Source organism: Schistocerca americana, chromosome 5 (assembly GCF_021461395.2).
Source record: "Schistocerca americana isolate TAMUIC-IGC-003095 chromosome 5, iqSchAmer2.1, whole genome shotgun sequence".
In the NCBI taxonomy this organism is placed as follows: domain Eukaryota; kingdom Metazoa; phylum Arthropoda; class Insecta; order Orthoptera; family Acrididae; genus Schistocerca; species Schistocerca americana.
Window position 1 is genome coordinate 449156712 of NC_060123.1, and position 1072643 is coordinate 450229354.

At 41.7% G+C, this 1072643-nt stretch overlaps 5 protein-coding genes across 16 annotated transcripts in view; 2 read left to right on the top strand and 3 right to left on the bottom strand.

Moving 5' to 3' along the window:
* LOC124615705 overlaps positions 1-19552 on the top strand; it is a 128453-nt gene extending 108901 nt beyond the window's left edge. The window contains exon 11 of the mRNA XM_047143748.1: positions 19247-19552. Coding sequence (XP_046999704.1) covers positions 19247-19327 — 81 coding nt within the window. The 3' untranslated portion in view covers positions 19328-19552. The remainder of the gene's footprint in view (positions 1-19246) is intronic.
* Positions 19553-25029: 5477 nt separating this feature from the next.
* On the bottom strand, positions 25030-713549 carry LOC124616174 (SLIT-ROBO Rho GTPase-activating protein 1-like). 2 transcript variants are annotated; one of them, XM_047144456.1, is made up of 16 exons: positions 713333-713549; positions 569102-569164; positions 131457-131640; positions 126713-126878; positions 126156-126377; positions 124519-124647; positions 113591-113809; positions 105246-105530; positions 103929-104241; positions 96778-96990; positions 96129-96234; positions 90901-91125; positions 79816-79886; positions 63560-63740; positions 60818-61010; positions 25030-29306 (listed from the first exon to the last, which is right to left on the bottom strand). In XM_047144456.1, the coding sequence occupies exons 1-16, from the start codon at positions 713418-713420 to the stop codon at positions 28536-28538; spliced, it is 3429 nt and encodes a 1142-aa protein (XP_047000412.1). In that variant the 5' UTR covers positions 713421-713549; the 3' UTR covers positions 25030-28535. The 2 variants fall into 2 exon arrangements, with proteins under 2 accessions (XP_047000412.1, XP_047000413.1); XM_047144457.1 differs by lacking the exons at positions 569102-569164; positions 713333-713549 and adding an exon at positions 271211-271299.
* Positions 713550-761755: 48206 nt separating this feature from the next.
* Positions 761756-905789, bottom strand: LOC124615274 (transportin-1). The gene is made up of 20 exons (XM_047143028.1): positions 905648-905789; positions 905272-905400; positions 892241-892316; positions 890311-890567; positions 874095-874228; positions 842822-842903; positions 842373-842495; positions 836083-836437; positions 819734-819886; positions 801928-802100; positions 801678-801827; positions 800971-801132; positions 800722-800829; positions 794672-794918; positions 790719-790817; positions 790523-790618; positions 782311-782386; positions 775901-776075; positions 772714-772834; positions 761756-761887 (listed from the first exon to the last, which is right to left on the bottom strand). Exons 2-19 carry the CDS (start codon positions 905374-905376, stop codon positions 772727-772729), a joined length of 2679 nt encoding a protein of 892 aa, XP_046998984.1. The 5' UTR covers positions 905377-905400; positions 905648-905789; the 3' UTR covers positions 761756-761887; positions 772714-772726.
* A 22220-nt stretch (positions 905790-928009) lies between these two features.
* LOC124615695 (F-box/WD repeat-containing protein 9-like) lies at positions 928010-1049821 on the bottom strand. 8 transcript variants are annotated; one of them, XM_047143727.1, is made up of 9 exons: positions 1049698-1049821; positions 1029421-1029515; positions 1016688-1016841; positions 1010810-1010955; positions 1006731-1006957; positions 980646-980937; positions 952922-953029; positions 939012-939167; positions 928010-930073 (listed from the first exon to the last, which is right to left on the bottom strand). In XM_047143727.1, the coding sequence occupies exons 1-9, from the start codon at positions 1049711-1049713 to the stop codon at positions 929996-929998; spliced, it is 1272 nt and encodes a 423-aa protein (XP_046999683.1). In that variant the 5' UTR covers positions 1049714-1049821; the 3' UTR covers positions 928010-929995. The 8 variants fall into 8 exon arrangements, with proteins under 8 accessions (XP_046999683.1, XP_046999687.1, XP_046999685.1 ...); XM_047143731.1 differs by lacking the exon at positions 1049698-1049821 and adding an exon at positions 1049626-1049644; XM_047143729.1 differs by lacking the exon at positions 1049698-1049821 and adding an exon at positions 1049265-1049586.
* A 143-nt stretch (positions 1049822-1049964) lies between these two features.
* LOC124616036 (piggyBac transposable element-derived protein 3-like) lies at positions 1049965-1062385 on the top strand. Of its 4 annotated transcripts, none has more exons than XM_047144254.1 (2): positions 1059703-1059996; positions 1060089-1062385. In XM_047144254.1, exon 2 carries the CDS (start codon positions 1060828-1060830, stop codon positions 1061509-1061511), a length of 684 nt encoding a protein of 227 aa, XP_047000210.1. In that variant the 5' UTR covers positions 1059703-1059996; positions 1060089-1060827; the 3' UTR covers positions 1061512-1062385. The 4 variants fall into 3 exon arrangements, with proteins under 4 accessions (XP_047000213.1, XP_047000210.1, XP_047000214.1 ...); XM_047144257.1 differs by lacking the exon at positions 1059703-1059996 and adding an exon at positions 1049965-1050086 and having other exon boundaries at positions 1060318-1062385; XM_047144256.1 differs by having other exon boundaries at positions 1060318-1062385.
* The last annotated feature ends 10258 nt before the right edge of the window (positions 1062386-1072643 follow it).

Sequence of the window (1072643 nt, forward strand, 5' to 3'; positions counted from 1 at the left end):
AAGTCTGATAGGAAGGACTGTGGAGCAGCCATCTTTGATCAGCAGACCACTTGAGGTCCCTACTACAACTGCTGCCATCTTCCACCCTGACAGTCTCTGGTTCCCATCCAGAGACATGCAGGCACTCTTCTGTCATTGTGGGGGTGTACAGTTTAGAATGCCCCCTTCCAGCTCTATGGGTACCCTTCCTGTGTGCAGTCTACAGCCTGGTCATCTGTGCCCTGGTTGCCTACTTCCAAAGCTGTTAATGGCCCTGGACAGCACAGGCGATGCCATGAGCTAGCTTCGTTAAGCTGGTGGTCTTGTGACATCAATGGAGCTGACGCCGCCGTCTCAACCAATGCTTCAGGCTGTCAGCCAAGAGATGGTCACCACATACCTTAGCTGGTGCCTGCTGCTGCTGTGCCTCCAGCACTGGCTGCCTCGAACATTATCACATCATTTGTGTAGTGTGTCTAGTGTCAGACAAGTACACACTCACCTAGCCACTAAGCACCCAAATTCTGTGGTATTGCTTCAAGGCAGCCTGGCCTTAACCTCCTTCCAACTGACACCCAACGTAATGGCCAACTAAACCATCTGTATTGCATCTGGCATCAGAAGTGTTGCTTTCTGGCACTATTGCATCTGGTGTGAGAAGTTTTATCTACAATGCCATCAGCCGCCATACCTGAAGAAGACAGCTCGATTTCTACAGGGTTGCCGTTTCATCACCATGCTGTATGATAAGTGCAGAGTGTTTTTGACTGGAAAGGTCTTGGAGAACCAGTGAGTCTTAAGACAGATGTTTATTTGTAATCATAATTGCATGTATAGGATGAAGAAAGAGAGTGCATATGATGTTCTACAATTATGTGCGTTGTTTGTGCTCTTGGAACAGGCTCTATACTTTATTGTAAGCAAGGCATGCAGCTCAGTGAGGTAAATATATGTTATGTTGCAATAAGTGCATGCTAGTAGTTTATTTAAAAGTCAACCTGTGTACACATAAGCAAATTTGGAGCAATTGGAGGCTATTACATCTATAATTCTTTTGTGAAGAACACTAAGGTCACTTATGGACAAGGCATACTAACTATGCTTTATGTAACCCCACAGGAAGAAATATGGAGAGGTTACGCCCAGATATCACAATGATCACTTCGTTAGTCCATCAGATCCTATCCACCATTATGGAAATGTTTGCAGGGGAAGCCATGAACATGTCTACTCCAGCGCAGTGATGCACTGTCCTGGGGGAAGATCACATTTGGCTGAAGGAGAAGCAGCTAAGTGACATAAAATTTCTCAGGCATGTCCAATTTAACATTCCTGTTACTGTTTGCTTGATGAAGAAAAATGGTCCAAAACTATGCTGTCTTTCATTTACGCACACAATACATTCATCTTTTTGCTTTCTCTGACATATTCCCTAATGCTGTGGAGGTTTCCCAAACCTGAGGTACAAATGTTGTGCCAATTAACCTACCCACATGTGTGGAGGATTGCTTTGTCAGAGAAAATTACAGTTCCATTTGCCTGATCCAGTGCAACATCTCAATAACAAATTTGTGGCAAAACTACAAGCTGTTCCATTTCAGTGCTTGCACAGTCTGGACTTATGCAAGGAAAGTCATTTATGCAGCACCTTGGGAACTGTTGTGTGAGGAATTTTTAACTTTTGTGATGCTCAGTGAACTGACTTTGACAAGTGACTGTCTGTCTGTGCTCCCAGTGGCTAGGAACTTTTCATGACAAGCATTAATTGCCTTAATGTCTGGTGACTACCTTCAAAATTCATGTTAGAAATTTTGTGGACAGCAGTGCATTATTTCATTTCTATATAGCACACCATGCAGTGGGCTCTCTTTTGAGGTGTAGTCATTTCTGTTAATTATTTAGTCCATGAAACAAAAGAAAAGTAAATGTATAGAAAAGAAATCTACACACAACTTTCTGAGTTACTTTACAGGATGCTACAAACTAGAAGAACATATGTCTTATAGCATGTTTTTAACTGCATTTGGAAATTAGAGGGGTTCTTGTGGACATCCTATACATTGTACTACAGTACCTAACACATTTGTTTAATGAGTGATGGATTGTTTCATGGGATCCTACTTCATTGCCTCTTTGTTCAACCAACCTTAGATATCTTTCTATGGGGACACTGGAGTATTTCATACCATCAACAATGAGCACACATTACAGGAGTGTGTGTTACATGCATGTGACTAAATCCAAGGGCAGCCAGGTATGTTCACACAAGTTTGTGATTCTTTGAAAAGGAAAGCTTAATGATGTGTGAGTAATAAATATACTGAGTAGCTCCTGCAATGCCAGCGTTTAGATGGGTATCATTAGACAGAACATCTCAACAAATATTCTTTTCCAGGCCTATGTTTGTAGAGTTTTTTTCTAGTTTGGATCAGTTCTATCTCCAGCAAAAATATGGGACACTTAATTTAAACATCCTGTATAAATGACTTTCCATCATTTACTTATTAAGAAAAAATTATTCCTTAGTTAAATATGTAATTATCTTAATCAAACTCAGTAGGGATGCACCAACATAAGGAATGATAAATAAGATTTTCATTATAAGTTGTAATTGCTGTTCTGTAAATAGTGATCATTCATCTTAGTTAAATCATGTTTCTATACCAGTATCAATAATGACAGGATGGTAAAATGGAAATGTGTAATATTGAATCTTTAGAATTTTTGGGTGTGCATACTTATAAGGACTTGTATGAAGCACTTATTTTGTTGGTGAAAGTCTCAGAAAGCGTGTTTACTAATTAACTCATCATAACCGCACCACTTGTGGGTCTAGACCTCAGATACCGTGGTTAAATCCATATTATGTGTACTTTCATCCAAAAGAGCCTTGTTTTCTGTCAGAGGTTATGGTGGATATACTGGAGTACAGACAAGCTTTAAGATATTGTGATATTGTCTATACTTTTGCTGTTTCACATGATGGAGTTTGTTAAATTTACAAAGAGAAAAACAATATAAAAGAATATGCAACTCCCGGGACAGCCACTGGAAATGGTTATAAAGAAAACAGTTCTATTGGCTTTTGGGAAAACACACACACACACACCTCCCTCCCTCCCTCCCTCCCTCTCTCTCTCTCTCTCTCTCTCTCTCTCTCTCTCTCTCTCTCTCTCTCTCTCTCTCTCTCTCTCTCTCTCCTCTTGCATTAATATGATGCAGCTGAAGATTTTACCTAATACTTCATACTATTTGTCTATGAAACTTGTGGAACTGGGGGAGACCACAGTTAGGACCTAGGTTCAGAATGGCTCATGATGCATAATCACACTGGTTAATATTACATCACAGTATATATAACACTGCCCAGCGTGAGGGTATAATATCAACTACATATGTTACAATTTCAGTATCACTTACTCATACCTACCAGTAAAAACCTGACACCTACTACACTGTGTTCAGTGGCTAGAAGACACTGCAGCTAATAGCATCCATTCTGCTAACCTGATAGGCATCAAGACAATGTTGCTGATACCAAGCCACATAGAAAAAGAGGCAGTGGCACAATGTACAAATTAAAGTATAAATTCTCCTAAACTAATCATAACTGTAAATTATAACTTCAAACTTCATTAAATAAGAAAGAGAGCAGGGATGATATGAAGAACTACATATTCATTAGTCTTCTACCAATGGTAGACAACACTCTAAAACTCTTGCTAACTGTATAATAAAAACTATAGACCTGAACTAGGGAAAATAACAAGCTTGCACCTGAGGGGTGCCCAATGAGCATATGTAGATGCACACTGAGCATAACATGAATGGACAGAAAAACAAACAAATGGATAAAAGAAAAGACATGAGTTGAGGATATGATTATGACTGTACAAAACTGAAATGAATATGGGCTGGGCAGAGAGTGGGATGGAATGATGAGACTTAGGACTGAGAAGATTCTGATATGGATTCCTCATGATAAGAAAAGACCCAGATGACTGGACAAATATGTATTGGTGACATAAAGCGACAAGCCTGGCAAACTTATAAGTAAAAAGATGATGAATGAAGTCTATGGAGAAGTCAGAAGCTACCTATACCAAGCAATAGATGATAAATGTCTTATGATGATGATATGACTTCATGACTATGTAGTAAAGATAAAATTTTTGGAACTTTATTTTTATGGAAACTGAGGTGACCAAGTCAAAGAACACAGAAAAAATTCCATATAATGCTACCACATATATTTCAAGCTTCCTTTCTATAGTCTGAATAAAATTAATTATTAGTTCAAACTTGATGCCTTGGAAGTGATTTACTCCAATCATTATTCTCGGAGCTGTATACAAATAGTCCATGGTTGATAAACTCAGTTCATTTGCTGTGTATGAATAGCGCACAGCAGCCAACACTGCTGGTCTCTTTGACTGCAACCAAAAACAGTGGGCAACCATGTGGTTTTCATGAGCAGGCAGCCATTCCCTTTATGACAAAGCTGTAACTAACAGATGGGCAACAACAGCTATTGTGGCACTGCTGTAGTGGCAACTGGAAGACATCACTTAACAAGTGATTTTAATTAGACTATAGTCTCTGCTGTGCTGTAATACATGGGAAGCAACTGCCCATAGCACAATAGCTGGTGGACATTTAATTACAGAAAGGAAATTTGTTTGAAATTTGTGGTAAGGACTATGGGATCAATTACAGTAAGGGATTGTCAGTATAAATACCAATAGTTACAAAACAGTTTCACTGTTCTAAGTTGCTTAAACTGGTCAGTATATTGTCTGTTCCTTGAGAGCATATTTTCAAAAATCAAAATCTTAGATATTGACTAATTTGTGATTACATAAGAACATGGAACTAGATACATCTGTTGTCTGAAGCTGATTATAAAAAAGAAAGTCAGAACATACAACAAGAATAACATTAGCTGGCAAACTACTGTTGTTGTTGTTGTTGTTGTTGTTGTCTTCAGTCCTGAGACTAGTTTGATGCAGCTCCCCATGCTACTCTATCCTGTGCAAGCTTCTTCATCTCCCAGTACTTACTGCAACGTACATCCTTCTGAATCTGCTTCGTTTATTCATCTCTTGGTCTTCCTCTACAATTTTTACCTTCCACGCTGCCCTCCAATGACAAATATGTGATCCCTTGATGCCTCAGAACATGTTCTACCAACCGGTCCCTTCTTCTCGTCAAGTTGTGCCACAAACTCCTCTTCTCCCCAATTCTATTCAATACCTCCTCATTAGTTATGTGATCTACCCATCTAATCTTCAGCATTATTCTGTAGCACCACATTTCGAAAGCTTCTATTCTCTTCTTGTCCAGACTATTTATTGTCCATGTTTCACTTCCATACATGGCTACACTCCATACAAATACTTTCAGAAACGAGTTCCTAACACTTAAATTTAAACTCGATGTTAACAAATTTCTCTTCTTCAGAAACGCTTTCCTTGCCATTGCCAGTCTACATTTTATATCCTCTCTACTTCGACCATCATCAGTTATTTTGCTCCCCAAATAGCAAAACTCCTTTACTACTTTAAGTGTCTCATTTCCTAATCTAATTCCCTCAGCATCACCTGACTTAATTCGACTACATTCCATTATCCTCGTTTTGCTTTTGTTGATGTTCATCTTATATTTTCCTTTCAAGACACTGTCCATTCCATTCAACTGCTCTTCCAAGTCCTTTGCTGTCTCTGACAGAATTACAATGTCATCGGCGAACCTCAAAGTTTTTATTTCTTCTCCATGGATTTTAATTCCTACTCCAAAATTTTCTTTTGTTTCCTTCACTGCTTGCTCAATATACAGATTGAATAACATCGGGGAGAGGCTACAATCCTATCTCACTCCCTTCCCAACCACTGCTTCCCCTTCATGCCCCTCGACTCTTATAACTGCCATCTGGTTTCTGTACAAATTGTAAATAGTCTTTCGCTCCCTGTATTTTACCCCTGCCTCCTTTAGAATTTGAAAGAGAGTATCCCAGTCAACATTGTCAAAAGCTTTCTCTAAGTCTACAAATGCCTTTCCTTAATCTTTTTTCTAAGATAAGTCATAAGGTTAGTATTGCCTCACGTGTTCCAACATTTCTACGGAATCCAAACTGATCTTCCCCGAGGTAAACTTCTACCAGTTTTTCCATTCGTCTGTAAGGAATTCGCGTTAGTATTTTGCAGCTGTGACTTATTAAACTGATAGTTCGGTAATTTTCACATCTGTCAACACCTGCTTTCTTTGGGACTGGAATTATTATATTCTTCTTGAAGTCTGAGGGTATTTCGCCCATCTCATACATCTTGCTCACCAGATGGTAGAGTTTTGTCAGGACTGGCTCACCCAAGGCCATCAGTAGTTCCAATGGAATGTTGTCTACTCCGAGGGCCTTATTTCGACTCAGGTCTTTCAGTGCTCTGTCAAACTCTTCACGCAGTATCGTATCTCCCATTTCATCTTCATCTACATCCACTTCCATTTCCATAATATTGTCCTCAAGTACATCGCCCTTGTATAGACCCTTTATATACTCCTTCCACCTTTCTGCTTTCCCTTCTTTGCTTAAAACTGGGTTTCCATCTGAGCTCTCGATATTCATGCAAGTGGTTCTCTTTTCTCCAAAAGTCACTTTAATTTTCCTGTAGGCAGTATCTATCTTACCCCTCGTGAGATAAGCCTCTACATCCTTACATTTGTCCTCTAGCCATCCCTGCTTAGCCATTTTGCACTTCCTGTTGATCTCATTTTTGAGACGTTTGTATTCCTTTTTGCCTGCTTCACTTACTGCATTTTTATATTTTCTCCTTTCATCAATTAAATTCAATATTTCTTCTGTTACCCAAGGATTTCTACTAGCCCTCGTCTTTTTACCTACTTGATCCTCTTCTGCCTTCACTATTTCATTCCTCAAAGCTGCCCATTCTTCTTCTACTGTAATTGTTTCCCCCATTCCTGCCAATTGTTCCCTTATGCTCTCCCTAAAACTCTGTACAGCCTCTGGCTTAGTCAGTTTATCCAGGTCCCATCTCCTTAAATTCCCACCTTTTTGTAGTTTCTTCAGTTTTAATCTACAGTTCATAACCAACAGATTGTGGTCAGAGTCTACATCTGCCCCTGGAAATATCTTACTATTTAAAACCTGGTTCCTAAATCTCTGTCTTACCATTGTATAATCTATCTGATACCTTTTAGTATCTCCAGGATTCTTCCATGTATACAACCTTCTTTTATGATTCTTGAACCAAGTGTTAACTATGATTAAGTTATGCTCTGTGCAAAATTCTACCAGGCGGCTTCCTCTTTCATTCCTTACCCCCATTCCATATTCACCTACTATCTTCTCTTCCTTTTCCTACTATCGAATTCCAGTCACCCATGATTATTAAATTTTCGTCTCCCTTCACTACCTGAATAATTTCTTTTATCTCATCATACATTTCATCAATTTCTTCATCATCTGCAGAGCTAGATGGCATATAAACTTGTACTACTGTAGTAGGCATGGGCTTCGTGTCTATGTTGGCCACAATAATGTGTTCACTATGCTGTTTGTAGTAGCTTACCCGCACTCCAATTTTTTTATTCATTATTAAACCTACTCCTGCATTACCCCTATTTGATTTTGTATTTATAACCCTGTATTCACCTGACCAAAAGTCTTGTTCCTCCTGCCACCGAACTTCACTAATTCCCACTATATCTAACTTTAACCTACCCATTTCCCTTTTTAAATTTTCTAAGCTACCTGCCCGATTAAGGGATCTGACATTCCACGCTCCGATCCGTAGAACGCCAGTTTTCTTTCTCCTGATAATGACGTCCTCTTGAGTAGTCCCCGCCCGGAGATCAGACTGGGGGACTATTTTATCTCCGGAATATTTTACCCAAGGGGACGCCATCATCATTTAACCATACAGTAAAGCTGCATGCCCTTGGGAAAAATTACGGCTGTAGTTTCCCCTTGCTTTCAGCCATTCACAGTACCAGCACAGCAAGGCCGTTATGGTTAGTGTTACAAGGCCAGATCAGTCAATCATCCAGACTGTTGCCCCTGCAACTACTGAAAAGGCTACTGCCCCTCTTCAGGAACCACACGTTTGTTTGGCCTCTCAACAGGCACCCCTCCATTGTGGTTGCACCTACGGTATGGCCATCTGTATCACTGAGGCACGCAAGCCTCCCCACCAACGGCAAGGTCCATGGTTCATTGGGAGGGGGGGGGGGGGGCGGGGGAGGGGGGCAAACTACTGTAAGGTATTGAAAACATTAAGAAAACACCTTACTCTAAAAAATAAAAGAAGTATTTATTTCTATAATAACCGATATTTAGTTTCAGTAAAATGATGTTGCTGAAAAAGATTAAAGCAGTTATTGTTAAAAGGTACAGAATGGTGCCAATTCAAAAACAAACAGCAAGTGACTAGCAAGCTATTCTACATCTACACATGAGGCCTGTTCTCTCCTCCACAACTGATCAATGTTCCCAATGCCGTTTTCAATTCCGGAAGCAGTCTCGATACGCCTATTGCTGGATCGCACGAAGCACCATCTGCAAATTTTCTTTAACCTTGTCTACTGTTGCATATCTTTGTCCTTTGGAAATAAAAAAAATGGTCCACAGGGGCCAGGTCTGGAGAGTATAGAGGATAAGCCAGCGCAGTGATTTTGTTTTTTGAGTAACAGTCTCACACAAACATTGGTGAATGTGCAAGTGGATTGACGTGATGCAAGAGCCATAAAGTGTCTCGCCACATTTCAGGCTCTTTCCTTCTCACATTTTCTCGCAGGCATCGCAACATGTCCCAATAGCATCAGCAGTTAACAGATTATCCCTGTGGCATAAATTCATGGTGAACCAATCCTTCAAAGTCAAAGAAAACTATCAACATGGCTTTGACATTTGATCTGACCTGACTACCTTTTTTTAGTCTTGGAGAACCTCTCCAACCCATTGTGAAGCTTGAACCTTGGTCTAATCATAACTGTAAACCCACGTCTCATCACCACTTATGATTCTCTGAAGGAACAACTCGTTTTCATTTGTGCGATCCAATAGCTCTTCACTGATTGTGAGGCGAAGGTCTTTCTGGTCTTGACTCCTGAGCTGTGGGATGAACTTGGTGGCAACATGATACAGTCCAAGACGCTGTGTCAGGATTTCATGACATGATCCAACTGATATGTTACATTCTTCTGCAATCTCTTGGCAGTCAGTCTTCATTTGGCATGTACAATGTTTGACATTCCTGACATGAGCATCATTGGTAGACGTCAAAGGGCGTCCTGAATGGGGTCATCTTTAACTTCTGTCCGGTCATTTCTAAGCCATGTGAACCATTTGTAACACTGAATATGGCTTAAGCACTCACCATAGGCTCCCTGCACCATTTGGTTTGTCCATGTAAAGGTTTTCTTGGGTTTCATGCAAAATTTAATACGGACGCTTTGCTCCTCTAACTCTGCCATCTCAAAATTCGCAAACTGTGTCATACAATGTTCTGTTCAGTACAGCACTGAACAATAACTAACAGAAATACGACGAAGAAGGTTCTGGCAGTTACACATCAAACACAGGCATGAGGAGGGGTGCCAACTGTGTTTCACTCCAATACACCCTTTGCGCAAAATTACTAATGTTCAAGAATTTTTTGACTAGACCTTGTACATACTGTGCAAACCACTGTGAACTGCATGGCAGAGTGTATTTAGCATGGTATGAGAAGTTAAGATTTCTCTAAATTTGCCGGTTATGTATGGGGGTGATTCTGATGGTCAATAGAAAGAGCCCTTGACAATGAATCTTGCTCAATCTCGAATGCAGCTTTATTTCAGTCTTAGTGGATTTCTGTTTCTTGTCAACCTGTGATGAATACACTACCTCCAGTTCCCATTAGTGTATCCTTTCAGTATAATCTTAGATTTACAGAAGAAATCTCACCGCTGTCAATTCTGTGGTTAGCCATCTTCCTGTACATATTGTTACATGAACTCCACTGCATTTTAGGACTGTTACACACTTGGGAACTTTGTTGCAAATGCTTTATCAATTGATCACTAGTATTTTAATCTTTAATATAATATAGCTCCATAAAAAGTTATCATCATCTTGGTCACTTCATTTGGCCATGCTCAGTGGTGGCTTGTGGTTAAAATCGGTGAGGGTGCTGCACCAGAAAATTTTTAGCCTTTGTTTCAAAACTGTGTAAAAAGGAAGAAAAAGAACAGATATAAAAAAGTATTCAGAAACTTGACGCAACCCTAAAACAATGAAGTAAAATATTTTTTACTTACTTTAACCTAAGTTGTTAACAGTTGGAGCTACATCTGTTCATTTAAAAAGGATATATTTGCACAAAAAGATCAATAATTTTCTCCTTGATCTCTACAATACCATTAGAAAGGATAAATCGCTACTCACCATATAGTCTTGCTGAGTCATAGACAGTTATGACAAAAAGACTGTTATACATGTGAGCTTTCGGCTAAAAGCTCTTCTTATAAATTAGAAAACATACACACATTCATGCAAGCACAAAGCTTGCACACACACACACACACACACACACACACACACACACACACACACACACACAAAATCACTGTCTCTGGCCACCAAGGCTGGACTGCAAGCAACTGCAAGTAATGGAAAAAGCAATCTGTGTGGTGGGGGTAAGAAGGAGGCTGTGCCGGTGAGGGTGGATAGCAGGGTAGGGTTGGGGGAGGGTGTAGTGCTGTTTGTGGTAGCATGCAGGGATGTGGCTGGGACAGGGATGGGCTGCTAGGTGCATTCAGGAGGTTGGGGAGGTGGGAGTGGGAGGAGAAAAGGAGAGAAGTCAAGGAGGGGAAAAAAGAAACTGGTCAGTGCATTGTTGGAATAGAAGGCCATAAAGTGCTGGAATGAGAGCAGGAAGGGGTGAAGGACAGGGACTAGCAGGACAGGCAGTTTACAGGAACACAGAATATACTGCAGGGAATGTCCCACCTGTGCAATTCAGAAAAGCTTGTGTTGGGAGGAAGAATCGGTAGCAGAGGCTGTGAAGCAGTCATTGGAGTGAAGCATGTTGTACTGGGCAGCATTTTCAGCAACTGGATCGTCCAACTTTCTCTTGGGTACAGTTTTTAGGTGGCCATTCATGTTGCCAGTTGTCATGCCCATGTATATAGCAGCACTGTGGTTGCAACTTAATCTGTAGATCACATGACTGCTTTCACGGGTAGCCCTGCGTTTCATGGAATAGGTGATTCCTGTGACTGGGATAGAGTAGGTGGTGGTGGTGGGAGGATGTATGGGACCCGTCTTGCACCTAGGTCTACTGTTGAGATATGAGCCACGAAACAAGGGGTTGGGAGCAGTGTTGGAGTAGGGCTGGACAAGGATACTGTGTAGGTTGGGTGGATGTCTGCATACCACTGTAGGAATGGTGAAAAGCATAGTGGGTAGGATATTCCTCATTTCAGGGCACAACAAGAGCTACTTGAAATGCTGGTGGAGATTGTCATTTGGTCACTCAAGTCCTGGGTGGTACTGAGTCACAAGGGGAGGGCTCCTTTGTGGCCAGACGGTGGGAGTGTGGGAGATAAGGCATGGGAGAAATCTTTCTGTACAATGTTGGGAAGGTAATTTAGGTCTGTGAAAGCCTCAGTGAGAAGCTTAGTATTTTGGGAGGGGGACTGCTCATCACTACAGGTGCCGGGGCTGGGTGTTTGTGTTGTCCTCATCATTCCATCATCATTCGTTAAAGTGGCTAGGTTGGACTGTGTACAGATTTAGAATTTGTACAGGGGCTGATGACTGCGCAGTTGAGCACCCCACAAACCAATCATCATCATCATCATCATCAAGACAGATGCAAACGCCATGGGTAGCTAGGCTGTATGGAAGAGAGTAGTTGGTATGGAACGGATGGTAGCTGTCAAAGTGGCAGTATTGCTGATGGCTGTTAAGTCTGTTATGGGTGGATCTCCCATGCTTTGTCTCTGCAGCCACCTACCACCTTCCCCATAACCACTGTCTGGCCACAAAGGATCACTCCCATCATGACTCAGTGTCACTGAGGACTGGACCAGCTGCATCACATTCTCTACCATGGTTTCAACTCCCTCTTGTTATGCCCTGAAATGAAGAATATTCTATCCACTATCCTTCCTACCACTCCCACAGAGTTATTCAGCCACCCACTGAATCTACGGAATATCCCTGAGCATTCCTAATCCACCCATACTCCCAACCCCTTGCCTCATGGCTCATATGCCTGTAATAGACCTAAATGCAAGACCAGTCCCATACATCCTCCCACCATCATATGCTCCAGTTTGGTTAAAGTGTCACCTATCCCATGAAAGGCAGGGGTTCCTGTGAAAGCAATCACGTGATCTACTACCTAAGCCACATAGTGGTGCATTCTGTAAGGACATGATGACCAACAAGCTATATATCCACATGAATGGCCACTTGAAAACCGTGGCCAAGACACAGCTCGACCACCCAGTTACTGAAAATGCCATCTGGATACTTCCTATCAACACAAGCTTTCCCAAATTGTGTACGTGGGAACACATTCCCATGTCCTGAACCTTCACTAGTTCCAATCCCTGTCCTTCACCCACTTATACCCTTTCCCACCTTCACTCCAGCACTATACAGCTTTCTATTTGAACACTGCACCCACACTACTCTCTCTCTAGTGTCCTCCTCTACTTCTCTCCTATTCCACTCCCCCCCCCAACATCACAACTGCATCTACCCTGCCCCCCCCCTCCCTCCCCCCCCCCCATGCAAATCACCGTATGCTACCACAAACAGCACTTTAATGTCACCCACCCTATAATGCTATCCCTCCCCCTCCCTGCCCCAGCCCCTGCCCCCTCTGTAGTCCCGCCACCCAGACTGCTTCTCCTCTTATGCACAGTTGCTTGCAGTCTGGCCTCAGTGGTTAGAAACAGTGATCATGTGTGTGTTTTCTTGTCTACTTTAGAAGATCACATTAACGGTCTTATTGTTGCACCTGTCTGTGACTCATCTCCTCTGTATGGTGAGTAGCAATGCATCCTTTTCACTATATTGTTGTTATTCCATCTTTGATCTCTGGATGACATCTTAGGAAATTTCTCTCCATAGGAAGAACTTCAAGTGCATTTAGCCTTTCCAAAACTAAAGCTTTTATTATTATTATTATTATACTTTTCAGTGTTGACAAGCAGCATTCTACTTCTGATGTAGTTATGGGAATTGTCAAGAGGATCTTTATCAGTCTCATAATTTCACTAAAATTGCTGTCCAGATTTTTTTCAAAGATAAAGTTCAGCAGCTCAGTGAACATGTAATGTTCATGCACATCAGACCTACAATATAATCACTAGTTCCATTTCTGGTTTTTCTTTGTTAAGTATGGGACATGCTTCAGTGGACAGAACTGTCTCTTGTGTAAGATGTTCATTCTTAGAACTAGCAAAGCACTTCTTGTAAAACAATTTAGCAGCTGCTAAGTGTTTTTTGCAAGAATACCTGTCCAGTGTACTAACAGATGTATACTCACACAATTCCGTAGCTTGTACCATGACTGTCTCTGAAGGATTCTCACAGTACTTTGAGTTTCTTAATTGTAATGTAGTAGTTTTGAATACTGTTACATATTCATTAACGATAAACTTAGTAATATCTCAAGACAGCATTTAGTTGTAAATTATTTCAAAATGAGACATAATTTTACGAAAAAGTTAAATAAAAACTTGAAAGTATCACCATTCACATATTTTAAAATTCCTGTTGCTTCTGCAGTGGTTTGCATTCACCAAATTTCACATTTTTTTTTTTAGTTGGAATTTTTAATGAACTTTGAGGTCCATATGTTGAAGTACCACCTTGTAGTAGACGAAAGTGAACTGTCAATGTCCATTTGCTTTTCAAGAATGAACACACGTTCGGGTTTTACTTGAGAAGAATATTGGAATAGTCCAAATGTCAGAGAAAAAAGTTTTGCATCACTTCAGTTATGAGAGCTCCGAAACCAGTACAGAAAACTGGAATATAGATCAACATAAACACCACTTCCACCATTTTTATTGCTCATGAAAACCACACATTGCATGTTGTACCACCATACAGCAAGACCTTCATAGTTGGTGGTCCACATTGCTGTACACACCGGTATCTCTATTACCCAGTAACACATCCTCTTTCATTGATACATGCCTGTATTTGTAGTGTCATACTGTCCACAAGTTCATTAGGGCACTCTTGGTTCAGATTGTCCCACTCCTCAATAGTGATGATCCCTCAGAGTGACTGGTGGGTCACGTTGTCCATAAACAGCCCTTTTCAATCCATCCCAGGCATGTTCAATAAGGTTCATGTCTGGAGAACAAGCTGGCCACTCTAGTTGAGTAATGTCATTATCCTGAAGAAAGTCATGTCACAAGACATGCATGATGGGGGAGCGAATTGTCGTCCATGAAGACAAATGCCTCACCAATATGCTGCCAATATGGTTGCACTATCGGTCAGAGGATGGCATTCATGTGTTGTACAGCCGTTACGGCACCTTCCATGACCACCAGCGGCGTATGTCAGCCCCACATAATGCCACCCCAAAACGGCAGGGAACTTCCACCTTGCTGCACGTGCTGAACAGTGTGTGTAAGGCATTCAGCCTGACCGGGTTGCCTCCAAACATGTCTCAGACAACTGTCTGGTTGAAAGCATATACGACACTCAACGGTGAAGAGAACGTGATGGCAATCCTGAGCGGCCCATTCGGTATGTTGTTGGGCCCATCTGCACCATACTGCATGGTGTCGTGGTTGCAAAGATGGACCTCGCCATGGACATCAGGAGTGAAGTTGCGCATCATGCAGCCTATTGCGCACAGTCTGAGTCATAACACGACCTCCTGTAGCTGCACGAAAAGCATTATTCAACATGGTGGCGTTGCTGTCAGGGTTCCTCCGAGCCCTAATCATAGGTAGTGGTCACCCACTGCAGTAGTAGCCCCTGGGCGGCCTGAGCGAGGCTTGTCATCGACAGTTCCTGTCTCTCTGTATCTCCACCATGTGCGAACAACATCGCTTTGGTTCACTCCGAGATGCCTGGACACTTCCCTTGTTAGAACCCTTCCTGGCACAAAGTAACAATGCGGACGCGATCGAACCGCAGTGTTGACCATCTAGGCATGGTTGAACTACAGATAACACGAGCCATGTACCTTCTTTCTGGTGGAATGACTGGAACTGATTGGCTGTCAGAGCCTCTAGGCGCTGCTCATGCATGGTTGTTTACATATTTGGGTGGGTTTAGTGACATCTCTGAACAGTCAAAGGGAGTGTGTCTGTGATATGATATCCACAGTCAACATCTATATTCAAGAGTTCTGGGAATCGGGGTATGCAAAACTTTTTTGATGTGTGTAATTGCTTCATTTCTCATTGTTAAACTAAGTCGATGTCCATAGCAGTGACTGAAATGTGCATTACTACAAAGTGCATTGTTTCTTGCTTGAACTACAGCTTTCCCGACATTTGCATCATCAGTAAATATCTGAGCTATCGGTTTTTGTCCATTTTCTTGAAGGATTATGTCCTATTATTCTGAAATAAGTTTTGATTTGCCATCTGCAGTTTGATTTTCTAGAATAAAGAATCCCCAAAAACACTTAAATATTTCTCCATTCAATACATACCAAACACCAGGAACCATTTAATTAGGTTCTGAAACATCTGTTGTGTCATCAGCCATGAGATCTACAAAGGAAGCCTTTCTAATTTCATTCTTACCTTCTTTGCAGAGGACGGCCACATATCTCATTCTGAATTGTCTTAAAAACACTTGAAGACTATGCTGGATTCTAAATCATTCTTCAAATCTAAATCTAATTCAGACATAAACATTACTAATCCTTCAAATATCCCTAGATTTACTGAATCATCATTTTTATCATGTCCACTTACGGGAGTTACAAAGTTTCCATAAAATAATGCAGTCTATTATTTTGGCAAAATTTCACAGTTCTTTTTAACCTTTATATTACTCTCACTGATTGAGAGTCTGTAGGCTTCACTAATTTTCTCCTTAGTACTAATGGTTCCTAAAAGTGACAGTGAAATTACATAATCAACAAGATTCTTTGACTTCTTATCCTTTTCAGTTTTATCTTTCATTTTGTTTATATTTAGCTGTAACTTTCTCATACAGACAGTTGAGTAAACATAAGCTGTTGAAGTTCACTTAGTCACAGAAAGTATTTCTTGGGTATGAATGACCATAGTTAAGGTTTTCTGTAAAGTAAAAGAACAAAAGTAAGATTAAACTAGAATAGCTGGAAGCAAGATAGTAGTCTAATTCCACATTTTATATCTATCATTCACGAGCATGGGACACGGTTGAGCCAACATATGCAGAGTAAAAAAAAAGACAACACCACGAAGAATTGTGGAAGTGACAGTACTCCCTCTCCCTTCCAGCCTCCAGTGCAGTTCTCTGTGTGTGCATGCACACAACAGCCAAACACCATGTTCTGGGACTAAAGAATTAAAGTAAAAGGCTCATTATATTAAATGTTAACAATAATATAATGTGGAAATAGTGGGTGCTGCAGTTCCACAGTGCCTATACGTGAGCCGCCACTGGTCAAGCTGTAATTGGACTTTCTAGGGTATAAATGTCAACTGACAACTGTTGATTCTACTGCTTTAGTCATCCAATTAAGAAATCCAGTATGTGTGCTATGGTTACTGTAAATTCTTTGAAGTTCACAGTAATCAGACAATTACTTTCAATGATTTGGGGTTTCTATTCTTTTTCAAGAGTTACTGCTCTCCATGCTGGTTTGTGCAGGAAACTTTACACCTATCTGCATACTACCCTCCTAAGAACATTTCTACATTTTCTTTGGCCCAGACATTACCCTAATAGATAATACACTTACTGATGGAATAAAAGTTGTTTTTCCCTGCCCTCCAATCCTATATGATGACATTGCCTGAAAATCTTCTACCAAATTTCCTCAATCATGAGAGCTATATGCCATCAGGAGACTCCTTACAATAAGGGTGCAGGTCTTGGTAGGTCTGAGGGAAATTTGAGAAGATTTCTCTTTAGTTTCAACTCTCTGTGACTGGAGAAGAACAAACTACCTCCACACTGTTCAATGTCCAAGGTGAAACTCAACTTATATGTAAATTGAATTCATGGTAGCAAGTGAAAATACTATAGATGAACACTATTTGAAGTTTTTAATCATATGTGGTTTACTATTTCTCTTTAGATTGTTTTATTTTTAAATTTTTTATTCTAGTACTGCTTACGATTTGTTTACGACCTGTCCTGGTATTTTGCCTTTTGCAGTCATTTGCCAAAACTTTCTTTTTTAATTTAGTCTTATACCCTGAACTATAATTACTTACAAGAGAAGTTCAATAGGTAATACAACACTTTTTTTTAAGTGGGTTGGTTTTAATCAAGATTCCAATACACTATATTAATCCCCGCTCTTTTGGCTACAAAACCTATGTTTCAACATAATTTCCATTCAATGCAACTGCCTGTATGATACCACTCTACTTGTCCATGTCAGAGCCAATGTCTTACTGCATCAATAAGCTCCCCATCATCCACACACTGCTTCACATGGAGTTGGGTCAAACAGATGCAAGTTGGAAGGTGTGAGGTCCAGGCTGTAGGGTGGATGAGGAAGAACAGTCCAATGAAGTTTTGCAAGTTCCTCTTAGGTGCCCAGACTTGTGCGAGTCCTTGCCTCGACATGGAGAAGGAAAGTTCATTTGCATTTATGTGGCTTCAATAAACTGAAATTGTTTCTTCAGTTTCCTGAGGGTAGCACAATATACCTCAGAGTTGATTTTTGCACCTTAAGGGAGGACGTCATACAGAATAATCTCTTCAGTCACAGAAGACCATCGCCATGATTCTACTCGGTGAGGACGTGGTTTTGAACTTTTTCTTTGGATGTGAAATGCTGTGGCACCACTCCAAGAACTGTCATTTTGTTTCCAGTTTCATTGCTCTTTATTGTCTTCTGTTAGGCAGAAAGGAATCCAATGGGCACACCTTTGAGTACTCCAACTGGCAGACAAGTGTGTCTGCACTAACAACACAGATGTCCAGTTGCACGGCGATGTGTTTGTGATCCATCAATCACCGCAAATGTGTGTGTCCACATGTACCAACACTACGTGAGTCACAGCTGCATGTGAACAGCTGGCATGCGGGAGATCGAACAGGTTTCCATGACCCTGCTGCGATGATGACAGATACCTTGCCATAACTCACCATGATTTTGTTCATTGCCAGGTCTCAATAGACTAGTGCAAGTGCATATGAATATCTGTGAGGCTGTGGGTTTCTGCCAAACTACTCAATGACTACTCTCTGCTTGGAACACTGCACCATTACAGACACAATTTTGAAGGCTACATATAGTGGAACTTCATAAAACTATAGGGGCTTAAGTGGGAATATTCCACTATGTCCCACAACAAATTCCACATTTTTTCAACTGAAACTGGCCAAGAAAAAAAGTACTGTATTAGTTTCTTGAATTTTTTAGTATGATAACTGTTAAAACCAATATATTAAATTTCATCTGCACTTCTGACATCGATGCAGTTTAACCCTGGGGACTAAGTTGGAGCGAAATAGTGAGTTCTTGTAATTATAGGTTCACAATGTGAACAGTGTTCAAAACAATTAGATTGTGTGGTTGGATTAAATGTCCTGAAGCAATAGCCTGGATTAAAGAGATAAACTTCTGTTTCAAGCATTATTTCACTCCACAGCCAATTGTTTTAACAGCAAGTATATCCAAATTATCTTTTTAGATGTGACGTATCATCTGAGGATCCATATGTACTGAGAACTTCCATGTTGCATTGAGCATCCAGCAGCTTGATTTCCGCTGTCGTGGTGACAAGATCTTGCAAAGTGCCAACACAGGCTACTACACAATCTGCACAATGCCATTAACCTACCCTGTATATAGCACAGATATTTTTGTTAGCGAGTGATTTTGATCATTATTCAAATTGTTTCCAATTTTCACGTCACTCCCAATCTGCACTGAAATTTTGCTTTAGTTCACCAGATTACCGTTTCTTTAAAACCCCTCATATTTGACTGTTAACACCAGTAGTCTCAGGTTGTATGGCTGTTGCATACACTAGTTCTCTCACACTGCTCTATTTCTAAAAAGACTTCCCAGCAATAACTGTGTGTACAAAAAGACATTTCCTTTTACAGGCCAGTTACAAGAAAGAAGCAGAGGATACAATAAACAAGAAGTTGAAAGAATTAATTGGCAGCGATGGAAACATAATGTAAAAAGCCACAGTTAAATTGAAGGGTGCTGAAAGCAACTGAGTTCACTATAAAATTTACGCAGCTAGAAATATAGAAATCTGTTTTGTTTTTAGTGTTACCATGGAGATAATATATTCTAAATCTATTTCATAAACTTCACTGCACAATGTGGGGGTGGGGAAGGCAAACACACAATTAAAAAGACTATATATGCCATATAGATGTAAACAATGGACCTCATATTGTAACATGTAAGCCCACAATAAAAGAACATATCCATTACTGATTTTTTTTTTAGTATTCAAAACTGAGATAGTTCCTTTAAAAGCATGTGCCCAATTGCCTTCCACATCTTTCCAGTCTGAGCTTGTGTTCCATCCCTAGCGACAGTATTTCTTTTGAAAATGAGAACAAATTAGCAATGAATTGGAAATAAAATATATATGGATATTAATTTATTAAAAAAGATAGGTCTGCAAACAATTATATAAATATTATCATCATTATTAAAATTGTTTTAATTTAGCATTTCAAATCTGAATGTGAAATCAGATAATAAATTATTATGTATATAAAAAACACTAGTTCTTACCAAAAGGCAATAGTTCAGGCTTTGTTAGTTTGTTTAATTATGTTATGTTCATCAGCATCTAACAACATGAGGTAGGTGGAAGAATGAAATGTATTGTTCCTTTCCAAATGTTTGTTATACGCACAGGAGCAAGACGCTACTCTTTTCAGTTTTAGCATAAATTTTTGTTTGGAGCGTATGATTTTGGCAATGGTGATCTTCCAATGAAACTTCCTTATGACAGAAGATTTTATAGTTTTGGAACCTAGCAGGTTGAATTCTTACAAGCGACTAGTAAGCTTCACAGAAGACTTCACAGCCGGTCTGCTGCATCACCTGAGGGAATCAAGCAGATTTGTTCCCATTCCAGCAATACACAGTCCTTTATTTTTTTTGCTTCTCTCCTTTTCCATTGCCGCCCCCCCCCCCCCCTCTCCCGTATGTTCCCACAAGCAGCACTTAACCTTAACCTTACCTCGCCATCCCTCGCGTTCTCCGCCCCAGCCTTTTCCTTACCCCCACCACCCAGTTTGCTTCTCCAACCATGCTCGCAGTCTGGCCTTGGCTGATAGAGACCCTCTCTCTCTCTCTCTCTCTCTCTCTCTCTCTCTCTCTCTCTCTCTCTCTCTCTCTCTCTGTGTGTGTGTGTGTGTGTGTGTGTGTGTGTGTGTGTGTGTGTGTGTGTGTGTGTGTTTGCCCAATACTGACGATGGGGGCCTACCTGTGACTCTCAGCATCTCTGCTATATGTTGAGTATACATACTGTTTCTAGGTTGCTCTACATTTTTAACTTATGTAGTTTTGTTCTGCAGCTGCCTTACTAATTTTGGTCTAGGTGCTCATCAATTCTCCCTAAACATGTTCAGTACAAAACAACTACAGCAATATGGCACAAACTTACTTCCAGATGCTTTAAAAATGTTACAGAAGGATAAAAATAAATAAATAACATAGTTCTATTACAAAATCCACAAATGAAAGACATAATAATATGAGACAGAGAGAAACAAAAGAAACATAGTGCTGAAAACTAACATAAAATAATGTAACGTGAGAAGATCAATGACAGAAATAAATATTCGCTGTTATGTGTGTGAAATATCTTATTTCAAATATTGGAACTGAATAACTAGATAAAAGGCAAATACAGGCATTTCTGTTATTTCACAGGTCCCCTATTCACCTGATCTGAGACCTTGTGACCTTTTTCTCTTCCTGGAATTGAAAAAAAAAGTCATAACAAAGACATCATTTTGCAGTTCTGGAGAACACTCAAAATAATGTGACTGACAAGTTAAAGGACCTAACAGTTAAAGTAAAAAATTGCCAGCAATTCTGCCTCAATTTTTTTTTTAAATGATCTCAAGTGAATTTTCCTTTTGGTACATGTAGTTCCCACTATCTTTTGTCAATATCCACATCATCCAAGTACAGTTACACAACTTTTCTTGAGCTTACAGGTACAATATAGGACGAAAAAACAAGCTGGCATTCAACTTCAGATTAGTTTATTACATACTTACAGCTTGAACTCTGAAGTAGTATACATATCCAAATGCTACAGTTAGTTGTATAAACAAAGGACAGCTGCCAGAATAATGGCAACATTAAAAATACATAATACAAAACACATTCCATCATTCCTCTACAATGAATAATACTGAACTTGGAAGCTGATTCCATCAGTTACACAATTACAATTGTCCAAAATATTCATTGATTATAATTTATATTAACTTTGGTGTTATGTTCCCTTATTAACATTGGTACAATGATATACACACATTACAAAAGTCTAAAAAGGCAAATATTTAAAAAATACAAGTTTCGTTGAATGTTGGAGGGTATACGTAAATGAAGCATCTACAGCATATGTTGGATTAGTTCTAACTTAAATACATACTATATTACAGGCTTTCCATTCATGTAGGGAAAAAAGTCAGCATACAAAACAATTTTGTATATAATTTTACATATATTTGTTTCCTTCTGATCATGACCATGAAACATTCTGCAATTCTCCACCTGGTTGGTAAAGCAAATCTGTATACAGATATAATATCCTGTAGGTATTTCAGATCTTTGATTTTGAGTCTTTACTAGTAGTATCAATACAGTACTAACAAAATCTATTAAAGGTAGAATGAACTAAACTCTGAAAGCATTTATCTGTCATTGTTCGGCTCCTGACATCCTAAATTCATTATTTCTTGAAACATACCTATATGAAGTAGTGTGAAATTTCCTCTTACTTGCTCCACACTCCAGCCATAATTTTACATAAACTTAAAAAAAGATTAAAATGGTGTTTACTTTAAATTGACAACATGTAAGTGGTTTCGGGGGTGGATATAAAAAACTTGCTTTTAGTTACTATCCAATACTTCTGTCAATTTAGCAGTTGAACCAATTGCAAAAACTGTGAATAGCGTGTATTTCCCATAGTACTGAACAGATCTTCTGAAAAACAGATCAGTGATATGGAACTCTGTAATTACAATAAAATAGTTTAAAGAATTAAGTTTGGCCTTATGTTAAAGAGGTGAAGAGTTGGGTCATTAGTTCTGTAAAGTATTACTTTCACTAGTTACGAAATGTGCTAGTTATGGAGGCCAACTGTGCAATACCTGTCATCATCACCAATGGTGTCTTTGATTTGGTTGAAGTCAATGCAGCCAAATTACTGTCTTTAACAAGATAACAGTAACTGCCTAATATGTTGCACAGCCAAGTATTATAAAATGTTCTAGGTGTCTGAACATTATTGTTCTCCTTGTCTTCTACTGGTGTTTAAGCCCACTGCTAATCTTCTGCCGGAGCCTAATCTGACAGTAAGGAAACTTCAACAGCAGAGCCAAATTGTCAGGAAAAAGCAACAAGAGCAATGACTTAATACAAAAACGTAGAAAATTTTACAGTGATTAACAACAATTGTTAAAGCATTTTTACAAGATTTACTAAAAATCTATTACAAAAAGAATCAAATGTCCTTTACATCATTGCATTCCTTTACTTACGAAGAGCTGGAAAGTAAGGAGGGCACATTCTGAGTACGGTAAATACTAGGGGCAAGTACTAGCTTGAAACTTCAACATTCATTCCTTCAAGAGGAAGGAGGCATTGGTTGTGGGGTGATGGAAAGGAGACACAGGATACTCAGACCCCAGACTGAGAGAGCCCAACAGTCATAACAATAAGGGAGACGAAGAAGAAGGGAAGACATGAGAAAAAGTGTGGGGGAGGAGTGAAAGAGAAACACAGTGCCACTTTCAGTTTAGAAATGATAGAAGGAACACAGTGAAAAGTAAAGCTGGCTTAAAGAAGAAGAGAAATAAAAAGTGGAATGCATAATGCAATTAGGAACTTAGTGGAAAGGAAACAGAAAGAGAGAGAAAAAGGGAGGGAAAAGCAGGATGGTTGAGAAAATGGTGATAAAATTGAACTGAGTAAATTATTAAATTCTGAGGTAAGTCCTTTCCTTAGCCTGTTCCAAATGCACTGGTAATTAAATGAATTCAATTTAAATAACTCCCGCCCCCCCCCCCCCTCCCCCATTTTTCATAATGTACAGACACTGACCATGTCAGTGGGTTAATTGCCCTCCATACATATTGCTTCTTGCCAAAAATTTTATTTCTGTGTTGCTGACTATTACATCATCACATTATTCAGAGCACCCTATAAATCAGCAGAATAGAAGTGTATCTAATATGTTGCAGGCCACAAGTTTCCTTCATATCACACACACAGCAACTACAGTGAACATTATACAGCATTTATTCAGTTGTTACCCTGTAATGGTTTAAGCATGAATCTCTATTTTACTGAATATTTTACGCCAAGCAATCATCTCACCATTAAATATTATTTAACTGAAGATACAATAACACCAAAATTTATCAGCTTATTACCACTGTGTATATCAAGTTACAATCCTCTGTTGTAGGAATAAACATGCATCACCTGAAAATTCTGCAACAATGAAAGATTTAAGTTACGCATAATTAAGTATAGGACCTTCGCATTCTGAGCAAAAACACTAGCAGAAATTCCAAGAGTGTTTCAACAATCTTTAAAGATATTTTCTGTTATGACATAAGTGTGATTATTACATTCAGTCAATGTGGTTACTGATATAAGCTCTAAACTTTTTGACTAGTTCTGGTAATTGTCCACATTATAGCCATACGACAGTGGCCTCTATTTATGTACCTGCCAACTGCAACCAAAATGCGTGTTTTTTCTTCTTAGTGAACATGAAATAATAAACCAAATATTTTGGAAAGGTATAAAGGCTGCACTCAGTGATACATGAGAAGTGACACAGGTTACAAAACACACTTATAAAAAAAATGAAATTTACTTCCCGAGATTGGGGAGTGACACACATACAACTGCAGAAGAATAATCTTTTCATCTCCAAGTAGTCAGTGATTCACCATGTAAAATACCCTTCCCAACAGAGCTTGATTATTTTTTCTCTCTGTCAGAAGCAATTCATATGCTGACAAGTGAATTATCAACACTGCCTTCCTTGGTCAGGCAAGTCAGAATGTGTATGTTTTAATGGCTTTGGCATAAGATGTAACAATTTAAAGAGATATTAAGTGTTAATGAACCATGACTGTTTCAAAAATATGGAAAAGTTTTTTGGAGGCTGCTACCAGTCACAAATTTTTGTCAGCTGCCACAATTATGTAATAAAGCAACTTTTTTCAAGGTACAAACCTCATCTTTATGCTACAGTGACAATACGAAAAACAGTTAACACAAGTAAACATAGGTATTAAAGTTGTAGAGTTTATTGTATTGATGTGTTTTAAGTTCCTCTGCAAGTTGATAAACTGTACTTAACAAGTTCTATGGAGGCATGGAAGTAACTGAACATGCCACTAGGAGACGGCCATTTCATATGAACATAGATGGCCACAGCGAATGCCAAGACTAAAGACCAACTTTAATATCTAGTCAACAAAAAAATTTGTGACTGGTAATGGTCTCTCAAAAATCTTTTCAGATGTAACAATATATCAAATCTCTAGTCACCTTTTACAGTATCCTTTGTATTAGTTGGGTTACTGCAAAACAATGTTTCAGTAAACAGAATTTATATAGGCTGGCAATAATTTGACAGACAATAATGTGTAGACGGAATGAGTCACTTAGATTTCAATAACACATTTTCAAGGAAAATCTCTGAAATGATATGAAGTAATCCATTTTCAAAAACCTGATAGGTGCCAGCAAATTATCAGTTGACAAAAATCTTTATCTTTCAGAAGTAAGTAGAAAAGGCTAAACAGAGAACCTTATTTCAACATAATATTTTGATGATGATCTGTAAAAAGACTAGACAGGGAAGAAAACCTGGAGAGAGATACTGTTACCAAACAATAATAAGGCTGGTCTGTGAACAGAAAGCTATTTTGGAAACTCTTTTAATTTTTTCTTATCATGGTAATTTAAAAACAGTAACATAAAATATTCATATCTTCTTTAAGGTCCTAAATACACTCGTAACGTGTTTTTCCTTCTGTTTTCTGTCTTTTCACACTATGAGAACTTTTGTTAACGACTACAACAAAACAAACTATGTTTCATGTCTCTCAGGAACATATGCTGGAAACTAATAAATGAAATGGCAAGCAGTTTCCATTGAATGTGAACTCTGTCTGTCACTAAGTGACAAAGGCTACTTTACCCATAATATGATGGGTCTGTGTTCTTTTTATTATTTATCTCTCTCTTCCTCTATTAGAAAAATTGATTCGGATTCAGAGTGGCAGATATTTATGTTTCCATCATAGTGGCACATCTCACCTGTAGATGTTTAATGGCCTTACTGCTGGCCCCATTACAGTTCTATTTATATACCAAACACTTCACTCTCTCTTCTATGACCCCAAGCTAACAATATTAATAACTGACACTGCAGCTCCTAACAGAAGTGCCTTTGTACTATCACCTGATAGTATACTAACTCTTCCTAGATCCTTTCCTAGTACACAGTCCTATGAAGTAAGCTACCTCTTGGACTCATGGGTATTATTAAGTGGTAACATGCAAATACATTTTATGGTAGAAGAGAAAATGGTAATATGCTACATATTTTTGACCATGTTCTGTTCCTAACAGCAGTTGGATAACACAGAAATAAGAAACTGTTCATATAAATTTAGATGTATACATATTCCTCCAGCAATTGTAATACAAGTTTCATACTGTATGAATTCCCTGCATATAAAATCTTTCAGTGGAAATCATGTATCGCACCATACACACACAAAAATAGCAGCTTAAAGTAATGTGAAATCCCTTCAGAATCTAGTTCATTTCACATTTAATCTCATATTGCTGTTGAGTCCATAGAGAAAGATTTGCATACTTAGAAACAGATTATTGTACAGTTATATTTGAGTATAAATTAGGTGACAAAGTAATTCATATAACAAAATTGTTAACAATTCACTCATTCACAATTAAACTTAACCAATGAAAGATTTTGGGGATAAACATGTTTTTTAATCTCTGGTAACTACTTCTTAAATAATAAAAAGAAAAAAGAAAGAAAAAATACATGGTGTCTCTCTGCACTAACCAAATAAAGTTTTAAGGAATTTTCAAATGTTTTCTGGAACAAAAATTCATAATTTGGCAATAAGACAAATCATGGAAATATTTTATATCAGCACTAAACTTCTTCCACAGTGGTTGCAGTAACATCTTTTTACAAGTAACAGAAAAAAACTTATTCTACACAGAAATATTAAGTATCACATGAAAGAATGTGTATAAGCAGAATTTACATAAATGACTCAATTTTTTTACATCATATTCAAGTATTACTGAGTACATGAACAATCTCTCCAAGTAAAGAATAAGAGCAATTATCACATTTACAATAGGAGAATAGTGTTACCAGAACCAAATGTCTGTATTTTAACAAAATCACGGAAATTTTCATATCACTGACTGAAATTTACAGCAAATTGTGATACACTTGAGCAGTTATCTGTAAGGTAAGTGGGGCTCAACTTAGGCCTCATGATCTTAGGCGATTTTTGTACATAATACTGATATAAACTGAACTAGAGGTTGGATCATTTCATTTAACAAAAGCCAGTTCAATGGAACTACAAAGTTGTGACTATCTTCATAAACATGCAAAAATACATCACATATCATCAACTCTACACTTATTGTAAAATCAGACAATTTTAATAGTACCATTTTGTCAGTTCATAGTAGATAGTAGATAGCTTATGTCATTCTATCTAATGTGACACACACACACACACACACACACACACACACACACACACACACAGATAACAGTGTCAATAGAAAACCTACATTTATGCTACAATCAGCACATACATTATTGTACACAGTTATGTGAATATATTTATTACAAAGTTCAGTCTTTTAAAATAACTCTAATATAACAAAATGATAGTTATCAAACAACATCAAGCATGAGACACATTTTGTTCAATACAGAACACAAATATCGAATTTCGCCCACCAACAAGGACAGAAATGTTGGAAAAAATTCATTAATTAGTAAGAAAGAAAGACCAAGAAAGCTACATTCTGTTGTAAAATCTAGAGTAGCAAGAAGCTCTGCATGAGATGAAAAATATGTTGATACAAGAATTAAAACAAATGAGTGATCAAATTTTCTCAGAGAGGTTTTCACCAATGACAGTTCACAATATGCCCATACTGAAGAACTACTGATGATATCCATTACATACTTTTCATTCATAATATAATGTTAACAACTGCTTTGAAGTACTGTACGTACTATTACAAATAGTGGATACGAACAGCTTACAATTTTGTTACAACAGCCAAGCACAATGTGACACATTTATATTTGTGACAGAGAAATTTATGGCACCTTAAAGGTAAAAGTTCTCTTATTATCATGAAGAGGATCAGAAACAATGTGAAAAGCAAGAGTACCAAAAAATATGAATTAGATTAATGCTACACAGAATAGTAAGAATAAGAAATAGTAACACTAAAGTTAAAAGTTCCTTTGCTTTCCTTTGTACATGTGACAGGGATGCAAATGATGAAAAGTACTAACGGTAGAGAATACAAATAAACTCATAGTTAGACAGCAATAAGGAAGTTATAAAAGCTTATGAAAGGGATTGCTTTATGAAGAGCCATACATCAAAAATTCAGCACAATACTAGCACAGCCACATCACTAACATTACACACATTAAGGATAAAAAATATCTTGATGTAACAAACATCTTCACTGCCACAAAATGTTAAATAACCTCTGCAATCCTTTCATTTTTATTCAGACTAACAGAGGATGATATATATGTGTGTGTGTGTATATATATATACTATCATAAATGTCACTACTATATTACTTTAGCAAGGAGGGAGTACCAGGCACCACCAATTGGCAAGGCCACCATGACACACTGCAAAGTACATATATGTTGAGTATTGTCTGTACATGGCCATAACTGCAGCTGTGGATCCAAGTTCACAAAGCAAGAGTTTTATTTTTTTTTTTTTTAAAGAAATCTGAAGGTACATCTTTACTGTATCTTGAGGATGACTATAGTATAATTCCTGTATTAGTGCAAACAATTTAGCACCAATTCAACTGACTGTAACTACAGCCTCTTCAGTCAGCTGCATGTTGTTCCTGAGAGGTGGGCCTATCCTTACGAATGGGTTCTGGTGAGGGTTGAACTGGTGCTGCTGGCAGAACTGGCTTTCTCAAGACTTGTGGCTTGACTTTTACCTGAGGTTTTGATGGTGGTGGTGCAGGCTTGGTTGCAGGAGACACAGCCTGACGTGCACGTTGTGTCTGTGTCTGTGCGTCCGTTTGTTGCTGGGTACCAGCTGCAGGACATGCAGATGCCACACTACTGACCTTTGTGTTCTTTTTAAGAGTGCACTGGTTCTGTTTCGCAAAACGCTCAGCAGCAGTGGTCATATCTGGACTTTCCGGTCCAGTACTTCGATTGCTTTCGTCGGGTGGTGACGGTGACTTGTCAGGCAAGTCCATCACGAGATCAGGGGTCTGTTTCTGTCGAAGTGTCGGTACGGGTGACGGTGATGGGACAGGTGAGGGAGCTTGGGTAGGCTTAGGTGTAAGTGAACAGGCAGAAGCCGCTTCAGCCCTGCGGCGCCAAATCTCGCGGCTCTGCGAAAAATTAACAACAGCTGGTGGGCTGAGGCTGGGAGCAACAGGAACTGATGGGCTGCTTGCTGCTAATGGGGCCTCCTGTGTTGCTCCACTGTCACTGGCACCAGCTTCCTCCGTTTCTGGAGTCTGTATCACATTGGGAAGAGGTGACTGGCATCGCACATCAGCAGGGACCATCATTTCTGTACTTTCTTCTTCAGGGGCCTGAGGTTGTTCTGCTGCTGGAGTCACCTGGTTGACTATCTGCATCATAAATAGAAATCATAACTAAATGACAACAATATTTAATCTGGTATTACACAGCTTGATAGGATATTTTCAAGAACAACACGCACAAAAATGACAAAGCAGCAAATCCAATGTCACCTTAAGATATGTTTCTCTGTCCTGTGACCTGACTTTCAGCATAACAAGACATATGCAAGTCACTGCATGAAGGGCTTAACATTTTGTTTCCTTATTTCAACAAGGTTCAGTAACTTAATTTCATTAAGGAAGGTAACCAATTTGAAACTTTGAAAAGAGGTTGTGTACAAACTTACAAACAACCCCCCCCCCCCCCCCAGCAAGACTTACATCACATCACAGGTATATCTGGGAACAATATTATTCTACACAGTTCATATTACTCTACAGACCCAGTGCAGACTTTTTAACACACAGACACAAAATATTTGTTAACACCACTACCGATGAGTTCAACAACAGCATGCAAATGTCACATTTTGGTGGTGATTTAAATATTTGACATGGATATGCCCATTAATTTAAATTTGGATAATGAAAACACCAAACCTCATTTTTAAGTACTATTTCTGTTATCTCAATTTACAAAATCCAAGTATCCTATGATTACAATTATTTTCAAAAAGGTTATTCATTCAAGAAGAAAGCAAAACAAAGGAGAATATTAAAAAGCCAACTACTGGCTTTCGTTGACAAAACTACATAATTAATCAACTGCATTATTTGCTGTAAGTGTTAAGTGTTACTGCAGGTTCCATGGGCTACACCAATGTGATGACAATTGAAAGCATAGTTAACTCAGTTAGTATCACCCAGCATATACTAGAAGGTTAAGCGGAGCATTTGGACAGAAATGCTACTTTCTGCTAACTCACCTTCTCATTGAGGATCAGCAGACATTTGTCAACTCCTCCTGGTGCTGTGATATAGGCCTTCATGTCTAGCAAATAAACTCAAAGATACTATATGCCTTATAACTTATTTATTAATTTAAATCATACAATACATATACTTAAAATGAATAACTTTCTGTAATTTGTGGACATTCATCAGTAGAAGTAAATCAGTTTTCTCCTATGCTGATTAAATCCCAATTAATGGAAATAATTTTTAGAATTATCCTTTCTTTCTTCTTATAAAAAGACCGATACATATGACTTGTTCTAACTAACCAATCAATGGCACAATGAACACCTAACAAGCACAGAAGGCAAACAATGAACTGATTAACACTAACAACCAAAACATCATGATCATGATATTTTGTGGTACAAGATTCTAATTTCGAAAAGCACATAAAATATAAACCTGAGTGCAGAGAGAGAGTTCTATCAGACCAGATAGGTGAAATTTGCCTGCAATACGCCAGTCCAGTTTACCTTGGTAATCACATTTTTGCTGCATAACAAATCAAGGAATTTGCTCACTCATTATTGTACAATGGAAAGTGTATCTGAAATCATTTGGTGCAAACAAACTTGTCATAAGAGAGAAAATCTAATTTCAGAATTATACAGCTGCTAGGACTTTGAGCACGTACGACGGCTTTGACAGCTTTTACCTAGGAAGCAAGAACTTTTAACAGGGATGAATAGTGATATTTGACAAGCCTAATACACGTATGTTTATATTTCCCCACTGCAAATAAGAAGTGTCTGTCACCCAACAGCAATACACTAGCACACAGGCCAGTGAAGTGTACGACAGTAAATCCTGAATTTCATGAATAAAAAGAAATGGGCTAAAGAAAACAGATGTGGTAGTTGCCTAGAGGAAAAGATAAGCTGACCTTCAAGGAACAACATTCAGGTGACAGGATTGGAAGCTCTGAAGATTGCACAAATAATGGAATAAATTGCCCAACAGAAGAACCAATGAAAATAGAATATACAGAGCCGAGAAGAGGGCACAGTTGTGAATATTAGTAAAGACCGTTCAGAAAATTTTAACAATTGTGCATTTGTACTTCTATATATTTCATGAATGACAATTCTCCTGGACGCAGTGTCACTGTCTACAGCTACAGCATTCGCAGACTGCAACCTCCTCACGACGGAGCAGTTACTTAACTTTATGGACAAGGCATTAAATTTATCCATAATTAAAATTAAACTGGTAAAATTCATAATTTTTATTAATGATTTAAGAACATAAACACTCCATGTTTTACATTGGTATTGAAGAACACAAAGTGTGGAGGGGGAAAAAAAAGTTCACATGCAATGAAATTAAGAAAATGGTTATAAATTATGGGGAAAATCAACCATTTTGAGTTGACCTTTAAAATTACACAGAATAGACCTGAGAGAAATATTTATTTATTAGGTAAAACATGTGACAAAAACATGCAGAAACTAGAAAGGTTGCATAACTATTACTATGTGTCAGACTGGGAGGGAGAGCTGAGAAGTGCTCGAGGAAAAATTCTGAATTCTATGTGGCGGTTGTTGTGGTCTTCTCTTCACCTCTGCAAAACTACTTCACCCTCCACCCATTTAAACCTGTGTATTGTACACAAGCTTTGGTCTCCATCTACAACCCCCCCCCCCCCCCCCCCCTCTGTCCAGTTAGCAACACAAGCCAATAATTTTAATCATCACAGCACTATGAAGAAAAGCTTCTCTTTTTTCAAATCCCAGTTCGTTCTGGTCTAATTCCATAGCAATGCCAATTTTACTTTACTTGGTTTCAAGAGAGACCTAGCAGATTATGCAAATCAAGAAAAGGTGCGAATATATGGCCCAGCTATTAACTGTAACCTATCAAAAGTGTTTGTCACTCAAAAATCAGCATTTATATTATATTTGCTATGCAAAATTTAGCACTTGAGTCATTTGTGTAAGACTATAAGCCTTGCACTAAGTTCCTCTTGTAGTGTTATATGCCAACAGTAAGTGTGTGTCATCACAGTCTTTTTGCTGCTTATTTTGACACACAGAAACTGTTGGTAGTCCTGGCTGCACCAGACAAGAGGTGCACTTGTATGTACTCATACAGGTAAATACCTTGTAATAAAAATTATATTACACTATGGAGCACTGGAAATGGCAGTTGGAGGGGCAAATGTAGAACATACCCCTCCACCTTTTCTGCATGCGTCTACCACCAGTCACCTCACTGCACACCTTAGTTGTCCGAAGTTTTCACTCTATATATGTCGAGCCAAGCCTAGCAAAATATGTCATCACGCAATGTTGCCTGGGACACACTGCATAACAAGACGGCCTCTTTAAAAAGAAATGATACCCAAAATTGACATATAGTTCATTGCAACAAAGATTTTACAGCCAGACGCGGACTGTGACTTAAATAATTTATTATGACTGCGAAACAATACATCAAGAAAACTTTTCAAAAATACTGTAGTGAAACAACAGTCTCTCCAAACTAATTTATTATTATGTAATTAAAAAATTTATTATGAAGCTATGTCAGCTTTGATTATGTGAATATTTATCATTTCTTAGCTTTGTATGTTATTTTGAAACTAAAGTACAAAGCAGAAAACATGGGTCTTGTGCTCCCTAAGGTAATGTCAACAATCATACCAGCAAAGATAGTGCACGACCTGTAACTGTTGCACTTCATGACACATTTTTGGGAGAAAGAGGAAAGGGAAGATGGCAGGAAAGGGTGCAGAGAAAGGAAACAGCATTTACAGCTTTGAGAGATGCAAGGAACAAGAAACATAACATTTAATGCATTTACTGCTGTTTAAGTGTCAGGTTCTGAAGATTCACTATCCAAGGAATCATCTGAAGCAATAAAAATGCTTTCAACAAATTTTTCTCAGATCCCTTGCTTAAGAAAGTAACCTTGCAGATTTCCAGTGTGGCGTACACACTGAATCCAGTCTTCCATTGCTCCCTCAAGCAAATTCTGCAAGCCTTTCATTCTCTACCTGCAATTTCTTGTGTTTTCTGTCTTCCTAGTTTTATGCACTGTAGAGCCAAAGAAACTGGTACACCTGCCTAATATCGTGTAGGGCCCCAGCGAGCACACAAAAGTGCCGCAACACGATGTGGCATGGACTCGACTAATGTCTGAAGTAGTGCTGGAGGGAATTGATACTATCAATCCTCCAGGCTTTTCCATAAATACATAGAAGTACGGGTGGGTGGAGGTCTCTTCTGAACAGCACATTGCAAGGAGGCATCCCAGATATGCTCAATAATGTTCATGTCTGGGAAGTTTGGTGACCAGCGGAACTATTTAAACTCAGAAGAGTGTTCCTGGAGCCACTCTGTAGCAATTCTGGATGCGTCGCATTGTCCTGCTGGAATTGCCGAAATGGGCATGAATGCATGCAGATGATCAATCAGGAGGCTTATGTACATGTCACCTGTTGGAATTGTATCTAGACGTATCAAGAGTCCCACATCATCCCAACTGCACATGCACCACACCATTACAGAGCCTTCACCAGCTTTAACAGTCCCCTGCTAACATGCAGGGTTCATGGATTCATGAGGTGTCTCCACACCTGTACACGTCCTTCCGCTTGATACAATTTGAAACGAGACTCGTTCACCAGGCAACATGTTTCCAGTCATAAACAGTCCAATGTCGGTGTTGGCGGACCCAGGCTGCTTCATGTCGTACGGTCATCATGGGTACACGAGTGAGCCTTCAACTCCAAAAGCACTATCGATGATATTTTGTTGAATGGTTCACATGCTGACACTTGTTGATGGCTCAGTATTGAAGTCTGCAGCAATTTGCAGAAGGATTGCACTTCTGTCAGGTTGAACAATTCTCTTCAGTCATTGTTGGTTCCATTCTTGCAGAGTCTTTTTCCAGCCGCAGTGATGTCGGAAATTTGCTGTTTTACCGCATTCCTGATATTTACGGCACACTTGTGAAATTCTTGTACAGGAAAATCCCCACTTCATCACCACACTGGAGATGCTGGGTCCCATCGCTCGTGTACCAACTATAACACCACATTCAAACTCACTCAAATCTTGATAACTTGCCATTTTAGCAGCTGTAACCAATCTACAACTGCGCCATACACGTTGTCATATACGCGTTGCCAACTGCAGCACCACATTCTGCCCGTTTACAATCTCTGTATTTGAATACACATGACTATAGAAGTTTCTTTTGTGTTTCAGTGTATTATCATTTGCTTTGTTTTCAAGATGCACTGCAAAGGTTGCTTGAGGGTTTAATGATTAGGTTTAACAGTACCTCATTAAAGAAAAAGTTTATGTCGGCCATAAGTAAGAATATAAATGTTTATTGGAAACTGTTTCAATGGTGAAAAAATTCATGTCTATTGAATGAGAAACGTAATTTTCAAATGTTATTTGGCGCTTAGAAAGAAAACAAGATAAAAAAGATACAGTTAGAAGACATTATTCAACGCAGATTGAAAAGTAAGAATGTAGGGAAATCAGAAAAGAGAAAGAAAGTGTTGTTGTTAGGTAGTTCCCATGGAAGAGGTGTTGGCCAACTCTTGCAGGATGAACTAGGATCAGAATACCAGGTCACCAATTTTTTTAAACCTAGTGCTGGTCTGGAGCAGGTGACAGAGGATTTAGGATCACTTTGCAAAGATTTCACTAAGGAAGACACCGTGGTTATAGTGGGTGGGGCAGGTAACAGTATTGACAGAAATCCTGGGTACAGTATAGAGTGTGACCTGGCGAAGATTGCATCAGCATCGAGGCATACTAGTGTTGAGTTTGTATCTGTTCTTGGGCGCCATGACCGACCTCATTTGAACTCTTCTGTCAAGAGAGTTAATTTGGAGCTGGAACGGCTGCTCATGTCGGGTGCGGGGTCGCACATTGGTGTGGTTCATGTTGATTCTCTCAGTAGGTGGGATTATACTAGGCATGGCCTTCACCTCAACAGGAAGGGGAAGGGTAAATTGGCTGGGGAAATAGCAGGAAAGTTAAAGGGGGGAGGCACTGTCATGAGTGGTAAAATACCAGTGGTTATAGGATTCAGAAAAGACCCTTTTTTAGGGTAGGGAGGACAGAAAGAAAGCAAATTTTAAGAGAGGTTAGAACTGAGACAAACCTTCAGTTTGAAAAAGAAATCAAAAAACATAATTCCAGCTTATTACATCAGCATAAACAGCCATTGGTTAAGAATTTTCAACTGTCAGCAGATATTTTAACTCCACCCAATTTTAACTTAGACAATGTGAAATGTCAGCTATCTTTATTGCATCAAAATATTCGAGGACTGAGAAATAAAATTAATGAATTAACTATATGCATAGATGAATTAGAGTCTTCAAACCCAGCTGACATAATCTGCCTCTCTGAACATCATGTGACCACTGGTATAGAACTTTTAAGTGTTACAGGGTTTAGGTTAGCATCTCACTTTTGTAGATCAGAAATGGAGAAAGGAGGAGTTGCCACATTCATCAGGAACTGTCATAAATTTAAGAACATAGACATTCATAAATTTTGCCTAGAACAGCATATGGAAGCATGTGCAACAGAATTAGATTTTCACAAAAAATCTTTCATAATATTAAGTGTATATCGAGCACCTGCAGGTAACTTTAATCTGTTTGTAAACCACCTTGAAGCTGTACTGGCCCATTTAATAACCAAAAACAAAGAAATAGTGGTTGCTGGTGATTTCAATGTAGATTTCCTTAAAGACTCTCCGAATAAGAACTTATTTGAGTTAGTAACACTATCATTCAACTTAATTCCCACAGTAAAGTTCCCCACTAGGATAGCCACTTGCTCACAAACAGCCATTGATAATATCTTTATAGAAAAGTCCAATGAACAAAATTATATTACAAAACCAATAGCCAATGGCCTCTCAGACCATGACATGCAGTTCCTTCTGTTAAATGTTAATACTGAACAGGATATAAAATCTGTTAAATCTGAGCTCAAGAGGGTAATCAGTAAGCCAAAAATTGATTATTTTAGGACACTCCTCAGAGACAGTCACTGGACTGATGTTTACAGTGCTCATGGCATGAATGAAAAATATAACATTTTTGCTAATAAAGTGCTTACCTTATTTGAACACTGCTTTCCCCCAAAACTTACCAAGGTTAGAGGAAAATCTACAAAGAAGCCATGGATTACTCGAGGAATAAGGGTATCTTGTAAAACAAAAAGAAAACTGTATCTGTCAATCCGAAACATTTCCAATGTTGATGCTATAGCACATTATAAGAAATACTGCAAAATATTAAAGACTGTAATACGGATGTCAAAGCAAATATATTACAAGGAAAAGATAGTCATATCAGATAACAAAATAAAGACAATATGGGATATAGTGAAGGAGGAGACCGGTAGAACCAGACATGAAGAGGAACAAATAGCATTAAGAGTAAATGATGCATTGGTGACAGATGTGTATAGTGTTGCAGAACTTTTTAACAAACATTTTATAACTGTTACTGAAAAGATGGGGTTGTCAGGTTCGGTAGATGCTGCTATGGATTACCTTAGACCAGACATTTCAAGTAACTTCCATAATATGAATTTGACCCTCACTACCCCAACAGAAATAATGTCCATCATAAAATCTTTAAAATCAAAAACATCTAGTGGGTATGATGAAATATCAACAAAGTTAATTAAAGAATGTGATTCTGAGCTAAGTAACATATTAAGCTATCTGTGTAACCAGTCGTTTATCAGTGGAATATTTCCCGAATGGCTGAAATATGCTGAAGTTAAGCCACTGTTTAAGAAGGGAGATAAAGAAATAGCATCAAATTTCCGTCCAATTTCACTGTTGCCAGCATTCTCAAAAATTTTCGAAAAAGTAATGTACAGTCGTCTTTATAACCATCTTATCTCAAATAACATACTGTCAAAGTCACAGTTTGGATTTCTAAAAGGTTCTGATATTGAGAAGGCTATCTACACTTACAGTGAAAATGTACTTAATTCATTAGACAAAAAATTGCAGGCAACTGGTATATTTTGTGATCTGTCAAAGGCATTTGACTGTGTAAATCACAATATCCTTTTAAGTAAACTAGAATATTATAGTGTAACAGGAAATGCTGCAAAATGGTTCAAATCTTATATCTCTGGCAGGAAACAAAGGGTGTTATTAGGAAAGAGACATGTATCAAGCTATCAGGCATCATCCAACTGGGAACTAATTACATGTGGGGTCCCACAAGGTTCCATTTTGGGGCCCTTACTTTTTCTTGTGTATATCAATGACCTTTCATCAGTAACATTACCAGATGCCAAGTTTGTTTTGTTTGCTGATGATACAAACATTGCAATAAATAGCAAATCAAGTGTAGTCTTAGAAAGATCAGCCAATAAAATATTTGTAGACATTAATCACTGGTTCCTAGCCAATTCTTTGTCACTAAACTTTGAAAAAACACACTACATGCAGTTCAGAACTTGTAAGGGGTGTCCCAAGAGTATATGTCTAACATATGATGACAAGAAGATAGAAGAAGTGGACGGTGTTAAATTCTTGGGATTACAGCTTGATAATAAATTCAACTGGGAGGAGCACACCACAGAACTGCTGAAGCGTCTTAACAAATCTCTGTTTGCAATGCGAATTTTGTCAGACATAGGGGATATAAAAATGAAAAAGCTGGCATACTATGCTTACTTTCATTCCATAATGTCATATGGGATTATTTTCTGGGGTAATTCATCAAGCCAAGCTAAAGTTTTCCGGGCACAAAAACGTGCAGTAAGAATTATATGTGGTGTGAACTCAAGAACATCCTGCAGAAGCCTGTTTAGGGAACTAGGGATACTAACTACAGCTTCCCAATATATTTATTCCTTAATGAAATTTGTCATTAAAAATATATCACTTTTTCAAACCAACAGCTCAATTCATGGAATCAATACTAGAAATAAGAATAATCTTCACAAGGATTTAAAGTCACTTAGTCTTGTACAAAAAGGTGTGCATTATTCAGGAACACACATTTTCAATAACTTGCCAGCAGCCATAAAAAGCTTAACAACCAATGAAATTCAGTTTAAGAGAAGCCTAAAGGATTTATTGGTGGCCAACTCCTTCTACTCCATTGATGAATTTCTGAGGAAAACCAACTGATTTGTATATAAGTACAACATAACTTCTGCACAATTTCAGTGCAGTAATGTGTTCAATGAAAATTTGTGTGTGTGTGTGTGTGTGTGTGTGTGTGTAAGTATAATCTAACTTCTGCACCATTTCAGTGCAGTAATGTGTTCATTGTAAATAAGTATTACAGTAGTTGTATTACATGTTTCTTACCTTATAAATAAATATAAAACTTTTTTATTTTAAATTCAGTGCAATAGTATTTGTAAAATGACTCTTAGTGTTCATTAAAAAATGACGATCATTCCACTTGGGACCTGTGGAATGGTACATTAGCTTATTTGTTTTAGTTTAAATATTTGTCATGTATTGTTGTTTTTCTGACATGTTCCACATCCTGGAGGACCTCCTCACTACGGATCAATTGGAATGAAAGTAAATCTAATCTAATCTAATCTTTGATGAGTCTGTAAGCACACATTTCCTACAGCAGGGATCTGCAAGTAATTTTAGATATGGTCTGTATACTTTCAAAAACTTTTATCGAGGTCCAGAAGAAAAATCTCATATTCCTTGCTAATAGTTAATTTTAGTTTTCACTCACAAAGTAATATTAAATACAATAGATAGGCATATTTGTATTGAAAAAAAAATGTATATTCAGTATTTTTTTTTTATTTTCACTCACAAAATACTAAATACATTAGATATGCATATTTGTATCAAAAAGTCAATGGGAAAAATTACATTTGCTGTCTTGAGGAAGTTTCTTTAAGTTATGTTAACATGGAAAGCAGCTTGTGCAAATAGTGTCTTCAAGGTGGGTGGCTGTTAATCATGAGCGATACTTGTTCTTCAAAAAATTCATTTTTGAAAGTGAAATTTCACAAATATATGTGGAACCCAACAAAGAAGCCAGGTAAAAAGCAATAATTTTTTTTTTTTTTTTTTTTTTTTGTAATTTTTATATTTTTCTGGTATGTATTACTCCAGAATTCTTCAGTGGATGCAGTTTTGTACATCTGCAAGAAAATGTCTTCCTGCAAGTCTATTATCTCTGTTTGGAGTAAAGACTTTGAAAGAGAGAACAACTTCACAGCCACATTCATCCGCTCTACCACTGGAGCGGAGTCTTGGAATCTTGCTGCAAATTCCTTCTTAAAACCCATAATAAAATTTGAGAATGCTGAAATGTCTATTTCAGAATTATTTTTATATCCAAAAATTGTTGGAAATGAAAACATTCTTGACTTGCAACACTTTTTTCAAAGATACTCGGTATGCAATGAAAAGAAGACCCACTCGATATCAGATCACATACTAATTTCTCATTTTCTTGTAGTTCAGTACTGAGTGCATTTAAATGTTTCAGAATATTTGAGACAGCTAGTGTACTGTCTTTCCAAACGGTTTCACGATTCTTGTAAATCCAACATTTTGAAGAATGATGTTACTACTTCTTTTATTTGGGGGGGAGGGGGGGGGGGGGGGACATTCAATCACTTGACCTTTATTTAGTCAACGAACATTGCTGCACTACAATAAGTCAGCAAGTGCTGAATCATGCTCAGTAACTATTTGTGCTAAAGACCAGGACAAGACCTCATATATCAACCTGTCCATTAAGTCTTTCAGAGTCACACTAAGTATTCCACAAAGGGCTGCCTGGTGAATTGTGCACTGATAAGATAGTAGTAGCCCAGGATTCATATCTTTGACTCTCTTTACTGGTCCTTTTTCTTTCCCCATCACTGCTGGTGCCCTGTCAGCTGAAAGAGGAACCATTTTATCATAATTTATGTTTGATTTTGTCATTAAGTCATCGAAAGTTTTGAATAAATCTTCCCTGCAAGTCCTGCCTACCAACGGCAATGCTTTTATCAATTCTTCCCTAAATTCTTTACTTTAAATATCCAAAAATTACATGAAATAGACAGACATTGTTCTTCATCAACAACATAGTACGATTCATCTAGTGTTATGGTGTAGCAAGGCACCTTTAGCAGAAGTTTGAGCAAATTAGTTTTATCATCAGCAGCCAAAACTTCGGTTCTTTTCATATTATTTCTCACCGACAATGAAATACGTTGAATTACAGCAACAATATCCTTCCTCTCTTCAAAAAGTGCCATGGGCACTTCCAACACTCACTTTTTTACCATCTCTGAGTCTGAAAATGGCTTCTTATGTTTATTAATTGTCCAACACACACACACACACACACACACACACACACACACACACACACACACACCGCTGCTTCTGCAGATTTTTCTTGTTCACTTATAGAGCGAACTAGGATTACTGGGCTTCTTTTGTAAGAAGCTAGATGTGCCCAGAGTTTTTCTTGATGAGTATCATTATGCAGAGAAAAATTTTGATGAAACTGCTGATGAGTTGTCTCATAGTGATGCTTTAAATTGGCACTTTTAACATGAGTGCCAGTTCTGTTGCATATGAGGCAAACTGGAACAGCTCCAGCCATCAGGCAGCGTGAAACAATATTGCTCAGTCCATTCAGTCAAAAACGTCATAGTTTTTTGGACCCATATCGATGCAAAAGAAACACAAGAAGCCTCGATGATAATGAAACGCTCCATATCAGAGCGCAACAACTACTAATGAAGTGATGATAAAAATTTGTGTATTTATGTATTCATTCTTTATAAAAATACCAACACCGAGCACACAGTGCATGCCAACATACTGCACAGCAGCTCCTTCCCTGTCAAAATGTATGCTCCCACATACCAAAGGAACCACAACGCAAAGGAGCTGCACTTGCAGAGGTGTGTTTTGTTGTGCCGCCACCTAGTGAATTCGCCTGAAGTTCCACAAAGTAGCTTTAAGCTATCGTTCAAGTTATGAGCACAAAAAATGGTTTTAAGTAAATATGCCTTCTCTGATTTAATAGAGGTTTCAGAGGTTGCCAGAGTCTGAAATTGATTTATCAAATTTCCTTGTTCATCAAATAAAATTCTTGTGCTGCATTCGTGTGTACAGTGTTCGTATGCGGATTGGCATAACATGCTGCGCCACCTGGCCGCTTGCTCGCTTCGACCCCCACCCTCCAGTGCTGCACAGCATAGCAACCATCTATTTAATCCACCTATAACTAACCATTAAGAATTCTAATTGTCCAGCAATTAATTGTAAACTACTAGAAAAAATGATAAGGCTTGTGCTCAAGCGAACTGTTATCAACAGAAAAATATTCTTTTAGAATAATTGAAATGTGTAATTCATACTTCCAAAATATTTTTGGGAGGCCAGTTTTTGACTTTCCGCAGTCTGCACCTGGACTGCTGTCTGCCACCCACTGTCCTACAGCAAATAAATTGGGGTGATACATACCATTCCAGGGGAGTGACGTGTACCCCTAATTCATCTTATCAACGAATGGTACTTGTGAATGAAAGGTACAAAATAAGGTATTGTAGGTAAGAGCACAGATACTGCAAGACTTATTTTATTTACAAGTGGCAAGTCGTGCTGAGAGACTAAGCATGTCTCAAGATGAGATGGTGATCGCAGCAGCTTTATTCTGTTTGGGCACAAGTACGTAAGTTCCAGAGATCGTCAACATACTTTGAAGACACGTAAACAATTTTGGTCATTAAATGGTGTAAAGAGACAAATGAAATGTTCTTTTAACAATCATTCTGAGTAGAGAAACTTATTGTGACATTATGACTTACAGAAGCCACTGATGTTTGATGTCAATATATAGTCTATTAATATGAAAAGACTTCTGATGTTCTTTAAAAGATGTCAGAATTGTGGAACAGTTTGTTTAAAAGCAATAACAATGCAGCTGGTGAAGATGCTCAGCACAGTATTGTCATTGTCATGGATATAAAGAGGTGACAAGGAACTGAATCAAATTGCATAACGTCTAATGGAACACATCAAAATGATGTATTCTAACATTTGGATGACAGTTTCTGTATTTTTCCAGTTACCAGTGGTGTGAAGAATTTATCACATTACCCTTGTTAAGAAAGCACAGTACAGGTTTTGATTTGGTCATTAATAAGTTCTACCATTATTGTTAATCTCTTAATTATGTTACTATATCTTCACTTTTGTAAGAAGAATGGTTCCTTGCAATCTCATTCTGTTGTTTCAACACACACAGTTTTGATGCTCACATGTAAACAAAAAACCACTGGTGACAAGTGAGCCTCAATGAGGAAATAATATGCCAGGAGCACGGCAGCAGTCTAATTTGCCACAAATTATTGATTGAGACAAGACAGTCGCTCACACAAACGGGGCTTTACACTGTGAACACCTTGATTGAACGCTACCAAACCTATACTCCATTAGTTCTGCCTTGCTGCACACATTGATTAAAATTTTATCTAATGTGAGCTTATTTTCAGTACAGAAGGACGCTGTTCCCATGGATGAAGAATGGTGTGACTACAAGGTGCCTGTTGAGTGAGTCTAACATTAGAGAAGCTTATCTGGCAGAGTTTGCAACATGGCAGGGCCAGAGAATGTGCACTTTGAAGATTATCGCCATATTTTGGAGATTGAGAAAGGTTGAATTATTGCTTTGAGGGACATGAGAGCATCATACTGACAGATCACACATAGTGTAATGACTGCAGAATGAGTGTTAATGAAAGGGACTCTGAACAACAATGTGGCAAGATGCATAGAGACAGGTTCTTCCAGAAGGATTACCTCAAGAAGACTGCACGGTTGATTGTCTTCAATGAGTAGACAAATGACAAGAGCTGAAATTCAGGTGTAGGCTACAAGCAGTACCACTACAAATTGTCAGGAACAAATTACTGGAAGCTGGCTGAAATCTCTAGTTTCCAAGTGTTGTTTACCACTGACACTGACCAGAGTCTAAAGAGACTTGCAAGGCATAGGGCCAAGTCAACTTGTAACAGTGAAATTCTGTGGCAGTTACCAATGAGTTTCACTTCTATATGTAGCAGTCAGATCAATGACATCATGTCCTTACACAACTTGCTAAAAGGACAAACACAGCAACGATTCCATTAGACCGATACCTCTGGAGCACCTGGAATTGTGGTGGTAAAAACAGTTGGATATTACAAAAGGTAACTGTTGACTTGGTAAATATTGATAGGATGTTGAATGCTGCTTCACCAGAATGTGCCAAGAATGATAACCTTCATGACCAGGGTAAAAATGTGTGTTCCAGCAGGATAGTGCAATACTCTACATTGCAGTTCACGCAATGCACATCTTGAGAATTGTATTGTGATCACTGATTGGTCCGGCCAGTCCCCTCATTTGTTGCCCATAGAACACATCCGAGATGTGAAGGAAGGGACATGTACTTTCATACGATCCTCTAGCCAGCAATCTCCATAACTAACTTAGCATGTGCTTATAATACATCCCTCAAGATGACATTCGGGAACCTTTTCCTACCATGCAACAACAAATACAAGGATGCATTCATGGTTGTGGGAGATTAAAGCTTATATTGATGTTGATGACAATGGAATGACTGTTTTATCATTTAATACACGTGAGATGAACATATTCACAAAGTTTGATAAATACTGCACTTCATGGTGTAACACTTTCAGTGTAATAGTAACTGTACATCAGGCTTTAGGAGGGAATAACCTTTCCACAAATCGTCTTCAAACTCTATTGCTATATTTGACAGTAAAACTGAAAAAATTGGTTACTGGTAATTTTAATACAATTTTTTTTTTAAATTGTTTTACTAAAATTATTGCAATCAGTAATATCAGTATTTATCTTTCAGTGTAACTCCTCAAATAAACTTTTCCTAACTAGTCAGTGACATCCACTGCACTGCTAACAGCTTTATGGACAGGTCTAATAACCAATAGTTAACAGCATTTTGAAAGTAACATGCAATTCCTTAAGATGTGTTGCTATTGATCAGGATTTTTAAAAATCTACTAACAAGGGAACCTCCCCATCGCACCCCCCTCGGATTTAGTTATAAGTTGGCACAGTGGATAGGCCTTGAAAAACTGAACACAGATCAATCGAGAAAACAGGAAGAATAAGTGTGGAACTATGAAAAAAATAAGCAAAATATACAAACTGAGTAGCCCATGCACAAGATAGGCAACATCAAGGATAATGTGAGCTCAGGAGTGCCGTGGTCCCGTGGTTAGCGTGAGCAGCTGCAGAGCAAGAGGTCCTTGGTTCAAGTCTTCCCTCGAGTGACTAGTTTAATTTTTTATTTTCAGACAATTATCATCTGTCCGTCTGATGCGAGGTAACTGATGGTCTATACACAGAAAAATCTGAAAACGTTAAAAACATATGTTTTGACAGAGCACAGGGAAAACTGTGCGACTGTGAAACTGTTGCATTCATTTGTTGCAGTTTATGTGACAAACTCTTATGTTTTCATCACTTTTTTGGGAGTGATTATCACATCCACAAGAAAAACCTAAATCGGGCAAGGTAGAAGAATCTTTTTACCCATTCGCCAATCGTACAAGTTAGGTGGGTTGACAACACATTCCTGTCATGTGACGCACATGCCGTCACCAGTGTCGTATAGAATATATCAGATGTGTTTTCCTGTGGAGGAATCGGTTGACCTATGACCTTGCGATCAAATGTTTTCGGTTCCCATTGGAGAGGCACGTTCTTTCGTCTACTAATCGCACGGTTTTGCGGTGCGGTCGCAAAACACAGACACTAAACTTATTACAGTGAACAGAGACGTCAATGAACGAACGGACAGATCATAACTTTGCGAAAATAAAAAAACTAAAATTTTCACTCGAGGGAAGACTTGAACCAGGCTCCGCACCTGCTCACGCTAACCACAGAACCACAGCTCTCCGCAGCTCACATTATCCTTGATGTTGCCTATCTTGCACATGGACTACTCAGTTTGTATATTTTGCTTATTTTTTTCATAGTTCCACACAACTTCTTCCTGTTTTCTCGATTGATCTGTGTTCAGTTTTTCTAGGCCTATCCACTGTGCCAACTTATAACTAAATCTGAGGGGGGTGCGATGGGGAGGTTCCCTTGTAAGTATGAATTCAAAGAGAAGTCATTAAGTAAAAAACTTAGTATTTCAATCAATTGCTGAAAGCACTGAACTGGATTTATGTTGACTGTTCTCATGATGTCAACGAAAAACCAACAGATTAAGAATGTCCTTAAAATAAAGATGAGAACTGTTTAGCAACAAAAGTAACTCAGTTCACACAAAAGCCTACAAAGATCAATTTCTCAAGGAATAAATGTATTTTGTATATCAAACAGTTAAATTTATCTGTCAATCATGAACAGCTCTTACGCTGATGGTGTAGCTAATTACAAAGGATACACAAAATACTGAAGAAAGTAATCCAGACATCAAAGTTAGTGCAATATTAGGAAAGGTTAGTACTGGGAACGAGGAGGGCAGACCACAAAACCTTAAACTCTAGCCACATTTATTTAAACATCACTTAATATCAAGAGAAGGTCTGCTGGCAAATCTGCCACTGCCCTCTAGTCTGAAAATGCAGTCCACAGCAACCTGTACAACACAAGCACAACACATTGAAGGGTCCTCTCATTGGAGCAACAAGCCGCGCATCAGAGGGCTGTGGCCTGTATGAAGATGAGTAAGGAGAGCCTCATCCCATCCACGTGGCAAGGAAGAAGATAAGTCATGGCTGCATTGTGGATTTCATTAGATGCAGCTTATTATCTGTCACTTCTAACCACTCGTCTTCCCAACAACATGACTCTCCACTTCGACAGCAAGGCGACAGCTAGTAGGGGAATGGCACACTGAACTAAATGAGGATCGTGACACACCTCTTTGGCAATACCCATGTGGCCTGGTACCCAGCATAAAGGTATATCCTTCCCCAGCCTTTGTACTTGGAGGAGATTGTCCTGGATATTCTGGACTACTTTATCTTCTGGTTACAAGCACTGTAGAGAGTGAAGGTCATTCAGAGAATCAGAACTCATGAGGAATTAAGCACTCTAAGCATGTCTCATCTACTCCAGTGAGTGCAAGATCGTGTACAATTCAACATCACAGACAGTCAAGTCTTGAGGCAGTCAGATCTTGAATTCACAGTCAGGGAAAAGAACATAGCAACCAACAGAGTCCCTCTGTTCAGATCCATCTATAATGGTAGCAGAAGAGTTGTGGTGCTCAGGTAAAATGTTACAAAATAATGTATTAAAATCATATTGTAATTCACTAAATTTGAAATTACTCTCTGCTGTAACCAGGGTGAGTAGTTAAAATCCTTGATTTTGGGTTGTACTTGCTCCACATCCAGTGCCTGCAGCACATGGTGGATCCCAAACGGCCTTGTTGCTCAGGGCCAATTGGAGAAAATGTATTCAAAGACGAATGAGCAACAACATGGCTTGCAGGTGAATTTGGAGCTGCCAGGAACTTACATGCGTGGCACTCCACAGGAAGTTGCTGTTGGATGGTGAGCGGTGGTTACCCAGCCTCAGTACAGAGACTGCGTATGGGGATGGTTCCATTAAGAACCCATAGCCAGCCTAAGCCACCTCATTGTGGATAGTGTCAATGATCTTCAGATTATAAGACCTCACTGATCCATACACTGTGCACCCGTAGTCTAGCTGCAAATGCATGAAAGCTCTATAAAACGGCAGCAAATGCACCCTGTCCACTCCTCAAGGCCTGGCGCTAAAGCACTTTATGATATTTAGTGTCTTCTGGGTTCTGGGTGTCAGGTTTCTCAGCCGTGTAACGACTTACATGCTTACACGCACTTAAGGGAAACTAAGAATACGGCAAGAATGATTTTTAACTACCCCCGTACACACTCACTCACTCTCTCACTCTCTCTCTCTCTCTCTCTCTCTCTCTCTCTCTCTCTCTCTCTCTCTCTCTCTTAACTTGTCTTTGCAGCCCACTCCTTACCTCTGCACTCTAAGTTGCAACTGACAAGTCACTGTTGCAACACTGGAAGAGGAACAGAAAACTGAAAAATAAGGAGGGTTGTACAGGACTTCTTACCATAGATGTGATACTGTTTATGGCTATAGCAAAGAAGGTTGCACTTAAAAACACTGCCCTGAGTGACACCATTCTCCTGCTCAAAATGATTTGACAGTGTGTCACCAACTCAGGACCTAGAAGACTGCTTAGACAGGAAACACCATATGAGAGTGGGGAGGTGGGCACTGAAGCCCCACTGATGGAGTTTCTCTAGAATATTGTGTCTCCAAATAGAGTCATACACCTTGCTGACATCAAAGAATATACAGAGACAGTGATGTTTACCTAGGAAAGCCTTCCGAACAGCCATCTCTAGCAGGGTCACCCTGCCAACAGTGGACCAAAATCTCCTGAACCCACAGTGAGAGCGGATAAGGAGTTGCCTGGTCTCTAACAACCAGACCAGACCAGACGTCGGTTTACCATTCGCTCCATGGTCTTTCTCCCTTTGTTCATCAATTTGCCTCTCTCCATGAGCTGTGAACGAGGCATGTCTGCTACGTCAAATTAAAACATTCGAGGCAGATTCTATTTGATGCTGCTGGCAAATATCCAAGCACGCAGTACCAGATTTGGTTGTGACCAGGTGAAGTAGCACGAGTCTCCGACTGCTGATTCCGACTCCTACATGGAGAAAGAGCAGTTGTAAGACTCAAAACTGTCTGATCAGAAGTCCTACTTGCCTCTCTCCACAATTGCATGGTCAGAGAAATGCCAGATCCTGGCTGGCACTGGCAGTAGCTGTTGAAAATGCTCTGCCATCATCTGTGCAATGTCTCTGGGCACCGCTGCTATTGCTGTTTACCAAAAATCCTTCTGATACCTTTCTGTACTTTTCTAGAACAAGTGGAACTGTTGATAGGAGTTCAGAAAGGCTCGCCATGATCTTTCCTTCTCTCCTCAATTACGAGTCAAGCCTCGGCTCTCACTATTGTAAAGGCTGTGAGGATGTCTGCTGTTGGGCACTACTTAAAACACTGAAGAGTCACACATCTGTCCTGCATTGCAGAGCGGCACTCATTGCTCCACCACGGTACAGGTTGCCTCCTAAGATTACCCGAGGACTTCAGGACGGATAAGTCAGCGAGGACTTCAGGACGGATAAGTCAGCGAGGACTTCAGGACGGATAAGTCAGCGAGGACTTCAGGACGGATAAGTCAGCGAGGACTTCAGGACGGATAAGTCAGCGAGGACTTCAGGACGGATAAGTCAGCGAGGACTTCAGGACGGATAAGTCAGCGAGGACTTCAGGACGGATAAGTCAGCGAGGACTTCAGGACGGATAAGTCAGCGAGGACTTCAGGACGGATAAGTCAGCGAGGACTTCAGGACGGATAAGTCAGCGAGGACTTCAGGACGGATAAGTCAGCGAGGACTTCAGGACGGATAAGTCAGCGAGGACTTCAGGACGGATAAGTCAGCGAGGACTTCAGGACGGATAAGTCAGCGAGGACTTCAGGACGGATAAGTCAGCGAGGACTTCAGGACGGATAAGTCAGCGAGGACTTCAGGACGGATAAGTCAGCGAGGACTTCAGGACGGATAAGTCAGCGAGGACTTCAGGACGGATAAGTCAGCGAGGACTTCAGGACGGATAAGTCAGCGAGGACTTCAGGACGGATAAGTCAGCGAGGACTTCAGGACGGATAAGTCAGCGAGGACTTCAGGACGGATAAGTCAGCGAGGACTTCAGGACGGATAAGTCAGCGAGGACTTCAGGACGGATAAGTCAGCGAGGACTTCAGGACGGATAAGTCAGCGAGGACTTCAGGACGGATAAGTCAGCGAGGACTTCAGGACGGATAAGTCAGCGAGGACTTCAGGACGGATAAGTCAGCGAGGACTTCAGGACGGATAAGTCAGCGAGGACTTCAGGACGGATAAGTCAGCGAGGACTTCAGGACGGATAAGTCAGCGAGGACTTCAGGACGGATAAGTCAGCGAGGACTTCAGGACGGATAAGTCAGCGAGGACTTCAGGACGGATAAGTCAGCGAGGACTTCAGGACGGATAAGTCAGCGAGGACTTCAGGACGGATAAGTCAGCGAGGACTTCAGGACGGATAAGTCAGCGAGGACTTCAGGACGGATAAGTCAGCGAGGACTTCAGGACGGATAAGTCAGCGAGGACTTCAGGACGGATAAGTCAGCGAGGACTTCAGGACGGATAAGTCAGCGAGGACTTCAGGACGGATAAGTCAGCGAGGACTTCAGGACGGATAAGTCAGCGAGGACTTCAGGACGGATAAGTCAGCGAGGACTTCAGGACGGATAAGTCAGCGAGGACTTCAGGACGGATAAGTCAGCGAGGACTTCAGGACGGATAAGTCAGCGAGGACTTCAGGACGGATAAGTCAGCGAGGACTTCAGGACGGATAAGTCAGCGAGGACTTCAGGACGGATAAGTCAGCGAGGACTTCAGGACGGATAAGTCAGCGAGGACTTCAGGACGGATAAGTCAGCGAGGACTTCAGGACGGATAAGTCAGCGAGGACTTCAGGACGGATAAGTCAGCGAGGACTTCAGGACGGATAAGTCAGCGAGGACTTCAGGACGGATAAGTCAGCGATGGAAAAGTCAGTGGCATGACAGATCACTCATGTGGTGTGTTCCACCCATTCCTGGATGGTGTCACGGTGTTCAAGTGTAGCCAGCTGACTGAAAAACATCCAGTTAGCCCTGTTGACCATCCATTTCTGTGGCTTCTGTTCAATTAATTCTCCATCGAATAGATGGATCCACAGTGGAAATCGATCACTGGAATGGAGGTCATCAGTTTCTTCCCACTGAGCAGAGCCTGCATGGGCTGGAAGCAGAAAGGAGAGGTTGACAGCTCAGGACAACCCAGTAGCCGTCAAGAAATGAGAGGGACAGCCTGTGTTGAAGATGCGCAGATCCTGAGATATAATGAGGCTCTGTAAGACTTGACCCCTAAGGCATAATGCTACACGGTATTAGGTTTTGGATTTCATGTGATATCGTACTTTGGGGTAAAGCAACAAGCTGAGCTCAAGTTTTCGACATTTATAAAGTTCTTAGAGCTTGAATTGAAGATTATCCTACAAAAGCATGTTCAAAGAACTGGAAATAGTTACTACTATTACTACTACTTATTCTCTGTGTCAGAAATTTTATGTCTGTCTTTTAAATCAACAGCTTCCTTCAGGTAAAGACAATTCACACAAGGACTGAGAGGCCTTTACTTTAATCTAAAAATGAACAACCACAACCAGTAACTTGCCAGCAGCCTTAAGAAAGTTTAGCTACTAATAAAGTACATTTTTAAGAGGAGGCTGAAGAACTAACACCTTTTACTTTACTACAATATTATGAAAAGGATAGATTGCTACTCATCATATAGAGGAGAAGTTGCAGACAGGTGCAACAAAAAAACTGCTATACATTTAAACTTTCAGACAAAAATTCTTCTGCTAAACCTGAAAAAACAACCCACACACATTCAAACAACAAGAACTCTCATACATTTGCATTGTCTCTGGCCTCTGAGGCCAGTCTGTGTACAGCAACTGTGCTTGATGTGGGTGGTGGGGGTGAAAAGGAGGCTGGGACAGGGAGGGGAAGGGACAGCAGGGTAGGGGTGAGGGAAGGTGTAGTGCCTTTTGTGGGAGCAAGCAGGAATGTGATAATAGGGGCAGGATAAGAAAGCTGAGACTAGTGTGTGTGCTAGGGGCATACAAGGCTGTTTACTGCTGGAGTGGTAGTAGGGAATGGGGTAGGTAGGTGAAGGACAGCGAGTAGTAAAGGTTCAAGTAATGTAGGATATGTGAGGGTAATCGGAAAAGTAAGCTCTCCTATTTTTTTTGTAAGTACAGAGCTCTCTTTGTATGGCAGTTGGTCATGCTGTTATGAAGAGTGCTTCAAGCGCTGTGTGTAAACATGCGCACGCCACGCTGAGGTGCTCAGTCTTGGCTTCGCAACCGTTGGATGTTACTGCCAAATGCAAATTGCGCGCAGTTATTTGCAAAGGGCATTGTGCTGATTGAAATCCATCGGCAATTGACGAAAGTGTATGGTGAGTCGTGCATGGATGTCAAAAATGTTCATAAGTGATGTAGAGAGTTTGCAGCTGGTCGGACCAAAGTTCACGACAAACAAAGGAGCGAGAGTGCATCAATTTCTGAGGAGACAGTGTTGAAGGTTGAGCAAAGCATGCATGAAAATCGGCAGATGACCCTGGACGATGTCTGCAAGTTGGTTCCTGAGGTTTCCCGAAGGACCACTCACAGAAATTTTAATGGTAATGTTGTACAACCTGAAGGTGTGCGCAAGATGGATGCCATGCAAGCTAACTGAGGACCACATGCAGCAATGATTTGATGCTTTCTCCACATTTCTTCACCACCTTGCAGCCGAAGAGGACACCTTTCTGGACTCAATTGTCACGGGTGATGAAACCTGGGCATACCACTTTACACCTGAGACCAAGGAACAATCACACCAGTGGAAGCATTCTTCTTCGCCAAAGCCGTGGAAATTCAAACAAACACAGTCTGCCGGTAAAGTCATGACAACCAATTTTTGGGATTGGAAACGGGTATTGTTGGTCGACTTTATGCCCACTGGCACCATAATTAATGCCGACAGATACTGCGAGACTCTGAAAAAACTCAAACAGGCAATTCAGAACCGGAGAAGAGGAATGTTGAGCAAGAGCGTACACATTCTCCATGACAACGCTCGCCCACACATCGCTCGGCAAACCGTTGCTCTCCTGCAACAGTTTCAGAGGAACATAATCACCCACTTACCCACCCTATAGTCCTGACTTGGCACCCAGTGACTATCACCTACTTCCTAAGTTAAAAGGACATTTGGCCGGAAAGCGATTCAGCTCCGACGACGAGATGAAAGAAGAGGTTCATAACTTTCTGAACAACATGGTGGTGAGCTGGTATGACATGGGCATACAAAAACTGCCACAGCGTCTACACCAATGGTGATTGTGTCGAAAAATAGCTAAATGTTCAAGTTGTAACTGATATAAACCATTGTAGAAATAAACAGGTCTATGTACTTATAAAATATAGGAGACCTTACTTTTGGTATTACCCTCATATTACAGGTAGAGTTCCCATCTGCATAGATCAGAAATTCTACTTCTGACCAAAGCCTCAAACATATTGCAGTCTTTTTGTTGTGCCTGTCTGTGTCTCACCATCTCCTTAATGTGACGAGTAGTAATCCACCCTTTTTCATTGTTTCCTTTTACTTTACTGATGAATTTCTAAACAGAAACAACTGAAAAAAAAATTAACAATATCATATGACATAAGACCTATACAATGTATAATTTTAGTAACCACTTGTTCAGCTTTAATTCTATTCTAGATCTACAGCCATTCTCTCCAAATAACTGAAATGCATAATAAGGGTACCTCCTATTGCATCAGTTATTCACATATGGAGTGCAGGAAGAATGATGTTTAAATGCCTCTGTTCACACTGTATCAATCTAATCTTCTCCTCACAGTCCTGGTACATAGGGAGTTTTAGTACTCTCTTACAGTTATCACTGAAACTTGTTCTGGAAAGAAGGCTTCCTTGGGATAGTGTCTATTTTCAACAGTCTGCAACTTCAGTTTCCACTGGATCTCTGTGATACTCTCCCATGGGCGAAACATATCTGTAACCACTCGTGTTACCCTTCTCTTTATACAATCAATATCCCTTGTTAGTCCTATTTGGGATGGGTTCGAAACACTTGAGCAATATTCTAGAACGTATCATACAAATGTTTTCTAAGCGAACCCCTTTGTAGACTACCTTTACACCACTTTTGAAATCTTATCAAGATCTGACTGAGCATTCATGCAGCTTCTTTCTGAAAGTACTATGTTCTAGATTAATTCTTTGTTTACAAAATGTATGATGTTTCTGTTAACATTGCCTGCATATTAATATAAAACAGTGTCAATAAGCATTGTAAATTGTTTTCTTTTGATGATGCCCAGCTATAACAGTCACAGAACTATCAAATGTGCTTCAGCCTGTGTACATTTGTATGTTTTTATTCATTTTTATTTTTCAGTAAGTTTAGAAATGAACTTAATAGTTGACATATTCCTCATCCTTGAGAACCACTTCACTTACATTAATGGGCTTCCACAGATCCTATCTTTCTTCCATATGTATGTAGAGTCAATCAGCTTTCAGTACACAAAGATCCGAGGCAACGCTCGAGGTTGTACTACCCCGATTCCTCGCTAGGAGTTGGTCGGGCTGGAATAACCATTACACCACAAAGGATCACTGTGTGCAGGACTGATGGAGGAGTCCGTGTGTTCCATCTGCCAGTGTTTTTTCTACAAGGGATATAGCTGGCAGTGCCTTCTGTGGCTAATCAGTTGTTGTTGTCTCCATTCAAAGGAAGTATTAGAGCAGGCTGTGCGGCGGCACTCTAGCTGATGGACACGTAGTTGTCATTTGATGGCCAACATAGTGCAACTTGGGAGAGGACTAACTGCGGCAGCTGTAGTGTACAGTTGGCGAATACAGTCTGTTAATAAAGGTGTTATTTGTGTGAAATCTGGTGGAACCGACTGGGTTGCCAGGCACTGCTTATACTAGTTGTGGACTGTGGATGCTTCCCAAAACATGACTGACAGATTTTTATAATGGAGAACAAGATAAACTTCAGTGCATGAAACAGTATTCATTGTGTTTGCATGTGAACAGGTCTGGCTTGTGTTGGAATAAGTGCTTAGGAATTCTGTCTATGTTTTAAGAATAGCAGAAAAATCGCTGCATGTTTCACACGGTTTGTTTATACCCAAATCAGCATAACAAAGTAACTGATGTCTAGTTGTTTACAGGTGAATATAAACTGGTCACCTTTTGATTTGGGAAATTGGCAAACACTTATTTTCTATCTTCATTTCAATGAAGTTATTATTTGGTTGTCACTTTTTTAATAGAGAAAATACAAAAATTAATCGTCATTTCCCCCACATCTCTTCTGGTCAGGTCATGCAACCAGGTCATTTTTGTTTGGAACTGTATATATTAGTCTTTGTGAGATTAAGATTCAAATTGTTAGCTGTTAACCAACTGAACCTTTTTCAGTTATTATCTGAGCTGCATCTGGTAAGGTTGAGTTTGAGAACTGTGTTAATATGTTTCCAAGCAGTCTCATGAATGACTACATTTATAATTTTTTTTATCTACTTGTGAGCTCTAAAAAATAAGAATGTGAATGACGACGACGACGACGACGACGACGACAACAACAACAACAACCACCAATAGACCATGGATTTGACAAACAACAATGTCAAGACAATCGTTCTAGTTAAACAGTAACTATCGGTATCAAATGTATCAATTTATCTTTGAATCACACCTGCTTCAAGTTAAACCACTGATCAAGATGATTGGGAGCTGAGTTATCAGCTGTTACTATAGTCCGGGACACCATTCTTTGGTACTGATAGCTATGTAGTGTCTTTCCATTGCCTGGCGACAGCAGGCAGGCAGCCAAGACTGACTTTGAGCAGGTAGCAAGGACCACTTTGTCACTCTGAAACCCAGTCACGCGTGCTTATGAACCTTACCAGTGCCTCGCGTGCAACCGGTGCGGTCGTATGTCTGAATGAATTCTCAGTTTCTTTCATTTTTGTTGTTTTTAGTGTTTATTTGTTTCTGTTTCATTGTAAACAATGTCTGGTGTGACGTGTAATGCCAGCCCAACAAAAGGACTGAAATGGAGGGAAAAAAGTGTGCTACACACCCAGGCCCACGAATTTGTGTGCTCTGTGAGGGATTACTTTGAGAAAGAAAAGGACAAAGGTGAGCCCTTGATTCCTTTTGTTCAGGTTGTGAAAAAAACTGCAGCAGCATTGAAAATGAGCAAGAACACTGTTGTAAAGATGGGGAAAGAATAGTATAGTATAGTATAGTATAGTATAGTATAGTATAGAATAGATTGTGATGAGAGTGGCACAACAAAGTTGCACACACCAGGAAAGAAGTGACTGAGAAATAAGCAAGTGACAGCTTTGGAAGATTTTCAGAAAGACACTATTCATCGTCATATATTCAGCTATCATGAGAGAAGGAAACACCCCACTATCTAAATTACTGGTGTCACTTCAGGAAGACGATCTTTTTAAAGGGAGCAAATTTTCATTGCGTACAGTGCTGAAAGACATAGGCTTCAGCTATTCACTTTTTAACGGACGCAAAATATTAATGGAAAGGACAGATGTAGTTGCACGGCAGTGCAGATTTCTGTGCAGGACCATCGGTGCGAAATTCGATAGGTGAAACTTGGGTCATTACATAGAGGCTGGAATGATGAAACATCCGATGGGCCTGTTGGCAAAGGAGGAGGAATTACTGTCTTACACGCAGGTACATCGAAATGTTTTGTGCCAAACTGCTTGAAAATATTTCAGTCAAAAAAGACAGGAGATTACCATGAAGAAATGAACAGTGTAGTATTTCAAGAGTGGTTCGAGACATCGCTTATGACGAATCTGACAAGTTCATCAGTGACCATTATGGACAATGCACCTTATCATTCTGTCGTTCACGATAAGGCACCAACCTTGGCAACAAAAAAGGCGATAGCATTAAGTGGTTGAAACGGTGGAAAGTAGATTTCAGAGATGATTTAAACAAGGCAGAATTGCTAGAAATTGTGGCACAAAAGAAACCCCCAATTTACCACATACGAGACTGCTAAAAGGCACGGGCATGAAATCGTTCAGCTTCCTCCATACCATTGTCACTCCAATGCAATTGAAGGGGTGTGGGTGCAGATAAAAAATTACGTTGCTGCAATCAATAAAAAATTCACCATCTCTGAAGTTGAAACTCTCCTTCCAGCAACTATCAATAAAGTGACAAGCAAGATGTGGACTAAAATTGTAAACAGCACTGCAAGTGTCATCACAGAGGCGGTCAAAACTGAAGGTGTTGTGGAAGAATGCATCGAAAATTTTATTATACATCTGGGAGAGGGCAGTGATAGTTCGAGTAGTGCTGAGGAAGACAACGTCAAATCAGATTGTGTTTTTCCATTACAGTAACTACAATGTATTCAGTAATGTAAGGAGGGAGATTGCAGATCATCATATTGTGAGTACTTTCTTCAGATTATAACTCTTAATACGCAAGACCAACTATTCTCTAGCTCATAGTAGAACAAATTAATAATGCTAACACTTAACAATGGAAACTAAAACTGCTAATGTTCAACAACTTGTGAAAATAGTTTTCATTTCAGTTGTGAAGTTTAACAAATAAGTTTATGATATTTCAGCTTCTTGAGATACTTGTACTAAATAGCTCTTATCAGTTTTTGAGTTAATATATTTCAAGTAGCAACTTTAAATAAATTCACACGTACAAATACGACTTTCATTTTGTCGCACTTTTCTTTCTGCTGCTACAGATTTCGAGTAGTAGACAGGGCGCCACGTGCCGTGAGCCACGTTTGGCAACAGCGCCGTCTGCCTGCCAGAACTGTCAATACAAATCACTCGCCTCACGGATTATAGTCTACATAATAGATCTTCCTTCATATGACCTAGTGTACTGTAACACTGACATCAATAATCTATGCATGTTATATTCATGTCTGTCTTATGAGAATACGGAAGTCTCCTTGCAAGCAGAAGGCAATGTGTAGTTGTGACTGATTCTGACAGTTGATTCAGTTGTAAAAACAGTGATGTATTATCAATAGATGCCAAGGAAATGATCAAAGAAATGAAACTCCCTTACCTCGCTATTTGTAGCCATAACTTAATAGCAAACAGCCAAGTAACTCCAAATTATCTCACAAAATAGACTGAAAATCACCCATAGACACTATCACACTGTACTGAACACCAAAGCTCCTCATAAAGCTTAAATGTATCCACAACAAGAAGTCACAGAAACTCCTATCACAGCTAAGCTTCACTCAATATGTGTGTCTTGATAAGTAGAATTTTTTTAAATTACATAAATTGTGCATTCTGGACAAATGAAGTGACTGATTTTTGTAGTGTATAATATGGAAAAACTGGTGTGAAGCATTATAGCAAAATTACAACCATTTTCTAATGTCCATTCTGGAACACTGAATTTTAATAAAAATTGCTATGATTAAGGATACAAGAAACAATTTCTTAGATCTACTGGACACAATGTGAGGTAAAATGTTTAGTTGGAATCCTTCACAATTAAACAAAATATCTAAAAAATACAAAATATTTATTTTTAATTTTGGATGTCCTCTTACATTTTCACTATACTGTATTTTGAATGGTTAAGTCAACAACAAATTATGTTAACAATGTCATGTTCATGAGATCAAAAAATTTGAGATAAATCCATAAAGGCCAAGAAAAATGCATACATACTGAACAAATATGATAAGAAGTGAACGAAAATGGCACTAAATGGATACGTAAAGTTCATATATACAAATAAATGATGAGATACAAGATTACGCTGGAAGTTATTTGTACAGGAAAAGAATACCTTCTGTGTACACCACTAATTTGTATATTCCTCCAATTTATTTCATTGCGTTTTAAAGGTCATCATTTTATCCTATTAGGCACTAACTCTTTTGAGAGTACTTATACTGCCTGGTCTGCATCTACCAGACACTTTGTTTTATTGTCTCTCCCTTTTAAACAAACAACAGAAGTACTGGCACAGCTATACATAATACGAACTTTGCCATATGCACTGACTCTTCTATGTTCAATAAGAAATTTTACTTCTATACCACATTATGTTAATTTTCTGTTCTCGGTAGTCCCAACTGCATGAGGCAATAGCAGCCACACAGACATACATCTATCCCAACTGCCTTCCTTCTGTTACACCAATCAAGAGATAATATTTACACTGATATAAGTATTTCTGAAAAAATTGTGAACATATATCTGTTACTACAGTCAGAGCTCATTTACAATTTACTAGATAGCCTCCTCCCTAAATGTAAAGCTATCAAGGTACAGCATAAACTTCTCTAGTTCTTTATTTGAGCTCTTCTGACAAGCAGAAAAAATTCCATTTCAGTTTTGCATAATCAGTTATAATCATATTACAAAAACATCAGTAATGCAAATCTCAAAGGTCCTTCACTTTTTCAGGAGTAAAAAATCAGATAATACCATAAAAAACACACACACACACACACACACACACACACACACACACACACACACAAGTACTGCAAAATACACACCTCTACAACAAACCTTGGTCCCTCAGAAGGAACTTTTAAGACTGGTGCAAAAAATAAATTTTGGAGACATTACAGCACTTTTTAAACACATACGAACACAACAAAATAAACTGCTACTCGTGCCGCTCCGTGGCAGCGTTACAATGCATACCATTACTTCATGTCAGTCACAATCTAAAGACCCACCATATAACTGAAGCACTAAAAATAACAACACTGCTTGCCATTATAGCTCCCTAAACACATTTAACAGAATTCTACACTACTGTTCTCCTAGGAAACAATGAACTTTTAAAATTTGTATCTACATTATCAGCAACAGTCTAAAGCATGCAGTACAAAAAAACATACAAGAAATGAATACTGAAGAAATAGTTTAATAAATAACAACAAATTAAGTGATACTCACACAAGCTGTTCACATCAACAGAAATGAGCAGGGAATGTGTTTCAAATGCGTAACCCAAAATAGAAATTTATGAGTCCATATGAGCATGCTTTTAATCCTACAATTACAAAGAGAGATTCCTCGGAAAGATTTTTGACCTCTCACTTATTTGAAGTCCTCTTAGAACTTCTGTCTCAACGGTAACTGCAAAATATATCAATATTAGCTATCTCTGAGCTACGAATGCAATAAATCATCATCTCCCCCTCTTCCCTTTCAACATATGCATACATTAGTAACCACGCGAAATTTTCACTGTATAAGAGCCTTTTCTGAAGCCATTTTTTCTTGGTCCACAATTGATTTGATTCAAAAGTGAATCAGTTAAAAAGCTACTGATATATTACAAAGGCAATAACCAATACTACCCCCCCCCTTCGCTCTCTCTCTCTCTCTCTCTCTCTCTCTCTCTCTCTCTCTCTCTGTGTGTGTGTGTGTGTGTGTGTGTGTGTGTGTGTGTGTGGGGGGGGGGGGGGGGGGGGTGTTACCTAGTTATGTACGGATTTCAAACATATCATTTTTACACCTGAACAAATATATTTCTGGATATTGGCTAATGTACGTTTACTTAATGTGTCTAGTCAATCTACGGAGCTGAGTCCATATTGGGAGAAGCAAATGAAAGTAAATTATTGATACCGTAAACAGAACACACTAAACGCAAGAATTGTTACGTTGAAAAAGGAAAATTTTGGGGAAATTACCTCTCAAGATTTTATAAAACAAGTTCACTTATCACTGATGACAGTTAGTAAATTATACAAAAAAGGGTACGGCAACTGTATGCTAGTATTTTAAGAACAAAGCACTAATAATATAACCAGAACAACAACATCACTTTCAAGTTCATCAATGCTTTCATTTTCATATAAGATGTGTATGCACATTCAGACATATAAATTAACTGCCTCTCACATTTCTGAAGCCTTTCACTTCATGCAAGTGATGACACAACAACTGGATAAGGTCTTAAAATGTCATTTGATATGACACAGCAGTAGGAGACTTAAAAGTATGCTCACATTAGACATTTTTCAGACTACAAGGAATGATTTTCAATGAAACTGCATGCAGCTTGTGGACATTCACATTACAGTCTTCATTTCAGTGCCTGTCCATTATGCAAGTTAAAGCTCTGTTTTCATGGTCAGTGCCTCCATTTTACACTTTTACACAGTGGTGAGTAAAACGGCAACCAAATTAATTTAAAATTGTGCCAGCCTCCTTTTTTTACCCTTTTCTGTTAAGAATCCATTGCAGATCAGTCCTGAATATAATTACAATATACTATAAAGAAATGGAACCCAATTAATCATTGTAGTGCAGATGAGGGAATACATTCTGCGTTTGAGAATCATCTTTCACTCCAGGGGCTATCCTTTGTTTCTGATGATTCACCAACTGTATCACAATTTGTAACTGATGTATACCTTCACCACCTTTGGACCCTACAAGTTTTCGTACTTGCTCCTAAAGAATGCAACCTTACTTTGCAAAGTGGATTAAATGTCTCCAGTTTCCTGTACATGCTTTGATTTGTGATTGGAAAGTATATGAAAAGTGAAAGAACCATATGCTACTGAAAATTACAACTACCGGTACCACTTTTTTCTAGAATGTATATCTACAACAGATTCAGGGCCCATCTTGTCAAATGCGCACAAAGTACCTAATTTCCGACAATAAAATTATTTTATGTCTGTAACTGAGTAGTTCTACTCAGAGCTTTCAAAAGAAAGCTATGTGCAAGACTGGCTGGCTCTGACCACGAAAGAGAAGAAGAGCAAAGCAGGTGCTATGACATATCACATTACATCACATCACATCACGACACATCACACAGTGGTCTCCAGTACCTCTTGATGAGGAGTATCCGCAAGGGGAAGTGGCCATGCTGACGGTGCGACAGCAGCCAGTGGCGACGGTGACGACCCTGAGCCTGACGGCACAGAGCCCTCAGACCCAGAGGCGGACGCTCGCCGCCGTACGGATTCCTCTGATGAGCTGGAACGCAGCCCAGTGCCTTCCAGTTTCTCTCTGTCCTCATCCCTTAAACATAAGTACATAATCATTACTGCTCAGTGCCACATTACTATAAATTTCAAAAATAAAAATGATCTACCATGTCCACCTTAGGTCTAATTTTAATCAAAACTGTTAAGTGTACACGACTGTATTCAAAAAAGAATTCAGACTGGAGATATTTGTAACGTACAGGATCTATTCTATTCACATACCAAATAATTAGGAATCTGATACGGAAAACCATGTAAAAATACTGTAGTCCAGCAGAAAGTGTGAGTTTGATAAAGATGGGGATAGTGCAACAGTGAAGAAAGAAGTACTCCATCCACAGAGCAGCAGGCAGAACAGTGAACCTCTATGTTGTGTTAAGTTGACATTGAAACTAAAGTTCCTGGAGGATCCACTCACACAGGAAACAATATTTGGCTTTGTGGGCAACAGAAACAGATTTAGGAAGAAGCAGCCAATGTGGAACTGTGCTCCCCTTACAAACAATACAAGTACAAATGAAGCTGTTAAAGATTGATTCTATGGCCTCAGGTTCCTGAAAGTAGTCATTATGTCCAACTTCCTGTATTATTTGGAATGTGAAATACAAGGTAGAACTCAAAAGTAATGAGATTTCCTTTCACGTAGATGGAGGTGTAGTTGTTAAAGGTTTTTCCATTGTGTGCTTATATTACACATTTCTCTAAATTGGTTGATCAACTATCGTCGATGAGTAAGCACGAGTTAGGTTGCAATGCTTTCTTTCTCATAGCCATAATTTCATACAAGCAGCTATTTTCCAGTTATATATATGGTAGAATAATATCCTAAGGTCAGGTTTTGATCCCTGTAACGGAAGTCAGGAGTTTCAGCAAGTATGCAAGGAAGAAGCACTGAGCCTTCTGCTGCATCACCACTGTGACCTAAGAAAGCAAAACATGTGAGACACAATGTGAAAACAATGTAGGATTGTTTTTCCATGATTAAGGAAATAGTTCATAATGACTTTGTTCTTCAGTGTACTAAAGCTAACAAAAATTACTACTGTCAAGTGTTGAAAGGCAATCTCCCCCCCCCCCTTCCCCACAATCTTTTCTTATTCTCTAGAATGAAAAGGGGCAACAAGGAAGAGTTTCCAGGGTGTAGAAGAGGTGAAAACAAAAATTGTTGGAAGCATTACAGAATATAAATATGAGTAAGTTTAAAATTTATCAATCTTTGGAACATCGGGATAAGTACAATAAGTTAAATAGACACACATTTTGAAAGTGCTGCAGTCCCCTAAATGCCCAGAGGAATACAAAATTATGCACAGATTTCTGAAGATAGTCACTGCCATCTTTGTAGTACCAGTTTACTGGTATTATAAGAGGAAACAATTAGTGAAATGGTGCAATACCACAATTAATCACAAAAGCATAAGTAATACAGAACTGCAAAAAACACTTTCTTCAATGTGGGTAGGTCAGCTAATGGCAGTTATTTCTATTTTAGTTCTGTGACATGGCAGATTTCCAACAATCTCAAATGTGAGTTACTCTAAAGAGCAAAAAGGAAGAGTATAAGGAAGGAAGGAAGGAAGGAAGATGATCTCATCAGAGATGAAGCACAAGCACAAACTAGAGAAAGATAAGGTAGGAAATCATCCATGTCCATTCAAAGGAATGATTCTAGCGTCACCTCATATGATTTATGAAAACCACAGGAAACCTAAACCTGGATCACCCAATGAGAAATTGAACCACTGTTCTCCCAAATGTGCATCCAGTGTGTCACCACTACACTTGCTTGGAAAAAGTTAAGTGTATCACATGCTTGTGAATCATACAATTAGGTAATTCCATGTCCTGTATGCCATTTGCATGATTGTAATGCTTGTGCATTACAATTCTCAAGTAGAAAAAAGTGTAGGAGTAGCTTAAGTATGGAGAACCCCCTACAAGTCAATGTCCAGCTGGCCAGGACTGACTGTCATTAACCTACTAGAAGTACTGATGAAGGTTTCTGGTCACTTGCTGTCTTCTAAGACAACACACTGCACATTAAGTCATGTAAGAAGTACAGACCCACACAATCAACAAACAAAAATAATCAAGTAAAAAGTCACAAATCACTTCTAAATCTAAAAGAAGACCAAAAGGCTGAACATAAAGAGTAAGCTTACATTACACCAATCTCTAAATCAATCTCTAAGCAATGAAACACATCAAAAACAAGAACAACCATAACTAATCTATTTTGAAAATGAATATGAAGCAAAGGGATTTTTTCCAGGTGTTCTACATCCCATTTTAACACCCTGGAAAAAAGAACAAAGATTAAAGATTAAAGTCAAGCAAGCAGGCCTTAATGTCTCTCACTCCTCCTCTTCCTGCTCCCACATGACATACATCTTCCTCTCTCTTCACAAGTGTATGGAGTACCACTTGCATTTCCAGTGATCCTGTATATAAGGTGGTGATTATTAAACATTTTACATCTTTCTAAAGTCAGCAGCCCGACATTGCTCATCCTAGAAACCATTCTTTTTCTCCATGCCATGTTCAAAAGCAAATCAAGTAATTACTAACTGCAGTATGAAATACCTGATTTTGAGAAGAATATATTTGTCAGGCACAAGTCCTTCACGACCATCTATGCTGCCACGCCACCAGTCATTGGAAACTTGCGAAAACAGCACCAAGTGGTCTCCTTTCTTGAAGCTCAGTTCACGATCTGAGCGTGCCATGAAGTCAAACTGTGCAGTCGCCTCCATGCATTCTGATTCTGTAAAATAAACCTATCATCAGTTAAATGTGTTAATGCCTGGTAGAACAACTTCACAACTATCAATGAAAAATGTAACTGTGTATGTTCTATCACATTAATTTATTTTGTGACACTGTTTTTGGCTTACTAGACTATCTTCAGACTAACAGTGTTTTATTCCTTTCCCCGATAAACCAGTTAAATACAAGGTCTCTTCAAACAATTCCAGAACTTCGTCCACGAAATTTTTTTACACTTAACTTTTACTTACTGTGCATGGTCTCCTTCAAAATACTCTCCTCCAAAATTGATAAAAGGCTCCCAATGTTATTTCTGCTTCTGAAAGCAGTTTTGGTGCACCTCTTGCTGCGTCATGCGAAGCGCTGACTGTGAATTTTCTTTTACTTTGTCTATTGTTGCAAATCTTTGTACTTTCGATGGGGCTTTCCACTTTGGAAATAAAAAAAGGTCGCAGGGGCCACGTTTGGAGAATACGGAGGATGAAGCAACACAGTAATTTAATTTTTTGTGCAACAGTAGTGCACCAACAGAGATGAATCTGCGGGTGCTTTATTGTGATGTAAGGGCCATAAATTGTCTCACCAGGCTTCAGGTCGTTTTCGTCTCACATTTTCTCACAGGCATTACAACGCATCCGAAGAATACACCATTGATTAATAGTTTGTCCCTGTGGCACACATTCATGATGAACAAATTCTTCAAAGTCAAAGGAAGCCATCAGTGTGGCTTTGACATTCCACCTGACCTGATGAGATTTGTTTTGTCTTGGAGAACCTTTCCCGATCCACTGTGACGTTGAAACTTGGTTTCAATATCATAACTGTAGACCCACATCTCATCAGCACTTATGACTCTCTTACGGACCATCTCGTTCTCATTTACGCAATCCAAAAACTCTTCACATATTGCAAGGCGAAGGTATATCTGGGCTTGAGTCATGAAATGTGAGACAAATTTAGTGCCAACAAGAAGCATGGCAACATGCTTTGTCAGGATTTCATCAAATAATCCAAATGATATGTTACATTCTTTTACAATCTCTTGGACAGTTAGTCTTTCACTGGCATGCACAGTTTCATTAATGTTCCTGACATGGGCATCGTCAGTAGGCGTCGAAGGGCATTCCAAAGGAGGGTCACCTTTAACTTCCATACGGCCATTTCTAAGTTGTGTGAACCTTTTTTAACATTGAGTACAGCTTAAGCAATCATCACTGTAGGCTTCCTGCATCATTTGGTGTCTCCCTGTAAAGGCTTTCTTAAGTTGCATGCAAAATTTAATGCAGACATGTTGCTCCCCCAACTCTGCCATCTCGAAATTCGCAAACTGTGTGACACAACATTCTACTCAACATGGCACTGAACTATAATTAACAGAATACAACAGTGAAACTTCCAGCAGTTACACATTAAAAACAGGTATGTGCACGGATGCCAACCACATTTCACTCCGACACACCATTTGGTTTGAACCGATTGCTTATTTTGCTTTGATCTGATAAGTGCCATTTTCTTTGTTATAGGTGTTCACGTCACTCTAAGCTGAAAATGCATTATTGTATTGTGTCATGCATTGTTTGTCACATTCTGATAATGAGTGTTTACGGCCTGTCGCCGCTCGCGGCATGGCTTGCTTTTGTGCGCGCTACCGTCACTTACACTTAAAGAGAGAGAGAGAGAGAGAGAGAGAGAGAGAGAGAGAGAAATCATCTCATTAGCGAAACAATGGCAAGAGACTGCTATTTGTTGTTACTTACACTGCTGTTTTCCTTGATAATGATCAACAAGAACCAAATAATAGACTGCGTATGATAGAACATGTTCTGAACGAGAGTTAGGCGAAAATTTTTCTCCGTTTGAAAATCTTTGCGGCCGCTTCTTTAGTACATCAAATTCTGCACAGAAATTAGTCATCTTAGATTTAAAAATCTAGGCGGTTCCCATGCTTCATTTCTAACTGTATCACTATTAGGCATAAGAATAATACGAATATAAACATGACACGATATGTATATTCTTCCGCGTTTGCTGTTGTCTCACTCTAGCTTCTTACTTTATTAGGCAGACAGGATTTAAGGGGAGCCGGAGGTGCCTATGCTGCCCATGTTAAAATCACTAAGTTTGAGGAACATTTATGAATAAACTACCAAATAGAAAAATTTGAATTTTTTTTTACATATAGAGTGGTTTAGTATTGCAGTTATGACAGAGGGATTTTGGAGTATCTTTTCTAGTTTCCTTCCAATTATTTTTTTTATTAATGACCCAAATTTTTTTTACAAATAATTGCTTTATAATTAAACTGAAATGTAACTACTGAACATATTGCCAAATGGCTGTGTTACAATGTAAGTTTGGCCACTAGGAGTGCTGTATAAAAATTTCATCTCTCTAGCTTGAGTCGATTTTGAGAAAATGTTCCTTATATTCGAAAAATTCTGATTTACGGGAAATGGCTATCAAAGTTTCTCAATACATTCCTGCACTATAGGATGGATTATCAGGGTCTTCTTCTTCATCCTCCAAAAGCTTCCTCTTCTGTCTTCTTTTCTGGCCTGTTGTTCCATCATACTTCATATGCCTTTCTCTTCTTTCTGCTCCTCTTATCCTTTCTCTGTAAATATTTCTTAGTGCTCGTACAGTGTTCACCCCAGCTGTAAATCCTAATGCCTTCAGAACTTCACACTTCACACTGTTCCCTTGGTTGTAGGTTGCTATTGCATCATAAATGCCAAAGTGCAGTGTTTTTATGCTTACAAACACCCTTTTAGGAATCACTTTCCAAATCAAATTGTTTACGCTCTCATTAGGATTCTGCGTCTTTCCGTGTAGACATTTGTGTAACAATTCTGGCTGTGCTAAGTCATGAAAAATTGGTTTTATTGCATTTATCACAGCTGCTGGCAAACCATGTTTGTGATCATAGTCCTTTTTTGCATTATATTTGCACCAGGAATCTTTTGGACACAGGCTGTGTTGAGGGTACACAGGCTGTGTTGAGGGTATTCATTGGAAGAGGCAGTATGAAGGAACAATGCCCACACTGCTTTTCGCATGTTACTAACATTACTAATATTTTGCCTTATAGCATACCTATAGTATCTCTGTAGACGTTCAATCATCTCATCAGTAAGCCTGCCTCTCCCTCCTATTGTCTTTCCATCACTGAGCTTACTTGAACCCAAAGTTTGTTTGAGCCTTCGAAGCCGTGCACCCATACGCTTTTGTACATGCCCAATGCATTCCAACTTTTCAACTACAAATTCATTTCCATATGGTTTCAGTTCCTCTATAGTCTTGAAACCTTTGGAGTCACCATCCCCAAGGCAGTATTTGTACCTAACGTTGTATCTGGGAACTGAACATTCAAAAATTAGTTTCACTCCATCCACTTCCATTGCTCCACTTGATCCACTAAAATTTGCCTCACAGGTTCCACTGTGCTCTCCTTTGATTTTATTTTTACACCTACAATGTTTTGATAATATTGCAACATCTATCACTTTTGCACTATCACCACAAGCAGCAGTTACAACCCCATTCAGGGATTTATGACCCCTCTTTTGCCAGGAACCATCTAATGCCACTACCAAATCCCTAGAACCACCGTTCATTTCTACAGATTCCTCCACTGCTTCCTTCATGGTTTTCAAAGCCACATCTTCAACAGATGATCCTACCAGTTCACAGTAGTACCCAAATTTGCTTGGAGGCGATGGCAAGTTCATAACACCACAAAACAGTTTACCAGCAGCAGACCCTTTTCCAATGGATCGAAGACCATACACAAGTCGAACATTCACATCAAACACTCTAGATCGTCCATTTTCACCAAAGAGACTGGCATGTGAATTGTAGAAAGTCACTTGATACTTGCAACATGCACAGATTATCTTCATCTCACAAGCTAAACCAAAGTGCTTTGTTATCTCTAGTCCCACTCCTACACTTGAACACATTTTGCACAGAACACTTTCTTTCAGCACAGAAGATAATAATCCAATATTCAGTACTTCGTTAATATCATCACTGTCACTAACATATTCACGAAATCTGTCACTTCCACCAGTCAGCTTCTTGCTAGAAGATGTCACAGGGCTATGGCTGGCCATGTGTTGCTTAGCAGAAGAACGCATTGTTTCAGTAATTGTAGTATCGCAACTTGGTATCAGTGCGAATTTTCGTTTCCCTACGTTCTTCCTCCTCTTATATACACGGTTACTAAAACATGGCATCGTAACCAGAACAACGCTTTACACAAGAAGTATAATACTTCCAACAACAGGCGCAACACTGAACTAATTCGAAACGGTAAACAGCAAAGAGACGATGTTCCGTGCTCTCAGCGCTTCATTTGTCACAGAAAACAATGTAGCCAACCCTTGCACACTCGCTGTATGCGTAACATAAGGCGCTGTGTGCGTAACAGGCCGAGAAAATCCCAAACAGTTCGCCAGGAAGTCATGAGAGGGTGTTAGATGCATTCAGCGGCCGTCCATTTCCTCTGCAGGCGTGGGGGAAAATGGTAATAACTCCACTCCTAGGGCGAGCAGAATAATAATTCAAAGTTTACATTAAAGAGGAATGTTCCAATTAATTTTGGGTAGAAAAAAAAAAAAAAATAAATAAATAAAAAAAAATAAAAAAAATAAATTCGTAATTTTTTGGATTTGACCACCTCTGGCTCCCCTTAAATGAGATAGCAGCAAACACGAAAGAATACATGGCAAAATGTTTATATTCGTATTATTCTTATGGCGCAGAGAATACTGCATGTGATTAACATTTCATCAGGTTCCTATTAGCAACCATCTCTTCTCACAGGTAGGAAAAAATTCAGAACGTGGAGTTGGCCATATTACCAAACATCCCGAACAGTCTCGCCAGTCGGATTTTCGTAGTACATTGAAATTCTGCTACATTCTAAGATGAACAATATGGAATTTGTATTTACTTCGTTGGATAATGTATGAAAATGCAGTGGTCGAAACTCGAGGCGGAGAAAAAAAAAAGCTCGTCTTCCACCTCTTTTTTTTATAAAAAAAAAAAAAAAAAAAAAAAAAAATTGCTGACGCAGATGTTTTGGCACCAGTATTTATCTTTGTGCCTACAAAGCATGCCTATGTAGCGCTACATATATTCGACGGCAGAAGTTAGTCGTGGCGGCACCTACCAACATTTTTCAGAACTTCGCTTGCTTTGCACTCGATTCTAAGCCGCAGGTGGTTTTTTGAATTACAAAAACCAGAAAAAAGTGCGGCTTAGATTCCAGTAAATACGGTAGTTATTTAACATAAACAGCAGACACTGCACCCAATAAAGGTTAATTGTGGTGTGGTAGCTATATATAATTGACTGATATAAATGAACATGTCTTACAGGTATGTTTTGACAGACTCGCTTATGTAGCCTCCAGGTTAGGCAAAAGCATCTGATAAATAGACAAGGTTTAATCCTACACATGGGTTCTAGAGTTTTAAAAAGTTGTGTGTATGGAAATTAGTTGTACTAAGGACTTTGTTATAGATAACTGGAGAACTAGTTATATTTGACATCTGGAATAGATGCCTTCAATATTCTCTCCTGCGAAATAATGAAAGTATGAAAAATTCAAATGTTGCACATTTTCTTTAACCTGCTTGTACACCCATTAACACTCAGTTGCTTAAGATGGTTTGCTGATGATGAAACTGTAATGTCTCAGGAAATAAATGATTTTGATTCAAGATTAAATCATCATCCTGTGATCAAATTGCCCACAAAATTTTTCAGAATTTCTATGGAGACCATTATATTGGGGTCCTGTTTAGTAATGTGTAATGTACTGTAGCAAAACAAAAGATGGGTTATTTAATAACTGTTGAGGCAAGGTGAAGGAACTGCCCGTGCAGCACAGTAATAGATTAAATTCTCCAATGTATCAATATTATTTCTGGCAGTTGGTGAGCAATACTGAATGTTAATTGTGATTTCCACACAATGTAAATTATTCATCACTGTTAGTATGATCAATAGTCAAACTTTTGAGTTGAGGCATATAATAACCACCAACTGCTTTCAATAGTAAGAAGTGGGGAAAAAAATATATAAATTGGGCAGGTTTGGATTCATTTCCTTGACGTCAAGTCCACATAAGGAATGGTCCCAATCAAGGTCTCTAGAAACGGACCTTGTGATCAGCAAGAAAAATCATTACTTTTTTTTATTTTAGATGGGGACAGAGTAATTCGCGCTGAAGTTTTGGGTGATCTTAGCACAAACTCCAAGCAAAGCATAAAAAAGTATGTTTGGGTGTCTGTGTGGTTGGGTGTGAGAGTGTACCTTCACTAGAGAAACAGCAGGAGCTCAAAAGCTACTGCAAATAATCTTTTCTGTTGCATGTTTCTATGCAAAAGTCAGTCAGTTAAAAATGAGTGGTTGCCTTTCCTCTACTTTAAAGCGCCTAAATACATTTGCTGTCTTTCATCTCAAGAAGTCTGTCCATTTCATAGATTTTCTCTCACTTTGTTCACTTTCATATGTTAGACTGTATCTACACTGGAACTGATACATTATCCTTCTTGCAAGTGCCTTTTTTGCCCCACATGTGGCATACTGTGCACTTGAGGGGTACCCACAGGGTGCCAGGTGAAGGGAATGATATTTACAGCAGGGCCACAGCACTGCTGCAGATGCAGCCCGACAACACTACGGTGGTTGTTTATGAGATCATCAGGCCACAGAGGTGGTGTGTGCACCAGATGTGACATGATGTGACAGTCCAAAATTGCTTTTTGGTACATCACTGTGTTCACATTACACAGTCTTGCATACATAATACCACATTTCACAATGCCATCATTTTGTGATTTAACAGTTGTTGCTAATTGTATTGTTTTATTATGTCGAATGTGGAAAGTCGGAGACAACCTTTGGGGTCAGGCACATGACCTGTCAAGTGCTGAGGAAAGTACATGCAGCACTGGGATCCCCAGAGAAGTGGCACTGGACTAGGAATAAACAAGATGGAGCCTGGCCACCAGGAATCATGGTTTTTTTTATGAAGAAGTTACATGACGTTACAGGACAATGAGATTGCAGACCACTTTTTGTTACAGACCAGAATTTGTTTGTTGATGAATGTAAAGAAATCGGGTAGAGCCTTCTGAAGCAGAATTAGGTTAAATAACTTTCACGGTAGTGAAGATTGTGTTAAGTATGTGACAGCCATCATGAAAATATGTTGTGCAGTTTCAGTGAACTTTGTTACTGTTGAAAAAGGACTGAATCTGTCACATTTCAAAATGCTGCTCCCATCTCCTTGGCTCTTGGCTCATGGCTCATATCCCCGTAATAGCCCTAGATGCAAGACCTGTCCCACACATCCTCCCACCACCACCTACACCAATCCTGTCACAATCACCTATCCCATCAAAGGCAGGGCTGGTTGTGAAACCAGTCATGTGATCTACAAGCTTAGCTGCAAACACTGTGTTGCATTCTACATGTGCATGACAATCAAGAAGTTGTCTGTCAGCACGAATGGCCACCGACAAACTATGGCCAAGAGACAAGTGGTATATATACACACACACACACACACACACACACACACACACACACACACACACACACACACCTCTATTGCACCAACACACCCAGTCTCTTTACTCTCCTCCTTTTCTGCTAAAACACCTCCTCCCCCGCACTCTGTCTAACTTCCCGACTGCACCTAGCTGCCTCGCGCTCTACCTCGTCGCTGCACGCTCCCAGCAGCACTTTACTACCCCTGACCCCTACCCTGCTATCCCTCCCCCTCCCTGCCCCCACCCGGTTGCCACTCCCATAATGCCCTGCTACTCACAGTCAGGCTCCAGCTGCCAAAGACTGTGTTCATGTGTGTGTTAGTTGCTTTTGCGTGAGTGTGTGTATGTTGTCTACTTGCGACAAAGGCCTTGTTGGCTGAAAGCTGCTAACTTTCCAACAGTCTTTTAGTTGTTCTGTGACTCAGCATCCCTGCTATAAGGCGAGTAGCAACTATCCTATTCATATATTGTCACATTTCAAAATGTGTGATGTTAATCAGTAGTAGGCAATCCTTTTTCCTCTGCACTAAAAGGGAAGTGAATAATGTCTCACGGAAAATAGTTTGTAAGGAGCAAACTCAGCACTTACTGAAGTTGAACAACAGTTTTGTAATCTTTGATCACTGGCACACGGAATCTTTAACAGATTTTTAAGTACAGGCTGAAAATTTAGTGAGTGAGGAAGCAAACACCTGAATAGATTTAATTTTATCATCATCATCATTCCCCCCAAAAAAATAAAATTTAATAATAGTATTGGCCCAGTGTACAGGAAGGGGAATCTAACAAATGGTTTACATGTCCAGTCGTAATATAAAGAAATAGGAAAAAAGTTATTTTAGCTGCAGCCCAAACTTAAATGAAGGCTAATTATTTTATTTTGTCCCCTTTTGGAATGTAGTTCGAATACAAAGAATTTAATAGTAGAAAAATAAATTACCAGATAGTGCTCAAAAGCACTTTCTTATCAATAATAATTTTAAGAAAGAGACATTCCTATCATAAAAAAGGGGAAAATATATCCCCCTGCTGTAGAGAAGCAAGAAGTTACTGTTATAGTAAAGTCAATTTAGAAGCAGTCTGATATGATTAGTATGATGCTTATTCATATGTAATTAATAACATTATAAAAGCAAAAATTTATGAGATATACCATAGAAGTAAGTGATTATAACACCAAGCTCATTTCACGAGTATCTCAGAGAAACAATAGTCTCTGGATATTTTAGGTAACTGGAGTTGTTATTATATTAAAGTAGAATATTCCAATTTCTTTCAGAGAGAAATAAGGATGACAAGTATAATCTTACAGTATATATGCAGACTGAAGCGATGAATGAAAATTTGTACCAAGGCCAGGATTTGAATCCAGGTCTCCTGCTCATGAAGCAGATGTGCTAACCACTACACCACCTTGTCACAGAGGCTTTCCACAACTGCATGGACACTCTAGCATGACTCTCTCCTATAGCAAAATTCCCATTCACACCTCAGCCCACTTGGTATGCCTCCTAAACTCTTAATCTTACTGCAGACGTGATAAACATGTACACACCCATGCGTGCTCTATCTGCTGTACCAAACTTAAAAGGAAAACATCAAAGTGTGGCTTTGTAGCTGTCACTCTACTAACAGGGACTAGGTGCACAGGGATCTACAAGGTAGTGACCAGGACCAGAGTGTTCTTCCATCATCAACAAACTCTGGGCAGCATAGGTTTCAGGTATTCCTGTAACTTCCATTACCAACAGATCCAATTTCCTCAATATGTGGTTTCTCACTTATAAATCAGGCATAAGTCACATTATAACATCTCTGATTAAAGGGTCTGCTTAATTCTTCCCTCATGAACATTTAAAATTGCAGTGCAGTGCCTACTTATTCCCTGCTGGTCGACCATCCATTCTGTGTAGGATTGATTGAGGACTTTTTTTCACTGCCAAAATTCTAACCTGGCTGCAATAATGCACACTATCATAAAGTACGCTACACTCATGCAAAAGGCAATCTACACAGTGTCATAATGCAGTTTATTAACAAGAGTCTAAAGGAGATATTATTAGAAACAGTGCATGCTATCTTAAGTCCTTATTCCAAAGAATCTCCAGTCCATTCCATACAGTTCCATCTATTACAATCAAGAGTCCATGAGAATAGCACCACAGCCCAAGCAATTACACTCGCCACTAGTACTTCACTGCACGCACCAACACACACAGTGAAGAGTGTCAGACTAGCCTTGTGTCGGCTTAAATGGTGGAGTTTGGTGTGATGCTGTCAAATGGATCAGCACCATATGATTAGCAGTGTCAGAGCAGCCAATAATGTTCTCCAAGCTACTCTGTTTCCTTGGTAATGCAGAGGCACCTCTACAAACTGAATGACACAAATTCAATCTGTGTTACTCAGCAATGGTCACAAACAGCAAAATTTCATGAACAGGTTTGTAACTTATTTCCAGGCCTGTAGAGATGAATGAATGGAGGTGTAACTACCAGATATGGTCTCCAATTGGAGCAGGGAGTTTACGTTTTTTTGGATACTGAAGTGATAGATAGCCTTGTCTCAGGGCAGGATATTGGCTGTTAGTTAAGCAAGAGGAAGCAGCTGACGAAGATTCCATGTCTCAGCTGATGAAGATTCCATGTCTCATAGACTACAGGTGCTAACTTTCAAGTCTAGGACTGATAAGTTGATTTTCCCAAATCTGCCAAAATTGAATTGTATGGGAAATTCATGACATTTGCTAAATGTTGGGTACAGAGTGTGGTAGAGTGGAGTAATGGTTGAAAACTTTCAAATGACTTTTTGGTATTCTCCCAGTATCATTCAGTGTGAAGTTCTGCCTGAAGTCAGCACTATCCACAGAAGTATCTTCAGCAGGAGAAGGAGATGACCAACAAGAAAGTTGAAATGAAACTTCCTGGCAGATTAAAACTGTGTGACAGACCAAGACTCAAACTTGGCATTTCGCGGGCAAGCGCTCTACCATCTGAGCTACCCAAGTACGACTCTCACCCCATCCTCACAGCTTCAATTCTGCCAGTACCTCGTCTCCTACCTTCCAAACCTTCCTTCCCGAGTTCGAATCTTGGTCTGGCACACAGTTTTAATCTACCAGGAAATTTCATATCAGAGCACACTCCACTGCAGAGTGAAATTCCCATTCAAGAAAGCTGAAACTTGAGTAAATTCTAGCATTCTTTCATGCTAAGCCTGACTGGTTGAATGGCCCCAATGTTTAACCCATATCAGCGGCTACTTGGAGCTCAAGATATTGAAGGATCAGTCAGCAGCTCTCCTACCTAGAACAGATGTGCCGTTTCATATTTCCGAGTTTATAATTACCGTATTTACTCAAATCTTAGCCGCACTCGAATCTAAGCCGCACCTGAAAAATGAGACTCTATATCAAGGGAAAAAAAATTTCCCGAATCTAAGCCACACCTGAAATTTGAGACTCGAAATTCAAGGGGGGAGAAAAGTTTTAGGCCGCACCTCCAAATCGAAAAAAAGTTGGTCCATTGTAATATGAGACACAATTTAGGTCGAATGAATGACGATACATCTACAGTAGTTTGGTTTGAATCGTAAGCTTAGCAGTTAAGCTTTATCGGGTAGCCATTGCTATGCGTCAGGGACTGCGTCCGTATTTATACGGGTACCCTTCCTTTTTCACGTGCTTCATCTGGTTTGAATTGATTGCTTATTTTTCTTTGATCTGATAAAAGCCGTTCTCTTTGTTATAGGTGTTTACGTCACTCTAAGTTGAAAATGCATTACTGTACTGTGTCACGCATTGTTTGTTGCATTCTGATATTGAGTGTTTATGGCCTGTTGCCGCTCGTGGCATGGCTTGCTTTTGTGCACGCTACCGCCGGAGAGGAATCGTTTCATTAGTGAAACAATGGCAAGAGACTGCTATTTGTTGTTACTTACACTGCTGCTTTCTTTGATAATGATCAACAAGAACCAAATAACAGATGGCGTATGATAGAATATGTTCTGAACGAGAGTTTAGCGAAACTTTTTCTCCGTTTGAAAATCTTTGCAGCACCTCTTTAGTACATTACATTCTGCACAGAAATTAGAGTCATCTTAGATTTAAAAACCTAGTCAACTACCGTGCTTCATTTCTGACTGTATCACTACTAGGCATAAGAATAATACGAATATAAACATGACATGATATGTATATTCTTCCGCATTTGCTGTTGTCTCATTCTAGTTTCGTAGTTTATTAGGCAGACAGGATTTAAATGAGATAGCAGCAAACACGAAACAATACATGGCAAAATGTTTATATTCGTATTATTCTTATGGTGAAGAGAATACTGCATGTGATTCACAATTCACAGAAGTTCCTGTTTATTTATTTTATTTCAGAACGTACACTTGGCCATACTGACAAACATCCCAAACAGTCTTGCCAGTCGGATTTTCGTAGTACATTGAAATGCTGCTACATTCGAAGATGAACAATACGGAATTTGTATTTACTTCTTTGGATAACGTATGAAAATGCATTGGTCGAAACTTGGGGCGGAGAAAAAAGCTCGTCTTCCACCTTTCTTTTAAATTTATTTACTGACGCAGAGGTTTTGGCGCCAGTATTTATCTTTGTGCCTGCAAAGCATGCTTGTGTAGCGCTACATATATTCGACGGCAGAAGTTAGTTGTGGCGGCACCTACCAACATTTTTCAGAACTTCCGCTTACTTTGCACTCGATTCTAAGCCGCAGGCGGTTTTTTGGATCACAAAAACCGGAAAAAAAGTGCGGCTTAGATTCGAGTAAATACGGTAGTGACCCACACTGATCGATAAACTGTTCCTGCCAGTACGAAAGGTTTACAAGAGTTCGGAATTGTGTTTCCTGTGCACATTCTGATCAGCCTTTTCCCAGTTTTACTGACAAGTGTTGCAGCTTAGTACATGCACATATGACTAGTTGATAATTGGTTTGTTTTAGGCTTTGGAGCTATTAGCCGGCTGGAGGTGTTGGTGATTGAAGAGAGAGACTTGGCAAGGCTTAAGAAACACAAATAAACTGAATTTGTTTCCATATCTCCTTGAAGCATTTTTGTGACACTTGAGACTATTGATCTAGACAGCTTTGAACTGTTATCCTGTTTTGTTCCTTCCTAAGATCCACAAACTCCATCATCCTGGCCATCCCATAGTTGCTGGCTTCAAAGCACCCATCGAACGTATATCTGCCTTATTTGCATATGCAATAAGGGTCATTGCAAATTTTGGTGATAAACATCTTAGTAAATTAGCTTACTACGCTTATTTTCACTCATTGCTTTCATATGGCATCATATTTTGGGGTAACTCATCACTGAGGAATAAAGTATTTATTGCACAAAAGCGTGTAATCAGAATAATAGCTGGAGTCCACCCAAGATCATCCTGCAGACATTTATTTAAGGATCTAGGGATATTCACAGTAGCTTCTCAGTATATATACTCTCTTATGAAATTTGTTATTAACAACCAAACCCAATTCAAAAGTAATAGCAGTGTGCATAACTACAATACTAGGAGAAAGGACGATCTTCACTATTCAAGATTAAATCTAACTTTGGCACAGAAAGGGGTGAATTATACTGGCACTAAAGTCTTTGGTCACTTACCAAATAGTATCAAAAGTCTGACAGATAACCAACAAGTATTTAAGAAGAAATTAAAAGAAATTCTGAATGACAACTCCTTCTACTCCATAGAGGAATTTTTAGATATAAATTAAGAAAAAAATAAAATAAAATAAAAAGAAATAAATAAAAAAAATAAAATAAAATAAAAAATAAAGAAAAACAAAAAAACACAAAAAATAAAGTTGTTATATTAACTTAAGTATGTTGTTAAATTAACCTAATTATGTCATGTATTGGAAAATTCGACTCGTTCCACATCATTACGAAATATCGTATTCATGATCCATGGAACTAGTATTAATCTAATCTAATCTAATCTAATCTAATATCTGCAAGGCATAGTAAAACGACTTCTCTCCTATATTAAAGGCATCAACCATTTCCTAGATCTTGCCCGCGAAAGTCAAGTGTCTCAATTTCAAGTCTCGGTCCAGCACACAGTTTTAATCTGCCAGAAAGTTTCATACCAGCGCACACTCCGCTGCAGAGTGAAAATCTCATTCTGGAAACATTTCTTAGATTGTCCGAAATCCATGCCCATACCACTCCCCACCACACATGCCTTGCTTGTCACCATCAATGCCAACTCCCTCTATAATGGCATCCCCCACATACATGGTCAGTCAGCTGTTGAAACTTTCCTCAATCAATGTCCACCTGATTCCAAACCTATGACATCCCTCCAGCTCACCTTAATCAACTTTATATTTACCAACAACTACTTCAACTTTGAGGGGCAGACATACAAACAGATCAGCAGTACGGCCATAGGAACAAGAATAGGTCCTTCCTACGGTAACCTTTCCGGGCGTTGCTTGGAGGGGCTTTCCTGGAATCCATAAGCCTTCAGCCCCACGTTTGGTTTGGATACACTGATGGCATCTGTTATGAGGACTCATGGTAAGGTTGACAAAATTACTATAATCTCTCAATATATTCTCCCAATTAAATTTAACATGATCCTATTCAACATCCCATGCCACTTCCTTTTATGTCGATCTCATCCTCGCCAAAGGCCACCTACTTCTGTCCATATTAATCTTTTTAATACACAACAGTAGTTACATCTTGACAGTTGCCATCCTTTCCATGTCAAACGTTCCCTTCCAAACAGCATCAGTATTCGAGGCAAACTTTGTTCAGGTACAGGCTCTTTACAGTAATACACCAACATTCTCACTTCAGCCTTCACTGGATGTAATTACTCCATCAGCTTAGCTCAAAAGTGGATTTCCCAGGCCATCACATTCATTCCTGGTACAGCTGATCCTTCCGAAAAACAACTTAGGACTACACCACTTGTCACTCAGTATCCCGGTCTTGAATGTATTAATCAGTTTCTTCAACATGGTCGTGACTTCCTACACTTATGCCCTGAATGAGGCCCATTCTGTCTGAGATTTTATCCACAACACCTACAATAGCTTTTCATCACCTTCCCAATCTCCGCACTATCCTTGTTAGACCCTATGTTCCTTCTGCACACATCTCCCTAATCTACGACTCCTACCCCTGTGACCATCCCTACTGAAAGACTTGCCATATACACCCTCCTACCACCACCTGTAAGAACCCAGTAACTGGCAAAAAATATACTATCAAAGGGAGAGCCACCTGTGAAATGACACATCGTGTACCACCAGTTACATAAACACTGTCCGGCCTTTTACATTGGCACGACTACCATCAAATTATCAATTAGGAAGAATGGGCATGTGGAGAGGGTGTATACTGGCAACACACGCTGTCCTGCTGCAGAACACGCACTACAACGTGACAGTCGTGACCCCTGTGCCTGTTTCACCACATGTGCAATCTGAATTCTTCTGCAGATGGGAACTGGCGGTACAACATGTCTTTTGTTCTTGCCACCCACCTGGCCTTAATTTACATTAATTTCTTTGGTCTCAGTATTTCTGCATGGTAACGATTCCTCTCTTCAATCCATTTTAGTTTTTGAATCTTTCATTTTTCTGACCTGTCCATTTTTCGCCTTCTCCCTCCCACTTCTATCACGTACAATGCACTCAGCTCTTTGCTCTGATTAACTCATATGGTAATCTCTGTCTTGCATATTACCCTATCTTCCACCTTTAAGTTCTCAGGTTTTCAAACCTCGCTCAGTACAGTCCCCAACAATCAGTGTCTCCTCCTCATTCTGTCTGGCAAGTCTCACTTAACCTGGGGTTCTGCATAACTTTTCTGAAATCTAACCCCTTTTCCTAGACTTCATCAGTCCCTTTTCTTCACCCCTATCCCTCCCTTTTGACCCTTCTGCCACAAGAAGGAACCACTGTCTCCAAAAGCTTGCATATGTAATATCTTTGACATGTGTGTTCTCCTGCCGCCGTTTGGTGAGTAAATATTCTATCTAATTATATTAGTAACTAATACGACACAGATTTTTATTGCATTTTGGAATGATTATTTTGCTGGTAGTAATACAAACCACACAATTCTCTGGTGCATTGCTAAGAACTAGAAAGTGATAATATGACTAATTCTTGGTCATGGAAAGATGAAGTTTACAAACTGTTTTTAACTAATTTTTAAGACAGCTCAATGAAGCTATTTTTCTATGATAGCTTCAACTCTTCCGGGATTCTCTTCTATTCTACATCATCTACATTACAACACAAAATGTAGTGTCAATTTTGCTGCCCACTAAACTACTTCTGACTTTATCGTAAGAATTATTCACCTCTGCAAGTGTGGAATTGAATAATACCACAGTTTCTTATTCAAATAAAACAGTATATTGTTTCATGTACCCTAGCAACAGCATCTTGTACTATCTTTACAATGAGCTGTCTTTTCCTCTCCTAACCTAAATTTATTTGTTTCACATACCGTCCTCTGAAGGATACACTTCAGAATCCATGTCCTCCGGGATATGGTCAGATGGAGAGTCACCAACATCACTGAAACACATTAGATAGTTTGAATTGTGAACACAATACAGTAGAATCAGGAACTCGTCAATGGGCATAACGTATTTAGTTCATAACGAGTAACAAAACAATGTCAAATCCTTTAAATATTTTTAAAAAAATAGAATCATTCTTAACAGCTTATTTTTGTGAAGCATGAGTACTTCAACCTTCAGAAACTATTTTAAAAATTACTTTTATTTTTGTTGCAGGTTTCCCCAAGTTTAATTTAATTTGTTTATGATGATTACTACAAATTTTGTTATGTTGCTAAGTCCCAATTCTTATCTTAGCTAAGATTTGGCATATGAATAAGGGACTTACAAAATAAGTTCTTTAATGGAACTGCTTGGAGATTATCAGATACATATAGAAGAGAAAAAGTTCTGAAAGTAAATGTCCACTGAAGGTGCCCAAGAGTACTTAAGTTATATATGATAAAATAAAATGCTTGGTTCTTTATTTCACTTCTACAAACAAGTGTCACCTGATATCTACATCCCTGCACCAAAAGTCATAAATTTTAAAATATTCTGAACAAGTAGACTCTAAATATCTTCAATACACCGCTAGAACAACAGATGTGTTCAAGTAAATGTATCAATATTCTAAGAGCAAAGTTCACATGTCAAGAAAAAAATGCCTTAACTGCTTTTTCCTAACACAGAAGCATATTGAAAACGTTGCTTCAGATTGACAAAAAATGAAGAGCCTTGTAAATTCAATTACAAATTATCTGAAAGGTTTAAAATATTAATAATAATAATAACAATAATATAATAATAATAAATTTTAGATCTGCTTAACACATCTGTGTTAGCTTTTGTTTCATAATTAAGCTTATTTTATTGTAAAAGGAGAGTCATGTTTCAGATTTTGTAGAAAAGAAAAATATGAACACAGTCATGGGGAAAGAAACTGCAACAAAACCCTATACCTGTAATCCTCGTGGCTGAAGTTTGCAACGAATGAATGATACATACTGCAACAAATTTTGCATAACTTACAGTAAATTCAGTGAAAAAATACAAATATACATGGTGCCCCAGGAGGAATGCTCAATATTCAGAGATATGACAGGAATGAACATTTAAAGAAAAAGGTCTACTAAACATGCACACCTGACGTACTATGAGCACTTTTCCAATAGAAGAAAGATTAATTTCGTTCATCGTAATCTATTTTTTGGAAATCATGCAATGGGGTTATATTTTATCTAATGAAAAACTGCTCTAGATACATAATTTTTCTTGCTTAGAACAATGCCTTTCAAGAAACTATTGTAATTTTCAAGAGCATTTGTTTACATAAATAATTTTTGCAATATCCGTGTTAAAAAAAGCTAGACAATGAATCAGTTAATCTTTTCAAATGTTCCTCCTGTATAAAATAAAGCAACTATAGTCATTTCCTTAAATATGTTAAGTTCCTCTTAGACATTACTCAACATCTACAACAAAACTGAATATAAACGTAATCAATAATGTAACAATCAAACAACAGTAAAATAAATTTTATAACTGACAACTTTACGTAGATAACATAATTTACAGATAAAATAAAACCTCTGACAGTAAACAAACTCTTTGCAAAACTATACTGCCGTAATCTCTGTAACATGTTCAGATTTTTAAAAAAAAAAAAAAAAAAAAAAAAAAAAAAAAAAAAAAAAAAAAAAAAAAAGAGGTGTGATATTCTGTGTAAACAAGGAGGTTCAATACTCATCTGCAGACAGACAAAAACGTTATTTCTAACATTAGCACATAAAAATTCCCAAGATTTATTTTTTCTAACTTTCTGACTGAAGTATACTCTCAAAAAGACAACTATATGAAAGAGAAGCAGAAAATCACACATTCAAAGACGACAAAATATATATACTAGGTCTACAACTTTGCTTCCGCCGTTTTTTCTCGAATGGCTTTATTGGGAAAAACTTACAAAAAAAATTATGATTCATAGCACTGACCATTGCTGGCCACTAAATTCTTCCAACTTTTGGATAGAATACGAATCCCATGGCGGAAGAACTGGGCATCTTTTGTGGGGATCCATGAATCGATCCAATTTTGCACTTGTCCATATGATTGGAAGTGCTGATCGAAAAAGGTGGTAGTCAGAGAGAGCAACATATGGAGAATAATGTGGGAGGGTTAGGATGTCTCATTTCAACATTTCTATGTATATTTTGACGGGTTTTGCAACATGGGGTTGAACACCAACAAGCTGCAAAATTACCTTTACACGTCTATCGCTGTATTGTGGCCGTTTGTGTTTCAGTGCTGGGCTCGAACGCATAAATTGCTTTCGATAATGATGTCCTGTGACTGTCTTCATCTGTTTCAGTAGCTACGAAAACGTTCTGTCTTCCATCGTCATGCCGGTCTTCGACATCAAAATCACCATTCTTAGGCCACTGAAAACATTCTCTGCACGTTCTTCCACTAATAGTTCCCTCACTATTTCTTATCCAGCATTTTAAGAGCCACAGCCGCAGATTTCTTCACGTTGAAGCAGAAAATTAAGACTTCCCGCAAATGGCGAGAAATTCGACTAATATTTTTATGGCATTAAGTTTACAGATGCCTAAGCTTATTGTATTACACCTATGACCAACCACATGAATTCCACTTGCCGCTACTGTGATCTATTGCAAAATGGTGGAAGCAAAGTTGTAGACCTAATATATGAAACAAATGCATTTGAAAAAGAGAATAAATTCTCGAAATACATTGTGTTAAGCATAAAAAAGTTACATAATTGGTGAGGTTTTCCACTATTGAAATTAAGAAGAGATGTATTTGACATTAGTGCAGATGAACAAATGCTAACAGCCTTTAAGGTATCCATCTTAGATCGATCCCACACTCACTATGCCCCTGGGGCGCTAGCACCAGCAATCTCCCGAGGCCATTGCCCCGGGCGAATTCGTATGCTATTGCAATGACCGAGCCATATCGCTTAGCTGACCATGCGGTCCGCCCACCACACCTCGCCATGCCCCTGTACGCGCGCTTCATATAGAAGACAGACCGGAGCGTCAGCAGCAGTCAAAAGCGGTCAAAAGCATTGATCCAACAGAAAGCCATTAGTCAACAGACATAAGGCTGCAGCGGATCAAGATGGATGGTCAACAGCAGCAGACAAAAAAAAAAAAAAAGGAGAGCGACACGTCCACACTATTTAAACTCGAGTGAGAAATTTAATTTCTTTTGTATTGCTGTTGAAATTCATACCAAATGTTTAGTATGTCATCGGACTCAATTGAACGGCACTTTAATACCTGTCACAAAGATCAGTTCAAAAATTTGTCGCAGGAGGAATGCCAGTCAAAGCTTCAAGAACTGAAAGAAAACTTCAAGCAGCATTACAGTGAAGTAAGTGTTTCCTATCGTATGACTTCATTATTTATAAACATGATAAATAAAACTATATTTTATAATCAGATATGTCACTTAGCAATGTACCAGTTGTCAAATATCAGATCGTCAGCAACAAGGAACATTTATTTTCGGTTAATTTTTATATTTGGTTTGCATTAAATCGCATTGCACGGACATAAGGAAAAGTTCCAGGTATGTTATTTTTTGCCACTGCAGCTAAAGATTATTGCAAGCTACTCATTGAAAATCGTTTCAATAAAGACATGTCGCTGCTCAATAACATATTGCCTGATGTGACAGTCTTCACCACTCCACTTTCGCAACAACTTCGTTAGAAAGAAGCCTGCTGCCACATCTTTGCACTGGCGTTTGTCCTCACCATGAAAACCACTAGTTCGCCTATCGACTTTACGACGACTTCAGTGGAAAGAAGCCTGCTGCCTCATCTTTGGGACGGTGTCCAAGTTCACCATGGCAACCAGTGGTTCCAAATGGTTCACTAACAGGCCTTGAGAGGGCAACCCATGTACTGCCAAACCGAAGTTCATTTATCCTACATATTTAAATACTTTTAATGCTTCTTAATTGACAATAACTGTTTAATACGCTAAGTTTAGTGTGTGTATTTTTATCTCATGACAATGTTCTTTTAACTGAGAAATTTTACATTGTTATTCGACTTATAACTCAGTGGTTAGTAATGACATCATGCCATCAGAAATGGGCGGAGCCTCCATTATATATAATAAGACGCACACTGGTTTCTCCAGTAGTGATCCTCCAGCAGAAAGAGGTTCCTACTCAATGGTAATTCATTGTTTTATAAGTTTATTACTTTATGTATTATCTTTAATGTATGTAGCCCTCTAAACAGAGCTTTGTATACGAGTTGTAGGTCTGAAGATGATCACAGTAGTGGTCGAAACCGGTCACCTTAATAAATAAATTGTGATCAAGACTGTTTTTAATAGTAAACAGTGAATCACAGATTAGGGGAGAATTCGAAAAGAGAAAAGATGTATCATACAGGGAAGAGAAAGAGAAGACAAGATACCTGCTTTCTATCTGTACCGCCTTCTGATCACCACCAAAGACAAAATATTACCTTGGCTCTGTGAAAGCCCCCTAAAACCTGAACTGTAATACCACCACCCCATGGGATCCTGTATCCTATTCCAGTCTCATCTCCACTCTCCCAAAGAGGATATATTATTATTATTATTATTATTATTATTATTATTAGTATTATTGTTGTTTTGTCCTTAAAGAGCGCACTTGGACTAAACTACATGGCCAGTTCCGTTTGCTGCCTTCCTTGCTGCCCAAACTTCCCTCATTCACTTGCTGTGTTTCTGTTTCCGGTGCTCTGTCCATGCTTCTTGTCGGCTTTGTGTCTACGGCTTCATCTTGATTGCCTTTTTGGTTGCCCATATTTCTTTCATCTTCCGGCTGTGATCTTGCTTGCGTTCTTCGGTCCATTTTACGCCTGTTTGTTTGTCACATTGTATCTCATGTAATTTACTTTTCTTAATGATGTTTCTGAATTTTATTCTGTCGATTATTGTGTCTGCTGTTATGTTGAGTTGGTTCAGGTCATTTTTTACCTCTGCCACCCATTCGTTGTTTCTAGTGGTTACCCAGTCAAAGATCTGTTTGGTCAATCTGTGTGATGGCATTCTGTATAGGCTTCCATAGAATTGTAGTCTGCGTTTTCTAATCTTTTCTGTGATTGTCTCCGTATGTTTGTATAGTTCCTCTGTAGGTTTCTTGATCCATATTCCATTGTTGTTAGTTGCGCCAAATATTTTCCTAAGTATTTTCTGTTCTACTTTCTCTAGTTGTCTGATACGTGTATGCCCTACGATTAGTGTGGTCTCTGCTGCATATAGTGCCTCGGGGAGCACCACTGTGTTGTAGTGTCGTAATTTGGCTTTTTGTGTGATAGACTTCTTGTTGTAATGATTCCACACTACTTTGTATGCCTTGTCCAGTTTACTCTTGCTTTCTTCGTTTGAGTCTCTGTTATGTCCACTTATTTGTAGTGTTTCACCGAGGTATTTGAAGTTTGCCGTTTTGTAAATCGTGCCATACTCTATGTTCAGAGAAGAGAGTTTCTTTGTGTTCATAAACTGTGCCTTTTCGTAACAGATCTGTAGTCCAGTTTTGAAAGCGATTTCGTCCAGTTTTTCAGTAGCATCTTTCGTTTCTTTTATACCTTTCGTGACAATCGCCAAATTGTCTGCAAAACCCAGGCATTTAATCTGTAGGTTTCCTAAGGTTATCCCCTGTTGAGATGTTTCGCATTCTTTTATTACCTTATCTAACATCAGATTGAAAAGGAGAGGTGAGAGGCCAACGCCTTGTCGGACACCTGTGCGAATTTAAAAGGGCTCTGATAGTTCCCCACAGAAATTTACTTTGGAGGTCGTGTTGGTTAAAGTTTGCTCTATGATAGCCCGTGTTTTGTTGTCTACTTTGTATTCTGCTAGAATTTTGAAGAGAGTTTTCCGGTCGATAGTGTCATACGCTTTTTTGAAGTCGACAAAGGTAATGATCAGGTTCTGTTTGTGTTGTAAAATCATTTTCAGGTTCCAAATTTGTTCCGCACAAGACCGCCCTTTACGGAAGCCTGCTTGGTATTCCCCAATCAAGTGGTCGGTCTGGCATTCTAGTCTGTTTAGTAAAGCTTTAGAGAGGATCTTGTATGTGACCGTTAGTAGGGATATTCCTCTGTAGTTGTTCGGGTCAGTCTTGTCACCTTTTTTGTGTAGTGGGTGTATCAGGGCAGTTTTCCAGTCGTCAGGAATTTTCATGGTCTTCCAGATATCTTCCAAGATCCTGTGGATGTCTTTGGCGAGTTCTGGGTCTTGTAACTTCCAGATTTCCGCGATGATGCAGTCTTCTCCTGGTGCTCTACAATTCTTGAGTGACTTGATTATTTCTTTAACTTCTTTTAGAGTTGGAGGTTCACTGTCTGGATTGTACGTGCTCATTCCTGTCATCATTTCTTCCATAGGGGGGACCGTGTTGAGCAGTTTTTCAAAGTACTTTGCCAGAATGTCACAATCGTTTTTGGCATTGGTTTCTAGGGTTCCATCCGGTCTTCTGAAGCACAAGTTGGGTGGTTGATATCTAGTCATATTTTCTCTGAACGTTCTGTAGAAGTTTCTTGTATTGTTCTTCATGAAGTCCGATTCAATCTCCGTCAGTCGCCGTTTATCATACCGCCGTTTTTTACTGCGAATGATTTTGCTTGATTGCTTCTGTGTTTTCAAGAAGTTCATCCAATTCTCTTGGGATTTACGGCTACTAAATTTTTTCCATGCACTTATTCGTTGGTCAATAGCTTGGTCACATGTGTGGTTCCACCAACAGTGTTTCCTTGTGCGTGGTGCTTGTGCTAGTTTCATGGCCTCTCAGATTCTTCCTGAAATTTGTGTCCAGTCTGTCGTTTTCTCCATTTTAATTTTGTCTAATATTTGTGTCTGGTTTAAAGTAAGGTATTCTGGATCTGGTCTAACAATTTTGTTCTTCTGGAGCTTTTTCTTGGGCAAAAGACGAATCCTGATCTGTAGTAGGTGGTGGTCTGAGTCGAAGTAGCCTTTACATGTGTCTATGTTCAAAATTTCTTTTTGTGAGTATTTCTGGACTATTACGTGGTCGATTTGTAGTTCTTGCTTTTCGCTGCGGAATTTCCATGTGGTAAGTTTCCGTGTAGGTTTCTTGAATTTTGTTGACATAATGGCAAGGTCATGGCTTTTGCAAAAGTCTATCAGGTGTTTTCCGTTTTTGTTGGTGTCCTTGTATGGAGTATGTTTTCCTGTGGTATGTCTGTATATCTTTTCCTTTCCGAGTTTAGCATTGAAGTCTCCCAATATTATTTTGGCTATGTGCAGGAATTTTTCTGACAGTTTCTTCAATTGTCGTGCAGAAGTCATCAATTTCGTCCGGATTTTTTATGTTGTAGTCATTAGTCGGTGCGTGTGCATTGATTATTGTGTAGGATTTGTTGGCTGATTTCACTGTGATGGTGCTGATTCTTTCGTTTGGTGACGAAAAGTCGATTATGCTGTCCGCGATGGACCTGTGTACTGCAAATCCTGTGCCAAAAAGCCTTAAGTTTTTCAGTTGTCTCGATGGTTTTCCTTTGTATATTCTGAAATTCTCCATGTTGAAATGATCTTCGTCTGTGAATCGTGTTTCTTGCAGTGCACATATTTTGATTTGAAATTTTTCGAGAGTGTCTGTCAGTTGTTTCATCTTTCCTGTCTTCATCAGTGTGTTCACGTTGAGTGTGCCGATGTAGTGTTTGTGTTTGGTCTTGAGGGAGTTTGAGAAGCTCCGATTCTTCTCATGATGTCCGTGAGCCCCCGGAATCTGATGCTCACGACGATCCCAGTCTATTGACTGGTGCCCGGGGTAATGAGATTTTTCTCGTTGTACCATCATGATGTTTAGTAGTTGGATATATGGCATGCTGCTGAGTACAACCTGACTTTCCAGATCAGGAGGTTGGTTGAGGCCGCCACTGACATGTGGAGCAGACGCCTTTTGTAGCCGCCCTCTGTGGGAACAGACGCTACTAGTAGTTTTGGTCTGCCCCGAGTATTTCCTTTCCTTGGTACTACCTATATCTAGGAGGCATTCCCCTATATATATATATATATGTATATAAGAACTAATATACCATCAAAATTTACACACAGTACTACTAACAACCACAGGGCAGGAATAATTCATGAGTAAAGTTCCAATATTTCCAAGTCATAGAGAGACAGATACTTTTATGTTTTAAAAAACCAGAAATTGTTTGGATCCCTAATAAATATATGACATGAGGATTTTTTAGTCAGAATCAAGTATACTCATGTTTTTAATTGGTGTTAGTTAACAGAATTGTAATTACGACCATATAGAAATGTAAAATTTCACTCATGCGAATGTCTATGGAACACAAGAATAATGTTTGAGGTTTTTGTGGTTAAATCAAATAATCTCTTTTCGATGTTAAAAATTTCGCCCCAGCAAAATTTCACTTCCTCCCCACGTAACGTAACAAAGAAATTTCGTTACAAAGCTAAGTTTGAAACATCACATGTACTGACAGCTGCCCTCTATACTGTGCATGGTCTCTTCCTACTCACAGGAGGACACACATTTTGGGGAATTGCTAGTAAACTGAGTCCCACAATACAATTATATATTGTATTAATTACACTCTCCCTCTCTTTTAGTTGTCCTAAACAATTGTGCACGCAGACAAGAGCTATACGCTGTTCTGATATTAAGCACAGTGTACCATCAGAAAAGTTTGTCAAGTTTTCTGTTTTCACAGCAACTGCAAACTGTCACAGCACGTACATGGCAAGGATAAGAACTCTGTATTGAGTTATATTATTTTTTCGTTCCTTTCTTTTCTTATATATAAGCTATATCTAAACTGAATGAGTACAGACAGCACCAAAGGTAAATTAAAGAGTTGTTTTGTGGCAAGGAAATGTTTTGACACTTCATTACATATATGTATGAAACAAAGTAAGAAATATGCTCTTCAATTTATTAATTCATGTATCTTCACAGTTTTGTTTCAAGAAGTGGTAGCGTATGGAAGTATGTTTGGAACCGTCGTACCAGCACTGTTAAAAATGTGTATTTCAACCATATATTAAAAGTGTTATAAAAAGTTATTAGAAAAACAAAATTTATTCGCACGGTTAAGAGGTCAACTTCTATCTGTTCATCATTTCACTCACTGCCGAGATCCCGCATCAAGAGGTTTGGTGCAGACAAGAAGAATTTACGTGGTAACTGGAGGGGTGTTCCTGCATTGACATTGTCACAATCAAGGAATTAATATGAAGCAGTACATAATGCAAATTATGTTTATTGACATTGTATGTATTGATACTAAAGGTCTGTTGATACTGGTATCAGTTAAAAGTTCATCCAGGACTGTGCACAGATTCATAAATTACCTTCAAATTTCTTTCAACTATTCTTTCCAATCAATTTTTTTCAATTATTCAAGCAATTATTCATCAATTTCCATTCACACATCTCTATTCAACTCCCCCAATAGGCAGACACAACAGCTCGATCCACAGCATTTAAACCAAGAAACTCCTGAAGATGGAGGCTTGCACAACACACAAGCAATAGTACCATTGCACAACAGGTACTACCCTAGTCTCCTACCAGTACACATTCAATACATGGGAGATCACTGAGCAGACACCTATGCAACAGTGATTTTGTACCTTCAATATGTCACTCCAACTGAATGATGCCATGCTGGAGCTATGGACATCCACCTATAATGATTGTAAGACCCTGATGAAGGTCATGAAGGACTACGTAACTGAGGAGCCAATCAGGACAGAACTACATAAGGATACACTAAAAGTGATGATACTCTTACAGGGGTTGCTATGGATGTCCAGTGTTAAAACAGTTTGTAACACAATGCTTAACCTTCGATGTGATGCAGACCGAAGCTCCAAAATTGAACTAATAACAACTGATCGGCAATGTTTATTCTGGAAATTGATAAGTTTGTGAACCCAGAAGATAACATCAAAAACATCTTCAAGCTGGATGTAGTAGGGTTTGATGGCAAGGTAAAACCTCTCCCAGATGGACCCAACGCTAAGTTGCAGTGCTGTAAGTGTCCATGACAGCACTAAGTACTGCCACAATTAAGCAATATGCGTCAAATGCGTTGGCAAACATGACAGCTGCAACTGTGCACGAAAGAAAGAACAACAAAAAATGTGCACCCACTGCGGTGGACCACACATTGTGAACTGACATGTATGCAAGGCATTTCCAGGCCACAGCAATGCTAGAAACAAGACATATGGAAAGGAAGAACATCAAGCAAACTCAGAAGAAATCACTGAGGAGGAGGAGGAGGAGGAGGAGGAGGAGAAGAAGAAGAAGAAGAAAACAGAGGAGATAGCATGGTAAGCACGTCACACCCCTTCCAGCAAAGCACACTGGCGAGCCAGCAGTTAACTCACATCCCTGTGCTCATCTGAAACACTCCACCAATGGTTGGAGAGAGGAGGGGGGAGCAGCCCCACTGTGCGAGGTGAAGGCAGTCAGTGCTGGAATGCCAACAGCCAAGAGTTGTCACAATTGTTGAAGGCAAAGCAACAACAGAAGACTGTAAGAGGTGCAGCCCAGAGCTGTAAGTTAAGATCAAAGAACTCATTGATACAGTTAAGAACCTACCATCAGCTCTGAGATAGGATAAATGTGTCAAACCATGCTACAATACAAAAAGCACAAAAGCATTTTGTCCTAGCCAGGGTTTTATTGAAGGTTACCCCTGACCATATGTTGGGACATCCATCCCCTCTCACCACTATGCAAGAGCCATAGCTTTCTGCCCTTACAAACCTATCAATAAATTGAATCAAACTAGAACAATGTTTGTTAATACAAGGAACCAGAGTTCTCGATGTGCTCACTTTCCCCATTCTGGAAAAGGAGTGCAAAATGTAAAATAAGCATGGGCGTGCGCACGTACCCACACGCAGAGAAAGTCTTAACACACAAAACATAAGTCACTTCTCTTAACAAGTGAAGTGTCAGATAGATTAATAAGCAGAAGTACTCACTTTTCATCTGGTTCTTTGCTAATAAATTTCTCATACACAGGCCCTCCATCAAGTGGAAATATATCCTCATGGTAAAGTATTATGTTTTTGATGAGTTCGTTAACTTGATTCTGGTACTGTACTTGGTACTGCTCCTTTTCTTCTGGCACAGGTACCAATGTGGGACCAAAGCAAATTGCCAAGTTGTATGGATCCATCATGTTCTCATCGCTGAACTCTGAAAGACTATTAGAAAAATAAGGTTAAACACTTATTAAGGCAAAAAATGTACGCTAATTTCAACATTTACCGGCAAAGTAATAATTCACTGCACAGCAGAGGCACTGGATGTTTGACAGGAACATAAAAATGCCTGAAAATACTGGTAAGTTATTGGATGATAGCCTTTATAGTTAATAGATACACTCACTCGGCCACAACCACAGAGACATGAAATATGTACAAAGTTACTGAAAATTTGATGTGAATCAAGGCACTGGAACAGGAGTGAAGCCCCTCTCTCTCTCTCTCTCTCTCTCTCTCTCTCTCTCTCTCTCTCTCTCTCTCTCTCTCTGTGTGTGTGTGTGTGTGTGTGTGTGTGTGTGTGTGTGTGTGTGTGTGTGTGTGTGGGGGGGGGGGGGGGGGTATTTGTGCTGGGAGACCCTCACTTCCTAGAAACACTGCTTTTACAGGGCAATCAGCATACAAACAAACACAGGGGTGGCATGTAGAGGTAACAAGTCATTTAAACAATACCAAATAATTGTAACAGATATTGTGTTGTTACAAATGACAAAATACCACTTACAATACTACTGTAAAGACTACTGCTTGCTGACTAAGGTTGGCACTTAGCTGAAACAAGACAAATAATAGCAGACTTCTTGTAACACCTCCACACCCAGAAGACAGGAGGAATGATTCGTGTCCAATACCAACTCAACAAGGCTGTCAAGAGACCCAGCATAGGCTTGGATTTTTTTAAGGGTGGGGAAGGAAATCTGCTGTGTCCTTTAAAAGAAACCATCCCAGCATTTGCCTGGAGAAATTTAGTGAAATTGCAAAAAATCTACATATGGGTGGTCTGATGCAGATTTCAACCAACATCATCCTGAAGGCAAGTCCAGTGTGCAAACAATTCCACCACTTCACTCTGTCCGACACCTGTAATCCTCCAGACAAAGTGCTACAGTATACTGTGCATACACGAGGGTAATCCCAAAAGTAAGGTCTCCTCTTTTTTTAATCAAAGGGCACTGCGCCAACTGAAATCCATCGCCAATTGATGGAAGTGTATGGTGAATCGTGCATGTATGTCAAAAATGTTTGTAAGTGGTGTAGAGAGTTTGCAACTGGTCGGACCAAAATTCACAACGAACAAAGGAGCGAGAGACTGTCCATTTCTGAGGAGGCAGAGTTGAAGGTTGAGCAAAGCATGTGTGAAGATCGGCAGATCACGCTGGATGATATCCGCACGTTGGTTCCTGGGTTTCCCCGAAGCACCGCTCACAGAATTTTAATGGTAATGTGTATGCAAGATGGGTGCTACGCATGCTGACTGAGGACCACATGCGGCAACGAGTTGATGCTTCCCGCGCATTTCTTCACTGCCTTGCAGCCGAACAGGACATTTTTCTGGACACAATTGCCATGGGTGACGAAACCCGGGCATACCACTTTACACCTGAGACCAAGCAACAATCACGCCAGTTCATAACTTTCTGAACAGCATGGCGGCGAGCTGGTACGACACGGGCATAGAAAAACTGCCACAGCATCTACAAAAATGCATCGACAGAAATTGTGATTATGTCGAAAAATAGCTATATGTTCCAGCTGTAAACTGATGTAAACCATTGTAGAAATAAACAGGTCTATATACTTATAAAAAAAAATAGGAGACCTTACTTTTGGGATTACCCTCGTAGTATCCAATGTTAACCGCATTTGCGTAACTTTCAACCTACTCCAGCAACTGTTCTGGCAGCTCATTAGTACAAATATTTTTATGCCTCATTTACTGCCACAGCAAGGGTGATGTATAGAATGTTACATGCAATTATGAATTTCACCAGAGGTTAATGACTGAACTTTGTTGGTTTAACAGTTAATTTTCTCGTGTGTGTTTTGAATATGCAATGTTTATTACAACACGGTTTATGTGAGGTTATTGTCAGCGAGATTGTCCTCTAAAAATTCAAATTAATTTACTATCAGAATTGTGAGCCACTGTTACGACAGACATATCTAATACTACACTATTAAACTGAAAGCCAGTTTGTACACTGAAGGTTCTCATTCTGAAAGAAAGACAATTTAATAGAACTGTTCCATTAATTATCTTGTCTAAATACTGCCAAAATTCCACAAGACAATGTGATCTCCCTAGCAGAAACCCTTGCCCTCCAACTACATCATCATCACTCTAAAGTCCTGTAACACTGTCAACCTAATGTAAACCTGTAAATCTACTACATGCAATGACATTCTAGCACTGAGCAGCCCAGTAGTTTCTTAACATACCTCTGGCGAACTGACACACAGATGGTAATTATTTAACCTTATTTCCAAGAACCTGTAGAAGTTTTAGTTTTCAGTTTTAGCACTACACCCAAATTCAAACACATAATCACACTGGACTTGTCACAGAATTACTTTCCTTCATCCAGTCCCCACAATGGAAACACTTCTTTGCCACCTACTTCACTGTCTGGTACGAACAACAAGAGAGTGCAGGATGGAACTCGTCAATTTGGCTCAAACTGTGCCAGTAGAAGCAGTAGATGACCCTTTCAGGTTCCTAGAATATCTCACCTGAGTGGGCCATACGGAAATATAAAATGGTTTCAAAGGATTTTTGAACAGAGTATGACAAAATTTCAACCAACAGTAGTGTGGCACAGTGGTCAAGCGTTTTGCCTGGCTGTAATATGGTTTGGTTTCAATTGTTATTGCTAACTAACACTCCATTTTATTTTATTCCTTGTAAGTTAATCTATTAATTATAAAACTTGAATGTATTTAAACAGTTCCATTCCTACATGTAAAATTAATGTATTCAATTTCATTACAATGAATTTTAAATTAGTTGATTAATTAATATATTTCAACCGAAATTGTTTTAAATAATGCTTTTGTGGTTTCAACCATTTTCTGACTTTTGTAACGGTCAGTACAGTTGTGAACAGTGCCTTGCCACATGTCTGTAGTGATTTTGCATAAGAACCCAACATTTTATTGAAAAAATGCAAATTCAACAAGAATTTTCTATCAGTGAAGTGATTAGTGAAAACATTATAAATACAGCTATTCATAAGTATTTAAAACAAATATTCACCTGTGCTCTAAATTACACTTGTTCAGTTTATAAACAAAAAGGACATGATAACAGACAATTATCCTGCATCTGTGGGTCTTGCAGCAACAGCTATGGGTCAAGCAGAAGTTCATCAATTTTGCTGACACTTATCCAAAATGGAAGTTCCAACATTAAAATCATGATTCCTTATCAAGGGAGTGGGAGGGGGGGAGGTCCCACTTCAAATTTGGAGGAAAGTAATAGAAGGTGTTGGCAGCACTAAAAAAAAAAAAAAAAAAATCAAATCACAACATTTCATTCATCAACTCTGAAACATGGGAAAGATTTCAGGCTACATGAGGCTCTTATGACCAACTGGCAACAATGAACATTACAACACTAGGCAAAATAGCAATGGCATTCTCATGTGTGTCAGAAAAATTTCAGTTTACTGCTAGGGACACTTGGGTAAAAAACTTCGAACATTAACGTGATATAAGGCAGCAAAAAATCACCAAATTTGTCAGCAAAACTGATGTTGCAACTTTTGAAGAAACAGTGGAAGCAGCAGAGAAGTTTTGTATACAGATGAGCCATATAGTGCCAAACTTCCACCTTGATTATGTAATTAAAGTTAAGCAGACTGGTTGACCATATGAATCTATGTATAACAGGATACTGGATTACAAAGTTTCTAAGTCACTCTCTCTAAAACCACCCACACTTACAAAGCATAGTACAGTTTAACCATTTCAGGGAAACTGTAGCCAATAATTTTTTTTGTGTGGAAGAGTCTACCAATAAATTTGATATTCGAGCTGTTGGTATCATCAACAAATTAGAAGAAGAATATAAGAATGTTGTTGCTAGATGGTCCAAGTCAGGAAAACTAACAAATGATCTTTATGCCAAATTTTTGGAAACAACATTAAAACCATATGTTGCTAACAACAAATTCTTTCTATTGGTGGATACATGCAGAGCCCAAGCAGATCTGACACTGTGTGATGAGACATTCAGCAATGAAGAAGATGACGTAATGTGTACAACGCAGATTATTCCACTCAAATGCAGTCCTCTTGCTCAATCCTATAATATTTCTATCACCAAGTCAAATACCTAATTAAGAGACTACAAAGCTCTGCCCAAGTCAAACACCTAATTAAGAGACTACAATGTGATGCTGAATTGCTAAGACAGTGAGAATTATCAACAGGAGAAGATGCAATAAAACACGAGGTGAGCTCAAAATGTATTGGGATTTCAAGGGTTGTATTAGTCCATGTCACCTGATTTTTGATTGTTTTCCATTGTTGTGTTGGTAAACACATCTGAAATGTACCTGTACACTGGTAGCGATATAGGATGTTACGTTTGTTGTCAGTTGTCAAGAAAGGTACATAGGTTTGCTTGTGAATAATGATTACTGATTTGTTTTAATAATGGTTCAGCAAATTTTGGTATAAAAATGGAATAAAATGTAACAAAGTTTTATAAATAATGCTTCTGGTGAGTCTGCAATGAATAAAACCACAGTTTACTAGTGGTATAAGCATTTCCAAGGGTTCTAAAAACTTTAAAGAGCCATCAAACACAATCACCCAAATTGGAGAGACCCATCCCACACACTTTCCTCGTAAGTCAAAGTTGGGATCCAACTTTAACTTGCCCTATTTGTGCCTCCTTCCACGATCCTTTCTCAGTCCCACTTAAAAAGCCTTCTAATATTCTTCTGAGGCTAGTTATTAAATCAGTAATGTTGAGATCCTGCATTTGCCAAACACTTATTTTTTGTTACCACTTTCTTTGGTTTAACTACAAAAGCCATAGCAACAACAACTTTGGAATCAAATGATGCTATATACTGTGTTGCAAAAAAGCTTCATAATTTTCATTCGTGCAGTATTACAAGTTTTTCATATAAGGAAAATTCAGAGAAAGGTCTACTCACTGATTCAGAAATGCAAATAAATATCTCATTACAATAACCACAGATCTCGGAAGGCTCTGGACTAGTTCTCGCATTTTCACAACGAACTCATGTTTAGACTCCAGCTCTGCAACAAATAAGGACAACATTAGCAACTATTATTATCGGCAGCAGTGGCACTGACATGACAGAACATTTGAATGTCCAGCTGCTAGCCTCAAAGTTGTGACTAACCAGAAACAATAATTAAATATATTTGTAAATCTGATGTAGCCTGACAGAGCACACTAAAAGATAGGAAAACTACCCATCCACTAATGTCATGCACTCTCTCTCTCTCTCTCTCTCTCTCTCTCTCTCTCTCTCTCTCTCTAAAAAAATACATACAGACTTCCCTATTCTTGAGTGTGGAGTGGAGTCTGGCAAAACTTTCTTATGTGTTTCACCTCCCCCTCCCCCCTACTGAAACAAACAACTGCATGTAAGCACTAAAAAAGAAGTAACTTTAATACACGGACATCTGAGAATGAGAGTGCACACACTGAATTATTGACACTTTGAAGAAAATCGATGGCAGAAGTTAGTAACACGATTCACCCCCTATTTTGAATGACCCTTCATATTTGACATTAACTTTCGTTTAAATGAGAGATACCATGTAGTAACTCACGTGCCAATTCCATGAAATGCTCAAAATATATTATTGGAAAGAGAGGTTCACGAAGCTCTCTCAAGTATAGTTTGAGCACTCCTGCCACTGAATTTATATCCGAGGCATCAGTAACATCAGCCAGTGGGTCTTCTCCACGTTCAAATGCATCCCTGAAATTGTTTATCTCCACTTGGGAACCAGACACTCTAAATATTCCCTGATGATGAAGACCTGTAACAGTAATAAATGGTAAAAATTCTAGAAACTAAAGCGAAAAAGTAGACAAATTAAATAATAACATCACATGTAAGTTAGGAGCATTAAGCTCACATTTACTAAGATCTGGGTACACAGGTACGGGAGGCTGATAACATACGACATTTATGACAGAAGGAGAATGACATTACTTATTAGGTTTATAGCATGGTACTAGTTAAATGATTGGATTTTTGTGCACACTTTGCTCTGACCTGCTAACTGGAATACCTACCCAGTTATAAGGAGACTAATGGTCTAATGTAGAATCTGAACCACAAAAAATTTCCTTTTGAAGTCCTACAGCATGCATGCTTTGTAAGACACAAAATCATAGCTGATAGTGAGCTCTCACTAACAGTAACAGATCAACATCAACCATCTTTCTACTGTTATCTTCAATTACTGTGTGGTGAGCATTTAATACAAGAGAAAATTTAGGTCCTGGTGCAGACTTTTTTGATGTGAAAAAGTCAAACTTTCTTGTGCGACAAGAGTCACTAACACCTACAAGACTCGTGAAGTTTAAAGATTGGTTGGGCCTACAGGAGAACATCTTTTCTCTTATGTGTATGTCATACAGTATTTGTTTTTGCTCTTGATATACCAGTGTATGTGAAAATGTGTGACTGACTCAAATTAGCTTCAAGCTCTCTGTAAATTCATCAATAATGTAGTGTCGAACTATATTTAGCCAACACATTAATTTAGGTGTTGTTGTGAAGAGCCTACACAGCACTATCAGCAACAAAAGTGAGTCAATAAGTACTCATGTGAATATAAGTGAAAATCACTATTAAATTGAAAATAAAAAATGGATGATATCATCTCATATGACTCGCAAATATGCTTGGAATTATAAAAATCCCAAGTCAGAGTAAAGTTCACATCGATGTGTGTGTGTGTGTGTGTGTGTGTGTGTGTGTGTGTGTGTGTGTGTGTGTGTGTGTGTGTGTCAACAATCAACAAAAGCAAAACGAGGATAATGGAATGTAGTCGAATTAATTCGGGTGATGCTGAGGGAATTAGATTAGGAAATAAGACACTTAAAGTAGTAAAGGAGTTTTGCTATTTGGGGAGGAAAACAACTGGTGATGGTCGAAGTAGAGAGGACATAAAATGTAGACTGGCAATGGCAAGGAAAGAGTTTCTGAAGAAAATCACAGCAAAGAGACACAAGGCGGAGCCCAACCGGTAAACCCGCCAGAGGGCGGGAATCAGGTGGGCGACGTCCATGGTCTTAGAACAGGATAGAATAAGAAGGATGAGTGGAAGAGGAACGGACAGCGAGTACATAAGACACCAGAAGCTCGGACTGTCGAACAGAAAGTGGGCGGATCCCAGCTTCAACCAGAAGACTATCAACAGGGCTAGTAGGGAAGGCACCAGTGGCCAAACGGATACCACGATGGTGGACTGGATCCAGCACGTGCAGTGTGGAAGGAGCAGCCGAACCATAAACTTGACAAACATAGTCCAAGCGAGACAGAACTAAAACACGATAAAGACATAGAAGGAGGGAGCTGTCCGCACCCCAAGAGGAGTGGGCAAGGTAGCGAAGGCCATTGAGTTTACGGAAACATCCTACCTTCCGAAGTCTGATACGGGGCAGCCAAGTGAGCTTGTTGTTGAAAAGAAGACCAAGGAAATGAAACTGTGGGACCACAGGCAATCGTTGTGCATCGAGATAGAGATCTGGATCAGGGTGGATCGTAGTACGGCGACAGAAGTGGACCACCCGCAATTTTAAAGGAGAGAACTGAAACCCGTGTGAGGGGGTCCATGCAGAGGCACGCCGTATAGCTCCCTGGAGCTGCCACTCTGCAGAGGCCATCGAAGAGGAACTAACCCAAATGCAGAAATCATCCACATACAGGGCAGGGGCAACCAAAGGACCAACAGAGACCCCAAGTCCATCGATAGCAATGAGGAAAAGAAGTACACTCAAGATGGAACCCTGTTGGATGCCCGTCTCCTGGGTCCATGGAGAACTAAAAACAGTACCAACCCGAACCCTGAATGACCAATGGAACAGGAACTGGCAGATAAAAATCTGGAGGGTGCCCCGATGACCCCACTGATGAAGTGTAAGTAAGATGTGATGGCGCCAGGTTGTGTCGTTGGTCTTGCGAGGGTCACAAAATATTGCAACCAAATGGTGGCGCTGGGAAAAAGCCTGCCGAACTGCAGATTCCAAGCGAAGTAAATGATCGATCAGAGACCGTCCCTCTCGGAAGCCACACTGGTAAGCGGACAAAAGATCCTGAGATTCGAGGACCCAATTGAGCCGACGGGCTACCATCCGTTCAAGTAACTTGCAAACAACATTGGTCAGAATAACTGGCCGATAGCTGTCAACAAACAGGGGGTTCTTACGAGGCTTAAGGACAGGAACCACGATGCTATCCCTCCACTGAGAAGGGAAGTCACCCTGGAGCCAGATACGGTTACACACACGGAGACGATGTTGCCGTTGTGGAGCACTGAGATGTTGAAGTAGTTGTATATGAATGAAGTCTGGGCCAGGGGCCGTATCATGAGAAGAAGAGTCAGGAAGTCGTTTCTCAAAGTATTTGTATGGAGCGTAGCCATGTGTGGAAGTGAAACATGGATGATAAACAGTTTGGACAAGAAGAGAATAGAAGCTTTTGAAATGTGGTGCTACAGAAGAATGCTGAAGATTAGATGGGTAGATCACATAACTAATGAGGAGGTACTGAATACAATTGGGGAGGAGTTTGTGGCACAACTTGACAAGAAGAAGGGACCAGTTGATAGGACATGTTCTGAGGCATCAAAGGATCACAAATTTAGCAATGGAGGGCAGCGTGGAGGGTAAAAATCGTAGAGGGAGACCAAGAGATGAATACACTAAACAGATTCAGAAGAATGTAGGTTGCAGTCAGTACTGGGAGATGAAGAAGCTTGCACAGGATAGAGTAGCATGTAGAGCTGCATCAAACCAGTCTCAGGACTGAAGACCATCACAACAATAACAACAAGCAATTTTCACCCATTTTGAAGGAAAAAAAAAAAAAAAAAAAAAAACATATTGGCATGAAGTGATTTTAATGAACTGCAGAAAAATAAAATATGATTGCTGGAGACCGATATGAACCAAATTCTTTCCAAATTCTTTACAAATTCAACAGCACTGCATCAAATCACTTGATCCTAATACAGGATCTATAGCAACCTTTTTATCTTCCTCCTAGCACTTACTTTCAGGTCCATGCCGTCATTTATCTCCATAAATTAACTTTTAAAAAATTTCTGAAAGTTATGTTTTAGTACCAGAAACTAAGAAGAAGGCCCTTCTCCATTTGAAATATTGTTATAAGTGTTAATTAAATTACAAAGTTAGGAATTGAAGCATGGCACCAGGCCAGACTGAATAGTTTCATTTGTTAGGATTAACATACCTGATAAATGAGAATAAAATTAAGTTCTTCTGCAGATATAGGCAAAAAGAGACAAGAAAAAAAAAAGAGACAAAATCAATAAATCCTTATAGAAAGTCACAAATTATTAACTTTGCATGCTACATTTCACAGTTTAGCTCTAGCTAAACTTACTGATTAATTACACCAATAGAGCCAAAAGTTATCTCATAAAATGAACTTTTCACGATTACAAGTTGCAGAGATGACATAATGTGGGTCTGTGCAACCTGCGATCACAAAAAAATTGCGTTATTATGTTTCGTATACAGCCATGAACTGCAACAACAAATTTTCCCACAGATTTCAATAATTGATAACCTGTTAATGAAATATTTAACTCCAAAAATCACCATACTGATTTCAGTAACTAATTTGAGTTTCTTACTGTATAGTAGGGCAGGTAGGTTAGAAAATTTAAAAAGGGAAATGGATAGGTTAAAGTTAGATATAGTGGGAATTAGTGAAGTACGGTGGCAGGAGGAACAAGACTTTTGGTCAGGTGAATACAGGGTTATAAATACAAAATCAAATAGGGGTAATGCAGGAGTAGGTTTAATAATGAATAAAAAAATAGGAGCGCAGGTAAGCTACTACAAACAGCATAGTGAACGCATTATTGTGGCCAAGCTAGACACAAAGCCCATGCCTACTACAGTAGTACAAGTTTATATGCCATCTAGCTCTGCAGATGATGAAGAAATTGATGAAATGTATGATGAGATAAAAGAAATTATTCAGGTAGTGAAGGGAGACGAAAACTTAATAAGCATGGGTGACTGGAATTCGTCAGTAGGAAAAGGGAGAGAAGGAAACATAGTAGGAGAATATGGATTTGGGGGAAGAAATAAAAGAGGAAGCCGCCTTGTAGAATTTTGTACAGAGCATGACTTAATCATAGCTAACACTTGGTTCAAGAATCATAAAAGAAGGTTGTATACATGGAAGAATCCTGGAGATACTAAAAGGTATCAGATAGATTATATAATGGTAAGACAGAGATTTAGGAACCAGGTTTTACATTGTAAGACATTTCCAGGGGCAGATGTGGATTCTGACCACAATCTATTGGTTATGAACTGCAGATTGAAACTGAAGAAACTGCAAAAAGGTGGGAATTTAAGCAGATGGGACCTGGATAAACTGACTAAGCCAGAGGCTGTACAGAGTTTTAGGGAGAGCATAAGGGAACAATTGGCAGGAATGGGGGAAAGAAATACAGTAGAAGAAGAATGGGTAGCTCTGAGGGATGAAGTAGTGAAGGCAGCAGACAATCAGGTAGGTAAAAAGACGAGGGCTAATAGAAATCCTTGGGTAACATAAGAAATATTGAATTTAATTGATGTAAGGAGAAAATAAAAAAATGCAGTAAATGAAGCAGGCAAAAAGGAATACAAACGTCTCAAAAATGAGATCGACAGGAAGTGCAAAATGGCTAAGCAGGGATGGCTAGAGGACAAATGTAAGGATGTAGAGGCTTGTCTCACTAGGGGTAAGATAGATACTGCCTACAGGAAAATTAAAGAGACCTTTGGGGAGAAGAGAACCACTTGTATGAATATCAAGAACTCAGATGGAAACCCAGTTCTAAGCAAAGAAGGGAAGGCAGAAAGGTGGAAGGAGTATATAGAGGGTTTATACAAGGGCGATGTGCTTGAGGACAATATTATGGAAATGGAAGAGGATGTAGATGAAGACGAAATGGGAGATAAGATACTGCGTGAAGAGTTTGACAGAGCACTGAAAGACCTGAGTCGAAACAAGGCCCCGGGAGTAGACAACATTCCATTAGAACTACTGACAGCATTGGGAGAGCCAGTCCTGACAAAACTCTTCCATCTGGTGAGCAAGATGTATGAGACAGGCGAAATACCCTCAGACTTCAAGAAGAACATAATAATTCCAATCCCAAAGAAAGCAGGTGTTGACAGATGTGAAAATTACTGAACTATCAGTTTAATAAGTCACAGCTGCAAAATACTGACGCGAATTCTTTACAGACGAATGGAAAAACTGGTAGAAGCGGACCTCGGGGAAGATCAGTTTGGATTCTGCAGAAATGTTGGAACACGTGAGGCAATACTAACCTTACAACTTATCTTAGAAGAAAGGTTAAGGAAAGGCAAACCTACGTTTCTAGTATTTGTAGACTTAGAGAAAGCTTTTGACAACGTTAACTGAAATACTCTCTTTCAAATTCTGAAGGTGGTAGGGGTAAAATACAGGGAGCAAAAGGCTATTTACAATTTGTACAGAAACCAGATGGCAGTTATAAGAGTCGAGGGGCATGAAAGGGAAGCAGTGGTTGGGAAAGGAGTGAGACAGGGTTGTAGCCTCTCCCCGATGTTATTCAATCTGTATATTGAGCAAGCAGTAAAGGAAGCAAAACAAAAATTCGGAGTAGGTATTAAAATTCATGAAGAAGCAGTAAAAACTTTGAGGTTTGCCGATGACATTGTAATTCTGTCAGAGACATCAAAGGACTTGGAAGAGCAGTTGAACGGAATGGACAGTGTCTTGAAAGGAGGATATAAGATGAACATCAACAAAAGCAAAACGAGGATAATGGAATGTAGTCAAATTAAATCGGGTGATGCTGAGGGAATTAGATTAGGAAATGAGACACTTAAAGTAGTAAAGGAGTTTTGCTATTTAGGGAGTAAAATAACTGATGATGGTCGAAGTAGAGAGGATATAAAATGTAGACTGGCAATGGCAAGGAAATCGTTTCTGAAGAAGAGAAATTTGTTAACGTCGAGTATAGACTTAAGTGTCAGGAAGTCGTTTCTGAAAGTATTTGTATGGAGTGTGGCCATGTATGGAAGTGAAACATGGATGATAACTAGTTTGGACAAGAAGAGAATAGAAGCTTTCGAAATGTGGTGCTACAGAAGAATGCTGTGGATTAGATGGGTAGATCACATAACTAATGATGAGGTGTTGAATAGGATTGGGGAGAAGAGAAGTTTGTGGCACAACTTGACTAGAAGAAGGGATCGGTTGGTAGGACATGTTTTGAGGCATCAAGGGATCACAAATTTAGCATTGGAGGGCAGCGTGGAGGGTAAAAATCGTAGAGGGAGACCAAGAGATCAATACACTAACCAGATTCAGAAGGATGTAGGTTGCAGTAGGTACTGGGAGATGAAGAAGCTTGCACAGGATAGAGTAGCATGGAGAGCTGCATCAAACCAGTCTCAGGACTGAAGACCACAACAACAACAACAACAACTACAACTACAACAACTGTATAGTTACTCTTAGGTCTGCTATACGAAGGTTCACTCTCAAAAGGCCTCAAGTTAATGGCAATTTGTTTATAACTGTTACCTATAACGTCCCCCCTGCCCCCCCCCCTCATCCCACCCCACTCACTTCCACATAAAATTTTAACTGTATTTAATCTGTGCCAGAGAATCCCTGTTGTTTGAAATAATAAAGTTACTTATCATATTAAATACTACAGGTACTCACCATACAAGTTGATAACCCTTATGCAGCTCTTCAACACCAAAGGAATGTCATGACCCGTGGCTTCCAAAAACTCTTCCAGGCTCCCTCCAAATAACTTTGGTTGCCCATGACCACCCAACTGAGGCCGACCTATCCGTTTTCGACGTGGCGGCTTTCCGTTCCCTGAACCAGGGGGGCCAGCCCCTGTGCCTGATCGTAAGGATGTCGGAGAGCCATCTCCCGAACGTTCCTTCTCCAAAAGGCCTCTCAGGTACTCCTGCTTTGCGTCCAATCGGGCAATACGAGATGTGCTCATCAGGTACTCTCTGAATTTCTGGAACATGATCAGTAATTTAATCAATAAACTGTGGGACTCTTACATAAAGATTCTCTGAAACTGAGTGAAAAAATATTCAGAGAAACATCATCCTTCAGAAGTTCCTTCTCTGGAGAAACTAAGAATTTGGCTGACTGAGGCAACATATGAAACAGCAAAGGGATATAATTTGTTTAAATACTAATCTCTGTCACACTGGTTTGATTACTTCTGCTATATTGCTCCAAGCTGAACATTTTATAACACTACAAGCTCAAATTTTCATTTGCTATTAAGTCAAAGGATTCATCCCCAAAATTAATGCTACTTGCTGATCATAAACTTTTGTTGTACTAAAAGCATAACAAATCTGCCAAAACTGTACAATACAAGGCAATAACATGTACAAGCAGTGAGGGAGTGTAAGGTTAGGGTGTCACGTGCCTCAAAATAACAAAATCAAAGTGCAAAGGTAGACGCACTGTTACTGATATGAAGTGACTAAAAGGGACAAAGAAATTAAGAGTTTATGAATATTACACCTATCAGAAATGTAGATCTTATCATCGAGTTGCATGGAATGCGTCAGTATTTGAAATTCAAGCTACCACCAACATTAAAATGGATAGAATATGCTGACTACAGGCAGGCTTATGTGCAGCACACCTTTATCCATCATTTAGATCTTCCAGTCTTAAGTGTGTTTAACCGGCTCATTTTGAACATAACACCGAATGTGCCAAAGTACCAGATAAATTTGTGGGCCAGGTAGTTAAAGGATGATGAAATGTTGTATGAAATGTTTTCTACCACTGGTGCATTTCCTGACAACTTGGCATAGCCCAAGTCGAAAATCTGGCATCACATATCAGTTCTGTGAAAGAAGCGTTATTCATTTACAAGTATAGAAAACTATCATTTAAATAAATATTGTACCTTTAATGCTTTACAAAGAGGGAAGGAGGTGCTGTATAACTTGCCACTTCGGAAATTACAATATGGAGACAGCACATCGTACATACCGTCATGTAAAACTCTTCAGTCTCGTGGCGATCTGCACGTAATTTAAGGGACAGCGCTTCAGGCTGCCTTGTTGTGACTGCAGCACTGGTAGTGGATTCGTTGAAGTATGAGGTACAGTCATAGTCACGAGCATCCAGCATCTCCAGCAGAGTAGATTCTGCAGTTTCTAATGTCTTCCACACTTCTTCAGATTCAGTCCTTAAGGATGTGACACGATTCTGCAACTGTCGCAGTCGTGCATCAAGTTCATCGCGGAGGGACTTCTGTAGCTCACTGTCAGCACCCTGTCAGGTTGAAGATTAGGGAAGTGAAAAGGACAGACAAATTTCTGCTCACCATCATTAAATTAAAAACATTCATAGTAGAACTTCTCTTTTCATAAATTAGTAATAATTGTTAAATGAATTTCATGTTATGGTGGCTTTTACTGTTAGGTAAACACAGATACTGATTGAGTTGTTGTATGTGGGTTGTTCTACGCCACATGTTACTGAATGAGACTTTGCAACCTAACAACTCTCTCTCTCTCTCTCTCTCTCTCTCTCTCTCTCTCTCTCTCTCTCTCTCTCTCTCTCCCCCCCCCCTCCCCCATGTGTGTGTGTGTGTGTGGGGGGGGGGGGGGGGTGTCATATGCCATCCTATAAAAATTGTACTCTTTTCACTCCGCTTTTAATTTACTGGAAAATTTCTGTATTTTGTCACAACTTTTTAACACACTGGCATTATACTAAGAAGTAATGCAAAACTTAATGAATGCATGAAATCAGTCACAAAGTACGTGAATGGAAGATATAGTATTCAGTGGGAAGATTCTCAGAAAGTGTGGTGCTATTGTTACGGAAACAACATACTAGATGCTAGCATTACTTATTCTACAGCACTGCCTCAGTATTTGTGGCCATTGCAATATTTGAATCACAGAAGACAGCACAGGACTCATGAGCATCAATTATGCTGCCTCTACCAAATAACGCAATGGAATCAAGAGAATATGGCATGAAATTAAGGCATACACCAAGGTGTACAGTCACTCATTCTTTAATGACCACATGTGCAAATACGATGGTAATCCAACAAGTAAGGTCTTTTTTTTTATATATATATAAGTACAGATCTCCGATTGTGTGGCATTTGGTCACATTGTTATGAAGAGTGCTTCACGCACTGTGTGTAAACGTGCAAGCCGCACTGAGGCGCTCAGTCTTGGCTTGACAGCCGTTGATAATGGAGCTCCAGTTGGATGTTTCTGACAAGTGTAAATTGCGCACAGTTATTCGGTTTTTGAACGCAAAGGGCACTGCGCCGATTGAAATCCATCACCAATTGACGGAAATGTACGGTGAGTTGTGCATGGATGTCAAAAATGTTTGTAACTGGTGTAGAGAGTTTTCAGCTGGTCGGACCGAAATTCACGACGAACAACAGAGCGAGAGACCGTCAATTTCTGAGGAGACAGTGTTGAAGATGCTGCCTTGCCCCCTTTATTTCTGTTGCAGAAACCAGTATTATTTCGAAAAGAACTGTGCACTTTCTGTTTCCAGCAATTATATGTATGATACATTGTATATGTTGGTAACAGTGCAGGTTTCTAGTGTCTGTAAAGGATTATCTTTGCTAGTATTCACTTTTGTTTTGCTGAAGCAGTTTGTTCACATGTTACTGAATGTTTGTTGCCCAAGTGATACACATATTTGTGGAAGTACATATCCCTTAGTGTGCAATAAATACAAACTATGCCACACATCAAGAAGTTTAATATCAGGAATTTCCGTGGTAACCAGTTCACAAACAAAGCAAGACACACTGTTGAAAGTAACCTATGTATCAGTTCTTCAGGGAAGAAACCACCACATGGCATGCCTCCTGGTTATTCATATATTTGTGTTAACAATGACACTGTCTGTAGTGGATTTTTTGTTGTTGATGTGGGCAGCTTATCTTCTTTGATAAGGGAAGTAGTGAAATGTAAACAATGTGATGGTGTAGGCTCTCTGGAAATAACTGAATAACAAAGTAGCAGGAGGGGTTTAGCATCAAAATTAGTTGTTCTGTGTAGATCCTGCAATAAATCTACCTCGAAAATGACTTCGCACATTGTACATAATTCATATGATGTGAATTTGAAGTTAGTGTATGCAATGCATGCAATAGGAAAACGAAAAAAGGTTGCTCAAATTTTTTGTGGTTTGATGGACCTCCATCCTCTTCCCGGTAGGTACAGCAAAATACTTTTAGGTACCTTGATGGTTGTGTCTAAAGCATCTGCAAAATGTACAATAGAAGAAACTGTAAATATTAGTGGAACCAGGGTCTTTGCTGTTGCACTTGATGGGACATGGCAATGTCAAGGACATTTATGATGGTTATAGTTGAGGTATGGAGTGTGATGGAGCTCTAAAAACCTTTCAGAGGGTTACCTTTCATTCACACTCAGCGACTGTATGTGACTTACAAATTATAGAGTGCAGCAATCCAAAATCTGGATTTGGAAAATAAAATCTAAAAAGGACAACTGATTGCTGCACTCTATAATTTATAAATATTTCAGAGGTCGGTGCCCGTTTATAACATTAGATATACGAAGTACCTAAGCGATGGGAACTCTAAAGCTTTCAATAAAATTAATGATTCAATGTTCACGGTGATACCTTGGTAACAAAACTGAAGTGTTGTGGACATGTGCAAAAGAGGATGTGTGCTAGATTGGTGAAGCTACGAAGAGAAATGAAAGGAAAGTTGCTATCTGATGTAAAATCTCTGTCTGGCCGAGGTAGATTTACAGAAACTGAAATAGACCTCCTTCAGAGTTATTATGGACTGGCCATTAGACGAACTGCACCTCTGGATGATGATACAGCAATGAGAAAAGCTGTATGGGCCACCCATTTCCATAAGTACTCCACAAATGACCATCCTGTACATGGACTTTGCCCTAAAGGAGCAGATTCTTGGTGTGTTTACCATAAAGCAAAAGAAAGCGGTCAAATATACCATCATAATTATTCCCTTCCTGAGCCTGTTATGAATGAAATAAAACCAAGAGACCTGTGTGACCTTGTTTTTCTTAGTAAATGTCTTCATGGGGGCACTCAGAATACAAATTAAAGTTTCAACCATTGCATATGGGAAAGATTACCCAAGACTGTTTTTGTAGGTCCAAATACATTAAAAGTTGGTGTACTAGATGCAGTGATATGTTTCAATGATGGAGTGATAGGAAGGTCCTGAGAAATTTAGGCATACAATGTGGTTCCAAAATGGAAGATCAATTGCTTGCGTGTGACAGGCAATGGGTGCACGAAGCTGAAAGATTCGCTCTTCAAGTTATCAAAGAAGCAACAAGTGCTAAAAGGAATGCCAAGAGGAAGCTTGAAGATGAAGAAATGCTGCAGGATGAAGACTATGCTTCAGGAATGTTCTGAGGCACAGTTTAATTGGATTCATATCTTCATTCATAATTTCCCTCAAGATGCATTATTCAGAATTCAGGTACAAATATTTCCTAAAGTTTATAAAGCATTGCTCTAATTTTTTTCTGTAACTTGCAATAGTCCATACTTATGTAGTATGGCCTAAGCTTTATTGCAGAATCAACTAAATTATAGGAAAAAAATAATATTTTTATTACAAAAAAATTATAAAAATTAAGATGTAAGATGTGATATTTTTTATCCTTGTAATATACATAGCAGGTGGAATTAAATAGGTCCAGTATGTCAATGCCATGCTTATCTGGTACAAATTTGGTCTCCTTCAAATGTATAACAATGGATTAAATGGTACCTCAATTTGAGGAAGCATTTTGGGAAAAAGATTGCATCAATTTCTTTGTAACTTTTTTAATACCGACAAGCAGGTTCAAAAATATTCACAATACCTTTAATTTGCTTAGAAAGTGTGCTGCATTACCTGATATCAACAAAAAATCTGTACGACATATACATTATAAACAGTGCCTGAAAGGAATAGGTGTTGATTTTTACGTAATTTTGAGCCAGTACAGTACCCTGACTACTTAAGAAATAAACTGCAGAATTCACAGCCATAGTCTCGTTTTGAGTTACTGGAACATATAGCCAATTAATAATCTCGTTTTGAGCTACTGGAACATATAACCAGTTTCCAATTTTCAGACATCAACAGATCCTAGGAAGGAGCAATGTGTAACCATCACCAATATTCTCTGAACTTCATTTCATCATACAGGAAAGATTAGTATTTTTTGTTAGTCTTGGTTATCTGACCACAATATCACAAGCAACGGTGTTCCTTCCATCCATATGATATTCAAATGAAGATATTAAACTGTTAAAAGAATTTTTTGTGCTGAAGCTATTGTCTTCTAAAACTGAAACAAAACCTGAAAATTACATTTATCTTTCTCTAAACTTTGCTTCTATAGTCACTCATCCCATATACTTTCACAATGTTACTACAGTTAATGGTGGGTATGATTAATATCTACTGCAGTTAATCACTGACAAAAAAAGACTATCATCCAAGTAAACTATTTTCTGTACAATACTACTTACACATTGCATATGCAACTGGTAAAGTTTAATGATTAGCAACTCACCTTACAAAAACAAAAATTCTATTTATAATTGTGTTCTTTCAAACTGTTCTGTGAATGAGCTTTAACGATGATTATATTGTGCTGTGACTACAAGCAATAATGTTTCACTGTTAAAATGAAGAGTTTGCTGTTGTTGGTTTTTTTTTCCAATTCATTTTCTGTGTGTAACAAATCTGTAGAAGTTATGTTCAGATGTATGGTATCCTGTCAGGAACATCAGAAGAGTGCAGCCGTCCAAATGGCTTAAATAATACAAGTTGACAGTGAATTCTTTTTTCTTGAAAGTAAATGGTATCTGTGGTGTATCATGGGTGCCAATTCCAGGTAGAGTACTTAAAATGTCCAACCATATGCAGGCTTGATACAAAAGGCGAATTTCTGTGAAGTATTCAAACTGCAGCTTTTTAATCATTATAATAGTGCCGGTATTGTTTTGTGATGTTTTGCAATACAGTCTGTTCCAAAAAATTGTTTTATTTTATGGTATGTAACAACAGTAAATGTAAACTAGGGCTACTAAGAGGCCTGGGGATTATCTTGAGAGTAGGGGGGGGGGGATTCAATTCTTTGGTGGGATGACTCCACTCCACTTAAAATTAGGGCATTATGAAACAATTTATTGAAATCCTAAGAAAATTGGTAACACTTTCAAGTACTTAGGCCCTCACGTTCAGAAACTAACGAAAGACAAAACATTTAAAGACAAAATGAAAGAAACAGACTATCATCAACTTGGATGTCCTTTAAAGAAGTTGTCTAAAAATTTCTCATCACAATTACAAGAACACTGTAAGAAACAAGCTGGATAATTTCAAAGTTTTGGATGCCACAATAAGCTTGAAACACGCGTTCTGGACTTGTAAATCAACTATTTTCTGGAAAATGTAGGTACTATGAGTGATAAACAGAGAGGTAGCAAATCCACCAAGACATAAAAGAAGTGGAATGCATGTACCAGTGCTGATGTGATGGTAGCATGGTAGCTGACCAATGCTGAATGCTGTACAGGGAGCATCCATATTTTATCATGTAACTGATTGAGAAAAAAAAACCTGAAAAATAAATTTAAATGTTTATTTTGCATAATTGAAAAACAAATTTTAATGTTTATTTTGCATCCACTACTCTCACAGTTAGATTTAAATTAATAGTTCAGAAAAGTGCATTCCAAGACATAAAATAATATTATCATCATTATTATTAGATGGTGTCGATGATATGGGTTTAAATGGAAGGAAAACAATTTGAACAGAAAAGACTCAGCTTGTAAGGCTGCTGCAGGGGAGACTGTGCTGAGAAATAATTATTTTAAAAATTTGATACGTTTCACCACTTCAGTGTTATTTAGCATTGAAGTTGGTCAATCATGGTACTGCATGTGCAAATTCAACCAGTCTGTCAGAGGCTGCGTCACCAAACATGTTGTTCTATCACTTTACTCAAACTAAACAAAGATAGCTTTTGCTCACCTAGCTTCAATTTAGCATTTCTGAAAAAGGCACATTTTAACTAGTAATGAGCATTTCAACAAATGGTAACTCACAGGCCCATACACATCTGTGCATTACCGCATTTTAGTGCAAGAGCGTTAATTTGCACACACATAACTGCCCAACTGGCTAACTTCAATGCTAAATAGCTCTGAAATAGTGCACAGTATCATTCTGTTCTTAACAATTATTTCCCAGCACAAACTCCCCTGCATCACCTTACAAGCTTTTCAAACTATTTCCCACTACCCTGTATGCAATGAAAATAAAATTATAGGTAGATAATAATGTCTTCAAAAATTCCAAAACATGTAAATGAGAATAATATTTTGCCCTTACAGACAAGAAAATCTGTGGGCAATCGTGATCCATAAACAGAGCTGAAGAATTAAAAATTTAACTGCACAATACGTAAATGCATGGAATTATCTGCACAAATAATAACTTTTGTTGGTTGTTTTCCATTGGGTTTCAAGCATCAGAAAGAACTTAAGCAATTTTTCATATAAGTCAATACATTTAAGCACGTGAAAAAGAGATGTACCATGTTTAACACCCTCCCAGACTTTGATGAATCCAGCTCGTGGGAACAAATGCGGATCAAACATAAACCTCACTCTAGTCACACTCACGTGAATAAAAGCCATGCCAAACTTTTTTTTTTTTTTACTTTGCATATAGTTCTACTCAATATGTACATTATCTAAAAAAAGAATACACCAGCAGAGAAGGGAAACACTTGTTGCTAATAAAATAAATATTGCAGCAGTAATGCTCAAAAATACTCAATTGTCGGACTATGAAACACACATTAAAAGTGGGGCCCACTTCCAAAACATACTGATCTAATGCCTAAGAAAACAACCGACAAGGATGTTCAATATGCATGAAACACAAAGTACAAAGTGAAACAATGTGGGAACGTACAAAGGGTAAAGCAGCATTACATCTACCATAATGCTTCTGAAACTACCATGCCTTGCAGGACTATTAATTTTTAGACGTGTAGATATTTTCCTACTAGGAATTCGTTCAAGTAGAGCGTTTCTTCTTGTAATTACATTCTTTGTCAATATCTACTTTTAGGCAGTGTGCTAATACATTCCTCCTGAAAAGTCACACCTGAAGATGCACTCAAAGATTGTAATTTATCTTAAAGTATTATTTATGTGTATAAATTTATATTTATATTTTGAAGTATTCTTTGAAACACTGTATTACCAAAACAGATATATAAACGGAACAAGAATCAAATTAGTGTTGAAGTCTACAAGAACAATATCACGTGAAACAAATAAACATGCAGCTACATAACAAGCATTTCAGTTTGTACTGCAATAGTTTCACGCCTGCCCATTTTGGACACACCATCTCCACCCACTTGCACACAGGTTTCACTGAACTAAATGATGCGGCAAGGGGTTGACACTTCTGCTAAATCTTGCAGGTTTAACTGAAGCCAAGAGAAATGAAAGAAAGATAATATTTGTTACTCTCTATTAACAATTATTTAGCTTATTTTGCTGAACTCACTCAATTCAGTGTATGATCTGAAACAGGCTAATTACCAACTGAGACATCATGCTGTTAAAATTGGGATGTTTATTTTTCAAAGGCAGAAAGGAACATTTTGGAAATGTATGTAATATTTTTTGTAAGATACATTAATTTCTAACACCAGTAAACTATCTGCACGATTCAGAGATCTTCATGTTTAGTCCAGGGACCCCACACTGCTTACTATCAATCTGAGACTCGACAAAAACAATTTCTGTCTTTCTTGATTACTTTTAAATGCTTAAACTACCACTGCTATGGCAAATGACTTGTTATTGACACTTAGGAAGTAGATCTGAGACATAACAATGCCGGTGTTCTGGAAGATAATTCCCAGCATCACTAATTCTTCAAAACAGTACTTATAATTTGTTGTTGGTTAAATTAATTCACTACACAACTCCCAAGCTCCTTAAGGCAGTTCATTAAGATTTTTGCACAGAAGACGGGAAACTTTCTTTGAAGAGAAATTAACCTTTTCTTTGTTAGCATCGTAATTTCCTGTAAGCTACCGAGATTTAAATTTATTTAACTTTCAAGTTATCTTTAAAGTTCTCAGATTCAAGTATATTTCAATTTGTCTTTCATATCTTAAGACTATGTTGTATATAAGAGAAAATTTTATAATTTTCGAATGAAAACAGGCAGCACTTGGAAAACAGTGTATTTCTAAACAGATTGCAAAGTGATAGTACTACTAGTAATGCAGCATCATACTGACCTCATCTCGCTGACCCTGGAACTCAAACTTCTTTGGGATGAGGAAGGCTGAGTGATGAGCCTCAAGAAACCTCTGCTTATCAAGTCGCGAGTCGAGAGCACCAACAGAGCTTGTCATCTGGTCTAGACCCACTTGCAGAGAACGTGCACATGTTTCCTCTGCACTCACGTGCATTAAGAGTGCTCGAGAAATGCAGTTGTGGAAACCAAAGTCCATGCACTGCATGCAACAAAAATCACATGAAGACCACACTCTCATAAATAAATTAATACATATATAATATAATATTACAAAAGACCAAATAACATACAACACAAGTTCAGTGGACAAAATGTTGGTCATCGCCCCTTAAAAGCGAACACTAGTCGCTTAGTAGGACTGTAGGTAGTGTAGAACACGTACCAGACGTCATGTGACTCTGTATGAGGGATCACTCTTGTCTATGGATCTCAGTGAGTATTTAGTTGCACATCTCCACTCATCAGAATGTTGAGTCATTGATTAAATATAATATTCCTTAAGATTTGCATAAAGGGCAAAGTTTTTATCTTCTAATTGCTTTCATTGTAACTTAAATTATGTTGCATTTATATTACATTAGATGTGGCAACAGCAGGGCCATCTATTAACAAGAACAGGAACTACAGTTGCTGTCCAATGTCAACATCAGCTGGCCACTAAATTTGAAGACTATTATTATTACAACTAAAGTAATGAATCAAAGAATTGCTTCTTTGTATGTCTAAGGATCAATCTCAGATTTCTGGAGAGAGTTAAGCCTGAACCAACATATTAAGTACAGCAATTTATTTTATTCTGGATTTTTATGTTAATATGCAGTGATATAGGAGATGGAGCAAGCTTTGACTCTTTATGTTAATGTGGATATTTGAGTATAATTGTGTAAAATAATAATGGGGTAGATTAGCTCTGATTTTTGTGTTATTCTTATTATGTAGGAAGTAAAGGTGGGAAATGTTAGGGAATTTGTGGGATTATTATAATTTTGTTCTGTAACTCAAGACCATGCCCACCCATGTACTAACTTTGATAAGCAAAAAACCCTATGTTCAATGTTTGTAGGTAGAAAAAAAAGTTCTACTTCTTACTGCCAATGCAACAAAACTGATGAAATATTTATTCAAATGTGGCAAAGATTTAAAAGACGAAAAGGTCAAGCAACATCTTTGAGTCAACATAGTCGGATGCAAAAAAATTATTAAATACAAATCAAAGCGTTTCATACGTTCTTTCGGCGAAATAACAAAAGTATCCCTTTTTGAAAAACTGGTTACGTTGTGACAGCTCTAAAGCAGTGATAGTGATCAGACAGTGAACTGCACATTAATTATTGCCATTCAGGCTCTGATTAGATAGTTTTGAAGTTAATTTTAAGCAATTCACCTATACTGATTGAATTCAGAGTTGGCAATAGTTTAACGATTTTAATTATTCGAAAACACAATGCACTCATATCTCGGCAACAGAAATAATTGAGAAAACGTGTGATTTATCATAATATCATTCAACATTCATATAATGGGTCTTAGGATGACACCATGTTTTCACCTGTTACAATAAGTCTCACAGGACATATCAGATACCAGATTTTTCCAACAAAATAGGCCAAAGAATATTACAGAGGTTAGTCATCATTGCACATTACATAGCCGGCACTATAAAGACAAAGAAATAATATTTGATCCTCCACTGCTGGTTTAAGTCATGGCAGTCAAATGGCATGTGTATGTCAGTCAGCTGTACGAACTGGCACATAAGACGGGTCAATGACGAGACCTGAGAGTGGTAGTATGAAATTAATGTGTTTGAATGTGCCTATGACCACACTGTGAATGAAGGTGCCCTATTTCTTCGTTATGGGCACAGACTGTGCAGTCTGCAAGGAACGGCATACCACTTGAAACAGGTAACATGAAGTAAGAGCAGTGGTAGGAAAAAGCTGACAGTGAACAGAGATGAATGTCACACCACGCCATTGGCAATCAGTTCGGAAGTCTACAAGAATAGCTGCTGCTAATGAATGCAGGTCCATGACACGCAGTTTCTGAGCAAACATAGTGCTGGTATTCTCTGCTACTAGCAGCACCAGTCAAAGAGGTCTTACCATCATGGACAGATAGTCACTGTCCAATTCGTATGCTGTTTGGCCCAGATGATTTGCACCTTTATATGCCACTATGAGCAGTGGCCTTTTGTGAGGAACCCGATTCCAAATGTCTAACATCGTGCAATTGACACTTGTAAATAGGTTCCTCACAAAAGGCCACTGCTCAGAGTAGCATATTACGGTGCAAGCCTTCTGAGCCAAACCACACACAAACTGGACTGTGACTGACTATCTGTCCATGATTTTTTTACTGGTGCTGCCGGTAGCACAGAAAATCAGCACTAGTTGGAAGATATTCATTTTGTCTCCAAACGTTGCCAGTATTTCTGTGTGTTCGCTTCTGCTTTTGTGTATGTACAAAAATGGGTAATGGTGGTAGCAATGCTGAAACAAGTCAGTGGTGCCTTCCCCTCACCACTTCTCTCCCTTCAGCAGTTTTAATGTGGGGCAAGACACACCACCTGCAATTCCCAACAGCAACCTTGTGAATGGTCAACATATCATGGCCATACAGCAGTGTGGTCTAATGAGTTCTGATTTTTGCTTCTTTTCTAATGATGTATTGTGACGAATCCACTGATGTCCTAATGTGGTGTTCAACCCCAAAGCGTATGATTTGTTCGGGGTGTTTCGTACCGTGACTTGGGCCCACCAATTCAGGCGATTGTGGATATGAACGAGGATGTTTGTTTCAACAGCTTCCGCAACCCTGACCTTTCTTCAAAACATTAACTGCGAGTATGGTGTGGACAATCCTGCCTTCCACGATAAAAAAAGCTGTGTTCTTAGAGCTGTATGCATATGTTCCTGTTCAGGAGTGCTATCAAACCCTGGCTGGCCTGCTAAATCAACCTATCTCAATTCCACAGAAAAAGTCTGGAACTATTTGGAATACCTGACGAATTTTATAGGTCTATTCATTAATGAGTGAATTCAGTTGTATATGGCATCCATGAAGAAACTTGTGGACACATTTTGTCGCCGAACTGAGGCAGTGTTACACGGTATTAGTGTGATGTTTACCAGGTGAGACTAAATTTTTTGGCCCCTGTGCTTCATATTACATACTGGAAACTACACTTTAAAGTTGCAACCATTGTCCTACCATTACAAACTGGATTATTTATTCAACTTATTCTCCAAATTTTTTTTCTTTATAACAGCATTTCTTTTTATGATTTTTGATTGTTTCATCATTTAGTGACAGCTATTAAAAGAAAGAATTAGTATGTCTGAAACAATACTGAAAATGAAAAGTAATAAACTTTTTAGATGCCTCGAAAGACAACATTTCTAATATTATAAATTATTTCCGTGACAACAACAAGGAACATTAGGTCTAGAATTACGATTAAGCAGCAAACTAGTATGTGTAATACTATTTAGTGTAGATATGTTTTGTTTAGTAATCATACTTTCCTAATGATTGCAGTAATTAGATCCATCATTTAAGTCATTCAAGTGTAGTTTAAGTTCAATAACATAGAAATACTACTCTAGTACAACAGTAGTAAGTGATGCTTTTTAATTTGTGTAGACCTTTGTTAACTCAAAAAAACTACATAGATGCTGATGGCAGAAAAAAAACAATATAGTGAAATAATATTGAAGGCATTGTTATATTCACAAAAAGGCAGCTACACTGGCCAGTACATAATCATCTTCAGGAAGCACAATTCACTGCAGCTTTGGAAGAAACATGCACTCCTGGCATTCAGAAACGTAGGTTCCTTTTTTATGGAAGAGAGAGAGAGAGAGAGAGAGAGATTGAGATGTGGGAGCATATCACAGATAACCATAACTAGCACTGAAGGTAGGGAGAGAGCTAAAGATGAAGGGAAGGGAGGGTAGTCTGGGCAACATATTACCCAGACTCCTGAAACTTGTGTACAAGGTTACATGGCCCCTTCAATCCACCTGAAAGTATTCCAAAACGTCTGTACACCGTGACATTCGAGAACTTCATTCTTATCTGCTTCACATTTACCCTCAACATAAACAGTCTGAAAAGCCTGTAAGGGTATTGCAGAGTAGGTTGGCTGACAAATAATAGTTAAGGAAAAAAATCTTCCTAGTTAATTAGCATTGAAGTTAGCAATCAGGCCATTGGGCATGCAAAATAAAGCACCCCATCCACTTTCAGCAAGCTACCACAAGAATTGTTCACCTCCTAAGCTGAGTAGTCAGGCACCCAAATTGCCTATTGGTTCTAGTCCACTGTTTTAAAATTTTAACTGAAAGCAACTTTCAAAGAGCATGAGAAATTTGTTGATGAAGCATATTTATCATACATGTTATCACCACCGTTAACATCCTCATGTTCTTTAATGAGATTTTAAAAAGTCTCTGTTGTCACCAGATTAACATTTCTGAATAGTCTGCAATCTGCATCACTAAACGACTAACCCAGGACACAGTCAACCGGACCCAGTTTCAGACTGCCTATGTAACAGCTTCCAAGGATAACTAAAATATGATTTTCAGTATTTCATATAACTATTGACCAAATTTAAAAAAATGAAATGCTGCCATAATCTGCTTATTAAGCTGTACAATCACACAGTAAGACAAGTATTAAAATTAGACACTACATGTGTCTTGAGGCAGCATAAATCATGACTTGCAGATTACCTACATTACATTCACCCAATATTTGAGAATGTGAGCAGCTAATGACTTCCAACAAACTTTAAGCACAATTTCAAATCTTTTCTACACTTTTCCTAACTTAGATGCTTAATGTCAACTGTTTTAACCTATTAACTCATTAGTAAAGTAATTCGAAGTTTAACATGTGAGTTTGATTCTTTAAAGTCTCAGAAGTGGGAGCTTTACTACTACCACAATCTAGAAACACACACACACTGTGTGTGTGTGTGTGTGTGTGTGTGTGTGTGTGTGTGTGTGTGTGTTTGTGTTTTTGGGAGGGGGGAGAGGGGCCACACACACGTGTGAAAATCCCTTTTCGTGTGAAAATTTTTGCATCATGGTATCAAAGGCCATTTACCTTTTTACTAACTGAATGCTCCTTTGGTAATGACAAATGAACAAAACTGCTGTTTACAGTTTATTACTGTTACTGTGGATTCTGGTTGGAAAGAATCAGATGTCCAATTGCATGAATTTAGGAGGTTGTGAAGATATTCCTAACTGCAAACGTTTAACTTTTTCTGCTTTCTTTCCCTTTGCTTCCTCTCACTCTGTACATATATCTTTGAAGGTCTAGAACATTTATTGTTTTGCTTTATACGATGAAATGTGACTGTTTTGCTTTATTTACATCGTTAGAAGAATCTCTTCTCAACTGAGTATGCAAAGTATCAACTTACATTTGATCTTTTTTGTAACGCTTTGGGTAAATGCACTGTGTAAATCTAAATTTACTATGTGCACCTGTCATATATACTGTGAAGCGAAAGTGATATCAAGAGATGCAGTCGAACAGTGACAGCTGGTGTGCAGTGGTATGTAGGAACATGTGTTGTGAATTGTGAGACAATACCACATAGGATGAAAACACACGAAACTTTACGGCTGACCTTTTATGTACTGCCACAGGATGAACTAAATTTTGATTTGGACGTTATGAAAGAAAACATTATACTGAATACTGTTAATTTTGCAGGGTGTTATGAAGAACAATGACAATGGCCTGCAAACTGACAGTAATTGTTATAATGAGAACCACATCATTTGTACATAACTGGAAAGAGAATCCACCACAGGGAACACACTGGTATGTTTCAAACTTGTCATGGTGACAGAACGGTGAAAATAAAGTGACACTTATATTGACAGCTACACTCAATAGTTCTTGAGAAAATGATGGTAAACTTTCAACACAGCTTCATCAGTCCAATCGCATACCATAAAAGAAATTGAGTTGGTAGCACAGTGGCTAAAGAGCACCATTTCAAAATTTCAGGCTCTATGTTAAAATCCAATCTTATGTTTCGTTTTCTCTTTTGATGTCGCAGATATAAGTCACATCAATGTTTAGTGTGAAATCTTAGCATAGAATTGAATTATTGATAAAATAAAAAGTTGTTTCAAATCTTATTACAGATTCTGTCATCATATACGTTATATCATTAACAGTAATTTATTTTTGCTCTGATTTTTACTTTTACATATTAACAGAACCTGTGTGTTCATAAAAATTAGGAGCACCACAAGCAGATTTTGTGGCTGTTGCACGCACATTCTGATGTTGTCCCATTAATTGGTGTAAGTATTAATGGTCTCAAGGACCAAATTTGTCACTAGCATCTAGGAGACAAACAAAAACTATTGACAGTTTTCTGGAAGGCGATAATCTGTGTAAATTGTGATGAAAACAATCTATTCTTAGTTAGATCTGAAATCTTCACTTTTCCATTCATTCCACTGCATTTCATAACATCATAAAAAGAGATGATTTCAATACTTCAGCAACAACAACAGAAGAAATGAACACAAGATTGGATTTGAACGTGGTGCGAAAAATCTTGAAACTGTGTTCTCAGCCACTGTGTTATTACCACAATTGGGTTTTACACCATGCAAGTAGCCTGATGAAGTCACATCAAAACTTTACCTTAATTTTCTCATAATCTAGTACAGATTCAAATCCATGCTGAAACAGGTGTCCCTTTATTTTCATCTTTTGGAGTTTGTTACTAAAGGCTGACACTTTTTTGTTAATTTCAAAAGTAAAACTTTTTTTAGTCTAAATAATCAAAATTCACAATCAAAATTGCATAGAGTAGATTTTTTAGAACATCTACATGCCTAATTTTTGTGACAGAACATTTACATTCTTCACAAGATCTTCCAAGAGTCTCTCTCATGTGTAATCAATTACAAATTTTTGTCTTGAACAATGACTTACAAAATCTTTCTCTTTTTTTCGGGCTATGCCTAGTGAAACCCAATCAATTGATTAACTCAACAAGCACCACCGCACCGCAAACCATACCCACCATCATCAGAGCCATGTCACGCCCTAACTAATACGCCAAACACTCATTTTGAGATGAGGCCAATCATGACACTGAAATTGAACGGTATCATCTTCATCTTTGCCTAGGTGTGGTGTGTCATCTTCTGGAGCCTGGCTTTGCTCTGCCGCGATTGGTCCGTTTGCTTTTAAATTTCGGAGGGCGCTGCATTCTGGGGAGAGACCTGCTGACGAAGAGAGTATCGAGTGCTGCTGCCTGAGTGAGACGGGGAGTTTGGTTTCCGGTTGTGTGGCAGAGCAATGTTGCGAAAAAGGTGGTATAACTTCCTGTGAACGCACATGATTGCTACGAGCGTTTGTACTCAGGACGGCAGCAGCTGTTCTGGACGGGCTGTGTGATAAGGAAGCTCGGCGTGGCAACTGTTGACGCGGCATGTCCATGTTGCTACGGCAGAACTGGGGCAATTGACATTACTCGAGTTGGTGCAGGTTGCAACCTGTCGCCAAATGCTTGTCTGCCTTCTGGACTAACTGTGAGAATTTCTTGACTTGATGTGTCTCACTCTATTTCTGCCCGTGTCGTCGAGTGTGTTTTGCTGCAAGGTCGTGTGCCATGGTGTTTCGCAATTTTAGTAGGCTCAGGCATGCCCAAAATCCCGATTCAATGATCTGCTGTTATATTGTCAAGTGTAACTAACACTAGAAAAGAGTGTTAACTCTCTGTGCTTAATAACTGAACCTAAAATATTATCTGTGGCTGAAGTTTTATTCTGACCCAAGTGCAATAACGATCTTGTATTTTACAATTTGTTGAGTGGTATTATTATTTAGTACTGGCCGTCACATTTACTAAGTCGAAGATTTACGAAGGCTAGTGGGCATCATTAACAGTTCCTGCCTAGATAGGCGTTATATTTTGAACCTTGTGTTTCAATGTTTAGTAATTTTTATTTTATGTGTTATAGAGTGTTGCTGTCATGCCCTATGTGGACGATTCGCCACATTGGTGAAGTTTCTAGTCGTTCTGCTGGTCTGTGCCATATTGCTAAGGCAGGCAGTCCTAGCACAGCTGATTGTAAATTTTTCCTAGTGGTGAGAAGCACGGGCTGGTTTTAAGTGCTAACTCATCAACTTTAACCATTCTCAAATATTTATTACTACTGATATTCAGGCCCTTCAGGCCAAGTGACAACGTCACTACCCCTTTTTGGTTATTAATTTTATCTTGTTAGCTTGTTTCATATAAAAAAAAAATAATAAAAAAAAAAATAATAATAATAATAATAAAAAAATAAAAAAACCTTTGGTATCAGAATTTGTCTTTTGGTCTTTACTGCTCCTTTGGACGAAGTAAATTAACTGCTGGTTTTGCATTCTTGTAGCATTATCAAAACAGCATTTGTGGTTATATTTGATTGGCCCTTCTGGCCGAATGATTAAAGTCATTCCTTTCAGTAACTTATTGTATTGGTCAATAATTAATCAAAGGTGTTGGGTCCTTCAGACCGTGATTATCTCCTTATGTTGAATCTTAAGGTTGTGATTCTGACATTACAGTTGTGAATGTTCAGCGGCCCTTCAGGCCTGGAGTTTAAAAAATTTTATCGTGTTTTGTGATATATATTTGTACCAGTGAACAAGTATTTTTTTTTAATGTTTCATAAAATTAAATTGTGTGTGAAACTGTAACCTCATTTGGGTCTACGCTTTCACTCCCTGCAGCCTCTGAGCTCTGCTTACCTTATGTTTTGTTTAAGTTTTCCCGTACCACGGCATATCAGAAATAGTTGCACAGGGTGGACATTTGTGCCACCACTTTGAGTAGCTATTTTTTCTAGGTCACCACCTACATTATACTTCCCACCCCAGCAAGACTATCCCAACTTCACTCTCTTGTTTGTATTTCGAGCTATTGCCAAGCCTGGTAGACTACATATGGATTATGAACAGTATCAAATGTCAAGTGATCAGTGTGAAAGACATGGAGATCCCACACAACCATATGAGGAAGTGTTATCAGCAGATGGTACACTTCGAAATAGGTCTTATTGTGTGTCTCCCATTGACCAGCACTTCACATTTTATTTTGTCAGGCAGTGTATATTAGCCTCTGTTCCACCTAGAGTTCCTTTAAATGCTGAAAATAACGCTGAATTTACTCATGATAAATAACAGTCATCTACTTATGGTTTTGTTGGAACTCCACATGCTACAAGTTAATCTACTCTGGTTTGCAGAAGCTACCACAACATACCACAATCTGATCCCAAATCACAATTGTTATTACAGCATTAGTGTTCCACACCTTTAGATGGGTCTACTTACCACATATTTATGAAATTAATGTCTGTTACTTGGGGCCAAGCACCAAAGGATTCATATCTTTAAACCACTATATAGATTAAAATGTGAATTACTAATGCAACAACAAAAGAGTGAGCAGGAGTAATATGAACCAACCAAGAACTCAACTTAAGAACAAAATTGTAGCCTGTATTTTATAAATAAAAGTTGTGTCAACAATTTTATGACTGATTTTTACTTACCTACAATTTTTTTACCTATCTTTCTACATGCCATTTCACATATGGCCACAGATACAGGTGGTGGACAAAAATAAGGAAACACCAAAAACACATTACCACACCTTGTACACTGTAGGAAAACCACTGACATTAGGAAAGAGATCGATTTATCTACGGAATGGATAAACACAGGTCCTGTATGGTTTTCAAGAGAAACATATACCACTCTTCCTGCAAAATAGTGCCTAGTTAAAGTAATGATGACAAAGGTGGATAGCAATCGTCCACCATTCTCATCAAAGTAAAGCACAAAGGCTCAATAATACTGAGATCTGGTAACTTTGTTGGCCAAAAGGGATAGGACACTTCACCCTTGTGCTCACAGAACTTGGTCCTAGACATTGCAAGCTGTGTGAACACGGGTCCTGAATCCATTTTTTGTCTTTAAGCACAGCATCACCAATGAGGGACAAACATTGTACCAAGGGATAGACAAGGTAAGCCAAAATGGTCACATAACCACTGGCAGTCGTGGGACCTTGCAGAATAACCATTGGGCCAGTGGAACACCATCATATGGCTACCCAAATCATTACCGAACCCCAGCCACGCTTCACTCTTACACTCGGCCATAAGTTTGGAACAGTGTGAAACAAGAATAATCTGAACAAATGACTTGTCCATTGCTCCCTAGTCCAGGTGTTATGGCTTCAGCACTGCATTTTTCTGTGATGGGCTTTTGCATCACTGATGGGTGGTTTTGGAATTCCAGCTTACCCTGGAATTCTCATCCTGTGGAGTTCCTTTAGTGTTTGGCAGTGACAGAGTTCACGAGTGAAACATCCAGTTCTGCAGTGACTTTGGCAGCTGTGGCCCCATTATTTTTCATCAAAATCCTTTTCAATGATCATGTATCACAATCACTCAATGGACAACCATGTCCATATTATGACTTAGCAGATGATGTTTTTTCACTTTGCCTGTGTGTGGCATAAGCCTCTGACACAGTGCCTCACGAAACACCAAACACTTCACCTACCTCAGTTACAGAAGCACCACCAATTTACCCACAGCTGAATTCACTTAGCTCTAACATAATGCACTCACAACTACACTGAACATGTACTGAGGGCATTACACAGGTACCATTCATGGTCAAACAGCGCAACCTGCCAGGCTTGGCTAGCATTTGCATTTATGTTCAAAAAGGCATTTCTTGCGGCAGTGTTTCCATATTTTTGTCCAACCCCTGTAAATAATTATTTCAGATTTATGACGCATTACTGTCAAAAAGAGTTATGTATCTAATAAAGATGCCAGACAGGCACCTACTCACGTCTATTAGGTCAGAGAGATCATCAACAAAATACTTGTGAATAGTAGTGTTAGAGGCTTCAAGGCATAGCACGTACTCATTACGGGCCTTAAGTGCCTTCAGCTTGGCGTCATTGTACTTGTTCTTGCGCTGTAAAAAGAAATATTCCATTGAGCACTATGAATTAGATTGAAGAAGGTGACAGAAATTTTAAACCACCTTCGCTTTTTTAATTAACTCTGCCATGGCTACTATGCTAATCTATACAGAAAACAAGCACACTAATTGCATAAGAAGTTTTCGGTTAACTTGCCACGACAAATTCAGATAAAATCTCCATCAGATGCCATACTCTGGCCTTAAAAGCTGTTTCAGCGCAGTCAGGCTTAGCCCCTGATAGCAAGGGAAGGGGTCACTGAAAAGCTTGGGATTTTGTATGAATTTTAAGCAGCAGTTAACCAAGAACTCTTTACCCAAAGACTCCATCAGAAAATATCTTTTAGCCAAATATCACAACTGCCTGAACATTTTATTTCCCAAGGATCATTATTTTCTCTTACTACTATTCACATGCCCACAAACAAATCAGTTTTTTTTACAGATTTAGAAATGACCAATTTTAATATTAAATCTGAAAGCAAGTAAGAATATCTAAGGTACATAGTATATTCACTCAATGATGATTGTGCTTTGCACATAAAGATTTTACAGCAAATTGATGCTTTGACGACATTAAACTGTACTAGCATCAAAGCAATGGTGGTGAAATTTCACTTAACAGTCGCTGCGCTCAACAAGCACAATATCACCATCCATTACAATTGCATCAATTTTTATACATAGTAGTAACCTATATCATTCAATCAAAAGCTGAAAAATCCAGATCAACTGAAATCAGATTAGTCTCCTTTTCTGTGCAGTATAAGCTGTGTTGGTTTACTTGTGAAAGGCTGAAACCATATTCCACACTGGTATCTGGAAACTTTGAAGAGCAGCCCACTGGCAGGTCAAAACTACTTATATCAACATATATACTGATGCAAAAAAGAAAAGGAGTGAGTGTTGGCAGAAATGATGACTGAGCAGCTTGTGAACTGATTACATTGGTAGTGTGCATATTACAGACAGACACACAGACAGACAGACAGACACTATGCCACAAGGAATATGATTTGAGCTTATGGGCCAAAAAAAAAAAAAAAAAAAAAAAAAAAAATCAGCAGTAAATGTGTGTAATTCTACAGAAATTTCTGTGATCCTACAAATTATGATAAGATTAACGGATTTCGTTACATAGAACCAAGCCTTCATGATTAGCAAAATACTCTCATACAAAATTATTCTACCACAAGGCAAATCGGTATTAGAACTTTTCTAATTTAATGCACAATCATGTGCAAATGTGCGGAAGACAGAAGACAACACTGTATGAAAAAATATATGTTTTGACCATTGGTTTATTTATACAGAGAATGAACACGAACATTTAATGGTTCAGTGTGTTACAGCAATCCACCAGTCAAATTACTACATTGCAGCTCTCCCTCTCCCTCATATAATACAATGGTGCCACCATTCTGACCATAACCTCAGTTACTGGTGTCGAGCAATAGTTGTCGCTGCATGGCAGACTACATTACACTGTATAGATAACATACCTTTTGTACTTCTTTTTCAATCAGGCGATACTTCTTGGAACGGTCAAGCTTGTCCTTTGGCAGACTTTGTTCAAGCTTCAATCGCTGTGCTTCTGCAACTCTGAGTTTTGTTTCAGCTTGCCGGCACTCTGCCTGATAGCTGTGGTAAGTTTTCATTGTTGTGTGAAGTTCGTGAAGTACACGCAAGATCTCTTCATGCGTTTCATAGCCAATCTCCCGGCACTAAAGCAATATTAATTAAAAATACAGTATAAATATCATCGAGCATGCTGATAAAGTATTTGAGCTTTTGAGTAATAGAAAATACCTCCTAACCAAAATGTTATCCTTACAGGGTACAAAACAAAACAATGTACATACAAAAATCAGAATTTTAAAGAGTACCACATTGTCCCTAAAACATTTGTGCAGAAAATGTCGTATCTTCAAGAAATGATTATTATAGTTTCTAATTATTACTGTAGTATTCCTCCCACATAATTCAATGTTATGATAAATTTTATCTTTCAGCTCTGCAACTTGTGGGAATATTGACATGCAGAAAATATACTACTCACCCTCCGATAAATGCGTTGTACATCCTCTGCAACTTGCGTGAAACGGCCCACAACGTGAGTGGAGTATATGTCAGACAGAACTGCATGGTCTTTGCTCAGATTCTTAGTCTGTGTGATAAGCTGCTGCCAACAGGAATAGCTAGAGAAGAGTGGCCATTGTTCTCGTCTGAAATGGTCAGTGCTTTTTGTTAAATCACAACTTAAAAATTGTACACAAACATATATGACTGAGTAATTTAGAGATAAAAATATTTTACTCTGCATGCCCTGACAAACAATGGTGATTACATTTTCTAGCCATTTGAAGCAGTGAGTTGAAAGTTTATACTAATGGGATCCGAAGTGAAACTTGAGGCACTTTTTCACTGTTGCCACCACAAAAAAATCTCATTTCAAAATTATTGTGAAGGGAACAGTAATTTTATTTCCTTTTATAAACCACAAAAACATAGTGGTAAATACATTCCTCAAAAGAGAGAGTCAGTGATGAAGTTGGAAACAACATTTTCTTCTTGGATGTGATACGTTCCACCTATACTCTAAATCATCTGTTGCCTCTGGTTATTACCTGATGTCACTTTACTGATTTCTCTCTCTCCAAAATTTGCAATAATTCGAAGTGAAGATGTAGCTGCAGTAAATTGCTTTACGAGTTATAAAATGTGTTTTTTTTTCAGGTTTTTCTGTCAAAAATAATATAAAGAATGATATAATGCTTGTATCATTCCCTAGTTGACACCTGTTCCAAAAATCAATCATCGAATGTGTTACAGAGCATTTCACTACCACTTTCTGGTTATACACTGTATGTTTAAATTCGGCAACAGCATGTTGGTACCTAAGTGGTGTCATGATTATATTCACTCATATTAGCACTCAAAGACCAGCAATGAGGCCCAAGTTAGTTCATCAATAGCCATCAATGAAAATCCAGAGGTCACACTTAAACTCATGAACACCACCCCCAGGATGCAATGGAGAACGAGTTAACTCATCAACAACAATCAAAGAGTTGAATCGCAATTACTGACCAATCAGTTGGTAAACATTGTTATAACTGATTCAGGACTGTGTTTATATTTGTATAAAATGATTCTACTGAAATATGTGATGTGATTCCTCAACTTCTCCCAGTGTAATTAGTGATTAAATAGTTCACAGGTGAATGGTGGATGTCATTGTCCAATGGACACAATATTTTGGCTAGCAATCACGTTATCATCAAGTGTCAAGTGTGATTTCCTCACCCATTCCCTCTAACCTGCAGCTCTGTATGCAGTTTGCACCAAGGATTGGGTGCACGACTAGGCTAATAAACACCCCCCCCCCCCCCCCCCACAACTTCTCACTCCATCTGTGGCACGCGTGCAGATGGCAACTCCACTGTTGCTCTGCCTGGTTCAGAAGTCAGTTCATTGTGGAATTGTTCCTTCCTCTTCTTTATGAGATCAAATTTGGATTTCTCAAGCCTTTCGGAGGGGATGTTGCAACTATCATGATTGCTCAGCTTTACTCAAAACTCAATAGATTCTTCAATGCCACAGTCACAGAAGTGAGATGCCCGAGTTGCAACCTTAGTATGCTCATAATCCATTCCAAGTAATTCCAACAGGCAGCACTCTTTGACCACCAACTTGTTAGCCTGATGCAGTCTGGAGTGCCGTTAGTATTCACAGTAGTGATCATTGACATGACGGATCATCTGACCTATATATGTAATGCCGCATTGGCAGGAGATCTGACAGATCCTACCAAGCAGCGCTCAGGTTTTAGATGGTTGGCAGAGCAGACAACTCTGCACTTGGTGTATCTGGCGAATTCGTCCTGTCTTTCCACACAGGTTGCCACAAGACAAGATAAACAAAGTGGTACTATCCTCCTGAGGTTTCTCTTGTTTCCATCAGCTGCACAGTCAATATAATAGTACCTAAAGCTTTTCAAATTTGCCAGCAAAAAAAGTGGTCCACCTAAAACATTCATATTTCTTTACGTACTACACGAATATGTAATAAAAAATGGGGGTTCCTATTTTAAAAAATGCAGTTGATATTCGTTTGACCTATGGCAGCGCCATCTAGCGGCCCAACCATAGTGCCATCTGGTTTCCCCCTTCAAGCTAGACTAGTTTCGTTCTTTGTAGTTTATTCGTTTGTTGCTTATTTCATGATATATTTGGCCGGTCACTATCAATGGACCATCCTGTATATGTTTTTTAATTACAGATGTTCTCATTCTCATCAAACACTGGAATGTGCAATTGCTAAATTGAGATCCAGGTTTCATGTGTTCAAAAGACCATTTGGGTGTAAGTTGGAGGACTGAATACAGAATGCATATAGCATAATGATTTGAGGACTCGAAATAGTACATCTAGTGATCTCACTGAGGAGAAGATGGGACCACTGGGTAATAAATGCACAGCAGCTCTTATGCAGTCAGTCAGTTCATCAGCAAACTGATGATGGCAACATGATCAGTTGTCAAAAAACTGTGTCTATTTGACACTAACATCTGACCATCCCCCGTGAACTGTTTTGTCTTTAATTATGCCAGGAGAAATTGAAGAAACACATCGCACATGCAGGGGTTGGACACAAATATAGAAACACCCCAAGAAATCAGTACTTGAACATAAATGCTGATGCTAGCTACGCCTGCAGGTGCTGCTTTTGTATTTAACCATCAATGGCACTTGTGTGACACCCTCAACAGATTGCACATATCGGCTATGGTTAGAACAGTGTTCTGTGTTGTTAATGCAGTATGCCACAGAAAAGTGAAATCAAATTAGGGCAAACTGTTGGTGCTCGTATCGTGGGTGCTTCTGTAACCAAGGTAGCCAAAGTGTTTGGTGTCTCAAGAGAGAGAATATCGAAGATTCATACTGCATCTACTAAGTCACAATGAGGACGAAATTGTGTGAGCAATAGTGACAGACGGTCAGTGAAAAGGACTGTGACAAAAAATAAGAGAACAGCTGCAAAAGTCACTACAGAACCGAAAGTAGCACTCCTTAATACTATTGGCACCAAAGGACCCTAAAGGGAACTCCATAAGTCAGATTAGTTTTGTTTCACACTGTTTCCAACTAAACTTCAAGCTGGGCTTATGTTTGATATACATAGCTCCAAGTGGAAACTGCTTGCTGCCAAGAGTGAAACATAGTACAGGTTTGATGATTTGGGCAGCTGTGTCATGGTATTCTATGGTTACTCTGCAATGTTGCATTACTGCCATGGGTTATATGACGTTTGGCCGATCAGGTATATGCCGCAGTACGATATTTGTTCCCCAAGAGTGATGCTGTGTTTTAAGACAGCAGGGCACCTGTTCACACAGCTCACATTGTCCAGGACTTGTTTTGTGAGCACGAGGATGAATTGTCACATCTCTCTTGGCCACCAGTCACCAGATCTCAGTATTAATTAGCCTTTTATTGGACTAGTTTGAGAGAAGGATGCACGATGATTACCCACGTCTATCACTGTTAGCTGAATTTGTCACTATTTTACAGTAAGAATAGTATAAGATTTCCATGGAAACCATATGGGACCTGTATTTATCCATTCTGAGATGACTGGAAGTAGTTTTGAATGCCAGCAGTTTTCCTACACTGTATTAAGCATGGTAATTTTCATGCTTTTAATGTTTCTACGAATGTGTCCACCCCCTGTATGTCCACGGGAGAAGGTGTATCACAGCAGGAAGAAACTTGACAAGCACTGCCACCAGAAGGGCCATCTGCATTCCTTAAGGGATGGCGTGAAGAATGTATGATGTCCAAAGTCACCAAATTAACAAATCGGACGTGTCCGACAGACCAGACACCACTCATGTCTGCAATTCTAGGGGTGCGATGTCTGTTACACCTGAAGTGATCAGCTGTCATCAGCATCATAACTAATTTTACAGCTGTCATCAAACAAATAATAAAAACAGGAGATCCTGCACCTGAAGATATTAGGACATTGCACCATGAGACTGAACAGGTTTCATTCTAGATGAAACACAGAAGAATGGCAGCCATAACCATAACAACAAGAGAGAATTTACATGACACATGAAACTTTATATACGAATTCATTCACAAGCAAGAAAGAAAAATTTAAACAGTTTGCAGGATTTGAAACCATTTGTACACGAGGTCTAGCATTTGTTTTACAACAGTCGAGTGCAAGCAAAACGGGGTAGGTGAATACACTGGATAGTTTTCATTAATTTTCCAGTGTAGCATTTTGTGGAGATGACATGTGCTAGGTAAACTATTAAAACAATAATGAATTTGTTACTGTGTTGATTTTCACAGTGATAATGAGTTCAATATATCACTGTTTTCTCCTTGTTGTGAAAAATCAGCTTACAGTCACTTGACTAATTTTGCCAGTGCTGCAACACTTAACCACTGAAACATGATGGCTGTCAATAATTCTCTTCCAGAAAGAGAGAGAGTGCATATGTCACGACAACAGCTAGGAAACAAAAGCACTAAAAAATGAAAGATAACACCATTTGTTATAACAGTACAAATCAGTGTCAGTGTAAAATGAAAACTTTCACAGCCGGAATTGTTACAATTAATAAAATATTCCGGGCTATTATGCCCTTTGACCATGCCATAATAACACAAAATATTTTATTAATTGTGAAATTAGTCTCCAACTAATTGTGAAATCAGTCTCCAAAAGAGATAAAATATTATTTACAATTTATTAGTGGGGAGTAAGGTAGTAACTAAGCATCTTACTTTTGGCGCTGTTCCTTGTGTCTCATCTGCAGGGTACGAGCAAGTTTCTCTAGGTTCTTGCTGTAATCTAGTTCCACTTCAGCGCGACGCCGGAAGTAGTCCTTTAGCTCTTCAACCAGGGACACCTGAGACTCCAACCGGCAGTCCAGACAGCGCAGCTGTTCTGACAGCTGGGCTCGAATATCTGAAAGCAGGAGTAGAGTCTTTCTTCAGTGATATGAAAGAGAGAGAGACAAAAGCAAATAAAGACTTTATAAATATTGGTATGCTATTGTATCCTGATTGCATATTTTATGTGCTTGCTGACTGACACATCTATATCACATCAAGTTGCAATGGAAAGAAATGTGATCAGGAAAAGAGGGATTAAAAATTTGCACATAAGAACTAGTCCGTTGTTGAGAAAAATTCATTTCCACAGGCAGTCCATAACAGAGTTCATAAATGAGCACATAGTGCCTTTATTAATAGTGATAATAATGGTAAACAAAATGCAGCTACCCGACACAATTTTTACTTTTAGTTTTGCAGTTTTCAATGCTGGTTTCACATCTGGAAAACATTTTGTACTATCAAGTCATGTTTTGGTGACACATACAAATTATTTTTTATTGAACACCATTCATCAGAAATGTTCTAAACGTTTTTGGTTATTTTACATGAAAAGTAGTAAATTATCTTGGCAACCTGGCTTGAACTCCAATGAAACGGTCTTTTGCATACTTGCATGTATCAAAGTATTTCAAAGTTTAATTACCATCAACTGGGGTCTTGTATGTCAAGTGCCAGTATAAACATTGCCTGTGCACACACAAATGGTTGATGTCACACATCTAAAGAACAGTAGGTAATTGAGATCAACTGTTTGCATATAATGAATCAGTACATTTCAACAGTGCTGGAAACCAATATTTTCAACAACAAAAATAAAAAAAATTTAACCAATGTAATAACCTCACAGAAGAGTGGTGAAGTGTTCCAGGGGTATAAAGCAGCTACTGGGATGAAGGGCTTACATGTACATTGGTAACAAAACAGGGCCTAAAAACTATTTGACCACTGTAAGTAATAATTACAATGATGTACTAGTCAGTGATCTCAACCAAGTGAAATGTACTGAGGCTGTGTAACATATTCCCACATAATGTCTCCACAAACCCTAACATTTTGAAATGCTCTAGAAATCCACAAATATTTATCTTCAACAATTGATGTTCAGAAAGAGATCAATGACCGCATAAAACTCCAATACAGAAAAAACTTTTTGAATGAGAGAATGGCTTCTAGCAGTCATAGTGGTCAGAAAAGTTTTTGGGAAAGGAAACCAAAGGAGACTGTGAAAGAAAGTAGTGAATATCTATTAGAAGCACTAATGTGCCAAAATTATGAAGAAATGGAAGGGATGGCAAAAGAAATCTATAATAGAAAGCCATACATGCAGTCAGGTAGGTGTGTACACAACTGAATGAAAATATTGTGACTGTGTATATATTGGCCAAACAGGACACACATTCACTGTCCGATTTAAAGAACACTAGGATTTAGACACTAGGATCAGCCTTAACTAAACATGTTAAGGCTCAATAGCATTTGATACCAACATACATGAAAATGTTAGCATTCTCCACCCACAGCCTAAAGGTTGCATATTTGACTTGTTACAAGAGACCGAAATGCTGTATAATTTGAACTATAACCAATAGCCCACATTAAATGAACTATCTGCACTTAAACACTTGTTTATGTCACATAATTATGAGTCCCTCAAATGCTAATGTTACATCTCCAGGTCTAATTTTTCAAGCTTCCATGGTTGTGTTATTTCTGCCTGTGTGTAGTATTTTATGTTTATCATTTAGTACTTTTACACACACACACACACACACACACACACACACACACACACACACACACACACACACACACACACACACACACACGTTATTCTGGTATTCCACGATCGTAAGCACACCCTTACATAAATCTTTATGGCTCTGTCGCTGGGTGTGGTTTTCTTTAGTTATTCGCATCACATCATGATGGCCATGCTATAAACAATAATCCACGAGGTTTATATATTTGCGTACTATATACAACTACGCTTCTCACACTGTTTCCCTTTTGCTATTTTTGTAGAAGGTATCGCTTCTTTATTTATGATTTAAATAATGCATACTACGCACTTCCCCTTTCTTCATTGTTATTTTTATCTTGTCTCTCTCACATTTACATTCAGGCACAGTATGATTTTTACATCTTATCTTCTTCTTCTTCTTCTTCTGCTTTTACAGCCTCATTGGACCACTTCAGTCAATCATTTCTGGTCCTCTTCTTTGGTATTTTCCCCTTCCGAGTGGCCCAGTATCTCTTCATTCGTTCCGATGCTTTTCGTCGTTCCTCATCTGTAAATACCCTTTTCATTGTATGTCGTTTGTCAATTTTTGGTTTAAATCTTATTTCTGTGTCCCTCAACTTCTTTAAATTTGGCGTTTTGTTCTGCAAATCATCCAGAGTTATTTCCAGTTCTTCCATATCCTCTCTTATTTCCTTAAGCCATCCTCCTTGTTGTTTCAAATTCCAGAGTTTCTCAATAATTTTCCTTGATAATCTGGTTTCTGGTGTCCTCAGAATGTGACCACAAAAAGAGATCCTTTTCTTTCGTATAGTATCAGTGATGGGCTCCAGTTCTCTGTATACCACTTCATTTGGAACTATCCACCATTGCCCAGCTTTTTGATATTTCTTATTTATGCATGTTCTAGCAATTCTTCTCTCTACTTTTAAAATTTTGTCAATTCTGTTTTTCTGGGTGACTTTAAAAAGAGTTTCACTTCCGTATGTAACCTCTGGTTGAACCACCGTCTTGTAATGTTTTAATTGATAGACATTTTTTATTGTACGTAGACCATGTTAGTTTTTGAGCTTTTATCATTTTATTAGTTCTTGCTCGCCATGCAGGTTTCTCGTCCAATTTGTGTGTTATAATTTCACCCAGGTATTTAAATTGTTTCACTATTTTAATTTCCCTATTGTTCACTGTGATGTGATCTATTACAAGTGGATCCGTTACCATTATTTCAGTCTTTTCAAATGATATCTGGAGTCCTAATTTTTGTGCTATATTTTGTAAGCTTGTTATTTGTTATCTTATCTATAAAGATTATATATACATATTATGTATCTTTTGTAAGTATACGACGCTTCTACCTGCAATTTTTAATGCGTTTATTTTCCTGCCCATGTCTTTTAAATGGACCGATCGATCAGTCCTTTTTTCACGTCACTTCTTGGTATCGGCCACGATTCATATCGGTTCATACATTTTGTGTACACACCGTCACGCCCTCCTTGCCCGTGACAGGTTGAACTACACAGTTCCTTGCAGTCCTCAGTAAGGTGCTCTGTCGGCTGCTTTTAGCGTAAGTGGTGTTTATGTTTGCTCTTTATATGACACTTAGCCTTCTCGGTCCCTCGCTACTAAACACACTGTGATTTTAAGTCTCTTACACATGACAGGGCGTTAGTTTGACTTTACATACTGACTACCCCACCTGCTATGCTTTTACAGTTGTTTTTAACTGAGTATGACATTTTATATGGATTATGTTATTTTTTGTAATTCTTTTCATGGACTTTATTTATAACTAGCACTCCCCTCTTGTCTTGACAGTTGTTAGCATCCAAGTTTGTAGCAATAATGCTCTGAAGGCCAGTTGCGCACTTAAATCCTCATTTTGAAGCAGGGGCTATGAGTAAAATTCAATTACAGCTAACATCGTTTTCAATTTTTGTCAAAACTGAGAGCAGGAGCATTACAAGGTACAAAAATAAACTGAACAATTGCATTTCCAGAACTAAACTGATGCAACTTGAAGAACGAAAAGATTGTCTGCAACAGATCTACTTATGGGGCAGAAAATTATATGGCGACAATGGTCACGCTACCGCACCAAATATATTATCAACTATCAGTGGTCTTGCAACGTGTACAGTGGACTAGGAAGCCGAATTAACCTTCTGTTTCAAACAGTAAAGTATGAGCCACTTGGTAAGATGCATATGGAGGCGGTGGAAGCATAGGAGTCCATCAATTGCCAGCACAAAATGGAGTCTGGAAATAACACAGGGACTAACAAAGACCTCCCCCTTCACAACATTGCTGGACCCATGTTCCATGAAGACAACTTGCAACTTGTCTGTCTCCATGCACAATTTAACCCTACACACATGTAAATCTTCGTTGGAAGATAGTAAGGAATGCAGGAGGATTTAGTGAACATTTCCACATGGCGTAATGAAAGGTGTATAAATGCAATGTAATGCTTATAATAAACAGAAAGAACCATACGGCACCAAATTATGTAATTGACCAGGAGAAGTAGATAGAATAGTTGAGGAATGGACAGGGAACTCAGAAACCAAAATGATCATATATACAGAAGGTCAATCTTTTTATTTTCTTAAGACGCCTTTTTTATTACATGTTTGCTTCATTTCTGTCTTTTTGTTTTCATATTTCAAGATTAAATCTACAAGTATTTTTTCTTTTCATATATTGTCTTCTGAAGGATAAATGAAATGTTCAAAATATCTAGCATTAGTTCTAACACAAGCTTCTAAATGTAGCATCATGGATTGTCTTACTTGTTTCCACATTCTAAATGTCTGCTGTAACTGCCGAAATCTTCCTTGAACACACTGTAAAGACTGTCAATATTCTTAATAGCTCTTGAATGCACCATATCCTTTAAATTTTCCAGAAACTATACATTTAATGGACTGAGATCAGGACACCGGACAGGCCAAGATGTTGCTGGCACACGACCTATCCTTTTACTCATATTGAGTAATTGACCTTTCCTCGACAGAGTTTGTCTCCACAAGGCATTCATTCATGAATTCTTTGAAAGGTCCTACTAATGGCTAAATGTCTACCAGGAAATCAATCAGCACAGGAGCATTGCAATTTACAGATCAATATATCAGGTCAATGTCCGCCTTGTGCCGATTTGAATAAATTTTAGCCAGAAATTTACAGTACACAGTAGTCCAATAAGAAAGCTAGTCGAGTAGGCATCATGCCCGTGACTCAAAGTCACAAAACACACCGCTCTCCAGCTGAGGTCACAAACACATGTTTATTTAGTTGCGCCCCTCTCAGAAATAACCGATTCGATTCCTCTTGGGAAAAGAATGTCCAGTACACACTGAAAACTAGTCCAATAAGAACTGTAGAGCAGAGTCGAATCCAGGGGCTGAGCTCATAGAAATTTTGCATCACCGTACTTCACCGTACTGTCTCCAAGCTCTCTAAGCGAAGCTGTTTGCTTAATATAGTATACTACAAATTACACTGGCGAGAAAATTTTCGAGTGGTTAAGACTGAAAGCTACATTGAAAAGTCACCACATTAACTAAGATAAACATAAGAAGGCTTCAACACAACATTTCACAAAACAAGCAACATACGAAAAAAAGAGACTGTAGAATCACGCTGGAAATTTGAAAACAAAACGGAAGAAACAAAGCAAATGTGAACAACAAAAAGTTTAACTAAGAAACTAAAAAAATTGACCATTAGTATACAGAAACTTTGTTGCTTCTTTTTAAGCCCTTTACCCATTCTCAAGAGTTTTCCCAAATATTAACTGATACCCAGCAAATAGCATGAACATGAAAACTCAGTATTTTAAGATCAGGGAATGAAAGACAGAATTATTGGAAGTGTTCCCAGAAAGCAAAATGCGCCTGTAAAGGTAATCTCCTGCAAGACGATAGCGTGGCCAGCTCTCGAGTTGTTATAGTACACACGACTTCATCAGGCATCTAACAAAATCAGAGACATGCTGCTAATATACAGCTCATATGAAAGTTGACAGAAATCCTCTGGGACTTCAATAAGGATCTTTGGAATAAACGTCACGTTAATTCTTATGAAACCCTGTTGGGCGAATTCAGAGGACCAGTGTTCAAGGAAGACTGTGCGACCATTCTGCCACTATCAACAGTGATCACGAGAACAAAGTGAGAGAGATTAATGAACATAATAACATGAGAGAGATTGTACTGCATCGCACACACACACACACACACACACACACACACAGACAGAGAGAGAGAGAGAGTGAGAGAGAGAGAGAGAGAGAGAGAGAGAGAGGGGGGGGGCATTTTGCGTTCTGCACTTCAACGTGTACAATGAGTTATGGCGATTCGGCGTCATTTTTGTCGAGAGTACAGCACACCACCATCTACAGCATGCATCACCTACGGCCCAAAACATTCTACATTGACACCACATTGACTGTTCGTGTAACTGGAAATTCAAGAGTTGCTGCTGTGTGCTCGTTCGAGATGTAAAGTCCATTCAAAAGAGCCCAAAAGTGTGTCAGCTGAGAGTCACCCATTGCTCACGTGCCTCATGTGTTTTGCGTCAACATGTGTGTTTCAAACCACACAGTATTCAATTACTATCAGCCCCTCACATGTCGATGATGACACGTGTAGAGTGTTGTGGACTTATTCTAGGCATTGAGATGGAAACTAACAATACTCTATCAGATTTTGAGTTCAGCGATATGACCCACGTCAAGACTTAAGAGATCTTCGTCAAATATCTTTTGTAAAGATGTTTTATGAAATCTTTGAAAGCCTAATGCTAGGTTCCACTTAAGTGGAAAAATGAACCACAACACTGCAGCCGTATACCACAGTCATGTGCGAGAGAGACTTTTCAGAAGATTCACGAGTTTTGCGAGGTTTCCAAGAGTAAATTTACGGAACGTCGAAAATTTTATTCTTCAATGTGATGAAGCACCACCGCAATGGCACCTGCATGTTAAGCTGTCTTAACCGTGGACGGGGCATACGCATCTCGCATTGCACTACTGGCCTCCAACATAGCCCGATCTCGTGGAAAACTATTTGCTTTCGAGGAGGTTTCTGGAACACTGTCAGTGTGCTTCCCCTTCCAACAATTTCCCGTTATCTGTGACGTTGCACAGCAACTTCTGTGAAGGCAGTAACTCTAAGCACGACTGCCATTACGGATCAGGTTTCTATATGTTTGTTGTTCGTTCAGTGAAAGCAAAATGAAAATATTGATCATAAACGTAATTATTACAAAAATCATCCCAACGTTGCATGTGCATGCAGGTAGAAAGTGTACCAGTGTAAAATTTAAAGATTCTTTTGAAAATAAAAACTTTGTAATCCTGTGCATAATTTAATATTTGGCCTCAGTTTCCACCTCATGCAGAAGACAGTGTGTTGTGAAATCATACGAGTCTTTCAGAAACATCCTGTCTTGTGAACTGATGGGGTAGCTAGTTTTAAGATGACTAACGCAATCATACCAGAATTTAAAACCTTCAATTTTTTCTAAATAATCTAGTAGAAGTCATACAGGTGGGCAAAATGCTGCATTCAGAGCCTTCTCGTACAAACTGAGAGCTTTAGCAGAGTCTTAAGCAAATATTTAAAATTCAACGAACTATTCAGTCAATTTATGCCTATTTTTTGGTCGTGTGCAGGGTCATACGAACAGTCGTTTTTCCTCATTCAATACGACACTTGAATACGGCAGGAAATCGATCATATTGGTACAAAGTCCCCCCCCCCCCCCAATCATGCTCTGTGAAGGTACTTCGCGCAAATATCAGACAGCTCTCCAACTCAATTCGGGTGTGGTGCGACGGAAATGACTGACTCTGAAAGAGGCATTATCTTTTATTATCATGGCACCTACGTGAGATTGGAACAAAGGCAGAGTAATTGCTCTTTATTCCCTCAGCAGAGATTGGCTAAAACATCTCGACTTCTAATCCTTTCGAGTTCCCTTAGCATTTCTGTTAACCGCACTAGCTACATAGATGGTGTTTCTAAGAATTTGCATCACAACGTCTAGGGCGAGAGTCCATACCATGGGGAATTGCTTTTGTTGAATGCAAAAAGTTTTCCGCCAGACATGTTTTGTAATCGCTTATGACCATGTTAGGCGGCAGTGCGTAAGCGCACTGAGCCGTAATGTGTGTAGCCTCTAATGTCTAATCCAACCGTCTGCTCTGCGTGAACGGGATTAGGTCGAGCTTCTAAAAAATCTTTCCCCGTTAGAGACGTTCATTCTTGAAGTTTTATTTTTAAAATTACAATCAATTTACAGGGCTCGGTAGTAATCAGATGCAGAACACACGGTTTCTAGATCCTGCTAGTTAGCGGAATCTCGTCATCCCACGTCCAGCGAATTCAATAAAAATGACACCTAACGTCACCGAAAAGTGTCGGCGTTCATTTTGTCTAACAAAAGTTGTTCCCCAGACGTCTGATGCAGACTGTGAAACACGCTATGTTTTAACTCTAGACAACTAAATATCTCGAAAGCGACGCGTTCTAAAAAACCAAAGTTCTAGGTGAAAGTTATTAGTAAAGGGGTTATCTGTCTGTGATACAGTTGGTCATCTAACCACCCCTTCAGCGTGGGCAGGGTCAACTTCGCTATTTCACACGGGAACCCCCCGTTTTTATTGCCTATTCGGATTCTAAGGCAAAAAATACGTACGGTTTGGTTAACTCAAACCATTGTTTCCCATTCATGGGGGGGGGGGGGGGGGGAGGGGGAGGGGGAGAGAGAGAGAGAGAGAGAGAGAGAGAGAGAGAGAGAGAGAGTGTGTGTGTGTGTGTGTGTGTGTGTGTGTGTGTGTGTGTGTTTGCAAGTAAGAACAGACGCCTTTGATTCTACATTTCATTTACGATGTAAATGAAAACCTTTGTGTTCTAACGGTTGATACTGACCTTAAAACGTTAGTTGGGTGTTGCTAATGTGATTGTAAATTACAACTACACTCCTGGAAATGGAAAAAAGAACACATTGACACCGGTGTGTCAGACCCACCATACGTGCTCCGGACACTGCGAGAGGGCTGTACAAGCAATGATCACACGCACGCCACAGCGGACACACCAGGAACCGCGGTGTTGGCCGTCGAATGGCGCTAGCTGCGCAGCATTTGTGCACCGCCGCCGTCAGTGTCAGCCAGTTTGCCGTGGCATACGGAGCTCCATCGCAGTCTTTAACACTGGTAGCATGCCGCGACAGCGTGGACGTGAACCGTATGTGCAGTTGACGGACTTTGAGCGAGGGCGTATAGTGGGCATGCGGGAGGCCGGGTGGACGTACCGCCGAATTGCTCAACACGTGGGGCGTGAGGTCTCCACAGTACATCGATGTTGTCGCCAGTGGTCGGCGGAAGGTGCACGTGCCCGTCGACCTGGGACCGGACCGCAGCGACGCACGGATGCACGCCAAGACCGTAGGATCCTACGCAGTGCCGTAGGGGACCGCACCGCCACTTCCCAGCAAATTAGGGACACTGTTGCTCCTGGGGTATCGGCGAGGACCGTTCGCAACCGTCTCCATGAAGCTGGGCTACGGTCCCGTACACCGTTAGGCCGTCTTCCGCTCACGCCCCAACATCGTGCAGCCCGCCTCCAGTGGTGTCGCGACAGGCGTGAATGGAGGGACGAATGGAGACGTGTCGTCTTCAGCGATGAGAGTCGCTTCTGCCTTGGTGCCAATGATGGTCGTATGCGTGTTTGGCGCCGTGCAGGTGAGCGCCACAATCAGGACTGCATACGACCGAGGCACACAGGGCCAACACCCGGCATCATGGTGTGGGGAGCGATCTCCTACACTGGCCGTACACCACTGGTGATCGTCGAGGGGACACTGAATAGTGCACGGTACATCCAAACCGTCATCGAACCCATCGTTCTACCATTCCTAGACCGGCAAGGGAACTTGCTGTTCCAACAGGACAATGCACGTCCGCATGTATCCCGTGCCACCCAACGTGCTCTAGAAGGTGTAAGTCAACTACCCTGGCCAGCAAGATCTCCGGATCTGTCCCCCATTGAGCATGTTTGGGACTGGATGAAGCGTCGTCTCACGCGGTCTGCACGTCCAGCACGAACGCTGGTCCAACTGAGGCGCCAGTGGAAATGGCATGGCAAGCCGTTCCACAGGACTACATCCAGCATCTCTACGATCGTCTCCATGGGAGAATAGCAGCCTGCATTGCTGCGAAAGGTGGATATACACTGTACTAGTGCCGACATTGTGCATGCTCTGTTGCCTGTGTCTATGTGCCTGTGGTTCTGTCAGTGTGATCATGTGATGTATCTGACCCCAGGAATGTGTCAATAATGTTTCCCCTTCCTGGGACAATGAATTCACGGTGTTCTTATTTCAATTTCCAGGAGTGTAATATGGCTTGGCAATGACATTTCTGGCAGATAAGCTACTTGTATGGTAACGTAGCTTTTCGTTCCCTACGGCGTTTACTGTGGTGAGTCGCCAAACCATCGGAATGCTTCATTTAGGCGGCCGCCCTCTAACTCCGCCATCAAGGTGACTGATTTCGGTGTGTATCCATCCAACCGTCGTAACACTCTTCCCGGCCGCTACGCGGCTACCGGCTCCCCGACCGCTACGCGGCTACCGGCGCAATACAGACCACAACCTTTGTAACAGGACAAAATGTCCATCACATGATAGTGACAGGCGCACCTGCCATCGATACTCATCGAAATCAAGCACCCCAATGGTAAGAGGCAAGGGGATTCACCAAAATAAAGCTTCCTGTGGTCGTTGTGCCTGGCTCACGCTAAACGTAGTTTCTAACCAAACATTGAAGCGGTTAACCATATTGTACTGTGTAATCAAATTTGCAACACAAAAGTATATTTCGAACATAAATATTAATCGTTAGACACAAATGTTTACATTTCGTAAACGAAATCTAGAATCAAATGCGTTCGGTCATAATTGTGAAAACAGCCACATTTGATATTTGTCAAATACAGCGCCATCTACTGCGAACGGGAAACACTGGTTTGAACAATTTTTTTTAAAGTGCCGTTTTCGAGATATTAGGTTGCCTCAAGTTAAAACATACATCCTATACCGATCTTTATTTCAAGAGCTCATTTTATTTCGAATCTCTTGGTAGTAATTTACCTACACATAAACAATATGACAGACACCAAGTGCGTACTTCTAACATTGTAATGTGACACTACCACATTCATTACTGACAATATTTCCGCAACTACGGAGGACTATCATTTAGTATACCAAGTAGAAGTAAGTCTAATCTGGTCTGCTTTTATTTATAACCAACAAGCGACAACACTGCAAGACAGCAACATCCTAGCTTAAATAATCACAGTGCTGTGGATCACATTTGATAAATAGTTTATGCATATTGGTAACACTATCGTACAAACGAACATATGACGTCATTGGACTGCATCACCCTAAATTTCTTTGACGTTATCATACACAGTTATTTGAGATTACACCAACGTCGGATACCGAAACAAGGGTATTTTGAAGTAAGAATCCAATTGTGGGAAGCTAATATCAAAACTGGTGAAGAAGTAACGTCTGTAGCACAAGCCCGTACCGGGCTGCAGGTAGAATAGTCTTTGTACAAAGTATGAGCAGCAGCACTAGGAATGGGGACGCGGGTCCATCGCCCCGACTGCCTTTTACCCCGAAAAGATCCTCGGTACTTATCTTGGACGCAAGCTGAGTGGACCTGAGGCCACTCCCTAGGAAATGAAACGAAGAAAAATCTCCGACCCTGCCAGGGATCAAGCCCGGCACTCTCATGGCCTGAGTTTAGTGCTCTACTAGCTATACCAACACGGCTACATAAGACAAGTGATACGAGGTCTAATGTGACCAACGCATGGGAGGCAAGTTTTTGTTGCGAATTTTATTGATGTGGTCTCGAGACTAAAGACTGGTTTGATGCACTTCTCCACGCTCTGCGTGTCACTGGTCCTATATTGGGAACCACTGGCCTAACGAGACGAAAAAAGGAGGCAGCATGCGGAACCAAACTCACACTTTTCTGACACGATGTACTGAAAGCCATGAATCAACGCGCTCAGGGTGATGCAGTATTTCCAGATTTCCAAAAAACATTCGACTCAGTTCCACACCTAAGCTTATAGTCAAGTACGATCATCTGGGTTATTAAGTGAAATTTGTGACTGGACTCAAGACTTTTTGGTAGGGAGGACGCAGCATATTATCTTGGATGGAGAATCATCTCAAATGTAGAAGTAACTTCGCATGTGACTCACGGAAGGGTGCTGACACCCTCACTGTCCATGTTTTATATTAATGACGTTGCGGATAATTTTAATAGCAACATCAGGCTTTTTGCAGATGGTGCAGTTATCTAAACTGAAGTACTGTCTGAAAGAAGCTGCATAAATATTTACTCAGATCTTGATATGGTTTCAAAGATGTGCAAATACTGGCAGCTTGCTTTGAATGTTCAGAAATGTAAAATAGTGCACTTCACAAAACGCAAAAACGTAGGACACTACGTATATAATATTAGTGATACACAGCTGATATCTGCGAACTCATACAAATACTTTGGTGTAACGTTTAGTAGGAACATAAAGTGGAACAACAGTGTAGACTCAGTTGTTGGTACAGCAGGTGGCAGCCTTCGGTTCATTGGTGGAACATTAGAGAAATTCAATTACCCTACAAAGGACATCGCTTACAAATCATTCATGCGACCCACCCTCGAATATTGCTCAACTATTATTTTATTTATTTATTCAATTAACAGTATAGAGTAACCCACCACCTTGAAACGTAAGGTGGGTCGGAAGCTTCTAAATCTAATAGCAAAGACTTATTACTCCAATCTTATTGGTACACAGTTGATAATGATTTTTTTCCAAAAATAATATAAAGAACATAATATATAAAAATTTCTGTAAGGTTACAGAGAATCTTAACGCTTAACAATTGTTAGGGTGGTTCTATATAATTTGTTTCTGCCTAGTTGATTAGTATATAATTTATGTAATGCGAATGTCAAAGAAAAATAAAAACACGTCATACAATACGTGTGGTGAAAATAAGTTGCAATATGTAGAGGGAAGTGATATACTATATTTGGCTATGTAATACACAGTCTAAGTGGCTTGTTGGTTGATAATAGCCTATTTCTCCCTATAATCAGGTGAGAAAGTCTCGGTAGAACCTCGAGCTATTCTCATCTGAAATGGTTTGAGTTTATATATGTTTATTGTGTTTGTGTATATTGGTAGATTATTTGGAGTGTCGCATGTCAGGACACTACACGATATTTAGAAGTTGTTTGTTTGTCTTCTTGTACGTAGTAGTCTCAAATTTTATGTGATACCTTAGATACCTATACACGGTATTATACAGATTAAATAATGACTGAACATTTGATACATGGATCACATGAATTTTAGCTTTACATAAAGAGTAAAATAATGGTTATAAATTTGTTAGAAGAAATAGACTGTAGTTCATTGCTACTTGAATGCAGTATTTCTTAAATAACTTAATATATTACATTTTTAGTTTTATATGTACTTTGTAAGGAAAATGCATTTGCTCTATAAAATTCATTGATCGTAGCTTTACATAAAGAACGGAATGTACTTCCGTCTATGCATAATAAGAAGAATAATACATTACTGCTTGTGTGCAGTATACTTTAAACAATAAGCAATATGTCGTTGGTGAGGAGCAGCCTCGGAATAAATGTTCTTCGAGCTTTCTCCTCGCAAGCGACGTTACCTTATTAAGGGAGACTTAGTATGTGGTGTCGGTGTTTTATGATTGTTACTGCCTGATGTGTTGATCCCTTCCGTGTCATGTTCATGTTCACTTAGTGTGTTGGGTCCTTCCTCGGTTTCGGAATTTGTGGTCGTGCTTGTGTCCTCCCCTGTGGTTTGTTGTGTAGTTTGTGCTTGTCTACGCCTCCTTGCATAAGGGTTTTGGCGCTTGTATTCTTCATGCAGTGTGTTCGATATAATATCAGCTACACTATTTATTGGGTACCAATAATCGGGATTATAGAATGAAGTTTCATATCGGGATTACGTATTATTCTGGTGATATCACTGTCGTTCTGTATAGATCTCACATGTGCTAGCGTGTTGCATAGTAATGTTACGTGTCCTGATGACCCAGTTTCTCTACAAATGCATATTTCATCGTTAGTTAATCCCATGCGTGTACCGGGTACTGTCCATGGCCTGTCAGGAAATGGACCATCCCCCCTGGCTTGTGTCGACATGTTTCAGTTGTAATTTTTCGTGTACATCAGGAGAGAGTACTCGGCGATCCTCGTTGGATGCATCCCACTCTCTCTGCCATGTTCGAATCCGCCAATGTTTGATATTTGTTAATAATGTTTGTTCCTGTAATTTCGGCGACTTTATCGAGCCTGTCCCTCTAAAGCCAATCAAGGGCAGCTCTATAACGTATTGTTATGCCTATAGGGCAGTCCCCATCACAACTCAAAGTGCTTCTAGTGATGTGGTGTTGAAGGAGCTGCTACGCTCACCTCGTCTTGCAATAGTCTTGTTGGTCTGTATACTCAGTGGGTGAGGCCAAGCACTTGTGGCGAAGCATGCGATGGATTCAAGTATCACAATCTGGTCGGCCCTTATCGTCTTAATAGGTAATTTGTACTGAGCTGTGTTGAGTCGTGTTAGTTTGTGCATAATCTTGGAGGCTTTGTCAATTATCAATTTGATATGATAGTTGAAAGTGTCTTCCGTCAAAATGCAGTTCTATATAACGCGTGGCTTGCTTCCTCTGTATGCTAGTATTGTCTAATTTTAGAATTGGGTTCCCCTGTAGCGTCCCTCTGAGCAGTAAATATAAAGTTTTGTTGAGTGCTATTTTCTTTGCACCAACAGTTAATTTTCTAAAGCAGTTGCTTGCCTTTTTTCTCTAGTGCTGCTCTTGTGTTGGCTGAAACCACTACGAGTAGATCAACCGCGTATGCCACCACACCTCTTAGCCTGTCGTTACCGTCCAGAGTGTTCAGCTAGGGCTCGAGTGCTGTATCCCAAAATGTTGGTACGCAGATCGAGCCCCGTGGGCATCCCTTTGTTATTCTCTTGACAACCTTGCATGTACTGCGTGTACCAGTCCTCCATTCCGCCACTCTGCCTCTGCAGTAGTCGAGGTGGCTACTGTAGAGGGAAGCTGATAGCCTCATATCCCTTAACCTGGCGAAGAGGGACGGCCGCCAGGATTACCAAAAGCCCCGGCTATGTCGATTAGCGCGGCGGTCACGTAGCTGTCGCCGATGCTATTTTTTACTGTCAGTGCCCGGTTGACGGCGTCTTCTATTGTTTTACCTCACCTGAAGCCGAACTGATGGGGCGTTAGACCGAGGTAGTGTCTGTGCGATTGCAAGCAACCTCACAGGAGCCTTTTCTGTACCTTGGCGAGAGTGTTTAAGTGGGACCCATACTAAATACGACTAGTAGGGGATGTTGAATGTATACAGAGAAGGGCAGGAAGCATGGTTACAGGCTTGTCTGACGCGCGGGAAAGTGTCACTGAGATATTGAAAGAACTGAACTGGGAGATTCTTGACGATAGGTGTAAACTATCCCGAGAAAGTCTACTGACCAAGTTTCAAGAATCTGCTTTAAATGATGATTCTAGGAATATGCTACAACCCCCTATGTATCGCTCACAAGGGGATCGTGAGCGTAAGATTCGAATAATTACAGAATGCACAAAGGATTTCAAACAATCATTCTTCCCGCGCTCCACACTTGGGGAAGAAACCCTGTAACGATGGGACGTACCCTCTGCCACGCACTTCATGTTGGTTTGCAGAGTACAGATGTAGATCTAGACGAAAAGAGGGAGGAGGGGGGGGGGGGGGGGGGGGGAAGGGGAGCGCGACGCACCCTCTGTACACAGGCTGCACTTTGATGCGATGCGCAGCGCGTGCTATCTACTGCCGGCAGCGGACTTCCGCCGCTGATAGCGTGCGGCTGCTAACATCGGCGACAGCTAATCCTTTCTCTCGCTCAGTTCTCCTAAGCTTCTTCCTTTCTGGCAGCAACTTGTGAATTTCGAGCGGCACACGCACTGATCAGTTACCCGCAACAGCAGAATGACAGTCCAAACTGCAGAGTACTTTCAGGGTGGTGACTTCGCTCCAATAAAAGATGTCCCCGAGATTTCCTGGGAAAATAGATGTAACGCCCAAAAATGTCACGCAGTCCTTTGAAATGGATCTGTAGCCCCGGAGGCACTGGATTTAAACAAAAAAATAAACTATTATGAATGAGGATGGCGTAAAAATATCCCTAGAAGTCTTTATGTTACACTCACGGGCAGTCCACAAGTGAGTATCTTTCTTTCCTGATTCGTTGCGGCTAGTTCTCGGCCAACGTCGGGAGACACGGCTAAAAAATCTGTTAGAGAAAGACAGTAGTAGTCGCATCTAAAGGATCACAGCGCGATCAACTTAATTTCTTCCGACGAAGCACGAGTCCCCACTTTCACGGCCATTTACGCATAGAATACTGCTCCAGAGTGACCACAGTTCGCACATGGAGAACCAGAACCGAATTAGCGTGCGGGACCGTTATCAAGAGCCGGTGTCATGGGTGATGCTGCGATTGACTGCCTCCCGTCACTTTCAATCGTTTACTTTTCGTCTTTTAAACAAACTCGAAGCACGTTTTTTGCAGAAACAGGTGCGACCCCACTTTTCCATTAGCCACCTTCTAAATCCCTGGAGCAGGACTTCAACAAATGCGTTCACATGGCGTGGGACAAATTTACAGTGAACAGCTTTTTCTTTCGGAGTCTGATGAAGCATTCACAAGTGTCTCTGTCACTGTACTGAGAGTTTGCTACTTTAAACACACATTTCAGGAATTAAAATCCGACAAATACTATTTCAGACAACAATCTGAATGTTCCCATTATTTATCTTCGGACTAAGAGGAGACCTAGCGAACAAAGATTCAGACACGAAAATAAGTTTCTGAAATACGAGATTTGTCTCGTCACAGGTCGAGAGAAAGTACATATTTTAAATGCTCGAAATAAAATACAAGCTTTGAAATTAGCAGTAGAGCTAGACAATCCATAGTACATTCAACCCCCTCCGTAACCATTTCAGGGAACAATATGGTCGACACAAAGGTTTAACAGATGTCCCATTCTCATCTACAAACGTTACACCCTTATGTCAGTAATAAAAGCAAATCTACATCACATTCCGCAAGCCACCTAATGGTGTGTGGGGGAGGGTATTTTTTGTTTCAGTAACTGAGCCCTCCAACCCTATTCCACTCGCGAATGGCGCGTAGGAAGACATTGACGGTAAGCCCCTACACTGACTCTGATGTCTCGAATTTTTTCCTCATGGTCGTTACGCGAGAGGGAAGTAATATGTTGTCGGACTCTTCCCGGAAAGTGCTCTCTCGAAATTTCAACAGTAAATCTCTCCGTGAAGCGTATCATCAGATTCGGGTCGTTTACACTTGCCGTAAGTTCGAAAAAAGAAACGAGTCACTGTGCAAGTTAATATACAGGAAAGAAGGAAGGAAGATCGTGAGTTACGTCCCGTCAACGTTGATGACATTAGAGCTGGAGCAATAGCTTAGTAGATAGTGCAAGGCCGGGAAACGAAATCGATCACGCCCTTCTTTGAGAAACCACAGAAATTTGTTTCAAATTTTTACGAAATCTACGGAAAATCTAAATCAGGATGCCGCAACAAGGCGTCAAGCCACAGTCGTGCCACAAACGATTCCACTGCCTCCACCACTGCGCCACCCCCTCCTGCTTTTCTTCCCTTACCCCTACGTTAAACCAAATGCATATCCACGTCCCGAAGCTATCTTGAGACAGTCTCGCCCACCACGTATTGCGCGGGTCGAGTTTTAGAGACACGGAGTATTTCCGACGTCGCCGAAGTGCACGCTGTGCATGACGCTGCCAGGGGAACTCATAGTTTCTCGAAGGGGGGAGGGAGTTGGACGCGTGGGTCGCTGCTATTCTCGGAGCGAATTGACTCCAGCGCCGTTCAAAATTGCCGTTCCCGCTCCATGCCGGTGAGCAAGCATAAACCGCACGCTTCAAGTGCCGAGACCAGTGCGAAACGTGCGTTCCGTTAATTTTCACCGCCCCCCTCCTCCTCTCTTCCGATGATTACCAAATTAACAATTCCTCGATGCCTCAGATGTGTATCAGCAACCTATCCTGTCTTTCCGTTAATACAGTGGCGATATATATATATATATATATATATATATATATATATATATATATTTTTTTTTTCCTGGACGTCCAAGATGTTTTATTACTTGCTATAGGAACTGGCAGACGTGCATTTAATGTATTGTGCAGCAGGACGGTGTGACTGGAAGGCCGAACGAATATACAGAATAAAACGTCGCAACAGGCGTCCGAATTCGACATTTGTTGTCTTTGATAGAAACTTACCAAAAGCTCTTACAAGAGACTGGGCCACTCAAATACGCAGAAGTCTGTATAAATTTTATGTTAAGGAACATACCGGTAGACGGTATTTGTGTGTGAATATTTTTCTGTACAGAAATGCAACAGCACCACGAAGCGACCGAATACACTAACTTTCTCGGCTTTTAACGCTATACAAGGACTCGCTAGTCTCCACGATGTCAGAATCTGACTGTGGGCAAAACGTCAGAGACCAAATGGGAGATGCAGACGCCGTGGAAAGGAGTTTTATATTGATGCAGTACTGATATATTCCTGGACGTTTCGCCATTTTTACAATACTTAACGAATAAGCTGCACACGTGTAACTTGTGAATTTCTGCACTTTTTCGTTTTGTTTCATGGTAAGTTAATATTTATAACACCAAAATCTCGTCACCGTGATTTTTTTCCAGAAAGGAACTCTCCGTTTGGCATTAAGTTGCGGGAGGTGACAATTCGTCGTTCTTTTGTTCGAGAAAAGGTGTATGGGGGCAACCTTTGCACATAATTTCCTCTTCTTCAAAAAATTCTCCAGAATGTTTTGAACACTTAATTTCGAGATGTTGCTCACTGCGATTTGTGACAACGTTGTTGACAAACCACAGCCGCGCGTCGATTTCTTAACACTACCTGCCCCACAACTGACTGTTCGAATGCGCACCTGTTGTTTACAGTTGTCACTTCAAAACATGGTTCAAATGGCTCTGAGCACTATGCGACTTAACTTCTGAGGTCATCAGTCGCCTAGAACTTAGAACTACTTAAACCTAACTAACCTAAGGACATCACACACATCCATGCCCGAGGCAGGATTCGAACCTGCGACCGTTGCGATCGCTCGGTTCCAGACTGTAGCGCCTAGAACCGCACGGCCACTCTGGCCGGCAGTAGTCAGTTCAAGCTGCCACCTTAGTTACTGTGCTGGCGTCATTTATACGTCAGAAGGAAAATCAGTCGCGGAACGTTGTGAATGGTTGTCGATGTTCCGAAGATGCCCTAGCCGCTGCAAGTTCCCTGCAGAAATACATGCTGCCTCTAAAGCCGTCCTTAATGGCGAAGGTGTTGCCGGTGCTCAATTTTGTGCACAAACTCACCTCTCGATTACGTCCCATAAATGTTTGATGTGATTCATGTTGGACATTGTGGGTGGACGAGTCATACCAACTGTCCAGAATGTTCTTCAAATCAATTACTGACAATTGTGGACCAGTGACATGGTTGCATTGTCATCCATGAAAGCAGAGTCCATGAATGGCTGCGAATTGTCTCCAGGCAGCCGAGCATAACCATTTCCAGTAATGATTGGTTCAGTTGGACCAGAGGACCCAGTACATTCCATGTAACCGCAGTCCACACCATTATGGAGGCACCACCAGCTTGCACAGTGTCTTGACAACTTGGGCCCATGTCTTCATGGGGTCTGCGCCACACTCGAACCCTATCACTAGTTCTTACGAGCTGGCCAGGCCACGGTTTTCCAGTTGTCTAGAATTCAACCGAGATAGTCATGAGCCCATGACAGGCGCTGCAGGCGACGTTTTGCTATTAGCAAAGGCACTCGCATCAGTCGTCTGCTGCCGAAGCCCATCAATGGCAAACCTCGCGACACTGTCGTAACTGATACGTTCGTGGTACGTCCCACTTCGATATCAGAGGTTATTTCAAGCAGTGTTGCTTGTCTGTTAGAACTGAAGGCTATATGCAAAAGCCGCTGTTCTCGGTCGTTGTGTGAAGGCCGTCGGTCACTGGGTTGCCCATGGTGAGAAGTAATGCCTGAAATTTGGTATTCTCGGCACACTCACTGTGGTTCTTTGAATATTGAATTCCCTAACGATTTCCAAATGGAAATGTCCCTTGCGTCTAGCTCCAACTACCATCCCGAGTTCAAAGCATGTTAACTCCCATCGTGCGCCCATAATCACGCCGGATACCTTTTCACACGAATAACCCGAGTACAAATCACAGCTCCGCCAATGCACTGACCTTTTATACCTTGCGTACGCGATACTACCACCATCTGTATATGTGAATATCACTATCCTATTACTTCGGTCATTTATGTGTATTAACGGAAAAACAGTGCGATTGAGACAGTTATACAAAAAACTGTTTCAGAAATAACACGAAAAAGAACAGTTCCAGTTAGGAAAAGAAGGTCAAAATTTTTTTTGGACACTTATACAGGATGAATAACGAAAGGCTGACGAAAAAGATCGTCCATTTCCTCTCGGAAAAGAAATTAACAAGCTGGATCCGATAGATAAGTTTTAGAGATACACACTATAAAACCAGAAGGAGCAGCAGTAAGAGATTTTTTTCCCCCCAGAAGGAATGTGTTAAGTTTACAAGCTTCAAAACATAACCACAAGAAAGACAATTGTGTAGTGGTCCACAATAAAAATGAAATTTGCGTTCTCACAATATAATCCCGGAATTTAGATTCTCACGGTACGTAGCTGGCCAAACGAGAAGCGGAAAAAAGTTGTCTCAGAGCCAAGCTGAAAGCTAATACGTAGTAGCAGATTTGTTACTTCTGTACATCCTTGTTACTCCCAAGAGCTTATCATTGGGTACATTGTGCTGCTACCCACTGCCAGGTACTCCATATCAGTGACCTTAGTAGTCATTAGACATCGTGAGAGGGCGCTCTGTTGAATCCACGGACTTCGAGCGCGGTCAGGTAATTGGGTGTCACTTGCGTCACACGTCTGTACGCGAATTTCCGCACTCCTAAACATTACTAGGTCAACTGTTTCCGATGTGATAATGAGGTGGAAACGCGAAGGAACACGTACAGCACAAAAGCGTACAGGCATACCTCGTCTGTTGACTGACGGAAACTGTCGACAGTTGAAGAGGGTCACAATGCGTAATAGGCCAGACCATCACAAAGGAATTCCAGACTGCATCATGATCCACTGCAAGTACTATGACAGTTAGGCGGGAGGTGAGAAAATTTGAATTTCATGATCGAGCGGCTGGACATAAGCCACACATCACGCCGGTAAATGCCAAACGACGCCTCGCATGGTGCAAGGAGTGCAAACATTGGACGACTGAACAGTGGAAAAATGTTGAGTGGAGTGACAAATCACGGTAAACAATGTGGCAATCAGATGGCAGGGTGTGGATATGGCAAATGCCCGTGAACGTCATGTGCCAGCGGGTGTAGTGCCAACAGAAAAATTCGGAGGCGGTGGTGTTATTGTGTGGCGGTGTTTTTCATGGAGGGGCTTGGACCCCTTGTTTTGCGTGACACCATCACAGCACAGGCCTACATTGATCTTTTAAGTACCTTTTTGCTTCCCGCTGCTGAAGAGCAATTCGGGGATAGCGATTGCATCTTACAACACGATCGAGCACCTGTTCATAATGCACGGCCTGTGGCGGAGTGGTTATACGACGATAACATCCCAGTAATGGACTGGCCTGCACAGAGTCCTGACCTGAATCCTATAGAACACCTTTGGTATGTTTTGGAACGCCGTCTTCGTGCTAGACCTCACCGACAAACATCGATACCTCTCCTCAGTGCAGCACTCCGGGAAGAATGGGCTGCCAGTCCCCAAGAAACCTTCCAGCACCTGATTGAACGTATGCCTGCTAGAGTGGAAACATCATCAAGGCTAATGGCGGGCCAACACCATATTTAATTCCAGCAGTACCGATGGAGGGCGCCACGAACTTGTAAATCATTTTCATCAAGTTGTCCGGATACTTTTGATCACATAGTGTATTCTCTCAATCATTGTGTTTTTAACTACTAAACAACAATGTCTGGCGCGATAAAAACCCCTTACGCCACGCTCTCTCCGGTCACCAGTATCGCGTGGGCTGTAATAGCAGTAGATCGACATATCTGCCGTTACCCTGTTTGAGAGATGCTGTCACAGTTACTTAAGTCCGTATCTTCTGATCACAACACGATGATGATCCACACGACGGTACACCACCCCACCTTGCTATTGTTGTCTATCTGAACACCACACACCACCACCGTTAAATATAAATGGAAAACGTTTAGGCGAAGCAATTATGGAAAATAAGCATATGTGAGAGAGTCAATTGAAAACTGAACACCCGCCACAATGGGACCATGAGATGGTTCCATTTAAAAGCAATCACTACAAGTGTCAAGGCACTTACCCACTGGTAAACGAGACGTTCAATTCCCGTTTCGTAGAACGCGATCGGTTGCTGACGGATCCGCAACTGCAGCCACTCTTTCACTTCCTCGTCTGACAAAGTGTCGTCCACGCGTGTCGTTCTGCACATCGCCAAAGATGTAAAAATCACAATGTGAGGATTGTACGGAGGATGTTGCAGTGTTTCCCAACCAAACCGCTGAAACATGGCGTTCGAGTGGTGGCACCATGCATCATGATGACCTCTTCGTTCGACTGCACGGACCCTCTGGTCCTCAGTTCCTCGAGCACGGAACCACAATCAATGAACACCGCTACGAAAACACTTTGCAGAAACTGTGACGCGTCATAACGTCAAAACGCCCAGGAATGCTGTTGGGACGGAACCATACCGTTGCACAAAAACGTCCGATCTCACACGGCCAATCGGACGAAGGCTACACTTCAGCAAGTTGGTTGGGAAACACTGCAACAACCTAAGTGCAGCCCGGACCATTCACCGTGTGAATTTCTGATTTGGCGACCTGAAGAATGGCATGCATGGACGTCGGTTTCAGGTTGAAGAGGAGGTTCAAGAGTGGGTGCGGCCAACCGCGTTTTACCAAACAGGAACTGATCGTACCGTCTCCCAGTGGGATAAATGTCTTAACACGTGTGGTGATTACTTTGGAAGGGAACCATTCCATGGTACCGTTGTGGTGGGTATTCGGTTTTCATTTGAATATATATACAGATGGGTCCAAAAAAATGTATCCACTGTTTAAAAGTCCATAACTTGTCAACTAATTGACGGAGTTGTCTCATTTTTGGTGAAAGTGTAGCTTAAAGTCCAACTTACAGATATCACTGTAGGTGTTCGAAATGGTCACCAAATGTAACATCCACACACAAACGATGCCGCCGATCTGCTGCACAAACTACTGACTGCAACGTGTTCAGTTGGATATTTGTACATGAAAACTGTACGATGGATTCTCGAAGTTCATCCAATGCGTGTGGCTTTTGTCGATAAACGACGTCCTTTAGTGTTCCCCACAGGTAAAAGTCCAGAGGCGTTAGGTCTGTAGATACTCCACAGCACCACTACGGCTTATCCATCTTCGTGGTAGATATTCGTCGAGATACGCCCGAACACGATTTTGGTAGTGGGCTGGGGCACCATCTTGTTGAAAGTAAACCCTACCATCTCCACACAAGTGTCAGACGGCAGGTAAAATGGATGTCTGAAGCTTCTGAAGGTACACCTCACTGGTAACTGTGCCGTCAAAGAAGAATGGCAATCGTGGGATGTAGCACTTCCACTTTGCTGTCTTCAAAATTCGCCGAACACTTGTGCGACTCACTCCAGTTTCACGGGCACACTGTCTCACAGACTTCTGTGGTGAGCGAGTGAATTGTAACACACGACGGCAGTTAGCTAGACTGGTTACTGTTACAGGTCGTCCAGATCGTTGTTTGTGGACATCTTTAACACAGCCTTCGGCTTCAAATTTGTCTCGAATGCGACGAATCGTTAACCGTGTCGGTGGCTCTGTTTGATACTCATTTCGCCATTTTCGTTGAACCTCATTAATGTTTTCGCACTTAAAATACAACTTCAAAACTGACTTCCTTTCATCGAATGTAAGCCTTGCGCCAGCCATGTCTACTCGAATAACTAGATGCAACTAAGAACAAAATACTGACTATCTGGCGACTGTCATCTGACAAAACAAAACGATGCAATACAACGCTTGTGTGGCGATTAGAGTAGAAATATCTCTGGAGTGAGCATTCAGAAGCGCAGAATTGATTTTGTATTGTCAACATACGTTGCCACAATGGTCACGTGATCTCGTGACGCCGTAGATTTGTCCATTTATCCTATAAATTTTGAATGTTGTCATATCGCTAGTAAAGACAGATTCCCTTCGTAAGTGCTGCGGATTTAGTACAGACGTTTTGCAGGCACCATAGCAGTTTACGTCTGATACTTGAAATAAATTGGGCTCTTAGCTTTGAAGAGCAAAATGAACGAGCATGACGCCACAGAAGCTTCACGTCCAGCATGTATTTACAATGTCTTTCATGTCACATCTCGTCAAGTCGCTTAACACAGTACTGAACGGCGAAATTGGGGTTTTGGGTCACCATCCCTAATATGCATAAAATGTTAGAGTGTAGTATCAGAACTGAGGAGCTAACAACGACAAAATTTATCAATGGGCGAAGCAAATTTCATAACCTATGTTATTGATCAATTATGTTTGGTAAATTACTGAGAAGTGAGAGAACGTTTCAAAACATCGACAATTATTTGTTAGGGAAAATATGTACATTCTTACACATCAAAGAAAGCTTCAAACGAATTAATGAAGCCTGTTAAACCCGTGCATTATGTTTTTTCTTACGTAATTAATAACGCCATAAACAACTGTATTTGACTCTTTCATTAAAGCTGACTTTTTTGCTTAAAATGTCATATGGTGGGATTTGCTTCGTCTACTTATGTTCTTATACATAGTGGGCGTCAGCGCCGTTGCGTTATCGTAAAACCTAAATAACTTTTCGCCTTCAGATATACGACCTCGGTTGTGTAAGAAAGTGGAAAAAATATCCCAGTCGTCATGGAACATCTCCAATTTGTCACTAAAACAAAGCGCTATTACAAAATAAAGATTATGAAGATACAACAGTACAAAATCCACTATTATAAGGAGAATGAGCGCGGCGGAAATCGGTTAACTTAAGATGTTAACAGACTGGTACCGTCAAAATTTTCTTCCCGAGAAACCTTTATGTACCGTGAAATGACGTTTCGTTCCGTTGACGATCTGTGCGAATGCCTCCATTCGAAAGGTATTTTAGAACGTTTTGGCGTTGTGTGACTAGACGTGACGTCACCTGATGGCGGACGCGAATTGACGTTAAACAATCGACGTCGTCCCTAGATCACGTGACAATTCCAGTTTAATGCTGACAACGTGCGCAGGACGCAATACTCACTCCAGAGATATTTCTATTCTATGCAGGAACTACAAACTATTACACCACCAAAGAGGAGGCAACAGCGTCAATTAGTTTGCCAGTTATGGACTTTTAAACAGTGGATACATTTTTTGTTGCCTATATATATATATATATATATATATATATATATATATACTAGTAACAACTGACAAGAACAGAATACGGGAAGTAAAGTCATACAGCTTTGTTGGCTGCTGGGAACAGAAGTTGTAGATTTAGCCGCCTAGTCTGGGAGATGTTTTGTATGCATCTATAGAAAGTGGCCAAAGGCAAACCCACGGGTACGCCACAAGACGTTGGACGTTCACGCTTCACTACGGAATATGAAAGTCTAGGACTTTCCCACTGTGTAATCAGGATGGGTGGCGATCTGTGGCTGATTTAACATGCCCAAGTGTTTCAGGTCACATAGTACAATGCGCGTACGCTGTCATCCAGGTGAACAGCTGCTCGAAACACGCAGCGCGCCACGGGCAGAGGCCTGTGAGAGCAGTATTACGTAACAGGGGACATTTATCTGGGCTTCTATGGGACCGGTGGTAATCGAACTGAAGCGCGTGACCGGGATAACTATCGATGTCACAAGACCACAATCGCGCTACAGAGATTTGAGGAGCATGACAGTGAACTCACGTGAAGAATTTAGCCACCAAATTCGCCTGATCTGAAAAAGACTGAACACATCTAGGACGCAATCCTGCGCCAGATGAACGCCCATAGACCAGAAGTCTATAACTTACAGGTATTGCGTAACTGACGAGTAGACACTTGATGCTATACAGCAACGGAAACCTACCGAGGATCTGACCAATCCATGCCACGTATTATCGCCGTTGTACATTGTTCCCAACGTGGACCAACACGTTAGTACGACAGTGCTCATAATGCTTTGGCTGATCGCTGTATGTCTCCAGATCTCGATTTAACGGAGCTGGCGTTAGTCAGCTAGCGGGATCGGTTGCTCCTGTCTCCAATACACAAATGAGAACGTGGCACTATCAGCTCCCACTCTGTTGCCATCTCCGCTGCGGAAAGCATTTTGCCTGTCAAATTTTGAGCACAGCAGTTTTCTCGATGCGAAAATTTTACCTATTTCAAGAAAATAGGTCGGGTTGACAGAGGAGATAGAGAAGATCCAAGGAAGAGCGGCGCGTTTCGTCACAGAGTTATTTGGTAAGCGTGATAGCGTTATGGAGGTGTTTAGCAAACTCAAGTGGCAGTCTCAGCACGAGAGGCGCTCTGCATCGCGGTGTAGCTTGCTGTCCAGGTTTCGAGAGGGTACGTTTCTGGATGAGGTATCGAATATATTGCTTCCCCCTATTTATACCTCCCGGGGAGATCACGAATGTAATATTAGAGAGATTCGAGCGCGCACGGAGGCTTTCCGGCAGTCGTCCTTCCCGCGAAACATACGCGACTGGAACAGGAAAGGGAGGTAGTGCAAGTGCACGTTCAGTGCCCTCCGCCACACACCGTTGGGTGGCTTGCGGAGTATAAATGTAGATGTAGAAAAAGACGTAACTGTGATTCTAATATAAATTAACAATGAAGTTTCTAAATGTACAGAGATACATACCACATGCGAATTTATGAATTTTTACGCGATGTTTGTAGGATACTGAGTTGAAACTTCATACTTAATTCAAGTTAAATACTGTAAAATCAATTAGTTCAATAGTTTTCCAGATATGACGTGATGCATTTGAAGCTGTTTCAACAAAAATTAGTGTAACGCTGGTACAAGTTAAAATTAATAACAGATTTTTGCCCTTCTTACAGACTAAAGAGATCCATACGTCAGTTTAGGATTCTTTACGTGATCTGCAGGGGAGTCATAGACGTTAAAGCAATTTTGTATCGCAGAGGAGACCGAAGCGTTGTGGCGACGGCTGCAAACTGTACACCACGCCACAGCTATGGAACTTAAATGTCAGACGCCAACTAATTTCAACTCAGACCACAGTGTCGGCACACGACAGTAACAAGACTGTTACTGAGTACTAACAAGCAGGTTATGACAACACTGTCCTCTCAGCCATCAGTTTTCCATCGGCGACAGATGCGAAAGCCCGTTTGCATGCAAATTAGGTAGCCCGAGACAAACAGAGGAGCACAGCTGATACGGACCGACGACAAAGGCCGAACAAAGCAGGGCGCGACACAAAGCAGCAGATGCGGGTGGGCCGTACGTGACCGCGCATCTAACGCTCCGAGGGCCACCGGCTCAATCAGGTGACAAAGGACCGGGCCAAACACCACTTACCTATTTGCTACGCACCACGCGAGCCACTGCTGCAACCGCCCGGGCACACCACGCTGGCTCGCCAAAGAACAGGGGGAACACGTACAGGACGAATCCTCGCTTTGCAGCAGAGTGGCTTTCAGTCCCTCGTAGATTAAAATTATGTGCCGAACCGAGACTCGAACCTGGGACCTTTGCCTTTCCCGAGCAAGTGCTCTACCGACTGAGCTGTCCAAGCACGAATCACGACCCACCCTCAAATGTTAATGACTGGTTATATTAGGCTTTTGTTGGTTGAAAAACAAAACTTAACGGAAGACACTTTTTGGGTCCTTAATGTAATAAGGATTACTCTATCACCTGTATTTACTGGTTTTGTTCATACGGAACCAGTTTTGGTGGTACAGTATGCCACCTTCAGGCTCCTGAATTTGTATTTGTAATACTGTACAAAAATAACATAAGGATATCTACAGTTCATATTAAAAAGAATGGTCTCAGATCAAGTACAATAGCTGACCACATTACATACGGGCACGTAACCTGTACGGTATTAAGACAATGTTTGCTGTATCCAGGGGCCTGAAGACAGTGTATTGTATTCTCAAAATCAGTTGCGTATAAATAGAACCAATAAATACAGTAATTGTTTTCTCTTTACTAGATGTAAGACACAATAACTGCTGTTGTCCCAATATTCTCTTAAAGACTGACTTATGGAGGCTTTTTACGTTGTCTGTCATGCCGTAAATCTATTATTATGGCCACGTAGTAACAATATGACAGCCGCACCTATAGTACCCTACTACCGAAGAAATCAGTTTTCAGTGCGGGAACTATGAAGACTGTAGGAATCGTACGATGTTATCCGGAGACAAACCCGAGAAGTGTACATGTTACACAGTTTCAATGTCGTCGTTCTTAGGTGTTCAACCATCCGGTTGTTTAGCAGCAGTTCGCCATACATTTCTGTCTTCAGCCTTCCTCTTGAGAGCGGTGTAGGGGGTGCTAGTATCCTGCACGATCTAGTTTATGTATTCTAGGCAAGGTCTGCCCTTCAATGCTGCTGAACGTGAAAATGTTTCTTCTCTTGTTAAAAACCAGATTTTGCCTGGTGGATTCGGCTTGGAATATCCTTCCTTGACCTTCCTTCAGATCTAATTTTACTAACTAGGTAGGCAAAGAATTCGACAGTCTCCAGACGCTCATTGTTAAGTGAACGTTGGGCAATGGCGTTTTGTCGGCTCGCCACTAAGATTTTTTTTATTTTTCCCTTATGAATTTTCATATTATAGGAAGAACTGAAGACGATTTCCATCTGGGCCAGCATCGTTTCTAATTGGTTTGCACCTCTAGTTAACACTGCGATATCAGCAGCAGATCTCAGCATATTTATTTTTTTATCGTGAATTTTAATTCCTGCAACAGCTCCACACTTTATCACAGCCGCATCTTCTTGATACAGCCTCTGCATTACTCTTCTGCCCTAATATTTTAGGTCAGTCCCTCTCAGAATCTTCCAGAGCTGTCTATCCTGTCAAATGCTTTTTCTAAGTCCGTAAAGGCAATGTATATGTCTTGTCCATTCTTTAGTCTTTTCTCAAGAACTAATCGTAAGTCAAATATTCTTCTCGTATGCCTACTCCTCTTCTACAGTCACACTAGTCGTCCGTGGCCACTGCATCTATCCTGCCTTCTATCCGCCTTGGGATGATAGGTCAAGATCTTCGAGACGTGTGTTACCAAATCCGAAGGTCCTCTCTTGTTCACATCTGTTTGCAGATGCTTTCTTTGGTATTGTCATAGTTATACATTAATTAGAATCTATTCTTATACAGAATGTTTGTGTTTCTTTAGTAACAAATCATCATCACAGGTAATCCACAGCAACATTTACATTATAGTTATTTTTTCGAAAACTGACACAGTGAAAGAGAGGTAGTGTTAAAGTCCAAGTTAATCCAGTGTAAATATAACAGAGAGAGAGAGAGAGAGAGAGAGAGAGAGAGAGAGAGAGAGAGAGAGAGAGAGTGTGTTTCCAAAACTAACCCGCTGAACCGATTTCGATGAAATTTTGTATGCAGATCGCTTAAGCTCTGAGGAAGAATATATACCACTTTACACACACACACACACACACACACACACACACACACACAAAACCGCCCTAAGATGCTGAAGTAGGGAATGGAACAACTTTTCATACTTCAGTGAACATTAAAAAAAGTCATTAAATATGTTTGTACACGTTATATGATGAATAGCTATTCCAGTTGCACGATGCATAGACGAACGCTCCTGCCCACGCCCCACCGACCGGCTACGACGCTGCACCTGCCTCCGCATGATGTGCTATGCCAGTAAGGCAGGGGGGGGGGGGGCGTTTGCACATCACCAGCTAAGCTTACCCGAACAGGCCGACACGTGAGGGCAGCTGACGTTACTAATGTAAAATTACAACCAGTCACTGTTGCTGTAGCTATTCATTAAGAAACAATAACGATTCGTCGCGATGAAAATCAGCCAACATCCCATGTATAATGTACACTGTACACTGTACACTGAAGCGCCAACGAAAGTGGTATAGGCATGCATATTTAAATATAGAGATATGGAAACAGGCAGAATACGGCGCTGCGGTCGGCAACGCCTATATAAGACAAGTGTCTGGCGCACTTGTTAGATTGGTTACTGCTGCTCCAATGGCAGGTTATCAAGGTAAGTAAGTTTGGTGTTCTAGTCAGCGCAGGGGCGATGGGACGCAACATCTCCGAGGTAGCGATGTAGTGCGGATTTTCCCGTACGAATGTATCATGAATACCAGGAATCCGGTAAAACATCAAATATCCGACATCGCTGGGTCCGGAAAAAGATCTTGCAAAAACGGGACCAACGACTACTGAAGAGAATCGCTCGACGTGACAGAAGGGCAATCCTTCCGCAAATTGCTGAAGATTTGAACGCTGGGCCATCAACAACTGTCAGTGTGCGAAGCATTCAACGAAACATCATCGATATGGGCTTTCAGAGCCGAAGACTCACTATTGTACCCTGGATGACTGCACGACACAAAGCTTTACGCCTCGCCTGAGCCCGAATCGTTTCAAACTGCATCGAGCGGATGGACGTGTGCGGGTACGGAGACAATCTCATGACTCTATGGACCCTGCATGTCAGCAGGCGACTGCCTCTGGTCGAGACTGTAATGGTAAGGGGCTGTGCAGTTGGAGTGATATGGGACCCCTGATACGTCCAGATATGACTGACGGGTACACGTAAGTAGGCATCCTGTCTGATAACGTGCATCCATTCATGTCATTGCGCATTCCGACGGACTTAGACAATTCCAGCACGACAATGCGACACCCCACACGTGTAGAACTGCTACTAAGTGGCTCCAGGAACACTCTTCTGAGTCTGAACACTTAAACTCTCCAGACATGAACTTCATTGAGCATGTGAATCTTCAGGTTTTGGTGGCGCAAAGACTGTTCCATTAAGTTTCGGGTGGGCAGCCGCAAGAAATCTCCTTCTAATATTTCGGCTGTATATCGTCCAGCCATCTTCAGAGTGAGTCGTAAGTCTTGCGACTCACTCTAAAGATGGCCGGACGATATACAGCCGAAATATTAGAAGAAGGAGATTTCTTGCGGCTGCACACCCGAAACTTAATGGAACAGTTCATTGAGCATATCTGGAAAGCCTTGCAACGTTCTGTTCAAAAGAGATCTCCACCCCTCGTACTCTTACGGATTTATGGACAGCCCTGCAGGATTCATGGTGTCAGTTCCCTCCAGCACTACTTCAGTCATTAGTCGAGTCGATGCCACGTCGTGTTGCGACACTTCTGCGTCCCCTACACGATTATAGGCAGGTGTACCAGTTTCTTCGGCGCTTCAGTATAAGTTGCATATAATTTTAAACTTTATTATGAACCTGTCAGTTCGAAACCAGTAATTGCGGTATTTATTCTTACTAAATTGCATTATTAACAATGACTGGTTGCTGTTTTTACTTTATTGTAAGAATTAACCTGTATTTACACTATCTATTAATTTCCTATTTAGAATTTATCCCAAAGTACGACATTTATTTTAATTTAACATTCTGGTCGATAGCCCTTCCTGGCGCCACGATCTCCACTTAAAACTGGCGCCATCCGTCTCTAAACTGTGAGAGCTTTGTTTTGTCCAGTATCGTACTGTAGTTGTTTCCGTATGGTGGTTTCTAAGGCAATTGCCGAAATTAATCTGGGAAACAGCTGGAAACCACAGGCTGACGGTGTCCTAGGCCGAAGGACGTTAATCAGCCGGGCAAATGTAGCACAATCTTGATGGTTCTGCGCTACGGGAGTTTGTTTGTTCCTTTTTTTTTTGTTTCCACATTGACGGTTACAGCTCCGCTGTGTGTGTTTTTCTTCTCTAGTAATCATTTTTGTGGGGTGCGACGTTTACTGCGCGTTTTTGTGTGTAAACACTTATTTGGATTGTTGCCAAATTACAAACTTTCGAGGCTCCTTTGTTTCCAGCGATTCCACTGTGCTTGTGAGCTGCTCGTGCTTTGATCACAAATAGACATGATACTATGTCTGAGCCTTACCAGCATATTCCCGGGAATTTCTATTACTAGAAATTCGAAGTGTGTAGCGACAGTTGCGTATGGCGTTGCGGGGGAGGGGAGATAAAATCCTTAGAGTTTCAAGTAACGTGCACGCGCTAGTGTTTAAATAGTACCATTTCCAAGACAAGGAATAAATGAAGTAATTTCGGAAAAAAATTTCCGTAATAATGGAGATGTACGCTGTGCTGAATACAGCGCTTAATTCACGTAATCCAAGGAGAAAAAACATCAAAATATCTCATGAGGTCGCTGATCGTAAAAAAGCAAACCGCGTTGAAGAGGTTGGCGCCAGACAGCAGGATGGACGCGACTGGCAGAGAATCCGCTTCCTAAACGAAATTGGCCGTGATCGATTTGTGGAAAACTCATAGCCGCGAGAGAACTGAGATGTGGTAGCCGGCGGTGGGAACGTCAAGACAATCCATAAATAGCAAGAAGAAATTATCTACGATGACCATTACCTTTCTTTAGTTGCCCACGCTCATGAATTAAGAGGAGATAGTAAAAAAATTGAGCCAAAGAATCTCTCTGTGTATTTTGGCTGTTGTTTCATGTCGATGTCACGTACAATTAGGTGTAATAAATTTTCAGGGTCAGCAGGTAGGTAAATGTCATGCTCCCTTTTTAAGTTCTTGTGTGCTCGAGAAATTCAAATTTCTATACTCGATTGCATTTATTCCCCTATGTAAAGATTCTTATCATTGTCAAGTTTTTCAGTACTGCTTGCATCTGTCGATGGTAAGAAAACGTCAGACAGTCGCTGTTCGATTGTTAACTTGCTTTAAATTAGTTTGTGCTCCTGATGTGTTGTAGAATTATTATGGTTTAGCCATAAGAGGAAAAACAATGCAGAAGCCATGAGGTAAGCTGTGCAGGCAATTCTTCCACAAACTATCAGCACATTAAAAACCCTTCTCAGCAGTACGTATGACCAACTGCTGGAAGTGGTATCAGAAACGTATGAATGTGGGACAAATTTATGAACACAAAAAATTCATTGCTAGCGTCTGTTACGGACACTATTACGCAAATAGTCACAGATCTCTCAAATCCAAAATTTTAGTGGAAATCATAGAAAAACTCAAAACATTAAACAGCCTATATTCAGTTATCTTGGCTCGAATTCCTACAAGTGTGGTTTTCACGTCTGTCGTTTTGATGTCTATGGCGCAGTTTATATAATAAGGAGTGCCAACAAAGGTTAAAATTTTAACAGCGCTGACTGTCGATTCTGAAACGAGAATACTGTGTACGGCACGCTCATTGACTGAAATATAGAAAGCCAGAAATCTCGATAGTGAACGTCAACAATTAAAACGGCGACATATGACAGCCGGAATGCTAAATATGGAACTGGGATGTGGAAGCGGTTATTTTACGCATTTCTGCAGTTTATACCCATTTATCTTAAGACCCTTTTGTACCATGTTCTTCCGAGCAACAAGATGTAGGAAGATGGGTTTCCTATATTATACGAGGTGCATTCAAGTTCTAAGGCCTCCGATTTTTTTTCTAATTAACTACTTACCCGAAATCGATGAAACTGGCGTTACTTCTCGACGTAATCGCCCTGCAGACGTACACATTTTTCACAACGCTGACGCCATGATTCCATGGCAGCGGCGAAGGCTTCTTTAGGAGTCTATTGTGACCACTGGAAAATCGCTGAGGCAATAGCAGCACGGCTGGTAAATGTGCGGCCACGGAGAGTGTCTTTCGTTGCTGGAAAAAGCCAAACGTCACTAGGAGCCAGGTCAGGTGAGTAGGGAGCATGAGGAATCACTTCAAAGTTGTTATCACGAAGAAACTGTTGCGTAACGTTAGCTCGATGTGCGGGTGCGTTGTCTTGGTGAAACAGCACACGCGCAGCCCTTCCTGGACGTTGTTGTTGCAGTGCAGGAAGGAATTTGTTCTACAAAACATTTTCGTAGGATGCACCTGTTACCGTTGTGCCCTTTGGAACGCAATGGGTAAGGATTACGCCCTCGCTGTCCCAGAACATGGACACCATCATTTTTTCAGCACTGGCGGTTACCCGAAATTTTTTTTGGTGGCGGTGAATCTGTGTGCTTCCATTGAGCTGACTGGCGCTTTGTTTCTGGATTGAAAAATGGCATCCACGTCTCATCCATTGTCACAACCGACGAAAAGAAAGTCCCATTCATGCTGCCGTTGCGCATCAACATTGCTTGGCAACATGCCACACGGGCAGCCGTGTAGTCGTCCGTCAGCATTCGTGGCACCCAACTGGATGACACTTTTCGCATTTTCAGGTCGTCATGCAGGATTGTGTGCACAGGACCCACAGAAATGCCAACTCTGGAGGCAATCTGTTCAACAGTCATACAGCGATCCCCCAAAACAATTCTCTCCACTTTCTCGATCATGTCGTCAGACCGGCTTGTGCGAGCCCGAGGTTGTTTCGGTTTGTTGTCACACGATGTTCTGCCTTCATTAAACTGTCGCACCCACGAACGCACTTTCGACACATCCATATCTCCATCACCACATGTCTCCTTCAACTGTCAATGAATTTCAATTGGTTTCACACCACGCAAATTCAGAAAACGAATGATTGCACGCTGTTCAAGTAAGGAAAACGTCACCGTTTTAAGTATTTAAAACAGTTCTCATTCTCGCCGCTGGCGGTAAAATTCCATCTGCCGTACGATGCTGCCATCTCTGGGACGTATTGACAATGAACGCGGCCTCATTTTAAAACAATGCCCATGTTTCTATGTCTTTCCAGTCCGGAGAAAAAAAAATCGGAGGCCTTAGAACTTGAATGCACCTCGTATTGTAACACCAATGCTTAGTATTTACATACAGATATATAATCGTACATCCAAACAGAGCACATATTATAGTATGTATGATGGAGATTAATGAAACGTGTATGGTGCCGAAACGTGGACACTGCGAGGGAGAGGGAGATACATTAGAGGCTACTGAGATGTGGATGTGAGGAACTGACGGCGTGAAAAGTTGCGATAAAAGAAGGGATGAGGTTGTGTTATAATGAGTGAACGAAGAAAACGTATACCGAAACCAATTACAGGGAGGAAAATATACTGGCTAGGAAACTGGATGGGAACAGATTATACGGGTTGGTCCATTGAAAGTGACCGGGCCAGATCTCTCGAAATGAGCATCAAACGAAAGAACTACCAACAACGAAACTCGTCTAGCTTGAGGGGGTACCAGATGGCGCTATATAGTTGCCCCGCTAGATGGCGCTGCCATAGGTCAAACGGATATCAACTGCGCTTTTTAAAAAGGGACTCCCATTTTTATTACATACTCGTGTAGTACGTAAAGAAATATGAATGTTTTAGTTTGACCACTTTTTTCGCTTTGTAATAGTAGGCGCTGTAATAGTCACAAACGTATAAGTACGTGGTATCACGTAACATTCCGCCAGTGCGGACGGTATTTGCTTCGTGATACATTACCTGTGTTAAAATGGACCGTTTACCAATTGCGGAAAAGGTCGATATCGTGTTGATGTACGGCTATTGTGATCAAAATGCCCAACGGGCGTGTGCTATGTATGCTGCTCGGTATCCTGGACGACATCATCCAAGTGTCCGAACCGTTCGCCGGATAGTTACGTTATTTAAGGAAACAGGAAGTGTTCAGCCACAAGTGAAAGTTAACCACGACCTGGATGCCCAAGTAGGTGTTTTAGCTGCTATCGCGGCTAATCCGCACATCATTAGCAGACGAATTGCGCGAGAATTGGGAATCTCAAAAACGTCGGTGCTGAGAACGCTACATCAACGTCGATTGCACCCGTACCATAGTTCTATGCACCAGGAATTGCATGGCGACGACTTTGAACGTCGTGTACAGTTCTGCCACTAGGCACAAGAGAAATTACGGGACTATGACAGATTTTTTGCATGCGTTCTATTTAGCGACGAAGCGTCATTCACCAACAGCGGTAACGTAAACCGGTATAATATGCACTATTGGGCAATGGAAAATCCACGATGGCTGCGACAAGTGGAACATCTGCGACCTTGGCAGGTTAATGTATGGTGCGGCATTATGGGAGGAAGGATAATTGTCCCCCATGTTACCGATGGCAATCTAAATGTTGCAATGTATGCGGATTTCCTACGTAATGTTCTATCGAGGCATGACAGAATGGCAATGTACTTCCAAGATGAAGGATGTCCGACACATAGCTCGCTTGCGGTTGAAGCAATATTGAATAGCATATTTCATGACAGGCGGATTGGCCCGCACGTTCACCGGATTGGCGTCACCGGATTTCTTTCTGTGGGAAAAGTTGAAGGATATTTGCTATCGTGATCCACCGACAACGCCTGACAACTTGCGTCAGCGCATTGTCAATGTATGTGCGAACATTACGGAAGGCGAACTACTCGATGTTGAGAGGAATGTCGTTACACGTATTGCCAAATGCGTTGAGGTTGGCGGACATCATTTTGAGCTGAGCATTTATTGCATTAATGTGGTATTTACAGGTAATCACGCTGTAACAGCATGCGTTCTCAGAGATAAGTTCACAATGGTACATGTATCACATTCGAACAACCGAAATAAAATGTCCAAACGTACCCACGTTCTGCATTTTAATTTAAAAAATACCTGTTACCAACTGGTCTTCTAAAATTGAGAGCCATATGTTTGTGGCTATTACAGCGCCATCTATCACAAAGCGAAAAAAGTGGTCCAACTAAAACATTCATATTTCTTTACGTACTACATGATTATGTAATAAAAAATGGGGGTTCCTATTTAAAAAAAAACGCAGTTGATATCCGTTTGAACTGGGCAGCGCCATCTAGCGGGCCAGCCATAGCGCCATCTGGTTTCCCCCTTCAAGCTAGGCAAGTTTCGTACTTTGTATTTTTTTCCTTTGACGGTTATTTAGTGAGAGATTTGGCCCGGTCACGATCAATGGACCACCCTGTATAATAAAGTGTGCACAAGACGCGATGGTGACAGACGAGGACCAGACGAAAAAGGTAATACCAGTCAATTGATGACATAAAGATGAAAACATCACACGCAACTACGAAAGGGACGATGAAGAACTGGGAGGGCGGGAGAATGCTGAACTTGCAAGGACGGCGCTGCCTAATGGGCAGAAAATGTCGTCGTCATGTAAATGTTGCTATGGAACTATAGAATAAGTAGTGGGTCTACTTTCTACTGGTAGCTTTGGAGAGTACCTACATACGAACATTTTGAACAATGCAAGCAAAGGGCAACCGTCTCCCCGTAAATTGTTTGGTAGCTGTGTCGGAGTGTCATACAAAGAGAAGTGGCCATGTGGTGAAGTCATATATGAACATCTCACAGCAGATAATAAGGAGAACAGAGCATGCGTCCGGTTAATCATAGCACCACCGTCACAGTTAAAGAGTGGAGAGATCGCCGTCTCACCGGGGCTGCAGACTGTTACAAATGATGCCCCCGCTGCGTAATTGCGTTTCAGAGCTTATGGTGTACTATACAACGAGCGGAAGCCGGGAGAGAGCTGGCGCGCGCGTGAGGCAATAGACTGCCGTCGGTCGTTTTCAGAAAGGTGGCGGTAAACTTCCTAACTATAGCGCTGCAACACTCCGCGTGGCACCCGGGCTGATAACACCTCCGCTTTTTCTTCTTACGTAGCCCAAACAGTAACTTCGAAAAGTTCCATCTCTATAATAAAATTGCCAACCCCTCGCAAGTATATTTTCATACATATTGTGTCAACTGAAACTGTCAACGTTAACCTATTGCAAAGTACACTGCTGGTCACTCAAATTACAACATGGGCGCGGCATACGACAAACGTCAGGTTGCCACAAAATGTACTGCGTGCTTGGATATGCAAATGATTCGCTTTTCAGTGAACCCGCACGAAGTAGTAATGAGTAACGCCATCTACATTTTGTATGTATGGAAAGATAACGCAGTCTGTGTATGATTCTCAAATCACATTTGGATATTGATTGGTCGAGAGAAATCGTGTAAGACGGAGGAACGTCTACCAAAACGTGGCGGAATTCGACAGCAGCGGGATTGCCGTCTATCGATACTGAGGTTTTTTGTTGCGTGACAGTCATGCGAATATGGAATAGAGGGGTTTAGAAGGGCCTTACTAACGCCATGCAGCATATCAACGCCCCCAAGTGAATGGCGGCCGAGAGAACTGCCACCGTTCGTTCGACCGGACAGTTCGAATACCACGACTTTCCCCGACGCAGCAGCACAGAGAAGCACGCCAACAGTTGTACTACCGATGACAATATTGGACATAGAAATACCACCTATGGGTCTTTCCTAAAGATTCCCAGTTGTGTATACAGCAATACGAAGAAAGCACCTGTGTATGGAGGCTTCGAGGAGTACGAATGTTGCCAGATAACATTCACAATACGTCATGAAGCACCTCGCGTGATAGTCCGAGGTGCCATTCGGTACATAACATGACCACCTCTGGTTTACATAGTCGGTCATTTGGACAGCGCCCGTTACATTTATGACGTATCAGACCCATGGCTGTGCCCGACCACGGAGATTTCCGTGACTGTCTTCCAACAAGATAACTCAAGACTGACTGACCCAACCCAGCTTCCCACAGTTGGCAGTAAAGTACCTACGGCAGACGACTTGTCTGGCGTCACACTAATTTTCTTTACGGGTCACTGCATAGAGTTGTTATTAAAATTTAGACAATACATTTCATATAATGTAAATAATTTAAGCTGTATAGACCAAGGAAGTTCTCAAGACGCACTAATGTTATTTGTCCCACATTTAATCGGCATCTGGAGCGACACGTCATGGCGATGATGGAAGCCGCGTACTGTTGCACCCTCTTGTCAATCGACAGCAATGTCAGTTCAGTTCGAGCTACTTTTCTGAGTGATCTATCCCCGCGTTTCCTTTCACACCGCTTCAACATTAGCTACTGTGATGACCTCAACCCACAGGAAAAATAATTACCAAAATCTGAACTGTGAAGTCATCCAAAATTCTAGTTGGAAAACCACACTCTTTGTTAAACTTCTCAATTGGTCACGATCCCACTTTGTTTATGAACTGAAAACTCTAATATTCACGAGAAACTGCTCTGAAATTAACCTGAACCGACAAAATTGTGTATATATTCTCTGAAACTTCAAAGGAATTAGAAAAAGTGACAAAATTTCGTGAATCACACACAATACTGTTAACAATCGCATGAACACTGGGGGGGTTTCACCATACATCTACCCACTTTTGAGTATAACCAATGTCTCTTAATACTACGACTCGTAGCAATACAATATCAAAAAAAATTTTATTACTGGGTAAAGAGTCACTACGTGATTTGACAGCTGACATTTATAATTCCCGCTCACGTCAGGAAAAGCACCAATACGGGAATAGCAGCTTTTACATTATTGGCCAGAACGCAAGCAATTATGGCAGTCGCCGTAATTTTCGCGCGTAGCCATATTTCGCGACAAAATACTCTTATTAGTTACTATCATATATCTAGTCTCATAACAATACATAAAACTACATAAAATAACTACAATAATTTTGACATGCAAGGAGAATTAGTCTTAATGAGAGGAAGAAGTTTATATTTACTGGTGTTTCAACAATGACTATCAGGCAACTTTTAATTCACTGATTGTAATTTTATTTTCGTTAGCAGAAAGCAAACAAACTAAACAAAGAATTTAATTAAACAGAGTCTGTAATTCTTATACTTTTAATAGAGAAAGAAAGTTTCTAGGTCAGGGGATAGCGTTCAGCGAAATCCCTTAACTTTTTGTTGCATCGAAGCGTTGCGTTAGGCAGCACGATGTCGGCGGGTAACGATGATGAGAGCAGGATACAGACAGTTCCGCTGGTTAATCTTCTCCGGCGAAACGCAAATAAAGTTCCGGCACAGCTGTATTATTAACCCCGTGGTGATTAACAAACCACAAGACGCCAGTATACGAACGTTGTTGACATGTCCTCTCTTTCAAAGTACATGACGTAGACATCGCTCGTTTTTACACTTTATGCACTGTCCGTAACGCTATCGTCCATAATTACACGGTTCGTCACATTCATATAGTCTTAGCCACAAATACACAGTTCATAGAATTGTTCATGTATGTGAAGCACACCGTAAACAATGTCCACTCTGTTCACGCATTTCAAACTTCGACAACGTTGCACAGTTAATTAGTCTTCACTTTCATGGCTTGATAGAATGTGATATACAACAGTTCCACCACCCAAAACCAATACCAGCAAAGTTCATTCGAATAAAGGCATAGTTCGTGTCGGCCACAACAAAGTAATGTTAGCGGCACTTTCACAGTCCGGTTTCTTTGCTGTTAAAGTTCGCTGGCGATGGCATTACATACCGCAGTGGTAAAGAGAATTAACAATCTGATAGTTCGGTATCACTGTCCATACAATTACGTATGCTTTTCATGGAACACAATACTATTTTTCCCGCGCACGCTTCACAGACACGCCATCCACCATCCCCTCTAACACGCAACAACCTTTCAACTCTCGATATCACTATCGCTGTCCCCTGTCTATAGATGTTATATCGTTATTGTAAATTACATAAACCTTTATAAATGTTATGGACTGCATTTTTCACAATTAATAATATTCCAAAAGAGAACTTTAGAAACTTTACCACAGGTACAAAGCAAGAAACATATTTATCCATTGGCAAACGAAATAATCACAATTACATCTTTACATTTAAAAACCACAGTAGAATGTTACATAATCACAATCAGAAATGCCCATATGAACAAAAGAAAAAGAATAGAAATCCAAAGAAAATCACGAAAAAAAATTTTATATGCGTAATATTAGCAATGCCTTCACACTACACACCAAAAAATCTGGTCTTATCGGCGTAATATCTGATATGTGCTACAGCGCAGGTCGTTAGAAGACGGCGGTATCTCGCGCCAGCCTCCCGGTAGCGATAAGTCACGCCGATCTGCGGTGCAGTTGACCGGCCTAACGCATACCACCACTAGACGGCAATGGAATCGTTTTCAGAGCGGCGAGGGACTTCATAGTTCACCAATCATGCCAGAAATATTTAAAAATTATATACACGAACCTTAGTGAACCTATTAGTGAAAACAGTGTCTAAAACTGCTCCAGTAATTCTTGAGATTACACTGAACATACAGGCAGAAACTGTGGCAGGAGACTTTATTTCTATACAGAATAGATACACAAGTAAGTAGGTATGTAGATAGGACACTTAACTAGAATTTGATGTGGCGCTTTTAATGGAGAGCAGTGAATTATCCGAAACTGTGCAACATTGTCATATCAGGAAGCACCTGACAGTACCGTAAAGCTGTATTTTCAGCAACACTTAGAAAGATACACATACTCAGTCTCTGAAGTCAACCACGTACTTCGAATATCTAACACATTCAGTCCAGAGTGACTTAAGGTGGAACAGCAGCATAAACACAGCTGTAGGGAACGAGAATGGCATATTCCTGTCTATGGAAAGAATCACGTTACACAAGTAAATAACGTTGTACTCCTAGAAAAACTTAAGCTTTATGGAACTGATACCTTTACACACAACTGTTTTGAATCGAACTCAAAAATAATGGAAAAAGTTGTCCGGAGTAATTCAGGCAATGTTGGACAGGTGGCAGTTTTAGGGAGAAATCACAAAGTGAGTCCTAAAGGGTTCAATTTTTGGTCCATTCCTGTTCCTTTTATGCGTGAATGACCTGCCACGTAACATTCAACAAGCACAACTGGTAATTTCTGCAGACGATACTAGTATTCTTATACATCCCGTTAGAGAGAAAGCAACGGGAAAGAGTGTTAATTATGTTTCGCAAAGAATTGTTAGGCGGTTTTCTGAAAACAAACTTCCCTTAATTTTGAGAAAATACGCTTTATTCAGTTCTGTTCAACAAATGGAGTCATACCAACAATTGATGTAGCACACGAACACGAGTCAGTAAATAGATTAGAATGGGTGTACATACGGATGAAAACTTTTAACTGGACAAAGCATATGACTGAGCTTCTCAAACAAATTCAGCTACATTTACTCTTCGTATAACTGCAAGACTTGGAAACAAACGAATCAATCTCTTAACATATTTTGCATATTTCCACTTAGTAAAACGTTATGGAACAACTTTCGGGCGTAACTCAGAACTTACAAAGAAGATCCTGACTGCACGGAAACTAGCTGTGACTTGCCACGAAACAACTGTTCACAACTCTATGAACAAACATTATCTGGTTACTGAATGTGTATCACAAGAGTTATTCCACCTTGCGACACTAAATTCCTAGGAAGCGATACCGAGAAGCATCAAGTATTAATGGCATCACCACCCTGTTTGAAATTTAATAGCAGAAAGCTATTAGTGTCCGCCACAACGTAATCAAACCTCATCTTCAAAGCAGATAGAGTAAAGCATTAAGCAGTTTAATACATGCTGTTTAAACTATAAAGGCGAAGCAGCGTACTCGAGACACAATTCAGAATTAGTAGAAGTTTGCAGCGGGTTAAGATATGGGCATGTACAAGGTGTAATTACGCCTGATTATCAGAACAGTACTCTGAAAGTGTGGCGCAAGAATGTGAAACGTGAGATTTCTTTTTTATTATGGCGTCAGTAGGGAAAAGGAATGTGGCTGTGGTCGACAGAAAGGACCAGAAGAATGAGCTGAAATGAAATTATGGTATCGTATCGTATGGAATTATTGGCCGGGTTGGACTTGTTACGCCGCCAGGTGCAAGTGTTTCTATTTTGCGCCAACTTCGCAGTTTTGTCCGTTGGTGAAGATGAGATGAAATGAAATGATTAGGGTTAACACACACAACCCGTCACCTAGAGAACGCAATTTCCAACCAGGTCTGAAGTCTAACTGGGCAGCGACGATAACCACTGGACCACGAGCTGCAGGAAACTACGACGACTAAGACTATTTAAGTTGAAGCTCCTTTTTTTTTTTTTGTCCTTACCTGTCATTCACTGTGGCGGTGGCGATTGTCATCAGCGTCATCAACAACGACACTGTTTGTGGCAGAGGGCATTAACTGGGCCACGCGTCAAAGCTTGGGGTCATGGAGTTCGAGTAGTTCCCCGGCTTATTTTCTTCTGTTACGCCAGTTTTTAATCTTAGCATCATCCTCACGGTCGGTGCATCAGCAGTTCGTGAAGGTATGAAAAATATTCCTAGCTTTCGTCCTGAAAACCGACTATGGGAATTTTACAATTCACACAACCCGTCACCTAGAGCACACAATTTCCAACCAGGTCTGAAGTCTAACTGGGCAGCGACGATAACCACTGGACCACGAGCTGCAGGAAACTACGACGACTAAGACCACTTAAGGTGAAGCAATTGTATCACATTCTCCGTTAAATAAAACAAGCATTTCGCAATGTCTTTGTGTGTATACACTCTGGTCCTGTTAGTTCAATCTGATATGTTTTTCTCACACTTTTGCAATATTCCAGAACCGACATCCCTTACAAATAACCTCTTTCTTAAAACTTACAGATTCCCAATATATTACCGATAAATCGAAGACATCCTTTTGCTTTATTAATATCAAGCCAGTGTGACAGTTCTGATTCTTTCCCCCTACACACCTGACTTCACAGGGGACAAAGACAGCGAAATCTAAAAGACCAAAAAACCAAGTGACACAGCCCTATTTGGGCGTGGACAAACTGTCTACAGACAGTCAAGTACATCATCAATCTTACAGTTAAGTAAAACTGGTATGGTTGTGCCATTTATTCCCCAATCATTATGGGTGGGCGCGGTACGTCCGTTCTCTAGCTTTGCAACGATCCTTGTCTGTACATCTTCGTGGTGGTAACGGGTGTCACAAATTAATAAGGAAATAAATTCCGTAATGAATGCTCGATGATTACGGAAGTTACGAATAATGTGGGCTACATCGCTCAAAAAAAAAAAAAAAAAAAAAAAAAAAAAAAAAAAAAAAAAAAAAAAAAAAAAAAAAAAAAGAAGCGCAAAAAACGTATACAATGTGACGGACAGAATACTATAGGAGACACCATCATCGCTAAAAACATTATAGTACAAACAGAGAGTCTATATGCAAGCAGATGTCTAGCAGTAACTGTCTTTTGATAAATCATAAATACTAGAAAGCCGAATCATTAGTCAAATGTTAGACCCACGAAAAATTATGAAAACTGCGAAGCTACACTGAAATTTACGGGAACAGAAAATGTATCAGAAGTAATGAGAGAATGAAGTGTGTTTTTTTCCATCTAATGCAAGACAGTATATTAACCAAAAAGCTCTTCAAATATTTCTGGGGTAACAAGCCAACAAGTTGGGTCCATGAAGTAAAAAAGGGTTTAGAAAAATAATGCAAAAACTGAAGGAACAACTGACAGAAGTGTTTGGGGAAAAGTATTGAATATGGAAGGATTCGAAGGTGTGGAAGTGAGAAAACTGATCTAAAGTTGTCAGAAGACAGGAAGAAAAAACTTAGTGAACAGGTGAATGAGTACTGTAAGAAACGAAAAAAACTAATAAGAAATTTAAATTGACACGTACTCCTTAGTTGTACCATCCGCGAAGGAAAACCGCAGTGCAGTAAAAGCGTCATGTTGTGTTAGCCGGTTTTTTTAGTCAGTTTCTCATCTGCCCTCAAGAGACTGAATATCACAGTCTAAAAAACTTAAGATGTGGTCACTGCGAAACGAATGCGGGACCTCCCCGAGTCAGTAGCAGCTCGTGACCTTAACCACTCGACCACGAAAGTTGTCCATAAATCAGTGAACATGATTAAAAACATTGATGTTCCTTCAATCAAAATAGGGAATACATCTCCTGCCCTTGCGGATTGCTCTCTTTCGAAATGTTATATTTAATCACACGTACACCACAAGCAACGCCGCATACTGGTAGCTCCATTCGCCAATGGAAAAACACACACACACAAACACACACACACACACACACACACACACTCTCTCTCTCTCTCTCTCTCTCTCTCTCTCTAATAGTCATCACCTTCCCCCACAAATTTTTTGGTTAAGGGTAATATGAAATGCTTCCTCCGCTTGGTATATAATACAATGGCTGGCTCTGAACTCATTCAAGGAATCTTAACATATGAGGAATTTCGTAGTGTGACTCAATCTCACCTGCTCCAGTACGGTGAAGATCGCATTTACCTCTTTTTCGTAGACGGAGAATTCCTTCAGAAAGCGAATCTTGAAGACACGATTCGGTCGAACGACAGGCGCAAGACCTACTGGCGTATACCTGCGGCATTAAATCATTATGTAACGTTCCGGTACATGTGCAAGGTTTATCTGCACAGGTGAAGCGAGGCGTGTGCTGCAACAAAACTATGTAAGCAAACACGACTGTCGAAATCCAGCGGTTCGCATCCCGGCTGTGGAAGAAATTTTCATCCCGCCCCTCCTGCCCCGTCCCCCTGTAAGTATGGCAAGGAGACGGAGGTGGTGGCGTGAATGTCCTCATCACACTACTTTGCGCCACAACGTCCTGGGGGTTAAATACCAAACCTATCAGCAGTCTCGTGGAGAGAGGAACGTGATGCCGCTGATACTGATGCGACCTTCAGATGGGTGTACGCTATCTCGGGGTCCCTTGGCGCTACTACTATATGCTGGCACCACGTTCTTCCCCAGCCCCCTCCCTGCTCTGACCATCAGATCGGGTAAGCTACGGGAAACCGACGTTTTTAGACTGGCTAGTACACAGCTGGCTGTGGTGGGAGGGCGACGGCGGATATGTAGTTCGTTCACTTCGGGACTGGCCGTCATTTCAGTACTAATGGAACAGTAGACGATGGAGCACCCTGTATTCCCCACAGCTCTAATTCGCAATACGATCCTACGATTAATCGTTACAGCTTTAAGAGCAAACATTCTTAAGACATCTTGGCACCTGGAAACACCGGTATTGTGAGAAAGGCGATCGTCTTGAGTCAGAATCTATTAGAAATTCAACATGCACTCTGTATACGAATCACCAGTCTGTGATTTGTTACGTTTGTATTTAAAATGCCATTCGCGTAAAACTCAGGTGGTTCAAAAGCTCGAAGATCTCTATCAACGAGAAGACAAAGCCCCGCATATACATCTTTGATCAAGATCCAAATGCGATAGTGTTTTATAAATGAAAAGGAGTACTGTCACATAAATGGGTCGGTGAACAAACTGAACTATCGTTTTTGGGCTCCCGGACAGCCTTTCTTAGTTCACGAAAGACCTCTTTACTCACCATGTGTGGTGTGCGTTGGTACAATAGGGGCCTTTTTAAAAACAGAGACGGGATAACAACGACAGCTCACTCCCAAACTTTACATGCAAAAGCTGCCAGGGTTCTTTCTGCCAGAACTGTGGAGACGCAGCACAAACACGAAATTGGTTTATTTTCAGCAGGAAGGCGCAGCATCGCACACTGCAAAGGCATTAGTGACAATTGTGAGAAATGTTTTCCCTGAACGCCTCAGTCTTTGCTGTGGTGGCGTAACGTGGCCATGATCACCACATGTTGTCTGTTTGTGGCTTTTTCTTGTAGGGTCAATTTTAATAGCGTGTCTTTATAAATAGCACACAAAGAGGAGGAGCTTTGATTGACTAACAGCTATTGGCCTGCGTTATGAGTAACTTCTGGCATCAGTGTGTTAGCGAGAATGGTCACCAGCTGGATGGCATAATTTTTTATAGGGGGCCGTATAAATCAAATAGAAGACGCTAACCTCTCAAATGATATTAATAAGAGACTTATTTTCTTTAAAATCAACATACTAACGTTCATTTGAAAACCCTCCGTTTCCTGGAGGTTACTGTGTACAACACAAATGATACCACACGACGTACAAACCCGTTCGTCACCTGAACTCGACATATACACAACTCTCACACACCGTGTAAGACGAAAACCTTTTCCCATCTGGCTGCTACCTCTTGGAGCCTCCCAAGCATCAGTCCCATACGAGTCTGTGAAATCCACTGAACAATTCAAATACTAATCTTATTTATAATAATTAAAAAGCAAAGAGTATCACTACTGAGGAAAGCGAGAAGCTACATACGTAAAACAGATGGAAAAACTGTCCTACCCAGGTCTCGAACACGAAACGAGACGTTTATGAGCTCTCGTTGTGGCACTACCGACTTCTTTTTCAGAAAGAAATAAGAAGCCTCCTCCTCCTACCACCACCACCACCACCACCTATGTGTTTCCTTGAGTCGAAGCCATTGTACAACCTAAGCTGCAAACTTTCAGGTTTACCGTGGCAGAAGTTTGTGCACCACATTTGTACAATTAAACAACATGTAAACAGCAACGTGTGTGGGACGCTCAAACAAAATACTCACCACAGAACAACATCGTTCCGTGCACACAGAAAGAGCTCGCATCCTTGAATGCTGACAAGGTGTTACACACTAGGCCAACGGACTCCTGACAACCGCTTCGTTGGCGGAGATTTGTTTAGTGTGCACGGGCGGCAAATAAGAGACAGCGAAGCGATTGGCCTTGGTTGCGGGTCGGTCGGTTGGAGATAATATCAAAGCCTTGGCAGTTAGTTGCCTTTAAGACCCCTCTCCTAAATAGTGTGGACGCCGGGTCGAATGTTCGATGGGTTACCTGCGATTTATTTTATCTCTAGAATGTGTGTGTATTTAAGTCTACCAGGACAGCTGTAAGTCGCAATTAGTATGTTCACTGGCCGGTTTCGCCCTGAAAAATATTATTTCAACAGTCGCTGTTTCCCTGCAGGCAATACCTACTCTCCCTAAGGGTCTGTATTTATTGTGTTTGAAAATACAGGGAAAGGGGGGGGGGGGGTGGAGTGCAATATGGACACAACATTAAAGAAGCTAACAGTTTTTTTTTTTGTGAACGGGAATGGTCACGGATCCCTACGAATTGCGATTATAAAAAGAAACTAGAACGACTAGACGCTTTGAGAGAAATAACTCGGCTAGAGATAGGTACACAATGTGAAAAAGAAAATGGTGTCAATCTTCTTCTTCTTCTTCCTCTTCTTCTTCTTCTTTTTGTGATGATCAGTTGTTGTTGTAAAATAAATGTCTCATAATACCGTTCGATGTGTAAGGTGTCAGGCAAATCCAACACCTTCAATGAAAACCCTGACATGATAAGCAAATCCAGTAGTATGTCACATAGCTCCGAATAAATCGTGACATTAAATTAACCAAAGTAATAGGAGTAACGAGTGAGCAAAAGGAATACCACAGACTAACACAAGAATGCCTAAATGCATGTCATACCTTCCCACCGTGAGACAGACGCAGCTCCGAGGGGAGAAACGAGAACAGAAGCCGAGAGCACAACCGTGTTAAGCTGGAAGGCCCTACGATAAGGGACGGACGGACACCCACGTCGCCAGCTAACTGCTAGGACCACACCACCCGCAAGTTTTAGCGTGAGACTTTTTCGCGTCTCTGTTACGTTAGGACCACCCCCCAGCCCATGTTAAAAGCAAGAGCCCTCCAGAAGAACAGTATAGATCTTACGATAACGCTAAAAGGACCACACCAGCTGCAAGTTTTAGCGTGGGACTTTTTCGCGTCTCTGTTACGTTGCAAACTTTAAAAACATTGCCCCACCACGAAAAGTATAACGTTTCTCATTGGATAGACAGAATTTTTGTAGGCGGAGCTAAAGGTTAACATTGAGACCCTGACTGGTCAGATGAAAACACAGCCAGATAGTTTTTGTTTTAAACCAACTTCGGTAAATTGTAGTAAGGAGAAGTTAGGAGAGAGTTGCTTCGGAGACGGCGAGGTGAGCGGAGCTGCGCCGGTCGCCGCCCCCTGACGAACACCGACAAGGTAATGAACGCACGCGATGCCGCATTTTTGAGCGCATAAGGCTTCATTCAGAACTGCAGAAGTCTCATCTGTTACATCCCATTTTTACATAATACTAGTGTCGATCGTCAATTAAAGCTCATGGTGTTCACATTTGCCACTTGAAGTAAAAATCTGAAACGCGATGATTTTTCTGTTGTATAGTTACTGAGAAGCCACATCAGCCACTGTAATTTACGACAAGTTAGATAAGTAATTAAAGATAATTGAGGGTCACTGTAGACCATTTTGATAGTTTTCTCTTTTGTGAAACTTAATTTAAACCTAGATTATAGATGTGATATGGCATAGGTCATCCTTCGATCCATTGTAGAACTTGGAAACCCATTCAGGGAATATTCGTTCACATTTTTGTTGAACGCAGTCGGTTTTTACCATCCTGTGTTAAAACATTTCCTTTTATCAATAGTGCAATTTATAAACAATGTTTTGTGAGTAGAATAAAATTTCCAATGGTAAACTTAACTGCTTTTTCGTCGTTATTTTACCAGCTAACTAAAAATAGGAAAGCCTTGAACCCCTTCCACTAAATTTAGTTAGTATTAAGATTCTTTTACAGGGAGTGCAGTGGAGCTGACGCTGAAATCATTAAGTATTTGGTTATATCATCGCTAGTCTCACTGAACTCTTCTGAATTCTACATGTCATGTGTGGTCTGGCGTTTCCTTACTAGCAACAGGTCCCAGGTTCAAACTAGTCAATTCCCTAAAAAACACGCTCAGAGCGTCGTTGCGCGAAACTGGTAGGGAGACACGATATAGAACAGACAGACACCACGCAGAATGTTTAGAGATGAAATTTTAATTAATACGCTACTTCAAAACGTGCAAAAATGAGAGCAACGTCGGCAATTTAGCTGAGCCATATCGCGCTACCACGTGGCCAAATCACTTGGCCCAAAGCCCTTCGTTTGGTGTGAATGAGAAGGCGAACGCCAATGCTGCCGACCAACGTTCGGCAGAATCCAGTCGCTGTCGTTCGTCCGCCTAGTGTGTACGAGCCGGAAGACGATCGGAGATAAGTCTTGGTAGGCACGTTGTGGCATGCACTTACCATTTATCAGAGGGAATCGCTCAAGGGTGTGCGGCGTGTTCGCGCGCAAAGAGAGAGAGAGAGAGAGAGAGAGAGAGAGAGAGGGGGGGGGGGGGGGAAATCGCATCGGAGGTTTTTCAGTCAGGAGGGACGAGGGAGGGGGTCAGCGGCGACCGTGCAAGGTCGGTCGCGTTTACGCTGCCGGCCAGCCATGACGGCTCCCACACCTCGGCCCAGCCCCAGGTTGCCCGCCAATGAGTTCCACCTGCGGGGAACGCGGCTACCTGTAACGCTGCTGGCTAGAAGCAACTTGTGCTTAGTGTAATGGCCTAACCAGTAACGACGGCCCATCTGTTGAGCCGTGTCCTCCCAGAGCTGGTTTATGAGCTGCCACTGACAGGTATGTTGAGTCTGCTCAATGTAAATACGCAGTCGAACTACTTACGGGCTTACCTGTTTGGCGACAAGTGGAGGTCACCTCGTGGCTACTGCACGCCTTATCACCCAACAGGAATGCTGTGCAAATAGCGAGGCTTTTCGATACACGGAAGTCGCAGTATTGTTACCACTTTACGAAGACATGAAGGGAAATTTACCCTGGACGTAACACAAATGAGCTTCAAAACATCCTACAATCCATTTTAATGGTAGCACTTACAAAGGTCATCAACGGAACGTAACGTCAACGTTCAGGATTCTCACTGGACGTAACCTATTAACGCCGTGCGCAGTTATAATGCTACAATTTGTGCTTTTTGTCTTTTTTATTTCAATGTTGGCTTTTGTCTTAGTGGGATTTTGCAAAGGTTCCATGAGGACTTTAACGCTTTTTTATGGGTATTCTTCCATAAAAAAAGGCCGAATAACTGAAAGCGAAAAATTACTTAAGTTATGTAATATCTGAAAACGCCTACATTGTGCACAAATAAGAACAAAAACTGATTAAACAGTTTTCAGTAAAATTCATTTAACAGTGAAAACGATCGGCTCTACCAAAGCAGAAAAATACACGTTTTACTCACGTTAATTAGTAGCAAGAGAGAACACAAAACATCATGGATGAGACAATGAGGATATGATGCGTTTTAAATATTGTTTGATACGTCTTTCACTTTACAGCAACGAGGGAATTTAGCACGTAACTTTCATCAAGAACTTCCGGTATAATTCTTGCTTTGGCCACTAACAAATTGTAATACTATATTCCGACGTATTTTTTTATCACGGATGAATGTCAATGTTCGTTACTGGGGTAAGTGAAGAGGAACTGAATCGATGAACCGCCTAGTGCGAACACACCTTAATTTCTGACGTCTAGTACATCAAATGAAATTAAGTTCGATCTGATTTTTGTCATGATCCAAATCGCGCTCGTATGTGATGTACCCTCATGGGTACGAAACAAAACGTCACTTCCTGTCGGTATATATGTGAATTATGATTGTATTGCGTATACCCGTAAGAAAAATTATTCTTTTCGATTATCCTGTTCTGTTGAAGTTTTTCATTTCGATGACTGGTTTGACGGCAACTGTCAACAACAATCTGCTCTCCGCACTTATCTTTATCTCTGCGTAATTACTGCAATTTCCATTTGAACTTGCTTAAGGATTGTCTCTACCTGTGTCCACAGTCCTGCAATATTTTAAAATGTAGAACATTTTCCGTCTGGGCTCATACTAAGTGCTCTTTTAGAGAAGTGCCGACGACTCCTGTCTTATAAACACGGAATAGGTAAACATGGTTAACATGGGACAATGGCCTCTTGAAAGGAACGATAGCATTGACAAACTTCACAGTGATAGCTCACTCGAGAATGACGCAATAGGTCGAAATCGCGATCGGACTCCCTCTACAACTTTTACTACCCGCACTACAATTACTTATTAAATTATTCCTCGATGTTTCTAGATGTCCTGCCTCTTTTAGTATAGGTGTGACCAAGCTCTCCTCCTCCATTCGATTCAGTACTACTTCATCAGTGACACGACGTATCCACCCAATCACTACTGTAACTGCCTTTTTTTGTGTGTACTGTTCATCGCTGGTATTTCATTTCCATACAACGTCAGACTCGATAGTCCTATACACAAATCAAAAGTTGATATGTTTCCCCCATAGTCGCTAAAAACCCCTCCGGCGATAGGAGACACTGGAAAGAAGCGTGAACAGCGTGGAAGGAATTACTACAATCCAGACACAGCGAGCACTGGACTTCGTCCAGCTTACGGCGCGCGAAACTAATGAGCGCAGTCTTCTGAGAAACCGGCACCGCCTAGGTTCCGTGCCGAATGGGCCATTGGGGAGAATCAACCGCGGGCCTGTTGCACTGGCCAGAAACGCAACCCGACGTGCGCAGCTCTTGCTACGCTTGCTGAAAGTTAATGTCCGTCCGTGAAGGCTTTTAGCGCAATTGCTGAGAATACTCCCTTTCGTGCTGCGTCTGCGAGGACCGAGACGTGAGGACCAATGACGCGACAAAACTCTAGCCTGTTGTTTCTCGTTTACTACACGATAACAGTAGTTTCTATATCTGGTCGATGCGGAAGTAGGCACGGCAACGTGAGGGTTTTGCGCACTGCAAAGTACAAAGAAAACTTCGAGTAAATGATTTTTTACTGTGCGTTGCCCAGTGCAATTAAGTTAAACGATGGTGCATAACATCTCCATTGTCATATTTCGAAGAAACCGAGGTTTGTCTACTACGTGGGCCACAGATTTTACGTTTAGCTTGACGCTAACCTCTTTTCTGCTAATCAATACTTGAGCCTTTCATTTATTATTTAGTATTTTAAAAATATGTGCAGATCCTTAGGACAGGGTTACGACCAAACGCGAGTAACTCGCGCAAAAACTGGAAGCCATTACGAGAAATTAATATACCATGTAACTGTAGGACTGCAGCCGGGACATCAAGTGATAGCCCGCATCTCGTGGTCGTGCGGTAGCGTTCTCGCTTCCCACGCCCGGGTTTCCGGGTTCGATTCCCGGCGGGGTCAGGGATTTTCTCTGCCTCGTGATGGCTGGGTGTTGTGTGATGTCCTTAGGTTAGTTAGGTTTAAGTAGTTCTAAGTTCTAGGGGACTGATGATCATAGATGTTAAGTCCCATAGTGCTCAGAGCCATTTGAACCATTTTTGAATCATCAAGTGATATGATGAAACTTTGTACGCCTCAGAGGTCGACACACATGGTCATGGTGCTGCTGGAAGAAACTCCACTTGTGTCATCCCCTAAGGAAACGGGGACAAGCTACAGGCAGTGCTTTCTCGATGATGGGCATATAGGATACTGCTGCTTCAGATGCTGCTGTGGTTGCCATCAGTCCAGAGATTGGTTTGAAGCAGCTCTCCATGCAAGTTTATCCCGTGCAGGCATTTTTATCTCTGCATAAATGCTGAAACCTATATCCATCTGAATGTGCTTACTAAAGTCGAAACGTCGCCCCCTCCGCTCCCCCACTCCTCTTCACTGTCAAATGAACTACTCCTTGATGTCTCAGAATGTGACCTAACAATCTTCAGTCATGTTCTGCGAATTATTTTCTCTCTGCAACTAACCAGCTCTATGAATTCTTTAATTTAAAAGCAGTGAAAACCTTGAAGTGTTTTACCGTGCTTTTTAATGCACAAAGGATACAGCGATGTTTTCCATTCGATATAAGTTTATCATCGATATCATTAAGGCGATTTGTCGGAAAGGCAATATCAGCACCACAGAAAATATTGACAGGTGGACTAAATTGACAGCACAAGTTGCATATTAAATACCACAACCACTTCCGCTCCCCCCCCCCCCCCCTCCCCCCAAAAAAAATCGTTATTTCTCAGACATTGTTCTGTATTTTCTCTGGACGTCTGACAAATACCCATTGGCTAATGACCTTGGGGGCCGAAACCGGTCTTGGTGTTTACAAGTGCAACTGGCACTGTCAATTTGTTCCAAATCAATGTTACAGCTACGGAACCTGCTCACTACGCTCCGTATGCTGACAAGAAAATTTTGCCAGCACTACATACTTAGCAGAAAACGATTTCTGTACCAAGCAACACGACCACAGTACGCAATAACTAACGTCTTGTCTGAATGGCCGAGACAGGCTTTCAGCGAATAAAGAGCGTAACGCTGTATCTGCCAAACTCTCTGATAGTTCAGGTGACACACACACATTAAAGCGTAAGAGGTTACAGAATGACATTGGAGTAGAAAGTAGCGAGTCGTCGGTGGTCAGTTACAGTGAGAGAGAATTGGTGCGGATTATCGGCTGAACAGATGACGATGACAGAAAAGGTAGTTTCCATACGTAGTTTTGTTAAAATTGTTAATTTGCGACAAGATGGACGAGAGGAAGTCGCCGAAGGCTTAGGGAAGAGTTTCATCTCCTTAACCTTGTTCCCACAGGGAGACGACGGTCAGTGCTCGTGACAGAGCGATAGAATTCTGAGAACGTCCGAGAGAAGTGCTAGAAGGCCTGGGTAGAATTTCAATAATATTGTCTGATACAACTAGAAATACGTAATAAAAAACAGTCTAAAGTCGCATGGTATTTATTTTTCGATGGTTACTGCCGATAAATGCAAAGCTGTAACAACAAACGCAAAAATATACTCCTTACTCTCGTTGCTTTGGTTCATTTACGATTTCCCTCGAAACATCCCGGCCCTTTCCATTTTCGTGCTCTTCAATCCTCCTCCCTTTTATTTTGTTCTTCCTCATCTTTCTCGCCCGTCACATAACTGCGTCCCCATGGCTCTAGGATGGTGGTTATCGCAGAAACAACCGATTTTTCGGTTATATCGGTTTGTTTCCATGCCAGTTTAACTGGTTAACCACCCAAAATAACCGGTTATGAAAAAAACCGATTTTCGGTTTTTTATCCCTGGTACTTCCTCCAATAAACTTAGAAATCTAACAAAGGTTAAAAAATTCTGACACTCAGTTTCAAGATAGAAATATCAAAATATTAAATTAAATAGGCACATAAAATAAAACCTAGTTCGCCCACTGTTCGATGCTTTTCTTGAGAAGCTGAGCAACTGATTCCAATTTATTGAAACTCTGCTCAAAAACCATGGTGTAATCGGGAATCACACCATCCCATATTACCGTTTTTTTTTTTAAAAGTTTATCTTGGAAAGAAAAGTTTATTTTGAAAAGAAAAGTTTTAATACTGCTGCTATGGCTAATTGATACCTTTTTTTCTACTCGGTTATTAGTAATAAAAAAAACCACCTGATATAACTGAGACAAAACAAATACTGCAAAATACTGGTTCACTGCACCAACGAAATCCGAGCAAGAATCGCTATGGCCAAAGCTGCTTTCAACAAGAACAGGACTCTGCTGACAAACAAGTTGAATTTGGCATTGAGGAAAAAACTGGTAAAGTTTTACAATTGGAGCATTGCACTCTATGGAGCAGAGACATGGACCACGAGAAAGAAGGAGAAAAAAAAACACTTAGAGAGCACTGAAATGTGGTGCTGGAGGAGAATGGAAAACATCAATGGACAGGTCGCATAAAAAATGACGATGTACTGCGAAGAGGGACTCATACATGATGTCATCGAAGGGAAACTCTGAGGAAACACAGGAGACGAGGAAGAAGAAGAATTCAACATCTGGACGACATGAAAGATGGAAGGAGATACAACAGACTGAAGGAAGAAACTGAAGACAAGGAACAGTGGAATCAGAAATTCTCCGTACGAGGACATGGACCTGCCACTAGGCCGAATACTACATAATAATAATGTATAACTAAAACATCCGGTACCGGTTGTAACCGGACGATTTTTGCCCACCCCTTCACGGCACGCCATCCCTACTCAACGCCACTGCACGCGTCCTCCTCGGCGCTGTTAACGCCAGCGTGTCTCCCGCAGGCTACCCTCGCGTGTGGCGGCGGTCGTTGGCCGCTGCTTATCGCCTCCTAATAGCAGCTCATCCGGCCCGCTCGCCAAACACCACACCACTTCGTGCGAACATCGCGCCGGACGTTAAACACTCGTTACTGCTATCCCGGAGGGTGCCATGAGCTGAAACGAAGCTCAATTTCTGCAATGCTCTGTTTGCAATCCCAGACTTCTCGGAACTCACCCGATTAAAATTTGTAAATATATGTCGTATCTTGTCAAAACATTTTCCACGTGTATAGTTTGAGAATGTAGAACATTTGTTCACATAATGAAACTTTAAAAAAAAGTAGCGTTTGATTACATAATTAAAATCGTGCCCGAGCAGGACTCGCACCCTTAACCTTGGCTTCCGCGGCAGACCCTTCGAAAAACGAATGAACTATCCAGACACGTTTCACAACCCGTCCTGTCACAAGGTCCGGCACACAATTTAAATCTGCCACAAAGTTTCAAACAGCGGACACTCCTCTACATAATGAAAGAGTCCTCCTGAGTACGCAGATGATGCCTCGTAATCTGAACTATAAAATCGAAAACCTTCTGGCCGCTAGATCGTGCACCTACAACTCGCCCATGTTCTTCACAGTGTCTGTGTGTGTGTCACTGTTGATGGTGATACTTCCGTCGGCTAGGGGAAGATAAAAACGGAAGCGCATGTGGCGTAGCGATAACGATTAACGATTACGAAACTGCAACGTTATTAGTCTTTTTGCTGCTCACTCGGGCCCTGTAGTCTCGTGGTAAAACGCGTGCCTGCCAACAAAGAGCGCTGGATCGAATCCCGGTCGTTCCACGTTCTTTTTCCCGCCTGCCTTTAAGCTTCGCCTCTCAAGAATGTGAAGATTCGCAAGGAAAGACACGTGGTTCGGATTCCATGTTAACCTGTAGGTCCCCTTTCCACTTCTGGATTACTGGGGGCATACATTTCGACGACGTGGCGTCCAACTGGAAGACTTGCACCAGAGCGTTGAGCCACACGAAATTATTATTACAGTGCCGCGGTGGCACTCAGAACGCGTTGCCGGTCTCGGAAGTTTCCTACCTGTCGCCTCTGTGCTACTTTTCTGGCTGCAGGCACAGTCAAGCGCAGACGACCTCTGCAGATTTCTGTGCACACACCAACTGTGATTTAACCAAGTCACTTCCCGAACACGAACAGAGATGAAATTTTATATAGCCTTTCAGAATAACAACGGTTACCTGCAGAACGAGTTTCAGTTTCATACACGAAATTTTTAGAATTTATTGGAAATCATCTAAAACCTAAAATTTATACGCCCTCATTAAAAATGTAACAAACTGAAACGTTAACAGGCTTTTGTAAATACATCTGAGGATGAAATTACAATGAAATCCAGACCATTAGCTGCTTACAGGCGTTGATAAATATCAACGGGAAGCGATAGAATAACTGACGCGAGTAATGAGTATAGTGGGCAGGGGCACTACAAATGTAGTGTGTGGATAGTAAAGTTGTAGATGTGGATCTCACAGGGAGCGTTTCAGAGATAAGTCCCTGCAGTCGCACTATCCCGTGTGTCAACGGTGGCTCAAACGGATAGAGCATCTGACATGTAAACAGGAGATCCCGGGTTCGAGTCCCAGTCGGGGCACACATTTTCAACTGTCCCTGTTGATATTTAGCCTGTAAGCATAAAAAGGTCTTGATTTCATTTTAATTTCATTCTCAGAGAGCTGCAAGATTCGTTGCTAAATAGTCAAACAGTATTTTATTTTTAACAGAAAAAATTACGTAATGTTTTAGTTTTATAAAAGTAATTACTATTTTCGGTTGCGGAGATTATTGTTTTAACTTTTTATGCTGTCGGAGTGCGTGAGGGTCTGACTGCAGCATATGTGCGAAGAATGGGCCTTGAAATTTGTTAATAATTTGTTGCATGAGCGTGTGAATCATTTTGTAACCGAACAGTGAGTCACATAATTATATGGTACGATTTGCTTAAAGTAAAGTACCTGATTTAAAAACACTGTGAGTAAAATCTTTACTTCTGTCCTTAAGACTAGTAAAACTGAGGTGATTTTCAGTTTATCTGCTTTTCGGAAAATTCTAAGTATTGAAAACTGCTGTATTAAAATAAATTCGTAATTGGGGACTAGTCAAGAAGGGATATTACCTGGTTGTCTGCGAAAAGCTGTGGAGCTGATTGGCTACAATATGTTCCAGCCAAACAGAACTGAGAACAAGGACGCTTTCTGGAGGGGAGAGAGTTGCACGCGCTAGTCTCGAGGATTTGTAATTCAGCTGTAATTCAGAGGACATATGTGTCTATCTTCAACTAATTTTGCAAAAATTTTGGGAGTTGCTTATGCTGAGAAGCAGATGACGATATCCAGTTTAAACAAGTTTCTGAACTTCTGAGAACTTGGGAGAATTTTGTGACTTTCATTTGATTGGCAACTGAATGTTGGTTAACAGTGCGAACATACTAAAACCAATAACCATTTTGTGAAGTTCCAAACTGTTTACTGACATGTACTATTTGTGGTTCTTAGGACAGCATGTCACCAATTTGATACTTTTCTGGCTGCGGTACCACTGGAAGAATGTCCTGCGTTAGCGAATGTCATGGTACAAAATATGAGCTAGTATGTTTTTGCGTCAAGAACTGTATATTGAATTAGGTTGGTACCGTAAAACTGTGAATATAGCACAGCCATTTTATACAAGAACCTGAGTTATTTATTTTCCTGAGACAGGACCGTTATAACGAACCCTCGTTGCAGCAGGAAAGAACGTTTTATGCACCCTAGAAACACGCTTTGTGCGACAGGTTTTAAAACAGATTTTTCTCGCTGTACCACATTATTCGTCGCTTCAGTGGAGGCTATGGCTCTTAGACATTCACGAAGCTGAGTAAAGTTCCAATAGACAAACGACACAGCGTTGCCGCAAGCCCTTGATAAATTTACAGAGCTCACAACTTCACGTGTGCTCCCGCAGAAGCTCTCGTTTATACGAGGGTTATTCGGAAAGTAAGGAACGATAGGTCGCGAAATGGAAACCAAAGTGAAAATAAAAATTGTTTTATTTGCAAAAGTTAGCTAGAACTTCCAGCTACTTATCTCCATAGTCGCCGATCCGACTTAGAAGTTTGTCGTAGCGTTGTACTAACTTTCCAATACCCTCGTTATAGAAGGCAGCCGCCATTGCTTTCCGCCAATTCTCTACGCTGGCTACAGCTCGTTGTCTGTGCCAAAATGTTGTCTTCATAGCCAGCGGTTCATGTGAGCAGAGATAAAACTTAGAGGGAGACAATTACGGGCTGTATCGTGGGTAAGCAAACGTTTCCAATTGAAAGCGATGCAGAAGCATCTTCATTGCCCCTGCACAATGCGGCTGAGAATTGTCTTGAAGAAGGAAGCCCACGACAGCTACGTAATATTGGCTATCATAGCTTCAGGCGAAATTTCTTTAAGTGCTCCCTGCGAGGTCAGAACTAAAAAGAACGACGGAACGCGATCGACGGGCATACTACAGACACTGCCCAACACACCTGCGCAAAACTTCATCGGATTTTGACTGTGTTTTCCATTTCGCGACCGATCGTTCCTTACTTTCCGAATTACCCTCGTACTTAGCATCGACAAGCTCTCCTGGAAAAACGGAGATCCAGCACACAGTTTTTATCCAATAGAAAGCCTCAAAACAGGCACGTTCCTATACAGAGAAAAAGATACATACTGGAAACAAAATTAATGTATCACAACTGGAATTATTACATGGTAATCTTGTCCTCATATCGTGAACACAGCGTTTCAGACCGAGTGCAAGTATCACTGGTGATGGTGATACGTTTGTCGGATGGGGACGTAAAAACCAGCAGTTCCCTTGATAAATCTGACACGAGTAGCTTAGGGGAGTTCGGTTCCAACGTACATCACTGCCGCCAGCCACCCTTAGGAAAATAGTGCACTAAACTAGGCCCGAAGTTAAACACTTAATACGGAAGTCGCCAAAACGTCGTGGAACAGGGCTCTTGCACAAGACAGTGAGTCATATGAAACGTAATACACACTAGTAGGACATCGATGAATGATATGGAACGATCTCAAACATTCATATGTCGGTACCGCAAATTTCAGGTTTCATTTGCATGGTAGAAAACTGCAGTTTGTGAACGAGAGCTTACAAAATACTTTTTTGAAGGTTTGTGGTAGAATACTACTCACCTGTACGATGAGTGGTATGCTGGACTAACATGCCCATCGAAGTTGTTCGGAAATTGCCGCTACAAACTTATAGGAGGTGTAGAGGGGAATGAATACATAATATTTTGAATAGGAACGCACCGTTTCTGTTTCACGATAGTATCAGTTCAGATGTGTAACTCATCCACTTCTGCTTAAGGAATTTAATTAAACGTGATGAAGTATAATTACTAGGTAACAATTCGAAAGGAAACATAACGAAACATCAGTTTATCAACTGAGCACTTTTGTTTGTACTAACACTTGAACATTATGTTTTACATTACTCGAAAACGAAGAACAACGCTTGCGCGTACAGAACAGTACTCATGCACAACAACAGCGGCTCGATGTGGCGACCACCAATGTTGTTACAGATAGTATACCTACGAAGCACGTTCTGATACACACTCTCCGTCCCACCTAGTCTCTCCTCAACTTCTAGTGCAGCGTGTCAGCATATCTTTGTGTCCCTACAGGAGTCTCGTAAATTAAACTTTGCATACGTCCCCATAAGATTTAGTCACTGCTAGTTCACGCCACCCTGTCATCTCTATTGCATAACAGGACAAGTAACTTTGAGGCTTCTCTCTTTTCCACGGCAGACGTGGACGCGTTGCAAATATGAACCGAAACGTCGTACAAAGGAAACGGTACGTTTGCGGGCATGTTTCCCTATTCAAAATATTATGTACTCACTCCATTCTACAAGTCCTAGAAGTTTGTAACGGCAATTTCCGAACATTCTACATACCGTGAATCCTAACCCTTTCACATTATTTCGGAAGACATTAAGTGATACGTTCGAAGTATTTTGGTATAAGTTAACCGTGGTCTCTGATGCCTCGTTACAGATTAATAAAGCAATTACGGTTTACCCGGTTGGTTTAACTCAATTGTTTCTGTGGGAATACCCTCATAACAGCGAAAAAACTATAACAAGCAATCATTCTAATACGAGAGCATGAGGTTTCTCCCAGCCTACATACAGATGCGAAAGTGCTGCGGTGCGGTCGCCGTGGTTGTGAGATAAACTTATGCATCGTCGTCGTGCCGCTCATCCGCTTCATTTAGTGAACCCACACAAGAGGTGCATTTCGGCCATGTCTTCGGAAGCAAACCTATCCGTACAGCTGTGTACCACTTATCTTAAAACTAGCATTGCCGGGAAACCAACGTAGAGACAGGACACAGCACTACTGAATGCAAGCTTAAGGGGGAGGAGTAAATGGGCATTTCTGTTATGGACGGAAAATACCGTGTGCGAATGGAACAAATTTATTTCCAAAAGAGACGTAAAGCGCATATTCGACATGATAAAAACGAGACCGATGCTGCACATCTGTGCACGAACCTAATATGGTCCATTAGTGACTTTAGTCTTCTTCATTGGGCCCATTGAAGCTCACACAAGTCTCCGTTAGTTCCTTAGACTGTTCACATCAATTCCAGAACTCTGCTGTTCTCCCCTTCTTGCGGAGCGCAGGAACGTCTCTGTAGCAAACTGCTCGTCCCTCGGCACTGAGTTAATCGATTTTGACAGAAATCCTGACAGAGTAAAGAACATAATACGCGAGGGAAAATAACAGCGTACGAACTCGATGACGAATACGATGGAGTGCTGAAACGTAATGACTCCGAATTTTTCATGTGCAAAGTCTTAAAGCTCTTTTAAATAAAATAAACGTCATTATCAGTTTACATCTTTATTCTTCATGTCTACGTATTTGCAGCCCTCTGCCGTTAGAGTGCTCTGAACTGTAGTGTGTAATATGCTGGTATGTAACTTAACTATGTCGACGCGCGAGAAACAGCGCGCTGTAATCGACTTTCGAATTAAGGAAGTCCGTCCACACATGGAGCACACTCTGGTTCAGCATGACAACGCCCGAGCACACAAACGCTGCAGAATCTGCAACAACACGACAACTTGGGTTCACTGTCATGGATGATCCTCCGACTTGGCCACCATCCGATTTTCACATTTTTTCCAGAACTTAAAGGACACCTTTGAGAACTTCACTTTAATAGTGACGAAGCGGTACAAGCAGAGGTGAGAGTGTGGCTCTGACAACTAAGTCAAACACTCGACAGTGACTGTAACAACAAACCGGTCTATCGTTGGGAGAAATGTGTTCACCATAAGGATGAATGTTGAAAAATCTATATATAGACATGAAGAATAAAGATGTAGAACGTTGTTAACGATTGTTTTGTTTAAGACCCTTAGCGATTTAGCACATTAAAAATTCTGAGGCATTACTTTTCAACACGCGCTCGTAATCAATTTCAAACAAGAGTGGCCACATTTGTTTGTTGTTACGGTTCAGTGTTCCGAAAGCATATATAAATGTGCCCTTGTTATTTTTGTTAGCCCGAAGACTGGTTTTGTACAGCTCTCCATGCATCTCTGTCCTGTACAAGCATTTTCATCTCCGAATAACTACATCCATTGGAATCTGCTTGCCTTATAAATGTCTTCAGTCTACCTTTACAGTTCTTACTACCGCTTTTTCCACCAATACTTAACTAATGATTCATACAATTATAAGAATATGCCATGTCATCCGGTCCCTTGTTTTAGACAAGTTGTGCCACAAATTTCTTTCATCCCCAAGTAACTCCCCAATTATGCGATTCACCCATTTAATCTTCAGCAATCTTCTGTAACATCACATCTCAAAACCTTCTATTCTCTTTTTGTCTCAAATAACGTCCAGATTTCACATCCATACAAGGCTACACTTCAGACACCTTCAGAAAACACTTCCTAATATTTAAATTTATACACGATATTAACAAATTCCTAATTTTCAGAAATGCTTTCCTTGCTATAACCAGTCTGCTTTTTTATAATGTACATTGACATCGGCAGTTATGTTGCGGCCCCGAAAGCAAGACATAATACCACTTTTAGTGTCTCATTTCCTAATCTAATCCTCTCAGCATCGCCTGATTTAATTGGACTGTATTCCCTTAATCAGGTATAACTATTGTTGGTGTACTTCTTATGACATCTTCTCAAGGCACTATTCATCCCGATCAACTGTTCATCCGAGTTCTGTGCTGTCCCTGGCAGAATTAGAAAGTACTCAGCAATCCTCGCAGTTTTTGTTTCTTATCCCTGAATTTTAATTCCCTTTCCAAATTTCTACTTGCTTTTTTTTACTGCTTGTTTAATGTACAGACTGAGTAATATCGGGACAAACTACAATCCTTTCATGTCGAACGACTCTCATAACTGGATTCTGGTTTCTATATAAGTTGTAAATAGCCTGAGGCTCCCCCGTACTTTCCTCCTGCTAACTTCAGAATTTGAGGGAATGTATTACAGTCAACATAAAACTTTCTGTGAATAGACAACTGCTATAAATGTGGGTTTGCCCTTCTATAACCAATCTTCTTAGATAAGTCGTACAGCCAATATTTCCTCGTTTGCTTCTGCATTTCTTCAGAATCTAAACTGATCTTTCCCAAAGTCAGCGTTTAGCAGTTTTCCACTGTCAATGTTTTTCAACCATGACTTCTTAAACCGACAGTTCAGCGGTATTCACACGTCAACATTTGATCTCTTTCGAACTGGAATTACTACATTTTTCTTCACGCCTGAGAAATTTGTCTCATAGATTTTTTTCTGACGGAATGTCGTCTACTCCAAGTGCCTTGTTTCGACTTCAGTCTTTCAGTGACATGTCGAATTCTGTCAACCAACCACTCTCCAGGACGAAAACGCGACAGCAGCGGCCCCTATGCGACGAGGACATCAGCGCCGCGACCGACTGGTCGCGGCCAATGAAAGAGAAGCTTCGTGACTAGCGACCTGAATAGAAGCGTAGACTGTATTAGTTCGCTTGTATTAGGATTGTTTGTACTCAAGAACCTTGCCTATTTCGTCTGTCGCCTTTTGCTTGCAACACAACTACGTAATTCTCAAAGCTAAGTATTGTCATTTGCTTTTCGTAATGAAACTCATTAACACGATTTGTTTTAATGTTGTCTAGCTATCCGAGAAAGCACGTTTCCTGGGCACCCCATATTCGACGACTAGGCAGGATTTAACAGCAACGCATCACAATCATCTCGTGCTGCCAAGTCGAAAGTAAGGTCATACAACAGATGTCATTCGGCCTATCAACCGAAACACATTTCGTTTGCAGGGCCAATTATGCGAACAAACATGTCAGTGATCAAAATATAGTCACTCCCTGCTGTGTTTTACAAAATGAACAGTTATACTTCGCAAACTTATTCGAAGAATCAATTATTTCTTATTATTTCAGTTTATTGTAATATCAGTAACCCTTTGTCCCCTCGTCGGATACCCATTTTCGGCACGTAATTCCTTCCAAATACTTAAATTCATGTTCTTCACAGCCCCATTTATCGTCTTATCTGTTATAGAAAGGAAATGCATTTCCTGCTTCACTTTTCAGCAGCTGTGCACGAGAGACGTCGCCTTCGGTCTTCATATGACATCCTTCATTCGCAAGCAAGTTGCGAAAATTTCTTTGTAACTGTATCTTAAGTGCAACTACAGTCTTTCTTTAGTTGTTCGCATCTAATTATTTCTAAATATCGGATGGTATAGAAATGTTGCAGGCTCGATATTTTCCTTTCCATTTATGAGGCACCAAGTTAGCCACACCTTATCTGTCAAAGAGTCACTTAAATTCACACAATGGTAATAAAAAAATTGCAACGATAAAAACTTTAGTTACACCTTGGTCTCCTCCTACAATTTTAAATCCCCCTTCCTTAATTTCCTCGATTACCAAATTTAATTTCCTTGTCGTCTCTGGATGTGTCCTACGAGCTGGTTCCGTCTTTTAGTCACGTTGTACCATCAATTTCTTTTCTCCCCGATTCGATGCAGTTCCTCTTCCTCAATTATCTGATCTTCAAAATAGTTATGTAGTACCACCCTTCAAAAGCTTCTGATTTCCTCTTTTCTGCTAAACCCCAGACAGATACATTCAGAATCTACTTCGTACCAAACAATAACAAAGAATTACGACAACACATGCAATTAACTAACAGGCTTCAATCTACTGCGACGCAGTGATGTACACAAGAAAATGAGTGTACCAGAAGTAAATCTAAGATCTGAAAATATGGGGAACCTTGGGATGGACAAGGTTGTGGAAAATAGTCGACCGCTTCCTAATGAAAGGAATCGTCCTTGCATTTACTGTAAGGGTCAAGGAAACGACGTAAAATCTAAATCTTGCATGAGTGGACAAAGAATTGAACTCCAGTCCTCCCGAATGCGAATTCAATACCTTAACCAGTGAGTTAGTACGCACAATGGATTGTTATCCAAGTGCAATCATCTTTTCTGTCTAGCGTTTACTGAGTGACTGTTGCAGTTCCTTTCAGATGAGTTAATATAATTAACCACAATGCCCAGTGTGTGTGTGTGAGAGAGAGAGAGAGAGAGAGAGAGAGAGAGAGAGAGAGAGCGCGGACGTACTGACATTGTAGAGTTAAAGTTTCGAGGCGCGCGAACAAAAGAAATTCCCTTTCTGACCTATTAGGCAATTCCTCCCATCCAATCCCATTTAATCTCTGATACTGTCTTCAAGTCAGTCACTATATGCGTCACGCTTCCGGCAATGGCACACAGGGCTATTATACAGTAATTTTTTTCTCGTTCTCTGAAACTGACAAATGCAATCTACGTCCACTGCTGGATAAGTACTCATACCGTGAGTTACTTTTCTTAAAAGTTCATTACTAAATTTTTAGGTGAGGGGAAAAGCAGTTAACATATTAATCCTTTCCGACCTGAATTTTTTCTGGAAGAAAGAAAATATTTATGTGGTAATGCTCTCAGGTGATTTTTTAATGATCTTACATGCAAGATTTATACAAAAATAAGTACCTTTTTTCAAAATATACTTTGCACACTGCTTCATATTACAGACTAAAATAACTAATAGGCCGGCCGGAGTGGCCGAGCTGTTCTAGGGCTACAGTCTGGAGCCGCGTGACCGCTACGGTCGCAGGTTCGAATCCTGCCTCGGGCATGAATGTGTGCGATGTCCCTAGATTAGTTAGGTTTAAGTAGTTCTAAGTTCTAGGGGACTGACGACCTCATAAGTTAAGTCCCATAGTGCTCAGGGCCATTGGAACCATTTTTAATAACTAACTGCGAACTATAATAGTAATAAATATTAAAATGATCATTCAATAATTACCATGCAAAATAACAATATTCAATTATACAGTGGAATACTGCGAACCAACGACATCCGTGTGTTCTGGCGGCCACGAGCTACTGCACACTGCTGCGTTGACATAGTGATGCCCGACAGGTGGTAGTATTTACGCATGATGAAAATATTAAACATTCACAAATGTGTACCTCAGGTTTCCATAGGGGGAAAAAATACTTCTGTTTCAGCTAAGGCACAATGAAAGTTAATGTACACAATTGTAGCCAGAGGGTTTGAAAGGGTTATGAGTAAATCAGTTCTGGAGTGTTGTTTTCATAGCAATGCACATCCATGGGATTCTATTTAGCGATGGAATCTATGTTACCAAAAGGTTAATCCCGCCACACGAACACACAATCGCATTTCCAGGTTGCCTGTTAATCGTTTCCAGAGGGGAAAAAAAAAAAAAAAGATTTTCAATATTTCATACAGTTACTTACCGAATTTAAAACTTAAAAATGCTGTAGTAATCTACTCATTGAGAGCTATGATCTAATGTTAAAGGTTCGGCTCAATAACGATAACAGAAACTTTATGTATCTTGAGGCATCATAACTCATAAAGCGCAAATTGCTCAGACTATATTCATCCACTATTTGGGAATGAGGACACCTGATGACTTCCAACATATTTTACATGTAGTGTCAAACCTTTTCGAAACTACTACTCTGACACCCAAACAAAAAGTTTTTCGTTGTTCACGCAGCACAACTGCACTATTGGGCATGGCGTTTCGATTTATTACTTCCTTACTATTAATTCTATTCATAACATACTTTTTTGGAAGGAGGAGGGAAGGAAGATTAAGGTTCAACGTACCGTCATTAGAGACGGAGCACAAGTTCGAATCGTTTCAAGAAAGGGAAAGGAAATCTGCAGTGACTTTTCCTTGGAGCGATTTACGGAAATGACGGAAAACCTAAATCAGAATGATCGGACGTGGGTTTGAACCATCGTCCTCCCGACATCATTGTACGCCACGTAGTTCGAGAGACTGACGTTTTATACGTGGGAGTTCGATTCTATAAAGAATTATGGTGGGGTTTCAACAGTATTAACTACCACACTAGTTATATTTATGATGAGTAAGTAAGTAGCCTTTCATTTGAGACAGTGGCTTGCACAATGACGCAGTATATGTTAGTATATTGTTCTTATAACTGAAAAGTAAGCTTTATGTTGCGCACATCCCGCATTATTTTACTAGTGTACTAGAAATTAAGTCTGAAAATTTAACGGCGTCGAGGCGATCTGTGGCTGTAATAGAACCATCCAACGGTTTAGGCCATCAATCGCTTTCAAACTTTTACAAGCGGGAGATATGATTCTTCACATCACAATACGCCTATCAAAAATTGATCGAGGAATTCAGTAGCGGAGATAAAGCATGGGCGCTTAGCCGCTGGTATCCGTTAAAGATCAATTGTGTTAGCTGGTCAAATAGAACATGTACTTTATATAAATCGCAATAAAATAGTGTGAACGCTTTTTTTTTAAATTATAACTTTTGATAAACGTAGCACTGTGGATTGAAGGCTACACATACTGAGTGAGTAAGACGCAGCTTTATGGTTCACTGTATTGTTCCTATCGGTACTGCTCTACTCTAAATCTCTGACATTCACAACCTTGCCAATGAAAGTTTCCCCTTTAGCAATACAAATCTGCAAGAAATTATTTTACCAACCGCTAGTAACAATAGCATTTAATGAGACACTATAAATTAAACTGGACTGTTGTTTTTTATGTAGGATGGCGCGATTATCTTCACAAATTATTTCACTTGGCGGTTGTGCGTAATTTGTGCGTGGGACAATGTGTGTTTGGCGTTACTGATCTGTATAATGCGGAAAGCACGACTTAGGCCAGCTAACGACTCTGAGTTGCTGTTCAGTTTATTTTACTGAAATCCTACGCTTGAGGAATATGAGCTGGTGTCGGCTAATTCACTGCCGGTATCCCAAAAAGTATTGCTTGAGTGAAAATCAGTCATGAATTAAGTCAGGCACCTAGTTAATCGTAGATCAACAAGGCGTGAATGACTCTTGAGGTAATAGCATAATAGAAACACCGGTGTTTTACAGCAACAGCATTCAACAGGTTATTTTTTGCGCTAGCTCACCAGTAACAAAGCACTCATTCAGAGCTATTATTTGATAACTGCTATTATGAACCAGCTTTAAGCACCTTATCTGTAAGCCACTTCATCGGTTTGTTCACGAAGTATTCTTGGGCTCAATGTCGTCTATTAACGATAGCTATCGTCAATCCGAAGGTTGGTTTAACACTATACTGCTTTATTACACGCGTCTACCGTTTGGTGGTGGTTACGTCTTCGCCTTCTCCCAACCCTTGAACAGATCTACTCGGTTTTAAGGGGAACTACAGCAAAAGATTGACTCTAAGCCAAGGTGCAACTTAGCATTTTTCGCGCGCGCGCGCACACACACACACACACACACACACACACACACACACACACACACACACACAACCCGAGCAGAAACAAATGACTATTCTTGCTACGTACGCGCCACGATAAGTCCGCAGTCAGAGGAGTGACTGGCACAAGAGGCGGATGTGCAATAAGAATAGCGAAGCCGTTGTGGCAAAAATCATACGTTCATAGTTAGTGTGATGCGTATATTGGTAGTTCCGTCTGCATCTTCGTCACCAACGACATGATCACAAGCTGTCGCGGCTTCTGGGCCGGGGATAGTAGGAATGCCTGAATTCCAAACCCCAAACATCAGCCCAACAAATCTCAGAAACACAAAAGCCACTGCCACAAGCAACCATAATTCGCACATCACATCTCCAGACAAGCTTCCACAAAAGTGGGACTCCAGGAGGAGGAGGAGGAGGGGGGGGGGGGGAGGGAGAGAGAGAGAGAGAGAGAGAGAGAGAGAGAGAGAGAGAGAGAGAGAGAGAGAGATATCAACGATGGTTGTCAGCGTTACTAGAACTGTACCTGATTTCGTCAACTTCTGAAGGTGGCAGGGAGCGAAAGGCTATTTACAATTTGTACAGAAAGCAGATGGCAGTTATAAGAGTCGAGGGACATGAAAGGGAAGCACTGGTTGGGAAGGGAGTGCGACAGGGTTGTAGCTTCTCCCCGAGGCTATTCAATCTGTATATTGAGCAAGCAGTACAGGAAACAAAAGAAAAATTCGGAATAGGTATTAAAGTCCATGGAGAAGAAATAAAAACTTTGAGGTTCGTCGATGATATTGTAATTATGTCAGACAGCAAAGGACTTGGTAGAGCAGTTGAACGGAATGGATAGTGTCTTGAAAGGAGGATATAAGATGAACATCAACAAAAGCAAAACGAGGATAATGGAATGTAGTCGAATTAAGTCGGGTGATGCCTAGGGAATTGGATTAGGAAATGAGACACTTCAAGTAGTAAAGGAGTTTTGCTATTTGGGGAGCAAAATAACTGATGATGGTCGAAGTAGAGAGGATATAAAATGTAGACTGGCAATAGCGAGGAAAGTGTTTCTGAAGAAGAGAAATTTGTTAACATCGAGTATTTATTTTAGTGTCAGGAAGTCGTTTCTGAAAGTATTTGTATGGAGTGTAGCCATGTATGGAAGTGAAACATGGATGATAAATAGTTTAGACAAGAAGAGAATAGAAGCTTTCGAAATGTGGTGCTACAGAAGAATGCTGAAGATTAGATGGGTAGATCACATCACTAATGAGGAGGTATTGAATAGGATTGGGGAGAAGAGGAGTTTGTGGAACAACTTGACTAGAAGAAGGGATCGGTTGGTGGGACATGTTCTGAGGCATCGAGGGATCACCAATTTAGTACTGGAGGGCAGCGTGGTGGGTAAAAATCGTAGAGGGAGACCAAAAGATAAATACACTAAGCCGATTGGGAAGGATGTGGGCCGCAGTAGGTACTGGGAGATGATGAAGCTTGCACAGGATAGAATAGCATGGAGAGCTGCATCAAACTAGTCTCAGGACTGAAGACAACAACAACAACAACAACCTGATTTCGTATTTTTACATGCATTGTTATCATGAACATACGCCAACCTACGGAAGGAAAGCACTGCAAGGTAGGTACCTCGCCGCAACGCAGAGAAGGAAGCCGTAATCGCAGTGTCACACGTTAAGACCCACAATTTGGCGGGTGGAGGGGGAGGGCGGAGAGGGAAGTGGGGGGGGGGGGGGCGGGAGAGATATTGCATCACCCAAGGTCGCTCTTTGGATATATTACTTCCGCTCTCTGTCTTGATTCAACACACAGTGCACGTGGGAGGAAACACTACCACACCAACAGGGAGCAAGGAACAAACGAGGACGGATGTGTGATGTGGCAGGTAGCAAGGCGGTCTCCATGTACAGGATGGAAGACGTGGTGCAGTCAAGGTGACGAATATTTTAGCAATGCCGTTTCTACTGTCACTACGTTTTTAAAGCAGTCCAATGTTAAAGTTACTTGTTATAGCAAATGACTGGCTATTTGTTACTAATTTAAACAATGACGAAAAACGTCCATGATAAAAATCTGTAATAGTACACTCCGGGGCTCAGTTTTGTATCTACTCTTATTAATTATGTAAATGACATTTGCTATCATGTTAACACATTTCGTTGGTGATAAGTTACGTTACATACTACGAAAAAACGTTATCAATAATGTTTTTCAAGTAAAGATCGCTTAGCTTTGAAGAAATATTTTCATTCATTAACATCTAACAGCAAAATTAGCTGTGGTAAGTCATTAGTTAGGAAACAAGACAATGCTATGCTCGCTAGAAGAAAACACTTAAGTTTCAGTGGGTCAGCATCTTATTAAACAGGGTCATAAAACTCATTTGATCGTTTACTTTATAACAGTGAATGTGATCGGCAGAAAAGAAAATTTTAAACCTGAACTGAATTAATTTCTTCTGGGCAACTAATCAAAAGCACTTTTTAAAATCAAAAACTAATATGTCAGTTTACGTCAAACATCAGTATTTGTCATACTTAAGCCATTCTGCTATTTAATAATTGTGTGAATGACAATATGTCGCTCATTTACAAGTCAGGCGGGTATAACCTGTGAACCTACTGTCCCACAACATTTCGACAGAAATCGTTCCAATTATCTGTGGCATATGTATATAATTCAATTGCTTAATGGGTTCCTTAAGCTACCATCTACAATTATTAGTCCCCTCCCCTATTAGAACGACAGCAGTCAATTGGACAATATTAGATCTTTAAATAACCAACTGAGCATCTCGTGGTTGCTGAATGAATTTTTTGCCACCCACACTACGACAGGCGCGGCACTGCTGAAGTCCTTGGTAATAAATTGGCAACTGACTGATTCACTCACAGTACGTCTAATCTCGCAGTGAAAAAATGTATACCGTCAGTCGGCGACTGTTAGTCTGTCGATTCCGAAGGCTAGCTCCATGAACCGCCTCTGAAAGTAATCCAAGAAAATCATGCTGTTGAAGCATCGGACACTGCGGAGATACGCGCCTTTAGTCGCCGTCTAACAGTGACAATCGCCGGAAAATGTCCACAGGGTATCATACAACTAACTGTACGGTGACTGGTCTACGGGTTAACCTGGCCCCCTCCAGAGCATGAATTATCTGATGTTCTCAGCCCGTTCCCCTGGAACTCTTTGTCCTCTACGTAGAGCACCCATTTTTCCGATATCTCTTTTCCCGTGTCTGGTAAGTCATTGCAGAGTACGCTTACCTTTATAATGCCTACGTTCTGGACATGTGGCCTTTATCCTCGTACGAGTGACTGGGTAGTCCACACGCAAGTTCAAAGGTTACATCGGTACGTCATGCCCCTAAAACAGTGGTCGCTGAATTGCGGCCGACGGGCCGCATGCGACTTAAAGAGTGTAGTTTTCATGTTCAGTAAGAGACAATATTTTAAGATGTGCTTAATTTTAACTGATGTTAGTGAATTCGGCCGAGAGCTGAGTGAAGATTGCCACTTACCCAGGGGCAGACTGGAAAGTAGCGCGGCCACAGCAGGGCTGAAGGATGTGAGAGGATGAATGTTTTATTGTTTTTCTCCTGACAAATCATGGGCGTGCCGACTCGTACCGATCAGTTTTTGCGATATATACTACAACCGGAAATAACGGATTCGTTAATGATATGACAGACACGGCCATCTTCAAATGCGGTAAATATTTTTTGCAAAGAATATGAAATTAAATTAAGGCTGTTGTAATACAATGAGAGAAAGAAATGTCGCATTCAAAACATTTATCAAATCTGTGAGGTCCTATCCCATATTGCATAACACATATATGTAAGTACAAATACTGTTATTCATCAATCATCCGCTCACACAGACAATAACATCATTTCGTCAGGATCAAAGAGTCACTATTTTGGAGCCGTTCAGCGTAGCAGCAAGGTGAAAAACAGAATAGTCGACACGAGGTGTTCCGAATGGTGCGGACTTTTAATTATCAGTACTTGAGGACCGGTTGCCAACTTATCGCATCCTTACTATAGACGTCTCCGTATAATAATTATGTAGGTTACAAATCAATAATACGATCGGAACATATGCGGCTCGCGATGTAGTCACACAATGTCAACATTGGCTCCTGACCAAAAAAAGCTTGCCGACCACTGCTCTAAAGGCACTCTGATACCGAATGAAAACAGCACAGCATTTACCCACAGTCCCGTTATGCTCGAGTTGCGAGTTTCCGCTCACCGCGTTGACGAGTCGCCACCAAGGACAGTTGCACGTTATTCTCGAGCAGGTCTATGCTATTCAGTACATCCCTGTTACCTACATACATGGGACTGGGTGGCCTAAATACAGCTTTCGGTGCGAACGCCGAAGCGGCCTAACTAAGGATTGGCAACTGCTAAGAAGGGTCCTAGGTTATTAGTGAAACCGCCCGACATGTCGAAAGGCTTACTAGTGTGCACATCTAAGGAGATGCTTGGTGTGAAACAAACCGCACTAGTTCTTGTTAGCAGCTGGTGAGCATGCACTTCTGCTTTGTTTCATACCTTCTTCAATGCGATCTAGGTGAATTACATGAATTAGTCGTGCAACGTAATTACATCACGATCAGCAAAAAGAACAGTTCGCTAGCAAACCCGTATCAACAGTCTACTCTCTCGCATTAGTGAAGTTATCTTGGTAGAAGTCACTAGGCTTGCGTTTACTGCAACATTATGTCAGTTACTGCTCTACTGACTAAAAGCTATACTCCAAAACATTACAGGTCCGAGTACAATGACGAAAATTACAAACCGCTACCACTCTATTAATTTCCCAACTGACTTCTTGTAACGTACTCAGAATTTCACAAGCAAATAATCTCTGGATAACAACTCAAAAATGCTGCGATCAATCACGCTATGCGTTAGGTCGATAACCAAACACAGGGCGGTCGTCGACAAATATCCCACGTAATTCGACTAAACCACTATTAAGTGTCTCCCGTGTCCCATTCCACAGGAGCCACCAATTCACAAAAGGGATATTCGACCACTTTTCGTACTCTGAACTTAGCTCTGCAGATTCCTATTGAACCACTACATCAAAGCTGTTAATTATAAACAGCCGAACATTAACACCTCTCCTTTACAAGCCACAAGATACAAATTAAGCTTTGGCTGGTCTCAAATAACAACCAAGTACCATGTCTGGAATTCTCCAGTTCTTCGCGCCACATTTCCTGTACATAAAATCACACTTCATTAACATCTGAACCACATAAACTTCTAGCCAAGCTCGTGAACGATGTTATAGCCGCTCCGAAGTCGTTCAGTATACAAATCTTTTATTGGACACTAAAAATTATGAAAATATATATCCTGTTATATTACGTAAATCAAACGAGGCCTCCGACAGTGATGGCCGTAATCAGTCCCGGAAGAATCACAACAGTGACACGAGGGATTTCTTCATGGTAACAACAGACCAATGAGCGAAGTACCACTCATTAAGCTGCGTTCGTCTTTCTTCCCAGGCGTTCCACATTAGATTCCAAGCAAACAGAGCTGAGGATATGTGCCTTATGGAATTTCTATCTAGAAACATGTTGTATTAATGAAACAATTTACTGCAATAGGCCACTATTAAAAGAAACTCACCGGGAAAGTGATAGTCACTCCTTAAAACAGAAAACTTGTAGCTTTGGAACAATGTAGTGGTACAGATCTGCTAACAAGATGGTCATGCGATCCTCCAACGCTAACTTGTCATGGCAGTGAAATAGGGTGCATGGGCCATATGCACCATCAACGCATGGGACGACGTGGACAACTCAAACACGATAGGTCTTTTCTACTATTGTATAAGACATGCCGATCACCATGCAGAGAATTAAGCTGGCCGATTTCTTGGTGTGTAAACATGAACTGCCGTACGCGTCTCCAAAGGATGGTGAACCACCGACAGCCAAGCAAAAAGACCCTACCCAACAAGGACCGGAAACGAGTGTCCCCCCTCCTAGTCACAATTTCCAGTCTGGCATAAATTGCTGCCGTCAGAGAAAGCGGCTCCGTATCAACTCGAGTCCAACCGAACACTGCGAAGGGAACTGTACGCAGTGGACTTCTGGAGTCGGATAAGGGTCGGAACCTCGAGAAAGGTTATCACTCTAAGCAGTACGTGTAACCGCACAGCTTCAGTGGGCCAAACACAGTAAATGGGCAATAGCTGACTAAGTACATAGCGTGGTCCGGTGTTCGCAATTCTACTTCTTTTCAAAGATGCAAGGAGCCGAGTTCACCGCCGGCCCAATGAGGTGTTACCCCTGTAGTGTGAGGAGGGCGTAGTTCGGGTTGGAGGTGGTCCTGTCACGTTTTGGGGGTTATTTTTTGTACCATAACTTGGGTCTACTCATTCAGGTTGCCACGAATAAACCAGGATGTTCACTTCGCCGTTCTCTGAGACCGAAGGTTGCCCATTCTTCGACTTCAACAGAGTATGCTGTGGACACTAGTGTCTTCCACGGTAACAATAGCCCTGTTCACACGACTGCACTCACAAGTTCCTGGTTTGACCAACTCTCGAGCACCTTATCGCGCCTCTACAGACCCGCTAGAATAACTTGTTTTAATCCCATAGAAAATGTCTACGACTATTTGAAACTGCACGTGAAACGTAGGTAACAACATCCTGCATTCTACTCATTAATGAGTGGCTTCAGCTGGATATGTAACACCCGAAGAACATGGAAACACTTTCTAACCAAATCGAGGCCTTTATTAAGGCTAAGGGCGGTGTTACACGGTATTAGCGCGATGTCTCCAGGGGAGTCACTAATTTTTGGACCAGTGACTTGCTTTATTAATTTTAACAGCCCATTTCTGTGAAACAAAAATGTGCCTACCGATTGCGTGTCTCCTTTAAGGGTCCTCTCGAAAGCAAGATTAGCGAAAAGGAAGATTCCGGGCACGCAGAGCGGCAGATGCAAAGCGGACAGGTGCAGAACTGGCGGCGAGTTTGGAGAGTCCGCGAACGCCTAATGAGAGGAGGAGAGGGGCGCCTCTAGCGGCAGGTGCTGGCGGCACGCGGCGGCTTTTGGACGGCGGCCAGCGCGCGCTGCAGCTGCAGCCTCAAGGACCCGGCCGGCCAGCTGCGGCAGAGGCAGCGCGCAACAACGCGCAGGTGCGACCAGCCCAGCAGCCGCTCGCCGAGATTGCTGCGGCTGTCACCCTGCTCGTCTCCAAAGAATCAAAGTTTTAGCCGCTCCGTACTGCGAACGGCAACCTTTCGCTAGCGGCAGAGCTAAACCCCTACTGGCCGGCAGATTGCGCTACCAGGTCAGCAATATCAAACTCTGTAAAACTGGGAATTCCCCTACCCGCAAGTGCCAAAAACCTTGCCCCACAGCCAAACGTCTAGGTGCAAGTCGCATGTTACTTTCGAGAGAGGAACACTCATCTTTTAAATTCAAAGATGTAGGGACACCGAGTTGAAGCCCATAGCTCTACTAGTCATTTATTTCCAGTGAACCACTATAAGATTTACTACGAGTGAAATACGGTTTTTAACTATCAACAGCCGGCCGCTCTGACGAACGGTTCTAGGCGCTTCAGTCCGGAACCGCGCTGCTGCTACGGTCGCATGTTTGAATCCTGCCTCGGGCATGGATGTGTGTGTGTGATGTCCTTAGGTTAGTTAGGTCTAAGTAGTTCTAAGTTCTAGGGGACTGATGACCTCAGATGTTAAGTCCCATAGTGCTTAGAGCCATTTGAGACATTTTTGGACTATCGATATGTTCAGCACACGACTTTTATCACATGCTAAGGAAAATAATAAGGAAGCTCTGTAAGTAGGCTGTTTAGGTTTTTATGTAGGTAAGGCCACGTAGCGCTTTGTATGAAAATCACTGACTGTGCTGTGTGGAGTCTTTGGCTGCTTTGCATTGTTGGAAATTTTGCTATTGTAGTGTTGGGCAGTTGGCTGTCAACACCGCGTGGCGTTGCGCAGTTGGAGGTGAGCCGCCAGCAGTGGGGAGTGAGAGATATATAATGACTTTTGAACACTATTAAGGTAAATACATTGTTCTCTATCAAAATCTTTCATTTGCTAAGTATGCGTATCAGTAGTTAGTGCCTTCAGTAGTTAGAATCTTTTATTTAGCTGGCAGTATTGGCGCTCGCTGTATTGCAGTAGTTCGAGCAGAGCAACGAAGGCTTTTGTGAGATAAGTGATTTGTGAAAGGTATAGGTTAATGTTAGTCAGGGCCATTCTTTTGTAGGGATTTTTGAAAGTCAGATTGCGTTGCGCTAAAAATATTGTGTGTCAGTTTAGTGTTGATCAGAATAAGTAAAGAGAGTAATGTCCGAGTACGTTCAGTTTTGCTCAGCTATTTGAAAATCAAATAATGTAAGAGGTTTATCAGCACTGTCATTCATAAATTTTTCTAAGCTGACGTTTCAGTTAATATGTTTGTGTTATTTAGAGTGGCAATACGTAATTACGAAACCCCCTGTATATCTGCACGCGTTACTACGCTACTTCTGGGATTCGGGAAGGCGTATCGGCACCAGTTCGAGTCAGCCTGCTGGCTTAAGGACGTGGATCGCCTTGCTACCCAGCCTGGATATGGTTTTTAGTATTACCGACAGGATTCGCAAAACTTGGAAAAACGTTCGCACATTTAGGACGGGAGGGGGAAGGGGAGGGGGGCAGAAAGAGGAGAACGGGGGACAGAAGATCAGCCGGCCACTATCTACCACTAACACTGCTAAATCTATAATATTACTCCAGGTAGATAAGGAATAAAAGCCAGGGAGAAAAAGAAGTAATTAAGAAAGAGAAATGTATTGAAATGTCACTGGAAACACACACTGAATCTGAAAACGTATTAAACGACACCGTAATTAGCTGAACAGCTACAGATCAGACACCGGAGCGCCAAGGAAACTGGTATAGGAATGCGTAACCAAAAAGAGATATGTAAGCAGACAGAATACGGCGCTGCGGTCGGCAATGCCTATGTAAAACGACAAGTGTCTGGCGCAGTTATTAATCGGTTACTGCTGCTACAATGGCAGGTTATCAAGATTAAAGTGAGTTTGAACTTTGTGTTATAGTCGGCGCATGAGCGATGAATTGCCGATTTTCCCGTACGACCATTTCACGAATGCACCGTGAATATCAGGAATCCGGTAGAACATCAAATCTCCGACATCACTGCGATCGGAAAAAGATCCGGCAAAAACAGGGCTAACGACGACTGAAGAGAATCGTTCAACGTGACAAAAGTGCAATCCTTCCTCAAATTGCTGGGCCATCAACAGGAGTCAACGTGCGAACCGTTCAACGAAACATCATCGATATGGGCTTTCGGAGCCGAAGGCCCACTCGTGTACCCTTGATGACTGCACGACACAAAGCTTTACGCCTCGCCTCTGCCCGTCAACACCGACATTGAACCGGAAACTAGTTATCTGGTCGGACAAGTTGCGTTTCAAATTGTATCGAGCGGATGGACGTGAACGGGTATGGAGACAACCTCATGAATCCATGGACCCTGCTTGTCAGCAGGGGACTGTTAAAACTGGTGTAGGCTCTGTAATGGTGTGGCGCGTGTGCAGTTGGAGTGATATGGGCTCCCTGATACGTCTAGATACTACGACTCTGACAGGTGACAAGTACGTAAGCGTCCTGTCTGGTCACCTGCATCCATTCATGTCCATTGTGCATTTCGACGGACTAGGGCAATTCTAGCAAGAGATGCGACACCCCACATGTCCAGGATTGCTACAGAGTGGCTCCAGGAACACTTTTCTGAGTTTAAACACTTCCGCTGGCCACCAGATTCCCTAGACCTGAGTATTATTGAGCATATCTGGGATTCCTTGCAACTTGCTGTTCAGAAGAGATCTCCACCCCGTCGTACTCTTATTGATTTATGGATAGCCGTCTAACACTGCTTCAGACATTAGTCGAGTCCATGCCACGTCGTGTTGCGGCACTTGTGCGTGCTCGTGGGGACCCTACACGATATAGTTTCTTTGGCTCTTCAGTGTAAACACAAATAAAAAATGCCACCGTCGACCCAGTCTGACATCGCTCATACACAGGTGTCATCAAAAGGCGTGGCGTGAGACATTTTCCACGTGTACACCGTTCCAGTAGCCTTCTTTAAAAGCTATCCAAAACGGTTACTCTTCGTTAGCTTTCTTTTTAAAAAATAACGGAAGTCTCTTGTTCGACATTCTTGACTACAAGATACCGCTATGTACAGCCACTTGTATAATGCAGGCAGAAGTGAAGCTATATTCTCGGTGTAGTTCCGTACAGCGCTTGCTCCATCAGCGAACGTGACATGGCGACTTGGTTACACTGTTTTCGATCTGTCAACATGTGTCTGCCACTTCAAGTGCACGCATTGTCACTTTCTGGGAAGAGCGATTCTACGCTGAATTGACGCGCATCACAGCGACTTTATCCGAACATCCAACAGTATCGTTTGATACAGAATAAACAGCTGGTTCTCAACGGACGCCCGTGGTCAACACCACCAGCTGATGACCGCTACAGAAATGTGCGCTGCCTTCTTGGGGGCAAGTGCGTGTAGGCCCAGACAGTACGCAAGCGTTTCCACATATCAGTTTCGCATTTAGCGGTCCAGTATGAACAACAATGATCACTCCCCGAGTACATGATTTGTCTGCCGAGATGACTATCGAAGAACGTGGAGGCGGCAAAGGTGGCAATGCATATTTCAGGTATGCAAATAGAGGGTTGAGCGGGGAGGAGAGTGAGTCATTTTCTGTCCAGGATCGCATAAGGGTGCCAGTCGCCTCTTATCGTCATCGAGGGTAATTTTCCGGCTGTACTCTATCGGGGCAGCGTATTTCTTAAGAATAAACCGCGAGCACATCCACGCCCACTTTCCTCCAAGAGGACAGGCGTTACCGAAAAGGATGGCGCGCGTTATGTGGCTGCAAGAACATAATTGAGCATTTTTTGGATGTGAGGGCCACGAGATATGCAAAACACCGTGTTTCTCAGTACCCAAACAAGTTTCGGCACCAATGTGCCATCATCAGTGGGTTTTAGTTTTTATTTATTCTGCAATGTGAACGTTTTTGTTGAATGATTATAAAATTAAGTGCATTTTTAGTTCAAAGAACACATCGTTTCTTTCTGTAAATACCTTTACATTTGGTGAGCACGAATTAATTATTACAGGTAGCTTGATATCTGCAACCAAACTATGATACGAAAATAGGCGCGAAAACATAGCGAAAAACTAAATTACATTGTAGAAGATAGGGTAACTCCCTGCAAAATGAGCCGTTTAAACGGCGAAAAAATTAATGACAGTGATGACTAATATCATACTTTTTTTTGGGTCAACATCTAACGTCAACATCGACATTTCGAAAATATCTGTGATCATCGAACTAATCCAAACAACTGAGAACGGTTTCACGCACGATTAGGTGCACTCCCCCCTTCTAGCTACCAGTCCTAGACATAAACCTCCACCACAACTATGAAGACGACAAGCACTTCTTAGAGAATTTAGAAAAATTCGAACGAATCAACAATTTTCTTATCGTTCGTTCTCTGATTACTCTGCTCGAGAAAACCACTATTTGCGGAAGCTTAAAAAATATTAAGTTTGATGTCGTGCTATAATGGAAGAACCTGTAATAATGGAAGAAAGCCTAGAAAAGCTACTCTAACGATCCCACGAAATTTCGATGTATATCTGAAAAACCGATTGGCTTTGACCTACCAAGAAAATCCTGGGTAACTATCAATCGAATTAGAACTACCAACAGCAAATGTGTGGCTCATTGTAAAAATGGGAATGAATATCCCCGAAGTATGACTGTGGAGCAGAATGACTAACAATATAGCATATAGAGCGGACAAGTTAACCAAGTGCCTGCACAGGTCAACTTCAAGACTTCCTGAATGCGACATTTTCGACTAACTATGTAATACAGCTGTTTCTTTATAACTGTAATTCTCACATTAAGTTCATTAGTGTAATGTAATAATGCCACACGATAAATAAATAACCGAACTTCTTTATAGCCAATATAAACTTGTGTCCAAACTGGCGTTAGTCCGTAGTAGTGAGTCAGCCTTTAGGTGTGTCGGCCTCAGGTTTTCGCGGCGTGCCGCGGTAGCAGGCGCAGTGGCTGTGTAAACCAGGGAAGCGAATCAGCTGAGTGCCTTGCTGTGTCGTGCATGTCGCTTCCCTACGGAGGATACTGAGACAGCCAGCTGTAAAGCAGCAGATCTCATGTGCTAAGAAAGGCCGTGGAGGCAACTGGAGCCGGCTGGCGGGCCAAAACATAAACCAAGTAAACTGGACGTGCCGCTTGTGTTTCACAATACGGAAAGACAGTCTGCACAGAGTTCGTGCAGCAGCAGACACTTTTTCTTGCGGTAGCAGTACCGCCTACGCTACACGCTTGCGGAAACAATAGAGCGGATCGGACGGGCGTAAAGTTCTGCTTTTTCGAGTTACTGCCTATTACAAATTTCTAGTAATGTGTAAGTAATAAATGGCATACACCTTGAATCTGTGGGGATCTACATGACGGGAGAAAGAATGACCTTAGTTGATGAGTATATGACATGTTTATGAGTAGGTGTCATCTACATCGCGTGAAAAAGTGTCACCACAGTTGATGACATGGTGACATACAGGGTATCATAAAGCCCCGCTATATTTCATAAAATCATAATTTGGAAATTAGTACAAAACGAGCACCATTGTTTGTTGCAAACCACTTGCCACACTCTAAGTCTTTTCCTTTGTCCTTTGTTGTAGGTTTGACGTAGTGCATCAAAATGCGGACTGTCCAGACGAAGGTGCTGTGTATAGTCTCGTATGCACAATCCAAATTCGTGACAACGGTACTGCGGAATTATCAACGCCAATAAGAGTGCAAAACACCGACAAAAGTAAACACATTGACCGTATTGAGGTTGTTAAAAAATTTAGAGACAGGCAGTGTAAGAGACTTCCCCGAAGTGTGGACCACCTCTCGCGTCTTAAGCATGTGCTGACAGAGTGCAAACTGCATATCAGCGCAGCCCCCTGAAGTCAGTTCGTGGTGCATCAGCTGTACAGCGGGAAGCGAGATCGACTGTTCACAAAATTTTACACAAGCGGTAACGCTTTTTTGCGTGCGAAGTGCAAACGGTCCAAGCATTGCAGCCAAATGATTATCCTCTACGGTGTGGATTCGCGTGTTCCATGTTGACGCCCATAATGCCGACAATGACTACTAGAAAAACTGCCTGCTTTGAGACGAAGCAAGGTTCTACATTTCTGGACATATGAATCGACACAACATTATGATTTGGGGCCCTGTAAACGCACAAAACACAGGTTAACATATCCGTGATAGCCTGATGTTTAATGTTCAGTGTGGCCTAATGAATGAGGAATGTTTACCCGGACATATCGAACAGTTCCTGCCACCACAGATCGAAGAGCTGCAGCCGTCCATCTTCCGGCATGATGGTGCACCCCACACAGAAGTTTGAACGTACGAGCTTGAACACAGGCATTCGAGCACAAGCGTTTGAATGTGCGGGTGTGCTAAGTGACATTTCCTGTGACGTTGATCGGTCGTAATGTTCCCACGGCATGGCTCTCGCGCTTTCCCGATGTCACGCAATTAGTTTTATTTTTGTGGGGATACGGCAAGGCTGTCGTTACACAACACCAATCAATGATACTGCTACTATTCAATGAAGCAATCATAACTGTCGATGCCGCAATGCTGACACGTAGAGGGCCGGAATTCAAATACTGCCTTGTTCCAGAAGCGACAACTGCAACACACATTGAAATCCCGGAGTAAAAGAAAAAAACTTTGGGGCTGCTAAATTTTTTAGAACAAACCACGATGACCTATCTCTTACCGTTTCAAAGTTATGCTTTTTTTGAAATTCTACCGCAACTTTAAGGACACCCTGTACTTCGCATACATCATCATCATCATTTAAGACTGATTGTGCCTTTCAGCGTTCAGTCTGGAGCATAGTCCCCCTTATAAAATTCCTCCATGATCCCCTATTCAGTGCTAACATTGGTGCCGCTTCTGATAAGCCTATTACTTCAAAATCATTCTTAACCGAATCCAGGTACCTTTTCCTTGGTCTGCCCCGACTCCTACCCTCAACTGCTGAACCCATGAGTCTCTTGGGTAAACTTGCTTCTCCCATGCGCGTAACATGACCCCACCATCTAAGCCTGTTCGCCCTGACTGCTACATCTATAGAGTTCATTCCCAGTTTTTCTTTGATTTCCTCATTGTGGACACCCTCCTGCCATTGTTCGCATCTACTAGTACCTGCAATCATCCTAGCTACTTTCATATCCGTAACGTCAACCTTGTTGATAAGGTAACCTGAATCCACCCAGCTTTCGCTCCCATACAACAAAGTTGGTCGAAAGACTGAACGGTGCACAGATAACTTAGTCTTGGTACTGACTTCCTTCTTGCAGAAGAGAGTAGATCGTAGCTGAGCGCTCACTGCATTAGCTTTGCTACACCTAGCTTCCAGTTCTTTCACTATGTTGCCATCCTGTGAGAATATGCATCCTAAGTACTTGAAACCGTCCACCTGTTCTAACTTTGTTCCTCCTATTTGGCACTCAATCCGTTTATATCTCTTTCCCACTGACATTACTTTCGTTTTGGAGATGCTAATCTTCATACCATAGTCCTTACATTTCTGATCTAGTTCTGAAATATTCAAATGGCTCTGAGCACTATGGGACTTAACAGCTGTGGTCATCAGTCCCCTAGAACTTAGAACTACTTAAACCTAACTAACCTAAGGACATCACACACATCCATGTCCGAGGCAGGATTCGAACCTGCGACCATAGCAGTCGCGCGGTTCCGGACTGCAGCGCCTAGAACCGCGTGGCCACCGCGGTCGGCTTCTGAAATATTACTTTGCAAACTTTCAATCGAATCTGCCATCACAACTAAGTCATCCGGATATGCAAAACTGCTTATTTTGTGTTCACATATCTTAATCTCACCCAGCCAGTCTATTGTTTTCAACATATGATCCATAAATAATATGAACAACAGTGGAGACAGGTTGCAGCCTTGTCTTACCCCTGAAACTACTCTGAACCATGAACTAAATTTACCGTAAACTCTAACTGCTGCCTGACTATCTATGTAAGGACCTTTAATTGCTTGCAGAAGTTTGCCTCCTATTCCCTAATCTCGTAGAACAGACAATAACTTCCTCCTAGGAACCCGGTCATATGCCTTTTCTAGATCTATAAAGCATAGATACAATTCCCTGTTCCACTCATAACACTTCTCCATTATTTGCCGTAGGCTAAAGATCTGGTCCTGACAACCTCTAAGAGGCCTAAACCCACACTGATTTTCAGCCAATTGGTCCTCAACTAATACTTGCACTTTCCTTTCAACAATACCTGAGAAGATTTTAACCACAACGCTGATTAAAGAGATACCTCTGTAGTTGTTACAATCTTTTCTGTTTCCATGTTTAAAGATTGGTGTGATTACTGCTTTCGTCCAGTCTGATGGAACCTGTCCAGACTCCCAGGCCATTTCAATTATCCTGTGTAGCCATTTAAGACCTGACATTCCACTGTATTTGATGAGTTCCGACTTAATTTCATCCACCCCAGCTGCTTTATTGCACTGCAATCTATTGACCACTTTCTCCACTTCCTCGAATGTGATCCTATTTCCATCATCATTCCTATCCCATTGTACCTCGAAGTCTGAAACATTACTGATCGTATTTTCACCTATATTGAGCAACTCTTCAAAATATTCCCGCCATCTGCCCAAGACATCAACAGGATTCACCAGCAGTTTTCCTGACCTGTCGAAAATACTTGTCATTTCCTTCTTACCTCCCTTTCGAAGACTGCTAATTACACTCCAGAATGGTTTTTCGGCACCTTGACCCAAAGTCTCCAACCTGTTTCCAAAGTCTTCCCAAGATTTCTTCTTGGATGCTGCAATTATCTGTTTGGCTTTGTTTCTTTCTTCAACATAACTTTCTCTGTCTACCTGAGTTCTATTATGTAGCCATTTTTGATATGCCTTCTTTTTTCTTTTACAGGCTGCCTTGACTGTGTCATTCCACCAAGCTGTTTGCTTCATCCTACCTTTATACACTACTGTTCCAAGACATTCTTTAGCCACTTCTAGTACTGTGTCTCTGTACCTTGTCCATTCCTTTTCCAATGACTGTAATTGACTACATTCAACTAACTGGTACCTTTCTGAGATCATTGTTATGTACTGTGCCTGATTTCCTTATCATGAAGTTTCTCCACTCTTATCCTCCTACATATGGACCTGACCTCCTGCACTTTCGGCCTCACAATCCCAATTTCACTGCAGATTAAATAATGATCAGTGTCATCAAAGAATCCCCTGAATACACGTGTGTCCCTCACAGCCTTCCTGAATTCCTGATCTGTTATTATATAGTCAATGACAGATCTGGTTCCCCTGCCTTCCCAAGTATACCAGTGAATGTTCTTATGTTTAAAAAAGGAGTTTGTGATTACTAAGCCCACACTGGCACAGAAATCCAAGAGTTGTTTCCCGTTCCTGTTGGCCTCCATATCCTCTCAAAATTTACCCATAACCTTTTCACACCCTTCTGTTCGATTTCCAATCCTGGCATTAAAATCACCCATGAGCAGAACACTGTCCTTGTCCTTTACTCTAACAACTACATCACTGAGTGACTCATAAAAACTATCCATCTTATCTTGATCTGTCCCTTCACAATGCGAATATACTGACGCAATTCTAATTTTCTTGCTAGACACTGTCAAATCTATCCACATCAGTCGTTCGTTTACATACCTTATTGCAACTACGCTGGGTTCCATTTCTTTCCTGATGTAAAGCCCTACACCCCATTGTGCTATTTCTGCTTTGACTCCTGACAGGTAGACCTTGTATTCTCCCACTTCTTCTTCTTTCTCACCCCTTACCCGAATGTCACTAACAGCTAAAACGTCCAGCCCCATCTTACTTGCAGCCTCTGCCAGCTCTATTTCTTCCCAGAGTAGCCCCAATTGATATTAATAGCTCCCCATCTCATTACCATTTGTTTGCCAAGTCGTATCTTAGGAGTCCCTGGTTTGTCAGTTAGAGGTGGGACTCCGTCACCTCCAAAGGTCCGAGGCACTTTGCTCTGCTTGTTGCCAGCATCATATTTAAAGTACCAGGGAAGCAGGTTGCTAGCCCTACTTGCCCCGAGTCCCATTGAGTTTTACCCCTAACGGTTGCGGGACTAACCGGTGGATTTGGTAGTCTTTGCCCAATGAGCACAAAGGTGACCACGACTCCGAATATGTCCGAGATGCCCAGCCTTATTCCAAAGTAACTGGTATCCCGACTGTCGGGACCACTTACTTGGCCACTCATACGTTGCCCGTGGTTCATGAACTAGGACATGGCTACAGGAACCCACACCATGAACCATACAAAGAAGGAAATAATTTGTGGCAGCTATCTACACTGGTGTCTAAAATTAAAGCAACAAACTGAAATTTTTCAAGGTTGCGTTTATTTTGCCACAAAACAATACATACAGTAAAGTAGAAAAAACGTAAAGAATACAAAACGTAAAGAATACAGAACGTAAACAACCGCAACAAGCATAACGATAGACAACAATTTTTTTTCAACTTTTTACTACTGGTTAATGTCCTCAGCATGGGGGTGTGACCATCTCTGGCAACAATACAGGCATGACAACGATGGGGCATGCTGTGAATGACGTCATCAATCTCATATTGAGGCAATAACGCGCGTTCCTCCTGCAGAGCTGCTCGCAAGTCTTGGAGAGTGGTTGATGAAAGCTGACGTGATGCAACCCGTCTCTCCGTGCACCTATGCTCTATGGGATTCATTCAAATCGGGAGAGCGAGCAGGCCCAGGCCCCGCCATGAGTGCAATAACTTCCGTTCTCAAGAAAACGTCAACCACCCGTGCTCTATGAAGTCCAGCATTACAGTCCATCAATATGAAGTCTGGGTCCACAGCACCTGGCAAAAACCGCACATTAAGTCCCAAGATCTCGTCGCGATACATGACAGTAGTTAAACCTTGCCTGTTCAGCCGTATAATTTCGTGAAGAGAGGTGTTCGTGTGGTTAATACAATCCCTGCCCTCACCAGGGATCCTCCTCGATATCGGTCTCTTTCCAATGTGTTTGGGTCCGGAAATCGAGTTCCACGTTCCCACCAGATGCGAATCCGTCGACAGCCACTCTCCAGAACATATCGGGGCTCATGTGTGATAAGAAATTTGGACCACGGTTAGACCGTCCAGGTGACATGCTGACGACTTCACTCTAGACAAACCCTTCTGTGGAGACGCGTCAGAGGTACACATAGAGCAGGTCTCCAACAGTAAAGGCAACCCTGTCTAAGCCTTCTGTACACCGTTTGCCTCGATACAACACATCCAGTACACTCTGTGGGGCCAGATGCCAGTTGCCGTATAGTAATAAGGCGGAACCGTCGTGCCCTTACAGCCAAATAACGGTCCTGTCTTTCTGATGTTACAGATGGTCGGCTCTGCCGTGGTCCTGATACAGTTTCGGTCTCTATAAACTGTCGCCACATTCGAGAAACAACAGAACGATTTACATTAAGCCATCGGGCCTCATCAGTTTGCGACTGCCCTGCTTCCATTCTTCCTACGGCCCTCCACCGCGGAGTGCCTGGTAGGCGTCTTCTCTGTGCCATACTGCACCGGCTGTGACTGCGCACATAGCGATTGTGGATGAGTGACTACCCGGCAAACATATTTGATAGGTGCCCTGACTCATCGTTGGCGTGGTTGTCCGTTCCATGCAGAACACGATCGTACGAACAATGTCGATAGTTTTATGATTATATCGTGAATTATGCACAGAACGGGGAAATAGCGGTTTGTTGCTTCAAGTATGGGCACCAGTGTATACTACTAAACGGCTAACTTGGTGCTCGGTGCAGTTGCAGAATGCCTATTAACGGGTCCCAAGAGCAACAAAAATTTGTTTTTCAACAATTTCGTGTAATTATTGCCCGAATTGAAAAATTTTCAATGTTATCATAATACACTAACTGAGAGGTATATGTTAACAACTGAACACAAATATTACAGTTAGAAACACTGTATATGTCTTGAGGCAGCGTAACTCACAGCGCGCAAATTACCCGAAATATATTCATTCAGTGCTTGAGAATGAGATCAGTTAGCGACTTCCAACAAATTTACATCCAGTTTCAAACTTTTTTCTAATCTTACTCTCGTTTACACGCTTAACGTTAAATATTTAATACGTTTAACTCATTTGTACAGTAATCAGACTTTGTAGTTGTCACATGTGAGTTCGAGTATTTCACCAATCGAGTGTGGGGAGTTTACTGTCACTCGCCAGACATAGCAGACTACCACGAATACGGCGTCTCCTCTCCCTCCTGTTTATCCACCGTTCAGGTTCCGCTGTTTTCCATTATCTGGAATATCTGTCTTTTAATAATTTAAACTTTGTTCTGCATGTTTTAACTGTTTGGGTATGGTAGTTCCTCAGGCGGAGGTCGGAGAAAGTGCGGAAAACTGCCTAAACACCAAAGTCAGACTGGCCACTGAAGGTGATTTTCGTTGCGTCGGGATCTTCTCATGAAATTTCAACCAACTGTTTCCTCTGCCGATTGCGAAAACATTCTGTTGGTACCCACCTGCATAGGGAGAAATGATCATCACGATAAAATAACAGGAATCAGGGCCCGCACAGAAAAATTTAAGTGCTCTGTTATTCCCGCGCGCAATTCGACAATGGAACGGTAGAGAGAGAGACAGTTTGAAGGTGGTTCACTGAACCCTCTGCCAGGCACTTTACTGTGAGTAGCAGAGTAATCACGTAGATGTAGATGTACACATACTAAATATGGATGGTCAGACAAGGAACTCAACCGCGGCCCCTCCGAATGCGACTCCCAAAATGTTAACCACTGCGCCATCTCTCTCAGTCTGTTTTGCTATGGACTTTCTTTCTTTCTTTGTATATGTGCTAAGCACAATCATACAGTAATCAAAAGATTGCTTAAGTAACACATTCTGTCCAGATATCCGTAGTGAAGAGATCCTCAAAGACCAGAAAATGCCATAAAACAAGAATATGCAATATATACTCACCAAAGAAAGAGATGCTAATGTCCCTTCCACGGATAGTACGCAAACTGGTCCTCGTCAATATGGAATACGTCAAAAAAAAAATCTTGAACTGATTTTCATTTAAAAGGTAATAAACTTGTCACAAAACATGTAAATACAATACTTGGAGGAGCATACGATAGTTCTTGGGGTATTGTAACCACGCATTATCAAACAGAAAGCTGTTTACAAATCTTATTTACACTGACCACAATGCTGCACTGAAGATATACGAGGTGCGGCTAGAAAAAAACCGGACTGATGCTGGAAAAAACATTTATTTACAATTATTTACAATTTCATGTTATCTCCTTCAATGTACTCTCCTCCTCGATCTCTACACCGCTCCATACGAATTTTCCACTGTTCATAGCAATGCTGCAGATCATTTTCGGTAAGTCCATACATTACTTCCGTCGCTTTTTCTTTTACTGCTTCAACAGTCTCAAATCTAGTTCCTTTCAAAGCTGACTTGACTTTAGGGAAAAGAAAAAAGTCACAGGGGGCCAAATCAGGTGAGTAGGGTGGATGATCTAAGATGGGAATGTTGTGTTTTGCCAAAAACGTCTTCACTGACAACGCACTGTGAGCTGGGGCATTGTCTTGGTGAAGGATCCATGACTTTTTTCTCCACAAATCGTTCCGTTTTCTCCGTACTCGCTCACGTAGGGTAGCCAGGACGCTAATGTAGTAATGCTGATTCACTGTTTGTCCCTCTGGTACCCAATCAATGTGCACAATCCCTTTGATGTCAAAAAAAAACAATCATCATTGCCTTGAATTTCGATTTTGACATTCGTGCTTTTTTTTGTCGTGGAGAACCAGGAGTTTTCCAATGCATCGATTGGCGTTTAGTTTCGGGATCGTAAGTAAAAAACCACGATTCATCGCAAGTAATAACATTTTGTAAGAAGGTGGGATCACTTTCAATGTTTTCCAGGATGTCAGAACAAATCATTCTTCGGCGTTCCTTCTGTTCAATTGTGAGACACTTTGGAACCATTCTTGAACACACTTTGTTCATGTTGAAACTTTCATGAAGAATCTGCCTAACACTTTCCTTGTCAACTCCTGTTAACTCAGACACTGCTCTGATTGTTAAACGGCGATCTTGTCGAACAAGTTTACCGATTTTTTCAATATTTGCATCAGTTTTTGCTGACAATGGTCTGCCAGTGCGAGTGTCATCACTGGTGTCTTCGCGGCCATCTTTAAATCGTTTAAACCACTCAAACACTTGTGTTCGCGATAAACAATCATCGCCGTACACTTGTTGTAACATTACAAACGTTTCACTTGCAGATTTTCCTAGTTTGAAACAAAATTTGATGTTAACACGCTGTTCTTTCTGTACACTCAACATTTTCCGACGCACAGACAAAACGTCAACTACTTAAAACAGACGCCACGGGCAGACTGAGTGCAGGAGGCAGATGAAACTCGAGCAGTAGGCGGAGCGAGAGTCACGTGACAGGCCACGCGACTTTCAGCCTTATTGCATTCGTTTTATTGTTTCACCAGTGCTACTCCGGTTTTTATCTAGCCACACCTCGTACTCGTACATCAATTCATTTTACTAAGAAATTAGTGGATAAGTATAAAGAGTTGGCCAGGAATGAAGCCTTAAGGTTCCCCTTACAGTGAACTTCATTAATAGTAAAACTTTTCATGCCTGCGGACAGTTTTTTTTAAAAATTTGTCGCCCTGAATAATGAACAACTTTCGGGACAAAACTGACTCACTTTAAATCCGCAGACGCTCTGGAGTTAACAGCACAGATAATTTTTAATAATGCTTTTGGACTCTGCAAACATTGGCTCGGCTCCTCGATGTAGTTACTGAAGATCGCTTCAAGAGGCTGGAATTTTTGGCAACCAAGCAGAGAGCGGGGAGTGGCTGATGCAGAAAGCAATGAGTGAGCCAGTGGAATGTTTGCGCGCTCCTCCAAAGCAGGCGGAGACGCCGGAGGCAGCCTGGCTGCCGGCGGATGAGTCAGAGAGAGTATGTGTGCGTGTGGAGGGTCCAGCACAAGTCCACAGCTGCGGATCAAGCCAAGTGCTCCGCTTCCGAATAGCAAGACTACACAATGCAAAGCGAAAAAGAGCAGCGCCAAAATGAAGAGTCCGCCTACATAGCTGAAAGGCCCCGCAGGGCCCAGTTCGAATCCCGATACTGCCAGGGAATTTTCCTTGATGGGATGAGAACTGAGAAGCTACTTGCCCGAGTAGCAGTAGCTCCAGGTCACAAAAACTGACAACAGCCGGGAGAGCAGTGTGCTGATCACACGCCCTCCGTACCACATCCAACGATGCCACTGGCAGAGGAAGACAGGGTGATCGGTTAGTACTGATGGGCTCGTCTTAGCCTACGACGGAGTTTACGTTCGTTAGGCCAAAAGGAGACTACCAGAAAAAAAGTTACGCAACTCTTTATTAAAGTAGTTATGCTTAAAAAGTACTATGACTGATGTACTAAAATTTTTCACTGAGTCAGAAAATCACTAAGACATAAAAAGACTGCATGTAAAAGTCAGGTCCAATGTAAGCAATGGCCTAGGGCCCATAATCTGATCAGGTTACTTAAACAAACACACAAATACATTATCTACTCAGTCAACCTGAACTAAATTTATGCAGCGAGTACAAAGAGAGTGATGCTGTTGTATATACGGATGGCACAACAGTGGAAAACTGTAGCGAAGTGCAGGGAGACGCTTGGTTCTGGGATTGGCAGCTGACCCTCAACACAAAACAAATGTAGCATATTGCGAGCAAATAAGCAGAAAGATCCACTGACACAATTTAAGAACAACCACAAAGGAGTCACATCCATTACATATCTAGAAGTATGTGCGAGGACCGATTTAAAGTGTAACGAGCACATAAATTACGTAACGCAGATGCCAGGCCGACGTTCTCGAGAACAATCCTCAGGAAGTGTAGCTCACCCACAATGGAGGTAGCTTACAAAAACCTCATTCGACCAATACTTGAATTTTTATTGTCAGTCTGGGATCCGTGCCAGATAGGACTGATTAACGCTCAGCCAACTGCAGTGATAGAGGCAACAAGAGAGGCGTTCTGCATTAAGATCTGGTTTACTGTTAAAATCTCGAGAGTGCACGTTATTAGCTTCCTTCGATCTATATTTCGGGAAAAGGCCTTGTAGACATTGTTAGATGAATCTTTGATTGTCACCCATGGAGAGGGAAGTGAGACATCAAGATGGCAGTAGATTTAACTTTTTTATTGCGGCCCTCGGCCGTAGCACACCAGGAGCAGGTTGGTGATGGTGTCGAGCACCGCAGCGGCTCTCTCGTGACTCAGGGCAGGCTCCCTGTCCCGTGGTCGAAGAGCGGACTCCGTACGGGATTCTAGGATGTCACAGGCTTGTGTTGCAGGCTGGGATACTGAGACGGGAATATTTTAGTACACAAATGGTTGAGTATTTATACGCTCCACACTATGCTCGTTTAGGGCTTCCGTGGTGACAAGTGAGGAAATGCTTCCGATATTCCTCTAGCGCACTGCAGCGTCAGCGGTCTCTGCTTCGCAACGATTATCAGCCGTGTTTTGCTTCGCAACACGTAACACTCTTGCTTGCCTGCAGCTGGCTCTGTTGCAATTCACTTCCGCTCTGGCGTTCTTTTTGGCCGAACACGCTCAATAGGCTACAACATGATTCAAGACATTTAGCTTATACAGAGACATGCCAACAATTTTACTTCTCACGCATCATTCACCAGGAAGGAGGTAGGTAGTAGGGCCACACAAAGTATCCTCCTGTTTTGTTGTTGTTGTTTTTGTTGCTGCTGCTGCTGCAGCATCTTGAGAGCACTCAACGTCGCGGTCATGAGCACGTACATTCGCTGTAGACCGTACGTTGGCTGTATGAGACGGATGGGACTAGAGTACACAAAAATGAGGGTAGACTAAAATACAACATAAGGTCACATACACCCCCTTGTACTCTTTCTTACATCAACATGCACGATTCCTCTGAACGGTACAACGGAGTAAGCGAGTGAAGGCAGCCCATTAAAAAAATTGATACCAAATCCGAACAGTCACTAAGAGACGAGTCCAGAAAAGAAGACTGGCTGATCATGAAGATGATAACTGGATGAGGCAACCGTCCCTTAACACACTAAAAGCTTCGACCTAAAAGCTTACGTAGAGGGAAAGACAAAACACAAAATCGTAAAACGTGCGCCACGCTCAGCTCATTGTCATCTAAAATTGAGGGCAGGTCTGCCGGCAAGCCAGCTTGTCCCCTCTCGTCATTATATAAAATACCATCAGTTAAATTGTGGCCAACTGTTATCAACCCACCACATGCATCACAAATATGCAGGTCTTCATGTCTGAGAAGGAAGCCGTGGGTTAGGAGGCCTGTATCCTATTGAAACAGAATTCACCAACAATTAAAAGAAAAAAAGCCCTCGGTCACTATTTTTAACGAATTAACCGGGTTTCAACACTGCCAGAGTGTCTTCCTCAGAATTTAAATCAATGAATGGTTTATATTCTATAACATGGTCACAGAATTATGACTAAAAACGTATGATAGAGTATAAGTACGGAATCATCGTGAAAGACTGGCAGTACTTATATGTCATTTATAAAATTATAAAAATGCCAAAAAGGTATTAGTCACAAAGATATTAAGATAAAGATCCAACGCAGTCTTCGAAAGAACTAAGATTGCAACGTTGCTTTTTCTACTAATAACAATTTGAAAAAAAAAAAAAAATTCATTCATAATTTACATTCTATGCTGCGATACTTGCTCCTCTTACTACACAGGTCAAACAGGACGTGCCTTCACTACCAGAAAAAAATGGCACTAGCACCCAAAATTCGTCTTTTGCCGACAATCTACTTATGGGTCACTCACCTAAAGCCATCTGCGATAGCAACATTTTGCACACTGTAAAGAAAGGGCGTAGACCAGAAGAATTAGAGATTTTCAACCATTTTGCTCTAAAGGATAGCCTCATCCTTAACGAACAGCTACAGCTACGTAACAAAAAAATTTTCAACGGTATAAAGCCGTTAGTCGATATCTGACTTCGGGTCTCCTTGTGCAGGTTGCTGAAATGTTCTTTTCCTTCTAAGGTAGTCCTATGTTTTTCAATTATCAAATGTTTCTTGACTGCATTTCACGTCAATATTGCTTTCTGCTAGTTGTCATTCAGTCCTATCTACATTTTCATAATGATGTTTCCATGTTTTATCTTACTGTTATAAGTTTCGATGGAGACAAAATGTTATGTCGTATGCTACTATCAAACAAACATTGCTTTCCATTATGTACCAAACACTGTTTATTTATAATCACTTCTGCCTTTATTTCAATGTGAAGTAGCCTAATTGTATCTACGGCTACTAGATGGCGCGCTGGTTGCAGTGCCATGGTCACCTGGCCGCATTTGTTAATGCGGACACCTCAGTCCGATTTGCAACCTGCACCACGCAAGTAACGAGCAGCCCTTAGTGGCTCGCCATCACAGTTTTTCTTTATCTTAAATATCTTTGTGGCTAATGCCTTTTTGGCATATTTATTATTTTATAAATGACATACACTCCTGGAAATGGAAAAAAGAACACATTGACACCGGTGTGTCAGACCCACCATACTTGCTCCGGACACTGCGAGAGGGCTGTACAAGCAATGATCACACGCACGGCACAGCGGACACACCAGGAACCGCGGTGTTGGCCGTCGAATGGCGCTAGCTGCGCAGCATTTGTGCACCGCCGCCGTCAGTGTCAGCCAGTTTGCCGTGGCATACGGAGCTCCATCGCAGTCTTTAACACTGGTAGCATGCCGCGACAGCGTGGACGTGAACCGTATGTGCAGTTGACGGACTTTGAGCGAGGGCGTATAGTGGGCATGCGGGAGGCCGGGTGGACGTACCGCCGAATTGCTCAACACGTGGGGCGTGAGGTCTCCACAGTACATCGATGTTGTCGCCAGTGGTCGGCGGAAGGTGCACGTGCCCGTCGACCTGGGACCGGACCGCAGCGACGCACGGATGCACGCCAAGACCGTAGGATCCTACGCAGTGCCGTAGGGGACCACACCGCCACTTCCCAGCAAATTAGGGACACTGTTGCTCCTGGGGTATCGGCGAGGACCATTCGCAACCGTCTCCATGAAGCTGGGCTACGGTCCCGCACACCGTTAGGCCGTCTTCCGCTCACGCCCCAACATCGTGCAGCCCGCCTCCAGTGGTGTCGCGACAGGCGTGAATGGAGGGACGAATGGAGACGTGTCGTCTTCAGCGATGAGAGTCGCTTCTGCCTTGGTGCCAATGATGGTCGTATGCGTGTTTGGCGCCGTGCAGGTGAGCGCCACAATCAGGACTGCATACGACCGAGGCACACAGGGCCAACACCCGGCATCATGGTGTGGGGAGCGATCTCCTACACTGGCCGTACACCACTGGTGATCGTCGAGGGGACACTGAATAGTGCACGGTACATCCAAACCGTCATCGAACCCATCGTTCTACCATTCCTACACCGGCAAGGGAACTTGCTGTTCCAACAGGACAATTCACGTCCGCATGTATCCCGTGCCACCCAACGTGCTCTAGAAGGTGTAAGTCAACTACCCTGGCCAGCAAGATCTCCGGATCTGTCCCCCATTGAGCATGTTTGGGACTGGATGAAGCGTCGTCTCACGCGGTCTGCACGTCCAGCACGAACGCTGGTCCAACTGAGGCGCCAGTGGAAATGGCATGGCAAGCCGTTCCACAGGACTACATCCAGCATCTCTACGATCGTCTCCATGGGAGAATAGCAGCCTGCATTGCTGCGAAAGGTGGATATACACTGTACTAGTGCCGACATTGTGCATGCTCTGTTGCCTGTGTCTATGTGCCTGTGGTTCTGTCAGTGTGATCATGTGATGTATCTGACTCCAGGAATGTGTCAATAAAGTTTCCCCTTCCTGGGACAATGAATTCACGGTGTTCTTATTTCAATTTCCAGGAGTGTATAAATACTGCTAGTCTTTCACGATGATTCTGTACTTATACTCTATCATACGTTTTTAGTCATAATTCTGAGACCATGTTATAGAATATAGACCATTCATTGATTGAAATTCTGAGGAAGACTGCTAGCAAGTGTTGAAACCCGGTTAATTCGTTAAAAATAGTGACCGAGGGCTGGTTTTCTTTCAATTGTAACTATTCACGGTCTCTGAACGTGCAGCCATGTACAAAATTTTAGAATTCACCAATTCTAACTGGCAGGAAGGAAGTGCGCCATGGTCTCATACTATCTTTGCAACTTCTGTCACACACTCAGACGGTGGCTTGCGGGTGTGGATGTAGATATATGGCAGTGGCAAAGAGCAGCGGGATAAATTATTGTGGTTTCACGAGTTTCAATGGTTGTTTCTGCAACAAAGTAGTCAAGTGGAGACCACTTTGAGTCACTTTTGACTCGCTTTGACACTTGGTGAAGACTCGTGTTGACAGTTGCAGCACCATCTGAATGAGAAGCAGCAAGTCTGGGTAGAAAAGCAGACATTAATGGTATGTCTGCGCGCGCATCGGCGATTTATGCTTCGTTAGTCTTTTAATTAGTTAGTTAACCTTCAGACATCGAGCGTACACAAAAGCAGAGTTTCATGGAGAAATTGCCTCTTTGTGCGTTACAACAGCCAAATCTCCGTACTTCAATATCGTTCTCTCTCTCTGTTTTAGCCGTTCGAACTGCGGTAATTACCATCGCTAATATTGATATTTCCATAACTTCCCAACGCATTCTGCACGCACGCGCTCGTCCATAAAAGATGCACGCCTGCAACGCCGCGGACATCCTAGTTTTCGATCCGGCTCTCCCGGATGTGGCGACTGCGGCTGCAGGATGTGGAAGAGGCGCGACATCCGTTATTTTTGGTGGCCGTCTAGGGACGGCGCGGCGGCAGGAGCGAGCGCACGCCTACGGCTGACGACCGATGCTGACAGGTGGCCGTCACCCACACACCGCAGCCAACCTTTCCTGCGCAACCATTCCTATTTAGGGAAGGCTGCAATCAGGCCGCCTGGGAAGTTGCGGCTCCTCCCCTTAAAAATGAGGGCCCTAATAAGAGTCTCAAGGCTAGTCTGCAGTGTCTGCTTTCTCCAGCGGAGAAGCGCTTCGCGATGTCGCCTCCGTAGTTGCGCGGAGCTCAGCTCTTTCCTTTTCTACAGCAACGTGGCTAACTATGCTACTGAATGTGCTAAAACTACTTTGTCTTCAATGCTTGGTGGCACTTAGCAGCGAGGGTTTTTTTCTCTAAATAACACTGAAATGCAACTAAATTTCAAGCTGATGACATACAACAAGCGGCATCATAATTCACACTTGGGTGAAAATAAATAGATAGGGAAAATTATTGAATTTTCTCAGACGGCCTGACTAGCTATGTATTATTTCGTCCACTTTTAAGTTCGAGTAAGAGAGTAACAATATTTCTCGGGAACCACTTTAATTTCGTACTCCTTTTCCGTTCACTAAATGACTCAACTACTGCGTCTTCCGCGCATGATTATTCCTCGTCATGCGTATTTTATGAGAACTCTAGTGAATTCCTTGGCTTTCGTTGCGTCATTAGTTTAAGATGTTTGAACATGATAAACACCACTTATGACATAACAAAAAATATTGCAATTGTAACGGTTCCTCAACATGAAGCGTAAGTATCCAATGACATGGCACACAATAGCAATTTTACAAGAGAACAAAGTTCGTCAGATAGCTTTTTATGGCGACATAGAACAACTTTTACCGACAAAAGAATAAAAGCCATGGAGTGTTGCTTCGTTTGACGCTTGGATTACAAAAAGTGCTAGGTTTCAGATGTCAAGTTTCTTCTGTCGTCGCTAATAGTCGCATCTGCTGATGAAACGAGATCCGGCAGATTTTTCCCCTTGTAATAAAACTGTCTACCACAACACTAATATGTAAGCTTCAAACTGAGAAACTCTCCAAACTGCAATCGCAGCTAGTAAAATACATGGACAGCCACAAGCGGTAAAGAAGACATGCACTGGCATTGTTGATTGGTAGATCCTGATAGGCAGATTTAGACGCTTTATCTAAAAGCCTCCACGCAAAATGACACCCTTCTGGCAGTATTGTGTCTTTTCAGTCATCTGCAGGATATACACAGTAAAGATATAAAGCACAAGGAATATTTATGTAGCACTAAATTTTATGTTATAATTTGCACGAACGAAACAAGTGAGCGTAAAATGTGAAACTTGCGTGTACACAATGAAATTATCCTGGTATTGGTGTCCTCTACTTACGTATCCCAGGCTTGTTCTGATTTAATAGTTCCCAGTTTCAGATACTGTTAGGTTTTTACAAGAAATAAGTAAATAATCTCTATGTATAAAAGCCAATGTCCTGACTGGCTTATTATCGCCCATCCCCAACCGCTACGGATAGAAACTTGAAGTTTGGACAAGGTGTGGATTCTATACTGCAGGCGTCGTTTAAGAAGGGATTTTTTTAAATTACAACCCTAAGGGGGTGAATAGGGGAAGAAGTTCTTTTTATTTTTATTTTATTCATTTTTTTTAAATGTCGCTATTAAGGCAATTTCGAATCTAAGCCCACAAAAATTAGTATCGGGTTTCTCGATTAGTAATAAAGAAATATGTTTCAGCATTTTTGGAACTTAAGGCACAGTAGGGGAGAAACTGTTGGTGTACGCTTTTTTTGAAAATATATCATTATTAAAGAACTACTAAACTATTTTTAAAGCTACATCTATTAATACCTGGAAGAATCCTGGAGATACTAAAAGGTATCAGATAGATTATATAATGGTAAGACAGAGATTTAGGAACCAGGTTTTAAATTGTAAGACATTTCCTGGAGCAGATGTGGATTATGACCACAATCTATTGGTTATGAACTGCAGATTGAAACTGAAGAAACTGCAAAAAGGTGGGAATTTAAGCAGATGGGACCTGGATAAACTGAAAGAACCAGAGGTTGTAGAGAGTTCGAGGGAGAGCATAAGGGAACAATTGACAGGAATGGGGGAAAGAAATACAGTAGAAGAATGGGTAGCTTTGAGGGATGAAGTAGTGAAGGCAGCAGAGGATCAAGTAGGTAAAAAGACGGGGGCTAATAGAAATCCTTGGGTAACAGAAGAAATATTGAATTTAATTGATGAAAGGAGAAAATATAAAAATGCAGTAAATGAAGCAGGCAAAAAGGAATACAAACGTCTCAAAAATGAGATCGACAGGAAGTGCAAAATGGCTAAGCAGGGATGTCTAGAGGACAAATGTAAGGATGTAGAAGCTTGTCTCACTAGGGTTAAGATAGATACTGCCTACAGGAAAATTAAAGAGACCTTTGGAGATAAGAGAACCACTTGTATGAATATCAAGAGCTCAGATGGAAACCCAGTTCTAAGCAAAGAAGGAAAGGCAGAAAGGTGGAAGGAGTATATAGAGGGTTTATACAAGGGCGATGTACTTGAGGACAATATTATGGAAATGGAAGAGGATGTAGATGAAGACGAAATGGGAGATAAGATACTGCGTGAAGAGTTTGACAGAGCACTGAAAGACCTGAGTCGAAACAAGGCCCCGGGAGTAGACAACATTCCATTGGAACTATTGATGGCCTCGGGAGAGCCAGTCCTGACAAAACTCTACCATCTGGTGAGCACGATGTATGAGACTGGCGAAATACCGTCAGACTTCAAGAAGAATATAATAATTCCAATCCCAAAGAAAGCAGGTGTTGACAGATGTGAAAATTACCGAACTATCAGTTTAATAAGTCACAGCTGCAAAATACTAATGCGAATTCTTTACAGACGAATGGAAAAACTGGTAGAAGCCGACCTCGGGGAAGATCAGTTTGGATTCCGTAGAAATGTTGGAACACGTGAGGCAATACTGACCTTACGACTTATCTTAGAAGATTAAGAAAAGGCAAACCTACGTTTCTAGCATTTGTAGACTTAGAGAAAGCTTTTGACAATGTTAACTGGAATACTCTCTTTCAAATTCTGAAGGTGGCAGGGGTAAAATACAGGGAGCGAAAGGCTATTTACAATTTGTACAGAAACCAGATGGCAGTTATAAGAGTTGAGGGACATGAAAGGGAAGCAGTGGTTGGGAAAGGAGTGAGACAGGGTTGTAGCCTCTCCCCGATGTTATTCAATCTGTATATTGAGCAAGCAGTAAAGGAAGCAAAAGAAAAATTCGGAGTAGGTATTAAAATCCATGGAGAAGAAATAAAAACTTTGAGGTTTACCGATGACGTTGTAATTCTGTCAGAAACAGCAAAGGACTTGGAAGAGCAGTTGAACGGAATGGACAGTGTCTTGAAAGGAGGATATAAGATGAACATCAACAAAAGCAAAACGAGGATAATGGAATGTAGTCAAATTAAGTCGGGTGATGCTGAGGGAATTAGATTAGGAAATGAGACACTTAAAGTAGTAAAGGAGTTTTGCTATGTAGGGAGTAAAATAACCGATGATGGTCGAAGTAGAGAGGATATAAAATGTAGACTGGCAATGGCAAGGAAATCGTTTCTGAAGAGAAATTTGTTAACATCGAGTATAGATTTAAGTGTCAGGAAGTCGTTTCTGAAAGTGTTTGTATGGAGTGTAGCCATGTATGGAAGTGAAACATGGACGATAACTAGTTTGGACAAGAAGAGAATAGAAGGTTTTGAAATGTGGTGCTACAGAAGAATGCTGAAGATAAGGTGGGTAGATCACGTAACTAATGAGGAGGTATTGAATAGGATTGGGGAGAAGAGAAGTTTGTGGCACAACTTGACTAGAAGAAGGGATCGGTTGGTAGAACATGTTTTGAGGCATCAAGGGATCACAAATTTAGCATTGGAGGGCAGCGTGGAGGGTAAAAATCGTAGAGGGAGACCAAGAGATGAATACACTAAGCAGATTCAGAAGGATGTAGGTTGCAGTAGGTACTGGGAGATGAAGAAGCTTGCACAGGATAGAGTAGCATGGAGAGCTGCATCAAACCAGTCTCAGGACTGCAGACCACAACAACAACATCTATTAATATTGGTAACTGGCTTGACGCTTACAAATTAAAAAAAACGGGGGTGAAATAGAGAATGAGACGTTTTAGAAAATATTTTACTATGAAAGCACTTTTAAAGCTAACACTATGAAAATTTTAATTTGGCTTCTCAGAAACAAAAAATTAAGGGTTTCACTGTTTTTCGAAATTCAACCCCTAAAATTGGGGTGAAACATTTTATGAAAATATTTCAATGCGGAAGAATTATTAAGGCTAAATCTTTGACAATTGGTGTTTGGCATCTCTTTAGAGATGAAAAAATGGGTGTTTCACTGTTTTAAGAAATTCAGTCCTTTTTGGGCTGAAATAGCCTCTGACATTCACTGACTCATTATAGCCCAGCCCAAACCGTTAAGGATAGAAACTTGAAGTTTGGGAAGGGTGCGAATCTTATACTTGGGCATCGTTTAAGAAGGAACTGGCCAAGATTCCAGTCCTAAGGGAATGAAAGGCTGTTCGACAATATGTCGCTATTAAGGGAATTTTGAAGCTAGAACTACGAAAACTGGTATTTGGTTCCTCAGCCAGAAAAAAATTTTGATTCGGCATTTTTGGAAATTCGACCACGAAGTGGGTAAAGCAGTGGGTGAAAGTTTTTTGAAAGTGAATAATTACTAAAGAACTTCTAACGGATTTTTAGGACGTCATCTATGAGAATTGGTGTTTCACTTCTGGGTTAGAAATAAAAAAATACATGTTTCAGTATTTCTGGAAATTCAGCCCCTAAAGGAGTGTAATAAGGGATGAAAATTTTTAAGAAAATATTTCGTTACATTGGAAATTTTAACGCTAAATTTATGAACATTGGTATTTCACTTCTCGGTTAGATGTAAAGAAGTATTTGTTAGGGGATGAAAGTTGCTACGGAAATACGCAAAAGGCATACTAACAAAAGCTTTGGACTCCAGCTATCATAATCGCCTTTTGACCAAAAGTACATTCGGAAAATACCATGCTTACATGGCGTTAATCTGCGTGAAAAGCCTAGAAGCTGTTACAATTTGTGAACATAAGAATTCGATTAAATTAAAACAAACAAAAAAAAATATCTACATGCCACACAGTCTACGCAAGCGAAGCAACGGGTGCTAATTCAGTCCTTAATAACGTACAGATCGATTTCAACATTTTCCCCAGCCACAACGGTGAATACGATGCAAACGACAGGAATCTGAGACACGTGCGAGTTCCGTGCTTTAACAACAGAGTTCTCCACACAGTAAGTACAGAGAAAATACGTTTTTTATCATGGTAAGCGTTGCGCAGTAAGGTCTGTTAAATGTCAGTTTGACCTGCTGCATAGTTCTCTTTTTGCCGACCGCTTTCTGAAGCAGTCCTGTTGTACGTGTTTCGTTCTGAAACGAAAACAAAACACTACTCACGTATTAGGCTTTAGGCCTGTTCCAACTGGTCAACTGCTTTCTGCATGGCAGTACGAGGAGTGATCTATGGTCATGACACGTGCTCAGCATGTCGCCATCTCTCCTGCCGTTACTACCAGTAGATGAATTCTGGTGATGCCGCTGTTTTATTAGAGTAGCTCTTTATTTGACCTCTCGAGGCTGAGCAGATCCAATTCCAGACCTACGTACCCCAGAATACTCCGAAGATGTGCCGGGAATTGACGCCGTGTCTCTCCGCATAGAAGGCAGTGACGCTAAGCTAAGGAGGCGGTCTTGGTTCAAACACGTAAACTTTAAAGTCATACCGTCATAACATCCTATGGTTTGGGCAGTTTATCGCTGAGGTAAAGTAAACTGAAGTTGGTGTAGGTTTGAGAAGAGCTTGCTCCTTTTTATGTAAATATGTGACTTTCGAGGCATCTCACTTTAGAGGTGCATCACATTTCGTCTCGTTTCATAACAAAATCGGTCAAATACTGTTCATGTTTTCTAGTTATACAGGAACCAGATGATGATTTGAGAGTCTGAAACTGGTGGTCAGTAAAAAACCATTTTCCACTAGTAGCTTACCCTCATGATGACATGCTTTAAGTCAGTGGTTCCAAATCTAGGGACAAATAATACCACCTGAGGGGTAAAAACCAAAGGTTTGATTTTATTACCGTTACGAAACTAATTTCTTTTTAAAGGATGATTACTATTGTCACAATTTTGTGACTCTAATACTGATTACCTCTTTTCCTTCAGACACTAGCATTAACGCATGACACAATGCGGCGGAGGTTACAGCTTGTGAAAAGAATCTACGAGCAACATCTGAGCCGTGTAGGCTCTGCCTTCTGTCTATTTCGCCTCTCATTGACGATTTTTGTGTGGGTAACCTTGGAGGTACGCTGGTGGCGCCATCCGTGGGGGCAAACGCTGCGTGGCACGATGCGCCCGCGCGCTTTCGAAGCGAGTCGGCCGGAGGGCGCGAGAGATTTGGAGTTCCGGATGGTACACGAGAGTACGATTAATCTGCTCCTGTGAAGGCGCCGAGCCTGATACCGTCTGTCCTGGGAAGCATGATTTTTGGAAAACACACCAACGTCTTGGAGGTTGTTTGGCTGGTTCCACGCTAGTGAAGGCGATCCGATCTCTTGCAGGCTTAAGGAGTGGAAGGAAGACGGCCATCCTGTCCAAGTTAAGCAACTTCCGTGTGTGTCCTTACCTCTAGCTCCCCTCCCCCCCCCCCCCCCCCCTTCCCAAGTGGAGTCTATGCAACCACTACTCATAATTAATAGCAGCTGTTATTAATTGGTTTAAAAATGATTAGTAAATTTTGGCCAACTGTAGCTGTCCGTTAATTATTTTAAAATTCTATACCTTGTATGTGTCCTGACATACAGATGGGTTCATAGTTAATAGCAACTGTTTCAATGTCATTTAGTTAAAAAATACTGCTCAATTAATTGAGTCTCTACTTCTGGTGAATAGTTAATGTTTGGCGGCTCATAATTAGTTGCAACTGTTTAAAAGTCATTTTTTTTTAAATCTGCTCAGTCAATTTTACTGTTGATTGTTTTTAAAACTCAGTTGACTTTAATAAAGGCAAGTCGCGCATTAAAGATGATTAAAGCTGAAGCAGTTCTATGGGGACCCCAGTCCTTCCATTAGGGTGACCCGATCCCAAATCATTCTTCCCGAACTCCTGATTAACATCTTTCTCATGTAGTCCACCCACTAACATGTTCTTTGCACCGTTCATTTGTGACACTAAAACTGAGGCATATACATGAAAATGTATTCCGAGTTGATGGTTAGTAACCGAAATGGACCACAAATTGGTTTATTACAAACTTTGTAACAGATAAACGCATCAGGTGACAGCACACTACGGTCGCAGGTTCGAATCCTGTCTCGGGCATGGATGTGTGTGATGTCTTTAGGTTAGTTAGGTTTAAGTAGTTCTAAGTTCTAGGCGACTGATGACCTCAGATATTAAGTCCCGTAGTGGTCACAGCCATTTGACAGCACAATACAATAGCAACAACACAATGGCTTAAGTTGTATGGCAAAAGCCTGAAGTTCTCCAATTCCTGACAGTTACGTAACGAGCTCAGTAATCAAGTGATTTACAGACATTAAGTGCATACATTTCAGGTTGATTTTAAATGGAGGTAAAGGGTGTGGATAGTTAGCTTTCTTTTCTGACGGGTCGTAGATAGCACTGGCAATGCATCGCAAATTGCTTTACTATTCGGTCTAGCACACACTCATACTATTCGCACACAGGACGTCGAATAGAACTGTGGCATTCAAGATTTATAGACGTGGAAATAGATCTTTTAATATGACAGCAATGAAAACAGAAACAAGGAACTGAATGTACTTGGAGCATGACTTATGACGTGTACTGACTGAAAAAACACCATATATAAAATTAAATAATTTTTACTTCCATCTATAGCAGCATTTGTGATTCAAATGGCTCTGAGCACTATGGGACTCAACTGCTGAGGTCATTAGTCCCCTAGAACTTAGAACTAGTTAAACCTAACTAACCTAAGGACATCACAAACATCCATGCCCGAGGCAGGATTCGAACCTGCGACGTAGCGGTCTTGCGGTTCCAGACGGCAGCGCCTTTAACCGCACGGCCACTTCGGCCGGCCAGCATTTGTGATCACAATGACTACACACATCAGCGACTTATGGCGGCTGAGCACAGCATATATAACTGATGGGTTGCTCTGCTCTTAAATGAACGAAAGCGGTAATTGTTACAAACACAAATGAGATTATAGATTGAAATAAAAAATGGTGACGTAACAGTTGTCGCTGATGAACACTATCTCCACTTGACATGTCTCTTTCATAAAACAGGTAGTTACGAACACGCAGTACCAATCATCATTGACTCAGTTAGTGGTTTAAAAAATACCTACAAAAACTAAAATTTCTTTATCTTCCACCATTTGAAAAATAAAAGTACTCAAAGAATTTTTTTCATTCTGAAGTTTGGCTATGTGCTAATGTTCATGCGGTGAGGGGAAGGGGGTACTACCTAACATTTGATTGCACGTCTGGGTAGTCGTCTCAGAATGGTTGGGAACCTCCGCTTTAAATATTTACAAGCAATGGAGCACCATCTATATAAATATAGGTATAAAGTTTCCAGCAGCGTGGACGATTTCGTCTTTATGCACAATTTAATAACTTTGACGTATTGCACTGGATTGAAGGGGAGGGCGGTGGGGAGGGGGGTGGCAGTGTTCCTGGTGGGCAGCCAGACACGCTTGACGAAGCTCTGTCTGAACCTCAATACAAGCAACACAGAGGACACGTACCAGAAACTACTGCAACTGGGTGGCGGCTTGCTCTACCACTCTACCAGCTCAAACGTCAAAACCTTTATTTCAGACCTAGTATAATAAGTGTGTCAGATAAACTCAAACATTTTAATTTGTCAGCCTGATCGCGTAGTCTCAGTTACTATGTAGCTTTGTATCTGTGACTTCGATTGTGTATTTCAATTACTTCATGAAGTTTCTAGGTGGATTGAACTATTTCCTTCTTACAGTACACCGGAATTCACCGTCTGGTCGTGACGGTATCGCACATACAGAAAAGTACTGCCGCTCAGTAGGAATCGGTGCAGGCCACCCACCAACTGATTTACAACAGTGGAGTGGCGCGACGTGAAACATTTTCAAGTCTCAGCTCGGCAAGACGGCACCGTAAGTATAAGCTGCGCGTTTCGGGAGGGGAGTTGGCGGCAGTAGCAGAGAACGCCGTGTTAATGTCACCCTCACATCTGAACAACGGCCCGTTACGAGACAAGGCGGGGTGGGAGGCAACAACAGCTATTCGCGACATCATTCCCGGCCTACCTTCCCAGTCGACACCCCACAGTTTCCCAGAGTGAGAAAGCAACACGACTGGATAAGGTTGAACCACCTGTGAGTCATTTACACCACTGCTAATGTCCCAACGTTTAACTGACTAAGAAAGATGTTAACTGTGTAAATATATCAAGTAAATAAATTATACGAGACTAAGTACCGTTTTTATACCAATTTTATTATTAAAATTATTTTATTATTAAAATTATTTTATTACTACATGAGTTCCAATAACGTATCCTACTGTTCGAAGCAATTTTTACCCGCACTGATGCACTCATCACAATAAGCAACCAACTCGAGAATTCTATTCTGCTAAAAATCTGCCACCAGCTTTACCACCAACATGTGCCGTAACGCAGTTGACTTGCTGCTCACCGCCGTACGTCAGTAACAAGCCATACGTCATTCAAGTAGTTCAACCGGATTTAGCGTGCGGTAGGTGAAGAGGATTACACAATAGACAGCAGCGTGGAGATATGCATTAAACCATTTTTCGGACCACCAACACCTACTACTACTACTACTACTACTACTACTACTACTACTTCTTACGGTTGCCTTCCAACAGGGTTGCAAAGGCATGTGTAAGTAGCTCAGAGAGCAAAACAACATGCTTAGGCAACACTGCCGCCCCGTGTTGAAACAGCGCTGAGAACAGGCCACAGCAGCCCCGTGGCAACCGAAAAAAATGCCGGAACCCAGCAGCAATGAGGCTGGGCAGGAAATCGAAAGCTAGGCTTCCCGAATACGAATCCACTGCCTGGCTCGGGGCCAAAGCGACCGAACACTGTCGTTCGCTGCGATCCTACGGCAGCCGTGGCGTTGGTATGCATAAGACCTCTCCGTTTTCTTTTGTCGTAATTTCACTGTTTCGTTAGTTTATTCAGAATATCACATTATCAAGTGATCATTTTTCGCAACATGTAAGTAATGAAGTTCGAGAGGAAACAACTGCGGCGGAACTAGTGTGTATTTTAGTATAAAGGTCTCCCCTCATTATCCTCTAAACTCATATTTGTTCTGGCGATTCTCAGAGCCATCTAACAGGAAAAACAAATCCCTAGAAGACTGTCAAACTGTGATAGCGCGCAAATAATATTTACTGATGGATCAAAGAGCGACGGGGTATTGCTGCGCATTTTGGGACGCTGGAACTCCGCACGGGCACAAATTTAAGCTACGATACAATTGTAACAGCTAAGCGCATTGGCGGTCTAAGGCTATTCAATATGCTTTCTACCAAGGAAAGAACAAGTTATCTTTTTCCTTCACTTAATATCAGCTCTTACCCTATTGCAGCATTAAAGACGAGCACGTAACAATCATACAGCCTCTAACGACATAATGGAACCACTTACCCATTTCCACTATGCACAAAAAAAAGTGCGAATGGATAATGATGCACTGTGGCACACCAGCCAATGAAAATGCACGTAAGTAAGCGAAATATGCTGTTTGTGACTGAACGATCTATGGATTACTTTTAAATACTGCGATTTAAAGGGACATGCATGGATCAACGAGCAACAAGTACGAGGGGCCGTCAAAATTTTCATTTTCACCTCGAAAAAATAAAGTTACATAATTTGTCTGTTTTATCGAGGTGATGACTAAAACTGTTTGATTCCTTGTTTCTTTCCGGAAGGGTGGACGAGTGTATGCAACAATATACTCATCGATAACGTCTCGTAATAGGTATGACAAGTCATCTTGGAGACTTTTTAGGGCGACGATTGCAACGATCAGCTTCAACCATTGGTACTTCACCTCATGAAGCACGTTCATCGTATGGGTCTGGCTACTTCTTTACTGTGTATGGGTAGAGAAGTCGACGGTAACACCCATCCCCTTTTTCGGTTGCCCAAATCGTTTCTTCGTGTCTTTATCAGCGTGTCGCGAAGAGATTCGGTGAAACTGCACTGTTTATCGCCGTAGTGTACATAAACATTGCTAGTGGACCAGAATTCCGGTGTTAATGGAGTTCTATACTAACGATTCAAGAAGATGTGCGTTTGTATGACATGCCACAAATTAAGATGAATCTTACACAAGAGAGTGCATACTCCGTAAGCAGTAACACGCACGTACACTATTCTGACTACAGCGATGGAACGAACAACATATTTCGTCGTATTCTGAGATTTATTTGTTAATAGCTGTATCTTGTCAGAAGAAAGAATAGCAGCAGTGTTATTTTGAAATGTAAGTCATTTTTGATATGTACTGCCTATCTTCAGTGGCAGTATACAAATGTTTGTGGCGCAAAGATGTATCCCACATATGTGTTTTAACATATTCCGTACAAAATATACTGAAAGTGCGCATAAAATAAAGCGTATGAATGTCCAGTGAGAAAAATACCAACTTAATAAAATACTGAACACGTCACTGCACATATTTTACATTTTACAAAGCACAAAGTGTATGCAATGCGACAAACCAAAGGTTCCAGTTACCTTACTACACCACGGCTATTTTTGTGTCTGAGCACTCTAGATATCCAACGACAACATTTCGTAGCCTGTCTACCGATGTTTTTGTCTCTGGTGGTTCGTTACGGACTACTTGCATTTCGTTTGATCTCTAACCCCACTACATGAAATAAAAACTTCCTAACTTCTGAACGGTTTGCTTTAGGACGTTCAAACTGAACAGTTGGCGGCAGGGCATGATGAGAATTAGTATGCGCATTGTTGTTTGGTTTAGCGACGGACCCCCTTTCATTTGGATGGGTTCGTCAATAGGCAAAACTGGCGTATTCGGGAGACTGTGAACCCGCATTTCACGATCGAGAATTCTGTTCACCCTCAACGGGTGATTGTGTGGTGTGCACGGAATATTCGGTGCGATATTCCTAGATGGCACGGTGACTTCCGGTACATAAAGGTTTTGAAATATGATTTTATCCCCATTATCCAAACTGACCCTGATTTCGACAAGATGTGATTCATGCAAGACGGAGCACGACCCCATCGAAGCAGAAGGGTGATGTCCTGGAGGAGCACTCTGGGGACCGCATTCTGCTCTGGGGTACACAGAGGCCACTGGCATGAGCCCGAATTGGCCGCCATACTCTCCGGGTCTGAACACATGCGACTCCTTTTTGTGGGGCTATTTTAAAGACAAGATGTCCAGCAATAACCCCCAAACCTTTGCTGAGCTGAAAACAGCCATTCAGGAGGTCATCGACAGCATCGATGTTCCGACGCTTCAGCGGGTCATGCAGAATTTCGCTATTCGTCTGCGCCACATCAAGGTCAACGATGACAGGCATTCGAACATGTCATAACTTAAGTAGGAATATTTGTAGTGACGTTTACATGTTGACTAAAGTGTGTGCACGCCCTAGTTTGTAACTTTTTCATATAGTTCAATAATTGTCACCCTTTATCTGCACTACACTGAAATATCTGGTCAATAATTAAAATGTGGATGGTACGTACAAATTTTTTCCACTAATTTAACTTGCTGTTGACAATAAATGTCCACTTTATTCTTCACCTTAGAGCTTGCATTCAGTAAAACTTCTTGTACCTCTGGTTTGTGTTTCCTTCCGTGTTTGCACGTCAGCGTCGATACACAGCAATATGGATAGATTTAGTTATGCCTGCGCCGATATGTACCTCGCGTATAGGTAGGCTGAATGCAATGCAAAAGGGGCACAATGACGATGTGCTGAAGTGTTTCCGCAGTGATGGAGACCAAACCGCAATAGTTATGCGTCTGTGTTGCATTACTGTGTCCCATGTCGTACGTTTGGGTGCTTGCTTTCCCACTGTTGTGTTGGTATTCCCACAGAACAAAGCTGATTCGGCTAACAAACCGACTAAATCAGAATCACCCTAATGAGTTACCGAAGAACACAAGTCTCTTAAGCCGAAATAATCAGAATATGTCTTTCAACAACCTCCGAAATTTTGTGGGTGGCGTTCGGGTTCGCTTCGTATTCTTGACTCTGTGTAATTCATCTTATGCTGCGTTAGTTTTTTTTAACGTGCCACTGAAAAGTTCGTGATGCCCTATAGGCGTATACAGTTCGGTACGACTAAATAAATATTCAGATTACCGAGTTCTATTTGAAATCCGTGTACCAAAACGCACCATCATTCAACATATTCAAACCGCTGAGCGCCAACGTTTTTAAGTTCTTTAACACGAATTTCACAATTCTATTGGTGTCGGTGGTGAAGGCTCTCCAAAATCTCTGAAAATTATGGCAAATATTTGCCTGGGCAAGCTGGATCAGAATAAGCTAGGATTTCCAAATGGCTGTTGACGCTGGAAGCAAAGGAATGTAATCAGTGGCGAGGTATGTTTGTAAACTATGGTGCTGAAGGAAATGTGTTGATGTTGGGATTGTTAGAGCGAGGGATCGCTAAGAAAAACACTGTGTGGTCCTGATGTTGCGTCACTCGCCAGAATTGTTCATTTGGAATTCAACGCCTGACAAATAGTAGGCGTATCTGCTACATGATAATCACGATACGGCGGGAAAAAAATGCAACTGAGGCTTCCTGAGATATCAAAACTGTATGATGAACAGGGGCACTGTAACGCCAACACTCACCTAATAGTTCAGATCCCTCCTTAGGCAAGATCGTTAACAGTGACGCCAAATTATAAAAGAACTGTTACACTCTTCTCCTGGGTATAATGTACGTACCTGCATTGAAACTGGCCGCAACACTACCCTTATGCGATGAAAAAACTGGTGTCATGCTATTACATCTAGCAAAGCGGCTGTTTGTAATAGTCGTTCAATCTTTCCACCAGTGATTTAACGTTCCATTTGCATTCCCTGTACCTGTAATTTCCACCAGTTGAAACCGTTCGAGCGACTGTCATGCACCCACGTTTTCTCAGTCCCGAGTGTGAGTACCTGTGAAGCGAGGTAATTCGTAATGGTCACACCGATTCCAAGTTATTGCTGTACTTAACCCATAGTGTAGAAACATTTCTCCTCACTAAGTACAAGTCACTCGTATACTGTGTGACGAGGGAACCTGTAAGCAATTGATTGGGAAAACTTGGTTACATTTTTTACCATTCAGGTCATTTACGTAAAATGTGTGAGGAGAAAAAGCACATTCCATAATGTTTCTTGACATACGATATTACAGGGCTATTACAAATGATTGAAGCAATTTCATAAATTCACTGTAGCTCCATTCATTGACATATAGTCACGACACACTACAGATACGTAGAAAAACTCAAAGTTTTGTTCGGCTGAAGCCGCACTTCAGGTTTCTGCCGCCAGAGCGCTCGAAAGCGCAGTGAGACAAAATGGCGACAGGAGCCGAGAAAGCGTATGTCGTGCTTGACATGCACTCACATCAGTCAGTCATAACAGTGCAACGACACTTCAGGACGAAGTTCAACAAAGATCCACCAACTGCTAACTCCATTCGGCGATGGTATGCGCAGTTTAAAGCTTCTGGATGCCTCTGTAAGGGGCGTGCAGTGAGCGAAGAAACGGTTGAACGCGTGCGGGCAAGCTTCACGCATAGTGATGTGAAAGATTCAGTGTTTAAACCTCCTCTACCAAGAAACGTGCCAGAACATCGAGCTCGCATCAACAATGCTTTCGAACTCATTGATAGGGACATGCTGCGCTAAGTGTGGGAGGAACTTGGTTATCGGCTTGATGTCTGCCGAATTACTAAAGGGGCACATATAGAACATTTGTGAATGCCTAAAAAATCTTTTTGAGTTTTTGTATGTGCGTGCAAACCATTGTGAAAATATCTCAAATAATAAAGTTATTGTAGAGCTGTGAAATCGCTTCAATCATTTGTAATAACCCTGTATATCTGCGCAAACTATATCCAAACGGAACTGTTTATATAAACTACTATTCACCAATATGGACTAACCCTTTTCAAACACCAGTAGTGAATCACCAATACGGACTATCTAACCATTTTCAAACGCGAGTATCGAAGTCCATGAATATATGGTACACAATATTCACACAAAACCAGTGCATGTGATCGCAAGAACAATATCTCAAAGATCTCTTTGAAATATTGTTTTCCCGCTCTCTAGCAACGAGTTTACTCTTCAGAAAGAGGAGCAGTAGCAGTAGTAGTAGTAGTAGTAGTAGTAGTAGTAATAGTAATAGCAGTCAAACTAGTCCCTACCGCCCACTAGTTGGTGTTCCCATCTGCATTAACTTGCCGTAACTCTGTGTTATACCTTTATTTTATAAAAGTTACTTTCCCACTTTCTGAATCACTATTGTTATGGAACCGGTAAATGCTTACAAAACTTAACTACCAACAGTGATAAGAAACTAGAGGGTAGATAAAAAACAAAAAGGTCGACTACCCTTGAGTTAGAGCATCATGTATTGTGCTCATGCTCAGACATTTACAGATCGTGGTGTAAACCATTTGATTAGGTGCTCCAACTGTGTGGATGTCATGTAAATTCACCAATTTGTCCTTTGAAAATGGCTATATTGTCTAATGTTGCCAACTGTGATTTACAAAAATGTTTTTAGCAGTCTTGGCGCAAATAATGTCTTTCAAAAAAAATATTCCAAATGATTGTGTGATCACAACGGAAAAAGATGGCTCTCTTGAAATCTTAAGGATGATCGCTTTTGGCACCTACATAATCTGAATGTAAAAAACTGAGAGGATGTAAAAGAGATAAATCACATAGGCTCGTCTGTAGGTAAAACGCGTTGCTGACGCCCGTCCGTTGGTAGGATACGGTCAAAATGCAGTTTTTACAAAATACTGCTGATAAAATAATTACATCACCCATAATAAAATATTCCTGACACGTTATGGCCCATGTCAAACAGAGCTAACAGGGCATACTGTATGTATGCAAAGCGCAGCTACAGGGAGCGAAAGTTTATTCAATCTGTACATTGAGCAAGCAGTAAAGGAAAAAAAAAAAAAAAAAAAAAAAAAAAAAAAAAAAAAAAAAAAAAAAAATGGCGAAGGAATTAAAATCCATGGAGAAGAAATAAAAACGCCGAGGTTTGTCGACGACATTGCAATTCTGTGAGAAACAGCAAAGGACCTGGAAGAGCAGGTGAACTGAATGGACAGTGTCTTGAAAGGAGGATGCACGATGAACATCAAAAGCAAAACGAGGGTAATGGCATGTAGTCGAATCAAATCAGGTTATGCTGAGGGAATTAGATTAGGAAATGAGACACGTTAAGTAGTAGATGAGTTTTGTTATTTGAGGAGCAAAATTACTGATTATGACTGTGGACTGGTATGGCAAGGAAAGTGTTTTCTGAAGAAGAGAAATTTGTTAGTATCGAGTATAGATTTAAGTGGTAGGAAGTCTTGTCTGAAAGTGTTTGTATGTAGCCATGATGGAAGTGAAACATGGACGATTAACAGTGTAGACAAGAGGATAGAAGCTTTCGAAACGTTGTGCTACAGAAGAATGCTGTAGATTAGATCGGTAGATCACGAAACTAATGAGGAGGTACTGAATAGAATTGGGGAGAAGAGGAATATGTGGCACAACTTGACTAGAAGAAGTGATCGGTTGGTACAACACCTTTTGAGGCATCAAGGGATCACCAGTTTAGTATTGGAGGGAAGCGTGGAGGGTAAAATTCGCATATGGAGACCAAGAGATGAATACACTAAGCAGATTCATAAGGACGTAGGTTGCAGTAGTTATTCAGAGATGATTAGGCTTCCACAGGATAGCAGCATAGCGAGCTGCTAGAAAAACGCTAAAAACCCTTAAATGGTAGACGCTTGGAGATGGACACCAGCTACTTAAAAAACTTTCAGTCACTAATGTTTAGTGAAGAACCTAGTTATATATCAAAGCCGCCTACAGTATAGATTACGGAAACGAAGTTAAGGCTAATACAGTGCGGACTGAGACATCTGAGCAGTCATCTTTCCCGCGCTCCATCTGCCGATGGAACGGGAAGAAACCTATTGTATGCGGCTCAATGGAAGCAACTTCTGTCATTGCAGTTTGCAGTACTATTGGACTAATCAAGCCCGTAACTATTCGCGCTGCTATTACTATCACTGCACTTCTGTTAACCCGCTTCGGTAAGCACCCAAAAAGAGGATGGTGGTGGTGGTTAGTGTTTAACGTCCCGTCGACAACGAGGTCATTAGAGACGGAGCGCAAGCTCGGGTTAGGGGAGGATGGGGAAGGAAATCGGCCGCGCCCTTTCAAAGGAACCATCCCGGCATTTGCCTGAAGCGATTTCGGGAAATCACGGAAAACCTAAATCAGGATGGCTGGAGACGGGATTGAACCGTCGTCCTCCCCAAAAAGAGAACAGCCCTCTAGAATGGATCGGATACGAATTTCATTAAGCAGCACCTAACTTCGGCATGTTAAATTATGTCGGATATTATAAACTAGCGTTTAAATTCTGATCACGATTTACGTTGTCTTCGTTCCGGACGTTAATCCCCAAATATTTAAGTGTTGTGACTGGCGGCTTATCGCACCATGGTTTCGTCAAACAATTCGACAGCCTATATCTATTTGCGCGAACTTACTCTGGGATCGACGACGTGAGAACTGCGCCTTGTCCGTCTGCACTATCAGCGGCGCCCCTAAGGAACTATGTTATCTGAGCTCGTGTTTAATCTCCTGCATGTGGCTGGGAATAGGGCGGCGCGATAAATCCGAGAAGTGGCCGTCCACTGCAGAATGACGTCCGTTCCCTCTATATTCCCAGTACCACTTTGGAGTGACTGCACAAAAATTAAAGTGAAGAAAAGGAGCCAGAGGGCCAGAACGAAGCTTGTGATCTGAGTTTCTCCAAAAAAAAATTTGGTGGCATGGTTTTCGTACCGTGACTCATAAGTTATGCGACTTGTTCTACTACCAGTCACGATTTTTCCTCATTTAACGAACATTATTTGCTAATCATAAGGCGATTCATTCATTTCATTCATATCATGTTTGCCCTTATGAACAGTGTTAGAACTCAAATATCTCATGAAGACACAGTTTTCACTTCTTTCCTTTCTTCCTTTTCTCTTCCCAAAATCTCTTCATCCTTTGACTATGCTCTTGTTTCCTTTGTTCCGTCTATAACGCGTTCGTTTTTCTCTTCTCATTTACCACAAGTTCTGCGTTCTTAATTTTGTTCCTGAGTTCCTTTCTGTCTTTTATCATTTGTTTGTTGATCCCAGTTGCCTTTTGTCTTCCTCTATTTCATGATACCAATTCAAGATACCAATCATAAGGCGATATTATTGCACTCACAAAAAGTTAATGAAATATCATATTTAATATCTTATGTCTACAAAACAACTTTATATTTATTAAGTCATTGGATTGATTTCAGCCAAACTTGATATACATACCACAACCTAGAAAGAAACACAACGAGGTTCCTAATCACAAGATGACTGCAGTTCCCACAAACGCAACGCAAAGCCAGAGGTGAAAATGAAACAAGGTTTACATCCGATGGGGGACTAATACCGAAACAGTAAGTTTAACTTTCTTCTAGAAGCGCATATTTCCTTCTGTACACTGGATGCTTATTTCGAGCAGTCTTTTACGAAATTAGAGTCATATTTGTCGACATGTTCCATGGAGGCATCGTACCTCACAGAACGTCGTTTCGTGTTCCCCTGCCCTGTCGTGGTCAGCGAGTACACGGACCGTGCAGTCGCGGTTTTCGTGCACACCTGCCGCCACCATTTCTGCTGTTTTTGTTTTCGCTAGCACACCGCACAGTGGTTACCACGCCGCGCCGCTGTTCGTACCGGCCAAAACATTAGATCCGGCTATCGCATGCCCTCGTACAAAATGTCAAAGAAATAAACGAAACTTTACAAGAAACATCCATAATAGCATCAGAAAAGAACCTAATTTTCGTAGCCGTCTTGGGCTGACAGAGAAAACCATTCATCTCGCTTTTTTTCCAGTATACTTAACGGTATCTCCTCCTTCGTGACACTGAAATGTGCTAGATTTTCGTATCATGTGCCTATTTTTCTTCCTTTTTCCTTGCATTACTTTCCTTGCTTTTTCCCTATAGTACTTTCCAAATCATTAGGCGAGTGGAACCTATTTAAAACATCAATAGCAAACAGTGCTGTGCAGATATGCGGCAAAACAAAATGGTTTAAGACAAAAATATGTGTTCAGCAAGGCAGTTCGTCTCCCCTTTACTTTTCATTACAGTTACGGACACAATCAATATCACGCGATGGAAGTTCCAAACTAGAAGTCTTAAACAGAATAACAAAAGGATCTAGCTTCTTCCACCAAGTACGAAATCTAATCTGGGACAAGGAAGTCCTTCTAACAGCCGAACAGACCATATATGAAACTTACCTCCTGCCAAACATGATGTACAGTCTAGAGGCCTGTGTCATAAAGAAGAGAGAAGAGAGTCAAATACAAGCATGTGAAATGAAGTTCCTTAGGTCAGCTCTACAAAAAACTTGGAGAGAAAGAGTCAGGAATGATTATGTAAGGAGTGACCTGCAAGTGACATTGACTATAGGGGAGACGATGAGTGCTTTGAGATTGTAGTGGTTCGGTCATGTTGCGGCGGCGCGGTTCTTTCCGTCCCTTTACGACGGACCTGCACCTACCTGTGAACATTGTCTCAGCAGATCAGTAGGCACGTTAAGTGCCCTCCGCCACACACCGTTGGGTGGCTTGCGGAGTATAAATGTAGATGCAGAAAGCCGAGTGAAACCTACTCTACTTCGACGTGAACCAGGCTGCAATTTAAGTCACTAATCTACGTTTCGGGAGAAAGTTTTCACACAAATGAAAGTTTGGAAATTTTGTTCTCAGTTAATATATTATGAAACTTAGGTGAACAAGTATCACTGCCAAGCCCGTGCTAGTCTTAACACAGTCACTCATAATCCCTTTCACTCACGTTAGCAAGTTTATGGTGTTGCATTTCCCGAAAACGTAATAGCTACAAAAACACTTATTGTTTTTTATTGATAATGCTCGCCAAATACCAAATATTAAGTCTGTCGGTACCAAATGCAGTCACAGTTTTTAGCCACCGACCTGCTCAATACGCCACGTGGAATATATGTCTTTTCTCGTCACAAAATTCACTTAAAAATTCCGAAATTTCTACACACACATCGGAATAATTATGCCATCACTTTCCAACACTGCTGATGTAAGAAAAAACTGCTAGATCCGGCAACTTATCGTTTCCATCGGAACAACTACTACACATGTCCGATCTGTTTCATGGCCAGGCTTCCACTCCTCTAGAATACTATAAGTCTTCTCTACCAGCAGAGAAAGGCGCGCGAAGAATACTGCTTTACCATTGGCCAGTTTACTAAACAGCCAATAGCACAACAACATTCTCCCGCGTCAATCCGCGCTTTTCATCAATAACTGATCGCAAAATAGTAAATCTAATGACTGCACTTTTTAACTACGTAATTATTTAATACGCTTAAGTTTTGCTTATGCATAAAATTATTTACTATTGTTATTTATACCTGAATTAACTTTCCCTTTACCATAAACTTACTTTACAAATCTATTCTACAAAAATCCCCCTTGTCCATAGCCATACTTCTTCGAAATGTTCCCACACTAAATCTTACTACATAGCTCGTTAAACAATTATCTTCATATTAACCTTAAACCACATTCACGCATCATTCATACTGCTAAAACACATTTATAACATTTTACATACACAAAAAGACATAACAACACTTTATGAAAATACTAGAACAGTTTATGAAAAACATTCTATTACTTTAGTGCACTCTAGTGAGCACAATCGAAACTAAAATGTCCGTCCCCCTATCCAATATTGTCCTCTATCGGCTGATACATAAACTACGTACGCGTCCAGTCTCGCGTCACCATCTGTCACTATCCAGCTCTGAGACACATCTCCCACTTAACCGCCTCCAAGGCAGGATCGTTATACGGCGCTACGCCTCAATGTGAAGCGAAGACACCCGCCTAACTCCACGCCGTTATTTGGAGATGGAGGTACCAGGAAGAAGACCGACAGGGCGGCCTAGAAAGAGATGGACAGACCAGGTTTAGGAAGATCTAGAGAGGAGTAACATGGAATGTAGTGGAGAGGGAAAAACTATAGCTGGACAGAAACCAACGGAGGCGTATCGTTCACCAAGTTCCTACCTGGCTCGCTGAAAGGAAATCCTAACGGTGGACGAGTCTTTCTTAAATCGCTTCACAATTGTGTTAATGTCGGAAGTGTTGGCACGACATTTCGTTCACTACAAAAACTCAGCTTAAGTATACAAAATCCTAAATTTTTGTGCGTCTGCCTCTTCAAATGGTTCAAATGGCTATGAGCACTATGGGACATAACTTCTGTGGTCATCAGTCCCCTAGAACTTAGAACTACTTAAACCTAGCTAACCTAAGGACATCTCACATATCCATGCCCGAGGCAGGATTCGAACCTGCGACCGCAGCTGTCGCGCGGTTCCAGACTGGAGCGCCTAGAACCGTTCGGCCACCCTGGTCGGCTCTGCCCCTTCAAACTCTATTGCAGAGTAGGAGGAACTGTATTGTGAATACTGTTGTGTGAAGAATTGTGAAAAGAGCTGTACTGGACTAAGCAGTCATATCTACGTCACTGAAGCAAAGGCGGGTAATTTTTCATCTTTACTTCAATGAGCGATTGTATCCATAGATTAATTTTCAAGACAATCTCATGTTTTAATGTATGTGTTGAGAAATATCCAAAGTTTCTTGATAACAGTGATGTTACCCAAGAATGACTCATGACCCGCTTTTACATCTTCACTTACGCCAGTACCACCTCTACCTATCTTCCAAAATTCACAAAAGTCCTCCAGCAAACCGTACTGTATAAGCACAACCGGAAGGTGGATAGTGCAGGGAAACGGCTTCGTCACAGTCTACGGGATAGGTCCACAATAAATGTTCACTCTGCAGTGGAGTGGACGCCAATCTGAAACCTTCTGATAGGTTAAAACTATATGCTGACCGGCCTAGGCTGCGACTAAGCCGTTTCTCAGCAAACATCCTTTCTTCAGGGGGTGCAGAACCTCCGTGAAGTTTGGAAAACAGAAGAGGTAGCGTCGGAAGTGAGCAGGTCGTGAGTCGTGCTTTGATAGCTCAGCTGGTACAGTCCTTGGCCGGCTAAGGTCCTAGGTTCGAGTCCTTATCCGGTACACAGTTTTGATCTGCCAAGAAGTTCAATCAGCGCATACTCCGAGGAAGAGTGGAAATTTATTCTGGACGAAAACATACCCCTAGTAACCCTAAGGGTATGTGCACTGGTGAGAATGGGCGACATCTACAAATGTTCGAAAACGACCTGTTGGTAATTCTTTCCTGTATTTACTTGACTTTGTATACTTAAAAGTATGAAGCGCTGCCTGTGTTATTTAAGACTGGTGTCATTGGCGGTATATTTGATGCGTACTCGAGCGATACCTCAGGCAAAAAGCTAGTCACCGATAAAGTAATTTACGCCTTTGTCAGCTGCCTGTCGGTAACACACAGGTAATATACAGGAGACGCAGGCTTTCACACCGAAGATCTCCGAATGAAAAGTCTCTCCTCGATCCCATCCTCATAGCCCCACCTGATGAAAACAAAGTGAAAAGCACACCAGCAGCAAGTGTGTATCTGAAAATATCATGATCCCCGCAGCATCGCACCAGCAACGCTGCTGTCACAGACGTCATCGCCAGAGATGGCTTGATAACATCGGCCGACAGCTGTCACAATGCGACCGATTTTCTTTGATAGTTTTTGGCTATTAAAACGCCGCCGAATGTATCTGAATGAACAATGTCTGACTCGAAAAGAACGTGCGAGTACCATGCGCTAGTTGTTGAAACAACTAGATAAGTCTTACAAATGCAGTGTGTGCACGAAGTCCGGGAACACTTTCAATTATTTATTGCATAAGAACCAAACACTGTACAGATATCATACATTTGTCACTTTGAAGAGAAACCCTGAAATGTTTTTTCATGTATACCGCCACAGCGTAGTGTGGTAATCCGCCGAAAGTCAGCGCTAGTCGCAAACATGGCGAGTTCAGGTGCGCAGCGCGCTTGCTTTGTGTTGGAGTTCGACAAAAACAAGTGTGCTACAGCTGTTCAACTGACGTTTAGAACCAAGTACGGCAAGAAGCCATCAACAAGGAAGGCCATTTACCACTGGCACAACAAATTCGTTACGACGGGTTGCTTGTGCCCGGCAAAGAGAAGCGGACGTCCCATTGTGAGTGAAGTGAGCGCATACGAGAGACTCATAAGGAGTCCAAAGAAATCGGTGCGCCGTGAACTCGAAATGGCTCCAATGACAGTGTGGAACGTCCTGCGACAGAAGCTGTCTATGGGGCTCCACCCCATTTTCATCGTGAAGTTCGTGGGTACCTGAACAAGGAGCTGCCGCATAGGTGGATCGGCCGTGCTACAGAAAGGAACAGCTGTTACATGAACTGGCCTCCCCGATCGCCAGATCTCACTCCGTGTGACTCTTTGCTGTGGGGAAACATTAAAAAGATCTGTTGCATGTACCGCCTCTACCACGTGATGTAGTAGAGCTCCGGGAGAGAATACGGGAAGAGACTGCCATAGTCGACGATGCCATGCTGGGATGGGTATGGCAAGAATTCGATTACCGTTTTGACGTCTGCCGGATCCTCTTTTCGAATGTTTGTAAAAAAATTTTCAGAGTTTCTCTTCAAAAGGCAATATGTATGACATCTATATAATGTTCAGTTCTTGTGCAATAAATAATTGAGTGTTCCTGGGCTTTGTGTACATATGAGAATGACGAGAGAAACGTTCTATTGCATACGCGAGGTGATTCGATGGGGATATCAGAAAATGCATTTCAGCGGAAGAGAAGGCAGCCGTAACCATAACGAATTTAAAATCTAATTAAAAACTTGAGATAGCTCTCTCTTTCATTGCCTAATTCTGCTACATTACTACTTGCTAGCGCTTCTCACAATACCGACTGGCGAAATATACAATGAGCGCCATACAATGTTCCAAATTCTATTTGATCGCAAATCCTATGCATCCTTTATTTTATGCAAGTAGTAAATGGTAGGGAAATAATTTAATTTTACCTATGTGTAACTAATGTTTCATGATTAATAAAGAAATAATGTAGGAGATTTGAAATGAGAATGTACTGAAAATTTTATAACAAATATTAAAAAAATGGCTCTGAACACTATGAGACTTAACTTCTTTGGTCATCAGTCCCCTAGAACATAGAACTACTTAAACCTAACTAACCTACGGACATCACACACATCCCTGCCCAAAGCAGGATTCGAACCTGCGACCGCAGCGGTCACGCAGTTGCAGACTGTAGCGCCTAGAACCGCTCGGCCACTCCGGCCGACCCAAAAATATTAAACAACATTTTACAACTGATTTCGCAAAGTAGAAAATAATTTCCTTTTTCGGCCAAATGAATAGAAATGTGTGTCGCTGTGTGTGAAGTTTCTCATACTCCATCTTTTGATTCTGGACAGGTCGTCCGGTACTACAGAATAGGTTAGGTTAGGTTAGGTTAGGTTAGGAAAACAAACTTATTCAGGAATGCTAGTTCTGTAAGGTTCGCGGGAGAGCTTCTGTAAAGTTTGGAAGGTAGGAGACGAGGTACTGGCAGAAGTAAAGCTGCGAGAACGGGTCGTGAGTCGTGCTTGGGTAGCTCAGTTGGTAGAGCACTTGGCCGCGAAAGGCAAAGGTCCCGAGTTCGAGTCTCGGTCCGGCACACAGTTCTGATTTGCCAGGAAGTTCCAGATCGGCGCACACTCCGCTGTAGAGCGAAAATCTCATTCTGGAAACTGATTTTAATTTCGCCGATCTTCGTCCGAAGTCAGTACGTTTGCGCACTGGAAATGGTAGCAGTGAGACCACGCACATACTGGCGCACGATTTGAGGGGCCTTCGGTCGTCGACGAAATCACCCGATGTCTTAGTATTCGTGAACACTGGGCATGTTGAACAGGGAGCGTGGCAGTGGAGCCACAGCCGCCGGAGGTGTTGCAGCAGCGGCGGTGGCAGCTGGTGAGCGACTCTCCGCTTCCGGGACAGCCTGCTGTTGTCGGCCCACGGAGCGGCAGGGAACCTGTTGCATGCGCCAAGGCTGCAAAGCACAGCGCGCCGCGCCGCGGCGTACCGGTTCTGCCGGCCGCGGGCTTTTCATTTAAATATCCCGGCAGGTAACCAGCTGGCCGCCGCACGCCCCCACTGCTGCAACCGTCGCCGCATCTTCACTCCCACACTCCTCTCTGTAAAGCCGTCAGCACACGGACCGTGCTGTCGAACGTCAACGCTGAGCGTGCTAACTTCAAAATGCTGCTGAACGCTCAGATACGATGCGACTTGTGCATATGGCACGTGGGCCCCAACGTGGTACACACGATCGCAACGCAGTCCGGCGGCTGTTGCGGGAAGTTTCTAGTTCGTAAATCCACTGTTTTTTAAACGGTCGCGCGTAAAATACCCACGTTAGCTCTATTAAAACGCACATTTCCTCCATCGTCCACGAAAAGGAACGTAACATGTCCAATCAATAAGGATACAGGCTTATGAAAGTTCAATTACAAACAGTGCGATACAAATTCGCAATACTTCTTCACATACGATAAACATTATTTCATCATTCCCACACTTTAGTAAAACCCCAAGGTCAGTCTTACTTGATCACTGTTCCTACCCAGTAGCAGAATCTTTGCAACACGTGAATTACGGAGCGTAAAAGAAAAAGGAACAAAACAGCTTTACACAAGTAGCGCAAGGTGTCCTGTAGATCAAGCCAATCCAACACCCAAAGAAAGGTGAACTTATATTTACATAACATCAAAAATTATAGTATATACTTAAATTAATAATAGAGTAACAGAACCTAATAAAAACGCAAATGTTAGGAACAAAAATTATGTACCGGCGAGTTACGAACCACAGCCCAAACATAAATATTTCAATTATCAGGGACGCTACCCACCACGCCAAACCATTATTGTAAAATCTGTTGCTATTTCTAGTATCTTACCAATCTTAGCACTTGCTGACAGCTTTAATCGTAGCTATGTCACTAACTGAAATTTAATTATAACAAATTGTACCAAGAACAATGGGTTTTGGATGCATCCTCAGTGTATTGCTGCCTTCAAATAGCATACTCTCATAATACGGAAGTAACAATAATTCTTCTGCCACGAATATGACGTTTCTCGTCATTTTATTGCAACGGATCACACAGTTAACAACGGGTTTTCCAGTGATTCTCAATTTGCTGGTGCTCAGAAACGGCATATATACGTATAGGCTTGAAATGAATGCCAATATGGCGCCTCACAACTTTGTGCTGAAGGGAGATGGCGTGCATGTGACGTAGGTGGCGTTTGTGACATCTCATTGGTCAACGCTCAGACGCACGCTCAGAATATCTGACATGCTAGATATCGCTCTTCGAAAAGACTCCCGAACGCGCTATTCCACGCTATGACGTCAGAAACTCTGCACGCTCAACGTTCGGATGCACGGTCCGTGTGCCGACGGCTTTAGGCACACGACATAGCCGACGCTCTGCACACGCGTTGGTGGCCGTTGCACACTGATTTCAGAAGGTAGATCACGATTTCACACGACAAAAGCCGTGCAGAAACTTATCGATCCTACGTTTCATATCAGTTTACTTATTTAATTTGTTATGCCTTATGAAACTGCATCTGTATCATATCAATACACTCCGCAAGCCACTGAACGGTGTGTGGACGGAGATAAATCGATTCTCTTTCTTATTACTTTCGCGTACTGAGAGAGGCGAGGAAAGTGTGTACACCGATCAGCCAGAGCATCAGCCCCGCCGACCTACTAGACTGCTATACTCCGTTCATCATAAGAATAAACCTGACGTAAACAAACACAAATGCAGTGATTAGCGAGAAGCCGTAGCACACGTACACTAGTGGTGCCGTCACAGTCTCTGCACTGTTGTGCTCCGATTGTCGCGCTGTTAATACGCAGTACGAAAATGGCTGAGGCTGCTTCCTGTTGGGTAGTGAAGCAGACGTGTGGAACACGGTTAAAAAGTGCCGAGAAATACAGAGTGATCAAAGAGTCAGTATAAATTTGAAAACTTGATAAACCACGGAAAAATGTAGGTAGAGAGGTAAAAATTGACACACGTGCTTGGAATGACATGGGGTTTTATTAGGAAAAACAGTTCACAAAATGTCCGACAGATGGCGCTGGACAGCAAAACTTTTTGTAACTGCTACCGTGACGGGTGAGAGGTACGCCGATATGTTACAGAATCGCATCATCCCCAGCCTGGCTGATAAGCACCTGCTGGAACGTACGATGTTTATGCAGGATGGCGCTCCACCCCATATTGCTAGACGCGTGAAAGATCTCTTGCGCGCGTCGTTTGGTGATGATCGTATGCTCAAGCCGCCAGTTTCGTCATGCTTGGCCTCCCCGGTCCCCAGACCTCAGTCCGTGCGATTATTGGCTTTGGGGGTTACCTGAAGTCGCAAGGGTATCGTGATCGACCGACATTTATAGGGATGCTGAAAGACAACATCCGACGCCAATGCCTCACCATAACTCAGGACATGCTTTACAGTGCTGTTCACAACATTATTCCTCCACTACAGCTGTTGTTGAGGAATGATGGTGGACATATTGAGCATTTCCTGTAAAGAACATCATCATTGCTTTGTCTTACTTTGCCGGCCGAAGTGGCCGTGCGGTTAAAGGCGCTGCAGCCTGCAACCGCAAGACCGCTACGGTCGCAGGTTCGAATCCTGCCTCGGGCATGGATGTTTGTGATGTCCTTAGGGTAGTTAAGTTTAACTAGTTCTAAGTTCTAGGGGACTAATGACCTCAGCAGTTGAGTCCCATAGTGCTCAGAGCCATTTGAACCATTTTTTGTCTTACTTTGTTATGCTAATTACTGCTATTCTGATCAGATGAAGCGCCATCTGTCGGACATTTTTGAAATTTTGTATTTTTTTTGGTTCTAATAATACCCCATGTCATTCCAAGCATGTGTGTCAATTTGTACCTCCATATCTACATTATTCCGTGATTTATTCAGTTTTCAAATTTATACTGATTTTTTGATTACACAGTACATTGTTGTTCATGTTTTTCATAAATTTACAGAAGTAATCGGCTTTGAAGTTTTCCGAGGGACTGTATTAGATACAGTTGAGACACACATATGCACATTGTATCTGTAGTGGAATCAGAAGCGTACGAAACTGATAACTTACTGCAAGATCATGTTTCGCTAGTTCAAGTCTTCCCTAAATCTTTTTATTTCGTTCAATCTGAAATACCTTCATCTCGTAATTGTGAAATTCGTCATCACTTTCCTACACTAATGAACGACTTCTAGTTTCTAATTACATATTGCATGCAAAATTCCTGTTTTCATTTCAAATATAGATTCTTAATTATCGATACTTTATGAGATACTGTTAATAAAAGATGCTTGAATTAAGCAAATATAAAAATTTAATTTTTAAGGCAAATACGAGAAACCAAATACTCTTTATTTGGACTATATCCGTTGTTTTATACCACAGATGTAGGTAAGCGTCGTAGAAACATGAAAAAACAACCATTTTCACAGCATCGAACACACCATAAAAAGCTACATTTTTACACTTGCCACTATACAATTACAATACGAACCCAAGAGAACTGATCTACAGCCACGTTAAAGGGTTTGGCTCGAGAACTAACAATACTGTTAAGCTGCTAGACATACTGGAAGTAATGCAAGCAACTTTTTCACATATCACTGCCGAACGCTTGGCGGGATATAGAACGGCACGTCACAAAAGAGAAAATAGGTTTCATGGATTCTATTGTTGATCAATTCATTATCAACGTAGCAGATGACTTCCAGAACTGAAATGTATTTCTCGTGTTCGTATAAGGAGCTAAGAAATTACCAGACGACTGCCTGCAGTTAGTACCTTCAGTATTCAACAGTACGGTCAAATCCCTGCAGTATACTTTTGCATCACCCATAGCTATCTTAAATTACCCTGTGTTTATGTTAGGAATTTTCATCACATCTGTTTGTAATTAGAACACTGTCAAGTGAGAACCGAGAGCGCTTCTTGCTTTCCGTCTGGTCATCTACGAAGCGAGCAGAGTTTTCCCAAATATTATTTCATCGTCTACTAAAATTAAATGACATTCGAAGCTATGTTGTTTCTCTGCTCGTCTCTTTACGTCTAAACTACAACTGCTCACATCATTGTACGTTAGTTGGACAGCAGGCTGGCCAGTGCTGCCCAAGTTTAATGCGCCGGTAAAACTTGTCTCGCATTATCGCTCAGTCTATGTGCGTATAACACAACATAAAACGTATCCTTATGATAGTACCTGAATGTACTGGTCACAGCTTGGCTTCCGCTCCACGTGAAACGAAATCCAATGAGATTCAAGCAACCGTGGTAGTATGCATGGCGTAATGTTTACATCAGGTTTATTCTTGATGCACGGAGTATCGCCAGACACACGGACGGCAGGTATGCAGCGAATAACTTTAATATTCGGACACCATGCTATGTTAACATTGTAGCATCATAGCTTTATATTCGCAAACAAAACAAGCAAAACATGTACTCAAGTATTATATTCCGTGACGTGTCTTGTAAATAATAGCATAAACTTTATTAAGATAACGTACGTTAGTTCTTTTATAATACTATTTAAATAGAACTCTGTCCCATATTCACGTTACATCTACATTTACATTTATACTCCGCAAGCCACCCAACGGTGTGTGGCGGAGGCCACTTCACGTGCCACTGTCATTACCTCCCTTTCCCGTTCCAGTCGCGTATGGTTCGCGGGAAGAATTTACTAGTTACTGAGATACTATTTAAAGAATCGCACGAAAGTATGCCATAAGAAGTAAAATACTTCAGGCTTCATTTAGAGCAATAAAATCAACAAGAACTATTTAAACAACACTTGAACTGTAAAAATATATTTTATATAACTTAAACGTTTCAAATGATTCGAACCTTAAACCTTGGTTTAAACGTATGGGTCCCTGGGACCTCATCTCATAGTGTATGTTACAGAAAGTAGCCAACTGAACTAAGCATTAATATGAAATTTGTAAGCTTCCATTTCTGTATGATTCACGGCATGAAATTGTTATTGCGATTTTATAACCTTTAAGACTGCTGTGTATAAACTTGTTTTTTGACCGTTTATCATATTTTGGCTCTTCATCGATGCTCTGACACGGGATGAACACGCTGTTCGCAGGAAAAGGTGATTTTACGTATTAATTTTTTTGTTCTTGCTTGAAAGTTCATATAGTCCTAGGGGAAGAATTGAAAATCTGAATTAGGATAGCATCACACGGATTTGAAGCCGGTCGTTCAAATGGCCCTGAGCACTATGGGACTTGACTTCTGAGGTCATCAGTCCCCTATAACTTAGAACTACTTAAACCTAACTAACCTAATGACGTCACACACATCCATGCCCGAGGCAGGATTCGAACCTGCGACAGTAGCGTTCGCGCGGCTCCAGACTGAAGCGCCTAGAATCGCTAGGCCACACAGGCCGGCTGAAGCCGCTCGTACTCGTTGCCTTCAGGGAAGGTGGAAACTACTGCACAGCATTTTGAGCAGTAACAAGCCGACTGGAATATCACCATACAAAAGCAAGGTTTGGTATTAATAGCTAACACATTCGAGTTATTCTCTCTCTCTCTCTCTCTCTCTCTCTCTCTCTCTCTCTCTCTCTCTCTCTCTCTCTCTCTCTCACACACACACACACACGCGCGCGCGCGCGCGCGCGCGCGGGAGGAGGAGATTAACGGCGTCGACAACGATATCATCAGAGACTGAGCACAAGCTCGGATTATTTTGCTTCTATATAAATTTTTAGAGTGAAGGTTGCGATGAGACTGATCTGTAACTTAGCACGATATCTGTTTGGTTGGAAAGTGACAGTTTAGTAGAGTGCCTGTGAAGACAACGAATGTGAATATCTCTTAGTTCTGCAGACACTGATCTGTAGCGAATCCCGGGATCTGGGTTAGATTGGAAAATGAAATATTGGTTATGACTTCGCGAAGTCAACGAATGTGATGTGATGTTTAAGAATTATTCTTACTTTGGCTCGTACTTTAGGTTAATTTTGATTTCGACGAGTGGTTTCGACCAGCATTTCCGATGGCGTCATGGATCACAGAGGATGAGTGGTATAGCTAGGCTCAATATTTCCACAGGAATCGCCAAGCTTGTCCGCTACGACGTTCAGCCTGGAGACCGTGCAGTGACAGGCTCCGGGGCTATTGTTGCCGGATGAGTCAGCCCAGCGCTAACGGCTGCGGCGGGCGCTACGCTCTTAATTAAACGGCTCGCAGCAGTGCTTCAGAAATGTTCTCTCACATTCGGCCGTCCAACGGAATCCCCATCTCTCCCACTCTGGCTCCTTCCCCGGCACAATCACTCTTTTCCACGCCGCTACGCTACGCGACCTTCACGCGGCTGTCCAACGGCCGTCCATCCAGTGGCGTTCAGTACGTCGTGTGCACTATAGTGTCTTCCTACTGCTGAGGACGGATCTGGAGCGAAATCGATTTATAGGTTAGGTTGAAATGTGATATTTGGGTGAGAGTTGGCGAAAAGAAGGAATACCAATAAGAAATAAAGCAGTACACAATGGTCTGTAGCATAAGCCGACGTCAATACTTAACGCACTTTCTTTATTAATACAAACAAACCACAGAGTAGATTCGACAACACGGCATTACCGCGCTTAGATAAATCTGCTGATTATTTTATTTGCGATATCGTGGATCAACTACGAAAACCACGAGGGAGGTGGAGGACAACGTAAATTCACTGTAAACACATGCAATGGCTTACTTTATTTCAAAGCTGAACAATAAGAATTACGGAAGGATTGTCCATTCATTATTCTTGCATTAAAAATAGTACGTAATTTGCATTTACACGTATTTAATAAAATAACAAATCTTTCTCACCGAACGCGACACTAGGAATGGATGAGTTAACTCATCTAGCTTCGTTCTATTCATTTCGATTAATTATAGTTTTAGGGCTTGAGTTGCCACAATTTCCGTATAAATATTATATGCACATTTATTTAATTTTGTAATATTTATTTTATTTTATGGGTGTCTGGAAGACACTATGATGGCATGGCTTAGTGTGATATTTTTCTCTCTTTTCAGAAAACGATTTGCCACAATGAATGATCCTGAAAGCGACAATAATTACGATAACCACGGTGGAGAAATTGCGAAAATATCTCAGTATACTCTATTCCTGGGTAGCCAAAAGCAGTTCAATTATTTACGCACGATGCAAAATTTGCGATAAGGATTTTTCCATACCACACGGCAGATTGAGCGACGTTAAACATACGGAAATGAACGTAAATAGAAACAGCTTTCGAGAAGCACATCGAATTTAATGATAACTTTTTTTCCAAAATGTAATTAAGCAGAAATTAACTAAAGGAAACCTTTCATTGTCTTAAACATAATATTTCATACCCATCCACGGTCTGTGCCATGAAATTGCGTCTTCATATATTACCCGATTCGGTTCTTGCAAACAATTCCTGTGGCAGAACCAAGTCTGAAAGTATAGTCAATGACGTATTTGGCATCAAAGCTGAAGAAATTGCAGTGACAGCTCTTAAATTTTGTGCTCGTGAAAGAATCCTTAAATTTACTTCACTATCACTACAGATGCATCTAATAAAGGAAACAGAATAATGTATCCCATTTGTATTCAATATTTTTCCCATGAAGACGGATGTCAAAATTATTGGATATTTTTTAGTGTCCATTCGAAACGGCTGATGCTATGTGCGATGGTATTGTAGTCAAGTTTTCAAAGTTTGATTTGCAAATCGCATGTGTCTCGACATTCAGTGCAGATAATACGAATGCCAATTTTTGAAAAAAATAGATTTGCGTTTACCCTGCTGAAGGATAAAAATCCAAATATATTTAAAGCTGGATGCCTGGCTCATATTTTGAATAATACGTTCAAACAAGCTATGAAAGGTTGGAACTGGATGTGTAATCTGTGGTTTGCCAAATTTAGTCATTTCTCATTTTTCGCCTTCCCGGACCATTTGAAGGAGTTTGTAACCTTTGCGCAATTGGAATTAGCGGAGCTAAATAAACATGTGATTACAAGGCAGCTTTCTTTAGATACAGCTACATAAAGGATTTTGAAAGTTTACCCAGCAATAATTTCCTATTTCATATAGACTGATAATGAATGTCCCAAAGTCATTAAGACATTTTTATCCATTGCAAAAGACGATGAATGCGACGTGGAATCGCATATGTTTAATAAGACGTCTTTATACTTACATTTTTGTGCCAATTTTTGGACAAGCTACCTTGGCGTTGCAGGGCACGACAACCGCTTCGACTCAGTTATATAGAATATTAGAAAATGTTGCAGGTCTGCAAACAAGTATTGAAGAAAATTTTTTTGGGTCGCATTTACATACTGCACAAAACCACGCCGATGAGAAAGCTGATGAAGCATCTGTTTTAGATTTTAAATTATTTTATCTAAATGCATTTGCTTAACTCCAAGGCCACTTTGATTTTAATGTATCAAATCCATAAAAAAAAACTGGAACCATTATCATTCACTGGAGAGTTGACGTTTACAGAACTCTGTGATGCTGCTTCTGTTCAGAAGAAGGATTTCAACCGATGAACTAATTGAAGACTACAGTATTTTAAAGAAAAAATGGACTCACATCGATCAAAATCAAATTGTAGACAAAAAACGGGTATACACATTTAAAACCGCAATACATCATAAGCTAAATATATTAATTGGTATTGTATCTCGCGCTTTGAGCGTAACGCCCTCAAATGCCCATGTGGAATAGGTTTTTCTTCTTGAATGACCATCAAATGGACAAATAGATGCAAACGTTTCACTGTGGATTTACTAAAAGCAGAATTGCAAATTTCGCTTAATGTGGACATAAGTTCGGAATTTGTTAGTATCTACAAAAATGACGCCACATTGTTGAAAACGACTTGAAGTAACAAGGATAAATAAGTAGTGGACACCTAATATCAATGACTGCAGTAAAATCAGTCCGCCAAAGGCAACTGGAAGCGCTGGATTTACGCCAGCCGATGTTTTTCATATGCCGCTTCACTGATGTTCATCTGTTTGACCACTACTGGCTGCCGTTCTCACCCACCAGGAAACGTACTGGCATATTCAAATATTCAGAATCTAATGTAACTTACCAGTCACCCTGGCTTTCACTGACTTTGAAGAAGCACTAGTTAGGGTGAGACCGTGGAAAATTATGGCAAAACATAGATACCCAAATCAAACTGCAGCAAGAGTCTGCATATAGGAAATTATATTTTGTATTCCAATTGTATGAAGTAACAGATGCCACCCTAAAATTGAATGAAATCGCCAGAAAGGACACACATCAATAAGGATATATTAACATACTATCGTATGTTGATGACACAGTATTAATGTAAAACAAACTCCAAAAATAAATCTTTTTAACTTAACTGGAAAGTATTATAATTTTGACAGCAGTAAATAAAACTAAGGCAATGGCAGTCCATAGGAAGTACCGAGTACGAAACAAAATTTTAAGATTAAATTTTGTAACAAGTTCATCACTTCAATTACATACGGAGCTATATATTACCTTTAACGACGTTGAAAATATGTTGATTCTAAATTCATAGTGTAAGTAGAATATTAAAAAATATGGAGAGAGAATAAATGAAATTCTATATGGTGATAGCTGTTCCTGTTCTCTAAATCACGGAATCCTGTTTTATGAAGAGGAAAGGTTCTAACCATGTTGAGGAGGCTGAAATGAAATGAAATTTTTACGCGTTGTAGGCTGCACTAATTTGGAAAGTATTCCTAATGAAAACATTGAACTAGAACTGAATAGTTTTGCAGTAAATCGCAAAATTTAAGAACACAAACAAACCGAAGGTTCAATCTGGAACGAATGGAACAAACAAGGATTCTAAAGATGGACTTCAATACAAAGCCAAAGGAAAGAGGGACGTAGGATGGGCACTTAAGAGTAGGAATTGAGGCCAGAACAAGTCGTTAGGCCTACCTTGAAAGACAGAAGAACAAGAAGGTTCCACATGAAGCACATCCTTGGATTTTCGTGTGAAGAGTTCGATAAAGAACTCATTTGGCTGTCAGATTCCTTGCTCAATCTAGCTGAAGGGGCAATGAACACAATATTACTTTGTTTTAACGCAGCTATGAGCAAATTTCGCTACCATGCGTGCAATGTCAACACTGTTTAAAATTTTGAAATTTCAATTTACTATATGGGATGAAAACAGTAAAAATCATATGTTGTTGTTGTTGTCTTCAGTCCTGAGACTGGTTTGATGCAGCTCTCCATGCTACTCTATCCTGTGCAAGCTTCTTCATCTCCCAGTACCTACTGCAACCTACATTCTTCTGAATCTGTTTAGTGTATTCATCTCTTGGTCTCCCTCTACGATTTTTACCCTCCACGCTGCCCTCCAATACTAAATTGGTGATCCCTCGATGTCTCAGAACATGTCCTACCAACCGATCCTTTCTTCTAGTCAAGTTGTGCCACAAACTCTTCTTCTCCCCAATTCTATTAAATACCTCCTCATTAGTTATGTGATCTACCCATCTAATCTACAGCATCCTTCTGTAGCACCACATTTCGAAAGTTTCTATTCTCTTCTTGTCTAAACTATTTATCGTCCACGTTTCACTTCCATACGTGGCTACACTCCATACAAATACTTTCAGAAACGACTTCCTGACACTTAAATCTATACTCGATGTTAACAAATTTCTCTTCTTTAGAAACGCTTTTCTTGCCATTGCCAGTCTATATTTTATATCCTCTCTACTTCATCATCAGTTATTTTGCTCCCCAAATAGCAAAACTCCTTTATTACTTTAAGTGTCTCATTTCCTAATCCAATTCTCTCAGCATCAGCCGACTTAGTTCGACTACATTCCATTATAATCAAAAGCAATGAGTATCTTCAACTAATATACTGAAGCAAACAAATTGAACAGTAGCTACAATTAAAAAAATAGGAATAATCAGTTTTAAAAAAGCTGCCACCATTGTCAAGGAGGAGATTAGTGTTTAACATCCCTTCGGCAACAAGCTCATTAGAGACGGAGCACAAGTTTGGATTAGGGAAGGAAATCGGCCATGCCCTTTCAGCCGAACTCCGGCAATTGCCTGAAGCGATTTAGGGAAATCACGGGAAACCTAAATCAGAACGCCCGGAATGGGTTTGAACCGCCCCATCCTCCCGAATGCGAGTTGAGCGTGGTAATCAATGTCAAACATATTGTCACCAACATTCCTGGATTCTTTAGTATCAAGTATTTTTAATCAAAGCAATTTTCTCAAAAAGTGTTAAATACAGAAATTATTTCACTTATGAAAATTCTATACAGAAACATTCGTAGTCTTAAATAAGTTGCGAAATGGTCAGTGATAAAACTTCAACTGAAGAAAGAAAGTTACGCATAATTGTTAGATTTACTTCTACGGCCAATTATCGCTATAGTTCTTCCCTTACCATACAGAAGACAGAACCATTGTTATGACTACTGTGTCAATGAAGAGGAAAGCACTATGATCAATATTATATGCACAATGTCGAAAGAACGTTTAAAGATAGTGTATACTTGTCTGCCACTCGAACTTGCAGCTAATAACATTTCTGCTGATTTTCTACTAATTGCCTTAACAAATGCACACTTTTTCTCTTGTAAGGGGCATCTTGCCTGGTGGTATGGATTTAGAAAAGACAGCTACAGTATAATCGTAAAGAGTATTTCAATATTTTGTGAGCGGTCTAACTGAAATGCGGTAGGTTCCCAAGGCCACATCCATTTCCCCGTATGAATACAGAGTTTAGCATTCACCAACGAATGCTCGTCGTTAATGGAGTCAGCAAACAACCGGCAAGAGCTTCATTTTAAAATCTGAAATCCGGTCCAGGCAAAAAGGTCATCTTGTGGTCTAAGAAATGAAACCAACGCCGAAGCAAAGGAACGCTCTATTTCTTCAGGAAATAGATTTAGTGGCATGTGTGTTATATCACAGAACTGCAATCTTGTTTAATAGTAAACAGTTTCTGTAGATAAAATACCTCAATCGATTTTCTTCGCAACTTTAAACACTTTTCATAACCTTTAAATGTGAAGCTGTTGTTAGGGAACCGTCTTTTAAAGAGAAAAACTACTGCAAAATATCTGCTGCTTTGAGTCTACAAGATATCTCCGTGGGAAAATAGGAAGCCTCAACACGAGAGATATGGTTCTTTGGATCTGGTGTCAAGCTGACAATGTTATCTCTGAGAAAGATAATCAGTCAGAGAGCACATTCATATACGCAAGTCACGAAATCAACAATAATAAAAGCATCAGGCTAATACAGAGAAGAGCACGGGAACATCTTTTCACTCACACACACACACACACACACACACACACACACACACCTGTATGTGTACCGTTAACCCTGACAGTGATTTCGAATTCTATCGCGTTAGTTTAACGTTGACTGCATTTACATAAATTTCCTCCAAAACTGAACACACATGTGAAATATCCGTAATTTCGTTATGTGCACTTCATTCACAGGCAAACTTTTCTACGAAGAACTATTGCTACTGTTGCAGTCCGAAGAGCGGTTTGGTTCAAATGGCTCTGAGCACTATGGGACTTAACATCTGTGGTCATCAGTCCCCTAGAACTTAGAACTACTTAAACCTAACTAACCTAAGGACATCACACACATCCATGCCCGAGGCATGATTCGAACCTGCGACCGTAGGGGTCGCGCGGTTCCAGACTGAGCACCTAGAACCGCTAGACCACCGCGGCCGGCGAGCGGTTTGGTGAGGCCGGTATTACACTATCAAATTTCTTTGTCCAAAATCTTTGTCAAAGATATTTGATAGTGTAATAGGGACTTTGTCAAATGTCGTCCAATATTTGATCAAATCTAGGGCCTCGCTGTATATTTGATCAAAGAAACCGCTTGTCTTCTGTTCACTGCAATGTGACATGTTATGTAAATACAATTGGTGTGTGCCGACAACTACAAATTTAATAGAGATGTCTGAAGCTGATGAGGCGCTTTACAACGTGAGGCACCCTGAATACAAAGATAGATTGAGACCTAACCTAACATAACCCTCCCCTGTAGCAAGGAATCGGAGTGTTATAGTGAGCCTGTCTTCTGAAGATGTAGCAGTTCTTAAGTGAATATTGTGCTTTGTGATATGAGGATACACTTCATTGAGCACATACAGAAATGTATGCTCATCCATTCTTAAGTAATTGATGTACGACTTGACGTCTTCCACTGTAAGCTCACGTAACAAGTTTTGTTGAATGCTTTTATCCTGTCGTCGTAAAACCCACGGCTTCACCCAGAGTAGATTAGTTTTTCGTTCCATAGATCCGTGCTGAGGAGATCCTCGTGGATGTGGAACGTGTCGATTTTTTTAAGCTGAAATAAAAATACTAATAGTATGAATAAATACATCATTTGTTTCTATTAAAAATTTCGCCAATGGAGTAGGAGGAGTTGGCCAGTAGTAAGTCTTTCAGGCTCCTTTTAAACTGATCTTTATTTCTAACTAAATTTTTTATGTTTCCTGGCAAATTATTGAAGATGAGTGTTCCTGAGTAGTGGACCCCTTTTTGAACTAAAGTGCTTTTAAGTCCTTGTGCAGATCATTTTTGTTCCTGGTATTGTATGTATGAACTGAGTTGTTTGTTGGAAAAAGAGATATATTATTTACGACAAATTTCATTAAGAAGTAAATATACTGAGAGGCAGTAGTTAGTATACCCAGTTCTTTGAAGAGGTTTGTGCAGGAGGTCCGTGAATTTACTCCACAAATAATACGTATTACACGCTTTTGGACCTTGAAAACTTTTGTTTGACTTCAAGATTTACCCCAAAATATTATCCCATATGACATTATGGAATGAAAGTATGCAAGCTTTTTCATTTTTATGTTGCCTATGTCTGCTAACACTCGAATTGCAAATACAGATTTGTTAAGGCCTTTCTGCAGTTCTGTGGTGTGCTCCTCCCAACTGAATTTATTATCAAGTTGTAATCCCAGGACTTTTAAGACTGTCAACCTCGTATGTACGGTTCCATTTTTTCCCCCCACTTCTTTTCCGCATGTGCACACAATGCAATTGGAGTACGTAGAACTGCTGCGGTTAATAACAAGTTGTCAGCCATCTTGAACTTTGACGAAAAATTTGATGACAGTGTAATACCCCTCGTAGCGCTACGTCAAAGATCTTTGTCAAATATATTGGACGGAATATTGGATCACATCTTTGATCAAATCTTTGACAAAGAAATTTGATAGTGTAATACCGGCCTGATCCACTCTACTCAGTCCTGTGCAAGCCTCTGTATGTCTACGTATATCTTCCAAACTACACCCATTCCAAACTACTGTCTCCCTCTAAAATTTTTAAACCCACGCATCCCTTAATTAACAAACTATTTCTTGGTGCCTCAAAATGTATTTCCTCCACTGATCCCTTCTTTTAGTCTAGTTGTAACTCGTCAGTTATTGGTCTGTCTACCCAACTTTCGATATTCTCCTGCAGCACCACATTTCAAAAGCTTCTATTCTATTGGTCGAACTGCGTATAGTTCACTTTTCACTTCAGTGTAAGGCTACAGGCTACACTTCAATTCCTTTCACAAAAGACCTATTGACACTTAAACTGATGCTAACAATTCTCTCTTCATGAATGCTTTTCCTGCAATTGCAATTCTGGATTTTATATTCTTTACTTTCGGCATCAGTTACTTTTGCTGCGCAAATAGTAAAGCTCCTCTAATACTTTCACTATCTCATTTTCTAATACCTCATCTCTTGACTTAATTCTGGCTACATTCCATTAGCACTGTTTCACTGTTGTTGTTCATCTTGTAGCGTCTTTTCAAGCCACAACCCACTCTGTCCAGCAGCTCTTTCAAATACTTTGTCGCCTTATAGAACGACAATGTCAACGGCAAACCTCGAAGCTTTTATTTCTTATTCCTGAGATTCATATATGTTCCCAAAATTCTCTCTGATGCAACAATAATCCAATGGCTTCAGCCTTAAACTGAGCTAACGTTCTGTTAAAAACAAGGGATGTAGAATGAAAGTAACGCGCTGTTCTTTGGCCTATAGATGCTTCCATTCCCGCTAACTTTACAAAATAAGGTTGCACGTTATGGGGACATCTTAAGCCTTATCACGCGTCAGCGGTCTCTCTCCACTTCCGTGCAGAACGATACCAGGCTTGACGGCGTGCTGTTCCGCTCAGTGGCTATTTGGCGCAGCGTTGTGCGACTCTCGATCTGGACTTCGCCTATGTACGCCCACAATTCAAATACAGCGGATGTGTATCGCACGCGGTTTAATAGCCGTGGGACAATTGTCAGAACCTCAGTTCACTGGCAGAGGTAGTCAGACGATGTTTCACCTAACAACTCCATTCACTAGCTAAAAAAACAACGGCCTATGAAAAAGAAAAATATTAGTGCTGAAAGACAGGGTTACATTCGCCCACGAAATCTGTGCTGTGGTTGCAAAAACTGATCTGTAGTATATCCCTAGATTTGAGTTAGGTTGGAGCGTGACAATTTGCGTAAGAGTTGGAGTAAGTAACAAAACTGTATCGGAAAGATTTTGATAACAGACTGATCTCTGGAGTAGTCTATGTCTCTTTTCGTTCCATACTTTCCGAATTTTTCGTTATAATATCAAACTGCAACGGAAGACCAATAAAGCTGTATCAAATAATAGGCAGCTCTCCGAAGATTGTTTTGTTGTATATTATTACAAACATATCTTGCAACCAACACAAAAAATTCTGGAGGAGGCACTAATTAACTCTTACCGAAAGAAAATGTTAGATTACAAACTTACCTGAAGACATAACCTATTAACTTTGACTAAAAGCACCATCCACGTAAGTGATGATTGAATGGTCGGTTAATACTTAAATTGTCTTACGCGCCAAATGGCATAGTCACAGCACGCTGAGAAATTCCGTCGATAATGACAAGGTTTACACAGTTACAAACATTCTGTATCCAATCAGTTTACGACGGAGGATGTCATTAGATAATGAGTTGAACAAAGCAACGGAAAGAACAGTGTTTATGAAATCACTCGGTACAACGATGTTAACGCCGGATATATAGTAAACGTATAAAAAAAAGAAAAAATCGACCCTGAGCTACGATATAATAATGCAGTCGTATAGGAATAGACAAGAATTATGAAAATACAGTGCTTCAATAAAGACAATAACGTCAAACTGTTTCAGAGACCATTTGCGGTTTTGCTTCACGTAAAGGTTTCCCAATGCGCCTTATCTTATTAGTAGCAGTTATTTTTTCTAAGAACTTCCTGTTTTTGATCTTATATTTTATCTTTCTCATGTCCTTCATGGATGTATATTTCATTGAGAATTCATATAACTAAGCCACAGTTTCTTTATTTGCACACGGACACTTCAGAATATATCTATTCTTCTGATTAAGGCCACCTCGTTTCTGTAAACACTTACTCAAACCAAACAAAAAGATTGTAGCCAGAAACCACGGTACCACATCTGCCTTACTGCACGCAAACACACCATCTTGCGTCACAACAGCTTCCTGTCTTGCGATGATGCACAGAGATCGCGAAACTTTAGAACGAATTTAAATTTAATCTCTTCATCCTGTGAAGGGGGACTCCCCCACTCTGCTCAAAAAACAATTTCCCGTCATTGTGTGCGAAGAGTTAATTAGCGGATGACACAGTCATTAGGCGGCCAATTTAGGAAGCCGCCTGGGCCCCACCGCACGGCGTAAGGGTGCTTCAGCGATCGCTGCGTGGACAAAGCCTTCCCACAACACCGACAAAATCTACAATGTCCCGCCGGTGGTGCCCCGCTGCAGAACACAAGTGTATGCAGGTGCAAGGCTCGCGCTCACCTTTAGACCGGTCGTCGCCACTGCCCCCTCCGAACATGTCAACCAGCGTGAAGAAAGAACGCGGGCGCAAACACGTCCAACAACGGCCTTCGCTCCGCACGGTATGAGCTGCTACCGCCTCTCAGCCACAGAGCTTAGTTCGCCCAACAGCCGCTGACGGCAGCACCGATAGCGGAGAGAATGAATTTGAACACAGGCGCTCGAACGGCGGTTCGACTAGTTTTCACGCTGGAAATGCTTCTTAATTACACGTTCGCAATGCACGTGTCAATTTACTTATGTATATGGGGAAATGCCTCCCTGTCAAAATTAGTTTTTTTTGTTTTACTACTTAAAAAGAATGTTTAAACTTGGAGGTGGGCTTTGACAGGTCTTGCCTCTCGCCCTAGCAAAATCTCTTAATGAACTCACTGAGTTTTTCTTTCCATTCTCCTTGCCATTCCCTGTCAGTTACCGTTCTAAGCTTCTTCGTGAACATGTATTTCGTCTCCAGTGTTCCATAGACTAGGCTATGTCTTCTGTGACTTCCATGCGTTGTTATCTTCCTCGATCGTCTAAGCAAAATTTTCCGATCTTAGCCTTCACTTTTTGTGACATTAAACAGCTACTGTCACTCATGCGCATAACGCTTCCGATAAATATCTGCATTGTAACGTCGAGATTCCGTATTGCGCTATACTACTTTTTTTTGTTGTTGTGGTTCCGCGCCTATTTCTGATGACTTTTTTTTCCATGTATGCGTCTCTGTTCAGCAAATGTTCTATTTTTCATATACCGCCGTTCTCCTCCACTTTCAAGCTCACTATCGTGACATTTTTCAAATCAGAAGTATTCAATACGCATTCAACCACGAAATCTATACTTACCCTTTGTAGTTCTCCGTCCACAGGATACAAAATATACAACAAACATCTTTCCCTTCCTCCTTAAAGATACCACCCTGTACTTTGCAGCATGTTCGTAACTCCTGAAGCCAAACGAATTAGCATAGAAGAGCCGTGCTGTAATGTTTTATTCTTGTTCTACATTCGATATTAATTCGGTTAAGATGAAATACTAAATGAACGATTAACACTGCGCTGTATTCCATGAGCGGTTCTTCTTTAATCAAGAAATGAACTTCTCGAACTACTGTAAGCAGTCATTATCGATATTACTAACCGACTACCCCGTGACCGACTCCAGTTGCAGGTTGCCTGTTTACCGGCTTCCAGGGGCGAGGTAAATTTGATTTTCAATATTTCGCGCTGTTATTGTCTAAATTTAAAACGTTGTCGTTATCTATTCATGTCCCTCTTACGTTAAGTCCGCAGCTCGTGGTCTTGCGGTAGCGTTCTCGCTTCCCGCGCACGGGGTTCTGGGTTCGATTCCCGGCGGGGTCAGGTATTTTTCCCTGCCTCGATATGACTGGGTGGTGTTGTGTCGTGTTCATCATCATCATCATCATTCATCCCTATTACGGTCGATGGAAGGCAATGGCAAACCACCTCCGCTACGACCTAGGACCTTGCCTAGTACGGCGGTGCGGGTCTCCCGCATCGTAGCCTACGCCCCTCGGAGTATGGGACATCATCATCATCTCCTCATTTTAAACACAGTAAGACAAGTATTACTGTAAGAACTTTCTGTTTGTCATGAGGAAGTGTAACTGACGCCACGCAAATACAGGGGCTTGGTTCTTCCAGTATTTGATAGTGAGATCACAAAATTACTTTCTCCAAAACATATACATTATTTCAAACCTTTTCTCAATTGTTTCTCGCTTACATCCTTAACGCGATTTGAAATTCGGTAACTCTTTTGTAAAGTACGATATTGCAGTGCAGTGTCCTTCGGACATGCATTGCATCGTTTTCCTGAATACCACAGGAACTGCAATATCGTATTTATTCGTCGACTTTCAATTTAAAAAAGCAAAAAAGGTCTCCCCTGTACGGCAATGAGAATATACTCTGATCAGCCAGAACATCATGACCACCGACCTACTAGCGATATAAACCCGTCCAGGCATAGCAGCGTCTCCTGCTGAGGAATGACTGCCAGTCAGCCACACGCACCGTGCATGTAGCATCAATGAGCGTGCTGTCCGTGTGTCGAATGGGGAAGGCGCGCGATGTATCTGAATTTGATCGACGGCAGATTGTGATGGCCCAGAGGCTCGGTACGGGCATTTCAGAAACTGCACGACTTGCCGGTTGTTCGAGGAGTGCTGTGGTGAGTGTGGCGAAAGCAAGGTGAAACCACGTCCAGACTTCGTGGGGTTGGGCGGCAGCCGCTTATTACAGATGCCTGATGTCGTACGCTGGTAAAACAGGACAGTCGACGAACTCTGCAGAACTAATATCAGACATTAATGCCGGGTAAGTCAGCAGCTCATGGTCTTGCGATGGCGTTCTCGCTTCCCGCGCACGGGGTCCCGGGTTCGATTCCCGGCGGGGTCAGAGATTTTCCTTGCCTCGAGATGACTGGGAGTTGTGTCGTTTTCATCATCATTATTCGTCCCCATTACGGGTGGAGGAAGGCAATGGCAAACCACCTCTGCTACGACCTTGCCTAGTCGGCGGTGCGGGTCTCCCGAATCGTTCCCTACGCTCCTCAGAGTATGGGACCTCATCGTCTCATCAATGACGGGTAGAGTACAGGTGTGTCTGCACCGAGCACTCCTAACGATGGACATCCGCACCATACGACCCAAGCAGGTGACAATGTTAAAACCACGAAATCGGAAACTACGATTGAAATGGGCACGTGACCATCAGCGCTGAGAATTGGGGCTGTGGCAGAGCATTGCATGATCTGATTAATCCCGACACCTCCATCATCATGCCGGTGGGAGAGCCCGAATCCGTCCTGTTCCGGGGGAACAGCTCGTTGACACTTGTACTGCGGGAAGTAGGTAAGCCGGCGGTGGCTCCATTATGGTCTGGGGAACATTCAGTTGCGATCCATGGGTCCAGTGGAGGTAGTGGAAGGCACCACGACAACCAAAGAGTATCGTACAGTGGTTGCCGACCACGCACACTCCTTCATGACAATCATGTTTGCTGACGACCGTGGCATTTTTTAACAAGATAACGCGCGATGTCACAAGGACAGGAGAGTGATGGAGTGGTTCAAGGAACACAGTAGCGAGTCCCAGTTGATGTGCTGGCTCCCCAACTCGCCAGATCTGAACTCGATCGAACACATCTGGGATGCGTTTGAATGTGGCGTCAGAGGAATACGGGAATTATGTGACTTGTGAGTACAGATGTTGGCAACTCCCTCCAGCGACTTACCAGGTCACCACTGCTTCCATGCCACGACGCGTGGCTGCTGTTATACGTGCCACTGTTCTGTCTGACCAGTGTATATGTGGGACATCTACATCTACATTTATACTCCGCAAGCAACCCAACGGTGTGTGGCGGAGGGCACTTTACGTGCCACTGTCATTACCTCCCTTTCCTGTTCCAGTTGCGTATGGTTCGCGGGAAGAAAGACTGCCGGAAAGCCTCCGTGCGCGCTCGAATCTCTCTAATTTTACATTCCTGATCTCGGGAGGTATAAGCAGGGGGAAGCAATACATTCGATACATCATCCAGAAACGCACCCTCTCGAAACCTGGACAGCAATCTAAACCGCGATGCAGAGCGCCTCTCTTGCAGAGTCTGCCACTTGAGTTTGCTAAACATCTCCGTAACGCTATCACGCTTACCATATAACCCTGTGACGAAACGGGCCGCTCTTCTTTTGGATCTTCCCTACCTCCTCTGTAAACCCGACCTGGTACGGCTCCCACACTGGTGAGCAATACTCAAGTATAGGTCGAACGAGTGTTTTGTAAGCCACCTCCTTTGTTGATGGACTATATTTTCTAAGGACTCTCCCAATGAATCTCAACCTGGTACCCGCCTTACCAACTATTAATTTTATATAATCATTCCACTTCAAATCGTTCCGTACGCATACTCCCAGATATTTTACAGAAGTAACTGCTGCCAGTGTTTGTTCCGCTATCATATAATCATACAATAAAGGATCCTTCTTTTTATGTATTCGAAATACATTACATTTGTCTATGTTAAGGGTCAGTTGCCACTCCCTGCACCAAGTGCCTATCCGCTGCAGATCTTCCTGCATTTCGCTGCAATTTTCTAATGCTGCAACTTCTCTGTATACTACAGCATCATCCGCGAAAAGCCTACACTATCTACTAGGTCATTTATATACATTGTGAAAAGCAATGGTCCCATAACACTCCCCTGTGGCAAGCCAGAGGTTACTTTAACGTCTGTAGACGTCTCTCCATTGTTATGTTTGCTAAAAACTCTTCAATCCAGCCACACAGCTGGTCTGATATTCCATAGCCTCTTACTTCGTTTATCAGGCGAGAGTGCGGAACTGTATCGAACGCCTTCCGGAAGTCAAGGAAAATGGCATCTACGTGGGAGCCCGTATCTAATATTTTCTGGGTCTGATGAACAGATAAAGAGAGTTGGGTCTCACACGATCGCTGTTTCCGGAATCCATGTTGATTCCTGCAGAGTAGATTCTGGGTTTCCAGAAATGACATGATACGCGAGCATAAAACATGTCCTAAAATTCTACAACAGATCGATGTCAGAGATATAGGTCTATAGTTTTGCGCATCTGCTCAACGACCCTTCTTGAAAACTGGAACTGCCTGTGCTCTTTTCCAATCATTTGGAGCCTTCCGTTCCTCTAAAGACTTGCGGTACACGGCTGTTAGAAGGGGGGCAAGTTCTTTCGCGTGAATTTACGAATGCAGATTGTAGACACAGGGTTGACGACATATGGAAGTTTGGGTCTGGTCGTGAGTAGTGCTAGGGTAAGGCAACAGCTCGCGATAGGCGGGAAATCTAGGTCCGAATCCCGGTCCGCACAAATTTTCATCGTCATCAATCCATTATACAGCTGATGATTGTCCATACTGACAACTGCGAACACATTTAATGCATATATAAAGTAATCAGCTGTTTTAAATATGGGATTTCGATTCTTTAAAAATCGTTATCGAAGGGACGTAAATACCAATCTTCCCTCGTTTCCAAATGTCCCCTAGATGCAGACAGAAGCACAGCATTTCACGCTGGCGTCGCTTACAGTGGTGAAAGGGTGATACGTGTCCGTGGCATCCGTCTCCAACGAGTCAACCCGTCACCGAGAATCTTCTACCCACAACTCCGTCCCCATAAAGGAAAGACACGCGGCATTAACGGCTAACCCAGAATACGGCTGGAACACTTCCACGTTCGTAACACTTGGTGGCGAAGTTGACCATTAGCTCAAGCTCATATTTGAACTCTTTTCTCACCGCATGTCAGCGATTAGCTTCCAAACTAAACAGCCGGAAGAGCACTATACCGCTTAGTTAGCCGAAGTAATCAGTCTGCGTAAATATGTCTGTCGATGTGGAAATACGTTACTTGTCTGGTTGTATCTAGCAGTACTTCATAAATGTGTTGAGATGCAGCCAGTATCATGCTGATAACCAGATAAGTTGTTTCTGAAAAATTAAGACTTTCACAAAAACAGTAACTCATTACAACTAGATAATAACAGAAGATATTCGTTACTACAACTACTACTACCACCATCTGAAACTATTGCTGTAGAAACGCCGCCTCTATAATTGTCAATATATTACTACCTTCTACTTCACGCATCCTTACGGCTCCGGCATTTTTAATGCCCTCAATCTACCTCCCATTCAGTCGTAGTATCGGTACTTCCCCATCTCTTGAAATCCACGTAACATGTTCCTCGGTGTATCTAGCAACGATTTGTGTAACTGTATGTCCCACCCACCTAAATTTCATTTATATTACAATCATAAAGTGCACTGCATTACAGCCTGTTCCTGGATGCATTTATTTCTTGATTGGTAGTAAAGCGTAGTATGGAAGTGGATGACGGAATGGGGGGAAACCGGAAAAGAAGAAAATCTTAAGTATTTGAGATGTGGTGCTGTCGAAAGATGAGTCAGTACTGAAAGACTTTCTTGAATTCAATTTTGTTATTACCTTGTTAGAAATTTTAAAGAATTTGTTGTTGTGGTCTTCAGTCCTGAGACTGGTTTGATGCACCTCTCCATGCTACTCTATCCTGTGCAAGCTTCTTCATCTCCCAGTACTTACTGCAACCTACATTCTTCTGAATCTGCTCAGTGTATTCATCTCTTGGTCTCCCTCTACGATTTTTACCCTACACGCTGCCCTACAATACTAAATTGGCGCCTCAGGTCATGTCCTACCAGCCGATCCCTTCTTCTAGTCAAGGTCTACCACGAATTTCTCTTCTCCCCAAATCCATTCAATACCTCCTCATTAGTTATGTGGTCTACCCATCTAATCTTCAGCATTCTTCTGTAGCACCACATTTCGAAAGCTTCTATTCTCTTCTTGTCCAAACTATTTATCGTCCATGTTACACTTCCATACATGGCTACACTCCACACAAATACTTTCGGAAACAACTTCCTGACATTTCAATCTATACTCGATGTTAACAAATTTCTCTTCTTCAGAAATGCTTTCCTTGCCTTTGCAAGTCTACATTTTATATCCTCTCTACTTCGATCGTCATCAGTTATTTTGCTCCCAAAATAGCAAAATTCATTTACTACTTTAAGATACGACAAATACGATAAGATACTACTTATAGATACGATAAACGATTTTCGTCGACTGCAGCTTTGTTAATTTAAAACATTACTGCTGTCTAATATCACAAATAAAAGTCAGTGCCTCAGGATTAATGGAAATTTAAATAAAAACTTTTTTACTGGCGCTTAGACCCAGTCAGTACTGCACCTAGAAAGTTCTTAATAAATTATTTATTTTCTAATTTGTCCCATTGTTTCTTGCAGTGATGAGACGGGCATCATAATTTTGTGGTACCAGAATGCGTGGTCAGTTTTTTTGGTTACAGCTAAGCCGTGTAGAAAAAGAGATATATTATTTTTTGATTCTCCTGAGAGATGACATTTCCATTCCCCATGTAGTTACAAAAAGTGTTTCACGTTTTCCGATATCACGTTCTTTTCGACGTTTTGATAATACATTATTCTACTCTTATTATAGCTGAGTTTGAGGATTACTTTCATACTTTTTCTAGCAATGTAATCTGTTCCTATTGAGTCTATCTCCACTAAATACAACCAGTACTAATTTATTCGCAACGTGAGAGTTCCTCAATGATGTACCACGATTGCCGCAGTAGAGCTACATTAACGAATATTCAGTATGGTGGGAACATCTCGTTATTCACAGAGAACGAAGGTTGTCCAGATATCTCGTATTAACAAGTGTTTTTTTTCTTTCATTTTATCAGTTTAAAGATCAGAAAACTTCCTTTCGGGTAGCTGAAAAAAGTTTTGGTGATACGGCATCTCTTTGCCTAACTTCTAGATGTCTCACTAAATTAATTACATTAAAAACTATGAAATACTAGGAAAGTTAGTTATTGATATTCATTTCTCCATTCTGTAACTTCATTAACGTGTTAATGTTCCACTTGTAAAGTCAACTTCTTCCTTTGTTTGATCAGAATCAAGCAGCAACATGTAACTCATATGCCACGGTCAGAAGTCAAGTCAAGTGTTACCCGCCAAGTTAGACAAATGTGTACCTGACGGTGTGAAAAACAAGAAACTGAAGCAATAGATTTCATTAATTATGCCAGTGAAGAGTATAACTGAAAACAAAAGGAATTAGTACAAGTAGAGAAGTAACTATTATTGAGTGAAACTCTGACGTTGAAACACTGAAGGTAATCGTGATTAGCGATTTTGTTGATATTCAAATGAATAAATAATACACAAATATTGTGAGTGTATGGAATGGTTTTACCGTTGGACAGAGGGCGCAAAGCTTCCCCCCACACAAGGAGAAAACACGTGGCAATCTTACAAAGTGCCGACCGCGACACGGATGTGAAATAACGTCAAGAGTCCGAACAAATCACTGGACGACTTCAAGCATTGAGGAGCTTTTGACGATTTTGGGCTCAACAAACTTCGTGAACAACAGCTTTAGCAAATCCATTAGAAGCTCTAATAAAAAGTGAACTGGTGGGGAAGAAGTTTGACAAATATATGAATAGTCACATAAAGGAAAGTGCAAAAGGACTTTTTCCTAGTTTGAGGATATGAGCATAAACAACTTTCCTCACAAGTCTCACTTTTTAGGATGGGTTTGTCACGTTTGGATGAATATGCTATTCTTTTAGAGGCACGTGTAGTTGCAGAATCAAGAATTCTCTTCTTCTGATACTCTTTTTCAGCTGATAGATTAATCAGGTGCCAAATGCAACCTATGATGGCAATGCCTGGTTGAACTTCCTTCAGAACTGCTGAAACCCCATTTTTGTGTCCTATCATAATAGGAGCACTGTTGGAGCAGAAAGCCACACAGCATTCAATTGTTGTTGTTGTTGTGGTCTTCAGTCCTGAGACTGGTTTGATGCAGCTCTCCATGCTACTCTATCCTGTGCAAGCTTCTTCATCTCCCAGTACCTACTGCAATCTACATCCTTCTGAATTACACTCCATACAAATACTTTCAGAAATGATTTCCTGACACTTAAATCTATACTCGATGTTAACAAATTTCTCTTCTTCAGAAAAGCTTTCCTTGCCATTGCCAGTCTACATTTTATATCCTCTCTACTTCGACCATCATCAGTTATTTTGCTCCCCAAATAGCAAAACTCCTTTACTACTGTAAGTGTCTCATTTCCTAATCTAATACCCTCAGCATCTCCAGACTTAATTCGAGTACATTCCATTATCCTCGTTTTGCTTTTGTTGATGTTCATCTTATATCCTCCTTTCAAGACACTGTCCATTCCATTCAACTGCTTTTCCAAGTCCTTTGCTGTCTCTGACAAAATTACAATGTCATCGGCGAACCTCAAAGTTTTTATTTCTTCTCCATGGATTTTAATACCCACTCCGAATTTTTCCTTTGTTTCCTTTACTGCTTGCTCAATATACAGATTGAACAACATCAGGGAGAGGCTACAATCCTGTCTTACTCCCTTCCCAACCACTGCTTCCCTTTCATGTCCCTCAACTCCCTGTATTTTACCCCTGCCACCTTTAGAATTTGAAAGAGAGTATTCCAGTCAACATTGTCAAAAGCTTTCTCTAAGTCTACAAATGCTAGAAATGTAGGTTTGCCTTTCCTTAATCTTTCTTCTAAGATAAGTCGTAAGGTCAGTATTGCCTCACGTGTTCCAGTGTTTCTACGGAATCCAAACTGATCTTCCCCGAGGTTGGCTTCTACTAGTTTTTCCATTCGTCTGTAAAGAATTCGTGTTAGTATTTTGCATCTGTGACTTATTAAACTGATAGTTCGGTAATTTTCACATCTGTCAACACCTGCTTCCTTTGGGATTGGAATTATTATATTCTTCTTGAAGTCTGAGGGTATTTCGCCTGTTTTATACATCTTGCTCACCAGATGGTAGAGTTTTGTCAGGACTGGCTCTCCCAAGGCCGTCAGTAGTTCCAATGGAATGTTGTCTACTCCGGGGGCCTTGTTTCGACTCAGGTCTTTCAGTGCTCTGTCAAACTCTTCACGCAGTATCGTATCACCCATTTCATCTTCATCTACATCCTCTTCCATTTCCATAGTATTGTCCTCAAGCACATCGCCCTTGTATAGACCCTCTATATACTCCTTCCACCTTTCTGCTTTCCCATCTTTGCTTAGAACTGGGTTTCCATCTGAGCTCTTGATATTCATACAAGTCGTTCTCTTATCTCCAAAGGTCTCTTTAATTTTCCTGTAGGCAGTATCTATCTTACCCCTAGTGAGATAAGCCTCTACAGCCTTACATTTGTCCTCTAGCCATCCCTACTTAGCCATTTTGCACTTCCTGTCGATCTCATTTTTGAGACGTTTGTATTCCTTTTTGCCTGCTTCATTTACTGCATTTTTATATTTTCTCCTTTCATCAATTAAATTCAATATTTCTTCTGTTACCCAAGGATTTCTACCAGCCCTCGTCTTTTTACCTACTTGATCCTCTGCTGCCTTCACTACTTCATCCCTCAAAGCTACCCATTCTTCTTCCACCGTATTTCTTTCCCCCATTCCTGTCAATTGCTCCCTTATGCTCTCCCTGAAACTCTGTACAACCTCTGGTTCTTTCAGTTTATCCAGGTCCCATCTCCTTAAATTCCCACCTTCTTGCAGTTTCTTCAGTTTTAATCTACAGGTCATAACCAATAGATTGTGGTCAGAGTCCACATCTGCCCCTGGAAATGTCTTACAATTTAAAACCTGGTTCCTAAATCTCTGTCTTACCATTATATAATCTATCTGATACCTTTTAGTATCTCCAGGGTTCTTCCATGTATACAACCTTCTTTCATGATTCTTAAACCAAGTGTTAGCTATGATTATGTTGTGCTCTGTGCAAAATTCTACCAGGCGGCTTCCTCTTTCATTTCTTAGCCCCAATCCATATTCACCGACTATGTTTCCTTCTCTCCCTTTTCCTACACTCGAATTCCAGTCACCCATGACTATTAAATTTTCGTCTCCCTTCACTATCTGAATAATTTCTTTTATTTCATCATACATTTCTTCAATTTCTTCGTCATCTGCAGAGCTAGTTGGCATATAAACTTGTACTACTGTAGTAGGTGTGGGCTTCGTATCTATCTTGGTCACAATAATGCGTTCACTATGCTGTTTGTAGTAGCTTACCCGCATTCCGATTTTCCTATACATTATTAAACCTACTCCTGCATTACCCCTATTTGATTTTGTGTTTATAACCCTGTAGTCACCTGACCAGAAGTCTTGTTCCTCCTGCCACCGCACTCAAGGGCATATTGCCTTCCACCAAAAAGGAAGTAAACAGACTATCAACGTTTCCAGACTTGGCAAAAAAGGTGTTTATTTTCTTGTTATCTTCCTTCGATTTACCATAACTTACGTGTTTATAGCACTTCAATGATTACTTAAATCGTTTCTTCCACCACGTGCAATATTAATATCACACCCACATACGGTACAAATTTTTCTCCATTTCTTGACTTAAGTATCCACGGAAAATCAACAAATATGATTCTTTAAACGTCTGGAAGTATTGTTTCTTGTTGGATTTATTCACGAATCCTACAACAGGAATATAGCAAACGAAAATGTCCAAGAACAAATGTTTCGATATGTAAAAAAACATCGAAATGAACCTGGATCACTGAACGTCAGAGAAAATTATAACATAAACACTTAAGGCAGTCAAACTCTTCATTGAAACATGTCCAACCACACAAAGTCTTAAACCATTAAATGAACACGACACCGACCTCGTAAACAACGAATACGCACATGGTAAAAACCACTCACACTCGGGGAACGAATGCAAGTAGTCAAAGAATATAGGTTAAATCACAACAAGCGAACGGAGCGGAACAAAGAATTTGCGGAGCCGAGGCTGTCGACACGTAAGATTCACATGGAAGACTTGTTATGCCGGCTTTAAATTCACTTCCAATGATGACACCAACATCAAACGGTTATAAGTACCAATCATATCACAGAATGAGTTATCGACTACCGCAGATTTGCCTTCGACCGACACTAACAATCGATTGTACGGAAGTGGGGTGATTATTGAACGTTAACGTTAACGTCTCAAATTTTAGTCCGTGTAGTAGTGAAATGACACAGTCCATCCGTAAAATGCTGCTATTTCCGTAAATTTTGCGGATAAACCATTAAAGTTAGCAGGTTTGAACGTCCAACAGACATAGGTTAGAGTGGTTCACGTTTCATATGTTGCTTTACTGGAAATGGTTCTAAAGGGGATTGTATGCCCTTACCTTCCTTTAAGCTGACCTATCTGGGCAGATGTATAGGGACTTACAGTTTAATACGGACTCTAAAGCATAGTGCGACTTGGCAATTTTTGCACTAGCAGATCATTGCTACAGGGGAAAGAAGCCATAAGAAAATACATCTAGGACAGATTGGAGACCTCACTTCTGAACTGTGGATGTCTAGTCTGGTATTTGAGCCACCGAGCCGCGCTACCAAGTTTATGATAATTATGTATCCGGATGGTCCACTACCGGAACCAATTAGAGCGTCAAAGCATACTGCAACAACAACGAACACTACTCTTTTCGACACGGTTCTTATCTCTTGAGCACTAGTAACTACCCAGTGACATAAGGCATCGTTGAGTCCTTCCATTCTCGTGCCAACAGGCACTTGATCTTTTAAGCAATTCTCTGTTTCAGTGATCTACATCTTCCTCCAGTACCCACATATGCTCCAACACTGAGGTCTTAACAACATCTTTCACAGCCCATCGTCGTACCGCAACACCTGCTAATCTATGGAGATGGTTTCACTTTGAGGAAGACATCAACTCATTGCCACCACTAGCGACCTCTGTGGAGGAGGAGATTAGTGTTTAACGTCCCGTCGACAACGAGGTCATTAGAGACGGAGCGCAAGCTCGGGTGAGGGAAGGATGGGGAAGGAAATCGGCCGTGCCCTTTCAAAGGAACCATTCCGGCAATTGCCTGAAGCGATTTAGGGAAATCACGGAAAACCTAAATCAGGATGGCCGGAGACGGGATTGAACCGTCGTCCTCCCGAATGCGAGTCCAGTGTGCTAACCACTGCGCCACCTCGCTCGGTAGCGACCTTTGTCACCACCGCATTATGGTACTGCTCAGCGTGCAGATCAGCAATCGACGTCTTGCAGTGCAGCCTGAGTGTCGACCGTCAGCAGTACTTACCTGAAAAAGAATAAAACACGGTGTTACAAGCAGGTTTTATGTTAATCATTATTATCTACTGCTACAGCGTGTGTATTGGTTTTGTTCGGGAGTGTAGACTTACATGGAATAAAACGTAAACGGTAAACAACACAGACAAGAAGAGAACAACAGCTTTCGAATTGTGAGGCTACAGTAGTAGTCTGAAAGGTACTGGCTAAACGAAGAAACTAACGAAAAGGTACTGAATCGAATTCTGGAGAAAAGAGATTTATGGCACAAATCGACCGGACACATCCTGATGCATCTGAGAATCGTCAGTTTCGTACTGGACGGAAAGTGGAAGGGAAGCGGGGAAATTAACGTTTGAGTACAGTAAGTAGGTTGAACTGAATGTAGGTTGCAGTAGTTGTGTAAAGATGAAGACGCTTGCACAGGATAGACTTGTGTGGAGAGCTGCTTACGACCAGTCTTTGTCTGTCTGTGAAACTGTATTGCTGCTGCTGCTGCTATTCCAGCTAAGCTGTACGGCTTTATCAACCTACTCACTCCGCGACCAATTAGTCTGTCCATAAAAAAAGAAAAAATTCAACAACTTTACCATTTCTGCCACAGAACCACTGTTACAGTTTAAAATAAGTTACTTTTTTAGTACAGAAAAAAATTATAAAAAAGACGATCGCACGAAAAAACGAACAACTAACGACGATGCTGAGGTGACGGCGCATTGTGTACATTACAACGCCCGTAATAATCTGGAAGGAACATAGAAGGCGACAGCCGTGACCTATTTATAGGTACCACACTCCCACTAGCCAGTACGAACACACACACACAATATATATATATAAAATAGAGGGAAACATTCCACGTGGGAAAAATATATCTAAAAGCAAAGATGATGTGACTTACCAAACGAAAGTGCAGGTCGACCTGCCAGCACTTTCGTTTGGTAAGTCACATCATCTTTGTTTATATATATATATATATATATATATATATAATACGAGCACGAAGAGTCTCTACATTTGGTACCGGGGTTGCGTAGACAAGAGCTTTCAAATGCCCCCATAAATGAAAGTCGAGAGGGTTGAGGTCGGGCGAGCGTGGAGGTCATGGAATTGGTCCGCCTCTACCAATCCATCGGTCACCGAATCTGTTGTTGAGAAGCGTACGAACACTTCGACTGAAGTGTGCAGGAGCTCCATCGCGCATGAACCACACGTTGTGTCGTACTTGTAAAGGCACATGTTCTAGCAGCACAGGTAGAGTATCCCGTATGAAATCATGATAACGTGCTCCATTGAACGTAGGTGGACGAAACTAAAATGAGCTCTAACATAGAAATTAAGCGTTTCCGGACACATGTCCACATAACATCTTTTCTGTATTTGTGTGTGAGGAATGTTTCCTGAAAGTTTGGCCGTACCTTTTTGCAACAAAAAGTTTTGCATCACCCCGGTTCCCATAACTCCTGAAGATAGACGTTGACTGTGGATATTGTATCACAGACACAGTCCCTTTGACTGTTCAGAGATGTCAATAATCGCGCCCAAAGATGTAAACAACAATGTCTGAGTAGCGCCTATTAGACGGAGGGGGTCCGACAACTGATCAGTTCCACAGTGATTCCACCAAGAATAACGCACACGGTTCGTGTTGTCTGTAGTTCAACCATGCCTAGATGGTCCATACCGTAGTTAGATCGCGTCATTATTACTTTGTGCAAGGACGGGCTCTCAACAAGGGAAGTGTCCAGGCTTCCTGGATATAACCAAAGCGATGTTGTCCGGACACGGAGCAGAACGGCTGTAGGATACGTGAATGCTATCCTCCGACCGATAGTGCAACCGTATCGGCAGCATATTAGCGAGGCATTCGTCTTCATGGACGACAATTCGCGCCCCCATCGAGTTCATCCTGTGAATGAGTCGAGTGGCCAGCATGTTGTCCAGACATGAACCCTATCGATTATGCCTGGGATAGATTGAAAAGGGCTGTTTATGGACGACGTGACCCACCAACCACTCTGAAGGATCTACGCAGAATCGCCGTTGAGGAGTGGGATAATCTGGACCAACAGTGCCTTGATAAACTTGTGGATAGTATGCCACGACGAATACAGGCATGCATCAAAGCAAGAGGACGCGCTACTCGGCATTAGAGGTACCGGTGTGTACAGCAATCTGGACCACCACCCCTGAAGGTCTCGCTGTATGGTGGTACAACATGCAATGTGTGGTTCTCCCGAGCACTAAAAAGGGCGGAAATGATGTTTATGTTGATCTCTATTCCAATTTTCCGTACAGGTTCCGGAACTCTCGGAACCGAGGTGATGCAAAGCTTTTTCTGATGTGTGTAGTAAACCATTATTTAACGAACTGCGATTTCTTAAACCACTTTACCAACCGGTCATAACCCTCAGTTCTAGTTGCAAAAAGAGTATTTCACCATATAGTCTGCTCATCTTACAATATTCTCAGTTAAACAGATCTGCAGCAAGAAACCTGCGACTAGAGAAAAGACAACGCTGACCTAACTAAGCAGACAGGCCGAAGCAGCACTCACCTTCGAAGTCAGCACGCCAATAGTGTAGCTGCATGAGCAGCAATAAAATGATAACGTGTTCATTAATGTTAACACTAGTCACGTATACATATCCTGCAAACTAAATCGTTCCACATTATTTCGATAGAAGAATCTTTCAAATGATCCAGAGAACATGTAAGTAACTAACTAGAGCTGATATTTACCTCAATTCGGCAAGGAAGAGGGTCCACAAGTTTTCACGAATCTGCGACCTCCGGCTGAAGAAGCTTACTGATAATGAGATCCCGTAGAGCCATCGAACTGCTGGGATGTTTACGGATACGTTTCACCCGCTGTTACGGCTTCAGACATTTTCTATGGGATTAAGATCTGTTGATGTACCGGGGCAGTCGAGGTTCGATTACATGCCTGAGGGTTCGTTGATCCAGGAACGTGTGCGTGCCGCCAAGTGAATAAGGCTAGTATCATCTGGAAGACGGGAGTGTCCACGGCTTATGATGTCGAAAAAAGGGGCAACACGTGGTCTCGAGAATCCTGAACTAAACATCTTGGTTCATGATAGCGATAACAGCAATGAATAGGCTCAAACCATTTTACGAAATATAAAAAAAAACCACCACCAGCATGGACTATATTCTCCACTCACTTCGCTGCCCTGCACTATATATCTTCAATCATTTGAAAAGAGGCCACAAAGCTGCCACTAGTTGTAACACACTAAGCGATTCCCGTCAGCTACTGTCCAGTTCCTCTGTTGTTTGGTTTAATAAAAATGTACAGCTTCATGCATCGCTATGTGCAATGGCCGTTTGCGAGGTGCCTGCCTCCAAATATCCATTTCATGTAGTTCCTTTTGCAACGCTCGCTCGGAATCTGGTCCAGATGGTCCTGCATTCACTTCCCCTCGTCTTTGGCCCCTGTCTGTTATGATCTTCACGATCACTGTTCTTACGTCGTGTTACATGGCTGCGAGTGGTACACCATTCGTTGTATACATGTTGGACATTTCGCGTTGATAACCAACAAATTATGGGCCCGTCCAAACATTTTCTGTCATTCTGTCACTTCTCCACACCTTACTGCGCTGATTCCCTACAATCGACTGGCACATATTTACTAGCACAATGGCAACACTGATATCAGTGGCATGAGACCTGCCACCAATCTACGCCATCTACAGCGATCCGAAGTGCTCATTTAAGACATGGACTAATATTCTGTCCGGTGATACTTCGAGGGACGTTACTGACGTAATGCAACACATTCTGCTTCCGAAAGCAGGTTGGTTTTATTCGAGATTCCAATACGCCATATTATTCCCCAAACTTTTGGCAACGAACCCCTATTTTTCAACATAATCTCCGTACTACTGTACTGGTCGATCAACGTCTTGTTTTATCAATAATAGCCCCATCATACACGTACTGCTTTTTGCCGCAGAGTGCATCCTTCATTGGACCAAACAGATGGGAGTCGGAAAGCGCGACATCTTGGATGTGTGATGGATGAGGAGGAACAGTCTAATGAGGTTTTGTGAGCTCCTCTAAGGTGCGCACACTTGTGTGAGACCTTGCGTTGTCACGGAGCAGGAGATGTTCGCTTGCATTCTACTAACGACAAACACGCTTCGATCTCCTGAGGGTAGCACAATACACTTCCGAGATGACGGAGGACATCAAATAGTATAATGTCTTCAGAGACCCAGAACACCGTCGCAATGACTTTACCGGCCGACGGTGGGCTCCAAATGGTTTCTTCGGAAAATATGTGGTTTGGCGCCACTCCATGCAATACCGTTTTGTTTCCGGTTCGAAGAGATGAACCTATGTTTCATGGCCTGTGAATATGTGCGACAGAAGATTGTCACGATCAGTCTCGTATAGCGAAAGCAGTTCCGCACAGATGATCATCCTTCATTGCCAATTATGGTCTTCCGTTGGGCGGCAAGGAATCCAGTGGTCACACATTTCTGAGTACCCCAAATGATGGACGAGTGCGTCAGGACTAACAACAGAGGGTGGACGAGTGTGTCAGTGCTTCTAACAGAGACGTCCACCTCTGCACGCAGGAGTCACAGCTGTACGCAGCCGGCCGTAACTCGGGGGATCGGACAGATAAGCGCGAACTTGCTGGGATGATGATACACGCCTCGCGCAATGATTCACCGTGCTTTTGTTCACTGTCAGGTCTCCGTAGATCTTCTGCAAGCGCCTATAATATTTGTGATGCTCTGGTTTTCGCCAAAAGAAACTCAATTACAGCTCACTGCTTGGAACGCACCTTCCTATCGGAGCTTCGTGAAACTGTAGTGGCTGAAGAGTGAATATTCCACGATGACCCACAACCAATTCCGCACTTTTTCCAACCGAAACTGGCCAAGAAAAAAAAGTGTTGCATTACTTATTGAATGTTCCTCTTACTTAATTTCTCATTAAATACATCAAATAACTTGCGGAAAGCCGTCGGAAACTTATTCTGCAGAGGAATGCTAACTTTTCGGGGGGAAAAACGACGAGGAAAAGCTCCCACATACAAGGTCGTTTTCATGTCGTGCTTTAACTAATTGGGTGAAGGTGTTTCTATTGCAAAGAAGTTATATCCCGAACAGATTTAACGAAACAGTAGATCTACTGGAACGTGACATTTTTCTGTATTTAGTTATTTTTTTGCAATTGCCTATGTACTCCACAGCTGTACTCTGTGCTTATAGTAGTCAACTCTGTTACTGTGTTTCTGCATCACTTTCCATACGTAACAACTCTTCAAGTTATGCTTGAGTGCCCTTTACAAATTGTAATTTCATTTTATCGAGATTGTTAACTTACATAAAGTGTTATACAGGCACTGTTTCTGGGATTTACTGTTAATGTTCCTCTTGATTACCTCCTTTCAACCTTTTATCCTTTTAATTGCATTACTACTGCACTGGCAAAGAAGTCTTTACTGGGTGTTAGTGCCTCAGTCTAGACATATAAGATATTTTGGAATGTTGTTAGCAAATATTGTAACGTCTTGGACGACGATAGCCGGTAAATGTTTGAGGATGGTGTTTTAACCAAAAATCGCTTGATCAAATACATTAACCCTATATAACATACACATTATTGTGCTCTTCATTTATAATGACATTTTTCTAGGAGGAAGCGACTGAAAAACCAGTTAACATGTTAAATAATGGTCTATATGAGCTTCGTCATGTACCTATTTAAGTCAAAAATATGTTATGTAGGATAACTGAGTAGACCTAAAATATTGTACCATATGACACCAAGGTATGAAGCTGTTGAATATAAACAATCTTACGGACATTTCTGTAGATCGGGAGTGGGCAATATTTTAAATGTAAATGCAGTTAGTTTTATCTTCTGTAGGTCGGCGTATGTGCCTTCCATCCATTTCAAGTTCCAGTAACCTGATGGTTTACACTTCTCTCTTCATGGCTGCCTTGTGACACAGTGGGAAGCCACTCCCCAGCCCCAACCCCGCCGAAATTACGTATTTTGTATTACACAGTTGTGTAACAGGAATTCATCTCTCCCAAACATTATTATTTGTTTCTTTATTCTGTTTCTCGCCTGAATATGTAATAATCACTCTCGTATCATCGGAAAAAAGTGTTTTATATGTGTGGTACACTAAATAGCATGTCACTGATTTATCTCAGGGGAAGTTCTCCAAGTATGGAATCCAAACGAACACCTCGTGTTACAATTGCCACCATCACGCGCCGATCCATTTTTTAAAGGATCCTTCCACTTCTAACGAAAATGCTTACAACATCGGAATAACATAACAACCAAAAATGCCGATGAGGGAGGGACACTTACGAGACAAAGTTACCTCAAAACATGTCTTCCTTTCTTCGTGCGAAGCAGAAACTGGCTTATGAAAGGTCATTCGTCATTGGGAATGTCTTCGCGACCTTACAATACGCGCGCTTGTGCATGGATACTATCAAACAGACTGATGTCAGTTGGGGGGCTTTAGCCAAAGATACAGAAAATATTTCTTCGCCTGGTAAATGTAAAAAAAATGTAAAGGACCATAACATTATTAAGTCACTACTACTGGGACATTTTCAGCAATTACACTATTGGCATTCGTCTCGGGACATTGGGGTGACGGTCGTTTAGTGGTTTTTCTGAAGGGTGTCAAGATTCGCCAAAACTCCATAAAAAAAAACCACCAATCGACTATCTCCCGAAGATCCCGAGACGAGTCTTAAAGAGACAGCAAGTCAGATAAAATTTTTGTTACAAAGAGCAAGTAAAAATTTAATTAACTCTCTTCTTCGTCACCGTGAATTGTTGATCCGTTATACTATCCACATTGCCAATTTTTCTTGGTCCACAGTCGTTTAGATAAACACTATTGGGATGAAGCAGAAAACGAATTTCTTAAGATTCTGTGTAATGAAGCTTTTCTTGAGCAATGATAAAGATTATGTTCTATCTCTACCACCGTGAATTAATTTATTCACCATAGAGCAAAAAGGGAAACAACCAAGTAACTATGTGGCGCTAAAGCATTGAGATATCTATGTTTAAAGGACATATTTACTGTGAGGGCTTAAAAAAATAGTCACTGATGATCTGCTTTGGCTATGCACTTATGGGAATACAGGTAGTTTAATATTTCAAAAATGTTAAGTGACTTTTTATATTCTCACAGACATTTCCTTTAATTCTAAATAGTTAATTGTTTCCTTTCTACGAAGAGGCATCTGATGATGGAAAACAGCCTTTCAAAATATGAAGAGTGAAAAATAGAGTAACTGAATGAATTAATTTCACACTCTCAGAGATAGGACATTTCTTTTACCGCTGTCTATTCTCAAGTTGCCACAGTCGTCAGCTTTTCACCTTTTCAAGGTGTATAAATTTATATTTCCTTCTTCACGTCCACAACGGTAGACTCAATCGTTATTTGCACGAACGCCAGGAAGGTTTTCTTGGTCAGTTCACGAGGATGAGTTCTACTAATCGTGTATCTATTCACACAGTACATTTTAAGTGATACGCCGCTACAAAACAATTTGACAGTCCATCCATGATAATAAAATGTCTGACCAACCTGAGTGGAGATAATTAGTCATTAATAAACTGTTAATGGCCAGCACGCCGCCATATATACATATAATTTGACTGTATATAACTGTTCTACGTTTTTTTCTTTTTTTTTTGTTGACACGTCCCACGTAATAAAGTCTATCATACATATGGTTTACGGAACAACCAACTGTTTTCCCAAGTGTTTGGTTTGCGTGTATGGTTCGTTTATTTGTGTTTCTGATTTGTCTCAACACAAGGAAATTGTGTGGTGATTAGTATGTGATTTTCTATGTTACAGGGTACACGAAATTTCTGAAGTTTCCCGAAAGTTGCAACAGCTCATAGGCCTATACAGCAAGCATCACATTTACGATGTCAATTGTTACAAAGATAAACGCACTTTACAATGCTTAGTATTTTATGAAACCCTCCGTTGATAGATAACACAAACAAAACTTGTGGCTGGCGGTCGCAAAGGTTTTGATAAAAAAAAAAAAAAAAATTGTTTTGCTTGCATGTTTTCGCAGCGGTTTCAGAATAGAAAAACTAAGTAGTAAATAAAGCTGTTTCAACCTGAATGTTGGTTTGAACAGCACAGTGCTTCACTAGGCATGGTAGCTACTGGATGTGCTATAGCTATGTCGTCGCTTTCCCAGTTCGTTGTGGTGGTACTTGCAGTTTAACGCACTCCCCCACTAAATGAAGAAAATAAAAATTTAAAAAAACATCTATTGTTGAAGCGACACTAACAATTAACAAGAAGTACTTTATAGTCGCAACAGCAAAGATCAAAACAGTACCCCTGGCAGTCTTAATAGCTTCCGATTGCCACCACTACGTTATCCAAGACTACTGAGGTTCTTCGGAATCATGCTGGTTAACACAGCGCCGCCCTAATCTACGAAAACGGGAGCTGTACGAGTACAGGTGATCCAATTGCTCCAAAATATGTCAATGTAATTCGATTTACACACAGATCAACAAAAGCCGGAGGGGGGGGGGGGGGGGGGGGTTGCATTTGGAACGTAGAAAGTTACTTTCCAATGTTCCGTAAACAACGGGGTAACCAGAGGCAGAGTCAAAGCGAGAATTAAAAAGGTAGGAGGAAGTGTTCAAGGCCTTAAGTATCTGTTCCAGCCAGCATTCAGCCGAAGCACCTCAAACCAAGGTCAGGAAGACGAACATCACTCGTCGCGAATAGAAGCGCTATTTTGTGTGTGTGTGTGTGTGTGTGTGTGTGTGTGTGTGTGTGTGTGAGAGAGAGAGAGAGAGAGAGAGAGAGAGAGAGAGAGAGAGAGAGAGAGAGAGAGCATGGGGAAGGGCTATATGGGTGTATCGTCCTACCTGCGGCGATATCTGCCGGCCGCATCAGCAGATACCCTGCTTTCATCTCGCCGCGCGACGTAGGCGGCAGACTGACTACGTCAATAAAGAGCCGCTGCGGACGACTAAACGCCTTCTGGAAATCAGACAATTATCTTAGCATGGACGCGGTCTCTAGAGCCAGAGGTCATAGGTTCGGATACCCATTGAAGAAACTGGTGCAGTGATTATGACAATGGACTGGCTTTTGGGCGGAGGTACGTTCAAATCTCTTTCTAGCTGTACCGACTGACATTTCCTGTCGTTTTAATTCACTAAAAACTAATACCAAATGGTTCGTATATAAGCGATTGGAAATGGAAATGAGCGTTTGGTGTCATTAGCCGGGAGGCCCCTTACGGGGCATGTCCGGCCGCCTTGGTGCAGGTCTTATTACATTCGACACCACATTGGGCGACCTGCGCGCCGGATGGGGATGAAGTGATGATGAAGACAACACAGCACCCAGTCCCTGAGCGGAGAAAATCCCCGACCCAGCCGGAAATCGAACCCGGGCCCTTAGGACGGCAATCTGTCACGCTGACCACTCAGCTATCGGGGTGGACATATAAACGATTGACCACATAGAATCAGCAGGACTATTAGATAGTCAGGTGATGCTGTTAAAGGAAAGGATCGTCTTTGGACGATGTTCAGGAAAGTCAGAAACACTTGGACAATATTTGCTCTCCTTAAATACGGATAAATGTAAAACACCACCTGCAACGGGAAGAATCCTATAGCATCAGATTACAAAACTTGTGGTGGACATACGTCAGATCATGTAAGTATTTAGGCGCAACACTACCAAGCGACATGAAACGATACGGACACGTGAAATCGATATCAGGGAAGCCTCATGGAAGACACAGATTTGTTGGAGGCGTTCTGGAGACATGCGATGCATCTGTAAAGGAAATAGCTTAGAAAACGTTAATGTGATCAATTATACTGTTCCAGAGTTCGGAATCCTTATCGGATAGTCATGACTACAGACGCCAAATCAGTTCAGAGACGCTGTGAACTCAGTAGGTCACTATAGCTCAAATGAAATAGTAACAGAGATGTCAAGAGATATTCAAACGGCAATCCTTGTAAGAAAGACGACGTAGTTTTCGCAAACCCTGTTGCGTAAATTCAGAGTATCGGCATTTGAGAAACTGTTGCCATCATCCTATATCCCGCGAACACATCACGAGAATGCGATGCGAGAGATTAGGGTGTGTACAGAAGCAAACTGATTGTCAGTGTGTGTGTGTGTGTGTGTGTGTGTGTGTGTGTGTCAGTACGCATGTGGAACAGGTCATAAATCGCTACTACTCGAACGACGTAACTGTATACTGTGTCCAGGAGGGACAGTAAATAGATTACGACATAGTAGTATAGGCGAATTCTAACAAAATCATAAAGGGCGTAATAGGTTTAGGTGCAGATAAAAATATGCGGTACTTTAATATGAGGGAAACCTTACAAACTGATGTTTTCTGCACGGTCGTAATGCACCATTAAGTGGACTACGCCTGTCAATATAGACTCCCCATTTTACGTCCACGCTTCAACACTTGACCTGATGCCCAGGGGAAAATAAGCATTAATGGCTTGCTCTCGCCAATGTACTTGGAGGTGCTAGTTAACCTAAAATCGTACGACTTGTAAAGGCTGTAGCTCTTAGTCTGCAAGTTACGTAAACGCTGATTTATGTTGTTCAATACATCGTCCTCAGTGACCAATAGAAACATCTGCACTTATACCCGTCACACCGTGTTTACCATGTGCCCAGTTTTTGTTGTCTGCGGAGATGCAGTTGGTTAGAGAGAAATGTTTTTGTTTCGTGCGTCGGTACTGCAGTTTCTACGGATTTTTTTATAAATTGTTATTTTTGTTTTGAAGTTCTTGGTTGTTTTGCTTAAGATTATAAATCTCAATTTTTCGATTGCGATCGTAGCCAATTCCACTGTATTATTACAGAATGCCCCACTTTCGAGTACTTACAAATGCTGAATATGTCAATATGGGATTTGCGTATGGGTTTTGCAACGGAAACTGTTGCCGCCGCTACTGCTTCTGTCTGAAGAGAATAAGGTCGCTGATTTCCTAACCATAGGTTACCAGATTCAATAGCGTTTGTTTACTTGTGTTTTCAGCGAGCCGTGTGAGAATGGTGCAGTAACCAGCGGTCGTATTTCATCTGAATGTGCAAATTAACAGTGTGGATTACGTAGCAGATGTTATTCAGTTGGTAGAATGAAGTCCTTCAACAACCGCGCGCAGAATTTCTACACGTATCAGTGTTTCACATACAAGAACCTGGCGTACATTATGTATGCACGGCCTCTACCCTCATCATTTACAGCGGATTCTACACATTCGAGGAGGAGGCGAAAGTAGACGATTCGTATTTTGCCATTGGCTAGTTGCAAATCGTAGAGTAATCTACACATCTACAGCCACATCTACAAGGATACTCTGTAAATCACACTTACGTGCCTGGCAGAGGGCTCAACGAACCACCTTCATAATAAATTTCTGTTATTCCACTCTCCAACACCGCGCGGAAAAAATGAACACCTATATGTTTCCGTGCGAGCTCTGATTTCCCTTATTTTATTATGATGATCGTTTCTCCCCATGTAGGTCATGAACAAAATATTTTTGCATTCGGAGGAGAAAGCTGGTGATTGAAATTTCGTGAAAAGATCGCGCCGCAACGAGAAACGCCTTTGTTTTCATGGTTCCACCCCAAACCCAGTATCATGTCCGTGACACTCTCTCCCCTGTTTCTCGATAATACGGAACAAGCTGCTATTCTTTGAACTTTCTCGATGTTCTCCGTTAATCCTCTCTGGAATATTTGTGGTAAGTTCCTGTGGGACCAAACTGCTGAGGTCATTGGTCTCTAGGCTTACACACTAATTAATCTAACTTAAACTAACTTACGCTACCTATCCCCGAGGGAGGACTCGAACCCCCGACGGGGGGAGCCGCACGGACCCTGGCAAGGCGCCTCAGACTGCGCGGCTACCCGCATAGCAGCAGTCCAATAGAGGACTGACAAGCGTAGTGTAGGCAGTCTCTTTAGTACAGCTCATTAATGTCACTTTCATTTATGGTGGTAAAAGTAACACTCTAAACTCAAATCGGTGGTCCGGCGAAAACCCGCGTGTCTTTAACACACACGTTCGACAACGCTTCTTTGTAAATGTGTAGTGTAGTACGATAAACAATCAGATGATTGGGCCTGTCTGCCTCAGGGCCCCGTTATCCAGACTTTCATGAAGACTGGCTTCCACCATTATTGGAAGAACTTCCTGTAGTCACAAGAACCGGTATGTTTGTCCAGCTTGGCAGGGCTCCTGCACATTCTAGTTGCCAGGTGACACATCATCTAAACCTAAAATTTCCCGGGAGATGGATCGCTAGAAATGATCACGTTTCCTGACCACCAAGGTCTCCGACTCACCCATTCAGAATTTTGCTTATGGGGATGGTTGAAAGGCGAAGTCCACAAAGAAACAACAGTGCACGAGACGAACTGAACTTTCGGATTATGAATACTATTACAGCCCTAAAAGAGCACCAAAACGACATTGGACGAGTTACATTTGGAGTTTCGGAGAGAATTCGAAAGTGCACTGAAGTCAAAAGTGGAATTACGAAAATCAATTTTGATTTTAGCATCAGCTACGAGGATTTGTTTGGATAACATTCAAACAATTGCACCTCTGTAATTAATAAATATGAACATACGTTAGACGGAATGTTTCATTCGAATTAGGATACATATACTGCCACTTCCTAAAATATTTACGATTCCTTCTAAAACACACCTTGTATATAAATGTAGAAGGACATGGTTCGTTCCATTGATTCTTCTGGTCCACTTAAGCCTCCGGTATGTTTCTAATGCCCCCTATATCAATAAGCCTTTGCAATCTAACCTTCTTCCTTCCTTTTTTTCTTTGACCAAGCGTAGTGGCGAAGTGGTGAGAGACTTAACTTTTATTTGGAAGGAAAAGGGTTCGTCCACGATCTCCTTCACCCTTCCAGATTTAAGTTTTCCGCGATTTTCCTAATTCGCTTGAAGCTAATGCCGGAATAGTTCCTTTGAACAGGATGCGGTCGATTTCCTTCCATAAGTTTCCCCAATCTGCGGTAGTTCCCCGTCTCTAAAGACTTTGTAGACGGGAGATCAGCGTTTAATCTAACTTTGTTCTTTTTTCCGTTGTTTGTCGACTCGAATCCCGTCTCTGAAAATTAGCTGTGATACTTGGAAATTGAAGTGTGCAAACATATGAGCGGTTGTACTAATATGTTCTTTGGATTGGCGTGAGGGGTTATGACTCACTCTCCCCTCCCCGCCCCACATCGCCCATGGGTTCGATTTCTCGTGTAGCAAAGGCGTGCGGTTTTGCTACAGAAATCTCATGTTATCTGGTGACAGATAATCTTCGCAGATTAGCAGGTGTTGTGTGAGGATGATGGGCTGCGAAAAGTGATGAGAAGACCCGAATGTTAGTATAAGTGGGGGACCACAATAATGAAGACTGAAATGAGTGAAATAGAATTTTGATAAAAGGATAAGGTACCCATTTGTGAGAATGATGGGGATCAGTTGTGACTAAAGTTAGTGTGTACTTGCCAGTGTTCCAAAGATGAAAGCAGTTGGCGATACTAAAAGATTATTGTATGCTTTGTTGCACCTTGTTTTGATCCTCCTTTTGGTTTCCGATAGACGGCCGTTTAGATACAGCATCAAGTTAATAGTCTGACTCGGTGGCTCTATAGATGAAGACCAGACTACACATCCAAAGGTCCGAAGTTCAAGCTTCTGTTGTTCCTAGGATATATTTTGTGTCACTTATCGCTCCTTTCACCACAGGCAACGATTCGTAACTGTTAAAAATGCGAACTTGCACTGTGGTTCGCAAATCACTATAACAGGCTGAGGCAGTTCAAAACGTCAAAAGAACGCAAACGCATACTGTCGCCAATACGCCCGTGCCTAGTAAAGCACCGTGTTGTTCAAACCAATCTGCAAGTTGTTGCTTTACTTACTCTAGTGTTCTATACAGATTGTCACTAGGAGTGCGGAGGTGTCGAAGAAGCCAATGTCTTTAATTGATTTTGCGATGGCCTCGTGTGAAACGACACAATGGCAACATCCATTATTCGCTGTTGTGTATAAACAGCGTTCAAAATGAACATGTAGTGTTCATGTCCCACACAGCAGCCTTACCGGGTTGCTTCTGGAAACACTGATTATTTTTTGTGTTTTACTGGTAACCATCAACACCTTACCGAACACCTGAAATGATATTCGGATTACTCACAGAACCTACAGGATCTGCGCATTCAACTAAAAAAGATATTATGTAAATTGTTTCATTTTAATATGTAATGACTTTTGAAAATATAACATGTTTGGATTAAATAATGGAGAGAAGAAATCTGATTCTTCGATGAAGTTTTTTCACAAACTTCGTTCGTCTGATCTTGGAAATCTTTGCGATCGTACTCTACGCTCATACAAATAACGTCTAACAAAAGAACGGACAAAAAATTTGAAAAGGCCGTCTAGAAACGAGTAACAAAGAGCACCAAATCACATGGTACGTAGAACACATCAAGAAACTTGGCATGAGAGAAGTCATTTGGATTTTTTACGTATTATTGTGAAAACTGGATCCAGCCACTTTTATTGGTTTTTATTTAAATACAAATGCTATTAGTGACATAAATAGCACCAAAAAAGAAACTAACGGGTTGCGATTATTTAAATAATAGCTAATACTGTACCATGTAGTAACGCAATTCGGCGTAAATCAATTACGAATCAAAAGTATTTGGCAGTTGTGTATTCCCGCTAAAATTATACAAGATTGTTTCATAGAATCATAAACAGCCATCAGTTTCAGTAGTTTGTTTATGCAGTATTTTATCAATGCTCCTATTAAAAGACCTTAATCTTTTGTACCCGACGAATATCATTGCGGAGTTTAAACAAACTACCGCATGAGAAAGGGTAATTTTTATTCTGCAACAATATTTCATTGTCCGTTATAAAACTACCGCTATTACTACATTACTTTTCATCCATTAAATACCAAACAGAGTACTAACATAGGAACAAAAGAAAAAGGAGGAATGATAACCAAAGCGATTCGTTCTGTAAAAAAGAATAATAGAATGAGAGTGTACATGAACCATGAGACAGTAGTGAGAAACATACAACGAAATTTAAAACCACAATTAAGATACAAAATGTATGACCCGTAGCGTATCGTACGCATGTAAAAAACCAGATCGTCTCTTTCTGTTTATTGGATCCGGCACAGTTACGGGATATTCCACAATTCCAGGAAACCAAGCAGCCGAGTCACATTAAGGCCAGTCGGGGCATGGCGCCAAGGCGAGATCGGGAATCACGCTGAGTCGTACCTACTAACGAAAGAAATAAGTCAATTTCGTGAGACAGCCACACGACTAGCGAAAACTAAGGACTCGGGAAGGATTACTGCACAACAAGGGAGAGAAAGTGCGCCTGCACAACGTAGCGTAGGCAGGCTGCCAAGCACATCTCTTCAACGGGTTGCCACCACATTCAGGGGTTGTCTGTGCTAAAATCAGTGTATTTCAGCCTCGGGAGGCGCAGGAGGATTTATCAGTTTCGACTTATTATCAAGTGAAATGCTTCAGTTGACGACTTACTATGTAACGTACTCGTATCGTAAATTATTATGATGACTTTGTAGCAGTCGAAACAGGTAATGAAAACATATATGTGACTTAAGGTTAAAATACGAGCCCATTCAAGAACATTTTGATCTGAAGACCTGTGCAATTCTCCCCTCGTCGCTGCCGCCGCGTCATAGGCCTTCCTAATCGTTGACGCCCGTGTGACGTTAACAGCGAGCTGGGGAAGGCCGGTAAGTGTTTCTTTGTGCGATTTTTAAGTGTGTGATAAAATTAACGATCCTACAGGGGAGAGTTTCGTAGTGTTTCAGGATCGGTCGCTGTGGGGTCATTTCTTGGTCTTACTCCATTAGCTAACGTTCTGTGGGATTGACTTAACAGCGAAGTCTACAAGAGAAGAGTGGTCACAAAGAAGGAACTTCTCGCTCGTATTTCATATGCATGTGCTAAAGTAAAGGACTGCACGAATGAGCTCAGATCAACAGTTGTTTACAAGAGCTGTAAAATGCAGTCTGCAACTGTGGGAAAATGAAATTCTCACGCATGTCGAGATATGCGCTTCCTGTAACAGTCTTCTCGGCAAAGAAAAGTGGACATACACCTTTTCCCGTGAAACCGCACAAAACGCATTAAATTTTGGAGAGTCCCTCTCATGTTGCAGACGTAAGACTAGAGAGTTTGATATTTTCAACAATACGTTATTCACGCACATATCTCAAGCAACATAACAGTTATGGTTTTTTTTAAATCGAATGATTCGTTTTGATACACCATGTACATTCACATTAGACGTACAGCAGTAATCAGCTGACTGAGAGGATCATGATTTTTTACAACTGCGCCAGAACCAGGAAGTGGACCGTACAAACTTTTTCACTTCAAACATCTGGGACCTATGGGCCAAAGAAGAGCATCCAGCAGTATCTTAATTTCGAACTACGAACTGCAGAGCATTTTATAACTGGCATGAGGAACAGTATTCTGAAGAAGAAGAAGAAGATGATGATGATGACTCCTAAAAGAGCGAAGACTATCACCCTTACAATCACAATCACCTACATCAGCCCATTTGCCAGCGGTGAAGGGCTGAAAAAGCATGAGGTGTAGGAAACTGTCTGCACGAAGAAAACTAAAATTATGTGCCGAGGCTGTTCAGATTTCCTTTGTATGACATTACAGAACAACTGTTTCTCTGAATACCATCAGAAATAAAATTGTCACAGCTTATGCTTTTTGTAAAATTTATAAACTGTATGTGGTACAATTGAGATATGCCTAATAAGACGGCAAATGAACTACCAATAAAGTACTGTATTTACATTTTTCACTTTCTTTATAATGATTACTTACAAGTCACCAGGACACAGCGTCCACTGTAATGTACACTCCCGAAAATTCTAAAATTTTCTTGAATTACCTTTCACTATCTTCTTTTTATCAGTTACATAAAATTTCAAATAAGTTCATCACCACTGCATTCAGATCTAAGGAGGATATACATTGTTGGGAAACACTGAAAAAAGAACGGCAGATTGTGTCTATGCTTAGCTAATTCATGTCTTAAGTCCTCATAATCCATAGTAGTTGCACAAATGTTACCACCACTAGCGTAATATACTGAATCCAATTTGTGACATGTATCATCAAAATTCTCGTCACAGACCTGAGAGAAATCCAGTGGACTAGGACGACAAGCAACGTAGAAAGCTTGTAATTTTTTTCCGTAATTTTATTTCTGAGGTAGGAAACGACTGCGCAAGCAGAGGAGTGGGGGATGCGAGCGCGGTGGGTATTCGTTTAGGCTGCTCGTCGGAAGGGCAAACATTAGACAGGAAGCGAGCGCCCGCGGGGAACTACTCCGGATAATGAGACGACCCACCCCCTCCCTCTCCTACAGACCCTTAATGAAGAAAGCAGACCGGGATCGCAGTAATCCGGTCGCAGTGCGTAGAGCGGAACCAACTTCCGCACTGCCCGGCATTGCGAGGTTTCAGAAACGTCCGTAACTGCGTGTCTCACGATGGCACTGCTTTAAGGCGTAATGCCTGTCAAACGTGAGGCCTGTCGCAGGTGTAATACCTGCTGGGCAAAATAAAGATAACATGTGCAACTGAACGCCCCGGGACTGACGTGGAGATGGCTGACTGGGAATAAAAGCAACTGTAGCAGCCGGAACAGTATCAAAAGTTGGCCACGTGCGAGTTAGGACTCGCTCTCTGAGGGTTGCGTAGACAGTCCATCCATCCCGGTGATCGAGAAAGACAAAGACTTTCGAGGATGTTTTAATTTTAAATTTGAAGTCGGATAACAAACGACAGAAGAATATTTTCGTGTAACGTAATTATTTTCTGATTTTTTTCCCCCTTTACTTGTGCTGTGAAACCTTACTTCTTCCAAAATTCACGACTCTAGGTCAACGGAAAGTGGCCTATAGCCTTTAATCAGTGACTTTGCGAGTATCAAAATGATGATGATGAAGTCCCATACTCCTTGAGAGAGCATAGGGGAGCGATGCGGAAGTCCCGCACCGCCGTACTACACAAGGTCCTAGTGGAGATGGTTTGCCACTGCCTTCCTCCGACCGTAAAGGGGATGAATGATGATGATGATGATGATGATGATGATGATGATGAAGAAGACGACACAACAACACCCAGTCATCTCGAGACAGGTGAACATCCGTGACCCCGCCGGGAATAGAACCCGGGACCCCGTGCTCGGGAAGCGAGAAGGCTACCGCGAGACCACGAGCTGCGGACAGTATCAAAATATGTGACATAAATCTTTTGATTCAACTGACCCGGAAGCTTAAATTTTTTTTACACCGCCAAGGGACAGTAGACCTCAGTATGTGACACATTCCAGCTCGATATATCTACTCGCTCCCGCAGAAAGGGATTTTTAACAGTGGGACAGACAGACAGACAACAAAGTGAGGAATAAGCTTTCCTTTTTTACCAATTGAAGCACGAAACCATCAAAAAGCTGCACCTGTTGAGGGAGACAAGGGACTTTTCTTTCTCGCCTTAGGTCATGAAAAAGAGAGATAGCTACTGGGTCAGCATGGTCCAGTAACAGTAAAATATAAAAGGCAAAGATGTCCTCAACACGAAAATTGCTCTGAACACTACACAGCGTTACTACTAGCCACGGTCCTATTGGAGGTAGATTGCCCTCGTCTTCCTCCAACTTCTGAACTAATTATCCAACCACTTAAAGGGGAACTACAACCTTACGCAGACTCTAAGATACCATTTTGCATTTTTCACACACAGTAATTTTTGCCAGAGGTGAAAGATGCGATAACTACGAGAAAAGATGCTAAGCCAGTCTGGAGATTTAACATCGGATTTTGTACTTACAGTCTTACACCCAATATACCACCATGCCAAATAAAACTGAAATAAGACATGTAATATTTACAAAGTGACAGCTTCACTAGTAAATGTTCACTATCCGTCAAGTCGGTTATGCGAATACTTTACGTGTTTTCTTGTTGTCACGGGTTTTTAATCGATCTGAGCGACAGAACTGACAGCAGGAGAAAAATGAGGGTGATTAGAGTTCAACTGACGTCGAGGCCATCAGAGTAGGGCGTAAGGGCGGATCGCCGAAGGATGGGAGGTTTTATCGGCACCATCCTTTTCAAAGGAACCATCCCAATACTCAATTTAAGTGATTAGGGAAACTAAACGACCGTAATTTGGATGGCAGAACGGGGATCTGAACCGGCGTCCAGTGCTTGACCACTGGGATTCGTGGTGATACGTTGCAGGAGATAGTATGTTTCTTGATTCATTTTGGAATGTGTGGACTCTCTGAATACCGTTAATAAGGCTCCTTCGAGGCACAACGTTTTCTTGTAACATCTCCCGCTGGAGGTCGTTGAACATCTGTGCCTTTCTCACACTGACAAACCCACTACAAATCTTGCAACTCTTCCTTCGATCTTTTCTTGTTTAGGTTTCCGGATATACAACTCGGTAACAACCCCAATTGACGATCAACACTAAAGAATTGGTGGAACGTGGGTTCACAAACGATTTCTGCGTTTGTGGACACTTCTTAAGGATTCTTCCAATAAATATGTCTAGTATCTGCCCTTCCCACGGCTAGGCTTATATGGTCGTTCCACCTTAAATCCACACTGCACAGCAAATCCTAGATACTTGGAGGTTAATACTGATTCCAGAGATTGATCAGCGATCGCGCTGTCAAACGATATCGGATACTTTCGCCTATAAAAATAAATTTCTTCCTCCGCGCACACTGGCCCCTTTTCTTGCGTATGTGTGTTTGCAGGGAGCACAGGAGTGTAATGTATGTGTGTGTAATGAAGTGTTATATTTGCGTTGTTTGATGCTAATGAGAAAATCCAGTGCCGGCACACCTCTCGAACCAAAGTGGGCCGCCGAGCTTAACGCCCACTTACGACGCGCGGATCACCAACAGCGTCACGTGCCCTCACTTCATGACACACTGCAGAGTAGTTTGAAATTTAATCCAGGACACTGGCACAAAGTTAGATGAACACGGTTTTTTTTTAGGAGGAACAGTAATTTTTAGGAGGTGATAGTATACACTAGTTCGAATAAATAATTCCATATAACATGTATCCAATTTTTATTGTCATCATTTCGCGTTTTGGTGCTTCAGTTACTATGGGTTTATTCATCTATTGTCATTTTTTAAGTTCAAGTTGAATAGTTACGTCTGAGTTTATACAACTGAATTTTTTGGATAAAAAAATGACTGTGAGCACTATGGGACTTAAGTTCTAGGGTCATCAGTCCCCTATAACTTAGAACTACTTAAACCCAACTAACCTAAGGACATCACACACATCCATGCCCGAGGCAGGATTCGAACCTGCGACCGTAGCGGTCGCGCGGTTCTAGACTGTAGCGCCTAGAACCCCTCGGCCACCCGGCCGGCTCAATTTTTTGTCAGTGATCGTGATGTACTGGTTAATTCTACGATATCGTTCAAGCACGTCGATGCATTTACGAGTATTAATGCTGAGTATGTCAATTTGTTTACAGATTTTGTAATGACTCTTTTGGCTACAGAGACGGTTGTGTTTTTAGAATATGACGTGGCTCACACTGACTCCACTCGTCAGTTGACAGCGTCTAAACCTAACATTCGCCAGAAGATGTATCGCCAGAAATGGACAAATTTTTGGACGCCAAGTCTGCGGATCTTATCGCTTTTGATTTGTGCCTATGGGATGGTTGAAATCTAAGTCTACAAAGAAAAAGCAAATACAAAACACGAATTGAAAGTTCGGATTTTGAATAATTTAGCGGCCGGCCGGGGTGGCCGAGCGGTTCTAGGCGCTGCAGTCTGGAACTGCGCGACCGCTACGGTCCCAGGTTCGAATCCTGCCTCGGGCATGGATGTGTTGATGTCCTTAGGTTAGTTAGGTTTCAGTAGTTCTACGTTCTAGGGGACTGATGACCACAGCAGTTAAGTCCCATAGTGCTCAGAACCATTTGAATAATTTTGCTCAAAAGAGCAACACATTATTTTATCATGAGAATTGATAACGCGCATTGAAGAGGGGGTTGAATGAATGAAAATCAGCTTTGAAGGTAATCCTTTTTTTATTATTATTATTAACACACCCCGACTTTTTTGTCACATTCAAACAACTGTATCTCTGTAATCAAAAAGAATTGTACACATGTTAAACGGAACGTTTCATTCGTATTAGTCCATACTACCACTTGCTAAAGTATTTATTACTAGCTGTTCCCGCCGTGCGGGATTAGCCGAGCGGCCTAAGGAGCTGCAGTCATGAACTGTGCGGCTGGTCCCGGCGGAGGTTCGAGTCCTCCCTCGGGCATGGGTTTGTGTGTGTTTGTCTTTAGGATAATTTAGGTTAAGTAGTGTGTAAGCTTAGGGGCTGATGAGCTTAGCAGTTAGGTCCCATAAGATTTCACGCACATTTCAACTAGCTGTTACCAGCCTCGCATTGTTGTGTCTCGGACTCGTTAAATGGCAAAGGCAGAACAGAGAAAGCACACGTTTCTAACATAAATGGGAGATGGATATACGTCCTATATGTCCCTACTCTTCTTGCCTCTGCCCAAACCCCTCCCCCCTTTTTTTCTATCTTCTCCTCTCTATGTCCATCACCTCCTTTCCACTTCCTATGTGCATTTCTCCCCCTCCCTACCATCACTCTGTCCATCTCATATTCCACCCTCTCTGTCCGTGAGCCTTGATTTTTGTTTTTACAAATTCAGATTCTGCAGTAGTTCTAATCATAAGCCGATAAGCATAAATACACATTCCTGTTTGCTACGAACGTTTCACTATATAAACACACTGATCAGCTAGGACTTTATGACCACCTACCCAATAACCGGTATGCCCACTTTGGCACCGACGACAGCGGAGACGCGTCGTGGGGTGGAGGGAATTGGCACCATATCTGCACACACAAGTCACCTAATTCCCGTAAATTGCAGGGAGGTGGGGGGGGGGGCGATGAACTCTTACGGCACTTTCAATCACACCTCAAATGTGTTCGATCGGGTTCAGATCTAGTGAGTTCGGGGGACAGCACATCAACTGGAACTCGCCACTGTGTTCCTTAAACCACTCCATCAAACTCCTGGCTTTGTGACATGGCGCATTATCCCGCTGAAAAATCTCATTGCCGTCGGGAAACATGATCGACATGAAGGGATGTACGTGGTCTGCGACCAGTGTACGATACTCCTTGGCCGTCATGATGTCTCACACGAGCTTCATTGGACCCATGGACGCCCACGTGAATGTTTCCCAGAGCATAACGGAGTCGCCACCAGCTTCTTTCCGTCCCGCCGTACTGGCGCGCGGAGCTCCCTTGCTCGAAGACGACGGATACGCAGCCCCCCGTCGACATAATGAAGAAGGTATTGGGGTTCATCAGACGATGCAACGCTCTGCCACTGCGCAAACGTCCAGTGCCGATGGCCACGTGCCCATTTCAGTCATAGTTGCCGATGTCGTGGTGTCAACATTGGCACATGCAAGGGGCGTCGGCTGTGGCGGCCCGTTGTTAGGAGCGTTCGGTGCACTGTGTTTGTACCCTGGCCAGCATTAAATTCTGATGGTAGTTCCACCACAGTTCGCTGCCTGCCCAGTTTTATCAAACTGCCCAGCCTACGACGGGCGACATCTGCAATGAGGGGTGGCCGCCCCACCGTACGACGCCTGAACGTGGTTTCCACTCGCCGCAGCACTCCTCGACACTCTTCGAACGTTTGACAAGTCGTTCAGTTTCCGAAATGCTCGTGCCGAGCCTCTGGTGCTTCACAATCTGCCCTCGGTCATACTCAGATAGACCGCGCGCCTTACACTGACAGCACGCTCACTGATACTACATGCATCGTGCGTGCGTCTGACTGGCAGTCATTCCTCGCCAGGAGACGTTGCTATCTCTTGGACAGGTTTATATCGCTAGTAGGTCGGTTGGGCATGATGTTCTGGCTGACCGGTGTACGCACTTTCCTCCCCTCTCTCAATACGCAAAAGTAACAAAACAGAAAATCGATAATACTGGTATATTAAAAATATAAATATATGAAAACGCTCATATTCGAATGCAACGTTGTTTCAAAATTTGAAAGCAATTTCAGCGATTTAGTTTTGAACAAACGAACACTTACATTTTTTGTTTGTTTAGATCACTCCTACAAAATCCTATATATGCTTCATGAGCACATTACCTATCACTTTATCTTTAGGCCTACGTTAGCCCTACAGTGACTTCGGTTCCTATGGTCTCTCTCCCTCCAGAGTGACATAATTACGTATTTTGTTTACTAGGCGACGGTGTGGAACTGGAAGTAAAGTTTTCAGGGTAATCGAGAAACACGTTGTGCCTTTTCTTCACAATTCGCACTTTTATCCCTTGCTACTTTGTTTATTTTGCATTGGATTAATTTGGGAAATTCTGAAAAGTTATCTCAAGCACATAGGAATTTATGAAATAATTATTTCCGCACTCCATACGCTGATGGAACGGGTAGATACCTCAATCCGTGGTACAATGGAAGCACCTTCAGCTGTGCACTTTATAGTGGTTCGCAAAGTGTGGACGTAGGTGTACTGCTATTGTGCTCACGCTCGCAGAACACAGGAACACTACGAATGAGTTTGGCCAAACATAATGGCGTGAGGAATTGGCGGAGTGCGTCTTGGGAGAGCCCCGACCGGCGTTCTCTAGTGGCGAGCGCAAAGCATGACGGTTCCGCTGAGTCGCCCCGGGCCCTGCGGCCTTCCCCTACCCCGTCCCCTACATTTACCCCCACCACTTCCACACCGGGCGGCGGCTACTGATGAGCTCGTCGGGAGCCCCATGCAAAGAACGCCGGTGGCAGTTCCACACAGTTTTTTTTCTCTTTTTATCACACAAAATGGAGAAGCTGCGACTGACGGTGGCGTGTTTGTTGCTAATGCGAAACTCCATCTCCGATGCGTCACTGTCAACGAATAGAGACAGGCAAAGTCGTTCATTCTTGGGAACTAGTTCACTGGTGATCGCTCTGTTTTGGCAACCGTTCATTTTTACTCGTTCACCGTTCATTGTGCTTGGTATATGGTTCTTATACAAATCTGAAAATTAGTAGCATAGGTGACTGAAGATGAAAGGCGTTAAGAGGGGAAACTTGCCACCCCCCTGGACTACAGAGTTTTTATTAATAACAGAATTCTCACACACATGTAATTTTCGTGATTCTGCAAAACATCTCGTTTAGCCAACTGTAGCGTCGTGTGGCTCATCGCAATGAAACAATATAAGGTGGTGCACGAAAAACCGGCCCCTAGTACAGACTGCTCGCCAATTACGCACGATTTGTTGACCACTAGGAGCGGAACAGATAAACATGTAATAATTAGGCAGTGAAGAAATAACAAATAAGCTAATGCAAACAACTTCGAAACAATAGATGACGACTGGTAAGTGACAATGTGGAGTGTAGCACTCGAGGCCGATTTTTCGTGCGTCACTCTGTACCACTGAAATAATATTGTAGGACTTATCATACTCTCTTTACAAAATATGGCACCATACACTAGATTAGGAAGCGCGGTCTTCATTCTGGAACCGCGCGACCGCTACTGTCGCAAATTCGAATCCTGCCGCGGGCGTGGATGTGTGTGATGTCCTTAGGTTGGTTAGGTTTAAGTAGTTCTAAGTTCTAGGGGACTGATGACCTCAGATGTTAAGTCCCATAGTGCTTGGAGCCAGTTGAACCAGTATGTCTCTCCAAAGCACTGGCAGATAGTTCCCTCCCCCCTTCCACGCCACCCTACTCGCGGCCGATGGCCATCAGAGTACCGCAGAACCGAGATCGTCGCTTAAAATGCTGCGACGCCACTGGTTAGTAGTCCTTGCTTTCCACTTGTGACCGGATGGCAGGCGCAAATGCGAAGGGGTCACTATGTGCTTGGAACACAAGAGACCAGTCGTCCCAAGATGTAGTCACACTTTGTCACCCACATTCCCATTCATTCTGACATTGGGCCCTTATCACAATCGAATGTCCCACATTCCCACTGATGCTATGTAAGTGTACGAAATTCCGCCTACATCGCACCATTAGGGTTGCTTAACTGCCTACAGGAAAATTAAAGAGACCTTTGGAGAGAAGAGAACCACTTGTATCAATATCAAGAGCTCAGATGGAAACCCAGTTCTAAGCAAAGAAGGGAAAGCAGAAAGGTGGAAGGAGTATATAGTCTATACACGGGCAATGTACTTGAGGACAATATTATGGAAATGGAAGAGGATGCTGATGAAGATGAAATGGGAGATACGACACTGCGTGAAGAGTTTGACAGAGCACTAACAGACCTGAGTCGAAACAAGGCCGCGAGAGTAGACAACATTCCATTAGAACTACTGACTGACTTAGGAGAGCCAGTCCTGACAAAACATCGAGTATAGATTTAAGTGTCAGGAAGTCATTTCTGAAAGTATTTGTATGGAGTGTAGCCATGTATGGAAGTGAAACATGGACGACAAATAGTTTGGAGAAGAAGAGAATAGAAGCTTTCGAAATGTGGTGCTACAGAAGAATGCTGAAGATTAGATTGGTAGATCACATAACTAATGAGGAGGTATTGAATAGAATTGGGGAGGAGTTTGTGGCACAACTTGACAAGAAGAAGGGACCGGTTGGTAGGACATGTTCTGAGGGATCAAGGGATCATAAATTTAGCATTGGAGGGCAGCGTGAAGGGTAAAAATCGTAGAGGGAGACCAAGAGATGAATACACTATGCAGATTCAGAAGGGTGTAGGATGCAGTAAGTACTGGGAGATGAAGAAGCTTGCACAGGATAGGGTAGCATGGAGAGCTGCATCAAACCAGTCTCAGGACTGAAGACAACAACAACAACAACAACAACAACAACGTCCTTATAGGAACAGCAAATACCAGTCTTGAGATTCCCTGGAAGAATGGAAGGAACGCGTTTCGCCTAGGGTTCGTTTAGCAAGCGAGAAAGCCCAGTAGAGATGTTCATAAAAGTACAGTGGCAGACGCTACAAGAGATGCATGTGCTTCTTGTTGTGGTTTCCTGTTAAAATTACAAGTGTGTACATTGTTAGAAGACTCAATCAATTGCCGGCCGGAGTGGACGAGCGCTTCTAGGCGCTACAGTCTGGAACCGCGTGACCGCTACAGTCGCAGGTTCGAATCCTGCCTCGGGCATGGATGTGTGTGATGTCCTTAGGTTAGTTAGGTTTAAGTAGTTCTAAGTTATAGGGGATGATGACCTCAGATGTTAAGTCCGATGGTGCTCATAGCCATTTGAACCACTCAATCAATTCAGTGCTTCCTCCTATGATTACTCAGGAAGAGACAACGAAGGGGGTTTACCACAATCGTACTTTCCGTGCACCAATCGCTAGTGGAATAGTAAAGAGTGGAAGTGACGTGGTACACGAAGCACCCTCCGTCACACATCATAAGGTAGACTGCCCAATTTAGCTGCAAATTGTCCCGGAAAATGTGTGTGTGTCTACTTTTTTGAGGTTACACGTTAAGGAAGACTGGTGCTTCCGAAACGTTCCTTCGTCTCTTCCACTGCGATACCGTGAACTCAACCACGCCCGCAGCCATAATCCACGCGCTTCTACCGACATGCTGCACAACAGTACACGATACAAGCACTCAAAGTAATTCACACGGTCCGATACACACTCGAGACCTCATAACAAGTACAAGGAAGGCAATGGAAACCCTACCACTTACACTAGGACCTTGCCCACGACGGCATCTGTTCCCCCAACACTCATTCCTTTTGTATGGGACTATGTGGGAAAGTACTATCATGTATCTCACTTTCAAGTGTAGTGGAGTATTCAATAAAAACTACTTGTGTAACTTAACTTTTTGAAGCCCCCCTCGTATGAAACTGAGCGCACGGACTTCTCGGCTTTGTTGTCTGGAAGACGGGTGCGAACTGGGATCGTATCGGCAATAGCCAGGGAACGCCTTCTCCAGCTTCTCGCCGGCGCAGCAGAAGTGCGTAACTTTGGTAAGAGACCCTTAAACGGCGCTTCGAGGCCGGCAGGCGGCGGAGGAATAAACCGGAGCTTTTACGCGCCACGCCGCCTCACGGCGGCTGCACGGTTGGGGAGCCGAGGTGGTCTTCGTGAGTCACGGCGATCGATGGCGAGCCCTCGAGGGCTCTCGCCCTTTCCCTTTCCCCGTGCCTGTCCCTTTCCCTCGCTTCGCTCCACGCACGCCACTCCTGAGCAGCTGCCGTCCTAACCTCGCTGCCCTCGACGCCTCCGAGGGCCCTGCAACACGACGACTCTACAAAGTTTTTACTCTGTACAGCGCTGCGGTTACACGGCACTGGCTAATCTAACTCATCGGTATCAGTCTGGTTCCGAACTACAGTGACTCACAAAAGTACTCGGCCACCAGTGTTATACTTAATTTTTACTTCATTACATACAGGCATCACATATTACAGTAGTAGTCCCCGCATAAAATGGTATAGGATTATGTAATAAGTAACAGAACGGCATTTTCTTATTTGCAAGCTTAACTCAAACAACATAAACAATAATACATAAAAAACATGCCCACTATCACAGCCACAAAAGTTTTCGGGTGGCAAATATAACAATCACAACCTTGTACATTTTAACACCTTGCATGCAGTCCTTTTTGCTTAATCACTTGTTCCAAGCGTTTAGCCATGCTATGAACGAGCTTTCGCGTATAATCAGTAGTTATTTGTGGCCATTCTTCCAGTATTGGTTCCTATAAAGCTTGTTTTGATGTCACTGGCGTTTGTCGTACGTTTCGCTTCAATTGACTCCAAAGATTTTCTATTGAGTTCATGTCTGGACTCTGAGGAGGGGTATTAAAAACCTTTGGGCAATTATACAGCGTCCATAATATCACAATATTGGCTTTGTGCTTCGGATGATTGCCTTGATACAATTTGAACGCCCTCGTAAGCCTGACACTTTTAGTACTTTGCGTTAAGTTCTCTTTTAGGATGTTCAGATATTTATGCTTGTCCACTGTACCTTCAATGAATGCTAATTCGCCTACCCCAGTTGACGACATGGAACCCCAAATCGTGACACCTCCACCACCGTGTTTAACTTTGGGTTGCACATGCTTCGACTGAAATTCTTCACGTGATTTTCTTCTGTTTGAGGAGAACATCTGCACCTGACATTCATCTACAAAAATTCCTTCGTCCCACCATCTGACATTTTTATTTACGTGGTGCTTCGCGAAGTCCAGTCGTTTCTTTCTATTCCTCTCATTTATCATAGGCTTCTTCCTGCTTGCTCGACCATTATACCCCTCTCGTCTGATAATTCGTCGGACTGTTTCAGGGTGCACGTCCTTCCTATATTCCTGTTGCACTGCGGCAGCGATTTTCGTTGCCAACGACCTTGCGTTTGTTTTAATTTTTCTTATTACTTCGGATTCCTCTCTTCTACTCAGCTTCTCTGGTCGCCCTGTTTTTGGTTTATCTTCAGTTCTATATCCTCTGTTGCATCTTCGTATAAGGTCACCTACAGTACTCTTACCCATTTGTAACAATGTGGCAATCTGTCTTTCAGAACGTCCTTTAGCGTGATGGAAAATAAGTTGCCTCTTTTCAAATGACGTATTGTTTCCTTTCCGCCCCATCGTACTGTGCACGTGTTAACAACTCGGAACCGCAGTACAGAATGAGCCCGTTCGGTCTACAGCAAGCACCACCGCCGCCTATACGACATGTGCCCGAATAATAAAGTGACTGCATGTTGTGGTGTCTTATAACGCAAATATGCATTGAACGTAGTTTTAATTATATTATACAGTGACCTGCTTATGATACATTGTCAGACAATATTCACACTACAGAAAGGACCGGCAACTGCTTCTCGTGGGCCTCAAAAGTTCGAAGAGAACTTCACATTTCAAGAACAATGAGGGTGGTCGAATACTTCTGTGATGCACCGTACCTACAAGTAAATGACAGGAACTCCAGGCATTGCGCTTAGCAACCTCATGAAGAATTAAGAAAAATCAGGATGCCTCCGCACCATTTCTAGCCCTGACTTCTGACCGTCGAATGTGGAACGACTCGTCCAAACTCCTGAAACTAATGGTGATAAACAGACAAGTGTGCGATCCATCTGTGAAGAACAGATGCCTCCATTCAAGCATAGCGCATTCTCCAAGTTGCTGATGTCGGACCTGGTGGCCTAGCGTTAAATGGGTGCCTGGAAATAGATAGGTCCCGAAATTGAATCGCGGTAGGACCACGGAAATTTTCGTTCTGCCTTTAATCTAACGTTCACCTCACATCGGCGTGATGAGTCGCAGGGAGCAACACGTTGTTCTGATTCCACGTTAAACTTAGGTCCCCTTCCTCCAGTTGGATAACGAGTGTAAATTTGGGACACGCAAGCCGTAGAAGTGGCGTCCAAATGAAACACTTGCACACGGCCACTGATCCACACGAGATGAGTATTAGTAACGCTGCTGATTCCACAATAAACGGGTCCACCTCTACGCTGCCTTTAGCGAAACGCACACATTGTAGACTATGATAGACATAAACGACCAAGAAGAAGCGAATACAGGATGTGCCAGGAGAGACGTACAGTATTCAGGGATATGACAGGAACGCTCATTTGAAGTAAAAACTTCTGATGGACATATGCCCATTTCCGAGATAGTGAAGTAGCGCGGGAGATTGAGAGTGAATCAGAGAGAAGAATCGGTTAACTGTTTTTGCACACGAGGTGCTCAAAATACCAAATATCTACTCTAATGAAGAATACACAGATACAGTGTATCTTTAGAATGCATGGTGCTCCTGACACTGTACTGAATTGTACAGAAATTAAATAACAATGTACATTCACCACGAAAACCTCAACACAAACAATAATCATGACGGAATAATGGGAAATAATCCTCTACCCTGGGCTCCAGGCAGTAAGTCTGGGAAATAGACCAGATTTTCGGATTCCGGGGGATTAGGTAGACCATGAAGAGAGTAAGGAGCTTCTCAAATACCCTCACGACTAAGAGAATATTGTACATGGGAACAGTCAACGCGAACATACTATTGAAACCAGGTAAATTGAAACTACTGACTAACACCATGGATAAATTCAACATCAAAATCCTGGCAAAACAGGAAACACGATTCTCAGATGAGAACCAGTTTGACTCGAAAACTACAGAATGTACAAGTGGAAATCAGCCATAACCATTGTAAGAAGAAATCTCAGATTCTTCGGAACAGGATTTGTGGTATACAAAACGATACTGAACTCTGTAATTGATTTCATTTCAGAATCATAAAAATATCAACAGTCGTGATATGATTTGAAAAAAAGTCAATATACTAATCAATGCACATGACCCAACAAATAACTAAAACAAGAAAAGCCAACAAATGAGGTAAGAATTCTGGGAAGACCTGGAAGAAACCACCAACAAAACCCTCAAGAAGCACGGAAATCTGTTAATAGGAGATTTTACTACCCGATTAGGCAGGAAAATAAAATTCAGAGAGAACAATAAAACAGACAACTCACAAGGGGATAAATACGAGTGGAGATAACATGATAGACTTCTGCAGAAATTTCAACTTCAATGCAAATCCAGAAACCACACAAGAAATTATGGACCTGGGAATCTCCCAACAACGCCCTAGAAGAACTTCAGATTGACCACATATCGATATCTCTGAAAAAAGTCAGAGAGATGAATGTAGGGACAAAAAGAATTTTACGAATCCGATACTTACCTACTCCAAATCAAACAAAAATTTACACCGAACAGACAAATCAAGGGAACCAACAGAACTTTTTCAACCAACTCAATGTACCTACAACTACACAAAACAGAAATAACAGAAAAAATTAAGATAATGACTGGACAGAAAGCTTTTGTTTCAACAGACAAAGATGGAACACTGCAGACAAACCCGAAAAAGAACTGAAATATTAGAGCAATACTTTGACACACTACTAAAATGTAATAAATCGACACAGAGTAAGTCGAGAAGCCAGAAATTAGCCTGGATTCTTAACTCCTAACACACGAGAGAATCGTGAAAATTAAAAAATAATTGAGAAATAAGAGAGTACCTGGAAAAGGTGGATGATTAGGAAATTAGACCACGAAAACACTACACCCAAAACACAGAATCATCAAAAACATCCAGGAAAAAGAAGGGGTATCAGAAGAACAGAAGTCAGTCCTTATACACCCCTCCACAAGAAAGGAGGTAAAGCCGTCCCTAATAACTACGGAGGAATTTCACTACTGCCTGTGACACAAAATTATATATAAAGCCCTGTTAAATCGGCTAGAGACGCAGGCAGATCCACTGATAGGAAAACGCAAAGGAGGGTTCAGAAAGGGAATTTGGTGCCCGAGAGCCATATTAACAGCGAATAAATCCAGGAACACCGTAACAACATTCGTCGCCTTCAAATGAGGCATACGACTCCATAGCTAGAGAAACTCTCTTCAACACACTGAAAGAAAGAATGGTGGACAACAAGACCAGGTTGCTAATCCAAGAAACATTACCAAATACAATATCCTAAGCGAAGTTCATGGGAAGAGATCTCGATGGCATGTCACCCATTCTATTTAAGTCAATTTTGGAAATAATAATCAGGACACGGCACAAAGGAGTCAATGGGGTAAAGATGGGGAGGCAAGGGTAGAACCGTCAACATAAATGTCTGGCCTCTGCTGATGATATAGCCATCATAACAAATAACAGAAAAGAACCCTCAGAAGCTCTAGAGACACTACACACGGTATCTCAGCCACAGCAGAACAACAAATCTCGTATGAAAAAACGCATAACGTGGACATAAAATGCACAGACAGACACTCATTAGTAACGAAGTATGGAAAGATAACACTAGTTGAAAGTACCAAACACCTGGGTGAGATCATACAGAAAACAGAACTGAACTCTACATCCAATGAAGGAAGTATCACATAACTGAAAAAAGTATAAATACTTTAATGGGATCATTACAACAGATCGAAAATCAAGGAGATAAGAAAACACGAGACGACAATACTGAAAAGACCTAAGTGCCAGTTCAGAAGAGGGGATCTCAATAGAGAGACAGAAGCTCTACGGACCCACAAATCGGATGAACGAAAACCGACCAACCGGCAAGATTTTTAATGTAGCGATGAAGAATACAATGAAAATCAAGTAGGTAAAGGAAATTATGGTAGACCTCATGAAACTAAAAATCTCCACTGAAGACATTAAATACAAAGAAAAAAATTAGAAAACAAATTTCAGCAAACGCCCAAAGAGAAGAAAGCAGGAAAAAAGTGGTCAGAAGAAAGGAAGAAGAAACAAAGTGAACACATGAGGTTTTTGGGAAGGAAGAGACGGCAAAAAATTCCATGAAAATTTACAGTGTTTTAGCGCTCTCCTAAGGACGAATTAGCGATAGTAATAACAACAACAAATGATAGGGCATACGCCCGTATGAAGGTTTTTCTTCAAATGAGCGTTCCTGTCATCGATGACCACTGCCCATTTGTCCTGTGACACCCTGTATACATCCAGAGAATCGAAACACTCCGAGTACTGTTTACTACAAGGGGCCCCACACGCTTCAGTCAAATAACAATCGGATCCATGCCTGAATCAAGTGGGATTTCACGTCATTTACTACGCCTCTTATATACCTTTACGCAAATGAAGCAAGGATATATCCGTTTCTGAATTTAGCTTTTCAGATAACACCACACATTTTGAAACTTCCTGTATTAGGAGGTAAAAGTCCTGGATTCGACTTCCAGTCCAGCACAAAATGTTTAATCTACCACCATCATTTGCTTTGGGCTTTTGTCCCACATTAGCACAGGGTCGGCTTTGTTACTATGGATTTGGCGATGTTTGTGTCTGAGGGTGGCCAGATGCCCTCCCCCCCCCGTACCCTCCCCCCCCCCCCCTCCCCCCGGAACGGAATGAGTGTACCCCAGCTGTCTGCATCTAGTGTAAGCCATGAAATAGTGCGAACGTTTTCAAATGTCTGCGAGGCGTGTAACCGAGGCGGGATGTGGGAACAAGCCTGGTATTCACCTAGTGGGATGTGGAAAACCGCCTAAAAGCCACATCCAGGCTGGCCGGCACACCAGCCCTCGTCGTTAATCCGCCAGGCGGATTCGATCCTGCCCGAGTCCAGGAAGCAGCAATCTATCATGAGGTTCCAAATAGTCGCACACTTCGCTGCAGAGTGAAAATTCGTTCTGGTGACTTCAATTCTTCCATAAAAATAAAAAAAACACCGTTCCTTGGATTTTCTTTGGTATCTAGAATTTCAGGAGTGATTTTAAAGAAACTATTCGCTAAAAATGTTTATATTGTTTATTATATTCTGAAGACGCAGCTTCCAATAAACTGGTTATATCTTCGTTAAAATTTACATTACACCTAGATCTTAAACTAAATTTATTGCTGTTCATTCGCAATATCTTTCTCACAGTTTCTTATTTAGTCTTCATTTGATTCTAGGCTCTATATGCCTGAGTTCAAACGTTTGTATCAGAAAACGGTACGAGCTCAAAGATGTAATGAATGAACAGTAATAAGTTTTTTTTTGCGTTTTTAATATATCTACTTTTACTTGGTGTTTCAGAATGACGTTTCAAAAATTTGGGGACAGGTTTCCTACACAAAAATGAGAAAAAATGTCCAGTAAACGTGGGCTCTGCAGTACCTACCTAAAGAGTCGAGCGATTGGTCATCTTCGCTACAGTGAAAAAGTTCTCATAGCTCTTAATGTATTTTTTTAGATCCCATGCTTACTGCACCCAAAATTTAATTCAGTTCGCAAGACACACGGCTATAGTGCATGGCGCAGCGTACGTCGTACCAACGATATCAATTTCCTGTCCACTCGAAGTGCTAATTGAACGAATTAGAAATGACTGACGGCCTCTGCAGGCGCCCTAATCTCTTCATCTTATTCCCATGATACGTGCCAAGATATACTGAGGTGGCAGCCGAGCGGTCACATGAAATTTCTTAAATACAGGTTCTCTAAATTACCAGGAGGGTTACGGGAGAATTACGTCATCTTTTATTCAAGGAGACTCCCATTCAATTTCCCAGAGCATTCCTGTTACACTTTCGTAAGGGTTCCACCGTCCTCACAGATCCTTGAAATGCGTCTCTGAATGCGTTCGCAGTCTTTTCTTATGTTCACTTGATAAGGACTCCAAACACACACAATGCTCAAGAATTAGCTACACAGAGTGTTGTATGTGATTTCCTTTACACATGCACTGCACTGTTCCAACAAATCTAAGTCTTCCATTCGCCTTCATTAAAACGTTTTGTAAAACAAATGAAGAGTGAAAGCAGTATCCTGATTTCCTGCCGTAAGAGGCAGGTGGACACAAACGTAAACGAACGTACATCTGCGAACCGAGAACTTTTCAACAACTTACTCCTGTTCTTGTCCTAGTCTCGAACGCTGCCAACAGGAATCGATCCGCAACTTGAAGCAGGGGTCAATTTTGTATTCAAATGCGCTACGTTACTTCACGGGAACAAGTTTGAATATATGCCCAGTCTTACTTCTGACATACAGACAAATTGCTCTAAGCCTAAGATACACAGTTTATTGTGAAATTACAACTCCTGAAGTTGATCTGCTCTATACAAAGGCTTCCCTGTTACACAATGCTGTAAACTACTTCACTAGTACAGATGCTTTGCTCATAATGAAAGTGGAGATACCACCGAAACATAATGGGGCGATACACGGTATTCTCACATTTGAAATGATTTCTCACCTTTTCTCTTTTCATATTCCTCCCCTCCAACGATGCTTATCTTTTGGACACAGGTGTAGACCCAGATGCCTAGAAAGTTTGTAGGGAGCCCCTTCTCGCTTCTTTGTACCTACCAGCACCTGATTTAGACTGAGATGACATGGGATAGCGATATACACATATACAGATGACGGTAGTACGCGTACACAGGGTATAAATGGACAGTCTACTGGCGAAGCTGTCGTTCGCACTGTTACCGAAGTGATTATCGCCGCACGGCGGGAGCTAGACGAATGGGACATTCCACTTTGGAAAACGTTAGGAAATTCAATATTCCGAGATCCACCAGCGTCAAGAGGGTGCTGAGAATACCAGATTTCAGGCATTACCTCTCACCACGAGCAACGCAGTGGCAGATGGCCTTACTTAACGACCGAGAGCAGTGGCATTTGCACAGAGTTGTCAGTAGTAACAGACGAGCAACACTGCGTGAAATAACCGCAGAAATCGATGTGGGACGTACGACGAACGTATCCATTACGACAGTGCGGCGAATTCTGACGTTTATGGGTTATGGTAGCAGAAGGCCTATGCGAGTGCCAGGTTCGAGCAGTCCCGATTTCGGTTTGTAAGAGCTGATGGCAGGGTTCGAGGTTGGCGCAGACCCCACGAAGCCACGGACCCATTTTGTCAATAAGGCACTGTGCGAGCTGATGCTGGCTCCGTAATGGTGCGGCCTGAGTTTGCATGGAATGTACTGGGTCCTGTTGTCCATCTAAACAGACCATTCACGGGAAATGGCTAAGTTCGGTTATCCCAGCGAACATTTATGGGTCATAATCGAGAGGTCAGTTTGTGCACAAAAATCGGCACCGATAACATTTTCGCAATTATGGACAGGAGTAGAGGCACCATGGGTCAATATTTCTGCTTAGGCCTTCCAAAGACTTACGGAGTCCATGCCACGTCGCGGTGCTGCAGTACCTATCTACGAGGGCAGTTCAATAAGTAATGCAACACATTTTTTTTCTGAAACAGGGATTGTTTTATTCAGCATTGAAATATACCAGGTTATTCCCCAATATTTTAGCTACACAACACTATTTTTCAACGTAATCTCCATTCAATGCTACGGCCTTACGCCACCTTGAAATGAGGGCCTGTATGCCTCCACGGTACCATTCCACTGGTCGATGTCGGAGCCAACGTCGTACTGCATCAATAACTTCATCATCCACGTAGTGCCTCCCACGGATTACGTCCTTCATTGGGCCAAACATATGGAAATCCGACGGTGCGAGATCGGGGCTGTAGGGTGCATGAGGAAGAACAGTCCACTGAAGTTTTGTGAGCTCCTCTCGGGTGCGAAGACTTGTGTGAGGTCTTGCGTTGTCATGAAGAAGGAGAAGTTCGTTCAGATTTTTGTGCCTACGAACACGCTGAAGTCGTTTCTTCAATTTCTGAAGAGTAGCACAATACACTTCAGAGTTGATCGTTTGACCATGGGGAAGGACATCGAACAGAATAACCCCTTCAGCGCCCCAGAAGACTGTAACCATGACTTTACCGGCGATGATGACACACGCTTTGCCCAACGACTCACCGTGCTTTTGTCCACTGCCAGATCACCGTAGACATTCTGCAAGCGCCTATGAATATCTGAGATGGCCTGGTTTTCCGCCAAAAGAAACTCGATCACTGCCCGTTGTTTGCAACGCACATCCGTTACAGACGCCATTTTAACAGCTCCGTACAGCGCTGCCACCTGTCGGAAGTCAATGAAACTATACGAGACGAAGCGGGAATGTTTGAAAATATTCCACAAGAAATTTCCGGTTTTTTCAACCAAAATTGGTCGAGAAAAAAAATGTGTTGCATTACTTATTGAACTGCCCTCGTATATCCGGGTCCCACTCCAGCTACTGCCGGGTCTGGGTACTGACGAGTCCTCTCCATTTGGCTCGGTCCTCCCACTACTTTCCTTCCTCCACTTGCTGCCAGGTCACACCTCCCCTTTCCATAGATTTTCCCACACCCATTTTCCACCGTGTTCTTCGGCGCCCTCTAGGTCTTTTTCCATCCATCTTTAGTTCTTCCATAATTTGAGGAATCTCTGGCCATGCCTCCTCTTAACATGCCCATACCATCTTAATCTCTTTTTTTCAATTTATTCTCAATTTATTTCTAGTTTAAGGTCCTTTCTAATCTCTACATTCCTTACTCTGTCCATTCTTGTTTTTCCCGTAACTGCTCTGAATAGATGTCTCCCTATTACACACTACGACACTCTTCAACTGTCGGCGGTCTCTATCAGTAAACAGACGAGGTCAGCCTGTACGCTTTTGTACTGTACGTGTTCCTTCACGTTTCCACTTCACTATCACATAGGAAACAGTGGACCTAGGGATGTTTAGGAGTGTGGAAATCGTGTGAACAGACGTATGACACAAGTTGACACCCAATCACCTGACCGCGTTCGAAGTCCGTGAGTTCCGCGGAGCGCCCCACACTGCTCTCTAACGATGTCTAATGACTACTGAGGTCGCTGATAAGGAATACCTGGCAGTAGGTAGCAGCAGAATGCACCTAATAAGAAAAACCTATGTTTTAGGGGGAGTCCGGATTCTTTTAATCACACAGTGTATGACATTATGTATCTTACTTAGTCACACTACTATGTATAAAAAAAATTAAAAACATAGGCAGTATCTTATTAAGAGTGGAAGCATTGCGGAATGGTGCATACGTAGCGGCATGACAGACCAGCAGAAAAGTATCCGCGAATTAAATCACCATTGCGTTTATAGTGAGACAGAAAAGTATCCGCGAATTAAATCACCATTGCGTTTATAGTGAGACACACGCACGTATCGCAGAAACATCGTGACGATAAGATAATAGCAACTTCGGCACGTACTGGATCGTAGATGACATCCTGCCCGCTAAGGGCGTCAGCTACTGGATCCAATGACAGACACGAATCGCATCCGATACTGAGAGAACTAACTCCCATTCAAGCTATAACATTCATCTGCAATACACGAACAAGACCGCGAAATTTTAACTTATCAAATTAACTGCTAAGGAGATACGCACTTCGCCCGGTAGACGTCTATGAGGCCAAACGAAACCCCTCCTAACGATAAAGACATCTATTTATAGGTCAAAAGGTGGTAAAAGGGGAAAATTGAACACATTGTTTTCTGTTATCTGGGCGTTTATACACTGAAGCGGCAAAGAAACTGGTATAGGCATGCATATTCAAATACAGAGATATGCAAACGGCAGAATACGGCGCTGCGGTCGGAAAAGCCTATATAAGACACCAAATGTCTGGCGCAGTTAGATTGGTTACTGCTGTTACAATGGCAGGTTATCAAGATGTGAGTGAGTTTCAACGTGGTGTTGCAGTCGGCGCCCAAGCAATGGGACGCAGCATCTCCGAGGTAGCGATGAAGTGGGGATTTTCCCGTTCGACCATTTCACGAGTGTACCGTGAATATCAGGAATCCGGCAAAACTAAATCTTCGATATCGCTGCGACCAGAAAAAGATCCTGCAAGAACGGGACCAACAACGACTGAAGAAAATTGTTCAATGTGACAGAAGTTCAACCCTTCTGCAAATTGCTGCAGATTTCAATGCTCGGCCATCAACACGTGTCAGCGTGTGTACCATTCAACGAAACCTCATCGCCTCATCGGTATGGGCTTCCGGAGCCAAAGTCCCACTCGTGTACCATTGATGACTGCACGACACAAAGCCTTACGCATTGCCAGGGCCCGTCAACACCAACATTGGGCTGTTGATGACAGGAAACATGTTTCCTGGTTGGACGAGTCTCGTTTCAAATTCTATCGAGCAGACGGGCGTGTACGGGTATGGAGACAGCCTCATGAATGCACGGACCCTGAATGTCAAGCTGGTGGAGGCTCTATAATGGTGTGGCGCGTGTGCAGCTGGAGCGATAGGGGACCCCTGATACGTCAAGATACGACTCTGACAGGTGACACGTACGTAAGCATCCTGTCTGATCACCTGCACCCACTCATATCCATTGTGCATTCCTACGGACTTGGGTAATTTCAGCAGGAGAGTGCGACACACCACACGTCCAGAATTGCTACACAGTGGCTCCAGGAACACTTTTCTGAGTTTAAACATTTCCGTTGGCCACCAAACTCGCCACGCGTGAACGTTATTGAGCCTACCTTGGATGCCTTGCAACGTGCTATTCAGAAGAGATCTCCACCCCTCGTACTCTTACGGATTTATGTACAACCCAGTATGATTCAGTGTCAGTTCCCTTCACACATTAGTCGATTCCATGCTGCGGCACTTCTGCGTGCACGATATCGCCTGCATACCAGTTTCCTTGGCTCTTCAGTGTAGATGACTTCGTCACACACATCCATGCCCGAGGGAGGACTCTAACCTCCGTCGGGGGAGCCGCGCGAACCGTAGCAAGGCGCTTCTGACCGCTCGGCTACCCCGCGCGGCTCGTTTCCCAATCTAATTCCCTCAGCACCAGCTGATTTAATTCGGCTACATCTAATTAGCCCTCTCTTTCTTTTGTTTATGTTCAATTATATCATCCGTTCAACACACTGTCAAACATACGTTTATAGTACTTGTACACTTGAAGAGAAAATTTATGACAATGTTGACTGGTATACTCTTTGAAATTCTGAAGGTAGCAGGGGTAAAATACCGTCAGCGACCGTAGCAGCAGCGCGGTTCCAAACTGAAGCGCCTAGAACCGCTCGGCCACGGCGGCCGGCTGGTGGAATGACTGGAACTGATCGGCAGTTGGACACCCTCCGCTTAAAAGGCGCTGCTCATGCATAGTTGTTTAGATCTTTGGATGGGTTTAGTGACATCTCTGAACAGTCGAAGAGACTGTGTCCGTGATACAATATCCACAGTCAACGTCTATCTTCAGGAGTTCTGGGAACGGGGTGATGGAAAACTTTTCTGGATGTGTGTGGGGTGTCCACCACTGGTATACAACTAATATTCATTTCCAGATCTTACTAAAAAATAACCAGCTAAGAAATTAACTGCTAGGTAGCGCCGAACGTCGAAATTTGTGTGACTCAGTCGTCCGACTTCTATGTCGACAAATGGAGCGCACTTCCGCCGCATTTCAGGTATAGGTGTCGGTGGCAGAACTATTTCCTTTCCATGGATGTGCAGCTGTCCAGAAAGTAATGACCTGACGAACGAAATTAAGATGTACCTTAGAGTGACAAGAGTGTCACAATCATTGTCCTGCTGAGCATGGGGAAAGTTAGTAAGATGTAAGATTTCACGGTATATGCGGCACAAAGTACAGAACAGTTAGTGGACCTGATAAATGTCTAGTCTAAAGAACAATATTTCCTCAGTTCGTCGTTGCGAAATTTAATTCGACGAGGATGATAAGATAGTCTGGGTCTGTTTTTCGTGGTTTACGCTCTAACCATTTCTTTTGGCGAATCCCGTGTTTATCAAAATACTTTAGACAAAACCTGCTAAATCTCGTATAGCAACAGTTTCGAGTCGGACATTTTCTGCATCAGCAAGACAATGGTCCTGTCCACAACAAAATCATACATTAAATTGTGGTTCGATGAAACGCACGTGCATGTGTTGGAGTGGTCTGCTCGAATCCCCAGCCTGAACATCTTGGTGACCACTTACGTACCAGACAGTTGCAACTTGCAACTTTGTAACAAACGAAACCAACTGAGTGCAAAACCTTACTGTACGTTAATGCTCCAGCAGCAACAGAAGTATTGAGAAACAAAAAAGTACAACCTAAAAATAAAATTATTGATGCAGTTGGTGACTTTTTGTACTGGGTGTCTCAAAAAATGTACTAACACTGACTGCCGTTAACGTGCTGATTTTATTTGTTTTTTCCTGCTTGGAAGAGACTGGCAAGAGAACACTTAGTTTTTAAGTGGAATTTTGCCCTTAAATGGTACTGGAAAACAGAAAACACCACAGAAGTGCAAAGTCGGTTCACAAGGGAGTTCAATAAACCGCCACCAACACACCGGAACACTACTTACATCTGAGATAAATTTGAAGCAGATGGAACCTTTCACAAAGTTAACAAGAAACGTTCTGGACAGTGCACCAGCCCTAGAAAAGAGGAGCAAGTGCGGGAAACCCTCATTCGATTCAGCGTTCATCACATCTTGAAGCGTCTGCACAGGAAATGCTACATGTCAACACTAATCATTTCTGTCACTAACGAGGACCCAGACCAGAGAGTTCAATTCTGTAATTGATAGCTGACAAAATGAGCAGATTATGCGCGGTTTCCACACAAAACTGCCTGGAGTGTTGAGGTCACCTTTAAATTAAATGACAATTAACCGCCGTAACTGTACCTACTGTGGTCCTGTAAATCCCCGTGTTACAGTTGAACAAAAAAACCAAACTGTCACTGGTGACAGGAACCTAACCTTGTTGCAGGAGTAGGTCGATCGACACACTGAGGAGGTGTTTCATGATGACGAGATTTACTTTCAGGAAAATGGAGCACTTCCGCACTACCACTAAGAGCTCACCTAGATGCAGATTTTTCAAACACATGGAATGGACGAAAGGGGTATCATTGAATACTCTACGCGTTGCCCATATCTCAAGCTACGGTCGCAGGTTCGAATCCTGCCTCGGGCATGGATGTGTGTGATGTCCTTAGGTTAGTTAGGTTTAAGTAGTTCGAAGTTCTAGGGGACTGATGGCCATAGAAGTTAAGTCCCATAGCGCTTAGTGCCATTTGAACCATTTTGAACAAATATAAGGACGTCGAGACATATGTCACTAGGGGGAAAGATGGATACAGGAAATTAAAGAGACCTTTCGAGAAAATAGAGCCACTGGTATGAATATCAAGAGCTCAGATGGAAAACCAGTTCTAAGCAAAGAAGGGAAAGCAGAAAGGTGGAAGGAGTACATAAAGGGTCTATACAAGGGCGATGTACTGAAGGGCAATATTATGGAAATGGAAGAGGACGTAGATAAAGACGAAATGGGAGATATGAGACTGCGTGACGAGTTTGAAGAGCACTGAAAGATCTGAGTCGAAACAAGGCCCCGGGAGTAGACAACATTCCATTAGAATTACTGACAGCCAAACTCTACCATCTGGTGAGCAAGATGTATCAGACAGGCGAAATTCCCTCAGGCTTCAAGAAGAATATAATAATTCCATGACGTGTAGCCATGTATGGAAGTGAAACGATAAATAGTTTAGACAAGAAGACAATAGAGGTTTCCGAAATGTGGAGCTACAGAAGAATGCTGAAAATTAGATGGGTAGATCATGTAAATAATGATGAGGTACTGCATAGAATTGGGGAGAAGAGAAATTTGTGGCACAACTTGACTAGAAGAAGGGATCGGTTGGTAGGACATGTTCTAAGGCATCAAGAGATCACCAATTTTGTATTGGAGGACAGCGTGGAGGGTAAAAATCGTAGAGTAGACCAAGAGATGAATACAATAAGCAGATTCAAATGGATGTAGGTTGCAGTAGGTACTTCGAGCTGAAGAAGCTTGCACAGGATAGAGTAGCATAGAGAGCTGCACCAAACCAGTCTCAGGACTGAAGACCACAACAACAACAACAACAGCAATCGTGAGCGTACTGAAAGGAAATGGAGATGAGTAAGTGGCTGAATGGTAAATGGACTATATACTCTATTCACGAAATGTATTCGCAGTTGCGAATATGGACTACCATCAGCCGTGTTGTGGAATGACGACAATGAAAGGTTGTGTCGAACCGGGACTCGAACCCGGATTTCCGGCTTATCGCGAATGTGATACATTCACTAATTAGTAACTTGACAGCTGCTGCCGCGAAATTATATCCACCAAATAATAAACGATGAAACGATCCAATTAGTATCTAATCAATCTGAAAACTTTCTCCCGGCTTCAAACTTGGCACGACATGACTCGCACATGTTAATGAACCACTAATAAAAACGTAATCGGATTACTTCGGGATTAAAAATAATTTAACTTTTAGCTATTAATTGTAATTATAACTTCACTAAGTTAAAATTACTGGGTGAAGGAGTGGGTCGCAACTGGGCAATAAAAACATTTTCGAACTCCCTGCGGCTGTTTATAACGCAAGACCTAGTTTATATCAGAACCCTTCCTTTCACAAATCAGACTTTATGATGAGCAAGAACGGAATGACGGTGTAGCACTTCTGAAATGAATTAGGAGGCTAACTTCGCTCCCGACCTCATCCATGTCCATCAGCAACTACTTCAGCAACCGATGTTCATAAGAAAATAGCTCACATATACCGAAACCAGGCATGATACTTTCTGCCACAGAATCAGAAGATCCGTGCCAACAAAAGATGCACTTAACTTCTACAAATATTGTTTTCGCTTACAATTTAGAGCAGGTCTCTCTCTCTCTCTCTCTCTCTCTCTCTCTCTCTCTCTCTCCCCCTCCCCCTCCCCATCCGTGTGTGTGTGTGTGTGTGTGTGTGTGTGAGTGTGAATATCGTTGATATCCGCACCCGTTTCAATCGTTACTGCGATCTGTCGCACCGCAATTTCGGCATGTAAAATTACTTTCTTAATTTAGATGGAATCTAATAATTACTCCTCAGACTACTTGTCCCTATCGGCTTGAAAAAAAACTTAGGTTACAAAGTGAATGGTCAGTTAAAACGTTGGGCTTTTAACACAAGCGTTGGCTCCGTGTCACATACCACAGATGTCAGAGAAGCTAAAATTATTCTCCGTTATCTTCACTATCCTGTTCGTTGCTTCAGCCAATCCACTCACTTAGCTGACGCGACACGAGATGCAAACAAAACAACTGTTAACTTTTGCATCAGCCATGTTGTCCTCAAAAGTGACATGCCTTACCTTCAACATTGTTCTTGCGCGTTAGCTATGTAGATTCATTGAAAAGTTGTATTCATCATTACAGAAGACTTTATTACGAGTGCCCCGCTGCACCAAGGCAAGAACGAACTCGGATAGGCCATCCGCCTCTAACGCTTGTGAGTCGAACATCGGCCACTGCCCATAATTTACAATCCTCCACGTATCTCTAAACTATCGTAAAGTCTGTGATCGTTGGTTACCACGTCAACGTACAAAATCATCAAATTCACGGCCTTTCGTTGAGGAATGAAAGGACTCGCAATCGCATAGTATCCGTGACGAGGCGTGGGTCCATCACTATGACTCGCAAAGTAAGCGCCAAAGCATATTGCGAAAACATTTACCTTCTTCCACACTAAAAATTTCAAAAGTCAAACTTCTGCTGGACAGAAAACTTCCTGGCAGATTAAAACTGTGTGCCGGACCGAGACTCGAACTCGGGACTTTTGCCTTTCGCGGGCAAGTGCTCTACCATCTGAGCTATCCAAGCAAGACCCACGCCCCGTCCTCACAACTTTGCTTCTGCCAGTACCTCGTCTCCTACCTTCCTCTCTCCTCCTATCTCATTCTGCTGGACAGTTTGATGATAGTGTTTTGGGATATGAAAGATCCACTTATAATACATTACACTTCTAAGAGGCCAAACGGCTTGTGTGTGAAACTTCCTGGCAGATTATCACTGTGTGCCGGACCGAGATTCGAACTTCCGTGGCAAGTGCTCGACAGACTGAGGTACCCAAGCACGACTCGTCCTCACAGCTTCAATTCTGCCAGTACGTCGTCTCCTACCTTCCAAACTGCACAGAAGCACTCCGCTCTGGAAGCTACTGTGTGGTCAGAAATTAATAATCAAATATAAGGGGAAACTTTCAATAGAGGTGATTTTGCTCCAGGGTTATGCGCGGCATACAGCTGGGAAAACAATCTAGTCGAATGGTGTTGTTCCCCTGGAGCACCCATCGTACAGTCGTGACCTAACTCCAAGTGATTTTCACTTTCTTGGCCCTATCAAGGAGCGCCTGCTTGAACAATGTTGGCGTCGAGTGGCGAGGTCGTGCAGGTGGTACATGGCGGGAGTGTAACTCCCACAGAGCTTCTTTCAGGAATTAGAAAGCTTTCCAAGAGCTGTGCCTAGTGCATTGAGTTGGGGGACATTACGTAGAGAAATAATGTTACACCAACTTATCAATCCATTGTTCGCCTGTATAACGGCTTGAACTCTACTGACGACACTTTCAATCAGGTGTCTGCACGTTAGGAGGAATGGCAGCCCATTCTTCTTCAGGAGCCGAAACCCGAGAAGACAGCTATGTTGAATATAGTGGTCTAGTGCGATGTCGACGCTCTAACTCATCCATACTGTGTTCCATTCCTTTCAGGTCGGAGTCTGAACATAACGGAATGTTAACTGTCCACAAAACATTGTGTCACACACGCTGGTTTATGACAAGGTGCTCTGTCATGCTGATACAATCAGTCTCCGAAATGTTCCTCTCCTGTACGCAGTACGGAATAACACGAAATACGTTCATGTCGTTCAGCATTTAGCGTTTTCTTAATACGCAATAAGGGGACCACGACCTAATCACTAAGAACACACCCATACTGTAAAAACAGCTCTTCCGTACTTCACTGTTGGCAGGTCATATTTTCCAAGCTTTCGCTAAACCCAACCCTGCCACTGGATTGCCACGGAGCATGGCGTGAATCATCACTCCAAAACACTCACCCCAATAATCCACTGTCCAGTGTCATCGCTCTTTACAGCGCTTCGCACTGACTACAGAAATGTTCACTATGTGATCAGAAGTACCCGGACACCTGCAAAAACATACGTTTCTCATATTAGGTGCATTGTGCTGCCCCTATTGCCACGTACTCCATAGCAGCGACCTCAGCAATCATTAGACATCGTGAGAGAGCCGAATGGGGAGCTCCGCGGTTCTCACGCACTTCAAATGTGGTCAGGTGATCGGGTCTCATTTGTGTCATACTTCTGTACACGAGATTTCCACGTTCCTGGGCATTCCTAGGTTCACTGTTTCCGATGTGATAGTAAAGTGGAAACGTGAAGGGACACTACAGCACAAAAGCGTACAGGCCGACCTTGTCTGTTGACTGACAGAGACCACAGACAGTTGAAGAAGGTCGTAATGTGTAATGGGCAGACCTCTATCCAGTCCAATCACACAAGAGTTCCGGACTCCATCGGATCCAGTGCAAGTACTATGACAGTTAGGTGGGAGGTGAGAAAACTTGGATTTCATGGTCGAGCGGCTGCTCATAAGCCACACATCACGCCGGTGACTGCCAAACGACGCCTTACTTGGTGTAAGAAGCGTAAACATTAGACGATTGAACAGTGCAAAAACGTTGTGTGGAGTGACGAATCACGTTACACAATGTGGCGTCCCGATGGCAGGGTGTGGGTATGGCGAATGCTGGTGAACGTCAACTGCCAGCGTTTGTAGTGCCAACAGTAAAATTCGGAGGCGGTGGTGTTATAGTGTGGTCGTGTTTTTCATGGAGGGGGCTTGTACCCCTTGTTTTGCGTGGCACTATCACAGCACAGGCCTACATTGATGTTTAAAGCACGTTCTTGCTTCCCTCTCTTGAAGAGCAATTCGGGGATGACGATTGCATCTTTCAACACGATCGAGCACCTATTCATAATGTACAAAATGTGGCGGAGTGGTTACACTACAATAACATCCCTGTAATTACTGGCTTGCGCAGAGTCCTGACCTGAATCCTATAGAACACCTTTGGGATGTTTTGGAACGCCAACTTCGTGCCAGGCGTCACCGACCGACATCGATACCTCTCCTCAGTGCAGCACTCGGTAGCCATTCACCCAGACGCCTTCCAGCACCTGACTGAACCTATGCCTGCAAGAGTGGAAGCTGTCATCAAGGGTAAGGATGGGCCAACTCCATACTGAATTCCAGCATTACCGATGGAGGGCGCCACGAACTTTTAAGTAATTTTCAGTCATGTGTCCGGATACTTTTGATCACATAGTGTATGTTTCATGACGAGCTGCACGACCATTATACCCTATTCTTTCTAATTCTCTGTACCCAGTCATTCTGCTAGCTGAACTGCTGATAAGACTTCGGAACTCAGGAATGATTCCTTCTGTTGATATCATGCGATTTTTTTTACAACCATCCTCCGCAATGCTCGATGCTCCCTGTCTGTTAGTAAATAAGGTCTGCTGTTCTATCTTTATCGGCGATTGTCCCTTTACGTTTCCAGTTCACAGTCGCATCACCAACAGTTGACTTTGGCAGCTTCGGAATGTTTGAAACGTCGCTGAAAGATCTGTTACTCAGGTATTCCATGTACTACGTCACTGAACTGTCCTGACGGACCCATTCTGCTGTAACGGCTTCTCAACCGACAACACAAAGCTCCCCGTCTCTTTTTTTACACTGAAGGATCGGCCTTTCGTGACCTGTAGTCGTCAGTTCCGCATTACGTGTTCAGGCACTTCTGATAGAATATTCTATTTGCAATGTTTTCCCAATAAAAAGTCTATTTTTAAAAATGTCTTTACTCTTTGAGTTGCCTTCGTATATAAAGAACGTTTTCTTCAAGTATGTAGAATCTTTAATTCTGTATCTGGTGTAAAAAACATTTGTAAACCACAGAATCATTAAGTCTTCTATTACAACAAAAAAAATGTACAAATCTGTGTGACAAACCTTCACTAGCGCCTGATCACGGGTCTAGTTCCGAAATTGGTAAAAAATTGTAAAATAGTAGGGATGGTTACAATTTTTTTCCTTCGCCGAATTAACAAAGCCGGCGACGTTTGCGGTAGTATGAACCAGGAGAGGCATCGCCGCTCACCAAGTGGTGAGCTTAGGAATCCCAGAGAAACGGGCGCCAGCTCCCCCAACAGCGATAGCGGAAGGTCGCAGCCAGCCGCGGAGGTCACCCCGCGACGCCGCAGCCCTTATCGGGTGACCACTTTGCCCTTTACTCTCAAGATTAATGATTTCCGTGGGCCCCTCTTCCGTTTCTCAGTGCACAGATACATCTTTTATACATGAAGCACAGTGTTCGGCTCCAGTGTGCACAGAACGCCCTATAGATCTTCCTCGCCTTCAACAGATATCCCCCACCCCCTCTGCCTAGCGGTCTAAGCGCCTTGCCACGGTTCGCGCGCCTCACCCCGTCGGAGATTCGAGTCCTCCCTCGGGCATGTGTGTGTGTGTGTGTGTGTGTGTGTGTGTGTGTGTGTGTGTGTGTGTTTTGTCCTTAGCGTAAATTAGCTTAAGCTAGATTAAGTAGTGTGTAAGCCTAGGGACCGATGACTCCAGCAGTTTGGTCCCATAGGAACTTACCAATTTCCTCCTCCCCACCCACCCCCCCAAAAAAAAAGCAACAAAGAAAGAAAAAGAAAAACGACAGCTCCACTAAAGCAGCTTCACCCCTTCGAACTAAAAAAATCAAACACTGCAACTACAAATCATAGCTCGCACTTTCCATCAATTACGTATTGCCCGTTTCTAGTGCACAATGAAAATAAGGTTTCGTAGACATTCTCTCAACCGTGAACGAACTTCACTCCCACACTTACTGACTATGCAACAGAAAACTGACAATACGGAGACAAAGTCGAAAGTGCCTCGTCTGGTACAGAGATGATGTTCATACCAAGTGCATTTTGATTTTGATACATTGGTGTTGGAAAGTGGCACGAATAGGGAAGAAACGTTAAGACTTGATTATGGAACGAGAAGACAAAAAGGCTGAAGATAAGATGGGGAATACAACAATACACGAAGAATTTCCTAAAGCACTGAAAGATGCAAGTCTGACCAAGGGCCGGCCGGTGTGGCCGAACTGTTCTAGGCGCTTCAGTCTGGAACCGCGCGACCGCTACGGTCGCAGGTTCGAATCCTGCCTCGGGCATGGATGTGTGTGATGTCCTTAGGTTAGTTAGGTTTAAGTAGTTCTAAGTTTTAGGGGACTAACGACCTCAGATGTTAAGTCCCGTAGTGCTCAGAGCCATTTTTGAACCGGACCAAGGTATTTGGAGTAGCCACCATGTTTAGTATTATTCAGATCTTTAGGAGATCCAATCACAACAAATATGTCCCACATGCTTTGCAAGGAATGTGAGATACGCGAAATATCCTCTCACTTCAACAAGCATGTAATAATTCCAGAAAAAATAAGGCAGGTGGTGACAGTGTATTACTGAACCGCCACGGTTTAATATGTCTTGACTGTAAATTGCAAATTATCTATAGAAGTATGGAACAACTGAAAGACAGGATGAGGTAAGATCAGCTTGTGTTCCGGAGATATAGGACATCAGAATGGGATGCAGTTATTGGTAACAGAGTAAACAGCGTTGCAGCCTACATCCCCATGGTATTCAAACTAAATGTACGGCACGCAGCAACGGAAAGAGAGGAGAAAACTGAGTGGCAGTAGACGAGTTGTGCTATTTGGGAAGCAAAATAAATGATGGCAGAAATAAACAGGATTTGAAGAATAGATTGGCAACAGCAAGAAAAGCTTTTCTGAAAGACGGAAAATTTGTTAACACGATAAGACTTCCTCACACTTACGTTTATATACTACACTTATTTGTTTGAGTGTAGCCTTCTGTGGAAGCCAAATGTGCACGATAAATAAGTAGAGAACAGAAGCTTCTGAAATGTGGTGTATCAGAAGATTAGATGGGTAGTTCGAGCAACTATTTAAGATGATAGTTGTTCTTGTTGTCTTCAGTCCAAAGACTGGTTTCATGCAGTTCTCCATGCTAGTCTATCCTGTGCAAGTGTCTTCATCTCTACAGAACAACCGCAACCTACTTCTATCAGAAACTACTTACTTCATCTACACGTTGTTTTCGCTCTACAATTTTTACCTCCCCACATCCTTTCTTTACGAAATTGGCGATTCCTTGATGCCTAATTGTCTGTAACATTTTTGAAATCTACAAATGCATTAAGTCAGTTTGCCTTTTTTCTCTTCTAAGATAACTCGTGAGGTTAGTGTTGCTTCGTGTATCCCTACATATCTCTGTAGCACAAGCTGATCTTCTTCACCCTGTCTTTCAGTTGTTCCACACCTCTATAGATAATTTATATTTTACAGTCCTAACACATTAAACTGGTGGTTCGGTAATACACTGTAGGTACCTGCCTTATTTGTTATTGGCAATCATTTAATCTTCAGCATTATTCTACGATACCACATTTCAAAATCCTCTATTCTCTTCTTGCCAGAACTGCTTATCGTCCGTGTGTCACTTCCGTATATTATTAGATTCTAGAAAAATAACTTTTGAAAAGACTTCGTAACACAAACTGATATCAGATGTTAACAAATCCCCCTTTTTAGAAACTATTTCTTGCTACTGGCAGTCACCATTTTATATCCTCTCTAGTTCATCATTTATTTTACCGATCAAATAGCGGCACTCATTTACTTCACTTGGTTTCGCATTGCCTCGTCTAATTCCCTCAGCATCGCCTGATTTAATTCTGCTACATTCCATTACCGTTGTTTTACTTTTGTTGACGTTCCATCTTATAACCTCCCCTAAAGACACTAACCATTCCGTTCAGCTGAGAAGTCCTATGCTGTCCATGACAGAGTTAGAAAGTGACCGGCAACTCAAAACGTTTTTTCTTCTCCCTGAACTTTAATCCCTTTCTCCTTTGTTTCCTGCATTACCTGCTCATTATACAGAATGTACAACAGCGAGGATATACTACATCCATGGCTCACTCGCTTCGGAATAACTACTTCCCTTTCACATCCTTCAGCTCTCATAAATGGAGCCTGGTTTCTGTAGAAGTTGTAAATTACCTTTCGCTCCCAGCTATTTTCAAAATTTCAAATAATGTACTCCAGTCAACACCCTCAAAAGCTTTCTCTAAATCTACATATTCTATAAGCGTTGATTTGCCTCTCTTTAAGCTATCTTCTAAGGTAAGTCGTAGTGTCAGTATTGCCTCATGTGCTCCAACATTTCTCTTGAACCCTAACTGATCTCCCCCGAGTTCGGCGTCTGAAAGTTTGTGTATTTTCCACTAAATAATATGTTAATTAACAAATGCTGAATCTTAATTTTAATAAAAATTGCATCCCTTTTTAATCATTAAACACATGAGAATTTGAGTATTCACAATAAATAAAATTTGCCGCAAAACTGCGAAACAGCAAATAGAACGTCTCTGAACAAAAAAGTATTTTATTTTCCATTTAATGTTTCGCTATTTGTATCAAATTTGAATTCATTATAAATACATTTTCTTGCCGCTTTATTCTAATTTGAATTGCGTTTTTATTGCCAAGTGGAAATACTAAATCATTTTCAGGGTTCTGAACCTCAACCGGTAATACCGGAACCCTTATAGGGTCACTTTGTTGTCCGTCCGTCCGTCCGATTGCTTTCTCAGGAACGGGCAGACGTATCAAGACGAAATTTATGTTACATACTGCGGTCTATCGCCCCTTGGCAGAGTCAAATATTGACGGTTTAACACTAGCAAATTCACTCATCAAAACCTAAAAGGTACTTCCCACTGACCTAGAATAATGAAATTTGGCAAGAACCAAGGTTTCACGGTACAAGTAAAAACAAAAAATTGTTAATATGTTATTTTCATCTGAGGTCAAACTTGAAATTAAAACCGTCAGTAGTTCTAAATTCAGGCTGACAGGGTCGCGAAGGTATAAGTCAGACATCACGCAAGGAATGCCTTTATTGCTCGTATGACGCGTTCCGGAATTTATAATCATCACATATTCAGGCGTGAGTACAGTAAGTATATGTAGCGTTTCAAGTTGTATGTGACACAAACATTCGCAGACTAGTTGTATGTGAAACACATTCTGGAAAAATCTTTGAACCCCTGGCACCGATTTCTTGCCATTATCAAAGTCAATAACAGGCAAAACTATTCGAAATTCTCAGGAATCGATGAACTGTCGATGCGGAATCCTTAGTGTGCGAGTTTTATGTCCATTTATTAAAATAACATCTTATTTATTTTTTATTACTAATACCTATTTATTTTTTATTACTAATACCATGAAAACAAACTAAAATTTAATACAGAAATGAGAACTACTTCATTATTAAATTAATAAAATAAAAAGTAATAATGTATTTCGCATTCCTGTATCAAATTTTCATTTATTTGTGTACTATTAATAAGTGAAAAAATATGCTATTTTTATTTTCCGAAGATTCTATATTTGCTGATTAACATTTCCACGAAGAATTGCCTCGTCCATTGCATGTGTCCTCGTCGTTCTAGGTCTTCCCCAGTCGCGAGTCATAGGCTGGAATGTTCCGTGCTCCCTAAGACGACGATCAATTGCTTCGAACGTCTTCCTGTCGGGACACCTTCGTTCTGGAAATCCGTCTCGATACAAACGTACCGCGCCACGGCTATTGCCCCGTGCTAATGCATACATCAAATGGGCATCTGCCAACTCCGCATTTGTAAACATTGTACTGACTGCAAAACCATGTTCGTGATGAACAAATGTTCAAAATGTTCAAATGTATGTGAGATCTTATGGGACTTAACTGCTAAGGTCATCAGTCCCTAAGCTTACACACTACTTAACCTAAATTATCCTAAGGACAAACACACACACCCATGCCCGAGGGAGGACTCGAACCTCCGCCGGGATCAGTCTTAAAGTCCATGACTGCAGCGCCCTAGACCGCTCGGCTAATCCCGCGCGGCGCGTTATGAACACTAACCTGTTGATGCTACGTACTGATGTGCTCGATGCTAGTACTGTAGAGCAATGAGTCGCATGTCAACACAAGCACCGAAGTCAACATTACCTACCTTCAATTGGGCCAACTGACGGTGAATCGAGGAAGTACAGTACATACTGACGAAACTAAAATGAGCTCTAACATGGAAATGAAGCGTTTCCGAACACATGTCCACATAACATTTTTTCTTTATTTGCGTGTGAGAAATGTTTCCGGAAAGTTTGGCCTTACCTTTTTGTAACACCCTGTATATGCAGACGTTTCTCTTCAAAGGCGTAAATTTTTTTAAGTGCATTACTTTGATTTTCCCCAACGATCGGTCATCAGATCTTATAAGCAGGGACAAAATTGAAGGCGAGGCATCATTTTAACGCATTGTAACATTCTGATGTCCCCTAAAAGGGAAGTTTACAATCAGCGTGTATTAGCGGCGAGGGACTGGTCATCCTGTCGCAACAGCCCTCAGGTGGCACAAGGCTTTGAGTGGATTACTGGGTGGCCCCCGGGTCTCCGGCGGGCACTCTCCGACGAGCGTCGCGTGACGACAGCTTCCGGAAAGGCGGAAGACGGGCAGCGGCGGCGGCGCGCACGCACGGCTGTCGGAGGGGCGTGGCGTGCGCCACAATCGATAGCGGCCCGGAAATTCCCCACGTGCGGAAACCGAAACAAAGCCGCGGGCCACGCTCATCAGCGCCGGCCGGTCCACGCCCTCCTCTGCTGCTGGCGCCCCCTCGGCCGCGTACTCTTCCGCCCGCTGCACCACTCTGCGCTTACATTCGTACCAGCCAGCCACCGTACAGTGTGTGCCGGGGGGAATGCAACAGGATCTCTCACAGTGCCCAAGGTAGGGAAGTCGTCCTGCAGCGTTCCGTAGGTTACGGTGTTTGACGTATGGTAGTCGATGGACCTTTTTTCATACAAAATAATTAAACATTTAAACACAGTAGGTATGGACAGCCTGCAAATAAACACAATATCTGAATCTAATTGGTTACAATACTATAAAATACTCTGGGCGCATGGTCAAGATACACAGACTGTTCTCTCTGAATCAGATAGGAATGTAGACTTAATAGTGCTGGAGGAACTACAGGATGCAATAACGTCTAGTATGAACAAGAGGGTTCCAGGGTGTGACAAAATCAATATAGAACTGGTAAAACATGCAACAAATATTGCAAACATAAGAATGTTCCATATTTATGGTTATGTGCTGGTAAAGCGGTTATAGATGAAGAGTGGAATGTAGCTCAGATAGGCACAATTTATAACAAAAGAAAGAGACATGAATGTCAGAATCACAGAGGTATTAGCCTTCTGAATTCGTGTTATGAACTGTATGCCAGAATTTAAAAAAAAATGACTATCGCCAGTTGCTGAAACTGTATTACCTGATGCCCAACATGGTTTTCGAAAAGGAAGAACACGCTCGGACTTTACCTTTACAACGATACAACTAACAGAGAAACACCGTTAATTCAATTTACAAATCATCTTGCCTTCATCGCCTACGAAAAGACGTTTGATTAAAGTAGAAAATTTTACGAAACATAGGGAATCCAACTCATCTTATAAAAGCTGTTACAGGTTTACATATGAATAATAAAATATATATAAAAATAAAAATGGCAGAATGCAGACACGATATGGCTGAAATAAACCCAGGAATTAGACAAAGGTGCCCTCTCTCACCCACTCTATTTAATATGTATATCGACTCTGCAACCATAAAGAAGCTGTCTTTAATTCACGTAAAACTATCAGAGAACACAAAATCTGTGGCACTTTTAGCACACCAGCCCGTGCGAGTTAAGATTGAAATTGACAAACAGATCATAGAGAAAGTTAATTCATTTAAACATTTAGGGCGCAGTATTACATACAGGGCAAGCAATGAAATACGAAGTAAGTTAGACCTATTGAACTACTTCCGTGGAGCTTTACGCAGATCACTGAAAGCCGCGCGGAGTGGCCCAGCGGTTTAAGGCGCCATGTTACGGATTGCGCGGCCCCTCCCACCGGAGGTTCGAGTCCTCCCTCGGGCATGGGTGTGTGTGTTGATGTGTAGTTTAAGTACTGTGTAAGTCTAGGGACCGATGACATCAGCAGTTTGGTCCCTTAGGAATTTACACACATTAAAAGATCACTGCGAAACAAGTCCGCAGACATACTTTACTAAAGTTCTATATGGTTATGGCTATACCAGTCAGCACTACTGTATCGATGAGGAAACTGTTAAGAAGAAAGATGACGGGAATAGAAGCAAGTGGATTCAATTTCGGTAGATACATGACTGGACACACTATGATAGATAAAAAGAGAAACGATGACATGAGAGCTAAACTGAATATGCAAACATAACTGACGTAATACAACAATGTTAATTAAGATGGAAGGAACATATGGACTGTATGCCAGATGTCAGACTCGCTAAAACAATACAAACCAAGAGGCAAAAGATTTTTTAGGAAGATCGATGAAGACATGGCTTAACCAATTTGAAGAAGACGGAACGGGCCAAAATGCCCAATTATTAATATAGATTAAGATAATGACAATGAATCGGTTCTAAGCGTTCGTTGATTCCCTTAGTGGGCTATGACATCCACTTTGTGTATCATTCGTGCTAAAGCAGAAGTTTATTACATTGCAATAAATCCAAAATTATTCCCCAAACACAAATTTCCCCTGAAATTTCTATATAGAAAATGCATTATTGTTACTAATATTTATAGCTAAAGTTATGACTTTTTCTTGAAGTTTTCTCGGCGGATAAAATATTCAATGGTACAATTATTTCTTCTTCCGATATTTCCCTGATAAACCGTACAGCCCTCTTCAAGGTCGGTAGGTGGCTGAATTAAAACCAAATAACGCTATACACTCTTGCGTCATGTGATTTTTGTTTAGTCGCCGACTCACCTTGAAGATAGCTGTAAGGTTATCAGCAGATATACCGGAAGTAGAAACAATTATATCGTGGATGCATGCCCTACATAAGATGGAAGAAAGTTTGGACTGTTTGATGCCGATTCTTCAGGACATCCCCGATCTAAATGTCAGCTTACAAGATACCTTCTTACGCACCGAGCTGCTCGTCCCTTTGACCAGTTATAAACTCCATACTGGAAGGCATGCGCGGTGCTCAAGCACTCTCCTGTCATGGGAACAGCCACTAGGTCAGTAACCGACAAAATATTTGGTTAGTGCGTAAGTTCGTACCGTTTTGTTTTGCGTATTGGTATTCCGGTTGCACTGGGGATAGGTTAAAAATCGGTTGTATGGATACCGCATGCTCTAAACCAAAATCACGAAAATCAGCAGGTGACCATACGTGCATATCTTCTTGCTCGTCATCAGTTGGCTCGTGAACATCACCGTCCATTCCTATACTGTCTAGTTACTGGTGACGACAAATTGTACCTTCGTGGTAACGAAAGGAAAAGAAAGGAATGGTTGAGCCCAAACAAAGCAGCAACTCACCGTACAAAGGCATGCGCGCATCCATAAAAGATAATGGTGCGCATCTGGTGGAACAGTGACGGTGTGGTGTACTACGAATTGCTTCCCCGAAGTGAAACCACCACTGCTGACATTTATTGTCAAAAACTGAGACGTCTTGCAGACGCAATTTAAGAACAACGACCAGGAAGACTGCGTGAAGTGATCGCTACTCCACGATAACGCCCGCCCGCATTCTTCTAGACTGACGAAGAAGACTAAACTAAACAGGAGCTGAGTTGGAAAGTCACCCCACACTCCCTTATTCAACTGATCTTGAGCCCTCAGATTTTCATCTTTTCTGCTCTTATCGAACCAACTTCAAGAAACTTCCTTTTCGGACGAAAATGCACCCCGAAATGGCTTCGTGAACAACACCGACCATTCCTATACTGTATAGTTACTGGTGCCGACAAATTGTTTCTTTATGGTAACAAAAGGAAAAGAAAGGGATGGTTGAGCCCAAATAAAGCAGCAACTCACCGTACAAAGTCCTGCGTGCATCCATAAAAGATAATGTAGGGCATCTGGTGGAACAGTGACGGTGTGATGTACTACGAATTGCTTCCCCGAGGTGTAACCATCACTGCTGACATTTATTGTCAACAACTGAGATGTCCTGCAGTCGCAATTTAAGAACAACGGCCAGGATAGCGCCCGTCTGCATTCTGCTAGACTGACGAAAAAGACTAAACAGGAGTTGAGTTGGAAACTCACCCCACACTCCCTTATTCAACTGATCTTGTGCCCTCAGATTTTCATCTTTTCTGCTCTTATCGAACCAACTTCAAGAGATTTCCTTTACGGACGAAAATGCACTCACTCCGAAATGGCTCCGCGAGCTCTTCGCCTCATAAAAAAGTGATGTCTACAGTCGCAGGATCGGAAAGTTGCCCCAGCGTTGGCGCTGTTGAAAATAGCGAAAGAGAATGTATTATTGATGACTGAAGCCTCTTATGTGTATCTGTTATGTTTATTAAACCTATGGAAAAACGCTATGAACTTACACAAGTTATGCTCGGATCTCCGTAATACCTAAAAAATTTAATTTCGTTAAACACGCCAAGGGGCCGAATTACGTCAACGTACATAACTGCGTGAAGAGGAAAAAATTCTTTTACCTTCACTGATATAATTACTTTCTTCAGTAACAACCTGAAGATATATTTAATTGATAATAGATTATATTAAACTGCATTTGCTCCATTTAATTTTTCAGTCTAATTTTCTCCAGTGAACTATCGTCTATTCAGGTCACAGTGACAAAATACGAGCTTATCGAGTACCGTACCAGATTTGTGACTGGACTCAGGACTCCTTGCAGACAGAACGCAAGACCAAAGTCTTCACGGAACAAAACTGACAAGATGTAAATGTTACATAAGGGTACCACGAGGAAGTGTGATAGGACCGATATTGCTATTACTGTTTACTATATATACGATTTAGCAGATAATACGGGAAACTCCATGAGGCTGTTGGCAGATAACACAGTTGTCTATACGAAGGCATCAACGTCAGGAAACTAGGGTATGCAGAAAGACCTGCAGAAGATCGATGAATGGGGCAGGCACTGGCAGTTGACCCTGGACACCTAAAATAGTAGCCTGTTGAGCATAAATAGACGAAGAAATCCACTACTGTGCGTCTACACGATTGTTGACAAATCACTGGCATCAGCAACAAATGTAAAACACGTCAGAGTAGCCATCAGCAGCGACCTAAAGTGAAGTGTGTACAGAAAACACTTTGCAAGAAAAGCACACACCAGGCTGAGACTCGCGAGAAGAATCTTACAGAAATGTAAGAAATGTTAGACTTTTTTTGGCATTCCTTCAATGCATCAACCTGCTTATCGACCTCCCCACAAATTTATGCGGACAGTACACCATAAATGGTCCCGGATGAACACTAAAAGATATCTGAATCTTATGACTGCTTCTAGCAGACGGTGTGGGCAAACATTTCTGTTGCATTTAAAACTGAGTGAATAATTATTCGTTGTAGAGTTGTATGTGTCATAATAAATATTCCACAAAATGTGGCAGGCCGCTGGTGGCCGAGCGGCTCTAGGCGCTTCAGTCGGGAACCGCGCGACCGCTACGGTCGCAGGTTCGAATCCTGCCTCGGGCATGGATGTGTGTGATGTCCTTAGGTTAGTTAGGTTTAAGTTGTTCTGAGTTCTAGGGGACTGATGACCTCAGATGTTAAGTCCCATAGTGCTCAGAGCCATTTTTGAACCACAAAATGTGTTTTGAGTAAACCGTAAAACAAAATTAATATCGCAATAATTATCCCCGCATTGTGTCCAAATCCTCACTTATTTGCATTAGCTAGGGCAGGGATGCCGTCTTCTGCCATCTATAGTTCAATCTACATGAGAGAAATGACGAAGGAAGCAAATGAAAGGTTCAAGAGCACGATGGAAAGATAGCAATTACAAGACTGGCTGATGAACTTGCTACCCTCAGTGAGAAACAAGAAGAATGAACTGTCGAATGGGATAAACCCTCTTATGAATGCAGAATATGGATTGTGAGTATACTGGAGAAAGACGAAAGTAATTGGGAGTAACAGAAATGTGATTGGCGAAAAATTTAAATTCGAGTTGGTGAACCCGAGGTAGCCACAGTTAAGGAATTCTGCTATCCTGGAAGCACAATTGCACACGACAGAGGAAGCAAAGAGCACATAAAAATACGAGTCGCACAGGCAAAACAGGCCAAAATAGTCTGCCAGTATCAAACATCGGTCTCAATTTGCACAAGGATTTCTGAGAATATATGTTTGTAGCACAGCATTTCACGGCAGTGAATCACTGGCTGGGGAAAACCGGGAATAAAGGAATAGGAAGCGCTTGCGCTGTCATGCTATTGAAGGACGTTAAAAAAAACTGGACTGTAAGATAATGAATGAAAGAGTTGTCCGCAAAATCGATGATGAAAGGTACACGTGGAAAAGACTGACGAGAAAAAGGGACAGGTCGATAGGACATGAGGCAAGACATCACAGAATAGCTTCCATGGTACTAGAGGGAGGACAAGATAGAAATTGGAATACATACAACAAAAACTTGTGGAAATTCGGTGCGACTGCTCAAGTGCTACTCTGAGATGAAGAGAGGAATTCATAGTGGGTGGCTAAAACCATCCGAAGACCGATGACCAAAAAAAGTCATTCTAACTTCGACGTCAGCTAGGGATGCCAAGGTCGTGCTCGCACCCCACCGACGGCTAGGGTTTATTTCCGACAAAGAACAGTTCGACTTCTTCTAGAGTGCCTCAGAATTCCCCGTGCCTTTCAAAATTTTCCTGAAATTGCCAGGTAATTCATTATCTCTGAGAATTCTCGATTTTACGAGTCTTCCAGACAAGTCGCCACCTTGTCTGGACACGATTTATTGACACTAATCTCTGACAGTTTACTACCCGTTCCGTAAATAGCTCGCTGCGTGTGGAGGGGTGAAAAGGTAGGGTTTAATTATAGCCCGAGCGTTCCCAGGTGCAGCGGTTGCGAGCACGGGACGCAATCTGTGCTCCCCTACTGGTGAGAGGCGGCGGGCATTCCTGGCTGATGGGCGCCGTGATGTCAGCGGCGCAGCTGCGGCTGGGGCTGGGAAACTCGACGCCCCGAGCTGACACCCTACACTCGGCGACACGTGTTTGCGTCCCAGGCCGCCGCCACGGGATTCGGTTCGCGCAAACACGCGCCCGCATGCTGCCCAACTCCTCGCGCTCTCTTCTCGCCAAACCAAGTTCTGCCTCTAATAGGCAGTACGTCGGCAAACAAGGTAGCGACGTCACCGAATTTTGCAACGTACTCCCTCTGCCGATTCAACACTTACCCCATCGACAGACACGGCCTTAAAAGCCCGCAGTAAACAAATCTTGTGGCAGCTGTTGCACTCAAAGGCTGAACTATTGTACTACGGCCTCGTCATCTTCGAAGTCCTGACCACCTTGTAACGGTCCAGTTACACACTCTCTCTCATCAAAAGTATCCTGACACCACCATGCAATGCGGGATAAATGACAACTAGATACCACGAGAAGCGCATCCGCCACTATAAAAGGTGGCGGCGAGTATTGCGTTGTCAATAGAGAAGCACTAAAGGAAGAATGAGTACGTCAGGAGAGCTGACAGACTTCGAAGGTGGGCTACTCTTTGGATGCCGTCTGGGTAATAAACACGTTAGGGACATTTCAGCCCTCCTAAAGTAGTCGGCACAGGGACCGTGCTGTCGAACGTTAACGTGGAGCGTGCCAAGTTCAAAGTGCTGCTGAACGCTCAGGAACGATGCGACTTGTGCATACGGTACGTGGGCCCCAACGTGCTATACGCGATCGCAATGCACTCCAGCGGCAGTTGAGGTATGTTTCTAGTTCGTAAATCACATTGTTTACTCAACGGGCGCGCGTACAATTCCCGCGTTAGCTCTATTAAAACGCACTTTTCCTTCATCGTCCATGAAAAGTTAAGTACCATGTCCAATCAATAAGGACACAGGCTCATAAAAGTTCCATTATAAACAGTGCGATACAAATTTGGAATACTTCTCCACATAAGATAAACATTATTCCATCATTCCCACATTTTAGTAAAACCCCAAGGTCAGTCTTACTTGATCACTGTTCCTATCCAGTAGCAGAGTCTTTGCAACATGTGAATTCCAAAGCGTAAAAGAAAAAGGAGCAAAATATCTTTATACAAGTAGCGCAAGCTGTCCTGTAGATTAAGCCAATCAAACGAAGTCACCTCTCAAAAAAAGGTAAACTTATATTAAACTAATAACAAAGTATCAGAACTTAATAAAAACGCGAATGTTAGGAAAAAAATTTGAAAGTGTCAAGATGCGAACCACCGTCCCAACAAACAACTCATTACTGATTAGTGACGCCACTCATTACGCTAAATCAGCGATACACGCCTTACGTCTGAGCATATTATGTTACGCCTTGCTGAAAACAATCGTAGATATGTTACTAATTGAAATTTAATCATAACAAACTGTACCAAGAACAATGAGTTTTGGGTGGATCTTCAGTGTGTCGCTGCCTTCAAATAGCCTACTCTCATAATACGCAAGTTACAATAATTATTTTGCCACGAATATGATGTTTCTCATTATTTTATTGGAACGAATCACACAGTTAACAACGAGTTTTCCAGTGATTCTCAATTTGCTGGTGCTCAGAAACGACGTATATACATATAGACTTGAAATGAATGCCAATATGGCGCCTCACAACTCTGTACTGAAGGGAGACGGCGTGCGTGTGACGTAGGTGGCGGTGTGTCATCTCATTGGTCAACGCTCAGACGCACGATCAGAATATCTGACATGCCAGATATAGCTCTGCATGTTCGGAAAGACTCCCGAACGTGCTATTCCACGCTGTGACGTCAGAAACTCGGAAAGCTCAACTCTCGGATGCACGGTCCGTGTGCCGACGGCTTAAGGCAGCCCACGTCGACTGCTGGTGTTATGACTGAAGTGGAAACGCGAAGAACAGCCACAGCTAAATCAAGGCCAAACCGAACCAGGACCCTCGAGTGCTTCGACGGGTGGTTGTAAAAAATCACATGAAATCAGCGAAAAGAATCGCTCGTGAGTTCCTAAGTGCTACCTGTTGTGGACTGGCAAGACAGCCAATCCACAGTGACGGGTAGCCGAAAGGCACGCGTTTAAACTCACGCAGGCTGGCGTGAGGTCTGGAACATGTCAGGGATATGAGACTAGCAAAAATAGTACATATCTGTTGGAATACTTAACTTTAATCCATAATTGGTGAACATCGGTCTGACGGTACATGCATCACAAGATAAATAGCAAATGATAATGGCGCCTTGCTAGGTCGTAGCAAATGACGTAGCTGAAGGCTATGCCAACTATCGTCTCGGCAAATGAGAGCGCAATTCGTCAGCGAACCATCGCCAGCAAAGTCGGCTGTACAACTGGGGCGAGTGCTAGGACGTCTCTCTAGACCTGCCGTGTGGCGGCGCTCGTTCTGCAATCACTGATAGTGGCGACACGCGGGTCCGACGTATACTAGCGGACCGCGGCCGATTTAAAGGCTACCACCCAGCAAGTGTGGTGTCTGGCGGTGACACCACACTACCAACAGTCCAAAAGACAATAACAGTGCGCAGCGACTTAAAAAGAATGAGGTACGGAGGTCGACCAGCTCCTCATAAGCCACACATGTCTCTAGTCAATGCTGAGCTTTAATGAATGGCTGCGGATATCTGCCATAACTGTAGCACCAGCAGTTACGCAGTGTTTTGTAGGGTCTGGTCCCCTTACCGCGCTTAAGGGCATGCTAGACTCGGAAGCGTATGAACACATTTTACAGCATGAGTATTGCGTACAGTAAACGAATAGTTGGGGGAAATGACAGTATCAGCATGACAAAGCACCCTGTCATAGAGCAGAATCTGCGGGACAATGGACGATAACATTCTTGAAATGGACTGGACTGCCCGGAATGAGTTAGAACGTAGGCTTCGCTCGAGATCTCAGCGTCCAACACCATTACCTCCTCTGCTTTCGGCTCGTTGAGAAAGAATGGGCCGGCATTCCTCCACAGACATTCGGACAGCTTATTGAAAGTATTCCCAGTTTCATCCGCCTTAAAGGCGAAGGGTGGACACACCAGTCAATGTCTACTTATAGGTGTCCGGATACTTTTGAGCAGATAATGTATGTTTCCATCTAAAGTATGAACCTCAAGCGGTTGCTAACTGGTATGAAAAGGGCGACAAATGGGGAAAACCCATGAAAATGGGTTGCATGTCTACTGTAAAAAACGATCGAGCCGGCAAAGAGCTTCGCCTTCCGGGGAATGGATTACTCGGGAGAATGGTTCAAATGGCTCTGAGCACTATGAGACTTAACTTCTGAGGTCATCAGTCCCCAAGAACTTAGAACTGCTTAAACCTAAATAACCTAAGGACATCACACGCATCCATGCCCGAGGCAGAATTCGAACCTGCGACCGTAGCGGTCGCGCAGTTCCAACCTGATGTGCCCAGAACCGCTCGGCCACCCCGGCCGGCTTCGGGAGAGCGGTGTGAATGCGGTGGAGGCGCAGAAGAACGGTGTAAGTACAACAGGCGCCACATCCACAACAAGCCGTTGTTTTCTCCAGAATCAACACAAATATGACATCTTAATACATGAGACTGCAGGCTTTCTCGGGCGTATTCCGCGTCTTCCCGGGTGATCAGCGGAGAAGATTTTATTATGGTAATACAGTCAGTCATTGCATTATATTAAATCTGGAGTGACGTATTTAGAGTTGTACCACGGCAGGGACTTGCAGCCTTCACTGTCATTTTTAAAAGCTGTTAGGAAGTTTTAACTACTAGGCGCAATGCCTGTAACTGACGCGAAAGTTTAGTCTTTTCATTTTCCAACAATTTTGCAACTTCCAAAACGTGCGCTCAGCTACAATTCTACAATTATTTATTCTTTTGATTAACGTTTTGCGTTCAGTTGCTTAGATGGCGGCGCCCTATGCGGTACGACAATTTTTTTGCAGTCAGATGCTAAATCTAGGGCCCCAGTTATTTTCATACCGCTAACTCAATTTTCTCCAGCGGATTTTTATTTAGGTACCTTACTTCGGTTGTTTACTCGAGCTAATTTATAATACCAACATACGTTTAGGTTGAACTGTAGCCATCGAGATTGGATGCTAAAAATAATTTCTAAATAAAATTGTCCTCCTTTGAAGAAAAGGAACCGCCATCAGGAGCAGCTCAGGCCGTTTGTGCCGTATGGCCTGCCGCAGTTCCCAACAGTCTCACCATGAGGCTCCTTTCAATCGATTCGAACCAACGTGTTGACAGCGATCCAAACACAGGTCTTATACAGCTTGACCACCATAAAGAGCTTTAGAATATCCGCAACGGATTTAAATCACTAACTTTTCTATTTTCGAAAATGGCTTAGCAAAAGTTCCTTTTTTTCGAGTGTCCTAACGATTCCACCTGATCGAAAACGAGTCCTGCATCACGATCTTTGGCCTTTATTTTTTCGAAAATGACCTAAGCACTTTCACCAGAGATACGACACACTGGCCCCCTAAGTTCGTCACTATCGGTGGATCGCAGGGTCTCGTCTCTCCTTGTTAGTAACATTTCGTAGCGGCTTGGCGCACAGCTCTGTGCGACGCGGAACGCGCATATTAATATTGGTACACTAAGCTCCCTGAGGGAACAATTGCTTTCGGAAGTTCCTGGGAACAATATCCATAGACGTGGGGATTGGGAGCAGCTTTGTTGTAGATTTCACTCAGTTTGTCTACCGTCAAATAGAGAAGTTGCCAGACAAACAGTACAAAGAGAGAAAATATATTTTTCTGTTAAAGCATAAAGCCTCAACAATTGCACAGGAAAATTACACACCATGCTTCGATTGTAAGCCAGACCTGCAATTTCCTGTGTTAAGCGAGATCAGCTTAATTTTTAGACACCTCAAATAATGACCGCTTGGCTGCTCTTGTAAATAATTTATTCAACGACCGGATTCGTAGGTTAGGAGGCACATCGTCAGATTAGCTACGTTAAATCATGACATCATTTGCGACACGGACTACTTCTTACACGTCTATGTTCACAACAAATAATAAAACAGTTAACGTATTTATCTGTGTCATTTAAGATCACCTCCGAGTGCCGCAGAGTAGACTAATGTGGTTTCTTTCACTGTGTTGTAGGTCCCATTCGAGAATAGGTTGTTATCGGCTGTGATGAATCATGGCTGCAAGAAGGAAGCGAAGCGGGCAAACTGCGATAACAGGGTGATGACACTGCCGTCACATGGTACAGCCGCTCCAAGGGACAGTATGAATGGCATTAGCAGACGATTACTAGTCGTCACCCAATGTTTCGCTTGTTTTTCGTAGCGATCATCTCGCCTAACCCACGCTCACAATGCGACCTCGCTGTAATTTACCTGTACATCCTCCTACACGATCACAGCACAACCACGTCGAAATTCAATCAATTTCACCAACTGTGGTCTTCGACTTTTTACTGGTTCGTGCAATGTTGTTGAGCCAGTATGAAGCTGGAAATCCTGATCATGCTTTAAGGACGAAGAATTCGGTAGACTTGTTGGAGCGTTAAAATTGTATACTGGATCGGGACTCTACACTGGGAACATTACCGTCTGTGAGCACTTCTGTTACAGACTAAGCCATCGAGACACGTTTCACGATCCGCCCTCAGATCTTCAATTCCATCAACATTTCTTTCCAAACGTCGAGAGTCACCACTTGGTAGTTGAATCGGTAAGAGCACTGCCCACGAAAGACAAGGTTCTAGGTGGCATATAGTTTTGAACTTCCACGAAGTTTCAACGCTTCAGTCCGGAACCACGCGGCTGCTACAGTAGCAGGTTCGAATCCTGCTCCGGGCATGGATGTGTGTTGATGTCCTTAGGTTAGTTAGGTTTAAGTAGTTCTCAGTCTAGGGGACTGATGACCTCAGATGTTAAGTTTCACAGTGCTTACAGCCATTTGAACAATTATTGAAGATTCAACCCAGCACATTCTTCGCGGTAGAATGAAAGTTTCATTACTGAACAGTTATTTTACGGTGGGCGTTTTCATGTTCACTGGACTCGGTAAACAGTGCAATCGTGTGAAAAACTGCTTTGACTGACAGTGGGCAGTGGTGTTGGTCACGGGAAGGATAGGAAATCGACCCACACGGAGTGATAAGTTCAAATGGTTCAAATGGCTCTGAGCACTATGGGACTTAACATCTGTGGTCATCAGTCCCCTAGAACTTAGAACTACTTAAACCTAACTAACCTAAGGACATCACACACATCCATGCCCGAGGCAGGATTCGAACCTGCGACCGTAGCAGTCGCGCGGTTCCGGACTGCGCGCCTAGAACCGCTAGACCACCGCGGCCGGCGGAGTGATAAGTCAGCGGGGGCAAAGAGTTATACCGAAGACACCGATACGGGAAAGTATTGTCGTTGAGTGACTGTAGGAGGATACAAGACGACGTAGCCAGAATTTTTATTTGGTGTGATGAATGACAACTGCTCTGAATGTAGACAAATGTAAGCTAATGAAGCTGAGCAGGAAAAACAATCCTGTAAGTTCGAATACAGTATTAGTGGTATGCTGCTTAACGTAGCCATGTCTTATCTAAGTTTAACGTTGCAAAGGATATGAAATGAAACGAGTACGTAAGATTGGTAGGAGGAATGCAAAATGGTTGAGTTCGGTTACCTGGGAGAATTTTAGGAGTGTTAGCTCATCTATAACGGAGACCGCGTGTAGGACACCAGTGCGATCCAGTCTTGAGTACTGCTTGAGCGTTTGGGATCCCCACAACGCCATATCAAACGAAGATATCTAAGCAGTTCACTACTGCTACATTTGTTACTTTCGAGGAGCACGCGAGCGTTACGGAGATGCTTCGTAACTCAAATCGAAATCCCCGTCGGAAAGACGACGTTCTTTTCGCAAAACTTTTGGGATAATTTAGAGAAGCGACATTTGCAAAAGACCGCAGAACGACTGTACTGCCACCAACGAATATTTTGCCTAAGGACAGAGAAGATACTGTAAGAGAAATCAGAGCTCGTAAGCAGGCATTACTTGCCCCATTTTCCAGTGGAACAGGAAAGGGAATGACAAGCAGTGGTACAAGGTACCCTGCAGCACACACCGTATTATGGCTTGCGAAGTATGCATGTAGAAGTAAACACATTGAGCTAGAAGTATATCGACGCCGAAATAACACACACAATCCCTGTGTCCAGACAAAATGGTTATCGGCCCGATTTTTAAAGTCAGATCTTTCCGTAAAGCACAAAGCTAAATCCAATCAGGCAACACAATATTAGTGCACGACGTTCCTTCTGTTCTGTCGAGCAACATCCAGTAGAACTGAACGAATCTTAAACAGACATGGGATTAAAATGTGTCTTTCGTCCACATAAAAGAATCAATGAGATCCATCATAGGCTTGTTTTCTATCTGTCAATAGATATTTTTAATTATTTCATGGCCTGTTTCGGATAATTTCCTCAATCTGCATGTCATAGCTCGTAGTTACAGAGTAATCAGTTCTAACGGAATAATAAGTTTCACTGTAACTTGATAGTAAAGCTGATAGTCTCGTGGTACCATGTAACTACAAGAAATGATCTGAAGATGGGCGACATTATCCGAAACGGGTCATGAAATAATAATAAACAACGATTGTCAGGCAGAAAATAAGCTATTTTGTATAAAATTATCCGGAGAACACCTATTAATGGACGTTAATATCGGTGGGGGGGGGGGGGGGGGGACCACCCTTCGCCTTTATAATGATCTGTACTCTTCTGGGGACACTTCGTGAAGTGTCTGAAGGAGGAATGTATGGAGGAACGACAGCCGAAACCATAGAAGGTAGTGATGTTTGACGATGGGGTCTAGAGCGAAGTAGACGTTCTAGCTCATCCCAAATGTGTGCCATTGAATTCAAGTAGGAACTCTGGGTAGGCCAACCCATTTCAGGAATATCATTGTCCACGAACCATTGTCTCACATAACTACGTGCATCGTTACGTTGATACAATTGTCGTCTCCGAAATGTTCTTTTACCGTAAACAATACAATGTTGTACAACGTGTTCATGTAATTACTAAGATACACATTTTTTGAACCTAACAATGAAAAAAAAAAACATACTGAAACGTTCTACAAACCCAGACCAAAATCTAAACCCTTCTATTTGATTTCCGCAGTGTACAGCGTGCTTCATCACTCCAAATCATTCATTTTCAATCCTCTCGTTCTTCACATCACTTCAAGCGTCGCTTAGCACTGACTACATAAATGTGTTGCTTACGAAAAGCTGCTCGACTATTAAGCCAATAAGCTTAAAATTTAAATCGGAAATAATTGCTACAAAGGGTTTCATTGTTTTAATGGTTTCATTCGTAGTTCAATATGACTATCGTAGGTTTTCCTTCCCTGTGGAGTTGTGCTTCAGTGGTGAGGGGCGGGAGGATGGGGGGGGGGGGGGGGGAATGTAACCCAAAAAGGGGTATTTTTCCGCTTTTTACGTTTGTATCTCGTAAAATACTTACAATATCGAAAACATGTCACTATTAAAAGTTGTAGGGTATTAAATTCCGCATTGAATGAGACTAGACAGGTATTTTTTGGACCAGCTCTTCCCATACTAGTGCTCATCAAATAAGGACACTTTTTACATATTTACGAAAAAATTTTGTTTTAACTTCTGCTTTTTGATAATATCATCTAAACTAAGCCATCTATCAATAAAGTGGTCCATACAAAAGTTACAGGAAAATAAATTCTGCATTCGATGAAATCAAAAGTGAATTATTTGGTCCACACGTTTCCGTACAGCTCCACCTGAAAGTTCAGTCAGCTCAGACTGATTGTGTAGGTTGAGGGAAAGAGTAAGGAATTTTTTTTTATTGCAGCCTGTTTCGTATTGTAGTTAGATAAAGGATAAAACATAACACTATAGTACACCACAGTAAAAGTCTTGTCCTAGTAAATACAGTAATATGTTATGCGCACAGCACTTCACCATTGTTAAGAAACTGCTACCTTATTTTCATGCTAGTGGGCATTTTCTGTGTGCTAAATCTGCGCAGCTCTATTTACAAGACATTACTGGCCTTGAAAATAAAATATTCCAACAAAACTATACATGGTTTGAGCTCAATGGGTGGTTTATTATCAAAAAGTCTGGAGAGGGTTATGGTGTAACGTCACTTTTGAGAAGAACCTAATGCGCTCGTTGGAAAGTACCGGAGGGCTCAATCATGGCTGCAGCATTTCAGAAAGTACGCTGAATAGATGGATTTGGACCATGCCAACTGTTACTACGGTGACCCAGCAGGTTGAAGAGTTTTGTGGGGTATGTCTCTCGCTATCTAGGAGCAACACGTTGCTGCGAGAGATGCTAGAGTGCAACCTGACAACGCAGACCTTCAGAAATTTATTAGGTGGTTTCCCATCTCATCATCCTTTCCCTGTTACCTATTTTGTTATGTCCATCAGCACAGGGATGACTCAGTCAAGTGCGACAGAGCCTTTGAAACTGGTAATTCTTCAATGCTCACCTCGGTTGGTCAAACATCTGACAAGATCAAGTTTGTCTGAAAAGAAAAGTAATGAGTAAACAAGGACTAGAATCTAAGGTAAGCATTAATGGGGAGGATGTACCAGAGAACCCTGAAACCATAGTGCACCGGATAGCACTCCTCACGAAAAATCCTGAACAACTTAAAGAATTATTGCTTTACGAACGGGCACACAACCCCCTCTCTGTTCGACGCGGTTGGAATACGACAGACTCCCAAGTCAGTGTTATATGACTTGTTCACACTACCGAATGAGGTAAATCTTGAGGGGGCAGCTTTCGTCATCGTTCGTGGATTTCTTCTCCAACGGTTTGTGGGGAAGAATGGTGGAACATTGCAATTAATCCTAAACCAATACGCTGACTGCCTAAAAAGTTGATAGCTACCCGGAAATCTGCCTACCAAGACCATCAAATATGCTGAGCGCCTCCGCCGAAGCGAAAGACACACTACTATGTGGTCATCTTTACACAGTTAATGGTGATGACAATGACAGGGGCAATTCCTTTGCAAAGACATAAATAAAGCGCGTCTCATTAGTTTGCTTACTGTGAGGCTTGAAGGTGAAGGCTCCTTAGTAAAGCAATCTAATGAAAAGTCTATAGGCGGCCTGTATCCAGCTGTCTATGTGAAATGGCTGTTGTCGTTCTCCTCCTCCTCTTCCTCGTCGTCGTCACTTTGACCAAAAAGAGGAATCTATCGATGGACCCATCATAAGCTATTAAGGAATCGTCAGTTTGGTAATGGACGTCGTTGACAAACCTGTTCTCCTGACGTAGTTTATCTAATAAGAACAAAATACTTTTACACCGGCGGATCGGCCACTTTTGACATCTAGTGGCCAATTTCGCATTACACGGGGGTGTCCAGATACTTTTGATCACACAGTGTATGTCCAGTTTTGACTTATCGAAGAGATGTTGCATCCTATGAAGGATACAGATGGGACCAGAGTCCCAGTGTTTACAATATCCAACTGGAATAGGCAGTAGTCACAGGAGATTCATATTTCAGACCACCAGAACACAGTCATCTAAGGTGATGTGGAAATAAGAATGTGTAACGAAGATATGGACATTGTGCCCAAGCTAAATGTGAATATTGTCCAAAGTTCCGATTTTCAGCGAGCATTAAGGTGACAAGTCACTACTTCTTTTTCTTCTTCCTCTTCCAAGCATGGTTCCGTGTGTCTAGAGGGTCGGTATGTTATGCCGGATTTATCATTATTAGTCTATTGGGTGCCCTTCATGTCGCCACCACTGCTCTGCGGGAGATGTACCCGTCTGTCTGCGTCTTGTGTAATCGCATGTGCAAGCGTGAGAACATTATCTAAATGTTTGCGAATCATATGACTGAGGCGGACTGTGGGTGCCAGCCTGGTATTCATACAGTCGGATGTGAAAAACTGCCAAAAACCACATCCAAGATGGCCGGCACACCGGCTCTGGCGTTAATCCGGCAGGCACGTTAATGCGCTCGGTTATCCGGGCAGGTGACCAGTGCACTGACAACATTTAACGCAACAAAGGCGACGTGACATGACTTCGTATTTACAGCTTTACTACCCTTTATTTGCGCCCCAAGCAATTATGCAGCTCCTGCGCCACGCTTTTAGATGCGATCGTTTTTTGTATTCCGTTCTGTACACAGCAGGACAACGACCGGGTGCTGCGCAGTGTTTTGCTCAGCACAGCGGGTGGAGAGACACACTATCCTCTCCGTGCTCTGTCACCTGCCGCTGCCGTGCAGAGAACAACGCCTGCGCAGCGATTATCCGCCGATGAATCAGAGAGGCTACCACGAGCTGCAGAGGCAGACACAGACGCGGCTGCTAATGAACGCAAAAGTCCTGACCTCAGCGCCGCCTAATGGTCGCCTTGCTTCTCACTCCTTCCTCCCCAGGGGCCCTATTACTAGTCCTCCCACTGACGTTCGCTTTATTACTGGCAGATCGAAAGTTTGAGTCTGCAGGAATTCACAGCAGAGAAAATACGCAGCCAGGGATGCGAGTTTGGTATCAGACGTCTCTATTCGAGTCTTCGGAAGGCATCGAAGAGAATATTACGCTGACATCCGATAATTTTCTGGGCGATAAAATCTACACCTATTCAAAACGAATAAGGAATCATTAACAAAATTAGGAATCGAAATAAAGAAGAGAACTTTTCTTTTCGTTTGTCAGTTTCATATAATATCAGGCAAAACCTATGGAATAGAGCTTACAATGACGAGTCACTACGAAAGTGTAAGTAATCCGTCAATATATGTCTCCTAGTAATTTATCTGCTCTTTTCGTTTGGACAGAGATTGTGAACGTTTTAGAACCTTTACTTGTGCTCTCCTTTACTCTCTTCCGAGGCGTCACATGTATATCTGTTTTGCGTAGATGACGAATGAGCACAGACATTTGAACTGTAATGGATAGTGTGAGGCAGCGTCGTATTCGTTTTATTTTGAATGAAAACAGGGGAGAGGATGAGACCCTTTGCCAGCACATAGCCAACTCCTCTCTAATAGCACCAATGAGGGCCGTCGAGCTTTATCATTCCATCCAGCGGAAGAAATATGAATAACAGAGTCACATGCTGTCGCTACACAAGACACTCCTGGGAGGTTCGGTATTTAAACCAGAAATTGGCGCGAACATTTGGGATGGGTAACTTTATTCCACCATGTTGTCTTTTCTTCCTGGTCAAACACCGGCTATGAAAATTTCTTCCACCACCAATATTCGAACCGGTTACACCACAGTGACGCGCCAATGCATAAGCGTGTTTTGGAGAGCTCAATTAGGAAGGTGCGTTTATTTAGAATAAAAAGTGTAAGTAATACTAGGACTTTTAATGAGAAATTCATTTTAGAAACTTAGGAAACGGATTTGGGAATTACTAGAAGACAGACAAAATATAGTGTATAAACTGAAGTGGAAGACGTAAAAATGGTTGTAATGAAAATGAAACTGAGGTGGGCGGTATATAAAGGCTGTTCCACAATTCGTGTTACAGGCTTCTAGGGGCTATAGTAGAGATTTCGTATACAAAGTTTTGCTGAGAAACCCATGTCCGACGATTTATCATTTGGATGTAAAATAAGTTTGAAGATAGGATCACTTTCAAATCACTCGCTTCCCCGTACGCACACAGCGGAGACAATGAGGTCTGACCTGCGCGATCTACTGGTGCAACGTTTCGAGCGCTCGTTCTGTTGTACGTGGCGAAGACGAGAGCGTGGTGCATCCGTGTTCCTATGGTCAACCCTCCCAGTTGCAACGTACCAGTTAACTCGCAGCCGTAGCTGTAGTCATACGAAAATGATACGCGGTGTTATAATGACATCAAGGACTGACGACTGTACCTTCTTCTCAGTTTGCGCGCTTGCCGTGAAACGGGAAATTTTGAAAGTGATCCGATCTTCAAACGTAATTTATGGTCAAACGGTACATTTCCAGGCATGGATTCATTGCCGAAACTTTATGTTCTAATTCCCCTCTACAACCCCTAGAGACATGCAATAGGAATTGTGAATCACCCCGTACAGCCACAAGGTGGAATGCAAGACGAACCAAAGATATTCTTTTGTGGACTGGTAGAGTAGATACAAAATAACTGCACAAACCACTTCAATACATTTCGCTGCATCTAGAAGTTACGGAAACGTCTTTAGGTGGCCTTTATCCCGATGTCGATGTGAAATGGCTGTCGTCGTCGTCGTCTACTGCCCTCCATTACCAACGATTTCTTGATGCCTTATGATGTGTCCCATCAATCAATTCCTTTTTTGGTCAAGGTGCACCATAAATTTCTTTTCTCTCCAATTCGATTCAATAACTCCTTACCAGTTATCCGATCGGCCCATCTATCTTCAGCTTTCTTCTGTAGCACATCTCAAAAACTTCACTCTTTTCTTGTTTCTGTACAATGTTACAAAAGGCTCCCAGTTGCAAAACTAGTTCTTTCAGCATCACTTAATTGAATTCAACTGCGTTTCATTACCCTTATTTTACTTTCACAACGACTCTTCAAGACACGAATCATTGTTTTCAACTGCTCTTCCAAGTCTCTAGTCGAACACAGTGACCTAATGATACTGGGATAGGTTAGGACACGCGTGTCACGGAGGTAGCGTCCGCTAAAAAGACTTACACTAGGTCGTTGAGCCACACGAAGTTGTCGATTTCCATACATACATGCTCTAATGTATAATGGAACCCAACTGTTATATTCATGTGTAATAACTATAACATCTTCAGCGGTGGGTATTAGTTTGATTTAAATGCGACCGGTTCCGGTGATACAGTCCACCGTATTTCGCCCCCTCTGCGATGCAGGGCGATCACATTTTCACTTGGTATGTAGACGATTCCTGTTGAAAACATGATCATCCGGTGTCTTAGAGGGCCTGGACAAACCGGTCGTAATTAAGTAAAACTAACGCACATCGTTGAAGGTGTCATAGTTGCTGCACTTGAAGTTATTCTTGTTGCCGTCCCTGAGGTTTACCGATGACATTGTTTTGTCAATGTTTTTATGAGTATTTCTTCTGCCTGAACTTTTCCCCTTTCCTCATTTCTCTTTGTTTTCCTGCGAAGATGATATTTTGAAGCCCCCATCAAGTTACAAATCTCCTTCCCCCATGCAAAACAAATAGAGAGGAAAACTAGAAGAGGAAAAAGAGTGGACGAGAATAAACAGAAGGAAAAAGAGGCTGAAAGAGATGAAGTGGTAGGACGGGAGTATAAAGGCTTGTAGTAAGATATGTGTTGTCATTGTTTGCAGCAAAGGCGGGGAGACTGGGTCGGAGCAGGAGGGGAGTGGAGCACGGATGCTGATTATAATCACCACTGCTCCCCCACACTGGCGCACAGCCCTGCTGTAGGGTGACCACCCACACGATCCTTACTCACGTTCTCTCCCTCATCCTCAAACAGATCCGTCTCGTTTCACTAGAATATATTTCTACGAGGGTTGGAACTTTAATAGTGGCAACTATTTATTTACAGCTCGTACAAAATAGATACGTGTTTCAAAGTTTTACTGACCTTCAAAGTAGTCACCAGCACTGTGTATAACTCGCTGCCAGCGACGTGCAAGTCGTAGGATACTCTTAGCAGTGCCAGTTGTGTTGACAGTTCGAGCGGCGCGGTCTGTTGCCCGACGAATTTGTAGTAGTTCTGAAGCGAATGCCATAAAGTGTTTCCTTCAGTTTAGAAATCGAGTTGAACTTACGAGGGCTTAAGTCAGGGGAGTGCAGTAGGTAGTATAGCACTTAGCAGCCCCATCAGTCAAACAAATCAGTAACAGCTTGCACTGTACGTGCTTGAGCATTGTCCTGAAACTGATGGCCAAGTCCTGCAAAAAGTGTCGTCACTTCCGCCTCTAAGCTGGTCGTAGGTTGTGTTCCAAAAATGAACAGCATAGAGACAGAAGTGATGACACTTTCTGCAGGACCTGACCATAATTATGCAGGACAATGCTCACGCACGTACAGTGCAAGCTGTTACTGATTTGTTTGACTGATGGGGCTGCTAAGTGCTATACTACCTACTGCACTCCCCTGACTTAAGCCCTCGTAAGTTCAACTCGATTTTTAAACTGAAGGAAACACTTTATGGCATTCGCTTCAGAACTACTACAAATTCGTCGGGCAATACACCGCGCCGCTCGAACTGTCAACACAACTGGCACTGCTAAGAGTATCCTACGACTTCCACATCGCTGGCAACGGGTTATACACAATGTTGGTGACTGCTTTGAAGGCAAGTAAAACTTTGAAACACGTATCTATTTTGTGAGCTGTAAATAAATAGTTGCCGCTATTAAAGTTCCAACCCTCGTATATGAATGGAGATAGAAACTTGCGGTGTATTTTAACTTAGGCATCGAAACTAAAACTTTATCTTGATGCGAGTTGTAAGGTGCCCGAAGCTAGGCCAGTCGCTCGTTCATTTACCTGTCTTCATCCACAATCGCGAAAATGTACCGAAAACTTCATTTTTCAACAGAATAAGTCACCACCGCACTAGGAAATGCATAAAAGAGCATTTCTTAACACTGAGCTGCCCACATTATGGATCAACAGCAAGGGGAGAACGAAACTAACTGCACAAATGGCCCCCAATATGGATCTTATTGGGGGGGGGGGGGGGTTCGTGGAGATTCCGTTTCTGTTCCTCCCCTTCCTACAGCTCTCGGCGAACTGCGATTCAGCATAGCAAGAGCAGTGAATGCAGTTACTCCAAATCTTCTCGTAACAGTGTGAGACGAGTTTCACTCTCCTCTGGATGTTTCTAGTGCGCCCTGTGGAGGAAACATTGAACATTTTCAAAAGGTAAATGAAAACTTCGATCCTAAGCATTTGTAAAATGTACCCCAAAGCTGTACAGGGATGGACAAAAATATGGAGTCACCGAGAGAAACATATCCTTGGAAACAAATGCAGATGCTAGGCAAGCTTGTAGGTTGCGCTGTTGTATTTGACCACGACCGGCGATTGTACATTGTCCTCAACCATTGCAAGCGATCTGTGTAGCTGTGTCAGAGTTACGTAATTCGAACGATGGCGAATTGTTGGCGCTCGTATGGTGGGTGCTTAACCTAGGTATCCGAGTTGTTTGTGTTTCAAGAGGCACCTATCGAAGATTTATATCGTTTACAGGGAAAGCGGAAGAAGTCTTCCGCAGAAACACAATGCGTACGAAATTGTGTGTCGAGTAATCGTAACAGGCCGTCACAGAACAGTATTGTGACGAAAAATAAGAGGACGACAGCTGCAGAGGTCACTGTAGAGCTGAATGTCACACTCGCTAACCCGTCAGCACCAAAAACAACACGTGGGGAACTCGATAAGCATGGAACCACAGGGTGGGCTGGAATTCCAAAAGCACTCACCGGCGACGCAAAGCCTCGTAATAGGAAAACGTGGTGCCTAAGCCATAAAGCGTGGACCATAAAGCAGCGGAAGAATGTCATTGGTCGGCTGAGTCTTGTTTCATACTGTTTCCAGCTTCTGGCCGAGTTTACGTCCCAGGAGTGAAACACGGCTGGGGGTTCGTTGATGATTTGGGCACCCATATTGTGGTATTCCACGTGCCCCATGGGTAATCTGCACAGTTGCATTACCCCCAATGATTATGTGGCAATTTTGGCTGATCAGGTCCATCCTACTGTACAATGCTTGTTCCCCAGTTGGGATGCTGAGTTCCAGAACGACAAGGCGACAGGGCCCTATTCACGAAGCCTGCTTCGTGCAGGACTGTTTTTGGAAGCACGAAGGCGAAATGTCTCACCTCCATTGGCCACCATAGTCAGCAGACCTTAATATTATTGAGCCTTTGTCATCTGCTTTGGAGGAAGAATGGTATACGATTCCCTTTAAAACCATACAGGACCTGAGAGGACTGGAAACTGTTTTGAGTGCCATGAGTGCCATCGGTTTTCCTACACCATATTACGCAGGATAATGTGTTGTTTTATGTTTCCGTATTTTTGTCCATCCCCGTATATAAATGCATGTAAAAGATACACACCTGAAAATTCGGGTGGTTCTTTTGACTAGAGAAACTTCGTGGTCCGATGCATGTTTAAATTTATCTGAAGTAAATACCATTACTCATGCTGAAAATATAGTCTTTTTCCTAACAGCTAACATTCATCGCCATAGTAGCATCACAGGTTTCAGCCTACAGAACCAGACTGGCGGGCTCTCACGTGGAATATAGTATGCAAAGCCGTCTCAATCAATGACATTATTATTATTATTCAGAACTGACGTGAATTACGGAAGGAAAGCAGCTCAGAGTTTAGCAACCCGTTGACGAGGAGCACACAAAGCACAAGCTCGAACTGGTGCTTGCGGTATTATTCATTTCTATTTCATGCCAAACTATGTCCAATACGACTGGTGGTACAATGCCAAAACGTGAAGTGTTGAAGCATTCATATTTTTAGAGTGTATGGATTGAGTTCCTCGTCACAATGTTCTTTCTCCTGTAAGATCGACGAACTTTGTATTATCACTGTTACTCCACTCCCTAGTTGCCACCGTTTCGGAACTGATTTCCCGACTTTTGGTAGGTGACTAAGCCGGTTGCACTGCGCGACGTAACTGGTCAGCGACCGGCTCGCGCGCATTCAAGCGAAGCAAGTAGCATATGTGCGTTGCGCGCGCATTCACTGATGTCACTCAAGTGGAACCGCGTAATGGGCCTTCACTGTGGGGGCAGCTGTGTTAATCACCACTTCGTGTTGTTGCGGTGTAGAGAGCATCTGGACCACCCTGCCTGAAGCACGGCCATTGAGCCAATACAGCCTCCAAAACTCGGTCTCTTCTGGAACACCACCTACGACATTTGCTTCCTGCCTTCTATGGTGAAAGGTATTTGGTAAATATAATATTGTGGCGTCGATAGTTACGATGCCACAACGTAGGTGCACGCTCTCGTAAGTTGGCACTACGACAGAAGACTAACTACGCCGACCACAGCGCCCCCTGGCCGACGCTTGGAGCTCAGGGAGTGCCGTCTAAATGGTTCAAATGGCTCTGAGCACTATGGGACTTAACAACATCTGTGGTCATCAGTCCCCTAGAACTTAGAACTACGTAAACCTAACTAGCCTAAGGACATCACACACATCCATGCCCGAGGCAGGATTCGAACCTGCGACCGTAGCAGTCGCGCGGCACCGGACTGAGCGCCTAGAACCGCGAGACCACCGCGGCCGGCGAGTGCTGTCTGAATTTAGGATTTTCATCAAGAACAGATGGCCCGGTAGAAGTACCACCGAGTGGGCTAGCTTGCTACGAAGACTTTGTATTAGTTACGCTCAGTTAAAGTTTGGACATCAACAAGTATTTGTTAGTTTCACAGAATTAGACAGGGACTACGGCTTCACACCTAGCCAAAGTTGTGTATGCATTCGATATTTACTTGTGTTTTTGACTATTAAAAGTGTTAAAGTTACATGCAGTATCGAAGTGCTTCACCACTCCTGCTCCTACTCGCTTCCTTCACTCTCGGCCTTTATTACAGAAGCAGTTCACAGGAGCAAACCTACGCACCTCCTATCCAGGCGGGATGCAAAAAATATAACGGAGGATTTTTACGTACACTTCTGTTTCACTAATGTGTCGTCTGCGTATGAAATCAACAACAAAACCTACAAAATTTTGTACACTGTGTTCGTTGTTCGCACAAATTTCTGTTATGACTCTATGTAAGCTATGATGCAAAAAGATGTGCTCTTCTGTAATGTGATGAACCAGTTAGTTTCATAAACTACACCCTTGTTGACACGGGAGACTACTTTGTTGGAACAAGAGACATGGGTAGCCGTGTTGGTATGTGAACTCTTTAACTGAAACGGTATGCGCTAATTTTAGAAACTTTAGTGAAGTAGTGTACGAATTTGAAGTCACGATTTAATATGAGCCGGAAACTATGTTGACATAAAGGAAGGAGAAGAGTTGATTTGGAGACCGTAAAACGTGATTCAGTACGATGCGTCGTTACGGAAGTAGCGGACTGTTGTGTTATTACAGGAGACCTATACTGTATTGGTAATGAGACTGTGGATATGAGCTCTGGAGGAAAAAAAAAGGTGTAAACGGTGATATAGCTGCATTGAACAACGTTCGGCTGTAAACTGTGACATTCAGTACTGTGGTGTTAGGAGAATGGAAGACGCAAACGATTAATGATTGCGAGCACTGTAGCAGCAAACTAACATTACTAACGTAAGTGTAAGGACCATTCGCAAGTTTTCTTTCTGAAGAAAGACTGAATAAACATGCACGTTCTGGAAAAATAAATTGGAAGCGGCTGTGTACCTCTTGTGAGCATGTATATAGTGTGTCCCATCTCTATTCTTCCTGTTACTACATAAATATGAGGTGTGACCTGAAGAACGTAATTAATGTAGGAAAGTCAAAACCTGGGTTTTATACGTAATTAATCACAAAACAGCAAGAAGTAATTCACCAATGTGGACGACCGCCAGCTTTCATGGGAATTGACACCGCATGCAGACGGAACACGAAGATACGCCTCTACAGCACCACTTCATCTGAGAAGAAGGCAATGACAAATCGACTGCATCGTAGGAAATAACGAACTGTAAGAAGTTTTCTCAATTTTAGAAGGGAGACTGCTTTTGCTAGAATCTTAAAACGGTCTTCGATGTAAGTAGGAACACAGATATTTATGCACAAGCAAAAGCAGGAAATTGCAATAGATTTTTAAACCTGCCAAATTCTTTCAACTTCACAACGTCATAACACGTAACAGCAGTATATACACAATACTATAGTTTAAACATTTGATGAATTGTTCTTATGAGACATTTATTAATTAAATAAATAACTGATTACACTCAGGCCTTCATTCTCTTCAGACACCATATAATTAACGGAGCGGGCGACAGAGGGCAGAATTTTGTACGACAGTGTAATTCTCTTACAAACTCGATTGCTACTTCAGTGACACGTAGAATGGATAAGTGTTCTTCCTGGTAGCAAAGCATATAGACAGTATGTAATAAACTTTGTTTTACGATTTATTATTATTATTATTATTATTGTTGTTGTTGTTGCTGCTGTCTTCCTTAATGATTAAGGTATGTGTGTAACGTTTTCTTCCTACGCACTGTCAGTATCTGAAGGGTAACTGGAACAAAGACTAAGAACCCAGGGAAGTTAAGGTGTTTCATTTGTGGAATAGATTTATACATGTGCATTAATGTAGGAACTGTTATGTTTTAATGATCTTGCTGAGGTAGGTCTAAGGCCCGTTGCACAGTTACGCGGATGGTTCGCGCTCCGCGTTCCGCCCGCGGTTGGTAGTCACATATTCGAATAGGGCAGCACACAGTGACGCGGACGGTCCGCAAGCGGCGGAGCCGTCCGCGCAGCCCTGGCGCGCCGCGGACCGTCCGCGTCAGTTGAATACACAGAAACACCGCGCGCGCAGTAGAAGCAGAGTACCTCATTTCAGCCGTAGCATTCGACTAGTATGGTAAATGTGGGTGTGAAGAAGTTTCCAGAATATCTTGTGAAATCGATACAGACATGTTAATTGCCGAAGTTGAAGGAAGGCCTCACATATGGGATCTATCGCATGGGGACTACAAGAACCGTGAAATGCGATTGACGGCGTGGCTAGACGTCTGTGCAAATTTCAGAAAAAGTGTGGTAAGAAGACGATATTTTTCTTGTGTTTTTATTGTAGTTCTATACAAAATACAATGTGACGAACGGTCCTTTCTACATCTTTGCTCCACCATAAGATGCACCCAAAACCGTCTCTCGCGCGTGGAATTTCTCTTTTTGTATATCATATAGGCTGAAATGACTTTTACTTGCAGCGAGCTCATCTCTATACATCCCATCAAACAGAACGACGTGTTACACCGCAGATGAGATCCAGCACAGTGCAGGGAAGACCGCGCTCATTCAACTGCACACAACCGCGCACATCCGCCCGACTGTGTGAACCATGACGCGGGTCCGCCAACCGCGTGCGGAACGCGGAGCGCGGACCATACGCGTAAGTGTGCAACGGGCCTTAGTGAAGGATTCAGAACTTGGACAAAAAACAGCAAGCATTTCTCCAATTGTAGAGTGAAGCGCATTACCTCTCGGCAACAGGAAATTCGTTTAATTGTGAACAACATTTTAACTAGGTAACATTATTAAAATAAGATGGAGACTGCATTTTAGTATATCTCTGGAGTCACAAGTTGGCGCAAATCCGGCATGGAAATTGATCATTTTCCCAGATACTTTTTGCTGCCACTGATGTAAAGCTTACGTACACACGAGACTCATTTTTGCATTGATACTACACAGTGAACCTATCGTCTCAAATTCTCGTATTCCCTTTATGCACCAATAGACAAAAAAATCGCAGTACCAAAAATAATTAATGCAGAGTAATGAAATTCCGGGAATATAGTCGTCTAGGTAACATATTTACGTGATTAACATTTCAATGTCACAGGTTAATGTAAGCGCGAGATAAGCCAGTGCACATGTGAAATTCTGGTACATAAATAACCAGTGTAACCATCAGAATGTTGAAGCCAAGAATGCAAATGTGCATGCATTGTGTTATACAGCGTCGGACGTCAGTTTGTAGGATGGAGTTCCATGCCTGTTGCACTTTGTCGGTCAATACAGAGACGGCTATTGCTGTATGTGGATGACATTCGAGTTGTCCCATTTGTGCTCGATTGGAGACAGATATGGCAATAGAGTTGGCCAAGACAGATTGTCGACACTTAATTGGGCATATTGGGTTACAATGGTGGTAAGTGACCGAACGTTAGCCTGTTGTAAACATCCCCTGGAATGCTGTTCATGAATAACAGCACAACAGGTCGAATCACCTGTCTGACGTAAAAATTTTCAGTCATGGTACACGAGATAACCACAATAGTGCTCCTGCTGTCATACGAAATCGCATCCCGAGACCTAACTCCTGTTATAGGTCCAGCATGTCTAGCACGCAGACAGGTTGGACGCAGACCCTCAGCTGGTCTTCTCCTAGCCAAGACACAATCATCGTTGGCACCGAAGTAGAGCTACACAACAGACCTCCACCCTGCCTTCCAATGAGCTCTTACTTGACAGTGCTGAAGTCGCAGTGGCGGTGTTTTAAGGTCAGTGGAATGCACACTACAGGGCGTCTGGCTCAGGTATGTCTTTGAAGTGGCCAATTTGGTTGGTTGGGAAGCGGAGGGCACGGAATTAAACAGTGAGGTCTTCAATCCCATAGTCTAAGATGCCAGAATTCAAAACAAAAACAACAACAACAACAACAACACACACAGCATAGTCCAGTCAAGGGGAAGGGAAGGGCAAACAGAAAAGCAAAAGGGATTTCAGGGCAGCAGAAAGAGGAAAGAACAGGAGAGGACAGGGGTGTGGAAAAAGGAGAGCAAGGTTGTCCCAGAAACACTACACATGGTGGGGCACCAGCACCACGACTGACCCATCCCGACAACCACACCACACCGTTATTACGATACAACGGAGACACAATCAGGGGAAGAAGGCACAAGAAAAGAGGAACAAAACAGCACAATCTATCAGACAAAATGTAGGGAAAAGACGGGCAGAGAAGCTGGCCAGTGCGGAGCCAAGGTCAAGGCCGCCATAACCAATGCTTACGCCAACTGAGGGAATGAAATTCCCGAGGAAAATTCAAGAACTTAAACCTGAGAGGACAGACCTAATCATGTGGGGGGCGTCTGTTAATCCTGAGACAAAGAAGGTGGTAGGGCATATTTAGTGCGAAGGGCCAAAAGGCGGGGGGCTTCCAGCAAAATATGGACCACCGTGAGGGGAGCCCCAAAACTACAAAAGGGAAGGGGGCGGATCATTGCGGAGTAAAGAAGACGGAGAGGATGGTAGTTTCCCGACGGGAGGGGCAGAAGGAAGAAGGCCACGTGGTGGGAGTCTCCTTGATTGTGTGAATTAAATAGGGGGTAGCCTCCAAAGAGTCAATTAAGCAAAAAAGGATTGATGTACAGCCACAAATCTGCCCCCCCCCCCCCTCCACAAAGGCAGTAAGTGGCCGCCGCCAGCCAGACTATCAGCAAGTTCATTACCCGAGATACCTAAATAGTCAGGAACCCGAAGGAAATCAACCGAACCATCAGCAACACTAAGATCAGCGAGAAGGTCGTGGATGGCGGTGAGCAAGGGGGTGGTGGGAAAAACTCTGAGCGATAGCCTGAAAGCCACTCATTCAGACCATATATTACAAAACTCATGCGTTATAGGACCATTTAATGACGCAGAGGGCCCGATAAATGGTCAGCAAGCAGAGGGCCCAATACATGGACATCAATTCCTCAATACACCCCTAACATGTGGCAGACAAGAGATGGTGTTCTGAGCCTAAAGATAAAGTGAAGGAATATCCCATACGATTGGCGGATTTAGAGCCATCAGTGTACAAAACAATGGCATCCTGGAACACCTGTACAAGCGATCAAAAGAGACAACGGAACACCATTCGAGCGATGGAGTGTTCTGGACCATGGAAGAGATCCATCCAAATGTGGGGGCAAGGAACTGACCAAGGGGGCGAGGGTGGTCAACAGAACTTGGGTAAGAGGAGAAGGGGGGGGGGGAGGGAGATGGCAGTCATTTTTGAGAAAAGCAAGGCGGAACCTAACCATTAAATCCACCTGAGGGTGAGCAGTGGGTGGGCAATGGCCCAAACCTGCAAAAAGAATAGAATGGGAGGGGTGACCAGGGCTAGAGTGGATAGTGAAAACTTAGGAAACCAAGAGTTGGGACCGCCGAATCGAAGGGAGATAAACCCCTCCACCAACCAGAAGAATATCAACAGGGCTTATGGGAAAGGCACTGGTGGCTAAACGGATATCTCGATGCTGAACCGGATCCAAGAGGAGCCATGTGGAAGGGCCAGGTGATCCGTGAACTTGACAATCATAGCCCAGACAAGACAGAATTAATGACCAGTAAAGGCAGGTTGAATGATCTGCGGCCCAAGAAGTGTTGGCAAGGAAGTGAAGAACATCCAAGTCCATGAAAAAAGCAAACCTTCCACACGATGGATATCGGGCAATGAAGTGAGCTTGTTGTCAAAGAGAAGACCCAACAAACGAAACTGGGTGCCATGATCAGGTGCTAGGAGTCGAGGTAGAGCTACAGATTAGGATGGACTGTAGTAGTGCAACAGAAATTCAGTACCCTCAACTTCAGAGAGAGAACTGAAAAGCATCCGAGTGTGTCCATGTAGGAGTGTACCTGATGCCTCCCTGGAGATGTGGTTCTGGGCAGTCCACTGCGTAGGAGTACAGAAATCATCCACATACAGAGCAGAGGTGACCAATTGTCTGGCAGAGGCCACAAGTCCATTAATATCAATGAGAAAATGGACGCTTTACACAGAGCCCTGTGGAACGCCATTCTTCTGGGTCTGCAGAGAGCTGGTAACAGTGCCAACCCATACTCTGAACGACCAGTGGGACAGGAAATGGAAAATAAAAATAGGAAGGCGGCCCCGAAGAACCCAATCATGGAGCGTAAGGAGGATTTGATCGCACCAAGCTGTGCTGTAGGCCTTACGAAGATTGAAGAAAACTATGGCAAGTGGTGGTGCTGAGAAAGGGCCTGCCAAACTGCAGTCTCCAATCGAAGCAGATGATGAATCAGGAAACCAACCGTCCCTCCTGAAAGCCGCACTGGTAAGGAGATAAATGTTCCTGAAATTCAAAGACCCAACATTCTAATAACTTGCAGAGGACATTGGTCAGGCTGACTGGCCAGTAACTATCAAGGGACGATGGATACTTGCCAGGCTTAAGGACGGGAACCACAACATTGTCTCTCCATTGAGAGAGGAAAATGCCTTTGAGCCAAATACCGTTAAATACCTGGAGGAGATATTATCATTGTGGAGGATTGAGGTGCTGAAGTAATTGGTTATGGAAGGAATCAGGGCTAAGAGTTAGATCATGGGATGAAGTGAGGGTCAGAAGAGACTCCCATTCAGTAAAAGGTTCATTGTAGGATTCCTCCTGACAAGGAGTATGGTAAAACATAAACAGGATGCTTCAGCCCACTGTTTCTGGAGGAAGGAGACAATTGGATAGGAGGCTGACATGCCATCGCAAAATGGGTCGTGAGGTGTTCTGTGAGAACTCATAGATCTGTACAAAGGCCACCTGGATGGGCATGGCCCAAAATGGAAGACTGCCACTCATAACCTTCGAGGGTACAGGGTGTAGCCCACACCCATAACGTCGGTACAGAAGATCCTAGAGAGGAGACAAAGCGTTCCCAACACACCCACTTGCTTTGTTTGTTTAAGTAATGGGTTTTGGTGCGAAGACATTTAAAGGTAATAAAATGGACGGAGGTTGGGTGCGACTGCAGATGCTGCAAGGCACAATGACGATCAGGGATATTAGTGACAATGGCCATGCTCTGCCACAGAACCTGCAGACGATGAATAGGGCATGCCAAGTGGAGAAAGGCAATGCTGGCAACACAGATTATCTTATCAGATAGATTACAGTCGGTCTCATCAATACAACCTGACAAACAAGGCATAAACACGACCTGGGAGGTATATAAGAGGCCAATCAGCATAATGGAAGAACCAGTAGGGTAATCTGGTCATCAAGAGGTGGGAAGGGAACGAGAGAATCAGCAGGATGTGGTCACTATCACAGATCTCATTGTGTGGCGACAACTGTAAGGAAGGAAGGAAGGAAGGAAGGAAGGAAGGAAGGAAGAAGAGGAGGGGAAGAGAGCAAAAGATCAATGGCAGAGAAAGTGCCATATGAGGCACTAAAATGTGTAGGGGAACAATCACTAAGAAGTCAAAGGTCTGGTCCACAAGAAACTGGTCAATGAGGAGCCCACGACCAGACAAAAAAAGCACTGCCCCACAAAGGGTGAGGGTCAGTACAATCACCAGGAGGAGGGAGGAAAGGGGAGATGCTGAAAGTGAGCAGTCAAGGCATCAGATGTAGGTGACCTGTCAGGAAGGAGATAGAGACTGCAAAACCGTGTCCGCACAGTCCATGTGGAACAGGACAGCAACTGCTGCCAATGTGGTACGGATTGTAATCCACATACTAACAATATTCGTACAGACCAATATGCAAATACCACAGGGAGCCCACAATGGGCCAACCTGGTTCCTACAGGAAGCACGGAACCCATGAGGGGTCAGTGAGTGAGCATCAGTAAAATTATATTCCCGGAGAACAACACAGGCTGCCGAGTAAACAGTGATAAGGGTCTGAAACTCTGGGAGGTAATGATAGCGTTCATTACAGTTTCAATGAATAAGCGCGGAGTGGGTATTAAAATAGAAGGCCAACAGGATAGAGCCAATCACGCCACCAGATCACCAATGAGAATGGGGTGATATCCATAAGTAACAGGTCAGACTCAGATTGCAAGAGAACAGAGCATAGGGACTCCATTCATGGACTGGGTGTTCACATTCACAACATAGAGGGACTGCCATACATCAAGAAGAAGCAAGCACTGAAACCACCTCATGGATGGTGGGACATATGGCTTAGCATCACATTGATAACACATAACACTGACCTTCTCCAGGAGGGTATCTCCCTCAAAAGCAAGAATAAAGGCGCCGGTATCTGTGCGACTCTACTTACGACCTGACTGCACATACCGACCAAAGTGAATGCCTTGTTGTTCCAGGTGGGCCTGGAGTTCCTCATCTGTTTGAAGGATGATGTACCCGTGAAAAATGACTCCCTCAACCATATTCAAAGACTGGTGATGTGTAATGGACACTGGGACGTCTCCGAGATGGGCACAAGCACAAAGGGCGATTGAAGAAGTTTTGATGAGCACAGAACCAAACCACATCTTATTTCTCCAAACTTGTCTTCGACTTTTTCCTTAAAAAATATTGGCACTGTGAATGTGTCCCCGTCCACCTGTCCACCGTAGTACAGACCAGGTAGTGGCGAGCCTGGTCCTCCTCCCATGATGTAGCCAAGGAAAAGGAGGCTGTGGGGTCACACAAAGCAGCATTCAACGATCCGTTTCCAACCAAAAGGATGGCCTTAGCAAGACGGCCAGATTTTTGGAGCTTGGAATGTTTCACTCGCAAATACTCACCCTGATACCATGCACTCTGAGCAAGGGCACAGCCACAGCAAGGGCTGTCTGGCATGGCTGTCACTGCTGTGAGTTCCAATACTATAGAATGACAAGCAATCACACCCACGCACACATTGGGGGCTGGGGGGGGGAGGGGGGGGGCAACAGCTCGGGTATCGGAAGTGTGATCGCTATGCTCTCAGGGGGCTCAGCCAGATGTGTTCATAACAGCCCCACCACGCGGACTGGCTACACATGCTGTGCTGGTGACCTAGCGGGACAGAGGGGGCCCACAGCAGGGAACTAAGAGGGGAAGGGAATCCGTACCGTAGACGCTAGGGAGGTGGTTCTTACCCAAGTGGATCACACTTCAGAGAGAAAATATAGGTTTGAAGTCATACCCCAAATGGGGACCAAAAATGCCAAAAAGGAAGGATGAAAAGGAAAAGCAAGGGGAACAAAACAGCAAGGAATATAAAAGACCATGTGAGTAGCCATGTCGACATAAACAAGAACACAGAGAGAGGGAGAAGATGGGACAGCGAGGAGTGAGCGAGGGCGGGGAGGGAGGGGCAAGAGGAAGTTTAGTCTGGGAAGGAAGAATGGGCCGCAAAAGTACAGGGCCCCGTGACGCGAAGTCACGAATGAGCTGTAAGCTCCCTGGAGGAAGTAACCGAATTGTAACAGTTCGTTGTGTCACTGTGATTCCACCTGCTGCTCAAATTGCTGCTGCAGTACGATGTACCAGAGCCATATGCGAAACGCGGTCTTCTTGCCACCGCACATTCTCGTGAGCACCACTGCCAGCAGTCATGTACAGTGGCTACATTCCTGCCAAGTAGTTCTACAGTATCGCAGAAGGAACATTCAGCTTCTCTTACCCCTATCCCACGACCTCATTCATACTCAGTGGCATGTTGATAATGACGTCTTTGTCGCCTTAAAGGCATTCTTGACCAACATCAATTCACCATGTCCAATCTCAAAAGTAACTAACGCTCACAGCCTTAAGAGCAAACCTGATTTGCATCCTCATAATGCGCTACTAGCGCCACTCTTATGCAACTGGCGAGAAATTTAAATATCCTTCACATGTAGAAACACGCCTACCAACTTTCGTTATGTCTCACTGCTCCTTCTCGGTGCTGCGATTTTTTTTCCGTCAGAGTGTAAACCCTTACCTCTGCCTCCTTTTCCTTCAGATCACCAACACTATCAGTCCCTCCTCCTCTCATTCCGCCGGCCTACCACATTTCGCTCCATATCACTTTGGCGCACAAAATACAAAGTCAGTGAACGAGATGAATCACTGCTGTCGCGTGTGTAGGAGTGTTGTCCCGTGTCTCTTCCTCGTTCAAGCATCTTTACCTTAAGAAAAATAATCAATAAAAATAGAGAGAGGGAGAGAGAGAGAGAGAGAGAGAGAGAGAGAGAGAGAGAGAGAGAGAGAAGACGAAATGTGCAGATGATCAAGAAACGTATTACTTTGTTCTACATACATCTAGCGCAATGACGAAGTCAGAAAATTAGATAAATTTGGGCACATTCAAAGGGCTGCCGACAATCTTTCTGATATGAGATGCTCGAAATAATAACTATCATGATCATGATAAGACTATTCAAGTCAAGACTCCCATAATAACTTATCACTGCAAACGCGCAGGCAAAGTTGTGAGAAAGGGGACTGAGCGGTACATGTTTGAAGTCTCTGAACGAAGAGGCAAGAGGGGTCTCCAGTGAGTCAACAGGCAGTACAGTGACTCAATGGAACGTTTTCTTTTATACAACGCACACACTCCACATTACTCGCATTGCGTAGGTATTGTACGTGTAATGTAGACACAAAGGTAAACATCGTAGCATGCTTAACGAATTACTCTGTTATGTGTTAATGGAAACGAAAACCCTCATTAAACACCCCTGACCAGCGTCAAAGTTAGTTCCCCAAGTTGACGGTCAGTATGATAGCCGTAAGGAGTTATTTTAGCTGTTTAAGTTATTCCAGTAATAATGTCAGTTTCCAGACATAGCTATATTAAACCATTTTTACGTTCAATTCGTGTGGAATCAGTTTCAGGACTATACAGTCTCATCGTCAGGTATCTAACGTGCTCAAAAACTCAACTGTCTTATCAGTTGAGCAGTCCTAGCAGCCAGTCGTCAACTCACCTCGGAAGATGTTCTCTGTAGTTGAGAACGAAACGTCAGGGAGTAAAAGTTCTACTGATCGACCACGGCAACTTAGCCCGGAAGTGTTTACTGATGAAGACACCGGCCGTGAAAGCCTACATGGGATGATTCAACTGTCTTATGTACGGCGAGTTTTCTGCAGAACCGGGCATCATAGGGAAGTCAGCCCAACCGTGTCATTGCGCGTGTCACACAACTACATTCACCCACACCAGCACGAAGCCAGTGATTCATTTGGCTTCCTGTTGCTGTGAGTAGAAGCGTCGAATGTCTGGACCGTCGAATTTTCTTATGCACTTCCTGCGCAGGATCAATATTCGTGTAACATACGACACTATTTCTATGGCACGTTTGGCACTTTGTGAGAGCGAATATGCATGAATTTCATATCAAAATAAATTGTGTGACAAAGCCATCTCTATTCGTAAATGCCAACCGACGACGAGGAACAATTACTAGCCAAAAAAGAGAGAATACTGTAAGAGTTGAAGGAAGCGTCACACCCGCGAGTCTTGGCTATGAATTAAGTAAAGAGCAAGTACATGACGTTCACCAAGAAGGAAAATAACAACCTGAGTAAATTACAAGTAGCAGGTTTCAATTTTTTTAAGGTATCTCCCCGTCAACAGAAATAAAAGTACATATTTTAAGCGGTAATAGATCGCTGAACACGTTTACAGAATTACTGCCCTCCACGATATTAAACAGACCGATACAACTGCTGATGTACAAGGTCACGATTAGGTGCAACCTGGACATTAAGGAGCACTGATGGGCAGCACCTCAAAATATGCGACTACAGAGTGCTGCGTAAGGCTTATGGAACAGTCCAGTATAATAATATGTGGAAACCTAGAACAAATGCTGATTTAGACAGCATTACACAAGGAGCTGACGTAGTGAGATCAATAAAAAGAATAGAGTGGACATTTTCTAATGATGTATGCTAGATTCCCCGACTTAGATGATACAGTCGCTGAACAGTTCAAAGAAAATTTAAGTCTCATCGCAAATGGGTATGCCACTCATACAATTGTAGTTGGTGGTGACTTCAATCCATTCTCCATATGTTGCCGAAAATACATGTTTAAAGTCATCCGAAATCGTAATGAATGCCTTGTTAGAAAATTGTTTTGAACAACTGGTTGAGGAGGACACTCGAAATGTAATGATTGCGATAATATACTTGCCCTCTTAGGAACAAGTATTCCTGAGCTAATACGGAGCATGATAACGGATACAAGGATTAGTGACCACAAGTTTGCCGTAGCGAGCCTGAATACTGTAACATCCAAACCCATCAAAAATAAAGGCAAAATACATCAACTTAAAAAAAAGCATAAAAATTCTCTGCTTGACGCCTTCCTAGGAGACAGTCTCCACTCCTTGCAGTCTATGTAAGCGTAGACCAGATATGGTTAAAATTCAAAGAAATAGTATCGACGGCAGCCAAAAGATAAATTGTGAATAAATTAATGAGGGATGGTATTGATCCTCCATGGTACTCTAAACACGGAGGATAACTGTTGCAGAAGCAACGAAAAACGCATACTAAATTTAAAAGCACGCAAAACCTCCAAAATGGCGAACTTTTACAGAAGCTCGAAATTAAGTGCGGGTTTAAATGCGAGATGCTTTCAATACTTTGCACAACGGAACACTGTCTCGAAATCTGGCAGAAAACCCAAAGAGATATTCCTCGTATATAAAATACAGCAGCGGCCAGATGCAATCAGTACCTTCACTGCGCAGTAACCAGTAGTGATGCTGCTAATGACAGTGCCACTACAGCATAATATGACGTATGGCTAGGGCCTCCCGTCTGTTAGACCGTTCGCCTCGTGCAAGTCTTTCGAGTTGACGACACTTTGACGAGGTGCGTGTCGATGGGGATGAAATGATGATGATCAGGACAACACAACACCCAGTCTCTGAGCGGAGAAAATGTCCGACCCAGCCGGACATCGAACCCGGGCCGTTAGGTACGGCATTTGTCGCACTGACCACTCAGCTACCAGGGGCGGACGCTACAGCATAATAAAATAAGAGCAATGAGAAGATTTAAGTGTTCGTTTTTCTCGTGCGCTGTTCGAGAATGGAACGGTGGAGAAATAGCAAGAAGGTGTTTCGATTAACCCTCTGCCAGGCACTAAACTGTGAATTACGGAATAAGCATTAGATGTAGATGTAGATGGGAAAAAACAGATTTATGAATGGAAGCCAACTGGAAGCATGCGGACAGGAAGAGCACGAAAGTGGTGAGTGGTGAGTAGTAGTAGTAGTAGTTATTGTTGTCTTCATTCCGAAGACTGGTTTGATGCAGCTCTCCATTCTACTCTATCCTGTGCAAGTCTCTTCATCACCGAATAACTACTGCAACTTACATCGTTCTGAATTTTATTACTGTATTAATATCTCTGTCTTCCTCTGCGCCGGCCGGAGTGGCCGTGCAGTTCTAGGCGCTACAGTCTGGACCGCTCCGGTCGCAGGTTCGAATCCTGCCTCGGGCATGGATGTGTGTGATGTCCTTAGGTTAGTTAGGTTTAATTAGTTCGAAGTTCTAGGCGACTGATGACCTCAGAAGTTAAGTCGCATAGTGCTCAGAGCCATTTGAACCATTTCTGAGTCATCTTCCTCTGCGACTTTCACGACCCCCCCCCCCCCCCCCCACACACACACTTCCTTTCAGTACTAAATTGGTGACCCCTTCATGTCTCAGAATGTGTTCTATCAACCGATCGCTTCTTCTAGTCAGGTTGTGTCCACAAATTTCGTTTCTCCCCAATGCTAATCAGTACCTCCTCATTAGCTGTATGATCTACCCATCTATTCTTCAGCAGCACCACATTTCAAATGCTTCTATTCTGTTTTTGTCTAAACTGTTCATAGTCGATGTTTCAGTTCCATACACACACTGTTCACCGTCCATGGTTCACTTCTATATTTTCTTTTCCATAACGCCTAACCACAAAAAAGCAGTAGACAGACGATATGGAAACGACACACTTAGTACAGTTAGTTGATGATCAAGATCCGCAGGGTTGTAATGCCACGAGAGGAAGGAGGGTTGGAAAATTTGACAATGTCACTCTCCCGTCTTCCTTCTGAGAGTACGTAGTAGGGAGTTGGATAAAATATAGCTGGCGTCCCGGCAGCAACAAGTTTTAAGGTAGGTCGGCCGCGCCGTGAGAACGGCTGTGGCCGCAGCTGCGCCCTCTGTATGTGGCTGGGGTCCGCCCCCTCGCGCCGGGATAAGCCGGCGCGGCTCGCGATCGCCTTACAACCCCGCGACAGGGGTGCCAGGGACTGCAGGGAGCCGCTGCCACGCCCGTCGCCTATGTTGCACCTACCTCACCTCAAATCTCGCTTTAAAAGCACACGGCTCTAACATGCCTTGCTAATATCGCTCTAAGCAACTACACTGACTGAGGAAAATGTCAGGCACTCAGAAAGGGAGGAGGAAATGTAATCAAACTTCACGGGTCGAGAGAGTACGTGACGATATTGCAGTGGTTACCAAGTTGAGTCTCATTTACAAAGAACTTGACAGTAAGAGTAGTGTGTCGTTGCAGCCTCTCACGTATGGATGCAAGAGCTCATTCGGTTGCAAGTGTGTCAAAGTTGACGTATCCTCTCCTAAGCCAGGTTGGCCAGCAACTGTTGTGACTGGTCCCTGATATCCTGGATGTGGGAGTTGACGTCAGGGTTGGTATCATCCATGTTCTATCGGGGACGTATCTAGACATTTTGCTGGCCGCGGGAGTACCTCGGCATTACGCAGGCACCTCATTGACACATGTGCCATATGCGGACGAGCATTGCCACGTTGAGAAATAGAACAACGGTACTGCCTCGTGACAGGGAACACGAGAGGAGGCGGAATGTCAGTGACGCCTCATCGCATTATTATTCTCAACCATTACCAGCCAGTGTCTGAACTCATACCAGATGGCTTCCCACGCAATGACGCCAGCATTAACATCGCTGTGCCTCTCCACACAATGAAAGAATGAGACCTCTCCCGTCGTCGCTACCAAACTTGCCAACGACGGTAACATCGGGTAGTGCACAACTACGATTTATCGCTGAAGACTATGCGACGCCGTTAATCACCTGTCAGCACCACTCCATGCGCAGTCGTTTATGTTATGATGTTAACGTGAGCCTCCTCATAGAACGAGAATCCCCTATCTGGCTGGTGCTAGTCTCCGATCAGTCGTGCGGAATGACTGAGAATACTGGTGCCCATTACTTGTTCTCAAATGGCAGGCGCAGATCTCAAGGAGTTACGATATGGTTGGTGCTCAATGCGGCGATCCTCTCTTGTGGTGGTCAGACGTGGCCGAACAGAAGCTTGACGAGCATTCCTGCCCATAAGTTACCATACAGTCCGGCATCTTCAGAATCCTCCAAGAGCCTGGAGATTGCAAGATTCGACCAGCCGGCCAAATGTAGATCCAAAATGGGGCCCCTTACAAGGTCTGTCACTTGCTGATACCGCTGTCACACACGAATACCTGGCATTTTCGTGTCCTGCAGATTGGTCAGTCAACATAAGATGCTGTTCACGTCCGTTATATACACCACCAGGGCTGGTAACAACACTAAACGCGAACAACACTACGCGCTTTGGTGGCTGTTTTACCGGTGACCCGAGCGGTTTAAGGCGCTGCAGTCATGGACTGTGCGGCTGCTCCCGGTGGAGGTTCGAGTCCTCCCTCGGGCATGGGTGTGTGTGTGTCTGTCATTAGGATAATTTAGGTTAAGTAGTGCGTAAGCTTAGGGACTGATGACCTTACTAGTTAAGTCCCATAAGATTTCTCACACATTTGAACATTTTTACCTTTGACACAGGATTGCTACTTTAATGAATTACCCACCCACCGATGAAGTTACATTCTCGTTAGAGCATGTATTCTGGGTTTTTTACTTCTGCCAGGAAAAAAGTTATTTCCATTTAGCTGCAAATTGTACTTCTTTTTATTCATACGCTAGATGTAGTTCGGAGCAATTCCGCTATCATCATTATCATGTTCAAAACAAAAATCCAAATGAACGATGGTTTACAGTCAGTCTCGTATTAACAAACAAACATTCTTTGAATGCATAATTACATAAACAAAATGCATTGTATTTTCAAATAGTCGGCGATACACCTGAGAACGGTACATTTTAGAACGTGTGTGCTGTGAATGTATTGGAACATAACCTCCAACATTAAATCTATGGACATTTCACACACAGTTACTTTGCTACTTACATGTACTGTCATGTATTCTTTAATAATTGTTTCACTCTTTTTCGAAACTCAACCCCCAACAGTGTAAAAAATTTTATAATTAAACCCAATACTTGACTCCAGCGCAGATATGTTCGCTCCACCGAAACTTCCCATGAACCCCTTCACTGAGACAGAGGCTGTCATTTGCCGCAAAATATGTGAAACAGGGATGACAAGGAACAGTTTCACTCATCACTGTTGCTTTGTTCAAAGTTCAAATGTGTGTGAAATCTTATGGGACTTAACTGCTACGGTCATCAGTCCCTATGCTTACACACTACTTAACCTAAATTATCCCAAGGACAAACACACACACCCATGCCCGAGGGAGGACTCGAACCTCCGCCGGAACCCGCCGCACAGTCCGTGACTGCAGCGCCTTAGACCGCTCGGCACTGTTGCTTTGGTTCAACACATTACGCTAAAGCTTAAATAACGATTGCGTAGCAAAACACAGTTCCATCTTTATCAAATATTCGATAACTTTTATGTTCCAAATCAGTTGCAAATCTTCTCCCGCCGACAACTCCCCACCCCCTCCTTCCCATTTCACCGTTCCACTTTCGCCAACACACTGGAAGCAACAGTTTTGTCTGTTGGCTTTTATTGTTTATTGTTGACGCACGTTTCGAATACAGTCATATGACACCAGAAGTCACTCATTGTGCTTCGACAAGAGTATGAAATTCTCTTCCTCGAGTAGTTTCGGTTTGCAGCCAGAAAAGAAGGCACAAGCTTGCTCATAATATAGCATCATCTTGGTTATCATATATCCATCCAGATGTATTAACTACAATCTGAAACATCTCCTGAATTTCAATTCGACAGTTTTCTAATACGCCCTGGATTTTACTGGCATTCCGTCAAACGAAATTTCAAGCGAACGATCGGAATGTGAAAAACGCAATGTACTAATAAGTCTGCGCTTACATTCTTACAACCAATAGAAAATAGCCTCGACCGGTTGTTTCTGTTTCCGGAATTACTCTGAATTCGGTATGTAACTGGGACGTAGTTCAATATTTGAAACAAAAATGCTTTATCATTACATGATACTTGTTTTCACGTACACCTAGAAAACACTCACCAGAGCTGATATTAAACAACTTATTTTAAAAAAACTGTTTACTAATGATGGGCCTACGCTTTAAGGGCCCCGTAACAGGCCAGAAGCATCAACTACAAAGAAGCTATAACAACTGTGTACTAATTGTATTTCTAATTACAATATGAAAAATAACGAAACAAAAAAAAAAATGTTCGTGTTTACACGACCTTTACAGTCTGAACAATACCATCACGATAATTATGGAAAACAATCACAATGACACAAAAAAATTTTCTACAATTCGTAGAAATTTCTCACAAATGTCAATACACTCTTCGTATCCAAAGTCTCCAGTCTCCACTTTGTGTTCTAAGGACACCTGCTATGCACGAAACAGCGTGAATGGCCTTTGTTATTACAGCGTTTAATTTTTTTGGGAAGTCTTCCCATTACTTTCTCACACACAGAAGGTGGAATATGTTCCCTTCTTTCTAAGGCCCAACGAATAAACAGGAAGAACTGTCAACAGTTTCACATCCGTTTGGGTTATTAGGCACATCGATTGTTTAGTTGGGCAAGGATTGTGAAGGAAATCGTACATGTCTTAAAGGAAGCATTCTCGCATTCTCATCAAAAGGAAAATGAGGAAACTTAGACATGGAGGACCAGACAAGGATTTGTTCCCTTTCTCCTCCCTCCAACCTATTGTCTTACGACAGCTGCTCTATTATGATCTGTTACCTGGTTACATTGGTTATGCGGTTCAGGTAGGTGGTTTTAGCAGCTTTGTATAGCAAATCAATCCGATTTCGGATCACCACGCAAGACTCCTTGCTTTGCAGATAGGAGCGCTGTCTTACAGATACACAGATACAGACTATCTCACAGTTTGGAAATAAAGCTACTGTATGTACTGTTTGATAAGGACCTGTGATAATTTTACCATCGTAAAAAGAAACAATCCGAGCCGAAACTTGAGAAAAACAGACCCACAGAATAACACCATCTTCACCTAATTCCAAAGCGCCACTAGGTAACACGCTTCCCAAGCGTTCGCCAGGTCCGCATCCACCCATCCTTTTACATGCCAAATCTTTCTGCTTGAAACAGCACTTCACAAGACACTTGTCAATTGATAAATGAAGGTGGTGTTTGCACAGCTCTAAGCAAATTTGGCCTTGCAATCAGTAACTTCTGAGCATCGGCATGACCACCATAATCAGAGTCCAGACGTCTGTTGGTGGATCGCTATAATCGTGACTACTGTATTAAGTGTAACGAAAATTATCTCTGGAAGTAGAGAAGATCACACTGTTCGTTCTAGTGTTCGGCGTTCCCTATCAAAAGACTTTCGTAATTCTACAAGAGCACCAACTATGACTCTTGTTTCCGCTGGTGTTCTCATCGTAAGATAACAATGTCAACAGTGGCCCTGGCTGAATGCAAACGCCTTTGAAATGTGTCTAACACAATTCCCGGATTTCTGAGCCCCTACAATCATGCCACGATCTAAAAACCCCTTCGTTGAGTAAAACAGACAGAAGAGAGCTCTATGATGTTGGCGCATTGTACATGCTAGTCAATAACTGCGCTATCCTCGACATCTTTCTTCAGTCCAAGAGGTCACTTTGGGACCTAAGGGAGGAGGGGGGGTAGGGGGAACTGGCAAAACTATGATAAAACGGAAACAGTTCTACTGTGATAACTATGGCACTTGGAAGATGAAGTTCCCGTACTTGTTACCGCCCTTGCATGACTCCAACGTGTGAAAAACTTACTTGATCAATTACGGGAGGCTTCTACAAATATCCCCAACATGGGGTAATTATGGATTTTCTTACACACATACATCTTTGGAAGAGACGAAAATCACATGGTTACAGTAAATCTATGGACCAACACTATGAACCACACGACTTTGCTCTCTACCCTTCCTCTTAAGCTTGGATTCTCATCCTCTTCAACCTTGCTCTCAAAACAGCGACAAATAAACTTTACTGACTATATAGATTCTCTCGACATTCGAGACGAAATTTTTAGAAGCGTGGAAAGAACAATGGCTGCCCTCCCCACAGCAGACACTGTCCTCCATCACCTTCATTGAAGTCCAGCGTCAAGTTTACACACTCCACAACACCCCTTAACGAAGACTTTTACAACTCTTGTGCCGAACTAACCCACCACCAATTAACCCAACCAGCTGGAATGTGCAGTCATGAAGAATCCTAGCCTTCAAGGAAAATCGTTAAACAGATTGCAAACGTATATCTGTAGGTATCTACCGTACATGTGGGGAACCTCAAACGACAGTACACTTTACGCATTGTCCTCTATGTCCAGACAGTCGAACATAGCTTGATTTAGCGCTTGCTAGGATCAGTGATACTGAGAAATAAAATTTTGGGCTGGCTTAATGAGAGTCCTTCATGCATGCTTAAGTACTAGGCTTTCACTTAAGTCGCGTTGTTTTGAATGGCATGTATGTTAATGCACAAAAATATTTCAACTTCCTGCTCTTTTTTTCTGACAAAATTTCACTTGTTATAGATCACACCTCTGTCTTATACATGAATCATTACGAACATGTAGATTCATTTCTATCTGTACAAAATGTAATTATTACGAATTAGAACAATCTGCGCTACTGATCATACCAGAGGGGAAAAAAAAGACGCGCTGCTTCAGCAGCGCATTTGGTCTAGTTGCTTTAGTGTTTTAGACTTCGCATTAAGTTGGCAAGAATTACAACACTCTAATACAAATAGCTGATACTGAGTACTGACACCTTGGTTCTTCCAAGAATGTATGTTGACAATTGGAACAATTTGCTCTGACCAACAAAAGTTTAGACTTGTTCGTCTTGCAGTATGGCCGACCTTAGCTACCGTCGTTCTGTTTACTATCACCCACTTAAGCCCAGCTTCTTAATCGACTTCTACCTGTACTCACATTCTTCACTAGGAGAGTTCCCAAACTCCATCGAATTTTCTACATCTCGGTGCCCTTTATGTTACATGCATACATTCGACAACCTAACACGATAACAAAAATCCCTAAGTGTACCAGCCAGCACATTTCTGGCTGCGTTGTAACCACCACTACTAAAACTACAGCAAATTTTGAGGAAAAGGAAATCTAGTTTGATTAATATATTTCTTTATTTATGATGGCGTTTCGGCCATTGCTGTCATCAGATCAAAATTTAGAACTTGCAAAACATTGCTCGCTCGGCTTAGGTATATATTTTATTGACACTGAAACTGAACATTGTTTTACAAGTTCTAAATTTTGGTATGTTGATGGTAGTATACGAAACGAATTTATAAATACCGAAATACATTAAGCAATCTACACGGCTATAGTCACAAAATTTCCACAATGATAGCAAACTTGTCCAGAAAACCTATTTCCGTTATTAATTACCATTACTGCAATTTATACAGCGAGGACAATGGCAATGTCACTGAGTGTAGCACCGCGTGGGGATCAGCAACAGAAGTAGCAGCAGCAGCATCACCATCACTGGCAACCAACGTGAGTGTAGCCACCAACACGGGTACTTACCTGCAACAAAATAAGCGAATATTAGAACCATTTTATATATTAATCATTATACATTACTGTTTACAGAAACCCTTGCTTCTTATGTGTGTGTGTGTGTGTGTGTGTGTGTGTGTGTGTGTGTGTGAGAGAGAGAGAGAGAGAGAGAGAGAGAGAGAGAGAGAGAGAGACGCCTACATGTCAAACTATTCGTTAGGATAAGTGTACGTACTGTATGGGTTGACACAGCCCTCGCAGACGCCTCCCAAATGCATTTTCTGGTTACTTTGTGTGACAGGAAACAATATGAAAACAACACGAGAAATGCTTGCTCGAACATAAATGCAGATTCCAACCAAGTCTGTAGGTTGCGCTGTTGTATTTGACCACGAACGATACCCAATGCAATGTCCTCAGCACACTCCAAGTGTGGGTCGTGGTGAGAATACTGTTCTGTGTAGTTGCGAGTGCACTGTGTCACAGCTACGTGAATTCGAACGTGGGAAAACTGTAAGTACTTGTATGGCGAGTGTCTCCATATCCAAGGTAGCCAAAGTGTTTAGTGCACATATCGAAACATTATAGCGCATACAGGGCAAGCAGAAAAACATAATCTTCTAAGTCACAACGCGGACGAAAGTGTGTCTTGAGGGTTCGTGACGGACGGTCACTGAAGAGCATTGTGTCGAAAATTAAGAGGACGAAGCCTCTACAGAGCTGAATGTCACCTGCGGGACCCTTGTCTGCAACAAAACACGAAGGGAGCTCAATAAGCAGGGAATCGCTTAGCGAGCTGCAGTTTCAAATCAGTCATCAGTGAAGCAAATGCCCGTAACAGAAAAACCATAAAACATGGACTATGGAGCAATGGAATAATGTTATTTGGCCCTATGTATCTTGCTTTACACTGTTTCCATCTTCTGGCCGAGTTTACGTCCCAAGAGCACAATATGGCGAGGGTTCGGTGATGATTCGGGCAGCCATATTGCGGTATCTAAGGGCCCCATGGTTACTCTGCAATCTCGCATTCCTGCCAAGGATTATGTGACCATTTTGGCTGAGGAGGTCCATCACACAGCACAATGTCTGTTCCCCAGTCGTGAAGCTGTGTCCCAAGACGACAAGGCCCCTGTCACACGGGAGTGGTTTTGTGAGCACTAGGATGAACTGTCGCGTCTTGCCTGGCCGCCAGAGTCACCAAATCTCTATATTATTGAGCCTTTGTGGCGTACTTTAGAGAGAAGAGTACATGATAGCTATATACCTCCTCCATCGTTATCTGAAGTTGCCACTATTTTCAGGAAGAATGACATAAGACTTCCTTGGAAACCATACAGGACCTGTGTGTACCGATTCCGAGACGACTAGAAGCCGTTCTGAGTGCCAACGGTTTTCCTACACCATATGAAGTTTAACAACAACAAAACATATACACATGTATACCCGCACGTATTAACAAACTGAAATGAGACAGGTACTCGCTCATGGATCGTGCGGCTGGTCCCGGCGGAGGTTCGAGTCCTCCCTCGGGCATGGGTGTGTGTGTGTGTTTGCTCCTAGGATAATTTAGGTTGAGTAGTGTGTATGCTTAGGGACTGATGACCTTAGTAGTTAAGTCCCATAAGATTTCACACACATTTGAACAGGTACTCGCTCGTGGTCTTGTAGTAGGAATCATTCTTGCATTTTCCTTGTAGTAACTGAATGACAATCCTCCTCGCAATAGTGTTTAGGATAGCTCCAAACGTCTCATTATTTACATATGAGTTCATAAGTTATATATTTGGCGTTAAGCATGCAAAACTTTTACAGAGAAAAAAAGTTTGGAAAAGTTTTGAAATTATGAGTGAAGTTTGCTCAAATACTAGATGAATATAGTCTGGGTAATTTGCGCGCTGTGAATTACCCTGCCTGTCTACGTACACACGTTCTAACTTTAATACTTGTCTTATTCTGTTAGATCTTTAACGTAAGATTATACCTCTTAATGAGCAGATAATGACAACATTTTGAATTTCTAAATTCGGTCAATAATTAGATGATTTTTTGTTGCCTTGGAGTCGTTAGTTAGGCAACATGCTACTAGGACCGGATGACCGTTTAGTTGTTTCGTAATACAAACATGAGGGCCTTTTAAGCATGAAACTAAGCCTTCGAGACATGTTAATGGACAGCGTAGTATACACAAGTCCGTTGAAAAAAATGTGTGTGAAATCTTATGGGACTTAACTGCTTTGGTCATCAGTCCCTAAGCTTACACACTACTTAACCTAAATTATCCTAAGGACAAAAACACACACACACACACACACACACACACACACACACACACACACACACCCATGCCCGAGGGAGGACTCGAACTTCCGCCGGGACGAGCCGCACAGTCCATTACTGCAGCGCCTTAGACCGCTCGGCTAATCCCGCGCGGCAAGTCCGTTGACGATTGTAGAGAAACTCCATTTAAGTTCACTGAGAACGCAAGTAATCATTTGCCACCATTACAGAGGTGGCTGTACGTAGCTCTTTCGTGTGATCAAATGTTGAGAGAGAAGTTTCCAATAAAAATAGCACCTTATTTTGTTCAGTTTCTTTGTCCAACTAACTTGTGTATGATAATACCACTTCTGAATGAGCGAAGGAACATCTATGAAAAATAAAAATATCCTCATTAGTCCAGACCTTCAAGTGCTTCCACAGAAGGGATTGAAACACATTAACAAGCCACCCAATTCAACATGACGAGTCTGAACAGTAGGCGGCCAGGAGTAGATAACGACAAAAGCTGAAGTCACATAATCATCAACTTGTACAAAATCCTACAGGTGTTATCTGTGGTGATGAGTTAGTTAAAAAAATCGTGGCTCCATTTGAACCAGTACTGGATTGGGCAGAAAAAGTGTCTTTACAACAGGCAAAATGGAGCCTTGCTGAGAACAATCGTGCAAGCGTTCCATGGAGCTCATGATCAAGATATTCGCTGGACTGAGTTCTGCAATAACAACGGGGAGTGTTTATTGAAAATGTGAATTTTTTATAGGTTACTATTACTAACCACGCTACTAATTATAATTATCATCATCTCCTTCCTGTCAAGTCATTACTCGACTTTTCAATCAAAAATTTGGTAATATACGTATCGTTACAGCTGAGAGGAAGTAAACAAAGGTCCTCTGATCGTTCCACACTAGTTTTACGCGCTATCCTACTGTATGCTTTGCACCCATGCAATGCTTTGGGCTGATATTTTGTTACAGTTACTATGACGTCGCACGTCTCCACGAATAGGAAGAATGTGGGCCGGGTCGGAGAAGTACCACTGTCTTGGGTTACGAGTGCTGGAACTTATGCGAACTCAAGAATACAAGACGTGCGCACTGTGCAGCGCAGCTGTGATGCTAAGCCAGGCCCAGCTTGTCAGCTGACTTCCTGCTGGCGGCACGCGTCGCAACCTTTTGTTTCCTTACATCCGCAGCTTGTCCGCTAGCAAATCGGCAGATGACTAATCATACTGGTGACGAATACCAAATATCAGCTTCCTCGCCGGGGGAAGCTACAAGTCATCTGGCGGTGTTGATGAATACTTACAGTGGTTCTCTCTCACTCTCACTCTCTCTCTCTCTCTCTCTCTCTCTCTCTCTCTCTCTCTCTCTCCACAGCCGATGATACAAGTATAGCTATCACACCCAACAGACAAGAATTAACTGGTGAAATTGTAAACGATGTTTTTCAGAAAATCATTAAGTGGTTCTCTGCAAATGGGCTCTCATTAAACTTTGACAAAACGCAGAGTATACACTTCCACACAGTAAATGGAATGACCCCATTAATAAATACAGACTTCGATCAGAAATCGGTAGCTATGGTAGGATATTCAAAATTTCTGGGTGTATGCATTGATGAGGGGTTGAACTGGAAAAAACACACTGAAGATCTGCTGAAACGTTTGAGTTCAGCTACTTATGCTATTAGGATCATTGCAAATTTTGGCGAAATACATCTGAGTAAATTAGCTTACCACGCCTATTTTCATTCTCTGCTTTCGTATGGCATCAAACTCTGGGGTTACTCATCATTGAGTAAAAGAGTGTTCATTGCACAAAAGCGTGTAATCAGAATAATTGCTGGACCGCCGGCCGGTGTGGCCGTGCGGTTCTAGGCGCTTCAGTCTGGAACCGCGTGACCGCTACGGTCGCAGGTTCGAATCCTGCCTCGGGCATGGATGTGTGTGATGTCCTTAGGTTAGTTAGGTTTAAGTAGTTCTACGTTCTAGGGGACTGATGACCTCAGATGTTAAGTCCCATAGTGCTCAGAGCCATTTGAACCATTTTTTTGAATTGCTGGAGCTCATCCAAGATCATCCTGCAGACACTTATTTAAAGAGCTAGAGATCTTCACTGTAGCCTCACAATATATATATTCACTTATGAAATTTGTTATTAACAATCCGAACGAATTCAAAAGTAATAGCAGTGTACATGGCTACGACACACTGAAGACCACAACAACATTTAACAAATTGTGTGAGCGGTCGTTAATAATAAAAATCAACATTATGCTTTTCTCTCTTCTTTGACCTTTTCTGCGATAGCTCCATTCCTAATCCATTACCAATGGAAACATTTATATACGTCTTTCTTGCATTCACAGCGCCAGTTTTGCAACTCGTGCCCAAAACTGCAACTAGCTTTTTTTTTCCACCGTAAATCGGTTCCGCGTTAAAGCATCTATCGAGTTTCGCTGCCATACAATAATCAAAGCCCACGCTAGACCTCTGAGCAGTTGCACATTAATCATACGTACAGAAGGAGATACTGTTGAGAATCAGCCAGTAAACTTCTAACATCCAGAACGAGTCTTTCTTTAACATCTTTGACCTAATTCATTCCAGCTGCTGTTGCTGGTAATCGAGTCTAAATTTAAAAAGAAGATATCGAGTGGTGACAGATTTTCAAAATTTATCTTACTAAAAGCCTATCGCCAGCCTGTTTCAAGTACAGGAAATAAAAACCAGTATAAAAAAAAGGAAGGTGGTATTATTTTTGTTTTTACGTGTCTTACATTAAACGCAGTTTCAATTGATACATCATTTTTCTATCAGAAGCAATTTCTATATTCTTACACACAAACAGTGAAAATAAATGTATGTGCTGAATTCCTGAAATCCATGTAACTAGCGGTATCTCTTTTCTGCTTCATAAAGCAATTTCTCGGAAACAGACTGACTTTAAACTAGCCCATTTCTCAATGACGTGTAATTCGTAATAGCGTGACTCTCTATTGACTCTGTGGCTGTGATTTGTTATAGACCGTCACCGTTGCGGTATATTTTTACACGCACGTCTGCGTCAACTGTAGGACTGTATCTGAAGAGCAGGTTCGAAGTGTTTTGCTAAACAGAGCCATCACACGCGTTGACAACGAACGAGCTAGATTTACAAGAAAGAGGAGATTTTATGTCATCTCATACACCCACAGAAAAAATGGTCTGGATCGTCCTCTTCTCTACAAGAACAGAAAGGAGTATCCGGGAAAATTTGAGTCTAGCTATTACAGAAGCCAGTCACATAGAGATAGAAAGTTTCGGCGTTTGTGGACTTAAGAACCGTTTATTGTAATATGACAAAATTATTCCTTAGGAACTTTTTATTTGGTCCCATTCTCATTAACAGTATTTTAACATGCCTCATGATAACCGCCTATTTAGAAACTGCTTTTTTCTGTGTAGTAAATGAGCAAAGGACAGCGGCTGATTATACTCGTATGTCATGTTATACAGTTGCTGGATCTTCCACTGTGAGGCGTACAAATGTTTAAATGTGTGTGAAATCTTATGGGACTTAACTGCTTTGGTCATCAGTACCTAAGCTTACACACTACTTAACCTAAATTATCCTAAGGACAAACACACACACACACACACACACACACACACACACACACACACACACCCATGCCCGAGGAAGGACTCGAACCTCCGCCGGGACCAGCCGCACAGTCTATGACTGCAGCGCCTGAGACCGCTCGGCTAATCCCGCGCGGCACTGTGAGGCGTAACAATCAAAATTACGCTGAAGGATAATATTGCAAAGACCCAACGTCCACTCTGTGATAAATATCTCAGACCAGAGCTGATTAGTATCTATGGTACTGCGAGTCCCATTTGACTGCCGTACACCGCCACAGCACCTCAGACCCATTATGTCCGTTTTATATTTGTAGGCCTCATCATTACCTCCAGATTTTCTTGACAGAACATTTCCATCGAGAGTGATGTTCTGCAGTCTTTACTGCGAGTTTGAAGTATAACCGTCCTGGAGTTAAAGGTTGGTTTGGACGCCAATTTGCTTTACTAAGCATAGTTCTACTGGGGATGGTATGCCTTGTTCTTCCTACTACGGTGTAATCTGGGTTCCGAACCACGGTGCAACTTGTACATCAAGCCACAAAGCGTGGCGACCGGATGATGCAGTTTTACTTTCTGCGTGGCTTGTCCCTGCATCTTTGATACTTCTAATTTTTATCTTCTCTCATAAACCCCGTATCCACGAGCGACAACCATAGCTTGAAGTAACCTAATAACAGACTGATAAATTAAATTAATACTTGTATGTAATGGTCGTCTCGTTAATAAATTAGTAGTGCGAATGATGGTTCGAATGTGTGTGTAAATTTCTGTGCAATGAAAGATGCACAACACATGTAGCAGAAACAAAATATACTACTTTCCAACAGTAGCGTCCAAAACTTTTTTCTAGTTTTATGTTTCCTAATTTTCCGACTGCAGTAAGACCATTAAAAGACGACTACAGGGCAAGAGAAGCAGAACACCACACACGCAGGTCTCACATACAGTAGGAATGCACCGTGCTACTTAAGAAAATACGTAACTAGAACAGTGCTTTATTATTTAAATCACAATTACTTTTGTTTACGAAGGCTTTTTTAGCTACTGTTACACTCGTCTTAATATTAGTTACGCTTCGGTAGCGCAGTATTATAGCAGAAGCAGAAGACCATGTTTACATAATTTTGAGATGTAGGCTGCTTCCTACCTCAATGCTTCTTTAGAAACGACAACAACTTTTTCCGCCTGGACTATTAAATGTAGTTATTCATCATGATCACGATTTTAGTCTTTTTATACTATTTTCAAACGATAGATCACTATGAAGTGCGTCAATGTACCATTCCTTTTCACAGGACACGTCCTCTTGTGAATCACTGACCCACTTCATAGTGAGTTATCACTTGAAAATGACATAATAGGAAGAAATCGCGATTGTGGTGAACAATTGGATGATTTGGTGGAGGAGACCAAACAGCGAGGTCATCGGTCTCATCGGATTAGGGAAGGATGGGGACGGAAGTCGGCCGTGCCCTTTCAAAGGAATCATCCCGGCATTTGCCTGAACCGATTTAGGGAAATCACGGAAAACCTAAATCAGAATGGCCGGACGCGGGATTCAACAGTGTGGTGAACAAATACATTTAATAGTCCAGACAGAAAACGTTGTCCTTTTTAAAATATTGCAGGTCTGTGGATGCAAATAACTTAATGCTTGTATTCACGTGCTGATTAAAAAATACGTTTAACTTAAACAGCGGTAGAGTGTCCTCCGATATACGATATCAGCGCTTCAGCGACTTTTTCTTGAATGAGGAAGGCCAGCTGCTCCCTGGACGCATCTCGTAGTCTGCTGGCCGGCGTCCGGCGAGAGGTAGCCGCTAATGCGGAAAGCAGCAATCAGGTCAACACGCACGCACATCCCCTCACTGACCAACAGCATCTGTCCCGCGCTGCAAATCACCTCCGCCTCACCGGGCGCGCAACGAGAATCTGGGATGAAGTGTACACATTAAAAGTAGTCACACGCAACTGGCGTAGTCCTTACCATCAGGGAACTTACAGCTTTAGCCGAACAGAGTTAATCGCATACTGAGATGTTAGCTGGGAGATGGAACTTTGAAACTGAATCTGACAACTTGTTGGACCGGTAACGGCGGTTGACGTATGCCAATGCACTGAGTGACAATTCAGTAAGCAATTTTGTAGCGTATAATGATGATGGCATCCACTCTTAAAGCGTCCTGCTCGAAATGGAATTATTCTGTTTATTGCACATAGCAGAGAACACTTTCTTGACAACTGCAACAGAACAATGAGATGTGTACATACGTCGTCGTGTTTCAGCCATGTATTCGCATGAAATTACTGATAAGTCGCACTGAAAAAAGGAAGTCGCCGTTCACTTACGAGTGAAAGCATGGTATAATAAGTCCAGGACACACTTACTAACCGAGATTGATAACACACGCTTCCATAGTGGCGGTCGACTACAACGTAGCCAGTTTGAACCATACCGATGGAAGAAATTCTCATCCTTACTAATTGGCCGGACTGGGAGAAAACGGCGTTTAGTAATGTTCCTGGTAACTTTGCGTCAATACAGACATGTGAGAGAGCCTGAAGATTCTACGCGCTGTTTATGACACTTGGGATTACTTTGTAGTACATTGTGGAACGTTCACATACAGTGTGTTTCAGAAGTGATCGTCAATATTCAGGGATATGACAGGAATGACCATTCGAAACAAAAACGTCAAGTAAACATGGGCTCTAAAACGCATGCTTTAAGAGCTATCAGCAATTCTTGATTTTCGATACTGTGAAACAAATATCTTCTACTGCAAGCTCTATGCTTTCCATACTTTGAAAAGTGGAAGTATGGACCAAAACAACAAAAAATGTCCAGTAAACATTTCTCTAAAATGTATACCTTTCAAGTCATGAACACTTGTTCATTAGAAGAGTTGTGTTTCAAAGTAGCGAAGATGATTAAGTGCTCAGAGGTCTTAAGGTATTCATTTCATAGCACATGTTTACTCGACTTTTTTTCTTGTTTTGAACCATACTACCACTTTCCAAAATATGGAGAGCAAAGTGCTTGCAATAGAAGAGATCTGTTTCACAGCATCGAAGATCAAGAATTGCTCACAGCTCTTAAGGTATGTGTTTTAGAACCCATGTTTACTTGATTTTTTAGTTTCGAATGATCATTCCTGTCATATCCCTGAACATTGACCACCTAGGAGCATGTCTCTCAACTCCCAAGTCATTAGATATATTTAATCTTTCTTTGTGGTTCCCAACGCGATCGGCAGGAAAAATAAAAGTTAATTATTCACATGTTCCATAGCAGCGACCCCTTATGACGTGGAACGAATCCATTTACAACTAACACATCTCAGTGACAAACATAGCGACAAAGATGTGCACGGATGTCTTTTAGATTATGTTTAAGCCATTTTCACACACACACACACACACACACACACACACACACACACACACACACACGAAATATTCCCACATATTGAACAATTCCAATACGGGGTACGAATTGTCAAGAATATACGATTTCACTTTGTGTCTGAAGTTAATTTTATTGTCATATAACTTCTTTACATCACTGTGTACTAGGTCAGAGATTTTTATGTCCTAATACTTCACTCCCTTCTGTGCCACAATTTTATAAATAATTCGAGTTGTGAGCGACTTTTTTCCAACAATCGTTCTGTCAGGCTGTTGTCGGTACAAGCACGTCCAACTGTTTAAAGAGCTGCCTCCAAGAGGTTCTAGAGGAGACACCACATATTATCCTTTCATTACATGCTTCTGTGAAACAAACATTTTCTTCCTCAATGATGAGTTAGACAACAGCAGAGTAACGCATGACTTTAGCGAATGAAAATAATGTAAGTTAAGTCAATGTTTTGATATACTGCTCTCCGCAGACTGCTATTAACCGAAACGCAAAATTTCTAATAAATATTAACACTTAAGAATTCAGATCATTCCGTTTACTTCTAGATTTACCCTCATGCGTCATGCCTAACGATGTGGTCAGTCCTACTGCAGTACTAACAACAACAATAGCAATAGTAATAATAATAACAATAATAATAATAATTCCGTGTGGCTCCACGGCCTGGTGCATCTCATTCAACTGGACACAACTTCGGCGACTTGAGTGTCTCCAACCAGTCCCAGTAATCCTACCGGAGAAAGGGAACTTAAAAAATTTAACGCGAAAACCTGACAACGTGTCAAAATGTTCAAATGTGTGTGAGTTCTTAATGTACCAAACTGCTGAGGTCATCGGTCCCTAGGCTTACACACTACTTAAACTCACCTATGCTAAGAACAACACACACACACACACACACACACACACACACACACACACACACACACATGTCCGAGGGAGGACTCGAACCTCCGGCGGGAGGGACCGCGCATGACAACGTGTCGTTCCTGGAGATGCACAAATCATTGTAAGACGAAGGTAGACTGGATATTCCTTGATCCGACCAGGAATCGAGCCCACGACCTCTCGATTCCCATGCACGCGCTTTACCACAAGACCATCACGCCCGAAGCCTAATCTAGTAAAATACATGTATTATGTCAATCCATTTGCAGAGAACCAATAACTAATTTTCAACGATGTTTTATTTACGTATTCAATTGTTTAAGTCTCTTCTACACCATGTTTGTAATTATGCTTGCATCGCCAGCAGACAGAATTGCCACAACAGGACGTTACAATCTGCCGGTCCACTTCTCTTCACCACTTTCACGCCTCGCCCGGATTGTCGCCCTCGGCTGGCTGCATATTTCTGCGGTGCTTCAGAACGTGGTTTTTCCGCGCCATGTGTTCCTTATTTATGAGCGGCATGACAAACAGTTTAAGCTGCCGGCTCAGCGCATCAGTGTGCCTCTGGACGAGGTTTCGCGGAAGGCAGCCCCCAGACAAAATTACTCTTCAATGTCTGGTTGCATCTGGGTCTCACACGCTGCATAACCGAGGTTGCGACCACTGTATGGTCTGTGTGTTGCACGAGAGTACATAACTCTCCTAAAGATAATCCAGGCTTTTTGCTGGCCTCCGCTTTAATAACATTTGCTTAACACTGTTATGAGCATCGTATGGGGCTGATGCGTCATGTATGAGCCACGAAAGAGTTTTTTCCCTCTCCTCTAAACAGTGACTTGCATTTAACTGAGTGTTATTAAAGCAACATTTATGCAGGCATTATGCAGTTCTTATAAGCGCAGCATCAGTTAAAATGGCTAGTCAGGCTTTGTGCTCCACTCCTGGAATGGCTGCTGGAAATCAATTTCTCTCCAGTCCGTTATTTACTTATTGTTATGAAAGTTTAGTAAGTAAATTTGAGCGTTAACAGAATTACTGCGCCGCTGACTGAAATCGCCAAGCCAGAATAAGAACAATATATGTAAAAGGGATTAGTGCAATGCGGAAAATGTTAACGTAAGCGAAACGTACTTTTCAAAAGTGTGATACATAGTTACGGAGCAAAATGTAATGAAAACGTAGATGAGAATTCGTCGAAAATCTGAAACATTCCTTCACTCCGCTTCGCCAAGTAAGATTCACTGTTGTGGCCCAAACTCTGAGAGACGCTTTCAGTTTTGCTGCGCGATGCAATCTTTATGATTAACATGGCAAAACTTTTGTCGGTACACATGGTTCAATCTTCTTCACTAGTAAAAACATGTCCAAGATACTTCCTTTTTGAGCCATCAGTCCTCTGACTGGCTTGATGCGATACGTTACGACTGTCTGTCCAGTGAGAAATCTCTTCATCTCAGAGTAGCACTTACACCCTGTGTCTCCAATTATTTGCTGGATGTATTACAATTTCTGTTTTACCCTCTACAGCTCCCTCTGGTACTACCTGTTGTCTCAACAAACGCCCCATCACCCTGTCTTTCCTCCTCGCCGAATGTGTTCCTCATATTTCTTTCCTCGCCGACTCTGCGGAGAACCTATTCATTTCTTATCTTATACAGTCTCGTAATGACTCGCCTAAGTGGTCTCTAGTCCTGCCCCATTGAATTACGCCCTACAGTCCTTGAGCTACTCTACCATAGTGAACTCTTGATCCAGTCAACGAGCAGGATATTACATATCCACTTTCTGACTCCAGTTCACCGATCACTGGAGAGAGAGAGAGAGAGAGAGAGAGAGAGAGAGAGAGAGAGAGAGAGGCGTCGACACAGCAGTGCACAGACACGAGAGAAAGTCACACAAAAACAAATATTTTAGTTATAGTTTTTTTGGCAACACAACCGCAAGAGCAGTTAACAATGCCGTAACCGATGTCGATCAGCCGCCAATCATCTTCACAATAGAGGCCATGCTGCAGGCGGAGACGTTCCATTGTATCGAACGAGGTGGCGTAGCGGTTAGCCCACTGGACCCGTATTCGGGAGGACGACGGTTCCAATCCGTGTCCGGCCATCCTGTTTAGATTTTCCTTTGGAAGGACACGGCCCATTTCCTTCCCCATCCTTCTTTCATCCGATGGGACCGATGACCTCCCATTTGGTCCCCTCCCCCAATCAACTGTTACATTGTCATGCATTCTGTGATTGTCCTTCTTATGGATGTCCATTCCTCTTCAACTGAACTGCCCCCTGTGGTATTCATATAACTTTATCTACAGACTCAGTGAACTTAAGAAGCACATCATATTTCGTCAATACTCGAGTATCCCAATTCATTACATTTTGGTTCTTCCTGATGATTCATTTAAAACGTCAGCCTATTCCTCATCACTGTCAAAAACGTGTTTCTAAAAATTTTCCGAGTGAAATGGTCGTCTATAGAGTCCGATAAGGTTGTGTTCCCTACAGATAAATCTCAACTCAGAACTTACAGAATCCATCTCTGCTTCCCGTGAGAGGAATTTCCGTCTATTGCAACTCCTCTTCCCGTCCCCATCCGTCCCCCAACTCCGTCTTTGCACAGAAAGCACCAATACCTCTGAATTAAACTCCATCTTTCGACAGACCAAGCCGGAGTAGTCGTAGTTAAGGCACCTCGATTAAGGTTTTTCGTCTTTCTCCTACATCCAAGGCCGACTTTTCCTTGGAAAAGTACATGGCCTATTTCTTTTCCCCATCCTTCCGTACCCCAGCTTGCATTCGCCCTCTAATGAACTGTTCTTCCTTTTCCTTCTCTTGTTTCCGAAATCAAAAGACCTGATTAGTTACAAACCTGTTCTCAATGATTCTGAAGCAGAAGGAATGGAGGTCACTGGTGTCAGGGTAAAAGAAGACGTGCGTGAATCACAAGATGGTTTACTGAATTATTCTAATCATAACGTTGTTATCATTGAGATTCTTGGGGCGATCTGATACTTATCGAAGCCTGTGTACATAGTGAACAAAAAAATAAATATTAGCTAAGTGTTTCTCCTAACAATACTAATCAGCCCGAAGAGGTTGAGAACCACAGTGCGTTTTGCGAAATATAGTCCTATTGAGGCTTATGCCCTGGCGTTTTGAGTATTTTAAGTGATTTACCTAGACAGAAGGGTACCTTTCTAGAGAGGAAAGACACGATTAGTGATTAAAAATAAAGTTTTACCTCCGGATTGGTAGTCTGACAACCACTCATTCGTTAATCCTCAGTGAATCCTAGGAATTTTATCTGTCACTTATCTAATATCTCACCTCTAGCAGCCGCGCGGGGTTCGCCGAGCGGTCTCAGACGCTGCAGTCATGGACTGCGCGGCTGGTCCCGGCGGAGGTTCGAGTCCTCCTTCGGGCATGGTGTGTGTGTGTGTGTGTGTGTGTGTGTGTGTGTGTGTGTGTTTGTTTGTCCTTAGGATAATTTAGGTTAAGTAGTGTGTAAGCTTAGGGACTGATGACCTTAGCAGTTAAGTCCCATAGGAATTCACACACATTTGAACATTTTTACCTCTAGCAATGATTTGTATTTCAGTTCATGTTATATCATAGGAGCCCTTATGAATGTTTAGGTAAGTCAATTAAAACATTTGGGGGAGGCCCAGCATGTACGACTTCCAATCAAACCACGTACAGGGTGTCCAGAAAAGGGCTCCCTGATTTCAAAATTAAGTATCTCGAAAACAAAGATCGATAGAGGAATGCAGTAAACGGTATGTTTATTGTGAAAGCTGTAAGAAGTTTATACAGCAGTTTGAAATAATAGTTACAAAAGCTGCTAACAGATGGCGCTGTACGCTGTACAGCTCATATCAGCATACATAAGTGAAATAATCGTATGAAAACAATCTTTGCAAACAATCACATCACAATGTTTTCAAAATGTTCACCATTGGCACTACAGAGGTGGCGCAAACGAAGAATGAAATTCGCCATCACATTTCGTAGTGTCTCAACCGAAATGGATTCACATGCCACAGAGATCGCCGATTCAAGCTCGTCCAGCGTGGCGGGATGCTTCGGGTAGACCATGCCTTTCACTGTGCCCCACAAAAAAAGTCACAGGGAGTCAAATCCGGCGAATATGGAGGCCAATCCATGCCTGCACCAGTAAATTTGGGATATTCCAAAGCAATGACTCGATTCCCGAAGTATTCCTCAAAAAAGCGAAACACTTGTTCGGTCCGATGTGGTCGGGCTCCATCTTGCATAAACCATTCAGTACCTGGTCGATCCTCTAACGCTTGCTGTGTGGCGACAAATTGTTCCAAAATTGCAACGTAACGTGCACCAGTGACCGTTTCTCGAATGAAAAAAGGGCCAATAATGCCTCTGCTGCATACTGCAGCCCACACAGTAACTTTAGGAGAATACAGGTGTTTCGCTTCACACCAATATGGCTTTTCGGAACCCCAAAATCGCCAGTTCTGCTTATTCACGTATCCATTCAGGTGGAAGTGTGCTTCATCTGTAAACCAGATGCAGCCAACATCAAATCCTTCACTATCAATCATTGTGAGCATCTGATTAGCAAAGGCAACCCTTTGTTGCACAGCTCGTACGGGTATGGCCTGATGCGTTTGAATTTTGAATTGAAACATGTGTAGGCTCTTTCTCAGTATTTTCTGCGTGTTGGAACGTTTCAAACCAGTCTCAGATGCAATTCTACGGACGGATGACATTGGATTTCGCTGAATAATTCCAGAAACTGTGGCGATATTTTCAGGGGTAACTGCGGTTTGCTTGCGAACAACATGCCCCACTAGATCATCAGTTACGCTGCCTGTTCGTTGAAATTTTGCGAAGAGCGTACGAATGGTTTTCGCATCGGGTCCTTTTGGAACACTAAATCGTGCTTGAAAACTTCGCCTTGTTGCCGTAGGATTCTCTTCTAACCTGTGGTACTCTAGCACAAGAAAAACACGTTGTTCAATGGAGTACATGGTTTTAATCTCTTCCTTCGGTACGCTAACCTCCTTTCACGTTTGAATAGTGGAACTGATCGCTCTGGGCTTCGGATCACTATTTATACTAGGCGTTACGTATGGCGATTACAGCGCCATCTGTTAGCAGCTTTTTTAACTACTGCTGTATAAACTTCTTACAGCTTTCACAATAAACATGCCGTTTACTGCATTCCTCTATGGATCTTTGTTTTCGAGATATTTAATTTTGAAATCAGGGAGTCCTTTTCTGGACACCCTGTATGTACCATAAGCAGAAAGGTCATTGTGCAGTGGAATACCTCGAAGCGAGTGAGAGAAAGGTTCGGAGGGAGGGGAAGGTGAAGACATTCACGCATCGAATAAATTCCAGGGAGTGTGCGCCGATTTGAAACTTCCTGGCAGATTAAAACTGTGTGCGGGACGAGAACTCTTGACTCCAGAACCTCTGCGTATGCCTGCCTTGATACCGTCGGAAGTAAACCTGAGAGGACTGGGTCGCACGTCACCACTGGATAGCTCACTCGGAGGAGCATTTGCTCGCGAATGGCAACAGCTCCATGTTCGAATCCCTTAAACTACCAGGAAGTTTCAAATTGGATGTATTATCTGCCGTGTACTATTATTAGCCTCGATGTTAGAGCTCCCCAGGCGGTCCGATTCTGCTGAAGAACTATATGTAGCAGATATAAGAACGTTGGCTTCCGCGGCCGGTGTCATAGTGATTAAAATTCTTCTGGGTATTATGCCCGTCATTTCTAAAAAATAACAAAAATAATAAACTAAAACCGACGATTCGTCCGAATTGCAACGTCCTTCCTCAGGGCACGACTGGTTTTGCATGGGGATAGGTGCTTCTATTTATTACAGACTATCGATATCTGATGTCCCTGTTTAAAACTTTTAATTGGCCCTCTAATATGATTGGCTAGTCATCTAGCAGGTTGTAAATGAGAGGCTTTTCCAGCATACACGCACCCAAGTGAAATGTAACAACCGTTTCCTTCTGACAAAGAAAGAGACATGAAATATATGAGTAATACTAAATCTGAATACAGATTCTATCACAGAGGGGACGAATCGGACGACGGTAATCACAAGAGGACAGCATGCACAACTAGTAAGTTTATGAGTTTGATAAGCGACTTTCTTCCTAACAAATAACTTTCTCGACAATTCTGAAACTACCAGTAGCTTCCCAAGATAGAGAACTAATGGGGAATGGGTCCATATAATTTTCATCTTTCTAGAAGCCGAATTGATAACATAATCCAAAGGTGGCGACTCTGTTGAAGAGAGAGATTCAAACGCACTTCACGTTAACGTTTCGGCGGATGAGACACTGTTTTTCGCGGAAGACCTATTTGGCGCCTTTTCAGAACGACCAACGTGAAAGTTCCAGGGGTCCTCCACGCTATTCGTCTCAACCGCCGCAGGAGAGGAGCCCCGCCTCTCTAGCCAGGTTGGAAAAATAGCATTGTTTTCCCTCCAGTGTAGGAGCACTAGTGTGTCGTCCGCGAGGTGATAAAACCGGGAAACGAATACTGCGGAGACCCATTCTGAAGCTGCGATCGGTTGGCTACAGCTTATCGGAAGACTGGCATGCAAGTAGCAGCCATCTTATGTTAGTCGCAACACTTCTGGACATCATTATGTGACATATTCAGTAGAAAACGACAGCATTTATCGATCATGCACGGAAAGATAGCGATAACGGCGACAGCACATGGTCGTTCTCGAGCTTGCGACGAGGCTGCTATGAACTGACGATAAGCATCGCGATGACGCACCCATGTTCTTATTCTCTCTCATGGCTCATTGATTCTGGGTGCATTTCTTACCTTGATTGGTTCCCTCTAAACACTAAGTATATTCTCCTCGAAAGGCTAGGCGAACTCACCCTATTATTTATTTCTGCAATTTATGTGCCAATTATTCGTGGACAGGTTGCTGATGCCTACTGTAGTCCGGAAATGTAAATTTTTGGCAATTCCCATGTTGTGAAGGCTGCCTTTTTTATTTCATTTCAATTTACAGTACCTCAATTACTTCTGTAGCCCTTCCCCCGTCCCTAAATAATCTTCACTGCGCTGCAAATGAAATACCTGTTTTGTTTGGGATGTCTATGATGCCCACGATGATGATGACATGCAGTTTTCAAGGAAAGATCTGATTTATTTTTGAAATTACAGGAAGGAGCGACAGAGCCTTAAGTACATTTTGGATCGAACTTACTCGTCTTTTCTCTCAATTATTCTCACCATGGAAAGCGAAAATTCGCTCCAAGGCTTCACAATCCTGTAGCTTTTCAAACGTTTCCCACGACAACAGAAAGGCTACAAGACGTCAAAAGGAGAAAGAAGCATATTAAATATGTATTTCACTTAATCGGTTTGCAGGCTATAGCCTCAACACAGAGAGAGACTCGGCGTTGACAAAGCACTACACAGAAGCGACCCTATTTCTGGACTGAAAGGAAATAAATAGAAGGGGTAGCAGACCTCGCTGTTAGCAATGAATACTGGAGCCACCAGGCTTGACATCGCAGGCACTGAGTTATGCAGAGGACTTGAGGAAGCAGGAGGTGGTAATGCCGTCTTACCCCAGGCATTCCGGAGCTGCGGGCACGATAACGGCCACATCCCGCATGCATATCTTATTGCGCCCGCGACATAGCGGCCTTATCAAACTGCTTTACAAAGAGGGCGCCACAGTACGAAGGAATCAAAGGAACGAAACGGTGGACGGACTACTCGAGGGAGAGGCGGGCTCTGGCTAACTGAATGGCATAAATTAAGCAGCAGCAAGTTGTAGACAACGGCTGTGGCCAGAAAGTGCAACGCGCTGCTATTCAAAAAGTAACTTGGCTGAGAGAAACTTGTCCTACTTGGTTCTAACGTGGTTGATAGGAACTTCTACTTTGTTCTAACAGTGTCTGCTTTATAAATGGCTGTTTACGATGTTAGCAGCATGGCATACATACAGCGTCATCAAAGGAGGTCGGCACAAATATTGACAAATTTGTTTGACCCACCGAAGAATGCTATGGAAATGCTGTAAAATTTGCACTGGAATGTGCTTTAAGATAGGCGCCAACTATACGACGAAGGCGTACTTACTAAGTTTCAGCTACCAGAATTAGACGATGAATCTAAAAATATACTACTGCCTACGTTTTATTCGAAGTGTCCTAGGAAACTTTAGCGAGTCTATTAACGAAATCGTGTACACGACACTAACGCGACCAATTCTCGACTACCAGTTCCTGTAATTATTTATTCAATCGTATGGTGATTTTATACAATATACATATGACATAAGACAAGATTAAACCTTGAAGTCCGTGTTTTTCAACCAGTTAATTAAGCTGGGTGTGAGAGTGAACAAGTCATCGGGAATTCCAGGGTGTGAATGAAGTGTACAGCGTTGGACTAAATGTTCAATTGTCTGCTCTTCTTGATTACATTCACACATTGGTGAACTGATCCAGTTCCTTAAGTAAGAATGATAGCAGAAAGTGAACGAATTCAATGACGCGCTTCAAGCACAGTAACTTGTCGATATGGCACCTAAGGAAGATACTCGGGAAACCTGAACTGAATCTCTGGAAGAAACCCGGCGTTGTTGTCGGGAAATCTTGTTGGGCATATTTAAAGAACCCGTACACGACGAAGGTTCGCCTCTGCAGCTGCGTGGGTGCCGGCACGGTAGCTCAGCGTGTTCGGTTATCGGACTGCCCCTCCTCTGTAACCAAAAACTGAGGGGCTTTCCCATCGAGAGACCTGGAAAGATGCCATGCGACACCTGCAGAGAAGCACTGACGACATAATAACTAAGAAACACATGGAAAGAAAGAAGGAATAAAAGTGAGCCCGGGTTCTATTCCCAGTACTGCTTAGAAGTCCGCAGCTCGTGGTCGTGCGGTATAGCGTTCTCGCTTCCCGCGCCCGGGTTCGATTACCGGCGGGGTCAGGGATTTTCTCTGCCTCGTGATGACTGGGTGTTGTGTGATGTCCTAAGGTTAGTTAGGTTTAAGTAGTTCTAAGTTCTAGGGGACTGATGACCATAGATGTTAAGTTCCATAGTGCTCAGAGCCATTTTGAGCTGCTAAGAATTGTTTCTTAAGTTGGAGGTTTGGTGGGGATTCATCAATCTTCGTGATACAAACTGACTAGCTTCTTGAGTGGCAAGTCAGCGACTGGGATAACGGTGTGCCGACCCCATGACCATCCGTACCGCATCCGAATGACGCCGTATGGCAGAGAATAACCGGGCCGGATCGCAGATTTTTCTTTGCGTTTTTTAATATCCAGGGAAGGATTACGCGTCAATTCTGGAGCCCCACTACTACTACTACTACTACTACTACTACTACTACCACAGGGTGACAATTATTGAACTATATAAAATAAAATCGTCTTAACTCCTGGACGGTTTGCTTTAGGATGTTTAAACTGCACGGTTGGCCGCGGGCATGACGGGAATTAGTATGGTTTGGTTCAGCGACGAAGCCCACTTTAATTTGGACGGGTTCGCCAATAAGCAAAATTGGCGCATTTGGGGGACTGAAATCCATATTTCGCGATCAATAAGTCTCTTCACCCTCAACGGGTGACTGTGTGGCGTGCCATGTCCAGTCACGGAATAATCGGTGCGATATTCCTTGATGGCACGATGACTTCCGAACGGTACATGAAAGTTTTGGAAGATGATTTCATCCCGATTATTCAGAGTGACCCTGATTTCGACAAGATGTGGTTCATGCAATATCGAGCTCGACTCCATCGAAGCAATAGAGTGTTTGATTTACTGGAGGAGCACTCTAGAGACCGCATTCTAGCTTTCGGGTGCCCAGAGGCCACTGGCATGAGCCTCGATTGGCCGCCATATTCTCCGGATCTGAACACATGCAACTCCATTTTGTGGGGCTATATTAAAGACAAGGTGTACAGCAATAACCCCAAAACCTTTGCTGAGCTGAAAACAGCCATTCAGGAGATCATCGGCAGCATCGATGTTCCGACATTTCACTGGGTCATCCAGAATTTCGCTATTCGTCTGCGCCACATCATCGCCAATGGCGGCTGGCATATCGAAAATGTCATAACCGAAATCCGAATATCTCTAGTGACGTCCACAAGTTGAATAAAGTGTTTCCACGCCGTAGTTTGTAACTAATTTACGTTTTTTTTTCATATAGTTCAATAATTGTCACCTACCACCACCACCACCACCACCACCACCACATGATTACCGTCTACATTAGATTATTCCCCTTCGAGAAACCTAAATCGGGTGTGTAGATCTAAAAGATTGCTGGAAGACTTGCTGCCAGCATAATAGTGCAAGAAGTAGACGATAGCTGTCTTCGAGGTTATGTACGCTCCACGCGTGACTCAGACTGACACGACAGCTGTTTTGTTTACGCTGCAGTTGGACGCGGTGGACGGGAGGATGCTGCGGTAGGTTGCGCACCCATCCTGCCACTGCGCATGCGCGGAGAGCGCGGGCGTACCTCGGTGTGCCCTTGACCAGGCGACCCCGCGCCTTGCGCCCTTCAGCTGCCTAAGGGCAGGGGTGGCCCGCATGACCGCGGATGTTGGTTGCCTGCACCTCAGTGTTCTCCAAACGTCACAGCATTCGCAGCTATGAGAGCTTATCACTTCGTTCTAGCGCGGTACTCCATCCGCCAGACTTCAAGGCTAATTCCAACAGCACGGGATGTTGCCGTTCCGAAAAAGCTCAGGCAACACCAGTCTAAAAGGGAGGCTAGTGAATTAATCAAGAACTATATCATCCATTATCCCTGACGTCCCTCTATTCTAGAATCTTTGACTTAATCTTTCAAACAAAGAGGTATTTCAACAGAACGACGTCGCCCATGTCAACAAGCTCTCATTCAGAGGTTTATCGAGTTCAGAATAGCTTCAGACCAGTACCATACCAACGCTTAGTAACGGATGAGTAGTCGAATCGTGTACCAAACGAAATTTGTGTCTATATTGAGGATTTCTTGGTATGCTGCACGAAATATTAAACACCTTTCTGAGTTACTGATAGCTTTAACAACAGGTAAAAAGGTCATTTTTTTCATTTAATGTTATAGATACGCATATCATTATTCTTCTCAAACTGTGACGGGTTATTTACGACGAATTTCATAAGCTAATAAACTGCGGGTAAACACACATTCTTATTGCTCGCTTTTATACAATCTCTACTTTCCTTCTACGTGATGAGTTACCCCAGGAAATTATTCAAGAAGACTTTATTGAGTACAAATATGCAAAATAAGTCAGGCTCTTGATTCGTCTGTTTTCATGACTAGTAATTATACGTAGTGGAAATTGGTCCCATAGGATCTTACATAAATTTCCAAACTGCTATGGTCATCGGTCCCTAGGCTTACTACGTAATGTAACTTAAACTAACTTACGCTAGGGACAACACACAACCGCGCGACCGCTACGGTCGCAGGATCGAATCCTGCCTCGGGCATGGATGTGTGTGATGTCCTTAGGTTAGTTAGGTTTAAGTAGTTCTAAGTTCTCGGGGACTGATGACCACAGAAGTTAAGTCCCATAGTGCTCAGAGCCATTTGAACCTTTTTTTTTTTCCACCGACCCAAACTTCCTACATCGCTTAAGGAAACATTAATATTGCTTCTTTCGTGCCTTCAGAGGTGGAACTGTATTTTACGTATCACTAAGGCATGGCTATGGCGATGTATTATTATAATTATTATTATTATTATTATTATTATTATGTCAAGCGCGCAACTTCCGTGAAACAAACATCGTCGTAGCATCCGAGTTATATTTCCTTGTATTCGCTGGATATCGCCTGTTATTCTTACCCTGTGCTTTTGATGACAAGTATCTGCGTTCCTCCAGTGGTCGATATAGACGTAAGGCAATACCAAGCCGAACGTAGCGTATGCCACAGGAGTTCTTCTTAAGCTTGTTTTCGCTCTACGTAACGATTAATATCTGTGCTCTTTGTGTGTTTAGATTCTAATGATACTCCGTTACAGGTGTCTGTAAGCACCATCGATTGGTTTTAAAGCTCTAACAGCGCCGTATTTGCAGGCAAAATTATGAGAATACAACTCCGCCTACTACGCAACCTTTTAAATGCCAAAACATGTTTCTATATGACGTTAAGTTTTGTAATACCATATATTCTAGAGAATAAACTTGAATAAAAGTACAGACTAATGATGACACTGTGCCGTCAATTACGGAATGTTCAAATCGCCATCCATTTGCTAGGAGTTTCGAATGATATGCACGGCGGGCTGAGGGGCCGCGCGGTTAGAGGCGCCATGTCACGGATTGCGCGGCCACTTCCGCCGGAGGTTCGAGTCCTCCCACGGGCATGTGTCTGTGTTTTGTTCTTAGCATAAGTTAGTTTAAGTAGTGTGTAAATCTAGGGGCAGATGACCACAGCAGTTTGGTCCCTTAGGAATTCACACACATTTGAACATTTTGATATGTGGCACCGCGGCTCGAGCGGGTGCAGCCGTGCTGTCGCAAGCCGAGATGGGTGCCGCCCGGGCTGGCTAGAGAGCCTGTATAGGGAGAGAGTGGCCATAGGTGAAGTTGCCCGTGATTGGTTGATTAGCTTTGGCAGAAAAATGGCGTCAAACGTCTCTCGCGCTTCCTATGTTCGCCGTGCTTTTGAGTTGAATTGAAGTTCAGAGGACTTGTATATCGTTTTTAGTACGTAATTAGCGTTTGCGATCTTAAATACGAGTTGAAATAATGAAGCGTTTTGTTATGAAGTTGGTAGGCCTACAAGTTTTAAGTAAACACGTTAGTAATTGTACAGTATTGTTTTTGACATCTGTAATTCGTTCTGCAGACGTTCGTAAACGATGCCAGGTTGTGCTGCATTTGGTTGTTCCAATAGAGGCGAAGGTGGATTTCGCATATCAGCATTTCCACGCAATGAAGAAAGACGAAAGCAGTGGGCAGTCGCAGTTAACAGGGCTGACATAAATCAAACAGGAGCCTTGTGGAAACCAACCAAGTACTCTTATCTATGCTAAGTAAGTCGTTTTTGCTTTTTACTACATACAAAACAACTTGCAATATACATAGTTCAATTTGAAAACAGACCTGTAAATTGGCTATATGAAAATTATTATAACACATTATTCTTATAAACAAAGGCATTTAACGAATGATTTCGCCATATTGTCTTGTGCTTTTGATTCGGTGAGTGTGTACTCCACTACTGGCCATTCAAAAGTCCCGCCCGCTGTTTGGCAGAAAAATGGCCGCCATATCGTCCGGTTGGCCACTCTCTCCCTATACAGGCGTCTCTAGGGCTGGCAAGCTAAGTCCTAGGCTGACCAGCACACGACTGGGACGGGTCTTCGAGTAACCAGCGGGCGACCTGATGGTGCGCAATGGATTTCATTCCGGATTGGGAAGGGACGGCCGCCCGGAGTTGTCCTGAGGACAGTAGTAACTGTCCTGGTGCCGAGCGTCCCGGAAAGCCAATCAGTCAGTCAGGTGTTCGCCCGCACAGCAATTGGAGAGAGGCAGTATGCCGATGGAGAGCCAGGAGGGAAGAAAGAAGGCGACCAGGGAAAGCAGTTGCGGCGGGTGGGCAGCAAGGACGGAGTTCTAAGTTGTGTGGCCAGCAGTGGGGCAGCCTGTTGTACAGGCCGGGTCCAAGCTAGCGACGAACCTATCAACACGCCATTAGTTCCGAGCCGAGCCGAGCGGGCGCGTGATGCCTGGCGTCGTGGTTCCTGCGGGGGGGGAGAGAGAGAGAGAGAGAGAGAGAGAGAGAGAGAGGGAGAGAGAGGGAGAGAGAGAGAGAGGGGGGGGGGGGAAATTTGGAAATTGGTGGTAAGATCTTATGGGACCAAATTGCTGAGAGAGGACTCGAACATCCAATGGGGGGAGCAGCGCAGAACTTAGAACTACTTAAACCTAACTAGCCTAAGGACATCAAACACATCCATGCCCGAGGCAAAATTCTAACCTGCGACCGCAGCGGTCGCGCGGTTCCAGACTGAAGCGCCTAGAACCGCTCGTCCACCCCGGCCGGCAGAGAGGGAGAGAGAGAGAGAGAGAGAGAGAGAGAGAGAGAGAGAGAGAGAGATCGGATGTTTGCTTGGGTTGTAGTTCTCTTTGATGTTCCCAGAATGAAATTTTCAGTCTGCAGCGGAGTGTGCGCTGATATTAAACTTCCTGGCAGGTTAAAACTGTGTGCCTGACAGAGACTCGAACTCCGGATATTTGCTTTTCGCGTGCAAGTGCTCTACTGACTGAGCTACCCAAGCCCAACTCACAACCCGTCCTCACAGTCTCGAGTAGCAAAGCCATGTCTCCGCAATATTTCTTCCAGGAGTGCTAGTTCTGCAAGTTTCGCAGGAGAGCTTCTGTGAAGTTCGGCAGGTAGGAGACGAGGTACTGGCGGACGTAATGCTGTGAGGACGAGTCGTGCGTAGTGCTTGGGTAGTTTCAGTCAGTAGAGCACTTGCCCGCGAAAGGCAAAGTTCCCAAGTTCGAGTCTTGGTCCCTTTAATGTTGTCCTAACAAACTTATCATCAATGTTCTTCTATGTTTATATGGTTTAGAAGCAGCGTCGCTGCAAGTTGAAGTTGTGGAGTAGTCTATGACAAACTGTCGCCCTTTCGAGTTGTCTTACATCATTGCCCAGCTCATATTATGTGGTTCACTTCTTATATTTGGTCAGTGATCTAATGTTTCTGCAGATACTGAAACCTTGTTATTGTCCGGATATTCCAGCAACTTGTGGGCCTTGCCCGCACTAATTAAATATTACTATTGTTTAGTGGGAGATTTCCGAGTACTTGTTGCTTTAGTTTGGAAACAGTTTTCCTGAAATAGGCATAGCAGCCCTTTTTTATTATTGTTTCTTATAGTTGTATATTAATTAGTTATATGTTTCCTGACTTATTCTGTGTGTTCATTTTCTGTGAGATAACATGCATTGCGTTTATCACGTTCTAGTACAAAGGACATTTTATGTAAGATATACCACCTCTTTTTGTAAACTATATTTGGTTAATGATTTTTGTCAAATGAGGTTTCCTGTGTTATTGATACTGATCCGCTCTAAGTTACCGTTTGTGTCATTGATAAATCGTAATAAGGTCAATAAGTATTTATGCTACCATGATCCCGAGTCACTTAGCACTCCCAACCTTTTCTGTGCCGCAGCACAAAAGTGCAGGAACATGTTTAGGTAATAAGCGGACTTGAATTTCCAAAATTTAATGTCTGAAATGCTTGCAACTTAATGCCACCGCTGAGTGTTGTTCTCCAAGGAAACGATGCGATAAGAGTGGAGCGAGATGCTCACGAGGTACAAGATAGGGCGGTTGCGGCTGTTTCCCCAGCAGGCTTGTCAAATCTGGGCACGTACTGCTGTAACGACCTCTCTGCAGACGATGCGTTAAACTAATCCTCGGCTTCCCTCACATCCACACGGAGACAACTGCGGAAATGAACACTCCTGCCCTTGAGTCACACAGAATATCCGGCTCTCGAGTGGGGTGTCGGGCGCAGCGCCTGGAGTCGCTTCAGTTGCACGACTTTTCTGCTTCACTATCTGGGACCCACAACACAGAAAGGGGCGATCTTAAATCATACAAGCAGTTACTGAATCGCTCAAATCGGGCAGTGGGCACATTAAATGTTTAGGCTCACCATGAGAGTACAGAACGGCTACAAAAATAAGGAAAAAGTATGGGCCTGAATTAAGTGCTGCTTTCTTTGAGCAGGCAGTCATGATCTGGCTGAGACAGTCCACATACGTACGCAACACCTCGTAGTGAGAATGTGATGTGAAGTTCACTCACACCTATCCTGCAGATGCCACTTCATCATCAAGCTAAATTTTCTAACCGCATTCGCATATTTTAGACAGACAGGCACTGAAGAATTTTCTTGCAGGCTTTCTTCGCCGCATATTGATTTTATTGTCTAAGGATGGAGTCTTCTCCTATCCTCGGGCCAAGGTTTTCTTGGGTTCTGCTGTTTACCAATGTCCACTTGTTAATTTCATATCGTATATTTACATCTACCATCGCGGTGACCGAGCGGTTCTAGGTGCTTCAGTCCGGAACCGCGCAACTGCTACGGTCGCAGGTTCGAATCCTGCCTCGGGCATCGATGTGTGTGATATCCTTGGGTTATTTAGGTTTAAGTAGTTCTAAGTTCTAGGGGACTGATGACCTCAGAAGTTAAGTCCCATAGTGCTCAGAGCCATTTGAAAAGTTTTGAACATTTACATCTATACTCCGCAAGCTACAATCTGGTGTGTAGCGGAGGATCAATTGTGTAGCGCCGTCACTCTCCATCCCCCCCACCCCCACACCCACCCTCCTAATCCTGTCACGAATGGTTTGCGAGAGGTATGCCTCCGCGTGAGCTCAAATCTAATTTTACCTTCATAATCATTTCTCGAGATATACGTTCGAAGAATATACTGGTTAAGTTTTCTACTAACGTAAAATTCAAGAACAGATCGACGTCAGAGATACAGGTCTATACGGACGTCTCTTTGACGACCCTTGTTGAAAACGGGAACACTGAATTATCCCTCTTTCTTCCCGACATTCTTTTTCCGCTGCGGTACATTTTTCTGAGTCAATTCATACCTGCTTATTTCATGCCTTTTTTTACCGACGTGATCCACTTTACTCTCTCAGTTTTAACTATACAGAATTCTGTAACATATTTAGTTGACTCTGTCAGTTCCATTTCTTTTCTTCGCCCATATAATTTTAGCTTGTGTTTTTCAATACCTTGGCACACTTTTCAGGTCCCTTATTTGCACATAGACTGTACGTTCCATTTTAGCAAATTTTGTACGGGAAGTTGTCGTGATTATTCCTCTTCCCTTTCTTTTAGGTTGTGCACATGTGTGGCCACAGGAGGATTTTTTGAAATACAATTAATTTCTTTTTCGGAAACTTCCTGGCAGATTAAAACTGTTTGCCCGACCGAGACTCGAACTCGGGACCTTTGCCTTTCGCGGGCAAGTGCTCTACCATCTGAGCTACCGAAGCACGACTCACGCCCGGTACTCACAGCTTTACTTCCGCCAGTACCTCGTCTCCTACCTTCCAAACTTTACAGAAGCTCTCCTGCGAACCTTGCAGAACTAGCACTCCTGAAAGAAAGGATATTGCGGAGACATGGCTTAGCCACAGCCTGGGGGATGTTTCCAGAATGAGATTTTCACTCTGCAGCGGAGTGTGCGCTGATATGAAACTTCCTGGCAGATTAAAACTGTGTGCCCGACCGAGACTCGAACTCGGGACCTTTGCCTTTCGCGGGCAAGTGCTCTACCATCTGAGCTACCGAAGCACGACTCACACCCGGTACTCACAGCTTTACTTCTGCCAGTATCTCGTCTCCTACCTTCTAAACTTTACAGAAGCTCTCCTGCGCACCTTGCAGAACTAGCACTCCTGAAAGAAAGGATATTGCGGAGACATGGCTTAGCCACAGCCTGGGGGATGTTTCCAGAATGAGATTTTCACTCTGCAGCGGAGTGTGCGCTGATATGAAACTTCCTGGCAGATTAAAACTGTGTGCCCGACCGAGACTCGCTGTTTTATGGGACGAAAGGCGCAGAGGTTGGAGCGTAATGCTCGGCAAAACGCTCTGCTGTTGCTTCTGGGTCGAAATACACAGCTCCGTGTGCGGAAATCGCAGGCGTATCTGCAGCGGTCTGATATCCATAAAGGCATCTGAGCTTAGTCAGGCCTGGAGAGGAGAGGTTCGTCTTCTGATTCTGGAGACCTACCGTTCCCAGCACTCCTGCTTCCGTCTTTTGATTAGTTGGCGGACCCGGGCACGGAGCCGTTTAAAGGCAGTGAGGTGCTCCATTGATGGGTGCCGCTTATGACATTGTAGGGCGCTCCCCAATAGCCACAGCGATTTCCGGCGACCACCAGAACACTGTCTTCCGCTGGGGGTTACCTGAGGAACAAGGGATTGCCGATTCAGTTGCAGACACAATGTGGTAACATCCTGGGTCACCAAATCGATGTTACCAAGCAATGGAGGTTCAACGGTGGTAGCAGAGGTGAAAGCGTCCCAGCCAACCTTGATGGGGGCCCATCTGGGCAAGCGTTCAGAGGAGTGACGCCTGGGGAAGGACAGGAGGAGTGGAAAGTGATCACTATTACACAAGTCGTCGTGATCTCTCCAGTGCATAGATGGTAGAAGGCCAGGGCTACAAAAACTGAGACATAAATGTGCCACACTGAAATGGGTGTGGGGCACCTGTATTTAGGAGACAAGGATCGAGTTGAGTCAGTAGATTCTCGACATCTTTACCACGGCCAGTAATCTTGGTTCCACCCCAGAAAGGGTTATAAACGTTACAGTGACCCAGAAGCAGAAATGATGGCGGCAGTTGGGAAATAAGTGCTTCCAATATGTGGTGTGGGACCTCATCATCTGGAGGAATGTAGATGTTGCAGGTGGTATTTTCCTGCGTTGTCCTCACCCTGACAGCCATAGCTTCAAAAGGTGTTTGTAGGGGGACAGGTTCGCTATATACAGAGGTAGGAACATGTATACGTAAGCTACATGACGTCCTGTTACTGTCAGTACTATTTTTGTAACACCCCCATAGCCACAACAGGCGGAGGTCCGCACTGCTGGAATCCAGGTTTCCTCAAGGGCAAGGCAAAACTCAGGTGTAAAGCTTAAGAATTGTTGTAACTCAGCGTAATAGGGCTATTTTAGAAAGACTTGGAAGAAATGTAGTCACTGTACATGATTAATGGCAGCGGCGGGCAAGGGAATGTACGATCGCAAGAAGATCGGGCTCGGGATGGCCAAGTGCCACTACCGAGAGGGAAGACCATCATTCGGTGTATGGCTCTGGCGCATTGTACTGCATGTCCAGCAGCAATCTGAGCAGCAGTTGGCACCACCGCGACACAATGAACGGTTACAAATCGCTTACTTCAAGGACAGCTCCGAGCCACAGGCCCTGCAGTATGAATTCCACTGGCCCCAAACTACCATTTTCAACTTCAGAGACGTCAAGCGAGAGCTAATTGGAGAGCAGGATGGAGGTTTGTTGTATGGTTCTTTTTAGGTGCCAGTGATGGCCATGCCTTGGTTGCGAGGAGGCCAGTTGAGGGCCTGCAACAAACCTGTCTGCGTGCTACTCACACTGGACGCCTGGAGTTATGGTCTAGGTTGGGATTTCGCATCACAGCAGGAGCACTCTCGTGGTTATCCCATCCACAACGATTACAAAATTGTACGTCAGTCTGTTGATTCTACGTGTTGTGCTGCCATTCCAGTGGATGTTTCCCATCTGGATAACGCTCGCCTACATACCACTATTGTAAGCCAACATGCTCTATAGAGTGTCGACACGTTGCGTTGGTGTCTCTATCACCAGATCTGTCTCCAGTCTAGCCCACATGGGACATCGGCGGATGACAACTCCAGCGTCATCTACAACCAGTATTAACCACCACACGTCATCCACAACCAGTACTAACCGCCCCTGTATCGACCGACAAACTGCAGCAAGCATGAAACTCCGTCCCACAAACTGACATTCGACGCCTATACAACACAATGCATGCACATTTGTACGCTTCTATTCAACAATCTGGCGGTTACATGGGTTATTAATGTACCTGTTTTTCATATTTACAGTAGCTTAACTCGCGTTTACGTTAATCTGTGATCTTGAAATGTTAATCTTTTCAATATTTTACGTAGGCACATGGATTCTTGAAATTTCATAGCTGTATAGTAATTATTTTTTAGTATTGGGATTTTCTTTGCCGTCAGTGTATACAAGAGGATTTCAGAGCGAATCTGTCATTCAAAAGCCGCATTTGAAGGAGAAACATCTACCAGCAGGAGTCTGCATTCTTGAGCAGCAGGAGCGTTAGCTTACCGAGAATGCGATGTATCATACCATGATATTGGTGCTTGCGTTGGATGGAATCCCATGACTAATGCAAATAGGGTCGGCTGATGTACCAAAAGTTGCAATAGATATCAACATAAACATCATTTCAGCCCTTTTTATTGCTCATGAAAACCACACACTGCATGTTGGACCACCATACAGCGAGACCTTCAGAGGTGGTGGTCCAGATTTCTGTACACACCCACCGGTACCTCTAATACCTAGTAGCACGTCCTCTTGCACTGATGCATGTCTGTATTCGTCGTGGCATATTATCCACAAGTTCATCAAGGCACTGTTGGTCCAGATTGTCCCACTCCTCAACGGCGATTCAGCGTAGATCCCTCAGAGTGGTTGGTGGGTCACGTCGTCCATAAACAGCTCTTTTCAATCTATCCCAGGCATGTTCGCTAGGGTTCATGTCTGGAGAACATGCTGGTCACTGTAGTCGAGCGATGTCGTGATCCTGAAGGAAGTCATTCACAAGATGTGCACGATAGGGGCGTGAATTGTCGTCCATGAAGACGAATGCCTCGCCAAAATACTGCCGATATGGTTCCACTATTGATCGGAGGATGGCATTCAAATATCGTACAGCCGTTACGGCGCCTTCCATGACCACCAGCAGCGTACGTCACCCCACATGCCACCACAAAACAGCAGGAAACCTTCACCTTGCTGCACTCGCAGGGCAGCGTGTCTACGGCGTGCCTGACCGCGTTGCCTCCAAACACGTCTCCGACGATTGTCTAGTTGAAGACATGTGCGACACTCACCGGTGTGAAGAGAACGTGATGCCAATCCTGAACGGTCCATTCGGCATGTTGTTGGGCCCATCTGTGCCGCGCTGCATGGAGTCGTGGCTGCAAAGATGGATTTCGCCATGGACGTCGCGACTGAAGTTGCACATCATGCAGCCTATTGCGCACAGTTTGAGTCGTAACACGACGTCCTGTGGCTGCACGAAAAGCATTATTCAACATGGTGGCATTGATGTCAGTGTTCCTCCGAGCCATAATCCATAGGTAGCGGTCATCCACCGCATAGTACCCCTTGGGCGATCTGAGCGAGGCATGTCATCGACAGTTCCTGTCTCTCTGTATCTCCTGCATGTCCGAACAACATCGCTTTGGTTCACTCCGGGACGCCTGGACACTTCCTTTGTTGAGAGCCCTTCCTGGCACAAAGTAACAATGCGGACGTGATCGAACAGCGGTGTTGACCGTCTAGGCATGGTTGAACTACGGACAACACGGGCCGTGTGCCTCCTTACTGGTGGAATGACGAACTCATCGGCTGTCGGACCCCCTCCGTCTAATAGGCGCTGCTCATGCATGGCTTTTTACATCTTTGGGTAGGTTAAGTGACATCTCTGAACAGTAAAAGAAACTGTGTCTGTGATATAATATCCACAGTCAACGTCTATCTTCAGGAGTTATGGGAACCAGGGTGGTGTAAAACTTTTTTTGATGTGTGTAAATTCTCCACTGCGGCTCTTCTCGTCTGTGGATGATATTGCTCACAGGACGTCGAACATAGGCAGTGGTCACATTAATCTGACAGAATCGCAGCACTTGTACCACCAAATCACCTTCAAATTTAATCAAATATCCTTCGTAGTATACTGTATACGCACAATAAGTAAATATTCCTTATTTGCTGTCCTTTCTGGTGTTGCAATTTAAATGGCCGACAATGTACGATACGAAACTTTCAGTCAGACACTCACAACATATGTTCACCATGTCCTCCGCTTGCTTTTATAAGCGCATATACTCGTCGGATCAACGTCAGAATGAGTGGATAGTATTTTATGTTTTCGTGACACACTGATGTAGCATCTCTGCTTTAGTGTTTTAGGTGGCGTCACAAATAATATCTCAGTGGACCACGGTCGATGTAAATCCTTGGAACTGATCTTCCAGTATGTAGCCATTTGTCATGGCAGAAGACATCGAGCAGTGCCTCTCAAAAAAGTGTGCAGAAGGTAAAGACTGCATAAAGCGGAGAGAAAAGTCGCTTAATAAGGCTGCAACAATGTTCTGAGTGACGTCCTTGGTCAGCATCTGTAAAATGAGGTAGGCAATCATGAGGATCTATCAGCCACCAACAATCCCAGCACATATTAATCAATCCTTCAATACTAATTGTACCATGAAGTTTTTCAACCGCTCGGAAATGCTGCCTGACCTGTAAATAAGACTGAAAATACAAACACGCCATTGACATTTTATGTAATAAGCTACTGGTCAACGTTTTCTAGTAGAAAAGCCTCGTATACATTGAAGATTTTAGTGCTACTTGAAGTGCCCGTGAAATACCTAGTTAGTGTGTGGAACTCTACCGAAGAGTAATACGTTATCTTATTACATTAGGTGACGTGGAATAACTTATTATAGTAACAGTCACAAGTGGATCACTCTTACAAGGATATGTGACTTTAAAGATTAAGCACAAATATAGTACAGACAGACACCGATTTATAACCCGAGAAAAAGAACACTTAATAAGACGTAACTATTTTAACGACTGTATATAACATCTTTGTTGTTTTACTCTGTGGAAAAGTCGATGTGATGGACTGCAGAATGAACGGAGTATATATGCTGATCTAGGTAATGACTAGTACAGACGTTTTCGGAATTTGAGAAGAGATAGTCGAATTGACGGCCATGAAGGATAGTTTTTCGTGTAAAGCATTTTAATTACATATACGGAGATTGTATTGGAAGAAGTCTTTCAAGAAAACAGCTGTACGATTCGCTGAATACATTTCAAATGATTTAAAAGTACAAATCGACCCTACTTCCTTCTCCATAAATAGGCTTATGTGGATATGAGATATCGTCGGAGGCTGTGTGATTTTGTTGCTGAAGTGACTCACTCCTACACGAAATCAGCTTACGCGGTCGAACGCTTAATTTCATCGATTGTATGCAATGGACCTACATAAACAAGTAGGTCATTTCAGAAATATTTTGCGGACCTGTCATAGCACTACCGACAGGATGCGCTGTTTCTCTCCGGCGGAATAAGTTTTCTTACAGGCGGCCGCGAGCTTCGATAGCCACGGCGAACAGTGTCGAGATCAATGGAGACCGCCGTCGCATCTGCAACCAAATTCTTCACATTTGTGAGCTTAAAGTACAACTAGCACAGACTTTGTTCTATCAAATTCAGAATAATAATGAAGTCAAATGTTCAGTTAGTTGAAGGATTCTGAAATAATTTTGCCTGTCATAAAAATTAATGCCAGAAAACTTTCTTTCTGCAGGAGGACATCGTAATTATAAAAAATGGCTCTAAGCACTATGGGACTTAACATCTGATGTCATCAGTCTCCCAGAACTTAGAACTACTTAAACCTAACTAACCTAAGGACATCACACACATCCATGCCCGAGGCAGGAATCGAAGCTGCGACCGTAGCGGTCGCGCGGTTCCTGACTGTAGCGCCTAGAACCGCTCGGCCACTCCGGCCGGCCTCGTAATCATAATATAAATTAATTAACTCTTATATTTTACTGTTACGTACAGTATAAATTAAATAAATGAATAAATAAATAACTGAATAAATAAAAATAATCATAGTAATCATATGCAAGTTAACTGGCTGGACCTTTAAATGCGTTTACAAATATTTATGCACAGATATATTCAAGAAAAACCACGATACAAAGATATATTAAAGAATAAAATAGGAGAACGATGGAAAAAAAATCTGGATGCCTAGATGTGCAATGACGCCCCCATCCTCCCGAATTCAAGGGCATTTACTTCGATATAGAGCAACCCTATTCAGTTTACAACGTACGGAATTTTGATACATATATTCTTGAGAAGAATTTTATTTTATGTGAAAAATGTCCATTTCTCATCATCAGTCACTGCACACACTACCAACACTGTCATCTTGACATCATTAGGACCATGACAACGATGTTTAGTTTCAATTCTGTGTACCGATTCTCCCGATTGTTTGCCTGAAAAATGAAGTCAGTATACCTTCACTGTGAGTAAGACGACGAATTCACAGTACAGAGGATGAGATGTTAGTATTACCCTTTGCCGAGCTTTGGTGTAGTGTTTTCTACATTAAAAAAATTAGTGTGAAAGCGTTGTTAAATGACACATGAATTTCGTTATTAATCACTCGTGTCAAATTTTTTGCCGAGCCTCCGTCCGTGTTATCAAAGTAACCCTTCACTATATAATATATCGCTTATCAGAAATGTTAGAAACAGCGCAGCTGTGAGAAAATGATTTCGTGGCCGATACAGACTGTGTGTTGACGGCACTAATGCAGGTCCCGGTGTAATTCGTTTCCGCGTCGGAGCAACAGGTGAGCGGGGATGCCAATCGCGTGACCCGAGTGCTCGCGCCGCCGAGGTCACGGCCACGGCCACGCTTGGGCCGGCGGTCCACCTCTCCGAGCATTACTGGCCGCAAACACAGAAAATTCGGGGTCGCGAAGGCTAACAACTTTGCTTTCTCCTGTCAAAATACGGTATTCTCTTTGCATTCTAACCACATATGCTTCCACGCAGTTACGTCATAAACGAGTAGACTTTTTATAAGAACTTCCGTTGCAAAATTTAATCAATTATAAGAACACACAAAAATAAAATATGTACTCTAACGTAATTGGGCAAATAAAGTATAAAATAATACGCTGCGACAAAAAAAGTGCGAAGCACTCAGACGCAGAGGAACAAACGAAATGAAACTTCGCTGGTTGAGAGGGTACCTGATGTTATTTCGGTGATTACAATATAGAGTCAAAACTAGAAATAACTTGAGATTATGAGCCGACTTAGCAGTATGTCACTGCACCCCTTTGGCCTGGATGCGTTCACTGATTCGGTTGCGTTCTCTCCTGAGGCATGCTGCCCCACAGCTGTTTAACTCGTCTTTGATATCCTGGATACTGGCAATGGATCGTTTACGTCGCAACAGGTCCCGTACATGTTCAATAAAGTCCCATTTGGATACTTGTCTCAGGCGGACAGTTCATAGAGACATGTGCCTTGCCGGCCGGAGAGGCTGAGCGGTTCTAGGCACTTCAGTCTGGAACCGCGCGACCGCTACGGTCGCAGGTTCGAATTCTGCCTCGGGCATGGATGTGTGTGATGTACTTAGGTTAATTAGTTTTAAGTAGTTCTAAGTTCTAGGGAACTGATGACCTCAGAAGTTAAGTCGCATAGTCCTCAGAGCCATTTGAACCATTTTGAACATGTGCCTTGTATGGACGAACAGTGTCCTCTTGAAAAAATGTCATCTTGATACTATTGTAAGACAAGTAACACGCGAGAAAGCAAAACGTCCGTCACGTTCCACTGCGCTGTCAAGAGTTTCCTCACTCACTCATCAGTACTAGCCGCTACCTACAGTCATGACCGATGGCTCCCCATACCACGACGCCAGAATTAACACTTATGTGTCTCTCCAGAATATTAGGTAATGGGACCTCTCCCAAAATCGCCGCACCCAACCAACGCTACGCCACTCAAGCTGGTCACTGCACCACTCCCAACGCAGTCGTTTGTGTTGTGCTGTTAAAGGCAATCTACGCATGGGACAGTAATTTCCTGGTGCGACTGCCTCTAGTCTCCGTCCAATGGCGCTGCGCGATACACAATGTTGAAGGCAGTCTACTACTTGCTCAAAAATGGTTCAAATGGCTCTGAGCACTATGGGACTCAACTGCTGTGGTCATAAGTCCCCTAGAACTTAGAACTACTTAAACCTAACTAACCTAAGGACATCACACACATCCATGCCCGAGGCAGGATTCGAACCTGCGATCGTAGCGGTCGTGCGGTTCCAGACTGTAGCGCCTTTAACCGCTGGGCCACTCCGGCCGGCCTACTACTTGCTCTCGGACGCCAGGCAAAGATGTGCATGGTGCACAATACGGAAATCCTCCCTTGTGGTTGTCAGACGAGGTCAACCAGAACACTGACAACTTGTATCACTGCCCTCACGGTTCCCACGCGATTTAACATCGAACTAATGTCCCAGAAATCTGCATACGAGAGCGATTAGACCAGCCGGCCAAATAGAGACCCACAATGAGGCCCTTCCACCAACTGTCAGTGATGACTGTCTCACAGGAGAATGCGGCTTCCCCGTGTTCTTCACAGTGATCACTCATAATGCGACGCTGTTCTCGCTTCTCATACACGCTAACAGGCCTGGTAACAATACTGGACACCAACACCGCTAATGAACTCTGATGGCCGTCCTACCTGTTACAGAGAGTTGCAAGACTGATCATTTACATACCCGTCGATGGTTTGTATATGTACGAAGTTACATTGACATCTCATCACTTCTTCTGGGTGTGTCACTTTTTTGTCAGGCAACGTACAAAACATATAGCTAGGAAGTACACGGTACGTTATAAAATCCCGACGTTGTGACTGGGTCTGTGTCGTTCTTTGTAGAGCTACACACACACACTCTGACGTCGTGCGCCATGTTTGCGCAATAGGCCTATACGGTAGATTATGTCCGTCACTAGGGGGTCATATAGAAGAAAGGTTGTACCCAATGTTTCTTCCTCGGTTCCTTAATCGGGTGTTTTTCTTGACGTGACAACTGCTGGAGTAACCACTTCTTCAAAACGCGTTCCAGATGTACATTGCCACGCGCAATGTCCGAAGGAAACCGTGTACCATTTAAATGTGGAAAAGTATGTTGGAATGACCGGAGGATGGATCAGTATCAGGTTCCTGGAACGTCAGCGGTACTGCAGGTTGGGGCAGGTGGAGAAACCAGCTGTACTGGAAGCACGCTCTGTGCTAGACTGTCAACGAAATTAAATTCGCCGACACACATGTAATCGCTACGGAAAAGAGCTATCACGCCCACCCGTTCGGAGAAGCTATTGAAATTCATACCCATGAGAAGAATAAACCCACAAGGAGTATAAGGATCTAGGATTCCCGAGCTGGAGCGAACGACGATTGCAGGTAACGAGGAGACTACAGGGGTAATGACTGGGAAACGCACTATATTTGTAGGAGTTGATTTTATTACACACATCAAAAAAGTTTTGCATCACCTCCATTCCCAGAACTCCTGAAGATAGACGTTGACTGTGGATACTGTATCAGAGACAGAGTGCCTCTGACTGTTCAGAGATGTCACTAACCCCGCCCAAAGATGTAAACAACTATGCATGAGCAGCGCCTATTAGATGGAGCGGGTCCGACAGCCAATCAGTTCCACTCATTCCACCAGCAAGGAGGCACACGGATCATATTGTCCGTAGATCCATTACGCCTAGACGGTCATAACCTCTGTTCGATCGCATCCGCATTGTTACTTTGTGCCAGGAAGGGCTCTCAACAAGGGAAGTGTCCAGGCGTCTCGGAGTGAACCAAAGCAATGTCGTTCGGACACGGAGGACATACAGAGAGACAGGAACTCTCGATGACATGCCTCTCAGGCCTGCCAAGCGCTGCTACTGCAATGAATGACCGATACCTACGGATTCTGGCTCGGAGAAACCCTGGCAGCAACGTCACCATGTTGAATAATGCTTTCCGTGCAGCCGCAGGACGACGTGTTACGACTCAACTGTGGGCATTAGGCTGCATGATGCGCAACTTCACTCCCGACGTCCATGGCGAGGTCCATGTTTGCAGCCACAACACCATGCAGCGCGGTACAGATGGGCCCAACAATATGCCGAATGGACCGCTCAGGATTGGCATCACGTTTTCTTCACCGATGAGTGTCGCATATGTCTTCAACCAGACAATCGTTGGAGACGTGTTTGGAGGCAACCCGGGCAGGCAGAACGTCTTAGACACACTGACCAGGGAGTGCAGCAAGGTGGAGGTTACCTGACGTTTTGGGGTGGCATTATGTGAGGCCGACGTACGCCGCTGGTGGTCATGGAACGCGCCGTAACGGCTGTATGACTCGTAAATGCCATCCTCCGACCGATAGTGCAACCAAAATGGTTCAAATGGCTCTGAGCACTATGGGACTTAACTTCTGAGGTCATCAGTCCCCTAGAACTTAGAACTACTTAAACCTAACTAACCTAAGGACATCACACACATCCATGCCCGAGGCAGGATTCGAACCTGCGACCGTAGCGGTCACGCGGTTCCAGACTGAAGCGCTTAGTGCAACCATATCGGCAGCATACTGGCGAGGCCTTCGTCTTCTTGGAAGAAATTGGCGCCACCACCGAGCACATCTTGTGAATGAGTAGAGTGGCCAGCATGTTCTCCAGACATGAACCCTATCGAAAATGCATGGGACAGATTGAAAAGGGCTGTTTATGGACGACGTGACCCAACCAACCACTCTGAGGGATCTACGCCGAATCGCCGTTGAGGAGTGGGACAATCATGACCAACAGTGCCTTGATTTATTTGTTGATAGTATGCCACGACAGATGCAGGATGCATCAATGCAAGAGGACGTGCAACTGGGTATTAGAGGTACCAGTGTGTACAGCAATCTGGACCACCAATTTTGAAAGTCTCGCAGTATGGTGGTACAACATGCAATGTGTGGCTTTCATGAGTATTAAAAAAGGCAGAAATGATGTTTATATTGATCTCTGTTCCAATTTTCTATACAGGTTCCAGAACTTTCGAAATTGAGGTAATGCAAAACTTTTTTTGATGTGTATTTAAATGCGTTCATACTTGTATGTTTTAAATAATGGCACTACCTGAGTAGCCAACATTGCTCGAATATGTATTTATCCCAATCTTTCGCTCTAATTTCAATCTTCCAATAGTCCATCCTCTCCTTCCTGTTCCTCTGCGCATCTTTTACTTCCCTTCCCTCTGTCCATCCTTTCCTCCTTTCTTTCTGTCCCTTTCCCTGTTCCCATAGTTGTGTCCATTGTGAAGGATGTGAGCAAGAAAATCTCGTAAATATTTGAAATTATGCTTAAAGTTCGTTAGAAGTCGCTAAGTGTTCTCATTCTCAAATACTAGAAGAATACAGTCTGAACATAAGGGCTTATTTTTCACCCCCACCCCAACCCCTTTGAGAAGCAGGTGGTTCATCCCATATATCAAGAGATATGTATACCAACTTTGGCTAACATCGATTCAGTGGTGTAGGAGGATACGTAGTACATACATACATCCGCTTTTATAATATATATGGATTAGAACAATTTGAAAAGGAAAATTACTAACGTTAAACAAAGCATTAAGTAATGTAAAATCTACCTCCGGGTATGGTTAACCTAATTTTCGACCAGTATGATGTCCTGGACATGTTATTGGTCTGAATATATCGACAGTCAAATTGTTCAGAATATCTAGAGCCTAAAACTTGTCTTTGGGCAGTTGCATCAGTAGATAAGGCAATAGGATTTTTCCAATCGTGTTGTTGGTTTACATTGGAAGAAACAAGTACATGATTTTGTTGTATTACAAGATACACCAAAATTTGGCACTTCGAGGTGTAGTTGTGTAATACACAGTGAAATATGCCTTTTTAAGTATATTCGTTGTGTACTTAAGTGATACTGTCCGCACAGTGCATGTATACTTGAATAAAGTTTTATGAGTCACTGCGTACGATTATTTTATACGCCTGATATACATGTTATAAACGGTAACTGGTTACAACGTACTACAGTGGTCTAGGAGAGGTCGAGGCTAAAAATTTGTAACATAACAGGTTGGGAAACAACGACAAGTTGGCTTTTATATGCCACTTACGCTAAAGCACAGGCACGCAGCGCGTGATTTTTAATATTCTCTGGCCTTCTTATGCCACTGGCTTTCCTTAACTTTTGCTGTGTTGGCAATGAATGGAATAGATTTTGAAAGAAGTTGTGCAAAAACTACTAATTTTGTTTGATTAATTCTTGATGTAATTTTTATTGCCAGCAGTATAAATAACACGAAGAAGGATAAGAATAATAAATTTCTGGAGGCTGCAGACGCCATCGTACCAGCAGCGGTATAAAACGAAATTAAACGGCTGAGGGATAACCAATGCCCTGTACCGTTTTGGGGCTGATGCCATCTCACATGACGTACAGGGCCCTACTGGCAAGGCCTTAGACACGGCCAAACGATTTGGCTCATGTTTGGTAAGCCACTTGTGTTACAACCTAAAATGACTCAATCCCCCCGTCCCTTTTTGGGGGGGGGGGGGAGCTACCCTGAAAGTCCATGCGCAATCGATTCAAAACTGACTGACTCGATAGATAACTGAAAAATTAGCATTTTTCGTAATCATATTTGGGACTCTCAAACGCATATTATTCTAGAAATCGTGGAAAGAAACTTTTCCGACTTTGGACTATGTACCCATAAGGAATGCGCTTTTAAACGAAAGCGGCGCTGGTGTAGAGATCATGTCATCTGGCTCGGAAGCAGAGTACTGTGTTCAATTCCGAATTGGATTCTACAGCTTTTTCTTCTATTTGCATTTTTTCCGTGTCGTTTGCGTTTTTTTTTCATATCGACAGTGATAGGAATGGAAAAGTTAATAAGGTGAGTAAAGAAATAAGGAATTCTAAAGTATGCAAATAATTTTTCAGGGGCTTGCAGTAATAAAGAATTAAAATTTCAAGCCTCATTGTATGAAAACCATTGCGAGTAAGATTGCTGCGAAAACGAGCATTCGATGCACGTTATCGCATAAGGGAGAAAAACTAAGCCTTGTCATAGCTGGTAGAGTACATAAAATAACGTTTACGCACACGGTGCAATTTTCGATCACAGCGCTTGGAAATTTGTTGCTTAAGATTTTCTCGTGCATATAAGAAAATAATGATTAATTTGCTCCTCGGGATACAGACCCGCCAAAAATGTTTACTTCACTTGCTCAAAATCCAGGAAACAGAAGAATTCAGTTTACAAAACATATCTTTAGAGCATGTTAAAACCATATATTGCTTACAAGCTTAGTATGATACTAAATTCCTGAGGTGGGTAAACTAACACTCATGTTTATGGACGACGAGAGTCAACCGATTTGCACGGTGTAATGCAGCCGAGATGCGCACCTGTGTGCCAGCGACGTGATTTTTATTTTTATCGCTAAATTAAAAGTTGATTTCGAGGCTCTAAAATTACAGTCTGCTTCTGGAAACCCAAAGGGAGTTCCACAGCGAAGTGGATGCAGTAACATTTAACAGCATAATTCGTGATTAACTGTCAGCGCCGATTTGTCACACAATGTTATCGTATGCATGGTATGCATCAAAATTAACTCCCGAAAAACACACATTTTTGAATGTAAACCAAGTCAGCATTCCTCCGTACTTGCGCGAGGATTGCGTTCGTTAGATGCTCTTGGTACCGCGAGTATACATATTGGCTTCGCATGCTTATATGACAAATGTCCATCTAGCTGTTCGAAGGAAACCAAGGACATGTAATGGAGAGAGTGGAAGACATAGTAAATCGAAAAGGATTACATTTTTTAATTCTTTAATAACCTACCTTATTTAACCCCTCCCCCCATGTCTACCAATTCCGAAAGGAGAAAAAAAAATAATAATAAAACTGCAGAATGACTCTGGAAAACGAAAGCAAGTTCTCTGCTTCCGAGCCAGAAGCCACGGTCGCTACAACAGCGCGTGCCTTCTGGGTACATAAGCGGAAGTCTGAAAAGTTTCTTTCCTCGATTTTTAGAAAAATATGCGCTCGTAGGTCCCATATATGATGATGAAAAATGCTCACTTTTCAATTAATTATCGATTCTGTCAATTCTGAGTCGATTGCTCATTGTGGACTTTTGAGGTAGTTTCTTAAAAAAGGGACGGCAGAGGGGAGGTGTTGAGCCAAAATATCTTAGTTTTTCATTTTAGGATGTACACAAGCGACTTGCCAAATACGAGCCGAATCGGTCGGCCGTGTCTGAGCCATTTGCCTCGCGAGCATGAAGAACGCGTGACGACTTAACGGAGGGCCCTCGGACCAAAAGGCGAAGCTGCGGGCCCGGCGCGCCGCTGGCCTCTTAACCGCCCACTCGGGAGTCGGCGCAGCGCGTAGGGGGATCCGGGCTCCTCGCATCCCAATGCCGCCTCCGCTCGTTACGCATTCGCCTCCTTTTCTTCCTCCTTCCTCTGGGGGAGGGGGACCGCCCCCGCGTACAAAAACGCGCCGCTTCCTTCGTTATCCGCGCCGCGCGCGCCCTATCTCATTACTGGCACAGTTGTCTGCCTCCCCCGCACTCACAAGAACACGCGGATGAAGTGCTAACGGCGCTGCCACACGGCACCGTCTCATCCTTATCCTCGTTATTGTCACCAACCACTTTCTTTCTCGCTTTGACGGTAGACAGACTCTGTGGGCCCCGCTTCAGAGGCGTTCCCAATGCGACGAAAGGGCTTATATGCTTCCAATTAAAAAATGCCGACGAAGAATACGAGATAGCATCGAACTGAGTTCTATAGTACGATCGTTGCAGTCCCCATGCTCGTAAGTCACGTTTTGCATTTGAGGCACGAAACAAAAGCTTATGAAATGAAACTCGTGCGCCTCCATAAGCTGAGCGGTCCAGGTGCGGATTCGATTTAGCAGTAAGTAAAGGATAATACTAATACATTAATCTGTTATAAACTGAAATTTACATTTAATCTTTCAGTTACAGTATGACTTGCCGGCCAGGGTGGCCGAGCGGTTCTAGGCGGAGACGATGGTTGTATCAACATAATAATGCACGTAGTTATGTGAGACAGTGGTTCGTGGACAATAAAATTCCTGAAATGGATTGGCCTACCCAGAGTTCCAACTTGAATTCAATGGCACACATTTGGGCTGAGTTAGAACGTCTCCTCCGCTCCAGATCCTATCGTCAAACATCACTACCTTTTATGGTTTCGGCTGTCCTTCCTCCATACATTCCTCCTCCAGACACCTGACGAAGTGTCCCCAGAAGAGTTCAAATCATTATAAAGGCGAAGTGTCGTCGCTCCCCATATTAGCGTCCATTAATAGGTGTTCTCCGGATACTTTTACACAAAATAGGCTTATTTTCTGTCGGACGATCGCTGTTTATTATTATTTCATGACGCATTTCGGATAATGTCGCCCATCTTCAGATCATTTCTCGTAGTTACAGGGTACCACGGAACTATCAGATTCACTATGAAGTTACAGTGGAACTTATAATTCAGTTTTTGGCCGGCCAGTGTAGCCGAGCGGTTCTAGGCGCTACAGTCTGGAACTGCGCGACCGCTACGGTCGCAGGTTCGAATCCTGCCTCGGGCATGGATGTGTGTGATGTCCTTAGGTTAGTTAGGTTTAAGTAGTTCAAGGGGACTGATGACCTCAGAAGTCAAGTCCCATAGTGCTCAGAGCCATTTGAACAGTATGACTTCCGTAAGATGGCCATTAAACAATACGTAGATGTGAGAGTGAAGTAACATACTCGCATAGCTCAACACGCAGATACGGATCGATTCCGCGAAGAGGATTAACGGCCGTCGGTCTGGTTCATGGGAAAAGTTGCGTTTAATCTTAGGCGGATTTCAACTGCCATTTAGGCAAATGTTGTGTTGTGTTATGTTTGTCTCCAATTTCCGCCTCAGAAACTACGATACACAGATAGTTAATACGCGACAACATAAAGAACAATGTTTACACTATTCATCGACAGATGGCGCACTCTACTTCCTCCCTGTCATTAGCTGATGACTGTAACGACAGGAAGAGCATCTGGATACAAAGTCAAAATAAGGGAAAGTTACCTAGTACTGAAAAACAGAGGGCCCAGTACGACGGGATAAACGCCAGAAAAGGGGAGGGGAGGAGAGAGAGAGAGAGAGAGATTATGGGAGTGGACAGTCGTTAGGTATATGCGTCGTGCGACAAAACCCAAAGATACTGGCTTCAACTGTGTGAAGCGAGGGGTTACCACAGCAGGGAACTTGAGTTCCGACAAAAGGAAATTGAATGTGACAACAGCCACTTAGCCAGTTAGTAGCGAAAGGAGAGACCTACATCGGAGGAGTGTGCAGCAGAACAGGCGTTAGTGATGTATCAAAGAACGATTACACGACACATACGGTTTCAAAAGAGTGAGGACAGATGCTAGAGAACAGCCAACAGAAACAATACCTAAATTTCCCTGCGCTAGATACCATCAAGAAAATTTCACATCAAAGGAAGCAGTTTAAGACTAATAGATAAGTCGAAAAGCTTTTTGAAAACTGTCTGCAAGAACAGAGGAGACATTTGCGGTGAATGTGAAGCGTACGTCATCATTGTTAGTAATAATTATACTTTTGTGTGTCTGAATAATGTTCCATGAAAACTATACATCCGTTTTCACCAAACAAATTTCGTTACTACTCTTGAAACAATCGGATGCGATTTATTTTCATGTTTCATTCTGTGAGCAGATAATCTAAAACATAATCACTGCCGGAAGAGCTTCGACCTGGAGAAAGTAGCTGCAATAAACAAATACATCTGAAGGACAAGTACCTCTTGCATACGACGTACTACTACTACTACTATATACATTTTCTGCTAGCGTTTTTAACAAGTGCTGATCAACAACTACAAGTGAATTGGTGTGACGCATAACAACACTTCCATCAACTCCTACAAAATTTTCCGGATAACCATAGGTCGGACATGCACCCTTGTGGATCTACGGCCATAACACGAATGCCAATCAGCAGCGAGTGTGCGGATAAACTTCAAACTGTCATCAATGGGTGATGTTTCTGGATAATGCTTGACTATTAAATTACAACACTGTCCATACCGTAATTCCAGGTGCTATGGTATTGATAATGAATTCAAATGGCCACATGGTCTAATTTTTGCTAACATACATAAGAGTATGAATGAACTTTTATTCCGTCACGTACAGTACATAGATAACTGTGGACTAATAAAACCAACAACGTCCGAACAGGCCCTGAAGGCCCAATGGTACCGATCGGCCGCCGTGTCATCCTCAAACCTTAGGCGTCACATGCTGATTGGGACGGGCATTAGCACATCGCTTTCCCAGCCGTTGCCTCAGTTGGCCTCACAAGAGCTGAGTGCGCCCCGCTTCCCAGCGGCACTCGGCAAATCTGGGCGATGACCCATCCAACTGCTAGCCAAGTCCGACAGCGCTTAACTTTGGTGATCTGGCCGGAACCGGTGTTACCACTGCGGAAAGCCCGTTGGTAGTGCGAACTAATACGAAGTTGAAAAGAGAAAACAGAAATTTTAAACACTATTGTTCTGAAATCACATTTATTTTCTTACGGCAAAAGCTGAAATTTCTGCCTCCGCAAATTGATGCCGACGAAGAAACGATTTGCAAACCCCCTCGAAAATAGTCGTACACAACCTCAGCACTTGAATACCCAAAGACGTTCGCTTCCGGATAAACACTCCACCCCCTCTTCTCGTCAATTGGTTGTCGTTTTATAGCCGTAGCTCCACAATGTGCAACTTCTGGCCTGCACTGGGGAGTTGGACAAACAACATGAAAAAACGAAAACCACAAAATGTTATCATGCCTAATACGTTGTAGGAAACCCGTTCGGAATCGAAGCAGCTTCCAGTCGTCTCAGAATGGGTAATATCATCCTGTATGATTTTAAAAGGAACAACATAGAGGCAAGTTGACGAAAGATGGTGAAGGTGGGATAACTGTCACGCAACCTGCTCTCCAAACTAGACCACAGAGGCTCAGTAATATTGAGATCTGGTGGTGGAGTGATGCGACAACTGACCACCGTACTTAGCAAACCATTCCTGTGGGGACAGGGGCCATGTTGTCTTGGAACACAGCCTCACCATTTACATAGTCATTGGGAGTAATGTGATCTCGATCGGAAGTCGGAAACAGTGTGCAGCAAGACCAAATGACTTTGTTCCGTTGTCCATAGTCCAGGTTTTATGGCTCCGGCAGCACGTTTTCCTGCCATGGACATTTCCATCATTGTTGAATGGTTTTGGAATTCTAGCTTGTCCTTTAATTGCCTGTTCAAAGAGCACGCTTCGTGTTGTTTTGGTTCTGGCAGGGTTCACGAGTGCAACGTTCAGTTCTGCAGTGACTTTTGCAGATGTCGACCCCTTAATTTTCGTCACAATCATCTTCAACGAGCGTCCGTCACGATCACTCACACATTTTCGTTTTGACTTAGCGGCTGATATATTTCCGCCTGCCCCGAATGTGGTATAGATCTTCGAGATGGTGCGTCGTGAAACACCTAACACTTCGGCTACCTTTGTTGCTGAAGCACCCATCATGCGAGCACCGAAAATTTGCAAACGTTCGAATTCACGTAGCTCCAATATAATGCACTCACAACCATGCAGGACACTCTTCTGACTACCACTGAAACTTGCACCGTATTGAGGGCATTGCACAGATGCTGTTCGTGGTTAAATACTACAGTGGAACGGGCAGGCTTGGCTAGCATCAACATTTACGTTAGAGCATGCTGTTATGGTGGTGTTTCTATATTATTCTCCAGCCCCTAGGCGATTATCTGAGAAAGCGGCTCGATTGGACGCCCCTACCACGTCTGTTATATCCTCATTATCAAGTTGCTTTCTCCAACCTGTAAAGCTATAGACGTCATAGCCTCTAGACACACGATGGATCAGATCGGTCTAGCTACAAAAACAGAAAATGTGTACGAGCCATTGTGATAACACCGCGGGGCGAAGCGCTTTCTCTGTCGCGAGGGTCTTTTTGTCACCACGAATAATTGGAACAGGTCTTTCACGGCCATAGAAAGTCCACTGCGCTGTACATCAACGCGTCTGCCAGTAGGCAGTGCCGCAGCGCTCCGATATGAATGCAAAGGCGCAGGTCCCGTGCGGGATTACGCGGCTGCGGCCGTCCGCTCGTTACACAGAGGGCGTGTTCTTTCCGGCAGCCCAGCCCAAAGCCCTGTAATGATCGGCCGCACCCGCTTCATTAGCGGTGCACATGTCCGGTCCGCGGCCATCAGGGGACTCGCTCCCTCAGCCCATACACGTGCACGACACGTGTACCACGTCCCACGGGCCTCGTTTCAGCCCGGTCAGCGCGCCAGTGGAACTGCTGGGCCACACGTGAATTTTAAAAAAGTATCTGCTCCGCGCGTTTTAAGCTCTATGTGGTAGGAGCCTCAACCGATACCGCATAACGTGCCAGAAGTGAAGCATTTTGAAACGCGGTATCGTCACGATGAAAGGCTCTATGATCCAGTACGTGAATTTGTAGCATTCTTCGATCGCTAGGACTACGATCAATTAGCATAATCTTCAGATCGTTGTATGATAGTAACAAATTGTCAAAAAATTATACCATTTTATTAAGACAGACCGATCTGAAGATAATTAATTGACTGAACTTAGGTATCAATTAAAAATCCCTGTGATGAAAGTATTATACAAAATCTTAATTTAATCTGGCTAGCCACCCGTGGTCTAGGGGTAGCGTCTTTTATTCATAATCAAAATGTTTTCGGTCCCGAGTTCGATCCCCGCCACTGCCTAAATTTTGATAAATAATCAGCATTGGCGGCTGAAGACTTCTGGCATAAGAAGTCAGCCTCATTCTGCCAACGGCCTTGTCAAAGAGGGCGGAGGAGCGGATAGAGGTTCAGGGCACTCTCTTGTCCTAGGGGTGGGAAATTGCCCCTAAAGGCGTAAGAATCAGCAATGATCAACGACATGAGGATGCAGAAGGCAATGGAAACCACTGCATTAACGACACGTAACGTGTATCCACAGGACATGTGGCCTGTAATTGAAGAAGTGTCATGATGATCTCTCCATTGGCAAAAGATTCCGGAATAGTCCCCCATTCGGATCTCCGGGAGGGGACTGCCAAGGGGGAGGTTACCATGAGAAAAAGATTGAATAATCAACGAAAGGATAACGTTCTACGAGTCGGGGCGTGGAATGTCAGAAGCTTGAACGTGGTAGGGAAACTAGAAAATCTGAAAAGGGAAATGCAAAGGCTCAATCTAGATATAGTAGGGGTCAGTGAAGTGAAGTGGAAGGAAGACAAGGATTTCTGATCAGACGAGTATCGGGTAATATCAACAGCAGCAGAAAATGGTATAACAGGTGTAGGATTCGTTATGAATAGGAAGGTAGGGCAGAGGGTGTGTTACTGTGAACAGTTCAGTGACCGGGTTGTTCTAATCAGAATCGACAGCAGACCAACACCGACAACGATAGTTCAGGTATACATGCCGACGTCGCAAGCTGAAGACGAACAGATAGAGAATGTGTATGAGGATATTGAAAGCGTAATGCAGTATGTAAAGGGGGACGAAAATCTAATAGTCATGGGCGACTGGAATGCAGTTGTAGGGGAAGGAGTAGAAGAAAAGGTTACAGGAGAATATGGTCTTGGGACAAGGAATGAAAGAGGAGAAAGACTAATTGAGTTCTGTAACAAGTTTCAGCTAGTAATAGCGAATACCCTGTTCAAGAATCACAAAAGGAGGAGGTATACTTGGAAAAGGCCGGGACATACGGGAAGATTTCAATTAGATTACATCATGGTCAGACAGAGATTCCGAAATCAGATACTGGATTGTAAGGCGTACCCAGGAGCAGATATAGACTCAGATCACAATATAGCAGTGATGAAGAGTAGGCTGAAGTTCAAGACATTAGTCAGGAAGAATCAATACGCAAAGAAGTGGGATACGGAAGTACTAAGGAATGACGAGATACGTTTGAAGTTATCTAACGCTATAGATACAGCAATAAGGAATTGCGCAGTAGGCAGTACAGTTGAAGAGGAATGGACATCTCTAAAAAGGGCCATCACAGAAGTTGGAAAACATAGGTACAAAGAAGGTAGCTGCGAAGAAACCATGGGTAACAGAAGAAATACTTTAGTTGATTGATGAAAGGAGGAAATACAAACATGTTCAGGGAAAATCAGGAATACAGAAATACAAGTCACTGAGGAATGAAATAAATAGGAAGTGCAGGGAAGCTAAGACGAAATGGCTGCAGGAAAAATGTGAAGACATCGAAAAAGATATGATTGTCGGAAGGACAGACTCAGCATACAGAAAAGTCAAAACAACCTTTGGTGACATTAAAAGCAACGGTGGTAACATGAGTGCAACGGGAATTCCACTGTTAAATGCAGAGGAGAGAGCAGATACAGGGTGTTTCAAAAATGACCGGTATATTTGAAACGCCAATAAAAACTAAACGAGCAGCGATAGAAATACACCGTTTGTTTCAATATGCTTGGGACAACAGTACATTTTCAGGCAGACAAACTTTCGAAATTACAGTAGTTACAATTTTCAACAACAGATGGCGCTGCGGTCTGGGAAACTCTGTAGTACGATATTTTCCACATATCCACCATGCGTAGCAATAATATGGCGTAGTCTCTGAATGAAATTACCCGAAACCTTTGACAACGTGTCTGGCGGAATGGCTTCACATGCAGATGAGATGTACTGCTTCAGCTGTTCAATTGTTTCTGGATTCTGGCGGTACACCTGGTCTTTCAAGTGTCCCCACAGAAAGAAGTCACAGGGATTCATGTCTGGCGAATCGGGAGGCCAATCCACGCCGCCTTCTTTATGTTCCGGATAGCCCAAAGCAATCACACGATCATCGAAATATTCATTCAGGAAATTAAAGACGTCGGCCGTGCGATGTGGCCGGGCACCATCTTGCATAAACCACGAGGTGTTCGCAGTGTCGTCTAAGGCAGTTTGTACCGCCACAAATTCACGAAGAATGTCCAGATAGCGTGATGCAGTAATTGTTTCGGATCTGAAAAATGGGCCAATGATTCCTTTGGAAGAAATGGCGGCCCAGACTAGTACTTTTTGAGGATGCAGGGACGATGGGACTGCAACATGGGGCTTTTCGGTTCCCCATATGCGCCAGTTCTGTTTATTGACGAAGCCGTCCAGGTAAAAATAAGTTTCGTCAGTAAACCAAATGCTGCCCACATGCATATCGCCGTCATCAATCCTATGCACTATATCGTTAGCGATTGTCTCTCGTGCAGCAATGGTAGCGGCGCTGAGGGGTTGCCGCGTTTGCATTTTGTATGGATAGAGGTGTAAACTCTGGCGCATGAGACGATACGTGGACGTTGGCGTCATTTGGACCGCAGCTGCAACACGGTGAACGGAAACCCGAGGCCGCTGTTGGATCACCTGCTGCACTAGCTGCGCGTTGCCCTCTGTGGTTGCCGTACGCGGTCGCCCTACCTTTCCAGCACGTTCATCCATCACGTTCCCAGTCCGTTGAAATTTTTCAAACAGATCCTTTATTGTATCGCTTTTCGGTCCTTTGGTTACATTAAACCTCCGTTGAAAACTTCGTCTTGTTGCAACAACACTGTGTTCTAGGCGGTGGAATTCCAACACCAGAAAAATCCTGTGTTCTAAGGAATAAACCATGTTGTCTACAGCACACTTGCACGTTGTGAACAGCACACGCTTACAGCAGAAAGACGACGTACAGAATGGCGCACCCACAGACTGCGTTGTCTTCTATATCTTTCACATCACTTGCAGCGCCATCTGTTGTTGAAAATTGTAACTACTGTAATTTCGAAAGTTTGTCCGCCTGAAAATGTACTGTTGTCCCAAGCATATTGCAACAAACGGTGTATTTCTATCGCTGCTCGTTTAGTTTTTATTGCCGTTTCAAATATACCGGTCATTTTTGAAACACCCTGTAGGTGGAAAGAATACATTGAAAGCCTATATGAGGGTGAAGATTTGTCTGATGTGATAGAAGAAGAAACAGGAGTCGATTTAGAAGAGATACGGGATCCAGTATTAGAATCGGAATTTAAAAGAGCTTTGGAGGACTTACGGTCAAATAAGGCAGAAGGGATAGATAGCATTCCATGAGAATTTCTAAAATCATTGGGGGAAGTGGCAACAAAACGACTATTCACGTTGGTGTGTAGAATATATGAGTCTGGCGATATACCATCTGACTTTCGGAAAAGCATCATCCACACAATTTCGAAGACGGCAAGAGCTGACAAGTGCGAGAATTATCGCACAATCAGCTTAACAGCTCATGCATCGAAGCTGCTTACAAGAATAATATACAGAAGAATGGAAAAGAAAATTGAGAATGCACTAGGTGACGATCAGTTTGGCTTTAGGAAAAGTAAAGGGAGGCAATTCTGACGTTACGGCTAATAATGCAAGTAAGGCTAAAGAAAAATCAAGACACTTTCATAGGATTTGTCGACCTGGAAAAGCGTTCGACAATATAAAATGTTGCAAGCTGTTCCGAGATTCTGAAAAAAGTAGGGGTAAGCTATAGGGAGAGACGGGTCATATACAATATGTACAACAACCAAGAGGGAATAATAAGAGTGGACGATCAAGAACGAAGTGCTCGTATTAAGAAGGGTGTAAGACAAGGCTGTAGCCTTTCGCCCCTACTCTTCAATCTGTACATCGAGGAAGCAATGATGGAAATAAAAGAAAGGTTCAGGAGTGGAATTAAAATACAAGGTGAAAGGATATCAATGATACGATTCGCTGATGACATTGCTATCCTGAGTGAAAGTGAAGAAGAATTAAATGATCTGCTGAACGGAATGAACAGTCTAATGAGTACACAGTATGGTTTGAGAGTAAATCGGAGAAAGACGAAGGTAATGAGAAGTAGTAGAAATGAGAACAGCGAGAAACTTAACATCAGGATTAATGGTCACGAAGTCAATGAAGTTAAGGAATTCTGCTACCTAGGCAGTAAAATAACCAATGACGGACGGAGCAAGGAGGACATCAAAAGCAGACTCGCTATGGCAAAAAAGGCATTTCTGGCCAAGAGAAGTCTACTAATATCAAATACCGGCCTTAATTTGAGGAAGAAATTTCTGAGGATGTACGTCTGGAGTACAGCATTGTATGGTAGTGAAACATGGACTGTGGGAAAACCGGAACAGAAGAGAATCGAAGCATTTGAGATGTGGTGCTACAGAGGAATGTTGAAAATTAGGTGGACTGATAAGGTAAGGAATGAGGAGGTTCTACGCAGAATCGGAGAGGAAAGGAATATGTGGAAAACACTGATAAGGTGAAGGGGCAGGATGATAGGACATCTGCTAAGACATGAGGGAATGACTTCCATAGTACTAGAGGGAGCTGTAGAGGGCAAAAACTGTAGAGGGAGACAGAAATTGGAATACGTCAAGCAAATAATTGAGGACGTAGGTTGCAAGTGCTACTCTGAGATGAAGAGGTTAGCACAGGAAAGGAATTCGTGGCGGGCCGCATCAAACCAGTCCGTAGACTGATGACCAAAAAAAAATTTTAATCTGAGCGAATATATTTCATTGGAGAAAGGAGATGGTCCTGGCGGAGGTTCGAGTCCTCCCTCGGGCATGGGTGTGTGTGTGTTTGTCCTTAGGATAATTTAGATTAAGTAGTGTGTAAGCTTCGGGACTAATGACCCACGCAGTTTAGTCCCATAAGATTTCACACACATGTGGACATTTGAGAAAGGAGAGTTAACCAAGGACGTCTAGTCCACTGAAGAATTTCTTAGTGTATACATATTCTTAATGTATACATTACTTGTTGATAATACCAAGTGACTTGTTACATAAGATATGCCTTCTATACAGCTTCAGCTCAGTAATGTGATTAATGTATGTAAGTGTTATGAACCGATTTTCTGGTTGACAAAGTGTATTGTTTACTTATATACAATGACGGAAAAATCTCAACACCTGGAAGAAGTTGTGCGACGCAAGCGAAAGTTGGTAGGTGTCTTTCTACAACTGAAAGATGATGTCTATTCAAATTTCAAAGCGCCACTATGAAAATACAAAGCAGGTTTGTTTTAAATTCACGTCGTAAAACTCGTGAGCGTTAATTAGCTTTGAGACTGGACGTGGTGAGTTAATGTTAGTCAAGAATCCCTTTAAGGTGACAAAAAGACACCGTTTTCAACACCCCACTGAATTTAAACGAGGTCGTGTAATACAGCTACGAGAAGCTGGATGTTCTTTATGCGATGTTGCAGAAAGACTTCGTAACAATGTGGCCACTGTCGTGAATGCTGGCAGCGGTGGTCACGAGAATATAAGCTCGCAAGACGACCAGACTCCGGACGCCCATGTGGCACTGCCAAGAGGAAACGACGTGTTCGGCGTATGGCTCTGGCGCTTCGTACTGTGTCTGCAGCAGCAGTTGGCACCACAGCGACACAAGTCTATTACTTCAAGGACAGAACTGGAACAGGCGACCTGTAGCGTCCATTCCACTGACCCCAAAGCACTGCCATTTGAGATGTTAGTGGTCGAAGAAAGACGAAAGTAATGAGAAGCAGCAGAAATGACAACAGCGAGAAACTTAACATCAGAATTGGGGATCTCGAAGTAGATGACGTTAAGGAATTCTGTTACTTAGGCAGCAAAAAATAAATCATTACGGACAGAGCTGGGAGAACATAAAAAGCAGACTAGCACTGGCAAAAAGGGCATTCGTGGCCAAGAGAAGTCACTGGTATGAAACCTAGGCGTTAATATGAGGAAAAAATTTCAGAGAATGTACGAGGGTCACTCCAAACGAAATGCACACTATTTTTTTTCAATCCATCTTTTATTCTACATGTTTGAAAGTTTTACAGAGTGTAGATACATCCTTTACGAATAATATTTTCATTTCTCCACGTAATTTCCAATCCTCTCAACTGCCTCACGCCATCTCGGAACCAGCGCCTGTATAGCCGCACGGTAAAATTCTGGACCAGCCTGTTCGAGCCACTGTTTGGCAGCGTCCACAAGGGAGTCATCATCTTCAAACCTTGTTCCACGAAGAGAGTCTTTCAGTTTCCCAAAGAGGTGATAGTCACATGGAGCCAGGTCAGGACTGTAAGGCGGGTGTTTCAGTGTTGTCCATCCGAGTTTTGTGATCGCTTCCATGGTTTTTTGACTGACATGTGGCCGTGCATTTCGTGCAACAGCAAAACATCCTTCTTTTGTCGATGTGATCGAACACGACTCGAGCGGTCAACGTAACCACTTCAGGTATTTGTGACAGTTCCCCAGGTCGCCCCAAACTCTCATAAGTCACACTGCCTACATCCCCATATCGTAGCCCACTGAATTCATCACCTGATGCTCAGTCGAGCATGAAGTTTCTTCAGTGTCGTCACATATGCATCAGAATTTATGGTGGTCCCACTTGGCATGATGTCCACAAGCAAAAGTCCTTCGAAATCGAAAAACACCGTAGCCATAACTTTTCCAGCAGAAGGTGTGGTTTTGAATTATTTTTCCTTGGGTGAATTTGCATGATGCCACTCCACTGATTGCCTCTTCGTCTCTGGTGAAAAATGATGGAGCCATGTTTAATTTCCTGTCACAATTCTTCCAAGAAAATCATCTCCTCCATTCTCGTACTGTTCCAAAAGTTCGCTGCATACCGTTTTTCTTGTTTCTTTATGAGCCACTGTCAACATCCTGGGAAACCACCTGGCACAAACCTTTTTTAACGCCAACACTTTCAGTATTCTGCAAACATTTCCTTCCCCTATCCCAACGCAGCGTGACATTTCGTTCACTGTGATGCGTCTGTCAGCAGTCACCAATTCGTTAACTCTCTGCACAGCCGGCCGAAGTGGCCGTGCGGTTAAAGGCGCTGCAACCTGGAACCGCAAGACCGCTACGGTCGCAGGTTCGAATCCCGCCTCGGGCATGGATGTTTGTGATGTCCTTAGGTTGGTTAGGTTTAACTAGTTCTAAGTTCTAGGGGACCAATGACCTCAGCAGTTGAGTCCCATAGTGCTCAGAGCCATTTGAGCCTCTCTGCACATTGGCTGGATTGTGTGCGGTACGAGGCCTGCCGCTGCGAGGACAATCCTCAATATTGCCATGCCTGCTTTCATCACGTAACCTGCTTGCCCACCGAATAACTGTACTGCGATCGACAGCAGCATCTCCATACACCTTTTTCAACCTCTTGTGGATGTTTCCCACTGTCTCGTTTTCACAGCACAGGAATTCTATGATGGCATGTTGCTTCTGACGAACGTCAGGTGTAGCAGTCATCTTGAAGACATGCTGTGACGGCGCCACTCACGGGAACAGGTTGAACTAAGTTTGAAAACAAGCGGGAAGGATGTATTTACGCACTGTACAAGTTTCACACGTGCAGAATGAAAACTGTATTTTTACGAAAATAGTGGGCATTTTTTTTGGAGTGACCCTCGTACGTTTGGAGCGCAGCATTGTATGGTAGTGAAACATGGACTGTGGGAAAACCGGAACAAAAGAGAATCGAAACATATGACATGTGATGATACTGAAGAATATTGAAAATTAAGGGGACTGATCAGGTAAGGATTGAGGAGGTTCTACGCAGAATCGGCGAGGAATGGAATATATGGAAAATGTTGAGAAGAAGGTACAGGATGGTAGGACATGAGTGAAATCACGGAATAACTTCCGTAGTACTTGAGGGAGCCGCAGAGGGTAAAACCTGTAGAGGAAGGCAGAGACAGGCATACATCCAGCAAATCGAGGACTTACGTTGCAAGTGTTACTCTGAGATAAAGAAGTTGGCGCAGGAGAGGAATTCCTGGAGGGCCGCGTCAAACAAGCTAGGAAACTGATGAAACAAAAAGAAAAAGAAGGTACACTACTGGCCATTAAAATTGCTACACTACGAAGATGACTTGCTACAGACGCGAAATTTAACCGACAGGAAGAAGTAGCTGTTATACACAAATTATTAGCTTTTCAGAGCGATACCTACAACGTGCTGACATGAGGAAAGTTTCCAACCGATTTCTCATACACAAACAGCAGTTGACCGGCGTTGCCTGGGGAAACGTTGTTGTGATGCCTCGTGTATGAAGGAGAAATGCGTACCACCACGATTTCGACTTTGATAAAGGTCGGTTTGTAGCCTATCGCGATTGCGGTTTATCGTATCGCCATTGCTGCTCACCTTGGTCGAGATCCAATGACTGTTAGCAGAATATGGAATCTGTGGGTTCAGGAGGGTAATACGGAACGCCGTGCTGGATCCCAACGGCCTCGTATCACTAGCAGTCGAGATGACAGGCATCTTATCCGCATGGCTGTAACGGATCGTGCAGCCACGTCTCGATCTCTGAGTCAACAGATGGGGACGTTTGCAAGACAACAGCCATCTGCGCGAACAGTTCGACGACGTTTGCAGCAGTATGGACTGTCAGCTCGGAGACCATGGCTGCGGTTACCCTTGACGCTGCATCACAGACAGGAGCGCCTGCGATGGTGTTCTCAACGACTAACCTGGGTGTAGGAATCGCAAAACGTTATTTTTTCGGATGAATCCAGGTTCTGTTTACAGCATCATGATGGTCGCATCCGTGTTTGGCGACATCGCGGTCAACGCACATTGGAAGCGTATATTCGTCATAGCCATACTGACATATCACCCGGCGTGATGGTATGGGGTGCCCCTGCCATTGGTTACACGTCTCGGTCACCTCTTGTTCGCATTGACGGCATTTTGAACAGTGGACGTTACATTTCGGATGTGTTACGACCCGTGGCTCTATCCTTCATTCGATCCCTGCGTAACCCTACATTTCAGCAGGACAATGTTGACCGCATGTTGCAGGTCCTGTACGGGCCTTTCTGGATGCAGAAAATGTTCGACTGCTGCCCTGGCCAGCATATTCTCCAGATCTCTCACCAATTGAAAACGTCTGGTCAATGGTGGCCGAGCAAGTGGCTCGTCACAATACGCCAGTCACTACTCTTGATGAACTGTGGATGACACTCGGCCACATAACAAGCTTTACAGAATGCCTACACGTTGCCTTAGCCTGCTCAGTCACCGGATCTGCCTCCAATAGAGCACATATGTGACATCGTCGGACGACAACTTCAGCGCCATCGCCAACCAGCGTTAACTGTCCCTATATTGACCGACCAAGGGAAACAGGCATAAACTGACATCCGGCACCCATACAACACAATGCATGCACGTTTGCATGCTTTCATTCAACATTCTGGCGGTTACATCGGTAATTAATGTACCAGTATTTCCCATTCCATTTGCAAGGCCTTTCTCGCACTGCAAAGTTAATCGTTTAATTATGTTACCTAGATAAATTTATTTCCAAAATTTCATTACTCTACAGTAATTATTTTATGATGTTGCGATTTTTGTCCTCGTCGGCGTAGCTGTCGTGCAATAACTGTCTTTATTCGGGCTGTTGACAAGAATGTATTTCATTGGTCCTGGCAGACAGACTTAAGTGAAACGTATGTGGACTCATTCATTTCGCAGAGACAGCTCGAGAACGCGATACGGACGACACTGTGACGTCAGCAGGCAAGATGTGGGAGGCGCAGCTGTCGGCTGTCCCTACTACGGAACCGCGCGCTCTCATACACAACGGCCTTCCCCGTGGCTCGTGTCACGGCATATTGTCCCACAGGCCAACCTCTGTCCACCCGTTATCTACTGCGCGCCGTGACTTCACTGCACACTGGAATATTACTCACTGCCCGTGTCAGGCGACCTAGACAGCACCCCGCACTCACAAATGTGGACGTTTTTCTGTAGTTACCAGCTGCAGATACGAGATCTTACACGGACACCTTACAAACTGGCCCTCTTCGATTTATTTCACACTTACAGGATTTGAAAACCAGTTCCTGGACATGGGTTTCGTAAGGCTGTGGGACGCAAGAATTCTGAAACGAGCTCTAAAATACCGCCTCTGTTTATCTAAAGATTAGCCGACTGCGTAACTCGCAGCTAGTCCCTAGTTCATTCCCTGCTAGGGGCAACCTATGTTTTTATACTTTTATTTGTTTTTTGTACTTATTATAAGATGGGAACATTAATCAACAAATACCGAATCACAAATTAAAGGCGGCCAGTGTGGCCGAGCGGTTCTAGGCGCTTCAGTCTGGAACCGCGCGACCGCTTCGGTCGCAGGTTCGAATCCTGCCTCGGGCATGGATGTGTGTGATGTCCTTAGGTTAGTTAGGTTTAAGTAGTTCTAAGTTCTAGGGGACTGATGACCTCAGAAGTTAAGTCCCATAGTGCTCAGAGCCATTTGAACCACTTTTTTTTTTATGAAATTACACTAGTGCACTCACTCTCACCTCGCTGGCGTTGACCACAGAATCACTCTACCTCACACGCCTTAGGGACAGATCCTCGGAACGCTCGAGTGGCAACAAGAGGGCACAGCGTGTCCGTGACGTGCTGTTGTGCCGTCGGAGTTCCCTCAACCACTACCACCAATGATCTGAAGCAGTACCCGATGGCTTCCCGCACCATGACGCTATGAGTAATAACGCCGTGCCTCTCCAAAACATTGGAACAACGGGACATCTCCTCAGGACGCCGTCATACTCGCCGATGGTGGGCATAAGGGGTAGTGGAGATCCGCGACTTATCGCTGAACACAATAAAAGGCAATCCCTCAGTAGCCCACGACTCCAGGCCACTAAACCTTACAACGCTTAGCCGTTTGTTTAGTGTTGCTAGTGTCAGCCTACTTGGGGGACAGTAACTCCATAGTCCGGTTGGTGCTAACCTCCGACCATTTGTGCAGAATGATACAGAATGTTGCGTGGAGTCCACTGTTTGTTCTCGGATGGGAGGCACAGATGTGATGCGTTTACGCCGCGTTTGGTATTCAAAAACGTTCAAATGCGTGTGAAATCTTATGGGACTTAACTGCTAAGGTCATCAGTCCCTAAGCTTACACACTACTTAACCTAAATTATCCTAAGGAGAAACACACACACCCACGCCCGAGGGAGGATTCGAACCTCCGCCGGGATCCTCTTGGTATTCATTAACGCAATCCTCGCTTGTGGTGCTCAGAAATGATCGACTATAATCTTGACGTCGAGTATGCCAGCTCCATGTTCCCTTCAGTCCACATCTGAATGCCCCACAAACCTGGATATTCCACGATTAGACCAGCCGGCCAAAAGGAGACTCACAATGAGATCCCTTTCAAACTGTCATGTGCTCATAACGTTGTCACACAGGAGTACATGGCATCTCTGTGTCCTTTACAGCGATCACTCAGCACCTGACGTTGCTCAGGACCCTTATATGCCCTACCAGGCCTGGCAATAACACTAAAAACCAAAAACATTAATGCAATGTTGTGGCCGTCCTACCTGTCAATCATTTACATGTCTACCGATGGTGTGGACTTATACGAACATGACACCTGGGTGCCTCTTTCTTTGTCAGGCAATGTATTTATATAAAACTTACGGTATTACTAATACGCATAATCTTTGTTTAGTAATAAGACATTTAGATTTCTCAATCAAATGTTAATTTTCATTTATTATAGTTAAAAATATTCCATTTTCTTAAAACATTGTGTTTCAAAATTTCCATTTGAAAATTAATACAGAATTCAAATAAAAGTAAAAAGCATCTCGCTCCTAGTGCGAATTTAACCAGCGACTTAAGCACACAGCTAATGCTCGCTCTTTTAAATTATCCAAAATTTTGTGTACGCCTATTTCTGCAAAATCCCGGGCAATGACCTCCAGATTCTATAAATATGAAGAAAATCGCAAACGGCCAGTTCGTAAGGTCATCTTATTGAGAAAGTATTGTAAAAAAAATCTCCACGAAGGACTGGTCGAAGTTTTTCCACCGTATAAAGCAAGAGCAAGCGTCATATCTTGAAAGCGAAGGGATTATTTCCGCAGTTCAATGCACGTCTACGTACCGTTCCTTACTAACGTAGGAACTACACGTTCTGTCGACATGAAAAATATAAACTCAGCACCAGCTCTAACTAACCTACTTTTAAGGAATAAAATAGATAGCCTGTCTATTTGAAAGCGAAATCTCTTCACCAGACTTAGCTATTTACAGAAACAACAGAAAACCAACATTAGGACGAGCATTTTAATCCCGGTGTGCTAGCACGGAAACCAGCTAAATTCAGATGCTTCACTAACACACTTCGGTGCCTTTCATCTACGGAACAGCGAAACTGTAATTGAATTACTTACAGGGCCTCCAAAACCTCTAGGAAAAAATTATACGAACTATAGAGAATCCTAAGCAAAAGTATTTTTGACACATGGAACTAATGATCTAAATTAACATTTCTGGCAGTACGATGTCTTTAATGACGCAAAATAGCTGTCTGCCGCATCGACGTTGGTGGCACTACCTTGAAAGTCAAAGAACAAGCATCTGATGTATCCACTGTTTTTACGACTGTTTACAAATGTTGACTGGTTGTCCAAGATTCGGACTTGATGCAGAAACATCCAAGCACACCTTTTATGTACGATGCAAACCAGGCAAGAAGTCGGGTTGTTCAAGCCACAAAGATGTAGTCCACGTTCTCGACAAAAACTGTTTGCACAGTACAATTTGAGAAGATGAATCGTGTAGGAGAGGGTTCACAACAAGCACCAATCAATTTTCCAGTGGAATGATCACACTGAAGAGAACTGCTGGAGCTGCAGTCACCTCTCTGACAAATAACGTCCATGAGCGACAGGGCCAAATGATTCTGAACCGAGGTCAGTCCTGTCAAAGGATCACAGTGTTTAAGTTCCGAATTTCCTAAAACTTTTATTGTTCATGGATGAGACCTCTTTCATCCGTAATTAAGTTTTCGGTGCCACAATAGCCACTGGCTCTATGGCTCTGAGCACTATGGGACTCAACTGCTGAGGTCATTAGTCCCCTAGAACTTAGAACTAGTTAAACCTAACTAACCTAAGGACATCACAAACATCCATGCCCGAGGCAGGATTCGAACCTGCGACCGTAGCGGTCTTGCGGTTCCAGACTGCAGCGCCTTTAACCGCACGGCCACTTCGGCCGGCACAATAGCCACTCTGGGAGTGGTTAAAATGCATACGCCACAAATCACCAACAATAGTTCTCCAGCAAACTGTTGGCTGAATGTAAAAGATCAACTAATTGCATCTTATTTGCTGCCACCCCGTTTGAACTGTGCATGTTACATGGTGTGCAGGGAGGAGAACCCCCAAGAGGGATCATTGCCGATAACACTTTATTAAATAATCTTTTCCATTCATAATGTATGGCCGTAGGCATACTGTGGTGGAAGGTGTTGGCCGGAAGACCGTGGTCGGCACATTCCCGCCACGTACTCCTCGGTCAGACTCTGGTCCCACGGTTTGGTTGCGCTGACGAGGGTACGCTACTAGCAAGGTGCGTTGGCGGAATCAACCCTCCAATCAAAGACTAGTCGTGTGATCACGTGGGGACGCGGCCGGGAGCGGCGAGGGCGGCTTGGAAACAGCTCCGCGCCCTCTTAGCTTCAGACCTCGACCCCGAGTGGTCGCTCCTCTAGCCTCTGCCTCTCTCCTCAAACCTCCTGACGAACAGATGGGAACCCCCCTTGCGGCTGCTCAGCACTACGTAGGCACCCATGTACCATCTTGACGTGAATAAATAGGGTCCATTCAACCTTAATTACTTTTAATTATTGCAACGCCCACAATTTTCCGCTCCTGACATCTATCCTGACGAACAATGGAGTTCGTTTTATATGTGCTGTCACAGTTTTTTATATGTACTTACTGTTGCCCGCGAGGGGGCGCAGTTTCAACACAAGGTGCGTCATCTCATTTCGATATTGATGTTCTAGAGCACCTGAACAACAGATACCCTCATACGTACACAGGCTAGTACAGGGGTAAGCAGTGACTATCTTATAACGGAATTCTTTTACTGTGCTTTACAACCTCTGATCACCCCAACAGTTTCATCACTGGTTTCGATTTGCGTGCAAATCATTACATGATCTGTTTACAAAGAAAGAATGAAAAACGAGGCTATAAAATACAATCTAAGACAATAAAAACGAAGCACCAAGAAAGAATTATCCGTGTGGGCCGGAAATCGATAGATGTGATGTACATGTACAGACGAACAAATGACCACAATTTCAGAAAAAATTGGATTATTTATTCCAGAGGAAAAGCTTCACCAATTGAACAAGCCAACAGCGCGTTGGTCCACCTCTGACTCTTTGGCAAGCAGTTATTCGGCTTGGCATTGATTGATAAATTGCTGGATGTCGTCCTAAGGGATATTGTGCCCAATTCGGTCCAATTGGTGCATTAGGTGGTTGGAGGGCCTTGCCAATGTTCGAAACGTTTTCAGCTGGATAGAGAAGAGGCGACCTTGCTGACCAAGGTAGAGAACTGCAAGCACAAAGACAAGTAGAAGAAACTGTCGCCGTTTCCGGGCAGGCATTATCTTGCTGAAATGTAAGTCACGATGGCTTGTCAAGAAGGACAACGAAACGAGACATGGAATATCACTGACGTACCACTATGCTGTAAGGGTGTCGCAGATGACAACCAAGGGAGTCTGGCTATGAAAATAAATGGAACTCCAGACCATCACTGTTGGTCATCGGGCCGTATGGCGGGCTAGTCAGATCGGTATCCCACCGCTGTCTGCGTCGTCTCCAGACGCGTCTTCGCCGGTCACAGGGGCGCAGTTCGAAGAGGAATCACCCCTGACAATAATTATACTCTAGAGAACGAGAGCGCAGATTGAACACGTGTCTGCAGACTCCCCGGACAGCCGTGGGATACCAACGTCACTGTCGCCGTCCATACGGCCCGACAACCAGGGGTTACTGTCTGTGGCGCCATTTATTTTCATGGCGGCACCCTTGCAGCACAGCGGTACATTGACGACAGTCAACGTCGTGTTTTGTTGCCCTTCACGGCAAGCCATCCTGGGCTCACATTTCAGCAAGACACTGGCCACTCGCACACAGCCAGAGTTTCTACTACTTGTCTCCGTGCTTTCCAAACCCTACCGTGGCGAGCAAGATCACCGAATCTTTACCATCTAATGCGGCAATTATACAGAATTTGGTAAGGTATCCCTCATGAAGACCTTCAACAAATCTATCAATCAATGTCAAGCCGAATAACTGCTTATGTATGAGTCAGAGGTAGGCTAATGCGTTACCGACTTTCTCAATTTGTGTAGCTCTTTCTCTTGGATAAATCATTCCGTTTTTCTGAAATTGTGGTGATTTTTTTTGTCTATACATTACATCGTATCATATCTACCAATTTCAGTCCCATTCGGATGATTTGTTCGTGGTGTGTCTTTTCTTGCCTTACTGTGTAAAAAGAAACAAATTACAAATCATAATGACCTCTATCCACAACAATACGTTTTTTAATACGTAAATGGTAACTCGTTAACTGAACAGCCTATGAGAGGCGACCATAATGTGAATATACACGGATGCGCCAAAAGATTAGGACACCTAATTGTCAAGCATGCTGGTCTATCTCTGGAAAGCAATACAACAGCGATTCTGAATGGCACAGATTCGACAAGTTCTTGGCAGCTTTCTAGAGATATGTGGCTCCACATGTCTGCGCACAGGTCACGCAGTTCCCGTAAATTGATGGTTTCTGGCAGTGTAGATGTGGTCCATGGGATTCAGATCAGGCGACTTTTTGGTGGCCAAAACAACAACGTCAATATCTTATCATGCTCCTCAAACCACCACAACACAAGTCTGCCCTTGTGACACGAATAATTATCCTAGTGGAAGATGCAACAGGCTTCATGGAAGCAGGTAGTCCGCAATAACGGTCAAGTAGTCCACAGTTGTCATAGTGCCCTCGGTTGCCATCACACGTCCGCGGAAGCCCAGCCGAATGTCCTCCACAGCATCATGATGCCGCCAACGGCCTGCGAGCGTGACGCGGTACTTGTTTTGAGCAGCCGTTCGCCTCGACGACGGCGTATACTTACATGACCATCGACCTGGTGTGACAGGAACCATGATTCACCCAAACAGGCGATACGTTTCCACTGATCGAAGGTCCTCTGTAATACCCCGTTCCCCATGCAATCGTAGCCCTTGTTCAACAATGTGCCCTGGACGGTGTTCTCAGAAATACCTGTGCTTGCATCAGCATTGCACCCTATAGTAGGATCTGGCGCAGACTGCTGCAAACTCTGCTTTACAAAACGGCAAGCCTCAGACGCACCACGTTGTCTGAGGATGATGATGATGATGATGTTGCTATGTGGGGCGCTCAACATAGTGGTCATTCGGGCCCGTACACGTTCCAAATCTTTCCATTTCCAGTCCCAGCATTTCCCGAATGATGATGACAACACAAACACCCGTCCCCGTACAGAGAAAATCCCCGAGCCAGCCGGCAATCGAACCCGGGACCTCGAGATCCAGAGGCAGCAACGCTAGCCGCTAGAACACGAGCTGCGGACGTGGGTGATGAGGCATGGACGTCCAACAGCTCGTCGCTTACTCGTCGTTTCACCGTCCTTCACCCACTTCCCACAGATGCTCTCAACGGAACGCGAACAGCAGACGAGATGCTCGTTTCCAGGCGCCGGGGCATAACAATCTGGTCGTACTCAAAGTCGCTTATGTCAGTGATTTCCACGTTTGCGGCCCGTATTGTCGCTACTATGATTCCCCCATTCGTGTCCGCTGCGCTTATACACTTTCCTTGCTGAGTCACGCGCTCCCAACACCAGGCGGCAGTCCGTCTCCCGGTGGGAAATGACCATCCGTGTATCTGCGCTCTGATTCTCGAAACTGAAGGCTACAGGCAACTATGTACGGTAATAGTACAAGGTTCGTAACATCTAGTATTTGGTCCCAAAGGTTGCCGAATGTATGCTAATACCACACCTACAGCCTTCAGTTGCAAGAATCATAGCACAGATATATTTATAAAGTAAGTACCTCGTCCGGCCTGTTGAATTGACGAGTTACTACGTAACGAATTGAAGTGCGTTTGGTTCTGTATCGAAGAATCTGTTAGTTTTCAGAATGAATTTTTCTCTCTGAAGAGAAGTGTATGCTGATGTGAAACTTCCTGGCAGATTAAAACTGCATGCCGGACCGGGGCCGATATACCCAAGCACGCCTCACGACACTTCTCACACCTTTACTTCCCTCAGTATCTCATCTCCTACCTTCCAAATTTGAGGGAACTTCTGCGAAACTTATGGGACTACCACTCCAGGAAGAAAAGATATTGCAGAGACATGGCTTAGCCACAGCCTAGGAGATCTTTCCGAAAATAACTTTTCACTCTGCAGCAGCGTGCGCGCTTTGCGATGCGGTAGACTGGCTCTGAGCACTATGCGACTTAACTTCTGAGGTCATCAGTCGCCTAGAACTTAGAACTAATTAAACCTAAGGACATCACACACATCCATGCCCGAGGCAGGATTCGAACCTGCGACCGTAGCGGTCGCTCGGTTCCAGACTGTAGCGCCCAGAACCGCACGGCCACTCCGGCCGGCTGATGCGGTAGAGCACGGGGCAAAGATCACAGATTCGAATCCCGGTCCGGCACACAGTTTTAATCCGCCAGTCAATTTCAATTTCTAAATTGTTTCCTGGTATTTTAATACCAATTTTTTCTTTCTATTTAAACAGATCATCTGATGATTATTGTCTAATACGTCGAAATGGGCACTGAAACTATCAGTGCGACCCGAGGCAGGAAAATACAATAAAGTTATTTAGATACCTTCATTGCTTGATTGGAAGGGGAAGGGAGAACTGCCCTCTGGCCAATGCGATTGCTGGGTCGCGTTCCTAAGGATTTATTCCTAAGGGTCTCCATTTAGTTGGTATGCGAAATTCTAGCATAGCAACTACTTGGCAGATTCTTATTGGCGGTCTTATTGAATTAGGTTGGTCCATTGGAAGTTCGCAGCGTTTTTGTTTTGAATGTTGATATTCCGGTTGCTACTCTGGTAGATCACTACTGCTGTTTGAGTATACATATTGTCATTCTGTCATTTCTAGATAGTGAGTGGAGTTGTGGGCGCTAGTAAATGGAGGGCCAGGGGAGAAATCGGAACGTGTCCGACGTTATTTTTCTCTTTGAGTTCAACGGACGGGTGACAGCAGCGACTGGTGACGAGAAATGGTGTATGTATGCTAGCATAAGGAAAAGAAAGGAATGGTTGCGCCCAAACAAAGCAGCAACTTCCCGCACAAAGACCTGCTCGTATCCACACACGATAATGTTTTGCATTTTGTGAACAGCGACGGTGGGTGTATTACGAATTGCTTCCCCGAGGTGTAACCATCACTGCAGACATTTCTTGTCAACGACGAGACGTCTTGTACGCGTAATCCAAGATAAACGACCAGGAAGACTGCGTGAAGTGATAGTACTCCACGCTAACGCCCGCCCGCATCTGTTTGACTGACAAAAGAGGCAAGTTGGTTGGGAAGTCGTTACGCACCCACATTATTCCCCTGGTCGTGTGACCTCCGATTTTCACCTTTCCCGCTTTCTATCTAATAACCTTCAAGGAACTTTCTTTCCAGATGAAAATACGCTCCGAACATGGGTCGACAAGTTCTTCGCCTCAAAACCTCGTAGTTTCTACAGTCGGGGAATCGACAAATTACCCCAGCGTTGGCAGATTGTTGTAAATAGTGAAGGAGAATATATTATTAATGACTAAAATCTATGTGATGTGTACCTTTTGTGCTAATGAAACTTCTGGAAAACGGTACGTACTTGTGCACCAACCTAGTACAACAGTCAACAGGCGTATTTGAGCGAGTAAGGCAAATTTTTACGTTGAGTTGCAATGCAATGCATTTATATAGGCGGCCGTCTGAACAACTGCAGTGAGCCGAATTTGTTGCTATAAGGTGTAAGTAGTTTAAGACAATAAAAACTAAATATTCATTTCTGTCTCAAAGTACTTAGATTAGGATCCTCTATAGTAAATCCGTCATCAACCGAGGGTTGGTTTGAACGGCAAGCTGCTTTTCCAGACATGGACCTACTATAGTTAGTAAGCTCTTGCCTTTGAACCGACTTGCCCTGCCAGTTCTAGGAAAACCAGATTTTAACATGGATTTGTAACCACGGTGAAAATTAGACAAGTTTCAGCTACACAAATCATTGATAAAGGTGAAAGCAGCGGTAAGTACAGAAAAATTCTTAGAAGGGCCATTTGGATTTATAATCTGACATTTCCTCACTGAATCACCGAGCCACACAAGGATCTGCTTCCATTTGTACTATTTTGACGATACGGGACTGAGGTATCAAAGCATCTGCATTGCTCCGTCCGGCAACCACAGCAAAGGTTTCCCAGGGGCAGAGGAGAATGCCGTGCTCCACGGCGGCTCCAAATAAGCGCGGCTGGGGAAAGCTGTGGCGGCGGCGGCAGCGGCGCGTCGCCATGGCGACCAGAGATCAATAGCCGCCGCCTCTGGCAGCCAGCGCGGCGCGCCGCGGCCGTCTCCTCTCTCACAGCACGCCGCCCTGCCCAACACGCCCACAACAGCGTCGCGTCATTCCCTTTCGGATAGAATGGATTTTTTTAAGGCAATGTGGTATTAATTGCATAATCCTTATGTGAGACAGATTGTGGTCGTCAGCAAAAGTGGAATGATACAGGAGACCAAATCAACAAACCTGGTGCGAGTGTTCATTGTCACCTCCGATACCGTGCACGCACCGACGTAATTACGCTACACACCGCCATGATACACGCTTACAATTTGGCACAGGGCTGCACATACACTAATATACCAAAAGCCGTGGAATATCGATACGCCCATAAACAGATGGCGGTACTATCGCGTACAGAAGGCGTGAAAGGGCACTGAATCGACGGAACTATAGTGATTCATGTCGAAAGGTGCCCGACGTGATTTTACGGCACGATGGGAATTAAGAGACTTTGAACGCGGAATGGTAGTTGGAGCTAGAGGCCTAGGACATTCGGTTTAGGAAATCTTTAGCGAATTCAATATGTCGCGATCCACAGAGTCAAGAGTGTGCCAAGGATACCAAATTTCAGGCATTACCTCTCACCACGAACAACGCAGTGGCCGACGGCCTTCACTTAACGACCGAGAACAGAGGCGTTTGTGTAGAGTCGTTAGAGCCAACATACGAGCGACAGGGTACGAAATAAGCGCAGAAATCAATGTCGGACGTACGACGAACATGTCAGTTAGGACAGTGCGGCGATATCTGGCTTCAATGGGATGCGGCAGCAGACGACCGACGCAAATGCCGTCGGCCGGGGTGGCCGTGCGGTTCTAGGCGTTACAGTCTGGAACCGCGTGACCGCTACGGTCGCACGTTCGTATCCTGCTTCGGGCATGGATGTGTGTAGTGTCCTTAGGTTGGTTAGGTTTAAGTAGTTCTAAGTTCTAGGGGACTGATGATCTCTGAAGTTAAGTCCCATACTGCTCAGAGCCATTTGAACCATTTTTTGAACGCAAATGCCTTTGCTAACAGCACGACATCGCCTGCAGCGCCTCTCGTGGGCTCGTGATCGTATCAACTGGACCCTAGACGACTGGAAAAAGCTGCCCTGATCTTATGAGTCCCCATTTCAGTTGGAAAGAGCTGATGGTAGTATTCGAGTGTGAACCCATGGACCCAGCTTGTCAAAAAGGTACTTTGCAAGCTGGTGGTGGCTCTGTAATAATATGGGCAGTGTTTACATGGAATGCAATGGGTCCTCTGGTCCAACTAAACCGATCATTGACTGGAAATGGTTACGTTCGGCTACTTTGAGACCATTAGCAGTCGTTCATCGATTTCATGTTCCCAAACAACGATGGAATTTTTGTGGATGACAATGTACCATGTCACTAGGACACAGTTCTTTACGACTGTGTTTGAAGAACATTCTGGACAGTTCGAGCGAATGATTTGGCCACCCTAATCGCCCGGTATAAATCCCATCGAACACATATGGAACATAATCGAGAGGTCAGTTCGTTCACAAAATCCTGCACTGGCAACATTTAGCAATTATCGACGGCTATAGAGGCACCATGGCTCTATATCTCTGAAGGGGACGACTTGTTGAAGCCAAACCAAGTCTAGTTTCTGCACTACGCCAGGCAAAAGGATGTCCGACTAGATACTAGGAGGTATATCATGACTTTTGTCAGCGTATACTGAAAGAGCTACGAGCGAAGAAAAGGGTTCTCGATCTGGGAGTGGTTTATCAAGGGCAGGAAAATACTATGATACGGTTCACAGACGGTTTAGCAGCGATAGTGAAATCTTATGAGTAGGTAGGCGGCGTCATATCTTCTTCAAACTTCTTCAATACTAACGTTTCGATTCCTCTGCTGGAATCTTCTTCAAGAGTCGACTGGTGTTTCTCGATTGCTGAACACTCTGTCATAGAAAGAGACCACTGGAATCGTGAAGAAAATCCCGGCAAGAGGATCGAAACGTCGAGTACTGAAGAAATTTGAAGAGGACTATAACACGCCTTACGACTCAGATATTTTACTTTCAATGACGACGGCCACGAAAACCTGCAGACTGATGTAGCTGCAATCGCCCGAAGGGAACAGCAACCGAGTCGGGTGATTAATGAAACAAAGACAAACTGAATTTATATAAAAAGGAACGGTTGCAAACATCAAAAACTGTGTCACGAGACCTGAAAAAGATTTCATGAAAAGTTGTTTGGATCACAGTTATCAGTGGCTGCGGTACGTGGACAGTGAGGAAATAAAATGGTTAGGGACTTCTGTAATGTGATGTTGAAGGAGACTGTTGATCATCAGAAGGATTGATCGAGTAAAAAATGGAGCTGACGTTTTAAAAATTCTAATAAATAACGTAACTAAACGAAGAGAGAAAAGGGCTGGCCACATACTACATGATTCCTTGATGAAAATAATAGTTGAAATGATGATCCACGGAGAGAATCATAGGGGCAGGCCTGGATGTAAGTGTGAAAGGAAGATTGTTGAATATGTAGGATGCAGTAATTATGTTGCAATAAAGGTGACAGTTAGCAAACCAGAGAAATGCCTGTAATAGCCTCCCCTAACTTTTACTAAAATGACAACTTGCGTTTCAGATTCCTGTCTGACAGTGACCCAGGCATCAGCTTCCTCTTATACTTTCAGGTGTCGTTAACTTTTATCTCTTTGGTGTGACAGTACAGTTGTTTCATAACATGGTCAAGTTGGAGGTACTACGGTCTTTGATTGTTTATAGTTACTGGATTCATAAAGAATCTTTTATTAGTCAGGATTGTAATTTATTATTTTTATCGATTGTAAGTTTCGGCTCAAGTTGTTAGCCATCTTTGTATCTGTAACTACACAGAAAACTGTCTATGAGGAAAAATGGAACAACACATTTCCACGTCCTCCGTACATAATGCAGAAGGTTTGAAAAGCATAAACACCCTCTGTTGCTCCGGATGACGTTCAAATTTCGTCAAATTGTTTTGAAAGGTCCCTAGTGGTTCCGACCGGTATACCAGAAAAAAACTACAGTCGGGTTCTACTCCAAATAGGTTAGATCACGTTCAACAGGAGTTGCAGCTCCACGACGTCCTTGGAGAAGGGTTGAATTGTCTAGAGGGGGCACGGAGGCGGGGTTGGTGGAGTGTCAACAGTGTCAAGAAGTTGTCAAGAACGTCATTCTGTTTTACATCGGACTGAAAAGTGTAGCTCTCGACCGTGATATATGTGTAAATGGACGCCACATGGGAAGAGGTGGTTCCTTTCCGTATCAATTCTGAGCGGCGGCGTCTTTGAAATGTCTTCCTCGGCCACCCATACGAAAATTAAGTGATTTCAATGCTGGACGTCGAGGTTCAGACCTCTATCACACAGGCGTCATAGGAAAGGTTAGATGTGGAAAGAGGGAGGAGTGACGACCTTCCAATCGTGTGATCCGTCCACGGTGGCGTGACGCAGTATAGTGGGCAACGTGACATCATTACCCTACCTTACATCTCGCAACCATGAACTTATGAGCTTTGCCCTTTTTTTCGCATATGTTGACACCATACTGTTCGATGCTTCGCCGAGGCCGAAGGGACGCCGCAGGGCGCAGTATTACCGAGGAAGGCTGTACACACCTTTAAGCCAAATTACAAACTTCTGAGTCGCAGTGGCGGAAAATGACGGAAAAGTGGACCTCTAATACTTTTGTGCAGTGTATATTCATGAAAATGGCGTTCGTTTTACGATCAATCCAAGTGTGTCTTCTGTAGCTGTTCAGGAAAGACCATTCTAAGACATTGTCGGGCACTGGAATCTCCCAACGGCCAACTTCAGCTAGCAAATGTATCGCTGCTGTGTTTCAAATTCCTGCAAAGACTTTATTTTAACGGAAAATACCATTTCAATAATAATTAGTAACTTTTTAATGTAACTAGGTAAGGATTCAAAACAAAACTTCCCTATACCTGTTTATCGTCATTTATTACGTCTCGGTATTATTTAACACGTCTCGGTTGTCCTGCCTAAACTGATAGGCAAATTTGCACAGTTATTAGCTACTAATGCTTCTGAATTAATTTTTAACCAGAAGAGTCCGCCCCTGGTAGCTGAGTGGTCAGCGCGACGGAATGCCATACCTAACGGCTGGGTCGGAGATTTTCTCCGCTCAGGGACTGGGTGTTGTGTTGTTCTTATCATCCTCATTTCATCCACATCGACACGCAAGTCGCCAAAGTGGCGTCAACTCGAAACACTTGAACCAGGCGAACGGTCTACCCGACGGGAGGCCCTAGCCCCACGACATTTCCGTTTCCATTTCCATTACCAGAACAGTTTCATATTCTTTAACGAAAGTTATTATAAGGTTTTAACCCTCACTTGAAGGTATGCCACCACAAAGTGAACTCCAGGAAAAGTGGAAGACAGGGTTGCTCATTGTCAGTTTGTATAACGAAGTGCCAGTGATGGAAGTATGGAATTTGTTTGTCACGGAGAGAATATCTGCGCGGTAAAGTTAGGTAATGAAACAGTAGTGACGACTGTAGCAAAACGGGAACCTAGTACAATTCTTAGTGAAATCGAAAATACTCTAACTGATACATATGGTATGCATATAAAGAAAAAGAGCACTAAGCCAATGGGGTACACAGCAGGTGGACATGCTAGATAGCTAAATTTTCAACTAGGGCAATACTCTCTAACAGCTAGACGTATTTATTACCTAGCAAGTGAAATGGAAAAAGAAATAAGTGAGATGCACGAAAGACCTACCATAGGTAACAGGGCAAAGAGCTTTGTATAAAAAAAAACTGTGGCTGATGAACAAATGTATAAATCTTAAGATAAAAAAAGTTACGTGAAAAGCTGTTCGGATCATAGGTGCCTACAGATGTGAAACGTCGACAATGGGGAAAAACAGAAATGAAACTATTAGAAGCCTTTGAAATATAGTGCTCAAGAGTGTCAGAAGCGATGATAAAGACTGCCTCCAACTAGTCAACGAGGGAAAACGTCTAATAAAGAAAATAATTAAATGAAGAGAGAGAATGGTTGGCCACACTACACGCGAGCCGTTGCTGAAAATGGTAGATAAGGGGAAGGTGCATAGAAAGAACCGTAGGTGCAGGCCTAGAGGTGATCATATAAGGCAGGTTATTAATGGAGTAGGATGCAACAAACTAGAGAAATGGTGAACCGCATCAAACAACTGCAGAGTGGTGACCGAAGGAACAACTACTACAATCTACGCCCCTGTCCCTTGCTTAGGGACTAAAATCACACTCCTCTCTGCGATCGTACCGCTTCTCTTTGGTTCCTCCAGTGCAGCCGAGCACACTAGCACTAGAGCTCGGGAGGAATGCCAGATGTGCTGGATCGCAGCAGGCCGTGACGGGAACGCTGTCATAATTAGCGGCCACGCTCTGTACTCCGCGGAACGTAGAAATTTCCGCCGACTGTCTCCGTTGATTGTCCTCCTCAGTCTGTGACTAATAACGTCCCAACGTCCCTCGTCGCCAGTGAACGGTTGCTACCCGGAGAGAGCAGACAATGTCGGGGCCGTGCACCAAAACCGTCTCTGTACCCGACACCCAGTTTCCACCTCCAGAATTAGCCAGTGGCATTATACCTCGTGTCCTGATGCACCGAACCAAGACTTCCGGTGCAGTGTACCATATTTTCAACTACCCTCAAATAAGAGGACAGTTAAAAATATTTTCTTTTTTTAAACCGCTAAAGAGAGAGAGGGAGAGAGAGAAAGAATGACGCAGGTGAGAGAAGACGAGACAGAAGAAATGTATTTACCAACTCGTTTAGCCTCTGCTACCCTTTCCGTTCTGAAAGCATAGTTTCAGGGGTCTAAAGGCTTCGTTCACCTTTCCCGTTTACACGTCCATTTACAAGGGTTGAACGCACTGGTGCATGTTGTTAACTCCGTCATCGTTAGCGCCTATTTGGGACTCTCCGTATGTCATAGCCTTATAAACGACAGAGGCTCGCCATTGAAGCCGTGTGCAACTTGTTACCCACGCAAGAAAATTAACGTACAACTGTACAGGAAACGCTGCGTCCTCTCTTAACTCAATCCACTGATAGATTGGGCACCTTTCTTAACAAACCATAAGCAAAGAAGATACTCTGCACGCACAGCATCACTCACTCTACCTCTTACCTGTCTCTACCTGCGTTCGGTGCTGTATAGAAAATTGAGACATGTGCTCCTTACCATGGCAGCTCAAGATGAACGGGAAATACGGTCCTACGCTCTGAGGGTTCGGTATAAACTTAATCACGCGCATAGCCAATACTAATTATTACTATTATTTCATGTGGCTCAGTGCCTGGTGCAAGTCTTCCTATTGGATGCGATCTATCCCTAACGGACCCCAGTTATCCTACCGGGGAAAGAGGGCCTTCACGTTAACGAGGAATCCGAAGCACGTGTTTGGCGACTCCTCAAAAAGTTGAGAGGTGAAGGCTAGGTCAAAACGAGGACTGAACAGTCCGTGGTCGCACCGAGATTCGATCTCGCGACCTTTCTGTTTCCAGGCACGCGCTTAACCTAGACAACCACGCCGACATGTACGTAGATAGTTAATCTATCGGTCTTCACGAGGGAGATAGAATATCCAGATATCTCACATAAATGGTCGTATCTTATTACTGCATTAACTTAAAAGCTTAAAATTTTTAACTTCGCTAAGGCACCACAGACTATAGTATCTGACAAATTTCAATTTGATACCCATACCAGTTTCTGAGAAAAAGGTTCTTAACAGATGGACGGACACACACACACACACACACACACACACACACACACACACACACACAGAGAGAGAGAGAGAGAGAGAGAGAGAGAGAGAGAGAGAGAGAGGCGGAAAACAAACTAATCCTATACGGGTTCTGTTTTTACCGAGTGATGTACGGAACGCTAAATTTAACCTTTTTCTGCCAGTTACTTCTAAAAGAAATTAATTTACTCCGTCCTGGAGATAAAATATTCATGCTTACGTTACTATCATTACGTTCATCACTCTTAGCTAGAATGTCTACAACGAAGAGGAAGAACCTGGCAGCATGCGATGGTGAACATCTGCAGCGCGTCACACCGTTTAAACATTTCATCGTAATACTAAGGCGCTACACGAAATGGAACGGCTATATAAAATCTCTAGCTGCGAAGACGAATTGGAGACCAAGATTTGTTGGAAGGATTCTGGGGAGCCACAGTGTATCTCTAAAAGGAAGTAGCGTACAAGTACCGCTGGTTCAAGTGAAATGTTCCAGCGTTTTATCAAATACACATAACAACAAACAAACAATTTAGAGACGCGCTGGTAGGAACAAAACAGGTCTATGTAACAGAAATCCTCGAACTTCAATGAGAACCTTTGGAAGGAAGGGGCCGAGGTTCACTCGAAACCCTTTGGTAAATTTAGGAACCGATATTCGACGAAGACTGAGCGGCCATTCTGATGTATGCCTCAAGCAGTGATAGGTAGGGTACCTACAGTGGTAGACAGCCATTTGCCCTCGCTGAGTATGCGGATAGAATGCGTTAGAGAATCCGGGTCTGAGCACTATGGGACTTAACATCTGAGGTCATCAGTCCCTAGACTTAGAACTAGTTAAACCTAACTAACCTAAGGACATCACACACATCCATGCCCGAGGCAGGATTCGAACCTGCGACCTTAGCAGCCGCGTGGTTCCGCACTGAAGCGCCTAGAACCACTCGGCCACAGCGGCCGGTGTTAGAGAATCTATTATGATGGTACAAAAGTACTCCTCACCATGCACTATACAGGTTTGGGAAATACACTGCCTGGCAAAAAAAAAGTGGAGCACTCAGCAGCGGAGGAGGCAACGAAGCAAAACTTCACGGGCTGAGAGGGTATGTGAAGTTATTTTGGGGATTACAAAATTGAGTCAAGTTTACAAAGGACTTGGCTGAATGAGCACACTTAAAAGTATGACGCTGCGCATCTTCTGGCCTGGATGCGTGCACTGATTCGGTTGGGAAGGGTGTCAAAGCCATTGTATCCTCTCCTGTGAGAAGACGGCACGCAACTGTTGTAACTGGGCCTTGATATCTTCGACACTACTGCGGGGCCGACTTTACGTCCGAGCAGCTCCCACAAGTGTTCTGTCGGGGAATATGTGGGGATCTCCCTAGCCATGGTAGTACCTCCACATCAAAGGACAGTTCATAGGGACACGAGTCGTGAGACGACAAGCATCGTCCTTGGGAAAAGTGACACCACGATCATATCGCACGAAATGTAACATGAGAACGCAGATATCTGTGACGTACCGTTGCGCCGTCAGAGTTCTCTCAATTTCTATCAGCTTTGACCAGAAGTCTTATCCGATGACGCACCACACCATGGCGCCAGGAATAACATCGCTGTGCCTCTCCAAAACATTGGAAGACTCGGACCTCTCAAAAATGGTTCAAATGGCTCTGAGCACTATGGGACTTAACATCTATGGTCATCAGTCCCCTAGAACTTAGAACTACTTAAACCTAACTAACCTAAGGACATCACACAACACCCAGCCATCATGAGGCAGAGAAAATCCCTGACCCCGCCGGGAATCGAACCCGGGAACCCGGGCGTGGGAAGCTGGAACGCTACCGCACGACCACGAGATGCGGGCTCGGACCTCTCCCCAGGTCGCCGCCACACAAGCCAACGATTGTCACTCGGGATAATGCTGAACTGCGATTCATCGCTGAACACAATACGACGCCATTCAGAAGCAGTCCATGCTTCCCAGACACGGTACCACTCCAAATGCAGCCGTTTCTGTTGTGGCCCGTCTGCTGTTAAGTCTCCGACCACTGGTGAAGTCCGACACAGAACGATGCAGGGACTCCCTAACTTGTCCTCGGATGGCAGGCGCAGATGTCAAGGGCCGAAGTCCGCTTGATGCACAAGCCGAGATCCTCCCTTGTGATGGTCACACGTGGTCGACCGAACCCTGGACGAGAATGCCTGCCTTCACCTTCCCGCGCAGTTCAACATCGATCCACTGTCACATCCGAATGCCCACAAATCTGAATGTTGCACGATTCGACCAGCCAGCCAAATGGAGACGCTCAATGAGGCCCTTTCAAACACTTGTCACATCTGATAACGCTGTCTCACACGTGTAAGCGCTGTCTCCGCGTCCCGCAGATAACAACATCTGACGCTGTCCACACCCCTTCTGTACCTTACCAAGCCTGGTACCAACAATAATGCGCTCTGGTTGCAGTTCTACCTGTCACATAGAATTACAATTCTTATCATTTATATAACCGGGGTGTACGTGTGTGAAGTTATAGTGGCATCTGACCACGTCTTCCGGGTGCTTCACTTTCTTTGTCAGGCAGAGTATGGATATTCACGCAGGCTGCCGCGCGGTTTGCGGCGCCATGTCACGGATTGCGCGGCCCCTCTCGCCAGAGGTTCCGGTCCTCCCTCGGGCATGGGTGTGTATGTCTGTGTGTGTGTTGTTCTTTGCATAAGTTAGTGTAAATAGTGTGTAAGCCTACGGACCGATGACCTCAGCAGCTTGGTACCTTCGGAATTCACACACATTTGAAAATTTGCTGCACTCGCACCAATCCGCAATTGTCGATTTGGTCGTTGGTAGTAACAGGCACGCAGAATTTCTGTTATCACCTCATCGTGTGTTTATGTCCTAAGTAAAATTGCAAATGGCTCTGAGCACTATGGGACTTAACATCTATGGTCATCAGTCCCCTAGAACTTAGAACTACTTAAACCTAACTATCCTAAGGATATCACACAACACCCAGCCATCACGAGGCAGAGAAAATCCCTGACCCCGCCGGGAATTGAACCCGGGAACCCGGGCGTGGGAAGCGAGAACGCTACAGCACGACCACGAGATGCGGGCGTAAAACTGCAAAACTAGGCTCAGTATATAACACGACAGCACAAATGGTCACGCGGTTGTTTGACCCATGGGAGAGGGTTAAGGTAACACTGAAAAACCCTTAACGGGCAGACGCTAGAAAATAAGACGCCGACTAGTCCGTAAAAGCATTCCAAAAGGAGATTTTCACTCTGCACCGGAGTGTGCGCTGATATGAAACTTTCTGGCATATTAAAACTGTGTGCCGGACCGAGACTCGAACTCGAGACCTTTGCCTTTCGCGGGCAGGCGCTCTACCAACTGAACTACCCAAGCACGACTCACGACCTGTCCTCACAGCTTCAGTTCTGCCAGTACCTTGTCTCCTACCTTCCAAACTTCACAGAAGCTGTTCTGCGAACCTTGCAGAACTAGCACTCCTGGAAGGAAGGATATTGCTGAGACATGGCTTAGCCACAGCCTGGGGATGTTTCCAGAATGAGCACTTGCCCGCGAAAGGCAAAGGTCCCGAGTCCGAGTCTCGGTCCGGCACAGTTTTAATCTGCCAGGAAGTTTCATATCAGCGCACACTCCGCTGCAGAGTGAAAATCTCATACTGGAGGCATCCCCCAGGCTGTGGCTAACCCATGTCTCCGCAATATCCTTTCTTCCAGGAGTGCTAGTTCTGCAAGGTTCGCAGAAGAGCTTCTGTGAAGTCTGGAAGGTAGGAGACAGGGTACTGGCACAATTGAAGCTGTGAGGACGGGTCGAGAGTCGTGTTTGGGTGGCTCAGTTGGTAGAGCACATGCCCGCGAAAGGCGAAGTTCGAGTCTCGGTCCGGCAAACGGTTTTAATCTGCCAGAAAGTTTCCGTAGAAGCACTGTTATTCGTGTAAAGTTCCAAGAAACAATCAAATGAGAATTTACGAATGCGCATCGCTGCTGCAGGGACTGCAAAGACAGGATTAGACTAATTACACGGAGTACACAGGTATCCACATTCAGTTGTCCCACGCTCAATGCCCGAATGGAATAGGAAGAAACTTTAGCACGAGGAACAATGGGAAGTACTCTCTTACGCAGTGCACATCATTGTGGCTCGCAGGTAGGTCCCTGTTTATGATTTATTCATGTAAAAGGCGGCAAGCTGCTCGGTTGTTCGGTATCCTCGTTAAACAATAGATACCACTCTAACTGACAAATCAGTCGAAGGCCGCTGGAAGGCAAGGTCACACCACATCCGTAGTAACATGCCTAGTATAGCAATGCAGGAAGGAAGAAAGATTCGGGTTTACGTCCCATTACCTTTCTGAGAAGCCGTCCGAGCATTTGTCTCGAGCAATTTACGTAAATCACGGAAAACCTAAATCCAGATGGCCGCACGCGGATCTGAACCGTCGTCCTCCCGAATCTGAGTCAATTTTGCTAGCTTTGCTGGGTTCAAAATGTTTTCTACCTATGTATCAAAGCTGTAAGTCTCCTCTGTTTTTGTAGACAGTTTGCAAATTGTTATTCAGCTTATCTACGTTGGCTTTTCTTTTTTTACAGTAACAGGCCCCAGCAGCGAAACTACTTCAGCTTTTGTGACTTCGGCCTTACGTAGCGTTATCAGACATCCGTCTTCAACACGCGTTTCTGTTTGGACACCGATCAATTCACGAAATGTTTTAATAGCGCGTAGTGCGTCGGAGCCAGAGGAGTTTTTGCAGGCGCTGTACCTGCAGCTGTAACTTCCGCTACCGGCTGTGGAGCGTTCATCTGCAGGCCGGACATGAAAGGCGGGCGACGCGGCTGGGGTTCCTAAAAACGGTCAGGCAGAGCGCCGACAGCACGCCCATTTCCGGCGGACTATCAGCCGTGTATATGGGAAGGGACTATTTAAAGCTGTCCGCCTGCCAGAACACGTGCGCGCTACTGACACACCACAACTCGCTGGTCGCGCTCCAACCGGCCACCCAATACACGCACGCTGCAAGTACTTCTGTAACCTATCGCTGCCCAGCGTCTCGCATCACACTCTCTGCATTAATTTATTGCCCGATAAGGATTTCAGCTCGAGAAGGAATGATATAGTCATTAAGACGGCACAATTCACAGCCGAAACAGAGACATTCTCTGATATGGAAATTAAACACTGAAATATTTTTCCCATAGTTTGTAAGATCTTCCGTAAAGTCGCTAGAAATTTTTCTTAGTAACAAATACATGTAACTTAGTGCGCGTGACAAAATAGAACTGAGCAAGTTGAGAGCAATTTGAAGCAGAAAAATGTCTAGAAGAACAGAAGGGGTCGCGCGGTTTCATTTATTTCACGAACTAGTTTTCGGCTGTTACGCCATCATCAGGTACAAAAATAAATATGTGATGTAGTGCAATTTTGTTGGATCAGATATTTTGAACTGGAATGAACTAGAACATCTACACAGCCATTTCCACGGACGAAAATGTTACTGCAATGAAACCCAATTAAAACCTGCCAAGTGGCAGCTTTCAATCATTTGGGAAGACTAATACCGAAACATCTAAGGTGACATCACCAGGTCAAAGCACGAATTGCTGTAGCTAAGGAGCTTTCAATAGAAATAGGAAGTTAATATGTGGAAACCTAATAAAGAAATCAGGAAAAAACAAATCAAACTTTTTATCCCGTGTGTAGCGGTCTATGGAGTTTAAGCTTGGAGACTGGAATGTAAGCATCAGACGTGGGTGCGGAGGATGAAAAAGATTAGTTGGGTAGAAACAGTGACTGATTAAGAGGTGATGAAAAGAAAAAGAAAAAAACGGAGAGGGAAGAAGACTACTAGCAGTTATAAGAAAAAGAAAGAAGAATTGGCTTTGTTAGAAGTCGCGACGGCATTGTTTACTGGTGAATCCATTCGAAAGATTACTGTGTGAGAGAAGAATGAATGGAAGAAGAGACATACAGTGGAGGACGGGGAAGCTACGTGGGAGCGAAGAGAGCAGCACAAGACAGAAGGACATTGAGAGCGACCGTGTGAAGACGGGCCTTGGGACAGAACACAACAATAAATGCGAGTTAATGAGTAAGGAGACATCAGTGTCTGGGATCAGTGTCAAACCACAAATATTTGAGTGTTTCTGTTCAGACCTATTTAAAGTGGAAAAATCACGTCTCCCTTTACAGTTCGTTGACATTTTGAGTAAAAGAAGCCATGACGAGAGTAGTCGAACGAAATCCATAAATCTGGATCCGAGAAGCATTCGGCAGACTCACATTCATTAGGAAAATCCGTAATCATGCATGAAAGAGGCCGCTTACATGCTCTTTGTTCGACTATTCTCGTCATGGCTTCGTTTAGTTAGTGTGAGAGTGTCATATAAATGTCAACCAACTGCAGTGGGGATGTTACATGAAAGATGCTGAGCACTACTAACAAGGGAACCTCCCCATCGCACCCCCCTCAGATTTTGTTATAAGCTGACACAGTGGATAGGCCTTGAAAAACTGAACATAGATCAATCGAGAAAACAGGAAGAAGTTGTGTGGAACTATGAAAAAAAATAAAGCAAAATATACAAACTGAGTAGTCCATGCGCAACATAGGCAACATCAAGGACAATGTGAGCTTAGGAGCGCTGTGGTCCCGTGGTTACCGTGAGCAGCTGCGGAACGAGAGGTCCTTCGTTCAACTCTTCTCTCAATTGAAAAGTTTACTTTTTTTTATTTTCGCAAAGTTATGATCTGTCCGTTCGTTCAGTGACGTCTCTGTTCACTGTAATAAGTTTAGTGTCTATGTTTTGCGACCGCACCGCAAAACCGTGCTATTAGTAGACAAAATGACGTGTCTCTCCAATGGGAACCGAAAGCATTTGATCACAAGGTCATAGGTCAACCGATTCCTCCACAGGAAACCACGTCTGATGTATTCAATACGACACTGGTGACGGCATGTGAGTCACATGACAGGAATATATTGTTGATCCACCTAACTTGTGCACTTGGCGAATGGGTAAAAAGATTATTCTACCTTGCCCGATTTAGGTTTTCTTGTGGATGTGATAATCACTCCCAAAAAAGTGATGAAAACATAAAAGTTTGTGACATAAACTGCAACAAATGAGTGCAACAATTTCACAGTCTCACAGTTCTCTCCGTGCTCTGTCAAAACATGTTTTTAACGTTTTCAAATTTTTCCGTGTGTAGAGCGTCAAATCCTGCGTATGTCCAAGCAAATCTGAACATGCCCTGGAATTTTGGAGAGCGAAGTTGATTATGTGTGAGTGCCTTAACTTTGATGATTGTCTGAAAAAAAATTAAAATATTCGCTCGAGGGAAGTCTTGAACCAAGGACCTCTCGTTCCGGAACTGCTCACGCTAACCACGGGACCACGGCGTTCCTGAGCTCATCTCCTCCTTCTTGTTGCATATCTTGCACATGGACTACTCAGTTTGTATATTTTGCTTATTTTTTTCTTAGTTCCACAACACTTCTTCCTGTTTTCTCGATTGATCTGTGATCAGTTTTTCAAGGCCTATCCACTATGCCAACTTATAACTAAATCTGAGGGGGGTGTGATGGGGAGGTTCCCTTGTAAGGAGGGCCTTACATACTTCGAGGCGCATACGCTCCAAAATAAGTGAGTACACACATTGCTTACTGGAACACACATCTCTCGTAATGACTGAAATAAGAGAAATTCGGGCCCATACAGAAGGGTACTAACGATCGTTCTTCCTGTGTACTATCTGCGAATGGAGTGGGAAGTGAAGATGGTGGGGTTGTGGGGAAGTGTTGTACGGTGCGAAATTATAGCTACCTTACAAGCACTCATCTACTTACTTTGCCGTGATTTACAACCGCAATTAGGTATCATTTGATAGTTTGTGTATCGTGTATACGAATATTTAAAGAAGACTGACATTGTCACGTACAACTTGTAAATAGTTGTTAACGCTTATTGCATGAAAGGTGACGGAGTGTCTTTATTATCACAATGGCGTAATGAATGATTGCCTATACTAATAGAGGTTGGAACGCCAGCGGAAATGAAACGGCAGGCGTAACTCGAGCATGGGTGGAAAGGCCCGCACAGGTGTGTTGGTCCTATTTCACACAGGAAGTGCTAAGACGGACGGGCTGGGCGCCTGAGCGCGGAAGTACAATGCAGCGGCGGCCGGCCGATATTGTAGTGGGGCCGGAAGGAATACCGGATAATACTTCGGAAACTGAAAATCTTAGACGCAGCGGAGAGGAACGAGGAAGCGTTACCTCGGAAATCGCAGGCTGGGTTATTTCCGATGATTTTTACTCTGAGAAGCGCACCATTGTATGAATACAGGTATTTCCTCGCAAACTTTCCGCGCTGGACGACAAAAACTAAAATATGGTTGGTCGGCTTTCGGAAGAATCTGTAGAGAGGGAGAATATTCCGTGGTTTCGAGAATATGATTCGCCTTCTGAGTTACGAGGGCAAGAAGCAGAGTTTTGCTGGGAAGCCAGTGGTGGAAAGAAGAGGTCTTCCGCTTTGAGCGCCCATGTTGGACGGTCGCTCAGTATCAGCTTTTGTTGGTACAGACGGACTTGCTTTCTTTGCTCTCAGGGGATTTTATAGTTACAACAGTTATACACTGTACTGTTGCGAACTTGTACGATTCTGAACTTCGCCTCCGAGTTGGGAGTCGTCGTTGAGTACGCAGCGTTTAGTGATTGAGAACACTTCTACTGCTTACACTCACCTTGAGACGTTATCTGAACTCCGTCTTTGTGGCTGGGAGTTCGCATTTCTCGTCTGGAGAACACAGAGGAGAACACAGTATTAGATTATACTAGTCAGAGGACCGTCTTGTGCCGTCCTGCCGCGCGGGATTAGCCGAGCGGTTTGAGGCGCTGCAGTCATGAACTGTGCGGCTGGTCCCGGCGGAGGTTGGAGTCCTCCCTCGGGCTCGGGCATGGGTGTGTGTGTTTGTCCTTAGGATAATTTAGGTTAAGTAGCGTGAGAGCTTAGCAGTTAAGTCTCATAAGATTTCACACACATTTCAGCATTTTTTTATGCCGTCCTAGTGTTTTAATGTTTTTTTTAAATATATTTTGTGGCTGGAGTTATTTCGTCGTCGCATCACTTCGACGCACCGGACGCAGTACATACGGTGATATTGCTAATTGCTTCGGCTTATTAGGCCTATAAAGCTAAACAGCTGCGATGACGTAAATTTTATTTCCATGTAAATTTTAAAAAATGGTTCAAATGGCTATGAGCACTATGGGACTAAACTTCTGAGGTCATTAGTCCCCTAGAACTTAGAACTAGTTAAACCTAACTAACCTAAGGACGTCACACACATCCATGCCCGAGGCAGGATTCGAACCTGCGACCCCAGCGATCTCGCGGCTCCAGACTGCAGCGCCTAGAACCGCACGGCCACTTCGGCCGGCACGTAAATTTTATTTCCATTGAAGTTTCACACCACTGTAGATCATCTTTGAAAGTAGTGTCTTCTAGATTTTGGTACGTAGATGATGTCAGTCGTCTCGCGTTATTTATACTAGATCGCGCGCCCACAAAAGGGGCAGATTTGGGCAATTGATCAATCGTATTAGTTAGGAAATTCATTTGTATCCCTTTATGTCCACTGGACAGTGATATATAAACACTTGTAATATAAAGGGGTTTTAATCTACAGTAAATGGATAAGCGGAAACAGCATTTATCATTTGGTAGTTCAAGAATGGCTCTGAGCACTATGGGACTTAACTTCTCCGGTCATTAGTCCCCTAGAACTTAGAACTACTTAAACCTAACTAACCTCAGGACATCACACACATCCATGCCCGAGGCAGGATTCGAACCTGCGACCGTAGCGGTCGCGCGATTCCAGACTGTAGCGCCTAGAACCGCTCGGCCACTCCGTCCGGCATTTGGTAGTTACTAGTTCCCTTAATCATTCGTTTATGTTGTAATTTATATATTAAAGTTCAAGAAGAAGGAGATGGTCACCATTAAGAGATCCTAAGACCTGCTTCAGGGGGTAGTCAAACAGGGCCAAATCTTCATTTTCGCGTTCAGTACTTCCGTTGCGCACATTCATTTTATACCCGCCTGCTTACGATATTGCAGTGCCTGTGTTGCTAAGACGTACCTTCGGACAAGTATGCATGTCCGAAGTAACATCCCTTACGAAATACGTGAAATGTATTCGCATCAGCTGTACGCGCGAATGACGACAAAATTTGTGCCGGATGAGGACTCTAACCCTGATTGCCCGCTTTAAGCAAGTGGTCGCCTTAACGGGTTTGGCTATCCGTGCACGTCTCATGCCCAGACCCAAAGTTCCATATGTCATAGTTCCTGCGTCATAACCTGTTCTCGTACATACATTATGTAATTCCCGTAAAGGGGAGGACTTATTTTTTAATTAAAAGTCGCTGCCTGGTATTGGCGGATAAATACGATACTGCAGTGTCATTGTTGTTAAGAAGAAAGATGAAATTCTCCTCCGGATATGCAACACCGGCACCACAATATCGTATTTATCCGCCGATACCAGGAAGCTACTTTCAGTTAAAATGTCCTCCTTCGTACGGGAATTACATGTGCATAACAAGACAGATTATGACGCAGGAACGACGACGTATGGAAATTTAGGGCGTGGCTGTGGGTCATGCACTGGTAGCCAAAGAGTTTAAGGTGGCAGGAAACCCGGGTTCGTGTCCCGATCCGGCACAAATTTTCACTGTCATCATTCCCTTATGTAGCTGATGGTTGTTCGTATTCGCAACTGAGAAGAGTTTCATTGCTAGCAATAAAACAAAAACCAATCATTGTTAAATGAAGGTGTAACACAGGGGTAGTCAATCTTTTTTTACCTATCGCCCACTTTTGTGTCTATGTTGGCAATAAAATTACCTATCCGCCCACAGGTTCCACAGCAATGATGATATATAACGTACAGAAGAAACTTAACTTTATAAAGCACAGTTACAGCAACATAAAGCGTATAACAATAATTACTTTACTGTACGTCAATTTTTTATGAAAATCAAATGAAAATGTTTAACACCCCAACAGTCTACCGTCCACCATGAAAGCAGGAATGCCCATTAGTGGGTGGTAGGGACCAGGTAGACTACCGCTGGTGTAACATACCACTTCCTTCTCGTCCTTGGGTTCTGTCTCGGTATGGTAATCGCCTTAGCCAGTTTCCGGCGGCAGGGGTAAAGAGTTTTTTGTTCGGACTAAAGAAGGTGCGCTGAATTTTCCCTACTCGTCCTAAATGAGTGCACCTTTGTAGCGGACTAGGCTGGATTACAGGGAGAGAAATTTCCCCGTGATGGCCGTCGTAGAAAAGGTTCTAAAAATCCTGCATTCTGGCAGTGCCTTGGAGAAGCTCTGTAAGCGGGAGCAGGAATTGGCCACTGAGAACGCCAACGTTCTGCTGATTATTGGCTGCGGCTGAAAAGTGTCTGCGAGTTACATAGTTTCATGGAGAGGTTTTGGAGCTTCTCAAATCGTGGAGTCGGCTGGCAGCCTTCCTTGTGTTTAAGGGCAAGTCGTGGGTCGTTTGGGGCGGAGTTTGTGTTTTAAAACGGTGGTCATTTCGGAGTTCTGGAATCAGTGACGCTAAGTGATCAACGAGCTTACTTTTCCGCCACGGAAAGCTTAAAAACCATTCGAAAGTGCGTTCCCGTGCGCAGTCGTCGAATTCTGTTTGGGTCCTTCCTGTTTTTCTCTCAGCGAGTCTTGCAGACTAGTTAGTGCGGACTTGTCCGGTCAAAAGAGATCTCAGAGCAGAGCGTGGACCGTTTAGCTTGCTGGAGGTAGCGTTAAATAAAAATGACGGACCTGGCTACGTTTCCTTCGTGCCGATAAGTTTCTTTTATTGTAGTGCAAACTTGAGTGTGGTGTTTTAATGGATTTTTCCTTTATTGACACAGATTTTGATTGCTGTGCTCTTGTTTGCAGATCATCAACGAAAGTTGTAATGCCCAGTTAACGGCGGAGCATGACCTGTTAGCGGAGAACATATTTCACTCCAGTAGTCGTATCTCTGAGTCTTTCGTGATAAGTACAGCACTTTTAAATATTGATTTTTGAGTTGTGAAGTTTTAACCTGTCTCGCAGGTCAAAACGATGCTGGCCACACCTATTTAGACTGATGTGACTCGTGTAACAGTGTAGCATTTTAATTCGGGTCTGCACGTTCCGTGTTAAATCTGTGGAGCAGTAAGTCGCGTGATCTGTCTCGCGCACCGCACACCGCCGAGGGAGCGTGGATTCTGGCAGCGACCCCACGGAAGCTTCGAGTACTGATCAAAAGAACGTCTTAACAATCTCGATAATTTTAAAAGTAGGACTCATGAAATTGTTGACTTAGGTGCAGTGCTTCGCGGAGCGTGTTCGGCATTTCATTTTCTTCGTAGGCCTACAGTAAAGGTCTGTGCTTACTGGCAGAGTAGCATTTCAAAACCAGGGTAATAAGTCACAGTTACGTTTCTGTTACGCAAAAGGAGCCACTACAGAGAACTTCTTGTATTTTTGCCTTCGGGTGAGTTGATTAGTGTGGTATGTACGTTGTTGAGTTTACGGCAAGCTGCCAAAGTCTGTAGACGGCTGAATAAACTTTTGGGTTGGTTTCATGAGAATGACAACTGTAGAACCAGTGCATACTAACATGCGGCAAGTGTCTAAAGCCCATTTTGCACGAGCGACCTTTCGGTCAAAGTCGACTGTTCATGCGGGCGTGTGTGTCTATATGTCAGCAAGCATGACGCCAGTCAAATGAAAACGAGACAGTTGGAAAAAACTTGGATGCGTGTGAGTAGGTCTCGCGCACTCAGGGTTCCTACAAACTTAATTATATATACAGACAGTTCATTCAGTTCGGGAATCTAATATCTCTACGATTTCTGCTGTTATCGGCATTGACACTGGCAAGATACCGGACCCAGGGATTCCAAGACTTTCGAGAATATTTCAATTTCGAGTTTGAAGCCGGAAACAAATGACAAAAGAAATATTTGTTCTTGGTATAATAACGAATAAACAATTCTCTGGTTCTTTACCTTTACCTGTACTGTGAAACCTTTCTTCTAGCAATAATTTCATGACTAGATTAACTGGAAGCACCCTACAAGTTTTGATGAGTGACTTTACGAGTATCAAAATATGTGACATAAATGGCCATATCTTTTGATTACACAGCCTTAAAAGCTTCACTTTCTTTGTATCACCCAGGGACCGTAGAGTTTAATATGAGACACAAATTTCAACATGATGCATCTACCAGTTCCTCAGTAAAAGGGTTTTGAGCCGACTACCGAACCGTTTCGTGTCTCACGATACGGATATTATTTCTGCGTGCCGGTGTCTCCACATTCCCGTCGTTCACACTCCCTCCGCACAGCACCTAACGGTTGCGCTTTGTGTACTCAAAGGGTTTTGAACAGTCAGGTAGACAGACAACAAAGTCATCCTATAAGGGTTCCTTTTTTACAGACAGGTACGGAACCCTAAAAGATAAGTAAACTTTACTATTTCAAAAGTAATCGGTATAATTATTAACATATTTATCCCACTGTGAGAGAAGGCGGTCAATGCCTTCATGGAAAAAGTTTGCGGTTATCTAGGAAACAATGCTTGTTGCCATGCGTGCACCTATTCGTGTGAAGTACATCGACGGCCACGAATGTCGTTATTCAGGACTTCAAAAATATGGAGAAAGCTTGGGGAGATATCAGGACTGTATGAAGGAAGTGTGAGAGCTTCCCAGAGAAACTTCTGCAGACTAGTCGAAACAACCTCGGCAACTCGTGGGATGTCTCCCTACGCGATTTACATATTTTTGAAGCCCTAAGGACATACATTATGGCCGCCGATTTGCTTCGCACGAAAAGGTGCACGCCTGAGTGCAACTGTGTTTCCGTAGACAACCGCAAACACTGTACCCGGAAGGCGTGTAACAGCGGGATAAGCGTTGTAACTGTTATGGCGATTACTTTAGAAATAATAAACAGCTTAAGTACTTAATCACCTGCGCCACCATTTCTAACGAAAATTATAAGGTAATAAATTCAAAATTTGATGCTTATCTGCAGAGTTACAAAAGCCGCACACTGTTAAAGCATATCAAGGCCGGGTTAGAGAGAACATCTTCACTGCGTAGTGAGTGGCAGAGAGTACAGGTTTTTTTTTATGTGGCAGCTTAATGGTCGCACGGTCTTCATACGAATACAGGTTCTCTAAATTTGCCCAGCAGGGTTTCGCGAGATCTATGCCTAATTTCTCCCCGAGAATTTCTCTTATATTTTTATCCGGGATATACCGACCTCTTCCCATTTTAACAGAGTGTCTCTGAAATCATCCTGCGTTTCTTGTCGTGCCCACTTGATAAGGACTCCAAACACTACATGAATTCTCTAGAATCGGTCGCATTGGAGAAAACGCGCTAACACTTACTCAGTTTGAGTCGCTTAAAATTCTACTCCTGTTCCTATTGAGGAATTAGCAACACGTTCATTTATCGAAATGAACCAGCATGAAGTCAATAACTTACCGGCCCGATATAGCGTCTCGCTCTTTTCCGTCCAGTTCAGAGATTAAGCTCGCGATCCTTTCGGAAACCTCGGTCGACACAGGAGGCAGTGGAATCAAATGGTTCAAATGGCTCTACGAACTAGAGGACTTAACATCTGAGGTCATCAATCCCCTAGAACTTAGAACTACTTAAACTACTAGAAACTAGAACTACTTAAACCTAACTAACCTAAGGACATCACACACATCCATGCTCGACGCAGGATTCGAACCTGCGACCGTAGCAGCAGCGCGGTTCGGACTGAAGCGTCTAGAACCGCTCGGGGCGGTGGAATTTTTTAATTTATTTATACGACTATGTTGTTCACTGTCCCGAAAAAAAAGTGTGTGTGTGTGAGGGGATGTCTCCCTACTTGCGTTAATAGCCCCGGAACAAATTTGTTTCTGGTCACCAAAAAGACAGCGGGCTCTTGTGCGTTATCTGAAAGCCCGAGGGCAAAGCAAACTTATTTTTGTCTCGAAGGTCAAGGGATCTGGACGGCAGTGGCGCTACTGCGGCCGTCCTCTTTCTGAAGGCAGAATGCACAATGAGCGTGAGGTGGGCCGCCTGAAAGGGCCGAGAGCACGCCGTAATGACGTATTCAGAGCGGCGAGGCAGGGTAGGCGCCTGCTAACTGCCCCGGCTCTCAGCATCCGAAGCGCCACTGGCTGCTAATGAGCCCGGCGCTCCTTGTAGGCGCTCTTCCCGCTTTCTATAACGTCACGTCAGGGCAGGCTATCGCATTCCTTCCTCGCTATTCGGTGCACATTCCACTAAGGCTGTCTTCCGGTGTAACGCTGCCAAGGGAACGGTGGTATGCGAGGCAATTAGATCGCTTCTTCTTGCTTGCATCCCAGTGCGTTGTAACTTACACTACGAGGGCAAGAGTGGCTGACAGCGCCTCGAACATGCTCATTATAAGTTAAGAAGAAATGGAGAATGGTGTTTAACGTCCCGCGACGAAGACGTCAACACAGATGTAAACAAGCTCGGACAGGAGAAAGTTGAGTAAGGGAATCCGCCGCGTCCTTTTCACAGGTTTCATATCACCACTGGACAAATGGGCTTCGGAAAACCTACATTTGAACACCCGGATGCGGATTTGAACCAATGTCCTCCCGACTGCGAGTCCGATGTCGCAACACTGGGCCACCTCGCTCGGGAAAGAGAGAGAAAGTGTATTTCATTGCTGACTAGGAGATCTCGAGCCATGGTGCCTTTCTCGCGACGTGCGCCAGTTGTGTGTTATGTGTATCAATTGATCAAAAGCATCCGGACATTTGGACTCGCATTCGGGAGGACGACGGTTCAATACCGTCTCCAGCCATCCTGATTTAGGTTTTCCGTGATTTCCCTAAATCGTTTCAGGCAAATGCCGGGATGGTTCCTTTGAAAGGGCACGGTCGATTTCCTTCCCAATCCTTCCCCAACCCGAGCTTGCGCTCCGTCTCTAATGACCTCGTTGTCGACGGGACGTTAAACTCTAACCACCACCACCAGCCGCACATTAGTGGAAATTTATATGGGGTATTGTCCATCCTTCGCCTTTATGACGGCCTGAACTCTGTAGTGGATAATTTCAATGAAGTGTGACTGTCTGGAGGCATCGAAGTCTTCCTCAAGAACCGAAGCCAGAGCTGGTAGTGATTTTGGAAGCTGGGGGTCTCGAGCGAAGTCTACGTTCTAATTCGCCCCAAACGAGTTCCACTGAGTTCGGGTCAGGACTCTGGGCAGGCTAGTCCATTTAAGAAATCTTGCTGTCCTTAAAGCATTGCCTCGTAGATGCTTCATTACAGGGTGCATTGTCAAGCTGATACAAGCGATCACAGTATTCGAAATGTTCCTCTACTGTAAGCAGTACACAATGCTGTGAAATGTATTCATATCCTTCAGCATTTATCATTTTCTTAAGCGCAATAAGAAGGCCACACCCTTGTCACGGAAAGCACCCCCATACCGTAACACTACCTCCTCCGTACTTCACTTTTCGCACTACACAGATGTAAATGTAAATGCCGTGTGGCTAGGGCCTCCCGTCGGGTAGACCGTTCGCCTGGTGCAAATCTTTGGAGTTGACGCCACTTCGGCGACTTGTGTGTCGATGGGGATGAAATGACGAGGATAAGGACAACACAGCACCCAGTCCCTGAGCACAGAAAATCTCCGACTCAGCCAGGGACCGAAATCGTGCCGTTAGGTATGACATTCCGTCGCGCTGATCACTCAGCTACCAGGGGCGGACGACTACACAGATAACACGTAACGTTCTTTAGATATTCGCCAACCCCAAAACCTTCCATCTCATTATCACAGGGTATAACTTAATTCACCAATCCACATCACTCGTTTCCTCACTTAGCACTATCTACAGAAATGTGTGCTTTATGATGAGCTGGTCGATCATTGCGCCCCATTTTCTTAACTCCCTACGCACAGTCATTGCGCTTGGTGGAAAGCTCGTGACACTTTCGAAATCACGAGTGATTCGTTGAAGAGATTTCATGCGCTTCTCTAAAACATTTTTCCACGATGCTCGACGGTCCCTGTCAGTCTCCCAGATCTTTCTTTGGCTGTGGGTTTCCACTTCAGAGTCACGTCATTAACAGTTGGCTCGGACAGCTTTAGAAGGTGTGATATCTGTGATGGGTTTGTTACTCCGGTGATAGCCAATCAGTTGCCCACGTTCGAAATCACTGAGCTCTCCTGATCGACCTCTCTGCTGTTACTGCTTCTCTACTGACAACACAATACAGCGCTGAGTTTTGAAATTAATACAGGACATTGATGTAAAGTCTGGCGATAAGGATCTTTATGCCTCTGCCTCTCCAACCTTTGCCAGCAAAATACTGGCGTTAAAAAATTTCTTCTATCAAAACGATTCGAACTGGCTACCTGCAAGTCGACCGCACCGCACAGGCATGCGACAGCTACCTCGGCTACGCGGGTGGGTACCTCGCTCAAGCCGGCCGCGGTGGTCTAGCGGTTCTAGGCGCGCAGTCCGGAACCGCGCGACCGCTACGGTCGCAGGTTCGAATCCTGCCTCGAGCATGGATGTGTGTGATGTCCTTAGGTTAGTTAGGTTTAAGTAGTTCTAAGTTCTAGGGGACTGATGACCACAGATGTTAAGTCCCATTGTGCTCAGAGTCATTTGAACCATTTTGAACCTCGCTCAATGAGGTATTTAGAGACGGAGAAGCACAAGCTCGGTTAAGGGAATGATTGAGAAAGGAAACCGATAAACCTTTTTTCGAAGGAATCAACTAGGCATTTGCCTAAAGCGATTTTGGGAAACCGCATGTTACGGATAATTGTACACACCGCCATCTGTAGACTTGAACCAGCAATGATGCCTTGTAAAATTCACGTACTGTACACCGTCGAGCCGCGGCTCGTATATGCGTTTCGAAGAGACCATTACTGTATATTAATATATTGTACGTAATTTCAAAGTGTACCAATTAAAACGGTGCCAACCCTGACATCTATTTACCGGTTCTTTCAGTTCATCAGTGCTGCATCTTCTCTCGTTATATCTGTGACTTTATGATATAAAACAATACAAAACCGTCATTCAGTCTGTTACGTTTTTTTTTATAAACGTAAACGACGCATTTCTTAGGTTTTCATCCACATTTCAAAGGGATAGGGTTGATTTTTATGTCGGTTTTTCAGACTTGATACAGTAAATAATGTGTCTTAAGATTCTTCCTGCCGCTGTTCAGTAAAAGCACTTAAATCCAATAATAAAATAGTAATGACATTATTTACAAAGAATTTCACTGAAGAGTCTCGTCAGTCAACGTCCCAAACGCTGCACTATCGGACGCATGCCGCACAATGTAAATTTTACATTTCTAGTGATTGTACGATGGAACTGATGATAGAAAGAAATTATGATGTGCGACAGCCGGTTTATTTGCAGGAGCAATAAATTCAGTGTCACGGTGGGGGTATCATGTTTAACCCCGCTGGCAGAGGTTAATGTAAACAAGGCCGTTCCTTCACACACGCTTCTTTTTTAACCTCCATTTTTTTTACATGAAATGATCCCACTGACTTTTGTGAGTCTCGTATCTTGCAAGCAACAATCCAAGCAATTTCCCCGTGCTCGCTAAAGTGACGGGTCGATAACCGAAGGGTCAAGCTCTGATGCGCCGGAAGCACGGGTGAGAGTTTGGCCTCTAGGTCCGTCCCTATCACATCACGGGCAGCGGCTATGGAGGATTCTGACCACGTAAACAACCAGAATATCCGTGATACTACAATTTAAATTGAATCTTCTAAGTCAGCTATTAACAGGTTCATTACATTTCGTACAATAGATCTACTTCGGCGGTATAAAACTATTAGCACCTAATTTGGAAGATTCATAATTAAGCCTCATGCGTGCGTAGTTTCTCTTTGTTTGTTGACAAGTTATATAGCTAAGAGTACACGACGAAATATTCACGACTCCCTATATGGAGGAAAACCTGAACCATCTTATGAAGTCGTCCGTCTTTACTAAAACGAAACACCGATGCTACGAGTTTTGATTTACCACCTGGAAATAGTTAGTATACACACACACATTATATATATATATATATATATATATATATATATATATATATATACAAGGTGGTCCATTGATGCCGGCCGGGGTGACCGAGCGGTTCTAGGCGCTACAGTCTGGAACCGCGCGACCGCTACGGTCGCAGGTTCAAATCCTGCCTCGGACATGGATGTGTGTGATGTCCTTAGGTTAGTTAGGTTTAAGTAGTTGTAAGTTCAAGGGGAGTGATGACCTCAGAAGTTAAGTCCCATAGTGCTCAGAGCCATTTGGTCCATTGATCGTGACCGGGCCAAATATCTCACGAAATAAGCGTCAAACGAAAAAACTACAAAGAACGAAACTTGTCTAGCTTGAAGGGGGAAACCAGATGGCGCTATGGTTGGCCCGCTAGATGGCGCTGCCATAGGTCAAACGGAGATCAACTGCATTTTTTAAAATAGGAACCCCCATTTTTTATTACATATTCGTGTAGTACGTAAATAAATATGAATGGTTTAGTTGGACCACTTTTTTCGCTTTGTGGTAGATGGCGCTGTAATAGTCACAAACATATGGCCCACAATTTTTAGACGAACAGTCGGTAACAGGTAGATTTTTTAAATTAAAATACAGAACGTAGGTACGTTTGAACATTTTATTTCGGTTGTTCCAATGTGATACATGTACCTTCGTGAACTTATCATTTCCGAGAACGCATGCTGTTACAGCGTGCTTACCTGTAAATACCACATTAATGCAATAAATGCTCAAAATGATGTCCGTCAACCTCAATGCATTTGGCAACAGGTGTAACGACATTCCTCTCAACAGCGAGTAGTTCGCCTTCCGTAATGTTGCACATGGATTCACAATGCGCTGACGCATGTTGTCAGGCGTTGTCAGTGGATCACGATAGCAAATATCCTTCAACTTTCCACCACAGAAAGAAATCCGCGGACGTCATATCCGGTGAACGTATGGTGCTTCGACGACCAATCCACCTGTCATGAAATATACTAGTCAATACCGCTTCAACCGCACGCGAGCTATGTGCCGGTCATCCATCATGTTGGAAGTACATCGCCATTCTGTCATGCAGTGAAACATCTTGTAGTAACATCGGTAGAACATTACGTAGGAAATCAGCTTACATTGCACCATTTAGATTGCAATCGATAAAATGGAGGCCAATTATCCTTCCTCCCAGAATGCCGCACCATAAATTAACCCGCCAAGGTCACTGATGTTCGACTTGCAGCCATCGTGGATTTTCCGTTGCCCAATAGTGCCCGGTTTACGTTACCGCTGTTGGTGAATGACGCTTCGTCGCTAAATAGAACGCATGCAAAAAATCTGTCATACTCCCGTAATTTCTCTTGTGCCTAGTGGCAGAACTGTACACGACGTTCAAAGTCGTCGCCATGCAATTCCTGGTGTATAGAAATATGGTACGGGTGCAATCGATGTTGATCTAACATTCTCAACACCGACGTTTATGAGATTCCCGATTCTCGCGCAATTCGTCTGCTAATGATGTGCGGATTAGCCACGACAGCAGCTAAAACACCTACTTGGGCATCATCATTTGTTGCAGGTCGTGGTTTACTTTTCACATGTGGCTGAACACTTCCTGTTTCCTTAAATAACGTAACTATCCGGCGAACGGTCCGGACACTTGGATGATGTCGTCCAGGACACCGAGCAGCATACACACTACACGCCCATTGGGCATTTTGATCACACTACACGAATATGTAATAAAAAATGGGGGTTCCTATTTTTAAAAAACGCAGTTGATATCCATTTGACCTTTGGAAGCGCCATCTAGCGGGCGAACCATAGCGCCATCTGGTTTCCCCCTTCAAGCTAGACGAGTTTCGTTCTTTGTAGTTTTTTCGTTTGATGCTTATTTCGTGAGATATTTGGCCCGGTCACTATCAATGGACCACCTTCATATATATATATATATATATATATATATATATATATATATATATATATATAATGGGGTGATGGTGGTGGTGGGCCATTGGCCTGCTGAAATCGTGATTTCTCACCGGATTCTCCATGACAACGTAATCCGTGCAGCTATCTTGCGCTTAAAATAGGAACTGCGTGCTTTAAGCGGATGCAGCGCTGCTTAAAACAAATGGAAGTCAAAGAAAAGTTTATGTTGTTCCAATTTATCGGTTTTTGCAATAACCGTGTCTTCTTGTTCTTAAGGTAAGGCTTTTTCTGTTTAATATAATCCGCAATATTGAGTTCAAAAAATGGTTCAAATGGGTCTGAGCACTATGGGACTTAACATCTGAGGTCATCAGTCCCCTAGACTTAGAACTACTTAAACCTGACTAACCTAAGGACATCACACACATCCATGCCCGAGGCAGGATTCGAACCTGCGATCGTAGCAGCAGCGCGGCTCCCAGACGGGTGGCCTCCCGATCAGTAATGACATACGATCATATCATTTGTTTCTTTTTTTTCCTTCAATGTTCCCCTAAAGTGGTACGGTAAGAATTGGCGCCACGTTTCTTCCTCTCCTTGCTCTCTCCAACAGCAACGAAGAAAAGACATTACTTCCATTGTACACGACTAATTTTATTAATCCACTTGATAAAAAGGAAGAAAGGATAAAAGGAAGAAGAATTTTGCGTCCCGTAGACAGCGAGGTCATTTAGAGACGATGCACAAACACAGATTACGAAAAGTTGAGGAAGGAAATTGACCCTATCCTTTTCAAACGGACCATCCCGGCTTCACCAAAGAGGAAAAAAAATCAATGAAGAAATCAAGATCCAAGCAATGATAATCTTTTTTTCTCGATATTCATGGAATTGTGAATCTTCACACGGTTGCTGAAGGTCAAACTATTAATCAACATTGCTACCTTGAGGTTCTTTCTCAACTCCGCGAGAAAGTAAGAAAAAAAAAGACCCGAATTGCGAAGAGCAACATGGGTTTTGAATCACGACAACGCATCGCCTCATATCGCGTTGTCTGTGAACAGGTTTCTAGTGAGGTACACCATTCCAGTGTAAGACGACCCACCTTATTCGTCTGACTTAGCACCAGGTATCACATCTATTCACCAAAATCAAATCTGCATTAAAAGGAACGAGATTCCAGTCCAATGAAGCAAGGAAAGGAAAAGCGGTAAGCGTCATCAGGGAGCTACTAGAGGAAGAATCGCAGCACTGTTTCCATCAATGGAAAATTCGCATGGAGCATTGTAGGGCTAGAAGAGGGGGTTATGCGAGTGAGGGTGAGAAGTACGATTATGGTTTACCGCACTGCCAGCGATGAGGGCATTAAATGTTGAGCAGAATCTCGGATTGGAGAAAGACAGTGGTGGAAATCGGCAGTGATGACTTGTGGCGAACTATCACAACCTTTCGCGTGAGTCGACATGGCATTTTATGGCGTCCTGCAAAACGCGGCTGTTTTTCATGCTCTGAAAAAGAAAGCTAGGATACAATGGGGTTGGTACAGTAAAGTGTTGAGCGTGCAGAGTTGACGAGAAACTTCCCTTCAACGGCAGCTACAGTTGAAGAGGCCATTGAAAATATTAATGTTGTAGCCCATGCGTGCACGAGTTTTCAGCTCCTACCTTAAGTTGAACTACAAAGATAACTGGCTAGATGATGTGTTGGTCAATATAAAGGAGTTAAGGGTGCATTTTAATGTGGAACTAAACTGAATATTTCTGTGGAGACTAATAAAGTTAATTTTCTTGTGCTTTTGAAGTGCTGTCCCAGATCCGAGGATCCTACACGGAACTAGTTATATAGTCTGTTATCGGTGTATGTTTTTTGTTAGATTATATAAAATTTTGGGTCCATAGACCCATAGTGAGATCCTCGAGGTGGTCTGAAAACAAATATGCATTTATAGAACAACTAATGCTTTAATGTTCCTTCCACATACCAGAAGCAAAACAGTTTTGGAGAATGCGAAATAAATTAAAAATCTGAAACGTATTTTCTTTTCGAATGAATGCGAAACAGTCAGAAATCAGTACACGCGTTTTACTTTATTGAAAAGGTTCATACGACACATTGCATAATAAAGTAATTATGCGTTGATTTGTCGTTAAGCTGACTAGGGCGCATGAAAAGTCATACAGCCGGTGAAGAATTACTTCATTGATCACAAAATATGCATGACACGGTTCGGAATTACTTCCATCTTCAGAAACCCAAGTGCAAAGGTAGCACAAGGACAAGAGCTTTATCAGTTGTGTTCGTAATATGAGAGGGATAGTTGTCATCTCATGTTACGTACATAAACGGTAACGTTGTTCTCTTTGTGCTACTTTTGCACTTAAATTTCCGAAACGCGCTATACATACTTCCTGATCAATATAGTCATTCACCCGCTGTATGACTTTTTATGAAAATTAGCGAACTTGAGGTCCGTTGTCCAAGGCGCGACAGACCCCCCCCCCCTCTCCCCCCTGCTCACACAGGTGTACGGCGACGAGACGGAATTTCGTCCACAATCGCCGCTTCCCAAAGGCGCGGCCCAGGCGAGCAGCTGCGACACCAGCAGAAACGGGTGTAGAGAGGTGCGGCCAAATTGAATCTGACTGTGAACTACTTAGATATGTCACTGCAAGAAGAAAATAACACGCTAATATCGTGGCTCCTAAACTTCATGAAGATTAATAGCATTTTTGCGGCACATGATAGTGGTGGTTGTTATACATTGCGCATATTTTGCACCTTACAGGAAAAAAGTGCAACTTGTTCAAGAAACCCATCAATTCAGCTGAAAAACAAGCAGTGACGCATATTTTCTTCTGTAATACACGAATTTTCGGCTAAAAGTACTAAAATGATTTTCCTCTCTGTCACAGTTCTAATAAAATCAAATGGCTCTGAGCACTATGGGACTTAACATCTATGGTCATCAGTCCCCTAGAACTTAGAACTACTTAAACCTAACTAAACTAAGGACATCACACAACACCCAGCCATCACGAGGCAGAGAAAATCCCTGACCCCGCCGGGATTTGAACCCGGGAACCCGGGCGTGGGAAGCGAGAACGCTACCGCACGACCACGAGATGTGGGCACAGTTCTAATAGTTCAACAATTCAACATCATGGAGCGTTAAGTAAGTCCTCATTTATTATTAAGAACGAATTCTTTCAGACGGTAACTGAACGCCCTTCCTGCTACATGCTGTCACATTCCTCCTTTAATGTAAAAACAGTGAAGCGTTTGGAAAAAGAGCTATTTATTAACACTCTTGCGTATCATTTAGGTAATAACTTCCGCATAGTACTGAATAACTGTGATAGAAGTTCTTATTTACTCTTCCAACACCGACAGGTTTACAGCGACGAAGACACACACACACACACACACACACACACACACACACACACACAGACAGAGAGAGAGAGAGAGAGAGAGAGAGAGAGAGAGAGAAATAAACTTCTCTATTCCGTCGTAGGCGCCTCTAGGTATTTTATTTTCAATTCCGCAGATGCTTTCTCTTTTTCTGTCTGTCTGTTTTTTTTTCTTCTTTTTCCTCGAGCAGGACATACATCTTGTCCTCAACATTCATCTTCTGCCTTTTTCGTAAATTTGTGACACTAGGATCAAGACCACACATTTAACAGAGCTTTTATCTCTTATCACAGGCTTTCCCAGGTTAAGTGATATGGATGCAACTTCTGTATTGTCCCTGGCATCAGTCGCAATGTTTGGAAAAATACTGTCGGTCTTTTCTTCCGAGTGGAAGTAAAATATTGGACACAGAGCTGCAACAAAGTATTTCCTGTTTTAGTTCGTCAAATGTATGAATACACTGTTTGCAGAAAGTTTAGGGACACATCTAAATTTCCTTGAATCCAAATGTGTCATCTAAGTAACAATATTTTAGTTAATGTTTTACTTGATTTCATTAGAGATCTGAATTACGAGTTTACAGTTAAAATTTCACTGCTCTAGTTCTAACACTTTTGGAGACTTCAAGATCTTCCGTTTTGTACGCTGCTATTAAAGTTTAGATGCCACTTTTTTTTACACCAAAAGAATCACAAAAATAATAACACAACATGGAAAAAAATTCTGACTGATTTGGTTACCTCAGCAGAATTGTGGAAGCAGTATCGTCGGCATCTGTCTACAGACTTTCTCCTGTTTATTTTTAGTTCCTTGAACAGAAAAACTTATGAAACAAACAAAGGAATTTTCAACGAAATGGCAGTGTTTCAACAGTGACGGTGCTGGAACGACTCTTTAAATTTACAGACGCTAATGCTGAGAGACTAACTGACAGAGTATTATTTTTGTGAGTGTTTCACCAGCGTTTTCATGGCGTAGACATGAAGCGACAACACTAGGTAGAACATCTCAGTCGCACGGCTCCCGTCGCAGCTGGTCACTTACCAGAATGCCCGCTAAACTCCTACGTGACTACGTCACACTTTTATGATGAGGTAACGTTAAAAAATGTGCCAGTGGAAGAATTAGCCATTGATAAATTCTAAAGGATCGTCTTAAACTGCTCGATGTTCGTAGCTGAAGGTTTTAAAGTTGTCAGAAAGTTATTGAAAATATGTGTCCCTAAAAAATGATCTTTCTGAGCCCAAGTAAATGATTTCTAATGCACATTGCTATTACTAGTATAGATACCGAGAACAAAGGAAAGAACGTTACGGTTGAACGTCCCGTAAACGTCGAGGTCTTCAAAAACAGCAAAAGCTCGGTTTGGTGAAGGAAATCGGCAGTGCACCACATCGGCATTTGCCTTAACCGATTTACAGGAACCACGGGAAACCTAAATATAGGTAGCCGGACGAGGATTTGAACCGTCGCTCTAACGAATAAGACTTCGGTGTCTTACCACTCGACCACGTCGCTCGTCATCTTGAACAGAACTGTTGGCCCAGTTGTCGTTTATGGAGTAGTCAGGTAGCAACAACGTTCACATTAGAGGCGCAGAAGTCATATTTACTCTTGTCCTCGGATACAGTTATCGAAACAATTTCCCGGTGTTGGAGTGCAGGAAGTTCAAATACAACGTCCCCTTTAGTACTAACGCCATATGCGTCCAGCACGCTGCAACCCTATCGACTTGACCCCACTTCGGTGGCTTGTGTGTCAATTAGTCAAGTAGCTCCTCAGCTGCCAGAATGAACTTCCACTCTGCATCGGAGTGCGCGCAGTTTTGAAACTTGCTCGTAGATTAAAACTGTGCGCTGGACAGTGACTGACTCTGAGCCTCTCTCTTTCCCCTCAATTGCTCTACCGACTGAGCTATGCAGGCATCACGTTCGTTCTCACAGCCCTACTGCCGCTCCTCATTTGGCCTCACTCCAGATCTTTCCACATGAGACAAATCCGACGGGGTCACCTGGAATGGAAGCTGGGAGCCCTGCGTTGGCAGCCTGCAATGGAGGCGGGTTTCTCTTTAGAGAACGTAATGGTGTATACACATCTGCAAACCGAGCAGCTGAAGGTTTCATTGGTCACACGTGGATTCGCACCTTTATCGTGTGCCGAGTACATCGCCTGGAGTGTCTGAAAGTCAGCAGCATGTGTTTCTCGTAACTGGGGGTACGGGAGGAAGAGCAGAAAAAACATGACAATGGATCCAATGCATACGAGTCTTTAGAAGATATAGTAATTATCCCCAAACATTGGGCAACAGCAGGAAGCAGAGGAGCGGAGAAAGTTCGGTGCCTTCCTTCCCAGAGCGGGGTCATACGGCCAACCAACACAATGGCAGCCTTTAGCGCGTATCGCTGACCGCGCGGCCCGTACCGCCGGATGTAGCTTTTTTTTCTCACTGGGAACACTTCGTACGAAAGGTCCTGCGATACCAGCAATACGTCTGAGTACCGAAATTTTGCCAACTTATAAATCAGCTAACAGCAGTGTTTAAGACGATACTTTTAAGTTTCAGCAACTGCTTTCCAAGTGTAGTAAGTTACGCAGATCTGTAAGCCGACGGTTGTATACCGGGTGATCAAAAAGCCAGTATAAATTAGAAAACTGAATAAATCACGGAATAATGTAGATAGAGAGGTACAACTTGACACACATGCTTGGAATGACATGGGGTTTTATGAGAAAAAAAAAAAAAACATACAAAAGTTCAAAAATGTCCGACAGATGGCGCTTCATCTGGTCATAATACCAATAATTAGCATAACAAAGTAAGACAAAGCAAAGATGATGTTCTTTACAGGAAATGCTCAATATGTCCACCATCATTCCTCAACAATAGCTGTAGTGGAGGAATAATGTTGTGAACAGCACTGTAAAGCATGTCCGGAGTTATGGTGAGGCACTGACGTCGGATGTTGTCTTTCAGCATCCCTAGAGATGTCGGTCAATCACGATACACTTGCGACTTCAGGTAACCCCAAAGCCAATAACCGCACGGACTGAGGTCTGGGGAAATGGGAGGCAAAGCATGACGAAAGTGGCGGCTGAGCTCACGATCATCACCACACGACGCGCACAAGAGATCTTTCACGCGTCTAGCAATATGGAGTTGAGCGCCATCCTGCATACGTTCCAGCAGGTGTTCATCAGCCAGGCTGGGGATGATGCGATTCTGTAACATATCGGCGTACCTCTCACCCGTCACGGTAGCAGTTACAAAACCAGAATTACGCATTTCCTCGAAGAAAAAATGTCCGATAACGGTAGATGTGGTAAATCCAACCCATACCGTGACTTTCTCGTCGTGCAATTGAGTTTCCACGACAGTTCTAGGATTTTTCGTACTCCAAATTCTGCAGTTGTACGCATTGACAGACCCTGGGAGCGTGAAATGAGCTTCGTCGGTCCACAATACGTTACTCAACCAATCGTCATCGTCCGCCATCTTATGAAACGCCCACACCGCTAATGCCCTCCGCTTCACTTAATCGCCAGGTAACAGTTCATGATGCCGATGGATTTTGTACGGATAGTGTTGTGACTTGGCAAACATGTTATAACCACAATATAAATAATATCAAATACTATGGCGCCTTGCTAGGTCGTAGCAAATGACGTAGCTGAAGGCTATGCTAACTACCGTCTCGGCAAATGAGAGCGTAGTTGTCAGTGATCCATCTCTGGCTAAGTCGGCTGTACAACTGGGGTCGAGTCTCTCTAGACCTGCCGTGTGGTGGCGCTCGGTCTGCTATCACTGACAGTAGCGACACGCGGGTCCGACGTATACTAATGGACCGCGGCCGATTTAAAGGCTACCACCTAGCAAGTGTGGTGTCTGGCGGTGACACCACAGATAGCATCGGAGGGTACGCCTCAGTGCCAACCAAACAGTAGTGTATGGAATGCCGGTGCGACGTGCGACTGCACGAGTGCTGACTTCCCCGTGCGTAGACGAAGCCGCTACAGTCTCCATTTCTTCCTGAACTGTATGGCTCTGAGCACTATGGGACTTAACTGCTGAGGTCATCAGTCCCCTAGAACTTAGAACTACTTAAACCTAAGTAACCTAAAGACATTACACACATCCATGCCCGAGGCAGGATTCGAACCTGCGACCGTAGCGGTCGCGCGGTTCCAGACTGTAGCGCCTAGAACCGCTCGGCCACTCCGGCCGGCTTTCCTGAACTGTCTCCGCAGCATTACGCCTTGTGCTCGGTCGGCCACTACGGGGTCTATCGTCAAAACAACCCGTGGCTTCGAACTTCGAAATCATTCTCGCCACAGCTGCATTTGTCAAAGGACCTTTACCCTTTCGAATCCCCTTCCTATGGCGATAGGATCGTAACGATAAACTAGCACATTCCCCATTCTGATAATACAGCTTCACTAAACGCACCTTTTCAGGTAACGTCAGCATGCTGCTGGCGCATTTGATTCTCTTTCTCATTACAGCTCATTTTACACACGATAGTAATGCGCAGTCACTGACTTTTGCTGTCCAGCGCCATCTGTCTGACATTTTGTGAACTTTTTTTTGTTCTAATAAAACCCCATATCACTGCAAGCGTGTGTGTCAATTTTTACCTCTCTATCTACATTATTCCATGATTTATTGAGTTTTCAAATTTATACTGACTTTTTGATCACCCGGCACATGCCAACAATTACGGGCGGCTAAGCAAAACCTAGAAGAGTCACAGCTGTTCGTAAGTGTAGGCCCTCCTTCGTCCGCTCTTAGCAGTCTGGCAGAAACTATTATTTGCCTTAACAGTCACCGTAGTAGAGGTTCAGCATGTCTGAAGGACTCTGACTGATATTCTGTCTACTTGTATCTTCAATTATTCCACCTAAGTGCGCCCACACCGGCCGGTATGTTTAATAATGACTAAATGACGAATCTTCGTTGCATTCGGGAGTATGAAGGTTCAAATCTGCGTCCGGATTTCCAGATTTCGGCTTGCCGTGATTCCTAAACTGTTCCAGGCAAATGCCGGGCTGGTTCCTTTGAAAGGGCACGGACGATTTTCTTCCCCATCCTTGAAACATTCCGACCTCATGCTCCGTATCTAATGACCTAGATATCGACGCCCCACTCTTCCTTCCTTCGAATTTGCAATCGTAATAAATATTTATTAACGGCCATATGAGGAATGACTTGGCGTTTTGCTTGGTTGCAACATTTTCTGCTACCGCTCAAGCCGCAAACGCATTCACGAGGGCTAGCACTAAAAGAATTATTGGAAAGTATTCTCAGTTAAACGAAGTAATTCCCGTCATTTTCGAGGCTCGAAGTTTTCAAGCTATTATTCTCCGGTGTTAGTCGAGAAATCTAGAGACTGATATCTGCAAAAATACATTTACTGTAAACTTATTTTTTAACAAAATGACTTTATACTATTGTATTGTGCGGAACTGGGGACCTAGAAACGACGGAGAGTTTTCGTCCCCGCCGTAGCCCTCTCAGTGGTTGACAACCCCGCAACAGACTACTGCAGTCCACTCACCCCACCGCCCCACACCGAACCCAGGGTTAATGTGCGCCCCCCCCCCCCCCCCCCCGCCCCAAGGAACGTCTCACACGAGACGAGTGTAACCTCAATGGTATAGTAATGGTGTACGCGTACGTGGAGGAAGTGTTTGCATAGCATTCACCGACATAGTGTAACTGAGACGGAATAAGGGAAATCGGCCCGCATTCGCCGAGGTGGATGGAAAACCGCCTTAAAAACAGTCCACAGACTGGTCGGCACACCGGACTTCGATGCTAATCTCCCGGGTGGATTCGTGCCGGGCAGCGGTACGCCTTCCCGCCCAGAAAGCAGTGCGTTAGACCGCCGGCTAACCGGGCGGGCTACTTTGGACTATAGTTATTAAAGGTTTGCATCTAAAGGATGACAGTGTATATTTCATACTAAATTTTACATTTCAAACCATAATGTTAATTAAAATCTGCGACTTAAAGTGCTACGTAAATTGTCTTTAAAACAAATTTCATGAGATTGGAGAAAACAAATAATTGCAGCGTGTCGCGTGCATCGAAATTTATCGATTGCCGGACACAACTACGTAAACAACTGTACGCTTACTTATCTGTGAAAATAATATAGTAGCTAAGTTACCATTGTGATGTTAAGTGCTTAGTGTATGCTGAGGCAATAGCACAACATGTGTGTTTTAATTGTATGGTATTTTATTTGTGACATGCTGGTGTCCACAGCCACTTTTTATTACAAACTGACGCAACATCGCTCTCTGATCAAAAGTATCCGAACACCCCCAACATCATACGTTTTTCATTATTAGATGCATTGTGCTGCCACCTGCTGCCAGGTACTCCATATCAGCGACTTCAGTAGTCATTAGACATCGTGAGAGAGCAGAATGAGGCGCTCCGCGGAACTCATGGTCTTCGAACGTAGTCAGGTGACTGGCTGTCACTTGTGTCACACGTCTGTACGCGAGATTTCCACACTCCTAAACATCCCTAGGTCCGCTGTTTCATGATCTGATTGTGTAGTGGAAACATGAAGAGACACGTACACCACAAAAGCGTACACGCCGACCTCGTCTGTTCACTGACAGAGACCGCCGACAGTTGAAGAGGGTCGTAATGTGTAATAGGCAGACATCTATCCAGACCATCACACAACAATTCCAAACTGCATCAGGATCCACTGCAAATACTACGACAGTTACGCGGGAGGTGAGAAAACTTGGATTTCATAGTCGAGCGGCTGCTCATAAGCGACACATCACGCCAGTAAATGCTAAACGACGCCTCACTTGGTGTAAGGAGCGTAAACATTGGACGATTTAACAGTGGAAAAACGTTGTGTGGAGTGACGAATCACGGTACACAACGTGGCGATCAGATGGCAGGATGTGGGTATGGAGAATGCTCGGCGAACGCCATCTGTCAGCGTGTGTAGTGCCAACAGTAAAATTCGGAGGCGGTGGTGTAATGGTGTGGTCGTGTTTTTCATGGATGGGGCTTGCAACCCTTGTTATTTTGCGTGGCACTATCACAGCACAGGCCCACATTAACGTTTTAAGCCCCTTCTTGCTTCCCGCTGCTGAAGAGCAATCCGAGAATGGCGATTGGATCATTCAACACAATCGAGCCACTTTCATAATGCACGGCCTGTGGTGGAGTGGTTACACGAGCCGGCCGCGGTGGCCGAGCGGTTTTAGGCGCTTCAGTCCGGAACCGCGCGACTGCTACGGTCGCAGGTTCGAATCCGGCCTCGGGCATGGATGTGTGTGATGTCCTTAGGTTAGTTAGGTTTAAGTAGTTCTAAGTTCTAGGGGACTGATGACCTTAGATGTTAAGTCCCATAGTGCTCAGAGCCATTTGAACCATTTTGGTTACACGACAATAACATCCCTGTAATGGACTGGACTGTACAGAGTCCTGACCTGAATCCTACAGAACACCTTTGGGATGTTTTGGAATGCCGATTTCGTGCCAGGCCTCACCGACAGACATCGATACCTCTCCTCAGTGCACCACTCCGTGAAGAATGGGCTACTATTCCCCAAGAAACATTCCAGCACCTGACTGAACGTATGCCTGCGAGAGTGGATGCTGTCATCAAGGCTAAGGGTGGGCCAACACCATATTGAATTCCAGCATTACCGAAGGAGGGCGCCACGAACTTTTAAGTCATTTTCATCCAGGTTTCAGGATACTTTTGATCACATAGTGTACATCTAATTATGTTACAAGGTACGTTCTAATGTTCCAGTAGCATACACAGTGACTGTATGGAATCGTGTATGTTTGACCCGCCTTCAGTTGGGATGTTAGTTCTTGTAACTTTCAGATTCGAAGATGACAGAGTAGATCAGTTGAAACCGGTAGTACTGATATATAAAAATACGTGCCTCTATAGTGAAATGTTCATTCGGGGGGGGGGGGGGGGGGGGGGAGCGGGCAAGAATCGCGAAGATCCCCCTTGGGCCGGCGCCTGGCGCTGAAGACGAGGCAGAATGTGAGCGACAGTATGGGAGCAGACAGGCCGGACAGTGCGAGCGGTCACGGCTGGCTTGGACCGGTTGTCCAGCAGGGCGAGCCACCCGCGGCCGCCGCCACCGCGCTACGCCGCTAAACCAGTTCCCTCCTCTTCCTCGCCTTATTTCCTCTCGCGGCGCCCGATCGCCCGCCGCCTTCCTGCCCCTCCTCGGCTCCGACACTGTCCAAACAAACACACACGTCGCTCCCATCACATCAATGTCTCGAACACGAAAGAAAAAGATCTTCACTCTGCTTCCTTATCTCGAGGTCATTATTAAAATCCGACCGTGGCCCTGAAACGTCAAATGTAGCTATCCTCGAGTCATTCTCGACGTCTGTAAGGTCGATTCACACTCGATGGAACGAAACGTCAAAACATTTCACAACGCTTTTGAAATGGCGGCAATCATACAGGCCGCCAACCGGAAGGGACGCCGCCTACGTTAAGCTTACTCGGGAAGAAAGTGTTGACGATAGTGGGAGTACGGGGGTGGGGGTAGGGGTGGGAGTGGGGGGGGGGGGAGGGTCGTCTGTTCGCATCCGAAGTCAACCTATTACTGTATTAGTGGATTTTGTACTTTTGTTTCTTCTTAGACTTTCACCTGCTCGTATAGCGTAAGGCGCAGCACACTGGCGGATTAACGATCGTGGCTGGTACAACGGCCAGCCTGAGAGTGGTTTTTAGGCGGTTTCTCACGGTCTTTCAGGCAAAAGCTACGCTGTTCCCCAAATTGCACCTCAATTTAAAATAAAAATCACGAACACACAGAACAAAATTTATACAATTCACAGACACATGGCGCACGCGACTCCCTCCCTTGGCTTATCTTGACGACTGCCACGTCAGGAATAGCACCTGGCAACAAAGTTAAACAACACACTGAAGTGAAAGAAGTCATTGGCTACCTCCTAACATCGTGTCGGACCTCCTGTAATGCAGCAAATCGATGTGGCATGGACTCAAGAAATCGGCGTAAGTCTCCTGCAGAAATATAGAGCCATGCTGCCTCTACAGCAGTCCATAACTGCGAAAAGAGTTGCCAGTGCAGAATGCTGTGCACGAAATGACATCTCAATTATGTCTCATAAATGTTCGATGGGCTTCATGTCGGACGAACAGGGTGGCCAAACCATTAGCTGGAATTCTCGAGAATGTTCTTCAAACTACTCGTGTACAATTATTGTGGCCTGGTGACATGGCGCATTGTCATCCATAGAAATTTCATCGTTGTTTGGGAGCAGGAAATCCAAAAATGGCTCCAAATGGTTTCCGAGCAACCGAACATAGCCATTTCCACTCTGTGATCGGTTCAGCAGCACCAGAGTACCCACTCCATTTCATAAAAACACAGCACCACCATTATGGAGCCACTATCAGCTTGCACAGTGCCTTGACAACAACTTGGGTCTATGGCTGCGTGGAGTCTGCGCCACATTCGAACTCTACCATCAGCTCTTACCAACTGAAATCGGGACTCATCTGACCAGGCCACCGTTTCCCAGTCTTCTAGGGTCCTACCGAAATGGTCACGAGCGCAGCAGAGGCGCTGCATTCGATGTCATGCTGTTAGCAATGGCAGGCGCGTCGGTCGTCTGCTGCCATAACCAATAAACGTCAAATTTCGCCGCACTGACCTAACGGATACGTTCGTCGCACGTCCAGTATTGATTTCTGCGGTTATTTCACGCGGTGTTGCTTCTCTGTTAGCACTGGCAACTCTACGCAAACGGCGCTGCTCTCGGTCGTAAAATGAAGGCCATCGGCCACTCCGTCAATGCACTCCCTTTTATAACTTATGCACGCGGTGCTACCGCTATCTGTATATGTACATATCGCAAGCCCATTACTTTACCTCAGTGTAATAAAAAATACAATTCGCTAAACCCCGAAAGCACACCCATACTGGAAGGGATAAACACTAGGGAAAATAAAGTTCTTTCTTTGTCTAGTTTATTGTTAGCATTGCTTTCGTGACATAATGCAAAGGTTCCATGGAAATTGATACTTTTTCATATAGCACCAGATATCTGAGAGCGAGAAATGATTTACGTTTTAGACGACCTAGACAAAGAAAACGCTAAGCCCTTTTCCAAAATTAGAACATAAATTGATGAAAACTGTCAATGCATAACATTTTTTAATACTGAAAATTCAGTTCTTTTGAAGCAGGAAATACGGTTGTTATTAACATTATTTGGTACTGGCGAAAAAACAATGTTGACAAGATAAATAAAATACGACTTCTAAATATTGTTTATTTTTTTCAATGCGTATACTTTCTCTACAATATAAATGTCGATGTCTGAAATGGCCGGCCGGGGTGGCCGAGCGGTTCAAGGCGCAGGTTGACGACGAGTAATGCCATTGCCTCACCAAATTTCCAGTCGAGGCAGTTCCCAATCGTTAGATGGTTATATTTATTCAGCAGGACTCCACACGTCATTTCACGCGAAACTATAGCAGTACAATTTTGTAGATATAGTTTTTTTTATTTACACTGTGCAACGCAGTTAAGGGAAACTTTTTCGAACCCCATAATTGTCTCCCACTGCGACGCAGAAATTTGTCATTTGGCTAGAAGGTGGTGCCTGCAGCCTCCTCCTGTAATATGGCGAAAGCGTGGCGTCCTCCGACGTCAACCTCCGGCTCGGCAAGGCTTGAAAAGCAAGGTGTCGGCACAGGTGAAAAAACGTCGAGAGCTCACAGCTTCATGTCACGTCTAACATCGGTTAATGATCTCACATTGGCACCAAATTTTTTCACAATTCTCCTCAACGTCACTGTGGAAGTGGCGCACGATACGAAGGTTGTCACATCCCCTCTTACACACGTTTCACCCCTTCGTTTGACGCATCGCACCACCCTGCGTTGACATCACGCGGGTTTCTTATGGCTGGCGGAGCATTTCACACACTCTGCCTCTCAGAATCGAGACACGGAAACGTCACACTGTCATAGTACTTGCGGTGGATCCTGATGCAGTTTGGAATTCCTGTGTGATGGTATGCATAGATGTCTGCCTATTACACATTACGACCTCCTTCAACTGTCGGCGGCCTCTGTCAGTCAACAGTCGAGGTCGGCCTGTACGCTTTTGTGCTGTACGTGTCCCTTCACGTTATCACTTCACTATCACATCTGAAACAGTGGACCTAGAGATGTTTAGGAGTGTGGAAACCTCGCGTACAGACATATGACACAAGTGATATCCATTCACTTGACCACTTCTAAGTCCGTGAGTTCCGCGGAGTGCCCCATTCTCACGATGCCTAATGACTACTCAGGTCACTGATATAGTACCTGGCAGTAAATGGGTGCACAATGCACCTAATATGAGAAATGTATGTTGTTGCGGGTGTCCGGATACTTTTGATGACATAGTGTACTCGTTCTTGCATTAAGGTGTGTGTGTGTGTGTGTGTGTGTGTGTGTGTGTGTGTGTGTGTGTGTGTGTGTGTGTGAGAGAGAGAGAGAGAGAGAGAGAGAGAGAGAGAGAGAGAGAGAGAGAGAGACAAACTTTGCACATACTTTTCTTCAAAATATTCTGGACATTGTCTTTAAAACTTGATTTAGAGATGTTGCTTCATTGCGATTTGTGACATCTTTTACACACCATCCCGAACGTCCACTACTCAACACTGTCTGCTCGTAAGTGACTGCTCAAACGTTCATCTGTTTTTACAATTGTTAGTCCAAGCCGCCACAGCAGTACTGTGCTGATGTCGCTTACACAACAAGAATAAAATCAGTCTCGTAACTTGCACAGCTGGCGCACCCCACTAACATTAAGTCTATATCAACTATCTTATAAAAGGCCACTGCAATACAAGAGTTGTTACATGAAAACATACCTTAATAACCATATATAACCTTGTATTCTAAATAAGTCCTCTTGTGTTCAAGAAAAGCTTAAAAACCCTTGAGCAACCAATACCTAGCGACACTATCGGTATCTACACTTTTGTTCAGATAGTAACCAGGTGTCTATTAAATTCTGGTGACTGGTATCGACACTCTAAGAAACTGGAAGGGGAGCTACTGGAGTCGCCTGCTTTATGCCTGAGCGGCTCTGAGAGCAGCGAGTAGGTGCACCGGACAGTGGTAATCCGGGCTGTTTGTGATGGCCTGCGGGCTCTCCAGCAAACACGGGCGGACGTTCCCTATGGACAGGTTTCTCTTCCTCTGGGGATAACACTCTCACGGCGTCGCCTGCTTTCCCTGAGCACCGCTGAGCCTGCGTGCGCACAACGATTTAAACTCTAATTACCAGACGCCAATGCGTACACCGCCGATGTTTCCGACAGGAAACAGCGATCGTGTGAGACCCAACTAGCTTTATTTGTTCGTGAGACCCAAAAAATATTAGATAGAGGCTTCCAGGTAGATGCCATTTTCCGTGACTTCCGGAAGGCGTTCGATACAGTTCCCCACTGTCGCCTGATAACGTAAGAGCTTACGGAATATCAGACCAGCTGTGTGGCTGGATTGAAGAGTTTTTAGCAAACAGAACACAGCATGTTGTTCTCAATGGAGAGACGTCTACAGACGTTAAAGTAACCTCTGGCGTGCCACAGGGGAGTGTTATGGGACCATTGCTTTTCACAATATATATAAATGACCTAGTAGATAGTGTCGGAAGTTCCATGCGGCTTTTCGCGGATCATGCTGTAGTATACAGAGAAGTTGCAGCATTAGAAAATTGCAGCGAAATGCAGGAAGATCTGCAGCGTACAGGCACTTGGTGCAGGGAGTGGCAACTGACCCTTAACATAGACAAATGTAATGTATTGCGAATACATAGAAAGAAGGATCCTTTATTGTATGATTATATGATAGCGGAACAAACACTGGTAGCAGTTACTTCTATAAAATATCTGGGAGTATGTGTGCGGAACAATTTGAAGTGGAATGATCATATAAAATTAATTGTTGGTAAGGCGGGTACCAGGTTGAGATTCATTGGGAGAGTCCTTAGAAAATGTAGTCCATCAACAAAGGAGGTGGCTTACAAAACACTCGTTCGACCTATACTTGAGTATTGCTCATCAGTGTGCGATCCGTACCAGGTCGGGTTGTCGGAGGAGATAGAGAAAATCCAAAGAAGAGCGGCACGTTTCGTCACAGGGTTATTTAGTAAGCGTAATAGCGTTACGGAGATGTTTAGCAAACTCAAGTGGCAGACTCTGCAAGAGAGGCGCTCTGCATCGCGGTGTAGCTTGCTGTCCAGGTTTCGAGAGGGTGCGTTTCTGGATGAGGTATCGAACGTATTGCTTCCCCCTACTTATACCTCCCGAGGAGATCACGAATGTAAAATTAGAGAGATTCGAGCGCGCACGGAGGCTTTCCGGCAGTCATTCTTCCCGCGAACCATACGCGACCGGAACAGGAAAGGGAGGTGACGACAGTGGCACGTAAAGTGCCCTCCGCCACACACCGTTGGATGGCTTGCGGAGTATAAATGTAGAAGTAGATCTAGATATTGCTCATAAATAACTGTCGCAGACTTTCATGTAAGTTACGGGCCAAAGACGTCAGCTTGCCCAGAAAAATACGGTATTACCATATTTTGTCCTAGTCGGAAAACATCAACTTGAAATTCCAACAATACAATATAAAAGGACTGCATTTACTGGACGATGGGAAAATATATTGGCAAAGAAATGCAGGATACATTGATAAAACGAGAGAAGAGACTGTAGATTACGAAGATATACAGTAAAATAAAGCAGATATTCTGGCAATGGGTTACTCGTGACTTCCAGTGTGACCCTCGCTAATTTCGCTCGTTATATTTGCTGCGAACTTCGCAACATGCAAGGCATTCAAAAGAAAGAAGGAAGGGATCTTCAGGAACTGACCATATGCTCTGACTGGGGAAGGTAGATGAAGGACGACGAAAGAACTGGCCACGTACTTCTCAAAGGAACCATCCCAGTATTTAGGCTACGAGGCACTCAGCGTAGCTTTCGAGAGCCCGTAAGTTTATTCACATCACCTCTATGTAGTACCGGTGTTTCACATTATCCTTGGATCTTCCCGCTGTCGTTAGTAGCCTGTTCAACTCCTTCCAGTCCTTCACTGACTTGAAAGAGGGGGGAGGGGGGGGGGTAGCTTTGCCGATGGCTAATGTCCATCCGTGGACGTGACGTAACCCACCAACCACTCTGAGGGATCTACGCCGAATCGCCTTGAGGAGTGGGACAATCTAGAGCAGCCGTGCCTTGATGAACTTGTGGATAGAATGCAACGACGAATACAGGCTTGCTTCAATGCAAGAGGACGTGCTACTGGGTATTCGAGGTACCGTTGTGTACAGCAATCTGGACCACCACCTTTGAAGGTCTCGCTGTATGCAATGTGTGGTTTTCATGAGCAATAAAAAGGACGGAAATGATGTGTTATGTTTATCTCTATTCCAATTTTCTGTACAGGTTTCGGAACTCTTAGGACAGTGATGTAAAACGTTTTTTGGTGTGTGTATATATAAAGCTGAACGTTATCCGTAATACGAGGGTGATGCGATAAGGCTGGTAAATTTCCGTGAAAGAATGGAACATTTTTGTTGCGCCTTAATAGTTGGTAGAAATTTCTGAGACTGTAGGCACCTCAAGTGAGCGAGTGCACAATATCCAGCAAGGAGAATTGGCTACGAATAAGCTGCATGCGACGTGGGTATCGCGATTCCTCGCATTCCACCAAAAGTGCATTAGGCACAACATTTCAACACAATGTCTGGCTATGTTTAATTGCAAAACTTCTGCGCCGATTTGTGGCTGTCGATGAAACCTGGCTCCATCATTCCACATCAGAGTCAAAACTGCAGTCGAAACAATGGACAAAGGCTGGTGAAAATGCACCGAAGAAGCCAAAGACCATTTTGACAGCTGGTAAAGGGACGGCCACTGTTTTTTTTTTTGTGGAGATTCCCAAGGAATAATACTAATAGATTACTTGAAAAAGGCAGAACCATAACTGGATCCTATTACGCTTCATTGCTGGATCGTCTGCAATTCGCGTCGGCTGAGAAAAGACCAGTTTTGGCAAGCAAAAACTGCTCTCTCACCAGGTCACTGCACCATCCCACACATTAGCGATAACAATCGCGAAAGTGCATGAACTGGGCTTTGAATTGGTTCCTCATGAACTCTCTTCACCAGATTTAACCTCAAATGACTCCTTCCTGTTCCCTAACCCGAAAACTTGGATAATGGGAAGAAATTTTTATCAAATGAGGGAGTGGTAGTCGCAGTCAATGCGGAGTACGACAGAACGTATTTTTCCAATCGAATGAAAAACCTGGAGGATCACTGGACCAGTGTATATCGGTCAAAGGGGACTATGTCGAGAAGTAATTGAGTTGTTTACGAAACAAACTTTTTCTCGCGCACTTATCAAACCACTCTCGTACACAGCAGTTTGGGTAGGTTTATTGATGAAGAAATGACCGATATGCACCTCTGGATACCCTGAATGCTATGGAGAACGGCACAATGACACTATGCTGAGCTGCTCCCTCACCTACGGCGAACACATCACAATACTTTTGCATTACCTTTTGTTTTGTGTTGTAAGTTCTGGTTATTACTTATTACAGGCTTTTCCACTGCCTCGAAGGTACTTGCATAGTGAATAAACCATAATTACATAATTATGTAACGAGTTATCCGCGACTTTGGGTTCCTTATGCCAAATTATCTCCAAAACTGAAATTTTTTGGATGTGGCTCTGGTTCACCCCGTATTTCTATTCCAACAAAAAAAAATTAGACATGGGTCTATAAGCGCCCTACATTGCCACACAATCGCGTCTTACAGTATTTACCGCCCTTTCTGTGCACCGTTGCACCAGTAAATGATGTATGAGCGTGAACGAAGGCCTGAGAAGCTGCGCGACCTAGGAAGTGGAGCAGTGGGTGGTGCGGACACGGAACAGGAGGGGCGGGCGACACAGACCGTGACGCCGCGCCGTCTGCTGCTACAGCGCGGCACACTAGCAAGGAGATGTTCCCAGAGATTCGATCGACTTCCTGAAACTATCTATATGGTGATTTACATTAATATCGCAATACATTCACCGTGGTGGGTCCTCGTTTGCGAGTGGTGGTGATGATGATGATGATGATGATGATGATGATGATGATGAAGTCCCACACTTCTTGAGAGAGTGAAGGGGAACGATGCGAGAGACCCGCACCGTCGTACTAGACAAGGTCCTAGTGGAGGTTGTTTGCCATTGCCTTCCTCCGACCGTAATGGGGATGAATGCTGATGATGAAGACGACACAACAACACCCAGTCATCTCGAGGCAGGTGAAAATCCCTGACCGCACCGGGAAACGAACCCGGGACCCAGTGCTTGGAAAGCGAGAACGCTACCGCGAGACCACGAGCTGCGGACCGTTTGCGAGTAACTGAAGGAAAAAAAAAATCGAAATTTTATGTGGCTCTCAACACTGTTAAAAAAGTTTCGTTACATAGTCTGTTTGCGTGGTATAATGGATCATTAAGAAGGATGTAGGTTGCAGTAGGTACTGGGAGATGAAGAAACTTGCACAGGATAGAGTAGCATGGAGAGTTGCATCAAACCAGTCTCAGGACTGAAGACCACAACAACAACAACAACAACAACCTACACATGCAGAAGGTTGTGGGATTCTTTCTATTTTTGAATCTTTATCGCCATTACTTCGATCATCATTTTTAGTCAATTCATTGGTTTCAATGTAATTTTTTATTTATATTCCACTGTCTCGTAATTTAATCATAATATCAACTTCTTCATTTGACTCAATTTTCTTCTCTCATTTTTCTCCACTTGAAATCTATGTTCATGTCTATTTAATTAATTTTATTTATTAATTTCAATTTAATTTCATTTGTTTTATCACACTGTTTTTCGTCCATATTATTGAGATCATTATATCTATTTCTCATTTTGCCTGAATTTCATTTCCCTTATAAACTCGTCTTTCATTTAAAATTTCCATCTGCGTTATTTTGCCCATAGTGCAATAGGTTATGTTCTAAATGTCTATGGACGATTACAGTGCAAAAAAATAAAATAAAAAATAAAAAATTACAGAGCCGGTAGCAAAAAACCTTTTTCACACCACTGAACACAGACACAAATACATTATTTCGTCTTTGTTTTTTAACTGATAAAACGGAATTTTCAAATAACTGAATATTACAATACATAAATATAATTAAATTCATACTCACAAAAATTCCACTTGTAAAAAGAATAATATAAAGGAAAATTAAACAAATGAAATACTTCATACGGTGATTAATATGATGTGACAAATGACTAGAAATAAAAAAATACATTGAAAGCAAGTAGTTGAATAAAATAATTATCGAAGTAATTTGGATACAGATCTAAAAATAAAAAGAATCAGTGCACCTAACGAGATTCGAACCCACAACCTTCTGCATGTGTAACTGTCATCAGTTATACGACGCAACCAGAATATGTAACTCAACTTTTTTTTAACGGTATTGAGTGTCACACAAAATTTCTAATTTTTTCGTCAATTACTCGCACACGAGGGCCCACCTAGGTGAATGGCTACAGTCTGTGATACCTGGAATCTTAACCTAAATCACAATATTGATAACTTCAAAAAAATTGATCGCACCACTGGGAACCTCTCCTTGTAAGCACACCGCGCACGAATCATAACATCACGCCAACGCCGAGTGACACCGCCATAAGTCTCGATAAGGGCCTCCATTTGCTGAAGACGGCAGTCCATAAATGAGTCTAGATATCCAGCTGGAGCCACTCATTTAAGATTGCTACGTTCATCCGCTGTTCCACATAGTTTCAGGCATTCTCTGTGGGATTAATATCGGGTGATTTAGACGGCCAGCCGAATTCTGATAGTGTGTCTGAGTGTTCGTCAAACCTGGAACATACACAGTGGGTTTCAATTCCGTCAGGAATGCAATTTATGAAAAATAAAAGTTATCGATTACGTTCACAAAATCGCTGTATTTATTCAAAATAGTATTCCCTTGAATAAAAAAACTGAAATCGTTTTAAAAGAGCTTTGAGACAGTCACTGTAGTCCTTTTTCTGAAACTGCATTTGGTACTGTAGTAACATTTTCTTGGGTGTCATTTCATTAACAACTTCAATTTAGGGAACAATAAGAAGTCGGATGGGGCCAAACCCGCCGAACACGCAGGGTGATCCAGGACTGTGATCCGTTTTCTGGCCGCTTTGTGGGCTGGGGCATCGTCGTGGAGAAAAGATCATGAACCTGCATCTCGGTATTTGGTTCTAACTGACGAATTCTCACCCACAAACTACTGTATCGCCCGCTATTTACCCAGGCGGCTCGCTGCTCTTTGGCGGGTTCTTATTTGGCTACCACTGGCGCCAGCATTTGTAACATCTTTTCCCTTCCGTGCTGCATGCCTATCCTCTTGCTCTTCTTTTTCCCCTCCCTTGGGGAAAATGCCTGGGATGTGTTTGGAAATGTGTTCTGCATTTTCAGTAACCGATATCAGAGAACAGTGTATACATTGTATTTCATTCCTTTTTTTCTTTAGTCGTTCCCCTTCTCCTATCCTCCCCCCGCTTCAGCGTTTGAGATTCCTCTTCTTCTTCCTCCCTGTGCGCTCCTGAAGGCCGGCCCACGTATCTGACGCGTAACAGGTGACTGGGTAACGCGTAATTCCCAGCCCCGGGTCGACAGGTAGGGTTCGCACGTACCCCCTGGTACAGGCCAGGCCCAGGGAGGGGTGAATGCCTGAGCTGCTACCTTCCCACATTGCCGATTGGACCCTCTGTCCGGTGTTCGGGAGGTACGAATAGTCACCTACGGCGGGTGTGCCCTCCTCTCACGGGATACGGCAAGTCGAAAAACAGAGGGAGAGGCAGGGTATTATATACGTGCCTGCGATAAACCCATTCCTTCACAAATATTTCTCTCTTTCAGACCTTCTATGTGTTACCACAGATAACGTGTCACTGATCTCACTTGCACTAAGATTGCAGTACATGCGAGGTGCCTATTTGCTTCCACCGTCCTGAGTGGAATGCATAAGTTCTAATAAATGTTCACCAACCTGCAGGCTTCTACAGTTGTCGTCCCCTGCGCAGAGAATCGCACGTAAGTCGTGAATCCGGTATCTTGAGGCTGTAAGAAACTCTTAGCGAGAAACTTATTTTAGAAATAATTAAATTTCCAATTATTTTGTTTATACGGGATGCCACTCGCTTTTCATTAGCATAAGACGAGAAACTACACAATTACATTCCACTTTACAGTCACAAATAATTTCTATTATTCAACAAATTAATGAACTACGTAGTTCCATTATTACAGCTCTCACATTTATAAACTTGACAATGCAAGTTAAGTCTTAACTGATACAGCGGCAGACAATATATCCACCCTCCGAGACTGCCGAACCAATTCTGATTTTACAGCAGAACCATTCGCCCGCCATCAAAGTCAGGCGCCGTGCGAAGTACTCCGAAGTGCTGCTTCTGCCTGTGTTTATCATTTTGCTAGTTATTAATATTTGTAGGATAATGGGATCATAGCACGCTATTGAGAGATTCTTTAATTTGAAATGTAAGTAAATACGTAGTTTAGTTTGTCTAATATTAATAACAGAGGATTATCAAATAGCGCACAAGTTCCGAATGCAGCAGCCAATCGCGGAGAAGGACCATAATTTAGGCGGTCTTTTCCACGATACCCGCACTGAGTAAACCATCTGTCATCGGTATCTGACCCCACACTGCGTCATATTTTCACTGCTGCCTTCTCCAGTGCTCTAAAAAAAGAGTTTCTTGTATCTGAATATGATAACTGCCAAGCCAGAAATATTACAGGAGGCCCCAAGTTGCAAAGAGCACGAACACGCCATTGGAGATGCTGGCAATCATGGAGGATTTTCTCGCAATGAGCCAATCATCTTCACAGTCAACGTCTGCTACACGTAAACGGAATGAGGCTAACGATTCAAAGACCCTCCTAGCTGCACCACTGTTTCTCGTAGTTTCACATACTGAAGACAGTCAGTACTTCGCTACAGTAAATCCGTTTGCTTTCCAGAAAGGTTTTGATGAAATTGCCGGCCCTGTGAAATCCTGCTCTCCTTTACGCAATGGCACTTTGCTTTTGGAGACTACTTCTGATTCTCAAGCACAACTGCTTGCAGCTTCGGTCCTCCACAGCTATCCTCTGTGTTGAGGACCATCGGACGCTTAATTAGTCCCGTGGTGCTATTTACACTAGGCTGCTTGACGGTCTGACCAAGGCGGAAATACAAACGCACCTCTCAGATGAGGGTGTCATTGCAGTCCATCAGATGATGAAAAAGGTAGATGAATCTTCAGTGCCTACCTGCACTCCTTTCCCAACGTTTGGTCGAGTAGTGCTTCCGTCAAAGATCAAAGTAGGGTATGAAGCTATCACAGTCCGTCCGTACATTCCGAACCCGAATCGGTGCTACCAGTGTAATCGTTGCAACCACACTCTAATGTCCTGTCGACACCTGGCTAAATGTGTAACCTGTGACAGAGATGCTTACGACGGCGACTGTCCGCCTCCTTCTCTTCGCTGTAACAATTGCAATAGCGATCATGCCGCCTCCTCCAGAGATTGTCTCTTGTATTTCGATGAGCGGGACCTCCTGGAGATCCGGTAGAAGGAAAAGGTGACCTACATGGTGGCTCGCAAGTTTATGGGTAGTCGGGAACCCTACGTCCTACCATCCAGCACTTGCAGTAGTGTTCTTTCTACATCTCGCTCCACGAAGGACATGGCCACGCAGACATGCGACCTCAGATTCAGCACCGCGGTTGTAAAATCGCCCAGTGACACGATAGCATCCCCATCTGCGGAACAAGGCACCACACTTTCGCCTCAAGAGGCGAAGTCATCTGCTATACAACCAGCATGCTGGAAGGGAAAGAAGGAATACTCCCACGAAGACTTCTAATGTCCCTCCAGCCAACAAACATCTGCATCTTCCTCTGCCAACTGGCGAGCTCCAAGATTCCAAGAAATCGAACAAAGACAGTCTTCTCCCTCATCAACTTGGAGATCCTCTTCGACGGTGTCGCCATGTGATACCCTCGCCGGCCGACCAATGAGTCGCCGGTGCGCACCGCCAACCGTTTTTCCGCCCTGGACTCCGCAGACTGACAAGGAGAATGCAGACGCCTCTTACATCTCGTGGAGCAAAATCCTCCAGCCTGAGCATCCTGTGGCAGTGAGTCTTCGACGGCTTGCACTTGGCAGCCGCCGAAGTGACACCCCTTCATTTTTTCCGTCCTCTCTTTTCTCGTCACGACTCTCCTACAATGGAACGTTTTCAGCCTTCGATCCAACAAAGAGAACTTACGGCTGCTCTTGGAATCGCAGCGTCCATTTGTTCTCTGCCTCCAGGATACAAAATTGCGTCCACACGACCGCTCCGAGCTTTCGTATTTCTTCCTGATCCACTTTGACCCCTCACCCCCAAGAGGACGGATTCCATCTTATGGGGGAGTCATGCTGCTCATCTGGGATGATGTTCATAGTCAACCCATCTCCCTGACTAACCAGCTTCAAGCTGTTGCGGTCCCCATTTTCGTTCCTCACTTGACCTTTTCCCTTTGTACTATTCCCATTCCTCCGTCATTTGGTGTCACCAGGGCAGACTTCCTCCAGCTTAATGGGCAACTCCCTCGCCCCTTTCTGTTGCTCGGTGACTTTAATACACACCATCCACTTTGTGTCTACCCCGGAACCTGTCCGAGAGGTGCCCTCTTGGCTGACCTTATCAACCAACTTAATCTCATCTCCTGTAACACGAGAGCACCCATGTTCCTTACAGAATCCACGCGCATCTATTCCCATTTGGACATTTCCTTCTGCACCGTCCATCTTGCCCATTGTCTCGAGTGGTCCGTTCTCCCCGACACGTAGTCAAGCGATCATTTCCCGTGTGCTATCCGTTTGCTGACTCTTACTCCACCTACGTGCACACCCAAATGGCAGCTTTCTAACGCCAACTGGAGGCTTTACTCCTCCCTTGCGACCTCCGACAAACATTTTCCCAGTTGTGATGACCACGTAGAATATCTTACAAACGTTATCGTTACCGCTGCAGAACGTTCCATTCCTCTTTACTGCGGCGTGTCCCGGTCCCTTGGTGGACTGAAGTGTGCCGCGACGCAATTCGCGCGCGCGGTGACGTGCTCTCCGCGTTTTTAACCGTGATCTTACAATGGTAAACTGCATTCGTTACGAGCAGCTGCGCGCACAGTGTCGTCGCGATCTTCGGGATAGCAAAAAAGCTACCTGGATTTCCTTCACTCCCTCTTCCGTCGTGTGGGCTAATCTCCAGCAGCTCCCTGGGACCAAGGTCCATTCCCCAGTTTCCGACCTGACAGTAGCCGATGATGTCAGTGCCCTATTGCTATCTCCAATACCTTGCGCCGCTTTTTTTGCGGAGTTATCAAGCTCCACCCACTATCACCCTGCCTTCCTCTGCCGGAAACGAGTGGAGGAGGCTCGCGTGATACCCTTCTCTTCTCAAAATCGTGGGTGCTACAATTCCGATTTCACGATGAGGGAGCTACATCATGCTCTCACTTCACCCCAATCGTCCGCCCCAGGGCCGGACAATGTTCACCTTCAAATTTCGCAGCACCTTTCTCTTGTGGGCAGGCACTTTGTATGTAAAACTGCATCTGGGCAAAGGGCTCGTTTCCCAGACGCTGGCGTGAAGTCACTGTCATACATGTACCTAAGACAGTAAGGACAAACACCTTCCTTCTAGTTATCGCCACATTTCTCTCACTAGCTGTGTTCGCAAGGTGATGAAACGTATGATTCATGCCCGGCTGGTGTGGTGGTTCGAATCTCGCAGTTTCCTGATCACTGCACAATGTAGATTTCGAGCGCGCTGTTCTGCAGTTGACCATCTCGTCACTTTGCCAACCCATATCGTGAATGGTTTTCTGCGGAAACACCAGACTGTGGCTATATTTTTCGATTTGGAGAAAGCCTACAACACCTGGCGGAGGACTGATATCCTCTGTATTCTCTACACGTGGGACTTCCGTGGCCGCATGCCCCCATTTCCTTCAGGAATTTTTAAACGACCGAGTTTTCAAGGTACGTGTGGGTTTTGTCTTGTCGGACACCTTTGTCCAGGAAAACAGTGCGCCTCAGGGTTCCGTCCTGAGCGTCGTCCTCTTTGCAGTCGCCATTAACGGGTGGCCTGTTTTCCGCTGGGCTTCTCCGGCTCCCTTTTCGTTGACGATTTTGCCGTCTATTGCAGTTCTCCACGGAATTCTCTCCTTGAACGGCGTCTTCAGCGATGTCTCGGTCGTCTTTACTACTGGAGCACTGGCTTTCGTTTTCCCACTGACGAAACCGTTTGCTGGATTTCTGGCGGCGCAATTTCTTCCGCCGTCTTTACATCTTGGGCCTGTTGCTCTTCCGTTCGTTGAAACTACGTAATTCCTGGGTTCATGCTCGATAGGAAACTTTCTTGGTCCTCCTATGTGCCTCACCTGGCCGCCCGCTGTACGCGGTCCCTGGATGTCCTACGTGTCCTAAGCGATACTTCCTGGGGAGCGGATCGGAGCACCCTCCTCCGTTTGTACCGGTCCTTTGTCTGTTCGAAACTATACAATACATTTTCTTTTTACGCATTGCACGTCGGTCCCTCTTACGCCGTCTCAATACTATACACCATCGTGGCATCCGTTTGGCCATTGGCGCCTTTTACACTAGCCCGGCTGAGAGTCTGTATGCAGGAGGTGCCAAACTTACGCTGTCATACCGCCGTGACTCTCTCCTCAGCAGATACGCATGCCATATGTGTGTGTGCCTAGTCACCCATCCTATACCTCCTTCGAGGACGCCTTTGTTCGCCAGTTTGGGGTGCGTCCCTCTTCTCTGTTACCTCCTGGAGTTCGTTTTCAGCTGTTGCTCCGACAGCTTAATTTCAAGCTACCTGTAACTTTCCCGATGGGTGTCAACCATTCACCACTTTGGCTTCGTGCGGCGGCCCGTGTTCACCTTAGCCTTGGCCTTCATTCGCTTCCGTGTGTTTCACGTCCTTCGCACGAAACTCCGCGATAGTAACTTTGTGTACACTGATGGCTCTCGGACTGACCGTGCTGTCGGGTGTGCCTCCGTCATTGCCAACGACGTTTCTGGGTATCGGCTTCCGGAACACTGCTCAGTATTTACGGCCCTGTAACAGGCCGCGCAGTGCAGCCGGCGACACAGGCTTTCCAATTGAGTCATCTGCTCCTATTCTCTCAGTGCTCTTCAGAATCTCTGTGTGCTGTACACCATCCATCCGGTAGTGCAACAGGTGCGGGAAAGCTGTCACTTGCACACTCTTGATGAAGCCACTGTGATGCTTATGTGAGTTCTTCGTCACGTCGGTCTGACAGGAAATGAAACCTCTGTCCTCATACCTAAGCCCGCTAGTTCTTCCATTCCTTCCGATGATCTCTATGTTGCCATATGTCAGCAGATGGTGTCACTCTGACATCACCACTGGTCCTCCTTTCGTGGGAACAAGCTCCGGGTTATTGGGCCTCTCCCAGCGGCTTGGACGACCTCCTCTCGGCCCTCTCGCCGTGAGGTTGCGTATCGGACACTGTCTTTTTAACCATCGCCATTTGTTAAATGGTGCTCCCTTACTACTTTGCACTCATTGCGGTCAACCTTTGAGGTCCGCCATTTCCTGACGGAATGCTCTTTTTTTTTTAACCACTTACGTTCTCGTTTGTGTTTGCCGTCTGAGTTATGGGCCTTTTTAGCGAACGACGCAGGCTGTCGACCGCGTTTTACTTTTTGTCCGTCGTAGCAATATGGCGACGGCCATTTAATTTTTAAGTTCATGATCTCCGTTTCTCTATGGCGTATTTTATAGACCTTTCTCCAAGACCCTGAGCTGTCTTTCCTTCCTCTTCGGAGCTACAGCGGCGGGTGTACGTAAGTTTAAACATTCATGCACTTGGCCCATTTTCTGTGTTTGCCAGTTGAATAACATTTACAGACTTTAACAGTGGCCACGGCTCGTGATCTGCTGAATAGCTACTATATTGTAGACTGACTGATTTATAAATCTACATTATCTGTATGTGTTTCAATATTCAAAAGCTACTGTTAGCGGTTGGCTCTGCGACTGTAGTAACAACGTGACGTATTATTTTTACTATTTGGTATTAGATGTAGAATAAAGTAATATCTGACTTCTCTGTTCATGAACAGCATCTGTTTCTCGCTCCTGTAGCCACTAAAGGACCACACAGTGTGCACGGAAGTTATAACGCAAACGATCAAGGACGGCGAGATAAAATTTAGAATTAACGGTTTGTCCTTCTGGTACAAGTTCATTGTGAATGATTCCTTTAAACTGTTAGCATTGCCTTCCCAAGATCCTTCCACAAGCGCACTTTCTATGGTTTTGGCTTCAGTGGGCTCAGCCGCATTGCACTCTGCCGTTTGTTAAGAGATTCGTATTGAAAACAAGATGTGTCGTCACATTGGGCTGCCTGTAACAGGTCTTTGCAATGTTGGACACTGCCACGTTTTTCGGCGCCCGAAAGTGCTTGCGGCATAAACCGCGCACAGACTTTCATTTTACGCAGACTATTTCAAAATTCTGTGCACAATAGTTTTAGGTATTCCTGACAGCTCCTCGATGAGTCGTGCAGAAAACATCCATCTCATGTAATTATATCAGCGATTTCTTGCACCTTTTCGTCCGTGCCTGGCTTTGGTGCTATTGGCTCGTCCTTTCTTTTCACCCTGCCTTCATGAAGTAAGGCATACCACCGAAAAACAATCACTGCCATAAACAGATTTCATCATATCAAACGTTTCACTCGCTGATTTGCCTGACGTAACACAAAGCTTGATGTTGGCTCTATTCTCAAAAAATGGTTCAAATGGCTCTGAGCACTATGGGACTTAACTTCTAAGGTCATCACTCCCCTAGAACTTAGAACTACTTAAACCTAACTAACCTAAGGACATCACACACATCCATGCCCGAGGCAGGATTCGAACCTGCGACCGCAGCGGCTGCACGGTCCCAGACTGTAGCGCCTAGAACCGCTCGGCCACCTGGCCGGTGCTCTATTCTCCACCGCCGTTTTCCGACAAGTGCTAGACACGTTCAACACAGTAGTTGTCGAAGCTTCGAAGATTATACGCATTGAACCAAATGTGCTGGTCCAGGTAACTACAAAAAATTTATCGTGAACTGTTGTAAATTACAAACTATTATAAATTTTTATATTCACAAATAACACCACCACATAAACACGGACAAAAGTTAATCCAAGAACCACTCTGGAAAAGAGTGGGCGCCCAAATAAACATATTTTCTTGAAATGGCCATTTCTATTACCTGATTTCCTCCTATGATATTCAGAATAACTCTGCTAGCAACGTAGAGAAAACCTGCGTTGACGGTCCATCCGTGTCATAGTCTGGTAAAAAAGTGACTGGACGTTTATTTAGTGGAATGTAATTAGCATTTTTCAGTTCTGGTGAGCAATGTCATCTTTCGGCGAGAGCGGCAGCTACTACTCTTCAAGTAGCTCCTCAGCTTGTCTCACGCTGCTGACTGTTCTCCCCCCAATATCTGGCTAGGAAACGAGCTCATGCGCGTCAGACACGCGGACTGCTCAGCTATGGCGGGGGGCGAGCAACAAACAATTTTCTAACGTTGCTAGCTAAAGTCTCACACTGAAATCTTTCACCCGAGACACCGTTTGACACGTTTTATATAGAACATACTGTAAAAGTACTTCGTACATTATAACAGACCTAAACGACGACTTATTTGTTTCCACCTAGATAGAAACAGTGCCCAATTTTATTTATTTATATTATCAGGAATTTACCAATTTTGTTTCTTCACATGGAACTGTGTTGTGTTCTTGCCGCAGAACACTAATTCTCGGTGACAATTTCGGCGACGAAACTGTATCGTAGATCTGACAAGAAAACGCAATAAAAATCTTTCAAAACCGGAATTTTCTGGTGTTCTTGCTGCTGGTTGAGCAGTGCAAATCCCGGAAGTTAGCTCTACTTTTTACGGGAATACGCTCACCAAGATAAGAAGTACTTTTCTCAACTGTGTAATGGCCTTTAAAAGATTTGAATGAAATACGGTAGAATGGTTCAAATGGCTCTGAGCACTATGGGACTTAACTTCTGAGGTCATTAGTCCCCTAGAACTTAGAACTAGTTAAACCTAACTAACCTAAGGACATCACACACATCCATGCCCGAGGCAGGATTCGAACCTGCGACCGTAGCGGTCTCGCGGTTCCAGACTGCAGCGCTTAGAACCGCACGGCCACTTCGGCCGGCGAAATACGGTAGACCCACTGTTTACGTCGATTAGGCTTGTTGTGATGTATACCGAAGCAAATTTATAGCATGTTCGTAACACACACACTCTGCGCAATTGTTATTAATTTTAAAGCTTTTTAGACATATCGTTGCTTTTCACCTGTGACTGTATTAATTCAGGAAAAATTTCAGCGAAATATAGAAAGAAAAGCAGAGCTGAGATCAAAAGACGACTATTTCACGTACATAACGAGTCAATCATACAGGCGTAACTCTTCGAGAGATTTAAAAAAACCACACCCACTCGTAACGGGTACATTTTTGCTGGGCACATAGTCCTCCCCTAAACAAACACTCTTCCAACCACGGAGTTTACGATTCTCTCGGTGGTAAAGCAGTCACCTGGACTGGAAATCCCTTCCCATACATAACAGCAAAGTACCTCGAATTTGAGTGCATTTGACTAGGAAATTTCCAATACGACGTACAAAACAGCTATACCACTGTATCTGCCTAACATACGGCGACTATCCTAAAGCCAAAAAGCACAATTCCAATAAAGTTGATGTATTAGTTTCAGTAGTTAATAAGTTTAAGAAAACAAGTTGGTCACTATTTTTATGAGCCCACTGCGATTCTTGCTCATGCGAAAACAGATCACCCTCATCTTTAATGTGCCAAATTATCTAGTGTCAAAAAACTCAGTACTCTCTAATAAAAGATATCTCAACTTTCATAGAAACACTGTCCTGAAGTTCGGGTCCTCCCCCGGGCATGGTGTTTGTATTGTCCATAGCGCACGTTAGTGTAAGTTAGATTAAGCAGTGTGTAAGTTTAGGGATCGATGACCTAAGCAGTTTGGTTACATAAAATCTTACCACAAATTTACAGTTTTTTACTGTCCTGAACGACGAACGGTTCTAACAGTATGTTAATGAACAAATTCCTAATGCGTGTAATTTTAGCGCAGATGTTGACAGGTCATATTTGAGTTCAATAATTCATATAGTTCTCAGTTTCTGCTTATAATCAACAACATAATGAATAGTCATTCTTCACTGCTGTCGCAAAGTACATTCGTGAAGTTACAGAGAAATTACCCTTCGTGTAGTGCTTAGCATTACTCACCAGTGGTGCAAGGGGACGAATAGGGCAGTCGATACTCACCTGAAAATAGAAAATAATACATTATATTACAGACGAACAGATTACATCAACTCTGAAATATCCTACTCAATGAACAAACGTGCTTTCGACGAACCGAGTCTGCAGCCTCACTGAATTACTGAACAGAGGCGATGTGTTTCGCACGCTTCCTGTGCATAGAACGGGCCTTTTACGAAGTTCGGCACAATGCCCTCTTACAAAAGCTAGCAGAGAACGACTCCCGCAACAAATTACGTGGCTTTATAAAAGCACAATAACGGAAAAAAAGGAAAAATCAGGGTAAATGTCTGTGAGTCAGCTATCGAAATGGACCTATTTCGAAAAAAATTTATTTCTGTCAACGATCGCACAAACTTTTATTAGAAAGACCTGTTTCAATATTACAAGATTTTAAAATGACGAAGCAGCTTTCCTAATAACAACTACTAAACAAACTACCAAACAGAGCCGAAACCGTTGTTTGAAACGAAAATTTTTGCGACATAGGACGACAAAAATGACAGTAAGCTATTCTCAGTTTCATTTTATCCATTAGTAAGCCAACGCTTTTCAACTTATACACCATGAACATTTCATTTCAAGAACAGCTAAACTCAACGATAGAATTGTGCAGCATGCGGTCGGTAGCGCCTATCGGTGTTCAAACTTACCTTTCACTGAAAACAGAATAACTAAAGTAGCTAGAAAACTGGTGGAACGTCTCGGGATCACACCAAATCCAGCAATAATAAGAAACACGCCAACCACGCGAGAAAAGTATTTCAATGTCGACAATCTGACGGAACACCGATGGCCGTATATCACAAAACGGTTAAAAACGTCTGTATACCATGTGAAGATACATTCTTATATACACAGCACGCACCAAGCCAGGGCGAGGAACAAGGACGAACCTTATTAATGTCGTAAGATCCCTAATACATCAAGTAGTCTATACAAACACTACACATGTCAGTCGAATTCTAGACTAAGGCGCCATTCTTTGGTTGACCTCGAATGGCAAAACATTGCGCATGGAAACCTTTGTTCAGAAAGAAAAACTGTTCAGCTGGAAACACTCCCCTAACCACCTAGGAAAACTATTCATGAAGTAACTATCGTGTTGTCAAGAGAAGAACGCTGCGCAATATTAACAGCAAAATATGCTCCTCAAACCCTTTCAGTTGACATTAACTGAAAAAATAACTAATAACGAAAATTTTACAATTACATTTCCAAACTTTCAAGTGCTCCTATCAACCAGGGCATTTAGCTAGAGCAGTACAGAAATTTCAACCACAGGATACTAATGAATTCCTAACAATTCTAAGCAACGACTAATTAGTACATAAAACATACTGTAATGAATCCTACGCTTAGTGGTTTTTTTCATAGTTTGACCCCGAAATGAATTGCATGACTGATTCATTTCCACCAAACATGAAGAAATCTAAGAAGTACGACGAACAGATGAACAATGGAATCCCAAAATCAAAAATGTCCCAACAAAGGAAAGCACATTAATTTTTTATGGGTAAAATGATGTTTTTGCACACCGACACTGCTCTCCAACCCCGCTCCCCATTTACGTCCCAATGACGAGTGGTTTTTGAAGTGGAGAGACGAAGTCAAGACACTTAAGGAACTTCAAGGATACACCAGAACACACAAAGTAGCTGCGGAGGGTTCGTGTGGCAATACAGCTGTCCTCTTAACGACGAGTTGAGCACCCAAAAATAAATACATATAATGTGCAGTTACTTTCAAAATAACATAGCACAATCCAGTAGAAAATGCGCAAAAAGTTGAAGCAGAAAGTGTTCATTTATGGCGACAATGGACCAAATTCTTAAGTCTCACACTGTAGCGCCCGCCTTTCATTGGTTCCACGATTACTAATAATCTAAAGTTAATCAAACGACCGTTCTGTACGTGATCTCCTCTGTGCATGAAGTACATCTGCTTATTATTTTACAGATGAGTCTCAGTCTAAAATCTGCTTTCTCAGCAACTAGACTAATGTGATGGTCTCATATTAAATCGCTTGGGATGGATACTCCTAGACACTAGATGGCTCGGTCATTTTGTAACTGAACACTCTGATATTTCGCATATTTACGCGCATTATACTGGCTTTGCTCTTGTTCAGAATTAGATGCCGTTCTTCATATCAAGTGCCCATCATCTACAGTAATTCCAGCATTTCCCAGTTATTCTCTTATGATGCGATATGTGCTCGTAAAACCGAGTCGTCCGAGAACATCCACCGAGATCTAATTGGCGTTTTGTACCTGTCTATCGCCAAAGCTGCTGTCATAGGACACTTCTTTGCTGGTCGCCCGATGGTGTTTATGCGTACGCTAATTTCTCTTAATTAAGAACGGGTTACGTCTTCAACTGGACGAAAAGTTTTCCGTGCAGCTGCAAAGGTCATCAGTCCCTAAACTTACACACTACTTAACCTAAATTATCCTAAGGACAAACACACACACCCATGCCCGAGGGAGGACTCGAACCTTCGCTGGGACCAGCCGCGCGCAGTTGCATACTGAATTCAATTAGCACGAATGTTGATTACTAAGCAGCAGTGCGGAACTGTATCGAAAGTTAAGAAATACGGAATTAAGTTGGGATCCATTCCTTACAAACTTCAGACTTCAGGATCTAATATCAGCACGAAATGAGAATGACATTGTTTTGCGGAATTCTTGTACGAGAGTTTTCAGTGAAGTCCTCATACGTAAGCATAAACATGGTTCATGCTTCCGTAACAACATACTTAATACATGTAGTTTTGAAGCGACGTTTGGTACGAACTTCAGATTTCCCGTGGGCAGAGACTGAAAGCATTCGATTTACAGTCATACCACAAGCTATCTAATTACGCGTCACTGTTAACGAAAGCGAAAAAGGCTACTAAATGAGTGGCAGCGGTGGGGTATGGAAATCAGGCAGGTGGCGATCAACGCTTGCGAGTTAATCCATGCGTCATCAAGGGAGGGTGTGCGTGATGGGGAGGACTCGGCAGAAAGCTGGGGGGAGAACTACTCCATATTCAGTGACAGGCGGAGACTCTGAACAATACTACCAACTTTTTGTCCCGGTTCATTCCATCAGACGCACAAATAAAAGGGACTCGCGCAGCCCAGCACACGCATTAACGTATGTCACGAGGCGACGACGAGTTGGAAGCGTCAGTAATGACTTAGAAAGAAGCCAGATAAAGGACGAGCCATAATTACGAGTGCTTGCGGCTTTTTCTGAACGGAAAGGCATTCTAAACCCATCTTTTTAAGAGCGTGAATGCAGCATACATTTCGTTCGTAAAGGCATCTCAGGAACTTGTATGTTTGTAGACGTGTGTACACTCAGTAACAGCCTAGGTATGCCGTTTCATCTAATTCCTGGTGATTAAAATTTTCTACAGCTGTATAGTACTTCATAATCTCGGTATAGAAAGCACAATACTGTGAATGTTCTGAGATCTTTTTTTTTGCGAGTCTGTTTTCGATTTAGAGGACTGTCATTGTTGTACCAAGGATCGATTGGAGTCTCCAGCAATATAACAGAAGCAGTAGCAGCCGGCAAAAGGAATAAAAGAGTAATCAGCGTCTAGTAGCTTAGATATACCGGCACCGGCACCGAGCACACCATGCACTAGTCAATGGACCATCAAATGCGATTCTCTTATGGTTCAAATGGCTCTCAGCACTTTGGGACTTAACTACTGTGGTCATCAGTCCCCTAGAACTTAGAACTACTTAAACCTAACTAACCTAAGGATACCACACACATCCATGCCCGAGGCAGGATTCGAACCTGCGACCGTAGCAGTCGCGCGGTTCCGGACTGCGCGCCTAGAACCGCTAGACCACCGCGGCCGGCTGCGATTCTCTTAAATTCGTGATTTGTACAGGTATAATCATTAATATTGTATAGAGATTACAGAGTTATTCATCAAAGCAAATAACAGTAATTCATACACCAATCGACTTACAGACCCACTCAATTCGACTATGAAATCCCTGACATTCTGATGACGTCACCCACGACTGATGTGCAGATGTGAATAAACAATGGGCTGTACCACCTAATGCTGCCACAAAAGTGTTCGAAGAATTTTTATCCTAAGCATAAATTTAAATGCCAACGTAAATTCTGACAATGTCTCCCGCAGCAGAAGGTGACAGGAAATGACCCTATATCACACCCATATTTTCTAAACTTGTATGTCACCAGGAGAGTAAACATTGGCTGTGAAGGCCTGTACTATATAAGCGCTATGTCTGTCTGCTATGGACCGTTTAACAACTCATCGCAGCTATCGATCACATTTAGGACATTCGATACACATAACTGCTTTGACAGCGCTCCTTTGATTCCTTCACTCATCAGGTGCCGCCCTTTTCGAGTACACGTCAACCTCGCATAGCGCTCCGCAAATACGTCGCCTTCCACCGTAAGGATGGTTAGGATGTAACATCCTATCGCAGGCAAGAGACGGAGCGTCAGCCAAAATAAAGTACAGAGAAATGAAGTGGTACATGACCTGCTGGAAGATATCGTTCCCCAATTTGCTTGAAACTATTTAAGGAAACCACGCAGAATGTCGTTGGCGGGATGGGGATCTGAAACCTGTTCCTCGACTGGAAGTGACCAGTATTAAACCAATGGACCACAACCATACTTTAACAGTTCCCCCGATGCACGGCAGAATCCTTGGGAAAAGACGCATGGTGCAGTTTCCTAATGCATCGGATATATTCCGTAGAATCCAGAGACCTCTTGGGCAGCCCCTCTGTTGGATATCTTGGCGTGTGGGACGTTGCTCCAGCCGAGGCAGCTCGATGAGGACGGACGTGATTGCCCACAGACAGCAAAAAAAATTTGACCAACTGAACCTCTGAATTGTCTTGAATGCAGTTGCAGTACCAATCTCTCTACTTATGGGTATTAACAGTATTCCACTAAATCCACGAAGGCGTCAATCTCTTTGCACTCATTCAGTGTCCCACAAACAACAAACGCAACCCCCTCCCCCAATAATAAATATTCGTCATTGTACCAGGTACAACCTCCTCACAGATTTGCGATGTTAATTATTCTGCAAATTAAAATAGGATTTATTTGTGAAGAGCACGTTTCTCAGTTTCGTTCGTGCTCGATCTCGATGTTTCTGACTCCACAAATGGGATCGCCTGGCTGGAAACTCTGCTACACAATTAGTCAGAAAACTAGAAACCGTTTAGCAAAGACTGAAGACACAACAGGCTGTTCCAGCAAACTTGGCAAAGAATAAGAAGGAGGAGGAAGAGGAAACGGTACTGTTATGTGTTCACATTGGAGTCACGATGGCAGTACACTACAAACTGCGCTACCCATGCATACCTCTCAGGCGGACTCAAAAGTGTCAACTTTCAACATGTATATTCTTTCGCTTTGGAGCGTACAGTCGCTACAATAGCATCACTACCGATGATCTCTGTCTCTTTGATAACACTGACGATAAGGTCAAGCCAGTTTGCACCCAGGCGTCTAAAAAATATCTACCTCGAATGGATTTTATGACTAATTGTACTAGACAGTTGTCTAATAACGCGTGTGATATTACTGTATTCCTCAAGACAATTTACGGTTATTGCCGGTAAAGAATAAGTCATGGCACTGTTGGCTGGAAAACAGCAAGGGGTACGTTAAGACGCCTAGTAGGAAAGGATTTTCTTCTTCCGCGCACAGTGCTGTCTTTTCTAGTGGGATGTCTTAATTGTATCAGATGAGGGTACTTGACCGTAGTGATGTGTGTATAGTGCAGTGTTTATGTTTAAGGTGGTGGTGGTGATGACAGAATATCCGGTGCCGATATACAGCTTGCTTGTCTCGAACAGCACCAAGGTGGTACATGGCTTAACGTCCCTATCCGACGGGCGGATCACCGTCATCAGTATCACTCCATGGGATACTACGTAGAGGTTTGGAATTTTATCCAGGACATTGGTGGGAAGTCTGGTGATCAGGAAATGTACCCCACAACCCCTCCTCTTGCCGGCCAAATACTGATCTCTTCTACTATCAGGATTCGAACCAACTACCTTCGAGTCGAGTGCTACCATATAGGCTCATGTTAGCTATTCCGCCATTGGAGGCTTATCCTCAGAAATACAGGCAATCTTACGAGTTGGAACATCGAAACGAAGAAAGATTCAGTTTAACGTCCCATCGAGATCATTAGATGGAGCACAAGCTCGGATTGCGTCAAGGATGGAGGAAGGAAATCGGCCGTACCCTTTTCAAAGAAACCATACCGGCATTTGCCTGGAGCGATTTAGGGAGATCACGGAAAACCTATATCTAGATGGCCAGGTGTGAGTTTAAGCCATGGTACTCTCGACCAATGTGCTAACCACTGTGCCACCTCGAACGGTGGTAAGACGAAAATTAAAATCACCCCATACGATTACCATATGATAAGGGTATTTCCATACTATCGAATTCAGTGTGCCTTCGAGTGTGTGTGTGTGGGGGGGGGGGGGGGGGGCAGTGTGCGCGCGCCCCTTCTATGATGGACTCTTCTACTTGTCAAATAAAATGACACTGTACTAATCTCGGCAAAGGAACGGGAGATGGGCTGAATATCTGGTCAAAGTCGTAACATTGAAGACGAGGCATTTGTCGAGCTTGAAGGAGTTGTATAGGGAAATTGGAAGTGGTGTTCTGAAGTAGGAATTTTACAGTAGGATGGCAAGTTGAGGACAGACACTATGATCCCACTGTGTCACTTGGCTGAGTTACTCCTTGCAGGTGATACCGATAGTAGCGAAGAATGTAGAAAGCTCACGTGTGTTATTCGAATAGACGCTTAAGAACAAGATCCCAGCCAACATTTATGCGGTTCAGTTACACTGCTTTCCTTATCCGTATTTGTCGAGCCTTTCGAGAAAGAACGAACGGAGCTGTAGCTTTGTACACACACACACACACACACACACACACACACACACACACACACACACACACACACACACACGAAGGCACGTGAATTCGATTTTGCGGAAATAAACCTATCATACGGTAACGGTCTGAGGTGATTTTGATACTGGTGTTACAAACTACGAAGATTGCCCATATATTTCCGAGGATAAGCGTGGTTTCTTTCATTTTTCAAAGGCAGTACCATAATGTACTTAAGTATGTCAAATCTGAAAGACACACTTCTGTAGTCGTAGAGGGGCAATGAATCCCGGACATGCGCCTCCAAATTTGGTGCAAGTCTTTCAGTTTGATTGTTTCGGCTGTTTGTGTATCAGTTTCGTGGCTCAATAAATGGATAACGGCCTCATTTACCTCGCAAAGAAAACTTAGTGGGTCGCTTTGAAGAGCATCCCAACCCACCAAAAATCAAAAATGGTGATCAGTAAGAAGGGAGTCTACTCCCAGGCCAACCACTCCACTCTGTGGTATGATTTCAGAAAATCCTTGCCTCGCCGTGCGAAATTTCGTAGTTCAAATGGCTATGAGCACTATGGGACTTAACAGCTGAGGTCATCAGTCCCCTAGAACTTAGAACTACTTAAACCTAACTAACCTAAGGACATCACACACATCCATGCCCCAGGCAGGATTCGAACCTGCGACCGTAGCGGTCGCGCGGTTCCAGACAGTAGCGCCCAGAACCGCTCGGCCACTCTGGCCAGCAAATTTCGTAGTGTACGTCTGTTTTCGTGTGTGTCCATCAAAGGCATCTAAAGTACGTTAGTATGCCAGGTCTCAAGTTTTTTTTCAGGTCCAAATCATTAAATTCAAATTGTGCAAAGTATATGTGAATAAATACGATCCACTGTCGATGATTGATTCTTTGGTTTATGATCAGCCCTTGAAAAGTAGTAAGCTGTCCGGCGTTCAATATTTCAATAAAGATTAGTCAATAAATATATAGGCGTTAAAAACGCGCTCTCTGCAGGTTCATTATGTTCCCCTATACGATTACGACTGATCTCGTCTTCACTGAACTCGACATAGTAGAGATTCTACTTTCCTTATATTAAATGATACCGTTTAGGCAATGCAGAAAACCCTGTTTTGCATGAGATACTGACAATAAACGCCACTCAGCTGAATGATCCATAAAACGCTCGTCACGATCCACACCCATGCGCTTCTGTGTGAGGAATATTTTCTTCCCTCGATTTAGCGGAATATTCCATGCTGAATCTGTTCCAAACGCTTAGATGACAGCTTTCCAGGATAAACGCTCAAATTATGACTGGTGCCATTTCCTTAAACCGCTCTGTCACAACGGTGACATTCGTCAAGGGATTTTTAGCCAGTGTGTGACTGCTTGTCTTCCCATTGGGCTCGCAACAGACCAGCATCATCTGAGTACTATTCGCTTCCGACACGTGAATAAACACGGCATGGATGGGCCTGAATTTCGCACAAGAAGTCTGTAACAGCTGCTTCAAACAGCACCATAAAAGTTGTATTAGTGAAAATATGCATATCCCGCTAAAAGAAAGATATGTCGCAACAAGGTGGTGATCACTGACGAAGCACAAGCTTGTCGGAGAAAGATGCAGATGGACATCTGCCTTGGCAGTGTTTAATCAAGTACATCGACATCCATCCCAAGTAATTAAAAAAATTACGAGACTAGTGACTTATCCACTGCCTTTCTTCTCTCGATGTCCATCGGTAGAAGGCTATTCGTCAAAATATTAGCATTGATAGTTTTAGTTCCTACCAGATAATAGTTTTTAGCAACTAACACATATTCATTACCTCTATGCGTCAGGATGGGCTTTCCGTTTTCTGATGGTTGGACAGATTAACATTTCTGGAATGACATCTGCTTGAAGTGCCTTTAGGCCAACTGACGAAATTGTGTAGTTAATGTGGAAATAGTGTTACTGATGTGGAAATAGTGTAGCTAATGTGGTCTATAACAAACTGAGAATTTCATTACCATTAATGTGACATACATACACGCACATGTATCGTATATAGTAAATAAGTAACAAGTAACATTTCACATGAACACAGCAAAAACAGTAACAGGGAAAAATGGTTCTAGTTCTGTAGGAAGACTAAGACCGGAACTCTATATAAAAAAAAAAAAAAGTATAAAAATTGTAGTCCTCCTTACAAGACTCAAACTTCCCTCCAGTCAATTTAGGAAGGAGTTTACCTGTATCCTTACGTCATCAAATTGAGTGATATGAGGTCGTTAGCGTAGTTAATCTCAAGGATGCCCTCTTGTTTCCATGTAAAATGTAACAAGTTATTTCGCTGGTCCTCTCTCCGATGGAACTATTCATGTGTCACTGGCTACTTTTGTCTACTCATAGCAGCACATTAGGTCATTTTTAGGCCAGTATCAGCATTAACACATCGTTAACATCTACAATAATATGAAAACCACACGAATCAATGGCTGATTGGATTTTAAGGTGATTATACCACAAATTTCATATTAGTGTCGGCACTTCAACGTATTTTCATGCCTGATGACCTGATACAACCCTAACAATGTTTCATTATTGCTACAGCTACTGTGAAGATGCCCAAAGATATACTAAAGAGTGTTCACTACTTTATATAACTGCTAGCCATAATCGACATGTTTTGCTGATTTAGTGCGTCATGGGTGATGGTACAGAGGCAAGAAACGGAAGAATGTGTCTAATTAAGTTAAGTACGAATGTACGTTCATATGTTTTCGCTGCCGGAGTCAATGTCCATAAAATCCTTCCGGGCCATAGACCGCATTATGTTGTAAAATGATACTAAAATCCAAATGAAATAAAAACCACATGAATCATTGGTGGTATGATTTGAAGTGCTACCATACGGCAACTAAACTTCATATTAATTCCTGTGGTTGAACGTACGTAACCGTAGAATTGTGTGCATGTGTAATAATGTTTTGGTATCACTACAGTTATTGTGTACATGTCCATGAAAACTCAAATCCGCTGAAGCGACTTTGTATTACTTACCTTGATGAAGCCACTTGCAATAATGACCGAAAGTATGATACATAATTTTACTACATGTCGCGATTTAATCAAAATTACAAGGTATTACAGCAAATGGTGAACTAAAACACAATTGTTCATATTATTCTTAAGGATAACTTCAGAGAAATCAGTACTCTGTAGAATCTTGGATGATAATCAAGCTATGTAACTAAACTCTAATCATCGTGAGAGGAACCTTTATGTCAATAATGATACTGCATATTACGCAAACGATAAATCAGCAAAGAGGCGGAAACTAAATACCGTGAGAGTCAACTAATGTAGCCAAACAGGTATCACAGAAGAAGACACAGAGGGACGAGACAGCAGCGGAACAATTTTAACAATCAGATAGAGAGCGTAATAGTAACAGCTGGTTCCCACGTAGTGACGGGCGTGGCCGTGACTTCCTTTATGTGGCCGGCAGAAAAAAATGCAGCAAAAAGCGCGGCCTAGGAGCGCGTGCGTAGCTCCGTCTCGGCCGCCCGTCGCGTCCAAATTTTATTGATTCCGGTGGCCGCCGCATAGCCCACTATCCCGTCCCAGCAGCCGGCATCCAGCTACCCACTAACTGCTGAGCAGCTACCACCTCCACCTACACACTTCATCAATTAATGCCCCTGCACACTTGCCGAGTACAGCAGTAGAAGCTGAGAACAAAACTGTTTCCCTCGTCGATCTACAGTAATTTCTCAGATCCAAACCCGTATGGATGGTTAGGGCGACGATGATTATGTAGTACAGCGGAATCGTTTGTTGACTTTCATTTCGTGGCATTTCGACGTATTATGACATGTGAGTACGACTAAGCCAAACCACTTAACTCCGTTATGTTTGCTTGCTGCTTTCAATCTTTTGCTTGCTACCGTAACAATGATATGAAAAATGCATGCGATACGAATAGTAATTAAGACAGTGGAGACTAACGAACACAACACTGCCGGTGTATTAAATATTGTCGCTGCGTCGCCACCGGTCTAAAGGCACCAATGGCTCGTGTCCAATTCTCCGGCTCAACTGGCATCGGCATGTAACCCACGCAAAAGCCTTTTTTTACGGGCGTATATTAGTCACATTCCTATATGCGGGTCAATGCTCGGGATGCCAGTCTCCCCTTTACAACTACGAGGAGGATTGTATACAAGGTGCACCACTCTACCGCGTCTCCGCTGCAGCGCGAAGTACACAAAGGCACGAGCCGCGAGCGTAGTACGCCGCCGGCTGCAGCGGAGACGGAAGGCGCGCTCCATTTGTCGTACCTGGGAAGACGTCACGGAGGTCAGGGCTGGCGCGCGCCCAGCCGTTCCGCTGCTGGATGATGCACTGAAACATGGCCGACGGCGGCTGGGCAGCGCACTACCCGCACTCTGTGCAGCTCGCGCTGCTACTGTCACGGCTACAGATGCTGCGAGCCCAGTCCCGCCGGGATCGGTCTGCATCGGGGCAGCTCGGCTACGTTCGCCGCTGCTGGCCGAACTCCGACGGTGGTCGGCGACCGCTCACGAATCTTACCGGCTTCAAAACAAACCGTTATTTTGTTTTCATTTTCGATGTCGATTGACACGAATCGAATAATTACTTTAATTTACCCATTTTATTGGTTGTTGAGCTCTGTGGCTGTGGGGTTATATCATTTCAAAAAATACGGCAACCAGCCAATTTTTTTAATTTTTATCTATGTCCATATGCGTTTCGGGATTTCACTCATCCTCTATTCGAGTAATGCACAATTAATCTTTATTTAGTATAGCGTTAAAAACATAGACTTAAATTTGGACCTGGAGTTGCCTTTCTATTCTGCTTACTGTTGCTTCAATTTTTCGCATTTATATAAATCGCGTCGGCAAAATGGCGTATACTACACTGTTTTTGTGCACAGTTTGTGCCACGATTATAAACGCGAAAAAATAAAGCAAGGGGAAGCAGAATAAAAAGACAGCTGCAGCATCCAAATTGAAGTCGATGTTTTTGGCGATGTACTAAATGAAGATTAAATAAATATTACGCCGATTGCAGATGGCTGAAAGCCCGAAACGCATACTGGCATAAATAAAAAACACACAGAAACGTGTCTGGTTGCTGTATTTCTTTAAATAATCGAATTATTGTCTCGGCATGACAGCAAAATAATATAACGCCATAACTTACTTTCGACGTTTTTATTGTCTCTTTCTTGTCAACGGTGGTTTATTTGAAACATAATGCATACTGTTCGCCTGTAGATCATCTCTCAAGTAGAATCAGTTCTGTACAATCTAATATTAATTGATTTCTACACACGAGTCTGTTTTTAATACATCTGTGTTCGTTGCTTAAAGTGTGCAGCGTCCACATTGCCCAGTCAACCCTTCGTTGTTATGCCCCGTAAAATAAAAAAAGACATACAGAAGAGCAGTGTGAAAGATAATATTAAGTGTTAATTTGATTATTATCTTTATTTGTCTTAATAATGTGATTATCCGAGTACCTTCGGAGTTTAAAATTCTCTTTTCTCGGAAAGTCATTTTCGGACTTTACACGGCAAACTAAGATGTTAAGAGATGGGACTTCATCATATTAAATAGCTTTTATACCCGAGGCTGTAATTCAACAGCGCCGATAGCTAAATAAAATAATTAAAATATCTTTTTCAGAGCTTTTGGCGTCAGTCTGTTTGCAAGTTATAAACAAGAGAAACGTAAAGCAGTTTATGTCCATACTACTACTCATGTACTCGAAGAATAGTTTGTCGGGCTGCACCACCCGACAACAAATGATTATTTTTAAATACAAAAACTATCGTAAAAATTTGAAAGTAGAACTAGTAAGATATAAAAATTGGAGAAACGCGAGCGAAAACTGCTAATAACCTGCAAAACAACTATGTAAACTCTATTAAATATTATCTCGTCACCTGCCTAGTATAAATACTAAAAGCCAATCATATATTACAGGCTACTGCAAATGCTCAAAAGAGAAGCAAATCTCGTGTAATAAATATTCATACATTTTTTAGACTGTCAAGGAGACGATTCTCACACATATTTAAAGTCCACAATAACTACATACGTTTTTCTATATAAAATGAAATAGTGAAGCCCAACACGAGAGTTATCTTCCCACAGTAGCCTGAACAGCCTGTCCCTTGCTGTTACTTCTTGTGCAAAACATGTATAAATTCCTTTTTTTCCTTTAGTGGATTTCAATTCCCCCACCCCCCACCCGAGAGCTGGCAGCAGCGTAATATGCTGCTCCACAGCCCACTGAAAAGTTAAAAAAAACATAATGAGAATAGAAACAAACAAGAAAAACAGGCACAATTAAAAAACACGGCGACAGTCTAGTTTCTGTTCGCACGAGATAAAAAATACAACTAACGACAGCGGCTGTTCGCAACACTGACAGGGGACGCACAACACTGAGCACTCATAACAGCACTATACAGGTGAGACGGCGGCAGATGGGGGGGGGGGGGGAAAGGGGGGGGGGGGGCGACCTATGAGGGAGAAAAGGGGGAGCCGATGGAGGGTGGGAACATAGAAAAGGGGGGGGGGGGCTGGGTGGACGCGAGAAGGAGTGGGAAAGGCAGTGGAGGGGAGAGCAGAAAGGGCTCAGGGGAGATATAATTTCCTATTAACTTCAAATTATATACACAGCAAAATACGGAAATTCAGCTGTGAGATTATCGTGAGCGCAAGCGATTTTTTAGAACTATTCATAAAAGTAAGTGTCCGTTTGTTACCCATCCCTTTGGTAGACATATATTACGGAGAGCCTACAATAAGTAATGCAACACTTTTTTTCTCGGCTAGTTTCGATTGAAAAAAATGCGGGTTTTGTTGTGGGACTTCGTGGAATATTCCCCCTTCAGCCCCAATAGTTTCATGAAGTCCCAACAGGTGGCAGCGTTATACGTAGCCTTCAAAATGGCGTCTGTAACGGAGGTGCGTTCCAAGCACAGAGCTGCCACTGAATTTGTTTTGGCGGAGCATCGCAGATCTTCACATGCGCTTGCAGAATGTCTACGGAAGTCTGGCGGTGAACAAAAGCACGGTGCGTCGTTAGGTGAGGCGTCTGTTATCATCGCAACAAGGTCGCGCAAACCTGGCCGATTTCCCGCGGCCGGCCGACCGCACACAGCTGTAGTGACTCCTGCAATGTTGGAACGTGCGGACACTCTCATTCGAGATGATCGACGGATCACAATCAAACACCTCTCTACTCAATTGGACGTCTGTGTTGGTAGTGCTGACACACTCGTCCACCATTCGGGATACTCAAAGGTGTGTGCCTGCTCGATTCCTCGCCGCCTAACAGAAGACAATAAAGAGCGACGACGGACCGTCGTGCGGAACTGCTAGCGCGTTACGAGTCTCATCCTGACTTTTTTTGTCGAACATCGTCACAGGCGATGAATCATGGGTTCACCATTTCGAACAAGAAACAAAACGGCAATCCCTGGAGTGGCACCACGCCACATCTTCTCCGAAGAAAAAGTTCAAAGCCGTAGCTTCAGCCGGTAAAGTTATGGCGACGGTCTTCTGTGACTCTGAAGCGGTTATTCGGTTTGACCTTCTTCCTCAGGGTGCAGCGATCAACTCTGAGGTGCATTGTTACCTTCAGGAAATTGAAGAAGCGACTCAACGTGTTCGTTGCCACAAAAATGCAAACGAACTTCTCCTTCTCCATGACGATGCAAGGCCTCGCGTCGGGCTGCGCTTCCGAGAGGAATTCACAAAACTTAATTGGACTGTTCTTTCTCATCCGCCCTGCAGCCCGGATCTTGCACCTTCTGACCTTCATCTGTTTGGCCCAATGAAGGCTGCACTCCGCGGGAAGTAGTAGGCGGATGATGGAGAGGTTACTGACGCAGCGAGACGTTGACCAGCAGAATGGTACCTTGCGGGCATACAGGTCCTCCCACTAATGTGTCTTAAGGCCATCGCGTTCAACAGAGATTATGTTGAAAAGTATGATTCTGTAGCCAAAAGAGTGGGTTATAATATGCTGTACTGGAAAAAACTTAGTGCGTTGCTTATTGAACGTTTTAATACTGAAAACTATGTCTATTACCGGTCTGCTATGCAGAAGTTTACCATCTGCTGTGTTACAGTCTAACTTATGTTTCTACGTTAAATGCACTAACAATGTCGGCCGCTCTTCAGCCGAGTGCTGCTGTTGGCAATTCGTTTCCTTTAGTCGTTAACAGTCGAGTGATAGTATAAGTAACCAATGAGAATCGCTGACTCGAATGACTTGATACAGCGGAAGATACGAACTAATTACGTTTGCTTTCAAAATGTATAGCGTAGGATTCACAAATATTGACCTGCTATTATGTATTATAAAGTTGGTTTCTGGTTTTTGTATGTATTTCTTGTATTGTCTGATTCTAAGAATATGACAGGATTTCTTGAAATATTGTGTCGTATTCCAATGGTGTAGTTTGGATGTGAGTGGGCAAGGTATTGAAATTTCACAGCTTGGTTGTGTGTTGGAAAAGCCAACGTATGTGAGTGTAGAAAGACTGGTTTTGGTGACGGATTGAAGTGCAGCGTTGTCCCGGGTATAGGTTGGGTTGAAATGCTACAGTTGGGTTGTGTAATGGCGAAGACAACGAATGTGAGTGGTGGAAAATTAGGTGTGGTGACGGACTAAATTGTGGCATACAGCCATGATCGTTTCGAAAACTTTTTGCAGAATTTTCGAAATGTCCCGATTTCCGAGGTTGTGATTACGCAAGAACCAAAAAGTGCAATTTGAATTTTGCACAACATTTTGTTTTATATGGCAACATTCCGCACAATATACATTTCATACAGTCCACATCACGGCGACATTTATAGAACGCTATTTTCTCATCCGTCCCGCCACCTTGTCTAATCATCCGATTCATCATTCGTCGTGTTCACTTCCCATCATTCACCACGCAAACAGTTACCAAACTCAAGCACGCAAAGGAAAAGCCACAGACACCGTAAGCACACTTCTATCACTTTGTAAACAGCTATGTAACTTCTGCAGACGATGTCAATTTCATTAAATAACGTGATGGCTTATCTTGACTCTCAACGTTTCGATTTTGCGTCGCAACTCACCTAACGTAGCTTTCCTTGAAAATATTGAAATTTTCTCAACATCTAGGAATTTTTTTTTTTTTTACTTCTTTGCTGCACTTAATCTGTTTATTAAGAGGCTCAAAGACAGCCTACTCAACTTCGAGCCAATTATCATCGCTGTCTCCTAAGGCAAAAGCCATGGATTTGGGTCCGCAGGTTTGAGTGCAACTGAATGTGTCTTCTTTAAATGAATTAGAAATAAGTAGAAATGTTAGGTCTTGTCGATGGCGAGATCACTGGATGCAGAGCGCAAGCTCGGTTAGAACAAGTAAAGGAAAGAAAAAACAGCCGCTCCTTCCCACACAAGCTTTCGCGTTATTTGACTAGCGCAATTCACAGAAATCCAAATACGAACGGCCGGATGGGAATCTCATCCCAGTTCTTCCCGAACGCTAGTCCAGTACCTTAACCAGTGCGTCACCTTGCTAGGAAGATATATCAGAACGTAATTCACAGAAAACATTGAGTTGGATCTTGTTGGGTCGTGGCCTGTAAACATATAAGAATACAGAGGATATATTGGATTCAGTCATCAGTTGTCGAACGGTAGGTGAACGGATGATGCCAGGTCAACGAAACTAAAATATCAACGAACGTTGGGAAAAGGCTAAGTCTTTGGCTGTCGAATGTTTGGTGAAATAAGCCCTTAGAGCACACAGTTTAATTAAAATAAACCGAACACGTTGCGCAACTGGTTGTGCCTCTACATATAATTGCTTTTTCTTCACAATCACGGGAAACGAAGTCCCTACACCAAGCTAGATGTTTATGCTTTCACACTTTCGGCGAGTACTTGCTTTTAACACTAGCATGTAAGTTATTGTTCTACAGCACATGTGCAGTGAAGGAACAGCATGTTAATTTTGTGTGTCGTCGTTTACTCTGCTACAGGTCACCTCCCTTGGTTATCAGCCACCGCACTGCCACCATAGGAGCCGCCACTAACGCACGCTTCTACAGTGGCGCTCGAATTTAGCGTGCCGGTCCGAATCCTGATTTTGGAAGAACATTTTTAATACTAGTAACTGAACAGCAATAAGGGAGAGGAGATACTGAAACAATTATGAATCTTTTCGTGTAGAGGTCGTCATCTCACACAAGGACAGTGTCGGGAGAAATTAAGTCAACAGGAGTACAGAGATTAATCTCCATGTCTAACCTTGGTGATAACCTAGCGCGAAACGCTTTACATTCCTCATTCGATAGGACTGTCAATGAAAATCAGAAGGGCACTAATTATGGAGATTTGAGTGACAAGGGGTGGTCTCATTTGAAAAATCTGAACGGAAGAGAGGATATTGTGACGTAGTCGCTCGTAGAAGAGAGACGATAGAAGACGAGCGAACTACTCAGATTTTATAACGTGGTAATACTTCTCTCTGTCCTTGCTCGCCATACAATAACCATATCTTTTCCACCCTCTCGTATTAGAGTCAGGGTTAATGCAAAACCCTTTTAACATTATACAGCTGCAAACCAACTTGCATCCGTAGACGAGGTTTTTAACGTGTGCTAGTGTGATAGTTCGAATCCTGGTGATGAAAAACCAGTGTATTTGGTCAGTAGCTGAACGATACGTGGCGGTGTAGATTTATTTATCATTAGATCGTGCGTAAATAGCAAGCCTCTACACTGTCAATGATCACGTGAGAGTAAGTGATGCTGCAGATGATGATCCGTCCGTTGGATGCGAACATCAACTCAAGAAACCCTTAGCACTTTTTTAAAGGAGTAGCCTAGGTGACGGCACTGCGTCTCACCTCCCCTTTTCCCCTCTCGTCATCATCATCATATAGTTATCAACAGTAGGACAACGCTACATTGTGTAAGTATGAACCACAACCATCCACACAGTACAGGTACACAGCCGGCACATTATGAGTCATGAAGAAGAGGGTACTTATTTCACCACGTCCCACAAGCTCCACAGATAATGAAGGACGGAATGTAGATTGTTTAAGGTCACATCAACAACGAGTTCATGAAATCGAGAAACAACGTTTGGTCTTAAACGTTGCACTATGCAAGCACATTATGACTGCAGACAGCGAAATTTCACCCTCCTTGGTTAACGTTCGCTTGCAACGTGACTAACTTTTTATTTTGCTCCACAAACACGTACTACAGTTCATGTGAGATACAAGTCCCGTACCAATCGATAAATGTAGACAAAATCTTCACCCCGTTACTCACAACAGCCACCAGCCTAAGATATACACCTCGTTCTCATAGCGGTAATGAGCTCCGTTTATCGTCTTGTGCGGCTATGGAGTTGATAAAAAAATCCTTAGTCGAACATAGTAATCTTAACTGACAGTATACCAGAATGAATAACTTGAAAATTCTAAAAATAGCTGTTAAGATACTTGTAGTTTACCCGGAGTTATTTTAAAGACTACATGACTAAGTCATTTCCTAAACTAGTATTGTTATAGATACACTTGGTGTGACGCCTTTAATTGTGAAGTCCGGTAACGTGGCTAATAGCTTACATTTACCGTAATGCGGTTTGATTACGTCTTTGCTCTAACCCAAGTATGTCTTTTTTGCTGGGTTGTACTTATGAACACATTATAAAATGGCTTCACAACCGAAGCGGTAGCAATGGAATAAAATAAATGAAATGTTTTAATTCACTCAATGGCAGTGTGATAAGAAGTCACCACAGACAAAATTATTGCAGTTGGTAGGTCTGTACCGTTATATAATTTAAGCTTTCTAATAAAAAAGACACAAAAAATAAATATTTTTACCTGGTCGGGAGGCGAATCCAGATTTTCTGTTAATCATGAGCAGTCTTCGTAACTATTACGCTCCTGAGCACGTCTTCAGGCCTGTAATGGTACTTGAATTACGTAACCATTATGGTACCTCACCTGAACCTCTCGATACCAGTAATATTCTACTGTATTTCTGTTAACTACTTAATATATTTCTGAGACAACATTCAGATTTGATTTCACTTTTGATACATCGATATGTTTATGTTGCAATGATATTATTCTTATGTGTATTCTTTCTCTTGTCACTATGATCTTTGACGTACTTGTAACTGTGATTTTTGGGGGCGTACGCGATAGTTAGTTAGTTGTTAAGTTGCTAGAGAGTCGGACCTTGAGAAAGTAAAGTGTTGGACGTCATGTTGGAAAGACGCATAACGTAGTCCGCCTATAAAATGTGAACTCTAACAGTGACTGTGAGAGAGATGTTTTCAAGTATGTTTTGTATTGTGAAGTGATGTTTTGTGTTTACGTGATATTGCAATAAAAGCCATTAAAAGAAAATGTAACTTAAATTCGGAGTGCTGATTACTTTTCTTACATCACCATTGTGCAGCAAAAGTGTAATCATCAAGGATGGTTTGTGAAGCGCATCTACAAAACTTTTGAATATAGCAGAATAAAACCTAGACCTCTTTGCATCCGAGCTTGGAATCATAATCACCTAGATTTTCAACGATTGAGCCATGATTTTACGACGAGAACAGCGAGGGAAAACAAAAAGATGAGTGCCTAGTTTTTTCATTATTACATGAAATGACTATTAACTGTGCTCTAATGACACCTGCCACATAATATGACTGTTGTTGCCCGAAAATGCAGTATTTAGCAGCGTGAGCAACACCACAATCGTTATTAAAATGCTGACCTTTGTTGTGGTAGGGTTGTTAGAGGCCCGACTCAAATTTTCGGTGTCGATGATGTCTCCTCTTATTACTTTTGAGTACTACGAGCGATAGTCTTAGTTCTGGTTATCACCTCGAAAAAGCAAATGTTACTCAATTACTTTTTTGTTAGTTTTCAGGTACATATCTGCAGCCCTGGTACAACACTGAAATCCTCGCTGCATCTTACCACAGCATGCAACTAGAGGAACCAGAACAAAATGGCATATCACACTGTTAAAGTGGAGTTCGTACGATTTGTAGTCATAAAGTTCCAATCACTAATTGCGTAACCAATTTTACATGTGATTATTAAAAACTTTTGACTACGCGACATGTGGAAAGATCGCCACTGAGGGTACAGATTTGGTGGCGGATCGTGGTACATATGCCAGCTGAACTGCCTCGAATTCACTATAATGAAGCGAATGGAACGACCTAAAAGAAATCTGTTAAATGCGATAACATGAATTGATTTCAACAAATTCCCAGTCTGGCACAGTTCTTCATCTGTCCCGTATTAATTAAAAATGTATCATTTATGAGGGGACTTCAAAACGAAAGTTACACATTATTATGGCAGATCAAGTAACTTTCACTGAATGCTACATTACACTGAAAAGTGGCACAGACACATTACACTATTTTTCAACATCGTAACCAAGTCTCCATAAACATCGGTCGGAACACTGTACCAATCGTTCAGTTCCTCGACGATAGGAATCCGCTCCTCGGTCACGGAGCCATGGGGAACTGCTATACGAACGTCCTCGTCCTTGGAAAATCTCTTTACCTCCCCTGGATGTAAATCGCATAGTGGAAGATCCAGGCTGTCTGTGCTGCCTTAGTGACATTGTTGGCACCATTTCACTACGGCTGAGTGCGACATTGCATTTATTCGCTATTACCGCCGGAACTTTACGCCACGCCACGGTTTGCCCACACGAATCGTACTGTCCCGTGTGCTTCAACTTTGGAGTACGTTTCCAGTTGATGCGCCTTATCCCACGCTCACTGTGAGGCACCTGTCATCAGTACCACAGCAGAACTGTGTCTTCAAAGCAAATGGCTCCAAAGCACTATGGGACTTAACATCTGAGGCCATCAGTCCCCTAGACTTACAACTACTTAAACCTAACTAAACTAAGGACATCATACACATCCACGCCCGAGGCAGGATTCGAACCTGCGACCGTAACAGCAGCGCGGTTCCGGACTGAAGCGCCTACAACCGCTCGGCCACAGCGGCCGGCAGAACTGTGTCTCCTGGATACTCGGAATATATACTCCCTTCTGACAGTGCACCACTCTTGTTGCGCTATGGCCTTAGCGTGGGACGACTTATGTACTTGTTGGGTTGGTGGATAAATTCGTAGCGTTTTTGCTTTGAATGTTGGTATTCCGGTTTCTGTGGGTCTATTTTTCGATTGTCATTTTTTATTTGTAGTTCACTGTTGCTATTACAGTTTACATAGTCATTTGGAGATAGTGAGCGGAACAATGGACGCTAGAAAATGGAGTGCGAAGCGTAGAAATTGGAACGTTTCCGACATATTCTTCTGTTTGAATACAACAGAGGGGTCGCAGCTACGGAGACAGACAGAAACATTTGCGCCGTGTATGCCATTGGATAGAGCACGACAAGAAAATGATTTTCTCGTTTTAAGGAGAATCGTTTTGACATTAGTGAGTCTCCACGTTCAGGAAGACATTCCAGGTTTGATGAAGATCGTTTAAACGCATTAATCCACAATGATCGACGTGAGAGAATTCGAGAGTGATCATTCCGCCACCGTGCGACATTTGCATGCAATGGGGAACGTTCCAAAATCGGGTGTACGGGTACCGTATGCTGTCAGCCAAAATCACAAAAAAATCAGTGGGTTGCGGTACGTGCATCTGTGCTTGCTCGTCATCAACTGACTCGTGAACAACACCGACCATTCTTATCATGTAGCGTTACTGGTGACGACAAATGGTTTATTTATTCTCACGTAAGTAAAAGAAAGGAATAGATGAGTCCAAACAAACCAAGAAATCCCCGTACAAAGACCTGCGCGTCTCCACAAAAGATCAAGTTATGCATCCGTGGAACGACGACTGTGTGGTATACTTTAGATTGGTTTCCCGAGGTGTAACCATCACCACTGACATTTACTGTCAACAACTGAGATTTCTTGCAGACGCAATCCAAGGACAACGACCAGGAAGATTGCATGATGTTACTCCACGATAACGCCGACCGCCATTCTGCTGGACTGACAAAAAACATTGCACATGGGCTAGGTTGGGACGTCATTATGCAACCAACTTATACACCTGATATAGCGCCTCATATTTTCACCTTTTCCGCTCTTATCGAACAACTTTTGAGGAACTTCTCTTCCCGATGAAAATGCGCTCCGAACATGGCTCAACGAGTTTCTTCACCTCAAAAACCTAATGATTTCTACGGTCCCAGAATCGAAAACTTATCCCAGCGTTGGCAGACTGTTGCAAATAATGAAGAAGAAAATATTATTGATGACTAAATTCTCTGTTGTATTTATTAAACGTATGCAAAAATGCTACGAACTTATGCACCAGCCCAATATTTTATAATGTCTCTATGTGCGAACGGATTGCATCGATACATGTCTTTGTATTTCACTGATTTCACATCCATTGAGTCCATTCACTTAACTTAAGTGTGATGATACGTGTCACGGCCTCCACTTAGATATAGCAAGTACTTACATATGTGGTCAGGACTGTATTTTACCTTGTATTCGTGTACTCTGTGGCTGACGGATGCAATGTTAGGCAAAGATTGCGGGAGGGTGCTCTGTGAGGTAGTATCTGGCACTCCGTTGTTGGCAGTCACGATGGTAAGATGTTTGTATAGTGTGAAACTAGCCAATATGATAAATAAATGTTTTCTGTACAAGTCGATCTTTTATCGACCTGTCGCGACTACTACTCAGAAATTTTTAAAAACTGCACGAGAACTCCATAAAAATTGATACAATTCATCTGATAACTTGTCCGCCCCGATAGCTGAATGACAGCCGGCACGGTAGCTCAGCGTGTTGGGTCAGAGGATTTAGCTACCCTCTGTAATAAAAAAACTGAGTGAACGGATCAACGAACAACCTGAACGAGTGTCATCGGACGTCTGCCACTAACAAATTCAACGAACAATGTAGAGAACAAAACAAGATCAACGAAAAAAAAAAAAAAAAAAAAAAAATGGTCAGCGTGACGGACTGCCGTCCTAAGGGGCTCGGGTTCGATTACCGGCTGGATCGGGGATTTTTCTCCGCTCAGGGACTGGGTGTTGTGCTGTCTTAATCATCATTTCATCCCCATCCGACGCGCACTTCGTCCAATGTGGCGTCGAATGTAATAAGACCTGCACCAAGGCGGCCCGACCTGCCCCGTACGGAGCCTCCCTGCCAATGACGCCAAACGCTCGTTTCCATTTTTCCATCTGCTAACTTCAGCTTTCTTTTACCAGAACCCATCCCTGTAGCCGAGGTCGCTGATGCACGCCCGCGCAGTAGCGTTCGATTCTTAAAGTGCTAAATTCAAATCCTTGTGTGGGAGAAATCTGGCCTGAAAGGGAAGGGTAGTCCTGATGTACTGTATCACCTGTTTCTGAGCCAATGCACTGGATTAAATTCAAAACCTCACCGCAGTGTCCCACGGAGTGACAGCATGTGATAGTAGATGGTGATCGGTCAGACGATTGGGGATCATACGCTCTACGGTGCGCAGAACAGATTGCCAGACAGATGGAACGAAGTTCATTGGTAAATTAAGTACTTTTGCTTTCCACTTTTTCATTTCGATGCCACAGAACTGTTTTTCACTGTAAGGATCAGGCTAGACCTTGGCCACTGTGTACAGGATGCCGCCTGCCGACGCTGAGTCCACGTGAATAACTCGCTCACAGTGAGTACTGCTGCCAAGGTAAGCCTTCGACAAAGCGTCGCTGACTAGCCACGCATTGCAGTGTGTCCTCCAGGAGCCAATGAGAGGGCCGTGAAGGATCACGTGGGGGGACAGGCGGCAGACTAGCGAGAACGCTCCAATACCACCGGGACGCTCTCTTGACACCCAGACCTCGACTCGATCACGATTGTCTTCCTTCTTGTCCATTTTCGGGCGTCATGCCCGATCAATCTAGCCGTCTAGGGCCTTCCACTAGCTGCAGCTTTATACCTGAACTCCTTAGGTTAAATTTACTAGCATAAATCTGCCGTCAGTTTTTACATTTTTGTTCTTTATGTTATTGAAATTCCTCCGCTCAACCGGGTGTCTACATCCCGCCTTCCTTACAACAAATCCTGTACAGCGGTCCCCTTGGTCCTATTTGTGAGAAGTAGTGGAAACGTCGGTTATGGTTTCACCCTTCCATTTCTGTCATCATTATCATTATCATCATCATCATCATCATCATCATCATCATCAATAGCAACAAAAACACGACGCCACCAAATTATTGCGACCTACACGAGACACTCTTGAAGACATAATTCACACACGTGCCGAAAGAAAGGTGCGATTGGGTGCGAAGGAGAAAAAAAACAAAACTTTTCTAACTAAGCGTCTAAACGTACTTCTCGGAATATCCCTTCCAACAGTAACATTACATTACGTTATGTAATTATATTTATATTTTTAGATAAATTGTTGAATATTCGTCTTTACATGTTATGGTTTTATGGAATCCAGGAAAGTGATTTATTCGTCAGCGTCCTTTGGGATAAAAATTAATTGTTTATGTTGATACAACATGCAAATGTGAGGTGCTACTTGGTCCGCTCAGAGACTATGACGATCTGAGAAAATTTGATTTTGTACCAGATTCATGACTGTCACTTCTCAGTTACGGGACGAATGATACAAATCATTCTTCTACAAAACCATACGCCCGATGAAGAAGAAATTGTAAGTATGTGAAGCGCGATGTTATTGAAAAACGTTACAAAATAAGTGGACAAATAAAGTACGAAATAAAGAAGTACTAAAAGGATTAGGATGAGAAAGAAGTCGTTTGGAGACCATTAGCAGGCCAACGGAGAGACTAATGGACATCAGTTACTGAAAAGCACCACCATAACAGGTATTTTTCAACTTAGACAATAACAACTCTCGTGGTCTGAAAACAGATAACAGTGACAAAAAATACAGATGGCTACAATGCAGTTTACCATTATTAGTCGAATTTCAGTTGCTACTTTCTCGTCAGCCCCGACACCGGCTTTGAATGAAATACGCAGTTATACACACACTTTCATTATAAAGATAGAACGCGGCTACGTCAGACGGCAGGATTCGCCTACTAGTGCAGCTACCCGCCCTGCAGCACTGCAGAAAATGTAGCATGACCACAGCGCCTGCGTAAAATCAGGCATCTGTGCCCGTAGCTTATCATTAGGGCCCGGATTTTTTGATGACCTAAAAAACAGCGAAATACGCGCGCATTTGTGACCTAAAACTTATGTAAATATAACCTCAGAAATAAAATACTACTTTATACAAGTTTATTTAAAAGCATTCTTATCGATTTTTTATATGCCATGTAATGCAAATTTCACTTCTAAACCAAATGTGAGTATAGTCTTACTTTTTTCGGTGTTTGAAACTAGTTACTAATAATTTATGAATTTGTCTGGAAAAACAGTGAAAATAATAATAACACTTAACCAAACTATAAAACAATGTTTTTATTAGTGTACACCGCTTCTTTAAAGTATTCCAAATTAATTATCACGTCCTGTCGATCTTGAGTTTCTGCACAATCACACTGGTTCACAAAGAACCATTTCAGGTTTTTCATTTTCAAAAATCTACGGTTGCCGCCGAGGATACTTTTGTACCTGGAAATCTCCTCTCCACGTTACAGGAAGTCAGTCACAGGAGCAGATCTGACGGCGGCGAGATCACTACAGGTCAGCTTTGTTTCACTGTCTTCAAGTGGTTTGTCACTCCGAGAAGGCCTGTCACTAATTAGAATAATTGTAGAATATCCAGGATTCAGCTGGATAACACTTTGCAATTTATGTAACTCTGCAGGCTTTCGTGGCCGTTGTCACTGAAGTTAAAATCTTCTGGGTTATTAGGCCGCGTCAGTGTTCTAGCAGTAGTGGACACCAGAAGATCCTGAGGGAGATCCCAGCAGAGGGGTCGAAACGTCGATCATTTTAGAAGAAACTTGACGCGGTCTAATAACCCAGACGATTTTAACTCCACTTTGCAATTTGTTGCTCTCTTAGTCCGTAACATAACCACAAGCTCGAACCAGCTCATTCTGCACATGTTGTACAAAGGGAGTCACACAGCTGAGTATCAACGGTTACCAGTCGCATGACGACTTGTGATATTACTGAAAATCTGGATTTAATGTATACCAAGTTTCCAGACAAGGAATCTGTAAAGGCCTCTTTCAAACTTTTGATTGCACTTGATTCAACCCTATCAAGCTCACAAAAGATTGTCTTTGTTTTGGTGTAGTTGGTGCAGCAATACTTAGCAGCATTAAGCGAAGAGCCCCATCGCGTAAAACAGGCTGAAGGGGGAGAGGCAGTGGAGGTGCTTGTTTCTCGAAATTCTGCACCCTTAGCGGAGCTTTCACGTAGATTTTCTAGCCACAGGAAATTAATTTGTTCACATCACCTCCTTCTGCTAATCTGTGTAACGCATGCGCAAGACAAGTAACATACAGCATACTGAGGCACAGAATGTGATGCCTCTTGGCTGCTTTAGCCATGTACGAAGCATCAGATATCACTGGGAGCAAAACGTTGTCTTTTTAATACCATCCGGCCCCAGTAACTTCAGAGAGTTGTCAAATTAAATGACAATTGTCGAGCTGTTTACTCTCTCTAGAGCTTCACACGTTAGGTGGAACATTTCTCCAGGTCCGTCAACTTTTAGAAAATCAACAACAACATTTGCGATATGACGTCCATTCACATTGGTGGTCCCATCGATGGACACACAGACCTTCTGGTCTGGGGAGGTGCCAACTTTTGAGAAAGCCAGTTAGTAGTATGCCGGACAGTGCAGGCGGCGCGGAGGAGGGGTGAGTGAGAGGGGGGGGGGGGGGAGGTGAGCGTGACGGTAGTGGCAGGATATCAGACATTACTGAAAGCCAATATACAACTGAAACAAATGCAGTATATTCAAAAACTGATATATACAGAGCCTTTTTTCTGAAGTAGTCTGAATAGAATACTCCAATAGCCTCCTTAGCAGCAAGCAGGCCCTTTTTCTTAAAAATACACAGCTGACATGCTTTTTGGTTTGAAATCATATGCATCCTCTGCAATAACAGAGCCCTTAACAGTTCTGTGTTCATGTTAGCACTAAATTCTATTGTCTTGTTCTTCTCCACCACACTAAAAACTCTTTCCACATGGGAAATATTATGAGGTACCAGAAAATAGCCTCATTAGCTTACTCAGTGAAGAGTAATTTCTTATTCCTGAAGCATCCCTGATTTTTGAAATCTCATACCAAATTCTGACAGGCTTCTCATCCTTTTCAAAAGAGAATGTATCAGACTGGTAACGACTGAACTCTGTTTCCCAAAGATTCAATTTCTTATGATGATAGAATATTAGGAAACTCGTCAATCAACATATATTCTATTGATAAAAAACTCTTCAATTTTCGTTGGAACAAATGCAGTATATTCAAAAACTAATATACACAGAGCCTTTTTTTCTGAAGTAGTCTGAATAGAATACTCCAATAGCAATTTCAGCACGGTGAAGAAATTTTTCTTTAACCGCCCATCTGTTGACAACGTACGCGCACACGTGTTTGTATAGAACAGTCTGACATCGGACTTATATTTTAAATGCAGTTTCGTCTAGAGAAACTTCCTTTACGCAAGCCCTCGTGTTTGCCCCAACGACCAACTCGCCATCACATTTCTGTACATTCACAGATCAAAATTTCATATGAAGCAAATTTCTATCGGACTCCAGAACTAAGGTTGCTCTCACAAAGCGAACAACAAGATCACTTAAAAGATTATTAAACTCTGAATTAAGTTTGTGAACAAGTGGGGACTCTTGTTGGAGAAGTACATATCAGGAGTTAAGTGGTGAAAGAACAGAGCTAAGTAACAAAAGATACAGCTTAATCTATGGATTTTCAAGCTTGTAGAACAGAGACAACCACGTAGCAGAAACATACTCATATTTTGCGTGGCTTTTCACCAAAGACTTATTGACATATCTTTAAAGCATCAGTCTCTTTGAACTCTTTAGCAAGCAATAAGAAATGTAAACTAAAAACTGTTCAATATTAATATTTACAAGCCCGCTGCAGCTCTTTTGAGCAGCTAAGTGCACAAGACGACAAGCACAGCCTTGCACGTGAATATTACTATTTTCTTTACAAATAAAGGAACTTACACCTTTGGAACACCAATCATAGTACTTGCATTGTCGCATGCGAAATCTGCATAGCTATCCCACTGTGTCTTCTTTAGTCCAATATGCAAAACACTTAATATCCCTTCGCCAGTACTGTCGCCGGTTTCTCGAACTGAGAGAATTTTCAGTTGAAATCCGAAAAGTTTGGTAATGCTTTTAGTCATTCATATCGTTACTGCCGCCTGTTGCCAAGGCAGAGGGCTGGCACTTCATTAACTTTGTTACCTTTCCCTCAGTTGTAGAAACCACGCTTTTAATTAGCAAATACAGACTACACCTGCTAAGCAATACGCTCTGCAGTATTTTCTATTGAGGAAGCCATTGCATACGGTATTTCGTGCAAAAATCTCATTCGTATGTGGAACTAGAGGTGGAGCATCAGGACAATGCTTCAAGTGATAGAAAATTTCCCCAGCATTAGACAAAACAGCTTCATCTAGTTAAACAGCCGGTTTAATCGCGATAACCGAAGAAAATTCCCCCAGCATTAGACAAAACAGCTTCATCTAGTTAAACAACCGGTTTAATCGCGATAACCGACTTCTGATAGGTTTCCATAAGCTCCGTCTCTAATGACCTTATCGTCGGTACGATGTTAAACTATACTTTTTTACTGACTTCTCTTTCCATAACTAAGGACATTTTGAGTGCAAAGGAGAATTATGGCACTCATTTACGCGTATTTTGAAAACACTCCACAATCGAACTTCATCTCTCCTCACTGGAGAAAAGTTGTACAAAGCTCAGTGATTAGGACTTTGTTGAAAAAAGTTTCACAAATAACCCAGCTTTTCACTGCCAGATCATAACTTTCAATCTGCTCTCGTAGACATATACACAAAAATGTTACACATTGGGTACAATCGTCTCATCTCGCTAGCTAAGAAAACGTTTTATTATGCGCGTGGATATAAAGCCTTTCAATCTATTCCTCGAGTTCTCTCACCAAACAACACCATACGACTTCCATATTTTACCGGGGCGTTGACATGTAGCGATGTGGAAGTCGAAAGTAGAACCTACACGTTGATTTAGTTATAACAGACTACGTGAGTGGATAGGGATAAATCTTCGAATAAAATAAGCAGTGACTTCGACATTAAATCGCTGAAGCATTGTGAAATCAACCGGCTTGCGCCAGACTATTTTATCAATTATGCTGCTACAATCTAACCACATGTTTCGTGTTCAAAAACGTGATGCACGCTATTGCAATGAGTAAGAGGACGTCAAAATCTATGCTGTCACGAAGGAGATGAATAAAACAACGGCTGCTCTGAACGGAATCGGTTCCGTTTTCATGCGGCAATGTATTTTACTAACATTTGCAAATGTAAACGACTATATACGGCGTTATTCCACATTTCTAAGGGCTCCTTGTATTCTGTGGGTGAACGTAGCGAGAAAGACCATTTCAGAGCAGAGCATCAGGTATCGTATATTAGTTTCATGTCTCTGCGATAGAGGACGATATAGGGCAATAAAATTCCGAAAGAGCCATTCCTTGGGCTCCCGCCTTCGCCGCTCCCCAGCTGTAGCGCACTCCGCATGATGGACTACGCTAGTGTTGGAATACGAAAAACAACACAGGAAACTAGTAGTTCCGCACTGCAGATCTCCCAACATATCCCGAGCAGACAATAGCCTCCTTTATAACGCCGTAATGTTTCTTGACTAGCTTTCTTTTGAAGTTGTAGACCATTCTATCGATGGCTTCGACACAGATATTCAGTTTAATATTACACATTTCCTTCCGCTAGTCTTTATCTTGATGCATAAAATACAGACTAAGGTGTTTATGCTTTTGAAGAACTTCGTTTTATGTGCTTTTAGCGACCGTGTAAAGACACAGTAATGAGCGGAAAATAAATTCACAAAAATTTTCGTTCACCAACCCAAGTGTCTTACAGTTCTCGAATATGTTTTAAACGCTAATCATTCTCGGAATTCGTGCGTGTGTGTGTGTGTGTGAGAGAGAGAGTTATATATATAAATTTACTGACTTAACTTCTGTACAACTGTTGTAATATTACAGATTGTTCTTATGTATTTAACACCTGTACGACAAAAGAAACTAATCAACACCATTATCTTCCTATACCCAAACCAGCGTTTGCGGAAATGGTTTGTAAAATCCATCCGGGCGGGCACTTACTACAACGATTTATCAGAATTATCGCCGCGCGGGGTAGCCACGCGGTCAGTGGCGCCTTGTTACGGTCCGTGCGGCTTCCCCCGTCGGAGGTCATCGGTCCCTAGGCTTGCACACCACTTTATCTAAGTTAAACTGACCTACGCTAAGGACAACACACACACGCATGCCCGAGGGAGGATTCGAACCTCTGACGGGGAAAGCGGCGCGCGGCAAGGCGCCCAGCCCAAGACCATGCGGCTACCCCGCGCGGCAAACATTAATCGACGAAAGTTACCGTTCCCCGTTACCGGTAGAATTTCTTTTCTCCGAGAAGCTCTCGAGTGGTATCTAAAATCTACGTTAGTTGCTGAGAAACACTCATGGTAACTTACACTACTTTTCAAGGGAGACTGGACCAATCAGACCACTTGATGAAAGATCACTCTACACATAAATTCATTCCCTTGCCCATTTGAATGTTATTTTCATTAGCGAGAGAGAGAGAGATAGATTCACAACGTACACTCCTTCACCTTGCCTTCAATCTTCTCGGATTATAAATTCTTCGTTTGTGTGGATCGGAGTATTTAAGCCCTCCACCAGAACGGTCCACGAAACCAGCGTTCAGCAATCTGGAGTGCCTTAGCCCATTTTTGCTTCCATATTCCATCCAAGAAGAAACTCCTAGATCACTTTGGTTTCCAAGAAAAACCAAAACTAAAAATGGGCAAAACGAGGACTAAAGTGAGAAAGGAGCAGCAGAGGAAACAAATATCGGAATACAGGGCTAAATTATTGCACAGGTGCAGGAAAAAGTAACAGTGCAACTGAAGAAATAGCGCGGTTGGGAGTTCTCAATACGAAAAGAAGAAAAACAGTGTCCAGCGGCATATTATTTTATTGCGGACAACAAGTCGTACTTTTTTATGTGTATACACAAAAGAAAATACAATGGACTGAGGTCAAATGGACATGGACATAATTTCAACTAACCATTCTCTAGCAACCCATCTGATATAGTAGGTACCGACGAACGACTGACTTGTGCTAGAGAGCAAACGTGTATGAGCTCCAGGAGTTTCTTATTGGCAGGACGCATCATAGAAAAGAGTGAAATGTGTAACTAACAGACTACATACACTAATAATATGTAAGTATTCATGAGTAAATATGATGTTTAGAAAGTATATTTCGGGCCCCTTCTAGCAGGCTGATCCGACATGGGAGCAACCCTTACTCGAGATTACATTCAGGACACTACAGCTCGAAACTTGACACCCTATTGTGTGAGGTTTCTCCGGTTAATGGATTGGTGAAAAAGTTTCAGCGCTACGCCATTTCGGTCTACACAAACGGAAACAAAGATTCGTTCAACAATATGGGAATTGTGACTCGGCCTTGACGCAAAACATTTTGTTATTTGTTTACTTATATATTCCCCAAACTAGTTTCAGCGACAAATATCGCCATCATCAGTGGTTTTTTTAAAAATCTAAAACATGCAGAACATAGCATAGCGAACACTGTAACACATTATTACATTTTTACTGATTTTTTAATATAGTTTTCTGTAGATACTTTCATACTACCTTATTTATAGTAGATTATAGCATATTTTTACGAACTGTTGTCGCTGTTTGCGGCATATTTTCTATGCTTTTTCTGTTGTCGTTTTTCTCGGCATGCATCATGTCATCTGCAACTGAGTGAGCGGTTGTTAGTAAACAAATACTAAAAGGTGAACTTACGTATGTCAGCGTTATACACTTGGGATTGCGATAGTGTTGTGGATACAGTTTCGATGTGTACTAGGCTTTACTTAGTTTGTCGTGTACTCACGTTCGTTGGACAGCATGCAGCTAATTTTGTACACAGAATCCAAAACATTACACCATCTTGCTGTTCGCGTGCGTCGCGAGAAATGTATCGCACGTTGGGAGAAGGGTATAAAACTGTAGCGGGTGTTCTGACGACTTCTGTTCCTTATTTCTGTGTGTGTTGGGAAAGTGGTTCTTCCGTGTGTGTGTGCTTTCTGTTCTGTGTCCTGGGTCAGTTCTCTCAAACGGTAAAGAGTTTTGTTGCAAAGTGTAGTGTTTTCGTTTACTACGTTTTTCTCTTCCACTACAGCCTTTTGTATATAGTAATTTTCTTCTATTTTTAGTTGTCGGTATAGGCTGTTCCCGTGTTTCAGGATGTGTACATAGCTTTCTATATTAGAGGCATTATGGTTTTTGTTCATTTGGTGTTCTGCGAAAGCTGTGTGTGTGTTGTCTCTCTTTAGAGCTCTCATGTGCTCTGTGTACCTCGTTTGGAAATTTCTGCTTGTTTGTCCTATGTATTGGACCTGACAGGAGTTACATGTGAGCTTATGTATTCCAGCATTGCTGAATTTGTATGAGGTTCTTTTGTCTGGTCTTAAGCCTTTTTTTTCGAACTGTGTTGTTTGTTCTGAATGTTACTCCGCTCCCTTGCTTTTTCAAGATGTTTCCAATTCTATGTGATATTTTGTTATTGAATGTCAGTGTGTACCATCTGTCTGTGTGGTGTGGTTTGCTGTGTTATCATTGTGTCCTGCCTCTGGGTTTTCAGATCCTTCGGATGTGCTCGCGAGTGGGTAGTGTTTCATTTTTACCTTGTTGTTGAGTTTGTTTATGATGTCTGTTTTGTAGTCGTTTTCAATAGAAATTTGTTTGATTATACTTAATTCCTGTGTGTAGTTTTCTGGTTTCAAAGGTGTTCTGTTTATCCTGTGTGTGAAACTGGCATATTTATGGACTATCGGGTGGTTAGATGAGCTATGGATAACAGCGCTTGTGGATGTGGATTTTCTGTAGATGGAGACTTCATGTTGGTGGTTGTTTCTTGTGATCGTAATATCCAAAAAATTTAGTTTCTTGTTTTCTTCTATTTCGATTGTGAAGTGGATTTGTGGGAATACTGTGTAGCTCTTCTATCCTTTTTTGTGTTTCATCTACAAGACACATTATGTCATCCACAATCGATACCAGTAGACTATTTTGTACCCTTCTTTATTTGCAATGTTGTTGATTATTGTGTTCTCCATGTGATCTAAGAAAATGTTGCGCAAGTTTGTACTGATTAGGGACCCTACGAGTAGCCCCTCTTATTGTAAATAGAAGTTGTTGTTGAAAAGTGGAGTAGTTTTATTCTGTGAATAAGTAAACTAATAACAAAAAGTGTTTTGCATCAGGGCGGATTCACAATTCCCATATTGTTGTTTTTCTATGCAAACACGGGCCAAATGGAAGAGTTCCAAGATAAAGTTATTATAAAGAGTCGTTCAGGTAAACATTCTTGGAACTGTTATTTTCAACTACTTCATGGCGCTAATTGCGACACTATATTAGAGACATACACATTCAGTCCAAGGAAATATGAAATCTAGGGCCAGAACACTTAAAGATAAAAATGAAAACTAATCGCGGGGGCGGAAGGGTTTAGTTAAAGAAAATATGGGTGTTTCGGACATAAGAAATGGCTCTGAGCACTATGGGACTTAACATCCATGGTCATCAGTCCCCTAGAACTTAGAACTACTTAAACCGAACTAACCTAAGGACAGCACACAACACCCAGTCATCACGAGGCAGAGAAAATCCCTGACCCCGCCGGGAATCGAACCCGGGAACCCAGGCGTGGGAAGCGAGAACGCTACCGCACGACCACGAGCTGCGGACTCGGACATAAGAATACCTCCTCGTATTCAAAGCTCCCACTTGAGTTTCTTGACGTCGTCACAAACATTCCTCGTCGAGCCAGGTTCGCGCGGACAAAGAGGTAAGCACTTCCCTAATTAGTGATTAAAATGCAGCTCTATTAAGCAGATTACAGAGGTCTGACAAGCGGACCGTGCGTCAGCCGACTGAAAAAGCCCACCCTTGTTCCCGGATCCACAGGGGGAAGGACGAGTTTTCCCCTCCCTGCCTCTGCTCACTTGTTAAGGGCTTGCAATTCATATTATTGAATTAATATCACAGTGCCGTGCCTCTTTTGCGGCTGTAGCAGTGCTGTGCAGCGTTCTCCAATGGACTGAGTCCTCCAAAAACCGTGCTTCGTACATGACTCAGAACGTAGTTCGCAAAGAGAGGACGCCTTGTATTGCTTTCTTTGTTGTAAGGCAATGTTCCGACAAAATTTACGCCTTTACAGACGGAACCACAGTTCTCAGGGATGCCAGCAGGAGAAGCAACTAGCCGCAGATACACTGAAGGGAGCGTCCCGATATTCGTTTGCAGCTGAGTTGCCTATGGCGTTTTGAATCCTACCCACGACTCTTGGACATCATCTCACAAATCAGATAACCAGTACGTCAAAAAATAATTCTCATTGGATACACTAATTATCGTTGCGTATCAATCTCGTGAAGACATAAATGAATCTATCTGTCGAAAGATGTTGATCCGCTGGAAAAGAATAAAATCAAGAGTAAAGTTTCTGTTAATGGCGGTGCGAGGAACACTACGCTTCGCAAAAACAATATGGATTATAAAGATCAAAGAAGTAAGTGATGAAGAATAGTATAAAAAAGGGCAAAGAGAGCTAATAACTAAGCATAACATTAGGACAATTATAGGAATGAAATAATTCTCCAATTCTCCGAAGAAACTCGAAGCAGGTGAGGCATCAGATGCAGATTGGTTTAGTTATAGGTCCAATATTGACCAGTCGACGAAAAACGTTCTGTAATTGCACAGCATGGTACTGAAATAAAATGTGAACCGTGGCGGAATAGGAAAATCAGAAACTAAAAACTTTTGAAAAACTGTATACTGAAGGATAATGAAAATTAACTGCACAGATAAACTAAGAAATGAAAGCTAGTAGAATAATAAAGGGGAGAGTGACAGGCTTGTGGGGCATCTACTACACAATTACAGAGTAGTTAACTCTCCACATCAGAAATCATTGAAGAAGTTCTATACCTAAAGCAGACAAATCGTAGAATATGTAAAGCACTTCGGTATTATTCTTGGAAATGGTATGGTAGCTTTTGCAATCACACCATAGAGCGGAAGTCTCTAAATGAACGTTCACTTTTTCCGTGAAAATTTTTTTCTGTTTTATGATAGCAATTCATTTCACTATTCATTTAAAAGGTAGCTTGCTTTTTTTAAATATTGGAAATTTATACGTAAAATCATTTCTGCGTCGTTAATAACGGACTTCACGAAGCCTTTATACCTACAACACGAGAATATTAGAAAAAGAACTTCCCAAAACGAGCTGTAGTTTGCAAAATGCGTAACTGCTGAATGATGCCTCCTGGCATGTTTGAGATATTTTACAGTTTAGCACGCAACCGCTGACATCATAGAAACGGGGCAACACAGCTGGTGAAAGTTTACGGAAAGCAATCTCTGAACCTAGAGGTGATTACTGTATTTCTCATAGGAATGAGACTTCTGTATTTCATTAACAAAATGTTCGTCTCGTGGTAGACAATCTATATATACTTGAATGAAAGTTGCACTAATTATTTTTCCACTTTTTTCCCACTTTCAACGTTTAGTCGCTTTTGGTGCCGTCCTGTCATATCAAAAATCAACGATCATATTACAGCAATTAATATCTAGTAACCACATTCGCCTTCAAACATAAGTGAATCGAATTCTGTTAATGAAAGAAGAAATTTGTCCACCTTCTCGTCTACCTTCCTGTACACCGTAATTGCATACTGTTTTTATTATTTGTTTATCTAAATATTGTTTACAACCATTCATTACATTCTGTAAAAGAACACGTCCTGCTAGGATTAATCCCCCCCCCCTCCGCATTATTAGACTTATGTCGCATGGTGTATTGTTTTCCTTGATATATTCTTTTGACTCAGTAATGTGTTCCGTCATGCTGCCCTCAAAGCCCGTTTATTCGAAACTTTTCAACATATTAAAAATGGGTATCGAACCGAAATTCGAACCAGGTCTCTTATGATTCACGACCAATGCTCTTACCGGTGCGCTACTTGAACACGACTCGCGATATGACTTCGCAGCTCTTAGGGGCCAGAATTTTTCTTTCCCAATTCTTCGGTTTCTAATTCCTCGGAAGATCTGCTGCATAATTTGCTGAACTATGATTCCATAGAAAACGAATTTAAACACAGCCAAAATGTTGTTTCCGGAATTCTCTCTGCCCGTCCATTGCTGGAGTGATAAAGGTAATATGATATTCGCAAGTTGCTTGTAATGGTATGATTGTATTCTCTCTCCTGCTGTCCATTAATATTTTGTAAGTTTATGTTTTTAGGATTCTGTTCCAAATATACCCAATCAAGACAAAGTGCGCTGACGAACATTCAGAGGTTGTGCAGTAATGTTCAGTTTTTAAGTTTTAAACAGAATAAAATTGTCTCAGTTGGCCAATAGATATCAGCTTTTTGCTTTCATTCCAATGCAGTACACCCTGAGCCGTTTCAAATCTTCGACTCCTAGTATCTGCATCAATGAGTACAGATCAAAGCGTTTTCACTATTTCATTAGTCACCGAGATGTAGCGTGTCCACTTTTTTTATGAGATTTTCTTTGCGCCAGCACATCAGATCTGTAAGAAACAAATTGAGTGCATCAAACCCGGCGATCTATTGGTCGGAGCGTGGAGCGTTAAATCCCTTACTCCGATTGGCAGGTTAGAAAATTTGAAAAGGCAAATGCACTGGCAACTAGAATAGGATTTCTCGTCAGGCGAGTTTTTAATACACAGTCAAATTAAAGTAGTGCAGTAGGTCTAATAGTTATTAAGAAAGTAGAAATGCAAGTTAACTGGTACGAACAGAGTACTGAAAGCATTATCATACCCAAATTAAACATTAATGGCCAAGACAGACATAAAGAGAAGACCCACCACAGTAACACAAGTATATATGGCTACTAGCACCGTAGACGATAAAGAGATTGAAGTACATCAATGATGAGAAATTTATATTAATCAGTACATTATCAGTAATGAAAATTTAATTGTGATGGAGGACTGGAACTCCATAGTAGGAAAAGGAAGAGAAGGAACAACAGTAGAGAACCTGGACTGGAGGAAAAGAATGGAAAGGAAATCCGTCTTGCAGAATATTTCGCAGAACATTTGGTTTAAAAATAATGAAAAGAGGCTGAAGAGGTGAAAGAGTTCTGGAGACTGCGCAAGGGATTAGGTAGCTCACGCAATCGTAAGAAAGAGATTTCGAAACAAGATTTTAAACTGCAAAAAATTTCCATGAGCATATCTCGATTCTTACTATAATTTATTGGTATGAAATGGAGATTAGAACTGCAGAAATTTCAGAAAGGAAGAAAATTAAGGGGATGGAACCTGGATAAATCGAAAGACCCAGAACTTATTTGAGATTCAAATGCAGCATTAGGTTGACACATGGGAAGGGAACGCAATAGAAGAAGGACAGGTAGCTCAGAGAGATGAAATAGTGAAGCAGCAGAAGAATAATTAGGCAAAAAGACTAGGTGCACATAGAACTCCTTGGACAATACGCCAGATATCGAATTTCGCTGACGAAAGAAGAAGAAATAAAAATGCAGCAAATAAAGCAGGAAACGAGAGTGTAAAGGACTAAAAAATGAAATTGACAGAAAGTGCAAAATGGTAAAGCAGGAATGGCTAAAGGAGAAATGCAAAAGCATGGCACCAACGAAACATAAAAAACTTTGGACAAAAGAGAAGCTGCTGCATCAATATCAATAGCCTGTATTATGCAAAGAAGGGAAGGTTGTAAGGTGGAAGGAATATATACAAGGGCCACATAGAGTAGAGTAATTTGAAGACGAAATTACGGAAACTAATACTTCTACAAGAAAGTAAGGATTCCAATTCTAAAGACGGTAGGTGACGGCAAATGTGATATCGCACCATTAGGTTATTAAGGCGTGATTGGGAAGTGCTAACACGAATTATTTACAGAAGAATAGAACGAGTGATAGAAGCCGAAAAATAGTTTGAGATTCGGGAAAGCGTATGAACACGCGAGGCATTACTGACCTTATGACTTTTGTTAGAAGATACGAGGCTCTTTCAGTAAGTAATGTAACACTTTTCTTTCTCGGCCGATTTCGGTTGTAAAAATGTAGCATTTGTTATGGACATCGTGGATTATTCCCGCTTCAACCCCTATAGTTTCATGAAGTCCCGATAGATGGCGGCACTATACGCAGCGTTCAAAATGGTGCCTGTAACGGAGTTGCGTTCCAAGCAGAGAGTTGTCATTGAGTTTCTACTGACGGGAAGAGAGATCATCGCAGATATTCATAGGCGCTTGCAGAATGTCTACGCACACCTCGCAGTGAACAAAAACACGATGAGTCGTTGGGTAAACCGTCTGTCATCATCGCAACAACATCGCGCAAGTATGTCAGATCTCCCACCTGTCGGCTGGCCGCACACAGGTCTTACGAGGTGCGACAATAAAGTAATGAGACTGATGTGAAAAAAAATGTTGCTTACCGTTTTAGTCAAGTTTAGTGTTGTTTCCTTCAAAGTAGTTCCCTTCTGATTGCACACACTTTTTCCAGCGCTTCTGCCATTGATGGAAACATTTCTGGAACTCATCTTCTGTAATATCCTCCAAGACCCTCGTCACAGCTTTTTGGACATTTTGTGTTGTTTGAAAATGGTATCTCTTGACCGCCGTTTTGACTCTTGGAAATAGAAGAACGTGGCACAGAGCGATATCTGGTGAATAAGGTAGCTGTGGTAGTACTGAAATTTGTTTTGAAGTTAAAAATTGTTGTACTGACAGAGCAGTATGGGGGCCATTTTTGCACAAATGTTTCTCATACCAAGATCTTCAGTTATTATTAGATGAACCGTTTCTCGATGGATGTTCTGTTCTTCTGCAATCATTTTCACGGATATTCTCGATCAGATCATACGAGTACATGCACCCTGGCCAAGTTGACATCTGTCCGTGAGGTTGGTGGTCGTCCACTGTGGTCTTCATCTTCAACATTCGTTCTGCCTTCACTAAACGTTTTATGCCAACGAAAAAAACTAGCTCTTGTCATTACCTCCTCTCCAAAAGCCTTCTGAACCTTACCGTAAGTTGTCATTGCGTTTTCACCCAATTTAACGCAAAAAAATGGCATACCATTGCGCAATATTATGCGGTCCCATTTCCGTGCCGAGAGACACAAACATGTGTTAACTTATTACAGCACAACTCACGACTGAGCAGTTGCATCGATGTGCCGTTTGGACTAGAAGCAGCTTATAGACCAAGGTTGCCACATCTTGCAAAGAAAATCAGTCTCATTACTTTTTTGGCGAACCGCGTATTTCCACAATGTGCGGACATTCCCGTTCTAGGTGAGCGACGGATCACAATCGAACATGTCGCTGCTCAACTGGACGTCTCTGTTGGTAGTGTTGACACTCGCCCACCAGATGGAGCACTTAAAAGGTGTGTGCACGCTGGTTTCCTCGCCGCCATGGAATGGATTCTCCTCCGAAGAAAATGTTCAAAGCTGCACCCTCTGCGGGTAAAGCCATGGCAACGATCTTCTGGGACTCTGAAGGTGCTGTTGTGTTTGATGTCCTCTCATAGTGCATAGTGATTCACTCCGCAGGAAGCAATACGTGGATGATGGGCAGATTACTGATGCAGCAAGACGCTGCCTCTGACGTCGCCCAGTGGAGTGGTACTATGTGGGGATACAGGCTCTCCCAGTAAGATAGCGTATGGCTGCCACACGGAATGGAGATTATGTTGCAAAATAGTTTTCTGCAGCCAAAAAGAGTAGGAAATAATATGGTGTATCGGAATCCTGAGTAAAACTAACCTGCTTTCAGAAAAAAGTGTGCTGCATTACTTCCTGCACGCCTCTCGTAGTTTGAAGAAAGGCAAACCTACATATACAGTTCTGTAATTCTAAAGAAAGTTTTGTGAATGTTCGGTGGAACACATTCTTTGATCTTCTGAAGTAGGAGGGATAAAATACAAGTTATCTACAATTCGTACGAAAACCATATTGCAGTTGTATGACTTGAAGGAGATGAAAGGGAGACAAGAGTTGAGAAGGGAGTGAAGGGAGACAGGAGTTGAGAAGGGAGTGAGGCAGCAGGATCGTAGCCTAAAGCACAAGTTTTTCAATCTGTACATAGCCACAAGGGAAATCAGAGAGAAATTTGGATATGGAATTAAACTTCAGGGAGAAGAAATGAAAACTTCGAGGTCTGCGAAGGCGAAGTAGTTGGAAGTCGACGGCATAGATCGTTTCCTGAGAGATGTCTGTCTTGTGATAGACACCAACTTGAAACAACGGTAATGGGATGCAGTCGATTTATAGCCAGTTAAGTTGAGGAAATTAGATTAGGAAATGAGACAGTGAAAGTAGCAGATAATTTTTGCTATTTGTGAAGCAGAATGACTGACAATGATAATAGGTGACTGCAATAGCAATAAAAGCTTCTTCGAAAAATGAGAAACTTGTTAACATCTGATTTAAAGGCAGGTGTTGAGAAGTCTTTTCTGAAAGTATTTACCTGAAGTGTAATTATATGCGGGAGTGAAAAATGGACGAAAAACAGTACAGAGAAGAAGCTTTTGAAACGTGGTGCTACACAAGAATGCAGAAGATAGATGGGCAGATTGGATAAGTAATTAGGAAGTTCTCAATGGAATCGGGGAGATAACTGCATGACACAATTTGACTAAAACGAGGAATAGGTTGATGGGACAACTTCCCTGAGTGGGGGAGAGGACGGGGAGACGGAAGTGTAGAGAGTGACGAAGGCTTGGTTCAGTCAGATGGTTGAAATGGATGGCGGTTGTAATAGTTGCGCCGGGATGAAGAGGCTATCTCCGTGGAAAGTGCCGTATGTTTCATGTAACGCTTGCCTCGGCGGCGTTAGTTTCCTAGGAGGGTGGCGTAAACATCCAGGAGGTGTGTCACGTAAACGGCTGAAAGAAAGGTACAAAAGTCTCCATATTCAATTCATTATTACTCCGCAGTCTACAAAAGTGTTACATCATAGAATTTCTTTCGTACATAGCTACTGTTTTGATACAAGAAAATTTCCACAGATAAAAAGTTGGCGCGGTTGCATTACGAGTTGCTCTCTATTTCATGATCCCCTGGTGACTATTCATCTTAAAAAGACATTTAGAAATATCTCTGTGTCAAAAGTCGCCTCCAACGAAAAAGTTAAGGGCCTCAGTCTGTACACAAGACTGCGAGCGGAAGTTATTTTCTCGCCTCTTCAGGTGAGGTACGGTAATTCTCGTCGTTATAGCCTCCCTCTCTCAACATATTCTTGTTGCATCGTGGGTGGCTCTCAGCGGACGCTGGGAGAAGAGGAGGGCCATAACGGCACGGAACCGCTGCTTGTGAGTGCTTGGTTGGCTGAAAGTCTCCGACGTGGTATTCGTGTAAAGCTGCGCCCCTATCATTAGTATTTGTGTATGTGGAAAGGCGTGTAATTCTGCATACAAAATGCTGCCGCATCTGAACGGCAGGATATTGTCAGTAACTTATGTGGTAAACCTGGCAGGAAAACGTTGCCGTATACGACGATCGTACATAGCCGTCACTAACGTCGTTACAGCCTATCTCGACGTTCTGCTAGAAACAATTATCAGATACAAAGGAACAGAAGGTGACTAAGAGGATCATGCACAGTTTTTTTTCTTTTCGCACCAAAAAAGAGTTTCGTGACATCACAACGTGATGGGACACATGAACATGAGCAGAGAGAAATAACATACCCGATTTTTGTTTAGTAGATTGCTGGTTAAGTTTAAACGTATCACAAACATCTCTTTATACTAAGCTGGACCACCCTGCTTGAAGCCCCAGCCTAAAAGTGTGAAATATCTTTGGGATGTAATAGGGCGTCGTTTGCGTAACAAATGAATTTGATAAGAAGGAAATCAGAATTAGTAACAACTATTCTCCGTGTTTCAAAAGGAACTGTCAAAATTTCCCTTTCATTATACGATCAAATCGTAGAAATCATCACCCGAAGATTAAACAAGTAATAGCTGTCAATTGTATGATTGTTGTCCCTGGAAAGAACAGCAATGACTGCCTGGTAACTTTTGAGGCCACAACTGTCTCCCCATTGAGCATGGTGTTCCCACAAAATCCTTATACCAGCCGCTTAATTGCCCCAATATTCCGCACGCATTTCGTTTAAAATTAGAACATTGTCTTTGAGGACTTAAGCATATAGATTGTTCCAAACCTTTAGGGTCAAATTACACTGACGGCACAGGATGTTAAACTAAGATTTCGAGATAGGTACCAATGAAGGGAATAAAATAATTTAGGCAGTACAACGTCTCGCTTGAGAAATGCATGTGACACATGTACGAGATGTGTTCGGAAGATAACGGAAATTTAAGTTTTGATGTGAAAACATCTATTTGCTCGTAAGTCGGACTTTCTTGTGTGACAATGTACTGTTGGTTTGAATGGCTAATAACTATGAGAGTAATAATGCCTAACGAAGGTTTAGCGAACAACGGATACATTATGTCTGCACGTGTTTGTCGCGCGCTGTATTTGTTACGCCTGTGACGTCTTCCTACCAGCGCAGGCGCGAGCGCGCGATTTTTACGAAGTAGTTTTGTGTACAGATATACGATGGTGTAGCGTGGAAAGGCGTTCCGGTAGCACATTGATACGGGAGTCATTGTGAAGAATTGGTGGAGCACTGTTAGCACCCTAAGTGAGACAATAAAAATTTTCGGGGCATAATAAATGAAAAACGGTCTTAAAGTGAAAATTACAAACTAATGTTTCGTGTGAATCGTAAAAGTGATCGGCATCATACACTGAGCGAAGGAATTAAAGGGACCGAAATTTGAAAGCCCGCCGTTTTCCCCTATTGCGGCGAACAAGTTTGAAAGTTGAGTCAAAGATGCAAACAACCTTCCCCTGTAATGAGCGTAAAAAGTGTGGTGCCCTGAGACCTCACCCACGGGCTTGGCGACGCTTCAAACAGCAAGGTGTTGGCATGTGTGGGAGAAAAAAAAAAAAGCCAGACTCTAGAAGAGTCGACACGGAAAAGGCCTCAAGAGGTAGCATAAAGGGCCTCAATACATTTACATACATTTCACGGTCAAAAACGACATTTTACTTGTACAGTGCGATATGGAACAGAACTATGTTTTGACAACCTTCGACACCCCCCGCACGATTAAAGCCTTCTCTAAGGACATCAAGGGGCTGCAGCCCCAATGAATGTGATCTGAGTGCAAAAGCAATTTTTTCCCTGTTATACAAGTTGGAACCACTAGAGACTGTTCAAAGCGGTTCGACAAAATTGGGATGAGATCCAAGCAGCAAAGATGTTTATGCTTTTTCTGTTTCGCATCCTCCTCTGGCGTGATCAAGAGGGAGAGATGTGGTTAGAGAAGTGCGAATCTGAAGTGTGCTTAAATAAAACGGCAAAGGATACCTCTAAGACCGCCCAGTTTAGTAGCACTCTTGGTGCCAGTACTACCCCAACACCCCTGTTGAGCACTTACAAATGTGCCTCTACAGAGTCAACCCTTCGACATCCTTCAGCTGAGTGGCACTACGCTGCTTGCAGGCATGCGGCATCTGAGTTCTGTCGAATGGGTTGCCTGCCCGCAGGCGCCTAGGAATCTATCGAGGAGTGTTGCGTTCAACATCCCAGCAGAAACTCGTGGCGCACTACGCTGTTGAAATCAAAGAGCAGAACAAGCATAACCTCCACAATTGTTCACACTTGTCGAGCTCTCACAAGGAACCCCTTGTGTGCGATGTCGTAAGTTCAGTCTTTAATAAAACTCATTTGAATGTGTTGTGTTAACAATCATGGCAGGAAAAATATTAGCTGTTACTGACTCACCATATGCATCAGGAGGGACAGCAAATGAGTTTTTGGGAGGTGCAGAGATCAACCTTCCATGGGACACATGTATTATACTTCACAAAATGGACATCGTCGACAATCAAGTAATATTCAAAACAAACCATTAACTTTGTACGATGAACACCAAATGAAAACCGGCGCGCCACAATGATCACAAAGGTTCGCACCATCAAGATCTAAGGCGAATTCCTTGGGAGTTACAAATCGTGCAGGGCATTCAGTGACATATCCACTCTTAAAGAATGCAAATAGAATCATATTGGGGCAATGAAGTGATGAGAAGTGATAAAGTGTGATGGCATGAAACAATTTGTCGTGGAGCTTAACATGAAACTGTCTACCCTTTAATGCGGAGCTGGAGATAGTGCTATAGGCCTAACATGTTTTATTGGTATGGAAAAAAAAAACATTCAGTGGCTGAAGTTGCCCAGTGGTTCCAGACGGTATGAATTGCAATGCCACACACTTTTCATGAGGAATAGTTTGCTCTAAAGGCATACGACTTTTATACATACACCAGGAATCAAGCAAATGCAAGTTACTTTGACCAGATACTGGCCAAAAGAAGTGATCGTACCGTAGTTGTATTTCTCGTGCCCATTTTCCCACTCTTGCTTGCTGTGACGTAAATATTCCCTGTTGTCGTTACAAGGGCACGCACACGAGAAAGAATCGTAGGGGGTAGAGCACCTCCAACTTCTCGCATCACAATAAATAACTTTTCAGCCAATTTATCACTCAGATTAACAGTTGGCATAATAGTATACGAATGCGTTAACGCTTTGATGTTAGTTAAGCTTAATATAACTCTCTTGGCACCCCGAATTTCCAGGGTTCCTTTCATAAGCATTTCCTCTTCAAATCCCCATCGGTCGGAGTTGAAACCAAATTCATCACTGAACGACAGGATAAGTTTGTTTATCTCATCTCCAAATTTTCGGGCCGATACCGCAGTTTTCTGTGCACCGTTAAGTTGACGCTTTGTTTGAATTTTCATTACTGTACGTCTTCCGATTCTGCAGCACTGTTTTACTGGAGACGAGAGTTGTGGATTCCTGTCCGACAAGGATGATGAACTCTAAGTCTCGACACCGGTTTCAGTATCATTTTCACTTGTTAACCACGTATCGTCATAATTTTACTCGTTCTATACATTGTCCGCACAGTCGATCGCGTACGACACCACATATTCCACTCAATCACCTTGCAGAAGTGCTAATATTTCATCAGCTACTTCTTTCCGTGTTTGTTGTTTCAGTCTTACAGTCCAGAGACTGGTTTGATGCAGCTCTCCAAGCTACCCTATCCTGTGCAAGCTTCTTCGTCTCCAAGTACTTACTGCAACCTACATCCTTCTGAATCTGCTTAGTGTACTCACCTCTTGGTCTCCCTCTACGATTTTTACCTTCCACGCTGCCCACAAATACTAAATTGGTGATCCCTTGATGCCTCAGAACATGTCCTACCAACCGATCCCTTCTTCGAGTCAAGTTGTGTCACAAATTTCTCCTTTTACCAATTCTATTCAGCACCTCGTCATTAGTTACGTGTTCTACCCGTCTATCTTGGGCATTCTTCTGTAGCACCACATTTCGAAAGCCTCTGTCTCTTCTTGTCTAAACTATTTATCGTCCATGTTTCACTTCCATACATGGCTACACTCCATACAAATACTTTCAGAAAATTCTTCCTAACACTTAAATCTATACTCGATGCCAACAAATTTCTCTTCTTCGGAAACGCTCTCCTTGCCATCGCCAACCTACATTTTATATCCGGTCTACTTCGACCATCATCAGTTGCTCCAAAAATAGCGAAACTCGTCTACTACTTTAAGTGTCTCATTTCCTAATCTAATACCCTAAGCATTACCTGATTTAATTCGACTACATTCCATTATCCTCGTTTTGCTTTCGTTGATGTTCATCTCATGTCCTCCTTTCAAGACACTGACCATTCCGTTCAACTGCTCTTCCAGGTCTTTTGCTGTCGCTGACAGAATTACAATGTCATCGGCAAACCTCAAAGTTTTTATTTCTTCTCCATGGATATCCTATTCTGCGAAATTCCTTGGGTTCCTTTCTGACGAAATGTCAACTTTGGCAACTGTTGTTGTAGCTATTATGCATGTTTAGTTTGTCTATCGTTGCCATTGCTCTGCTTTGTATCAACACCACTAGCACTTTGCTGTGAGTTACTTGTCGACTAAGCAGTTCAATTACAGTCCGTAGCTCCATGCTGTGCTCACCGCTGGATGCTTCCAGTCCAGCCACCAGTTGCCCTTAGAGGCCAATATTGTGGTTCCACGGTAGACAATATGTCAGACGTCGAGTGCGTAGGCATCATTAGCCTTTTGCGCCTCGCTCCAACACCGACTCAAAAGAAGGCCTCTGCGCTTGTTCGTGACGTCACGTCAGCTAGGCACGGCGAACGCCAGGTCTGTTGCAGGCAGAAACGCCTGGGCGTGCTTATCACTATAAATCTCTTATTTTTGGACAAAATGTTTGGTATTGTTTTGGATTCTGCAGTTTTATATAGATGAAAGATTTTCTTACTATCGTAAAGCTACAAATAAAGATCATAGTTCTGAATTACTGAATCCTATCGAAACAAACGTAGATCAATATGAGCAGATGCTTTGCCCCATTGCAAGCTTCGGAAATTTTACATTCAAGTAACTATATTTACTTGATCCATTTTGTTATCGAAACTTACCCCAATCTCCTTACAATCAACTCGTTTCTTTTATTTATTTATTTATTTTCGCTTGACATCGTCACTGGAAATGTGAACTAATTTACATGTGTAAATGTCCAACTGTTGCCAGTCATTAGATTACAGTCCCAGTCATTAGATTACAGTCGTTTTCAACGAAAGGAATTCTAAACAGGAAACAAAATAGCTTCATACATCAAAAATACTGCTGAGCTTAAAATTTTTTAAACATGCACATTAGAAAAGCTAAATATTCCCCTCTTGCAACTGAAAGGAGAAACTTTATAAGATAAAAAAATTTTATTTGATAAAACAAGTATCTCTCTTTTGCCTCTTCTTCTGTCCCCCACCCCCTCCCCCAACGTGTACAATCGCAAGATATTTCATTAACATTCAGTGCTCCTCACCCCATAGTCAACCAAGATACCTAAAGAAGAGCACCAATATGTTCACAGTTTCTTGTAAAAGCAACGCACCACAAATGTAACCTCCTCAGATTTACAAATAAGGTAAAGAAGCACGAATTCTGTTGCTGCTGGACCATGAATTTGTTTTTGTATGTCAATCCTTAAAACAGGTGGAAATTTAAGTTCAGGAGTACACTATTTGTTAAGAAGTGTAATGATTGCACAATTAATTGATTGCAGAAATCTCTCAGAACAGTGTGTGCTGGTCAACTACCACCAATAGTTTCACATTTTCCTGTGTCAGAGAGGAAGACACCACGATTATGAGTATGCCTGCAACAGACCTGGCGTTCGCCGTGCCTACTGACGTGACGTCACGAACAAGCGCCGAGGCCTTCCTTCGAGTCGGTGTTGCTCGCACTCAGTGGATTCAATTTCAGTGATCCATAATCCTTTCACTGGGACGGCAGAGTATCAGTTTTTACATTACATCCATAAACACGTGTTTCATCATGTCTGATACATTTCAGAAGTTCTTCATCTTTGACTTCATCTATCTGTTCCCGAGTGACTTGCATTCGCCACTGTTTTCGCTAGAAATTTAACAAATTTTGAGCCAATTTTGCTGTTACAAGTTTCATGCCCTAAACATACGAATAAATTCCATGTTATATGAGAAATTATCATCAGCAACTTCTCTGACTGACATTCGGGAAGCAATCACGATCATTTCTTTCACTTCTTCTGTTATTTAGTCGGATTATGATGTTCTGGAGCGTCCAGGGTGCACGTCATCTGCAACGTCTTCACGGCCTTCCTCGAAACGCTTAGACCCCTCACGAATCCTTGTTTACTCCTAGCCCGTACAGAAAATATAACATTTAACGTTTCTAAAACCTTGCTGAACATTATTCTGTTCATACAAGGAGATATTCAATTTAACTGAATGAAAGGAGAATATGAAAGGAGCAAACGAAGCAGGTGAGAGGGAATATAAAAATGAGATTGACACGAAGTACAGAATGGCTACGCAGGAATGGCTCGAGAACAAATATAAGGATATAGAAGCATATACACTAGGGAAAAATAGATACCGCCTATAGGTAAATAAAGAGATTTTTGGCGAAAAGAAAATCAGCTGTATTAATATCAAGAGCTCAGATGGAAAACCAGTACGAAGCAAAGAAGGGAAAGGTGGAAGGAGAATATAGAGGAATACGAACCTGAAGGCAATTACTGGCTTGCAGCAGTGCTCAGTCTCGCGACGTGCTTGACACAGTGAATAGCAGAAATAAGGGACAAATTTCACTCCATACTTTTAAAAATATTCCAATTCAACTAAATACATGACATAAATATGAAAAGATAGTTTTTGAACATTTTTACGTCCCCCCGTCTCAGTCACACCTCCACTCCTAGTGGTAGAGAGGAATCTTACTCTCACTGTATTGAAACTTCCTGGCAGATTAAAATTGTGTGCCGGACCGAGACTCGAACTCGGAACCTTTGCAAAGGTCCCGAGTTCGAATCTCGGTCCGGCACGCAGTTTTAATCTACAGCAAGTTTCATATCAGCGAACACTCCGCTGCAGAGTTAAAATCTCATTCTGGAAACATCTCACAGTATTGTTATGCATATAATACGTTATATATGCTAACAAATGCGGTTGAAACTGCTGAGTCATGCTTCAATGTCACCCTCTTTTTCTTGCCTCTACGGGATGAAGGTGGCTCTTTACCCCGCAGTGCTTCTTTCCAGATAGTAAGTAACCACCTCCTGATTCTTTAGAGTCGAACCACCCCTCCCGCCCTTATAAAAGAGCTTCCGATTACTTTACAAATGACTTATGTGTCAAATATGCATGTCCGCAAGAAGAAGTTTAAAAAAGCTTTGAAATTTATCTCAAGTTTGTTGGAATTCGCAAAATGTTTTCAGTATTTGCGGTCCGTTTTAAGCAAACCTGGTATTTCACGCGTCTCGGTGTTTATGACATCTCCTGAACTATGTCGTACAATGATATAATTTTGTAGTTACCTTCAGGAGTATATGTGGATACAGTCTGCAAAATGTATTGCGAATAGAGTTAGTAGTAAAGAAAAGACAAATTAAAATGTTATGCCTGATGCGGTAGTTTTGCTGCATGAACTGCGAAATGGTAGTAAGCGTTGAAGTTTCTTCCTTTCATCATTTTGTCGGGGGTCTTAAGGGTTTGAAATTAAATGCAAAGGTTTGAAATTAAATGCAAAGTTTGTTGCAAGTCACGACGCGCTCATAATCTATGTAATTGCGCAATTAATTACGCTTATATTTCACTTCCACCGCTTTGAGCGGTAGATGGTTCTTAGCGTTCTCGACAGTGCTTCTTTCCAGAAAGTGATACGTGTACCAAGTTTAGGTGAAATCGATCTAGTGATTTAGGAGGAGAAGTGGAACATTTTTATAATACATCAAGATTACAAGAGCCACTCTCCGACAGCGCACGGGAAAAAGAATTAGTATGAAACTCTGCCAGGCACTTACGCGTGAATTGCAGAGTAGTCATGCAGCCGAAAATCTTACATACGTTATTGTTATTATTATCCTACTCGTAATTGTAAGCGTCTCTAGCATGTTAAAATTCAGGTTGACGGCAAGTTATATTTGATGAGCGATCGGCGCCTGAAAAGAATGATACTAATCCAATAATATTGCTAATAATTCCCACATGTATTTCAGAAAACGGTTAAATTAGTGCAAAATGGCTCTGAGCACTATAGGACTTAACATCTGAGGTCATCAGTCCCCTAGACTTAGAACTACCTAAACCTAGCTAAACTAAGGACATCACACACATCCATGCCCGAGGCAGGATTCGAACCTGCGACCGTAGCTGTCGCGCGGTTCCGGACTGAAGCGCTTAGAACCGCTCATCCACAGCGGCCGGCTAAATTAGTGCAATTAGGTAGATTAAACATGTAATACCGCATGGACGCGGGCAATCTAATTTCATAAAATTTTATAAGAATTACTAGGCTCTGCGCCGGCCGAGCGGTTCTAGGCGCTTCAGTCAGCGGTCGCAGGTTCGAATCCTGCCTCGGGCATGGATGTGTGTGATGTCCGTAGGTTAGTTAGGTTTAAGTAGTTCTATGTTCTAGGGTTCAAATGGCTCTGAGCACTATGGGACTTAAAATCTGAGGTCATCAGTCCCCCAGAACTTAGAAGTACTTAAACCTAACTAACCTAAGGACATCACACACATCCATGCCCGAGACAGGATTCGAACCTGCGACCGTAGCGGTCGGGCGGTTCCAGACTGTAGCGTCTAGAACCGCTCGACCACCCTGGCCGGCTGAAGTTCTAGGGGACTGATGACCTCAGATGAAAAGTCCCATAGTACTCAGAGCCATTTGAAACATTTTTTTACTAGGCTCTGCATCAAGATATTCCATCAGACGTCCTTACTAGGAGAGGTGATGTTGATTCTCATACGGGAGTACGAGATTTAAATCCCTTTCTAACCATACTGATTTATGTTTCTGTGGTTCGCCTAAATAGTTTTACATTGAAAAGTGACGCAGCTGATTTCTTCGCCGTCCTTGTACTTAGTTTCTTATTATGTTTAACTGCAATCTTCCTTTCCTTTGGCTTCCCGCCATCAGATACAGTTACTGGATTTTCCGGGTACCCGCTAGTTGCCCGATGCTTGTGGCGTCGAAAGTGTTGGCTTGCGTCGAAAGTGTTTTCGTGCCTGCGGGCTCGGGACTGGTTGACCTGGTGACCTTGAAGGGGCGGCGCGACGACTTTCAGGGCCAAGGTCACACAGGAGACAACGGGATGGTATGCCGCCTCACTCACGCGCAGTCGCCTTACCGCAGCGTCCGCGTCACATGCCGTATGCCCGTCTATAGGGCTTTATATTACTAGACGCGGTAAATACGCGTACGCTTTCATACGACAAAAATCTGACAGTGAACTACACTCCTACTGGGCGTCCTTCAAATATGTGCCACTTCACTGTTTGGAAGCTCACTACCCAAGCTTCAACACGTACGGGGTGGCTATAACGCAACTTTCGCTGCGGACCGGAAAGTATTGACGCTAAGTGTACCCATCTTTGTAGGAGAATGATGTTCAGACTGCGCGCTGTAGTATTTGCGTTGTGATTGTGTAGTGAACTTGCCGTTAGGCGCCGGTATTGTTATACAGCGACACAGGGTTGAAACGCAAGCATCAGTGAGCATTACAGTTGCAGGCAGTCAACATGGATCTGGATAAGGTGAGCAAAGCTTCACCCGTAAAACTGTTTTATCAAAACAACAGCAATAGTGCTGTTACTCTTCGCGATTACGTATCGATGCATTAACGGAATACGGAGAGGTCCTCTTTTTGCAGTGGGGCACTGGGGTTGAAGAGCAGATTAGGAAGTTCGTTGGGAATTGCTCCTAGGAGAGGCCGACGACCAAGTGGGCCACAAATTGTTGAAGAAATTACTGTTGTCAAGGCTGAGAATAACGGACGCAAAGTGCAATCTTCAAACAGTGCACGAGCAGCGTCACGAAGAGCAAATATTCCAACACACATGTTTCGGGCAGCAGTAGATCAATCTGTATTGCGGTTCCAGATTGTTGTGGATACAGATCGTCATCACATTAAGCAACGTTAGTCATCTGGAACGTAAACGTGATAGGCAGTTAACAACTGTTACACTCTCATGTGGAAATTACACTACTGGCGATTAAAATTGCTACACCAAGAACAAATGCAACTGAAAACGGGTATTCATTGGACAAATATATTATACTAGAACTGACATGTAATTACATTTTCACGCAATTTGGGTGCATAGATCCTGAGAAATCAGTACCCAGAACAACCACCTCTGGCCGTAATAACGGCCTTGATACACCTGGGCATTGAGTCAAATAGAGCCTGGATGGCGTGTACAGGTACAGCTGCCCATGCAGCTTCAACACGATACCACAGTTCATCAAGAGTAGTGACTGGCGTATTGTGACGAGCCAGTTTCTCGGCCACCATTGACCAGACGTTTTCTATTGGTGAGAGATCTGGAGAACGTGCTGGGCAGGACAGCAGTCGAACATTTTCTGTATCCAGAAAGGCCCGTACAGGACCTGCAACATGCGGTCGTGCATTATCCTGCGGAAATGTAAGGTTTCGCAGGCATCGAATGAAGGGTAGAGCCACGGGTCGTAACACATCTGAAATGTAACGTCCACTGTTCAAAGTGCCGTCAATGCGAACAAGAGGTGACCGAGACGTGTAACCAATGGCACCCCATACCATCACGCCGGGTGATACGCGAGTATGGCGATGACGAGAACACGCTTCCAATGAGCGTTCACCGCGATGTCGCCAAACACGGATGCGACCATCATGATGCTGTAAACAGAACCCGGATACATCCGAAAAAATGACGTTTTGCCATTCGTGCACCCAGGTTCGTCGTTGAGTACACCAACGCAGGCGCTCCTGTCTGTGATGCAGCGTCAAGGATAACCGCAGAGCCGGCCGCGGTGGTCTAGCGGTTCTGGCGCTGCAGTCCGGAACCGCGGGACTGCTACGGTCGCAGGTTCGAATCCTGCCTCGGGCATGGATGTGTGTGATGTCCTTAGGTTAGTTAGGTTTAAGTAGTTCTCAGTTCTAGGGGACTTATGACCTAAGATGTTGAGTCCCATAGTGCTCAGAGCCATTTGAACCAACCATTTTTGATAACCGCGGCCATGGTCTCCGAGCTGATAGTCCATGCTGCCGCAAACGTCGTCGAACTGTTCTTGCAGATGGTTGTTGTCTTGCAAGCGTCCCCATCTGCTGACTCAGGGATCGACACGTGGCTGCACGATCCGTTACAGCCATGCGGATAAGATACCTATCATTTCGACTGCTAGTGATACGAGGCCGTTGGGATCCACCACGGCGTTCCGTATTACTCTCCTAAACCCACCGATTCCATATTCTGCTAACAGTCATTGGATCTTGACCAACGCGAGCAGCAATGTCGCATTACGATGAACCGCAATCGCGATAGGCTACAATCCGACCTTTATCAAAGTCGGAACCGTGATGGTACGCATTTCTCCTCCTTACACGAGGCATCACAACAACGTTTCACCACGCAACGCCGGCCAATTGCTGTTTGTGTATGAGAAATCGGTTGGAAACTTTCCTCACGTCAGCACGTTGTAGGTGTCGCCATCGGTGCAAACCTTGTGTGAATGCTCTGAAAAGCTAATCATTTGCATATCACAGCATCTTCTTCCTGTCGGTTAAATTTCGCGTCTGTAGCACGTCATCTTCGTGGTGTAGCAATTTTAATGGCCAGTAGTGTATGTTTCCGTCACGGATTTATTCCTTATTTCTCTTCCGTATGTTTTGTTTTCACTAATTCTCTTTCGCATGTTCAGTTTTCATAAAGTTTCATTGTCATACGCTCACTCGTTTTTTGTGGAGGACCTCTCAAGTAGCGACAGTTTAATTACAATCACCCTGTACATATACAGCGGGTCCCATTTATTTTGACCACCCCCAATGACCTTTTTCCCAAATGCAAAAATAAACCTGTATCAAGCAAACGTTCGTTACGAAACAGGGGGACATAAACTAGCACGACTACCTTTCTTGTAACTTTGTTCGTTATCACGATAATAACAGCAGTACGTCGTTTTCAAATACCACCCAGTATATTTTATGCCGTGATCCAATTCCTCTCCTCGTGAGCTGTTCAAAAATGCACCAATATTCATTTACACATGAAGTTGTTACAAGTGTAACACAAAATTGACTTTGAATCTCCTTTGCTTTCACATAGGTTCCCGTGGTAACGTAACTCGTCCACTTCTTGGAATTGGCAGTAAACAAAAGGACACACCGCGCGTTAATTCAGCCAACCGTCTTCAGTTGAAGGTTTGTGAGAGCACAATGCACAGCAACGAAGAGAACATAGAAATACTACTCACCTGCGAAGAATAAATGTTAGCAGAACAGTAATTGCAATAATATTTTCTTGTTTACAATATGGGTACAACCAGTACATTACTGTAGTACATCTAAAATAATTGTGTACAGTAATGGCAGTCCTCAATTAAAAGCTTCATCATCATTACATTTTGTTTATTGTGGTTGAAGGTAGGTGTAACGTTAGGCAGAGGAACTCTAAAATGAGCGACATCCTGACAAGAACTTACCTTACCGACGGATCTTTTCTCGTTTTGTGACGCTTCAGGAAATGAGAACTTTCAACCTAAGGCAGCGCAATCGTAGAACTCACACCGACGTAGTAATCACACTAACCTTCATCTACATCTACATCTACATGGTTACTCTGCAATTCACACGTAAGTGCCTGGCATAGGGTTCATCGAACCATTTTCATACTACTTCTCTACCATTCCACTCTCGAATGGCGCGTGGGAAAAAGGAACATCTAAATCCTTCAGTTCGAACTCTGATTTCTCTAATTTTATTATGATGATCATTTCTCCCTACATAGGTGGGTGTCAACAAACTATTTACGCATTCGGAAGAGAAAGTTGGTAAATAGACCCCGCCGCAAAGAAAACCGCCTTTGTTTCAGTGACTGCCACCCCAACTCGCGTATCATATCAGTGACACTCTCACCCCTATTGCGCGATAACACGAAACGAGCTGCCCTTCTTAGCACTTTTTCGATGTCCTCCGTCAATCCCACCTGGTAAGGATCCCACACCGCGCAGCAATATTCCAGCAGAGGACGGACAAGTGTAATGTAAGCTGTCTCTCTAGTGGGTTTGCGCATCTTCTAAGTGTTCCGTCAAAAAGCGCAGTCTTTGTTTCGCCTTCCCCACAATATTATCTATGTGGTCTTTCCAATTTAAGTTGCTCGTAATTGTAATGCCTAGGTATTTAGTCGGATTGACAGCCCTTAGATTTGTGCGATTTATCGTATACCCAAAATTTATCGGATTTCTTTGTTTAGCGCTAAATGCCACTTTTCGCACCATACAGAAATTCTCCCTAGATAATTTTGTAATTGGAATTAATCGTTTGATGATTTTACTAGACGGTAAATTACAGCGTCATCTGCAAACAATCTAAGGGGACTGCTCAATTACCACCTAGATCATTTATATAAATCAGGAAAAGCAGAGGGCCTATGACACTACCTTGCGGAACGCCAGATATCATTTCTGTTCTACTCGATGATTTACCGTCTGTCACTACGAACTGTAACCTCTCTGAGAGGAAATCACGAATCCAGTCACACAACTGAGATGATACTCCATATGCACGCAATTTTGATTAATAGTCGCTTGTGAGGAACGGTATCAAAAGCCTTCTGGAAATCTAGGAATATGGAATCGATCTGAGATCCCATGTCGACAGCACTCATTACTTCATGGTAATAAAGAGTTAGCTGTACTGCACAAGAACGGTATTTTCTGAATCCGTGAACTGAAGACTGACCTTGTTTTCCATTTGTTTATTGTTAAATCCTGCAAGTGAACGATTCACGTTACCACGGGTATCTATTATGTGGTGGTACATGAGTGTGTGTCAGTTTAGCGTTACGTTTTTAATAACGTCATGTTTACGTGAATAGTGATAGGTTTTTGGACAATTGCAGAGGAGAGGGGTGGATTATCGAATAAAAAATATAGGGCGCTATTTTTTTAAAGCAATGCTGTTCATATCTTCGTAACGAACAGGAAGGGCAATCATGCTGCTTAATGTTTCCCTCGTGGGTAAACATCTGCTAGATACTTTTCTTTTTTAATTTTGCGTTTGGGCAAGATAAATAGGACGCCCTACATGCCTCCATTAGAATATTAGTTATTTTCTACGCTATTCCATTCGCTTGCTGACCGACTATCTACGCCACTGATGGCGACGTAATCTCTCGGTTACTCTCACGTTCCGTACACGAGAAAATGCCATCACAACTCCACCACAGTCTTCTTACAATACCTGTTCTCCAAATTTACCTAACGGGATTTCTCGTGAGCAGCGCCCACCTTTCAAAGATTCCAACTTAGGTTCGCCAAGAATCTCTTACACTTTCATGTAGCTCTATACCCACCTGCCACGATTCTAATAACGCGCCTCTGAATTCGTTTGACGTCTCCTGCCATGCCAAACTGATAAGGACTGAAAACGTTGCTGTGTTGTAGAATTCGTCCTAATGCCGTGTTGTATGCGATTTCCTATACAAAAGAATTCCAAGTTCATTTTTTACTACCGGAATGTTAAAGCTGATTCTTTGTTTGTATATCGTCTCTGTTACTTTGTCTTCCATTACTGACGTAACATATAATTTTGTATATGAGGTCATGGGAACGAAAATTATAATGATAATAAACCAAGAAATCACTATTAATTAATGCCAATACTGTTCAGTAATACCAACGGAGGCCCTATATGTCGCAGAATTCCTTGGAATAAATAGGAAAGGTCTGATCGAGATATTAGAAATAAGAGAAAGACAGATCTTGAGTAAAAGCCTAAGATCGATTAGAGACAATGTTGAATTCAGGAGGCGACGCAATCACGATTTCTATAAACATACAGAAAATAACGCACTGCTGTTACAGGGTGTTTCAAAAATGAACGGTATATTTGAAACGGCAATAAAAACTAAACGAGCAGCGATAGAAATACACCGTTTGTTGCAATGTGCTTGGGACAACAGCACATTTTCAGGCAGACAAACTTTCGAAATTACAGTAGTTACAATTTTCAACAACAGATGGCGCTGCGGTCTGGGAAACTCTATAGTACGATATTTTCCACATATCCACCATGCGTAGCAATAATATGGCGTAGTCTCTGAATGAAATTACCCGAAACCTTTGACAACGTGTCTGGCGGAATGGCTTCACATGCAGATGAGATGTACTGCTTCAGCTGTTCAATTGTTTCTGGATTCTGGCGGTACACCTGGTCTTTCAAGTATCCCCACAGAAAGAAGTCACAGGGGTTCATGTCTGGCGAATAGGGAGGCCAATCCACGCCGCCTCCTGTATGTTTCGGATAGCCCAAAGCACTCACACGATCATCGAAATATTCATTCAGGAAATTAAAGACGTCGGCCGTGCGATGTGGCCGGGCACCATCTTGCATAAACCACGAGGTGTTCGCAGTGTCGTCTAAGGCAGTTTGTACCGCCACAAATTCACGAAGAATGTCCAGATAGCGTGATGCAGTAATCGTTTCGGATCTGAAAAATAGGCCAATGATTCCTTTGGAATCCTTTCGAGGATGCAGGGACGATGGGACTGCAACATGGGGCTTTTCGGTTCCCCATATGCGCCAGTTCTCTTTATTGACGAAGCCGTCCAGGTAAAAATAAGCTTCGTCAGTAAACCAAATGCTGCCCACATGCATATCGCCGTCATCAATCCTATGCACTATATCGTTAGCGAATGTCTCTCGTGCAGCAATGGTAGCGGTGCTGAGGGGTTGCCGCGTTTGAATTTTGTATGGATAGAGGTGTAAACTCTGGCGCATGAGACGATACGTGGACGTTGGCGTCATTTGGACCGCAGCTGCAACACGGCGAACGGAAACCCGAGGCTGCTGTTGGATCACCTGCTGCACTAGCTGCGCGTTGCCCTCTGTGGTTGCCGTACGCGGTCGCCCTACCTTTCCAGCACGTTCATCCATCACGTTCCCAGTCCGTTGAAATTTTTCAAACAGATCCTTTATTGTATCGCTTTTCGGTCCTTTGGTTACATTAAACCTCGGTTGAAATTTTCGTCTTGTTGCAACAACACTGTGTTCTAGGCGGTGGAATTCCAACACCAGAAAAATCCTCTGTTCTAAGGAATAAACCATGTTGTCTACAGCACACTTGCACGTTGTGAACAGCACACGCTTACAGCAGAAAGACGACGTACAGAATGGCGCACCCACAGACTGCGTTGTCTTCTATATCTTTCACATCACTTGCAGCGCCATCTGTTGTTGAAAATTGTAACTACTGTAATTTCGAAAGTTTGTCCGCCTGAAAATGTACTGTTGTCCCAAGCATATTGCAACAAACGGTGTATTTCTATCGCTGCTCGTTTAGTTTTTATTGCCGTTTCAAATATACCGGTCATTTTTGAAACACCCTGTACGTAGGACTCCTACAAGGTTGAGCAATCAAATATTCCGCATCTTTTTTCAAGAAAACCAAGAAAGTGTGGTACAGTGAGGTAGAAAACGACCTGAAAGAAGTTGTGATAACGCTGGACGCTATCCATAAACGCATTCCGCTCAAAAAGGAACTCCGAGAGCACCTTGGTTTCCAGGAAATTCCAAAACTAAAAACTGGCAAAACGTCGACTGAGACGCGAAAGGAGCAGCGTAGGAAACGAAAGCAAGAATACTGCGCTAAAGTTAAGTTCCAGGTGCAAGAAAAAGAAAAATTACGGTGGAAATAAAGTGGTTACGAGATGGTTGTTACGAAAGTAGGAAGAAAGAATTAACAAAAAAAGAATCTCTGACTCCGCATTAGCAAATACCTGGTTACAATTTGATCCTTCCGCACATCTGGCTCATCAGTTTATTCGATAATATTTCTGAAAAGGATGGGAGTGAATGCCACGGCAGGATCGGGAGCTGTAGCGTTGAGAGAGTAAATACTGTTTTACGGGTATGGTGATGGAATGCGTGTCGGCTGACAAGACGTACCTTTAGTCATGCGGCAACATTCCTCTTGTGCTCTAGCCGCCAGTTCGCTGGATTTATCGCCTTCTGAAAACACATGAGACACGCTCACATAACTGACTGCATGACAGCCGATGTCAATAAAATACGGTGCGTGTGATTCACAGCAGGGAGGCTGCTCTGCAGTGCAACATTGTGTCAATATTTTACTTTACTCTGTCGCAAACAGGAGCACAATCAATTCTGTACACGTAGCGCATATGTGCGAAGACAGTTAACAATCATATAATCGAAACCCTGAATTACTTCTGTTCTCCTGCAAGGGCTTGCATTTTTATATGCTGCCTGAAAACTCTCACTCTATAGCAGAAATTCTGTGCAGTGGTGGTGGTGGTAGTGGAAGTAGTAGTAGTAGTAGTAGAAGAAGGAGTATTAGTAGAGTGTGTGAGTGTGTGTGTGTCATGTGTATGTGAGCGAGAGAGAGAGAGAGAGAGAGAGAGAGAGAGAGAGAGAGAGAGAGGGAGAGAGAGAGAGGGAGAGAGGGAGAGAGGGAGAGAGAGCATGAGACCATGCCTGCATTGAAAAAACGACTGACAGTTAAGAAACCATCAAATAGTCGGCATGTTGCCACGTTTCCGCAAAGAAAGTGTACTGTAATTTTAAAACTTACTTGTTTCACATCAAATGGTTCAAATGGCTCTAAGCACTATGGGACTTAACAGATGAGGTCATCAGTCCCCTAGACTTAGAACTACTTAAACATAAATAACCTAAGGACATTACACACATCCTTGCTCGAGGCAGGATTCGAACCTGCGACCGTAGCAGCAGCGCGGTTCCGGACTGAAGCGCCTAGAACCGCTCGGTCACAGCGGACATCAAAGTGAGTGATAGTAATTACAACTAAATATATTTGGTGCGTTGTGCCTTGCGGCTCATAAATATTACAAGTAATTATAATCTCTACATCGTTTAGACGATGGCATCTAGAAGACACACAGCCACAATGTATTTTATTATGTAAAAGATTACAGACTCAGGTTGCACTTTATTGATATGGATTATTCTTAAAACATACGAGATCGATTTAGGATTACTCATTCCATCATCAGATTATCTGGAAACCAGTATCATCCTCAGTGATTCTATGAAATACGGCCATGCACGGGTAGTCACTGAACACCGATATTCTGCCATACCACTTTACCACGTAAACAAAAACCCATCAATTTATGCGGAGACTTTTTATTTTACGACACACGCGAAACCCAAGCTGACCGTCGAGCATACCGACCAAAACTGACATCCACCTACAGGCGAATGCACTTGGAGGGAACATAATCATTACGTGAACTTAGTGCGGACAATTGTTCCGTTGTCATCACTTCAGATGGAGGTAAGATCTTCACCATCCAGCGCTATATTACTAGATTCAATTGATATGTACGAATTACGAGATCAAAAGTGTCCACATACCTATTAGTGAACGTTAATAAGGGGATGTGGCCACCGTTCGCCTGTATGACAGCTTGAACTCTGCTGGGGACACTTTTAGTGAGGTGTCTGAATTTCTGTAGAGGAATGGCAGCCCATTCTCCCTCAAGAGCCGAAACCAGAGAATGTAGGTGCGCTGGACGCTACGATATGAAGCGAAGTTGACGTTGCAACTCATTCCATAGACCTAGCAGTGGTTTTAGATTGGGACCCTGAGCAGGTCACTCTATTTGAGGACTGTTATTACACAGCTGAAAGTACGTGCTGCTAAAAGGCCAGGTCTAGTAAACGTGGGCTTTAAAATGCAGACCTGAAGAGCTATGCGCACTTGTTCAGTAGAAGAGATGTGTTTCACTGTAGGGAAAATGATCAAGTGTTCATAGTTCTTAAGGTGTAAAATCATGTTTACTAGACTTTTTCGCTTCCGGTATCGCGTACTTTCAACTCTATCCGTTTAGCCATTAACTATGATACACCCTATACAGACAGGGTGTTAGGAATGTAAGTGCAGATATTTTTATTGATGACTGATGACAGGTACATTAATATTAGCTTCATTTGCAAACTAATAATTATAGCTACTACGAGTATTAATTTTTACGTTGGTTAGCGCATCTAAGAGTGTAAGACATGGATATAGTCTCCCTACTGTTCAATCTGTACATTGAAGAAGCAATGATGGAAATAAAACAAAGATTCAAGTGCAGGATTAAAATACAGGGTGAAACGACATCAACGATGAGATTCACTGATGACATTGCTATCCTGAGTGAAAGTGAAGAAGAATTACAGGATGTGTCGCATGGAATGAAATGTCTTAATGCGTGCAGAACACGGATTGAGAGCAAATCGATGAAGACGAAAGTAATGAGAAGTAGCAGAAATGAGAAGACCGAGAAACACCAGAATCATGGATCATGAAGTAGGCGAAGTCAAGGAATTCTGGTATCAAGGCAGCAAAATAATCCACGACGGAAGGAGCAAGGACATAAAAAGTAGACTAGCACTAGCAAAAGGGGCATTCTTGGCCAGTAGAAGCCTACTACTATAAAACATAGGTCTTAATTTGAGGAAGAAATTCCCGAGAATTTATGTCTGGAGCACAGCACTGTATCGTAGTGAAACTAGGATTGTGGGAAAACTGGAACAGATGAAAATCGAAGCATTTGAGACGTGCTGCTACAGAAGAATGTTAAAAATTAGGTGGACTGATAACGTAAGGAATGAGGAAGTTCTCCGCAGAATAGGCGAGGAAAGGAATATATGGAAAACACTGAGACAAGACGAAGGGACAGGACGACAGGCCACCTGGTAAGACATCAGGGAATAACTTCGATGGTACTAAAGGGAACTATAGATGGTAAAAACTGTAAGGAAAGACAAAGATTGAAATATAGCCAGCAAATAATTGAGGCACTGCAAGTGCTACTCTGAAATGAAAAGGTTGGCACAGGAGAGGAATTTGTGATGGGCAGCGTCAAACCGGTCAGAAGAACGAGGGAAAAAATAAAGGGAAGAAGAAGAAGAAGAAGAAATAAAGCATACCTCCAAGTTCGCAAGGCAAGGGTAAGACATAAATGTTTATTTTCCCCCAAGTAGCAGATTAGGTATTGAGGTGTGGACACAAAACGCATAATCTATACTGACTTGTAGTAGTCTTCGTAGAGCAGTTACGACTAAGTAGAACACCAGACGTATTTGCGGGAAGACTGTTAGACACAGAGAAAAACCAACTGATACACTGAAGTTGGTACATACTAAGGTACCGATGACCATAGTATCTGTACCTGTAACCCTAATACCCTATATATACACAAATACAAGGTGTACAGGGTACAAGGGCGGATATTTTCATATGTGGTGCATTAATATCTACACACATAAGTCTGCTGGTTGTTTTTTCTCTGTGTCAAACTGTCTTCCCACAAACACGTCACAAACTTTTACAACCTGATGTTTTCTGCACGGTCGTACTGCACCACTAAGTGGACTACACCTGTCAGTACAGATCAACCGTTTTGCGAATACGTGTCCACACTGCAACACCTGACCTGCTGCCCAGATAAAAATAAACATTAATGGCCTGCTCTTGTCACATGTACTTGGATTTACTAACCAACCTAAAAACATTACATTTGTAATGGCCATATTTATTAGTCCACACACGACGTAAATACCGATGTAATGTTGTTCAATATACCGTCCTCAGTCACCAACGCAGCAGTAGCAGCTACATCTGTCTTCTCCAGTGGCGATTCTAGCAATCACTGAGTAAAAAAGAACATTGAGAAACGTTCCGCCAACGGTCCGTCAGCGTACAAAGCTGCGTTTGCTGCCGAAGGGGTGGCGTAGTAGCAGGCGCCGGTGCCTCTAACTTCGACGCCCTGTAGCGTCGTTGAATGACGTTCCCGAACACGGATTCTTGTACTCTATTTGTTCCTCACGACACCCTATATAACCTCTCAAAGTTTCTGTGGCACCCTCATATACAGGGTCTCTATCCTAAGGGTCGCCAGGCGTATTTTCTCTGACGTTTCAGCAGATATTTGCAATGTGCATCTGGAGTCAGCTCAAATAAATACTGCTAGTCACACGATAATTTGTAAGTGTCGGTGTATTTGCCGTTATAAACCAAGTGATTTTTAAATCGGAATTTTTCGCGTACATTCGACAGAGCGGTCCCAAATTCGTGTGAATACCCTTGTATACCAGCAGCGGCTGCGTAGTGCTGTTGAATGGTGGTAGCAGTCAACGCGGCCGGGCCGGTGCTGTCGCTGCCGAAGTACTGGTTATTGGCTCTGAGCACTATGGGACTTAACATCTATGGTCATCAGTCCCCCAGAACTTAGAACTACTTAAACCTAACTAACCTAAGGACATCACACAACACCCAGTCATACTGGTTATTCTTCGTGTTTTACTGTTGCTGTTAATATACGTCGATAAAATGGATATCGCACTAGACTAATTTCGGACACGTCTGTAGAACGGGCACGTAAAATTCCGACTTAAAAAATCATTTTCTTTGTAATGGGAACCGAATCCGACGATGGACGTCGCATGAAGTCGTGACGAACAGTATTTGTTTGGGCCGACTCCAAGTACACTTCACAAAAAGGAAACTGAATACCTGCGGAAACACCACCGAGAATGCGCCTGAAGACTCTTAATAGAAACATTCTATATATATAATACAGCCTGAATCAACTAAATCTAGCGCCTCAGATACTGCGGGAATGAAAAGAGCTATTGATGTGAGGTTTTCACAAAGTGGATTGGTAGTCTTGGACTCGTATTGTAAGCCAATAAACGTATTTAATAATGCTTAAAAAGTATTTTTTATGCAAACATATACTTTGAAATGGAACAATGCATAGCGACATTAACAAATTAAACATAGGATAAATTAGAACGTCAGTGGAGTTTGTGCGAGTCGTTTACGAGATACCGAATAGTGAAAAATTTCCACACTGACACTTGTTTGTACCATTCAACGTGCGTAGTTGCTAAGTACGATGATGTTATCTTTGATTACAGTGTGACTGTGTGCTCCTTGAGTGCCCTGTGACCGGCTAGTCAGCTACTGATTGCTAGAGACCAAGCAGTAGGTCGCGAGTGGGCGATGGGAGTTACCAATGCAGAAAAAGCCGACACGCTCATGGAATATGGAGAGGGTAGGAAGAATGCAGATCGTTTTTGTACGGTGAATGAGGTACGATATCTCCATCGGCGTCAACCATCTCGGCAATTATTTATCAACTTCTTCAACGATTTACGTGAAAGTGGTAATGTAACACATAGCCAACATACCAGAAGGAAACAACTGCCGACAGAAGAGGGGTTAAAATGATGTTCTTGCTGCTTTTGCAGTTAATTCGCACGTTAGCTCCCGTGCAGTCGCATGAGCAAGTGGCAGGGGTCACCCAAATGTACTACGCATTCTCCATCGATCGCTATTACATCTCTCACTATCAACAGCTGCATGGAAACGATCATGGGAATCGTGTTACCTTCTGAACACGGGTATTAAGATAGGATATTCCAGGTGTATCATGTATCTTGATTAGTGATGAAGCCAATTTATCAATCATGGACAGGTAAACGACCGAAATATGCACTATTGGTCTGCCGACAATCCCCGTTGGTTTCGTCAGGTGGAACATCAACATCCGTGGAGTGTAAGCGTTTGGTGTGGGACAGTGAACCATCAGCTCATAGACCCGTTTTTCATAGACGGAACACTGAAAGCGCGCAAGTATCGCAGCCTCCTAACAGACATTCTCCCACAGATGCTAGAAGACTTTCCTCTGCAGACTACGAGGAACCTGTCGTACCAACATCATGTCTGTCTAGCCTATAGTTCGCAAAGTACTACAGCATGTCTTCACGACCTGTTTCCAAATCGTTGGATTGGACGGAGGACTGTATCTTGGCCATCCCGTTCCCCGGTTTTGACGCATGTAGACTTTTTTTTGTGGGAAAAGCTGAAAGATGCTATCTACAAGGACATACCAACTACACCCCATGATTTGCAACGACGTATAACTGCAGCCTGGTCGGACATCTCCGATGAAAAATTAGCAAGTATACAGCAGTCGTTCCTTACCAGACTGGAACCGTGTATTGTTCTTGTCGGTGGTCATGTTGTACACAGCCTGTGATGGTCAGTTGTCTCGTTACTGGACAAAATACCCGTAATTAGTGTATACACTTGTGTTGTGCTTTAGTGTGAGCTACCACAGGTATTGTACAAGTGTCGGTGTGGAAACTTTTCAAAATACGGTATCTCGTAAACGAGTCGCACTAGAATCCTGCGTTCAACACCCCTAGCATTTTAATTTACTCTCCTTTTAGTTAGTCAATGTCAATAGGTATTGTTCCATTTTGTTTGCACAAAAATACACCTTATAAATAATTACTATCTATTGATTGGCTAAAAGTACGAACCCCTGACTACCAATCCATTCTGTGAAATCCGCACATCAATAGCACTATCCATTTCAGCAATATCTGTGGTGCAATTTTTAGTTGATTCAGCCTGCATACAGGGTGTGTCTTTTAACTTGAGGCATCTAAATATCTCGAAAACGACGCTTCGAACGAAATAAATGTTTTAGGTTAAAAGTTAATATTAGTAAAGGGACATCTGTCTGCGCTACAAGTGAGCGGGCACAACTTCATATGTTAAAATGGGAAGCCCCCATTTTTATTGTATTTAGGATTCTGCGCCAAAAAATCCATACGGATGGCTCAAACTCTGTTTCCCATTCGATGGCACTGTAATCGAAAAATATCAAGTGTGCATATTTCTGCGCTTTTACCCGACGCATTTGATTCTACATTTTATTTACGGTGTAAATGTATACTTTAAGTCCAGAATGAGATTTTCACTCTGCAGCGGAGTGTGCGCTGATATGAAACTTCCTGGCAGATTAAAACTGTGTGCCCGACCGAGACTCGAACTCGGGACCTTTGCCTTTCGCGGGCAAGTGCTCTACCAACTGAGCTACCGAAGCACGACTCACGTCCGGTACTCACAGCTTTACTTCTACCAGTACCTCGTCATCTACCTTCCAAACTTTACAGAAGCTCTCCTGCGAGACATGCAGAACTAGCACTCCTGAAAGAAAGGATATTGCGGAGACATGGCTTAGCCCCCAGGCTGTGGCTAAGCCATGTCTCCGCAATATCCTTTCTTTCAGGAGTGCTAGTTCTGCATGTCTCGCAGGAGAGCTTCTGTAAAGTTTGGAAGGTAGGAGACGAGGTACTGGTAGAAGTAAAGCTGTGAGTACCGGACGTGAGTCGTGCTTCGGTAGCTCAGTTGGTAGAGCACTTGCCCGCGAAAGGCAAAGGTCCCGAGTTCGAGTCTCGGTCGGGCACACAGTTTTAATCTGCCAGGAAGTTTCATATCAGCGCACACTCCGCTGCAGAGTGAAAATCTCATTCTGGAAACATCCCCCAGGCTGTGGCTAAGCCATGTCTCCGCAATATCCTTTCTTTCAGGAGTGCTAGTTCTGCATGTCTCGCAGGAGAGCTTCTGTAAAGTTTGGAAGGTAGGAGACGAGGTACTGGTAGAAGTAAAGCTGTGAGTACCGGACGTGAGTCGTGCTTCGGTAGCTCAGTTGGTAGAGCACTTGCCCGCGAAAGGCAAAGGTCCCGAGTTCGAGTCTCGGTCGGGCACACAGTTTTAATCTGCCAGGAAGTTTTATACTTTAAGTGTTTTAACGGCTGATTCTGATGTTCAAACGTTACTCGAGTGTTGCAAATGTGATTGTACGGTACAAGTGATATGGCTAGACATTGATATTTATCGGAAATAAGCTGCTTGTGTGGTAACGACCCGAAGGGGCTATTTGTAATGAGTCCCCTAACCATCGGAATGCTTGATTTCGGTGGCCGCCCTCAATCCCAGAGTGACTGATTTCGGTGTGTGTATCCATCCAAGGGCCGTACAAACCACAACCATTGTAACAGGACAAAATGTCCATCACGTGACAGTGACAGGCGCACCTGCTATGAATACTCACCGAAATCAAGCACCCCAATCGTAAGAGGCAAGGGGACTCATACTGCTATCAAGCATCCCCATTGGACTATTACGTAACATCATCGTTCCTGGATCACGATAAACGTAGTTTCTAACCAGACATTGAAACGTCTAACCATATTGCCTGCACAATCAATTCTGCAACACCAAAGTAAATTTCGAACATAAATATCAACGGCTAGAATACAAAGATTAACTTTTATATTGTAAATAAAATGTAAAACCAAATGCGTCGGCTCTTAATTGTAAAAACTGGCACATTTGGCATTTGTCGATTACAGCACCATCTACCACGAATGGGAAACAATTGTGTGAGAAAACCGTGCGTATATTGTGGTGTAGAATCCGAATATGCAGGTAAAACGGGTGCTACCAACTGAAAATACAAAGCTGACTCCGCCCACGCAGGAGGGGTGGTTAGGAAGTGGCCAGTTGTAGTGCAGACAGATGTCCCCTTTACTAATAATAACTTTTCATCCGGAACATTTGTTTGTGAGATGTGCCGTTTTCGAGAATTTGTATAAAGTAAAAACAAGTGCGCTATACAGGGTGTTACAAAAAGGTACGGCCAAACTTTCAGGAAACATTCCTCACACACAAATAAAGAAAAGATGTTATGTGGACACGTGTCCGGAAACGCTTAATTTCCATGTTAGAGCTCATTTTAGTTTCGTCAGTATGTACTGTACTTCCTCGATTCACCGCCAGTTGGCCCAATTGAAGGAAGGTAATGTTGACTTCGGTGCTTGTGTAGACATGCGACTCATTGCTCTACAGTACTAGCATCAAGCACATCCAGTGCAATGTTTACAAATGCGGAGTTGGCAGATGCCCATTTGACGTATGGAGTAGCACGGGGCAATAGCCGTGGCGCTGTACGTTTGTATCGAGACAGATTTCCAGAACGAAGGTGTCCCGACAGGAAGACGTGCGAAGCAATTGATCGGCGTCTTAGGGAGCACGGAACATTCCAGCCTATGACTCGCGACTGGGGAAGACCTAGAACGACGAGGACACCTGCAATGGACGAGGCAATTCTTCGTGCAGTTGACGATAACCCTAATGTCAGCGTCAGAGAAGTTGCTGCTGCACAAGGTAAAGTTGACAACGTCACTGTATGGAGAGTGCTACGGGAGAACCAGTTGTTTCCGTACCATGTACAGCGTGCGCAGGCACTATCAGCAGCTGATTGGCCTCCACGGGTACACTTCTGCGAATGGTTCATCCAACAATGTGTCAATCCTCATTTCAGTGCAAATGTTCTCTTTACGGATGAGGCTTCATTCCAACGTGATCAAACTGTAAATTTTCACAATCAACATGTGTGGGCTGACGAGAATCCGCACGCAATTGTGCAACCACGTCATAAACGCAGATTTTCTGTGAACGTTTGGGCAGGCATTGTTGGTGATGTCTTGATTGGGCCCCATGTTCTTCCACCCACGCTCAATGGAGCACGTTATCATGATTTCATACGGGATACTCTACCTGTGCTGCTAGAACATGTGCCTTTACAAGTACGACACAACATGTGGTTCATGCGCGATGGAGCTCCTGCACACTTCAGTCGAAATGTTCGTACGCTTCTCAACACCAGATTCGGTGACCGATGGATTGGTAGAGGCGGACCAATTCCATGGCCTCCACGCTCTCCTGACCTCAACCCTCTTGACTTTCATTTATGCGGGCATTTGAAAGCTCTTGTCTACACAACGCCGGTACCAAATGTAGAGACTCTTCGTGCTCGTATTGTGGACAGCTGTGATACAATACGCCATTCTCCAGGGCTGCATCAGCGCATCAGGGATTCCATGCGACGGAGGGTGGATGCATGTATCATCGCTAACGGAGGACGTTTTGAACATTTCCTGTAAGAAAGTGTTTGAAGTCACGCTGGTACGTTCTGTTGCTGTGTGTTTCCATTCCATGATTAATGTGATTTGAAGAGAAGTAATAAAATGAGCTCTAACATGGAAAGTAAGCGTTTCCGGACACATGTCCACTTAACATATATTCTTTCTTTGTGTGTGAGGAATGTTTCCTGAAAGTGTGGCCGTACCTTTTTGTAACACCCTGTATATACAATGCTTGATTTGAAAAAAAAAAAAAAAAAACTAAAGAGAGAGAGAGAGAGAGAGAATCCGGTACTGTAACTTTCCCAGGGCGATGTGTGTTTTTTTTTTAATTTAGACTTCTTAAAACGTTACTTTAACGCTTTTAAGCGCATTTCAAAAAAGCGAATACAACATAACTGAAGTTCTACCACATCTCAAAACCTGCAACGTCTTGTGCATACAACGAACGGCGAGTTGCAACGTAATGTCTAGGTATTCTGGCGTACTATGGTTCCCTCGTTAGATTCCTTCCTCTGAGACCTTCAAGACTCAGGATGTACATCTGTTCTTAGTGTGGATTTGACAGGAGGTTGGTTTAAGTGGCTCTTCTTATAAAAGCAGCACGTATATGTCAGGGCATATAGAGCTTACAAAATTCAGCTGCTAATCCTGCAAGCTATGCAGTAGGGCATCTGTGAAGGCTGGGAAGTGGGAGAGAGGAATTGGCAGAAGTGAAGATGCGAGAGCAGCTTGTGGGTCGTACCTGGATAGGTCAGTCATTAAGATCTTGTGTGCGCGCCAAAGGCAATATTTTGCGTTCCAGACCAGACCTGCACACAGTTTTAACATGCGAGAAGCCTTCAGATTCAAAACTCGTCGTTTGCACATTGCACGAGCTTTAGCGTACTAGACGCTCTCGGTTCCTACAATCTCTGCAGCTTATTCATATACATTCTACATAATACAAGGACAAGGATACTCATTGCTACAGGCTGTGCCTTGGGTATAGCACCTGCTTCTCTCTCGTTGGTGCGCTTTAAAAAAAAAGTGTTCTGTAGAAGGGTTTCTGAAGACGCTACTAAGACAATCATCCATCACGCGAGCGGGTTAGCTTTTTGCACCAGACGAATGTTACGATTAGGTATTCGAAGCTTCAGCAGTTTACACAGCCTCAGTTCTGATAATGGCAGTTTTTGACAAGATAAAATAAATGTACGAACGGTAGAGGTGAAATCATATTTTAAGAGTCTTAATGGAAACTAGGGAATGAGTTGCTGGTTCAGTCCACTAACAGATCCACAGGTCTGGGATACATCCGAAGTTAGGAGTAGGATCCTGTTCGGTTCACTAAATTCTTCTTGGAAATGCTTTTTGTATATGATAAAAAACTGCGTTGTGGTATGGGTTGAAACTGCATGTTCCCCTATTACTGGTAGGGTAAATTGATTCACAGTCAGAAAGCTCAGTGCATATTACCATCAACGAGAGATTGACACCGGCTAAAAATTTAGTTTTCACGTCGTATGCTTGTAAGTGGGAAGTTCATTCATGACGTATGTACATTAGATATAACGGTAACAGATAGACCTGATCTCGTAGAGGGATTCCACAGTAAAGCTGATATTAGTGACCATGAGACAGCTGGAGCAACAATGATTACATACACACAAAGGTAACGAAGTGAAGTAGGATGATTTACATATTCAGTAAACTAGGTTAAGAATGGATAGTGTCATATCCCAATGAGAAACTTTGAACATTTAGCACTGTATATATAAACATCAAGAAGTTCATTACAGGAGGGCTCCCCCCTGTTAACAGTTTCTGAAAACTGCACAACACCTGTAAAATAAACCGTAAGGCTTATACATACAGAAATGCAAAATGAAACATGTTTTGCTGTCAAATGGGCATTGCATGATGTCTTCAACGACTACCGAATCAGAATCGTATCGAAAGACCGTTCACAACGCCCAAATTTTGCACATATGTAACGCTTCACTCGGTTTTCAAATCCCTTTCCAAAAGATCCTGGAGTACTGCCTCAGTTTAATTCTTGCACTACTGCAAAATGACTGCTATAGATGTGAGAGCAAGTGGCGTTGAGAAACAGGTGAACTCATTAAAATATAACACGCTATTAGATCTAATACATATACGGTAGATTCTCTGTCAAATTGTATACAGAATTTGCAGCTGACCTAACCGCTCTCTTAACCATTAGATACAGTAGATTCCTCGAACAAAAACTGTGCACAGTGCCTGAAGGAAAGCACGTTTAACTGTCAACAAGGGTGGCAGAAGTTATCCGCAAACCCACCGCCCTATAACATTGATAGCCATCTGTTGTAGAATCTTAGAACATATTCTGGGCTCCTGGGTAATGAGATATTTGTAACAGAATGACCTCCTCCGAAGAAAGGACCGTATAAACATTTCAATAAAATCGCAGGACATCCTGAAAGCCACGAATGAAGGTGGTCAATGGTTCTGACTTCCGAATAGCACTAGCGATTATTAACGGAAGTGCTAATCATATGAGATATAAAACGAAATATGTGATCGGGATGAAGATTTCTTAGTAGGGAACACGTAGTATGTCATCTTTGAAGATGTCATCGACAGATGTACATCGAAGAGCCAAAGAAATTGGTACACCTGCCTAATATTGTGGAGGGCCTCCGCGAGCACGCAGAAGTGCAACAGCACGACGTGGCATGGACTCCACTAATGTATGAAGCAGTGCTGGAGGGAATTCATACCATGAATCGTGCAGGGCTGTCCATAAATCCGTAAGAGTACGAGGGGGTGGAGATCTCTTCTGAACAGCACGTTGCAAGGCATCCCAGATATGCTGGGAGAGTTTGGTGGCCAGCGGAAGTGTTTAAACTCACAAGAATGTTCCTGGAGCCACTCTATAGCAATTCTGGACTTGCAGGGTGTCGCATTGTCCTACTAGAATTGCCCAAATCCTTCGGAATGCACAATGGACATGAATGGATGCAGGTAACATGGAAATGAGCGTATGGCATTGTTAGCCGGGAGGCCCCCAACCGAGGACGTTCGGCCGCCAAGTGCAAGTCCTATTTCAGTAGACGCCACATTGGGCGACTTGCGCGCCGGTGATGAGAACACAACAACACTGTGTACACGAGCGGACAATATCTCCAACCCGGCCGTGAATCGACCCCGGGCCCGATTGTATGGGAGGCAAGCACGTTACCATCCAGCTATGCAGGCGGACTGGATGCAGGTAATCAGACAGGATGCTTACGTATGTGTCACCTGTCAGAGTCGTATCTAGACGTATCAGGGGTCCCAAATCACTCCAACTGCACGCGCTCGACACCATTACAGAGTCTCCACCAGCGTCAACACTCTCCTGCTGACATGCAGGGTCCATGGATTCATGAGGTTGTCTCCATAACCGTACACATTCATCCGCTCGATACAGTTTGAAACTAGACTCGTCCGACCAGGCCACATGTTTCCAGTCATCAACAGTCTAATGTCGGTGTTGACGGGCCCAGGCGAGGCGTAAAGCTTTGTGTCGTGTAATCATCAAGGATACACGAGTGGGCCTGCGGCTCCGAAAACCCATATCGAAAATGTTTCGTTGAACGGTTAGCACGCTGACACTTGCTCATGGCGAGGTGGCGCAGTGGTTAGACACTGGACTCGCATTCGGGAGGACGACGGTTCAATCCCGCGTCCGGCCATCCTGATTTAGGTTTTCCGTGATCTCCCTAAATCGCTCCAGGAAAATGCCGGGATGGTTCCTTTGAAAGGGCACGGCCGACTTCCTTCTCCGTCCTTCCCTAATCCGATGAGACCGATGACCTCGATGTCTGGTCTCCTTCCCCAAAGAACCCAAGCCCCAACTTGCTCATGGCCCAGCATTGAAATAAGCAGCAATTTGCGGAAGTGTTGGTCCCGTTCTTGCAGGATCTTTTCCCAGCTGCAGCGATGTCGGGGATTTGATGTTTTACCGGATTCCTGGTATTCACGGTTCACTCGTTAAATGGTCGTACGGGAAAATCCCCATTTCATCGCTACTTCGGAGATGCTGTGTCCCATCGCTCGTGCGCCGACTGTTACAGCTCGTTCAAACTCACTTAAATCTTGATAACCTGCCATTGTAGCAGCAATAATCCATCTAACAACTGTGCCAGACAATTATTGTCTTCCATAGGCGTTGCCGACCGCAGCGCCATATTCTGCCTGTTTACATACCTCTGTATTTGAATACGCATGCCTATACGTTTCTTTGGCGTGTCCCAGGTGTGTTGGGAACCTTACTCTTATTTTGTATACTAATGATCCGACAGATAATACTAATAGTAACCTCAGCCTTTAGCAGATAATGCTGTTATTTTTAAATTAAGTATTACCTAAAAAAACTTGCACAAATGTCCAGACAGACCTTGAATTCTTCACTTCACTAAACGCAAGAAAGAAGTGTGCTATGACTACAACGTCTATGAGACACAGTTGGTGTCAGTCGACTCGCACAAATATTTAGGTATTGTATTTTCGTAGGATATGAAATAGAATTATCAAAGGGACTCACTCGAAGAAAAGGCAGGTCATTTCATTGATAGAACACTGAGAAAATGCATGCACTGTACATAAGAGATTATTTACAAAATTCTCATCCGGCCTCTCCTAGTATATTGCTAAAGTGGGTGGGAATTATACCAGTGAGTACTATCGGGGGACCGAGCGAGGTGGCGCAGTGGTTAGACACTGGACTCGCATTCGGGAGGACGACGGTTCAATCCTGCGTCCGGCCATCCTGATTTAGGTTTTCCGTGATTTCCCTAAATCACTCCAGGCAAATGCCGGGATGGTTCCTCTGAAAGGGCACGGCCGACTTCCTTCCCCATCCTTCCCTAATCCGATGAGACCGATGACCACGCTGTCTGGTCTCCTTCCCCAAACAACCAACCAACCGACAATCAGGGGATACTGAAGGGCAGCGCGATTAGTTACCATGGAAGAGCTTCAAGGATATTCTGAAATACCTGAGCTGGCAGACGCCTGAAGACGGTCAACAAACCACCGAAAGCCTGCTTACCTATTTTTAAGAACCACTATTAAGTGAGAAGTCTAGAAGTATGTATCGCTCCCCGTGAGAGCGGTAAGACAATACTAGAATAATTACAGAGCACATAGTCATTTAACTTGTCATTCTTCACAGCGATCCTTACTCAAATAGAACAGGAAGAAAGCTGAAACATGCTACAATGGCAAATAACCACTTTACAGTGGTTTGCCCGAAGTATGGATATTAATGCAAGTTAAGTTGCATCAGTATATTACTACCTTGGAAACCCTATTCAACACCTCACATTGCCTTTAATTCCTGGAGTGATTTTGGTGCGCCTTATCGACTCCTTCAGGGCATACAAACTCTCATCACGTAACTTCGCCACGCCTACCCCACTATTGGGTCGTGTTGTTAGCCCGCAACACTGGTGCCAGTATTTAAAGGCCCATCAGACTAGTTATATCTACACACGTGACTACGGTTTCAATTAGCAAGTTTAATAGGGCAACTGTGAAGCGCGGTACCCGCAGCAAACCGGGTGCGTGGGGCGTGGTATGGCACCGCTGCGACAGGCGCCAGGTGCGCCCCAAGGTCACGCACTACGCTTGCCTCCCGCCTGCATCACACTGCCAGTGGGTTGTAACACGGGGACGCGACTCGCGTGGCTCGTGGCTGTCGAGTGGACTACAGATCACAGCCGAGATTACTGCTCAAAGGAAGCCAGGAAAGACTGTATGGCTCGAGGTGCACTATTAGTCTGTCTCGATGTTCAGTAATGGCGTACAATGACTTGTCCACATGCACTAGGGAAACAACCCTTGAGTGAAGACTAAACAAGTAACCGTCATATTCTCTTTAGTACCGATACTGGTCCACTAGCGGTGTAGGACAGCGTCTGTGCAAGTAATGATAGGCTGAAACTTTTAAGCTACGATGTCGCGCAGATTACTTACGAAGTGGAAATGGTAGCAGACAGCGTATTTACTGGACGTAAATATGTTACTGTCTTCGTTTCCGGGTTACAGGTATCTCGAACACAACTGCCGCCGAGGTGGCTTCCTGATGGTTGTTCGCATTCCCCGTGCGCCGTTGCTTGGTTGCTATTTCCCTGATGAGGGCAACACGAAGCCGGAAGAACTACCAGGAAGTCAATTTGGCGGCACGGCAGCGTTTCGATAACTATCCCCCTCTCTTTCACTACCTGCTATCAATACCAACACATGATTAAGGCTGCTCAGTTTTACTTAATAATTACACTACTTTTGAAAAGTCACGGGGGAATATCTCTTCTTATATGAACGTAACACTGGTTTTCTACAATCTACAGTGTTCAGCCGCACTGGGGTACAGTAGACTCATGAGGAAAATCCCGGCAGACAAGTCGAGACGTTGAGTTTTGGAGAATAGGAAAATGACGCGGCCTGATAGTGTAAAAGATTTTATCTTCAGTAACGACGGCCGCGATGACCAATAGATTTCTATGGTAATTCAGTACGTCATTCTCAGATGAGAGATAATAGACACAAGGAAAACAATGTTAAGGTTATATCCACATGGGAATGTGTGTTAAAAATGTCTCCGTGCGTATCTAAAGCATGCAAGAAAAGAATGCTTGAGTGAGGTGATGCGAAGTACTGGGCAACAGTCTTCCCTGTGATGTGTTTCATTGTTTGTCGTTTAAGGTCCCCAGTGCTTTATAACATCAGTTTTCTTGCCCTTTTATATACCTACAGCATCAAAAATGGTTCAAGTGGCTCTAAGCACTATGTGACTTAACATCTGAGATCATCAGTCCCCCAGAACTTAGAACTACTTAAACCTAACTAACCTAAGGACATCACACACATCCATGCCCAAGGCAGGATTCGAACCAGCGACCGTAGCGGTCGCGCGGTTCCGGACTGAAGCGCCTAGAACCGCTTGACCACAGTGGCCGGCACAGCCTCAAGCCAAAGCTTAAAATTCTTGTGAAACATGCATACAGGTGCCAAATTCTCACGGTAAGCAGGAAACAGGAAACAGAAAACATTACCGATAACGTTGTTTTTACTGAACAAGGTGAAACGTGTCGTGAAAAGAAGTGCATTTCAGCACTCATGCACAGTATCAACATCAATAAATTATTTATCTAGCAGCCACCGACACAATGGCCACACGAATGACGGATATGATCGTTGCTATTCCGGAAGTATCAGTACGCTGAAAACGTGTGATGATTTAATACATTGCGTCGTTTTCTTCTAAACAATGTTGATGCCGCTGCATTAACGATGTGTTCAGAACAGCGCATACTATTCTGGTCTTGACCATGTCACAACGCACACCCCAGTGGCTGCCTTATTTTTGTTGCATGCACTCTTCTCAGTATAGAACCGTGCATGCATTGATTATTTCCAGAAGCGTAACTTAGTGTCTAACACAGTCAAGCTGAAGCAAATTTCTCTGCTGCAGTCTGTCAAACACAGTGAGTACGAAATTCCATTTCATAGTGCAATGGAGCAACTCAGTAATACCAAATTATCTGACAAATTGTGAAAAGCAGTAAAGGCGATGCACACGATCTTTGTGCAAGTGTGAGTATATATAATGTATATGATTGGTTTAAACGCGTTTGGGACAGAAAAGAACCTTCTGATATTTTCGGGCCCATCGTCAATATGCATAGCAACAGACTTCGTAGGGTTTTTGTCTCAGATGCTGGCACAAATTCGTCGATAAAGTCTGAGATTGATAGTTCGAGATTAGCAAAGACGCTGTTCACCTCACTCATCATTCATAAAGTTTTCGTTAAGCGGTACACCTATTCCCAAGTTCTGCTATACTCATTAACTGAATACCAGATGGTAACAAGGACGGAAACTGTTGGAGGCTTTAATAACACGTGTGACCAAGATGCATGTAATGCACAAATCAACCTCAAATAGGATGAAGCGTTGTGCATCCAGTTCGATATGAAGGTCTAACAACCAACAGGGTGACTGCATCGCATCTTGATCCAAAGACATCCAGAGACTTCGGCCTACGCCAAGAGAAACAAAGAAATGGTTCAAAGGGCTCTGAGCACTATGGAACTTACCATCTGAGGTCATCAGTCCCCTAGAACTTAGAACTACTTAAACCTAACTAACCTCAGGACAACACACACATCCATGCCCGAGACAGGATTCGAACCTGCGACCGTAGCGATCGCATGGCTCCAGACTGAAGCTCCAAGAGAAACAATCACTGACAGTTCCCAGAATTTTTAGCAATGTTTCCCAAAGTATACTGTGGTCAATCGAAGTTACTTTTAACGGACGACAGAGACATTTTGTTTGGACTTTCTGTTTCTTTGTTTTATGATACAGTTTGCTTAATTTTGAGACCTGGTTGATGTCTGTTCGAATCCTGAATACGACGCACAACATTTTCAACGCTAGTGTTGGGCAAGCAAGGAAATGAGAATTGACGGTGTCAAGTTTATCACACTTGGACTTACACTACCTTTCCACAGCATCTAATCTAGCAAGAGCATGAGTCACTATGGATAATTCTCTGCCCGTCGGACAGGAACTTTGGGTTCGGCGGTTTTGGCGCCGATGCTCCTTGCAAAATTCTAACCTTTGAATAGCGTCACATCGAGTGAAGGTATGTGAAACTGTGTACAATGTTCCACCCAGTGGATGGTGACGTGGTGCTGGAGAGGTAACGGCTATAAACCGACATCGAATTTCACCTTTTCCATTACTCTCTTTCGAGCGGAGGATGCCCGTAATAACCAAACATCTGTAATATCTTTGCAGTTTGTCTTTGCAGTTTGTCTTGTATATTTTGCAAGTTAATTATTACTATCGTTTTTACAAAATTATGTTTCACCTGATTCTGTTTGGAATCTTCAGTGGGTCTTTATGTCTCCTATGCTTTATGTGTGCCTATCGGCATTCGTGTAAACACTTCTGGACTGAATTGCATGCCACAATGCACATTACCTTGCCGTACACTGCACTTTATCTGTCTTGATATCTATAATGACGGAGCTACGAATATTAATAAAGCGGTATGAAGTACTTTAAAATATACAACACAAGTTTAAATATAGATTTATTTGCCTAAGATCATGGTTTACGCGTAATTAAAGAGAATGACGTACATACAGCTACGATGTAACTTTTGAATTACAACTTAAAGAGCCGAGCGTTTCTAGGCGCTACAGTCTGGTACTGCGCGACCGCTACGGTCGCAGGTTCGAATCCTGCCTTGGGCATGGGTGTGTGTGATGTCCTTAGGTTAGCTACGTTTAAGTAGTTCTAAGTTCTAGGGGACTGATGACCTCAGCAGTTAAGTCCCATAGTGCTCAGAGCCATTTGAACCATTTTGATCTACTTAGAGATGTATTTATACAAATCGAAAGTAAAGGGATTCAGGGGAAATATCCAGTCTGTTCAACTACTGTAACTGGCTTAATCGAGCATGTTCGCAAATTTAACTTTGTAATATGCTTGATACCATATAACCAAGGTGAATATCACATAAATAATAATAAACAAATAAATTCCAGTTATGAGCAGTATGTTTACCAACAAAATGTAGCGCCTATGCTGCTTTATAGATGAGAAAGTTGTGCCTCTGAACAGAATCAACAACTGAGCTACTGAAACGGGGGAAATTGAATTCCTACGAAGTACGGCTTGATATAACCTTAGAGACAAAATAAAAAACGAGAACTGCTGAAAGGGGATAAACGTATTCAATATAAAAGAAAAGATAGGACAAAACGGAACTGGTACGATCACCTCTTACAAATGGAAGACATAAGGCTCGGAAAAAAAGCGTTGCTCTACAATCTGACAGGTATGAGGGTTTCAGAATGCCCAGAACTGAGACGGAGGATGATTTCGAATTCCTATTTGACTGGGACGGAGCGTCTGATGCACCATGAAAATTGTCACGTTCTCACACACGCCGCATGTCTACCACAACAACGTCGCCTGACTAGATAATTGCGAGAGTCTGGAGATATCGCGCTTCGAATATATAAGCACAACCCAAGTAATGCCGAAGAAAAAAATTTTGGCAGAGTTTATAGTGAGAGATTAGCAGCAAACTATCGTGTATTTACACTCCCTGCATTCACTCATTCTAGTCACTACAGAAGGAATGCATACAAAAATATAAGGGGACGTCGCATGCAACCAACGAAGAGGACCTCCCTGAACGAGCTTACGACGTGCGTTATCAAATTTTATGTCAACAGAGCCTAGTTAGCGTGGCGTAACTACCAAAAATGGCTCTGAGCACTATGGGACTTAACTACCGAGGTCATCAGTCCCCTAGAACTTAGAACTACTTAAACCTAACTAACCTAAGGATATCACACACATCCATGCCCGAGGCAGGATTCGAACCTGCGACCGTAGCGGTCACGCGGTTCCAAACTGAAGCGCTTAGAACCGCACGGCCACACCGGCCGGCGCGCAAATACCTGTTATTTACGTAAATCAACGAAACATCTTTCTACCGCATTCCGTAAAATCTGCGTGTCTATTGTTTAATTTATATCACTCTTGAAATGTGTGGCTGCAATTCAATAAAGCATTAACTACATTGAACCGGCTGAGGAAACATAATTTTTATAAGCTGTTATTGTTAACAGAAAAACCGTTCATTCAGATGAAAATGCTCTCGCCAGAGCGCGAAGCTTTTGCTGCTTAGCGCTATTACAAGTTTTAAATAGCCACATTCGAGTATAAACCTCTAGAATCCCTACAACTCAAACACAAAACAGTTTAACGTTGATGTTTAGCTGTATCACTTCACTCCTAATTCGATTTTGCAGCAAAACCCTCACAAAAGTTTTCATAGAATTGAAACCATGCAGCTCTCTTCTTAATACTATCATTATACTCCTAGTGAGATGTGTCCCATATTTCAGGGTATTTTTTTACACCTTCAATGAACACGCAATTCCACGTCCAACCCAGCTGCGTCCATGGCAGGCTGGCGGCAGCTGCTGCTAGGGTTGCGAACACGTGGGCACTGCCCCATTGAAATGAAATGATCGTATGGCATGGTCGTCGGGGAGGCCCCATGCGAGGAAGTTCGGCCGCCGTATTGAAAGTCCTTTTTAGTTGACGCCACTGCCGTTGGCTACTTGCGAGTCAATAATGATGTGATGATGATGAAAGACACACAACACCCAGTCATCACGAGGCAGAGAAAATCACTGACGCCGCCGAGAATCGAACCCGGGACTCCGTGAAGCGCTACCGCAAGACTACGAGCTGCGGACACTCCCCCGTTGACCAACAACGACTGCTGCTTCGCGGTGATCGGCGAGATGGCTGCGATACATCAGTGGCTGGAGAGCACAGTGTTCTCGCGGCAAACCTAACTTGACCTGAACTCGCCGCCGCGTAACTGCCGTAGTTCTATAATTTCATTTGCACTGCTGAAACGCGCCAGAAAAAGACACCGAACTCTCGACAACAAGAGACTTTGTGTCAGTTGTTATAGCGTAGATGTTAGCGCACGAGACTGCTCAGCCTTTTTCTCGGGTTCATTCCTTGATACCGTCCCATGTTCAATATTTGCATCGCTATTTTCTTCGGTTTTAGGAAACCAAACGAAGAATATGTTTGGCGACACCCTCTTATGCCGAAACGATTTACAAAATGCAAACACAGGTACAAAAACATTAAAAACAAAATAATGAAAAGTTTTTACAATTATTCCAGACGTGCTTATAAAACCGTATTAAAAATATATTGCGGTCATTACTGCCCTTACAAGGGAACCTCCCCATCGCACCCCCCTCAGATTTAGTAATAAGTTGGCACAGTGGATAGGCCTTGAAAAACTGAACACAGATCAATCGAGAAAACAGGAAGAAGTTGTGTGGAACTATGAAAAAAATAAGCAAAATATATAACCTGAGTAGTACATGCGGAGGATACGCAACAACAAGGAGATTGTGAGCTCAGGAGCGCCGTGGTCCCGCGGTTAGCGTGAGTAGCTGCGGAATAGGAGGTCCTTGGTTCAAGTCTTCCCTAGAGTGAAAATTTTACTTACTTTATTTTCGCAAAGTTATGATCCGTCCGTTAGTTCATTGACGTCTCTGTTCACTGTAATAAGTTTAGTGTCTGTGTTTTGCGATTGCACCGCAAATCCGTGCGATTAGTAGACAAAAGGACGTGCCTCTCCAGTGGGAACCGAAAACATTTGATCGTAAGGTTATAGGTCAACCGATTCCTCCACAGGAAAACACGTCTGATATATTCTATACTACATTGGTGACGGCATGTGCGTCACATGACAGGAATGTGTTGTCGACCCAGCTAAATTGTACACTTGGCGAATGGGTAAAAAGATTCTACTACCTTGCCCGATTTAGGTTTTCTTGTGGATGTGATAATCATTTCCCAAAAAGTGATGAAAAAATAAGAGTGTGTCACATAAACTGCAACAAATGAATACAAGAGTTTCACAGTCGCACAGTTTTCTCTGTGCTCTGTCAAAAGATATGTTTTTAACGTTTTAAAATTTTTCCGTGTGTAGACTGTCAAATCCTGCACATGTCCAAGCAAATCTGAACATATCCTGGAATTTTGGAGAGCGAAGTTTATGTGTGAGTGCCTGAACTTTGATAATCGTCTGAAAATAAAAAATCAAACTTTTCACTAGAGGGAAGATTTGAACCAAGGACCTCACGTTCTGCAGCTACTCGCGCTAACCACGGGGCCACGGCGCTCCTGAGTTCATACTACCGTGGATGTTGCCTATCCTGCTCATGGACTACTCAGTTTGTATATTTTGCTTATTTTTTTCATAGTTCCACACAACTACTTCCTGTTTTCTCGATTGATCTGTGTTCAGTTTTTCAAGGCCTATCCACTGTGCCAACTTATAAATAATTCTGAGGGGGGTGTGAGGGGGAGGTTCCCTTGTTAGAAACGATGTCGCCGGGACTCTGACGACAGTGAACAAACCAATGTTGTGCCCTAAAAAGGACGTCACACGCAAAAAGTTAATTCGGGACTGATTGGACTTAGTGGTACTATGGGGGTGCATTATATGAGACAGTGGTGGAGCAAGACGGTTGTACGTGGGAAAGGGTGTATTGAGGACGGACTGACGCTAGCAAAAAATCGGAGCTGAGGTAAGTACAACTACGATGGAATTCACGCCATGTTTGTTGGGATAAAAGAAAAGAATGCGGCGGGAAAGGATGTAACGGTGGGAAAACGATAAAAAGGAATGAGTTATATCTGAAAGGAAGGATAGTTATCAGGACGGATTTCATCCTAAGAGTGGAAATCTGCCATTCTCGATGACACAGAATACGGGGGAAGTGCAAATGTGAACTGTGGGGAAAGGGAGGTTAATGTTAGTGGAAACCTTGTTGTGTATTTCAAAAATAAGAACGTATCGACAGGGAACAACACCTAAGTGTGTATTACATCTGGCTTTGAGCCGTCATATTCAGGCACAAGAAGCTCTTCTCAGAGCAGTTGAGACGGCAGCAGTGGAAAGACGACGTAATGTTGTGTGAGGTACCACCAATGACAGATGGTTTGTTCGGTACGGGTATCGTCAGAAAGACCACCTGAATTGTGGTCATCCTCTGCAATTGGCTGCTTCGTTCGGAAGTAGTGCGGTAAAATGATAAACTTCTGCCGTTAATATTAGAAAAACTAAACAGTGCATTTCCTTGCATTTCGTATAAAAGCACCTCTCAACAGTGGGCTATCAGTCTATTATTTCAAAAGTGTTAATTACCAGCAGAATAATAAGTGCTAAACGTAAAGGCAGACGAAGCCCTTCGGATCGCGCCTGACTGGGATGGTGGGCGACGTGGTTCGGCTGTAAGATCAGGTCTGATTCGGCAGTCTCACAAGACAGACATGTTGTCTCCTTTGGTCGGTATCGGTAAAGGGCTTAATTAGAGATCTCTTGTTATTTGGATGCGTAGCTGAGAACGATATGATAGTAATAATTTCCTGTTAATTGTATAGTTTTATGAAAGCGTGAGGACTGGAAATTATTTGTGATTCATAAAGTGGAATATAACTGTGCATTTACTTGTATTCTAATAATAAAAAGCGAGTGGCATCCCGAATAAACAAACTGTTTGGAAATTATATCATTTCTAAAATAACAGTTCCTCGCAATGAGTTTCTCACAATCTCAAGATTACGGATTCACGACCTACGGGCTGTTTTCTGCACAGGGGACAACAAATGTAGAAGACCGCAGGTTCGTGAACATTAATTAAAACTTATGCATTCCACTCAGGTCGGTGGTAGCTAATAAGACCTCGCGTGTACTGCAATCTTGTTGCAAATGAGATCGGTGATATGTCATCTGTGGTAACACAGAGGAGGTATGAAGGAGAGAAATTTTCGAGGCAAGAGTTTTATCATACATCCCTCTCTTCTTCCACTTGCTGTAAGTGCCAAAGCATTTTTAGGCGACCAAAAGAATGTAAATTTTTTGTGTCTCAGAAAGTTAATTTATAAAAACTGAATTCATTTCACCAAAATAAGAGCTCAAACATTTATGAAAGTAAAGTAAAGCTGGATAGCATGAATGGCTGCGAGACCCCGAAGGGCAGGATCAGTCGTCTGTGGTGTTACCGATTCTCTGCGCCCGAGACTTCTTTGTGTGTGTGTGTGTGTGTGTGTGTGTGTGTGTGTGTCTAGTGTAGGGTCATGTTCGTGTTGGGGACGATGAGAGAAGGGACAGGCTGGAACCATGTGCCGTTACTTAGCCCACTCCTCTTGAAAAGCACCAAAGGAGCCGGCCAAGCTTAACGTCCCCATCCAGTGCACGGATCTCCATCAACAGTGTCACACGCCCTCTCTTTGTGAGACACTGGGAAGAGGTTTGGAATTTAATCCATGGCACTGGCGCAAAGACTGGTGACCAGGAACTTCACGCTGTCACCTCTCCTCCGGGTAGCGGTCAAATACTGGCAGTGAAAATTTCATCCACCACCAGGATTCGAGCCAGCTTACCTCTTAACGAGCGCCACCGCATAGGCGCGCGATAACGATTTCGGCCACGGAGGTGAGTCTGTCAAGACGATTACATACACGATTTTTTTTAAAAAGTATTCCATATTTTAAGAGGTGGTAGTGTGGACTAAATCAAGGCAAAAATAACCAGTAAACAGAGATTCTAAAACGTCTACCTTAAGAGCATTTGTTCATCCTCGCTACTGTGAAATGCATCTCTCCTACTACAAGCTCTATATGCTATTACGAACGACTAAACAAATGAGGGCACATTCCTCTTTTACTGTCGATGGATACGGCTTATAGTAAACGTCTGCTAGTGTTGTAACTGTACGCCGTTTTCACAGTTCTGGATAAGTGCAGCGCATAGTTTAGTTCTAATGGAACCAGTTTGTGTTAGGATACGTTCGTGGACTGCTTTTATATTGTGATTTTATCTTTGCACTTACTAGCATGGGGGAAACTTATCATTCCACACGGGGAGTGACAGACATGGTCATATATGATGAAGCGTCCCCCGGTTTTCTCCGAAATGTCGGCCAACACTTCATACAAGCGTTTAGTGGGCCAATGGATTGGTAGGGTGGTCTAGTAAAACGAGCATGTTCGACAGTGTTCTTGAGTGCACTACGTTCTACCACCTGTGGCCATATACGGTGCGTCCAGCATTGTCAAATGGCTCTGAGCACTATGCGACTTAACTTCTGAGGTCATCAGTCACCTAGAACTTAGAACTAGTTAAACCTAACTAACCTAAGGACATCACAAACATCCATGCCCGAGGCAGGATTCGAAACTGCGACCGTAGCGGTCTTGCGGTTCCAGACTGCAGCGCCTTTAACCGCACGGCCACTTCGGCCGGCTTTGTTCCCCAAGGTGCCATGATACGTTAACCGACTAAGGACGCTGGTGGTCAACTTACGGTAAACAGTGGGGATTGTCTACATTCCATTAATGCACGTTACGCCGGTTAACGCTACCATGGTTTGTGAGTGTAGACTCATCGGAAAATAGTATCTTAGTATCTGGAATACATTTCACATAAATTTTCTCAGCATGTTATAGTCTTAGGTGGAGATTTCAATTTACCAGATATAGACTGGGACACTCAGATGTTTAGGACGGGTGGTAGGGACAGAGCATCGAGTGACATTATACTGAGTGCACTATCCGAAAATTACCTCGAGCAATTAAACAGAGAACCGACTCGAGGAGATAACATCTTGGACCTACTGATAACAAACAGACCCGAACTTTTCGAATCTGTATGTACAGAACAGGGAATCAGTGATCATAAGGCCGTTGCAGCATCCCTGAATATGGAAGTTAATAGGAATATAAAAAAAGGGAGGAAGGTTTATCTGTTTAGCAAGAGTAATAGAAGGCAGATTTCAGACTACCTAACAGATCAAAACGAAAATTTCTGTTCCGACACTGACAATGTTGAGTGTTTATGGAAAAAGTTCAAGGCAATCGTAAAATGCGTTTTAGACAGGTACGTGCCGAGTAAAACTGTGAGGGACGGGAAAAACCCACCGTGGTACAACAACAAAGTTAGGAAACTACTGCGAAAGCAAAGAGAGCTCCACTCCAAGTTTAAACGCAGCCAAAACCTCTCAGACAAACTGAAGCTAAACGATGTCAAAGTTAGCGTAAGGAGGGCTATGCGTGAAGCGGTCATTGAATTCGAAAGTAAAATTCTATGTACCGACTTGACAGAAAATCCTAGGAAGTTCTGGTCTTACGTTAAATCAGTAAGTGGCTCGAAACAGCATATCCAGACACTACGGGATGATGATGGCATTGAAACAGAGGATGACACGCGTAAAGCTGAAATACTAAACACCTTTTTCCAAAGCTGTTTCACAGAGGAAGACCGCACTGCAGTTCCTGCTCTAAATCCTCGCACAAACGAAAAAATGGCCGACATCGAAATAAGTGTCCAAGGAATAGAAAAGCAACTGGAATCACTCAATAGAGGAAAGTCCACTGGACCTGACGGGATACCAATTCGATTCTACACAGAGTACGCGAAAGAACTTGCCCCCCTTCTAACAGCCGTGTACCGCAAGTCTCTAGAGGAACGGAGGGTTCCAAATGATTGGAAAAGAGCACAGATAGTCCCAGTCTTCAAGAAGGGTCGTCGAGCAGATGCGCAAAACTATAGACCTATATCTCTTACGTCGATCTCTTGTAGAATTTTAGAACATGTTTTTTGCTGGCGTATCATGTCATTTCTGGAAACCCAGAATCTACTATGTAGGAATCAACATGGATTCCGGAAACAGCGATCGTGTGAGACCCAACTCGCCTTATTTGTTCATGAGACCCAGAAAATATTAGATACAGGCTCCCAGGTAGATGCTATTTTTCTTGACTTCCGGAAGGCGTTCGATACAGTTCCGCACTGTCGCCTGATAAACAAAGTAAGAGCCTACGGAATATCAGACCAGCTGTGTGGCTGGATTGAAGAGTTTTTAGCAAACAGAACACAGCATGTTGTTATCAATGGAGAGACGTCTACAGACGTTAAAGTAACCTCTGGCGTCCCACAGGGGAGTGTTATGGGACCATTGCTTTTCACAATATATATAAATGACTTAGTAGATAGTGTCGGAAGTTCCATGCGGCTTTTCGCGGATGATGCTGTAGTATACAGAGAAGTTGCTGCATTAGAAAATTGTAGCGAAATACAGGAAGATCTGCAGCGGATAGGCACTTGGTGCAGGGAGTGGCAACTGACCCTTAACATAGACAAATGTAATGTATTGCGAATACATAGAAAGAAGGATCCTTTATTGTATGATTATATGATAGCGGAACAAACACTGGTAGCAGTTACTTCTGTAAAATATCTGGGAGTATGCGTACGGAACGATTTGAAGTGGAATGATCATATAAAACTAATTGTTGGTAAGGCGGGTACCAGGTTGAGATTCATTGGGAGAGTGCTTAGAAAATGTAGTCCATCAACAAAGGAGGTGGCTTACAAAACACTCGTTCGACCTATACTTGAGTATTGCTCATCAGTGTGGGATCCGTACCAGGTCGGGTTGACGGAGGAGATAGAGAAGATCCAAAGAAGAGCGGCGCGTTTCGTCACTGGGTTATTTGGTAACCGTGATAGCGTTACGGAGATGTTTAATAAACTCAAGTGGCAGACTCTGCAAGAGAGGCGCTCTGCATCGCGGTGTAGCTTGCTCGCCAGGTTTCGAGAGGGTGCGTTTCTGGATGAGGTATCGAATATATTGCTTCCCCCTACTTATACTTCCCGAGGAGATCACGAATGTAAAATTAGAGAGATTAGAGCGCGCACGGAGACTTTCAGACAGTCGTTCTTCCCGCGAACCATACGCGACTGGAACAGGAAAGGGAGGTAATGACAGTGGCACGTAAAGTGCCCTCCGCCACACACCGTTGGGTGGCTTGCGGAGTATCAATGTAGATGTAGATGTAGATGTAGCAAAGAACGTGGGGGTCGTTTGCATTTGTTGACGTGCCCATTCACAAAACACCCGTTTATGGATATCGGCGCCATGAAGTTCTTGATGCAGTGACACGTGGCATGGATGATACTTACGACGATGCAGTATTGTGACAACACTACCTAAGCACGTACCGGAATCGCGACGTAACTGTAGGGCGGTTATCCGTGGATTGTGAGGCACTGCCGCTAAATCAGCTATTTCATTAGCTTCTCCTGTAACACGTTTGCTTCATTTCCTTCTCCCGGTCTGTACGCTACCATCATCACGCATAAAGGCGTTCCCAACCTTGTAAAAGAACAAACGAGAGCGATCTTTCTCTGGAATACGCTCAGTATACAAGGCAACAGCAGCCTCAACATTCGTCTTATGTTCTCCGTAAATCGGGATCATTTCAGTTTTTTCTTCTGCGGTTGCAACATTCATCGTCCACTTCCACGTCTGTTCTCCAAATGACAGGTAGGTGTGCAGGCAATAAACACTGCGTAAATATTGTAATGTTTAGAGGCGCTATCTGTTCTACGTCTGCACGATACCTGAGCTCCGTTCGCAGTGTACTGCCTGTAATTATAATACATAGTAGTGCGCTAAAAGGCCAGGCGTTGCCGCGTCGGGTAGTCCCCTATTCGATAAAACGGAGAATTACAACATTGTGAATATGGTTTCCAATTAGAAGTTACGAAATACTAACCTGTCCTACCCTCGGAGCATGGAAGTGGGGGCCCGCGTGCCGTTGAGTGTTCAAGGGGAATTGAGCAGCATGTCGAAAATTACTATTGTTTACCCATTTCTATACCTCCGATTACAGCGCCATCTGTGGCGAAACGAAGAAAATGCTTCAAACAAACCGTTTGTAGATTTTCCCGCAGAACCGTGATCTGTAATAAAAAAAACAGGGGTTCCCATTGAAGATTTCAAAGTTGCTCCCGCCACCCACGCACTGGATGTGGTGGCGGGTCGAGTGTGGTATCGCTGGATGTCCTCCTCCGAGACAAATGAATTGGAATTGTAACTTTTTTTTGGCCCGATGTGTAGTTTTCGAGATATTTCAAGGTCTTCAGTTAAAATGAACACCCTATACAAAATTATGTGTGTGAGGGACTTCCCATTCAAGATCCTATTTATTTCAACATCCAAATACAATCACCACCATGCCTGACCGACATCTGGTGGTCTGTCGGTATGTTCGACTCCAAAACCCTCCGCAGCCTTAGTCTGGGCTACTAGGAACAATTCACCAAGTCGTGATAACTCACAGCTGTTCCCGAGCAGGTAAACTTAATAACGCTTCCTCGTACAGTAACTTCTTTACGAGACCGGCGAGAAGTAGTAAGTACGAGACGCTTGCTGGTCCGTTTCCTGGCGAGCACGTTTGTCAAGAGGAGGCGACGGCGGCGCCGACAGCGCAGTGACAAAAACGGGCCTGCTGTGGTGCTGTTGGGAGGAGGCCTGAGAAAGAACAGAGCACAGCGGCGGACGGCAAAAAGAGCCGACGCCCTCTGCTCACTGCGCCGTTGTTCTGAGTCGGAGAAACGGACTGACGGTACGATAAAGGGATCCCGGGCCACGTGATGCTGTGTTCCCTGACTTCCCGAAGCAGTCAGTTAAGATCGTTAATGTCTTATCATGAACAAGCTTTAGTGAACGAATTTCCCGAGTATCGGGCCATATTTGCGAATGAATTCGGGATTTCCCAGAAGATAGAACTAAACACGTCGTTCTTAACGGGGTGACATCATCAGATGTAAAAGTAACTTCAGACGTGTCCTATTGGAGAGTCGTATGGCTGCTACTGTTTACAGTATATTTAAATGATTTAGTAGAGAATGTCACGAGTTCAGTGAGGCTGTTTGCTTGCTGGAAGCTTGCAAAGTCGAAAAATAGTAACGAAATACTGGATAACCTGTACAGGATCGATGACTGGTAAATTGACTGGCAGTTGGCACTGAACGTAAATAAAAATAACCTGCTGCTGATGTTGTTGTTCATATTGTGGTAATCATTCCGAAGACTGGTTTGATGACGCAGCTCTCAACGTTAGTACCTTATAAGCAGTCACCTTAATTGCTGCTTAATTACTGCACTATATCCATTTGAACCTGCTCAGCCGGCCGTGGTGGCCAAGCGGTTCTAGGCGCTACAGTCTGGAACCGCTACGGTCGCAGGTTCGAATCCTGCCTCGGGCATGGATGTGTGTGATGTCCTTAGGGTTGTTAGGTTTAAGAAGTTCTAAGTTCTAGGGGGCTGATGACCTCAGAAGTTAAGTCCCATAGTGCTCAGAGCCATTTGAACCTGCTTACCACAGTCAACCCCAGTTTCTCACTACAAAGCCACCCCCCCCCCTCCGCTTGTACACAGGCCACAATCACCCCCTCCCCCCTTTAGACAAAACCTTTCCACCATTACGATTCGTTGATGCTGCAGTATGTCTCCTACCAAAAGATCCCTTCCTTCACTCAAGACTAAATAGACAGAAAGATTACTTACAGTTCGATTAGACTGCTGTCGAAAAATAATGGAAACAGTAATAACCGTGAAATACCTAGGACTATACGTCCGGGGCAATGAGGAAGAACAATCTAATGGAATTTGTGAGCTCCTCGCGAGTGCGCAGAATTGTGTGAAGCCTTGCGTTGTCATTCAGAAGTTCGTTTTCAGTTTTGGGGTGACGAACACTCTGGAATCATTTCTTGAATTTCACAGCTGCGTGCGGCTGGTCAGCAAAGGGAACGTCGGACATGTCTGCGCGACCTTGTTACGATGACGACACACGCCTCGCTCAACGACTCACTGTGCTTTTCTTCACTGCCAGGTCTCCGTAGACTTTCTGCAAGCGTCTATTAATATCTAGTATGCTCTGTTTTTTCCGGCAAAAGAAGCTAAACGACAGCTCTCTGTTTGGAACGCAGCTCCGTTACAAAAAACACTTTGAAGGCTACGTATTGCACCACCGTGTATCCGAACTTCATGAGAGCACAGGAGTTAAAGTAGGAATATTCCATAATGTCTCACAACAACTTCTAATTTTTATCCGAAATTGACCGAGAAAAAAAAGTGTTGCATTACTTGCAGAAAACTCCTCTAACACAAGTTGTACAAAAAGAAACAATTCATAACACAAGTTGTACAAAAAGAAACTATTCACTCATGAAAGAAATAGCTTACAGGACACTCGTTCGCCGCGCGGGATTAGCCGCTACAGTCATGGACTGTGCGGCTGGTCCCGGCGGAGGTTCGAGTCCTCCCTCGGGCACAGGTGTGTGTGTGTGTGTGTGTGTGTGTGTGTGTGTGTGTGTATGTGTGTGTGTGTGTGTGTTCTTAGGATAATTTAGGTGAAGTAGTGTGTAAGCTTAGGGACTGATGACCTTAGCAGTTAAGTCCCATAAGATTTCACACACATTTCAACACTTTTGACACTCGTTCCTTCGATTATCGAGCATCGTTTGACAGTCCCTCACCACGTACGATTAATAGAAATGAGAAAAGACACGAATAAACGCATATTCTTTTGTCGCGTCTTCTTTAGTCCGAGAGCGTTAAAGAGAACCTAAGACTTTAATTCTGAAAATTCCGAGAGCGTTATTTTCGAAGAAGAGTCACCCTGCTTACAATTTCCTCCCAAAAACGGGAAGTGACCACGATAAGAAAAACAGAGGTAATGGAAGTCATATGGCGGCTAACCAACAGTTGTTCTTCCCACACTGTAAGGTGTCTTGCCGAGAACAAACGTTGATGTAGTGTATACCCTACCTGATCAAAATTATCCGGATACTTATTAGTGGACATTAATATGGGATGTGCTGGGGACACTTTCAATGAGGTGTCCTTACGTCTGAGAAGGATTGTCAGCATATTCTTCCTCAACAGCCAAAACCAGAGACACTGGGGTTTGGAGCAAAGTCGACATTTTAACTCATCCGAAAGGGTTTCATTGTGTTTAGTTCGGGACTCTGGACAGGCCTGTCGAGTTCAGTAATGTTATTGCCCACAACCCATTGCCTCACAGATGCTGCCTCATGACATGGTTCACTGTCACGCTAATGCAATCATCGTCTATGGACTTCTCCTGTACTGTACACATCCGTGACGCTTTAATATGTGTTCCTATCCTTTCCCATTTAATATTTTATTAAAAGCGATAGGTGGACCAAACCCTAACCACGAAAAAGACTCTCACACCGTAAATCCATCTCCTCCATACTTCACTATAGGCACAAAACATGGTGGCACGGCCGGCCGGTGTGGCCGTGCGGTTCTAGGCGTTTCAGTCTGGAACCTCGTGACCGCTACGGTCGCAGGTTCGAATCCTGCCTCGGGCATGTATGTGTGTAATGTCCTTAGGTTAGTTAGGTTTAAGTAGTTCTAAGTTCTAGGGGACTGATGACCACAGATGTTAAGTCCCATAGTGCTCAGAGCCATTTGAACCAGCCACGGTGGCACTTAATATTCGCCGGCCGGAGTGGCCGAGCGGTTCTAGGCGCTTCAGTCTGGAACCGCGCGACCGCTTCGGTCGCAGGTTCGAATCCTGCCTCGGGCATGGAAGTGTGTGATGTCCTTAGGATAGTTCGGTTTAAGTAGTTCTAAGTTCTAGGGGACTGATGACCTCAGCTGTTAAGTCCCATAGTGCTCAGAGCCATTTGAACCATTTGAACTTAATGTTCCCCAGGCATTGGGCAAACACAAACCCTTCGATTGGACTGCCACAGGGTATAGCGTGATTCACCACTTCAAATCACTCGTTTCTAGTCATCCACTGTCCAGTAACGTCGCTCTTTACACCACCTCACATAATGCTGAGCTCTGGCTTATAAGTCGTTGCTCGACCATTGTGTCCCATTCTGTTTAACTCTCAAAACACGTTCACTGTGCTGGCTGGACTATTGGTACCAGTTAACGTGTGATTCCTTTCGCTGATTTCGTGCGATTTTTTACGACCACCCTCCACAATACTCAACGGTCCCTGTCCGTCAGTTAATGAGGTTTGTCTTGGTTTAGCTGTGTTTTCACGTTTCCGTCTCACAATCACAACATCAGCAGTCGACTTGGACAGCTTTAGAAGGGTTGAAATGTCCCTGTTGGATTCGCTACTCAGCCGCCTTCCAATGATTAGTCCAATTCCAAGTCGCTGAGCTCTCCTGACCGATCCATTCCGTTGTTACTTCTTTTCTACTGACAACGCTACTCTCCCCCCCCCCCCCTCTCCTTTTACAATGGCGGATCAATGTCACATGACATCTAGCGGTCAATGGCGGAATACGTAGGGGTGTCCAGATACTTTTGATCAGCTGGAGTATGTAGAATCGGTCGTGGCAAAAGTTTTATGGAAACTGTAAGAAATTGGAATAGGTATGGCCGGATGGGTGTTTGAACACTTCCCCCCTCGTTGCCTAAACATCTCTACATAACGCTGAGTGTGGTTGAGCTACAGCGAGTGGAAATTCGGAGAACTTTCTCTGGATATCAACGCACCAAGACATCCAACAAAATGAGTACGTGGTCTTACTCGCATAAGACGCAACTAACAACGAGCACTTGCTAAGCCTTCATTTCAGTACATACGATCACATCCCTGAATTTATGGCGAGCGCATAGAATGTGAGGAAACAAGAATGGGAGGAGACACGACGGTATCGAAGACACCAGTGCTACGATCTGTAACCGACTCCTCCTAGCAGATCGTGGTTTATTGAGTGAATTATTCAAAATGACAGTCACAATCGCATTATTTATTTTGCCGCCAACCGGTTTCAACCCAGGATGGGGTCATCTTCAGGGCAATTTACACCATTTGGAAACTATAGTTAGCAAATGTACACGGGCAGGGTGACGACTCCAGCGAGCGACCAAATGTTGTAAATTGCCCTGAAGATGACCCCATCAGGGTTGAAACAGGTTGGCGGCAAAATAAATAATGCGATTGTGACTGTCATTTTGAGTAATTGATTATAAGTAAATTAATCGCTGTTTATCTCCATACAACCACGTAGTCTAAAAATTTATTGTTTATTGAGTAGGCTAGAGATACACGGCACGTGATTTCAATCGCAAGGAAGCGAGTTCACTGAGGAAACTTCCCCTCACTACACAGAAGAGGCGCCGAACACTACCCAATGTGTTCATCCGACTCAATATCAGAAGATGATTGAAATCATGTCTTTTCGCATGAATGTTATCCCTATCTACAAGTCACTTTGGGTAAGACGCAAAGCGAGATAAAGCGCCAACTCACTATGGTATCACCATTATCCTCGCATCAAAAATACATCTTGCCGAATCGCCAATGACGTTTTAAGAGATTGCAACTCACAGATATACTTGAATGTATTCACAGGGAGAACTAATGGATCACCCCCTGCTCTCTCAGATGACAGTGTTAAATTTACGTATTGCTTAACTTCATGTTTATCGAATTCGTCGTATAAACACAAGATGATGTCGGAATAGCACTTCAGAACAAGTTACTGATTTCTTCTATTCTATACTATTTGTCATTACTACCTACTTCAAAAAGTAGCAGTCAGTCGGGTACTTTCAATCGTTTATTAATAATCAGTTACAGTCACTTCTTTGAGAGATCATCTTTAAGAGTGCTTAAACTAGAAAAAGAAACAATAAGTAAAGAGTCTTATAATTTGTCATTATGATAAAAAGTACGCGCTCAGTCTTCTGAACTGCTCTATCTTCTTCCTAAGATAATCGTTCGTATGTCAAAATAGACTAAAAGTTCTTCAGGATTAAAATCAACAATTATCTATACTTCTGGGACCGAAAACAAAAAGACATTCAGTGAATTTGGTCATTTTAATTACACATATAAAGAAATAACAACAATGTATAGTTAAGTATTAATATTCCTCATTTGAACCTACTTCTCCAAGAACGTTATTTTTCTTAGAAATGATTTTGTGGATCTCGTGATAGGATAACTTTAAATTACACGATAACATCATCATCTTTCTGATGGTGTCGGTTTGCAGTTTATTGCATTTCTTTGTCCGCTGGGCATTTATGAAAGAGAACACCCTTTCGACGTTGGCATTATGATCTGGAATTGTAAAGTAATTTTTCCCATTTTCAATAATTCTGAATAGAATTCTTCGTTATGCTATGATTTGAAATAAGCTGTCCACTTTTCAAGTGCCAAAAGCTTTTTAAAGACAGAATCATATTTTTGCTTCTTGCATGATTTCGTGCAATTTTGCCACTGATGAAAGAATTTACTGTTCACCAGCTTCACGTTTCTGCTTGACAAAGTATCTACAGTTTCTGCTGCTTGTTCCCAGGTCGGAACATCAGCTAATGTCATCCACTGAAAGTACTTCAATTGGCTGCTAGCTTCACATGTCCAGGATTTTAAGTAATCGTTGGCAATTCTGTATATATTCTTCATATTTGCTCAAGACGGGTAAGAGCGACGCGCGACTGTGGCTTGGCGGGGGCACTTGTATAGGCTGAACGGCACATTCTACTTTGCCTAGCTCGCTCTACATGTAGCGTGGTTGTGAGATTGAGTATTAGGCTCTTTCGGCCTACGAAGAAAATGATATGACACAGATGTAGGAATAATATTGGTTGGTACCCCTATACATCCTTATGGAACATCTCCCTATTCCAAGTTACACTTATTCCTATCGCTTACAACGGTAGGCTGGAACCGTCTTAGTTGTGTGTTCTCTACTTCATCGCCGAAAAGCCTAACGACAGCCAAACTTGTGGACATTTAGCCGGACACGACCGTAAAAACGCGAGTACGTTCGGCTAAAGCCGACACATGGCAACTGTAAGCGCAATTTCTCTGTTGCTTTGACAGATATTTCCAGTTCCATGGAGTGCCCAGAATCAACGGAAAATGTCAGTTTTTCGCTACAAGCAATTTATTCAAGTGGAATTGTGCGAATATGTTCCTACTTCACAGAACAATACAAAACTAGTCTAGTTCTATGATGCTCATTAGCGGGGACAGAAAAAACATAAAAATAACCAGTATTCCAACAGCACAGAGCGCTGCTGCATGGTGGAAACGGACAAGACAGCACAGCCCAGTCGACACACGAGGCAGGGCAAGTCAGGTAAGGAAGGCACGGCCAATAAATAAATACAGATATTGTACGTGAACTGAATGTTGCACTAGACCAGAAGTTCCTAAACGTTTCTCTGACGGAACACTTTGAGAATCCTGGTACTTTGTGGACCACCTTGTTTATTTTGAAGCTTAATAAAATTTTAAAATATGAGAAAAACTTCTTTTATTCACTGATTACTTTAAATTTAAAACATAATTAATACACAGAAATTACAATAAAATTTAAAAAACTTAGTATCGTCAAAAACTCGATAAAACGCCATGTTATTAACAGTTTTTCGCAGAGCACTTATTTACGTCACATGGGCCACCTGTGTTCTGCGTAAAACAATTTGGGAAACCCTTTACTAGACTCATGTGGGAGAGAACTGTCGAATGGGCACATGGACTTCCACTATAAACAAATAGTTTTTCTAACGAGAGACAAACCGGCGTTTTCTTTAGTCATTGCGACATGAATCACATTCTGCGTAATGTTTGTTTCGGTTGCCATCATATACATACTGAAAAATCCAAAACACAAATATCTGTGGGAACACCGCATATCTGAGTTTTACATTTTGCGCTTAAGTGCTGCACCATATATATCGCCCGGCAAAAACTAAACTCGCCCGGTGTCTGTATGACCCGTAGTATGTTCTACAAACCGAGGTGGCGCAGAAGTAAGACACTGGTCTCGTATTCGGGAGGATGGAGATTCAAATCTCGGTCATCCAAATCTATACTTTCCGTGCATTCTCCTAAATCGCATGACCAAAATATCAAGACGGGTTATCTGAAAAATGTCACGTCCGATTTTTTTCACCATTCTCCATTTTGGTCCCTCTGTAATGGTCTCATCATCTACAAGACGGCCGGCCGCGGTAGCCGAGCGCTTCTAGGCGCTACAGTCTGGAAACCGCGCGACCGCTACGGTCGCAGGTTCGAATCCTGCCTCGGGCATGGATGTGTGTGCTGTCCTTAGGTTAGGTAGGTTTAAGTAGTTCTAAGTTCTAGGGGACTGATGACATCAGAAGTTAAGTCCCAAAGTGCTCAGAGCCATTTGACCATTTGAATCTACAAGACGTTAAACGCTGATCTTATATCCTGCGTTTCATAACATTTCATGGTTCAGAAGAATGGGTGGGAACTCCTGATGCAGACAAGACACAGAGATACCTCTAATAGAACAAGGTACACAATAGTTTTTTGGTTTTCTTTTCCCCGCAGCTCTCTTTCCTCAGTGAGCAATGAATGCAGTCCATCAGAATGGAGAGCGTCGTTGGACCAGAAGTTACAGCTCTGAATCTTTCAGTACGATCTGAGTACAGACAGATTGATGTGGATAGTCTTGGGACATTGCCTCAGAGTGCTGATCTTGTGTCAGTGCCGAGACAAATGTTCCGCTTAATTCCTACTCTACGAATTTACTTCGCAAGTCATCGTACAGAGCATGGCGGAGGGTATATCGTACCACTATCATCGAATTTCTGTCCTATTTCTTTCGCCAATTGAGCGGGCGAACCATGACTGTCTATATACCTCTGGACACACCTGTCTCTTTTCACCTTTTTCTCATGAACCCTACGCGAGGTATCCGTTGGTTGGAGCAAGACATTCATACAATCTTCTTAGAATACATGTTCTCTAAATTCACACAACAGGCTTTTGGAATAACTACGTCGTATTTCCTTGTAAAATTCCAGTTTTACACTGCGACGTCTTTTACGTTAACTGATCAACAGCTATGGCAATAGAGACTGCAGTTTCCGCACTTGCCTGGAGGACACAAGTAGGCTGAGATTTTTGACCTTAAGATCTCAACTTGAAGATAATTCCTAGTAACCGTAGTCTATAAAGAAAAAATAAGAGAAACCCTAGCTAGAACAGGTGTGTTATTCACAGCTGTAGATCTTGGATCAAATAATACGTACTGCTGTTGGCTGTGCGTTGGCAGAAACGAACATACATGGTGAATCACCTAAAACTTGGACAGCAAATATTGCAGAAATGGAAAGTGGCTGTCGGGCGGTTTTCACAGAATGGATTGCTAGTCAGGGGCTCGTATTGTTGGCCAATCAACAGATTGTAATAACACTTAGAAAGCGTATTTTTTGTGCAAACATACACTTTTTAAATGTAACAATGTCTATTGACATTAACAAACTAAAAGCAGGGTAAATTAGAATGCCAATGGTGTTTGTTCCAGCATTCTAGGGCCAGCGTATTGCTAGGTACGATGTTGTTATGTTTGCTTACATTGTACTTGTGTGTTCCTCGAGTGCATTTCGACTTACCAGTCAGTGTGTGTCAGACCAAGCAGAAGGCAGTGAGTGAGTGGACGATGGGATTTATCAATGCATAGAAAGCCGACATGTTCATGGCGTATAGTGTGTGTAGGAAGAACGCAGTTCTTCTTGTAAGGTGTATGCGGCAAGTTATTCCTTTATACGTCAGCCACCTTGACAATTACGCATCAAGCTCTTCAACCAGTTATGAGAAAGTGGTAATGTAACACCTAAACAACGTAACAGAAGCAAACAGGTGATGACAAAAGCGGGGGCGGAGATTAATGTTCTTGCTACTGTTGCATTTGATCTGTACGTTAACTCTCGCGCAATGAGTTAGGCAAGTGTCCTACGCATTGCCGGCCGCGGTGGTCTAGCGGTTCTGGCGCTGCAGTCCGGAACCGCGGGACTGCTACGGTAGCAGGTTCGAATCCTGCCTCGGGTATGGGTGTGTCTGATGTCCTTAGGTTGGTTAGGTTTAAGTAGTTCTAAGTTCTAGGGGACTTATGACCTAAAATGTTGAGTCCCATAGTGCTCAGAGCCATTTGAACCATTTGAATCCTACGCATTCTCCGTCGGCATAGGTTCCATCCCTATCACATCTCTCTCCATCAAGAGCTGCATGGCAATGATTGTGAGAATCGTGGTGACTTCTGCACATGGGCATTAAGGCAGGATACTGCAGACGTATTATGTAACTTGTTTACTGATGAAGCCACATTTACCAATCATGGCCAAGTAAAGCGCCGGAAACATGCACTATTGGTCTCTTGACGACTCCTGTTGACTTCGTCAAGTGCAACGTCAGCGCCCAAGGAGTGTAAACGTGTGGTTTGGGATAGTGAACCATCAGCTCATAGGCCCGTTTTTCATAGACGGAACACTGAACGCGGACAAGTATCGCAGCCTCCGAACAGACCATCTTCCACGGATCCTTGAAGACGTTCCTCTGCAGGCTACGAAGAACCTGTCCAGCTCGTTGTACGCGAAGTGCTACAGCATGTCTTCACGATTTTTTTTCCCAAATCGTTGGATTCAACGCAGGGGAGATGTACCTTGGCCCGCCCGTTCCCTGGCTTTGACGCCTGTAGACTTTTCTCTATGGAGAAAGCTGAAAGGCGCTGTTACGAGGATGACACGCAGCGACGTATTACTGCACCCTTCTCAGACATCTCCAATGGAGCGCTAGCACGTGTGCAGGAGTCGTTCCATACCAGACTGGAAGCATTTACTACCGCTGCCAGTAGGTACTTTGAACACAATCTCGTTACTTGTAAGAATCCACATAACTAGTGCATGCACTTGTGTTGTTATTTAGTGTGTGATACTACGATGCGCGGAGCGGCCGCGAGGTTTGGGGCGCCATGTCACGGATTGCGCGGCCCCTCCCGCCGGAGGTTCGAGTCCTCCCTCGGGCATGGGTGTATTTGTTGTTCGTAGCATAAGTTGGTTTAAGTAGTGTGTAAGTCTCGGGACAGATGACCTCAGCAGTTTGGTCCCTCAGGAATCCACACACATTTGAACACACATTTTGTGCTACCACAGGTATCGTACAACTGTCAGTATGAGAATTTTTCGAAATACTATATCTCGTAAACGATTCGCGCTAAAACCTGCAACAAACACCACTGACATTATAATTTACCCTACTTTTGGTCTGCTAATGTCAATTGGCATTGTTTCATTTAAAACAGTGTGTGTTTTCACAAAAGTTACACTTTCGAAGTATTATTGCAATCTTGTTTCTTGGCTAACTATACGAGCCGCTGACTACCAACCCATTCTGCGAAAACTGCACATCAATAGCACTTCCCATTTCTGCAATATTTGCGGAGTAAGTTTCGGGTGATTCACCATGTATATTTAAAGGCTTTGGGCTAGTGAATTTTAACTTGCCCTGATGATGCTCCAGTAGTATGACACGATCATGCCGAGATCGCATTGGCATCTGGTTTGTCGTTGTATCTTGTCGAGGTCGAAATAAGTGACTGCACCGAGAATTTTTTTACGTACGTGTTCTGCCCTGATACACGTCCATTTCCTCTCACAGTTTTAAGTTGCACTAAAAATCTCCATTTAACATCTCGCACAAGACGCGTTGACTGCACCCAAAAACACAGCTGAAACTAAAAATGTTTTTATTTCAGAAAACTTTGTTCACTATTCAATAACTGATTAACTGCGTATTTGCGACACATTGCAGAAGTCTTACGCACAATCGTGTATTATTAAGGGGCGTAAATTTTTTCATTATTAGGCCTTATTTATTAGCGTCCCTCATCGATTCTTGGCCTCTACGGCCAATACAGAGTGATCAGTTAGTACAGATACTTTCTACATATTGATCACTTCATAATGGCACTAGAAGATGAAACCAGCTGATCATAAGAGACTAATAAATAGGACCTAACTAATGAACAACCATGTCACTAAATAACTTCGTACAAGTAGCGGACCTTAAGTCTAAGAAATTATGAATAGTAGTCGGGTGTGGCGGCTTAAGGAACTAACTATGCTCGCCATTAAAAGAATTTCTCACAAAATATTAGTAATTCGAGAAAAAGCATCCCCATGTGGATCCCATTTAAACATAGCAGCTGATTAGATCGCGCACGAATTATTTTGGGATGCGTAAATACATACATAACACATAAATTAATGGCACAACTAAAAGGAGGTTCAAGTGGATGTTGATAGCAGTATCATGTCTGCAGAGGATAGACTAGCTTGGAGACATGCATCAAACCAGTCTTCGGACTGAACAGCACAACAACATAAACATAAAAGTTATGCTGATTTACAATCTGTTAACTTCCGATGCGAAAACACTGCAAGGTCTTACGCCTATTGGTAAACTCTACGTTCAAGTCCCCAGGCGACCAACTAGTTTTCACCTCGTTCTTTTTTTCCCCTCTTTCTGTCCTGAACACTCAAGCTTTTCTTTTTTTTTCAGAAGTACATATTTATGTTAAGATACTTTTTCATCTGAAAGTGCTTAGTTTTCAACTACCAAGTCTCGAATACTACGCATTCCTTCAGCAAAGCAGGTTGAAAGTAAGACGATGTGAATTAACCTCTAACGCGCAGTTTACGGAAGGTTGTTCCTCAAATAAATTTTATTACTCAAAAAGAAACAATCCCCGTTTGCGTGGCCCTAGTTTAAACAAATACGTAAGCAACAGAAAGTAAAGAAAATGCGGAAGTGGAGGACTAATTAGCACGAGGATTATGCATAGTAGCTACGGAGCGAGCTACTGTCACCGTTAATTACAATGCGAAGCCGTCGCTGTACTATGGTAATTGGAAGTGAAGGGGGATTTTAAGGAGAAGATGTAGGGCGATTCCGGTACTTGTCTGAAAACCTTGGTCGAGATCAGGTCTATACGGAGAGACCACTCGAGCGCGGTCCCGGACAGAAATAGCCATATTTATTCTTAGCGCCGAGACTGCATACACTGGGCCCAGATAAAAATTTAGCGATTGAATTACGTACTGGACGCAGGGGAATCGCCACGACATAAGCCAAAGAACGGAGACGCGAAGGACTGCGGCCACAAGTGACCGAGCCACATTATCTGCTGTAGTTTAACTGTCTTACAAACAGCCAGCCAGTCTGTTCGTGAATTGTCAGCAAAGTTATCATTTTCTATTAATATTCTTCAACTAGTATGTATAGCCATCACAAAGCTGCCAAAGTTTTTATTGTCGTGCAGTTACTTTCGACCGTTTGTCATCATCTGGCATACTTCAGAATTTTAAAATTATATAATACCAGTCCAAAATTTTAAAATTCAAAAATTTCGATTTACTGTAGAAACTACCTACATAGCTACATATTTTAAAATTGTGGACATGTGGTAGACGCAATTTTGAAATTCCCAAGATGTCACATGTTGACATACTTTCGAAACTAGATAAAGAACAATAAATATATTAGGACCTCAGTGGTGGTTATATACAGGGCGTGGCGGTTGCAAGTGCAGATATTTCTACTGGTGACTTAGAACGGTGTACTGAACAAGATTATATCAGCATTTACGACATTTGCAGACTAATAATATAGCCATTACAAGTAGTATGGTTTCTGGTTGGTTAGTACCTCCAAATACATGTGGCAAGAGCAAGCCATTAATTATTATTTTCCACTGGGCCGCCGGTCAAGTGTTGAAGTGTGCACACAAAACTTTCAGTCTATAATGACAGGGGTAGTCCGCTTGCAGAAAACATCAGGTCGTAAAGTCTATGACGATGTGTGTACATTTTAAGGTATCACGTATAAAAATAGCATTTATACTTTCTACACGCTTAATAATAACGTTATAAGATTTTATAATTTCCGTATTAACGAAGTGGAATGATATCAAGTTATCAGTTTTTACGATTAAAAAAAAAAGAAAAAACGGAATCTCATTCAAAGTTTGTAATCTGACTTAAAACGGCGTTTCATAAGTCGTCGTCATAAAATTATCCAGTCAGTTGGAGGAAAGTAAAAGATTCCCAGGCCATCAGCTGAGCAGCATTAACAGGAAATGGAAATCTGTTCTGCATGGCATTATCAGATACGGGCAGCTTGCCTTTATTAGTAACTTCCATCTGCTTTCCAAATTATTCGAAATGGTTCTGAGCACTATGGGACTTAACACTTGAGGTCATCAGTCCCCTAGAACTTAGAACTACTTAAACCTAACTAACCTAAGGACATCACATACATCCATGCCCCAGGCAGGATTCGAACCTGCGACCGTAGCGGTCGCGCGGTTCCAGACTGTAGCGCCTAGAACCCCTCGGCCACCCCGGCCGGCGTGGATTATGTCCTGTATAGCATTATCAGATACGGGCAGCTTGCGTTTATTAGTAACTTCCATTACTTTCAAAATTATTCGATTTTACATTCTGACAAAAATACGAAAATAAGACAACACAAACGAAATGTGGTAAAATGAAGGCAACATTTCCCTCAGAGAAGATGCGGATCAGAAATTAACCGAGTGCGGCTGGCTGGGGTAAATCGTGCTGGGTGGCGTTGTGTAAAAATGCACAAAGAAGGGAACGTCTCATATAGATCATAGAACCATGTCGCACTAATATAGGGACGGCAGAGTATAAATAGGAAAGACGCCACAACACTGACCATTGTTGTATTCTCGTCTCCACTGTAGACTCTTGTACCATTGGAATCAAGGGAGAGGATTTTTGGTGGCCGGTACACTCTTTCTACAACACAACTGCACACAGGTATTAACAGGGTTCTTTATTTGCGTTAACAGGAAGCTACTTATCTTTAAGAGTGTCCATGTGTTGTGGTACACGCTTTTCAAATAATAGTCCACATTAGCCTCACTGTCGGCGAAGTGCAAGTCCCGCTATAAACACTACTCCGGTCACTATACACTCGCGCAGCCAGTGATGTTAACTGACAGACTCCAACTAGGATAGTGACTGAGCTAGTGACTGACTGTGAGACTGACGCCCTCCGGTCAACGGCGGGGATCTAAATACTTGCGGTCGAGAGGGCGTTGGCGGTATATTGCTTGTGAGTCTGTCTTTGGCCTCTCTCTTGATAGGCGCGCTTGATGCAGCGCCTACTATCGATCTTCTTGCTACATCTTTGCCGAATGGTGAGCTGGGGACAGCTTACACCAGCACAGAAACAAGTTTAACATCCCTTCCATACCGGAAAATTCGCAAAAAAGGTTATTAGGGACAAACTCTGACTGGACAAGGTTGGAAGATAAAATCGACAGTATCGTTTTCAAAGCAATGGCCCCTGAATTATCTCTTAATGGATGTAAGGAAACAACAGAACACCTAAATCTGGAGAATACACATACAGTTAAACGTGACTCACATGTCATCACCACGAAAAATTACATCTTCAGCAGCAACAACTGGCCTAGCAACAGTTTACACACCACCACCACCACCACCACCACCACCACCACCACCATCATCATCATCATCATCATCATCATCATCATCATCATCATCAAAAACAGTAACAACAACAACAACAACTACTACTACTACTACTACTACTACTACTACTATTACTAATAATAATAATAATAATAATAATAATAATCAGTTCATTCAGCAAATCATCCATCTGACCGAGACTCGAACTCGGGACCCTTGCCTTTCGCGGGCAAGTGCTCTACCATCTGAGCTACCGAAGCACGACTCACGCCCGGTCCTCACAGCTTTACTTCTGGCAGTATCTCGTCTCCTACCTTCCAAACTTTACAGAAGCTCTCCTGCGAAACTTGCAGAACTAGCACTCCTGAAAGAAAGGATACTGCGGAGACATGGCTTAGCCACAGCCTGGGGGATGTTTCCAGAATGAGATTTTCACTCTGCAGCGGAGTGTGCGCTGATATGAAACTTCCTGGCAGATTAAAACTGTGTGCCCGACCGAGACTCGAACTCGTCAGAAGTAAAGCTGTGAGGACCGGGCGTGAGTCGTGCTTCGGTAGCTCAGATGGTAGAGCACTTACCCGCGAAAGGCAAGGGTCCCGAGTTCGAGTCTCGGTCGGGCACACAGTTTTAATCTGCCAGGAAGTTCCATATGAGCGCACACTCCGCTGCAGAGTGAAAATCTCACTCTGGAAAACCATCCATCATTGTGAAGCTAACAACTTAGCATTTTACGTCGATGTACTGACCATCAGCAGCAGCAAAGTGGCCCGCTTAGTAAAGTGCTCTTGTCGACTCTAATACTGTCTTGGACTGTGATATGCGTTGAGATCGGGATTCGGTTGCCCCTCTGCTGGCGGCACAGTGCAGACAAACTCAAAACACTCTCAAGGTCATTCATCGACTCCTCACGATGTGGTTACGCGGCCGGGTGTCGACAATCGTTACAGTCGATCTGATGCAGGCCTATACATTGTTTTCGCAGCGAGTTTTGATGAGAAAATTCTAGCCTTTGTCACTGGGCGAGTTGTAGTATACCTGTGGCCCTCATTTAAAGCACGATATTAACAGCATTAGCCCTTTGGGCAGAAACAGTGTTAAGATAGGACTGAAATCCGCTGAGGCTGCCATTAATTTACCGAAGTCAAATAAGTTCGATGTGTATATACCCAACTTATAGCATTATTCGAGATGTTTGGCATTAGTCTGACAGGTAAAGGGGCCGGCCGGTGTGGCCTAGCGGTTCTAGGCGCTTTAGTCCGGAACCACGCTGCTGCTACGGTTGCAGGTTCGAATCCTGCCTCGGGCATGGATGTGTGTGATGTCCTTAGATTAGTTAGGTTTAAGTAGTTCTAAGTTCTAGGGGACTGATGACCTCAGATGTTAAGTCCCATAGTTCTCAGAGCCATTTCATTTCAGGTAAGGGGATTATCACGAAATGGAGAGTATGTACCCTGCCGCAAGTACCAAAAGTTGCACCACGAAACAGTTCAAAACCCGAATTAACAGTGCAGAGTCCAGTCTGCATAGTAGTTTTTCGTTCACAATCTTTACCCTCACGTATTGCTATGTTAGGGAAGCGCACGTCGCCGCAGTTATCCAATGTACACTCCTGGAAATTTAAATAAGAACACCGTGAATTCATTGTCCCAGGAAGGGGAAACTTTATTGACACATTCCTGGGGTCAGATACATCACATGATCACACTGACAGAACCACAGGCACATAGACACAGGCAACAGAGCATGCACAATGTCGGCACTAGTACAGTGTATATCCACCTTTCGCAGCAATGCAGGCTGCTATTCTCCCATGGAGACGATCGTAGAGATGCTGGATGTAGTCCTGTGGAACGGCTTGCCATGCCATTTCCACCTGGCGCCTCAGTTGGACCAGCGTTCGTGCTGGACGTGCAGACCGCGTGAGACGACGCTTCATCCAGTCCCAAACATGCTCAATGGGGGACAGATCCGGAGATCTTGCTGGCCAGGGTAGTTGACTTACACCTTCTAGAGCACGTTGGGTGGCACGGGATACATGCGGACGTGCATTGTCCTGTTGGAACAGCAAGATCCCTTGCCGGTCTAGGAATGGTAGAACGATGGGTTCGATGACGGTTTGGATGTACCGTGCACTATTCAGTGTCCCCTCGACGATCACCAGTGGTGTACGGCCAGTGTAGGAGATCGCTCCCCACACCATGATGCCGGGTGTTGGCCCTGTGTGCCTCGGTCGTATGCAGTCCTGATTGTGGCGCTCACCTGCACGGCGCCAAACACGCATACGACCATCATTGGCACCAAGGCAGAAGCGACTCTCATCGCTGAAGACGACACGTCTCCATTCGTCCCTCCATTCACGCCTGTCGCGACACCACTGGCGGCGGGCTGCACGATGTTGGGGCGTGAGCGGAAGACGGCCTAACGGTGTGCGGGACCGTAGCCCAGCTTCATGGAGACGGTTGCGAATGGTCCACGCCGACACCCCAGGAGCAACAGTGTCTCTAATTTGCTGGGAAGTGGCGGTGCGGTCCCCTACGGCACTGCGTAGGATCCTACGGTCTTGGCGTGCATCCGTGCGTCGCTGCGGTCCGGTCCCAGGTCGACGGGCATGTGCACCTTCCGCCGACCACTGGCGACAACATCGATGTACTGTGGAGACCTCACGCCCCACGTGTTGAGCAATTCGGCGGTACGTCCACCCGGCCTCCCGCATGCCCACTATACGCCCTCGCTCAAAGTCCGTCAACTGCACATACGGTTCACGTCCACGCTGTCGCGGCATGCTACCAGTGTTAAAGACTGCGATGGAGCTCCGTATGCCACGGCAAACTGGCTGACACTGACGGCGGCGGTGCACAAATGCTGCGCAGCTAGCGCCATTCGACGGCCAACACCGCGGTTCCTGGTGTGTCCGCTGTGCCGTGCGTGTGATCATTGCTTGTACAGCCCTCTCGCAGTGTCCGGAGCAAGTATGGTGGGTCTGACACACCGATGTCAATGTGTTCTTTTTTCCATTTCCAGGAGTGTAGCAACTGCTTATGTTTTCATCATCGGGCGAACCAATGCAGAAGCTATAATCGTTGCAGAAAGTGCGACCCTCAACACATAACGGATCCGTGCACGCCGAAGGTTCCAACTTGTTTAAACTGCTCTAGTCAGCACTCAGTTACAAATATGTGCCGGTCGGTGTGACCGAGCGGTTCTAGGCGCGTCAGTCTTGAACCGCGCGACCGTCTTGCCTCGGGCATGGATGTGTGTGATGTCCTTAGGTTAGTTAGGTTTAAGTAGTTCTAAGTTCTAGGGGACTGATGACCTCAGATGTTAAGTCCCATAGCGCTCAGAGCCATTTGAACCATTTGAACAAATATGTCGCGCGCGGTACATCAACAAGAAGTACAACATGCAAGGTAAGGATGCCACGCTGGGAAGGGTAACTGGTAGCTCACAGCAAACAAACTCAGCTACCCCGCGACAGCCTCCCAGTCCCCAAAGTCGCATGGATTTTCCGCCATAGCTCCAATGCTCTCACCACAGCTGCCAGTTGCTATACAGTTCCACTATACCACCACCACCGCCACCCTCAAGAATGTACTCCAACATGAATTCTGAACGCAGGTAGCAGTGGCAGCTCTCTCTGAGACATGGTTTCAGCCAAATACAGTCATTCGCCTTCGAGGATATCAGGCATATCGACATCAATAATGCGCTCCACCAACCCCAGTAATGATATCCCATGACACTATCGACAGTTTTCTAACAATACCGCTCAAGCTCTCGTCTCCAGTCGGTCGAGTAACCACTGTGGACACCTACTGCCTTCCGCGGTCGTTTGTTCTCCTCGAAGAGTGGAATACGTTGGTACATCAGTTGGAACCTCCTTTTCTATTATGTGGGGATTTTAACGCGCCCAACAGACTATGGGGATGCTCTGTAGAGATCGACTGAATGCTAGGATTCTGGAGATCTCGACGAGTTCAATCTCATCGTCCTCAATGACGATTTTCGTACATTACCTCCATTACCATGTCGCCGACCCTCGGCCGTCGACTTGTCCCTGTGTTCAGTGACTGTTTCCTCGCTTCTTGCATGAACTACTATTCGTTATTCTACGGGTCTAATCACTACCTTCTTCTTATTTCAACGTTAAAATCAGACCCCTGTCGCGATCTTTAGGCCACCTCATTAAATGGAACAGCAAGGAGGTAGACTGGTCCTGGTATGGCTCAATAATAGGTTAATGTCAAAATTAAGTAAATCTTCTATTCACTTATGTAATAAAGTGAAGTAATATATCATGTATTCTAGTTTGATAATCTCATTGCAGTACCATCGTTCCTACTCCACAGACGAAGGTGATCACAGTACAAGTAGACAGCCGGTTCCCTTGTAGGACCAAGCTGTTCTCGTCACGTGAATCAAAGGAGGCTAGCTTGCAGACGACTCAAACAGTATACCATTTGGGAGAACAAGGACACTGAAGGGGATTTTGTGAACATCTCTCCACGAACATCCCCGTTGGGCGGATCTGGACAATGGTTTCCTGGCTCAAAAGGAAACCAGTGCCTCCCACGTGGTTGCAGACCTGGATGGACGAGTTTACCGGTATTATAACACCAGCCACTGCACTGCCAGCACCCACTGATCTCTGGGCGACAGGTATCACAGACGATCTTTGAGATGGTTTCGTCTCAACATTCCCTTTCGCCCAACTCGCCAGCTTTCTGATGTATTCAAAGGATACATCACCCAGACACGACCAGATCCACTACTCAATGATCAGCAATTTTTCCGTTAACGCAAAATGTATTCTTGTGAGCATCTCCACTGTCATTCGGAAGGACGGGAACATTCCAGCTGATTGGGCGACTAAGATACTGGTGCCCATATTGAAACCTGGGAAGGGTACTGACCGCGCAACGTCGTATCGCCCGATTACCCTGTCGTCGTGTTCAGCTTAGAACGTTGGTCAGAAAATCAGGAATTGCTCTCCCCAACGCAATGCGGTTCTCGTAAAGGCGTAAGCACTGTTGACAGTATCACATCTCGCACGATGGACATTGAAAAAACCTTCCTGACTAAGGGGTACCTAACTGCTTTATTTCTTGATTTTCCGAGGGCTTATGACAATGTTATGATACCTGAGTTCATTAACAAAATGAAACTTCCATGCCTCCCAGTATCGCTTCAACAAATTATCTATGGTTTACTCGGCTGTCGAACCGTCTATGTCCGCGACAAGTTCAATGTTTTATACGAGACTCGCATACTGTCCTGTGGCCGTCCGCGTGGTGTGATACTGAGTTCATTACTACACATCCTTTATGTCGCCGACCTAGAGACTCTACTTAGCCCCAACGTTAAGGTTCTTCAATGCATGGACGATTTTTTGTATACGTCCATTCGCCGTGCTTTTGGGTAACAAGATTGTGGCTTCACGATGAGACTCTACTTAGCCCCAACGTTAAGGTTCTTCAATGAGTGGACGGTTTTTTGTATACACCCATTCGCCGTGCTTTTGGGTAACAAGATTGTGGCTTCACGATGCAAGTGACAAGCTGGCCACATGGGAGTTAGGTAATGGACTGACTTCCTTTCCCGAAAAGTCTGAAGTGTTGATATTCAGGAGAAAGTGACTCAATTACTATTCATTTGAACTTCAGCTTGACCCATACAGGCTTCCTGTTCAGCCATATGCTAAGCTAACTGGCGTCTACTTTGACTGACATGGACACGTCATGTTGCGTAACTCAAAGACAAAATCGAACACACTGCGAATGTATTGCTGATGATTACTGCAAATATATTGCGGATGCTTGCTAGAGTTCGGTGGGGCCGGCCGAAGTGGCCGTGCGGTTAAAGGCGCTGCAGTCTGGAACCGCAAGACCGCTACGGTCGCAGGTTCGAATCCTGCCTCGGCCATGGATGTTTGTTATGTCCTTAGGTTAGTTAGGTTTAACTAGTTCTAAGTTCTAGGGGACTAATGACCTGAGCAGTTGAGTCCCATAGTGCTCAGAGCCATTTGAACCATTTGAAGTTCGGTGGGGAGCGGAACCGACAGTCCTCTTAACTCTGTATAAGGTCTTGATGCTCTCTGTCTTCGATTATGGCAGCATCGTCTAGGGCAACGCAACGAAACCGACTTTGCGTTAACTTGATATCCTCCATTATAGAGTGCTCCGTCTTGTTGTTGCAGCCATGAAATCAACCCCCATCAACGCACTGGTTGTGCAAGCGTCTGCAATGTCGCTCACCATAAGTCGGTAGATGTTGTCCGATAATTTTCTCTTTAGTCGGTCTTCCAGTTCTGGGCCTGACGCAGGCACCTCACAGACGAAGGACGAACCGACCTCCCTTACCAATTCGCAGCTATGAGAAATTGCAACATCTTTTACCGCTAGTCTTGCAAGACTCGAAACTCCCTTGCTTTCGCTCTCCGTTACTTTCTTCACTACAGCCCCAGTGTCGTACTTGCCATCTGATTTCAAATCGGGGACGAAAATAAATCACGACCTGGAGCACTTCTTTACCCGACATTGGCCACAGTGTGCTTGCACCTATACTGATGGCTCTAAAGCTGAGGCGGGTTGGGAATACGCCTTATCAGCCCCTCTAGCTACACGTACTAAATGTTTGCACTGCCACCTGAATTGTCTGCCTAAGGGGCGGAGTTAGTGGCCCTCATAGAGGCTATTTACACTACTGGCATTTAAATTGCTACACCAACTAGAAATGCAGATGATAAAAAGGTATTAATTGAACAAATATATTACACTAGAACTGACATGTGATTACATTTTCACGCAAGTTGGGTGCATAGATCCTGAGAAATCAGTACCCAGAACAACCACCACTGCCCGTAATAACGGCCTTGATACGCCTGGGCATTGCGTCAAACAGAGCTTGGATGGCTTGTATAGGTACAGCTGCCCACGCAGCTTCAACACGATACCACATTTCATCAAGAGTAGTGACTGGCGTATTGTGACGAGCCAGTTGCTCGGCCACCATTGACCAGACGTTTTCAATCGGTGAGAGATCTGGAGAATGTGCTGGCCAGGGCAGCAGTCCAACATTTTCTGTATCCAGAAAGGCCCGTACAAGACCTGCAACATGCGGTCGTGCATTATCCTGCTGAAATGTAGGGTTTCGCAGGGATCGAATGAACGGTAGAGCCACGTTCAAAGTGCCGTCAATGCGAACTAGAGGTGACCGAGACGTGTAACCAATGGCACCCCATACCATCACGCCGGGTGATACGCCAGTATGGCGATGACGAGTACACGCTTCCAATGTGCGTTCACCGCGATGTCGCCAAACACGGATGCGACCCTCATGATGCTGTAAACAGGACCTGGATTCATCCGAAAAAATAAAGTTTTGCCATTCGTGCACCCAGGTTCGTCGTTGAGTAAAAATGGTTCAAATGGCTCTGAGCACTATGGGACTCAACTGCTGAGGTCATTAGTCCCCTAGAACTTAGAACTAGTTAAACCTAACTAACCTAAGGACATCAGAAACAACCATGCCCGAGGCAGGATTCGAACCTGCGACCGTAGCGGTCTTGCGGTTCCAGACTGCAGCGCCTTTAACCGCACGGCCACTTCGGCCGGCCGTCGTTGAGTACACCATCGCAGGCGCTCCTCTCTGTGATGCAGCGTCAAGGGTAACCGCAGCCATGGCCTCCGAGCTGATAGTCCATGCTGCTGCAAACGTCGTCGAACTGTTCGTGCAGATGGTTGTTGTCTTGCAAGCGCCCCCATCTGCTGACTCAGGGATCGACACGTGGCTGCACGATCCGTTACAGCCATGCGGATAAGATACCTGTCATTTCGACTGCTAGTGATACGATGCCGTTGGGGTCCAGCACGGCGTTCCGTATTACTCTCCTAAACCCACCGATTCCATATTCTGCTAACAGTCATTGGATCTTGACCAACGCGAGCAGCAATGTCGCATTACGATGAACCGCAATCGCGATAGGCTACAATCCGACCTTTATCAAAGTTGGAAACGTGATGGTACGCATTTCTCCTCCTTACACGAGGCATCACAACAACGCTTCACCAGGCAACGCCGGTCAATTGCTGTTTGTGTATGAGGAATCGGTTGGAAACTTTCCTCATGTCAGCACGTTGTAGGTGTCGCCACCGCCGCCATCCTTGTGTGAATGCTCTGAAAAGCTAATCATTTGCATATCACAGCACCTTCTTCCTGTCGGTTAAATTTCGCGTCTGTAGCACGTCATCTTCGTGGTGTAGCAATTTTAATGGCCAGTAGTGTATTATGGCAAGCAGACTTTCCGGCTCGTATTGATCCTCATATATTTCCAAAGCGTGTTGCAGACATTACAATATCCGGCGTTTGATAAACTAACAGGTATGTCTTGAACGTCCTGGACACCTTAATAGACACACGGACATAGGGCACTGACGTTCGTTTGCTTTGGATAAGAAGGCATCACGGTATTCTCCCTAACGAAAAGTGCTGACCGCCTCGCTAAGAGGAGCGTTTCGGAAGGGCAGTTCCGCTCAACATCGATCCCCTATACGGATTTCAACTATACGGTCAAGAAAATTGCTTCTCATGACTGGAACTGTGAATGGCAAGTATCCCAGCACTACAATGGCGGCAATACAACCGAACGTCTCTTCCCAAGCCTGGTTCACTTCGGTGAAGTTTAATAGGCGTGGTGTTACCCCTCCTACCTATACCGATTAAAAATCATCGCTTCTGGACACTGATCAGGAAACAACGGATGTGGCATATCTGAACCACGTCATATTGGCATATACCAAATACTAAGCTGCACGAGTGTCCTTGTACAAGGAATTGGTTGCGATGGGCTACCCCTTCCTACAAGTGAAATTGCTTTACTTCACCGGTTCGATACATGTAGGTATCATTTACTCGCGAACTATTTAAAAGATACTGGTACCCCGTTTTGGCCTCCCACGGAACCAGCCCGGTTCAAACACTGAGGCGTCAGTTTGAGTTTTTACTTTGCACTAAGAACTTACCTTAGTAAACGATGTCGTCGCCCAGCACTCAATTATAATTTGCTGCGATGTCATTATCCTATGGAACCGGCCCGGTTCGCAACTTGGGTCGTAATTTTGTGTTTTTACTTTATATTAAGAACTTATCTTTGTAGTTCACACTCCTATCGTTGTCCTATTGTGAAATTGCACGAATGTTAACTTGGCACTGTTGTAAGTACTTCTGGCTGTATGGTGTTCGTCTTTTAGTGTTTTTTATTTTAAATTAATAACTTATGTTTGTACGTCGAACTAGGGGACTGATGACCTCTGACGTTAAGTCCCATAGTGCTCAGAGCCATTTGTACGTCGAACTCTTTATTTTTCTATTGTGGAAATTGCAATTATGTTAACATGGCACTTCTGTAAAAAAATTAATTACAAAAATAATTTAAAAATCGTCTCACTCCCGATCACGAATCCAGTGTCCTAATCACTGCGCCAAGTAGCTCTATTATAGAGTAACCGGTCATAATAAAAATTCCGGTTAATTCCAGAGTAACTACAAAAATCGACCTTGTTTTGTTCTCTTGTAGAATATATCGGATCACCAGACCATGTTTGTTACGAACACAGCAACTCAGTAAGCAGAAAATATTTCGCGTGTTTTTCGCACGAGACATCATCGTTCAAATGATTGATTTAGAAAACTAAATAAAGGTTCTTTCGAATATTGATTTTAGCTATAAAATGACGCTAAGTACGCTTCTTATAACCTCCTGATCGAGCCTTCAGAAAATTATATCCTTGCCGTAAAACTTCAATTCTGAAACAATCAACGCTATTGTTTCTTTTTATTCATTGACATAATCACGGAATTTTACAGGATTTTTGTTAACAGCAGTAACTTTGTTTTCTGAAAGATATTAGCGTCGCCACGGTATGTGACACCACAAATTCACCGTTCGACTGTACTTCCACATAGTTCCTAAAATGTTTCTGCGAAGCAATCAAAGGACTCTACAGCCCGTTTCTTTTAATTCAATTACAGTCGGTCCCACCAAAGCCACTGGCGAACTCTGATGCTAATCTCCATCGGTATAATTTTACTTTTAACTTTTTATTCCTCTGAGGCTCACGTTAACTTTTCCCACGCAGAGACGGCTTTATCGGCTAGCCTTTCCTTTCTGCATCTCTGTCTTTTCCTAATACTTTTTAATTACTTTTTTAACTATGCAGTTCCTCGACGCTCGCGTGGCCGGCGCGGGTGCGGGACGCCCCTGCAGATAGTCCTCACGCTGCTTGAGAGATGGCAGCACCTGGCGCAGTCAGCAACGAACGCAGTGGCGTGGACGCCAGACCGGCTCTACGAACCTGCCACACGTAAACACACACAACAAGTTACACTGAACGAGTTTAGTGTAATGAGTGTCGAATGACAGCGGTAGCTGTAAGGGCACTGGTGTGAACATAAACTATTGCGTTCATACTGTAGTTTAAATGCATCAGCAATACACCTGAAATATAGCAGAAGAGTTCGCGCCAAGTAGCAATGAGTATTCTGACAAACAGCTACTCTCCAAACCAAAACATGCCCAACAATTTCATTGCTCAAAAAAGATAAATCAAAACGAAGGACGAAGATGTATCTTTCATCAAAAAATTTATTATTGAATAATATTAAATTATGTGCGTAAGATCGGCAGCAGTAACTCCCACATATGGCGGTTCAACTCTCACATGTTGAATGCCAATAGAGGGACAAACAAACCACAACAAAAAATTTAAGTAGTACTTTGTAAGTACAAACAGAATGCTGTATGATACCTATTAAATTTTATTCAATTGCGTACTTGAAAAGTAATCAGAGAATGGAAGATACATAGTGTACATCTAATTATATTACAAGGTACGTTCTAATGTTCCAGTAGCATACACAGTGACTGTATGGAATCGTATATGTTTGAGCCACCATCACTTGGGATGTTAGTTTTTGTAACTTTCAGATCCGAAGATGACAGAGTGGATCAGTTGAAACCGGTAGTAGAGATAAAAAGAATTACTAGCGATCTTGATCTTGGTGTACCTGTGTCTATAGTGAAACGTTCATTCAGGGGAGGGGGGAGGCAAGATCCGCAAAGATCCCCCTTGGGTCGGCACCTTGCGCTGAAGACGAGGCAGAATGTGAGCGACAGTATGGAAGCGGACAGGTGTCCGGATACTTTTGATCACATAGTGTAAGTAGTTGATAAGCTTTCTTCTAACATCTAATATCTCAAATGTTAAGCTTTTTGGGTAGTTTTCATTAAAGGAATAGCAAATCACATTTCTCTTAGACTTCAGTATGACCACTTTTCAGATTCAGGAGAATCTGATGAATGCAGTCAGCCTCACATACGGAGTATTGCACTTACAAACTAACTTTAAAATTATTCGGACTTCTATGGCAGTGGTCACAGGAAACTGTTTGTGGAGTATCGACTGTTCCACGAATACTGTTCTCTGTTAAATTTCGTTAATCCGCCCCACAATGGACGCACCTGGGGCGCATTCTGAATAGCGACGATCCTTTGTGGCGGGTCGAGGCAGCGTGGGAAACGGGAACGTTCTTCGAGCGCTGGGGGTATATATGGCTGGCCACGTTGTTGCTGCTATTTGACGCTTTGAGTTTTGAATCTTGAAATTCAAACTCTGAACTTTCACCGCGAGTAAAACTCCATTTCAAAACTGGACCAGAGTTAGGAGGTCAAGTCACGTTAGTTTCACAGTCGATGATGAAATACAAGGGTCATTACGAAACTAATATCCTCCATTTATTTTCGCGGAAACTGCAACATATACAGAAAGTGCAGTAACACAGCTTAATAGGCAAGATCTCTGCTACATGCTCTAATTTTTCCTCAAATTGTTTCTTTCTTTTTTCTTCAACAATGATCAAAAGCCCGTACGCGGGACTTGTGAAAACTAAACCAGTTGAGAATAGCCACTGTTTTATGGCATTGGCGACAGCACCTGTGCCGGCCGAAGTGGCCGTGCGGTTAAAGGCGCTGCAGTCTGGAACCGCAAGACCGCTACGGTCGCAGGTTCGAATCCTGCCTCGGGCATGGATGTTTGTGATGTCCTTAGGTTAGTTAGGTTTAACTAGTTCTAGGTTCTAGGGGACTAATGACCTCAGCAGTTGAGTCCCATAGTGCTCAGAGACATTTTGAACAGCACCTGTCTGGAAAATACTGGCCATGTAGTCCCTCTCTTATAGCCCAGAAGAGATGAAAGTCTGAAGGTGCTAAATCACGACTGTACGGTGGCCAGTCCAGCCAAATCTGGCAATGAGTTCCATGATGGCAAAACTGTTGTTATTGTGTTACAAGCGGTAGTTTGTCTTGTTCTCTGGCCTGACTTTGAAAATTCGGTCTTACACGCTAGTCAGTGGCGTCTTGTACCGTTCTGAACTGACAGTTGTTTTGGATCCCAAGACATCCAGAAGAACCACGCCCTGCCTCTCCCAAAAGACCGTGCACATAGCTTTCTTTACCTGCAGATGGCTATCTCGAACTTCTTCTTTGTCGCCACCATGGATTATATTTTATACTCTGTTCAAACATGATTCAAATGGCTCTGAGCACTATGGGACTTAACATCTGAGGTCATCGGTCACCTAGAACTTAGAACTACTTAAACCTAACTAACCTAAGGACATCACAAACATCCATGCCCGAGGCAGGATTCGAACCTGCGACCGTAGTGGTCGCGCGGTTCCATACTGAAGCGCCTAGCACCGCTCGGCTACACCGGCCGGCTGTACTCTGTTCATTGTAAGAATAAACCTGGTGTAAACAAACACAAACGCGATGATTGGTCAGACAACGTACACAAGTACACTGGCAGTGTTACGGTCTTGAAATAGGTTCTGCTTATGTATTAGATATCTTATTGCTAAGTTACGTTAAATGAAACTTAGAGATATTCTATTATATTAACAGCCATCACCGTTTTTCTTAATCACGATTTAGCTATGTACTTCATATTTCGAAAATCGTGTACAGGGGCAGTCTTCGTTCCGTTGTGCTTTGATTGTCGAACTGTTAACACGCAGTATGAAAATGGCCGAGGCTTCTTCCTGCTCCGTAGTGAAACATGCTTATGGAACACGATTAAAAAGTGCCAAGGAATAGGTTGTTCGTAATGTTTTTTATAAATTTACAGAGAAAAATCGGCTTTGGAGTTTTCCGAGGGACTGTATTTGACACTGTTGAGATGCAAATACACACTGGATGTAGAGCGGCAGATCGATAATACCGGGAAGTCCGCGGATCGCTCGTTTAAGTCTCGCCTTGGGTATCCTCTTTTCATTCAATTTGAAATATTTTAAAATTCATCATCATTTTTTCTGAATAATGCGCGTCTTCTTGTTTCTAATTACATATTGCATACGAAATTTCTGTTTTCATTCCAAATATAAATTCTTAATTATCGGTATTTTATGAAAATTTGTTAATATTGGATGCTTAAATTAAGAAAACATAACAATTTAATTTTTTGAACAAAATTGAAACTCCAAATACTCTTTATTTGGAGTATGTCACTTGTTTTACACCACAGATGTTATCTCAAACGAACGAGAGCGATAAGTGTTGTAGAAAAATAAAAACGATCACTTTCACATCATCGAGCACACCATACAAACGCTGTTATTTTTACATTCGCCACTATAACATTACAATATGGACCCAACAGAACTGATGTTGAGCCAAGTTAAGGCATTTGTCGCGGGAAGTAACAAAACTGCTACTGCGTAGCGCACGCAGCTTTCCCACATATCAATGCCGAACGCTGGCGGGATATAGAGAAGCACGTCATAAACGAAGAGGAGAAAATGCGGCGCTTGGATGGCTTCGTGGATTCTGCTGTTGATCGACTTGTTATCAACATAGGACACGGCAGTTCCAGAACTCAAATGTGTTTCTCCGATTCGAATAAGTAAGGAACTAAGAGAGCACCAAACGAGTGACTGTAAGTAATACCTTTGCCGGCCGGAGTGGCCGTACGGTTCTAGGCGCTTCAGTCTGGAACCGCGTGACCGCTACGGTCGCAGGTTCGAATCCTGCCTCGGGCATGGATGTGTGTGATGTCATTAGGTTAGTTAGGTTTAAATAGTTCTAAGTTCTAGGGGACTGATGACCACAGATAGATGTTAAGTCCCATAGTGCTCAGAGCCATTTGAATTTGAATACCTTCAGTACGCTCTTGCATCACACACAGCTCGCTCAGAAAAATTACCCTGTGTTTAAGTTAGGCATTTGCACCACTCTTGTTTGTAATTAGAATACTATGTTAGGTGAGTGATGTGTGCACATCGACCTACCGGTTATCGATCCCGTCTGGCGTAAAGTTTGCCTATATAGCGCGCGCCTGAGGCGAGGCACGGGAAGAGAAGCGAACACCGAGGCGCAAGGAGGCTAGAGTCGCACATGCACTGTGTTTGGAAGCACTCTGCGCGGCAGTATAAGCTGGCAACGCGTAGAACTGAGACTGTTGGTGATTCTAACGTTCACTGGTTGACGGGACTCTGAGTGGACAGCCTTGTTTCTGCTCACAACGGCATTGGAACCATGGATAAGCAGGTGTTTTTTTTTTTTTTTTGGTAAAATTTCAGTCCATGAACTCTGGTAACAATGTCATTTAATGTATTGCTGCCTCTTGTTGCCTCATTCGAATTTCTCGTCAGCTACTTCAATCTGTGATATGGGTATTGCCAACTGCCAGTCCTGAACGATTTCCTTAGTAGCGAAATGTCCGTGTTTTGATGGTTTATCATGCGTGGTTAAATTTTTTTTATTATATTTACTGGACCAATTTGTTGCTTTAAGTTTTCCGGGCCATAGTTTAAATTATTATTGTCTGGCCTGTATTCCCTGAAGCGCGTATGAAGATGTTTTTGAGGCTTGTTGAATTAATACCATCAGTTTGTGTGTTTCAGAAGCTTGTCTTGTTACTTTGTGTTCTCTCCCATGTGTACAACGACCTGATAGAAGAGCTAGGCCTGTTGATTGTTGGAGAGTAAAAGGTTTCGTACCAAGAGCGGCAGTTCGTGTGTAATGAAAGGAAAGCTGTGTAATCCTGCTTTAAGTATACGCCGCCAATTGTAACCATTACCTCTTTTGTATTTATAGATGCGTGAGTGGTGGCTTAATTTTAAAACCAAGAGTTTGTTTAATGTTGTTTAATGATCCTGTGTTGAACTATTGCAGAAATTAACTCTAAAGTCATTTACGTGTCAGATTGAATTTGTTTCAGAGATTTCTATATTTAATTAGAGTAATGTTTTTATGAGAAACTTTGTCTTAATGTGTTATGCTCTGTGTGTATGTTTTTTTTAATAAGTACCAAGGAATGGAACTTCCTCAGAGAGTTATATTGTAATAAAGTCGATCATGTTTGAGAATTGTAGCCTAGTCCTTTCATTAACTGAAACTTTTCTGTGCTAGCGTATAGTTGCGCTACAGTGAGAACGAGAGCATTTTATGCTTTCCGTCTGGTCACCTTAGAAGCGTGCGGTAGTGCTGGATCTTGCAAATTTCATTCTCTTTAAAAATTAAATGATATTCGAAGCTATATTGTTTCTCTGCTCGTCTTTCTTTAGTCTGAACTGCAACTGCCCACACCATTGCAGGTTAGTTGGACCAGCTGGTTGGCCAGTGCCATCCAAGTTAATTGCGACATTATAGTTGTGCCCCCATTATCGCGCAGTCTATATGCGTGTAGCAGCATAAAACGTATTCTTATGACTGAACTTGACTACTCGACACAGCTTGGCTTCCGGTCCACGTGAAACGAAATCCAATGATCAAGCAGACGCGGTAGACTACGTGGTATAATGTTTACATCAGGTTTATTGGTTCAAATGGCTCTGAGCACTATGGGACTCAACTGCTGAGGTCATTAGTCCCCTAGAACTTAGAACTAGTTAAACCTAACTAACCTAAGGACATCACAAACATCCATGCCCGAGGCAGGATTCGAACCTGCGACCGTAGCGTCAGGTTTATTATTATGATGAAAATAAGCTTTTGGCGCCATTTCCCGGGAGGCCCCTTACGGAGCAGGTCCGGCCGCCTTGGTGCAGGTCTTATTACATTCGACGCCACATTAGGCGACCTGCGCACGGGATGGGGATGAAATGATGAAGACAACACAACACTCAGTCCCTAAGCGGAGAAAATCTCCAACCCAGCCGGGAATCGAACCCGGTCCCTTAGGACAGCAGTCCGTCACGCTGACCATTCAGCTATCGGGGCGGACATTATTATGATGAACACATTATGGATTCTTCCGTCCAATTTTCTGAACATCATCATGTTCGAAAATGAGACGTGGTGTCACCGTTGCGAGCTAGAATCTATTATTATGATGAACACATTATAGATTCTAGCTCGTAGTGGTGACACCACGTCTCATTTTCGGACATAATGATGTTCAGAAAATTGGACGGCAGCACTATAAATTTCCATTTGATTATTTTTATTATGTAGCATCTTGTCTGAGGCATTACTGCTGACGTTCAGCTGTGCACGTAATTCTGCACCTAATGCCTCTTTTACTGTAGTAATGTAGTACTAACTTTTAAATATTCCCGCCAATGGCGTGCTGGTTTCGTTGCCCTTTTAGGAGGGCTCCAAAATGGTACCCTGAAAAAATGGTTCAAATGGCTCTGAGCACTATGGAACTTTAACATCTGAGGTCATCAGTCCCCTAGAACTTACAACTACTTAAACCTAACCTAAGGACATCGCACACATCCATGCCCGAGGCAAGATTCGAACCTGCGACCGTACAGTCGCGCGGTTCCGAACTAAAGCGCCTAGAACCGATCGGCCACCGCGGTCGGCAAAATGGTACCCTGACATCGAGGTGTTTATGAAACAGAGATGTGTCACATACCGAGTGTTGTACAAAAAAACTTATTTCAAAACTATTCGGAATTGTACCAACCACGGCCGGGCGGTTCTAGGCGCTACAGTATGGAACCGCGCGACCGCTACGGTAGCAGGTTCGAATCCTGCCTCGGGCATGGGTATGTGTGATGTCCTTAGGTTGGTTAGGTTTAAGTAGTTCTAAGTTTCTAGGGGACTGATGACCTCCGAAGTTAAGTCCCATAGTGCTCAGAATCATTTGACCATTTGAATCTACAAGACGTTAAACGCTGATCTTATATCCTGCGTTTCATAACATTTCATGGTTCAGAAGAATGGGTGGGAACTCCTGATGCAGACAAGACACAGAGATACCTCTCAGAGCCATTTGAACAATTTTTTTGTACCAACCACAGGAAACCGTTTGCGGAGTATCGCTCTGTTACAGAAGATTCTTAGAAAATTTAGCTAGTCTTCCACACAATGGGCATACCTGGGGAGGTTTGTCAACAGCGACGTTCTTTTGTAGTGGGCCGAGGCAGCTCCGGAGATGGGACGGTTCTCTGAACGCTCGGGATGTACGACTGCTGCTAAGGCAAAAATACCGATCATCACAGGTAAGCTGATCGAAGCCCTGTTCATTGTGAGAGATGGCCGACTGGGACGTAGCTTGTCGTGCGCATCGTTTTCAGCGCTATTAAAATGCAGTGTCCACCGCCTCGCATTACTCGCGTCTATTGTATCGTCTCCATAGATCTTCAGCAGGCCTCGATGGATTTGAAATGGTGCAATTTGTTTAGTGGCGAGGAATTCAACGGCACATCTCTGTTTCATACGCACCTCGATGTCAAAGCACCATTTTTGAATGCTCCCCAGCAGGGAATGAAACCAATACGACATTAGTGAAAAGATTCGAAGTTAGTAGTACGCCACACACAGTATCATGCATGAAGAATGCATTAGTTGCGGAATGACTCTCGTTGTACTGCACAACAAGTAGCCCTGCGAAAGCTTCCTACTAGTCAATATCCATTACATCCAGCTTTCCTCAAATTGATCTAAATTACTAAACGGCTAACACGGTGAACAGTCTCAGTCGCAGGTTGCCTATGTAATGGCATCCAGGGGCACGAAAAATGTGATTTTACAGTATCTCACATAAATAGTGAGGGAATTTAAAATACTGTTATATTCGACTCATTAAGAAGTATAATCTTACGTTAAACCTTTAACATAACAAGACAAGCAATAAATCGTGTACATATCTTGAGGCAAGCAAATTAGCCACATTATATTCATCCACTATTTGACAATGACAGCACTTACTGACTTACAATAAACTTGGCACATAATTCTAAAACTTCAAGAAACTTTTTCTCGCCGATATCACACACAAAATGATGACAGGAAAATTTTTATTACATACCACATTATCACTGTTCATACAGTAAAACTACCACATAAGGCATGACAGTTAAGTTTATTTATTCATTACTATTATCCGTACTATATTTGCAGCACATTCTGCAGGCAGTCTCCACATATAGCACAAGATTTACCTGCATCATTTACCGAGCGAGGTGGCGCAGTGGTTAGACACTGGACTCGCATTCGGAAGGACGACGGTTCAATCCCGCGTCCGGCCATCCGGATTTAGGTTTTCCGTGATTTCCCTAAATCACTCCAGGCAAATGCCGGGATGGTTCCTCTGAAAGGGCACGGCCGACTTCCTTCCCCATCCTTCCCTAATCCGATGAGACCGATGACCACGCTGTCTGGTCTCCTTCTCCGAACCAACCAACCAACCTGCATCATTTTACGACACATGGTTCACGAGATACGGCGTCAAAAAACATTGAGATGCGCGAAAAAGTATGTACATCTACATTCTGCAAACCACCGTGAAGTGCATGGCAGAGGGTACGTCACTGTACCAGTTATACGGGTTTCTTCCCGTTCCATTCACGTATGTAGCGAGGGGAAAATGATGGTCTCAATGGCTCTGTGCGTGCAGTAATTATTCTAACCTTATCCTCACGACCCCTATGTGAGCCATACGTATATTCCTAGATTCATCATTTAAAGCAGGGTCGAAATTTTGTTAACTGACTTTCTCGGGGTAGTTTACGTCTATCTTCAAGAGTCTTCCAGTTCAGTTCCATCAGTATCTCTGTGACACTCCACCACGGTTCAAACAAACCTGTGACCATTCGCCCTGCCCTTCTCTGTATATGTTCAATATCCCATGTTAGTCCTATCTGGTACGGAGCCCACACAGTTGAGCAGTATTCTAGAGCCGGTCGCACGAGTGATTTGCAAGCAACCTCCTTTGTAGACTGACTGCACTTCTCCTGTATTATCCACAACTGAGCCTACGTGATCATTCCATTTCATAATTCTACGAAGTGTTACACGCAAATAATTGTATGAGCTGGCCGATTCCAATAGTGACTCACTGATATTATACTCAAAGGATACTGCGTTTTTTCGTTTCGTGAAGTGCACAATTCCACATTTCTGAACATTTAAAGCAAGTTGCCAATCTTTGCAACACTTTGAAATCTTATCAAGATCTCATTGAATATTGATGCAACTTCTTTCAGACAGTAAATCGTCATAGATAATTGCATGATCTGTAAAAAGTGTGAGGTTACTATTAATGCTGTCTGCAAGGTCTTTGATGTACAAAACTCCAAGGGTCCCGGCATACTTCCCTGGGCACACCCGAAATTACTTCTACATCTGGCGACGACTCTCCATCAAAGATAACATGCTGCATCCTCCCTACCAAACAGTCCTCAATGCAGTCACTAACTTCACTTGACACCCCACATGATCGTACTTTTGACAATAAACTAAATGTGCTACTGAGTCAAATGTTTTTCGAAAATCAATAGCCGGCCGCGATGTCCGAGCGGTTCTAGGCGCTTCAGTCCGGAACCGCGCGACTACTATGGTCGCAGGTTAGAATCCTGTCTCGGGCATGGATGTGTGTGATGTCCTTAGGCTAGTTAGGTTTAAGTAGTTCTAAGTTCTAGGGGACTGAGACCTCAGATGTTAAGTCTCACATTGCTCAGAGCCATTTGAACCACTTGAAAATCAAGAAATACTGAATCTAGATAATTAACTTCGTCCAAAGCTTTTAGTATTTCAAGTGAGAAAAGTGCGAGTTGGCTTTACATGATCGATGCTTTCGGAATCCATGCTGGTTGGCATTGAGAAGGTCATTCCGTTCAAGATACCTCATTATGTTTGAGCTCAGAATATGTTCTAAGATTCTGCAACAAATCAATGTCAAGGATATTGGACGGTAGTTTGTGGATTACTTCTATTACCCTTCTTGTAGACGGGTGTGACCTGTGCGTTTTTCGAAAAACTGGACTTTTTTTCCGTGGAATCTACGATAGCTCACAGTTAGAAGAGGGGCTAACTCAGCCGCAAATTCAGTATAGAATCCGATAAGGATTCCCCTGGAGCTTTGCTCAATTTTAACGATTTCAATTGTTCCTCAACACCACTGACACTAATATTTATTTCATTCGTCTTTATTTCATTCGTGGTACGAGGATTAAATTTGGGAAATTTTCCTGAGTTTTCTTTTGTAAAGGATTATTTGCTTTGCTATCATCAGTTTCAGTTCTAGTCTCATTCACTAGCTACTGGACACTAACTTTGGTGTCACTAACAGCCTATACATACGACCAGAATTGTTTGGGTTTTATGAAAGATCATTTGACAGTATTCTGCTATGGTAGTCATTGAAGGCATCACGCATTGCTCTCTTGACAGCCAAATGCGTTTCGTACAGCATCTCTTTATCCATAGCCCCACACTTTGTTTTACACCTATTATGCAGTAATCTTTTTTTTTCTTTAGAAGCTTCTTTACCGTGACTGTATACCATGGAGGGTATGAACTTTTCTACTCGGTACGTATCTGTGCAGTGCATAGTCAACTATTCTTTTAAACCTTTACCATAGTTTGTCTACATGCCCCTGCTAGTGCTGAAAGTTTCAAGTTCCTCACTGAGGTACGACAGTACTGATTTTTCATCTACTTCATTTTACTGAACATATATATCTTTCAGCTCGTTTTAGTTATCCTCTGTACTTTGGTAATCATTGCTGCCACAACCGCGTCATGGTCGCTGATACGAGTTTTGATGTGGACATCCTCAAAGAGGTCCACATCAAAACTGTTATCAGTGACATCCTCAATGAGATCTAGTCTATTTGCTGCCATTAGATGCAACATATTTTCATCAATAGTTGGGTTCCTAACTATCTGTTCTGGATAGTTTTCAGAGAAAGCATTAAGTAATGTTTCACAGGATGTCTTACCACGCTCGGCGTTAACAAAACTGTAATTTTCCCAATTAATTATTGGATGGTTAAAGTCTCCATCGATGCTTACAGTATGATTTGGGAACTTGCGTAAAATTGAAGTGAGGTTTTCTCTAAAGTTTTCGGTTATACCAGGAGATAGGTCTGGTGGGTGAGACAAGGACCCAATTGTCATTTTATGCCCACCCCTGCTACTGAGTCTTGCCCAAAAAATCTCACATGCAGCTTCAGTTTCTATCTCGATGCATCTGAGTTTCTTGTCTACTGCGACAAATACACCACCTCTATTTCCCATTTTCCAATACTTTCGATACACATAAATTTGCCCCAAAAATCTCATGCAATCCAGTTTCAGGTTTCAACCAGCTTTATGTACCTACTGTCACGTGAGCTTCACTGATTTGCAGGAGCGCTTCAAATTCTGGCCCTTTGTTGCGGATGCTTCGGCAATTTACTGTTAGGGTTTTAATACTCTCACCTGTGGGAGGCATTTCTTTTTATGTTTCACTGACACTTCCGGGTTTCCTTCAGCTACCGTTACCTGGTTTGGATGGACAGTCGCCTAATCTAAAAAACCCTCGTGTGCGCCCCATACACACAACCTGAATAGCAACCTCTACTGGGTACTGCACACCCCTTTAGGAGGACCCTAGAGTTCTCAACCCTGTGGCGCAAGTCCGGGAAGTCGCAGCCTAGCTTGTCACAGATCCTTCGAAGTCTCCAGTTAAGTCCTTCCACTCTACTCAGAACCAGTTCTGGGGACGATGTTGCAAATTGTGAGCTTCGTTGAAACTCCATGAGCAAGGCGGGTCTTCTCAACCTTCTCAGACAGTCGCTGGAATGATCCAATATGACCTCGGAGCCCAGACGGGAAGCGTCACTTGCTCCAACACGCACCACAATCTGCAGTTGGTTGCAGCCTGTTCCCTAGATGGCTGGTGGAATTGTCTCTTCAACGTATTGACTGAGGCCCCCAGGCATACACACTGAGCGCACCTGGTGTCCTCTCCTGTTCTTGCTGCCAGATAATGAGAGCACTCGGTGACCTCCAACACAATTTATGCATACTTTCAAACACTTTTCACTAGTTTATAGCGGAATAATCCAAAAACTAATAAAATAGTCGGCATTAGGGTATTACATCTTCAACCATAACATATGGCCATACAAATGAAGACATTAAATACGTAAATTATTGGTTTTAGAAGCTTAACATCAAACACTTAACATGTTACCTCAGTTGTAAACTAATCAGACATTTCAACCTGGTTATTTACGTGAAATTTGTTAAAGCATTTTACATAAAACCAACGTTATTAACGCTCTACATCGTCATTGTTCATGTCTACACCGAATTGAAGGGTGTAACATTGGGTGTGTAACGTAACTATGTCGATGCGCGAGAAACAGGGTGCGATAATTTCCAATTGGAAGAGTTCGTCCACACAGAATCACATCTTTCGTTCAGCATGACAATGTTAGACCACGGACGAGAGCTGCGACATCAGCAACAATCCGACCCCTTACGTTCACTATCATCGATCATTCTCTACACAGACCAATTTCACCACTGCGGAGTTTCGTCTGTTTCCAAAATTTAAAGAACACCTTCGAGGACTTCACTTTGATAGTGATGAGTTACGTCAACAAAGTCAAACACTGACAAGAGTCATGGGTTGCCTCCACATATCCGTGTCGGACCTCCTTTTGCCCGGCGTAGTGGTGTTGACGGAACAAGTCGTTGGAAGTTCACTGCAGGAGCATTGAGCCATGCTGTCTCTATAGCCATCCAGAATTGCGAAATTATTGCCAGTGCATGATTTTGTGTACGAACGATCTTCTCCATTATGACCCAAGAAGGTTCGATATGATTCATGTCGGGCGACCTAGGGGGCTATATTATTCACTCGAACAGTCCAGAAAGTTATTTAAACCAATGGCGACCACCTGTGGCCTGGTGACATGGCGAATTGTCATTCATAAAAATTCCATCGTTGTTTGTCAACAAGTCCTTGACTGACAGCACATGGTCTCCAAGAAGACAAACGTAGCCATTTCCAGTCAACGATCGGTACAGTTGTACAAGATGACCCAGTCCATTATATGTAAACAAGGCCAACACCACTCTGGAGACATCACCAGCTTGCACAGTGCCTTGTTGGCAAATTGGTCCATAGCTTCGTGGGGTCTGCTCCACTCTCGAACCCTACCATGACCTCTTACCAACTGAACTCAGGACTCATCTGACCAGGTTACCGTTTTCCAGTCGTCTAGGGTACAACCGACATGGTCACGAGTCCAGGAGGGGCGCTGCAGGCCATATTGTGCTGTTAGCAAAGGCACTCACGTCGGTCGTCTGCTGCCACTGCGCATTAACGACAAATTTCGCAGCCCTGTCCTACTAACAGATACGTTCGTCGTACATCCCACATTGATTTCTGCGTTATTTCATGCAGTGTTGCTTGTCTGTTAGCACCGACAAATATACTAAAACACCGCTGCTCTCAGTCGGTAAGTGAAGGCCATCGGCCACTACGTTATCTGTGGTGAGAGGTGATAGCTGAACTTTGGACAACTTGGGTCCACAGTTGTGTGGGATCAGCACCACACTCGAACCCAACTATCAGCTCTTACCGACTGAAATCGGGACTATCTGACCGAACAACGATTTACCAGCCGTCTAGGATCCAAACGATGTGGTTACGAACTCAGGAGAGGCGCTGCAGTCGATATCGTGGTGTTAACAAAGGCACCCGCGTCGGTCGTAAGCCGCCATATCCCATTAATGCCAAATTTCGCCGCACTGCTCTAAAGGATACGTTCGTTGTACGTTCCACATTGACTTGCTGCTTGTCTGTTAGCACTGACAGCTCTACGTAAGTCCGCAGCTCGTGGTTTCTAGGTCGCGTTCTCGCTTCCCGAGCACGGGGTCCCGGGTTCGATTCCCGGCGAGGCCAGGGATTTTTCTCACCTGCCTCGAGATGACTGGGTGTTTGTGGTATCCTCATCATTTCATCATCATTCGTGAAAGTGGCGAGATTTGGCTGAGCAAATGTTGGGAATTTGTACGGACGCTGATAACCGCGCAGTTGAGCGCCCCACAAACCAAACAGCATGATCATCAGCTCTAAGCAAACGCCGCTGTCCTCGGTCGTTAAGTGAAGACTGTCGGCCACTGCGTTGTCCGTGGTGAAAAGTAATGTCTGAAATTCGATATTCTCGGCACACTCTTGACACTGTGGATCTCGGAATATTGGATTCCCTAACTATTTCTAAACCGCAATACCTCATGCGTGTAGCTCCAACTACCGTTCCGCTTCCAAAGTCCGTTAATTCCCGTCGTGCGGCTGTGGTCACGTCGGAACACTTTTCACATGGTCACCTGACCAAAATGACGGCTCCGCTAGTGCACTGCCCTTTTATACCTTGTGTACGCGATACTCCCGCCACCTTTATATGTGCATATCGCTATCCTATGACTTCTGTGACCTCAATGTATGTAGAATGAGAATAAAGACGTTAGATGTTAATAACATTTGTTTTCTTTAAAAAAGCTTTAAAAGTTTTCACATAAAATATTACGAAGTATTACTTTTCGACGAGCCCTCCTGTATGGGAGTTCGATTATTTAAAAAATGGTTCAAATGGCTCTGAGCACTATGGGACTTAACTTCTGAGGTCATCAGTCCCCTAGAACTTAGAACTACTTAAAACTAACTAACCGCCGGCCGGAGTGGCCGAGCGGTTCTAGGCACTTCAGTCTGGAACCGCACGATCGCTACGGTCGCAGGTTCGAATCCTGCCCCGGGCATTGATGTGTAAGATGTCCTTAGGTTAGTTAGGTTTAGGTAGTTCTAAGTTCTAGGGGACTGATGACCTCAGATGTTAAGTCCCATTGTGCTCAGAGCCATTTGAACCTAACTAACCTCAGGACATCTCACATATCCATGCCCGAGGCAGGATTCGAACCTGCGACCGTAGCAGTCGCGCGGTTCAAGACTGTAGCGCCTAGAACCGCTCGGCCACCCCGGCCGGCAATTATTTAAAGAAGCAGGGACGGGGGAAGGACGTCACTAGTACTGAACCGATAAGTCTATCCATCTTGTAATGCAGAATGTAGTGGAGAAGACTTTTTTCTGCTCCTCGCTGGTTATGCCCTTGAAGGGACGCGAGGAAGAGCCGGAGGAGAGATTATTTCAGTCGGAAGTTGGCGCCTTTCGGAGTCGAAGTTGGGCTAGACGGCTCGAGTGTGTGTGTGGCGGCTGGAGTGTGTGTGTAGCAGGAGCGTGGCGGTGGTTTTACAACGCGGGAGCGCCGTCGGAGTCGCCTCCCGCGGGCGGAGGACGGAAATAGCCGGGGGACGCGGCGGGCTGGGATGGGGCGGCAGGGACCGCGCGGACGCCGGCCGACGCCTTCTGCCGTTAGCGCGCCCACTGCGGACGCCCACTACGACCGCGCCGCTTAACAGCCACGCGCTACCACTGTCCACCGTGCTGGCTCTTAAGCCGTCGGCACACGGACCGTGCATCCGAGCGTTGAGCGTGCCGAGTTTCTGACGTCATAGCGTGGAATAGCACGTTCGGGAGTCTTTCCGAACGTGCAGAGCAATATCTAGCATGTCAGATATTTTGATCGTGCGTCTGAGAGTTGACCAATGAGATGGCACAACGCCACCTACGTCACATGCACACCATCTCCCTTCAGCACAAAGTTGTGAGACGCTATACTGGCTTTCATTTCAAGCCTACACGTATATATGCCGTTTCTGAGCACCAGCAAATTGAGATTCACTGGAAACCACGTTGTTAACTGTAATCCGTTCCAATAAAATAATGAGAAACATCATATTCGTGGCAAAAGAATTACTATAACATGCATATTATGTGAGTATGCTATTTGAAGGCAGCAATGCACTGAGGATGCACCCAAAACGCATTGTTCTTGGTACAATTTGTTATTATTAAATTTCAGTTAGTAACATAGTTACAATTAAAGCTTTCAGCAAGTGCTAAGATTGGTAACATCCTAGGAATGCGACATCCGCCCCGAGCAGATGAAACGAACAAAATGAAGTGTTTGGCGGTGGTTCGCGACTCGCCAGTACGTAATTTTTGTTCCTAACATTTGCGTTTTTATTAGGTTATGTTAATTTATTATTAGTTTCATAAAAGTATATACTATAATTTTTGATGTTATGTAAATATAAGTTCACCTTTCTTTCGGTGTTCGATTGGGTTGATCTAAAGGACACCTTGCGCTACTTGTGTAATGCTACTTTGTTCCTTTTTCTTTTACGCTTCGTAATTAAAGATTCTACTAGTGGGTAGGAACAGTGATCAAGTAAGACTGACCTTAGAGTTTAACTAAAATATGGGAATGATGAAATAATGTTTATCTTATGTGAAGAATTATTGCAAATTTGTGTCGCACTGTTTGTAATGGAACTTTTATAAGCCTGTGTCATTGACTGGACATGGTACTTTCCTTTACGTGGCCAACGGAAGAAATGAGCGTTTTAATAGAGCTAACGTGGAAATTACACGCGCGCCCGTTCGGTAAACAGTGTGATTTACGAACTAGAAACCTCCCGCAACTGCCGCCGGAGTGCGTTGCGATCGCGTGTATCACGTTGGGGCCCACGTACCGTATGCCCAAGTCACATCGTTTCTGAGCGTTCAGCAGCCCATTGAACTTAGCACGCTCAACGTTGATGTTCGACAGCACGGTCCGTGTGCCGACGGCTTTATACGACACTCCGACGTGAATTCGGTCGTTGGCCGAACTTTCTTGTGTGACAAAATACCGCCAGATTTGATCGCTAGTAACTACGAGTTACATAATGCACAAACAATGAAAGGCCAAATGATGTACGTGCAGTGGGTTAAAAGGCCGCTTACACACTGGCAATTTGCCCCCGCGACTTGCCAGCGTGACACAGTCGAGTTCTTCATTAACACGCAGTTCCCAGGTACGTACACACAACGCTAACGAACGACAGTGACGTATTCGGCCGAACGTTGGTCGCCAACGCATTGGCTTTCGGCTTCTCATCCACACCAAACGAATGGCTTAGGGCCAAAGGTTCGGTCATGTGGAACCACAGTTGGCTCTGATAAATTGCTGACGTTGCTCTCGTTCTGTTATTGTTATAAAGTAGCGCTTTAATAACAGTTTCGCCGGCCGATATTATGAAGCGAGAAGAGGAGTTAGCAGTCGTCACACGTGCAGCATTTATTTTACTACAAGAAGCTAATCACCAGAAGAAGTAGTAGTAGAAGAAAAGACGCTGGTGGACGACCTCTCTTTTAATTTAGTAGGGAGCAGTGTGGTGGGATAAAATTAATGGCTGACCTTAAAACTGATTTGCAAAATTGGGCTATTTCGTAATTTTTTCCCTAATGAAAGATACGGATTTCGAATTGTTACCGACTGGTGTAGGACCTACAACTTCGAAATATAACACCTCCGTTAGGATGGTTCAAAATGGCTCTGAGCACTATGGGACTTAACATCTCAGGTCGTCAGTCCCCTAGAACTTAGAACTACTTAAACCTAACTAACCTAAGGACATCACACACATCCATGCCCGAGGCAGGATTCGAACCTGCGACCGTAGCAGTCGCGCGGTTCCGGACTGAAGCGCCTAGAACCGCTCGGCCACCGCGGCCGGCCCCGTTAGTATGAAACATCCCCTTAGAATAATTAAGATTGACAGTGCTGGTAAACATCTTACGTTATCTGATTTTCAAACAGCTGAACAAAACTGAACGTACTCAGACATTTCTCTCTTTACTTATTCTGATCATCACTAAACTGACATACAATATTTTTAGCGCAACGCAATCTGACTTTCAATAATCCCTACAAAAGAATGGCCCTGACTAAAAATAAACTATATCTTTCATGAACCACTTACCTCACAAAAATCTTCGTTACTCGAACTACTGCAATACAGCGAGCGCCAATACTGCCAGCTAAATAAAAAGAGTCTAACTACTGAAGGCACTGATAGCCATATAGTTAGAAACTGAAAGATTTTTATAGAAAACAAACAATGTACAGTGTTCAATCGTCATAATATGTATGTATAATTTGTGACATCCAGTTTGGCAAATTTCCTTTTCTGACGGACACACGTCCACCTCGTCCGCTCATATTAACATCTCAAAACTCCGGCTTCTCTCTCTGCACATCCACCACTGCTGGCGGCTCACCTCCAACTGCGCAACGCTACGCGCTGTTCACATCCAGCTGCCCAACACTACAATAGCGAATATTCCAACAATGCCAACCAGCCACAGACTGCACACAGCACAGTCAGTGATTTTCATACAGAGCGCTACGTGGCGTTACCAACATCCTAAACAGCCCACTTACAAGGAGTGCTGTATTTGCACCAGAAAGTTAACTCACTCCCAGTTTCTGTTTGTTACTTTTTGTCGTTCAAATTGTTCAAATGGCTCTGAGCTTACGGGACTTAACATCTGGAGGTCATCAGTTCCCTAGAATTACTTAAACCTAACTAACTAAGGACATCACACACATCCGTACCCGAGGCAGGATTCGAACCTGCGACCGTAGCCGTCGTGCGGCTCAAGGCTGAAGCGCCTAGAACCCCTCGGCCACCCCGGCCGGCTCTGGCATCGTAGAATGTGTATCTCTGGACTCGTGTAAATAAACATCAGTTGACGTAGCTGTTAGTTTATAACTCTGGCCAGTGTCAATATAGATGTGAGAGATCTGTGGCAGTGGAGTCGTTTGCATTAGGTGATACTACGACGCGAACACTTATAATGCAGACTTTTAATGTAGCAATTTTAGACGATTTTTTAATTTTTTTAAAAATCAACGGCATCTTTGTCGACCGCATCCGGGGTGCAGCACACACAGACGCGGGAAACGGCAAATTTAAACCCCTTGCCAGCGCGTCAGCCGGTGAGCTCGCTCCTCCATTGCCCACTGTCTCCGATGCGGGGGCACTCGCATACACTCCACCATAGGACGCCGAATTCATAAGACCTCACTACCTGCAGCTCCGACTGGCTGGCGCTTCTTTTTAATAGAAGCACTCAAGAGCTTCGGCGCCAGATTTAATATCGACCTCAGTACAGAAGACTGCAGTGAGAAATTACATCGACGTAGTACGACGCTATTAAGCATTACTACTTGTCAGTGACTTATCTGATTGTGGCAGCATTCAAGACTACGTGTTCCTATCACGAACATTACATCATTGCATATAACTCAGCACCACCGAAGAATTCAGTAATTCAAGTAATATATATCTCAATTATTGTCATGTATAGCTCAATTATGAAGCGTCCATTTTGTAAATAAACTTATTAATTTGTTACCTTTTCGTATGTATATTTCAATTATCATCATATATATTTCGATTATTAACTGTACATTTTGTAAATAAAGTTATTAATGTATTATCTTTTGTAGACACCTCAATTGCTGGCACATCAGTATTTATTTGGAATCTAGCTGCTTAGCCATTTAGCCAATTACTGTGTTATTTAATGAAGTACACCTACATGTAAATAGTTACATTAACAGCGGAGTTTCATTAATCTTACTATTTCTTAATTACATATGATCGTTACAAATACCACAAACATATTAATTTCCTCACTCTTGTGCTGAGAATTTTAATAATTAATAATGTTAATAAATGATAATTTAATTTAATGGGATTCATTACTGGATTTAAATAACTAATCGGGCAATAGACAGAGACAAGTGTCTTCGAATTTGGAATTTAGAGATGAATTTTCATCGCTTCAAAGTATCATGTTATTTTAACATAGATTTTTTGCTGTCAGACGAGGTTCGTGGTACTTGTGGGTCGAGGAATTCCCATTTTGACGACTGCCTTAGGAAAGTTGGCCTGTTGACTGGCATAGCGGGAACAGCCGAGCAGTAGGTGATTAGGTGGGGTGTGGTTTGAACTACGGTTGCGTAAGATATCGCAAAAGGACGCTAACCATGTTTACGACACTGCCAATCCAGTCAAGCAACTGCACGGAAGCCGTTACCAAATGCTTTGAGTTGTCAGATTAGCTTTGGGTTGTGCATTGCTGTATTTGTATTTTATATTGTTTAATCGGTGAAGAGACTAAGTCTAGTCCATCTTGGGATTTCAGTAGATTCTCACGAAACGACAAAAGTTCGTGAGACCTATGAGTGTGTCAGTTCTGCTTTCGCAGAAGCACAAATTACAGGTGTAGACTGCCAGCCCTGCGGGAGGGACGAGTGGATTGTTCCACCGTACAGCCCCTCTCTCTAAGGGTGATCTATGTAAGTTCTCCTTTATTTCCTCTCGCGGCCATTGTCAAGTTGTAGCGTCCACGCTATAGATAACAGAGATCACAAAGTTGTACATTCGCGACAGTATGTATTTTATGACATTTGACTCCGAGGAATACGCCTTGTAAGCGTTTGCTGTAACTGTAACTTTTCTGAATATTTTTACGCCGAGAACGTATTTTTCTGTTAATGTCAACTGCCCTGTTTCTGCATATGTGTAGGACGACTGCACAAGTTCTTTTGATTAAAGAGTACATCTTTGCATTTTTGCTAATTAATGACGTTCATCTAATAGAACAGTATTAATTATTACGCTGAAAGTAGTAAAGTTATTAGTTAATCCGTTACTTATATACAATATTTTCTGAGATATAAAAAAATTAACGAGATTTTTCTCTCCCTCAAATGTAGAGGCCGAAGAGCACACCTTCTGCTTTTCCCATTGAGCCAGAAGTACACAAACCCATTTAGTCATGCGACAGAACCAATCTAGGAGGTAGCTCCAACAAAAAAAAGCGGATCACACAGCTGTTCACGCACATAATTTTGAGAAGGCGAGAGGTCATAGCTTACATTCCAAACTCTGCCACTGGAGTTTAATCGTAATCTCGTACTCACGATGAAATACGCCCTTCTTTGGATCTTCTATTATTAATCTATTATACTCTGACCGGTAAGTGTCCCTGAATAGCGGGCAACATTCAAGATAGATGGAATGAGTGTATCGCAAACCACTTTCTTTGTGGAGGAATTACATTTCCTGAAGATCTTCCAATCAATCTCAGCCCGGTCCTGTTTTTCCTACATCTAGTTTTAAATTATCCTTCCATTTTCGGTCGCAACGAAAGGAAACTTCTTGATGTTTTACGTTGTTAAGCATTCCAGTGGTATCGCCAATGGCGTAACCGTGTAGTAATGGGTCTTTCCGCCTATTCACGTTTATGTATACTTATGATTAACTTCCATTTATTTATACTTATCATCAACTGCCAGCCCTTGTTAAACTGACCTTCCAAATCCTTTGCTGTCACTGATGCAACTCCTTGCTTTCCTATTCCGCTTGTTTAATGTACGGAATGAACAATATATGGGATAGGCTGTAACTTTCTCTCAGTGCCTTCTCAACTATTGAATCCATTTCACACCATTTGACTCTCGTACGTGTCATGCTCTCTGTATTTTATCTGTGATAACTTCTTCAGAATCCCTATATCACTCACCTCTGTATATAAAAAAAAATTGTTTTCGGGCCCCAGAACGTGAGGAATCAAATCAGTTCATCCAAAGCCCTTGAAACAACTATTCACAACGCTCCAGGAAATGTGGAAACACATTCTGCGCGCCGTTTATTTGTATTTACTGCACAGCTTTCCCCCAATACTAAACGATGGACGGTAGCGAAAGCAGGTTGTACTAGTTATTAATTACACGGATGGTGTCTTCAGAACCGACAGCAATTATCACATCATTTATAGTGGACGACATGGATTAGTGAGCCAAACGTATCTGTTATAATGTACGACATACTTTTACCTAATGTACGACATACTTTTACCTCGTTGGCGCCCCGACTAGACACTTCGAACAGTATATATATGAGGGCGATGCCGAAAAGAAGAAAAGTATTGTGACCATGACATAAATTCTGTAAGTTATCAGCCACGTTGATACAAATTCTGGTGGCCCGAGAGTTTTAAGTTTTTGGCAAATCGTTGTTAATTAATTTTCGGTCTATTAATCGCCACCTCACTCGCGAAACAGGCTGACATCGAATGCCGGCATATTGTTCTCATCTGCGGTCCATCCGGCAGTAGCGCGTAAGCAGATAATCCTGTATTGCCGTGGAGGGGCGTACAATCGTATTAAGTCAGTCAAATACCTCCCCTCCCTACACTGCCCTCCCCCTCGCTTTATAGAGAGTGGAAGAAAATGAGCTGTGGATTGAGGTCGAAATAACGAAAACTGCGAAAAACAGGTTACAACAAAAGCCTGCCACTGCAGCAAGAATTCCCGATTTCGCCCGCATGTACAAGTCTCCCGCTTCATCGTGTTCACATTTGTGAAAGAAAATTGTCAGCATGTCGTAGCCATCGTGTTCTATTTTGTGTGTAAAAGTCGGTCCATATATCATTAACCTAATAAAGACAGCTCGTAACTTTAAAAAATGTAAATAAAATGGTGCAAATGGCTCTGAGCACTATGGGACTTAACTTCTGAGGTCATCAGTCCCCTAGAATTTAGAACGACTTAAACCTAACTAACCTAAGGACATCACACACATCCATGCCCGAGGCAGGATTCGAACCTGCGACCGTAGCGGTCGCGCGGTTCCAGACTAAATGTAAATAATCCAAAAACATATGGTAATATACAATTTCCGTAGCTCCTGCAGACAGCACAATTTTGAAGTTAACTTTGCTAAGAATCTTTAAGTAACTATTCGAACTTCAGAAACAAATACTGTAAAAGTGCCAAAGAGAACCGTTCACAAACATTCGGCAATATGCTGAACATTATGGTTCAGCTTCCAAACCAACATTTATTGTATTGGATTATAGGAGTTAAAATAGTTATTTCATTTTTTTCATCTGTGTACAAGGTGAGAGTGTTACTTACAAACATGCTCACTTCTTCAGAGCAATTTAATGCCCTAGTGTTCGATCCGCATTGTAAGTCTAGTATTGATAATAAGTAAAATGAATTTAGTGAACGGAAAAACGTCTGCAGAGAGACTGACAGTGATATCGACGATACAAATCCGCTTCATAAAACTGTTCCCCTGTGGGAATAAACGGGCAGGATGCATTCACCGTCGTCAGAATAAATAAGGATCAACTTGAACGGCAAGTTGAAAATCGACATTAATGTTCACAAGAGCGTTATGCTAACGACACATCCTCCTTAATGATATCTTCAGTAGATGATAAAGCAGTTAGTCGACCGCGCCCGCACCTGTGGGGTTCATACTGTAAACACAAATAAATTACTGATGATTTAATTAATTCGGTTGATAATGAGGTGTGGGCACGTCATATACAGTGTTTCCACACGTAATTTTGTCCTTTGCAATATATTCAAGATAACGTTTGCATTATGGTGTTTTTAAAAATTCGTAATAAGGCGTCCTCGGATGACCATGCCTTCGCTTTCCGTGAACTATCCCACGTGAATGAAATTAATTGAATGTACAGTAAGATGGAAAAAGAAATTCTCAGTTTTTTCGTGGATTCCAAAAGTTAGGAAAACACTGAGCGTGCGTAAATGGAAACTCAACGTGCAATTTCCTATTGCATGCGCAGATAGCGTACTCGTAACGCGACCTAAAAAAATTGAACAGTAGTTTTGTGGAAGAGGCGTTTTCACTGAATTCGTTCTTACCATACGGCTGGAATACTTCGCGAGGTATCAGAAATTCGGCTTTTTCTACACTATTTTCGTCTGTAAGTTTTGCAATCGACGAATGTGTAGCATTCTTCTTCAAGATTCTCGTATAACGAGATCTGTCTTACATTGAGAAGGCATCTGGGTGTTCAGAATCATGACCATAGATACTAATCTTTGCACTCTGATAGATTATTTACGTTTGACATCTGCAGGCTAAAGCAACAGAAGGTGCAAAACGGCTAAGCAGGAATGGTTAGAGGACAAACGAAAGTCTGTTGAAGATAGATGCCCTCTACTGGAAGATAAGAAGAGACCGATGAAGAAAAGACAAGCTTAGTTGGCAAGCCAGTGATAAGCTTAAAAGAATATACACAGGATCTATATAAGGGGAAAACACTTAAGAACAATCTTATACAAACAATCTTATACAAATGGAAGAAGAATTAGGTGACAGTGAGATGGGAGAGAAGATATTGCGAGAACAATTTGACAGGACACTGGAAGACCGAAGGTCCCTGGATTAGAAATCATTTCCTCACAATTATTAAGATCCTTGGGAGAGCCAGCCATGACAAAAAATGATCTGAGATGCCAAATCATGTGACAAGCGAAAACCCCGAGACTTCAGGAACGACGTGATAATACTACCAATTTCAAAGAAGGTAGGTGCTGACTTTTATGAATATTACGAAACTATCAGTGTAATAACTCATGGGTGCAAAATATTGACACGAATTATTTACAGAAGAATGAAAAAACTGGTAGAGGCCGAACTCGAGGAAGAGCATTTTGGTTTCCGGAGAAATGTAAGAACACGTGGGGCAATACTCACCTTTGACTTATTTTAAAAGAGATGGAGCGAGTAAATACAAATGTACATTTATAACACTTGTAGATTTAGAGAAAGCTTTTGACAGTACTGACTATAATACACTCTTTGAAATCCTGAAGGTAACAGTTTAAATAAGGAACCGAAAGATGGTTTAAAACCTCTACAGAAAGCGGACTCCAGTTATCATGAGAAAAAACAAAAAAAATTGAGTGTTGCCGATGGCTTCCTCATTCTGTCAGATATATCAAAGGACTCTGACGAGCAGTTGAACGGAATGGATACAGCTTTGAAAAGAGGTTATAAAAGGAACATCAACATGTGTAAAATAAGGCTTAAATGTAGTCTAATTAAATCAAGGAGATGTGGGAATCAGATTACGAGACACTAAAGTAATAGATGAACTTTGCTATTTGGGCAGCAAAATAACTGATGATGACTGAAGTAGAGCGGATATAAACTTCAGATTAGGAATAGCAAATAAAGCATTTCAGAAAAAAAAGAATTTGTTGGCATCTAGAATAAACTGTTAAGAAGTGTGAATATTCTTGAATACTGGTGCCTTGTGCGGAAGTGAAACGTGGACGTTAAGCAGCCCAGAAGGGAAAAGAAGCTTTTGAAATACGGTGCTACAGAAGAATGTTGGAGAATGTATGGGTACATCAATTAACTAATGAGGTGCTGAATCGAAATCGGGAAAAGAGAAATTTATGACAGAACTTGTCTAAAAGAAGGAATTAGTTGGTGGGACACACCCTGAGACATCAAGAATCGTCTGTCTGGTAATGAAGAGAAGCTTGGAGGGTGCAAATGGATGTAGGTTACTGTAGTTATTCAGAGATGAAGAGGCTTGCACAGGATAGAGGAGCGTGGAGAGCTGCATTGCAACAGTCTTTGGACTAAAGACCGCCACAACAGGAAGACAAAATTCCAGGCTGAAATTCAGTGGACGAATCCTACGAAAATGTAATTCACTCACAGAAGAAATAGCTTAGAAAACCGTCAATGTGCTGTTCTTGAATAATGTTCGACTAGAACTCTTTGCCAGGTAGGATTAATAGAGGAGACGAAGAAGATCGAAACGAGAGCGGTATGCTTTGGATCTGACTCGTCTATTAAGCGAGAGAGCAGCACAGAGATGCACATCAAACTTCGGTGGCAGATGCTACAAGAGAGGCATTGTCTACGCTTAAAATCCGAGAAAAGTATAGCAACATATTACTTCCTCCCACACGCATCTCAACGAATCACCGTGACAGAAAAATGTGAGAAATTAGATCTCTTACAGCGGCTTACTGACAGCCGTTCTTCCTGCTCACGTTCCGCGAACGAAACACAAAAGGAGGGGGGAAGTTTTAGTGGTACCACAATCTACACTCCACTGAAGTGGCTTTATATATATGAGACACAGTGTTTCAAGGTATTTGCATCAAACGTCTAGAGATGGTAGATCTCGTCGTGGGGAACAACCTTTGTTAGAGACAAAATATTCTCCTATGCTTCGCAGCTATGTTAAGCATCTTTCTGGCTCTGGGACGACGAAGTTCCACTGATTTGGTAGCGTCTGCTATCCAAGTGTGCTGCATCTGCATACTACGCATCCCAGTAAGCTGACAGTGTGATTTTCAACACGAAAACCTTGAGAATAAGTGTCTGTAAGCGGAGAAAGATACTAACGAAGTGCGTCATTTGTTCTGCTTGTCCGCTTTCATTCGGAGCAGAAGACCGGATTACAGGCAGCACACACTGCGTACGAACGCCACAGATGTCTACGCCTCGTAGTCTCGCAGGAGCGTAAGTAATAATATAACGACGGCTAACGTCGCCCGGAAGCGACAGTGAACATTTCGTCCGTAACAAAAGTTGAGCCCTATGACGTGATCTGCCATCCCTAGAAGTTTCATGCAAAGCCTTTGAAACAACCTGAATATATAGGGTGAAGAAAAAAAATGCAGCACATGTTGATCGGCGTGAGATTCCACATCCCAGTTCAAAATAAAAGTGTATGTAGCAAAATCTAGTCCCTCAAATAGGTTTAATACAAATGCGATTTTAGAAACGAGGTTCTGGAAAAAAAAAAGAGCTCAGGGAAACGTGGCAGTACCGTGGGGAATGGATATACAGATTCGCCAATGTTCGGGTCACATATACGGCAATATTTTTTTTCCAGTTAAAGCATCACATTGCGTCCAATTTACACCTCCACAATGGGATATCTTGTGTATTTCTTTCTGTTATTGCTACGTTTATTTAAACACCAAAACATAACATGGACTTCTTGCAGGCGTAAACAACGATTTTTTTTCGTCCATGACAAATAAAGCCAACAAATAATAATAGTGGGTAATGTAACATCGTCTGTATCCAATAGGGTTGAAAAAGACAGTAGGTAGGGTACACTAGATTGCACATTGCGCTACGCGCAATAATTCCATTCCGTACGTTTCAGTTCAGGCTCACCCTCACAGAGCCACAGTACATTTACGAGCAACGTTCACTTTCGAGATTTTCAAAGCGACCACCTTGCATTTGCAAACACTTCGTCACCCGCTGGATCGTACTCTACGGAACTCTTCGCCACACACCTGCATCCACCATCGCCGAAGCTGCATGCACGCTAGTTATTAGGACGTGTGCATCGATGGGTGGAGCACTATAAACTTGCTGCTCTAAGTGACCCCACAAATAACAGTCTAGTGGATTAAGATCCGCGGAACGTGGAAGCCAGAACATGGGATCTGCACGAACACTCTATTTCCCTGAAAAAGCTTCTTTAAAATAGTTACGCACATTCATATCAATGTGTGGGGGTGCACCATTATGTTGAAACCATAGCTGTCGCCAAATGCCAAATAGAATGTTTTCGAATACGTCAAGCAAAGTATTGCAAAGAAACGTACGATACAGGGGCGCATTCAGTTTTCCCGGGAATAGGTAAGGGCCCAAAAGCACTCCTCCCACGGTACGACCTAAAGGTTTATGCCAAAGAAAGCTTGAAAGCCACGTTCAAGGGGGACATATGGGTCGTGTTCCGACAAACAATGGCTATTGTGGAGTTTGAAAATACCTTCCAAGAGTGAGGCTAGATTCTTCCGTCCATGTCATATTATTTATAAAAATGTTCGTTATCTTCCACTTGGTGCTAAAGCCATTCATAAAACTGCATTTGTCGAATGCGGTGTTGAGTTAACTTGTAATGATATGATGCAGTTCTTCATCGTGCAACACTTCAACAACTAGTCTTTGAGATATCTGCCTTGCAATAACAAGGATAATTCGCCGAGGTGACTGGTGAACGGTTTCAAGAATCGAGTACTCTGCGGAGTACGTCTAGTGCTTGGACGACCGCTGTCCATTACTTGTGGACGAATATTACCGGTTTCCTGAAGGCATTGCTCCAGGCGACGAAAAACTTCTTTATCAGGGCTGCGCCTTTGAGGGTACCGTGCAGCGTACCCACGAGCAGCAGCAGCAACCTGGTTATCGGATGTACGCAGCACCAAAAGCATATCTACAGGTATGCATTCATAGTTCGTGTACTCCATCGAGAAGCAGCCGCGTGGTTAAATGCGCCTTGCCACGGTTCACGCGGTCAGAAAAATGGTACCGAATCCTCCCAAGCCCGCAAGGGTCTGAAAAACGATGGTACCGAAACCTCCCGTTTGAAGCAGGTAGCAGTTCTAAACGTTATGAATACTCCAAGCAGGCAAAGGAAAGCATATGAAGTTACAGTAGAAGATGTAAAAAATTTTCGCGTATACTGTATGTTTAAAAGTTTTATGTTTTGATCTTACTTAGATATTTATTTTTAGAAACTAGAATCATTGAAAGCCTTGATTTCTTCATAATTAATTTATTAAAATAGAAAATCATGATTTCGCAACACATATTCTATCTTAGTGTTCATTTTATGAATTATGCTTACATTTCCAACAAATCTATACATACAACAAATTGATAAAGTCCGATTTCTGAATAGAGGAGATGGTTAAGAAAACGTAATTTGAATTGTCTATAGAAGCGTAATAGACGGCAAAAAATATATCACTACATTTATCAACAACGCTTTGAAATACGTACTGATACGACGAAGTTTTCTTGTCGTTCAATAAAGAGAAGACCAATGGAATGGAATGGCCACTAACTAACCCAAGTATTGTAAACAGCTGACAAAAAGACTTTGGACAGCACTTAAACGTACCATCAACATATATAGATTCACACTGCGTTAATGTTTTAAGGTTTGCAGAGTCACAAAATATGATCTCTTTTTTCTCGATGTTATTTTCTTATAAACACTTTTTCCCGTCTGTGGTTTCCACATTCAGCGTGTTGATAACATCATGAACATCTGCAGCATTCGTGGGCAGTTTTGGGAGAATTTTGCGACTAGCTTTGTAAATAGATTTACGAAAATTGTTGAATCTCTCGTAGTTGCGTATCTTCTCTTTTAAACTTCTAGTAAATTATTTTTGACGGCCTCTCACAAATACCTTCTATGGCTTTTCTCTTTAGGTCAGAAATGATTTATTTCCTCTGAATTTTGTTACGAGGCATTTCTTCATGATTGTGCTCTGTTTGACACTCCACGACATCCAGCTCCTCAACGGAAATAGTTTTAACAATACTTCTGCAGCCATTAATGTTGCACGTCCATCGCGTTAGACCACCTTTCAGCAGTTTTTCAAAAACCGAAGGTGTTACCTCTCAAAACTAACATTTTCCTTCCCTTCCTACCTACTGAAACTGTAAGTTCATCTGAGGACACGTTCACTCAAAACCGATCTGCCGCGAACTGCGAAGTGGCCGCAGGCAGGTGTAGTCATTAGCGCACACAATGCTCTGTCGCATTGTGTCAGTTTGGGAGGATTCGGTCCTGTTACCTGCTTACCTACCTGGTTTCAGGAGGATCCGGGGCTGCGCCCCACGCGGCTCTCCCCGTCGGAAGTACGAGTGTGTGTGTGTGTGTGTGTGTGTGTGTGTGTGTGTGTGTGTGTGCGTGTGCGTTGTCGTTAGTTTAAGTTACATTAAGTAATGTGTAAGCCTAGTGACCGATGAGCTCAGCAGTTTGATCCCATAAGACCTTACCACAAATTTCCAAATTACCTTTACATCTGCCGATTTAGTTCCATTAAGAGCGACGTGTTGAGATCTATGTGCAAAAAAGTCTTTAATCCAATCGCAATTCTGCTCCGATACTCCGTAAGCTCATTTTCTTTCATTAAACAGCAATGCGAGAGGGTGTCAAATGCCTTACTCAAATCAAGGAACACGGCATCAACCTGAATGCCATTGTCCACTGCGCTGTGGATCTCATGGAGGAACAGAGCGAGCTTGAATTTCGCAGGATCTCTGTTTGCGGAATCCATGATGATTTTTGTAGAGGAGATATTCATTTTCCAAGAACGTCGTAATTCTTGAGCATAAAACATGTTCCATAATTAATCTGTTTATTTCTATTGCAGTCATGCAGTTGTTGTCTCCAACTGGCCTAAATACAGGATGGCGCAGATAAAGTAGCCTGTGTTAGTATAAAGGAAATGCAGTGAAATTACAGAAACGAACAGCTGAAGTGGACTTATCATTTGAGGACTGACGACCTCGGATGTTAAGTCCCATGGTGCGTAGAGCCATTTGAACCATTTGAACTTATCATTTATTTACAATAAAAAATACATTCATAGAAAATGTGGAAAGTGACCCCCTGCAACTTCAGTACACAGCTGCGCACGTCTAAGTAAATTCACAAACACCCGGCGTAAAGTTCGGTTCTCGATGGCGGCACCTTCACGGCTGATGTTGTCCTTCAGTTCCAGTATTGTGTAGGGATTTGTTTCATAGACCTTGCTCTTCAAGTGTCCCCATAGGTAAAAATCACATGTTGTTAGTTCCGACAAACGTGGTGGCCATAACTGATTGCTGGTAGTTCGTTCCTCAGTGAAGACATCATGGACTCGTTCCAGGGATACCTTATACATGTTGCATGTTTCCCCATTTGACAGAAGAAGCAGTACTGTCTTACTTATTTAGTGAGCCGAGTACAGAATGTACCAAACACTTCCATATATGCAACCGTTTAGAGTATAGTGTCAAAAAATATCGGCCCAATGATATGCGTTCCTGTTAAATCTTACCAAACGCCGATATTTTTCATCGTGGAGGGTTGCTGACACATGATGTTAGGGTTCTCCGTTGCCCAGTACCTTGTGTTCTGTGAATTCACGTGACCGGAAAGGTGAAACCATGCTTCATCATTTCATGGTGTAATGGAAAGCGTCTAACAAATCATCGTTGATGTTATTCAGAAGCCACGTGCAGTAATCTACACATTTCTAGCTATCATCCTCCCGTAATTGCTGCACAACCTCCACACGATATGGCTTCAAATTAAGACTTTTCAATATCCGCTGACAATTCCTCCTACTTACATGCGCCCGTCGGGGCAATTTACGTGTGGATTTCTTTGGCTCTGAATAATACTTGGGCGAATGTCTGCAATAACTTCTGGTGTGTGAACTGTAGGAATTCTTTGTTGTTTTACATTTTGCACAGATCCGTAGGTGCGCCAATTTTTGTACACTCTCTATTGCTCTCTTTGCTGGTAGTCCTCTATCCGGATACTTGACCCCGAAAATTTCGCGAGTTTCCTTTACGCAATCTGTTTTCACATAAGCTGCCACAATTTCAGTTCTTTCTTCTACCGAGAAAGTCATATCGCAGATTTCAAAGCGAAACGTCTAACTTCGCTAACGAAATAAATTGAAATGCTGGCAGAAGAATGCTAACAATCGATTACTGCATAAACCTGTCCATCGTTGTAGCTGTTTACTCTATTTAAGAAGCCGAAATAATGCATTCGCATTCAAAGGGACGGTAGGCTACTTTTAAATGCGCCACCCTGTACAAAATCTCATTTATTCTTAATGTGTACTACTTCCTTTTCGCTGTGTTGACTACATAATTTTATTCTTATTACAACAGATTCTCAAACCTATATTTTTAAATTTGCTCTACTAATCTCTTCCGTTTGTTGGCTATATTTACCGGCAATAGAGGTAAACAGTAAAGTAACGATGATCACTTCTTCGTTTTCTCAGTTTCATGATTTGAAAACATCCTGAGGGGCTGCCGAGAATAGTTTTGGTAACACTGAATCTCCCTACCTGACTTCTTGCCGGCCGCTGTGACCAAGCGGTTCTCGGAGCTTCAGTCTGGAACCGCGCGACCGCTACGGTCGCAGGTTCAAATCCTGCCTCGGGCATGGATGTGTTTGATGTCCTTACGTTAGTTTGGTTTAAGTAGTTCTAAGTTCTAGGGGACTGATGACTTCAGATGTTAAGTCCCACAGTGCTCAGAGCCATTTGAACACTACCTGACTTATCTTTCAATTCTTTCCCAATGAATTTTAAATGAGAGCTGCCTGACGCACGTAAATACTCATCAGTGCACTGCATACGATGAGTCAATGACAATGTTTTTTAAGAGCCGTTGTTGTAAGCGAATGAAAAGTCTTCTCAAAAATCTATGGCAAAGTGGTACTTCATACTCAGTGCTTCGATATGTAATTTCGTTCGCTGTTTGCAAATAGCCACTTGTGCTGTGCCCTTTTCTAAACCCAGCTTGTTCTTTTGTCTGATTAAAATCGACTGTGTTCACTTTGCGGTTGGTGACAACTTTTGTAACGCCTTGGGGCTGACAGACCTACAACTGTTTTGAGTCTTATCCTTCTCGTTACTTGTGGACTATAATATCTGCAATATTGGCCCAATTTTTGAGCAATTGTCTTTCTTCGCATTCGCATACTTACTGTACACAATTCCAGTGGCTCTTTATTCTTAAATAAATTCTCATAAAATAAACACAACTTGACTAAAAGACGGGATGAGTTGGCAGGACATATACTGGGGCATCAAGGAATCGTCAGTTTGTTAATTGCGAGGAGTGTGCGGGGTGGTACACGTTTTAGAGAAAGACCACATCTTGACTACAGTAAGACGGTTAAATATTATATGTAAGTTGTAGTAGTTATGCAGAGATGTAGAGGCTCGCACACGATAGACTAGCGCACAGAGTTGCATCAAATTAGTCTGTGCACTGAAGCCCACAGCTCTCTCTATACTTTTAATCTGCACCTTATTCAGCCTACGATCACTTGAAATTTGAAACACTGATGGAAATGGTTTTAAATAACAACGCGGAGTATACGCAAATTTGATACAATACGCTCTTGAAGTGACCTGCTCTAGAGCCTCCACACGAAAATGTTTAGTACGAGGAACAAACTTCTTTCCCCGTAAGCCGCAGAGTACATTACGACATAGATTTCTTCCACCTGAGAACTGCATGCCCACCAATGTGGACGTTCTGACAAAGGCATGGCCTATCAATGTGGAAGTTGTGACAAAGGTGTAATATGTTTTATACCTACGAAGGGTGGGGCAGTTTCAAAACTACTGCCACTTCTCTCCAGATGCGAACGAGTGCGTTAACGCGAAAGTAAAAACGGAAGAGCTGTTCGTACTCAGAAAGTGTTACACAGATGTTGAACGTATGAGATGAGCTTCCGGTTAGCCTAGATATCTGCGCATCTAGCGACCACGTGGCGGTGCGGGCAGAACAGACACGGCCGCACGTGTTATCTGGCTGTCCGTCTTAATAAGGCCGTCATTAACACCATTAATCCGCTGCCTGCGCGGCAATACGTTGTCCCATTAGAAGCCGGCGCAAATCGTATGTCTTGCTTATCTGGATTTGGCTGGTGGACGTAATAAACGAGAACAAGGCTTCTCCCTTACCGGGAATATCCCTACAGGAACAGCCAGTCTTATCGTCGCCACAAGGACGTATTTTGTTACCTAGTGGAGCATAAGCTCCAGGACATGCTCGTATTATTCAGTTCAATACACAATCTGCTCAAGCTCAATGCAGCTAAGTTCACGATTAAAATATTGCAGCAACAGTACAGTGAAACTTGTTTGCTTTCCATACTAGTATTCTTTATGTTATACAGGATACTATTATGGGGAAACGTGATGTTAAATTACGTGGGGCTTTATTTTACAAACTGGGTTCGTATTAACTTTGATACTGAAAGGAAAAATGAAGAGGACATGGCCAAATTTAGTCTCAAGATCGCTTTCCTTCAAATCTATTACAAAAAATTCATTTTATAATCACACCTGGTGGTAATTACCATGGTTTTTGTGGTGTCACCGCCAGACACCACACTTGCTAGGTGGTAGTTTTAAATCGGCCGCGGTCCATTAGTACATGTCGGACCCGCGTGTCGCCACTGTGTGATCGCAGACCGAGCGCCACCACAAGGCAGGTCTCGAGATACGGAATAGCACTCGCCCCAGTTGTACGGACGACTTTGCTAGCGACTACACTGACGAAGAAGCCTCGCTCCTTTGCCGAGCAGATAGTTAGAATAGCCTTCAGCTAAGTCCATGGCTACGACCTAGCAAGGCGCCATTAGCCTTACATAGCAATCGATACTTATCGTATAAAGCATGTCTCATCAAGAATGATGTACACAACAAGGATGGATTAAAGTTAAGTATTCCAAAAGCTACGTACTTTTCTTTATAGCATTCATTACGTATCCTGTTTCAGACCTCACGCCATCCTTCGTGTGTTTATAGCGTGCATTGCGGTCCCCTCAAATCAGACTGTGTCGGCACTTCTGTCGACACATCAGTTTTACGTGTGGAAAGCCTCAAGATTGTTAAGAAATTAGTTATACAAATTTGTGTAACATACCGTTTTTTACAGTAGTATAACTTGTCGACTATGGAACTTAAGTTCACTGTCATAACTGGCCATACACTAGTCTACTACGGCTCAACACTTTTTTTAAATAAATACGATTGGCGCAATACCTACAGCACCGAAAAGCGCCCTCTTTTGTACAGGGTGTCCACAAATTCTACCCAGGGAATTCTAAATAATTCTGACGAATATGAAGGATGGTCGTAACACAAAATTGGCATCCTATTTGTTCTACTGCCGTCGGGAAATTAATCACCAAGTTTAAAGAAACAGGCAGTGTATTGGACACGCCCCGTTCCCGACGACCACAGACTTCAGACGAAACCGTCGGACAACCACGGAGTTGGGTGTTCCAAGGTCAACCATTCACAAAATCCTGGCAGAGCAGAAGTTTCATCCGTACAAGATACAGATATTGCGTCATTTGGATGAAGATGAATCCGATAGAGGCATGCAAATGTGTGAATGGTTTGCAGATAAACTGGGTGAAAATACCAATTTTACTAAAGACTGTGTTGTTCAGTGACGAAGCTGAGTTTTACGTCAATGGTGAAGTGAACAGACAAAATCTTCCACCCTGGTCTCAAGGCAACACACATTGGATGAGTCCATCCTAACAGCACGGCTGCCAAAAGGCGATGGTGTGGTGGTTCGTGGAAAGTTCATGTGCTAGGACCCTAGTAAAATGTTGAGACACAAATTATGCCTCAAATTGAGCGTTTGGGTAAGGGACTTCCAGACTGGTATCAGCAGGATGGAGCCCCTCCCCATTTTGCTGCAGCTGTTAGAGATTGGTTGAAATGACAGTTTTCCTCAATAGATTGGGAGAAGAGCTTATGCGCAGTGATCCCCTCGTTCGTCAGTCCTTTCTTCCCTTGATTTCTTTCTCTAAGTTGCGCTGAAAGAGAAAGTTTACTCGATGAAAATAACGAATTTAAACCACCTGACAGAACGCATCAACAGTCAGTGTGTTAAAATCGACGGCAGTTCAGACCTGTTCCATCGAGTTGACCTTAATCTTGCAAAGTGCATCAACTTATGCATTGAAAAGCACAGAGGTCTGCTGAAAATATTATTTGTTAATATTAAAGTGACTACAATGTGCTTTGTTATTGTTTATTAGAATTCCCTATGTACCCAGACTATGGACGCCTTGTGGAGAGTGAGACTGATGTAGTTCATAAAAAATGCTCCGAAATATAGCATAAAACACTGATGTGGAATTTAATAGCGTTGAAATGTTTTAAAAGAACTTCATAAAACAATTATAAAAGAAATTTAAATTATTTTACAGTTATCCTAACTGGTGAAGAGCTTGTTGCGCTCGGAAGTGGCCTCCGTGGATGTAAGGAATAAAAGATGTTCGCAAATTTGACAAATGAATCATCGATTAGGACATTATTATTATTAAAAAAAGCTTTAAAAGAGCTTTAAAACGTTCCAAAAATATTTTCTCCTCCTTCCATTTTAGCGATGATAGTGACAGTAGCGCTCAAGAGTGCCCTCTATGAACTGAAATAATTCATTCATAAAAATTATCCTAAGCATAACATACAAAAGATTAGAGCTTTAATATCATTAACCTTCAAAACAAAGGCCGAAATTGCAAAGTTCTCTTCTATTCCTCTTATTCGGCGGACGTAGAGATACTACTGCGCCGGGTCGAATACGGCAGCTTGCTGAAGTTTGCTCTGCCATGTTTCAAATCACCGCCGCCAGTGTGTTGAGGGCTGCTGCACTTAATATTTGGTACAGCGCTCCACCTCATCCCGAAGTAAGTCTTTGAAAATTTCCTAATAGCTACCATGCATAAAGTCACATTGTTTATTGGGTAGTTTCTCACGGTCTTTCACTTGGTGGGTGTAAATTTCTAGTTCCTCCAGCACATTCAAGTGAAAATTCATCGGTGCTCTGTGTAGCACTTCCATCTACTCTCTTCTTGCGTTAACTTCATCTTCGCTATCGCTATCTTTCACATGTGCTACAAATGCTGTCCAATTACTGTGACTCCAATATTACTTGTATCGTATTTCGCCCCGTCTGTCCGATGTAATACGAGGGTGGTTTGAAAAGTTCTCGGAACGGAAGAGAAAAAAGTGCTTACATCACTGAAACTTTTTTTTATATTTTCAATGTAGTCTCCTTGTTGATTAATGCATTTGGTTCAGCGATGTTCCAGTGCCTTGATCCTATCTCGAAAATGAGTTTCCTCCAGGCCAAAATAGTTCTCAACTCCGGCTAGCAATTCTTCGTTTGAAGTGAATCTTCGTCCACCAAGAAAAATTTTCAGTTTTGGGAAGAGGAAGTCTGGCGGAGCCATATCACGTGGATAAGGGGCTGTGGTAACAATTCATGCCTTAGTTAGTGTAATTCTGCCATGGCGATGGCACATGTGTGCGGCTGCGCATTGCCTTGATGGAAGATGACTTTCTTCCTTGATACACCTAGCCTCTTTTCGCGTATCTTCTGTTGCAATTTGTTCAGTAAGTTAGCATAATATTCTCCAGTAATTGTTTTCCCAGTGGGGAGATAATCTACAAACAGAATCTCCTTCTCATTCCAGAACACTGATGCCATTACCTTTCCCGCCAAAGGAATTGTCTGTTTTTTTTGCTGGCGGAGAATCAGCAAGTTTCCACTGCTTTGGCTGTTGTTTTGTCCCTGGGGTATAGTATTGCACCAAAGTTTCATGTGTGGTCACAAAACGGCGCAAAAAACCTTGTTCGTTTTTCCTAAAATGGGCCAAACATTTTTCCGATATGTCCATTCTCATGCGGTTTGGATCCAGCGTCAAGAGTCGCAGCACCTATCTGGCAGATTTTTTTTTTTCACTTCTAATTCTTCAATTAAAATGGGATATACCCTTTCAGATGGCATCTGGCAAGCGTGAGCAACTTCACGCACTTACAATCAGCGATCCTCCATGACCATTTTGCGCACTTTTGCAATGATATCTGGAGTAGTGACATATCTTGGCCGACCACTAAGCGGATCATCATCTAAGCTCACCAGACCAAATTTAATTTCACTTGTCCACTTGGCAACAGTTGAATATAAAAGAGCAAAGTCCCCCAGTGTATTCTGGAAATCGGCGTGAATGTCCTTTGCTTTCATACAGGGTGTTTCAAAAATGACCGGTATATTTAAAACGGCAATAAAAACTAAACGAGCAGCGATAGAAATACACCGTTTGTTGCAATATGCTTGGGACAACAGTACATTTTCAGGCAGACAAACTTTCGAAATTACAGTAGTTACAATTTTCAACAACAGATGGCGCTGCAAGTGATGTGAAAGATATAGAAGACAACGCAGTCTGTGGGTGTGCCATTCTGTACGTCGTCTTTCTGCTGTAAGCGTGTGCTGTTCACAACGTGCAAGTGTGCTGTAGACAACATGGTTTATTCTTGAGAACAGAGGATTTTTCTGGTGTTGGAATTCCACCGCCTAGAACACAGTGTTGTTGCAACAAGACGAAGTTTTCAACGGAGGTTTAATGTAACCAAAGGACCGAAAAGCGATACAATAAAGGATCTGTTTGAAAAATTTCAACGGACTGGGAACGTGACGGATGAACGTGCTGGAAAGGTAGGGCGACCGCGTACGGCAACCACAGAGGGCAACGCGCAGCTAGTGCAGCAGGTGATCCAACAGCGGCCTCGGGTTTCCGTTCGCCGTGTTGCAGCTGCGGTCCAAATGACGCCAGCGTCCACGTATCGTCTCATGCGCCAGAGTTTACACCTCTATCCATACAAAATTCAAACGCGGCAACCCCTCAGCACCGCTACCATTGCTGCACGAGAGACATTCGCTAACGATATAGTGCAGAGGATTGATGACGGCGATATGCATGTGGGCAGCATTTGGTTTACTGACGAAGCTTATTTTTACCTGGACGGCTTCGTCAATAAAGAGAACTGGCGCATATGGGGAACCGAAAAGCCCCATGTTGCAGTCCCATCGTCCCTGCATCCTCAAAAAGTACTGGTCTGGACCGCCATTTCTTCCAAAGGAATCATTGGCCCATTTTTCAGATCCGAAACGATTACTGCATCACACTATCTGGACATTCTTCGTGAATTTGTGGCGGTACAAACTGCCTTAGACGACACTGCGAACACCTCGTGGTTTATGCAAGATGGTGCCCGGCCACATCGCACGGCCGACGTCTTTAATTTCCTGAATGAATATTTCGGTGATCGTGTGAGTGCTTTGGTCTATCCGAAACATACAGGAGGCGGCGTGGATTGGCCTCCCTATTCGCCCGACATGAACCCCTGTGACTTCTTTCTGTGGGGTCACTTGAAAGACCAGGTGTACCGCCAGAATCCAGAAACAATTGAACAGCTGAAGCAGTACATCTCATTTGCATGTGAAGCCATTCCGCCAGACACGCTGTCAAAGGTTTCGGGTAATTTCATTCAGAGACTACGCCATATATTATTGCTACGCATGGTGGATATGTGGAAAATATCGTACTATAGAGTTTCCCAGACCGCAGCGCCATCTGTTGTTGAAAATTGTAACTACTGTAATTTCGAAAGTTTGTCTGCCTGAAAATGTACTGTTGTCCCAAGCATAATGCAACAAACGCTGTATTTCTATCGCTGCTCGTTTAGTTTTTATTGCCGTTTCAAATATACCGGTCATTTTTGAAACACCCTGTACCTTTCTTTACGAAGTACTTAATCACTGCTCGAATCTCTTTTTTTTTTTTTTTTTTTTTTTTTTTTTTTTTTTTTTTTTTTTTTTTTTTTTTTTTGCTACGCGGGAACAACAACAACACCACGTCACCGCCACACCGCCACAGCTCTCTTCCAAGAGCACTGACGTGGCGCGTGTTCACAGGAAACAGTCCAATGAATATCACGTGAACAACTCATTGCGGTAGCGCTGACCCCTCGCAGTGATTCCGAGAACTTTTCAAACCACCCTCGTACTTAACACAATTTGTGCATTTGATCTTGTACATTCCAGAGTTGCAGTATTTATTTTGCTTCGTCACAGTTGGATTATGCTTTAATCTATGTGCCATTTGCCCTTCATTGTGAAATGTCACGGCAATGTTTTTTGGAAAGTCTTTAGGGATTCTTTCCGACTTACGCCCTTTGCATGTCAAAGTTACGAATTTCTTCTTAACTTTAATCTTGCGATTTTCCTCACTTGTAGTGGCAAACTCATTTTTAATTTTATTAAACATACACATGACATCTCGGGTGCTATACCCTTTAGCTGTAGCATTTTGCTAAATAACATCTATTTCTCTTTGTAATTCCTCTTCTTTGAGGGACAGAAACCTTTTGTGGATGAATTAGTTCAACCTACTGAGGCCACTCATGAGCGCTACTGGCTCTATCATCGCCAAATTGAAAGAGGGAGAGATGTTTTTGGAATGTTTTAAAGCTCTTCTAAAGTTTTTAATAATAGTTATGTTTGTACAGAAACCAGATGGCAGTTATAAGAGTCGAGGGGCATGAAAGGGAAGCAGTGGTTGGGAAAGGAGTGAGACAGGGTTGTAGCCTCTCCCCGATGTTATTCAATCTGTATATTGAGCAAGCAGTAAAGGAAACAAAAGAAATATTCGGAGTAGGTATTAAAATTCATGGAGAAGAAGTAAAAACTTTGAGGTTCGCCGATGACATTGTAATTCTGTCAGAGACAGCAAAGGACTTGGAAGAGCAGTTGAACGGAATGGACAGTGTCTTGAAAGGAGGATATAAGATGAACATCTAGAAAAGCAAAACGAGGATAATGGAATGTAGTCAAATTAAATCGGGTGATGCTGAGGGGATTAGATTAGGAAATGAGACACTTAAAGTAGTAAAGGAGTTTTGCTATTTAGGGAGTAAAATAACTGATGATGGTCGAAGTAGAGAGGATATAAAATGTAGACTGGCAATGACAAGGAAAGCGTTTCTGAAGAAGAGAAATTTGTTAACATCGAGTATAGATTTTAGTGTCAGGAAGTCGTTTCTGAAAGTATTTGTATGGAGTGTAGCCATGTATGGAAGTGAAACATGGACGATAACCAGTTTGGACAAGAAGAGAATAGAAGCTTTCGAAATGTGGTGCTACAGAAGAATGCTGAAGATAAGGTGGGTAGATCACGTAACTAATGAGGAGGTATTGAATAGGATTGGGGAGAAGAGAAGTTTGTGGCACAACTTGACTAGAAGAAGGGATCGGTTGGTAGGACATGTTTTGAGGCATCAAGGGATCACAAATTTAGCATTGGAGGGCAGCGTGGAGGGTAAAAATCGTAGAGGGAGACCAAGAGATCAATACACTAAGCAGATTCAGAAGGATGTAGGTTGCAGTAGGTACTGGGAGATGAAGAAGCTTGCACAGGATAGAGTAGCATGGAGAGCTGCATCAAACCAGTCTCAGGACTGAAGATCACAACAACAACAACAATGTCATTATCGATGTTTCATTTGTTAGATTTAGGAACATCTTTTATGTTTTATATCAGGGGCACTTTTGAGCGCCACAAACTTTGCACTAGTTAGGATCACTATAAAGTAATCCATAAAATTTGACAATTGTTTTATAAAGTTCTTTTAAAACATTTAGCGTTATTAAATTATGCATCAGTGTTTTACGCTACACTTAGGAGCATTTCTTTAGCAGACTAGTGTGTGGCTGGTTATGAGCGTGAACTTTCAGTTCCACATTCGACAGATTAATCTGTATCTGTAACAAATAGTGTGCTGCTCAAAATTGGATTATCACTAATTTCTTAATAATCTCGAAGCTTTCTACACTAAAAAACATTTGTAACTTGCACCAATTGCAATCATAAATTTTTTGTCATAGATCTAAAGATAAGCAGCGGGTCCCAAACCGGTCATATGGAAATAAAGGAAAACGATCTGGTGACTGAATTTGGACACTTTTTAATAAGTAACGATCGCGGTAAGTCTATGAACCCGAACATGTATATTTTTTATATATAAAAAAACAAAGTACGTTGTTGCCAAGTATCTAAAACGTGCGTCAACACCCATCCAGACAACACAACTCAGGATTAATTTTTAGGTACTATTAAAAAAAAGTGTGCAGCACCCCATTTTTCAATAGACGTCCACAGGAGCGAAGGCTGTCAGTGACAAGCCCCAGATTTTTAAAGCCAAGTCCAAGGTATTTCTTTGACAAAATCCTTCGATTCCCTGCACGATGACGATCCACATCCTTGAGTTAACAGTATTTGCAATTATGAAACAAAGCTAATACAGTGTCTCTTCAATGGTCTTGTCTCATATTCTTCGACATAAAAAAGGAACTAAATCTGACATTAGAAACCATCAGCCTATCCACCTGACCTACAAAATCAAAAGTTATGTATAAAAATAATGCAGAACAAAATAACGAGAATTCTAGCTCAAAACCAGGCAACAGAATATGAAAATATCAGAAAAGCATTCTCGGTAACTTTCTACCTTCAAAATATCAACCAACTATAAACAAATACACTGAATATAGCATGGTAATATACAGCGTGGAGAAGATCAATCAGAGCGTGGAGAAAATCAAGTACATGAGGTCACAGCAGGACAGCGGAAGTCGGATCGAGCAAAATTTTCCAAGCATCCAATCAGCGACAAGCGCGCAGTGTGTGCGTGTCTAAACAAACTTTCCCCAGTAGATGCATGTTATACTAAAACGGGCAGATATTAATTACGACCCGCATTTAACTATAAAGTAATGGTACTTAACACGTTAAAATTAAAGTCCAAATTAAAATGCAAAGATCAGTTGAAAATTAGGAGTCAAACATCGGGTGCAATCTCACCTGCTTTATTTACACCACTTCTGAATCATGGCTGTAGAAGCCTAGCTTAGGAGGACCAAAGAATCGCAATGTTAGGAAAAAAATTAAATCATCTCAAATTTTCAGACAACATGGCACTCTTTGCAGCTGCCCAAGGCGAACAAAACAAGACACTAAACAATTTAACGAAGCTGGTAATCATGTCTGGCTACATATTAACCTATCAAAAAGGAGACCGTGGCTAACGACCAGGAAGAACCACTGAAACAGGTCAATAACACACAGCAGTAGATACATTTTGAAAACGTCCCTATTATTCAGAAACAGCTGAAATCCGCGGAAAGAATATACTGAAAAATTATTGGAGCTTGAGGTATAGCCTAACACAAGGCACTCAGGCCTACTCCATCATGTATAATACAAAATAAAATCATAGTGATAAGGGGGGCATTGGAACCTGTGGTAGTAATCGAAGACACGCTGACAGCTGCGAACCACCTGCATACTATCATGCTTGACGTCTTCCCCGACGGCGATGTCATCTTTCAGCAGTATAATTGTCAGTGCCGCAAAGTCAGAACCGCGCTACAGTGGTTTGAGGAGCATTATAGTGAACTCACTTTAATGTCTCGGCGTCCAAATTCGACTGATGTAAATTCTATGGAACCCATCTGGATCGCTATCGGGCGCCATCACCGCGTACGCAAATCAGTGGCCGTTATTTACACGAATGACCTGTGCGTAGACATCTAATGCCACATACTTCCACAAACCTACCAACAAATTGTCGAATCCCCGATATGCAGAATCAATTGTGTATTTCGTTCCAAATACGGATAAACAAGCTATTACGCTGGTGCTCATAAGTTTTCGCTCATCAGTGTACTCTTCTGTGGCGTTTGGTATTAGTTTAGCTCTGTCAGTATACGTTATTACGGTATTTTTTCTTTAGTCATGTATTCACTCTCACGGAACTTCAAAGGGAAGACGACATTATTACAAAAGGAGCACAGAACCGGACAGGAAAGAGGAATGAGTCAGCCGCGTCCTTTTCAAGCACATTGCATTAAGTGTTTAACCTAAAGCACGGAAAAGCGAAATCTACACTGCTGCGGAATGGTGATTTAAACCTTGTTCCTTCAGAATCCAGTTCCACTGCCATTTTGCTCTTCACCTATAGCGAAGGTACCTGAAATACCTATTCTTATCCTTAATTATTAATTAAGTAAAGCATAACAAACTATAACTCTTTAAATAACAAATGTGCTTTCAGAACCAGTCTTTTGAACAAATCAAAAATATAATTGCCTGTGCAACTAACAACACAACATTAACTTCAAGTTCAACCACTTTCTCATAATAAATTACGAGACTCGGAATCAAATTCCTTCGCATAGGATTCCTATTCAGGTTTGTGATAATCAGGGTGTAAGAGTTTTTAGCAACACCACGATTACTATTAAAATCAACCAAATTTCACAATTTCGTGGTCCATTTACAGAGTGCCAAATATAAACAATTTAGTAGAAAGCTGGTGGCGCAATTTGCAGTGGCTATTAACCTGGCGGCGATGCAATCATAGCAGTACTGTTGGTCTCGCCCTGTTACTTATCTTCTTGGTGTCGAAATTATATTTTTATAGGGCCAGAAACCATGCCATGAAAATGATATCATCAAATGCAGCATCTGAGGCCCATAAATACTGCCCTTCAGCTCTTCTGGCCTCAAAACGCCAGGAATATGAGCCACAATTATCAGCTACTGCTAAGGAAATGTTAACCACAGCACTGCTCAGTCCAGAGTCCTTACCCGTCACAAAGGACGAGGTGCCACTTGCGCGCCAACCACACCTTTTCCACTCTGCCGGTCTACTTCCGTAGCTGCGGGGCTTCCCCACATCTTTTACATTCAACCTATGTTCCCTAACTATGGACTAAGTCATTTGCAGTACATTACATAACAATCATTTCAGTAGTTATTTAAATTCACAAACATAATTTAAACAACATCGTTCAAAAGTTCACATAACTGAAATATGTATACATAGTCAAAGAATTTCCATGATACATACAACACGCTACATAAGCAACACTACAAATTGACAGAGAATTATCGATACAGATACAAAATAGGTCGAAAATAGGTGTTAACCCACCAAAAAAAGAAAATGCAAATTACCCTATCTAACGTCAACAGCTCCCACTCGAATCGACTGAATGATGTAACTTGGCGAGATGTGTTGCCAGGATGAATTTTTGCTAAAGATCTGACGCAGAGTTTCGGAAAAAACGGTCTGAAGTACCCCATACACTCCAACCCACTGTACAATGCACGGCGGAGGTCACTTCGTAGCAAATACTGGTGATTTTCTGTCCTATACCATTCGACTATTGAGCGAGGGGAAAGTGACTGCTTGTGACTGTACGCTTCTCAATCTCTGTTATTTCCATGATCTTGACATATGCGATGTGGCAGAGAATGATTACATAGTCTCCCCTCGAATACAGATTCTCATAATGTACCTAACAGGATTTCGCGAGAACAACGTCACCTTTCTAAGACTATCGTCTAATATCCCTGGGCAAAATGGTTCAAATGGCTCTGAGCACTATGGGACTTAACATCTGCGGTCATCAGTCCCCTAGAACTTAGAACTACTTAAACCTAACTAACCTAAGGACATCACACACATCCATGCACGAGGCAGGATTCGAACCTGCGACCGTGGCGATCGCGCGGTTCCAGACTGAAGCGCCTAGAACCGCTCTGCCACCTATTACGATCGTGCACTATGGGACTTACCATCTGACGTAATCAGTCCCCTACACTTAGAACTACATAAACCTAACTAACCAAAGGACATCACACACAATTATGCCCGAGGCAGGATTCGAACCTGCGACCGTAGCAGCAGCGCGTTTCCGGACTGAAGCGGCTAGAACCGCTCGGTCACAGCGGCCGGCTGGAGCAATATTGTAAAATTCGTCACTCTAGCAACATTGGATTAGATTGAGTTGAAAGGCGGGTCGTGACTAGAGGTGTAAATTTAATAAATAAAGAAAAAGACACATTACCAGACGAAGCGAAACACCCAGAGGAACAGCGCCATCGGCTGCGTGCCCTATATTACACGGCATTTGCTGCGCTTTTCGTTTGCTTTCGCCTTTCCGTTGACCAGAGCGCCTACGGCGCGAGTGTCGGCTGCAGCGGCGAGATAGAGCAGTCGTACCCACATTTTGTTTTCTTTTTTCGCCTGTCAGCAGCAGCAGCAATACTGCAATACGGCGTCAGTCCTCCACACGGGGCTTTCTCTACCGTTGCAGGACCACGGAGTTTTGTTTCGCGGCTCCCTAACCGCAGCATTATCGATCTCTGTGTACTGACCCTGTCCGTCAGCACCACGGAAACAGGCTAGCCACACGTCAGCGCACGTTGTCTCCTCAAGGTGCACTTCGTGGCCCAAGTCTCAGACCTGTTCTGCGTAGATGGCATTTAATTTTCTTATAATTGTACGAGTTTTCACGTCGAGAAGTTTATTAGTTTCATTCCATTACGTAGTTAACTGTAGACTTCAGTTCCAACAATTGGAGCACAGATATGTTCACGTTTAGAGCGACCCTCCACGGCTGTGCAACTGGCAGGTTACTAGTAACGTATTTGTGTACATAAGTTACTTTAATTTGTAATTTAGTTTCCTAGTATTTTTTTCTTTCTTTTAAAACAAATCAGCGGATTATGACATGGTATAAGTCGAATATGTAGGTACAATTTGGGTGACCTGAGGTTGAAATGTGTAATACAGAGTAAAAACTAGACCATCACTTTGTTCTCTGAAGCAGTACGCCTAAACTGTAATTTTTTATCTATTCGTACAGTACCTTCAACTGAGGATGCGGCATGTTTAGTATCGCCGGTACGGACGAATCAAAGCGTATCCTCAACGAGTCCTGAATATCGTGATGCTTTTCTACACATCTTTCTATACTGGTTTCCATAAATGAAAGGAAAATAAAAAGTACGGTAATTACGTTAACGTACTCCGCAAGCTATTGCACACTGCGTGACGGAGAATACTATTTTCGAACCTTATGTTCTATTTTATTCAAGAACTGTCCGAGAGGAAAAAGTGTATATATGCTTCGGGGCGTGTCCTAATCACTACTGCATTTAAGGCCACTTCGCGCCATATGCGCTGAAGGTAGCAAAATACGCGTACGGTCTTTCTCGAATGTATATTATTCAAATTTCCGCAATAATCTTGTAAACCTATACGGTCAATTTCTTTCTCTTTGTCAAGTCCACTACCTTGGATTCATCTCCATTTAAAGAAAGCAGCCTACATTTCCTTGCGGTTGTCCAATGGCAACACTTTTTTGTAGACAACCGCATCGTTAGCTGTTCATTTTTGGAACACACCCTACGACCAGATTAGAGAAGTGATGACACTTTCTGCAGGACCTGAACATCATTTTGCAGGACAATGCTCAAGCACGTACAATGCAAGTTGTTACTGATTTGTTTGACTGATGGGGCTGCTAAGTGGTATACCACCTACTGCACTCCCCTGACTCAAGCCCTCCTGAGTTCAACTCGATTTCTAAACTGAAAGAAACACTTTACGGCATTCGCTTCAGAACTGCTACAAATTCGTCGGGCAACAGACCGCGCCGCACGAACTGTCAACGCAACTGGCACTTCTAAGAGCATCCTATGACTTTCACATCGCTGGCAACGGGTTATACACAATGCTGGTGACTACTTTGGTCAGTAAAACTTTGAAACACGTATCTATTTTGTACCAGCTGTAAATAAATATTTGCCACTATTATGTTCCAACCCTCGTAGCTTACGAAATATGATTAATGAAATAAGCCAAATGGAAAAATATAGAGCAGAGTGTACGGTGTAAATAACGTTCTCAGGGTAGATACCGGAACGAGGTCTTACTCGAAGGTGAGCATTTACTGGAAAGAACAATAGGGACAACGATTCTTGTCCTTCATTTTGACTATAGTTTTGTTTTTGTTTCACAGTAAAATCATTTTCTGATTTTTCTTTCGTCTCATAAGGCTCCTTAATTCAGCTGTTCGTTTGTGTGTCGCATAACGCGGGGGTTAGCAGTTCACACTTTCAAGTTAATTGTGGGACGCTTTTCGTATGGAGACCTCGCTGAGAACATGGCACACCAGAGGTCAATCCGCCGGAAGTGGAGACCTCGAGAGTTGCTGCCGCTTTTGTTCCGTGATCACGTTTCGCAACCAGCCGTTAATTTAAAAAAATAATAAAACAAACGAACATGTTCGACACTCTTCCTGGTTACATTACGTGTTCCCACTTCTCGCCTTATGAGGAGGCGTCCAACAACGTCGAACGTGATCATTTTCGTGGTCCAGATGTTATGGTGTAGAGAGGTGTAGTGTAGCATGGGCGTATTGGCCTCCAAATCATTGGACACGGTATGCTCACCGGTCAACGTTACCGCGTCACAATACTCCTTCCCCGTGTGCGTCTTTTCAAAGGTGAATTCGGTCCTGACTTTATTTTCACGGATGGCAACGTGCGACCACATCGAACGTGCAGGAGGAGGAACCTTTGGGACGAGAGGATATTCGGTGAATTGTCTGGCCTGCTTGTTTCCCCGACTTAAATCCCTTTGAGCACATGTGGAATGCGTTGGGGAGACGTATGGCTCGACATCCACATACACCGACGATTATACAGCAGTTGTGAACCGCACCAGTGGAGGAGTTGAACGCCCTACCACAAGAACTCTTTACCAACCTTGTGACCCGCAAGGGAGCACGTAGCAGAGCAGGCACCGCCGTCTAGGGCGATCACGCACCCTTTTATAGTAAGAACAGTGTCCCGCCTTTGGTAATGCCCGGAGGACCAGTACAAGTAGCGCTACTTCAGTGTAATTATTGTCTTTGAATAAAAGTGTCATTTCTGTTCGTATCATATGCATATTTCTTTCACTTACCTTCAGTACTATATACAACAATTCTTTCTATGCACGGTCCAAATTTCATCGAACTGTGTTACTTGGCAGTAACACATCAGTCTAAAGTTATTTCCGTTCTTAAGTTTTGCACACCAATGTATACAGGGTGAAACAAAACTTGCACCGCTTGCGGAAATGGAAAGTGCTATTGATGAGCGGTTTTCACAGAATGGATTGCTAGTCGGGGGCTCGTACTTTTAGCCAATCAACAGATAGTAATAATGCTTATAAAGTGTATTTTTGTGCAAACATACGCTTGTTTAAATGGGACAATGCCTATTGACATTAAAAAACTAAAAGGAGGGTAAATTAGAATGTCAGGGGTATTTGTTGCAGGATTCTAGTGCGACTCGTTTACGAGATATCATATTTTGAAAAGTTCCCACACCGTCACTTGCACAATATCTGTGGTAGCACTTACTAAAGAACAACACAAGTGCATACACTATTTATGTGGATTCTGACCAGTAACAAAACAGTTGGCCGGCCGCTGTGACCGAGCAGTTCTAGGCGCTTCAGTCTGGAGCCGCGCGACCGCTACGATCTCAAGTTCGAATCCTGCCTTAGCCACGGATGTGTGTGATGTCCTTAGGTTAGTTAGGTTTAAGTAGTTCTAAGTTCTAGGGGACTGATGACCTGACATGTTAAGTCCCATAGTGCTCAGAGCCACTTGAACCATTTGAACAAAACAGTCGACGTCATAGCTTGTGTTCAAAACGATCACAGATAGCGGCAATACACGCTTCCGGTCTGGTATGGAACGACTGCTGCACACGTGCTGGAATTTCAACGGAGATGTCCGAGCAGGCTGCAGTAATACGTCGCTGCAGAAAAGCCTACATGCGTCAAAACGCGTGCACGTGCCAGCCAACTTAAAGGTTCTCACTATCCAGTTCAACGATTTGGAAATTATTCGTGATGAGATGTTGAAGTACTAGGTGCATTAGGGGCTGCACAGCCATAGTGTGGTACCGCAGTTCCTCCTTGTCTGCAGAGGAACGTCTTCTAGCATTCGTGGGAGATGGTCTGTTAGGAGGCTGCGACACCTGTGCATGTTCCGTCTATGAAAAACGGGCCTTTGAGCTGATGGTTCCCTATCTTAAACCACACGTTCACACCACGTAGACGCTGACGTCCCACCTGAAGAAACCAATGGGATTGTCAACAGCCCAATAGTGCCGGCGGTATACCTAGTCGTGATTGGCTTCATCACTAAACAAGATACATGATTCAGCTGCGGTCTCCTATCTTAATGGCCATGTGCGCAAGTGAAAACGATTCTCATAATCGTCTCCAGCAGTTCTTGATGGAGAGAGATGTGATAGGGGTGGAACCTATGTCGATTGAGAAGTATCCTGTCTTAATGACAATGCAGAAGTTGGCACGATTCTCATAATCGTTTCCATACCGCTCTTAATGGAGAGAGATGTGATAGGGATGGAGCCTTTGTCGATGGAGAATGCGTAGAGACTTGCCTGACTCATGCCAGTTGCTTGTGCGATTGCGCGGGAGCTAATGCCCGGATCAACTGCAACAGCAGCAAGAATATTAATTTCCCCGTGTTCTGTCGTAATTTGTTTCCTTCTGCTATGTTGTTTAGGTGTTACACTACCACTTTCACTTAACTGGCTGAAGAAGTTGACAAACAACTGCCGTGATGGTTAAAGTCCGTTGGGATGTCTTGCCGCTTACATACACCGTTCAAGAACGAAGACTGCAGGTCTTCCTACACTTTCCGTACACCATGAACATGTCTGCTTTTTCTGCTTTGGTAAATCCCATCGTACACTTACGACCTGTTGCTTGGATTGCCACACACTGACTAGCAAGTCGCAATGCACTCAAGGTGCACACAAGCACACTGTAAGCAAACTTTAACAACATCGTACCCAGCAATTACGCAGCCTGAATGGCACAAACAAATGTAGGCATGAAAACTTTTCAAAATACGACATCTCGTAAACGGCTCGAACAAGAATCCTGCAACAAACACCACTGATATTCTAATTTTTAGTTTGTTAACGTCAATATGCATTGTTTCATTTTGAAAAAGTGTATATTTGCACAAATCATTGACTTTCCAAATATTATCACAATCTATTTATTGGTATTTAACATGAGAGCTCCTGACTACTATTCACGCCGTGAAAACCGCATATCAATACCACTTATGATGCAAATTTTAGGTGATTCACCCTCCATAAGAGATGGTTCAGTATACTGAAGCAAGCATTTCGACGAGTGACGTAACACGCTTAACGGCAAATGTTTCAATGTATCCTTAATATATTTAACTTTTTTGTATATCGAGCTATTTATGGAGTAAAGACATTTTGCAATGAGACGCATACCTTTTCAGGTCTTAAAAAGAGGAGTACAGTGATACGACAACTTTCCAGAATGAGATTTTCACTCTGCAGCGGAGTGTGCGCTGATATGAAACTTCCTGGCAGATTAAAACTGTGTGCCCGACCGAAACTCGAACTCGGGACCTTTGCCTTTCGCGGGCAAGTGCTCTACCATCTGAGCTACCGAAGCACGACTCACAACGGGTCCTCACAGCTTTACTTCTGCCAATATCTCATCTCCTACCTTCCAAACTTTACAGCTTCGGTAGCTCAGATGGTAGAGCACTTGCCCGCGAAAGGCAAAGGTCCCGAGTTCGAGTCTCGGTCGGGCACACAGTTTTAATCTGCCAGGAAGTTTGATATGACAACTGTTAAACATTGAAGAGAAAAGAGAGGATTTGCTAACTTTGAAGGCTAGCACCTCCGCCATAGTGTAGCCTCCGCACAGTTGTGCCACGCAAACGTCGTTAACATCGTGAAGATGCACTGCGCTAGCAGCCTGGCCAACAAATTTCCACTATTTCCACGTTATCTTCGCAAACAGCACAGCAAGCGTTAACAATCGTACTAAAATAATGTTAGAAAACAAGCAAATGGGCGCAGCAGCTAAGAAGATTAGGCACTAGACTCGCACTCGGCGGTACGTATCTATTTCCAGCCATCCGGATTTAGGTTGTCCGTGCTTCTATCTAAACTGATTAACGTGAATGCTGCAATGATTCCTTGGCAAATAACACGGCTGCTTTTCTCCCGTGGTCTTTTCCTATCTGAGTCTGCGCTCCGTCTCTCGACAGGATATTAAACCCTAAAATCCCTTCCTTTTGTCCGAATAAAGTAAGAAGTTTTTCCAATACATGAGTAGAAAAACGTTCGAAGTATTAACCGTACAGAGAAATGCTCGCTTGCTGCATTGTATTCCATTACTTGCCGAAAACTCAACCGCATACGAAACATTATGGGTATTCGTATTACGTAGGGTACCCCGTATACTGCTGGTTAAGTATTTAACAAAAACGCGTGAGCTAGACTCTCTTCAACGTCCTACAACATTGACGGGTGTCAGGACAGCCAGTGTGTTCGTTTCGTATTCTCACTTATTTTGGAACATTTTTCGACGACGACGTCATTAGATATGATGTTTTTAAAGGGGATGAAAACGCCTTTGGAAACAGCTGGCAGGGGCGCACACAGCAAAGCCGCGCCAGCTGAGAACGGCCTCACATCTGGCCGCCCACGGGAACAAAGACGCACCACAACACAACCCAATGCGCAGCTGTCAATTCCACCCAATCAGCAGAGCTCCCATTCTTTTAGCAATCACCCGTGGACGCCTCGACAGCTCGTCGAAAATGTCGCAGTTCGTTTTCCCTGCGGGGAGAAGCCCGTAACAGAGTAAATGCACAATTTAGGAACGAATTAGGAATGTTATTCTGGTATAATACTCTAAAGCCTTATTTACCGGAGCTAATGAAAGCGAACACAAACATTCATTAGTGTTCGCTTGTACCTATCAACAAGCATTTCCCATGTAGGAAAGAGAACACGAGAAAACGAGAAACGAAGCACGCGTGCGAAGCGAATGATGCGTTATTGCTTCTTTGGCACTAAAATCATCGGAACATAGGTTTCGGTCAATATATTGCTAGTTATGCTGCGTGTTTCAGAAAGATTCTACGGATTTCATTAGGCTATATCTCTCCGTCTTCAGGCCACGAGTGGCCTACCGGGACCATCCGACCGCCATGTCATCCTCAGGGGAGGATGCGGATAGGAGGGGCGTGGGGTCAGCACACCGCTCTCCCGGTCGTTATGATGGTATTCTTGACCGAAGCCGCTACTATTCGGTCGAGTAGCTTCTCAATTGGCATCACGAGGCTGAGTGCATCGCGAAAAATGGCAACAGCGCATGGCGGCCCGGATGGTCACCCATCCAAGCGCCGACCACGCCCGGCAGTGTTTAACGTCGGTGATTTCACGGGAACCGGTGTATCCACTGCGGCAAGGCCGTTGCCCACCAGGCTATATCTCCTATATAAATAAATCCAGAAAGTCGGAGTGAATTTTAATTTATGCATCGAAAGTAAAAGTTTACGTCTGCGCCAGTAGCAAGTTTCGGTTCATAGGTTGCAGATAGTATGGGGCAGCTAGTTCGCTAGTTCATTACCTAATGTGCTTAGAGTCGATACAGAGATAACACAGCTACTAAAGGCGCCCTACAGACCAAGGGGCGTACGGTTCTCCCACTTCACAATTGGCAATCAAGGTCGGCTGACTCCACAGTACGTACATCTTTATTTTATTCCTGGTTGAAATGTGACGCCCAACAGAAACAGTAATAGCAAATGCAGTACTCCAGACTTGTTCGTGAAAGTATTGGTCCAGTTTGACTATCGTCCAAGTGTTTTGTAAAGGAAAACTCTGATGTTGAACCTAACAGTAAAAATATCCCAAGGTTGTATGTGGATGCATATGAAGGTCGAAGGGTGATTCAGCTGCCCCTACCGCTGTCGTTTTATGCAGCCTGCAATGCTGTAGCTGGCCTTCATAAACTACACACGTAATATTCATATTCTCTCGCTCGCTACTGAGATGACGGAAGTCACGGGGTACCTCCTAAAATCATGCCGGATCTTCTTTTTGCTCGGCGTAGTGCAGCAACTAGACGTGCTGTGGACTCCACAAATAGCTGGAAGTTCCCTTCAGAAATATTAAGACGTCCTGCCTCTACAGAAATCCGTAACTGCGAAAGTGTTGCCTGTGTAGGATTTTGTTCACGAACTGACATCTCGATTTTCTATAGGATTCATATCGGACGATCTGCGTGACAAAACCATTCGCTCGAATTGCACATAATGTTCTTCAAACAATCGCGAGCAACTGTGGCCCGATGATAAGACGCACTGTCATTCATAAAAATTCCATCGTTGTTTGGCAACATCCATCGTTGTTTGGCAACATGAAGTATCTGAATGGCTGCAAATTGTCTCAAGTACCCGAACAGAATCATGGCCACGGTTTTCCACTCGTCTAGGGTCCAACCGATATGGTCACGAACCCAGAAAAGGCGCTGCAGGCGATGTCGTGGTTTTAGCAGTGGTACTCGCGTCGGTCGTCTGCTGCCACAGACCATTAACGCCAAACATTGCCACAATGTCCTAACGGATATTTGCGCCGTACGTCCCACATTGATATCTCCGGTTATTTCACGTAGTGTTGCTTGTCTGTTAACACTGTCAACTCTATACAAACGCCGCTGCCCTCGGCCATTAAGTGAAGGCCGTCGGCCACTAGAATGTCCGCGGTGAGAGTTAATCCTTGAAATTTGGTATTCTCAGCATACTCTTGACACTGTGGATCGCGGAATATCGAATTCTCTAGCGACTTCCGAAATGGAGAGTCCCATGCGTGTAGCTTCAGCAACCAATCCGCGTTCAAAGACTGTTAATGCCCGTCGTACGGCCATAATCAAATAGGAAACCTTTTCACACGAATCGCCTAAGTGCAAATAACAGTTCCGCCAATGCAGCACTGCCCTTTTATACCCTGTGTATGCGATACTACCGCCATCCGTACACGTGCATATCGTTATCCTATGATTTTCGTCGGTTCAGTGAATTCCTCCTACGGAAAAAAATGAGAAGGACCTTTTTGTACGAAATTTAATGTATTTCAATTTTGTATAGTGATGCTGTTTGGCTGGGGGCCACGGTTTTCGAGTTACTAAAAAAAGTACAGAAGTGATCTTTAAACGCACATTTACCCCACATTCATCCCTCACCAGTCAGAATTTGTAGTATACTAATCGTAGCACTCCCTCCTATCACTTTATAAAAATTTTCCGAATACGAGAACTATTCGAGAGATCGACCTTTTTTGGTCTCTACTGTTTAGGCTATTGCGCCACCAGTACAGTCGGCTACTTCGTTAACATTATTAATTAAAACGTGTCCTTGAGGGTAATGAACGAAAAATGACTTTTGTGAACGTTAGCCTAAAACTAATTACATTGACAATTCGATCCAAACTTAGCCTATACAAGCAAAGTAGTTTGTAGTTAGAAAGGCCTGACGAGTGTAATTGTTTATTTTAAGCTATTAAAACTAAAAAAACTGTTACGTAAAAGTTATACAAACGTCAATTATACAATTTGTACGTGGTCGACTAAGCCGGTGGCGTAATAAGGCCAGTCCATGATGACCAAAAACGTTCGAATGTGGGAAATAATTCATGTAGTCGCAAAATTTTGTACAATGGTAGAAGGGAGGGCCATAAATAACACATTAGGTACTCTGACCGGTGGGGGCTGAGTGTGGGGCTGGGTGCGCTGGAAGGTCACTTTGGTAAGTTTTTCTCGAGTAACTCGAGAACGTCGGCCTCTAAATCCTCTGCAAAAATGTTATGTTAATTTTTCTGTAGGACTAATAGTTCGCGCGTAGTGAGCAGGAGAATATGAAAAACATTCGCCAAAAATTCTAACGCCCGTCGGGTTCTGGACGCCCACGCAGCAAAGTCGCCCGCCAGGACTGTCGTATTGTAACGGCAGCAGTGGCAGATCTTACAGTTACTATAACGCAGATAAGAGGGCTTGTGAGCCCAGACATGTCAACACGCTGTTGCGAAACGGTTATTAGCAGTGGGGACTTCGCGCACGCACACCTCTAGCCCGTCTTCCACTCGCGGTACAGCAAAGATTTGCACAGCTCGACTGCTGCCATCAGAAGATCCAAGACTGCCTTATGGTCTGCAGTGCGATAATCTACAACTCTTGTTCATTTTTGGTGTTTCTGGAGGGGACGCTAACCAGCACTCGGTACGTGCAAAATGTTGTTATACCCGATCTCTTGCCGTTCTTGCAACAGGAAGGTGATGTGTTGTTCCAACAGGATAATGCTCGTTCACTCATTGCGCGTGAAACTCAACGCGCTCTGCAAGACGTGCCGTAACTTCCTTGGCCAGTGTGATCTCCGAACTTGTCTCCAATCGAACACGTGTGGATATGATGGGACGAGAAGTGATTCGTACTCTTACAGAAGTAAGTCAACAGGTTGAGCAGGCGTGACATAACGCATCCAAGCACAGTATTCGACTTGATGCCAGAGTCAGCGTATGCGCAACCAAATGTTGGAGACTGCACAGCGCACTAATATGGTGTTTCAACATTGGTCCACACCTAGTGTCACAGAACCGGTTGTGCCATTGAGCTGTAAACGTAATCATGTTATGTATTCCATATGCACTTTTGCGACAACCAATCTTGAGTACACTGAAAACCTCTAAAAGGGTTCACTAATTCTTGTATCCGGTAGTGAACGTATGTCAGCAGACTAATTTCGCTAGATACTGTAATTGAAGGGAAAATCGCAAAGCACAGCAACAACAACTAAAATTCCGATTCTCAGCAACTGGAAACATTTCCGATAGTCGTATGTTTTACATTTCACCCATACCCGAGCTGGTGCCCTCTTTAATTCTTTCCTCCCTTATGGTATCAAATTATGAATCTTCTTCCTTGAGTAATCTCTTTGAGCTTCGAGGGTCACGCCAATTTCCTGAAGTCTAAGGTTTTATTTCTGGTTATATCCCGAGAGCACATGTGACATCTACATTCTTCTATTAGAACCCTTACATTCACTTCTGTCTTCGTTATCAGTGACACGAATACACAAGGCACTTCACACAAACAAAAGGCTGAGGAAACAAATGCTCCCATTTGCTGTTCACCTAAAGGTGAGCGCCGCAGCGGAGGGCGCGAACTTCCTTGCCCGTTTCATCGACTGACCGACAACAGACGGCACGCCAGTGGGCACCCGTGAATGCGAATACAAACGACTGAAGACGGGTCGTTCGCGTTAGGGTACCGTTTATATCCCAGGGAATACTTGTTCGTTCATTGATGCTTGTTTACTTGTGTTCGTACCGGTGTAAAACGGCTTTAGGCTCTTCATCCAAGGCGGGACCCGTCTCTAACTACATCTTGTTGGTAATGGGACCTACACAAAGTGAAACTGAAGAACTGAAGTTCGTTTCAGCTTGTGAAATTAAAGAGCTGTCTGGTACACATTCTAGTTACTTGGGCTAGTATAAAATTGTAATCATTATTTCGCAAAGGTAAAAGTTACTTAATTATGTCTTTTTTCCGGCACATGTCTGCTATCCTGATATTCCTTCGTCACGGTACCAAGCATGCCGCTACGGAAATCAAAATAAAATGATTCAGCCCACTGATAAAGTGGGGAATCGTGTGGTTAATTAGTTTTTTGCATTTGTGGGGGAGCAATGCTGCAACATCCAGATGATTTGGTGCAAGTGTACAGCAATAAAGAACCACCATATACACCAGCGATATCCAGCCTTTCAGATAACCTCGGTCACGCTGGAAGAGGACAAGTATTTTTGGGCCACACATAATGTACCTAACACTAGCAATAATAGCTGAGCATTTAAAAAAAAATAAAAAATAAAAAAAAACACGTGTATGGACCAGCTGAACCAATCTGAGAACAGCATTGTGTGGCGGGAGTTGCAAATTGAAAATATTCATTTTGTCGTAGTGTTACATACACGGAATTTTATGAAAATTATAATTATTTTTTTACGGATCGTGTGATAGATGCTCACTTCTTGGGCCGCATTGATATTTGCATACCAGCAAACTATTGAAAAGGGCTATCAGTAAAACTCACGCGCTACAAAAAAATCTAACGATTTTCCACGTACGCTGGCTTGACGAAAATAATAATACTGCTGGACTAGAAAATACAATAATTTATGCTTTAAACAGGATACTTCAATGAAATCACATCAACTTACATCATAGGCCAATGATTTCTAGATGACCATAACAATCAAGAAGAAATCCATTTTAACCAGCAGCAAGCGTCGTGAATATTGGCTTGGAGCATGCATAACAAGACTTCCTTCATAAATTAAGCAGATATGCGATACTTAAAAAAGGCTTTACACAATATAACTTGTTTAACGTAACAAAGGCAAGAAATAATGTAATACACACTGCACATCACATGCGAGTTCGACTTCATAAAGTCATAGTTGTGGCCTCTTTAGCTTCAAAAAGTCTCGAGAAAATGTTTTGTCGTAACAGGGACCAGAACGCTTGCTCTTCAAAAATAGAAAGTCCAGAGATTCATTGGACATGGATGATCTGAACTCTTATCTATTTTTCTTTACAAGGCTGAAAACACGTTCACATTCTGCGTTGCTGTGGGATATGGTGAGAAAAGAGAGCATTACTCCAGAAATTCGGTTATAGGCCTACCTCAGAAGTCCATCGGCTCCAAGAATTCTTGAAATTTGTGCCCAACTGGAATCACTTGCACCATCTTGGTTTGCACCCAAGTATCATCTACCTGAAGAGCTGTGAACTGCCTCTTAAGCTCATTCACCACATCACCTATAGTTTCATTTTCTTCCTTGCACAACATGACAGGAAACTTACCCAAGAAAAAACAAAAGGAAGAAAACTACGTATCTTCAATTTTGTCTAACCTAGCAACTTGAGAATGCTTTAACACATCATCCTTTAATAGAAACATGTTGATGATGTACTCACAGGCAGTACAAAGGTAGTTTCTCACTGATAAAAAGAAAAGGAATTTATCTGTAACCTGTAGATCATTTACTATGTTCGAAGTCTAAATGCCAACAACTAACTCATCATCACGTCTTTGATTTTGAATGGAGTTGTACTCAACTTCAAGCAATGAGTAGCTTTTGACACCTCTGGGCTTAACAGACCTGAACAACTGCTTTAGCAAATTCATTACAAGTTCTAATGAAAAGTGAACTTGTGGGGAAGAAGTCTGATGGGCAACATTCAATTTGTCAAACACAGGAACAGTCACATGAAGAAAAGTGCAAAAGGCCTTCTTCAAGTTTGAGGAAAGGAACATAAACAATTTTTTGAGGAAAGCAACATAAACAATTTTTCCTCACGTGTTGTAGCACAAGTCTTACTTTTTAGGATGGGTTTGTCACATTCGGGAGAACATGCTATTCTTTTAGGGCATGTGTAGTAGCTGAATCAATACGTCTCTTCTTCTGATACTCTTTGGATCCACTTTGTTCAACTCTACGTATTCTGAAAGATGTCAAGCTTGTGGACATGTTATGGCTACATAATATTATTTCTCCTTTGAAGAAAGAAAGAAGTGGATCCCAATGGTCCAGTAGTCTATCCAAACATCTGGCTAAAGATAACCACATAGTACATACATCTTCCGAATTTTCTTTCCCTCTTTATTGTGCAAGCTCTGAAATTTCTGAAGGTGTTCTTTTCTTTTGACACTCTTCTCTAAGGAATAAAATATATCAACAAGGATCTCATCCACTTTGTGATAATTTTCCAGCACCTTTTTCAGATGCTAGATTAATCAGATGGCAAATGCAACCTATGATGGCAATACATGGTTGAATTTCCTTCGGAACTGCTGAAACCTCACTTTTGTGTCCTATAATAACAGGGGTATTGTGGAGCAGAAAGTCACACAGTTTCCAATTGTTATGTTATGAAAATTCAGCTGTGATAACATCAGGTTATTTATGTTTCGTCCTGTTGAGTCCCCGACTAACGCTGGCATGGATAGCACAGTGCTCACTACCTTTCCCGCAAAATATCATAGAATGTGACAACAACAGGATACAACTTGGCATTCGTACTTTGCTTCCATCCGCTGCCGTTTTGAAGGCACTCGACAACTTCAGATGATGCATTTTTTGCCATTTTATTTACAAAGCATGTCATTTTCGTGCGGCCACAGCTATATTTCTTTGCAAGTTCTGACGTGGGAAACATTTTCTTAAGTAAAGCACCAGCACGATCAGCCGCACTTAAGAGCACATTGTGTTCCACCAAACGGGAAGTAAACAGACACTTAGACCTAATAACGTCATTGTCAGTGTTTCCAGACTTGACAAAAAAGGTGTTGATTTTCTTGTTATCTTCCTTCGATTTAACATAACTTACGAGTTTACCGCACTTAACATGATTACTTAAATCGTTGCTTCCACCAAGTGCAATATTAATATCACACCCACATACCGTGTAAAAGGCAGATTTTTCTCCTTTTCTGGATTTTAGTATGTACGGAAAATCAAAAGAATATGGTTCTTTAAATGTCTGGGAGCACTGTTTCTTGGATTTATTCATTAATCCCGCAATAGCAATAATATAGCGTATGAAAATTCCGAGAACAAAAAACTCGTATGTACTGAACGTCACAAAAAATTATAACATAAACACTCAAGGCAGTCAAACACTTCATTGAAACACGACAAAGCACAAAAAGTCTTAAGTCATTAAACGGACACGACGGCAACCTCGTGAACAAAGAATATGCACATGGTGAAAACCACACACACACGGGGAACGAATGTAAGTAGTCAAAAGAGTACTTGTTAAATCACAACAAGGGATCGGAGCGGAACATAGAATTTGCAGACCAGAGCCTGTCGACACGTAAGATTCACTTGGAAGAACTGTTATCCCTGCTTTCAATCCAATTCCAATGACGACACAAACATTACACGGTTTAAAGTACCAATCATATCAAAGAATGAGTTATCGACTATCGTAGACTTGCCTTCGAATCGCGCAAACAATCGATTGTACGGAAGTGGGGTGTCGTCGAACGTTCACGTCTCAATTTTTTGTCCGCGAAGCCGTAAAATGACACCGTCCATCCGTTAAACCGTAAAATGATGCGTTTTCCGTAAATTTTATGGATACACCGTAAAAGTTGGCGGGTTTGTACTTGCTTTGGGCTGCATGCGGTCCGCGCAGACTCTTCCAGTATGTTTAAACATATGTGAATAAATAATTAATAAAGATAGTGAAACCAAGAGTAGGCCCGTTCTGTAAAGCAGAACAGGTGGAGATCTGTGTCAGATCTGACGACAGAGTGCTTTGTGGTACAAGCAGAAGTGTGTCGGAGAACACCTTTCAGTGCAAATTGTTGAACGTAAGACTTGGGAGCGCACAACCCACACGTTGACCCTACAACGTCGTCAACTCCTACTGCAGTTGGGATCATTGGGACTGGACTGTGGATCAACGGAAAAGTGTCACCTGGGTCGGATGGATCACGTTTTCGGTTACATCAGGTAGATGGCCGAGTCCGGATACGAACATGTACCACGCTACAAAGGCCGACGGCGGCAGTATCATGCTTGGAGGACGTTCCCCTGGGCCTCCTAGGGAGCTGTGGTATTAATAGAAGGCACCGTGACAACTGTGGACTGGATCAATATTCTTGCGTGCACGTGCATCAATTCATACTTTATGTCTACCCCGACGGCGATGGCACCTTTCAGGAACGTAACTATTCGTGTCACAAGACCAGAATCGTGCTGCAGTTGTTGAGGAGCATGATAGTGAACTCACGTTGATGTCTTGCCCATCAAATTCGCCTGATCTGAATCTGATGGAATACACTTGAGACGAAATCGGGCGCCAGCTTTGCGCTCACACACCACTGGAAAGTAACTTAACGACATTTCTTCACCTGTACATACACCTGTGCCACATGCCTCCGGAAAGCCAACAACGACTTATAGAATCAACCCATGCAGGATCGCTGCTGTATTGCATTCCAAAGGTGGACCAATACGCTATTAAGCAGGTGGTCGTAATATTTTGGCTCAAAAAAAAAGAAGTCGTGTGGCACGACGAATTGGTGCAAGTCTTTCAATTGGATGCCACTTAGGCGACTTGCGCCTCCTTACAACCGTCACCCATCCAAGCACCAGCCAGTTCCAACGTTGCCTAGTGTAATGTCTCTTGCAGCGGTTTCTCCGCGATATTTTCAGAAATTTTATAAATTATATAACTCAGTACATATCTCGAAATATCTCTTCTTATCTTACCGATTCCTAAACTTTAATATACGATGATTATCAATGCAAAGTAGTTTCAAGCCCTATTATTCCTTGGAGCGTCCATTTACTCCATGAAATAGCTTCTCTGCTATCTATGTTTTCTCTTATGAAAAGAATGAAGGAGTGCTTGCCGATTAGCCGTGTATTGTTGAGCGAGTCGCCATCTTGATGAGATTCTGTATGAGAAGGAATTTCATACGTGAACTAAAGTTAGTGTGTTCGCGTATTATTTAACTGATTATTATTGACAGTGTCTGCTTACCACGCTGTGTTGCACGGGATCAGTGGGGAACGTCTGATTTACACTGGACGAACCTGCCGTTTTGTATGCTCAAGATATCCAGTTTATTACTTCCTAAAAATCGGCTAACACGGTCTTACCAGCAGATCTCCGGTCTTCCCCATGTGATCACCGAAAGTTAATATTATTACAAATGTTTTTAGGAGATCGACTGACAATTTTCGTCGCACCGAGACTTCGAAATTGCTTCACTGCCTTATGGAATTTAAGTTAAGCTCAATTTAATCAGGATAGAACAGTATTGAACTGTGTGAATGTGATAAGCCTGCTTTGTGAATGAAAATTCCCTTAATATACGCATGTTTTTTACTATCCTGATCAGTGAAGCTAAATCAGGCCGGTGTGAGAGAGGTTTTTAAATTTTAGATCCCACAAAAAAATATTTAACTAGCTTCGGTGATCGGGCAGGAACCAGTGTTACCAAAGTGGCAAGGCCGTTGGCTATCACTGTAAATAGATACTTAATTAAAGGAATTTCAGTGCGTGATAGAATATTTCGTAGGGCTATTAAAAAGTACAAGTTTTTGGTATTCCAGACAAACAGCAAAAACTGGAGATTTTTAGGCACACTACTAGTAAAGTTCGTTTCGTAGTTTTACACTCCAAGCTGGAATGTGCAGCCAACAGTACAACAATAACACCGGTCGCCTACAAGAAAGCCGACAAGTCGCGGGAAAGTCGTTTTGCCCGCTGTCCTTTGGTAAGCGTCCATTGTCTGCTGTCGCCCACGTGCTGACCTGACCTCAAGCTTCGCGATATTTATCTGTGGGGGCACGGCTAAGAAAGGCTGTTTTCCTCACCTTTGGTTGCTGCTCGTCATACACAGCGTAATGCAGTCGTAAATTCGAGGGCTGGCGACCAGGCTACTCCCGCGGGCAACCAGAGCTCGGCTACGAGGATACATTTCTCATTTCGGTAACCTCGGGAAACAAGAATAAAATCGACATTTTTCCTTAGTATCGCTGCCCCCTTCTGCAATATTCGACAACTGGATACTTCAAAAGTGATTCATTTAACTTAATTGCACAGACAATATTCAACAGAATATTCATAGCGTCGCAACGAGGGTCGATTCGCGTCACACTCGTAAATATTTATAGTACATAAAAATTGTCATAGACTAAGTGTCCACAAAAACAATACGCAAGGATGTGTTGGACTAGTGTCGCCCCATTACGTGTGTAAACATTTACAAGCATCACATTGATGAAGCAATTAAATTATGACGCAAAAGTTTACATCATGTAATTATTGAAGAAGGGAAAGAATAACTTAAACTTAAACAAGCTCTTTGTCGGCATATGCGAAAAGACTGAAGGTAACAGGGAAAGAGAAAGAAGAAAAGAGAACATGACTTGCAGAATGTATATGACAGTGCAAATGTGATTTTTCTCGAAAACTTGTAGAAATAGTTCGCGAATGTGCAAGCTACGTTGCTAAAAACGCAAAACAGAGGTCATCCTCAGGAGTTATGAGAGACACTATTACTAATACTGAATATGAACCAATCTCGTGTATTGGAGCGAATAAGGAATCATTTAAGTTTCCACTCGAATCTGGAGCATCACTATTCATGAGAGTAGAATTTGAACGGTAATAAAACAAAGAAAAGTATCATGTGGTGCTAGAACTGCATACTGACGCGGGGACAAACGTGTTGAATCTTAAAGCTATCTATGGGGAAGAAAACGAAGAAGACAGAGGAATATCATGGCATGAATCTGTAGAAATCAATCATCGCTACACGTTAGGATACAGTCGAGGAAAAACAAGCACAGAAAAAAAAAATTGCAGTAGGGGTAAACATCATAAAACAGAGGTTACATGAAGCAAATCAAAACTGTCTGAAACAAAATGTACGGCAAGAGCTTAGTGACTAAAAGAAGAGTTAACTGTTTACTAATTGACGTATCCCAACCACTCTAGGAAAGGTTGAGGACATCGCTTAAGCTACGTCTAAGGAAGCCCCAGACAAAACCCTTAATAGGATGTCACTGCAGCGACTCGAAGAGGCTGACCCAACAACAAAGCTTTAATGTCCCTTTAGCTCCAACCTGGTGCCGTCGCAGAGCTAAGGGACCGTGTGGGTGGCTGGCAGCTTGGTTGGACTGTTTGCTGGACACGATTGAGTATGCATCATTAAAAAAGGCAACATTAACCAGTATTTTCGCTACAGTTTAATACAAAGGGTGATAAAATTTTCAATTATCACGTCGAAATACAGTGGTGTGAAAACTTAAGAAACACAGTAACCTTCACATATGTGTCAGTGCCAAGAAAAAAGCTCAATGAAAGTTAGACACACACAGAAAGAACTGCCACAGTATGTACGGAAGGTGACTGAAAGAAATGCGCAGCGAGACGAACAGAAATGACATTTTTATTCAAAGACATTAGTTACACTGTAGTGATGGTCCCCTGGATATTAGCAAGGGCCGGACATGGTTCTTAATATGGTGTGTGATCTTGTTCGACAATGCTGGGCCGGCCGGAGTGGCCGTGCGGTTCTAGGCGCTACAGTCTGGAGCCGAGCGCCCGCTACGGTCGCAGGTTTGAATCCTGCCTCGGGCATGGATGTGTGTGATGTCCTTAGGTTAGTTAGGTTTAATTAGTTCTAAGTTCTAGGTGACTGATGACCTCAGAAGTTAAGTCGCATAGTGCTCAGAGCCATTTGACAATGCTGGACGCACCGTATATGGCCACAGGTGGTAGAACGTAGTGCACTCAAGAACACTGTCGAACATGCTCGTTTTGGTGGTTCAGGTGTTATGATGTGGGAAGGTCTAATGTTGCACGAACGTAATCACCTCAAAATCTTTGGACAGGGCACATTCAATGATCATGGTACCCCCCTCACCGCTCAAAGCTAGTGTGACACCGCATTCCTTCCCTACGTGCGTCTTTTCTGCGGTGCGTTTGGTCCTGAGTTCATTTTTACGGATGACGATGCGCGATGACATAGAACTGCGCAGTTGGCGGGCCTCTTGGAACGAGAAGATATTACGCGAATGGACTGTCATGCCCATTCCCCCGACTTAAAACCCATCGCGTATGTGTGGGATGTGTTGGGGAGACGTTATTGCAGCACATCCACATGTACCAACGGCCATCCAGCAATTGTCAACTGCCCTGGTGAAGGAACTGAACGTCCTATCACAATAACTCCTTACAAACCTTGTGGCCAGCATGGGAGAACGCTGGGGACAATATATTATCCTCCGTGGTGATCACACACGCTATTAAGAACCACTTCCCGCCTTTTGTAATGTCCACGAGACATAAATCGCGGTGAAGTATGTACAATTATTGTCTCTGAATAAAAATGTCATTTCTGTTTGTCTCATTACCTTCTGTAGAAGTTCTTTCTATGTATGGTCCCAAGTTTCATCTATGTTACTTGGCAGCGACATATCATGTTACTGTCGTCTTTAACTTTTGAACACCAGTATAATAAAGTTACATAATAATTTTTTGTTTGTTTGCAGGTACACGTCTGCAACCCCGGTACACACTGAAATCACTTAGCCACAGTAAAGTAGCACACCCTTAGAGCAGTCACAACAAAACGGCGTAGTCCCTTGACGGAGTGCGCTATCGTGCGGTAATTAGTTTTCGGCAGCAGCGACGATATTGCAGCTGTGTCAGGCCAATCCAGGTCACTTCTTTAGTCATATGAGCACTTCCGGTTAAGGGACTAATGGCCCGAAATAAACAGTTTTTTACTAAGATCTTATACTAACAACATAAAATCATGTAGTAAAGGGACAACAGTCAATTTCAGTGCATGAATTGCAACATAATTCACTTGCAAATGAGAAATCTCGTTTCAAAGTCATTTGACCTCACCACGGAAGGGATGTAGCTACTTATCCACCGTACACTGTATGCAGTGGAGCGTGCATTTCATGGGCTAGCTAAAAGGTCATTTTACACTTATACGACACAACACCGCCACCTTAAATTCTATCGCGCGAACAACTATTTTTTGGAAAACCTTGGCCAGCACTCTGTGGTTTTTTTTTAAAGGACCAGTTTTTCGATAGTTTCTGTCTACAGCAACAAATTTCTTTCACCTATGATGCGTCTTGCTGCAACTACGCCGAACATCTGTGCCGCGGGCAGTAGTTTGTTATGAAAAATAAGTAACTCAGCAATGTCTCATACGCTTAGCCCATTCAGCACATCGTACCGCCTAGAATATTTCACTTCTGGTCATCGGAACCGCATCATATTGTTAAATAACTGTCACTACATTGATGAATCTGATGTTTTGGCCATTGATGCTGTGATCTTCTGGATCAGCTAATGGAGCAACTGCTATTCTGCGTTGGCTAGGAAACATTTATAATCCGCCATGACTCCTCTACTGAACATCTTATCATGCCACAATTTTAGAAACCATTGATTCGATATGACTCCCATAGCGGAAATTGTGGGAAAGATAATCTGGTCGGTTTTCTGTAGTAGAAGACGTAGGGTTCTGTTGTCGCCTAAAGTCCCAATGAATATGAGTGGTTGACAGTGAATGGGTTGTTGATTTATGCGAGCACTCACTATTTGTTGGACTCTCATGACTGGCAACCACTATGGCGGAAGGAAAGAAGATTAGGGTTTCATATTCGTGAACAACGACGTCGTAAGACGGAGCACACGGACATATTAAGAAAGAATGGGCAAAGAAATCAACCGTGCTCTTTCAGAGGAATCATCCTGGCAGTTCCCTTAAGCGATTTAGGGATACCACAGAAAATCTAAACCTGCATGGCTGGACGGGTATTCGAACTGTAATCCTTCCGAGAGCGAGTCCAGTTCAATACAGTGGAAGCCTGATGTGAAACACCCCTTTCGCTACTGACTGCCAATAATTGCTCATATTGAATTTGGCAACAGCAATAGATCACCCCAATATAGGGCATCCAACAAATCAACAGTTTCTAAAGCTGGCGACATGATTCCATGCCCTCGGCAACACGTAACACTGTCTTTTCATTTGTAGATCCTGAAGAAAGCCACTGAATACGTGGCCCAAACGTCGGCTTTATCCATTTGGTGGCAGTTATTCTACAACGTAACGCGGCTCTACACCCAGAAAACTTTTATTAACTGGTTTCGGCCGCAGAAACCTTTACGCACTTAATCTTTATATAGATCAATTACCGCAGCTTGCTGTATTGGCAAGAGAGTACGGAATCAACAACACACACAGCAGATACGTAATTATCTTCAGTTTTTCCTCTGATCTGTATAGATGCGGCCACGGATAAAATTTTTTGCGTTTGCAACTATAGCGAAACAGGTAAGTTAAAAAAATAGGAAAAAATCACTAAGTGATGACAGTTGAGCATAGAAAGAAGCGATGTTTTCAGTTCGCCAAATGGCTGTGAAATTTCGTGCGGTTGCTTTATGTGACAGTAGCGGCCTAACTAGTTTTCCACGAATTTTTGTTGTTAGCTTCATGTACTGAGTTAAAAATAAAACACGTTTCAGTGCTAAACAACGTACATGTTATTGCGGTCTTCAGTCTGAAACATGGTCTGATACATCTCTCCATCATGTTCAAGTCTTATTATCTGTACATAACTACTGTAGCCGGTTTACCGTAGTAGAGCCTTGGTCTTCCTGCACAAGTTTTAATCCCCACACTTCTCTAACTAGATCTTGGTTCCTTAGGATGCATCTTATCCAAGCCGTCCCTTATTTTTGTCAAGTCGTGCCATAAAATTCTTTTCTCTCCTATCTGATTCATTACCTCTTCATTAGTGAGCCGATCTTAAAATCTAACCTTCAGTATTCTTGTATAACACCACAGTTCAAAAGCTTTTACATTCTCTTCTTAACTGCACTATGTCCGCATCTCATTCTGGTAATCGGCACTTGATTTAGCAGAACAGTATGACAACGACGAACAGAACAGTGTGATCGAGCTAGTCCTCTGTTTAGTTGTTGCTATTGCAGCTGTATTGTACGCAGCAATACTCTTTTCTCACTACGTTGAACACGGAAGTCAACGTTGAGTTACGCATTCCTCTGTGTTTGTTGTGACGTCACTGAATCTGTTTCCCTCGTCCTGCCGGCGTCCGGACGTATTTGGTCAAGTCAGACCAAGTTTAGTCAGACTCAATGACAGTACATATGTAGGCTTGCCGTCCGACAAACGCTTGCTGGGACTTGTCTAGCGTCCGTGCCATACGATCAGATGTAGCCGTCAGTAGAGTTGTCGGGTATGGTAGCTCGTCAGTCGTGCTGTGAGCTTTCGAGCGTAAACTTCGTGAGCCAGCGCTTAACAACGGTGTCACTGAAGAGCGTGACTTGATTGTGGGGTTCCTGGAACTTTATAAAGACCTCTCAAGTTTGTGGGACCTATCAGGCAAGCAGTATTGCAATAAGGGCGCACGGGATCATGTACTTGAGAAACTAGCAGCAAAAATGAAGACAACAAAACTCTACGATAATGAAGCAAAAACACTAAAGAAATTAGAGAATATGAAGGCTGCATACAAGAGAGCAGAGAAACGTATATAAAATGAGCTGTGAGTAATACTGATGTTCATTAGCATAAATAATATTTACATGTTTCAGGAATTATTTCTAAAAGTACTGTACATGCAAAAAACTGCAGCTCTGTATTTTAGACTTGAGTAATTGAGAACCTTATTGGGGCAGTCAGTCTTTCTTCAGAGCTACCTGCTTCTCCCATGACAGTGATTTGCTTCACAGTCAACAGAGTCACCAAGGGTAACAAAGTAATTAAAATGTTATAATCCGTCTTCAGATAATCGCTAACGCTGAGCTTCGCTTATTTGCACATCTTCTAAAAGGCGCATTTAACGCGCAGCCGGGCTCCGCTTCACAAAGGTCGCTGAGATTCCCGCCAGGTGAGTACGAAAACCGTCTTCTCACGGGACGCGAAAATGCACATGGACTACGACCTGGTGAAATCACAGCGTGGGATTCCATTTTCTATCACACTGCGGACCGTGAAATACAGAATCTGGCTCGTCAGGTTTTTCTCGTGCAGGGGAATGTGACCCATAAGATTTGACATCGTTGTACGTCACAAGCAGAACATAGCCGCCGCCATATTGCATTGGCGTTAAACATCGTATTTGATGGGTTTTCTTTCTCGTAGAGTTTGTGGCATGAATATATGCTGTTTCATAGAGTCAACAAACTAAGGATCTCTCGAAAACGTGTCGTTGAAGCTACGATTTCACATAATAAAATGAAAGTAAACTACACATAGGTAGGTAAAGGCTTCGTATAATTGATATTTTTAGTTAGAAAGTATAACGTTTCAATGCTATGGCACAATGATAATCTCTCAAAAGCGCTTCTTTTTGGTACAATTCGCCTATTAAATATCAAGTAATGACATTTGTAGATACAGTCTTTACACAGTCTATGCCATACCTCCTTCCAAGTTGTTTCTGGGCCTTCTTACTCATTTAATAAAAGTATTAGCTCTGAAGTCGATGTTATTTATCATGAACAATGTATTTGCTGCAATTCTTGATGCAAAGGCCAACGTCTGGAATGTTTCCGCCGTGGCCAGAAACCTTAAAGTAACTGTGAGAGATTAGATTAGTTTTTCGTTCCATAGATCCGTGCTGAAGAGATCCTCGTGGATGTGGAACATGTCTAAAGGTAAACATGAGTTACACACTGGAAGTTTTTGCTATTACGCAGCCGCGTGTTTTGAGGGGCCATGTCGCGGATTGCGCGGCCCCTCCCGCAGGAGGTTCGAGTCCTCCCTCGGGCATGGGTGTGTGTGTTGTTTTTAGCATAAGTTACTTTAAGCAGTGTGTAAGCCTAGGGACCGATGGCCTCAGAACTTTGGTTCTTTACGAATTCACACAAATTTGGAAATTTTTTGCTATTACATAACTCTCTGTAAAATATACGTATATAGCCGTCTCAGGGTTGACAGACTGGCTCACGCATGAATCCTGTTGGTAAATATCTTTTTCAATGATGGTGAGCAGCCTCTACAAAATCTCTTCTCTCATTCAAATGAATTTACGAAACGAATCTTGATCTTGAAATACGATGGTCACTCCAAAAGAAATGCACACTATTTTTGTAAAAATACAGTTTTCATTCTGCATGTGTGAAAGTTTTACAATGTGTAGAGACATCCTTCCCGCCTGTTTTCAAACTTAGTTCAACCTGTTCCCATGAGTGGCGCCATCACAGCATGTCTTCAAGATGGCTGCTACACTTGACGTTCGTCAAGAAGCAACGTGCTGTCATACAATTCCTGTGCTGTGAAAACGAGACAGTGGGAAACATCCATAAGAGGTTGAAAAAGGTGTATGGAGATGCTGCTGTCGATCGCAGTACAGTTAGTCGTGGACAAGCAGGTTACGTGATGAAATCACCACGAAAAGCGAAGCAAATATAGTGTACTATTCCCTGCAAGCCATCCTGATTTTCTAATAAAGAATGATAAAGCAGTTCTTAGATGTAAGATTTATTATATTTAACAATTTTAAAATCTGGCCACAGACCTACAAAGTGCAATTTCCATTCATAAGTGGGTAACTTTAAAATTGAAGGTAATATCTTCTGGGTTGTTACGCCTCATCATATTTCTTCTACGTGGTCGATGTTCCGATACCTCTGCTGGGATCTTCTTCTGGATCCTGTGGTGTCCACAGCTGACTGTACCGTAGTCCAGGTGTTGTTCACTGAACACTGTCAAAGGCCTGTGTCGCCTTGTCTTATGAAGGCGGAGTTTTCCCTCTCTTATGCTGGAGAAGTGGACTTACTGGGTAAGATTGGTGGGCCATAGTCATTGTATAGTAAGAGTAGTTTCCTGTGATAATGCTGAAGAAGTGGGGTTACTGGCTAAAATTCTTGTGCCTATCATTGGTGCCCATCGTCTTTGGATGGAATCGGATCTTCCCAGACTTATGCTGAAGAAGAGTTATTGGTCAAAATGCTTTCTGCTATTAAAGGTGGGCCACCGTCATTGGGCAGATCAAGGGATTGGGAATTTTTATCAAAAATACAATCATCCGCAGTTCTCGCACGCCACAACCGCATATTCACTTTCTTGGTGGAAGGAAGCCACGAAACCAGAAGCTTACTCGTCACACAAACGAGCCATAAACCGCTGGCGACATCACTTCCAACTGAGAACTCGCTTCGTAACCGCCACACACCAACGATTTACCAACCAATTAATTGCAACCACTATTTCGAACGTGTCTGTGTCTTCAAGTTCTGCTATGCTGCTACGGAAGATTAAGTGGTATGTTCGGACGCAATGTTAGTTTATCTCCGTTTATAAACAAAAATTAGGAATTTACTAAAACCGTTCTAGAATTGTTTTCAGGGGAAATGTAAGTTATGTTAGACAACCAAGCGAGTTGTGTACATGTTCCCAGTTTATTGATCGAAAATACATTTTAAAATCTCCTAATCAAATGGTTCAAATGGCTCTGAGCACTATGGGACTTAACATCTATGGTCATCAGTCCCCTAGAACTTAGAACTAATTAAACCTAACTAATCCTACTCCTAAAACCTAACTAACCTAAGGACATCACACAACACCCAGCCATCACGAGGCAGAGAAAATCCCTGACCCCGCCGGGAATCGAACCCGGGAACCCGGGCGTGGGAAGCGAGAACGCTACCGCACGACCACGAGATGCGGGCAAAATCTCCTAATCAATTTCAGTTTTATTAGTCTTACCGCTTAGCTATAATGGCTTTGCAATTTCGACTGTCTACAGAAATTTTATTAATAACAGCAATGCTGATTTCCATGGTTCTTGTTGTAGACTGTGTGAGGGAGCATTAACTTAATTATACGGGTCGGCCGGAGTGGCCGAGCGGTTCTAGGCGCTACAGTCTGGAACCGCGCGACCGCTACCGTCCCAGGTTCGAATCCTGCCTCGGGCATGGATGTGTGTGATGTCCTTAGGTTAGTTAGGTTTAAGTAGTTCTAAGTTCTAGGGGACTGATGACCTGAGAAGTTTAGTCCCATAGTGCTCAGAGCCATTTTTTTTTAGATTATACGAAACGACGGGGGACTGAAGTATAGAGGCAGAATTGGTACGTCCAATACATTCAAATTAAAATGCCCACTTTCAATAAACTCAATCTGTTTAGAAGTTGAACTCTTTAATAATGCATTTAGTTGCTTCAGAAATACCACAAAACTACCAGCTGGAGTCCTGGCTGTGCGAGTGATTTGGGGAAGCAGCGTTCTGTAAACTGTAGCTGTAGATAGACCTCGAGCTGTGGCACTCCATTCTTCCCACTTAGGGTCGGAGTAGGAGGGCGCCGGCTCGCAAAACGTTTTACCTGGGCCAGGCGACGGTCTGTCGGGAAGGTGGTCTGGTGGCTGAAAGTGGGTGGAGGAAGCCATTTGAGAGAGACTGCTGTAATCTGAGCAAACAGCACGAAGGTCATAAAACTATAAGCATTGCAATGTTAGAAGCTGGGACGATACGATCAGAACGGCTGGTGCACGGGTTTAGCGGAGGTAGGTTCTTTTAGCGAATGGAAAAAAGCCTATATTTTACAAGCACGACTGTATGGGAAGCTTAACAGCCTTCTTTCAGAAATTGGAAATGGTCAGCCTGGAAAATTAGATCTCTTGATAAATTAGGGACTGTGGTCCTGTCTATGTAGACGTTTTTTGGCGAAACATGGCCATGCTTACTGTGAGAACGACGTCTCCCCAGTTTAAAACCCTCTTTTTTTCAGGCAAGAGAGATTTTGAGCCTCCGGATATGCAAAGCACGCCGTCCGGTGTGGCTGAGCGGTTCTAGACGCTTCAGTCTGGAACCGCGCGACCGCTACGGTCGCACGTTCGAATCCTGCCTCGGGCATGGATGTGTGTGAAGTCCTTAGGTTAGTTAGGTTTAAGTAGTTCTAAATTCTAGGGGACTGATGACCTGAGATGTTAAGTCCCATAGTGCTCAGAGCCATTTGCACCATATGCAAAGCAGATGCTTGCTCCCCCAGCTTGGGAAACCCACTGCTGTGTCTGGATTGGCTATCAGGCCAGCAGAACAATCAAGAGGGGAGATTCAATGAGTGGGAGAGAGTTTCATTGGTTTGCACAACATGGAGGTGATTTTTTCTGGTAATTCGGCTCCTGTTCGAGGCCTGGTGGAAAGCGATTGTGATTCTTTGCCTTCTTCGTCTTCTGGTCCTCCCCTGGCGGAGAACTTCAGGCCTTTTCCTAGTGGGTGAGACCTTGTCGTATGCAACTTGTGGCGGACTAAGAGCCAGTGGCAGTTTCCAACTGTACCGACAGTGGAACTGCGTATCGTCTCAGACATATCGTGCGCGACGAGGGTGAACTTATTCGTCCTGAGTCGGCCATCTGATGTTTGACAATTCCAGCACACGCCGTCGTGCCTGTGACTCAAATTGATTTTGGCCAGACCAACGAACGGGTGCACTTCACAATGAAATATGCTGGGATTTCAGGGCTCTGATAGCATAATTTCCTGTGTTCTAATAATAAGAACGCCAGTCCCCGTAGTTTGCAAGTTTTCATGGATGAATTAGAAGATTACAGCTGCCGCCGCGCTCGACCCCTCGCACAGCGCATGCCGTTTTCCGCTGCCGCCCGCATCAAGGTGAAAGGGTAAAGTACTGCTACACCAGCATAGGATTATTAAATGGTACTCACAGCCCCCTGTTCTCCATGGCCATAGTTTGTGGTGCAACTGGTCGTAGTTGATTCCATTTGAATAGAATTTGGCATCACAGTGGATTCACGTAAACAAAGTCTAATTGCGTTGTAAAAGGGATTAATTCTGGGGAGAACTTGTATATTTCCCACCCAAATTAACGCTTTGGCAATCAAGCACCATTCCTTTCTTGATTTATGTTTGCTATTTATTTATCAGTTCGATTGTAGTTATTCTTTTAAACTTACATATGCCACTGTTCTCATTCATACTATTTCAGTCGTTCACTGTTTTATTGTAGTGATACGAGGATACACCAGCAATTCAGAATGAATTCGTCCTAAACTAGTTAATCTGATGATTAATTTGAGTTCTGAAAGGGTCCTCAGGCAAAGGCAACAAAAGTGCAATGTGTAAATTCACTAACTTCATATGTAAAAATTAAGGGCGTTGCTCAAGATTTGAGGGTTGTTGAGAAGATAATATTCTTCTTTATATATATATATATATATATATATATATATATATATATATATATATATATATGATATAGCAAGGGACCTTTTGCAAGCTCTTCATTGCAAAATCGTAAGATTATCGATGTTTTTAGATAAGTACTTCTTAATATAAGTGGCAACTCTACATTCAGTTTCACTTTTCAGAATGGTTTGTGCTCTCGGAATTAAAATAAATTCTACGGGAAAGTCTTAACTCCAGATAACGAAACAAAACTACACACTCATGCTTAATAAATAGGCAAACAAATCGTTGGCAGCCAGCTCTACTGTCTCGCATGCCATGCAATTCAACTGATTGCTTGGGAATTATGTGTGATCAGCCATCGATCGCTACTATTTGTCGACAAACGCATGATCTGTCACTGTGTTGTTGTTGTGGTCTTCATCCTGAGACTGGTTTGATGCAGCTCTCCATGCCACTATCCTGTGCATGCTTCTCCATCTCGAAGTACCTGCTGCAACCTACATCCTTCTGAATCTGCTTGGTGTATTCATCTCTTGGTCTCCCTCTACGATTTTTTCCTCCATGCTACCCTCCAATACTAAACTGGTAATCCCTTGATGGCTCAGAACATGGCCTACCAACTGATCCCTTCTTCTCGCCAAGTTGTGCCATAAATTCCTCTCCCCTCCCCCCCCCCCCCTAATTCTATTCAGTATCTCCTCATTAGTTACGTGATCTATTCATCTAATCTCCAGCATTCTTCTGTAGCACCACATTTCATAAGCTTTTATTCTGTTCTTGTCTAAACTATTTACCGTCCATGTTTCATTTCCATACATGGCTACACTCCATACAAATACTTTCAGAAACGCTTTCCTTGCCATTGCCAGTCTAAAATATCGTTTCTACTTCGACCATCATCAGTTATTTTGCTCCCCAAATAGCAAAACTCATCTAATACTTTAAGTGACTCATTTCCTAATCTAATTCCCTCAACATCACTGATGTACTTCGACTACATTCCAATATTGTCGTTTTGCTTTTGTTGACGTCCATCTTATATTCTCCTCTCAAGACATAGTCCATTCCATTCAACTGTTCTTGCAGGTCCTTTGTTGGCAAACCTCAAAGTTTTTATTTCTTCTCCATGGATTTTAATTCCTACTCCAAATTTTTCTTTTGTTTCCTTTACTGCTTGTTCAATATACAGATTGAATTACATGGGGGATAGGCTACAACCCTGTCTCACTCCCTTCTCAACCACTGCACCTCCTTCATGCCCCTCGACTCTTATAACTGCCATCTGGTTCCTGTACAAATTGTAAATGGTCTTTCGTTCCCTGTATTTGACCCCTGCCACCTTCAGAATTTGGAAGAGAGTATTCCAGTCAACACTGTTAAAAGCTTTCTCTCAGTCTACAAATGCTAGAAACGTAGGTTTGCCTTTCCTTAATCTATCTTCTAAGATAAGTCGTAAGGTCAGTATTGCCTCAAGTGTTCCAACATTTCTACGGAACCCAAAATGATCTTCCCCAAGGTCCGCTTCAACCAGTTTTACCATTCGTCTATAAAGAATTCGTGTTAGTATTTTACAGCCGAGACTGGAATTATTATATTCTTCTTGAAGTCTGTGGGTATTTCGCCTGTCTCATACAGCTTGCTCACCAGATGATTGAGTTTTGTCAGGGCTGGCTCTACCAAGGCTATCAGTAGTTCTTATGGAACGTTGTCTACTCCCGGGGCCTTGTTTCAAGTCAGGTCTTTCAGTGCTCTGTCAAACTCGTAACGCAGTATCATATCTCCCATCTCATTTTCATCTAGGTCCTCTTCCATTTCCGTAATATTGTCCTCAAGTACATCGCCCTTGTAGAGACCCTCTATATACTCCTTCCACCTTTCTGCTTTCCCTTCTTTGCTTAGAACTGGGTTTCCATCGGAGCTCTTGATATTCATGCAAGTGGTTCTCTTTTCGCCAAAGGTCTCTTTAATTTTCCTGTAGGCGGTATCTATCTTACCCCTAGTGATATATGCCTCTACATCCTTACATTTGCCCTCTAGCCATCCCTGCTTAGCCATTTTTCACTTCCTGTCGATCTCATTTTTGAGACGTTTGTATTCCTTTTCGCCAGCTTCATTTACAGCATTTTTGTATTTTCTCCTTTCATCAATGAAATTCAATATCTCTTCTGTTACCCAAGGATTTCTACTAGCCCTAGTCTTTTTACTCACTTGATCCTCTGCTGCCTTCACTTTTTCATCTCTCAAAGCTACCCATTCTTCTTCTATTGTATTTCTTTTCCCCGTTCTTGTCAATCGTTCCCTATTGCTCTCTTTGAAACACTGCAGAACCTCTGGTTCTTTCAGTCTATCCATGTCTCATCACCTTAAATTCATACCTTTTTGCAGTTTCTTCAATTTTAGTCTACAGTTCATAACCAATGTATTGGGGTCATAGTCCACATCTGCCCTTGGAAGTGTCTTACAATTTAAAACCTGGTTCCTAAATCTCTGTCTTACCATTATATAAGCTATCTGATACCTTTTAGTATCTCCGGGATTCTTCCATGTATACAACCTTCTTTTATGATTCTTGAACCAAGTGTTAGCTATGATTTAAGTTATGCTCTGTGCAAAATTCTACCAGGCGGCTTCCTCTTTCATTTCTTACCCCCATTCCATATTCACCTACTACTTTTCCTTCTCTTCCTTTTCCTTCTATTGAATTCCAGTCCACCATGACTATTAAATTTTCGTCTCCCCTCACTACCTGAATGATTTCTTTTATCTCATCATACATTTCTTCAATCTCTTCGTCATCTGCAGAGCTAGTCGGCATATAAACTTGTACTACTGTGGTAGGCGTGGGCTTCGTGTCTATATTGGCCACAATAATGCGTTCATTATGCTGTTCGTAGAAGCTTACCCGCGCTCCTACTTTTTAATTCATTATTAAACCTACTCCTGTACTTCCCCGATTTGATTTTGTATTTATATCCCTGTATTCACGTGAGTCTTGTTCCTCCTGTCAAAGCCATTCTCCTGAGCAGTACCTGACCGAAGATCTGAATGAAGGGCTATTTTACCTCCGGAATATTTTACCCAAAAGGACGACGTCATCATTTAACCCCACAGTAAACCTGTATGCCCTCGGAAAAATTTACGGCTGTAGTTTCCCCTTGCTTTCAGCCGTTCGCAGTACGAGCACAACAAGGCCGTTTTGGTTAATGTTATAAGGCCAGATCAGTCAATCGTCCAGACTGTTGCCCCTGCAACTACTGAAATAGCTGCTTCCCCTCTTCAGGAACCACATCTTTGTCTGGCCTCTCAACAGATACCCCTCCGTTGTGGTTGCACCTACGGTACGGCTATCTGTATCGCTGAGGCACGCAAACCTCTCCACCAGCGGCACGGTCCGTGGTTCATGGGGGGGATCTGTCACTGATCGCTCGTAATTCCCTAGCAATCTGTTGACTCGCATGCGGATGTGAGGCAATATGGTTATCTGGTAGCGATTCGTTTGCTGTTTACTATGCGTGGCTATGTAGTTTTGTTTCGTTTCGCTTTTCCTAAGGAAGCAATGTCTTTATGTTAAATTTATACGAGAGGCATTCAATAAATAATGCAACATATTTTTTCTGCAAGCAGATTGGTTACATTCACGATTCCAATACAGCATATTATTCACCTCTCTTTTGGCTACAAAACCATATTTTTCAACATAATCTCCACTCAATGCGACGCCCTTACGCCACCTTACTGGGAGGACCTTTATACCCGCATGGTGCCACTGCAATGGTCGACGTCGCAGCCAACATCTTGCAGCGTCAATAACTTCCTCATCATCGATGTACTGCTTCCCGCGGAGTGCACCTTTCATTGGGACAAACAGATGGAACTCGGAAGATGTGAGATCCAGACTGTAAGCTGAATGTGGAAGAAAAGTCCAACGAAGTTCTGTGAGTTCCTCTTGTGTGAGCCTAGCATTATCATGGAGAAGGAGAAGTTCGTATGCATTTTCGTGGCGACGAACACGCTGAAATCATGTCTTCAATTTCCTGAGGGTAGCACAATACACTTCAAAGTTGATCGCTGCGTCATGAGGCGGGACATCAAACAGAATAATCACTTCAGACCATCGCCATAACTTCACCGGTTTTGAATTTGGTGTGGCGCCATTCCATGGATTGCAGTTTTATTTCCAGTTAGAAGTGATGTTCTGAAAAAAATTGTAACGACTGTCACGAACAACCTAGTAACGCACCAGCAATGATCGTCCTTCGTTGCTCCTTCTGACCGACGGCATTGGACCCAGCGGGCACATAACTCGAGTTCCCCAACTGGTAGGCGAGTGTGTCAGCACTACCAACAGAGACGTCCGGTTGTGCAGCGAGGTGTTCGATTGTGATCCGTCGACCAGCTCGAATAAGAGGGTCCACACGTTCCAATACTACACAACTGAATGTCAGCTCAGCTCTCTGACTGGAACGCACCTCCGTTATTGACACCAATTCGAAAGCTAGGTATAGCACCGCCGCCTGTCGGAACTTCATGTAATTACAGGGTCTGAAGCAGGAATATTCCACGATGTCCCACAACAAATACTGCATTTTTTCAACCGAAATTGGACGAGAAAAAAAGTGTCGGATTACTTATTGAACGCCCCACGTAGTTATTATCACATGACGAACTATTCTGAAAAGGGAATTCTTAGCCGGACTTGCCACTAATACTAAGAAGTAATACAAATATAAAACACCGACACTCCAAAATTTTGCAGAGATTCACATTTTGAAGCTTGTGCTTTAGACATAGAAAGTCGTGGTTAATTGATTGTAGTCATCACGACATACTCGGCTCCATTTGGTAATTCTGTTTTATTCATAAAACAATTATATGTATTATTAAAAGTCTTTTAACTTCTTAACAAGATGACGTAACATTAAGCGCACTTTTAATGTAAATGTTTGGGGCATACCTATTCCACAGCTACAGTCAAGTTTCTTCTCATTTCATAGGTCTGCCCCGATAGCTGAGTGGTTAGCCGGCACGGCAGCTCAGCGTGTTCGATCAGAGGGTTAGCTACCCTCTGCAACAAAAAATTGAGTGAGTCGAACAACGAAGAACGGGTTTCATCGGACGTCCGACCCGAAAAAATTCAATGAGCAATATGGAACAAAATGGTCAGCGCGACGGACTGTCATAACAAGGGGCCCAGGTTCGATTCCCGGCTGGATCGGAGATTTTCTCCGCTCAGGGACTGGGTGACGTGTTGTCCTAATCATCACCATGTCATCCCAGTCGACACGCAAGTCGCCGAAGTGGCGTCAACTCAAAAGACTTGAACCAGGCGACCGGTCTACCCGACGAGAGGCCCTAGCCACACGACATTTCATTTCTCATTGCATATAATCTAGCCCTCCCTTAAACGATTTATAATAAGGGTGGTCAGAAGTGCTGCTATTGACAACATTTCCATACACACACTGAAATTGCAAAACAAACTGTGCAAATACTGTAAATCTTGCAGTTACTCTACAATACTTACGAATTGGGTACTAATAAATGGAAAGTTAATTGTAATAGCACTCTAGAAACTTGTACACAACCCACTTCGCGTTATTCTGGAGCATACCTATAGTCCCCAAGCAAAGAGTTTCACAACAGGTTTGATAAATGTAAATTACCATTCTTTTTTATTTTTATATATTTGTTTTGCATGTATTAGTGGAAATACGGAGAACAACTGCCAGTGCTGCAAAACATAGCGGTTCATTTTCTATACATAATTTCACGACACAGTGCGTTTGTAATACTGGCTGAAATTGCCTGGTAAATTACTTGAGTTCGGACAGGCCAACAGCCCTATCACAGGCGTGTTCCACAGACATTACCGGTTTCCATATGTTTGACATTGTGTCAATCGTTGGGGGCGATCTGAAGGTTATATTACTCTTGAAAGATCAAGTTTGACAAGATGGCTAGTAATTCTTTTTATTACAATTTTTTGTTTCTACAAATATTCATTAGTAACCTCAGACTTTTTGCAGATGATGTAGTTATTTATAATGCAGTACTATGTGAAAAAAAAAGTTGCACACATATTCAGTCAGATCCTGGTAGGATTTCTAAGCGGAAACATGCTTTACATGTTCAAAAATGTAAAACTGAGCTCTTCCCATAACGTAGTATCCTATGACCATAATATCAATGAGTGACTGTTGGAAACGGCAATTCAAACAAATACCGGGGTGTAGCACTTTGCAGCGAAATGATGTTGAATGATCACACAGGCTCAGTCGTGGGTAAAGTAGGATTTGTAGAATACTGGGGAACTGCAATCAAATCTACAAACGAGACTGCTTACAAATCATTCGTGCGACCGGTTCTAGAACGCTGCTCAAGTACGTGGGACCAGTACCAAATAAATAGAAGTTCCCATTTGACGCCACTTCGGCGACTTGCGCGCCGATGGGGATGAAATGATGATGATTAGGACAACACAACAACCAGTCCCTGAGAGGAGAAAATCTCCGAGCCAGCCGGGAATTGAACCCGGGCCCTTAGGATTGACATTCTGTTGCACTGACCACTCAGCTACCGGGGGCGGACTCCAAATAGGTCTAACAGGAGATACTGAACGTAAACAGAGAAAGGCTGCAGGAATGGTCACAGCGGGAGAGCGTCGCGGAGATACTGGCGGAACTCAACCGGAAGACTCTTCAAGATAGGCTTAAACTATACAGGTAAAGTCTTTTAACAAAGTTTGAAGAACCAGCTCTAACGATGTGTCTAGGAATATACTACAATATCGCTCACATAGGGATCGTGAGGATAAGATTAGAATACAGAGGCATTCAATCATCGTTTCTGCTCTCCATACGTGAATGAAACGGGAAGAAACCCTAATAAATAGTACAGTGGGACGAACTCTCTGCCGTGCACCTCACAGTGGTTTGCAGAGTATAGATATAGATAGACCTATGCTGTCGCCATCGGATCTTGCAACATTATTAGATGTACATGCTTTTCACAACACTAAAAGTCACATAGTGACGTTGCGCCAAATTGTAACAAAAAGCGGCAGGGAACACCAGCATGTCTCAGGTAAAATACCACACAATTAAACTGTACAACATGTTGTGGTGCTGTCCCACAATGCATTCATCTAATAATATAGCAAGATCTGTCGAAACTGGTAACAGGAATAAAAAGAATGACAGTACTAGCGATCTTGACAAACTTGATCTTTGAAGAATAACATTATCTTTTTAGTCCTCAACTCTTTTTTTCATTCATTAGTTTTATATTTTAACTACAAGTATTCACACAATTTGTTTCGCAATCCCGATGTGTGTACAGAAATGTTCTCACTAGTAGCACTGCTGACTACAGCACCTCTTTGTTATAAATTGAAGGAAGAGATGTATTGTATGAAATGACGAGAGACATGTAAATTAAAATGTCCGCTTCATAGTGTACCTCATTCTGTTTAGAGGTTACAAGCGTTAATAAAGCGCGTAGTTGTTCTATAAAGAACTCCACAGCATCAGATGGTGCCCAGTGTATCATGACTATTATTATGTACTTCCCATCAATTATACTTCTACAATCCAAGCTTCAAAACGCTAATTTTGTAAAATCGGAGGGTGTCTACGTTTTTATGTAAAATCGGAGTGTGTGAATGTTTTTATACCTGTATTACTTCTTAAACCTTTGGGTCCCTACAATATAAAAAATATACAATTTTAAAAATTTCACATAATTGACCTTTATTACCACAGTATGCTACGAGTACAAGAAGAAATCGGCAAGAAGTGAAGAATTAGTTGTCTTAAGTAAGTGGTTTCGTTATGGAACCACTAGGACATACAGTTTTCCACTATCCATCATTTCATGTTATATCGTTGAAAGAAAATTAGCATTTTTCGTAGTCACATTCCCGCATCTCGAAACTTCCATCAATTCATAATGCCTAAAACAAATTACAGTCCTAAATAACAAGCAAACATGGGGCTAAAATTTAATAATTTTTGTATCAAACCTACATACTGCTTCTGAGGTTTCATTTCGAAACTAGTAATAAAAGTTGTAGTACACACTAAAATCTACGTTAGAATAACTTTAAACACACCGTACTTACTTCCTATGACAGTGATCTCTCAATACTGCCACAGTTAAAACAAACCGCATGTCACAATCTCCTACAATCACGAAGCAGAACCTCGGCGCTGACTGTTGCTTTGAGCGCTGTTGTACAACGCACTGCATTCAGTGTATCACTCTTGTCTCCGTCTTGAAACAGCACCGGTGGTTTCTTGCTAAAGACACTGGTACTTCAAAACAAAGCTCATAAAATTGTGGTTTCAGACAGAACCTACTGGTACTCAAAATGGCAATTCCGGCCTCAGCACCGGCCGCTGTGACCGAGCGGTTGTAGGCGTTACAGTCTGGAATCGCGCGACCGCTACGGTCGCAGGTTCGAATCCTGCCTCGGGCACGGATGTGCGTCATGTCCTTAGGTTAGTCAGGTTTAAGTAGTTCTAAGTGCAGGAGACATGCCCTCAGATGTTAAGTCTCATAGTGCTTAGAGCCATTTGAATCGGCCTTAGCTTCTCTTCTCAGAGTGGTTCTCGGACCCTGTGTAACCATAAATTCTATCGTCGAGTTCTTGCCCAACGCGGGTAAAGCGAAACGAAACAACACAATTAGGCTTCATCAGTACAAAATCGAGTCGCAACCAGGCAGCCATTCGTATCTCATGCCACGAATCAGGGATTTGCATTAGAATCCCAAGCGACCAGTGATCGATCGCTGTGCTCTGCCCACACACAAGTGCATTCTCTGGGCACACCGCACGAGCCAACGACGGATCGCTGCGATCTGTCCTTGGTTTGTGGAGCCCTTTAGAGGCACCGGTCGGGAGGTGGGGCAGGGCAGGGCAGGGCAAGCAAGGCAAGGCAAGGCCTGGGAGCGCAGCTGGCAGCTGCCGGCCAGCTGTCGGGCAGATGCGCCGCTCCGGGCCCCGCCAGCGACTCGCCGGAAGTCACGTTGCAGCCTCGGCGTCCCCCAAATCCCAGCACCACACACCACAGGCGATGCGGCGCGGCCCTGCCTTCTACCAGATGCACACCTCATGGAGTCTTATCATCTTCGTGAAACTCTTCAGCGGTAAAGGGTTAAATAAACAAAGGAAACGAATACAGTAAGCAAAATTGAAATCTTTTGTGTTGTTAGGCCGCGTCATATTTCCTTCTAAAATAATCGACGTTTCGACCCCTCTGCTGGTTCGGTGTCCACTATTGCTAGAACACTTCTCACCCACTGCTTCCCTTTTCTGCCCCTAGTCCTATAACTGCCCTCTGGTTTTTGTAAAAACTGAACAGAAACAGAGTACTTAAGTCAATGTGTTCAAAAGCTTTCTCTAAATCTATTAATGCTATAAATCTAGGTTTGCCTTTCCTTAACCTATATTCTATGAGAAGTCGTAGGGTCAGTATTGCCTCGAGTGTTCCTACATTTCTCTGGAATCCAAACTGAACTTCCCCAAGGTCGGCTTCAACGAGTTTTTCCATTCTTCTGTAATTGATTGGTGTTAGCATTTTGCAGCCGTGACTTATGAAACTGACAGTTCGGTAATTTTCACACCTGTCAGCACCTGCTTTCTTTAGGATTGGAATTATTATATTCGTCTTGAAGTCTGGGGAAATTTCGCCTGTCTCGTACATCTTGCTCACCAGATGGAAGAGTTTTGTCGTGGCTGGCTCTCCCAAGACTATCAGTAGCTCGAATGGAATGTTGTCTACTTCTGGGGCCTTGTTGCGACTTACGTTTTTCGGTGCTTTGTCAAATTCTTCCCGCAGTATTATATCTCCCTTCTCATCTTCCTATGCATCCTCTTCCATTTCCATAATATTTCCCCCAAATGTATCTCCCTTGTATAGACCCTCTACGAATATATACTCATTCCACCTTTCTGCTTTCTCTTCTTTGCTTAGGCCTGGTTTTACAATTGAGCTCTTGATATTCATACAGGTGGATCTCTTTTCTGGAAAAGGTCTCTTTAATTTTCCTGTAGACAGTATCTATCTTACCCCTAGCGATATATGCTTCTACATCCTTACATTTGTCCTCTAGCCATTCCTGCTTAGCCATTTTGCACCTCCTGTCGATCTCATTTTTGAGACGTTTGTATTCCTTTTTGCCTGCTTCATTTACTGCATTTTTATATTTTCTCCCTTCATCGATTAAATTCAATATCTCTTGTGTTACCCAAGGATTTCTATCACCCCTCTTCTTTTTACCAAATTGATCCTTTGCTGCCTTCACTATTACATCTCTCAAAGTAACCCATTCTTCTTCTCCCTGTTCTCTTCAATCGTTCCCTAATGCTCCCCCCGAAACCCTCTACAACCTCTGGTACTTTCAGTTTATCCAGGTCCCATCTCTTTAAATTTATACCTTTTTGAAGTTTCTTCAGTTTTAATCTGCACTTCATAACCAATAAATTGGGGTCATAATCCACATCTGCCCCTGGAAATGACTTACAATTTAAAACCTGGTTCCTAAATCTCTGTCTAACCATTAAATAATCAATCTGAAACCTTCCAGTCTCCAGGTCTCTTCCACGTATACAACCTTCTCTCATGATCCTTAAACCTAGTGTTAGCTATGGTTAAATCATGCTCTGTGTAAAATTCTACCAGGTGGCTTCATCTTTCATTCCTTTCCCCCTGTCATTATTCACCTACCGCTTTACCTTCTCTTTCTTTTCCTATTGTCGAATTCCAGTCCCTCATGACTTAAATTTTCGGCTCGCTTAACTACCTGAATAATTTCTTATATCTCATCATACAGTTCCTCAATCTCCTCCTCATCTGCGGAGATAGTTGGCAAAACTTGTACTACTGTGGTGAGCGTGGGTTTCGTGTTAGTCTTGGTTATAATAATGTATTCACTATGCTGTTCACAGTACGTTATCAGCGTTCCTATTTTTTTTACTGATTATTAAACCTACTCCTGCATTATGCCCATCTGATTTTGTATTTATAACTCTGTATTCACCTGACAAGAAGTCCAGTTTCTCCTGTCACCGAACTTCACCAATTCCTATTATATCTAACTTTAAACTGCCCATTTCCCTTCTTAAATTCTGTAACCTACCTGCCCGATTAAGGGATCTGACATTCCACGCTCCGATTCGTAGAACGCCAGTTTTGTTTCTCCCGATAACGATATCCTCAAGAGGTGCCATCATCATTTAACCATACGATAGAGCTGCGTGCCCTCAGTAAAATTACGACTGTAGTTTCCCCTTGCTTCCAGCCGTTCGCAGTTCCAGCACAGCAAGGCCGTTTTGGTTAATGTTGCAAAGCAAGATCAGTCAGTCATCAAGACTGTTGCCCCTGCAACTACTGGAAAGGCTGCTGTCCCTTTTCAGGAGCCACACAATTGTCTGGCTTCTCAACAGATACCTTTCCGTTGTGGTTGCGTCTATGGTACGGCTATTTGTATCAATAAGGCACGCAAACGCCCCCACCATCGACATGATCCATGGTTCGTGGGAGGGGGGGTGATGTATTCGTCGCATATACCTCAAAATACTATTCACCTCCCCTGGCGCACGAAATGTAGAACTTCATATTTGTTGTTCAATAATAATTTGTCGGACCTCTACGCTAGAATTGTCAGTAATTTCCAAATCAAAAGACATGATGTGTACGAAAGGGGTAGGTCATATTACGATTAACTGGGCTTTGCAACTCGGGTACGTAATGACGCTGTTGAGCTGTCAATTCACGCGTAGTCATCTACACTCCTGGAAATGGAAAAAAGAACACATTGACACCGGTGTGTCAGACCCACCATACTTGCTCCGGACACTGCGAGAGGGCTGTACAAGCAATGATCACACGCACGGTACAGCGGACACACCAGGAACCGCGGTGTTGGCCGTCGAATGGCGCTAGCTGCGCAGCATTTGTGCACCGCCGCCGTCAGTGTCAGCCAGTTTGCCGTGGCATACGGAGCTCCATCGCAGTCTTTAACACTGGTAGCATGCCGCGACAGCGTGGACGTGAACCGTATGTGCAGTTGACGGACTTTGAGCGAGGGCGTATAGTGGGCATGCGGGAGGCCGGGTGGACGTACCGCCGAATTGCTCAACACGTGGGGCGTGAGGTCTCCACAGTACATCGATGTTGTCGCCAGTGGTCGGCGGAAGGTGCACGTGCCCGTCGACGTGGGACCGGACCGCAGCGACGCACGGATGCACGCCAAGACCGTAGGATCCTACGCAGTGCCGTAGGGGACCGCACCGCCACTTCCCAGCAAATTAGGGACACTGTTGCTCCTGGGGTATCGGCGAGGACCATTCGCAACCGTCTCCATGAAGCTGGGCTACGGTCCCGCACACCGTTAGGCCGTCTTCCGCTCACGCCCCAACATCGTGCAGCCCGCCTCCAGTGGTGTCGCGACAGGCGTGAATGGAGGGACGAATGGAGACGTGTCGTCTTCAGCGATGAGAGTCGCTTCTGCCTTGGTGCCAATGATGGTCGTATGCGTGTTTGGCGCCGTGCGGGTGAGCGCCACAATCAGGACTGCATACGACCGAGGCACACAGGGCCAACACTCGGCATCATGGTGTGGGGAGCGATCTCCTACACTGGCCGTACACCACTGGTGATCGTCGAGGGTACACTGAATAGTGCACGGTACATCCAAACCGTCATCGAACCCATCGTTCTACCATTCCTAGACCGGCAAGGGAACTTGCTGTTCCAACAGGACAATGCACGTCCGCATGTATCCCGTGCCACCCAACGTGCTCTAGAAGGTGTAAGTCAACTACCCTGGCCAGCAAGATCTCCGGATCTGTCCCCCATTGAGCATGTTTGGGACTGGATGAAGCGTCGTCTCACGCGGTCTGCACGTCCAGCACGAACGCTGGTCCAACTGAGGCACCAGGTGGAAATGGCATGGCAAGCCGTTCCACAGGACTACATCCAGCATCTCAACGATCATCTCCATGGGAGAATAGCAGCCTGCATTGCTGCGAAAGGTGGATATACACTGTACTAGTGCCGACATTGTGCATGCTCTGTTGCCTGTGTCTATGTGCCTGTGGTTCTGTCAGTGTGATCATGTGATGTATCTGACCCCAGGAACGTGTCAATAAAGTTTCCCCTTCCTGGGACAATGAGTTCACGGTGTTCTTATTTCAATTTCCAGGAGTGTATTATCACCACGATCCCGCCTAGTTTCAAACCATGCTAACAGCTGGAGCCAGCTGCGAAATTTTCTTGTCATAACCGAAGCCTAACAAATGTTGCACCATACTGCAACACTTACATTGAGTTCGTACATATGTAAGAGTCTTGGTGTGAAAAATGTTTTAGCCAAAGTGGTTCATAATCAATGTACATAGGTCGCTAGATTCTGTTGTACACAAAAGTACTGGAATTGTTACATCGTGTTTCCGTTGTTCATCGCACACTTTTTTACAACCAAACTTGAATCCCGTGCTCCTCAAGCATTTAAAACCATTACACACTTCGAAGTGAAACAGATTCCCTACACAAAAAGTTACGGGCATGCCTATTTTCGAACAACTTCAGCAAACTGGTAAAGTAATATGCCTTCATACTGCATATCATATTGGTTTCCAAGTCTCAATAAATCCTACTACAGACAGTGTGTCGATCTTTTGATGGCATCTACATGCATATTATTGCCTGGTTCCCTCATTAAAAATCATAATCTTATACGCCATACACGACACAAAAAAATCGATCCTTTCATCTATTTCTTATCTGCACTGTATCTGCTTACTTTCACTGGCCACCAACAACGACATTTACTACTAGACATGCTACTACAATCATCGCTTTCAAAATTGTGTGACGGCTGCACTTTAATCGATGTTCTCTCTAATCAGTTTTAAAGTTTGGTGTTCCAATTTTAGAAAATACTTCTATGTCGACAACAGCTCAGACGCAATCTATAAAGCATCTTGTGGTGTCACTTACCGCAGGTGATCTGATTTGCAGGTCAAGTGCAAATACGTAGCAAAAATTCTTTGACTAGAATACGAAACATGTGGAATAAATAGCACGCCATATACTGCGAACCAATTCCATGTAAGTAATCAAAACTTTGTGGATTCGTAACTGTTGCTCATCAAAATACATTCTAACGACTGGAAATCAAAGATCAGACAAAGATACATACGGACAAAAAGCACAAAGAACATCGTAAATTAAAGACTCAAAACGTTAAGTGCAGTAATACCACTGTGGATATACACAAGAAAAATACTGATTGCATTGATACGTAGCGATTACAGATTGTTTTAGAATCTTTTGGCCTTCGTATCTCTACTATTTAACCAGGTGGTTATAGGTATGCAGAGACAAAAAGAACATACAATAAAATACTATCTGCTTCATTCGTGCCAGTAGTGAAGTACGTCTTCATTGTTCCACAATTAATTGTTGCGTTCGGATACCTTTCTTACGCTAGATTTTATGTCGCAGCTTCACTGTGTATGACCCACATTTAAATGTCCGAATATACATGCAAGACTTAAGTATGAGTGACGCCGCAACACACAAAGCGAAGAAGACTGGAGGGTGTCATAACACTGCGTAAATAAATTCATATGCACAAATTACGGATCGTAACACGCTACATTTCATTTTATTCACAAAACAAATGCTTACAAGCCTGGTCTTACACTTTATCGTGCAAGGTTAAGCATGTGCTAATCTGAGATATAAACGCCAAAAGGAAGTGTTTTTAATAAAAACGATTTATCTATTTGTCTTTTACTCTCTAAAAGCTTCCCAATCTGGGGTCTTACGTGTTTTGTTTACCCTTATCTTTTCAGTTAGTATTAACGTAAAAAAAAAGTCAAGCAAAGGGCTAGGGCGACCTAGATTTAGTCTTAAATTCGTAATACAAACAATGGAATACGGATGTGAATCTTCAGGTTTTCGCGGCGCAAAGACTGCTCCATTAAATTTCGGGAATGCAGCCGCATAAATTCTGCAGAATTTATGCGGCTGCATTCCCGAAATTTAATGGAGCAATGGAATACGGAATACGCATAACTCAATGCCTGCGATGCATCGTTTTCCAAGCAATTTTTCAAATGCATTTGCTTATCTTAGATGTCTCACAAATGGATGAAACTTCCTACTTTCTGTCACGGATGGGTCCAGTACGTAACATCCAAACAGTAAGCAATTATCAACTATTAACCATAATTTTCCGTAAGACGTACGTTATTTACGACTGGAACTGAAACTGCAAACTTAAGGAATGGAGCATTACGTTGAAAGTAACTCACTTGTAATATTTGTTTCAATCGCTTCCTGGAGCTTAATGTATGCTTCTTTTTCGTTCAACGACGTCTCCGAAAGTTATACACAACTACCAGTTTTTCTGCCGTAGACGCAAGCGACCGGCAAAAATCTACTCTTTTTGAACAGGTTATTGCTGTTTTTAAGCACAAATTCAGAAATGCGGGCATACTGCACCTCTCAGATAGTTACAAACAGAGCAGACTTCGCATCACGCACGGCAAAACACACTATACTACAAGCAGAATTTTTATTTTTTACTATACTCACTATTAAGGACCAGCAACTTGCGAGTGGATCCCAGTCTTCTGATCGGAGACTTCACAGCACTTCCATCACGGTCATCAAGTTCATCCATTGTGTGTGATTTGCGCTTTTAACTGAGCCGATTACCGAACCGTTTCGTGTCTCACGATACGGATAATATTTCTGCGTGCCGGTGTCTCCACATTCCCGTCGTTCACACTCCCTCCGCACAGCACCTAACGCTTGCGCTTTGTGTACTGCGCGCTTAGCAACGGAACAGCAGCAGCTTCGCGCACGCCTGCGCACTGGTGCCAAAATTCTTGTTGGTAGCGACGGTCGCCGCCAGATGGGAACCTTAACTCGTGCATCGGCTCGCTAGATAGCAGCATTAGCCAACATACGAAAACCTAAAGGATTAGGAACACGTATAAGTGAAAGCAAAATGGTGTAATGTTAGGCAGGTGCAACGATGAAGATGTGGGGTGTCGGCAGACGTGTAAGCAAACGGAAAACTGTGATTTTACAGCGGTTTTTATTTTCTGTAACGGACATAATATTTCATAATAAACACCTACGAGGCTGTGTCTTGTAATAAAAATATGAAACAGAGCTATCTTCGGACCACTATCCAGACTGGCAAAAGCTATTTCTCTTGCTAATATAATAGTCCGCAACATCAAATCTACATCCTCACATTGTAAACCACTTTGAAGTGCATGGCAGAGGGAACTTCCATTGTAACAATTACCAGGGCCTCTTCCCCTGTCATTCACATTTACAGAGCGTGAAGAATGATTGTATAAACGCATAAGTGTGCACTGATTAATATTGCCTTCATGATCCCTGCGGGAGCGATACGTTGATGATTTAGAATTTCCGAGATTCATATTGTGAAGCTGGTTCTTGAAATTTTGTAATAGGCTTTCTCGGGATAGTCTGCATCTGTCTTCAGGAGTAAACCAAGTTCTCTTTCTTCAGAATCGCCGCGATTCTCTCCCACGGGTCAGACAAACACGCGACCATTCGTGCTGCCCTTCTCTCTATACATTCAATGTCCCTTAGTCAGACCTACTTGATACAGGTCCCACAATCTTGAGAAATACTCCAGGATGGGTTGCATGAGTGATTTGCAAGCAATCTATATTATAACTTGCTTACATTTCTCAAGTATTCTACCAATGAACTGCAGTCTGTCACGTACTTTACCCATTCGCGAACCCACTGATCATTCCGCATCATACTCCTACAAAGTATACAACCAAATACTTGTACGAGTTAACCGATTCCAATTGCACTGCATTGGTACTGTAATCAGTACAAACTACGTTTTTCCGTTTTGTGAAGCGCACAATTTTACATTTCTGAACGTTTAAAGAAAGCTGCCAACCTTTCCACCACTTTGAAATCTTACCAAGAACTGACTGAATATTTGTACAGCTATTTTCTGACAGTATTTTATTATAGATAACTGCATCATCTGCGAACAGTCCTAGGTTACTATTAATATTGTCTGCAAGATCATTAATAAACAACATGTACAACAGTAGTAGGAGTAATGAAGGAGTAAGACTAATAATGAGGAAAGCTGTTAGGGTTTTATGAACAGTATAGCGATGGCATTATCGTTGCGGACATGGATACAAAGTAAAGATTTGCCACATTACAGTAGTACAAGAATACTCTATAGGTATGTGCCCACTAGATCCTCAAATGATGAAGAGATTAAAAGGACCGTTATGTGTGGTGTGAAAAAAGAAATGACAGAGTTCTGTAAAAGAGACGAATCATGAAAGAAGATTGTATGTGTGGAAGAGACAATGAAATATCAGAAAATTTCAAACAGGCTATGTAAGATTTCGAAACCGGAGTTTGAACTACAAACCATTTGCTGGGCCAGTTGAGGAGATTAAAACTGAAGAAATTGGAGGAAGGTAGGAAATTAAGGAAATGGGACCGAGATAAATTGAAAGAACGAAAAACTGAGAGTTTCAAAAGGAGAATTAGGCAACAACTGATTGAACCATGGGACAGGAATACAATAAATGGTGAATAGTATGGTGTTTCATTTTTATATATTGAAACACTGAAGCCATTTTTTCCACCTGAGTGATGTCATGTAAGTTGAAATGATTTGGTGCTAATAATTACATTGTATTGTGAGTTGCTGTATTGAAATCTTGTGTTTTTCTTTGTCTGTTGCATGTCGAGACAACAAGTTGATGATTTCCCAATGCAGCGAGCAGCAGTGCAAGTCATTATACGAGAACAGCTGATGATCAATGACAGGAACAATTACTGGGAAACACTGTCAAATATACAGCAATATTATTCTATCATGAAAAAATTTAATTTTGTACAACTTATGAATCAGCTCTCATAAAGAACATTTCTATGTCACTTAGGTGAGCGGTAAAAATGTGTAAAATGCACATGGTTTTGTATACGTCATTCGTAGATGTATTCAGTTGCAACTTCTTCCAAATGAAATTAAATGCTGTACTCGAAAGAAATATTTTTCAGAAAGCACATAATTCGTCAACACCAGTCTTTGAGGTGAACAGACTGCCCCTCAGGAATAACTCTTCTTTTGTGATTGATATTTACCAGCAGCAGAGATCAATAACATTTGGAATTGTACTAGTAAACATTACGAAAACTAGTGAGTGAGGTTATCTTTTGGAGTTAGTATTCAGAAGCTAAGTTGCATACAAGCTATCTTCTTTGCTGTATATAGAGTGGAGACAGAAATATTACTTTTATTTGAGAGAGTTATCACAGAGTCAATGAAATTTATTGCAATCATAAATAATTTGTGAGTACATTGTGAATAATAAGTAAAATTAACTTCTCTGGAGTGCATTGTTATCAACTTGGCATAAGGTTGTGTGATTGTTTTCTCATTTTTTGGCAAAGTCTGACTTGAGCACTGACAGAAAATTGTGAATCTAGATTCTAGTCTCTCCTCATTCAGAAAAAGTATCTGCAAGTGAATCAGATTCATTATAATAATCTGCAGGAGAGAAATATAACAGACTAAATCTTTTACAGTATTACGAAAAGGAAAGTTGCTACTCACTATATAGCGGAGATACTGAGTCGCAACAGGAATAGGAGGCACAACACAAAGACTGTCACAAATAAAGCTTTCGGCCATTAAGGCTTTCGTCAACAATAGACATAGACACACAACACACACACACACACACACACACACAATGCACTGTGGCTGCTGCTCGCAGTGTGGTTTCAATTGCCTCAGACTGCGGTCATGAGTGAGAGTTGCGTTTGCGTATGCTGTGTCGTGTGTGTGTGTGTGTGTGTGCGTGTGTTGTATTTGTCTACGTCTATTGGTGACGAAGGCCTTAGTGACCGAAAACTTTATTTATTTGTGACAGTCTTTTTTGTTGTGCCTATCGGCAATTCCGTATCTCCGTTATATGGTGAGTAGCAGCTTTCCTTTTCATAATATTGTTACATTCCCTCCTAGATTTTCCATTGTTAGAATAAATATTTTGGATGTGTTGCTCTTTGTGAGGGACTGTTAACCAACAATGAACTAACTGAAAGAGACAGTGTAAAGCTTTATCCTACAGACCTGCACATCTCAAGAATTACAATTCATCAGGCGCCACCACAGCGAGCAGCAGAGAATCAAACAGGCAAAAAGATGAGGTAAAGCATAAATCCTTCGATAACACAGAAGACATTGAATTTAATTAATATAAGTATAAAATATAATAATGTGGAAAATGAAGCATACAAAAAGAAATTTGAAAGCATCTAAAAAATCATATCAGCAGGATGTTCACAATATCTAAGCAAGAATTGTTAGAGGTCATATATAATGCAGTAAAAGGATGTAATAATATGGGAAAATGACTGTGCCTATAGGAGACTTAATGCGGACTCTGGAGAAAAGAAAAGCAGCTTTATGAGTATCAAGAATGCAGATGACATGCCAATACTAAGCAAAGAAGGGAAAGGTGAAAGGTGGAAGGAATATGTTGAAGGATAATCTGAGGGTAAATAACTTGAATACACTTTTATGGAAAGGGAAGAAGAAGTAAATATAGATCAGACAGGAGATATTATATTGCAAAAAGAATTAGACAGCACACTGAAAGGCCTGCGTCAAAAGAAGGCCCTGAAGTAAACAAAACTGCCTTAGATTTATTCAGATCCTTGGGAGAGCCATCCATGACAAAAATATTCCTGCTGGTATGCATGATATCTGAGACAGGCGAAACACTCTCAGGCTATAAGAAAAAGTCGTAATCCCAATTTCAATAAGGCAAATGCTGTCAAGTGAATACTGCCGAACCATTAGTTTAATACGTCATGGCTGTAAAATATTGAGATGAATTATTTGTATAATAACAAAAAGGTTGACAGAAGCCAAACTCGAGGAAGATCAGTTTGGGTTCCAAAGAAATGTGGGAACATAAAAAGCAAAACTCACTTTAAGTAGGATACTGTCCTTGGAATTATGAAACTAATAGAGATTATTTATAATTAATAATAATTGTTATTATTATTATCATAGGGCACAACCAAACATTTACATGTACACACACAATGAATTTACGTGTTAATATCTAAATCTAACAATTATATTGAGCCACTCGATGTCACTTCACACAAGCGTTTCAGACCACCTTTAAAAGTGTGGAATGGAATGTTCTCTACAATGCATCTTATTGTTTGTTACTCTGCACCACAGCCACACACAGCACCTTCATAAAAACTCCTTCAAGACGTGGTCACATCTCCCTTGTTCCATTTGGATGTGGCCGAGTCTCAACCTTTCACGATGGGTATCTCGGCAACTTCCCTCATAGAGTTTTGAAATTAGGTGGATGTTCATTCTAGTGTTGTTTCCACTATTCAGTGATATCAAAAACGTCTGGCACTCAAAGTGGCTTGGGTGCCTTCAGGCATATAGCTAATGAATATTCGAAAGTGGTGCTTGGAGATGAATTCTTATGCAACTTTAGAGTCTTAAGACGTTGTACCTTGTTACCTTTCTCTCTGAGATCTGGAGGAACGTTTTTGGATAAAATAGGTAACCACTGAGTGGGAGTGGATCTGACACTGCCAATAATGATCCACCAATAACGTAACGAGGAAAATTTGTGTCTATAACAGAATAAATTACGGAAAATAAACTCCAAGTAATGTTAATGGTTTAAAATCTTCCAGTGATATAATTGTTGAACATGGTAATATCACAATGCAAACTATTAAAGGATATAGAAAACATATACTCTTGTCGCAGCAAAAAATTCGTAGTCACATGGGGAAACTTCAGAATCTAATTAACACTTTGCCGTCCGCACGCCTCGTAAAAATTTATTCGCTTGGCGCCGGCAGCGCTAATTCCTATTACTTGGCTTGTCGCCGGCCGCTTCTCACCTTTCCGTTGATGACAAGCTTCAAACACGTAGACTTTTGCGAGTTTTAATTTTCCGGAAATCCTCTATTTTGCCGTATCGTTCCACAAACTCGAATTTTCTTTTCAAATAACTTCTCTGCAAGTTCTACACTGTTATAATAATTATCCATGCAGAGATGATGCCACTTCCCATCAGAAGGTGTCAATAATTCCATCACTGTTTTTGCTAAAGGCTGTCAAGCACCGGAATATATCTTGAATGAGGAAATGTATCCCTTCCTCGAATCACACAGCATCTGAATGAGTATGCCGTATTTCGTAATTTTCGACAGATGGTAAACTTTAAAATTTAACCGCCCATGCCACGGTATCATTCCTTCATCAATTGAAACTTTTTGGAAAAATCATCAATTACGAATTGCGCTTTGACAAGCCGGCCAGCATTATCCGGTTTATTGTTGCTGTCAGAAAAATGTAAAAATGATAATATATTCAAATAGATCGTTCCCAATATATAATTCTACGATATACTCGACGCTCTGTGTATCTTTGGGAAATATGTTCGCACCTGGGGATCCTTCAAATTTATCATTGGTCCTCGGTAAATCAAAGTCTGACCACTGGGCACTGTTTTATTCGTCTGATTCAGCCGAATCAGTTGGAAACTGTCGTGTTCGCCGAATTCTTCTTGGACGTATTTCACTATCTTCCTACGATTCTGCTTCGCTTTCAATTTTTTTTCTAATATATATCCAATGTCTTCTCTCCAGCCGGCCAAATCGTCTGGAACGTCAGAAAAGACGTCCGCGCATTCGTCGTATATAATCCTATTGTCTCTTTCGTCCGCCATGATGAAAGGGCACAAGTACTTATAAAAACAAAAAAACTTGACATGTGTAACTTATTGTTACCTAAACAAAACACCAACAGAAAGCAGAATGTACTAAAGTGCTGTCGCCAGCCACTGCGCGATACTATGCTCACGACACCACTGTGGTGTTGCTGGCCACTGAGCGATACTATGCACACGACACCACTGTGGCGTCGCCGGCCGTTGACCGCTGTTTCGCGCACGACACCACTGTGGTATCGCCCGACGGCATAGTGTTAATAGCCATGGATGCATAACTGCCTCTCGTGTTAATGAGGCATCAGTTCTGAAACCCAATGAGTTTTTCCAAGCCTGAGGCATCCCTCTCAGAGAGAATTAAGAACGTCCACTCTCAATTTGTCCTCAAACGACTTTGTAGTTCTGTTTGGCCACTGTAATGATATATACAAAAATGAAACAGTCACAGCTTTCAGAATGAGATTTTCACTCTGCAGCGGAGTATGCGCTGATATGAAACTTCCTGGCAGATTAAAACTGTGTGCCCGACCGAGACTCGAACTCGGGACCTTTGCCTTTCGCGGGCAAGTGCTCTATCATCTGAGCTACCGAAGCACGACTCACGCCCGGTACTCACAGTTTTACTTCTGCCAGTATCTCGTCTCCTACCTTCCAAACTTTACAGAAGCTCTCCTGCGAACCTTGCAGAACTAGCACTCCTAAAAGAAAGGATATTGTGGAGACATGGCTTAGCCACAGCCTGGGGGAGGTTTCCAGAATGAGATTTTCACTCTGCAGCGGAGTGTGCGCTGATATGAAACTTCCTGGCAGATTAAAACTCCCCCTGGCTGTGGCTAAGCCATGTCTGCGCAGTATCCTTTCTTTCAGGAGTGCTAGTTCTGCAAGGTTCGCAGTAGAGTTTCTGTAAAGTTTGGAAGGTAGGAGACGAGATACTGGCAGAAGTAAAGCTGTGAGTACCGGGCGTGAGTCGTGCTTCGGTAGCTCAGATGGTAGAGCACTCGCCCGCGAAAGGCAAAGGTCCCGAGTTCGAGTCTCGGTCGGAAACACAGTTTTAAGCAGTCACAGCTTTGTCGGAATTAAAGAAGCACCTGGCTCGTACCTAACAAACAAATATTTTCTTTCTGAACATTCCACATTGCTATGATTTGCCAACATGGGCTTTGTGATTAAGAAGGCTTTCCCAGCGTAATAATTGATAATAGTCTTCTCAGGTGTGCAGCCAGATCATAATGTCATCTTGACACAATATTTCAGCGTTCCAACTGGCCGCCATCTTCAGGTGAGAATGCTGGTACATGATCTCGCCGGAACTGACTTCTCAGCGTTTTTTTTTTTCCTTTATTGTGATTTCATTCCCCTGCCCCATATGGGCATGGGAGGGCTGTCAGCGGCACAATCCGCCGCTCTTCAGCCGATTGACATGACAACTACAACAAGAATAAAATGTTACATACATAAGGCGATAAAAAAGGGGAACATAAAGCAGAGTAAGGGGAGATAATGGAGGTAAAAATACACTGACATGGAGACGTTCATGGGGTGACAATTAAAAAAGTCATCATAAAGTTAAAGAACACAGTTGGCGATTCTTAAAAGACAAAGAAGACACTGAATGCACATGCACAGGTTAAGAGTCGCCCACAGTATTAAAAACACTCCAAAACACACTTAAAACCCACTTAGAGCACACACGATGAAGAATAAAACTGCCAGGTGGGACCTGCCGAGGGAGAGGATGGAAAAGGAGGGAAGAGCAAGGGGCAGCAGGGGAGGTGGCGGGATGAAGAGAGCAGGGGCATCAGTGGGTACACTAAGAGGCAGGAGACTGGTGGGGCAGGAGATGAAGAGGGAAGACAAGGCAGGAGGGAGTGCAGGGACACTGAAGGGGGGCACAAGAGAGGGAGGGGGAGTAGAAGGGGGAAGCCGCTCAGGAGAAGGGAGGGGGAGGAGAGGGAGCCCTGAGGAGGAGGCAGGAGGAAGATGGGGTTAGAGTTGGTAGATGTCAGGGAGAACAGGGCGAAGCTCATCATCAAGGAGGGGTAGATGGTGGAAGTAGCATTGGGAAAGGAAGTGGAGGGTGTGGAGAAGAGAGAGGGTGGGACACAATGGTAAAGACGTGGCAATGGGTTGGGGGTGGAGAGGAAGGGAGACACCCGGGGGTGAGGGAGATCAGTGCAGCGGACAATATGTAGTGTGCGGATGTGTTCAAGGAAAAGGAGGAGGTGGGGGAGGGGGAGTAGATGTGTTCAAGGAAAAGGAGGAGGTAGGGGAAGGGGATGAGGTCATAGAGGATGCGCGTGGGGGATGGAAGGCGGATGTGTAAGGCGAGGCAGAGCGCATGGCGTTCGAGGATTTGGAGGGCTTTATAGAACCGGGGAGGGGCGGAAATCCAAACTACGCTGGCATAACAGAGGATGGGGCGGATCAAGGATTTGTAGGTGTGAAGGATGGTGGAAGGATGGAGACCCCACGTCCAGCCGGACAGGAGTTTCAGGAGGTGGACTGACTTCTCAGCGCAAGCGGCGGCTCCTATATAGGCCTCAGAAGGCCCACAACACGTGCGCGAGAAGTTGCCGTTACTGCCCTCTAGCGCAAGTAAACATACCGCGCCACCAGAGGTGGAAACACGCGAAATCGAGATATCGCTACCAAAAATTAAATTTTCTGACTATCGAAACACAGACCGTTGTTTTTTAATGTCTGATAACACCGGGTTCAAAGTCTTACTTAAAAGGTAACCCTTATCTCTATTAATAAGATTATCAGATAAACGAATCTCTGTGGATTCTTTTAAAACACAGTTCCAATAGCGAGATGCAGGGGCAACCATTTGTGTCTTCTCATACAGGGTGAAAAGTATTTAAACCGACAAACTCTGGGAAGTTGAAGGGGACATCAAAACAATTTTTTTTCCCTAATGTCATTTTTTCCTATGAGGAGTATTTAAACCGGTAGAGGGAGATTTCTATGGCGGCAAATTAATTAAACCAACAAACAGTTTTCCATTTTTTTATGACCAAGAGACAACACATTAACGCAACACAATTTCAGTTACAGTAGATTTTCAAAAATGCCTCCATTGACACGTAAACAAAGGTTACACTGTCGGATCGTGTTCTGTCTGACACCGGCAAAAACCACAGGAGTATCCTGAATTGTTCCTGCTGCTGCTGCGAGGTTTGTTTTTTAAGTAAGGGCCGTTCGCGCGTATAGTCCCGTAGTTCGCGCGGACGCCGCAACAAGCCACCGCGCCACTTGCCGGCATCCTTCCCGTTCACACTGATGCAAGTTGCAGCTCTGTAGCTGACGTGTACGCATCGCTGTGCTACTTTATAATGTTTACGATTATTGAATCGCCCGCCGCGTGTGAGATACGGTCAGTGATACGTTTTTTGACCGCGAGAAGCCTATCAGCTGCAGAAATTCATCATCAGTTAACAGAAGTTTCTGGCTTGAATCCAATGAGTGAAGGTAAAGTGCTTCAATGGGTTAGAGAGTTTAAAAATGGCCGTCAAAACGCCCATGACGAAGAACGCTCAGGCGGGCCCTCTGTGATCACTGATGATTTGGTGGCTGCATTCGAAACAAAGATTCGTGAGGACAGAAGATTCACAACTTCCACTCCTTCTTTGGAATTTCCACAAGTTTCAAGATCGGTTTTGTACAAAATTGTGTCTGAAAACCTAAACTTTAAGAAACTGTGTTCTCGGTGGGTACCCGGACTCCTCACAGAGGACCACATAGGGAAGAGATTTGCCACTTCATTGGACTTTTTGATTCGTTACGAGGAAGAAGGGGATGACATGTTGAGTCAAATTGTCACTGGAGATGAAACATGGGTATCCCATATCACTCCCGAAAGCAAGCGACAGTCGATGGAATGGTGACACAACCTCACCCGTCAAGGTCAAAGCCAAACAGACGCTGTCAAAGCGCAAGATTATGGCAACTGTGTTCTGGGACCGGCGCGGTGTTTTGCTAGTGGACTTTATGCCACGAGGAACGACAATCAACTCAGATGCCTACTGTGCAACTCTGAAGAAGCTCCGCAGAGCAATTCAAAACAAAAGGCGCGGCATGCTGACAAAAGGAGTTTTGCTCCTGCACGATAACGCTAGGCCTCACACCTCTCAAAAGACTCGGGATTTGATTGATTCTTTTGGCTGGGAAGTTTTGGACCATGCACCATACAGCCCCGACCTTGCTCCTAGCGATTTTCACCTTTTCCGGTACCTGAAACACCATCTTGGCGGCCAGCGCTTCAATGACGACGATGAAGTGAAAGCGGCCATGAACTCTTGGCGCCCCTGTCCAGGTAATCCGTTAAATGACCCGTGCTCACGCAGACGTTGGTACACAGCAGCATAGGTCATATGATGCGGGATACGGCGACTAGGATATTGTTGTTGATAAACCCGCTGTGCAGCTCGTCCGTTGTGGTGCGCTACGTTGTACGCACCAACCGTATCAGTGTACTCACTCCAGGTGTATCGCTCCATTAGTAAAAATGCACTACTACACTAGTGAACAACAGTTGCCTACAACTGAAGAACGTAATACGCCCTCTAACCACTGAAGATCGTAATACAACAACTGAAGAGCGTAATACGGCCTCCACCGGTTTAAATAATCCTCATAGGAAAAAATGACATTAGGGAAAAATATTTGTTTATTGGGGACTGTATAAAGGAAATGTTAACTTTTGAGTTTATTGTTGATATACAGGTGTGGTACAAGATTTTACTACGTGTCGACAATGTAACTGAACTATGCCAATCGGTTCAAGTGATCTTGAAAGTCGCTATCAATACTTTACGTTCATTTCGTGACTGGATTCAAGAACTCCGTAACACAGGATTTGAAACATGCGTTGCAGAACATCGCATGTTTGCAGAAAAAAGTAGCTACGAAATTGAGTCTCAGTTTAAAAAAGGAATAGCACACAGAAAGCGAATATTCAGTTATGAACAAATTGATTCAATCTGCTGAAATGCTTTTTTTAACACAACGATAGACGCTATAATAGTCGACACTGAATGTCGATTCAAAGCGCTCAATGTATTTCGGACGATTTGGTTTTATTTGCCATATGAATTATTTGAAATTTTTATGCGAGGACGACCTTAGCAAACATTGTAATACTTCGAGAAGGAACTTGAACTTTTAAAATCCAACCTACAAGACTCAATCAAAGACGCAAAACAACTTATTCAGAACATTTTAGAAAAAATTTGGAAGAAGTAAATCCAAATCTTTACGTAACAATCAGAAGAATGCTCACAGTTCTGGTCAGTGCAGCTTCTGCCGAGAGAAGTTTCTCGAAGTTAAAATTAAGACATACTGAAAAAGCACGATGTACCAAGAAAGACTATCTGCGTTGTGGGGACTATCAATTAAAGCGGCTAGTACTACGAGGTAAAAACCCTCAGTGTGCGAAAAGCCGAAAGATTCGTTTATTTTAATGTGTGCTTGTTTAATGTAATTTTTGTCTTCGCAATTATCCTTGTATATTATAATAATAAAATTTGTGTATAATTATTATTAGTGTATAATTCAGCTTATTTAATTTAACGTTTACGCACCGACTGGAAAGTGAAAGGAGCCTCGCAAAGCTGATTCGTCGCCGACGTTAAGTTTTCTCCTAGGGCCGCCACTGTTAAGGAGGAGCCAAAGATAAGGCACAACTGTATCGCTTAGTAAGGGCTTTTTGTGAATTCGAACCAAGGAAAGGAAAATATTGTGACAAACCATCTAGAAAACTTGCATATGACAACCGCCAGGAAAAAACCACGCGTTTCAGGGAAACGATTTTGTACTGAAGGCACCAGGAAAACCACTTCACGGCCTCTGTTTGAGCCAAACAAGAGCAAGAAGTTAGCCGCAGATGCAGCATACCTTGCCGTCTCCAGCAACCTGGAAAGGAGCAAAATACCTGTAGAAGCAAAACCACCACATTGTGTAACAAATTTCAAACCCAAAGGTTATGTGCAGACTTCTCTGTATTTCATCAAAATGTACCCAAACAAAATGAAAGTGATATGGGTCATAGTAAGAAAAGAAACAGGTAAACAAATGTCACAATATAAAACTACTGAAAAAAATAAAAATATCAGACCCAAATAAAATTGCGAATAAACGCAATTCCTATTTTACAGGAGTAGCAGAAAATGTTCAAAGGGCATTCACCAAATGCTAGGAAAGAACGGGCTGCAAACAATTTAAATAAGCGCATTTCTTATATCCATCAGATGAGAAAGAAATATCAAATGTTATTGGAGGCCGGAAATCAGTATTCTCATCTAGCATCAATAACACTCCGTATAGTATTTTAAAGAAATGTGCAGCAACAATAGCAAAGCCCTTTGCAGGTGTTTGCAATTTCTCACTAACTACTGGGCTCTTTTCTGAAAAACTGAAAATAGCAAAAGTGAAAACTTTGTTTAAAAAGGGTCGAAGAATAGAGGTAAATATTTACAGCTCAGTCTCTCCACTGTTTGGCAACTCTAAAATATTAGAAAAATATTTTGTAAAGGACTGACTCATTTTATAGAAGAAAATAATCTTTTCTCAAAATCAGAACAAGGCTTCTGGAAATGAAAATCCACAGAAACTGCCATCTTTGTGGATTTGCAAATGATGCCCTGACCTCAGTCAAATACTCATAGTTAACTTCTCATATTCCAACATGAGTTCCCAATCTACTGCCTCCATATTATAAAATTTACTGACCGTAGTGTGTGATTTCTCAAACTGTAATCACTGAGCACATGTTCAACACTTTCCAAAATGATAAAATCCCTTCTCCATCTTAAACATTAATCCAGTTCAGTCATAAAGTTACTCGTATATGATACAGTTTTCAATTGTTACAATTCTAAAAATTATGTGTCTGAAAAAATAATCTCCTCACTCTAATCATATTTTACCACAAAATGTACTTCAGATAATACAAGAAAGTTATCAAAGTTTGAAATTTCAGCTTGGTATTATTTTCTTGTAATATTTATATTAGCAATGCTTTCATTGCAATAGTTATATTCAGATGCTGATTACAGATCATGAAAATGACAATTCAAACCAACAAATCTGATTTCCTATCTTTCCAGTTACAAACTCAGTACAAATGATCCACAAACAGATCCAAAATTTGTGTTTATACAATTTCCATAAAACCAGACAGCACAGAAACTCAAAATATGTCTAGTGTCATCAAATGCAATATAAGAGATAGATCATAAAGTTTCTGTTCAAAGGCTGTACATTCCCAAATCAGTAAGCCAATCAGACAAAATCACCCTGAGCATTGAGGCAATCATCCGACCAACGCACCAGGTTGATGATACCCGTCTGATAAGATACTGTGTCCTGCTACGTGAATAAGTTCGTAAGTTCCTGTTGCACGTCCTCATCTGACAGGAATCATTAACCCTTCAGGGCCTTTCTGTAGGGGACCAAAGGCTGGTAATCATCTGGGGAGAGATCAGGACTATAGTGCAGGTGCTCAAATGTCCCCCACTTGAGTTAGCGTTGCACTATGGGGACGTACATTATAGTGAAGCAGCATTGCTCCTTGGTGCACTACTCTACAAAGGTGGTTTTTGGCAGACATACTGCCCCACGCACACTCTTCAGTCTCTGATGGATGTCTAGTAGTGTTTGTTCTTCGGCAGCCAAGAAAAGAGTAACAGCATGTTGGCCCTGTCTGGATGCATTTGGTAATAATGTCACCATAGTTCACATTTCTGCATTTACCGTGTGCAAGTCAGAAGGACACAAATGCCACGCTAAGCTCTAAGCCTGTACCTACATGTTGGTGCTTACATATCCACAATAGAGTCATGCTGTGCTGCATATATGCTGCAGCAACACCCTCAAATGGAAATTTTGTTATCTCCCCTTGTGTTTTTCAGTCATAACAGCGTAAAGCACCTTTAGTATAACCATGTTGCAAAAATTCTCTGATTTATCCAATTAGATCCTAACTTTTATTTCACAACTTATGTAACTTTTTGACAAAGTATAAACAAACTTCTCATTAATATTGCTGTGTAATTACACTTGAAAAATTCTACAATATGTAAACCAAATATCTATTGAAGAAGGATAGCAATATAGTAAAAGATAACTTGAAAAACTTACAGGTTATTCAGTGAATCAATTTGGATCTGGAAAATTAAATTCTCAAAATAAGATCCACATTAGCTTGGGGCTCTGTGTTCCTAGTCACATAGTACGCAATGGGCATATCTGTCAGGAAGTCTTTGAAATTATGATGAACAAAAACCATCATTGATGAACATAAATTGTCACAATTTTCAAATTCTTCAGCTTCTAAGTGAGTTTCTTTTAAAGCACTTGCTTCAACTTGACATTACACCTACACAATGAAAAATATAAAATTACATGGATTATGCTTCTGCCTTTAAATGTTCCTAGTATAACCATACATCACAGAGCTACTACTCAAGTCTTGCACTACATACATCTGTAACTGTTTTAGATTCCCTTGACAATACTCTTAGCTTTGTCATTCTTTTAAACAAATAAACATCTTTATTGCTACTTACATTTGGAATAATATCTCATTTTACACTCTCAGTATTTCACATACATATCTGCTAGTAGCTCACATTTGCTAAAACATTTTCTTCTTACTTTCATTTTCTGATGTTTTAACTTATTTTCAGTGTTTTACTTCTACTTTTGCTAACATTTGTCTTCACTTTGGGTTAAACAGTGGTACCGTTATAAACAATTTCATTTCTGACAAGTTGCAGTTTGTTGACAAAGTTGATTGTTGCCAACCCCTCTAAATTGAAAATTACATTTTTGGTTTCTTCTGACAAAATTTCATCTTCTGTAGTAAAAGTATTTTCATCTTAATTTATCTGATTTAATTCTACATTCACAATATTATTTTCAACAAGACCAAACAATGCATTTGATTGTTTGCACTCTGGTTCTATCGTAAATTCCTTTTTTGGTCTCACCATCTGGTTACTAAAGTTCAGTATCTAATTTTTACAACTGCACAGGGAAAATGTAATTATTTCAGTACTTATCTTTTTCACCGAGACCCGGCAGTAGCTGGAGTGGGATCATGATACTACTACTTATCTTTCTCTGCTGCTCGCTATTTCAATGTTGCAAGTAATCAACTTCCAGACATTTAGTTCATCATGTTCCTTGTCCACCTGTGTGTTTCATTTTTCGTCAGTCATACTGCCAGTGCTGTTCCTGTCCACATTTTAGAATTTTGTTTGAAATTTTGATTTTATGATGCATACATACCTGAAACTCATACTTTGTTAACATGACTGTACCCACATTTTCAGCGTAACCCAGCTCCAAACACTATATTAAAATGTAAACAGTTTTAGTGGCTATAATGAATTACTTAACTTGCGGACTTTCAAAGAGATAACTGTAACACAAATTTAATGCAGTTACTCCACTTAAAATATCATATGGATTCAGTTTTATGTAATCTCAGGCAATATGTGACAAGTTAATGAAAAAATTATGTAATCAAAGCATAAAAATAGTTTTAAAACATGTTTATTGCATCGCTACACAGGTGAAATTGACAAGGGTTTGCTGCCCAAAAATGGATGTGAAACTGATGCTAAACCTGAGGCCATTGCTGCTTGTGCTGGATGGTTATAATTAAAGTTGCAGCTACTCACAGAGGTCCAGTGGAGGCTATAATTATCATATTGCAGACTCTTGGTAGATATTCTAATGTGTTAATGTGGAACTGATTTAAGCTGCAAAAATTTAATTCCAATTTTTTTGACCAGGTGCAAATCTGGTGCTGTGAATGCAAGAAAGATGTATAGAAATGGATGGGACATGGGCATAAAAGCTCAAGCAAGTGAGACAGGCATAATTTTGATTTTATTATTAACTGCTGCTTACGCACTTTGTTCAGTATGAGCACTGGAGACGTCAATGAGATGCTGCATCCATAAAATGTTACGATCGACAGCTCTTCGCAGCAGTTCCAGTGGAATCTGAGGAATGTGTTCCTGTATACTGGCCTTCAGAGCAAGTAGAGACTGAACATGTTGCTGATAAATGCATTCTTTTAGATATCGTCAGAGCCAAAAGTCACATGGATTCAGATCAGGTTATCTTGCAGGCCATGCATCTGGAAAAACTTTGGAGATAACACATTCATGGAAGGCTGCATTAAGTAGATTTTTCACTTGATGAGCGACGTGAGGTGTTGCACCATTTTGCATGAAAGCAGTCGTTTCCAAACAGCTGCACTCCTCCAAAGCAGGAATCATATGCTGTACAGGGAGGTCTCCATAATGTGCAGATATCATGGTACACATGACAGGTGTTCTTTGGGTGTATTCTCTTCAAAGAAAAATGGACCGAGGATGTAGGTGCTTGTGAATCCACACCATACAGTCTCATGCAACAGCTCTTCATGCACTACACGTGATTGAATGATACCCTAAATTCGACAGTTTTGTGTATTCACAGTACCCTCTGGTGTAAAATGTGCCTCATCACTGCATAGAATATTGTCCGTCCACAAGTCATCGAGTTCAATCTGTGCTGGAAACCGAAGAGTAGATCAGGTTGTTTCAGTTGCTGCACACCTGGATCTTGGATGGGTGCCTGTGTAAAATAGACTACAAAACTTTCTGTACTGTTGGCCATGGGACAGATAGTTCTCATGACACTGCACGAGCACTAGCACTATCCAGGGCATGTGCTGCATGGTCAATTACAGGAACAGCAACATCATGAATAACTTCCACTGGAATATGATGCCTTCCTCTTCCAGGTGCCATGCCGAACCATGTTTTTTAATTTCATCATAATTTTCTTTAAACCATTTAATGACATTGAGTCTCGACTCAGAACTTTTAGTCAGCGATATTCTCTTAGCACTTTAATTACTGCCTTTCACATAAAACAGCTTCACTAACAGCACAGAGTCTTTCTTCTTGATAGCTACACTGTTCACTTACATTATGGCTTGTCAAATGACACTGTGTGTACAGTGCCAGATTTGCACCTCGTGTCCAAAATTGGTACTAATTTTTTTCCAGCATAAATTGGTTCTACATTAAGACATTAGCAAATCTACCACGTTTCTCTTCTATAGGATAATTACAGCCCACACTGGACCTCTGGGAGTAGCTGCACTTTATTTACATTCACATGGTATGAGTCCCAACAATTACTTGATCACCTTGTGCACTGTTTACACTGAACATAATTGAATTTACAATTGAAATTTCTATCCTTTCACAAAACTAGTTATGGAATGTAATGTTACATTGTCTGTGACACAATTAGTAGATTGAAATATCAATATTTTCATATTAAAATTTCATGAAATATACATCAATAACAAGATCCCAATTATTTCTGTTAAGTACTTTCCAGCTGCAGTATAAATTTTGTTCCTAACATGAATTTTGTGTGAGCTCTATCATAATTACTATTACTTTTCTACACATAAATTCCACAGAGGATAAGTTGGACTTATGTTTACATTATGTTTGACATATTTTTGATTTGTAGTACAATGTCTCCAAAAACTTACCAGAACTGGTTTAATTTCGTTTTGTGCCAACTAGTTTTCATTAATAGTAGGCTACCAATGTTACAGTTTAAATTTCTGTTCATTGAAATGTCTGTGTAGAGTCACTTCATAAGACTTATTGTCCTATTTGATTCTGTTTATGTCATACTCTACACATTTTGTCTGCAGCATAGTTCCATTAACTCTCCTAAAATTTCTAAGCAGTGGAGTTGATTTAAATTCAATGTTATCTGACATTAAATGCAAGCAACTTGTGCTTTGCATTAGTGTGTCAATACTTAATGTGGTCCATTGATTTCCCCTACATGCTCCAGACCCGTATTTATCATGTCCTTCATTTACCTTACCATGTGTGTGCAGGAATGTGAGTGAGAGGGTGTTTTCATACGTCTTTTCGGGTTTGTTTTGTGTTTAGTAGTTGAACTGCATTTTGTCTGCTGGAAGCAAAGGTTAACCAGTCTCGTGTCTCTTACCTGAGCGAAGAGGTCTACCCCTTTTGTCTGTTAGGTTGATGGCAGAAATGATCCCTCTGGTTGCTTCCATTTCATGTGTTGATTTTTGAGCTGCTCTGAGCAGAGTGACACTCTGCTGTTAATTGTTGGTGAGTGTGTTTCATAGGTCTTAAGTAAGCCTTATGCTACCAGTGAAGATAGGTCATAGCTTTAACTGTGGTCTTCATGAGTTAAGTAATTGAGAATACTTAAGTTCTTCAACTTAACTGAACTGTTCTGATTAATTCTTTGGCAAGTGTTATGCTTTGCTGATGATAGACAATGATTGAGTTTATAATTTTATCCATGGTTGAAGTTTGCCTTGTTCTTTTGGAACATTGTAGTATGGAGTGCACTCCAGGAGTATGGTTAGGATGAGGTAGAGTGATTCTAACGTTGTCTAAATGTGAGAGTAATTGTGACGTCAAGTGTGTGCGATATTTCTTTTCATTTATTGCACTTGTTTTCAGCTGTTATAGTGTCTGCCTTGTTCTGGTGTTGTCCCACATGTTCTTTATTCTGTGAGTCTTCAGCTTCATTATTCTCTCTCTATACATTGTCTGTTCTAGTTTAATTGAAGAGTACCAGGTGCATTAATTGAGCTATTGGTTTTTTATGTTTTGTAGGAAGATTTGGTAACTGTCTTTATTTAGTGGAGACCATATGCTCCTCGAACCAAAGTCTTCCGACACATTGGTTTGATATCAATTCGCGGTAATTAATGAAAAAAAAAAATGGTTCAAATGGCTCTGAGCACTATGGGACTTAACATCTGAGGTCATCAGTCCCCTAGAACTTAGAACTACGTAAACCTAGCTAACCCAAGGACATCACACACATCCATGCCCGAGGCAGGATTCAAACCTGCGACAGTAGTGGTTGCGCGATTCCAGACTGAAGCGCCTAGAACTGCTTGGCCACACCAGCTGGTGGTAATTAATGATCTATTTATTCCTGTAGTTGTGTTTCCTCAGTGATTCTATACATTTTGTGATTTTCTTTTATTTCTGGTTGGAACAGTTAATTGCATGACTAGTCCACCACATGGTCAGTTTAGTTCATTGCATGTTGAGCGTGCAAATTTTTGCATTGTGTATTTGTGCTGAAGAGATGTTTCAATCAGTATAAACTTCTTTGCAGTTAGCGTAAGGACATAGTGGTGGTGGCAGTGGTTGGTTCCTCTGAACTTCGTGGTTTTTCTGTGAGTGCATCTGGACTGGACAAATGAAGTTCTGTGTTTCCTTTTCCTCTCTTTTCCCTTGATATACACCTAGTTAAATTGTGCAACGTAAGTTCATTTTACCAATGCAGATAAATCTATGTAGCTATCTATGAATTAATGTGTTTAGTGAAAGCTCGTATCATGTGTCCTGTTAACTTCTTCATATCTTACAAAATATTGCCTAATTTGGAACTTTAGGCTTTCAGTGCTTTTTTTCTTTAAAATAATAGCCTGGTTTTACATGCTGCCCAAAGATAAGGTGTTGTTTAATTTTTGCGTTTAACTAACAATATTACACTCTCTGATATTACATAGTTCACTGCAGTTGAAATTTTTTTACCATTTCTTTTGAACAAGTAGTCTAATAATTTCCAGTTCAAACAATGGAAAATCCAGTTTTATGAAAAGGATGGATTGCCGTTCACTATGTAGCAGAGATATTGAGTTGCAGACAAGCTCAACAAAAAGACTACCAAACACATAAGATTTGGTCTAGAAGGCCTTCTTCTGAAATAGACAACATACAAACATTATGACAGCTGCCACCCATTCCACATCAAACGGTCCCTTCCCTACAGCCTAGGTCTTCGTGGCAAACGAATCTGCTCCAGTCCGGAAGCCCTGAACCATTACACCAACAACCTGAAAACAGCTTTCACATCCCGCAACTACCCTCCCGACCTGGTACAGAAGCAAACAACCAGAGCCACTTCCTCACCCCCTCAAACCCAGAACCTCCCACAGAAGAACCCCAAAAGTGCCCCACTTGTGACAGGATACTTTCCGGGACTGGATCAGACTCTGAATGTGGCTCTCCAGCAGGGATATGACTTCCTCAAATCCTGCCCTGAAATGAGATCCATCCTTCCCGATATCCTCCCCACTCCACCAAGAGTGTCTTTCCGCCATCCACCTAACCTTCGTAACCTCTTAGTTCATCCCTATGAAATCCCCAAACCATCTTCCCTACCCTCTGGCTCCTACCCTTGTAACCGCCCCCGGTGTAAAACCTGTCCCATGCACCCTCCCACCACCACCTACTCCAGTCCCGTAACCCGGGAGGTGTACACGATCAAAGGCAGAGCCACGTGTGAAAGCACCCACGTGATTTACCAACTGACCTGCCTACACTGTGAAGCTTTCTATGTGGGAATGACCAGCAACAAACTGTCCATCCGCATGAATGGACACAGGCAGACAGTGTTTGTTGGTAATGAGGATCACCCTGTGGCTAAACATGCCTTGGTGCACGGCCAGCACATCTTGGCACAGTGTTACACCATCCGGGTTATCTGGATACTTCCCACTAACACCAAACTGTCAGAACTCCGGAGATGAGAACTTGCCCTTCAGTATATCCTCTCTTCTCGTTACCCGACAGGCCTCAACCTCTGCTAATTTCAAGTTGCCGCCGCTCATACCTCACCTGTCATTCTACAACATCTTTGCCTATGTACTTCCGCCTCGACTGACATCTCTGCCCAAACTCTTTGCTTTTACAAATGTCTGCTTGTGTCTGTGTATGTGCGGATGGATATGTGTATGTATGCGAGTGTATACCACCCCTACTGGAAGTATATATATATATATATATATATATATATATATATATTCCACGTGGGAAAAATATATCTAAAAACAAAGATGATGTGACTTACCAAACGACAGTGCTGGCAGGTCGATAGACACACAAACAAACACAAACGTACACACAAAATTGAAGCTTTCGCAACAAACGGTTGCTTCATCAGAAAAGAGGGAAGGAGAGGGAAAGACGAAAGGATGTGGCTTTTAATGGAGAGGGTAAGGAGTCATCCCAATCCCGGGAGGGGAAAGAGGACAGGTATACACTCACACGCGCGCGCGCGCGCGCGCGCCCACCCACACACACACACACACACACACACACACACACACACACACGCACACAGATATATATATATATATATATATATATATATATATATATATATATATATATATATATATATATATATATATATGTGTGTGTGTGTGTGTATATGAATCGCTACTGAGGAAATTTAGAGAACCAGCATTTGAGGCTGACTGCAGTATAATTTTACTGCTGCCAACTTACATTTCGCGAAAAGACCACAAAGATAAGATAAGAGAGGTTAGGGCTCATACAGAGGCATGTAGGCAGTCATTTTTCCCTCGTTCTGTTTGGGAGTGGAACAGGGAGAGAACATGCTAGTTGTGGTATGAGGTACCCTCCGCCACACACCGTACGGTGGATTGCGGAGTATGTATGTAGATGTAGATGAAGAGCCAAGTGCAAAACTTGACCAATCCCCCCATCCAGCACTTCCTATCTGAATCCTGTCACAGGTTTATCCTACCCCATCAGGGGCTGGGCAATCTGTGAAAGCAGCCCTGTCATTGACCATCCCTGCAACAATCATTGCACACATTTTATTTTGTTATGACTACCAACCAGCCATCTACCAGGATAAATGGCCACAGCAAAACTGTGGCCAAGACAAAGCAGACCACCATGTGGCACAGCATGCAGCTGATTTCAATGGCTGCTTCACTACCCGAGACATCTGAATCTTTCCCTCCACCACCAGCTTTTCTGAACTGCGCAGATGGGCATTACTCTTACAATACATTCTCAACTCTCATAATTATCCTGACCTCAACCTACAGTAACACACTCTCCCCATACCCTCCACCCAACAGTTTCCACCCCGACTATCATATCATCTCCTCCCCATTCTCATCTCCCACCCTGTTTATTTGCAGCCTGTGGCTGAGAGCTTTATGTAACTGCCTTTTAATTGTGCCTGTCTGCCACTTTACAGTAAGTGGCAATCTGTCTTTTCTACATTGCTGGTATTCCTAGCTGGAGTTTCCATTGTTTCAATAGGGGAAACATTGTTAGCAAAACTTTTGAAAAATTTTTGAGCGATTTACTTCAGAGCTTTACTTAATACTCTGATAAACATTTGGACAGACACAGGCTATGTATTTTTAATATATGTGGTATATAAATAAATATGTATATATGACAATGCATAAAGTGGAAATGTTAGCAAAAATCCTGAGTAGTTCTTGACCAATTTACTTCAAATCTTTACACAATGCTCTAATAAATGTTTGGCTGGACATAGGTGACACACTTCTTTAATACAGGGTGACAATTGTTGAACTATATGAAAAAGAAGTAAATTAGTTACAAAGTATGGCATGCACACACTTTATTCAACATGTAAACATCACTACAGACATTTGGATTTAGGTTAGAGCTTGTTTGATATGCCTGCCATCATTGGCGATAATGTGATGCAGATGAATAGTGACATTCTGTATGAGCTGCTGGGGTGTCGGAACATCGATGTTGTCGATGACCTCCTGAATGGCTGTTTTCAGCTCAGCAATGGTTTTGAGGTTATTGCTCTACACCTCATCTTAAATATAGCCCCACAAAACGGAGTTGCGTGTGTTCATATCCGGAGAATATGGCGGCCAATTGAGGCCCGTGCCAGTGGCCTCTTGGTACCCCAGAGCCAGAACATGGTCCCCAAAGTGCTCCTCCAGGACATCAAACACCCTCCTGCATCAATGGGGTCAAGCTCTATCTTTCATGAACCATATCTTGTCGAAATCAAGGTCACTTTGGATAATGGTGATGAAATCATCTTCCAAAACCTTCATGTACTGTTTGAAGTCGCCGTGCTATCGAGGAATATTAAGCTGTGCTGTGAAGATGTATGGCTTCATTTTCTTTCCCACAGTCAGTTATAACTACAATAGCATGGCATTTAAACATCAGACAAATATACATATTCTTTCCCCTTACACATAATATTAAACAAATATTGTATAGACACAGCTGCATTGCAGTATGTACCTCATGGTCTCATGATTGAAAGAATAAGAGTTTGCACAGAATAACGTGACCAGGAGATGCACAATAGACAGGGCATGAGTGGTAAGAGTGCTGGCCAGTGTTGGGGATAGCAGGCAGGCAGTGTAGGGAAAGTTCTGAGTGCTAGAGGGGAGGTGCTATTCTAAACTGAAGCTAACGCTCACATTTTTTGTAAATATTAAGTGGAGCTTCTCCATGCCCACATATGCATGGTGACCACTCAAAAAGATCTACTGTCACCTCTCCTTTGTTTATTATCTAGAAAGAATTCTGCTGAAAATGCAACAAAAGCCACATTTTGTAACTTTCAGAAAAGTGGTGAATTTTGAGTATATCCTACATTTCTCTTGTTACCATCATAAAATTTGCTTCTTTTGCCAAAACACAGTGAAGTTTACACAGTATCACCTAACTGACATACTGTGCACACACAATTGTGAGAGAATTCTGAAACCATGGTATTAAATTTATCAAGTGAGAAACTGAGGAAAAGTAAGGTCAATAGCTTATGACAAGCATATCCTAGGTACAAAAATAAATGTGTAATGTGTTCTCTTATGCTGTTCCAAAACCTACAACATTTCTCGTTTCATCAGCTATTAATGGCCGTTAAAAATTATATTGGTTCATCAAAAAACTTTGTAGCTAACGAATTTTGCATAATATCCATATGGCAAAATACTTTCCTCTTTGCATCTATTATTTGCCAAAAATCTCATTTCAGTATCTCAACCATTTATAAAATATGAGTAATGTAAATATTTCATCCTGTCTTTATTGCTTGAGGTATGATCACAGATCAGTCAGATCAATTTTCTCGAGGTTGGTGAGAGATAGAGACCTCCACCCAAGACTAATGAAAAATTCAGTATCTTAGTTACATTGCATTGCAGCAGCATATTATGTAATATGAACCAAATGCAGAATCACAGCAACCCCTATTTTTCATTGCAAACTTTTTCAAATCCTTTGCAGTGTCTTATTTAAATGGAAATATCCCAAAAATATGACCATTAACAAAGTGATAGGTATGTCATCATGAATCTGACATATGAAGCTGTAAGTAACACAAAAATGATTTTCTTTTACTGAAAAGCTTCTGTAAAATTGTTTAATCATTAGAAAAAGATTGAAAGGTATGCACCTCGATTATGCCATCGCAGTGTGTCACTGACCAGCTGTGGGAAAACAATGTTGCCCCCCCCCCCCCCCTTCTGAACAAACGAATGAACTCACCCAGTGTTTTGGATGAAGGATGAAACTTGATCACTGCATAATGGCCACCGAACTTGGCGCGTCATATTTGAATGTCAGGATGAAGCACTGCCAATGCCTTTAATCATGAGTAAATTTGAGATTATATAATGCAGTACCTTTGCCTATCTTTGGATGGCACCTGTACTGTACAGTATGCATTCATTTTAAATCTCAGCCCTACAAACTCCACAATTTGTGACCCACTTACCTTGTCTTTCATCAGGTTGATAACCTTCTCATTCGAGGTGTTACACCATAAAAATTATCAGTTGCACATCCAGATGTATCGAATGCATCAGAATGCTATCTAATTATTTTATAGAGATTGAAGCCTTTCACCTAATAGATGGAACTGTCTGTATCCATATAAAGTAACTTAGGATCATGGAAGTTTGGCTTCACAAGTTTGTAGTGAGATTGGGATGTGTGGAATTTGGAGAGGTCTAGAATACTCATATCAATATAGACAGGCCTTTTGAACTGCCCTGAAACATTAGGCATCTCCACAGTATCTAGAACTTGATTTAAGATTGTGGACCACTTAAAATTTGGCCTCTTGTACCATAACGCCCATCCCAATGGAAAACAAAATGAATGTCATGGTTGTTTCTTACATTTTCCACGGTTTTGTTGAAAACATAATTATTTATTAATTTAAAAAATCCTTTTCAAAGTCACTCATCGCAAGAGCTCTCTAATCTGTATTTACATCAGTTTACTCCTTCATCCAGTGTGGCTAAAGGAGACACTGCAGGTGACTCTACCCCCCAAAACTGACATTGCTAGAGGTTCTGCACTGCAGGATGTATCTGTGTTTATTCTCTAGTGTCATCAGCAGCAGAACAAAGTAGATAGGAGTAATGTCATCCACATTCTGTATATAAGGAAAAATTATGCATCAGGTTGCTCATTAAGAAATCACATTTGATGTTGTTTGTTTGTGAGATTGTGCCATGCCTCATGTAAGGAGGAGCAACATCTACCAGAAATTCTCAGAATTTGAAGGGAGCAGGATCTTCGACTGCCACAGCTGTGAGTTACCAATTCACAATGTTGCTGCTCTCAATGGTCAGGATCCCTCTGGTGTCAGGTGAGTATGGAGTAGAAGGGTATAGGAGGGCCATACTTGTTGGACATCGTTATGATCCATGGTACATGGAACCTTGGGTAAGTATGTGCCTAGTATGTGAATTAAGGCTGGAAAAGACCCACAGTGGTTTAACAACAAAATTTGAGGAAACAAAGGCGGTTGTATTCTCAGTTCAAAAGAGATTGCACAAATCATGACAGGTAAAGGTTATTAGAGATACGTGCATATGTGAAAAGATGTATGTGCAAAACATACCACTACTACCATCACCTTACCTAAGCAAAAAATCTGGATGAGAAGCCAAGAAAATTCTGCTCCTATTTAAAATTGCTAAGTGGGTCTAAACCCTATCCACTCACTCATTGACCAGTCCGATGTGGTAGTAGAGGGTAGCAAAACAAAAGCTGAAATTTAAATTTTGCATTTAAGAAATCTTTCATGCAAGAGGTCACACAAACATACCATCATTTGTCTATTGCACAGAGTCTTGCATGGACAACAAAGCTTCCCCAGCATAGAGAAACAAATGAAAGAATTTAAAACAAATAAGGTCCCAGATCCGGATGGAATCCCAATTCAGTTGCACAGAGTACTCTACAGCATTGGCGCCTTACTTAGCTTGCATTTCTTGTGAATCTCTCACCCAGTGCAAAGTCTCAAAATGGCTGGCAAAAACACCAGATGACTCCTGTATATATACCAACAGTCCCCAACAATCAGTAATTCCTTCTCACCCCATCTTGTAAGTCTCCCCAGACCCGGAGTTCTGAGTTATTTTTTCTAAACCTCTCCAGTCCTTTTCCTTCACCCCTCTTTCTTCCTCTTCAGATTTTCTGACAGAAGAAGCCACTGGCTCTGAAAGCTTGTAAAAGTTAAACCTTTTTTTTGTGTATTCTCCTGCTGCCACTTGGTTATTGGTTTTTTTTTTATCTAACCATTTACATTTTACTATTGCTATTCTTAGTTATCTAGCTGTCCCTGCCCATAGAGTAAAACTGTTCTTCCACTTTTAATGCCTCACTTCCTAATCTATTTCTCTCAGAACCATCTGATTTAATCTGTCTACTCTCAGTTACCCTTGCTAGGGATCAACAAAATATGAAGCAAGAAATATGTTCACATTTTCTTTGTGTATTATATACAAAAACAAATATAATTTTAAGATAGATGTGGAAGACAGCAGAAGGAAACAGCAATATATTTTGTAGTGCTAAAGCAGAGAAAGAAGTACCCAGACAATAAAGTAGTTGTACCTACCAGATAATGAAGGCATGCTTAGATAATGGAACAGAAAATATGTTGTCCACATAAGTCTGTAAGAATTTCTAGTCCAAAAAGGAACAGTCAGTACAGAAAATTGTTAAAACTTCAAACAGATAAGAAATTTGTGAATTACTTTTCTTCAGGAGACACAGTTGCTAGTACTGTCTACAGTAACACTTAAACTAAATCAGACAATGGAAAATCCAGGATTTATACTTATTTACAACTACACTCCTAGTTTTTGGAAACATATGTTCCTTCAGTAGGGGGTGAAGGGCAGTTAATTAAGGATGTTGTAAAGAGTTGGAGGACATGTCATTTAAGACCCTAAGTCAAAACAGATCATTTGTCTTGAGCAGAAAAGCAGGCCAGAAGAAGGAAAAACTCGCCAGATAAAGGAGAATGTAAAAGATTGGTAAGCACTTATGCCAGTTACAGTTCAGAGATGATAGACAGGACAGAGTAGTTAGTAAAGATGGATTGAAAGATGGAGAGGAATCTAAAAGTGGAAAGAGTAATGCAGTTAAGGAATAGAATGAATTGGAAAAAGAAATGGGGTCTTAAAAAGGAGGGAAAGGAGGAAAAATGAAAACAGTTACAATCGAGTAAATAAAATTCTACACCGCAAGATAGGAAAAGGAGTGTGTGGTTATGCTATCAGAGGTTAAATCTAGGAGGGTCAAAGAATTTAAATGATCCATGTGATACAGCAACACTCAGGTATTGTGAATCATCCTGTGGAGCAAACTGAGTGTTCGTGACACACACAGTTCTTTTTGGATTATTTGTGTGTTCATGTAGTTTGATGGTGGTCATCTCTACATAAAAGCCATGCAGGAAAGAACATGAATAGTTTCATATGTTACACTGCCTTTAATATTGTACAATTCACAACTGGTGAGACTGTAGTGTGGTTGCGAGTGGGTGCATGGGACACATTTTACAGTGGGGACCCCCGTGTAAGGGATTAAGGTCTGACAATGTAATCTGTAGAATGTAACAGGTTACTAGGAATAAAATATAGTCAGTGAAAGGCTGTCTACAGTTTGTAAAGAAACTTGATTACAGTTACAGGAATAAAATCAGGCGATGTTTAGGGAAATAGATTAGGAAACCAGACACTAACAGTAGAAGAAGAAAGTGATATTACATGAATTCTCTCAAGTGTTTGCTGCTCATCATTGAGTAAAAGAGTGTTCATTGCACAAAAGCATGTAATCAGAATAATTGCTGGAGCTCATCCAAGATCATCTTGCAGACACTTATTTTAAGAGCTAGGGATCTTCACTGTAGCCTCACAATATATATATTCACTTATGAAATTTGATATTAACAATCCGAACGAATTCAAAAGTAATAGCAGTGTACCTGGCAACAACACTAGGAGAAGGGATGATCTTCACTACTCAAGGTTAAATCTAACTTTGGCTCAGAAGGGGGTAAATTATGCTGCCACAAAAGTCTTTAGTCACTTACCTAATAGCATCAAAAGTCTGACAGATAGCCATTTAGCATTTAAAAGGAAATTAAAAGAATTTCTTAATGGCAACTCCTCCTACTCATTAGATGAATTTTTGGATATAGTGAGTGGGTAATTTCCCCAACCCCCACAAAAAAATATTAAGTGTCATGTAATATCTTGTATAGACACCTTTTATTAACCTGACACATTCCACATCATTACGAAATGTCGTATTCACGATCTATGGAACAAGTACTAATCTAATCTAATCTAATCATGCAAACACAGCCTACACCATCATAGAGCCACCACCAGCTTGCACAGTGCCTTGTTGACAACTTGGGCCATAGCTTCCTGGGATCTGCACTACACTCACATCATAAGAAAAGCTCTTATCAACTGAAATTGGATCTTTTCTGACCAGACCATGGTTTTCCAGTTGTCTAGGGTACAACGAATACGGTCACAAGCCCAGGAGAGGCACTGCAGGTGATGTCATGCTATTAGCGAAGACACTCACATTGGTTGTCTACTGCCACAGCCTGTTATTGCCACATTTCACCACACTGTCCTAATGGATATGTGCGTTGTACATCCCGCACTGATGTCTGCAGTTGTTTTGTGCAGTCTTGCTTGTGTGTTAGCATTGAGAATTCTACACAAACGTAACTGCTCTCGGTCATTGAGTGAAGGCCATTGGCCACTGTGTTATCTGTGGCAAGAAGTAATGCCCGAAATTTGTTATTCTTGGCACTGTGGAGCTCAGAATATTGAATTCCATAACACGTTCCAAAATGGAATGCCCCGTCCATCTAGCTCCAGCCACCATTCCGTGTCCAAAGTCTGTTGATTCCTGTTGTGTGGCTATTGTCATGTCAGAAACCTTTTCACATGAATCACCTGAGTACAAATGATACCTCTGCCATCACTCTGCGATTTTTATACCTTGTGTACATGATACTACCGCCAGCCATATATGTACATATTGCTATATCACAACTTTTGTCAGCTCACTGTACAGCTGCCAATACGTGTGTATGTATGTCTGGGAACTCTTCCCATGTCTCTGGACCAAAGTGGACTCAGTTTTGTACACAAATTCCTTGTCCGGAGATGACCAATATGAGGGAGGGGGTTATAATGCTCTAGCTTAAATATTAATGGAGATACAGACCTGCAACATTTTTTTTAAATTCTGCCATATAGGCTGACCTGGATGAACTATCAGTTTAATAAGTCACAGCTGCAAAATACTAACGCGAATTCTTTACAGACGAATGGAAAAACTGATAGAAGCCGACCTCGGGGGAAGATCGGTTTGGATCCCGTAGAAATGTTGGAACACGTGAGGCAATACTGACCCTACGACTTACCTTAGAAGAAAGATTAAGGAAAGGCAAACATACGTTTCTAGCATTTGTAGACTTAGAGAAAGCTTTTGACAATGTTGACGGGAATACTCTCTTTCAAATTCTGAAGGTAGCAGGGGTAAAATACAGAGATCGAAAAGCTATTTACAATTGGTACAGAAAGCAGATGGCAGTTATAAGAGTCGAGGGGTATGAAAGTGAAGCAGTGGTTGGGAAGCGAGTGAGACAGGGTTGTAGCCTCTCCCCGATGTTATTCAATCTGTATATTGAGCAAGCAATAAAGGAAACAAAAGAAAAGTTCGGAGTAGGAATTAAAATCCATGGAGAAGAAATAAAAACGTTAAAGTTCGCCGATGACATTGTAATTCTGTCAGAGACAGCAAAGGACTTGGAAGAGCAGTTGAATGGAATGGACAGTGTCTTGAAAGGAGGGTATAAGATGAACACCAACAAAAGCAAAACGAGGATAATGGAATGTAGTCAAATTAAGTCAGGTGATGCTGAGGGAATTAGATTAGGAAATGAGACACTTGAAGTAGTAAAGGAGTTTTGCTATTTGGGGAACAAAATAACTGATGATGGGCGAAGTAGAGAGGATATAAAATGTAGACTGGCAATGGCAAGGAAAGTGTTTCTGAAGAAGAGAAATTTGTTAACATCGAGTTTAAATTTAAGTGTCAGGAAGTCGTTTCTCAAAGTATTTGTATGGAGTGTAGCCATGTATGGAAGTGAAACGTGGACGATAAATAGTTTAGACAAGAAGAGAATAGAAGCTTTCGAAATGTGGTGCTACAGAAGAATGCTGAAGATTAGATGAGTAGATCATGTAACTAACGAGGAGGTATTGAATAGGATTGGGGAGAAGAGAAGTTTGTGGCACAACTTGACTAGAAGAAGGGATCGGTTGGTAGGACATGTTCTAAGGCATCAAGAGATCACCAATTTTGTATTGGAGGGCAGCGTGGAGGTTAAAAATCGTAGAGCGAGACCAAGAGATGAATACACTAAGCAGATTCAGAAGGATGTAGGTTGCAGTAGGTACTGGGAGATGAAGCTTGCACTGGATAGAGTAGCATGGAGAGCTGCATCAAACCAGTCTCAGGACTGAAGACCACAACAACAACAACATGTATGTATGTGCATGTAAGAACTCATCCCAGGCCCCTGGACCAAAGTGGGCCAAATGAGACACAAAGATTCCTGCCCTGAGAGAACCAACATACGGGATTTTATAATGTTCTAGCTCTGATATTTACGGATATACAGATATGCATGATTATAAGCCTCTGCTGTATAGGCTGCCCTGAACAACAGGTGTGTCATATGGGAACAGTATCAACCTGCCTTATTGACCTGTTTTTTAGGGCAGCCTACATGTCAGGGTGAAGAAAAGGTTTTTTTTTTTATCAACCCATTTTGCAAAGTCGACCCATGGGAAAGGGCACAGGTGGGTAAGAATGAAGTGAATAGAGGAGGGGATGGACCGGGAGAGGGGGGACGAGAGATGGGAAGAAGGTGATGGGCAAAGAGAGAGGGGAAGGGGGAGGGGGACATGGACAGAGAGAGAGGAGGGAGGAGGAGTGGACAGTGAAATGAGGGGGGGGGGGGAAGACAGATAGACAGAACGGAGGCGGGGGAAGGGAGGAGGAAGCATGTTGTGCAGGTAGTATCAGCATGCCTTGCAGGGGCTACACATATGGTTGAACACACTTGAGCAAAGAGAAGCTGGGATATGATGGATAGTGAGAGAGGCAACCAGTGACGTGGATAGAGAAATGGGGGAGGAGTGGGTGGACAGAAAGAGGAGGGAGGATTATATGGAGAGAGAGGGGGGGGAGAGAGAGAGAGAGAGAGAGAGAGAGAGAGAGAGAGAGAGAGAGAGAGAGAGAGAGAGAGAGAGAGAGTCGGGAGTGGGGGGGGGGGGGGGGGAGAGATGGACAGAGAGAGTGTGGTGGAGGTTGATATAGAGACAGGGGGCAGAGGAGATGGACAGGGAAAGTGTCAAGAAGGGGACAAGGAGAGAGAGGGAAGGAGGAGATATACAAAGAGAATGGGAAGAGAAAATGGGCAGAGAGAGGGTGGAGATGACAGAGATGCAGGTGGCAGGTGGAAGGTGTAGAGGGGAGCAGAGAGAGAGAGAGAGAGAGAGAGAGAGAGAGAGAGAGAGAGAGAGGAGGAGGGGGAGGAGGAGAGTGCGATATATGCATGGGGCACATGTCCGCTACCAAAGCTGTGGTGAAAAGGCTATTGCACATTGAAGGAGACTGTAAGTATGTATGTCTAGTATTTCCCCACAAGTCTGAGAGTATTAGCACTGTGGCATTTATAACTTCTTAGCCCCAAAATGAGAGGATACACAAGAAAAACGTGTTTTTTCAGCCTTGGTTGCATAGGACACCCTTTACGACAGGTGTATTTGGGAATAGTATTGAATTGCATCATCGACTTGCTTTGTAGGACAGCCTATGCATCAGGTGCAAAAACCTATTTTCAAGCCCTTATGTGCAGGCTACCCTGCATGACCGGGGTATTGTGGGAGCAGTCTCGACCTGCTTAATCGTGCCATTTTGGAGAGGGCACATGTGCAGATGGGCACAGTTTACTGAAGGTTTAAATGAATAGCGAAGGGATGGACAAAGAGAGGAGGCAGGAGAGGATGGATATGGAGTGTGGACAGAAATGGATGAACAGGGAAAGATGGGGACAGGGGCAGAGAGGTTGTGGCAAGAGGAGATGGGTGGAGAAAAGGAGGAGTTGTACAAAGACACAGAAGGTGGAGGGACAGGGAGAGGGAAGAGAGATTGACAGGAGAGGAAGAGGAGACTGACAATGAGCAGGGGGTTGCAGGAAGTTGACAGAGATTGGGGGTAGGAAGACAAGAGGATATTGACAGAAAATGGGGGCAGGAGGAGCTTGGAAGATGGGGGGAGGAGACAGACAGAGGAATAATGGGAAAGGAGGGGCAGGTAGAGAAAAGGGGGAGGAGGAGATATACAGGTAGAGGGGAGAGGAGAAGTTGCACAGAGCAACAATAAGGAGGTGACGGAAAAAGGAAGCGAGAGGGAGTCAAGGAGGCACATTGTGCAGGTAGTATCGACCTGCCTTGCAGGGGCTACAAGTGCAGATGGCTACAGCTGAGCAGAGAGAGGGGATTTAGGAGATGGATAGTAAGAGAGGAGAAGGATGAGGTGGATAGAGAGAGAGGGGAAGGATGTGGTGGGTGGAGAAAGGGGGTGGGACAAGACAGAGGGACAGACAGAGAGGGAGGTAAGGAAATTGTCCAAGAGAGGGTGTGGAGGTAATGGACAGAGAGAGGGAAATGGAGGAGACAGAAAAAGAGGAGGGAAGGAGGAGTTAGACAGCGAGAGAGAGGTGAGAGATGATAAGCACAATGTATGTGTTGATTGTGTGCATGAGAGAATCTGGGAGGGAAAGCTAGTAACTGTTTAAAGTACAATATATGCTTGTATGTCAAGGATATTCTCCTAAGCCTCAGGATTGACTTCAACCAGATCTGACACGTGAAAAGCAAACTTCGCAAACATTAGCACTATGGTGTTTACAACCTCCTGGTATAGGCAGATGTGTTCATTCACTCCCTGCCATATAGATGGCAGCTATGTTGCGTGGGAATAGTACCAGATCAACCTGTTTAGGTGGTGCTACACATACAAATGGACACAGCTGGTGGAAGGTTGAGATGCATAGACACACAGAGAGAGGGTACAGGTGGGGTGGATAGGGGGAGAGGGAGGCAGAAGGGAAAGGAGAAAGAGGGGGATGAAGAGATAAATGGAGGGGGGGGGGGAGGAGGAGATAAATAGTGAGAGATGGACTGCAATGTCCTAATCAGAGAGGTAAGTTTGGATTTCTCCCTTAATCAGACCATCAAGCAGCCTAGAGTAAGTAACACTATGTGAAGAATTCATTGTTGGATGGGCCTCAACACGAACAGGATAGCTATGGAGGAGTGAAGCTGCAAGCAGCTGTTGGGCTTGAGAATCACAGTTTCTCTCCAAAACCAAAGTGCCATTTAATGAATGAGAGTGAGATTTCACAGGGCCAGCAATTGCATCAACACCTTTGTGAAATATAAACAGATTAACTTTAGAAAAGAACTGATCTTCTTCAGTACATCATACCATAAGGAAGATGCAGCTGGAAGAATCTTGGGATCTTTAGCCTCATTCTGTTTATGTTTAGCAGACATAGACTGGGATAGTGACTGTCTCATTGTGAGAAAATCTCTCTTTACTGCCAGCATCTCTGATGACTCACTCCTTCCAACTGCCCCCCCCCCCCCCCCCACTCTCCCGCGAAACCTCGGAGGGGGCTCAGCCATCTTAGGTGACTGTTCACATCTCAGGTCACATCTCCCGAACTCCTGACAGAGGGACCAATTGATAATTTGGGAAGACAATAGCTTAGGCAATCACCCCTCCCTGGGCCTGGCCTGTCTATGGGGTACACGCAAACCCTACCTATCGACCTGGGGCTGGGAATTGTGAATCACCTAGTCGCCTGTTACAGGTCAGATGCATTGGCCAGCCTTCAGGAGTGCACAGGGAGGAAGCAGAAACAAAGAGGAACCTCAATGATAGCAAATGGAGAACAAAGAAAGAAAGAAAAAAAGTGGAGGGGCTGTTCATGAGAGAGAGAGAGAGAGAGAGAGAGAGAGAGAGAGAGAGAGAGAGGGGGGCAGTGAGGGGGGGTACAGAGGGGGAAGAGGAGATGGACAGAGTAAGGTGGAGATGGATAGAGAGATGGTGGCAAGAAGAGATGGACGAGAGTGAGGGGAGGAGAAGATGGACAGAGAAGGGGGTAAGGAGAAGATGGGCAGGGACAGGAAGTAGGATGAATTGGACAGAGATATAGAGGGAGGTGAAGGGTATGCACAGAGAGGCAGGAGATGGGGTGGAGACATGTGGAAAGTGTAGAGGGGTAGTGGGCAGGTGGAAAAGGAAGTGAGGGAGGAGCTGGTAGGGAGAGAGAGTGGAAGGAGGCTATGGACAGAGGGAGGGGAGAGGAGGATGTGGTCAGAGAAAGGAGGCAGAGCAGATGGACAGAGAGAGCAGAGAGGAAGAAACTGACAGAGGTGAGGAGGAGATGTACAGTACAAGGAGAGATGGATGGAGAAGATGGTTAGGGCGAGGGAGAGGGGGCATCCATGAGACTGGTGGAAGGGTATAAGTGGGCAGGTGGAAAAGGAAGAGGGTACTGGAGAAAATGGACAGGGTTAGGTGGAGGAGAATATGGACAGAGAGAGGGGGAGAAGATATGGACAGAGAGAGGGGGAGAAGATATGGTCAGAAAGAGCCGATGGAGGAGATGAGCAAAGTGGTGAGGAGGGGGAGGGGGGGAGGGAGGGAGGGAGGGAGGGAGGGAGGGAGAGAGAGAGAGAGAGAGAGAGAGAGAGAGAGAGAGAGAGAGAGAGAGAGAGAGAGAGAGGGGGGGGGGGAGATAGAGAGAGAGGGGGGGGGAGATAGAGAGAGAGGGGGGGGGAGATAGAGAGAGAGAGGGGGGGGGAGATAGAGAGAGAGGGGGGGGAGAGAGAGAGGGGGGGGAGGTGAAAGGATGAAGTGGATGGAGAGGGGGGGGAGAGGAGCTGGACACAGAGAGGGGGGAGAGGAGATGTGTGCAATGTTTTTGTTTAACACATATGTGAATGAAGCCACAGGGAGAAGGGTAGTATACAGTTTGTCTCAAACCTTTTGGGTCCAATTGAAACAGGTGATAGTGGATCCACAACCAATTATTATTGAGATGGGGAACCAAACGTGGAAAATGCATATTTGTTGTGTTATGGGCATAAAAAGTGTACACCACATAAAAAACAATATAACTCATAGCAACGGTTCGAAGTGACACCTGCAGTCACAATTCATGAATTGCAATGGTGCATGCAGTTCTGCCATGCTCTTACAGTGATCCTGGGTGTCTGTTGTACAGTGAAACAGGCAGTAGGTGATAAACAGCGTACACCAACAGTCATCAAACAGAATTACTGCTCACAATATAGCACATAGCATGTGTGTCATGTGACGACTGCATGCATCGCACCAGTGCATCAACTGTGCCACATGCGTACCACTATCCCTGGTGACAGCTGTCCATTGCTTCAGACAGCTTGTGATGTGTCCAAGATCAGGTGTGTTACTGTGTACAGTGTGTAACACATAGTCAGATATGGTACATTACTCAGCACTAGAGTTATCAGACATGCATTTAAATGCGTGGTGTGGCAGGATGTAGTGCCTGTAAAGCAGCAAGAATGTACAGTGAACGCTTTCCCATAGGTGTCATCCTAATAACTGGAAGAAGACAGATCTCTGTGGACACCAAGGTTCCCTGCAAAGACAAGTCCAAATACCAGACTTTGAGCACCCATCGACTTGCCTGTGAAATGCACACTTCGAAGGATACAGTGTGGAGAGTACTGGTGGAACAGGTATTACACCCATCTCTAAAAGAATGTGTGTGAGGTCTGGGACTACTGGAATTTGAGCCCCATGTTCACTGCTGTCAATAGAGTATCCTCCAAAGTGTTGTAGTTATGAACTTCATACAGTTTGTACTGTTTGTGGATAAGGCCTCATTCACCCATGTTGGTGTTTTAATGGGTGCAACAGCCATGTCTGGAGTGAGGACAATCCCCAAGCCACCCACATCGGTGGCCGCCTGCAATGGATCTCTGTCGACACATGCACGGGCATTGTCCGAGATCACCTAGTAGGACCTTATCTGCTGCCTCCTAATTTGACTGATCCACGTTACCTGGTATTCCTGTGAGATGTGCTGCCACAGTTCTTGGGGACTGTACCCCTTGTTATCTGTGAAAGTATGTGGTTTCAACATGATGGTACATCAGACATTTCGATGTTAATGTCCGTGAGCACCTGAACAACATGTACCCTCACCACTGGACTGGAAGTGGAGGTCCTGTCCTAAGGCCAGTGTGATCACCAGATATCGCACATTTGGACATTTGCCTCTGGGGTTACATCAAGATGCTGGTGTATGAAACCTTTGTAGAAACAGATGAAGACCTGCTTACCAGGGTCAAAGCTGCCTGCCTCCTGGTGCAACAGACACCAGAGATCTATGAGAGAGTGCAGGCAGATACTGTAGCTACGTTGTTGTTATGTGGTACACAATGTGTATGTCTAAAACACAATAAATATGCATTTCTAACCCTTGGTTCCCCAACTCAAAATAATCAGTCATGGACCCACCATCACCTGTTTCAATGCGACCCGAAAGGTTGGAGAGACCCTGTAATATAAAGCAGCATATGTGTCTGTATGTCCAGCATCTCCTCAAAAACTACTGCGTAAATTTCAATCAAATTTGATTCACAAATTGCACACTACACAAAAACCAGCACTGCAGGAGTTAGAACTTCCTTGCTCCTACAGGAGCAGAGATACGTGTGAAAACATTTTTTATCTGTTCCTGCCATGTGGTCTGCTCTGCACAACATGTGTGTACTGTGGGAGCAGTATCAGCCACCTAGATTGACCTACTTTGCAAGGTAGCTTGTACTTGAAGGGGACCAAACTGTTTTCCAGCCCTTGATATGTAGGCTACCCTGAACATGTGGTGCCTTGTGTGGGAGTAATATTAGTCTGCCTGCCTGCACAGCAGACAAGTTGTGGGAGTACTATCGGCCTGCTTTATCGATTTGTTTTGGTGGGCTTACATGGCTGAGCTGAGGAAGGGGGGGGGGGGGGGGGGGCGAGATGTGTAGTGAGAGAGAGGAGTATGAGGTGGACAGAGGAAGATGTAAGTAGGAAATCAACAGAGATAGGAAGAGATGGGAAGAGAGGATGGACAGATAGAGATAGGGAGAATGAGATGGACAAAGAGATGGAGTAGGAGATGGACTGAGAGAGAAGGGAGGAGGTGTCTTGTAGGTAGTATTGGCATGCCTTGCAGGGGCTACAAGTGAGGGCATGGCTGAGCAGAGAGGGGCAGTCAAAGAACCTTGATAGTGAGAGAGGGTGCAGGATGTTGTGTACTGAGAGTGAGATAGAGGATGCAATAGGCACAGAAAAAAGAGTGAATGAGATGCAAAGAGCTGGAGACAGACAGACAGACACACACACACACACACACACACACACACCCACAATATATATATATAAAAACAAAGATGATGTGACTTACCAAATGAAAGTGCTGGCAGGTCGACAGACACACAAACAAACACAAACATACACACAAAATTCAAGCTTTCGCAACAAACTGTTGCCTCATCAGGAAAGAGGGAAGGAGAGGGAAAGACGAAAGGATGTGGGTTTTAAGGGAGAGGGTAAGGAGTCATTCCAATCCCGGGAGCGGAAAGACTTACCTTAGGGGGAAAAAAGGACAGGTATACACCCGCACACACACTCACATCCATCCGCACACACAGACACAAGCAGACATTTGTAAAGGCCAAATGTCTGGCTGCGCCCGTGCACGCGCGGACGGACACGAGCGCGTGTACGAGTGCACACCCATCCTTCCCCCCCCCCCCCCCCCAAGGCAAGTACCCCCGCTCCCGGGACTGGATCGACTCCCCCCCCCCCCCCCCCCAAACCCCTCGTCCCTCCCTCCACCCCGACGAGGCAACAGTTTGTTGCGAAAGCCCGAACTCTGCATGCATGCCCGTGTCCGCCTGTGCGTCTATCGACGCGCCAGTGCCCACGCCCGGCAAGTTACATCATCTTTGTTTGCTGGCGCATCGATAGACGCACAGGCGGACACGGGCATGCACGCAGAGTTCGGGCTTTCGCAACAAACTGTTGCCTCGTTGGGGGGGAGGTGGGGGGAGGGAGGGACGAGGGGATGTGGGTTTTGGGGGGGGGGGGGAGTCGTTCCAGTCCCGGGAGCGGGGGGACTTGCCTTGGGGGAGGGGGGGGGGGGGGGGGGAGGCAAGGACGGGTGTGCACTCGCACACGCGCTCGTGTCCGTCCGCGCATGCACGGGCGCAGCCAGACATTTGGCCTTTACAAATGTCTGCTTGTGTCTGTGTGTGTGCGGATGGATGTGAGTGTGTGTGCGGGTGTATACCTGTCCTTTTTTCCCCCTAAGGTAAGTCTTTCCGCTCCCGGGATTGGAATGACTCCTTACCCTCTCCCTTAAAACCCACATACTTTCGTCTTTCCCTCTCCTTCCCTCTTTCCTGACGAGGCAACAGTTTGTTGCGAAAGCTTGAATTTTGTGTGTGTGTGTGTTTGTTTGTGTGCCTGTCGACCTGCGAGCACTTTCATTTGGTAAGTCACTACATCTTTGTTTTTAGATATATAGGATTGACTTCCTCAAATCCTGCCCTGAAATGAGATCCATCCTTCATGAAATCCTCCCCACTCCACCAAGAGTGTCTTTCCGCCGTCCACCTAACCTTCGTAACCTCTTTGTTCATCCCTATGAAATCCCCAAACCACCTTCCCTACCCTCTGGCTCCTATCCTTGTAACCGCCCCCGGTATAAAACCTGTCCCATGCACCCTCCCACCACCACCGACTACTCCAGTCCTGTAACCCGGAAGGTGTACACGATCAAAGGCAGAGCCACGTGTGAAAGCACCCACGTGATTTACCAACTGACCTGCCTACACTGTGATGCTTTCTATGTGGGAATGACCAGCAACAAACTGTCCATTCGCATGAATGGACACAGGCAGACAGTGTTTGTTGGTAATGAGGATCACCTTGTGGCTAAACATGCCTTGGTGCACGGCCAGCACATCTTGGCACTGTGTTACACCGTCCGGGTTATCTGGATACTTCCCACCAACACCAACCTATCAGAACTCCGGAGATGGGAACTTGCTCTTCAATATATCCTCTCTTCCCGTTACCCACCAGGCCTCAATCTCCGCTAATTTCAAGTTGCCGCCACACATACTTCACCTATCGTTCAACAACATCTTTGCCTCTGCACTTCCGCCTCGACTGACATCTCTGCCCAAACTCTTTGTCTTTAAATATGTCTGCTTGTGTCTGTATATGTGTGGATGAATATGTGCGTGTGTGAGCGAGTGTATCCCCGTCCTTTTTTCCCCCTGAGGTAAGTCTTTCCGCTCCCGGGATTGGAATGACTCCTTACCCTCTCCCTTAAAACCCACATCCTTTCGTCTTTCCCCCTTTCCTGATGAGGCAACAGTTTGTTGCGAAAGCTTGAATTTTGTGTGTATGTTTGTGTGTCTTTCGACCTGCCAGCGCTTTCGTTTGGTAAGTCACATCATATGAGAGAGAGAGAGAGAGAGAGAGAGAGAGAGAGAGAGAGGGAGAGGGAGAGGGAGGAAGTGGAGGAGCTGGACAGAGTGAGGGGTGAAGAGGGGACAGACAGAGATATGGGGACGAAGAGATGGGTACAGACAGGGGGCAGGTGCAGATGTGTGCAATTTGTGTGTCAAATATGTACCTGGGCAAAATGGCGAGCAAAAGGCTAGAATATATGCAAAGCAGTGTACGTATGTATGTATGTATGTATGTATGCCAAGCAGCTTCTCCCTAGTTCTAAGTTATAGGGGACTGATGACCTCAGATGTTAAGTCCCATAGTGCTCAGATCCATTTGAACCATTTGATTTTCTCAAACCCCTGGATCAGTTTCAACCAGATATGGTACACAAACAGTACACATGAACATCAGCACTGTGCAGATTAGGACCTGCAAGTTCCCAACCCACACTAACACGCTGAAACTGAACAATAAGACGCACCTTTCACTCATACGTTGTACACAGTATGAGGAACACGCAGATGGGGCTAATCATAAAGATGGAGCAGGAAGTGCATTTGTATATGGCAAGACTAACAGAGGAGGAAAATTTAATCTACCTGAAGTAGCGACCATACTCAATGATTTAGAAGTGACTTAAATCTGCAAAAGTAGTTCGGGAAGAAATAATTCTTTGTGCATCAGATTCCAGCTCAGCTGTGAAGGATTTAAAATGCTACGATGTAACCAATACTAAACATTTTTTTCGTCTAATGGGTTATAGAAGCAGTTCGGGAGCCTTTTCACCTAAATAAGACTCATATTTTGGATGAAGGTGCACAGCAGAATAAATAGAAATGAAGCAGATACTCTGGTCAAGGATGATGAAGTGCCACCTGACAATTCCCTACATACCACAAAGACTAATATCAGGGCCTGATGGAACAAAAACATCAGTCAGTCTTAGGAAATTAAAGTGAGATGATAAGCCACAGTGGCAGCCAATCTCTCATCACATCATTACTAGCCAAATTGCACATACAGCAGAAACTTTCTAATCACAATTGCAAAAATCTGCTTCAATCATGGACAATTCTGGCAACATCACTACCACCTCACATGATCACATCTTCATGAGAATGCAGCTGTAGAGCAGATGTTAACCACATTTTCTTCACCTGCAACAGAAGATATCAAGGAACTACAATATTAAAGTCCTCTGGCAATGCTTTATCAATAACCATTTAAAATTTTAGCAACGAAAGGCATAAAAGTGTATAAACTCCTGCAAGATTCTATAGTAGAACAAGTATGAACGAAGTAAAAGAGGTGTTTTTTAAAATGTTACATTATAATACAGTAAATAAAAATAGGTATGATTTGTGTTATCAACCCTCCTTTTATTTTACTGCTAATTTTTTAATTTTCTTTGATCATTAACTTAATTCCAAGGCAAATGAATGTAATGGATAATTGTTTTTTAATTACAAAATTATTCTGTGGCTGCACATATGGGTGATGTCCAAAGGCCACTAACAATAAAAATTTTTTTTTAAGAAACCACATCTGCGACTCAACAGTATGGACAGAAGAAAGTTTGTAATGTCACATTAATGACAAAGTCATTAGAGTAACACACAAATGCAGACACTGTAGAAAATTGGGAATGTCCTTTCCCAAAGAACCCTCCTGAGAATCAACTTCGTCAATTTAAGAAAACTTAAAGCAATGTGAGCAGGTGGAGATCTTGAATCCATTTCTCCCAAATGTGAGTCCACTGCTGCACAATTTTCATGCTTTTAACATTCAGTGGTAATGTTCCTGTGACAATGCTACTACATGCACTGTGAAAGCGGAGGTATGCATGCGACAAAGTGATTTCACCAAGAGCCAATGGTAAAATGTGACAACATATTGAAAACTGAAGTATCACTCTAGTGGTGAAAATAGTTTCTCGAATTGAGGTGCTCTCTCAACACATTTGGCACATGAAAAGACCAGTGCTTGCGTTACTACGGAGGTTAAGTGTATGCTGTGCACTAGCTGCAATCAAATGTTCCAACTTAGCAAAATTTTTTCGTGCTGTTATACTGATGGCCACTATGTCTGGTGACATCCCGGTCTGCTTACATAACATTCCCTGTCGCAGCAGCACAGTAACTGACTGTAACTCAATTCATCAAGTGTGTTTTCCTTCATATTCTGGTTGTTTTTGTGTAATTTGTTATAGAAATACAATAGAACATTCATGATGCCCTCTGACATTTTGTAGCTTTTCAGTAACTACTGTCCTAAAAAATTAGAATACATAAATATGGTTTATTTTTATAAATTAGAATATTTCATTCTTTTAGTTTGAGGACTAATTGATCACTACACATATAAATGATTAAGGAGTAAAGATAACAAATCACCAATTAGAAGTATTGAGTAGACTGAGATTTCCGTGCGTCTACCATCCATTGAGTTGTTACTGTTGCTCCTCATTTAAATTCCACACCTACTTACAATCTTCAAAATATGGTAAAGGTAAATATTTATACAAGGTGCTATCCAAAATATCAGAGAATTTCACTGTAAAAATCAAAACTATACTTATGTCTAATTCACCCTCCTTTATCACCTCGGGTATATATGCAATGATCCCAGCATTGTTCCCCTTTTTGGAAGCACTCACTGAAGTCCTTGTTCAGGGCTTGTTCCGATTCCATTTGGATGTATTCAATAGAGTGAAAAAGTCGCCCTTCCAAAGTGATTTTCATCTTTGGGAACAGGTGGAAGTTGCACAGGGCTATGTCTGGTGAGCAGGGAGATTGGGGGAACTGTTGCTAAGTTTCTGGCCACAAATTTCTTCACAATGAGCAATGTGTGTGTGCAAGTGTGTTTTCATGGTGCATCAGTCAGTCTTCCTGTTTCCACAACTCCGGCCATTTCCAACATACATTTTCCATGTCGCCTCAAAACCTCGCAGTAAAACTGCCTGTTGACAGACTGATCAGGTGCTATGAACTTTCCTCCAAATGGCGGAAAAAATGATCAGCACTGACTTCAAGTTGCTGCAAATTCGTAGAGCTTTTTCCAGCCTTGGAGAAGATTGAGTTTTCCATTGTGATAATTTTAACTTTGATTCAAGGTCATAACCGTAGACACAAGATTCATCACCAGTTATGACTCAGGGTAAGAATTTTGGACACACACAAACTTTTTGTTGCAGCTCAGTGCAAGTCTGAGGTTTTGCTGGTTGTTGCTGAGGAGACAAGGGACAAACTTCAATTTGTCTTATGTTCAGTTCATATGCTAGAATTCATTGACATGTACCATATGACAGCCTAAGTGTGCTTCAACATCTTGAATTGTTTGCCCTCATTCTTCTTGAATCATGTCAAGCACTTTCGTAATCATTTCCAGAGTTGTGCATGTTGATGGTCGACACGAATGTTTATCATTTTCCACCGATGCCTGCCTTCCTTCAAGTGCTTTAACCCATCAAATATTTTTGCTCAACTCTGAGCACACTCACAAAATGTCTGTCAGCATGTGGAGGTTTCCAGCTGCAGTTTTCTTCAACTGTCAACAGAATTTGATACAAGCCCATTGCTCCTTCACATTATCTATTTGACAATTTGCAGAAGCACTGAAACATGTCCTGACATGCACCACTACAACTCCCAACTGCATGTGCCAAAGATGATGGAACTTTATGTCGCATAAGCTAAGACGTGTACCTCGAGATATCTAGTGGCACTTCATACATACCATTTTGCTCTTATTTGAGAATATGTCGTTATTACAACCATTTATGTACAAAAGAAATTCTTTATTTAACATTTTGCCAATGCCACATTTTTTCGTTTAACTTATATTAACAATGTGATTTACTGCCTTTCTATGATGCTTAGACTTATATGCATTTCATAAATGCTTTCCAGTGATGAAAATCAGTCAGGTTCAATCCATTTTCATTTGGTTTATTTTATTTATTTCCCGAAAAGTGGCAGGACATGTTTCTGATGGTACTGTAGGCCACTTCCTGCAGGAGGTAGTGCAGACGCCCTTTCTCTGCCTACATGAGATGGGGCACAAAAAATGTCCCCCATGTTGTATGACTCAATAAAATCCGATAAGAAATTTGAAATCTTAGGTTGCTGAGCAAGCACAGAAAAAAGTTGTTCTTATGTTTTGAAGAATACGAACTACCCTAAAAATTATTTTATTTTGCAGAATATGAACTACCTTGACTCAGGAAACTAGAATGGGAATATGGAGGTTGTTTTCAAACTATTAGTTATGGTTCAGTCTAGTGCTACTGCTGATTCCAGCTTCCTTTGCAGCAACTCAACTCAAAATTGTTGACGGCAACACCCAGAAACTACATATACAGATCACACCACCACAGCCTCAATGTTCAGAACTGTGATATTATATACAAAATCCTAGCAGCCAGAGATCTGGAACAATAATAGGAGGAAGAAGGAATATTTTTGTCTGAGCCGTGTTCGAACTGTGTGCAACACCTGGTGACGTATGTATGGTTGACTAAATAACTATTGGTCGATCACCCCTGCGAGTTCCAACTGATGCATTACAGCAAAGTTTGGCAATAACATCAAGCAGGCATTACCAGGCTGCACAGAGAAGTACCACGGCCTTCCGAATCTAAGATCATTTTGTTGGCACCAGATGGGATAAATTTTAATAGCTTTTCTCCACACTTTAATGGCAATAATGCTGCCAGACTTCAATAGCAGAGCTTAAATATTTGAGACTGGCATTGTGAAACATAAGTTCAAATTTTCAGTCAAAAGCAATCAAACAAAAAGTTTAAAATTAGTGATGGGATTAGGTCATCTTACTATACAGCACCTTGCAATCTGCTGCTGAATTTTTTGGGACAGATTTAAAAATTTGAAAGGTATGTCAATTGCAACTCGCATATAGAGAAATCCAGCTATTCATCTTAGCATTGATTACTGGATACACCAGTGTTTTTTCCTATTCATTTAAAACCATTTTATCATGTAAAAATTGTTAGACACTATATTATGTTAAAAAAACTCCTAGTGCAATATACAAAAAGTCAAGTTAATGTCATGTTCAATCGTGCATTGAAGCTATCTTTTTACTCTCAGAGGTGCGACTGTTGAAATTTGGATATTCCCTGGCCAATATTTCCAGCAGTTTATTTCATTTCCATACTTTGGTAAGTACCTAAGAAAACTCTTGCTGATTCATGAAACTATTTGAATATAAGATGACAAAACAGTTCTTAAACAACAAAAGATTTTAATTTTGAAATGATAACAAAATCAAGTGATTATTGACAATTTTATGAAGTATAAATGACATAATGTAACAATTAATGAAAGCATGTGCATTTATAACGGAAGGATCAGATACTTTTTTTTTCTTTTTTCTTTTCTTTTTTTTTTTAATTTTGCACTTCTGAGTATTCTGTACAATGTGTAAATGTTCAACTAACAGATAGAATTTACAAGTAAATTACATTACATATGCACAGTATTATTACATACACATTTATGTATAAGAAATCACTTCTAAAATGCAGTGACATAAAATCTTAAAAATATTTCTACACAATAGAAAATATACATTAAATACTATACACAAAAATTCTGATTTCATATTATTACAGAATTATAATTACACTATGTTTATGCATTTTCACAGAGAAGTCAAGTGATCTCAGTGGATGCATGTAACAGGCCATGCAAAAAATCTTCGTTTGCCTTACAAGGTAAAGGGCTAGAGTTCATAGCATTTATGAAACATTAGAAATGTCACAGAACTTATAGTGTCCCTCCAGTGAGATCACCTGGCATTAAACAACAGAAAACAAATGACAGCATTATAAATGTGCATTCACAACTTTAGTACCACATGATTTGCTAACAAAAATATAATTTCTACCCTTAACATTACAACTTATATAATATTCTATACATAATCACAGATCACTAAAGCATGGACACTTACTATTACTTTGGTACTAAAATCTGGCATCCATAAATTTATTAAAACAAGTTAATTCTGCTCCTGCAGTATTAATTTACCAATTATCCATAACAAGTAACTTTTTTTTAAAAAGAAAAAATAAATAACAGTACACTGTATGAAGATTTGCAGGAATTAGTGAAACATTGAAGATCTGAGCAAAACATTATTTTAAGCTGTGTAAATTTATCAGTATCCTTTTCCGCATTTATTAATGGAATGATCAAATTTCTATGTGCCTGCACTGAATGAGGACACCAATAACAGACATGGAGGATGCATTTTTTTTTATCACAGCACAATATAAGGAAAAACCATGACATCATCAGAGACTTATCAATCTACTTATATACTTATTCTAGAAGAGAAACCAGTACTTGGCAACAAAAAGAATAAGCTGCCACAGTCACTAATGTCATAAATAAAAAACAAAAAAAAAAAACTAAGGGTCACTTACTACTCCACAAAGTGTATTCAAAAATTATACCCGACTACAAAAAGGATTGATTAACATACTACTGATTATATCAACCAGTGAAGACTGATTCAAGAACACGTTAACATTGTTTATAAACCGTAATTTATACATCATGTGGTTCATTTCTGTTATTAAACTTCTAAGTCTGATATATGAGTTTTATTGTAGTTACCAAACACTTGATTAGAGAGGTGACTATGTTTACAGTAACTGCATTGAAAGCAATTTTATTGATAGGAGAGTTTAAATATCAGACAACATGAAATAGTTTAGAAAATATACGTAACAGCGATGTAGTAAAAATGGCAACGAAGTATACGTAATTGAATAAAGACTAAGGGGAAAAGCTGACTGTGGAGATTCTGTCATTGGGAACAAAACTATGTCAAAGGAACTTAAAGAAGGCTACTTGGCAGAAATTGATTACTAAAAAAATATAAATTTCAGTCAACAACAGATTTTATGAGCTGAAGTACACATTTCTCATAGAGACCTTAAAACAGTATAGCTCTGTCACTCAACAAGAATGAAAATACAATTTCCTAAAGATACTTGCAACAACGCTGCAAGTCATGTAAAGCAAATATTCACCCAATATTAAATTATTAACAGAAATAAAGTGTTCACTATCTTCATTTATAAAAAGGAACTTAAAAGTATTACATGTACTTACAGCATTGATCACATTAAGAAAATACTTAAAAATTTACCAAGGTTATTAATCACATTCACTGATAACTGCTCAACTAATTGTACTCAGTTTCCTGAAAAACAATAACACAGCTCACACAAGTGTGTGGGCACACACACACACACACACACACACACACACACACACACACAAATAATAGCCAATTTGGATTACACACACACACACACACACACACACACACACACACACACACACTATTCAGCATAAAAAGTACAGCACTAAAAACGACTGAATTGACTCACATGAAGACCTGTGAGATTATTGTGGAAAACATTTTACAGACCAATGTTTTGGCTGGTCTACTGTGCCTACCTCATAGCAACTGAGCATCACACAGTCACTGGCATTTAATCAAATGATCTTCAACAACTATAGAAAGAACTACATTACACACAAATAAAAAGTAATCAAGGGACCTGCTGTACTTAACAAGTGACTAAATGAAAACTCTGCTTGTGAAACCACCATTTTAAAGGGGGAAAAAAAAAAACCACACATTGCTTCACACCAAAAAAACAATAGCATTAGATCTGTGAGGCTCAACAAAATGAAACATATTTGCAGCAGCACCTGCTGTAGCGTGTGATGCTTACTAAGGCACTTCTAAGTACTCGGCCCACTTGCCGTGGCAAACTTACGAAATTTTCCTACACAACACCGGGAAGGGGGTTTACCAAGTCTCCTGCATATACAGCACAAGTGCAATGCAGGGGTCGGAAGCAGAGACGGACTAGACTACCGAAGAATTTTTGGAACAATATACACTGTCCGTCGGAGCCGTTTAGGCGTCTCTTGAGGATTCAGATATTTCCCCTCACACCTATAATTGTAATGTTTTAATGTCTATTTACCAATAATTTTATTAATGCAAGCCTTAAAAATATTACTCTAGGTACATCTTACAAACTAAACTTAAAGTACAGTTACTTTAATTTTTAGATGTTAACCTAATTCCACTTCTAGAACTGTCTGACATCCCACAAAATTCCAGTAGCGACTGAAAAATTTCCCTATTTTAAACATGTTAAAGCATAAAAAGTGACAACAAGAAAGAACGGAATTTTAACATAAAAAGACCATTACACTGAACTTTGAGAACCCGCTGGCCCTAGCTTCGCGCCCCTTCCCCTGCCCCCTCCCTCCCCGCCGGCCCACCCCCCACCCCCCCTGCAGCTCGAGGCCGGGTGCCGCCATGTTCGAATTGCGGCGCAATCCAGGTGTGATGCGGGCCGTGGAGCATCAGCCGAAGCATGCCACTCTGCCGGTAAAGTGGTTTCACCCACCCCCCCTCGCTGCTCCCCCGTGCACCACCTGCAACAGAGAAGATGTCAAAAATACTGTTCCCCTGGGTACAAAACAATAAAATATAGAACTGACATAAAAACTTTTTTACTGATTGGAAATTAAGACTCTGCATTACATTCTGCCGGGTTTGTCTATTGTTTGCACTTAGAAGCATGTGACTATGATTTCCACCTTTGTGTACATTATTGATGGCTGTCTTGTTATAAAAATATGATTTAAGGGAAGACACCTTGTGCTGTCTGCACCAAAGCCACCACTTGTTTCTGTATAATTTTTACGAATGTGAGAAGCAGAAACAGGGTAGGGGGTGGAATACAAAAACGGTGATGTTGCAATGTGTTCTCTTTATTGAAAGTCTCTTTGGGTTTCCTCACTGCTTCTTCTAATGAGTTCCACTGAGAACAGATGCAAGGCTGCAAATCAATGTCCAATATAGGCCTCAGTGCCGTGTGCCGCCCATCACAGTTACTGCCCTCAAAGACTGGGAACGTGGTGCTGTCCTTAGTAGAACAATGGCAGCGACATATATTGCACTCTGAGATGATTTTCGAACACTCGGACTCATCACACTGAAGAATGTTCTGCTTTGATGTACGATAGTATAGGCTTCCACATCCTGCTAAAAGGAAACCCATTGTGTCTATTAATTAAATTATCCTCCAACCTAATTTCAAATGCCTCTTTATAGAGACTGTTCCAAAAACTGGAAGTGTTGGCAACTATCACAGTCAAATTTCATACTGTGTCCCTCTTTTAAGCAACGTTCTGCTACCACTGATTTTTCCGTCTGTTGTAGCCTCTTATCACGGCGATGTTCCACGCACCTGTCATGAAGTGTGCGAATCAAATGGCCGATTTAAGCCTTCCCACATCGATAAGTAATTTTGTATACACCAGGCTTCCTAAGCCCCAAATCATCTTTCACAATGCTAAGTAATGCTCTAATCTTTGAAGGTGGATGGAACACACTCTTAATGTTAAAATTTCTCAAAATTCTTCCAATCTTAACTGATATGCCCCAAGGCCATCGATCTATGCTCCTCTTCTGATGGTCCAAACTCCATGGCCTGAAGAATCTGATTCTCCAAGTATCCATGTTCCTTAAAAAACAGTCATCAAATGCACAAGTTCATGGGCTAAACCGTCCATGTCAGAAGTGCAATATGCTCTGCGTAGAAATCCTCAGGATGTCCCAGAGTACCATCTGGTTTTTTGTAAACCATAATGTCCAAGAATGGAATCATCCCATCACTTTCAACCTCCATGATCAAGTTAACGCTGGGGTGAAGACAGTTAAAGTGGTACAAAAATCTGTTGAGAGCATCACGTCCATGGCGCCAGACGGAAAACATATAATCTACATACTTCCATCTGCATGTTGGTTGCAAAGTTGAAGTCCTCAGTGCCATTTCCTCAAAGTCCTCCATAAATAAATTGGTGAATATGGGTGATAAAGGACTATCCACAGCTACTCCATCATTCTGCTAAAAATAGGTTGCCATTAAATAAAAATGTCGATGACATGTCTCCACACTATCCTTTCTTTCAGGAGTGCTACTTCTGCAAGGTTTGCAGGAGATCTTCTGTGAGGTTTGGAAGGTAGGAGACAAGGTACTGGCAGAATTAAAGCTGTGAGGATGGGGCGTGAGTCTTGCTTGGGTAGCTCAGATGGTAGAGCACTTGCCCGCGAAAGGCAAAGGTCCCGAGTTCGAGTCTTGGTCCAGCACACAGTTTTAATGTGCCAGGAAGTTTCAAGAATGGATAGCTTTGAGAGATGAAATACTGAAGGGAGCAGAGGGTCAAGTAGGTAATAAGATGAGGGCTAGTAGAAATCCTTGGGTAACAGAAGAGATATTGAATTTAATTGATGAAAAGAGAAAATATAAAAATGCAGTAAATGAAGCAGGCAAAAAGGAATACAAACATCTCAAAAATGAGATCGACAAGAAGTGCAAAATGGCTAAGGAGGGCTGGATGGAGGACAAATGTAAGGATGTCTAAGCATATATCACTAGGAGTAAGATAGATACTGCTGAGAGGAAAATTACAGAGACCTTTGGAGAAAAGAGAACCACCTGTATGAATATCAAGAGCTCAGATGAAATACCAGTCCTAAGCACAGAAGAGAAAGCAGAAAGGCGGAAGGAGCATATAGAGGGTCTATACAAGGGCGACTTACTTGAGGGCAATATTGTGGAAATGGAAGAGGACGTAGATGAAGATGAAATGTGAGGTATGCTACGGTGTGATGAGTTTGACAAAGCACTGAAAGACCTGAGTCTAAACAAGGCCCCAGGAGTAGACAACATTCCATTAGAACTACCGATAGCCTTGGGAGAGCCAGCCCTGATAAAACTGTACCATCTGGTGGGCAAGATGTATGAGACAGGCGAAATACCTTAAGACTTTAAGAAGAGTATAATAATTCCAATCCCAAAGAAAGCAGGTGTTGACAGGTGTGACAATTACCGAACTATCAGTTTAATAAGTCACGGTTTCAAAATACTAACACGAATTGTTTACAGACAAATGGAAAAACTGGTACAAGCCAACCATGGGGAAGATCAGTTTGTGTTTTGCAGAAATGTTTGAACATGCAAGGCAATATGACCCTAAGACTTATCTTAGGAGATTTATCATGGAAAGGCAAACCTACATTTCTAGCATTTGTAGACTTTGAGAAAGTTTTTTACGATGTTAACTGCAATACTCTCTTTCAAATTCTGAAGGTGGCAGGGGTAAAATACAGGAAGCGAAAGGCTATTTACAATTTGTACTGATGGCAATTATAAGAATCGAGGGGCATCAAAGGGAAGCAGCGGTTGGGAAGGGAGTGAGACAGGGTTGTAGCCTATCCCATATGTTAATCTGTATATTGAGCAAGCAGTAAAGGAAACAAAAGAAAAATTTGGATTAAGAATTAAAATCCATGGTGAAAAAAATAAAACCTTGAGGTTTGCCAATGACATTGTAATTCTGTCAGACAGAGCAAAGGACCTGGAAGAGCAGTTGAACGGAATGGACAATCTCTTGAATGGAGGATATAAGATGAACATCAACAAAAGGAAAACGAGGATAATGGAATGTAGTTGAATTAAATCAGGTGATGTTGAGGGAATTAGATTAGGATATGAGACACTTAAAGTAGTAAACGAGTTTTGCTATTTGGGGAGCAACTGATGATGGCGGAAGTAGGGAGGATATAAAACGTAGACTGGTTATGGTAAGGAAGGCGTTTCTGAAGAAGAGAAATTTGTTAACATTGAATACAGATGTCATTTCTTAAAGTATTTGTATGGAGTGTAGCCATGTATGGAAGTGAATCATGGACGATAAACAGTTTAGACATGAAAAGAATAGAATAGAATCTTTCAATGTGGAAGATTAGATGGGTAGATCATTTAACTAATGAGGAGGCACTGAATAGAACTGGGGAGAAGAAGAATTTGTGGCACAACTTGACTAGAAGAAGGGATCAGTTGATAGGACACATTCTGAAGCATCAAGGGATCACCAATTTAGTATTCAAGGGAATTGTGGAGGGCAAAAATCATAGAGGGAGACCAAGAGATGAATATGCTAAGCAGATTCAGAAGGATGTAGGTTGCAGTAGTTATTCAGAGATGGAGAGGCCTGCACAGGATGGAGTAGCATGGAGAGCTGCATTAAACCAGTCTCTGGACTAAAGGTAACAACAACAACAACAACAACCAGAACAACAACAATCTGGGTGGAATGGCGGCACCAAGATGAAGTTTCTTATGTAAATCTTTGGACAATGAGCTCCTTTTCAAAAGTGAAAGTTTCTTGGGCTTAATCCCTTCTGTGGGGTCACTACATAGCCTTCCGTAAGCCAGGTCGTCGAGTAGTAAATCCATTTTAAGGAAGTAATCATCCCATGTCATTACAACTGTGGCATTCCCCTTGTCAGCTGGTAAAACTACTACAACATCATAATTCCTGACTGAACAAATGGTTACTCTCTGTGGAAGAGATGTCATCTCGTGGTGGTTGAGCCCGATGTAGCATGTGGGTCACTTCTTGCCTTCTTTCTTCCACCTGGTCCTGTGAATAGTGGCGCATATACGGTATGGAGGCCCACATAGGATGTCGATTTACAGTCTGGCATCAGTTCTCAGTGAGACTTATCAGCAGAAGCAGCGTTCTGCTGAAGATGGCAAACAGTTGGATTGACGAAATATTGAAGTGAGCTGATTTTAGAATCCAGCAGGAAACTAAGAGACTTTCAAGATTTATTATGCCAGGAAAGCCTAATGTTCTCTTTCTATCTGTGTAGATCACCACTCAACTACTTTCTCAGAAAGTTAAGAAAAGTTTTCATCAGTCTCAAGGTTGGTCTGAACACTATGCTGCTGTACTAAACATAGCCCTATTGGAGGTGGCACGCCACTGCCTTCCTCTAACCTATGAACTGACTGACATACAAAAAGTAACTGGCTGGTAACTTAAAAATGAAAATGAAAGACTCTGAAATATCCAACTGCTCCTGTTCATCTGTGCTAGGCATAACAACTCTTCTGTAAACAGCTTTCAACTGAAGAAATCTGTGCACTGTAAAATGTTTTGGGAGTTTTACCAGTTTGAACACACAAATCAAAATTTCTAGATACCAACTTCAAGACCAAATAATCAAAGTTCCTGAACAATTCTCAGTTTCAAAATAATAATTGAGCCTCAGAAATAGGCAATTATGATTAATTTTGTTTCACTGACATAACGTATGTTGGGTTTCTAATTTTTGTATAAATAGGTATTACAGCCACTAAAACCTTTGAATATATGTGTGTGTGTGTGTGTGTGTGTGTGTGTGTGTGTGTGTGTGTGTGTGTGAGCACATTAATTTATCTGGCCTTAAGTTTCAAAGTAAAGAAACCTAAGCACTTTATTCGTTTTAAGCTTTCCGTACATATTTTCCACCCTCCTCTTCGATCACAGATTTGGAAACGCATGGGAAAAGTCAAAAATATATTTTTTTAAAATTTTTTTCCATTGTGTTTAATACAAGTATCGAAGTAATTTCACCTTTAGTCTCCCATTATCTATAGTTAATAGCTTTTTCACACAATAAGCGTGGAACTTGACAACTTATTGTGATGTATTGCATGCTCTGTATTTGTATTTTGTTTCTCTTGAATCAAACTGTGCATTTACAGGCTGGAGGTGCTTTCTTTAAGCATGCACATGCTATCATACTTTGAGAAACACCTCACAGTAAATCATGGATTTGTTATCAGAGCACCTTCCCCTGACAGCCTTCCTCAGTCCTGTGTCAGAAGCTTGAAGTTCTCTTACCAGAGATGGACAAAATTTAACTATTGGAATTTTTTCACCTTTGTTACTACTTCATTCCCATCCCAAATGCACCTTCATGAATGTTGCCACTTTCCCCCAAGTTGTTATAGTCAGTTTTTCATTGTAGCACCTGTATACGAAGTAAAAGCTACGACATAACTGGTCTGAAAGCTGCAAAGCACAAAACATTTTATTCCAAACTGAATGTGATAGAATATACTGTATGAAAGACAACTGCCATTTTAACAACAATAAGCTTGTGATAAGGATGAAACATGCTGTGGAATGTCGTGAAACTTCAAATAGGAATGAAAGAATACTGTTCCTAAAATCTCCAATGCAAAGAATATGACTGATATGCCTCGGTATATAATCTATTGGTTTCATCTGCTGAAGATTCAATCATATTTGTTAACATTACAACCACCTACTTAGTAGTGTGTTGGTTTACCTCTAGAACAAAATACAGCAGTAATTGTATGTGATGTGGATTTGACAAATCCTTGGCAAGTTTCTGCAAGTAAGTGGCCCCAGATATCTATGCTCTGTCAAGAAAATCCTGAAAATATGGACTGGTGGTCTCTGGGCACAGAGCTGGCACCTGATAGCATCTGAGATGTGTTCCACTGGGTATGCATTAAGCGAATTTGGTGGAAAGACACCGACTTGCATTCACAATCATGCTCCTCAAACCATTGTAGCACCAATTTGGCCTTGTGACAAGGACATTTAACCTGTTCAAAAATGTCAACCCTTTCTGGGAACATAGCGAGCATTAAAGTATGCACATGGTAAGCAATAAAGTTCATATAGTCTTTAGCTGTCAGTTTTGATTACTACCGCATATGCCATGGAAATGCAGGTGCATGCCCCTGTGGCATAATACTGCTCCTAATGGTCTTTATCTGGGGTGTGGTGCACATTTCAAGCAGATGTCCCCTGGATACATAGCCAGCCACAAGCGTTTACTTGGTATAACAAGAAATGTGATTCACCCAACCAAGCCACTCGTTCCACTGACACAGGATCCAACTTATACGGTCCCACAAATCCTGCCATCAAAGTTATGTCGTTGGTTCAATATGGAAACATGTATGGGCCATCTGCTACAGAGGCCTGTGCTCAACAATGCAAGGTAAACAATGTTCCGCGACACTTGTGACTGCACCAACATTTCTTTGTGTCACAAGATTTTACAGATCATTACTTATACTGTTTACAGAGGTAGCAAGCCTCAAACCTGAGGCCAGGACATCCAACATGCTGTTGCCTATTAACTGTTTGTGTCCTTCAGCCACTTTCCACAGATGAATACGACAGTAGTATGTGAACAACTGTTCATTAGCTGCATGTCTGCAATGCTACCAGGCACCATTTGTTCAGTCTTGTCATGTGCAGTGGTCATTGTTTTGGCTCAACTGTTTATGTGAGGATATGCAAGACATAAGGAAATACCAACTCAAGAAAATTTTCACAGCTTTTGTCACATGGAGGTAACTGGACTTGAAACTAACAAGTAGGAACACAAAAATTTCACAAAAACAATGATGCGGGACTGGCATATTTGTGAAATAATGTGAGATTGGTGATTTTAATGAAATACTGTGAAGTTTGTTCTTTTCTCATATAAAAAACAACCCACTAAATGGGTTATGATGCGACGTCAAAAACAGCCTGAAATTTGAAAAGACAGAAAATTCTGAAATTATTTAAACAGCGTAATGACTATGACAGCATCTGTACAATATGGTTATTAGATGAATTTCAATTGCTAAGAAAGGATCCTGCACCAGGATATTAAACCCAATGTTGTATATTGAGGCATTCACAGTGACAGCTGTGCTAAAGCAGTAACAGCAAACAAGTTTATTACACAGTGCAGCCACTCTTTGCCTTCTATAGCTGAACATTTCACATCTGCCTTTTATCCAACACTAGGTCTACATCAAATGATAGTAATTCATTTTCCTATCCAGCAATGTGTACAGGTGTGCAGAACACATATGGAACATGTTGACTTGCGACTGCAGCAACAATGTCATTCAATAACTCTCACTTACTTTTGAAAGAAAGCACATATTAGCTTCACTCTCAATGTCCACTTTCAGCTAACTTCGGTCACAACAATCTATCACATTTTTTCAATACAACATTTGTAAATCAAATGCACATGCTTAAATGATAATTTGTTGGTGTCTGCGACCAATCATGGGAAAGTATATACATAATTATGATGCTGAGATATTACAATCTGTTACTTTAGATTATCCGTCTTGAACTGACTGCAATTTAATTAAAAAGAGTTACACCAGACACGTTTTGCTTATATTTGTAAAGCATCATCCATGGTTATTGGAGTTTCTTTACATATTTTGCTCCTGGCAGTGCGGAATGAGAAACAGGTTAAGAAAGTGAAGTGCAAATAATGCAGTGCAGAAAACAATGCAGAATGGCAAAAACTGCCCACCACTGATAGCAAGGAGGGAAGGAGCAAAATACGTCAAGAAACGCCAATAATCACAAATGACACTATATAAATAAAAGCCAAATGTGGCTGGCGTAATTCTTTTTAATTAAATTGTAATCAGCCCAAGACAGATAACCTATAGTAACAGATTTTAACAGCTGCTGTGGAAGACAGCCATGCAAACAAACATATTAAGATATTACATTACAATATAGCAGGGTGGGAGAGTTGAGAAGAGGGGGGAGCGGGAAGGGGAAGGGAAAGGGAGGGGGAGGGGGGGTGGGAGCAGGAGGAGGGAGCAGGAGGGGGGGAGAGGGTGAATGGAGTGGGAAGGGAAGGGGAGTGGAAGGGAAAGGGAAGGGAAGAGAAGAGAGTGGGAGTGGGAAGGGAAGAGAAGGGAAGAGAAGAGAAGAGAGTGGGAGTGGGAAGGGAAGAGAAGAGAAGAGAGTGGGAGTGGGAGTGGGAAGGGAAGAGAAGAGAGTGGGAGTGGGAAGGGAAGAGAAGAGAAGAGAGTGGGAGTGGGAAGAAGGGGAGTGGGATTGGGAAGGGAAGAAAAGGGAAGGGATGGAAAGGGAAGAGAGTGGGAGTGGGAGTGGAAAAGAGTGGGAGTCGAAGGGGAAGAAAAGGGAAGGGAGTCGAAGGGGAAGAAAAGGGAAGGGAGTCGAAGGGGAAGAAAAGGGAAGGGAGTCGAAGGGGAAGAAAAGGGAAGGGAGTCGAAGGGGAAGAAAAGGGAAGGGAGTCGAAGGGGAAGAAAAGGGAAGGGAGTCGAAGGGGAAGAAAAGGGAAGGGAGTCGAAGGGGAAGAAAAGGGAAGGGAGTCGAAGGGGAAGAAAAGGGAAGGGAGTCGAAGGGGAAGAAAAGGGAAGGGAGTCGAAGGGGAAGAAAAGGGAAGGGAGTCGAAGGGGAAGAAAAGGGAAGGGAGTCGAAGGGGAAGAAAAGGGAAGGGAGTCGAAGGGGAAGAAAAGGGAAGGGAGTCGAAGGGGAAGAAAAGGGAAGGGAGTCGAAGGGGAAGAAAAGGGAAGGGAGTCGAAGGGGAAGAAAAGGGAAGGGAGTCGAAGGGGAAGAAAAGGGAAGGGAGTCGAAGGGGAAGAAAAGGGAAGGGAGTCGAAGGGGAAGAAAAGGGAAGGGAGTCGAAGGGGAAGAAAAGGGAAGGGAGTCGAAGGGGAAGAGAGTGGGAGTCGAAGGGGAAGAGAGTGGGAGTGGCCGGGAGGGGGAGAGGAAGGGAGTGGGAGTGGCCGGGAGGGGGAGAGGAAGGGAGTGGGAGTGGCCGGGAGGGGGAGAGGAAGGGAGTGGGAGTGGCCGGGAGGGGGAGAGGAAGGGAGTGGGAGTGGCCGGGAGGGGGAGAGGAAGGGAGTGGGAGTGGCCGGGAGGGGGAGAGGAAGGGAGTGGGAGTGGCCGGGAGGGGGAGAGGAAGGGAGTGGGAGTGGCCGGGAGGGGGAGAGGAAGGGAGTGGGAGTGGCCGGGAGGGGGAGAGGAAGGGAGTGGGAGTGGCCGGGAGGGGGAGAGGAAGGGAGTGGGAGTGGCCGGGAGGGGGAGAGGAAGGGAGTGGGAGTGGCCGGGAGGGGGAGAGGAAGGGAGTGGGAGTGGCCGGGAGGGGGAGAGGAAGGGAGTGGGAGTGGCCGGGAGGGGGAGAGGAAGGGAGTGGGAGTGGCCAGGAGGGGGAGAGGAAGGGAGTGGGAGTGGCCAGGAGGGGGAGAGGAAGGGAGTGGGAGTGGCCAGGAGGGGGAGAGGAAGGGAGTGGGAGTGGCCAGGAGGGGGAGAGGAAGGGAGTGGGAGTGGCCAGGAGGGGGAGAGGAAGGGAGTGGGAGTGGCCAGGAGGGGGAGAGGAAGGGAGTGGGAGTGGCCAGGAGGGGGAGAGGAAGGGAGTGGGAGTGGCCAGGAGGGGGAGAGGAAGGGAGTGGGAGGGGAAGGGAATGGGAGGGGGGTGATGGGAAGGGAGGGGAGTGGGAGGGGAAGGGAGTTGGTGGGAGGGGAGGGGAAGAGAGTGGATGGGAGGGGAGGGGAAGAGAGTGGATGGGAGGGGAGGGAAAGAGAGTGGGAGGGGAGGGAGGGAAAGGGAGTGGGCGGGAGGGGAAGGGAGTGGGCGGGAGGGGAAGGGAGTGGGCGGGAGGGGAAGGGAGTGGGCGGGAGGGGAAGGGAGTGGGCGGGAGGGGAAGGGAGTGGGCGGGAGGGGAAGGGAGTGGGAGGGAGGGGAAGGGAGTGGGGGGAGGGGAAGGAAAGAGAGTGGGAGGGAGGGGGAGGGGAAGGAAAGAGAGTGGGAGGGAGGGGAAGGGAAGAGTGGGAGGGAGGGAGGGGAAGGGAAGAGAGTGGGAGGGAGGGAGGGGAAGGGAAGAGAGTGGGAGGGAGGGAGGGGAAGGGAAGAGAGTGGGAGGGAGGGAGGGGAAGGGAAGAGAGTGGGAGGGAGGGAGGGGAAGGGAAGAGAGTGGGAGGGAGGGAGGGGAAGGGAAGAGAGTGGGAGGGAGGGAGGGGAAGGGAAGAGAGTGGGAGGGAGGGAGGGGAAGGGAAGAGAGTGGGAGGGAGGGAGGGGAAGGGAAGAGAGTGGGAGGGAGGGAGGGGAAGGGAAGAGAGAGGTAGGGAGGGGAAGGGAAGAGAGTGGGAGGGAGGGGAAGGGGAGAGAGTGGGAGGGAGTGAGGGGAAGGGAAGAGAATGGGAGGGAGTGAGGGGAAGGGAAGAGAATGGGAGGGAGTGAGGGGAAGGGAAGAGAATGGGAGGGAGTGAGGGGAAGGGAAGAGAATGGGAGGGAGTGAGGGGAAGGGAAGGGAAGAGAGTGGGAGGGGAAGGCAAGGCATCATGTTGAGGCATTTAGACACCTGTAGCAGAACATGGCAATACAAATTCTAGTACTGGAGACATGACATTAGCCCCAGTATGGATTTACCCACTACAAAATTTCACATTAGTCACTAACCAAGTGAGTTAGTGTGTGCTGCAACTGAGAATTTTAATTGTCTCTTAGCTTTTTATTATTTTGTAGTAAAACAAATTATACTTCCTATTGCACTTTTTCATACATTTGCGCCTCCAGCAACTGAAGTCACTTTTTTTTGCCATACCTGTAATCTCTGTTCAGACACCATACATGGAGCCCAGTCTTTCCTTCAGCTGTGGCGGGAATTGGTCAGAGAATCGTTTCCAGTTCTCTTCACCGACCTGGTTTTTGAATCCATGCAGGATCTGGAATTTTGATGACAAAATTTTGGTTTCATGCGGAATTGTTTGTAGTAACTGCATACAAATTCGTAAAATCATGTAGAAAATGTTCTACTTTGCCAACTCATGAAGGATAAATTAAATATCTTGTTTCTTGAATACTGATGAGGAGAAAAAAAAAATGATGCATTACACTAACATTTCCAGAGAGTTGGTTATGTAACACACAGCTTTAATAAAATGCGTTACCAAATACTATAGTCACAAAATTGTTGACTAGTGATATACTCTTGCCACAATTGCAGGTAATGTCTAATTTGACTGCTGCCCCTTCCGAAAATGTACAGTATATAACTAGGTATGGAGAGAAACTGCCATTGGATATTGTCTTTTAGCATACCTAATGAGGTCTAACGATCGCAATAGACTTTCAACCTCAGGTAATCCCACACCAATGGTCATTTGGACTGATGTCTGGGGACCTAGGTAGCCAAGCACGATGGAAATGGTAGCTCAGCAAACAATCCTCACAAATGATGTGTGCAAGAGATCTCTCAGAAGTGTAGCAATATGGAGTGGAGTGCCATCCTGCATAAAAGCCGTACCTTCCAGCAGATGCTTATCAGTCAGGCTTGGGATAATCTCACTCTCTCGCGCGCTCTAACAGCAGCTTACTTTATACACGATTCCCTTGCACTGTCATTGAAGTGTTGCTGTCCCGCACCGTCTGTTGGCCGTTTTTTGCACTTTTTTCTGTTTCAATAAAACCCATACCATTTCAGGCATGTGTGTCAATTTTTATCTCCCTACATACATTATTCTGCACTTTCAAATAACACACTTGAGTCACACTGAGTACTACACATTGTCAGACATAACTTAAACATTTTTTACGTAGTAGCAATGAGAGCAAGCTAGAAATTAGATCTGCTTTAGGGTTCTATGCTCTTTATAAGAACAGATAGCACCTGCTATTGGAAGAGAACCATTATAATATGAATGTCACTGAAGTAGTTGTTACATACAGATCAATAACACTTCGGGTAGCGATAGTGATCAGAATATCTAGTCATAAATTATAAAATAAACCGTATGTAATGGAAAGTTTAGTATCGTACACAATGCACTTTTGTAAAGGCTGTTACAGACATTCACCCCTGTATAAACAAGTTACCAGGAACATTACAGAACTATTACAGCCTGTCACAATGATGGTGTGAGGATACAGAATTTGGCTGAAGTAAATTCAGATATTTATTGTCATATGCAGTAGAGGTGCAAAATTTTTGTACCCTCGTAATCTATAAATGATTAAGCACATGTACAGTCACTCCCGTTTTAATTTTATTAACAGTGTACCGGACAAGAACTTGTTATTTATACATAGACAATATTCTGTATTTTTATTTGTTTGAGGTACTCCTTGTGTAACGTGCAGCAGATGGAGTTTGCCAGCAGACAGCTTTATGTCACAGCGGATGCTGCGTGGAGCTACCGATACTGTAATGTGTGTCAAGGAGGACATCAGGGTATTCCATTCGATGCAGAAGCAGACTTGGCCACTGCTCAAACCACATACCCTTTGTTCACTCACGTAATCATTACTTGAAAGTGATTGAAATTAATAATAATAATAATAATAATAATCATCATCATCTAACACAGCCCCACATCGATCAAGACGCATCCAACGCATGGCTAAGAAAAGGCAATATATACAGTGAGACGGAAGGATTCATGATTGCAATACAGGATCAAACAATAAACACCAGATATTACAGCAAGCATATTATTAAAGATCCCAATACTACAACAGATAAATGCAGACTTTGCAAACAACAAATAGAAACAGTAGGTCACATCACAAGCGGGTGTACAATACTAGCAAATACAGAATACCCCAGAAGACATGACAATGTAGCAAAAATAATACATCAACAGCTTGCCTTACAACAAACTTATAAAACAACACGTTCCCACATACAAGTATGCACCACAAAATGTACTGGAGAATGATGAATACAAATTATACTGGAACAGAACCATTATAACAGATAAAACACCACCACATAACAAACCTGACATCATACTCACCAACAAAAAGAAGAAATTAACACAACTAATCAAAATATCCATACCAAATACAACAAATATACAAAAGAAAACATGAGAAAAAATTGAAAAATACATCCAACTGGCTGAGAAAGTCAAGGACATGTGGCAGCAGGATAAAGTTGACATTATACCAATTATACTATCAACTACAGTAGTCATACCACACAATATCCATTAGTACATCAATGCAATACAGCTACATCCAAACTTACATATACAACTACAGAAATCCGTAATTATTGATACATGTTCAATTACCCGAAAGTTCCTAAATGCAATATAACATATACCGTACAGTTAAAAGGAAGTCACGCTTGATCAAGGTCCACATCACTTTCCATTTTTAACCAGACTTAACGTCTGAGAAAGTAAAGAAATAATAATAATCATCATCATCAAAATAATTAACTATTGCTAAAGTTGAGTTTCTAATCATTGTTGAGTTTCTAATCATTTTAAAAAATGTGGAAGAACAATGGTTTTTGTAAATTCAGAAAGGAGAAGAGGTTTATTTAAGATGCAAGTCTTCGCTACATGCTGTTTTTTACCACTTTCAGGATCAGAACAATTAATAAGCAATCCGTAATACTTAGCAATAGAACATTACATCATTTTAGGAACTTGTGTGTGACAATATTTCACTGTTAAGTCACTGAAGAACAGAAGTTTTTAGGTTTATCGATTCCGCAGTGAACAATCTGTACAAGCAGATGTACCATATATGAACACCTGCTTAATACGACTGAACAAAACTCACTGTATTTTGAGTACTTCAGTTTATCATTTTGGTATTCAGAAGCCCTAAGCAAAAACAAACTCAACATTACTGAATCATGAGGTTCCATAATCTGTCAAATGTTTGCTTATTCCACTAACATTACAGAGTGAATAAACAAGCAACTAGCTAACAGATGTTACAGGACAATTCTAATGGAATTTATTCCAACATACAATGAAATATAATACCATTCTCACCTTGTGAAACATTTCTTTTAAGTCAGGCTTTGGGCTGACCCATGAAGCAACTGCGTCACAAAAGAAAATGAAGTCTGGAACAACTCCAGCAGGATTGACAGTTATCATCTGACACATGCCACGAAAAGCAGAATCCTTTTCTTCATTGTCACGGATGTTTCGTAGTGATGTACACCTATGACAGTCCATAGACAACTGTATTTTAAGTTGCTTCTCATACACTGAAAGGTTCTATAGTTTAAGCACCACTTAGTTCCTACAGGGACGTTTCATGAAAAACTTTTTTGACTTCTTTGAACTCTTATATGTATACTGGAAAATAACACATCTTGACTGAAAGACTTCACTTAATAATTTTGAGTTTTCTTGTCTAACTTTTGCTGTTGGTGGTACGAAGTACACATGAATTTGTTATGCACAGTACGTGGTAAATTCCTGAAACACAACTGATAAGTGATGTACAGCATCTGCTATAAGGGAAGAATATGTCTTTTCAGAGACTGCAGCAGAAGTGATCCCAACTTGGAGAGCAGACACAAGAAAAGGGATGTGGAGAACTGTAGAAATGTAAGGGATTATTCAGAAGAATTAATGTGAGCCATACAGGGTGCTCCAAGCCTTTAGTGTCAAAATTATATAATTTTAACAGGAACTGAAACCACATACTTTGAGATAAGTAACCAACAATCTGAAATTAACATTCCGACAGGTACAATGTCATTAGGGAGCCATACATGTGAGTCATGGCTTTGTACACTGCTGGTGTTTCTTAATAAGGAACTGCCAGAGCACTGACACTGGTAGTTTTCTTTGAAAAATAACAACCATGTCACATATCCATGGTGTTAGTTTAGTACTGAAAAAAAAAAAAAAGGTTGAATATGCTCCATTTAAAAAAACTTAAGAGTGAAAAGTGGGGTTCCAGCTTCCTCTTTCTACATTCCACAGCATCTTTAAAAATTTTGGCTTTCAAACATATTAACACACTTTCTAACAAGGAACTCACCCCTCACTGCCACAAGCTCTCCTAAATTTAACTTGTTCACACCCACTAATCCATTGCTGTAAGTCACTCAAACCCACCAATCCCCCCCTCTTGCTTATTCTCAGTCACTCAATCACCCCAACACACTGTCATCACCTCTGTCTCCCTCTAACTGTCATAATCTCCTTCAGTCTGCCAGACTACTACTGTATCCTTTCACTGTCACTGCATCCCTCTTCCTCTCTCTTACTGCTACTATCTCATTCAATTCCTTCCCACTGCTTCTGTTGTCTTCTCACTATCACTATCTCTCTCTTCCCCGTTGTCTCTCATTATCACTGGATCTCGCTCACTTCCACTTACTCCTGTTTATTCCTATCCCACTAGCACTGTCTCCTTCACTTTTTTTCTAGCACTGTTGTCTTAACTACCAACTATGTTCTGTTGTCAAGGTGTCCCCTTCTTTCTCTCACATTACCATTGCCGCCTCCTCCTCCATTTCTATGCCACAACTACTGTCTACTATCTTCCAGTATTCATGACTTCTCTTTCCCACTGCCACTTTCTGCTCCTCTGTCAGCATAAAAAAGTGCAAATACGAGGGCTATCCACAAAGTACATTATGTTTTGGAATTAAAAATAAATAAAGTATTGGAAATTTTTTTATTATATACAGATGAAAGCCACACTTAAATACTAATTTTCTACATAGTTGCCATTTAAATTAAGGCACTTATCGTAGAGATGGACGAGCTTGGAAACTCCCTCGTCGTAAAATTCGGCCGCCTGCGCCTTCAACCACGTGGTTACCTCTTCTTGAAGCTGTGCATCGTCATCAAAACGCTGTATAGACAACCACTTCTTCATTGCTGGGAATAAGTGGAAGTCGCTCGGTGCCAGGTTGGGACTGTATGGCGGATGAGGAAACAACTCCCACTTAAAAGATTCGAGAACTTCAAGAGCGGCATTTGCCGTGTGGGCCCGGGCGTTGTCGTGAATCAGCAAGATCTCTGAGCTCAACTTTCCCCTGCACTTGTTTTGTATTGCTCTTCTGAGGTTGTGCAGAGTTTGGCAATACCTTTGAGAGTTTATTGTAGCACCTCTTTCCAGGAAACCTGGAAAAATCACACCTTTTCTGTCCCAAAAGACAGACGCCATGTGGTTGAAGGCGCAGGCGGCCGAATTTTACAACGAAGGAATTTCCAAGCTCGCCCATCGCTACGATAAGTGCCTTAATTTAAATGGAAACTATGTAGAAAAGAAGTATTTAAGTGTGGCTTTCATCTGTATATAATAAAAAAATTTCCAATACTTTATTTATTTTTAATTCCAAAACGTAATGTACTTTGTGGATAGCCCTCGTATGTATGCACACCAAAATTTTTGGGAAAATTTTTTAAAGGCGCTGATGAAGGTAGAATGAGGCAACTAGTACCCTACTTTCCAGTCAGTATTTTAAACAAGAACATACTCTATTTGACTTTATAGTGCTACAATAGGAGCATTTTTCTGCCAGTTCCCTTCCTTTGTCTGCCCAGCTGAGCAATCACTTTTATGAAATGAACTTTATGCATCACCAAAATTTTGCTAGTTTTCTTATGTGAAACTGAAATAACACGAAACTAATTTTACAACTCAGACTGGATTTCAAACAAACAAAACTTTTGCAAGTGCTTCAATACTACAATGTGGAGTTCCTAAAACCCGTCTGACGATAACATAAAGACACTGTCTCTCTGCTACATAATTTTATGAACTATTTTCCATCTTACAAAGGATTTCACATGTATATTTGAAGTGTACCAATTGGGTAACTGGAAAAAAGATATAAATATCAAGAAAATTTTCAAAGTTGTTTGAGATAGGGATCTTAGGAATATATCATAAAAATTAGAGCCATTTGCTGTGCACAGCCAGCTAAGAAACCACAATTCAGTTTTGGTACAAGAGCCATGGTTTTGGGGTATTTCTTAATAACAAATGAAGACTTCTGAGAACAAGAAGATGGCATTTCTAGATAAAAGCTTAGAGAACATACATTAAAATTTGGCCCCTTAAGGTGCGCACTGACCCTGCTGAATGCAGAAAACCAACCAACATACTCCATTTGCTTACTCTGGAGGAAGTGTGCATAGTCTAACACCGACCCTGTACAGCATGATGGCTGCAGTTAAGACCATCAGTCTGTTGATTGTACAAGTAGCCCCTAAACAAAGGACTAACTGAAACACCTGACCTGAACAATAGAACCCAAGGCATGAGGCCTGGAAAAATCCCATTTTTATGTGTAGCAATGTGGAACACTTTGGTAGGACATGTTCTCACATGCATACCGATGTAATGCATGGTGAAGCGGGATGTAATACTTTGAAAGCTGAGCATGTTTATAGACTAAGTTTCACAACAAATGTCAACTCAATTTGACTGAATTTATTGCTGTGAATAGAACCATGCAAGGAACTGCATTGTTCAGGCCACAGAGAGACTGGCAACGATTTTCTATGAACTTTATGGACTATTTGGTCGCAGAGATGTAATGAACGAGAAGTTTATCACATAGTGATAAGAAAAACCTGATCTAATGACAAATGAAGCTATAAAAATAACACAATAGGCATGCGTCTCTTATTAGACCATGCAAATTCTACCAAATGCACTGCAAAGAAATTTAAAACAAACTCTAAAAATTTGTTTTCTTATTCACCTGCTGATATTTTTCACATTTCAATAGCTTTGTGTAATAAAAGCAGCCCTACTGAAATTTAGTTCAATCAATGGGTATTTGATATTCTTTCCTTTCCATTACTGCCGAAAGATTGTAATTTCTTCCCCTTGGAAGAATTGTGCTGAAATCTGTTATATTATCAGTTGTCTAGACTTTCAGAAACAAAGTTCAACCGGGGTACAGAAATAATTTAATGTAGTCATATTCACCTCAATGTATTGCCCGAGTTCTCAACCACTTTCCTGATATTCTTTTACATTTTTCTTATCTTGTCTATTTTTTTGAAGCCACCTTCTGCCATTAGTTTCACTGCTTAGTAAATCTATACTATTGCTGTGGTTGTTGTAATACAAGAATCCACATTTAGCCTCTAAAACTCTGTATGTTCTCAGGACCATTCATCAAAACAAACTGATTTCTAATACATACAGTTACTGTTTTTACTTGAGCAAAAATCAGACTACTGAGTTAATTAATTGATGTTAGTGATCGTAATCATACTACAGCAGTTTGCTATAAGAGTTCTCTGAAGATAAGTTTGTTGTGCTTATTAAATCTTTACCATACTACTTTGCTCCATGTTATTCTCATTTACCAATACAATATGGAGAAGTTAAGGCCATTATAACTCAATTTTTCTTTATGCACTTTCAGTGTTTTGCTTTGCTATACAACTACAGTAATTACACAGGCAACTGCTTATCTGGTAACCAAATTTTTTCTCATAATACTTTTCATCACAATTCCTTTGTCTGTGGAAATAGTTGATGGAAACAAAGTCTTGGGCCTGTCTTTACACACGTGAAGCAGATCATTAACTTACAACAAAAACTGTTCACATGATGTACATACCTTTGAACATTTAATGTAATTCTCAAACTTCAAGGCAGTAAACAGTTTACTTGGTACCCAAACCTCTGATGAATTAACACCTTACACTTATGAGGGTGGGTAAAGGAGTCACTATTTCTGAGTGCTGACACATAAGGAAAACGTGGTATCAGTAATGTTCTCGTGGCCACAAGTTGCATTTCAACCACTTTTAGTGACTCAATGGACTTATTTTGTTCAACGTATATAGAAAATAATATGACGACTAGGGCATATCAGTCACAAACAGGTTCTTTACTAGCACCCTTGCTTTCAACGTCGTCATAGGTTCCACATATTTTAAATGTGCACTAATTAGAAAATTTAATTATTCTCCTACTGCTGCTGGAGCAAAAATTTGTACTTATCAGATGATAGCATTATCAATAACCACAAAATGGTATTTCAGCTTCTTTACATCTGATCCATTAAACAATTAAGCACATTACAATTCGATTCTTGATATGATTAATAATAATAATTTTGCCACAAAATTCAAATTTCTCCTCACTTCCTTTTCGTTTCTTGCCCAAATTGGAGCTAGGTGTACTCCCTTTGTATCCTTGTGACTACGAACTCTTGGCACCAGTGGCAATTAATAACACGGCAATTATTTGAGCTTGTCATACTCTTTCTTTACTGAAAAATGTGGTCACAATTCGGCACATGCTCATATTACACTAATTAAAGGAAAAGTTTCCTGCATAACTACCAAAATTAAATCAGGCACATTCCGAGTTTTGTACAAAAACAATGTATAAAACATAGATGCAAGTGACAGTAACTTCAACACTGGCAATACACACACATTTATAGATCATCAATCCCTCACATTTTATCAAACTCATACTTTCAAAAATCACTGAAAAATGTTATTTTAAACAAAACAAAAAACCTAAATACTTTAATACAGCAACAAACATAGAATAAAATTCTTGGACCAAACCCTCATCCAGGCACGTGAGTGCTAATTATGCCTGATGAAGAAAATATTTCTGAAACAAACACAGGAAAACAATATTTTCATGCTAAAGTCACGATACTGTTATAAATAGAAAGAAACACTGAAAAATTTTCACTGAGTATTAACTGTAAATCATACATTGCATCTTTTCATTACAACCAAGATAACTAAATATAGTACTAAAGTTTTTAATCCTGACAGTGAGTTTAGTAGAAAAGGATTTCTTGCAAAGCTGGAATAATTTAGTTGGCGGACTGACAAAATTTAACACATTATGAGTAAATTATGTTCCATAGCAATTTTGACACTCAATGATGGTAACTCTCTCACTGTGCCTAGTTTATTTTAACAACCCGAACAAGCTCAGCATACATTTTCCAAAACTGCTGCACAGTTTCTATGACAACTATGTGCCCATTATCAATGGCAGACAACACATACTTTGCCTATTGTTCCCGAATCACTGAACACTGCTTTATCCAGTTCGAAAATCTAAAGTTAAATAAAAAAGTAACAACTATGTGTAACTGTTGTAATGAAACAATAAATGATGACCTTTGTTAACACACGTCAACCATGATAATGATAGTGAAAGAGTCACTACCAACGAGCAGTTAATATTGGATGTTTTTACTCTACATAAACATGGAACTGTCATAATGTTGCAACACTGAATTAAAGAAAACTTAAAAACGAAACACAAAATTTAACTCTTGACAGTGTTCCAAAAACATTACTTAAAAAGAGAAACAAGAATGAGCATACTGTAATAACCTAAATAGTGGTAAAGGTGATAAGAAAAAACATACTAATAACACCAATAATAATAATAATAATAATAATAATAAAATAAAGGGGTTACACACCACTGGCGCACAAACTGCTGTAACAGGGGTGCGACGTCATGGGGGCACACATAACCTAGCCGGCCAATAGTTATGGCTACAGCGCGAGCGAGCGAACGATCGAGCGGGTCGGGCAAGAAAAGAAAAAACAAACAAAAACAATAAATAAGAGAACACAATAACTTAATATCAATATTCACCTAGCTAAATACATTCTAACCAGAATATAACAAGTATCATTTTAACAGTGCACATTCTGGAAAACATATTCAGCACAGCTCTCACAAAAATAAAAAAAAGTAAAACAAATTCAAGTACTAAATGAGGTTGCAGAAGAAACTTTGATGAGATACGAGTACAGAACACATACATTAAGTTCTTGTGAATACATCAATTCAGTTTCTTGCACTTTTTTGGAATGTAATTAAAATTTTCATTAGAATGTGGATCTTTATAGACGAATGCTCTCAATATTCGAACATTACATTAGTTTGGTCAGCTTTCAGTTCAGTTTCAAGCACTCAGCTATGAACTGACAAAGAAACTTCAAGAATTTTAATTTTCTTCATATTTTGCATTTTCTCCCAGGACTACTGCACCTAGTTGCAGTAAGTTATCTTGTGTTTACAATGGTCTTTCGTCTATCGCAGCACATCACACCATAACTATGATAATTGGTAACAAGATGTACCATAATCTCTATCATCATCTTGCATCAATATGAGAATTAGCTTTGACTGGATCATAGTAAGGGCACATTTATGATATCTGCTAAATATGAATTAAAATACAGGACCTGAGATAGTAGCTGGGGTAACAAATGACAAGTTGTTATTTACATGTTTGACAAATGCCAAGAAAGAAGAAGTGTGTTCCCAAAAGGCAAAGTCATCTTGTGGTTTTATTAAGACTTATAGAAAGTTTTTGTTGCTCAGAGGTTTTGTTCTTGTGCCTTACTTTGTGAATTACTCAAAGCATGTTTGAAAATGGCAGAAAGACTGAGTGTGCATTGGATACTCAGTAAGTCCGTAAAATTAAGACTATCACAAGCTTTACCCAATTCCCGGGTAATGACCTTCAGGATTTAAATACTTCATTTTTAGACAATTTTACTGTAATGAACAGATATTACTTTGTCAACAATTGCTAATTTACGGAAAGATAGCATAAAAATATAGCATGTAATAAGGCACAATGGAGCCCAGATCCTTGCAGTGAACAAATCAGTGTGTCAGAATAAAGAATAATGTAAAAATGACAGAAGAGTAACATGCAATAAGAAACAGACTGTTTCACATCTAAAAAATGACAACTATCACAGACAGGTTATTTTTACAACTGCTAGCATTTTAATGCCATTCGACACATGCTAAAGTCAATTAAATTTATGGTTTAACATTTATTTTTTGTCCTTTACCATGAAACTAATGTTTTAACTGTGAATCACTGAAAGCTGAAGGAATTTTTCTACCCGTTTTACACCAATCATCATCGCATTTGGAAAAACTTTACTGATGTTTCAACTGCAACCTCTTGAGAATATGGCATGTGCAGTATTGTTTTCTACTCTTTCAGGTTACTGCCCACAAACTTTCTACTGTACTATTAACAGCAATGGTTTATCAAATAGTTTAAAAAACAAGACAAAATGAAGAAGACAAGTTAATTTAATTGATACATTGAAAAAGAAACAATTAAAAATCTGCAAGACAAAGTGCAAAAATAAATATTGCTGCCTACATTTATTATGCCTGAAATATAAGAAAATTAGATCAGTCTCAAACAGCTTTCTACAAAAATAACAAAACTTTAAAAATCAACTACTGCAATTGCAAATACACTACAGCAGAATTGAAGGTAACTGGAATCATGGCAGCTCTGACAATCTACCTTAAACACACACTGACCTATTACCAGACCTCACATAGCTGAAAATTGGTAGCTTGTCTAAGCCATTTCAAGAGAGTGAAATTAAAAGCATAGCCTTAGCCCTTTCTATCTTTAAAATTTGAACCACCGAATTGAGCACAGCTTGTGTAGAGTTAAGGAAGAGTTTCATTCACCTCTCGTTACATGACACTTAACACCTTTTATGTCGAGCTCATTGCTTGTACTAAGATTTTATGAAACTAATATGCTTCTCTGAAGAAGTGTGCTGCCTCTTAATTTTGCCTATTATCATGTGAACAATGCGTGTTCGAAACATTATCAGAGATTCACTGTAACTGCTGCGTGTTTTCAAAGGCATCCTGCAGCTTCAAGTGCGTTCCAATAACTTTGCCAAAGATTTTTTTACTGACACACACACACACACACACACACACACACACAGAGAGAGAGAGAGAGAGAGAGAGAGAGAGAGAGAGAATGTGTTTCTAATGACTAAACTAAAAGGTATGATCCCAGAGTGTAAATAGTGGCCAGCCCGCCAGTCTTACGTATTTAGCAAAGTTGCAAATAAAGCTGTACTATTTACAGAGCCATGAGAAAGAAATTTTACACACTTGTGAGATGGAAATAGTTAATAAAAAAAGAAAAAGTAAAAATGTCCAAAATTCTGCAATAAGAAAGTTATTATGTGATCTAAGAACTGGAGATAATTATTTTACAGGGAGACAATTATGAAAGTGTTTATTGCACTAATAACATATTTTGTTTTTCAATTACAATAGCACAGAGTCCTAGCACTATAGGCTTAAGTGTCAGATGGCCATGAGTGTAAACTGACTAGAATTTTGACTGCCTGAGGGGAGAGGGAGAGGGGAGTGGTGTAGAGAAGCAAGCCCTACCACTGCCTCCCATTCACAGGGCAGCGGCAGACACACACTTGTTCTGCGAAAGCAGCTGAAACATTGTTGCAGAGATCGCCGACTCCTTCTGGTGTCATGTGGCAGTGAGCATTGTAATCAAAATCCATGATGGACCAGGATTAGTCATTTCACCCATTTCAAAATAAGAAAACAACGAGCAATGTACAACACAAAGCATCTGAGGATGGCTACCACACAATTGTTTATTAAGGTTAGCAGAGTATTGTTAACAATGTAGTTCAGGCCCAATCTCTAGCAGTATTCAATGCAACCACAGTTCAAAATGTGCCACCTAATTTGCCATGTTAAAAGTGTCCGCTACATATTTCTTTGTTATAAAATGGCAGGTCCCATGCCTGAGCCCTACACTGCATTATTTGGCGAGTATCTTTAATAGCTCATTCAACCTCTTGTGCGAATGACTAAATTCGTTATGTTCATTCACTTTTTATTTTGCAAACAGATTCTCACTCACATCATCTTTCCAAACTGGGCTTTGCCAGATGACTTACAATACCAGCAACTGAAAATCTGTTGCATTTTCAATATCTACATGCAGAAAATAAAGCTATTTCTATCTATCTCTGATAAAATAATTCACCTGGACACAATTCGCTATGAAATAGTATAATTTAGCATTTTAAGGTATAATTTGCATCTATTTAGCTTTTATCATGAAATGCTAATTTTTCCGGTCCCTACTGACGATGATTCTACGGACTTCAATAATATAAGTACAACACACACTGCTGCAACTCATTTATGGGCATTTTCGTTTAATTCTTTACAAATTAACATTTATTTTCCTTCGCTTTCAAAATTTTCTTTCCAAAATGTATTTATAACTCCTGTTTACTGTCTAATATTCTGTACTCATTATTACCACTGCTTTATATCATATGTGCCTCTGTCTACTCCAATTTATTTGTTGAAGGTGTACCTATTACAGGAAACCCCCTTCTTATGTGTTTATACAATTTTTAAGTGGTTCACTTTTAAATTACACTGCCTGCTTGATTAATTTGGAATTTTACATGCACTCACTGCTCAGTGTTAAAAAATGTTGTCACCTTACGTCATCCTGTATGGGCAAGAAAGGGCACTTTTACTTATTCAAACAATACAACTTGCACTCATACTTCTGTATAGGCAAGAGAAGGCACTTTTACTGATTGGGAACAACACACCTTGTATTTACGAATGCAGTATCCATTAAGAATTGGCTATATGATTGGCAATAACCATATTACTATAGAAACATATTCACTATACATTAAGCATTGTACCTATTACCTTCATAAATTGCCAGTGAGATGGAAACGCCAACCAATAGTACATAAGGGTCATTCCATGTCAAATCGCCTAATTTCTGAACATTTTCCTGCTTGAGCATAACATATTTCAATTAAATTTTATGTGAACATTCACACACCTCCAATGAACGTTGGTAAAGTTAAGTGTTCGTTGAAGCAATACCGGCTGATATAGTCCATTGTTTGACTCCACGCATGACTTTGCACAGAATTACCTCAATTTTCTGGTTGGTTGAGCTGTTATATCCTGGGCAATATTTTGTTGAAAGAAATGAAACTTGGCCATCTTTTACAACTTCATGTATTCTCTTAAGAATTGTAATGAAAATAAGTTTACGGGCCATATTCAGCCAAAAAATTATAAATGAAGTCACATGGGGGGCGGTTTTCTTCTTATAACTCAGGGGCTAAATGTACGACAAATATTAAATTTGGCATGTAGTAACTCAACAACACAAGGTTTGCAGACATGAAGTTTCATTTATATATCACTTTCCAATGCTGGTGGGTGGCAACAATGGTAAGTAGAGGTCGAAAGAAACATATCGCAGACATCAGGCAGTTAGTTTGGACCTCAGTCAACATAACCTCATTCAAACATTAGTCGATTTGTGTCTGCATCATAAAGTTGCTCTTGATTAAAAATGTCAGTTTTCGAGCCTAAGTTTCGTCACTTGCAGGAGGTGTTACTGCTTTGTTTCAAGATGTGGCTGTGTCTCGTTGAATGCTCTCAAGTACATATGGTAAAAATGCCATTAGTGAAAGAACATGTCGCAAGTGGCTTCAAGAATGGTGATTTTAATGTGGTAGACGGGCATCGTGGTGGAAGAGAGAATGTTTTCAATGATGCACAATTTGAGACATTGCTGGGTGAAGACTCGCATCAAACTCAAGATGATATAGTACGATTAGTGGGAGTGACATAGCAAGCCATTTCAAAATGTCTCAAGGCTATGGGCATGATTCAGAAAAAAGGAACTTGGGTCTCGTGTGAGCTGAAACCAAGAGATGTTGAACGGCGTTTGTTTCTGAACAGTTGCTTCAGAGGCAAAAACGGAAGGGATTTCTGTATCGCATTGTGACCGGGGATGAAAAATGGGTTCTTTATGATAGCCCAAACGCAAAAGATCATGGGGGTATCCCAGCCATGCTTCCGTGTCAACAGCCAAACCAAATATTCCAGGCTCCAAGATCACGCTCTGCATATGGTGGGACCAGCTCAGCGTTGTGTACTATGAGGTGTTAAGACCAAGTGAAACAATCACAGGTGCTCATTATCAAATGCAATTAATGTGTTTGAGCAGAGCATTAAAAAACAGACGGCCATAATACAGTGAGTGACATGACAAAGTGATTTTGCAGCACGACAATGCCCGACCCCAAGTTGCAAAAAAGGTCAATGCGTACTTGGAAACATAAAAAGAGTCCTACCCCACCAGCCGTATTCTCCAGACATTTCTCCCTCTGACTATCACCTGTTTAGATCAATGGCACACGGCCTGGCAGACCAACACTTCTGATCTTCTGAAGAAGTCACAAATTGGATCGATTCGTGGATCACTACAGAAGATGAACAATTTTTTCGACGCAAGATTCATTCACTGCCCGAAAGATGGGAGAAAGTAGTGGCCAGAGATGGAAAATACTTTGAATGATACATGTGTAACCAATTTGTTTCATTAAAGCTTCAAATGTAGGGGAAAAAAACAGCGGAAGCAAAGTTGTACACTTTATATAAAACTTTACAAACTGGGCTCATTAGAAAGTCCAAGGGTTTGACACCGAAGAAAGTGTATTTGATTGTCCAATGCAGGCTATCAATGCTAGATAATTTTAATCAAAGTGGTGGCGCAAAAAGACCGTAAACTTCGCATTCTTGTATATCTGGTAGAGTGAACACATGCTGAACATTAAGCCTAATACATAATAGGTCAGTAGCACAAAGATGTGGAATAAAAAATTTTATTCACCTACTATTTTCCAAAATCTACAAATTCGTCAAAAATATGTCAATTTTTGTGAAACTATGAAACTAGGGTACGTTCGACACTTCTTTTACAAATGTTTTCTATTAATGCTGCAAAACCAGTCTCATTTGTATTTTAAGTGCAGACAACGGGTTGCTGAAATGTAGCCTGTTGCAAAGGTACATCCCCCCACATTTGTCCGTCATTTACAGGCTTAGTGCACATGGAGCACCTAATGTGATTTTCTGAATGCTTGAAAGTGTGCTCTTTCCAACCATAATTAGTATGAAATCAATTACAGAAAATGAGTTTCTAAAAGCAAACTGAATGTTATCAATTTCTGTAATTTTATGAAAAGCAAGCTTTAACTGATTTTGTAGAAAATAAGAAAGCAGTATGTGAATGATTTTTATATCAGAAAACCTCGCGTTACTAAGTTATTACGTCTCGCTTTTCGCGATTATCATGCCTTGAATCAAGGAGAGAGATAAGAAGCCAAAATTAGAACTTTATTCGCAGTGAGATTGTTCTGGATACTTTGCTTCAAATTATGTAGCACTGATAGTCTACGTTGGAAATTAAACCCACTGTTCTCGGAGGCTTAAAATAGATTATTTTGGATGAGCCTGATTTTGAAATATTAACAGAAAATGGTATTTGTAATAGAGGTGTCAAATATACCCTATTTTCACCTTTTCAGAAAAATCGTCACTTCTGACAAGTTTGTAGATTACTGAAAAACTGTAGATTAATGAATTTTTTTATTCCACATCCTTGTGCTACTGACCTATTGTATGTTAAGTTTCATATTCAGCAAGTGTTTAGCCTACGAGATACAAGAAGCAGAAGTCTACATTCATTTCACACCGCCATTTTTGTGTCCCAATTTTATTTAAATTGTCTAGCATTGATAGCCTGCATTGACAAACACACTTTTTTTGGTGGTTAATTCCTGTTTCGAAAGTTTTTTTTAGAACAAAATTTAAAATCAGGTTGAAAATACCAAATTTTCAACTTTGTAATTCATTTGCAGTGTTTGTATGGAAAGTAAAGCAAAGTTGCCCATATTATAACAGCTCAAAGGCAAAGTTGCGCATCAAGTCAAACAAGGGCATATCTGCCAACTTTGGAAAAGTGGCATAGGTAAAAGTAACACATGACAAAAAAATTAATTATTTTTGACATACTCCGGCTTGACGAAAATAATACTTCTGGGCTACAAAATATAATAATTCATGCATTAAACAGGATATTTCAAGAAAATCTACTTACATCATAGCCCAATGATTCGTAGGGGAACATACAATCATGAAGAAATCCATATTAAACAGCAGCAGGCATGGTGAATATTGGTTTGGAGCATACAGAACAGGACTTCCTTTAGGAACTAATCAGATACACAATACTTTAAAAAGGCTTTACACAATAAAACTTGTTTAACGTAACACAGAAGTAATATAATATACACTGCACATCATATGCTAATTCTACTCTAAAGTCACAGTTGTGGCCTTTTTAGCTTCCTGCAAAAAGTCTTGAGAAAATATTTCCTTCTAACAGGGACCAGAACTGTGTCTCCAAAATAGAAATTAATGTTTCAAATTTTAGTGCATGAAGTCATGAAATGACACCATGCATCTGTAAAATGCTGCAATTTCCATAAATCTTATGGTAAACCATGGAGGTTGACTGGTTTACAAGGGGCTATGCCTCGGCCAATATTGGTTCAGCAAATGTTAAATTTTGCCAATGATAATTGGGGACATTCATGAATGTTCACTTATAATTTTAATAAAATCTGTGATGGGTGAGCAGAGAAGCCTAAGTGAGTTGACATGGAATGACCCAAACAGCTTCCTAAGATTCTGACAGTATTTTGTCAAATGAGATCTGTTGGAACATTGGAGTATTATCATATAAATGAAAGAAATTTAACAGCACAGCACAAAATTTTAATAAACTGACAAACCTGCAGCATACGAGATGTTTTGAGTAAGCTTCAAGATGAACGGGAAACTACCAAAATTAATTCAGAGACAAGAGATGGACCTTACACCACAATTTATATTTTATAAAAATATGTTAAATGTAACAGTTTTATGAAACGATGCCTAATTTATCAACGAAAATTGTTTATACAAACCTGTATTCTCTAGCAGAGTCTTGGGTGTGTTAGGACGATTGATAATTACTATCAGTTGGTTAAGAACCATCGGTATATAAGGCCTAGTGTCCTGACCTGGAAAAAAAATGTTAAACACAAATCTCATTTAAGTATGTTAAACATTTCATGAAGTTATGTACATAAGTGAGTAAAAAAGTATTTGAAAAATACTAACCCAGTTTGATTGAAATTTCACCAATAGCCCATGTTGCATTGTTACATACAGAAATAAATTCAGGATTCAGATTATGTCCAAGAATTGGTAAGAAGTCCGCTGTAACAAGAAAAATAAAATTAAACAAACAGAATAATCTTTCCATCACATGGTTGCAACTAAACAATGGGAAGTCCAGGATGGAATAATGACAATATTATGTGAGGATCAATTGCTACTCACCATATAGCAGAGATGATGACTCACTCAGGCACAACAAAAGGCCTACTGATGATTTTTTTTGGTTATGGTTATGGTTAAGCAGATTCAGAAGGGTGTAGGTTGCAGTAGGTACTGGGAGATGAATAAGCTTGCACAGGACAGAGTAGCATGGAGAGCTGCATCAAACCAGTCTCAGGACTGAAGACAACAACAACAACATGGTTTTAGGGTGCATAACTGCTACGGTCATTAGTACCCGGTCTGTGGCTTACGGGGGGGAACCAGATTGGACAGCAGCAGCAGCAGCAGCAGCAGCAGCAGCAGCAGCAATGGGAGCAAAACTCAAAATGTGGGGAAACTAAAAAATAGAAGGAAAGCTTAGAAAACCAATATAGAAAGGTGTGTGTGTGTGTGTGTGTGTGTGTGTGTGTGTGTGTGTGTGTGTGTGTGTGTGTGGGGGGGGGGGGGGGAAATTGTTTTCCCAAAAAAGGGCTTCAAATAACCGACATCATTTCACTGACACTAATAAACTTGAGGACATGATCGGCTGAGTGCGTGTCATCTGATAAAATTATATATAAAAACAAAGATGAGGTGACTTACCGAACGAAAGCGCTGGCAGGTCGATAGGCACACAAACATACACACAAAATTCAAGCTTTCGCAACAAACTGTTGCCTCATCAGGAAAGAGGGAAGGAGAGGGGAAGACGAAAGGAAGTGGGTTTTAAGGGAGAGGGTAAGGAGTCATTCCAATCCCGGGAGCGGAAAGACTTACCTTAGGGGGAAAAAAGGACAGGTATACACTCGCACACACGCACATATCCATCCACACATACAGACACAAGCAGACATATTTAAAGACATATTGGAAGAGGTGATCGAGACATCCTTGAAGATGTCATTCAAGAAGGCTGGTCCGTTGAGAGCTGTAGTAGATCGCAAAATCGTCCACAAAGAGGGAGCCCGAGACATCGGGAAGGAGACAATCCATAATTGGATTTATGGCAATGGCAAACACCAGCACAGCACCAAAGGCAAACAGGTTCCTATTTCCAGAATGAGATTTTCACTCTGCAGCGGAGTGTGCGCTGATATGAAACTTCCCGGCAGATTAAAACTGTGTGCCCAACTGAGACTCAAACTCGGGACCTTTGCCTTTCGCAGGCAAGTGCTCTACCATCTGAGCTACCGAAGCACTAGTCACGCCTGGTACTCACAGCTTTACTTCTGCCAGTATCTCGTCTCCTACCTTCCAAACTTTACAGAAGCTCTCCTGCGAACCTTGCAGAACTAGCATTCCTAAAAGAAAGGATATTGCAAAAGTAAATGTCCTGAATTCTAAAAACTTACTGGTTTTTTTCCAACTGAAAAAATTCCAATTTTTCTCTAGGATTTCTTGGGGTGTATACACCCTGGATAATGGCACACAAGAGTCTATGACAAAGACAATATGGAAGAGAGAGTGACAGTACAGCAGGGGGGAGGGGGGGGGGGGGGGGTGAGAGCAGCAATGGGAAGCAATTAATGAGATAGAAGCAGTACGAGAAAGCAAGAGCAAGACATTGACACGAGAGGACATACAGTAGAAGTAGAAGTAGTAGTAGTAGTAGTAGTAGTAGTAGTACAGAATGAAGGAGACAGCGGCTGTGAGACTAGAAACAGAAAGAGACAAAGTCATAATGATGATGAGTTACACTGAATGAGTGAGTGAGAATAGGCAAGTGGGAGTGGTGGGTATGAGCAACTAACTAAGGGGTGTCAATGAGTTACAGTTAGGGGTCAATGTGGAAGTTAGAGGTGAGTTGCACGTTGAAAAAAGTGCAAATATGTTTGCATGCTAAAATATTTGGGAAAGTTTTTAAAGGTGCTGAAGAAGGTAGAATTAGGTGGCTGGTATCACACTTTTCAGTCAGCTCTTAAAAAGCATCATGTCATTTTTCTGCTGGTGTGTCTAATACCTCATGTTATCCAACTAATGAAGGATACAATTACTGCACTTATAGATGGGCAGTAGTGCTGACCTAGCATCTTCAGTTACTATTTTTGAAACACAAGTAAAAATGAGAGTGATCCATCATTTTACCACACTGGTTTTAACTACAGGGTGGCGCAGATGGATCGGGTGGTTTTAAAATACTTGTCAAACTGTCAATTGTAAAGGTATTGGATTGAAATAAAGTGCAAAACGTGTAGTTACAATGGAAGTTTACTAACAAAAAAATAGTAATGTTAGTTTTTAAAAATTACATCCATCAAATGCCCTCCTTCTCGAGCGACGCATTCTTGGAGTCGGTCCTTAACGTTCCGCATTGCCCGCTCAAGCACATCACCAGGAATTGATGTGATTTCGGTGTGAATTGCTGCCTTCAACTCCTGAATGGTCCGGGGTTTGTTCATGTAGACCCTTGCTTTTAAATAGCCCCATAAGAAAAAGTCACATACCGTGAGGTCCGGCGAGCGAGGGGGCCAATGGACATCTCCATTACGGGAAATCAAACGGCCAGGGAACAGAGCGCGTACAGCTTGCATTGATATCCTAGCGGTATGTGCAGTTGCCCCTTCTTGTTGGAACCACATATTGCCCATGTCGTAATTGTTCTCTTCAAGTTGTGGGAGAAGAAAATCTTCAATCATGTTCACATAACGCTGCGAATTAACAGTAACCGCCTGCTCCCTTTCATTTTCAAAAAAGTAAGGACCAATTATCCATACCTTAGAAACCCCACACCAAACCGTCACTTTGTCACTATGGAGAGGCCGTTGGTGTAGATCTCTTGGGTTAGTGTCGGCCCAGTAACAGCAATTTTGCTTGTTTACGTATCCGTTAATGTGAAAGTGAGCCTCGTCAGACATCATGATAATCAGGTTTACATCTTCCAATAACTCCAACATCTGTTGGCTAAACTGAAGCCTTTGAAGATGGTCTGTTGGGAGAATCTTCTGTACCAACAGGATTTTATAGGGGTGGAATTTCAGTTCTTCGTTAAGAATCCTTTGAAGGCTCCGACGTGACATTCCAAGAGCTTGAGCACGACGTCTCGTTGATCGACGTGGGCTCGCAGTGACATCGCGTCTCACACGCTCCACGTTCTCAGGCGTTGTTATTGTTGGCGGTCTAGGCGTCCATTTTGGAGCACATGAACCAGTAGTGCGGAAATTATGCACCCAACTCAATATCGTATCTCGCTTAGGAACACTACCGCGAGGTGGGATGTTGAAACGCCGGCGAAAGGCACGCGTCACAGCAACAATTGACTCGTTATTGCGTATGAACTCTTCCACTGCGAAAACACGATGCTCAACGGACCACGTAGCCATCGCGACTGACTGCCAGCCTGCAACTGAAACTTCCCGTCCCCCCCCACCACAGGACGAAGTCGCCGAACACCTGGCTCCCCCCCTCCAGACGTACAGTCCACTTCAAAACCACCCGATCCATCTGCGCCACCCTGTATAACACAGAGTACGGCAACTAAAAACACAAAAGATGTCTTATATAAAAGGTATAAAATTTCTTTTGGAGTGTTAATCTTCTTAGCTACTGCTTGATAAAATTTCATATATGGTTTGCCTAAATACTGGTACATAGCAATTACTCTGCAGCTGTAACAATAATTTTTATTTCTCCAATTTCTGGATGATACAATATGAGTGACGTGGAACACTTCATGATTGTCATGAGAAAATGTACATAAATATATCAGTCAATCCATTTTGATATTTCATTTACAGATATTTGATGAAACTTACATATACACGGAAGCACGTGCTGGAAGCAGGCCTTTGTGAGGTCACCAAGAAGTGCAAATGAGCTCTGACGCACTTCAGGCATAGGATCTTGCATACACTGAAAGAGCAGCTGCATGATATTTGAATTGACAACAAGCTTCTCAATGTGCCCATCAAGACCTTCAGCAAGTCCAGATAACAAGTCAAGGGCCACAATCATAAAATCTTTGTCTGGTGCTTCAAACTGCTCTGGATTTTGTGTGTTTGCCTGTTGACAAGCCATACATCAGCCTATGAAATATATAGTTTCACAGTTTAAAATTCACAGAAAGTTATGAATTCTCTGTTAAATCTGACAACTTACAGTTACCAATTTGAAACAATGACTGTATAATGAATACATGTACATATATTTACTAAGTGAAATCTCGCAGAAATGATTGTGCGCAAATACACAAACAAACAGCTCTTAACTGAATAGGCATTAACTTTTGTAGTTTTTTGGCCTTTTTCATTTGCAGTTTACTTGTTAATACATTAAACTACTTCATTAAAGCAAAGGAATTTAGGCTTAGCTTGTTTCACAGATGAGGTCAGAGCTACATGGTCACCACAACAGTATACCCACATCTATTATGCCACCAGCTTTTGTGGCTTTCCCAGCTGTTTGAGAGGTAATGGACTTTACCATGAGTCACAAAGATTCTGACCAGAAGGTCATGCAGCAATTCCAGTTTACTACTACTGTCAGATAATACAGGGAAATAAAAGCTATTTACGTATTGACTATTAATGGACATTGCTATGGTCATGACCTGCATAAACAGAAACATTTCAGAAAGAAGAACATTAGATTCAGCCGTAGTAGCTGTGAAAAAACTAGACATATGATCATTTCTCTATTTTCATCAACTGTATTTCATTTTTGACCATCTTAATAATTACATATGTGGTAAAAGCTGTGCAGAACTGAAGTTGTACGATAGCCACTATGTTAACAGCTGTGGGTTTAAGTGCTCACACTGAGGGAGCCACGAACATCTGATGTATACAAATTTTTGAGGGAACACCACCTCAGTCTGCTGCCAGTTCACTTGGAAAAGTGCAAGATTTATCATATCATTTTACAATTCTTTGATGAAAGTTAATCTAAAATGTTTTTGTTTGGTACAAAACAGGAGCTGGTATTTTACAGAGTAATGCTCATTTGATTACTGCTTACTACTTAGTGTGTGTATTGCATTATTTAAATGAAATTTTGAGTATCTTGCTGATATTTTGACTGATGTTTGTAAAATTGTAATACTGAGTGGTGTGAACGATTCCAATATATGTGTATTTTATCTAAAATAAAAATTGGTTTCATTAGGAGTATTCCTTCCTGCATACAAATCTTCATTTGTACTGCACAATTTACAAATATTTTAAGCATATATTTGCATTCTGCTTTATTTTATTTGCTTCAATTTCTTGTACTTCCTACATTTTATGGTGTACTCCAAGTTTGCATTATTTTCTTACACACTTACAGGGTGTATACGTGGACAAGGAAAAAAAAAAAAATCCTGGATTTTTCCCAGTTAAAAATACACTTTCTCCCAGATGAAAATACACTTTTTCTGTGTTAAGTAACAGTATACTTTTCCTCGTAACTGTGAAACTTGTTAATCCTTTCATTGGTTGTGGTTTTATATACTGGCGTAAAATTTCCCGGCACTTTAGAAAACAAAACTCAGGGGGGAAAAACACGTTTTGGAAAGATGTCTGATGTGCAGCAACATGTACATTGCATATTTTCGTATTACGAAAGTATAAATTCGAATTCCACCAAACACCGCATGTTACTTTCCGAAGGATTGAGATCGAGATTGCAATGCGCTTTTGTAAGCCAGTCGTAGCTCATGCCAAGCGATCTCACCAGTCGATGACAGCTGATATTCAGAGCATAGAACATGTGATGTAGTCATCCAATAGCAACATCGCTGTTAAGTAAATAGTGAAAGGTAATGGTTTAAATTAATATACATAGTGTTGCTAAAAGAAAAGAAAAGAAAAGCTTTCACGTAGCCTGTAATATTGGCCTCAAAGATTAATAAGCTGCAAGAGAAGCTAAGCTTTCACACATAATGTTGATCTTTTTTGCGTGTGTTACACTTTAAGATACATCACACGCCTGTGACAGTAAAATTTTTAACGACATATATGTCTGATCTTCTGGGCTCGAAAATATTGTAAATGGTCGTTCTCAAAGATTTGAATTTTGAATGAGAGTCAAAATCTGTGATTTAAGAAATTAATCGGACATTGGCGGACAGAGGTCATCTTGTGTAAAAGGAAATTTACTTTACTTGAAAGTAACTTTCTTCAAACAACCATTCGGAATATTTTCCCATGACCTGTTAGAAATAGATTCGTTTGAGCAGTTGCACCAGATGACAGGCGTCGTCGCGCTTGCGCAGCTACGACAACGCAGGAAGCCCGTATTTTCATACGTGTAAAACATTTAAATGATCTTACAATATGTCATAAAAGAAACAAGACGTTAGAGGACACTAAGAACACGGGAATTTTGTGAACCCTACTAAAATGCATAAATCGGCTTAAAGTCCACATACATATGTCCAGATTCAGAAGTAAATTTTCTTGGAGTACCATATCGGTTTGTCTCATGTTTGGTTCTTTATTGTGGCATAATGCCATACGTGCTAGACAGTGAAAACGTGAACTTTAAATGTAACGAACAGTTGAAACTAGGCAATAGTGTGGAATTAAAAACTTTGTTTCAAATAAATTGACTGCCTCAGCAGAAAAGATTAATACAAGTCAAATTTCTTTAACAAACTGCAAAGAGAACTTCATTGTACTGCAAGGCGATTAACGCTTGACTGTCAGGAGGGTAGAAACAAAATAAAATCTGAAACTAATAACTTATTTTAGCCTTCCGTAATTATGTGAATGTATTTTAATTCACTTGATAGCTCCCGACAACATCAATCCGTTTTGCTTCCATTTGACATGAGAGCAATAAACGAAGAGGAAACAGCAAAATCACTTAACGTAAACACGGGTAACGTGGAGACTACCACCTCCCCACTACAGCTCAGACTGCTCTGTACATCAGGTCCGGATCTACTAGATTTCCATACCAGGCCAATATTAGATAGTGGTACTGCCCCTCCCTCAAGTGTTTGAGGTAGGACGCCAAAAATTTAAAAATCAACATTTCAAAAGTATCTTCATATTGTAGCGCACATCTTCCTGAAGAGTCTGATACATAAAACATACATGATCGAGGGAATGTAAGACACGTTATTTGGTCTTAAGTGTGCCGAAGTGCAGTGCCATGCCTCTTCACAGAATTGTACCATTCCACGTCTCTATTTCGCTCTGTGGAATTCAAAAGTGTAATATTTTGTAATGGGTGCCATCAAACTATACTCGGGCCAGAGGAAATTCAAATTTCCTGTGGTGCCTCTCCTGCTCCCAGTCGGCCCATTTGACATCCTGCCCTCTTTAAAAAAATCTCGCAATTAGTAGCGTATGGGATTATTTGTAACCGGTAGGACAAGAAATCTTCAGAAAATTTTCAGTCTTTACTGCCTATTAGCTAATAACTTGCTGTTCCGTGCGACATAAAATTAAATATAGGATACATAAAACGAGTAAAGACAAGAGACAAGTAAGACAGTACACATTTCTTCAATCTGTAAGTCCTAGCATTTTCTCTCTCTAATCTTGTCACAGCTTTATATAGCGTACTTTTCTTTCTGGGAAAGAATCTATTACGCCATCAAAGTTCGTCAATGTTTTGCTACATGAAAAAACGCAGAAAAGCTGTTAATACGAATAGTGCCCAAGACTGGTGTGGTTTCTTGATCTGATTACATGTATTTTGTCACTGTCTGCTAGATAAAACGAAATAGGCCTGCCTAATAAAATGGCTCTGAGCACTATGGGACTCAACATCTTAGGTCATAAGTCCCCTAGAACTTAGAACTACTTAAACCTAACTAACCTAAGGACATCAGACACACCCATGCCCGAGGCAGGATTCGAACCTGCGACCGTAGCAGTCCCGCGGTTCCGGACTGCAGCGCCAGAACCGCTAGACCACCGTGGCCGCCTGCCTAATATTGCATCAATTGTTACAAACACCAAATAAAGTGTTCAAACGATCCTTTGAAGAGGGACAATATGCAGGAGATAGGCAAAATTAGGTGAACAGTGGTAGTAATGGAATGGTTGTGTTTGACTGTCAACTCGGCATCAACGCAGGTTGTTTACGAGTAGTGCACACTTCATATTTGCATTCAGAGGCCGAATTTGATGTGCAATGAAAGACCTAACAGAGTTCCAAAGAGGGCAGATTGTGGGGGCGCAATAAGCTGGAGCATCAGTAACCAAGACAGCCAACTTATTGAATGTTTCAAGAGCAACTGTTTCAATAGTCATGACAGCTTACACAAAACAAAGAAAGTCATCATCACGCAAATATAATAGTGGGTGCAAATCAAACCCAAATGACAGAGATTGTCATACGCCAACACGAATTGTGTCGAAACACAAAACTACAGTGGCTAACGTGCCTGCAGAGTTCAATAGCCATCTTCAAGAGCTCGTACCTATCGACGTTGTCTGTCACCAACTAGCATATTCATGGAAGAGTTGCTATAAAGAAACCATTAGTGACGACAACCAACACAAAGAAGCATAAAACATGGTGTCAGGAGCATAAATCGTGGACAGCTGATCAGAGGAAACATGTCATATGGTCCGATGAGTCAACGTTTTCGTTATATCCAACATCAGGTCGGATTTATGACTGGAGAACGCTGAAAGAAGCCTACCACCCCGACTGCTTGATTGCAACGGTTAAGCCTGGAGGTGGAAGTGTGATAGTGTGGGCAGGCACATTGTGGCATTCTGCTGGTACTATCATTACTCTAAATGGCCTTGTTACAGCCAATGATTATGTGAATATTTTTGACGATCAGGTGCACCCCATGATTCAAATGTTCCCAATGGTGATGCCACATTTCAGGATGATAATGCACCCAGCCAGGACAATTGTGGTATGAGGAGCAAACAACTGAACTGCAGCATCTTCCCTGTCCAGCACATTGTCAAACCCTTGTGGGCGGTATTGGAGTGCAGAGTCCAGAGCAGATTTCCATCTCCCTTATCAATACAGGAGACAGAGGAGGTTCTGACTGAAGAGTGACATAACATTCCACGGGAGACTATATAATAATTATATGCCAGTATGCCAAGAAGAATTGCAACTGTATTAAGGGCAAATGGGGGTCCAACCCCTTATTAATAAACCATTCCCAAGTAAGTATGGGTGTTCACATTATTTTGCCTATCCCCTGTAACAATTTAACAAAAACCTCCAAATCCAAGGAGTCTTATGAAAAAGACTAGAATTCCACACACTGACACAAACTGGTTACTGCTGTCCCCTCTTATTGTAAGTAGGATTTGTGAAATGTCCACTTACAGAAAGAAAAAACTGAACATAATAAGTTTATGCACACTCTTCGCTTTCTGTGAATGACATTTGCGAGGAAGAGTCATTAACGCTTTACATCTGGGCAATACTGGTGTTTATCGCTTACATCACAGATACAGAATTAAAAATAGATTTTGACCTGTGTGATTTCAACGTAACAAAGGCTTTTGGATGGAACTCTTACTCCTCTGACAGGAGTTTGATGTAATAAGTTGAACACTTACCAAAGTTGACAATAACAATGATGATGAATCTGCAAAGGTCAAATGCAACTGCTCAAGGAAATAACACACATTTTAAACTATCTATAAAGCATTAACAGAAGAAAACACATTATCGATATCTTACAATGGACCAGAACACAACCAATTTACAAATGTATCTGTCATCTATTTTTCTGAGCCACTGAAGGGGCACCTAGTCCATAGAATCTTAGAACAGCTTTACCGCATCTCAACTATTGTATTCCAGGAACATAGTTTTCAGGAATAAACTGTAACGTGATACTACCAAACTGAAGCTCATTTAAAACACGTTAGAAAGAGAAGTGTGCACTTACAATGTGTTGATTAAGTGTCTGTTCAACAAGAGAAACACATCTTCGATACACAGGCTCACAGTATGGCAGGAATCCACTCTGCAGTGCTGTTGCTACACTTGACAGGCACTGAAAAAAAATGTTTTGCTTAATTTAATACATTATGTACAATGAACTTTTTGTTAGCATTTTTTTATTTGCAAATAATTTAGTACACATTAACTGCAACAGCTAATCCCAAAGTTCAAGTTTTATTAAAGTGCAGCTTACCTCCAGAAGTGGGAAAAGGTCTTTGTCTTCGTCTTTTAATATGTTCCATTTCTGAATAAGTGGTGGCATTAACATGTTGATGTACTCCGGCTTATTCAGATGATGGCCCACGGAGTCTGCCAGTGTTCCAATTGCATCATACAGAATCAACAGATTTTTGTGCTTTAATAAAACATAAATCATCGTCAATTCACAAAATATCCCATATTATGTGTGTAAAATTAACAAGTGAGCAGATTTCTACTCTGCTTATTAAACAAGTAAACAAATCAATGCTGCAAGTTTAAAATTACGCAAAAAGCATGCATAAAATTTTTCTTTAAGAATGTGTTAAAGTGGAATGACAGATTGAAAATGTTGACTGTTTCATCTGTCTAACAGTCTATGAATTAGCCCAAACACTTCTAAAACATCTTTGAAGCTGGGAAAATGTAGTCCTGGAGAGAGAGAGAGAGAGAGAGAGAGAGAGAGAGAGAGAGAGTGAGTGAGTGAGTGAGTGAGTGAGTGAGTGAGTGTGAGTGTGTGTGTGTGTGTGTGTGTGTGTGTGGGTGCGCGCGCGCGCACACACTTTCTCTTTGCTTAAGGGACACTCAATGCATCTACTATATTGTAAACTGTCACTTTTACTTCTTCCATTATTTACGTTTTGCCAAGGAACTGCCACTGCTATAACAGATAAAAGTTTTGGTTTTTGCAATGGGTATTACCTGATACTTGCTAAAGGCAAACACTAATGTCTCCAGGATGAACCCAAGATACGGCACTAGTTCAGTACATGCCTCCTCTTCCAGTGTAGCAAATGCCGAACATGCTGCTTCTTGTACTCTCTTATTACTGTCCAGTACTCGCTTCAATAACTGCACAACAGAAACAGAAAATAATTATGAGGAGGATGTTCTGCAATACTCTGCAATAATTAAGTACAATTATTATTGTGTATTTAGTGTAAGAAATAACCTCTGTCATCAGTGGTTTCAGATAGCTGTCATGAGGCTGAGAGACAACCCAATGAGAATAGCGGCTGAGAGTCCAGCAAGTAATAGCTCGCACCAATGCTTTTTTGTCTGACAGGCAGTTTATCAGGTATGGAATCAACTCTGTTAGATGTGGTATCATTCCTGTCATGCAACCTGAAACAAAGAGATAGTACAATACATTCTTCCATAATGGGAGTTCAACTGTCATGCGACATATTTAATGACCAACTTATTACAGAACAATCTTTACTATAGGATAAAGATTTCTGTGATTCAGAATATCTCAATACCAAAGCAACACTCATTTCTTGATGCTTGACCCAGAAAAAAAAGGGTAGCAATGCTAAAGATGATCACAGCATTCATATAAACACTTTTTGAAGCAGCAGAATTGAGTGGAAAGAGTTGTTTACCAGACACGGCATGCACCTTAAGCGGAGAGGCAAACATACCTTAGGTACTCTTAAATGCACCAATCATGAAAGTCAACAAAATATCTCCTCACCTGGGACCTGTTCCCCTCAAATGGCTCCAGCAATCCCATGAGATTAATTTTCAAGATTCAGAATTTCTGTGAAACAGTTAACAATGAGCCTATTGTTTCTGAGCCCACAAATAAATACTTTAGGCGAAAGCAGCTGCTTTCAGCAAATACCAAAGCTATGACAATTTTTCACCATAATGTAAGACGACTTACAAAGTTAACAAAATTTGTGTTCTTTTAGATGATCCACAAGAGATAAAGGATGCCGATGTTTTATGCTTTAGTGAACACCATATGAGAAATGTTGAAATGTTACACCTCAGTGGATACTGTCTAACAACACATTACAGTAGATCTATCATGAAGAATGGTGGAGTGGTAATTTACTTAAAAAATAACGTATCATATAGCACATTGAATTTAAAGAGTCACTGTATTGAACAAGATATTGAAATATGTGCAGTAGAAATTACTGTAGGTGACCGTACAGTTGTAGTGTTAGCACTATACAGAGCTCCCTCAGGGAACATAAAGGTGTCCCTCACGCAGTTAGATTCTGTCTTATCGCAAATGTACTCAAAATCCAGGGATCTAATAATTACAGGTGATTTCAATGTAGATTTCCTAAATGAAAGCAACGGTAAAGCAGATCTAGAACATCTAGTTGATTCTTATAATCTGATGACAGTAGTAAATTTTTCCAACTAGAGTCACACAGAACTGTCAAAGTCTGATTGACAACATATTTATAGATAAGTAGAGAGTCAACAATATCAGTGTACGTCCAGTTCTTTGCCTTTCTGATCATGGTCGTCAATTGCTTACTCTCACTGACAAATCTGAGTAACAGTTCTGAAAATTCTTGGAAATCTTCTAGGATAATAAATAATGAAACCCTCCAAAATTTCAACACCAGCCTGCAAGAGAGACTGGAGTCCAGTTTTCAATTAAACAGAGTGAACAAAAAGTACAATACATTTCTGAATGAATTTATGTCTACCTTTGAAGCCACATTTCCCAAGAAAATAATTAGAAACCGTCATGCAAGGACTGTCAATAAGTCATGGATCACGGCAGGAATAAAAACATCCTGCACAACAAAGAGGATGCTGTATTATCGTATTTACTCGAGTCTAAGCCGCACTCGAATCCAAGCCACACCTGAAAAATGAGACTCGAAATCAAGGGAAAAAAAAATTTCCCGAATCTAAGCCGCACCTGAAATTTGAGACTCGAAATTCAAGGGGAGAGAAAAGTTTTAGGCCGCATCTCCAAATCGAAACAAAGTTGGTCCACTGTAATATGAGACAATTTAGGTCGAATGAATGATGATACAGCTACAGTAGTTTGGTTCGAGTCGTAAGCTTAGCAGTTAAGCTTCACCAGGTAGCCATTGCTATGCGTCAGGCGCTCCGTCCGTATTTATACGGGTACCCTTCCTTTTTCACGTGCTTCATCTGGTTTGAATTGATTGCTTATTTTTCTTTGATCTGATAAGCGCAGTTTTCTTTGTTATAGGTGTTTACGTCACTCTACGCTGAAAATGCATTACTGTACTGTGTCACGCATTGTTTGTCATACTCTGATACTGCGTGTTTACGGCCTGTCGCTGATTGCGGCATGGCTTGCTTTTGTGCGCGCTACCGCCGCTTACAAATAAAAAGAGAGAGAGAGAGAGAGAGAGAGAGAGAGAGAGAGAGAGAGAGAGAGGAATCGTCTCACTAGCGAAGCAATGGCAAGAGACTGCTAATTGTTGTTACTTACACTGCTGCTTTCTTTGATAATGATCAACAAGAACCAAATAATAGACTGCGTATGATAGAAGATGTTCTGAACGAGAGTTTAGCGAAAATTTTTCTCCGTTTGAAAATCTTTGCAGGCGCCTCTTTAGTACATTACATTCTGCACAGAAATTAGAGTCATCTTGATTTAAAAATCTGGTCAATTGCCTCGCTTCATTTCTGACTGTATCACTGTTTAGCATAAGAATAATACGAATATAAACATGACATGATACGTATATTCTTCCGCGTTTGCTGTTGCCTCACTCTAGTTTTGTAGTTTATTACGCAGACAGGATTTAAATGAGATAGCAGCAAACACGAAACAATACATGGCAAAATGTTTACATTTGTATTATTCTTATGGTGACGAGAATACTGCATGTGATTCACAATTTATAAAAGTTCCTATTAGCAACCATCTCTTCTCACAGATAGGAAAAAATTCAGAACGTAGAGTTGGCCCTATTGACAAACATTCTAAACATTGTTGCCAGTCGGGTTTTCGTAGTACATTGAAATGCTGTTACATTCGAAGATGAACAATACGGAATTTGTATTTAATTCTTTGGATAATGTATGAAAATGCAGAGGTCGGAACTCGGCGCGAAGAAAAAAAAAGCTTTTTTCTTTTTTTTTTTTTTAATGACGCAGAGGTTTTTGCGCCAATATTTATCTTTCTGCCTACCAAGCATGCCAGTGGAGCGCTACATATATTCTACGGCAGAACTAAGTTGTGGCGGCACCCACCGACATTTTTCAGAACTTCCGCTTGCTTTGCACTCGATTCTAAGCCGCAGGCGGTTTTTTGAATTACAAAAACCGGAAAAAAAGTGCGGCTTGGATTCGAGTAAATACGGTATTCCCTCAGAACTTGTAATGATCCAAAGAAATGTCAGCACTACAAACTTTACTGTAGCATTCTAAAGAAGGTAATAAATAAGTCAAAAAATATGTCATAATAAATAAGTCACAAAATATGAAATTGATAAGTCTGACAACAAAATAAAAACAATTTGGAATGTAATAAAGCAGGATACCCACTGAAATTAAACAAGGTACCAATATTGTAAAGAAAGCTGAAATGGTTGAAGAAATCTTCAACAGGCACTTCTTGTCAGCAGCAGAGAAGACAGGCTTACAAAGGTTCTGTGGACAAGTCACTGGCTCTTCTACAGAACACTCAGTAATAGACCCCAAAATTATCCTTACCTCATGTTACAGTAAGAGACAGAAAGAATTATTACCTCACTAAAAAATAAAAAGTCTTTTGGTGAGGACAATATTTCCCATAAAATAGTGGAATATTGCTATATGTCCAGTTTTATGCAACATATTCAATACATCTCAGCAAGAAGGAATAGTCTCCAACAGGCTAAAACTAGCTGTAGTGATAGCACTCTTTAAAAAAGATGAGAAAAACAATGTTACAAACTATTGCCCAATCTACCTCTAAACCATATTTTCAAAAATTATTGAAAAACTCAAGCACAAGTTGATTGTCAATCATCTTAGCTTCCACAATATTCTAAAGAAGAGTCAGTTTGGATTTCGTGCTGGTCTTTCTACAAAACAAGCAGTATTCTGCTGTTCTGGAAGCCGTGAACAAAGAAAGTAGGTATTTTTTGTGACCTCTCAAAAGCTTTTGATTGTGTAAACCATCTAATCCTTTTGAAAAAGGCAGACTATTATGGTTTGGGTGGTACCGTTGGTTCGTGGCTCCAATCATACCTAAAGGACCGAAAGCAGACTGTAATGCTGAATGGCTCATCCAGAGAACCTGCCTCATCTCAGTGTGGCTCAGTAAGTTGTCGCGTGCCACAAGGCTCTGTTTTGGGTCCACCGCTATTTCTCATCTTCATTAATGATCTCCCACTTTGTTCTGATACAAACAGTAAATTTACTGCAATTCTAACTGATGATTTTACAGACAACAATCTTTAACAAACTATGAATAAAGTTTTCATTGTAAACTGGTTTTCTTCAAACAGTCTCTCACTCAATGCAGATAAAACCCTTTATATGGGATTCCATACTCCACAAAGAAATCTGGAAAAAATTAACAATAAGTGCAAAGAAATACAAAAAGCTGAGGTTACAAAATTCCTGGGTGCTTATATAGACAGCAAATGTTACTGGTCAGCGCACATTCTTCATCTTTATAAAACACTTAGCTCAGCAATACTTGCACTACAGGTTATTGCTTCAGTGGCTGAAGTAGACACCATCAAGGCTTCATACTTCGGCTATTATTAGTCATATGACATCATTAATATCATATGCTATTACATTCTGGGGAACCAACCTCTCGCAAAGAAAATTTTCACTGCAAAAAAAAAAAAAAAAAAAAAAAAAAAAAAAAAAAAAAAAAAAAAAAAAAAAAAAAAAAAAAAAGCCATTAAATTAATGAGTGGTGTCCATCACAGGCACTCTTGCATGCGCTTGTTTTGAAAGATGGGGATCCTTACTACATCCTCACAATATATCTTTTCCTTGTTGACCTTTGTCTGTAAAAACCCTTCTATCTACAAAGATAACAAGCCAATTTCATGGCTATAAAACAAGACCCAATAAGTGTCTGCACATTGAAGTGAAAAGACTCACTATGGTTCACAAAGGAGCTTATTACTCCAGCATTAAGCTGTTTAATGCTCTCCCACCACACATCAAATGCCTTCACAAAAGATTGCCAGCATTCAAACAAACACTCAAGGAGTACCTGATAGAGGTTGGTTGGTTTGGGGTAGGAGACCAGACAGCGTGGTCATCAGTCTCATCGGATTAGGGAAGGATTGTGGAGGAAGTCGGCCGTGCCCTTTCAGAGGAACCATCCCGGCATTTGCCTGGAGTGATTTAGGGAAATCACGGAAAACCTAAATCAGGATGGCCGGACGCGGGATTGAACAGTCGTCCTCCCGAATGCGAGTCCAGTGTCTAACCACTGCGCCACCCCGCTCGGTACCTGATAGAGAAATCTTTTTATACAGTTGATGGATACATGAAAGAAAATGTATATAATCCCTAAATTTGTAAGTAACTTAGTATAATTAATTTTATTTTGAGTATTACCATAAGCATATGACAATTATTTATTGGTACTCCTGTACTTCCTTTTGAATATTTCGTTTATCTTGACTCCTATATGTATTACACATCCTTAAAATGTGAAACGAAAATGTTCTGTTAACTGACTGAGCTGTTGTTTAGCTGATATCTTATTTACATTGTATCTTTTATTTATGTAAGATGTATTTCAAATGTGTATAATCTGACATATTCCATACCATAAATATATCACTCATTCTTAAAATGTGAAACACAATTTTCTGTTAATTGATTGTGTTGTTGTATAGTTGATTTTTATTTAATTGTATCTTTTCATTGTGTTTATACAAGTTGTATTTAAACTACGTAGAATCTGACACGTTCCATATCCTTGCGATTCACTCGCTACCAAGATCTATGAAACATGAAATGAAATAAAAATAATAAATGTGGGACAGCTTTAACTGGATGATAAGGGCTAGGAAACAAATTGGCTTAGATCTGTTCATTGGAAGCCTACCATCATTTGCCTGTCACCTGGATACCTAGACAGTGATTTCAGTTCCACTCTTCCCAAATACAGAATCTGCAGACAATGGAAAATCCAGGACAGAATAATGACAATATTATGAAACGGATAGATTGCTACTCACCATTTAGAGGAGACGTTGAGTTGCTGAGGTATCACTAAAAGACTGCTATACATTTAAGCTTTCAGCCAAAAGGCTTCCTTCTAAATTAGAAGGGACACACACACACACACACACACACACACACACACACACACACACACACACACACTACCCTCCTTGTCCCCAGCCTCTTCCTTACCCCTGCTGTCGTCCTTGTCCCTAGCCTCTTCCTTAACACCACCGCCAACAGGTGCAGCTGCTGTGGGCAGTTTAGCCTCAGCAGCCAGAGACAGTTATCGTGTGCTTGTTTTCTACTTGAGAAGGCCTTTAACCAAAGCTTAGATGTACAGCAGCCTTTCTGTTGTGCCTGTCTGTGACACAATGTCTCCTCTACATGGTGAGCAACAATCTATCCTTTTCACAATATAGAGTTCTGTGTCTTAAAAGCTACAGCAAACCCTTCATCAATTAACAAATAAAAATGAATTCACAACCACAGAACAAGGAACAAAGTTCTGGGGTTTTCATAAATAAAAAAAAAAATATATTAAGGGAGTTCAGTGTATGCCAGATGAGGTGCTGTGATTTCACACTACTGTTAACTGAAGTTGTTAACCCACTAATGTCCAGTGACAACTGAAGTTGCAAATGATTTTAAAAATTAATGATGGCAACAATGATAATGCTGTACACAATTTAACTGTTGGAAGCAGTTACAGACACTTTTATTTTCTTTGTCATTTAATATTTGAAGTCAAGTATTCAGTCCACTGCTGTTCCTTACCAATGTTAAATCTGTTAGTACGTATGAGTGTTAAAGCCACTTCAACAAAAAATGTTTAAATACTGAACAATATATGAGAATTTTTGTCCGCAACTCATGGTCTCGCGGTAGTGTTCTTGCTTCCCGAGCACGGAGTCCTGGGTTCGATTTCCGGCGGGGTCAGGAATTTTCAACTACCCCGAGATAACTGGGTGGTGATGGGTTGTCTTCATCATCATCTATCCCCATTACGGTCAGAGGAAGGAAACGGCAAACCACCTCCATTAGGACCTGGCCTAGTACGGTGGTGCGGGTCTCTATGCTCTGTCAAGAAGCTTGGGACTTCATTTCCATATGAGAATTTGAAGTAAATTTTCTTTGCTGTCTTTTAATAAATGGTCTAAATTATACATAGGACTCCTTTGGAATTTGTATTTAGCATCATTTATGTTGGGGAAAATATGTCTGGCATCTTTAGTTGCCACTGGGTACTTGTGTTGTTTTTCAGTTCTGATGATAATTTATGGATTGTGGATGAAATAATAAATTTTCTTGAAGCAGATTGAGACAGGACAATATGATCAGTTGGTATCATACCTCCTTATGAAGCACAAGGTGGAGATACTGATGATTCTGATTTATCAGATCATGAAGTTCAAGGAAAACCATGTCATCTCCATGCACATATACCAATGGGTCAGGCACTAGTTCAGTTTGAGGAAAGTGAACATGTTGTAAATACAAGAAGAAATTGACATTCACACTACACCTCCTGCTGCAAATATTGAAGGAAATAGAAAGTGCACATCAAGTCAGAATTGTGCAATGAGCAGATTAAGTCAAGGGCTAAAGGTGATAGAAGCTGAGGTTTGTGCAGAGACTCCAATGACAACTGTAATAAATATGAAGGGAAAGAAGAAAGGGAGGCCAAGTAAAAATTTTGCAGTGAGGGGAGTAAGCCAAGAAGCAGCAGAATACACTGATGACTCTGCAGAGCCTCCACTCATATCTAAACACTCGAGGATGAAATCGTGTATAAAACCATCACCTCAACTTGGGAATAAATGAAGAATCCAAGCTGGAAAGTAAAAGTAGTTAGTGATTCTTACAGTCTGCACTTATTAAGATTTGCTTTCAAATACAATAAAATCCCCACTGGACTGTTTTCAAAAAATTTTCTCTGAGGAATTAATAAATTTTATTGTTTCGCAAACAGATTTGCAAGTTGCATAGAAAGATAATCTGAATGTTAGGAAAATAAATATTGTAATAAATTTGGAAATGTGTTTCATTTGAAGTGCCCATTGACAACTTTAGTTGACATCAATGCCCATGACAAAGTGAAAATTAAATTGTGTTTTTCATGTAAACTTGTTACAAAACCTACAACTATTTTTTAGCAGAAAAACTAAACTCAATAATTCTGGGCACCAGTGAGTTAATCAGGTGTTGGTAGTTAGCTTTGTAAATATAACGCGGGAAGTAAGTAAATTAGTGCCTGTTACAATTCATTTAAAAGAAAGTTTCAATTTTCCTGTTATATTACTCATAAAATTTAAAAGATATGTAATGAAGGAAATAATGTGTTCAGCCTTAAATTTGTTTCTAATAAACAAGGATAAAATTAAATTTGGATTTATTTGTTTGCATTTATGTCTTATGTTATTGACTAACAAGGGGAGGTCCCTACGGGTGGAATCAGCTTTTAGAAAGCAACTATAAGACTGTGTAGGTTAGGGCACCAGGTATCACATCCTTCAGCCATTTACCTAGGTGCATATGCATTTGTGAATTATTGACAAAACAGAATTTCTCAGTATCCATTAGAGCCTTAAAAATCACAATGCTTTTCCAAATGGCACCACAACCTAGCAAACAGCATTTATGTTTTATCGTTATCGAAATAACCGTTTATTTTTATTCAATTAATTAGTTGCAATATAATCTTTTTTTATTTCAGCTCATTTTTATTCTTTTTTCTTATGGAATTTTGTCTGCATGATTGCAATTATTTTTATTTATCTACTGTAATATTTAAATATTAAAAAATACCAATGTATTGCTTAAAAAAGACAAAATTGATTTACATTGTCAAAAAATTATTTGTGTTACCAGCTGGACATTTTTGTGTTAATTTTGACAAATATTTTCTTGGACCATTTTTGTGTTAATTTTGACAAATATTTTCTTGGATCATGGGCAAAATAAAGCAGATTAAGATCTGAATGACAAGTTTTACCACTAAAGTGTTATTCCATGCCAAATCATCCAGCCAAAAGTAGATGTAAAAACCAAGGTTTTTGGATTTGTTCCAAAATTTATATGTGAAATGTATGCATAAAGATAAGAAAATATCCAAAGTGTCATTCAATTCTGTTAGGTAATTTCTGAGTTATCACCGTTTAAAGTTTTAGGCTGATTGTATTTCCGAGGGCAATTAAGACATAACTAAAGCCAGCCTGCTTTTACAGAATTCAAAGCAAAATCTTTAGTTTTGAAGCTAGAGCCTTGAAATTTTCACTGCTTTCTTCCAAATTAAACACTGAAACTGATAGATCTACAAAATTCTGACAAACTTACCTTTCAAATGGTGCAAAAAATTGATGGGGTTCTGAGATGTAAAATTTTATCTTATATTGAAACCAAAACACCTTGTACCTGTTCAAAATGTATAGAAAGGCTGTTTTAAGATTCGAAATGGTTATAGTAGAAGTTCTGTAGAAGTAAAAGTCTTTTGAACTATAACTTGGAAGATCAACTACTTAAAACAGTAATTAATTAGTACATTTTTTGTTATGTATTTTTAGAATGGGGCAAAGATTTTACTGTAGTTGTAATTTTATTGATCTTTTCTGTTTTATTTAGCTGAATATAAAGTCAAGATATATACAACATTTTTGGAGTCATGAGAAGTGTGGTGAAGTTCAGATGAGACAGTACTACTATGCAAGTAAGCACATGAAAAATTCACCAGTCAGCAGTCTGCCTGCTGACATGAAATTCAAGCCAGGACATGAAATCCTCCCTCCCACCACAGCCTGCCTTTACTGCAAGTCCATAAGTGTGCGTCTGGGTCTGTTCAAGTTAACTGCCTAGTGTTTTGTTGTGCTTAGTGACATTTTAAATAATTGTTATAGAAACACAGTTACAATTTTATTTTTAAAACTATTGTGTGTGTGTGTGTTTTTCTTATCACAGAGATAAGAGCAAGTTCAAGTAAAGATGAAACTAATTTTGTGTGTTCAGTAGGTTCATTACTAAATTTTTCATGTGAAAATACTTCACTGACAAAAAGCAAAGACATTTATTTAATGTTGGAAAAGTTGTCGAAAGAAGAAGAAGAAATTTTAGTTTGACGTACTAATAAGCACAACAGTGAAACAGATGATATTTGTTCCCATCATTTGTGTTATTTTTTAAAGTATTTTGAAAAGAACCAAAAATCCTGTTTTGATCCATTTAAGAAACATTCTGTACCTTTAAAAAAGAATAAAGATTTGAGGATAATTACTCTGGAAAAAGCATAATATATTAAGGAAAATAAGCATATAATTTTAGTGCCATGGAAGCTGTTGTGCAGTACATGTAGAAAACTGTAGAATCAGGCAACACCTACTTTAGATCAAGAAGACATTGCTCTTCCTGAAAGTGATGAAGCAAATGAGAGTGAATTAGCCAATGCAAAAAGAGTAGTAGAAATTATTTTAGGGTTGAATGTGACACCACTTAAACTTCAGTCATTATCTACCCAATCTAAGAAAAATATGCTAAAAAGAAGTTTAAAAAGGCAAAAGACTAGGCTAAAAAAGTTGTCATTTGTTTTGAAAGCATAAGAAGCCAACTATTGAAGTGAATATGACAGTATGACTCAAGGTAATGAGCTGAAGACAAAATACGAGGATCTTGATCATTTAGTGGATGCTATAAAATAAAAACTCAAGACAAACCTAAGCAAAAAGGAAAAAATACAGATATTAACAATCACTCCAGAGTCTAGGTCTAGCAGAAAAGCAGCTGAAAAATATAATGTATCAGAATATTTAGTGGGAAAAGCCAGAACGCTTGCAAATGAGAAAGGTATTTTGGCTCTGATGGAACCCAAACATGGCAGAACCCTTCCCCAAGAACTGTTTTATGAAGACGATGAATTTTCTTACATGTTGCCAGTTGATAAAGACAAAGTTATTATTTAAAAAAAAATGTTTACAAGCAGAAAAGAATTCCTTCATGCAACTTAGAGGAACTATTTATGGTGTTTAAAGAAAAACACAAATATTAAAATTGGATTTTCCAAATTTTGCTCCTTGAGACCGAAATGGTGTGTGCTTGCTGGTTCACCTGAAACTCACATAATGTGTGCCTGCTTGTACCACCAAAACATAGAGCTTTTAGCAAACACACTGAACCAGCATGATAAAAAATCAATACACACTATGGACAAATTGGTTTGTGGTAGACAAAATGGGGACTGTATAAGACATTGTGATGTGTGCCTGAAAAAAGGGAATCACTGCAGCTACATCCAAGAGAAATACTAGAAGACTATGATGAAGATAAAGACATTAAATTTTCACAGTAGTTTTCAAGTGATGGCAGAAGGATTTTACAAACAATGCTACTACCTTGCAAGGAGTTTACTGATTTTACTATAAAAAATTGAGTCTCTGGTACCTCATTCTTACATCACAAACATTCAAAACCCTTACATGAAACAGAGAAAAGAAGATTTGGCATTTAATGAGGTTTTAGTTCTTACGGATTTTGTAGAAAACTGTAACTTCATTCTACAAAATGAACGGCAATCCTAACACTGGGGCCACTTGAGCTGCTCAATTCATCCAGTAATGATTTTTTTCTAAAAATGAATATTCTGCCATAAAAGAAACAATATTGTGTTTCAAATGATCTAAAGCATGATGTACTATTTGTTTATTCAGTACAAGGGGGGGGGGGGGGGGGGACACGATAGATTTCATAAAACTAAATTTTCCTGACACTGACCAAATTGAGTATTTTACAGATGGTTGCCATGCTCAGTACAAAAACTTCTGTTTTCATTATGAAGATTTTAAATTAAATGCAAGCTGGTGATTTCACGCTATGAGTCATGGTAAAACAACATGCGATGGGATCGGGGGCACAGTTAAGAGAATTGTCACCAAGAAAAACTTTTAGGGCAGTAGGCAAAGACAGCAGATATTAAACACTGAACAAATGACCAAATTTTGCAAAAATTTATTCTCAAAAATTATTTTTTCTTTTTAAAGTAAGAAGAAATTTAAACTAAAAGGACAATGCTTGAAACTAGAGTTCAAATGGGTCAAACAATACCGGATACAAGAAGTTTACATTATTTTAAGCCAGCTTCTTGCAAAGAAATTACAGCCAAACGAGTAAGTTCAGACTCAGAAATTTTTTGAAACAAAATACTTTTATGACTATCCTGACTATTAAACCTAACCTACATTCTTTGGTTGCATGCATTTATGAGCTAAACTGCTGGATAGGGATGGTTCTGGGTTTCAATGAAGAAGAAGGGGACTACGACATCATTTTTATGCACCCTCACGGACCAGCAGAAACTTTCTTTTGGCCTAAAAAAGAAGACAGATATCCTGTTCCACCAGCCCATCTTCTATGTGTAACAGCTCCTCCAGAGGTAGCATCTCAGTTCTGCACATCATAAGATTGATGCTAATTCCCGAAAGGAAATCATCAAAACATGGAACAATTTCAATGCTTTATTGTAAAAAAAAAAAAAAAAAAAAAAAAAAAAAAAAAAAAAAAAAAAAAAAACCCCTAACGGGAATTTAAATGTAATTATTGCACATACTGCTTCATATAAACTTAATATAATACTTCTATTATATATAAAAACAAAGATGAGGTGACTTACCGAACAAAAGCGCTGGCAGGTCGATAGACACACAAACAAACACAAACACACACACAAAATTCAAGCTTTCGCAACAAACTGTTGCCTCATCAGGAAAGAGGGAAGGAGAGGGGAAGACGAAAGGAAGTGGGTTTTAAGGGAGAGGGTAAGGAGTCATTCCAATCCCGGGAGCGGAAAGACTTACCTTAGGGGGAAAAAAGGACAGGTATACACTCGCACACACGCACATATCCATCCACACATACAGACACAAGCTTGTGTCTGTATGTGTGGATGGATATGTGCGTGTGTGCGAGTGTATACCTGTCCTTTTTTCCCCCTAAGGGAAGTCTTTCCGCTCCCGGGATTGGAATGACTCCTTACCCTCTCCCTTAAAACCCACTTCCTTTCGTCTTCCCCTCTCCTTCCCTCTTTCCTGATGAGGCAACAGTTTGTTGCGAAAGCTTGAATTTTGTGTGTGTGTTTGTGTTTGTTTGTGTGTCTATCGACCTGCCAGCGCTTTTGTTCGGTAAGTCACCTCATCTTTGTTTTTATATATAATTTTTCCCACGTGGAATGTTTCCTTCCATTATATTAATATAATACTTCAACTCAATAATTAATAAAATTTAAGGTCGTCAAAAACTTTTTACAGAAAGGATTTGTTTGAAAACGAATAATCACCAACTCATGTATCCAAACGTAAGGACACCTATTTTGTAAAATTCTCAATTCATGCATCTTATTTTAAAATACTGATATATAAAACTTGAGTTCATCTGGGATTTTCACAGTTGTATTCACTTCAAATATTTAATTATATATCAAACACGTATTTTATAAAGTAAATTACAAAATTTGACTTCAATTTTATAACAAATTGTTACAACTCACAACCCCTCCAATCTTTTTGCACCATTTAATGGGAAGTTTATGCTGTTTTCAAAAATATATGGTTTTATTGGGTTATTTGGATGGAGGTTTCAGCTACTCATTATTTTCTACACCTACGTCACAATTTTGAAATTAACAATATTTTGAGTTTCACAACAGTTTTTCAACATGAATGAACATTATAAATTGGAATTTTGTACATCTATCAGTTTCATTGTTTAATTTAGAAGAAAACAGTGAAAATTTCAAGGTTCTAGCTTCAAAACCAACAATTTTGCTTCCAATTCTGTAAAAGCATGCACACTTTAGCTACGTCTTAATTGCCCTCGGAAATACAATCAGTCTAAAACTTTAAATGGTGATAACTCAGAAACTAGTAGTTCGAATTGGATGAAACTTTGAATATTTTCTGGTATTTATGCATACAATTCAAATATAAGTTTTCAAAAACATCTGTGACAGGTGGGTGTAGGGCCCTGGATGACTTAGTAGGGAATGACCCTAAAACAAAATTCATGCAAAATTAGTAACTAAAATACTGACCGCAATAATGTGGGTGAAAATAGGAAGTAATGAAGAGGAACAAATTAACTAAAATCACACGGGCAGAAATTCAAAATTAAAAAAGAAGACAAAGTAAAAATGAGAGCAGACAGAAAAGTTAATTTATGATTAAAATAAAGCAGCAAAGGATTAGAAACCCAAAATTATATTTAAACCAATTAAGGAATAAAAATAGTTATTTTGATAAATATGTAGAAAATCTAGCATCCAATGGGACTCAAACCCACAACCTTCAGCATACCACCCAAAGAACTGCAGATACACAAACACAGCATTCCAAAAATTGGAATTTTCCAGGTTTCAGTTGCCTAGGAAATCACATGAAATTCCTTGTCAGTTACAAATAACTGCCAAATAATCCTAACTTTAACTATTTATGATAAAGTAAGGTTTGAAGGCTTGAGGATGAGTATCCAGTTATTGATCAGGCACCAATTTCCCTATTTTCAGAGATTTACTACATAGTAATGAGTTGACCTACAGACCTCAATTGTTTATGCCTCTAGTATGTAGGGCACTAAGCTGATATAACATATTAAAAGTAAGACACAATTTCATTTCTTATTAAAAATGTTGAAAGAGCAACATTCCTTCAGGGCCCTTGAAGGAACTGTGATTCAGAAGGAGGCATGCAGTTAATCTTAACATCTTTACATTAATGTGCTAACTGGAAAACGTGTCCTATGTACCAGTTTTCATCATGTTTCACAGCCACTTACTGTCCCACTTGCAGCTGCTCCAACAAAGTGTTTTCGCAAGCTGCCATAGCAACAATGGTACCATTTGCATCTGTTGAAAATATCTTCATTAGAACCCTACTAACAGTTTTAACAAGAAAAGCATGGTGCACTGTCCTTACTGTACTCTACCCGTGTTCCAAGAAACCTTCATATGATTTGGTCCCCCGCGAAGAAACAAAGAACATTTATAAAAGCCCTGTATTTTGTGGGGTGCCCATGTGAACAGTGCAAAACATTTTTCCAATGTAATGGAGTTCCACACTCAGAAATGAAGTTCAACTCACAGAGAACAGATTCATTTCAACATTTGCTTCACGTTCGCAGAGCACTGTCAACAGTAGCAGCTACTTCTGGTGTCACAGAGCACACAGTACATGTAAAAAGAACAGTTAAATACAGAAAGCAAAAGTGCTCAAAAGATGTTCACTTGACACTGTGAAACAAGACGGAGTGATGTTTTATGAAAACGGAAATTTTTCAAGACACTGTGCAGAAAACAAAGCTTATGCTTCCTTCATGGTAGATAAGGATCACATGCAGAAAAGACTTATTTTAATATATCTGGAAAAGTTGTACACAAAATACAGAGTGTTAAAATGTTCTTTGTTCCTTCACAGGAGATCAAATTGTATATAGGAGGAGATGGTGGTGGAGGAGGAGGAGGAGGAGGAGGAGGAGGAGGAGATTAGTGTTAAACATCCTATCGACAACAAGGTCATTAGAGACGGAGTACAAGTACAGATTAGGGAAGGATAGGAAGGAAATCGGCTGTGCCCTTTCAAAGGAACCATCCCAAATTTGTCTGAAGTGATTTAGAGAAATCATGGGAAACCTACATCAGGATGGCCGGACGTGGGTTTGAACGTTGTATGTAGGTTTCTTGGAACAGAGCAACATGATTGCACAATGCACTTCTAGTCACTGCTATTAACACATTTCTAATTAAAAGATTTTCAACAGGTGCGAATGGGGCCACTGCTGCTATAGCAGCTACCAAAAATGCGAGTGGAGCAGGAAGTGGCTTTCATACACAGTTAACCAGTACATAGGACACATTTCACAGTTATACCTTGAATTTAGAGATGTTGAAATTAACTGCATGTCGTCTTCCAGGCCCCGTAGTATAGATGCTTTTTGGGTCCCCTCCTCCAACAGTATGTAAGGTGTATGTCACATCATCATAAAGTCACAATGCATGGTACAACTTGACAATATGTGCTATGAAAAGATCGTATCTCATACATTTAAGTGAATTATTTCATTCTTTGATCAAGATGTGAAGGAAAACAATGTAATATTGAGATGGTGCACACAGCCACATCTCATCACACAAAACACTGATTTGAGTAATGAAACAGGCCAAGAGCCATTTATTTGCCAATGTATAATATTTAACTACACATTGTATTGATGTATTTTGATGATTTACAAGGAGAAATCAATCCAGCGCCACTGACGCACCTAAGAGACTATAGACTAATTTAGCACCCATGTAGAAACAGTGATATTAAAGACAGACTCTGAAGACATTTGAATATTATAAAGAACAAGTGTGCAACCCATCGTCCACTGCCGGATGATATCACACTTTTAATCTCCTGTATAATACGGACGCACCATTACATAGGTGTCATTACAAGATTTGTAATTTGTTTAAGTCTATTGAGAAATACTGTTATTTTGTTGCATGTGAGACTAGTATGTGTGAAAAACACACAGTGGTTAATGAATGGACATTTGTAAGTGATTTATACTTTTATGGACATAACAAACCACTCGGGCTCTGTCATTGTTATTGACGTAAGTGTTAGCATGTTATATGTGTTTCAAATCCAAGCTCATAACTATAATGTCAGTTACTCTAAATTTGTGTTTGCTTTAGTTGTTTGACAACCTTAATCATTTACTTTCTATGTGCCAAGTTTTTTTTTTTTCTTTTCTTTTTTTCTTCAAGGGTCCAACCCTGTCCAAAGTGTCATTGTGTGGACAGAACAGTCGAGGCCAACATTAACATACTACTTTCTCCCCCCCCCCCCCCCCCCCTGTAATATTTTTCAAACTCTTGTTGTAAACTTGCCCTTAGGTACATTTTCAGTGTGAGTGACATCCGTGAATTTCTTAGCAAACTTCACTTCTCAAATCCTACATCGCTTGCACAAAGCCTCGCTGTTCCACAACGGTACGCAGCACTTTCTAAACGGGAAAGGGAGCCACACAAGTATATGCTGCTTCCCCTTCTCAATCAGATGCTTATTAATAATAATATTTTCTTACATCAGAATATGCAAGGCAGAAGACTTTTTAAAAATACCATTTCTTTCTTTGTATTTGAATTTGTTCATGAAACTGTTCTATGCACAATTTACATCTATGTACACTGGTATGTGTGCAAAACATTGTTAATGTCTCATTACTGCTTGCATCTTTTCTTTTCTTTCACTGAAGTTGACTTTTTAACTTACAGTGTCAGAATAAGGATACATTACCATGTTTGTTCACCCAAGCTGTGTCTCAACTCTTTATGCTGAAAAGACATTTATAGTCAAATACAATATATACATTATGACAATGACTTAACTGATTTCAGCTCACCTGTTCACAGTTCTGACCTACAGGCCAACCACAAATATTTTAGGTACAATTTCCAAGGAACATACAGGGTTTTTATTTACCAGTTCCCTGTAGTTGAATGTGGAAAGTGCATGTAACTGGAATTTTCATTTTATTCTTTGCAAACAAATAAAGTGATTCAAGATATACTCTCTGCATCTAAGACTGCTATCAGATGTGTAAACATTTCAGCAAAAACTAAATTTAAGATTCAATTGTCTTCATATTTGCATATGTTTGGACTGTAATAACTATTATACCATCAAATCAATAAGACTTTTCTTGTGAACAGACAAAGAGATCTTGACATGCACATGACTGCTAGGTGTTTTTTCCTCCAATCAGAGAAGAGAGAGAGAGAGAGAGAGAGAGAGAGAGAGAGATCAAGGTTTCTGTACCTTCAGCAATGGCACCTAGAGCAAGTATTCCCGATTCTTTTATTTCCCATTCTTGATGAAATAGTGTCTCCTTCAATATAGGTACCAGAACAGGTAACAGTTCCTCTCGGAATACATTTGCCAGGACATCCAATGCTGCAGCACTGCATTTCCCTGTGAAAATAATTTTTTTTTTTTGGTCTTAGTCCTATTTGTTGGAGTGTAACTTTCATACACACAGTAATGCAACAAGCGCTACAATCTATTTTCTTCTGGTCACATTAGTGCAACAGACATACACAAAAGAGAATATGATGCATATTACTCGCACACTGTAAAGGAACAATATTTAACTTCTGATGTAATCTATTTTACTTCAAGAATTCCATAACTGATGTATAAATCTACTTTTGGTATACTAATATTTGTTTATGAAATGGAAAATATTTATTGAATACAGCATAAAAGATGGTATGTTAACGTGGTTATGAAGTATGTATCAAGCAGTAGATTTATATAAATATCAGTGTCCTGTTGATTAGAGATCGAAAATGGAGAGAGTACAAGTCTAATATTGCAGGTTGCATACTTTAAAAATCAAAGTGCCGCTGTATCATCAGTGCTAACAGGCTTCTTCATTCCCCCTGTAGTTTTATGGGTATGACAAGTCAGAGTTGAGCAGCTGCATTCACTTCACTTCATACTTGTCAACTGGTTCTCTCTTACTGAAGCATGCAGGAGTGTAAGGTTAATTATGACTTCTTGTTAGTACAGAAGATGATACACAGTCTCGCTGCAGTGAAGTAAGGTGAAATGACTGACTGTCGGGATCAGGTGGCCTAACGAAGTGGTGTCTTGAGACTGCAGAGGGTGTAATAAGAAAATAAATCATTGATGTAGTGTACGCAATCAAAAATGTGTTCCATTAGAGGAGTGATGTCCAAACTAAGTTTCAAGCTAGAGTCCAAGCTTCAGATGAAAAACACACAAATGTCGACTAATGCAAACAAAGTTGTTGTATTCTTGTTTATCCTACCTCCACCAGGCATCAAACTAAAATCGGGCATAGAGCAGCATCACCATTATATCCCTGTGACCGAAAAGTGGCTATTTCCGTGTTCTTTTGTGCAAGGCAAACTTGTGTTTATGGGCAAATTTTACTGCTTAGGCTATCATTTCTTTCTGTACATATTTTAAAGACTGTTTTACTTTTACACACACACACACACACACACACACACACACAGTCAGTGTGGATTCAAAAGTAACTGTATACTCATTGTAAGTGTACAGTATGCATCAAAATAAGAGTAAAATGTTAAATCAAGTTTTGTCCAAAATAGCTTTATTTTAGAGTTGTGCAACAGACAGGGATCATAAGTACAACATACACAACACAAAACTAATTCTTCTCAAAAAGCAGCGACATGAAGAGGCTTTTAAATTCAACAGAACTATGTACTGTATATTTATCCCAAAACATGGTCAAAGTGATGTTCATCTACATGAAGTCAGTAACATGCTCAACATATTTCCACTGTCTGAATGTTGTGGGCACCATTCATCTCATTCTGCACAGTCATTTTCAATTCGATGCTGTAGTTGTGTTACATTCCCAACTGCAACACCATACACGAGCTCCTCGAGATTGCCTAAGGCTAGAAGTCCTGGGGGTTAAGATTCGGAGATCTGGTAGGCCAAGCTACTGGTCTTGCACGATCCATCCGCTCACTGGGGAAATCACCGCCGAGATACTCTCTTACCTCCAGACTGAAGGGTGCAGGGACACAGCCATGTATGAACTATAAGCTGCTTTGTGTAGCGAGTCTAACATCATGAACTACAGCGCCTAATTGATGTTCCAAAAACTGTAGACACACTGCCAGTCAGGTGCTGATGAATAACATGTGGTATGAGTAACCGACTATTATCCCAATCAAATGTTCACAGGAAAATGATATTGATATCTTCATACTGTAGTCCTGCAAGGATTCTCATACACCAACATGGGTACGTAATAAGTGTTTCTGATACCTGTACAGTTAAAAAGGCTTTCATCCATAAACAGTAGCAGCTGAACAGTGGATCAGCACTATGGCACTCAAGGAAGAAGGCAGGAGGTGTGTGTGTGTGTGTGTGTGTGTGTGTGTGTGTGTGTGTGTGTGTGTGTGTGTGTGTGTGTGGGGGGGGGGGGGGGGGGAATTAGTGTTTAATGTCTGTTGATAACGAGGTCATTACAGACTGAGCACAAGATCAGATTAGGGAGGGATGGAGAAGGAAAGCAACCATGCTCTTTCGAAGGAACCATTCTGGCATCTGCCTTAAGTGATTTAAGAATACCACGGAAAATCTAAATCAAGATGGCAGGATATGAGCCAACCGTCGTCGTCCTGAATGTGAGTCCTGTGGGCTAACCACTGCAGTAACCCATTCCGTGGTCTGATGCTTGAGTAACCACTGACAAAAATTCTGAGGTCCAGAAGTGATATATGGGTGTCAGCCCCTGTACCTTCTGTAGGTGAAATGGGTGGAATTACTATCTCCGAAGCAGGCACATTCAGCCGACAGAGGAACCCATACTTTGGCACTCATATGGTAGTAACTTATGGTTAGACCTTCATCTTCCAATTCCAGGATGTTCTCAACAACCACCCCATCCAGCTGAAGCCAATCTAGGCATGGCGCATTACACACACCATATTACCTTAAATTCCAGTCCATAGCCGTTTAAGTCTGATGGTTTCGTACTCTTCTGTTTGGAAACAATTCCATATACCGTTGTCTAGCAGCTGCTGCATTGCATTCTGCTGCACTGTAAAGGAGGTGCATATCCGCTGTAGCACGACAGGGCGTTTTACCAAGTACTCTGCTCCACTATTAATATTCATACCAGGAGAAGGTGCATATCCATTGTAGCACAACAGGCAGTTTTATCGAATACTCTGCTACACTGTTAATATTCATACTGGGAGGAAATGCATATCCACTGTAAGGTAACAGGTCGTTCGATCAATACCCCTGCTCCACTATTAATATTCGTACTGGCAAAAGACGAGCATGTTAGCTGATAATGGTAAGTATTGTAGTAAAAAGGAGCAGATACTGTGTGCCCCAGTCTGTTTTTGCGATAGAGGGTGCGTGAGCAGTAAGAACAGCAGCAATGGTGAGTCTTCAATGGATAAGCACCATCCATTTGCTGCACATGGATATAGATACCCTTTGACACTCTGAATTGGTGATGTCATGGGTGGCTTGGAGAAGAGGGCCATCAACAATGTCAACAAGGACCCAAAACAAATGAATAACTTTTTGATGTAAAATGATGGAACTTTGATGTACGGCATATGCGTCTGTGGGACTATTTCGGGTTGTAATTAAGCGGATCTGTCTTTGTGAGAGTGGAAGAATTTAAAATACAGAAAAGTGATGTTTATTTAGTTGCTCGAAGAAATCATCATGATCTCAAATCTCAGCATCACCCTGCAAGATATCAAAGTCCAGCAGAAGAGAGTCAGTTCGTACACAGCTGTGGGACAGAGTAGCTTGACCACCAGAAAAGTTCATAAATGTAACCGTACATAATCAAGAATAATATAAAAGTGAGTGACAGATACGACACGGTGAAACATACCAAGCACAAGCAGCAGCTGAAATACGCCACTGTCTGGATTTATAACATTACCGTATGTGGAGACAAATCAGCGAAACAAAGCAGGGATACTGAGGAGATCACAATTTATTGGATAAATTTCAAAGATTTTGACATAACATCAAGAAGATTGTATTTTTTGCCCTTAGCAACTATACAACAGCAACAGTCTCCCTTTTTTATTATTATTAACCAAATTCATTCAAAAAACGTTATCTGGATGCCTGAAATTTAGTTTTCACATAGAAGAAATATATTGTGGGTATAAGAAACACTCAGCAACAAATTACGATGACGTACATACATTTGTGACACATACACCATTACAGGAGAGTTTGGGAACAAGATACCCAATGTTATTGCAGATAGCATACAATGCATCATCAATCATCACATAGTCATCGACTACAAGCAGCGTTGCGAGTTAAATGGCAGTTGCAGGAGCAGCAGCCAAAAACAACTGTGCAGACGTTGACATTGCATTGGCAACTTGCATATACCTTTCATACAGCAAAAGTTGGTGAGAAGAATAAATTACTTTTAGTATCCTATAAAATACCTGATTCATGTAATTGAATGTAGATAGTAATAGTATATTAGGAATTAAGTATATTGCTACACATCAACTACTGAACTATTGTATAGACGTCTCAGCTGTAATTTTGCATGTAAAAACAGGCAAACTGAGATGGGAAAGGTAGATATAACAACTTCAACTTAAATCTGTAGAAGAAAAGAGTATGATAGAGAATAATAATAGAAAATTAATGGATTAGAGTAAGACTGTTGGAAGCTAACAACAATAAAATTGTACAAAGTAATAAAATATTACTTGACAATATTAATAATAAGACTAAGGATATTATTATTATTATTGGACATGAATAACAGTGTTGGAGGAAATTCTTAGAACTTAATTCATGTCTAAGCTCACAGTACATGGAAGTAAATTAACAGAATTAGAATGCAAAGTTAATGTGTTAAACAGAAAATCTACTATCTGAAGTATATTCAATAGTTTCTAACGAGTTCCAGGAATATTTTTAAGATTTAAAACAAAACTAAGTTAGAACACACCGAAATTTCAAACATGAAGAAATGAGAACAGGCATCAGAACAAGATAGGATGTCAAGCTGACAATCTACCTTAACTAGTTTGGAAGAAAGGTTACAAGCATTTGTTGAACAAAAATTACAATATACAGTTGAATCAAGTAAATGTAAGACAACTTCTATGGATGACAATGTTAACCATCAACAGGAATTTCAAAAGATATGGGACATATTAGGAGAAACTCTGAAGGCAATGGTAAGTAGACAAGTAATATAGGTGTGTCTAAAGATATTTCGAGAGAGTTGCAAATTGCAAGTGGTTTAAATTTGTCAGACCAATTTCCTAAATTTAAGTCGGAGATGGAGGCTCACCTGATATACTTTTTAAGAATATTCTCACAATCATTACTTAGTAGGTGGGATAACCTCAAGAAAATTTATTTTGCATTAAGTTATTTAAACGGATATGCAGTGGCACAGGGTAAGGCCCACTTGGCAAGATTTACAAGACAGTTTGAAGCAAAAAAGTACTGCTGTTCAAGCACACAGGAAAAATTAACAGATTATTAGCTCCAAAACATTACAATAGTTCTTGGGGTACTTATAAGAGGTAAATTGAGTGCCATCTTACAACAGCTAAATATTTAGATTATCCACTACACCAATCACCTCTGATAAAGGCATTAATGGGATGGCTATAACACTATGTACAATAAGGGATATGGTATAGAGGATGGACTAACATTAACGATTTTCTCACTTCGTAGATGGATTAGATATGCTAAACACAGAAAGAAATGAGAGTTTTCGTAACAGTGAACAAAAATGATAAATCTTTCTTGAGCCATTTGCAAAGCAAAGAGAAGCTAATTAGAGGACAGTACACAACAATCTAAATAAGACAACAACCCATGACAAGAAACATGATAATTCACAAGTTTTTGTATCCCATAATACATCTAGCACAGACACTAATCCTAAGAATGGGGACATAACCAGTCCTAGTACAAATAAAATCCAGGATGAAACCAATCAGTATTCGGCCTGTACATAGAAACATTTGTTGCTTATAATCATGAAATGCTTACGACAGAATGGTTGTCAGAAGGAAATTGTACAAAAACCTATAGTAGTGGGGAAGTAGCACACAGAAACGTAGAAATTTATATCGATTCAGAAGAATTAGTGACTGTGTGTGAAAAGTATTTCCTATTTTACCAGTAATGTGTGTGTACAGTAGGAATTACTGGCACAATTGCTTAAACAAGAAACCTGAACAATTATAAATGTAGGACCATTCTTTTTTATACAGACATTACTTTTAGTGCTTAGCATAAATATGCAAATATTATTAGATGTAGAATTGCTGGATAAGTACAAAGTGACTTTGGATACTTTTATAACATCATTAAAGTGTAATTTAGATTATTATAATGTTGCATTATCTTTTAAACCAAATCCATTAGTAAGCAATGAAAACCAATTATTAACGTAGCTGCGTTTAGTGGCTAATGTCAAAACATTAGAAGAAGACAGTACAACAGCTTTACATCAACTGTCTCCTGCGAACATACACCAACTGATTTATCAACAGAACAATAAAAGGATGATTGATATCAAAATATATGTAATTGTGCGGCAGTTTTTACAGACAAATGAGGCATTATGGGTGACTACATACATAGTTTTAAGATAAAAAAGAACCATTCTTTTGCAAACCTTATCTAGCACCTTTTAAGTTTAAAAACAGTGGTACAAGGAGAAATCTGCAAAATGATAGACAACCAAGTAATAGAACACAGTGTTTACAGTAATCCATTACCAGTGGATTAGTCAGCTTCAGGCAGAGTGTGACTCATGTTGGACACACAAACATTACATAGATGCAAAGAAACTGAATCCGATTTGGTCTATAAGTATAAGAGTTATTGGCAAAGTTCAAACAAGTCAAATACTTCAGCTCAATGGATCTGATGAACTGCTACTGGTAAGTAAGATTAAATTAAGATTCTGAACAGCATACAGCATTTTTACGCAATTGGGAGTCTTATCAACTTTAAGTGTTATCTTTCGAACTAAATATTTCTATTTCAGTATTTACTGGAGCGCTTTATCAAGCTCTGGGAAGAGAACTGTTACAAGAACTTTTAATTTGGGTAGACAGTGTTTTATTAGTACACAAGACTTGAGAGGAACACTGTGCTTTATTAACAAAGTATTCACAAAAATTCTATGAAAAATGAATAACTATTAAATTAGCAAAGTAACATTTAGGTTGCGAAGATAAAATTTCTGGAACACCTAGTGTGAACCAATTGTATAAAACCAGGCTTGGACTGAATAAAAGCTATTAAGGATTATCCAAACCCACATAATGTAAAACAGTTACATTCATTTTTGGGACTAGCAGGATCCTAATATAGATATGTACACGGACAAGAAATGAATGATCTATGTTTACTTACATTACTCAAACAGAGACCCGCACTACAAACAAGAGGGAATTATTAGCTGTCATTTGGAGTACACAAAAATGTGGAACACTTATTTGGCATTCACACTTAGTAGTACACACTGATCATGAAAGCGCTTAACTTCTTAATGGAAAGCAGATGCACATGCGTTTGATAAGATGGGTATTGTTTCTTCGACGGTTAACCATAAACATAAAATGTATAAAGGGTTTTACAAATCAAGTTCCAGATGCCTTGTCAAGGTTACCTCTGGGTATGAAAGGTACAAAAAGAACTAAAGCACCTGGAGTAGCCTTTTTAATTAATTTCTTACGTTTAAGCTATACAAAGAATAAAGAAAAAAACTTAGGGCAGATAAGACAAGGATTAGGGGAGGATGACTATTTTAAAAGTAAACTTCAACACTGTGAATCAGAATCATTATTATCATTAGAACAACACCTATGGCACTTGTGAATAAAATGTTATTCTGGAGAACAAATGCACACATGCAATATCGGAAGCTATCCACTCAGATCCAGTTACTATGGTTCACACTTAAAGGCTTTGGTCACTTTGGTACATGTAAACGTGGAAAACATATGAAAAAGTTTTTCTGGAGATGCCAAAATTGTCAAAAAGCTGAGGAGGATAACAGTAGCATAATTACACAATTTATCCTATTTTACTGAAGAGTTCACATGACTTAAAAATGGCATCAGATTTTTACAGCCCTTCAGAGATGGTTGGGGGAGGTGTAAAATATTTACATTATTTTACGATGTTGGTCAAAATGTATCACACTATATTCGATTAAGCATACAAATACAGGTACAGTGATTAACTGTACGAGTAATTACTTTGCGGATGTTGGGAAAATGAAAAGACTTAACTGACAATGGTACACAATTTACAAGTAAAAATTTTAAGGAGTTCTTAAGCTTGGTACGACGTACATACTATATCAAAGCATAGCCCAAAACCGAACCCATATGAATGTATTATGAAGGAAATTTGAAGGTTGTACAGGAAATGTTGCCCTACCAAACATACCACTTGGGCACAAATGATACCGGCATTTCACGTTATATGTAATGAGTTACCACATCTATCTACAGGTTTATACCCAGTGGAAGTAATGAAGCATAAATTTATTGGTAAGTCCTTGCTTAAATTATTTAAATGACTAAACAACAATACGATACGAAGAGATAAGAAGAGAAAATTTAGGAGATGTAGTAAGGAATCAGTTACAGCAAACAGCTGAAAAACCATTCGCAAAATATATTGAGAAGAGGAGTTTGTGGCACAGCTTGACTAGAAGAAGGGATCAGTTGGTAGGACATGTTTTGAGCCATCAAGGGATCACCAATTTAGTACTGGAGGGCAGCGTGGAGGGTAAAAATCGTAGAGGGAGACCAAGAGATGAATACACTAAACAGATTCAGAAGGATGTAGGTTGCAGTAGGTACTGGGAAATGATGAAGCTTGCACAGGATAGAGTAGCACGGAGAGCTGCATCAAACCAGTCTCAGGACTGAAGACAACAACAACACAACAACAATGAGAATGCTGAAATTTAATACAGATGACCAAGTATTAGTCAAAGAAGTACACCACAGTTCTAATGTACAGAAGGAAACAATTTTTTTCCTTATTACAGTGACCCACATAAAAACGAAGTATACCTCATACAAAAACTGTTTTCTTGGTTGATCCAATAACAGTCAAGAAAAAGCACTATACAGCATAGATATGCTGAAGATTTATAAACCACTACTTTGTTAAAAGTAAAGTAAAGTAAAGTCAGCAAAATCTGATTTATTTCTGATATGCAATATTATAAACAAACCATAAAACAAAATGAACTGTTAATAGTCATCTGTTAAATGCATATAAGATATAATATCATTGATGTCAAGCTACATCGTCATTAAAAAATCAGAGATATAGTTAATATAATGATTAGTTGCCATATCTTTAGACGATAGTTACCACATGAATCAAATAAATTGAAGACTAATTACAAGAAAGACGTTTTTTGGAAGAAAATTTATGCATATGGTGGAAAAAACTTGGACATTAGACCCAACTTGAGACAAGAACAATTTACACTTGACAAATTACGGTTTACTTTTTGTGTTGGATCACTCACTCCAGGTAAACAATAGGGGTTTGTTGTAGTCAAGTTTCGGAGCCTGTATGGTGAAGCCGAAACAAGTTGTTCTGTTGGGCATGTTAACACTCTTCATCTTCAGGCATTTCGATGAAGAATTAAGAACTTAAGCAGGTGGGGGTCTTTCCTTTTTTTTTGGGGTGGGTGGGGTGGGGAATCTGTCTCTGGGTTCTGTCATCTTTTCTTCTTCAACTTCAACAAATCCATTTTGTTCCTTTACTTTTTTCTCCTTTAGGAGGTCCGGGTTTATTTTTGTCTTTCCATAAGCAATGGCCCCACTGTGGAACCTTTGTCATGTATGTTTACTTTGACCCTGTTTTCACAATATTGCTCTACTCTTGTGTGGCATAAGATGTTGAGAACTACAGCAAGTAATTTAAGTGAAAACAGATTTAGGCATATCAAAGCTTTTCAGGAGAACAGGCAGGCACAAAGCAGAATATGCATGGATGCTGACATGCCAAACACACAATACTGTATAACAGTTATGAGTACCTGAATTTGCTTTGAATAAAAGTAGGTAACTAGAGTAAATGGATTGTAACATATGAAACTACAAAGAGTGTAGGTCGATATCTGAAGGAATCTCTTCTAACTGATATAAGGGAGGAAAAACAGGAGAAAAGATAACAAGGTGCTCTACTATTGCTTTAAAATAAAAAAGTAAGAAAACGTGTGTTAAGAGAATGTACAAATAACAAGGCAGGCAGAAAGATCCATGAAAAGAGACTGATCTAGGCTGTGGGTCAGGTACATTTGGGAAAAAAACGGCCTGTACGATACATCAGTAGGGAATTTGTATGAAGCACTTTCACATGATTGAAAGTAAGGTTGCACAGTGTCTACCCACAGAAGGGGGTCAGCAATTATGCAATGTCACCTTTTAAAGGATTGGAGTGACAACTGATCATGCCAAAGAACAGGTTGCCCAGCTAGTTAGGCTAGATAATTTTCCTAATTACAGGGCATGGGGACCTTTTACATCTGCATGTATATTAACACACAAATATTTGAAATTTGGATGTGCACTTGGAACTAAAGGAGGTACACTCAATTTAGGATTCCTCTGAAACAGGAAATAGTAATGAAAGTATGTATAAGAGAATATAAAACCAAGTCTTAAGAATCAGTTAAGTTAAAGAAAATCTATCTCTTAAATGAGATAAAGTACTAAGAGAGCAAATTTTACCCATCTACTGAGAGAAGTTAAGCAATTTCAAAGAAACAAGTGTAAACGCATTGCACAAGTAAAACAGTCATGACATGGTGCAAGGCTTAAATATGCCATGATACTTATAATGATCAATCAAACAATGGAAAATCCAGGATGGAATAACAACTATATTACCACACAGCAGATACTTGTTTGAAGATCTTTTTATTTTGTCTATCTGTGGCTCAGCATTTCTGCTTTATAGTGAGCTATCCTTTTCATAATACTGTCATCATAATGAACAATGTATGTTTTTTCTAAATATTTTTTTAAAGTATGATGAATTATGGAGTAAGAATCAGTAATGGGATTATAAATGAAATACATCTAGAGTAAACAAAATAGATAAATATGAATAGGTAATTTGGCATGATATTTTGAGTGCAGGGATATTTAGTGTAATGAGGCTTTTCATCAAAAACCCTGCTCACTATCAATATTCGTACCTGCTCAAGATTATTGTGGTAGATGATAAAGTAGTTTAGGAAAAAGCAATATATACTGTGTTCCAATCTGTGTTTGTACAGAGGGTGAGTAAACAGTTAAGAAAAAGAGCAGCGGCAAGTCATCAGGAGATAAGCACCACTCACTCGCTGCACAGGGATATAGATATGCTTTGACAGTGAGTTGGTGGTGTCGTGGATGGGTTGGAGAAGAGGATCACCAAAATTGTGTTGCAGATTTAGGCTATTTCAAGCTGTAATTAAGGGGCTCTGCCATTGCAATAGAAGAAGAATTAGTTCAAAGTTTATTTCATAGCTTGAAATAGTAGTCATGATCTCATTTCAGCATCATCCTGCAACAGATCAAAGTCCAGAAGAAAAAGTTCATATTATCTACGAACATCTATACTCTGCACACCACCTTTAACTACATGGCAGAGGGTACATCTCATTGTATTAATTTTTGGGTGTCTTCTCATTCCATTCACTTATGGAGTGCAGGAAGAACGATTGATTGAAAGCCTCGTGTGTGTGTGTGTGTGTGTGTGTGTGTGTGCGCGCGCGCTGTAATTATTCTAATCTTATCCTCATAATCCCTGTGAGAGAGATACATTGGGGACTGCAATATATTCTTGGAGTAATCATTTAAAGGTGGTTCTTGAAACTTTGGTAATAGACTTTCTCAGGATAGTTCACACCTATTTATGGGAGTCTTCCAGTTCAGTTCAACATCCCTGTGACACACTCCCATGGATTAAACAAGCCTGTGGACCAATCATGCTGCCCTTCTCTGTATATGTTCACTATCCCCTGCTAGTCTATGGTATGGGCCCCACACACTAGAGCAATATTCTAGAACCAGTTGCACAAATTATTTGCAAGTAATTTCCTTTGCAGACTGACTGCACTTCTCCAGTATTTTACCAGTGAACCAAAGTTTACCACCTACATTACCAATGACTGAGCCTATGTGATCATTCCATTTCACATTCTTACGAAGTGTTACACCCAGGTATTTGTACGACTTAGCTGATTGCAACAGTGCCTCTCATTGGTATTATAGTCTTAGGATACTACATTTTTTTGTTTTTCTGAAGTGCACAATTTTACACTTATGAACATTTAAAGCAAGTTGCCAATCTTTTTACCACTTTCAAATCTTTTCAAGATCTGACTGAATATTTATGCAGTTTCTTTCAGACAGTACTTCATTACAGACAACTGCATCATCTACAAAAATTGTGAGATTACTGCTCATATTGTCTGCAAGGTCATTAATATGCAACATGAACAGCAAGGACCCCAACACTTTTCCCTGGGGAATACCTGAATTTACTTCTACAGCTGACGATGGTTCTCTGTCCAAGATAACATGCTTGTTCCTCCCTACTAAAAGGTCCTCAATCCAGTCACAAATTTCAATTGATACCCCATATGATCATACTTTTGACAATAAGCGTAGGTGTGACACCTAGTCAAATGTTTTTCGGAAATTACCAAATACTGCATCTACCTGACCACCTTGATATGGTGGTGGGACAGGACAGCTGGATCACAAGAATAATTCATAATGATGACTGTATATGATCAAGAATAACACAAAGGTGAGCAATATATCCAATACAGTAAACTGTAGGAAGCGCAAGAAGTCTGTCACTATTTGGTTTCATAACATTATATTATACAACCAACCATCCCCTCCCCCCCCCCCCCAAATACCAAATATTCACTGAATAAACCATCATCCATCATACTGCATCGAATTACTGTAGTCTATGAACTACTGACAACTGACTACAAATGTAGGTAGAACGGTGCCATGAAATACAACGGACCCCACCGAAAGCAAGTAAGCTAAGGCATTTCATGCCAGAATCAACTGAGCAGTGTAAGGGGGCGGTCTACAAAGTAACATTAGTTGTTATGCAGTTAACACAACGTACCAAAACCCTGTCTGGCTCATGATGTAATGCCTTCTATAAATTACATTATGCACTGTAACTTTGAATAAAACAATTTCAGACAAAACTAAAACACTTTACTCTTATTCGGATACATCATACATACATTTCATTACATCCGTTAAGTGTGTACAGTTACTTTTGAATCACCCAGTATAAATATACACCTAAATCAAAGTACGTATCGCTTCTCTTTTCCGAGCGACTAGAGTCCACTTTTATTCGACGACATGCAAGTGACACATGGGCAATGGCGGAGACTAACGAGTTGGGTCTATGAGCAAAAGGTGACTGCAAATTTGGAGATGATGTCATTGGATTCGCTGTTGAGTTTACAGAGCTCATTTCTAGTCTTTAGTGTTGAACTTTCAAAAAAAAAAAAAACAACCCCACAACTTTTCAGGTAAATTCCACGACGGAATAATTACTGTATTTTACAGACTGTAAGATGCTACAGACTAAGACACATCTTAATTTTTAAGCAAAGCCAGACTAAAACAATTCTTAGTTTATAAAACTGAACTGACATTTAAAATCCCTGAAAATTGTCATCTGAACTTTCTTCCTCTTTGTTGTCACTGTTGTCATCTACAAACAAAAGACGGTCTTCACTGCCACCGAGAGAGTTACTTCTGCTGCACTTTTCGAAAGATTTCACAATGTCTTCTCTCACTCTAGGCCACTTTTTTATCCACTGACACACTTGTTTGATTGTTGCTTTCATCCATCACCATTTTGTGACATTCCTCTCTCATATACACATTAAATGGTTTATTTATTGAGACATCAAGAGGTTGCAATTGTGAAGTAATTCCTCCCACAATAACAGCAAGTTCTGTATTTCCCTGTCTCAATTTTTCTTTCACAGAATTTTTCAAATGACTACTAAACTGACCTAGTACAAGAAGAGAATTCTTCTTCAATGAAGCACTCTGTTAATCCATAACTTCATACCAGCCTCGTCCATCCAACCCTCGTCAGGTACATGAATACCACCTGGTGGTATTTCAGAAGGTTTTGGCATTGTTATGTACTGGAAAATGATCACTGGATTAAATTTAGTACCATCAGTGCAACAAGAAAGGACAACAGTGTAGTGCATTTTTCCACGTCCCCTTGCTTTTATAGTTACTGTTTTCGCACCTTTCATGGTAACGGTCCTGTTACTCAGTGCATCAAATGTCAGAGGAATTTTGTCAACATTTGCTTTTAGGCTTAGTTTGAGAATGGTTCTTTCGATGTTGAATAATAAAGTGGTGGAAAGATAATACTTTCTCTTCACACTCTTATGGCATTTTCTGATATATTTTGGTTTTGATTTACATGCTAAGTCAATGACACTTCATAAACCTGTAGCACCAACCAACTCCACCCTTAAAGCCTGTTAAATTCCACTGTAGCATTTGCTTATGAGCATTTATTTGAATCATTTTTGTATTAACTCCAATGCCATTTCGACGGTGTCGCTGAATCCATTTCAATATGCCATCTAGTTTTGGGCATTTTGCATTCAGTCCTCTATTGGCACAATCAATCTTCCTGATTTTTTATCACGAATGGTTTTTTGTTGGTGGAGGGTCGAAATGCTGCTCGGCTGCTCTGTTTCCATGTTATTCTGCATATGCTATTACTTTCAATTTATAGCCGGCATCATATGAATACCTTTTTTTTCCATTATGAGACTAGCTACAAACAAACATTTTTTTACTGTTACTGATAACACAAATCACTTTCAATTCAAGTTCACTGACACCATAGACTGCATTGATGCATCATAAGCTAGACAGTGTTCTGGGTTTGTGATGGAGGGGAGGTAGGGAGACAGTGTTAGGAGGCTTGTGAATCCCTACAACTCATGTTCTTTGCATCGGTGGACTGCTGCTGCCAGTTAAATCCATGTTACCAGATACAGGTATCACACGGTACTGAATATACGGCCACTTTTAAAGTGGTGGGAATTTTAAACCAAACACTGGACATTTTTATATAATTTCAAGTATAAGATGCACCTGAATTTTGGAGACAAATTTTCAAAAAAAGAAGTGTATCATAGTCTGTAAAATATGATATATAGAGACACTACTAGTTAGAGCTGATGTAATTGTTAGCTGTGATGCTGATACCTGAGCAGAGTGATAATTCTGTTCTGTATCCTTGCCATTTGCCACAAAACTCAACACACAACAAGCATCCTCGTACATGTAAGACTGGAGAAGGGGTTTCTTTGTCAGGCATAACTCAATGACAACAATAAGCAGCTGAGAGTCATCTTCACCAAGATAAACGTGATCAAACCTCTTCCAAGAACCACGTTGAGTTCTACTCTGGAAGCCGAGCAGTATGATCGTAAGATGCGAATGAATACATGGTATACATTTACTCACATTCATAAAAGGTGCTAAATTCTGAACATTTACAACCGATACTTATTAGTGGTGACGGCTTTGCACTGCTTCCTTGGAGTCTCTGAACATGCACATCTGCAGACATTTGACAATGGGAAAGGATATTCCAGAACCAGCGAGGACAGACAGATTTCCTATTACAACTGTAATTTTGACCCTTCCGACCCCTACCCACATCTTCAGATGAAAATTATCTGTAGGTCTGTCTGAAACTATCAAAAATATACACTGTGCAGATCCAGATGGTTAATTTGTTCAGTAAATTCATTTTCACATTATTAATATAAAATTTCAAAAAATTTCAAACAATGGAAAGTCCCGGATGGAATAACAACAATATTATGAAAAGGATAGATTGGTACTCCTCATGTAGAGGAGATGTTGAGTCGCAAACAGGCACAATGAAAAGACTAGTCTTTTCATTGTACCTGTCTAAAATTCAATATAAAATTCTAGTAAAACAAAAAGAACACAAAGTCATGTCATTTCCTAACTGGACATAGTACATACCATATGTATAAGGAGTTGGAATAGATCAGCTTGCAGTTTTATACCCCTGGGGGTACCATAAACTATTTACTTCCAAAACAAAATATTATGTGAAGTATAGACTACTATTCAGCATACAGAGGAGATGAGTCACAGACAGGAACAACAAAAAGACTGCTGTACATGTGAGCTGTCCACTAACACGCACGCATGCACGCACACACACAGTGGTCATCTGTGTGCGAGTTGTGCTTGTGTGAATGTGTGTTTTCTCTGTTAGAAGAAAGCCTTTAGGCTGAAAGCTCACATGTAAATATGTAAATCAGTCTTTCTGGTGTTCCTGTCTGCGAATCAATGTCTCCTCGTTATGGTGAGTAGTAATCTATCCTTTTCATAATACTGTTACATTGGTCTGGCTTTTCATTGTTTGATTTCACTTCCACATGAGTTGAACTGAATATATTAAAGAACACAATGAGAATAGTAAAAACTGAAAATTTCTAAATTGTTTCATGTTGTGATACTAACGCAGATTCCAATCAGACAATGAGCTATCATCATCCATTGCATCGTCGTCGTCACCAGCACCTTCATCTTCCCCATTCTCATCAGAGTGTTTCACAGTGTGTGTTCGTGACTTGTGAAACCTTGGTCTAATATCTTCCTCTCGATCTGGTACAGCTTCATCTTCTTCTACATCACCTTTCAGCAAAATGATGTCAATATCCGAATACTTCATCCCACGAACGAGAACTGGCACAAGCCTTGTCAAGTGTGGGGACAGTGCTTCCTTACATACTGGCTGCTCTGCAAGGGACAGCCAGAATTCACATGCTTCAAGAGCCACCCCTTCATCTGGGTCCTGGGTCCGCAACAGCATGTACTGCAACATATCATCATCATGACAATGTATGTAAATGAATGGAAACAACAAGAAAAATACATCACCATCAATTTTAATTTATCTTCAATTTAGCATAGTGGAAGACTCCACTGTTTTCCTTAACTTTTGCTGTACTTATATTCTCCTCAAAGGCTAGGAATGCTATAACAAAAACATTCAGTCTTGTGCAAATAACAAAAATCTATCCAGAACATGACGAACATAATAAACAGAGCAGAAAGAACAACTGAGTCGCTTTGTTCCAAAATGTCCTTTATTCAATCAGCATAAACTTCGGTAATTAGTAAAAAATGTATTTAACAATTTCTGTTGTATAAACTTGAAATTTTTTCTGCGTGTTTCTTAGTTATCTATTTTTGTTATTAAGAAACATCTTAAAAATAACATATTTCAAAATTTTGTCATAAATAAAAAACCTCTTGGATAATGGACGTTTTGGAACCAAAATATGGAGAAGAGACATTTTGAAAATAAAAACTTTAAATAAGAGACGGTTTGAAAAAAGGAAATAGGGGAAAATGTTTAAACAGTGTTTTATCAGTAAATGTATATAATTTAATTTTTATGGAAACAATATCTGTAGGTATTTTTAAAACCGAAATAATTTCTGGTTAAGTTAGGGAAACAGAAACATACCTTTACCAGAAATTTATTAAAAAATAACATTACATTAAACCAACACAATTGCAGAAAACAATTTTAAAAGTTTCATAAGGGTAGTCATTTACTTATTTAAATCTGAATTTGTCCTATTAACCTATTAACTGCTGGGAAGCAATTAGAAGCCATTTTCATCATCCATGTGTCCACCGGCATTTTCATCATCAGATTGTTCTTCAGGTCTATTCTGTACTGGATTGGATCTAATTTTTTTTTTTTTAAGAAGGCCAGGTCTTCATTTTGAGCCCAGTTTCCCCCCAAAGTGAAAAGTCAGAAGCTTGTTGACATCTTTCACTTTCAGCTCTTTTACCATTACTCGAGGTAGTACTAATGATAGTTGAAAGTTTTCAACTTTAAATCCAGGTTTGAGTACTTTTTATGCCTTTTGAGATTGGTGTTATACCAACGTTCACCTGCAACAAGTACTTCACAGGTTAGCACATTGTTTAGTGTTATAATAAATATTTTAGCAGTTGAAAATTTGAAGTGTCAATTTAAGGGCTTCTTTTGGCAATTTTCGCGTACCTTCTTCCAGTCAAAAATATTACAGCTCTCGGTCATACTGAAAACAGTTCCACAGTCCATAGAGATTTCAATGTATTTCTCAGGCGTAATAATACTGTCAATTTTGAATTTCCTTCTCAATTCTGACAAATACGCAATCAGGTGGCACATACAAATTATCTGGTACAGGGAATACTAAAACAATGTCTTTAATATTTGGCAGTGCTTCATTTACCAACCAGTATTGAAGTATAATCATCATTAAACCGTTCCAGTTTTGTCCTCCACAACCATCTGCAAAGAGCCTTCCAAGCAACTATTTCTTAGCCTATGAAAAATTGCCGATTCAATTTCATTCAAACCTTTTTTGAAGTCCGATTCAGTCCAGTGATATACAAAAACATGGTTTTTTGTTTGCTTATCTTCAGATGTACCTTGGCAGATAGTGAAGTTAAATAAATAGAACTGTCGATTATAGTAAGCTGCCTGGTCAGGGATTTTGAGAAAAACCAAATTCTTTTGGCAGTCAACAGATAGGGTGATTTCATTTTCAGTATATTAAAGAATGCTTCTGCCCTCTTTTTGTGGAGACTGAAATCAATTTCAACCGATTTGTCCCTGCTAAAAACTGGATGCATTTGGAGCACTTGGTCACAGCAGGAGGGCCAAAGCTCAAGTTATAATTTTTGACAAATATTTCATAAAAATATAGATACGGAAATTTAAGAGCACTTTCTACTCTTGAATTGTATGCCTTGTGAAACAAACATATTGAAAGGTGGCTCAAAAAATACTGTCTTATTATTCTGGTGTTTCTGCAATAATGTTTTTCAAGTGGACAGAGGCTCTCTATGAATGAATTAACAGAATGACTTTTAGCCTCAAACAGCTTAGACTTATGGCCTCCTCCTCTATTCTCTACAGCTAGATTTATGGAGTGGAAATGTGTCTTACAAACTCGTTGAGCTCTTTTCTCACTAACAGCAAGTACGCCACAAAAGGATACCCGAACCAAAGAAATGTTTCCAGATTTGGTATGTGGGATTAGATAGAAAAGCCAATTTTTCAGCGATTTGTTTCTGTTCATCTTCATTAGTTCTCCAATTATGTGTTTCACTCACAGTATATTTAAGTATATAGTTATCCTGATCAATTTTATTCTTCGAAGAATAAAAGCCTCCATGAAACTTATGAACATCTTGCACTGTATGCTGATTACACTTAAAAACTTGATCAGAGTGAAGGCACTGTGGTAGGCTTGGCAAAGTCTTTGATGTGTAGAGCTTCCACTTTTTCCATTTATTTAGATCCTTTATACATTTCCTTCGTTTTGTTCTTCTGGCATGGAGTTAACTTTGGTCCCTCCATAACCTATTGTTCAGTAATTTGAAGTTGTAGTTCCTCCATTGGTTAACCACAAAGTTTATCAACTTTTAGGCCTGTAACACTGCCTGTATAGTACACTTTTAAAACAAGAAGCTCACTTTAAATGCAGAAGAATACTTAAAAACAGCCTAATTTCAGTTACTGGTAAGAATTTTGACAATAAAAACTAGCAAAAACGCCATGGTGAAAAAAAAACAACACCAACTTCACAATAAACAAAACCTATTGTCAACAGTAAACAAAACTTAGCTTCAGCTGACTGTCAGTTCTACCACAACACATTTCACTGGAAAAATACGCTACATGATAATTTTAAATTACCTATTCCTTAAAATGTTTGGTAGTTGCACTGTGTGTAAAAGTCACTTCTGGGGGGGAGGGGCACATTGCTTAGGAAAAGGCAAAGGGTATAGGTCGTTTTGTTACAAAAATTAGCAGTAGACGAGTCGAGCATGTTGGATTGGATAAGGGACAATCTGAAACTAAATAGGCATATTTCAGGATTTTATTACCAAATTTTAATGGTTTAAAGGACATTTTGAACGAAACTGTAGTTTAATATGATGCAAAATAAATTTGATGAATGCTATGGTAACAATAACTCAATTTCCACAAAAATTGGATAAAGGACGTTTTGGAAATGAGTGACTTAATTGTTCAGTTTCCTGATAATCTCCATACAGGCAAACTTTGCAAATATGAAGCTGAAGGAGAAGAAGAAGAAGAAGAAGAAGAAGAAGAAGAAGAAATAATAGCCTTGTGAAATATGTAAATAAAAGGCTGATTGAAAATGAATGGCGCTAAATTTCAATTTTTTTTTTTAAGAATGGCAATTTCAGAACACATTGTTTCACTTACATCAATACTTTGTGACAATATATTATTTTAAATCCTTGGTGGTAAGTACTACGTCTTCACCAACCTCACGTCGACACACACAACACCAACAAATGCATGACGATAATTTTTGTCGACTACCCAGTTTATTCATGATCATTTAAAATTTAATGATAATTAAAATTATATTAGTATATTTACTGACAACTATTTCAAGAGCAAGATAAACGAGAGGCACAGCCTCCATCTCCACACAAATTTTCTTCTGTCAACAACACAAATTAAAAGAATTTCTGAATGAGAACTGCTCCTATTCAGTAGATGAATTTTTAGATATGAAGTAGTAGCTAGCGCTCTCTCTCTCTCTCTCTCTCTCTCTCTCTCTCTCTCTCTCTCTCTCTCTCTCTAAAGAGAGAGAGAGAGAGGGAGAGAGAGAGAGAGAGAGAGAGAGAGAGAGAGAGAGAGAGAGAGAGAGAGAGAGAGAGGAGGTATGTTGCACATGCTTATGAAATGTACGTTGTATTCGTAATTAAGTATTAATATAATGTATTCATCCTAGAACCATTTCTATTACTGTGAGAACCCTATTTTACATTTTTGTGCAGTCTGCACATAAAAAATACAGAATTGTGGAAAAACATTAAACCATGCTCATATTTTATGGGGAAAAATACATGTAATCGGCATGTACAATTAAAAATAGCAATGCTCTCCAATACTATGTATAAAATCTCAGTGAAGGAAATTAAATGTACAGTACAATGTTTACACAATAATTTGTAGTAATGAATTTCATCAGTTCTTCAAAATCATAGACGTGCAACAGCAAGTAAAAACTCATCAAAAAAATTGAAATTGGTATCTGGGTACAAGATAATCAAGCTGTTTTTTGATATGCTATGACTACAGTACGTAAAAAGTGTTTTTTGAGATGATCCTTCGTGCTCACACAGTAAAAAGCAAAAATTGATGAACGTGTTGAATTAAACCAAAAACACCACAGCAGCAATTTATTAAACCATAAGCATAAATACAGATATCTACTTAATGACAAAGGGTGTCACCACTGCTATTACTGTTTAATGCTTTTCTTATGAGCTGCCACTACCACTGTTAAAGTGTTATTTTAAATTTGATGAGGGAAACAGAAACATGAAAAAATGAGTTGACTTCCTAAGTGATGTTACACGCTTATTAGAAGTCGGCTCACTGTATTTTTGTACAGTGTGTAAAATGTAAATTTGAAAGCAAGCTCAGGGGCTACAGTTTCACTTCATGTTCTCTATCACTGCCACCAATCTTTACGATCTACAGTGTGTGGTGCAAAGTATATATATGAGTAGCATATGTAGCTATTGCAACTGTATGGTGTCAGATTTGAACACCAAAGTCTTTAAAATGTGCTATCGCAAAACCCTTGTTCTATTTCCGTGTGGCATCTCTGTCAGAGCACATCATTTGCACGAAAAGTATATTTTCTGCACTTCATAAAATGCTTTAATCCATACCTGCACTCCTGTCACTGAAGGACCACTCCCCCTCTCCTCACACACAGTAAGTGAGCTCATTTTCTGTGTGCTGGTGTGGTGACTTGACAAGTTGCCAGCCAATAAGAGTTCACTAGCCGGAAATGGGTGACATTTCCTCGATTCTCAATGTTTGAATTTATTAAGTTGACACCTGATATTGTTGCTGAATACAGTACACTGGAAATACGTGAAAAATGAAGAGACTGTGATATAAGTGCCACAAGACAAGGGGGTGGCTGGGCCTCTTTGTCCGTGCCACATTGGCACAGTCCACAAAACTTCGACTGTTGACCTAGCAGTAGTTGTGTCATAATTGCGCAATGAAGCTAAATGTTGCAAGTTGCCTTATCTCCCCTCTCCACAATGCCCAAAAAAATTCCCTTAATTCTGCCATTAACCATGGTGGGAACCATCTGTCTTTTGAGCCACTTATAACTTGTTCATTAGATGTTAATAGGAAGAAAATGGGATGAAGTCAAGTGAGGCGTCAAGTAAGAACTTAGAATTGAGCAAACCTTACTAGGAACAAATGTAAAATTGGGGAATTTTTAGCATTGATCTTATGGGTTTTTCAAAGGGGCTACAAATTAAAATCGAAGTTACACTGTATATTGGAGCGAAAATCTTATATAATACAATAGCATTGAAATTTCGTAACAATCTCTACAGAATGACATTAGAACATTGTACACAGCAAAAGCTGAATAACTGACCATAAGTTGGAACAATGACACATAGGAAAGAAAGAAAGTGGTCGAGTTCCAAGAAACATCTGTGTCGAGAGTGGGTTGCATTACTTCAACAAGATGTACAAGCACTAGGAAAATGATTGCGGCCAATTTTTTACTCCGTAACCCACACTTCAGTTACAGATTTTTTAGTCCAGCCATTTTGTAAGTGTATGTGTTGTTGCAACAAAAATCATTCAAACTAATTCACAGCTTGCAATTCAGTACATAATGGTCGGTACACCTTAAAACAAGTAATGAAAAACTCACCTCAATAATGTTGTGCATGTTTGGTATAAGCCTATCCATACGAACTTCCAGCAACATCACCAAGGCTCGACAAACATTTTTGCGTACTTCAGGATCGTCGTCTGACGCTAAGTGGAACAGATTCTGTAAAACCAAAACTCACAATAAAAATACATTACTTGGAAGTGGCCAGAGAAACACAACGCAATAGTTGTGCAATTGTTCTACACAAGAATTAACTTTATTTCTCTAAGCTTGTAACAATGGCATAATTTTAACACTTCTGTAGTTTCTGAACAACATCCGTACAATACTGAAGGAATGGACAAACTGAACCACCGCTATGATCTCATCATTCATTTGCAGGCTATTATGAGAAAATAAACAGGTTCTATAGAACATTTAACAGAAACAAAACAATATTACTTGACTGTAAGTACTAGACTAAATATACGAAGCTCCTTACTTACCTCCAGGAAGGAATCTATGTGGATCATCAGGGCTTGAGTTCGGTTGATGATGAACTGATTAACACAAGCGATAGCATGTGATCTGTAATTCAGATAAAAATGAGACAAGAAAATTAAAATAACTAATAGCTGTAATGTGTAATAAAATTAATTCATTAGCATTTTAATACACTGGGAAAATGATATGTAATACTTTGAATGTGAAGAGTCATATAATGACAATTTACCCCAAAAATAATTAACATTTTCTGGTAATAATATGAAAGGGATAGATTACTACTCAACCCGAAGACGACACATTGAGTTGCAGACAGGCACAATGGGAAAACTGTTACACTTCGGGCTTTCAGCCAAAGCCTTCTTTAGAGAGGCAAAGAAAGAAGCACCCCCCCCTCCTCCCTCCCAACACACACACACACACACACACACACACACACACACACACACACACACACACACACAGACGTGCGCACGCAAGCACCAATCCTGAGTGGAGCAGTGAAGGGCGGAGGGATAGTAGAGCACATGTGGGGGGTGGAGGTGGGGGGGGGGGGGGGGGGGGGGGGTGTGAGGAGTCGGCACTACCTTGTGGAGCATCTCTACGACACACCCATGTGTCAAACCAACCCATGCTCATTCATGCCATCCATCTCAATTACATTTGACAGTTAACCCTATTTCGTACGGGGCCCACACACCAACAGTATACTAGCATGGGCTGCATTAGTGATCTGTAAGCAATCTTTGTAGATTGACTGCATTTTCTCAATATTCTGCCAATAAACTGAAGTCTACGATCAGCCTTACCCATGACAGCCTATTTGATTATTCCATTTCATATCCTACAAAGTGATACACCCAGGTATTTGTAGGAGTTGACCAATTTTCAAGTCACTCTAGAAGCTATCATAACTGAGCTACAGAGCTGGAAAAGGTGTCTTTTGCAGCAGTTTTATGCTCTTTCAAAGGCTATACAACATAGGTTCTAGTCGAGTTTTTTTTCCTTTTTCTTTTTTTTTTTCTTTTCAAAACACAGGGGGTAAGTACAGAGAGGACTGAGTGCCACAGGGCCAATATGGTAGCTGTGAAGGCCCTGAAGGAACTCCGGAAAGTGGTGGCTAATTTGACTATGGTGAAGCTGTGACAGACCGTGCTAGCCAACAGTGGATCAACAATCAGCTTTCAACAAAGGAACTAGCCTCGGAAAGGACGTACATAAAAGATGACCCAGCAATGCAAATGGACTCTGAACACTGGAACACTGACAGGAAAGGTAAGGGGACGCTGGACATGAGGGAAAGGAGAAAGTTATAGATTTTAGGCCCGGGAGAGAGAAAATGGGAAGAAGAAGGCAATAGGGAACTGAGGAAAGGTTACAGATAGTACTGGAGAGGAAATGAAGAAGGAAGACAAAACAGAATGGAGTTGTGAGGGATGCTCTACAAGAAGAGGTACAGATGATAAGTTCCAACATTATTTGTATACTACAAAGAATACTGTAGTATTTTAAGGAAAGTCATTGAAATACCCGTAAGTATTCATATCTTGGCAGAAATAAATAATGCCGATAATATGATGAAAACTATGTATAAGGAATATCCTCAAACAGGAGACAAGGCAGCCAGTCAAAGAAAATAGAAGCAACTCTATTTAAGGGTGAAGCCCGTGCTAATCACACAGGGAAACCAATTGAAACTAAAAAAAAGTGAATTCTCTTATGGGTAATAAAATCTTTCATTTTATTTAGCACATTTCTATTACATTCCTTCGAATTATTGTCACAAAAATTAACACCAAATGAATACCCTAATACGTTCTGTTTGGTTATCATGAACGTAACCTAAGACATCATGAGTAACAAAACAAAAACAGCTATGTTTATATCCTTTTCGTAATTCTGAAATTAATTTTATTGTTGTTATTTTGAGATATAAGAAGAAAGCGTGGAAGAAATTGGAGACATATTATTACAAACTTTAACAATATTCCTAATAAGAATGAGCAAGACCTATTTCTTAAAGAATTAGCAGATTCTCAAGAAGTCAAGCATGTTACTTGTAACCTACTGTAATATTTTGCACTTTGATTACAGTTTTCTTCTCGTGTGTGATTTTGAATGACCTGTGGTGTAATAGAATGTTGTAATGTTATCAATTACCAGTCTTTCATTATCATTTTTCATGCTTAAGCCAATCTCTTTTTAAAAGTGTGGATTTTCTAACAATTACTATAGGGTATCACATACAGTAAGAAGTTAAACAATAAAATATTGCGAACTAGCAAGGCTTGCAGCTCAGCCTTAAAACAACAAACAAATATCACAGGCTCAAAACAATAAATCTTCACTGAAAGTAACTGCAATGCTCAGAATTATGTACTTTCAAATAGTCTGTTTCTAAAATCAGTTTCTTCGATTTCTCATTAATTTGCATTTCATGATTTCCGCCCTTTTAAAAAAGACCGATTCAATTATTAAACCACCACCTCACAGGAACAGTGGCAAGATATACTTAAACAAATATCATCCAATTTCCTTACTGACATATTTTTCCAAAACATTTGAAAAAGTAACGTACTCAAGAGTAGCTGCAAACTTCAGTGGAAACAAGTTTTTAGCATATCACAGTCTAGATTACAAAAAGATTGTTCAACAGAGAATGCTATTTATACACACATCCATTAAATGGTACAAGTCTTAAATAATAATGCATTGGCAGTTGGGTGGTTTTTGTGGTCTCTCCAAGGCCTTCAATTCTATCGATCACAACACACTCTTAGAAAAACTCAAGTTTTATGGCTTTATCACACAGCTGGTCTGAATCATACCTGACAAACAGAATGCAAAAGATTGTGCTGAATAATTTAGACAATGTCAGAAAGGTAGAAAATTTTAGTGACTGGATAAAATCACAAAGGAAGTCCCACAGTGTTCAATTTTGGGTCCACTCCTATTCCTTATATATGTGAATGACGTCCACTTAACATTCAACATGAAAAACTGGTACTTATGTTGATGATACTAGTGTTATAATAAATCCCATTAGAGAGAAAGCAACAGAAAAGTTAGTAAATGACATGTTCCAAAGTGGTTCTCTGAAAATAGATTCTCCTTAAATTGTGAAAAATAAGCGGCATTCAGTTCTGTACATCAAATAGAGTCTTACCAACGATTGATGTGGCACATAAGTAGGAGCCAGTAAGCAGGGTAGACTGCTCCAAATTTTTGGGAGTACACATTCATGAAAACTTATTTCAATAAAGGAATCTTTCAAATCTATGGAACATGTAACTAACAGAAGATTGAAGATATGAATAATGAGAAACTCAACTGGGCTAGACATTGCAAGGAGGAGGACTTTGAGGAAGGACTATAAAAGCAGTTGAATGGGCAAAGGATAACAGTCATGGAAAACTTGAATGCGTATCTAGTGAGTGAAAGATGAAGGGGAATGAAAATATACTGGAAGCAGAAGGATGGGAAAGTAGAAATGAATAAGGAAAGAGATTGCTGAAATCTGCAAAAGAAAAGGTTTAGTGATAGGTATCTCAGTGTTTTAGGGATAAGAAATTCAGAAAGTAATGTGGCATAGTTAGAATCTGGCACAGAAACCTTTTGTGGATTGTATGTTCTATGTTTGGGTGATGAATAATACTGCAACAGGTTAAAAGTACTAACAGCTGAGGCATTGGATGTGGCTACCAGCTGCTGGTAGTGATCGTGAGAATCAATAAGGAATGGAAGAAGACACAACCAGGAAAAGAGAATTAGAGTATGGAAACTGAAGAAAGAGGATGACAAAGAAGTATACTGGGAGATTTTAAGGGAAATGTTACCGAAGGATGAACCAAAAACAGGAGAAGAGGAATGGGAACAATTTAATAATGCTATGGTAGAAGCTGCAGTAGCTGTTTGCGGAAGCGCAAGTGGTAGAAATTGGTGGAAGGAGACACCATGATGAAATGAGAGTCCAGAAGGTAGTGGGAAGGAAGAACGAGGTCTTTAAGCTGTGGGTCCAAGAAAGGAATTAATTAGCTAGAGGAGTATAAGGAAAAGAAGAAAAGAGGCTAATAAAACGGTGGCTGAGGAGAGAACAAAGTGGATGGAAGAATGGACAAAGATGGAGGAAGATAGCAGAGGAAATAAGAAAGTACTTTATGGAACGGTCAAAAGTAAGACGAGAGATTTGAGAGAGGATGCAGCAATGATAGATCGAAATGAGAAAGTTAATAGCAAAAGGCATTGAAGATAGTGTGGAAGGAATACTTTCAGCATTTGCTAAATCCAAACAAACCTGGAGATGAGGATAACCGAACAGACTGAAGGAGACAGATTAAACTCTGGGGGATAAAATGACTTGCCATGGAAAGAAATTGGAATAACACTGGACATCATGAAAGGAGGAAAGCTACCAGGTATGGACAAAGTGAGTGTCAAAATGGTGATGGTAGCAGGGTAGGTTGGGAAAAGTGGCCATGTGAAAGGAAGAGGGGCAAGGGGGGAGGGAAGGGGGCAGGGAGGTTGGAGGGGGGAGCTTGGAATGAGAAGACTCTAGAAGACAAAAGAAGGCACTAGCTGTCCCTACATTGAAGAAAGAAAGGAGAAAGGATTGGAGAAAACAAAGGGGAGTCACACTGATACCACACTGCGTCAAGGTATATGAAAAGATCCCGGAAAGCAGAATCCAGACAAGAGAAAGCAACAGAAGAGTTAGTAAATGATATTTTCCAAAGGACTATCAAGTGTTCTCTGAAAATGGCCTCTTCTTAAATTTTGAAAAAACCACACATTCAGTTCTGTACAACAACTAGACTTACCAACAATTGATGCAGCACATGAGTGCGAGTCAGTAAGCAGAATGCTCCAAATTTTTGGGTGTACACACTGATGAAAACTTGAACAGGAACAAGCATATTACTGAGCTCTTCAAACAATTAAGTTCAGTTACTTTTGCTCTTCATATAATTGCTAATCTCAGAAACACATGTATCAACCTCCTGACGTATTTTGCATATTTCCACTCACGAACAGAGAGGAACGGCATGGTTTCAGATCTGTCAACTGTTGACCTCATATTTGCCATGAGGCAAATCCAGGGGACCCACTATGAATTTGGGGGAGACCTCGTCTTGGCCTTTCTCGATATAGAAAAGACATTTAATAGTGTCTGTAGAAGGAAGGTCTGGGAAGCACTAGAAAAGACAGGAATGGAAAGAAAGACAACAATTAGAGTGCAGGAGATGTACTGTGTAAGTCTGAGTTGTGTGAAATCGTGAAATGAAAGGATGGATTGGTTCCAGCAAACAAGTGCGAAACAGGGCAGTGCTTGTTATTTCTCCCCTTCATTGTGGTCGTGAGAATGATTAACGTGGCACAAACAGCTGGATAAGACAAGTTGAAAATGGTGTTCATGGATGACTTTATGATCTGGTGAAACAGTGAAGAGGCAGCTGAATGCCTGGAAAGAAGGAGTTGGTACACAATGAAATATAATATAAAAAAATTTGAGACTAGTAGAATAAGGATTGGAAGTGAACAATTTAAGAAGGTGGAGATTGTTAAGTAATGTGGAAGTGTGGTAGAGGAAAATGGAAGAATGATGATGGCAGACAGGCAGAAGCATTCCTCCGAAGTGCTAGGAGCCTGGTTTGGAACACAGATGTCCCAGAAAACAGCAAAAAAGATGTGTAGAAGTTACAACATCCCAGTATTGACGTGTGTGTGTGTGTGTGTGTGTGTGTGTGTGTGTGTGTGTGTGTGTTAGCTGGATGATGAAGCTTGTAATCTGAAGTTCTTCAGAAGTAGGATACGAGTAACAAGGAGAGAGAGGATGAGGAATGACAGGGTAAGGGCAATAGTGAAAGAGGAACCCTTCCAGAGCAGGATACAAATATCAAAGCTAAGATGGTATTGGCACTTAAAGAGAGTGGACAACAAGAGGACTTACACAAAGATAAATACATGGAGATGTGAAGGGATGATGAAAATGAAGACCAAGAGATGGAGGGCTGGAAGGTGTGGAGGAGCCTGTTTAAGAAAGAAGCGAGAACTAGACCAGAGTGGACACAGAAATATAATGGGGAAACAGGACTTTTGTTCCAAACAGACCCAGTATGGGGCTGGAAACTGTTCAAAATGGAGACTATGACAAATGTAAATTTTGATTTAATTTTTTTCTGAAGTACATAACCAAAATTTACAAAATATTTCCATAAATACTTAGTACAGCAGTAAAAAAATATGGAAAAATACAAAAAAGGAATCATGATGGGTTCCTTATTTTTTTATTTTAAATTCACTAATAGCCCCATTTTTGACCAAGCCTACCTTTAACAAATTGGAATTTAATAAAATATATAGAAAGGTAACTAATATCAGAAATATCAAAAGACCATCATCGCAAAACAAAACCAATCAGCGTATTCTATACTTAAATTGATTGCTTACTTTTATACAGTTTACACCGGTAGCCTATTAATTGGTAAAACAAATATACTGAACATGGGACATATAGCTACAAATTTAAATACAGTATGAAAAAACTGTAATTACTGATGTAATATTTCTGGCCCAAACAGATTAATCAAACTGTACATTCAATTTCCAAAGACTTACGCCAGTGTATGCAGGATGAGCAAGTTGGTTCCTGTCTATGCATACAGGCTGTGAAGAAGTTGAAACAAGCGGAGTCTGCCTCCAGCAATGCCCTTCTTTCTGTACAATCATTCAGTGACTAGAGCTTTTGCTGATAGAATGTGTTCTCTATTGTTTCCCTCTACGGTGGAAAATTAAACTTTTTATATTAGCATTTCCACAATTTTTTATATATTTTTGTGGAACTTGTTTTTTTGTTAATAGTTCGTTTACAAATAGAACTATACTGAAGGAGAGCTTTTATGTTATTTTTGTATCAATGTAGAACCTAGTATAAAGTGCAGTGCTGCAAGAGTGAAGTGTTTTAATCCATTGACAGTATCAACTCTTTTTAGATACAGAAAGAACTGAGAAATGTCACAGCATGGATTTCTATTTCCACAAATCCCTAACAGCTCCACAAGTTGTGATAAATGTAGGAAAGATGTAATCAACTTGAAAAATACAGGGCCATTTAGTGATAAAAATGCTGAAAATGAAGATTCTTCTATATTGAAGATAATCATTCTGGACAAAGACCCAGACTCCATTATAACTTCAACGGTTGTCTGAACAACAAAATAACATCCAAGCACAATGCCGAATCAAAAGTGAATAAAATCTCATCAATGTAATTTAAACTTTTTGTTGCTACTGAAAATTCTTCATCACATAATGATACCAATACTGACGAATCTCTTCTTCAAAATCTCAAAATTAACTTTTTAACTCTACAAGTAAGGCAAAAAACTAATGATTCTTACAAGTTTACCTGGAAAGTGGAGTTCCAGGAAGATATTGAGTAAATTTAATGCTCCTAATTACATTGTTTGGCAATATAAAAAAAAAAAAAAAAAAAAAAAAAAAAAATTGTCAGAAAAAAGGTTTATGGAAAGTGCAAACCCAAAACCACGGAAATATTTACCAACGTAAACTGTCAAAACTGTATGTTCACTTTTTATGAAAACTATGAAGTTAGTTGGGCAATGCAAGGTATTAAAGAGATCATGACATTGAAAGAACCAAATGGAAGTAAAACGAAAATATCGAGAACACTTGCTTCGTGTAACCTTTAAGAAGCTTACAAACATTTTAAAGACAAGTTTCCTAACATAAAAATAAGTTTCTCTGAAGCTGAGACCAAAACACTGTCTTAGTTAGGCATGGTGGTACACACTCCATTTTTGTGTGCACAACTAACCAAAACTTGAAAGAGTAATGACAGAAAATGTTATTCTAAATACAGAAGAGTTGAAGGGAAAGGTAGAGGGGTGAAGGAAAAGGAGTGGGGAGGTCTTTTCTTAGATTTAAGGAAAGTCACCCAGAAATGCAGGTCAGGAGACACTTACCACACTGTTTTTTGTTGTTCCATACTAAACACATAACAAATGGCAACTTGAACAATTAGAAGCAATGCACTGCAAAAATGCTTTGCAACCCATCAACTGACTGCAAGATGTGAAAATGCAAGTACTTCCCAAAGGAAACAGTAATAAGTAAAATTTTACAAGACTCTTGATGAAAATTGAATTGAACAAGTTCAGTTCTGCCAGTGGATGTCAGCTGATCATTGCAATTTGGAAATCACACGGAAAACTTCCGAAGAATGTATAGATTTATTCTACAAAAAAGATAATAGGGTGTATATGTGGACACAAAAAAACCTCTTGGATTTCCCGGTCAAAAAACACACTTTTTCCCGGATGAAATTACACTATAACACAGGTGAAAATGCATTTCATCTGTGTCAAGCAACAGTATACTTTTCCTCGGAGCCATAAAACCTATCAGTCCTTTGAATCAGTGTTATACTAGCATAGGTCTTCCCAGCACTTTAGGAAACAAAAGCCAGCAAAAAACAATGCATTTTGGAAAGATCTTTGATGCAGAACATGTACACAGCTTCCTTTCGTATTGCGAAAATATATACGCAAATTTCACCCGTTACAGCATGGAAGCTTCTGGAGCTCTGAAACAAGAGATTGCGTTGAGCGATGCCTTTTTGTCAGTCAATCATAGCTCACGTCACGTGATCTCACCAGCCAGTTACAGTAGTTATTCAGAGCATAAGGCACGTTATGTATCAACCAATAGCAACATTACTGTTAAGTAGCGTGACCATACAAAGAGGAAAAGTTAATGAGTTAATGTAATGTGTAAATACAGCACAGCTTCAAGAAAAGCTAAACTTTTGCGTATAATATTGGGCATCAATAATTTTTTGTTGTTTCTTCTCAGAGGGTGTGGTTAAGCAGTACCCTAGAAGTGCTTCAGAAACTAAACTGTTGTATTTGGTGTAATTTGTACTTCCACTTTTGTATTAAGCAAACGTGCACTTCAAATGCCGATGTAAATCAAAGATCTTTCAAAAATGTGTTGTCTTTTGCTGGATTTCGTTACCTAAAGTGCTCAGAAGTATAAAACCTGTAACCTTTTCATAAGCATTTTTCCAGTACTATAGGAAAATACTAGCTGGCATGGGGAAGTGGAAAGCAATAACAATATGTAAGTTGGTCAATAATTAAAGAAGAAAAGTCTGGAGTAAGAGTCTTTACAAACGTGTTTTTCAGACCAAGTAGCTTCTTTTTTAGATGATCTTTAATTTCCTTGTAGCTAGCACATTTCAGGTTGTTTTTATGCTCTATCTTTGCAACAAACATTTGCAGATACGGAAGCAGTTACAAGAGCACACTCCACAATATCTACATTCTCCAGCCATCGGATCACGCAAGACTTCAAGGGCAACCATTCCGATTCCGTGGTCCTAATATAGAGAGCTTATCTGGCACAGAAATCCTTAAATAGGTTTTACAAGGCACCTAAAAACTAAATTATCATCCAAAGTGTTTCTTTACTGCAACTTGACTAGGTGGAAAAATACGGAGAGGGGGATTGTAAATATAGCAAAGAACAGCAAGCAAACAGTGTTAACGCAAGTAACACCTGAAGAGTGTTTATTATGTTTCTGGGTGCGGGCGGATATGTAAAAAGTTACATGATCAATATACTGGATGTGAAGTGTAATGCCATATTTTAAACTTAAGTGGGTAAATCATTCATCTACAAGTAAATCAACATGTACACGGGTACAGACTCTAGCCTTTAAATTAAAATCAGTACATGTACAATGTAAGATCTACCAAGCCCTGAAGAACTTCAGAAATTTCACATACAGTAGGGTGGCTCAGTTGCAAAGTAACGTAACCAGCAGACTTCATAACTTGGAAATTGTGGACGGGAGATGAGAGCAAGTAACAAGCAGCAGAGATAGAGAGAGAGAGAGACCTCACGGAAAGGATTGCGCTAAAACAAAAAGGTGACGAAGGGATATGCCGCCCAGCCTTCAGAACTTCGGTGGTGGTGGTGGTTGTTGGGATGGTTAAGGGGGACTAAACAGCTAAGGTCATCAGTCCCCCATTCCAAAAACAGGTGAGACAAAAATCTGCGAAGCAGGTAAAACCTCAAGGGGAAGCAGAATCCCCCCAGGCACTAAAAGAACACAAATGCGGCAACGAACACTACAGACAAGAAGAGTACACATGAACACCAGACAGAAAGAAACAGAAGATGGCCGGAGACTGGTTGACTGACCACGAGAACAAAAAAAGGGAAAGAGTCAACCAGCCGACTACACACTAACTCGAGGACATGAGACACAGAAAGGGAAAGGTGCAGGACCTCCCTAAATGGAACCATAAAAAGGACTACCATGGATAAAATTTAAAACGTCATCAGACATGGAGGCATCGTCGCATAAAACCAAAGGCAAAGTGCCCGGGAGATTAAAAGACTGCCGGAGGGTGCGCAGTCGGTGACACTCCAACAGAATGTGGGCGACCGTCAGCCGGGACCCACACCGACACAGGGAGGGGGGGGGGGGGGGGGGGGGGGGGGGGGGGGGGGGGGGGGGGGATCCTCCTGACGCAAAAGATGGCCGTGCGTCAGGTAGGTATGGCCGGTGTGGAGCCGACACAGGACGACAGAGTCCCTGCGAGAAGCCCGCAGGGAGGAGCGCCACACATTGGTCGTCTCCTTAACAGCCCGCAGTTTATTCGGAGATGTCATGCCACGCCACTCAGCAGTCCACATCCCAAACACCTTATGGCGCAACACCAACTGCTGATCACGAGCCGGAGGCTGCTCAGGGAGTCACTGCAGATGACGATGGACGTACCTGAGCAGGAATGCATATGCTCAAGAACACGCAAAATGGCCACCAGCTCTGCAGTAAAAATACTGCAGTCAGCCGGCAAGGAGCGCTGTTCAACATGGGCAGCTTGAGCAAAAGCGTAGGCAGTGTGACCATCAACCAGGGAACCATCAGTGTAGACATTCTCACAGCCCGAAAATGAGGCGAGGAGCGCAAGAAAACGGCGACGGAGGGCCACAGGCAGAACCGAGTCTTTGAGTCCCTGTGCCAAGTCCGGACGGACGGACGGACGGACGGACGGGGCAAACACCAGGGAGGCGTAGGTGCACGGACCCGGAAGGGAGGCAGAAGAGGGAATGACCCCAGTTCCGACAGCAGGGACTGAACGTGGACAGCTACGGAAAATCCAGAGCTAGGACGCCGTTCGGGCAGATGGAGGACCATGGCAGGGAAAAGCAGGCGATGATTGAGATGGCCCGGCGAGCAATGCACGTGGACAGCATAGTCTGCGAGCAGTCGATGGCAGCGAATCCGCAGCGGGGGAACCCCGGCCTCCACCAGTAGACTATCCACGGGGCTCGTACAAAAAGTGCCAGTTGCAAGCCGAACCCCACAGTGGTGTATGGGGTCTAACAACGTCAACACTGAGGGTGATGCAGACCCATAGGCCAGGCTCCCATAATCAAGCCTGGACTGCACAAGGGCTCTGTACAATCTCAACAGCGTGCAGCGATCTGCACCCCAAGATGTGTGGCTCAAGCAGCGGAGGGCGTTGAGGTGCTGCCAGCATTTTTGCTTCAGCTGAGTAATATGAGAAACCCATGTGAGCCGAGCATCAAAAACGAGTCCTAAGAAGCGGCAAGTGTCCACCACTTCAAGCAGGTGGCCGTCGAGGTAAAGTTCAGGATGAGGGTGGACCGCCCGACACCTGCAGAAGTGCATAACTCGAGTCTTGGCTGCAGAGAACTGAAAACCATGAGTCAGAGCCCATGATGCTGCCTTGCGAACGGCTACTTGCAGCCTGTGTTCGGCGACTCCCGTAGTCGTGGAGCTAAAGGAGATGCAGAAGTCGTCGGCATACAAAGAAGGAGACACCGACGACCCCACGGCTGCAGCCAGACCATTAATGGCCACGAGAAGTAAGGAGACGCTCAACACCGAGCCCTGCGGGACCCCATTTTCCTGCGTATAAGATGAACTAGAGGCGGCACCAACTTGCACCCGGAAAAAGCGGCGCAATAGAAAGGTTTGAAGAAAAGCCAGGAGCCGACCACGAAGACCCCACTCATGCAACATAGCAAGGATGTGATTCCTCCATGTGGTGTCATACGCCTTCCGCAGATCAAAAAATACAGCAACGAGATGCTGACGTCGGGCAAAGGCCGTACGGATAGCAGATTCCAGCCGCACCAAATTGTCCGCAGCAGACCGGCCCCGACAGAAGCCACCCTGGGACAGAGCGAGGAGACCGCGCGACTCAAGGACCCAACACAAACGCCACCCCAGCATACGTTTGAGCAATTTGCACAAAACGTTGGTGAGGGTAATGGGACGATAGCTGTCCACCGCCAGCGGGTCCGCAGCGGGCTTCAAGATGGGGACAATAAGACCCTCTCGCCGTTGCGACGGGAACACGCCCTCACTCCAAATGCGGTTAAAGATGGTGAGGATGTGTGTCTGGCAGTCCCTGGAGAGATGCTTCAGCATCTGCGCGTGGATGCAGTCTGGTCCTGGTGCTGTATCAGGGCAATCGGCAAGGGCAGCGAGGAATTCCCTCTTGCTGAAAGGAGCATTGTATTTTTCAGAACGACGCATGTGGAATGATAACGGCGTCTGCTCGGCTTGCTCCTTTAGAGAGCGAAAGGCGGGGGGGATAAGTTGCAGTCTCAGAGCTCTTAGCAAAGTGCGCGGCAAGGTGTTCAGCAATGGCGGCAGCGTCCGTGCAGACAGCGCTGTCCAAGGAGATCCCAGGGACACTCATAGGGGTCTGGTATCCATAAATCCGTCGGATCCGGGACCACACGAGCGAGGGGGAGACACGGGAGCCCAAGGATGAGACATACCTCTCCCAGCACTCCTGCTTACGCCGTGCAATAAGACGACGGGCCAAGGCACGGAGCCTCTTAAAGGCGACGAGGGTCTCCAGAGACGGGTGCCGCCTATGACGCTGGAGAGCCCGCCTACGGTCGCGAATAGCCTCTCCAGCGACCACCAGGGTACAGCCTTCTTCCGAGGGAGTCCAGAAGAGCGGGGGATGGCAGCCTCGGCCGCCGAAATGATGGACGTGGTTAAGACACTGACCACCTCGTCAATGTCACCCTGTGGGGGAGACTCAATGGTGGCAGCGGAAGTAAAAGCCGGCCAGTCAGCCCTGTGGAGAGCCCAGCATGGCAGGCACCCAGAAGAATGACACTGGGGCAGTGACAAATAGATGGGAAAATGGTCACTACCACACAGGTCAGGATGCACTCTCCAGTGGAGGGATGGGACAAGTCCGGGGCTGCAAAGAGAGAGATCAATGGCCGAGAACGAGCCATGGGCCACACTGAAATGCGTGCGAGCACCGGTATTCAAGAGGCTAAGGTCGAGCTGAGCCAACACATGCTCCACGGCACGACCGCGATCATCAGAGACAGTCCCATCCCATAGAGGGTTGTGGGCATTGAAATCGCCCAGTAACAAGAAAGGTGGCGGCAATTGGGCCAGCAGCGCAGCCAGCTCATGCTGTGCGACATCACCAACCGGTGGAAGGTAAAGACTGCAGACGGTAATAGCCTGTGGCGTCCACACCCTAACAGCGACAGCCTCTCAAGCCGTTTGTAGAGGGACAGACTCGCTGTGAAGAGAGTTAAGGACATAGATGCAGACGCCACCAGACACCCTTTCATAAGCTGCCCGGCTCTTATAATAACCCCGATAGCCACGGAGGGCGGGGGTTCGCATTGCTGGAAACCAAGTTTCCTGCAGAGCAATGCAGAGGGAAGGATGAAGGTTGGTAAGCTGGCGGAGCTCAGATAGATGGTGGAAGAAACCGCTGCAGTTCCACTGGAGGATGGTATTGGCCATGGCTGAGAAAGGCGTGACGGGACTGGGAAGGCAGATTACGCCGCTGGGTCACCTGCTGCCTCCGACTGAGCACCTGCCCTAGTGCTTTCCATGGCGTTGGAGGGACCGCCGAGATCGAGGTCCTCAGCGGACGCCGTAATCTCCACCTCATCCTCCGACGCAGAGCTTGTAGGAAGCAATGGGATGGGTGCCACCGCAATGTCATTAGCCTTGGGGACTTTCTTCTTCTTCTGTTTCTCTCGCTGTGCCTTCGGTGGTTCAGGCTGGGAGGGCTTCACTGGGTCAGTCTCAGGGACAGACGACGACCGTGTGTCCCTACGATCAGGGACCGGCGGTTGTTTGAGCCACTTGCGGCTGTCGGCTCTAGTACCGGGCGGAACTCGCGAAGGGAGGTCCCCAAGAGACCCCTTTCTGGCGAGAGGAGCCGAAGAAGTCTTACGCTTCTCCGGCTGGGAAGGGGGAACTAACGTCCACGATGGTTAGGGGGGTGTTGCTCCTGAAGTAGGTGGAGCAGGAGCAACAGGGAGTTTAGTGCCCCCCATCATCAAGGGGGCAGGTGTGGTTCTCTGGCTCCGAGAGCTAACGGTGTGTGGTGCAGCTATAGGAACTGTAACAGGAGCGACAGTGGCGGCATAAGTGGACGTCAGTCGTACTGGATGCAGTCGTTCAAACTTAGGCTTAATCTCAGGGTCTTGTATTTCATTATTTTCCGCTCCTTCTGGAGAATCTTACAGTCCGGTGAGCAAGGGGCATGGTGCTCCCCGCAGTTGACACAGATGGGAGGCGGGGCACATGGAGTATCAGGATGGGACGGTCGACCACAATCGCGACAAATGAGGCTGGAAGCACAGCGAGAAGACATATGGCCAAACTTCCAGCACTTGAAGCACCGCATTGGGGGAGGGATGTAGGGCTTGACATCACAACGGTATACCATCACCTTGACCTTCTCAGGTAATGTGTCACCCTCGAAGGCCAAGATGAAGGCACCGGTTGCAACTTGGTGATCCCTCGGACCCCGGTGGACGCGCCGGAAGAAATGGACCCCTCGTCGCTCTAAGTTGGCGCGCAGCTCGTCGTCGGACTGTAAAAGGAGATCCCTGTGAAAAATAATTCCCTGGACCATATTTAAGCTTTTATGTGGGGTGATAGTAACAGAAACATCCCCCAGCTTCGTACAAGTGAGCAAGGCTCGTGATTGGGCAGAGGATGCTGTTTTTATTAAGACTGACCCTGACCGCATCTTGGACAAGCCCTTCACCTCCCCGAACTTGTCCTCTAAATGTTCGACAAAGAACTGAGGCTTCACAGACACAAACGATTCCCCGTCAGCTCTGGTACAGACGAGATACCGGGGCGAATACCTGTTGCTCTCATTCATAGCCTTTCGTTCCTCCCATGGTGTGGCGAGGGAGGGAAACGATTTGGGATCATAAACGTTACCTTTAAAATGGGCCCTCGAACGCTTAGAGACTGCTGGTAGCTGGCCACCAGCAAGAGAAGATGTGCCACACTTCATTGCGTGTCATCCACCCTGATGCCACCTACTCCGACCAAGGGCCCTCCCCACGGGCACCACCCAGCCACAGCAAAGGCCACCTGGCAGGATGGCCGTTGCCGGGAGTCCCGATACCCCAGGAGGATAGGCATCTACTCCTTGGCATACGTGGGGAGTTAACGGCGCAGGCATCAGTAGAGCGATCCCTGTGTTGCCAGGGGGCTACAACCAACAGGGTACATGGCGGCTGCACCACAACGGACTGGCTACCGTGCTGGATGTGAGGTGACATGTGGTCCATGGTCGCTGTCAGTGCAGAAAGTGGCCCCGCACATTGCTTGGCAGAAAGTGCACGCAGGAGCGTATCCATGCCCAAGAGATGTAGAGCGGGCAGGACTGCAACGCAACGACGGATAAGCTGGCGAAAGTTCTCAACACAAGATGGACACAATGCACCAAGTAAGGCGCCCTTCCCCAATCGGCTCGCTCTTCGGAAAAATTTTGAGAGATGGAGGTCAAACCCAACGGGGGACCATCACATAAGGCCGAAACGTTTGAGACTCCTTTTAGTCGCCTCTTACGACAGGCAGGAATACCGTGGGCCTATTCTTACCCCCGAACCCGCAGGGGGTCAGAACTTCGGTCGGTGAGTGCAGCAGCCTTAATACCTTTCGTCTTTATAACTGAGGCACTCTACTGTACATTTAAAACTGGCTAGAAACACACATTAGATTACTGGAGTAATACTGGTCGATAAGTCTTGTCATTGATAATTTCTTAAAGGGTCAACAAATGCATCACTACTAATAATTTTTAAATTAATGCTGATTGTTGTTTGGCAGAGACAGGGTTGTCAAACTTGCCTCACTCAGTTTTCAAAACATCAGTCTGTCAGTAATCAATCAGTGTGCTTGGCTCACTTGTTGAATTCAGTTCTGTTCAAGTGCGGACCACTGTTTTATTAACTGACAATGTGGGCGACTCTCAATTAAGTCATATTTTGTTATGCATAGTAACGAAGTGCAATCTTATTTACATCTATCGTTCCTCTCTTTCCAATAAAGCTTCCTCACCAACAATCACTGCCACAGCGCCAAGACGATTAGTTTTCAAGATAGCAGACTTTCAGATCTGGCATTCAAGGACTGGTTGGTAAAAAGTACCCACAGACATTTACAGTGCTAAATGTGGATTATGTCCAGGGACACACATTAACATTTGTACTAAGGGAAGATAGGTTCTTACAAGTCACATGACGATGTCTAAGAAGCATGTCGCAAAAGCAGCTGCCATGAGAAACACAGCAAGTTTCTACGGCTTCACACCACAGACAATGACGACTTCAACCCAGCAGACAGATTCTACTTCCACTACCACAGTTGCAGATTCAGCAGATCAACAACAGCAACAATGGTCACTCAAAATGTTGTGCCTCCGCAAGGACCTCACTGCAACATCAAAACCTGGGGATAAACTGAGAAGAATTGATTGGATGATAATAAAGGATGAAGTAACAAAGGCTGGAATATTGTGGTGTTTGGACTGCATTGTTTCACATAATTTGCTGCATAGTTCTGCGAACGATGTTTTACTTTTCCCTGCAATGTTCCCCGGCAGTGAAGTGGCCAAGAGAATCTGTTAGCTGCTTTGATCCTGCCATAGTGTGCAGGGAGGCTAGTCCCAAAGGATTTCATTCATTTCTACAGATTTTGGTGGACAGCAATTGGATAGATGGTGGAAGTGCTAATAAAGCAGAAGTGCAATATGCTCCTGTTGTAAAGAAGAACTGCAAGACAAAACTCGAAACATTCAACAAAAAGGAGGAACAGCATGATGAGTTCTGGAAGAGATGTCTCAAGAACCAGAATGCATCGTGCCATGAAATGCAGAAGGCAGTAGAAATGTTGCTCACTTTGCCGCATGCGCAAGCAACTGTGGAGTGAGGACTCTCAGTGAGCAAAGACTGCCTCTTCGAGAATGTGAGGGAAGAATTTGTGGTGAGCATTATATTAGTGTATGATACAGTCAAGACACACAGCAGAGTCGAAGGAATGCCTATAACAAAGTCCCTTATACACACTCTGACAAACTCATGAGACTGATATGCTGAAGACCTCATAAAGCAAAATGACGAGGAGTCAAGGAAAAAAGCATGATGTGACTAAAACGAAGATGGTTGATGCAGAAATCAGAGCGCTTAAAGAGAAGAAGACAAAATTTGAGAGGACCATTCAAAATTCTCAGATGGAGCGAAAATCTATTACAGACCGAATCAATGCTCTTGAAACAGCTCCAAGTGAGTTATTCTCCAAAGTCAATTTCTGAACTATAGTATCTGTTGTTAAACTAATAGTATCTGTTGTTAAACTATGGTACTTATTCCTAAATTATTTGTTGTATTGTATAGTAATAATTAAAATATTTCTTTAATAAAATGTTAAATATGAAAGAGTTACTTATTTTAAACTGCTGACTCCCAAAGATGTTTAAACATACATTTCAAACAGTTGATTCAAAAATGTTTGAAATATAAACCAAATTTGAGAAATTAAGTATTAAAATAAAAAGGAGACCAAAGGTTAAATTTAGAAACATGAAAATCTGAAAAGAAAAGATTGTAGAAATTGGCCAAATATTTTATGGGAAAAAATCTCTTATTACTCTAAAATGAAAGAAAGTAATTGAAGGTCTTTTAACAATGATTAAACTGAAAGTTTATGTATTTAAAAAAATAATAAAAAATAAAAAATTGAGGAATGAAAAGGGTAAGACATACTTGTCCTGACTGAAAGCAAATTTTAGAGCGGGTTATATAGTAGCTGCATTTGAAACAGGTTTTTGCTCTAAAACTGGACGAATATGGGAGCAAGGTACGGATGTCCCACTTGACTGACTCTGCCTTCTGTTATCCATTTTTTGATTACTTACAAAACAAGCAGTAGTGAACATTAGAGCTGTTTGGAGAAGAGAGAATTCACTGGCAAAACAAGTAGAAAAGAAGTGAAACTGGTATTGCTCTTATTGCAACGTATCTCTGTGCATGCCAGAACACTTCGTCTTTTCTATAGAAAGGAAGACTAACATGTGACACTGCTCCTTAACTCATTATGCACTTTTTCGAAGGATAGTTATACTTTTTGCCACTGTCACTGCATAATTTTTAATCTATAAAACAACAAAAATAAATACGAAAACTAACCTTGAAGCTTGGTGTTTTTAAGTCGCATCAAACACAAATGTGCCAGTAAAATTTTAAATAATGGCATAAATGGCTTGTCTTCTAGGCCTGGAATTTTTTAAATGGCTGATCCTCTAAGTGTTAAAGTTTGACAGAGAGTTAAACACTCCACGATTTACGAAATTCATTGCACATTCCCGAACATAACATAAATCAAGTTGCATGGAAATTTACTTTTAAAGTACTGCTTCTTGCTTCTCAAGCCACCATTCATATTATTTTCCCACAATCTGGTAGAAATGTAAACAACTGTGATGTCACACTCATCAAATGCATATTTCTTCACGTTACCTTCCATTCAGAAGGCTGTTACACTCAGCGACTGCTACATTGACTTGTAAATAATAGATTTCAGCTCTCAGTCGTACTTTTTAAATTTTATTGGCAGATCTAGCCCAAATCAAGATCTGCCAATAAAACTTAAAAAGGACAACTGATAGTTGAAATCTATTATTTACAAGAATGCATATTTGCTGTTAGTACTGCATAATCTTTGTCCTAAAACCTTTGACACATTTTAGAGTCAGCAGACTTTTCTGTGCACTGTGTAAATGACCCAGTTTCTTTGCAACTAAAGTCTTTTTTGACGTTATTCTCTGATTGATGTTTCATTGCTGCATTATTCAGCACAGTGGGCTAAAGTAAAATTCTTTGTTAGCTTATCAGTTCTTACAAATCAAACATACAAAAATTTAACTGAAAACTGAAAGAATGAAAAATTCCTGGAATTCTAAAAAATTCCTAGGTTCTTCTCAGACGAAAATGATTTCCGAATCTCTTGTCCATATACACCCTGGATGATGTCTTTGGTTCTCCATGACTTCATTGCCAAGCAACAAAGAGCAGTCTCCATGAAAGAAAATCTTAATGAATCAGAATTTGTAGTTAAATGTGATTTTTCAGAACATTATAGTATAGTTCCGCAGGCTGAAGCTCAGAGTTTCCACTGAACAAGCCAACACATTTCTATACATCCTTTTGAGCATGTGAGCTGTCATTGTTTCTTACTGCCTGAAGCACAATTGTGTTTACGCCTTTCAAAAGGAGTGAATTTTAAAAGCTTCCACAAAAGGTTTACTATCTTTCAGACAGTTCTGCCAGCTAATACAAAAATAAGAAACACTTTCTGAACCTTTGTTTTCATGAAGACTTCAACATCCATGTTTAGTGGTATTTTTCAGTCACAGCACATGGGAAAGGGTCTTGTGATGGGGTAGGGGGTTCTGTTAAGAGACTGGTAGCTTATGCTAGTTTGCAAAAGGCCATCCCATAATCAGATCCAGATACCATGAGATCTATTTGAGGGGGCAATAGCTAACATAACAAAAATAGATTTTGCCTATTCCATTAAAGATGATGATACTGTTTCAGAAATGTTCTAAAAGAAAAAAACAGTCTCAAGAAGCATTACAATCAATAGAACACAGCAATTTCATGTATTCATTACCAACATTACATCAAAATTATTAGTGAAATGGTTTTCAGATGACGTGCAGGGTTGGGAGATGAATGTACAGGGTTATTACAAATGATTGAAGCGACTTCACAGCTCTACAATAACTTTATTATTTGAGATATTTTCACAAGGCTTTGCACACACATACAAAAACTCAAAGTTTTTTTAGGCATTCACAAATGTTCGATATGTGCCCCTTTAGTGATTCAGCAGACATCAAGCCGATAAGTTCCTCCCACACTCGGCGCAGCATGTCCCCATCAATGAGTTCGAAAGCATCGTTGATGCGAGCTCGCAGTTCTGGCACGTTTCTTGGTAGAGGAGGTTTAAACACTGAATCTTTCACACAACCCCACAAAAAGAAATCGCATGGGGTTAAGTCGGGAGAGCGTGGAGGCCATGACATGAATTGTTGATCATGATCTCCACCACGACCGATCCATCGGTTTTCCAATCTCCTGTTTAAGAAATGCCGAACATCATGATGGAAGTGCGGTGGAGCACCATCCTGTTGAAAGATGAAGTCGGCGCTGTCGGTCTCCAGTTGTGGCATGAGCCAATTTTCCAGCATGTCCAGATACCCGTGTCCTGTAACGTTTTTTTCGCAGAAGAAAAAGGAGCCGTAAACTTTAAACCGTGAGATTGCACAAAACACGTTAACTTTTGGTGAATTGCGAATTTGCTGCACGAATGCGTGAGGATTCTCTAACGCCCAGATTCGCACATTGTGTCTGTTCACTTCACCATTAAGAAAAAATGTTGCTTCATCACTGAAAACAAGTTTCGCACTGAACGCATCCTCTTCCATGAGCTGTTGCAACCGCGCCGAAAATTCAAAGCGGTTGACTTTGTCATCGGGTGTCAGGGCTTGTAGCAATTGTAAACGGTAAGGCTTCTGCTTTAGCCTTTTCCGTAAGATTTTCCAAACCGTCGGCTGTGGTACGTTTAGCTCCCTGCTTGCTTTATTCGTCGACTTCCACGGGCTACGCGTGAAACTTGCCCGCACGTGTTCAACCGTTTCTTCGCTCACTGCAGGCCGACTTGTTGATTTCCCCTTACAGAGGCATCCAGAAGCTTTAAACTGCACATACCATCACCGAATGGAGTTAGCAGTTGGTGGATCTTTGTTGAACTTCGTCCTGAAGTGTCGTTGCACTGTTATGACTGACTGATGTGAGTGCATTTCAAGCACGACGTACTCTTTCTCGGCTCCTGTTGCCATTTTGTCTCACTGCGCTCTCGAGCGGCAGAAACCTGAAGTGCGACTTCAGCCAAACAAAACTTTATGAGTTTTTCTACGTATCTGTAGTGTGTCGTGACCATATGTCAATGAATGGAGCTACAGTGAATTTATGAAATCGCTTCAATCATTTGTAATAGCCCTGTATTTACGTCACCAGACAAACTGAAGTTACAAGACACATCAAACTACGTCACCACTATTTATGACAACTTCTGATGGCTTCGGTACATTTTGGAACAAACTGAAGAACTTGATGGAGTGATAAAACTTTCCTTTGTCCCTGTGAACCAGCTACCTCATTCTCCTATCCTACACATGTTGTTGTCCTGTGGGGCGTCAGATGTGGATGCCTCACAAAAGAAAATCCATTTAATTTGATAGAGGACATACACTCTTGTTGAAAGTGATGTAAATCAAACCTAGCTGGATTCTTTAAAATGTACTCTGTGAGGGTCCAAGATAATTTTTTTTGGAAACTGCTTTCAACTCAAAACTTAATTTTTCCTCAGGTTAATGTTAATTTATATTTACACCTATAGCATTACATTTAGCTATATATGGATACCTATCGTTGCAAAACTAGCATCATGTATAATTTTCTTGGATTTAATAGTTCTGGTCCACGCACCATTACGTCAATACTAAATTTCTTCATACCTTACTTAAATTTGTAGTTGTAGGTCCCAACTTCAAAATTTTTGTTTTACCAATAAGCTATTAGTTTAAATCGTATAAAAGTAAGCAATCAATTTTATTGTAGAATATGGTGACTGGTTTTGTTTTAATTTTTCATGTGATTTACAACAGTACTAACTACTTATGGAAATAGTTTGAAAATTTTAAACAGCATACTTTTTGGAGAATAATTAAGTCAAATTTAAATTCGTATTCTGAAAAAATTCTTAATTATAACCGACATTGTGTTGGACATCACTGAAAATAGTATAAAAAAGGCTGCAAAATGACACCTTTCTCAGCTCCCTAACTCAAAGCTTGTACAACGATTTTAAAAAGGTCTGTTCAAGCTTATTTGGCCAGTTTTTGAAAATTTTACATAGCCATATTTCAGAAACAGTTTGAGATAAACTGAAATTTGCTATTATTAGTCTCTGCACCCACTATGAATACACCAAACTTTAAAAAAATTAAAATGGTGATGATAAATTGGTTGTGGGGATGCGACACGGAATGGTACGGATCTGAGTGAATATTTATGCAGCTTCTTTCAGACAGTGCTTCATTACATATAACTGCATCACCTGCAAAAAGTCTGAGTTTACTACCGCTGAAACAATTTATTTATCTTGGTGCAAATCGATTTCAACTGATATCAGTCATCATTGGTGCATTTTTCTAACCGATGCCATAAGCAGAAGTACCGTCCTTGGCAGATTTCTATCATGGCGACTGGTTGCCACATTCTTTATAATTTTGTATTCCACGGTCGCTGCACAGCATGTATATGCTATACAGTCAATAGTTCACAAGGTCATTCGTATACAAAGTGTACAGCAAAGTTCCCAACACACTTCCCTGTGGCACACCCAAAGTTACTTCAACATCTGATGCCTGTCCAAGATAATATGCTGCGTCTTCCATTCCAGCCAAAATTTCTCGATGTCCCATATGATCATACTTTTGACAATCCTAGATGTAGAGCTGAGCCAAATGCTTTTTGAAAATCAAGAAATATTGCACCTACCTAACTGCTTTGGTCCAAACCTTTCAGTACAACATATGAGAAAGTGCGAGTTTCAAGTTATTGGAGTTTCCGGAATTCATGCTGGTTGGCCTGGAGTTGGTCATTATGTTCGAGACATTTCATTATGTTTCAGCTCAGAATATGTTCTGAGATTCTACAACAAATTTATGCCAAGGATACTGGACAGTAGTTTTGTGGATCAGATCTACTACCCTTCTTGTCAACAGATGTGTCCTATGCTTTCTTCCAATTACTGGGCATGGGTTTTTGTTACAGGAATTTTAGTCAGAAAAGCAGCTAACTCGGCCACATATTCAGTATAGAATCTAGCAGGAATTCCATCACGATCTGGAGCTTGCTTTGATTTCTAATGATTGCAGCTGTTTCTCAACACCACTGACACTTATTTCACTCACCTTTTCAGTGGTATGATGATTAAATTTGAGTAGTTCTGGGATTTCCTTTGTAAAGGAACATTTGAAAATTGGGTTAAGCACTTCAGCTTTCACTTTTATACCCTCAATTTCAGTTCTTGTCTCATTCACTAGAGACTCAACACTAATTTCAGCACCACTGCAAGTTTTACATACTACCTGAATGTTTTGCTACATTAGTCACTGAAGACTTTATGCATTTCTATCAAAAGCCAAATGTGTTTCATTCAGTATTTCCATCTATAGTCCTATGCTTTGTTTTACACCTATTGTGCAGTAATCTCTGTTTCTTTAGAAGTTTCTTTACAATGACATCATACCATGGAAGCTCCCTACCATTATGAACTGTTCTACTGTGTACATACATAAGTAAGTGCATGGTCAACTATTCTCTTAAATTTGAGCCAGATTTCCTCTACATGCTCCTGCCCTGTGCTTAATGTTTCAAGTTCCTCATTGAGATATGACATTACTGATTTTTTTATCTAGTTCACTTGTTTTAGTTGTCTTTTGTACTTCGGTAATCATTGTTGTCACAACCGTGTCATGGTCACTACTTTCGATGGGGACATCCTCAGCGAGGTCAGGTCTATTTGATGCCATTAAACCCAATATATTTCCATCACGAGTGGGGTTACTAAATATTTGTCCTAGGTTGTATACAGAGAAGGTATTTCGTAAAGTTTCACAGAATGTCTTATGTCCACCACTAACAGAACTATAATTCTCCCAATCAATTGCTGGAGGATTAAACATCCAATAATGACTACAATATGACTGGAGAGCTTACGTACAACTGAACTGAGATTTTCCTCGAAGGTTTTTGGTTACTTCATGAGATTAGTCTGGTGGGTGATAGAAGGGTCCAATTACCATTTTACCTGATACTGAGTCTTGCCCAAGCAATCTCAAGCTTCAATTTCTATCTCTGTGGATTTGAGTTTCTTGTCTACTTGTGACAAATACAGTGCCCCCATTTCCCCATTAGCCTCTCCTTATGCTATACAATTAAATTTTCCCCCAAAAAACCACTGTTATCAATTCCAGGTTTCAACCAGCTTTTTGTACCTAATGTCAGCTTCAATGCTTTTCAGGAGCAAATCCAGTACTTTGTTGTGAATGCTTCTGCAGTTAACCACTGGGATTTTAATGCTCTCACCTGTGAGAGGCATTTCTTTCTATCTTACACCGATACTTCTGAGTTTCCTAGAGCTACTATTATCTAAATTGATCGAAGAGTCACCTAATTTAAAAAATTCCGAGTGCATCGCACACACAGCTACATGGGTAGCAGCATCTGATGTGTAGTGCACACCTCATCTATTTAGGAGGATCATACATTTCTCAATCCTATGGCGTGAGTCCAGGAAGTTGTTGCCTAGCTTGTCACAGAATCCTCGAAGTCTCTGGCTCAGTTCTTACACTCAACTCAGAACCAGGGAGCCATGATCAGTTGCCAAATAGTGCTCTGTCAGTGCCAACTTGTTGGGTACATTAGCCAAGAGTTCCATTAATGTTCTCAGCATTGATCTTTGCTGGTACATACTGTCTGTCTAATATACATCTTGCCACACTGGCATGGAATCTCATTTCCCCCAGCCTTTCGTAAACCACAATCATCTATGATGCTCAGCATTAACGACTATATTTTATTGGGTGGTCAAAAGACAGTTCTTCCTCTGCGATTTTTCACTGTGCATCCAATTTTTCTTAATAGTATGCCACTGTACAGTTAAAAAAAAAGGCTGCCTTCTGCCTCAATACCCCTGTTCATCTCGACAAGGAGTAAAATAATGGAGGGACACAGAACGTGCCTAATTTCCATCCCGAGTAATTGCTTCTTTGGAAAAATTCTCAGGTGTTCCAGTTCTCAAGGAAGACTCGCTGCATCTGAACTGGTGCACGATCTGTGTGCTAACTTTTTTTAGCATGTTATTCGTAGAGAAAGAGACAACACACCTTTTAAGATCAATGCTGAGGACACCAGTGCCACACACTACTAATGTATCCCTAGTCATCTATAACACAGCACTGCCTGATATTCGTGTGACGGAATGCGTATGTACCAGGATTTCAGCACAAACTTCGAAATACTGGAAGAATGTCGTTAGAGAGACCATTGAAATATGCACTGGGCCAACCTCGTCAACTGGGACTGAGGCTATAACCTCGGAAGGTTTGGAAATCAGCATTGGGTCTACTTAAGACACTTGACAAACTATGTTCTGCTGTCCAGGGCAGGAGGAGTAACTACATCAACACTACCGCAACCGTGGTGACCATCCAGGCTTTGCTGGTCACAGACTCAGTCCTTCCTTGGTCACAGACATGTGCAATCTGATGCTGATCATGCAGATAACGGCTTGTGCAGAGAGGGGATGTAAGCTGACTGTGTGCCCATGGAGAACAGCCTGTCAGCACACCTGACAATGGTGACACAGCTGACTGCAGAAACATTGTGTCCTTTAGATACTATGAACCAGTAACACACCCATGGACTGTTCAATTATCTAAAACCCTGGGAGAAACTAAACAAGTTTCTTTTTTTACTGTTTCAATCTCTTTCACTGGTCCCTCGCAATACATGAATGAGAATGCAGTGAACTGCTTTATACTAAACACAGTATTCTCACACCACATTCTAAACAAATTCCTCAAAGGGACTTGGGGTGAGAAACCACAATCTCGTGGATTAAACTTTGTGAATATATAAATAGACCCAGGTTTATCGGAATCTTATGTTCAAAATGTTTTAAAGTTTCTACTAATACATACATCGTAACTAAAAAAAAACAAGAGCCACAAATATCTGAGACAGTACATTACCCAGGTGCTCACAGTGCCAACTACCACTCACCTCTGTACACCAACAAGACCATTAGACTATTTGCAATTGTGTCGGGCACATTTAGCTAGGAATCTCATTGGCTAGGGTAGAATTTTCTTCAAGTGATCAGTCCCACTTCAAACTAAGGTCCAGTTATTAGCAAAGATGTTTCTGGAGATACCCCAGACAGCAGTGGGTACCAATCTGACTGTTGCCCGCCGTATGGTCCAACTAACAGGAGTGATAGTCTGGGTTGCAACTCATTTCTTAGCAGGGGCCCTTCGGTTGTCATCACAGCCTTACAGCACAGAGGTGCGTCATCAATATTCTACACTGCATTTTGTTGCCTGTCATGGCAAGCCACCTGTGGCTTAAATTTCAGCAAGATAAAGCCTGCCCACGCACAACAAGAGTGTCTGCTGCTTCTCTTTGTGCTTGCCACAATCCTACCTTGGTCAGTCTCCACAACTGAGAAGATTTAGAGCATTATGGGCAAGGCCCTCAAACCATCTCGGGATTTTGACGGTCTAAGGTGCCAAATGGACAGAATTTGGCATAATCTCTCAGGACAACATCCAACAGCCCTATCAATAATGTCAAGCTGAATAACTTTCTTGTACAAGGCCCAGATATGGACCAACGTATTACCAACTTGTTCAATTTGTGAAGTTCTCTCTCTTGAATAAATCACCCAATTTTTCTGAAACTACAATCACTTGTTTGTCTGTATATGTTCGTCACATCTAAATTTCCAAAAGGCCTACATCTAGTTCACTGGATGGGAAATTATCTCACTATTTAGTGAGAGGCCGCTATCATATCCACTGAAGCACTTTGTTTGGTTTAATACATAAGTTCACACAGCTATTTACAATCGGATTGTACAAAACAAAACTTAGTCCTGTTAATGGTAAAATACTCTTCGGAAGTGTGTTGGGCCCCTTTATTATATTTTGTATTAATGTCTAGTAGTAGACAATATTAACAGTAATCTTAGACTTTTCACAGGTGAATGTCAGCTATAATACGAGGTGCATTCAAGTTCTAAGGCCTCCCATTTTTTTTCTAATTAACTACTCACCCGAAATCGATGAAACTGGCGTTACTTCTCGACGTAATCGCCCTGCAGACGTACACACTTTTTATAACGCTGACGCCATGATTCCATGGCAGCGGCGAAGGCTTCTTTAGGAGTCTGTTTTGACCGCTGGAAAAATCGCTGAGGCAATAGCAGCACGGCTGGTGAATGTGCGGCCACGGAGAGTGTCTTTCATTGTTGGAAAAAGCCAAAAGTCACTAGGAGCCAGGTCACGTGAGTAGGGAGCATGAGGAATCACTTCAAAGTTGTTATCACGAAGAAACTGTTGCGTAACGTTAGCTCGATGTGCGGGTGTGTTCTCTTGGTGAAACAGCACACGCGCAGCCCTTCCCGGACGTTTTTGTTGCAGTGCAGGAAGGAATTTGTTCTTCAAAACATTTTCGTAGGATGCACCTGCTACCGTAGTGACCTTTGGAACGCAATGGGTAAGGATTACGCCCTCGCTGTCCCAGAACATGGACACCATCATTTTTTCAGCACTGGCGGTTACCCGAAATTTTTTTGGTGGCGGTGAATCTGTGTGCTTCCATTGAGCTGACTGGCACTTTGTTTCTGGATTGAAAAATGGCATCCACGTCTCATCCATTGTCACAACCGACGAAAAGAAAGTCCCATTCGCGCTGTCGTTGCGCGTCAACATTGCTTGGCAACATGCCACACGGGCATCCGTGTGGTCGTCCGTCAGCATTCGTGGCACCCACCTGGATGACACTTTTCGCATTTTCAGGTTGTCATGCAGAATTGTGTGCACAGAACCCACAGAAATGCCAACTCTGGAGGCGATCTGTTCAACAGTCATTCGGCGATCCCCAAAACAATTCTCTCCATTTTCTCGATCGTGTCGTCAGACCGGCTTGTGCGAGCCCGAGGTTGTTTCGGTTTGTTGTCACACGATGTTCTGCCTTCATTAAACTGTCGCACCCACGAACGCACTTTCGACACATCCATATCTCCATCACCACATGTCTCCTTCAACTGTCAATGAATTTCAATTGGTTTCACACCACGCAAATTCAGAAAACGAATGATTGCACGCTGTTCAAGTAAGGAAAACGTCACCATTTTAAGTATTTAAAACCGTTCTCATTCTCGCCGCTGGCGGTAAAATTCCATCTGCCGTACGGTGCTGCTATCTCTGGGACGTATTGACAATGAACGCGGCCTTATTTTAAAACAATGCGCATGTTTCTATCTCTTTCCAGCCCGGAGAAAAAAAAATCGGAGGCCTTAGAACTTGAATGCACCTCGTAAAGTAAGTCTGGGGGGGGGGGGGGGGAAAAAAAAAAAAAAAAAAAAAAAAAAAAAAAAAAAAAAGAAACAAAACAACCTATGCAAATATTCAGTTGCACCTTCAAAAAGTTTCAAAGTGGTGCAAAGAGAGGCGACTTGCTTTAAATGCTTAGATCATAGTACTGTGCACTTCACAAAACGAGGAACTGTAGTATTTTATGTCTGTAATAACAAAGAGTCTGTCAGCTCATACAAATATCTGAGTAACTATTGTCAGGCATATGAAATTAAACACAGGTAAAGCAGATGGTAGGCTTCATTTCCCTGGCTGGCTACTATGGAAATCACTCAAAAAGAGAGATTACATAGGAAATACTTGTGCAACCTAACTTAAGCTCCTATTACATGAAGCGCCTAAAATTTACACCTATGCTCCTGGCGCACATGCGCAGTAGACTGTATGCACGAAACGCAAATAGAACCATCTTATCTCTTGTAAAGTCGTTCGTTCTACTGCACGAAACACAAGGAGGAACATGTGACATACTGGAACGTCATTTGTTCAAATTATTTATGTCAGCTCCAGGTACCTATTTAAGAAGAAATTGGTTTTATCATTATTTATTATGTAACCGTTATTCTATTACGTATGTTACTACTGACCTGAATTACAGACTCAACAGTTAGTTTTATATTACAACACTTTGTTACACACGTACATGTATATCTAAATTAACATTTTGCGCATGGAGGACCCACTGTTTTTGAAGCTATTGCCCTGTCAGTAACAGTAAATCTTCAGATTAGGGCAGAACGACGACGAAAACAAAAAGCCAGATGTTGCCGAGGTCGACCCAGGCTGAAAAGAAAGTACGAAGGCAGGGGATTATATTGCTTATGAAAGAACTGAGCCCTGTAGATCTGCAAGAATTTCAGAACTTCACAAGGATGAACATGGGCTTTTTCGAGAAGCTGCGGTCTATGATGGAAGATGGAATTAGCAAGTGTGACACAGTCATGCAGGATACTATCTCACCTTCTCGAAAGTATGTATTAATTCATATGTTTATATGTAATGCGATCATACCAGCCTAGACCACTGATAATACCAGTACATGCCCAGTTATGTTGCAGGCTGGTTGTAATATTACGTTTCCTGGCAACTGTGGAATGTTTTAAGAGTGTTTTTTAGCCACAGAATAGCACAGCCCACCATTTTAAAAGTACTTGTGGGTGTATGCACTGCAATTTGCAATGCTTTAAAGAACCAATACTTAAAAGTGCACTCGTGTTATTTTTCCAAATTTGGAAAATGGAATGCGATGTGCTACTCAGAGTTTTGCAGTCCCCGCCTGTCGCACTGGGCGAAACTGCACAGACTTTCTCGCTATCAGTGCCAATTTTGCTTTCCTGGCATGCTAAAATAAAACAAGAGATACAATTAAATCAAATATGAACTTTTGTAAGCTAAGGCATTACGATACAAACTGAAAATCACCGTGTAACTTTACATGCTTATTACTCAGAAAGAAACGATTGCCAACGTACTGTTGTACGATACAGAGGGTGCTACATACACCTTTCCTCGCTGTATGCCTGAATTAAGATGCTTAACGCCTCTTTGCTCCATTTCATTTCTATAATACGAAGTAATCAAAAGAAAGAATGTTTTCACAATTAGCTAGGATAAAAGAAAGCCTACTGGCAAAAAAAAATTTTCTGCATTTATGAAAACCTACTACTAGGAAGAAGAAAAAAAAAACAAAGCCGGAAAATCCCCAACATGAAAATCTGAAATTAGCTACTAGCCACCGAACAATACGCAAATAACAAGCAGAAAGCACTGCAGTACACCCTTCTGCGCACATGCAAATTATCGCTACCTTGTGTGCATGTGAGGATTCACTGCAGTTTAGAACTGCTCTCTATTCAGCAGTTTAGAACTGCTCTATTCTGGTGCGTGGATAGTGTGTCTTTTAATTTTTGTAGTTTCAGCTGTTCTACCACTATGTGGCTGTTGTGGTAGACCAGTACCTTTCATGGCGGATCGTCATGTAATACATGCTTTAGAATATTGGTCGCGCACGTGTGTGTGTGTGTATTACCAAACAGATCTAACAGCGGTATGGTATGTGTACCATGGAGAGCAATGCAAATGGTCACAGGTTTGTCCGATTCATGGGAGTGGCATGGAAATGCTGAAGAAACTGAACTAGCAGATGCTTGAATACAGACAAACTATCCCACGAAAGACTACTTACAGGGAATCTTGAGGACACAGACTAAATACAGTGCGCAGTCACTGAAACAGTCATCTTCCCACACTCCCATACGCATACACAACAGAAGCAGCTCTAATAACTGGTACAATGGGAAGTACTCTCTATGATGCCCTTCACAGCAGTATGCCAAGTATGGAGGTCGATAGAGATACCTTTTTCAATCAGCTATTGATTAACTCTAATATAGATTATAAGATTCAGTCAATTGGAAAGCAAATGGTGTTGAACAGCTCCTCATTATGTTTAACTGTTCCATGTATATATGGTCTTAAATATCACACATAAGATTTGTTCAGAAAATAGCACCTTGCAAAAACAAAATAAGAGCACAAAGCAGACTAAAACAAGATCAATTCTTGTTACTTTTTGAACACATCACATAAGTGTTAGTGTACTACACCATATTCTTTAACAAACCTGATCTTTGGACTTGAATGCCTGAAAAACTGCAGGAACTTTGGTATTAGAACATTGAGAGGGCGATTTAAAGCATCACTGTCCAACAGTTCTGATGAATCTTCACAAATTTTCTGCAGTGCACCAAATGCTCCCTGTAAAATAAAAACAGGTTGGTTCATATTTAAAGTACAGTATTCTGTTAAGTGTTTTACATCCTTTGTCAGAAAGATGTAAGCTGCTCCTAGAAACAATGGCTACTATCAGAAATTCACTTTTGCTACAGAACTGGGTGGTATCTTGCTTTCTGCTGGAGGTGTTTTGTAGTCTAGAAATTGCGCTTCACTGAGAAATCACTTTCATGTTGTGACATTATCACAGTGTTACACCATGTTGCTACTTAAATTACAACATTTACAAGCCGTAAGCTTAAAGGTTTTGTAATGCAAAAAATTTGTCAATTACAAACAAATATTAAGATCTAATTCTTAAACCTAATTTAAGCAGCACATTACTCTCTCACAATATATTGTTTATTTATTAAATGTCTGCTACATATACCCTATTTAGTTGTAGCTGTTTTGTTCTGACCGTGCCTCACTGCAGTCCACATTCATCAAAACTTTCATACAACAAATAGGAAACATTGCAATATCGGAAACCATTCTAGAGAACTTGACAATGTAGAAGTTTGAAAATGGAAGCAAAACAATTGTCAACATGAATTAGGATACATAGCTATTCACCACACAGATGAGGCATTGAACAGCAAGCAGAAACACACAACCAAAACATATGGCCATGGTTGCCTCTGGGCACTTTGACCCCACTAGGGCAAGTAGCAATATTGGCTGGCGTGTGTAATTTGGGGATACACAAGTGGCATAGGTTGAGGAGAGGTGGAGAGAGCAGGGAATGAATTGGGGGGGAGGGGGGAAGAAAGGGGAGAAGGGGGGGGGGGGGGGGAAGACGACCATAGATCTGCCTGTAAATGTGCTCAGATGTGATGAGGACAAGATGATGGGCTAGTAGATGAAGCATTGGGAGAGCTGTACTTGGGGGAGGGGGATCATAAAAAGGGAAAGGACTGTACATGTACGTTGTACAGATAAAGGGGGTGTGGAAATAGGAAGCTGAAGCCGAGGGGGGTGGGGGAAGAAATGGGAACGAAGTATATGTGGCAAAGAGTTTCCATCTGCACAATTCAAAAAAGCTTGTGTTACTGAGAAGGATCCAGACGACATGGACTATGAAGTAGTAACTGAAGTAAGCACACTGTGCTGGGTTGCCACTCACTCAGCGACTGTATGCTCCAGCTGTCTCCATTTGGTGGTGGCCATTTATGCAGCCACGCAGCTTGTTAGTGGTCACACTCATGTAGAATGTGACATAGTGATTGCAGCTGAGTAGGTAGCCCTACCTTTGATGGGACAGAAAAAGCCTGTCACAGGACCGGAGTAGTCAGTAGTGGATCTATGGGACATGTCTTTCATGGGGATACAAGCCGCTGCAAATAACATCAAACATAAAGCAAGTACGGCATTAGTGAGAGAAAGGATTTGTTTCAGTTAGCGTGAACTGTATTTCGTATTGAAGGACATGTATTATCTTCATTGAGAATTAGCAGCAAGACTGTCTACTTTGTCTTGAAACTGGGTGGATGGTGCGACATGGGACAAAGCAAACTGGAGCCATGACAAGGCTACGGCAAGGCAAATGGCCAAGTTCCAATGAATTTCAACACAGATGCTGGAGGAAGTTCCTACTCTACAATCCGTTATTAACTTCACGAGGAAACCTATAGATGACGCGACTATGCCTGTATTAGCAAGAGGTCTCAATTTTGCTCCTAAACCTGCTTCACCACAACTACTGGACTTTATCAGTTCCATCGAAGAAGCTGTCCAACGTCTTGGTACAGATGAAGCTGAGTAAGTGCCCCGGGAGTCTTGTCTTGTGTGTTAACAAGAGCTACACTGCTGAAGAGCAACAGCTTGCCTACGGAGAGGGCAGCAATCCGGAACTTGCAAGCACACCCGGATACAGTGGTACTTAAATCCGACAAAGGTAAAGCTACTGTTTTAATGCTACAGGAGGACTATACTAATAAGATCAATGTTTTATTAGGCGAATCAACATACTGCAAAATTTATAAGGATCTTACTACCTGAGTGGTGCAGAAAACAGCAGAACTACTGACTAACAGTTACTTACCAAAGGAGATAATTAAGAAACTGAAACCAAATAGTTCAGATTGACCTAGGCTATATGGATTGCCAAAGATCCACAAGGATAACGTGCCATTGCGTCCAATTGTGAGTAATATTGGAGCAGCTGCCTACAAAATGTATACGGGGACAAGGAAAACAAATTCCCGGATTATTCCTGGATATCCCGATTAAAAAATATGCATTTTCCCGGGTGAAAATACGCTTTTTCTGTGCTAAGTGACAGTTGGTTTTCTGTAGATTTTTCCCTTGGAACTGTAAAACTTATCAGTCCTTTGAATGGTTAAGGTTTTTTACACTCGCGTAGAACTTCCCGGGGAGGGGGGGATGGTTTTGGAAAGACTTTTAATGAAAAAAAAAGGAGAGAAGTTTTGGAGAGACCTTTGATTTGCAGCAACATATACAATGCATATTTTTGTATTACGAAAGTATAAATTCTAATTACACCAAACACAGCGAGTTAGTTTCTGGAGCGTTGAAACCGAGATTGCGACGTCCTTTTATAATCCAATTATATCTCATGCCACATGATCTCGCCAGCCGATGACAGCAGATATTCAGAGCATAGGACACGTGTTAAAGTCAGCCGATAGCAAGATTACTGGTTACATAGCGCGAACACACAAATAGGAAAAGTTAACAGTTTACATTAATATACATAGTATAGCTACAAGAAAAGCTAAGCTACCACATATAATATTGGTCTCTAAGATTAACAAGCTACAATAGAAGCTAAGCTTTGACATGTAATATTGATCTTTTTTGTGTGTGTAATACTTTAAGATACACAACACAAATGTGCCAGTAAATTTAAAATTATGACATAAAAGTCTGGTCTTCTGGGTTCGAAATTCTTGTAAGTGGCTCGTCCTCAAAGTGTTCAGTTTTGAACGCGCTGTGATTTACAAATTCATCCTACTTTCTCACACATAACATAAGTCATCTTGCGTAAAAAGAAATTTATTTTGAAAGTGACGCTTTTCGAACCACCATTCGCAATACTACCCGGAGACTGTCAGAAATAGGTTCTATTTAGCAGTTGCCAGAGTGTACCAGGAAACAGGCATTATTGCACGTGCGGAGCTGCATTGGTGTAGGAGGTCTGCATGTTCCTATGTATAAAGCACTAAGAGAGCTTACAATACACCATAAAAGAAACAGAGCATCAGAGAATACTCCCAAGAGCATCGGAATTTCATAAACCATACTAAAATTCATAACAGCTTGAAGTGCACACTGTTTTTTTCCAGATTCACAATGAAGTAGGTCCCATCTGACATTAAGCTTTTCAGTGTGGCTTTTGGGATGTAAATTTTCTTTAAGAGTACCAGTATTGTACAATCTCATTTTAGTTCTTTACTACGGCATAATGCCATACACGGCAGATGATAACGTGCACTTGAAATTCAGCGAACAGTTGGAACTAGTCAATACTGTGGAATGAAATCATTTCAAATAAAATGACTGCCTTAATAAAGTCAAATTTCTTTAGCAAACTTGTAAAAATAATTTCACTGTTCTGCAAGGCGATTAATGCTTGACTGTTAACAACTTAGAAATTCAATAAAACCAGAAAACAAACTAATAATATATTTTTGCCCTCCATGATTATGTGAATGTATTTTAAGTCACTTGATAGTTCCCGGCCACAGAAATCAGTTTTGTTTTCATTTGACGTGGGAGCTGCAAACGAAGAGAAGCAGCAAAATCACTTACACGCAAACACGGATCATGTGGAGACTAACCCCCTCCCCCCCCACTACAACTCTAACAACTCTGCGAATGCGCGAATCTGGTAGCTAGGGCACGCGAGAAAAATTTTTTCTCGTTTGAATCTGGCTGCTACTGCCGATACAGCTAAAGCCACACTTCATGTAGTAGGAAGCAGGAGAAGGTATTGCTCATACCCTAGTCAACTGCGCATGCGCATGAGCCTGCTAGCAACTGGTCAAACAAATCTAAGGTTAACAGTTGTGAGGTCATGCTCATAGCAAGCAGTTTATTGTTACGAAGAATTACAGTGTCTTTGCCCTATGGCCTTTTGACATATTTTTGCTATTTGCAAACGCTTGTGTGCACGTTGTTTTGTTGTTGTAAATGGCGCATTTCCCTTGCCACTAAAGTTTTATTTTTTTTCCCCTCTCATTTATATTTTATTGCTGTAGCATCATTCTCCAGCAGCAGGATACAGTAACATTCTTTGCTAGATAATCAATTCTTACCAGTCAAAATTATAAAAATTTAACGGAAAGCTAAAACAATGAAAAATTCCCGGAATTCCGAAAGATTCCCGGGTTTTTCCCAGTTTTTTCCCCAGATGAAAAAATTCCCGGGTTTTCCCCAGATTTCCCGGGTCGTATACACCCTGGCCTATGACTTAGCAAAGTATTTAGCGCCTTTGCTCAAACCAATGATAGGAAAGAGTCCACATCACAAAGAATTCTAGTGATTTCATCAGCAGACTTACGTTATTGCAGTTTCTATGTAGTTTCACTTTTTACAAATGTACCTCTTGTGAACTCACTACATCTCATTGGCAATAAGTTTGGAGCTGACATTACAGCACTGTTTGAGCACATCCCCCCCTCTAAATATTTCTTATTTAATGAGTTTCATGAGCAATTAGATGGTGTCGCCATGTGGAGTCCTTTGTCTCCCCCTGGTGACCAGTCTTTTATGGAAAATTTTGAGAAGCGAGCACTCGCCTCAGCCACATTTAAACCAATAGTATTTTGGCGATATGTTGACGATACTTTTATAGTTTGGCCTCATGGTTTGGACTGTCTGCAAGAGTTCCTACAACATCTGAACTCCATATATGAAAACAAACTTTACTATGGAGTTGGAGAAGGACTGATGTCTGCCATTTTTAGATGTCTTGGCGCGACGTAAGAGCGATGGCACATTTGGTCATTCAGTATATAGAAAGCACACTCACATAGACCTTTACTTGAAAGCCGCTAGTTTCCACCATCTGGCACAAACGATGGGTGTTTTGAAGACATTGATTCACCGAGCCCATATCATCTCTGACCCTGATAGTTTGCAAATGGAACTGGAACACTTGCAGACAGGATTTCTGAATAATGGGTATTCGTCCCAGCAAGTGGAGAGAGCGGTGCAGAGCTGTAAACGACGGAACAAAGAGGACGAAGCGGCCTTTATAAAGACTGCCTATGTACCACACATTGGTAATATTTCAGTGCAAATGGGCAGTATACTAAAAAAATATAAATTGGGAGCAATCTTTTGCCCACTTGCAAAAATTTCATCGCTGTTTGGATCTGTCAAAGATGGCCTAGAGCTGCGCAAGGCAGGTGTTTACAGGATTCCATGTGAATACAGCAAATCTGATACAGGGCAAACGACGCATACTGTGCAGGATCGCACTGTAGATCATCAGTGGGATATTCACCTCCTTCAACCTTGTAAGTCTGCCATCGCTGAACACTATTTCCACTGGTCATGTCATGAGTTACAGTGAGACAAAAATTGTGGCCCTTACGTCTAACTTTTGGAGTTTTATTATTAATGAATCCGTGAAAATACGACTGTCTGACAGCGAGTCTCTTATTAATCGAGATGATGGTTTTCAGTTTAATTCAGCATGGAATCCAATCATTGAAAAACTTTTGTGTCCTCTGTAGCCAGCATAGTTCTGTGGTGGAACCGCAGGAAGACAATCGATTTGATATTGATGCGGTGAGTTTTCACCACAAGCTGCACTGCAGAATCAAATGCGCTCAAGCAGCGCATGCACAATGCCAAATGAATCCACTTCGCATGTACCGGCAGGGCCTTAAATACCAGAGCTCAGTGTGTTTTCACCAGTATCACCTGAAGTATGAACTACACTCATTGTCTTTCCAAATTTAATATATGTCCAAATCAAACACTACTGAATCATAACTACCAATACTTCCGATGTTTAACTGATTCATTCCATCGCATCCAAGCCCGAGAAGAACCTCTGTTCAAAATAACTTCGTAAAAAAAAAACACAAACTAATATGAATGGAGAATATATGCTATTCTGCAGCTTATCTGATTTTATGAACGTGCAGTTTCCCTATGAAAGCATTAATTCCCAAGAAACTCATTCACTCTACCCTTCCATTATGGTTAGCTGACCCAGGTGGTTCCTGCACTCTTCAAAGTGTGTATAACTTTGATAGATTACAGAGTTCTGGCCTGAGCCATATGTATGCAGCGATTTTATGGAGCAAAGTTTATGTTCCTGCATTTAATATTAGAATTTGCAAGAAGGATGGCTTCTAAAAGCATGTTTTTGGCATTGTCACTTTGCTCGAAGCAATAGTTTTTGATTGTCTAAAAGGAAAGATTCTAATTATGCCATGTGTATAGTAAACTACGTTAGGTTTTGTTTCTTATAGCAACAGTGAAAGACTTCGGAGGTAAAACAGTAAGTCATTACCCTATCCTGAATTGCAAGCAGGAACAACACTGACGAGCCTAAGAAACTGGTACCATGCCTAGTATCTTGTAGGGCCCCCTCACGAGCATGCAGAAGTGCCACAACACGACATGGCACAGACTCGACTAATGTGTGAAGTAGTGCTGTAGGAAACTGACACCGTGAATCCGGACGAGTAAGAGGAATGGAGATCTCTTCTGAACAGATATGCTCAATAATTTTCATGCAAACCACTTTTAGAGTCAATACCCACATTGGATTAAAAAAACAACAACCAAATATTTTCTTCTTGGCCCACAACTCCCGTGACATTTTCTTTACAGTGTACTACTATATAGGGTGATTTTGTGATGATGTTATGAACTCTGAGATGATGGAGAAGGGTTCAGAAAAGATTGGTTCTAAAGTTACGAGTGAAAATTGTTCTGATGTGTCCGACAGTGGTCCTCTACTGCAAGCTCTTTGTCTTCTATATTTTGGAAGGAAATAGTGTGGACCAAACAAGAAAAATATGCCCATTAAAGATGGGCTCAAAAACGCGTATCCTAAGAGCTGTGGGCTCAAAAACGCGTATCTTAAGAGCTGTGAGCACCTGTTCAGTGGAAGAGAAGTGTTTCACAGTAGGAAAGATAAACAAATGCTCACAGCTCTTAAGCTACGCATTTTAGAACCCCTGTGTACAGGATATTTTTCTTCTTATTTTGGTCCATATTAACTCCTCCCAGATATGGAAAGCAAAAAGCTTGCTGTAGAAGACGTACACTCACAGAGTAATCTGAATGACATTCAACTCTGTTTCCAGACCAGTGTCCCTTACTGCAGAATTTATCCATTTATCTTTCTTCATCATTTCTAAAAGTTTGCGCAATGGAAACTCCACGTTGGAATATCAACAATATAAGGAAAAGGATAAACTGCTATCGCCTTAAAGATGACATGTTGAGCTGCAGGCAGGCATAACTGGAAGACTAACATTTAGCTTTTGCTAAAAATCTTATTCAGACCCCCGCCCCCTCTCGCCCAAGGTGGGAGGGGGGATATGAGCACACCTCACACACACCGACTGCCATTTTCAGAGGCAATGGTCTGAGTGTGTGTGTGTGTGTGTGTGTGTGTGTGTGTGTGTGTGTGTGTTTCCTTTTTTGAGGTAGGCTGACCAAAAGCTAAACGTGTAATATTCTTTTCATTGTGCCTGACTGCACCTCAACATGTCATCTTTACGGTGAGTAGCAATCTATCCTTTTCCTTATATTGTTGATATACTGAAAGTTTGTGACATCATAGCAGAATTACCTCAAAATTTAATCTTCTTTGAAATAACGTAGTGACCTCCTCTGATGTACATACTCCAACATTAAGCAAACTCTTTTTGATAGTTTGTACGTAAATTTTTGAAATTTGGCTCGCTCCATGTGCCATCAACTTCTTTGCAGGAAACTGCAGTTCCCACACCAATGGCTGAATTCTGTTTTACCACTGAGTGATACATGTTCTATCATTTTGGACTAAAGCTCAAGAATCACTCTTGTTGGAAAGCCATGTGACACAATGTACAATTACCCATCAACTGTTTGTCTCACTGATAACGCTCATGTTATTTCGCACAAGTCTCTCAACATTTTGGCAACATGACCATTATCTGAGAAGGTAATGAACACCGTCATTCATGTCTTTGATACTCATTTCTCCCTACCACACTTTTTCTTCCAGCACTAGAGTTAAATGTCCATACTTATGCAACAGAAACACTCAAACACAGGAGGAGCTTTTTCTCTGTAGAACAACTGATTTCACCAAGTTGAACAATGTTTTTTGATTTGGTTACTGATCGTCATCATTGCAAATGCGTTATCAGTCTAGCTGGGACTCTTCGCTGATGAGATATTGGCAACATTTTGCTGACCAGATGGTACACTGCCTCACACTGTTTTAAATGTGTTGAACTTTGACAGCACTGACATGATTTTCACCATAATGGTGACATCTAACACTTTCAGCAAAATTTCGAATCTGTAGCGCAAGATTTTCAACTTTAGCTAACTACAGAAAAACCGAATCATTATATCCAACATTCTTAAAAATGCTGCATTAAAGTTAATTTACCTGCTTCTGATCGTTGCTCTTGTATGACTCTTAATTTGTTCAACATTCCATGTGTTACCTCAGTGACAGATTTTGCATTTAATTTTCATCTACTGATGAGGAAATCAGAAACAAAGCCTTCTTACTCTCTTACCCAGGCTTTCATGACCATACTGTCTGTTTTAGCCAGCTGACTTCTTGTTACAACAGTAAAAATTCCATAAACCTTGAGAACTGCAGTCATCAGAAATTTACAGATTTGACAATTCTTCCCATCTAATTTCATTGTGACTCACAGAAATTTCTTCAGCCATTTTAGAATGCTTTTTGATCGAGCACATCATGATCCCGATAGCAAAATTTTGCATAGTAAAGGCAGGTTACAATCCTTTTCTGAGTAACTTCTCGTGGTACAGGAAGTTGTCCAGTATCTCAGGCAAATCATGAGAGGTCTCATCCCATAACTTGAGGTATTAGAAGATTTGCAAAGGGAAATAACATTTTTGTATGTCTTACTTGACTGCACTACATTTTTTAACAACGGTTTATTTAAACAGTAAGAAAACACATACAGTTCTAAGCAACTATTGAAGACTTGATGAATCAAATTGGAGAGGAAAACTGATAGTGCAACTTCCTTAAATTAAGGAATCAGTTGACAGGCTACATCCGGTGGCATCAACGAGTAGTTGATTTTGTAATGAAGGGAAGAGTGGGGGATGAGGAGGTAAATATTTAGAGGGAGACAATGCAAGCAGGTTCAAGTGGATGTAGGAATACATAATGCCGAGATGGATTTTTTCCCTTCAATTGTACTGTGAAACCCTACTACTTGTCATATTTCATGATTCTACATCAACGGGAAGTACACTATAGGTTTTGATGGGTGAGTTTACAAGTATCAAAATATGCAACACAAATGGCTGTACCTTTTGACTGCACTGACTCTGAAGGTAATATCCATTACATTGCCAAGAGACAATAGACCTTAATAAATAAAAAATTTCAACACGAAACATCTATCCGTTCTTGAGAAAAAAGGAGTCTTAAGAGATGGACAGACAGACAGACAGACAACAAAGCCATCCTATAAGGGTTCCGTTTTTACCAATTGAGGTACAGCACCCCAAAAATTATTAAATTTGTTGCAGAATGTACAAATTGTATAATGTATGGCTACTTTAGCACAACACTGAGATGCACATTCCTGCCCGTTCCCCGCTGTACGCACTGCTTGAAAATGATACAGCACGTTTTGTTTCACAGAGGAAGACTGCACTGTAGTTCGTTCTCTAGATTGTCACACAGATGACAAAATGGTAGATATCGAAATAGATGACAGAGGGATAGAGAAACAATTAAAATCTCTCAAAAGAGGATAGGCCGCTTGTCCTGATGGGGATACCAGCTCAATTTTACACAGAGTACGCGAAGGAACTTGCCCCCCTTCTTGCAGCGGTGTACCAGAGGTATCTAGAAGAGCGCAGCGTTCCAAAAGATTGGAAAAGGGCACAGGTTATCCCCATTTTCAAGGAGGGACGTCTAACAGATGTGCAGAACTATAAACCTATATCTCTCACATCGATCAGTTGTAGAATTTTGGAACACATTATGTTCGAGTATAATGACTTTTCTGGAAACTAGAAATCTACTCTGGGTTTCGAAATAGACAATCATGTGAAACCCACGCTATTCGTCCACGAGACTCAAGAGGGCCATAGGCACGGGTTCCCAGGTAGATGCCATGTTTCTTGACTTCCGCAAGGCGTTTGATACCGTTCCCCTTGTCGTTTAATGAACAAAAGAAGAGCACAGGGACTATCAGACCAATTGTGTGATTGGATTGAAGAGTTCCTAGGTAACAGAACACTGCATGTCATTCTCAATGGAGAGAAGTCTTCCGAAGTAAGAGTGATTTCAGGTGTGCCGCAGGATTGTTGCTATTCACAATATATATAAATGACCTTGTGGATAACATCGGAAGTTCAATGAGGCTTTTTGCAGATGATGCTGTAGTATATCGTTAGGTTGTAACAATGGAATATTGTACTGAAATGCAGTAGGATCTGCAACAAATTGACACACGGTGCAGGGAATGGCAATTGAATCTCAATGTAGACAAGTGTAATGTGCTGCGAATACATAGAAAGAAAGGTTCTTTATCATTCAGCTACAATATAGCAGGTCAGCGACTGGAAGCAGTTAATTCCATAAATTGGAAGAATCCTAAGGAAATGCAGTCCGAAAACAAAGGAAATAGGTTACAGTACACTTGTTTGCCCACTGCTTGAATACTGCTCACCGGTGTGGGGTCCGTACCAGACAGGGTTGATACAAGAGAGAGAGAAGATCCAATGGAGAGCAGCACACTTCATTACAGGATCATTTAGTAATCATGCAACTGTTATTGAGATGATAGATGAAGTCCAGAGGAAGACTCTGCAGGAGAGATGCTCAGTAGCTCGGTACGGGCTTTTGTTGAAGTTTCGAGAACATACCTTCACTGAGGAGGCAAGCAGAATATTGCTCCCTCCTACTTATATCTCGTGAAGATACCATGAGCATAAAATCAGAGAGATTAGAGCACACACAGAGACATACCGACAATCTTTCTTTCCGCAGACAATACGAGACTGGTATAGAAGGGAGAACCGATAGAGGTACTCAAAGTACCCTCCGCCACACACCATCAGGTGGCTTGCAGAGTAGGGATGCAGATGTAGATGCTGCCACATAGTACACTGTGACAACTCGGGAGAGGGCAAGGCAGGGCACACATCATGAGCAACGCTCACCCGAACAGACATGTGAGGACAGTTGAACTACATGTACACTAACTTGCTTACTCAATATCACTCTTCATTACAAAACTACTGATATCCGAGTGCTGCTGCAGGTAACAGCTAGTCTAAAACATGTACAGTATCTTAATGCAAGTTAAAAAATTTTATTTAAAGACTCTGTACAAAATGAATGGTGGGTGTGACTATTTACCATCTGTTTAGCAATTTTGTCACTGGATAATATTCTATAAGATATTGTCAATTGTTGTTGACATTCACTTGTACATTTTCTTTTGGTGTGGTATACCTTATAAAGTGAAATAATGTGTACCGTATTTACTCGAATCTAAGCCGCACTTTTTTTCCGGTTTTTGTAATCCAAAAAACCGCCTGTGGCTTAGAATCGAGTGCAAAGTAAGCGGAAGTTCTGAAAAATGTTGGTAGGTGCCGCCACAACTAACTTCTGTCGTCGAATATATGTAGCGCTACGCAGGCATGCTTCGCAGGCACAAAGCCAACTACTGGCACCAAAACCTCTGCGTCAGTAAATAAATTAAAAAAAGGTGGAAGACGAGCTTTTTTTTTTTTCTCCGCCCCGAGTTTCGACCACTGCATTTTCATACATTATCCAACGAAGTAAATACAAATTCCGTATTGTTCCTCTTCGAACGTAGCAGCATTTCAATGTACTACGAAAATCCGACTGGTAAGACTGTTTGGGATATTTGTCAATATGGCCAACTCTACTTTCTGAATTTTTTCCTAACTGTGAGAAGAAATGGTTGCTAATAGGAACTTTTATGAATTGTGAATCACATGCAGTATTCTCTTCACCATAAGAATAATACGAATATAAACAGTTTGCCATGTATTCTTTCGTGTTTGCTGCTATCTCATTTAAATCCTGTCCGCCTAATAAACTACGAAACTAGAGTGAGACAACAGCAGACGCGGAAGAATATACATACCATGTCATGTTTATATTCGTATTATTCTTATGCCTAATAGTGATACAGTCAGAAATGAAGCACGGCAATTGACTAGATTTTTAAATCTAAGATGACTAATTTCTTTGCATAATGTAATGTACTAAAGAGGCGCCTGCAAAGATTTTCAAACGGAAAAATTTTTCGCTAAATTCTCGTTCAGAACATCTTCTATCATACGCAGACTATTATTTGGTTCTTGTTGATCATTATCAAAGAAAGCAGCAGTGTAAGTAGCAACGAATAGCAGTCTTTTGCCATTGTTTCGCTAATGAGACGATTCCTCTCTTTGTTTTTTTTAATTGTAAGCGGTGGTAGCGTGCACAAAAGCAAGCCATGCCGCGAGCGGCGACAGGCCGTAAACCCTCATTTTCAGAATGCGGCAAACAATGCATGACACAGCACAGTAATGCATTTTCAGCTTTGAGTGACGGAAACACCTATAACAAAGAGAACTGCAATTGTCGGATCAAAGAAAAATAAGCAATCAATTCAAACCAGACGAAGCACGTGAAAAAGGAAGGGTACCCGTATAAATACGGACGGAGCGCCTGACGCATAACAACGGCTACCTAGTAAAGCTTAAGTACTAAGCTTACGACTCGAACCAAACTACTACAGCTGTATCGTCATTCATTCAACCTAAATTGTGTCTCATATTACAATGGACCAACTTTGTTTCGATTTGAAAGTGAAGCCTAAAACTTTTATCTCCTCTTGAATTTCGAGTCTCAGATTTCAGGTGCGGCTTAGATTCGGGAAATTTTTTTCCCCTCGATTTCGAGTCATTTTTCAGGTGCGGCTTAGATTCGAGTAAATACGGTAATTGTGGAACATTGTGTTTTGTAATTACCATAAAGGTGCTTCTGCACAATTTTCACAATAGAGGATATATCTATATACCTAAAACCAGTTAACTTTCGCAAACTATTAACATAACGTTAAATTTTATTCCAGGGTGTGAAATAGTGGAGAAGTAACATTATTTATTCGTAAATAAAGAAAGCTGATACACAAATCTTTGAAGGCCTTTGATGAACATCAGACTGGTCACTTGAGAATTATATAAAAGACCAAAAATTTCAACTTTCTGCTGTAATCCTAATGGAAAGGTCAAAATAACCATATGAAAAAAATTTTCCTGTTTCCCAATGGATGACAGGAAAAATTTTCACAAGCAGATTTTGGTATAATACGTCTAGCACAGAGAATGATGATCTAGTGTGTTCTGAGGTCAAGCAATAAAGTAAAAAAATGTTTAAGTTGTAGTGATGTACAATACATTGTGCCAGTGCAGCCCTAGAAACTTTGAATGCTTCTTTGCAGTCTGTTGGTGAATGAACAGTTAAGAAAAAAAACGACTATGTAAGGCAAAGTACCATTAGAAAACTAACAAAAGTAACTTCAGCAATCCTAAGAAAAGTATAGATGCTACCTTCTGATGAAGTTATATGGTCATTCAGGATCAGAGATGACCGTTCACATGAAAGAGAAATTTAGTGCTTGCACATTTCAATGTACACAGATGGAATTTCCCACAATTTTACATAAAAGCTGGAATGTTAAGGTGCTTCAAGAGGAATTTAACAAACTACATAGCTAGAAAAGTAAAAGATTTGGTGAAGGTCTTGGGTATTTGGTCTTATCCTAATCCAAAACCTAGTAAGCCTCAAACAACTACTGATTTTGTAAAAAACTTGTATTGTTCTGATGAGATAAGCAGGTCAATGCCTGGTAAAAGGTTTTTTTGCTAATAATGGAGATAAAATTCAGGAGCAAAAATGATTAGTTTTAAGTAATCGGAAAGAAATTTTTGTATAGTTCGAAGACAACTACCCATATCTCCACAACGGCTTTTAGAAGTTTGCAGAGCTACAACCCAAAAACTGTATTTTAGCGGGGAGTAGTATAGAGAGCAAGAGCATATGTGTACATCTCACCAAATTTCAAACTTATGGTGTCTGGTTGTAATATTTCTCAGCTGACGACAGATGGTGATAGTCTGATGGAAAACAACAAACACTGCATTTCAAAAGCTGTGTGTAGACCAACATTACCTGCTTGCCGCAGAGAGATTAGAGCACACACAGAGACATACCGACAATCTTTCTTTCCGCAGACAATACGAGACTGGAATAGAAGGGATTTACAAGCATTCTTGGATACTAATGTACTTACAAACAACAAGTCTCTGTTGATTGTACACCTCTAGAAACTGTCATGAAATCCTGTGACAACTTTTTTGACAGATTAAAATAATCTGCATATTTCCTTTGTGACCAGTCAATAATCAACTTCCCACAAAAACAGTGAAAAAACAAGCTGAGAGAAGGTTATTTTACTGAGAACTGGACATTTGTTGTATAGGAAGAAGTTCCAGGCTACCACTGGACAAACAAACAGGCAATAATTCATCCCTTTGTAGTTTAATACAAGGATGGTGACGACTTTAGCACACAAGCCTTACCAAACCAGAATGCCTCACATGACATTGTTGCTGGGTGTCTGTTGCAGTCATATTAGATACACATCCAAACAATATATACTACTTCTATGACAAGAGCTCAGTATGACAGTAGAAAGGATTTCATCAACTTGTTGCTATTGTGAAGAAAGTTTCTATATTAATGCCCAATGGCATTTTTCAGCCACCTATCGTGGTAAAGGTGGTAGTGAGTGTTTGTGGAAGTGTCAGGTGACTGACTGCTCAATCAGGTCTGCAATGACCACACACTTGTCAAATCATGACAACCACGCAACTTTCTGTGTTTGCCAAAGAAAACGTACAAGGGATCAATTTCAAGTACACAACTATGGAAGACCATTAAAAATGAAGAATTGAAAGTTACTTAGAGATCTGAAAAATGCTGCACAATTGTGGAGATGCAAAAACTTCACACTTTTATTCCCCTAAGCAAAATGGAACTGGTGATAGCTGTTGCCACTGAGCCAATATTATTTGGCAACATCAAAGGATATACTGCTTGTGAATATAGTGGAAACTGGTAATTAGCCTGTCTAGCTGGAAAAATCAGGAAAAGGAAGAAATGACAGCTTCTTACATCCACAAGGACCATCCACACCTTTCACATTCCCCAGTCATACAGACATTCTTTCCAATAAGCAGCATGGAAGTAAACACTATCTTGAACCCTCAAACTGCTATAGGGCAAAAATATACGAGTACATTATTCCGTGCATAGGACATAGACAAAGATGAAATGGGATATATGATACTACACGAAGAATTTGGCAGAGCACTGAAAGACCCAAGTCTAAACAAGGCCCCGAGAGTAGACATCATTTCATTAGAACTACTGATAGCCTCCTTGGAAAAGCCAGCTGTGACAAAACTCTACCATCCGGTGAGCAAGATTTAAGAGACAGGCGAAATACCCTCAGACTTCAAGAGGAATATAATAATCCCAATCCCCCCCCCCCCAAAAAAAAGCAGATGTTGACAGTTCCATGAAAATCAATATTCTCTCACGAAAAAATCATTTTTTATATGCTTTGAGCACTCATTACTCAATAAGCCTTTATCAGAAAAATTGTTCTGCACTACTATATATGAATACTACATGTGTACCCTAAATCCAAGAAAATCTTGCTTTCTTTTGTTGGTTTGACCTGTACCTGTACCAAACCCGTGATTGTTGGGAGTGGATGAATAAATATACAGCACTCTACTGCATCCAACAGTACAGCAACTGCTTATCTTACCTCACAGACATTATAATCTGATGAATCCAGCATCTGGCACAAAGCAGGCAACAGATCAGGCCAAGCTGTAAGCTCCCCTTTAGAGGCAATAGTAGTGATAAGGATGCCAACAGTTGCTCGAATTAGAGGGCTTGGATCACCCACCGCTGACAGGCATTCCTGCTTTATAAACTCTGTCACTTCCGGCAAGAATTTATGATAATGGGCTTTCACATTATTTTTTAATATCAGCCCACTGAGTGATCTGGTTGGCTCATCTGCAAACATGAAACAGGAATTGTATGCAACATATGCATTAATATTATACAATCTAAACACATCCAACTTTACAGCCATATCCAACATGAGTTCTGAGTTATTAAATTAACACTACCAGTGGAATCACAAATCACAATATCTTCTCTCTCTCTCTCTCTCTCTCTCTCTCTCTCTCTCTCTCTCTCTCTCTCTCTCTCCCCTTCCCCCCCCCCCCCTCCCCGAAATACTACTTGTCACAGTGCCACCTCCCTTGATATTTGAGTGGTCACATTAATGTTTACTTTTAATTGTTATTCTGATTTTTCCTGTCTTCTAAACTATTTCTCTTCCACTGTACAGTTTTTGCCTATTTAAATCCTCAAACAGTTTTGCTTCACAAATGTTCATTCAAACCTCTACTTCAATTAACTATGGTGACAACAGTTGCCTTTACCACTTCTATCTTCCAGGTTATCAATCTCATTTGCTACTGCCATTAGTTGTTCTCTTATGTTGTACTGTGCCACACTTTCCTGTGATTTTCCTGACTTCCCTCTAACGACTGAATAACCTAATTTCCTCTAAGCCTTTCCTTTCTCTTCCTATAAGGCATTTATTTCTTTAACAGGACTTTCTAAGACAATTTAAGAAAATTTCTTCACTCCCTTTTGCCAAAAGATCAAATATATTGACAAAATTGGCAAAACTATTTTCTTCAGTAACATTTATGCTGGAGTTCTGTGTACTTCCTTTTTAATATACGTAAATTTATTTATTTATTTATTTTTGTAAACAGAGTCCTGATAGAAAAACTTGAAAACAGGGCAAAATAAGTTTCCAGTTACTCTTTAAAAGTTACAGCCTGCATTTGGAATTATGACATTTTTTTGTATTATTATCCATACATTTAACTTACAAAGACAATGAGAAAATTTCTCAACCTGGTACACAGAAGGTGATTTTGACAAAATTTTCTTTTTGCGAGAGTGGTACTTGTTACATAATAACTTGTCCAAAAGCTTCACAACAATTACAAACTTTCTCATGCGCCTATTGACCACGCAACACATCAGCCACATTGAGCCTTGTTTACACGTACAGGATGCTCGGATACAGGTTGAAAAGCTTGGAAGAGTGTTATAGAGTAGATTGTGCTGAGAAATAATTGTTAAGAAAAAAATTTGATACATTGCATCATTTGTAAGTTAATTAGCTTTTAAGTTAGCCAAACAGGCTGTTGTGTGCACAAATTCAAGCAACCTGTCAGACAGTGTCACCAAACGTTTTCTTCATTTGGTTTCCTAAAACCTAACAAAAGAGTGATACAAAAATTGAACACGGGAAGGTAGTAAGGGTCAAATCCAAGAAAGGCTGAGCAGTCTTTTGCACTACCATCTACACTATGATAACTACTGACACTAATTCTATCTATCAGTCTACTTTAATTTGCGTGCTCAACAGCTTGATTGGTAATGAATTCTGAAATAGTGCAATGCATCACATTTCTTTATTTACAATCGCTTCTCAGCATAACCTCTTCTGCAACACCCTTACAAGCTTTTCAGATTGTTGCTGACCACCCTGTAAAAATTAGCAAATTTTATCTCTAACAAGCATCTTGTAAATGTCTCAGATTTTTAAAAAGCTTACTATACAGGGTCAATACACAGCCTATGTAAATACTCAGCTTTACCTTCTGATGTGAGTTTTGTGAGAACAAAAATCAAGTAGTTGTTGAAGTCGGGAAATTTGTTTAATTCCTCCAATTTCTGTATATAAATAAAGGACAAATATTTCTTTGTTTGCTAGTAATAACACACAACACTGAATGTATATTCTACAGTACACCAAGTAGCATACCTCTACACCTACATACATACTCCACAAGCCACAGTACACTATGCGGTGGAAGGATACCCGCTACCACAACTAGTCGTTTCATTTACTGTTCCACTCAAAAATAGAGTGAGGGAAAAGACTGTCTATATGCCTCCACATGAGCCCTAATTTCTCTTATCTTCGTGTCCTTACAAGAAATGTATGTTGGTGACAGCAGAATCGTTCTGCAGTCAGCTTTAAATGCCAGTTCTCTAAATTTTCTCAGTAGTGTCCCTAAAAAAGAATGTCACTTCCGGAGTCAGCTTCAAATCCCGATAGTGTTCCTCAAAAAGAATGTCGCTTCCACTTCAAGGACTCCCATCCGAGTTATCGGAGCATCTCCATAATACTTGCATGTTGCTCGAACCTACCAGCGACAAGCCTCTTCAAGCTTCAATGTCTTCCTTCAATCCGACCTGGTGTGGATCCCAAGCAAGCTAACAGTACTCAAGAAGAGATTACACTAGCATCCTATATTTGGTCTCCTTATATATGAACACCACTTTCCGCAAAGGCTCCCAATACACCAAAGTTGACCATTCGCCTTCCCTACCACAGTCCTCACAGGCTCATTTCCCGTTACGGAGACCTGGCTGAAAATTACTTACAAGTTTGTGACACCCACCATCGGTAATGCTGAAATTCAATATGGTGTTGGCCACCCTTAGCCTTGATGACAGCTTCCACTATCGCAGGCATACATTCAGTAAGGTGCTGGAAGGTTTCTTGAGGCATGGTAGCCCATTCTTCACAGAGTGCTGTGCTGAGGAGAGGTATCAATGTCAGTCGGTGAGGCCTGGCAGAAGATGCCGTTCCAAAACATCCCAAAGGTGTTCTATTGGATTCAGGTCAGGACTCTGTGCAGGCCAGTCCATTGCAGGGTTGTTCTTTTAGTGTAACCACTCCACCACAGACCATGCATTATGAACAGGTGCTGGATAGTGTTGAAATATACAATCGCCACCACCGAATTGCTCTTCAACAGTGAGAAGCAAGAAGGTGCTTAATACATCACTGTAGGCCTGTGCTGTGATAGTGCCATGCAGAACAACAAGGGCTGCAAGCCCTCTTCATGAAACACACGACCACACCATAACATCACTGCTCTGAATTTTACTGTTGGCACTACACACATTGGCAGATGACCTTCACCGGGCATTTGCCATACGCACACCCTGCCATCGGATCGCCTCACTGTGTACCGTGATTCGTCACTCCACTCAACGTTTTTCCACTGTTCAGTAGAGGCATTGTTTGGCATTTACTGGCATGATGTGTGGCTTATGAGCAGCTGCTCGACAATGAAACAAATTTTCTCACCTCCTGCCTAACTGCTATAGTACTTGCAGTGGATCCTGTTGCAGTTTGGAATTCTTGTGTGATGCTTTGGATAGATGTCTGCCTATTACACATTATGACCCTCTTCGAAGTTGGCCTTTACGCTTTTGTGTTGTACACATCCCTTCACGTTTCCACTTCATTATCACGTCGGAAACTGTGGACCTAGGGATGTTTAGAAGTGTTGAAATCTCGCGTACAGACATATGACATAAGTGACACCCAATCACCTGACAACATTTGAAGTCCGTGAGTTCCGCGGAGTGCCCCATTCTGTTCTCTCACAATATCTAATGACTACTGAGGTCGCTGATATGGAGTATCTGGCACCACAATGCACCTAATAAGAAAAATGTACATTTTGGGGGATATCCGGATACTTTTGATCACAGTGGATATTCAAATGGTGTGACTGTGTCAAACAGGACACTACTAATGTTGTATCTGAACATTACAGGTTTGTTTTTCTAATCATCGTCATTAACTTACATTTTTCTCTACTTAGAGCTGTCTGCTATTCATCACGCCAACTAGAAATTTTGTCTGAGACATCTTTCATCATTCTACAGTCACACAACTTCAACACCTTCCTGAACAACACAGTATCATCAGCAAACGACTGCTGATTGCAGTCCATCCTGTCTGCCAGATCACTTAAATAGAAACAATAGTGGTCCTATCACACTTTCCTGAGGCACTCCTGCCCATACCATCATCTCTGATGAACACTCACCATCAAGGACAACATACTACATTCTATTACTTAAGAAGTCTTCAAGTCAACCATGTATCTGGGAACTTATTCTGTAAGCTCATACTTTTGCTAAAAGTCTGAAGTGGAGTGTTGTGTCAAACGTTTTTCGGAAGTCCAGAAATATGGAATCTGCCTGTTGCCCTCTATCCATAGTTCGCAGTACATCATGTAAGAAAAGGGTAAGGTGAGTTTCACACAACCAATGCTTTCCAAAACCGCATTTATTCATGCACAGAAGCTTTTCACCCTAAGTAAATTCATTTTATTCACAATTAGAATACATTCAAGAATTCTGCAGCAAACCAATGCTAAGGATATTGGTTTGTAATTTTGCAGGTGGATTCTTTTACCCTTGTTACTAACAGGAGTCATCCACACTTTTTTTACAGTCACTTGGAACTTTGCGCTGGGCAAGAGATTAGCAATAAATGCCAGTTAAGTAAGGGGCCAATGCCGAAGAGTACTCCTTATAAAACCGAATTTGGATTCAATCTGGACCTGGTGACTTACTTGGTTTCAACTCTATCTACTTACTTCTTTATGCCAGGGATGCCTATTATTCTGTCCTTCATGTCTATGTGATCGTCAAAGGACAGTATGTTTGTACAATTCTCCTATTAAACGCAAAATTTAATACTTCAAATTTTGTTTTGTTATTTTCAACTGCTACACCACACTGGTCAACAAGTGACTGGATGGGAGTTTAAACTCACTTGATGATTTTACATAGGACCAGAAATTTCTCAGAATCTCAGCCAGATCTTTTGCTAAGATATTGTGGTGGTAGCTGTATGCTTCATGCATGGATCTTTTCACAGACACTAACCCTTGCATGTCCTAATTTGATCATTCCCTTTTGAAGTTAGAATGCAACAGCCTTTCCTCCACCATCATCTTCCAGACCACGGTGGGTCTTTCCTGTCCTTAATCCACTTACAATGCACATAATTCTCCAAACCATGATTTACAATCTGTTTAAACTTTGCCCATAATTGTGTCGTAACTAACTGACTGACATCAATTCATTGTCTATGTGGGATGCTAACAACTATCTGCTCTTTCTAGCAGAAACACTCCTATCGTTATTTACTGGTTTATTAACTTTCATAACCACAGTTGCTATAATGACACCATGACTGCTAATCCCTGCCTCTACAGTGATCCTGTCGACAAAGTCCAGCCAACAGGTAGCTACATATTTCAGTTGTGTGTGGACTGCTGAACTGGCAGCTCGAAACAGTTATCGGAAAACTGTTCAACAGTACTTCATACGGCTGTCTGTCTGTCTGTTCCCCCTGCAATGAATCCTCCTCCTCTGTCCACCCCTTCCTCTTCCCCCTTTCTGTACATCTCCCTTTCTCTGATGACTTCATCCTTCCCCTCTCTATCCATCTTCCCCCTCTGCTTATCGATGTCTACACCTGCAAGGCATGCCAATACTACCTGCACAACATGTCCATTATGCAAGGCAGCCTATCAATAACTAGTAGGAAAAATCTTTTTGCCCCATCTCCACCCCTATGGTAGCATGGAGGTTCTGACTGGACAGTGCTGATTCTCATTTAGCTAGCATACCACATTTCGGTGGAAATAGATTCAGTGGTTTTAGACGAGACGCTGGACATGACGCTATTTTATGTACAGACAGGTTGTTGAATGGTTGAAAACTTAAACTTAACTTGTTATCTTGGTAGCAAAATCAATAAATCTCTTAACAGGAAACTGATAAGAACTACAGTAAAGTAATAAGACCAAAATGGAAACAGGTTGTATCGCATGCCATTTGCTATGTGAGCATTCTCAGTGCCTGCTTATTTTTTATGTAAACCAGCAGCATAGTTTTGTCATTTTCACCCACAGGAACGGGAGTGGAATAGAGATGGACCAGAATGTTGTGTAGGTTGGGCCAAGAACAAACCAATGGCATCCTTATGCCATTCCCATTACATAACCACAGGAGTATTATTGCTGTGGAAGAACAGATGCAAGGCCTGCCCAACTCACCCACCAAGTACTTCCTACTCCAGTCCTGCCAGATGCTTATCCTATTCCACCAGAGACACAGCCATCAGTGCAAGCAGCCATGTCATATAGCAACTCTCCTGCGATCAGAGCACAGTTTTTTTATGATGGTATGACAAACCTGCTATCCACTAGAATGAATTGTCACTAACTGTGGCCAAGAACAAAGCTCAGCATGCAGCAGCACAATACACTGTTGAGGGCTACATATTCATATTCAAATCCAAAGGATGCTTCACAGCCTATCCCATATGGATCCTTCCCTCCACCACCAGCTTTTCTGAATTATACAGATGGAAGTTATTCTTCGCTCCCGCAATCCTCCTGGCCTCAATCTCCACTAACCCACAGTCCTCACAACTTTGACCCCATAGTCTCTCCTTCCTTTGCCCTGTCATTCCCAATAGATCAATGCAATTTTCATCATGTGCCACACCTCACCAGCTCCGGCATCCATGTAGCACATGCCTAGCCCATGCACCTACGATCCCTCCCTTCCAGATTCCTTGCCAGCACACCTATCTCCCTCTAAGCCAGCAGTTACCTACCCCAACCATTTTTCCTGCCTCTAGCTACCCCCCCCCCCCAACCTCCTCCCCCCCCCCCCCCCATCCTAGTTCACCTCCCAAACTCCAATCCCATTAATAGTGTGACACCCAATGAAATGCACACATTAGAATTCACTGTAAACAAGAAATGTTGTGAGTTATAATATTGGTGGCATAACTGTTCCACATCCACAAGGTCATTATACGATCATCATCATTAATACTGTTGTCTCAATATTGTGTGATCTGTTTACATGCAAGTGATGAAATATAGTACACTATCGCACCTTTGCAGCGCACTGATGCTTCCATAATAATAAGTCAAATTCTTCGTTTGTGTAGCCACAGTATCAGTGGCTGCTGGATAAGTTTTTCATTAATTCTAGTACTATGCATGCAAATGCTGAAATTAGTTCCTTCCATCACAACACGCTTAGTCATACTTAGTTAAAACTTCATAACAGAGGGGATTGTTCATATCTTTCTTGCTTGCTTGCAATAAGAATTTGATATCTGCATGCGTATTTTCGCCTTCGGCACTGAGGCTGCAAATAAAGAATGACCAAGAAAATGTATCGTAAGTAAAATTCACTGTAAATGTACAAGCAGAGAATGCACCCACTCGTAAGAGTCTCGATCGAAAGCTTCCATTGACAAGTTTCAATTAACAGATATATGTAAGGTGACATAAAATGCAATTTAGCACTTCCATGTACAATAACGTATTGATATGTCAATCAATGCACCAATTTTTATGTATCTAGTAATCCACTGTGAACACTGAAACATGTCAAACAAGACTGACTATTAGGGCAATATTTTTTGGACATCCAACTCCACTGACTACTGGCAACCATGCAGTGGTATGGAGCAAGGGAAAGGACTGTCTCCCCCCCTCACCACTCTTTTCAACTGCTTACCCTACATAGTACATAGTACTGCCTTCATAAAACAACTACAGCAGTTTATAGCTACCCTGAATTACAACCTTAAAAGTGCTGCCCACTACTAGGGGAAGCTACATCTCACTTGATGGCATTCCAAGTGGTCACATAAGCACCTTCATGTCTGGAAGTGTTTCTCATATCATTCTGTCAAAACTGGAAGTGTGTTTTCATTCCCACACAGAAGATACTGGCTGCCTGTAAACAGCTATAAGCAAACAATGATATACAAGGACACAAGACTTTACAGTAGACTCCCTCTGTCTTTTGCAATTTAAGACAACGATGAACATTTTAGTGGCCACATTTAATCACATGCCAACATCCTCTTAAAAAAAAAAACAAAAAACTGCACCATCTGCCTTAAGGGGACTCGTACCGCCCAAAATGGCAAAATTTGACATTTTTACTTTTATGCACATTATGAAAATATGGATGTTTATGCTTAATTTGGTGTTGGTTTTATTGAAATATTCAATTATTTACTATTTTAAATAAATATTTGAAAATAATTATGCAATGACATTTCCGAGAATTTTGTTTTCCCTCATTTCGCATATTGGCATTTTTCTCTGGAACTATATAGTCTAGAAGGCTGAGGTTTCTTTTGTTTTGTAGAGAACTGTCCATTTCATAAGTTGCCTACACTGGCGGTACTTCGCAGTAAACTCTTTGAACTGTACATTTGTTTGTTTTTGACAACAACACTTATCCACTAGCCGCATTTTAGTTTCTGTGTTAGTTTTTGTCATGACTAAACCAAAAGGAGTGTTTAAAAAATACGAAACAAAGGAAACAGATACTACAGAACAAATATAGCAGGAGTAAAAACAGTGGTTAGTGCCGAAGGGCGTGACAATTTGGTTGTAAATAGTGACAGTCCTCCTACTACTCCGAGCGCTTCCAAGAAAAACCTGCTGGGTAATGATGTAAAATAAACTGCAGCTTCAGACAGTGAAACGAACTGCCATATCATTATTAATCTCCACATAATTATTTCAGCTTTGTGTGAAACAGTGTGTTGTCGTGTATGTGGAGGGGAACTGAAATTTCTGAACAGCTATCTCAACACAACGGTCTGGTGTGCACTTTACAAATAATGTGTTTGAACTGTAAAAGCGAAAAGACTTTCAAGACTTCAGAAGTAAGTGTAAAGAATGGACTTTTTGACACTAATCTAAAATACTTCTATGGGCTTAGATGCATAGGAAAAGGCCATTACGCTGGTAAGGTTCTTTGTGGCTTGCTGAACCTCCCTAGTCCACCAACAAAATCTATCAAATACAACTCCATAGTAAGAAGTAGTGTCAAGGCATGTGCTACGGAGTCAATGACTACAGCAGCAGAGCAGAATGTAGCAGGAAATGGTAGTTCTGACATAGCAATATCATTCGACGGATCCTGGCAAAAAAGAGGTTTCCAGTCAAAGAATTCATGTGCATCTATTATCACCATTGAGAATGGGAAAGTGCTGTGTGTTGATGTGTTGACCATGTACTGTCAGGGTTGTAGGCAAGCAAACTAAGCATGAAATGAATTGTCAGAGAAACTATGAAGGAACCAGTGAAGGGATGGAGGTTGCTTCTGCAGTGAAAATGTTCCAACGTTCCCAGCATGACCGTGCTGTTCGCTACATGAGGTTTCTTGAGGATGGAGACTCACGATCGTATAAAGCAGTGGTGGAGAATAAACCCTATGGTGATTTGTCAATTACAAAACTAGAGTGCATTAATCATGTGCAAAAGAGAATGGGCGCGAGACTACATAGACTCAAACAGCAGTTGGGAAGTACCAAGTTATCTGACGGTCTAAGTATAAGACATCGACTGACTGATAAACAAACTGATCAGATTAAACAATATTATGGTACGGCTATTAGAAGTAACAGAGATAATTTAGATGGTATGAAGAGAGCTGTTTGGGCAATTTATTTTCACAAGCTGTCTACAGATACTGAACTAATACACAACCTGAGTTCCACTGAATGGTATAAATACTTGAAGGCAAAAGAGGAGGGTAAAGTAGACACTGTCTCGCACAAGATTACTATACCAAATGTTGTTATGCTTGCCATGAAACCTGTGTTTAGGATCTTGCCCAACCAGAGCTGTTGAAGAAATGTCTCAAGGGCAAAACACAAAATGCAAATGAATCATTAACAATGTTGTATGGTCAATGATACCAAAAAATGTGTTTGTTGGAAGGTCTGTCTTTGAACTTGGTGTTTTGGATGCTGTTCTTACTTTTAATGATGGCTATTCTGGACGACTACAGGTTTTGGAATATCTTGACATTCATAAAGGTTACAACACCACTAAAAGTGTGATGGACTTTGACCAACTGCAAATCATAAGGGCAGAGATTGCAACAAACAATGTCAAAAGCCAGATCCAAGAGGAGGGCAGCACTTGGTGAGGAAGACGATGGAGGAGATGATGACTACCACCCAGGAGGATTTTAACGTATTTTTTATGTATCAGTTGGCTGTAGATTAAAATTTTTTCTTTAAACGCAAATTTCTTAACGTGACATTTTTCAGTATAAAACCCCCCTTTTCTTGGAAACTTCTGAATCTACATCAATGAATTATTTACCACATGACATAGTACGATGATGATGTAGCTCTACTTTAGTAGTATTTACTGTAATAGTTACAATTCAAGAAATTAAAATTGTGAAAATTTACACAAAAAAAAATTATATGTTTAGGGAAAAAATAATAACTTTTTCCCAGTTGTTATTTTAAAGTGATTGTAGACTAATACACTCACAAAACATGGGAGAACATGTGATAAAAACACCACATTTATATACTCAACAGTTCCTGAGAAAACGGGTCGTTTATATAGCCAATTTAACATTGTCGAGATAGGGCGGTACGACTCCCCTTGATCATCCCTGTCATAGGTGGCAACTGTTTCATTAAACAATTTCCCTGAAATTTAAAGACAGTTAAATTTCTCTGGACCAAAATGGAGGGTGAATATTCTGAGCTGTCATTTACTTATTTATTATTTACTGATTATTCCAAGTTCAGTTACAATTAAAAACTAAATATGTACAAAGAAAATGATTTATTGGTTGATTCATAATCAATAACACTCGATCAAGATACTTTGTTAACACAGTTTCAGCAAACAAATCTGAACTGAAATGCCACCTTTCTGTGTTGTCGTGCCATTGTATGACAACCTCAAATACATTAAAAAAAATCCTTGAAGGAACACATTTTGAACTGTTGTCACTGAAAAGTGACAATTAGATTTTGGTAGTAACAACTTCTCATAACCTCACACTCTCGCCACTGTTAGATGTAAGCATGACACACTGAGAATGTCAGAAAATTATGACAGCAAAACAGGACCAAACTGCAAATATTCAATTCTAATCTATAAAAAGTGTGTTAAAATAGGGATTCATATATATATATATATATATTTAGCCAGCTGCATGACAACTTTAAATACGTGCACATTAGTCTACACCACACAATCATGCAAAGCGACCCGCAAGCCAAAAATCCCAAGACAAGAATGAAGATTCCTGACGTAGGATAGCATCCCAGAGATAGACGTGATCAACTGAAAAACATATCAACAATTCAACGGATGTCACGTTTCAATACCCAACTCACAAAGCAGCTGTTCCTGAAGCAGTACCACAGAGCTGTTTGTACAAAATGATATATTTCTTGCTGTGAACACACACAGTTCAACTCCTCCAAGAATGTCTCAGTTTCCTGAGCCTTTCACAGCTCCCTGAGACTAAATTCAACTTCACTGAGATTTCCCCTGTTTTTTCCAGACAAGTTACCACCAAGGTATTAATTATCGAGATTTATTTCCTTGTGGTTTTCTATCTACTCATACCCTGCCATTGACCCATGCCGAAGTAAAGTGACTCACTAGTGAAGTATACCTTTTTTTCCATACTTCTTAGGTTCAACAGCAGTTTGCCTGCACTAACATTAATTTTTGTTTTCTGGGATGTGCATTGAGCAGAGGTACACATAGTAGTGCTATCGTCTCTGGCCCAGAAAGGTTGTGGTTCTGAATGGAATATCTCCTCACTATTTGCTACTGCTCAAAATTTAATTGGCAAGTTATTTGCACTGTAGTTTTCAATCAGCTGCTAGAACCTGAAAGTGCCTTCAATGACCCATGTCAGACAACTCACCGTCAATTTTTTTTTCTTTTTCTTCTTCTAATCACAATTATACCATTTTGGGAATCTATATGCAAGGGCCAATGTGTGGATCCAGGCCACCACAAGACTTTAAACACTTCTGGCTTGTTTGGCTGGTCAATGGTCATTTGAATGAAGCTTGTTCTAGCATTTCTGATGTTTCACCAGCACGAGTGGCTGGCATTGTCAACACTTCATCACCCATTACTGATGGCAGACTGCAGTTGAGCTCATGGCCACAGACTATACATATTTGATGTGCCACTTTGAGGACTATTTATTCTATAATGATGACACCTTTCTTCAGTTTTCTACTATCTCTTCTTCTATTCTTAATTTAGTTTTGATACTTCTCCCCCATATTTATTATGCCTTTTTAATTTGGTATAACCATATGTGTATCCAGAAACACTGCACTATCAATCTAATTTCCAGACAAAAATTGGATTTGACCCAGTTGTGAGAGTACATACTAGCTAGTTTTGAAATAAATAGATCTTGCTCTTTTCTCATATGCTTGAGTGATAATGTAATGTCCCGAAAAGTAATAATAATCATCACCTGTGGAAATATAAAACCAAAATTAAAATATAAGTTGGGGGCAATCTCTCTCTCTCTCTCTCTCTCTCTTCCAGGATTGTGGTGCCAATAGGTGAGAGGAAATTTAACAGAGAGGAGGAGAGGGGGGGGGGGGGGGGGGGGGGAGCAATATACGATTAGAGAGATGTGTCGAAAACGAAAAGAAATGCATGAGTGAAAATAGGACTTCCGTAACATCAATGTACAAACAAGCGAAAGATGTACATAGGTATATATAGGGATGATAAGCAAACAAGCTAATTTCTTATTCTAGCTGTGGTGGTGCTATAGCAGGCAAATGAAAGTGAGACAGGGCATTGGAAAAGGTAAATATGCTTTACACGCCACACTAGTAAATAGACGGAAGAGATTATGCTTTTGTACTTGTCATGTCATCTCCAGTCCCTGAATATCTTCACTTTTCAACACTTGACTGCCTGTGTTATATGCATGAGGATAGGAGTTCTCATCTTCCTTGATAGATGGGAAACCTGTAAATGGCAAAGTGCATGTGTGCCACAGATATCTGAACATTTACACTGAATCCCCACTGCCATGAAACAATGCTGCAGAGGGAACATGTACATTACTTTTGTGACGTGACACACAGACGACACAGAATATACATGCAACTTCAGATGATGATGATGCAATTGCCAATGTATAATTTCAGCACTATGTTAAATTATCAGTCCAAACATTTTGGTGCTGCAATCTATCATCCAGCATTTAGTTGTTGTTCTCCTCCTCCTCCCCTCCCCACTTTAAATTTTCATAGCTGGAACTCATTCCACAGTACCATCTGAGCGGAACATCACGTGCCCATTGTCACCAGAGCCAATTTGTCAAGAAAGGGGGGTCAGCCTTCTATTGACTCTAGCCAGTAACATTGTTCACAGTAGTTTCCAAAGACGAATGCCCAATATTGTTCTTCGATTATTAACTGACCCAAGCACAGCACACCATGTAGAGTATCATCATTTTGAGAAATAGCCTCAACCATGTATACACACTTCATCAATCAATATTTTCAGATGTTTACCTGCCAAATTTAAAAATAAATACTCAAGAACCACTTCAGATATCACAGAAGAACTTAACAGTACATCACTAGATTCAAATTCTTTCGCTATATCACATGGCAAAGGTGATGTTGGGGGTACTAAATTCAAAGTAAACATAAAAAAAGGAGCAGACTGGAGTTATATCCCACAAATATACTGTTCTTAAAACCAAGACTTTTTTAAATGTGCTAGAATCTATAGCCCATTTAAAAATGATTTCATATTTACGAAATGAAGTGTTGTTATTTTATAGAGACATACAGATGTCTCCCTCATTACTAAAATATGAAATGAACGTTTTTAGTGGTCTTGCAGTTTTATCTTTGCGCATGCATTCACAGATCAAAAATTACAAGTAAAAAGTTATATTGCTCATTTAAAATATTTGACACACACTATCAGCTCAGATTTCCTCCTGTTTTGGTAATGTTTATACATAGCCATGCAACATATAGTAGCACCATCCTGAATTATTTCTAACTCTATCTGCTTTTTCAAGATCTTATAGTGACAGTGCACAAAGAAAATTGTCAACCTAGCAACAGGCTATTTATTGCCTGTACCATCCAAATACAAGAGCTTCAGAAGCATTATCGTCTAAATGATTTAAGTATTTTCAAGTTTAGTTTACTACAGTCAGTTGATAGCAGACGTAGTGATATAAATGAAGGAATGGCTGAACTTTAGTTGTGCAAATAACATCCTGGTATCCCACTAATTTCTTGGTTTAAGCTATAGTTTTCGACATCAGAATTTTCAAAAAACATCTAGGCTGCCCAAGGCCTACCAATCATATTCTTTAATATTCCTGACAGCACTAGCACTAACAAAAACGTTAGGTCATAATAACAATTGCAAAGTTTCATTAAGCAATTAGTTTGTGAAAAATCTAATGTGCACCACAATATGCACCCACGTCAGAGTGACCTTCGCAACCAGTTAAACGAAATATCGGGCTAATACATTCTTACACAGTCAATCGTCACTGCCGCTTCTTAAAACCTGCGGAAATAAATAATCCTGATAGCAATGCGGCAATTACGCACTACTACGTAATAGATATTCTTCGAGACAGGTATTTGTCAACATTATTGTTTATGAGTTAATTTTAAAAAAGAAACTAGTACAATTATGCCTATGAAAACACGTCAACAGGTGAATTTCATACAGCATTACACTGGGGCACTACATATAAGGGGGGGTTACAGCTTTAGCAAGGTAAGCGAAAATGTTTACATTGAATGACTGACTAAATTCTTGAGATTCCATCATTGGTTCACACGTTAAGAACAAGTCCACACCGCAAACACAGTAGCTTCGGCAGCTACGTCAATAATTCTATGGTGGCCGTTAAGCGGGTTCTCCATGAAATTAAGACAATTAAATTATGAATTTATTGATATTAAGGATACTTGTTGCACGGCACGTTGTGTAGCCGTGTCTGGAGACTGCGACTCTTTCAAAAGCTGCAATATTTGTCGCAAACCATCTTCTTGCGGCTGCCACGCCATTTTCATTATTGCTTACTCCTCGACTCACACCTGAGAACAGGAAGTTGAATAATAAGGTACTGCAAGTAACAGTACTTTTCATTTAACGTACAAATATTTTCACTTTAGCTAGTGAAATTCATTTCTCTTTAAAGTGCGATAAAACAGTAATAACGTAATATTACGGTATACAGAAATTTTGGTAGTTATTCGTGAAACATTTTGACTAGCACAAAAACGTTCCATGTTGCCAAATCCGAAGAGTTTATACCGCTCCCGATTTTAAAACATAACTTACTATTTAAAATTTCCTCGTCAAGGCCGGGTGGTAAATCAAAAAGTTACTAACAGATATCTGCACGATTACGGAGCAATAACTTTCACACACTACTAATACTACAGAGTACAGAGCAACTGTCGAGTGATAGGCCGGACTGAACGACATTTACGCTGACCAACGATGTTTCCTAATTGAACTTCACTATAACTCTTGTGCGTCAACTCGAATTTAATGACGATTGATAATAAAGAATGTATGGCTATTTCATGTGCAGATATTGTGGGTGTGTTACTGCGTTTGTAGCAAATACACTTACTGTCTGTCCTCGGTTATGAAAAAACGGGTGAACGCCCACGGTTTAATATTTCGAAATAATTTGCATACACTGGGGTATTTATCTGTTGAATGGGAAGGCCGTTGGAGACAAAATCGTGTTGATAAAATCGTAATAGTGATTTCAGGATGGTATCATGTCGTACTTGATTTTTAAATAACAGGTGATACCTTCATATTGTCATAATGCCGTGACAGTTTGCGTATTTTATAACTATATACATCTGTTACCGGTTTGTGTTTGTTTACGCTGGACACTTTAATGTTTCTCCAAATCTGTCAATATGTCATGGAATATATGGGATACACAACAGTAGCCTTGACGATGCATTAAGTAAATAATTTATCCATCAAATAATTTATATTAAGTGAAATAATCCTTATAGAAAAATAATTGCAGTACACACGTTTTAAGTTTCACTTTACCTTTTTCTCTGCAAATACGTATTTTAACTGTTATGACACACTGCGCAAAGCTTATAGTTCTAAGTAATTGATAACAATGTTTAATGAACACCCAAACTTCATGCTGCAGCAAATGTTAAGCACACTTTCCTGCAGAAATAATTTTTTGCGAAACATAAACTTATGAAACACTTTCTATGGATATGAAATTAAATGATCGCATATGAAATAGAATGATCACATAGGTTTAGTTGTGGGTAGAGCATGTGGTAGACTGCTGTTTATTGGTAGAATACTAGGGAAGTGCAACAGTCTACAAAAGAGTTTGCATACAAATCACTCGTGCAACCTATGCTAGAACATTGCCCTAGTGCGTACCAGATAGAACAAACAGGGGATATTGAGTGTATACACAGAAGGGCAGCATGAATGGTCACAGGTTTATTTAATCACTGCGAGAGTGTCACAGAGACACTGAAGTAATTGAAATGGCAGACTCTTGAAGACATTTGTAAACTATAACAAGAAAGTCTATTGACAAAGTTTCAAGAACCAGCTTTAAATCATTACTCTAGGGATATACTACAACCCCCTATGTATCACTCACACAGGATCGTGGAGATAAGATTAGAATAACGTCTGCACGCAAAGAGGCATCAAACAATCATTCTTCCCATGCTCTATATGTGACACAGGAAGAAACCCTAATAACTGGTACAGTGGGGTGTACCCCCTGCTGTGCATCCCGTGGTGGTTTATAAAGTATAGATGTAGATGTAGAAAAATGTTTCACCTTTCCTCATATAATTTAAAAGGAGACTTTATCAGCTATTCAAACATTTAAAGCCTTGATAATATAAATAAATTAAAGCCATCGGCTGAAAACACTATTTGCAACGTGTTACTGCAAGTACTTTCATGTTACAACAAAAAATCAAAATCCATTTATAATCGGACAGTATAGCCTTTGTTCATATGTGGCCACCTGTATCTTCTGATAAGGCAATGTGACAATACTGTAACAGATAATTCTAATAGCTGCAATTTTACAAGTGGAGTAAATATTCCTACCACCACTATTTGGAATCAAGAATAGAATGGGTAGAAACCCTAATAAGTGTTACAATGGAAAGTACCGTCTGCTATGCACTTCGTAGAGGTTTATAGATGTAGAATCAGTCTTACATCAAGAATATAGCTGTGCTTTCAATATCTCACTGAAGAATTTTTGGATCAGCTTCAAATAAGTGACATATTTGAAGATCTAGTGTGAAAACTTATAGCACTTATAGTTCAGGTTTAAGTGAATTTTCCGTATCGTGTAATTATTTCTATTTCTGACTTTTGGGGACTCAGTACATTTCTTGCAGAATAATCCCACAGCAGCAGCACGTAACTGATAGGCAGAGTACATTTTCATGAGATATTTTTCCATTATGTTTTTCAGTTTCCTTGGGAGCTTCAGAACTCATGTATTTCCGTGTATGGCTATAACTGCATCAAAATCTATTCTCTACAAACCACTTTGAAGAGCATAGCAAATGATACTTTCTATTGTATCATTTATTAGGCCTTCTTTCTGTTCCATTTGTTTAAAGAGCATGAGAACAGTGATTGCTTAAATGTTCTGTGCGCACTGTAAGCAGTCTTGACTTAGTGGTCCCTACAAGATTGATACTTAGGGAGTTGTAGCATGTTTCTGGATTCCTCACTTACTGTAGGTTCTTCAGAGTTTTTAAGTGGTATTTCATAGGACAGTTGACATTTGTCTTATTTGATCTCCTTCTTTGTAGATGTTCGATATACGTTTATAACAAGCCCTACTACTTGCTAAGGATCCCACACACTTGAGGAATATTCTGTGATTGGTTACTAGTGCGTTTTGTAAGCAAACTTACTTTTAGATTAATTGCAATTTCACAATATGCTACCAGTGAATCTGTCACTGAGACTAAGTAATAATTTCAGTCCACATCTGTAAATGTCATGGGACCCAGGTATTTGTATGAATTGGCTGATTCCAGTTGTGCATCATTTGTGTTGTAATGTCCGCCTCCGTAGTGTAGCAGTAGCGTTACCGCCTACCATGCAGGGGGCCCGGTTTCGATTCCCTGCAGGGGACTGGGTGTTGTGTGTTCTTCATCATCGATTCGCAAGTCGCTGAAGTGGCGTCACCTAATACAGTGGCCAAACTCCCCCGAATAGGGCCTCCCGGCCAACAATGCTATACAAACATTTCCATTTTTTTGTGTTGTAATCAAAGTATGCTATGTTTTTTTGTATATAGACATCTAATGCAAGTTGCCAATCTTTGCACCATGAAATGTTATCAATATACAGGGTGAGGCATTTAAAACTGTTTGTTGGAATATTTGGTGAAATACACACCAGACTAAAGGAAAAAGTGGTAATACATTTTGTTCACCTTGAAAAGGGACATACATTAACATAACACTCACCCACCCTGCACCACTCCTCTAGGGGTGGGAGGGTGGATGACTTTGAAATCTAAAATAGGAACCCCCATTTTTTATTGCATAATTGAATTCTCTGTGAAAAAATATGTAACTTTTGTGCGAAACATTTCTTTTGTTTCATGATAGATGGCGCTGTGCTCAGCTAACATGAATATGGGGTGACAATTGTTGCAAAACGGTAATATCTCAAAAAACTACACATCCAATTAGGAAAATCAAAGTACTTGTAAATAATAGATTTCAGCTAGAAACTAGCCATTCTCAATGCACTATCATTTTTGATCAATGCATGTAATGCCTGTTGGTCGGGCTTCATCCACAGTTCATTGAATACTCAGTTCATTGAGTCGCCTGTGTTCAACAGCATTCTGAATGTAAGGTAATGTGATGAAATCAGAGTACATTATTAGATATTTGAGAATATGCTATCATGTGACACCGTTTACCCTCCCGCAATACATTCTTAGACTAAATTTAGTGCTACCCAGGAACAATGTGGACACAGTGGTAATGTGTTCCCTTTGGGGTTCTTGATTCTGGTGACTCCCCTTGCCTCTCACTACCTCGGGGTGCTTGATTATTGTGAGTCCCCATGCCTCTCACCATCTTAGGATGCTTGATTACTGTGAGTCCCCCTGTCTCTCTCAAATGTTTCAGTGCAGCAAATGCATGAAATGTTGTCATTGTTTCTAATGCACATTGCAACTCTGTGTCTGAATGACAATCTGACATGTCTTATTGTCCCTGCATTAATGTTTGCACATTCATTGTGAATTCACTGTTGCATATCTTCGGGGTTTGTTGGTACATCCCTGTAAACTCTCTCTTTTACCCATCCCTAGAGGAAAAAATCGGCAGAAGTCAAATCGGGTGAATGTTTGGACCACATTTGAGGACCTCCTCATCCAATTCATCTACCCAGATAGTTTCAATTAAAAACTTCTCGAGCTACTCATGAATAATGTGCTGGGCATTCATCATGTTGAGACCACCTATCCAGTCTCATTTGAAGTAGAACATCATCCATTAGTATGGTTAAAACATTATCCACAATGGCGATCTACATTTGTATAATCAGATTACCTTCTTTGAAGTATGGGTCATTTACCTGCATGCCTAAAATACCGCAGCAAATGCTGACACTCCATGGGCATTGATGTTCAACTTGCCTTACCCAATGGGGATTCTTCACTGACCAATAATGCACATTATGTCGATTCACTTGACCATGATTCATTGGAGAAAAGTATCTGTGAAATGAAATTATCATTGACTGCCAGTTGTTCTTGTATCCAGTTGCAGAAATTCAGGCGATTGTGAAAATCATCATTGTGCAGTTCTTGATGCAGCGGTAAATGAAGTGGATGCCATTTGTGTGCATGCAATATACATAGAACACTTCTTTGTGAATATTTCTGAACCTCATGCAATTTGCTGAGAACTAATGTGAGGATTTGCAGCAACCACAGCTAAAACATTCACTGTGTTATTTTCGTTTGTCACAGGAAGCGCGGTCTTTCTCTAGGTTTAACACTTCCCATTTCAGTAAACAACTGTACAATACTGCAAAACCTCATTGCTGACGGAACATTCCTATCAGGGAACAGAATAGCATACCTTTGACGAGCTTTGTCAACATTTCTATGAGCCTCAAATTATGTGGAAATGATATCAACCCCATCGTGGAACAATTGCGACGAGATGTGCACAGTCTGAATCATTCAAGTAACACGCACAGTCTGACCATGAACTGAGTGCATGATCGTGGTGTGTGTATTATTTGATTGTGGGAGGTATCACATGATAGCATTATCAAAAATGTACTTCGATTGTCTTAATCGGATGTGTATTTGTTTGATATAGTACTGCTTTGCAACAATTGTCACCTCATTTCCATGTTTGCCAGCTACAGCACCATCTGTCATGAAACAAAAGAAATGCTTCATACAAAAGTTAATATTTTTTCACAGAGAATCCAAATCTGAAATAAAAAAATAGGGATTCCTATTTAAGATTACAAAGTCATCTCCCCCTCCCACCCCCAGGGGTGGTGCAGGGGGTTGAGTGTTATGTTAATGGATGTCCCTCTTCAAGGTGACCAACAGTTATTACCACTTTTTTAAAAATTTGATTTGTTTTTTCAGGACAGTTTTTTGTTATAAATATCTCCCTCTACATACATACATACATACTCCACAAGCCACCATACAGTGTGTTGTCAGGTTAGTAGTGAAAAGCGACAGATATGAAAGTACGAGGTAACAGAAGCAAAACCATGTGCACAAATGAGCCATCTGTGAGACAAATTCACATGAGCAATTACAAGCTGCCACTGACTTTAGTTTGAAACTGTGGACAAGCTCTGTTCTATCAGTTCCCACATGGCATTCAAATTTCTCAGTGGCTGCATCGAGTGACACTGTCGAGACATGCGGTTGTGGCTGTTCGATAGAAGGCAACAGTACAAGTGATGCGGCAGAGTCTCTTGGGCTAGGGCAAAAGACACAACATCGCACAGGTGGCCAGGCCTGTCATTGCAGCAGTGTGAGAGTACTGACTCTGCGTACCAATCAGATTTGAAGTGCTGCTGAATGTGGTGGGGATCCAACACTGCAGCTATGTCACCTGCAGTTCTGAAATAGCTCCCAGCTATTTGTGGGAGGTTTGAGGGCACTTTTCTTATCAAGATAGAGTTACTGAAGGCAACCTGTAAGTTGATTAAATGGATGCTAATATATGTCATTTGTAATTTTAATGAAACTGGTTGTAAGCTTAATTTAATGTTTTAAAAAAATTGGAAGTGACAGTTAATTTTACTGTATTTTTAATGGGCCTTAGTGCCTGACAATTATTGTGATTTTTCCTAATAAATATTCTGAAGGATAAGCCATATAATGATGTTTTAGTGCAGAAATTGCATATCCAGTCTTGTACAAATCTAAGCAACGAAGCATAGTCAACAAGGCGCTAAATGAAATGTGTATGTTTATTACAGGATGTTTGAAACCTACGCCACCTGTAAAACTCTACCAGCTCACAGACATACTGCAGATACTCATCATAAATTAACTGCCAACATTGAGACAACAAATCAGGTTCATCACAAAAACCATCCATTACATGGGAATATTTCAGCAACCCCAAGGTTGAGGACCAGAAGTAATTTCCACACGATTACTTCAGTCTTGCAAGCAGCAGCAGCAGATATAGCAACAAAATGGTTGTGGATTTCTTAACTTGAGAATAACTCTACCTGATCTCTCCCTTCGGAAACCTTCCCACCTGGGCGCAAAAAGGAATTAAGATTGTGTAGCAGTCACTCAGCTGTCTTCATTCTGGGTTGGAAGATCAAAGAATAATTTCCAAAAATGGCACTTTCCTATGGATACCACCTTTCCAAAAATGGTACTTTCCTAAGCATACCACCAACTGTTACTTGGGAGAAGCATGGACCATGGAACACCTACCGGATTGCCAAGTACACTCTGCATCTTGCGCAGAAGAAGATTTCTGCTTGCTACTCCAAGTGCAATTAAAATTGCAAGATTTTGATCAGTAGTAGTGTAGCTTGGTAATTCTTTCTTTCATTAAGGCCTTTAATGCTAACTGAAGTGTAATCCATTTGTTTCTGACGTGAATAAGTAAATACCCAAATAATCAAACTGGTCCTTACACTCACCTGATGGTCTTAATGCTACTGAACATTACCTTCCCAACTTCCTTCAGACTCCAAACCCACCAACTTATTCTTCGTACACTTTACTAACTGACCCTAACTCACAACTACATCTCCTTTGAGGGGAGGGTACAAAACAAATCTGTGGCACAGCCATGGCCACCAGCATAGCACTCTCCTATGCCAACCAGTTTTTGGTCCATTTGGAGGAGATCCTCCTAGCCTCCCAAAACGCCAAACCCTAGATCTCTAGATCTACCATGCTATTTCCCCACACACCCCTAATCCTCCCACCACCCCCAAGAACTAGCTACAAAGGAGTGCCCCCCCCCCCCTTTCTTCACACAGTAACAACCCAGATTGGAACAGCTGAACCGTATCCTCCACCAGGGCTTTGATTACCACTCATTATGCCCTGAAATGAGGGATATCCCACCAAAAATCCCTCCCACCCACACCCTCACCCCCTAAAGTGATGTTACATCGGCCACCCCATCTCCACAACATCCTAGTCCATCCCTACACCAATTCCAGTCCCAACCTGCTGCCACAGGGACCGTATCCCTGCAGGAGACCCAGGTGCAAGAACTGCCCAATCCACCTACTGAGCACGTCCTGTTCCAATCCTGTCACAGGCTTATCCTATCCCATAAGATGCCAGGCAACTGGTGAAACCAGCTATGTCATGTACCAGCTCTGTTAGAATCGTTGCACAGCTTTCTATATTGGTATGACTACCAATCAGCAGTCCACCATGATGAATGGTACTGGCACACTGTGACCATGAGCAAAGTAGACCACCATGTTGGACTACATGCAGCTGACCATAATGTGCTTGATTTTAATGGCTGCTTCACCACCTGAGCCATATGGATCCTCCCCTCCACCTCTAGCATTTCTAAACTATGCAGATGTTATCCTTATAACACCAGTCCTGGAATTATCCTGGCCTCAACTTACAGTAACCTGCTGTCCCCACACCCTCCACCCAACATCTTCCACCCACTCAGCCCTATCACCACCTCCCTATTTTTTTCTCCTCACCTTCTTTGTTTGCCGCCCTCTGCCAACACACCCATCCATCTTTCTCCTTCTCCACTAGTCTCCTTTTTCGTTTGGCTATTTTCCCTCCCTCCCCACGTTCCTGCCCACAACCTCCTGCCTCTGCATCTGTTGGCAGTCGAGTCCCTGCATGCTTCATTAGACAGCAAACTTCTCTCCGACCACTCACACCCTGCTATCCCTTCCCCTTTCCCACCCCCTTCTACTCTGTGTGACAGCTGCAGTTCAGTTCAAGTTGCCAAAGATGGTAGTCATGTGTACATGAGGTGTGCTGGTTTGTATGAATGTATGTGAGCTTTTTCCTGAAGAAGGCTTGGCCAAAAGCTAATGTGTAAATGTCTTTTTGTTGTACCTGTCTGCAACTGAATGTGTCATCTTTATGGTGAGTAGCAGTCTGTCTTTCCCTTATATTGTTGATATTCCAACTTGGAGTTTTCACTTCGATTTGTGATTGATGGCTTTAGCAAAACATAATGCTATATGGGAAGAAAATGTGGTGTATACTTTACAAGAGGAAATGTTGATTGATAAATATTTGGAAACAATGATAAGAAATCTGAAAGAAGTGCAACACATGGAAATCACCCATTTCTTAGGCCTAAAATAAACTGGCTTGTGAAACAAAATGACAAACATTTCAAGCTGAAAATAACAAATGTGAGATATTATTCCATAGACAATGAAAAACTATATAGAAATACTATTTGAATCAGCAGCAATACAGACATTGTTGAATGGGGAAAAGTGGTTGATATTAGGGATAATAAGATTGCCAGTAAGGTAAATGATTTTCTAAAGGAAATAAAAGGGCTTTTAGAGAAGTCTACCAGGGAATTCCCATACATAATAGTAGCAGGAGAACTAAATACAAAGAGAATGAGAGACAACTGCTATACAAGGTGATTCAATGATCTAATCAACCCTTATGATCTTAATGCAGTGGTACATAGTCCCACAGGGTGTAGTAAAATTTTAGAGACATTAACAGGTTACATAATAAATAAAATACCACATTACAGGCAAAAAGTACTGCAGTTGTTAAATACAGCCTTCACAGATCGCTGTAGGATATTATCTAGCATATCAGACAAAGATAGCAAGGTCAGAAAACATCTTTAAAGTACTGTAACAAAAGAAGTTAGAAAACCTCGGTAGACTACAGAGATTACTGCACTCTGAAATTGGAGTGTGTGACGAAGGAAGTTGGGATATTTTTACTTCCCCTCTTGTTTTGCCATCTGCCTCCTTAAATTCATTTTTTTCATGTAACTAATTACCATTAACATACTTGAGTATAATCTGCATTTTCATAAAAGAGAAAGGTTGGCACTTAGGTAAAGAATATAACACCAGATCTAATTTTGTGCTTAGTTTTATGTGTGTAATTGATTTTCTAATTTATTTTGACTATTCCTAGTTAATATCTTTTGTTATAGGGTGAAATCAGTAATCGTTTCGTAATTTAAATTCTAAAGTTGACTTATAAACAAATATAAATTCTGTACTAATTACAAACATTTGGAAGAACAACTGATAGTAATCTTAAAGTATCTATTTTGCTCTTTTCGAAAACATTTTAGCAAAGCTCGCCCTTAATTAATTCCAAAGCAATTACCAATTTTGTCAAAAGTATTGTTTGCGTAACTATATCCGTTAATTTCATCACTTAAACAAATAATTTGGCGTAACCCTTGTAGTAGAAGAAACTGTTAAAAAGATGGAATTTTCAGTTAATTTAATGAGTTAAGTTTTAATTGTAATTTCTGTAAATTAAACATCAAACAATGTGTAGTTTCAGTACCTATTATTGTTGTGATATATAAAGGCCCAATTTTTGGGCTTGAGACAGTCAGTCCATGGCTGAATTTCAGACGAGAAACTCGTAATGGTTAGATCAATAACAATGCATCAACTTAACTGTGAAATGTGTAACACAATTAGGTCATATGTTAAAACAATGACTGTGTCTATTCCTTACATACCTTTTTATTCTTCAAGAACTGTGAACTGTGTGGTTAGGCTTTTACTGCTCATAGATGTTCAACAGTAAACTGTTGTAGCAGTATGTGGATGTTTCCCTGTAACCTATTAATGAGGCTAATCGAAAGTTAAACAATGGTTAACTGACCATATAACTGTGTAATACTGGGGGGCTGTGAACAATGAAAGTAAAGAGCTGTGAAACGCAACTGTGCAGCTGTCGACTACATCATTCACTGTAGTCAGTGTTGAACTTCTGTAGTGCTTTGAGAAATTTTGTGTAAATTTTAGAACTACTCAGCCTTCTACCGTCTCGAACAAACGATATTTTAGAAGTGAGTACGGGATGATAGGATCCTACCTACTGCACATCACATGTTTGTGTGTGCAGGTTTGAAATTCAGTCGTGAGAAGAATGTAGACGCGGCGGTCGAACGGCAACAAGAAGTACTTGTCGGGTGATCCATGGAAGTTTTAGTGAAAGTGCACGGAAGAACCCTGGAGCTTCTGTTATTCTGTGCTAGTTGTGTCAGTGACCATTCTTATAATAATGAGAGCAGTTGAGAAGGTACTCTTGAGAAAAACTCTTGTCTTAGGGTTGTTGAAGGGAAGACATGTATTATGATTCATGTTGAGACTGGACTTGGCGTTTAAGCCAACTTTCTCTTATATGTAAATTAGTTTGTTTCAAATGTTTGGAGACACGAGAGACTTACTAAACAGTTTATATTTATATGAAGAGAGAGATTTGTAATATGTCTGAAGTTCAAATATACGTCATTAGCTGAAGCAAATGAAATTGGTATGTCTATTTATTTTTATAAGCAGAGAGAGTTTTAAGAGATTCCTGTACCTGGCAGCATACTTCGGAGAAGAAAGTGAAAGAGAGTTTGCAGCAGTAGGCTAACCAGTAAGGAAAGTCGGCTGAGCATGTCAAGTAAGTCATCTCGTAAAAGAAGTGGAAGTTAGTATATTTACTTTGCACTTCAATTGTCGTCCAAAGCTGTTAGACTTCCACCCCCTACCCCCCATTTTTCAGTGAGTATCACAACGCAGTACGTCGACAACAAAGAAATAAGGCCGGCGAACATCACAAGTGGCATATACTTAACAGGAAATGTAAATACAGGATGGGAATCATTTTGCAAAACATTAGCTTACTCCACAAGTCTCGCAATGTCCAGTAATATGTAGATGTACGAATGAAAAGTACAATGAAATTTGGTCATAACAGATGCAATACGGAAGAGTGAAAAACTATGTAGGAACATTGCCAGACAAAACCAACACAAGCAACCTGTTATACCTACAGGGACAAGGAGAGACTATAGGGGGAAAAAAGAAATCTAGTTAGTTTACTACAAAAACAAAATTACAGCTTTTTCTAATCTCACAATGATTATATGGTCCAACTTACAGAAAGGGAAGGTGTAGACATGAAAAACAATGGGGCATAACTGGCAATAAGAGTGGCAAGAAAGTCATGTACACTAAACCTCTTTATTCTTCATGTCTACATGTTTGAGCCCTCTGGCACTATAGAGCTCTGAGTTGTAGCATGTAACATGGTGGGATGCAATGTAAGTATGTCAGTGTGTGAGAAACAGCATGCTGTAATCAAGTTTTGAATTTCAAGAGCCTGTCCACACATGGCGCACCCTCTCCTTCAGCACGACAATACCAGACCACACTGGTGCTGCAACAATTTGATGCCTTGGGTTCACTGTCATCGATCACCCTCCATACAGTCCTGACCAATTTTCATGTGTGTCCAATACTTAAGGGACACCTTCAAGGACTGCACTTTGATAGTGATGAAGCGGTGGAAGCAGAGGTGAGGTTGTGCCACCGTCAACAAAGTCAAACATTCTACAGTGATGGTATCGACAAACTGATCTAATACATAGTTTAAAAACAAAAAATACTGATGGGCACTAGATAGCCCATCTAATAGACTAATGAAATGTTGCCTGCAGCAATTAGTAAAGCATCTGGCTTTTTTAATAAATTTAGCTATGGAAGATGGAACATTTCCCATCGTTTATTAAGTAGTAAAGAGATTCCCATATACAAAGTAGGCTGCAAGGAAGATATAGTAAACCACAGACTAATAACTATTACAACTGTATATCTAAAATAAAATGCAATTAAAGCCAGTACAGTAAATACTGTAGGAAAATGCAATATTTTCAATGATGCACAGCATGGTTTAAGAAAGGCTAGATCTAAAATAACAGCAGTGGCCGAGTTTTTAACATTTGCTACTAAGGCACTAGATGAACAGAAGAAAGTCTGTGGAATGTTTTGTGATCTTTTAAGAGACTCTGTGTATGCCATAACACATCATTAGAAAAGCTTCAGTGCTACAGTATAAGAGGGAAAGCAGCCGATTTCATAAAATCATCCATGGAAAATAAACAATATACAAGAAGTTACAAATGTCTATTCAAATTCTGAAATTGTTGAATGTGTCAAGGATCAACGTGTGGCCAACTACTTTTCATATTATAGGTATACGACATGTCCAAAGTAGTAGGTGAAAACGGTGTCATGTATGCAGCTATTATAAATGTTAACAAAACTACATATACGCAAAGAAAACACAACTTTAACAATATTACTGTCAAGCTAAGATATTTGGGTGTAAAAGAGACAGAAAGTTATTAATTCCTGGGTGTGATGGTGACACGGGGAAATATATTAAGTATCCGTTATAAAATGAGTTCACTCATATGTCTGATGAGAAAAACATTGAGAATAATAAACACATAAAAACTGCTAACAAAATACTATATGTTAGTCCACTCACAACTATCATATGGTATCCTGGTCTCAGGAATGATACAAATGTATGCATACAACAATTACTAAAGCAACAAAAGAAAGCTGTAAGAAGCATAGCAATACTATCTCCAAGAGATTCCTGCAGAAATAAATATAGGGAACCAAACATATTAACAACATAATCACTTGAAATATAAGACACAATTATTTGTGGAAAAACTAACTGTACAGTATGTTTTAACAGGTATATCCACAGTTACAACACAACAAATAAAAGTGATTACTGCGTAGAAGGCAATTGTCTCAAATTAACTGACAAAGAGCCTGGAAATTCAGGGATATGACATTACCGTTTTTCAAAAACTAATCACTTGATTACAGTTTGTCCATACAATGTTAAAGAATATCTCGTAGCTATATATTAAAGTAGCACATTCATATGTTACTGCACAAATACGTGCATTTTTTCAGACAGCACCAATTGCCTTTAATGTGGGATACGAACATCTGTATAATATAAAGTGGCAGACATAGTAGACAAATGTGTTAAATGTGCTCTACAAAGCTTGATAAATATAGAGGAAATCGGAGGGTACCACAAGAAAAGATGACATACTAAAGTCGGTGAGTAGTTTGAGAGAATGTGTCAACATAATAAAATTGGATGTGAGCATGGGAAACACTAAAAATCAAGACAACACAATCTTGGAAAGTGAGGTTACCAGCCTCCAGACAGAGGGAGAGGTTGCAGTTTACATTAACACATTGCTTTTGGTTCATGATATGACATATTGTTGCAAATAAGATGGTGGAAACCACGGACAGCCTTTCTGTAAAATTATGGAGGTATGTCATTTGTTTTTCCCGTCAATGTTTTTAGTAGATTTTCCATAATCCTGGTGTTGGGTAGCATCAGGTTTGTCCATAAGTCTTCGGTGAAGGAGGATTCCCTCACCAGCAGTATACAAGAGAGGATCATGTTGTTTTGGACATGCCAATTGCTTTCTTTTTATAGAATGCCTTTACTCTTTCTAGTGTTGTTATGTTTTCATTGTGAGGTTTGGTCTGGTGATTTCTATGCTGTACATCAGTATTGGGGAGATTTTGGCTCTGAATAGTGCCGTTGTTACCTCTAGGCTGAGGAATCTTGAAATATACCAGGGTGTAACAGTCAATTAGTAAGTACTCACCCTCATTTCTCAGTGATCTCCGATGCTGCAGTAGCTGTAAAAAAATTTGCAAGTTATCTGCTCCACCAAAATTTGCCGCAACTTGCTGAGTTCTTGAGTGTGTAGCTATAGATTTGGTAGTGCTGAGGGAAATTTCAAGAAATTCAGGCAGACATGATGTTGTCTTTCAAAATCGCATGTTTATTCCGTAATACTGTAACAAAACTGTCGGAAAACTGACACCCATATGGCTTATATATATTTGTAACCATTACTGCCTGTGTCATCCATTATTAGAAACAGAAAATTTATGGATTACATTCAAAAATCTTGCTAGTGTATGCAGATGGTGTCATTCAGTTATGCATCAATTCGTTCCTCCCACATTGCAACATAAAGTTTTACATGGCTTTTAGTATTGAAATTTGTAAAATATGTTCACTAAAATTGTTGTTTTATTAAAGTTGCTTATATAATGAAGATTATTAGCTGGAAAATGTTCCTAACATTTCTGTGACACACATACAAATGGAATGCTTGTTTCAGTCCTTACAAAAACTATCCTGCACTTACAAAATGAGGATTGTTTATGTTTTATGTTAAAGTATCAATTAGTAACAGTAAAACCAGTGCAGGAATAAATGTATGCTTGCTAAAATTAGAATGAAATTACTGACAGAATATGAATCACTATAATAAATTGAATTCTAAATGACCAGATAATTGCAATAAGGTCTTTACAAAATGTATATAAGCCTGTAAATGTGGCGGCAGCCTAAAAGCTGAGGTCAACACTTCATGTCATACTTATCCTAACAATCATATATATTGGTATGTTTCAATCTAATGTGTTCTATTTCATGAATAGCCACTATTGCTTTCATTGCTTTCTCTGTTACATGTTTTGTGAAACATTTTGCACTTGTTTGTATATCGCGATTCCTTGGTACTTGAAGTCTGGTACGATTTTCAGTTTTCTCTCCAGTAAGATGATCTCAGCTGATACAAGTGCTCCTCCTCCACTTCTGAGCATTATTATTTCTGTTTTTGCCACATTTATTTCAAAGCTGTGTTTGACACACCAATCTTCCATATTGTTTATTGCTGCTTATAGCTTTTCAATGTCCTTTGAGCCTGTTACAATATTGTCTGCATATGCACATGAGATTATGCACTCTCTTTGGGTTATTCTTACAAGGATAAATAACAGAGGACTCAGTGGGTCTCTCCTAGAAGTACTCCTTTTGATTGGAGTATCGAATCTGACAGGGAGAGGTTGTCTGAGATACTCATTTTATTCTATCACAGTACTGTGCGTATGATTCGTGTCTTGTAGTTTTTTTTTTCTTTTTTTTTTCTTTTGGTCATTAGCTTTCTGTTTCCAATGTCAAAGTCCTTTGTGAAGTCTATAAATACTACATAAAACTTTTCTTTGTCTTCAAGGGTTTCCCATATGATCTTTAGCAGGAATTCTGTTGCAGTCAGAGTTGATCTTCCTGTCCTGAATGTCATTTGGCCTTCGTAGAGAAGTTCGTTGATTGTTTGCTTTATTCTTTCTGTTATTATTTTAGTGAACATTTGAAAGATAAATTTTCTAATGCTATGATTCTGTATTTGCTATGGTAACTGGGGTTTCCTTTCCGTTTATATAGCACTTTTATTATTGATTGTCTCCACAGTTCTGGAATGGAAGCTGTTTCTATGCACTTACTGTGGAGTTTTGTTCACGATGACATTAGCATTTGGTCAGTGTCTTTTAATTATTTGCTGTATCATCTTTCAGTACCTGCAGCTGTTTTGTTCTTGGTGCTGTTAATGGCATCTGTTGACCCCTTCTGTGCCCAACGGGACTCATTCCATAGCTGTTTGTGGCACTGCCTCCTGTCTGTCTTTCAGTCCTTCCTTATTCAGTATGTTTTTTGAAGTGTGCCTCCCAGTCTTTCATATCAATGTCATTTGTTTCAACTCAGTTTCTGAGGCATAGTGCAATATATGGGTATCTTGTGGTCTCCTCCACTAATTTCTGCCCCTCTCTTTCCCAGAATGTTCTCTTCTTTTCTTTTAGAGTTTTCTTATAGATATATCATTTTTCGGGGTTAGTCCTGAGGAGTGTGTGGTTCTCTGCACACCGTTTTAGTTGGTGTATGCTTCCTAGTACATCATTTTGTAACCTGTAACACTCCATGTCGAATCATTTTTTCGCTCTTCTTTTCTACCTGGGATTGGTGGCATGTCAGTTCTCCTTTTGCTTCTGTTGCATCCTCTAGTCATGAATTTTCTATTATTATTTCAGTTTGTTTTATATTGTCTGATTTTACTTCCACTTTCCTGATGTCTATTGTTCTTTAAAGTACTTGTTCCTCCTCTGTCATGGGTTTTTCGCCTTCTCCATGAGTATTTTATTGCCAGAGGAATACGTTTCCAAAGTGGTGTGGTTTGCAGTCCAGAGAGGAGTTATATGCCCCTAGTTGGTCCTCTTTTGGATGCAGTATCTACTGTGCTTTTACTGTTGTGGTAATATACATATTTTTTGGGGTGTTTAATGTGGTAAGCCTATTTCCTGCAATTTTCCCACTATTATTTTTCATTTGCAGTTTTGTATATCCACTGTAGTTTAAGTCTCCGGCAATAATTAGTAGTTTTTCATGTGTACTCTAAGTGAGCAGCTGGCCTATTTCATCTACTACGCCATTGGCGGTTTTGTTTGATTATTATAATGTGCTTCATTTGTGTTAGGAGTGTATGTCCCTGTTTGATAGTTGTAGTTATTGGTGTTAATTCCAGTTTTATGAGTACAGTTATTCCTTTGTCACCTTATTTTGCTTGGAGATAAGTGCAGTACAATTCCAGGTTTTAGCCCAGTTTTTGGTTCAAAACATTTCTGTTAGGATTGCTATGTCATATCCATGTAGAAAGTCTCTTGGAGCCATGTTCATTGCACATTTTAGACTTTCCATATTCCATAGAAGTATCTTTAAGGTTCCAACTGCTTCTACTACTTTGCATTTTTGTGGGTAATGTCTTATGGAAGAGATACGGCTCCATTCTCTTTATTTTATATAGTGTGCATCCTATTGATTTAAATGTTTGAAACTCCTTGTAAAATGCTAACAAAAACTATGTCTATCAGTGCTTTTTATAAACCATTCATTTTATATATAAAAACTGTGTAACTTTTAAATTAATAAATGTATAATTTTAACTCCATGTAAACATGACACATCTGTACTGAACTTGTTGACATTTCTGACATTTATATAGTTCAATTACATTTGTTAATTTCATATAAGTTTTACTTTCTTTATTTTCCTCACCTGGAAAATATTTTTATTCTGAAAGGCAGAGAAAGTGCCAGTGTTTCATCTTATTCAAGTGTTACTTCAATCCACAATTCTGTTTTTTTTCCTAGTCTTTTCTACTAGCTGTACATCAGATGCTTACAAAAAGGGCAAGAGATATGGTGTTACGTGAAATTGTATTAATTTGGTTCCTATCATTAGGGTTGCACAATGCATTACCAACTTTAATGTGTCTTTTGACACATTGTGTGATTTCATTTTGATTCCCATCTTCATGTACTTGTTACTCATTCTTGCTGATAACAAACCTACAATGTCAAATGCTCTATTGAGGAGGGCAGCTTTGAAAAAAAAAAAAAAAAAAAAAAAAAAAAAAAAAAATATTAAAAGTAAAAGCATGGTTGTATGATGTATCGTATAATGCATCTTTATTTTCCAGTAAAATTCAATTAAACTGAGTCAGAATGTGAGTAAGACACCAATAATATTAAGGCTAAAAATAGGGTAAAATGGAATAAACATAAAAACAGATGAGGAAAGAGAGGGAGGTATTTGATCCATAGCAAATATTTAAAATACAGAGACAGCTTGTATTGCCATCCTTTTAAGTACATTCATACAACTGTGCACAATAACATCATCATCATAGCAATAAAAAGTTTGGAAGTATAGTATTTCAAAATACAGTGTCTCTTGGAAATACTGTTTCATTTAAATCTGGTGCTTGGTACAGCATACATGGTAATGATTCAGATACTGCTTTAATAAAATATATCTTAGTTTATTAGTTACATTATATTGGTTTGGTTATGACACATTTCTCAATTATTCTCCAAAAATTACTTATGCTGTTACACACAGTTATGGCTTTCACATTTTTCTATCTGATACAGACTTCTTCCTCATACCTCTTCTTGTTTTTACAAATTCAATGAGACCTTCTGTGCCTATCAACATGAAATATATGTAGTGCACAAATAATTCAAAGCAAATGCTGTACTCTGATGTCACAATCAATTTTATATTTAGCTTCATATTTTTATGAACTGATTTCAAGGGTTCTCTTTTCCCACATAGCAGCACAGAATATCATAACCTCATGCTGGGCACTAGTACTAATAAAGGTAACATGCAGCTCTGCTAACTTTATGCTGCTTTTCACACCATTATTGCCAAAGGCAGTGTCATTTGTAATTAAGACTCTCATACACAATTTACAGAATACTGTACAGAGATTGATACAATTTTACACAGTTATCACCAAAATAGCAGTGCTGATTCAGCCTCAGTAAACCACATATTACTAGAAACAAGCCACGAAAATTAAATTTTTTTATGTCAAATGAATATTGCAGTACGAGAAGGTGACTGTATTACGACTATCAAAGTATGAATTGATGCAACGTTCAGAATGGAGATTAACTATTTTTGTTCCATCAGTTGCTGTTTGACAGTACAACTGGTAAATGAAATGAAAGGTAAAATGGTAGGAAAGAAAGGAAGAAGGTATCCAACTCCAAAATATTCCACCAGGTTCAGCAGCTTCTTCAAACGTAAAGTAGACATTGTTTCAATAAACACCAGATGGAAAATTAGCAGCAATCAGTATATATGTTTGTGCTAGAAAACAGCTTATGACCCGACTGAATATACACATATGAAATGCTATGCCATACCATAATAATTACATAACAATTCTGTATCAATCAACATCTCATATTAAATGACAGCAATTTTTAATTTAAATATAATTTTTCTTAAATCTTATAAAAAATCTTAAATATTTAGATTGCATGTTCTTTTAAAATATTCCTGTTAGCTTTTTAGTACAAATTCAATTATTTTATGGGTGGATGCCTTCTTTATTTTGTTTTCTGTCTTTTTCCTGTATGGTATCCACCTTCTTACACATAGCATTATTTTAAAAATTAGTCATTTCCTTTGATAGAATAAAGGCTTTCACGGCCAGATGACTTTGCTGCTGGTAAACCTTTCGGGGTAGAAGATCACGGCTCATAAAACTCTCCTGTTCCTAACATTTCATCCAGAACTGTGTCGGACATCTTCAGAGGCATTGCTCCTCCTTTGAGTCTTGTCTACAGTTGTCAAGCCTCGATGGAGTAGCAGTGCACTTGTGGACAAAACTTTAGGGACAGAAAGGTTTCATGGACCACGACCTTAAATGCTGAAAGTTTTAACAGCAGCAAAGTCATTTCCTTTATTGTTGCCAGTTTTGAAGAACACAATCACATATCCCTGCAGACTGCACTCAGAGCTTAAGCTGGTTTAACATACTGATGGAAAAAAGAACATGGTAGCTATTTACTTTTGAACCATCCAATACATTTTATGCTTTGAACAGACAGGGATGAGACAATGGCTATGTTTGCAGAACCAAGTTGGTGTGGCTTAGTGCGCAGACAAGCACTCAAAGTGGCATACTCCTTTACGTCTAAGATTGCTCGCTCTGAACTGTCTTCATTTATTTATATATATTTAATAAAAACCTTGCAGGTTAAAATATGTTTATCTTTACTTCTATTAACATAAAAAATGAAAGAACCAGCAATAACTCTATGCTTTTACAGACTTGTTACACTATTGTAAGTCAGAACTGGATGCATCAGTCTCTTATTGACCACAAAATCCTCAGAGGAGCTCTCCTATGTATTCTCCTCCTCCTATTTTGATACACGAGATTCTGTCCCTAGAAATAATGTTTGTGTGTACGGGGAAGGGGGGAGGAGATATCCTGCCTTAGGTTTTCTATTTGCTGCATCTTGATGGTGATTGCATTTTTGTTGTTGTTGATGATGATGACTAGCAAGAGATCAGAATTAAGAGTTCAACATATTTGCATGTTTTTATTAATACCATAGTGACTTCTGTGTTCTTCAGCAACAAACATATTTACAGCTGCCCTATCACAAAGGCCCAATGCAAAGACTACAACAAGACTACGGGATGCATATTTAGAAGATATCGCATTTGGCAAACTGGCTCAAATAGTACACACAAATACATACAACCAACTGTATTCACACAAATGAGGTCTCAAAACATTTATGAATTTTCTTATGTTAGTATTATTCATGTATTTGTATTCAAAGAAAACTATAACACGTCATGTGGCTTATAAGTTGTTGATAAACATTAACAGTGACAAAAATAAATAGGAATTATCTTTTTTTACAAATACTCAATACTTTGAAAATACAAATACATATGACTTTTCAATCAGTCTTTTTGAGTGAGCTAATGCCCCCATCTTTCATTATGTATGTTCTTGTATTGTTACACATGAAATTCAGTCACAGAGAATGATTACAACACAATGACATTTCCTCTCATAATATATATTTTTTTAAAAAGTCTGTAAACGAAACTGTTGTGCTACACAGTCTTAGATATATATATATGAGAATCTATCTTAATGATACTTCAGTATAGTTACAAATGTGAATCTGCCATTTAAATTAATTCCTGATGGGGCAGTTCAAAGCAAAAATCATCAATAAGAGAAGAAGAAGAAGAAGAAGAAGAAGAAGAAAAAGAAACTGAAACATTATAAAGGCTTTGTGAACACTGCCAATGGTGAAGTATAGTTGTCGTTACATTATAAGCCTTAGTTTTTAAATTTTATTTCCAAAATTTTCTTCTGGTATGCAATGGTATATGTTTTAAAATATTATTTTCTGATAACCATTTCTCACACCAGTGAAAAGTCATTTATAGCATGCAATGCTATAGCTGTAAGTATCAATATTTGTAACTGCTCAACAATGTATCAAGTTATCCATTATAATCAAAAGATTCTGATTGTAAGTAATTTCATGCAGATCAGTACCATTATATTAAAGAAAAAGAAAGCAAGGAAAAGGAAAAAGCTGAGATGAAATGTATGATACTGTATAAATTTAAATTATGAAATCATATAATGTCTGAAGCAGATGCAAATGGGCAATTAATACAGATTGCATTGCCCTGGCAATTAATTGCTTCTACAATTGTTGTCATATTTAAGCTTCTACTCCCACTGCAGTTCAAATTATGTCAAACTGTCTTTCATAGACTTCACCTGATTGTATCAAAAGGAAAATTCACTGGAAGAAACTATAAAATCACAAGGAGGTAGAAAAGCTGGCCTTTATTTAACTTCAGGAGGTGAAGCAACTAGAACTACCGATAAAAATACTTAACAGTAATCTCAGTTTTTCTAACTACTCCGTGGAGGAATGAGATATTTGTGGTATGGGAAAGTAGGAAAGGGCAGGGATGTCACTCAGATCCCAGGATGAGAGGCCAAGGAGAGACACAATGGAAGGTCAGATAAATGTAAGCACTGAGATTTCTTCAATTTGGAAATGACAGAAGGGACAGAGTGCACAGTAAAGATGGATTCAAAGATGCTGAGAAAATTAAGTGGTGGTATATTCTGTCTGCAAACTGTAGAGCCAGCAGAGAGGTCTCCACTCTCTCTACCCAGTTACATAAAATAAAGCACCTACAGGATGTTTCATAAGGTTATACCGATCTTCCACAGTCTGCTTTTGAACTGGTGGTGATGCAGTGTGCACACACGCCCTGCGAGCGTATATTTTCCACCAAAGGCATTAACACTATACTGAATTTAGTAACTAATACAAGAAAAGAATATACATAAATCACAGCATGTTGTACTGCATTGTGACATAAGAAATTGATTCTTAGTTATCCTGTACGGCAGTTGTTACAATCTTCCAGGACGGCCATTTCCCCCACAACAAGCACTGTTTGCTGTTCAGTTTACAGACAGACTATAAATAATAATGTAATTATGCGATAGAAGAAACGGGAAAGAAAAGGGGGACAGTAGGAGGAGGGAGTGGGATGAGAAAAAATGAAAATAAACTTCTCAGCTACTCAATAGGAAGAGGGGGAAAAGAATCTTGTTCAGGGTTGTTGAATCATCCTGTAGGGCAAGCTGATCAGCTAAATACTGGGTGACTCAAGACAGATAGTTTTCTTACGCCCAATAATGCATTTGGCGAGTTTGGTGGTGATCATCCCCATTTAAAAAGCTGTACAGTGAATGTGTCTGGAAATCAGGCTTCATCTTTGCTTCCTCATCCTCACAACAGATGAGTCTCTCTCTCCCTAGAGTTTGAGTTACCTGCCCCCCCCCCCCCCCCATCCTCACCCTCTCTTTTCCCCCTTTCCCCTTTCTTTGCAACCTCCTTCAATCTTTCCTTTTCTCTCTCAGAAGAACAAAGAAACATACAAGTTACAAAAACGTGGATTATGCTTCACCCTTGTCCAATCAATCCCTCTTTCCTCCATGAAGAAAGCACTTGGAAGTTCTGAAAACAAGCATAATTATTTGCTACTTTAAGTGCTTTTAATAGTGCTAATAATAGATCTTCCAACCCCTGAAAGTAATTTTAAATTTCCTATTAATTTCAAGTTTTCTTAATTGACTTTTCCCTTCAACACAAACCAACAATTGGTCTTCCAACCACAGATAAATCAATTATTTGCACCTGCAAGTCATCAGTAAAGTGGAAATACATTCCAACAATTTTCCCCTCTTACAAACAATGTATTACTTTTATAAAACATTTCCCTCTTTTCAGGCACAAAATATAACAAAATAAACATTCACTATAGATTATTGTATGTTTCATAAAATATTGTGCCTTGGCCTTTAGACAAGTACAGCTGTTAAATACAAAATGAAGGAAGGGAGAAATGTCTCCAAATTACCAAACACACGGCGTATAACAGTTACTTCTTGTAAAAAATGCAATGTATGTTGAAACTTAGGGATAGCCCAATCAAGTTGTGTGTGCATCTGGCAATGAGGGCAGCATTGTGCCATCTTGCTGTGGTTGTGAAGAAAGCATATCAGTTTATCTGTGCACTCTTGGCAAATAAAAACCAGAAGACTAGTTATAACTGTTCAGTATAACCAAGTGTCTGGCAGCTACATGTTTACAGTAGAGTTACTAAGGCGGCACATAATAAGGAAATGAGCCAGGTCACATTTTCTGTTCTGCTAACGATTTTAATATCACTCTGCTACCTCTGATGGCTGTTAGAGCAGTCACTTAGAATCAGTAATGTTAACTGTTCTAATTCACATTCATTGTATGGTTGTTTGGGGCAGGAAAGTGATAACATCGTTATAATCCTGCAACCTGATATCAGTATCTAATGTTAACTGGGAATGTGTGGCTATACTCAGTATAGAGTTACACAACTGTTGCTGCTACAGTCACATTGTGCACTTTGGTAACAGAGACTCAGTAACAAGGCAACTATCCATGCTGATGTGTGGTAGACTGTCAGCCACTTTTCATTTTCATCCACGTTTATAACTTTATTCAAAGTAATTACTTTCCTCTATACAGAAGGAACACAAAATATAAAACAAAGACACATTGGGTGTACTGCACTCTGAGTAATTTCAAAATGCACATCTGCTCTAAGAGGCACACATTTTGTTCAATTGAACTTTAAAAATGTAACTTTATGAAAGAGGAACAAATTATGGTCCCCAATGATTAAATCAACTAATGCTTTCAACTGAGAGATCACCATTCCATAAATAAATATAAAAACAGATATGTATACTAATACGAAAGAATTGTATAGAAAATATCTCTCTCTCTCTCTCTCTCTCTCTCTCTCTCTCTCTCTCTCTCTCACACACACACACACACACACACACACACACACAGACAGACAGACAGACAGACAACATAAAGTAATATTTTTAAATAGTTCTGTTAATTGTTTTACAATCATTTGATTGTTAGTACTATAAACATTCTTCAGTTTTCCCTGTTTAGGAAGCACTCTTTCTTTTATAAAAGACACATTTCACAGCGACACTGAATTATAAACAACGAATTACACTTCTCTGAATAAATAATTTTAAAAAAGTATTATTTTAAGGCAAAATTACTGTGAAAGCATAAACATGTTAACAATTCTACAGTTACGTACGAGGAAAATAGGGCAAACCAAAGGCGAATACTAGTAAGTGGATCTACAGCAACGTTGGCCATAAACAGACAAAGCACATTTATTAGTCCTCAACAAGAGAAGCACCGGGTCACGAAATGTGAGAGCCTTGAAGGTGTATCATCACCAGATCCACCCAAGTGCAGGAATGCCTCCCGCCAGAGCTGCCCCCTATGTCAGCGTTTCCGTGGAGTATATATCTCCACCTTGCAGTTGGTGCTTCCAGTAACTAAAACGCCATTTAAATAGTCAAACTGAAACAAAGATTCATTGTATTACACATAGAAGAATGGAAAATACATCAATGTACTGCTGAAAGTGAAGCGTGCATAAAATTATTTTATGCAATCACTTGCTTTTTCAAGAGGCCAGTTTTAAATTGACATAAAATAAACACTAGTTTAATGTACAAATACCTTAAAATTATACATATTCATAATGTAAATTTTGTGATGTGAAATGACAAAAGAATATTTAACTACTTTGCTTCTGAACATGATGTAAGCAATCTGATTCATTCAGGCTTCCTTGGAGAAATTGATGATTTTACAAGTTTTTGGGTTTGTGGCAGAGTTCTCATTTTCTCTTTACATATTTTGACAGCTTCTCTAGTTGTCTATGTCAGGTACTGAGTGCAAATTTTGTTGCGTGCTCTTCGGACTCTAACCAAACTGTGAAAGATGCATGAATGCACGCCATCCTACCAATTGTTTTCGGTGGTGTTAACCAATAAAACAATCAACTATAATTCAAATACAATGGAGAGGCTGTGCCAGAAAGCAAAAAAATGTTTAAATGCAGAAAATGCTGTAGGACACTCTTCACTAAAAGCACTTTTAATAGGCATTTATCTTTGGGCAAAGGTAGAGCACTGAGATGTCTCCACGATTTAAGTAAACGGAATGCCAGATCCAATGCTCTCCTTAAGCTACAGCCTCTGCCATTGTTAATTAATTATCCACCACTTTAATCTCAATTGCCTTCTTAAATACACTGTCCCAGATATTAGTCACCTGCACCACAATGGTGGCATCTTTCTATTTCATTTTATGCACATACTTGAGGCTGGTTTTGGAGACAGCAGATTGAGCTGCAAACAATGTCAATTTGTATTGTAGGGCATGCTCAATGTGTTGTCCTGAATACCCATTCCTTTTCAACACTTCTCTCTGGTGACCAAGTACTTCGGCAAGGCTTGCTTCATCTGATAGTGTACGTGCTCTGTGGATCAGTATTCTAAGCAAGAAACTTCTCTGTGATGGTTTAATTATGGCTTGTGACTAACAAAAGGTTGATTTGGGTGGAATTCCTGTAGACAGGGACCAACATGCTCTTCTCTTAACCAAAACCTCAAGGAAAGGTTGCTGTCCCTCTAGATATTTCATCGCAATTTCACATATGGTTGGCTTTAACACATACAGCTGGCTTTAACAGTGAGGGAAACAATCTCCACAGCAGTGCACAGCATGTACCACTCACAGATAGGTTGGAGTTAAAAAAGCGAGCAACAAAATTTGCACTTCACACATGACAAAGATAACTAGGGAAGTTGTTGCAAGTACAGAGAAAATGACAACTCAGCTGCAAACCCAAAAACTTGTAAACCATGATCTAATCAGTGTAATCTTCATAAATGTTTGAATGGAAGACTAAACTCTAACTTTTAACTTTTAATAGAGAAACTGTAGCAAGGAATTTTGTTTCCATCTTTATGCTGATTGATGGCCAACTTTTAGTAGGACCTTATGCACTGCACAAGAGTCTACAAATGTAATCCAAAACTCACAATCCTAATACTTAAGTAATGACCTTAACAGGTTCCTTGTCAGTATGATGCAAGGTACTCAAGTAAACTAACAATTCAAACAATGGAAAGTCTAGGATGGAATAACAACAATATTATGAATATTATATTAACCAATTAAAGTTATTAGGCCGATAGATTGTATAGATTCTGAAGTGGTTATTGATAGTAAGCTTAAAAAATACAACTTTATTTGTAGATCTCTAAGAAGAATATTAAGAAAAAGAACTAGGAAAAATGTCTTAACTTTCAGTCTAAAGACTGGTTTGATGCAGCTTTCCATGCTAATTTACCCTGTGCAAGCTTCCTTATCTCTGCATCATCTGCTCCAACCTACATACATTTGAACATTTTAACTGCAGTCAAGCCTGACCTTTCTCAACAAGTCTGACCCTTCAGATTTCCCTCCATTACCAAACTGATTATTCCTTGATGGCACAGGTTGTGTCCAATCAATTAATTCTTCCTATTGGTCAAGATGTGTCGTAAATTTGGTTTTTCTCCAATTTTATTCAGTTCTTCCTCATTAGTTATTCAGTCTATCTGTCTTATTTCAACATTCTTTTGTAGCACCACATTTCCAAAGCATCTAATCTATTCTTGACTGAATTGTTTATCATCCACATTTTGCTACCACATAAGTCTACAATACAGACAACTGCTGCAAGAAGACTTCCTAGCAATTAAATTTACATCTGACTTTAAGAAATTTCTCTTTTTCAGAAATGCGTTTCTCGGTGTTGACAGTGTACATATTTATCCTCTCCACCTCCTTGCCTGTCATCAGTAATTTAGCTACCCAAATAACAAAACTCATCTCCTACTTTAAGTATTTCACTTCCTAATCAAACTCCTTCAGCATCTTCCGATTTAATTTAATTAAATTCCATTACCTTTGGTTTGCTATTGTTCATGTTCCTCTTCCTAGTCCTATACCTTCTCTGACAGACTAAAGTCATCATCAGATGTCAAAGCTTTTAATCATTTTCCTGAACTTTAATTCCCTTTCCAAATTTTTCCTTGGTTTCCTTTACAGCTTGCGTAATATACAGATTGAATAACACTTGGGACAGACTACAACCCTGTCTCATTCTATTCTCAACTGCTATCTTTTTTCATGTCCTTCAATTCGTATAACTACAGTATGCTTATTGTATAAGTTGTGGATAACCATAAGCTCCCCATATTTTACCCCTGGTAACTTCAGAATTCCAAATAGAGTACTGTAGTTAGGACAAATATTGTCCTGCAAGCTCTTACATTTCTCTGGAACCCAAACTGATATTCCCCGAGGTCAGCTTCTACCAGTCTTTCCATTCTTCTCTAAATAATTCATGTCAGTATTTTGCAACCATGATTTATCAAACTGATCATCCATTAGCATCCACATCTGACAGTGCCTGTCTTCTTTATAATTACAATTATTAAATTCTTCTTTATGGGGAGCCGGAGGTGGTCAAATCAAAAAAATTACGATTTTTTTTTTTTTTTTTTTTTTTGCTACCGAAAATTAATTGGAACATTCCTCTTTAATGTAAACTTTGAATTATTGTTCTACTCGCCCTGGAAGTGGAGTTATTACCATTTTCCCCCACGCCTGCAGAGGAAATGGGCGGGCGCTGAATGCATCTAACACCCTCTCGTGACTTCCTGGCGAACTGCTTGGCATTTTCTCGGCCTGTTAGGCATACAGCGCCTTATGTTACGCATACAGCGAGTGTGCAAGGGTTGGCTACATTGTTTTCTGTGACAAATGAAGCACTAAGAGCGCGTAACATCGTCTCTTTGCTGTTTACCGTTTCGAATTAGTTCAGTGTTGCGCCTGTTGTTGGTAGTATTATACTTCTTGTGTAAAGCGTTGTTCTGGTTACGATGCCACGTTTTAGTAACCGTGTATATAAGAAGAGGAAGAACGTAGGTAAAAGAAAATTAACACTAATACCAAGTTGCGATACTACAATTACTGAAACAGTGCGTTCTTCTGCTAAGCAACACATGGCCGGCCATAGCCCTGTGACATCTTCTAGCAAGAAGCTGACTGGTGGAAGCGACAGATTTCGTGAATATGTTAGTGACAGTGGTGGTATTTTTCATGACTTAGCACAGCCAGAATTGTTACACAAATGTCTACACGGAAAGACGCAGAATCCTAATGAGAGCATAAACAATTTGATTTGGAAAGTGATTCCTAAAAGGGTGTTTGTAAGCATAAAAACACTGCACTTTGGCATTTATGATGCAATAGCAACTTACAACCAAGGGAACAGTGTGAAGTTCTGAAGGCATTAGGATTTACAGCTGGGGTGAACACTGTACGAGCACTAAGAAATATTGACAGAGAAAGGATATGAGGAGCAGAAAGAAGAGAAAGGCATATGAAGTATGATGGAACAACAGGCCAGAAAAGAAGACAGAGGAGAAAGCTTTTGGAGGATGAAGAAGAAGACCCTTATAATCCATCCTATAGTGCAGGAATGTATTGAGAAACTTTGATAGCCATTTCCTGTAAATTAGAATTTTTCGAATATAAGGAACATTTTCTCAAAATCCACTCAAGCTAGAGAGATGAAATTTTTATACAGCACTCCTAGTGGTCAAACTTACATTGTAACACAGCCATTTGGCAATGTGTTCAGTAGTTTCATTTCAGTTTAATTATAAAGCAATTATTTGTAAAAAAAATTTGGGTCATTAATAAAAAAAATAATTGGAAGGAAACTAGAAAAGATACTCCAAAATCCCTCTGTCATAACTGCAATACTAAACCACTCTACATGTAAAAAAAAAAAAAAAATTCAAATTTTTCTATTTGGTAGTTTATTCATAAATGTTCCTCAAACTTAGTGATTTTAACATGGGCAGCATAGGCACTTCTGGCTCCCCTTAAGTCTGATGGTATTTTGCCAGTCTCATATATATTGACAACCAGGTGGTATAATTTTCTTATGGTTGGCTCTCCGAAAGATCTCTTATTCGGAAGTCTTTTTTGACTTGGGTCTTCAGTTCTATCGTGTTTTGATCTCAGTATTATATCTACACACTCATCTTCAGAAACTTTGTCTCTTTTTCAATAATACTGTCTTGAAGACCATTTTCCCTGTTTAGTTCTTCTGCATATCCCTTCCACCTTTCAGTTTTCTCTTCTTTTCTTAGTACTGGCTTGCTATATGACCTCTTGATATTCATGTAGTTGCTCCTCTTCCTCCAATTTTTCTATATGTGATATCAATCTTTCCCCTAGACATGCACACTTCTACAACCTTGCATTTATCTTCTAAGCATTCCTTTTTACACATTTTTCACCTTCTATCATATTTTTTACACATTGATATCCATATCCATTATGCCTGCATCATTTGCTGCAAAATTATATTTTCTCCTTCTGTCAATTGCATTCAACATCTGCTGTGCTATCCAAGGATTTATACTAGGCCTTATTTTGTTTCATTTTTCTTTATTTTCTAGTAAGAGGAAAGAAGAGATGTATCAGTGTAATTTAGGTAGGGCTAATAATATTGAAATATGATACTTAATGAAGTTGAATGTACATTCTTATATGTTCAAAAAAATCTGTTTTACAAAGAAATTTTTAAGGCCATGAAAAATTTTGCAATACAACCTTTCTAACTGAACTCAATGTGTAATGATTATTTGGGAAGATTAAATTGAGACTCAGGGTTTTATTATTGCATTTTACATGCAGGATATATGATCTTTTCTTAAATTGTAGTTCGAAGTATTATTTTTAGTAGAAGTAGCCTATATGATACCACACTGCTTGGATGTTAACTGCAAAACAGGTTGTGGCAAATCCTGATGGTGGAAATGGTATTCAGGGAATTCTGTTTTCAGTGAGAATGTCACAGAGAGTTTGTTTTAATGACGTGGTATGATTTTGGTCATATCCATGAGAAGTGCAAGGAATACTATTTTTGTAAGCCTGTGGTTTTAACTTATTTTTGTAAGCCTGTGGTTTCAACTGTCACTGGACTGGTGCAAAATGAAACTCACTGTTTTGACTCAAAGTGAGTTAGTACAAGCAGGTAGATGCCACCTTCAAGTTTCTACAATATCTGGCCTGAGTGGGCCTTAGAAAAAGGTACAATGCTCTCTAAAGATTTTCGAGTAGAATGTGAGGGATTACTTTCTATAATTGGAAAGTCATTGGTATGGAGCAGTGGTCAAATGCACCGGCTACCAACTAACTGACTCAGGTTTAATTCCCTCTGCTACCATTTCCCCCACCACAACAATGTTACACTATTAATTATAAAATTTAAATACATTTAAACAGTTCAATTCATATTTTCAAAATTAATTAAAATATTTAAGCAGTAAATTTACAAAATTGGGTGAAGTTTTGAATGGGTCCAAAAATTCTAGCAATTAATTAATTGTTTTTTCTTTATTATTTGAAGATATATTACATTTTTTAGAGTGATAATTATCAAAGAAACAATTAAAACATATATATTGCTCACACGATATGCATCTTATGCAACCATTTTTTGAGCAAGAACATTTTTCCAAAATATGCTTCAGTGGAAACCACACTTATTTCAAATTTTTAAATTGAAGGTGTTTTGTCCATCAGTTATGTTGCATACCAAGCACACTGAATCCCACGGACGAAAACAGGATACTAAATTGATGCCACATGATTGAACAAATTTTAATTGCAGTTTCTCTTGATAATGATGACTGCCTTTGTGGTAGCACTTTAAAAGCACTTTGTAGTCTTAGTTATATTTCTGATGTGTGACAGAATAGAGTGTTGAATAAAACAAGCACTTTTAGGTGGAATGATCCTCGTAGTACATGTTACTTCACCTTCCTCATTGATGTCTCATCATACAATGTAAAATCTTCTTGGCCACCCCACGAATGCATCAACGGAAGAAAATTACTGTTAGCAATGCATGAGTTTGAAGTTGTTTTCAAGATTTTTGCTAATGCTCTTTTGTTAGTTTTCCTGACTTGGAGACAGGGAGAGAGAGAGAGAGAGAGAGAGAGAGAGAGAGAGAGAGAGAGAGAAAATCCATGTACCTCTTCATGAAGATTTTGTCCGTCAGGTTTGGTGTATAATATCAAATCATCATCATTCACTACGAAATTATCATTCATAATTTGAATAATCTACTCTGCAATTGCTTGACCCATAGCTATTGCTACAAGGTCTACAGAAACAGGAGGATTGTCAGTGATCATATCTTTTTCTCTTCAAATTGAAAAAGCTTAACAAAGAGCACTGATGATCTATCTAAATTCTTCATGAAAGGTTGTTTTGATTTGTTTAAATTTCAGTTTATTTACAAGTCACTTCACTGGTAGAAAATTCTTGTTTAGTTTTCAGTTTCCAATAAAATAAAATGTCTTGATGGAAAAATACCACAGACTTGTGGTGAGATGCTGTCCACAACTGTACAGACAGTTACAAATCGTCAGAAAAAAGGTACAGTAATGACTTACTATAGGGGATTTGAAACAGCTGCCAAAGATACGTGTTTTGAATGAATGTAAGAGAACAAAGAAAAAGAATACGGTGCTGATATGACGACAACAGAATGTTGCTACTGAAGGACAGCTGAAATCACAAACCACACTCTACAGTAAATACAATGCTGAAATATCATTTAAAACAATACTTCTTTAAATATGTTCACAATTAATAGTCTTTAACAGTTCGAGGGGGGAGGGGGAGGTATGACCAATAGCAGCAGGTATTGAGCCTTTTTTTTCATAGCATAAAATTTACTTATTTAAGTAAAATACAACAATAACTTAGTAGAATTGGATTTAATTACTATTTTTCCCTGTAGAATTTCCTTACATATTGTTTTTATTGTTGTTCTGTTTTGTTATGAGTTGAATTTATTTTGTTTTGTCCTTTGGTTGCTTTTTTTCTGTGAGTCCTTGAAGGAAGTCATCGAGAACAGATATGATTAGCTCTATTTCATAACCTGAGCCAACAAGCTGCCAGCCAGTGCACCTGACCAATTTACCACAAAACTGACTTAAAAACTATTGAAAAAAAAAAAAAAAACTCTTGAGCTCTGCTTGAAAATCTTTAGAGCACATTTTATCTTTTCCTATGGACTAATCAGGTGAGATATTCTACGAACTTGAAATGGGCATCTACCTACTCTACTCATGTAGTTTGAGCCAAATTGGTGAGATCAGTCCTGTGCCCTCCCTTTGTGAGACACAGCATTACGATTTAATTTTTTTCTTTTTGGTGGAATTATTTAGTTAACTGGATATTAAGAGAGGAATAAAAGAATCTGACATTATTATTTTATGGGAGCAATGAGGTAAAGCAATTTTACTACAAACTTAAACTAAGTTCACTATAACAATTTTAGACACATCACACATACTGGTCCAAAAAACATTTATTTTCAACTGAGGTTGCAGTAGACATAAACTTTACAGGTAAGCAGGACTGTAAAAGTGCATGCACCCCTAATGTACATCCTTCACAGTTTTCCCCTTTAAAGATTTCTCTCAGTTCAAAATTTGTTACTGACTTCTTCTTAGCATGTGATCCAGTTACCACACTGAGAAATGCTCCACTTATGTGACAGTTGGCTTAGGTTTTGACAATTTCATTAGCTCATCAGTGCCTTAATGCTTGACTACTTCTTCATCACTGAAAATTGAAGTGTGTGGGAATGCTTGAACAATTATAAATTCACCAGGTGTAACACTGACCTTCACAATCATCAAGCAGTTATTGATACGGCTAGTTCTACATACTATTTTCTCATTTACCTCTTGATATGACAGCAACTTTTTTTTTTTTTTTTTAAATCTTCCTAACACTGCTATGAATTACTCTGAACACATCAATGCATAATTATCCATTTCCTCCCCACCTTGTCTCACATGGCTCTATAACATATATTTGGTTGTTTCTAATATCACATTTAATTTCCTCCAGCTTCTTTAAGTATGGTATCCCATGTATCTACATCAACTTGTGAAGGAAATTGCCTGATAAGGACATAGGAGACCCTCTTTCCTGCTCTTTCAAATTTTAGGTTCTGAAATCCACAGTCAGTACTCTGTTGTTCTCTTTTTTTTTTAAATCTCCTTTCATGATTCCATATCACTTGACATATTCATCTGGAACTTTAATCAGCAATGAGAAACTTTTTGACAATTTCCAAGAACATTTTAAGAAGTTTAAGAAGCCTTATTTACCCTCATATCTATCTGTGGTAAAGGACTGAACATTAAAATACTTGCAATATTTTAAACAAAGAGGCATTGTACTAACTACCCTACTGTGATATTTTCTAGTATTGTGGAGTGTTCTACTGTCAACAATCTCTTTTGACATGAATCAAGAGTGCAATGAGATTCATGGGTTCAAGCAAAGTACTTACCCCTGTCACTTGTCCTGAAGTCCGTATTAATGAAAGCTGTTCCAAAGGGCAAGATGGTGCAAAAGCTCTGAGAGTAGTATCTGTTGATGCAGTCAGAACAACACCTTCATGCTGCTGAACTGCTGTTACTTGGCCTCCATGTTCCACATCTAAACTCTGAAATATATAACTGTGGTGAGTCTGAGTAAAACCAGTCATAGTTAATTTATCAGTAGCTTGCATCTGCTGATGTTTTCTATGGCTATACTACAGCCCAACTAGAAAAGAAGCTTTAGTGCAATTCTGGGCAGAACTATTGGAAAAACTAAACAAAAAACAGCTAAAGATTATCTACTTACCAACTAATAAAAAAGAACAACTGCATCAGGACAAAACCACACTACTGGGGTAAGGGGAAGGAGGGAGAAGAATATTAAGTATAGAGCACTTGCAAATTTTTAAGAAAGAAATTCCCTCAGTAGGACCACAGAATAAACATCAGTGACAGGCAAAGCAAAGGAAGTCATTCCAAGTACACAATAAGATGGATGCAAGGTGCAGGACCTAGCAGCTGAGAGCTCAGTTGTATAGTACTAAAAAAGCTGGAGGAAATAAATAGATGAGGACTATAGCTTGAAAGAAGTCACAATATGAAGATGGGTTCATGGTATTCAGCAGTACAGAAGGATGGTGAAGGAAACACAAAACAAGAGGTGCAAGGGGGATGTATAAAACATATTCTTAAAAAATTACTGTAAGAGGTTTACATCAGACAAGCATGAACAGAAATAAATATTTCAAGAGAATGAAAGACAGACATGCATTAAGACAGAGACGAAGGAAAGGCCAAAATCTTCACAAGAATAAACAAGGTTGACAGTGAGAGTGCCAGAAAGCCAAGTCCTAACTGCCAACACGTGTGCTCACCTGCTCTATGGATTGGAGTGATTATTCCTCCATTACTTTTCTTCGGCATTTTTTCATTTGTGATCTACCTTCTCCTATTTTATAGCTGGTTCTGCCTCTCAAAAAAAAAAGACATCTAAAAAGTTTGGAAAGATACAAATTGGTCATCCACATTTTTGTTCATGTCTGTAGATTCTACTTGTGTCATTTCTATTTCAATCCATACTAACTGAGTGATCTTCTTCTATCACACACGATATTAACCTCAATTTTTGGATTCTCCTCTATCTATGTTTTGACTAACTAATGATTATAACTATTATCTCCTTCTATTTTTTAATAATACTTTAAGATCACAATGACTTTGCTGCTAGCTATAATTAGCTATGAGTTACTATCCTTATTGGCGGCATTTTCCAAAATCTGTGCTTGTTTTATTAAATCACCCCCAAAACTTTGTATCCAAGTATGATACAGATGTCATTAGTTCAAATTACATGTCTTATTTTCTAAGGCCTGTTATTCCTTGTCTAAATTTTGGTAGAACCTAGGTAAAAATACCACACTTCTCCTACCTAGCATTTCTTCATACTGTGTACTGTTTGTCGCAAGGCACCTTACTAGAGGTTTTGAGATTTACATAATCTTTTACAAACTATATTGCTGCTGGAGGACTGAATACTAATTTAGTATTGTAGCTTCCCAGCATATTTGATGGTCCAAAACTGCAGTGAACACTTGGTTTAAGGGAAAAGACAAATCATATTTTCTCTGTGTATTAAAAATGCTACACAACCACTGTTTCAAATGTACTAATCTGGAAAGGGGAAAAGTTGAAGAAAATAGTACGGTGTTTATCACGAAAAGGATGAAAACTGCAGAAAGGTTTCAGCTTCATGATCCAACAATGAGTAGCATGCTGCCTGCGTCTTATGGCAACACATGACCCGATACCAACATTTCACCACTTTTGGGGAGAAAGAGGGAAACAATGTTGATTTGTGATGTGGGAATGTAGACAGTTTCTTTATGTGGCTATAGAAGCATATAAGGTAGCTATTACTGCAGCTTGTTTATCATTTCATGTAATGACATGATGTGCCAGAAATTGCCATTTGCATTTCTGTCATCAACCTGCTTGGCAGTGGATATGGCTTTGAATGGTACTGAAATAAATGTGGAAGCAGCATATAACCATCGGTAGATTATTAGAGAACAAGGATGTATGTTTGGTTTTGCATATTTAGCTCCCACATTTTACGAAGGAAGCAATTAGTAATAGTTACTATTATTAAGGAAAATCATGCAGATGATACTGGACTAGAAAACAGGCAGAAAAAAAGAATATTAGCTCTGAAGACATTCTCTTGTGCTGACTCATCAGATTTGCTCTAACGAGTGAAATACAGAGTTGTGAATACAGTATGTACAATCTTAACTCCACCAACAACTAGGTTCCTGTCTAGGTAAAGCCTTTCACAGTCAACATTTGCATTAAAATCATTAACCAAGAAAGCCACAGAAAAACTGTGGGCAGCCAAAATAAGTCAACTCAAAATAGGGGTAATGCCAGCAGAATGCTTACCAGCCACATAGGACTAAGACTGGATCACATGGAGGTAAATATGTTATGAATGGGTGTTGGCAAGGGAAAACCTAATGAATGTCAGTGTTACTGTTACCGTGATTCTTGCAACAGAGAGAAGTTGCTGAAGGTGCAAGAAAATGCTCTAGTAGTTGTTTCTTGTTACACAAAGACTGTTTGATCTCATTTTTGTATGTGTGTATATGTATAAATTCCTTCTATTTTCTTAAATGAAATTCTAAATTTATAGAATACTATGTGTATGTTTCTGGCATTAGTAAACAAATAGAATAGGGGAAGTCAAATTGAGACAAAATTTCAAATAATTTTAGTATCTGACAGTGTTTGGATTCCCCATGCAGCCCAAGTGTCAATATAGAGAAGAGGTCAGATATACTCAGGCTACATATTCCAGCCACAGCATGCTACTGTGGGAGGTGCCATCTTAGGGAGTATGTCATGTGGAACTGTCCACAGACATGAGACTGTCAGTAAACACCTTGCCTGACACTTATCAGTTAGTCACTCTAGTTAACTGAATCATTAAGTATGGGTCATTGATCAGTAGAGTTTTGACCTAGCCTGTATTGTGTTTTCTGGACCGTTTGGTATACACTTTATACACTTTAAGATGACTTTGCAACAGTCTGGACTTGTTTTAGGTAAACCGTTCACTTTGTGAACATTTGTGGCAGCAGCCACTGCAGCTACAATAGCAACAACAAATGCAGCTACAGCAACAGCACGAAAAACAGTGGGAACTCCAGCAGCAGAAGCAGCACCAGCCAGAGCAACAGTGAGAGCAGCAGCAGCAAGAACACCAGTGGTAATACCAATAATAACAGCAGAAATTGCTGTTACAACTGCTGCAAAAACAACAACAGCCTGCTGTTGCAACTTCATTGTCTCCAACGCCATTGTTTGCTTGCTTCTAAGAGACAAACGAGAGATGGGAGGTCTATTTACATTGTTTTATTCTTCACTGCAAGGTGAGCCAAACAACTGACTAAGGATGTCAGAGTGCACTCTTACTGTACTGTACGAAGTAGTGCAAAAACTATGCCCACTCTCGGATGCCAGTAGTTGGATTTTTTATGATGTTTGTGGTTTGCTGACTGACTATTATGATCACTAAACCCACATAGTTGCTATAAGGCTCCAGTTTAACATGTGAGTTAAGCAACAAAAGCAGACATATGCTTGACAAAGTCAGCACAGGGCAGGCCATTTCTGGCACTACATGCTGATTTATTGGGGGAGGGGTATTGTGCCTGACAATGATTTAGATTCCCCACCCAGTCCGAGTAATGATCATACTCCTACCACAGCTTGCTCCAGCACAAGGTGCCACTGCAGAATGCATGTCAGGTGTGGCCATCCACTGATATGAAACTGCCTGTAAATACCATGGCCCAACAGTTGCCAGTTAGTCTAGACAGTTCACTGAAGCATTAAGTACGCGCCATTATCAGTAGAGTTTTGACATTGCCTGTATTGAATCTTTTGATTCATATTGCTCCTTGGAATCTTCTTATATACTTAAGATGACTTTGCTACACTTTGGACTTGTTTCTAGCTAGCTGTTCACTTCATGAACTCTGTCATCACCTCAGGAACTGCTTGTTTATTCCAGTGATCTTTGTGTTACTGCTAGTACAAATGGTCATAAACTGTGTTCTATCTAGACAGAGGAGAACAGAAAAATAATCATAACAGGTTGGAAATGCACCATTTTGGAGCTATGGCTATAAAACAGATTATCAGCAACAAGTGTGCATAAGTGTTTGCATTTAAACTACCTTACTGCTGCTAATATCAGATTTGCTAAGTAGCACAGTTATTTATTAAATTAGATGAATATAATGGTTTCAGATGGGCAGTCAAAGCTAAGCTGATTTTAAACTCCTCTCTATGGTTGGTTAAGTCCAACCTGATCGGTGATGTTTCACTATTAAATCAACTATGTTAATAGTACTGTAATGCCACTAATTTGGTAAGATAATAAGCTGAACTGAAGAAAAAGAAATACAGTAAGATAATCAATGGGAGGAATGGAGAAAAGGAAAGAGTGGAGGGAAGGAAAGAGTGGAGAGAAGGAAACGTGATCATAAAAAGGCAGCAGAATGGCAAGGGAGAAGGGTTGAAAAAGGGGGGAGAGGAGAAGAGTTGAAAAGAGGTAGAGTGAGAGAGCGTGCGAGAGCGAGCAGGAGCGCGCGAGAGCACACGGGGGAGCGGGAGCGAGCGGGGAGGGGGGAGAGAGAGATGGGGAAGGTGAGAGGGAGAGAGTGAGAGGGAGAGAATATCTGCACAGGGGTAGAGGTGAGGGAGGAAGATTAGTGGTAGAAGGTAGTGCATGATCCAGATGGAGAAAAACAGGTTAGCGGAAATTTAGGCCATGGGATGTTAAGAGTGCAGGATACACTGCAGAATCACTTCTCATCTTCGTAGTTCAGACAAACTTGTGCTGGAAGGGAGCATCCAAAAGGCTCGCATAGTGAAGCAGCTTATGAAGTCGTTTGTGTTGTGTGCTGCATGTTCAGCAACTGGTGGTCAAGTTCATGCTTTGCAACAGTTTGGTGGAGCCCTTACGAGTGGGTAGACAGCCGGTTACTTGTCATGCCTATATACACACATCAAAAAAAGTTTTGCACCACTTTGGTTCTGAGAGTTCAGGAACCTGTACAAAAAAGTTGGAATAGAGATCAACATAAACATCATTTCCGCCCTTTTTATTGTTCATGAAAACCACACATTGCATGTTGTATAACCATACAGCGAGACCTTCAGAGGTGGTTGTCCAGATTGCTGTGCACACCGGTACCTCTGATACCCATTAGCACATCCCCTTGAATTGATGCATGCCTGTATTTGTCATGTCATTCTATCCACAAGTTCATCAAGGCACTGTTGGTCCATATCATCCCACTCCTCAACGGCGATTCGGTGTAGATCCCTCAGAGTGGTTGGTGGGTCATGTCGTCGATGAAAAGCCCTTCTCAGTCTATCCCAGGCATGTTTGATAAGGTTCATGACTGGAGAACATGCTGGGCATTATCCTGAAGGAAGTCAATTCACAAGATTTGCACAATGGGGGCGGGAATTGTCATCCATGAAGACGAATGCTGCCAATATGGTTGCACTACCAGTCGGTGGATAGCATTCACGTATCGTGCAGCTGTTATGTCGCCTTCCATGACCAACAGCACTGTAAATCAGCCCCACATAATGTCACCCCAAAACAGCAGGGAACCTCCACCTTGCTGCACTTGCTGGACAGTGTGTCTAAGGCGTTCAGCCTGACCAGGCTGCCTCCAAACACGTCTCCAATGATTGTCTGGTTAAAGGCATATGCGGCACTCATCGGTGAAGAGAACGTGATGCCAATCCTGAGCGATCCATTCGGCATGTTGATGGGACCATCTGTACTGTGCTGCATGGTGTCGTGGTTGCAAAGATGGACCTCACCAAGGACGTTGGGAGTGAAGTTGCGCATCATGCAGCCTATTGCACACACTTGGATTCGTAACACAACACCCTGTGGCTGCGCAAAAAGCATTATTCAACAAGGTGGCATTGCTGTCATGGTTCCTCTGAGTCACAATCCGTAGGTATCTGTCATCCACTGCAGTAGCAGCCCTTAGGCGGCCTGAGTGAGGCATGTCATCGACAGTTCCTGTCTCTCTCTGTATCTCCTACAAGACTGAACAACATTGCTTTGGTTCACTCTGAGACGCCTGGACACTTCTCTTGTCGAGAGTCCTTCCTGGCACAAAATACAGGGTTATTACAAATGATTGAAGCGATTTCACAGCTCTACAATAACTTTATTATTTGAGATATTTTCACAATGCTTTGCACACACATACAAAAACTCAAAAAGTTTTTTTAGGCATTCACAAATGTTCGATATGTGCCCCTTTAGTGATTCGGCAGACATCAAGCCGATAAGTTCCCCCCACACTCGGCGCAGCATGTCCCCATCAATGAGTTCGAAAGCATCGTTGATGTGAGCTAGCAGTTCTGGCACGTTTCTTGGTAGAGGACGTTTAAACACTGAATCTTTCACATAACCCCACAGAAAGAAATCGCATGGGGTTATGTCGGGAGAGCGTGGAGGCCATGACATGAATTGCTGATCATGATCTCCACCACGACCGATCCATCGGTTTTCCAATCTCCTGTTTAAGAAATGCCGAACATCATGATGGAAGTGCGGTGGAGCACCATCCTGTTGAAAGATGAAGTCGGCGCTGTTGGTCTCCAGTTGTGGCATGAGCCAATTTTCCAGCATCTCCAGATACACGTGTCCTGTAACGTTTTTTTCGCAGAAGAAAAAGGAGCCGTAAACTTTAAACCGTGAGATTGCACAAAACACGTTAACTTTTGGTGAATTGCGAATTTGCTGCACGAATGCGTGAGGATTCTCTACTGCCCAGATTCGCACATTGTGTCTGTTCACTTCACCATTAAGAAAAAATGTTGCTTCATCACTGAAAACAAGTTTCGCACTGAACGCTTCCTCTTCCATGAGCTGCTGCAACCGCGCCGAAAATTCAAAGCGTTTGACTTTGTCATCGGGTGTCAGGGCTTGTAGAAATTGTAAACGGTAAGGCTTCACCTTTAGCCTTTTCCGTAAGATTTTCCAAACCATCGGCTGTGGTACGTTTAGCTCCCTGCTTGCTTTATTCGTCGACTTCTGCAGGCTACGCGTGAAACTTGCCCACACGCGTTCAACCGTTTCTTCACTCACTGCAGGCCAACCCGTTGATTTCCCCTTACAGAGGCATCCACAAGCTTTAAACTGCGCATACCATCGCCAAATGGAGTTAGCAGTTGGTGGATCTTTGTTGAACTTTGTCCTGAAGTGTCATTGCACTGTTATGACTGACTGATGTGAGTGCATTTCAAGCACGACGTACGCTTTCTCGGCTCCTGTCGCCATTTTGTCTCGCTGCGCTCCCGAGCGCTCTGGCGGCAGAAACCTGAAGTGCGGCTTCAGCTGAACAAAACTTTATGAGTTTTTCTACGTATCTGTAGTGTGTCGTGACCATATGTCAATGAATGGAGCTACAGTGAATTTATGAAATCGCTTCAATCATTTGTAATAGCCCTGTAACAATGCGGATGCAATCGAACCGTAGTGTTGACCGTCTAGGCACCGTTAACCTATAGACAACATTAGCCATGTACCTCCTCCCATGTTGAACTGATCGGCTGTCAGACCCCCTCTGTCTAATACGCGCTGCCCATGCATGGTTGTTTACATCTTTGGGTGGGTTTAGTGACATCTCTGAACAGTCAAAGGGACTTTGTCTGTGATACAATATCCACAGTCAAAGTCTATTGTCAGGAGCTCTGGGAACCAGGGTAATGCAAAACTTCTTTTGATGAGTGTAGGAGATGTACAGCGATTGCAGCATAGCTGATATGTAACATGGCTGCTTTCACATGTGCCCTGGTTTTTATTCGGTAGGAAATGCCTGTGACTGGACTGTGATAGGAGGGGGTGGGTGGGTGTATGGGACAAGTCTTGCTGCTGGGCCAACCTCAAGGGAATGATCCAAGGGGCGCAGGATTGGGAACGGGATTAGAACAGGGATAGACAAGGATATTCTGAAGGTTGTGTGGGTGGCAGAACACTATTTTGGGGGATCTGGGTAGGAATTTAAATCCATACAGCCTTGGCACCCATGGTCGTCGCATCTGCAGTGTTGATCAGCTCCTGTCGAAATGTACCGAGGCCCTCACTGAGGCCTTCACTGACCATAATTATCCTTCTAACTTTGTCCAAAAACAATGCCCCGTGCCTTATCATTCCAGTCTCCCACCCCCTCCTAAAGTCTCACCACCTGGCCACAGAGGAGCATTTCCCTCATAACTCAGTACCACCCAGGACTGGAGTAAATGAATTACATTCTCCCACAGTGTTCTGACTCCCTCTTGTGATGCACTGAAATGAGAAATGTCCTACCCACTGTCCTTCCCACTCTTCCCACAGTGGTATTCCACCATCAATCGAACCTATGCAATATACTCGTCCACTCCCACACATCCCCAGCTCCCATCCCTGTAATAGACCTAGATGCAAGACCTGTCCCATACATCCTCCCGCCGCCACCTACTCCAGTACGGTCACACTTATCCCATCAAATACTGGGCTACCTGTGAAATTAGTCATGTGATTACAAGCTTAGCTGCAATCCCTGTGCTGCATTCTTTGTGGGCAGGGACAACCAACAACAAGGTGTCTGTCCACATGAATGGCCACAGACAAATTGCGGCCAAGATGTAACTGGACCACCCTGTAGCTGAGCACACTGCCCAACACAACATTCATTTCAGTGACTGCTTCACATCCTGTCCATATGGATCCTTCCCACCAACATCAGCTTTTCTGAATTGCGCTTGTGGGAACTCTCCCTGCAATATGTCCTACGTTTCCTCAACCCTCCTGACCTCAATGTTCATTAATCATTGCTCTCACCCATCCAGCCCCTTCCCTGTTCCCACTCCAGCACTACACAGCTCTACATTCCATCAATGCACCCAGTCTTTTTACTTCTCCTCTTTTCTGCTACACCCCACCTCTGCCTTGCCCTCTGCCTAACCTCCCGAATGCACCTAGCCGCCCTATCCTCTCTTCATCTTGTCCCTGCATGCTTCCAAGCAGCACTTCAGTATCCCCAACCCCTACCCTGCTATCCTTCTCCCCGCCTGCCCCAGCCTCCTCCTTACCCTCACCCAGTTGCCTCTCCCATCATGCACTGCTGCTGCTGCTGCTTGCAACATGGCTTCAGCTGCCAGAGACTGCAGTGATGTGTGTGTGAGTTGCATTTACGTGTGTGTGTGTGTGTGAGAGAGAGAGAGAGAGAGAGAGAGAGAGAGAGAGAGAGAGAGAGAGATCTGTTTTTTACAAAGGCCTTATTGGCCGAAAGCTTATACTGTGACAGTCTTTTTGTTGTGGCTATCTGCAACTCAGCATCTCCGCTATATGATGAGTGGCAACTACCTTTTCATAATATTGTTACATTCCTTCCTGGATTTTATGTTGTTTAAATTTTAACATAATTTCATTTACAAATGAATATAAAACTAATCACAAATATGAAAATGTATACATATTAAACTACGTAAGTTAATTCCTTGTTTACTGTAGCCAAGTAGTTTATTACTATGCAGAACTCATATCATACATGTTAATTACATAATACAAAAGTTATATGATACTGCAAATAACATTAACACCAAATTGTTCTGCTAAGTGGTTCACCAAAGGAGTAAAGAAGTTGATGAGTGGTAAATTCTTTAGGTATGTCTTAAACTATACTTTATTGGAGTTTAAACAGTTTTTTCATTGCTGGCAAGTGACTGGAAATGTGTTGTTGCTCACTAGGAGAGAGGCACGGGATGGCCACTTACACCATCAGTGCCAGGCCAAGCTGAGGCTCCCATGTGGGAGGTCACAGCTGAATCACCGCATGCATATGTCAAAAGTAGTTGCTACCAGAACTTGCTTAGTTCTGTGTTTGAATGCGTGAAATGTGGTCAGTTCCAAGTGTTTCTTGTCTATTTTGTATTGGATTTTCCAAGGAAGGTGCAAAGAAACTAAACATACCATCAGAAAGAGCAAAATGATTGGAACATGATGAAACTTGTAACTAAAATTGTGAACATAGTTCAGGAAAATGCTTTATGTAACTTTCATTTAGAATAAAATTAATTATGGCTCATAGGTTTAAACATAGCTTGTCAAGGCAAATCAACCCATATATGTAAATTGGTCAGCAAAGTAATATTTCATCAATGGGAGACATTTTTATACAAACTTAATTAAAATGAATTGATGAGAAATACAAAGCTGCCATTGTCCCAGGAAACACCCTCCGGCCTGGGTGTGTGCCCTGGCAGCAGTTTCCTGGAGGATTTTCCTGTTGCCTCGCAAGCCAGATGACGGAGTACAGTCGGGGGTACGCTTTCCTCCACAGCTATGGCTCCCGGCTCATCACTACGTCTAGTGTCCTGCCTCCCTCCCTTTTGTCATTCGCAGCCTCACTTCACGACAACGGTGCAGTATTTTGGGGAGGGGGGAGAATATGCTGGCGTATGCTGTCGCCAGCACACCAGGTGGCAAAGAGGTTGTGAGAAGATCGACAGTAGTCGCAAGCAATGCGCCTATGAGGAGAGAGGCCAAAATCAGACTCTCAGGCAATGAGCAGCCAGCACCCTCTCGACTGCTAGTATTTAAATCTGCGCCACAGACCGGAGGGCAGTCATCCAGTGAGTTGCCGAGTTGAGTCATCAGTAGTAGCCCAGTGGGGGTCGCATACAGAGTCAATTAGAGACTCTTTGTCAGGCAACACATAGCAACCAGAGTAGTGTGCATAGCAGGACATGTACTTCAGCAGCAGTGAGGCTAATGTGCACTATTATGGAAGAGACTGTACCACAACATCTGGACTATCTTAAGTAAGTTCTTATTCTTATGAATACAGAACCCTGTTAATAAATGCGTACTGTTGTGTTACAGAAAGTGGGTACTGGCCACTAACCAACATCCTCACCTTGATTCCCATGGTACAAGCCTACAGTGACTGCGCGATGACAATAATGATTCTCTAAAGCAGAAGGCACTTACAGACACCTGCTGGAGACAGTCAAGAAGATAGCCTTTCCTTACGGACAAGTGTAATGGATGTAGCAGCCCCAGGCAATGCCCTAAACATTAGGAAGGCATCTCTGACAAAAGAAGACTGCCCTTCAGACAAATACGGAAAAATACATCCTCATGTGAAGAAGAGAATCCTTCACCTCAAACATAATGTTATGCAGTCCAGCAGCCGAATACTGCATAAACTGAAAGCACAGCAAAAATGCTTCATCTGCCTACATCTATTAGAAAAAAAAGTGATCAAACATGCTGAAAAAAAATGCTAAGTACATAGTTCAATTACTAGTAACAAGACTTTTTTAATGATCAAAACTTTTTGTGTGGAATCAACAAAATTGAAAGTTTGGTGATTAGTATCACAAAAACTGTAACGCAATTTATCGTACAAAAATAAAAATCACTATAGGAACTCAAGGTGGCAATATCAACAATGTAAGAAATGACAGATTTCTACTTACCATAAAGAAAACACATCAAGCTGCAGACAGGCACAATTAAAAGGCATTAACAAAAAGCTTTCAGGCACTGCTTTCATCAGTAAAAGAGACACACATACTATTTGCACACAAAAGCAAGCACACCTCATGCACACACAACTGCCAACTCCAGCATCTCAGGCTGGATGACATTCTGGCCCAAGATGTTGGCGGCCGTGTGTTTGTGAGGTGTGCTTGTTTGTGTGTGTGAATGAGTGTATTTCTCTTCTACTAATGAAGGCTGTGACCAAAAGCTTTACGTAAATGTCTTAATTGTGCCTGTCCGCAATTCTTTTATAAGGTAAGTAGCAATCTGATCTTTCTAACCTTGTTAAAAATCACAATATCTTAATAAATATTTTCTTATTCATTTTCTGTTACCAAACACAATATAATTTCACAAGTCTGTTTAATACTAATGTTCTGTATTTGTTTAAAGGTTCAGATCTTAAAGACCCCTTTTGGGCATTTTTCCCAGCTCCGGCAGCCACGCATCCAGGGCTTAAATTGTTACTAAATTCAAAACAATATTCTTTTTAATCAACTTTGATGATATTTTATCATAATTTTATTATTAAGGGATTTTATGGTAGACATTACTACTTCAGGTGTAGTGAGGGTCATAGTTATGACACTGCAATTACTAGTAGAGATAGGTCTCAAGTTTTCCATGACAGCAGTTACTGAGCATAACAACCCCATGCTATCAGTAACAGTAACAATGCCTGTTAAAGAGCTTTGCCACACTATATAATCTGTCGCCAGTGTATTAGTCTTAAAGTTATCTGCTTCTCCTTGTCTCTGGTTCCATCAATTTCCTCAGTCACTGTATTCCATATTGTCTGTATTTTGTTGTCTGATATGGCTTCCTTCTTTTTATGATTATTTTTGTTTGATGCTTGGATTACTTTCTTGAATATTCTGCAGTACACCCTGTAGTGGACAACAGTACCAACATCAGAACCGTTCCTAACTAAAATACTAAGTTTCCTTTTTGACCCACATGACACCTTTAATTTTTATATATTTCAGTCTAAATTGAGGTACTTATATGGGAAAATGGTTTTCATTTAAGGCAACTACTTCATTAACAGATTTATATCACAAGAGTTGGAAACAACTCTCCAGTTGACTTCTTAGTGCAGTTTACTAAAACGCCCAATTTTTGCTTCATTAACTACACTCTTGAACTAAGTTTTTCTAGATTCTATAGCCTGATCAGTATCAATAATTAACCTGAGGAACTTCACATCATGGTCTGAGAGACCATCAACTACTATTTTCATAATACAATTCTAAATTATCCATGATTGTATTATCAATGGTTGTTTTTGAATAATTAATTACCCTGGTTCAAAACTTTAAAACAGGAACTAAAGTGTAGAATGAGCTTAATGATTGCAATGAACTCATAATGCAAAGTTTTTAAGGATATGTTTATTATATCACCAGCAAACATTTAACAAAACTATGAAATTGGCCATTAGAGAAAATTTTAATGTTGTTGTTATGTCAATCAGCAGTTGCTATTAATATTATATTAATAATTTTTAGGTTAGAACCATCTGTATGCATACAGATGATCCTAATCTAAAAATAATCATCGTAAAGGTCACTAGAACTTTGAAGGTACTTATAAGTATATTAATTCCTTCTCATAATATTGTTACATTCCAGCCTGGGTTTTCCATTGTTTGATTTAAAATTCTATTTCTGTCACACATGCTTCCGGGTGCTGCATCAAACAAAATTTATTAATCCTGTGGTCCATGGTTTTAACTGCAGTGGAAAGCTTTTAATGGTCGCTTCTCAGCAATTTTAAATCAGTCATGAAGCATGCAAATGCATGGTGTGCACAACACCAGTAGGGTGTGCCCACTGCAGTGGACTGTGTGCATTTGCAAACTCAGGAGTGGTTGAAAACACCAAAGAGTTGACCAATTAACAGCTGTCCACTGTAGTGGATGCCATGTGCCATTTGGTTCTTGATAGTTTTCTTAAATTGACAGAAATTTTTGATCAATCAGGCAACTCTTCTTTTCTCCATACTTGCTCAAGTAAGATGTTAATCTAAACTCCCTAGTAATACTAACTGAACATTTCAATAGTAAATTCAGGGAACATGACTTCATATGCATCTGGTGAGTGTAACAGATTGTGGCATGAATGAGGCCTGAAGCAATGTACCTGCCTGGTTCAGAGACAGAAAAGTCACATTAATACTGCTTTAAAATCAGTTTTCCTTTGTGTACATTACAGATGGTAAATTTAAACAGAATACAAAACTGATAGTCACCTGAACTAGTTTCAGTTGTCCACCAGTAGCATCAAACAACCACACATAGCCTTTCGAATCTCCAGCATACAAGGAATTTCCTCGAACTGAAAGGCATGTTGGGTATGACTGAAAAACAGTAAAGTAAAGGACATCACAAAACTTACAATACTGAATGACAAATATAACAAATTTTCAAATAAAAAAATTTAATAAAAATAAATTACAACAAATACAAGAACAGTTCTGTACACTGCTCCAGCAGTTTGTAAAGATTGAAATTCCTGTGTAACTATTACTGAAAAGTAAAATTAAATGAATATTCCCTACTTTCTGTGGATTATACATTATCATGAGCAACAATAATGAAAAAAAGGAGCTAGATACAAGGTAAGTGTGTAGTTGTGATAATAATAAAAATATTTTTTGGGCTCGTGGTGTTGAGGTCTTTGGTATAAATACTATAGTGTGATGAGACAAGTGGAGTTAAAATTATCAAGAGGTAGTAAAAGCTGTACTGAACATCCACACAGACAACATAAATGTAATAAAAATTTGTTCGCCCAGTTCTTAAAAGTTTTGCTAAAAATAGACAGAGCTCAAAAAAGAAGGGGTTACTACACTAACATATGTGGCTCGCTGAACAGTGATAAAATTTTGAAAGTTTTACTACACTTCACGAGTTGCAACATACAGCAAAAATTCACATTTTTTAAAAAATATTTATTCCAGTTATGGACCACAATATTTTTACACTAGGTAAATAATTATGCTCAATGACAACTTTATTATCCTGCAGTGATTCGGATTCCCTGCCCAGCCTGACTACATATTCCGGCCGAAGCTTGCTCCTGCATGAGGTGCTGCTGCAGCCACAAGCATGTCACATGGTGCTGTTCACTGATGCAAGAGTAGCTGTAAATACTGCAGTCACACACTGGCCAGTCAGTCTCACCAATTCTCTGAAGCCTTACATATGCGCCACTGATTAGTGGAGTGTTTTGATCTCCCGTGTACTATGTTTTGATTTGGATTGCTCCCTAGACTATTTGTGTACACTTAAGAGGACATTGCTATGCTCTGGACTTTTCTTTGGCTAGCCTTAAACTTCGTGCACCCCACCATCACACACCACAAAAAGCCTGTTTGTTCCACTGGTCTCAGTGTTAATGCCAGTGGGTTGATCGTAAAATTTATTCTATCTACACAGAGTGGAACACAATAGTGGTAATTGCAGCTGGAACAGCAAAAACAACTACAGCAATAGGATGGAAAACATTGGGAATTTGATCACCATCAGCAACATGAATAATAGAGGAAATTCCAACTGCAGTGGCAGAAACTGCTGTTACAACTACTGCCAAACCTACAACAGTTCGCTGCTGCAACTTCATTGCCTCCCCCTCCATCTTTTGCTTGCTTCTGTGGTCAAATGAGAGTTGGGAGGTCTATTTACATCGTCTTCAGTGTGAGGCAAGCCAAAAGACTGACACAGAACATCAAAGTGCACTCACTCTTACTGTGTTCTAGTAGTAAACTGTTCAAAGCAGTGCTAAACCTACACCCACTCTCGGTCCCCAGTAGCTTGAGCTTTTCAAACGTTTGTAGTTTTCTGACTGACTGTTAGTCACCAAACTCATGTAGTTGCAACTAGGATCCAATTTAACCATTGTGTTAAGTAATGTAAGCAATCCTATGCAGTGTGCGGTGCTTACTTGCAAGGCTTAGTAAGCAAGTATGATTTTTCCTGTGACCAGAGTGCTGCACCATATGCAGAGTCATTAATCTGTGATGTTATTATATTCCTCAATCCTAATAGAAAACTTAGTGCAAAGGCTTTAGAGCCATTTGATTCAACCATGAGTGATATGCTGAAAATTGCCAAAGCTCATGAAGTAATGACATCAGCACAAGCTACCTTTCAAGATGCTTCTGATGTTGACTTTCTTAGTAGTAGTAGTACTAGTACTAGTAGTAGTAGTAGTAGTAGTAGTAGTAGTAGTAGTAGTCACAGTCTGTTCTATGATCAATTCATTGCATTCAATGAAAATCATCATCCAAATTACCAAGCACCCATTTGTCCAATAGTCTGGTGACATGGGGTTCAGAAGTTAGTGGATCAGTTTGTGATCTCTGCCTTCACTTTCAGTGTGTCCCAAAGCAGGCGGAGGCTGATACAGCAGTTTCCTCTCCATCGTTGTTAAAGGAGCTCAGAAAAGTTTGTGCCATCACATCATGTTCAGATTGCAGCTCATGGCATCAACACCCTTTCTGCGGCATCACCTCCTTTACGTGCCACAAACTGGGGCATCTAGAAAATGTCTGCCTTGGCAGGTGTGTGACAGTATTACCAGCCACCAATGTGCTGCATGCTATCTTGCTGGGGTCCATAGCAGCAGCAGATGGGATGCAGAAGCTCACGTGGCAACTACACATTAATTTCCAGATGGACACAGGCTCGGCCATGTCGCTGATTAACAAGGACGTGTACTGGTGCTTCAGCATCCCACATCTGTGATTCAGTGCTGAGTGGTGGTGTACAATGGCCAGTCAATGCTGTTTGTGGTCAGATCATATTCCAGGCTAAGTATAAGAATGTATCTTGGCAACTAACACTTTTAGTGGGCAACTTTGGCTTAAGACACTTTTGCACATTTTGGTTCCAAAATCACAGCCAAGTGAATTTAGTTTCAACTGCGACACCATCCACAGAACCTGATACCTTATATGTGTAATATAAACAACTGTCTGAACCTACATTAGATTGTGCAACAGGTTTCCAAGCCAAATCGGTAATGGCAAGTTTCGTAGAGTTCATCCAGTGCCTTTTGTAAAGCTTATCCAGTGCCTTTTGCCATGTATAATCAAGTTAAAGCTGAACTATATAGGTGTGAAGTATGGGAATTATAGCCCCACTATTGTCTAGCTTGTGGGCTATATCCATAGTCTTATTTAAGAAACCAGGAAAATCACTCTGAATTTGTGGTGATCTTAAGTCTGCCATTAATGCTCGAGGAAATGCCAATCTGTACACAATTATTAGCCCACCAGAACTGTTGGCAAAACTGGCTGTGGACTATAAATTTTCAAAGACAGGTCTCACTGACAAGTAACTTCAATTGCCCGAAGATGAGCAGATGAAACAGTTTTTAGTGATTAATACACAAGTTGGCATGTCTCATTATAACAGGTTGCCATTTGAGGTCACAAGTGCTCCCACAATATTTCACAGATATCTTAAGCATCTCATCCAAGGTATCCCAAACTATGTTATTATTTAGATGAGTTGCTCATTACCAGAGCCACGTGAGAGCAGCTCTAAGCCTATGGTCTGCATTGTCTTCTTATCAAATGTAGTATAATCGAGCCAAATGTAAGGTAAATTTTTTTTTAATTTTAGTTGTTTATTTGTTTGTTGCTGTCCATATAGGAATCAGTTTTCAGGCATTTTCATAGATTTTAGTTCATATGTACAAAGCTTTAATTAACATACATAACTGCACACAGTGATACCAATACTGAAGGTCAGAAATTACGATTTTTTGTTGTTGTAAAAACAAATTTATGCCATACACACTATTATACAGAGAGACTTTACAACTTGAAATAAATGCATACATTAACATAGTGTGTGAAGATCAGAAATCATTATTTTAGTGTTGCAAAAACAAACTTCATTTTAGTGTTGCAAAAACAAACTTACGCTATAGATGCTGTTTTACAAAAGGATATTACAACTTGAAATCTTCCACTGAATAACAGCTTTTCTTTATTAATGAATGCATAAGTTTATTCTTTAAAGTGTTTCAATTAGCTGTCTTGACATAGGTGGAAATCTGTTATAAAAGATGGTTCCTATTGTTTGTAGACTATGGTCTGCAGCCTTTTTTTCATTTGCAATTCTGTGAAAGTTCTCCCTTCCCTGTGTATTGTCCTTATGTACATTATTGTTTGTTACATTATATTCTGGATTTTGTTTCACCAACATAATTCCTGCAGGATTTACATGGAGTAGATGGTTAGTATTTATATTTTCTGAAGATTTTCCTACAAGGCTTTCTCATGTTTACCTTAGCTACCACTCTTACAACCTTTTTTTGTGGTCTGAAGACCTGTCTGAACAGACAGCTGGTGCCCCACCACATATCTCAGTACCATACTTAAGATGTGGATGTAGACCTCCAAAGTGTGGCTTCAGTTGCCTGAGACAGAAGTCACGTGTGTGTGAGTTGCATTTGTGTGAGTGTGTCTGTGTGTGTTTGTTGTTTTATTTTGACGAAGGCCTTACTAGCCGAACGCTATATTTGTGACAGTCTTTTTGTTGTGCTTATCTGAGACTCAGCATCTCTGCTATATGGTGAGTGGCAGCTTTCCTTTGCACAATATTGTTGCATTCCATCCTGGATTTTCCTTTGTTTGATTCTCACGCCAAAGTACATTTGTCTCAAGCTATCATGGCCCAGGAAGTCTGAGACTCTTTTCAGTAGATACACATTTGTACTGATTTTCTTACAAATATGGTCTATATGTTCTTTCCATGACAAGTGCTCATCAAAAATTATACCCAAAAAATTGTGTTTGTTTTCTGTAGCTAAGGGACAATGGATGTGTAAATAGAGCACCATTTCTGTTGTGATTATAGCTAAGCATAAATTGCATTGTCACTGTCTTCTCTTTATTTACGAGTAGCTTATTTGCAATAAGAAAACTTTACAGAAAATTATAATTGATTTCACTACTGTTTGTAGTAGTTTGCATATCATGGCCCCAACTGACAAAAGATGTGTCATCAGCACAGCTTACAGTGTTGCAGTTTTGAAGTTCAATTAAATTGTTAATGTACGCAAGAAACAGAAAAGGCACCAATATATTTCCTTAGGGCAGACCACATTGATGTATCTCATGTGTTGATTTGGTTGTTGCCAACTGTTCATTCCTTTTATAGGTTAACTTGACTCACTGTTTCCAGTCTTTCAAATAGGAGGTAAATAGTTGTAAGGCTACCCCTCTCATCCCGTACACTTCTAATTTATGCAATAGAATTGTATGATTCACAGTATCAAAAGCTTTACTCACATCCAGGAAGGTGCCTGTTATCTTCCCTCCTTCATCTAGCTAGTTTAATATTTGACATATAAAAATTGCTACTGCTGGTACAGTAGCTCTTCCCTTTCTAAACCACACTGTAGATTATTAAATAGATTATGTTTGATGAAACATGCCTCAAATTGATTTAATAATACTTTCTCAAATAATTTCTCAAACACTGTAGTTAATGATATTGGTCTATAGTTTTTCATGTCAGTTTTTATTCCCTTCTTATACACTATAGGATTTCAGTGATTTTTAAAAGATGATGGAATTCTCCAAGGCAGAGGGAGATATTTATTAGATGTGTCAGAGGCTTCACTAATTCTCCTCTGCATTCCTTTAGCAGCTATGTTATCCCAACCACAAGACATTTTAGCTTGAATTCTTGAAATGACTGCTTGTAGGTCCCTCGCAGTAATGCCATGGATGTAAAGGATGGCTAGTTTTTGTAACATTTAAATTGGGTGCCCAGTTGTGTGTTTCATATGTGCCAGTTATATTAAACATCTGTATGACTTCTCACACATTTCTTTTGGGTCATTTGTTACATTGTCATTTCCTTTTAATACTGTGCTGGTGTGTTCACGAGATTGCTGTTTCCAACGTTCTTTACACATTATTTTCTAGGCTGTTTTACTAACACAGGTTGAGTTGCTTATTTGATAGGCACATTTCTGAGCTTTAAGGTTAGTCAATGAATCCCTGTATTTTTCTCTAAGCAGTTTGTCTTTTGTTAAATAGCACTGTAATTTGTATCTCTAAAACAGTCTTTCACATTATCTCTAAGTTCAATGATTTATGGAGGAAAATTTGCAGCTTTTTGATTAATAGCTTCGTTTACTTGTTTTACTAAAGGACATGTTTCATTTAAAGTTTTATTGACTAGTTTACAGAAATTTTCCCATTTATCATTCACATCCATGCATTGTAAAGTGGTTCCCATTTTTCATTGCCTAATGCCCTCTTAAGTTTATTATAATTAAATTTTCTTTTAAGCATAAATTTATCACTTTTAGTTATATCTACATTCCTTACATGTGGCATGCTTTAAGTAAAGAAGAGCTCACGCTCAAACAGTACATGTGGATGACACAGTCACTAACTTACCAGCCCAGTTGTTGATGTTGTTGTTGTTGTGCTTTTCAGTCCAGAGACTGGTTTGATGCAGCTCTCCATGCTACTCAATCCTATGCAAGCTTCTTCATCTCGAAGTACCTACTACAACCTACATCCTTCTGGATCTGCTTAGTGTATTCATCTCTTGCTCTCCCTCTACGACTTTTACCCTGCACGCTGCCCTCCAACACTAAAATGGCCAAACAATCGCTTCTTCTAGTCAAGTTGTGCCACAAATTCCTCTTCTCCACAATTAATTTCAGTAACTCCCCTTTAGTTACATGATCTATTCATCTAATCTTAGCATTCTTCTGTAGCACCACATTTCGAAAGCCTCAATTCTCTTCTTGTCTAAACTATTTATTATCCGTGTTTCACTTCCATACATGGTTACACTCCATACAAACACTTTCAGAATAGACTTCCTGACACTTAAATGGCCAGTTTACTTTTTATATCCTCTCTACTTCGACCATCGTCAGTTATTTTGCTCCCAAAATAGCAAAACTCATTTACTACTTTAAGTGTCTCATTTCCTAATCTAATTCTCTCAGCATCACCTGATTTAATTTGACTATATTCCGCTATCCTCGTTTTGCTTTTGTTGATGTTCATCTTATATCCTCCTTTCAAGACACTGTCCATTCCGTTCAACTGCTTTTCTAGGTCCTTTGCTGTCTCTGATATAATTGCAATGTCATCGGCAAACCAAAAGTTTTTAATTCTTCTCCATGGATTTTAATTCCTACTCCAAATTTTTCTTTTGTTTCCTTTACTGCTTGTTCAATATACAGATTGAATAATGTTGGAACCAGCCCTTAAGAACCTCAAATTTTATTATTTCTTTTGAGTAATGACTTTACAGTACCTTTGTAATGCCTCGTTTTCTCCTCGAACTCTTACATTTCCTGCACCATGAAGCAGAATTTTTGTCCTTTAATTGCTTTCCATGCAGTTTACCACATTATGGAATCAAGTCATTATCAACATCAACTCAGTTGACAATCTCTTTTATTATTTGAAAATGTTCGACAAGAGTTTCCCCTTTCCTAGAGTTTGCAGATCGCTGCAGCATTTGTCTTCAAGTTGGGTTCTTCTTGCAAAGCTTTCTTCAGTGCCTTTGTTACATCTGAACTTTTCTACAGTTTAGTAAAATTTCCAAGCCGATATAGCAGTGCCATGCTTGTCAGTTCTGTATTCAGATTTTCATTTGTTACATTCATGTATGTTACAATATACTAGTAAAGACTTAATGCTTTGTGTTCTGTGTAAATGAACATGTGTATTAATATATTGGCTGTTCCACAAACCAAAAGACATATTATTTGGTGACAAGAATTCAAGAAATCATAAGGACGATCCAGAATGGCAATAGCAGAACTCATTGAAGTTATCAAAATGCAGATATGCCAAACAACAGAAAGTGTCAAAATAATAACGCGAGTTGTTGTAACTGCCAATGAAATGCAGCACTAAATCGTGGGATCAAAAGTAAATGTGCCAACATTTCCCATATTTTAAAAAAATAAAGGAATGGTGGGACATGTTCATGTGCCACCTACATCAACTTTTCAGACAAATGGGCATCAGTACGAAAAAATTTCCCGAGCTACTTAAGCAACTACTGGTGAACTTTGAAGCAAAAACACATGTTCTGGTCACCACTTACAAATTCCTCAACAGAAAAAAGATGCCTGGGCATACATATTCAGAATGTATTGCTGATTTATGTGATGCTGCAAGGCATCACAATTTCATAAGCTAACATAATGGCCAAGAGATTGCTTACACTGACAGACTGATCAGAGATGTCTTTAAAATGCATACCCCTCATGATACCGTGCAGAACTCAGCCCTGCACCACAGCAGTCCTTCACTGGACTTGCTTACCCCTTTGGGTACCAATAATATAAAAGTACTTTAAACATAGCTGCGCTACAGCAACGGTTCCACGTAAATCAGACTAAGAGCAGCCGACCAGTTGCAAAGGATAAAGTAATCTTTACCTAGGTTTCAATAGATATAAATCTATCTTCTTCAGAAGACGGCCTGGGGACAATGAACATCGTAATATATATTAAGGTATGAAACATGAGTCAAGAATGAAGTTTAACATATATTAGGAAAATATTGTATTACAGGTTGTGAGAAAGGTTCTTGGTACTTACAGTATTATAACAACATGAAGTGATATGTCCTTATCGTTTAGGCAAACATCTGCATAGTTACATTAATCATGTAAAATATAGCCCTGAAAACAGGGTTTGTCAGACAAATAAAATAGGTACATAGAAGTTGCAGAGCGCCTAAGCGACTGAGTAAAATCGGCCAGCGTAGTAGCACAGCGGCCAGGGCAGGTGGCGCTCATGTCGCGAACTATGTGCCGATAGGCGTACTGAAGTAACATTTGAAATATCAATATTAAATGCGTTCTTAAATAGAGTGATAATAAATAAAATGGCAAGCATTTAACACTCCCGTTATGACATTGTGGGAGGTATAGGAACAATAACGTAGATACATACATCAAAAAGACAGGTGGCGCTTCCGCCGTGAGTTACAAGCAGTGGTCTATATAGCCAAAATATAAAAGTTATATTATCATATTAGTGAAGCCCATAGAACATATATAAGTCAAAACATCAAGAACAATCAGTAATGGCTTTTAAGAAAATTATGAGACCTGGTCTACAATCCAGTTACTACGTAATATAGAATAAGAGGAAATTACATGAGGGCTCCTGTAGTGGCAGCCATACATCGTGAGAAGAACACATTATATGAACGGTAGTAAACTGAAAGATTTGAAAGTGCATTATAGCTTCCTGAGGAAATAGACTACTGAGGTTACTATCATTAATGTTATATATTAAACAGTACGGGTTTAAAGCCTTCGAAAAATTGTTTACAGGCAAGGTTCAACTGATCATTCAGTATATTGCCGTCTTTGAGCTCTAGATGTTTAAAAATAAATAGCTCTTCCCACAGATCTAGTCTCCGTCCTTTGACCTGTCTATGTAGGATAACCGTGTCTTCTAACTGTTTAGGCGTATGGCCGGTTATCAAGAGGTGTTCAGCAAAGGTAGAGTTGCGGATATTTGTTCCTTTTTTACCTAAAAGATGTTCTTTATATCGTGTTTTCACAGCTCTGCCGGTTTGACCAATATAATAAGAGGGGCAGTTGTTACAGGTTAGCTTGTAAACACCTGAATTAGAAAACCAATCGCTGGCAATCTCTACTGACTGTACAAGATTTCTTTTTAAACTGTTATCTGTAGAAAAGGAGACGTTACAGTTATATTTTTTATTTAGAAGACGTTTAATCCTATACGATAAGTTACCCAGGAAAGGGATGGAAATAAATTTTTTAGTTTCAGTGGTATCCGTGGGGAGAATATTTCTCAAAGTCGAACATTTTTGGGAGATTTTCTTATTGAGCAGGTGATCGATCATGTTCTGGTTATACCCATTATCAACCGCAATCGCTTTGATGACATTCAATTCCTTTTTTTGATCTGCAGGTGATAAAGGAGTGGTTACCATCCGGTGAATGGCGGAATGAAAAAATGCCAATTTATGAGCTTTTGGATGGGTTGAGTCAGCAGGAATGACATTATCTGAATATGTTTCCTTGCGGAAGATATTAAAATGGAAGGAATTATCTTCTATAGAAATTGTTAAATCGAGAAAATTAAGTTCACGTTTATCATTTTGAAGTTCTTTTGTGAAGGAAATTTTTTCATGTAAACCGTTGAAAATGTTAAAGAGATGCTCTAACTCATGATCAGTGCCATCAAAAGTAATGAAAATGTCATCAACATACCGTGCATAATAGCGGATTTTGTGGCGTAATTCTGAACTTGAATTGAAAAACGTTGTTTCCAGGGCGTTAATGAAAACCTCTGCTAGAATACCAGCCCTGGAAACAACGTTTTTCAATTCAAGTTCAGAATTACGCCACAAAATCCGCTATTATGCACGGTATGTTGATGACATTTTCATTGCTTTTGATGGCACTGATCATGAGTTAGAGCATCTCTTTAACATTTTCAACGGTTTACATGAAAAAATTTCCTTCACAAAAGAACTTCAAAATGATAAACGTGAACTTAATTTTCTCGATTTAACAATTTCTATAGAAGATAATTCCTTCCATTTTAATATCTTCCGCAAGGAAACATATTCAGATAATGTCATTCCTGCTGACTCAACCCATCCAAAAGCTCATAAATTGGCATTTTTTCATTCCGCCATTCACCGGATGGTAACCACTCCTTTATCACCTGCAGATCAAAAAAAGGAATTGAATGTCATCAAAGCGATTGCGGTTAATAATGGGTATAACCAGAACATGATCGATCACCTGCTCAATAAGAAAATCTCCCAAAAATGTTCGACTTTGAGAAATATTCTCCCCACGGATACCACTGAAACTAAAAAATTTATTTCCATCCCTTTCCTGGGTAACTTATCGTATAGGATTAAACGTCTTCTAAATAAAAAATATAACTGTAACGTCTCCTTTTCTACAGATAACAGTTTAAAAAGAAATCTTGTACAGTCAGTAGAGATTGCCAGCGATTGGTTTTCTAATTCAGGTGTTTACAAGCTAACCTGTAACAACTGCCCCTCTTATTATATTGGTCAAACCGGCAGAGCTGTGAAAACACGATATAAAGAACATCTTTTAGGTAAAAAAGGAACAAATATCCGCAACTCTACCTTTGCTGAACACCTCTTGATAACCGGCCATACGCCTAAACAGTTAGAAGACACGGTTATACTACATAGACAGGTCAAAGGACGGAGACTAGATCTGTGGGAAGAGCTATTTATTTTTAAACATCTAGAGCTCAAAGACGGCAATATACTGAATGATCAGTTGAACCTTGCCTGTAAACAATTTTTCGAAGGCTTTAAACCCGTACTGTTTAATATATAACATTAATGATAGTAACCTCAGTAGTCTATTTCCTCAGGAAGCTATAATGCACTTTCAAATCTTTCAGTTTACTACCGTTCATATAATGTGTTCTTCTCACGATGTATGGCTGCCACTACAGGAGCCCTCATGTAATTTTCTCTTATTCTATATTACGTAGTAACTGGATTGTAGACCAGGTCTCATAATTTTCTTAAAAGCCATTACTGATTGTTCTTGATGTTTTGACTTATATATGTTCTATAGGCTTCACTAATATGATAATATAACTTTTATATTTTGGCTATATAGACCACTGCTTGTAACTCACGGCGGAAGCGCCACCTGTCTTTTTGATGTATGTATCTACGTTATTGTTCCTATACCTCCCACAATGTCATAACGGGAGTGTTAAATGCTTGCCATTTTATTTATTATCACTCTATTTAAGAACGCATTTAATATTGATATTTCAAATGTTACTTCAGTACGCCTATCGGCACATAGTTCGCGACATGAGCGCCACCTGCCCTGGCCGCTGTGCTACTACGCTGGCCGATTTTACTCAGTCGCTTAGGCGCTCTGCAACTTCTATGTACCTATTTTATTTGTCTGACAAACCCTGTTTTCAGGGCTATATTTTACATGATTAATGTAACTATGCAGATGTTTGCCTAAACGATAAGGACATATCACTTCATGTTGTTATAATACTGTAAGTACCAAGAACCTTTCTCACAACCTGTAATACAATATTTTCCTAATATATGTTAAACTTCATTCTTGACTCATGTTTCATACCTTAATATATATTACGATGTTCATTGTCCCCAGGCCGTCTTCTGAAGAAGATAGATTTATATCTATTGAAACCTAGGTAAAGATTACTTTATCCTTTGCAACTGGTCGGCTGCTCTTAGTCTGATTTAATAATATAAAAAAAACTAATTTTGAAAATTTTCACAAAATGACATTTATCATCATAGTAAGCAACAAATACCATAAGAAACTGACAAATAGTAATCAATCAATTAATTTAAGAAGATGGTTTTATTTTGGAACCACTGGGACACACGGCTTTCAACCACTCATCATTTCATTAAATATATCTGAAACCCCCCCCCATGAACAATGGATCTTGCCCTTGGTGGGGAGGCTTACATGCCTCAGCAATACAGATAGCTGTAACGTAGGTCCGATCACAACGGAGGGCTATATGTGGAGAGGCCAACCAAACGTGTGGTTCCTGAAGAGGGGCAGCAGCCTTTTCAGCAGTTGCAGGGGCAACAGTCTGGATGATTCACTGATCTGGCCTCGCAACATGGACCAAAACGGCCTTGCTGTGCTGATACTGCGAACGGCTGAAAGAAAGCAAAAACTACAGCCAAATTTTTTCCTGAGGGCATCCAACTGTAGTTTAAGGTTAAATGATGATGGTCTCCTCTTGGGTAAAAATTCCAGAGGTAAAATAGTCCCCATTCAGATCTTTGGGCGGGGACTACTCAGGAGGACATCGTTATCAGGAGAAAGAAAACAGCATGGAATGTCAGATCCCTTAATCGGGCTGTTGGTTAGAAAATTTAAAAAGGGAAATGGATAGATGAAAGTTAGATATAGTGGGAATTAGTGAAGTTCAGTGGCAGAAGGAACAAGACTTTTGGTTAGGGGAATACAGGGTTATAAATACAAAATCGAATAGGGGTAATGCAGGAGCAGGTTTAATAATGAATAAAAAAACAGGAGCACAGGTAAGCTACTATGAACAGCATAGTGTAAACATTATTGTAGCCACGATAGACTTGAAGCCCACACGTACCACAGTAGTACAAGTTCATATGCCAATTAGCTCCGCAGATGGTGGTGGTTGTTGGGATGTTTGAGGGGGACTAAACAGCGAAGGTCATCAGTCCCCCATTCCAAAAACAGGCGAGCCAAAAATTTGCGGAGCAGGTAAAAACCGAAGGGGGGAGGAGACTCCCCCCCAGGCACTAAAAGAACACAAATGCAGCAACAAACACTACAGACAAGAAGAGTACAGATGAACACCAGACAGAAAGAAACAGAAGAAAAGAAGATGGCCATAAACTGGTTGACTGACCACGAGAACAAAAAAAAGGGAAAGAGTCAAACATCCGACGACACACCAAAACAGCAACAAATATTGAGAGACGCGAGGATAAAAGACACAGAAAGGGAAAGGTGCAGGGCCTCCCTAAATGGAACCATAAAAAGGACTACCACGGATAAAATTTAAAACGTCATCAGCCATGGATGCATCATCGCATAAAACCAAAGGCAAAGTGCCCGGGAGATTAAAAGACTGCCGGAGGGTGCGCAGTCGGGGACACTCCAACAAAATGTGGGCGACCGTCAGCCGGGACCCACACCGACACGGGGGGATCCTCCTGATGCAAAAGATGGCCGTGCGTCAGGTAGGTATGGCCGATGCGGAGCCGACACAGCATGACAGAGTCCCTGCGAGAAAGCCCGGAGGGAGGAGCGCCACACATCGGTCGTCTCCTTGACAGCCCGCAGTTTATTCGGGGATGTCATGCCACGCCACTCAGCAGTCCACATCCCAAGCACCTTACGGCGCAACACCAGCTGCTGATCGCGGGCCGTGACGCCAATATCCAAAGCTGGGGCTTCGATCGCCCCTTTGGCCAGCCTGTCAACACGTTCGTTCCCCGGGATGCCAACGTGACCTGGCGTCCAAACAAAGACCACCGAACGACCAGATCGGGTAATGGCGGAAACAGACTCCTGAATAGAGGACACCTGAGGAGAAGAGGTATAGCAGCGGTCGATGGCCTGGAGGTTGCTCAGGGAGTCACTGCAGATGACGATGGACGTACCTGAGCAGGAACGCATATGCTCAAGAGCGCGCAATATGGCCACCAGCTCTGCAGTAAAAATACTGCAGCCAACCGGCAAGGAGCACTGCTCAACATGGGCAGCGTGAGCAAAAGCGTAGGCAGAGCGACCATCAACCAGGGAACCATCAGTGTAGACAGGCTCACAGCCCGAAAATGAGGCGAGGAGCGCAAGAAAACGGCGACGGAGAGCCACAGGCGGAACCAAGTCCTTGGGTCCCTGTGCCAAGTCCAGACGGACGGACGGACGGCCGGGGCAAACACCAGGGAGGCGTAGGTGCACGGACCCAGAAGGGAGGCAGAAGAGGGAATGACCCCAGTTCCGACAGCAGGGACTGGACGCGGACAGCTACGGAAAGCTCAGACCTAGGTCGCCTTTCGGGCAGATGGAGGACCATGGCAGGGAAAAGCAGGCGACGATTGGGATGGCCCAGCGAGCAATGCATGTGGACAGCATAATCGGCGAGCAGTTGATGGCGGCGAATCTGCAGCGGGGGAACCCCGGCCTCCACCAGTAGACTATCCACGGGGCTCGTATGAAAAGCACCAGTTGCAAGCCGAACCCCACAGTGGTGTATGGGGTCTAACAACGTCAACACTGAGGGTGATGCAGACCCATAGGCCAGGCTCCCATAATCAAGCCTGGACTGCACAAGGGACCTGTATAATCGCAACAGCGTGCTGCGATCCGCACCCCAAGATGTGTGGCTCAAGCAGCGAAGGGCTTTGAGGTGCCGCCAGCACTTTTGCTTCAGCTGAGTAATATGAGGAACCCATGTGAGCCGGGCATCAAAGACGAGTCCTAAGAAGCGGCAAGTGTCCACCACTTCAGGCAGGTGGCCGTCGAGGTAAAGTTCAGGATGAGGGTGGACCGTCCGACGCCTGCAGAAGTGCATAACTCGAGTCTTGGCTGCAGAGAACTGAAAACCATGAGTCAGAGCCCATGATGCTGCCTTGCGAACGGCTACTTGCAGCCTGCGTTCGGCGACTCCCGTAGTCGTGGAGCTAAAGGAGATGCAGAAGTCGTCGGCATACAAAGAAGGAGACACCGACGACCCCACGGCTGCAGCCAGACAATTAATGGCCACTAGAAATAACGAGACGCTCAACACCGAGCCCTGCGGGACCCCATTTTCCTGTGCATAAGATGAACTAGAGGCGGCACCAACTTGCACCCGGAAAAAGCGGCGCAATAGAAAGGTTTGAAGAAAAGCCGGGAGCCGACCACGAAGACCCCACTCATGCAACGTAGCAAGGATGTGATGCCTCCATGTGGTGTCATACGCCTTCCGCAGATCAAAAAATACAGCAACGAGATGCTGACGTCGGGCAAACGCCGTACGGATAGCAGATTCCAGCCGCACCAAATTGTCCGCAGCAGACCGGCCCTGACGGAAGCCACCCTGGGATGGAGCGAGGAGACCGCGCGACTCAAGGACCCAAACGCTGCCCCACCATACGTTCGAGCAATTAGTACCCTCTCGCCATTGCGACGGGAACACGCCCTCACTCCAAATGCGGTTAAAGATGGTGAGGATGTGTCTCTGGCAGTCGCTGGAGAGATGCTTCAGCATCTGCACGTGGATGCAGTCTGGTCCTGGTGTTGTATCAGGGCAATCGGCGAGGGCAGCGAGGAATTCCCTCTCGCTGAAAGGAGCATTGTATTTTTCAGAACGACGCGTGTGGAATGATAACGACGTCTGCTCGGCTCGCTCCTTGAGAGAGCGAAAGGCGGGGGGATAAGTTGCAGTCGCAGAGCTCTTAGCAAAGTGCCCAGCACGGTGTTCAGCAATGGCAGCAGCGTCCGTGCAGACAGCGCTGTCCAAGGAGATCCCAGGGACACCCATAGGGGTCTGGTATCCATAAATCAGCCGGATCCGGGACCACACGAGCGAGGGGGAGACACGGGAGCCCAGGGATGAGACATACCTCCCCCAGCACTCCTGCTTACGCCATGCAATAAGACGACGGGCCAAGGCACGGAGCCTCTTAAAGTCGATGAGGGTCTCTATAGAGACGGGTGCCGCCTATGATACTGGAGAGCCCGCCTACGGTCGCGAATAGCCTCAGCAATCTCCGGCGACCACCAGGGTACAGCCTTCCTCCGAGGGAGTCCAGAAGAGCGGGGAATGGCAGCCTCGACCACCGAAATGATTGGCGTGGTTAAGACACGGACCACCTCGTCAATGTCACCCTGTGGGGGAGACTCAATGGTTGCAGCGGAAGTAAAAGCCGGCCAGTCAGCCCTGTGGAGAGCCCAGCAGGGCAGGCTCCCAGAAGAATGACACTGGGGCAGTGACAAATAGATGGGAAAATGGTCACTAACACACAGGTCAGGATGCACCCTCCAGTGGAGGGATGGGACAAGTCCGGGGCTGCAAAGAGAGAGATCGATGGCCGAGAACGAGCCATGGGCCACACTGAAATGCGTGGGAGCACCGTTGTTCAAGAGGCTAAGGTCGAGCTGAGCCAACAAATGCTCCACGGCACGACCACGGTCATCGGAGACAGTCCCACCCCATAGAGGGTTGTGGGCATTGAAATCGCCCAGTAACAAGAAAGGTGGCGGCAATTGGGCCAGCAGCGCAGCCAGCTCATGCTGCGTGACATCACCATCCGGTGGAAGGTAAAGACTGCAGACGGTAATAGCCTGTGGCATCCACACCCTAACAGCGACAGCCTCTAAAGCCGTTTGTAGAGGGACAGACTCGCTGTGAAGAGAGTTAAGGACATAGATGCAGATGCCACCAGACACCCTTGCATAAGCTGCTTGGTTCTTATAATAACCCCGATAGCCACAGAGGGCGGGGGTTCGCATTGCTGGAAACCAAGTTTCCTGCAGAGCAATGTAGAGAAAAGGATGAAGGTTGATAAGTTGTCGGAGCTAAGCTAGATGGTGGAAGAAACTGCCGCAGTTCCACTGGAGGACATTATTGGCCATGGCTGAGAGAGGCGTGACGGGACTTGGAAGGCAGATTACGCCGCTGGGTCACCTGCTGCCTCCAATTGAGCACCGGTGCTAGCGCTATCCATGGCGTCTGAGGGACCAGCGAGATCGAGGTCCTCAGCGGACGCCAGAATCTCCACCTCGTCCTCAGACGCAGAGCTTGTAGGAAGCGGTGGGACGGGTACCACTGCAATGTCGGTATTCTTGGGGACTTTCTTCTGCTTCTGTGTCTGTTTCTCGTGTTGTGCCTTCAGTGGTTCAGGCTTGGAGGGCTTCACAGGGTCAGTCTCAGGGACGGACGACGACCGTGAGGCCCTACGACCAGTGACTGGTGGTTGTTTGAGCCACTTGCGGGTGTCTGCTGTGCCGCTGGTCGGAAATTGTGAAGGGAGGTCCCCAAGGGACCCCTTCCTTGCGAGAGGAGCCGAAGAAGTCTTACGCTTCTCCAGCTGGGAAAGGGGAACTGATGTCCCCGAGTGTTGGGGGGGTGTTGCTCCTGAAGTAGGTGGAGCAGGAGCTACAGGTTGTGAAGGGCCCCCCACAAGCAAGGGGCTGGTGGATTCCGACCGATCTTAGAGCCGATTTGGGACGATGGGCGAACCGTCGTGGCAGCAGCGGCGTAAGTTGACGTCATTGCCACAGGATGGAGCCGCTCATATTTCCGCCTAGCCTCGGGGTATGTCAGGCGGTCCAGGGTCTTATATTCCATTATCTTCCTTTCTTTCTGGAATATCCTACAGTCCGGCGAGCAGGGGAATGCTGTTCTCTGCAGTTAACACAGATAGGAGGCGGGGCACATGGAGATTGGGATGCGAAGGACGTCCACAATCCCGACACGTGATGCTGGAAGTACAGCGAGATGACATGTGCCCGAACTTCCAGCATTTAAAACACCGCATCGGAGGAGGGATATATGGCTTCACATCACAACGGTAAACCATCACCTTGACCTTTTCGGGTAAAACATCACCTTCGAAGGCCAAGATGAAGGCACTGGTGGCTACCTGATTATCCCTCGGACCCCGATGGACGTGCCGGACGAAGTGAACACCTCGTCGTTCTAGGTTGGCAAGTAGTTCATCGTCAGACTGCAGAAGAAGATCCCTGTGGAATATAATACCCTGGACCATGTTGAGACTCTTATGCAGCGTGATGCTAACGGAAACATCCCCCAACTTGTCACAATTGAGCAACCTCTGTGACTGGGCAGAGGATGCTGTTTTGACGAGTACTGAACCAGAGCGCATTTTGGACAAGCCCTCCACCTCCCCGAACTTGTCCTCTAAATGCTCCACAAAAAACTGGGGCTTGGTTGACATAAACGATTCCCCATCAACTCGCGTACACACAAGGAACCGGGGTGAATATTCTCCACTGCCTTCTTTTGCCATACGTTCCTCCCATGGAGTGGCCAGGGAGGGAAATGATAGTGGTTCGTATTTCTTGCCGTTGAGGTTAGACCTCGATCGCTCAGAGACCGCTGGTGGAGGCCCACCAGCGAGAGATGATGTACCACGCTTCATTGCGGGTCATCCGCCCTGATGCCACCCACTCCGACCAGGGGCTCTCCCCATGGGCGCCACCCAGCCACAGCAAAGACCACCTGGCAGGATGGCCTTTGCCGGGAGTCTCGATGCCCCAGAGGGATAGGCATCTACTCATCGGCATACGTGGGGAGGTAGCAGCTCAGGCATCAGCAGTGCGATCCCTGTGTAGTCAGGGGACTACCACCAAGAGGGTACATGACCACCCCACCACAACGGACTGGCTACCGTGCTGGATGTCGGGTGTCGAATATCCATATGTGTCAGGAGGGCAAAGATGGAAGTTCATAATGGAGGGCACGTATGCTGCCCGGAACACACAGCAGCTGATGTGGCTGGAAGCACAGTGTAAGGCCAACTCCATGACAATACCGGTTGTGCCAGATCTTAGGGCAAGCCGTCCTTCCCCAAATGGTACGCACTAACAGAAAATTTTGAAAGATAGGGGTCAAACCCCGTAGGGGACCATCACATTAAGGCCGAAACGTTTGAGACTCCTTTTAGTCGCCTCTTACGACAGGCAGGAATACCGCGGGCCTATTCTTACCCCCGGACCCGCAGGGGGAAGCTCCACAGATGACGAAGACATTGGAGAAATGTATGGCAAGATAAAAGAAAGCATTCAGATAGCGAGGGGAGGCGAAAATTTAATAGTCCTGGGGGACTGGAATTCAATAGTAGGAAAAGGAAGAGAAGGAAAAGTAGTAGATGAATATGGAATGGGGGTAAGGAATGAAAGAACAAGCCACCTGGTGGAATTTTGCACAGAGCATAACTTGATCATAGCTAACACTTGGTTTAAGAATCATGAAAGAAGGTTGTATACGTGGAAGAGGCCTGGAGACACTGGAAGGTTTCAGATAGATTATATAATGGTAGGAACCAGGTTTTAAATGTTAAGACATTTCCAGCAGCAGATGTAGACTCTGGCCACAATTTATTGGTTATGAACTGTAGACTAAAGCCGAAGAAACTGCAAAAAGGTGGGAACTTAAGGAGATGGGACCTGGATAAACTAAGACAACCAGAGGTTTCAGAGAGAACGTTAGGGACCGATGGACAAGAACAGGGAAAAGAAATACAGTAGAAGAAGAATGGGTGGCTATGTGAGATGAAATAGTGAAGGCAACCGAGGACCAAATACGTAAAAAAACGAGGACTAGTAGAAATTCTTGGGTAACAGGAGAGATATTGAATTTAATTAATGAAAGGACAATACACAAAAATGCAGATGACTGAAGAGAATCAACATGACAGAAGTGCAGCCCTTCCACAAATTGCTGCAGATTTCAGTGCTGGGCCATCAACAAGTGTTAGCATGTGAATCATTCAACGAAACATCATCTATATGGGCTTTTGGAGTCAAAGGCCCACTCGTGTACCCTTGATGGTTGCACGACACAAAGCTTTACATATCACCTGGGATCACCATCACCAATATTAGACTGTTGATGACTGGAAACATGTTGCCTCGTCGAATGTGTCTCGTGTCAAATTCTATCGAGCAGATGGATGTGTGCAGGTATGGAGACAATCTCCTGACTCCATGGACCCTGCATGTGAGCAGGGTACTGTTCAAGTTGGTGGAGGCTGTGTAATTGCGTGGGGCATGTGCAGATGGAGTGATATGGTACCCCTGATACATCTAAATATGGCTCTGACAGGTGAGACGTACGTAAGCAACCTGTCAGATCAACTGCATCCATTCATGTCCATTGTGCATGCTGATGGACTTGGGCAATTCCAGAAGGACAATGTGACACCCCACATGTCCGGAATTGCTACAGAGTGGCTCCAGGAACACTCTTCTGAGTTTAAACACCTCTACTGGCCACCAAACTTCCCAGACATGAACATTACTGAGCATATCTGCGATGCCTTGCGATGTGCTGTTCAGAAGAGATTTCCACCCCCTCGTATTCTTATGGCTTTATGGACAGCCCTACAGGATTCATGGTGTCAATTCGCTCCAGCAATACTTCAGACATTAGTCAAGTCTCTGCCACATCGTGTTGTGGCACTTCTGTTTGCTCACGGAGGCCCTACACGATATTAGGCAAGTGTACCAGTTTCTTTGGCTCTTCATGTAACATGTTGCTGCATATGAAACAAATGTCTGCATGTGTCTGTGTATGTGCGGATGGATATGAGTGTGTGTGCGAGTGTATACCTGTCCTTTTTTCCCCCTAAGGTAAGTCTTTCCGCTCCCGGGATTGGAATGACTCCTTACCCTCTCCCTTAAAACCCACATCCTTTCGTCTTTCCCTCTCCTTCCCTCTTTCCTGATGAGGCAACAGTTTGTTGCGAAAGCTTGAATTTTGTGTGTATGTTTGTGTTTGTTTGTGTGTCTGTCGACGTGCCAGCGCTTTCATTTGGTAAGTCACATCATCTTTGTTTTTAGGTATATCAAATTTTTCTTTAGACTTGGGTGGAGGTCTCTGTCTGTTACCAGTCTCAACAAAACTGATCTGACGTAGCACATTCATTTGCGATCACACCATGCCACTGATAAAACCAGAGTGTAATATCCACAACATCCCTCATATTTCATAAACTGTTTAAGATATCGAAATAAGATTTTGGCAGACGATAGTACGCAAACAGTATTTTGCCATTTGGTTATTATGCAGAACTTCATTATCTACTGTGTTGTTTCACTAACTACAGACTTTTTCGACGAAAGAATGTAACATTTAGGGGCCATCGATAGCTGACGAAACGAGACGTGCCATGGGTTTTGGCACAATGTAAATGAAGACACTACACATTTATTTTGTACCAAGGCTGTGCCTTTTTGTAAGCTACTCATCTTACTTTTCCTCAGTTCCTCACTTAGTTAACTTAATAAAGCACTGTTTCAAGATTCTCTCGCAACTGTGTCTACACAATATGTTAATGAGGTGACACTATGCAGACTCCGCTGTATTTTGGCAAAAGAAGCAAATTTTAATATGGCAACAAAAAAAAATGTGTAAATTTTACTCAAAATTCATTAATTTCTTTTTAGATACTAACCAAAGCAGAGGTGACAGATCATTTTGAATAGTCACCAAGCGAGTGTGGTTGTCAGCGTAGGCTTCAGTTTGGAATGACACTTCCCCTCCAGTGCTTGCCATTTCCCCTACAGTGTCTGCCGACAGCCCCCACCCCTACTGCTGTCCCCACACTTGCCCTACCAACTGCACATCTACTGGCTACGGTATTCTGCGTGGACTCTACCAGTTATAACTTTTTCTTTAAAGAATCCATTGCGTACAAAACAGACTTATATGTCTGATTATTTTACAAATGGGTTACTGTTTTAAATACCTGACATTAAATTTGGATTTTGTCATTAAGTATATAAATGAGAAAAAAATTTAGAACAGGTTTGGAATTATGCTTAAAGTTTGTAAGAAGTCACTAAACACTCTCATTATGAAACACTGCACGAATAGAGTCTAGGTAATCAGCACTGCATTTTAAGCAAAAGCAATTTTCTTGTGAACCTCAATGTTTATGATGTCATATCTCTTGAACTATATTTCATACAATGACATAATTTTGCAGTTACATACAGTGTTATATGGAGGCACTATCTTCAAAGTGTGTTGCAAATAGAGTTAGTTAAAGAAGTAATAAATTAAAATTTCATGCCTGATGAAGTTTTACTGTGAGCCATTTCAAGTAGTAGCTAGTTTTTCACGTATCTATATGTCTGTTACACTGTAACTCATGAACTACGTATCATACAATGATACAATTTTGCAGGGACATACTGTGGTATATGTAGATGCTGTCTGCAAACTTTGTGGTGAATAAAGTTGGTAGTAACGAAATAATAAATTAAAATGCCATGTCTGATGCTGAAGTTTTACTGCACAGTCATAAAAAATGTAGCAAGTGATAAACTTTTTATCTTTCATTTTTTATTTTATTTTTTAATTTGGTCAATAATCACATGAAATATTCAAAATCAAATTTCTGTTACTTCTGGATGCTGTCAGACAGGCAACCTGCAACTGGCTCTGTGATAGTCCCTTGTAATACAGGTCTGATTCTGAGGCCTGAGGAGGTCTTTGAAAAAATCCGAAGCGGCAAATGTTTTACAAAAACAGAGTTATCAGATGCATATCTTCTATTGAAACTGGATGATGAGTCCGCTTGGACTATTTGAATACCAGATTAGCATTTGGCACAAGAAGTGTTCCTGCAATAAACCAACAATTTGTGGAACAAATGACATATCTTGATGTACCAAATACTTGCATAATGTAACTGTCATAGGTAAAAATGAATGAGTACATGAAGATTTTGGATATGCTTTTCACACAACTAGAAGAAAATGATTTCTGTTCTAATAGGAAAAAATGTGAATTCTTCTAGAACCAAGTGGAATAGCTGAGCTACATCACTGATGCAGGTTGACTCCAACCATCCAAAATGTGTGTGGAAGCAATAAAAACTCTACCTTGTCAAAAGAATATTTCATTGGGAAAGTAAATTCATCAAAGGATATATTGAAAGCACAAGACCACTGCATCAATTTTGAAAGAGAAACACACAGTTCAAATGGACCAATCAAGAAAAAGCTGCATTTTTGAAGCCCTACAAGGAAATGAAACTTCCGCACTTTCACTCAAGTCAAATTGTGGTATTAGCTACTGATGCATCATCATATGGAAGCAGAGCAGAATTGGCTCATAAGTATTCAGATGAATCAGAAAAATCCACTATTGTTGGTACCAATGCTTCAAATGAACATCAGAGCAGATAAGGCCAGAGTGAAAAAGAAGCACTATCCATAAGAAATTTCACCAATATCTGTTTGGAAGATCGTTTGAATTGATCACAAGTCACAAGACTCTGGTTTCAATATTCCATCCAGGCAAACAGCTGCCAGTAAAAACAGTTCAGAGACTATAAACATGGGCAATCACACTCATGTGATATAACTGTGAAATCTGAAACAGACCCACAGAAAAACACGACAATACTGATGGCTTTATCAAGGCCGCCTGCTGGTCCATATGAAAAATTCAACTTGTCTCAAGAATTATGCTTGCAGAAATAGATCAATTCATTTGCAATTGAACACAGACAATCTTGTGAAGTCATGAGCACTAAACATGATTCTAAATTATGTGAAAAATGGGTGGACAATCTATTAACCAAATGAAAAAAAAATTTGCAGCCTCATTTTTTAAAAAACTATTGCCATTCGCACCAGCCACGGCTTGTTAATTCTTCTGACAAATTTTACAATGATTATTATACCCAAGACAGAAAAGTTTTAAGACACTTCATTATGGACACTGGGGCATTGCAAAAATGAAACCAATGGCTAGAAGATATTGCTGGAGGCCAAAGATGAACAAAGAAATTGGTTCAAGTGTGAACTTTGTCAAATGGCAAAACTACATTCCAAAATGGATTTTAAAAACTGCCCCCAAGCAACAGAACTATGGGAAAGGATGTACACTGATTTCACTTGGCTATTCTGGAAAGCACCATGGTTTGTAACTGTTCCCATATATGTTTGACATTATGTCAACAACTACAGATGACCCAATAAAGGCAATCCAAAAAGTCTTTCCATAGAAGGATAGTTTCTAACAATGGGACACAATTTGTATAAATGGAATTCAGAGATTTCTGTGGCAATAATGACGCATGAGCTCCATTTAAGCACACTTCAAATGATGAATCAGAAAGCTTAGTCACAAATTTCAAAAAATCCACAGAGGCAGCTTACTGAAGAGGAGGAAACAAGGAAGATGTTCAGTAGAAAATGCTGACTTTTATCACACAACTCCAAATCCAATAACTGGAAAATCACCTGCTGAACCACTTCACAACTATCAGCCAAGGATCACATTGTAACTTATCCTTCCATCAAAAGAGGAGGCAAGGCTGAAGAAGAGTTTGAAGTTCCACATTGGTTACCCATGAAACTGCCTCACGGAACTGTCAAAAGGCATCAAAATTAACTCTGAAAACACAGAATATTGAAGAATAGTGGGCAACACAGAACTGAAAATGAATGGAACTTAATTCAACTGCTTCCTGATCCAGTAGTAGAACAGGATGAAACTATATTCCTGGATAATACTTCATGCATTGAACCGGAAATTACAGAGACTGAGGCGAGACCAACAAAACTTAAGAGATCAAAAATCATTCATCAAAATGTGGTATTTTACAGCCCATTCTGCCATTAACTGGGGATGAAATGTTACACCTGAACTTTTCAACATTTTAACAGAATTTATAAGCATTCATGTAAGTGCAATGATTGTCTGTTTTGTATTCAGTTTTTTATTTGCTGTGTCCACATATGTTACAATATTATTATAAAGACTTGCTGCTTTGTTTTCCATGTTAATAAACATGTTTATTAATATACCAGCAGCTTCAAGAATTACAACTAACATAGCTCCTAACCAAAAGTCATATTTAGAATCCCATGATGTAAGACCATTCTTACCCTGAATAAATGTGTTAAACAAACCCTTAAGCAATATTTGTTTTGTAAAAACCAGCATTTGCCACTGATTCCACCCAATTAAAAATGCAGCTTCTTCAATGTCCAAGATCCACTTGTTGTCTAGGTATCTAACCCTAAAGCAATATTTGTTTTGTAAAAACCAGCATTTGCCACTGATTCCACCCAATTAAAAATGCAGCTTCCTCAAAGTCAAAGATCCACTTGTTGTCTAGGTATCTGTCATTTGCTACTAAATTACTTAGGAGCACCCTCAACATCACAACACAAAAGAGAAAATTTACATTGATCATGTGGAAATGGTGAGAAGGTATTTTTTCATCTTTTTATCTAGTAAATTCAGTTTTTTGTTGTCATCCTTTTGGAATTCATCTTTTGCATCACCATTATCTCCACACTGCACATCATCATCAGTTTTCAATGCTATTTTTTCTGAGTTGGATGAATAACAACAAATTTCAGCAGTCATTTCATTATTTGTCCCATTATCTATACACAATATATTGCAGGTTGTTCCCAACTACACTACTGAAAATTACTTTTCAATAAAAGATTTCTTAGCTTCTTGTTCAACAGCATTTGATTGAAAAGTGGAACTAGAGTATTCTGTAAGGCATTTCCAATTTTTTCTATCAGTTGAAACTGTTTCAAAAATTAACTCATGTAAAAATTTAATGGCTATAACCAGTGCAGAGATTCTATTTTAATCTACTTTTTTTATTTTACTTAACATTGCCATTTCTAGATATTTTATCAACTTCCTTAAACTGGCAATACAGCTAACTTTTCACAGTGTTCCAAAATCGATGTCATAGGTTCTCAAAATTAATGGGTAAGTAAACCTGTCCGTGGCAGATCCAATTTGGCATTCTACACTAAAAACTTATTTTGTCTGATAGTTTTTTCTTTTTTCATTTATTTCTCATGACATCATTCCACTAGCACTAAAATTATTAACCATATATTTAAAATCCACAGAGTCACATACTACTACATCGCAGCAGGCAAACTGGCTTTCAAGAAAACTCATAGTAAACCTCACAGACATACAGGCAAAAACAGCACCACGTCATTCAGTTGATAACAGGAGAGTACTCAAAATTTGTAGGAAAAATGGTTCAAATTCCACACAAACTTCTTATTATTATCACAGATACAAACTCTAATGATTAACAGAACAAAAGAACAGGCTAAGCAACTCACATGTTCTGCATGAATGTAGTTTCCTCCTGAAAAAATAAAAACTGTTCTGCTTCTCTGTTGTGTCACTTGTCTTGTCAGCAAGGAAACCTGTAAATCCTTCATTCGAATCCCACACAAGGAACATATAATGGGTGATTCAAAAAGAAAAAACAGATTTCAACTGTTAATTACAGACAAAATGCGAAAGATAGAAACACATTGCGCATATAACCGGATAGAGGAAGATTCAGTTTTGACACAGCTCCAATGTTGTTTGTTTGTAACAACATAGCAACTACACTGTAAGAGAAATCATTTTACAAGTTGGAATTTGCGCGAAGTCAATCAACTGTTCAAGTGCAAAGTGCACTCTGCCATTGGTTCTGCAGGAAGCCAGCTGTCCCTGCAAAAGCAGATGTATGACTGGCATACAAATTCTTGGAAGCTGGTTGCTTATGAAAAGGGAAGAGCACTGGTTAGTTATTCACATCTGCTGAAAATGTTGAGTGTATCTGAGATGCGTTCATACAGAGTCCATGGAAGTCCACAAGATGGGCAGGCCAAGAACTTCAACTTCATGTTCTGAAGCAACTTCTGCAAATGAAGCCTTAAAAGTTGCAGTTACTGCAGCAACTGCATCCTGGCAACCATAACAGAAGGTATGAAATTGGCATTTCAATTCTTCAGCATATGTCAGAGGATACTTTTTTCAAATGACTCATCTTTTCAGAAAAATTGACTTTTCATCTGTCAGGTACAGTAACCGGCATAATGTAAGACTCTGGGGGTCACAAAATCCAGGCATCGTCTTCGAACATGAAAGAGACTCACCGAAACTGAAAGTTTTTTTTTGTGCCATTTGTGTTCACAAACTTTATGGACCTTTCTTTTTTGGGGAGAAAACTGTGACAGGAATTTAATACCTGGACATGCTGCAAAATTGATTGTTTCTTCAATTTAACAATGATTCCAAAGATTTCATTTTAATGCACAACAGCACCCTGCCTCATTTCTCCTTGAAGTGCTGTGTTATCTTAACAACACTACCCTACAGTGCTAGACTGGAAGAGGTGGACAACAAGATCTTGCTCATTGCTTTTGGCCTCCCAGGTCACCAGGCCTCACACCTTGCTATTTTTTTCTATGGGGATACATAAAAGACAGTGTCTTTACCCCACCTATGGCAGCTACTCTTCAAGAGCTGAGAAACTGAACTGTTGGAGCTGTCAGTTCAATAAGCAGCGGCCTGTTGATTTGTGGAATGAAATGGACTACCATTCTGATGTTTCTTGAGGAACACATCGTGTTCATATTGAGTATACAGTATAGAGTCTATGCGAACATAAAACTTTGAACTTCACTCTACCCATGGACATGCATGATTCGTTTCAATTAGTTCGTCTGTAAATAACAACTGAAATCTGTTCTTTCTTTTTGAATCACCCTGTGCATTAAATTTAAAAGATTTGTAGTTTATAGATATCTCCTGGATGCGTAAGCCCTGGGGAAGCCTGAAATTTAAATCTAATATCCAGCAAATAGTACTCATTACTCAATCTGTTTTTATCGTAACATTCTCAGAATTACCTTGATTTGGCTGGACTCTGGAAAACATTCAGACAATGTAAGTTGGGCGAGGGGGCTGTCAGGACTGCGGAGATCAGTGGTAACTAAACGACCCTCTTCACTGGCAGAGACGAGAACATTCTCGCCCCAAGAAGCTAACCCGAGAGCAGCACGATGATGGGGCCGCAGCAGAGATGCAGGTCCATCTCCAGAACATCTGGTATCTACCAACGCCACATGACCTGTATACTGGCCACAGGCCAACACTGACGAATGGGTGATCTGTGTTAATGAGAGAACGGCTGCCTTCAACCTGTAACATCCATATCATATTTATTAATAGGAAAGCTATGAAGGAAAGATAACATAAGAAAATATAAAAAGATAATTTCTTATTTTCTGAAAATCTCTCTTTTCATACAGTAAAAGACATTTCGTAGCTGACGTTAAAGAGTTCCCACACATTTCATCCAATAAAACAGAAATCAGACTTCTTAACAAAGAAGTAAGGAAGGCTGCTCATCACATGGAGGCAGGAAAGGTAGTTTTGAATGTAGTCATGAAGCAAAATAATTTCTGAAACTTCCTGGCAGATTAAAACTTTGCTCAACTGGGACTCAAACCAGGACCTTTGCCTTTCTTGGGCAAGCGCTCTACTGACTGAATTACCCAAGCACGACTCACAGCCCATCCTCACAGCTGTACTTTTGCCAGTTCCTCATCTCCTACCCTTCCAACTTCACAGTAGTTCTCCTGTGAAAATTGCAGGACTAGCACTCCTGGAAGTAAGGATATTACAGAGACACGGCGTAGCCACAGTTTGACAGCAGTTTCTGGAATGAATTTTTTACTGTGAAGTGAAGATTGTGCTGATACGAAACTTCCTGACAGATGAAAACTGTATGCTAGACCTGAACTCGAACCCATGTCCTTTGCATTTCATGGGCAAGTGATCTACTAACTGAGCCACCTGGGCATGACTCATAACCCATCCTCACAGCTTTACTTCCACCAGTATCTCTTCTGCTACCTTCCAAACTTCCCCAAAGTTCATCCTGTGAAACCTGCAGGACTAGCACCTTTGGAAGAAAGGATATTGCAGAGATGTGGTACTGGCAGAAATAAAGCTATGAGGATGTGTTGTGAGTCTTGGTTGGGAAACTCAGTCAATAGAGCACTGGCCTGTGCAAGACAAGGTCCCAGGTTTGAGTCCCAGTCCGGTACATAGTTTTAACCTGGCAGGAAGTTTCATATTAGTGCACACTCCACTGCAGAGGAAAAGTTTCATTCTGAAGGCCCTGTTTGGAAGGATCTGAATGCTGCTGCCTCATCTCTATAAGCAGAGTTCCTTCAAACAGTAGTTTACTCCTGATGAAGATGATGGAACAGCTGCTGAAAGCTCAAGAATTTTACTTTTGAATTATGAAGCTACAACACAAATAGATTTTCTTTGGGGGTACTGTCTTACAACATGTGTAGCTACACAATGCAGTATCCACACAAACTGAATCAAGGGAGTTTTTGCAATGATCTTTGGTATTTCTGTTTTTTGGGAAATGTAGTCAGGAATAGCTGCTCTCCCCCACACTCTAACCAAGAATCTACTGTTGCCTTGTTGTAAAATGGATTTTAGCTATCCTTATTTAGTATACATACAATGGGCAATCATTTTAAACTTGGCAGAAAAGATCAACTAAACATGCTGCATTTGTGGAAATTATTAATAATAAGTTATTTCTCCTCCCAATTAAAAAAAAAATCCTCCTCTAATGCAGAATTTAGGTTTCAGTTATTATATAAGTTCTGTTGTTTTGGTATGTCACAGTTTTGATAGATCTAGGTACAAAAGAAACCAATATCCTATCTTTAAGAGAACATCATTACAATGTCTAATCGCTACTAATAAAATTGATAAACTTAAAATTCTTCTATATAACAAACTTACAGTTACAACAACAACATGGAAAGGATAAATTGCTACTCACCACAAAGAGGAGGTGTTGAGTCACAGACAGGCACAATGAAAAAACTACTAAAATATTAATGCTTTCAGACAGTCCACTTGCAGTAGAAAACACACATATACCTCAACACAAGAACAGCTGACACACACACGTCCACTGTCTCAGGTCACTAGAACCAGGCTGTGACTGTGTCTGACTGAGCAGCAATCCCCAAATCTTACCTGCTTGTTGGCATGTTCTTCACAAAAAACATCTATATTTGAAGTTATATTTTAGGCATGACTATACGAATCCACAGGACTTAGTCTTGCACTGAAAACTATCACTCTGTGATTGAAATCGATATGCAATTTAAAAAAATAAAAAAGAAGTTTCAAATATACATGACCAGTGCTGGAGTTTCCCTTCTTTACAATGCCCAGTCACATGTTTGTGAGGTGGGCTTGTGTGAATGTGTGTGTGTTTTCTACTGCAGAAGGAGGACTATTCGAAAGTTTTAATATTTTAGCAGTCTGTTTCATTGTGCCTGCCTGAGAGTCAACATCTCCTCTGCAAGGCCAATAGAAATTTATCCTTCCCATATTGCTGTTATTCCATCCGGACTTCCCACTGTTTGAAAACTTAGAGGCATGTCATTCAGAGCATATCAGAACATTGGCTTAAATCAGATGTAATTCGGAGTGTGTCACTACCAAATTTCCAATTATGTGATCAGTATTCTAGAACAAAGCACAAACACTATGGAATATCAGTCATCAGCAAATGTCACACAGAATTTATCGCTTAGTGAACTGAATGTTAGGAAATATTTTTGAGCTAGTTGTCATTCAACTTATCAAAGAAAATCTTATAACTCTCACTATCTACTGTTCTCGTCTGGGAGATTTTAAGTAGTTCATGAATAAACTTGAGCTTTTCCTAAACAAAATAACAAAATGGAAGTGTGATATAATAAGCTCTGGAAACACTGATTTCCTCACCAAAAGTGACAAGAAGGATGCACTTCTGAATCTTATGAAAACATGCAATTTCCAAAACAAAGTAGACACCTCCATTAGAATTAGATCTAACTCACAAACAGTTTTGGATCAGGTTATTGTAAATAAGACCAAACTCTCCATAATGATGCAGAGTTTAGTGAATATCTAAACAAATACTAATGATCAATATAAATACTGATCAATTAAGTAACACCAGAACAGAAACCATTTGTAGATTTTTCAGTCAGGAGAATATCAACTTCTTCAACAACCTACTAAGTTGAGGAAAGTGGATAAATATTTTTGAAGCAGCAGACATAAATGAAAATTTTACCATATTCATAGATTTGTTAAGTCACTATTCCCAAGCTGTTTTTCCTCTGAAAATTGTAACTAGTAAAATAAAGGCCTGTATAAATAACTGGATCACAACAGGAATAAGGACCTCTTGCCTGAAAAAAAGGGATTTCTACACAAAATGTATACACAAAACACATGCAAGATGGCATCTGGTATTGAAGTGTGTATAAATCGTTTAGTGCAAACAAATTTCTCTGTGTCTGTAAAGTGCATATTATGTCCTAAAATTGTTCTTAAAGGAATCTGAATGACTTCTACATTTCAAAAATGGTACCATACAGTGTGTTTTGGTGATATTAATTTAAATTACTCAAATTGTGAGTGTGGCATGTTGGTGTGCAAAGGGTGTCAGTCCACAATTGAAATATTCACTAGTGGATGAACAGAAGGTGTATTGACTTCTCTATGGTCTGATGAGGAATTGTGTGAACAGTATTCTGAAATGCTTAAAAAATGATGCAAAGCTTTTGCTGCAATTTAGGTGGTGTTACTAATGACAACAGTCATGAACATGTCACGTCAATGAAGCTAGTGTATTGTAAACAGAGTGAAAACATGTTTCTTTCAACAGTAAACAATCATGCCATGATGCAAAGTCTTCGTAGCAATTTAGACAGTATTACTAATGACAACAGTTGTGAACATGTTAGGTTAATGAAGTTAGTGCATTGAAAACAGTGTGAAAACACTTACCATTCAGCAAGAAATAGTCATGCAATCGAGGCAGAAATGAGTGCAGGGAAATGTGAAATACCTGCTGAACACAGAAGGCTTCACACAATCATGTTCTTAAAAATACTGTGTTCAATAGATGGAGTGAACAGAAGACAGAGCTACAGGTACAGCAAACATGTGCAGATAAATATGAATTTCAGTTCACAAATTTCCAGATTTAATGTAATGATGTGGCCTGATAGCCATGGGCATGGCCTTGCTGGAATCTTATGTGGCGATTTTCATGTAAATGCTGCTTCCATTGTAAAACATTGGGCACCTTTGGAAAAATCACAAGAAACATTAATGCTGAAAATCTCTTCAGCTGGTTACAATGTACAGTAATTATTGGGGATGCTAATGATGTGTAGAAAAACAAATTATTAAAAGCCATTAACAATTTGAAATAAATTCTGTACTCTACTAGGAGAGCATCAGTAATTGTCATTGGAAGTCCTCACGGATATGACCTTATAGCCACTTCTATTGTGAATGATGAAATCATCAAATCCAATAGACAGTTTGAAACAAATTTGCAAAGCATTCCAGAACTCACATTTCTTACCTGTAGATTCCCTTTAGAGAGAACACTTTACACAACATGGTCTACATCTAAATATTAAGGGTAAAACATTACTATGTCATAAAATCTGAGACATCACAAATTCATTAGGAAGATACAAGGAGAGTGACCCCCATTACTCTCCCACATCCGACTTCCCAGTCAACAGCAGCTCCACTGCACTGCAAGCATCATCTTTAGAAGCAACAGGCCAGCTTACACCATTGTCACCAAAAACAACAGAATCAACTAAACCACATGAAACAGTAAAAACCACCCGTCTGTCAAGCAAAAGAAGAGTGTCACACCAGGTTACTATAAGGATTTATTACTGACGCAGCGACCAAACATTGAGGTGAGCAGTGTGACATTTCCCAAGGACAATATATCACATGCAGTTTTTTGCCAGAATGTTCAGGGTATAACCAGTAATATTACTGAATTAGAAGTACTTTTGCTTGATCAGTTAAAGGATACTTCAGTTTTATGTGTGAGTGAAGATTGGTTACAGGAAAACCAATCTTGTACTGCTAGAACAACAGGATTTGAATTTGTTAGTAGCTTCCATAGAGAAACGCCACTATTCCAAGTAGTTGCAAGAATAACGGAAAAACAAGATCAGTGCAGCCTATAGTGACAACCGACACACTGAAGTATGGAAAAATGAGCTTAAGACCAAAATGACCTTCAAGAATGAACCAGGATTTTTTCTACCCCAGAAAAGGAAAAGTTGCAATATAGAACTTTCAACAAATGTGCAGACAACCAACTTCTCTACGACCAGTTCGATAAAACAAACTGTAAGTGTAACTAAATCAAGGCTCCCATCAAATTCTTTTCAAGTTATGAATCTAAATATTCAGTCTATATTTAAAAACAAAGATGATGTGACTTACCATACGAAAGCGCTGGCAGGTCGATAGAAACACAAACAGACACATACATACACACAAAATTCAAGCTTTCGCAACAAACTGTTGCCTCATCAGGAAAGAGGGAAGGAGAGAGAAAGACGAAAGGAAGTGGGTTTTAAGGGAGAGGGTAAGGAGTCATTCCAATCCCGGGAGCGGAAAGACTTACCTTAGGGGGAAAAAAGGACGGGTATACACTCGCACACACACACATATCCATCCACACATATACAGACACAAGCAGACATATTTTTTAAATATGTCTCTAAGAAATAAATACCTTGAACTAGAAGTTGCTTTAGATGAGTTTAATACTGAGTGCTTGTGTCTTTCAGAGCATTGGTGTAGGGAATTTGAATAAAACAGCATCATTATACACCCTTTCAAACTAGCTAGCTCTTACTGTAGGGAAAATGCCAGAAGTGGTGGTGTCTGTATTTGTACAAAAACAGGGATAAAATTCAAAAGGAGAAGCGATATTGAAAAGTTAAGTGTAGAAAAGCATTTTGAAGCAGCTGCTATTGAGTTGTATGGTAAGCAAAGGAAAATGATAGTAATAATTGTGTACAGGTCAACATGTGGAGATGTAGATAATTTTTTTTCAAAACTAGAATTTATGTTAAACATTGGGTACAATGAAAAAGCTACTGTGCTTCTTTGTGGGGATTTTAACATAAATCTTATGTGCAATAATAAGGTTAAAAATAAATTTCTGAATATTTTACAGAGTTTTAACATGTTACCCCATGTAATAGGTCCTACCCGAATAACACACACATCACAGACCCTCATAGATAATATATTCTCAAACATAGATTCCAATGAAGGGGAGGTAAATAACATACTTCTGACAACATTGATTGCATGTTAATGCTGATAAATTATGGTTTACTGTTATGTATGGATCTAGGTGTAGAGGCTGTTGTAAGCTAATAGTTTACAACATTGCTATATCTTTACTATGTAATATTTTGGTATGTAAAACATAATGTACAAATAGCTGTAACTCTTCTGACAACATCGATTGCATGTTAGTGCTGAAAGATGGATAAAATAAATAAATAAATAAACACTGACCTTGGTTTATCTGATCACAATGCTCTTGTGCTTACCGTTCCCCCAATGCCTGCGAAAAAAACATCTTGCCACACTTATAAAAGAATTTTTTCTAAAGAAAACTGCACACATTTTGTTAACTGTCTAACCAATGATAGCTGGACAGATGTAAAATCAGAATCAAGTGCAAATAATGCATATAATACCTTTTCTTCTATATACATGTCACTATTTGAAATGTGTTTCCCTAAGAAGTTAGTGAGCTCCAAGTCTTCAGAACAAAAAGCACATAATGGCTCTGAGCACTATGCGACTTAATTTCTGAGGTCATCAGTCGCCTAGAACTTAGAACTAATTAAACCTAACTAACCTAAGGACATCACACACATCCATGGCCGAGGCAGGATTCGAACCTGCGACCGTAGCGGTCACGCGGTTCCAGACTGAAGCGCCTGTAACCGCACGGCCACACCGGCTGGCTCAAAAAGCACATAAACCTTGGATAACTACAGGCATTAGGACTTCCAGTGTAACCATGAAAAAACTGAACCAAGAAATTAAAACTTGCTCAGATCCACAGTTTGTAGAATATGTAAAAACATACAGAAAAATATACCAAAAAGCAATAGCAAAGGCAAAGTTGCTATATAATGACAATTTAATCAGAAACTCAGACAACAAACCACAACCTATATGGGGCATTGTGAGGAATGAAACTACTACCTTGGGAAAAGAGGAAGAAATAATACTCAAAAGCAGTGAAAACTGCAATATAGAAAAGAAGGAAATGGCGAACTATATTAATAATTATTTTTTAAATGTACCACATTCACTAAACTTAAACTTCGCAAAACAAAAAATAATACATGCTCCAAGGGTTGCCTGCGGCATGAATATTCCTTCAACAAATGAACAGGAAGTAATTAGAGTGATTAGAAGCATAAAACCAAAAATTGCAGCAGGTGTTGATGAAGTACTAGTTTCAATCATAATAAGGACTGCAGTGCAGATTGCAAAACCTTTAACCCATATTGCAAATTTATCCCTTAGAGAAGGTGTGTTTCCTTAGCGAATGAAGATCTCAAGAGTGAGGCCACTATTTAAAAATGGAGACAGACATAAAATAGAAAACTACCGTCCCATATAACTTCTTCCTGCTTTCTCCAAAATATTAGAGAAAGTGATGAAATTGAGAGTAACTAGTTACCTAGACAATAATAAACTTTGGAATAGTAATAAACATGGTTTTTGTGCAAAACGAAGCACAGAAACTGCAGTCATAGACTACACCCAAGAAATAATTAAAAATTTGGAGAAAAACAAAAGTATAGTAGGAATCAATTTAGATCTATCTAAAGCTTTCGATACCATCTGCTATGAAATCCTCCTTGATAAGCTGGAAGCAGTAGGTATTAGAGGAAGAGTTAAAATGTGGTTTGAGTCATATCTCGAAAACAGATCTCAGATTGTAGAGCTCATCACTGTAAATTCAAATCAAAAAATAAGGTTAGTTTCAGAAGCAAAAGAAGTTCCTTTAGGAGTACACCAGGGCAGCATCTTAAGGCCACTACTCTTTCTCATATATGTCAATGATTTACAGTTACAATATGATACAGCCAAACTTGTACTATATGCAGATGACGCAAGTCTGATAGTGAGCGACTTTAAAAACTCATTACAGTCAACTACTGACAAAATCCTAAAAAGTATTGAGACTTGGTTCAGTGCAAATAAACTTACACTCAATGCAAAGAAAACAAATTACATACAGTTTGGTAAAATGATTCAGGATGAAGACGTTAATCTAGAACTGGATGACAGACTAATAAAGAGAGTGCATTTTCCAAAAGTGTCAGGAATGCATATAGATGAAGCTATGAATTGGAAACACCATGTAAAATTTCTTACATACAGACTAAACTCAGCCTGCTTTGCACTGAGAGTTATTGCAAATGTTTGCACTCTAGAAGGCATCAGAATGGCATATTTTGGGTACTTTCATTCAATTGCCTCATTTGGAATAGTGTTCTGGGACAGCTCAAAATCTAATTTGAAAGACATTTTTATTTTACAGAAACGGGCTGTTCGAATAATTACCCATAGTCCGACACAAGCTCACTGCAGACCTCTTTTCAAAAAGTTAGGAATACTTACTCTCTCATCAGTCTATATACTTAAATGTGTACTCTTAACCAAAGCTAATTTAAGCCATCTCCACACAAATGCAAACTGTCACAACTATAACACAAGGAACAAGAATGATCTCCACACAGAACAAGTGAGAAGAACATGAACTCAGAAGCGTGTAGCCACATGGGCATTAAGCTCTATAATGCACTGCCTCAGTACATTAAAGATTTAAAGGACAATACAAATTTTAAATTGGAACTTAGAAAATTTTTAATTGATAAATGTTGCTACTCAATAAATGAATATCTTGAAGACCAGGAAAATGACTTTACAAACTAAACTCCAAAATTTTCTATCTTTGTTTGTTTCAGCTTTTATTATACTTTACCACCTATAGTACTAGTTTTTTTATTGTTACTGAGAAACAAATTACTATAAACCATTTATGTGGAAATAAACTGTAAGTTTGCTGTCATTTATTATAGACAATTTCATTTTGTACATTCTATATTTTAATTTCAGTGTATGACAAATCCAATTGTAGACAATTTCATGTTGTATATTCTATATTGTTGATTTCTATGTATGACAAGTCCAATATCGTTTGTACGATAACACGGATGCTAAATAAATAAAATAAAATAAATATCCACATAATTTTTCACCCACTGTCCATGAACACACAAAACTCAGAAATACCTCTAAAACGACAGTTGATCAAATATTTTTAGACTTGCAAACATTTGATCATAATGTAGAAGTGACTGATACTGGATTCTTGGATAATGAAGCAACAAAATTTAGTATAAATAATGTACACAACACAAATTTTAGGAAAAGTGGCAAGATATATAAATGAGGACAACATTACGATTTTTAATTCATTGTTAAAAAATTCAATCGGGGATTTACATAAATGTGACAATGTAGATACGAAGTTTGAGTCATTTTTAGCTCATCACAGGGTAACTATGAAATTGCATTCACTTTTAAGAAAATTAAAGCAAAAACCACGACTAACACTTGAATACCACAGAGGATAAGATATTCTTTGGAGCAACTTATAAAGTTAATTAAAACAGCTAGGCCAAATCCAGCTCTGAAACAGTGTGTAAACTGTCACAGAAAGGTGTACAAGAAAGTTGTTACAGCAGCAAGAAAATTAAACAATGATTCATATATCAAAAGAAACAAGGGTAACAAAGAAATGAAATCAATTGGAAATGTGATAACTGGGTTGCCACAAGTGAAACTCCCTGACATTTCCATGATTTCCACACAAGTTTTAGCATTTTTTTCCTGACAAATTTTGAGCTCTCAAGTGTAAGTAAAGACATAAGCTGGAAAAAAATGCATTTCTTAACATGTGAGCAAAAATCTTAAGTACTAACATCAACATTTTTTGTAATGAACAGTTTTTAGGTGGAGAAAGCAAGCCAAATGGTATACACGTTTCATTAAGACCACTGGTGTTATTTTATATTGATAAAGTGAAACATATTTGGTGACAAAAATATGCATTTCGTTGGAGTCGCAAGCCACATTTAAAATACCTTCACTGCTTTCATAAATAACGTCAGAAAAAAGTAGGCCTCTTGAAAGAAATGTATAAGGTGGGGAAGAATTGTGTAAACCAGTACTATAGGTGACTGCCAATAAAATGTTGGTTCTACTATGTATGTTATTGTCGGTTATTACCCACTGTGTTATGTCTATTATTCTACAGGTTTTGTGTGATTTTTCTTTCAAGAAATACACAAGTACATAGCATACAAACTGCCAGCGACTGCTGCAATTTTCTTCTTTTTACTGTTTATGATTTCTTATATATAAACTACTTTTGAAGTGCCAAAATGTACTACAATAAATAAAATGTCTTTATAACACCACATTGTACCATGTATTTGCAGTGACACGCTCACAATTCCTCAAATCCATCGCCCATGGCCTCTGGCTTGCCAAGGAGCACCACAGTCCTGGGTCCACAGATAAACCATGAAAATCCACCTCATTATGCCACACACAGACAGACCCAGCCTGCAGGCAGATTGGTGAGACTAGATCTGACAGGCACATTTGTGAGAAACTATGGGCTTCAGATTGGCAGGCCCATCTGTTACAGAGACCCACAGAAATGGCCTGCAATTTTGGCCCTTTGTTTGACGTCCACTTGTGTGGCCAGCTATTCACGTGCCACAGACACCATGTTGATCAAATGAAACAGCAGTGATCACTCACGCAACAGATAACTTGTGCAATACTCTGAGAATCAATACTAATGAGGATGGGTATCAATTCACCATAAAAATGATCACTGAGCCACAGACAAGCATTTGATGTTTTTGATCATAAACTGCACATTTTTAAAAATGAGCTTAAGAAAATGCTTATAAGTGAAAGCTTTTACAGTGTTGATGAGTACATAAATTTATTGAATTTGAGAATGTCCAAACATTGGCATGTGTCACTGGATACAATGTAAAGTTAAAATTTGTTTGGTTTATGTAGTTCGTTATCTGTGTGATTTGTATATAGACATTATTATTTAAGTTTTTTTGTATCAACATATGACAAGTCCTATATCATTGTGTATAATAAAATAGATGATCAATAAATATAGCTGATACAACAGGGATAAGGACCTCCTATCTGAAAGAAAACTTCTACATCAAATGTATAAACAGACCAAGGCATCAACAGAGCTACACATTTACTACAAAACATAGCAAAAACATAGTTCTAAGACTTGCTAAAGAAATGGACAAACAGTGACTATGTAAATAACACACCAAAGTAAAAGCCATGTGGAAGATTACAAAAAATGAAAATCGTGACAGTAATACAGAAGTACAAAATCACGTTAACTTACAAGACAAAAAGATACATAATCCAACAGCACTGGCAAAACTATTTAATAACTTCTTTAAAGGCATTGCAGACGATACAGTAAAACCAAATTATACGCTTAAAACTGCACCTGTTAAATTCAAACTAGAGACAAGTTCTAGATCAATGGTTCTTAACACTGTCATAAAGATAAAGTCATGAAAGCAATAAAAGTGAAAAACTCATTTTTCAGCTGGAATTAATGACATTCCACCGACAAAGATAAAAAAATGTGGCCATAATATGATAACACCATTAACATACTTATGTCACTCCTCTCTTCAATCAAGCACTTTTCCTGAGTCGTTTAAAACATCTTAAGTCATTCCTATGTAAAAGAAAATGTGAAAATGGGGAGGGAGGACACAAACAACTACAGGTCAATCACCATTTCATCAAGTACCAGGATATCAGAAGGTTTAGAGAATATAATGGGATGAGAAGAAAAGACTGACTCTTGGGGAAGTTTTAGAGAAAATTATGTACAAAAAACTACTAACTACTTTCACTTATAAAGAGGAATGATGTGTTATGCTTGTCTCATATGGGGGCAGAAGAGAAAAATCAGCACAAACAGTGATGTATGAATGTTTTAATAGTACATCAGATCTGGTGAATATCAAAAAATTGACAACACGGATATTATTAGATTTGTCAAAATCATTTCACATGCTTAACAAGAAACCTTTCTTACAAAGACTGAACACCATGGCATACAGAACCTTCCAGACATCTGGATCAAATTATTTTTGGACAACTGCAAACAAGAGATCTCACAGAGACGTGGGGATCAAAACTGCAAACCACTAAAGTGCTCTCAAATGGGGGTAAAATCAAATATGGTGTGCCCCAAGGCTCATTTATGGTGCCCCACCTCTTACAACTCTATATCAATGATCTGAGAATAAATCTAGATGCATTCAAAACCGACTTATTTGTGACTAAAAGGTGAGAACTTTGAGGAACTGTAACAGTCTGTATATTGTGCCAGAAAGTCAATTTGCTGTTGGACAGACCACAATCACTTTACCATAAACAGTGAGACTGCTGCAATGGATTTTCGTACTCACATAACAAGAATCCACAAAACCCCATGTTAGGATGGCCAAGTGCACAGTAGCCCTATGACGAAATCCCTTGATTTTGGGTGCAAGACAATTTGAAATGGATTAAACACACTAAGTAAGTTAATCATGCGTTAAGAAGAGTGGGTTATGTCCTAAGAGCCCCAAAGCCATGCGTCAAAGTGGAAACTGTTTTAAAAGTGCTTATATTCATGTATAAAACACTCCCAGTTTGCCACATCAAATATATTTACTTATTTACACATCAAGTTCTGTAGGACCAAATTGAGGAGCAAATCTCCAAGGTCATGGAACATGTCAGTACATGAAATCACAACATAAAAGTAATAACAAATAAAAACAAATGCTTATGAACCCGAAAAAAGTCAATCCATAAGTTTAAGTAAACGCAATCAATAATACAATGAGAATCAGCTTAATTTTTCAAGGAACTCCTCGACAAAATAGAAGGAGTGACCCATGAGGAAACTCTTCAGTTTAGATTTGAAAGCACATGGATTACTGCTAAGATTTTTGAATTCAAGTGGTAGTTTATTGAAAATGGATGCAGTAATATACTGCACACCTTTTTTACAAGAGTTAAGGGAGTCCAATCCAAATGCAGGTTTGATTTCTACCGAGTATTTACCGAGTAAAAGCTGCTTATTCTTGGGAATAAGCTAATATTGTTAACAAGAAAAGACAGTGAGGAATATATATATTGAGAGGCCAATGTCAAAATACCCAGACTCCTGAATAGGGGTCGACAAGAGGTTCGTGAACTTACACCACTTATTGCCCGAACTGCCTGTTTCTTTTATCCTTTTAGAATGTGAATAGTTACCCCAAAATATAATACCATACAACATAACTGACTGAAAATAAGCAAAGTAGACTAATTTTCATGTTGAACGATCACTCACTTCTGATACTGTTCGAATAGTAAAATGGCAGTATTAAGTCTTTGAACAAGATCCTGAACGTGGTCTTTCTACAACAGCTTACTATCTATGTTGGCAAAATCTGAAGCTTTCAATTAAATTCTCCATCATCTTCATCAGGAGCAACTGATTGTCCTGATGGATCCTGTTGCAGTGACTATTTATAGCATATAGATGGCATGGGATAGGTCAGTGTACGTCGTCATTATGTAATTCTGCTTGAGATTCAACCTGACAAGTAAACCAAGGATGTTGCATACAAGAATGAATCATGAGAAAATCTGATATCACATGTTTGTATTCACTCACATCTAAATTACAGAGTAACATTGTGGGGAAAGTCCTGGCAGCACCCGGCATATTTAAAATTTGAAAGAAGGCTATTAGAATAACAAATGGAAGGAAATTAAGTGAGCTGTGCAAACCTGATATCACAGCATCTTACATTCTTCTAACACCATTCATTTACATAAGAGAAATCAATTTTTTCCTCACTCAAATGAAACAGATAACAATAAAAGTTTTCAGAAGAACTATGAGTGACCATAACATCAGACTCGGTGTTTATATAATTCATGAAAATATCAGAATCTGTCAGAAGAGTCCATTCCATATAGGACTAAAACTTTTTAATAAACTTTCAGTGAAAAAAGCTATTCAGGACACAAGATCTTTAAACAATCCTTATAGTCATACTAATGGTGTCATGGTTTATAATCATTGTATCAATGCACTGATACATAAACTGCAATGTACAATATTACACATTTATTTGTTTTATATATATACTACCTAAGTTTAAAACAAACATTGGAAAATCCAGGATGGAATATAACAATATTATGGGAAGGGAAGTTGCTACTCACCATATAGCGGAGATGCTGAGTCGCAGGTAGGCATAACAGAAAGACTCTCACAATTAAAGCTTTCGGCCATTAAGGCCTTCATCAACAATAGGCGCACATAAGGGTGTACACACACCCACCCACCCACCCACCCACCCACCCACCCACCCACCCACACGCGGCTGGTGACTTAACTCTCAGGCAACTGAAACCACACTGTGAGCACCATCACCAGTGCATGATGGGAGTGACGACTGGGTGGGGATAAGGGGGAGTCTGGGGTGGGGAGGACGAGGGATAGTATGGTGGGGGTGGTGGACACTGAAGTGCTGCAGGTTATATGGAAGACAGGGGAGAGGTGGGGAGGGGAGGGGAGGGGGTTGTGCCAAAGGTGAGAAACAAAAAGACTGGATGTGGTGGTGGTATGATGGCTGTGTAGTGCTGGAATGGGAACAGGGAAGGGGATGGATGGATGAGGACAGTAACTAACAAAGTTTGAGACCACAATTCAGAAAAGCTGGTGTTGGTGTGAGGGATCCATATGGCACAGGCTGTAATGCAGTCACTGAATGAAGGATATCATGTTTGACAGCGTGTTCAGCAACAGGGTGGTCCACTTGTTTCTTGGCCGCTGTTTATTGGTGGCCATCCATGTGGACAAACAGCTTGATGGTTGTCATGCCTACATAGAATGCAGCACTGTGGTTGCAGCTCAGCTTGTAGACCACTTGACTGGTTTCACAGGTAGCAGCCTTTTTATTTCTCTCCTTTTCCGCTACTTGCCCTCCCCCCTCCCCTCACCTCTCCCCTGCCCACCATCTAACCTACAACACTTCACTGTCCGCCACCCCCACCATACGATCCCTCCCTTCCCCACACCAGGCTCCTCCATGCCCCCAACCAGTCACCACTCCCATCATGCACTGGTGCTGCTGCTCGCAGTGTGGTTTCAGTTGCCTGAGACTGCAGTCGTGTGTGTGTGTGTGTGTGTGTGTGTGTGTGTGTGTGTGTGTGTGTGTGTGTGCATGTTTTAATGAAGGCCTTAATGGCCGAAAGCTTTAATTGTGAGTCTTTTTTTTGTGCCTATCAGTGATTCAGCATCTCCGCTATATGGCAATTAGCAACTTTTCTTCTCATAATATTGGTAAGTTTAAATCATATGTTTAATTCTAATAGTCTATATTACAAATTATTTTATTTGTGAGGAAAAAAATGCATTGTGTATGCAATACCTGTAGCACAACATACTATCATACACAAAAAGGCCAATAAAGATATAAACTATAAGACGCATAGACAAAATAAAGGAATAATGTCTATATGTTGTTGTGATTCAAGAATTTCTGTGTAAATTCTAGAACCATTCAGCCTTCTACCATCTCGAACACACAATATTCTAAATATGAAAGTGGGATGGTAGAATCCTACCCACTGCGCATCACATGTTTGTGTGTGCAGGTTTAAAATCAGTCATGGGAAGAAGGCAGATGCAGCAGTCGAATGGCACCAAAAAGTACCTTTCAGGCAATTCACAGAGGTTTTAGTGCGTGTGTAAGGAAGAACCATGGCGTTTTTATGCCGCTCTGTGCTTATGGTGTCACTGACAATTGTTATGTGAAACAAGAAAAGTTGAAAAAGTGCTCTTGTAGAACCTTGACTCAGCCTTGGTAGAGGCAAGACATATTTTCTGATTCATTTTAAGAAAGTCATGGTAGTCAAGCCAACTTTCTTTTAACTGTAACTCATTTTGTTTCTAATGTTCGATGCTACGAGGTAATTACAGAAAGTTGCATATGTATGTTGAAAGTGTGAATTATGTAGTGCATGAAAGTCAAATACATCGTTAACTGACGAAGTTTGATTGTCCATGCAGTTTATAAGAAGAAAGAGGCTTATAAGTTCCTGCAGTTAGCTCTATTCAATGGAGAAGAAGTCAAGAGACTTTTCCAAAAGCCGACTATCACACATAAAAAGGCCAATAAAAAAATAAACTATAAGATGCATAGACAAAACAAAGAAATAATATCTATATGTGTCATAATCTACAAATGTATTAGTATGTCAAACAATTGAAAGACCAGGATGGAACAACAACAATATGGAAAGTATAGATAGCTAATCACCTTGTAGAGGAGGCATTGAGTCACAGATAGGCACAACAAAGGAGAATACTAACAATATTTAAGTTTTGGGACAAAATCCTCCCTCTGAAGTACAACACTCACATATTCACATAACAACTGCAGTCAGGCCTTAGAGCCCAGAGATTGCAGTCATGTTCGCGTGGGTTGTTGTTGATGTTGTTATTGTTGTGTGAATGTGTGAGTTCTACTTCTAGTGAAGGCTTCATCTGAAAGCTTAAATATTGCTAGTATTCTTTTTCATTGTGCCTGTCTACGACTCAACACTCCTCCATGTGGTACGGACTAATATGTATCATTCATATTTTTGTGTATTAACATAGCCCTTTTTATATTTTACAGCTGCTGTCATTTTTGGCACAATTTGTGTGCCGAATTTTGATGTTCAGTTTCATTTGTTAGCTGCTTAAGATAAGTGGCATTTTATTGTTGCAAATATCAAACACTGTTGGGCTTCAGTAAATTAATAGACAAAGACTGGAGCATTTTGCAACTTTTTTATAGATTCTTTGGCAGCTACAAAGCAGTGCTAGGTCAGCATTCCCATTACTCCACTTATATAATTCAGTTTTCATTCATATGGTAATGGATTTCCTTCAAGAATCTCAAAACTTTGCTTACAATAATAGCAACATCAAATACTAAGTGCAGTCTTGGAGTTGACTACCAGCTGAGAAGCCATTTCTGGTTATACTGCAAACTTGACCCACTACGCACAAACATACAGGCCTCCACTCTTAAGCTTTGCTGATAAATCTACTGCAAAGAATTTCACAGAACTGATGGAGCCTATAGTTTACACCATTCATATAGTTCCAGACCAAGGGATACCAGCCCATTTTAGGAATGATTCCAACCTGTGTTGAGGTGTAATGACACCCATACTTGCACTGACTTAGGAGCTGCACAATATGGATGGCTCACACGCAATTGTAACCAACAAAGCAGCTAAATAAAATTGCATAATCTGTAGGTAGATGGGCCTTCTGGAAGTATTTCAATTACTGATAAATATTAATGGTGTTTCCATTCAACTGGCGAGAAGCAGATTTCAGCATTTTGATGCATCTGTTTATGTACAGTTGTCATTGTCGTGGTCTTCAGTCCAGAGACTGGTTTGATGCAGCTCTCCATGCTACTCTATCCTGCGCAAGCTTCATCAACTCCCAGTACCTACTGCAGCCTACATCCTTCTGAATCTGCTTACTGTATTCATCTCTTGGTCTCCCTCTACGATTTTTACCCTCCACGCTGCCCTCCAGTACTAAATTGGTGATCCCATGATGCCTCAGAACATGTCCTACCAACCGATCCCTTCTTCTAGTCAAGTTGCGCCACAAATTTCTCATCTCCCCAATTCTATTCAATACCTCCTCATTAGTGAAGTGATCCATCCATCTAACCTTCAGCATTCTTCTGTAGCACCACAAGGCTTCTATTTTCTTCTTGTCCAAACTATTTATCGTCCATGTTTCACTTCCATACATGGCTACACTCCATACAAATACTTTCGGAAACAACTTAGTGACACTTCAATCTATACTCGATGCTAACAAATTTCTCTTCTTCAGAAACGCTTTCCTTGCAACTGCAAGTCTACATTTTATATCCTCCGTACTACGACCATCATCAGTTATTTTGCTCCCCAATTACCAAAACTCACCTACTACTTTAAGTGTCTCATTACCTAATCTAATTCCCTCAGCATCACCTGACTTAATTCAACTACATTCCATTATCCTCATTTTGCTTTTGTTGATGTTCATCTTATATCCACATTTCAAGACACTGTCCATTCCATTCAACTGCTCTTCCAGGTCATTTGCTGCCTCTGGCAGAAATACAATGTCATCGGCGAAGCTCCAAGTTTTTATTTCTTCTCCATGGATTTTAATTCCTACTCCGAATTTTTCTTTTGTTTCCTTTACTGCTAGCTCAATATACAGCTTGAGGCTACAACCCTGGAGTTGGGCTACAACCCTGTCTCACTCCCTTCCCAACCACTGCTTCCCTTTCATGTCCCTCGACTCATAACTTCCAGCTGCTTTCTGTACAAATTGTAAATATCCTTTCGCTCCTTGTATTTTAACCCTGCAACCTTCAGAATTTGAAAGACAGTATTTCAGTCAACATTGACAAAAGCTTTCTCTAAGTCTACAAATGCTAGAAATAGATTATGCCTTTTCTTAATCTATCTTCTAAGATAAGTCGTAGGGTCAGTATTGCCTCATGTGTTCCAACATTTCTACAGAATCCAAACTCACCTTCCCCGATGTCAGCTTCTACCAGTTTTTCCATTCGTCTGTAAAGAATTCGTGTTAGTATTTTGCAACCATGACTTATTAAACTGATGGTTCAGTAATTTTCACATCTGCCAACACCTACTTTCTTTGGGATTGGAATTATTATGTTCTTGTTGAAGTCTGAGGGTATTTCGCCTGTCTCATACGTCTTGTTCACCAGATGGTAGAGTTTTGTCAGGACTGGCTCTCCCAAGGCTGTCAGTAATTCTAATGGAATGTTGTCTACTCCCGGGGCCTTGTTTCCACTTAGGTCTTTCAGTGCTCCGTCAATATCTTCACACAGTATCGTATCTCCCATTTCATCTTCATCTAAATCCTCTTCCATTTCCATAATATTGCCCTCAAGTACATTGCCCTTGTATAGACCCTCTATATACTCCTTCCATCTTCTACATCTACATCTACATTGATACTCCGCAAGCCACCCAACGGTGTGTGGCGGAGGGCACTTTACGTGCCACTGTCATTACCTCCCTTTCCTGTTCCAGTCGCGTATGGTTCGCGGGAAGAACGACTGTCTGAAAGCCTCCGTGCGCGCTCTAATCTCTCTAATTTTACATTCGTGATCTCCTCGGGAGGTATAAGTAGGGGGAAGCAATATATTCGATACCTCATCCAGAAACGCACCCTCTCGAAACCTGGCGAGCAAGCTACACCGCGATGCAGAGCGCCTCTCTTGCAGAGTCTGCCACTTGAGTTTATTAAACATCTCCGTAACGCTATCACGGTTACCAAATAACCCTGTGATGAAATGCGCCGCTCTTCTATGGATCTTCTCTATCTCCTCCTTCAGACCGATCTGGTACGGATCCCACACTGATGAGCAATACTCAAGTATAGGTCGAACGAGTGTTTTGTAAGCCACCTCCTTTGTTGATGGACTACATTTTCTAAGCACTCTCCCAATGAATCTCAACCTGGTACCCGCCTTACAAACAATTTATTTTATATGATCATTCCACTTCAAATCATTCCGCACGCATACTCCCAGATATTTTACAGAAGTAACTGCTACCAGTGTTTGTTCCGCTATCATATAATCATACAATAAAGGATCCTTCTTTCTATGTATTTGCAATACATTACATTTGTCTATGTTAAGGGTCAGTTGCCACTCCCTGCACCAAGTGCCTATCCGCTGCAGATCTTCCTGCATTTCGCTACAATTTTCTAATGCTGCAACTTCTCTGTATACTACAGCATCATCCGCGAAAAGCCGCATGGAACTTCCGACACTATCTACTAAGTCATTTATATATATTGTGAAAAGCAATGGTCCCATAACACTCCCCTGTGGCACGCCAGAGGTTACTTTAACGTCTGTAGACGTCTCTCCAATGATAACAACATGCTGTGTTCTGTTTGCTAAAAACTCTTCAATCCAGCCACACAGCTGGTCTGATATTCCGTAGGCTCTTACTTTGTTTATCAGGCGACAGTGCGGAACTGTATCGAACGCCTTCCGGAAGTCAAGAAAAATAGCATCTACCTGGGAGCCTGTATCTAATATTTTCTGGGTCTCATGAACAAATAAGGCGAGTTGGGTCTCACACGATCGCTGTTTCCGGAATCCATGTTGATTCCTACATAGTAGATTCTGGGATTCCAGAAATGACATGATACGCGAGCAAAAAACATGTTCTAAAATTCTACAAGAGATCGACGTAAGAGATATAGGTCTATAGTTTTGCGCATCTGCTCGACGACCCTTCTTGAAGACTGGGACTATCTGTGCTCTTTTCCAATCATTTGGAACCCTCCGTTCCTCTAGAGACTTGCGGTACACGGCTGTTAGAAGGGGGGCAAGTTCTTTCGCGTACTCTGTGTAGAATCGAATTGGTATCCCGTCAGGTCCAGTGGACTTTCCTCTATTGAGTGATTCCAGTTGCTTTTCTATTCCTTGGACACTTATTTCGATGTCAGCCATTTTTTCGTTTGTGCGAGGATTTAGAGAAGGAACTGCAGTGCGGTCTTCCTCTGTGAAACAGCTTTGGAAAAAGGTGTTTAGTATTTCAGCTTTACGCGTGTCATCCTCTGTTTCAATGCCATCATCATCCCGTAGTGTCTGGATATGCTGTTTCGAGCCACTTACTGATTTAACGTAAGACCAGAACTTCCTAGGATTTTCTGTCAAGTCGGTACATAGAATTTCACTTTCGAATTCAATGAACGCTTCATGCATAGCCCTCCTTACGCTAACTTTGACATCGTTTAGCTTCTGTTTGTCTGAGAGGTTTTGGCTGCGTTTAAACTTGGAGTGGAGCTCTCTTTGCTTTCGCAGTAGTTTCCTAACTTTGTTGTTGTACCACGGTGGGTTTTTCCCGTCCCTCACAGTTTTACTCGGCACGTACCTGTCTAAAACGCATTTTATGATTGCCTTGAACTTTTTCCATAAACACTCAACATTGTCAGTGTCGGAACAGAAATTTTCGTTTTGATCTGTTAGGTAGTCTGAAATCTGCCTTCTATTACTCTTGCTAAACAGATAAACCTTCCTCCCTTTTTTTATATTCCTACTAACTTCCATATTCAGGGATGCTGCAACGGCCTTATGATCACTGATTCCCTGTTCTGTACATACAGAGTCGAAAAGTTCGGGTCTGTTTGTTATCAGTAGGTCCAAGATGTTATCTCCACGAGTCGGTTCTCTGTTTAATTGCTCAAGGTAATTTTCGGATAGTGCACTCAGTATAATGTCACTCGATGCTCTGTCCCTACCACCCGTCCTAAACATCTGAGTGTCCCAGTCTATATCTGGTAAATTGAAATCTCCACCTAAGACTATAACATGCTGAGAAAATTTATGTGAAATGTATTCCAAATTTTCTCTCAGTTGTTCTGCCACTAATGCTGCTGAGTCGGGAGGTCGGTAAAAGGAGCCAATTATTAACCTAGTTCGGTTGTTTAGTGTAACCTCCACCCATAATAATTCACAGGAACTATCCACTTCTACTTCACTACAGGATAAACTACTACCAACAGCGACGAACACTCCACCACCGGTTGCATGCAATCTATCCTTTCTAAACACCGTCTGTACCTTTGTAAAAATTTCGGCAGAATTTATCTCTGGCTTAAGCCAGCTTTCTGTACCTACAACGATTTCAGCTTCGGTGCTTTCTATCAGCGCTTGAAGTTCCGGTACTTTACCAACGCAGCTTCGACAGTTGACAATTACAATACCGATTGCTGCTTGGTCCCCGCATGTCCTGACTTTGCCCCGCACCCGTTGAGGCTGTTGTTCTTTCTGTACTTGCCCAAGGCCATCTAACCTAAAAAACCGCCCAGCCCACGCCACACAACCCCTGCTACTCGTGTAGCCGCATGTTGCGTGTAGTGGACTCCTGACCTATCCAGCGGAACCCGAAACCCCACCACCCTATGGCGCAAGTCGAGGAATCTGCAGCCCACAAGGTCGCAGAACCGTCTCAGCCTCTGATTCAGGCCCTCCACTCGGCTCTGTACCAAAGGTCCGCAGTCAGTCCTGTCGACGATGCTGCAGATGGTGAGCTCTGCTTTCATCCCGCTAGCGAGACTGGCAGTCTTCACCAAATCAGATAGCCGCCGGAAGCCAGAGAGGATTTCCTCCGATCCATAGCGACACACATCATTGGTGCCGACATGAGCGACCACCTGCAGATGGGTGCACCCTGTACCCTTCATGGCATCCGGAAGGACCCTTTCCACATCTGGAATGACTCCCCCCGGTACGCACACGGAGTGCACATTGGTTTTCTTCCCCTCTCTTGCCGCCATTTCCCTAAGGGGCCCCATTACGCGCCTGACGTTGGAGCTTCCAACTACCAGTAAGCCCACCCTCTGCAACTGCCCGGATCTTGCAGACTGAGGGGCAACCTCTGGAACAGGACAAGCAGCCATGTCAGGCCGAAGATCAGTATCAGCCTGAGACAGAGCCCGAAACCGGTTCGTCAGACAAACTGGAGAGGCTTTCCGTTCAGCCCTCCGGAATGTCTTTCGCCCCCTGCCACACCTTGAAACGACCTCCCACTCTACCACAGGTGAGGGATCAGCCTCAATGCGGGCAGTATCCCGGGCAACCACAGTCGTAGTCCGATCAGGGGATGCGTGGGACGAGCTGGCCGTCCCCGACAAACCCCCATCCGGACCCCCACAGTGATGCCCATTGGCAACAGCCTCAAGCTGTGTGACCGAAGCCAACACTGCCTGAAGCTGGGAGCGAAGGGATGCCAACTCAGCCTGCATCCGAACACAGCAGTTGCAGTCCCTATCCATGCTAAAAACTGTTTTGCAAAGAACGTCTGAACTAATCTACAGAGAGCGCAAACAAATCGACAAAATTTAAACGGTTATTAAAATACAAGATTGCCTAGTAAATGCAGTAATGTTGCTACTTGCGCACTGCTGACACTGCTCGGCGGCGGAAGGAGACTAAGCGAAATTACACTATTCAGGTACTAAAACGCGATGCTACACTCTCAAATACTATAATACGCCCGAAATTTAAGAATTAAACAATGCAAGTACCAAAAACACGCAAAGAAATTAAGAATTAAACTATGTAACAAATGAGTGAGCTGGGAGTATACGACTTGCTGCTCAGCTGCTTATCCAACGGCGGCAGGGAGCACACTGACTGTGACCAACCGACACTGGCCGTTCAAAACAAAAACAGTAGACAAACGACTACGCGAATTTACACTATTCAGGTACTAAAACGCGATGCTACAACTCTCAAATACTATAATACGCCTGAAATTTGTGAATTAAACAATGCAAGTACCAAAAACACGCAAAGAAATTAAGAATTAAACTATGTAACAAACGAGTGAGCTAGGAGTATACGACTTGCTGCTCAGCTGCTTATCCAACGGCGGCAGGGAGCTTTCCCTTCTTTGCTTAGAACTGGGTTTCCATCTGAGCTCTTGATATTCATACAAGTGGTTCTCTTTTCTCCAAAGGTCTCTTTAATTTTCCTGTAGGCAGTATCTATCTTACCCCTGGTGAGATATGCCTCTACATCCTTACATTGTCCTCTAGCCATCCCTACTTAGCCATTTTGCATTTCCTGTCAATCTCATTTTTGAGACTTTTATTCCTTTTCGCCTGCTTCATTTACTGTTTTTTTTATAATTTATCCTTTCATCAATTAAATTCAATGTATCTTCTGTTACTTAAGGATTTCCACTAGCCCTTGTCTTTTTACCTACTTGATCCTCTGCTGCCTTCACTATTTCATCCCACAAACCTACCCATTCTAATTCCACTGTATTTCCTTCCCCCATTCCTGTCAATTGTTCCCTAATGCTTTCCCTGAAACTCTTTGCAACCTCTGGTTCTTTAAGTTTATCCAGGTCCCATCTCCTTAAATACCTACCTTTTTGCAGTTTCTTCAGTTTTAATCTACAGTTCATAACCAATAGATAGTTGTCAGAGTCCACATTTGCCCCTGGAAATGTCTTACAATTTAAAACCTGGTTCCTAAATCTCTGTCTTAATATTATATAATCTATCCAAAACCTTCCAGTATCTCCAGGCCTCTTCCATGTATACAACCTTCTTTCATGATTCTTGAAGCAAGTGTTAGCTGTGATTAAGTTATACTCTGTGCAAAATTCTAAAAGGCAGCTTTCTCTTTCATTTCTTACCCCCAATCCATATTCACCTACTACGTTTCCTTTCCTTCCTTTTCCTACTATCAAATTCCAGTCACCCATGACTATTAAATTTTCGTCTCCCCTCACTATCTGAATAATTTCTTTTATCTCAACATACATTTCATCAATCTATTTGTCATCTGTGGGGCTAGTTGGCATATAAACTTGTACCACTGTGGCGGGCATGGGCTTCATGCCTATCTTGGCCACAATAATGCGTTCACTATGCTGTTTGTAGAAGCTTACTTACACTCCTGTTTTTTTATTCATTATTAAACTTACTCCTGCATTACCCCTATTTGATTTTGTATTTATAACCCTGTACTCACCTGACCAGAAGTCTTGTTCGTCCTGCCACCGAACTTCACTAATTCCCACTATATCTAACTTTAACCTATCCATTTCCCTTTTTAAATTTTGTAACCTACCTGCCCGATTAAGGGCTCTGACATTCCACGCTCCAATCCGTAGAACGCCAGTTTTCTTTCTCCTGATAACGACGTCCTCTTGAGTAGTCCCTGCCTGGAGATCCAAATGGGGGACTATTTTACCTCCGGAAAATTTTACCCAAGAGACGCCATCATCATTTAACAATGCAGTAAAGCTGCATGCCCTCGGAAAAAATTACGGCTGTAGTTTCCCCTTGTTTTCAGCCGTTCGTAGTACCAGCACAGCAAGGCCGTTTTGGTTAGTGTTACAAGGCCAGATCAGTCAATCATCCAGACTGCTGCCCCTGCAACTACTGAAAAGGCTGCTGCCCCTCTTCAGGAACCACACATTTGTCTGGCCTCTCAACAGATACCCCTCCATTGTGGTCGCACCTATGGTACGGCTATTTGTGTCGCTGAGGCACGCAAGCCTCCCCACCAAGGGTGAGGTCCATGATTGATGGGGGTACAGTTATATATTGTAAAGTACGATATTTCTGACCAGATTGCTACAATCACCACAGATACAAAAATACACAGAAATGGAATGTTAGTTTCACTAAAATATTGCTACACTGAAATTTCATTACCCATTAAAATCATGTGCCATATAAAGATCTCATCCAGAAACTTGCACTTTGCTGGAAGTCCTCCTCTAACTGACATAACAATTTATCTTGGGACAGTCCATAGCTTGAATCGGTGATTATCTCTCCTAGCATTGTTCCAGGCTCTAACAGAGGCTCCCCTGTAACTGCACACAGGTAATACTCCAGAAGTTATTTTCAGGGGATTGGAGAGCAGTTGGTGGTAGTTTAAGTTTTGAATCAGTTTGTGAGGTACACTTGATGAGAAAAAGCACTGCCTCACAGTGTGGGTGTCCAGGGCTATTCACTTACTTGCACAAACCTTTTGTTACAGAATGTTCAATACTTAAACACATGTGTAATAATATCTCATTTAATTTCTAAATCTTTGCTTGGACCTGCTCATTTGAGACAAATTGTTGCTTTTACTGTAATTAAAACTAAATTTAATTCTATTTTGAAAAGCGCAACACTAGCTACTTATTTATTATACATTATTGAAACTGTTTTCCTGTCAGATTTTACATTATATGGGGAGTCAGCTGTAATTTAATTAGCACAATAATTTGGTTTTAGTAACAGTTGGAGAGACACTGACGCAGTAGATGACCGCTGTTCTAGAACTCTGTGTACGTCCCAGCACTTGACAGTGTAGTCCCAGGAACAAGAATACAATGTTCCAGGCTCTTTTGCATCAGGAAGCAGGGCCCAGATCCATCCAGAATGAGCATCCTGTCGCAGGTAGCCATTTACAGATCCAGTTGACGTAAGATCCCATAGTGCCAAGCTCCTGTCTCTCGACCCAGAGACACAGAGCTGTCCACCCTGTTCAAAATGTTATCTTCATGTTAGTTTCTTCACTGCACTGAAGTTTATAGATAAAAAATTAAAGCAGGGATACAAATTTAAAAATTACTTTGTGTGGCCTTCATGATGAGGTACAGATAAAAAATTACAGCAAATGTTGCTACAATCATTACAAATGTCAACAAAGAAGAGAAAAGAGGATGGGAACCATACCATTCCACAAAATACAGATTATCTTGAAAGGTTACGAAATAATACAAAATGATTTTCCCACTCTTCAAGTTCACAGAATCAGATTAAAAACTGGAAATGATAAACATATAAGAACTTTATTTGGGAATGGCTGTGTGCTGCATATGGTGGAGTAAAGAACGGGCATCTGTGTGAATTCCTAAGGGACCAAACTGCTGAGGTCATCGGTCCCTAGACTTACACACTACTTAAATTAACTGAAACTAACTTATGTTCAGAACAATACACACACCCATGCCCGCTGGAGGACTCAAACCTCCAGCAGGAGGGGCCGCGCAGTCCGTGACATGGCGCCTCAAACCACGCAGCCACTCCATGCGGCTGAAGAATAAGATATTAAGCAAACAGAGAGGAAGAAATAGAATGAAGGAAGCGTATGAAAGAAAATCACAGGTGGTTTGAATTCCAGAGTTAAGGAAAGTAGCTTTCAGATACTCCACAAACAGAATGACCCAACCTAAGTCAGTGCAAGGACCTTGGTCATAAAAGGAATTTTAAAATCAGAATAATTAATTATTTTTCAATGTCTTTATGTAGCCTTTGCTGTTTAGAACGTGTTTACTACTCAGCTATGTTCCTTTTACTTCTACTGATCTTTCTAAACAATAAACTAATCATCAGCAATCAGACTGCTCTACAAAATCTGCAGATGTATCATACTGAACTTTGTAATGTTCTCCTGGTCACTTAACTGTATCACAAGCAGTTGTTATCTCCATTACAGAATCCGCAGTTCTCCCTAAATTATGCAATGATACATAAACACACAAATCTCTTGTGCACGCTTCATTTACACACTTCACAATAAGGAGACCAGTAGAAAATATGTATATCACACAGTGTAACAAACTTTGAGGGATTGGAGGATCAAGTACAGGAAACCACATCCTGAATCATCATTCAACGCCACTACAGAGAGTTGAAGCAATTGGTGACAGGTGTTCCTTCCACTTACAACAGCTCCATTGGTCTGAAGATAGTCTACATACGACTGAAACCAGTTAGCATACCATTAAAACAAAAAGCATTTGCAAGCTTGAAATTGCGTTACAAGATTGCTGATGTTCCAATTATGAGTTCAAAAATTATTAAAAATCTTAGTGATGAGTTGACAAAACACCACTGCTAAATTCTTACTTAACGATAGTGACTGGGAGCCATTGACTCCTTTGCCTATGTGGGGATTAAATTACATCAGATGGAGGAGCAAAGGATATTGCAACCTGAATCTGCCAGCAAAGGTTGCTTTTAACAAGTAAAGAACCCTCTCCAGACTCATCTGCATAAACAAACATATCAGGAAAGACACCATAAGATGTTTGTTTGGAGTGAGCTGCTGTATGGAAGTGAAACATGAATATTTGAAGAAGCAGAAAAAGACATAATAACAGCCCTCGGAATGTGGCGTTACTGTAGAGTGCTAAAGACTGCCTGGGTAGACAAGGTATTAAATGATAAGGTGCTCCACAGAGCGGAGGAGAAGCCATACTTTGGAAGGTTATCCTATGCAGAAGTGATACTTGGGTCAGTCATTTGCTAACACATGTGCTGTCATTACAAGTATTACTGAAGGGATATAGAGGCAAAAAACACCACAGATAGGCCGAGATTAGAACACATGCCCACATCATGGAAGATATCAGCTGCATCACCTATACCACATTCACAAGGAAGACCAATGACAGAAAAATATGGCAAGCTGCTGTCAGCTGACCTGATGGCTGAAGACCTATGAAGAGGAAATAAGGAAAAATAGTGGAAACTAGAAAGATATGTCAAAGAATAAAATCAGAAACTCCCCCCCCCCCCCCCCCCCCCACCCCACACATGAGATCACAAATAAATAAAATAATAATAGGGGCATTCCTTGCTGAGGCAGCTTAATAAATAAGCTTTCAGTGTGGAGCGGTAATTCTTGTTGACAACACTGCTCTAGAAAATCGTAATTGATTTCGGATTCTGTGTGACAATAAAATCACAATCAAAATACCAAAGATGGAATGACCACAGCCAACTTACAGCCAACAATCTTGCTTTCAAGCACTCACACTTTCCTCTACTGCTCCAGAATTCCAAAAACACACACACACACACACACACACACACACACACACACACACACACACACACAGAGGGAGAGGGAGAGAGAGAGAGAGAGTTTTGTGAATATTATCAGCATTTAGCCACGTTATTTCTCCATGCTCTGATGCACAGTCATTTGCTCCACTTTTCTTACCTTCCTATACTTCCTATACCCCCTCCCAGCCAGGAAGGATGAGGTGTGTGTACATTCCCTGAAAAAACTGAGATACCTAAAAAATTACTGTGATTTTCTAATTGATTGTATGTGATATGTTCCAACTATCATTTGAGATGAAAGCAGATTTTTCAAACTTTAGATGAAAAAAATCTTCAATTGGTATTTGTGACAGAAGAAAAATGTGATGTAGGAAGTGTGAAACATTCTTAATGATCATTTCCAGTGCACCTGAATTTGGTTAATTTTGCCATATACCATGAGTATCTATCACACGTTCAGGAACACCGCAGTCTTGTTTACAAGATGCTGGTCACTGAGAAATAAACAGTGGATTCCAGAAACAAGTAGGTGTGGCTCAATGTATTATAAGCTCTGGTGGCAACATGTGAACCTTCTGGTTAACAATATCATATGTTATCACAGGATAGCTACTCAAGCTTTAAAAATAATTTCTCTGAGAATTCCAGGTATAGGAAGCAAGATGACATCATAAGAAGTCTCTGTTAAATTAACGTTCAACAGGAGAGGGAGAAAAGCATCTCACAGCAATAACGACTTTTATCTCCTCTTGGCTGAGTTATACTGGTCATAAGCAGTAGTTTGACTGCAGTTTTTTAAACATCAATAATTTATATGGGACGACATTCATATAATTAACACACTGTAAAATACAAAGTATTTTAAAATTTGTGATTTATAAAACTCAATGAAATTAAATTTCAGTGCTACGTTAAAAACAGAATTCCCTGAGACTATATGAAATATTTGAAATTCCCCGAGATTTGCCTGATTTTCCCAGCTAAAATGTAATGCCCTGAGAATTCCATTCTCCAGATATTCCAAAAGAATCACTATCCTGTATCAGATGATATATTTCTTACAGAAGACAAGCTTTGTCATTAAGAAGAGAAAAACAAACATTACATTATTAAGTATGAAAACACACACATAAACACACACACACAAACACACACACACTAGTATGTCAAATCCAATGCTCTCACCTGTTGGCCAAGGATGTACAGACGGGGTGGAGGATTGAAACGAATTGGAGGAAGGGGGGGTATGAGATTGAACCATGTGCTTTGCAATGGATCTGAGTGTGTACAGAATAAATTAAAATAAATCCAACACATCAGAAAATAATAAATTGTACTACAATACATACTGCCATATTTAAGTCTCAGATTCAAAGTTCCATATCCTAGTAGCTTTGTTTCCAAATCATGAAATTCTTACTGGTCAGATCGGCTCTGAGCAACTAGTCCATGCAGTGACTTCATAGGTGACAATAAAATTCACAGGGTTTCTGAATTTTGTCTTATAGTTATAACTATGTTTACATCACAGTCACTTACATGAATCAGAGCAACTGAGTCAACAGCAGCAATATGTACATAATCCGCAGGTTCCAACTGCAGCATTGTTTCATGTCGATGGGTCCAGTAGAAACGTTCAGATTCCAGTGAAACACATGCACGTTGCCAGTCAATAGCATCCTCATCTGCCAAGAAAGTGAGATCTCATGAGAACTTTTATACTCCTACGACAAACATATGGACTTCAGTGAAGATAAGCAAAGAATGACTACAACAAACCAGTAAAAGTATAATATTTACAGCATATGTACTAATGTGGGATGTGGAAGATATTTATTTTTCCCTGCTTTACTTTGACCTGCCTAGCAAAGTACTATCACATTTTGAATAGAAAAACTGTGTGTTTGCATACTATCCCTTTACACATTTTCACTAACTTTATATATTACTTTACCCTGGAGATGTTTGCACACATTTTATGTGTTACTGAAGTCATTATTCTCGCTCTTGCAATTCTTTTCACTATTGACATCTTCCCTTCCTCAATGCTCTACCTCTCATTCAAATCTGACTACAGCCATGGCTCCAGTGCGTGCTAGTGTGTGTGTGTGTGTGTGTGTGTGTGTGTGTGTGTGTGTGTGTGTGTGTGCGTGTGTTCCTTCCTTCCTCTTTCTTTTTTTTTCCAGTCGAGCAATATCCAACTTCTGGTGTACTTATCTCTAGCTGTTAGTTTTTATTACTTCTTACTCATTTTCTACAGAGGTGCCCATGGTACAGGGCTAACAACTTTGACTACTAATCAAAACATCCTGTGTCCTGGGTTTGCTCTCAATCAGTAAATTTTGAATAAAAACCAATAGCAATGGCGGATAAAGACTTTCGATAAAAGGAGTTACCCTCGTTCTGCCAACGAGCTTGTCAAAGAAGGTGGAGGAGCACCCTCTTGTGCCTGGTGTGGGAAACTGCCCCTAAAGGGTTGAAGAATCGTCAATGATCAATAGCATAAGAATGCAGCAGGCAATGGAAACCAGTGCAATAAATACACACAATTTGTATCCTGTAATTGAAAAGGTGTCATGGAGGATATATCCCTTGGTTGAAGATTCTGTATTGGATGTTGGGAAGGGATGCCAAGGGGCACATAACCATAAGAAAAAGAGTCAATAATGAATGAGAGGCTAACAGTCTATGAGTCAGAATGTCGAACATCAGAAGTCTTAACGTGGTAGAACAGCTAGAAAATCTAAAAAGGGAAATGCAAAGGCTCAGTCTAGATATAGTGAGGACAGTGAAACAAAATTTAAAAAAGATAATGATTTCTGATGAAGTGAGTAAAGGGTAACGATGTGTTATTAAACACCTTTCAGCCATCTAATTTCCAACCTTATTTTATTTGGCAACCAGTTTTGGTGGTTTATCATGCCATCTTCAGGCACCTGACCGACATGTTGGAAGATTCCACCTTGGGTCTGGTCAAAACAGGGGCCAGCATTCAGAGATAGTTGAAGTGATTGCTATAGCAAGAAGAAATCTACAGGTACCAGTACTTGAATGCTGGCCCCTGTTTTGACCTTAACCGAGGTGGAATCTTTCTACACGTCGGTCAGGGGCCTGAAGATGGCATGGTAAATTGCCAAAACTGGCAGCCAAATACAATAACTTTGGAAATTAGACAGCTGACAGGTGTTTGATTTGACATCCTGCAGCGAACAGCTAAGTCTCGCAACCATCTCTGAAAAGATGGACATACAGAGAGTCAATAGCAGAGCAGAAAGGAGTATAGTGAGAGTGGGATTCATTAGAAACAGGAGTAGATTACTATGAACAGTTCAAGGATCTGACTGTTCTCAACAGAATCAACAAGAAACCAACAAAAACAACAGTCGTTTAGATGTACATGCTGATGTAATACACGGAAGATGAAGAGAAAGAAAAAGAATGTGAGGACATTCAAAAGCTAATTTAGTATGTAAAGGGAAGTGAAAATCTAATCATCATGGGTGATTGCAATGTTGTGGCAGGAGAAGGAACAGAAAACACATTATGAGAGAATATGGGCTTGGTGGCACAAAAATAAGAGAGGAGAAAGGCTAACTGAGAACTGTGGAAGGAGACTGCAAAGAATCCTTGAGTAACAGAAGAAATACTTCAATCAACTGATGAAAGAAGAGAGAGCAAAAAGCTAAGGAAAAGAGAAGCATATAACAAAGTAAGGCACTTGGGTAAGATACCAATAGGAAGTACAACGAAGTAAAGTGATATGATTGCAGGAAAAGTGTGAAGAAATAGAAAAAAAAGATTGTCATCACAAGGTATGAATACAGAAAAGGAAAAGCATTCCTTTGTGAAACTAAAGCGAAAATTGTCAACATTATGGGCACAAGAGAAATAACACTGTTAAATGTAGAGGAGAGAGTGGATAGGTAGAAACAGTACACTGAAGGGCTTGATCAGAGGGAGAAACTGCATGATGTGATAAAAGAAGAAATGGGATTCACTATTGGAGTCAGAATTTAATAGAGTTTTGTAAGACTTGTGAGCAAACAAGGCAGAACTAAAACAGCATTCCTTCAGAATATCTAAAATCATTTGGGGAAGTGGAAACCAAACAACTATTCAAGTTGGCATATAGAATCGAAGTGACTGGAGATATACCATCAGACTACTCGAAAAATATCATCCACACACTTCCGAAATAGCAAAGTTCTGATAAAAGGGAGAACTATTGCATACTCAGCTTGACAGCTCAAGCGTCTGAGTAGCTAGAAGAAATAATATACAGAAGAATGAAAAAAGAAAACTGAGGATCTGTTAGATGATGATTAGTTTGCCTGTAGGAAGGTAATAGCTCCACAGTAGCAGTTCTGAGTGCTTGATAATGGAAGTAGGATTTTAGAAAAATCAAGATGACTTCATAGGATTTGTTAACCTACAAAAGGCATCATGCAAGACATTTGAAATTAGCAGGTGACCTGGGAGGAGTTGGGAGGAGGGGCATGAAGGGATGAGGTGGGGGGGGGGGGGGGGGGGGGGAGGCTCCACACTAGCAACCTCACATTTATTGTGTGATCCATTCTGACACAATTCCGAATTCCGGAGTGATAGAGTGCTACAACATCTTGTTGTAGTTACAGTTTTGTGCATGCTGCCGTAGATAAACAAAAAACATGCACACACATGAATAGCAGGAAAAATCACACACACACACACACACACACACACACACACACACACACACACACACACACAGCACAAGACTAGCTTCACCAGCAGTTTGAAAAGTGCCATGTTGGTAAGCGAGATGCAGCCCCTCACATAATTTTCAACATTTTCACATCCTGTTTAGCAGCATCTGCCAATGTGTACCATGAGTTATCATTGTAGGAGACCTTCGTCCACACTATGCACATGACAGTCTTTTTGTTGCCATAATACTGTCTGTGCCCTGTGGTCACCAAAGCCACACATGTAAAGCATTAGCTTCTGTATATTATAGTGAGATGATGATGTTGGATGCCACACCTGCTCATTGGTTATTGCTGTTCAACACTGAAATGGCAAGCAATTTGCTGTAATGTAGACCACGTATCTACTGATAAAACTGACAATAATTCTGGTATGTCATTGCCTATGGCAGTATCAGTATCAATCTTGACACTGTGGCATGCGAAAAACGCTTTGTCTAGATTACCTCATAAATGAAGGATAGTCACAGTCAAATGTACTGATATAGCATGTCTTGCCTACCCTGAATTCTACTGCCGTGTGACAATTGATATAAGTCACGTAGTGTGCTGAATCTGTGAGGTAGCAAAAATGCTCTGTCTCTCCGAGGCCATAGCTATACCGAATTCAACTGCTCATGAGTATAGCTGCACCTCAGCTGGTATATGATGTAGCTGCTTTCACATGTTGCAATATATTTGAGTGGAAGGAAATGACTGTGAGATATGATTTATGGGGCACAGGACTGGGATCAAGGATGGCACAGAGACAGACTACAATACAGCATAATTTGGTTAGCAACGAGGGAAGGATTTTCATTGTGATTTCTTCTCAGGGTATGTTGACAGTTTCTTGATGCACTAGTGATAAGGGGAGTACTGGTCAGTAGGTGGCTCAAATGGCAATGGAGTTGTTGAGGGAGAAATGACAGTGAAACATGTTTCTGGATAGGATATTATCTTAAAGGCTTTGGCAAAGTTACTAGAATATTTAGAAATCTCCTGATTGTCACAGCAAATACAGTGTCCACAGATGCCAATGCTACAGGGGAGGTATTTCTTTACTTGTGGCATCTGTCAAAATGGGGGTATTACTGCTGGTTCATGTATCTGAAATGGACAGAATTTTCTTGGAGCCCTTGCAGAAGTGACAACAATAATCCACAAAAGGACTAGGTGAAATGAATATGGATGCAAGTGACATGATTCTGAAGAGAAGGGCAGAAGCTGGCTTTGCCTAATTTCAAACCAGATATGTGATTTAAAGTTGGTGGATAGCAAGGAAGTAGAGGTGGCTTGCTTACAGGTTGGCAAAGGTAAGTGCTATGACACATAAGTTGGTAAGTATGGCACTTAATGAAGAACTGATTATGTCTCAGAATGTGACTGACCAAAACAAAGAAAGGATTAGGAAGGAGGTAACAAGTTTGGTGTCAGGACAACAGTGGGAGAGGTAGTGTTTCATGGCATCCTGGTCACACTTAGTCCCTTGTCTGGGCATGGGGGATGTCCGTACTCAGACAATGACAAGCAAAGAGCCTGGCTGTAATGTTATAGGACCCATAGTGATGATGGTGGTGGAGGAAGTGATAAGCATCTTGCATGTACAAAGTGAGGCAGCAGACAACTTGTTGGAGTTACCAGTAAACCAAGCACAGGATCAATCACTACTCTATACTGCCTCTCAATCTGTCATTTGTTCCACCTTCCATTCCAACTTCAGATCTTGTGACTATTACTACAGCTAATTCTCTTTTTTTCACCGCTGATGAGAGAGACTAGCTACAACACACTTCTGGTATTCACTGTAGAGCTTTTGGAAACTGTCAGCTAACATTTTGTGGAATCGCTTGAAGCACCATAGTCTCTTGTTATTGGATATCTGCACAATTATGAGAAATGAGACCTGGTGCTACCAATACGATCTGGAGACCAAGTGACAGTCAATGGTACGGTGTTCATTGTCTTTGCCGGGCCCCCAAAAATATTGGCTTACAAAACCCAAGATTAAGATGATCTTGATCACTTTTTCAACAGCAAGGGCTTGATCCACCATGTATTTCTATATGATGGAGGTGAGGAAGATGATGGTACACAACATCATTGACTGTCGCATGATCTCCGGCTCGTATTACTAGCACAAGGTCTCATCTCTTGTAACGATGTGGATATCCCTCAACACGTGACCATGGTGCTTTGAGCACTTCTGTATGAAGCATTTGCCGACAGTTTCCGACACCTTTACAACCAATAGCAGAAGTGTGTTGTAGCTAATGGCGATTTCTTTGAAGGCCAGTAATGGTATTTTGTTTGTAAACTGTGTTTCTTCAGAAGCTATATGCTTTAAGTTCTATGTATACTGGCCTCTGCTTAGCCTAAATTGGGAATCTAAGGATCACTACGACCTTGCAATCATTATGACAGTTATTTTGTGTTTTTATTTTGTCGTTTAAACTATATGTTTTTCATGAAGCCACTGTGCCTACCATGTCATTCATCCAACCATTTGACATATTACTGTTATTATTCTCATCAATACTACTACTATTGCTACTACTACTATCATTATTTTATTATCATCATTACTACTATCACTATTATTATAATATGGCTCCTGTGTGCTGCAAAACCTATGATTTCATACAGAAAGTGAACATATTTTTGAAGTAATAAAATTTTCATACGGTACTTACTACCAATTGCAGGATAGCTATATTTCATCCTTTTCTTCACTCGATACTTCCACATGTTTGGATCAACCAATATAGCATGAAATTGTCTACATACTAAGCTCACTGATGATACGAGGAACTTGGCGTCCAAGAAAGAGAATATTTTTAAAAGAATCTGTAGGAAAAAAAGGTCAAGGTTAATTATTTTTTTCTCATCTTTACTGTGAATTAAGCTGTTAGTTTAAAGCAGAGTTCATCATCAATACAGGCACAGGTTATAAGATGACTTCATATAAATTTGTTCTGATCAAAGTAACAAATACATATATCTTCATCTTTAACAATAATTACATAGCAATCATCTAACAAAACTTTTGCTTCAAATCTGGCTGCTTTGAGCAACATATTTTGTTATATACACTACTGGCCATTAAAATTGCTACAACAAGAAGAAATGCAGATGATAAAGGGGTATTCATTGGACAAATATATTATACTAGAACTGACATGTGATTACATTTTCACGCAATTTGGGTGCATAGATCCTGAGAAATAAGTACCTAGAACAAACACCTCTGGCCGTAATAACGGCCTTGATGTGCCTGGGCATTGAGTCAAACAGAGCTTGGACGGCGTGTACAGGTACAGCTGCCCATGCAGCTTCAACACGATACCACAGTTCATCAAGAGCAGTGACTGGTGTATTGTGACGAGCCAGTTGCTCGACCACCATTGACCAGATGTTTTCAATTGGTGAGAGATCTGGAGAACGTGCTGGCCAGGGCAGCACTCGAACATTTCCTGTATCCAGAAAGGCCCGTACAGGACCTGCAGTTTGCGGTCATGCATTATCCTCTTGAAATGTAGGGTTTCGCAGGGACCGAATGAAGGGTAGAGCCAGGGGTCATAACACATCTGAAATGTAACGTCCACTTTCAAAGTGCGAACAAGAGGTGATCCAGACGTGTAACCAATGGCACCCCATACCATCACGCCGGATAATATGCCAGTATGGCGATGACGAATACACGTTTCCAATGTGCGTTCAAGGCGGTGTCGCCAAACACGAATGCGACCATCATGATGCTGTAAACAGAACCTGGATTCATCAGAAAAAATGAAGTTCTACCATCCGTGCACCCAGGTTCGTCGTGGAGTACACCATCGCAGGCACTTCTGTCTGTGGTGCAGCATCAAGGGTAACCGCAGCCATGGTCTCTGAGCTGATAGTCCATGCTGCTGCAAACATTGTCGAACTGTTCGTGCAGATGGTTGTTGTCTTGTAAACGTCCCCATCTGTTGACTCAGGGATCGAGACGTGGCTGCACGATCCATTACAGCCATGCGGATAAGATGCCTGTCATCTCTACTGCTAGTGATACGAGGCCGTCGGGATCCAGCACGGCATTCCATATTACCCTCCTGAACCCACCGATTCCATATTCTGCAAACGGTCATTGGATCTCGACCAATGCGAGCAGCAATGTCGCAATACGATAAACCGCAATCGCGATAGGCTACAGTCTAAACCGCAATCGCGATAGGCTACAGTCCGACCTCCTTACACGAGGCATCACAACAATGTTTTACCAGGCAACACTGGTCAACTGCTGTTTGTTTATGAGAAATCGGTTGGAAACTTTCCTCATGTCAGCGCGTTGTAGGTGTCGCCACCGGCACCAACCTTGTGTGAATGCTCTGAAAAGCTAATCATTTGCATATCATAGCATCTTCTTCCTGTCAGTTAAATTTTGTGTCTGTAGCACGTCATCTTCGTGGTGTAGCAATTTTAATGGCCAGTAGTGTACATATGTTGTTATACATAGAACTTTTTAAAGAATTTATTCATAAATTAATGTTAATGAAAAGTCCTCGAGGATTTTAAATTATTTAAGTACAGTTAGTAACTGACTGAATGGTAGAGGTGTTGAGTTGTAAAAGGCACATAAAAAACCTGAGAACTTATGTTAGCTTTTGGGTGAATCCTTTTTCAGAGCTATAGATTACAAACAGGTCTGCTCTCCAGCCAGCCTTACGATCTTTACCTGTCACTTAACACTTCTTACTTCTCTGGCAATGTTTGCTGACGTGTAAAATGCTAAGTTGCACTGTGGTTCAAAAGCCATGTACATTTAGATTTGTTCATGGCTATGCACCTAACAAAACAAATCCATATAGGACAATAAAGCTCCACAGTTGTGTACTGAAAGTGCCAGATAAGATGTTGGAACATAGGCTTGAGTGATGGGACAGGCATCTTAGCCTGTCCTCATAAAAGATATTTGGTTTTTGGAAATGATATGGTACAAACCAAACACTAATAAAACTAGTAACATATATCCAGCTCTATGTCATTGTTTGTTTATAGGTGTAAACAATACTTATGTCAATGTCATTTTAACAACAGTGGCTGCCAATATGCAGTACAAGAAGTGGTTTCATGAGTAAACTTACATTCACATAGATCACTGGTAGCAAGGGATGGAAAACTTCGATAGAGTTCCAAATGACTACCTGAGGGATCAGTTCTGTCTCTCCTGCTCTTCAAAATATATATGCTGAACTTTTATGACATTTCTCCATAAAGTGTCATAATCTTACAGTAGCTCATGAACTATGTACATCTTCACAGAGTACGGCTGTAAATAGTGGCCTGGAGAAAGATCGTATTATACCTAGACTACATGTATATATGGAGAAAAATGGTTTCCACATATCTCCTCCTCTATGTATAAACTGAAGTTCCCTGCTCACTCCTGTTTGTATGTGCAGGCTCCCCTCAGGAACTTCTGTAAGGGTTTTGATCTGGTTTTGACAAGTAGATAAAGTGGTTCAGGGGAAGGTTCTCGTGTATAATTTAAAAATATTTCACGCAAAATTTCTCCGCTGCTGTGAAAGTGATGTCATCTACTGGTGCAGCTGCTGTAACTCCAGATAGCACTGAAGCCTGACCAGAATACTAGTCGAACCTGGTGGTCTACTGCATGCCTGAAAACTGAGAGGGAAATACATTTCCCATCACCCTGCTCAGGAGCAAAAGTAAACAATGTACATCACAATAATTTATACCAGATGATGCATCATGTGATTTAATAAAACACAAAAATTTGTGACTGGAGGTGTTACTATATACTCATACTTCCTGTAAATTAAGGAATATATTTCCTGCGACATTGTGGTTAAATTTTCATGCCTTTTGAAAAGGCTATGGGATGACACTCTTGGATGAACACCACATGATTCTCACTGCCTTTTCTTGTGATATGGAGGTTTTCTCTGAAACTGACATGCTGCACCAAAAGCTTACTCCATAACAAATTAGGGACTGGAATTATTTTCTCCGAAACTGATAAGTAGCACCACAAGATTATACTAAAGCAAATTAATGAGTGGAAATAACCAGAGCATTCTGAGTTTGAGTCAGTGACGTCTCCTAGCAGAGATATAATTTGAAAGGTAAACTTTACTGACAATAATCTTTTTACTGTCTGGAGAATGTGATGTTCCAAATTCAGCTTACTGTCTATGTGAACACTTAATATTTCAGTCCCTTGTTTTATTGGGTGGCCGTTACAGGTAATGCCAGTTTTCTCTGGATTCTTACAGTTTGATGAAAATTAATGAAATTAGTTCTATTTAAGTTTATCGAGAGACTTAACAATGAAACACACCGTAACTCTGATTCTAAGTCACTTCTAGACACACAACCAACTATAATATTTGTATCACCAACAAACATTACGACATTTACGTTTTCCCTTACAGATGACACTACACAGTTAATATACACAAGAAATAGCAAGGGCTCAAGAATGGACCTTTGAGGAACTCCTGCTTGATGTATATGCCGTATTCAGAGAGATGTCTTCATATCTTGGGAAGTAATGACTGAGACATGATTTAGGCAAATTACCTGGTGATCTCAAGATAGTTATTTTTGAGCTGTTTTAAAAAGTTAGTGTTATGGCGGTCACCCTGTAGATTTTTGCAGACTTCTTATTAACTTGATATCTGAGTGCTGAGGCCCTCCCTGAAGGATTGTCAGCTGGCCTGCAACAAGCTTATGGATGTTTCTTATTCCATTTTCAAATTTCTGATTGAATGTTTGTTACACTTTAAAACTTGGAGATGACAACTGATTCCAAACTATATATACTGTCTGAAAAAAGCTATACACATATTCAATCAGACTCGAATGTTATATTTTAACTAACTCCCTAGATTCCTTGGACAATCATTTGATGAATAACTCCACAGAAGTTCTTTTAGTTACAACTGGTATAAATTTTTGATTTGCTCTGCAAATTTCTGACCGTTAATCACAACATAATCCAGCTCAATTTATTGGGAATGCTTCTCGGTTTAGTTGTCCACTTGATAAGATTTCAAAGTGGTGCGAAGATTGGAAGCTTGCTTTAAATGCTTAAAATTGTGCACTTCACAAAAAGAAACAAAAAAACACAGTATCCCATGGATATAGTATCAGTGAGTCTTAAATGAAATACCTGGGTGTATGTAGGAATATGAAACGGAATGATGAGATAGGTTCAGTTGTGGATAAAGCAGGTAGTAGATTTCGGTTTATTGGTCGAATACTAAGAAAATTCAATCAGTCTACAAATGGGGATTGCTTACAGATCACTCAAGGGACTCATTAATTATATTTCTCATGTGTGTGGGGGCCTTACCAAACAGGACTAACTACAAACATATACAGAGAAGGACAGCACAAATAGTATAGAGATGCTGAAGAAACTGAACTGGCAGACTCTTGAAGATAATCATAAACTATCCTGAGAAAGCCTACTTACAAAGTTTCAGGAACTGGCTTCAAATGATATACTACAGGAATGTACCATAAGGGGAATTCAATAAGTAATGCAACACATTTCTTTTCTCAGCCCTTTTCAGTTGAAAAAAAATTCAGAATTTTGTTTCGAAAGATTGTAAAATATTCTTACTTCAGCACTATAGTTTCATGAAGTTCAATAGGTGGTGATGCTATATGTAGCCTTCAAAATGGCCATGTAATGGAAGTTTGTTCCGGGCAGAGAACTGCCATGGAGTTTCTTTTGGTACAAAACCAGATCATCGCATCCTGCATCCTCCCCTTGCCACTTTTTAAGACCGCATTGATATCCAGCCAAATATTAATGTGATTTACCTACCCTCATAAAAAAGCTCTTATCAAAAGCACACACTAAAAAAGGAAAGTTTGCTACCTTTGTCTCAATTAGTCATTAATTACACTTTTTTTTTTTTAAAAAAAAAATCAAACATACATGGGGGAAATAGACGGATAACAATACAGACAAGCACACATTGTCACAAAAAATATTAGCTTTCAGTCTAACAGAAGACTTCATCTGAAAAGAGAGGAAAGTACAATAGAAGAAGAGGTCAATCAAAAACCAATGAGGAAAGTCAGTGGGTGGAGCAGGATAGTAGGATACAAGAGAAATTAACAATGAAAAGTTGGCATCCACAAAGTTTTTTGGCAATTCTGACTTTTGAATTAATACCATTTGATTAAATAGAAAAATGTGCACTATCGCTCTTTAAAATAAATAACTACAAAGGTAGTTCTTTTATTTTCCACACAAATCACCTATGAATTAAGCCCAAGGGAGTGTTTTCTTCTGAAAAATTAAAACAGTAAAAAAAAGTATTTTGTTCTGAATGGTAGCATTTCACAATTCATGTCAGCATTACTAGTTTTCATTCTGTTCTCCCAAAAACAATGAAAAAAATAAAAATATGTTTCTTGAACGTTATATGTTGTAAGAAACTGCACTGACCACATGAAAAGTACATGATCAATAGTGATAATAATATATAAAATAAAATTACAAAACTACTTTCAAGCCAGCCAGGAAGGAGTAGGAACATCTGGTACACAAGGAATTTTATGAAAAATTTATAGGAAAGTGATTGAGATTTTGAAATAATCTATAGAATTCACAGAAAGAGTGGGTGTGGTGAGCCAACACACTGAATAGCAGAAACTTTATTTTTCAAACAGTTATTACTTGTTCAATTTTTGTTCTCTTTATGGTGTAATTGCATTTCACTGAAGTCATGACCAGACTTGGATTGGTACAGTACTGAATACTGCCAGATGCCACTGCCAACCCATGCCCTGTTCACGACTACACCATTCTTCATTCTCTCAAGTAACCAATCAGAGGGCTGTGAACAGGCACGTGGGGGTTCAGGACGGTCTGGTGAGAGTGAGCTAGAACAGACCTCAGCCTCATTTAGCAGCCAGCCTCTGACCAATTCAGACGTGTCTTCCCATCCCTCTCTCAGGCAACATGCCCCTCAGTCTGTTGATGGCTTCCCTGGTGCCACATTTTGTACCCGCTAGTGGCAGATTTTCTGAATAAACCTGGCACACCAGCCAGTTTCTGAAAAGTAACCTACGGTTCTTATTCAGTGATTTTGCACACTCCTCGATAACCACTTCCCACAGCAGCCTTAAACTTGCCCAGTCGTGGGCAGGAGGAAACATTTGAAAATGAGTGAGATCTGCACATTAGAAACAAGGAAATGCACAAAACCGATGTCTCAAATAGTATATTTAGCTTAAAATTGTCCATGTATCATAAAATTTATAAAATAACACTTTTTCAGCTTTATTCACATTTTTAGAGTACTATATAATGGCATGACAATATTTGGCAGTATGATGCCACCTTCATGTGTCTAACTCTTATTTATACATCAGTTGCCATATTGCATAGGCCTGTGAAGCGTATAAGAATTTTTTGTTTTGTTTTGCTGTAAGATTAGGTTCTGAAATATTTTCATCCAACATCACTTCACACTCTCTCATGGGGACATTCCTTTACTTGTTCCACTGTCTTTATGTCACAAATGGTGTTATAAGCCAATGAGAAAGACTTTTGGGGTGTAATCCAAACCTCACTCTGCTCCCAGGTCCCCTTGTTGCTCCACATATCACAGTGGGAGATGACAGTAATGTAGGCACTAACACAATTCTGTGTTTACTGGCCCAGAATCAATTCTGTGAATGACTGCACTGTCTGGGTCTGTCCTGCCAGCTTCCAAAACCAAATGGGTCCCTGGTCAAAAGTTGAGTTCCTCAGGAGCAGATAAAGATCTATTTTGCTAACAAATTCCAGGGAGGTATATGGTTATGAGTTGTGCTCTCCAGTTTCCCGTTTGTAGCCTCTATCTGTGCCCCTGCCATTGTCTTCATGAATTAGTGCACACCACACAACACTGTGTCTGGTGATGGACCTCTATTTCTGACCTCCATATTAAAGTTATTCTGCCAACACAACAGCATAGAATGACTTACCACCTCCATCTTTTGCCCAACAATGAATTCAAGGTAGAGTGGTTGGTAACGACATTTAAAGTGCAAATCTATGTATGCCATCGAAGTCATCCAACGAAGCATTCATCAATTTCATCGCTATGTGCCACCCAGTCCCCATTAATGGATGCAGTCTGACCAAAATTCTGGATGGACAGACACCCATTCATTGTTTGACCTTCTACGATGTGACGGTACTGTAATAATAATTACATTCATCCAGTGAATCCATGCATTCAGTTCACCTCTGCATCACATGGTTTGAAGTTACACTGTCCATTTTCTTAACAAAATTTAAGTTAATTAATCCTGAAACATACACTAAGAAAAATATGTCTGTTCGGCTGTATAAAAGGTGTGGCGTGGAAATAATGTTCCCCAACAATGAGTTTAAAGTTCAAATATTCACTGTTTATTTAATACTTCCATAGATTAAACAGCAGATTAGTGAATTGGAAATCACTATAAATTTATATAAAATTGGTGACACTGCAGAAACTAGTCCATGTGCAAGTCTTCACAGTCACGTAATTTTCTAAATCCAGGCTATCACTACTTGCGATAAACCCAAGTCCAAACTGACACTTGACAAAATTATTCTAAATGTCAACAGATGAGGAATGTTCACCCTGAACAGTCAGAGTTAGCGTCCGACTCATTATGAAATTATTATAATTCCAGACTGGATTTACTTGCAGGAACACAAGTTCAATCGACCCACGGCACAATTATTCTAAGTTCGTGTGACTACTAGCGTGAATATAACCAAACATAGAAAATAAAGATTTAAATGTTGTTTATGATGTGTGCTTAAGTTATCCACCACACACTGCAATGCTCTTTGTGAAGCTGCCTTGGGTGATTAATTGTGCTAACTTTAATTGAACATTTGATTCAACTGTCTGTTACAGAACATGCTCCAAAGAGCCATTTAAGCCTCAGATATGCATATAAAATATTGTCAAATATCAAATATTGCAATTTGATACTAATTACTAAGTGAGTTACACAGCAGTTAATATGGAAGTTTTGGCCAGAAGCTAATTAGAAACCTCATGACCACATCAGATTCAAGTATACTTAATATTTAGATCTGTAACTGGTAGGAATATTTTTGTTAACATTGGAGCTGCTAATTAGCTAAATTCTTTAATGACTAACAATGTTCACAAGAATTTATATTTGCCTCATATTCTGTTCACATTGTATGCATTATTTCATCAAAGTCTGCAGTATAATAGACCAACAATGTTAAATATTTGCAACATTGTTTGTAATTAAAGATAAAATATGCAGTTCTTTATTACAAATGTAAACACATACTGATTTTCAGTGCTAACAATCATTCTGAACTATGTTGCTAATATTAAATTAAAGGATACTTAATTTGTAACTCCAATTTATGTTAGGAAAACAGCGGAACTTATATTTTGCTTATAAATTAATCAAATGCAATTTGCTTTTTTAACTTCCATATACTATCTTGTTCCATGCTTCAAAATGTTTTATTTCACAAACTACTTACACATACGGTACTCATCAGGAAATAATGTACTTAAATTACGTTCCCCACAATTTATTTCTATGTACCGATTCCCTGTTGTAATTTTGTGAATTAGCATATTAAACAATACTATTGATTGTTACTAAAAGTATAAACAGACATACAACAGCATTGTCATTATGCAGATTGTAGCCAGTTTTCTAAGATTCAGGATGTAGTCAGTATGTAATGCCAGTTGTTCATCGTTGCACACCATCTATTCAGTGATAAAGAATCCATTGCAACCCCTGCACTTTCACTGATCATTTCCACATTGTGGCAAGATTGCTATAATTTCTTACACAACATGTAACGGACAACAGCAGCCAAGCAGATATGAAGATCTAAAAGTTGAGTGTTAAATTCCATCACTGAGTTTACAACACCCAAGAACTTTATTGACATATTCATTCTAATTAGTTCCAGTACAAATTTTCAGTACAGGCACATTGTGTTCCATAGCAGTGGGAGAACCTTTTTTGTTATTCATTTTTGGTGACACTACTCAATGAGATTTTAAAGTGAACATTACTATTTGGCAATTTTAAACAATTATATTTACTCACATTCCCAACAGAATGTTATATGCCTCTCACTGGATAATTATGTACACAAATAAACATGTAAGTAGTTCACTCGCTGCATCTCAACGAGTGCTTTCACATGATAGGTTGATCTTCACTGTGGCTTATTTAATGCAATTGTTATTAAGGTTAATATGATAATTCATTTCAAATCACCTCTTGGCTCAATAACTAATTAAATACATCATTTGCACAGTCAGTCTATGTATCAGAAGAATCATTTTGCTAAACTCTCAAAGTTGGTGTATCATACTCTGCTGTCAGTCTACTCACAATGAGTGCAAATGTGTACAATGCTGGCTAAACTCTGTGCTAACCATAACTTCTCTCACAGTCTCAGATTCAGACCCTTGCAACCTTGACAGTTCCACGAATGAAAGCCGCAGCCATCTCGCACTGAGAAGCTGCTGTGCTGAACTCGAGAAAAACCACCTTGACTTTTTTTTGGCTCTCTTGTGACAGTGCCCAACACAGTGAGCTCTGACCCCCCTTATACTCTCCCCTATTATTCTGCAGAATTTCATATCTCAGTACACGCCTCCCACCGGAATCGAGGGACATCACAGGGCACTGTCACTGGCCACAGAGGGCACCAGGATATTTAAGTTGTGGCCATAGAATATCACAGTAATTAGTTTTGGCCATGACAACTGAAACTACATGTCTCCCCATCCAGATCAGTCAGAGTCACAAACACACTAGTGGCCAGCTCGCTTGTATCTATTTATTTATTTATTGTCCCCTGAATCAATACTGTACATGACATGCACAAGGTGATGCACAAACATACATTTGATGTTGGACATTGTGATAATTTGCTGGCATGAAGTAATATGCCAAAAGTTTACACAAACATAAGCTTATATACATATTTTCTGAGAAGTTATGGACACACAAATTTATGGACACACAAATTACATACTCAGTTGCACATTTGTATTTTAGTGCTATATTCCTCTAACACATATACACAACAGTACCTGGTTGGATATTCTTTCTGCACTTAATTTGCTTAGTAGCAGATGATATAGATGCAAGACTTTTGCACATACTTGCATTAATGTTTTACTCTTTACAAAATTCTTTGCTCCAGTTTGTTTCATTTTTCTTTCCACCCATGTGGAGCAGAAATTCACTTGCACTGTAGAAACAATGATCAAGTAGGAATGATTTTAATTTTTTATTAAATACAGTCAGGGACTTACTGTTTTTTTAATTTCTGATGGCAGGCTATTGTATATTTTAATGCCTTTGTTGAAGGGAGAGTTTTTAAAGGCAGAGGTGTGCATTTCTTTAACATGGAGTTCCATTTTCTGTCTAGTACCATAGGCATGTCCATTTACATTTTTATTAAATTTTGTAATATTATTTTTTACCAATTTGAATAGTTCTAGTATATACAGGCTGCCAAGGGATAGGATGAGCAACTTTTGGAAGAGAGGTCTGCAGCTATCAGTCAGCTTTGCCTTGTTCATTATTCTTATAGATCTCTTTTGGGTGAGGAGGACGTTTGGGCTAAGTGTAGAGTCTCCCCAGAATATAATACCATACTGCATCACACTGTGGAATTGTGCATAGTAGGCTGTGTAAACAGTTTCCGGGCCTGTGCAGTATGCAAGGATTCGTAGGGCATAGCACACTTGGTTTACCTTACTATTAGTTTTATGAATGTGTTTGCCATTTTAGATTATCCTGAATCCATAGGCCTAGAAGTCTTGTTTCTGTATTTGGGGATATTTGGGAACCGTGTAATTTCATATCAGGCATAATTTTATTTGATCTTAGGTGGAAGTTTAGGTAAGTGGTTTTCTTTGTATTAACTATGAGCTTGTTTTTCTCAAGCCAATCACCAAGTTCGTCTGTATTTCCATTTATGGCCTCTTGGAGTTCATGTTCATTTTTGCTTGTTATGAGGATACTGGTACTATCTGCGAAGAGTGTACTGGTGCTGGCATTGATGTTTGACGGTAGGTCGTTTATGTACACAAGGCAGAGCACTGGTCCAAGTATTGAGCCTTGGGGCACACCTGGTATAATATTGCAATGGTCAGAGTAGTATGTTTCAATATGTCCTTGGTTGTTATGTTTTATTGACACTTTTTGTTTCCTATTTTTCAGGTATGAGCTGAACCAGTTTAGTGGGGTGCCTCTGATGCCATATGACTTCAGTTTGTTGAGAAGAATCTTGTGGTCTATGACATCAAATGCCTTGGACAGATCTAGGAAGAGCCCAACTGCTTATTGTTTTTTGTCTAGAGCAGTGTAAATACTCATATATGGCAGTTGTCATGGATTTGTTTTTTTCTGAAACTGTGCTGGGCATCAGATAGTATCTGGTTCCTATCAAGAAAATTTATTAGTCTTTGGTGAACTAGTCTCTCCAAAAGTTTACCACACAGGTAACAGCAATATGGGTCCGTAATTTTCTGCGATGAGTTTTTCACCTTTCTTAAAGACTGGGATGACTTTAGCCACTTTCAAGCATTTTGGAAATGTACCTGCCTTCAATGATGAGTTGTACTAACTCATCTCCACCCTCGGTGTGGCATGCCTTGATATCTGTGATACTGTCGGGAGCCACAGTAGCAATTAAAGGCCTTCACAGAACAGAAGTGAATGCTAATGGAGATATAACCCTGTCTACCACCCACACGATCTTTTGCTCCCAGCCCACCAAATGCAGTCCCTAGCTGTCCCTCACACCCTACAATCCATCTGGCCTCACCATATGTAGTTACACGAGACACTGACATCCCAGAGGCAATGGATGAGGCACTATGTATCAATCTACGGGAGAGTACTTTAGTATTGTGTGAGTATGACACTGTCTCTGATAATGAGGCAGAGACATCAGCAATGTCAGAATTGACATCTCTCTCTTCCTGAAAATTGGCACTGGGGATTTTGGCTTGTGACAACTTCGGCTTGATCTTGGTTTTCAATTAATTTCATAAATCCCTATGCCAGTTCAATTACTGTCAGTTTTTTTGAGGTTTCTACTGTAGTCCCATTACACAAATGTTGACTTTCACTTTCCCTCTAATACCAATGGCAACCACTGCACAGCCTTGCTGGTGTACTAGTGACCAAACTCTAGTGATATTATTGTGCTCAGCAATATACTGTCATTGTGTAACAATGCCTGCAATTACACATTATATCATTTAATGTGTTTGACGTATCCTATACCATTATGTTAAATGGCCAAAGGACAAATAAATAAATAAAATATTAGCTCATTGTAAACTTTGAAGACAGAGAGGGCTGAACACTGTTACTACATGCCTCTGTTGGTAGGTGTAATATTTGAAGTTTCTCCTCAACATCTTTACTCGGCTGCACTTCTTCAGACTCGCTGCTCATGCTGGCTGTTGTACAATCTGAAATTATAAAAAATTTGTCACGTGCTATGCAAAGTAGGACTTCAAGAAAAAAGATTACAATCAATATCACATTTGTTGGTAACTCATTGTAACTCTTACGTTCACGTATGAATTGTAAGTTATTCTCTTGTATGTGCATATTCATTAAAACAAAGAACAAATGTAAATTTTTTTATATAGCTTCAATACTATGAAATTAAAACTAATTTGTGGAAAAAGTAATTTGTATTTAATATAGTTACTGTTGTGAGAAAGGACTAAGTTTGCGGTAATTGCAAGCTCTCAGATTTATAAGCACTCAGAACTTACTATGATCATAGTTCAGGCAAAATTCAGCACCATAATATCCTAGCAGATTAAAACTGAGCACCAGATGAGAATTCGAACCTTATGTGTTGAAAATGCAAGGTTCTAGATTAAAGACTTGGCCTGATACACAGTTTCAATCTGCCAAGAAGTTGCATAACAGCACACGCATGGCTGCAGATGTCATTCTGGAAAGCTTTACGTGTCTTGTATACCACACTAGTGCACAATAGCTGCGGATTTTTTGAGACATTGGTTTTCTGACCATGTGACAGAATACTGGAAATAATAGACTGAGGGAACATCGGCAAACTCTTTAGGATCATAGGGCGTGACCACCTACTTCTGCTCCTACATCTTGCTACATGATGTTTAGCTGAATAAACAATGATGTTGACCATAGAAATCCAACTGCTGTTAGTATGAGGCATGTCTGGAAAGTAAGTACCATTTCATTATACTGCCACTGTAGCAGTAGTGTTGCTGTTCCACACATTTCCACTCATCTCTCTGGTTCACTGTCTTTCTACTGATGCCATTACAGCCAGATTGTGTTGTGTTTACATGCATTAGCAATTGTTCAAAATGTTAAGACAATCTCTGACCACGCCGACTGTGAAGCACATTCTGTAATACGGTTTTTGAACGCAAAATGTCAAGCTAACTGACATTCATCATCAACTTTTAGAGATTTATGGTGAAAATGTATTGACACTCGAATGGTGAGAAAGTGGGTGACAAAATTCAATTACAGACAAATCAATGTTCATGACAAAGCATGGAGTGGATGCCCTTCTGTCTTCAATGACAATTTGATTAAGAAAGAGAATGAGAAAATTTGTGAAAACTGTTGGTTCACAACAAGAATGCTTTCGGATAAGTTTCCATAAATTTCAAAAGCTGTTTTGCACGAGACTGTCACAGATCACTTATATTTTCGCAAATTATGTTCCCCTTGCATTCCAAAAATAGAAGTCCACAAAATGAAGTAACCTGGCAGTACTTCGACATTTATTTCCTGATACAATGATGAAGGAGATTAAACAGATCTGTGAGTGGCGGTGAAACCTCAGTTTACCATGTCAATCCACACTCAAAACAACAGTCAATAGGATGGAGGTACTCACGATCCCCCAAAAAACAAAAATGCAAAACAATATTGTCAGCACAAAAAAAATCATGTGAAATGTGTTCTGGGACAGACAGAGCATTCTGCTTGTTGAGCTCCTGCCCAGAGATGAAATCGTAAATGTGGTACAATACTTTGAAGCAAACGAGATCTGTTCAAAAAATTCCGGAACTTTGTCCACAAAATTTTTTTATGCTTACCTTTTACTTATTGCTCCTTCGAAATACTCTCCTCCACAACTGATACACTGCTCCCACTGTCGTTTCCAGTTCTGGAAGCAGTCTTGTTACATCTCTTGCTGGATCACACGAAGTGTCCGTTGGGAAATTTCTTTTATCTCATCCATCGTTGCAAATCTTCATCCTTTCAACAGGGTTTTCAACTTTGGAAATACAAAAAGTCTTCAGGGTCAGGTCTTGAGGGTATGGAGGATGAGGCAGCACAGTGATTTCATTTCTCGTGCAATAGTCACGCACCAACAAGGATGAATGTGCCCACGCGTTACCATGATGCAAGAGCCATGAACTGCCTTGCCACATTTTGTGCCGTTTCCTTCTCACATTTTCTCACAGACATCGCAACACATCCATATGGTACCATTGATGAACGGTTTGTCCCTGTGGCATGAATTCATGATGAACAAATCCTTCAAAATCAAAGAAAACTATTAGCATGGCTTTGACATTTGACCTGATCTGATGAGCTTCTTTGGTTTTGGAGAACCTTTCCTGGCCCACTGTGAACAATGAACCTTGGTCTCAACATCATCATAACCACAGACCCACGTCTCATCACTAGTTATGACTCTCTTAAGGAACATCTCGTTCTCATTTGCTTGATCCAAAGGCTCTTCAGAGAGTGCGAGGAGAAGGTCTTTCTAGTCTTGACTCATGGGACGAACTTGGCAGCAACGTGGTACATTCTGAGATGCTGTGTCAGGATTTCATGATATGATCCAACTGAAATGTTACATTCTTCTGTAGTTTCTCAGACAGTCAGTCTTCAATTGGTATGCACAATTTCGTTGATGTACCTGACATGAGCGTTGTCGATAGACATCAAAGGGCGTCCTGAACGAGGGCTGTCTTTAACTTCCGTGCGGCCATTTCTAAACCATGTGAACCATTCATAACACCGAGTATGGCTTAAGCACTCATCACCATAGCCTTCCTGTATCATTTGGTGTGTCTCTGTAAAGGTTTCCTTGGGTTTCATAAAAGTTTAATGCAGACGCATTGCTCCTCTAACTCTGCCATCTCAGAAATCACAAACTGTGTGACACAATGTTCTGCTCAATACGGCACTGAACAACAACTAACAGACATTCAAGAATGAAACTTCCGGCAGTTATACATTATACACAGGCATGATCAGGAAAGACAACCGCATTTCGCTCCAACACACCACTGGCTCAATATTACGAATGTTCTGCAATTTTTTTGAACACACCTCGTAGAAAAAACTTCAGTGTGCACTTCGAAACAAAGCTCATTCAAGATACAGTGTCACTTCATCAGAAGGCCCAATTACCTGCCGTACATTCGTAATCTCACACATTCTGACTACCACTTGTTATTGAATTTGAAGCATGTTTTTGGAGGAAGGTGCTTTGACAGTGATGATGATGATGCAAAAAACAGTGTGCAGTAGTGGCTGTCTTCACAGGAGGCATCTTTCTATGAAGAGGGCACAGAACTGTTTGTCACCTCAATATGACAAATGTCTGAATACTGGTGGCAGCAACGTAGAAAAAAAGTTTAAGAAATGTTCTTTCTTATAAAAACAAATTTTGGTTGAAAAAAAAAAAATGTTTTTAGGAGTCTTTTCCAAAACAGTACTTACTTTCCTGATATGCCCCAGAATTATTATTTGAGATCAATAAATTGCAGAATTTTGTAGTCCAAAGAGTGGAGTTGAAAGAATATTCAAATTAACACCAAATTGGGTGTAATAGTATTAGTACAAGTGCATAAAAAGAAGAGACCTATTTAAACATACATCTGCTTGTGTGTTTCATTATCTAGAGCAGAGAGGGAATTCAGGTATAGGCTCTGTTGTGAAATGAAAATTAACAACAATATCAGAGATACTGGAGGCGCGCACGCACACACACACACACACACACACACACACACACACACACACACACACACACACACAGAGAGAGAGAGAGAGAGAGAGAGAGTCCTAAACTCTTTTATATGTCAATGAAATGGGTGATTTGGCAACTATGGAAATGACACGTTATGTTAGGAATCAAAACAGCAGTGGTGCCACATGGACAATGAACCTTTGCCATTGACCCTGATAGATGTTCAGTCAAGATAGCTTTGTGGACTGGTGAAAAACGTGCTTTTTCTGTGAAAACAACTACTATCTAGCCATGCAACTTGTATTTCATGCTCATTACAGCCACACACATCGTGCCCCAACCCATCAAAGGTGGGTACTGAACTTTGAGGAAATGGGTGATATGGTGCGAAAAAGGGGTGGAAGTGCAAAATGCGTGTGCTCTCCAGGGAACATTGCAAGAGTGGAAGAAGCCTTCAGCTGAAATCCCACGTGTTCTGCATGCATGAATATGCTGCAACTTGACAAATCGGATTGCAGTTTGTGGCAAATATTGCCCAAGGAACAGCAATACTACCCACACAAAATTCAGATAGTGGAATAAGTGAACACAGATAAACTCCCAAAGAGGCTATGCTTTTGCCAGGAAATGTTTGAAGTCATGAATGACAACCCAGGCCCGTGCATTAATCTTGTCATGAGTGATGAGGCCAATTTTTATGTGTCAGACTTTATTAACAAGCAAAACTTGAGGTACTGGTCACCTGAAAATCCTGACATGCTTCAAGAAACACCACTTCACAGTCAGAAAGTGGCAGTGTGGTGTGGCATATCATCACTTGGAATCACAGGGCCTTATTTATTTGAAGATGATCATGGCACTCTGTTACTGTGAATAAAGAATGTTATGTTTGCATGTTGAACCATTTCCTAGTGTAACAGCATGCTGATCTTCCTGCAACTGCAAATATATTCTTCCAAGAAGATGGGGTCACATTCCATTACTCAAAACATTCCATTAACACACTACAGACCATCTTTCTTTGGCACCTCATCTCGAACAATGGGGACACTTCCTGACTTCCAAGATCCCTGACTTTTCAGCATGTGATTTCTTCCTTTGGGGTCATTTCAAATCTCAGATCTTCCAGTGTGAGCCACCACACATCCTTTCTTTGGCACCTCATCTCGAACAATGGGGACACTTCCTGACTTCCAAGATCCCTGACTTTTCAGCATGTGATTTCTTCCTTTGGGGTCATTTCAAATCTCAGATCTTCCAGTGTGAGCCACCACACATACCATCCAGGAAGGATCAAATTCAGGAGGAAGTTAATCGAATTACACTGCCAGTCCTCCGAGATTTGATGTCTAACTTTTGTAGAAGACCTGAAATGTGTGTGAAGGAAAATGTTGGCCACCCATATGATATCAGTTTCAAGTGACAGGCATTTTAAATTGTAAGCATTGTAAAGTCACGCTGTATTTCTTTCATATCATGTGAATAAATTTTTATTGCTGGTGGAGGTTTCAAAGTCATTTCTTTCACTGCCACAGCTGTTAGAAGTGAATATTAAATAAAAGTGTGTGGTAAAAACCTAGAAAGTAACAAAACTCATCAAGTAGGTAGCCAGTAACATAGAGATAAATCTCCTGTTTCAAATTGCCTTGTAGGAATCTTGTAATAACATATAAGTAACAAATGTCAATATCCTATTCAGTAGCTGAACCAAAAAGATACCTAATGAATTGTAACGGCTTACTGGGGTTTATGTCTCGTCTTAGCCTAAACCTTCTGTTTGTGTGTATCTTTTACTATTAGCTATGTACTGTATCTAAAAATACATCCTTGGAGATCCTTTTTAGCTTTGAAAATCCATTTGGTATCTACCAGACTTTTACGTGAGTGTAAAATGCCTTTTTCTTGTAAGATTCAGCATGTGACTGTAACTCTTCTTTCATTGCCTGAAGGCATTTGTGCAATTCTTGACTTTGTGAAGGTTCTTCTAATGATAACTGATCTGAATTTTGTGTGTCTGCAGGGTAATAGGACATGTAATCATTCACCATTACTGGTTTCAGAATTCTCAATGATCTGATCATTTGATTTTTATCTGGTAAAATATGTCTCGAGCTGTAACTATTCTCATTAACAACAGGCTGAGATGAAACTATTTCTGAATCATTTTGCTTAGTTCTGTATGTTTCCCCTCACATGAATGTAATAAATATCTTTCTGGTTACTGAAACTTTTTGGGCACTGTCATATCATCACTCTTATCAACAGTATTTTCTTTAAATATCACATATATTGCCTTTATTAATTTTTGTAGATTGGGTTGAAACGGATGCTATGCCTTGTTGTGTTCACAATATCCTACCAGTATGCATTCAATGCTCTTCTTTTCACATTTAAGCCTGCTTGCTTTAGGTAAAAGAATGAAGGCCTTCCTGCCAAATATTTTTAATTATTGAGGTTTTTCCTTTTTTAATGGCTCTTCTGGTGATCTATTAATAAGGTAAGAGGCAGCAGAGACTGCTTCCCCCCAATATGTTTTAAGTAATTCTGCTTTAAATACCTTTTTCTGGCAATGTATACCTTCCGGCTACTTTCTACATCTACATCTACACAGATACTCTGCAAGCCACCCCATACCACTTCTAGTCCACTGGCAAATAGAGCAAGGGAAAAACGACTGTCTATATGCCTCAGCATGAGCCCTAATTTCTCTTATCTTATCATCGTGGTCCTTATGTGCAGTGTATGTTGGCTGCAGTTGAATCGTTCAACAGTCAGCTTCAAATACCAGTTCTCTACATTTTCTCAATAGTGTTGCTCGAAAAGGATGTCACCTTCCCTCCAGAGATTCCCATTTGAGTTTTCAAAGCATCTCCATAACACTTACGTGTTGTTTGAAGTTACTGGTAATGCATGTAGTAGCCTGCCTCTGAATTGCTGTAATGCCTTCCTTCAATTCAACCTGGCACTCATCCCAAACACTTGAACAGTACTCCAGAATAAGCCACACCAGCATCCTATATGCAATCTCCTATACAGGTGAACCACTCTTTCCTAAAATTCTCCAAATAAACCAAAGTTGACCATTCACCTTCCCTACCACAGTTCTCACATGCTCGTTCCAACTTGTATCGCTTTGCAGCATTATGCTCAGTTATTTAGACAAATTGACTGTGACAAGCAGAACACTAGCATTACTGTATCCGAACATTACAGGTTTGTTCTTCCAACTCATCCTCATTAACCTAACATTGTTTTGTTCTGGTGAGTAAGATACTGGTGTTTGATGAATTATTTCTTTCTCCTTCAAGAAGTTTGCTAGTTCTTCATTCACATATTCCTTTCAGTTGTCAGTGCACATGAGAAGAATTTCACTATGTCTGTTTTTCCATTTGCTTCTTGGAATCTCTGAACTTCCAGTACTTGGTTTTTATCAATTAGTGTGTACAAAAATATCTCTCTTGAACAGTCATCTATTAGTGTCAGGAATAACTAGCATTTAATGTCCCCACCAGTGAATGATATTGACATAGGCTCAGAGTCATAATAGCTCAGGAGTAAAGTGCTTCACCAGGGGCATGAAAAGTGTCTCGTGTGGGCTCAGCCACTCGCAGTGACGAGCTATGCAAGCTACCATGGCTCAGTCTTCAATAGTACGCTGTATGAGCTCCTTTGAATGAAGCCTAGCTGCTATCTGGAAACAGAATGGTTGTGAACTTGAATATTCTGGTTATCATTTTTGAAATTCCTTATGTCTTCCCCTCAAGACGAACATGGCTATGTTTATGGATTGTGCATTTGTATCAGGCACACACAAAAACTGGTGATGAATTCTTGCCAGTCGTATTTATAGTGACACATTTGTAGCTAGTGCTAGTGTTATGGTCGCAAGTTTCTGAAACTTTGGCAGCAGCAGATGTCATTGCAACAGCGACAGTTTGCACTACAAGAAGAATGGCAATGGCGACATTTGTAATGCAACAGAAGCAGTGCCAGGAGCTAAGGCCGGTATTACACTATCAAATTTCTTTGTCAAAGATGTGATCAAATATTCCGTCAAATATATTTGACAAAGATCTTTGACGTAGCGCTAGAAGGGGTATTACACTGTCATCATATTTTTCGTCTAAGTTCAAGATGGTTGACAACAACAACTTGTTATTAAACGCAGCAGTTGCATGTACCACAATTGCACTGTGTGCACATGCGGAAGAGAAGCGGGGGGAAGAAAAAGGAAATATACCTGGGTGAAGCCGTGGGTTTTACGATGACATGATAAAAGCATTCAAAAAAACTTTTTACATGAGCTTATAGTGGAGGATGTCAAGTCATACATCAATTACTTGAGAATGGATGAGCATACATTTCTGTATGTGCTCAGTGAAGTGTATCCTCATATCACAAAGCACAATATTCACTTAAGAACTGCTACATCTGCAGAAGAAAGACTCACTGTAACACTCCGATTCCTTGCTACAGGAGAGGGTTAGATTAGGTTAGGTTAGGTTGGGTCAGGTCAGGTCAGGTCTCCAATCTTCTTAATCTATTTTTGTATTCAGGGTGCCTCACATTGTAAAGCACCTCATCAGCTTCATACATCTCTATTAATTTTGTAGTTGTCGGCACACATCAATTGTATTTACCGACAGTTTTTATAAAAACACTACATACTACAGAACACTGCAGCGATGCTAGCGCTCCATGTTGTAGCATGTCACATTAACACTACACACTACAGAAAACTGCAGCAATGCTAGCGCTCCATGTTGTAACATGTCACATTGCAGCGAACAGAAGACAAGCGACTTCTTTGATCAAATCTACAGCGAGGCCCTAGATTTGATCAAATATTGGACTCATTTGACCAAGTTCCCTCTTACACCATCAAATATCTTTGACAAAGATATTTGACAAAGAAATTTGATAGTGTAATACCGGCCTAAGGCAGCAATAGCAAGAACAGACTGCTATTCACTGGCAGCTCTTTTCAGCAGCAACCACAACATCACTTGGTGGCCGCAACTACATCCCCATCACCATTCACTGCTGTCAATAAGTCACTGGAAAATTGGAAAGTCTACCTCAGCATTTTGAACTATACTGTTTTGTTTATGGCATTTCTGGTAGGCAACAAAATGCTTTGCTCTTGTCTCCTAGTAGTCATTTATACAAAGTGGTGAAGAAATTGTAACCACTCTTGGACCCTAGTGAACTGTCTTTCAATGATCTCTGTGCTTTGTTAAGTGAATACTATGGTCAGCAGTCATATCTTATTGCATCTACGCACAAGTTTCATGTCATAAACAACACAGACAGTAATAAGCACCAAGGGCTGTCAACATGCAGGCAAGCGTAGTTTCATGTGTCAGAACTGTTAAGTTTCATACGCGGAATCATGGATTCGAGATGTGATTGTGTGCCTTGCACCCAACAGGAAGCCCACAGCTAAAAGCTGGATAAGTCCGATCCTAGTCTTAGGGAAGTACTTAAAAGTCTTTTGATGTTACTTCAGCAGCTCAGCATTGTTTTATAAATGAAATTCACATTTTCCAAGTGGTTAATTGCCATCGCAAGCGGTGGTCAACAGATGATTCTGACTCATCATTCTCTTAACCTGCCTCTGAGTTCATGGGCATTCAGATCACCGCCATTTCATGTGAGACTTAAGTAAACTTATCATTCTACTACCCCTCAGTGTCAGATGATCCTTTTTTAATTGAGCAGAACAGAAATGACTTCCCTCCACAGCATTGTGAAATATGCCATGCACGTGGAAGAAACTCCAGTCATGTTCTGCCTGCAGCAGTAGGCTTACCAGAAGGGGATGTCTGCATTGTGCAGTGGACTGCTTGTCCTGAGGCCTGTGTGTTCATGTTGTCATTGCATGTCAACATGCAGCCTGCTGAGTGTGTGCTCTGCTGCAGAGTGAGGGCATCACTGCAATCCACAGAGTCACAGTTGCAGAGCAGCTGGTTTCCATGTCACCAAGAAAGCTTACTTTGGACTTGACGCTGTTTGGCCAGTCCGTTGAATTCCAGTTGGACACTGGTGTTCCCACATCTTTAATCAGAGAGGACACATATCACGAGCTCAGTTTGACTCTGCTGCTACAGGCCCAGCACCAGGTTCTGTTTACTGCCGCAGAGATATTCCTCTCCTTAGAGAACTGTCACTGGCAACCAGTCACAAAACAACTGGATACTTCCTAACCTTCTTAGTCATGTGACCATTTTAGAGATAGATGCCTTTATCAGTTTTGGTTTCAAAGTAGAGGACCAAATCAATTTATTGTCAGGCACAGTTGCTTTTTCTGATCTGGCACCCTGTGTACTTCATATTAAGGAAATTTTTAAACCAATGCTTGGGTGTGGACATAACTTTATGGGGCACATTACCTAGCAGCCATCTGCAGTGCCTAAATTTTGCTGAGCTCGCTCACTTCTGTTAGCGGATTGCAAGGCTGCTTGCGCAGAATTCGCACTGCTATAAGGCTAAGGCATTATTTCATCAGTTTTAACTGTGGGTGATTACCAGGGTGGTCATTAAAAACCAAACATTTCATTACATATTTGTTGTGATTTTAAAGCATCTATTAATTTCCAGTCCATCATACATCTCTATCCACTACCTCACCCAGACGAGACACTGACTAAACAAACTGGGGACCACCATTATTTGAAGATAAATTCAAAGGATGCATATCTCCAGCTACCACTTGACAACATGTCAAGTCAATTGTTAGTTTTGAATAAGCCATTCATCTTATACAGGTAGAGTCACTTACCATTTGGGGATATAATTCCACTCAATATTTTCCAAAAGTATTTAGAACAACTGATTTAAGGTATTCTGCATTGTGTTAATTATTTGGACAATATTATCATTACCATGTCAACCCAAGCAGATCATTGCAAGAATCTTGAATCCCTTTTTAAATCTTTTTGTTGTCAAAGAAGTGCAGTTTTTTGGGCGCTGGCTTCAAATACCTAGGGCACATTCTCAGTCACAAAGCTACTGTACCTATGCGTGAGCACATAAACGTGTTCATAAACATTGGCCTCAATAACCTTAACCAGTTGCAGTTATTCCTGGGTAAAACACATACTATGCCAAGTTTATTCTCCAAGTGGTGCAGATCACAAACCATCTCAATCAGCAACGCAAGAAGATAATCAAATTTGTGTGGTCAGCCACTAGTAAAAAACACTCATCACCGCTTTGCTATTATGTGTAATTGCATGAGCAGGGCTAAAGAAAATTATATGTTAATTAATGTTAACACTAATCATGTATACATATCCTGTAAACTAGCCCATTTCACATCATTCCAACAAAAGAATCATTCAAATGATTTATGAAACTAACTAACAGTCTCACAGTGACACTGTGTCTGCTGCTGTATATGCTGGATTTGTCGTTGACTCTGGCGACACATGCATCCCAGTACTGCATTGCAGCAGTTTTGTATCACAGGTTAGCAGATGGTTTGGAGTGCCTAACTGCCTTTGCCTCCAAAACATTAAATGCCGCACAGCTCAACAGCTCTCAAATAGAGGAGGCGGCTTTGGCAGTGACTTATGAGTTCAACAACTCTCATCTGTATTTGTACAGCATCAATTTCGATCTGTTCACTGACCACAAACTCTCAGTTTCCTTGTTTGAGCATTGTTATAAGCTCCCAGATAACACACCAAAGCATCTGCAACATTGCATGTTGCTTTTAGGTGGGTAGCACTAGGAAATTGACTTGAGCCCCACTGCCCAGCACAGTAACACAGATGTCCTGTCACCTTTCCCTCTTGGCCCCAACATGGAACTGATCACCGGGAAACGATTTCTCTCACCCTGAATCAACACTTACAAACGTGCCTGGACGAATACTTGCTGATGTCAAGCCAAGTAGCCTCGGCATCATGCTGTGACCCAATCCTGAGAAAGACTTTGTCAGCAGTCCAGACAGTCTAGCCACAAAATGTTTCCCACCAGGTAAACCAGGTATTTTGAAATTATTTTTCGCTGCACTAACAGTTCAATGCCATGAGCATGTCTTAACATTGGTCACAGACGACTCTGACTGACGGGCCATCATTCCACCCTCACATCCTTCACTTCCTTACACCATGGTATTGGACAATGGGCCCCAATTTACGTCAATTGAATTCCAGGCATTCTGTCACCACAATGACATCAAACATCTGACCACGGACTCCTTTCATGTCACCTCCAACAAGGGTGCTGAGGAGATGTGCACATTCAAGATCCAGAAGCAGAAGGCCTTGCAGATGTCATCGACCTAGGACACTTCACATAGCTTCCTTGCTAAGTATGGATACACCCCCATCAGTGGGGTCAGTGTGGCCACAATCCTGCATGGCAGCCAGCATCACACCCCGTCCTGGACCAGACACCACAATAACCACCAGCTGGTTGTCTCAACCTCTTCCCATGCCTTTGTACGACCTCCACTCCCACTAGCCAATGTGTGGATAAGGGTATCTCTCAACTCAGAATATTGGAAATGTAACCTTCCATGAACATAACACATCAAGAATTTGTAGTTAGCACATATTAAATTCGATTGGTCATACTTTTGTGTAAAGCTTCCTTTCTGTCAAAGTCCCTATGGAGATGGAATTACTCCCTCAGTCCCCACCTTTCCTCAGCCCAGTGGCACCAGAGCAGTCTATTGCCACAGGTGCACCTCCTATGTCTCTGCCCCTGTCCCCACAGTCCTTTCCCGGGCCATGAGCCAATGATGCTAGATCTGCTGGCAGAGTTCTGCCACACCCCTCCACCCCTTTGCCACCAATGGCAAAGCATTGATGGGATAGTTTTGGTCCTTTGTTTTGATTTGAGGGGAGAAGGATTTAATATCCATGCCAACAGATGATATCAATAGCAAATCTGCTGCATTATAGCTCACAAGTGGAGCACACAAAAAAGAGGTACGGAAACTGTGTCAAATGGGCTCAGCCACTCACAGTGACAGGCTAAGCAAACCATCGTGGCTCAGTCTCGAACAATACGCCACAAGAGGTCCTTCGAAACTCACCTAGCTGTTATTTGGAAACCATCCTGGCTGTGAATGTAGATCTTCTTGTCATTGTTACTGGTACTCCTTCTGTGTTCTGCTCACGATGAACATGGCTTTGTTTATGGATTGTATGTTCATATGAGGTGCTGACACAAAATAGTATCTCCAATAGATCTTGTCTCCACCAGTCTGCATATGTCAGGGTGTATTAACCGAAGGGTATGTTTTGCTCTCAACTCAGAACATTGGAAGTGTTACCTTATTTGTTTAGCTTCTATGTACATAAAACATCGAGAATCTGTAATTACCACATATTTAATTCAATTGGTCATACTTTCCTGTAAAGCTTCCATTCTCTCAAAGTCCTAACATTCTGCGCAACAAGTCCGTGTCATGTAATAGTGATCCAGATTTGGTTTTAACTAAATAATTATCTGGTTCATCCTATGCATACAAGCCTTTACCAAGCATTACTACTTTTCCATGTCATACATGTGATGGCCTCATTTGTCAAAAGTGATGGAAGGTCGCTTTTAAACTATCTTATTTAAAAAAAGGTAATTGGTACTTCACTGTGACATGTAAAGAACATATGTTACTTTAATTTTTCTTTTTTCTGCCAGCCAGTACATCAATACATGTGAGACCAATTCTTCAATGGGTATCTTTTACCACCACCACCACCTGCGAAGTAACACTGATCTACCTCAATTCATTTCACGCAGGAGTTTAGACAAGTGTGCTGATACACCAGTGTCAACATATCAATCATTATTTATGACTTTATTTGCCACAGTGAAGAGTACCTTGTAATTATAATTTCCCTCCAGTGACTAGCCATCTTCCTTGGTTTCACTGAGTTCTAGAAATGTGACCATACTTACTACAGTTATAAGCATCTCAGTTCCTTGGAAAAACTGTGCAAAAAGTTTCTGTTGTCTTTCTTGTTGGCTTGCAGAGCTGAGACAGTAATCATAGAATGGCAGTACTTGTAATCTTTCACTTCCTGCCACAATTTAGTTTTAATAGATTCTCCAGTTACTAGTATATTCTCTAGGCTCATTGCTGCTGGAATATTTAAATTAATATCAGCAGTTTTTCATTTATTTCTTGTTTTTATTGTTATCTGAGGTGGTTGTGCATTCATACATGTGTAGTCATTTAGTGCATGTACTGCTTTTCATTTAATAATATGTTAACCTATTATGAAGCCTTCATATTTACTACACTATAAACATTTAACAAAAGGGGAATGGGTCCAGGTATAAAAACAAAGTAATATAAATGTTAAAATACGAAGTTATGTGGGGAAATCTGGAGTTGGTTCACAAGTTATGTGTGTGCTGATTGTTTTTTATTTTAACCAACTCATCATTTGCACATTCAAATGGCTGTGTACTTCATTCAGACTTAAAAGTGAGAGTTACAGCCTCTTCTGGATTTCAAATAGTTGGAAAGTTGACTGGAATGTGAAAATTATTCGACATGGAAATTAACCTGGAGGCTTATTTAATCCACGACAAACTATGGGTCACTGCGGAAAACTCTCCTCCACATCCAACAAAACTTGTCAATACTTGGAAGAGAGATTCTCAGCTCACATGCAGGGTAGGCTTACTTAGAAAATTAATCACAACCAAATTAGGTAAATGCAAGTCAGTAGATGACCACTGTGACTGAATCATAACAACCAAGTTTAAGTTAAATGAAATTAAATCTGCAACGAGTGAAGAGTGGAATGGGAACTTTGCTCCTAACTGGATTGTCTGGCCATTATCAACCTGTAACTACAGAACTCGAAAACATTGATACTTGTCACCAAAGGTTCTATTCTATTAAAACTGTTAAATGATGTCAAATGGAAATGAAATATCAACCATATATCTAAACAAACAAGATCATACAGCACACATCATTAAATGCTACTTGCGCAACAGACCGAGTCACATTCCTAAATATTGTTCTAGTAAGGGGAATAAAGGAGACCGCTCCCTAAAACATAATGATTGGTAATGTAACTATAATACAGTCAGAACACAAGAAAGCCTTTCCTGCCTCAAATTCCGAACAGTCTACTGAAATGGAGATGTGATATTTAGATTCTTGTGCTTTGATGCACACCTCAAACAATAGAGGGAACCTTCATAGTGCCAAGCCATGTAATAACTTAGCTCAGACATATTCAAATGAACAGACACCACATTCATATAACAGCTTAGTGCTCAATGTAGGAGGTGATGGCTTAATATCAGAGATTTCTGGACATGTTAATCTGACTTCTTATACTAGTGATGAAACAGTATAAGTATCTGACATCATTCACATCTCAAACTCCGTCATGAATTTGCTCTCAGTTAGTAAAATTGTAAGTAAAGGGCCCTAAAACTCAACTAAGAATGATCTCTATTGCATGAATAAAGTTGAAAAGAAAACGTGTTACTGCACAAAGAGTTGTGGATTCCTATGACACTGCAGGTTAGGAAATACAAATCACAAAAGAATGCTGAAGTTGGTAAGGGTTTCATCTTTCATGGTACAAGTTTGTCTATTTTTTATGAAAAACTCCAAGGCACACACACATCTAAAAACTACAAATCATAGTCCAAAAGCAGATAGGCAGAAGTATCAAGATCTTGTGGTGTGACAACAGAAAGGAATCTGTCTCTGAAGGTATCATCCATCAGATTACACTGTGATACAGTCCACAGCAAAATGGTGTTGCCCAGAGAGCTACCTGAAATCTGGTTGAGAAAGTATTTACGCAACACAGAAATTTTCTTTTTAAGATACATTTACAATATTTGCTGACAATCTGACATTTTTTTTAAAGAAACTTGTATATTAAAATCACAATCCTGAAAAATATTTTCATAGTGGCTCATTTAGTGGGCAAATTTTTTAAAAACAAAAACAACTTCGGTTTCTTTAAAACACAGCTAGAAAACAAAAAACATGCTGTTTCATGCATGTGTACAAAGACAGTTGATTGTTAGAATCTCATTGCTCTGGGATAAAAGGCTTTACATAAAAGGTTCATTAGGTTAGGAAAAACAAAAGCTAGGGGGAATTTGGGTTTAAAGTTTTACTGTACTTACAGAGTCTTTAACACATTAATACTATGCACTTATCATTTAAATTCACAACTTCCTTCATTGCATCTGTCATAGATTACTCTGCCAGTGATTTGTAAGCAGCATGCAGAATATAATTATATTTCTGAATTATTGTAGGAGAGGTTCTTAAGTTCATAACAGCAAATAAGATTTTCCCTACCATTACCCTTTTCCAATAGTATGTGCGCCATACACAAACCTACTATTGTTTTCACTATATTCACTGCTCCTTTCTAGTAGCTGAAAGGCCAAATGAACGGGAGAAAATGTCCCTCGGCTTATGAATTCAAAGAAGAGAGTCACAGACCAACAATCAGGTGTGTCTCGCTGCGGAAGTTGGCATTTAAACTGACATTTGAGACCTCTAAATAAGGATCTGGTTCACAATACTTTCATATTCACACAATGAATATTTCAAACCATAATAATCGCCAATAAAAAGAAATTTCATATTTTCATCATTTTCAAGGTATCGTCTGCTCCTATGCCATTAGACTTAGGATTAGTAAAGTTGGAAGCAAGTAGCATCGGTAATGATGTGCAACACAATTCGAAATATAATTTAAGAAACAATTTGAAATCCCTTGTGAGATATGAAAATTTGATCCCATCTCAATACATAGCTTGTAAATATTAAAGTCTGTGGTTCTTTGGGATCATCAGTGAAATAGATACAACTGAATATGGTGTACAGTTCAATTTATGCATCCTTCAGAATCATTGTTGTCATTCCTTCTGGCACCAATTCTTGTAAAGATGCTACTGTCAAACCTCCTAAAACATTAACTGGAAGAGTATCAATTTTCAGCTGAGTATATGCACTCTATTCAGAAAAATGTTGCCGTTTTAAATTACTTTAACTTTTCACAACGTGGGCAAGAAATTGAACGAATCAGAAGTTTTATTATTGTTTCAACATAATTTTTTGTAATTGCTGTTAACTATGCCACTTTGTTTTCCAAGTATAATTGCTTAAAATCTTAGTTTTGCCATACACACATAGTCCAAGACTCATAACACTGCCTATTTGATCAGTTGTGAACCGTGTCTGTTGCCATTTCTTCCTTCATTTTTAACAAAGTGCTTTTTGTTAAGAAGAATATCAATAGTGGAATCATTTAAAATAATAATTAAAATATTTTACAAATATCTGAATGATAGCAAATTTTATTAGATGATCAAATGAAAATTGAAATAATATTACCACTACAGCATGAAAAATATTACCACCAAGCAAAAAAAAGCTAATTCCATTTTTTTCCATTAGATAGCCCATTATTTGACAATATTATTATTATTATTATTATTATTATGATTTCAGAAAAAAATATTTTGGGGATTATCCCTTTACCTTCAGCATAGTGATGAACTGTGTTTTTAAGAAATGGAACACCAAAATGTGAGTATTTCGGTGCATTTCTGAAGGGTATTAGGTAAATTTTGTATAAAATACTTATAATTTACATTATACAATCCCCAAATTTTACACACATTGAGTGAGTAACAAAAAAAATGTAATTTCTTTCAAGATGTTATCAAGTGGCATTATGCACCATTGCAGTGTTAAAAATGTCAAAGCTTCCAAACTTCAAAAAACTACAAAATGAAATCTCAGAGACAGAGAGAGAGAAAATGCTAAATTTTCACTCAAATAGTTATTTATCTATGTATGGTGAACAAATACGTTTCCTCAAACTCTGAGATGGGGAATGAGACAGCTTGGTTGACTTGAAGTAGAATGATCCTTAATTTTACAAAAACTCATATCATGCAGTTCTGGACAAATAAAAATGACTAAAAGGTACCAGATATATAGATAAACAGGCACACACAGGATGAGACTCTATGTGAGAAGTTCTGAGGCATTCAGGTGGATAAAAACTTGGAGAGCACCAGCATTTGGATAAGTTAGTCAAGTAGCTCAATTCTAACTGCTTTACACTTAGAAAATTCTTTTATTTATGTAAATCTGTGGACAGGATTGTTGGCATACTTTCTCTCAGTACAGTCCTATGTTTAACCACCTGGTGCAATACAGCTAAGACCGAAAAAGCATTTATTCTACAGAAGCGAGCAATATGAATTTTAAGAAGTTGGTAATCAAACAGCTTGGAGCAGCCTCTTCATGAACTTTGGACATACATATGTATCAAAACATTAACTCCCTAATGGTATTTGTGATTAATTTCAGACAAACTCAGCAATTCACATCCACAACATTAGCAGTAAAAACAGTTTCCAAATACACCCCGCCTAGAGTTCATAATGGAGTTTTGTATTCTGTTGATTGTTTTTTTTATTATTATTGGCCCAGTTTTATTATACAGCTTTAATTGTACATGTGATACTGGACAAAACCTTTAATATATTGCTGACAGACATAATGTAAAACACTATAAATCATTTTGTGTGGGTGAATAAATAATAAAGGCTTTATTCTGAAAAGATGTAAACATCATAAAACAATGACACCATAGTTACCAAGGCAACGACACATTAGTATTTGCTTTCTTATACGGGAAAAACACTATTGCTGTTTACACAGATAGCAGTCCAGGTAAGATCACTTGCTAGTGTGTGTGGTGGTAAAACAATATTATAAAGTCACAACAATATGGCTAACATGTGGCACAGCATGCAAATGTGCTACTTTGATCATGGCTCTAATTACAGGAAAGACAAAATATATAACCTGGACAAAATACACAAAACATTGAGTGATTATCAAAAAATTTCACCTAAGTTCAAACTTGATTATTAAGTACTTACTGGGATTCATTTCTTAAACAGACAATCTACACTTCAGTCCTGTGCACCATTTACAAAACTGAGAATTACCTATCATTCATTCATTCATTCATTCATTATGTTCTTTAGATTCCATCAAGAATAATCCTCAGGGATGTGAAAAAAGTAAAAATACAATTCCACATAGGGCCAAAACAGCATAGAAACTGTCACAACACTGATTAATATTATTCATGTTCATATCATTTAAATTTAATCTAATAATTAGTAAGAAAGCTACTGCTCTGAAAATAGCTGCTTCCTTCTCAGTTTTATTATATAGCTGCTGTTTACCTTGTATTACTAGCTTATTATTTACTTGATTACATTGATGTTTATCAATATACAGTCATACATGGTGAGAGAAATCACATGCAAGCAACATATGGTGCACATTGAATCAATAAACTGAAAGGCTATACAGAAACATTATTTGTTATATGAGAGAGGTGGAGATCTCAGTGGTGCACAACACAAGAAGTATTAAAAGTCCTGGATATGATAAAAGTGTGAAATTAATGTGACAGTGGTATTGGTTGTATATTATTATATTTGTAAGGTTTTATACAGACATAGCAACTACGATTTTATATATTTACTGAATAAACGGAATGATCGAAAACACAGACATAAAAAAAATTACTTTGCCTTTACGGGTTTTTAACAGGATGTGTGCCACGAAAAATAATGGAAATGCAATAAATGTTAAGACAACGAAGCTTCCATATTCATAACACGACTACTTACAGCCGTACAGAATCTCAGGATGCAGGGAAGATGGTAATTAAAAACATATAATAAATGTCTGGTTTTGCATTGTTTGTGAGGAGGTTCAAATTTCTGGATGCGAAATTATTTACCACGACTAGATCTAATCCTTTTCATGATATAAAGCTTTTTTTTCTTTTTTTGTGCAGAAATGTTTAAAATGGGTAAATACTACTAACGAATGACACATATTTCGACTGCATATAACTAATATTTTTACCCACAGATTTCACACTCACTCTGTTTGCAAGTCGCTCTGTCACTCTAAATTCTGGTAGGCGTTACGCTTTCTACGATGCCCATAAAAGGTACCATTCACAAGTGTAATCAATGTTACACCAAATCGCGAATGGATTACGCTCAAAGTGTCAAAGCGGGTATTGCTATAACAACTGTTTCAACCGTACGTCAAGTAAACGCCACTCAGCCAATCACATTTTTTATAGATCAACAAAGAAATAACGTAACAACTGTCTTAAAACGTTGCTTTCAAGTGACATTAATTGACAGACTTCCTTACATGGCAAGTCCTCCGATTAGACGCAAAATTTATGTCATTCGATTTAGTTGCGCCGTCAAAACCTGCTGAAAAATGCGAACACACCGCACTAGGTTTTTTTCGTAAAGGATCAGTATTTAATACCATATTCACCACTTCTTTAGTAATTAGTTTAAACTACAGAAGTAAAGGAACCGACGCTTTGTAGTAGATACAATACTATTTTCTGTCAAATAAGTGTAAAACGTTTATTGAGTGTTGAGCGGATGGCTTTGGAAGTGCAATAGTAATCACAGCGATGTCCTCATCCATTAGATACCGCTACTCAATAAGGAAAATAAACACATAACTAGGAAAGATGACTGGCATGAAAAGGAATTACTACGTGTCCAGCTGTATCATTATAAGAATAATTGTAATGTCCTGACTGGCCATAAAACTGCAGCATACGTACGTCCTGTGCTGCCCATAGCATATCATCACATGGATAATAACATTGTAGTCGATGTGATGAGAGGGAAATACTTCATACTATTTTATTTAATATCATGAAGTACTGTTTGATTGCTACATGGGCAGTCAGCGCTGAGGAACTACATGCATATTTTTTTTTAGGTTTGTTAGTAATTACTGTGTTACGTAGGAGCAATGTTGGTACTTCAAAAAATTCATGATGGCTGACGTAGAATTGACCAATTGTAATAGACGTCTCCCTTTGTGGCGTAAATCGAATAAGGCGCGAAAACGAAGCTGACAAAATAACCTTTATATTTTCACATTACCAGTGTCACTCTATCAAACCTCACTGAGGATAAAACCATTACATTGCGCATTGATCTGAAAGTGAGTGATTTTCATTGTAACTATGGTTCTCGACAGCTCTTGTTAATCTGAACATTACGGTTTAATACGGTTGACACCGGTCACGTAAAAATTTAAATGGTGCTGTGTCGGCAGTAGTAGAATTCATAGGTAATTCATAAAATAACTTTGGTAGTTTTTGCTTCAAACGGAAGTCTGCTACACACAGGCCTTTAATGACATTTAATGCCATTGCTGCACACCGGATGTGTACGGTATTTATTTTCTACTCTGATGTTCCATATGTTGTAATAAAATGAGAAGAGCTTGGAAACAAGGCCAGGGAGGGATTAAAATATTTTACTTCTGAAGAAGTATTAGATGTCTTGAATTTCGTCTTGAGTTGAAACTGTAAACAAGATCCAGGCCTGACACATGACAAAAGTGTCCAGATACTTCTCGTTATACAATGTTTTGGACAAATTCTAAGGACGCTGTATCACTGCCAAGTAACATAGTTCGATGAAACTTAGACCACATAGAAAGAACTGCTACAATGTAGTACAGAAGGTATCAGAAAGCTACGAGACGAACATAAACATCTTTATTCAAAGACAAAAATAGCACTGAAATACCATAATTTGTGGTGTTTCTACGGACATTACAAAAGCTGGGACATGGCTCTTAATATGGGGTGTGATCACTATGGGACTCAACTGCTGAGGTCATTAGTCCCCTAGAACTTAGAACTAGTTAAACCTAACTAACCTAAGGACATCACAAACATCCATGCCCGAGGCAGGATTCGAACCTGCGACCGTAGCGGTCTTGCGGTTCCAGACTGCAGCGCCTTTAACCGCACGGCCACTTCGGCCGGCTCTCGTTGTAACAGCATTGTTAAAAATGTGTATTTTAACCGTTCATTAAAAGTGTTATAAAAGTTGTTAGAAAAGGAATATTTATTCGCACGATTGTAAGTTCAATCCCTATCTGTTCATCATTTCACTCGCCACCGGTATCCTGCATAAAGAGGTTCGGTGCAGACAAGGATAATTAACGCCGTATCTGGAGGAGCGTTCCTGCATAGACATTGTCACACACGACCAAACAAACTGGAATTAATGTGAAGGTAATGACTCAGACTTGATAGACACGTATTGAACTTGGTTTACTTATACTCGCGACCGCTACGGTCGCAGGTTCGAATCCTGCCTCGGGCATGGATGTGTGTGATGTCCTTAGGTTAGTTAGGTTTAAGTAGTTCTAAGTTCTAGGGGACTGATGACCTCAGAAGTTAAGTCCCATAGTGCTCAGAGCTATTTGAACCATTTTTACTTATACTAAAAATATTGTGCTTTGAGTGTTTAAGGACTTATAGACAGATGGACAATTTCAGTGGTTGCGGTGAGTATTTGGTACTGTACACTACTGGAAGCAGCAGTAAGTAATGCAAATAATGTTTATTTACCTTGAATATAATGATATACCATGTCTGTTATTATTAGTATCAGTTAAAGTACACCCAAGAATGTGCACAGGTTCATAAATTGCCTTCGAAATTTTCTCAACTATTCTTTCCAATCAATTTTTTTAAAATTATTCAAACAATTATTAATACATTTCCACGTCCCTATTCAATGGCGACTATTTTAAAGGACGGCGCCGAGCGAAATATGAACAGACCATTCAATTTCATTGTCCACAAGATTGGGAATGATAAAACTATTGAAGCAGCAGATTAAAATTAAATTCTGCCTAAAAAGGAGACGAACCGGAAATGATGTTTTCAGCGGTACAGATAGGAAGCTGCTACGCTGAATGGTCATATGGCCGAGGTTGGCGCCGTCTCTCTGGCACTAGGTAAGCTCTTTTCCTTCCAATTAATATCCTATACGGAAAGTGCATTTCTACAGAGAAGATGAAAATTTGGACAAAGTCATCTTTAAAGTGCAAGATAAGTTATTTAAATACAGATAATAACCAGGTTCATCAGTAAATATGCGTTTTATACTAGTCCCGTCGAGAGTCTTCATGCTGACGCTGGTGAGTTGCCACTCACCTACCGGCGCGATATACTGCTTTGTCGGTATGCCTGTCGGCTACTGGCAATGCCCGACCACCCGTCTTATCGTTCCTTTTTTGATGACTCTCTCGACCGTCAATACGGGTTGTATGTCTCTGCCCTGCTACCCCCTGGAGTTCGCTTTCGTTGCCTCCTTCAACACCTTAATTTTTCACTCCCTGCAACCTTTCGAGTGGGCGAGAGCCACACGCCACCTTGGCTCCAGGCTCAGGTTCGCGTCCACCTTGACCTCTGCTCGCTCTCGAAGGAGGTTACCCCCGGTTCAGTCTACCACTCCCGTTTTGTCGAACTTCGTTCGAAGTTCATTAATATGACATTCATTTATACAGATGGCTCTAAGACCAATGACGGGGTGGGGTGTTCTTTTATAGTCGGGGCACAAAGTTTCAAATACCGGCTCCATGGCCATTGTTCGGTCTTCACAGCTGAGCTCTTTGCCCTCTACCAGGCTGTTCTTTACATCTGCCGCCACCGACATTCTGCATATGTCATCTGCTCCGATTCCCTGAGCGCTATCCAGAGCCTCAGTGATCCGTACCCGGTTCACCCTTTCGTGCACCGGATCCAACGCTCTCTTCAGCAGCTGGTGGACGTCGGTTCTCCGGTTAGCTTTATGTGGGTTCCTGGCCATGTCGGTATCCCTGGGAATGAAGCTGCAGATGCCGCGGCCAAGGCTGCGGTCCTCCAGCCTCGGACAGCTTCTTGTTGTGTCCCTTCGTCAGATTGTAGCAGGGTCATTTGTCGGCGCATTTTATCGCTGTGGCATGCCGATTGGGCTGCACTTACAGACAACAAGCTTCGGGCCTTGAAACCTCTTCCCGTGGCTTGGACGTCCTCCTCACGCCCTTCTCGGCGAGAGGAGGTAGTTTTGGCCCGGTTACGAATTGGACACTGCCGGTTCAGCCATTGCCATCTGCTGCTGCGCCGGCGCCGTTCTGCCCATGTGGGCAATTGCTGACGGTCCGCCACATTTTAACGTCCTGTCCGGATTTTAACACACTGTGTCTTGATCTTGGCCTGCCATGTACTCTAGAAGCCATTTTAGCGGATCACCCACGAGCAGCTGCTCGCGTTCTTCATTTTATCAATTTGACAACCCTCTCTAAGGACATTTGAGTATGCTGTTTTCTTTTTTTTAATCCTATGCCTGTCAGTCTGTCTTTTATCGTGTTTTCCGTTTCGTTGCTGTTTTAAACTTGTGACTCGCGGTGCATTCCTAACGTAGTCTGGGCGCTAATGACCGTTGAAGTTGTGCGCCACAAAATAAAAAAGTGAATATGCAGATAAACCTACTGCACTTGAAAAGTATCGATACAGACAAAATACCAGTTTTGAAAAATTTTCTTCTCAAGTTTGGTAAAAACTATTCACAATGGAGTCAAAGGAAATGGCCGTTGTTCAAAATTCATTACAAAATGCAATACGCCAAGATGTTGGAAATCCGAGCTGGGCAACAGCTGAAGGTAATGCGCCAACTCGTGAACTGGTCAATGGCAACCAAAACAACGAGGTTGGCGTCCCACTATCAATAAATGATGACACTAGTAATATAACTAATCATGATGTTACTTTTATGACGCTCAACGAGACAGTTTCTCAGTTTTCACCGGAAAACATTTTTTCTAATAGTGAAACTGAAGGGTGCAACAGCGAAAATTCCTTTGATTACTTGCTCACGACATCTCAAATGCAAGAACAGGTAACAGTTCTAAAAACAATGTAAATACTAGTGAGACAAACAATTTGTCAGAACTCATGCAACATATAACACAACAGTTTGCACAACAATAAGAATTTCAGGAAAGTGTAATACAACTTAAGGGTATCAAAAAATGAATAATCCAGGATGGAATGTGACGATATTATGAAGGTGTCGGGGTCAGCTAAACTGGTGGCTGTCCGACCTTTCCTTAACGTGATTCAGAAGAATAAAGACCTTCAGTTCAACAACAATAACTTTATTGCGAGCGCGTATCTGAGGACGCCCGGCATGCATGGACTGATCGGAGTTACAAAATTTGCTTCCGGCCTCTACAGAAGGATCCTTAATCCTGGGAAAACTTCCGTAGTTATTGAAGAGAAAACAGTACTCGTCCACACAAGGCAGGGGGCACGGAACTACCAATTAACTCAAAAAACAAGGAATAATAGTAATAAACGGAACGTATATAAACGCTAGAAAGCACAGCGCCTCTAGAGGTTGGGCGCGGAACTACACAGACGTTGTGTACAGTAATTATGACCGCACGGCACTGCACTGACACACACACACACACACACACACACACACACACACACACACACACACACACACCGGCGAGCTTGAATTAGCACGCGGCAGCGTCGCTACATCAGCCCCCCTGACACACGCGCACACACCGCACACACACCACACACACACACACACACACACACACACACACACACACACCGGCGAGCTTGAATTAGCGCGCGGCAGCGTCGCTACATCAGCCCCCCCGGGCGGTAGCAGAGCGTCGGCGTCAAGATACCGCGTCGGAAAGTGCACCCGACGTCCAGAACGGGTCGTCCGTCTCGGAGGAGGAGGAACGGCGTCAGGAGGCGGATGTTGTGCTGCGTTGGGCGGCGGATGCTGAAGAGCCGGCACCGGAGATGTGGCGTCAGTGTCTGGAACAGCGGTAGGTGGATGCCTACGACGAGGTGCCGCTAGTGGGGTGTCAGGAAAAACAAACGCAGGTTTAACCCGATTCAACGCAACAGTCGTGGTTTTGCCGCTCACTAGGATATCCATCGTGTGGGCACTGCGCCGTAGCACTTCATATGCACCAGAATAAGGAGCTTGTAGAGGCGGTTTAACGCCCTCAGTGCGGAGCATGACGTGACGACATTGTTCCAGGTCCTGGTGCTCGAAAGTGGGCGGCTTGCCATGACGTGTGGCTTTCGGAGGACGAATCTTTGATACATGGTCCCTCAAGCGTCGCAAGAAATCCGGCTGGCCAGTAACAACTGTCTCTATAGCATCAGCGTCTTCAAAGTCACCAGGAAGGCGCAGTGTTTCTCCATAAACCAGTTCTGCCGCTGACGACCCCAGGTCTGGTTTTAAAGTAGTCTGTAAGCCTAACAAGACCACTGGTAGTGCGGTTGTCCAGGTTTCTTCGTGGCACATCAGCGCGGCCTTCAAACAACGGTGCCAGCGTTCGATCATTCCGTTGCTTGCTGGGTGATAACTTGTGGTCTTATGGTGGGTGTAACCACAGAACTTGGCCAGCTGTGAGAACAGGTCTGATTCAAATTGCCATCCGTGGTCAGTGGTAATATGTAGTGGGCACCCAAATCTTGCCAACCAAGTCATTGCAAAAGCCGAAGCTAATGTGTCTGCTGTGATATTATCCACTGGCACTGCCTCCATCCAACGTGTAAAACGGTCGATCATTGTAAACAGATATCTTTGTCCGTTCGAAGGTGGAAGTGGTCCGACTACATCCAAATGAACGTGGGCAAAGCGGACGGTGGTATCAGGAAAATCGCCGATCGGTGCGTGTACATGGGGGTTAATCTTGCAGCTTTGGCACTGAAGACAAGATTGGACCCACTCGCAGCAGTCTTTTTGTACGCCCGGCCACACGAAACGTTGCGATACTAGGCGGAATGTCGGGCGTACCCCTGGATGGCACAATCCATGTACTGTATCAAAGGCTTGTCTTCTAAAAGCCGGCGTCAGAAAGGGACGAGGTCGGCAGCGAGAAACGTCGCAGTATAGCTGTGTAACTTCCCCCGGAACATCAACGAGTTTCAGTTGCAATGCGGAAGCCGTATCTTTAACATAGGCAAGTTCTTCGTCGCCTCTCTGTGCCTGTGCCAGTGCAAGAAAGTCTATGGTTCTGGAAACACTGCTGATCCATGATAGGCAATCCGCAACAATGTTGTCGATCCCAGAAATATGTCTAATGTCGGTAGTAAACTGTGCCACGAACTCAAGGTGATGAAATTGATGGGGGGAGCAGTTGACACTATTCCGACGGAAGGCGAACGTGAGTGGCTTGTGGTCTGTATGTATCGTGAAAGTTCGTGCTTCCACTTTGGGGCGGAAATATTCCACTGCTTGGTATACCGCCAGGAGCTCACGGTCATACGTGCTCCATTTTCTCTGTACAGGCGAAAGCTTGTGGGAATAATACACCAGTGGTTGCCATGCGTTGTCCGACCACTGTTGTAACGCGGCTCCGGTCGCCGTCTGGCTCGCGTCTACAATTCCTAATGGCGCGTCGAGCCGTGGGAGTGCGAGAAGCGCCGCGTCGGCCATGCTCTTCTTTGTTGCCTTGAATGCAGAACACATGTCCTCTGTCCACTGTATCACAGACTTGCGATTTACTTTAGGGCCTGATAATGCCACCGTCAAAGGTTCCTGCAGCTCCGCAGCATGGGGAAGGTGTCATCGATAAAAATTGAGCATCCCCAAAAAACATTGGGGGGGGGGGGGGGGTAGCTGTAAGATAGCGTCCACCTTCTCGGACAGAGGAAGAGAGACTTCAGCAGAAATCTTATGGCCAAGAAATGTCACCTCTGACTGCCCAAAAACACATTTGTCTACATTCAAGACGCCACTGTAACACTCCAATCGCTCGAAAATCTCTCGCATATGTTGTTGGTGTTGTTCGTGGTCAGCAGAGAATACTAACACATCGTCCAGGTAGGCGAAACAAAACGCAGCCCCTGGAGAACCGAGTCTATAAACCTTTGCCAGGTCTGAGCGGCATTGCGTAAACCGAAAGTCGTAAATTTGCTTTCAAATAAACTGAAAGGTGTTATTAATGCAGTCTTTGGAATGTCGTCATTGGCCACCAGAATCTGTGTATACGCTTTAGCGCAGTCCAGAACTGTGAACACCGTGTCACCATGTAAAGCGTGATTATAATCCCTAAGTAACGGAATGGGATATCTGTCCAGCACTGTTCGCGCGTTAAGCGCACGGTAGTCACTGCATGGGCGCCAAGCTCCACCCTTCTTCGGAACAAGATGTAATGCGGAGGACCACGGGCCCTTAGATGGCCGCATTATGCCCTCGTGAATCATGGCGTCAAATTCTCCCTTCACTATAGACAATAGGTCCAGAGCAAGATGCCTAGGTCGGCATGCTACTGGGGGAGCATCAGTCGTTTGAATGTGATGCACCGTGTCATGTGGTATGAACCTGGGAGCGCCGGGCGGCCGGGTCAAGTTCGGATAGTTAAGCAGTAATTCAGTGTACTCACTGTCCGTAGCATGGACCAACTTGGCACTGTGCGTTGCGGTGTTGCAACGGAAACCCGTGACTGCTAAACCAGTGACGCTGTCTACCAAGCGTGCGTTCGTGACGTCCGGCAGCAGGTGGTAGTGTGCCAGGAGGTCAGCCCTGACGATCGCCTCCATGACATCAACCACTGTAAAATTCCACTCGTATGGGCGACATAGGCCGAGATTAAGCTCCATCCTCTGTGTGCCATATGTTGCGATGGAAGAATTGTTGGCAGCCGTCAGACGGAAGGCAGTTGGCGGTCAGCAATGATTTATAGCTGTTCGTGGTATGATACTCAGGTCCGACCCAGTGTCAATTAAAAACTTTACGCCGTAACTCCTATCGGTAACGAACAGGCGCTTGGAGGATAACTGGCAGTCAGTTGCATCTATTGTCGACCGCCAGTGGTGTTTGGGTGCGAGCATGGCGATGTGCACTTCCTTGCCTGATCGCCGAATCGTCGGTGGCACCAGCACAACGGTACCCCGCCTTATGGAGTGGTAGTACCGCCGGAAGATCTGCTTCTCGAACGCCGCCGTCTGAATCGGCTCTTCTATTGTTGTCGTCGTCACGTGCCAGCAGCACACTGTCCTGGGCGCACAAAAGCTCAACCTTAGCCGCGAGGGAATTCTGGTCAGCCTGTGCTACAGACACGGTACTGTTTGTACTGTTGTCCAACGCCACAACTGTGCTGACCTGAGCTGGTGTTATTGCGTCCTGAATCCGGTCTGCTAGCTGCGCCGCGTCATCCAGCGGCATGTCCGTTTGTGAGGCGATTATGGCTTTTATTTGTGGCGGCAGCCTACTGCTCCACAGCGTTCTGAGCAGACTGTCTGGCACAGAAACGGTGTCAACTTTGCTGCGTAGATGTCTCAGGTATTGAGAAGGCTTCCTGTCGCCAATTTCTTCCTGTGTCAGAACCTGACGTATCTGGTCCTCTTGTGACATAAGCCTGGCATAAGCTCCAGTCTTGGGCGGTGCTGTGATTATGTCCTGCACCTCGGCTGCGTAACGTTGGTCGTGCTGGCTCACAATCAGTGCAAATTTAGTTGCTTCGGCCATTATTCCAGCGCAGCCAAAACTTGCCTCTGCCTGTGCAACAAGAGTACCGGGTTGTTGGGCCAGAACAGCGGCAAACGGACTGCAATCCTGGAGACGGCCTGCTGTTCGGTCATTATGTGCTCGTTACTTATGTAGCTCACGCCTGTTTCTTCTTAATCACATCGGTTTCTACTTGGATAACGTCGGGTTTACCACTTGTCTGGTTCAGCTAAACTGGGGGCTGTCCGACCTTTGCTTGATGTGATTCAGAAGAATAAAGACCTTCAGTTCAGCAACAATAACTTTATTGCGAGCGCGTAGCTGACGATGCCCGGCATGCATGGACTGATCGGAGTTACAAAATTTGCTTCCGGCCTCTACAGAAGGATCCTTAATCCTGGGAAAAATTCTGCAGTTATTGGGGAGAAAACAGTACTCGTCCACACAAGCCAGGAGGCACTGAACTACCAATTATCTCAAAAAACAAAGAATAATAATAATAAATAGAACGTATATATAAAAGCTAGAAAACACAGCGCCTCTAGAGGTTGGGCGTGGAACTAGACAGATGTCGTGTACAGTAATTAAGACTGCACACACACACACACACACACACACACACACACACACACACCGGCGAGCGTGAATTAGCGCGCGGTTGTGTCGCTACAAAGGAAAGTTGCCACTCACCAAATAGCAGAGATGCTGGTTGCAGATTGGCACAACAAAAAGACTTTCATAATTAAATCTTTCGACCATTAAGGCCTTCATCAACAATAGACACACACACACACACACACACACACACACACACACACACGCGCTAACCCTTTCTTTACCAGCGTGGCTTACAAGAAACATCGTCTTTCCATAGATGTATTTTGCATCAAACCGATTTTAACTACTCTTTGCCACTGTTTACTTGAAGCTCCATGCCAGTAGTGACTGTTCCTGACAACAAATGGCAGGAACTAAAGTGCGGGAAGAGGGAAACAATTGTTGAGCGTGACTAGTTGCTGCAGTCTTCATTGTGAAGAATTGATGATAAAAACGCGTAAAATACGCAAGTTTTGCAATTTTGTTTACAGTGAAATAATTATCATGTGTTGTGACAATCCTTCCTGCATAAGAACATCATACATTTGACTTGCATAATGATTTCCAGATAAGATAAACTGTGAAAAACCTTATGTTGCTTCAAAGCAACAGTGGAATTGAATGGAAATTCCGTAATATTGATGTAGGTGTTTGAAATTTTGCTTTGCAGGTATAAAATCACATTCTAGACACTTTTTAAATATTGTGTCACTATGTCTGGCTTTTTGACTGATGCTGACCTAGAACATATTATGAATTTACCCGATAATGAGATCAATGCATCCATTGATGTCCCTGATGGGGATATATCAGATGTTGGGGACGAAGATAAAGATGAAACTGTCGAAACTGATGAAAGTTCTCAAGCTATTTCCGAAGCAGCTGTCACGAATTTCATTCAGATGGTGGAAAAGGAGGATGGAACTGAAATTTCGGCAATTAGAGAGGAGCAAGAGATAGAATATGAATTTCCAAAGGTAGGGATCACTAACAGAAGTAACAATATTGAGAAAGTACATAAGTATAAGTATAATTACGTACTTTAGACGTCAATATCTTTAAATTTCAGGCTGTTGTAGTCAGGAGTGGTAAAGTTATTAATTCTCAACCAAAATCAGATGTAAGCGACAACAATACAAATGAAGGAGTGTACTGTCTGCCATCGGGTTCCCCTAAATGGCAGGCAACACCGCATAACAGCCACGCTATGAGGGAAACAAACTGACAGCCAAACAGGCGAAGACATCAGGTAAACACGCCAAAGATTCCAGTCGATTAATAGGAACCTTTCCTTGCAGAGGTCGCCGCGACATATCTGGCCACTGATTCCTACGCCAGGTTTCTATTGGCTCCAGCTCACTATATAGGCCTGGCCGGTCGAAGGCAGACCAGTCTTTGTCCGCTGTTAATGGCAACCGCTATAGCAGAGTCTCCGAAAAGATATCACCGAAGCCGCTGTACTGCACCGTCGATCTTAGTACCAGCCGACCAAGAGGAACCACATCTCCAGCTAGATCAATGGACGTCTACATCTATTGTACAGCCAGCTATTGTATTGTAGAAGAAGTTACTTTCAATAAACTGTTGGAGAATACAACAAGGAGCACCATCTACACGTGAGCAGCAGCAGCAGCAGCAGCCAAGTAAAACATAGATGTAAGCGTGGTGATTATAAATTTAGAAAAACTGATTTTGTGGTACAAGACACAGAATGGAAAGGATCACTTCCACCACCACTAATTGCTGAGCAGTCCAATATCTATGCTTTGCAGAAAGATTCAGTTTCTTTGCAGACGAGCAAAAATGAAATGGAGCAGTTTGTTGGTATTTTACTGCACATGGCCATAATCAAAATGGCTTCCATTCATTTATACTGGTTGAATGAGTATAGGTATTCACCAATAGCTGATGTGATGAGCAGAACTCGCTTCTTCCAGCTACTGTTGTATTTCCATGTTGTCAATAATCAAGACTTTCCTGAAGCTAATAGTAATCATGACAAACTCTTCAAGATTCGCCCACTTTTATCTGCATTGCAGTCATCATTGAAGACACTCCCTCCAGAACAATACCAAGCTGTTGATGAACAGATAATACCATTCAAGGGTAGAAGCAGTTTGAAACAGTACGTAAGAAATAAGCCTCACAAGTGGGGCTACAAATCTTTTACAAGAGCTGGTGCTTCAGGCATGATGTATGATTTTGAAATTTATGTTGGCAAAAACACCTACAGTGATAGAGGATTAGGTTTGTCTGGGAATATTGTTTTGGCATTGGCGGAAACATTGCCAGAGAAACAGCATTTCAAAGTGTTTGCTGATAGTTGGTTTTCGTCTATACCATTAGCAATTGCCCTGAAAGAAAGGGGCATTGAATTGTGTGGCACTATCAGGACAGACAGGATGGGAAAATGTCCCTTGAAAACTGAAGTGGAGCTCAAGAAAACTGGACGTGGCTCCTGTGACTGGAGACAACAAATAACGTATCTTTAGTACACTGGTTTGACAGAAAATGCATAAATTTCATGTCAACATATGCTCGTGTTGAGCCCATGGCAACATGTACACGCTATTCTGCATCTGAAAGGAAATTAATTGATGTACCTAGACCTTACATAGTGGAAAAGTACAACAAACATATGGGGGGCGTGGACCTTGCTGACACGTATACTGTATCAACTTGAGGTCACGGAAGTGGTATATGCCCATTTTGTACTGGTGTTTGTCTGTAGCAGTTGTCAATGGATGGCTACTCCACCGACATCATATGGTCCAATGTGGCAAAACCTCAGAGATGTCACTCCTGCAGTTGCAAGCTAATATTGCTGCAGGTCTACTGCTTGTGGGGAAATCAGCTTCCCAAAAGAAGAGAGGAAGACCAACTTCTGAAATGTTGACAAGGACTCCTGCAGCAAAAAGGACTGCATGTGCAGCTCCAGTTATGGACGTGCGTTTTGATGGGTTCGAACACTTTGCAGGTATGATAGAGAAGAAAGGTCGATGTAAAGTTTACATTAAGTCTACTACACAAATTTTTTGCACCAAGTGTAAAGTGCATCTGTGTCCCACAGTAAATAAGAAGTGTTTTCACATCTTTCATGGAATATAATGACTTCATAAGGAGAAGATACAACACCCACTGCTGTCTGACAAGATACATGAAAGTAAAACAGTGAAATGTTTGCAGTACAAAAATACAGAGTTGAATTTGTTAATTACTTGAAGGAAAATTAGTCATCACCACATTGTCAATAATAAAAATGCTGTGCATAGACTTCTAAGCTGTAAAATGTGATGTATAAACCAATATTTTGCTTAAATGAACCAATGTTTATTGAATTATGTTTCTATGATGTCACTACCTGTAAGAACCACTGTTGCTTAAAAGCAACATTCAAAAATTTTTGGAATAAAACATATAAAAAAAGATTATATCATATTTTACATTTATGCCCCTAAATAAGTGTAAAAACGAATGCAGATTTTTTTTCTCAAAACTTCGAAATTTGGTAAAGAAAGGGCTAACGTAACTCACTCTGATGAACTATCTGGGAAGTTGACAGAACTAGGTAAGCAACTAAAACAAGAAATGATTACCAACACATCCCGCATTATACACAAATCAAAAAAAGTTTTGCATCACCTCGGTTGCGAGAGTTCAGGTACCTGTACAGAAAATTGGAAGAGAGGTCAACATAAACATCATTTCCGCCCTTTTTATTGCTCATGAAAACCACACATTGCATGTTTTACTACCATACAGTGAGACCTTCAGAGGAGGTGGTTCAGATTGCTGTACACACCGGTACCTCTAATACCCAGTAACACGACTTCTTGCTTTGCTGCATACCTTTATTCGTCATTGCATACTATCCACAAGTTCATCAAGGTTGGTCCTCCAAGGCATGTTCGATAAGGTTCATGTCTGGAGAACATACTGGCCACTCTAGTCGAGCAATTTCGTTATCCTGAAGGAAGTCATTCACAAGATGTGCACGATGCGTGCGCGAATTGTCGTCCATGAAGGCGGATGCCTTGCCAATATACTGCCGATATAGTTGTACTAATGGTCGGAGGATGGCATTCCATATTATACAGCCGTTACGGCGCCTTTCATGACCACCAGCGGCATACGTCGGTTCCACATAATGCCACCCAAAAACAGCAGGGAACCTCCACTTTGCTGCACTCGCTGGACAGTGTGTCTAAGGCATTCATCCTGACCGGGTTGCCTCCAAATACGTCTTCAATGATTGTCTGGTTGAAGGCATATGCGACACTCATCGGTGAAGAGGACATGATGCCAATCCTGAGCGGTCCATTCGGCATGTTGTTGGGCCCATCTGTACCACGCTGCATGGTGTCGTAACTGCAAAAATTGACCTCGCCGTGGACGTCAGGAGTGATGTTGCGCATCATGCAGCCTATTGCACACAATTTGAGTAAAACACGACGTCCTATGGGTGCACGAAAAGCATTATTCAACATGGTGGCGTTGCTGTGAGGGTGCCTCTGAGCCATAATCCGTAGGTAGCAGTCATCCACTGCAGTAGTAGCCCTTTGGGTGGCCTGGGCGAGACATGTCATCGACCGTTCCTGTCTCTCTGTATCTCCTCCAGGTCCGAGCAACATCGCTTTCGTTCACTCCGAGACGCCTGGACACTTCCCTTGTTGAGAGCCCTTCCTGGCACAAAGTAACAATGTAGATGCGATCAAACTGCGGTATTGACCGTCTAAGCATGGCTGAACTACAGACAACACGAGCCTTCCTGGTGGAATGAGTGGATCTGAGCGGTTGTCAGGCCCCATGCATCTAAAAGGCGCTGCTAATGCATCGTTGTTTACATCTTTGGGCGGGTTTAGTGAAATGTCTGAACAGTCAAAGTGACGATGTCTGTGATGAAATATCCACAGTAAATGTCGATCTTCAGGAGTTATGGGAACCGGGGTGATGCAAAACTTTTTTTGATGTGTGTAAATACATTAACGGAAAGTATATCGTTCATAGAAAATAAACAGGAACAACTTTCAGGTTAGTTTCAAAACCATAGTGAAGCATATCCTCAAATGCAGGAGGCGCAATACCAAGTGGATGTGTCGGTAAAAAATGTGTAAGTCGGCAAAAACTTATCTACAGAAGTACAAAAGTTAAGTCTAAGACTGGACCAATTAAGTTTAGAGTCAAAATTTGCCAAAAAAACAGAGAGATAAGATATGTGCCCCCCTCCATGAACCATGGACCTTGCCGTTGGTGAGGAGGCTTGCATGCCTCAGCGATACAGATAACCGTACCATAGGTGCAACCACAACGGAGGGGTATCTGTTGAGAGGCCAGACAAATGTGTGGTTCCTGAAGAGGGGTAGCAGCCTTTTCAGTAGTTGCAGGGGCAACAGTCTGGATGATTGACTGATCTGGCCTTGTAACACTAACCAAAACGGCCTTGCTGTGCTGGTACTGTGAACGGTTGAAAGCAAGGGGAAACTACAGCCGTAATTTTTTCTGAGGGCATGCAGCTCTACTGTATGGTTAATGATGACGGCGACCTCTTGGGTAAAATATTCCGGAGGTAAAATAGTCCCCCATTCGGATCTCCGGGCGGGGGCTACTCAAGAGGACGTTATTATCAGGAGAATGAAAACTGGTGTTCTACGGATCGGAGTATGGAATGTCAGATCCCTTAATCGGGCAGGTAGGTTAGAAAATTTAAAAAGGGAAATGGATAGGTTAAAGTTAGATATAGTGGGAATTAGTGAAGTTCGGTGGCAGGAGGAACAAGACTTTTGGTCAGGCGAATACAGGGTTATAAATACAAAGTCAAATAGGGGTAATGAAGGAGTAGGTTTAGTAATGAATAAAAAAATAGGAATGCGGGTAAGCTACTACAAACAGCATAGTGAACGCATTATTGTGGCCAAGATAGACACGATGCCCACGCCTACCACAGTAGTACAAGTTTATATGCCAACTAGCTCTGCAGATGATGAAGAAATTGAAGGAATGTATGGTGAAATAAAAGAAATTATTCAGATAGTGAAGGGAGACGAAAGTTTAATAGTCATGGGTGACTGGAATTCAGTAGTAGGAAAAGGGAGAGAAGGAAACAAACGTAGTAGGTAAATATGGATTGGGGGTAAGAAATGAAAGAGGAAGCCGCCTGGTAGAATTTTGCACAGAGCACAACTTAATCATAGCTAACACTTGGTTCAAGAATCATAAAAGAAGGTTGTATACATGGAAGAAGCCTGGAGATACTGACAGGTTTCAGATAGATTATATAATGGTAAGACAGAGATTTAGGAACCAGATTTTAAATTGTAAGACATTTCCAGGGGCAGATGTGGACTCTGACCACAATCTATTGGTTATGAACTGTAGATTAAAACTGAAGAAACTGCAAAAAGGTATGAATTTAAGGAGATGGGACCTGGATAAACTGAAAGAACCAGAGGTTGTACAGGGTTTCAGGGAAAGCGTAAGGGAACAATTGACAGGAATGGGGGAAAGAAATACAGTTGAAGAAGAATGGGTAGCTTTGAGGGATGAAGTAGTGAAGGCAGCAGAGGATCAAGTAGGTAAAAAGACGAGGGCTAGTAGAAACCCTCAGGTAACAGAAGGAATATTGAATTTAATTGATGATAGGAGAAAATATAAAAATGCAGTAAATGAAGTAGGCAAAAAGGAATACAAACATCTCAAAAATGAGATTGACAGGAAGTGCAAAATGGCTAAGCAGGGATGGCTAGAGGACAGATGTAACGATGTAGAGGCTTATCTCACTAGGGGTCAGATAGATACTGCCTACAGGAAAATTAAAGACACCTTTGGAGAAAAGAGAACCACTTGTATGAATATCAAGACCTCAGATGGAGACCCAGTTCTAAGCAAAGAAGGGAAAGCATAAAGGTGGAAGGAGTATTTAGAGGGTCTGTACAAGGGCGATGTATTTGAGGACAATATTATGGAAATGGAAGAGGATGTAGATGAAGATGAAATGGGAGATATGATACTGCGTAAAGAGTTTGACAGAGCACTGAAAGACCTGAGTCGAGACAAGGCCCCAGGAGTAGATAACATTCCGTTAGAACTACTGACAGCCTTGGGAGAGCCAGTCCTGACAAAACTCTACCATCCGGTGAACAAGATGTATGAGACAGGCGAAATACCCTCACACTTCAAGAAGGATATAATAATTCCAATCCCAAAGAAAGCAGGTGTTGCCAGATGTGAAAATTACCGAACTATCAGTTTAATAAGTCACGGCTGCAAAATACTAACGCGAATTCTTTACAGTCGAATGGAAAAACTAGTAGAAGCTGACCTCGGGGAAGATCAGTTTGGATTCCGTAGAAATATTGGAACACGTGAGGCAATACTGACCCTACGACTTATCTTGGAAGCTAGATTAAGGAAAGGCATACCTACGTTTCTAGCATTTATAGACTTAGAGAAAGCTTTTGACAATGTTGACTGGAATACTCTCTTTCAGATTCTGAAGGTGGCAGGGGTAAAATACAGGGAACGAAAGGCTATTTACAATTTGTACAGAAACCAAATGGCAGTTATAAGAGTCGAGGGGCATGAAAGGGAAGCAGTGGTTGGGAAGGGAGTGAGACAGGGTTGTAGCCTCTCCCCAATGTTATTCAATCTGTATATTGAGCTAGCAATAAAGGAAACAAAAGAAAAATTTGGAGTAGGAATTAAAATCCATGGAGAAGAAATAAGAACCTTGAGGTTCGCCGATGACATTGTAATTCTGTCAGAGACAGCAAAGGACTTGCAAGGGCAGTTGAATGGAATGGATAGCGTCTTGAAAGGAGGATATAAGATAAACATCAACAAAAGCAAAACGAGGATAATGGAATGTAGTCGAATTAAGTCTGGAGATGCTGAGGGTATTAGATTAGGAAATGAGACACTTAAAGTAGTAAAGAAGTTTTGCTATTTGGGGAGCAAAATAACTGATGCTGGTCGAAGTAGAGAGGATGTAAAATGTAGACTGGCAACGGCAAGGAAAGCGTTTCTGAAGAAGAGAAATTTGTTAACATTGAGTATAGATTTAAGTGTCAGGAAGTCATTTCTGAAAGTATTTGTATGGAGTGTAGCCATGTATGGAAGTGAAACATGGACGATAAATAGTTTTGACAAGAAGAGAATAGAAGCTTTTGAAATGTGGTGCTACAGAAGAATGCTGGAGATTAGATGGGTAGATCACATAACTAATGAGGAGGTATTGAATAGGATTGGGGAGAAGAGAAGTTTGTGGCACAACTTGACTACAAGAAGGGATCGATTGGTAGGACATGTTCTGAGGCATCAAGGGATTACCAATTTAGCATTGGAGGGCAGCATGGAGAGTAAAAATCGTAGAGGGAGACCAAGAGATGAATACACCAAGCAGATTCAGAAGGATGTAGGTTGCAGTAGGTACTGGGAGATGAAGAAGCTTGCACAGGATAGAGTAGCATGGAGAGCTGCATCAAACCAGTCTCAGGACTGAAGACCACAACAAAAACAAGATATGTGCAGATGTTAAGGAAATAACTGAAAAAGCTGAAGCTGGGATGCTGGATAAGGGCAGCACCATTGCTGATAAGGTGGTATCAGAGATCAAGAATTATGTAGATACAGTAGAAGAAACTCTAAAAGAGAATGACATTCAATTTCTGGCCAAAATAGATTCAGGTTTAAAGGAAGCAGACACAGTATTACTAAAACTACTGACATTTGATAGGAAATAAACCCATGATTTTAGAGAAGTTAGATACTTTCACTGGTTACTCACAATACGTGGCCAGCTCGTCGAAGGAGAATAGTGAAGGCTGCAGAACGCAACAACACTTGCTGGCAGCTGTACCTGTTGAGCAAGTGCAGTTGCCACGCCGTACGCCAGAAACGAACATAAACACAACGGTCACTGTCAGCGCGGCGTGTTTGTCAACATTACTTGCATACGAAGGATTACTTAGCTATTGACGGTTCCTGTTATTTAACTCCAAAAGGAAATGGACAAACCCCATGGACTTTGTCAGACCATTTCAACGTTTTACCTCGTACCTGGACTGAAGCCCAAAAAATTAGATTTGTTGTTGGATACACACAGGATGACGTTCTGCTATGGGCTACGGATGTGGCGGAATGTTGCCACTACTATGAACAGTTTGAGAGGGCCTTTCTGGACAAATATTGGTCTGAGACTGGACAAGAGAGGCTCAGACATGAAGTATTCAACACAGTTCCATTCAATAGCAAACGTGGAAGCTTAAGGGGCTCTTTTGAAAAATATTTGAATAAAACCAGATACTGGATGAACCTGGTGTCTCAAGTAGATGTGCTGAAAATTTTAGAGAGCCATCTACCTGCCCACATTAGGGGAAAGCTCATTACCATTCTGGAACATGACACCTATCTGCACTGGACACAATAGATTTGACATGCGAAGAGAGACCAGTACAACCCAATCCTGATAATATGAAGGTAGTGCCACAGAGATTTACAGACCAAGTGAACAACAGATTTGTAGTACAACATGGATGGCAACCTTACCCCACACAGACCTATTATAACAGTAATCACAACAGCAATGGCAAAAGCCGTACATTGAAGGGCGGATATAAAAGAAATGGGCAAAAATTTAACAAAAACAACTACAATGTGCTAGTAGAGTGTGGACAGCCGGTAATAATCAGCCAATCATTTGGCAGACACAAAACAATACCAGACAGCCGAATAATCCACAGACAGTGGAATTCATCCAGAAAAGTAATGCACATATGCCGAATAACATGCAAAAGGTGACCTGGGAGGAGAGTGGGGGCATGGGCTTGACTGACACTTGCTTTGTCAGATACGATCCAGGTAGTAATGTGAAAGATCTGTATCTAAGTGATGGGGATACACAGGAAAACTTGACAGAGGGCATAGTACAAGCTACTATTAAAGCCAAAATATTTGACATTGAGGTACTCATTGTGCTTGACATAAGTGCTATGACTAATTTGATGTCACAGGGACTCTTTCAAGAAGTGAAGAATCGTGGGTGTATACCCATACTGCCAGTTCAAAATTGCAAGGTACAAACTACAACTGGTCAGAAATCGAAAGGAGTCAAAATATAAGCTTTAATTCCTGTCCTATTAGGACAGTTTTCTGTATGACACAAGTTTTTGATAGTAGAGAAATTAATATTTGACTGTTTAATCAGTATGGATACATTTGGGACATATCAAGTACAAATTGATGTAGGGAAGGGCCAGTGTTATTTCATAGTAAATAACCAATTATTTGCAACAGGTCTAATAAGGGGAAGTACTTATAGACATAAAACTGAAGTTACTCATGACTTTGACGTTCAATTGGTAAATTCCATAGTCATGTTTATCAGTACATACAACAAACAGTCAGCAGCAGAAGAAGTAACGCCAACACAATAAACAAGAAGGTAAGTGAATCAAAGTGCTTGTCTAGAGGACAGCAAGTGGAACTTACAGAACTGATACTTTCTTATATACATGTATTTGGGAAAAAAAGGGGGGGGGGGGGGAGGGCAGGTTTCACTATGGATTTTGTGTGCAAAATGGAAGTATATCCTCACAAAACTTTTTGTTCTACTTCATACCCTGTACTGCGGACAAAGATTGAAGCAATAAGAGAAAAGAGATTAACAGGATGCTTGAATGGGGGAGGGGGGGGGGGGGGCATAATACAACCATCATTTTCCTCTTATTGTAGTCATATTTTGGCCATGAGTAAGCCAGATAGCAGGGTGCACTTCGATGCATGTAACATTAATAAGAATTGTACCAGTACGAACACGTCCAGACAATTTAGAGGGACAGCTTATGAAATTCTACGTGCTAAATTTCTTACTATAATCAATCTCCGGTCCTCTTGTTGGCAAATGAAACTACATGAAGAAAGTTGGAAGTATACTGCCTTTTTATGTGGGAGCAGGAGCTTCGAATTTCAAGTATTACCATTTGGATTGAATGTAAGTTCAGGTGTATTTATCTCCACTCTGGACAAAGTGCTAGAACCTGAACTTTTGAGTAAGGTAACAGTATATATGGACGACATTTTAGTTGCCACACCCATTTGGGTAGAACACTTAAGATTAATTGAACAAATGTTGAACTGCTTTTCCAAACATGGAGTAAAAGCAAATCTCAAGAAATCTAACATTGTACAAGAAAATGTAAAATTTTTTAGGACACATAATGTCTTTGGAAGGCATACTGCCAGATCCTAAAAAACTTTATGCCATTACGAACTGTCCTATTCCTCAAAACAAGAGGCAGTTAAAGGCATACTTAGGCCTAGTCTCATTTTTCAGGAAATTAATCCCTAACAAACTTATTGACAGTGATTTCTTCTTTGAAAAAACAGACATTGTTACGGGACAAGCAATGTCAAACCGATTTCGAGAACATCAAACACGCCTTATTAAATGATAATATTTTATCTCAACCAGACATGAAGGATTTTTGCTTATGTACCGACATGTCCTCTCAAGGTTTGGGTGTGTACCTTTTTCAAATGGTAAAAGAAGAGGGAAAATTCATCCATAAAAAAATTATCTTCACCAGCTGCACCTTATCCAAAGCTGAACATTCATATTCAGTTACGGCGTTGGAGAGCTTGGCTGTAATTTAGTCATGTAAATGGTTTGAAATTTCCTTTGGGGTAAACACACTACAGGTGGTAAGAAAGTATAGTGTCTGCCAGAAAACAAAACATTCTAATATCTGCAAACAGATTGAACTACATCCAATTGTGGCTAAAAAAAAACTCTAAAAAAGGTATCTTTGGATGTGGCTGGACCCTACCCCAGAGTTAAGGATGGTGTAAATTATATAGTAGGTCAGTATGACAAATACATAAAATTGTATGCTGTACAGAACATTACAGCTAGTTCAATTATAAGACGAATCAAAGAGGGCTTTTTTGAAAGAGTAGGAAAACCAAAAACCGTATTAACAGATAATGCCTCATATTTTGTTGGATGTGAATGGAAAGAGTTAGTAGATTCCAACCAAATCAAACACATTTTAGTATCAAAATTTCATCCTGAATCATCCCCCATAGAAAGTGTGTTTAAGGAATTCAACAGGTTTATAAGGACCTATATACCTTGTAAACATACCAAGTGGATTGAATATGTCACTCCCTTCTTTCAAGTTGTTAACAACCTTCTCCAAATGGATTTACACCAAATGAGCTAATGTTCAATTGCAAACAAATAGACAAGTGGAAGAAACTTTTGCCCAAGATACTGATACAGGAATTATCACTGCATGATAAAACATGACAAGCAGTAATCAACCTTGAAACCTGGGCGAAATACAGGAAAGGAATTTATGACAGGAAGCGGAAATGTACAATACAATATTATATAGGACAAATAGTGTTACTTAACACATCCCAAATGCACAAAAATTGTAAAACTGACCCATAAGTGGAACTACCATACACCAGGCTATACATACTGTAAAGTCACATCCGAGAATTTATGTTGTTAGATGTTAAGGACAATTTTGGTTAGTGTTTTTTCTTACGTGTCAAATGTGTAAACAATAATATATACATTGTATCTATATGCGTAAAAAATTTACAAATTTAAGTATTGAAAATGCATGCACTAATCATAATTGATACACGAAAGAAGTCTTGCTGAAGATAAACAAATGAGTACAGTATAAATGGCAAACTGAATAAGAGGTTGCACCACGCCTCTAATACACTGTATCTTTCAGACTTATAAGGTCAGTAGAAATGCATACATGACATGAAATAAGTTTTCTGATAACAAGACTGCGCACTGAAGTGAATGAATACATGGCTGAATATATGAAGAAAGTATTAACAGCCACTGAGCCACTACACACTTATTATGAAGATTTAGTTTTAAGTTAGTATTAAGTTTTTTCTTCCAGGGAACGGTGCATCAACATGTCCTAAAGTGAAGAAAGATAAATGCTTGTAGTGTGTTAGGTGTCATATAAACATAAGAAAAGGACTGCACCGCAAGTGACCTTAGTTGTTAGTTTATGATACATGTGAATGTGACAGTGTGAAAGTATATGAAGAAGGAAACAGTTGCAGTACGTCAAATATCATGGTGCTGAACTAAGGTTGAATACTACCAAATAATCATGGGGTTGAAACCTAACTACTGTGAATGTCAACTACCCATGAAAAGTGTCAAACACCTGAATTACACTGAAATTTTTATGCACGTTCGTTACTTATGTAAACATTAGTTTATGCTCATTATATGCAACATATCGTATTAATGATACAACTCTGCAAACCTCAGCACATGAAATGGTTATCCTTTATACAATGAACATAACAAGTAAATACTGGGTTGCACTTTTAAATGCTGAATAAACATTTGATATGATTGGTATCGTCAGATTTGAGTTGTGCTTAGAAACAACAAACTATTTTGTCCTTGGTATTACTGTTACATCCATTAATGAGACATAAATGAGCACATAAATGTCTTTCCATGGAATTTCTACAACCCTGTAGTATGTAGATCCTTCCTGGAGTATGCTAGAGAGGCCAGGCCATGCGTAGTTATCTTAGTGGTGTGAAGTATCTATTGTAGCGACTATTGTTTACT

Excerpts from the sequence above, each read along its gene's own strand:
- LOC124616174 (XM_047144456.1), bottom strand. The coding sequence starts at position 713,420 with ATGGATGAACTTGATGACCGTGATGGAAGTGCTGTGAAGTCTCCGATC. Across the intron at positions 124,648-126,155 it reads TTGAAAAAGAAGTACAAAAG|CGCAAGAACAAGTACAATGA; the intron begins GTATGTTATCTA and ends TTCTTTTTACAG. Across the intron at positions 63,741-79,815 it reads AGTGTATCCTTCAGAGGACG|AATCAGAATGCATGGAGGCG; the intron begins GTATGTGAAACA and ends TTTATTTTACAG.
- LOC124615274 (XM_047143028.1), bottom strand. The coding sequence starts at position 905,376 with ATGAAAATGGCGTGGCAGCCGCAAGAAGATGGTTTGCGACAAATATTG. Across the intron at positions 800,830-800,970 it reads ACCTTTTCCCACTTCTGGAG|TGCCTGTCAAGTGTAGCAAC; the intron begins GTAAGCTGCACT and ends ATTTTTTTTCAG. Across the intron at positions 782,387-790,522 it reads GACTCTGCTAGAGAATACAG|CCATAACTATTGGCCGGCTA; the intron begins GTTTGTATAAAC and ends CTCGCGCTGTAG.
- LOC124615695 (XM_047143727.1), bottom strand. Across the intron at positions 1,010,956-1,016,687 it reads TAGCTATCCTGCAATTGGTA|ATGAGGATGCTATTGACTGG; the intron begins GTAAGTACCGTA and ends CTTTCTTGGCAG. Across the intron at positions 953,030-980,645 it reads CAGAGTCCAGCCAAATCAAG|TCATACCCAACATGCCTTTC; the intron begins GTAATTCTGAGA and ends ACTGTTTTTCAG.
- LOC124616036 (XM_047144257.1), top strand. The coding sequence starts at position 1,060,828 with ATGGAGCAGTTTGTTGGTATTTTACTGCACATGGCCATAATCAAAATG.